General features: G+C 44.3%; 25 protein-coding genes and 1 long non-coding RNA gene across 55 annotated transcripts in view; 13 read left to right on the plus strand and 13 right to left on the minus strand.

Annotated features, from left to right (window-relative positions):
- Positions 1-26,454: 26,454 nt before the first annotated feature.
- C3H1orf174 (chromosome 3 C1orf174 homolog) lies at positions 26,455-29,871 on the plus strand. The gene is made up of 3 exons (XM_055799542.1): positions 26,455-26,741; positions 27,458-27,955; positions 28,701-29,871. Exons 1-3 carry the CDS (start codon positions 26,502-26,504, stop codon positions 28,809-28,811), a joined length of 849 nt encoding a protein of 282 aa, XP_055655517.1. The 5' UTR covers positions 26,455-26,501; the 3' UTR covers positions 28,812-29,871.
- A 901-nt stretch (positions 29,872-30,772) lies between these two features.
- Positions 30,773-34,539, minus strand: DFFB (DNA fragmentation factor subunit beta). 2 transcript variants are annotated; one of them, XM_055799540.1, is made up of 7 exons: positions 34,394-34,539; positions 34,194-34,320; positions 33,876-34,064; positions 33,085-33,164; positions 32,716-32,886; positions 32,387-32,487; positions 30,773-31,910 (listed from the first exon to the last, which is right to left on the minus strand). In XM_055799540.1, the coding sequence occupies exons 1-7, from the start codon at positions 34,505-34,507 to the stop codon at positions 31,694-31,696; spliced, it is 999 nt and encodes a 332-aa protein (XP_055655515.1). In that variant the 5' UTR covers positions 34,508-34,539; the 3' UTR covers positions 30,773-31,693. The 2 variants fall into 2 exon arrangements, with proteins under 2 accessions (XP_055655515.1, XP_055655516.1); XM_055799541.1 differs by lacking the exon at positions 33,085-33,164 and having other exon boundaries at positions 32,716-32,852.
- A 25-nt stretch (positions 34,540-34,564) lies between these two features.
- CEP104 (centrosomal protein 104) lies at positions 34,565-54,118 on the plus strand. 4 transcript variants are annotated; one of them, XM_055799544.1, is made up of 22 exons: positions 34,565-34,624; positions 35,348-35,512; positions 36,049-36,222; positions 36,540-36,678; positions 37,357-37,422; positions 37,813-37,889; positions 38,052-38,220; positions 38,440-38,598; positions 39,289-39,537; positions 40,425-40,628; positions 41,160-41,327; positions 41,976-42,149; positions 43,709-43,885; positions 44,203-44,409; positions 44,852-44,971; positions 45,576-45,612; positions 46,109-46,190; positions 46,791-46,899; positions 47,209-47,347; positions 47,797-47,864; positions 49,334-49,424; positions 52,465-54,118. In XM_055799544.1, the coding sequence occupies exons 2-22, from the start codon at positions 35,400-35,402 to the stop codon at positions 52,569-52,571; spliced, it is 2,829 nt and encodes a 942-aa protein (XP_055655519.1). In that variant the 5' UTR covers positions 34,565-34,624; positions 35,348-35,399; the 3' UTR covers positions 52,572-54,118. The 4 variants fall into 4 exon arrangements, with proteins under 4 accessions (XP_055655519.1, XP_013155037.1, XP_027643435.1 ...); XM_013299583.3 differs by lacking the exon at positions 34,565-34,624 and adding an exon at positions 34,696-35,009; XM_027787634.2 differs by lacking the exon at positions 34,565-34,624 and adding an exon at positions 34,697-35,009 and having other exon boundaries at positions 44,852-44,965.
- Positions 54,119-56,898: 2,780 nt separating this feature from the next.
- Positions 56,899-64,098, plus strand: LRRC47 (leucine rich repeat containing 47). Its single transcript, XM_055799547.1, has 7 exons — positions 56,899-57,547; positions 57,627-58,073; positions 58,833-58,949; positions 60,202-60,317; positions 61,202-61,304; positions 61,733-61,822; positions 62,720-64,098. Exons 1-7 carry the CDS (start codon positions 56,915-56,917, stop codon positions 62,957-62,959), a joined length of 1,746 nt encoding a protein of 581 aa, XP_055655522.1. The 5' UTR covers positions 56,899-56,914; the 3' UTR covers positions 62,960-64,098.
- Positions 64,099-64,248: 150 nt separating this feature from the next.
- On the minus strand, positions 64,249-67,032 carry CCDC27 (coiled-coil domain containing 27). 2 transcript variants are annotated; one of them, XM_013299588.3, is made up of 6 exons: positions 66,807-67,032; positions 66,134-66,264; positions 65,918-65,992; positions 65,423-65,635; positions 64,721-64,825; positions 64,249-64,606 (listed from the first exon to the last, which is right to left on the minus strand). In XM_013299588.3, the coding sequence occupies exons 1-6, from the start codon at positions 66,973-66,975 to the stop codon at positions 64,535-64,537; spliced, it is 765 nt and encodes a 254-aa protein (XP_013155042.2). In that variant the 5' UTR covers positions 66,976-67,032; the 3' UTR covers positions 64,249-64,534. The 2 variants fall into 2 exon arrangements, with proteins under 2 accessions (XP_013155042.2, XP_055655527.1); XM_055799552.1 differs by having other exon boundaries at positions 64,249-64,825.
- Positions 67,033-67,232: 200 nt separating this feature from the next.
- Positions 67,233-77,057, plus strand: LOC106112543 (myo-inositol 2-dehydrogenase-like). Its single transcript, XM_055799548.1, has 9 exons — positions 67,233-67,698; positions 68,277-68,819; positions 69,817-69,887; positions 70,375-70,483; positions 72,284-72,414; positions 72,705-72,812; positions 73,840-73,958; positions 74,697-74,853; positions 75,671-77,057. Exons 1-9 carry the CDS (start codon positions 67,451-67,453, stop codon positions 75,817-75,819), a joined length of 1,635 nt encoding a protein of 544 aa, XP_055655523.1. The 5' UTR covers positions 67,233-67,450; the 3' UTR covers positions 75,820-77,057.
- Positions 77,058-77,825: 768 nt separating this feature from the next.
- Positions 77,826-109,439, minus strand: TP73 (tumor protein p73). 2 transcript variants are annotated; one of them, XM_055799545.1, is made up of 14 exons: positions 109,329-109,439; positions 107,054-107,149; positions 105,633-105,756; positions 99,247-99,492; positions 86,105-86,291; positions 85,846-85,961; positions 85,294-85,403; positions 84,714-84,856; positions 84,168-84,256; positions 83,712-83,836; positions 83,227-83,381; positions 82,970-83,102; positions 81,870-81,963; positions 77,826-80,165 (listed from the first exon to the last, which is right to left on the minus strand). In XM_055799545.1, exons 1-14 carry the CDS (start codon positions 109,337-109,339, stop codon positions 79,845-79,847), a joined length of 1,950 nt encoding a protein of 649 aa, XP_055655520.1. In that variant the 5' UTR covers positions 109,340-109,439; the 3' UTR covers positions 77,826-79,844. The 2 variants fall into 2 exon arrangements, with proteins under 2 accessions (XP_055655520.1, XP_055655521.1); XM_055799546.1 differs by lacking the exon at positions 81,870-81,963 and having other exon boundaries at positions 80,017-80,165.
- Positions 109,440-114,247: 4,808 nt separating this feature from the next.
- On the plus strand, positions 114,248-130,996 carry WRAP73 (WD repeat containing, antisense to TP73). Its single transcript, XM_055799549.1, has 12 exons — positions 114,248-114,386; positions 115,004-115,156; positions 115,749-115,865; positions 122,978-123,050; positions 123,943-124,046; positions 124,934-125,020; positions 125,875-126,009; positions 126,101-126,178; positions 127,540-127,645; positions 128,656-128,781; positions 129,556-129,747; positions 130,560-130,996. The coding sequence occupies exons 1-12, from the start codon at positions 114,318-114,320 to the stop codon at positions 130,667-130,669; spliced, it is 1,350 nt and encodes a 449-aa protein (XP_055655524.1). The 5' UTR covers positions 114,248-114,317; the 3' UTR covers positions 130,670-130,996.
- Positions 130,997-131,585: 589 nt separating this feature from the next.
- TPRG1L (tumor protein p63 regulated 1 like) lies at positions 131,586-137,306 on the minus strand. Its single transcript, XM_055799551.1, is given in 7 exon segments — positions 131,586-132,705; positions 132,707-132,866; positions 132,869-133,058; positions 133,795-133,948; positions 134,562-134,738; positions 136,060-136,151; positions 137,077-137,306. Coding segments are annotated over 7 exon segments (1,089 nt in total). The 5' UTR covers positions 137,269-137,306; the 3' UTR covers positions 131,586-132,581.
- A 3,851-nt stretch (positions 137,307-141,157) lies between these two features.
- On the plus strand, positions 141,158-248,485 carry MEGF6 (multiple EGF like domains 6). Of its 2 annotated transcripts, XM_055799543.1 has the most exons (39): positions 141,158-142,003; positions 144,508-144,642; positions 149,306-149,415; positions 152,063-152,185; positions 160,890-160,994; positions 190,800-190,922; positions 208,308-208,430; positions 218,425-218,550; positions 219,442-219,564; positions 219,976-220,098; positions 222,191-222,328; positions 224,236-224,358; positions 225,204-225,326; positions 226,432-226,599; positions 226,845-226,976; positions 227,103-227,231; positions 228,959-229,087; positions 229,253-229,387; positions 229,746-229,880; positions 232,379-232,504; positions 233,374-233,505; positions 233,902-234,030; positions 234,436-234,567; positions 234,983-235,111; positions 235,749-235,877; positions 236,405-236,533; positions 237,331-237,459; positions 237,702-237,830; positions 239,950-240,078; positions 240,442-240,570; positions 241,222-241,353; positions 242,350-242,478; positions 243,085-243,213; positions 243,392-243,520; positions 243,709-243,837; positions 244,353-244,481; positions 244,574-244,702; positions 245,214-245,345; positions 246,180-248,485. In XM_055799543.1, exons 1-39 carry the CDS (start codon positions 141,918-141,920, stop codon positions 246,245-246,247), a joined length of 4,917 nt encoding a protein of 1,638 aa, XP_055655518.1. In that variant the 5' UTR covers positions 141,158-141,917; the 3' UTR covers positions 246,248-248,485. The 2 variants fall into 2 exon arrangements, with proteins under 2 accessions (XP_055655518.1, XP_013155025.3); XM_013299571.3 differs by lacking the exon at positions 152,063-152,185 and having other exon boundaries at positions 141,160-142,003.
- Positions 248,486-248,789: 304 nt separating this feature from the next.
- On the minus strand, positions 248,790-260,760 carry ARHGEF16 (Rho guanine nucleotide exchange factor 16). Its single transcript, XM_005237935.4, has 14 exons — positions 259,673-260,760; positions 258,944-258,995; positions 258,301-258,470; positions 257,688-257,744; positions 257,044-257,204; positions 255,843-255,995; positions 255,056-255,185; positions 254,282-254,356; positions 253,084-253,176; positions 252,214-252,368; positions 251,577-251,786; positions 251,130-251,203; positions 250,567-250,668; positions 248,790-250,115 (listed from the first exon to the last, which is right to left on the minus strand). Exons 1-14 carry the CDS (start codon positions 260,384-260,386, stop codon positions 249,976-249,978), a joined length of 2,286 nt encoding a protein of 761 aa, XP_005237992.3. The 5' UTR covers positions 260,387-260,760; the 3' UTR covers positions 248,790-249,975.
- A 5,731-nt stretch (positions 260,761-266,491) lies between these two features.
- PRDM16 (PR/SET domain 16) lies at positions 266,492-612,838 on the minus strand. The gene is given in 18 exon segments (XM_055800204.1): positions 266,492-270,841; positions 273,375-273,549; positions 274,489-274,719; positions 275,984-276,158; positions 276,981-277,150; positions 283,219-283,296; positions 285,207-285,283; positions 285,285-285,377; positions 289,418-289,505; positions 293,466-294,867; positions 299,160-299,313; positions 299,822-299,969; positions 304,699-304,897; positions 312,233-312,335; positions 321,096-321,230; positions 436,881-436,931; positions 485,705-486,054; positions 612,761-612,838. Coding segments are annotated over 18 exon segments (3,801 nt in total). The 5' UTR covers positions 612,798-612,838; the 3' UTR covers positions 266,492-270,706.
- Positions 612,839-639,953: 27,115 nt separating this feature from the next.
- Positions 639,954-640,549, minus strand: LOC106112540 (uncharacterized). The gene is given in 2 exon segments (XM_013299573.3): positions 639,954-640,198; positions 640,201-640,549. Coding segments are annotated over 2 exon segments (594 nt in total).
- Positions 640,550-641,415: 866 nt separating this feature from the next.
- Positions 641,416-646,753, minus strand: LOC106112541 (actin, muscle). Its single transcript, XM_027787620.2, is given in 7 exon segments — positions 641,416-641,594; positions 641,597-641,688; positions 641,690-641,756; positions 641,759-641,870; positions 641,872-641,949; positions 643,839-643,950; positions 646,518-646,753. Coding segments are annotated over 7 exon segments (876 nt in total).
- Positions 646,754-788,520: 141,767 nt separating this feature from the next.
- On the plus strand, positions 788,521-806,156 carry TTC34 (tetratricopeptide repeat domain 34). Its single transcript, XM_027787621.2, has 7 exons — positions 788,521-790,099; positions 791,611-791,834; positions 794,033-794,225; positions 798,778-798,944; positions 799,837-800,108; positions 800,375-800,582; positions 805,638-806,156. The coding sequence occupies exons 1-7, from the start codon at positions 788,521-788,523 to the stop codon at positions 806,154-806,156; spliced, it is 3,162 nt and encodes a 1,053-aa protein (XP_027643422.2).
- Positions 806,157-816,506: 10,350 nt separating this feature from the next.
- On the plus strand, positions 816,507-856,684 carry MMEL1 (membrane metalloendopeptidase like 1). 3 transcript variants are annotated; one of them, XM_013299641.3, is made up of 23 exons: positions 816,507-816,649; positions 824,602-824,765; positions 832,718-832,777; positions 833,622-833,783; positions 834,204-834,284; positions 834,759-834,854; positions 835,461-835,579; positions 836,275-836,340; positions 838,655-838,789; positions 839,385-839,474; positions 839,736-839,872; positions 840,373-840,466; positions 840,705-840,833; positions 841,115-841,213; positions 841,872-841,955; positions 842,228-842,331; positions 845,329-845,387; positions 847,488-847,607; positions 848,749-848,882; positions 849,442-849,507; positions 851,797-851,892; positions 852,721-852,797; positions 853,212-856,684. In XM_013299641.3, exons 2-23 carry the CDS (start codon positions 824,612-824,614, stop codon positions 853,309-853,311), a joined length of 2,262 nt encoding a protein of 753 aa, XP_013155095.1. In that variant the 5' UTR covers positions 816,507-816,649; positions 824,602-824,611; the 3' UTR covers positions 853,312-856,684. The 3 variants fall into 3 exon arrangements, with proteins under 3 accessions (XP_013155095.1, XP_027643331.1, XP_027643330.1); XM_027787530.2 differs by lacking the exon at positions 816,507-816,649 and adding an exon at positions 823,847-824,406; XM_027787529.2 differs by lacking the exon at positions 816,507-816,649 and adding an exon at positions 823,848-824,469.
- A 3,688-nt stretch (positions 856,685-860,372) lies between these two features.
- On the minus strand, positions 860,373-865,118 carry TNFRSF14 (TNF receptor superfamily member 14). The gene is made up of 8 exons (XM_055798603.1): positions 864,938-865,118; positions 864,621-864,726; positions 864,018-864,143; positions 863,286-863,441; positions 862,799-862,889; positions 862,104-862,261; positions 861,744-861,760; positions 860,373-861,127 (listed from the first exon to the last, which is right to left on the minus strand). Exons 1-8 carry the CDS (start codon positions 865,034-865,036, stop codon positions 861,020-861,022), a joined length of 861 nt encoding a protein of 286 aa, XP_055654578.1. The 5' UTR covers positions 865,037-865,118; the 3' UTR covers positions 860,373-861,019.
- Positions 865,119-872,074: 6,956 nt separating this feature from the next.
- LOC101922778 (transcription factor HES-5-like) lies at positions 872,075-876,324 on the minus strand. The gene is made up of 4 exons (XM_027787541.2): positions 874,319-876,324; positions 873,693-873,755; positions 873,332-873,512; positions 872,075-873,203 (listed from the first exon to the last, which is right to left on the minus strand). The coding sequence occupies exons 2-4, from the start codon at positions 873,753-873,755 to the stop codon at positions 872,962-872,964; spliced, it is 486 nt and encodes a 161-aa protein (XP_027643342.1). The 5' UTR covers positions 874,319-876,324; the 3' UTR covers positions 872,075-872,961.
- Positions 876,325-878,123: 1,799 nt separating this feature from the next.
- LOC101923125 (transcription factor HES-5-like) lies at positions 878,124-888,499 on the plus strand. Its single transcript, XM_005237939.3, has 3 exons — positions 878,124-886,681; positions 887,001-887,181; positions 887,413-888,499. The coding sequence occupies exons 1-3, from the start codon at positions 886,616-886,618 to the stop codon at positions 887,676-887,678; spliced, it is 513 nt and encodes a 170-aa protein (XP_005237996.1). The 5' UTR covers positions 878,124-886,615; the 3' UTR covers positions 887,679-888,499.
- Positions 888,500-888,852: 353 nt separating this feature from the next.
- LOC101922954 (transcription factor HES-5-like) lies at positions 888,853-898,289 on the plus strand. The gene is given in 3 exon segments (XM_005237938.4): positions 888,853-895,889; positions 896,023-896,188; positions 896,287-898,289. Coding segments are annotated over 3 exon segments (474 nt in total). The 5' UTR covers positions 888,853-895,835; the 3' UTR covers positions 896,541-898,289.
- A 212-nt stretch (positions 898,290-898,501) lies between these two features.
- Positions 898,502-924,386, plus strand: PANK4 (pantothenate kinase 4 (inactive)). Of its 4 annotated transcripts, XM_055798599.1 has the most exons (19): positions 898,502-898,655; positions 901,867-901,949; positions 902,798-903,006; positions 905,079-905,262; positions 905,779-905,871; positions 906,743-906,896; positions 907,871-908,052; positions 909,553-909,634; positions 910,773-910,873; positions 912,772-912,927; positions 913,874-913,986; positions 914,484-914,571; positions 916,461-916,612; positions 918,065-918,120; positions 918,712-918,761; positions 920,144-920,251; positions 920,661-920,761; positions 921,276-921,344; positions 921,923-924,386. In XM_055798599.1, the coding sequence occupies exons 1-19, from the start codon at positions 898,502-898,504 to the stop codon at positions 922,134-922,136; spliced, it is 2,349 nt and encodes a 782-aa protein (XP_055654574.1). In that variant the 3' UTR covers positions 922,137-924,386. The 4 variants fall into 4 exon arrangements, 3 of the variants coding, with proteins under 3 accessions (XP_055654574.1, XP_055654576.1, XP_055654575.1); XR_008746274.1 differs by lacking the exons at positions 921,276-921,344; positions 921,923-924,386 and having other exon boundaries at positions 919,569-920,251; positions 920,661-920,701; XM_055798601.1 differs by lacking the exons at positions 920,661-920,761; positions 921,276-921,344; positions 921,923-924,386 and adding an exon at positions 919,569-919,661.
- On the minus strand, positions 924,054-942,842 carry LOC101923297 (probable glutamate receptor). Of its 2 annotated transcripts, XM_027787522.2 has the most exons (11): positions 939,031-942,842; positions 936,748-936,855; positions 933,666-933,697; positions 931,034-931,093; positions 930,054-930,233; positions 928,945-929,171; positions 927,978-928,075; positions 927,234-927,451; positions 925,614-925,839; positions 924,730-924,977; positions 924,054-924,179 (listed from the first exon to the last, which is right to left on the minus strand). In XM_027787522.2, the coding sequence occupies exons 2-11, from the start codon at positions 936,818-936,820 to the stop codon at positions 924,078-924,080; spliced, it is 1,464 nt and encodes a 487-aa protein (XP_027643323.1). In that variant the 5' UTR covers positions 936,821-936,855; positions 939,031-942,842; the 3' UTR covers positions 924,054-924,077. The 2 variants fall into 2 exon arrangements, with proteins under 2 accessions (XP_027643323.1, XP_005237997.1); XM_005237940.4 differs by having other exon boundaries at positions 936,748-942,842.
- Positions 942,843-942,950: 108 nt separating this feature from the next.
- PLCH2 (phospholipase C eta 2) lies at positions 942,951-1,064,734 on the minus strand. The gene is made up of 28 exons (XM_055798597.1): positions 1,064,600-1,064,734; positions 1,062,531-1,062,660; positions 1,058,662-1,061,557; positions 1,056,911-1,056,972; positions 1,049,669-1,049,775; positions 1,046,332-1,046,510; positions 1,044,305-1,044,780; positions 988,844-988,990; positions 988,243-988,486; positions 986,610-986,739; positions 980,855-981,025; positions 977,922-978,015; positions 974,053-974,256; positions 972,873-972,993; positions 970,746-970,917; positions 970,389-970,496; positions 967,727-967,885; positions 965,645-965,737; positions 965,078-965,178; positions 964,034-964,131; positions 963,035-963,217; positions 962,459-962,566; positions 962,150-962,274; positions 959,155-959,239; positions 958,485-958,631; positions 957,688-957,767; positions 949,730-950,789; positions 942,951-946,097 (listed from the first exon to the last, which is right to left on the minus strand). The coding sequence occupies exons 7-28, from the start codon at positions 1,044,408-1,044,410 to the stop codon at positions 944,350-944,352; spliced, it is 5,484 nt and encodes a 1,827-aa protein (XP_055654572.1). The 5' UTR covers positions 1,044,411-1,044,780; positions 1,046,332-1,046,510; positions 1,049,669-1,049,775; positions 1,056,911-1,056,972; positions 1,058,662-1,061,557; positions 1,062,531-1,062,660; positions 1,064,600-1,064,734; the 3' UTR covers positions 942,951-944,349.
- Positions 1,064,735-1,064,774: 40 nt separating this feature from the next.
- On the plus strand, positions 1,064,775-1,070,776 carry PEX10 (peroxisomal biogenesis factor 10). Its single transcript, XM_055798602.1, has 6 exons — positions 1,064,775-1,064,929; positions 1,065,108-1,065,188; positions 1,065,619-1,066,025; positions 1,066,828-1,067,003; positions 1,067,298-1,067,433; positions 1,070,308-1,070,776. The coding sequence occupies exons 1-6, from the start codon at positions 1,064,818-1,064,820 to the stop codon at positions 1,070,377-1,070,379; spliced, it is 984 nt and encodes a 327-aa protein (XP_055654577.1). The 5' UTR covers positions 1,064,775-1,064,817; the 3' UTR covers positions 1,070,380-1,070,776.
- A 2,177-nt stretch (positions 1,070,777-1,072,953) lies between these two features.
- RER1 (retention in endoplasmic reticulum sorting receptor 1) lies at positions 1,072,954-1,080,779 on the minus strand. 2 transcript variants are annotated; one of them, XM_055798604.1, is made up of 8 exons: positions 1,080,647-1,080,724; positions 1,078,008-1,078,087; positions 1,077,608-1,077,693; positions 1,076,951-1,077,055; positions 1,075,797-1,075,896; positions 1,075,226-1,075,304; positions 1,074,949-1,075,084; positions 1,072,954-1,074,056 (listed from the first exon to the last, which is right to left on the minus strand). In XM_055798604.1, exons 3-8 carry the CDS (start codon positions 1,077,686-1,077,688, stop codon positions 1,073,967-1,073,969), a joined length of 591 nt encoding a protein of 196 aa, XP_055654579.1. In that variant the 5' UTR covers positions 1,077,689-1,077,693; positions 1,078,008-1,078,087; positions 1,080,647-1,080,724; the 3' UTR covers positions 1,072,954-1,073,966. The 2 variants fall into 2 exon arrangements, with proteins under 2 accessions (XP_055654579.1, XP_055654581.1); XM_055798606.1 differs by lacking the exon at positions 1,078,008-1,078,087 and having other exon boundaries at positions 1,080,647-1,080,779.
- A 69-nt stretch (positions 1,080,780-1,080,848) lies between these two features.
- The window catches only part of LOC106112545 (uncharacterized), a 189,664-nt gene continuing 117,079 nt past the window's right edge, over positions 1,080,849-1,153,433 (plus strand). For 2 of the 16 annotated variants that reach the window (XR_008746211.1, XR_008746213.1), the window contains exons 1-7: positions 1,080,849-1,082,767; positions 1,083,379-1,083,485; positions 1,084,998-1,085,085; positions 1,093,494-1,093,590; positions 1,095,978-1,098,179; positions 1,117,183-1,117,268; positions 1,131,670-1,131,743. This is a non-coding gene — a long non-coding RNA (uncharacterized LOC106112545). Of the gene's footprint in view, positions 1,082,920-1,083,378; positions 1,083,486-1,084,997; positions 1,085,086-1,091,986; positions 1,092,137-1,093,493; positions 1,093,591-1,095,977; positions 1,098,180-1,117,182; positions 1,117,269-1,131,669; positions 1,131,744-1,153,433 lie in introns of all 16 variants that reach the window. The other 14 variants (XR_008746225.1, XR_008746217.1, XR_008746221.1 and 11 more) reach the window with 14 other exon arrangements.

Consider the following 1,153,433-nt stretch of genomic DNA (forward strand, 5'->3'; position numbering starts at 1 on the left):
GGACAGCAGCCCGGGGATATCGGGGTGGCTGGCTCTTTTGGCCATCCCTCTTCTTGCCCTTTCCCCACTGTAACAACTTGGGGCTGGGTTCAGCAGCAGCTATTTCTGCTCTCGCCACAACGCTGGGTAAAGCCCCCATGGGAGGCTGTCTGTGGGTGTCCCCCTGCTAACAGGACAGGAAATCTGGAGAACAAAACACCAACAGAAGAGCTGCCCTCCATTCTCTTGTGACAGGCACGAGGAGCCTGGCACAGCCTTCCTGCCCCATCCTGGGTTCACAGCACACCGGGAGCACCGGAGCTTGGCAGCTGCTGAATCAGAGACCAGCAGCACTGGTGTCACACGACACTTTCACATCTGAATCCCAGCCCCATCCCTCCACGCTCACCGCCCCTTTTGCACCACAGGTGCTGACATCTTCACTGCTTTCATTACATTTTGTACAATTAAGCTTAAAAAATATATAATATTATCAAATTAGTATAATAGCCAAGAAAAGACCAAGGCGCTTAACTGGGAAATGGAAGCACGTGCATTACAGCAGCACAGAGCAAAGACAAGCCCTCCAGGAAATTAAGTTTAGTTTCAGTCACTGTAATGACACCTTGTCCAACCGTGCAATGAGAGTGTGGGCTGGAGGAGTGGAGTATTTGGCAAACAGATACCAGCTTTGAAAAATGGCATTCCATTATCGGTAGGATGACATGCAGGATGTAATGTGCAATATGGATGTTGGGGCTGCGGCTCTTTGACTACAAGCAGCTTTTCCCATCCTTCCTCCGACACACGCACACCTCGCCAGTGCCCAACACCCCCGAAAGAAAGGTCCATCATTTATAGAGCATGCCGGTGAGCATGAACCACCTCCAGAAGCAGGTGATCTCATGCAGGACATGTCTCAGGCACCCCTGAGCTTGGGTGCAGGTAGAGCTGGTGGTTTCTTGCTCGTCCCCAGAGCTGGAGTAACCAGTGGGATTCAGGTTCATGCATCCCCTTTGGATCTGAGAAAGGGTGATGCCCTCACCTCTGAGCTTTGTATTTTTCTCTGGGGTAGCTAAAACTGTGAAGGTTCAGTACGACTTGAGCTGGTTTCACCGTTGCACAGGTGGCACGTGCTGCTGTGTAGCCCATAGCTCCTAAAGCCATGCCTGCTGGCCACCCACCCACCCAGCTGCTCACCTGCCGTGAGCTGACGGGCTGAAACCAGCCACATCCCTGCTTCCATCCACCCCAGGACAGCGATGCCCTGGCACAGAAATCGCACCATCAAGGGGGAGGTGACCTGCTCTGCCATGCCACATAGCGAGGACCTGTGTGCCATCTCACACCTGTAATTCATGGCTTAGGAAAGGAGGGTGCTGCTTAATTAGTGTGTGCAAGGAAAGGGATGCGATTTCTGCTTATCGGAGATCTCTAGCTAGAGCTAAAATGATATACATGGCTTTAGGGACAGTGGGAATATTTTTTCTTTTAAATAACAGCACCTACATTTTTAATTTAGGTAGCACAATAACCATAAACCCTACAATGCAATTCTTCATTTTAATAATTCATCTCCTCAAGTTTTACTGTGATTGATCAAAGATATTAAATTTAATAAGAGAATTTATCAACGCTATCTGATGTCAAAATGAAAGAGAGCCTGGCTTTTTTCACTGCCTGGGGGATGCCATGTGTTTGTGTGTGTGTCCACATCGTATATCCGGGCACCAAATACATGTGGTAGAGGCAAAGCTGAGGCCACGCTGTCGCAGCCTCCTGGACAGGGCCAGGAGAGTCCATCGAGAACATGCTCCAGCTCCAGCCTCATGCCCAGCTCCCAGTGCAGGGTGCCGAGCCATTTCCCCTCTGGCTGCAGGCTCCAGCCCTGTTTTTGTGGTGCAGCTGAACCCCTGAGCAGTGCCAGCACACCTCCTTGTAGAGGGGCAGCCCTGGTGTCCCCCCAGGGTCAGTTCCCGTGGCCACGGACCCATGGCATGAGAGGCACCTGGAAATCCTGACAGGCACTCACCTGAGAAAGGACAGGAGAGGAAGGGCTGGCGGTGGCGGGGGATGCTCCCAGGGCAAGGCCAGCGAGGAGCAGTTGAAGGCAATGAGGAGCAGCTGCAGGAGCTCACTGAGGGCAGAGCAAGCAGGTCGGAAGCCACCGGTGAGCCAGGCTCTCCCCCAGCATGTAACATTTGATGGCAGCAAGAGGAGGGAGCGGAAAGTGGCATCTCTAATTGATGTTTCTAAGCACTCACATTGACACCGGGAATTTAGCATACATCACCTAACACTGACGGTGATTAAAATCATTTTGACTTCAATGCTGTAGGTGTAACTCAATTATGGAAGGGAAAACCCGCTACTTTAATGCAGTTATCAATCTGAATTAAATTGAGCATTTTTAATAATGTAGCTCATTCAAGGAGGCTTTCTATGCCAGCTTCAGCATCTTTATCCTTTTTATACTTTCAGAAATGACCAAAAAGGAAGAAATAAGCAACGAAAGCTCCACCAGGTTCAGCACGCACTGCGGAGCATGTTTCATGCATGCAACTCTGCTCGCACCACCGGCCCGAGGCAGGAGGGATGGGCTGGGTGATGTTGTCTTTGCCTGCCTGAGCACTGGTGGCTGGGCCAGCCTGGGGGGCTGTGCACCGGGCAGAGTAGCTCCCCACCGTGCTCCTGCAGGGATGTCCGTCCATCCAGCCTGACCGGGAATTACTCTGCCTGTGAAGAGGACAAATTGCATTTTATATTTCTTGTTAATGTTTCATTGCCTCCTCGAGCTGAAGGGTAAGCTCCGTTTATGAAAGAGGTTGAATATCCATCAAGAAGTTGTTCAGACAGGTCAAGTAGAAACTGATGTATTCAAATAATAACCGTAAAAAGGTGTCCATTATCTATAGATTAAAGCCTGTTAGTTAGGAGCAGGTAACGGCAAAGCATTAAGGACTTGCACCAGCAGGATGGCCAGTAGCAGAAATCTCCCACACCTTTCCCCTTCCCATTTCCAACCTGGCTGCAACCCCAGTGCTGCCCCTAGCAAACACCCTGGCACCCAGGATGTTTTCCAGGGAAGCAGCTCCTCTTTCCAGAGAGGAGGAATCATTCATTTCAAAGACTAAAGTACATTTTGCTAATCAGGATTACAAAGAGCCGGGGGGGGGGGGGGGGGGGGGGGAGCGGGGAGGGGGGAGAAGCCAGCAACAACTCTGTCCTCTAAATGCTAAATTTGCCCTTGGATACAAAGAACTAATTGATAATTATTGTTCTAATTCTTTTCCCTGAAGATCTGGCTAGAGAATTAAATATGTAAGCTTTGTAGGGATTGAATACCTCAATTTATAATTTGTTGCCTCCCAAAGCACGTTGTCCTATTGCTTACCGCCTGCTCCAACCATGACTCCATCAGTGCTGCTCACGCACCATGTGTACTGGTCACCCTTGCTCCTGCCTTAGAGGTCCCAAGGAGCCCCTTCGTAATTTGTTCTGTGTTATAACAAGTAAATAAACTTGTCAACTGGTGATCCGCAGCGTGCAGAGACAAGGGGGTGAGTACAAAACCCAGCAGCACGTGCAGCTGCAGCATCAGGCAAGGAGCTGTGGACAGGGGTGGGACAGGCACTGCAAGCCCTTGTGGCAGAGGCAGAGGGAAAGGTTGCCTTCTCAACGTGTTAACAACAGACAACACTCCTCTGTTCTTTAAAAATCTCGGCTCGCTGCACAACAGATGGTCAGTCATTCCGAGACCCACCTCACCTGCTGAGCCCACTGCTGGATACTGGGCGCTGCAAACTCAAACTGGCCCCGAGAACCAGCTCCCTGCCACGTGGTATCTCAGCATCTCTCAGGTGCTAACAACACCTCGGGATGCTCAGGGATAATGTTGCTGCAGCACACAACTCCCTCTCCAGGGCTCTCCTTACACCAGCAAAAAGGAAGCGCTGCTTAAAATGTGTTTGCTTTTCATGTTAAAATAGAAGCCCCAAAGCGTGAAGCAAAACTTGCTTCAAAAACCAGGAACATAAATGCTGAAATCGCAAGCCACACATGACTCTGAATTACAGAGAGGACAGCCCCATAAATCTCCAGTCTTAGACCTTAAAACCTGATCAGGGATATTAAAAGAAAGTAGATTTGAAAGATATGCAGAGACCAATATTATTTAAAGCCTCATAAGTCAGTAATAACGCTTTAAAATCCACCCTAAATCTTGCCAGGAGCCAGGGAGGGTTGGTTTGGCGTTGGGAGCTGATGAGCTACATTTTACGTGTTGTGCACAAGTACGGTAAGGAAGCAGAAACAATTGTTGGCAACTGGTCGTGCTGTGGCGGGGAAGGGAGAGACCTCTGAGGAAGCACAGGCAGCTCCTGTTTCTGCGTGGGAAGGGCTGCGTTCGTGCTGGAAGGGTACCCATGAAGTTCATGCTGGAAGGGTACCCATGAAGTTCATGCTGGAAGGCTCCCCGGCACACGAAGCCCTCCATGATTGAAATACACTCTGCGGTAGCAGCACTTTAGGATCAGCATGAATGATACGTCAGCGTTTTCCTGCTCCCCGCGCTGGCTTCCCTTTCCTTGCAGCCCTTCCACGGCCGATGCTCGCGGGAGCCAATATAAAGTGAATTAGCAGCGGTTTCAATTTCTCCTGCCTGTTCCTATTTGCCTCACAGGAAAAGAAGAATGGGCAAAGCCAGGGGAAAGCGCCTGCAGGGTTGAGACACTGAGCCCTTTCGATGCGGGAGCACGGTGTGTGCAAGGAGGCAGCTGGCTTGGTCTAACGGGAGAGGGATTTAGTGCTGTAATTGCACGGGTGGCTCACAAGCAGCATGGGCAGGAAAGCCCCGGTGATTACGGGTTTGTTGCTCGGATTTCTAAAGTGGGGAAGCAACACAGTTATTTAGTCCTCATCCTCTGAGCTTACCAGTTGAAATAACAGTGGTGTTTTCACTGCGAACCTCACAGCAAACAAACCGGTGAAGCAAAACGTTACCGTGCCGCCTGCCCACGGCTGACGGCTGCGGGGCTTGTGCTGCACCCGCCGCCCAGGCAAGAGATGGCTCCTGGCCGCTGGTGAAACAGGCTTCCTCAGCAGCGCAGAGTAACACAGTGTGTGTTTATACGCATCATCCAGGCACGCAGACCCCTTCGGCACTGCCAGAAACCTATGGATTTCCTCGCAGCCGGAGCAGCAGAGGTTATTCGGCTTCACGCCCTTGTAAATACCCGCTGAGCCTCAGCCCCCAGCTCCAAGCTTTTTCTTCCTGAGACATCTAGCCAGCGACTGCAGGGTAGAGGAAGCCTGCAGGCAGGTACTGCCAGTGAGATGAGGAATACATACACATATCCAAATTCCCTGGCTGGCAAGGGCAAAGTTTCCAGTGGTACTTTGGGTTCAGCCTCACTAATCCCCCTCGCTCAGTAATGCCGCACACCTTGGCCTCAGGCAGTGTGATGCTGCTTCAAAAAACCCAAAATAGCCTCGCAGCAGGACCATCGTGCCCTCCCGGCACAAATGAGCCTGGCTCAGTTTTCACATTGGCTGTTGCCATGCCCTTCTGCTGAGTAGCAGCTTCACAGGGACGATCTGATCTTCCTCCAGGCTTCTAAGTGCTGCTGCTGCTGGGCCCATCACCACTGTGCCCGAGCAGCGGACAGGGCGACCCAGCTATTTATAGCCTGGAAAGGATGTTGAAAGCTTTGGAGACAAAGTACATCGGCTGGGGATGAAAACAATACAAGTGCACTATCTGGCCTCCCTGACAGCCAAAGTCATCTTTCCTCGTAGAGACTAAGAGCAGTAATTCCTTGCACCGCTGTGGGAGCATCACGTTGCTCCTGCCCACAGCGCCTGCAGGTGCTGCTCTGCCAGGCGAGGACCGACACGCATGGTGCAGGATGCAGCCCAAAGACAGCCTGGTGGCTGTCAGGATCCTCACCATCGCGACTCACTTGTCAAAACGTGGCTGGAGATGGGAGATCTGTTTTTCCTGGTTAATAAGGTTTATTTTTGTTCCAAATGAATAATACATGATTAGTGTCAAAATAAATTACAGTCCTTCCATTATAAACCACTTTGCTGTTCTGTATCTTCTCCTCTCCCTGTCTTTCTGCTTCTTTCAACTATCTTTCTTTCTGTTTGGCGGCTTCTCTCTCTTTAAAGCTCCTTCTTCCTCTTGTCACCATCACACCATTCATTTTCACAGCAGCAGAACAGAATATAAATTCGACGCCTTAGGGCTCAGCATGTTAAAAAAAAAGTTAAGAGCATGTTGCGTTAGGAAGCGTGCTGATTGGTCTAAATTATGTAAGAGCAAACCAAAGTGGCTGGGAATTCACTCATTTGATATAAACAATAATAATATTAAAATCCAAATAGTTGCATTTTTCAGCTGTGCTGAGTTCCCAGGTTAAGAGAGGGAGCAGGGCAGGGTGCCTGCTCCCAGCCGGATCCCATCCAAGTGCTGTGGCCCCCGTCAGTGGGAAGTTCAAGCCCAGACGCTGCTGTGACAGCATCTTTGAAGCATGTCCCAGCTTCGCCCTCTGTCCACCTCTGCTGCTGGAGCAAGGACCTCCTGCCTTCCCAGCAGCTGCACATCCACGGAACGGGCTGCGAGGGGCACAGCTCGGCCAGCCCAGCCATGCCCCTGCGTGAGGGGATGCACCTTCCCTGTGTGCGGTGTGCCTATCACTGCCCACCACTGAGAAGGTCCCACCGCTTTTTCAGCTGCCCATACCAACAGCATCGCCATACCAGGGTACCGGGGTCACCGGGACAGGAGGGAGCTGCTGCCTCTCCCGCGGCAGAGCCAGGGCACAGCTGCCTTCAACCGCAGCCCGACCGCTCCGCTCTGACAGCAGAACGGCCAGCTCCGACATGCATAATTTAACAGAGAATGTTGTATTTCAGAGTCCTTCCTAAGATGCCTGGAGAAGGTGACTCAGGTGAAGTGCTGCAAGCTCTGAGATTGGATTGCTGCATTGACTTCTATCGCAAAAGACCAAAATGATTGTACTTTTCTTTATTCCATCATTAGAAAAAGAAGCAGCTTCATAAAATATTTATATTCTAAAAATAATTGATTTCCTTTTCTGACCCTTGAAGTGAAACCTTACAGCGGTGTAGGCATTGTCTGGGTCATACTCCAAAGAGTAAAAAACATAATGAAACAGCCAGTAGCAGCCACTTCAGAGGGAAGACTGATGGCTTTCTTTAATTACTTTATACAATACAGGCTTTGCCTTCTCAGCCTCGAACAATAACAAATCCTCTGAATGTCCACAACAAGCTAGAGCTCGAGGCAGCTACGTTTCCTGCTAGAGCTGCTAAGGCACATGGGGCTTCAGCAGCGCTTGGAGGGTGGCAGTAGGGGAACAGCAGCTCAGCAATCTGGGGGTCCGAGGGGACCCGGGACCCTCAGCCCAGCTGGGGGGACTACTGGGGTGGGAGCACCCATCTTACCTGTTGCACCTTTCTTTGCAAAGCTGCAAAGAGCCCGAAGTCCCCGTGGCAGCAGAGGAAGGCAGCACCTCCCAGCTCCTCCCAGCCCCTGCCAGTGTCACCCCAGCCCACGCCAGCAACAGAATGGGGCTGGGTGGCAAAAGGTATGCAACCGCCTGCAGTGCAATAAAGGAGAGAAATAACGTAGTGCCTGGTCACAGTAGCTGTTGTTTAGAGCAGATTGAGCCTCCATGGGTACTTTGCCTGAAGCAGTCTCTAAATGTCCAGGGGAAAGAGCGGGCATGGGGGATGTGTGGCTGTGTGCAGGAGGAGCAGGACTCTGTGTCCTCCATAACACATCTGATGTACAGCATCAGAGAAAGCTCCAGCTAAAAGAAAAGACAATTCACTTTAGGTAATCTGAAGTTTATTCAAGTTTCTCCAATTTTAAGTGGCGGTTGGCATGCAGCCAGCTGCAAGGTGATGATTGCAACCTCTGCCAGAGCAGCAACAACACACAAACACTCAAATTCAAATATTTCCTATGAAAAGCAAGGACTTTCAGAGATGGGAAGACTGGGTTTGCCTCACGTTGTATTTAAGAAACGCCAGTCTGCACAGGTCAGCAGGGTGGAAGAGCAGCCTTGGTGCTCTGCACTTCTGCTCTGGCAAGCGACAATCCCCGCCTGGTCCATATGGAAAACCGTGGGATGCATAAGGCCTGCTGAGTTAAAAACTGGATGGGAGCAGGCTCGCTGGGGGCTGAGAGCCCCTAGCTTTGCTCTCCATCATCTTACCCTTAACATCCCATGAACATCCTTTCACCTGAAAGTTTTCTTAATAGACACTCAGTCACACACTAGGGTAGTTGCCCTTGTTCTTTTGTACACCATAAAATACAGGGTATTGTGACCTTTCCTGCAAGAGAAAGACAATCTTAGTTTGATAAATTCCAGGGAACAACGCGCATCTCATCCAGTTTTATTACCTTGTCGTAAGGTTACAGAAATGCTGTTTCAGATATGGCACTTAACCCACTGCCAGCCCCCGCAGTAAATTAGCAGCCACTGCCCGCACCTTTCTGCCTGGCAGGGGTTCGGGCAGGCAGCTCTGCCAGAGCTCCCGGGCAGCCCCAGTCCATGGGTGAAACACACTTTGGAGGAATCCGCTATTGTTTTAAGTTCACGTGCAATTTATTCCGGTAAATCTCCTCCAGGGTATGAGTATATCACAGCCAGCCGTTTTACGGGCATGATGTTTCTGCCTTCAGGAGGTACAAACCCAGCCAGGGAAATATCTCCGGGTTGATTTGTGCCAACAGCTGAGTCATTTAAATGGTGGGATTTATACAGGCAAGAACAAATTGGACACCTGTGCTGAGAAAGCTGAGTTAAAGCCAAAATAAAAATCAGTCCCCAATTGTTCGGAGGTGGCTCCACTATTATGCATCAAGGCATTGTCTTCAGCGAGGCAATTCATTTCCTGAGCTCATCCTCAAGATGCCACGGGAGAAAAGCAGCATCATCTTTCTCAAAATTCTTGTCAATTGTTCAAGATGACGGCATGTACATAAAAATCCTATAAATTCCAGCGTGTTTCAGCTTTGCTGTTTAAGCATCAGGTCTTAACAATACAGTAAGTGATAAAGGTTTAAAACACGGGTGTTATCTAACATAAAGCACTTGCTGCCATGGAGTATGGAGGCAGATGGCTTTGCAAGCTGCAGACGGCTGTGGACACAGCTGTGCTGGCCAGCTGGTTTTTTAGGGTGGCTGCGAAGGGGTGCATTGGTCACAAGCTGGAAAACGCACCCGAGGGTGCAGTCCTTTCCCTCCTGCCAGTGGGCACACACTGTGGGCAAGGGGCTGGGAGGGCAGTGGTGGCCCTCGGCTGTCCTGAATGCACATTCCCCTCGAAGGCTTCTTGCTGGTTGTCCCATCCCGACCAGGCATAAGCCTCGAGTGCTGCCTGGGGTTAAGCCTTTTAGTGCCAGGATTTAGAAGAACAACATCTAAAAGCTGGCATGAGGTATGAAGTGAAGTTGCTGCCTACAATAATAACAGCATGTTTCGATAGCTGAATTGAGTATGACCCCTCCTATGCAGCAGGTCAGCAAATAAACCAAGGGATTAATTGCTGCTGTCAATATATGTCTCAGCAGTATCTGAACATTTACAAATGTGAGCTTAGCACCGCAATCGCATGCTGGAGCTGGCATGTCCAGGCCTGGCACCGGCAACTGGTCCTGCCACACCTCGCACTGGGCAGCACTGGGGACATTGTCTGGGTCATTCTGCGTCGCTTCCAGCTCGATGCTCTGCACAGGGACTCTGGCTTCTTCCAGAGCCAGTCATTTTTAAACCATGGTTTCTCCAAGCTGGTTTTGGCCCTGGGTGGTGCTCACTGCTTGCTGGGTATGTCCCAGCTCTGTGCCCGCAGCACCACAGTGGCTGTCCCCATGTCACCCTGCTAATAACCAACGCTTTCAGAAGGGGTTTGCTAATAATCCCAGCATGCTATTTCTCACGTTCTCCTCCGCTGGCACACCCTGCCAGCAGCCTCAGCCGCTGTCTAAGAAGCAGTAAAAGAGCAAAAATGTCTCAGCTGTGTGCTCTGAGCCGAGCTACAGGCTGAAGAAGAGGGAAATTGTGCAAAATGAGCAGAGGGGAGCTGGGGGCTGGAGGTGGCAGGGCTGCCGCACTGGGTGTGGGCTTGCTCAGCACAGAAGGAAGGGCTCTGCTCCACTGGCAGACCGGCAAAGGCACTGTCCCCGCCACCACATGCCAGCCTCAGCAGGGAGAACGTCAGCAGCGAGCCCAAAGATGGGGCTGCAGCCTGGAGAGGGGCTGCTGGTTTCAGAGGATCGTGCACACTGACTCTTTCACTTTGTTATTTTTAATTCTGCATCTTAGATTCTACCGCTAATAGAGCAAAACAGCATTGAGCTGGAAAGTTGTTTAATTATTTTTTAAAAAATAGACTCTGGAAGGTCAGCAAATGGAAATACCAGTGAACACAGATGACGTTGCTAGTCTTACAGCAACAAATGTGTCCTCCGTTCTGAGGGCAAGTCAGCTGTGCCTTGATGTAGCCACTCAGCTGCAAATTATTCATGTCCTCTGATGACCGTTGTCAAGAAATCAGGAGCCCTTCTGCTCCTGGAAGAGCTCATAGATAGATATAATGACCTATTTATATTCATGCATTCATCATAGAGATTATTAATTAATATATTTTATTGGTTTTGTTAAAATCATCTGTGCTAATTTTAGGGAGCTTTTAGCAATATCATTGCATTAAGTGCAAATAACCTGGAACTAAGGGATTGTTTTTGTGAATGTGGATATTAATGCCTCTCCTGGAAACGCTCTGTGGCAGGGGGAGGGAAAGCATTAATGGTCCCATTATGCTGTATTACACAAACGGCATGTTTCGCTCATGGAGGGGATTTAATGGCTTGGTGCAATAACAGTCTAAAAGCTGGCAAGGGTAAGATAATGGACTGTAAAAAATATATGTTTATTGACACTTTCCCTCATTGTTTGGATTTCTTCAGGGCTGAATCTCCTTGGCATGCTGTGTGATGCTGCACGGAAAGGTGCCTGTGTGGGACGAGACCCTCCTCGGGCAGCCAGGGTGGGAAGGAGGGGGCCCAGCACACGGCCCCTCCAAGCTGCACTTGCCAGCCACGATCCATCCAGGAAGCAACAGCAAGCTCCCCGGTATAGCCATGAGTTGGGGGGGGCATGGCTCAGCGCCCCCATGCCAGCATGCGGTGCTGGAGGCGTGAGGGATGCTCGCCCATCTTCCACAGGAGGGGCAGGTGCCCACCCTGCTTTCTGCTCCTCTGCGTGCCTGGGGAGGCAAGAGGCAGCCCCAGCCCTGCAGGCTGCCGAAAGCTGGCCCCTTCCCTGCTTCCCTGCGAGCGTTGGCTGACACAGAGGCAACCCTCAGAAATATGTCAAATTAGCGTTCCAGCACAATGCACGGGCTTTAAATATAAACTTTGTGAAGAGAGGCTGATATCGCTGTCTGTCTCCAGGTCCTCGGAGTCATTTGATCATCTCCCTAACAAAACACTGAGCACTCCCGAAGACACACCGCTGCAAGCTAAGAAATAAAATACCCACTAAAGATGCCACGATCTGGAATTATATCATCTCTTGTTACACAATGAGATGGCATGATTTGGCCCCTGAAGCCTAGGATGCATTTTTCAGACGTATTCAGAATGTATCTTTGTTTTAAGTACTCAGGCCTGGGTTGCATTCCATGGGGCTCTGTTCCCAGGACAGCTGTGCTAGCAGCTCATCCAAGCACCGTGAGCTGAGGCAGGTGATAACGGAGCCAGACATCACCTGCACGTCCTGCCCTGGTGCTCCCCACACCTTTAGAAGTCTTGTAAAAGCACTAGAGCAGGCAGTGTTGCACAGCTTATTTTCTAAGCCGTTCAGGGAGTCTAACACCACTGAGATCCAATAGCAGACTCAGGCTTGTTTGTCTTCAGCTTCTAAGCACGGGTTTTAAGGGAAAGAAATTACTTGGCTACTTCCCTGAGCAGTAGCAGCAGGGCAAGAAAATGCTCTTTCAGCCCTTCTCTGGCTGTTACCAGCTCCAGTCCCCGGGAGGTACAGGAATGGCAGTGGCAGGAGGGTGCTGGCAGCCGTAGCGGAGCACCAGAGCCGCCCAGAGCTGTGCAGTGTGAAAACAAACTGAGGGGTGGGAGACGTCTGCAGAGACCCAAGGCAGTTAGAGATACAGCACTTGTGATAATTGTTCTGCTTGGAATCTCATGGGCTGGTAATTATTACTCTCCTAATTTCATTATTCACAGTTGTGATAGGTAGCTTCACCTCTCTTTTCTTTCTCTCTCTCATACAAACCTCTTATTAGCATTCCCTGCAATGAAATTATTCCCCATCCTACAGCTGAAACAAGCCAAGAGCAGGCTGATGCACAAGATCACCATGTTATAGGTGCCTTTCTGCAGCTCCCATCTTCCACACTTGCTAAGATACCACAAGCAGTGTCATGGGAGAGCAGTGCAGTGCCACTGTGCAGCTTCCCAATGAGCTGCAAGACACATGTCCTTTCCTGGGGGGAGCCCAGCAGGGAGCCCAGCAGAGCTCCCCCCCCCCCCCCCCCCCCCCCCCCCCCCGTCACCTCCTGTCCAGGTGGCTGTCACACAGATCTCTGCTCCAGACCACACGAAACTGCTCCACTAGGGCTGTTTGATCTGCTTCCAGGAAAAAAAAGAAAAAAAAGAAAAAAAAAAAGGAAAACTTCCACTTAGCCTTTCTTATGATCCATAAAACACTGCTGGAGGCAGAGACAGCTGCTGGTATAAGAAAGTTACAGTTGGTAAAGAGAACTTATTGCTGTTGTACGGGATGCTTGTGACTGTGCAAGCGCTGCGCTGCTAATGCGGCAATAAAGCACCATTGCTGCTGCCATTCCCGTACCCATTCCCTGGAATGCCATGTGCCAGCAGGGCTGGGTGTCTCAGGACTGCACTGGCACCCGTGGCTTTCTGACTCCCTCACTGTCTCGCTGTGCACTGGCAAAGGGATGTCATGCCCTGCAGACGGTGCTGTTGACGGTGCTGTTCACATAGTGGGTGCAGCACAAAAGGGAAGAGCTGGCACACAGAGGTCTTCATGAGATACCAGCTGCTCCACCCAGCTTTACATCCCACCGCAGGTGCAAAGGTCGGGCCATCAAAGCAGGCAGGAGAGGGTTAATGGAGGTACCAGAGAAGCCTAATCAGCCTCAAGTGCAAGGCTATAAAAAGCTGCAGGTGGAAACAAGGGCTCTAGAGCTCCCTTGCCCCAGTGCTGGAGGAGGAGGCAGGGGGAGCAGGGGCAGGGGGAGCTGTGTGGGTGCAGGCTGGGGGAGCATCCTGCTGCCCACCTGAGTGGGCTGGAGGTGAAGCTGGACAGGCTACATGCAGATCAAAAAAGGGAGCCCCTGCATTCAAATTGGGAAAGCCAGCAGCCCCCAGACTCATGTCCATGATCCATCACCTTTTTTACCTCCTGGAAATGGGAGCAGGAGGTGTAAGGTGGGAGGAGGGAGGGGGCATGTGGAAGACTAATTGTAGCTACACCTTGGGACTGTGAGTGCTGCAGGTATTTGAGATTGGAAAAAAGTAGTTTTCAGCTGCAAATTGGTAACTACATGCTTAATGTTAGCTTTGCAGTTCCAGAAAACACAGCAACCTGTTGTAACACCTCACCATGCAGCTCTGGGACACAGCCAGCTAGGCTGGGAGCAGCAAAAGCCCACGCAGCAGCCAGGACAGTGCCGCGGCTTCTGTGATGATGCTCCTGCAATGATGCTTACAGAGGGTTCGATGCAACTGTTTAACAGCAGTGTTTAAAAAGAGGAGTTGCCGTGGCAACTGCTACCCGGGGTTTTTTGCTCATTGGTACATGGAAATGCGTGCTCCTCTGCCCGCTTTGCTCCAAGGCGGCCTGCATCCCACGGTGCCCACTCTTCTCCTGGGCACGTGTGGTGGCTGCTGCAGGGAGATCGTGCCCCAGAGGGTCCTGTAGCCGAGCTCACAGCTAGGTAGCCGCTCATGGCCCACAGCTCTAAGCATGCCATGCACTTGCCTGAGCTGTGGCTTCCTCTAGCAAATGCCTGCTCATCCTGCAGGCTCCCTAGGATGAGCACAGCAGGGTTATGCTCTTGGTTAAGCAGGGACCTGGTTCTACGTCATTCAAGACCAGCCTGGTGTAGGGATGACCAGCAGCTGCCCTGAGCATAGGGTACCTGTCATCAGGGAGGTGACCGCTTCCCACTTGTAATTACCTTGCATGCTGTCTTAATCGCATAGTTGCTAACTAAGACTAGATCTTTAGTAGTGATAAAAGCAGTCCCTTGGTGGGTGGGGTTTTTTGGCATTTCATCTCTGTTCCAAAATGAATAATTTATACAAGCCTTTATTGGAGCCCAGAGTTATACAATAAATGTTCCATGCAAACACGCTCACATATTTCAATGTTAATATCTCTCCAGCGAATTTCCCTGGCAGGCCAAGCCAGTCTGGGATTGCCACATTGCTTATTTACGTAAAATATCATAATCTCACTTTTATTTGCATTTCTGAAGTGCCATTAGGGTGATTTGGAGCATATGAGCCCAGCCAGCTGACTGCAGCTGCAGCTCCTGGTCCAGGGTGAGAAATGACTTTCTGGACTCCAAAGCGAGACATGGCTAGGAACAGAAATGGGGTTTGGCAGTCAGGCACTGTGGGAACACGCAGCGCATGGGGGTAAACACCAGGGCATGGGCAATGAGCGCTTGGGTGGTTTCAAGGGGCGGTGTGTTTGTATGGGGCTGAGCAGATGGTGATGGGAACATCATGTGTCACTGGGAACTGCTGAGCTACAGCCTGAGTCCGTCCTCCTGTCTTCCTTTGGGCAGCAAAGCCTTTAAGGCAGTTCAAATCCACGACAGTTCAAATCCGAGGCAGTTCCTGCAAGAGAAAGGTGGCAGCTTTCAGTTAGCAATAGCTGGGCTGCAACCCCACCCCTCCCCAAACCAGTGAGCTCTTTAGGGGCTTCTTCCTTTCTCAGTTAGGTGAAATTGTACCCATCTAAAATGATTTCATTGCTTAAATCCCAGCTGTAACCTCCAGAGACTAATTACCTTCTTCCTGCATTGGCATAGTTTACATTCAAGTCAGTTTAAGGGATATGTGATGTTTTGGAAAGAGATGTGAAACAGGCAAAAATCTTCTCAGCAGCAAATGGCTTAGAAGAAAGATGCGAGAACATGCATGTGGTGCGTGCAGCCATTTTGAGATGGGTTTGATCCTCTTTCCCAGCAGGACTGGGACCGGGGGGGGGGGTGGGGGGGGGGGGGGGTGGGGGGGTGTCTAAGTATCCCACAGATGAGCACTTGCCAGTGTTTCGCCCACAGAAGAGGAGCCTCCAGAGGGAACGGAGGCGTGCAGCTTGTGCTCCTCCACATCCCCTTCAGAAAGAAATGAAAAGCACCAGCTTGGTGATACTGTGCCTCTCTGAATCCAGATGTCTGGCTCCCGTGCAGGTTTGTGCTGCTTTTGCTGCTCACAGCAGTGAGGCAGCTTTAAGACAGGCAAAAATTATCTCCAAGTTGTTGCTTTGTGTGCTGCTGTCTTCAGCCAAGCTAACTGCTGCTGGGTCTTTCTGATGTTCTTTGTGTGATTTGGGGCTCTCTTTAAAGCTCAGGATTGTGCAGCCACAGCTCTCGGTGATGGAAGGAATGGTCTCCTTGCAGCCAGAATGCCTACTGACACGTCTTCTGCTTCAAAACCAGCCACAGAAATGATTTTCCAGGCATCCGTGCCTGTCACTCAAACCCAAAACTTCATCATTTTAAGTTCATTCTCTTCTGCTTTTCTTCTGTCCCTGCAAACTCCACCTGGAGCTGATGATGCAGTTCAGAGTCTTCTTTGCTCACCCGGCCAGGAGGAACGGCTCTGACGGCCAAAGGCGGCTCAGCTCTGTCCCCTGTGCCATGGCTGGGTGGCCAGCCGCCTTCCTGGGACACAGCATCTCTTGCTGCCTGCTGGTTATACTGGCTCTCTGGGGAACAGGAAAGTGTCACAGGTGAGCTCAGCAGCAAAGTTTCCAATGAAAAGCAGTAACGGTTGTTTGAGAAAATTAATTGAATTTATTTGACAAATACTTGCAGATCTAGAGAGCAAGCACATACAGACCTGGAAGAATTGCTTCAAAGACAGCCTATTGTGGCTGCTGTCACTTGTTCTGCTCCTTTTTCATATTTTTTTTTCTCTTGAAACTGATATGAGCCAGAGAGCTAGTGAAAGAGGACTTGATTTCATCCAAAAGCAAACTCAGCAGCACCTGGTGTATTCTGGAGGATCTCAACAGGCCTTCATTGTCTGACTGTGCCACTGTCGGGTGAATTTAGCACATAGCCAGTGGGCTGCTTTAACAGGAGTGCTGCGATTTCAGGAGAGCTATGAATTTATATTCCCCCGTAATTTCAACAGCACACCTTAGCGCTGGTGTGGTAGCAAGAAAATGATTCTCCCTAGTGCACTGGTGACTTGACAAAGATGCTGGCACAAACAGGATAATGAATGTTAGATAAGTTGCGTGTTTCGCAGGCTGAGCTTAAATATTGAAAGAGCAGCATCCCTGCATTAGAGAGGCACTTAAAATTATCTTAAGTCTAGGGAATGTTTTCCCCTCTGCACACTGGGATTTGCATGGGGAGCTCACTCCCGCATTAATGGGATTTGTGAGTTTGGAAAACACCTTAATGCACTGCATCCCTCATATATCTTGTCTAAGTAAAATGAGTTTGAATTTTTCATTTTAATCATAGGCTTGTGAGATGGAATAGACATTCATGTACTGAAAAGCATCCACTTTTAGTTCCCTTCCTTGGGGTATGCAATGACAAAGGCATGTCCCTGGTCTCTGCTGCCTGTAACGCTGCATTCAAAGAGCACAGCTGTGTGTTCGCACTTCAGCAGTCGCTTCAGCCAGCCAGAAAATCTCAGAAATGCCTCGTGGCTCCAGAAAGACTCCTCTTCTATGGACAGGTAAATTCAAGCAAGATATTTTGTGCTATTATTCACTACTTAGCTTGGAACAGTGTCTTTAGTCTGTGGCATGGGTATGTAGAAGAGGTCCCTGCTCTGAACAGCCCCAGTTCAGATGAAAGTGGGAGGCCAGTGGGGAGCAGTGAAGGTGCTACAGGCTGGGTGACAGCAAGCCTGGGGGCCCCCCTTCCTAAACCAGCCCCTGGCTGGCTGGAGCACATCGGGCAACTCCTTGTGCCCCTTGAGACTGGGCTTCCCTAGCCTCAACATCAAGCTACAGGTTTTGGCTGTTGCTGTTATCCTGCAAGAGTAGGAGTACTCCTTAAAGTTGCTGCTGTAGTGGAATGAAAAGTTATCTCTAACCCCGTGGGGACCTGGCAAAGATGCTGGCACAAAAATAGTCTGTAATGAGCTTTAAGGCATATTAATGAAGAGAAGTATAATTATTATTACTGAGTTCAATTACAGCCCTTGGATTACAAATATTCTCCCACAATCCCTCAAGAAAGAAATGCATCTTGTCTCTGCAATTAAATAAACTGCATATCGGGGGAGGGAAGAGGATTAAGCTACAGAAGAAAGAATTGCTTCAACTTGTCTGTGGCGGCCCCTCTCTTCCTCCCAACCAGCTATCTAGGCTTTGAGGAGAAGAATCCCTGCTCAGCACAGCGCAATGGCGATAAAAATATTCTTTGGGAAACTGGTGGTTGGCTTCCTTCCAAACTCTTAGGCATCTGTAATGCAGCAGTTGCCATGTTAGTAGAATCTAATAAACTCCTTTCTGAAATATTTATGGAAGTGCACACCTGTACATTTCTGTTTCCCAAAGATGCAACCTAGGCACTTCTTAAGGTGTTTTTCCTTCCATGGTTACTGAACGCAAAGACAAAATTGAGGAATTCGCATGTTTCCTGCAAAAAAGCATGACTGACAGCATAAAGTGGTAAGAAATATGAAGCTGCAAATACAGAGTGTTGCCACAGGTCAAATGTTGGGGAAGGTGCACATTGAGTGCAGAGAGCTTGACCTTGACAACACAGTGGAAATGTCATGCAACGGTAAAAACAATGCACTCCCTGGAGAATAGCAAGATCCAGGGGCTGGAGTTAGCTACCGATGTGCCTTTGGGCTTCTTGGCCAGAGAAGCTTGCCTCTGGAGAGCTGTGAGGGAAGAAATTGGTGCTTTGCTGCATGCTGAGCAATGAGCGGCATTGTATTTCGTTTCATCTGCAGTAAGAAATCCATTACTGAGAGGATCACCCTAATGTGGATGCTGGGTGGCAGAGAACTGGGCTCCCACCCAGGCTCAGAGCAGTTTTGCTGCCTTTGACGCTAGTGGAGAAGAGTCTGCTAGCGCCTGGGAGACGGTACAGGCAGCCCACCGAACAGTGCTGCTACCTGGGAAGGTAGCATTGCTCCCTCCGGGATGCTCCCCAAGCAGAGTGGGATGCTCCCAGCTGGCCAGAGCTGGGGGGGTTAGCATAGCTCTACCATTTTCTGCTTTTAACCCTGAAATCTGTCCTGAAACACTTCTGCCATCAAAATGCACCGAGTTAACCATGAAAGCAGAAGTCCTTGGTGATGCGGCTGTTTTTCTGCAGGACATAGAGAAGCAATGACAAGCCTTGGCAAGTGTATAAAGACAGTGGAGACCGATGGCCATGGTAAGTTTGCAGCTGCCTTTCTGAGCACTGCCTAGGAACTTGGTTTCTTTCCACGTTAAGCAGGATGACAAAATCGCAGCCACCCATATTGTAGTAGCTTTTCCTTAAACATTGCTGCTGTCCGCAGATGGAGCAGTTTGTCTGCCTGCACTAGTTGTCTCTGGGAATGACAGAGCCAATGCTTGTTTAAATTCTCTCAGAACCCACTATCTGAATACGCTTCTCACAGCCTGATCATTGTTAAATCTTTCCTACCTAACCTGGTTTACGCACTGTTTCAGGGCTTGCTTTTGATCACACTGGCCGTAGGACACTTGTTCGTACTGTGAACCCTACTTCTTTGTTGCTGCAAGTGTGCTACTCATGGGGAAACCTTTGTCCAAATAATCTCAGATTCCCCAAAGAGCGAGAGCTGCTGGGTCTGCTTTCTAGTTGAAGTGACAGCAAGGAATATATAGATTTATTCTTCTATTCTTTCTATTCATGTATCCTCACATCAAATCAAAGTGTCAAAATAACACCCCCATTATGCCAGCCACAGCTTCTGGCCACTCGATGGACATCTGAGGAGCAGATATTTTTAGTTGAAAAGGATAACCAGCAAGGGTTATTTAGTGAAGAAGACCCAAGACGCGTGCTAAGAAGAAACTAATGCACAAACTTTTACTAGAATCTGAGAAGACTGGAATTACAACAGCCGCCCCTCTGACCGCTTCATCTCTGCTGTGCACCAGGCAGCCCTGGACCTTGTTGGCATCCCCAAAGCAGAGCCATCACCAGCACCGTGAAGGCCTGGCAATAGACATTCCTTCTAGTGACAGCTCAGCTCCTGGCTGGATGCTCAGCACTGTGTGCTCGATCAACCAATGCCCAAGCTCAGTAAGCAGTCTGCCTTACTGCCTCACACACCCACCCCAGGGGTGGAAAGAGGCAGGAGAGGAACAGAACAATGTGCCAGTCAAGTTTTGAACTGTACAACAGCATTTGTTTTACTAGAACTCTTTTAAGCTCTAAGCCTTCTTGCTAGGTTTTATTTAATTCTGATTCTGTTCAAGTATTAAGCACTATGAGTGCATGCAGAAAAGAGCCCTAGAAACTCACTGCTTGTGAAGGAGTTCTCAGCTGAGGTCTTTGTCCACTTACATGATTAATCTGTCTCTGAAGTACAGCTATCACACCCCGGGATAGTGTCTGGACAGTCACACTACACTTGCTTTACAGCATGCAAGCGGTACGGATGGCAAGGCACACAGCCGACCCTGCAAAGAGGTGGAAGATTACTACAGCGCTGTGGCATTGTGTAAGGGAGCTGCTCCTGGAAAACCTGCTTCAAAAGAGTCAATACACAGGAGATCCAGCAGCAATTTCTTGATGGAGGCATGCTTGCATGTAGGAAATACTTAAACAGATTGTAATGAAGGTCTGGCTTCATTACTGGAGCCTCATAGGGCTGATAACTGAATCGCTCCTGTTGCACTGAAGTCCCCAGTTGGAACGAACGCATAAGCACACAGCACTCTAGGACACTGGAGCAGTTGTCTTAGCATGAATCCTGCCAGTGGTACAATATTGCTTGCTGTTGCATGAACAGAACATGTCTCCTCTGATTGTTTTTTCCTGCTCTTTTGAGATAGATGCTGTCTGCAGATCCCCACTGGTAGAAGGTCTTCTCTGAGGTACAGTTACAGCTCTTTACATATAACCTCTGGCACTGGTAATGGAGGGGGGGGAGGGAAATCTAAGTGCTTTTTGGATGAAGCTTGCTCCCTTTCTGGAATGAGTTTGTGAGATGGGACAAAAGACTGACCTCTGTGGCCTGTTGCATGGTGCTGCTCTAGGGTGTTCCAACTGTAATTAACCTTTTCTAAATTGAACTGTGATAACATTCCTGGAGTGGCTTAAACTCCAACTCCTGTAAGATACCAGGGGGAAAGATGCCTCTTCAGGACAATGCTGACAGCTTTTTGCTCTGCTAAGAAGGTGCTACCTGGCCCAGCCGCCTTCTCCATCTCAGATTGTGATCACCAGTGAGGACTGCACCTCCACTCAGGCCAGCTCTGTCCTTGGAGGTATATCACTTGTCTGCCCAGCAATTGGTGACTCTTAGGAGCCAAGAATTAAATTGTTGAGGGTTTATAAATGTTATGTATTGAATTATCACAAGATAAGTGACAGAAAATGAGCAAGAGTTAATTATATGACAGAGAGGGAAAGTGCTGCTGCGTAGTAATCACTTCCAAGGCAAATAGGAATATTTATAGACTTGGGACTGCAAAACTTGCCACTGCATTCTGACATGACATGTGCTACTGATTCAGAGCAACACTTGAGGATGGAGCTCTGACAGTCATGTGGGCCACAGTGCTGCTAAAAGGTAAGTCTCATATCAAGCTGGGTTCAAAGGCATGTGCTAATGTGACAAAATCAGGTAAAATTTGGTAAAATCAAAATTTTAAAATATCCTGGTGATCTATTTTCAGTCCCTCTTTAGATTCCCTATCTCTGTTGTTTGCTGAGGACCACTGCAGCTGTGAGGGCCCACAGAGATGACCTTCACTCCAAGCTGCCCCATTGCACCCAGCCACTGGTTTGGAGGGAGCGGGTGCCCCATGTCCCTTCCAATGGCAACCTGTGCACGGCTCTGCTGGGCTTGGTCACCTTCAGGCAGCACTTACTGCCGCCTTGTAAGGTCAGACATTGGGTGCATGCGTTCATATCTTGCGTCTCCTGTGGCTCCTTGTTGTGCAGTGTCCCACGATGCTTCTGCTCCTTTCTGTGGTCCAAGCAGAGTGCTGCGACGTGAAGAAGCTGGGGAGGGGAGATGAACAGAGTCCTGGGGGTTTGCCTGTGTTGAGGGGTAGAAAGACTTGGAAACCAATAAATGGCTGAGAGCAGCCACCCTGAAGTCACACTCCCTACTTTTTCCTGCCTTGCTCCCAAGGATTATCCCATGCTTGGGAGCAGTTGTGAAACAGAATAAATCCTTGGTAGGTATAATGAGGATACCTCAACAGAGCATCATTCTTTCCCAACAGCTTCAGGCTTGGCCTGTGCTATTTTTGTGCTGCTAGCAGGGACTGACTAATTCTGATGGGAGCAGAAAGAATTTGCTATTACCTGCAGACAATAGAGGGAAGAAGATAATTCATTCCCATCCCAAAAGCAATCTCTGCAGGCGGGCTTTGAGACAGGTTTCCAACCATCTCCCTTTGGAGACCACCAAGCAGGCTTTAAAGAATCCTTTCTATTTTTAGCAGCAACATAATAGTGGTGGAAATTTAATAAACTTTACCATCAAATATTTATCCCATTACACTGGCTTAAGTAATTTAAGCTGCTGAAATCAACATTGCGGTTTTATTTTTAATGACCCTTGTGTAAAACAGCCTCTTCTGTCATTGTCAGGTGTGTATGGAAGAGAGCTGCATTTACTCAAAGAGTTTTTAATCTCCTCTAAGCAACGTTTAAAAAATGTATAACACTACCTGTCACTGGTAGAGAATCCAGCTATGGCTAGGCAAGCCTGATGTTCCCTGGCACTTAGGACAGAGGAAGAGCATCTCTTTTTTTATGTAATCTAAGTAGGCAAATAATGCTGAGTGCACCCTGGGTTCAAATGCTGGACAGAGTTCAGCCTTGCTGAATGCAATGTTCCCAGCTTGTCCCACGGACAGCTGGGCCCGGTGGCAGTGCCAGGACAGGCCGGGGAAGAGAAAGGGCAGGGTGGGCTGGAGGAAACGGGCAGAAGCTCTTGGCTGCCTGAGATCCTTCCCCGATGGGAATCGCAGACTCTCAGGGCTGCCAAACGCAACGGCTCCAGCTCCCTGCGGTTCCCCAGCAAAGAAGCCGCTCCCCCGGCCACTCGCGGGAGGAAACAAGGGCTCGACGGGGCGGCGAGCCCGTGCCACGGTAACGGGGCAGCCACGGGGGGTGTCCGCGGCCGCGTGAGCTGCCCCTCGCGGCGGTGCCCACGCGTGGCCGCGGGCGGCGCATCGCCGGTGGAACACTGACCCCCAGCGTCTGGCGGCGGCTCAGGCCGGGTGCTGCCCCGAGCGGCCTGCCCGCCCCGGCGCTGGGCCCAGTTCAGCCGGGCACCTGGGAGCTTGCGCACTACTGGGAGATGCTGAACGGGGAGCAAAGGTAAAGCAGGCTGAGTTTGGAAACGATACCATAATCTCTGTAGCAAAACGATAAGGAAAAGAGGAAACCGGTGGGAAGAGAATGCTTGTTTGCATGACTGCGGCTAAAGCAACTATTTAATTGAGTCAGGAAAAGTTTTCTGTAAGCTGTTGCTTTTTAACGGTGAGGCTAAGTCACCACAGTCCATGTAATCAGATTCCCGGAGCAAAGGTAATGATTTGGTCTCAGAAGGATGCTTTGTGCTGGGAGAGACGTACTTAGGTTTTGTGAAATGCTTTAAAAATCAATGCTGCTCAAAGCAATTAAAGTCTTTGGAAGGGCAGGAAATCTTGGCAAACCAGGTACTCCAAATTCATTGGTGGGTGTTTGCAGAGTGCTTTGAAAAGGATTTGCCATGTAAACGCTGGAGATGGTTGCAAAAGCTGGGTAGGGGCACCAACAGCAGGGAGGATCCGCTTGCCAGCAGCAGGACCTGGGCAGAAGTCCCACAGCTCCAGCTGTACCCACCCCAGGGAGGTCAGTGCCATGCAGCTCCTCAGTCAGACAAGTATTACAGCTCACCAACTTGAGACGGATCCTCTGTAGTCTCCGTTTCTCAGATGTCCCTTAAGGTTTTTCTTTAATGAATTTCATAGTTTTTCTCTTTGCTCTTTCTTGCAAAGCCTACGTACTCTGCTCAGTTGTGTTAATTAATTTCTTCAGATACTGCCTTTCCACATTTGGTTCTTGATAAGATACCAGGCAAGAAATCCAAAATAAGACTCAAAGAGATTTCTCACATGGCAATCATAAAGTTTCATTATGTATCATAAATTCCCAGTTATTTCTATGTCAGGGCTCCCTAGTTCCCAGTGTGAATACTCCTCAGTAATGAAAATGAAGGTCTCATCCAGTCTGAGTGGTGCAAAGGTACTCAAGACAGCAGTGTTGAGGACAGCTGCATCGGAGGGTTGCATTGTTGAATGTTTTAGTTCCATCTGGGATACCAACTTATCAGGAATTCATCCAGGAGACAGTGCCTCTGGGAGCCCAAAATTGGCACTTCACTGTCATTACGCAAGTTGGCATGACAACATCGTTTGACAGGAGAGGAGAACAACAGCTAAAAAGCTGTGTCTTCAAATCTTGAGTGAAAGACTACTTCATACCGCTGGTGCTTGCTCTGCTGGGGAGGCAGAAAAGGCGGTGGGGAGGAAGGATGCCGCAGCATGGTCTAGCAGGGAGCAAGGCTCCCTGTGCCGCCAGTTATTAGGAAGCGGATCCTCCTCCTGCTTTCTCTCCAGGTGCTGCTAATGAAGAATTCAGCCACCTTCACTAAAAATAACTTTCCTGTAGCAGGAAAAGACCAGCCAGTGCTCCTGCTGGATGACGGTTTAGTTTGATAGACCTCGCATTCAACATTTAACAGCCAGTATGTTTACAGGCAACATTTTTTTTGGCTGCTGTCCCTGGCATGTCACTAATGTTTAGCCAAATGAACTGGGAGGATTATAACAGACAGGGACACTGGTGCAAGTGACAGGCGCAGAGACAAGTGCTGCAAGAAGCTAATTTACACATCGAGTTTCACAGCCTGAACCTCCCTTCCTGCTCAATAAGCTCATCAGCTGCTGCTTTATACTCGCCAGCCAGCTTTCATAAAAATGAGGGAGCTCACAAAATCTTTTTTTCTTTTTTTTGCCTGCCTGCTTAGACAACAGATTCTAATAAAAACCACTTCTTAATATTGTTGAAAATAAGTCCTCTTTTATGTGGAAATGTGGATTTAATGTAAATAGTTTGTGCTGCTCTGATTCTCTTTAAGAGCTGCTTGGCTGTTAGCAGTCCCTGTGTAGCCTTTCAAGTCACTCCGGAGACACTGCCTGCTGCTGAGATGTGGACTGCTCTCAGAGGGGATCTGTGTTCCTGCTTGCTTCTCCCGGAATGCTCTCCGCGCTATGTGAGAGCTGTTTTCTCAGACAGGGATCAGCCACATTTCAGAAAATGCAACAACACCTGCATCTGCAAAATTGTCACCACTTTCTCACAAAATAACGTGGTCATAGGGAAGAATGCACTGACAAGAGCTCTTCAAGGGCACCCTGGCTTCATCTGCCTAAGTTGCTTTGTCCTTGAAAGTGTCCAAGACCACCCCAAACAGTCCCGGGTGCTTGTGGTTGTGTATCTCCTGCTCCATGTGCTGCCACAGACTCTGAGCTCACGTCTGTGCTGGGTCACCAGAGCACAGAAAGCTGCTTCAGGCTCAGCGACCCCTGCCCTCATTGCTCAAACACCCGTCAATTTTACAAAGCAGCATAAAGAATGAGAAACATATCGTGTGAAAAGTATTTCTTAAAATTTTCAAAATTCTTCCTCTATTTTCAGTTCATTGGGGAAATTAAAACCACCACCAAGTTTTCCAGCTGCAGAAATGCTGTTCTTCAGCCAGTTCTAGCCCTGTTCTGTTTACGAGAGAGAGTATAAGTTTTCACTGCCTAATAAAAACAATCATCTGTATTCTGTGGCTGCAAGCAACAACACTGTGAGAGTGGAGCAACTTGAGAAGCTTTTTGAGGAGAATATGAATTACCTCAGCCAAAGAACAAAGCACAGAAGGACCCCTGAGCACCAAGAGAAATTGCAGAACAACGTATCCGGCATGTCTCCAAACCTCGGCAGTTTAACTGCGAGACTTTATGCTTTTGAGAAAAAATGTCTTACTTGAATATTCCCATAGGTACGTTCTTGCCACTTATTTCTGCGGTAGAAATTGTTGCTCATGTTTTTTAAGGCCGGAATGAATGGACAAGCGTTTTATCAGCTAAGCTGGATTGAGAAGCACAGGTAATATCCTCAAACCACTGAGACTTGTGGTATGGCTCTGCAATGAGCAAGAACATTAAAGGCTGCTATAAAGAAACAAGCTCCTGTGCCCTCAGCCGGACAGAATTATAAAAATCCCCACAGCGTCCTCAAAGCACTGAATTAACAGAAGAAAGAGCTGTAGTTTAATGTGATGGATAGAGCCCCTGGGCTCCATTGCAGCGGATGCTGCCGTCCGTCCTCCGGCGCAGACCGTCAGGGCACGCAGTACCTTCAATTTCTCAAAACGGGCAAGTGTGCTACCTCGCCTCCCCCAATAAAATAAGTGAAGATAATTACATACTTAAATCTAGGTGTCGGGGTGCTTTGCTACACAGAAATTCATCTTGTTATCTTCAGAGTCCTTGAAGTTAAAGAGGGATTTGAGTTACTGACATAATTTGTTCCCTGAGGGCTGTGGAAACGAACTGAGAGGCATATCTGAATAATAACTCCCAGACCGCACATCATACAACAGGAGCAAGCATCGCTCCAGAAGGAAGACACAATGGGAAGCAAAAGATCTGAAGCGTTTATAACCTATAGAACGATCAGGCAGAATTTGTTTGGGTTTTTCCCCCAGGCAGCTGCCCATCAGGGAGATCTGGAGGCAAGCTCCTCTGTTCTCACTTTGCTAAAGCTTATTTTAACGTAAAGCTGCCGGTGGGTGAAAGCTGGGCGATGGGCCCGGGCGGGCCGCCCTGCTTGCGGCAGGCTGGGGCGGGCTCCCGGCCCCGGCCCGTCCCACCACCGAGCGGGGACGAGGGCTCCCTTCGCCCGCCGTTTTGGCCCGGGGGCCGGCCGGCTGCCGGGGAGCCGGGCGATGGCGAGGGCGGGCAGCTCCTCAGGCGAGGAGGCTCCACAAGATGGCGATCGAGAGCTCCCGCGCTCTCCTCAAGATGGTGGCGGGCGGCTCGGCGCGGCGGGCGGTCACGGTGGGCCGGAGCCACACGGAGACCCATGGCCCGGCTCTCCCACGGCGGCAGCGGCCTCGTGGGCGCTGTGTGAAGGGGTCCCTGGAGGACAGGCCCTTGGCAATCGCCTCTGCTGAGCCCACGGGGGAAGCCCCTGCGGCGGCCCGTCGAGGGCCGCGGACAACGAGCCTGGTAAGAGAGCCGGGGCCTGCGGGGAGAGGGTTCGGGGGAGAGGGCCGGGGGGAGCGGGAGCGCCGGGCCTGGGGGGAGAGCGTTCGGGGGAGAGGGCCGGGGGCCCGGGGGGAGCGGGAGCGCCGGGGGACCGGGCCGCGGCACTGCAGGGGGGTTGCGGCTGATTATTAACCGCGACAAACTGCGCGTCACCGTGAGGGAATTCCCTGGTAAATTTATACGGTTTTTTGCTTTTCCTGCTTTCCCGCCGCTTTGTTAGACACCTGCGTGCAGAATACGGTGCGGGGGCAGGTTTGTGTGCTACTAGGCCGGATTTTGGATTTGTTACTGCTGAAAGGGGCGGTAGGCCCTTAGTATGCCGCTAGCAAGTGGTGGGATGCTTGGCTGTACCAGTCTGCTGCTTGAATTGCCATCTACCACATCCCTAAGAAAATACAAAAATGCCAGTTAGACATGTACAGTGCTTGTTTATGCTTTGAAAAGCAGCTTTCCACTGGTGATGGACTGTTTAGTGTAAGCTATCTGCTCCTCTTTTCTTCTTTTCATGTGCACTTGCTACTAATTATATTTTTAACAATATAGCTTTGGATCGAGGTGCCGCTCACTTGATAGAGCCCTTCAGTTCCACATGCAGCCTTGCAACTAAAGAGATGCAGTGATTTTATTTTTCTTTATTTCAAGTAATCTTATTTAGGATCTTACCTTTTTTCTAACAGCGTTCTTCACATGAAGCAGCTGACAGACCACCCTCAAAGAGGCAAAAATGTGAGAAGAGTCTAGTAAAATCAGAACTGGAAGGACTTGAGTGTGGAAGTGGAAGCCTCACTGCATTGGGGGAAACGCTGAAAACACGTGATGGGGATGGACATTCAAAAGATTCAGGAGATCGTGATATAACTCAGCAGAAAACAGGTGAAGACATTCCAGAGACTAACAAAGAGAAACAGGAAAAGGAGCATAATGTTTCTCTCAAGCCACATTCAGTGAAATCAAGCGGTGCTCCATCAAAAATGGATGATGATGAAAATCTGTGTCATCATGCCTGCACTGAAGAGGAAAGCAGCTGTAAAAGTGTACTTTCAGATGGGCCCAGCTTGGAGGATGCAGATCTCCCAAAGAAGCCAATACAACTGGACAATAGTGCTTTCTTGGATGAAGACAGCAACCAGCCAATGCCAGTGGACCGTATCTTTGGAGATGTTGGGGTTTTGCAGGTAAGATGGTGACAGTCTCTTCACACTTTACAGGCTCGGGTCTGTTACCCTGAAGTCTTGCATCTTCAAAGTTAGGCTAGCGTCAAAATTGTAGGCAAACTTGACCAGTATCAGTAGACATCTGGACTCATATCCCTGGCCCCTAGACAGAATTGTCTCAATCAGAGATGAAATTAATTGCCCAGACAAATTAATTTAAGATGTAAAACCTCTCTTACTTAGATTACCTAGTCCAATTCCGTATGACGTACACGGCTATATTCTGGAGACACAGCATTACTGTCAAAATAGTTTTTTACTGTTTCTTAGTAGCGATTATTGTAGCTCTTTGGCAAGGAAGCTGGATTCTGGCCACCTCTGCTTTCACATTGATCAAAGACCAGAGCTTTAAATTCAAGCCCCAGGTCTGCCTTTAGTACACTGTAACTTTGGGCAAGTGATGCTGCCTTCTTTTAGGTGTTTCATGAGGAATGGTATTTAGTGGAAGTAGTGTGGACTTGTTTGTGGAGCATTTCACCCTCTCTGTATCCTTGAGCCTGCAGATGGAATGCCAGCCCTCTCCATGACCACATACCCTCAAAGTCCCTCTGCTATAGCTATGGGTTTATGCCACCACTTCCAAGTGAAGAGGTGTGTGTTGGTGCCTTGTGTCTTGGATGTTGAAGTATGTGAGGTGTTGGAGAGGCAGGAGGTCTGCCGTTTGCCACAACAGACTTTCCTTTATGATTTTATGTTTTTCTTAAAGGATCTCCCAGCAGTTGCACTCCCAAGCACAATGATGAGCAGGCGAGAATCCAGAAAACTGCATTTTATTGCAAAGGAAGATGAGGAGGAGGAGGAAGAGGATGTTGCCTAACAACAAAGTGTTATCAAATTAAACCTTTTTCTTTGCAACCACGTAATGATGGTTGGTTATGTTCCTGACGTAAGGTGTCTGAGTTTGCTTTTCTGAGAGAGAGGACTGGTAGAGTTTGTTTTTCTGGAATTGGCAGAGACAGTATTCTCCCACGGTTATCTGGGGCAAGGCAAAGACTTAACTGAATTTTCAGCGAGTTGGAAGTAAATTGTAATTTATTGTTTTACCTCAAATACTTAGGAAAAGAACAGGGAAAATATAAGTTCTTATTGCTTTTTTATATATAAATTTGAGACCCTACCTGGGGTGAACACTTGGTCTTGGTCCTTTTTTAAAAACAGCCAAGAAAAACATGTTAGAACAAGGGCCTTTTTCTTTTAATTCTGCGATGTCTGCCATTGCAGCATCCAGATAGTGACACGGCCAGTTGACTGCCCAGTACAAAGGGGGACACTGGCCTCTGTTGTGCAAGTTGTGTTGCATTGTTTACTTCTAAACCAGAACCAATTAAATATGTAAAATGCAGTTCTTCCAGCAAAACACAATGCATGGATGTTTGTGTGAGTTCAGTGTTGTTAATTCGTGGAAGTTGAGTGCATTTTTATTGCATGTCAGTTCTCTGAAGGACCACCACGTAAAGCTGACTGCTCCCTTCTTCCACCAGACCAGGTGTCAGCATTGCTTTTTATAATGGTTGTGTAATGCAGCCCACCACAGTATTTTCAATTGACTTCAAGGGTTAGGAATAAGAATTTTGCAAACAAATGCATTGGTGGTGATAAAGGAGGAACGAAATCCCATGTCGGACTTGATGGGTATATGAATGAGTGCTAAGGATATGGGTCAGTTCCCCAAACTTGTGATTTTGACCTGCATTTTCAGAAAATAATGAGCAACTTCAGATTTCAGGAAGTGTTAACTCACCCAGTGTTTATAATACTTCTTTGAAAGTGTGATTATGCCATAAGCTTCCAGATCTTTATTGTTACAGTTTCTTCTACATTTCTAAAAATATAAAGATGTTATCAGCAGATGGTTTAAATAAATATTAATTTCTACAGCTATAGCCTGTTAAACATTCAAAAGTTGTAAGCCAAACAAATTGTATATGCATGACATGTTAATTTATTCACATTTCCACTCTGGCTGATGCACTGTTTCTGTCAACGGTATTTTTTGGCTCCTTTTCACTCTAATTCTGTAACACAGAAAAATCTAATCTTTTAATAGCATATTCATGGTTTTCAGCACAACTCCATCTTGAAGTAGCTCTCCCAGCTTTCCTTAAATGCCATATTTGCTACTGCCTCTTTGTAGCAAATATGCCTTCACACACATTCATTTTCATTTCAGCACTGTGCAAAATGGTGATTTTGTTTGTAGGAAGCATGCCGTACAGATGACATTGTGTTTGTCATCAGAATGTTAGCTGTGATGCCTTCCCCAATGTCAAAAGAGTGTCAGGTGCATTCTAGCTTAGTTACCGATGACGTATATTCAGTAAAGCAATCTGGAAGGATCGATTGATTAAATGCATTGGTATTAGAAATCCCATCTTTAAAACACACAGACTTACTTTTCGTATTGAAATGTTTGGGAGGGGGATTGAGTGTGTTGTTTAAAAGTAAATCAGTACTCTCTGCAGCAAAGTTCCCGCATTTCCAAGACATAGTAAGGTATAGGTCACACAGCAATGCTATTTTAATACAATTCTGTGTGGACTAGCTGAATTTACCCAGGTGAGAAAGAACACCAACAACACGGTAGAAAAAAAAGTCTACCCTAGAGATCAGGGAAGTTATTTATGTAGCAGAAAGTAGCTAGTGTTCCATTCATCAACGTGTTTGTTTCCCTGTGCCCAGTCTTCCTAGCCTGAATTGGCCATGCTATATTACACCCAATTAACCACGCATGCACTAACCACGCATGCACCTCTGCTTCCACATAAACACAGAGAAAGATAGTGGCGATTATATTTATTTTTTAAAAATTCACATCATTTACACTGCCAGTCCTTAAGAGTTCAGTTGCTATCAGCTGCTATTTAAAAACAAACTAAAAAATCAAGTAAAAATTGATCTATTTGTATTTTGTTACCGGAGGTAGGAAGTGTCTTACAAAAGCAGTATTCTCTAAAGCAGCAGGTAAACATGATTATTATTATTACAGTAACATTGCTTGTATTGCTTCAGGCAAACTCCAAGCTAAAGATGCAGAAAACGTTTGAAAGGAGAGGGAAATGAATTGGAAAGATGACAAAGAACAAAAGTGGTAAAAGCAAAGACAGAAAGGGCCTTGCTCTTCCCTCTAGGAGATGCACAGCTAAAGCACCAGTAAATAGAGTGGTTGTGGATGAGCACAGGTGTTTAGGTACAGAGGAGCCAGCCGCTCAGTCACTGAATTGCCCCTTGGCATACCTGAAATACAGTGGTTGTCTGCTTGGAAAAGGCACAGAGCAACAGAATTATCCTAACATATTCTTTGTTTGGCTTAATGGTCAGAGAAATACTACAAGACCCCTTCTTCAGTTCTTAAGAAATGTTTTGTCCAAGTTTCGTTTCCATGTACTGTGAGTTTTGGGCCTATGTTTGTCACAGCAAGAAGGAGATCGTAGGGCATAATCAGTGCCAGCCTCTGACCTCATTTTTATACCCTGACACACATCTGTTTTACTGCACTTAACACAGTGTGATCTAAGGAAGGCTTGCAGTAAGTGAGAGTAGAATTATGAACGTATGCTTTTAAGACTGCAGTTGAATTACTTGGCAAGTCTCTTTTGCCAGAGACTTACGTAAGTTCTTGTTTAAGAAACTAGAGCTATTTAAAAGTGATACCACATGACATGATTTTGAAAAAAGCAGAAGTCAGTTCCAGAGATAGCACTACGAAATCTTGTGGTTTTGCTTCCTTTTTCTGTAAATTTTAGTTTTGTCACAACTGAGATTATGATTGGTTTTCTTATGGCAAGCAATATGTACAAGTTTTAAATTATCCACTGTAAACAGCAGCTGATAGAAATATTCCCAGTTCACTTCTCTTCCATCTCGTGTTTTGACAGCTTCTGCCAGTTCTGGGACAACAGCACGTTTCTTCTCTATTCTATAGTACACAAAAGAAAACAATATTGCTGTCAAAAGCTTTTTCATAATAATCAAGCCGCCATCTTCTTTTAGAGCCAGGCAGAATTTGAATTCTTTCACCGTAACTAGGTTTATAATTTTTTTTTCCTGAGGACATTAGTTTAGCAAATCCTGTTTACTTCACAAGTACACAATGCCTGAAAATGGGCCTGGGTTTTTTTGCCACAAAGGATAACATGGTGAGGAGGGGTACGTTCTCATCCAAAGAAAATGTGAAGGGAAGCAAAGCAGCTAATGAGAGACATTATAAATCTGTCTTCAGGACTTTATGTTACTGCAAACAGCTGCAGCATCCAAGCATCTTTTTATCACAATGCACTATTCTTAGGGGAACTAACTGCACAGGGCAGGGGGTAAAGGTTCAATGGCTCTACCTTTCCTGCCTAAGATGAAGGGCATGAAATGGGTAAGTGTAGATTAATACTTTGTACATACATGTGATCCAGATTCCAGGTACTGAAGAGGATTCTGCTTTCCCTGTTACTGTAGGGGTTGATTGAATGCTTACATGGGCAGTCATCTCTGTCAAAAGGCCCCTGTAAATCAAGAGGGCTGTGATGACAGGTGTACTGCCTGTCACCCCAGCACAGCGCTCCCGTTTGCTAGAACTAACCATAGATCGTGGAAGCTGTGACATCACCCAACCGAACTTCACACTGTGCTACACAAGCATCCATGTAGCTGTTCCCTTTGTCTAACAGCACTGCAAGTCACACCACCGCTTGTTGGAAGCATGACTCTGCTTTAGCAAGGGCTGAATGTACCTGACAAGAGAACCATCCCTCCATAGTGCACAGGCGGACTGCTTCCTCCTCTCTTCTGTCAAAGTAGCATCCGTTGTATTTCACAGATTTCAGTTTGTCTGACATCAGGTCAATTATGCTTTTATATGCATCTCTTGCTGTAGGATGAACATTTGAAATAAAACTACTAACCTAGAGGAGGGGTAAAAAAAAAAAAAACAACCAACCAAACCAATCATTCCATGGTGTCTACAGCAGCCTAAGGCTCTTCTCTACAATCTGTATGTTGCACTGTAAAAGTGTTTTTACAGATATATACACACACATGTGGTCACAGATTTACTTTTACTAGCAGCTTGAGACAAAGTTACTTCAACAGAAACTTTTTACCTCTTTCATGTAGCTTCGTATTCTGCTTTCGCAACTGTATCGCATATAGCTTGATTTGTTCTTAAAACGAGACTCTAGACCTAAAAGCAATTAGATTGTGTTGTAACCTAGCACTTGCAGTGCTGTGCTTCTACCTGGCTGGAAACTTACCCCTTTTCATTCTCCCTTTTCACAGACTCAGTATGCACAGGTTTTTTTTCTCTTTCCCATTTTTATTCCCCTAGTTCAAGACTACCCTGCTTTTGGCACTTAAAAGGACCATGCAGAGCGTATGCAGCGAGAGCAGTAGCTGATATTATAGATATTAAATGTTACACGTTGATGTGCATACACAGAATACTAACAGATGATGAAAAATCAAATTGTTCAGAACTGCAACAATGACTTGGGAATAGGAGGGGGACCTTGCAAAGGAGGTATAAGGAAAACAAGGGAAGATTTGCTGGCTCGTATGGGCAAATTTCAATATGCTGTTAGCAAACTTAAAGTACTGCAAATGCAGACCTGTGTTAATGGGGAAAAATTTGTTCCAGAGTGATCTGGGATACAGCGATAGGGAACACCGTTTTTTTACCTTTTTCTGATAGCAGATACAGGTATATTTTCAAGAAACCTAGAAACGCATGCTAATGTAAGCAGTAACTAATCCCCCGACCAGATGCCAAATCTCACTAGGCAGAAGGACTCCCACATTTTTAAACTCCTTTAAGAACAGTAGCCTGGCAGAAGCGACTCTGGAGCAGAGTGCGACCTGGTGCCCCGCCGCAGCTCCGGGCGGGCGGCAGCCGTACCTTCGAACCACTTCTTGTCGTCCTCCTTGTCCTCGGCCAGGATGTTTTCGCTCAGGTTGTGGATGAGATCCGCCAGCAGCTTCTGCCTCCTGGGCGCCCGCTCGTCGGACAGCAGCTTCTGCGCCGCCTCCACTACCGCACGGCTCTGGGTGCAGGAAGCAGCCAGGAACCGCTCGATGTCGCTGGCACCTGCGGCTTGCGCGGGCGAGGGGCTGAGGGGCCGCGGTCGGGCCCCGCCGCCGCCGACCCCCCCCCCGCCCGCCGCCGACCCGCCCCGCCGCCGGCCACCCCCCGCCCGGCCGGCCCCGGTGCACTCACAGCCCTGCCACGTCTCCCCGGGCCCCAGCAGCACCAGCTCCGTCTGCGGCGGCAGCGTGTGGAAGTAGCTCTCGCTCAGCTCCGTCCCGTCCTCGCAGAGGCAGAGCCGGCTGCCTGCCAAGGGAACCTGCGCCCCGGGCGGGTGAGAGCCGAGCCGGCCCCCCGCCCCCGCGGCCCCGCGCCGCGCCCCCGGCCCGCACCTGCAGCAGCCGGCAGCCCTTCCGCAGCAGCCCGCGCAGGCTCCCGGCCGCCACACCGAACTTCTGCGGGCTGCCGCAGCCGCGCAGGCGGAAGGCCCGCAGCCCCTCCGCCATGGCCCCGGCCCCGCCGCCGCCCGGCGCGCATGCGCGGGGGAGGGGGGGGCGGGCTGTGTGCGCATGCGCGGCGGCGGGCGGCGTTGCCATGGGACCCGGCGGCGGGGCCGCAGTGAGGCAAGTGGGGCTCGGCCCGGCCCGGCCCGGTCGCTCCCTCTCTCCTCTCCCCTCCCCTCCCCTCCGGCCGGGCGAGTCGCCTCCGGGGCCCGGTCAGGCCGCCGCTGGGCTCTGGGCCGCCGTGCAGGCCGGCTTTATCCGTGGCCCGGCCCGGCCGTGACCCCGAGCCAGCGCCGGGAGCCTCTGGGGCCTGCGGGCTGCCGCCGAGGCCTGCTGCCGCCTCCCGCGGCCAGGCGGCCGGGGCAGGACCGGGGGGCTGTCGGCGAAGGCTGAAATTAATCCTATAATATCCCTGCGGCAGCGTGGGGAGCGGGGGTCTTTGGTGCTTGTCCCGCCGGTCGTTGACCCCATCCTGTGCTGTCCCCGTGTGCGCGGCTGTTAAAAGGTGCTAAACCGACCCTGTTCTTCACTGTGCTTTTCCATTGGCTTAAGCACAGAGGGTGGTACGGGTTTCTCCTGTGCTTGTTTTGGAACTTGTGGTTTCAAGCTCCATCTTGGATTAGCAAATTTAATTGAGTTTATTGGCAAACTGCTATACAAGTTAGCTAAACTCTTCTTTCAGTAAGTAGTAATAAAACACTCCGCATACGAATGTGGTGCGGTTTACAATGCCAATATTCATTAAAGGAAATTTAGGTTTGTAGTCATTATCTACTGACCGATGGACCGCAGGATTTAGTCCTTTAACTCTAGTGTTTCAATGTTCTTTTCTTGTCCTTCCAGGGATTATCTTAAGCTTGAAACATCAACGCTTTGACTAGCTTACTTCTGCAGCATGCCACACAAGATCGGTTTTGTAGTTGTTAGTTCATCAGGAGAGGAAGATGGCTTCAGCGCAAAAGAGCTGATGGTTCATGCACCAACAGTGAATGGATGGCGATCACCCAGGTACTGCAAGTGGGAGGAATGTGCCTAGTTCTGAAGCACTGACTTGCAAATGAGTGGGAGACATACCATGCATGGTCACAGTAGTTTACAGCATCCCTGACCAAACCAGTTATAAAACCAAAAAAGTTACTTTAATCCCATGGAACCCTTGTCCGGGGGGGGGGGGGGGGGGGGGAGGGGAAGCATTTTGTTCCGCACCTAAAAGCATCGCATTGCATTTAAATCAAGTCCTTTAAAAGATAAAAAGGGAACCGGTTTTGCTTTTCTCCGTCTTGGAGTTTGCAGCTGCTTTGGCTTAGTGTTAAAAATCTGGTCCTCTCAGCACATCCTCTAGGTACGTATGGGGCACTTTAACATACACATACATGCGATAATGTGAAAAGAGTTTCTACTTTACTCTTTGGTTTCTTGTTACGAATATTTGTAACACTGACTTAAATTGTAATAACTTTGGAAAATTTCATAATTAGATGTTACTCAAATTAGAAGTGAAGTCATCTTTAAAAAGATGATTCAGAAATTGTGTGTGTTTTCAGACTCTGTCAGTATCCACAGGAAATTATTCTGCAGTTGGTGGAGAGATGTCGAATACGAAAGCTGCAGTTGCTTGCTCACCAGTACATGATTTCAAGCAAGATTGAGTTCTACATCAGTGAAAGCTTGCCTGAATACTTTGCTCCTTATCAGTCAGAGAGGTTTCACAGACTAGGGTAAGTCAAAAAGCTCTAAATGATTTTATTACCTTAATCAGAAAGGCTTCAGGAGGACATAATACTCATTATGCTTTGCCTGTGATGTTGATACGCTGTGCTGGAAGCAGTAAAGAGATTCCATACGTGCTTAGATCTGTAATGAAGACGTAGGTGTAAGAAGCGTGATACAGATGAACAATCTTGCCAGATGACAGCACGCATTGTTTCAGTTATGAGGCAGTTTAAAATCGTACTGAAGCACAAACCTGAGGAGCAGAAATACAGCTGTGTATTTGTGTGTTTCCTCTGCTTACTTGTTATGTTTTCTTTCTCAGTTATGTCCCTCTCTCAGACAACGAAAAGACCAATTTCAAAGCACGAGAGTTAAAATCTGTCTATATGGATGCAGTTGGCCAGTACCTGAAGCTGATTTTCCATAAAAATTATGTCAATAAATACAATGTATATGGTCAGGTAAGCTCAGTTAAGAGTCCTTACTTGCTAAGCTAGATGATGTTTCAGTAGTACAGAACAGGCATAGAAATCTGCTCCTTTGGTTTGTAGAAGCTAAAAATGTGGGTTGAAAGCTCCTGCAGTTATTTTTGGTTTCTCTTAAAACAAAAAATACCAATGAGAGGTTATAAGTGACCTGGAATCATGACCAAGTGTATGCAACTTATTCAGAACGAATGAGTCAAGTGCACTTTCCATTACTGCCTTTCATTCTGAGTTTTTGACGGCAAAGGAGACTGTGCTGAAGACAAAGTACTTCCTCTGAGAATAGCTCTGTAGTCGCTACAAAGTCACACTTAGTCTTTAGAATCTGATGTGGCATTAGGTGAAAGTGTTGTACAGCCAGCCAGATAGATACTTGATTTTTCTTTGCCTCAGTTCTGCAGTGATGCTTTTCACTTCCATCCCAGACTGGAAAAGGGAACAACTGAGGACTGTACAATGTGGTCTGTAGATCTGGTAATAAATTTTTAATGAAGCATGAAGCACGTTTAGCACTTAGTGCTTTTCTTTGCTTCCATACCACCCTGGAGGCCACAGGTCCTATTTTTGTTGTTCCATTTGTTTTGTTTCAGTTTCAATAGGATATGGAAAAAGTAATGACCTTATGCATTTACGTTTTCTTTAAATCTATCCCAGGTTGCCCTAGTAGCTATAAACATTATTGGAGATCCAGCAGACTACAGTAATGACAGCAATAATACTGTAAGTGCAAAGCATCCCTTCTCTTTACTGTTGCTACACATATTTAGTTACAGGGTTCTTGGGGTAATGGAATACATCTTTCTTCTGCTAGTTTTGTGCTGTAGCAGAGCTGCCATGTGTTGATTTTTATGGGTTTGTTTAAATGTTATCTTGAAGGAAGAAAGAAGGCTCAAAAATTGAACCTAATATGCAGGTACAAAAATTAAAACAATCCATTTGAACATTTGCCTTTTCAGCCTCTCCAAATTCTCTTGTTTCAGTATACCCCAAAACATAAGTATTGTAAGTTGCGTAGCTTATGTTGGTTGTGGCAAGTCAGAATTTCTGTCCTGAACATGCACTCGATATTGATTAATTAAGATGGTTTTGTGTTTTTTTCCCCTTACAAAGTCTTCCAGAGAGAAGCTGATAGACCATTACTTAGGAATTAAATCAGATGATCCTGCGTTAGATGGAACTTACCTCAGGTAAGGATGTTCTTTTGCATACACCCTGGCAAAACGTTTACTTGGTCAAAAGTAGTTTTCAACTTCTATACATTGTTAGCTCCCTGCTAGTGAAAAGAGAAGACGTACGCACAGCCTGGTTTATTTTGGATTTGCTGAAAGTTACTCATTTTATATCTTCAGGAAACCTGACTCCATTTCGCCTCTGGACGATTTGGCTTTTGACATGTACCAGGATCCAGAAGTTGCTCAGATCATACGTAGACTGGATGAGAAGAAGCGCGAAGCTGTCCATCATGAATACTATGATTATGCCAAGAAACTCAAGCAAGCTATTGCAGACTTGCAAAAGGTGTTGTTGAAAGACTGTTTATCTCTGAATCCGAACGGTATTCCAGTGGTCCACCAGGGACCCTAGTGTTCATGTGGAATCATAATGATTTCCAGTGTAGTTTCAAAATAGTAATTTTAAAGTCAGATAGCTTGATTTAAAAACTCGGCTGGAAATACTGAAATATATACGTATGTACAGTAATATGATTTCAAGCTAGTTTGTTATACCATCTTCTAGGTAGGGGAACTACTTGGACGGTATGAAGTAGAGAAGCGTTACGCTGTAGAGAAAGAGGATTATGATCTTGCTAAAAAGAGGAAACAGCAAATGGAAGCATACCGCCTGAAGGTGTATCAGCAGCTGGAGCTCCACGATCTTCTGGACGCCAAGCTGATGGTGGGTGCTGTTATTCCTAATTCATGAGGCATTATCGTGTGGGTATTGTAAGTAGAAATGGCAGAACAACCAAAACAAATTCAAAGAAGAATAATTGTTATGCAAGTATTTTATGACAATCATACATACATGAATTTTAAGTTCTCTGTTTGGATTGTGGATTTCCCTAACCAAAGGCTTGCATGTGGCACTTTGTGAACATGCCTAGTTCTCCATAAATGACATTACATTAAACTTTTAAGGTCTCAAGCAAATGACATTAGAATCCTGAATGTTTTGGGTAATTTCAGGGCTACCCAATGCAGATTAATAAGATACTTTCTCATATTTTGACAGGGTATAGCAGGCGTATACTGGCCTCAAGGTTAACCATACAGAATTAATGCGATAAGATGCATGTGTGCATACATGCATGCGTGCATATATATATATATAAATATATATATATAGTTTTATCCTGTTCCCAGAATAGGAAGCTTTATAGTCTCTCCACACACGCATCCACACAGAATTACTTTCTGATTGTTTCGTAAAGCTGCATCCAGTGGAAATGGTTGAACATCTGTGAGTGAGGCCTGATACTTACTTGAACGCACCAGAACCTTGTTGATCATCAGAGTTATAACTGTAGTAACTCTGATTTTCATATATTGTTAGCCTTGGTTTACAAAATCTCCTTCCCTCTCTCAGATTCAGAAACCATCTGAATTGTCTTTGGAACCTACGGTTTTTACTGACAGTCCTCAGCGCACAAAAAGTACAAATTCACCTCCTTGTGAGCACACAGAACCACAAAAAGGAGAGCTGCGGAAAGCAGAGCCTTTGCTGGAAAAGAGGTCACCAGATCCCACCTCTGCTGAGCCCATTATTCCCCATCAATCCCCTCCTCCTCCTGTGACTCATCCCACAACCTCTGGGGGAGCGTTTCCCAAAGAAAGTGTGAGTAGTGTACTTCTCTTGCTGTGGAAATCTATTGGAGCAAATGATCTTGTATTTGATCTTCCAAAACAAGGCCTTTTGTGGATAGTCTCACAGCTTCTGTAGTATCTGAAATTGACTGTATTGCTGAGCAGTGCCCATCTAATAATTGGCATTGGTCTTTCATGAATGTCTTTGGAAGCTTTTAGAGACATTCATTGAGATGGAGGCAAAAAGGGATTATACCCGATTTATATATAGGTGAATGGGAGCAAATAGACTGATTAAATGACTCAGCGGGGGTCACACAGCCAATATAGTGGAAGCTGAATTCTGCTTGCTCTGTTAATGGCTTCATAAATCTCCTTCTTGAAGATCACGTTGGATGAATCTACAGCAGCAAGAGAATTTGTTGGAATGTGGTTGTAGAACAAAAGTCTTGGTGTCATGTCTAAAGAGAGGAAGTAATTGATGTATCTAGCTTGACCTCTAGGTTTTGCTGCTCCGGCTTTTGGCAAAGTTAAAGAAGGCTTGTGTTGACTCTGCTAGTAGTAGTATTCTCTCCTAACTGTACGTTGACTTAAAATTATTTAACAAATAAAGGTTCATTACTTGCTTGCTTCTGATCAATGGGTGATTTCTTCTGTAGATGCATGCACTTCCACAAAAGGCATCTTGTGTGGGTTTTATGGTATTCTATAGACAAGGAATAAATTTTATTCACAGGTGCTGATTCTGTTTCTTCATAATGCTATTATAGGAACTTCAATATCTGTCCTTAATTGTAAAAGTGACACTGTTTTAGTGGGGGAAGCAATGTATTGAGGTGAATCCAGGTAGTGAAGAATGATGAAAGAACTTAAAATCTGCTGTTCTAGAAATTACTTAGATGTGATCTTCTGTGTTAGGTTGAATTTTTGCCTTATGATGAGAGACCTCTTCCAGCTGCCTGCAAACAGTCTGATGAAGCAATTGCATACCTTGAGCCAGAGGTGACTGAAGAGTATATCAGCGATACTCCAAGGAGCGGCATTACTGGGGAACCAGAAACCTTAACTGAGAAGGCACTGAGGGAGGCCAGCCCCGCTATTGAAGTTTTTGGAGAAGCTTTGGTAAAGAACAGCAAAATAACACATAGATTATTTGTGATCTGTGTGGAGTTATTTGATATGCGCTTATCTACAAGGACCTACTGATATGTTTTCTACATGTTCAGACCTGCTGCTTAAAAATCTGACTTTAAAATTTGACCTTGGATATATGGGTGCCTGTTTTCAATGTTGACATGATGCTGCAGCTTTTATGATTGATTACTTGATGAGCTATTAAGCAGGTAGTATCCAGTAGACTGTTTTTGAGTATGAACCCTGCCACAATACCCATAACTTGCCACTGTCTTTTGTAGGGAGAGAAGCCATTACTTTGCCTGAAATGGTTCCTATACCCTGAGCTGTTAATCCATTTTTCTCATAATTTTTCAAAAATAAGTACTGTTAATAAAAGCCACGTTCCTGTAGGAAACACCTGGGGATTTCATGCTTAAGTTCATATGTTTGTTTGAGGCTGTTTCTAGACATAAATGTTGAATAAATATTGAAATATCAGTATTGACCTTTTAAGAGATAATCTCGCTCTGTGTTCAGGTTTCAGGAGCATATTCCAAAACTTGGTCGTATCGAGAAGATGCGTTACTAGCAGTATATAAGAAGCTGATGGAAATGTCGGTAAACACTCCAAAGGATGATTTAAAAAACATGCTGAGGGCTGCCATTTTTCTTGTAAGGAGAGCCATCGAAGACATAGTGTCTTCCGTAAGTTGTGATATGTTTGATAAGGAACGCAGCCAAAATTGTAGAACCACATGATTAAGATACTTCGAACAAATAGTTTGCAAAACAACTGTGGAGTAAATTTTAAAACAAAAACAAACAAACAAAAAAAAACCAAAACAAAAAAACCCACAACTGGAATGTCAGCTTTTAGTTAGGCTCAAGGACTGAGCAATGTCTGGCATTCAGCAGTGTGGAAAATACTGTCCTGGGCTGAGTAATGAGCTTGAGAAACAGCTGCTGATGCAGTAAATGTGTAGTGTGGTTGAGATTATTTTTTTTCAAGTTGAAATACAGCAAGGAAGTAACTTCTAGTTTCCAGCTTGAGAGTACAGTTAGCCTAAGGGGACTTGGGCTTCAAATAAGCGTTAAACAAGAAGAAAAGAAAAAAAAAAAATCAAGAACTGTGTTACTCTTTATAAAATACCAGTTCTGAAGCCTTTCACCTAAGCCCTCGCAACATGTTTTCTGGAAAAGAGATATCTGAAGTAGCTTCTACTAAGAATGCTACCGTAATTCTAGATTCCTGTTGCTGCTGTTCTTTAGAACTACAGAAGAGATTTCACAATATTGTCTGAAAACAGAGATCTGTGTGATATTTGTGTTGTTTCTTTTTTCTTTTTAACTTAGGTTTTTCAAGCTGCCCTGAAACTTCTAAAAATGATCATTACCCAATATATACCAAAACATAAACTGGGAAAACTAGAAACTTCTCATTGTGTGGAAAAAACGCTTCCTAATTTGCTTTCTAGGACGGGAGACTCTTCTTTACGCCTTCGCCTCATGGCTTCTAACTTTATTCAAGTAGGTGTTTTTCTTCAAATTACCATTTTATTTCCATGAAGAATGTCACAGAGCTTACAGGTGGGTAATAGCTAATCAGATTCCACTTGGAGACCAGGGTTTGCTGCTGTAAAGGATTACACCTTATACGGAAGGCGAAGTGGTAGAACCAAATTAGTATCTTTGCAGTGTTTTTTCTAGTCCTGTATTGTCACCTCTGTTGTGGGGGGACAGTGTGGGGAAAAAACCTGCTGCTGCAGATGCAAGGAGCGTGTGACTCTTGTGTTCTTTGCTGCAAGTAGTCTACAGAGATGAGAGCAAGAAAGTACCACACAGTCTGAGCAGTACGTTGTAATTTGATTCCATTTTTGACAGTCAACTTCTGAAAGTCAACTTGACAAAAGCATAGAAAAGATGCCCGTTTTAAAAGACACAGTCCGTTCCTTGCTTAATGCTGACAAAGAGCAGCTGTGAATAGCTGCTAGAGAATTACAATCTCTTTTTCTAGCGGAATTTAGAAGAAAGAACAGGAGTTCTGTGTGAAAATGTGCTAGTTCAGTCCCAGGAGTGGAGTGAGTTACTGGCTCTGGGTTATTTATCCGTGCTTGCATCTGCACATGGAGGGAAAAGACTTTCTTTCACTGTAGATGTAACTAAAATTTTAGCAGCGTTATTGTGTGGTGTGGTGTGCCGCTGGAACCCAAACGTCATGGGTTTACTTTATTACTACTACTTGATTTGTTTGCAATAGATTCTGTAATTGAATGAGAAAGCAAATGAGAAAATGGTTACTAAGGTATTTCTGTAGACAGGGCATGGCCTGGAGAGAAGGAAAATGTGTTTATGTTGTATGGCTGCTGATAGATGACATGCTGCCTGAATAAGCAGTTCTCAAGAGAAGGTGCCCCATCTTTCTAGAAATAAGTATGTCCAACAGAGAGCAGCCATTGTGGTGACAGCTGCATTTGGCCCTCGGGAAGAGGGACTGCAGGACACCATCATCTGCTGGAGCATCTGTCAGCTGACAGGAACTGGGAGGAAGGAGGGCTTTGGGTTATTAAACATACTGCTACCCGCAAAGAAATAAACACTGAGCTTTGAATAACAGCAGATTTTAGCCCTTAAGGTTCTTTGCAAAATAGAAGGAGAAATTATAAGATGGCATGTGTCTTCTGAAGCACTCTTGGAATCCATCTTGATGTGATGTCAAGACTTTGCATCCTTTGTGGCACTTCTCCCTCCTCTGCATGTAGTGCAGTGTCAGATGGAGTTACAACATTTTTCTTACAGTCCAGTTCTAGAATTCATCTGAGAACGTCTAAGATTTTTATTGATTTCTCAATAGCTTTCTCTCTGATGCCAAAAGCAAGACCAAACATCTGTATAATCTTCTCTTTAAAGTGTTTGCACTTCTGGCTGTGAAAGTAACGAATAAGCAGCTATTATAAGCTTCTTATGGAAGGCTTATTTCGTTTTACTGAACTTGTTATAGGTAACTTAGAATAACTCTACTTTGCAAAGACAGTTAATTTTCCTCATTTAATGTTCCTACACGCAACTGACTCCCTGTATGTTTATAGGAAATGGCACTGTGCAGTGAAGTTAAACCTCTTCAGATTGTTCCAGTTCATCTGGTTCAACCATTAAAACCAAACTCCCCCAGACGTCTGGCAATGAGTCAAGCGGAGTTAGTGGAATACCTCTTGAAAGAAATGGGAACTGAAAACTCGGGGTTTACCATCACCAACGTCATGAAGGTAGGAGTCTGAGTTCACAACACGTCAAGTTTTTTCTGTTACTGTTTTATTGGGGTTCGTCTGTTTTGGAGTGCTTGGTGAGTTGCTGAAGAGAATTTGAGCCCCGCTTGGAGGGTGGCAGCACACAAGCTTGTGAGGAAGCAACTTGCCAATATGGGGAAAAAACAATCACTGGGTCAAGAAGTGTTTGCAAAAACCTGTCTGTATGAAGGTTTTTCCCACTGCAGTGAAATAATTGTCTTAGATGAATAAACAAGTCCTTAAAAACATGTGGGAAAAGAGACATATTATTTTTTTATGATTATTATTATTTTCAGTTTGCAACAGGAGCTTTGGAGCACAGAGTTTATGAAGTTCGCGATGCAGCATTGCGGATTATCTTTGATATGTACAGGAAGCACAAGGCTGCTGTACTGGAATATCTTCCTCCAGATGATGCAAGCATTCGCAAGACTGTTCTCTATAAAACACTCTTTGATGGATTCACTAAAATAGATGGTAAAATTTCTGAAGCTGAAATCAGGGTACGTAGTAAGACTGAAGAACATACACAGTTGCATTGCATTCAGCTGGTCAATATACTTATTTCATAGCTATATTAGACATTGAGTGACGCACATAGCAGAATATCATAAAGTGTGTTATTAACATTACTTAGTGTAAAAAAGCTGGTGTTCAGTTTATTATATATGCTGCTTCTTAGGAATAAAGCCTACAGAGATGGTATTTCTGAAATAAGACACAATCATTTTGGAAAATACACATATACTATTTTATGCTGGCTAGCCTTGGAAGCAGTAAGCACAGAAGAAATGCTATGTGTTTCTTTCAAGTAGTACAGAAGAATTTGGGGAGAGGGAGGTGTTACTGTAACAGACTGACCATTTAACTGAGCAGGATGTTTCTTGTACTCCATTGACCATTTGTTCTATGCTGATGTGTTTTATTGAAAGTATTTCTTGACAGGCACAGAGAAAGGCAGCAACAGAAAAAGCAGAGAAACAGAAGAAGGAAGAAATAAAAGTTCTGCAAGATCAGCTGGCAGCTTTAAAGGAGACAAAAGCAGAAGTTCAAGCTGGAGTTTGGGTTTGATATTTTTTTTTTAATTCTTTTTTCCATGGGTTTCATAGGCTTAGACAACTAACGTTACTATTGTCTCATTATAAACAAAAAAAACAAAAAAAAGATAAGTTCTCTGAAATACACTAACTGCCTTTCCTCCTCAGCAGTCTGGTTTAAAATCTGAGGCGTTGTTTTTCCTTACATAGTATAAAATTTGGATTCTTTTTTATAACAGCTTTGTCTGTCGGATGGTAGATTTGAGAGTGTTTCTACAACTCTTAAGTGTTTCTGTACCAGCTAGAGAATAGGAATTCTACTGAGCATGTCAGGGCCTTCTAGTAGCATGCTGTGCTGCACTTCCATTAAGTTTTATATCTGAACCTCAGAAAAGTAGTCAGCTACCTCAGTGCCAGGGTGTAGGACTGATTTTTCCATCCTCAGAGATTGCTGCCTCGCTACCCAAGAGGTTTGCTGTAGGACCAGAAGCACAAACATTGTAATGCATGGATTCTGCTTCTAAGCTTTTAATTCCAGAGAAAAATCAGAATATTATCTGCTCTTTCTTTCTCCCTGGCAAGCAATCACAGTCATTAAGCAAATTTCTGACTTAAATGTCTTTTTTTGATAGGAGAAAGAATGTGATTTTCAGAAGCCAAAGAATCAAGGTAGGTAATTTCAAATAGTATCAAGAAAAACAGAGACATTTCAAGATGTCTGTGAAATAGTGTAAGATGCTTAAATAGATTATTGAATTATCTTGGTTAAAAACATGCCAGAACACTTTGGAGTGGTTGAGCCTCAACCTGCTGTAGAGGTAACAATGTTCATGAAAGAAAATTTACCATCAACTAACTAGTTAATTTCTAATAAGAAATTAGCATGGCTTGGCCTGAAACCATTTTAGATTTCTCCCCAACCTGAGGTAGATCATCTACTACATATAAAAATAATCAGTTAAATATTTTATTGTAATAGATCACTGAAGTACTTGTGTCCCAGTTGCTTACGGGTATGTTGGCTTTCAGCGCTTGTTTACCAATATGGCAGTGGTGTGCTTCTGTTAGCGTTCTTTGCTGTTGAGATCCAAAGAAGCAGTATTGTTAGGCGTGCAAAAGAACTAATTAAAATGTGATCTTAGTTTTAATAGCTCTCTTTTTACAGGTTACCAGGTAAATGAAAGCCCACAGCCTGCAGCAGCAGAGATTGCAGATGATCATTCCTCTGGTGCAAATTACGTGGCTAAGTAAGTTAGAAGAGCAGCTTCTAATCACCTTAAGCACTTTATATAACCTGCAAGCTAATAACAGTAATAACGTTCTTCCAGTTGATCAAAGCTCATACCTACAGCATTGAAACAATGAAAAAAAAAATCTCTTCTAACAGATCTGGAGTTATCACCAACTAGATGTTGATTTCTTTAAGTTCTTGGATAGTGTGACCTTGAACTTGTTTTCTGAGTAGTTGCTTGTGGGATAAGAAATTGCCACAAATGTTCAACTGCCAGTGTAAAATAAGGCAAAGATACAGTGTAGTTTCATGGTTATTGTAGGATAAGGGCATAGAGAAGGCATTTCAAAATTCTGGAGCCATGAAAGCCAGTTTCAGTGAGCTGTTCTCAGTGTTTTTGTGGAATTATGTTTTTCTATGCGAACATATGCTTTATAGCTGTCTTTACGGTAAATTACATAATGGTATCTGTACATGCCCCAACTGAAGGTCAGTGCTATGTAAGGGAAATAAGGCATGCCAAGATTTTAGCTATTTTTCAGAGTACTTCCTGACAGAAGACATGAGGTTCATTTCTCTCTCTGATGTTATTGATGTTTGTATTTTTTTTTCCTAGCATGTGTGTGTTTTGTGGTGAAAGGGACAAATCCTTTACAGAGGAAAGATTGGATCTCCATTACTGGAAACACTGCCCTATGTTAACCAGATGTGAGCACTGCAAGCAGGTTAGGCATAAACTTTCTAGAGCTACTACAAGACATTAACTGTTGTTATTCTGGTTTTAAGGTGCTAGAAAACATTCAGTGCTAAGGTAGATTAATTCTGAACACAACTGTGTGATCTTGGATAGTGCTTTTCGAAAACAGCAGCATTATAAATTGTATTAATAATTAGACTAAAATTTCATTTTCCCTCTCTCATTTTGGAAAGTGAGATGTAATTTCCAAAAAATGACTTAAGCATTTTTTAAAATGCTATCCTTATTTGCTCAGTACAGGTGCAAATCTTCTTGGGTGCCTCTTGCTTTATTGCAGGTGGTGGAAATAGCAGGCCTGACAGAGCACTTGTTGACTGACTGCGATAAAAAGGACAGCTTTAGGAAATGTCCGCGGTGCACTGAGGCCCTTCCAAAAGACGAGTTGCCCAAACATATTAAGAGCAAGACTTGCAATTGTGAGTAGTTTCCAACAGAGAAGTTGAACTTAAAGGTCCAGTCAGTCAGACTTTCAAATACTGCGTATCTTTGGCAAGTCAGACTGCTTTTGTGTAGGTACTGCACTGTGGATTTTGAAATTTAAGTAAATCCTCAGGAGGGAAGGCTTTTGGGATAAGCACCTGAGTTTTCCAGTACTTGAAATGTTTTGCTTCTATAAATGTATGTGGGGAGGCTGAGTGAGGAGAACAAAAAGCTTGTACCACAACCTTGCAGATTAAGCCCTTTTGATTTTGTGTTTTGATGTAGATGATTAAACACAGGACTTCTCTGATGGCATTTAATGACAGAGTAGGAGCTGTTTTAGCCATGGGATAGTTTTATGCTCTTTGTTCTGCAAGTTGTCCTCTTGTATTTGAAATTAGCCTGTTTTACAGTAATTCTTATGCTATTTTTCTAATCACTTCAGCTGCCAAACCAGAGGACGTGGCAAACCATTGCCCGTTGTGCCATGACAACTTTCCCCCAGGAGAGGAGGTAAGGCTGCCTTCCAGGTGGGTCTGATGCTGCTGTGTCACTGGGGCTGAATTAGTGGCCTGTCCTGACACTGGCTTATACCCAACACCTGAAGAACTTGCCTGGATTATTGCCAGGGTCCCTAATGGCCACCTCATGCTCTGGGGTCTTCTGCCCTTAAAGGTGTATATGGGAACCACGAGGCTACAGGCTGTTCAGTGCAGGTCTTTCTCCTCCTGCATAGGCAGCTATACACCTTACAGCTTTCCAAATTCCCAACTACTGCTAGAATCTGTGAGTTCATTTGTCAGCCCTAGTGTTTGGAGTGACATCACGCAGCTTAAAACCCTGCAGCGGGACTGAGCACATCCAAGAGGGCAGCCAGGATTGAGGTGCTGTGGGTTTGGGTGTAAGAAAAAATGGACATGAAGAAAGTAAGCAAGAACTGCTCTAGTTGTCTACAGAGTTGAGATGGCCTCTCTCTAATTTCTACCTGCTCTTCCCTGTAACTGCCTAATGCTATGAAATCGCTGACATGCCAGCTCCAAAATATGCTTTCAGCAGTTGAAAATATGTATTAGTATTATATAAAAAGTGATCTGTTCAGAAAATATGTAACATACCTGTTTCAGTATTTTCTATTAATCCAACGCTATATTATAAGAAGTTAGGTGTATGATTTAATTTTTGGCAAAAGACTATCCAGGAGGCAGCCAGCAACTCTATACTGCATATTAGATCCAGTTAAATGTCAATGGCTGATACACAATCTTTGTCATTTTCTTCCTTGCAATGGGCCTGTTGAGTAGTGCTTCTGATCCCAAAACCAAGCTTCTTCCAAATCCTTTGCTTTGCCCATCATGAGGAGCTCAGAAAATACTGTGACCAAGTCTGAAATGTTTGTTGAGAAATGTGTGTTGTTTGGATTTGGGGTTTTTTCTTGCTTCTGCCCAAACTATTCTTGTAGGTAAGGGACTTCACTTAGCCTCTAGTTTGAAGAGGCCATCCTGTTTTCTTGTAACAGTAGCTCCTATACCTTCAGGTTGCTGAATGCTTTAATTATTGTCATAACCTTGTAGTTATATCCAGGCTTTTTCAGTTTAAAATATGTATAGATGAAAGATTTTTCCATGTTATTTGTACACTGGTTTTTCCTGATTTGAACTCAGGTGTCAATTAAGAAGATTTAAAAAACAAGACAAATGACACTTGCTTTTAATTTCTAGGATCTGTCAGGGGGGCGGGGGGGGGGTGGGGTTATTGTGATGTACCTTTTAAGTTATATTAAAAACATGGATATATTGATTTGCTTCAGTTGTAAGTCATAAGGTGCTCGTGCTTTTATGAGTGAGCAGATTGAAATGCTATTGCCATAAAGTCTGTATACAACTCTCATTTTCCCGATGTTTTAAAAAGATGTATAATGACCAGATAAAAGAGTGACTAACTTTGCTGGTATTGTAGTATCACTTCTTTTTAATTGACTTTAGGCCTGGAAATCTCACTTAATCGGCAACAATGGCTGTAAAATGAATCAGCGAAGGTTTTCCACAATGAATAGAACTCTTCTGCTGCAGCCAGGTAAGATAATATTTTATGATCATAATGACTATACTTTTTACTGTGTGGCCTTTGCTTGAGAAAAGTATTTCGTCCTTTAGAGTAAGCTGGCTCTTAACTACTTGTTCAACACCTTTTTTGCATTTGTGTAACCTAACTGATATTTCTTATGCTGATATTTTGGGGAGCAAATTCCCAAAATCATTCAGTAACAATAATTTCAAAACAAGAGCGTCAGTTCAGTTGATTGGGGAGACTGGTGTATTTGATAATTTGATCAGTTCAGGCTTTTTTTTTCCCCTGCATAATAGCGTGATCATGAATAGCACAATCAGCAGCAATACTAAATAGTTAACGTTCTGGAAAGCTCCTGAACGCTGACACACAGAACTGAGTGCCTGATTTAGCTTCTAATGTCCAATCAGTGGATGCTAATCTAATCCTAATTACAAGATGAATTGAATAGTTAGTGCTGTGTACTGCTTTTCCTTTTCAATTCAGACCCAGGAGCTAGGCAGAATTTATGATGGTGCAGCTTCTTCACCAACAAAAGAGAAATTGATGCTGATGTCAGGTGGTTTATTTTTTTAACAGTTGTCTTTGTTTATGAAGCACATGCCAAATCCTTTTATTTCCTGAGCACACAAGTTAAACAGGCTATTTTTGCTGCCTGCAGCACCAAAACTCTTTTGGCCAGTAACCCCAAAACCTTTCCTCCTTCAGACATTTTTCCAGAGTTCTTTAGTTCACTGCATGTTCAGGTTGTTGCTAGAGTTAACTTCCTCTGCCCCATACTTGCTTTGCTCATACCTGCTGTCGTGGTTTAACCCTAACTGGTAATTAAGTACCACAGAGCCACTCACTCACTCCCTGCTCACTCACTCCCCACTCACTCAGAGAAGTGGGAAGGAGAATTGGAAAGGAATGTAAAACTCAGGGGTTGAGGTAAGAACAATTTCATAAGTAAAGCAAAAGCCGCGCACGCAAGCACAGCAGAACAAGGGATTCATTCCCCACTCCCCACGGGCAGGCGGGTGTTCAGCCATCCCCAGGAGAGCAGGGCTCCATCACGTGTACCTGTTACTCGGGAAGACAAATGCCATAATGCCTGATGTCCCCCCCTTCCTTCTTCTTCTCCCAGTTTATATATTCAGCATGACGCCATATGGTATGGAATAGCCCTTTGGCTAGTTCAGGTCACCTGTCCTGGCTGTGTCCCCTCTCCATGTCCTGTCTCCTGTCCTGTGCCCCCCCAGCCCTCTCGCTGCCAGGGCCCAAGGAACTGAAAAGTCCTTGACTTAGTATAAGCATCACCCAGCAACAACTACAAACATCAGTGTCCTATCAACATTGTTCTTACACCAAATCCAAAATGTAGCACTGCACCAGCTACTAAGAAAAAAAAAAACTCTGTCCCAGCTGAAACCAGGACAGTATCCACCCCTTACTCCATACCACTTACGTCATGCCACGCTTTCCAATGCAACCTCATTAACCCCCATCACCCTTCCTGTCCTTTGATATAATACACAGATAGCATTCCACTGGTCTGTGGACCACCCCTGTAAAAAAGTCTATAAAATGTCTACAAAAATGTCCATTGAGTTCATTTAGTCCATGAACATGACCTCTTATGGTGCTCACTCAGGAGAAGAGAGGTTGTGTGTTGTATGGGGTTATCAGGCATCAAAGCCAGCTCAGGTGGGGTCACTGCTGCACTTGCACTGCTTCTTGTAAGGCCTGTCCTCCAACGGTTCAGGTGGTTCCTGCTGTAGTAATTCCTATCACATGAAACTCAAATCATGGATTACAACAATTTAAAGGTATATCCATTACAGTCTCCACCCCTGGTCCCTTCAGACCAGCCCGTAGGGTTTAACGTTGCAATGAACTCCCCCTTGCCCCTGCTCTGGCTTGGACTTATCCACAGACTGCGGTCCCTTACAGGGGACTCCAAGTGGAGCCTCAGCTACGAGCCACAGTCTCTCCAGGGGTATCCCTGCTGCGGCATAGGCGCATCCACAGCCACAGTCGCTTCGAGGTGCACCTGTTCCAGCATGGCCTTATCCATGGGCCATCACCGTAGACCTGCTCCAGTGTGGCCTTACCCACAGCCACAGTCCCTTCAGAAGTAAATCAGCTCCAGCATGGCCTTATCCCCTGCCGCAGTCCCTCCAGGGATGTACCTGCTCTGCCGTGGGCTTATCCATGACCACGCATTTTGAGGTGCACCAGCATGACCTCACGCACAGCCACTGATGCTTCAAGGTGTACCTACTGCAGCACGGACTTATCCACAGCCACAGATGCTTTGAGGCATACCTTCTCCAGCGTGGACTTGTCCTTGGGCCACAGTCCCTTCAGAGGTACCTGCTGCGGCACAGACATAACCACAGCCACAGCCACTCAAGATTTACCTGCTTGGGCATGGGCTTATTCCCAGCCACAGGCGCTTTGGGGTGTCCTGCTCCCACACAGACTCGGCCACAGGTCCTTTGGCTCAAGTTCACAGTGGAGTTCCAGCCTGCCCAGTACAGCAGCGCAGAAACAGCAGCGATGCCCTGGCCGTCTGCCAGCCCACACACGTGGCCATGGCTGTTGCCAAAATGTTCCCACACGCCTGCGTTTCACAACTACTCCAAGTTCCTGGAAAGTACTGTTGAATTGTCCCTTTCAGCTGTCAGAAGTGAATGATGTTCAATGGTTTCCAGTCTTGAACTGGACCTACAATCATGTCTGTCTGCAGCTTTGCTGTTTCTATTTGCTAACGAGAATGCTAGTTAGTTTGCTGCTGCTTAGAATTTGGACACATAGAAGGAGCTTAAATCCTTTCTGGGTACAGCTAAAGCTCCAGAGCAATTTCCTAGAGATAGGAAAGAAACCCTGAGCCTTTAGTTCTACCGCTCCTGGTATGAGACACACCTCAGGCTGGATACCAGCCAACTTTTAATTCCTCGGGTCAACCGTTCGGACTTCATATAACTTGGGAATCAAAATGGTAGATAAAATTCAAGACGGACTAGATGTGCTTGCAATAACGATCTGTATTTTCTTTTCACAGGGAAAACAGGTGGCCAGTATTTAAGGAAGTCGAGTCCTTCAGGAGCAAAAGCTCAACGCCCCTCTATAGAAAGCAAGATCCCAACTCCAAGAGGGGGGCCCAAATAAAAGCACTGGCAAAACATATTCAAAGCCATGACAGGACAAGTATTTATTCCATCATCTTAGTAACTGGGCCTACAGTTGTCAATAGTAATTTTAAAAGTATGGGCAACTCGTATCATCTTTTTCGTTTGATGACATGGGGCTGTTTGTCAGCCTTGAGCAGTGCTCGCCTAGTCTGGCAACTGCAGAATGTAACTTCTGTGTTAGCTGCCTGTGCAGCACTGTGGTTTTCTAGATCGCTCACGTTAGAAACACGTTAGCAAATGAGGCTTGTTGCAGTCACGCAGGCTCCTTTGATGCAACGATGATGTGGGTATCTTCACAGTACCGTTGTTCACCTGCCATGACGTGCAGCTAGCCTAAGGCGAAATGAAAAATACATGCGTGTGTAGAAGGAAAGACATGTCAGTCTCTACAAAGTGCATATCTCAGTTATCTGAAAGACCTTTATGATCCTGTATAGATGAACTCTTGAGCCAATTAATGGGTAAAATAGAATTCTGCTTTATAGAATTGTTTACTCATGTGTTTTCTAGAAAAAAAAAAAAAAAGAAAAATTGCAATGTAGATGAGGAAGGCTATGGTGTTTGTTTTTTCCACTGCAAATCCTACGGTGTAGATTTATTTGCTTCAGTTAGGACATATTTAGAAGTAGGGCCAGGAATTGGAAAGCTTTCTCAGGTGTCCGCTCCACAAGTACAATGCAGTCAGTCAAAGAATGATGCTGTTCTTTGGTGGTTAGCGTAGCCACTGTGCCGAGATCTCGTGTATTTTGATAGTAAGAAAGATACTATTTTTATGTTTACAACAGCTGTCTTTTTCTTCCATGTATTTGTCATGATAAACTTTGTCAGCTAAAATGGGACAAATTTATAGCTATTGTGAAAGCTTGCAAGTCCACTTGCATGCTAGGCTCTAAAACTCTTGGTTCCTTCATCAGAAATGGGAAGCGTACACTCTTCTAAAACTGACTGCTATCCTTAAACACCTCAAATCAGCTGAAAGCTCTAGCTGACCCTGCAAAGAAAGGAATGGGATCAGGGTTGTTAGAAAATGTTTCTGCTCATTTTTAAAATGCTTAGAAACATTATTTTGACAGATAAATCTGCTCTCCTTTCTCGTATCAGAGAAATTAATTTTATGAGTTCAAGCATGTTAATAAGGTTGAAATTGATGTCTCATCCTTGGGTCTGTGAGGTGCTGGGAGCACAGCAAGACCTGCCTGGTGAGACGTGGCTTTGCTGCGGAAGCCTGGCCTGTACATCTATTTCAGTTTTAAGGGCAGCAGAGCAGTACCCAAAGCGCTACCGAACACCCAAGGATCGGCACCGAAAGCTCAAGGGCTGGTTGGATATTGCTGTAGGACGTGCTGTTACGTAGGAAGTACCATGAAACTGCTGTTCCGTGCTGCTCTCTCGCTGTACACCAAGTGCCTTATTAGTCCACTTGAGAAATGGATTAAGCGCAACTGCAAGAGTCCTGTTCGGTACGTGACAAGAGTATGTATTGATGAAGCTACTGTAAAAATTAAAAGTTATGCTTTAAAAATCTCACGGCTAATTCTGAAATATATCCCCAAGTAATGGCCTCTTAAAAAAAATCTTAGCGGGCCTCTGAAAAGCTTAATTAAATTTAGATCTTTTTTCCTGTTTTAGTGTACTGTGTCTCAGCTTGCTTCTAAATCCAGCTCTAATACAGAGTTTCTCTGTTAGATCTTGATTAAAATAAGCATCTGTAGACTACAGCATGTGACCATTTAATAGTTTCAATATTAATACAGAGCGTGCAAAGCTTTTGTACCCAAAGCAACAATCTTAATGTTTCTACTTGCAGCACTTGGGATAGAATTAATTGGTCCTAAATCTGTGTCCACCACAGGTATGAGACTGAGTGATTGTGCTAATACAAGTAGAAGTTTTGAGGGTTGGGTTTTTTGGCTACCACGGAGTGCATTTGTGGTGCTGTTTTGTATATACACCACTGGTTTTGTAATACGCGGTTTTTATAGTTTGTGTGCAGCCTGCCTACAAGCTTGTGAATTTTGCAGGCAGATCAGTGTGCTTGTATTTTGAAAGTCTTTATAGAAACTGTTTCTTTAACCCTTCCTAATATATATATATCAACAAATATGCATATGTTAGGAATATACATACTATTAATAAATATGTATGTATGTTTATTGCTACTATAGTAATTCCTGTAACATGAAACTCAAATCACGTTATTTAGTGACACAGATTCCTATTTGAGAACCTGATATGCAAGCAAAATAATCATTGATTTTGCTCAGAGATTAGCATGCGCAATGGACTGTGGGCTCATCAGCTGCTGCCCAGAGTATTTTTTTCCTTTTGGACATAGAACTGTGAGCTTTCCATTGTGCAACTTTAATGAAAACCAAACAAACCACCCATGTGCAAAGGTCCTCCGTGTATTTTGTGTGGGCCAGTGTAGTATGTATATTGAACTGGTAAATGCAGCTCTCCATTGCTCCTCAACCAATGGCTTTCAAACCCAGTCAAGCCAGGTGTAATTAAAATAACCAATTACATCCTGCACGTAGCAGGATACGTGCTTTCTATTTTACATTATGGGACAAGCTTTTTAGACATGTTTTTTAAAAGAAAAATAAAAATTAACACATGATTTAAAAAACAAAACCACCAAGCCAAAACAAACAAAAATCCCCCAAACATTGTTAATTACAGCGAGGGGTCGTATTTCCTGGTGCTGACTGATCTGAGTAGCAGAAGAGCTGGGGGCTATGCGAGACACTTACAGTCCTTCTCTTTGCAGGCGTTTTCCCATGGGTAGCACTGGTTTCCCACGCTGGTGCCCGAGGATGCTCTCCTGCTGCCCCATGCCTGGGCTGCCCGTCTCCCCCATAGTCACTGGGGCCAGAGTGGGCTCCGGAGCTGCTTTTCTCATTGCTCCATCGCAGCGCGGGGCAGTTCCGCCTTAGGGACCCACGCACTGGCTCTCCGCAGCTTTTTCACTGCAAGACGTTGTCCTGTAGGAGATTCCTGCCTCTTCCCTCTCCTCACCACACACCTCGCTTCCCGAAGGAGCAGGAATTGTGTGCAAGAGAAGTGCATGGCCAGAGCCTTTTGTCAAAAAGGACCTTTCCTTTAAAAGGAAAATGCATAGGCTTCAGCACAGCACGTTGCCTCTTAAGGGCTTTGCAAGTTTTTTTCACATCCAGAACAGCTCTTAAGCCAATGTTTTAAATAAATAGTTTAAATATTTCAGTATGAAACATTCACTGAGATTGTTGGGTATCTTTGGAGTTTTTAAAAAAAGCACTTCTAAAGTGAGATATAAAGGTAATAATAGCAATTCCAATGGTACAGATGGGAAAGGACTTGAGAAAGTGGAGGGGGTTTTAGGATGTGGGAGGACCTTCTTTGAGCGTAACTACCCCCGCTAATTTGTCAAGGACGATTTCCCAGGGCTGCTCCCTTTCGCTTAACGAACAACCTGTGTTTTCTGCGGCGGCAAAACAAACAGCAGCGTGAAAAGCAGGGGGAGGTTTGCTCCTGTGCCACCAAGTCTCCAGCGAAATATTCCGGAGCCAAAACGCCGCACGGCCGCGGGGCTGGCTCACGGCAGGAGATCCCCGAAGCGTTGGGCTGGGAACTTCCATCGGCAGCGACGGGAGATGGTTAACGAAGCCCAGCCCGCGGGCCCCGCCCCGGGGGCTCTTCTCCAGCCGGATCCCTCGCTCCCCGCCGTGCCGGGCTGTCAGCCCCGCTGTCTCCATCCCCGCCGCCTGCCGGGAGGGCCGGTGGGGCTGCTCGGGTTGCGGCTGACGCGGTTCCGACGCCCCGGGTGAGCTGGGGAGGTGCGTGACCCCGCAGCGGTCAGCGCTGCCAGGGGACCGGCGGCCGCTGTGGAACGCGGCGTTATTCTCCTTGCGCTGCTCCGCGAGCGAGGCCGGGCGGTACCGCGGGGGCTCCGGGCTCTTTGCGCAGCGGCCGGGGGGGGGAGGGCGGGGGGCCTGGGCGGGCCGGGCGCAGTCCCGGGGGCGGGGCGGGGGCGGTGGGGCCGGGGCGGGGCGGGCCGGGCGCAGTCCCGGGGGCGGGGCGGGGGCGGTGGGGCCGGGGCGGGGCGGGCCGGGCGCAGTCCCGGGGGCGGGGCGGGTGCGGCGGGGCGGGGGCGGCGGGGCCGGGGCGGGGCGGGCCGGGCGCAGTCCCGGGGGCGGGGCGGGGGCGGCGGGGCCGGGGCGGGGCGGGCCGGGCGCAGTCCCGGGGGCGGGGCGGGGGCGGCGGGGCCGGGGCGGGCCGGGCGCAGTCCCGGGGGCGGGGCGGTCCTTCCCGCCGTGTAGGGGGCGGGCGCAGCGCGGCGCCATGGCGGCGGCTTGGCCGGAGCTGGAGGCGGCGGCGCGGGAGCGGCGGCGGGAGCTGGCGCTGGCGGGCGCGGCGGTGGCCGAGCGGGTGGCGGCGGGCGGCGGGCGGCTGCCGGCGGAGCTGCTGGCGCTGCCGCTGCTGCAGGCGCTGGAGCTGAGCGGGTGCGCGGCGCTGCGGGAGCTGGGCCCGGGGCTGGCCGCCGCCCTGCCCGCCCTGCACACGCTGGTGCTGCGCGGCAACGCGCTGGGCCCCGCCGGGCTGGGCGCGGGGCTGGGCGGGCCGCTGCCGGCCCTCCGCCTGCTCGACCTCTCGGGCAACGGGCTGGAGGCGCTGCCCGCCGCGTTGGGCGGCGCGGGGGGAGCCCCGGCGGGCGCCCCGGCCTTCCCGCAGCTGCGCAGCCTCAACCTGAGCGGCAACCGGCTGCGGGAGCTGGGCCCGGGGCTGGCCTGTGCCGCGCCGCAGCTGCAGGCGCTGCTGCTGGCCGGGAACCGCCTGCGGGTGCTGCCCGGCGCGCTGCTGCCCGCGGCCGGCGCCGTCCCGGGCGGGCCCTTCCCGCTTCTCAGCCGCCTGGAGGCGGCCGACAACGAGCTGGCGGAGCTGGGCGCCGACATCGCGGCCCTGCCGGCCCTCAAGGTGGGAGCGGGCCCGCCGCCCCCCGCCCGCCCCCCGCCGCCGCCGCCCCGCTGACCGCCCCGTCCGTGTTCCCTTCCAGAGCCTGGATGTGGCCAACAACCAGCTGAGGGAGCTGCCCGCCGCGCTGGCCGACTGCCCCCGCCTGAAGGAGGCCAACTTCAGGGGCAACCCGCTGAGGGACAAGCGGCTGGAGAAGATGGTCAACGGCTGCCAGACCAAGGCCATCCTGGAGTACCTGCGGGCCGGGGGCCGCGGGAAGGGCAAGGCCGAGAGCGCCAGGGAGGAGGCCAGGAAGAAGAAGAGGGAGAAGCACCAGAAGAAGGACGGCGGGGACGGGGAGCAGGACGAGCCGGAGGAGGTAGCCAAGTTGCTGGTGAAGGTCCTGCACGTCTCTGACAACCCGGCGCCCTTGGTGGTCAAGGCGAGCTCGGGCATCAAAGACGTTCGGCCCTTCATCGTGTGCTGCGTGCTGAAGGGAGTGAACTTAAAGCCAGGAAACGCTCTGAAGAGGTTCCTGTCTGTGCAGGTAACTGCTGCGGTCTTGTGTTACGTGTTCGCGACGAGAACGGTGCTGGCAGAGTTGGAAATAGACCGTTCTAGGCTCCTTCCAGCGGATGAGTTTCTGAAATTTGGGCGGGCTCTTCCCCTGGCTGGTGGGGAGGGTCCCCACGGCTGGTGGTGCGGAGCTGGGCCCCAGCGTGCCGTCTGGCCGGTCCTGAAAAAGCAACGCTGGTTTTCCTGAAGAACCTGATAGGAGCTGGGATGTTACTGTGAGAGGGCGGCAAACACATGCACGTTTGCGTTGCCTCTGTAACGACAGCTTGTCAGTGCTGCAGAACCTGTTGACAGCTAATACTAAACCCACGCTGCGTTAGAAGTGCCCTGGTTTGGCTCCGGTTCCTTGCCCTCTGCTAAAACACCCGCCCGGCCTTCCAGTGGAGGTCCCCGAGCCACGGGCTCGCCGCTGGCGTGCGGGTCCATTAGATGGCAGGCGTTACCTGCTTTCTGATCCCAAGGCTCTTGTGTTTGTGATTTTCTGATTCAAAACTGTTTTATCTCCCAGTCAAGAAATACGTCATGTGTTATGCTTCGCTGTCTTTGCGTTTGGGTTGTAATTCAGACAGATTTGTTTCGCAGGTGAAGAGGAGGTCTCCATTTGGTGCAAAAGGGTTACTCAACTGGCTGGTAAAGCTACAAACGGGAAATACAGCATAATCTGAACCCGAGGAGGAAGATACCATGTTGATGTTTCTGATGTATTTTGATGGCATTCTTCATGTTTTAGACTAAACTGCACGAAGACATCTGTGAAAAGAGGACAGCAGCCACGATTGCCACCCATGACTTGCAGTTGATCAAAGGTCCTCTGATATATGACGTTCAGCCTCCTGATAAACTGAAGGTAGGGCCATGGCATTGGTGGGCCTTTCTGCTTTTTTCCTTTTGTTTTCTGGAGCTGTACAGAACAGAAAGAATTTTTTTCTTACCCATAGATCCTAGAAAACTAATTCCAAGAACGTTAATTTAGAAGCTGTACTCGTTTTCTTGTTATCCTGCTGTAACAAAGCCTGCTTGAACAAGCCTCACAGAGCTACCTAGTATTACTCCAGCACCAGTTCAGAGTGCGTCTGCCCGAGAACTGAAGAGTAATCAGGGAAAGCAGATGCAGACTTTTTTTTTTTTTCCCCCCTCTAAAAGCATTCTGATCTCATTTAACATGTGCCTCTGCTTAGGGTGACTGAGGTATTGGTGTTTCAGTGTTGATCTTTTCTCCTGTGTTGCGGTGTCACCACCTCGGTGTTCCCCGGAGGTCCGTATGTGTTAGGATGTGCCTGGAGTGTCACAGAGCAAAGCGGGTGCCCCTTTGTATGAGCACGTCTCGGGTGGCAGCAGCCTTCGAGGTAACCTAATCAAAATGCATTCAGGTTCTGTTGGTTTACCCGGTCTTGAGTTGTCTCTGTTGCTGCTTTCAAAGAGGGAGGGACGCCCACCCATCCCATCCCCCCCCCCAATCTCGCTGTGCATTTTTGTGATGAGCTCTTAGATGGTACCTGTCACTTCAATCCAGAATATAAAAACAATACTTAAAATTCATTATCCTTATTTATGTAGGCCTGTTTCGCTGTGTCGGTTAGTACACTGCCTCCAGAACTGATCTCGCTGAAGGACCGAACAGTTGGAATACTCTGACCCTTTGGGGCTGACCCGATGTTTTTGTTGCATTCTGCTCTCTAGACATGTTGTGTTTGTAACTGCTCTGTGCACGTGGCCTGATCCTCAGGAACAAATTCTTCCTTTTCCTGATGGCTTACAGACCCTTTCCTTCATGGCTTCTGTTAGGAGACAGCAGGTTTTCACATTATTCAGTAAGTAATGATAGTAAAGGAACTGGCTAAGGAAACAGTCCACGCCTAGTTTAGTACCCATGAATGAGCCTGTTCTTCACATGGATGTTGTAGCTCACACAAAGGTTTAAACTCTATGTGGTCATACTGGTCTCTGTGAATAGAAAGTGTTTTTCTGTGCTGAAAGAAGCATTAGGAATGACAGCATACAGCAGTATGGTTTTAATTATTGACTCGCTTACAGGAGAGTTTTAATAATCTTGGTGTTCGAGTCGCTCTGAAATTGAAATGTTTTCTTGTATGGTGTAGATAATGCCCCTGGGTCGAAAGGAGATCAAGGCAAAGGATCTTCTCCGTCAGCTGCAGTTAGAAGCTGAGGAGCAGAGGAAACAGAAGAAGCGTCAGAATGTTTCTGGACTGCACAAGTCAGTATACTCATCTTTTATGTTTTTATTCATGTGAATTTTGATAACTCATATGCCTTTGGAAAAACAGCACTGAAGAAAATGTGCTCAAATGTATCATGAAGCATGTTCTATAATGGTGGTGGGCTGACAAACCCAGCACGAGCTTCCAGGAGTTAGGATGAGAAACACTGAGCTGAACTTAACGGATAAAGAGTGACCTGGAGTGAAACAAGGGTGATGAGTGTCTTATATCTAGCTGCATCAAGAGTAAATTCTTGTCATACGAATTATTCTTAGATGTGACAGATAATATTTAGAACAAGTAGAAGGGGAACGAAGAGGAATGAAGTGTATGTTGTGTACATGCAGTAAACAAAGCAAATCAGAGATGCAGTAGATCTGCATGTAGTAACAGATGAACTAGGAAGCGGGGTGCAGCGCCGCCCTGTTCCATTTACTGCTCGTGCAGAGATCCTTGCCCATATCCATCTCTCGTACAGCTTGGAGAAATCTGCCAAGTACGTGATGGGAGAACTGTGTATTGGTGGGTAAGAGGGAAAATAAGGCTGTCTGGAAGAACCAGGCAGCGGACTCTGGTACTCCTGTTTGAGCACTGGATCTCTGAGAGCACTAGGAGCATGTCTATCTGTTTTGACAGAGTGGAGATTGAAATGCGAGTTACTTCGTGGTTCTAGCCCATCACTTCCTGCAGCCGGTGGCTTTCTTCAGCCTTACTGCCGTGATACAGTTTTACTGAATTTTGTTGCTCTTGACTTCTGGTTTTGCTGCATGGTAGATGAGGAGCACACTCTTTCGGTTTTGTCGCTATTTTCTGCTGTTGTGTCCAGCTGCTGTTTAAGTTGCCCACTTTTTGCTTTTTTTTTTTTTTTTTTTCTTGGCAGGTATCTCCAGTTACTGGATGGCAAAGATAACTACCCGTGTCTTGTGGACGCCGAAGGCGTTGTGATTTCTTTCCCTCCAATAACCAACAGTGAGAAAACAAAGGTACTCCTTGTTAGTGGAAGTACGTTAATCAGAATTAAACAGTGTTTCTTTCTGTTGAGAGATACTTACCTCCAGATTCAAAGATAGGCACAGTTCTGTGAAACTTGTGATTGCATGCGAAATACAAATCTTCAAAGCCTGCATCTTGTCTGCTAGACTGTCAGATTGGGATGGATCTTGGAGTGGCATTTTTACCTTTGTAAATCTGTTGAGGTCCAGCGAGCTGTTCCAAAGGCATCAGCCTGCCTCTGCAGATATGGCTTTATTGAAGGGCTGGAATATGTTTTTGATTCATAAAGAAAGGCAGCGCTTTGCCTCTGGTCGAATTGAGTTGGCCTGTCATTCAGTTTGTGTATTGAAATGTTGCCAAGTGACTGTGGGTGAGTAGCTCTGGCTCCTTACTTGCTTTTCCTGTGAAATTCTCACAGATTAGAAAGGACACCCGTGATCTATTCCTGGAGGTGACAAGCGATACCAGTTTGCAGATATGTAAAGATGTTATGGACATGCTAATTCTGGTAAGTAGTTCAGGAAAATAATCCCTCTGTCTTGGTGTGCTTCTTAGCAAAATGTTTAATTGCTCATGTGTATTGAGAAGTTCCCTCCCCCTCAGTTACTCTTTGTTCTTGCTGTATTGCAAAAGGCTTTTATATTATTGTATCCCGACCCTCAAAGCTCACCAGGGTAAATAATGTTGTGTTATCACAACTGGAAACTTATGGTTATACTCTGAACACCTTTGCCCTGTTAGCAATCTTATGGCTTCAGTTGTTGCCAATAAATTCCTTTAGGGAAAATTCTCACCTCAGCCTGCCTGACAGTGAGCTTGCTTGGTCCTGTCATTGTTGCAGAATTACCTTTCAGATACTGTATTAGCAGCAGGACAGTCTCATTAAATCCCATTCCACATATTTTTATTTTCAGTAAAGCTTCCTCACTGAAAAAGATAAAACCTGCCATATGGCAAGTGCAGGATAGCATGCCGTCAGATACTTTGCAAGATACATGTGTCTTTTCCTGTCCGGTTAACATACCCCTTAGAACACCTTGGTGAAGGCTTAACTGGTTTGTGTAGTTGACACAAGGTAGTAACAGAGAGAATTTCAGATGTGCTAAGAGTGGTGATCCCACAGCAGGCTGTCAGTGCTCAGAATTTTGTGCTTTGACAAAGCCTGAGTTATGTGTTAAACATAAAAAATTAAACTGCTGAGAGGAGCAGAACCTCCTGGAGAGCACACCAGTGATCACATCAAAAGCCCTTTTGGTTTCCTAAAGGATTCTAACCCACTGAAGAATGTTTTCATGGAGAAGTTCCCCCAGAGGCTGGCAAGATCCACACCTTGGAAGCAACTTGGAGTTGCTGTGAGGCCTCAGCCGCAGAATTAATCTTCTTTTCTGTATTTTGCTTTTAACAGAAAATTGCAGAACTGAACAGATTTACCTTGGAAAATAAGGAAGACTCTGGCTCGGATAACGAATCTGATCCTCTTTGTGGACCAGTGAATTTGAACCCCAGCCAAAATGTACAGCCGATGAATTTTCCGTTGGTAGTGGAGCAGGTTCGAGTGGTGGACACAGATGGGAACTTGAAAGTACTTTATCCTTCAAAAACTGACCTAACCACAGTTTCTTCTCTTCTGACTGTAACACGTTAGCAGCTATCAAAGCTCAGAAAATTATTCCATTTTCTTCTTCTATTTTTTTTTCCCCATATTCAACAATGCAAGTTGTGCGCAGTGAGTTGGTTTGGTTATTTTAAAGAAAAGATGCAGTACATCCTGCCTGGATATGTAAAAACTTGAAAGTTTGATCAAGCTACAGCAAGACGTATTGCATTCTTTTAGCCTTAATAGAAAGTCATCGGTATTCTGAGTAAGTAGGGAGAACAGCATCTTCAAATGTGAACTTAAAAGGCAGAGAAGGTATTGGAAGTCAGAAGGAATTAACTTGTAGAGAAAATCATGACAATGTCCTAGTGGTTATGAGTATAGTCATATTTTCCTGCAAGGTCACTATTGCTTCCTGGTACGTTTCAGCTGAGTTACGATTTTGGCAGCTAAACAGAGAAATCCAGTAGGTGACAGCAGTGAAACGAAGACAGCTTGCAAAACTACTTTGCTGACATCTTACTCTGCATAATTTTATCTTTATATCTGGAGTAATTGTGAGAATTCAGTTGCTGTGAGAACTTGAGGATTAAAGTGATGGGGTTTGTGTTCGGAGATAAACACGACTTCCATTTTTAAGTGGAGCCAGTTGAGTTGGCTGTAGGGGTTTTTATGTCCAGTGCATTTTCATGCCATCATCCATCCTAGTGGAAATACCAGTTGTAGTGACTTTGTTGTGTACATTTTGTGTTACCGTTGATCGAGAACTGAATTTATTCTTGCTCATGAAGTGCAGCTCCATTCAGAGGGCTAATGCAGCCTTACGTTGACGCTACTAAAGCTCCAGGTCTCCCCAGAATACAAGCACACTTGCCCAGAAAGACCCTCCTGGAGGGTCTTTCACACTCCCTTTCTGTCACACTCCCTCATGAATAGCGTTGGGGACACCTTCCAAAAGACAACTAGTTTGAGCACTTCTAATTTTGGTGATCTGTGGGTGACTTTTACATCCAGGCTACTACCTGTATGAATACAGGTAAGCTGTAAGCCAGGGTGACCTACAGATGGACTTTTTTTCTGTTAAAAGTGATACAGAGCTCTGACTGAACTTCTAGCTACTGTGTCAAATACATCCATGTGTTGGGACTTGCATATTGAATGGAAAAATAAAACGGTTCTTGCAGTCATCTGTCACTGTCACTTGTTTTGGCTCGGTGAAATTTCCAGCCATGTAACTATACAAACTTGCCAAAGCAGCTACTATATACTGCAAAAATGGTGACGTAATGCTTTCTAGCTGCTTGGAGCCAAGCAGTCCTTAGTACTGCTTCAAGCTTCCCTGTGAACTTGAATGTTTCTACGTACCAATGATTTACAGTGAATTGTGCTCTAAGTCAGTTTAAACAATTAAAGAATTAGATATTCCAGTGGAACTTTATTTCAGTAAAAGGGTTTTAATTTGTTAGTAAGTCACCATCTCAAAGCCAAGGAGCAGGGGCCTGAAGTTGGTGATGTATTCTCACCAGGCTGTTGGGGCTGCCTCTCAGGTGTTACAAGGCGCTACGTTGCAGGACTTCTCCTTCCCTTAGCGCTGGTAGGCAATGAAGTAGACGTGTTGACGCTTTAGAGTGGTGGGACCTTGATGCCTTCCTGTTTCAGCATCTGATAGAACTCCATCCGTTCATTAATGATTTTCTGAAAATTAGGGGTGTGTAAAGAGGTGGAAATGCATTAGGTGGAAAGCAGTACTGCAGAGTGTTCTCTTACCTCATCAGTCCCTTGCCAGCTGCCAGAAGCAGAGCCACATACCTGCATTGCCTCCAGCACCTCCTCATCCGTGAGCTCTGCCTGGGGAGGCTGGATGCCTGCTGTACTGAATGTAGCCTGAATTATTTTGCTTCGGTATCTTTCAGACTTTTGAAAAAAAAAAAAGGAAAGTAGGTATGTTTAGTCTTTATATGCAACTCTTTGGATTTAGGGATTCCACTGTGGGAGAGAGTACTAGTGAGTGACGAAATGGAAAGGCTGTTTATGTGGAATTACAGGTAGTTTGGGTAGGCTTCACTGCAACTGCTGAGATAACGATGGGTGGACGGAGTCCCTTACCCAGGTACTGGGCTCAGTACTTGCTACCAGGCACGTATGCCTGCAGGAACTGGCTTTAGGGTGACACCTGTTAACTCTGAATCTGAAAAGATATGAGAAGTCTGGTGAGGTACCTGTTCTGAACTCTAGTTTCTCAAGGGCTTCTGGTATTTGAGGCCTGTTTGCTTTGTAAGTGACAGAAGAGCTGCATGCCAAAAAGCTGGGAAGCAAATGGACTGAGTTTCCTGCTACTCTGGCCACAAAGGGAAGCTGGGCCCTGAGAGCAAAGGGCTGCAGTGCCCTGGTGCATCTCCCACTGTGCTCCTGCCCAAGAACGTCTCTAAGCTTTCAGATTCTATGCTCGAAACGGTTGAAGTGTCTCCCATGATGGAAGGAGGTGTCTGAAGCGAAGGCAGCTACGCTTACCCTGCTGGTGATGCGCTGCAGTGCCACTTGAGTTTGCAGCAACCTGTGCTGCAGTGTCTCAGCTTCCCTCTGGATCGCCTCTTGGGCCTGTTGCTGCTTGCGAATGTGGTGTTGGTTGGTCAGAAGCTCTGCCTGCAGGTCGCGGACTGTCCCCTGTAACTCACTGATCAGCTTGTTCTGCTTGGCCACTTCGGATTCTTGTTCTGTAACAGCCTGAAGGAATATGTAAATCAAGCCATTACCGTGAGGAAGAAAGTGAGCAGGCTTGGCCGCCTCTTCCCAGTATCAGGTCCAAACGCTTCTTGGATTTCCTGGGCAGAGTCTACAGACTAACAACCTTGCCAGTACTGGTAACTGTTATTACTTGGCATTTTCTCTAAAACTGCTGGATTGAGTAGGAATTTTTTTAATGTGGTGAACTCCCCCAGGCCTAAACCAAGCACAACTAAGCAGCTAATATAAGAATTTGCTATAGCGGCTTTGTACCAAATTTACCTGTAGAAGGCTGCAGTTCTCCTTCTCTATCATCAACATCAGTTCTTCATGTTTCTGTTCGGTCAGGCTGCAAAACTTAAAAAGTATTTTACACCTCAGTTTTGCAGTTCGCAGGTGCACCTCCTGTCTTATGAGACAGGGAACTGCTGCAGACAGCCCGAATTCCCTGCCGCCACTCTCCCCAGGATGATGGGCACCATGTTCCCAGGGCAGTACCTTGGCAGACATGGCTTGGAGCTGATTTTCTTGCTTTCTGAGCTTCTTTTGGAGCGTTTCCTTTTCAGATTGGATTTTCCGAAGCTGGGATTCTTGGATCTCCAGTTGTCTTTGCAGGGAAGAGATGGTACCTGTCAAGTTGGAATACTGCTGTTAAGCAAACAAAATGCCTGTCAAAAGCTTCACGGCTCCTTTTTTCAGGTAAGCATAAGCAGAGCTGCTGTTGTAACCGGCTGAGTATAGGCTGTGTGTGGGGTTAATGCTGCAGCTGCGGTGATGCTGGTTGATAATGCATTTTGTACTATGGTAGGTACAAAGCTAACTTCAGCGTGTGAGGTAGAAGCTACTTTGAGGACCGGTAGAGCTGGTAGCAAGCAAAGGTTTGTTGAAATGCTACCAGGTGCCCCAGAATCAAGCACTCGGGGGTATGTGTGTGTGTGTCTGTCTGTCTGTCTCCCTCCCTGCTGGGTTTTCTCATGCGCTTTGCTTCCAGGGGAAGAGAGAAAGTGGTTTCACGGCAAGTGGCATTTCAGCCTCACTCTTAAGGTACACTCGAAAAGCAAGAGGGTTTGCACCCACGAGAGCTTGACATAGAATTTTTTCGAGGCAACAGGAGCAGAACCACAAGAATAGGAGCTCGGTGGCTGGGTAAGGTGTTCTCTGGACGCGGTACCTGCGGCCACGCTGCACTCATGCTTCGCTTTGCACAGTTCCTGCCACAGCTCTGGGTCGGCTGCCGCCCTCTCGGGGGGCTCGGCAGCCCCCACCTGCCCCTGCGATGGGGCCTGGGCCTGGCGGAGACCCTCACCGGGGGCTGCTGCGGCTGCGCCCCCGCCCTCCATCCCCGCGCCGGGAGGGGAGAGCGACACCCGAGAGGTGGGCTGGGCGCGGGGGGCGCCTTGCGGGGGGCCGGGGGTGCACTGGGGGGGGGGGGGGGGGGGCGGGGGCTGGCCCGGGACGGGGCAGTGGCAGCCGGTAGCGGCGGAGGGCTCGGGGCCGGGGAGCGGAGGCTGGCCCGGGACGGGGCAGTGGCAGCCGGTAGCGGCGGAGGGCTCGGGGCCGGGGAGCGGAGGCCGGGAGCAGCGGAGGGCCCGGAGCAGCAGCTGGCCGGGGGCCGGTACAGCGGAGTGCCCGGGGCAGGGGAGCAGGGTCCGGGAGCGGCGAGGGAGGCCCGGAGCAGGCCTGGCCGGGAGCGGCGCGGGGCCCGGGGCCGTTACCGCAGCCTCCGCCCCCCACCCGCGGCGCCGCAGCCGGTTGCCAGGCAACGGGCCCGCGCCTTCCGCTTCCGGGGCAGCCGGGCCGCGCCGCGCCGCCGCCATGGGGCGGAAGAAGAAGACGCTGCATGACTACGCGGCCGAGTTCTCGGAGCTGGCGGTGAAGCGGCACCTGCTGGAGCGCGGCGCGGCGGGGGAGGCGGCGGCGGTGGTGGAGACGCTGTACTGCACCCCCTGCCAGCTGCCCATGCGGGTGCGCCGCGACCGCATCCTGGAGCACCTCTCCTCCGGCCGCCACTACCGCAACCGCCGCCTGCTCCGCCAGCACGGCCTGCGCGCCCCGCTGCTGCTGTGAGTGCCAGCGCCAGGCCGGGCCCCCCAGCCCCACCGGCCCTCGGTGTGGAGCAGGCAGAAGGCAGCCCCTGACCCCGCTGGTCTGCCCCCCGGTGTCGGAGCGGATTGAGGCCAGCCCCACCAGTCGGCTGGCCCCTACCCCCACTGGCCAGCCCCCAGTGCCACAGCAGGTTGAGGGCGACCCCCGGCCCTACGGGTCAGCCCCCGGTGGGGAGCAGGCTGAGGCTGACTACCCCAGCCCCACCGGCCGGTCCCTGGTGTCAGAGCAGGCTGAGGCCGGCCCCTCACCCCGCTGGTCAGCCCCTGATGTTGGAGCAGGTCGAGGCTGGCTGCCCCGGCCGCACCGGTCAGCCCCCGCTGTGGAGCAGGCTGACGCCGGCTGCCCCGGCCCCACAGGTCAGCCCCTGGCCCCATCGGCTGGCCCCTGGTGTCAGAGCGGGTTGAGGCTGTCCCCCAGCCCCTGGCCCCACTGGTCGGCCCCCGGTGTCAGAGCAGGTTGAAACCACGTGGCCCCAGCCTTTTGCGCGGCGAGGAGGTGCAGAGCCTCACCCCAAACTCCCCTCTCTTTCCCCCAGCTCTGCAGGTCCAGACATTGGCACCAGCCTGCCCCTGCAGCTCGACGCGCCCTCACTGCTCATCCAGCCGTCCTTCATCCTCGCCGCCAGTGCTGGCACCAGCACCAGCTACGGCATGGACCCCTCTCCACCCTCCTACCACAAGCCGCTGGTTCCCCAGCACCCCATCACCGCCAGCTCCCCAGCAAGTGTGGCTACCCCCAGGGAAGACCCAACGCCTTCCACCTCTGCCAGGCACCCCTCGGCACTTGCCACCTCCCACACGAGGATCGTGCCCACCCCGTCGACAGCCGAGGCTTCCAACGGCGCGATGCCCGCCTTAGGGCATGGCAGTGACAGCAACAGTGTCGGCCTTGCCCTTTTTGGCATTGGGCTCATTAATAAAGGCTTGTTTCAAAGCCTGATGGAGGAAAACGGCTGCTGCTTGCTTTACGTTGTGGCGGATCAGCTGGAGGAGGTGGAGCGTGCCTTCGGTGCTGAGTTCCTGGCCGTCACCATGGTGCTGCGGCAGCAGGATGCTGATGTCGCACTCAACGATCAGCGGTACTGTCTGCCGCTAACTCCTGTGCGTGCTTCTTCCCAGCTGCGAGGCTGGGGGCGAGTGTCTCTGCGCAAGGCTTGCTTCCCTCTCTGTAAAATGCTGCCGCACTGTAGCGGACCCAGGCTGTGCTTGTCTGGCCCCTTGTGTAGGAACGGAGTGAGACCAAGGGGCTGTTGCAGGTTAAGCCTCACGTAGGATGTCATCTACCCACAGGTACTTCAGGAGTCCCTGAGAAGCTTGGCTTGATTCGTGTGCCCAGAGCCGGTGGAAACTCAGGAGTTTAGCTGCAGGCACTTTTGTTAAGAAATATAACAACCCCTTGTTCTTCTCCGTTCTCGTAGAGCAACAAACTACATGCTTTGCTGCTGCCTACTGGTTTTTCTGCCTCAGAGCAGCTGGCTGCCTTTGGGTGGCTCTTTTGAAACTTTGAGATAAATGAGGGTTGCTGTAAATAGGAAAGATTGTGGCATTCTGCTTTACAGTTGAACGGAATGAGTAACATCTGGTGATGTGGTTACAGTTGGTTCTCAAATTGGTGTTTGAAATACCATTGCACAAGTGAAAGGCAGAGCTTTTTAGGAAGATGGGTTTGGTGTTAGAAACCAGAGAATTGTGATGAGCCGAGATGTACTGATCACTTGTTCAGCAGGTCTACCACATAAATACTTTTGATTTCACTGTGCGTGTTAACTAGCAGGATTTAACTTGTTTTCAAAGGACACATTTAAAAGACCTTTCAGGTGCAGGAAAAGCAATAGAATTCCACGTGTGTCATTTTAACCTGTGTGTGTCATCCCGTAGTTCATCCTTGGAGGCAGGTTATCGAGTTCTTTTTATAGTGTAACTGGCTCTTGCAGAGGTTTTACATCTTTTTTTAACTCTTCCTCAAGTTTAAGTTGTCTGTCACAAAAATAACTGTAACCAAAAGGAGCTTTTGACCATTGTTCGTTCTAGTAAAAACCTTGTCTTCACTGAAGGTCTTTCTTTTGACTTCTGCAGAGTCTCTGGAGCCATTATTTGTTCACCACCTGAAGAAGCCTCCAAGATTGTAATCGATGCTTTACGAGCGGGTAAGAGGAACAGCTGCAAGCTCAGCTTTTCTCTGTAGTCAGTAGCACGCGTTGAGGCAGACTTTGTGTGCTTGCTAAAGGCTTTCAACATGAACGCCCTCTTGCTTCAGCAGCGGCCCTTGAGTTGTGCAGGCTAATTGCGTTATTAAAGATAAATTAGCCTGCTGCTGACACTGATGTTAATGGCCGGACACCGATGTTTTTTGCACTGTACTGGTCCCAGCATGGCCATGCAGAGTGTCTAGTCCTAGAAATAGCACTAGGACTCAAAGCTGTCAAAACGTTCGTGCTTCCTGGTGTCCGTAACCAGCTAGTGAAACCACAGCCAGAGGCCAGAAGGGAGGTAGCAGCATCGACAAACAAAAAGCTGTGCTCCAGTTTCATTAAACGTGCTTTCTAGAATGTCATGACGTGTCTTGCAAGCTACAAACGTTTTGTGAAGACTGTGCCTTGCCTTCAGTCCTGTGTTCTCTGCTGTTTTGCACAGGAAAAGGTGTGTTTTGCGAGAGCCTGCCCAGTTTTGACAGGCAGACGGCAGAAGCTTGTTTTGATGAAGCTGACAGATGTGGAAGACCGTTGGTGTGCGGATTCTACAAGTAAGACCTGCATTTTTCTTCTGATTTATACTTGATAAGAAGTACATGCCTGAAAGTAGTGTTGATTCCTCAGGCTCTCCTGAATCTGTCCTCAAATAAACCTAGTTTCACGGCTGCTTGTTAACGTTGTTCATCTGGGAGTTAATTGGAGTGGATTAATTCTTCATGCTTACTGGAGATAAAAATCTAGCTGTCATGAGATTAAAATAAATGTTCGCTTGAATGGATGCTAGTGGAACTCAAATGGTGAAGCTTTCCTGATGTGAAAGCTCCGTTGCTTTATTTTAGAGTAGCCAAAGGCAGTTGGGGTCCACGTCTCTGCCGTCCTTCCAAGGTTTTGCAAATGCTGCAGCCCATTGGAGCTTCAGAGAAGGAAATATTCTGATGGTGCTGTGCTGTTCTCTGAGGCGGTTTCTTGGTCTGTGGTTTTAGGACGGTTTTTGCTCCTGGTTTTTCATGCACATACAACCGCCAGGTCAGGCAGATCTGTGACTTACGTTAAGCGTGCAGCTGCCGAGGGCTGCTTTTCACTGCTGTGTTGTAAAGCGTTTAGTTTGCAACCCTGTTCAGTCTAGTAATGCCTGATGACATTAAACTTTGCTCACGTTTTAGACTTCCATATGAAAGTTCTGCCCGCATGTATTATACTTTGTCTGGACCTGAGGGTATCTGGCCTTTCATCGTTTGACAGCTTTGTTGCAGTAAACTAGAAATAATGTTGGAAGGTGACAGTGAATTAGCCACATTCTTTAAAAAGATAGAGAAGACGACTGCTCTCTGAGTGTATTTTCCTAATACTGAAAACTCTTTTGTAACTTTTCTGTATTTTCAGCAATTTGCTAATTACATTCTGTAATTAGATGATGCCTTGTGAAACGTAAGTATGAGTGTTAGCAAGTACTAGTGGAAGCTTACAGTAACTCTTCAATGAAAGAACAAGCAACCTTCTGAAGTTTCTTTTAGAGCACCGTCTCTAGGGACGCGCTGACCCTCGTCCACTATTTAACTTGCCGCTCAAATTGAATTTCCAAGCGCTGGGGTCTGCACAGAGCTGTGTTTTACCTCTGACTTTTTTCTAACGCCTTTGGAAGGGATGGTGCTTGAGGATTACCTTGAGGATTGCAAACTGTGTGGCTGTGAAAATTCCACTTGCTTGTTAGAATTACTGGCCTGTCTGATGGGAACAGATTTATTGATCTTTGTAAAATGATATTTCCACTTGTAACCTTACGTCTGGACACTTTAGATTAAATGATTGAAACAGAAGGAAAGTAGATGAATTTTAATTCGTTTCTACTCGGTTAAACTTGCAGGAACTTGGGGAGCTTTGCTAAAAGCCAAGAAAAAGCCACCTTAAATTTGTGCTCAGCATTTACCACCATGCGCTGAGTGGATGTGGGTGGTTAGTAAACACGTGTGATCATTTTGTGCTTCTCTGCTGAGGATAGTTAATTTCATTGCAAATAAAACTTGCTTGGACAAATATATATGTATTTTGTATACGAGAACTGTAGGTAATTCACTAGACCTTTTAGTCCCCGTTGTTTAATTTAATTCCTTTGTTACAGTTACTACTTTGTCTTCACGAGTGCAGATATCAGGCTTGTTTGCACGAAGCAAAATTCATAATAACAATAAGTGACCAAACTTAGAAAGCCATGTCTGACCCCGTCAGTCTGGTGGGGTTTGTGTCGCATGTCATCTGCCGCGGAGTCGGCCTCGTGTGCCGCGGTGGTTACGGCCCCAGGTGGCTGCTGCCTCTTCCGAGCGCTCTGCCGCATTCCTCGCTTCTCTTTGAAGGCGCTTTGACCCGGCGCTGCAGTTCTTGTACCAGAAAGTTCGCGACAGCCAGGCGCTGGGGAGGATTCACCGGATATCGACCATCAGCAGCATATATCCAGCAGCGTCCCCGAGCTTCCTGAAAGCATCAGGTACCGAGCAGCTCTCTTCTGAAAAGTTGGTTCTCAAAGGACTGGAAATGTATCTTGCCCCGTATTCTGGTGGGAAGTCCCCTGTTTGTGTAGCCTTAAGCCATGTGGGTTTTCTTCTGGGGACCGTTTCCTTACCGGTCTTTATTTTGGTTGCGTTTTTCTGTTGGCTTTGAGTATTAGTTTCTTCGACATCAGGGGCTTTTTATATCGATCTCAGTGCAGTTCAGTAATCGACGTTGGCTGCGGGTTTTAAATGCGGAGACCCTACTGTCCTATTTTGCTTCTTCCAGGTGGAATTTTTTACAATGCTGCTGTACACGATATAGATATTATCAGTTTGTTGTTGGGAGAGAGCGCGCTGGATACAATATTTTCACTGGGGCATGCGTTCTGCGCAGGTAAGAATAAATCTGTTGATGGGTTATTGTCTATCTCTGGACATCAGTACTGAAATTGGAAGGAGAGCGTGTATAAGAGCACAGTAGCTCTGACAGAATTGTTCCATCACAGAACAGTTGAAAAAATAGTCTAGCGAAACATAAGGCAAGTGTTTCGAGAAGTCGCTGTAGACAGGGTGTTCAGGGATGATTTCTGACTTGTCTTGACTCCCTGCTGACGCGAAGCGGTCGCTGTAGAGGTGTTGAACTCTACCCCGTATTACAGCAATTGAAGGGTATCAAGTTTGCCAGTGGAAAACCAGAGTGCAGGAGACACTGAGCAAAGCTTTGTGCTTACAAGAATGGCAGTGCAGTCTCTTTCCGTTCTGTGCTTTCTCTGATTTCTTTGGCACTTTCCTGTTGGTCTCGGCACAGTTAAAGATGTGAATTTACTCTGCGTTACGTCAAGCTGCTGGGCACGCTCTGGGTTACCAGCCTGATTTAAACTAACCATAAAATTGGAACCTGCCATTTTTAAAATGGAAATGCAAAGTTTTAATTAAGGTAATTGTAGCTGCCGCCAACCTTGACTGGCTGTTTTAGAAGGTGTAGCCTGCTATGTTATAATCTATGGTGAAGCATTGAAATGCAACAAACAAAATGCCCTGGGGAGGATTTTGTACCATCTGGCTCTTTCTAGCTACGTGCTGAAAGTTGCCTGATCCCGGTTGTAATAAGCTGTGGAGGCAAATGTGTTTGGAAGAAGGAGCAAAAGCCTTCTGTAGGGAGAGCCACGGGCTGGGAAGGTGGAGTGCAGGCCCAGGGGCTGTGTCTTTCTGCAGAGCTTGTTGCTCTCCATCAGAAGTGCCAATAAAGGTAAACCAGCTGTTGTACGTTGCGGAAAGCGCTTTGCTGTCACCGTTGCTTCCTGCCTGAAGGTATTGTAGAGCCAGTGTCGCCTCTTAACGGGAGAAGAACACTTTGTAGTCGTAGGACTCGCTGGTTTGCTGTTCCTGGTGTGAACAAGTGCCTGTTTTTTGTCATTCAGATATGGCCTGCTTGAAGGATGCAGACACTGTAGCCGTCAGCATGAAGTTTCCTAGCGGAGCAATTGTTACTTTGGACATCAGTCAGCACTGCACCAGAAGCTGTGATCACAGACTAGAGGTGCGTTCTTACTTTTAAGTCTGTCGCGACATTGCAGGCCAGCACAAGTTTTCCCCTGTATGCATTCATGTGGGGCGCTGCATGTTGTGCCTGCACCTGCAAGCACGTTTCACAAAACACCTCTGTACCACAACAGCAGGGGATTGCTTGTGTTTGTGTAACCTACAGTCTGCTCTCTCTTCTATTACCCCGATTTTTCACGCGTATTCTGTTGGGGTTATGAGCTGCATGCAATCATACCGGAGCAGGAACTGGTGTCAGCTCTCCCGAGGCTGAAATGTTGTCGCACAGTTCATTTGTTGCCTTTCCAAGGTGTTCTCAGGTGTATAGCAAGCCAGGGGTTAAGTATATTAAAGGGGAAGAAAAGCATAAATTCAGGAATTTACAGGCAATTTGCCTCTGAAGTCATGAATTATAACAGATGCATGGGCTGGATTTGGGGAGTAATATCTGTTAAATACTTAAGAAAGGAGCTCTGCTCAGGTGGAAAAAAAAAAATAAAAAAAGAAAAGTGGAGGTATCGTATAAGCAGAAGCCACTGTACCACAACGCATACCTGGTGTTTTCTGTCGCGTTTGAGCCATACAAGGGAGTATGTCGGTGTAACTCCTAATTTTAGAAGCTACTTTTTTCTTGGTTGTATGAACCAGGGCTTTTCTAGACTAGCCAGGTGTTAAGATGGAAAGCACAATAAATTAAAAACATTGCTTTCTCTCCTGTTTGCTGCCTTCCCTGCAGGTTCACGGTTCTCGAGGGACGCTACGAGTAGATAATCAGAATCCCCTGGGGATTACGGAGCATGGCACTTCCGTGTCCATTTATTCACAGACCCAAGCTGATCGCTACAGGGATGCGCACAGGGAGCTCTTCCGACACTTTCTGAGAACCCTGAAAGGTAGGAGGAAGCTTGCGTTAACGACCAGTGTTGCTCTGGGTTTGCTTTCAGGGAAAACTTCCCTTGGAAGCTGTTCCAATAGCAATTGCAGTTTGGTGCTTGCGTGGCTGGAATCCCCCAAAGAAACGAGTCGGTGTGAAAACTGGGAATGAGAGATTCATCCTGGTTAAGTGAAAGCCAGCGTTGTGCAGGTGGTTGAGGGAGCTCCCTGTGAGCAAACATGGGGTTTCACGGGCTGGTCTGCTGCCCTGAACAAACCCTGATGTTCTCAGCAGATGCGTATTGAGCACAACAGCGCACGTGGCTGGGAAAAAACACACGTGGAGCGGTCACCCTCCGAAGGAGTGGCTAGTTCGGTGAAAATGCAAACAGCTGATCTCGTTTCAGTAAATGAAAATTAATGACTATTTCCTTGGGGGGGCTGCTGCTCTTCTTACTTCCAAGTCAGTGAGAAGGGTGAGGGATGGAGTGTTGATCTGAAACTGTGTTCTGAGAAGAAATAAAAATTGGGAGGGAAAATTACATTGGACCTTGCTGCCATTTGTGAAGACAGCAGCCCTTTGTAACAGCAAGAGACCCTCACCTAGCATGCTGGCTACCCAGGAGGAATCAAAGTATTTCTGTTCTGCTGGCTGCATGGAGGGAAACGCGGTGTTTTGGTCACAGGGCAGTAAGGGGAGGGGGCAGAAACTTTATTTTTAAAATCAGAGGCCCCAGCTCTGGGAGCTGAAGAGCGATGCCATGGTGGGTGATGTGCTGCGAGGCAGAGCAGGCGATAATGCGGGTTTCAGCCAGCGCTTCGTCCCTGTCCCTGCAGGCAAGGAGCCCCCAGCGATCACCAAAGAGCAGTTTCTGTGGACGATTCAGGTCGCTGCAGCTGCTGAACAGTCCTGGAGAAACGGATCTGCTGTTGACTTGCGCAACAAAGCAATAGATTCATGCGTGATCAAGACTGAGATAGTGTGACACACAGCGCTGTTTTCTGAGGTGAAGGATAACCGTTAAGCTGTGCTACAGGGAGGTCTTTCCACCTAGCAATGGATGTCTCTACTGTAACCTTAAAATAAGACCTGCGGTTTTAACCTTTCCGCTGGGAATCCCAGAAGACGGAAGAATTTTTGAACCAGAAGTGCTCGGTGCTGAGGCTTGTGTGTCTTTTGTTGTGCATCAGCCAGAGCCCTCGAGAAATTCTGGGTAGTTTCATCCAGGCAGCTTTTCCTCCTGGAGAGTTCTGCTGGTCGTGAAATTCTCTTTTCCTGGGAGAAGACGGCTGCTCCTCAGGCTGTGGTAAGGTGGTGTAGGCCACCACCAGCCGTGATGGGAACGGTGCAAGTGGGTGGCTTCCCTGGCAGCTTTGCAAGCAAGATGACATAATGCTCCAAAAAAATATGGGAGGATCAGTCTGGTCCGTGCTCTTCTCCTTCCAGTATATACAGGAATGTGACTTCTGTGCTGAACTTGCCTCTGGGCCTTGTATATATTGCTTTTTCGGTTGTTTTTACCGGGTTTTCTAAAACATTTTGAAAATAAGTTGTGATCTAATTTTCTGGGGAGGGGGAAGGAAGTAATAAAGCAGGGAGGGAGACCTGTGGCTGCCCTGATGTTAGATGAGAGTCTTCGTAGTGAGGCCTTAAACAAGGCTGCTCTGGGGGAGCAACACACTTGGGCATTTCGGTAGCAAACACTGCGCTGTGAAAGGCTTGTGTCAGAGCGTAATCTGTGAGTATGTACGGGGGCCCTGTACAACGTCTGCGACCAAGACGTGCGGCCGCCGGGCGGGTTATTCAAGGCTTAGCGTTGTCTGGATCACTCGCTGCAGCAGCATGGGAGCGATCTGCAGGCAGCTCTTTGCCTTGCTTAAATGCAGGAGTTGTACGGTTACATTTTTGTAGCAACTGAACTAATAATCATGTCCTTTGAGTGTAGGAAGGGCATCTGATGGCATATTTTAAAGGTACGGTTTTTTACAGTCCAGCAGATTTGGAATACATGTCACAGGACAAGATAGTGCCTTCAGCAACAGGCAGGTCTTGCTTTTCAGCCAGGTTCTTTGTTCATTTTTATTCTTGCATTGAGTTTACTGCTGATGTGTGGGTTTGACTGTTTGTAGTCTCTTTCTCACGCGTCAGTTTCCAAGATCTTTTGAAAGCTTTTTGTGTTGTATTAAAATAAAGTTCTTGCCTTAAGTATTAGTTTGGAAATGACACTTCTTGCAAGATTCTTTCATTCAATCAATTTCCACTTCCTACATATGGAATATGTATTACTAAAACTAGAAATAGTGGTGATGTTTATAACTAAAGACAATTCTCTGGTGGAAATTGGTTTTAATGGTGTAATTTTTCAAACTCAGAAAAGCTATGTCTTAATGATAAAGGCTGCTATTGATTTCATTCTCTATTTTCTAGTCATTTATTGAAAAAAGAGAAGTTTTACATATAAAGAAGTCGGCATTTGCCTTTCTGTAGTCACTGTGGCAACTTGTTTTATCGCAGGCAGGTTTCTTTCCGCTGTGCTGGGGTGTCGAGGCTGGCTCTGCGTGGGTGTCACTTCTGCGTGACGTACGCTTCCTTCAGCGGAGCCTTGGGAACAGGGAGCAGCACCGAGAGCCTGCGGTGGGGTAAGGCTGCTTGTGCCCAGGGAACAAGCTGCGCTTCCCTGCTCCCCCAGAACAGGGGTCCCCCAAAACAGGGACCGTGGTGTTGGAGGAAGCTCTCTGCTGCCGCAGGCCAGTTGCCCCCGTGTCCGCAAGGAGCAGAAGGCCTCTTAAAGACACTTTTGGCAGCTGCTCCTGCACAGGGCTGCGTCTCTGTGTATCTTTGCAGTTGCTTGGTGAAGCAAAGCAACTTGTGGCCCTTCGAGGCCTTACGCTTTAGGGCTTAAGCTGGTACAGGAGGGCACTTGCCGTACGGTGTAAGCAAGACTTTAGTTGCCAGATGTTGTCATTCCCACATGTTTTTATTGTGTTACAAAAAAAAAAAAAACAACAAAAAAACCCCACAGCTATAAAAATAACACATTTTCCAAAGATAACATTACAAAAAATACCATTCATACCATGGTGGGAGTGTATTAGTTAATACTGGCAGAAGAAGCCTTAGTTAACATTGAAAAACACGAATGATTGTTTCAAAACCTTTAAAGCATTAAAGTGCTTTAATTAGTCATTATCTTAGGACTTAGGTTCACATTTCGGCAACACCAAAGGAGTCAGGTTCCTAATTGCTGCAGTGGAGAGGGGCGTAACGGCCTCCAGGATGCTGCCCTGGCACCTGCGGCTCAATCCGGCTGGGGGAGCGGAGCTGAGCCCCTTGCCGAGGGTGGGAGGGAGAGGAGGCCACCTCCTGCATGCCCAAGTCTCAGAGCCGCTGTGGGACACTGGGACAGAGGTGGCAGAGGGAGGACCTGGGCCCTGGGGGTGCTGGTACAGCGTCGGAGCTCATGCTTGTTTTCCCCGGGATCCTCCTTGCAAGCCTGCAAGGAGACGGCCCTGGAGGTGGTAGGTGGGACTCGGCTCCTCTTCTTTTGCTTTGCTGGTCGGAGGCTTTGTGAAGGGCCCCCCGGCTCCTTCCCCGGCCTGGGGGAGCTGGGACACGGTGGGCGGTCTGCCTCCGGCAGAGAGGCAAAGCGGGGAGGAGACGCAGCAGTGGGAATGTGCCAGGCAGCGTCGTTTCTGCATTGATTCCCTCCAGCTGCCCAAAATCTTGAGCGACCTGAGGTTGAGGGCTCAGAGAAGCAGCTCCCTGCCCTCCCGCCCCCCCTCCTTCCGCGCAGTGGCAGCCCCGGTGACTTTCTGCGCCTTGCTGAGATGGCTGTGGGACGTCACCTTTCAACACGTGCAGGCGCTGGCGAGGGAGGGAACGCACCCACCGGTGGCCTTGCTTTCTGCTCAGGGTTTTTTCCAGCCTGAACCAACAGACAAATTACGCCTGGAAACAATGACCAGCGACAGAAAACGAAACTGGCAGGACCTCATGTGGTCACCTAGTCTGTCTCCTTGCTCCAAAGTCGGATCAAATGTCCCCTCCTGCATTCCTGCTCGCTGGGGCTCAGCCGTGTGCCACGCTCCCCACTGGAGCAGGGAGGGGTCAGCCAACCTCAGACTTCCCAGCAGAATTCCCTGGCTTGCCCCCTCCTTTGCAGTTGTGTGAAAGATACTCAGAGGAGGAAAAAATACGAATTTTGAGTAGATAAGGCTGGAGACACGATTTTCTTCTTCTTTACATGCTAGAACATGAAATTAATTTACTTGGCACTATAGTGTCTCAGGAGTAAGTATCAATTTTTATAGTGTACATGAAAATAAATCTTTTTTTTCTCCTTACAGCACAATGAGCATACCGTATGTACATTTGCTTCTGTTTATATACACAAATATTTAAGTACGTGACCACATCGGGAACTTTGCGGTTCTTTGCGGCTGCACAGAGACCTGAAGGGCAGGGGTGGGTGGTGGCAGTCGGGCAGGGAGCAGGTCGTGTGGCTTCGCAGCAGCCACTGGCAGGTTTCTGTACAGAAAATGGAGCAGGGAAGGGCCGAGTCCTCGTCACGATGGTGAAGACCATCACGATGGTGTCGGTTCTGGACACGACGGGGGATACGGGACGGGGGTAGGTAAGCCGTACCGAAGGCTGGTCTTGCAAAGAGAAAAATGTACCATCTTTACACCACGTCTGTCGGATGCGGGGATCCTCCAGTAAAACACAGAACAGCGTAAAGCACCAGCGGGTGCCTGCAGCGGGCAGACAACCCGCACGCCCGTGGCTGAGCTGGCTCCGCCACCCTCCTCTTCCCCTCCGCCGAAGCCACCACGGTTTCCTCTCCGGGGCAGACACTCCCCGTGCGGCTCAGGGCCGTGCTTTCACACAGGGCTTGCAGTTCCCCTCCAGACAACAAAATTACACTTTTCCAGATGCCCAAGGCTGAAAACATTTTTCATAGGGGGTTTCATTTCCCCCCTCCGGTCTTTTGCTGCTGCCTTCTGGAGACCCTCAGTTGATCTCTCCCTCCGTGAATTCTTCCTTTATGGACTGTTTGCGAGATTTGCAGTCTGGGAGGTCAAACCCAAAGTCCGCCCACTCGTCGGCCCCGCCGCGGTTGGGGATGGTGATGGTGTGGCGCACGCGGAAGTGCACGGCCTCCATCACACGCTGCCGCTGCAGCTCGCCCGAGCTGCCGATGGAGATGGTGGAGGCGTTGCTGCTGGAGCGGATGAGCTGCTGGGCCCCGTAGTCGTGGCTCTGCTTGAGCTCCTGCAGACCTCGCCAGATGATCATCCTGTACTGCTCCGGGATCTTCAGTGCTCCGAGATCCTGGAAGAACAGCACCGCTGAGGCACAGCCAGCAGCTGGCAGAGATGCGGCTGCCGGTGGCAGCGAGCCCTGGACCCCCGAACCTGGGGGGGAGCACATGGGCACAATCCCTGAGCACCCACCGGTGGCGGGGCTGGACCTCCTCTGGGTCACAGCACCAAGGCCACGGGCGCATCCCCCACAGGCCATTTCTCATTTGTAACCGGTGGCCAGTTGCCCAGTTACTCAAACGCAGCTTTGCTCATTAGAAATTTGCTTTCTTTTTTGGGGGGCATGGGTTCACATCAAACTGATGTGGAAATGCGAAGGGAGGGGACCCATCCCTTTCGGACGCAGGTTGCAGAGCAGCATGTGAAGCGTCCTCATGTCCGTTCACCTGGGCAAGGAGCCATCGGCCGGGCTGGCCTCTCCTCCGGTCCTGGACCGGGAAGCTGGAGCAGCCTCTGCCCGCGGGGGCCAGCGCCATGCCCGAACGCACCCAGGCGGGCGACAGCGGGCTGTTACGACGCTATGGGCCACACTCATCAAGCCAAATGAGGTCGATAACCTCAGGACTGGGGGCCCTGCACCAGGACAAACACCGTCATAGCGGAGAGCTGCCAGAGATCCATGTTAATGCCAAACACAGAGACTCACGTGAGTGTTAACTAGAGAAGACAGTGAGTATGCAATTAGTAATTACAAACGCCGACTTGGACACACAGCTCAGCGGTCTGGTACAAGTTTTGGCCGTACCAAACCTCCCCTTTGACAGCTTACAGACGGTCACGGAGTTAGTTCAGAAAATGGTCCAAAACCAGGCTAAGGTTACGCAACTGGCCCCAGCTACCAATGAAAAATCATCGTGTCTCCAACAGCTGCATCACCAACGCACGGCCGCGCATTTTATTGTCACTGCCAGGCAGGTGACATCTCTACCAACTGCCTGGGGGCCAAATGGGATCGGGGCAGGAGCTTTGTCTCAGCCAAAACACTGGGATTTACAGGGCGTGCTATGGTTCAGAGAGTTTAAGAATATTTTTTTTTTTTCCCCCATTTTTTTTCATTACCCTGATGGGCTGGGGAAGTTCCTGCTTTGGTGCCACCCGCAACCGCATTTTGCAGAGACTGTGCTTTAACCGAGGACGGCAGCAGCAGAGGGCTGGCGCGGTGTGCAAGCACAGGTACTTCTAGCACCCCCTCTACTGCTGTTCATGCCAGCTTTTGCCAGACCTGTGCTATTTCATTCCAGGGGTCCCTTAATACAAACATCCCAGGCTTGACTCCCTTACTTTAGCTCCTTTTGTCTTAAAGACTAATAAGGCAGACATAAGATCAGATTTAAAACTCACCGAACTGCAGTGGAGGTGCTCGTGCCAGCTCAGTGGGCTTTGGGTTACTTTGCTGAGCACCTCAGCCGGCTTTTCTGGGGTAGGTGGAAAATCTGCCTGAGGGCTGGGCTGGGGATCTTTTAGCTCTTTTGTTTCTGACAGTCTGGAAGAACCCATGGAGACCATCATGGCTGCTACTGATGGCTAAACTACCGCTAAATCCGAAGGACTGGAAAGGATGCATAAAGGGAAGGGACGAATCCTGGGGAGCGTATATTCTGTGTGAGGGGTTGGTGCACAGTTTTCCCTTTCCTTTAAAACAGTTTTGTCCTTGCTTTTCAGATCAACAGCTGACAGAAACAAGTGGTAAAACAGATCTTCCCAAAGCATTTACCTCTATGGATAGGTTCTGCAGGTGGTAAATATTCTGTAACCCTTGTGAGGTGAAATAGTCGATGCAGTTTGGACACCCCAATCCTGTTAAAAAACTGCAGAAAAAATTTGGAAAATAAAGTGGCATTAACTTCTCACGAATAACAGCTGTGCTCGCAACCATCACTGTAGTGCAAACCGTGCTCCAGGTCGCTGAAGAGGCAGGGGCTGCGGTGAGCTCCTGCTGCCAACGGCCTCGGCAGCTCCCGCAGCCCTGCGGCGCAGAAGGACTGCAGCAGGCGCAAGGGACGGAGCTCTGGGATGCTCCAACCGCTCGGGCAGGCTTTCTGTCTGTGTCACACATCCCTACTGTGCCCTCGGTTGCCACTCGTGTCAAAGTGAAGCAAGATGACGTTCATTCCTAGAACTACTTTTTTTATTATTATTATTTTTCTCCTGATTGTCAGAAGTTTCAGCTCGGTGACTTACACGGAATAACCTGAGGGAGCTGGAGCTCCCGGGGAGGAGCCGGGGCCATGCCCGGTCTGGGCAGCGAGGCCAAGCTCCGCAGCGCAGGCTGGGGCTGCCGGGGGTATTTTGTACATCGTGCCGGGCTGTGGCTACACGCCTCTAGTTCAACTGCACGTACAGCCTCCCTGACTTCGGTAGGGTGTCTGCTGAAATGTCTGTGGTCTTTTTAAAGACTGACATGTTAAAAAGTGGCTGCATACCTGTTAATGCCTTCCTGATGGAAATAAGCCACGCGGACTGATTTCCAGGCATTGCGGGTGAGGAAGGGGAAGGGGGAAGCTCACAAAGCTACGTGCTGGTTGGACATGCAGGAAAAGACTCTTGTTCAGATGCATTTAATTTTTAATTAAGCAGGGATGGATTACCCAGATAGAGGTATGTGAGGGCGATAGAGGTTTCTAACTGGTAGGTAGCTGGGCTTTGGTTTCTGAGATGAGAAGAATGGTCTACGTGATTGCGTGAGCAGTGATTTCTCAGTTGGGACCAGTGGCCAGTTGACCAGTTGCTAGACAGATCTGAAGGTTAGAGTGAGGGACAACAGCAAGAAACATCAGAGGACAAGACAGACAGGGTGTCGGATGCCTTCCCTACCTGACGAGGCTGGGATCGGGGTTGTAGGGCGGAGGGGGGGTGCAGTGTGATCCGGAGACCATGGACTGGGACGAGTGGCCCCCATTCATTTCTCCGTTGGGTTGCATGGGGTGACTGTTCAGCATGCCGGGTCCTGGGCAGCAGCCATGTCAATGCAACAAATAGATCCATTAGACATCATCCCAGTTGTGACAACCACCCGCTCCCTCGGCAGGGAGCCTGCGGTCTGCCGAGCCCGGTGAGGTGCGGACCCTTACCCATGGGCGCCAGGCTGGGCGCAGAGCCCGAGCTGTGCTGTGCCGGCTGCCCTACCAGCTGGTTGACAGAGGGCAGCTTGTTGATTCCTCCGCTGTGAACCTTGTTCATGGGTGACAGGACAGGACCGTAGGAGGAAGGCGTCTGCAGCTGACTCCTGCTCAGGGGAAACCAAGCGGCCGGTCAGCCTGCAGCAGAGGGGGGGATGGAGGCACCCTGCCCCAGCCCACCTCCCCTCTGGCTGATCAGACTTCCCCGCTGAGGCTTCAGGCAGCTGTGCCGACGTGGACTGTGGCACAGAAAAGCCACTCCGCACCGATACCGGCCCTATAGCGGTCACCAGCCCTCGCTAAGCACCTGGCACTGGGCAGCCGTGCTGTGAGCCGGTGAACCAGCCCCAGACTGGGGCTGCCTGAGGGCTCCTGTAGCCGGGGTGGCTGCCCAGCCTCTCCGGGCTGTAGGCTCGGGGGGCTGTGGTGATACGTACTGCCTCTGCAGGAGCTGCTGCTGCTGCTGTCGGTAGGAGTCAACCAGCTGCTGCGGGACCAGCTCCACCAGCTCCAGGCTCTCCTTTATCTTCATCAGGATCTCAAAGTTCTCCCGGCCTCGCACCTGGAGGAGGGAACAAGTCCAGGGCTTTGCTTTGTTCCCATCCCACCTAGCCACCTTCCTCGTGGCCCCTTTTTTCCACCCAGCCGAAGGTGCGGCTTCACTGGGGCCAGGGACTACCTGGGGGTCCAGAACTCCCTCAGATGTGTGCACCCACAGATGCTTTTGCCTCTGTTCTCAATGTCTCTGCTCTTACACACACCTGCCGCCCTGCAGGAGACCATGCAACCCCATCCTGCTCAACATCACATCCCCAAGGGGTGTATCGCGGAGGGGACAATGCCACCGCCTTTCCCAGCCCAGCTCCCCACCAGCGCAGCTCACCAACACTTACAGGCACATAATACATCTCCTCCTCCCCGTGCCTCCGTTTCTTAACGCTGGCACCCAGCGCTGGGATGCCCTGGGGGCTCTGCTTAAAGGCTGGGAAGGAGAGAGGAAGAACGTTAGCATGCTGTCCTCGCAGCCGGGCCGGGAGCACCTTGGCTCCCTGCAGGATTTAAGCTCAAGCCATGCAGCGTGCTGGCTGTTCACCTGGGTTCTGGCATCGATGATGTCCCTTTATTAGTAATAATGAAGAGCAAATTTACGTGGACATGAAAGCCCTGCACAAACAGCTTTGCACTCTGGAGGGAAAAGGGAGTGGGTCCTCTTTATGAGACTTTAGATTTGGTTGAGAAAGGTCAAAGCATGGTGCCTGGATGGGGATTGGACCCGAAACTTCTGGAGCACGGTGATTTTGGGTGCAATGGGAACGGAGCTGAGGCAGAAGCCTCTGCGTGGCTTTGAGTGTCAAGGGGGTGCAGGTGCAGGCCAGGAGCCTGGGGCTGCAGCAGAGCAGTGCCCTGAGCCCCCTCCCTCTCCTGGCAAGGAGACTTACTGCGTTTGTTGGCATTGCCGTTTTTAGCTGCACTCTCGTTCAGGGCTTGTTGCTCTCGGTAATGGTCTTCATCAGCTTTCCGGTCTCTCCCGGGACAGGCACAGATCCGTCCCTCAAATGATCTCCTTCCTAGGACTTGGCCGCTGGGAGGAGAGAGAATTCAGTGACCCTATTTCTGCTTGGGAAGTGTGTCGCAGCTCAGTCCATGTTTTGGTCCAGCTCAGAAACCAAACCAGTCAAGCATCTTCTCATCGCTCCATATGAACGGATTGCTCGGGAAGCAATCAAGCCCCCAAGGTGCTGAGTGCAGGGAGCCCCTTGGCAGCAATCTCCTGGGGGAAGAGGAGCTCCTGAGGCAGAGGAAGGCTCCAGCTTGCAGCTGGTGCTGGGCTGGGTCCCCAGTCCCTCCAGGCCAGCCCTTTCCTAGCCAGCAGGGAAGAGCCTTTCCCCTGTGCCAGGCTGAGGCTGCGGGGGGCTGCCACATCCCCTTCCCCTGGGGGTGCTCTCTGCAGGGGGGGCTTCCTTCCCGAGGGCCCTCAGCCCTCCCACAGCAGGGAGAGATGCCCCGACAGCCACTCACTCTCTCGTCTCCAGGGTGATGATGATGAGGATGGGCCTCCTGTTCATTCCTCCCACGCAGCTGCTGTTGCACATGAAGTTGTACAGGATGGTGGTGAACTCGGTTCCCACCTGCCCAGGAGGGGAGAGCCGGCGCTGAGCAGGGAGTGATGGGGGGAGGCAGGCTGGGCCCTCCCAGCCCCCAGCGCAGGGCTGGCGCCTTGGCAGGACGAGCAGGGGAGCACCAGAGAAGGGTGGTGTGGGGATGGTCCCAGCTGGGAAAAGGGGACCATACAAGGACGGTGAGGGGTCTCCCTTTGCAACCTGCTCCCCTTGAATAGGATGCTCTGGGATGCATCACAAGGCTGGGAGCTGCAGATGCTCAAATGCAGCTGCCACCAGTGCAGGAAGCAAGCAGCAGGTGGCCTTAGATGTGCCAGGGCAAGCAGGACGCTCCTGCCCTTTGTGTCCTACCAAGCTGCCCTGTCACCCATGGGTTCACCCTCAGCACCGGCAGAAGCCCAGCTAGAGGCAGGGGCTGATCCTGCCCCCCCACCCCAGGGCAGCAGGGTACCTGCGGGGGCTCGTAGGGCACCATCACGCTCTGCCTTCCTGTCACGGGGTCATCCACGTACTGGGAGAGGTTGTTGCCTTCCACCCGGATGAGGTGGCTGGCTGGGGCTGACTGGCCTGCAAGGCAAACCTCTGCGTTAGAGGACGTGGCTGCCCAGGATGCTGGTCCTGTGCACGCGAGGGCTGCAGCGCAGGGCGGGACACATGGCCCCCCGCGACGACAGGGTGGTCCCCGGCAGAGCACGGAGAGCAGCACTCACCGTCATTGAAGTCACGGCCAAGCTCGTGGTTGGGGCAGCGTTTCACCACCTCGGTGACGTGCTCTGCTTTCTTGTAGACGGGCATGGCCCGGATGATGGTGCCCGGCGGTGGGGGGGTGGACACCTTGATCTGGATGGGACATGTTTTTGCAATCTGACAGTAGAGTTTCTTCAGCAGAGGGGAGTACTGGAAAAGAAGAGACGGGTGAATGTCACTGGGCCTGATGGGGCAGTGACTGCTCCCCTGCCTGCCCTCGGCTTCCTCTGCTGCTGCGGTGCAAGTGCAGGGCTCCCTCCCCTTCCTGGCACGGGGGCTCGTGCTGGGCTCAGGCTGATGCCCCCGCTCCCACTGCACCCAGACAGGCATTTCTGTTCCCTCGGCTCCTCACATCCACCCGCCTGCTGCTTTCTCACCACTCCAAGCAAAATGCGAGTACGGCAGTAAAGCAGCAAATTAAAATAATGACTTGTTATAAAACCAATTACCGCCTATTGCGTTGCAGCCACGCTGGAGGGACTGTGCCAGTGCAAAGCTGCTCCAGGTACCAGCAATCGCCCCTGTGGCGCCTGGCCTCCGTGGCTGCTCCACGTGCTTACTCCCAGTGCTTTGTAGGGGACGGTGACCAAAGGACATTCAGCCTGTCTTTGTGGTAACTGTTTATTCTCTAGGCTCGATATTTGTTTTTCCCGTGGAAATATTTAAATGTGACCAAATTCACCCGCACCACATCGTATCCGCTTCCCACGTAAGCCAGATACCACCCACCTACAGGGCGAAGGGCTGGGTGCTGTAGGAAGGGGTTCCCAGCTAGCCTAATTGCTCCGGCAAAGCAGGAGCATCCACTATGCTGTGCCTTAGAGGAAATCTTGCTGAAAATCAGTGGAAACCCTCATGCATACATCACTCAGCCCATTTTGGAAACGTAACCCTGAGTCTCCTATTGTGCACAGCTCCTGGCTGAGCTGAGAGCACTGAGGGTGCTGACGCACCACAGCCTAAGGAAATTGTGTTTAACGTCGTTAATGGAATCACAGCTAATTATGCAAAACCTCAGAGTTTAATTCTGAGTAGCACGAATGACACAGACAGGGTTTGTTCTGACCATGAGTTGATGCTTTGCAGCTGCTTGCTGCAGCAGCAGTGGCTCCCAGAGGAGACACGGCGGGACCCGCTCCCCAGGCTGGCTGCCGGAGGAGGATGCTCTGCAGGCATCAATAGAAAACAGTTCATGACCACTTAAACACTCCTCGTAAAGGCACAAGGGATTTGCTTGGTTTGGAGTGAGGGGTAAGGTTCCCTTGCAAGGGCTGTGGACCTGCTCAGTACAGGGGAAGCTCCTGGTGGCCACTGAAAATGGGAATGGCAGCCTGAAGACAGCAGCGTGCCTGGGAGCCGGCCCTGGAGCACGGCAGAGCCCCTCGGCAACAGCACCCTCGGGACAGGGACCCAGCGCTGGTCCAGGACCACCGCACCCACAGGTGATGGGCTGCAGCAAGGCAGGGGCTGGCAGCGTGCAGTGGGCAGGGGCTGGCAGCATGCAGCGGGCAGGAGCAGGCTGCACGCTTCGAGCAGAGGGGTGGGGGAGGCAGGGCCCGTCCTTCACCTTCCAGTAAACGCGTGTCTCGGCTCCCAGGTGTGGGGATGTGCAATTCCCTTCCACCTCACCAGTGCCACGCTGTTTTCCATCTCACAAAGAATGTGTTTGCTATACAAGAGCCCACCCCTGCCGCACAGAGAGAAGCCAGTCCCTGCATGGCAGGGCATGTTCCTGCTCAAAGTATTTTATCTCATCCCCACAACATAATGCCCGATGCCAAGAAAATACCACCGTGCAGAGTATTTGTGAGGATGTTAAAGCTTGTCCTCAGCCATCCGAATACAGGTGTGCAGAGGCCAGTGAGGCTCCCTCTGCCCCGCCGTGAGCCATCTGCTCCGCTCTCTGGGTGGCGGGGCTGCCTGAAGCCGGGGGATGGCAGGGCTTGGCAGCTGGCATGGGACTGGGAGGGCATTAGGGACCTGACACGGGTGGCTCAGCCCTTGTCTTCCCACTGCTGCCAGCCTAGTCTGGTGCACACATGCATCAGGTGGGTTTGCAGAAGGGATCTGTGCTTCCTGATCCTGCTGCCCTTTCCGTAGGAGTGGATCCACCCGTGGGCTGAGCGAGCCTTCCCTGCCCACAGAGGCTCCCACCGAGCCTGCTGGGACTGGATGGGCTCACATCAGCCTGGCAAGTGCTGCAGAGGCAAATCAGAAACTGCTGAAGAGGCAAACGAGATGATAAGCCCTTTCCAGGTGGTATTTCTAGGGAAGGTCAGGGAAGATATAAAGGGGAGAGGCTTCTACCAAGGCAAACTGCAGCAGCTTGGGCATGGTGGGGATGTGTTGGACTGATGGCCAGCTGGCAGCAGGTACCAGCTCCCAGAGAGGCACGCCAGCGGCTCATGGGGGGTGTATGCTGGGGTCAGAGCCTGCTCCGGGCTAGAGAGAGTGGGAGAATGCTGTGGTCATTAGAGGGTGAGATTGGGAGGTGTAATATGAAGCTGAATCTGGCAGCAAGAATTAATCCTCAGTATTGGAGGCATGTGGACTTTCTCAGAGAGAGAGGACATGCGGAAACACCACCTTTCATGGAAATCCCCAAATTTTGCAGCGATACCTGATGACACTGCCCACGCCTCGGCTTTACAGCCAGGTTAGCTTCCTGGGCGCGATCCCGGCAGCGATTGTGCCTAGGCTGGAAGCGCAGGCTCTGCTCAGCGCCCAGTCGCTCCCTCCTGCCCGGCTGGGAGGGGAGACTCGTGCGGCCGTGGCCCACGTAACCTACTCGCCCACAGTGCGATGGGGGTTTCACGCCCTCATTTTAGGAGACAACATGGCAAAACAAGGGTTAGTTGGAGGGGGGCTCTTCCTTGCCAGGTGTTAAAATACTGACAACTCCTGTCAAAGGATCCTTTCATGTAGACATTCCCGGGCAGTCCTCAACATGCCTGGGAAATATAACTGCTCTGGAAGAGTAGAGGTGCATTATGGCAAGTTCTTTGGTAACAAATTCTCTCATTATACCATGTTATGACATGGATAAATCTCTGTTAAATAGCAGAGCGATTGCCCCGCAGGGAGAAAGGCTGCCGCTCAACACAGGCATGCCTCCACTGATAACCTTATCATGTCTTAACAGCTCCAGGATTGCCTTCAAAGATCCTTCCACAATAACAAACTATTCTTTTAAGGAACTCCATGCTGATAACTCTGGGCAAGAACAGTCAGGGCTGTGCCCTGTGCGGCCGCACTCCCGGCTCCTCACAGCTGTACCTCCAGCTGCTGCTAAGGCAAAGTGCGCCTGGTCTCGCAGACCTGGCCTGTTGATGGCCACGGGGTGAATGAGCATTAAGGTTTGGGGATCCCCAGAGGCTCCATGTCCCCAGCCATGTTTGAAGCCAGGAAGGGCCCTTGGCTGTACCCTCTCTATAGGGGACAGCAAAATGCACGTCTTGCTCAGGGGAAGAGCACGCCTCTGCTCCTATGTGGTTATCTGTATTTGCTAATAATCAATCAGACCTGCATCTCTGCGCAGGGCTGCACTATGTAATCTGAGTTACTGGTGCTTTACAAGCTGCAGCTGAAATGTGCACACCCGGCTCGCAGGGAGCACAAAGGCACCGCGCTTTCCTCAAGCACAAGACGAGACAGTTGCAAAGTGGAACCCGGGAGATCGAAATGCCAGTATTTAATCCCATCGGCTAGTGCAGCCGCTTCGCTGCTTGGTACTACTTCTTTTGCCACGGCCATGGTTCTGCCAGCTATCCTAGCGCTGAACCTCAGGCTGGTCACTCATACCCTTCCCGTTCTGCAGCATTTGGACAAGCTGACCTCGTGAAACCAGCCACACGTGGCAGCGGGGTCACAGCCAGCACTCACATCACTCACACTGCTGCCAGCTCGCTGCCACTCCCGGGCACGGGAACAACATTTTGGGACACCTGAATGCCTTCCCAGCACTGGTGCATCAGCACGGCCTGAGCTCAGCCCCAAGATTTCTTTCACACCTCCAGAAGAGCTTGGGTAAGTTCTACCCCTGGGCACCTCCTGCCTTTATTCTCAGTCCCTGCTCTACCCTTTGGACTGTTCATGTCCAAAGTTACGTTATTACTAAGGTCATCTCTGTTCACAGAAAAAGCCAGAGTGTCTGTTATTGCATGTTTGCGGTGCACAACAGGTTCGCATGTTAGTGTGGCTCGTGGGTGCTGGTTTGGTTTAAACAGCAGTAACAGCACTGAGCGATCTGCCTGAAGCGTATGTAAACTTGCAGAAGGTATATTCCTCTGGGTTTTTTCTGTAGTCCTGCTGATTTCAATGTCTGCCCTCATCTGCTGGGCTGAAAGTATAATGTTACCTCCATTGCCATCCCTTCCCTGCTACTGTGATCTGTCCTGCAAAGCAAGTCCAGGGCACTAGGAACAACTGGAAAAGCTGGATTGTTTAAATACCAGTGGTATATCAGCATGAACCTCTGTTTCTCTAGGGACTTGGTACCCCAATATGTCTTGAGATGGGGTTCCTTTCACTTCCATGTTCAAAACACAGCTACTTCTTGGGCAAGATGGAGACTCTGCTGCACCAGTGCCGAACATAATGGGAAATAAGCACAGCAGGGTGACAGAGCCCCGCGGTGCAATTGGCTGCTGCAGGGCTTTACCAAGGTTACCTTGGTACTGCTGCCACTGCATCCAAGGAAATGTTTTGCACATCACCAGATCCAAATGAGCTAACGCCCCGCAATGATTCACAGTGACCGATACAGCTGCAGCTGTGAAGTAGCATTAAATTAGGTCTCAGCATCCACTGCTGCCCACCCTGAGCAAGTACCCAGGACCCACTCTGGAAGAGGCCACCACGCTGCTCAGACCCTTAGCTACTGCTCCAGCACAGGAAACCAGAGTAGGGAGAGGTGTTTTTCCCTATGGATGCTGACAGCCTCATACAAAAAAAGAACCAGAATCTTCAGCATGGAAAGATCTATGGGCAAAGTCCATGTGTCCTAGCCCTCCCTGGGCAGCAGAACCGCTAGGAGGATGTGTCCCAACAGATTCGAAGCTGATAAAATCTTATTTATCTTCAACTGTTGACACTGAAGCGTCTAGACTTGCCTGCTTTGGGAGGGCTGCAGCCAAGTCCTCCTTTCCCTCTTGAAGGAAATGATTTGCTCAACAATTACTTTTTCCACAAATCCTCCCCCCCCCCTCCTCCCTACCAGCCGCCTCCTCCTCCTTTTCTACATTCCAGTCTCCTCATTAGCTCTACTCAAGACGTGTCCAGGACTGCAGTCAATGGATCCCAATAAAGCCACTAGCCTGGCAAGAGAGAGAGAAGAAAAGTGCTGCCTCCGGCTGCTAATTTCCTTGCACTCCCCAGCAAGCAGCTGCGGAGCTGCATCCTGGGACAGGTTCAGACAGATCGCAGAGGAGAGGTGATAATAACGTGTCTGTCATCTTACTCAGACATGTAGCATCTTGCAAACCGCAAATACCGTTAACCGGCTTGGACGAATCTGTTACGACAGATCCTGGAAGACATACCGACCACAGAGCTAGGGTTTTTTTCTTTCTAATTTTTTAATAACCATATTTTTAATCACTGGCCTATACAACTTCTCATCGAGCTGCAAATTCCTCCCCAAAAGCTACTTTGTTGCTCATTTACTCTGAGCTGGTTTCAAATATGTCTGGTGCATCACTGATGCCTGAGGGGAGAGCATCTGCTGGTGCCCAAGCCCCACGGGCAGGCTGGGCAGCAGAGACACTGCCTGGGGATGGCTCTCAGGGATGCCCCAACACCTGCCTCCCCATGCCTGCAGCCCCTGCACCACACTGGTGACACATCAGGCTGACAGAGCCCAGGACTCGGGGGTTCTCACGGTGCCTGGCAGAGCGCCCCATGCAGAGCCCTGCATGCCATGCCCCCAGCCCCACTGCCACCAGCGCTGGACCACCGGTGACATCCAGGGCTGGGGCTGTCCCCACAGCAGAACCAGCACAGACAGGCTGTGCACGCTACAGCCTACATTCTTCTACCTTTATTATCATGCCATTACTGCTAATTAAAATCCCTTGGTTAACCCCCAAAGGAGTCCTCTCCCTTCCTTCCCTAGTGTGCACATCCTTAAAATAACTGCCAACCAGGATGACAGCCTCTCGTAGTCACTGCTCAACCAGCCAGCGCTGGCACACTCTGGGTTGCTTTAACCTCTTCTAGTAAGTCTGACTCCTGTATGTCTGGATACTTGGGTCCCCTGACCAAGCTGGTGCTGGAGTTCCCTCTCATCCAAAAAGGAAGTTGAAAATCCAGCAAAACAGTTATTTCATTCTGCATTATCAAAACTGGATAAGGGGAGCAAGCTGGGAGGGGAGGAAGGAAGAGACTGGGTTTGGCTTGGGAATTGCTGCTGGAAACGAAATGCAAAAAGCCACAGCAGCAAGTCCTGGACTCTGGGGGGAGACCACTGCCCCTCGCAGCATCCCTGGCAGGCTGTGCCAAGCAGCAGGGAGCTGCTTCTCCTGCTTTGTGACAGCCACTGCCTGGAGTGGGCACAGGGAGAGAACGTGGTTCACCCAGGGCACACCCAGCATCCATCCCCCTCCTCTTTAAAGTGCTGGAGGTCAGGGCTCCCCAGAACGCTTCCAAGCTGTGGTTCTCGTGGTGTGGGATGCAATCCCAGGTGGTAAATCCCCACTTCCAGCGGTGCGGCAGCAGGCCCTGCATCCAGTCCCGAGGGACTTGGCTGGGGCACCTGTGGTGGGGAGCACCGCTGGCTGACCCACCAGGATGCTGCCGTCGGGCTGCCTTGGGGCTCTGCTGGAGCCACCACTCGAGCTCACTGCTGAGCCAGAGCATGGACGTGTGTTTCCTCCTGCAGCCTTTATTGTCTCTGTTCCTTCAGCAGGTCCCTCCATCCCCACGTCCTCTGCATGCTTCAGACCCAAATGCAGAGCAGCTGATCGGAGCAGCCTCATTCCCCGGCGCATCCTCTCCCACCTCTCTCCAGCCTCTCCTGCAGGAGAGTGTTGCCTTCCTGCTGGAGCAGCAGTTGCCAGTAAGTCGTTCCCTTGACCTGTGCATACCATACACGTTCGAGATAGTGGAGCTGATAGCGGGATCATGTTGGAACATCGCACACCGAATTCCTTTGCCTTTTTTCTTAATTCCATTGTGTCTGGAGCTCCTGGAGCCTCATCCACGCCCTGCGAAAGCTGGTGGAAAGCCTCCAGTGGGCTGGTTTCAATGGGCTTTGGAGCAGGCTGATGCTGAGGTTGCTTTTCTACTTCTGGCGTGCCAAAATATCCACACTCTTCTGCCCAGCTACTCGGGTAAAAACAAAGATGTTTGTGGCTCAGAGGTAGAGCGTACTGAGCTGTGCGTGCTCCCTACTCATCTGCAGGCCATTGCTGTTGGACAGGTACCTCCCTAAAATATGGTAAAGTGCCAGAGAAAGTTTGAAGAGGGGGCTCATTTTCTATACATGCTCCTGAAGGTTTTTCCCTCCTCTTTACAACTGCCTCTACCCCACACAGCTTCAGACAGTGACCAGCAAGGGAGAACCTACCTCCTGCCACACCAAGGATTTCCATCCTCCTCATTCAGTTAGCATCAGACAAACCATTTCAGCTTCTCCAGTGCCCACTCTCCAGCTCTGAAAGCTACAGAGCAACTGGAACAACGCAGCAGTCTCCCACTGGCCAAGCACTGGGATGCAGACCAGTTTGCTGTAGGTGACTGCTGGACAGCTGTCCATCATAGCAGGAGCACCTCACCTTGGCTTTGAGCCTCTCCAGCCTTTCCATTGCAGGCTGTTTGCTCCCCAAAGCAGCAAGCAAGGCCCTGGACATGGGCAGGGGGCCCCCTGTGCCCACAACTGAGTTAGGGGTCCCCCTGTCCACTTAGCTCTGAGGTTTGTCCATCTTCCCCCACTGCCAGGGGCTCCGTGTGAGCCCAGGCAGCTGCACTGTGCTGGGGGCTCGAGCCCCCATGTCCTTTTGCAGCCAGGCTGCGGGAGGCCAAAGACCCTATTAACGCTTCTTCTGGCTCTGGTGCACGTGACAGCATTTTAGAGGGGAGGGAGCACCGATCTGCCACAAACCCGACTTGAGAAAAATACTAATTATCTATCAGTTACCAGCTGGCTAGCGTGGCGAGGGGCTGCCTGTGAGAAAACAGTCGAGATCGGCTCACGGCTCTAGCATGTATGGGCAGCTCCAGGGAACCCAGAGTCCTGATAGCTTCCAACAAACAGGCAGGCTGCTGGCATGCCCTGTCTTGCAGCGCCGCAGCTCCTGGTCCTCCTCCCAGCCCCATCGAAGCAACCTACCAGAGGGGGGCTTAGAACCTACAGGGAAAACCTTATTTTCAGCATCTGGCCATTGCTCTCTGCTGATAAGAAGGCCATTACAAATGAGAAGGGAGGTGGTGGCAGCCTGGAGGGCTTCCCGCAGCACAAACCAGTGCAGCTGCTTTGGTTCAGGGTTTGGGGCAACATGCGGTGCTCAGAGCCCAGCCCAGGAGTCGGGACATGCAGCGGCACCCACCCGCTGCTCAGCACCCCTCTGCAAGGACAGACCTGGCTCTGGGAACGCCAGCCCCAAACCCCTGTCCCAGGTCTTCGCTTCTTCTCCATTCACCCATTTAATAAATTTAGGTTTGGCATTTTAAGGCTAGAGAGAACAGGTGATGATCCTCTGGTTTGATTCCCTACGCTGCTGGCTTAAGACCCCTGCCTGCTTGTTCTGTTTTGAGCCCATGGTGTGTGCTTGAAGTGCAGCTTATCTTTTGAGAGATATGCAGACTCTTCATTTGAATACTTCAGGAGTTGGAGTATTCACCACATTCCTTGGTAAATTGTTCCTATGGTTAATTATCCTCACTGTTAAAAAATTTCCACCTTGTTTCTAGTCTGAGTTTGCCTGGCTTCAGCTTCCAAGCACTGGATCTCATTATGTCTTTTTCTGTTAGATTAAAGAGCTGTCTGCTATCAGAAACCATCTCTTGTGCAGACTGCGATCAAGCCATCCTTACTCTTCTCGTGGAGACCTTTTAGGCAGAACATTTCTCTGGTATCACCCTAGAAGGCATCTGTTCCAGATCTTTCATCTTCTTTGGATCTCCCTCCCAAACCTTTTCTGTTTTGTCAACAGAGGGTTTGAAGTGTGGACATGAGAACTGTGTGTGCACATGAGGGCAGCGGGCTCGGTGCTGCCTTGCTCCCCCTGCTCGGGAGATGCTTGCCTGCCCAGCCCCTGTGGAGTAAGCCACCCTGCCGTGCAGACAGCTCATCTCCAAACTGTCTTTGGCCAGGAGCCCTGGGCTCTGTAGGAGCCTCCTTTGCTAAGCACAGAAGGATGGATAACACTGCATTTCCCAGAGGAATAGCCAGAGGGATTCAGTCAAAACCCTTCAAAAACAGGAGTCTATTGGGCTACACACATCCATCAACCAAAGCGTATGATTGTATCAGAAAACCTATACCAAATCATTTGACAAGGTGACTTGCATTGAACTATTTGGTTTGGCATTGCCTATGCACCAGCTGTCCCTTCCTCCTTGGCTGCATTCCCCATGATCCAACCTCAGATTGCAGGAGGCCTCTGGAGCTGCTGGTCTGGCAGAGCCTTCCTCCAGGGTGGAGGAATCTCCGCTACTCCAAAACACTGCCTGGCAAGGCAGCTCTGCTGAATTCATGGTCCTGGCATAATATATTTAGTGCAGTTAATCTTAAAGTATTGGAAAGCCATGAGGCTACTCTAGCTGTGGATGAAATAGGCCGTGTTGTTTCTTTCAAAGTGCTGAATCAAACCATTGTATCCTTCAGCACACTGAGATGGTCAAGTCAGCCACCCTTGGCTGGACCATCACCACACTGTCCCCAGCCCTACCGACTGTACATTTAACTTTCCTTCCCAAGTGCCTGCCCTTCCCAATGGCTTTCCTAGTCTTACTTGTACGCTGTTATATATGCATTCACGGCTTCTGTAGGAATCTCACTGTGTACATACATCATTCTTTGTATGTTAACTGACTCGCAACACATAACATATCGTAACATATCGGGTTTTGCTGAATTCCTTTCCCCGTTTAACCAGGACAGACTTTCAAGTGCAGCAGTGGCCATACAGAGCACAAGGCAAGCAGGAGGAAGGCAGCAGCCCCGTCTTTCAGCACAAAACGTGCAGCTGCGTGGCTGTGACAGCCATCAGTCAGGAGGACATGGAGCAAAACTGACTGTCGCCACAGCAGGACCATTCTTCATGTGGCAACCTTGGCAAGCTGGACAGTCTGCACCCACATCTGCACTCCTGCAGAAATTACTATTTCAAATGAAACATCCTCTGCGCTCTCCAGGGTGCAAGATGCTGCTGACCCACTTCTGCTCTCCGTGAGGCTCAGCTTCAGCGCAGTGAAATGTGGGCTGGCTGGTGCTAGTCCTGCAGCCAGCCTGCTTTTGGGGGATGCACAATCAGCTCAGCATCACCGTTTGGAGGTCCGCACATCTCACTGACTGCCTTGCCAAGTACTAAAGCCAGTTCAGGCATTTAACTCCTCCACTCTGGACCACTTCCCAGCAGGCCCCCCCCTTGCAACCGCGCACTCAGCAGCCTCAGCTCCCAGCCATGGCTGGCAGGCGCATCCTCCGCAGGTGCTTACAGCTGCCCGTGGCACATTCGCTGGGCATCTCTGGTGTCCAGCTGCTCCCCTAAGGCTGGGTGGGCTCGCACAGCATCGATGTGGCACTGGCTGCTCTGATGTACAAAGGAGACCTTAACACAAAGGCTTGAGAAAAAAAAGCAATCCTGTCCTGATTAGCACTGCTCCCAGCAGGACACAACAGCTACGGTCAGCACGGGGTGATGCCAAGACAGTCTGGGCTCAGTTTAGTTAGGAAAGATGTAGAAAGATCCCAGATGGCTGGGATGGTGCTAGCAAGGGAAGGGGGCTGTCACAGGCTCCCTTGCCACGGGAACTGCCTCAGGGAGCCTCTTGCTGCTCCCTCTGCTCTTCTGAGAACAATCAGTCAAAAAGACCCTAACAGCTTTTTCCATTTACTCCCTGCAGCTGCAAGATGCATCATCTGGGATGAGGGAAGGGTATTTCCTTACTGCTAATTAAAGTGAGCACAGAGCGGATCTTTAGTAGGTGCTCTCGACATCTTTTGACATGCCTGTGCACACCCTGTCCACAGTGCTGTCCGAGGGTGTCCTGCAGCACCCAGTCCAGCCCTGCCCACAGCTGTGTCTGCTCCATCCCAAAGCCATCTCCCCAGCACTGCTAGCTGGGAACAGTGGTGAGTGAGCATCAGACACCTTCCAGTCCTCCTTCCTCCATGCCGTGACAGTTGGGACAAGACACCCTGCATCACTGTGGGTTAGATTTCCATTTGGATGCTTCTGTGCCTCAGGAATACCTCCTTTCCCTGTGCCGGTCCTATGCAGCTTTACTTTTACCTAGTGTGACTTTTTCCCTAGTAGGGATAGGATGGGGCTGCAGTCACATCCTACCCTGAGGACCTGCAGTTTATTCAATATCTAATGAAACGCATCGTTTAACAACATCTTGCAAGGAAAGACAGTGGAAAAGAGTGAAGGCTGAACTGCTCCTATGAGGGCAAGTCAATTTAATCACGGTGCTGGTCCCAAGCCCCTGCTCAGTGCAACTTAGCAGTGAAGCCGTGAAGCTCCAGCAACCGGACACAGGGAAGCTGCTCTGCTGCCCCAGCCATGAATTTGGCTGCATTCAAACATCAGCTCACTGCCAGCTTGCTGCTGGTTTGCCCACTCTGCCCACCTGCTGGTTTTTGCAGGAGACAGACGCAGCGATGTGGCAGCTGCCATAGCCCACCCCCTCCCACAACGCACCGGCAGCAGCCTGGCATAGCCCACCAGCAGCAGCGAGCGGAGCAGCACCCACTGGCTGCAGCCCGGGGTCTGCCTGCACAGAAGCATCTGAGGATGCTTTCTGTCTACCATGGGAAGGACTGTCTTGGCAATTAAACACATCAGCTTCCAAAAATAAAAGTCATTATCACACCTTGGGCTGATATATCGCTCCTGGTCTGCTCTGCCCATTTCATGATAATGTCAAACAGCAGCACCGGAGGAAACCCTGCTGCTCCCTCGTTGTGTCAGTTGTCTCATCCCAGCCTTTCTGCTCTGCTAACACTTCCCAGAAGAGAAAACCTGCCTGCCCAAGACATGCTGGTGAGCGGCTCTCCCAGGCACCCAGGGAGGCATCCGCTGCAGAAATATCTCCCACACCAGCCACAAGTGCCATTTTTTCTTAAAAACAGGGACAGTGTTACACTAAGCCGGGAGCCAGGATGTGAATTTAGGTCCTTTTGCCACAAGAAGCAAAGAAGCCCTTGTATGCTTTGCCCTCTTCCTGGGTCCCTGATCTGTGGAGGACGACTCTGCCGGGCTGCAGCCGTGTGGTCAGACCACCAGTGGCCCAGCCCTGCATCTCCACTCCCGAGGACCAGGCTGCTGCACCCACATCACAACCGGCATGATGCCATGCAGTGATCCCTCTGTGATTAAGAACCTACTCTGTTATTTTGCTGTGGCTTCTAGAGATTAAGTTACTCTTCCGATACAAGAGGAAAAAGGATTGTAAATGACAAGAATTTAGGGCAAAGCCGAGAACGGTCCCAGTAGATGTGAGCAAAGGTCTGTCTCGCCTGCTGCCTCTCCTCTGACAGCAGTCACTGGCAAATGCATAGGGAAGCACCACGAGAACAAGGCAGGTACTTCCCCAGGACATTTCTCCAGCTTTGCAGTTCTCGGGGACATTTACCCTCAGTTTAAGGAATTGCTGTGAGAGATGTTCCATTCAAACCACTGTGCTTAACGGCCCTTTTGGAGAAAATCCCTGCCAAGCAAGCACTGATGTTTCCCGCATGTTTTGTTTTCCAGGGCCACCTGTGCAGGCGCAGTCCCTGTGGGACGGTGGCTGCACCCTGCAGCCACCCCGTGCAAGCGTACCCTCTGCATCCCGCTGCAAGCACCACCAAGATATTCGGGTGTTTGCAGCCAGCCAGCTGAAAACGCTGTCGGCAGTAGCAAGCATCTCTCTAGCGAAGCCAAGAAGACATGCAACTTACTGTCCAGGTGGCTGACTTGGCGGTGCTGGATTGCTGGAAGGTCACCTCAAAGTGGTGGGGACCAGGGTAGTCAGTGTTGGAGGGAATGACGGGAGCTGGGGACATGGCGTCGAAGGTAGAGCTGGGCTGCGAGTAGGGCGAATGCGTTGGGACATTGGAGGTATGCTCGGAGCTGTAGGGACTGGTGGAGGCTGCTCTGCTGCCGATGCTCTGATCCATGCTGTTGTTCAGCAAATTGAACTGGGACTGGAGGAAGGGAAAAGGGGAGGAGGGAAAAAAGAAAACACCAGCCAGTTTAGAGACATGGAAACCTCAGCCACACTTCTCCAGGGCTCCAGGTGTCCTGTTACAGCCTCCTTAAAGGGCCAGCATGCGGGAAAGCCAGCCAAAGAGCTGGTCTGGGTCGCTTGGGTTTTTGAACAGGTCACCACTTGTGCGAGGGATAAACTCAAAACACTTAAATCATCCCCTTCTATCCACTCCGTCCTTGCTGGAGGCAGCGAGGTGCCAAGATACCCAGATTTCTAATGCACCTGCCTATGCAAAGCCACTCTTTTGCCAGCGGGACACTGGGCAGGGATTTTCCAGGACTCGCTCAGGTGTGGGAGATGCCTCGCTGCAGGGTGGGGAGCAGCAGCCCCAATCCTGCGTGCAGGGCTCTGCTCGATGGTGGCCCTTCCAGCAGCTGGAGCATCAAGGCTTGGTGAAGCTGCCCTAGCACTCAGCACCAGTGCGAGAGCGACCACCAGCCCACTGACGATGGTGTCACTCCCATTGCCACAGCGTTACTGAATGTCCGACCCGTTTGCCAGATGGTCCCCCACATGCGTTCACTTGTCACAAAGGTACGCAGGCACACCACTTCTCTCAGAAGAGCCAGCTCTGAATGGTGGTTTGTGTAATTCGTTTCCTAGCCGGGGTGTTTGCTTTCAGTGGCTTTCCCTGATGCAGCTCTAATTTGGGGAAAACCTCAAACCTACAAAGTGTGTAGCTGCAGCACTTTCTGCAGCACTGCAGAAAGGTCACAGAGCAAATGTACCTATTCAAGCATGTACTGGCTCTTATTCCAGACATGCTGGACCAAATCCTGACTTTTTGTATTTTCTTTTTCTTATTCCTCTTCTGAACAATTACTGTCAGATACTTCCAGTAAGAGCTGGCAGCTATTTTACCTGCAGGCATAGCCTAAGCAAAGCTACGTTCTCAAAAGCTGCATGGCTAAAGCAGCCTTCATCTTTCATCTGAAAATCAGACAAAAAAAAATATCATTTTTTCTATAGTAGAGAAATAAACAAATATTTTTTTTAAAAAAAACCATTCAAACATAACTGTTTCTCAAAGCAAACAGAATGTCTTTTCCCCCAGAAATCCGCAGCTCCCAAATTGCTCAAGGGTTGCTCCCTGACGTTTGCAAGCCAGCAGCATCATGGCAGTGCCAAAGGCGGGTGCTGCTGGTGGCTGCCTGGGCTCTGCTCGTGACCACACACAGTGGCCATTGCATTGCCAGTTGCTGTCCCAATTCCCCACAGCACCCAACACTGGAGGAGGACTGGGGCCACCCGCCTGCACCCCACCTTCACCCAGCTGCAGCCACTGTGTCCCCCTGCACCCTGGCGGGGACTGTCCCTCCAGCCACCAGCACAGTTGGGGCAGCTCTGGGCAACTGAGAGCTGCAGGAAGCCTTCTGCTCCGAAGGGCTGTGAGGCTCACAGCTTAGGAATCAGGGGACGTGTTTTAACTTGGGATCCCAACCTCACCCAAACATCTACGATGTATAATGGTTTAAAGGCAATCATCCTTCTCCAGGAAAGTTCTCCTGTTGTCTGCATCTCTCGCAAGGTCGTTGGAGCCTGTGACTAACTGGAGGAATGCTGAACAAGATCTGGCTTGCTATTACACATACAGCCATTTTCTCCCCTAAAATATGTGCACAAACCCCTCTATTCCTTCTTGCTGCTCTATAAATAGCCCAGCTGAAGACAAACCACCCTCATTCAAGCTTTCCACAATCCCAGGCTTCACCTGGAGAAAAAGTTATGAGAAACTTTAGCAAAACAAGCGTTAAAAAGGCACGTGGAAAGCCCTTGCAGTCCAGCCAGCAAGCCAGTGGGGACTGCAGGGCTGGGCAGCCTTGGAGGTGGGTGACACTGGCTGGAAGCCATGCGGCAGAAGTCACCCTCAAAAAGAAAAGCTCAAGCTTCAACCAGGACAGCAGCAAGGGGAAAAGGGATTGCTGCTCCAAATAATCCACAAGTATCATGACTGAACTGGTTTGTTCTCTTGGGACAACGGAAGGGCCCCAGGGAACAGGCTGCACACACGCACGGAGCACAGCCACGTGCCTTTTTTAGGAATGAATGGAGAGTAAATGCTCTGCACCTGATGAGTAAACAGGCCATCTTCAGCACTACCCCTGCACACATGTACGTGTGTACTCAGGCTGGACCACCCAGCAGAACACGGTGCGTGTGCTGCCATGGTTGCTCATCTCCTGCCGAAATGGGAAATAACCGGGAAGCCTTTCCCCTCCCGGCAATATCTGTTGCTCTGGAGCTGCAGGGCAGGCTAGGGGTGAGGTGGCTCTTGGAAGTAGCTGAAAAAAAATCCGCAAAAGTTGTCCCCACACGATTTTGTGCATTTTTGGAGCTTAGAGCCAGGGGTGTGAGCAGCTGAAACCTGCAGCTGTACATCTTAATGGGCAGGTAAATTGGGATCAACCCAGTGAGAAAAGCATCCTGACCTCCACACAGAAGAAAGCCTTCCCTTGGGAAAAACGGTCACCGCTTTGCACATGAAGGAGATCCGAGACCCAGAGCACCACCTCCGCAAGCCGGGCTGGCCACCCCGAGCTGGGATCCCCTGCCAGCACAAAGCTACAGGCAGTGCCCGAGTACTGGGGCTTTGGAAATCTGCTGGCAGAGATTCGCAAAGTCAGGTGCAGGGGGAAAAAAGACCAACTTGTTTTTTAAAATTGAGTAAATTTTGGAAACATTCCTTTAAAAGACAAATTGAAGGCATGAGTGTTTATGTGTGTATGTGTGTCAACAAACCCAACGCAGGGCTTGTGTGTCTGTGTCTGTAAAAATATATATACGCACATATGTTTATCCACACACATAGATAAATATTCACATGACTGCAGAAACACATAGATAAATATTCACATGACTGCAGAAACGACCTCCCAAGTAACAGCACTACAACACAAAATGAAGCCGGTACATATATGCTTTGTACCAACACACCTAAGACAAAAAAGAGGAATGAAGTAATTTCTAGTCAGGAAGTGCAACACCACACCTTTCTATCTCTAACTGTATCTACCTTTTCTTAATGCCAGAGAGCAGACACAAACCCCTTTTGACTAAGAAAGCAACCTCAGCGCTTGAGGACAAGGCTGAAAATGTATCACCTGCAGCACAGGTACCGTTTCAGCCACTCTACCCTCCCTGAGACTTTGAGACCTTAAACCAGGGAAGGAAAGCCTGCCTGGGGCTCAGGTGCATGTCATGAACTCGGCTGAGGAGGTTCCCAGTGGAAGGCAAACTGGTGCTGGTGGTGCCCCGCACCACAGGGCGTTCCTCGGATGGATGCTCCAGCTAACACCGCTCCTGTCTGCACATACATGGGTGAGGGAGCCTGCACCCCTTCGCACCAAAGCTTTAAATCACACCTTGGGCTCTGCAAGCATCAGATCAGGCAAAGCAAGAGAGGAATGCCGACCGAGCCGCCAAGGCTGCAGCATCCCACACTGGCACAGCTTATCCTGCATGACTGGGGCTGGAGCTGCCACAGCTCCCCTGTGCAGCCACAGGACAGGGAAAGGCTTACACCACAAGCCCCTGGTGCATCCCAGGCAGCAGCAGGCACGAAAGCTCAGCAGACAGAGCCGGAGCACGTGCCCAGCTGCTGCCTCCGCAGCGGAGGCCGATTTCAAATAAAAGCAGGAAGGCAAACCCCATTAATAACAAGTAGCACCTACCGTGGTATAATGCTGCATCGGGTCACTAATGTACAGCATTTTAGTTGTCTCGGGATTCACAGAGCGCTGGGAAGCGTCCCACCACGGCAGTCATGGGGTCGGGGCGGCGGTGGGGATGGCCAGGCTAGGAAGGCAGGTGGAACAAGGGAGCGCGGGAGCAGGGCTGGGGCGGGCAGCGCCAGGGATGCTGCGCTGGCCACCCGTGTGCTGTTGTGTGTTGGCTTTTTTGCTTTTTTCATCTCCCTTAGTTCTGTCAACTAGCTGCATCCAACAACAAAACGGGGCCCACCCCTTCTGTCCCTCATGACTATTCATTAAAGCACAGGGCAGGCCCCAGCTTGCCCAGTGATGGACTAGGCGATACCAACCATTCCCACTGCAGGGAGAGAGGGGGTCCAGCTCCATCATCAAACCCAGCCAGACTCCACTCCACAAAGCTACTTGCAGCTGCACTGGGCTGGAAACCCATTTGGCTGGCACCCTTTACCAGCAGACCGAGGTGGCTGTGCTTGCATCGACTGGGTGATGCAGTGACTCTGAGATAGCTCCGTATCTCAGAGATATGGCGTTATCCCTATCTAGATGGGTAGATATGGGTAGGTGTGGATGGACGGATGGATATCTAGGTGCTAGATAGGGATAGATCGGGATAGATGGCCAGGCAGATGTCTAGATGGACAGATATGGATAGATATCTAGATGGACAGATACAGGTACATGGATAGATAGATATCTGGAGTGACCAGGCTGATTTCCTTCTGACTCAAGGCAGATGGGGGAATGGTGCTTCCTTCAGCCAGACCCCACTGTGCGGGGCTCCATACTGAAGCAGATAAGCAGTTCAAAGAGTGATGTGGCACATTTTGAATGGCAAAACCAGCATGCATCACCCACTGCCCAGCAGTGGCCTGCACATGCACACCCATGCACAAGAAGGTCTGTGATGGTGTCGTATGGAAAGCCTGAAGCACTGCACAAACTACCAGTCCTAAAGTTGTCATCTCTAAGCAAAAAGGGTGGCTGAGGAATTGTTCGCATCTAATTACAGCAACTCCTCCCACGAGACCCTGAAGCAAGCTGTAGGAGCAACACAGTGCCCATGCAATGCTGAGGGGGAGCATCATGCCTGGCTGGAGGGCAGGTCACAGAGCATTTTGATGGTCTGCTCACAGCCACCGAGCATCTGCACCGGTGCATCTGCTGGGTGCCACAACACCTGCTGCTTCCCACACATCCGCTCCAGTACTGCTGAGCACCATGAGCAGCAGGCATCACAGCAGGGCTGAGCAGCCCCTCTGCTGTGGCTCCTGTGTCTTGCCTTTCCTTCAGGATGGTGGCATCATGTTATCTGTGTATTTATTTACACATCACCCTGCCATGCATTTCGGTGATGCCAGCCAGTGAGAGCTGGCCGCGGCTCACTGGGAGCTCAGCAGCGCAGAGCTTGGTTGCACGACCAGGCCAACGTAAATATTTACTACCGGCTCATTATCCCAAGCAAGGGCCAGGAGCTGGCTCTGCCCTGCCTGTGTGCAGCCGCTGTGTGCAGAGTGCTGCAAAGCCAGGGCTTGCGTGGCCCTGGCAGCACCCTGGGCTGCACCGGCTCCTCAGGCTCAGCTTCGGTTACAGCGGGAACAAGAAGGAAGGCGACAGCAAGCTCAGCGAGGGGCAGCTCCCCAATTAGCACCACCGCCCTGCCTGATCCCTCTGCCAGGCTCCTGCCCGCTGTAGACAAAGGCCAGGGAAGGGAGGGAAAGCAAGTGAAAAGCGAGGGAAAAGGGGGCTGGGGGAGGGGATGCAAGCTGGCGAGGAGGGAAACTGCAGCTTTCTGGAGGGAGACGCTGCCAACAGCCAGAGCTGCTTCAGGTATGCTCCTGGGAGGCTGCCCTGCTCAGGGCTCTAAACACACAGAAGTGACTCAGATGTCTCACACACCCGCTATGCTTTTCAAACGCTTTGCCTTAGACACAGGCACACCAGCTTCTTGGAGGAAAGGGCAATGGCACAGATGCTTGGGGATGTGGCGGGAGCAGAGCTGGGAGTTGGGAGTGTGATCTGCCCCTCCAGCAGCTCTGCACTGTCAGCAGCTTACAAACGGCTTTACTACACGTCGTGTTTATACCAGAGCAAATTATTCTCTCCTCCTGTTGAGGTACTCAGGCTCTGCTGCTGTTTCAGCACGGAGTCCCCGCTGCTGCCTGCAGCAATATTATCTATTAATAAGTAGCCACTGTTATACTGACCACTGCACCATCCAGCTGCAATCCTGGGGTGCAGTCAATTACAGGTTATCACACCCTGCACAAATGACAGCTGCACCTGTTGTGTTTGTGTTTGGTTTATGAACCAGCAAGTATCCCACTTCCTACCCCAGCTCCCATTTGTGCAGTCTGAGCACACTCACCATGACTGAGTCATTCATGCTTCTCATCTGGAAGACATCCATCGTGACCTCTGTGCGATTGGAGACCTCACTGCTGCCTGTATGGTTGGATGGAGGGAGGTCGAAATAGGTGCTGTCTGGCTCCCTGCAAAAAAGGTGATGTGCACAGTCAGCCTTCCAGCTCTCCAGCACAGCCTGCACCACAACCACACAACAACCTGCAATTCCCTTGATCCCTGTCCCCTTCTTGACTTCTTCCTCCATCCTCTGCTTTTATTTTCACATGGCAGAGCAGGTTTTGCTCAAACTGTTGCCTGGTGGGTAAAGCAACCAGCGATTTGGGAAGTTTTTCATCCATCTGGTTGCTTTAGTGTACCTGTCACCTTGGGATATCTTTAAGTGAGAGGATACCAAGGAAGAAAGAGGATAAAATTAAGCACAGTTCTTCCTCCTTTTTTGATTAGAGTGTGAGGCTCAAAGGCCAGAAGACTTGCAAAAGTCTTGGTGTGACTTGGCGCTTAATTTTAGAAAATATCCATTTTAATTGGGCAGTCACCAAGCCTCATGACCTGATGAGTGAAGACTAACAAGTAAGAATGCATCCTCCCAGGCTTGGCGCCAGTGTCTCCCACCACACCCCAAGCAAGGGTCCCAGCCAAAAGGGGTCCTTTACTCTGACCCTGACACCATCTCCGTGTGGTCCTGGAGCACCGCATCAAAAAATCACCTATCAATGCCAGCTCCTAGTGCCACGGTTCAGGAAAAGCAGGCAGGTGTGTTGGTACTCAGCCGCGGCTCACCAGAGCTGGCTCCATGTGCCCATGGGGACATGGGCAGGGTCCCCAGGGTGCTGCTGTGGCCAGTGGGGCTCCTCAGCAGGCAGGGCATGAAGGATGTGGCCCAGCTGCTCTCCTCTGCACAAGCACGAGTCAGTGGCTCCCTTTCCCAGCTTGCTGCTGAGGCATTTTTGCTCGCCGAACACCTTTGCTTCCTTGAGTGAGAGAAAGCGTGCCCCAGTAAGGACCTCCAATGTGCATGAGGGCATCCATGCTGTAGGAATGCTACGCTGCAATTTGCAGCTCTCCTGCCTTTATATTTAATGTGTGCATCAAAAATGCTGTGGCTTTTCAGAAACAGTGTCCAATACCTGGAGACAAGGTTTGTGGGGCTCTGCTTTCAGGGTACGCACACTCCACCATCTTTGAACTGCCTACTGCCACCAGGGCAAAAGGGTTTGGCAAATGAAATGGTCTGAGCAGAGAGATCAGAGTCTGGCAGCAAAACTCTCAATGTAGAAAAGGAATATGTGGCAACTGGAACATGCGAAAGAAACTTGTTTCCTTTCAGGCCACAGCAATAATAGGTGCTAACACAGACTACAGAGGAAAGGGTCACTTCTGACTCAGAATAAACCTCAAGGCAAATGATCAACCACCACTTACAGTGTGCTCCAGAGGTGCTCAAATGTTGTGCCTTCATCAGCTGGAGATGATTGGGACATCTTTGCAGAGGGGGAGTCTGACAAAGGATAAATCACTCTAGGGGTAAAAAGAAACAGCAAGGTTAGCATTGCTGGAGAGCCACCTCATGTCAGCAAAATGGCTGGCAAAGGGCAGGAGTGTCCCACCTTGCTCCCTGCAGCACGACAGGGACCAGAGCCCCAGAAGGCCCAGGGAGACCGTGCCCCTCACCCCCATGGCAAGCTGCAGGCAAGGAGTGGGGTGCAGGAGGGGTGACCCAAGCTTAGCCTACCCTGGAGTCTGCTGCACGGAAAGACAGCATACACAGGATGGGAGGTGACTGGAAACACCTTCACTGCAGACCAGGACTACAGATAACAAAAGAAAACTGCCAGGCTTTCCCGTAGGGGTGGTATCTCTGGTGATGACGTCGCAGGCCAGTGCTCTTACAAATATGTGGGTGTTTTGGAAAGGGCATTGGGACATCAGCCCATTTCTGCTAAGCACTCATCCTGTGACTCAAGGCTCCCATTTCAGATGTTTACGGTGTGCTTCAGTGTGGCTACAAACAGCTCTCCCAGCCCTGGGGAGGCTTTGCCCAACTGCTCTTAGTAATCACTTTGGACTGGCTTCATTCAGCAAACATCTTGGGCTCTCTGGTTAGACAAAGTGATACCAAACTCTCGAGTACCAGCTCTCTGAATCAAACTGAAACCCTAAGCTAGGTGGCAGAAAAATAATCTTGCAGCAAGAATCAGTGCACCCTTGTTGCAGCCCCAGGTCCAGGCTGCTGGGCTGCATGGTGTCATCTTTGCTCTGCTCTGCATGTGGAAGTCCACCTCTGTGAATCTGGGGAATGCGGGAGACATTCCTGTCTCTGAATCACAGCAGTGCCACAAACTCAGGCCACAGGCTGTATACCCCATGGACTGGTACATGAAACATCTGCGGGTGCCACTGGCTCTGAGCAAGGTGTGCCAAAAAAGCAGGATTGCAGGAGCTCTGAGCACTGGCAGGAGCTCAGGCATCCTGAACCAGTGCCCACTTCACTTCAAAAGTCTGCCTGTGCTCTATCTTGATAGATAGCCCTTCAGCTCTGATCCTGGTTTGTGCATTTTGGGCATGGGGCACCTTTTATCCCAGGAACATCGTTTGCCAACAGGCTAATGTATTTTTCTCAGGAAGTTCTAGTTGCAAATGCCCACAAATCCATAAGACACCCAGATGCATACTGCAAGTTTAGTGAAGCCATGACGCAGATATCCTAAATCTTACTTGTTCAGACATTAAAACGACCTTCCCACTTCTAAGCAGCTTGCAAACTTTATTGAATGGAATATGATGCCCCCCAAATAAAGTGAGGCAGGAACATTGCCTTTGCTTTGCAGACAAGAAAGTATTAATGGGAGAAAGCACAGTTTATCCGAGACTGCATACGGGAAGTCTGTGGGAAAGCCCACTCTTCAGCCAAAGCCTTCTGAATGCTACTGCATAGGCACAAGCAGAGTCATCTTCAATCCAGTCGGCTCCCCTTGCCCCTGGCCAACATTTCTTGGCCTCCTGCAAGTGCGGAAGGAAGTACGCAGCTCTCCCTTTGTGCCCAGCACCTCTCTGACCCCAGCAGCCAGAGCGGCAGATTTTGCGAAGCCATCTTGATCCCCATGCTGCCTTCCTCTGCTGGCAGCCCCGCCATGCCATCGTCTTCTTCCTCCCTTACCTGCAGTGGGGCTGCTTCCCTGCCCTGGCTGACATGGATGTGCCCCAGGCACCACCTGACTACGCCTCTGACCCATCCCAGTGTTAGCATCTCATTTCAACTTGGTACTGACATCTAATAGTGAAAGCCTGAGAACTTCCTGCTTTTGGGGCTTGAGCCGCCGAGCATGAGGGCAGCAGCTTTCTGAGTGATGCTCGGGGTCGTCCGGGCTCCTCTGAATCAGCCAGGGACTGGGTGGCTGCAGGGGCCAGGAGTTAAAACGAAAGCAGTGTGGTGCCCTCCGACAGCTGATGCTGCGAGCTGCTTTCTGCTGCATCTGCAAGACAAGACATCTGCAGATGCTTTTCCAGGAGGGGTTGCCACAGCAGAGGAGGGCTCATTCCCCATGGGTGTCATTGCGGAATAGCTAGCAGTGAGAGTCTGTGTCCTCCCATCCCTCCTCGTCCCACATGTGACACACAGAGAAAGGAAAGGACCTACATGGCAGCTTTGAGAAAAGGAGAGCTCAGAGCTGAGGCAGGTGACTGCTAGTGGCCTTACCCTTCTTCCATGCTGCTTTCCCTGGCCCAGGGCAGCGGCAGCTTCAGGAAGGAGCCAGGCCTTTCCCTTCAGTGGTGAAAGCACCTCCGCACCGCCCCGGCTGCGTGGTCATGATGGGTGACACCAGCTCTAACCACGTGGCTGCACTCGTTTTCAAAAGGAAAAAAAATCTGAATATTTTAAGGGCGTTTTGGAAGTTCCCTTTCTCTTTCAAAGCACAATCAGCACTTGCAAAGCCAGGCCAGTATCTTCTCACATTTGTGCTCTAAACTCCATGGTACAAAAGAGAAGCTCAGGCTGTGGGTGTTGTTAATGCACATCCCTGCTGCTGCGATCATCCAACATCTTGGGAAAGTACCTCTGCTGCAAGAATGACAGCCTGATGGCTGAGCATCTAAAATGAGCAAGAATCACAAAAGCCTTTGCAAATAGGGTTCCCCAAGGTTGGCAGTGGCGCTGATGACAACGTCATTTACTAGAAAAAGTAAGAAAAATGAGGTGCCATTTGGAGTCCCATTATGCAATGAACAGTGAAGGCAGTCACATTCAGGGAAGCTGGGAAAGCATTCTGATGGTGAGGTCCAGCAGAAGGAAAGGACACACCATCACCATCAGAAGCAGTGGAGGCCCTGTGGCACAGCTAAATTAAAGGTGAACTAGGGAGAGCTTTAGAGACTAATTCTGTGTTGCTAAATAAGAATTACAAATGGCTGGGATGTAACTACCTTCCCAGTGCCTATGGGGTATGTAAATGGCACTGGGAAGTGAATGACCTGGGGCTAAACACATCAGCAGTGGCAGAGCTCATGATCAGCCAGAGCTCAGGTTCAGCTTCTCTGCCACCTCCAGCCCCCCTGGTCCATTTGGAGACTATCTCGCCTCTGTTGTAACTGTGTCAGCTCCCTGACGTCCCCAGCTTCACAGCACCAAAAGAAAAACTTGAGGTATCACCCTGACTTCTGCCAGAAAGAGTTCTCTAGCCAAACCCCCACCAGGAGAGTTTAACACTAGAGACCCAAACCTGCTTATTAAACTGCAGATCTCTTTGCCCAGGGAAGGGCAAAGAGGTCCTCTGTCCCCTCTGCCTTGACACAGCAGGGAGGCGATGTGGGATGCTTGGCAGGGCTGGCACGAGGGCTGCCACAGGATGTACACCACATTTATTGCAGGCTACTGGGGGAAGAAAGACCAAATCATGCAAAGCAGGGTGGTTGGTGCTTGGTGCCAAGGCTGCTGGCGTGATTTGCCAGATTTCACCTGGGAAAGCTGCTCTCCATGTGCTTCCCCAAGCCGGCTCCACTGTTCGCTGGATTGCTGCTTCCCTCTGTTGCTAGTCAGGGCATTGCAGGGAAACTGCACATGGAAAAAAGAGGCCAAGACTACAGAGATAAACCCTACCAAGCGGCGATCCACCACCTTCGCTTGCGCTGGGGCTCAGCTCAGCCCACTGCCGGCTTAGCACCAAGGTGGGGGCTGCCACCCCTCTGGAGCTGCGGGAGCGGGTTGGCTCGCTCCGGGGCCAGCTCCTTCTGGCCACGTACCCTCCCTGTAAATTGCCACTGAAGTGATTTCCACTGATTAGTATGGAAACGCTCAGTGTCCTCAGTCTTTTTCCCACTGCTGTGACTTTGGCTATGTCTGAGATGCCAAGTCAACCCCAGCCCAGCTGAAGCAGCCGTTTCTCCCCCAGCCCCAGGGACAGAAGCAGAATGAAAAGCATGCACCAAAGCCCACTACAGCCATCCCGAGAAGGGAGAATGACTCTCTGGAGAAGCAGAGCAGATGAACTTGCATATATTCAACCATGCTTCATTCAGCTGACGGTTTGTGTTTTGACCACAGGGTCTGAATATATTCTTATAATTATTATAAACTCAACTTCCTTCTTTCATCAATATAAGGAGGGTACTGCAGGGGGCTGATGCCTTGCCGAGAGTGATGCCTGGCAGCTGAGTTTCTGCACTCTCTGGAATGTGCATCTTTGATCTCAGCATTAAATCTAAGCCTTGGTTTTAGACACCTAGAAATGTGCATTGCTATTTCACCTAGCAATAATGTATTAACCACTATCCTGTCACTCCAACAGCCCAGAATGAAATGTGACAGCATTTTACAGCCACCTTAAAGGGAAATACATGCAGAGAACCTGTATAATGGGGCTATTCCTAATTCCAAAAGCCTCTTGGCCCATCCTGAGAGAGGAAGGCTTTTGAGAGCCATTTCTAAGTCTCACACCAAGCTGCTGTGTATTACTTGATGTCTTGTGAACTGGCCCCTGGACCTTCTCTCCTCTGCAAAATGAGAACCATCAGGCTCATCCATCCCCCAGCACATAAAAGTTTGCAAAACACTGATGGCTCCCAAGATGCCAACACTAGCCTGTGCTATTGCTCATTTGTCCCAGATTATTAAATTCACACCTGCAAAACAAGGCTTGTAAAAGTGTCCAAAAACGAGTGAGCAAGCTTTCCTGCAGCACACTTGAACCTCAGGAGACCTCCCTGGGGTCCAGCAGCTTATTAACAATTTTCTTTCCAAGAAGCAGGCAGGTCCAACAGAAATCCTCTCTGACGGCCAGAGTCATTGACAGGCAACTCATGATGGGGCAGGAGGCTAAACCAGCCAACTCTCCCTCCCTCCCTGTCAGCCAAGCATCAGCCCTGCGTAGGGACCTGGCAGCAGGCAACCAGCCTCAGCATCCTGCCAGTACCTGGCCCCACCTCTGCTTTTCCCATTCAAGGTTTGGCCACTTTTTTCTCCGCAAGTGCTCTAACTCCAGATCTAAGCCACTTGGGAGCAAACTTTGCAAGACACTTTAATATCGTGTCACTAGCCTACAAGCAAAGGAGCTGCAAATCATCTTACAGCTGCATTTTCGAGCACTCGAGAGAGGGTCGTGCTGAGTAACTCACGCACAAAAATAGCAAGGGGTTTCCTTCAGTCATTTTCTTTTCCTCCTACCTGCTTTGGCTTCCCGAGCGTTTCAAGTTCCTCCGGAGGTCTCCCGCGGACAGGAGCGGCCTGGGATTGAGGATCTATGTTATTTACTGCACTACAATCAAGTAGCGTCCCGGTCGCCTAGGCAATGACATTGGAGCTGTTGAAAGCTATGTGAAAAGTGAGGCAAAACCCTGTGCACTCCTTCCTGGAATAGGAGGCAGTTGCAAGGGGGTGGGGAATGCTCAGCCAAGCGTGCCGGGGAATTAAGCTGGTCACCAGTGCCAAAGTGACTCCGGGGCAAGCTGGCTCTTGGGGGCTCCAGCAGCGGCAGCCACCCAGCAGCGCTGTGCCTGAGGCGGCTGCTGGGGTTTAATTGCGATGGAGCGGGGAAGGAGACTCAACGTAGACTGCTGCACCAAAGGAGGCTCTTCCCCTCACCAGTTTGATAGACTGAGTTGGTTTTGTGCTTGCGTTGGTCAAAATCACCAGCTCATCTCTCCTGGGGCATCAGAGGACTGGGGCAGCCTGCCTGGGGGACCAATAAGGGCCCTGCATTTCGCTATGCTGCTTCCCCCAGGGGAAAAATGGCTTGCTGAGGCGCACATAGAGTGGCTGTGGATGAAGACTGAGTATTTCTGATTAAAACCATCAGCCATGAGATTATTATCTGTGTTGTGTGGACTCACTGATACACCTTCTTACTGACAGCCATTTTCAAAACCTACCAGTTTGCCGGTCAGTCTTTGGTCTTTTGGTCACTTGGGGAAAACGGCGAGCGGGGTTCATTACTGGTAAATTGTTGCTGTGCCATGAAGTCACCCGCCTCTATTCAGGGACTAACAGCCACCCCCTGCCCGCAGGCACCCACACTTTGCTTTCCAGGGCAGATGGTGGCTGTGGAGCAGCTGTCACATTCTGTCCCTTTGGTATGGGCAGGGACAGAAAACAGATGCATTTACTAGCCCCTAAACACATCAGAGTCACTGTAACCAGTTTCAGGGGCCTAAATACCTAATCCATAATGAGACCAAGACTCAAATGTCTGCTCTAATCCCAAGGTTTGATTTTTAAATGGTGGTGATTATACACCCTGAAGAAGGAGGTGGGTTCCGCGCAGACAGCTGCTCTTGCAGGGCCTGGCAGCCAGTCTGCTGTCCAGGAGGGGCTTATTGCCCATGCACAAATGCAGAATATGAGCTGGCAGGACCAAAGGAGGAAGACTTGTGTACCCCCCCACTGCTGGGTGGCAGTTCAGCAAGGAAGGGACACCAAGGCCTCCTCAGTTTCTGTGCTTGGTGCCCAAAGCACTGGGCCATTTTTTGGACACAGATGTCCCTGTCAAAATCCTTGGTCCCTTCCTTGGCTCCTCTGCAGCTGGCTGCACTGGGGTGGCCGTTTCCTGAAGGAATATGTACCCTGGGAGGGGTTACTCAGGCTGCTCCCCCCTCTCCAGTGATCCTTGGCTAATCCTCCTCCCAAAACGTTCCTTTTTTATTCATTTTAATCCAATTAGCATCCTGTTTACTGGGGTATTTCTATTGCAGTTTGCAGTTCCCTTGTCCTAGTTGTGGAACCTTTCAGGTCATCGCGCCCGGTCTCCCGTTGCAGTCAGTAATTAGCCAGGAAGGGTAATTAGTCCGGGCACCGGGCGCGCGCCAGGGCCCGCGGAAACGCGCCAGGGGAGGCCTGGCCTACGCCGGCAGGCCGCGGGAGGGGGCAGACTGTGGAACCAGGAAGGGGGGAACCGGCGTCTGACCGCACTGCGGCTCATTACACGGCTCATCTGCATAACAATTACTTCAATGAGGCAGCTTCCCGCCCGCTTCCCGCCGCCGGGCGCCCGCGGGCGGGCCGGCCCAGCCGCGCCTCAGGCCTACAACTCCCGGCGTGCCGCGGGGCGGCGGCGCCCCGCTCCGATTGGCTGTCCCGCCCACGCGCTCCCGCCTCTTCCGGCCGCTTCCGCCGCGGGGCAAGGGCCGGGCCGGGCCGGGCCGGGCGTGTTTGAATCGCGGCGCGACCGCTTCTCCCTTCCTCCATCCCTTCCCCGCTATGAACTTCTCGGAGCTGTTCAAGCTCTCCGGTCTGCTTGGCAGGTTCTCCCCCGACGGCAAGTGCCTGGTGAGTACGGCGGGGGCGCCGCGTGTCACCGGGGCCGCTCCCGCCCGCCTGCCGTGGCTCCGCGGCCTGAGGGGAGCGCTGGGCGAAACGCCCGGGCGGAGCGGGGGCCCCTCGGCCCGGCCCGGCCCGCGGCCACGCAGCGGCTTCTCCCCGCCAGTCCGGGGCGTGTGGTACCGGGCGGGCCCCCCAGCCGGGTGCTGGAGAAGCAGCGGCAGCGCTGTTGGAGTAAAACCCGTGTCTGTGGGACGGCTTGCCTGCTAAAAGGCTTTTAGTTAACGAGGGTCGTTGTAATGGAGACCTGATTAAGGTTAATTAAATAAAATAACAGTTATGAGCCAATGAATAATTTTGAAAAAACGTAGAATTAGTTAACCAGCAGTGATAGAGTGAATGAGGATTCTTTTTATTACTATAACCCCCCTTCCCTCCTGCTTTGGCTATCAGTTTGCAGTAGAGCATGGCACACGTCAAGCCTTTCTGAAATAAAAAATCCCAGTGGCGTCTGAAGCGTGTCTAAGGTGGCAGCAGCACAGTGTTTTGTCACGGCGCGGTAAAAGTTGCGGTTCTCGAGCCTGGTGTTGGTGTGCCAACTTGGTTTTGGTTTTGTTCTTGCTCAGGCTTCGTGTGTGCAGTACCGTTTGGTGGTTCGGGACGTGAATTCCCTCCAGATCCTCCAGCTGTACACTTGCCTGGATCAGATCCAGTATATAGAATGGTCGTCTGATTCTCTGTTCATATTGTGTGCCATGTACAAGCGAGGGATTGTTCAGGTAAGGACAAAAACGGGGCAGAATGTTTCCTGTTGGGGATTCGTGTGTGCTGTGAGTGGGATCTCCTTAACAGCAAGCACTAGCTCAAGGCTGTTGCCAAAGTAATTGACATTGTTATTGATAACATGTGGTTTGAGGATAATACAGCATGCCCTTATTTTTAAAACCATGACAAACATCTCTGAAGAAAACAAAAACAAAAAACCCCAAGGAATAAAAATATTTGTCAAAACACATCAAAGCTGGAGAATATCTTGCCAGTTTCTTAGTACAGTAGGAAATAAATATATACAAACTTGTTAAATGGACTAAAACTTCTAGTGTTGCACGTTCAGAATATTTGTCACAGACACCACACACACCCCCCCCCCCCCCCCTTACTTTATGGTTGTATTAACACATAGAGGTGTGGGGCTTACTTTTGCAGAGGGATCCAGCGCCAGTCCTTCATGGCCACGGGCTTTCAAGTTTCCTGACCTCTCTGGTATGCAATGCAGGAAGCTTTTCACAGCTGTAGCGTGTGCTTGTGAGAAGAGATTTTGATAAGCTGTTTGTTTGCTGCAGTGTCTGTTTGGTTTCCTCTCTGACCTAGGTCTGGTCCTTGGAGCAGCCAGACTGGCACTGTAAGATTGACGAGGGGTCGGCAGGATTGGTGGCTTCATGCTGGAGTCCGGATGGTCGTCACATTCTCAATACGACTGAGTTCCATGTGAGTGTGAAGTCATGATTACTACTCTTGACAGTATCAGATGTTACTGTCTGCCCTTTGCCTCTTAAAATAACCTAAAGCTCTTAAAGCTGTAGTGGTGGTAAAGAATACATTTATAGTTCTCCCATATTCCTGTATGTAATCTAGGTTAATTTCAGTTTAGATGTTGGTTATTCTGTTAACGTTTTATTTTCTTGCTTCTGGTGATGAGATAGAAAATGGATGCTTAGCTTTGAAAGTAAAACTATGTGTTTGAGAAAAGTGTAGGGATAACTAGCATTTATCGAAGCAATTTTAGAAATCAAATGTGTTGTTTGTAGCTTGGCAAAGGCTCAGGATTTCCAGCAAATAAAACCCCAAACCATAAACATTTAAGAGTGGGTATGGAATGAAAAAATACTGTCTTAGGTTTATTGACCTATGAGGTGAGATTTAGATCCACATCCTGGAAATACTTTCATAATTGTTTGATTTTTACACATAGGAGCCAGACTGCTGTTGATATAACCACTTGTGAAATTAAAATTATAACACCTGTAAGTGCTTAGCGGTCAAGAGTCTTATTCTGGATTCCAAACTAAGGTAGAATCCAAATCAGTTTGTGGATGCTGGGCACTGGGCTTGTTGGAAGTCATGTGGAAGTCTGACTCTCCACCTTTATAGTCTTTGCATTAGAGCTGGTGATCCATGTTATTCAGTACAATGATGAACAGTCAGAAAATAGCCGAGAACTAGATGCAAGACATTTTTCTTTTGCTGTATTTGCTGTTTTCAAACCTGTAGACGGATTTTTAGAGTACAGGTTATTGCACTGTAACCCTTGCTAGCACTGAATGCAAATTTACGCTGCAAGATTTTTTTCTTGTTTTGTGTGAATCCCAATGTTAGTGGTGCATAGATGAGGGGCTTTGTCTTCTGTGTCTGTGGACTGGTGTTAGTGCAAATGCTGGTGCTCTCGGGGGAGCCTGTGGAGAAACTGGCATACAGCTGTGGTGTGGTTCCTGCTGCACATGTGGCAGAATTCTCTGGCAAGGGTGTTTAGTGCTGGCCAGGATTTTTAGTGCTGACTGGGGTAAAGATTTTGTGGTTGTAAAGCATTCCCCCCCCCCCCCCCCCCCCCCGCCCCATTCCCCTGCTTCTTTAGATAGTGGGTTAGGAGGAGTGATGAATTTAGGCCTTAGCTTTCCCAGGAATTAATCACCCTGATGGCGATTAAAATAAGAAATGAGTCCGGAATTTCAACCCGAAGTCAGTAAAGACATGCCTGCTCATCAGGCAGAAGTGTTGTAGTTGGTAACCCAAACTGAAGGCTGGTGTTATGTGCTACAAGTGAGTATCTCATGGCACGTGTGTGTGTGGGTGGACTAGCAAGTATTTATTGCCTCCCAACAGAACTTGGTTTGACCTTAGAGGATTTCATTAAGCCTTTGCCAAGTTGGCATATGTGTTGGGATAAGTTTTCTTTCCAGCTGTAAACAGGTTGCTAAATTAGTTTTTGTCAGACAGCTGCCTGGGTTATGCCGATGTCTGAGTTGTGTTTACTCTCTCTCTGCTAAATCCATAGTCTGGTGGGACAGACATGAGTAGTGCTTGTGACAGAAACTGTCAGGACACTTAATAATGGTGTATTATGTGTGTTATCAAATTCAGCAATTGGTTGGAGGGCTTGGGGGTTCCCTGTAAATCAATGCAGCTCGGCTTTGGTAGCCTGACATTTTCAAACAGCACCAACTAATTACTCATACTTTTAATTCTTCAGATCAACACGTGAGCTCCACTGTAAGCTCACAAATAACTCTCTTATTCCTAGAACTTTTTTAAAGGTTATGATGGTGCTAATTTATTTCTAGCGATACATACTTGTGCCACAGAGAAATTATTCATTGGCTAACTTGCAGTCAAGTTCTTTTTTTGGTCAGCACTCTAGTGAATAATGTTGTGGGTTTTTTGATGTGACTGGTGTGCAGTTCCTAACTCAAGATGAGTACAGCAGAACTGATGCAGGTTTCAAAATTCCGTTTTGACTCTTTTCAGTCTTTGAGATGGGCAGCCACGCTCTATGTGCACTTAATATTAACATAACTCTGCAAATGTGATGGTCTTATCGGAGATGAGTCTGTAATGATGTGCAAGTCTTTGGATCCCAGAATTGTTGCACAGTGTACAGTAATACTGAATGGCACAGGTACCTGTCTGAAACTTTGTTACTGTGATAAACAGCATGATATACAAGGCAACTAAATGGTACAGTCTTATTGGAGGAAGTATATAGAGAACTCTGTCTTTTCACTTGATAGTGGGTTGTTTTTCACAGTAACAGATTACTGGCAGAGGCAGAGGAATTTACCATGCTTAATTGCAAAAGTGTACATAGTACCTAGTTACTTGACCCAAAATTTTGAAAGTGTCTTTGTGCCGTGTGTCAGCTTAAGAATGTGCGTGTGTGTCATTCTGTCAGCATCTAGGATGGAAGTCCTGCTGAGATGTAGAAATGATGTAGGTTTGTTACTTAAACTCTTGCTAAGCTGGATTGAAGGATTTCCTTCCATTGGGGGGGTGTCAGTGCTGCTGTCCAGACTGGCAAACCACACGGATACAAACTTGCTAGGTTTTGCCAGACAAAAACTAGTTTTACTGGGCAGCCAGATATATTCCAAGGTACATCCAAATCTAGAAAGCTTTTCTTTGTCTGCTTATATCTCACAGGTACACATGAGAAGTGGCCAGAATAGTTGCAAATTGATTTTTCATCACCTTGTTCTTTATACCAAGCTAGAGTACAGTTCTGTTAGGAAAAGCAGGTTTGGGAGTGGGGGAATGAAGGCACTTTTTTCTCATCTAACTAATGAAGAGCAAATCTAAAGTAGTTGGAAAACCATGTTCTGAAAGCCTGCTATGCAAAGTCTCATCTGGTGTCTGAAAAAGTTGGAACCCCATGTTGATTGTATTGATTGATGCAGTGCACTGGAAAGCAGCTTGTTGTCCCCTATCTGTTGGTTGTTACTTATTTTGTAGTAGGTGGTACTTCTGCTGAAAGGCACTCTGCGAGGCAGTTCTGCATGCCTGCAGTGTGTTACATGGCAAGCTCATGGCTAGAAGATTCCATGTTACCAGTTTGTCCAGTGGAAGGTGTGGTACCAGTTATCTCTCCTCATTGCGCCCTTGTTCCACCTGAATGCATTGGCACGTACAGAGCTTAAAAAAGAGCTGAAGATAAAAGATACAAAGAAAGCAAATGGATCCTGTGCTTCCTCGTGACTCGTATTTTATGATAAACAGTTTGAAGACCAGCAGCATTGCCCTTCAGTGTTTCTTTTAAGAGCCTTACTTATAAACTGCATATATTCTTTCTTTAGTTCCATGTTAGGTACTGAATCATTAAGGAGCTTCTTTCGAACTACAGCAGCGGGGGAAAAAATTGTGTTTCTGTGTATATTGGAGCTAATCCTTAGTAACTGTAAATGGCTATGTTGGTTGAAAAATGCTCTCTGTCGAGGAATGTGCTCTGAATAATCTTTTGAAATCCGGTGCTGACAGACACTGCTATGTAAGGAGGCCTTGTGACCCAGTCAAGTCTGGGACAAAAGTTGACAGTCATTTGAGATGCAAGGTTGTTTAAAAGTGTGTTTTTATCTATTGAAAATCACCAGTCTTACACCTGCCTATAGCTGTCAACATTGGGACGTGGTCCTGAACCCAGCACTGGAGACTGTTTATCACGTTACCATCTAAATACTTTTTATTTCTCAGCTGTTTTTAGGCTATTTTAAAAATGTGTCTGCTTTTGGTTTGGTTTTCCACTGCAAAACAACAGCTGAAAACTTCTCAGACACCATTATCATTAGGATTTGAGTTTGACAACTCCACTTAATCAAGTCATCTATGCTAAAGAGAAAGTACCCCTCAAAATGATCAGTGAAGAAGGGCTTGCTGACCACAATCTGTTCTCCTGCTGTAAAAGCAATTGTCCCTTTCCCCCAAAGTCTCTGAGAAAAGCAAACAAGATTGATGCAATGTATTGTAATTTTTTAAGTGATTGGCTTTTTTCACCCTCGGCATTTTAGGTTTCTGTCTCTCATAATCATATCTGCTAGCTGTGAAATACTCTTTTCTTGGGCTAGTTTACACGGGCAGCTTGGGCAAGATCGTGGAATAATGTTTCTGTTCCAGTTGGGAATAGGAAGGTTCTCCCATTTTGTCACAATTGAACTGTAAACATATTGCTAATCCGTGTAAGATGGGTGTGAAGTCCATACATCAAGCACACAGTGTAACTTTCTCAGTTTATAAAAGTGTTTGAGTGTGTACAAATAGAACAACTGGAAAGAACCCTAATTTGGAGAATCAAAGTGGTTTGCCTTTACACATTTCTACCCTAGGCCAAAGCATTCAGGTTGTGTCATGTGACTTGGGCAAGAGGTTGCGATGAAGTTATGGCAGAGCATATACACGGTCTCCCATGAGTGTGCTGGTTGTGCTCTGTAGCCTTTCCCCAGCACTGCAATGACATTATTGCAGTTTATGCTGTACATGCTAGAAATGATGGGCTGGGGAGGTGCAGAGTGCAACACGGTACTGCTCCAACAATATCAGAGTTCAGCATTACTGAAACTTTTGGTGTTGGTGAAGTGTGTGCTCGGCAGTTAAGTACAACCTGACAAGAATGAACAGGGAAGCTGTTATCTGTGCCTTCTCTGAGGAGTTAGAAAACTTGACCCTTTAAGGGAATATTCTGTCTGAATATCAGAGGACTGCACCTGAAGGTGACGTGGAGGTGGATGCTTGAAAGACTTTTCAAAACAAAGGTGTACTGGCCTTTCCTCTTCTGCCGTGGAGTCTCAGTCAAGGCGGAGGTGACAGTAAGAGCTCAGCACGTGATGTGCTGTTTCTCACCTCTGTAAAGATTTTCTTCTTCCTGTGTACCTGAGCTTGGTGTGAGTGGTAAGGTTTTGCCTTGTTCTGAGGCTCTGAGCCAGCCGATGTGGTCCAGGATAGAAGTGTGTTTGGCACACAGTAGGCCAGGTGAGTTGGTTGTGAGCCCAAGAAGCCACACAAGTGTAAACGTGGATGCCTTTGTCAGAAAAAATTATGATCCAGACCTCAGCATTCAAAGCTTCAGCTGCTAAGCTTGTATTAAGTGGGTGTAGAATGCATGTTGTGTATGCTGCGTGTTTTGGTCAAGCGAGCAACAGCAGCAAGTACATTTAATGCTGCAATTAATAGGAGCAAGCAGCATATCACTGTTGCAGTTGCTATAGAAGAATGTGAGTAGGCATTGTGTTGGTATTTTTAAAGTAAATCTTGCATGAAGAGCAGACTAACAATGCTGTATTTTTGTATGTCCGGAAGTGAGCAGTTGCAGCTCATATAAAACTTGATTAATGTTGTTCATGTAGTGGATTCCTTTAGGACCTGCTAAACTTGAAGGTGGTACTATAGATGTCTAGTTGTAATTTCATACCTGTAAAATAAAGAGAATCATAAACACCGCATTAAATAGTGGTCCAATACCTTTGCTAACATTGGGTAGAAGCAGACTGGAATCTGATCTGGTTGTGCTCTTTCCTGTAATAATTTTTTTTTTTTAATTATTTCTGGGTTGTCCCTTCACATCTCAAAAGCTGCTTCTGTATATACAAAGCAGTAGGGCTCTTTTGTTTGGGACTCCACATGTCTGTGGAAGGAGGCAGCACTTACTAGGGTTCCAAAATTCAGTTTGGACACCACATCAATTACTTGAATCATGCTTTCTAGCAAAAATGATAGTGTCAGCAATGAAAAAAAACCTGTTGCAACACACAGTCTGTAGCATTACCACATAGAACAGTGAATCTGTTCTAGGATGCTGCCTTGGAGTCCTTAGTCACCATTGAGTAGTTCCAATTACTTTAGGGAAGGAGAGTGTGCATTGAGGACAAACATGCAAAAGAGTGTAGCAGAAGCTTCCTCCCCCGACTGCTGCTAATGCTGATGATCTGCATCTGAAGCAGGATGGTGAAATGGTAGACAGAGCTAAAGTTTTAATTCTGTAATGAATCAGAACTAATTTTGTTGTTCAGTAGTTCTGTGAAAGATAGCTTTATGACTGTGGTGCTTTACTGCAAGAATAGTTTTACCTGTGTCTCTTCTAGAATTTCTTACCTTGGTGCAATAAAATGTAGGAAAACACAAGAAAAAAATTACATTGGAAACATTCCTCACTCCAGATATAAATGCAAAGGTTCACATGACATACTGATTAATGCACATATGTCTGGTGTGGCTGCTGTTGCTAAGGGAGAGTAAGTATTTGTTTTTAATTGAATAATCTGCAGATGGCAACACAGAGCTTCCAGAATGCAGGCTGTGACCTTGAAGAGTGGTGGAGAGGCTTGTTTTACACCTGACTGCCTTCCCTGCAGTTCTAGTGTTTTATGGATGCACAAGCATCCAGAAATACCCCAAACATGATGGCTAATGCCTTGCTTTGCATAGCATCTTTTCGTTCTTTTCTAATTCTCTCAGTAATTACATAATGTTGCAGTCTTGTGTGTGGCTGAGGAGGGAAGAGCAAAATGCAAATTCTCTGTCAAAGCCGAATGTGTCTGAAAGCTGAAAAATACACCAAAATTTTCATACTTAGTGGCAAGAGGTACAATGTTCTTAAGTTGCTGTAACTTCTTATTCATTCTTAAATGCAAGAAACTTCTTATCTATCATCCAGATTCTGTGTTTAAACTTTTTAGCAACTAAAAAGTGTCTATGTATGATACATTGGCAACCACGTAGCTGGATTCATGATAACAACATTAAAGTCACTAATAATGAGGAGCTCTTTTCCCTGTTGGTGTTCTGCATCTTATATACCCTTCTGGAGTATCCAGTGTGCCTGTAATATTAATTTGGAATAAGTAACCTTGCTAACTGAAGGGAGTTGGGAGGGAATTCCTTGCAGTTACTTCTCAGGGCTTTGTGTTTGAGCTACATAGAATAGCTGCAAAGCTTAATTAGCCACAGTACGTGTATTGATCTACTTTGTGTTGCTAAATTGGATTTATGGGTTTCTATTTACTTAGGGGTTTTTTTAACCTACAAAATAAACAAATACTTCCTTGTCTCTTTCTCTTTGACAGCTGCGGATAACCGTGTGGTCCTTGTGTATAAAATCTATATCGTACATCAAGTATCCCAAAGCTTGTCAGCAGGGTAAGTGCCACAAACCAAACACAGGAATGGTATTTTTTTAATATGGCGGAAAAGAAGAATTAAGTTGACATGTAACGATGAAAGATGTGTTTCAAAACTGGCTCTGGCACCCTCCCTGCTGAGGGGTTAGCTCGCCCACAGGGGTGCACAGCTCTGAGATCAGTACCTGTGTGCCGCCTCCTGCAAGTGCACCAAGGTGTGCTCAGGGCTTGTCATGTTCTCGCTGTGGATGAGGGGTTACATCTGCTCTGTCTGCCTGTTCTTCAGATATGCATCTTTGGTGTGTTCTTCTCCAAAGGGACCTTAAATTAAATTAAGCTGGATGCGTTGATGATGAAAAACACTAATCCAAAGTGGCTTTTGTCATCTCTTACACATGGAAAGATCTGAAAGGAAAGCTCATGTTAGGACTGTAGCCACATGGCTGTGGTTACAGTTTCCTGCCTGAGGCTTGTATTCTATATATGACAAAGGCAATTATGTGTTACATGTAAAATAAGAGTGGATGGGGACTGATGCCTGGAAGTTGGTGCAATACCAACGGTTGCCTAACTAATCCACTTAGCTAGACTTAATGAACTGTTTATTTGAAATCTGTGTGTTTTATAGAACAACTGTGTCAGGGATTAAATGTGTTTTTCTGAAGCATGCTGAAGTTCTGAAATGGCTATGAAGCCATGTTCTTAGAAATAGTACAAAGTTTAAGAATGGCTGACACAAGCGAATTAGTAACTATGCATTGCCTTGATTGATGTGATCTTCTGTGAAGATACTTTTCCTTTTGACTTCTCCTTTGAATTGGGAGTAAATGCTCTTCATTGAAGAGCTGTCAACTTAGTCTGTCTTATTTTTTTTTTTCTCTCTTTTTTAATTAACCTTGTCTTGTTGGCAGGGCTAGCGTTCACTAAGGACGGCCGCTATATGGCAGTAGCAGAAAGACGTGACTGCAAGGACTTTGTTAGCATCTTTGTATGCAGCGACTGGCAGCTACTGAGAGTAAGATATGTCCTTGCCTTCCGCTGCTTCTGCATAGACTACAAACATATGGTGCATGCTGCTTCGGACTCGGTCACTTTGGTAGTCTGATTTTAGGCTTGGTAATGCATTTTTCTATCCAGCATCTGGCTCCTTTGTTGGCCTTCAGGCATACTTCTGCAGCAGTATTCTGTGCAGGAGGCCAATATATTCTATATATTGGTAAAGAATTTCTGATGGAATGTGAAAGTTCCACCTTTACGTTCTTGCATGAGCTGATTTACAAGCTATGCTACATTAATAATAATGAAAGTATCAGATGCTTGATAAAGTGGTCATTTGGAATGTATTATATAAACTGTCACATTCTCTGTTTAACAATGAGAATGGTCTGTGAAGGATGCACACTGGCATGTCTTAGAGGACCGGATGGATCTGAGAAATTAAAACCCATGAAGAGCCAGTCCACACATCGTGTCACCTCTGGTGCAGGAATTCTGAGTCTTGTGAGAAGCTGACAGCAAAATCTGAGAAACACCACTAAATGCTTGTCTTGTTCCCAGTCTCTTCCCTAATGATCCTGTACTGGTCTTTCTGAGGCAAGGAACTAGGCTAGCTAGATTTCTTGACTGATTCAGTGTAACTACTTTTATTCTCTTCTGAAATGCTGTTTGTTTTGAGGTATAGCAACTATTTCTCTTTCCTGTAGAGGGAAACCAAAGAAATGGTGAGTGCAGCATACTATTACAAAAGGAAGTATTTCTTTTTCTACACTAGTGTACAAAAGGCTCTTTTTGCATTTGCAGTAGCATTTAAAGGTGAAAACTGACAATTATGTTAGGTCGGGTGCAACAGTCTTTGTTAGCGTAATATTTCAAATGGTTTTGTTTTTTCTCTTTTGCGGGCAGCATTTTGACACTGAAACACAAGATCTGGTTGGGATTGAATGGGCTCCTAATGGCTGTGTTCTGGCAGTGTGGGATACATGTCTGGAGGTATGAGGAAAAAGCACATTATTTTCTTGGAGAATTCAAGCTGGTTTTTAGCCACCATGTATAAAGTGGTAATTAAAATAACTAGTGTTAAAATTGTTTTTTCTTTTAAACATAACAAAAGCTGAACTCAATTTTAAAGAATATCCTTGTATTGGTAATGGATGCCCTTAGAAGTGAATGTCAAGCTGTTATGTAAATCTTTAATGACAGCAAATTCTTAGTAGCTTTCTTTCTAATTTGCCTTGGAAAAAAACCCTTGATTGTAAACACTGCAGAAGGCACTATTGACCTAACAATGAAATAATTCTTCTGTAAGATTCTTCTACTATTTTACTTTACATGGCATTGCACAGTAATTTTACAGTTCAGTAAAAGTACTCATCCAAAAAGTTAGCAAGGAACATATAAATTGCTATCCTTCTTGCTCGAGTAGGTGAACTTCTAGGTATAGAAAAGTGTCCTCCTCTGGCCATGAAGTTATGAACAGCATGATGGAAACAAATAACCCTGGGAAGGGGCAGGGTTGTAACATCCCTAGTTAGGTGGCTTGCAGATGCTGAAGGAGCATGAGAGTCTTCTGTAATGGCACCTGTTGCTGTTGTTGAAGCGTTGGGCTGGATGGGCTGTTGTTCGGGCCCAGTGGGGCATTTGTGCTCTTGGGGTCAGGGTGGGCATGTTCTGGAAGTGCCAAAAGAGCTGAACTGGAAGCCTAGTGCCTCTTCTCTTAAGTCACAGATATGAGACCATGCCCATTGCTGTGTTTCAAGCAGGGAGAGTTTGGAGGGAATGGTTTTGCATGTCTGTGGCTTTGAACAATATTGTTAGTCTTTAGAATTCATCTATTTATGTTTCAGTACAAAATACTGCTGTACTCCCTTGATGGCAGACTGCTGTCCACGTATCGGGCTTATGAATGGTCTCTAGGCGTAAAATCAGTTGCCTGGAGTCCCAGCAGCCAGTTTTTGGCAATTGGCAGCTATGGTGAAAAGGTAGGAAACAGGTTTATTTCCTTTCTTTTATCTAAACCATTTGTAGAACATTGTCCTAACAGTTCTGTCTTGCAATGCTTTGTTGAATTAGGTGCGTATCTTGAACCATATAACGTGGAAGAAGATCACAGAGTTTGAGCATCCAGCAACAATTGCTAATACAAAGACTGTAAGTATGGATCCACAATCCATTGAATCATTAACAGTGCTTTGCTGCTGCCGTTTGTATCCATTTCATTCTGTGGATCTTGGGTTTTTCTCCCCCTCCTAATGTGTAAATAGGGCTTGGGAATTTGCATGAAAATTGGAGATGTAAGAAAACCGGATGAATCCTTTCAAGTTCAAGGAACACATGCATATGATCCTCTCAGCTTTAGGACTAACAGATTTCTCAGATGACTTCTGTCATATGCCACTGTATTTTGATGTAGATGGTGATTGCATTACACATTTAGGTATGTAGATGATGGCAAACTGGGAAACTTAACAGGAGAGACTTGTCTCAGCTTTATACAATTCATGACTTGAAACAGCGTTGGAAATGGATTGTGCTCAGACTTACATCTTGTATGTACAAACTCATCAGCTCACCTAAAGAGCATTTCCTGTAAACATCTGTCATAATTTATTTTTATCCTTGCATACATGCATATGCAAGGCCCAGCAGATTCTGGGTAGTCAGCAGCAGGTGGAGAGCTATAGCTTTTGTTCCAAAAATCACAAGCTGTTCTCATCTGTCAAGGTAAAAAGAACACACAGTGTAGTAGTGCTGCATGCCACTGCAGAGGAAAGACTATTATCGCGTCTGGACTGATATCCTGTAAGACTTTACGTGTGTAGACTGCAAGTCTGCAATATTCATGTGTCTGTGTTGATGCATCTTAACCAGAAGTGAGACATGATCCGTTAAATGCACCTCAGCAAAACTTCTCATGACTGAAAAGTACCCTTACTTCCAGTTATGTGTGAAATATGTAATGGAAGACAAATGGAAATAGCTCTGTTAATCTCTACTACACAGACAGGAATTGCAGTTGGTGCATTTTATCCTAAGCTTGCATTTGGGACTAATACGTTGTAAGGACACCATTAAAATTTTTTTGCTATTTCTTTCTGCAATGTTGCACTTTGTTTGCACTTATTTATGATAGTACCCAATTAAAGATTCCTTGTTGCAAAAATAAAATCTATGTTCCCATTGTAATGAAGGTGATTTATTGTACTGCCAGATTTAGCGCTTGGGAATAATGAATGAGGTGTACTCTGGCAGACTCATTCTTTGTAGACTTCAGGGTTCATTTATTTGTCACAGGAGTGTTTTCGTGATCATGGTACCAAATAGCAAATGAGTTGCTGAGAATGCTGGATTTGGTATTTGCCTACCAAAGGCCTTTTCCCCATTGATAAACTAGGGGATGCTGAGATATAATACACTTGCACATGAGTTAGCAGGATGTGGATGATTTGTTAACAGCCCATGTTCACATTCTCCGGGGCCCTTCTGTAGAACTCTTGCTTGTTTCTTTGTAGATTGTGTATAAAGAAGTGGAGAAATCCCCATCTGTTGAAACAGAGAGACTTTCTTTCCCTCCAACAAGAGCATTGGCTAGTTCTCTCTTCAGCACACAAAGTAAATGTAAGCCAAAATTTACTAAAATGAGACACTTGAGTTTGCCATGTGAAGTCTTTCTATAAATAAACTTTATAGGAGAACTCTGCCTCTTCGATATTGGAATTGATCCTCTGGATACTCTGCTTGAGGCTCTCAAGTTCACTGAAGAGCTCCACAGGTAGTAAGCACCCTGCTAGTGGGGACGCTGTCTGTGTGGTGCTTTGAAGGCAGATTAAAGATGGGCAGGATAGCGCAGGAAGGAACTGAATTGCTTGGGTGCAGAAATAGCATCCAGATCTCAGTCCAGTCTTGGAGCTGCTTGCAAAAGTTGTCTTAATATTGTGTGCATTTGTTTCTCATTTGTTCTATTCATGCAGTGTGATGTAATGGCGTAGTTTAACTGTTGCCAATAATTGCTAGAATCAGATAACTATTACAATTGAGAATCTTATAGTATGTGGCAATTTCAATAATAATAATAAAAAAATAATCAGAAGGTGTTACAGTCTTGCTGTCTGTTTTAGGATAGTGATTAATCCCTTAGGTATGAGGTTATATAAAGAAGCGGACTGTGAAAAGGCCATTTGGCTTTTGTCTGAGAAGCTGTAGTAGCAGAAATGCTTTAAACTTGCCTGCAGGTAACAGGCTTTGAAATATTAAGGAGGTGGTAGACAATGTATGATTATTATAATATTTTTTCTATCCTTTTTCTACTATCTCATTGTTCATAGTACTGTAAATCACCTTTGTTTGGCATTGGTGTTTGTTTGAAATCAAGATTTCCACTGCTACTTAACTAGTGCATCTCCTTTTTTTCATAGTTTAATCTCAGGCTTGTTCCAGCCTTTCTTCTTTTGTCGAAATAGTAAATTGTTTATATGAAGATGCAATATCTTACATTGATGGGAACATCTTGGAGAAGACTAAAATATGGTCCTATTGCTTCAGACATAAGAGGGTTTGTTAACAGTTGGCATTTAAATACTGTGTCCATTCAAGCTTGCTTAGTAAAGTACTTTTATTTCAAATTGCAGATGACATTTCCCAGGTGCCAGTTTCCTTACAGTATGTCAAACCAGTTGCTGACAGGGCAAATCCCAAAATGGGAATTGGGATGATGGCATTCAGTCCAGATAACTGTTTCCTGGCCACCAAAAATGGTAAGTTCCTACTGCCCTATATTAAAGGGGAAACCTGCTCCTTGCATGTGGTGTGTTTTCATAAAAGAAGTTAGGACAATAATTGGTCAGTTATTTTGTGCTATGAGAAGGCTCATGGCCCCATTTAAAATCAGGTCTCCGTTGTGGAAATGTGTAACTACAGAGAAAATTCAGCCTACGTCTTCTAGCATATTCATATTCACATATGAAGTATTGTGAGCTGCCAGAACTGCTTATCAGTGCATTAACTCGGTCGTGGCTTTGTATTCAATGAAAATAGTGTGCTTTTTCATATTCCCTCAAATGTAAGATCACTGTATTAGAAAATGAAATACATAGATCTTTCCTCCTCCACTTACAGTAGGTATCTTTTGAAAGGCAGAGTTCTTCACAACCTGTAGTAGGGGGGCTTCCGATTACCTCAAATGGTGGAAGTTACAGAATTAATCTTTTATCTTTCCCTTCGATGGTCCTGAAGGGCTGTTTCTGTCTGGATGCAAACCCCATCAACAGCAGCATAACTGAATAATTTGATAAAAGCTGGTGAAGGACCAGAAGACAAACCAAGTCACTTCTTTTATCCTTTTTGCAATATTTCCAAGGCAAAATTGAAGGAACTGCTCAGCAAAATTCTAGTGGTGTTAAACCTGCAGCATACCTAAATGGTTTGTATTGTGTTAAGACCTCAATTAATGCCCATTTCTTTAAAAAAAGATAAGATGTCTTCATCCTTCAGGTGTTTATTTACGTGATTACCTCTTCCTCTCCTGACAGATAACATTCCTAACGCTGTCTGGATCTGGGATGTTCAAAAGCTGAAACTATTTGTAGTCTTAGAGCAGCTGTGTGCGATCCAGTCTTTCCAGTGGGATCCACGACAGCCTCGACTTGCTGTATGTACAGGAAATAACAAAGTCTACTTATGGTCCCCAGCTGGCTGTGTGTCAGTGCAGGTCCCGGTGGAAGGTAAGGCTGCCTGCCATAACCTCCATAGGTCAGCAGCAGGTTCCTACTTAAAAAATTTTTCCACTTAAAATCGGTCTGAGCATTACCATGTAAATGGCTCAGATGTGTCCTTGGAGCTTTTTAAAAGCTAGTATTTCTTCCTCAAAAAAAGAGTTCATGATGAGACATAGTAAATGTGATAAAATATATCAAGGACAGGGCACGGGGGCTAGCAATGATTTAATTGTTGCTTTATTTGTATGGTATGTGGAATTCTCTCTCAAGATTTATATTCATACTGGTTTATTTACATAGACACTGCAGTTGTGCAGAATGCCAGAAATAATTAATGAAATAAAAACTCCAAAAATTACTTTTTGGGTATTCTGAAAACAACTAAACAACAAAACAAGACTGGGGAAAAATGTTCATGGTAACATAGTATGCTTCCATATCAGGATAGATATGGATAGGATATGGAAGGATAGAAGAACATAAGTGAACCTGAACTCTTAAGTCAGCCTGTGTGCTGAAGTCTTATGGTTGGCAGTAAGTGATGCAAGGCCATTAGCTAGAGCACATAAATGCCTTTCTGCCTATTAAACAGAAAAGAAATAGCAAAGATTCAGCTTCTCCCTCTCTACACAAGAGCAGCAATTATCATCAGGGTATGCAGCTCTGCAGTGGTGAGCAATCTTGTGGCATCAGTTTGAATTAGAATGACAAGTCCAGAAAAATCTATGCTTGTGTGTGACTTGCTCCAGCTACCTTTTCCTGGAGTAAGAGCATGGCCTGTCAGCTTCTTGCTGACAAATTCTGATCTGTTTCTGCAGGTGACTTCCAGATCGTGTCTCTCTCCTGGCATTCCAGTGGAGACTCCATTGTGCTTCTGAGTAAGGACAACTTTTGTGTGTGTTACTTAGAAAGAGAAGAGGTAAAATAACAATCATTTGCATTAAAAATGCTTTGTTTGAGGAAGAATGAGGAAAGGGGTCAAAGCCTGTTGCCTAGTCTGAAGTTTCTGTATTTATAAATTATTTATTTGAAGGAGTGTACCCAAACTCGAAGTAACGTAGCAACTGAAGTGTAGAGAATGAAGTCTGCATTTCAAGAAAACTTTAGCATTGATGTGGTTGAACTTTCTCTTGAACTTTCTCTTGAACTTTGTGAACTATGAACCCTTCTTTTCTAAAATTGTATCTCTGAGTATATAATGTATAGCTATTATTTAAAGTTTATAATTGCCAATAAATATTTTGATAGTTACAAACTTGGTATGACTCTAACTACAAACCTGCACTTCTCCACTCTAAAGTCTGTTTCTATATGACCAGTGTTGTGGTTATGTAGCTATTTATCCCAGCACAAGGAAACAGTTATTTGCACACAACAGTGTACAGCTTACATCTAGTCTTGCAAGACAACAGATTTTTCTAATTCGAATTAAATACTGTAGCAAAGTAGATACTTTCTAGCAAATCAGTTACTGTTAAAGCAAAACAAGTTCTTTGTTCAGAAAGCAAATTAAGTAATCTGTAATAATTTTGCTTTTCTAGACTAAGATGTTAACAGGTGACAGTAATTGGGCCTGGTCTAGCATAGATTTAGTATACTGAATCTTTTGAGAGGGATTGTAGCTGATACAGGCAACTGAAATGGGAGCTTTTGACCCAACTATGCAGTGCCAAAGTGGAGTGGATGGCTCAGCAGGGAAAGAGCCACTGGACTATCCTTTAACCCAAGTAGCAAGCCACAGTATCCTTCGAAAGAAGGGAGCCCATTGTTTAAGGTTTTATTGGATATTTTTGCTACTTAGTTTCACAGCCTCAGTCTCCACGAAATGAAGAACGAAGAACAAATAGAGTTGAAATGTAACTTTACTGCAAGATTAATGAAAATTAAACCGGTATCTTAGAAAATGCATTGAGAGGGGCATGCGCCTTGTTGCATTCCACCATGATTTCAGCTTTATGTAAGTTTCATAAAGACACATCTACTTGAAGTTCAAAAAACACCACTGCAGTGCAGCGTTTAGTCAGTATTGTAGTTCTGCAGATAAATACCCTGATAAAACACCACGTATAGAAGGTCACACACAATGAAAAAGCTTGCTAGAGTAACCTCATGAGCAATTTACTTGTCTCTTATGTGGCTTCTGAATTTCATTACTGGATGTTTGTAGGAGGTGAAGTGCAGGAATATATAAATCAAGATTGGCATACAGTGCTTAAAGTTTTATCTGTCTCCATTAAAAAGTCCTGCACTGCTGCTGTCCCAAACTAGAGTAGATGTAAGAAAAATTGCTAAGAATATAAATCTAATCAAAATAGAATTCCTTTTTAGTTTTATAAATAATAGCTTTGAAGGCAAATGTGTTTGAGGCTTTTGGCAATATTTTCTCGAAAGAGTCTTTATTCTATGGCTGCAGCAGGAAAACATGTAATAAGCTAGGAAGTTAAGACACTCTTAGACGGAAGGATATTTATAAAAAGCTAATAAACACATTTTCAGCCATATACTTCGGTTTACAGAGTAATAGTTCATGTGCACTGCTTCTGAGCAGACAAAACAGTACAGCTGTTACAAAATTAGCTGACTCTTTTGCTAAAGAATGACTGACACAGCTTTTGAAATTCTTCACAGGCATTAATCAAAATGCTAGGATTACAGTGAACCGTGAACACCAATACCTCTTTAAACAATACAGATCGATCCTGAGCACACTACATGATTTGACACCATATATAGGGATACAGCTGTAATATGGCATGTACAATCTCCTGTATCTTGGATATTTGTGTGGAGTGTTTGTAGCAGGTACCAATTGCACTTAATTAATGGGGACGAACACGCAGTTAGAAATGGAAAACATCACTGCTGACTAGCCCTGTATGAGAACCAGTAAGAACTGTAAATTCGACACAAAATAGAAGAATGACACTACCTTGTGTTTGCTTCAGATTAATCTGACCTGTGCATCCTCCATAACAACCAGGGCCTCCTGTGAACCGTTAATTCTACAGCTGCCTCCTTTCATTCTCCCAGCATCTTCACTTTATCACGTATTCTGCCACACAGCGTGCTCCCCCCAGGAGACCAAAATCACCTCCCCTTGAAAAGATTAAATGCAGTGGATTTTAAAATCCGATTTTGCCCCTTGTCATGGAGTAGCCAAGTTTGGCCTCATTGTTGATGAAGGACATCAATCCCAGGTAGGTCTCGATCAGAAGAGGACGCTCCAGCACTAGCACGCCATTAGCCCTTCCTGGCAACGGACACTCCTTATGGGCTTTCTTCACAGCTTGAATTAGCTGAGTTTTGAAGTTTTCCAACTGAAAGAAAGAAAAAACCCACCTCTCTGTTTTTCCATTGTTCTAAAAATTGCAGAGCACACAGCTACTGATACTGAATTGTGAAGGATTAACGCTAAAGCTGTAGAAGTCGTAAGAGCTCTCATGCCATGGTAAACTTTACATTCTGGCATTCAACCTTAATGATACAGTTAATTTCATACTGGGACACTACTTACATGTAACTTAAACATCAGCTAGATGCATAAAGATTTATCAATGACTTGCATAGTTTATTTCTGACTGTAGTTCTGCTCTTCTCATTGGTGCGTTAAATTACTATAGTGTTCTATTTTTAAGGAAACCTCCAGAGGAAAGCAGCAGCTATTGCAAGAAAAACTGAAGCACCTGAGTGAAGGTTAACGGTTAGGAATTATTTGTTTAATTAGCTAGCAGTCCTAGATGAAAAGTCAGGCATCAGCCTGTCAGGTGAGTAAGAGCAGGAATAGCACCAAGATCCATTTTCTTTTGGGTTTTACATAACTCTACACCTTTGGAAGTTTCAGCTTCCTTCTTGTCTAAACCACTTATAGGCAGCTGGCCAAAACTGACAGTTAGGCTGCCCTGCAAGTCAAAATCTGGAGAACGGGGAAACGTAGCTTACAGCTCTGCGTTCTGTCCCTTTGAATTAACTGCTCTACCTTTTCAAAATAATACAAGTCGTATCAAGCTTATGAGACCAACAAGCCATCTGGAATAGGAGAGGCAACTTCCTTACTAGGCAAAGGGATGCAATCTTCTCATCAGCATCTGCCATCGGATGTTCGGTGAAGGTGACGTACGGGATGTTTGTGGACCACGGGTTCCATCTGTTTATGAAGGAGGCGCGGCTTTGCTTGTCCCACTGAATTCGGATACCAGTACCTTCTCGCCTGATACCGAAGACAGCGGAATTAATATGGTAAGACTTTGGAGTCTTTGAGGCAAGTTTAATTAGAAGTGTGCTGTCTGGAAAAGACCTACTTAAAACTGGAAGCTGAAATATAAGTTTGATAGTAAGTTTTTCCTCTACAGCGGTTAAGAATTCAGCCCCTGAAATACGCAAAGGAACATTTTTATAAGCTGAGTGCAAAAAGGTTAAGCTCATTAGACACTTAGGACACAATGCCCGAACTGTATCGCCTGTGACAGCCTGTGTTTATGCATGAACCAACATGTACACGTGGCTTTCTAGTAATGCTAGGGTGCTACTACTGCTGCTGCTACTTACTGCATTACATAATGGCAATGAACTTCTGAATCTATTTGTCTTACCCTGAAAGTCCTTAAGCAATTGGCATTTAACGTAACTAGTAACTATCCCAGCAAAACAGCAGCTACTCTGAGGCCTTCTAATGAAGCTTCAGTAATTATCTGCAAAGCCACATGCGCAAAAGTAAACCTCAAACTTGTCCAGCAGTCAGTGACAAAGGTTGACAGTTCAAACTGCTTATAATGATAACGCAGGAATTGCAGTGACACTACCGTATTACGATGCCAGCTTACTTGTTCAGCGATTTAGGTGGGAACTGAAACTCCCCGACCGAGATGGTATCGACTGCGCTGAGGGCTATCCTTGTCACGTGCTGGCACTGCAGGCTGATGAAGTTGTATTTGCAGATCAGGAGGGACCAATCTGTGATAAGAATAAGACGCTCCTTCTCGTTGTTCCAGTGATCAATTCTAGTAAGATAACACAACTGAGCTTTAGCAGTTTTACTGGCTGGAAACACTTTACAGCTTGAGGGATAGAAGAGTTGCTAAGGAGAACAAATCTGATGTCTTAGTCATACTTATTTTCCATTATGGCCTCTGCTTTGAATCAGCAAGTCTGGTGAGAGGTGGAACGTCACAACGTCATCTTGTTACAACATAAGAAAATATTAAGAAAATCAGATAAGTCTGAAGATCTTGAATGCTATGTAATGCATCCTCCATTAAGAGTGGAGTCTCCAATGACTCTTCCAGTAGTTTGGTACCATGCTGTTAGTGTGTTGCCATGTTTGCTAAATTATTAACTGCACTGGTGCATGTTCAGGGGAGAGAAATAGTTTTCTTTAACTCTGTGGTCTGACTTCTTATTTCCCTCCATAAGAACAATCTGTACGTTCAAAACTGATTTGTTTCTTCAAATTTCCTAACTAAAAGATCTTACCTTTCTTGGAGTGTGTTGCCATGCTGCATAGTTGAACCATCACAGCTATAATACTATCAGGGCAACCTAAGAGTACATCATATTTTTACTCTTAAGGGTAATGAGCTCAGCTTTTAAACTAGCAGCTTTGAAATCTGCAACAGCTTATTGATAGTGTTACTGATTTAATTCTCTTTCCTTACAAAAATTAAAAATTATCTGTTTCAACAGGAACACTGATGTCAAGCTGATGAGACCACAGCTACCCTTACTGTGTCAAGGTAAGTGCAAAATAGTGGGGCCGGGCGGTGGGCTGGAGCGTTTCCACCTGCCGTGAACCTTTCTCTCTGCTGGTTTGACTTGTCCCACAGTGAAAGGACCGAAATCGCCCCCTGCCTTCTGCCCACCCCAGGGGGTGCTTGGAGCTGGCAGAGCTGGCTGAGCGTTGTTCTGAAGAATCAGGCATCTCGGCTTGTGCTTTGCTCCTATCCCCTAGTCCAGACACCTTGCAAATTGTCAGCTTCCATTTCATTGATCGGTGAATTGCAGGGCTAACGGCCTGTAACTCACTGCCTTTTGGTGAAGTAGTTTATTAAAGCTGCGTTAGTGGGTTTAGGGTATGAGCAAATTCCCTATTGTACTGGATTTTGTAACGAGTGAACTTGGGAGCTTTCATCGAAATCCCCCAGTGGGCTGGATTACACAGGAACAGCGATATGGTACAGCCATGCGAGGCCACTTTGAGGCTTCCACATCACTTCACAAGCGTTAATACAACACACAGCTCTGAAAGGTGTAGGTGGGCTGCAGGGCTGGGGTCTGCCGAAGGGTGCAAGGGGAGGGGGCCTGGCCCTCGGCAGCGCTACTTACTCGGTCAGCAGCCAGACGCTCTGCACTGCCCCGTCCTCGGTGGGCATCACGACCACGCGGATTTCATTGACTGCTTGCTCTATGGTGCCGGGCTAAACGGGGGAGGCAGACGTTAGGGGGTACCAGGCTAAACAGGGGAGGCAGAGGTTAGGGGGTGCCAGACTAGATGGGGGAGGCAGAGGTTGGGGGGGTGCGGGGTTCAGTGGCCTGAGGCAGTGGTTGTGGGGTTCCAGATTAACCAAGGCAGAGGTTGGGGGGTGTGTGCTGGGATAACGGGCTGAGGCAGAGGTCAGGGGGATGTGGGGCTCACCGGTGCTGAGGTTAGGGGGGGATGCAGGGTTCAGCAGCCCAAGGCAGAAGTTGGGGCATGATGGATTAACCAAGGCAGAGGTCGGGGGGCTGCGGGGTTCACAGAGTCGGGGGGTGCCGGGTTAACCGAGGCAGAGGTTGGGGGATGCGGAGTTCACCGGGGCCAAGGTTAAGGGGGATGGGGGCTAAGCGGGCCCGGGGGCAGCGGTGGGGTGGGGGGTGCAGGGCTCGGCGGTCCGGGGTGCAGCGGCGAGGGGCTGGGGGTGGGGTGGGGGGGGGGGTGCGGGGGGTGGGCGGCCCGGGGCAGCGGCGGGGGAGGGGGTGAGGGGCTCGGCGGGCCCGTTGTGGGGCTGGGCGGCCCGGGGTGCAGCGGCGGGGCCCGGCCCGGGGCTGGGCGGCCCCGGGCAGCGGCGGCGGGGGGTGCCGGGGCTCGGCGGGCCCGGTGCGGGGCTGGGCGGCCCGGGGTGCAGCGGCGGGGGTGTGTGTGAGGGGCTCGGCGGGCCCGGGGGCAGCGGCGGGGGGGGTGCGGGGCTGGGCGGCCCGGGGCAGCGGCGGGGGCTGCAGCGGCGGGGGGGGTGCGGGGCTGGGCGGCCCGGGGCAGCGGCGGGGGGTGCAGCGGCGGGGTGCGGGGCTGGGCGGCCCGGGGCAGCGGCGGGGGGGTGCAGCGGCGGGGTGCGGGGCTGGGCGGCCCGGGGCAGCGCTCCGTACCCGGAACACGAAGTACTGGCGGAGGCGGCCGCCGCGGGTGGCGGTGCGCACACTCAGCGGCCGCAGCGTCTGGCGGGGCGCGGCGGGCGGCTCGAAGGGCGGCCCGGTCTCCTCCGGCACCAGCATCGCCGCCGCGGGGCTGCCGGGGCTGCCGGCCGGGCCGCCCTCCGCCGTGTCCCGGAGCTGCAGCATCGCGGCCGGGCCGGGCTCTCGCCGCCTTCCGGGGCGGGCGGTTGGCCGGGCCCGCCTTCCCCCCGCCGGGGGCGGCCCTCGGGGCTGCGGGGCGCGGTCGGGCCACGCGTGGGCTCCCCGCCGAGCCGGGCTGGGGCGGGCGGGCAGAGCCTTTCCGCGCCGCCCGGTCGGGTGTCGCGGGACCCTTTAGGTGGGAAGACCTTGAAGGTCATCGTGTCCAGCCGTTACCGCCACACTGCCGGGGCGGTGTGGTGGATGAAGGGGGGATGTGGGGTGACGGGGCGATGCCGAACTGGCCAAGTTGAGAGCCCCGAAGCCCGTTCCACACTCAGCACGCTTGGTGGCAGAGGTTAAATAATGCTAGGGAATGAATGACAAGCTAATGTTTCTAAATCTGTGGTCTCTGGTGTTATTGCAGATGTTATCATCAGTCTTTGTCGGACCGTGTTGTATCTTTGGGCCCTTTCCAGGGCTGTTTTACCCCGAGCCAAAGGATGACATCTTCAGCAGGTCCTTGTGTTGGGAAACGATACAAAATTAAGACTGTATTAAACAGTGCTGCATTTTCGATATCCATCTTTCATGTGTTTCACCTATTCCCTGCAGTGCTCTCTCTGCAGCGCTCGCTCACATGAATCCGTTGAAGTGGGAAGCCTTGTTGTTGCCTTTGAAGTGGCTTGCAAAGGGTGGCAGGGATGGCTTTACATGCTGTGGGGTCTCCTGCTGTGCTCCAGGCCCAGCTGTTCCCCCACCAAAGCCTGTCCTTTGCTCTGTGGGTGGCCAGCCGGGCATGGTGGCCAGAGCATGGTGGCTAGCAGGGTATGGTGGCCTCCTGGGCATGGAGGCTAGCCAGGCGTGGTGGCCTTCTAGGCATGGTGGTCAGCAGGGTATGGTGGCCAGCCAGGCACTGTGGCCTCCTGGGCATGGGGGCCAGCAGGGCATGGTGGCCTCCTGGGCATGGTGGCCAGCAGGGCATGGTGGCCAGCCAGGCACTGTGGTCTCCTGGGCATGGGGGCCTGCTGGGTGTAGCGGCCAGCTGGGCATGGTGGCCTGCTAGGCATGGTGGCCAGCTGGGCATGGTGGCTGCCTGGGCATGGTGGCTAGCAGGGTATTGTGGTCTCCTGGGCATGGGGGCCTGCTGGGCGTATTGGCCAGCTGGGCATGGGGGGTCTGCTAGGCATGGTGGCTGCCAGGGCATGGTGGCCAGCAGGATATCGTGGCCTGCTGGGCACGGTGGCCGGGCCAGCAGGGCATGGTGGTCTCCTGGGCATGGTGGGCAGCAGGGCATGGTGGCTTCCTGGGCATGGTGGTCGGCCAGCAGGGCATGGTGGTCTCCTGGGCATGGTGGCCAGCAGGGCATGGTGGCCAGCCAGGCACTATGGTCTCCTGGGCATGGGGGCCTGCTGGGTGTAGTGGCCAGCTGGGCATGGTGGCCTGCTAGGCATGGTGGCCAGCTGGGCATGGTGGCTAGCAGGGTATGGTGGTCTCCTGGGCATGGGGGCCTGCTGGGCGTATTGGCCAGCCGGGCATGGGGGGTCTGCTAGGCATGGTGGCTGCCAGGGCATGGTGGCCAGCAGGATATCGTGGCCTGCTGGGCACGGTGGCCCGGCCAGCGGGGCATGGTGGTCTCCTGGGCATGGTGGGCAGCAGGGCATGGTGGCTTCCTGGGCATGGTGGTCGGCCAGCAGGGCATGGTGGCCTCCTGGGCATGGTGGGCAGCAGGGTATGGTGGCTTCCTGGGCATGGTGGTCGGCCAGCAGGGTACGGTGGCCTCCTGGCATGGTGGCCCGGCCAGCCCCGTCAGCCCAGCCCCAGCGCAGGGGCCCGGCCGGCGCGGACGAGCCGCGGCCTGGAGAGGGAGCCACACTCCAGGCTCTGCCCGCCCGGGCTGCAGCGCCCGCGGCCTGGCGGGCCCGGCCCGGCGCACGGCTCCACCGGGACCGCCTGCCGCCGCTGCGGAGCCCCCGACACCGGGGGTACACGGAGCGGTTGGAGCGAGCCCAGAGGAGGCGGCGAAGATGCTGGGGGGGCTGGAGCCCCTCTGCGGCGCTGGGGCTGCTCAGCCTGCAGAGGAGGCTCTAGGGACACCTTGCAGCACCCTGCGGTGCTATGGGGGACAACAGGAGAGCTGGAGCGGGGCTTTTTCCAAGGGCATGTTCTGACAGGACGAGGGGGAATGGCTTTAAGCTGAAAGAGGGGAGATTTAGATCAGATATTAGGAAGAAAATCTTCATTCTGAGAGTGGCAAGGCGCTGACACAGGCTGCTCAGAGCAGCAGTGGGTGCCCCATCCCTGGCAGTGCCCAAGGCCATGGACAGGGCTGGGAGCAGCCAGGGCTGGTGGCCAGTGTCCCTGCCCCTGGCACGGGTCAGACTAGGTGATCTTTAAGGTCCCTTCCAACCCAAACCATTCCTACAGGTGCAGACACTGCCTTCCCGGCACCATTTTTGCCAAAGCTGGGCCCAAACAGAGGATCAGCTGTGTGTAGAGAAAGCGTTTGGCTAGTGGTGGTAAGTCAGCACAGAGAGACTAACCAGGAGCTACCTCACTGCTTCCTACTGTAAGAAAAGTCCAAACTGTTAAAGTCCTGACAGGAAAACGTGGGCCTGAATTTATTGTATCCTGGAACGCTCTCCATCGCTACAAAACATCTTGATGTAGTTGCCTTTCTTTAGGAAGAATGAAAGATGTTGTTTTCCCATCTGTTAGGCTTGGCAGATACTTTACTTCTAAGTGGAAACATTAGCCCCCCCCCATACCTGCTCTTTCTGTGACCTAAATGATTTATACAACTGCTGTGACGTTGGAAGGGTTAAGGTGTAAAAAGCAGCTGCCTTGGTTTCTTCCTAGAGCTACCAGCTTTTGGGCATGGATTGTGGGTGACTTCAGTCTTGATGTAATCGTTGTCTTTCAGTAGCAGAATACACGCCTGGCACGGGCACTGAAACTGCGCAAACTTTCTTATCCTACTTCACTCGCAGAAATCGGTGTTTGCCAAAGGTCAGGTCTGCCTGGGGCTGCCCCAGGGCAGTGGAGCAGTGCCCAGCTGCTGCTTTGACGAGTCCTCGCCCTCAGTAGGAGGCTTTGATGGTGGGTTCTTGAGGCAGGAAAGTTTTAGTGCAGCATCCCTGCTCTGCTCTCGTCTTCTCCATCCTGCTGCATTGGCTGCTATGCATGCACCCATCCTTCCAGGAAGGCAGGCAGGAGGCAGCTCCGCTCTCTGTAAGCTCCTTGGCCTTCCCCAGTGCTGCCAAGCCTGGCAATAACAACTGGAGATACTTGTGGTGGTTTTTTGGAAGAGGAAACTCAGCAGTGAACCAACTCAGAGCCAGGCTTGGGCACTTCCCTCTCTGTTTTTTCATTCTGCACGGGCCAGCGGACTGTCACCCAGGTTCAGCAAAATCCTCATCAATGACTTCTTGTGCTCTCTCCCTGGTCAGTAGGGAGATTGGTGGGAAAAGGCAGATAGCAATTTCATCTTGTTCCCCAGCTCCCTCTTTGCCCAGTGTATTTCCCCACCACCCTGGGACCTGGTTGTTAACAGCACTCGAGCAGCTGAGTGCAGGTCAGATGTGTCCCTGTCCGTATTATGTGCACAGCAGAATTTCCTTGGGAAGTGATCAATTTTGTTATCTGTTAAAGTGCATAGGAAAGATTCAGTCTCTGTGGGATATTTTTAGAGCTGCTGGGAAAGGGATTTTGGGTGGTGTGTACAGAGTTGGCCTTGGGTAGTGCAAAAGAGCTGTCTTTGGAGAAACAAACCCGAATCATTTCTGCTACTGTTCTGCAGGGTTTCCCCCCTCCTCTCCTCGGGGTTGGACACAGCTGGTGGGAGGGATTTCTGACTGTCAGCAAGAAAAGAAACAAGAGAGCACGTGAGGGAAAGGAGCTAGACCTGGGAAAGGCAGGAGGAAAGTTTTGTTACTCCCTTGAAATGCAGGGAAGCTGCTCTTAGTGTGTGTGTGTGTGCGTGCAGGAGTTACTCAAGCCCGTCTCCGGAGGAAGGTGGGGGGCTGTAGCAGCTGGATGGCTTCACCTATGCAGGTGGGGTAAAAGAGATTCTGCTTGCTTTTGGAAAAGCCCCCTGGAAGTGGACTTCTCGGTGCGCAGCAGAGCACGCCTCCTGTTTCCTTTCACTTGATGGGTGCTGATTTTTATATTGCCTTGTGCAGTGGGTCGCAATTCCAAATCAGCTAAACCCACATGGGGCTTCATCGCTGGACAGAACCCAGGTCTTGTGAGCCACCAGGTCTTCGGGCTTTGGCAAGAAGCAAATGCCAGAAGGAAAAGTCACTTCAGTACATTTCAATGCGAGCAAATGAGCATAAGAAGCCTGGTTTGGATTTGGGAAAAACCCAGCTACAATCTGCACTATAATCATTTCCCATGGACTGAAGAAACTTGCTGAACTGAACCCATATGTGAGGAAGCATCTAGAAATGATAAAGCTGCTCTCCCTGTGCAAGAATTCCCGTGTGCTCCAATAGCATTGTCTTTTGCAAGAAAGAGAGACACCGGCAAGTTAGAAGCAGGAGATGGCCAGGAGTGTCCTTTGAGGAACAGGAACTGGCGAGTCGTGCTTGAGAAGGCTGTGAGATTTTCTAGGCGCCCACTGGAAGCACCTTGGAGGGGAGAGAGAAGGTGTTGCGATGGAATTTCGTGCAGTGGCACTGTCATTCATCCTTGCATTGCAAATATCTTCTCTGGCTTCTGGGAACAAACTGCAGCCCCATATGTAAGTAGCGAGAAAAGAGTGCTGGAGTGTTCTTACAGGGCAGGGAACTGCAAAGCAGAAGTTGAATACAGTATTTTCAAATCAAGGGTGAAGGCAGGAGCAGAGAGAGTGAAAGGGAGGGAGGGCTGCTCTGTGTTTCTTTATCTAGCACCAGATGTACATAAAGGGGAATAGACTTTTGAAAATCTGGATAGGCTTTGCTTGCAGGAGGTAACTCACTGTTTTTAACCACAATGTTGCTACTGTGTGAGCGCAAGAGGTGATTGTTGTGTAAATAGCTTGACCTTTCTTCACAGACCTGCTATTTTTATTGCACTTTGTCTATCTCTTGGTGCATGCTTCTTTCCCCCTTTTGCTGTTAGGCTAGCAGCACGTAGGTCCGTTCTTTTTAATTAAATTTTACAGTTACAGTTTGGTGTTAATCATTTGGCTTCTTTGGAAAACTTCCTTGCAAGTTTGGTCTCCTGCCAGAAGATGATCTCTCGATGCAGGGGGATTGCTCTAATTCTTTCTGTAAATGAACTCGGTGTTGCATGGTGTGCTAACTCCAAGCTGCTCTCCCTGATGTTTTTAACTTTTTGATGGGAAAGGGGTCCTTTCCAGCAGATAAAGGTTTTGCGAGACAATGCCTTTTCTCCCCATGGCAGAGATTTTGTGCTCCTGCCTTGACAATTACTTTTAGGTCTTCTTGGATGAGATGCTAGAGATGAGATGTGTGCCAAAGCGTGAGAGAAAAGAATCTGCCAGCGCCGGGGCAGGGCTGTCACTTCCCATGGGGCGTTGCGGACGATGCCTGTTGCACACACAACCACTGTTTGGGGCACACAAAAACCTTTCTTCACTGTAATCAATTACACCAAAACGGCACTGCTGCCAGCCTTGTTCTTGTGGTTCCTTTCAGTTCTGGTTTTGGACGTGCAGAGAGCTGGGAGGTGAGGCGCCGACAGGCTCGCAGCAGAGGAGGTCCAGAGGGTAGGGAGATGCCGCTCTTGGCATCAGCTTGCAGCTCGCCGTGTATGGAGACGCTCACAAAATAAAACAGCTTCTCTGGCAGTCACCATTAGTGCTGGGAACTGTTGTATCGGTGAAGTGATGTGTGCGGAGCTTTGCAAGCCAAGCAGCTCAGCAGTGGCCACATGTGGGGATGACGAGAGGAGATTTTAGAGCAAAACCGGAGGGGGAAGAAAACATGCCATTAATCCCAAAGGCATTGCCAGGCTTGCTGTAAGAGCAGTGTAATTGAACATCTTGGAGCAGTCAGATGCCAGCTGCAATCTCTATGCTTCACCATGTCCAAACTATTTAGTTGAACTTCTTTTATAGAAAGTATTTTTGTGAAAACTCTCGGCTCCTTTTGAAGCAACAGAAGCAGTCCCAAATAATGAATGGCTCATAACTTATTAAGTCAGGGATAAATGATTCCCTCTTTGTTCTTAGTTAAAACTACTGATTTGTACTTGGAGAAGGAGAGTTAGATTAGAAAAGAAATTAAACACAAATGGTATTTTCTTTATTTTCTTACCAAATTATATATATATTCACTTTTATTTACTGGAATTAGTCTTGCAGTTCTGAATGTGTGAGAGAGCAGCTAAGACAGCAAAATGTCTAAAACAGATTTAAAGCAGTATTAACAAAATGATGTATCATTTCTACTGGCTGAATATTTTTTTTTTCCAATTGCTGTCAGATGATGCAGATCCCATTTGTGTTTACAATGACAATAGTCAGGAAAATAATGCCCTAGGTCCAAAGAAGGAATGTGTTCTTCTTTAACTGAGATCAGACAGGATGGACAAACATAGAAATTATGGTGCTATCGGATCTTTTCTGATCCATCCTTTTTTGTTTCAAGGCTAAAAATCAGCCTTAATTTATCAGTGGAAAAGTAACTGCTGCATTTTTCAAGTGGGCTGTAGAGCATCCCAGGACCTAGAGGTACCAAATGTCAGCTTCCCGATCTCACTGAAGTTTGCTATGTTGCAATGTTATAAAAACATCTTGCTTTAGATTTCTGTTCCTGTATCTGAGCCTCATCACAGGCTGCAGGTCTGGAGACTCAAGGAGGGGGTTCAGGGTGGAGCAGGCTTCTCATGTCTGCCACTGGCTTATAGCGTGGGATTACTCCCCGTGTCCTCTCTGCTTTAGATGGCCGTTTTCCATCTAAATGTGGGTTTGTGATGTTCACCTTGTAGTTCTCCAATGTTTAACTGATTCACAAAAGCCTACTGACATGCTTTTGAGAAATACAGATTATACTATTCTACTGTGTGTTTTGTTGGTGCCAGTGTCACGCTCTTACAATTCTATCTGTTCACAAGAGCATTTAATCCAAGAATTCTGGGGGCAGCTGGAGAGGCTGCATTTGACAACTGCCTGTGGCTGGTCAACCTGGCAGATTTCTTTTCCCTACACTGATTTAATTAAAGGAGGAGGCAAACACCATATATTGTATAAGCTCGTAAGTAAGGAAATTCAGAGACACCTCTTTTTCTCTGTGGCAGGCCAAACGTCTGTGCGGAGCAGGAGCTGGCGGTCGTGGGGCACCGGCAGCCTTGTGTCCAGGCCTTCACCCGCACCGTCAAAGTGTGGAAGCAGGACTGCGGGGGACGGCAGTGGTGTACGGGCTACGAGCGGAGGTATGTGTTCTTCCTTGGAGCTTGATTTGCTCCTTGCGTGATGGAAATTGGTTCCTTCTCATCATCAGCAGCGGGGGAAGCGAGCTCGTTGCTCACTTGGCATCTGCAAAGGGGAGAGCCCGTTGCACCGGCCACGCAGCTGGTGGGTCTGGGCACAGGGGGAGAGGGCTGGGAGCAGCTGCATGTGTGCCTGTCTTGCTGCCCACACTGGGGTCTGGCACAAGAAATAGCATTGATAACTGCGTGGTACCCTCCGAGGAGCCTCAGTGACCAGCCAGCATGGCTGTGGCTCTCCTCAATCCCCTGCAGCTCTCTAGGGAGAGGGGAGAATTACCCTGCACTTGGTACCTGGCCATCAGCGGGTCTGGCATTAGGGTAGCAAAGCAGTTCATTTAGGGGCCAATGTAAACAGAAAGCTACGTGCAGGGGGAGATGTGGCTCTGAACCCACAAATGAGCTGTAAAGAGTAAATCTATTTTATTAGATATTTTTTTCTTGGCTAAAACCTGGAGACTGTGAGAGATTTGTAAACCCTATGTGTGTCTAGCTGGAGGGGTTTCTGACCCTACCTGGCACCTTTTTGATACTGAGTTTTTAAATTGTTAAGGAATTCCCAAAGGGAAGATATATTGCTTTTGTTCTAAAGAAGCTTTCTTCTGGTTAGCTGTTTGCAGTCATCTGACGATGTATTACATCTGTTTCCTATGATCTTGCCATGTTAACCAAATGACTTAATCGCATCACGTGCATTCTTCCTGTATCTTTAGATGTCTCAGCTTCATGGCGGAGGCATCTCAGTGCCTCTGTAGTTTTACAAAGCTGAAGGCAGTAGCTGGGTCCAAGTGAGGTTTATTGTGTATGGTCTGAAAAAAAATAACAAATACCACAAAAAATGTGGCCATCGTGCAAGTGATGCTCCATGAGGACAGGTGGTGGTCGTTGGCAGGTTTTGCTGTGGGTCACCGGCTTCCTTTCGCACCAAGAGTGGGGCTGTGCCCACCTCAGAAGAGTGTACAGCTCAGTGGAGGTAGGCTTGCACGGGCAAGAAAGGAATTTGTCTGTACACTGAGCAGAAAATGGATGCAGTTGTTCAGCTAATGGTACAGCCCTTGAGTTGCTGACTGGCCTTTACTGGGAGCTGGGAGGCCAGGCAAGGAAGGGTTGCAGGAGGAGGGTTATGAACGTGTGCAACAGTGCAAATAATGAACTTTTTTTACCTGCATAGCAGCCAAACTACAGTGTGCCCCATCTTCTTCTGTACTCCACCTGCTTTTCCTGCCTTGTTAGGCAGTTACAAGCCTTTACAAAATAATAATGATAGCAGTAGTTTCAAAGAAGTATCTTGGACTAGAGACAGCTTTTAAGTCTTGACTTTAGGAATTCCTCCTAACCTGTAATTGCCAGTAATTATCTTGGTGATGATATCTGTGTAGTGGTAATAAAGGAGCAAACAGAGTCCATCTTTTGACCGTGTTTTAAGAGAGGGCTTTGAAATGATAGGTGCCCTGTCTCCTCCTGCTTCAAAGGCTGGGAACTTTTCAGACCCAGCTGTCCCTCGGGTTCTTTAATGTGCTGTTTTGACATTGTAAATCAAGGAACTGAAATGAAAAAAATTTCTGTTGTGCTTCATTGTGAATATTAGAACAGCCTAGTGCTATAACTCTGTTCCTTGATGAAAATGCAGAGATGAAGCCTAGAGATTCTGTGAGGGATTTCACCCAAGGAATTTTAAAAGCAAGATGGTAAAAGGACTATCACAGAACTTTCGTCATTCTAGGCAAGATTTTGTCCTATATCCCCTTGCTCTAAACTTCTTTCAGGAGTTCCCATCGCAGCAAGCTTATTGCGATAGATGGGTGATCTCCTGCCAAGCTCCCTTGTGCTGAGCAATTGAGGGCAGTGGAGCGCACAGTTTGTGCATTCGGAGAGATGCTACGCAGCTTCTGTCTCACCCGCTGGAGCTGCTCCAGTTGGACCCAGCTCCAGCAGCACAGGCCTCAGGAAGCATATTAACAGCTTCAGGATCTGACACACACAGGGTTAGCCTGAAATTGGCCTCAGTGCCTTTGAGTTCATGGACATGACTAGGGAAATCCAGCATCTGCTGTTCCTTTCCCCAGTGCACCGTTTAGTGCCGCTGCCTAGCTCACCTGCCTGGCAAGGACCAGCTGTCTGCAGGGGCTGAAGCACAAGTCACTGACATGCAAGGTTCATAAGTGTTAGAGCTAATTTTCTAAAATTCCCATGCATGCCTGGGGTGCTGCAGACGCCACTACAGTTCCATCGCTTTGCCTAAACTGTAAGCGAGATTCAGGGGAGGAGGGTGGGCTGGGGCAGGCAGGGGACCCAGGGTGGCCAAGGGGATGTTTATCTGCTGAGTTTGTGTGTTTCAGAACCAGTTGCATTTGGTTTTATAGGACTTGCAGTCCTGTACTCTAGGCAGAGATAAAAGATTTCCTAAAAGTCAGAACAAACCTTGCTCCGTACACTCACAACACGGGCCCTGCCTGCTCAGGGAGCCAGCATCTGCTCTTCAGCCGATGATCTGAGCATCCTCTGGGCTGCGCTTCTCGTTGTTCCTGGTAAAGCAATGCTTTTGCTACTGGTTGTGTAACTTTCCTGAATTAGGTAACAACAGAAGGTAGCTTTGCTCAGCCCTCAGTAACGAAACTTGGAGGAACAGCAGAGCTGTCCCAGAGAGGCTGGAAGTGGATTTTCCAGCAGCAGGACATAGCAAGATTTTTAAGCCTGGGTTCCATTAGTTCTGGCTCGTTCAACATTTTCTGTGCCAGGGACTCCTTAAAACATGAAAGAAAACAGAAACATTGAAGATAAAATATCGCCTATGTGGTTCTTTCCAGTCTGCAGCATCCAGATATCCTCAGGCAATGGAGGCTGTCAAAATATTTGCATCTCCTTAGAATCCACTTGGGCTGACTTAAGGATCTGAAGTGTCCAGACGAGCCCATCAAATTCGTGGATATGAGGTTGTTCAGGGTAATGTTTGGGGCAGAAAGGAGCCCGGGATTAGTCCTGAGCTGTCCTACATTGCTATTTCTTGGTATACCTTTTCCTCCCTGTTTCTGAGCCCGTGCAGGGCAGAGGGAAGGGGCTGCTTGTGGCCATGCAGTCTTCCTCATTTTGGATGAGAAGGATGGTGTTTTCCAGAATAGCCCATGCAGGGAATGGTTGTTGCATTAGCACCAGCCCACTGCTGTCATGTCCTCCTGTGCTTCCTAACGCACCCTGCCCACCGCGCTGCAGCCCTGGGCTGGGACATAGCTCTTGGTACCGAGAGGATCCGGGTGGATCTGAGCCTGATTGCTGCTCTCCTGGTGTTTGAGGGACTGTAAATTGTTTTCTCAGCTGCTTCGGGAACACGAGCATTTCCTTCATAATTTGTTAATAGCTCATACAAAAAAAATGGTATCTGCTTTTATTTTTCTCAGTTGTGCTTCCATATGCTGGTTGGCACAGAGGAGTAGCCAAAGGTTTTCTTCATGGGAATTCATGGTTCACTGTTATTTAGGTTTTTTTTAGAAACATTCGACAAAATCAAACTGAGTTAGGATAAATATTTTCAGGGGACATGTACAACACATCTGCTGTGCCAAATATTTGTTGTTGTTTGTCTGATTTGCTTTGGTGGAGTAGTTTCATGTCCGGCCAAAGGATCTTTTTAAAAATTGCCTTCAAGAGTTTTATCTGTGTTTCAATTTTCACATACACAAAACATCAAATTTCCAGAGAAAAAAAAAGCGTCACTTATATTTATTTTTTTTTATATATTTATATATTTATTTATATATATATATATATATATATATATATATATAAATATTATATATTTATTTTTGCTTCAGATCAATTCCTGCTTTCAGACCCCAACTCCCACCCTGGAAGTTACTCGTAGGAGTTGTTGCAGGGACCTTCAGCTTCCACCTGAGTGCATCGTCCCCTGCGGAGGCTGTGCTGGCTCTGCTGAGCAGGCAACAGCGCTGCTGCGTCCCGGGACTGTGCCGTGCTGGAGAGGGCTTTTTGCTTTTTCTGGAAGATGGGGGAGATGTGATCGCACGTGGCGTGGCTGGGCTTGTCAATGTTTAGCTGAGGGTTTTGCAGGGCAGAGCGGGAGGAGAGCAAGGAGGAGAAAGCCCTTTCCATCAGGGAGATTGGTTCTGCTGGCTTTAACCTGTGGGAACCTTGCTATATAAATCGTACCTGCATGGAGAGCTTTTTGCATAGCTGGATATTCCCATCAGGATTCTGACAATTTTTTTAGCTCACCAGCCCCTTGGAGACACTTGCCCATGCACGCTAAAGCTGGACTGAAATACCCGTTTCTCTTAAAGTTTAAATTTCCTTCATTAACAAGTTTAAGAGAGGAGCTCAGAGCTGTGAAATAGTTTAGAAGAGGAGAAAACAGTCAGGGGTGTTATGAGGACCTGGACACACATCTCTTGTGTTTCTGATTAGAGTAAATTAAGAAGTATTTTCTTAGCATCAGTGATCATTGCTAGACCAGGTGGAAAAAAATGTCAGTGCATTTGAAAACCTCATTTTGTTTATATCCACAGTTAAGTGTTACAACCTCTGTTCTTTCCAGTTTCCTCATTCTGCCGGAATTAACGTTGTCCGGGTGGTATCTTGGTTTGTTGTGTTTCAGAACTGCATACTACACGGGCTACAGGCAAGTGTACAAGGTGAAATACCAGACTGCGTACAGATGTTGCCCAGGATGGTCGCAGCTGGGAGGGGATGCTGGCTGTCTCTACCGTAAGTATCACACTGTTTGGATGAAATTCTTCATTTGCTACTGTCCGTATTGTTTTTTTGGCTGAGGGTGCTCATTTCAAGTCCTGTGCCTGCATTAAATGCTAGAAAAATGTCTTTAAACGGGGCTGGGTTTTTTGTTGTTTGTTTGGAGGTTTTATTTTTGTTTATTTTAACTGTGTGTCAGAAGGAATTTTCTCTGGCTTCCCAGGAAGCGCTGTGTGGTGCTTTCTGTTTGTGGAGAATTTCCTCATCGCAGCGTGAAAGGGTTTTCAGAGTTGCATTCATTTATCCAGTTGCCAACTGCTACTAAACGTTTAAAATCAAGCCCGAACTGGTGTTTCAGATGGTGCCAGTGGCAGCTGGAAAGCTGTTATCCAAGCTCTGAGTGGACTTTTCATTATCAAAAGCAGTAATTGCTGTCTCTGTGATTGAACATGCTGGTGATGGCTTATTTGCCGGCTAGTTGGTCTTACTCAGCATTTGCGAGAGCTGCTTCCTTGGAAGAGGCAGCCTTTGACTAATTGCACAAAGGCTGAGAAACCGGGCGGCGGTGCCGTGCTGCAGAAGGCGGTGGGGTTTGGCCAGCAGCGTGTGGTCACTTTCTGAGTGTGCTCCCTGGCCATTCCCTGCTCCTTGCCCTGTCCGGTGGGTGGGAGCGGGATCAGCTTACTTGTGAAGGGATGTGACTCCTCAACTCCTTTGGAAAGGGGCATCTATCAGGTACTCAATGTGTTATTTTTAAGACTTACTGAGCTTGAGATCCCCCTGCCAGAGGTTAGAGATCTCTGCAGTCCTCCCCTTCGCCTGCTCCCTCCTCTAGCCAGAGAGTGAGAGTTTGTCTTCGGGACTGGTAGGATCCAGCAAGGGATGCTGCAGCATTGGCCTCAGAGGAGAAGGCAAACTGCCAGCATGGGTGAAGTGGTTGCACCTCTAAGGTTTGAAGTGGAGACCCAAACCCTGAGATTTTTTTGGATTCTGTGTCTAGCTTTCCTGCTCTTTTCTGTTTGGTCTAGTGTCATTCTCTGCAAAACAGGTGTGGAAGTATCTGCTTCCCAGCTGTGCAGGGAAGCTGGAATATGTATTCAGATTTGCACAAGTCAGGCTAGGGATGTGCAAATATTAGTATATAAAATGATTTTACGCTACTGTTGCAGAAGACAGAGGCAGCTTTATCCTCATGGGCCCCATATTCCCGCCTCCCTCTCCAGGCTGCCCTGCTTGCTATGGGAGGCTGATGCTGCGTAGCTCCCTGCTCCTTCCTCTATCCTACGGCCGCATCCAGCTGGGGAAATATTTAACTTTAAACTTTGCTTTTGAGATGTTGAGAGCAAAGTAAAATCTTCTCTTGAATCAAACAAAGGTTTATCTGAGCACGTGTCGAAATAAATGTCACCATCAAGGCAGAATCACACACACTCCCTGTGATATATTATTAATTCTCTGCCTAGTTGCATAATGGAGCTCTGATCTTTTCGGGATCAGGCTTTGGAGTTGCACTCCTACCCTCGCCATAGAAAAGCAGCTTTCTTTTTAAGTAATAGGCAGGCGAACCAACAAAGCATTTGGGATCCAACCTACCTTGTCATCAAGGGAATGAAAGCTGGCTGTGTCCAACTCCATTGTAAAGGCAATTTTGATTGTAATTGACCTACAATATAGGAAAATGTCTCCCACAGCTAGTCATCTTTTGTTCTGTAAAGAGGCTGCGTATACCTTCCGTGTGCTTTGATGCTTGAAGCAAAGGTTAAAAAGAAAAAAAGAAAAAAAAAAGGTGTGTCTAGCAAGCAATCTTTATTCTTCCTATTCAAAAGCCTGCAACACAGGAGAGCAGCCCCACTGTGCAAGAGGAAACTCCATCAGTGCCTAATAACCTGCTGTCAGCAAGCAGATAATAACCTCAGATGAACTCAGAAAAAGTGTGTTCTGTAATGATTTTTCCGGCCAAGGAAGTGAGTAATTCCATCCAGGAAGGAAGCAGAGAGTAGGAAATAAAGCTGCTCAGGGCATGCTCTTAACTCATCATCCTCATCATTAGGACCAGCACTCAGAGGCTGGGCAATGATCTTCACCCAGCTGCTCACTGCAGTCGGTCTGGAATGAAAACAGAGAGGGAGGTCCAGCTCTTTCGGGCACTCTCGCTATTGATGTCAAACTTACTGCTGATGTGACAGGCAAGCCATTGCTGTTTATTTTCTTGTCTCTCGGATGTCAGTGGTTCCTGTTGCTCTCTTTTAAGTGGGTCTTGTTTATGTGTTTTCTGTGCATTATTCCCAAGAGTAGGAAAGCTAGTAGATGTTTTGCAGGCAAAGTGTAAGCTGAAGAACAGGTTGCAAAGTCCTTTTCCCCCTCCTTGTTTCCATCCACTGAACTTTATATTCCAAAGTGACAATGTGGATGACACTATCATTTAAATGGTATTTTAGCAGGAAGGACACGAACGTGCAAATTGAGGCCAGCAATGTGCCCTGTGCCGTGGTGTAGCGCTGGTTAACTGCAAATCTACTCCCACGTCTGCTCTGGCAACTGCTGAACTGTCCCAGCAGTTGTCAGCCAACTCTCTGCATTTGGCTAACCCCAAGTACTCAAAGTATCTTAAATAATATTCCTGTGATAGGCAGCTTGTGTGTTTTTCTCTCCTTTTTAACAGCTCCTAGGGACAGCCAGCCCTGGCGCTCTCTGCAAAAGCAGAATGACACCAACTCAAAACATTCAGCAGAAATTGCTGCCAAGCTGTCGGTGGGATTTTGGGATGGATCACGACCTTTGGCTGGTGAGCAACTCAGACAGGCTATATGTGCTGCTTCAGGGAGGATCATGGCTGGCTTAAAACCACCTCACTAGAAATTTTGGCATGGCAGGAGGGAGAAAGCAGAATGTAAGAGCATCATGGGTGTGCTGGTGTTTATGGCAGAGAGGGTTCTGTTTCCAGAGTTAGAGGTTGCCCTGATCATACCTGGCATAAGCTCACAAGGAAGCGTGTGTTGGGATTTCCAAGTGCCTTGCTGGAGCTTACGTTTTAACATCTTTATTTCAATGCTTGATTTCTTGTAAGTCTTTTAAATACTCTTGTGATGCTGAAAATATAAATGTTCCGTCTTCAGTGTTGCACATTCACCAGGAGACGTGTGTTTCTGATGCGTGGGGATTTGTCTCCATTCAGGGATTCAGACCTGGCTGAATACTGTTAACTTTAAAACTGGGATGGGGCTGTAACCTTAAGCTGCTGGGACTGAAAAAACAGGTATTAATATATCTCATCTGAATACCCTGAGAGCAGCAGAAGACCAGTCATCTGGTTAGGTGGCTAAAGTGTGGCAACGGGACTCTTGCTCCCTGTTTCCAGACCTCCCCTGCCGCTGGTGCTGGTCTAGCAGCAGCTGGCTGAGCATCCCGCTGGCTGGACCCAGGCAAACGGGAGAGCTCTGCCTGGCTCCTGCGGGATGGCCGGTGCCCTGAGCCGGGACCGTCTGTCCCAGTCTGCAGACTGTCCTGGGGAACGCTTCTGGTTTCTGTGTAACTAAATCCTCATCCTGAGGAGCTCCCAGCTTTTTGGTTTGCAGGGGTGTGATGACTTTTCCTGCTGGCGGCCTTGACCTTAGTACAAGAGTGGACCAGAAGCGGGTGTAGGAAGGCCTGGCAGGGGAAATGAGTCAGGAAATATTAGCGAAGTGCTGAGGCAGGGAACCACAGCCAGGGCATTATGTATGTTCGAGGGTTTTCTATTTTGTATATAGCAATCGTGAGCCAGCCTGTGTTCGCTGGCATAGCTCTGCTGAACGCAATGAAGCTATGCCAAAATATGTCAACAGGATTTGTGGCCCTTCCTATCTGTCTTCAGAGATCATTGATCATGTTCCAGGAGTACAAAGGTGGGGAAGGCCATGGCTGTTGACAGTTTAATTAGAGCTGTTGGACACTGTGTGGTGGAATCAGTCCAATAAGGACATCTTATCTTGCTTTCTCTTGGAGGCTGGCATCTCCTCACTGCAGGGTGCTCTTTGCTCCAAATGCGGGACTGTTCATTGCTTTTCCTTCAAAAATGAAAAAAGCCCAACCCACGTGATGTTATATTAGGGGAAATTTTCACCACTGTAGACTTGTGTGTAGCTGGCTGAAGCCTGCTGCTTTCTTACTTGAACAGCAATGTTAAATAGCACCGTGAAATGGGTGGTCCCAGCACCGTGGTGAAATTGTTCGGGTTTTCAGAGCCCACACTGGTGCCTGGAAGAAGAGGGCTTGTCCCACTGCAGCCACCGTGACGAGCATACTCATTGTTTGCCTAGATTGATGGCTGTCTGTAGCAAAAAAAGGGTGTACTCCTTTTCCTCGCGTGCAGGTTGGTGTCTCTAAGCACATAGAGGTGAGAGGATTGTTAGTAAGGGGCTATGAGGACAGCACTTGGTGACTCAGAGTGCGTGGGCTCTGCTGGGAGCTAGTAGCTTGGAAAGAGATGGAAAATTTCATAGAAACACCCTGTAAAACAGTGCTAAAGCAAGTGGTCTGAAGAGTAATGGCTCCACAGAGATCTCACGGGTCTCAAAGAGTATTTGGTTTCTTTGTTCCACTCCTACTGTGCCATTTGAAATCGTGACAGCTGTGCTTGCTCGTAGCACCTCATGGAGCTGTCAGACCTCACCTTGTAAAGGCAGAGTGCCCGGTTCCCTCGGAGTGTGCCTGCGTTTTGTCCCATCTCTTCTGCTGGCAGCAGAAGTGTGAGATCTTACTGCGTTTCCATTGCCCTCAGTCTTGGAGCATTCATCCACCCAGTCCCATTTGGGAAGGGAAAAGGTCAGAAGTCAAGACACCCTTTGCATTTTTAGCATGGCTTCAGGTTCTTTCCCTGCCCGATTACTGATAGATGGACTTTCAGACTAAGCTTCTCAGTTTCAAGTGGCCTCTGAGATGCTACTTAAATTCCACACGGGTTCAATAACACAGTTAAAGCCCTTGCTGATTAGGATGAGGGGCCTGCATGTCTGGTAATCCCCATGATCTCTACTTTCAGCTCAAGATGTTGAAAAGCTGGGTCCCTCCAAGTCTTTAGCTCTTGATGTGCATGAGGAGTTGGAGCTCAGCCGCAGACACCACGTCTGTGCTCTTGGGCCAGCCCCTGCCACGTTCAGAAGTGACACGATGAGGCAGAAAGGCACCGAGGAGAGCAATAAATATGGAGGAGGCTAAAGAGAAGGCCATTGCTAGAAGATTTAGTACCGGTGACCTTGTCACGGTTGCAGCGTTTGCCTGTGAGCTGTGCAGGAGATGCCCATGCCAGCTCTGCCGGGGCTGCACACTCCTGCAGAAAACACGGCTCTTTGCTCAGGCTGGACGGGCAGCGAGGCCAAGTTGTAACTGGGACTGCAGCTGGGGAGAGAGCCCGGCTCCGCTGCCAAGTGGGATGGAAACACCCGAGTCGGTTTTCAGTGAGCTAGCTGAAGGAAATGGAACAGCCTAGGTGAGCACAGCTTGGCCGAGAAGCTTGAGCCAGCTCTGGCCATTGTGCAGCTGCGTGTCCGGAGAGCTGCTGCTGCCTGGCAGCCTGCACCAGGCGCAGTGTGCTGTTCACCTGCCTCAGCGGAGATAGGGGAGGAGCTCAGCGTGAGGTGCTGGTCTGAAGCTTCCGTCGCCATCCCGAGTTATCTTTAACTGGAGTTTTTATCCAGCCCTCATTAGGATTGTGCTTTGTTCTGGTTTTTAGCTCAGGTAGAGGTAGAGCCTGGCTCTAGTTAGAGAATTAATGCTGGCTTAGTGTGAAGGAGGGGCAAGGAAGTATCGGAGTGTGAGACACGATGAAAGCCCCTTCGAACATCCTAAGGGCTAAGTAGAAAACCACTGAATTTTAATTGCCTCATTAAAAGAGAAACTTCTATAAAAGGCTCCAGAGCGAGTTACCCCGCACTGAACCACATTTCTTCCTGCCAGCTCTGCTTAGCTTTAGCATATCATTGGCCAGGAAGGGGAAGAGCGCTCAGCAGGGCCCGCTGCAGTAACCGTGCTCGGCTGCCGCGCTTGCTCCGCCGGCACCGCCGAGCCCAGCTCGCACATAACCCCGGGAGCTCGGCCACGCAGGCGAGCATGCACAGGCACGCAGGAGCCGGCTGAGCCGGCCTCGGCGGGAGCAGCTCCATTATTTGTGATACAGGTTGGAAGGCTCTGCAGGAAATGTGTTCGGCTAACAATTTAATTTCCCTGTTAGGCTGGCTTTCCTTTGTACATCACCTCTTGGCTCCTGGAGGCTCATTGTTTTGTCAGCTGAAAGGCTTTGACTGAACTTCTGAACCTTTCGCCTGGGATCAAGCCTAGTATTGGTTAAACTTCTAACGTACGCTCCCCTGGGAGACCGTCTTTGGCCGCGCAGGGAATGGCCGTGTTGTACTGCAGTGAGCCCATACGTCTCACAGGAGGATTGCTCTCCTCCATCACTCCTCCTTTTAAACCAGTCTCTTGTCTCTGACTTCCCAAGAATTCTGCCTTGCTAAATCCTCACAAAGGACGTTGTCTGACCTTTCAAGCAGAAGGCAGCAATGCTTTCTGTAATTTATCCTTTCTTTCCTGTTTCCTAGCAAAGCATTGCTGCCCATTTCCCAAATTTCATTGCATTAAATTATGTCGCTCTGAATTAGGAGCTAGTTTGCAGAAGGCTTGGAAAAGACCCACAGGCCCCTCAGCCCCACTGGGCTGGGAAGTAGCTTATTATCATTTCCACTCTGTATGTGCCGGCTTGAATCACAGAGCAGGGAATTGTCCAGCTCATTCAGAAAATCTGGGGCACAGCCAAGAATAACACCCGTATCTTCTAATCCCTGATTTGTGTTGCTGCAATTGCTTCTAATATTTTCCATTGTTGTGCTTTGGGTCTCACTGAACTGCCTTCGAAGGCTGGCAAACAGGGCATTGTGGAGCCAGGCTGAGCTTTGCTGGGACCCTGCCCAAAGTCTGGGTTTTGGGTGATTAAGGCGAAGGATTCAGGAAAAAACCAAACTGCCTTACCGTGCAGCCACGCAGTCAAATCGATCTAGTGGTGCTGAGGCCTGAAGGAAAGGGACAAAACAGAAGACGGCACTTCTTGCAAGACTAGGACTGGCGAAAACTTAAGGCTGCAGCCCTAGGAGAATCTTGGTGCACACCTGGAGATGGGAAGTTGCTCACTGCCCAGAGCTGCTTCTGCCTCACCCTGGGGGAGGACGCACACGGGGAAGTGTTTGCAGTCACAGGCATCGCACGGCATGGCTCAGCTGGGCAGGGTGCTTGTGGAAGAGTTTCCCTACTTCCAGTGTTCTGCACCAGCAGGCCAGCACAGGACTGGTAAAGGATCACCATGGTCCCCGAGGATACATGGCTATGCAAAGTGATTAAAACATTAGATGAGAAGATAACTGGCTTTCCGAAACAACATTTCGTCACCATTTCATTAGTTTGGGTAGATGAGTATTTGGACTTCAATGCTACCTTTGTATTACTGAGTAATTTTTTTTTTTTTTTTTTGGAAGGGAGACTTGAAAAATCATCAGGTCTTTAAAAGAGCCGACACTGAGGCTCAGATATTTCAGACCTGGTACATCCAAGGTGCAAAGTTTGGGGAGTTGGGATGTCAGTGAGAGTGAGACTCGAAGGAGCTGAAGCTATCGCTCAGCTGGTGAGCTGCGAGGCAGCTCCTGCATCCCCCAGCCATGCCTAACCCTGGGGTGCTCTGACAGCTCTGTTGTGGAAGAGGTGATAGAGCAAACATCCTGAAGGTAGGTATGTAGTTTGTCTAGCCAGAGTGTGTGTTGTGACAGCAAATGTGCAAACTTGTGGAATGTCATGTTCACCTAAACCTTCACAAAAACTTCTTAATCACCGCAGATTAGGCAGAAAGTGTCGCGCAAAACAGTATCGAATTTTAGCATAGAGGAGAAATTAGGAAGTCAGTTGTGTTTCTGTAGGAAAAACCAGGGCGTATATTTGATATACAGAGGATTCAAGGGTAGGAGGGGAATAGTGGGAAACTTGGTAACATGGTTATTAGAATTCCATGTCCAGCGGATTGTAACTGACTGCATTGTGGTAAGAGTTATGTAGATACCTGACAATGTAGGGCACAGGGGTGGGCCACCTCCAGGGTCTGAGCCAGTGATTTGACTTGCACTGAGTCCCGAAACAAAGTGCTGCCTTGTCTTTCTCCAAAATATCGTCAGGAGGCAGAGATTGTCAGGGCAGTTTTGTGCGTGCTGGTGAAACCATTCAGCATTTAGGAGGTTTGAGGACATGAATCTGCGCTGCACTGACTACATTGCCTTCATTACTCAGCAGAGAGGAGGCTGGAGGTGAGGGTGGGGAGAGGAAAAGGACCTGCTTTACTGCCCAGGTTATCCTCTTTGGTTATAGGGGACGCTAGTACCACCAAAACATGATTCCCATTTGTGCAGCTGCAAGCAGACCTATAGGGGGGAGGGAAGGATTTTTTCAGGTGTGCAAGCTGGCACCTGCAAGATTTGGGTTTCTTTCATGCAGGCCGTACATGCTTTTTCCTATCTCTGATTTGGTGTGTATGTCTTAAAGTTTTGAGTTACCTTTCAGAATGGATTGGTAATGTTGCAGATTTATCTTCTGGTGCACACAAAATGTCCTGCCAGCGTGACCCAGAAAGGCAAACGCTTCCCTGCACTGTTTCCATCTGTGTTTCCTTTTAATTCCGAGTGCACAATTGGTGTTTTGGGGTAGGAGTATTTTGTGCCAAGTATTTTGCAGCCATTTTTGAAGCCTGCACGAGGTGCCTTTCTTCCCCAGTTATAATAACACAAAATGAAATGTGTAATCACAGACCTGCTTTTTCTGTTACTAATTAGTTACAGCTTTAGCTGGAATAGAAAGAGAAGCTGGGGGGCTCCCAACTTGCGAATCGGAGCGGGAAGTTACAGACAGCATGCGTGTGGAAGCCTCAGTCCCGTAAGCACGGTTATAATTGTTTCCACGTGGTCCCATATCATACGTCGGTTTGCAATTTAATCACAGGTTTTGTATGTTCAATTGGTAACTGCAAAGGTGCCATTTCAGTGCTGGCCTCGAGCATGGTCCAGAGCCTTCTGGTTGGGGACTTCTCCACCAGCACATGCCCAGAACCACATGCTGCTCTCTGCACTGGCCGGTGCCACCAGTGTCTCTTGGGGTCCTCACTCAACGTGCTTGAGCAGCTGACAGTGGTTCCCCAGGCTGTACCTGCCGGAGATGTACTTAATTCTCCACCTTTGTCCTTAAGGTAGTCAGGACATGCGGAACTGGCAGCCTTGCAGCTCAAGAGAAGAAAAAAAAGGCATTTCCAGGAGTGTGTGTTTATTTATTTATTCATTCATTCCAGCCTGTCTGCACTCATGAGCCCAGGTAATGTTAACGCAGGAGATGTTGCTGTGTTGTTTTCCCACATGATGTGAATTTACCGTCAGGAGCTGCAGACATGTCATGAGAGTGGCCAGCAGCATGCAGGACTCTGCAGTCGGTCTGAAACGTCTCAGGCTTTTTCTTTACAAAGTGAAATCCTTGAAAATGGTCTTTAGCCTGACCCACACAATCTGGTTTTTTAAAAGCAAGTGTGACTGCTGAAGTTTCTAGGAGAGGCCAGTTCTGATACCGTTCTGGAAGGTGCTTTTCTTGAGCATGAAGAATCGCTGTGTGTACATGTGCTGCATCAGCAAAGCCAACTGCTCTTAGCTGGGGTAAATTGTGACTGTGGGTCTGGAGTGGGGTCACTAATGGCTTGTGATCACCTTACACAAACCATCAGCTCCGCTACACCCATGAGTGCCTTGAGATTGGAACAACCCCTGGCTCTCCTAGCAGGAGAAAACATTGCTCTCGTTTTCGCTCCTATTGTTTCCACTAAAGCCAAAGACAAAGATCCGCTTCACTTCAGCAGAGGAGCTTTCCTAAGGATGCAATATACATTTGCAGGTTGATGGTTCACTTATTCTGTTGGCAAGCTGCTTCAGCCGGCGACCGCGCAGGGCAGCAGCGTGTTTCAGCCGGCACACGATCCACAGTAAATCGCAGTGTAAGCTGCACTTGGCTCTGTCAGCGCTTGCTCGCCTCTGCTCTGTGCTCTTTCTAGTAAATCTGCATTTCTGAGCCAACAGGTTTTGGATTGCCAGGTCTGTCTTTTGTAATTTCAGCTACTTGAAATAAAGACGTTCTCTGGATCCATCGGCTGGATCAATAGGACGTGAGGGCCCCTCACACAGGCGACCGTGACACACTTGGCAGTTGCAGTGCATTCCTTCCCGGGATGCATATCGGTCCCCGTTGCTGCTGTTGGCCCAGGGCTGTCCACAATCCAGCCTGGGCTGAGCAGGGATCTCAGGGTAGGCCAGTGGGAACTGCTGGACCAGCTACTACTGTGATAGCTCTTGTACCGTGTTGACAGGTTAAGCTCTTTTTGCTCTCTGTTATCATCTGGTTTGCCACTGCTTTTGTGAAATGTGTTCCTACCCAGTCCCATTGTTCTTGGATTTTGTTACAGTTTGTTCAATGAAAGTGAAAAGGGAAAGAAAAAGAGGAGGTACAGGAAAAAGAAAGAAAAGAGAAATTGGCTGGCAACATAGCTATGTCCAGATCAGTGAATAGAGAGAACATTTCATTGTCTGAATCTTTAAATGGACTTAAAAAGGAAGATAAGCACTTGTTCTGCATCCTTACACTTTGACAAAGCATGGCACACGTGACAGCATCACTTGTTAACAACATTTCTCCTTCTGAGATGTGCATTTTCTAGTGGGAAGTATAAAATACTGGCAGCATTTCACGGGTTTATGAGAAATACACATTTCACTGGAAAAACATATCCTTGTTTGTGGTTTTATTTAGATGATTTGAAAAGGTGGATTTCAGAAGCCTAATTGAGCATTCTTTGTCTCTGTGTACATTTTACACTTCACTTGGTGAGAACAGAGAAATGTGGCTGCTCAGGCTTACTTACAGTTTAGCTCTATTTCATCCTCTCGCCCATTCAGAAGGTGACGCCACATTTGGGTAGCCAGCTCTCCAGGGAAGCTCAGAGGAGAGGTGGAAAGCAGCTTCTAATGCTTTCTTCCTGAAAGATGCCTCCGATTTCAAAATAACTAACTCATCTTTGTTGCCACAAGGTCTGATACGATTCTGCACAAGTTATTTTCTGACTATTTTACCCACTTGTGGGCTGGAAAAGCAACAACCCTGCAGCTCTACTGATGTTTTCTTGTGTATTTTCATTTAGCTGCACCTTAAGAAAAGCCCTTAGATATTGCCCTAAGGTATTTTACTTCCTATCCTACTTTTTGAGAGACACTGTAGTTTAATATATTGTCAACCAAAAAAAAGTCACCTTTCAAAAACGTTTCCACAGTATTTTTATAACTATTCAAGTTTGCTATGGGGCTATGGGTACTTAATCAGTGAACAGTTACTTATTAGTGCATGTACCCTTCTGACTGTGACCTCGGGAATTATTCTCTCCCTCCTCCTTCCAGCTGTCTGCAGTTATGGGGTTTGTTTCAATGGTGGAAATTGCGTGGAGGGATCTTCCCAGCTCTGTCATTGCTCCTCTGGTTTCCAAGGACCTCGCTGTCAGTACGGTAAGGAGCCTTTTCAAATTCTTCCTTTAATTTTGAGTCAGAAGTGGAGAGGATAAAGAGCAAGGGATGCCCCAATATTTTTTTTTTATCCTCACCATTGTTTTATCTGCAAAAGTTCAATAATCTGCTCTCTACTTTTTTTGGCCACTGTTTGTAATGTTTGGGGAACTTGGATGTTTGGAAAGGAAATGCTTATCACAACTTGCTGTGAAACATAGCTCTGTACTGTACAATAGCCTTTATTCCTGGCTGCCATCAGCAGAGGGATTTGCTGGAATCTGAGAAGGAAGGCGATTAAAGTTGGGTCAAACAAAGAAACCCTGGGGTCATGGCCTGTGGAGTGCAGCTCAGCCTGGGGGAGCATGGCAATGGGCTGCCACATCAGAAAGCAAAATAGTTCTCTGACTAGCTGGATCAGTTATATCTTTGGCTGGGCTTTATTTTGGGGCTGCTAAGCTTTATTTAATTAACCTTTGTGCAATATACAAATTCTCTCTTGAAGGTTATTGAGTTTCCTATGTTTGGTAATTCACAGATGTTCTGATTTGGTAACATGATAGTCTATAGCAAACAAATGCTAAAAGCTGGAATGGTTCTGCATGCTGCATATACGGTAAGGGAAAGTGTGCCTCGTGCTGCTGTGGGGAGAAACGGCCGTCCCTTTCTTCCCTCTAACTGCAAAGTCTGCGAGGTACAGGGTGGTAACAATTACTCAAACGATTTTTAGCTTATATGGATTTATAATAGCAAATTAAATAATAATAAGACTACTTTTTTTTTTAATCATCCATCAATGTATGTCTCTTCCTTCAGAGATATGTGGTTCCGTGCTCTCTCACAAACAGGAGGTGGATGGAGGTGAGGGGAGCTGCTGTTGGAATAGTCCTCAGCAGGAGCCGGTCTTTTCCCACCGAGAAGGGCTGGGAGAGGAGCATGTTCTGCAAAGCCTGAAGCCCCTCAACCCCAGAGTAACTGGAGCAGAAGGTGGAAAGGTGACCGTGCAAGTTAATCAGTCCAGGGACAGTGTGAGGTCTCGCTGCCACTGAACCAGCCTGCTCTTGTGCACTTTTCATGGTGCATCTGTTTTAAGGAACCTTAATTGTTGTTACAAGTGCCAATTTAGAAGTGCTTAAAAGGTCCTTACACATTTAGATAGTACCTTTAAAGAAAGAAGATTTTCTGTCAGATACAAACTGATTGTAGCTGATTTGCAGATTGGCAAATCTGATTAGATTGGCCAAACCTCCTTGATGCAGTTGACTTCAGGCGCTATTCCTTCCTTCCTCTTTCTTTAATATGTATTGTTACCTGGAACTAGAGGTGTGTGTATTACAGTCGGAGGCTTTCTGGAACTTGACTGGGACAGTGGGGGGGTGTGTGATGGTTAGGAGTCCCCTGCCCCCTTTTCCAGTGGTAGCACAAGTTCTCAATTAGGCAATGAAGCAATTTCCTTGGTAAGAAGAATCAAAAAGAAGTGCCCGGAACCACAGAGTAGAGATCATGAGCCTGGCTGCTGCTCTCTTGCTGCTAAACGGGAGCTACTTGTAGAAGCGCAGGCTCCGTGTGGCTACAGCCAGCCCCTGAGCCCAGCCGGTGGGATTTCAGCAGAGCCTGGGCATTGTCAAGCAGCGAGGTGGCACAGACACCTCTGACACGAGGCATAAACCACTCCTGGAGTCTGAGACAGTTCTGGCCATAGGTCTGCATCTCTGCTAGAGCCTCCTGTTACCAGCCAGCCTTCATCTCTGTTACAGCGAGGCGTGCCATTTCTCCCGGGCTGGTTGTCCTTCTCCCCACAGCATTTGCAAAGGCATCACCCAGAGTTAACACTGTGTGCTATAAATACAGGGTGCTCTGTCCCTGTGTGAGCGTGTTAAAAATGGGCTGGTGTCTGGGGACAGCGTGAATTTCTGCTTGTCTGGGGACAACATGAATTTCTACTTGTCATAAGCACGGTGATGCAAGCGGCTGGGGGACCGCTGTGCCTGCGGAGATGCAGCAGGGCGCGAGCTTCCCTGGGCTGAGCTTTTCGCTGCTGCACTGGGGTTTAGCACCACGGAGCCTCCCCACTGCTGTGCAGGAAACAGAGCAATGCCCAGGGACCCAAGCAGTCCAACTTTAATTGCTGCTCACGTGAAGCTCTATGGCTGTTTTAGTGCTAATGGTTTAAACTCTACATTTTAAGTAAGGTGAAGAGGATGCTGCTTAGTATAGAACCAGTTTTCAGGTTGTTTTGATTTTTTGCTTTACATTTCTAAAATAGTCACGCTGCAGACACAATACTACCGTGAGTCCAAAATATTTATCCGTCCAGTTACACTTTTCTAACTGCAGTCTAAACATGTTACTTAAAATACTGCTTCCCTCTCATCCTTTGACCCCCCAAAGGATTAAAGCATGGCTAATTCTCAGAGATGCGCATGATCCTGCGCCGCTGCTGAGGTTCATGTTTGCACATGTTACAGGGTTTTCTAGGAAATAAACAGTCCTGAAATTGTCCCTGAAATTTTTTTGTCATAGCTTCTTTTGTATAAATTAATAAAATAAACACCGGGCATTTTCCTGTCCAGAACCTGAGAGGTAAAAAGCATGTTCACATTTGGAAATGTTTAACAATTCCTGCAATTATAATTGGTTGCAGCTTTGAAAATAAAGCGCATGTTTCTGAGACCCCCAAATATTTTTTTAAAAGGGAAATGACTAGCTTGTTTTGGAGGGGAAGAAAATACATCTGGAGTTGCACTGGTGTTACCTCCTTGGGCAAGGGACTCCAGGTTGGTGCTTTGCGTCTTAAAAGGTCAGCCTGGGGATGGCTGAGGATCGGATTTTATTTTACTGCCCTGCAAAACCTTTTTGCAGACAAAAAAAGGCAGCAAAGGAGGACAAAGTGGCTCGTGTCACCAGCGTGCTCGGTGTGGTGTGCTGCCTTCGCGTGCCACCCCAGGGCTGCTCAGGAGGGGAGAGAAAGACAGGGGGCAAATGCAGGATGCTGTGACCACAGCTGTGGGTTGCAGCTTGCTTCCCCCCTCCGGATTAACAGGTCCTTGGTACAAGAAGCCTTTCCCCTTTTCTGGGGAAAAGGATGGTCTCATCAGTTAAGAGGTGGCTGTTAGTCAGAAAAATTGGACAATTATAGTCCGTGGTTAAAAATCAGATGTTAGTGACCCTCCAGTAGTTGCACTTTGGGAAATCATGTAAAGTATGACAACATTTGCACCTTTTGGAAGTGATAAATTGAGTTACAAAAAAAAAATTTAAAAAATTCCAGGATTTTTCTGCCAGTGAACAAAGCACAAGTTATCTGTGTCATGGTTTTCACTTGTATTTCTAAGCAATTTGATTTTATTTTAATTCTTCTAAATTCTAAATGAATTGGCTGTTGAGCTGTTCCGCAGGATATTTTACCTTTATGGTGATGTTTTGGGATGTGCCTCTATTTGGAACCTAGAAGCAAGGAACCAAACTGTAAAACCAGATTAAAAATTATTATTATAATCATCAATAATAATAATAATAATAATAATAGGAAGGAAGAGCTTTTGAAACTTACTGGATTTCTGATCTTTATTTTGAACTTTTAGAATGTCTTTACTAAAAACATGGGTTTAGTGTCAGCTCAGAGAAGCTCCTTACCTGTTTTGCTCAGCTCCAGTATGCCTGTCAAATTTAAATAAGTATCTGAAGTCGTGAATACCCATGGCCACATCCTTACCTTCTGTATCTTGGCAGAGCAGGGGGGATGGGCTGCATTACATCAAATGAGGGATGGCCAAGGATACGCAAATTATGGCTCTGCTACCTGAAGTTAAAGGAAGAAACCAACCCAAACTCGTTATTTTGGAGTGAGCTAATTACAAGCAACAGGGAAGAATGTGAAATAGAGTGGATAAATCATTCTTCATGCTGCTTACTGTCAGTTTATAAAGTGCTAATTGTTCTATTGCTTTCTGAAACAGCAAAGCCCGGCTGAACTGGGAGCATTCCTCTGCATTTGTAACCACAAATTATTTTCATTCCCAAGTGATCTACGTTTTGCGCTCAGGGCAATAGCAACCCCTGACATCCCGTTCTGCTGGGACAATGCTCTGCTGTTTCCGAGGCCTGTTGTTTGTAAAGCTTGCAAAGGCACCCTTGTCCTGCTTCATCAGCAAATCCACCCAGATGGGACTCTCTGGTTGCTTAAAGGGCTGGACGGAAGGAGAAGGGGCTTTGAAAGCCCACACCCAAGCAGGACGTGCTGGCTGGCTCAGGATTTCCACTTTTTCTCTCGCCTCCTGGTAAAGCAGTAGAAAATACAATGTGATCAATACCAGTTCGTATCTGCAGCAGGTTTTTTGGAGAGGGCACGTGGTGGCCATGAAAGATGCCAGCACGCTGAGAAGAGGAGTGGTTTATTTTCTTGGGGCACTGCTCCATAAGCCTCGCCCACTCCTGAAAACAAACCCCAAACCCATTGATGTAGATTCTGCAAATGATGGCACGTTTTCATCGCCTGCAGAGGAATGAAGTGTATAGATACAGTAAACCAGGGACAGCGTTCATTTTGCAACACAAGTTGCTTTGCAAGCATCTTCAGGAAGCTTTCCTAGCTTTCAGGCTTCATTTTAATCTTTGTTACCATCCCACTTTTAAACAGATATTGCTCCTGAATACTCAAAAAGACCAATGAAATTGCTGTATTAGCCCTAGCTTGAAGAAAATTAATCTTTTTTTTTTTCCCTGTTTCTTGGTGCTTTTCATTATTTATAGTATTTTCCAAAAGCCACAGTCCTTGCCACAGAGAACGTGCTGATTGAGCATATGGGAAGATTCTGGCAAGAAACTCATGCTTCCCTTCATCTTCTTTTATTATTGATTACTGTAAATAGTTTTTCTTAGTAAATACTTTTTTTGACAAATTTCTGGTGGAAACCTAATTGCCTGGATTCTCATTTTGTCTTTCGCTGTTAAAAGTACTCTGGGTGGTTGACTTCTGTGCCCATCAGTCAACATTTGTGCTGGATTTTAGTGATGGGATGGGAGGCTGGAGGCTGCTTCTGAGAAGGCAGCTTTGGGAAAAGACGCATAATGGTTAGTCAGTGAATCAATTTTTCCTCATCTGTCACCTATAAAAGAGGCTCTCCTGGTATTTGAGATGATGATGCCTTCTTGAGAAATTGTTCCCCCAAATGTAGCTGTGTAGCATTTGACTGGGGTAGATCTGGATGTGGTCCGGAGGGCTTCTGCTGAGGCTGTTTGATTAAAAACAACGTGAAAATAACCTAGAGTGAATGAAGTTGCTCCACAGCGGTATTCTGTGGTGTCATTTGTCTTCCAGAAATCTCTGTGTCTGATCTTAATGGTATCACTTTTTCTTTTCTGGAAAGAAATACAGACGTGTTTGTTTTAAAGGCAGGACATTCTCTGTCCTGGCCAGACTCTTATCATACCTTTCACCATGGGATATTTTTACTGGCCAGCCTGGAGCAACAGCAGTCCTGTGTTTACTCTGGCTGGAAAACCAGCGGTACCCAATCAGCCTGGCTTCCAGGGGTGAGATGCTGTCCTTCCTGGTCTCCTGAACTGCTGAAAGCGATAACATGTGAGCACCCTCCGTCTGTGTTAAATCATTGTGCTCCGAAGGCAGACCTCTCAGCAGGGATGAGTGAGCTCTTCCAGGAAGGTCTTGCAGTGCATCTTGTTTACCTGCCTGGGTTTCAATGCCTTTTCTGTTGCCTTTTGCATTTTTGATCCTGTAAAGTGCTGTCAGTGTAAAGATTTATCGTCTTTTTGATCCCTTGCAGCGTGGCATTGCGAACCTGCCGTAAGTGGGCCTTTGCTGGTGCAGCAAACGAGAGGAAGAGTTTGAGCTGAACGGTATTATAGTGGCTGCAGAGAGTGTTTCTGAACTGAGAAAGCAGCTGGGTTGTCCTGAACTCCTTCGTTATCTTCCGTGTCTGGTAGATGAAAGGGTTGTAAATGGAGTGTTGGAGGTTTGGTTTGGGCTGAGACTCTCTTTAGGAGTTCCCTTCTTTGAGCTGGGATGTAAATGACCTTTCTGTACAGGGCTCTTTGGTGGGAGGGAGGGGGTGCTGGTGAACCTGGGCTCTGCTCCAAGCCTGCCCTGCCTTCCCAGGGACCCTCAGACCACCCGATGCTTCAGGGCCCGGTTTTGGTGAGCTGGGTGTACCCGAGTGGGTGCCACGGAGCAGCTGCCCGCATGGCTCTGGCAGCGCCCAAGACCTCTGCATGCCGGGGGGTTGCGTGTTGGTGGCAGGGACCGTCCGGCTGCGGGACACGGAGCATAAAGGTTGTTGTTGTTTGCATCTTGTCCTGTAAATCAGCTGCCTGGCTTCAACGTTTGCTTACTGAAAACTTCACGGTGGAGTGGATCGTTTCAGCAACACTCAGGCTTTGGGGGCTCTTGTGTGGGAACTTCGCCGTGCCGTAGGGACGGGACCCTTCCTAATTAGCCCGGCTGCGTTTTGAAGGATCGGCCAGCCCAAATCTTCTTTAGCTTTGCACAAAGGAGAGGTCAACTGTAAGCAAGCAGGGCCCGTGATTAGTGTCTGCTTTTGCAAGGCCAGCTGAAATGGCTTTGTTGCTGCTTCAGGAGACCATTATTGTCTCTTTCTTTTATAGCGCTGCCCTCATTTACACAAGCGTTTGACATGCCCTCAGTGTTGTTTGATTGACTAATGACCCTATTTCTCCTGCTAATCTCTTCGAGCTGTTCAGTTGGAAGCCTTTGCGATGTGTTAGGGCAGGGGCTGTTTGGGCGGAGGGGTGGGAGAGAGGGGTTTGCTGCAGCCTTCGGGCTGGAGGGGATTTTCAAAGAGAAACAGGAGTGCCAAGCACTTGAAGGTGTTGAAATCAAAATGGGAAAGGTCTTTCTCATCCTTGGAAGCAAAGGAAAGCACCTTGTAGACTCTTCTTGGATGCAGGAGCCAGATGCTTCTTTCCGAGGTGGAAAGACACCAGCAGCGAGTGTGCACGTGCGATAATGCTTGCTTGGACTTGGGTGACTTCCCTGGGCCAAAGGCACCCTGGTGCCGATTTCAGAATGACTGTAGCAAGATATTGTGTTCGATGTTTCGTGGGTTTACAGTTCACGAGGCCAATTTAAAATCCGTTTACGGGATTAAATAGCAGCAATTGTTCTTCAGCTGTCAGTTTATTGGAGAGAATCCACTGTTAATAATACCAGGGCTAAATTAAGCAGAGCACTTCTCCAACAGCCAAGAAGTCCGAGTACTTTTATTTATAAACAGCCTCCTGATTCAAAAGTTTAGCCTTCTGCTGGGGAGGGGAGAAGAGCCTGAGCCCAGAGATTTCACGGCATTGCCGTGCAGCTCTGCCTGCTGAGATTTTCTCTCTTTCTGGCTCAGGGAGGCAGTGGAACAAGGGCAGCTTGTGCAGAGCTCTGCTTCGTCCGGTGCTATCTGCTTGTCCATCAGCCAAATGTTAGGTATTTAATAGCTGGCAAACAGGTAGCGCTGAGCTCTTTGAAAAAGTTAGTGAGAGGAAACAAGCCAAGGCTATGTAGGGGCTCATTCAGTTAAAAAAAAAATAATCTTTTGTGAAGTGAGTTTTGAAGAAAAGAGAAAATGTTCTGAAGCTGGGGGAGCGGCTGGGGTTGTACCTGCAAAACAAGTTTCCTCAGACATCCATCTGCGAGGCAGTCTGGGCTCCAGCATCCCTCACCAAGACGCCCCATGTTCATTGCGAGCTTCCTGGCACGAGCTCGATTTTACAAATCTGGATGTAAATGCAGGGCAATTACTCTGTGAATAACTTCATAGTTCATATGATTTGAGTTTCTAAAGGTTAACTGGAGTACAGCAAACAGCCTTTTGGATGTACGCTCTCATGCTTAAAGTTGTCCAGCTTTGTCCAGCTTCACCGATGAGTGATGCAGCATATGCACAGGCAAAAATGTTACTGACACATTTGTTTAAAGGAACATGATAGTGGGTGAAAAAGAGACCAAAATCTTAAGGGCTTTAGTGAATTCGAAATATGGCTTTCTATGTTCTCTTCAAGCTTTCGTTGGGTTGAAGTCAAGAATTAAGGATTCCATTATCATTTAAAAGAGATTATTCTATTGGGTGAAAGAAAATAAACGGCTCAAGTCTTTTAGATGAATTGTAGCCCTCTGCCTGGATTTTGGCAAATAAACGGGAGAGGAATCCTACTGCTGACATTGCACTGGTTTGAAACGTTCATGTAGATCTTTGCTGCTTCTTGCATTAAGATCTGTCAGAGGTAAGAAAAGCTTGGAAGGAAACTGCTTGTTGTGCCACCTGGAGAAGGCCAAATCTACACTTTGTTTTGAGGGACTGGTACCTTGGGCCAAGTCGTGTGAAGCACTGGATGCCATCTTCAAAGCAGTGCATGCTTTCCCCTTAGTGAGGATTGAAACTCCTTAATTATTGCAGTGCCAGCACCATGGCAAAATGTCAGGCCCCGCTCTAATCTCCCTGCAAGGATTTCCATGAATGTTCGCAGCCAGCTGTGACCAATTAAAAAGGGGGAATTGCATTTGCGAAACCTCAGCGACTTGCAAAGTTGAGCTAAGCGTCTGAAGAGCATTACATTTTTGAGAGCCATGTAGTCTACCCTAAGTATGTACTTCTCATAAACCATATGTTGAAAGTCAGACTGTAAGCACAGAGGTGAGTCAAGGGATATTTATGTAGGAGAACAGATTGTTTTCCAAGCAATGAAAAATATTGCAGTCTAACAATGGACTGCTGGGATCCCATTGTGTAATTGCTAATAAGAATGATACGTGGTTGCCAAGTAGACTGAATTAATGCTGAATCCTTGGACCGTTAACTGGAGAGGACACGACCATCGCCCAGGTCAGGTAGCCAAGGGCCATCCCAAGCTTTCGCTGGCTCACCCAGTTGGCTGCTTTCTGGAAATGAGAGAAGATGATGATAAACCATAGCCCGGTTCAGTCTGTGCAGAAGAACAGTTTCTGGAGGCACATCTGAGCCGTGCCTCGTGTCCCCAGCTGCGGACCCTAGCAGCTCTGCCTTTTGCCAGTTTACGTTACAGAAGAGAAATGATACAGGGTGGCTTAACTCTCGGGACCTGTGATCTTCCATTGCTTTCCGGGGGTCTTGTGCAAACTGGCAGTGTGGGGATCCGTGCTGGCTGTGGGCACAAGGGAAACACGTGCCAGCCAAAGCAGGGGGTTTAGTGAGTGAAATGAGGAGTGAAGGCCAAAGTAAAAAAGATAAGTATTGCTGTAAACCTTCCTGGAATTTTTAGGATTAGTTTATGCTTAAATACATAGTATGGTCTGTAATAAATCGTCAGTATGTTATGCTTTCAATTTCTGGGTTTGGAAAGGTTGGAGAAAACGTTGTTATTCATTATGCGCTGCCTTCTCCAAAGCATCTTTTTAAAGCAGTGTTCTCTAGCAGGTGATAACATCTTTCAATCAGCTTCTGAAACTTCTTATCTCCACCTCAGCCACAGCTTTCCCTTTAATTTTTGCTTCCCTTGTTCTGTTTCAGTCTATTTCGTCTCCTTTGCTGTATGGTCTCATTTGTGTATGTCCTTTGTATTACACAAATGACACAGTGTCATTTGTGTAATACCTCAAGAAACAAAGATATGTTGAGATTCCAGTCATTACAAATACTTTTTTTTTTTTTTCTTTTTTTTTTTTTTCCGGGAAGATGCTTGGAGGATTCCTGCTCCAGAGGTTTAATTAATGAGAGGTATGTGAGAAAGGGAGGACACTTTCTGTATCTACTTGATCCAAATTCAAATGCTTGTGCATTCCTGTTGTGCAATGCAGTTTCTTCACTTGGGCTGAAGCTTGCCATTCCGTGCAGCCTTAACCCAAACCAAGCTGCTTGATAGCAGAGGAGGAGGAAAATCTCCCTCCGACAACCCCCTCAAACAAATCAAGGGTGGCACCAGCCAGCAAAGGAGCTTGTTATAGTCACTTTTTACTGCTAGGTATGTTGTAAAATTCAGATGAAAAATGGTATCTCTGCAAATAGGATTCCTCTTTCTCCAGAGACTGCGGCACCAGGTTCAAAGCAGCAGCTCAGGGAGTTTGTGCCTCTGCAGCTCTTTTATCCTCAGGTTTCCCATGTGCTTAGCTTGAGTTGGCTGGTTACAGCTATGTCAGGGTTCTAAATTCATCCTGTAGCACATATGTATGTGTGTGTATATGAACGGTAGGATAGCATGGTACAGAAATGGTTTGTAGTATTTTAATACCACCTATAGCTAGTATTCAAGAATATGCATTGCATTTTAATGGTTCCCTCGTGGGAAACATGGAAATGGTTTGCAGTGGAGTGAGTATTTACCTGACTGGGGAGTCTTAATCTTTCTAGCCATATATAAGCACGCAGACCCTTCGGTGCTTGTGTATGGCTAGTGCCCCACATGCCCTAGGCAGCCAAGCCCAGACCCTGCTCCCCCCGGAGTCAGCACTGTCCCGGCCCGCCAGGTGTGAGCTGCGTGCGGTGCTCGTGCTGGTGGTGATGGTGTTGGTGCTGACGTGGCAGGGAAGTGTTGGGATCACGCTGTGCCAGGGCTGTGTCACTGGTTCCCAGCTCTGAGGCTGGTCCCCCTGCCCGGGAGCAGGGCAGGAGTGCTAGCTGCTGGAAGCAGGCGCACAGCAAGCGTTCGGTGGCGGCAGCAGCGGCTCTAGACGGAAAGGAGGATCCAGGCAGCCTGTGCTATTCTGGGGTGAGATTTCCCAGTCCCAGAGTAGTTGGTTTCCTCCCAGACACGCTTAATTTTATGGGACTTCAGTTTCTTGTGGTTCAGCTTGCACACACAGACACATGTGCTCTATATAGCTGTGCAGACGGTTTTCCTTTGCATGATGCAGTGTTTGTGGGGCCTCTGTAAGCTCTTTACATTCCCGTTGGCTAGAGGGACACCTGTTAGACCCTCAGTCTCTCTAAGCCAGCCAGAAAACTGTTTTGAAGGCCAACAGGTGTTTCTAGTTTGCCGTATGTGAATGCATATTAACTGGTTTTCTTCCCGCCTCCCCAAGCAAATAAAACCACAGTTGAATCTGGAAATCCTCCACTCAACACCAGACCAGCAGGCAGCTCTGCACGGGGGTGCCAAAAAGTCCAAACGAGCTCCCTTCTCCACGGCGGGCTGTCTAGCACACTCACGGACTAGACGCCAGGGCTGCTGGCCTTTAGCTGCTCTCTTAAGTAACGCATTTGTGTTTTACTTTCCATTTATTCTGGAACATTAGCTGAAAAGCCTGGCACGCTGCAGCTTTTAGGACCTTGTCATCGCAGTTGGGTTTTGTCTCGCGTATAGCTCATTGGGCAGGCCGGTCCCGCTCCGTTCGCACACAGGCAGTGGCCATCAGCAGTTTTGCAGCAGAAGCTGGTTTTGATGTTTTTCACCTTAAGTGCATCTGCCTTTCTGGGATGCTTTCGGTCCAGGCTTCTGAAAGAGGTCTTTTTGAGGTGGACTGTGCTGTGGACAGCTATGCCAATACAAATGAACAGTGAGGACAAAGAAGTAGGATAGCCTGTGTTTGCAGATTAAAATAGAGTTCTTTCTCTTTAGAGATTTAAGTGGCTTGCTTAAAGACCGGATAGATCATTACCAGAGTTCCAAACCAGCTCTTGGCTCTTTCAGCCAGGAGCTGTTTCAAATCACTGATAATGGAAGTCAGTTATGCTGATTCATGGTCCTAATCTGATTGTCAGAGATCAAAGGGCCAAAACAATGCAGTCCTGTGTAATAAATGCAAGCGATCGGTAGGATGCTGAGTTGCTTGCGCTGGTTTAACGGTACGGTGTGCAGCGCATAAAGGGGACGGGTGGGTCTTAAGCTGTTAAAGAGAATCCAGGGGATATTGTGCCTTTCCTCAGCATACCATTGTTTTTTGCAAGGCATATTGGATTTCAGTGCAGCAGATGCGGAGATAATGGATGCCAGATGTATGTCATTAGAGGATGCCTCTTTTTACCAGCTGCAAATTGTCCATCACTTCCTCTGCTGAGCATTTTCATCACGAGAAGCTTGAATTCCCACAATTTACTGATATCTCAGATGCTATCAGGCTTCTCTTTCCCTGATACGTAATGGGCTTGTGCAGTCCCAAGGCAACCACATGTGCAAAAGTCAAATAATGTGTTTTGATTTGTATTTGTTCAGGAGCTCAGTTATGATTTGCCTTGATAAACTTGCCTGGAAAATTATATTCTACATTTAACTTGTAAAATGAATCCCTAGAAAACTCCAAGGGTTTAAGTGAAAGAGTGCCAGAGATGTTTTTGTACTTATGTGGGAATAAGACATGGCTTTTCACTTTACGGTCTCTAGTGTAACAGGATACGCTCTTTAAAAATGCACATTTTTAAACTGAAGAAATGGTTAAAAGGAGAACAGTAAGCCGTGCAGACAGTATGAATACAGAATGCATCATGGCATATTTAGGGAGAAATCTGTTATGAAAATATTTGTACTTTACACAGGTTTTTAATCAGAAGGAATCTGAGGTTTATGTGAAATTTCATATGTGTTGGTTGATACATCTCCGTAGTAGGCTTATTTATTCTGTGAATATACCATTTTCTAAGTCTTTTGAAGTCCATTCCTTCCTGCATGTATAGCCCAGGCAGAAAATCAAGAAAATTATTTTCTTGAAATGGTTTGTTAGGTAATTTTTCTTTTTTTTTCTTTTTTCCCCAAACCTAGAAAAAAGCTTCATTGTTAGGAAAACAATGCCGCTAACTTCCCTTCCCGAACACTGGTGCTACTGTTAACACCTTTCTCCTTGGAACTTCCTTTAGGGCTGTGTCTGGCTCAGGAGGAGGAAGGTGAGAGCTCAGCGCTGTGCAGGCGCTGCTGGAAGCTGTCTGGATAGCTGCATGGTGCTTCCATGGCCAAGTTGCAGGAGATAAGGGAAAAAAGGACTCTGGTCTCTTAAAAGTGCTTGGAGATGTTTGCCCCACCATTTTCCATTCTGCAGTACTGAAACTTTCCGTAGCTGGAAATGCAGCACCTTTCTTGTGCAGCGTATTGGCTTTGACCTTTTTTAATGTAACAGCAGAGAGCAGTCATATTTGAAATGCATAGCAGAAACAGATGTAGCAAATTATTTTTGGGAAATAGCAGATCAGGTAATTTTTCTGGTTTAAAATGATTTAGGCATTATCCCCCTCCATTGTGGTCTGGGAAACTGCCCTGAATTGCACAGCAAAATGCTCGCTCCTAGCAAAGAAATACATTATTTCCGCCTTCATTTTCCCCAGTTGCTCAGGATCTCACCTCATTAATAGTGAAGATTTTGGAATGTCAAATATTTGGAGTATCTGGGTATCAGAGCTATACAATAGATCTCTGTGGCAGGCGGTCACTGAATGCCGTCTTTCTGCATGGAGGTGTTTGCTTTGCCTCTAATTCTGACCGCCTGCCCAGTGCTGTGGCTGTCCCTGTTGAGCAAACATCTTTGAACTTAAACAACTGCTCCTTCAGGAAGGTGGATTTCAAGTTTAGAACATTACATTTGTGCTTTTTTTTAAAAAAAAACTTGTGAATTTAACAAGAAGCAAGTAGCAATGACCCTTTCATTAGAGACAAAAGGAAGTGTGTATAAATGTCTTTTGTGGCTTGGCAGTAAACTTGCTGAGGACAACATAAAACATGCTCATTAAATGTTCTTTAAACAGTATTGCTTTTTGTTTTCAGAAGCAATGTGATGTTTCATCCCGCCATTAATTGCCTAATACCAATTATGGCATAAACAAGCCATTTGCTATTGTAACTTTTTTCCAATTTATTTTTCAAGGTTCTTACTCTTGACACCTATTATGCATCTGGGAACATGAAGGGCTTTTGTAGTGAAATATAAATAATGAGATCAGTGATCAATAGTTTTACATAGACCATCCTGTACTATAAATGTTACTGCAGCTCTTGAGAACCGTACAAAAAGCTTCCTCCCCTTGGGTGCTTTGCTGTGTTGAGCTTAATTATACAGAGACAAAGAGACTAGAAGAAGATTATTTTTTCCCCAGGGACTTTCCAGTTCTTCAGAGTAAGACATGTACTGCCCTTTGTGCGCTGGTAGCTGAGTGAGCAAGCCTCAGAAAAGAGGTGCTCTTTACGTTAGTGTTGCATACAATCAAAATTCTGCAAAGTGCCAGGACAGACTGGACGAAGAAGGACTCTTGTAGCTGAACATTCAGGTTATAACCCTGCTGCCTGTGATCATAATCTTTATGGTATTTCAGCACTTCTGAGGCTGTTCCAGCCAAAAAAAGGAAGTTTGCTGGAAGGAGCAGCTGATAGTCAATGCTTCAGAGCTTTGAAAGATGCTTGGTTTAGAATTCCGTTTGAACAAAGAGAGTGGATCCTGTAGCTAAGGATAATATCTTCTTACTTATCTGAATAAGAATTCAGATGGGTAAGTTTAAGCCTGACTGGTGAAATAGCTGAATGTCAAACTGATTCTTCCTCTCATTTCTTACTTTGGTAGCAGAGCCTTCTCCTCTGACGTGCTTGCTCCTGAAAATACATTGTCAAGTCTTACCTCTCCAGCTGCACAGTCTTTGCCAGGTCATCATCAGTGTCCACTCAATCACTTTCATCAAAGCTTTTGGCTTTAAAAAAGGCCATAAGTCATATTTGGAAATCTCACTGTAATTGACATTGTCTTCTGTCAGCTGCTTAGGTGGTCCTGTCTGGCAAGGTCAGCAGCTGGAGGAGCTGCATGTCAGGACCCTGGGAGACTGTATCGGTTATTACGGTCAGCTGTTCAGAGGAGCTGTCAAATCACCAATTTTGGACCATTTGGGGCTAGCCCAGAAGCATTAGTTAATTGGTTGAAGAAGGGATATGCAGCAGGTAAGCTCTTCTTGGATGTCTCTGCATTCTGTTTATGATTTAATTTATATTATTTATATTTGTGTACAATAACATCTTAAAGGTAGCTAGCAAACACATTTTTAGGATGACGCTGTGTGAGAGCTGCTGGTTCTGGTTTGTTTGAAAGCAAAAATCAGGAGGTTTATGTTGTTTGCATTGTTTAGGGATAGGAACAGATTTATGGCTATTATACCAGACTATATCCTCCTCCTCCTGGGGAAAGACCAAATCCAATAACCAAGAAGTTAGAACAAAACCTCGGGATTTTACAGGCATCTGTTCAGATTCTTCTCTTTTGAATGCTCTGGTGACTTTGGGCATGGTATGTTTGTAATGACACTGAGAGCTTTGCTAAATTGCAAGTGCACCTAGTTCACAGGAAATATTTTTCTTGAAAACCACTTGACTACACTCCTGCAACACTGCTGTAAACAAAGGCAGCTGTATTTCACTGCTGTCTACATTACAATGGAATTGCCATTTTATAGATCAGGAATAATTATGTTAAAGTCAATGCTTTGTTCCTTTTTTAAATGAGAGAAGAAGAGAACTTTGATTTCTTTATCCTGGTTAGTCCCCTGCTTAACTGCAAATGTCTGGGAGAAGCAAGTGTTGATGCCGATTTCAGGTTCCAGGAGAGTGAGGTCCACTGATGAGCAGCCTCCTGCACCATGCACGGAGCAGCTAATAAAACCACTAACAAACTCAGATGTGTTAAGCATCACAGCTAGGAGGGCTCGTGAAGTAGGTATGTCTTTTGATGTTTTAGGTGGAGAAATCAGAATGGCAGGTTACGTGACTTGGCGGTGGGAAGGCAAGGCAGTGAGTCTGGGATGTATCTGGAGCCCAGATCTCCTGCCTCCCAGTGCACGTGCGCCTGGCGCTCAGACCAATTCACTCATCTTCAGTCCCTATCTGAACTCTTTGCAGCTTAGCCTGTTGCAACAGCATTTCTTTTGAACCCTCCAACTCCATTTTGATAATGTTTCCTTGATTCTCTGTGGATTGCATTGGCTTTGGATCAGGACGATGTAACCCGGGAGAACAAAGCTCCGTGCTTTTGCTGCCTCATCTCATCAGGTGCGGAGCTGGAAGCCTGGTCCAGCCTGGCCGCTTTGCTGCAAGAGCAGGAGGCGTAACTGGGCTCTGTTCAGGGGTGATGTGCCGTGGGGACATGTGGCTAAAGATCACCAGCTACCTGGTGAATGCAGAGCATCACCCTGGCACGGACTTCTCTGCAAGAAGCAATTAATAACAGGACAAAAGTGCCGCTGACATTCACACCTTCATACACTCAGCCTTGGCAAACACATCCGTGATCTCATGGAGCTGAGGTCACTTCAAAGATGTGGAAACTGTGAAGGAAGTCTCTTCAAGCTCCTCCGTAAGAGGAATACAGGTTCTTTCCCAGGAGAGCCATCTTGCTGTCTTTCCATGAAATGCAGTTTTGGCCATAGAGTGGGAAAAAAAAATCATCAAACACCAGCCCATTTGTTGAGCTCCCGAAGGGAAGCCTTGGAAAGCCTGCCAAGTGCAGTATATTTTTATATTGCATCCATTATATAATGTGTCAAGAAAGAATTCTCTCCACTATGGAGAGATGTTTATAGTCCGTAAGGTTTTATGGCAGAAGTTGAGAGTCTAAGGTTACTCTCGCTGAGGCTCGCCAGACTGTTGCCTCTGACTTCAGTGGGAGCAGGTCTGTAGAGTGCGGGGGTAACCTTTGTAAAGAAATAGCCTGGCTGAATGCTGTTGCCCGTCCCACCTCTCCATCTCCTGAGGACCCTCGGGAAGATAAAGTGGAAACGTGCCAAAACTGGAAATGGATTGGGCATGGCAGTAGAGAGCGAGGAGCTTAGTGGAAACCAGTGACACAGTACAGGAGCAGACAGAAAGAGGAGAGTATCTCTGGTGGTGTGGGCTGAAGTCTGGCCGAGGCTTGCGATGGGCAAGGAGCTAAGGAAATCAGGAATCATACAACATTGACAGGAATAAATGTGTGTGTTCTGAGTGGAGTGAGAACAATCGATGAAAATCATTGTCTCGCCCCTTAATGGAAGCCTCATGGAAGATACCCAGCACACCTAGTTATGTGTATGGAAATACTTTCAGATCCGTGAAGCTGTTATCTCTTGCAGATGTTCCTCCCTCCAGAACATTTGCACAGCCTAAAGAAGTAACTGGCACTGATCTGGCAGGTATTCGCACACATTCCAGCAGGGACAGACCGATCCCAGCAAGCCGTTTGCTTCTGCATTTCGATGCAGGTGAAGAGATTGCAGGCATGATTTTGAGTCTCCATTAGGTCAGAGAGACTCTGGGAAGTCCCTGGTCACAGTTTCATGGGAAAGATGGTTGTGTTGTCTTGGAGGAAGCCATGCAGCTGGGAAAGGTGATGAGCAGAAATGCACCTCTTGTCACGCGTTTACCCAAACTGAACCACTGACATGGTTGAACTTCATTTTCCTTACCTTTAAAAAAAGAAATACCTTAAAGAGTAGACAAAATCCTTTGGAACTCTTCATGGCATAGCCCATCATGTCCAGGGGTCGAATTAAAAAAGACCTGCAAAGTTTACAGTCAATGTACATCAACTCACTGTCTTCTGCAACTTGATAAAAATTCATAATGGAAGTTCATAAAAATTTAAAGCCCTCATTGTGATATTGATTAAATGTAATTTGGCCATCTAACATATTTATATTTGTGAGAAGTTTAACGGGAGCCAAAAATGATAATGCAATCCCTCTGGAAAGGTTGGCTTTTACTAAACAGGAGATGTAAGATTGCACATCCACCGTTGGTACATGTGGGAATGATCCTGCTGCGGTGAAATGAACCTGTGGCCTCTAGGCCGTCTCCCCTGGAGCTCTCCAAACCTCTGCTTACAGCAGACAGTGCATGTATATACATATGTATGCATCTTTATATGCATGCTGTTGCATTTCCTACATCAACATGCCCTAACAAGCATCGCAGAGATGACTCGCACGCTGCCCTTGGCATCATAGCAGGTACAGCCTTGTGCTCTGTGCTTTATGACACAAAGATTATGATTAAAAAAAAAATTAGAAAAGCCCAGATACATCAAAAGTGTTTGAAAAATGATGCATAAGCGACTAACAAAATTAAGATGATGTCAGTTTGGACAGAGAATTACGGAAGAAATTATGGGTGAACAAAAAAGCCTGTGAAAAGCAATGAACATTGCACGGCGTAAGTTTTATCTGAGCACTGCAGGAAGCTACAGAGTTGTGAAAGATAATCTGCTCCCTGCAGACCGCGGCAGATCGCATCAGGCATGTTCTCTTGAAAAGCTGTGCTCTGTTGTTTCTTTTTTTTTTTAAAAAAAAAAAAAAAAAAAAAGAGAGATTTCCTGGAGGTGCTGCCTGTCATGGCTGTTTTATTATGTCTTTGTTATTGTAGATCAGGAGGAGACAGGCTGAGGTTGTCTGAGCATTTAATATAATCCGTGGAAAGACATTGAGTTTATAGATGGTTAGATGGGTAAAGATGTGAATCTGAAAGACAGGAAAATATATAATCCATCCTTACAGTTTCTCCTTTTTACAAATCTGGTTATAACCTTGTATTTTGCAGCCTGTCTTTTCCACCTTCAATACCCTTCTGCACCTGAAGCACTTCTGCCCAAAGCAGGGGCTCCGTCGCTTTCTGCAGCAAGAACTGAGCAGTGAGGGGAGAGTCCCATGCCTTGGGTTCCTTGTCCTGGGGCCAAACTCTTCCCTCGGTTACACCCTTGTGTTCTCCAGGGCTGAAACCCCAATGCACGCTTTCCCTGGGCGGCAGTAGCCCGGTGGACCTCCTGCCTACACCATGGGAAAAAGCCGTTTTTACGTAATTGGTTGCCAAAGCCCAGGGTGTGCTGAGCTGTAGGAAAGGGAAACAAAACCAAAATGAGAAAAACAACAAAGAAACAAAGAAACAAAAAATCCCCACCAAGCATGGCTGTTATGTTTAATTTCTGCTTTGCTGACAAACTTTTTGAACAAGTTTACTGAAGAAGCAGCAAAGCTGTAACACCAATGTGCTCGTGCCGCAGGCTCATCGGTTTGGCAGATTTTCAGAGAAACAATTGCAAATACCGTCTTTCAACCCACGTTCAGGCAGGCAGAAGTGTCTGTAGGACCCATGCAGTTCTGTTATTTCTGTGCATAACTGCTTAGATAAGGCATATTCTCTTATTTCCTTTCGATTATCAGGAGTGCTCGTCACTGGGACAATGTTCCGTGAGGTTGGATGGACGGGTTGTTATAAGGGCTGTAAACCAGGGTAGCTCAGATTCTCAGGACATCACCCAGCTCCTTTCCCAGTGCCGCTGTTTTAATGAAGATACGCTACAGCAACTTGATTTTTAGAAAAGAACTACCCGAAGTTTCATCTTTGGGTGAGTGCATCCCGTTCAGCGGCCCTTTCCAAACTGCTGCGTCTGTTAAATTTCCTTCGGCCAGAGGGAGGGGATAGAGCCTCTGCGCTGCTCACCCATCCCGGGAGCTGGGGCTCCTTCCAGCGCCTGCCTCACCCTCGGACTGTGGTGAGAACTTGTCCCATTGAAGAGCTGCAGGGTTACCCCTTTGGAGTTAAATAAAAAATATTTTATCCCCATTTTAACCACTTTTAATCTATATAAACTCTAGAAGTTTTTGGGTTTTTTTGGTCAAACATAACACAGCAACTTTTTAAAATTTTTTTTGTCTTCTTAAAGGTCACTTCCCTACAAAAGAAAGGAAAAAAAATCATGCTTTTTCAAAGCTTATGGAGGTGTTTTTTTGGGAAAAATCATTACAGATAGAACTTATATTATGTGTATGTAATAGTGTATGTGTAAGTGCAGATTCTGTTGGAAAAACAGATTTCACAGGTTTTGTTTTCTTCAGGAGACTCCCTTCTAAGAAATTAATCTGGCTTTTTTTTCATTTGGTCTTTGCTGGCTTGCCAGTTCCATGCTGTGAGTTCTGGGGACCTGAACCATCCACCTTCGGTAGGTATTTAAGAAACTGAAGTGTCCTGTCCGGGCATGGATGCTGCCCTACCAGCAGTATATGCCCCAAACCTTCCAGTCTTGTAAGTACTAGATGTGAAGGGTCAGTCTTACACTCGTCTGACCTGGAGTTTGCTGGAGTTCTGTGTGCGGCCAGCTTGGGCTGGCTCGCAATTGTCCGTGCTAAAGAGGAAAAAGGCAGGTCTCGGGATCTGAAATGCTCAGGAAATGGAAATTCTCCCTTAGCAATAATAAATAATGAAGCAGTTAAAAATTATTTTAGGAAAAAAAGGAAAAAGTTGATGATGGGAAAAAGCAACCACACTGTTTCTCACTAGACAGCAGCAGACAGCAGTCCAAGCATCACCGCGCTTTTCGCCCTGATGGTCGTTGTCCCAGGTGTCGTCGCAGAGGTGTTGAGTCAGGCAGATGGTTTCTGAAACCAGGAATCAAAATCATTCTTCTACTGACCTAGCCAGCGCAGTAACATCAGTAGGAACACTTGGTCTCGGACACCCATTCCATGTTTCTGAAGCCAAGACTGGCATTGGATCTCTCCTGTAGCCAGAGAGACCACGCTGGCACAAGGCCCCAGGCAGCAAGACCGATCTCCGGACCATCACAGAGCAGAAACATCCAGCAACCACTTACACAGCATCCAGACAGATGATTTTCTCTATAGGCATCAGGTCAGTATCGCTGACAGGTATTTGGGACTGAGCCAGCTGAGGATATGAGCTTTGCATTTTCCAGATAAGTAATTCTATTTTCCTGGGGATGCTGGTTCACCAGTGGGGAACGGGGAGGCCATACAGCTGTCTCGCTTGGAGTGCACAGCTGATCTCCGAAATATCTGCCCCTATATTTATAATAAAGGCTGTGTTTAAATGAAGAGAGAGAGGAGAGAGCTGCCAATAATGAGCTGTTGGTGTGCAAGTGGCTGTGAGGTTAGGGAGCTGCTGAGATATCTGCCAGGGATGTCTTGGCTGAGTGATGGGAGGAGAGTCACTGCAGCCACCTTTATAGGATGTGCAAAAGGAAGAGTCCCAGCAGCAAGAGGGTTTTCCCTGAATACTGGGAATGAATCCAGTCTGCTTGCTCTATCCAAGGTGAGGAAATGGGCTGCTGAAAGCAGAAGGAACAAGAATGAAGACAGCAGTATTTGAGGTTCTGCTTCTCGCTTGCTCCCTCTTGGGCAGAGCCGCAGCATCCTGGCTGTCGGCAGAGCACCAGCAGCATCTGGGTCCCTCTCACGGCTTGTGGGAAAAACCCCAGCAGCACGAGAGCCTCCTCGGACACTGGCATGAGGTAAGATGAACGTAAAGGATTGGAGAGAGCAAAGAGAGTCAAAACCACCTGCACAGTGGAAGCTTTTGGCTCCACAGAACAGTCACAGTAAGAACTGCAGAGGAATCAGTCTGCTCGTGGCCGGGAAATCTGCAACTTCCCTGCGCTCGGAGGGGAAAGGGCCCTTGTGAGGGGGAGCCTAGCCTGGTGCTGCAGCTTGTGACCTGCAGCCCCGTGTGATGTTCCCACCCACGCTCTCCTGGCTGGCAGCCTGACACACACAGCCTCACCTTTGAGACACGTCCCAGTGAGATCGTCCCTCCCGGAGTCCTGCTTCACACCCTCTTTCCACAGCCTACATGGTGATCATTGTTTTCTGATTTGGAGAGGGAATTTGGTGCCAGCAAGGTCCCTGTTCACAGTCTGAATCCTGCAGTTGTGCTTTCAGCAGACGCTGGCACTCCTTTTGCCAGGCTGGCGTGGGCTGCGGTGAGAGATGCTCTCCCTGCCCCCGGCTCCTGGAAGCGGTGGTGATGCTCTCCAGGCTTGGACCATGCCCTGGGCTGCCCCGCTGCAGCCAGCCCCTCAGCACGTGTGGGGGTGGTGGTGGTGGGGTTCTGGAGACCTGTCTGCTGACACCCGTGGGTAACTGCTCATTCATAATCCACCGGCACATTGCTACTGCAGCACTTTCCAGGGCTGCCATCCTCAGCCAGGAAGAGATGGCAGTGGAACACGAGAAAACCTCCTGCCAGCTCCTCTCACCTTCCTGCTGGCTGATTTTACTCAATTAAGGGAAATTAAGCCATGTAAAATCTTAACCTGCTGGGATGGGGAAGAGGTTGGCACATTGGCACCGAAATTTGGACCCTGGTCCTCCTTTCTAGGGAATTGCAAGTTATGCAGATAGCTGAGATGATTTTGTGGTCTGCAGTGCGCTTACCTTTTATGAGTCGTCAGGATAACGTACAAAGACATTCCTTTTTCTAGCGAGGGTCACGTTCTCTGCCCTGAATCCCCAAAACTCGGCTGATGTGTGTGCTTGCGAGCTGGGAGATGACTCTGTGGCTTCATGGTGTGTTTTCTGGGTGTGCTGGAAAAGGGGCAGCCATTGTTCAAGGGAAAGCCAGATGCTGGAAACTGGGGCCTCTTGGCATTTAAACTTCCTTCAGGCCTTTTTACAAGATGTTGTAAAGTTGCTTGACAATAGGCTGTGAATATTAATGGTCTCTTAGCCCAAAGGCAGATTGGAAAGGGGGGGGGGGGGGGGTTGTTATCAGTTTAAGTGGATGGTTTCTTTCATGTGGGAGTGTGTAACCTCCATAAATAAAATACCAGATGTGCTTGAATTCTGCTTTCCTTAAAATGACTTGAGGATTCTCATACAGGGTAGGAATACCTACTGTTACCAGTATTTCGTTTCAATCCTTTCCTAGCAAAAGGTATCAAAGTGGGTTTGTGAATGCTGGAGCATAGCAGCCAGGTCAATGCAGAATGAGTACCACCACTGCGGCGCTCAGCCATGGTCCTGAGGCTCTGAACTCTTCAGATCAAGCCAGGTTTACCTGCAATTCCAAATCCCATCGCAATAATGCAGATCCTCCAAGACGTTTAGTTTCTCAAGAGATGTGGTTCACGTTTTGATTTGGAGGGCTCTCGGTCTGGCTGGAGCCCTGGCCCGTGCTGGGAGAGGGCTGGGCAGGGACGGGGACAGGGATGCAGCTCCTGGCAGGCACCAAATTGGGATGGAGCAAAGGAGATGGCAGGACCTCAGCTGGACCCGTGAGCAAGCATCTGAGCCCAGTGCTAATGCCACAGCCCTCCTGATGGCCAGCCCAAAACCCACCCCAGCTTTTGGTCTGTCTGTCTGTCCGGGCTTTGCATAAGAACATACATTGATGCGTTTAAAAGGACTTTTCTGGGCCAGCAGAGAGAAATGCCAGGAGGATAATACAGGTAAGCAGACTGTACAGTGCCATGCAGAAGGAAAGGCACAATGCAAAGACAGTCAGTCACTGCCCTTCCTGATACTGGGAGGGACTTGGACTCAGCTGGAAACTGGGAATATATTTGGAACAAACCTTGCACAGGTGCAAGGCTAAAGTAGCAGTATGAAATTCTTCCAAAGCGGATGAATTCAGTTTTATGAGAAACGTGGTCATTGGTTGGGTGCGACTGAACTTCTGTAAAAAGCCTTAAGTATTCCTCTGCAAAGCTGCTTAAAATTATGGATATTTAAAAAAAAAAAATTAACTAAAATGATGTATTTCTTTTCATATTGCAGCCCTGCCACTTCAGATGTCGAGGTTGCTTTCAATCTTTGAAGGCTAGGCTGTGTCTGGGAAGGATTAAATAATTCAGGGGTGATTCTATCATAGGAACCTTGTGGTTGTTTCTGGCTAGCTTGGGCACTGCATAGGTAGGTAGACAATTGCTAAAGATAACGAGCATAAATATAAACTACTGCAATGCTGTAAAACCTGTAGTGATCACTGCCTAGAGGGAGCACAGAGCTAGAAAAGTGAGGTGATATCTAAAGTCTAAATTTTATTTTGTTGGAGCATCTTTCCTCTAATTAACCTTTGATTCCTGCCTACCTTTAATTTAGTGGGGATGTGAACTATCTGAAGATTGGTGTTTTTAAATGAGCACAGATTATTTGGAGAAACTTGTTATGTGCTTGAATGTTCAGTACAGTATTTTCTTATCTGTTCCTAACTCTCTTAAAAAATAAAAAGGAAATGTATGTATTTTACAAACAGATTAGTTGAAACCAATTTTTAACAGAAATCTTGTATGGAGTTTCACAATTGATTTACATTTACACGTCACTTCAATAATGTATGAATAAAACTAAGGATAGAAAGAAGCCTTTCTTGGGGAACAGGTTTCCAGGAGCTCCTTGACATCCACTGCCCATGACCTTAGAAATCAAGTATAGGTGGAGCCTGTGGGTGTGATTCGAGGCGACCCATACTTGGTTTCAAGGGTCTGCAGGGAATCTACAGAGAGGAGCAAGCACGTTGCAGTGCATGCTCTGGCTGCTGTGTTACCGCCACGAAAATGCGAGTGCAGGAAATGCCAGCCCATCGTTGCTGAGGTTCACATGGGCTCAGTAGTATTGGATACTGGCTTTATTTTTTTTCATTTTGAAAAACCATCCAATGCAGGTGAAAAGTTGAGTTTCCCAGGTGATAGGAACAACAGGAGTAATCTGGACACAGAAACCGCATCAAAATAACCTGAAGGGTCTCGTGCAGTCCTGCCTCCATTCACCCCTCCCCTCCAGCTGAGCTTTTGAGAAAGCTGCAGCAGACTTACATCCATGACCCCAAACATTTACAGGTGATTGTGTACCTGCAAGCACCTTTCTGAGCACCAACGAGGCTGTTTGCAGTCGTTTCGTTCCTTGCTATTGAGCCACATGCAATGTTGCACTCTTTTCTACCCCAGGCTTGTCTTGTAAAAAAACATGCAATGTTCAAGTCTGAGTGAGGATCATGGTCTCTCAGGTTGGATTTGAATGATGGAGTTTGGACAGGGCTAAGACTTTTGCCAGAATTGCATGCTTTGGCTGGATTCCCTACGAGAAGCATGGAGGTTCCACGAGTTTTGCCTGGCTTCAGTGGGAAATGGTAACTTGTCCCTTCTTGTGCTCAAAGCCAGCCCTGGTTTCCGTGAAAGTATTTCAGACATTTCAGTGAACTTGAACTGAGTTTTATGTTTGTCAGGAAATATTAGTCCAAGAAAGCTCTAGGCAGGATTAATATTGTAGCAAAAGAAGCTGGACGCAAGGCAGTGATTTCAGGAACACACGGTCCGTGGGCCAGGTTTAGGTCTTGGCTGGTGGCCTGTGGCACCAAAGGCACCGTCCCTTGGGGGCAAGGAGAAGAGTGTCTGTAATTGTGGGTGGCATATGGCATGCATGCCGAAATGCTTCAGTGTAAGCCAAGCACGCTGAGCGAGGGAGTGCCTGCAGCCATCACACCTTTCTAGAATACTGATGGGTTGTTTCAAAGGTGCACAATAACCTCCAGGGAATAATACGGGCTCTTGCCTTCCGAGGGCCCGCGAGGACTGATTCCAGCCCAGCTGCTCTGAGTTAGCTCGCAGCTTCGGGAGGGTCAGGTTTGATTTAGGGACCAAGCTTTACCGCTCTCTGCTCGTGACACCTGGCTGGTGGTGACAGCTGATTCATGGCTGCCTGGCAGAGGCAAAATAAATCTCGTACTTTTGTGCTGGGGGGTTGCTGGCAATTTCGAGGTATCCTTTGTTCAAAGATCTTCTAATTCAGGATGGCCAAACAGCCCTAAATTGATGATAGCGAAATAGTTAACCTCGGCCTCCCTGCTTTTTGAAACAAGGATGGGCCGTAGTATCTCCGAGCTGCTTTTCTGCGGTCGCTGGCAATTAGTGCCCTGGGAGTGCGATGGCACTTTCACTGGCTGAGGTGCCGGCGGTGGCAGGGGACAGGAGCCTGCTCTGGCATTCAGGCGATTCAGGTTTAGGAGGAGCCGTGGAGACAAGCACTGAGCCTCCCCGTCCCTGTCCTGGTCAGCGCAGGGACTTCCCTCTGTTGACAGCTTTCATGCTTTGCTTGACTGCCCCGAGAGCACTGCTGGGACTCCCTCCTTTCGAAAGTTGGGATGCCTCGCTGGGTGCAGTGGCACAAAGTCAAACTGGGGTCAGCTCTGAGCTGGAGCAGCTCCTGGGCAGGACATGGGGGGTCGGGATCAAGGCGTATGGGTTAGACAGGCCATGGTGGTGCCGGAGCATGGGGTGAGTCAGGGCATGAGGAACACTCATCCTTTTATTTATGAATCATATGTTTCAGTCACGGAGGAAGGAAGTTTCACAAAGCTTTGATAAATACAAGCTCTATGAAACCGAAAAAAGTGTTTGCAGAGTCTGACCACAATGCTTATTTTTACAAAACGTGGAGGCAAGAATAACTCTTGCTCTCACTGCATCTTCTGGGGAAACTTCTGGCTCACGGGGAAGCTGCAGAGATTGCATCCATTTAAAAGATTAAAGGGAACTTTATATAAAAGCTGCTGTTAAAAAATTATACTAACAAAACCTCCTTCAAATATGCTAGACTTCAGTTGTACCCAGCACAGACACAGCATATGAAACCCTTCAAGCTCATTGACTAACTCCTCTCCGTCAGAGTTTACGCAACCTGACAGCAAAGCCTTTTGAAAAGCCAGTGGCTGATTTGTGACCATCTCACAAGAGGCTTATTAAACCAGGAAACATGATGAGGATGAGCAGGGCCAAGACAGACAAATTCTGGATTATAAGCTTCTCCCTGAACGCTCCTAGCAGGCTACTTGCATTGTGGAAGGACCTTCAAACCGATAAGCCTTTCTTCCTCCTCCCCCCTTGCCTGACTCCGCATGACAGATGTTTCGGTGCCCTTTTAACTTCTAAAACATCAGGTTTTCAAATTCTTAAGCCTTCTCCAAGTTTTATAAAATCCCACAGGGTCACATTTCCTAATTCCCCCTCTGCTCTCCATAACAAGTCACTGAGTATTTCTTTGAAATACTGCACTGCCCGGTCAATGCGTTGAACCACTGGTACTGTTTGTGTAAGTAAAACCCATGTGATAATGGCTATAGGAACAATGCACAAAGCAGGAACAAGAATTTGCTCTTGTAGTGGTGAGCATCACTCACAGCACTTGGATTCACTTTTCTTATAGCACGTAAACCAGGGTCTGTCTTGTCACCAGTTAGCGTCGCTGCCAGAGCTGGCGTCTGTCTGGAAACCGTTCACGGTGGGACAACATGTATAAGGTTTGCCAGGTCTTTGGGGAGAACAGGAAAGGAGGAAAAGCTTTAACTGATGAACCGTTCGTTCCCAGAACTGGTTTATAAAACTCTTCCCCTTACAGTTGTGACAGTAACACACCTTTCTTCAACAGACACTGCAATAGGCAGTTACAGCACATGAAAATCTAATTACAATTTATGGTGTTGCTGAATTCATCTTTGTAACACCTGTAGCATGGAAATCCATTGTCAGAGAGAAGGCAGGGGAACTGCTGGGTAGCCCTGCTCACCACTCAGTAACCTGTCTTACACAAAGCCTTTGGAACAAGCCATGGGTCTCTGAACACTGGCAGGTTGCTGCAATGAGAGGATTAAGCAAGTATAAACCCTTGGGGATTTTGTTAAGCTCTAGCAGGTTTTAGGATTTCTGAAAGGTAAAACAAAACTTGCACGGTCTGGTGTTTCAGAAGTAGTTAGGGAACTCCGAGCCCAGACAGGACTGAATTAGAAGAGGCTGAGGGAATTAAACGCTGCGTCTCTTTGATCACATCAGCCTTGTTTTGATCCCTGTCTTTCCCTGCCTCTGTTCTTGGCTGGTAATACGTTTCATTCTTTACGACTTGACAGGTTTGTGCACTACCCGCAGACACCTTTTATTATTGGTATCGCAGGAGCGACCGAGGGCCTGTTTTATCCTGAATAAAGAGCATCACTGCAAGGGATGCCTCTGCAAAGAGCTTTCCTGCAGGTGGGGGAGGTGCTGCCGGCAGAGTGCGGTGGGTGCCTGGGGCACGGTGGCAGCTCTGCTTGTCCCCATCCCTGTTCCCATCCTCATCCCCATCACCACTGGCAGTCACACCTGCAGCGAGCGCTGCGCTGCGCTACTTCACGGTCCCTATTTGCAGACCACTAAAGCATAACACAATAGCTCACCTCAATATCATTTTTTTTTCCTTTCCATGGGACATGCTAATAACACGTGCAGGGGTCCACAGCGGTCCAGCTGCCTGCAGGCCACCTCTTTGTGGCATCCTGAAGCAGAGCCAGGCTGGCTGCCCTTCGAGGAGTGCTCCCTCTCGGTGTGGGCCTGTCCTAGCCTTGTTCCCTGGGGCTTGTCGAAGGATCCCGTCTGCCTCTGGCCACGAAGGCAGCAGAGCTGGAGTCGGGCTCAGAGCGAAGAGCAGATGGGAGTGGGGCTGGCTGCTGACAGACAGCAAGCTCCGCCGGCTCTGGGTGAGCAAAAGAAAACCAAGATTTATCTGCAGTAGCAGAGGGAAATGTACAGAGTATAGTATGGCTGCAGCACAGGGTTTTGGCAAAGCTACAGCTCATTATTCTTCCATCCAGACCAAATGCCTTAAAACAGTATTTGTCTCCATACTTCTACTTTCTTTTAAGAAGGAAATGCTTCTTTAAAGAGAAAAAAAAAAAAAGTGGCTTCTTAAGTGCAAATACATTTTTAGAGTGCCTCGCTTAGTGCCAAATGTCAAAAATTTGCCAACAGCTGATAAATCTTTTTGAAACCTCCCCATATATTTCACATGTTGAACTGAAACTTAGCGTTTCTCAATCTGGGCTCGATTTTGATCTGTAACTGAAAATATTACACCAGCCTAACATCGATGTGGCGCAAGGTTGCCTCCTTCCCACCTCGCTGCCGGTCTCCGTTCCCCGCCGTTCCATAGGCAGATGTTCCCGAGGCTGTGGCAGGAGCGATGCTCATAGCTGAGCCTTTGGTATTTCTCCCAGGGACCAAGGATGCAGGCTGTGTGCTGGAGCAGGGATGGGCAGTCAGGCAGAGCTCCCTGGCTGGGTCCCGCTCCCACACCTTCCTGAAGAGCCTGGGCAGCTGGTGCGAGTAGGCTGTCGCCAGCGGGCTTCGGGTATTCCAGCCTCTTCGCCCAGGGTGATGTAACCGGTTGATGCACTGTATGTTGGGAACCTTGGCAACTTACACTATTTTTATTTTTTTTACTAATTAAAGTAGCTGTCATGTTTTGACGAGGTGTGAAAATGCTTGAATGGGAAGCATCTCCAGTGCTTATTAATAGCTCCCCAATGGACTCTGGGGGGGATGCTGCCTTGGAGTTAGAGGGGCAGTACAGGGTTCAGTTCCTTTGGGTCCCCAGTTGTTAAATCCCTGGGAACTGAACGGAGGAGCAGAGGGAGCCTGTGTTTAGGTAACAAGGAAAATAAGGGTGGGGGGAGGGTGATGCCTCTGTTTTTACCTGGTAATGAGTCATTCACTCTATTTAAAAGGTAATTTGAGAAAGGTGCTCCCCATTACTTAAGGGTCTGGCCCACCCCAGGCTGAAGGGAAGAGAAATATCTGGTTTTGGTAAGGTAATGTGATTTATTCTGGGCTTGAGTTACAAAAAATAGTAGAAAATGTGTACTACATGGATATTTTGGTTTTGTTGACCTTTTAGTTTAGTCTTCTCTGGATTAATACTATTCAGGCAACTTGGCATGGGTTTCTTTGAAGGCATTTTCGTGGGAAGCTATGATAGTTCCACCACTCTGATTTAAGACAAGAAGATAAAACTTCTATACCAACAGATTTTTAATGTGAAAAAAATTTGTTTGCTTATTTTCATGAGCAAGATGGCTATTATAGAGTGTAGCATCACTTTGTGATAACAGATATATTCTCATGCATATGAGTGCCAGTGTTCATCCAGGATGGGATTATTTTGGATAGTGCCATCTTGAGCATTTGAGCATCTAACGAGGGGGATCATTTTGTACTGGTTAATGTTCTTGTTGGCGGTGAAAAGTTAGGAGACTAAGCCGCAATAAGAGCGGTTGGGTTTGCTGTCGTGCGGTACCCCGAGGTCAGTCCGGCGGCAGCAGCTCACCTGTGCTCCCCCTTCTCTCTTGCAGACGTGAACGAGTGTGAGACGGGCAACGGGGGCTGCGAGTTCCAGTGCTGCAACACCATCGGGAGCTTCTACTGCAAGTGCGCGGCGGGGCTGCGGCTGGAGCAGGACGGGAAGGCATGCGCAGGTAGGGGTGCGCGGCCGCCTGGTACGACCCCAGCCCCAGCAGCGAGGGGCTGCGGGGGGATCGGCACTGGAGCCATGGGCGGCAGGGTGGTTGTCAGAGGAGAGGCTTTTGGGGAAACCTTCTCATACAGTGCACGCTTCTGATGTTGTTTAGCCACCCAAGGTGCTCTCTGTCTGCTGAAGGTTTAGAGGTGCAAGTAATGGGCATAGAAGGAAAGCCTGACCTGATAGAAGTGATGTTTTCAGGGTGACATCTTGGTCCTGTTCAAGTCGATGGCATGTATTGTATTGCCTCTAAAGAGGTGAGATTTCTCCTTCGGCATCTATACTGTCACACTGTTCCCTGCCTTCCCCTTCACATCTCCTGCTTTCAAACCAAAGCGAAAGAGAAGACACAGCTTTGTGTTTGCAAAATGGAAATACTGGATGGGATTTATGTAGCATCCAGAGCAAGCCTCACCTCACGTGGCCATTTCTCCTATAGCTTAAATCTGTTTTGCACCGAGTAGATTCCCCGTCCTTTTCTCCCTGACTGTTATCTGTGCAAGTGCTGCATGTTTAAGTCGGCTGGAGCTGAGAGTCAGAAAAATGCAAAAAGCTATTTGCTTATCAGAGCCAAGAGCAAGATACATTTTTCTAGAGTATCTTGCAGTTCCAGGATTCACTGACAATATCATAAACCCACCTTTACCGGGCTCCTGCCATCCAGAAATCTGAAGCTCAGGTATTCTCTAGGGTGACACTAAAATGCCTGCTGCAGGGTACTTTATTGATTGCTTAGGATGGTCACGTTTTTGTGGTGGAGTTCTCGCATATTTTCAGCACTGGTTTGCTTAGCAGAAGTCCAAAAGTATTCCAAATAATTAACAAAGATTGCTGACAAACTGGGAAAGAGTCATTTCTGTGGATATCGGTTTGGACACTAAAGAATTCTGCAGAAAAATGTCACTTTCTTGCCAATTTGGTACATTTGTCTTGTTTTGTTGAAAATAACTGGAAAGTATTTCCTGGCTCTATACCACTGTAGAGATGTGTGAAATAAACAGCTCTGCCCTTATCTTAGCCAAGCTAAAATATTTTCGGTTTCCCCAGAATTCCCCTGATGAGGATTAGCTTCTCAGATGATTAAGAGGTTCAGGATTTTGGTGAAAACAAACAATCTGGGGTGGTTTTCTCCTTTTTTTTTTTTTTGTTTGTTTGTTCGTTTTTAGGGGAGACAATGTGAATCCATGTCAATATATTCTTAGTATTATTTGTAACCAGTCATGCCCACAGAGCCGGCAGTTGCCCCCTCTATCCCCTTGTCGCAGTGGAGGTGGCAGCCTGCCTCCGTCCCTCCCCGATGCGGTGTTGGGGGCAGTGGAGCGGTCATTGCCATCATCCTCCTGGAGCTCCTTGTTCAGTGTGCAGGTTTCATCACGCACAAAAAAAGACCATGGGAAAGATTAAGCTCTAAATTAAACAGAGACTACAATTTGCATTGGGTCACATCACTCTCATACTCCCATTTTGCTCAAGTGTAAATCTCTACGCACCAGCAAAGCAGGTGTTAGTTACCCTCTCTGTGGTTTGTGCTTCTCCATCAGTCTTACTAGCGTGACAGTGGGTGGACCTTGCTGCACTCACCACTTTTGACATTAACTTTTATTTCTGCGTCAGGTAAGGAACTCTTTCCAAACACCCTGAATGCTAATGCGAGTATGAAGAAGTGGATGGGATTAGATCCGTGTTTGTAGAGACGGGGCAGCTTGAAAAGACAGGAGGCACTCATTAATGTTTAAAGTTTGCAAAATATTCAGCTCTTCTTGATCAAAGTCCTGATGGAGCCTGAACAATGCAGCCTGGGTCTCCAAAGATGAGGTTATATATTTGGAGCCCTTTGCTGGCTCTGTGCTGGGCAGGAGGGTTTGGACCTTGCGTCTTTTCTGAGGGTGGCCCGAGGAGATGAGTCGTGGGTTCAGAAGCCAGCAGTTCACTTGCTTTACCCTTGTGACTTGATTCCTGGCTCTTGCCCGGCTGGGAGTGACGTCAAGCTGGCCTCTTCAGAGTCCTCCTCTTTGAAGTATCTGCTAAACAAATAACTACGCAATAACATCAGCAGGATGTTTTGTGTGGGGAGGCGGAAAACTACCAGGACTCGGTGTTTGCTTCTAAGGTAGGAGATTTTTTTTATTAGAAAAAATTAATCTTGCCTATGTGAGGCCCTCCCAACCTAACCTCTGCTCAGAAACAGAGGGATGGTATGGCTCAGGGCGAGCTTGCTGCTTTTCCTGCCCAGAATTGGTTGAAGTTATGCTGATTCACTCACTGTAGAAATATGGAGGTGGAGGAATACCCTTGCAGGAGCAAGGGGCAAGAAAAGGAGTTTTGCTCATGCCAGGGTGCCGGTTGGTTGGCTGATGACTGGGATCTTAAAATGAGTGCAAATGTTCTCCTGAAACACTGCAAAGAAATTTAAGAAATTCTTGAAACCTTTGGCTGTCCAGAGCTTGGCACACTTGGCAGGCACAACGATGAGCTGAGATGGTCACATGTGGCATCTTCCGAGCAACAGGCCCCCCCAGTTCCTTCCCGCTGGCTGCCATGTCCCAGTGCCAGTAATGCCCACCCCAGGACGGGGCTGGGGTATGTGTCTGTGTGTGTGTGTGCATGTGTGTGCATGCACGCTGCTGGCTCAGACCTGGCCTGGTACCTTACAGGATGGCTCCTGGCTTGACCTTATCCACAAAACAGGCAGAGACGGGCAGTAGCAGCAGCAGTGTTTGGCTGTCCAGTGTGTTTTCACTTCTGAGCTAAAGGGATTATAGTTACAAAGAAAATCTGCCCTTGGATTTATATGGTCCTGGGCTGTTTGCTAATGCTACCAGGAAGGGGCCAGTCAGCTCTGGTACCCATCTGGGGTCTGACGAGCTGACATTACAGCGCTGAGCCCCTGGGTGGTACCAGCTCTCATCCTTATTTACATGGTGTGAACATGAGCTAGTGATCTAGAGTCACAAAGAAATATATTTGATACGCTACTAATTCTCATATGATTTACCAGTATCAATAATATACAGCTACGCAGGGGCTTGTAGAGTGTTTCTGTTTGGTTGACTATGGGATGGTTACACCTGTAACCATGAGCCTCTCAAGCATTGCTGTATTTCTAATTTTGGCTATAGCAGACAAGCTGTCTTTAGAGTGGTTTGGGGACATTATGTGTTGGTTTTTTTACCAGAAACAAACAGGTTTTCTTTTTTACAAGCCTTTTTGAGGTATAGCAAATTCTAGGGGAGCTCAAGTTCTGTTTGAACAACATCTTGAGGTTCTGCTATACAACGTTATGTGTTAGAGACTTGAAAGATGTGCAAGCCCCTTTTCTAGATCCATTGGCCACCACTGCTTCAGGTCTAAGTTACATCCCAGGGAAAGGAGCTCATTTTTGCAGTGGTACTAAGTCATCCTTCAACTTCCTTGTTTCGCTGAAGGAGGTTTTGCAGGAAACCAGGGTGCTTGCACACACTTTTGGAAGAGTCGGCATGCACAGGGTCCTGCACTAGTGACAGGCATGATGGAGAGAGCTCAGCCAAGTATGCAGTGGAGAGAGGTCTTAGAAAGCATCATAAACCAAACCTCTAAAATGCGATTCTCACAGGCTTGTTTATTTTATTCTTCTAAGCACCACTTCACATAGAGAAGAGTATTTTAACTTTTCATAGCCTTCTTAGGACAAGGGCATTAGCTCCAAAATTAAATGAAAATTCACATTTTAGCTGGATTGTTCATGCACACAGGGGGGGTCTTAGTTCATTTAATTGCCAGCTAACGTTTTCCTTATGCACATGCAGAGGGATTCAAAAATCTGTCTGGAATACATTTCAGCATGCAGTTATTAGCATGCATAACTGGTACATGCTAAATTTCTTGAGCTATTTGTTTATCTGACTCTTCATCAGCCAACATTACGGCGCAGCATGACGACAGAGCGCCTGAGCTGTGAATCCATGGAGTCAAGATGTCATAGCCGAAGAGATTGGCACCTGAGGTTCCTCTTGGTGTAGGCAGATAGATCCAGGTGGTGCCAAAGTTCTCTCTGACCTCGGCTGAAAGACTAGCAGGAGAGAGAAGTGGCGAGTGACCTCCCTAAGCTGTAACTGCCTGTTAGAGGGGTAGCCTCTGCTGTGGACTAGCCTTTAACCGCAGTGGTGAACCTTCCTCTTCCAGCTGCTGAAACCGTTTGAGTGGATGATCCTGGGATTTGCACCAGCCAAGCCTTAGTGTCATGAGGGGTTCGGGGAACTATTACGTACCAGTGCCATGGGCTGGTTAATCCAGGTGCCATTACAGAACACCGTATTACGGGGATTTTCCCCCCTTTAAATTCCCTTTGAAATGGGTCAGGGAGGGCTCGATGGCTTGTTTGAAATAAGCCAACTCCTGACTGGAAGGAAGAGGGAGAGTTCAGACTCCACACCTGGAAAAACTACAAGCTCTTAACTTTTCCACTTTGTATTCCTCCGGTATCTTCTTCAGCTATAATTGATGAATAAGATGAAAACCTCGCCTGCAGTAGCCCCAGGTAGCTGAGGCTGGGAAGCTAACCCTGAACAGGGAAAATGTCCCCCGGGGAAGAGCAAAGCGCATAAAAGATGCTGAAGCAGGGGTTGTAAAGCGCACATCCACTGCTGGCCACCTCCGCTGTGCAAAGCTGCATGAGCCAGCAGCTGTAAATCTTCTTGCACTGCTTGTATCCCCTGGCAGCCATGCGCCACGTGCTTTTTACACACCAGACGAGGCGACGGCTCATGCTGTGCTGACCCCGAGATCGCAAACCCTGTGCCTCAGCCGCGTTCCTTCCCGCTCCCCTTCTGTGTTTCACCTTTTGCATTTTTCTGGACTGCTTCCATATTTTCTGTTCGGCGTTTTCCTTTTAACTGTAGAATCCTGTTTCAAACGTCAGAAGAAACTTGGTTTGGGGTTTGGGTACTCTTTGGATGAAGGTTCCAGCACTCATGTTTACCTAAGCCGGTTGACCTGTGGCTGTGCAGGGATGACTTAACGTGCTGTTGAACTGCAAAGTGCCGCATCATCAGCTGTGATTTGTTTGGGTTCTTACGAGAATTTATTAATGCCGAGACTGAATCTGAATGAAATTCTGTGAGAGTTATGGGTTCAGCCCAGCTCGGTCGCTGTTTAAAGAACCCCTCTGGATGTTCATGCTCTCCTAGCTGGTTCCACAGGAAGCAGTAACGATTTGCTGCTGATTGTAATGTGTTGCCATACTCAAACCAACTCTTAGTACTTAATCAGCTGAAGTAAATTAGGTGACAAGGAAGCTCGAGCTGGCTCAACCCTGGCCAAGCATAACTTATTACATAAGCAGGATTCTGTTTATGTTCAAGCCTGATGTACTTTTGATACAGAGCCATCTGGAAAATTCTGAGCCTCTCATCATTATTGATTTTTTTTCTTAGCAGTCTAAGAAAGGATGAGATTGAACAAGTTTGTCGCATAAGTTGTTGAACATCAGCGGCTGTGCTAGCATCCGTTTGTGCAGGGTGAGGAGCAAGCACTCTTTGTCAGGGGCAGCCTATACCCAGGTAGTAGAAATTTCCAGGTCATGGAGCCAGTGGAAAGATCCCTTTGGTTGGTGCTTGTGGAGTCCGGGAGTCACTGGGAGAGCTGCGCTCGCTGTGACTCATCTGCATTCCATGCAAGGCTAATTTAATATAGACAATGTCTTAATAACACCACTGAACTGAGGAAGTCAGTCTAAACCGTTTTTCATAGCTCTGTGGCAACATTCATTTTTGCATGTCAACACTACTGGAAACATTTACAGGAAAAGTGTCAACACTAGCCATCGGAGCGGCTTAAATGTCGCTGCTTGGAGGGCATACCCCCGAGGACCTGACCTGGGCCAGCAATGAAAATTCTTGACGCCTGGCAATATGTTATTTCTAAACGGGTGAAGTATTGGATAGATGGAAAAGGGGCTTCTAGCAGGACGGCAGCCCACGACCATGCACACAGAGGTGTGTTGCAGAGCACCACACCGGGACAGCCCATCATGGGGCTCAGGGAGGGCAGGTATAATTTCTGGTGCCTCTTGGGAATACCCCTCCAGCATTTCCCCTCCTCCTGTCCCTATTCTGCCCAGTGTCCTCCCTGCCCCGGTGCTGAGCAGCATCTCGGGGGGATGCTGCTGCACCTACCAGGCAGTGAGAGGAAGATGCGTGTTAATCGGCTGCCGGGCTGTGGCACATCAGTGGTTTGCACAGATTTTTACCTCCACAGACCGTTTCTAACAATGTGCAGTTCAGAAAGATTATCTTTTTTTTGCCATAAAGTAACTGAGAAATTTTTGAGTCAGATCTTTTTGTTAAACTTGAAATATTGATGAGAAGCAGGTGAACTGTTGCGATGGGTGACTATTCGGATGAGCTGAAGCGGTCCCTGAAATGCTTCCGCTTGGAATGGGCTACAGAGGGGACTCGTGACTGGAGTCCACCTTCCTTTGGAAACCGTGGCAGAAATAGCCTTAAATCGTTATTTTCTTTCTGGATTCAGCTTCTCTCTGTGTTTCAAAATTTTTCATGGAATGCTATTCATTGCAGCCTAAACCACAAGTTTTAATTTGGAATTTTACTACAGCCAAATAATACTGCTAAAACATCTCAAAGTAGCAGGCTGTGCTCTCCCTCAGCTCAACCCTGCAAGCACATTGTTTCAAAACATTCCAGAAAGTTGAATGAGGCTTTTGAGCTTGCCTCTGGAAAATCCAATCTGTTAGTCTTGTTTAATGAAAAAGGTAAAATAAAAATCTAGGCTCCGTCTTGCAGGAAACAGTAATGTTATGGTTTTCCTTGGGGTAGCCACAGTGGCCATTCCTCATCTGGGCTTGACTCTGTGGATGAAGATTTCTTTTCTGGCATTATTTTAAGAGAAGCCCGGTGAAGGTTTGCTGTTGCTTGCAGTGCCACCAGCTGCGGGATGCTGGCGGGGCGGTGGGATGCTGCGGGGCCCTGGCCTTGCACCCTGCACGTGATGTGATGTGTGAGTGAAGCCCCCCACGCCGCAGCTGGGCCGGGCCCCCGTGGGGCACCCTGCCCCTCCCCCCCCCCCCCCCCCCCCCCCCCCCCCCGCTGTGCCCCGATCTGGGACAAATACGCTGGTTTATTACTTTTTTCCTGGAGCTGGTTCTGCCCGCCCCACCCCCTACGGGGGGCAGCGATGTGGCAGCGGGTCCTGCGGCTCAGCCCCTTCCAGGCGTGAGCCCCGGGGGCAGCGCCGCCCCCCCACCCCCCCGGGGTCCCCCCCCCCGCCCCGTTCCCGCGGGCGGTCGCCCCGGGGCTGCGGGCCAGCAGCTCCCCCAGGCTCGCTCCTCCCGCGGGGGGGTCCGGGGGTGCGGGCCCGGCCTCACCTGGGGGCGGGGGCGGCGCGGAGCCCGCCCGCAGGCAGAGCCGCCCCTCCGCAACGCCCCGCGCTGCCCTGCGCGCCCCGCGCTGCCCTGCGCACCCTGCGCTCCCGGCGCGGTGCGGCGCTGCGCGGGGTCGGGGCTGTGGCCGGCATGGGGCGGGGGGCGGCTCTGGCTACTGCTGGGGTGCTTGGCCTTGCTGGGTGCCCCCCCGGGCGCCGCCGGCACCCACTACCCCTACCTCTGGAGGAGCTGCTACCCCTGCTACGGGGGGCGTGCGGGTTACGCGGCGGGGCACCCCGAGCTGCGGGCAGGTAGGTAGCGGGGCGGGGGTCTGCGGGCAGGTAGGTGGGGGGGTGGGGGGGGGCTGCGGGCAGGTCGGTAGCCGAGGAGGGCTGCGGGGGGCTTTCTCCCTCCGTGCTGGCACCCGGCGACCCCCCGTACCCTCCCCTCCCCGCGCCTCGCTTGCTGCGGGGGGCGGATAACGCGGCTGCCGGCGGGGGCTCCGGGGCTGGCAGCGGGAGTCACCGGCTGGAGTCACCGGCGGGCGGCCAGGCTGCACCGCCGGCCGCGTTCCCACCGGCCCCGAGTGCTGCTCCAGCACAGCCTGCGGGGGCTGCCGGTCCGGGGGCTGCTTCTGCCAGGAGGAGAAAGAACCAGGAGTTTCTTTCCATCCGCTGCGCCGGTTCTTTCACACGGTCCTTTAAAAAACAAACATACGCGTTCCGTTACGGTACGTTGGTTAAGTTTTTCCTCGGTTCTGAAGGATCTTACTCTGGTCCAGGGCAATAAATGAAAGATGATGCTGTTTTATCAGGAAACTCCCCTGCCTTTCTCTCTGTGAGGCTCTCGGAATTGGGGTTGCACGAGGATCGTGCGGTGGAGCCTTGCAAAGGACGGAGCTCAGCATTGGTGGCACTTGATGCGTAAGGGGAATCCTCTGGCAGCATCGTGGGGGGATGAGGAGTGTGGGGGCTGCGGCTGGTGGATGCGGTCGGAGGAGCCACATCTCGCAGTTTACTGCTCTGCGCCGAAATGTTCAGACTTGGCAGCGTCTGTTTGAAGCAAATCCCCAGCAAAGGCACCCCGAGCCCTTGCTGTGCGCGTGGCGCTCGGCCAGCCTGGGTGTCCCAGTGGGCAGGTGGAGGGGCTGGAGTCACACTGTGCTCCCGCTGTGTGCGGCAGCGCCTGCGGCCAGTGGTACCCAGCAGTTTGTCATCCTGTCAGAAAGTTTGAGGCATCAGCAGCCTGCGGCTGCTAGCAATAGATGGAGGTTCCAGCATACCAGAAGGTACACGATCAGCTTCAGTCGTTCCATTTCCCCGTCAGTAAGGAGCAAAACTTGGTTCTTCCCTCTCATCGATGGGTTAACTTGTGCTTGTTTCTTTCTTTTGCAAGACTTGTGCTTTCTGCTGCGCTGTGTCCGGCACTGTGAGGAGGTGATAAATGTCTTTTTGCCACTTTCTGATCCCTTTTGTTGAACATTTCTGTGCACTGGCCACTGGCTTATGTGTGATAGTAGATGGGTACGTTGAGCGAGGTGTATGCTCTCCAAGTACACACACCCCCCGCTTCCTCTTTGTGTGTTCAACTGACTTAGTGGCAGATAAATTTTGTGCTTGCCTGAAGATTTAGGTAATAATGGAGAATATGTGAAGTTCACTAAAGACTAAAGGATGCTTATGAGTAATGTAGACATCAAGGAATGCATTATCTCATCATGAGATAATCCTAATAAATAAATGCCCCAAGCATTTATAAAAGTGATATCAGTACACTTGTGAGATGTGCCAGACCTTCAGAAATGGGGTGAGTTGCTGTTTTGTTATTTATAGATCAGATGTTTGTCTCAAATTCAGATCGCGTTTGCTGTCTCCATCCAACTACACTAGCTCATACGACTTCTCCAAGACAAGCTCCTGAGATCCAGCTTTGTGTCTGGAATATAAACCTCCAGCTTTCCCTTCCCTACTGTGTAATTTGCCCGATCCTGATTCTGCTTATCCACAGACAGGTAGCTCTGTGCACGCTCGTGGCTTTATCCTGATTTTTGTGTGAAGTATCTTTCAGTCTGCAAGGCTGAGGTCTTTTCTTGTGTTTGGGAGGAATGGAATTTAAAGCTTCAAGCAGCAAAGCAAAGCACCTTCACCCTGGCCTTTTGGCCATTCTTGCAAGTGCTCTGAACCTGGGGGAAAAAGTAATCTACTGAAAAGTTTTACCTCTCAGCCTCTTTTTCCAGGAAGCTGGGTTTTTTCATCTTCAGAAAAGGAGTGAATATCCAAGCCAAAATCAGGCAGGTAAGCTAAGCATGTCTTTCCTCCAAGAAGCTGTGTCTAATGTTCTTAGATAGTTTACAAAGAAGTAGGTGCAGATAACAAAATAAAACAAGCCCAAGCGCACCCACCACAGCCTTCAGGCCCACCCAACTGAGAACAACAGAAAAAGACACCAAAAAAAAGATGTATTCTCTCTTTCCACCTCTGAAACAAGTGAATTTTGGACATGTTGCAGCATGAAATACCTTTCCCCTGAATGGTGCTTTGACACAGCCAGCAGATGGAGGGTGAAGGCTGACTCGGGCAAACACCTTGGTCCTTTCCTCCCCCAGGACGAGCTTGTTCTGCTCACACCACTGCCGTGCCCCTAGCAGAGCGAGGGGGTCTCAGCCTCCCATCTGCCAGGAGCGCTCGGAGGTGCTCTCTGTTCCCTGCACTGCCCCAGTTGCTGTCCAGAGCTTGCTCTGCAGGTGCTGGTATCAGAAACAAGATGATTTTTCAGGGAGCTTAATTTTTGGCTTTAAATGCAAGTTGATCCTCAGGAGAGGTGACCTGAGATGAGGTGCTGGGGGGGGGGGGAGTTCCCTGAAGATGTGGCCCCTGGGTTTTGCAGCCCCTCACCCACCAGCGTGCAGGTAGATAGCCCAAGGTACGCGGGAGCGCTCGGGTGGCAGGAGCTGGGTGGTAGGAAGCTGGTGTCACGCCTGCAGGCAGTAGGGCAGAGGAGAGAATCGTAGGGGCGCTGTTCATCCCAAACTCGGTATTACTGTGGGTTTGGTCGGTAATTTTTCCTCCGCTGCTTGAGCGTCTCTTAAACAGGTAGTAGCAGACGTTCTCTTGATCCTATGATTTTTACAACACCACGCGCTGGTTTACTTGCAGTGCGTTCCCACTTGCCAGTCCAAGCCCTGCAAACTCTGCAGACGTGTTTCTCTCATCAGCCAGCTGCAAAAGCAAAGCGACCACAAGGAACTGCTGTAAATGCCTTTCATCGGCAATTTTATTGTATGAATGGAGAATGAAAAGGTGTTTTGTGTAATGGCAGTGGATGTTCCATTGAGGTTTTGAGTGCCTTAGAATGCCTTCTGTGTGCAAACAGTGCTCTGTTGGATCCTTGTGTTAGAGTGGCTAATTGCAGTGCTGTGCATCGTGCCCTTACGCAGCTAACCTTTACAGGAGAGGTCGTGCTCTGCTGGGGACTGGCATTAAATCATCACAGTGTGAGTAGACCTGGTACCTTGATATTCTCTCTGTGATTCTCTAAGTATGTCAGAAAACAGCACAGAGCATAGCTGGTCGCTTTTATTTGATTATATGGTTTCCCTTAGCTTCTTCAATAGCGACCTGCATTTCCATCCGTCGGTACTGTTGCGTGTCAGTGTTTATCTCCATGCGGTTAGCTTCCATGGCATGGCGCAGGGACCAAGCCGACACGCCTCTGCACAGGTATGCCTTCTCAAAACGGCACCCTCAAAACTCAAAACACCACAGAGAAGTGGGGTAAAACAAAGCTATGAAAGAAGGTTTGAGTGGGAGAGTATAGCAGCAAGTCAAGAGCGGGCTGCCTGCTTGTTGTTACGTGCACCTCTGCTCCGCTCTGAGTAATAGCTAATTATCAGCACCATCCGGAGACAGAAATGTGAGCACAAATGAGAGCTGGGCGACTCTCCCAGCTGCTGCGCTTGAAGGCAAAAGAAGGTGAGCTGAGGACAAAGCAAGTGACTGAGGCGAAACAGCTCCCTGATACATTTTCACTTCATCAGATTATTCTAAAACCAATGCACCCGTTTCTGAAGCACCTTTGGAGACTGCTGCTCTTGAGGGTGGCCCAAGTAGTGTGGGAAAGCTGTGGGCATCTCCTGTCTGCCTAGGAGTGGCTGCAGCAGAAGGAACGCCAGCCCCAGTTACTCTGTGGAGCTCTGTAAGTGCCTTCAAGGCTTTCCTAAATGCCTGGTTTACAAGAAGATGAAAACTGAGGGTGTGGAGGCATTTTGACTGCCCAAAATGACCTTTCTTCTTTCCTCACGAGTCCCTTGGATTCTGAGCTGAGACCAGCCTGAGGCAGGTACTATTCTTCATTTAACTGGAGAAGGGAAAGGCTTCCAGGTTAGCCGAGACAGGGCAGGGCATCGCCTGCTCCCATGTCTTCCTTGCGCTGCTGGATCCAGCTGTTGCTGAGTCTTGTCTACAAGGGGAGGGTGGAAGAACGGGGCCTCTCACATCTCCAGGTTATCCGTGCTAGGGACTGTGCAAGAGACGAAGTAATGCATAGGAGTTTTCCTTTTACCACATCCCAGCACTGTTCTGTGCCCTGAGTTTCTGATGGGTGTCTGTAGGTCGGGGCAGCAGCGGTGATGCTCTGCTCCACGACTCGGGAGCAGCCAGCTTCGGCCGCCCAGCGTGCTGCTCTCTTGGTTTGTCTCCTTCCAGTCTCTTCTATAAATTGCTGAAGTAGTTTCAACAAACTGGTACCAGAAAGATAAAGTCACTAAATCCCACACATGCTCAGCCTGATGGATTTTAATTAACCTTTTCCCTGCAGCTCTGCTCTGTAATCCAGGCTAATTGCCACAGGGATTAAAGCCTGGCACTGCTTTTTGGCCTGACAGAGTGAGCCTCAGCAGCCTATCTACTGCCTGTGCTTCCAGCTGGGATCCGTCTCCTCCTCCTCAGCCTTTCAGAGGAGATAAACTGCCTCTGTACCAAATATTTTGTAATTTGCAGAGCTGCTGTTGCCACTTTCTTTCCTCTGACATGGAGCTCTTGGTGGAGATGAATCATAGTATTTCTTCTCAAAGGACCTGTGCATGGTCATGGAGTGCACTTAACCAAAGTGCTCCTTGCTCCCTCCTCTTTTTTTTTGTCTTGTGTTCATCTTGTCTACATTTGATTGCAGCATTACCCCTGTTGGTCCACATAGCCAGAACCTGGGGTCTGACAGAGCATCAGCTGTTTCTTGGGCAAACCCTGTGTCCTTATGGATGAGGACATGAACTCTGGTTTCCTTACACAGCAGGGAGGTTTCCCCACCCAATAAATGAAGTCCCACTCCCAGGCTCTTGCCACGTTTGGTTTTTGTGTCTGCCTTGGTGGGCTGTGGCCGGTATCTGCTTCCCTGTCCGTGCCAGCGCAGCGGAGCATGCAGGCACTTGGGCTTGGCGAGCCCCATCCATCCTGGCACGGCTCTGGGTTGCTCAGTGTCAGCTACCCTCCCCTGAAGAAAAGCCTGTATGCTTCTAATTTTCTTTCTTTGGTATACTAATTTCAACCAGATTTTGTCAGTTCTCCAATAGGAAAATAACCTCAGCGTGCTACAAACCGCATCTCGCAAAGCATCACGTAAATTTTCGGGTCTTCATGCTGCCAAGATGTGCACTGAGGGCAACGTGACCCTTCACAGCGATGCTCTGTCCTGACCCCAGGAGGCAGCTCCTGCTGCTTCACAGTTTATATTCCTGGGTGAATCACTTGCTGGTGAGCCTTGTGCATGCCTGGGCAGGTTGGAGATGCTTCTGCTGGGGTGGCCAGTGGACCTGCCCCCTCCCCATCCCCGGGACCGATGCACTGCCCTTCCTCCATCCCAGGTCCTGCTGGGAAACACAGCTCTTGCCTCTTTGCTCTCTCTGTACTCTGTTGTCTGTTGCAGGGTGTGGGACAGACAGAAGTCCTGGGCTGCGGGATGGACCCTGATGCTTGGGCATGGCCGGGAAAGGGCTGCCCGGGGTGTCTGGTGGAGCGGGAGCAACTCCCATTCCCCAGCATGAGCTGCTGCTGTTGCTTAGGCAGGACAGAGTGATCCTCTCGGATCTAGCATGGGCTCCAGCACACCATCATTGCGGCTCCTTCTTTTTAGCAATGCCTTTCAGGTCACACCAGAAGAAACCCTGCTGCTTGACAGAGCCACGAGCAAGCTTTGGCTCCTCTCCCCTCTGTGAGTGCTCACGCAGCTGCTGTGGCATTCGCAGCCCATGGCTCCGTAGGCTGATGACCAAAAGCAATGGGTCTTGACCAGAAAATGCAAACTCCCTGTAGAGCATCCGCCTGGGAGGTGCCTCGTCTCTCTGCACGCTCATACCAGAGTTGGAATTGGTTTGGACAAATTGCAGAGTTGCGTTATTTCCAAAGATGCAAACCTAAGATTTCTTGGGTGCTGACACTGCTGCCCTCCACTGCTGCGAAGGATGGGAGGTTCTGTTTTGGTCGCACCATCGTGGTAGTGTATGTCCGAAAATCTCTCAGTTACTGCAGAAGGAGATAAGCGAGGCTCCGGAGGGGGATGTGGCAGGTTGCGGGGACGGCGTGCGGTGGCGCAGGGATGGGTGTTTGTGCGGCAGGGGCAGGGCTGTCCGCTTTCCCCAGCCAAGGTGGGATGGGGCAGGGGGGGGCTGTGGGGTGGGGACAGCCCTGGATAATACTGAGATTTAGAGGGTGAAAAAGAGAAAGTGGGAAGAGTAGATGTTTAGAGAGGAGATGTGTAATTACTGAGTATGAGTAATGGGGTGAAAGTAAGAAGTTTATTCAGCACATCACTAACTTTTTTGGACGGTAAATTCTCTGTGGTTTCAGATTAGAGTTGAAGGGAAGCAGTGGAACAGTCATTGAAATGCAGACCAAAAAACTTTATTACTCTATAAAATCTTCCCAAAGCCCGGTTTTCCTGTTCTTGACCTGAATAGAGCCAATTGTGTATATTAATACCTAATTCTGCCCATAGAGATGTTAAAAACCAAAAAAACCCGACAACGAAAAAAAGCAGTAGCACAAATGCAGTATATGGAACATGGCCGGGAAGCGGTGCCTGTGTTCCCGTGAGCTCTTTCGGGGACACAGCACCCATTGCTCACCGCAGTGGCTGGCCAGGCGCAGGGCTGGCTCTGCTTCGACCGTGCAGCCTGGGGACGTCGCTTTTCTGCTGGCCCTGGGCAGCTGCAGGAAGGGCAGTGCCTTTCCCTTGTGTGCTGTGCCATGAGCAGCACCATCCTCCTTCCCGTGAGCGATAGACCCTGGGCGATTTCCTCTCAGAGGCGTCGGACCTGAACACCCGAGCTCCAGCTTGGTGGGGCTGCTGGGGAGCTGCAGGGCTCGTGGGGACGCGTGCTCCAGTGGGTTCCCGATGAGCTTGCTGCTCTGCTGCGCGACTAGTGAGTGCATTGGCGGCTCTAGGGCTCAGTAGCATCCAAACTGTGTAAAGCCTTTGCAAAGGAAAATGATTTAATTAGAACTCAGTTGCTTTGACAGGCATCTTGGATTCATGCCACAGCATTTTTTCCCTTGTGAAAAGCTGGTTTGGATTTGGGTTACACTTTGGAGAGCATCACTTAAAGCTTATGTTCCACCTCAAAAATCTATTCATTTTCCTGTCTTTAAAAATTAAGTGTCTTGAAAAAAAACAGGAAGAAAACACCAAAACCTTCTGTAATGCTGAGCAAAGGCCTGGCATTACAGAGATGATTGTTTTCTGCCAGGTTAATGACTGCCATGGGGAGCTCTGAAGTGGGAGCCCCGTGAGGCAGCAGGACATCAGAGGTCAAGTGGACACTGCTAGGACAGAAAGGGCAGAGGGGCATTCTCATTCCCTGACCTTAACTTTCAAAGCAGTGAGAAGCCTTCTAATGAAAAGTAACCTGATAAACAATCGTTATTTTTTTTATTACTGTGTGGCTCCAAAACACAGAGTCAAACAAGCTTCACCTTTCCAGCTTTGCTTCCCATTTTTCTTTGCTCCAGTCCATTTACTTGCTGCTAGCAGATTTTGTTGGTGATGAATCTGATTAACCTAAAATTAATCTCATTAACATAAAATTAATCTAATTAACATAAAACTTTAGCATTGGCTTTGGTCAAGGTTGCATTTCTCCCCCTCCTGTGGTTTTTACGTGCCACCCTGGCGGGAGCGGTGGCTGCAAGGGGCGGGGGGAGGTCAGGGGAGCAGAGCAAGCGGAGCGATGCTTCGGGCAGGGGAACAGATTGCTGGCGCGGGGCAAGGGTGAGGGTTGAGCAGGTTTTTGCACCGTGGAAATGTTTCTTTATCTTATTAGTAACAGCCATTGATGAAGCGGTGCTGGTTCCTTGCTCAGCTTGGCTCCGTAGTGTCCTGCTGCCTGCGTGACCCGCTCTGCCGTGCCAGCGGGAAATAGTTGTGCGTGCTGAAGACATCTTTGCAAAATGCAGACAGTGTGTAGAAACGCTAATAGACCCAAGGCTACTGAAATTTTCTCTCCATGGAAAAAGGAATTACTGGTTGGCTTTTGTGCTGGCAGCATCAATGTGATCTGGTCCCCCCTCAGACTGGAGATCTTTGATCCTTTCCAGTCTGAAAGATAGTGCACATGTATACGTGTACACACACAAATGGCAGGAATTAAGGAGCTGTGCAGCCATATCCGCAAACATCTCTATTATTTCTAATTATAGCCATATGAAAGAGTCTTATGTCTCAGAAACTTGAAATTGCCTTTGACAAGCTTCTGATACACATCTTAGTTAGCACCATGTAACTGGGCGCTCCAAACATTTTTACATTTCTTCTCAGTTCTGGAAGTTATTCCCAGTGCTTAAAGGCAGTGTAAGGTCTGTGAAACAGGAAGGGATCTCCCCTTTGGTAACACGCTGCCGTCTACCTCCCTGGTTTTGAAGCTCTGATAATAAGATGTAACAGGACTTTTTGTCTCATGGGCTAGTTCCTATTTCAGCTCTTGAAAGATGTCTCAGTGCTTGGCAGAAGATTTTGCTGGCTCAAAGGATGGTTTTGTTCAAGGACCTGTAGCTTTACCAAGAAACATGGACATGCAGAGTTACTGGCCCTACGGATTCCTTGTTGCCTCCGTTCTCCCGGGCTTGCTCCTGTCACAGGGCTGGGAGGAGAGGGCTGGGGACCTGTGGTCAGAGTCTCACCATTTGCATTCTGCAACATTTAGGGGTCCAGTTGGACTTCATCATGTTCTGAAGCATCGTATAATTATGAACAAATCCATTTTAATAACTTTCTCCAGGTATTAACACATTTTCTTTCTCGTCTCTGGTGATGCGTAGCAATTCTCAGCATAGCTTATCATTAGATACCCCAGATTTTGCTGCATTTCAGCAGCAGGTCAAGTGAGTTCCAGGTGCAAATGGTGTGAAATGCATTAAACGGTTTGCAAAACACTGAGATGAGAAGCACGGCAGTAAAACCTCTCACCTGTGACCCCTGGCAGAGCTCGGTGGAAGCCAGCTTCTGTGCTTCAAAAGGATGAGAACATCTGCTGCTGTGGCACCGCAGAATTGAACTTGGCTGTTTCGTATTGTTCCTCCTCACTTCGGTCTGTAACGTTAGCTGTTTGCTCCCACCGTTGATGGAAGTAATGGATGGACCAGCCCAGCCTGTTTTCCACATATAAAGAGTATGGAAGCGTAAAGTATTAATTAATCCACAATCTTAGAGCGAATGGGAAAAGTGACCATTGTGAGGTGAACGAGATGAAGGATGCTTTATGCTAATTGACAGATAAGATGCTTGATTTTTTTTTCTTTTTTTTCTCTACCCCCCACTGGTTGCATGCTTGTCCTTGAAATTTAAATAGCTTGACTGATTAAACAATGAAATGGCAATTCTGTTCCCTCTGCATTCCTTTCTCAAATGTGGAGTCAGTCAACAGAGGATAAATAATCCTGACTTCAGATACCGTCATGCCCACTTAATTGTTTTCCCCTCTTCCCTTTTCCTTTGCAGATGTTGACGAGTGCCAGGTCCACAATGGTGGCTGCCAGCACAGATGTGTGAACACCCTTGGATCTTATTACTGTGAATGCAAGCCAGGCTTTCGCCTGCACACAGATGGCAGGACCTGCATTGGTAAGTCACAGTCCTACGTTTCTCAAGAATCTCTATTTCTTCACAGCCCTTTTCCTACCTGTGAATGTGTGGCATTGTACAAAAAGTGCCTACACCGGCTTCCCCGCTCACATCCATCCTCTCTGCAGGGAACTGTAGATGACAGTGATGGATTGCGAGTTCCTTTGTTTCTCAGGATCCTGGTAGTCTTCCCTAACGTGTTTCTGTTACTGGGTTCATAATGTTTGCTGTTCCTCAGCGTGGACATGTACAATTTTGACTTCTTTGCAGTTCCTGAGTTTATTCTGGTTCAGAAGTAACTTCCAGCTTCTGCTTTTGATACAGGATATATCAGATACAGCATTTTCAGAACAAATACATAAACTAGATGATGAAAAGGTTGAAGTTAGTCTCCATTTCTGCCTCGGCTGTTTCCCCAGTCTGCCCAGTATGCACTAGGTATGACAGACAAGTGAAAATAAGCATGGCTGTGTGTGGGGATGTGGCCATAATAATCCCCAAACCTGCTTCCCTGGGATGCTGGTCATGCGTCCGCTTGGACGGTGCGTGTCCAGACATTACAATTCAGATGCCAGGTTTGGCTTGCAGCTGCTTTCTGGGCCAATTTCTTCAGATTTTGTTGTTTGCCTGCCCCAGACTAGAGGCTCAGAGACACCAGGGTGGAGCTTGGAGTCTGCCTCCCAGCATCTGCTGCTGCTGTTGTTTTTATTAAACCACTTCTCCCTCACAGCTTTTTTTTGACACATTTTTCCATTTTTTGAGGGATATTTTCATGCAAGTGGAAAGAATTCCTGGGCGATGGTATTACAAAGGCCATTTGCTGTTTTATTTCTCAGAATATAGTCGTGTCCCAGAGTTTATTAAGAACGACTGTGTGAGCCTGTGTGTTGCAGCTGGGAATGGTGATGCAAGTAGAAAAAATGCCACCTAAGGAAGTGGTACCCACCATGCCCAGAGCAGCACAAATGGCACATCTTTCCGCAGCTGCCCCTGCTATATGACGATGCTCTAAGAGGCACAGTGAGACATGCCCTTATGGTGCAAGTTCACCCAGTGCCCTCTATTTTGCTGGAAAAATCCAGAAGCAAAAGGACCACAAGGTAAAGAAAAAAGCCAATTATTCCCAGCCCACTGCTCTAGCACTGAGCATCTAAACTTGTGTTCATGGCTATGCATTGCTGCTCTTTGCCTGTAAGCATGTATGCGGTTTGTCATCTAATAATTTTCTTTGTAATATGTAGTTCTTGTTTTTGTGGTATACAGTGGTTCTGCCGCCTCTGCCTCATAGAATAAAACATGAGGCAAACTGAAATGAGGATGTTCTCAGCAGGGTCAGCCCCAGAAGGTGAAGCAATTTCCAGAGGAAGTACAAAAGGGATCACTAGAGGGAGGAATCTCTTGTTCAAAAGCAATTTCCATCCTTTGCTTTCCTTCTTCAGGCTTACCTGCTGGTGTGGCTGCAACGTGTGGAGCATTTCTGCCGGGATCTGGGCAGGCAGGGCTTCCCTGCTCCGTGCAGCTTGCGCTGAGCACTGCAAACCTGCTTTGCATTAAACTTCTGAGCAAGTATTTGCCATAACGTGCACAGCATTGGAATTCATCTGCCAAAATTAAGGGGTCTCTATTCATGAAACCTGATCTACTACAGGAGTAACTTGGGCAGTTTCTGGAAGCTCTGGGGAGTGGAGCTGGCAGGATCTGCTGTTAGTTCAGTGGTGCCTGTACCCCTGTGATCCACAAAGTACACAGGAAAGTAGATGCAGACCAGGCAGGGTGAGTCAAAACTCTCGCTACGTAATTGTCCAACGCGGTTTCTAAAGTAACAACAGAGCAGACCTAAAAATCTGGCTTTCTCGCTTCAGGGCTGGTGGCTTTTTTTCTTTACGCTTTTGTGACAGAAGTGTGCGTATGTATCACACCTTTGTAATAGCTCTGTCCTAAGCTACTAAGCTGGTTGTGCGGAGGGGGAGGAGTAAGCATCTTTTTCTAGTAAAAGCTTGGGACAGAGCACAGACCTAGAGGTTACTCCTCTGCTGGGGTTTGTGGCTGCCCTCTGTGTACCCGAGATGTAAGGCTGCCTTGTGCCCCAGGTGCCCATGTGCCACGACTCCCCATCCTGACGCTTGTTCCCTGGTGAACAGCTCCCTGCCACTATGGATTCCATATGGTGGCTCTTGGTGCCGGAGCCCAGCAGCTGTCCTCCTGCATCTGCCAGCTGCACGGCAGCAGTCACGCGCAGCCCAGCGTGACGTGGTTTGAGTTGACACAGCCCTGATTTGTGTAAATACTGGTTATTGGTGCCCTTGGAACAAGCCCACCCCACAGCAGAGCCCTGGCGAGGGCAGCACCTTGGCTGGTGACAGCGGGGAGGCCACCAAGGGAATGCTTTCGCCCCCGGTTTGGTTGCTGCAGTGGGATGCGCTCTCCGGTTTCTTGCCTTCGCTGACGCTGGGGCAGCATGCCTGTGAGCCTGGCAGCAGCTGTGGTCCGGTCAGGTGGCTTTCCATGGGTCACATTAGGGTAATCCCGAGCCCTTGAGCAAGCCCTCGCTTTCTGTGGTGTTTTCACAAGTACCCACAAGTGGTTCTTTCCTTTAGTGCTCCATCTACATAAATATTTATGCTGCAAAGGCAGAGGCTTTGCTCCAGTCTTGGAAATCCCACAGTTTTTATTAAGCTAGTATTGCTGAGGAGCTACCAGGCAGCGATGGCAGGGCACAGGCAGCAGCGAAGGCAGGAGGCTTTGCTCCACTTGCCTTCCCTCCACACTGCCACGCTGCTGTTTCAGGAGTGCTTTCCCAGCGCTGCTGGGGAAGAGGAAGGCATTTTCAATGCTGACCTTGAGGCCAGCTCCAACAGGAAGGCAGAACAACATGACTGAGCAGTGGAAAGCAGCATGAGCAGCCACCAAAGCCATAGGCACCAAGGTGTCCCCTGGAGCAGAGGAGCTTTTCAATGCCTTGGAGGCTGAGTGAGGGCAGTGCAGAGAGCAGGCATGATAGCCCCCTGTGTGGGGAGAAAAAAAGTTGAAATTCTACCTGGTAATGAGCTGCTGTATGGTTGTTGAATTGGTTGGTACCTGCGAGGAGATGGGTTGTGGTGCAGGGCAGAGCTGGAGCCGGAGCATGATGCAGCGTGGGTCAGAGCAGGTGTGTCAGGGCAGGTAACCACCGTCGCAAGTTGCAGAGCAGAGATGCTGCAGCGCCTGGCAGCTGCTTCCTCGGCTGCAGGTCATGAGAGGCAGTGGGGTTTGCTCAGGAGGGTCAGAACCATGTTTCTTCAGCCCTGTGAAGTTTCAGGCACTAACTTGACTTCAGCCAGGATAGTTTTTTTCCCTGCGTGGTTCCGAGGGATTAGGTTAACTGATAAAAGCTACATTTCTCTTCAGCTTGGGATATGCTTTGATTTTGCTGGACAGGTAAGATTCAGTGCTGCTAAAACAGAAAAAAAAAAAAAAATGCCACTAACTAAAAAGAAGAGGCTAGGAACTGGAGATGGCGAGACTCTCCTGCCCATTCCTCTCTGCCCTCGGAGGCTGGCGAAGTGCTGCTGGTGGCCTGAGCCAGGGCTGCCAGCATGCTGGCACCTTGGGCTGGGTCAGGCGTGGAGATGGGCTTTGGGAAGCTGCTGGCAGCCCCAGCGAGCAGCAGCGCGAGCCAGGGAGCGTTCTGGAGACAGAAAAAGACTATTGCCGTGAAGTTTCTTGTTAAGGTCTGTAAAACCACGGATCTAATTCTTTAAATGTTTTCCAATCCCCACAAAAGCCGCAAAAGCTTCAATTAATTGGCAGCGCTGCCTGAAACGGGATGATCCTGAATTCCCCTGGGAGGCTGGTGGCCGTTAACCCCAGGAGTGCAGGACTGGGCGCAGAGCTCGCCTCTCCAGGGTGGACTCAGGGAGATTGGTCCTTTTCCACCTTCAGACCGAACTATTATTCCAAGCTTGTGATGGAAGGTTGAAGCTGATTTTATTCTGGAAGGTGTCAAAGAATTGGAAAACAGATGAAACCTTTTGCTACTTTCTTTTGATGGCTTTGCACCCTAGGTAACTGTTCACATCTTTGTGTTTAGTATCGCAGATGGTAAAAAAGGCACAATGCAGGGAAGATCAGTAACAGTTTTCAGAAGTTACTTAGGCACCTTTAAAAGAAATTTCCTATGAAGTGTGTTGCAGCTCTGTGTAAATAGCTGCTTGGATTAGCCCTTGTGTTTTGTAGGATTGGAAGAAAGGTTTTGCCTTTAAAAGCATTTTTCTTCGAGGCCGTTAGTACCTTTTACAGCATGAACAGAGCTTGGCTCTCCACACAGGCCCACAGGGGATTCCTAAATCCCGCCTTTGACATGGCCTGGAGAACCAAGGGCAGTTGATGACAGACTCCCAGTGTCCCCGCACGCTCACACCTCAGGATCCCTTCCTTCCCTAGAGCTGTGTCTGCCCCTATCAGTCAGCATGGGAGCGAGGGGCTCCAAAAGCCTGACCGCGATTCCTGTGGTGCAGGAGTGGAATAAAAGCTTACAGCCAAGGCCAAGCTTTCGGCGTCAGGCTGTGATGTGTGAAAGCTGGGGTGTTAGGAGCCTGCAGGGGCTGCATCCCGCATCCTGCATCCTGCATCTCAGGGTGTGCCCATGCGACCCAAAAGGCAGCAGCAGCTCTCCGGGGTTAATGCGTACCTGGAACCGCTCTGGTGCCTGGGGCTCAGGAGAGCACAAAGAATGGCTTGAAGCCACTTCCCTGTGTCCTGCTCCTCTTGCAGAAGCTCTCAACCGTCATCGATGCTTTGGGTGAGCTGCAGCTCCATTGTGCGAGATTCTGTCGCTGCATCTTTGTTGTTCAAAGGTAGCAAGTCACTGATGATCTTAACGCAGAAAGGAGGGAGAAAAGGAGAAAAAAATCCTACTGAAAGTGAAACAGAACAAAACGAGTCATTGGACGTCCTGAAATTACCTCTCTTTATCAGAACCACATGGGCGGGAGGCAGGAAGCTGACATCTTCAGGTCCTTCTCTGCTGTTTCAGCAGAGGGATGAAATCCAGTCCAAGGCAAAGAATTTAATCTGAGCCAATTGCTTTTGTTGGCCTGCAGAGTAGCGAGATGGTCTGTATTAACACACAACATGTTTCTGGAAATTGTCTGAGGTTAGAATAAATCAGTTTGGGATTACATGATGTATCCCCATTAAGAGTACTTCAAATGAAGGAATCTCAAATATAGCAGCAATTTATACGGCATGCAGAAGGACTATGCTGTAAGGTCTGTGGGTTCGAACTGTGTGCGGAGGGTGACCGCCCGTATGGGCTTTGCAGAGTTTTTCCATTTGCACGCGCTGTACAGACAGCTTGCACGTCTCAGAAAGTCTGACCTTTTCTTTGTCCAGTGGCACGTTTCTCAGCTGTTTCTCAGAATCGATGGTTTTGTGTGACGCTGCAAAAGGAAACGATGTGCTCAGTTCTACTTACAGCCGCTTACAGTTACTTTTAAAGTATTAGCTCACCGCCGGCCGGTTACACGGATCTGAAGGGAAGTTAAGTGGAGGAGCCCAAGTCAGCCCAAGCGAAGCGTTACCCCCACCTCGCTGTGGCACGAGGGTTACGCTCTGGGTTTGTGAGGATGCTGCAGACCCACACACTGGTCTCTGCCACTGAGCCCCGGGGACAAGCGGGGAGAGACACAGAAGGAGCGCATGCTGACGGCGGGGGGTTGGTAACGGCCCTTGGGCTGAGTGAGGGGGTCCCAGGGTGTCTCAGCGTACCTACAGGGGCTGGGGTCAGCTCTTCCCAGTCCGAGGAGGTCAGCTGGATGTACAGAGCTTGGGTAGCTTGGTTATTAGATTGACTCCTGTGTTAGGCTGCTGCTTTGTAGCCTCACTTCCCATATGCAGCTGGTAAAAACGACGTCCTTTTCCTCCCTTTTTATCTGTTTCCTGGGCCTGAGAGGGTCAGAATGTAGGAGTTAGCATCTTTCAGCAGCACTGCACTCCCTTCAGACAGAGGGGATGGAAGTAATGTCCCTTTTGCAGACGATGAAATATCATCTGCGGAAAATCTGTCTGAGCTTTAATTACAAAAGTCTGTGTGATGTACAAGATGACACTGGATTTGGCAACGCTGTCACAGAAATGTTAATCTCGGGAAAGCATCTGGGAATGGAAATATTTTTACAGTGGTTCTGTAAACAGAAAAAAAGAGCAGTAATTAAAGCAAGGCCAGCAGTGAGGTCTGCTGGCTGTTAGCTCTGCGAGAAGCCAGCTAAGGAGACCAGAATTAGAAGGCCCTTGCTTTGATGGAAAGACACCCAGAACAATTTTAACACATTTTCATTTGTTTCATCTGATTATTCCTGATTGTTAAATTTAATTAGTCTGTATCTTAGCAAAATGGTGGTACTGCACAAGCAGCCTTGCCAGTCTGTGCAGCATGAGCAGCTCTGCGACGCTGCAGGATGCAATTGCTTTGCTTGCTGCGTCGTGTGCGTGCCACCAGCGCTGTGTAGCTTACGAGCACCGTATAGCCGGTGATGCCAGCCACTTCTTCCCTGTGCATGAATCTCTTGGCAGAGAAGGGCTTCTGGTTCCCATTACCCGTAGTGGTCTGGAACGTGCCCACGATGGCTGAGACAGCAGTGTGCGCTGGCCCCTTCGTCATCGTGTGCAATCGCAGAATGGAGAGGCTCAGATGGGGTTATTAGTCTTGAAGAGGATATTTGCTAGCAAATAAGCTGTACTAAAGAAACACAGGAGGAAACAATGCTCTACAAGACCCCTGTGCTCTCAGTGCTTCACCTTTTATGTTCTCTTAGTGGCCGGCAGACGGCCTTGGTTAAGATCGGCAGAGCGGTTCAGGCACTCGGTTGTGTGTGCCTGGCCAGCACCTTGGCCAAGGAGGACCCACTGGACCAGGACCGCGTGTCCCTTCCGTTGCATCCATATCCTCCTCCAGCTGCTCGCAGTGCCCAAGCGTTGCCACGTCCCACGTGTCGAGTGCCTGAAGATTCCTCTGCCGTCCAGGAGCAGCTTTTGCCCTTGCAAAGCTCCATCAGTTGGTGGGTGCCGGCAGCGTGCCTTGGTGCGTGGGTCGGTGCAACCCGGAGAGACACGCTGAGCTTAGTGTGTAGAAGTAATGCTTTTGGAAAGGCTGCTGTGTCCAGACTTGACAGGATTTCTGCCTGCTTACATTTTGTAGGTTAAAGAAGAACCCGGACATGAGTTTTTTCCACTCTGAAATGTTGTCTTTTAGGGGTATGCAAGGAGGGCGGTTATTTAGACTGCAAATCCATACAAATAACTGCATACTAGGAGGTTATTTTAGATGTAAGATGCATTGGCTAGTTACACATTGGCCCAGTAGTTTTCCCATATGAAGGAATATTTTGGCAGGCGTTAGCATAGTCTTACTTTATTTTTTTTTAAAAAAAAGAACACTCCAACAAGCACATTATTTATGGGTATTTCTGAATATATGTTATTAAACACTTTAATATATCAGAATTTTCTAAAATGACCACCCATCTCTGCTAAAGCTTAAGTACTGTAACTCTGACCCATAACTTTTCCGGAACGTTGAGCATTTCTGTTGTTTCCTTCCAAATGGATTTGGAAACAATGTCAGCACAACTAACATAAACTGATAGGTTTTGCTCCAGCTGTACGTTGTGTATGGCAGTACTTCGACTCTATTAAGTTGCTTTAATTCCCCTAAATGTTGTTTAAGTAATTAGAGGCATACAATGGGAAGTTGGTTTTTAAAAGTTTGAAATGCGAATGCTCCTCAGCTCTGAGTCAAGGCATAGTGTTTGGAAGGGAACTGCTTGCAGAAAAAAATATATGAATATACTGTTCTGCCTTTTATCTTCCTCCTGTGCCAAATATTTGTTTGTCACTAATATACAAGACAGGCTTAATCAAATTACTTGCTGTGCTTTGTCTATAGGAAATATTCCTTTGAGTACCTGGCAGAGCAGTGCCGCATGCCTGCCTGTTGCAGGGCGTTGGTACCTGATGGTGGGCTGCATGCATGATGCACCTGATGATGGTGCCTGCAGCCCACCCGCTCATCTGTGCCCCACACACGGGTGTTTGACAGACCCAGCTTGCCCTGGGATTCAGAGACCTTGTTAAAAGTCAGAGGCATTTACTAGCGTATGCTTTCCAGGCTCGCCTGCTTAGCAAAACTCTCGAGGTTGTTGAGGGCACTGTGATTACCTGAAGTGCTAGTTTGTGGAGAGATGTTTTTCATTAGAGATATTTTTAGCTTGCTTATAAGATTCCTCAGAGTCAGCACATTAGTTTACTCTGGAGTTTGAAAAACAGGTCAGAAATGTGTGATACCACAACGCATCGTACCATTCTGCTTATGGAAACCAGGTCTGGGTTTCCATCCCACACCATGGCTGGGTTTTAGCCGTGTTGCACCCACACAGCTTTGATGTGCAGCACACGGTGCGTTTCGTGCACGTTCGTGTCTCCTGAGTGGAGGAACAGGCTTTAAAGGCCGATTTCCCAGCTCCCCCGTAAGGGACACCTGTCTTTGCAGCAGTCGCAGTCTCTGAGATGCTCACAGATTTAGGAGTAGGCTAACTCAAGAGTCATGCAATGGTCCAAGAGGAGGCTTCATCACTTTGGAGATATGTAGTTACCCTGAGATGACTTATCTACCAGAGTCCATGAATTCCATTCTGGAAAGTCCTTCCCTGCTCTGTTTTCTGGCTCAAATTTCTCCTGGATACAACAAGGTCAGTGGTCCTGGATAGCTGCAGCCTAGTAAAAATAAGCAGGCAAACTGCCCGCTTGCCGGTGGCAAGGTGCACACATCTCCCATTAAACATCGTGCTTTTGGTGCTTATCCTGCAGAGAAGTCCCAGATTATAAGAACAGAAAGTGGGGAGGAGAAGGCTATTTTAGGGCTGATTAACGATAGCAAACTTATAAAGATAGTCCACGTGTTTGGTCATAAGATCTGTTTTCTGCCGTAGCCTAGGCAAAGCCTTCTGTTTTCTGACTGTTTGAAATCCTTTGGGCAGGAAAGCGCCTTGCGCAAGGCCACACAGAAACGCTGTGGCACGGCCAGGAACACCAGTTGGGAATCTCAATTCCCAGTCCTGGCTGCACTTCAGATGAAATCACGGTTCCCACCAGCGTATCTCTGTGCTCAGCTGCACTGCTGGTGACAGCATCAGTTACTTGCAGTGTGGATGAGCACATGTCCTGGCTTGCGTGTAGAAATCTCCTAGTCAAAGCACTGAGCTGGGGGTTATAACACCTGATCGAGGTACAGACATGCAGGATGCATCTTAAAATATTTTTCCTTAAACGTTCCCAGAAGAACTGATGGTACCAGCTGGGCTTTGCATGGTGAAGTCAGCGTCTTTTGCACGTCATGGAGGCAGAAACTTAGTGTTCCGTATCGTTTTGTTACAGGGAAACCTGAGTACACCAGAGTGCAACTCTGAGCAGTAATTAAGCTAAACTAGTGGTGGCATTGCACCTGCAGTGACTGCCTTTGAATAAAAGTACGAGGATTTTGGCAATAACGCAGTGCGGAAGCGTGCTTGCCGACACGGGCACCCTTCGGAGAGGGCAGGTCCCTGTTAGGAAGCATGCCGCTTGTCACCTTCCCTCCTGTGTGACGCCACGGAGGACCTAGCCCAGACTCCCACATCCCGGTCTCACCTCCCAGGATTGCTGCTGGGATCTTCTTTTGCAGCAAAGAGTGATTTTAAGCTGCTATACGACACTGTTGAGCCAATTTTACCTTTAAAGAAAAGGGGCCCCATCTGGAGGGGGTCCGGTGACCTCTCTCGTGTGCTGCACACAGATTTTTGCAGCAACAGCTCACCTTTAGCACAGCTCTGGCTTTAGCCCAGGTTGAATATGCCCCAATTTTAAATTCTCATTAGCAGGACTCTGTGTCAGCGTGTGCAATTTGCCCTGGTCCTGTGCAGGAGACTTGTCCAGGTGCCATTATTTTTGTGACAAATACTCATGTCCCTTTGTCTCGTAGCTGTGAACACGTGTGCCCTGAACAACGGTGGCTGCGAACATGACTGCGTGCAGGTGACGCTGGCACAGCACCAGTGCCGGTGCCGGCACAATTACCAGCTGCAGGAAGACGGCAAACGCTGCGTCCGTGAGTCCCCTCGGGCACGCACGGGGGGCTGGGGAGGCAGAGCTGAGCTTTGGCCTTTTTTTTCATGGGTGGCTGAGGGGTGGGGGGAATAGGGAGCACGCACTCGCACACTCAGATGTCAAAACAGAGCACTCTGCAGTGCTTCTCCCCAGTAAGAACTCTGCGTGTTATGTTGTGGTTCTATTCTGCAGTTTATTCGCAAAGGCTAGGAAGAGCTGAAGGAGCGTAGCCAACAAAAATGAGGTTGTACGAAGGCGCGTGCTTCTGAAAAAGTGAAGGACAGCAACATGTCGCAGCAGGACGGGATCTTCTCCCCCTGCTTGCAACTTTCTGGCTGACCTGTGCTCAGCTGCAGGAGGGAGAGAAACTGAAGGGGACAGAGAGCAGAAATTTAATCTTCTCATTCATAGCAGCTGGTATTCAAGAAGTAGTAGGAGGGAAGTATTTAGCTGTGAAGTTGCTAAGGGAAAAGGAACAACTGGGATGTTAAAACCACAGCCAGTGGTAGGGGATTGTAGCATCTGTCCAGGTCCTGGAGCAGGTCAGGGATTGGCAGAACCTCCCGACAGGAGCACTGGAAGCAAATTTGCCTGGCGCTTGCTCTGTAATCTCTACAGAGGGACGTGCCCCTGCCAAGCTTCTGCTGGAAAGGTTTTACACAGATCAGTGCCTGCCTTTTGCAGGATCTTGCACCACGTAAATCCTCCTGCCAGGATGCAGCAGCACACAGAGAGCAGCAGCAGGGACTTTCTGTCTGGTGGAGAATGGTCTTTCACAGATGCAGACTTTTTTGCTAGAAACTGCTCGATGCTCTGTTCTTCCATAAGCGTAATGCCAGCAAGAGCTCGGACTGGTATGCAATAAGCCTGCCTCTTCTGCTTTGACCTGCAGTGAGGAACCCCTGCAGCAACAGGAACGGGGGCTGCATGCACCGGTGCCACAACCACCACGGAACTGCCCGCTGTGAGTGCCACCCTGGCTACCGGCTGGCACCCGACAGCAGGGCCTGCGAGGGTAAGCGCCTGCAGCAAAGCTTCCACGGAGAAAAACAACTGATGGGGGAGAATAGTGCTCAGCAGTAGCAGCTGTCAGCGTCTGTGAATTTACGAGTGAGGCACAAGCCTTCTTGGGGGTGGCATGAGAGCGCTCAGCTGATGTCTGTCCAAGAGCCCTGCTCAAGTTCTCTGGAACAACACTTGAGTTTCATGTGATCCAGCTTCCCAGGAAGCTTCACAGCAATTCTGAACTCTTAACTCTGTTTCTCTGTTGGCCTGGACACCAGTGAAGAATTTAGGGTGTGAAAAACTGGTGAAGAATTTAGGGTGCAAAATACCGGTGAAAAACTTGATGATGGTAACAATCATCCCTTTGAAAGAATGTTGATGGTTCAGCCTGCTTTGCTTATTGATTGCTCATCTCTTGCAGACGTGAATGAGTGTACGACTGGGCTGGCCATGTGTGCACACCAGTGTCTCAACACTCGCGGCTCCTTTAAGTGCACCTGTAACCCAGGCTACGAGCTGGGGGCGGACAGCAGGCAATGCTATCGTGAGTACTGCATGCAGGACCCCCTCTCAGGCAGGGATGGGAGGTGGGTTTGCTTCTGCAGGCAAGTGTTTGTGGACTATCCTCTGTGAATTGGTGGGGCCAAGTTATAGCAATTTCTTTTCTTTTTTTTTTTTGAAGGATTTCACAAGCAGGTTTGGGACTGTTTACTCTCCACCAAGATAAAAAAGTTTGTCTGATCTTTAAAATTACCATGAAGCTACTTTTCCTTGTTTAGGCAATGTATTTGGAGCCATTTGGCTCCAAATAGGCCAAGTTCTGCTCTTGGGGACTTTGCTGGACCAGTTCAGGCAGCTGCAGATGTGTCACTGAAGAAGGAATTGAGCTAGTGAAGTGATTGCATCTGCTCCCATCAAGAAAAAAATAAACACTATTATGCAAGAATAAGCCAGATTGCCTGAACGTCTGTTCAGCTAATACACATCAGCGGGGACAGCCCAAAGCAGAGCTATTGGCATTTAGCACTAGCACCCCCTTACAGATGAAAGCCACCATGGTAGTCCCAGTGCTGGCAGCTGGTGTTACTGGAACCCGTGATGCTCCACTTCTGCAGCAGCTCTCACTGTGAGCCTGCCAAGGGCATGAGGGGAAGGCTGTGCAGACCATAAATGGGTCTTGAAAGGCATCAAACAGAGCAATGCACGGAGCTAGACTGATGACATGCTATGTAACAACCTAAGCACACACACACCTTTCTTTCTAGGAACATGGTTTCTTTCACACTGCATATTCTGTGAAAGAAAATACCGTAGCTCAGTTTCATGTGCAACAGCACATTTATTTTCAGCTGCTGGGGCGAAGGTGTGTGATTGCCAGCAAGGCTTACAGAGGATAGGGTTCGGAAGCCAGGTCTATGCCTAATGCATCCTACCTCCTCACCTAGCCCTGTGACTGTGCAGGAGGGAAGATCACCCTCTGTGGCTTCAGCTAGCTGGCCGACCGGTGACAAAAAGCTTAGCTTCATTGCTACTCAAGTCTTGGTTTTCCAAGTAAGCCCCTGGTAAGAGATGCCAACCCTGGAGGGTCACTTGACATCAGGGACAGTGGAAGCACAAGCCCCACTCATGTTTGGACGTGGCTTCTCCAGTTGTCACGACTCATTGCCATAACATCGACAATACCTCTACTTAGGTGCCAGCTATAGAATTAAGTAGCGTTCTTGTATGGGAAGTGTTTCTCCTTGCCCCTTCTAGCATGTTTCTAATGCAAAACTCTGGTTGTCTTGCATTAATGAGAAAAGGAAAGATAGACTATATTCATGGTGTGAAATCTGGAAGATAGTCTTCCACCAGGGCACAGCTTTTGGTTTTGACGCACACAGATCCATTGGGAAGGATCAAGCTCCCCTTCTTTCATCCTCCTTGGGTCTGAACACACCAAAAACTCAAAAATGTTCTTGAAGGCAGAAATTATTTTCCTGAGGTTCAGGACTGAGTCAAAGCTCCATGGTACAAGTTCTTTTTAGTTTAAGAAAGCTTAATTGACTAGACAAGTTTACATAAACTTTGCCAAGCTAAGAAGATATATGGCTGCTATTGATGTTTGCGCCTACCATTTTTGACGTGTCAGTAACTAACATTTCTAGCTGTAGGCATCTGGATGTTTCCATAGTTAGCTGCATTCTGCTGCTCCCATTTCTAGCTGGCATCAGAACAGCTCTGTACTCACAAATACCGAGCCAACTTTCAGTTGGCAGCACATACTGCAGCTTGTCAGGAATGGGAGCAGTTTTGTCTGCAGTCTGGTTCATCTCAGAGATTGTCCAGAGCCTGCTCCGCCAGTCTGTCCCTAAGAGGCTACGTGGGGCGTTGCCTGGGATCCATCCATTTATTTTTATACATCACTTCCCAGCCCAACGGTGGCCTCTGTGCAAAACTATTTTCATCCTTCCCCCACTGTGGAGCACTTCTCAGCAGGGCTGTTCGCACACAAATGTGCGTGCGAGGAGCTGGGCTGGAAGCTGCCGTGTGGGTACCTGCTTGAGGGCAGCACCGAGGGAAGGCTGGGGCAGCCAGTATGTACAGACGGATGTGCAGCGCATGCTGCAGGATCCTAACCGGTGTGCCTTTTCCAGGGATAGAAATGGAGATTGTGAACAGTTGTGAAGCCAGCAACGGTGGCTGTTCCCATACGTGCCACCACACCAGCTCTGGCCCAGTCTGTACCTGTAACTTTGGCTATCGGCTCGAAGAGGACCAGAAGACATGCACTGGTAAGGCAAGGGAAAAGGTACATAATCTTGTCTTTACAAGTACATCTCGTAACGATGAGGACCTCCGTGTGTTAGCTACTTTGTGTATGTGCACTACAAAAAGGTTAACCAGGCTAGAAACAGATGCAAAGGGAAAGGAGGTGAGATACTGCTGTGCTTGGAATCCTCAAAGCTGTGCTCAAGGACCTCCCTGGACACTAACTCTTGACTTCAGGACTAGTTAATTCGTGCCTGCTGAAACTGATCTAAGGCAGCATTGGCAGATACGGAGACTAGCATCTCAGATGCCTATAAGCCTACATCTGGAAGGGATGATACTCAAAATGTACCATCCTGCCTGTTATCTCCGTGTAATTTGAGTAAATGACTGATGTGGATGAGTCACTATGTGCAAGCCAAGCTACATAGTTCAGCCCCATCCGGTTCTATAAATATGTGTTGATGGAGAGGTAAGGGTGAAATGCACCTCGAGCTCTGTAAATGCTACACAGCTGAGGCATGCACTTTATATTGCATTACTGAGCCCCTTGCAGCAAATAACCTAGTCAGAATCCCACTGTAATGCTCAGTAGCCAGACATTTACTGCACTGGTGTGTCAGGCTGTTGTTTACGTCTGTGCTCACGATAGGGCTGTGGTTTACACCTTGCTTACGATAGGGCTGTGGTTTATGTCTGTGCTCACGATAGGGCTGTGGCTCAGGCTTGCCCAGCAAGGCTGGGGGAATGTTTCCATCCTTCAGGCAGTCCAAAGCTGTAAGAAACCCTGGCGCCCTTCCTGCAGGTTAGTTTGAGGCACTTATACCTAGAGACAGATATACCTATACTTTCTAGAAAACCAGCAAATAAGAGGCTGCTAGCAAAGAGTGACAGTGTTTAGTGATGCAAAACCATACTCACATATTTCCATGCAGTGTAGAGTTGCAGTTCATCTTACCCAGGAAGTAATTCTTGAATTTGTTCCGTCTTTGTTCAGTACCACCTTCTTCCTGCAGTTTTCAAGGGGCACGGTGGTCCAGGGCATCTGTTAGGGATGGATTCGCTCCTCAGCAGGCTGCCGCGGGCACCCACAGTTCTTGTGCAAAGAGGGGCAATTCCTGTGCCGGAGGAGAGGGACCCAAAATCCTCAGGATACTGGCTTTCCTCCGTGGCTCTGAGGAAGCAGTAGGAGCTGTCTCCATATAGCATCACGAGATGGGAGCAAAAAAGGCAGGACCGGAACTGAAGTCTACCCTGAAAGATCATTATTCCTTTGCATGCTACGACGCCTGGTAAACTTTCTGTAGCCCAGCAGTGCTCTTTGTTTTCCTGCTAGATACCTCCTTGGTCCAGCCTCCTCCACTGGTAGGGGGATGCTTCACAAACCCCTCTACTGCACGGGCACTGCGGTAATTCCACTTCACAGCAGACAAATGGAGTCCCATAAATACAAGGGGCTTGAAATTTCAAGCTGCAGGAGCTCTGCTTTCTCCAGGTTATCTAGACCCATCCTTCAGAGACTTCACTCAGTTTGTAGGAACCATGCAGACCTCAACCATCTCCAAACTCAGCATCAGTATTTTTAACAGGGTAAATCAGAAACAAGAGCCAGTATTACAGTTGAAATCTTCCCCCTGTTTGTAAGTACACAAAGCCTTTAACAACAATCTTGAGCTGAAAATCACAATTATCTTCCCACAGGCCTCTAGGATTCAGGACTCCTCCTTGGCTGGGGAGCACATTGCAGAGGATGATCCATTAACATAAGCCTCACTCATTTCAAGAGGAAAACAAGACTACTAGCTCAGGGTTTGGCAGTCAGATCAGTGAAATCTTCCCAGAACTAGTCACGGAGCAGTTTTAACAAGTATTATCACCACTGCAAAGCTAGACATGCATTAACATCCAGTGCCCTTCGCTTTTTGTTTAGATATCAATGAATGTGATGATGGTTCTCACTGCTGTCAGCAAGACTGTTACAATTATCCTGGAGGCTACGAGTGTGCCTGCTATGCTGGATACAGGCTCAGCACGGACGGCTGCGGGTGTGATGGTAAGCAGAAATATCTAGCTGGATTCCCGCAAGTAAACCAGCAACGCCACGGTCCTCAGCCTCGCCGCAAGGCAGGAGAGATACACGGAACAGGTTCCACTAATCTTGGTTTTCTGTATTTTGTCAGCCTTCTCAGTTTGCTTAGAGCTAAGGCAACTCAGCTATTCTAACCCATATGCTAGTCCAGCACAACTGAAGAGTAGTGATGGGGCTTTTAAACACATGGCGTTATCCCAGTTCGAATTCCAAGGGAGTTGGTCCAGGTCTGACTCCATTAATTCACAGAAATAAATTTATGTTCAACCCCAGAGGCTAACATTGCCCATCATTTTCACCCAAGAGATACAGGAAAATAAATGTGTCTGTAGAAAATATGCTAAGACAGCGACTAACACAAGCTTTTAAGAAAACAAGGAATTGTCCTACCTGGTTTCAAACAGCCAGGTGTTTCTTCCCGTTTCTCCCAGCTTGTGCCAGTTTTCCTGTCAGCTCGCTGATGAGTTGCCTTCTTAGCAGTAACAATGTGGGGCTGTTCCTCCTAATGAGTTGTTCTCACTACCAAAGTTCTCCGTAATATTTCCCAGGTGAAAATCCAAGCTGACCTACCTGTTTCTACAAAATTAGTGGGAGACATGAACTGAAACTCAGCATATGGTACTGAAACCCAGGGCTCCCTCAGACACTTTGGGTGGTTTCACTCAATTTTTAGAGTCAGGTGGCTTGACATAACTAGTGGTGAGGATGCCACCAACCTGCTTGCTGACCTGTGGACAGGAATATATCTGCCCCCCGGTCCTGTACAGAGGCTCCGCTCTCATTACACTGCCATATCCCATGTTTTTCAGATGTGGATGAGTGCTCTTCAGATAACGGTGGATGTGAACACATATGCCAGAACCAGCTAGGGTCTTTCCAGTGTGGCTGCGAGATCGGACACAGGCTGGATGAGGACCGAAGGAGCTGTGTCTGTAAGTGCGACGCCTGTGCTGCCGCGTGGTCGAGCAGCAGGCTGCCCCCCAGCACAGCCCCCCGCACGCAGCCCGGGCCAGTGTGGGCTTGAGCTCTTTAGCCCTGCACACCACCTTTTCCACAGCACTTAACTACTGATAGCAGTGGAAATGACTCGCACCACCAGCAGAAAGCTTTCCCCTGACAGGGCCAGTCCTATTTCAGCCACGTTACACAGCACGGCGAGAGCTCCACGTTAACCTAAGTACTGGAGTCCTTTCCACAGTCGCCAGCCTCTACGGTTTTTCCTTGTAAGAAATAACAGATTATTGTTTCTTTTAAGCAGTAGTGCCTTTATCCCACCACCAAACACACTATTACCCAACTTACTTAGGGCAGCCACCACGTCACTCCATCTGATGACCCCCAGCAGTGTTGTCCAGGTTCCTGGAGAGGCTTCCCGAAAGCTGGATCCGGAAGAGCAGCACTCAGTACCTCACTGCTCTGGCAAAATGCCTGAGCATCCTCCAGCCCCTCTGGCTTTTACCAGCTCTGGCTCTGCAGCACCTGCCCCGGCTCCCAAGGGTGCCTGTGCATCCCTTGGCTGCCCGATTTTTAACCCCACAAGGGAAGGAAACCTTTAGCCATACCTGATAGATACTCCTTCCGAAAGGAGAACCAAGCTGAAATGCTTCGTTTTGTTACATGGGTGGTCTTGTTTAATTTTCCACGAAAGAGTTAAGTTGCCTGAAAACCCAAAGAAGCTGAGCGGTCTGGGCAGAATGACAGCAGGGCAAAGGTGATGGGATGCGTGCGAGCTCAGGATCCTGAGAAGCCAGAGCTGTGTCAAGGTTAAGATCAAAGCTTCACCCATAGATTTTGAAGTCACTTAGCTGGCCCGTGCTTATTCTAGCCAAAACAAGCAAACAAATTGCAAAAATGTTGGAGGTGTCAATGCAGAGAGAGATCAGTGGTGCCAACCATGCCAAACCAGATGCGCCGCCCCTGTATAGATACTTCGGCTTTCCCTTTCCTATTACAGAGGTTCTGTCCTGCCATTCACCTCTTAGAGATCTTGTCTCTTCTCCCACTCTGACACTGTCATCTCTGTGACTGCCTCCCTAGCTATAGAGGACCCTGTGGAAGCTCTGGATAGTCGGCGCCCCGTTATCCGCCCAATCCCTCATGTCGCAATCCTGCGAGATGAATTTACCCAGCTCTTTAATGACGACTATGAAGATGAGGAGGAAGAGATGGAAGCAAGAGGAGAGCACACACTTTCAGAAAAATTTGGTGGGCATTTTGCAGCAGTGGTAGCTGGCATAACTTGCCTGGAAGTCTTCAGAATTAACCATGCATGCTGGGTTGTTTATTTGCCTGTGTCGAGTGCCTTGTTTGTGTACACAGAACCTGTGTTACAGCACAGGTGCGTTAGCTTTGCCACAGCCTGAACATGGTGGGGGTTCTCTGCCCAAAGTCCCCGAGATGCTGAGGCAGGCTTGGGGAGGGCCCCTCACCCGCAGTGCCTCTCGTTGCAGTCTGCCTGGAGCACACGTTCGGCCCCGACTGCAGCCTGACGTGTGAGGACTGCCAAAACGGAGCCACGTGCAACGCAGAGGAGACCAGCTGCGACTGTCCGGCAGGCTGGACCGGCATCCTCTGCAACCAGAGTGAGTGATGCTGGAGGGCAGCGGGCGAGACGGCTCTTCTGGCCCCTGCTGTGGGATGCAGGGAGGCAGTGGCTGCATGCGGGGCTGCGGCAGCCACCTGAGCCTCGCCTCTCTCTCTCGCCCCAGCTTGCCCAGCCGGCACCTTCGGGAGGAACTGCAGCCTGGCGTGCCGCTGCCAGAACGGCGGCACCTGCGACCCCGCCACGGGCGCCTGCCGCTGCCCACCTGGGGTGGCTGGCGAGCTCTGCCAAGACGGTAAGCCCGTGGCTCTCCATCGCTGTCCCCTTCCTGCGCACCACAGCCGTGGCGAGGCGCAGGGACCTGGTGGGGCACGGGGTGTCTCACCTCGCCAGGACGGCACCTCTGTGGGGTCCCAAAATCCGGCACCAAACACAGGGGCCTCCCTTGCAGTTTTCTTCCTAAAACGTTTTCCTGCAAGAAAATGGCAATATTCCTGAGCTGCCAGTTGCAAGTGATGTTCCCCAGCCTGCGGCAGTAGCTCATTTCTGTTTCAACGCGTAGAGCGTTTGCTGTAATTTGATAAATGGCTCTTACAGCCATCTCTGACGCCACTCTTTGATGTTCCCGTTGTGCTTCTCTGAACCCTTCAAGTGTTTTCCATGGAATGCCTTACACCGGTCCCTTTGTAGCTGTTCACTGAAAGCATCTTCTAACTCTTTTGTGGAACCATCCCAGCACAAGTGGCTCTGGCACATCCCTGCTCCATCTGACTCGCTGGGTCACCTAGTCTTGCGTGGAAAAATGTTTTAATAAGGAAAAGATGATAAAGGGCATTCTTCACCCTCAAAGTGGTGCTCCAGGTAGCATGCCTTGTCTTTGCACTGGAAGACCTTTGCAGTCCCCAGCAATGACCGCGAGCAGCCATCTGTCCGTATTACACCATGACACAGAAAAGGAAGTTGAAAGCGGACATTCAGTGGTGAATGTACAGAACCGCGGAGGTTTCTTCTGCTGAAGAAAAACCAAAGAATCGAAAAGTTGTGACAACAGTAGTTACCCAAAGTACCCAACAGAGCTGTCACTGGCTGTTGGTATTTGTTTCTTGCTCCCAAAGAGTTAAAATCTGGGGGACATAATCTGAAAACACAGAAAAAATGAGCCAGTAAGAGCCTGAGACAAAACGACTTTAGACAAGTGGTTAGGAGCATATGGGAACTATTACTGGAGGAGACCAAAGCAGAATGTAAATGAATGTGAGAGATACCCCAACCTTTTCTTTCAGTAGGAAGGAGGTGATTGAGGGGTACAGAGAGAAAACAGGAAGGTAGGTTTAAAATAAACAACAAAGAACTGATCTGGTGTCCCAGGGTGGCATTTCCTCCGCTTAAACTGTCTGTGCTGTTCTTTTTGTACGGGAGGAGGCACATGCTGCCTGGACAGATGGTGGCCGGAGCTTTCTGCTGACACAGTCTGGCTGCCATGTGCTTCTAATAGTGAGATCTTTAGCATAACAGAGAAAGGACAGTAAATTTATTCCTTTAATAGTGCAAATATCACTGTTACTTACCAATAGGAACAGCCTCGTGGATTACTTTCTCATGTATGACAAACTTCCCTCCCCAGCGCCCTGCAGGGCAGGCTTCTAGCACGACCAGCATTCCCGTTTCAAGCGGGGTGCCGAGCTGATGGGTGCCCTCGAGGCACCTCGTATGGCTGGAGAGAGGCAGCAAGCAAAATGCGCTGTGCCACTGGGTGCAAGGACAGGAGTGCCAGATACTGAAGCAATCCTATTTCGAGCTGGTGCAGGGACCTGCTCGCTCTTACTGTTACCTGATGGCACAAGCGCGCTCCTGGTCAGAAAAGAAGCCGGCCACCTTTGCGACACTCGCTGCATCCTTTGCCGAGGTTCATTTCTGGTGTTGTACAGCTTTGATTTTGCTGCGTTTTCTGTGGCGTGCCGGAAAGAGAATGACAGGCTGAAATCCACTCATCTTCCCAGAAAATCCTCTCTCTATTACTAGGGTGCCCAAAAGGATTTTTTGGGAAACAATGCAGGAAAAAGTGCAACTGTGCCAACCGGGGTCGTTGCCATCGGATTTACGGAGCCTGTCTGTGCGATCCTGGCCTGTACGGACGGTACTGCCATTTAGGTATGCTTGTCCTTGCCTTTTTTATGAGAGAAATTATTCTTAGATTACAGCCTTTTCTAGGTACCACCCCTGGCAAGGGCCGGTGTTGGTGACAAAGCTCATGTCCCTTGCCGGGTGTGATTTAGCCTCGCGGGTCACTGACCAGCTCTTCCCCTCTGCCCCCAGCTTGCCCGAAGTGGGCGTTCGGCCCCGGCTGCTCGGAGGAGTGCCGCTGCATGCAGCAGAACACGCAGGACTGCGACAAGAGGGATGGCTCTTGCCGATGCAAGCCTGGCTACCGTGGCAAGCGCTGTGAGATGAGTGAGTTGCCGAGAAGCATTCACAGAGCATCGCCCTTCCTCCTCCCGCAGCCTCTTTTTTCCTAGCTGGTTTTCTGGGGGGAGTAGCTCAGCTCACTTTCCACCCTTGGAAGGTGTCTCGCCTCTTGTTTAACTTAAGAACAAAACTTAGTCACGTGAAATTAGCGGGCAGAACCTGCACAGCTGGGTGGGAGTGCCTGTGTGTGTGGACGGTGGACCTCATCCATCCTGCTGTGCCCAGCTGTCAGCTCGGGAGGGTGCTGGTGGGTGCCCATCACTGCGAGCTGGGGCTGCCTGCTCTTCCAGGGTCGAGTGAGTAATGCCAGATGTTCTTTCTTTTTCATTATGATTGTTAACAGACTGTGACCCTGGCTATTACGGGGATGGCTGCAAGAACAAATGTAGCTGCCCTCCCGAAGTGTCCTGTGACCACGTCACCGGAGAGTGCTGGAAGGAGTGTCCCCGGGGCTACCACGGCGAGAACTGCGACCAAGGTAAGGCAGGGGCCGTGCCAGGCCACCCGGAGCGTGCTGTAAACTCATGATTCCTCACACATACCACCTTTTTCTTCACAAAACAACACCAAAGGGCTTCCAGAATTCCTCCCGTGCTCTGCCCCCTGGCCCAGTGCAGTTGAGCGAATGCACGAGGAGCTGAAATGCCTTTAGAGGACACACGAGCTGCCGTTGCAGGTCGGTGTAAAGTACCGCAGTCTCTTTGAGGCAGGGAAGCATAATGAGCCTTATTCAGAAAAGGAGAACAAGGTCTTACTTTATCCTGCTACTTGGGCATCTCAGCTTTTGTAGATAAAGGTGATAGATCGATACGTTAATTAGATAATTATCTCTCACCCCCCTTGATATCTTGTTCCTTCCAGGCAATCAGTGCCCAGCAGAACAGTATCATATTTTCCGTTCCATTCGCTATTCCATATTGAAACTCTATTTGATCTGCAAGCAGAAAACTTTACCCTCCATTTACATTAGGGTTTGAACTGCCTCTGCATGAACCTCCGAGCAGTTTTCTGCTCTTTGTGTATGCCAGTACTGAACTGCGCAGCTGACGCTCGGGCTCTGAGACCGCAGCTTTTCAAGATCCCGGAAGATGGCTGGGGTGTCAGAGAGTTTGCCTTTGAACAAAGGTGTTTTGGGCGAACCTAAAGGCAGTGAGTCACTGGCACGAGGGGATGATTACAAAACATGAGCACGGTTCCTGGAAAATAACTTCTGCCAGCCTCAGAGCTGCCCAACGATTGAAAAACCAACCTCCTCCTCCTCTTGTGAGGTTGCTTCCTTCCGAATCACACTTCAACTGCTTGGATCCAGCAGAAAATGCAAAAGGTTGGACTAATGAAGTCCGCCCTTGAAGACAGACTGCATTAAGAGGCTTGTGAGGGTCAGCACCTGAATTTTGCTTCAAGCGTCCCAGCAGTTTCTGCACTAACTTAGGTCTAACCAAGCACTCCATCCACACCCAACCCAAAAGTTACAACCATTAACCAACCTCATTAAGCTGCTAGCACATGATTGCCTTGCATAACACCACAACTGATAGAACATAGCTGCTCTGTGGTCAGAACAAAAGCTGCAAATGGGCACAAAAAGTTCCAGTGCAAGAAAGTGCTAACAGAGCTGAAATAGCATTAGGAGGAGAGGTGTGAGCAGCTTTTGCAGGGCTTGTGCCCCCTTGCAGGGGTCCTGACAGCCCCAGAGCCCCCCCAACGTGGCGGGATGCTGCTGCCTCCAGAGCCGTGCGGCGCCTCGGCGGGCTGGGTGCTCTTGCTTGGGATATTTTTAAAAAGAATAAGAAAGGAGCTTAAGCCTGTAGGGGGGAGTCACAGGAAATAACACAAATATTTGTATAGAAATAGTAGGCTCTTGGCTGTTGTTTGGATCTGGAAATTATTAAAGGGTGAAGACAAACATCTGCCATCAATTAGCAAGGAGGAGGAATAACAAAAACTCCACTGTGTCACTTGAAATCTACGCGCTGGTGTGCTTTTCCTCCGTGCGTTGTGAATGCTGGTGTATTTGCATCTGCTAGAGCCTTACAAAACATTGGCTTCAGTGAACAAAAAGGACTGCGAGCAATGGAGCTCTTCTGGGAGACTCAAAATAGGATTTAAGGATCTTTGGGACTGAGGCCCTCAGTCTGCACGTAATTAGCTGGCTGCTAAATTGTATCATTGGGTACAAAGAGCAAACCCAGTGTTCTGCTATCAGCAGTACCACCCTGGTACTCAGAGCAGGGGGAAGGAAAAGCCCTTACTCCTCCTGCCCTGTGAGGATGCTCTGTCTCTGTTGCTTCATGTCAACGTACCCGCTGCAAGCCTTGCTGCTTCTTAAAAGGCTGGCTTCCAGATCCTGGAGACATTCGGCCAGGGCAGTAAAAAGCCCTCACAGCATCTTATAAAAGTCAAGGGATGCTTGGGGTTTGGGGGCTGTGAGCCTGGTGTGCTGCAGCCCAGCACAGAGAGAGCAGGGTGGCTGGGGTCATGGCCCGGGGGACGAGCGTCTGTCTCAAGGCAAAGCAAAAGCGCGTCTTCCCTGTCCTGTTCCCTGGCGGTGGGTGCCTGTAGCAGGGCTGCAGCACGGCCGGGGCACAGCCTGCGGGGTGCAGGGCAAGGGAGCGGCTCGTTCTGCAAAATCGCCTTCACAGGTCGGAGACCACTTTAGCCTCAGCTGTTGGGCATGTGACCGGTTGCTCTCGTATGAAGAACTGCTTTTTGAAAGGACAAGCAACAGCAGAGAAGCGATGCTAAGACAGGCAAATCAAGGCAGTGGGGTGAAATGCTAGAGGTGACCCATGTGCGTGACAGGGTCCTGACCAGGACCGTGAGCACCGTTTTCCTCTGCAGCACAGGAACCTTTCACCGCTCAGCTTTTCCTTACGCAGCCAGAGGCTCCTTTGCTGTGTGGCTCTGGTCAGCGATACGCGCTTGGGAAAGGTGGCTGGGGAGGGAGCGGTTCTCACCTGGCTCTTTTCAACGCAGAGTGTCCGGCGGGGAAGTTCGGGGCGGGCTGCCGGCAGCCCTGCTCCTGCCGGGGAGCACCCTGCGACCGGAGCACGGGGCAGTGCCTCTGCCTGCCGGGCTGGACGGGACACGACTGCGGCCAAGGTGAGGAGGCAACAGGAGCAAATGGGCCGAGGTAGGGATTTAGGCATCTAGCCATTATTTTTCTTTTGCTAGAATTAGTTTTAAAAACGTCCGGTGCAATTAGAATCATCTTCATGGAAAATTAGAAAAAATGCAGCTTTTGGTGGTAAGTCTTAAACAATAGCCTCAGCTAGCTTGGCTCTGCTGTTGAAGCTGAGGGAAGTACAAGTAAACATGTGCAATAAAAAAAGATGAAGATCTTTCAGTTGTTGCAGTCCTTAAAATAGGAAAGCAGTCTTCCTCAACTAATGTGTATTTTTAATTGACTGCACCATATTACTCTTTAACTTCTGGAAAACCAGATAATTCTAAATTAAAAACTTGTACATGATTATATAGTATTACAGCAGCTGGAAGATATTGGCCATAGATAGATGTCCTGCTCCTAGTGGTTTGACTGAGCAATAAAACGACACATGCACAGTGCTTACCATGCCTTGGAGCAGCTGGGGAGCAGTTAGACAAGGATTCTTGCCCCAGTTCTATCAGTTCTTAGCCTTCTGCTTCATCTTTGCAACTAAAAGTGGATCTGGGAATGCTGACTAACATGTGACAGCAGCTGTGAAGACCCTTTGCCAACAACACCATTTCCGAGCAGGGAGCCCTTGAGCTCCCCACAAGTAGATGCGAGTCCAAAATTGACATGAAAGTACTGGAATGAGATCAGAATAGCACTTACGAGGGCTCACACACTGTTTATAAAACAAACAAAGCATTGTTGTCCTTGCTAGTATGAACAAGAAAAGGGAACCCGTTTCTGTGCACCAGAAAACAAGCGTTTCCCTCTTACGCCTCGGCTTGCGTGTCCTCTCTCCCTGCCCATGCTGCAGCCTGCCCTGACGGGCGCTGGGGCCTGGGCTGCCAGGAGATCTGTCCTGAGTGTGCAAACAACGCCAGCTGTGACCCTGCCACGGGAGCCTGCCTGTGTCCACCCGGCTACACCGGCCGCCGCTGCCAGGATGGTGAGTGCCATCTTCCATCGGGTCCCTCACGCCGCGGCGGCTGCCTCCAGCTGGGGTGAGGCTTGTTTAGGTGGACCTGGAGGAGCTGCTTTAGCAAGCAGAGCATCCAGCTGCTGACCAGGCACCGCCACATTCAGCAGAGCAGGGCTTGGCACTGCGTGTGCCTTCAGGGCATGGGCTGGGTTCTTCCCTTGAGGTCCCTCTGGTCCTCACAGCGGTAGCTTTGGCATCAGCAGAAATGGGAGGTAAAACCGTAACCCCTCATCCCGCTCAGCGCCACGCTGTGCCGAGGAGCATCAGTGCTCATGGCCAGGTCCCCTGGGGTCAGTCAGGAGGGAAGCCTTTGCCGTGGTGTTACGGCACCCGCCTGCAGTCGGTCCATGTCTGTCTTGGCAGTGTGTCCGCCTGGCTGGTTTGGCCCAGAGTGCCAGCTAAGCTGCAGCTGTGGGAACGATGGGCATTGCCATCCTGTGACCGGGACGTGCAGCTGCGCACCTGGCTGGACGGGGCACAACTGTCAGAGAGGTATCGTACCCGCTGTTCATTGTCCATCGCTTCTAGAAGGTGCTGACCTGTGCAAAGCTATGCCGTCCTTTGCTTCCTTGTCACCATCATGCTGTGCCAGCCAGAAAAATCTGAGATCCTTTAGGTGTCTCCAGTCTGTCCTGCTGGTGCCACCGGGTGCCACTTGCCTTGCTGCAGCGGGCTTGCTTGCAGAATGAATTCACATCAACTACGTTCTAACGTAGCACCTGCTCTCGCTGTCCCACTGGGTTTTCTGAGCTCCAACAGCCGCATTTCTCCTTCTGCCCAAGCGAGCAGTTGTGATCAATGGGAACAACACCCCGAGGAGGAGGCAGCGCTGTGCCAACGACAAGCTGAGCCAGTGGCGCGCTCGCTGCTAAGGGTTGGTTCCCTCCTGTGTTTCAGCCTGCAATACAGGTCGCTGGGGCCCCGACTGCGCTCACACCTGCAACTGCAGCAACGGCGACGGGAGCTGCAGCGCGGAGACGGGGCAGTGCATCTGTGAAGCTGGCTACACGGGCAACCGCTGCGAGAAGAGTGAGTGCTGCCAGCCAGCCGCCCTGCTGCCTTGAAACCCAGCCAGGCCGTACAGATGTGTTTGCCAGGGGAAAGGCATTGGAGAGGCGGGCCGGGAGGCTTCTGCCTTCTCCCTGGAAAGGCAGCAGAGGAAGCCGTGGTGCAGATTTCTCCCACGGTGCTTCTTGGTTTGGCCACAGAAGCTCGGTCCCCGTGCCCTGTCAGTGATGCTGCCAGTCCAGTCCCACCCTGAGGGTGGCTGGGTGACGTGGGTGTACATCTGTAAGGGGTAGGGTAGAGCTCTCTGGCTGCTATAAAAAAAGCAGCTGCCAGATACTGTTATTCCATGCAAAGCCCGAGCTCCTGCCTTAGCACAGCTTCCCAGCGACACCAGGGAAGGACAGGCTTCTCAGTCTCATTTGCTTCTGCTTGCTAGAGTGCCCGGAGGGATGGTTTGGGCTGAGCTGTCGGCACCGGTGTCAGTGTGACAATGGGGCTGCCTGTGACCACGTCAGCGGCGCCTGTACTTGCAGCCCAGGCTGGCGAGGAACCTTCTGTGAGCACGGTAAGTCCCTGTGCCCGGGGAGGAGGCAGTGGCAGCAGCTCCCACAGACCGCGGGCTCCTTGCTGGCAGGGTCTGTACTGCTTGTCTGACTTTGCTATGCTGTTACAGCAAAAAGAATCCCTCGGGATGGTGATGGGGAAAACCGCGTGTCTGCAAGCTGCTAAGTCTCTGGTTTTAATTCTGAAGGAAGAAGGTTTAGGGGGAAAAAAAACACCAAAAACAAACCAACCCAACCCCCCCACCCCCCCCCAACTAACAAAATGTAGAAGTAAATGCCCAGCTGCCTTGGCCACCCATGTGCATACACGCGTTGCACACAGGGTCTTGGAGCAGCCTCTCAAAGGGGTCCCTGGGTGAGGGCTCTGGCTCCCCCCACCAGCCTGCTTGGGCTCTTGGTGGTCAGAAACGTGATGCCGTTGCTCCTCTGATCCACCACAGCTTCGTCCTCTACCTTGACCATCCATAACGGACATGCATCCCATCTTCTCCTGCCCTGCTTGCTGCAGGGAGAGCTGTTAACAGGTGGCTGTCATGCAGGCACAGCCAAAAGGCTACCAAGGGGCATCCCTTCTCTGCTGGGGGATTTCCAGTTCCCCGTACAGGCATTTTGTGGGGATTTCTCCTTTGTTTTCCACAGCCTGTCCTGATGGATTTTATGGGCTGGAGTGCCGGCAAGCCTGCGACTGCCTGAATGGTGCCCAATGTGACCCTGCAACGGGCCAGTGCCGCTGTCCCCCAGGCTGGACCGGCCCCCGCTGCGGCCAGGGTAGGTGCCCCACAGCCTGGCCCCCCCCGCTGTGGCGGGGGACGGGACGGGGGGAGGCAGGAGCAGCCCTCCAGCCAGAGCTTTCACTGTCTTTTGTGCTGCTGGAGCAGAGAGACCAGAGTTTTGGGGGTCTGCTCCCCATGTGCGTGCTTCTCTGGGTGGAAGTTAATTCTCTGTGGCAGGGCAGCTTTTGGGTTTGGAGAGGGACTTGCAGGGGGCTCTGGCTGAGCGCGTTGTTGCTGAATGTGATGAGGGCTTGGGCATCCAGCAAAACGCTTTCCAAATAGATAAAATGAAGTAACGCTGACGATAACAAGTGTCCACGTTTGGCTGGCAGCCATCTGTAGCATACAGCTGTAGTTTCCCCGTAGCACCGTAAAAACCAGCTTAGGCAGCCATCCACAGCAGCCACGCACCGGTGTGGGTTCCTCTCCCGGATGAGTGCATTTGGGATGGTTAGTAGGAGTCTGGCTGGTGTAATTCATACCTGCTACCTAACAGTTTTGCCTGCTTCTGCTCCCCCGAAGTGTGCCAGGAGAACAGGTATGGCGAGAACTGCAGCCAGACGTGCAACTGCTTCAATAACGCTACCTGCAACCACGTCAGCGGCCGGTGCCTGTGCGCAGCCGGGTGGACGGGACCCACGTGCCAGCAAGGTAACGCACCTTATGGCTGCTTCCTAACTCAGACTGCCGGCTTACTCGGCCAGTGTGTGTGCTAAAAACGGCATTTCTCTAGGTGGGTCAGAGTTTTCGATGAGTAGTGACTACCAAAAGCCGAGACAGTATGATAGCAAGGCCAGATTGTAACCAAGATGGTAATTAGCTGTGTGGTGCTTCCTGATTCATTCACAAAGAGAGAAGCCGAATTTGCCTTCTCTGAGAGCACCAGAAATTGCGTGGACTTGCAGTTTTGTAGCAGCACATAAGAGGAACATCTTGTTCATCCGCTGCACTGAGCGTTCTGACACCAAGTCAGTGATGCCTTTAGGCACAGCTCAGTGAAACTCTGCACAGAACAATTATTCATGTGCTTAAATGGCTTTTTTTCTCTGCCAAGCACTGGCACTGTCTGGGTCTCAGAGAGGAGGGTGCTCTGCAGCTCAGGACCAAAGGCTTTGGCTACCAATGGAGCATCTCTCCTGGCTGCTGAACTCTCCCAACCTTTATTTTGCATATTTGCCACCACCAGAGCTAAGAGGCTCTAAAAGCACCCGGTCCCGTGTGTCATCCCTGACTCTTACCTGAGCAGGTTAAAATACCAAATGTCTTTATGCAGGCAGCTCGGCAGCCTCAGGGTGTTGCTGGCTCCTCTCCCTGCCTCTCATCGCAAGAAATAAGGGCTTCGTTTTATATCGGGCTGTCCACCTATTGCCCTGGCAGGTGGCCAGAGGCATGATGCTTGCCTTCGGAGCTGGTTTCTGACTGGGGTGTTTGGCCTGGTTTTCCCTCAGTGTGCCCGGTGGGTTTCTACGGGAGGAGCTGCCGCCAGCGGTGCCTCTGCCAAAACGGTGGCACGTGTGACCCTGCCACAGGGCTCTGTGCCTGCCCCGAGGGGTGGACAGGGCTGGCCTGCGAGCTGGGTGAGTAACGGTGCGTCAGCAGTGCCACAGAATGGGCTTTGCCACAAACGGGTCCCATTTTGGATTTGTCTTCCACCGGGGAGTGACGTGCGTGGTGCGGGTGGTGTGAGCTCATGAGTGAGGGGGGTGGGGGTCCTTCCCCGTGCGTGTCAGGGGAGGTGGGTGTCAGAGTGGGGTCCTTCCCCGTGCATGCGCGGGGAGCTGGGTGTCAGGGCATCCTTTCACCGTGTGCCTCCTCCCAGAGTGCGCGCAGGGGCAGCACGGGGCGGACTGCCGGCAGCGCTGCGAGTGCCATCACGGAGGGCTCTGCGACCGCCAGGAGGGCCACTGCACCTGCCAGCCTGGCTGGACGGGCAAGAAGTGTGAGAGCCGTAAGTGGGGGCACAAGGCGGGGTCCTGGCCATGGGTACCGCATGCTGATGGTACATCAGTGCTGCACGAAGGGGTTCTGGGGACCGGGGGGGCGGTTTAAGCAAGGACATAAAATTTGGGTTTCAGCATGCAGAGGGAGCTTGTGGGTGCTCTGGTTTTGCCCACCACTGAGCTTTCGGCTTTCCTTTGAGGGCTGTCCTAAAAGCGATGAGGCACACAGAGGCCACACAGCAGCCTGTGGTCATGCCAGTGGGAGAGGGATGGCGTCCCCAAAGGCACAGGCCCCATGGCATCCTTGCAGAGCTGCAGGCTCCAAGCAGGGATGTAAGGCAGGACCGCAATCCCCCCCCCACTACCTGCACAGTGAAACCAAAATACTGAGTGAAGGTCTTCCTGTGGCCTGTTTATTTTAATAGCAACAAAAGATCATCGCCTTTCCATTCTTTCTTCTGCACTTCCCTGTATTATGGTGGCCATAAATGCCTGGCTTCGGTCCTAAGCCCCAGCAAATAATTACATCTGTCATTCAGCCGGCTCCTGTGTTCGCCTTATCTTTAACTGTAACACATACCCTGGCAATCCCTGTGCTATGAGGAAGTGTTGAAAAGCCTGTTGGCCTTACTAAAGAGCAGCAACAGGGACTTTGAGTATCAGCACGCCAAGAAGAGATCCACAAGGTTCTTCCCTTTCAGGGGTCATGACACCTCAGCCTGGCATATTCCTTATATTGTGGTGCAAAAGGCGCGACCGAGTCCAATGCCGTTACTTGTTGGCTTCAGTTAGCTGCTGCTGTGGCTGCCCTTGGCCGCATCGAAGTGCTCTCAGGTTTCCTGCTGGGGATGTCCCCCTTCACAGGCTGCCAGCAGCGTGGCTGGCAGCCACAGAGTCGAGCTACCAGCTCACCTCACCGGCCAAGGGCGAGTAGCTGCATTGTGCTGCATCCTCGGGCACGTCATCCCCTCCCAGCATCACAGCACGCGCTTCCAAAACCCTGCACCTGGAACCCCCAGCAGCCAGGTCCCTCTGCCAGGGTGGAGGTTATAGAAGACGGGTGTTTGGAAGTTTTGGCTTCCAGGTGCCCCTGTGGTCCTGGCCATCACACCCCGGGGACTTTTCCTGCCTCACCCTACCCACAGTTGCTTGCACTGAGCTCACCTGCAGGGCCACTTTTATAATTGCAATATAAATGAACTAAAAATCTCACCCGCAAATGCAGAAATTATATGATTTAAAAAAAAAAAATAAAATCTAGGCTCCCCTCCTTGGCTTCCCACAGAGCTGTATTTCAAACTGCGTGTATGTGCAAATATCCGCCTCGCTGTGTGCGCGGTGCAGCCGCGCTCTCACCACAGCTGCATGTACAAACTTGGCCCTTGTGTGGACAAGTAACCTGTTTGGACAGTTGTACAGGGACTGACTGCCTTTTTTTTTTTTTTTTTTTTTCCATTCATTCATGAGGCAGAAGTGAAAATTAGATTCATAGATTTTGCACCTGCAGTTGCCGACTTCTGCATAATTCTGGTGCTGCACACATTCTGTTTTGCAGCTGCTTTAGAAACCAGGTGCCTCTGACAACGGGAGAAGCAGCAAAACTAAACGATTGCTGCCGTGATTAAAATATACTGTTCTGGCACCCAGCTGTCATTAAACAGTGCCAGGAATAACACTTGCAAAGCCATGTGGTGCAGCTAAACAGAGACTTTCACATCGAATGAGGTGACCTCCAGTGGTGCCTCCTGCTCGCGTACCCTCTGCAGATGTGACCGGTGCTGCTGCCGAGACAGTCGTGCTCCTGCATGCCAGCAGCCGCGGGCACGCGTTCAGGGCTGGGCACTGATTTCCTGCACCATACGTGCCATGGGGTGAGGGTGGGACCACCGTCCTCCCCGCACTGCCCATCGCTGCCAAACCAAAGGCGAGACCGTCCGTTGGCTCTGGCCATGCCACTTCCCGGAGCAATAATGCCGTTGCAGGCTGGCCGATGTCACCAGCCTTGTCACAGCACTGGCATGAAAGGGACAGAAAGTGTGAAGTGTGTGCCTACAGAAACTGCAGTGAAAGAAGACCCATGTCACCTTTTTTGTGTAACTTGTCTCTCCCATGTTTGCATCTCTGAAGCTTGTCCAGAGGGGCTGTTCGGGGCACGCTGCGAAGAGCACTGCGACTGCGGGGACAACGTGTCATGCCATCACGTTACTGGTGCCTGTGATTGCCCCCGGGGGTGGAGGGGCCGGCGCTGTGAGAAAGGTGAGCCAGCACCCCCTCAGCATCCCTTCGGAGCCAGCACCCCCTCGGCATCCCTTCGGAGCCAGCATCCCCACAGCAGCACGGCATCCCTTCAGCTGTGGCTCAGGACAAACTGAGGCTCCTTCTGGAGTCTGGGAAGGAGAGAAAATACGTTTTTAATAAGAGTTACAAGTTGTGGCAACGCGTTTTGAGGATCTGAGAGCCTGGCCTGAAAGAGGCTTTTGGGTTGCTGCAAAAAATGCTGTCTAGCCAGGTGCTGAGGGCAGGAGCTGGTTCTTGGGCTCTGATACCTTTCGAGCATTGACACTAACTTGAAAGCCCGTCAGGAGACTCACATCTCTGGTGTTTTTTTTTTTCCCACAGCCTGCCTGCCGGGTTCGTTCGGGAAGAACTGTGCCAGTCGCTGTGCCTGTCCCCTGGGAGTGCCATGCGATCACATCACTGGCCGCTGCGGCTGCCCGCCGGGCTTCACGGGCTCTGGATGTGAAAAATGTATGGAGGAGGCTGCGATCCTCTTACAGTTCTGCTGACAGGCTCTGGGACATGACGGGTCAAGTAGTTGCTACATAAAATAGGGGGCGGGGGGTGGGGTGGGGGGGGGAAGACAACAAGAAAAAAAAAACCCAACAGCAAGCTGTGCCAAGGAGCAACTCACATTTTGGCAGCTGGGTGCATGCCCACAAAATGTTAGCAAAGCACAGGGAGCCAAGTGGGAAATCAGAGCTATGTATTTATCCAGAGGATTAGCAATAAATCAGTATTAAAATGAGCTCCTGTGGGTATGAGCAAGTCTGGAAGAGACATAGGCATGTGAGCACATTCCTGACCCAGAGGATGGGCTGTGTTTGAGATGCCTGTGTGTGGATGGAAGCTTGCAGGAGTACGAGGGTCGGTAGGGCCAGCACTGTAAAAGGCATCTAATGCCTTTAAGTACTCGGTTTTCCTTTCAAGCCAGGTCTTCGGAGTCAAGGAACCATTTGCGTGTGGGTCCCTTTGCGTTTTGAGTAGCAGAGAGAACTTTCGCTGTCATAAAAGCAACTTCCTAAATCCTGGCTTAAAATAAAAAAGGGAAAAGAAATCTGGCACAGAGGGGTGGGATAACTCCCGCTAAGCAGATCACCTTGGTGCCCTCTCTCCTGACAGCCTGCCGGCCAGGGACCTTCGGTGAGGGCTGTGGTCAGATCTGCCAGTGTGCCGGAGCCACCCAGGAGTGCCACCCAGTCACTGGGGCGTGCGTCTGCCCCGCTGGCTTCCATGGTCCTGCCTGCCAGCTGGGTGAGTCCATGCTCCATTCCTCCACCGCTTCGCAGACCTTTGCAGTTTGCTGCGCTTCGTCCTGGAAGCACAGTGCCGGTGCTGGGAGCACTGGTGGCGCCAGTGCCAAGCCATCACCCCCGATGCAGGGGACAGTGCTGGGCTGACCGCCGGAGAAGCCTCAGCTTGGGGAGCAGCCAGCTTGCTGGAGTGGCTTTGAAGCACAGGTTTGGACGGGTTGTCTTCCCTGGTGTCTTGCCATGTTGCCTTTGTCCTCAGCAGCACGGCTGAGGTCTGCTCTCATTCTGTTCTTACCACTGCCCAGCTCTCACAGCTCGGGACCTGAATCTGTCCAGGCAAGCGTTTTCTTGCTCCCTTGTCCAAGCCCAGCCCTGCGCACAGATGAGAGGCTCTGACCTCTGCAGTGTCTCTTGCTGAGTGATTTGCAAGTAGGAGTTCATCTAAACAAAACATCATTCTCATCTCTGCTCAGGCTGGATTTTTTTGCTGTTTTCCTTTTAAATTGTGGGATATTTACCACCTATTCAGCAGAGGGGTTCTGAACAGTCCAAAACTGTCTGGTGGTGTTGCTTCTTTGCCATGAGGCTACTTAGAAATGCTTTGTGGGGTTGTCTTTGGCTCCTGCTAAAGACCAGCTGTCGCATTCCTGGGTGCCGGCGTGTGCTGCCGGGAGGGCAGAGGCACCTGAGCATGGAGCTAGTGTTGGCTGTGATGTTTGGGGCACATCTGGCACAATCAGGTCATGGAAGGGATGCATGCGAGTCGTGTGCCCTTGACGCATTTCTGGTTGACCCGTTCAGTGCTTTGGAGCAGCTCTGTGCTACAAAGTGGATCAGAAACCCATCGACTGTACCAGCCAGGCATGAACCCGCTTCCAGCAAGAGCTGTCTGATGAAATGGCTGTGCGAATCCATGTGGTGGGGTTTTCCAGGGTGTTTGGACTGCTTTCTCATCTTTTTAGGGACTGAGGCCATTGTTTCTTTTCTTTTTCTGCAGAGTGCTCTCCTGGCTGGTACGGCCATAACTGCGAAAGGCCATGCAAGTGCAAGAACGGGGGCCTGTGTGACATTACCACGGGGATGTGCCACTGCCCGGCTGGCTACGTCGGTGCTGACTGCGGTACTGGTGAGTGCCTGGGTCAGCCAGAGGGGACATGAGCTGGCAGGAGTTTCCTCAGCAGAAGGTCGATGGTGGCAGATGCAAACCCTGCACACAGCCAGGTTGCTGACCCTGTGGGAGATGAGAAGCGTCCCAGTGGCTGCCTCTTGCATCGGCCCATCAGCAGGAAAAAGCTCCTGCTCTCACTTTGCAACCTGCACTGTCAGCAATGCCCTCCCTGCTTCAGCACGGAGGCTGGCGTATGTAGTGCCACCCTCGCTGCGGGAATGCAGTTGCAGCTGATGTCCTTTGCTGTCAGTCTTAACCACGGAAATATTTTCTTGCTCCTTTTGTTTTATGCCAAAATGATTTCTCCCCTACGAAAGGCCTGAGACATGAGCCTTTGCATCATGCCATCACTGTATTGCTGTCTCCCTGCTAAAAATGCTTTGCTGCTCCGTCAGAAGGAAACCTAACAGCTCTTCCCCTGGCCTGCCAGCCACCCTGTGCACTAGTGACAGGGCTGCAGACTCCTCTGCCTCCCCGCTGAGAAGCCTTTCCTTTCTGGGGCTTCAAACGTAGCCAGCTGTGCTTTGGCATGACCAGGGCTGCTCAAGGTTTTCCTCCCGCCAGGGTGCCCTGCTGGTCGCTATGGCCAGGACTGTGCTGGGGTGTGCTCCTGCGGGGAAGGTGCTACCTGTCACCCGGTCACCGGAGACTGTGTTTGCCCACCAGGGAGAGCTGGTCCCGCCTGTGAGCAAGGTAAATACCAGCTGCAGGGTCATGCACTGGGGCAAGCAGGCATTTCAGGCAGTGGGTTGGAAAAGGTCCTGAGCAGGAACCTGTTTTCTTGCCCAAAGACCTCTGCCTGTGCTTGGGCATTCCTGCCCGAATTGCGCCATGCTCTGTGTGCCCACTGCCACTGCCTCTTGTCCTGCAGGCTGTGAGAAGCACCGGTACGGGGTGGGCTGCCAGCAGACCTGCTCCTGCCGCAACGGGGGACTGTGTGATGCAGCCAACGGCTCCTGTTTGTGTGCGCTTGGGTGGACGGGGAAATCCTGTGAATTAGGTAAACCTGACTTGAGTGCATTGTCCTTCACCAGCCCAGTAACTGCAGGGCTCGCTCAGTCTGTTTCATACCGGGTCCAGTTTCTGTTATCCCTGCCTGTGCCTGTTGGCCTGACCTGAGGCGCAGGAGCGGGGCCGGGGCCGGCTCGCTGCCCGCTGAGCAGCTCTGCTGCTGCATCTCCCCCGCAGGATGCCCGCCGGGAAGGTACGGTGCCAACTGCCAGCTGCGCTGCGCCTGCCTGCACAACGCCACCTGCGACTCCCTGACGGGAGCCTGCCGCTGCCCCGCCGGCCGCTACGGGCCCCTGTGCGAGCACAGTGAGTTGTGCCCATGGAAGAACCTTTGGCTTTGCGAGGGGCGGTTGTTTTCTAAAGCTGGTCTGGAGGGCAGGACCATGGGACAAAGGTGTGACCTGCTGCAGTTGCACATGTGGTGGCATGCGCCGGTGGGCTCACTCTTACTGGTGTTCACAGCGAACCCGTCCCGGGCGGCAGAAGTAGTTGCAAGAAGGTAGTTTCTGTTCTCTCCGTGAGATTGTTGGATACAGAGGTGCTGTTTCAAGGCAGCTGGGTGTGCAGGTCACCACTGCGCAGCTTGGTGTGGGGGTGCTGAGCAAACCCTTCGGGGCTGAAATGCTGTGCTCTGCATCTGAGCATCGCTGCGGCTTGGTCCCCGGCCACTGAACAACCGCAGGCGTCTGGGCACTTGGAGAAAAAGCTCGCTGCTTCTCTCTGGTGGGCTGATGGAGGCTTTGCTGCAGAGGCTGCCTGCAGCAGAGCCTGAGTTCCACCCAGCCGTGCTTTAATGAGCTCTCCACCTGGCTCCGTCCCAGGTTGTCCTCCGGGTTTCCACGGAGCTGGCTGCCGGGAGCGCTGCGACTGCGAGCACGGAGCAGTCTGTGACCCAGCCACCGGTCGCTGTCAGTGTCCTGCTGGGTTCGGCGGCGAGCGCTGTCAGTCAGGTACCCCATCCTCCTCTGGCTTCCCAAGAAACAAGTTGGCTCCCGAGGTGAGATCTCATAGCGCGTGTGCCGTATCTCACCTCTCAAAACAGCCTGCAAGGAGGGAACGTACGGCCAGGGATGCCAGCAACTCTGCGACTGTGTCGGTGATGCGCCCTGCGACCCGGCCACGGGGCGCTGCCTGTGTCCCCCAGGGAAAACTGGCCCCAAGTGCAGCTCGGGTGAGTCAAGCCACAGCCTGGGGCAGTGAGAAAGGGGAGCGGACAAGAGGGGCACTGACAGTAAGCTAGGAGCCCAGTCATAACGTGGATGCAAAACCCCTCTTGTTGGAGCTGAATTCGTGTGGAAGGGGACTTTCTTTTTTGTGTGCGTCCCCTCAAAGAGTAAGAGGGCATCTGAACAGTGGTAGTCACCTCTCCAACCTCACTTTGTAGTCAGATCTGAATGCAAATCCTCCCCCAGCCTCCAGTGCCTTTGTATTTAGATCGCCAGACTCAAAAGGATGAGGGGCAAATGCAAAAGGGCCACCTTGTTGGCCTTGGGATGCTCTGATGTCCTGTATCACCAGGGCTGAAGAGCAGGCTGGGGCAGGGGCAGGCAGAGCTCCCCGCCTTGTGCCCTCGGCCGCCACTGCAGGCTCTGGCTGTTGCACAGCGGGAACTGTCTGAGCATTTTTGCTCAGCCGCAGAAGCTGCCAGCAGCGGTCTGAGTGCCTCTCTGCCCCCTCACTAGACTGCCGGCCAACCAGGTATGGCCCCGACTGCAGCCTGATGTGCCAGTGTGCCCCCAGCAGCTCCTACTGCAACGCTCAGAACGGCCAGTGCCTCTGTCTGAACGGGTACATGGGGCCGACGTGTCGGGAAGGTAATGTATAGGCGCAGTGAGTACCGCTGAAGGCGCACGGTGGGGGGATCCAAATGCAAAAGCAGCTGCTGTGGAGGATGCTGCGGTACGCGTGCGTGGGCTGTGGTGCATGCCCTGGTGGGCTGGTTTTGGCAGTGGCACTATCAACTAAAACAAGTTATGTGGTGTAGCACCTACCTCTTCCCAAGGCCCTCATTTGGTATGATTTGTTCACTGTCACCCCAGCCATGAGGGAGGTTTTATGAAGATGCAGGCTGTGTGCTGACAGTGCCGTGGAAATAAAGCTGTTGAGTAGCCTAAACCCCAACTGTGCCGGTGGTAATGCCAGGACCCTTCTGTGCGGGTAAAGCCCACTCTTTTCTGGGCACACCAAAACAAAATGAGCCCATGGGCTGACCACAGTGGAACACCCTCCCTCCCCCCACCTTATTTCTGCCCAAACCCTGATTGAATTTGTTGGCTCAGAGCATTGCTGCGGGGATGGGTGGCGGGATGGTCTGGCTTGCTTTGCAAGTGGTACCCTTCACCTGCCACTGGCCGAGCACCCCTCCTCAGTCCCAGGTCAGTAACAGACCCTGACAAGTGGCCTGTTGCACACCCCAGCTGCAGGCAGCAACCTAAAAATGCTGCTCCAATGTGCAGCAGCAGAGCGGGGCCAGCGCTCCCAGGTCCTGCCTTCCCGGCGGGGAGGGAGCAGGGCAGGGGGTGCAGCCCCCAGGCAGGGCAGCAGGCAGGAGGGTCAGCCCTGGAGCATCTCCCCTCCAGAGCCATAGGCTGGCTGTGACCACCACGGCACAGACCACGAGGACTGACTTGTCCCGGCTTCCCTTCCAGCTGTGCAGCCCCCAGCACCCACTGGCTCACCCCCGCCCCAGGGGGGGCTCGCGATGGACGGGCACTAGGTCCTGCAGCTGCCGCCAGCGCTCCCTCAGTGTGACCAAGCAGCCACCTGAAGAAGCCAACATCCTATTTAATGAACTTGTTTACAAGCCATGGGAGAGGTTATCATTTCTTGACAGCCTAAGCTGCTGCTCTTGGAGTTGCTGAGTGAGGCTGAAGTGCCCAGTATAACCAGTTCACTGTGACAGCAGGGGCTGGCCTCCGGGCACACTGCGGGGGCACACACGCCAGCACGGGCGCACACCCTTGGCCAGGCACCAGAAGGAACAGTTGAGAAGCTTTTGCTTCTGGTCAGCGGACTTTGGTGGCTCACGGCAAATTGCTGGCCTTCATCTTTTGGGGGCTGGGCTGGCGGGGGCTGAAGTTACGGTCTGAAATAGGTATTTATGCAAAAGTACGGGACTAGTGTTGTCAGGACTGATGGCTGAATGTGTCCGGCACTCCTGTAAGAAGCATCAGCCCGCATGAATTGTTATTTTTTAAAAAATTTGAATTTGCAATGTAATTTTATTGTAAATTATCACGTGCCGTGGGGGAAGGCGCTGGGCTCTGGCACTGACCCCACCACCTCTGCAGAGCCAGTGCCCACAGCCCGACCCCCTCTGCCAGCTCCAGTTACGAGCCCCCCAGCTGGCATTTCCAGCACCAGGCAATGCCTGCCTTGCTGGCAGCGCGGGGGGCTCTTGACAAGCTTTGCAGGGGGGCAGGAGCCTGTTTTTCACACCGGGAAAAGCCCACTTGAGCTGCCCGTGTCGTTTGTAAAGTAAGCCTTAATTAAGTGTAGTAATCAAAGACAGCGTGTGGATAGACACAAAGCTCTTGCATGGTCCGGTAAATGCAAATCCCAGTTGAAGTGTTCTCGCCCCAAGCCTGCACCCTGCGCTGTTTTTCCGTTCCAGTTGCAGCGAGGAGCTGGGAAGGGGATGGAGGCGGGAGGAGCAGCCAGGAGGCTGCCACCTGCGGCAGCGGGGACCGTGTCACCCCAGCAAGGGCACCGGGCTCCCGGACCTGCCGCCTGCCCCAGCCAGGCCCCGTCATCTGTTTGCACAAAGCTCTTGGGTAGGTCGGCCCGAGAGCTGCCAATGTCGAGAGAAGCCAGGCTCTGCGAGGGGCTGGGACGGCCCCGTCCCCGCACATCTGCCTCTGCTGCTGCCGCAGCACAGCCCTGCCCAGGCGCTTGGCCTTTAAATTATTCCCACGGGGGCCAACTGAAAATAATAAAAGAATTGTTTCTTTTCCTGATGGAATTTATTTTAAACTGTATATAACTTGTAATTTTTTGCTAATTCTTTTCTTATTTTATTTCTTCCTTAACAGTATTTTTTGCATTAGGTATCATTATTGTGAAGAAATAATGTTAATATAAGTACGTAGTGAAGGACCAAAATTGTGTAATTAAGGTTGTATGTTGTATGATTGATAACCAGGGAGTAGGAAGATGTTGTCCATGTGCCAAATGACCCTGACCAGCCCTGCTCTAGTCGCGCTGCCGATTCTCCAGACAATCATAGGGTTTGTTAGTTCGCCTTGACGTGACCGGTGCGTTAGACGAAGGTTTCTCTGTAGTTCCTCGGCCGCTTGGAAAGCAAACGCAGCCCCCACCCGAAAGCCAGCAGCCCCTCCCCGCGCGCCCGGCCACTGAGCACCGGCAGCCCGGCTCCGCAGGGCAAGCAGTGTGCCGGGACAGACCCGGGAGCCGGCGGGTGCAGCCGGGGGGCCGGCAAGTGATGCCACCGTGCCAGCAAGCCACACCACCATGCCAGCAAGCCATGCCACCGTGCCAGCAAGTGATGCCACCGTGCCAGCAAGCCCTGCCACTGTGCTGGCAACTGATGCCACCGTGCCAGAGAGCCATGCCGCCGTGCTGGCATGCCATGCTACTGTGCCAGCAAGTGATGCCACTCCAGGAGAGCACAGAAATGTAGCCCGGCCTTACACACGGGGATAGATGGGTCCTGTCCCGTTACAGCACGAAAGCCTGAGCTGCAGCTCCGTGGCTCCTGGTACCTGCCTGGAGGAAACTGTACGTCTAAGCATGGGACTGCAGCAACTTTGTACCTGTATTTTTTTATATCATCATTTTTTTTCCTGTTCATATTTCTTAATACAGTTTGTTTGTTTCCTCTTTTCATGTAGCTACTGTCTCTTTTTGGATCCCGCCTCCTCTAACTTAGCACTCATGAAAATTTTTAAATTCTTCCACAGTTAAGAGAAATAAACAGAAAGCCTCACCAAATCTCGTACTTAACCTTGTCTGTCTCAGTCGATTACACTTCAAATGTGTTGCAACTGACAGTGGATTTTTAGTCAGCTATTCTGCAGGATGCTTTCCTAGAAGCGCAGGTGTGGAGGCCAGAACGATGCTGCCAGCAGAAGGACACTTGCTTTTCCGAGCTCGTGGTGGGGAAAACTGGCTCCCCAGTGTCCCCGCAACACGGAGCTGCATGCTCAGGGCCACCCGTTGCCACTAACAGGTTAAACACCGGGACCCACCGGTGCTGCTGACACTGCGTGCAGTTCCCATTTAGGCGAGGAGAACGCGGATTTCACTGGGCTCCAAGAATTTATTGTTAATCTAATTAATCTGTTGACAGTTTAATCAAAACAGCCACATCCCAACAATGCTGCCCCTGTGACTCCAAAGCCAGGCAGCACACGGAGCTGCCTCATCCTGAAATAGTAGGTGCTGGTTCCGCTCCACGAGGTGTGACTGGCTGAGCATCGAAGACCCCCAGCGGAGCTGCCCACCCATCTCCTGCCAGCGGCACTAAAGATTTGACCCATAAAAACCCCAGATGCAAACTGCTCCACTGTGACTAACGACCCTGCCTCAGCCCTCTTCAGCCCTCTTCGTTAATGACTTGTTGGTGCTAATCCTGAGGGAGAAGGGGAGGAGAGGGGACCATTCTGCTGTGGGAAGGCTGAGCTTTGACCCCCCCCCCAACTACATCCCTCTCCAGGAGGACCAAAACCCCTGCTTCTGCCTGGCCATCTCAGGAGATGGGAAGCGCAGCAGGGGCTACAGCACTGCTCCCTCTTGGTGTGCCTGGCTTCCTCGGCTGGCAGGACTCACAGATTGCTTCCCACTGGCCGGAGCATCCCATTCCTGGCCCCAGAGCTGACTCCAGAACAGCTTGGACTGCACCAGCCCCCAGCACCTGCCAGTTCAGCGTGGGACTGATGGGCGGTGGGCACCCTCGCCCTGTAGAGCGTGCACGAAAACCAAGAATAATTGTGGAGGGGGAGAGAAAAAAAAAGAAACAGGAGGGGAAAATGGGGTGAAGGAATAAGCCTAGCATATAGACTTAAGTTCCTAAAAAATTCTTGATTCAGGTATACACTCCCCATGTGCCGGGTCTTACCCCACAAGGCATACAGCCAGTGAGAGGGAGAGAGACGGCGGCACGAGCCGCTTCACAGAGCCCAGAACCCAGCCGCAGCCTTTTCAACTTCAGCCAGCACCTTGGCTGCCTCTTGAAGCCTGTTCCAGGTCATTAATATGAGCTTTGGCCAGGAGCGCTCAAATGCCAGGTCTCACATTAATTAGCTGCTGTCACGGCCACTACAAAGGCCAGTGCGGAACGGTAAGATCTGCCGCCTGTGACAGCTCAAGGGAAATGAAATTCAAGAATAAAGGCTCTCCCACTCCCTTCTCGCTATGGGCTCAGTCCGCAGAGGTTTGAAGACCCCTGACACGCCACGGCAGAGGCACCTTCCCTGGGCCATGAGCCTACACATTGGTCTCGACGCGCAGCCGCTCCATCCGGCGGACGTTGCACTCCACCGCCGTGCGGCTGGTGATCTGCCGAGCGCAGGACTGGGGAAACCAGCCCCTTTCGCCGTCCCTGAGCCTCTCACCCCAGCACCAGCCTAGGAGGAGAACAGAGCTGGTCACACAACGAGGAAGGGCCAGGACTCCTGGCGATGCAGGTGGAAGCAGAGGGCTGCACCGCTCCCCTTCCCACAGCGGGGCCAGCTGGAGGCACCCGGGGAAAGCTTTGCAGGGGAGGAGGTTGTGGATTTACTGCCTGTTCTGGGGCTTATTTCACTTCTGAGGTCTCTGCTGCTGGTTGCCAGCCACAGCCTGCACACAGGAGGCACTGGTAAGCAGCGCAGCAGCCGCCCATGGCAGTGCCACCGTCATCAGCCTCTGGGGACCTGCTGGGACACAGAGCCAGCCAGCGACATGGACCCCACCAGCAGCTAGGGCTTCCTGGAGGCTTCCAAAAATTGCCAAAATCCCAGTTCAGTGGGATCACTGAAGCTTCCCCACACACAGCTCTGCCCAAGGTAAGCCTTCCACGCCGTGGCTGGCACTTACCATCCTCGCCCCCCAGCACGAGGACAACGTCTGCCTGCTGCAGGGAAATCTCGTCTGCCTGCTTAGCCAGGTAGGCGCGGGTGATCTCCACTTGGCTCAGCTCTGCAGACGACAGCAAGAGGACAACAGGGACCCAGTGAAAGGCAGGACCAGCACCCCTGTTTGGCGGTGCCCCCCTCCCCAGCCCAGCCTGGCTGCCCACCCCTCCAGGCTCCACCGCAAGTCCTGCTCCGTTCCCCTTGGCCTCTCCTGCTGCCCCCTCCAAGCACGAACGCGGGGAGGGAAAGCCAAATCCCAGCCTACCACCAGCCTGAGGCATTCCTGGAATTTCATTGTGCTTCCTAGGAAATGTATTTAAGGTTTACTGTGACTGATAACTTAATGGGAGGCAATGCCCAACGAGCAAGGCGCGGTACCCTGAGCTCCCCTCTCCATCCACACACATCCTCAGTTCCTTCTCCGGCAGGAGCAGGTAAGAACAGGGTAGAAACCTGCAAATGCTCCAGCTCAAACACAAGCTCTAATCCCCGCACAGCCAGCCCTGCCCTCCAGGATGCTGGTACCTCCTTTAGGAGTGGTGTCAGGCTTTTCCTTTCCTCTGTGCATCAGCGCAGCAATCCACCGGGCCCGGTCACTCCTGGCAAAGGGAAAGACCAGATTACAGAGAAAGCCTTAGAGACGGCATCCGTGTTGCCAGCAGTAGCTTGGAAATTTCCTGCAGGACAAGCATTTGATCAAGAGCATTCAACGTAAAGATACTTCACAAGCAGTACACACCACCCAGCTGCTTTGCTTAATTTGGACAGTGGAAGCGTTATATGGGAATTATAAGGGAAATCAGAGAGAGAAACAAACAGAGCAAGGGGAGAAGCCTGTGCAGGTCCCCCATTCCGGGAGGAGGAGTGGGGAGGGAAAGGGCGCTTTGCAGAAGCCTCAGGGGGATTTCCAGGGCACCAGTTTATCCCACAAACAAGAATGTGCACCCTGTGAAATCCCACCGGCCCACTCACAGTGTCTCTGCTGACAGCACAATCTCCTCCCGCTTGCCCTCGCTGTCCTTCTCCATCACCACCCGGAGCAGGTGCCCACCGGCTGTGCCGCGGGCTGTGCCACCGCTCCCGCTCTTGCCAGGAGGAGGGGAAGGTGGGTCTGCAGTCTCAATCTTCTCCACCATGACCTGGTCCAGCGTGGTGTAGTTCATGACGGTATAGCTCTCCTCGCTGTGGCAAAGACGGGATCGGCAGCTCAGCCGCACGCAGCCAGAGAGAGGATGCAGCCGGCCAGGACCCAGCTGCCACCCAGTGCCAGCTCAAAGCCCCGGCAGGTGACGTTCAGCCGTCACAGTGAGGACATGAGCTGATGCCCAGGGGCAGGACATGGCTCTGTCACCTTGCCAGCAACCCACAAACAGAAGCAAGGCCACGGGCAGTGGAGCTGGGCGCTTCCCTTCTGGCTAACAAGGGACACTTCAATAAAGGTCAAAACGGGGAAATCTCAAGAATTTCTTAAGCTACACACTGCTTGGGCAGCTGAGGCTTTCACCCCCTTAGTTGTCTTCCAGGGAAAGGAAGCCACGTGCTGCTTGGGCAATGAGATTTTCATCCCCCTAGTTGTCTTCCCAGGAAAGGAAGCCCCTCTGAGCCTTACCTCTTCTTCTTGGTTATGATCAGGACGTCATTGAACAAGAAGAGGTAGCAGAGCCTGCCGGCGCCTCGGCGGAAGATGCCCACCTCTTCCGACAGCAGCAGGTGCAGCTCCCCCCGCTTCAGCAGCCAGCGGGAAGCAGAGATCAGCGGGAAAGGCTGAAACGGAACCAGGGGAAGTCTGACTTCATACCCCTCTCACAAGCGGCACGCAAAATCAAGCCAAGAAGCTGTATTTGAACTTGCAGCGGCCCCTGGGCTCGGTCAGGATGGACACATCACATGCTTTTAGATATCTTTTCCAGGAGGCAGGCGGGCAAGCGGAGCAGCAGTGCACCCCACTGCAGCCCATCTGGAGACACAGCCCCCCCAACTGCGGCCGTGGGGCACAATGTCGAGGCTTTACTGCTGCCCTTGAGTGAGCTGCCCACATCTGACAGTCCGTACAGACAGACGAAGCCCCAGGTCTGTCTGGAACAAGACAGCAAGGGCAGGCGTTGCTGCCAGCCGACCCACCCACGTAAAACCTCCTCTCGTCAGAGACGAGTCCAGCTCTCACCACTCGTGTGCACGAGGTGAAAGCTCAGGGCAAGGCAGAAGAGACAGTGAAGGGTTGTGAGGGACAGCGGATTATCCAGGACTGAACCCTCCGAGCTGGCAGGGCAGGTGCCCAGACACTTCAATTTGAGTCAGAACAGCAGGAAGAACAGTCACCCCGGGCACGGAGCGGTGGTGCTGCTCCTGGCAGCAGCGATGCTGCGGCTGGCCAAGGCTTCCTGGAAGGATTCCCGGGACAGGTCTGACACGCCTGGGCTGGGCCACTCTAACAGCGCACCCCAGCAGATCTCCCCCTGCCACTTCCACAGGACCTCACCTTCTTTTTTCCAAATTCCAGCTGTTTCTGCAGGGTGTACATCTGCTCTGTCCTCTCCATAGCACGAGCTCCCTCATTGCAGTTCTTCACAAGCTAGAAGGAGAAAACCACCACAAGTGGAGAATGACGGGGTGCTGAGCCCATCCATCCCCCACACTGGCACCAGTACTGCCGGCGAAGGCTGCCCTGCGTCCCCGGGCAGGGGGAACAGCCGGGTCCCGGCACCCGTGACAGGCAGCCGGAGGGTCCCCTGCCAGGGATCTTCAGCGGAGAGATGGCGCGTCTGCTCTGCCTGCAGAAGGACCAAAGTGAAACCACACCAACACCGAGCTTCACCGAGGGGCAAGAGGAAGAGGAAGAATCATCTGAAGAGAGGAGGTTTAGACAGGAGGATGAGCAATCAGACAGACGGAGGGGAGGACAGAAGCCTTCCACAGGCAGGGGAAGCAGCAGCACCCTTTGCACCGCCGAGAGGGCGGCCGCGTGGCACCCCAGCCCCTCGCGCTGCCTGTCCCAAGCAGAGACCCCCCTGCCAGCCGCCCCCCCAGCCCACGGAAGGGTGGTCCCGCTGGCCCAGCCAAGGCAACGTGCATTTTGTCCCCCCACTGGATGAGCGAGCAGGACAGACCATGAGTGGCAGGAGCGCACTGCCAAGAGCCGATCTTCAGGGACACAAAAGGAAGAGCTGCCACCGCCACTTTGGTGGCCATAACCTCCATGGTGCATTGCCTTGTGCGGATGACCACCAGGTGGGAAAGCAGATGGAGATGAGACGTGGGAGCAGGAGCAGCACACGGCTCATGACTGCTACTGCTTCTGCTGCTCCTTCACTCCTCCACGCTTTGCTTTGTTTACTGCTCCTTGCCTACATCTCCAAAAACCATGGCAAGTGTCGCAGCTCGCTGTCACCTCAAGGGAAGTTCTGAGAAAGGAGAGCACTAATGGAGAAGATGACACTGAGGGAAGGACAAAAGACGGGCCAAATAGGGAAGAAGAAAAGAAGTCAAGAAAAGGAAAAAACCCAAGATCAGGTGAAAAAGGTGACCAAGGGAGAAGACATGTACCCCCAGCAGCTATTTGGAGCAGAGAAGTCTCAAGTGAACCGACGCAGGGAGGAAAACCAAGAGGCCAGAAGGGCAGGGTGAGGGAGCGGTGCACTGGGAGGAAGAAAGGTGGACGGCGGGCAGCCGGGCCTCACCTTGCTGATGGCTTTCAGCGCTTGGGTGGCAGCTCCGTACGCTGCAGTGCCTGCTTTTGTTTTTTGACAGAGGGTCTAGAATTTCAAGATAAGACGCTTTAGTGATATTGCAAGACTGCGCACCAACTGCTTCCCTGGGATTTCGGGATGCGACACGTGCTCGAGCTGTCCCCAGCTGCCAGCCTGGCAGTGGGACAGGTCAGAGCCAGGTTTAACAGTGCTGGTAGCTGTGAAGCCAGTTTCTGCTGGGACTTTCCCATCAGATACGTGCCTGACCAACAACGTCACCCTGCACACGGGGCAGCCCCCCCAGCCCTCACCCCTGCAGCCTGTTACAGACTGGGAGCAGTTACTAGAAATCCCATACCCAGCAGCTTTGCTGTTTAGAGCTGCTGGGTCCCAAAGTCCTGGATTTCAGTGAAGACCTGCTTTCCCTTCCTGGGCCACCTGACCATTAATCAAAGAGGACGCTCATGCCACCACACCCTGGGTACCCAGATGCAGCACGGGGCACTGAAGTACCACATGTCACTCAGGTGGACAGTGCCGAGATGGGAAGCGTTATTCACAAAGCCTTAAGCTGCGCATCTGACACCCACGAGAAGCAGATCACTCTGGATCCAAATCCTGAATACAGGCTCGAGCATCCCAGCCTCAGCTCCCCATGGGATGGAAGGCCAAGCAGAAGGCTGTCCTGAGCTCAGCAAACCAAGAAGGGTATAAACAGTCACCTCTTCAGAGGGGCCAAGCAACGCCACAGTGTGACTTACTTACATCTAACAGCAGAGGAAGGCGTGTTACCCTCTGCATAGGGAGAATGAGAAATGAGATCATTGGCAGGCCTCCACATTCTGGTTTCCTTTCAATTTGTTTCAAGGTCTCTTTAAATAAGGGGTTTGTGGTTCTGGAACAGGACAAGAAAGCACCGTTAACTCTCTTCTTCAGTTATCAAGATTCTCCAGCAGCCTTCCCTGCATGGGAAATGCGGTGCAGTGACCGCTCTGCCTCTGGTGCTCCGTGGCAGGTGGCCACGCTCAGAGCACACAGCTGGGGCAGAAAATGGACTGATCCATTAAGCAGGCGATAGAAAAGCACGTGGAGATGTCGAGTCCACTGGCAGAAGGGTAATGCCATAGATGTGCCAACAGCGGACACAAACGTGACCTGTACCACCAGTATGATGGGGAGAACAGCCTCCATACAAGTCCCTAACACACCCCATATGTGTTATTGATGTATTTGATATATATATATATATTGATGTATATTATAAGACCTGCCTGACTTCAGTACATGGTAGCATCACCCCCACTTATCCTCGCCCTTCTTACAGCACAACTCAAATCATGTCCTAATCACCCTGCACAGACACACTGAGGTTTAGAAGTTGACCTCTGCTCAAAAAGCAGACAGCCTTCCCTAGGGAAAAGGAAACAGCCACAGGGAGCCACGTGCAGGTCACGGCCCCATTTGCCCCATGTGCAGCCAGCCAGCCCCCCTGCAGCCCGGAGACCCCTTGCAGGCAACCTCTTTGCAAGTCCAAGCCCTCAGCAGTACTCACAGCAGCTTCTGAAGTGTCCTCTGCTGGTAGACTTCATTGGAGCAGTAGCTGATGTAGGGATTGAAGTGGTTTGAGGCGTGTTCTTCCACTATGTCACTGATGTCAGGCATTAGAACGTTTTCCTGGTGTCGCTTCTCTAAGTCTTCAAAGAAGCTAAGGAGAGAATTTCAAGTAACTTCACTACACGACCCATAAGGGCTGGACAAACTGAACAGATGTTTAACAACGCTCCCACTGCAACTCTTCCCGTTTTCCCAGAGGGTCCCTTCTGCACAGGTCAGCTCCGTGCAGCGGAGACAGCCACATCCCCAGTGTGGCTCCCAGCAGCTCCGCTGCAGAGATGGGGGACGCAGCTCCAGAGCTTCCCCGGCCCCCAGATGCACACGCTTCCTCCGTTCCCGCACAAGATCCCTCCTCCGCTTTAGCTCTCTGGGAAAATTAATTTCTGCCCCATCAGGGCCGCTCCTGCCCAGCTGTGGGAAGCCGCAAGCCCTCGCCGCCCCCGCAGCAGTTCCCAGGCCTGCTGCAGCCCTGCCTGCGCTCTCCTCCGGCTGCTTTCCCACACGGACACGGCTCGCCGGACGCCCCCAGCACTGGCTCCCGGGGTGTTCGCTCCCCTCTCCCCGGCAGCAGAGCCCACGCTTGCGCCGGCTCTTTGAAGGTGCCATTGGAGTTTTGGCACCGCAGCAATCCCCAGCCCGCGCTTCGGAACAGCAACTTCGGAGCAGCCACAGCAACTCGGCTGCCCCATGCCCCAGCCTCAGCGGCCCCCGCTTTCGGCCACGCCAGAGCTACCGGCTCCCCCTGCCTGGCTCCCCAGCCCAGAGGCAAAGGGAGGGACCACCGCTGTGGCAGCACCGGGCACCCGAGGAGGAATTTTCAGGCAAAGCAGAGCAGGGGGATGGGACTCAGCCAGCTTTTGGTGCCCCATTGCAGCCACAGGGCTGAGCACCACTGTAATAATCCAGTAAAAAGCTGGGTGTCAGGATAACAGACATTTCCACTAGACATTTGAGTGCCGAGCGTGTAACAGCAGGAAGGAGCTGCTCGGCAGCGTGCCACGGCACAAGGCACTAGGCGGGATGTCCCAGTACCACCAACTATCCAAGGGACGGTTGTTTTCAATGGGAAACAAACAGAGGTCAGAGCCCCCCCTCCAGACCTGCCTGGTCCCAACCCCCCGCCGACGGCCCCCACTTGCCTCGTGCTGACAGTCAGGATGTCGCTGATGTTGGAGAAGAGGTGGTGATGCTCCGTCTGCGTCATGGTCTCCTTCAGCTCCTCTGACCTCATGAAGTGGCACACCAGGATGCCCAGGCTGTGCATGTAGGAGTACTCAGAAGTGATGATCTCAAACATTGCCTGAAAAAAGCAGGGCACTGGAGATGTGACAGCACAAACTGACAAAACAAGGCAGTGAATTAAAACTTGCTGTATCTTATTTACATTCGGTTGGCACGAAGCCACTGGAAATAGCTTCGATCCAACAGTACGGCATTGCCTCTACCATCTCAGGCACTGCCTGGCCTACACCAATAACTTCAGCGTGGTTTAGGACACTCGGTCATTAACAAGCCCCAGCACTAAGACATTTCCCCTTCCAGTGGCTATTTCCCATCAGCATCCAGAAGAGTTGCCTGCCTCCCTGCCAGGACACGGGGATGAGCCCTCCCAGCACCACCCAGTCCCAGAGCTGGAAGCAGCAGCACAACAAACCCCATAGGCAGGAGCTGAGCCCTGCTCCGCGCCGACCCCTGGGCTCGGGGGCTCAGACATGGCCACGCGCGTCCCTGCTGCTATCGGCGCTTATGCCGCACTCCTGGCCATGTCTAAGGCTCCTCTCACCTCCTGCCGTTTGCGCTCTTCAGGGGATATCTTTCGCAGGATGCCCGCTTCCAGCACCTGTGGGCGAGAGGCCGGGATTAATAAATAAATAAGTAAATAAAGACAGACGAGCTTTAAGATCCCTTCCAACCCAAACCCATCACAAGATTCTACGCTCGCAGCCGCCTCCACCGCCACCGGCGGTCCTTGCACGCCCTCTAGTGCGGTCCGCGGCTGCGCCCACCCCGCGCATCCCACCAGCGCAGCTCCCACCGCAGCTGCCAGCCCACGGCGGTTCGCTGATGCTGCTCCACGGGAGGAGACCACCCTCCCGAGGGCCAGCGGGGAAAGCCTTCCCCTGTCTGTGGGTGAAGCTCCCGCAAGCAGCGGCTCAGCCGGCATCCCAACGAGCCTGGGCAGGAACCTGCGCGTCCCAGCCGGGGCTGGACAGCCCCAGAACATCCCACTGCAAAGACTAATACCGCAGAATTAGCCCCTCACAGCTTGTCTGGTAGCTCGGCAAGCTTTTAAAAGACATGCAGCTGGGGCTGCAACACAACTCGAGCACCGGAGCAGCCTGTGGCGAGGGCAACCGTGGCCTTTGGGACCCTCCGGGCTGGGCTGCTGCCCCTACCTCTGGGAGCTGGCTCCAGGTCACCTGCGCCGGGCGATAGCTCTGCACCACGATAGCGGCATCCGGACGGGACGGCTCTTCTGGGATGGGTTCCTCCAGCAAATCCTCATCTGACTCATGGCCGATGGAGTTCAGACCTCTCTCACGGATTTCCTGATACAGCCGGGGCTCTGCAGAGGAGAAGGCATGAGGTCAGTGAAGCCTGTCCCAGCTGCAGCCCATGGCTCCCCTTCCCAGCACCACCTCACCCCATCGGCCAAAAGCCCTGCCATGAGCGCCAGGGCCAGGAGCCAGCGCCTCCCTGCTGAGGCTGGACTTTGCACCGATCAGCCAGCAGCTCCTGCTCCTGACAGCTTCCCACAGCCACACACCGCACACAGCTCTCCCCCGTCTGCCCAGAGCAAGCCAAGCCGGGAGCGAGCACGGCCGCAGCCTGAGCATCACCGTGCCCCTGGGAAAGCAGGGCTGCAATGCTCCTCTTGCAGGTGGGGAAACAGAGGCAAGAGCGATGGCCCCAGGCCAGGGACAAGCGGCAGCACACGTGGCAAAGGGACTTCTAGGGATTCACATCCCCAAGAAGTGCCCTGCGAGGCTGGGGGACGCCAGAGCCGGTGCTCTTGGTAAGACGGGAGGCAGCACTCACGGTCCTTGAACGAGCCGCCGCGCTTCTGCACCCGCCTCCGCCCAAAGGTTCTCTGCAAGAGGAAGAGGAGAACACACCGCAGTTACTGTATTTCTGTGGCCCTGGGAAGCGTTTAGCACCTTCAGGGAAGGGAAGGTACCTGCGCAGCCAGTCAGCAAATACCACCCCGTTCTTTCAGCCCAATTTTTCTTAGCTTTTGTTTGCCTTACCAAAGTGACTCAGCTTTCACCTTGCGTTATCGGGGTCACCATCTAAGCCATTCTGTAGTTACACCGCTGCCTTTCACATCTATCTGCCTCACACCTGGACTTTGCCTGCACTGGAGTCTCCTTTTCCCCAGACCGGCTTCACCCATGTTTATGTACAACCAGCCGCCATCTCGGAGCCACACACCCGGCCAGCCCCACCCTGCAAACATGCCCGCAGCTGCCTGCCGACAAGCGGGGGCCCCGGCACAGCCAGTCTCCCCCCCCCTAGAGCCATGTCAGCTCTTTCCAGGCTCTCGGGACCTACAGCATCTGCGGGGCCATGCACGCTTCCCAAGGCACAAGTCACATCAGCAGGCTTGGCAAGCCCTGCCAGCTCCACGCCGGGCTCACGCAGCTCTGTAACCCACAAGAGCTGCAGGAAAAGGGCTCTGCGGGTCCCCAGCAGCAGCACATCACCAGGGAAAGCAGGGCTCCATCTCCACCCCAGAGCAAGTGGGCAACAGTGGCTGCAGAAACCCACCTTGTTCCTGCCGGGGCTGCGGGCAGGCAGGGCGCTGCCCTCCTCCGACACGGGTTTCAGCGAGGGGATGGTGGCCACCGGCTCCGGCTCCGTGCCCAGGCCCTTCATGGCCGCGCGATAGGACATGTTCCTCAGGTTGCGCTTCAGCCCCCCTCCACCATCATCCTCCACCTCCGGGGAGAGGCTGGGGACGGACACCCGCTTCGTGTCGGGGCCCAGGGGCTCCCGGCTGGACCCAGCCACCCCGAGGCTCTGGTGCCGGCAGGGGTTGGTCTTGGTCTTGGTGGAGACAGCCAGGCTTTTGGGGATCAGCTGCTGGGTTCCCACCTTCAGCGCAGCCGGGCTGTCCGTGCTGAGGACAATGCGGTGGGGCTCGGCCGAGGTGGGAGAGGTGGCTTCGGGCACCGTGGTGGAGCTGGGCCTCCTGGGGAGGTAGGTCGGGCTGGGGGGCTCCGGCCGCACAGGGTGGCATCGGTACTCCAGGAGAAAGGTCTTGTCGTCCACAAAGCTGCCAGGGGGGCTCTGAGACATGGTGGCGGCACAGTGAACCAGAAAGCTGCATAAGACAGAGACAGACGGCTGAGCACCTTCTTCCAGCATGGCAGAGGGCATTTCTGCAGCCACGGCCAACGCACCGATGCGCATGGGGAACCCCTGGACAGTGCAGGACCCAGGCTCCGCTCTCCCCAGGCGCTGCAGGCGGGCAGAGCCCATACAGACACCCCCTCACTGCCCGCGCATCCCTCAGAGCCGGGCTGGTGGCTCCTGACACCCGTGCCCAGTTTCAGGCAGAGCAGTGCAGGATGCGGCCAGGCACTGGGAAGCAGCCAGGGCAGGCCTGGAGCCCTGCTCCTCCTCCGCCACATCTCCATGTCCCCTCGAAACCCCCTTCAGGGACTAGGGGTGCTACCACCCAAGTCACCAGGGCCACCCTTTACCTTCCTGGCCTCCACCCCCCCGGGCTGACGTGCCGTGCGGACTGGTACCTGTCCCAGACCCCCCGGGGTGGCTGCACAGCACCACAGGCACCGTCCCCGTCCCCACAGCTCCTCGCCCCAGGCGAAGCGTACCGAGCTCCTCCTGTGCCACACCACGTACCCAGCACCCACAGAGCAAACAGCCCACAGCCCCTCACACCCACCGCCCACCCCATTGCACCATTTGAGGAAAAACCCCTGGTTTAATCGCTCTCAGCCACAACCTTGCTGCGTGCCATCGTCACCTCTGGCCGCTCCCTCGCCAAGGCCACAGACCAGGGACAGAAATTGCGGCAGGAAGGTGCTGCCCTGCACCGGGGGGGACCCGCCAGAGCCCCGACAGCAGCTCCCCAGGGCAAGGTGCCCCCATTTCCCTGCCCTGGGCCCAGGGGCATGTGCCCCTGGCCAGGGGGCTGCCCGACAGCCCCTCAGGAGCACTGCCTTCTGCTCGTCACCCCTGAGCTGAGGACCACGTGTGCCCTCGGCACAGCACCCAGCACCAGCACCCAGCACCCAGCACCAGCAGCAGGCATGCCTGCAGCCAAGGTGCTGCGTGCTGCCAGCTCCTCCGGCACTGCACAGCGACATGGGACCCCCCGCCATGGGAATCCCCCACCATGGAACCCCCCTCTTCCCCCATGGGAGACCCCCCCGTCATGGGAATCCCCCTCCAAGGGACACAGCCCCTCCCATAGGGCCCCCCTGCCATGGGAGTCCACCATCATGGGACCCTCTCTTCTCCCATGGGACCCCCCCTCCATAGGGATCCCTCTCCAAGGGACCCCCCCCCCCCCCCGGGACCCCCTGCCATGGGACTCCCTCTCCCCCATGGGACTCCCCTACCCACAGGAATCCCCCACCATGGGACCTCCCATGAGGACCTCCCCTCCCCCGTGAGACCCCTCCCTCCGCCACGGGACTCCCCCACCCACGGGAGCTCCCCCTCGCCCCCCCCACCCCTGCCGCATCACGGGTGCAGGGTGCAGGGGGTCCCCTCGGCCCGGTAACTCCCGCGCCCCCCAGCCCCGCGCAGGCAGCGGGGCACAGCCGGGGGGGCAGCCCCGGCCCGCTGCGGCCACAGAGATCCCCGGGACGGGCGGGCCCAGCGGGCGGCCGAAGCCCCCCCGGCTGCTCCCAGCGCCGGGACCCGCCTCCCCCCGGGGCCCAGCGCGGCAGCCCGGCCCTGCCCGCACCCCCCGGCGGGAGGCGGCCGCCCGCCCCGCACCTACCCGCGCCCCGCGGAGCCCAGCGCGGCGGCGGCCGGGCCGCGGCGGGGGCGGGCTGGGGCCGCCCCGGGGAGGGACCGGCAGCGGCCCGGCCCCCTCGGCCGGGCGGGGGCGGAGGGTCCCGGGGCGGGGCGGTGCCGCTCGGCGGGAGGATGCGCTCGACCTGCGCGCCGTGCCGGGGCCTGCCGGGCCGGCGGGAGCGAGCAGCCCCCTCCCCCCCGGGCCACCTGCCGGGGCTTGTCGCCGGTCCCCCGAGTCGGGGCTTGCGCAGCGCCGCCCTGCGCCCCGGGCTGTCCCCAAGGTCACTGAGGTCACAGCGTTCTTGGGCATCCCCCTCCCCCGTGTCAGGGGGTGACAGACCCCCCGCTCCGGCCCCGGTCGGTCGGGCCACCCGCACCCCGCTGCTCCCGCAGGGGCGGCTGCTCGCTCGCCCGGACGGCGCCGCAGCTGGCCCAGCGCCCTCAGCCCGCCGGGCCGGGCCCGGGCTGGGAAGGGACTGGAGCGGGCCGGGAGCGGGCCGGGCCCGGGCTGGGAGCGGACCGGGAGCGGACTGGGAGCGGGCTGCTGCGGGGGCGCGCCCGGGGATGCACTTCGGGACCGCGCTCGGGGCTGCGCTCGGAGGTCGCCGTGCCCGGAGGTCGCCGTGCCGGGCCGGGCCGCCGGCAGCCCCAGTTCCCGCTGCCCCGAGCGGCTCCCGCGCGCTCCCTGGGAACAGCCCCTTCCCTGACCTTCTGCCGCCCCCCGCCCCGGTTCTCCCCATCCCCACAAACGGAGCCTTTTTCTCGCTGATCTGTGGTGAAGCTCAAGTGCTTTCTGGATGACAAAGTCCACTTGTCAGCAAAAGCCTTTTAAAAGGCTCCGTTCTCCTCTTGCCGCGGCCTGCCTGACAATCCCTCTATTATCAGGGCTTTCTTATCCCACAGATTTTTTTTTCCCCCTTCGCTCCGGGGCTAATAAGGAGCAAGGCTGCCAGCCGTCACGGCGGGGCTGAGGGTTTCTGCTCCAGAGTTCAGCTGCTGAGACTGAAACCTTCCCCGGCAAACTCCAGGGAAGGGCTATTATGCTGGATGTGGGATGCCATCATTTGCTCCCGATGAATGACTTTTTGAGCAGAGACCATTCAGCAGTGCGGTAATGCACGGTGTTAGCGCAAAGACCCTGCTTTCAAGTCATTTCTGCTCCCAGGGCCCCTGCTGAACCATCTGACCGCTATCACTAGATAGTTCACCAACTCTCAGCTCATCGTTGTGAAAGGAAATATCCTTGACATTTTCAGATAATGCTTCATCCCAGCCCGTCCCCCCACCCCAGAACATCCTCACTCTGCCCCACACAAGCTCCCCAGCGAGAAGAATGCATCCCTCCAGCGGGATGCTGGCATGGCTCAGCAGCACCGCCTGGTCCTCCCGGGCCCCGGCAGCAAGGAGGGGTGTCCGTCATTTCATTTCAGGGTCTGTTGTTTCATTTCTTGAAGGTCTTTTGAAGTCTTACAAGCCAAGTACATAAAGTACCCAACAGCAAAGCGAGAGGGCTCCTCAGCGTTATGCCATATTCTTCACCGTGGAACCCTCCTGCCAGCTCTGGATGGCACGAGCGCTGGCAGCCATCCCGTGTAGCCCTTGGACGAGGACAGAAAGGTGCTGCCAGCCCCACCAGGGCTCCCTGCTCACCCCCCCACCTCCCTGGAAACCAGCCCCCCCATCAGAGCAAGACCAAAGAACAGGCAAGCGAAACCCACGGGCGAGGGTGGGAAGTGCCATGGAGCCTCACGGGCTCGCTGGGAGGATGCGCGGCACGGCAAGCAGCCGAGGCGGTGGTGGACCAGCTTCCTTCTCCACCTGAACAAGCCACCTGGGAAGAAGAGGGGTAAAAGCTGTTATTTTTGCAGCCTATAAAGATTTGGAAATCCAATTCTTCATCAGACTGTTTCTTCCCGTCAAACACCCAGCTCGCTGCTCCTGTACAGGGTTCTCAGTGATGTTCCCCTTCAATTCCCCGAACACCCTCATGCTGCTCCTGTATACTGTTCTCCTTCTGTGACGTTCCCCTTCAGCTCCCGGGCTCGCTTGGCCCTGCTGCACCTTCACAGCCTCCCGTTAGCACAGCCAGCAAGTCACTCCCACCCCCCCACTGCGCATGCCGCTGCGTCTCCACCACTCCTCCAAGAAAAAAAGCTCACAGGACCATGGCTTATAAAAGCACACAGGTTTATTGCATATCAATCTCATGTATAAATTCATTGTAGCATTGGAAAGATTACATTTGGTATACATTCCTATTCTACAGCATTAACCTCAAAATCAGCTTTTTCTATTCATTATTTTAAAGGAATTTCTCTACACAAGTACATTTGTCTTTTATCACAAGCATCAAAATGAAATTTGTAAAATCGCTTTTTTTAATTATTTTCTACACTTCATATCTTTTATTTCATTATGCTCCCAACAAAGCGATTTCATATTAATTAATAACTGCCAACACTTTTTTTTTTTTCCTTCCTTGGCAGTTCAAGGCTTCTAGCCTCGGACGCAAAATCTAATCACATATACAATAAGTGCATCTACGGAATTTTTTTCTTTTTAATAAAAATTTCACAAACAGACACAATAATGACTGCTAAACACAAGTCATGCACAGTTTACTTATAAACATAACAGAAGCAATATACAATCAAGAATGATATGGAACAAGCACCATCCTCTTTCTCAATGTTTTTTAAACATATGAAAACCAGACATTTACAATTGATTTTAAAAAACACTATACAGTTCTAAAGCAAGAAAAAAACAAAACAAAACCAAACCCAAACCCTAAATCATATCTGTATTGTAACAATGGGAAAAGGAATGACATAGGATGCGCAGATTCATGATTCTTGCAAGCACAATATATATATGTTTTAAATTACATCTTCTGCAGGCTGGAAATGACATCAGGGCAAAACATCTCTTGCTCTGAAGAGAGCAACGAGAACGTAAAATACATTGAGAATTACTTTCAGAATTACTTTGTTCACATGTGAATTGCACATTTGGAAATCAAAGCTGCCTTTTTTTTCCGTTTTCATTCTTTTTCCAAAGTGGTAACAAGAAGTAATGACAGAAGAAAAGAGAAAAATAATCTTGGAATCATTCAATAGCATTTTAGTCACAGTATCACTCAACACTACAGAGAAAAAGTGTCATGGCTTTGTGAAAGCACTACTGACCATCGTCTGGGAGCAGAGGGTTTTGCCCTTACGTTACCAGCACTGATCGAGCGGACCGCATCGCTCCCCGCCCATCTTCCAACAGGCAGAAACGGGCAGGTTCCTACACCGTGATGCTTTCCCCCTTCCCCCGCCACACACACACACACAAAATACAGCATGTAAAAGTCGAATGTAAGTCAGCAGATTGAAATCGGCCGAGGGGAGTGGGCTCACAATCCAGTGCTTTGATGCTTAGAGTCAAACGTGTTCATGTCATTGTGCAAGTGCTTTTCAAAACGCTTCAGATGAAGTGAAAAAGAAGCCGTTTTCAAGAACGTCTGTTGAAAGTCTAAGTGCTGGTTAGGGAGAAATCGAAAGCTTCCACTAGTTTGTTTTAAGCAAGACACAAACCAAGCTTTGTGTTTCATCCTGGAACGCAGTCAAGCCAACTTGGCTCGTGTTTTGCTGTTTCACCCCATTTGGTTTGGCTTTGCTGCCGGCGCTCGGCTGCCGCCCTGGAGCCCTGTGCGCACCTACTCGTTTCTGCTGCAACCTGCGGCGCGCACACCCAGCCGGCACGGGGTGCGTTACAAAGGCACGCGCCCAGGCAGCCAGATGCCCCGCAGGAACACCCCTGTGCATCCACGAGCAAACCAGGTGCTTCTGACCCGCGGCTGCTTGGCACATCCCGTGGGAGACCCCGGTGCGCCCGCGCGCTCGGCACCGCGTGCTGCACCTTCGGCTGCCTGCATCAGGCAGTGACTCACACCAGTACCGACCGCCGGCATCCCAGCAGGCAAGAGAAAGGGAAAGCACATACTGCAGACCGATTTTCTCCTCCCTAACCAGCTGAGAGGTTTATCTGGGGTCGAAGTCGCATTCAGAAGCAAGGATGCTGCTCGAAGCACTGTCCCTGCGGCAGCACTGACCAGCCAGTGACAGTGGCATCCACCTCACCCGGTGACACAAAAAATTCACAGGGCTTCTCCCCTTCTCTCCTCCTCGCTGTTGTGGCAATATGGCTATGAGATGTGAAAACACTTTTAATAAATAGATCCTACGCAAATATTCTTGGGTTAAATCACACCTCGAGCGGTGCCCTGGCTTTCCAACTAACAGCAGATCTTATCGCCATCCCTGCGGCTCGCACCTTGCTGTGTCACACCTCCCTGGCACAACGCTTTAGCAGCGTGGGATGGCCTCCAGCACGGCAGCTCCACATCCCACCGAAGCCCAGGGGCCTGCCCCCTGCACCCCACCCCCGCTGGGAAGCACAGAACCTTCCGCAACACGCGCACCTCTCGGGAAACATCCTGCAAAACAAGGGATTGCTATTGCTCCAAGAGCAAATCAAAACCTAAACATCTGCTATGAGCTGCAACACGTTTCAAGTGCAATTGAATGAAAGCTACGAGATAAACAGAGATTCAGTGAGGCTTTCTGTTTATTTATCTTAACTGCGGAAAAATTAAAACTTGTAATCAGTGCTAAATTAGAGGAGTCGGGAGATCCTACAACAAACAGACACTAGCTAAAGAAAACAGGAAGAAAACTTAATCAGGAAATATGAAAAAAAAATCATTTCATGATTTTAGGAACTAATTTTTAATGTCCTCAGTCCCTGTCTGGATTGGACCTCCCTGTCCCCGGGCAGCAGCACGCAGCAGGAGATGCCCTTGCTCCTGGGGAGCCCCGGGGCAGTAACGGCGCAAGCTGAGGCCGCGTGAGGAGCTGCTGGCAAACTCAGCCTCTGAAGGAACAACGAGACAGACAGGAGGGCTGGGATACCGAAGGGAAGACCATAGACACCCCAAATAAATCCCCGCAGTAACATTTGCATTTCTTAGTACTTGGCCGACATTTTGGAACCCAGCTCATCGCTGCTCCTTCAGCTGCTCTGTTCCCTCCTCACGCTGAGCAGCGTGATGCCAGCCTCTTCAAAGATTGCTTCAGTGATGAAGAAAACATCGGGTCAGAGCACGCAAACACTTACTGTTACCCACAGATCTTGCTCCATCAAGACAGACACTGCTGCGGTCCCTTCAGAAAGATGCTCAGATGTACGGTTTCCTCCAGGCAGGTACCAGGAGCCACGGAGCTGCAGCTCAGGCTTTCGTGCTGTAACGGGACAGGACCCATCTATCCCCGTGTGTAAGGCCGGGCTACATTTCTGTGCTCTCCTGGAGTGGGGTCCAGGATCCTGCAGGGCCAGACAGTCCCATCGGGGCCGAGTGCTTCTGTGGGCCGTGGCAATGGGCCCCAGTGCCACCAGCGCTCACTGGATGAGTCCCTTGGCATGCACGGGGAGAGCAGCTGGCGCAGCTCAGGGCTTGCAAGCCGGTGGCCTTCCCAGGGCAGGGCATGGGGGTGCTGCAGCGGAGTGCACGTCTGCCATGGACCCAGCGCTGCCGCCAACTCCGACACGCTGCATCCCATCAGCGGGGTCACCCTGGCTCTGTCGGCTGCTCCCTCCTGGGGTGGCAGCACCCGCGAGCACCACCACGTCACCCAGCTCCCGGCTCTGCACCTCAGTGCCGGTGGGCAGCAAGGGCTGCTGGGTGAGACATGGCATGGTGGCATGGCTTACTGGCACAGTGGCATCACTTGCTGGCACGGTGGCATGGCTTGCTGGCATGGTGGTGTGGCTTGCTGGCACGGTGGCATCACTTGCCGGCCCCCCGGCTGCACCCGCCGGCTCCCGGGTCTGTCCCGGCACACTGCTTGCCCTGCGGAGCCGGGCTGCCAGTGCTTGGTGGCCGGGCGCGCGGGGAGGGGCTGCTGGCTTTCGGGTGGGGGCTGCGTTTGCTTTCCAAGCGGCCGAGGAACTACAGAGAAACCTTCGTCTAACGCACCGGTCACGTCAAGGCGAACTAACAAACCCTATGATTGTCTGGAGAATCGGCAGCGCGACTAGAGCAGGGCTGGTCAGGGTCATTTGGCACATGGACAACATCTTCCTACTCCCTGGTTATCAATCATACAACATACAACCTTAATTACACAATTTTGGTCCTTCACTACGTACTTATATTAACATTATTTCTTCACAATAATGATACCTAATGCAAAAAATACTGTTAAGGAAGAAATAAAATAAGAAAAGAATTAGCAAAAAATTACAAGTTATATACAGATTAAAATAAATTCCATCAGGAAAAGAAACAATTCTTTTATTATTTTCAGTTGGCCCCCGTGGGAATAATTTAAAGGCCAAGCGCCTGGGCAGGGCTGTGCTGCGGCAGCAGCAGAGGCAGATGTGCGGGGACGGGGCCGTCCCAGCCCCTCGCAGAGCCTGGCTTCTCTCGACATTGGCAGCTCTCGGGCCGACCTACCCAAGAGCTTTGTGCAAATATATGAAGCAGTTCGGGTTACACTGACTGTTGGTCTCAGAGCCTTGGGCACTTTCACAGGATGTTGTCAAAAACCAAAAAGGAAGGGTAAATTTTCTTGGAAAATACACTGATGCTGCTAATATACCTTTTGTTCCTTCTGTACCAAAGCCACCCTAGATGCTTTCCTCTGCGGACAGCCGGAGGCTCCCGGCTCTCTGAAAACAGCCTCACGTGCGCTCTGGGGCGCAGAGCGAATTGCCACGGCATCGTTCCTAACACACCCTCCGCTTTATTCCGGTAGCTGTTTCCTTTCTTTTAGCTTGCTGGAGTGAGGCTTCCCCATTGCGTCTCTCCCCACTGGATGACACAGGAGCCACCATCCGTCCTTTCCCACCCCGTGCAGGCAGAGCGGCTGCGCGTCTCGAGTACTTACAGGCGATCACTGACGGCTGCGTGCTGCTTCTCTGAAATCAGCCATTAACCCAGTTCTGCAGGCGTTATTACCTGATCAAAGCACTTCGCAGAAGCAGACCCAGCACTAAAATATGCTGAAGTAAATGGGAAAAGCTCCTCTCGGCTTCACTGGCTTTGGATGCAATCCTTACAGAGCCAGCCTGCCAGAGCACCCAGACTCCCCGCAGCTGCCAACGCAGAACTGCAATGGGCGAGATGCAGAGGCACGTGCTTGCCCTCAGTGGTAGCAGTAGTCCAGTCCTCAGCATTTCCAATTTTTAGATGCTGTAATGCAACAATTCTTAGGACACGCATTCTAAACTTGATCTGCGTAGCTGACGGTACCCTTTGCAAGGTCTAATTGCTTTCCTGATTATTCCATAATTCAGCTTTACCTGCAAATCACTGCTCCCACAGCAGATTGTAATCGCAACGTAGACTAGCATCAACATCACAGTATTTCTGGAGGCTGCTTTGTATCAGTAACGAAGATGAGACTTTGAAGTGATTTAAAATCACTCATAAAACACCTGTGAGCAATTTAGAGTCAGAGAGACAATTCTATTCTTAGTGATGTGCTTGAATAGAGGGCTGTAACCCTGAGGTTGCTCAAGCAAGGAAATTTTAACCTTTCTACTTAAATTATAGGCCAAGTAGCAGTGTGTGATGCATAAGCAACCATCCAGCATACTAAAACAACTGCACGAGTCAAAAATTTCTGCCACAATTCCCGGATACTATCAACACTGAAAGGATGTCACTCTAAACAAAACCCTGGGAGATAAACTAGAAGATGTGTCCCAATTGCCCTTCATAAAGCGAGACTCGCCACCTCCCACGCTTTCTTGCACAGCTCCCCGCTCCAGGTGGGGGTTCAGCCCGGGACCTCTCTGCCTGGGAAATTCTGAGTGTTTTCAGCAGCTCAGTTGGGGGCAGCCAGGCCAGCACAGGGCAGTGCCACAGCCCCCCGTCCTCCCACCCCACAGACTCGCTGAGCATGGCGTTTTCTGAAACACTCCCGATGCTTCAAGTCCAAGCAGCAGCTTGGACTCACGGGCAGCAGCAGAGATCGAAAGCTCTCGCAACCTTGCAGTGTTGGTGGAGACAGAAGGGTGTTCAGGGCACAGCCGATGTGCGTGAGCCACGTATTTGCATGACACCTTGATAACCCCAACCTCAGCAATGCTCTGGGCTGAAGATTCCTCAACCAGGACACTGCACGTGGTGGATCGTGGGCTCGCATTCCAGCAGCTTTGCACTGTGCTGGTATGTTTTGTGGGGAACAAAGGATAGGACGGAATTTCTGTGAGAGCACAGAATTTCAAAGGCTTTTGGGCGTCAATTAAATGGGTTGAATTTACCCTTCCCTGGTATAACTCTTCAGTGGCTGTGTCAGAATTGCACCAGGGATAGGTCACCTGGCTCCCTTTCCTTCTTGCTTCGCTGTTCAGCTGAATTGAAAGGAAATGCTACCGAATGGTTTCAAGCTTTCATTGATACGCAGGCTTTACTGGCTCAGTGAAACTGGTTTGTAACATTAGAGGGGCCAATATTTGATTGCACTGTTGCAATTCGTGTCTTGCTCATGCTATTCCTATAGACTGTGAAATCCTAGGGCTGCATCAGGGTTATCCAGTTTTGGAGACGTCCGTTCTGATAAATTAGAAATGAAAACTCCGGATAGATAAAAATGCAGGACTTGTAGGTCAGATGCGACAGGTTTCCTTCTCAGCCAAAAGTCCAGACGACTCCCTGAGGCCCTCTCATCCATCTTCTGCTTGCTAGGATTTTTTGCTAGGATAATTGCAGCACCACCGCCTCCTCGCTTGGACTCTGGCCAGTGCCTTGTTGACCTCTCAGAGGTGGTTGATGGGGTTAAAGGTCCCCGACTCTGAAGCTGCTCCTGCCATGTCCAACCAAGCACCCAGAGAGTTCTGGGAGGACGCGTGGAGGGGAGCGTTCTCAGACAGGGACAGCATCATTGCATAAGCCTGGAGGAGAGAAGAGCAATGCAGAGGACACGTGTGAATACACACACAGGACAGGCTATAACAAACCCTCCAAAGCACAGCACCATCTAACCACACAGGACATGTAGGCCAGCCAGCACCCCTGGGCCCCGGCAAAGAACCTTGCCAGTAGGTCTCAATTTATATCCATACACCAGGATGATACCCATCACTCCAGCTATGCAGATCTGCCAGTGTATAGGCAGCTGTAGGGTTAGTCAGGAGAGGCCATCATTCCCACCAGCTTTTAAAGGACCAAATCCATTCTGTGCCGGCTCTGCACTCGGCCACAAACCCCACACCTGAGTCTAGGCTCTGCTCTCAGGGGAAAGCAGCTACCAGCAGAATGCCAATTATTTTGTTTTGTTCACAAAAAAGTACACCTACAGACAAGCAAGTGGCTAAGCGAGGCAGGGGCCCCAGCAGTGGCGCAGCCATACCCTCATCAGCTGGAACCCGATGGGCAGCGGGCTACTTGTTGTGACTCACTGCTTGGAGGTGCCCACCGCTGCCTGCAGAAACCTGCACGTATGTTCAGGAATACAGGCATGAAATGCTCACTGGCATTACCGCTGTGTCCGTATGTCCTTGTCAGGGTAGATTTACTGCTGCGGTGAAACGGTTAAAAGTGTCTGCTTAGAAAAATGCATTGAGGCTTCTGCTTTCTCTATAACAATCTGCTTGTTTCTTTGTAATCTGGATGCTCTCCCTCTCCCAGGACTACTTGTCTCATACAGCTGCGCATCCTTTCAGAGCCCACACAAGTGATGTGAAGGCTCAGGGAGACGACAATCTCACATACTGGAGGTGTAAGGCAATGTCACCGCCACCCACAACCTGGAACACAGGAGGACCTTGTCCCCAGCCTCCCTTGCCTACATCAGCTGGTGCAACGCACACTCCTACTTGGCACTGAACTGGTGGCTGTGTAGCCCTCTCCTTCACACTGAGGTTACTGAGGTTGCCCCCAGCCGCACACAACCCTTTGCAGGACAGAAGACAAAGACCATACGTTATCTGGGACATCAGTACGACGCTCAGTACAGCAGGACCCTGAGTAATGCAACTGTAACAGTGACCATACGAACCAGTTACCCGACTTCAGCCTCCCCTCGTAAAAGCTGAGAGTCAGTTCTACTTGTCAAGGCAACACATTCAGGTGCTGTAGGTGAGTGCTGGGAGAGTACAGCTTGGTAGTGTTACGGACATGCACACTTCTAAAATTGCTTAAAAGAAAGAGCAACAAAGGACCGTGCTGCTCACGCACATCTTGGGTTTTACCGTTACATTTTCTGCATGAGAGATGGTTCGAGTGATTCACTTCTTGCGATTCCAGTGTAACCAGTCCTGCGTATCATACACTACAAAATCCATTCAAAAAAACAAAATATCCCCCCATCCAAGCACAGGCTGGATGTAGTGCAGTGTAAATTTTAAAAGAGTGAGCTGTTCCTGAGTCGTTAGCACGTTTGGCATATTAGTAACAGGACACATGGAAGAGTCAGGCAAGCAGCTTGTGTTTAAATTCATTTCACCCAGAGGCAAGCTGTGTCCTAGCCTCAAGCAGCCCTTCCCCAGCTTCAGCACTAGCGCCTACTGTGAAGAAGGACAAGAATTTCATAATTTTGGGTGACCATAAATCAAAAATCATGTTCTGCTTGGCAACTGCACTAAGCTACTGCTTTGCTGGACATTGAGAATAGATTTCATGACAAATTCTGTTGCTGGAAGGTTAGAAAGGGATTCCAAGGCAACAGCTACACTCACCCCCCCAAAGGGGTGGGTATGCTCTCTCCAGTCCAGTCCGGTGGTGGAACTTCACTGACTGGTTCTTTTGTGAGAATCCTTTTGTAGGGATCAAGACGTGAACTTCATAAAACTTGACTGAGTATTTTGGTTTAATGACAAAGCAGAAAGCACAAACGGATCTGCCCCATATCCCCAGATTTTTCTCAGAACTCCAACACGTGCCAAGACGTCATTCTGAGGTTTCTTGGTGGGTCTGAACTGGCCTAGCTCACAGGGCAGATTTCTATTTTAAGGTTTGCTTTTAGAAATCAGGGAGGTAAGTGAGGAAGTCCTCTAGACTTGCTGGATTGCACGTCCTGGAAATCTTGTTTCCTATTGCACCTTTGATAATCAAACCCAAGGATGCTTTCTTAGTATATACCAACTAAAGACCCATCCCAAAGTGTAAATAAATGATGTTATAAAAACATTTATACAGACAGAGAAAAACAGACAGATGCCTCTATCTTTCTAGATAAGCATGTTCCCACAGCACAGGCTAAATGATAAATTCATCTGGTGACCTAAAACCGATGCCCACTCCGTTTCTCCTCTATTTCAGTGTAATTGCAACAAGACACAGCTCACACACAATTCACACATTACAGTTAGAATTCCTGCTCACTGGAAGAGGAAAATAAACCTTAGCTAAAGGAGGCCAGCTGCCTGCTAACCCTACCGTACGTGCCGGCGGCAAGCTAGATAAAATGGTCTGTCATATACCTACCTGGTTTTTAGCCTGCCTGTACAGAGTCTGTTTTATTGTCTCAGAGTCTAAGGTGGAATTAAACACATCTTTAACTTCAAATGCTTCCTCGGCTGCTTTGCGAAGATCCAGCCCCTTCCCAAAATTCGGCATCTGCTCCAAATCTAACAAGCCGGCTTCGTCCTCCTCAATACACCTGTACCAATGACCAGGGGAAGGGGTTGACCTGTTGTTAGCTCATCTCACCGTTCACATCTAGCCAATGTGAGTGCTGCTAACCCAGTGCCTGCATGCACATACATGGGGGTCTCACAAGCCACATGCGTGAACTGACACGGACAAACACCAAAATGACACGAAATGCAAGGAGCAAAGAAAAAGTGGAGAGCATGACTATGCACAGACAAGCACTAGTGCTATAGAGATCTGTCGTTCAGCGTGGCTACGATTCACTTTGGTCTTCTGTGTGGAGATGTCCAATTGCTGCCCACTCCTTGAAATGTTTGACACTGGACCAGTGCCTGAAGAACACTGCTGAATTTTCTTAAAATAGTGATGCGCTGAAATCAAGATAGATACTACTTTGCATCACGGGACGTTTGTTACGAATACCAGCGGGGAAACTGGAGGCAGACCGAGGCAGAAAGCAAGATAAGCCTACACTATGTGCAACAAATTTCAATTTTAAAGGCATCTAGGCATGGCTTGACCTTGGGAAAAAAAGGCTTCACTTTTTCCCCGAGCTCTGAGAACTCCACTTGAAGTCAACCACATTTTGCTACAACTAAAATGGCCAGAGCAGCACAACACGTATGCCTCTTCCTTTGCCCTGACCAGTGTTTTAGCGAGAAAGACATTATTTGCTGAACTGTGGTACCATGAAAATGCTGTTTTCTGTGTGGAACTAACTTCTTAAGTCTTGGATAGACACCTCAGCACAGATCCTCCTTGCAGTCCACTTGTTTCATGTCCCCCACCATGGTGAAAATGGAATCTCTCAAGTGAATGCTTAAATCAAACTGGAGGTATGATACATGGCTTGAAAAATAAAACAAAAGCACTCACAATCTACCACTGACACAGGGCCAGAAGTCTGAGCCCCGTGTGACTTCTCGAAGGGAATAGCCCACCTCACCTTCGGGTGTGGTCAAAGCTCATGGTGAGAGATGTGGGCTCTTCATCTTCTTCATCCTCAAATGCTCCTCGGGGCTCTGCGGTGGGTGATACCGTTTCATCCTGTGACTTCCCTGTCAGGCTGTCATCATCTTCCTCTTCCAGTTCTTCATCTTCATCATCCACATCTTCTGTTTTCTCATTTGCTAATCCATGACACTGGGAATTGCCATCAATATCCTGGATTTCTGGCCTGAAATATTTCATCGAGGGTGGGGGCAGAAGAAAGAAAAGAAGAAAAAAAAAAAGATGCCAAGTGCATAAGTCAGGCATTTTCACTGTGATGTTAAGACTTTGAGAATTTTATGCACGTGTATGAATATAGAGACATATTTATGTACATATGCATATTATTTAAACAGCAAGGAAAAGGAAAACAGACATGTTTCAGGCATTTAAAAGTCAGCCTTCCACCATGTCTTGAGGGCTAATACGCTTGTCAAGTACATACCAACTCCAAGGCTTTTCAAACTAGAATTTTGTCTGATCTGGATTTAAATGATAGCTTTCCATCTCTTGAAATATGACATCTGTGGGACAAGTGACTTTCCTCCTTCTCTGTCCTATTGTATTCTAACAATCTGCCTTCGAGCAACCATGAGGAGGAAGCTTTCTCATGGTGCAATCCAACAGCCAGCCTAAATCCTCTCTCCTATTATTTTTGTTATTCATGCCCACATGGACCCAGCGGAGCACACAACACCGGCAGTTTGACCAAGAGAACAAGAGTGGGATCGCCAGCGCTACGGACTTGGAACCAAGAGGATGCCACCAAGTGACCTAAAGTTATGATTAACATCTGCACCAGAAACTTTAGGTCAGCATGTTTCACACGACTTGCTGTTCTTTAGGTGGGTCACACCGCCATGTGGATTTCTCATACTTGCATTTTGGACTTAAATCTTAGCGTTGGGATTAAATAGCTATTTGGGAAATCAGGATAGCAGCAGGTGAAATATCACTCTGTCAGAATAAGGATAATTTGAAATGAACTAACAGACTAGTAAGGCAGGTGCCTCTGGTTCCCTTAGTCGGCACTCTGAGCAGTGAGGGAACAGGCCATGTGGCTTCATGGCAGAAGGAAACGGTTCAATAATGACATTTTTATCTAGAGAACAAATTGTATTTTCGCACAACTATTGCGCTGGAGCCAACAGGAGCCAACAGCAGCCGTGGGCCGCCCTGCCTTCTAGTGCAGCTGCTCCTGAAATGTGCCCCACCAGCTGCAGCCATGGTCCGACCGTCAGCGGCTCCCTGGTGTCAGCCCTCCTACCTTCAGTCGCTGGCTGAAAAGACAACACTGGGCTTAGAGCTTGAAGCTGAACGCGTTTTCCTTCCAAACTGTTACACTTCTCTCTTTTGTGCATTTTAAACCAAGTGCTGCAGGGCAGAGGCTGACTGGTCTCTCAACCACGTTAACAACACATGTCACCAGGTAATTTTATTTGCTTGTCTACCTTTTATCTGCTAAAGTTGATGCTTGGTTCATCTCACTATTTGCAATAAAATTTCTGATTTCAGAGAAATACGAATCCTCTTTTTCATCTAAAAGTGCATGGTTGTCTGATTCCGAGTTGGGGGAAGAGGCACTGGTCCCAAGGTGGTTCGTAATGACTCCGGAGTGCTGGCTCACTGAGTGAGAGAAACAAGAAAAGAGAACAGGAGAAACTATCAGATACTGTCAAAGCTATTGTTTAGAGGAAAAATCAAAGAGGAATGTTACGCAACAATCCCCTCACTATATATTAATGATCTAACATTTAAGAGAAATCTCATGGGCCAAAGCAGCCAAATAAAGCTTGTGTTTTCCAGACTTGAACTACAGAGAGAAATACGGTGATGCAGCACTTACAGATGCTATATACAATTTAAGAACCACTGTCCATTGCAAAAGTGTTTGCCTGTAACTCTTCCGTATATATATTTTTTTTTCCTAGGCTGGGAAATCACTTAGGAGGATTCAGCACAGGAATGTCTTCCTTCAGTTTTTATTTTAAGGCAAAGCTAATTTATCTTCCTGAGCTTCACACGTACCTACAAAGGCATTTCGGGATGAAAACTCTTGGTAGATTGGTAGAGCTTGACATGTCCACATCAGCATTGTACCAGGAGGTCTCACAAGGTGAGGTTATGCTCCCTGGACAGAGTCCCCAGGAAGCAAGCATCACGACTGCTATTTTATGGATTGCAAAAGGGCACGTGTAAGTAATACCTGACAAGAGCTTGGCAGCGCGGAGCACCGTGCATGACTGTGTGCACATTACAATCAGGCATCGCAGATAAACGTGTCTCAGGACGCACAAGGAGCTGGTGTTTGGCTTTTTTTCTACCTAATGACATTCAGCCTTAAGAAACTGCTTTCCAGAAAGGTTTCCCAAGGACCAGAGAGACCAGACCACGGTGTCTTCTCTCTCCAGTGCTGCAAGAGAACCACCCAGCCATGTCCTTTCCTACCTGGAACATTCTCGTGTTCGTGTTTCTTAAGATGTCGGTCCAAGTTGGTCTGCTGCCCAAAGCATCGGTTACACAGGTGACATTTGAATGGCTTCTCCTTGTTATGGATGTTTCGAACGTGCCGCTGGAGGTTGGAGGAAATGCTGAATGACCTGTCACAGTATTTACACCTGAAAAATAGAAGCAAATGCCAAAGAGTGCAACGTGAGGGGAAGAAAAAATGCAAAAGAAAAATCTGACTATCAAAAAACCAGAAAACGTTGGTCTATAAATCTTTACTCAGCTGAGGACCTGGGAAGCACGAGGCATTAATCATTCCAGACAAATCTGATATTATTGTTACTCAAGGAGCACAAAAAAAAGGATTAGGATTAATTAAGAAGTGAGTCATCCAAACAAATAAGAATTTCAAACAAAATAATTACTTTTCCACACGTGAATGTGAAAATAAGAAAGGTGAATTTATTTCTTCCACCCTTCTCATTTTGTAGGGGAAGCAGGTGAAATATGGCTGTGGAGGGAGGAAAAAGGAGACAGAAAGAGAAGAAAGACGGGAGGGTAAATGTACAAAATAGCTCTTAGCTAGTGTATCTCTACACGACCCAGTAATCTGGACATACAGAAGATTCCAGACTTTGTGAAATTCCTTGTTGTACTCAGGATGCAGGCAGTACAGCATGACTTTAAAGGTAATTATGGTTATTATGATAGTACAATAGCTCCCAAGAAATACACTGGAGTTTCCAAACAGGGTAAGATTTACTCCTATGGAGTAAATATCTGGTTTACGATGAAAAAAATGTGGAATCTAAGAAGCCAAGCCAGAATGTTTAGGGAAACTGGCTGAGTAAAGAAATGTTCCCTCTTTGAAACGAACCTCTGCAGGACCCGTGGTAGACGCGTTGGAAGCTTGTTCCGAGTTGCCACCCCCCTCTCTGGATCCAGACTCCCTCCAAATAACAACAAGGCTTTGCTAAACCGTGGTGCTTGGTGAAGTGCCCCCCCCAGCAGAGCAGGAAGGCAGGCCATGTACTGAAGAGGGCAGCTTTGAGCCGCGGTGGAGAGTTCCAGCGCTAACGCTACAGAAAACCTAATTCCTCTTGGAATCCGCCTGAACCCCTCATTAGCTCTCCCTTGAAATACGTCATTTGTAGCTCAACAAAGCTGCTCTCCTCATGGCTCTACTTCCAAACCCCATGAGAAGTAGAATCCCTTCCCCGCTACAGACCTCTGCAAATCCTGGACACTTACGGCACCAAATAAAACCTGTCCTTAAAGCCCTCGTAATTCCAGAACAAACCCGCTTGCTTTAGCAGAACTGCTCTGTGCTCCTCGAACCGAGAGCAAAATTTTCCCCGCTGGGCTGAGCCACTATTTGATCAGGCAAGAAGCTGGCGATGCACATGGGCACATTTTGGGAACGGCGTTAGTTCCCTACGCGAGGAGGGCACCCAGCCCTTCCCCACCTTCTGCTCCATCCCTCCAGTATGAGACGGGATTTGCCTTGACCCTACGGACACCCTACAAACACAACAGGTTCAAATGCGGGAAGGAGGTGCGAGTGTAAAAAAATCTATGCTGTGAAACACACACATAATTTCCAGATGTGCCACAGCTGTGATTTTTATTTGGTCTCTAAAAAGAAATTGATATTATTTTTGGAAATAGCAGAGATACATTTATGAAACACTCTCTCTCGCTGAATGTTTATGGATTCCATGTCCACCTCCAAATTTCCTACCGTTAAATCACCAAAAAGGATAAAGAGCTTTCAAATAATGAACCTTTATTATCATTAACCTAGGAAGAAAGTAAAATCTCTTTTTAAGCCACAGTTTTCTCAGACTTCAAAAGTTTTTCATTTTCTCAAAAACCTTGAAACCAAAACCCAAGGTTTCTCAAAAAAAACTTGTTTAACTAAGGAAAGCAAGGCATTATTTGAACACCAGCAAGAACAAGCACGGTTTATACACAGAGGGTTGATCACGCACAGATTTCCAGCTCTTGCTCTCCTCCTCTCCGTTAGCCACTGCAGGATTTGCTCTCAGGAGCTGCCAGGCTTCGGCAGCTCCTACTGTTCAGCGCTTCAGAAAACTGCGGTGTCCAAACCAGCCAGAACCCCTGTTACCCCACGGGATTTCCACACGCAGTTTTGCCCAGCCCAGTTCTGCCGGTGCTGGATCAGCCGCCCCCTCCTCGCCCCTGCTGACGCCCAAGGGCTTTGCTCCCTGCCTGTCCCCATGCTCCGTGCCCTTCCCAGCTGGGCACTGCTGCGTTGCTGGTGTTTGCCTAATGCCTGGCAGCACCAGGCTCTGCTGTGCCATGCTGTGCCATGCCATGCGGCCGTGCCTGTGGTGCCCCGCGCCGGGGCTCCTGCATTACTCACACCAGCAGCCCCAGGGACTTCAAAGGCAGCGCTCGCCTGCGCAAGGCAAGAACGATTGGGCCTCCGGTATGTCCATTTATTTAGATGTTCAGGAAGTCTTTGAAAAGTTTCCCCTGACAGGTCCTTGCTCTAACGATGAGCTATGTGGATGCAGGGTAGGGTACGGAGAAAGGATAAAGAGCTTGTTAAAAAAATAGAAAACAGAGGGGCATTGGAAAGGAGCAATAGCTAATGTCTGAAAGCAAAGGGATGAGGGAGACGTACTGTATTATTTGTGGTCCCAGAGGGGTCGGTATTTGGATCTCTGCTGGTTTTAATCTAAATAAATGACCCAGACAGAGGAACCAGCTTCAATTCAGGGAAGGGGTGAACGCAGAGGCAGGAGAAGAATAAAATTCAAAAGCAGCGGTATTTGCTTTGTAAACAGGCTGACAAAATGCTAGTAAAGTTTTTTTCCTTATCAGTTTAAAGTAACACACCAATGGGCTAAAAAAACAGAAAGTAGGAGTGAACAAAAGGGAAGAAGGAGCCAAAGCTGAGGAAGGGCCGGCATCCCTCGGGCCCCGAGGAGCGCGGGTACCTGGGATAACACCACCAGCGGGGAAAAACAGGCGGCAAGACCCAGTAACGTAAGAACGAGTCACGTAGCTAATCACTCTGTGACTACACGGTTTGGGAACACTCCACGTGCGACAGTCAGGCATTTGATAACAGGCTTTGTAGAGTTCCAACAGCATAACAGCACTTGCAAAATTTTACCCTTATTTGATGATCAATGTGAGCTGTAAAGACCAAATTGCAGGAACAAAGCACAAACCACATGGACAGCTAATCTCCTTCTGAGTAACTCCTTAACCTCAAGCACATTTATGCCAGGGATGAATTCAGGCTACATTTTTAAAAAGAGAAAACGAGAGAGAAGAGGTACTTAGTGAGCTATATGCAATCTTAAATGACCTGGTAGACATCAGCTTTAGTTGTTAGTTTCAACTTAATGCAGATAACAGGACATGGGGGCCTACAAGGAAATTAAAGAAAAACAAATTCAAAACAGACGTCAGGAAGCACATCTTTATAGGAGGAATCACAGCCTTACAGGCAGTGCTTCAGGACTGGGTGTAATTCAAGAATCAATTAGAAGGCATCCTGGAGGGAACAGACATTTAAGAGAAGAAAATAAAGTCTTGCTGAATCAAGCAGCTTTTAGTTGTCCTCAGTCCAGGTTTGATGCAGCTTATGTGATTCTGTGATTCCAGGGAGTGAAATCAAAACTAAGAAGCAAACCCACCACAACGATGCACCCTTTGGGTCACAAGGAGCTTCCCCAAAATCTGCCCCTTCTGGCCTTTGCCCGGTAAGCTCAGACCGACAGCAAAGCCCTGGGGTTTATGACCTGAGTTTCCAGGTAAGCCTGATGTGGTTTTACAAGCCCAATGTTTCTTTTGCATTTCTCTGAAAGAAACAGTTAAGTTCGATAGTCCTTTGTACCACTGGGTTTTGAAATACATACTACGGAATTTTGGATGTAGTGTGGGAAAAAGGAATGAAAAGAAGCATGCCGAATTTCACCCTAGGGCATATTGTCTGAGTCTTTTCAGGAATCGGTTGATTTTTAGGAAGTGAAGGGCATCACAGGTATTTCTTACTCTTCACGTAGCACTTTCCCTTTACAAAAAGAATTATTTTGCCTCCTTATTGCTCATGTGCTATTAATTCCTCCTTTATACAGCAGTAAATAGGCACCTAGGAAGTTTAAGTGACTTGGTAAAAAACACACCACATATCAATGACGAGCAGGAATCACAACCAAAACACCTGATTTTCTGGCCTGCCCATTCCCTGGTCTACACTTGGACATTTGGTCAGTTTATTTTAGCTTTAAGAACACGTTAAGTCATATTTGGATTACTATATAACACTGACAGAGTCAAAAGAAAAAACAGTTAACCAATGAAAAGTTATGAGAAAGGCATCAGTTAAACACTGAGAAGTCAGCCACCTCCTTTTACCTGCAAAAAGTCGGCACTTAAAAAAGACCCAAGCTTTCCAAACAATTACTGCTGCAAAAGTTGGAAATCTCAGTTCTCTGAGAGCAAAAGAAAAGCAATGATAATTAAGCTCTTCTGTAAACGATAATTAAGCTCTTCTGTAAACGCAGCACTAACTCTCAGGAGTGCTATTATAATGCAACATTGTCCAGAAGTCAAAACCCTGTTACAAAAAAACCCACACAGGCCATTTTATGGGAGAAGACCAGATCAAATAAATCTTTATTTTCCTAACCTTTGTTAAGTTGCAAGTCTCCTTTTTTGGAAGAAAATTGAACTAACAATCTCTGAATAATCGGGAGCAAGCATTTTAGTCAGACAGGGGTGTATAGTGAGTACACACTATTCATTCAAGGCGTATCAAGTAATGCAACTGAAAAAATCAGAACGGGGAATGGTTCCAAAATATATGTCTGCTTTGGAGAGTTGGGGTTTTTTTATTTTTAATATACCTAATGTCTACACTCAAAATTCTGCATGCCTCTGTATGGAAAAAAAATTTGACTCTGTATGCACCAGCGATTACAATGTGCGAGAGAGTAGCTTCTTAAGTTAAACTAAGCATAAAAATTTGATGTATTTGACCACATGGCCTTTTGCTGCTCATAAATTTGTTTGTGTTTCTCTTTATATAATAACTATTACATTAGCTTTGTTGTGAACTTATGACTGTGTATGGAAATACCATAGTATCAGCTACCAAAAATGAAACTAACTGAATTGTTACTATTGTTTGACAATGCGCAAAACACTTACTCACGTTATGGAAAACACAGTGCTTGATTTTCAGCGAGCTCTCAAGTCATCACTCATTCCGTTTTGCTCATATAGGTACCTATTCTAACAAGAAAACAATCGAAGCATGCTTTTTTTGCCAAAGTTTTTTGAAACGGACTGCAAAACACCAGGAGAAAACACTGGGGGAAAAAAATCCAACTCTGTCTTCCATGAGAAATATTCCTTTATATACCTACACACACATACACGCTTGCATGTACCTTCTTGTGAGCTTGAGTCAAATTTAAAACACTCACTTAAACAGGAGCCCCTTTATGAGAAGCAGAACCTGCGTGTGCCCAGGCTGGAGCATCATGCCCGCCCGCAGGGTGCTGGCCCAGGATGGAGGGGTTTTTTTGCAGTTTTGCAAAGCACCCTTTTGCATAGACACCACGCAAACTCAAGCATAAAAATCACATCACCTTGCCCCACAAACTGGCAGAAAACAGTCGTTCAGCCTTCTCCCTTAAACACCCATTGAACGTGTGAAACAGCACGCGACTCTCCCCGCTCTCAGCACTCTTTTTAAACTTTACCAATTATAGGTGGAAACTCCAAACTGGGATTTTAAAAGCAGACAACACTACAGGGCTTCTCTTTCACATTTTGATCCACCACTCCAGGCACCTCTGATATGCATTAGGAAAAAAAAAACAGAATTAAAATCTACCTAGAGCCGGCAGTTAACTTACTGGCAAGCCCTTCAAAACAGCCCGATTTTCAGAGACATTCAGCACCTCCAGCTGTCCTTGAGATGAATGGTTAATGTGAGTGTTAAACAACACTGCAAATCAGACCACTCATTTGCCAGCATACATCTAAATATAAGTTAAGTGTCTATCTTCAAGCTGCCAAGCCTGATTATTTTTGGCTGGTACACATAATATACAATCCTATGAATCACTATATGTAATGCTATGGGGCCACGGTATTATGTTGGCACAGGTTTATAGAAAGCAGAAAAAATAACAGAGTGGTGAATGAGGAGTGTGTTGGGAAAGGGGTTTTGTCTGGGGGGCAACATCACCTGTAGGGCTGTTCTCCAGTGTGTGTCCGCAGATGCCTTGTCAGGTTTGCTGAGCGCGGGAAGATCTTACCACAGTACCTAGAGAGTGAAAGGCAAAGTCACCATCAGTGCATGAAAGGCCTGCCACACCAGGTCACTTACAAACACTCTATCAGCAGCTACCATCGACCTCGCGCATGTCATACCGCTCCCAACACTGGGAAATCCCTGAAAATCCCTTTATTCCCTAGAGACTCTCAGCACCGATGTACTGGGGGAGGAAGATGGGGAGGTGACAACTAACAGAGCAACACCCACCCCAGAACAACAGGATTCTCAGTGGTGAGAGAACTGGTGCAACCCATCCCCATCCCAGACACAGCACAACAGTTGACCATGCTGCATCACTGGGAAGGGCAGGAAAAAAGAAAAAATCCCATTGGAACAGCCAGAGCCAAATGCTGGCTGACAGAGCAGCTCGTCTTGGAGGCCTGGGCCAGTGCATCGGAGCACAGCAAGGATGTAGCAACCCATCCCCAGGATACTCTCCCAGCTTCCATCTGAAGTTGAAGATCCTCCTGAACCTATGGTTGAAGAGACCCGTTCTCAATGATACCCTTTTGCTGAGTTTCTTCCATCTATTTTCCTAAAAGCTTTTTGAACGCACATACGCGTTGGACATCCACAGCCTCCTATGGCCATGAGTTCCTCCACTGAACTGTGTGTCGTGCGACAGAACCTCCTGCTTGTCTGCACCTGCCACCCAGGCACTGCACTCCGTACCACCATGACCAAGATTCTTTAGTCACTGCCATTTCATACTGTTTGTCGCTTGAGATTTTTATGGATCTCCTTCACAGCCCTGTTTAGTTGCTTAGCATACATAATCCTGATCGTCCTTCCCGGAATTCACAGAATTTTCTTCTAGTTAAACGCTGCAGCACTGTGTTTCTGTTACTGGGGTATGCTGCTGCGAGTCTGACCGCCTGCTTAGAATAAGGAAATGCAGCAATATGAAATGAAATAAAGAGAATGAACTGCATTCCACAATAAATCTGATTCACAGTAAACTCAAAAGGAAGGGAGCTATAAATAATAATAATAATCGGGAAATAAAATATTAAGGATGAAGGGTTACAGTCTGTGACTCTAAAAGCTGATGCTTACTGTTACAGAAGGAATGCATGAGCAGACTTTCTTAATTTCAGAGACATTCAGCACCTTCAGATGTCCTGAAGATGAACGGTTAAGGTGGGCGTTCATCAATAATAAAAATCCAAATGTTACCTTGTGAGTGCATATCTAAACGTGCTTAGTTCCTATTGCAGGTAGAAACCTCAAATTTCTAACTATCCAATGAATTTGAACCCACAGCTTTTGTGGCAAATTGAACATAAGAGATCCATCAAACAAAATACGTACCCCCTTACTGCACCCAAGAAAAATGCAGTGGGAGCCACCTCTAGCAGCTGCAGGTAACTGTGCAAGCAGATAAAGGTTTTTATTCCCCAGTGATCTGCTCCAACACGAGCTCTTAGAGCTGCAGTGGATATGTAAGTATCGATGTGGATACAGTTGTGTTTGAAAAAGCTGTTTACTGTATGCTGGTTTTTAAATTCCATTATTTTGCATAGCTGGGACTGGACACAGCTGAGGTTGCACTCACGCTGAGAACTGGGGCGTTTGCTACCACGCACAGGAGACTTGGCTTGGCAAATTCTGTTTGCTTGAGAATCTCCAGATCTGCTCTCAAGGTTATTCAAAATTACAAAGAAAATAGAAGATGCTGATTTTTCTACCAGACAAAACAAGCTATTTCAGAGCGAATTAGTCATCAGAAAGCTCTGTTCTAATTCTGCCGCTTCTTGTTTTAACTCCCACCCTTGCCGAGACATAGAGATGTTGCATGCCGGTGCCTGGTGCAGCATCCCGGCTGTGGTGGCATCCTCCCAGGGCTGCTGCAACAAGGGGAGAGCCGGGGGTACAGCCGGGGGTGCACAGGCCCTTACCTGCAGGTGTAACGCTCCTTGCCCTTGCGCAGGATGGGGTCGGACAGCGTGGGCGGCGGAGATCGGAAGTTGAAGGGGGTGATGTGGAAGGGGCTGCAGGGAAGCGCCGCTGTCTGCCTTCATGGCTGCAAAACTCTCCAGTTTCTCTGTCATTGTTTCTATGGCTGACATCTACAAGTACAAGGCAAGATCTCACGTCATAAAAATCCACAGGAAGAACAGTATCTGATGCATAAAAACATGTCTTTTACCCCTGGTGTGTTGGTCAAAGCCCGTTGCTGATGTTTGCACTTACTGTCAGAAGCTAGCTGCTCCGTGTGAAATGGAGCCACCAAATCCAGCCGGGAAAGACAGAAATAGCGTGTCAGGCTCAGAGAAACCATAAAAGATACAACTGGCAAAGCCGTGCAGGAAGCATCATAGCTCAGAAACGGGGCACTTGTTCACCTCCTGCAATGTGCACGGGCTTACTTTCAGCATTCCAGATTAAAAATTATCTCAGAATACTGGCTTCCCTTTTCCCAGGGATGACACTGAAATCAGGCACCGTGGTCAACTGCTGGATGTAAAACTCACTGCCCAAACCCCCCCTCTCAAACAAAGAACAAAAGTCCTGGATCACGAGGAGGTTTGGGCTCTCCTCCGGCACCCACTACCTTGGCACAGGCACGGAGGGACGGGACATGAAGCTGCGGGCAGGGCAGGCAGCCCAGTCCTGCTTGGAGAAGGCAGGGAAGTTTGGGGCAGAAGAATCCTGGCTGGAGTGGGAGGGAGCCCAGGGGGATGCGTGACCGTGGATCAGGGAGCTGGGACAGAGGAGAGGCTGGAGGGGTAAGGAGGGAGCAGCTGGGGAAGAGGAGGAGTTAAGCTCAGATGCAGGATGGAAGGGGTGCACAGAGAGTTTGCTGGGTGAAGAGGCCAACATTTTAATTATATGGAAGAAAGGTTCAGAAGCCAGTAAAGGTGATGGAAGGATGGGTGGGAGATGGCTGGGCTTCCTGGAGCGAAAGGGAATTCCAGCCAAAATGCTCTGTGTCAGCTGTGGCTGGATGAGTTACGGTCAGGAGGACCACAAGCTCCACGCTGAGCGGGCGGGGGGCGGCAGGCACTGAACAAAACCTTTCTGGGTGCCTTTATCGGCTTTGGTTTGCACGAGACTGCAATGGCCATGTTCTCACATAAACACTGGATTAAATGCCACACCAGAAAGAGGGACAAAGGGAAAAACCTGGAGATACAGGGGAAGGGGAAAGAAAAAAAAAAAAAAAAAGCATAAAAATCCTACCTAAAGAAAACCACTTTTACTTTCATTAGAGCAAAGCAGGAAATCCAAATCCAAGAGAGAAATGCAACTTCGAGGACTACGCTGACATCTCCAACATTCAATTTTATGCACTCTTGAGAGCACTTTTAAGATACCAAGCAGAAAACACGGATAAAACAAACAAGGCAGCAATAAAGCTGCCTCCTCGCTGCAGATGACATCATCGGGAACGAAGGGAGCATTGGGGGGAGTGGGAGCCTGAATGGAGAGGCAGCCCGAGTGCTGGGGCGACAGCGAGCGAGCGGAAGGCGGTAGGAAGCCATATATCAAAACTAGATGCTCTATTGTACAGGAAGGGCTGACCTTTTGCACGTTTACACTTTATTAAACTGGGCTCGGGGGCGGGGGGGAAGAGAGCCAAGATATTGTTTAAAATGTATGACTATAAAAAAAAGTTGTCTTAATCACCAAAGAATACATTGTGGAAGGCTGACAACCATTCATAAGCTGTAAAAAAGAGGAGTAGTAAAACCCATTTCCCAATAATAGATCCACAGCCCCTTAGTTGGAGGCTCCCAGCCCATGATAAATAGTAAGTAATACTTAGCGCCAGCCACTTGAAAAGGTTACTTGATCATTTACAGCAAAAGCTCTGCCCCAGCTGCCAGTCATGTAACAAAACCATCATGTTAAAATGCTATCCGGATCTTTCAGAGCTATGCCACTCAGCCCTTTGCTGGAGTACCTGGAGATATCTTTTGTTGTGCCCTGTTCTTTAGGCACTTAGTCAGAGATGTTTGCTGGCTTGATAGCCGTAGGCTTATTTTAAAATTCTAAACACCGGCCATAGTGGTAAAGGCACTTTGCTATTTAGGGAACAACTGCCTGGTTATAATAAAAAAGAAGGGGAGAAGAAAAGAAACTTAACAGGTGAGAAAAGGTTTTCCATTGAGTTATCAAAAAGTTACACCATTTGTTAATGTTGTCCAGAGTTTCATTTAAAATAGATGATATAGGAATAACTCCCATCAGAGCAGAGAAACTACTGTTGACGACTGGCTCAGAAATAAAAGTTGCCTGCAATTAAGTTTGAGAGAGAAAGCATCTTCCGAATGCTCAGTCATATCACATCTTTTGGCTTCATCACATCCCACCCAGGGCCCTCAGGAGAGCCGCAGAACTGTTCACAGAAGAAAAGGCTGAGACCAGACTTGTGTTTAGAGTGAAAGAAACACACGTGGAGCATGCCTCTGGCTGAGCCGGCATGTGAATGCTGGTCCAAATGAGGACGGCAGAAGCAGGAGGCCCTGAAAATACGATTTCTTAGGAAAAGATCCACAATAACAGCTGGGCATCTGGTAGTACAAATCTCACATGCTCCTGAACAAATGACCCGTCTTCGTTCACCGTATTTGAAATACCTGACCGATTTCATAGCACGGGAACAGCAACTCGCTAGACCAAGTGATCTTTACACAGCGACCCGCTTTATTAAAAAACAGTTACCAGGAAGTTTCGGGCTTGAGTGATTGTAAATTTTAGGCTATTCTGTGTGATAAGCTATTAGAGATAACCAGACCTTCCACATCTTTTCATTGCCATGGGAAGAGGACGTGGTCAGGATTTCAGGAACAATGTTAATAAGCTTCCACCCAATGCTTGCTCCTACTCGGGGTCTGTACGTTTCTCATCATCTTGTTGGGTTGCTTTGCCACACTAGCTCCTCCCTGCTATCAGATTCTTTACAGGCAGATATCCCTACTATTCTAACTCACACAAACACAGGATGTTCCTGGCCAGCCTGTCACATTATCCAGCCTGTATGAAGGAAAAATCAGGGGAAGTTATTAACCAAACTCTGAGGCTGATGCGAAACAATGAGGGAACTAAGTTTAGCTGTGAAAGCAACCAGGACCCAGCTTTCACAAACCTGCAAGTTATTTATCTAAGGTGGGAAACATTATCAGAGGAGAACAATGCATGTGAATATAAAGGAGAGTACAATAAGGACCACATTGCTCAGCTCCCAGCATGTGCTCGCAGCAGGAGATGGAGGATAGCTGGCGACCATCGCACGGGAGAGGATGTCGGGCAGCGTGTGGCAGGACTCGCTGCGTGATCCTTCTGGAGCAGGGAATCCTAAGGGCAAAGAGTAATATCGCTGCTCGGAGAGTTCGTCTGTTGCTCATAAGGGGTTTTGGAAACTGGGGTTGGTTCCCATGAACAGTCTTGGTTGCACTGGACTTAGTTGCGCCTTTCAAATGCCCTGGGGTAAAAGCCTGGTCCGGCTGCTCTGTGGGCTGATGGGCTGGCATTCCCAGCCCAGCAAAATGGGAAAGCTGTCCTGCAGCATTTCCCATCGCTCTGCAGTGACTCAGACCTGAAGGAGATGCAGAGGGAGCAAATATCCGTGAGTTGTCAGAGGAACAGAGCCTAAAGCAGCTGGGCAGGAAGGAGAATACAAGTTCTCCGTCAGGTGTCCCGTCACCTTTTGGAGCAGGCAGAACTGAACCCCCATTCTCCCCTGCCCTGCAATTTCACACCTTCTAGATGACATAAGGGACCCTCAGACAGGTATAATATGCTACTGCTCGGATGCCAGACGGTCCCCCACTTTGCACTGCTGCGGGTAACTGCACCAGGTGTTCCCAATGGAAAAATTCCGTAGGCACTCTGGCACGGGCAAGGGGAATTTGGCGACCATATGCACTGTCCAGACCTCGCCCCTGTTTTGCTAATGCAAAAGAAACAGCAAGGCACAACTACCAGCATCCTCAAACCAGGTATGACATTAAAAGTATCTGAAAGTAACTGGCAGAAAGTAGTGGAGCTTCCAGTTGGGCTCTTGGGTGAGAAAGAGTCTGATCCAAGCGACCTGTCCGTACCAGCCCCACCTCAAACTTCTTGTCATTCAACCAACACCGCATACGAACGTCACTGCTTTTACCTGGGGGTGAAAAAGCAGCGGGGAGGGTCGCAGGTACTTCTCCTTTAGGGCACCCACAGGGTCTGTCACCTTCCGCTTCTCCACCCTGCTGGACAACAACACAGAGGGTTACATACCTTACAGGGCTACAGGCAGCAAAGACAGAGCCAAAACATTTGCCGAGGTGTTTCAGTTCTTGCTGTTCTCCTCCTGACACAAACATCCTTCTTCCCCTTCTACTGGATACTACAAATTATGACCCGCAAGTTACCCCACTAAAGGCACTGGATCCCCTCCTTTGGGTGCTATTTTTTTAGCCGTCAGCAGACTGACGACTAAGAAATTGTTTTGATCTTTCTATGTGAGAGCTAATGCCTCTGCTGTAGTGGTTTATAAGCCTCTGCTGTTGTGAAACATCATGAAAAAACCTACATTTACAGAAAAAGCAGCATTTAAGTGGGAGAAGCTCTAGAGTCCACAGCAGGCAGCCACTGCATGGAAAAAAATTGTCTTCAAGAGTTTACCTTAAGAGTTAACACGGGGCCAGACTTTGCAGCCCCAAGTGTGCTGAAATCACTAGGTGTTTCATATTTATTTCCTCCCTTGCAGCTGAGATATAATTTGCATTGAGTTTCTTTGGCAAGCATATACGGACTGCAATTTAAAAAGTTAGGAACTGGTGGGAGATTTCTGAAGTGACTTAGGAACCCGAGTTCCTCCGATGTCGCTCTGGTCCATTCGAACATCCCATGCTTAAGCACCTTGCTATGGAGGAACGATCTATAGTTAGGCTCCTGGGTTTGAAAACAATTGGCTTCATTTTCACCAAATATTCTACTTGCAGGGAAAATGTGGTATGGAACCACCAAAAGGAGAAACCTAAATGTCCTCTGTGGGAAAAAAAAAGTGTTACGAAAAAACTCAAATAAATGCAGCTGCATCTTTAAATTACTGGAATAGAGTCCATCTCAGCTAAACTAGCAGAAATCCAATAGTAAGTAATTTTAACTACATTAGTCCAGCATAAATGAGAGCAAATTATTTTGCTGCATTTCAGCTGATTGGTGTGTGGATCAAATTACCGAAGAGTTTAAAAGAAGAGTCATGCAGCGTGCTATTTAGCGAACTGTACTTAATCTGCATTTCATTTTTCTTGGGTAGAAGAAAAGAGTAGAGCTGGGTTTGAAATGCAGTCAGAATCGCTGCGCCTTGGAAGGTGCGTGTTTTTACGGGCACGAGTTTTTAGAAAAGCGACAATCTATAAAACAACACGTCAAAAGTCGCTGGCAGACGGTGAAAGAGCCCAGCACCGCCAGCGCCAGCCCGACCCGCGAAGCATCGCTCTCGGTGACGCGGCGTGGCCGGCCCCGGTGCCCCAGGGAATGTCCCCTGGCCCTGGTGGCCCCACAGGCAGCCCCACCGGCATCAGAAACGTAAGACCTCAGCAAAGTGACGGAGTTTCAAGCAGCTTTCCCATCTCCCGGTGCCGGGTAACGAGAACACAACCAACGTACAAACTTCCTCGTCAGAGCTGAATTCTGCGGCGAGCAGAGGATTAAGCTGATCTTTTCAGCCCAGTGCCTGAGAATGTTACCTTAACAAGGCTGAGCTAAAAACTGCATTGATTTCAGGCTGTCTGGCTGCATTAAATTATATCACCAGGAGAAAATGTCAAGGATTTAAGTGGCCTTTGGGAGAAAAATGAAGGAGCCAAATGATGTGAGAGAGTCTGATAAAGAGAAGTTTAGAAACAAAATATTTCCATATTTTTTAAGCTGGGACTTGGAAGCTCTGCTGTTTAGCTCATTACATCAGAAGTCTGATTCGCAAGCGACTCCACCGCTGACTTTCTATTTTAATATATTACTAAAACTATATGCATCCCATGGAATGCAACAAACGATGCCCCCATCCTTCACTTCCATCTGCCTTCGGGACCTTTACGGTTTTCCCGAGGCTGCTATTTTAATTGGCAACGGCTTTTTCAACCCATGTTATTTTAACATTCCTACTGAGAATGCCCAGAGGTGGCAGGATCCTAAGCTAACTCGAAGCTTTTGCCTTTCTCTCCCATTTATTTATTTTTTTTCCAGAAGTACTTTTTACAAAAATAAATGCCGGACTATTTACATCATTACTTATTTTTCCAGGAGGAGATGACCATGGTGGGTTGCAGACAGAATACATTACATATCCCGGGTTGTGATGCAGCCGTTTCCATCACAGATGGTAAGCATGCAAGCAAGCAACACAGCATCAACCCCGAGAGTGCTGGCAAAGCGAGAGACGCTTTCTTAATAGCGAGCAACGAGGGCTCACTAATCCTCATCTCAGCTGACAGTTCTTTGGCCTGGCTAGACATTGACATCATTTTTTCCCACAGTTATCAACTGTACAATAGCGGCAAGGCAGTGACATAGGTGCTGTTCTCCTGGCCCGCTTTGCCAGCCGGCGGCGAAGGCCACGCCACCCCGTTGTTGTTCGCAGCCCTTTGAACGCTCAAGGAACCATCCCGGCGCTGACATAATCGCTCTGTGGTGACTAGGAGTCCTTCCAGCGCTAAGGAAACACCAGCTTCTGCAGCACATCCATTAACTTCCAGCAGGCTGAGTTAGCACTAGGCTCCCCACACAACCCTGCGGCACATCTCACCGCTCGCATCTCACGCCACTCACACAAGCACAGGCCACCCGCTGCCAGGAACCGGCTGTTTAATTAGCAACGGGGCCCAGGAGCCCTTGGGGCCGAACCCATGTACCGAAATGGGTGTTATGAAGCATCCTGTCCTATGGGAGAACAAACTGCCATGTTAACGACTACATCAGACTGGTTCAGGACACCTCTTTCCACTGGATTTTGCTAAAAACAAACACGGACATTGCTGAAAACAAGCACAGACTTTGCTAAAAACAAGCACGGACTTTGCTAAAAAATAAGCATGGACTTTGCTAAAAACAAGCACAGACTTTGCTAAAAACAAGCACAGACTTTGCTAAAAAACAAGCAAACGGTATTTGCTAAAAACAAGCGCACACTTTGCTAAAAACAAGCAAACGGTATTCGCTATGCAACAAACAGCTCTCACCCCCAGCAGGACAATAACAAGGGTAGTGCCAGTGCCTGGATGGGGAATAGACAAACTTACTGATGCCCTCACCATAAAGCTTAAAATAACCTTCCTTTACAAGCAGGTGTTATACAAAGCTCTAAAATGACAAAAGACTTAAGTCTTCCCTTTGCATCTTCTTTGGAACTCATGCCTTCTGGAAGTTTAACTGGTGTTTAGCTAACTCCATCCCGTCTGCTTTACACATGCCTTTCGTGTCCGGCTTATTCTAGGCATGACATAACACACTGGGCCTTCCCCAAAACCCCGCCGTTTCAAGTGAAACTACAAAACCCTTGTTATCTTCTAAGAGATATTAAGCCTGCAAGAAACATGTCTGGGAGAGATCCAGATAACCACACGCCACTGTGTACTGACACACGACTTGTTACTCCAGACCTACAAATGTTTCAAAGGTCTGGGTCCACCGCAGCAGCTCCTATGAACTGAAAATCTCTAAGAAAAGGAATTGGAAAGAAAAAGTGGAAAGGGGGGATGGGTAGAAAGGTGAAGTGGCTCACAAAAGGCCATCAAGTAAGTCAGTGGGAGAGCTGCATTTCCAGGCTCCCAGGGCTCCTGACTCATTCCCAAGCCATGAGAGCCTGGGCTCCGAGGCATCTGAACTCTGCATTCTTATCGAATCAAACCTCTGGAATTTCCCCAGCAGAAGTGCCATCTTAGCGTTGGCTCGTGGGAGAGTCCTTAAATAGGTCAAGTTTCTTCTTTATCAAAATAAGGATGTGTACTTTATACATATTGATTATGAGTGCCCCTTTCAATTATTCAGCCCTTTCAATCCAGAAAATTCAACGTGCTGTGACAAAGGACAGAGAAGTACAACCAACTGCAGCAGAGTGTCGCTGCCCTCTTTAAACAACCTACATCCCAATCTGCCTCCAGTTGCCACGTCAGCTAGAAAATTAGCTCGTTAGAGGAAATGCTTAAGGCAGGGTATGTTAATACCTGTATATGGGGTCCATGAAAAAGGGTGATGGCTTAGCATAGTGCAGGGATGGCTGCTGAGGCAGTTGAGACTGGGAAATCTTGGGTAAGACTTCACTTGCCATTAGCTTCCTCTCCCCATAAATGTGGTTTTTCCGTGGCTCTCTCCCTCCGTTCTGACTGGCTCGGATGCGGTTGCCGATGCTCAGGTCCAGCGGCTGTTCTTCCCCTGAAGACGGGGCTGGCAGGACCTTAGGTGGCGGCAAGATTGGCTTCATCTCTTTTGGCTTTGTGGTGAGATCGAAGGGTGACTCCGAGCTGGTGCTGCCTACTTTGTGGAGGTCCCTGGGTGACTTTGGTTCTGCCTTGACCAGCAAGTTGTGATTGAGGGTCCGCTCCGTGAAAGGGTAGAGTGAATGGGGGAAATTGGGGAGGAACTGAAAAGGGAACATGGAATGATAGGGGAGCGAACCCATCTTTTTCTCCTGCATCCCCATAAAGCCAGGCCCAAAATACTTCTCTGCAATGGAGGCAATAGCTTTAATGGAGTCATTGGCTGCTCCCGTGGTAGGCAGCAGGTGCTCTTCAGGGGGGGGAAAGAAGGAATGCTGAGAATAGAAGAGAGGGATCTCACTTGTGTTGTTGGTGGAGCTTGCAGACACAGAGCTGCTGACAAAATCTGGCTTGCTCTCCATTTGTTTGCTCTTTTCTTTCGTTTTGTCCCTGTCACTCTCTGCGTCACTGTCCAGGTCAGAGCCGGTGCCGGTAGTGGTGTCCAGATCTGTGCCTGTGGTTGTATTGACGTCCTCAAAGTCACTGCCGTCGGACATGTCACTGTTCCTGGCTTTTAGCTTCTCCAGGTAGGAGTTTTCCAGGCTGCTCTCACATTTCTCCTCCCCTGAGGTGGGCTGGTTGCTGTTGCTCACTGCAGAGATCAGAGGAAGCGCTGGGTTCCCAAGGGGGCTTGGGAGCTTTGCGTCGGGAGTGTGGTTGAGGGGGCTTTTGAGCAGTTGCGTGGGTGGTAACAAGGGGGGCCTGGGGTATAGAGATGGTGGGAAAATCCCTGGGAATCCTGGAGTGAGGGCAGGAAACGCTGGGGGGGCAGGTGAGAACGGAAGCCCCCCCGGGTGCGGGCGGGATGGAAAATAATCATTAAATCCCAGGCTGGTGTGATTGAGGTTGGGAGAGGGCTTGGATTTGTCCATCATGGAAGTGGGCGTTAGGGGGAGGCCAGGGGCAAAAATCCCCCCCGGGTTGTAATGGTTCTTGCCCTCGCAGAAGCGCCGGTGCTTGTTGAGGGAGGAGGTAGTGCTGAACATCTGGCCGCAGTCCTTGCACTTGATCTGGGTGCGACAGTCCGCATGCATCCGCTTGTGACGGCAGAGGTTGGAGAACTGCGTGTAGGATTTGTGACAGACCTCACCTAAAGCATCAACAGAAACCAACAACAAAAGCGATATGAAATTAACAGCAAATGGCAGGGAGCTCAGCGGGCGCTTCAGCAGCGTCCCCCACCCGTACCCCTGAAATGTCCCTTCCCCCAAGGGCGAGGAGGTAAATGGCAGCCAGAGCCTGGACCCCTGGAAACTCGCCTCCGCATCCCTCCTGCTGGCGCTTCCCTCCGTAGCCTTCGGCACACCGCTTAGTCTCTTTGGGGTTCAGCTCCCCCCATATAAAACCAGGCTCCTGAGCCCAGCAGGTCCCCTCGGTCCACGGGAAAAGCTGTCTCCCTCTCCCAGCATTCGTACGGGGTCAGCCCCCCCGAGCCGCGATCCCGGCTACGCTCAGGAAAGGAAGGGGCAGCCTGGGAGCCGCGGCGCTGGGAGAGCCAGGATGGGGAGCAGGCTGAAGGAGAGCGGACAGAGCAAAGCACCGCTGGGAGCCCAGGCATCGCCCGTCCAGCTGCCACCACGGCAAGGTGACACCACCCTTCCCCTCCACAACCCTCTCAACAAGCCACCTTCTATGTGTGAGGGGATGCACTACTCCTGTTCCAAGTATTTTTTGGAATTTCCCATAAAGATAATTATGTGTTTTAATGATAATATCGATTCATATTAGCTAGCCTGCTTTCCCTGTAGTCCTGGCATGGCAGGAAGCGCTGAAGGCTGAAGGGAGAAGAATTTTGCCTCATTTAATCAAACGTACCCTTTCTTTAATGCCATTAATAGTAAGTAACCACTCCATAGGGATGTTCTATAAATACTTTGCCAGCCAGGCCTCGGTTCAGCTAGAAGCGGGGTGAGATCTTGTAGTCGTTAAATTAGTAAGACACCCTAGCAATGCTAAGTTAACGCTACACCGGTGTTTTCTTTAACGACCTGTAAATACTAAGCTTTCAAAATGTGAATTTTTATGACCCCTTTCACCTGCAGCCTTTGCTGGTGTGGAAGGAACAGGGCAAAGGAAGAAAAAAATCCCACCCAAACTCTTCTGTGTATGAAAACACCATAACTTTTTATTATCTGATGCCTCTTTCAACATGGGAATAAATTCTACTTAGTGAATTAACACGCTGCTTTCACTGGAGAACTGCTGTTACCACCTTTTTGTAAACATGGAAACTGGGACAAACAGAGGGAAAGGGGATCGCTCGGAGATGGGCAGGCAAGGGCCCACCCCCCCGATACCCAGTCCTCCAGCTCCATGACGGAGTGGTCCTTCCCTCCTTCCTCCCAGCTTTTACTGACAGGTACCTGCAAGCCCGACTTTCCCTGTATTTCACCCTAAATCTTTAGGATTTACAGCAGCGTTTGAATATCAAATGTTTGTCAGCTGAGTTATTTCAGCTCTGAAAATATAAGGGGAAGCCCCTTCTGTCAAAATCCAGAGCAAAGATTATTAAAATTTAATAAATTTGACATTTGTGTTCGAATTAACATCCCAAAATTCAGTGGGTTGTCACTGAAGGGCCTGCTGGGTCTGGTTTCTGACTGCACTAGGAATTTAGCATGAGCCATCTTTCCTCACAGTATTTCAGCCTTTCTGCTCTGGACCCAGATACAGGAGCTGCAAAGGAAGCACAGAAGGAGGAGAACTAGAAAGTCACCACAAGAGTTTCAGGGTTTGACTAACAGCGTGTTCAAATGAGCATGCTAAAGCCGCCCCTAGTTTTTGGCCATCACACCTTAAAACCTTGTTCCAGGTCTTCTGAACTACTGTTATTGCAGCCATACAGCATTATGGCTGTTAGGTGTACTAATTCAGCTATTCAGACCTTCAAAGAAAGGGTTTCTTTAGGTTATTTACTTCATTTTAAAATGTTTTCTTAGAAAAGCATCTAAACAGAACTCTTCATGGGAACACTACTCGATTTATTTTCTATAAAGCTAACAGTCCATTAGATGCAACAATCCCCGTTCCTATAGAAATTTAAGCAGAAGGATACGCCAGCAGCCATGTAACGCACAAGTCCCGCAAACTCCTTCTGTCCCTGCGGGCTGCTCCTGTGCTTTGCCATCACCAGGGATGCGCTGGCCACGGGACCCTCAGCGGGATGTCAAGTGCCGCATCCCCGCAGGCATGGCCAGCTGAACCCAGCACAGCCGGGTCACGGCTGCCTCTCAGGTTTGATACCCTCGGTCCCAGGATGGGTGAGTATTTTTCTTGTCCTGCTCGTCTATTTTTTTAAGAAAATATTTTTAATATATATTTTTATAAATTTTAAATATTTTAATATATTTTTTAAAATACATTTTAAATATTTTTTTATATTTAAAACCTTTAGGGTTGCGGGAGCGACCGTGTGTGTCCAAACAAACAGGCAGGTGCAAATACTTCCACGTGTAAAGATACCGCGAGTAAGCTCCCTCTACAATTACTAGTAATATCTGAATACATGTCACATTTGGGTGGATTTCTTTAAAAGATGCTTGTCTATTTTTCTTCCCAGAACAAAACTACCTCTTTCTAATTTTAATCATCTCCCCTGCCATGTGCCAAGGGATGCTATATTGTGGTTTAGAAGATACGCACAAGTTTATAACAAATGGCTCGTCTGCTTAAGCAGATTCTACCACAACTGAGTGCTCTTTTCTGAGTTTTCACTGGCTCAACACTCTGCTTGTGGTGGATGCACTATTTTTATTGTATGCATTCGCAATATTACAAAAAAGAAGTTATACTGTTCCCATGTAGCAAAACTTTATGAGAAGACTAAGGATAACGAAAGCCAAGTCTGCCAAGGGAATCAGGTTCTGGTTTTCCCTTTTCCACGCCAGAATGAGTTGCTAGATATAGATGATGCTGCATAAAATTCCCTAAAGGAAAGTGCTACGGATACGACAGCAGACATCATCATTCTAAAACAGGGAAAACTGGAAAAGATTTGGTGAAATCTCCAGTTAGAGAATGATTCAGTAACCCTGCATGTGATGTCCCCTCTTGCCATCCTGTATTCTGCAGCAATAGTTATGGGTTCAGGGTTTTTTTTAATGACAAGTATAATATTGTGAAAAACAAACACACACACACCCTCCCCCCACCCCAAATCCTTCTCTTCCACGGAATAGGAAAGAAAAACTCCAGCGAATCCTGCCTCACGGCTTCCCTGAAGTGGCTAATGGATTCCATACTCAGGCATGTGACTCCACCTGGCACATCTGAGCTAGGCAGGATCAGCCTCCAGTTGTTTCACACACTGATTTAGACTGACAACTCCCTAATTCTTATGAGGTGAGAGTGAGGAGATTATGAGAAGAAATCATTCATCTCACTGCAGCGATACTATGAGATTCCAATTATCTCTTTCATGTGCCCGTCATCAAATGAAAGATTGCATCAAAATGAGCAATAAGAGTATTTTTTCTTCCTCCACTGACACCCATCTGATTATCTCAGAACACGTTAATGAAACGAGTCTCCCAGGATACTCTTGCATACTGTTCCCATTATACCAACAGGGAAAAAAAGGCAGGAGTGGGTTCAGTGGCTTCCCTACCGTAACATCAAAGCCTGGAATCAAACACAGATCCTGTCCTGTGCTTGAGCTACGCTGTCTGAAGAGTGCCAGGAAGCAGTCCCGAAAGTTTCTATAGCTTTGTTGTGACACAATCCACTTTTCTGCAGTTATCAAAATCCAATAGGTGCTGTGTCAATTAAAAAAATATACTACCCCAAGAACGACAAGAAATGAGATGAATGGCTCTCAAGGGAAATGAGAAATATTCCACTAAAGAGAGCACTAAGGACACAGTTAATCTGCTATTTATTTGGCTTCCAAGCATTATCTAGATGAAACATGCAGTAAATAAAGAAGGCAAAAACTCTTTAAAAAACACCTTCTTCTTGTCTCTGTGACTATTCCAAATTCTTTACAACGGCTACAGGATTTGAGGCACCCCTGAAAAACATTTAGATCAGGCCATGTCAGCTATTTATTTATGTCACCAACATGAACATTCCAAAATTATTAAGGAAAAAAAGACGAGAGAAAGAAAAGATATGAGAAAATGGCATCGCTAGGACTGCTGAGAGACTCAGCTTTTAACTTGTCAAGAAAGTCAAAAACTGCCATGGATGTTTACTGAAAAAACAGGGAGCATAAAAAAAAAAAAAGGGGGGGGGGGCGCGGAATTGCTGCGGAATTTCATCTTGTGCTCTGACCTATAAAATTACAGCGGCTGCTCACAGAGGGACAGCTAGTACTGGGGGGCCCTGCAGGATACGTGCAATTATAGCAAAAGCCGGAGCTCGGTGATGGCCGTGACAACTTACATATGAAAGGTTTGACAGTGCTGTGAATGTGCTTGTGTTGTTTGAGGCCAGAAGAGGTGGCAAAGGTTTTGCCGCAGTCGGGGCAGGCATGTGCCCGTGCGCCCACGTGCTGGGATCGGATGTGCCGCTGGAGGTTGCTGGGGTCCGTAAACACCTGAAAGAGAAAACACCTTGAGGAAGGGGAAGCACAGCAGTAGGGAGAAGAGCCCGTATGTCAAAAGCGTGACTTTTTGCATTTACTTTTTTTGGTATGTCTCCACCACTCCTGGCTTTGGGAGAGCGGGGTATTCACCTCCCGCTGCAAACACCTAATGAACCGAGCAGGGCTGAGCTGTGTCCTGCCAGGCTGCCGGCACCATGCGGTGCTCCCAGTTTAAGAGCTGTTTGCTTGCCCACATCTGCCCCACGCAAGGTCACCGCCGCCCCGGCAGCCTCTCCAGCACCCAGGAAAAGCCCAACGGCCAGTGGCTCGGGGCAAGGCTGAGCTCCACATCCAAACCATGATGCCGGGGCCAGCTGAGACACCTCTCTCCCTGTGTCACCAAGCCAGAGCACCAAACCACACCAGCACGGGTAACCCATCCTCTGAACCCCTTCCCCCAGGTCCCAGCACACAGCCCCCCAGGCCAAGCTGCTCATGGTAACCGTGTCCTGCACCGTACCTTCACACAGTTTTCACATTCAAACCGTTTCCCACTGTCGTGAGACATTTGGTGACGAATCAGGTTGGATTTCCAGTTGAAAGCCTTGGGACACTGGTCACACTTGTACTCCCTCTCCTCGGTGTGGATTACCATGTGCTGCTCCAGGCTGGGGAAGAGAGACAGGCTGACCTCGCACAGCAGCCCCCAGCCCCCCAGCCAGCGGCGAGCGGAGCCCAGCTCCCCGCGCCCACCTCAACCTGGCGGGCACTCGCTGCCAAGGCACATACCGTTACAGGACTCCTGCCCCATATCGGGGAGGTTTGAAACCCAGAGAAGCAACTAGAGATGGTGATAGAGAAACAGGCTGCGAGCCTGGGGGGTCCGTGGGGGTGGGGGGGTTGGCCAGGACTGGCTGCTGCTACAGGGGGTGAATGCAAAGGGCTTCGTGAACAGGGGGTGAGCAGCATGTCGACAGGTGAATACGATTTCTTTTTTTTGCCATTTATTTCACAGATGGAAGCTGCCCTATTCCGCCTCAAAACGTCACTGTGTTTTATGGTATTTCTTATTAAATACCCGAGTCCATTTACAAGGGGGAAAAGGAAGGTAAAGCCAGACCTGACCCCGCAGGTTCCTGAAGGGAAAAATGAGTACTTTGTGACCAAGACTTCCATGGCATCCCCACAGGGAAAGACAAGATATTAGCTGTTGCTGCTGAGACTATCACATTGCCGTTTTCATGGGCACAAAGCCCACAGCTTCCCAGAACACAGCAACTTAACATTGGAAAGAAACATGATAAGGTGCAAACACATTTCACTTCTAAATGTCAGACATCTTTGATTACTTAACTCGGCAATTGCGACTTCTGCCAACTGGCAGCCTCTCCCAAACCGGGAGGATGATGGCAAACCGAAGCGGCTGCTGAAACAAGGCCACGGCGGGGATGGCTTGAGAGCCAGGCGTGGGGAGCTGCGTTATCCCCCACGCAGCAGCAGGCAGCTGAGCCACCGGCCCCGGCACGATGCTCCGCGGAGGTCACCGTCAGTGGCAGGGGGGCAGGGACGGAGCCGGGGAAACTGTTCTGCTGGGGATGGAGTGCTGTAAAATGTACCGAGTGGGCTGGAAATCCCGCTCGTCTCAGGCCAGCCCCGAGAAACAAAGGAAAAAAACTGTGTCCTTTGCTGCCGTCAGCGTAGCTGAAGGAGAGTTACAAATACTCCTACTTACTGTGAATTCTGATGGACAAACACGTGAAATCTACTACTGCCTGAAATCCCCTACAGATCGATATTAAACGTTCCTATGGAACTTTAAAGCATGGCTGTATTTTTTATAGGAGCATTAAAACTAAACACTACTGGAAAATCCTGCCAGTCTTCATTAAATGGTACAGGACAGCTTCCCAGCAGATAACCCCTGGGCATTTCCACAGAGCCTGAGGGATTTAGAAACCTCGAAACTGATCCAGCCTTGACACATCCACAGGACTGCACTGCTCTGGTTGTCCGCAGCTGCCTACGGGGAGCCGGTCCCCAGCGGGACCATACGCCGACAGGCACCCCAGCACCAGCCCGCGCCGAGGCGGAGCAGGATGGACCTGACACTGGCATCCTCTGCAATTCCCAGTGTAAAGGCTAACGGCACGGGCAGCTGACTAGCACTGAAATCTTTGTGCCCTGAAGGCATTTGCTGGCCCAGGAACAAGGGCAACCTCGTGGAAGGTGGCTCCATCACAGGTGGGCTTGGTGCGAAATGCTACATACGAATCCAAGCAGCCACCAGCCTGCCCCTTCCTTCCTTCAAGTCAGATAGTTCATATTCCTGAACATGCCCCTTACAAACTGCCAATTCACTAATTTTAAAGAAGCAATATTCATTTTGCTAAAGAAATGGTGTTCTTAACACTACAAAATTTTTTACACGTACAAAGAAATATATATCTTTCATATACATATACAAAAGTATGTTCCTGTTAACTGTGATTTATGAGCTTATTTAGAGCAAATATGGACAAACTAATAGGCTGTTTAGAGGCAAGTGCCTACTGGGATTAGCAAAACATTTATTTATTTAGTCAGCTGCTAAATGCTCAATTTTAGTTCCCCAGTGGCCCTCTTGATTTGATCTGTATTAACTTCCGAAAAATTATAAGACCATCAAGGTACTGACTGGATATAGTCTGTGTTTCAGTGTCTTTCTGAGAACACAAAATGCAGCAGATCGATGGGGGAGGGATAGGGGTGAACATTCTCTCCCAGCTCCATCAAGTCCATCAGCATGTTGCTGACTTACATCTTTCCCCTGTCAAAAACCTGAACTTTATATTATTTGCTCAAGAAAACCCCAACGCAAAAGTTTGGAATCCATGGTCTACAAGGCAAGGCACCCAATGAGCCCAGGAGCCTCTAACCACTCCAGACATTTTCCAAGCATACAGGTCTGTGGCTCATGACTCCAGAGTATTTCCATCTTCCTTCAGTTGGAGATACCTTAAAGAGGCCCCTCCATCACCTAGGGGTGCTCAAAAGTTGGGAATCCATGCTAGCACACACATGGGCTTCTGCCTCAGGCTCGAGATGCTTGTGCTGAGCCCACCGATGACCGGTGGATGCTCTGCCACATCTCCTTCTTAATCACTAGGTCTGTGAAGTAACTGTTCAGAGTGATGATTCAGAAGAATCAAAATGGGAAGAAGGTCCTGAAAACAAATCGGGACAGGGCTTCTAAAATGGGTGTTCTGTCCTTGGCCCTCCCCAGGGTTTTTGACCTGACTTTGAACAAGTCATTTGTTTGTCCCTCCTGCCTACCGACACTGAGAAGCAGTGCCTGCTCCGGAGCCCTCCGCTCCACCGCCAGCGATGCTCGCAAGGGGAATGTGCCCCGTGCTGAGCCAAGGCTTGGATGGAGTCCCGGTCTGACCTACCCTCTCCCCCCCAAAACCCGAGGGAAACTGGGACCTTAACTCAGCCGCATCATTTGAACAGCCAGAATTAGCTCCGCCAGACGACTCTGAACATCTTATTCACAGGGATGTGTAATCACTAAAGGGACTTTTTCCCCTTAAAATTTTCCTGCTTCTCTTAACCCCTGCAAAACAGAGACCATGGAAGTCCAGCCCCCGGGGGCAGCCAAGGAACACACAGATGTTACAAAGAGGAGAGGACCCATACATTTCATAGGGGTATTTCCTGAATTAACATACGAACTACAGAGTGCTGGAAGCTAAAGAGGAAAAAGTTTCTAACACAGCCAGAGAGATAAAAGAATTGGAACTTCCACTGAAATCATAGACATTTAAAACATTTAAAGGATGTTCTCCTTTTCTTGTCAGGTAAAGAAATTAAGAGAATTGCAGCCTCCTAGTAGCTAATCAACAACGTAGAAACACAGGGTGAGGAATAAAGATAGCAAACTGTGCTACCAGAATGGCTACACAGCTATCACGGGCAGACAGTATCTATTACCAACCCCTACAACACCCACAACACAGCCAGAGCCAAGCTTTTCAATACAGATAAACTAGTGGAATGTTCCTTCTGTTTCACCTTTCTCTGTTTTTTTAAAATCAGGTTTTTTTTCTTCACTTACGTAGATAAAAGAACTGAAAGCAACAACATAATTAGGTTCAAAATGACTAATGCTGGTGAACATCATCTTTTTAATTTTTTACCTGAAATGAAACAGACCTTATACTGGCTTTAAACTCACTGGTTTTGCTCTACTTATATAGCACATGGCAGAGGACTGCCAGTTCTCACAAGGTTGTAACTTGCTGCCTGTGGTGTTTGCTCATCTAAGAAGTCAACTGAAATGAGTATGTGAGAGCTTCAGCCTCCGGTAAGCAGATAAAAGTCGAGTCCTTATGCTGCGGAGAAAACCTTGAACTTATGGCCCAGGAGTTGAAGGCTTAGGATGCATATAAACACAATCCCAAAATGATGAAAAAAAAACCCTTCAACTTTTTAAAGCTGACCCCTACGATTTAACTCTTTGAGTCTCACATTGCAAATGAACCAGAAATCTCAAAGATCTCTGCTTTAAAGCTGCAGTGGAGTACTATCATGTTATGCTTGAAAGATGCAATTTTTAAGTTAAAACTTACTGGGCCAAATAATTTTTCCTTTGTAAAAACAGTTTAACTCTTGTTTAGAGTTGCCTTATAATAACAATTGAATAATTACTGCAAATAAAAATATCAGCAGGAGAATATGCTAACTTCTTTTTTCCTGTTCACATTTCCATTACAAAAATGCTTGGTGAACACAAAATTTTTTCATGAACATTTTCTTTCTTTAAAAAAAATGAAAACTGAAAATTTGATTGGCATAGAATTTTTTTAATTGCTTCTGCAGAAGCAAATAGGAGCTCATGACCACATTAAGAGTTCTTAGTGTAACAACACCTCTTTATACCCGCTGATCTCAAATGACCAAGAATTACAAATAAAAAAAGCCCTCACACAAATACTGGCAGAACGTAATGCCACTTTTTTCCCTCAGAACCATATCACATGGGAGCAGTTCCTGTGAAGATACTAACCAGGTCTATCAACCTCTCTGTCTCAGCCCTGGAAAAGTCAGAGGGAATTCAGAAAGCAACCACTTAAAACTTTATATTGCCAATAATCTGTGGATGCTTCTACCAAGGAGTAATGCAAAGCATCACAGTCTATGCAACAGAGGTGAAACCCAATGCTGTCCAACAGCTAATGACATTGAAGGATGCTAAAAACAACATTCCTTAACCCCAAGGAGAAAGGAAAGGCATATCCCTCAAGCTGTCCTGAGCCGCCCAGCTCCCACCTCGGTCCCACATTTTCCATCATCAGACATGACTGCGCAGGAGGAATGGAGAGGGGCAGGTCAGAGGAGGCTCTGGCCATTTTCTGGTACCTGTATTTATTGGGGAACATCCTCTCACAGTCTTTGCACTCATAGACCTGTCCATCCCCAAGACCTTCTTGCTTGATCTCGTCATTCAGGGTCTCGTACAGGGAGCTGACAGCGTTACAGGCGTACTTCTTGTGTCGCCGCAGGTCGAGCTTTGACTGAAAAAGTTCATCACAGTCCTCGCAGCGAAACGTGTGCTCTTCTACAACAGACAGAGAAAAGGATTTTGACTTGTGGATCAGGCAGTTCAAGCAAGTCTAATTATTGTACCCAATGCTGGGCTTGTAAAGAAAACATAGTATTCTGTGAGGATCTATCAAACAATCAAAGAGGAAATTTGCAAGTGACAGGAGAGAGAAACCAAGGTAGGCTGTGCCAGCAGATTGCTTTCACTTTAAGCATTAAGAAAAAAAAAATAAATCACACAACCAGTTTTCTGTGTGTCGTGGCTTCTGCCAAGATACAGAGACCTACAACAATTAGCAGACACATGAAATACTGGGGCTATTCTGGAGCATTGCGCTTGTTTGCAATGGGTTTTTTTGAAAATACGAATGAGCGTTTCCTCAAAAGGGGCTGCCAGGGAGAAAAGGAACAAACCACGCTCATATAAGGGCAGACACTGGGAAAAGCAAATTGCCACAGCACAAACCTGGGGAAGCTCCTTTCTGAGAAAATGTCTTTCTAATGCTACCCTCTTAACTCGTCCCACACAACTGCAGAAGCACAGTGCGCCATCAGACCTGAGGAGTTCAAAACCAGAGTACCATGGAAGAAAGGAAAGGGAGCCAAATTCTTTGTTGTTGTGCTGTTTGTATTAAAAAAAAAAAAAAAAAAAAAAAAAAAAAAAAAGATCTAATGCACATAATAAATTACTGTAGTCAAGGTCAAACAAATTAAAAAGAGGGCAGCTATTATTAAGTTTACAAGGCAGCATCCTGACCACAGTGCCAAGCCAAACAATCAGCTCAGAGCTGTAAATTTTCCAGGAGAACAACCTCTGCGAGGGAGTTGGGAAAGCTCTGGGTTTCTCCACCCAGCAGCCAGCTTCAAACAGCAGCTCTCCAGCCACCACTCCGTCACCGGTGCCGTGCTTCCCTGTCCTCCCCTACCCCCACCCTCCGCACTCTGGGGCTCTGTTCCGTGTTAAGCTCTATTCTCTTCTTCTGATCACTTTACTGTCAACAGGAAAGCCTGTGGCAAAACGCACTAGCTCAGAGGGAAGAGTGGAAATATTCTAAGAGATGCAGCCAAAAGCCGATGCTGCCACGGAGCTGATCCATCCGCGAGCGTGGCCATGCTGTGGGAAGGGGATGACGGGCGTGATGCGGGTGGCACTCGCGTCTCCGCGGTTGCTGCTGCGTCTCTGTGGCTGCTTCTCCGCCTGCAGCTGCTTTCAAAACTGGCAGCCTTTTGGCAAACCCTTGGTTTAAAATCCCCCGTGCACTTGTTTGCCCGAAGTTCTGCACAGTAACAACAACTTAGGCTGTGCTTTAAGGCCTGAAATCGTGTTTTATATAAATCAGGGTTAATTTTGTTAGAAGTGTGGCACGAGTACAAGCACAGGCAGTGTCACACCCCGAGACCGCCGCTCCCCCGCCTGCGCTCGGGCAATAATCTCCTTTCTCCGTTTCTCTCAATACAGCCTATTTAAACTCAGGCTGTGGTTTTCAACCCGTGCCCCTGCACACCGGGGAGTCCGCGACTTGCTTCTGCGGTGACTAAGACAGACAAGATCCCATAAGCTGCTACAGCAAGCTATGTAGGCAGATGAAACCCAAAGTGGCCCACACCTACACGGAAAGTATCGACATGCCCACAAACTGGAAAAAGTCAAACACAGCTAAAAAAGAAAATATCACCAAGACAAAATCAGCGCAGCCTTGCTATTTATCCAAGCGGCACGTCTCCTGGTACTATACCCCATTTACACAAGGAATTAATAAAATACAGAGATGCTACAGGATTTCCTGAACTGCAGAAGAGAGGGATGTAAAAAGAAATACAATCCAGTAGGTCATCATTTTCCTTTGCTGGGGGTGGGGGGGGTGGGAAGGGATTCTGACTACTAAAGGAGACCTACAGGAAGAGAACACACATATCTTTCCCATTTCACCCAGTTTTGACAGATTGCATACTCTGAAATTGCTATCAGCAGCCTCACAAGGAGGTGGATCAGGCCCTGCTCTACTCCTTAGAGAAATTCTGTTTACTTGCATTTTGTAGAACAGTACTGATACATATCTCATGTGTTTTATGTCCCCAGGAGGGGAAAACTGGAAATCAGGACATAAAAACTACCTAGCAGTATTGAGAGACTGTGTATAAACTACCATTAAAATAAACCAAATTACTTTTTAGGAAGAGAAAAAAAATAAAGAACTGTAGCATTATGGTACGTCTTGTTATTGCATTTTACTTGTAACAACAGCACGAAGCATACAACATTACCCAGCAAAATTTAAAGTTTCATAGGCAGATGTTTATGGACCAAAAACATTCTCAGTGTGACAGCAGCAAGCGAGGGGGGCAAGGGCTGTGATTAGGTGGGTTTAGGTACCTTCTCTCCCTCCACACGTCCCTAACTCGGGTGAGAAGAGACAAGCCTGACAGCATCAAGTGTCCCCAGCGCACGCACTGCATGGGCTGAGGCAATAATCTCATCGTGCCATCACTCCTCATTATTAATGAATTCACGTTAGCCCTGGAACAAGTGTTTTATCTGCTGCAACATTCAGTTTTCATAGTCTCAGACGTCAAGGCATACTCAGAAGTGTCACTGGCACTAATAAACATGACCTTACTTTTGTTCTCTTTCTGACTCCTAGAGACGTACGTGGGATGGAAGTTCCTTTGACTCATGCAGCCCACTGAACTGTAGAGTAACAGGATAAATCCCTCACCAGCTCCAGATAATGTGGAACTGCTCTGGTGAAGTGTTCATCTGCCTCAGAATTCACCCCATGAATCAAATGTTTCTCTTCTTCACTCTTTCATAAATAATGGCTCAAGGCAAGAAGGCTTTTTTGCGGAGGTGACTGAAAGCCCTCCAGACTGGGAACTCCCAGGTACCTTCATCTCTTAAGAAGCTCCTGCAAAACTCCCAGCATGTCTCAAGCTCAAACTGGCAATTCCCCAGACCAGAAAACTTGGAATGGAGGAAACAGATTTAATTTTTTTCTTTTTTTTTGGACTTCAGAGTCAATGCATCTAGGTACCTTCTGCAAACTCATACTAAATTCTTTCTACTTCAGTTTGAGATTTACACAATTAATTGCATCTTATTTCACCCAAACTATCCTCTAGGAACCAGAAACTCACCTTGAGTTTGGAAAACTACCCACGGAGAATAATTTGCTGCATACCTGGCTAGAGATGGACAATTGCAAGCACCCCCTCCCACAGCACACATCCTGATCCTGCACTGCCTCTTGCTATCAATGGCAGTAACATCATTTTTTCCTTTCTATGAGATTACAGAGGAGGCAGGCAGACAGACAGACAGACAGATGAAATACATTAATAGCCTCAATAATAACTTTTAAAGAGATTCTGCTTCTAATTCTCCTTGGCCTTTGTCAGCAGAATTACAGATCTCACACAGATCACACACAATATAACATGATCCTCAGCCAGTAAAAGCTGGTGTAGCTACATTTATACAAGCTGAGGAGCTGCCCCTATCAGCCTTCTATTAAGAGATGTAAGAAAGAAGACAGCTCAGCTGAGGCATGTGCATTTTTTGCTTCCGCATTTGCATACTTTCAGAGTGGCTCAGATTTTACAGCTCGAGCCCCCGCATGTCACTAAATTGAAAAAAAACAACCCCGTCTATTTTGTACAGGCTCATGCTTCAGTAACAACACCCCTCCTCTTCCATCACCAAACACAACCAGTTTTTCTATAGGTGGAAAAGATGGACAGCAAGAAAAGAAATGCATGTGCTTCTGAATATTTGGGTGTAGAAAAAGAAATTTTTATCGAAAAGAAAAACTACAGAACTGACAAAAGTATGATTAAAAGCCTTGTAGTCCCATGTTATTCATGTTGCCACTGGTTGCAAACACTGTTTTGATGTTCAGACAGATTAAACAGAGGCAGCACTGACTGGCTGGTTGAGTAGCTGATTATATCATATCAATATCCAACGGCCATCCCTTGGGCATCCCCGTTTCTGCACTTGGGAAGGTCAGACATCACACTTCTCAGTAAGTACCGCTGCTGTGCTGGGAAAGGAACTGACCTGTAGCCTGAGAGCCAGACCATCACCCTGCAGAAACGAAACCTCAGCAACAAAGGAGGCTCAGGACTAAACTAAGAAGACCCGGTATCTATTTTGTGTCTTTATATCAGACATCCAGTTTGCAGACTTCAGATTCATTGAAGTTTGTTTTTTTTCCTTTCTTTAAGCACCAAAAAAAAAAAAAAAAAAAAAAAAAGGCCCTTCAAAACAAGTTCTCATTAAAGTTTTCTTCTTCCTTTCAGCACCACAAATGAAAATACTGCCGTTCAAAAAAGGTTGCTAGTTCAGTATCTGACAGGGAGAAGGGGATAAAAAGAAAAGGAAAACCCAGTTACAAAAAAATTGCTGCCTGTTCTCTATGTCTTGTTTGTCAAATCTATGGTTATATGTGCCTATCTTAAGTTCCATCAGTAACACTCAGGACAAAGCAGGAATGTAACAGAAAAATAAATCAGCGCCTAATAGCTTTCAGAGAAACCAAGGGGAACACAATTATGTGGCATCTACATGCTAATCTACCAGACTTGAATCTCAAAGGAGTTCAAGTGCCCTACTCAAAATTCCTGCAGTGATAAGGGGTCTGCTGTGTTTGGCTGGGGTTTGGATAAAAGATTTTTATGATAATTATCTTTGTGTGGAACAATTTTGCATTTTCTTTCTTGTTAATTCAGAATCAAAATGGGGGTGCGAGGCAGCAGGAAGATAGCACTGCTGAAAGTAAAAAGTATTAAGAAGTCAAATGTTTAATGTTGGCCTACGATCATTTGAAAGCAATTATGTGGCAAAAGCACTAGACGTTACCCGGAAGATACAGATAAATGTTACATAATGACAAAGATGGAAAACAAGGAGCACTTTCTGCTTGTTCGAACAGAAGCCTATTAGAAACAAAAATGCAAAACAGTGGTGAGTTTCCTTTCTGATTTCTTCCTGACATCAAAAAACCCCCCCTGTGCGTTACTCCTTCACTGTGAAAACCAGAAACTATTAATCTCTCTGTGCTGGTCTCAAGAAAATTATTAACTTTTTGGAGGAGAACACTGAAAAAATCATCCCAAAGCTGATATCTCAGTGAGACAGTAGCTACGGCACTGCCTGCCCATCTACTTCACCCACTGACCTTCACCAAAAGAGCTTTCAGCAGCACTAATCCTCAAACCACCCATTTTTTTTCAGAAATATTTCACACTATTTATGCATATCGTAAGTATGTGCACTCTGAAAGAGTTTCACTGCAAATCTGAAACTGAAATTTACAGGCACATACAGAAAATAAATGTATTGTAGGATGCCCAGGTGAGACAACTCAAGTTTCAGCAATTAATTATGTCAAACAGTATTTCCAACTAATAGCTTAAAACCAACTGGTAGATTAATAATATATTTCAAGAACTCAGTCACCAAATAATAATGAGAAGCCTGCAACAGCCTCTACATTCAATGAATGAACAGAAAAAGGCGCTGAGTAATATGCCCTAATAATCTTGAAAAAAATCATGTACCTTTTACATTGTTCTCTAACTTTCACTGTCACCAAATGCCAAGGAAACTAAGAGCCCTAGAAAACAGAGCAGAACTTTTCGAGTCCAGACTGATTTTCATTTAATTTAATTTAATTTCATTTCATTTCATTTCATTTCAGGATCGGGAAACCTACCAGGAGGTCAGGGTTCTGCAATGCTCTGCCACAGCAGGGTCCTGTGCTCATCTCAGGGCTTGCAAACAACCATTTTAAAATAAGAATCTGCATTTTTTGATTACTTTAGACATGCATGTGGTGTTGCTTTGTTTTTATAATAATTTTGGGAATGGTGTAGCCCATCTTTCCTAGTTTTCCCAAGAGATCACTTCTGTTGCGCAGTGCGCATTGACAGGCTCTGTCACTGGCAGGGAAAGAGGTGGGATACAAACATCAGTCAGCGTCTCAGATGAATGCTGAGAAAAGCATTCTAACAAAGGGGGGGGGGGGGGAAAATCCTGGCAGCACTCTGGGATTGCCAGACTATTTGAGGCCACGTGTCCTGCTAACCTGCTCTCCCACTGCTGACAAGAGCCAGCAACAGCTACTACAGGGAAGTGTGCAAGGACCCTGCGAAGAGCAGGTGAGCAGCGACCCGTCCGCAGGGAACGCTGCCTCCCAACTGCCTCTTCAGGGAATCAGCTCTGTCTGCGCTTCCTTCCCAAACCCCTGAATTTGATTTGTCATTTTACTGTAGGAATTCTGGCTATTCCTGCTTCTCAGTACCAAATGCTTCTCCTCCTTGTGAAACTAAAATTGAACCCAAAGCTTTCAACCATCTAACCAAATGACCAGCACAGTTCCACGCTGCTGTGTATCAAACCGGTGTTTTATAGCCATCTTTGTGCACCATGAAGAAGAAACAAGGACTCAAAGTCTTCTCTCTCTTCTCCCATCCTTCTCTACGTGTCCTATTGAATTTCACAGCGCGCCATTCTGGCATAGGAAGAGAATCCCAAAATCTCAGCTCGTCACTCCTCTAGCTTACTAGAAAACACTCACTTAACCTGGAGAGCATACCAGTCCTTTAGACAGTCTGTGCAATTATTGAACTTCTGTAGTTAACAGCAGGATATTTAGAGGAAAATGGTTATGCTGATATGGAAGTGACTACGGGTTAGTGTTCCAGGCTGCTCCACACCACACACAGTACAGGGTTAAGGGAACTCCCCCAGCTGCGAGCCTGTTTGAGCCATGCAGCCAGTCCGGCAAAACACCGCGGAGGAAGGCAGGAGAGACATTGCAGTAACAAAAATGTGACCTTTCTTTTAAAAACAATCATTCCTTTGGCCTTCACTGCATCATTTCAGGGTTTCAGAGGTGTCTATATTCTAGCAATAACAATTCTAGCGATGGCTCCTCCATCCTCTGCCTGGACACCCCTTTTCCGTGTCATCTAAAGCTCTAAAGACCAGTGCTTTGCAAGCCTTGGAATGTTTGGCCCATTTTTGTTGCACCCAAAGAAACACAGTGACCCTGAGGATTAAAAAGGCACCTCCAAGTACATTAAAACCCACAACATTCCTCAAACAGAAGCAGCAAGTTAATCTGTTGCGTTGCCTTGAGGTTCACAAACGCTGCTTGCTATCGTTGACTAGGACAGCTACTCTCACCAGAGAAAGAGTGAAAATAAGCATAAAATATGAACAGATACAGAAGGGGCAGGTACCGGACCAGGTTTTTGTCCCAGTCCAGCACTCACTGAGGTTCTCAGCGTTCCTAGGTTTGCTGGTGAGAGGTGCAAAAAGGTCCTGTCTAGCAAAGCGAGGCCTTACCTTCCATGCTGGGCGCCATGTTCCCAAGTGAATAACCACCTTCCTTCAAATACACCAAGAGCTCTTCTCCTGGCTCAATTTCTTTAATAACTTTATAATAGATCTGGGAATCAGAAACAAAAATTGAGAGACATGTTAAATGTGCAAAGACTTGCATTTTACATTTTACCAATAACTCAAATTATTCCAGCTAATAGGGGAGGCTGTCACTTGATTTGTGTGATAATTGCTACTGAGAGCTCTTTTTTTCTGCCTTTATTTTACTCTATGTGTGTAAGTGTTTCATGTGGCTTGGACAATAAAATAGTATTTACAGTAACAGCCTCTCTCATTCAAATTACGCAAAATCTTCCCATTGTTTTCCCTACCTCCTATAAGCTTAGTATATTTGTTATAGCGAAGGGAAGATTAAAGGGATGGAATTGACACATTTGAGCCTCTGCTGCTCTAAGGTGAAACTGGCCTGATGATTAGAGAGCTGAATTAGCATATCTTCACAGAATTATTTTGTAGATTACTCTCACCTGAAGCCTGAGGAGCTGACCCCTAAAGACAAGATGTGAATCGCTCCCGGTGAGCAGTTTATCCCACGCAGAGTGCCTGCCTAGCCACAGAACTTGGACCTTCCGTGGTTCTGTTCACCTACCATGGTTCTGTTCACCTACCATGGTTCTGTTCGCCTATCGCGCCCTTGCTGTCATGCTGGAGGACAAACCCCAGCACAGACAGAGCCCTCAGCCAAGGGCAGAGGCCGCCTACCCGCTGTACGCCCTGCTCACATTGCTGTCTGCGGTGTGCAGAACGTGGTCTAAAGGACACCTAGTACAGCTTTCCTGAACCAAAATGAATTCTCACACACCAAGGATGCATTCCTTAGAAAACAGGGCAATGAGAAAGAAATCCCCTGCATCTGAGGTGCAACAAAGCCGAATGTCACAAGGCAGCAACGTATCAGTGTGTTTCCATAGGTACCACGCACCCATCCTTACCGTTTTACCCCTGAACTGAATCGAACCCACGGCAGCATCTCCAGTAACAACTGGGGGGGCAAGCGGACCCCATCACCCCTGACACAACGGCAGATTGGGGGGGGGGGGAGAGCGTGCTGGTGGGGGCTCACTCGCATCGGCAGGCAGAGCAGGGCTGGTCCCCTGTAACCATTGAGGCGCTGGTGGTGGCACGCTGCTGGTGGGCACCCAGCGCGGTTACTGGGGCATTCGGGGCATGGGGAGCCAGTCGGTCCCTGCGGCTGGGAGGACGCTGGTGCAGACCACTGCAGGGAAGGCCAGAAACAGCAGCAGGAGACCAGCAGCAGGATGGGAGTTTGCATGACTGACAAAGAGGATCAGAACTATGTGAAATCCAAGAAACTTGTTGTCTTCTGTATGTTTTCCAAATTTTTAGAGTATGCTGGACCCTGTCTTCTTTAACAATAACACCGTAAGACTTCAACAGGTAACAGTTATTAACCGCCAGGTTTTGCTAGCTCTGCCTTTAACAGTGAGGCATGAAATTATTCTTTGGGACATCAACTACAATTCACCCAGCACGGGTCCCTGCACGAGCTGCCACCCTTCCGTCTGCAGGGCACAAAGACACAAACCTCTCCGACCCTGGGCTGCGTGAAGGGTCTCACCGGGACGTGTCCCCCCCCGAGCCCCCCTCCCTTCCACCGTGGAAGCGGGTGGCTGGAGCCCGGGGGGCAGCAGGTGCCTCCCCCTGCCCACGGTGCCGCGGGCACCTCGGGAAAACCCCGGTACTGCTGCCGGCGTTCCCTCCTGATGGAGCTGAGGAAAACCCTCACGGAGCGATCACCGCGGTACAACGGCACACGCAGGCCGGCAGGGCCCCGTCCGGGCGCTGCGGCGGGATCGCGCCGGCCCCGGGGGTGCGGGATTTCCCGGCGGCGGCTGCCCCCGCACCGGGGCTGCCACACACCTTCCCCGGCACCGACGCAGCGAGCTTGCCCCCGGCGCGACCCCCCCCCTCCCACCGCCGCCTGTGGGGCAGCCGCGGGCCGGGCAGCGGGGGTTGCGCAGCCGGCGGCGGGCCGGGCGGCGGGCGCGGGGCCGTGGGCGCGGGGCCCGGCCCGCCCCAGCAGGGGGCAGACTCCACCCGCGGCCCGGCCTGCAGCGCGGGGCCGCCCGGCAGCGCCGTGACCGGCCGCGGGGCCGGGCAGCGCGGGGCGCCTGACCTGCGGGCTCCGGGCGAGGCGCGGCCCGGCGGCGGGGCGGGGGGGCCACCACGGGCTCTCCCCGTCGGGGCAGGCCGCCGGCAGCCGCCGCGCCGCACGGAGGAAGGGGAAGTCGGGGCCGTGGCGCCCGGGGCCCGGCCCGGGGGTTACCGGGGGGGGGGGGGGTGGGTACCGCGGTGCCCCCGGCGGGGCGGGCCAGGCCCGGCACCCCCGCGTCAGCCCAGCCCGGCTGTCCCGCGGTTCCCCGGGCAAGGCGCTGGGCAGCCCGGTGCGCCCCGGCCCCGCAGGCCCCGCCGCGAGGGGCGCCCTGACCCCCGCCAGGCGGCCCGGCCCCCACCCGCCGCCAGTCTCCCACCGGGTTGTAACCGGTTTCCACGACCCCGCTGCAAAGTGCGAGTGGTATAAAATCCGCCTTCTTTCCCCTCACCATCTCTCTGATTTACGCTTCAGCAATCCCCTGCCCGCTCGCTCAGCGAGGAGAGCTTTCCCCAGGACTAAACCCCCCGTGGCAAACCTGCCTGAAAAACAAAAAGAAAAGACTTGGAATAAGCACAGCACTTGGGGCTCGACTCGGAGGAACAGGATCATCCTTGCGCCGCCGCTTGCAGCCAGCTGAGGCGAAAAAGAAGTCAAGACAGCTATTAACACACACTTCTCCTTCGGCTAGTAACCCAACCCAAACCAGCACTCATGTACAAACCACATCCTAAAAGGTGTGCCTAGCGCACAGACACATCCACAGATCTGACACTGCGAAAAGTCCGTCAGGATTCTACTAGGACAAAGGCAAATAGTGCCACGGCATCAGCATCCCGAGCTCCTCCACCTCTCCTGCTTGTGCTCAGAACAAAGTAGCTGTAGGTGAAAACACGCCTGTCACGGTCTTTCAAGACACATAGTACAAGCTTCATTAATGATCAGGGAAAAGCTGGATTCTGCTGGAGTCACATTAATTTCATCAAACATTTCATTATAATAATTAACTTCATCTTGCAATCATGCTACTGATGGTCTGAATTAATTAAAACCACTGCTGTGTTTCCTTTCCTTTCTTATTTGTTGTGCGCCGACCAAGATCGGATTTACTAATCCATCAGAACATTTACATTCATAAATCATTTATGTTCAGCATTTATATAAAAAACGCACACATTATCCTTTCTTATTTCTCACAACAAAAGAGGCACCTCTCCTAATTACCAGTCAGTTTTATTTAACACAAAATTGTTACCAATATAACTAGGGTTTAGGTAGTGCTCTCACAGACAGTTGAAAATACCATGCTGTTTAGTTTGTATCAAAATTATTTCAGGCACAGGGCACTAGAAAAAGATGAAAAATAAGAAAGAAAAAAACAAAACAAAACAAAAAAAACAACCCAGAGGAATCCTTTTCCAGTCTAGGCTTGATACACAGATCTGCTCTATAACTGCTTCTGTGGATGTAAACGCGATGTAATAGAAAGCTGGCTCTGGCTATAACATTTTGCAGCCTATAACCAAGCAATTTGGTACAATTACTGAAAGTATCGATAATGCAGAACCACAGCACACAATCGCATTCTGAGGCTGATCTCACCCCGAGCGGAGCACAAAGTAATCAAAGCTGTACATCTTTTCTCTGAGAAAAAGTGTTCTTGAGACAGACACAGCTCAGAAACAATGCAGTAATTGTTTAACTGTTTCCAGTATCAAGGCAATAGATGGAGATGAAACACGTCAAGTGAGAAAACCACGTATATTACCTCATTAGTTAGGCATCTTTCATAAAAAACAGCACTGTTTACCTGCTGTATGAGTTATGCCTACTATTTCTCTTAGCTTCACTGCGGCAACACGTTTGTGCTTTAGGAAAAAAACGGCATTAGAGAATGGAGAAAACAGCTGCAGTGTTTACCTAAAGATCGAAACACACACCCACTAATTGCATCAGTGTGCGGCAGTGGCCGAGGGACAATTCAAAACGAGCTAAAAAGCTGCTGCTTTACGTTCTTGTCTTGCAAATAGTTAACTATACTAGCAATCCGCTGGAGTAACAAGGCAAATATTCCTACCTACTGCTCGTCTAAGACAACTATCAAACCTGTGTGTGTCTGGCTGGCTCAAGGAGGAGCGAACACGTAAAAGTTTGGCCTCGTGCATTTCTGGCCAGAACGGGGCTGCACATTTTGCTTTTGTTCAGATGTCTTCCTCCTTTGGAATCGCCTTCCCTTTGTTTCAACTAAGCCACACTGCTTTTTATTTCCTCTTTTTAAGGCACTGTGTTACACAACTAGGAATCCTGAAGACAGTCACTGAATATGTATGTAAAATACATATAAAATACCTCTATTATACACACACCCAGAAGACTGGCTTATTAAACAGAGGCCCGATTTTTTCCATCACTGCAGCTCCTTCTTTTTTCCAATATATGTAACACAAAGAAAAGCAGTAGCTCTCATCCTGAAAGCAAGCTCATGGCTATTACCTTTATTACATGTATTCTGTTTAATATTACAGTCTCCTGAACGAGAACAGCTAAACTGCTGAAGTATTTGCCCCATGAAGGCAGTAGTAGCAACATGAAAAAATAAAACAGAAGTCATGTCTCATTTTCCAGATACATTTAGCAAATCATATAATTTTTCTACCATTCTTTTCTAGCCCTCTTTTAGGCACACAATTATTTCAGTCAATCAAGGATCTTCTATTCTTTTCAAATACCTGTCAAGTAAGAATAAACATAAAGAAAACTGGATAACATTATTTTACATTTGAAAATTGGTTTCACAATTGAAAAACAGTTAATGAAATGCCTCAACTAATCTCTTTCTAAATAGCAACATTTTAATCTTTAAATTGGGAAAAAAACCAACCACCCCAAAATACTCAGAGGTCCAGATTCTGCTGTCAATTTCTTCACTAAAAATAAAGGAAAATTCTCCGTACATCCCTGGGAATGTTCCCAAGTTACAGGAGTGCAGAGCAGAACAGAATGTGGTGGTAGCACGGTGTGTGTCAAAAAACCATCTCCCCATGTAAAAATGTTTATTTTTTCCTGAAAAGGAAGTGGTTTTGATTAAAAGCTTATCCTGGCTCTTATCATCACAGTGCTGCTTAGTTATTTTGTGGATAATCTTTTATTGCAAAAGCTTTTCTTTATGTACGTAACAAACAACCCCCAAATCTTTGCACGCCTACTGCACAAAGCCTTTCTCCCTGTTTTTTTGAGTGCCTGTTATGGAAAAAAATGTACCTGGCTAGCAAGTGAAATCAAATGAAGTTAAAACCAGCAGCATTAGGATATAGCACTAGGTAGAAATTAGCAATGCTTAGTCACTCTGAAAATTTATAACATGTTTCCGGCTTTAGGAGTCACTCTCGTAAGGGCCTGAGATGTCTCCTTTCTCGCTCGCAGGATGCGCGCAGCACCGGCACCCAGCAGAGTCTCCCTTGCACGGACTGCGCGGGGTGTTGTGCGCAAGAAAGAAAGTTTGAACTCAACACAAATTCGGTTTTCTAAATATATCCTGCAGGGAAAAGGAGTGGATTCGTTTTAAAAGCATGCAACGGCCCTGGCCAGAAGCACACACTCCCGTGAGGAATCCAGCTCAGTGCCCTTGACTTCAGTGAAGCAATCACATGAGCAGAACTGCTCACCCTCGGAGGTATCTGCAGGAAGACGACCTGTAACACCCCCCCACACCCCCTTTTTTATGAGTATGGACCTCACACTGACATCAGCTAAAGAAAAAACAAGGAAGTGTAAAAACATTTTGTACCCTTCAACTGTCTAACTACAGTATCTTTGAAAATGCATGCCACTTTTGCTTTGGTATTCAGCAGGCCAGGGTTTCTTAGGACCAGGACGAAGAACCTGATTTTGCATGCTAGTAATTTTATTTTGAGTGTCTAAAGAGTTCAAATACAAGGGGTTTATGTCCAAGAGGCACCTTGGCTACCTGTGAATTATGAATTCACTGAGTTTGATGAAAGCACGTGTCAGCTTGCAGACATATACATTTATGGACTGTTGGACATTTTTCTATTTATATTTGCATCTTACGCTCTTAGTTTTCATGCCAACCAAAGACACTCACAGCCACCTTTACCCTTTGAAGCTTCATAATCTGGAACAACGATCCGTTTCAGTAAAACAAGTAACCACCAACTAACACCAGAATCTTTCCAGGAGACAAAGTAGTGAGGCTTGGTTTTGTGTAGCAGTGGTGTGAGAGAAAACTTGGAATGAACAGGAAATTCCAGAACAAACATGGTTAAATTGTCTCCTCTATAAATAATAATACAAGTCCACAAAGATTTTAATGTGCTGCTGACTGCTCTAAGTACTGTGCCATTGAAATGAGTCCATAGGCTGTCTTAATCAATATCTGAGGAAACAGTATATCCTTACTCTGACTTTACTCCTCCCCCCCCAAAGCACCCAGTGCCTCTAGTTATCAATCACCATCATCTGCTGCTTTTTACACTGGATTTTTTCATTCCAGCCAGCTGGCCTGACCTAAGACTTCTCAATCTTTCCGGAAAGAAGGCTGAGGGGAAGAAAGCATTTTCCTTTGCTACTGTTTCATTGTGTTCTGCAGCTTCTTATTTTCTTCCTCCTGAAGAAGCACTTGCTTGCTACCTACCCCCTTTTATGTGACTTGTAGTAAATTTATTTACTACAGAGTTGTAAGAGAGTGGTCATAACAGAGAAAAAATAAAGAAAAGAAGATGAGTGGGTATGATAAACAGCTGTTCTTTCCAATCAGATTGCTGCATGCACTAAAAATATGCACAACCAAAAATCTCCAGATGAGGGACAAGAACAGAAGGACATGCAGTGACCGGGCTTAGAATAAAACGTGATACAGCCTTCAGGTTTTTGGCAGATTTTGTATATATGTCTAGTCCTTAGTCTAAGCATTTGTGAGAACCTGGGAAAAGCCAGCAGTGTACAAGTTAACATTTTAAAAAGAAGAGATGTGTATTCATATAAAAAACCCCTGTATTAATTCAGTTTTGTTCCCCAGTCTAAGATCTTTTTTATGAAACCCAACCTCTAAATATTTGGTTTTCTCTTCTTTTAATATTTGTGCTTTTCTACTGCTGCTGGTAAACATTCTCGGTAGCAGCTGCGAGGATGAGCACTCAAAGTCACCTGCAGAGACCACTGAGCAAAACTGCTGTTAAGAAGTGAACACACGCGGCTGGCTAAAGCTGTATTTCATGCACAGTGCTGCAGTGCTGGGAAGTATTAGCACAGGCAGTTGCACTGGTCCTGCTGAATCTTCTGGAAAGTCTAAAAAGGTATCCCTCAGGCTAGCAGTTTGTGCTCAGGCAAGCTGCAGGATGCACAGCAAGGAAGCCGGGTCAGTCGCAGGCTCCTGCAAACCCGTATTTTCTGTGCAGAATGAAGGATGGTGAAAGACCTAAGTAACAGGTGAGGGAAAATGCAACGGCCCCGAAGGTATTTATCCTGTCGGTCTGTGAAACTGAGACACAGGAGCAGCCCTGTGTGTGCCACAGAAGGCACTGAGCAGCTCACGGTGTAAGACAAGGAGCTGATGATAAATGTTGGCTCTTGCTCAGACGGCTCCTTGTTGTAAGAGCACTTGTGAGTAGTGGTGAGTGGGCACTGCAGCAATCAGCAGCTCATTTTAACTAAGCAGGCTGAAATTTAGAGCTTTGTGCCTCGATCTCTTCTGGATTGCTTGAATCATGAACATTTGCGGTATTTCTGTAATTTTTTTTTGGCATCCAAAATTAAGTTATTTAAAAGCATTTTAAAACAGGAACTAAGTTCACAAAGTGAGCTGATATTTTGGTGCGCCCTGAGCTATTCTCATTTTATGTGAGCTGGCTTCAGATTCACTCTAGCTTCCCTGTCAGATACAGGTTTTAAAATGTTTCTGTTAGAAGTGTATTTTCCCATCCTCAGCTCATTTTTTGTGTGCATCCAAACATGCCTTCTGTTTGCGGACTGGTAATAACATTAAGAGTGCATTTCTCATTTAAGTTAGGTCTGAAACAGTAACTTGTACTTGGATTGCACTCCGAGGTTTGTGAAACTCCCAGCTTGGCTTGCTCATCTTGAATCCATTTTTGGGTTTAATCTTCAAAGAACTTTATAAACGTTAGCTAACATTATCAAAATCCTATTAATTCTGTGTAATATCCCTCGCCCGCACCCCCACCTAGAGGCTGCTCTACCAGCATTTCTGTAAATATGCCTGTTAGGCTTTTACTTTTCCTCCTCCACAGACTCCCAAACCCTCACTCCCCTCTTAGATCAGAGAACAGCTGACTTTAGAGCTTGGAATCACACTCCCTACCCACCACTGTCAACCGGTAACATGAACTTCCTATGGTTTTGATGGCAACGAAATACCAACACTGGTTTCCATTTGTCTCATTGTGTTTTGTTAACACAACTTACACTTCACACCAGGCGTTAACATTTCAAATTATCTTCCCCACCACAAAAGGAGTCAGGGACTGGAAGATCACATGAGTCCAGGGGTTTTAGATCATTTCAGGGATGCTGCAGCAGAGCTGCTGAACAGATGACCCCGCTGGTTGCTTCCATTCAGTGCTGCCACTCTACACTACCCTCTGCCAACCCACCCCAGCAGCTGTGGAAGCAGCGAGGTGGGCACAGCAACCTTGGAGCTGCCGAAGTCGTTACCTGGTCGTTAACGTGACACACGGCTAGATTCTGCCCGTCACAGGAACAGGCCACGCGGATGTACTTCAGCCAGTTCCCAGCTCCACTCTGGCCAGCATCAATACAGAACTTGTCATTTCCCAGGTCATCAGCAATCTGTAGAACAGGAGAAGAAGAAATACATGGGTCATCTGCTGTAAAATGATAGCTACAGGAAGAAGAAAGAAAGGAGAATTACTTGCAATGCAGGATTCCAAAGAAGAAACAGAGAGGAGAAAGCTGGCTGGCATATATAATTAAAAAAAGAGACATACGGAAGACTAAAAGCAGCTCTTAGTCATAATCTGATGTTCCTGGTTAGCAGAACCTCCAAGGACATGTATCAGAGTCATCCATGATTACAATGATAACATGATATCAGTTGTCCATGATAATAGGCTCAGGAATACAATTATTAGGAGACAAACACTTCTAGTATCCACACCACTTCAGTAATCAAAGCAGATAACTCCTCCAAACCGTATTCATTTTAATGACAAGGCCCTTAAACTGCTCCATCTTCACACTGTTTCATCCTTCCACACAGGATCAGGTTTTATTATAAATAATGACATTCTGTTTTTTAGTAAACTTTCAGAACAGGTCACTTACCCCAGTGCTGTGAAATTATATTTTAGAAAATGCTGTAACAAGTGACGCTTTCATTTATCTAAGTACACCACTAGAAGTTCACTGACAGCAGAGGATCTGTGTGGTTGAAGGTGAGATAAAATTTGGCCAGTGAGCAAAAGAGGGATCTTTCCAAATAAAAACCCTCAAATGCTTAAAAGTCCAAGTGTGAAAAACAAGGGTTAAATAAAGGGTCCTGGTCTAAGGAAAATCGCTGTTTTACCAGGAAGAGACTTAGCACTTTTTCTTTCTTAAGACAGTAAAGTAAGTTCGATGACATTGAAACAGAAAACATGTTCGGCATTCCATTCGACATTTGTGATGACCCATTCTGCAACTCACTGAAAAAAGCACATTTTAAAAACAACACAGGACACCACCAAAATGAGGAAAAGCCCTTTGAGTCCTAAGTACGGCGAGGGTGTATTCTGCTCATAAGTGGGCCTCCTTATTACAGAAACTCTTTTTTCCCCTAGACTTAGATTTCCCTCTACCCTTACCAGACCCTGTGTCATTGCAAATTACTTCAGTCATCAAAAGCTCTTAACATGCTTTTACTAGCAATTAATTCTCTCAAAATCTCATGGGATACGATAATACTTTCCCATCCACTTCACGACCGAGAAAAAAAGAAAAGATAGGAACAAAGGAAAGGAGAAACGAAAATGCAGCGATGACAGCAACAGATCAAGTGTAAGGTCAGGCTGCGAAATCTTGGAGCGCTGCTGTCGGCTGGGACCCTGGCTGCGCAGCTCGGGACCCCCGCGGAGAATCAGGACCGTGCCAGTCTTGGCTGTGTGCCCCCAGCACCAGCCCAGCGCCGCCCAGCCAGGCAGCCCCAGCGGCACCAGGCAAGCTCACACTCCCTGCACCGCTCCCAGCAGACGTACCTTGGTCTCCCACCTCCGGCACTAACCCTTTTTTTTCTCAAGCTACGTGTATTACAACGGAGGAAGGGAAAATCACGGTGTCAGGATTTGCCTTCTTCCTTCCTAACCAAACGATGGCACTGAAGCTGCATGGAAATACCGCATTTTCTCCCAGAATATGTGTGTTTGGGACAGGACTGGTGAGAAACAACACTCCCTGTGTTCAGTGTCATTAATCCCCTGCTTGGGAATACTCTCCCGGTTGCTTACCTATGAGACCTGGGCGGGTTCAGCTACACGGACAGGCTCTGACTCTAACCAGGCTGAAGCACAGAAGGTGCACAAACAACGCACAAAAATTATTTTAAACAAACACTACACGCGTGGCAACATCACGCACCCAAACTGCCATTCAGTTTTATAACACATCTGTGAGGGATTCCTAATAAACTCACTTTATAGCCCAAGAAACAAGACGAAGAGAGGGACACGAAACACCTGGAGCATTCTTGCTGTTCCCGTGTTTTCAGGTTACTGCTCACGTCCAGCGCCCGGAGCAGAGCCCTGCCTGATGCTGCCGGCACCTCGGTGGTTTAGCATCCCAGGTGTCAAGTTGGGCATTCAGACAAAGATAATGAGGAACATGCAATTAGTGGCCACTTCAGACAAGTCTGGCTTCAGCGACTTCCTCAGAACACAGCAGCAGAAGCAGTGATGGAGTTTATAGTTTTCAATTCAACTGACTTGGCCACAAAACATCCTCCTTCCTCTTGGAGAAAAACCCTGCCTTGTTCACGCCTCACATTCCAGCTTCCTGAGTAAATAAAACAGGAGTTGCACTGGCAACGTCCTTTGCCACACTGCCCCCGTTAATTTCTGGAGCAGATCTATCCGTTCAGGTTCAGTAAATGAAGGAGAACTCCCCCGTCCAAACAAACACACATTTCACAAGTCAAAAACTTCATGGCAAGACCTTTCCTGCTGGCGAATTTGTTAAAATTATAGTAGCAAATTCTGGTTTATGTGAGCTAATTCTCAGTCATTTGTTTCATTTTCTTCTAGTTTGTTTTGGTTTTAAACCAGACTCTAACTGCAGCACTTGCTCCTGTGTGGTGTTCTAGGTCAGGTGCGTGGCTTGCCGCTGCACCACACAGCAACCCCGGCGGCACCGCGGCACATCCCTGGCCCCCCGGCAGCTCCCGAGCTCCCTGCCCTCGAGTCTCGAGACTTTGTGGGAGAGGAGAAGGTAAATGACATGTCTTCAGGCACTCAAGAGGACTGTAGGGCAGTAAACACAAATCTTTTGCCCATTTCCACAAATTTCAGCCCATGCCACCTAGTTCACCCCAGGTTATCCAGGCTTGTCTCCGAACCCCATTCCCAAGCATTCTGCCAGACTGCTCTGACTTTCAGGACTCAAAGCCCAGGTTCCTTGCCCATCAACCCCAGCATCTTCTCCGTGCCTTGTCCCAGTGCCTGTTGCCGAGCTTGCAAACCTCTCCTCTTACATCCTCCATGCCTGTCCCCTGGCCAGGATAAGCCTCGGTCCCCACTCCTCGCGTGCCAGCTCCTTCCTCCCAGCATCCCACACCCACGGTACCTGGCACCGGGTGTCCTCACTAGCAAAGCCCTGGCTCGCTCCCCACCACCTGCATCGCTGTAACAAGCCACAGGACAAGAGGAAACAGCCTCAAGCTGCACCAGAGGAGGTTCAGATGGGATATTAGGGAAAATTTCTTCACTGAAAGGGTGGTCAAAGCATCGGAACAGGCTGCCCAGGGAGGTGGTGGGGTCGCCATCCCTGGAAGCACCTAAAAAATGTGCAGATGCGGCGCTCAGGGACATGGGTCAGCGATGGGCTTGGCAGTGCTGGGTTAATGGCTGGATTTGATGATCTTCGAGCTCTTTTCCAACCTAAATGACTCTGGAAGAATTCAGTCCCCACAGTCAGTCATGCCTGATCCCATCACTTCTCATCACTCATCGGTCACTCCCCCACCCCAGCCCTGCCTGCCTTTTCTCTTCAGCTCCCAGTTGCATTCTCTACCACAAACACAGCATCTCCCGGTTTCTTGTCCCACAATAAATACGGTTCCCTTTTCTAGGTGGGGAGAAAGAAAGGGAATAGAAGAATTTCCTTAGGCAAATGAGTCTCAGACCATTAAAACATGTTACTGAACACAGCCAAGAGCTGAACCCCACTGAGTGGGTGAGCCGCCCCACGGCAAGGAGCACCAGGGCTTCCAGCTTGCTGCGTTCGAAGGACGAGCTGCTGGTCTTCACCAGGGGCTGAGGGCTACACCAGGGAGCAACACCTACAGCCCTTTGTCCAACCGTAAGCACCACTCCCACAGCCAACAGGTACAACTGTGCACTGGGAATTAACCCATCACCTGCCAGAGCGCACCAGGGCAGGCGCTCGTGCCAAGGGAAAGGGCGATGTGAAAACCCCGTCAGGAGCCATCAATTTACATCAAATGTTAAACACATATGTGAATCAAATTGAGGACATATCGCATGCAAAGGGATATTGGGAGTGTGCTTGGTCGCTTTTTTTTTACTGTAGATACTCCCCTTAAAATCTGTTGCATTTATGCAGCAACCTGATTAAAAGATCTACCTTGGAGGTGCTGAATTTTCCCTTCAGCGATTTGTAGGGGAAGTGAGACCCCACAAAAGTCCCTGCTCTTCCCTAACTAGACTCTTTCTCAACAACTGGTACTTTTTAATGCCCTTATTTACCTCCCCTTGAGCTCTGCTCCTCACAGCAAAGGCCTGACACACAGCAGTCATGTCACAGGAAGCTGAATTAAGGTAGTTTGGACTTTGCAAGAAAAAAACAAAAGTATTCTTGATGTGGGTTGAACAACTCTACTGAGTTTACTCAAGCTAAAAGAGCAGTAACTTCTGCTTTATCTCAGGGAACCTCTAGGAATGTCGGGGTTGACTGAAGCTGGTGGCTGTTGAGACTGAAGCAGTTATCTCAATTAGGTAACGACGTGGAATAGCCAGTGCAGCACCTTGAGGGGCAGGAGGGGACACACTGACACTGACAGCGGCAACAGGTCCCACAGGAATCATTTGGAAAACAAAACCAAGATGAATCGTCAATGTTCCGCTGTTGATTTGAAGCCACTGAACAGTTTGGGTACACAGCATCTAGTTTTTAATGGTTTGAATAAGCAGCAGCCCACTAACCTCCCAGTACCATTCATTTATACAGCAGCAACCACTGAAATTAAGTCACCCTGGGAATACAATACGGCACACTCCAGGACTACACTAATAGTCTATTTTATTCCACAGCTGTATCTTACAGATGCCTTCTTTCATATTCTAGAATTGTTGGGTTGAAGACGCTCAGCTCAAATTCACCAGCTGTTTTGCAGGGCCCCTGCACAAGGCTCGACAGCTTCAGAATGTCTTTCTGCCTTAGCTAGAAATCACCTGAAACTCTGTGGTTTTATCTGAGAGGAGCTTTAAAACCCAAACAGGGGGTGTGAAATCTCACAGATCAAAACGAGAAAAAAAGAGGTTGTATGAAACCCTGAGAACTTTAGCCCCTGTTTTTCACACACACTCACTCCACACCATAAATAGAACAAGGCATCACAAACCAAGGTCCAGAAGCATCACTGAACGGCATTTTGCATATTACTATCCCTTATCAAATGGTACGCTTCTGTTGTTATCAAGAAGGAGTCTTTGAAACTGCTGGAAACAAATAAAGTGTTATGGAGGTAGGAGAAAGTGGACAAAGTATTACCAGCCATACAGCTGTAAGTCAGCGCTTTCCAGCTGAACCACAGTGAAGCAATTATGCGAGTTCTCCTGTCCCATTACATATATTAGTAAAGGCATTACTTTTGACTAGGGCATTTCCTAGGATTTTTGCTAACACATTTTTCCTTTGCAATCACAATGGCAGCATGCGGGCAGTCCACAGAGGGGCTACAGTTCAAGACAAAACAATACAATCGTGTTTGAGCGATGGATGCCCCTAAGATAGCACTAGCGGCAGCGCAATGTGCAGTGGAATGTCTGCACGTGGAGCTGGCCAGTTCTGGGAAGAACTGCAAAATGTATGAGCACCTGAACCACACCAGAAAAGGAGGAATACCACCCCGTCGTCGCATCCCCGAACCACGGAAGCATCACCCGCCGGCAGCACAGGAGATGCTGAGCCTGTGATCATGCCCCTGAAGAGGGAATCAAGACAGGCAGGATTAAGTTCTGAACCTCTGTAAGCGTCTTCCTGGAACGATGTCCCCTCCTTTGCATCCAGACAGCACCTGTCACCACGGGGCAAAGAGCTGGGCTTCCACTGCCACCCATAGTGTAGACAGTGAAGCAGAAAATTGTTCAGAACTCTACACATTAGGTGTGCGACCTTTTATGTGGACCAGAGAGACCTGACGCCACTTGCGCTTCCTCCACGTGCTGCAGTTCCACTTGCTCACTAGTTCCAAAGATGAAACATTCATCAGGAATGAGTAAAAATCAATCACAATGGGATGTAATGATGTGGAACAGATTATTAGCAAAGTTGTTTAGAATGGCTGGTCTACAGTCTGTCTTGGTGTAAACCTCTGTAAGTCTAGATTTATCTAGCTTTCTAATTTTCAAGGAACATTATCTGCCTGATTAATAATAGTGATTTGTTCTGTGTGCCCATGATCCAGGAGTAAGCGAAGGTAAGTATAGGTTAAACTACTAGTTATTCGGTCCCTGCTAGTTAGGTATTCATTAGATACTTGCAGTTTATCGCAGGTACAAAAATAGAAGCAAGAGACTACCTACAAGAACGCAGGCCAGTCTTATAAATCCTGCCTTTAAGTAACTATTGTTTCATTAAAATATCAGTATTTGCAAACCTGTAGTATATGCCTTTCCCCTACAGCTGAAGTAAGAAATACAGGTGGTAACTCCAAGGTTGGCAAATACCTTAAATTTAGTTTACTAGGATGCTTCAGTATTTGTCTAACAAAGTGTCAAACTGCCTGGAAAGGATGATTTTTCTCAGACCCAGATACAGTAAGTGTAATCAGCCGATAGCACAAAGTGCTGCAGGACCTGCTACAGAGCAGGGGCATTCTTGACTGAGCCCAGCTCTTTGTGGTTGACACCTCTAATTAAAGACCAAGTTCACACACTCATGCTTTTTTCTGCTGTTCTATATGAAAGTTATATCACAACTTCAAAAATACTGAAAAAAATCCAATAGTAGTCGCAAATTACCATCTACAGTACATATTTTTTCCTCTGTCAAACGTAGACAGAGAGAAAAATATTCTAAGTCCCTCTTCTTGCCACCTGAAAAAACTCCGGAAAAACAAACTGAAACCTTTTACCACATCTTCTTCCAGTTCAGACCAGAAGGAAATCAGAAATTTCCTCTGCCGAAATTGCCCAAACCAACTGTTGAGAAGTCGTTTTCAGTAACAAAAAAAGATTTTCTGTTTGAAGGCACACTTTTGGAATGCACATCAATCATTCATTTGTATATGCTTTTTAGAAGAAGCATGACCAGCACTAAGAGATGACTGATGCTCTGAAGAAGATCAAATGGGGAAAGCAAAAGGAGGCGAATAGTGTTATCTATGGGTAAAATACCAACAGCAAATGCAAGCACAGAGGGATCCAGCCCGCAGCAGCCTGCTGGAAGGCTCAATTCACCACAGCCACCTGATCCGGGACCTACTCATTAAAACGGTCATATTTATTAACGGTCATATATTAAAGCAACTGGTCATTCAGAGTTAGCACCAGAACCAAGTTCATCTCTGTCAAGGACTAATCATTAGCTTTAATCATAAGACCATTCATCCATAGATATCCCTGTTTTCCTGGGCAGGTGAAGGCTGACATCAGGTATTTAGCACCAACAGCAAGAAAAAGACACCACAGGAAGAAAAAAACCCAACAGAAGATCACGTGTAATTAGCAGGAATCTGACTTGGTGGAGCTGAAATTTAATAGTTGTCCTTCTGCTTGCTCTTTGCACTCAGGCTAGCTCTGAGATCAGGGGGGTTGTAGAGAGGTCCTCTGGTGGATAATTTGGTTTAGACATTAAAAGAAGTTATCAGAGGAAAAGGAGAGGGGAAAAAAGGGGGGAAGATAAGGGAGGGGAGGAAAAGAGAAATTTATAATTGGTAACTGGTAACATTTTTGCAAGTCTAAAACCATTGCGTGCTGATGTTCCAGGCAGTTTTGGGGCAATGCGCTTTACCTTCTTGATTACCGAAGATCCGAACCCGAGGCTCACCTCCTCACCGAGCTGCGTTCAGTGCAAGAACACACTTGGTCTGTCTTACCTTTTCCCCAAGTTAAACTACAGGCGGTCTGGGACAGCCACATGCACTTGTGGATCTGCTGGAAAAGCAAGCTTTCACCTGGATTGCAGCCTGTGAGCATTCTCATAAAGTTAATTATTGTGGGAGCACTTCCTCTGCCTCATCTCCCTCTGATCCATCTTCCATTTTATCCCACCCACCCAATCATGGATTTCTCATTGCGTTTTTTTTCACTGAACACACTGAAAACTAAGTTCCTCTTTTTTCCCTCTGCTGCAGATGGCGAGTTCAGTATATACTTTTATTTATTAACCCAAGGCACCTCCCATCACTTTTGCCTTCAAATCCAACAGTTCATCCAAGTCTTCCCAACTCCACTCCCTTCCCTGCCAGGAACAGCATCACGGTTTTGTCTTGCTGAGCCGTTTGCTGTCTTTGCACAGCGTGCTCCCTTCTCCCCACGCTGCAGTCCCCATCCTTCTCCTCTTCACTCTGCCTGGTTAACACAGCGGCACCTTCGTGTTCACCGGGATTACGGGGGTTTAAACCGGCCCATCACAGAGCCGCGGATTTTGGGTGCTGAGCCAGGATGCTGGCGGTGACTGTGGTTCAGGCTCATCTTGACCCAGCCAAAAGGAAATTGTTGTCATGTTCCAGGACTTGCTCTGCAGCTTCATCTGCTGTCTGCTGAACAGCATTCAGGATCTGAATCCAAAAGGCTCATTGATCCTGCAAAGGCTCTGTTTCATAATTTATTAACATCAGAAATGCTGAGTTATGAAGCAAAAGTTATGGAAAAATTCTCTTGAACGTTTACAATTTTTTTTGCACATCATTTGAGGTTTCCTGCTTCTCTAATTTGTGGGCTCTCTGTTGGGTTGTTTCTTTCACGTTTTAATGGGCAGCGTCCAACATTTGGCCTCCGCGGAGGTGTGCTGTAGGACTGGAATGCCTAGGGATCTGTCGTCAGTTAGCTTAATGGATTCCTAGTGTGCCTGAAGAAACGAAGCAACCATGAGTTTGCCATCAGTGACCCAGCGTCCTGTTGCTATAACATCCCTCCCCAGAAGCTGAAAGTGTAATAAACCTTCTCATCCCATAGTTGCAGGATCTGCCTTTGACAGTTTGGCTGATGTACACATTTTATTTGGCAGCAGTTAGAGGGAGATTTTTTCCTTTTTTTTCCCCCCCTTTTTGCTTTAATGACCCACAAGCTGATTTAGAGCAATAAACTGTTGCCATGAAGTTTTGTTGTGTTTCTTTTAAATAAAGGGGAGGGAGGGACTGCTACAATTTATGACTTTCAGAAGTAACTGAAACAGAAAGTCCATTCTTGCCACAAAATGAAGAGAAAAAGACTTCATCCAGAGAAACACCTCTGTCAATGTGTAGACACGAAGCCTAGATGAACTCGTAAATTCAGCGCTCTGCCTGCAATTAAGCAGGCTTCCTGGTGATTTGACAAAGAATTAATGAGAAACGTGTCAGACAAAAACAGGTCATAGCACTGAAAACCGATGGGAAGAGCAGCTGAGCCAAACCCAACTGGTTTGCTGCCCCGAGCTTAGGGCCACAGGAAAAGCTCTTAAGCGTATTCAGCGAGAACTGATTTTCCTTGCATATAGTTAATTTCTTGTCCAAACGAAAGGTCCTTCAGCACAGCCCGGAGCCAGCTCCCCATCCCCAAAAACGCCAGATAAAGAGAGAAAATGCTATTCCCTGAAAGCCCCCACCTGTGCTTTAAGGTATGAGCGGGCAGCAGACCCCTTGCCATCGCTCAGGTCCTCATCTCCAAACCACGCGTGTGCACCCATGGGAAGCAAGTACATGTGTAGTGCAGGGGACTCCAGGGTCAAGTTCAAAGGGCTATGAAATGCCTGCAGGATCAGAGAACTTAATTCATCTGCGACAGACTGTCCAGCTCCATGAGCTGGCCGTGTGACCATCCTCAGGAGAGTCCTCCCCATCCACACGCAGCCCAGTTTGCCAGCAGACACCAACTTTCAGCGGAACGGCGGGTGCACAGAAACCACCGGCTCCGTGACAAAAGCCCAGCGGAGAGGCAGAGCGATCTTTATGGATCTCCTGCTCTCAAATAAGGGGTTCCTGCCTGGAACTGAGCTGGGAGAATCACGGGTGTGAGGCAACCCAGCTGGACTGCTCCGGGGCCAACGGGCTTGGCAGTGCCAGGCAGGGGCAGGAGCGGTCGCTGACGAGCCCGCTGCCACTGCTGAGTTCAGTGCCACCGCTGAGCCCGGTGCCACCTCCGAGCCCAGTGCTGCCTCCGAGCCCAGTGGTGCTGCTAAGCCCTGTGCCACCTCTGAGCCCAGTGCCACCTCCAAGCGCAGTGCTGCCGCCAAGCCTGGTGCCACTGCCAGGCCCAGTGCCACCGCCAAGCCTGGTGCCACTGCTGAGCCCAGTGCCCACACCGAGCCCGGTGCCACCTCTGAGCCCAGTGCCACCTCTGAGCCCAGTGCCGTGCCGAGCCCAGTGCTGCCGCCAAGCCCAGTGCTGCCACTGAGCCTGGTGCCACTGCTGAGGCCAGTGCCACCCCTGAGCCCAGTGCCACCACCGAGTCCAGTGCCACTGCCAACCCCAATGCCACCTCCGAGCCCAGTACCACTGGTAGCTCATGGGAGGCACCGTACTGCAGCAGCCAACGCAAGAGAGGCTGATTCAGGTTTTTAAAAGAACAAATGTTTTTGAACTTTCACTCCCACTCAAGCCACACGTCAGGAGTGGAAATTTTCCACTGGTGGATGTTTTTCTGAGTCTGCTGTGGTGCTACCGTACTATCTGGTTTCATGAAGGATCTGGAGGAAAAACATCAGCAAGCTACAGGGAAGGCTGCTTCTGAGACATACTTCTGCCACGAAAAAAGAACCTTCTCATTCTTTTTTCCACCACATCTAAAGAACACGAGAAATCACATGAAACAAGGCTGGTTCCTACCAAAACGCCCTGTTCAATTTCCAAAGCAGAGGAGTCTGGATAGCTCACAAGCTCTGCAAGCAAGGCTGAATTTCTTGAGCATACTTGAATCCAGCTGAGCCTTTTGAAGGTCTGCCCATTATTAACTGCTATTTTCTTACGTACCTGCACAAAACAGCCAGCGAGTAATTCCTATGTGTCAGTTAGCATTGCATCAGGGCAAAAAGCCTGCAAAATCGCAGTGTCATCGATGTGTCTTTCAAGCACAGCAGATTCGTTCCAGCTGAACGTACATCAGACCTGACCGTAAATACAAAGCCTCGCAGGAGGAACCAACAGCAGCAATAATTATATAGTACACCATTTACAGAGCTCGTTAAATATGATCTCCATGAAAGCATCTCCTGCTCTCCAAAGCAGCTTGATGCAACAGGCACCACAGTATTTCAGACGCAGTATTGATTACAGGGCAGAGCAAGTTCTGTACAAGGAGGAGAAGCCGAGAACTCCTGAGAAAAATCAACACCAGCTCCGCTTCCCCCCCCCTGCACATATCACCCCTTATATTCTTGCTTTGGAGGTGTAGTTTTGCTACCCAGAAGACAACCCCGAATACAACAGGATGTCAGAGAAGGTGCTACCAGTGCCAACTCCTGTTGATGCATGAAACCAATTCCACCTCTTTGTATTTCTCTCCCACCCTCATTCTCTTTGAGGGCAATCAGCTACGCTTGCACAGCAACATCTAATCACCATGCAGAAAAACATAAAGTAAAAATGTCAAAACAGAAGACAACTTTCAAGATGATGGCAAGCATTTATCTCCACAAAAGCTCATTTTTCACTAGTAACATAATTCATACCACACTGATTTAAATTAAACAGTAAACCGTAAAAAATTATGCTTGAATCAAATCATAGGCTTGCCTCGGATATTGTACACACAAGTCAAGAAAGGGATTTCCAGTTCTTTGTAAAATACACACACAAAAACTTTGAAGTCTTCCTCCCCCCTGGAAGAGTTCAATACGTCGCACTTTTGCATTCTACTTCATCGAGCTTCATTTTAGAAAAACAGTAATTAGTAAAGTTCTAAAAGCTTAAGAGATGAAAAACAAATGGGAGCTTGCAAGAAGTCCTCATCTGATAAACAAAAGGCAGAGTCTACTTGCAGGCAGATGAGGATTTCAAGTTCAGGACATTTCATTTCACTTAATTAGGAAGAGGGAGCAGGAGCACTTCAGCCCAGCAGCACTGAACTCCCAGTGCCGTTTCAAGGGATTAAACCAGGCACGATTCGCTGGAGCTTCTTAGAGCTTCTGTGGAGATAGAAAATGCTTTAGGGTGATTAGCCTGGTGCTATTTCAACAGTAAGATGTGGTGTTAAAACAGCTCTCCTTAAGGAAAGTGACAATTAGCCAAGTGGAAGGAAGATGCAGGCAGCACTCCTGGCAAAAGGGAGCAAACACAGGCGCAGAAGCCGAACAGAACACTGCTGTGTTAAGATGAGAACATTTTCTGATGGTAATTTCTCCAAGAGTCCTCTTACCACTTGAGACGCAGCTCCCCTAACAGCTCTCCCCAGCCTTTTTTCCCCAGTGCTCCAGCTAATGAGTTTTGCTGTTTTTCAAACATGAACCATTTCCACAGTCCAGCTGAAGGCACTGCAAAGCCGGACATGTAAGACTTCTTCCTAAATTTCCCTAACTAGTGCAGTCCTGTTGTACAGGACAAAAACCCCAGCAGCTCACGGCGCTGGTGCCGTGTGGAGGTAGAGAACTCCAGAGTGCTCACTAAGCCAAGCATCTGGCTCACCCTTAGTCCCAGCAGATCTGTAAGACTTCAAGCCTGAGCCTCGCTGTTCCACAAGCTTGCTACATGCATCCCAATGATGCCCAGCCTTGGTTTCACCGCTTTTAGCAGCCATGCATGACTTCTGGAAATGGCAGACGTCCTATAAACACCTGATTCCTGAAGCAGAAGTGCCAAGGAAATAGGAAGGTGCCAAAGGAAGTCCGTCTGCTCTCTTGCTGGTGGCTTTTCTTCATTGCCTGCTCAGTACCTGTGGAGATGCCAGTTCCATGCAGGTCCTTTTGTTAAAATAGTCACATACGTGCTGCCAAGGTCTGAAATTGAATGATTCTCTGCAGAACTTAAGAGTCATTTTTGACTCAGCTAAAGCAAACATTACAACATCCTCAGGTATAGGGGCAACATACCCAGTACAAAACAGTTATTTCTTGCAATTTCTGCAAATTAGGGTCCAAAATCACGTGGTTGTCTTAAAATTAATGAGATGACAAAAAAGGCTGACGGATTCTTTTTGCTTTCTTTTTGGTTTCTGGGTCTGTTGTCTGTACTTGATTGACCTTGGGGTTCCCCTGCGCCTGGCAATTAAGAACCCTGAGGTCCTTACTAGGTCCTTACTAATCGCTTGTTTCCAGGAACTGGGGCTTTACACTGAACATTAAGAGTGGCAAGACAGGCATCATCTGTTATGATAAAACCAAAGAAATTGGCTCCTTCCCCTCACTCATACTCAAAACGTGCTACTGCTCTAACGAAAACACAGCCAACCTTAAAAATAAATTCTGATCAGCTTCGGTAGGTGTGTGCTGGGTGTTCTGCTAGATCTGTATGTGTGGAGGTAGCTGCTGCTTGTTTTAAATCATTTCTTATTACTGCAACTTTATTTTAATAACGTCTTGGGAATGGAGTTGTGGAACACCACTAACATGTAGGCCTCTTCAGAGTGATTTATTGAAAGCACTGAGTGCCAAAACCATTTGCCGCATTTTACACTCTGGCCAAAAAAGTAGCAGAGACCTCAACTGCCCACTCATACTAATATCAATTACAAAATGCCGGCCTCTTCACAGCACTAGCAAAGTCCACTGACGAATCTAGAACAAGATGACCTGCAGGAGATCTTACAGCCTCCTACGAGCCTCTTCCTTGGGAAGAATTCGGACTGTCATCCGACAGTCCTGGCAGCTCCACTCCCTTCCCCTACCTCTCAGATTATACTCGATCATTAATAATAAATGAAACAAATTATAACATCCATTATCCAGGTACCCCAGGGAAAGGTGAATGAGTTTGGAGTGCTGAGGTTCTTGAAATGGCACAAATTTTCCATTTAACTGACAGATTTGGGGATATATGGCCCAGCTTCCAGTAACAGGAAGGTACAGTTAAGTGATGTCCAGATAATTAAGCCCACGTCCTGCTGCGTATTTGAGGGGTACAACTGCTGGGTCTCAGTCCCTAAAACTGCAAAGAGAACTATTCCTAAAGCTCAATACCTGGAGTTATCTGCACACCTGGCTTTGGTGGTTGGGCCACGTTTTGAACACCTCAGCACACCGCAAATCAAGCTTTCTGTCAAAAATTACTGGGAATCAAAAGTACAGGGCATCAAAACTGCTGGCAGTATAGGCTACGACAATGCAACAAGACTGAGCTGTGACACGTCTCGAGAGGTAGGAAAGGCCATGAGGTTTTGTTCTGTACGTCACTGGTGCCAGTTACATCCATGCAATGAGTGTTGGTCTCAGGTCTCCCTTCACCCAGGGCTGCTGGCTCACGAGCACCTGAGTAGCAGCACCCTGTAGCACTGCTTACACCAGGGTCAGGCTGCTCAGTACTGCTGTGCACGGCCACGCCACAGCTATACACAACGGCGGAAAGAAAGGCACCACCAGCACCCAAGATGCCAAAGGGGTGGTTTAGAGCAGCAAAGCAGGCAGGAGGAGGAGAGCCCTGAGCAAGGCAGGTATCACGCTCTTCCAGAACAACATGTACCAGCAACAGTATGTCTAATACAGAGGATTGCTGCCCCTCCTTCCTTTCTACGTCAGCACATGTAATGCCCATCAAGCAGCCTAGGAATATCCACCTGAAAGTGTATACATTTCCACATATTAGCTTCAAATGCCTCGAATTTACAGGCCCAAAGGGTGCACGTTACCATAGCTTTAGCCATGACCCTACACTGTCAGAACAGAGATTTTAAAAAAGAAAGAAAAAAAAGAAACCCTACAGCAAATCAAGGCACTCCCCTCCCCCAGAGCTGATACCAGTGTGAGCACAGCTGCACCAGGGTTTCATTTACACAGGAAACCCCCCAAAGGTGCCACAATCGTACAAGGAAGCACAGTCCTTGTAACCTTTCTTATCAGAAATGAGTAAGGCAGCTGCTTTGCAGACTATTCTCATGCTCTTTAGAAGGTGTGAAATAGATGAGTTTGTGAACCGGGTTGGCACTGAGAAAAAGAATGAAAGGATATTATAGGTTTCCCTCCTGAACAAGGCAGCTGATCAAAAACAGGAACAGCAGACCCCTGTTTAAAGAGACTTGAAAACAAAGCAGCCATCTCACACGGAGCCGGGAGAAATTTTCTCTTGATGCAGTAACAATGCGCTGCTCACCTCGCACAAAGCTGAAATGTGTGAACAAAGCTGAAATGTGTGATTTCTTTATAGTTGATATTTACTGAAAACATTACCAAGAGAAGGTGCAAAAACAAGGTGCCGAAGCCTGTGCACCCGTTCCACAGCAGCACCCGAGGCTCCGGACCCGCTGAGTGACCTCCTGCGTAACAGCTGCCTATTGAGGCCTTACAATACTATAGACAAACAAGATCACAAGAGACCTTCCCAGAGGACCTGCCACAAAGGCAGAACCGATCCCTTCTGTGCGGGGGGTACTTGGTGGGCTCCCCGGGGTGCTCAGGCAGTGTGGCCAGGACAGCAGGGGCAGGTCCCAGGGCAGCACCAGCCGGCCACAGCACGATGCCACCCATTGGCACAGACCCGCGGGGGCTCGGAGAGGCTCAGAGATGGGCTGGGAAGGAAGGAAAATCCATAACCAGTTGCTCACCTTGCCTTGGGCTGCTAGAGGGCCAAGGAGGACAGCTGTCCGGTTTGGGAGAGCAGGGCTTGGGGAGGCAGTTCCTCAGTTAAAGCCTCCTCTCTGTCCTGGGCTTAGAGAAGCCAGCAGGGAAGCATCCAGGCTTATTCCATCCCTTTGCCTCACAGCACTGGGATATTTGCTGAATAACGAGAGCAAGGCCAGGAAAGCAGATCCTCAGAGCACTTCCAGCTGCTAGAGAATCTGCTCCTGGGCTCATCTGCCCCCCAAGGGAAATGAAGATTTTTCATATGTGCTGCATCCTGAAGGAGAACTTCAATTTGCAATTCTTATGCACGGTTTGTCTTCACTCCAAGCATCACTACAATGAGAACTGGGGACACCAGGGTGGACATCTTTACATCTTTGCCTCACGTGGTTTGGTTCTGCACCAGAAAAAAAGGGGTTTGGAGCCGCTTCTCAGCTGAAGATAGAAAAGTGTTTTTACAGAAGGAGAGTAAACACCTGACAGCCACCCGCAAGTTAGCATCATTCTCACCCACCAGATACACATAAACAGAATGAGCAAAGTAATTTCCCTTCAAATTTATGCAGTGAGTATAGTAATTTTGCCCTCTAACAGATTTACTCAAACTGCAAAGGAATTCTGGCACGCTCATTTTTCACCACAATCTCAGAAGCAATAATATTCCTGCCAGCTGAACAATCCGCTGTCTAGAAGACGTTCCTATGCCTGTTTGAATATACTTCATGTACATCACACCTGACGGTGAGCGGGGTCCGGGCCACCACCCAGTGACCCACAAGCGATCTGCCAGCCCAGTGGCAGCAGCACGCTGCCTGCGACGTGTCCCGCAGGACAAGTGCCGTAACGCGATGGTGTGCAAGCCGGGAGGCTGGGCTAGTGCTAGCCACGGACCCTGGCAGCTCTAGAACATTTGAGACACCGTGATGTCCCTGAGCCGATGGTGTCTCTGTATCTGAAGCGCTGCTCCAAGTGTCGCTGCAGGTCCGTAACGCGGAGCTGCGCTGGGTCACCTGGCCCACCCCTGCCCACAGGAGTCCTCCCTGCGATGCCTTCGCCAGCCCGTTTTCCAATCGCCTTTTAAATGGCTCCAGCCCGGGCAGCTCCACCGCTCCAAGGAGGCAAAGGAACCACAGCCCAGTTCCACTGCCCAGTTCTGTCCCGTTACTACTGCTTGTTCCTTCTTGTCACCAGCAACCCTGGTATGGGACAGTGGCTTGTTCCACTCTTTGCCAGGAGAAGTGACAGCCATGGGTCTTGGCTCAGGGAGCCTCTTACCTACAGGCACTTCCATACGCCATCCCAGAACAATTACCTCCCTTTTCAGGCATTTGCATCCCCCAAAGAAATATGACTATTACCCTTTCTCACTCAAACATGTGGAATTTTTTTTTTTTTTAAAGCAAGTGTTACGATTCTTCAAGCCATAACTTGCTTCTCTTTTCAAAACTATGACCAATGAAGGACTGGTTCAATTATTTCCTTCTAAAGCTCAGTGATCTGACCTCTCTGCAGCTGAAATTAAACAAGTATCTTGTCTGACATCACAAACTGAAATCTTAGTTATAAGGAAGTACAAGGGTAAATACACAGTCCCAAGTGCCGCCTGGATGAACTTTACCCCAAGCCAATTCACCTACTTATGAAATGCTATATTCCAGGGAATTGATTCTAATGATAAATCTGCCCTTTGAATATGCTGAGAAACAACATTTCAAAATCTCCAGCTCAGATCTTAGACCATCTCTGGGTCAGAAGACAGTTCAGCAGAACGATGTTGTTAAGGTAACTGCTCCAATGGAAAGCCACAGCAAAGTGTCAAATGAAAGGTACCCAGATGCCTCTGCTCGGGTTACTTTACCGAGGCAATTCCAACACATCTGGTTCTCTGACAGCAGGTCTCAAAACAATACATAATCTGACATACCATATACCTTGCTGTGCCTGAGCAAGTCAGGTTTGAGTTAAGGAGATTCTGATAACCTCCATGCAGCATTTCTTATCTTCTGTGGGCACCTGTCTGAAGCCTTAGAGACGCCACCGGACAACTAAAGCCAAAGTTTTGCATTTTGATCCACTTTCTAATCCAGCAGGAGAAGACTTCTGTTCTTTTTAAGATGACCTGTTTTGAAGCCAAATGGAAAGGAAAAACAAAAAAGAATAGCATGTGCCTTTTACAGCAGTTTTCTCAGCTATCAGAAAGCCAGAAGATGGAGCTGAGGATGACAGATATTTGCTTTCTAAAAGGTCCCCACTACAGAATGAGAACATGGTTCCTCTGTTAAAATGAAGACAGCACATCAGGATTCTCAGGTCAGGAAAAGAGAACTTCCATCCTGTCTGGGCCACTCATTCCCTGCGTGTTAAACAGGGCAGACATCTGCTCCTTGTACAGAGTTTGCTTGTGACTGGGATTTCAGCATCACCACTGTCACTGCAGCAAGCGAGCATCTACTGCAACATGTGCACCTTCCCCCCAGGACAACTGCCTCAAACCCCTGCTGATGTCAGCCAAACACAAGATGGGACATGAAGCCAAACGCCTGGAAAAAGGCTGGGGGGTTGTTTAAATCTATCAGCAGCACAGAAAATGGTATTATTTTCCCAAGTCAGCTCCCCATCACACTAAACATGAGGATGGTTGTGTCCTCAAACCGAACACTTTCCCACCACTGAAATATGCTTGGAAAAAAATACAAAGACTTCAGGTATTTTGAAGGTCCACCTGATAGTAATCTGAAAGTCTTCTTCATTATCAGATGGAGATACTTCTTCTGTAACATATTTTGAAGTTAAAAATCATACATTATAGAACACAGGACTTCACAAATTCCTTTCAACCATGATAGCAAGCATTAATTTAATGCTAAGTAGGAAGCACCATATCCCATTTTTAGCAGTGCTTTAGCATGCAAAGTAAGTGAAACATGCGGCGAACACAACAATATTGTCTTCATTCCCTTTGCAAATACCCACGGTAAGTTGAAGCAACCGTACAAGCCTTGAAATGGTGTTGAAACAGTTTATTGAGACCTAATCCTACAGCCTTTAAAAAAATCTAACAGCATAGTATTTCCATGGTATAAATGGTTTCTGTCTGTATCTGGCAGCCCCATGAGTTCTCTAAGGATGAACATAAATTCAATTATACCAAATTAAATCTGAACATACATAAGCCACATAACAATTTAATTGGGGCAACTCTTAACTTTTTTTGGAAGAACTATACAATAGTAGAGTCTACGAAGATGATACGACACATATGCTTTCTCCCTTGAGCTGTCTGCTTTTATTAATTACTCTGGCAGAGATATATTTATATTGATGTTGTCAGTGTGTGAACAAAACCTCATGGACAAAAATGGTTTAATTAAAGCAGAAAAACGTGGTTTATGGGTGGTTAGCAAATCTGTTCTTTAAAGTCAGTAAAACTTTCATAAGTGATTAGATAAAAATAAATCTTAGGAAAACATTTGCACCAAATATGTCTTCTACGTTTTACACTGAAGCATATCATGAAAAAAAGACGTAAGCAGGCGCATGGACTCAATAATCTGTTGGCTGCACCTCTGCGGGTGATTTCATATGACTTCAGCTAGCGCGCTCTCTTTTTTCCTCTGCTTTGATTAACAAACCTACCTCTTCCATCCAAAACTGCTACCTCCCGCCTCCTGCTCCCTTTTGTAGCATCCTGAAGTTCAGAAAATAAGCCATGAGAGGACGAAGCTACGGCCCGTCCCACTCTGCCTCGTGATGGCCAGCAAGCACCAGTACACACTTGCTGGTGGACTGGGGAAAGAGTTAACCGGCAGCGGGGGCTCTGCCAGCTCTGTTCTCTCTGTTTCCAAGAGCAAAAAGGAAGAGTCTGTCTGCAAAGAACCACGTACATGTTTGTAAACCGCTTTGGGGATGGAAAGAATGTTTGGAAAACAAGTCTGCACTGATGGTGGGGTGTGTACAAAATACTCTGCCGCATCCCTGCCATGCACCTGAGGCCGGCAGGCGCTACCCCCGGCCTTTCCACTGCTGACACGGGAACTGGGCTAAGCTGAAGCATCTCACACCAGGGCACTGCCCCTGCCACTCAAAATCAGGAAGCCAGAAATCAGCAAGCTGGAGAACGCAGAGGTGCATGGCAGGGCCGGCGCAGAGGATGGCACCAGGAGCAGCCCCAGCCTGCAGCCCCCTCCCTCGGCACAACGCTCTCTTTGTGGACGGCCAGTATTCCTAAGAGAGACATCGCTTCAGACCAAAGCTAGGCCGTAGATGTAGATCTCACATTCTAATAAATGAAAATAAATATCTGACCTCAAGTAAAAGATCCTTCGTTTGACACTCCTAATCATTTTTTATACTTGCAGTTCAGTTTTTACTGGACTGGATCCAGTCATCCTATGGTAATGTAACAGTCTTTTTCTTTACAGGAACAAAAGTCCTTTTCTAGTCCTGGGGGCTGGCAAGTTTATCCAAATATTCTCAGTTTACTACTAGCCCCTTTCGGAACCGATAGATGCAGTACAAGTGCACTTTGTACCCCAGCACCATGCCATGGGGCGGCTCGCTGAGGCTGGGGATGAAGCCGCCCGGTGCAAGGAATCGAGCACGTGCCCATTGGAGACACCGGCCCTCCCCATCCCGCTCCCCGACAAAGAGCTGCTCAGGTCTGATAGCTCCACAGAAAGAAAATACATACATCAAGCAGTTTCTCCTCCCCCTCCGGCCATCTCCTCGGGAAGAATGTTTGGAAATGCTAAATAGCCTTTTCCATGTTTCTACATCAGTTCTTATTTTGGCTAAGCTTGTCCAGTCTGTTAGCAGCTGCCAAATGCATGAAGTAATGAGAAAGCATAGGGAGAGAAAGCTGACTTCATTCCAGCAGCACTGGAGCTAACACACCCAGTATGTTCTGTGGCTGTCAGCACGTCGCTGAAGTGGACCTCGTTAGCAAATTTGACTTTAACAACCCGAGGAGATGCATTCCTTGGTGCCACCTTCCCTCTGCTGCGAGCTGACCTGCTCATCCTCCCCTTGGCTGACACCAGAGTCCCGGGCTAAACACCACTCCCCTGCCGCCCCAAACGGGACCTGTGGCCGGTGATGCCGATCACAGCAGCCCCGAGCCTGCAGGGACGCAGCCGGAGAGCGGCCAGGCAGGACACAAAGGGCTCAGCTGGGGGACATGAGGTCTGCTGGGCAGCCGGGGGATGCAGCTCCGGACACGGGTGACCTGCTGCACACAATGCTGTGCCGGGCTGGCTCTGTCACCGTCCAGCCCCTCTGATATAAGCAAAACGCTCTCTGTTGGTTAGCCTTAAAATTCCTCTGTGCAATAACAACGTGTTGGGGTATACAAAGGGACCAGAGCCCTCAGGAGAGGTGACAGGGACTTTCACCCCACGCAGCGCTGGTACGGCCACGGCAGGGCAGCACTCCCCAGGGAAGAGGCAAAGCAAGCAGAGACAGTCGAGGGCAGAGCAGGGCAATGAGCTGCAGTCTCAAAGCACCGCTGTGAGGAAAGCGGGCCGAACCGGCGGTGTTCAGCCTTGGTGAGACTGAGTGATGGGATGTAACAACAGCCTTCAGTTCAGACGTTAGGGCGCTGTCTAACAGTCAGGAGAGCAATGAACACAAGGGCAATCACCTACAGGGATTGCAGAGCCTCTGCCTGAAACCAACAGGGCAGACAAATACCTGCCCCAGATGCCCTGGAGATGCCGCGCTGGTCAGAGGGGGATGAGGAGCTTCTGCAGCCTCTGTGTGATTAAACATGCTGTGGTACAATAAAACACTTGGGCCACCTGCACAAATAAACATGAACCGATTAAAGTAGGGCTCTCGCAGGATCTAGAATCGTTATCCATGGGGGAAAAATCTTAAGCAATTAAATTTGTTGCACATCTATTAGTCCCTTTGGGACCAGAACCAAACAGAAGGGGATACCAGGAGAGAGGTGTCAGCTCGGACCTCCAGCCCCAGCCAGAGAGGAGACGGGTGTGAGCTCGTCCGCCCCACACTGAATCTCCACTCTGGAGGCTTGGCCACCAGCCCCAGCATCCCAAGGCCACTGCACAACCCCCTGCACCCCAGGGCCACCCCAGCACCCCTCTGCACTCCAAGGCCACCCCAGCACCGCCCCAGCACCCCAAGGACACCCCAGCACCCCTCTGCACCCCAGGGCCACCCCAGCAGCGAGGACAAGTTTGCAGAGAAGTGGCAGAAAAGCACAGCGCTGCCCATCAGAGTGACATGAACTGGAAACGGAGATTTCTGCAGGGTTGAGCAGGCGAATAACACAAAGGTGTTACCTGGTCCCCTCTGCAAATAGTTGCAAACTGCTCCCGAGCACTTACTCAGCAAGCACTACGCTCTGAGGAAGAAAGCATTCCGTGGAAATTCTTTCTCACATTGAATCAGCACAGGAAGACAACACATCCAACCCCTTCCAATCATGCCCTGTGACAAATTTTGCAAATACTTGCATGATGAAGGGTCATTTTATTTATGTAAGTCTTACCCACACCACGAAACAAAAATGTCGGCTGATAAAGGTTCATAAATCTCTTTACCTTATTACAATGACTGCCAGCTAATGAAAACGAACCCAGCTTATCCCTGGAACATGTGCTGCGTATTTTTGACAAGGGGTTTGTAATAACACGCACAAGAACATAGCTGAGACCAGCGCTGTAATTTCCATGGGGCCGAGTGCCACAGGTGCACTAATATAGGCATTAGTGAATGATTAGGCCTCGTAAAATATATGAATGCTGTTTCTTTAAGAACCCATAAAATTTTATTGAGGAAAAAATCCATGTGTAAGGCTTTTGGTTCGTTTCATGCGGTCATTCAGAATTTCACTCATTTCTGACAGGACTATGATAATTAAAACTGTGGCCTGGGTCTGGTTTCTATAAAGTCCATCTGGCCTTCCGCGATGGAGAGTTTTGGAAGTATGTAATTGCCTGGGCAGCAAATAACTATTTTGCCATCCGCAGTAGTTTAATTTTGTCCCTGCAGCAGGGGAGCTAAGTCAGAGGGGCAAAAGATCATTAACGTCTGCAGCTCGAAAGAGGGGCTCCCAGAGCAGTCGGCTGGCCCATATTTGTTGAAATGCTTGACACCAATGGGCCCCATTAATGCATGGGTTAGATACAATCTGTGGAAAAGGTCTATTATAAAGGGATTATTTGGAAGTGTTCTGTAGTTGGGGGTGGGTGTGATTGAAGGACTTAAAACTGTTACATTAACCCTTAGGGCACTCCAAGCAGTAACAAACCTGGCATTAAAGAGCTGGTGTTTGTCACAATTTCTTCACTTCCCTCTTTCTCTGCCACGAGGTCAAAGAGATTAAAAACATCCATAATGCACTCTTCTGAGTTACAAAGATGAAGCTTGTTTTCTGTCCGCTTTATGGCTGCAGCCAGCTCCCCCGCCTCTCTACCCTCACCCCCAACAGAATCATTAAACAGGAAAACAGATCGCAAAAGACAGACAAGAGCAATTATTATTTTTTATATACATCTATGTATGCATTTACTTACACATCAAAAGAAAGCCAACCTAGACGGCGTGGTGACAGAAGAAGCCCTAGAACCCTGCTTAGACACCCAAAATACAGCCGTTCATACTTCGCTCGATGGAAGACAAAGCTGGAAATGTCAGGCTTGTGAGCGGATCCCTCTCCTGGCCAGCTGCATGATTCCGTGGTGCTTTAGAGAACTGCACCCCGCTTTCCCCTGCCGTTCTGCTTGGTATCGGGAAAGGAAGGCACAGACCAACAAAAGTACCAAGAAACTTGACAGACTTCAAAAATACTTCACAAAAGTCCATTTAAATACAGATTTTTTCCTTTACATTTTAAACAGCGTTTTGTGTCATTTCTTTGGTCAGTTGGATGCAAGAGTCTCCCACCGGAGACAAAAGACCCTAGGCTGAAGCTAATGAAATGATCAAAATCTGCATCACCAAAGGCAGGCAAGTTAACCATCCTCCAGAACCGCTCACGTTTGTAGTTTTCAAAATATGCACGCAGGCATTAACTACTCTCACTTTCCGTGCAGTGTTTAGTCTTCTGTTTGTGCCCAGTACATAATAGCGCAGTTTGTGATGAAGGATACCTGATGGTGCCTCTGCTATAAAACCACAGAACATCGTGTGAGCAACCTGTCTGCTCTGTGTTTTGAACCCCACTGCCCTCACGTCAAATTTCTGGAAGGCTCTTACCTCTACAAATAACTCTGCACACACTTGAGCTCAGCTATGTGCTATTTACCCACCGATTTCTTTCATAACGTGGTCTTCTGCTTCATTCTGCTTGTAGTAAATAGCAAGTCCAACAAAACCACGTTTCTGTTTGGCCTGAGGATGAGGTACTGCTATGCCAATCATTTAAAAAGATGAGGAGATGCTGGATCAGCTGAATTCTGACATTCTGAGGGCCTAGAAACGTGATTTGTGGGATAAGAGGCAGAAAGCCTCACAAAAAAAATCAAACGCAGCAATGCATGAGAAAATAAAATATGTCTCAAGGTGGAAAACACACTGACAGTTTGGATCAAATCCTGTAACACCTGTATCACCTGGAGACTCACGTGTTCTTTGCACTGCAGCAGTAAGAGGTGAAGAGGAAAGGACCAGAAAGAGGACACTGGCTCCAGAGCCCCAGGCAGGCGCCGTTTATGAGGAGCCGGAGCACATGGTCCTCTTCCTTTGGCTGCAAGTTGTCAACATGACAAATTATTTACACAAGCGCCTATCACAATAACCTCAATGGCTGTGATCATCAGCTATTTCAAGAGCCATTTTCTGTAGAATAAGTGACTTTTGTTTTGCCTCCTTTCCAAGGGTTCATTCATTTAATAAGATCTTATATGATCCTCAAATCAATCACTTGATTCACGGTGTGTTTACAACACTATTGAGAACACGGTAAAACCCCCAGCAGCTGTAAGAGTGTCCTATTTCCTTCAAGATTGCACCATGCTTTGATACAGGAATGTGAGTTACTGGCTTTACTTCACTGGGCAGCTCTGGAAACTCTGAGAGAAAACATGTGCGTATTAACTGTTCCCCAGACCCCACTTGAAACAACAACAGCAGATATCACAGTGGAAAACACACTTTATAGAAAATTATTGAAACTACAACTCTTCCAATACAGTAGAACGTCTGTTTTCTTTGGCATGCCCGTCTTTGCTCACCACAACAATCTGACGGCATAAACTACAGTCGGAAATGATTGACATTTAAAAACAGTTCTGCTCGGAAGACCAAGGAGGTTGATTAAAACCCATAAATTTGGGGAAAAAAAGCTTTTAAAACTTATACTGTACGAGCCCAGTCCACACAGGTTTATGCATACCAAGCGGTTACCAAATCAGACCTTCTAATTAACAAAATTTTAAAGTTGCTAATGCCACTTGGTTTCTGTGTTTGCTCTTTCAGGGCTCTGAGCCGTTTGATGTGGCACACCTGACAAAGCACGCGTCAGCTGCGAGGTGCAGGCGAGTGCGTAGCCGTACAGAAGAGACATCAAAGGTAGCGATGAGCAGCCTCCCCTTTCTCAAGCAAGACACTAAAATCAAAGTACCTGAGCCACTGCTTACTTTTAAAATGACGTGTCTTCAGTATTTTCCAGGAAGTCAGCACCCATGAGCTCACTGCACCTTATAGGAACCACAGCTAGATACAACCTTCTGACAGATGGTCTCATTGCAAATCGACCCAGGCAACAGCATCGATAAAAAGGCAGGAGTTCCCCATCAATATGGATGCCGACACAGCAACAAATAAAAGTTTAAATGTGTTAAGAACAGCCCCATTTCAAAGGACAGCCCATAAACCGTAGGTGTGGGGTAGCACTGTGCCTGCAGCCCCATCTCTCTGTGGAGAGGCTGCTGGGGCTCGGCGCAGTGCTGTCTAGCAGACACGACGCTGATTGTCTAATAAGCATCTTTACTAAATACAACATAAATGGTTTTGCTGGAAAAAAAGAAAGCTTAATGGAATTTCAGACAGGATACACAACCGTACCGGAGCAGCCAGCTCTCATTCACGTCCTGGCTAGTGCTCCATCACCTTGCCGTGCCCCACGGTGGTACCAGCTTGGACGGCATGTGCCGACGGGCGCTGCAGAGCTGCCTCTGCCCCCAGCACTGCACTCACTGCAGCTGCCTGCTCCCCGCGCAGCCTGCCCAAGCTGGTGGCTGGCCAGTGCCACCCCCCCAGGACACCCGTAGGGATGGGCGGCCCGCAGGGATGGATGTGGTTCCTGGGAGGCACGCATCCCTGCCTGTTCCAGGTGGCTGTGTCCTCCCTGGACACCGGTCAGTACCCACTACGGAGGTCAAAGAAGAATTTGAAATCCAGGTTTCTCATCCCGATTGTTAAAAGACAGCCATCACAACATAATCACGTGAACAAAATTTTCCTCAAATCTGCATTTTCTGTGAACTGGGGTTCCAAGCTCAGCCTTCCTCTAATTGCAGTGGGATGTGAGACTGCCCACTTGATACAAGAAGCAATCAGAGATGGTAAGAGCTGTTTTAAGGAAACACACGAGAATATTTTTAGTTTTCAAAATCAAATGACATGGAAGACTAAGGACTTTTTTTTTTTTTTAAGAACATGAGTCTTTTTGCATGAACAAAGTTAGGCATCTATGGTACAGATTTGCTGGCTGCCTCCAGCATCAGCAGTATGTATGTTGTCTGCCCTGACATAAGACACAAACCAAAGTGGTCTTGGCAAACACGGTGCTTTCTCAGAGGTTCAAAATGCAAACACCATCTTTAATAAGGCTATTCTGATAACAACATATCCTAGATGATGCCAAGTAAAGGGCTTTTTTTAATAGCACTCTGAAATGCACACTGCACATTTGATAATGCTCTTAATTAGATAATTATCAACTTGATAATGCTGTTACCTTTCGTTGGACAATATTAAAAACAACTGGCTATAATCTTCATCAGCAAACTGAATAGATCTGAATGAACCCACCTTTAAAATTCGTTAGTATCCTCTTTACACAGCTATTCAGTCTGAGCAGATTTACTCACATCAAAACAAAAGCATGCCTCTGCTGCAACAGTTTGCAGACGACTCCCCTGAAGATTTTATTTTCCTCTGCCACAGAAATCGCAGCTAGCAACAGTGCTAGTTTTTCTTGGAAATCACATTAAAAAAATATTCTATTCTTCTAAAAATACTGTAGAGTCATTAAAACCTGTGTCTTTTCTAAATGAAAGAGTGTGACATTTTGCTAGGCAAAGTAAGTGCAAGACTGCCAAAAATTCTGAAAAGGTCTCTCAGAAGAAAAAAAATAAAAGAAACAGAATAAAAGAAGCTGTGAAAGTTTATGAGGATAAACACTGATGACAGGTGGAGTAGAAGCTGAAATTTGAACTCCAAAGTAACTGCAAATAAAGATTTGTTACAGATGGTTTTAATATGACCTAACACTGGGATGCCAGCTACAGTATCACTTTTTCCTGTAGGCTGGACAAAACTAATAATACAGTTATGGAAACATGCTACACTAGTACAGACACCTAAGGAATAAATGGCCTTTAATACACCTAAGTTATCCTCTTAAGAGAGCAAGATAAGATCAATAAAATTTTGATAAAGAGACGCATAGCTGGAACCAGTAACCACGTGTATTTTAAATAGGTAAAGTGAAGTAAGTCCTTCATACACAGAAATATATAATACATTATAAATGTATCTCACTTAACACACGTGCATGGACACGTGTGTGCACGTGGGTCTGTGGCACATGTTTAATTTGAGACACTGATCTTTTGATCTTGGAGAATAATAATTCTCTATTTTCTAAAGACTGCATTTGGCAAATGGGTTTTTTTTCCCCTTCACCTTTGCTAAAAGAAAGCGTAAGCTGACAGTATTAGCGCTGGTGGCTATAATTGTCTCACAATGACTTTTCAGAAGAGAACGCTTTGCCATTTTCATCTATTAACAATTTTCTATTTTATTCAGGGCACTGAGGGTCCCTTTTCTTCAAAACAATTTGAATTGTGTGATATCCTTGCCTCTCTCTTGGCATGAGTCACTGGGCATACCATTTGTAGAGGAAAGATATAAGATAGAAATCATATATAAATCCCCTTTGTCATGTCAAATTATCACCAGTAACTACTTGTAAGAGTTAAGTATGGCAAGGCATGCGTCCCATGAGCCCAGCCTGGCTCCCCTCGTTAAGAGCACCATTTGCTCTTCTTATGATGCTGGAGATGGTTTGAAATGGCACCGTTGGGCAGGGAGGGAGCAGCCCCCTGCCCAGTTCAGAGGGCTGGGGGCACCAGGGAGCTGCCCCTGCCCTGGCTGGGCAGCGTGCTGGGTGCCGGTGGCGAGCCGGTACGAGGGCTGGGGCAGACACAGCCTGTCCTTGATGGGTAAGGGCTAGTGGGAGCCACGGAGGTGAAAGCATGGTCCTGATCACACGCAGACCTTCCCAATCGCCTGCAGCACAGCTACTGAAGAAGAGCAAGAGCAAGCAGCTGGGCAGCTCTGCTGAGCCCGGACCCGTGCGAAGCCTTTGCCAAGTGCTGCTGAGAGCAGCCCAACAGCCGTGCTTCCGCCGGGGAGCAACGCGGCCCCGCAGACAGGTTTGGAAAGGGATAAAAGCAGAGCACAGATGTTGCGTTGGAGGGCAAGAAATGTATCTGGAGCGTCGGAGAGATGCGTGGCAGAGCGAGCGGCACGGCTGGGGGAGCAGGAAGGCTCTGCTCGGGGGGGTCGGACTCGCAGCCCAGGTGCCCGCGTGCCAGGACCGTGGACCAGGACCACCAGCCGAGGACACTGCAGAGGGGACAGCACCAACATCAGCCCCATGAGCCCCAGGACCGAAGGGTGGCAACAACGTACAGATTGGGAAAAGGTAATGGGGAGAGCAGCCCCAAAGACAACAGCCACGGTGGCAGCGCACGCAGAGGACAGTACTGCCTATAAAAACAGTGATGCCGGGGACATAAAACACGCACACTGACTGCGGGCGTGGGGTGCAAGGACTTTACCCTAGTGACTTTCTTCCTACGTGAATTTTTAATTCCCCCTCACTTAACGAAACCGCAGCCACTGGAACTTACTTGAAACAGTGGTCCCTTCTTCATACTGTTTTTTCTCCAGTAATTTTAGCAAAAAAGCATCCAAGAACAAGCCAGGGAAAGATACACTGATATGCTGACATCCAGCATTTCTGGCTCCCAGTGCTTTACAGCCAGTGAATTTGGGAATTCCCAGGAATTTTGGGAATCCTTCCTGAGCTGCTCCAAAACGTCTGTGTGCACCCGCACATCGACCTGCACCCCTGGTGCTACTAAGCACGGTCCCATGCAGAAAGCTGGCTCGCACTGCTCTTTACCCCAGTTCCCACTTTGTTGTACCCTGTTGCATCCCAGCACCCAGCACCTGGGGGGAACAGAAAGGCGGCTGTCACTGCCAGCCGTTCGGTTTGAGTCGTGACAACGGTCACGTCCATCCCACAGTAACGAAGCTGAAACCTGGAGAAACTTTTCTGCAAAGCGCAGCTCACCCAAGATCTCGTTGTCAGAGAGCAGGGACTGCACAACCTGCCCCGGCACCTCCCGAGCCCCGAGATCTCCACCGATGCTGCTATGAGAGTAGGAATAGCTCCTTCCTTCCTCCAGCATTCAGTGGTATCGCTTGGAGAGGACAGAGTAAGGGAGAGAAGACTCTTCTCTCATTTCCACCATAAATTCATTATTTTGGCAGCTGAACCCTCTCAGATAAGCAAACAAACCGGATCTTCTTAGGGAGAGTTGTGACGTTCTTGTTTCTGAGCACTGACCTCCACCCCGATTTCTGGAATCTCTACATAATTTCAAAAGCAAAACCCGGCTGAAACCCGCCTGGTTGCTACATCTTCGTCTAGACCTCAAGCATCTAACACAGTTGGCAGGTTTAAGCATTCTTGCCGAGATCAGTGACAACTAACCGACTGCACCACAATTCTGGGAGGATTTGGGGTTTTTTGCACAGCATGGTAAATATGAAATGCAAGTCAGGGTAGGAAACACTGGAAAGAACAGTAACAATGCAGCATCAGTTGGCTTATTTATTTGTCGCTGTTGCTTCAATCAGCTTTTAGAGGGACAAATGCAAAAGCTGCTAAAGAAAGAAAAACCTAGCAAGATTTTCAGAAGTGCCAAACACCCTGACTTTCCAAGCCATATTTATCAAAGAGATAACCGAATGGAAAAAAAGAACATTAAATCAGTAGTACACTGAACTAGATGTATAAACCACTAATGATCACATTACCCCATTAGCCACTCAGAGCAATTAATACAGCTAATGATGGGTCCAAAAAGAAGCTAACTTTCTCAGTTTGTACACAGAAACATATACAGATGTTTTATTTTATTTTTGCTGGTTTTATATAGCCTTCTGATAGGCATAGAGTAAAACAAGGGAAAGATTAGTGAAGATAATCTAAATTTATTGTGTGAAAAGCAAGTAAAAAAAAAACAACACAACTATATTGAGCAGTGGGAACCTTCTGCCTGTTGCTGTAGTAGTGACGCAGGACTGGTACCCTTACCAGCTCACCCCTCCCTCCTAGCTTGCGTAAAAGGATCCCTGATCAGTATGCTAAGGGCTAGTTATTTATCTAAGTGGGCTTGGAAAAAGTCTGTGGTGAGGGATGACAGTGGTAGCTGACTACTGACACTAGCCTGTACGGGTAAGAGCTGGCAGGCTCATCCTTAGCAGCCTTCTCTCACCAATGCTGTCAGCACGGAGCAGTGGCCTTACTGGAATAAACAGTAGTTCCTCTCAATTGCCAGTACAATTTCCTGCGTTTACCTAAGGATATAGTAACTGGTAGCTGGAGAGCTTTCCCTGTAAATTCCTATGGCCATGCCAGGCACATCTGAGGGTTTGTGTGGTACCGCACATCGCATCCTCCACGCACAGCATCGCTGAAGGGCGTCTGCGAACACAGCCTTTGTAATGGACTGGCAGGAAAGCACATTGGGGTTGGTGGTATGCCATAGCTCATAACACCGAATGGAGTCATCAATAAATCCAACATCAGTAATAATAAAATTTTACCACTCACCTTATGTAACTTTTATTTTACACTCGATTAACTTTTATAACCAACTCCAAAGAATAAAGGCATTCTTACTGTAGAGAATTAGAAACAGCCTTGGGGGGGGGGGGGCGGGGGAGGGAGAAGAAAGACGCATTCTAATATTAGGGGCTGCATTCCCTGACAGCTTAGAAACATCAAGAACAAATACAGTTCAAAACATGCATGTCTAAATCACAGCTAACAGAGAAACAGCCTTACCTTTCTTGAGACTTGTCAAGTAACCCCATGCCTTACTAACACGCTGTGCTCGGCACTTCCCAGGATCAAATTCAAGTGATACTGTGAAGCAAGCAATCCCCGAGCTCTGTATATACAATAACTCAGTATGACAGCAACTGATTTAGCAATTACTGTTTTCTAATTGCAGCCAAAGACGACCCAACCGCACAAAATATTTATTAAGATCGCTAAGGTAGATGTGACCGAACTACACACACAAGCAAACTATTTCCCAGGAATTTGTGTTAGTAAAGGCAAGAGGAAGCCACGCCTTTCTATATTTCCTTTAACTCATTATGCTAATTTTCCGAAACTTGTATGAACGTCAATCACAAACAGCCTGTGCTGAATAAGCTATTGTGGGTTAAACCGGACAGTGCCCTCGGCCATCATGCCCGAGAGCTCTGGGCACTGCCTGATGTCTGTTTTTAATATGGGCCAAGTCCTTTTTCCCCTCCTGTTTAGTATAATTTTATACTGGGTGGACACATTTAGGGCCTGAATGGTTTGACAGTAATGATTAATACCCTGCATTAGGAGATTCCAGTGAAAGTATTCAGGAGCACGCTGTGCAGTTTGGTTCTCATCAGATGGTCAGGTCTACAGGCCTATTAAAAACAGCAGGAGAGCTGCAGACTTAATCACAGAGGCTGGGCCCATGGAGGGAGGAAGAGTGAGATACAAAAAAAGGAGAGAATGAATAGAATGACCGACCAGAGGTGCACGACAGCGGGGCTTAACTCGTGCTCAAGCCAGCTATGAAACCAGGTGAGGGTTTTTTTTTAAAAAAAAAATCTGTGTCCAAAAAATGATTCAAACGTAACATCTTTTTTCAAAGCTGAAGCAGGTAGGGTTAGGAGACTGCAGGAGACAGTAACAAAGAGCTGAAGGTGAGAATTACTTATGGTCTAATAGCAAAAATTTTAGAAAGACAAAATAAGACCAAAAGCAGAAGAGGTAACACTAATGCTTCATATGGCAGTAGGCCCTAGAAAAATGCATCAAAACAGTTTTAGGTGAAAAATCTGAGAAAATAAGCCACCCAGAGAAAGGCACTGTAAGTCATTACTGTTGTTTGGTGCCTTGCTATTAGTTCATAGAGTCAGAGTCATCTCTGGATGGCTGGAAACCTCATTACAAAACACAGACCCAACTGAGGTCTCCAGGAACTCAGCAGGAACGTTGAGAGCTCCAAGTGTAGCCAGGCTGAATCCCCAGCAGCCTCCTGACCCCTGGCACAGTGGGACAGCATCTTTCTTCTGTGTACAGTCAATGACTCACAGTAAAGAACCATAGATGATCTCTCAGGCGAGGCTCGTATCGTAATCTGTGTAATTAAATATTCAGCATCCTCCCTTTGAAATAACCTGGGCAGGGTACAGAAGGACGCTGAGCGTGGAAGTCCCTAGTGCAGGGACACGTTGGTGTCTGAAGAACTCGGGACAATGTACTCAGCAAAAATGGTGGGGATGTTCTGCCATTTCTGTCTTAGAACAAGAGCACAGAGGAAACCAGAGACACAGGGGTGAGCACAGTGGCTCGGAAGGTGAAGGTGAGTGCTCCATGCAGCAGGCAAAGAGCAGGAGAAAACTGCCACAGCAGCTGCACTGCCTGGCTGCAGGGGACAGAGCTAGGACCTGGTGATGTTCAAACGGCTTCTCCAGAAGGTGCGGAAGCACTGAAGGCCAGTCAGTAGATACTTCACATAGTGCCGGAGCCTATCTGGATCCCGGTGTTCCACTTGCTAATTGTTTCCCTCTTATCCCTTTCTTTGGTGTTCAGAGGTTTCAAATATTAACGATCCTTAAAACACTACCCTAGGCACCATTTTCCCAGTTCTCCCTATGGTTCTGTGCAGGGCTGCAAACTACCAAAGAACTTACTCTCCAGCACAGGAGAAAAAACAAACCAACAACGTGGAGATGCTCAGTTCATCTTACCGGAGAGTCTGGACCTTCAGCCAGGACTGGGTATTTAGTCCATTATCCAGAAAATAGTCTTATCGAGCATTAACTGGCAGGTTATGTGCCTGCCTCGTGAGAAACACAACGTTTCCAACACGACAAAGCCATCAGCACCAACAAAACTCCCAGGATGTTCCATATAGCCGAATCCCGACAGCGACCCCAGCCCTCAGAACATCTTGCCCTGCAGCAAAGGCTGCCCTTGTGGGGCAGCCCTGGTGTGCCAGCCCCCGGCGTGCCAGCCCTTGGCGTGCCAGTCCCCAGTGTGCCAGCCCTTGGCGTGACAGTCCCCGGTGTGCCAGCCCCGGTGTGCCAGCCCCAGTGTGCCAGCCCTTGGTGTGACAGCCCCCGGCGTGCCAGCCCTTGGCGTGACAGCCCCCGGCGTGACAGCCCTTGGTGTGACAGCCCCCGGTGTGCCAGCCCCGGTGTGTCAGCCCCGGCATGACAGCCCCCGGCCTGACAGTCCCCGGTGTGCCAGCCCCCAGCGTAGACAGTCCCTGGTGTGCCAGCCCCGGTGTGCCAGCCCCGGTGTGCCGGCCTTTGGCGTGCCAGCCCCCGGTGTGCCAGCCCCCAGCACCTGCCTCTCGCCCTCCTGACGACGACCAGTCGGACGGACGGGCTGGGCAGTAGCCGGGGATGGGCAGGAGGCAGCCCCCAGCCCGGGTGTGCTTTCCCAGCTTTGCAATCACAAGAGGGCTGTGGGGAACCTAGCTTGGGCACCGTGAAGAAAAGCTGTAAAATATCTACATGCTAAATAGAAAGGTTTGATGCTGTCACTCCTGGGGACTGACTATACCAGGGAAATAGATTAATGGATTGTGACACCTTTTATAGGACCGGTTGGGCCACTAAAACGTTACATGTTACTCACCTGGTCTGCTATAAAGTACAAAGCGTGCTGGCAAGGAGGAGGCAATACCGGCAAAACGCTGCTCGATACCAAGTGGAGTAGGGATTCCTTCTTTGAAGAAAATGGCTAAAAGCCACAAACACAGGCAGATGAAGTCCTGTTCCTAAAACTATTCAGACTCTGCATTGGCTTGTTTTCAGCAGTGCTGAGCGCTTAGCAGCTCCCACCGAAGGCAAAGGCAGACAGTCTGTACTTAGCACTTTCAAAAACGAAGCCTTTTAAAAACATGGCTTTTCACGGGTTGTGTAGACTCAGGGCCACACGCTAAACGTCCAGGATGCAAGTTTTTGAGCTGCTCTCACAGGCAGGAAACTTTTATGCTCTCCTAAACCTGCAGAGCCAAAATATCCCTACTGGGAGCAGCAGCAGCTGCAGGAGCCCATGGCAGACAGGAGCACACTGGGCATGAACAGCCAGCGGAGCATCCTCTACCCCCCCTCACCTCCAGCACATCGCCTCTATTTTGAAACAAAGTACCAGCAAGATACTGCGACTGCTCTTCTATCTCCCATTTTATAATTTGACAGAGAAGTTTCAAATTACACCTATTTATTTTCTTCCACACATGCAAAATTTAAATAAAAGTAATAAGATCAAGACTTCATCCCTTCCAAGTATTCCTGCTGCTAGTGAGAGACATGGATTGCAAGAAAGTAACCAATAACAAAAAAATCCACAAACAAACAACAACAAAAAACCCCCTAAAAAAACCCAAGGCTTAACAACATGCTCACTACAGAACCGATCTTCTAAAGAATTGGAAAGAAAGAACTGGAGCAAGGAGAGTTCTGTATCTTCCAGAATAAATATTACATTGATTGAGGTGAGCATGGAATTAGGACCTTATTATTACTTTTACAGTTTCTATGTTGACCTCAAAGGTAACTGTCACCTCCTCTGCTGAAAAGCAGTGACAACTACTAAATTGGCACTTTCCATGGCACATCTAGCAAAAAGCCCAGACACTGCACCGATTCTTGTGAACTTCTTGTCAACTTCCAGAGCCTGGCTAAGAATAAGCATTTAAAAGTTCAACTTCTTTCCTGAAACCTCTCCAGATTCACCTAACATCTGGATTCTTCCTTCTGGATTTGAAGGTGGATAAAGACGCAGTCACCGTTCAGCATTCGGTACACAAATGGAACAAAATAAAAATCACAACTTACTGAATACTGTAGATATCTTTTCTTTGAATTTTCGGTCATTTTTAATGAATACTCCCAATGCATATTTGTACCCCATCCATCTCCAATTTCCACAAATTTTTACAAAGTCAGTATTTGTTTGCAAGAACTTTGTACAAAGCTGCATTCAAATGCTGGAAAAAGCACGCTGCATTCACATGCGTGATGGCCAACCGGAGCATTTTTTCTACAATCAACTCATTGTGGAACAAAAAAATTCAATTTGTTCTATCGAAGGAACACAGCTGAGATCACATACACAGCTTATCAATTGCCTTCCTGGATCCGTATGGTTTAGAACCACAAGTATTATCAGAAGATGTGCTAAATCAATGGTAAATATTCTACTTAGGAATGCTGGAGGCATGTAAAAACAGCTTGATGGACTCACTATCTTTGTTTATTAAAAAAGGGGGGAACTTCAGTGACTTTCTCAGCATTTGGTTCTTAAAGGGAGCTTCTTCCCTCCCACGTTCTGAGCCGGTCCCCATGCCCCAGCCCTCGGGCAGGTCACCAGGGCCCCCAGGGAAGGCTGCGCTGCTCCTGAGGTTAAAATTGTCCTGTGGGTGACCGAGGACTTGACTTGGTAGGGCTGTCACCTTTCACCAGCGCTGAATTTATATTAAAAACCAAATCATCATTAAAACCCCAACAACACACAAACGGCATATAACAAAGCCCCTGAGGTGTTCAAAGTCTGTAAATCCCCTTTTTTTGAATGTCTGAATAACAACAAACCCAAAACAATAATTAATTCTTCTCCAATGCACAGACCCAGTTCAGTAACAAGCGCTAAAAATACATCTGAACCTTAGAAACAAAAGAGGAGGCACGGAGCACTTTGAAAGTTTGCTCCAATGATTAAATAAATTAGACCTGAGCTGCTAAGAAGGGAAGGACAGAAAGTTCACCACCAGCACAAGACGTTGCCAGGCCTTGACTTGTTTACGACGAGAAAAAGGGGGAAAACCAGCACATTTTAACAGGTTTCCAAATTCCAGGCATTTTTTGCTTATTAAGTGACAACGTGATTTTCAAACCTACCCGATCGCATGTGATTTGTGAATAAAGCAAATACAATGCCCCTCGCACGGCGCTGACAGCTGCCAAGCAACAACTGCTGCAGCCGAGGGAGAAGGACCCAGCCAAGGATGCTCCGCGCGCAGCCCAACCACTGCCACTGCGTCCCAGCGCTCCTCCCGTGGCTCCAAGGAAGCTGCTTTGCTCCATCCCCGATCCAGCACTGCAGGCATCGCCCCAGCCCGCTGAAGGCTCCCCCACCACTGGGATGCTGCCGGGACACCTCGGATGAGGATGCTCCCACGTCACCCCATGGTCAGCGTGGTGGCCCTGGGGCTTGTCCCTGCCAGCCTCCACGTGCCACTGCGGGGAGGCTCCCTCCGCTCCTCTCTAAAAATACCGTTCCTGAAATCCCAACGCTTTTTTTTGTGAGACACGAGGAATGTTCCCTTCACATATTTAGAACCATCAATGAAAAAGATCATTGTCTGAGGACAGGAACTCTTTTGAGATGCGTTTAGGGGCAAAGAGGCTTTTGCTAAGCCTTAGTACATTTAAACTAAACGTACCGCTCTCCGCAGCCGGCTCACAAGCTAACTGAGGCCCCGCTTTGCCAGTCATATTCAGAATTATTAATCCAACATAACAATTCTCTTCTTAGACACGGAAAGAATGCAGGGCTCTCTACAACAGCACTCTACTGAGCCTGTGCAGAAATTTCTTGTATCCCACTGCTTTCCCAGAGTTGGACCAGCTCTGGGAGCTGCCAAAATAATGAGCGTTACCCTTCTGGAAGTATAGTCTTTTTATTTTTTTTTTTTTTTTTTTTTTATTGGGTGTTTGAACGTGATGGACAGCAAGAGAATACGGGGACAGGACTTCTGAACACCCTACTGATATCTTCACATTATTTGGATTTGCAGGTTATCAGTGGGGCAGCAACTTCAGCTATGACCTCATTAACTAATGTGGCCACATCAGCACCTCTCCACAGCCTTTATCACTCATCATGTGTCATAAAGCCGCCCGTTGACACCTCATAGTGAATACCAGTTGTATCTTATCTCCTGCAGGGATAGGACCCTCGCTGGGAGACAGAGAGCATGTCTAGGAATGCAGCTAGGAGACAAGTTCACCAGCAGCAGCTGACAGGGGATGATTTCTCAAACAAACACTGAGTGGGAAATTAATGGGCTTTGGTTCGCCACTGACAATACTGAGCAGAAATACATTAACTTCTGACTGCTATAATTTAAGAATTATTACTGTAATTTCAGACCAAAGCTACTGGGACACTTCCATCACTCTGCATCCAGAATGCAGCTGCTTTCCTCTCCTCTCATCACCACTACATGAGCAAGGTCCAGTATCTTTCACTTACAAAAACACAGGCTTATTCCTAGTGGTTGGAAGGTGGAAATCTCTTCCCGTATCTGAAAATCACAAGAGTATTTTCTCCTAATTTCACATAAAAATCCTTCTTTGCATCTCACAAATTGGATAATGGGAGAAAAAGCAGCCCACCCAAAACACAGCGCTCCCAGCGAGCTGCAGTAGACATCAAAATCATGCCAGAATGTCTTACGCTGGTTTACCCAGTATTATTCTTCTAAAGACAGTTTTTAAAAGGTGTGCTTTGCTAGGAAAATGGCACATTTACATGGCAGAAGCTGTGTATCCCTCTCGGTGCACAGGGAGTGCTCGGCACAGCAGGGAGTGGAGCGCAGGGATGGGGTGGTTTCGAGTCACCAGCATACATACTTTCAGAGAGTTATAAGGAGCCCTCTACACACGTTGCTGCCGTTGTTAAAATGAAATCCAGTAGGCGTGGATATTTTAAAGTAACTCAAATGGGCCCGTTAGACCGTATGTCAAAGAAAAAAGCAACAAACCCAGACGGCATGGAAAAATTCCTTGGGCTTAGATCGAAGTAAACATACAGTGTGAGCGTGCTGGTCACTACTGCCTGCATCAGGAAGCGTTAAGAGACCAAAACAGGCAATGGCCAAAGGAAAGACCGCACATCCCGTCAAACCTAGCTGGGAACAATCCCCTGCCTTCTTTGCTCTCTGGCCTTGCAGCTGGCGAGCCCGCTCTGTCGAGAGCAATGAATAGGTAAGATGATCTGCCGCTCACGGCATCCGGCTACGATGACAAAACGCTAGGGCACGTGCCCCGATGTGTCACTGACGCTCCGTGCAACTTCAAGAAAGTTCTGTGATTTTTTATTTTTTTTTAATGCCTCATCTATAAAATCGATGTAATAATCTTTTCTCTAACTTGATTTTTTAGGTAAAACCCGAAATTCCCATTCTACAGATCCAAAATTGCAAATGCATTCACTGTGCCTAACAGCGGCACAACTGCTCATCACACACCCAGGGCGACTACAGCCAGCGCAAGCCCCAGACCATGTAATCGCTTTGCACCAGACAAACGCCAAATCTCACTAAAGTGAATTTACCACCTTTGAATTAAAAACAAACAAACAAACAAGCAAAACCACCCTCTTGAGATCTGGTGAGCTAAAGGTAGGTTTGTCAAAAGTGTTGCTGTTTTTGTTTGAGCCTATTCTGTCTGTGGCTCTCCTGGTGAAATACCATTTATCTCCCATGCTTAGGGCTGCTTTTCTTGCCACTTCAAGATCTGTGGAGTACTAAAATGTAGTTTTGCATACCAGCTCAAGTGTTCTCTTTTTTCTAATTGTCCTTTATTCTCTGCTTTTTAAGAGAGCATCTTGTTCTCACTTTTTTTTTCTTTTCTTTTGTAAATGATCTAACAGCATGACTAGGAAAGAACAACTTGTGGATCTAACTGCTGTAAAATTCACAGGTCTGACAATTTGGTTCCCAGCAGCTAAACTATGAAAAATCACTAGATCTTCCATAGTATTTTCTCATATCCAAAAACTGTTACTGAGCCTGGAGACTAAAAGATCCCTTACAATCAACACTGGGATAAAGGCTCTTCTCTATGCCTTTTCCAGACTTAAAACCAGATCTTTTATTAAACCACATTAACCTAAACATCCTCCCTTTATTTCTCCCCTGCTGGGTAACACCATGTCAGAACATAAGCTGCCAGAAAAACTCAGTGTCCTGCTGAAAGCTGTAAAAGAGGCTGACTAAATGCACAGAACAGAAAACATAAACACATCGGGCTGACATATTTTTGCACGGATTAAACTGACCAGGAACATCATCGTGACTTTTCTCAACTGATATAAACAAAAGCAAAACCCGATAAACACTTTCCATACCCAACATGCCAGGAAAAGTCATTTTTTGAAAAATAAAAGAGAATCCTGGTGCTGGAAGAAGGTTCCACTTCAGCAGAAGTAGCTGAGCGTATCACAAAGCCCGTATTGTTTAACCTCTGCACGCAGTCAATGCACCTTTGTGCACTCTAGAGGCAGCATTGTCTAATGGATGGCGCGCGGCGGCCAGCACCAGCACCATCCTGCCCAGCACCGCCGGGCTCACACAGCACCACTGGGCTTCGCTTTCTCCTGGGGTTTGGAAGTGGCCGCTCAGCACCGGCCAGCCCCTTCCCATGGCATCGTCGCTAATGGCTCGTGTTTAGGAAGTGCTCTGCAAAGGGATGACACCGGTGCACCTGAAGGTCTCAGAGAGCTCTCCAGCGCGCCCCTGACACGCCATGCTCCAGGGCGCTGTGGCGTTAGACGTCTGTCCCACGGAGCCGTGGCAGCTTTGTGAACTTATCTGTCGTCAGCCCGAGTCACAGCAGACCCGGCCCACCCTGGCAGAGACTCTTCTGAGCAGAGATCGGCACGAAACGCCACGCTTTTTTTTTGGCCACTTCTCCATCATGAAAACCCGATCCCCAAACGACATTTCACTTCATAACAAATACACATTTTTATTCCAATTCCTTCTTCTTTCAACTTTTCTTTTCTTCCCAGAAAGAAAAACAAAAAGACCAAGACAGAGTATCCAATTGTTCTGTTTTGCAAATATATTTGTTATGTTAAAGTATTATGGCAGTATTACCTCAATGTGGAAGTATTTGTTCTTTTTCTTGTCACCTACATGACTACTGAAGGTATGTGGGCTTTCTGGCATTAGAACAGTTGGGGAATTTTTTTATGTCATATTTTTCAAATGATGTCACATGTCTCCGGGGCCTAATATGGCCTTTATTAGAAGTCAAAATACAGAATTACCTGAGAGCCAAGCACACTGTTAGGAGTCAGAGCAACAGGACAGTTCAGCAGTTCCCCAGCTGGCTGCACCCCGAGTCTTTGCCCTCATCCAGAATTTCCAACGCAGGGATGCCGCCAGCCACTTTGCTCCCGGCCCATCGGAACACGCCTGACCACGCACACACGTGCCCTTTCCACCCCCGTGCATGTGTGCACGTGCGTATGTGACCGTACATCACCGGGCACCAGCCCTGAGCCTGTGGGAAGCTCTGTGTCCCAGGAAGGCAAACAGGACTGGCGCAACAAGCACTCACTATATGCTATATGCTTTTGTCTGTACAATCTTTTCCTTTTCCATACAATTATCATGAACTCAAACATGCATTCCAACTTGTTTGCATGGCAGGAGTTCTTTTCATGAGCCGATGATATTCCTTTGCCTATTAAATGTAAAGGACCATTTTGTTTCCCTAAAGACCATCCAAAAAAAATGTCCCCTGTGAATGATGACGTTCAGTTAATAATTTAGCACCGTGCTGCCTGCTGAATTTTCTGAATCAAAATATGATCAATGGGAAAACAGTTGGTTTATTGAGTTTTCTGTCACTTTTATTTCCTGAAGACATAGAAGAGAGTGCAAAGGATACCTGCTGTGCAGAGCACACTGCTGAAAAGTTAAGACTGGATCGATGCAAGTTTGCCAAAAATAATTATTCTCTCAGGGGATGTTCAAGACACTCTCTCATACACCAACCCCTTAAAGCTGAAGCTTGGGAAGTTCAAAGGCTTTTGCCTGTGTTGGTGTTTTGTTACCAACTTAAAGAGATTTTTTAAATATGTATCTATGCTTCAGTAGCCTACTTTTAATTTTTGTATTATCTGTATGAAAAGGACTGTCTGGAAGGTAGAATGTGAAAAAAATAAGTTCGCAAACATCCTGCTGGTGGAGGCAGATAGCTCCAGAACTTCTCCTCCCCTCTTTCAAACAAATTCAAAGTATTTACTCTGTCTGCTGTAGCTGCTTGCAAGCACTGAACTTTGCAACAAGAAGATGCTCCTTTTGCACTGATTATCGTTCAGTACCACGCAAGGAACGTGGATCTATTCAATGCCCACAGCAGGAGAAGGCATTCAGACAAAAATGAAGGTGAAAACGACCCTTCAGCACACAGGTAAATTCAGCACTGCAGTAACCTGACTGCAAAGCACGGCAGGGGCATGGCTAATCCGCCCCACAAAGAGATGATAATAAATTCTGGCAAGCCAAATGTCTTGCCTGAAGATCAGACAACTTTCCCCCTTACTTTCCTAAGCACTAAAACGCAAAAAAATTTAGATCTCACTATCATGTTGTTTGTGAATCCTGTAATTGCCTTAATACTGACCTGAACAACCTTGCCCCGTATAGCGTTATTTGAGTAAGAATAACCAAAAAGCGCCCTCCAGTAATGACAGCAAAAAGCAGCAGAGGAAATTGATCTGAAAACGGGAATTGGATTGTTTTCTCTCTATATTCAAAGCTGCGGTCCGATGCTCAGAAAGCATCTAGTGTTTGCCTAAGATGGGACCTTACTTTCTCTGTTCCTTTTAAGTTCCCTGTAACCTTGCAGGTGTGCGTTGATTCATTTTTTTCCTTTTTCTTTTTTTTTTTCCCCCGTAAAGATTGATTACATGCTAAGCAGGGTTTCTTTAGTGAGCACTCACATCTCTAATTATTAGCACTGCCAACTTTTCCAACACAATGCTCAGTGTCAGATAAACGAAATCTGTTCCTGTCTGTTCTGTAACTGATATCAGCTCCATAGTGACAGTCCCTGACCTAAGGACCCCTAAGGCTTTGTTTAGTGCTACATCTTTACTCTGTTGAGAATGGAGTCCATACACATCAAAAAATCACCAATATTAATTAAATCACAGATACTGTTATCACTTGACTGAATAATGGGCTTTTTCAAGCCACGCTGAGTAGCCTCAGCAACGCTTTTCTACTGGCAACATTCAAAATATTAGATTTCCTATACTTTCTTTCATCTTTGAACTAGTGGTTATTACATCATTACAGTCAGAAACCTGTTCAAAACCTATCTATACACAGCGCAGTACTCTACAGACATGTACTTAGAGTCTACACAATTCTCTTCCTGATGGAAAAATAGTTAACCTCATTATTAAACACGTAACTATCAGCAGTCTGCCTGCAAAATGGATGTTCTGGCAACGTGGCTATTCTGGCGATGCCTGGCACAACAGGCTCAAAGTAACAGAATGTGGAGTCTGTACGTGCGTATGATGGGAATAAACAGTATTACCTGGGATCAGTATAATATTTTTTTTTTTTTTAGGGATACCTCAGCATACCATAAATATTCAATCCTGACATCATTACAACTCTGGCCCAGATGACAAAAGAGGGTATCGTTCCTTGAGGTGACCAACCCGTACAGGTGCTGCAAGGCACTACAGAATCCAGAAGAGAATCTGGGAATCCCCTCCTATTCCTGAGTGACTTTTTAAAGCATTAGATCAGAATCGGGCGGGCACCTGCAAGAGCCATTTGTGGCACACGTAAGCTATTAGACTAAGGGAGAATACCTTTACGAGGGGATTTTTTAAAGCACGATGTATGAATACCTCCTTTTTTTATTTTCAGTGCTGTCCAAATGTAGAGAGTACATTCAGAATGTCGACATTTTCTTCTAAAACTTCACAGCCAAGCCTAGCTGTCACAACAGCGAGAGTGATCTGGCTTTCTTTCCACTGATGACTGCAATGGGAAATTATGTCATTATGCATAGGAGGGCTGGCCAGCGCCAGCCAACTCCATCTACTTCTTCCCGACAAGGATAGAGACTTGGAGATAGAAAACAACTGCAAACGGGTAAATAATAACAGCAACAGTAACAACAATAATAAAGACATTCCTTTCCTACCTCAAATCTAAAAGAAAAAAACAGGGAAAAAGAACTTTTCAGTTCTTAGAATTACAGAATTTCTAAGGTCTAACCAACTTGCGAGGGACTCCAGTTTGCCATTTCTTGAACACATCCCAAACATGGAAAACAACCTGACTTTGAAGAAACAAACCATTTCCCCTCCGCAGCCATGAGAGCGTTGCTGGTTGAATAAGCCGGAACATCCCCCTCTAGAAACAGCTTCTCCCACTGTTTTCTTCTGAGGCAGGAATGCTGTAAGAGGAATGCTCTGCACAGAGACCCACGCTCCAAGAGCTCTTAGCGAACATTTGGAAGTAGAAGTTGCTACTGATTTTAAATATTTGTACTAAAATCACATCTGTAATCAATATGAAAAGATCTACTATAATCATTCCAATACTTCTCCTGTTAATTATTTCACTAGCTTTATTGGCTTGATAAACCTCTGATGTTTCAGTCCTTCGGATTTCTGTACGGATCAGAGGTGGGGGCAGAGCTGAGATGTTTGCCAGCTGGGGGCAAGGGACTGTCTAGGCAGGATGCCTTGTGCTTAGGTACAACGAAGAACTCGAGTCCATTAAATTGAGTTATATCACAAAAGACGTGGAGTAAGTCTACAGCCTAATTCTGAAGGTTGCTCAGGCAGACATTTAAGAACATTAACATTTCTTTAAATCTTTAAAAGTGACCTGCATTCCCCTTTTCTACGAAGCACCTACTGTAAATAAGCAGTGAAATAACCCAAGGTGACACACAGAGCAACGTGCACAGTTTTCCACTGGAATGTCCTTTTAGATTAATGCGTCCACAGATTCTTAATGCCCAAGCGTAAAGGTTAAATGCCACAGGTCTGCAGAGCTGCTGGGCTCCTGGAAAACTATTTATTTGGGTTTGTTGTTGAATCATTTTAAAGTAACTTGCTCACGAATGGTGGTGTGACTGTCACCACCTTTCTGTAAGACCGGTTCCCAGTCTAAAGGATCTTTTTTACATACTCAAAGGCAAACTGGCAAAAACACGAGAATAATTTAAGGTAAGAAAGTTATGTTCTCCCATGCTGAGGGGACCATGCAGGGCCAAAGCCGATCCTCAAGAGGACACTGAGCATTTTGAGGCCCAGCTTCCTACTGCCTGCCCAGGTGTCCCGGGGGCTGGCACCCCACTGCAGCGCAGGCAATGGCCTCCAGTGCCCGAGGGATGCTGGAGTCCAGACCACCCCTCCAAAGTCCCGGTCTGTGGGCTATCATGCCTACAGTGCCACCAAGGCAAAGATTCCCAACAGAAAGATTACAGAATTGTATGGCAAGCTGGTGCCGCTTGAAGGAGAAACCCATTTTAGAATGGCACAATGCTATTCGGAGAGGTGTTCTCCCTGTTTCCAAAGGGTCCCAGCACAGATGGAAAAAGCACTGGTAACAAGTGTTACTGCCTTGTCATTAGGAGAGTTTAGCAAAAATATTTCCTACCCTCTCCGGTTACATCGACAGGCGACACGAGCACTCGGACTCGGCGTGCTCAGCAGCAGGGAACGCGTCCTCCCACCGCGAGTCCTGCGGTGGCCACTGACTGTTTCGTGAGAGAAGCTGCACAATAAATCCCCTTTTGCTCATTGCCAGCATCGCTAGGCAGGCTAGCATTAAAATGCCTGTAAAATGAAACCTTGCAGCTTATGGAGTCTCACACGCACATCAGGCAGCATCATCCTTCAGAGACACAGAGCCTGGGACGGCAGCACAAAATACTAAAACTTTTGTCCAGCTGCAGACGGCGGTGGCTGCTCCGTCCGCAGGCTGCCCTGGCACTGGACGTGAAGCAGGTGTGCAATGAGCTGGGCTGTGGTGCGTAGGTGAATTCCTGCGTGAAGGCAACAAACCCCTCTACAACAGAAAACTGGAATGGATGGACCACGCGTAAAGCTGTTGGATGCAAATGTTTTCCATTCAATAGGATTGTGTTTTAACTTTCTGACTTACTGGGAGGTCGGCAAACCTGGCGTTCCCTTATTTTCACATCTCCAATAGATCACTGTGACTTGTACGAGCAGTCACAGTACAGGAGGAAACACAACACTTCCAGACTTCAAAACCCTGGCCCCTACGCTCCTCTTGCAAACTTGCATTCCTGTTTTATAAAAGAAATATAATTGCCCTTCACGGATGATGAGTTAATGTATTTTATGTTAATTACTCCTAAGCTGGTTTGGTTTTCATCCTTAACCGCTTCCATTATTTGTGGAGTAACAGGGGTGTAGCTCAGGTTCCGAGTCCTTTGCCTACTCGTAACATCTGCCTTGTACAGTTTGGTTACTTTCTCTGTCTCCAGAAATCATGGCAGCTGAACCATCAATCAGCCTAACAGGCATTTTTTTGACATCCAGAATGTTGTCCTTCCTCCCTAAACTCTTTTTCACAACTTCTTTTCATGACAGTTATTAAAGGCATGTTGATTACTTGTATAATTGACTCGTACTGCTGGTAACAACACAGCAGACTAATTAAAATGTATGAGAAACAATTACGAGTAATTGGAATCAATTAATTGATGATTTTCTGGGGAACTGCTACTTGATGCAGGCAAATTCTAATTACATTTACAGAGTCTAGGAAAAAACTGAAATCACAGTATAGATTTTGAAGTAACATTGCTCCGCTTCATTAGACCAATTTCTGTTCACGTGCAAGCCCGCCACCAGGGGAGGGGACGGGTGGCTGTCCCAGCCCTGTTTCTCCATACCTGCCAAGCGCTGCCGCGTGGATGGACCCCCAGCCCGGTGGGCTCTCCCTGGGGATCCGTCCCAGCGGGGCAGGCACCCAGGGATGGGTTTGGGCAGCTGGGTGGCTCCAGGGCACCCACCCAGCACTGCACTGTGCTGCCCTGGGTTCCTCCAGGGCCTGGAGCTTCTGCTCTGCCTGCTGCTGCCCTCCCCCCCGCCCCCCCCCCCCCCGGTCCGGATACTCAGAGCGACGTATATGGCTGCTCCTGCGGCACAGTGACATTCCTAGCTTGGGACTGCACGGGGATAACTTACGGAACCATTTCTGAAACCTCCCTCTCAAAATTCTGCCCGTTGAAGCTTTGCTTTCCTTCAGACTCAAAAATGTTTGTAGAAAGGGGGAAAAGGCAGAGAGAGGGAGACTCGGAGCTTCCAGCACCCAGAGCATCACGCCGGCCACCCGCAGCAAGGCCAGCGGCCAGCAGACAGGGAGAGCCAGGGGCGGGGGGCGGGAGGAGCAGGGGTCAGCGTTATTCCCGTTGATAAATGCTAAATGATATTACTGCTTTGATTGTAAATACACAAAACAAACTCCGGCGGGCCAGCGGCTGCCTTTCTCCTTGGCCTCGGAGTGGAGTCGCCCCGTCAGCGTTAAGTTTAGTGTCTCTTTCTTATCAGATGAGTGCGGGCTGGGGTTTCACCATCCTGACTCCTGCCATTCTCCCGCATTCATTCCCACTTCCTGCTCTCTGAAAGTCAAGCTCCCATTCACAAAAGACGGGCCTTATCTCCTTACCTCTTGACCCTGAATCAGGGCTGAAAATACAGGATTTTATTTCTGCCGGGCAGCTAACAGGTGACAAAGTCCTTTGGCTCTGTGTGTCGTTAAAGAACAGAAGAAACACCACCTTCCGATATATTTTTGTTGTGTTGAATACGGTAAATGTCCATCGGCAAACGCCCTTTAAAACAATCTACCGTTTGTAAACGCACCTTAGAAATTAGCAGGACACTTGCATTAAAATCAGAATCACCTTGAAGTATGAGAATTTTCAGCAAGGAAAATGGTCAGTGAATTTTCTCTGTCACTAAAGCCCAAGATTCAAAGTGACTGCCAGACAACTGGCTGCTTTAGCGAAGACGCACAACATAACAGCCCTTATCATAGCTTACTTTCATAGCCAGCCTGGCTTCGAAAGAGGTTTATCGAGCCTCACAGCCCCAGTGCTTGAGCTGAGAAGCTTCAGTGGGGAAAGGACACGAGACAATTAAGGCAACTACAACGTGAGCGCCCATGAAAATTTAAAGTGGCAGAAATAGATGTGTAGTATTCATGATCTGGGAGAAAAAACATCATCTACTTGTGAGACAACTTTCACGCTTCCACCCTTCAAAATTAACTACTGGCCTTCAGAAGCGTAACTATTTTTGTTTTAAGAACCTGTATTTCAAGAAGGCATTAGCCCCGTGGGCTTACGCTCTGCCCTCAACCCCTGCTTAGTGACAGCGCGTTGTCCTCACATGTGAATGGACTTCCATAATTCAGCCTGAAGCTCTACTTGGTATTTTGCAAATCAAAACCACACAAAAACTCCGAACCTCATAGTAAAATTGGGTTTCCTATTTGCGGCTCCTAAAACTCCTGTTACAATTTCTTCTAAAATACATCTTACTAAATACATCTTACTGCTAAAGCCAAACGCTGACCAAAGTTGGCACTGGTGGAAGAGGCCAGGTAAGAGGCAGCTGGCTGAGGGCAAGCAGCAAACACAGCGCAGGTGACAGAGGGCACGGCACGCAGGAGACGCCTGAACACTCATCAGAACCGAGCACTCCCATGTCTGGGCCATGGGCAGGCAGCCAGCCTGGCAATGAGGACCTACTGGGATGGCCCTCCCCATGCCAGCCGTCAGTCCCTGGCTCTGCACCTCTGTCACCCTGCCTGTGGCTGCTGATGCTTCCCAGGGCAGCGGTTGCCCACCGGAGGGCACGGAGCTGTGGCCTGGCCACCTGCGACGGATGCAGCAGCAGAGCGGTGCCACCGCCTGCCATCGCTCTTTGGCTTTTGCGATGGCTGCAGCCTCTCTGGTCCTGCAGCTGGTGCACGCAGCAGGAACAGAAGGAACACCCTGGAGAGAGGACTGTGCCTCCAGCAATTCCAGGAGTGGAGCGCTGAGCCCTGATACCTGTGCAGCCACAGCAAAGCAGAGAGGGTCAGCTGCAGCCTGCTCCCACCCTGCCTTACCCGCCCTTGCCTGGGTAACGGGAGGGAACAGATCCCCGGGGGAATCATCCCACAGGCTGGATGATCTTACAGGACGCTGTGGTCCTTACTCAGATGAGTGACCGGGTGAAACAGGACAGTACACGCGCACCCAGGGAAAGCCGTGCAGGATCCCACAACTATTTACTAAAAAGAATTCAATGCTACCTCGGTAAACTTGTCTCAGGCGTCCAGTGTCAGATAAAAGTGACATGAAAGCATTTCTCTTTGCTGCATTCAGAGCCCTGCCGTGTCCCGTGGCGGGACAGCGATAGCTGACAGTGTACAGTAGTCACCAAATTGTTCAGCAAACTATGTCATGTACAAGATAGCACAAAGAGCCTGCATTTAACAAAGTGTCTGTGGTCCTTTGAACTCGTGATGAGCTTTGTGTGTTTTCTCCTCTTTATTTTTGTAACTGCTCCAGACCCCGAGGCAGGTGGTGCAAAAAGATCGAGACAGGGTTGCAAGGAGCACAGACGCCTGGTCTGAGGGGCATGAGAGACGAGCAGACGTTTGCTACCATAACTGATACAAGCATGATCCCACTACACAAGGATTTCAGGCAGCTCCTTTGGGATGCATGGCAGAAGAAAGTAACTTCTTTGCCTGCACAGCTATTTCCTTTGCTTTGATATGAAGACAGAGAGACATAAATACTACCTCAAAAATACCACCCTTCCCCCCAGAATCTTGTAGCAATTTGCACACATCCACAGAGAACAGAGAGAAGTGACTCGCTTAAAATCACAGAACAAAAGACAGCGAGGAACACAACGCTGAAGTCCTGACTGAGGCCATCTCCTCAGTGGGAAACGGAGTTCCCATTCCAGAAACATCCCACTTTGTACTGACAAAGCCTCCCTGCCAGCACCAGGTCCCCTTTCGAAGGCGCACTGAATTACGTGCACACAAGTTGTGCCCGGACATCCCTTTTACATTAAGCATTTGGGAAGAATCAGAGCCTTTGAAAAAGAGTTTGGAAGGATGTTTCCGGAGAGCTTAATACAGCATCCATTTTTCAAAATGTTGCTGTAATTAAAGCATCCCAGTTCAACTTAGGAATGTTCAACTGCATCTACAGGCGATTAGCAGAAGCCTTCAGCTTCACCTCCATCCCCTCTTAATTGGTTTATCACCTTTCCAGGCAGCCTGAACAAACAGCTACTACGGTTAATCTGGAATGAATTATTCAGAAGACCCTTCTCCCCAGTCACAAAAAAGAAAAATATGGTAATTTCAAGGCATTTTTGCTAGAGGATCTAAAAGCTTTTTTAAGGTGACATATTCTTCCCCAATGCTCCTCCTCTGCCTGTGAACACAGGTCCAACTGCAGCATCCCAGACGCCAATGCAATGGATTTCACATTATCAGCAGGTAAGTCAGTGAGCTGATATATTCCGTATCAGAAACATGATCAGCCTGAAGGTCAAATAACTTATTGTCAGCATAAACAGAATTACTATAATAGGCCCATCTAACTGTGTTGGCCTTAATTGTATATGGCCTCAATGAAAAATGATTCCCAGTGCACAAAAGGGTGCGTGGGGAAGGGCTCAGTGAAATGGGTGCAGCAGCTGATTCCTTTCACACCACATGCAAAGACACACAGATTAAAGAAAATGCTTGGACTGAGCCTAGTGCAGATTTACGGAAAGCTGCCCAAGAGCTGGCAATCACAAGGTACTGCTGCGCTCGCCATCGGTCTTGCTGAAGCCACCAGAAGTTTTGCTTTCCATGTTTTGTTTTGGGTTTGGTTTTTGTCAGAGTATTTTGTCAGGCTATTTTGGATGGCTGAGATGAAACATGAAAGGCTACAGTTATCAGCAGGGCTGCGTGCCCCACATCTGAGAAACAGGGAGGACATGCCCCTGCGCAGTGCCCCAGGAACACGGTGCCCAGTGGGGTAACTGGAACACACAGAAGTAAGATGTGTCTGAAAGCCTGTCCTCCCCGTCTCCCTGTCTCTGCCTACCCAGGTAGCTCTATACTCATTCCAGAAGGGTGCTGCAAGGGCCAGCTTACCGATTTGTAGAGAACACCGAGTCACTGAGACTTCTCACATTATAATCAGAAAAAAATCAAAGCCCAACTATCAGCCTCACATTTTGCACAAGCTCATTCCAGCGCAGCGCTGCCTGTTACAATGAACCGAGTATGTACATACGTGTGCTCAGCGTTCCTGTCTTGAACACATCGTGTGGCATATTAAAAGAAGTCGAGGCACACGCGGGCTCTGCTGGCCCGTCCACCCACCGAGGGGCACTGCCTTCCTTCAACTTCCATTTTTTTCCACTTCTGACAAATTTTCCCAAGGATAATATTTTACGGGTTTTTTTTTCCCCGGAACTTGCAGAAACAGCAGCGCGAGGCAATTTAACTCCGCATTCAATCTTCTACGATAACAGGTTATCTACATAGCAGCCTGCAGGTCGGGCCTCCCATAATGAGAGATGCCTGGCAGTTGACTGAAAGCTGATTCCTGTCAGAAGCTATTTTCTCTCCGAGACAGAGGAGACATTGTGCCCCTTGGTGCTTGAGTGTGGCCTTGGCTACTGCCAAAAGACCACCTTTTTTTTTTTTTTTTTTCCTGCGCTGAGACAAAACAGAATCCCCCTGCTGTCAGCTCTATCTGGAGCTGCTGAAAGGAGATGTATAAGCCCAGTAATGCTGCTGAGGAGATAACTGTCAAACAGCATGAAAAACGCTGCCTATCTACAGAGCGGAGGAACTGAAGCACCATGGAGGCTACAACTCAATGCTCAACAGTTCTTGGCATCTGTGAGGTCTCTTTCTTAGTTGCTTTTTAATACCCCGGTGAAAGAAAATACTGTATGCACCAGTGGGATTCAGAACCTGCTTCGGCTCGCCAAACGTGCCGGGAGCTGGTCAGCCGGGTGGTTCCTGGAGATGTGGAAACGGGCATTGTTCTTCCTGAAAGGGGAGGAAAACAGGCAGATTCTGCAGCGTATGGCGTGAATGTGAACTAGGTTTCCAATCTGGTTTAAGGCGCTGGGCTCATGGGGACAGGGAAACAGACCCAAAGAGAAGTACCAAGTGTACCAGAGGCATGAGGACACCACCCTGCACTGCTGAGAAGTTGCATTTGCTACCGAAGGCTTTTGCCACTGCCGTTTCACACAAAACCATATGCAGTTTGCAGTGACATGAGAATAGAAAGTGTAAGTGAAGCACTTAAAAAAATTGCAGAAACGCTTTTGAAAAGGTCAAATACGGCATGGATGGACACAAGAAGACAGTATACTACTATTTGTAATTATACATCAGAAACAGGTAAACCAATGTCTTCCTCCCTGGCATTACCTGAAGGCCACGACACTCAGGACCAATCCCCATGTTATTCCACCGAACAGCACCTTCTGGGGCAGTGGTCTGTTAGGGTGGGCTCCAAAAGTACCTTCAGGTGCTGCCAGGAGCTTAGCACTCTTAAATGACCCATATTGCTCTGCTTCAGAGATTGCAGCTGGTTAATCCAGGTGGTTATTCAATACCACATCTAACCAACCCTACAGATTTCAATTAATTTGGAAGACATAAACCAATACAATGTGTAAACAAGCATGTTAGGAACAGTAGGCAATAGAAAACAAACAAACAAAAAAGCCTATGACAATTTAAAAAACAGTTAAACTCCCTTTCACAATACTGAAAGTATGAAGTTGATTAAGCTACATAAAATGTTCTTCATTTTTAGGTAGTATTTGAGAATGAAGAGAAAGAAAATTCCATGAGCGTAAGAAAAGGTCTGTAACATCCAGTCCCTTCAGCTACTGAACTGAAGAGTCAGGTGGATTAGTCCAGATCTGATTATGTTACCCTCCTACAAATTTCTACGCAAAATCAATGCCATTAGGGTAATGCAAAGACAAGTTCAAAATTATTAGCTGGCAGAGAGTTTCTGCTCCCAAAAGGCTTTTTTGCTCCCAAAAGCTTTTGGCAGGCTTTCTTATGCAGCTTCTGACAGGGAGCTCACCAGCGGTACAACTACTTCTCTTACTTACGCAAGACAGTCTTTTTTTTTTTTTCAGAACGGGGGAATTTGCACAGACTTTCTCAATTTACCCTTGGAATTTTACTCCGTAACTTTTTATTCTCCAATGGGAATACTTTGCCCTCAGCTTCTCGTGAAGCTCACCGTGTGATCACCACTGCCCCAGCATGTCCCCCAGGCTGGGCAGCGCTGCCTGCCATGTCACCTCTGGGTACCACACCGCTGACCGAACGAGAAAGGTACGTGCTATGAATATGGCAATACTCTGCCAAATCCCAGGGCACCAAATTGTAGCAGGCAAGTATTTCCTTAAAGAAGGTTTACAGAAAAATCAGGTTTATATTATGAACTGGGGTAAATTGTGGCTCTATTGCATCTGCATATTAATTGATTATAATTTATGTAAAATGGATGATGTGCAGGTATAATATGGAAGAAAGACACACAAATCAAGAGTAATATTGGCAGTAGATCCTAGGACTCTCTTAGGGCTTAAGCTCCATGTATTACAAAACGACTTGGCTATCTACAGTCAGCCCAATGCATCCTCCTGGATATTTTCTGAGTGAAATCTTTGACAAAACACGAGTTCAATATTTAGGCGCCAGGCATTTCAAGCGCAGTTACAGTCATAAGCACAATGTAGTCTTCACTACATAAAATGAAAGATTTCTGTGATGTGATAGTAAAATAGATTTTGACGATTTGGGAAGCAATTAACACCACATGAAGTCTTAAGATTGCATTATGATGGACAGTTTTCTACCTCCTGCACGGACCAGTGAGAAGCTGACAGACCAGCACCAGGCTGGAGCCAAGCGGCAGTGGCGGCGGGTGGCAGTTCCACGGTGGCCACGGACACGGCTCCCGGCACAGCGCTGGCACAGCACAGACGGCAGCTGGGTACAGCACCCCGCACACATGCTCCTTTGGCACACACCTGACTTCCAAATTCAGCTGCAGATCTGACCTAGGAAAATCTTTTCAAAGGCCAACAGGCTAGTGTCCTGTCCCTCTGACAAGCGATGCCAAGTCTTGCGATCTCTGGTATCTGACACAGAACAACAACCCTTACACAACACTGTCAGTCTGAGCTCTGTAGTAATTATCATCTTATTTGGATGTAAGATACACTGACCCTTCACCTGGTGCTGCTCCATCCTGCGCCTACGCCTCACTACACACCCACACCCTGAAGTAACTTGTCTCTCACTTACATATTTTTTGATAATACATGAAAATAGAAGGGTTTACCCTTTTTATTTTATCACAAGGTAGAGGCAGCACACTACATAAATTGAAAACTCTGCAGTCTCAGATCCCTTTCACTGCAATCAGGCTCCCTAATTCAGGGAAGCTGAGGAGCAATAAGCAGTGGCCTCACCACCTGTTGCCTAGAGAAATGACTAGGTTTCCAGTGTTAAAGAATCTTTGGGTAATATTATGTCCACAGTATTTTTAGGAATACAAATGAGATATTTACTTTGAGATAAAGCGTGCTACGTACCTTCACAGAAATACTTAATAATTGTTCTAGCTCCACAACACACTCCTGATGGAGGCCAGAGTGAAATTACAGAAAGCGAGCCTGCTACCAAGCCACATTTCTTTGTTCGTATTCCTCCTCACACTTTCCACCTGGTTTGGCACATTTCCTACTACTAGGGGCCCTGTATCATGTTTTCCAGTGGCAGTGACTTCCACAACCCATACATACATATCCCTGTAAAGACATACAAAAATATAGACCATAAATTTTACTTAAACATGTGTCTATAGAAGCATGTATGCCTTAATGTGTACAGGCACCCTTTTTGGTTACCTGAGTTTCATCAGGCTAAAAGGTTTGGGGAGGGAAGCATCCACCAGATGTTTTAACCCAGCCATTGAGTCATTTGGAAACTTCTAAAAAGAAAGCACAAATTGAGATCAGAATATAGTGGGGACACAGCACACTAAAAACTGCCGCTTAAACCATCGCGATGTAGACCTCAATCCACAAAGTGATTAATCAGATACCTTCTTTTTGTTTTCATAAATGATAAGTAAATCTACTTAGTTTATATGAATTGTGCCTGCAGGGATTCCTTCTTCTTCACCCCTGTGCTAACTCTGGGATGGCAGCAAGCCAGAAACGAGCAAATACTAGCATTTTTGAATTATGTCAAGTTGTATGTTTATTTCTTTTCTTGGGGAAAAAAAAAATCAGTCTAGAAGGAATTACTGGTTTCATTATTTAGATCTGCTTTTCCTGCACTTAACCACAATATCTTTACCAAAGCATCCCTTGATAAGTAAAATACAAACTCTCCCATCTGTAAGTTTAGCCAGTAACAGCCCGGCCAAGTGTAGTAACTATTATTCTCCCCTTTACTGAATGAAAAGAACAATCTTTGCTCATGGTGTATGTCTAAGAAAGCAGTTTAAATTACAGATTTTTGTATGTTTACATACCTAATAGTATGGAAGCCACTTTAGAGCTTATCAGCTACAATAAAGAGCACAGAACTTCAGGGCTTTGGTGTTAAAACTTGGATGTTAGCCATTAGAAAGCTTGGATCAGGCTGAGCAATGCTTCTTAGACATCATTAGGCAAGATCCCACACTGTTACACAGGGTGGCAAAAGGCTGCAAATAGACTGAGAAAAGCCCCTTCTGTTTCTTCAAGGTTCCTAGAGACTTCTGAACCAGAGTTTTTACTGCCACGGATTAAGGAATGAGGACCCACTCAGCTTTAGCAACTCCAGTCCTTTCTCCAGAACCCCCACATCCCCATACAACAATTACAAAAAAAACAAAAAAAAAATCATCGAGACGTGGCTTCTAACATCAAGACAAGCGACACACCAGCTCTCCTGGGTTAGCACCTCGCTCACGGGTGAGAAGTGGCACATTGCCACTCGCCAGGGGCAGTGACAGTGAAGATGCCCTGCTCCACACAAGCCCCCTTTTCACCCTCCACAACACCGATAACCACCCAAAAGATTAACCCAGCTATGGAAAGAGCTGCAGTCCACCGTTATCACATCAGCAACGAAAAAATAATAAAACACAAATCCCTGTTGAATTTAAAACCCTCTTCAGACGTGAGGCTGAATGCAAAACTAATGAGCAGTGTAGCAAGCTCAACAATTGAGCATTTTTCTGAAAATGCAAACCCTCAGAGCAAAGAGGCTATAAATTGTAAAATAATCAGAAGAATCCACTTTTTAACTGAGGCACCTCTGCCAGCCTGGGTGTCTTTGATCAGAAATATGACCGAAGAGAGGAGAAACCCAAACGTGTGAATTAATGACTCTCCGAGCTTCACGGCCAAGTCAGGAAGCCTGCTATTTAGCTAAAGCCCGGTGATATGTATGGGGAGAGTGTTATCTAAACCGCTTGGACGACTATAAAATATCTTAACAGCTTCTGCTGCTTAGCTGGAAGCAGGGCTCCCCTAGTATCTAATATGAAACAAGTGGTCCAGCCTGTGAAAGGCAGCTCTATATTCAGAGGCCACAGCGGCTGGAAGCTATGGGGTCGTCTCAGAAGCTCTCAATTGTTTTTAAATTCTGTTTTTACAAGGAGCGTGAGATTTATAGGCTCTTGAGGGGAAGAAAATGATGTAACTTGAGTAAATCAACAGGCCATTTATTCCTGGCCCTGTTTCCTCTCTGTCACTGAGCTCTGGAACTAGCCCCCAAGCATTCCCTCTTCCAAACAAGAGGCAGCCCCAACTGCAGGCATCTTGCAGGGACAGTTAAAGGCACAGCTCCTTTTTCCTTTGTTGCAGGGGCTGAAGGTGGGGGCCAGCCCTGGCCCCACAGCTCTGCAGGGGCACCCGCTGTGCGAGAGCAGCCCAGGCCGGCTCTGCTCCCCGCTGAAGCACGGACCTGCTGCTCCGCATTGCACCCACACGCTCGACATCTGCCCGCGGAGCCAGCACGTGCAGCTCTGCTCCATCCTGGGGACAAAGGCACGCATGGTTGCAACTGCTAGGGGGGTAAAGCCCAACATTTTGAGCTGTCTCATGAGAATGTTTCCCAAAGCAGGGTGCTGCAAACAGGAGTGAGCTCAGGAACAGAGGGGCTGGGGGGAGGTGGGTCTGGAGAGAGGAGGGATTTTTTCCCCCCCATTTTTCCCTCTCACATTCTGGTTCTCTAATGATAATGGATTAGTTCATTACAAACAATTTCCAAACTGCTCCTAAACCTTTGGCTTAGTTTAATTGCTGTTCAGTGACCACCGACTCATGAAGTGATGTCTGCAGAACAGCCACACAACTTTGGAAGCAGGGCAAAGAGGGATGGTTTTCCTTCCAAGGCACCTTAATTTGCATAAAATTTCCTTGCGTCTAGGGAGTCGGTGAGTGACCTTCAACCACAGGGACCAGCTCAGCACAGGCAACAAGTGCCATCGCCTCCACCCGTCACCGGCAGTTAGCTGATGCCTGTCTCCCCTGTACCTGGCTGCAGACGTGCACCCTTCCCTCCAGGACACGGTCCCTTCCAAGAAGCGATGGTGTGACTCAAAGAGGTGATTCCCATCCCAGGGCCTGCTGTGACTCCCTTAGGATGCTCCTCAGATGAAAAGATGACTTCCACGGTCTTGGAAAGCGAGAAGCATGGGCGTGAGGCGGGTACCCACAATTCCCACGGGCACTGCTCAGCTAAAGCTTGCTTAGCTCGGTTCCTAGGTGTCGAAGCATCCTCACTACAACAAAAACCCTGGGGGAGGGTGTAATACAGAAGCACATGTTTGATAATGACTTATTTCACAGAACAAAATCCAAATGGCTGAAAAGCCTGCTCCAAACCCAGATAATGCCTACAGGCTCCAAATTAGAAGAACATTTTAACCTTTGCACTCTTCAAATTTCAAGCCTTGTTACCATCCCCTAATCTGCTCCCTTAACCTTGACCAGAGAAGGAATTTTTTTTTTTTATAAACACCATTTGATGGATATACACTGTAAATAGGAGACCTTTACTCCCCCATCTCTTCTTTTCCAGTGCTCTGCCTATTCAACAGAGAAAAAAACTTTTGTTTCCTGCTGACACACAGCTGCCTTCAAGTTGCTGCTACAGCAAGCAGGGCAATTTTACTTCTTGGGTCAGCCAGCCAGGTTGACCCCTCACCTTTGACAGTGATCTTTATCTAGACTCCATCTTAATTATTTATCTCAGGAAGGTCAGAAAGAAAATGCCTCTCTCAGGACCCCTGCTGCTTCAGCCTGGATAACTTGTTAAAATGCAAGTTCTTTGAGGATGGTAATTCAACCAAGCCGTCGAAGAAACTGAGGCATCACTTTTATAACAATTAGGAAACTCTGATGTTTAGAAAATTGCTTGCAGCTCACGATTGCCATTCTTAAACCTGGCAGATGAGAAATTTTTCTTATAAAAATGTAAGACTCAGAAGGGCCAGGGGATCTTTGCTAATAGGAATGTAAAAGATTTTACATCATTTTGAAAGCCATTAATGTATTTTTGTTTACAAGTTTAGCAAAGACAAAAACCTCAGATACAATAAAATTTTAAAACTTGGAAAATACAGGTAACATTTATAGAAATAATTCTTCAGAAACTTCAGTAGTATTACAGCTGAAAGAGTTGTAGGTGAAGTTTTAATAAAGTTATTAAAAATGTAATACTTTGTCTTTCTTGCAGTAGTATTTCACAGAATAATTTAAGAAAAGCCACACACACAATGAAAGGAAGAAAAAGGGGAAAAAAAAGCTCGTAGTAAAAAACTGGGGTATAATTTTCTTCAATCAACTCCAGCTCATGACTGCAATTACCCCAAATCTTTCCGAACCTTGCTGTGATACACCAGGGACAGGTCTTGGAGCCTCTGTGGGTGGCAACCTTTCATCTGCCTCTCAAACTGTTCTTTATTGTAAGGTTTCAAATTAGTGCTAGCAGCAATGAGCAAATTTGATAATTCGATCTCAAATTAGTTAATGTAATGTGCCAGGAACCACTAACTAAGGGATTGCAAAGATGAAAATGTATCTTTCCAGACTCAGGATGCAAGGTTAACCAGCCTGACATTTCATATTTGAAAAGTTGCTTTTTATTTTAATTAAAATGAAATTTTGCTTTAAATGCTCCCCCCCCTTTTTCCCCCGCAGTGTATTTTTCTCATTCTGCATGGAAAAACATACTATAAATACATGAGGCACACATTCTTTTGTGATACTACGTAAGTTGTGTCTGACCCAGATAGCTGTGAATTGGGTGGAAATCATTAGGATCATATGTACTGATCGAGCCTTTGTAGATAGTAAAGTTAACCAGGGATATGTTTCCATGGCAGCTTTCAATGAAATGAGCCAGTGATTCACATTTCAGATCCTTATCTCCAGTTTACCCAAACTCATTTGTTCTGGAAATCAAGATGAAATATTTAACAAAAAAAAACAGACGTAGAATTTTCCAGCAATTCTTGGTTTTGACAGGTTGGGACTATGAGGGCATCTCATTACACCTTGGTGGTTTTGCTTCCCTTTAAAGATGAAGCCAGAGAGACCAGGTTTGATCTTTAGGTACTTTTGTTTGTCTTGGAAGAAGTTCTTCTCTTCCACCTCTATGCTCACTTTTTCTTTTCTGGGCAATTAAGTTACAAAGCTCACACCACTCCTTGTGCCTTTTCCCCCTTCTGCGCCCCCAGCTCCATGCATCGGCAGGACAGGCTTTCCCAGCCCATCATCCCACGCAGCGGATGCAGCAGCGGGTCAGTTCGTTGACCAGGAGCACTCACCCTGCAGGACCATGAAGCCGAGGTGTCCACCTAACCCAGCCTTGAGAGATGCCATCTATTAGGGTGCAGGCTCAAAGGATTTTTCTTGAGGAAAAGGGCGAGCTGAACACCAGTCTCCACCGTCCCTACCCCTCAAGGGGCAAGTTATAAGATGGGGGGTGGGGGGGTGGGTGTAACACGCCACCGGCTTCTCCTCCTTCTGTTGTATGCTGCCCATACCCCCCTCTCCTCCATACACAGGCAGGCATCTCCATTCTACTATGTAAAAGCTGTTATCCCCTTTCAGCCAAATAAAAACGTCATTATTTAGACAGACCGAGATATTAAACCAGGGAGTTTGGGCAAGCCTCAAGTGGGAGTGTCTTAAAGCCACTGGGAAGGAAAAGTATACTGGGATAATCGTGTGAAGGCCCTTCTCTGAAACCATCTATGGATTTCTGGCATTTTAAAATTCATCTTTCTTTCAGTTAAAAACATCCATTAAACTTGACCAAGTCTGTGATTAGTTTCAGCCTCCTGAAACAGAACTTTCTGGTGAACCAACAGCTTTTAACATTCAAAAGAGCTATCATAGTCTGGAGTACCAGCAGGGCTGTCTGGACTAGATGAGCACAAGTGGTACAATAAAATGTGTAAAACTTTCCAAAAAAAGATCACAGACACTCAGTTCAGCTAACAGATGAAGCCTCAGTTCTTCCCTAGGCATCATTCCACATTAAGAGAACAAGTCACTGTCTACTGTGGATTTGTACTAACAGATTAATAGTACAAATTACATTTGAATCTCGATAAAACTCGAGACAAGACGAGTCCAGGATCCACCCAGGAAAAGTGATTCCCCATGCAAAAATCTACTTCCTTTGTTGTTTTGTTTATTTCCTTTTTGGTTTTGGCTAGGAAAGAGTGAACAGACACACAGAGAATTCATAAAGCAGCAGCTCTGCAAGACGTTGGGGAGCAAATGCCTGCTTGGCACGATCCAGCCTCCCCCTGCCCGCATGAAATTACCTGCAGCGACCGTGCTGGGCAGTTTGTTTTAAACTATGAAAAGCTGTGAAGCAAATTCTGGAAGTTAAAATGGAATGAAGGACTGGGAAGAGTTTGAAAAGCGTCGCTGTTGCACCGGACTCGGCACCTCAGTCGGAGCTGAAAGGCCTCCAGCCCGGAGCCGGGTGACAGATGATTCTCCCCTGAAATGTTTTAAAACGGAACAGAAGACGTTCTTTATCTGTGTGGTCGGAGCTCATTTACTCCAGGAGAAATCTCCAGCTCCTGCCCGACTGAAAGCCAGGTCTTGTTCTCCCATCTGATTGATGAATGGAATTTAGAAGTTTGATACTGTCCCCTGAGATGTCATTTAAATCCACAGATACATTCAGCAAGCAGGTAAAGTTATAATGTCATTCCACAGGCTCATCTCTCCAGCTCCCTACCCCCTTCCTCTTGCATATGAGCTTGTCTTCACTTTTTCTTGCTGTTACAAATCACAGCACTTCTAAAGGAATTATCACATTTTCTTTCTTTGGAGATGTCTGTCTGGTTTTGTATGTTTTGCTGTGAAACGATAAAACAGAAAGGCAAGCTCACACACACAGAGCTTCTTAATCACCTGTCTACTAAAACTAGCTATGAAAAATTGATTTCTCTGTATTTTTAAGCTATCTAAACAAAGAAGGGAAAGTAAGAATTACCGCCACTTCTTATTGTGGAGTTGTACCAATGTCAGGGACAGTGTCAGCTTTCCTGATTACTTCTGCAAGGTGGGAAAACATAATTCAGTCAAGACTTAAGGCAGGCAGAAACAGCATTCCTTTATAAGAAACTTACCCATCTCCTTGAAATTTAAACATAAATCCCAAGCTCTATCCTAATCTTTTGCAAAGTATTTATGGCAGTTTGATTTATTTTGCCTGTTCCACTGCTGCTGTAGATTCAAAACTTTGAAAGCAAAAGAATGCAGCAAAGCAGCAGCAGAACAGAAGCAAGTCCTTTTATATTTTTTTTTTTTTTTTTTTGAGCAAGTGACTCATTTGCTGCATTGACATCCACATAGATTCTTCTCCAGAACAGACTGTGCTCTCGGGTAACTGCTGCTGAACTTGACAGAAAAGAAATTCTTCCCACTATAGCAACATATAGAACATGAGGGGCTATTGCATGGGATCACCCACCCAAGATGTGCGCTTATTCCGTCCATCCCAAATCAGACAGCACTAGCCTGCACATTTCTGTGTCTGGGAGGTTACCTTCGCTTTATCACGAAAAGGGCTCTGAGACAGTTGGAGCTGCTACTGTTGTAATCCATCCAAGATGAATAGTAGAAAAGCCTGAAATAAAACCCAAGCTTCCTGTCCCATGTGTCTGCCAGACTGCTGGAAAAAGGTCAGGGGCATCCTCACTCCCAACTGGTAATTGCAAAAAATGAAGGAGGTGAACCCTACCCAGCAGATCAAAGGAGGAGAGGAAAGGAGAGGATTTTACAGGGAGCAGACTGACTACAGGGGCAAAACATTAGAGGAAAAAAAATATCTTGTAATAGAAAAAAGCCAGTATAATTAGCGTTGCCTCCATGAATCAGTCAGATACCAAGTAAAACTTAGCAGATAACTAAATATAATGACCACTGGCCAGCCCTTTATTCCTATTGAAGTAGAACATGACGTTTTAAGTAAATTTTCTCTGTAAGTGGTAATAGCCAGTCACATACAAGTGCTGGAAAACTCACTTTTCATTTACTGGGAAAAAAACAGAACCACAGCAAGATCAGAATCTTCACAACCCTCAGAATATTTAGTGCACAAAAGACTTGAGAGGCCAGCAAGTTGCTCGGACATCCTGGGCAACTGTCACAGCATCGACCCCAAAGCAGCGCTGCCTGAAGCCAGCCTTATCAGTCACTTACGCCCAAGCAGCCTTGTTCTCTGCTGTGTGTTATTCAGAGCCAGGGAAAGAATGAGATACCCAGTTTCATCCCCCCATGTGCACAGATACGTAACCCAGAATCTGAACAGAAAAGACCACGCTGAGCATGGCACGCTGCTTTCAGTCCTCCCCTGCCTCCCGTCCAGACCCGCAGCTCCCAGTCCCTCCAAGGATGCATGCATACAGCATCCCCACCTGGCACGGCCAGAGGACTCTGCGCCTCCTGTCCACACTCTCTTCTACTGTCATTCCTTTTCAAAAGCTCAGATATTTCTTCTAAGCAGAAAAAGTAACGCTCCCCCTCTCCCAAATCAGGTCCAGCATGGCTGTAAATGCTAACACGGCAAAGACAGTGCAAAGCGCCTGCCTGCTCAGGCTCTGTGTTAACAGGAACTCCCTCGCCTTCACGTCCGTGTATTTAATAAACTAATCCATTAATGACATTTCCTATTTCAACGAACAAGGTTATGCAACTAAACAATATTTTGCAACCAAAATGGATAATAAATCATCCTTTGGAAGTGCTAATGGTGCTCAAATTTATTCCTATTAATACTTCCTGGTTTTGAAAGCTGGGCCGATTCCAGAGATAATGTATTACAAACTTTCCCGCTGAAGGATTTGGGTTCCTCTAGGCTTGATTCCAGTTATAACTGGCAGCTAATACTTTCACACATTCACAAATCCCTAACTCCTCCCAAAGAGCAGAAGAGAGTGGAGAGGTTTTGGCTTGGGTCAGCAGATTTCGGAGTGTTGCAGAAATGAATGGGAAGTGATGCAGTCCTCTTTAAACATCAGGCTCTAACAGTGAGAGTTCTTCAGAAATGTATGTTCATTACGTTATACGCTCAGATATATAGGTATACACATCTGCATGTCTGTGTAATGCCCTGCAAAAAAACCCCCTAAAATTAATGTACAGAAATGCAACATTACAGATTTTCTTTCAGTCCTATAGAAGCCCCACTATATGACTCTAGGTATAAGTCATATAATTCAAAACTAACCAGACCATTCACAAAAATCACAACTGCACAGCATTCAAGAAATGTTTGCAGCAGACACAAGTATGAATTTGAACTGGGCATAGACTGGAATTCTATTTTTCCTGTGGCCAAACTATCTGGTTCCAGGCAAGCCCAGTCAGAGAAGCCCCCAGCCGCTGGGTGACTGGGCAGGAAGGCAAGGGGAAGGGAACCCCCGGTAACCAAAGTCGAAATAAGAAGCACGACTTCTGTTCTTGAGGAACAGAGCTAGAGTCTGGCCCTGGGTGAAGTCTGTGGTAGTTTTACTGATGTCTAGCAGAACCCAGATCACCCAAGAAGGATCCAGGAGAACACAAGATACCGTAAAGAGATGTCTGAACGCTTCTGTAACTTGCTGTGTGTTCCCATGCAACCGCTGATGTTCCTCCCTCAGTTACCTTTGTACGTGAGCTTTACTCAGAAGACAGGAGGATCACCCAACAGACAGCACAGGAGACTGCAACGCGGCAGCACCTCAGAACGACACAACTCGGGGTTTTACCACTGAATTCCTGCTCTGGCCTTTAGCCAGTCACTGAATCTCCCGGAGTTTCAGTTTACTACCTGGAAGAAGTGATGCTAATACTTGGGGTTTCGATAGGGGTCATGTGGGAACTGACTGACGGTTACACAGTCCCTTCAAAATGGAAAGAGACGAATTTGCCATTAGGTTGAGGACAGAAAGGAATTTGTTGATTACTAGATTGCTAGTCAATTAAATATCACACAATACCTTAAATCTAACCGCAAAAGAAAGCTTTACAGATGGCATCCTAATCGTCACACACACCACCAAAAATATACTCAGAAGAAACTCAAAACTCTAAGCATCAGTCAGTGATCACCAGATGCACCAAGTCAACTCCAACACAGTGAATTTATGGAATAACAAGTCTGTGGGGTGTGGGAAAGGGTATTGTTTAATAATGACTCACAAGAAATTTCTTGAAAAAAATATTTCAGTTTCCCAAATGCACTCCTTGCTTTTCAAAATACATGTTAGTATACATTGTGCATTGTAAAATACTTCTCCACTGTATCTGACAACACCTATATCCAAGACCCCCAAGCACCTTTCAGAAGTTATTTCTGGAAATGTTGAATCTCATAACAGCAATAAAAGGAAAATATTGTTGTAGCCAAAATAAATATCTATTTGGAACATGTTTAAAAAGCATTGGAATATTTGTGTAAGTTTGAAATACTAGCCTTCACAGAAGAACAGCTTGACTGTTGAGAGATACCAAGGAGCAGGATAAATTTATAAAGACCTCATAGTTGATTTGTCTATTTAAAAGAAATGCTCAGTAAGACAAGTCTGAATTCTGATTTCTTTGCAGCCAAATCAGAATCTCGTTCTACCCTCTACCAAATCAGCTACAAAGCATGAAATTTAAACCAACAGCTAAAAAAAAAGCCTCAGCACTGCATATTTTGATCAGGTTGCTAAAGACCAAGTTTATGTTGCTCACAAGGTCAGCTAGCTGAAAGCACACAAAAGCCTTCATGTGTCATCCAAGAAACCGGCAAAAGAGACGCGAGATCTCAAGAAGGATGTGCAAAAATATTCGCAATTCAAGCAAAAGTGTGTGAGAAAACCGTGTTTTCAAGGTTTCATGAAAACTAGACTGGGTTTAAACTTGGTTGTTTTGGTTGTGTTTTTTTTTTCTTTCCTAAGGAAAAAAAATAACCTGTCACAGTTGTAGTCACTTTACATCTGCCTAATGAGATCAGAAGCAAGTGTTTTGGTCCATGCGAGGGCCAATGAGATCCAGTCCAGAGAAACTCTAATCCTTCATCCTAAATCTGACAGGCAAACTGTGCACTATAAAGTAAATATTTCTTAGGTCAAGTCTCTCTTTTGGTGCATAGTCTGGTATGTAAGTGAAGCTCAGAGGCAGGAAGGAACGGGGCAGATAGCAGGAGAATAACGTTTGCTTAACGAAGTGAAATACACTCCTTCTGTAAACAGCCCTTATGCATGGATCTGCCTGCACCACCCCCCTCCAAAAAAAAAAGGGGGGAGGTGGGGATGCAAGACACATATTTAAACCTCCAACTAGCATACATTCAGTTATTTTGTTTGATAATTCACATTAGGATCTGGACCAACGGCACTGCAAACTCCCTCCCTTTTTGATTTTGCTCCAAGACTCAACACTCAGACCTTGCAAACCTTTTTACTTCAGTTTTTCTTTTCCCAGAAAGAAAATCGGATGATAAAATAGATCAACTCTACAAATTTAGTGTATGGGCTCAGTTGTGGGATGTTTTTTTTTTCTTAATAGGAACAACAATAATGCTTCTCTCAAGCTAAGAAGGGTATCTAGGAACAGTGGAATGATTGTTGCAGGAGTGAATCTGGTTTTCATTAGAGGGAAGTGATGGGTCCAATTTCTGCTGGGGACTGTTTGCTTGCATCTCTTGTTTGTGTTCTGCGTTGGCAGTTAACCCTTTAATTGATGAGTGGCGGAGCCTGCCCCCCAGGTCCTCCCCACTCCTGGCACGGCACACGCGGGGATAACGGGCTGAACTCGGCCCCTCAGGTCTACACAGAGCAGTGTAAAATTACTCCAGGTGGTGTTTGTAGCCAAGCTTAGTGGATAGGCAAGCTTTTGTCTTTGATCTCAAGTTGGAAGGAATTTAGAAATAGATCATGGGCTGGATGACTGTTTTACACAAAAAGAGGGGAAAAGTATCTATACTTACATATATATATGCACTGACAGCTATAAATTGGCTGAAGTTCCATGTATGCAAATTAAGACCAGGTTGACTGTTGCATGACCAGGTGGCCCTCCAGGCAAATTTAGCGCTTGTGGAAGATGCCATGGGGCGATTCACCAGGCGGGTTCAGAACCATCCCAGCCACCACCTCTGCAGCCCACCACTCCCACCAGGAGCGCAGGAAAGGGATGTCCTCGGGATGTCCTTGGGATGTCCTTCTCTGCGCTGCCTTCACGCCCCAAGAAACATTACATGGTAATGAACAAATTACTGGGGAGATACCAAGGCAAAGCCAGCAGTAAACACTTTGGAATTGCTAACTTCTTTTTTAAGACACTAATTGAAATTATATATAAATTATGCATATATATTTCATTCTAGCATATTAGGATATTAGCATACACTAATGTCACCAGTAAACTGTTCTGTGTTCAGTCCAAGTTTCACATTCTCCAGATACGACAAAATCCCACAGTTACACAATGGTAATGAATTACTGAATTAATTTAGCTTCTTTTTTTATTCCCAAGTTTCTGTGAATTAGCTGTCAAACTCTGCAATGTATTCACTACTCAGACTCACTGGCTTTGTGCACGTCTGTGAATACTTCTTGATTTACAGATGCTTTGCAAGCAGGTCACCTCAAATTCAGTCCTTATTCCTTATGTTGATAAAAACTCCCATATCTGACTAGCTAAAAATTAGCGTCTCTGTTAAATTTCCACAGGACAACAATTCAAGTCTTGAAATGTTTTCTATTTATGAGTTAATTCATCAGTATCAATGCCACCATTTACATTATGTATTAATTAAGGTGGGATAAATTAACGGGTATAAAAGCAGTCAGCGAAAGACTTTTAGAAGTATAATTCCACTTTTAAAGTTATTTCATGTCTGTGTGTGTGTAGATATATATATATCAGTGAAGAGAATTAGGCCCAATATTTGCAAACCTTCATATTCCTAAATTTCCACATATTTCTTCTCTGGTGGGAAATGGGAGAGCTGGCACTATGGAAGCCTAAAAGCCTCCTGGGTGGCAGTGGTGGTGGCAGTGGCAGCAGCGGTGGCAGTGGCAGCAGTGGCAGCAGCAGCATGGGCAGCCGGCTCCCGGTGAGGGCAGCGCTCAGGGCTCCTGCTGGACCACGCATGGCCGTCCGTCGCCCCCCAGCCCAGCCAGGCTCACCTGCCCCCTCGGCGGCCAGCACTGCCCCAACGACACACAAGGGTCTTGGATTTCAAAGGTCGGAAGATTTTTTCAGGGTGCTCAGGGCCGCTGGGCAAGACGACTGAAGTGTTCCTTCTGCTGCCGCTTGTAACACGTTACAGCAAGTCAGCCCAGCGACCGTGCACCGCAAGGCCGCAACATTCATACTGTGTAGGCCAAAGAGGTGCAGTACACATCAGGCCCCGAAGGGAGGTCCACAATCTCATTAAAAAATGGTAATTGGGTACTAGCACACTTTCAACCTAAGGATTTTTCAAACTGCATCCATTTTGCAGTAACCAGCCCAAACGAAGGCGGCTGTATGTGGAAACGTTTGCGTATGCTTTTCAGATTTCAGGGTAAGGTAAGCAAATCAGATCACCTGCAGCTGGTTACAAAGCCCTAAAACTTTCCTCATGTTAGTTTTATAAATAATATCCTACCTTTATATAGCACTGTTCACACCATATCCTCCCGCACAGGCCACTGCAAAATTTGTGTTTTGAAACATGAAACTCAGGGTTTCATTTCCTTTATGGACCTTGAATCCAGTGCAAATCGGCTGAAGGGTTTGCAAGCTCCAGCACTAACAAAAGCTGCGGCAATGATCACAGAGTTAATTCCTGTGGCTTGTCACCTGTCCCATCACACTGCCTGAGCCCCGAGCCACAGCCAGATCGTTCTTCTGGGTGCTCCTCACGGACACAAGCAAGCACAGCCTCTGCCAAGAGGAACTCAGAGTCAAGCCCCTTATTCTACAGTAAATTCACTGCACACCCACACAGCATCCCACTGCAACACTGAGGTATTTCCAAGACGAGAAGAAGTGTGGGTGAGATACGCAGAGCAAACAAGGAAAGAGGGTAAGATTAACAATGACAGACAGATCTGATACTACAGACCTTATCTACAGAGTACGAGACCCAAAAGAAAACTGCAGTCAGTGCCTGGCCCTAACTACCAGAATTAGACACAACATGTATATAACATCCAAGCTTTATTTACTGGGTTTGATTTACCTCCAGGTTACACAGGATGGAAACACTAAGCAGAACATGTTAGGATAAAACGTTTGCTTGACATGAGATTTCCTGGCCTCTCCTCTTTTCTCAACAAGCCACCTCCCCTACCAATCCCAACACCCTGGACCAGGAAAACATCATTCACAAAACTGCTCCCAGAGTAGATGTTAGATAGAAAATGACAATCTCACCCGGTTCAACAACCACCACCGCTGCTCTTCAACCTGCTCCAAACAGATCTGCCCTGTTGCATCACCCTTAGCTCTATACCTGTCCATGAAAAACAGAGGAAGCCACCAGAAGCCTCTGACCCCTCCAATGTCACCACCATCACATCCTCAGAGTGCAAATCTTGAGAAATAAATAAGTGGAAAAAATTACTCTGTCAAAAGGCTCCTTGGTTAGATAAATCCAAAGATACTGTTAGTCAGCCACTAAACTAATACATGCAGAACATAAAGAAGGTTAAAAGAAACTGTCACCACCTACTGCTAAAATTATTTTCCACCCTCCTGTTTCAGCCAGCCTGCATTTCACCGGTTCTTTGGAAAAAGTTATCTTGGAAGGAAAACCCTGCTCTTCCTTTTATTGGAGGGAAACCTCTTAGACACCCACCCACTATATTGAACACACTCTCGTAGCTATATGCCACAGAAGAGCACAAAACTGTAACAGCAGAAGAGGCTTTTATTTGTGTCCTTGCCCGTAGCCCAATCCCTGGGTGATGTTTAGTATAAGCACGGTACATCAGGTTGTAAAGTATTTATGGTAGCATGGATAAGGTAGTGTTTGCCCCTGGTTGCCCTATGCCAATGCATTTCAGACTCTCCAAAGCAATGTACTGTATGCCTTTTTTCTGTTCTGATAATTCCTTGAATTACTTCAAAGACCTTTTGCGCACTCCGTACGTTTATTATAAACTAGGTGTCTTAAGCCAAAACATTAATTGCATCTCCTGGAAAGGAAAAAAACAACTACATTTAGTAATGTATTCATTAAGTGACTGATTGACACAGCCAGAAGCAGGGTTTTAAATTCAAACTGTTGAGGAGGACAGAGCGCTGGGAGTTTCCAGTATTCAGCTTCAGTAATCTCACCTCTCTGTGGTTTATCTCTGCAAGTCGGATAATTTATCCTCCTCATGGCAAGACAAAAAGGGAACTTGGCAGAGGGGGCAAGACAAAAGTAGACATTTTGTAACTGCTAAGTGCTAACGTTTCTGAAGATAATTTTTGCAAAAGGTTTCTAAACAGCCCCTGTCAGCCAAGTTGTATTTTGTTATTTCAAAGTGACTGTGGGAGTCTAATCCAGTTCAAACCCTTTGTAAATTTTAATGGAAATGTTCATACACAAAGGGCAAAAAAATGCTTAGCTGCTGTTAGATATTCAGGAAATCTAAATCTAATTTGCACTCCTAATCAGTGCTGCAATCTCAGCAATGCCTGTTGTTTCTCTGTTTTCTTACTTCAATTTCAACTGCAGTATCTCTTTTATAGCAAAATACGGTTCCATATACAGCCATATATACAAAACTATATACAGATCAAAATACAGCTTTAACTAATCACAGGAAAAAATAAAGAGGGATTTTCTTAAAAAACAAAACAATGGTATATTGCTCTAACTTAGAAGTGTGTGGTAGTGTGGAGTTAAAAAAAAAAAAAAAAAAACAACAAAAAACCACATTACATTCACCAAAGATGAAGTAGGCTTTTTTTTTCCACACTTAGGGAGGATGATAAGCATCCTCATGCATATTAAGGCCACAGTTCCCCCGAAGCAGGCGTGCCAAGTACCTTTTCCAGTTGAAAAGGAGGAACAAGGGCCGACCAATTCTGCCCAGGAAAGAACAGGATACAGGACCTGTGACAGAGCTCCCCTGACACCAAGGCACCTACACAGAGAGGACATCACGCTGCTCCGGCCCACACTGTCCCATCAATGGGAAGTCATGTTCCCAACAGCGGCTAATAAAGACCAGAAGAAATCCTAGGAAAGAAATGTGAATGCTTGATGCTGAATGGAATCAAATGCTTAGAGGTATGAATTAAATACGATTATGTTGCTGAAAGACAGACAGAAAGCTACCATACCCATTCTGCAGATAGTGAACCGGGGTGCAGAGGAGGACCGCAGCCGACCAGTGTCAGGAAACCGAAGAGTCTTGACCTGCAATACTTTGCTCTAACTGCCTAATTTGAGTCTTCAGAAATTTTGGGCCTCTCTAATTATGGATAATCCTACAAAAAATGAAGTTCATCAGGAACAAACAGAAGACCTCCTTCATCGCCCAGCTTGGAAGGTTAAGCAGACTGCAATATGTATTAGACCACATAATAAGGCATTCCTTTCCTATTCAATGTTTTAATACATTGCTCGCTTTACATTACCACAGTTATTTCTAAAGTTTGCTACATTTTGGCCAGCAACAGAGCAAACTTAAGCAGCAGCTGTAATATAATTAAAATTGCAATTTATTAAAATAATCCCACAGTAGGGAAGAAATCTAATGGGGAAGGCCTGAATGTGGGCAGTCAAGTTCAAGCAGCTGCTCCGAGACCCCAAAGTTAGAACTAAACTTGGACAACATCTCTGCTCCACCTATGAAGCTCTCTAATATTTCCTCCCTTCTTCATTCTGTTGTAGGGCTCAAAGCCCTCAAAAGCAGTGCTCTGTTATGCACAGTAAGAAATTCCTACTTATATTGAAGAGTTGAAGCATGCTTTATACATTTCCACTGACATGAGCTGAGATGGTATAAAGTTAGAGTAATCTTTGTATTAAAATGTTGGCTTACATTTTGGAACAAAAATATGTTTTAAAGCAGAATTTACTTTTTCATTATGAACAGGGTAAGTGTAAATACATCGATCCTGCAACCTTAAAAACACTTGTTAAGTGAGAAAGTCATTCATATCATCTCCCCCAGGAATTTATTTTACCAAATACCTAACAAAACAGCCTAAGTTGTTTAAGCATCCTAGGTTGGTTCCTATCCTAAACACCCTGCAATGGAGAGTTACGAAGCACAGTTAGGAAAAAGCTTGCTGAGTACTCTGGAGCAGAGTTCTGCATTGCTCCCCATTCTGCAAAGACTTAAGGACACAGACTTGCTTAAAATGGAACTATCATTTGCAATGCAGACACTGAAGTGGTATGGTATGAAAATGAATATATATTTTAAATATTTATATAAAAGCCTATACACAAAATGAGACTTGGTTTGCACAGTCCTTGCAACAGACAGAAACGTTGTCTGTTTCTTGCTTGTTTTGGGAAAGACCTTGTCTTGCTGTGTTTTGGGAAAAGAGCCACACTTCTTCGGGCTAGCTGAAAAATGTAACGTGTAGGGGGAGTTTAAGGTTAGATTACCATACGAGAAATGCTTTACAAGATATAGTAACACCTGCTTGCAAGTTGATTCCTAGTGGACACAGAGATTCTGCTCCAAGGATGGGACAGCCCTTCACATGATGCAGCAGGCTGCCTGGTGCAGCCAGGGCCGACCTGCCCTAGGCAGAAACAGGAACTTTGCCACGTCAGAATTTATTGAGTCACTGTTGGCTCCTCGCACACTGTCTTCTGCCTACAAAGCTCTAGAGGAAAAAGAAAGCCTAAAAACCAAACACAGTCCAGACTAAACAAAAGGATGAGGGGGAAAGACCTGCTGCATTCCTCTAGGAAGCAGGACAATTGTATTCTCTGCAAGGAAAGGCTATACAGTTCCTCCCATTCCAGGGAAACCCTTTCCCTGTGAAATCAAAGATCCAAACACTCCAGAAAAGAAGTACTGAGTATACGCTGTGTTTTGCTCTAATGCATGTTTGTATATAATTTTCCCAGATATATTAAAGAAACTATTAGCTGCACACCTTGTACCAGAATCCCACAGGAATACAGTACACAGAAAACCTGCTCAACAGCAACCCTGGGCTCGCTGCGCGTCCCTTCCAGCAGCGGGAATACTTGCAGGAATGCCTGTTTGCCAGGCAGCGCAGGGGGAGGCTCTTTGACCCCAGCAGCAGAGTTTTGCTAAAGCAAAAGGCACAAGACACGAAAGGATGGCCAAGCTCCCCCGTCAACACGCTGCACTACTGAACAGTCATGTGCCAAAAGCCACAAGACACCATTTCAGCCAGCTGATGGGAAGGCAACTCCAGGAGTCATTCCCAGATGAGAGGCAGGGATTCATCCCGAGGTTCCCCCCGCTGCCCTGAGGGATGGGGCTGTGAAGGGCACCCAGCCAGACCCCATGCAACTCTGCCTCATCAGTCTCAGGACACCCAGTGCCTCGCTGCCTCTCACCGGCATTCTGGGCAGCCCAGCAGCCCCTCTATAAATGGTGTATATCAGGATGATTTATTTCACTTTCGGTTCAATTATTTCCCATTTTTTTCCCGTTACAAAAGATCCCGTTTCAAAATGAGTAGTTTTCCTATAAAGATGCCTAACATCTTTTTATTCTATTTTCTCCCTTTCCTCTTTCTCAATACAAAATTGCTAGCTCCACAGCCACACTTCTTATTTTCTCACACTTTTTTGCACGTCCAGCAATGTTAGTTTACAAATATCCAAAAGATGTTAAGAGCAAGTGGGTAACTAAATGTAGTGTCAGGTGAAACTCTCAGACAATAGAGCCCTAGACGGAAATGGGAGAGGACCATATTTTTTTGTCTTACAAAACCAGAGAGGACAAAATACTAAAAACCAATCACCCAGGAACATAACAAATGGAGCAGAGGAGATCAAGTCACTCCTTTCCACCTCGTGGCACAGTGATACTGACCTAATATTCCTTGAAGAAAATATATCTGAGCAAAGTTGATACGGCACTGGTACGTTTGCATGTCTGGAAAAGTTCTCTGCTTACTGAGTGGCTAGCCAGGAAGCTACCTTGATAGAAAATACATCCGTGTATGTTTTCACACGTACTTCTGCGTATTATGGATGAGCAGCATACATGTTTGAGTACAGCAAACAGCTAAGAAGTAAATGTTTGAGGAGTTCTCTTCGTTGTGGGAATAGATTTTATTATTCAAGAAACCACAAGTTAGAAACCACAGCTGAAGATGGGATTGCCTTTGGCTGGGGTTTGGTTTGGGTTAATAGTTGAAATTTCACAGCAAAAAAAGGCCCATGAGAATTAATCCCAATTCTTAAAGGAAAGGAAATAGATGAGAAAGATGGATGGAGAATCTAAAGCAATTGTTACTTTGTGTTACCAAGCTCCATACGCACAGAATTGCTCAAAAACCTATTCAACAAACTCTTTGAAAACAAGCCCATAATGTCACTTGATAAAAACAGCTCCCCAAACCAAACAGCATCCATGAATTTACCTAAACCACGTTCCCATATAATCACCAGCTCATGGCTTACATACCTTAATCTCTTTATTTATGAAGTAATAATGGAATTATATTTAAAGCGCAGAAGCAAAGTTCAGCGCCTTTGATAAGTTTGCACTCTAACTTTGCCCCTGGCAATACTACACCTCTTATTAATGCCTTGTCCTGGTTCATAGATGGATGAATCACTATACAGACATCAGTACAGTTTTAGCCAGATACTATTATCAAAACCAGTGTCCATGGCGAGTCTAGAAGGTTTCATTATAATACCGTATGTAGGTGTGGGGCTGAGATGCAAATCTTTATGCTGATTGTCATCTCTAAGGTCCCTGAGTGTTTTCAGCCGTAACTGCTGTAGTACGGATGATGAATTATTTGCAGAGAATCTCTGGGTCCTGCCAGGTGCCGGGCTGTCCCCACCCCCCAGCTGAGCCCCGGCAGCGGGCACCCACTGCACAAACCAGGGTTGAGGAAGAAGGAGAAATAAATCCACAAATCGTACACAGGAGCGCCCCGATCACATCAGTGCTTCTTGATTAAAGATTCTGTCAAACATGTCATGTTATTGGCGGTTTTTTAAGGCAGACTTTTGCAATTCGCTAAATACCATCCTTCAAGAAGACATTTTTAAAAATTTTAAAAATGTGTTTATAGAAGTCTGAAAAATTCCCTAAAAGGCTCTGCAATAGGAATACATAGAAAGAAAATACCCGAAGCTTATTCACAGCATAAATACAACCATATGCTGCGGATTGCTGTAATTTAAACAAAAATGTTTAGAACAGTGAAAAATCTTGAGAAATGCTTTTGAATCTATCTAAAAGGATTACAAAATTCTTTCTAAGAATATATCGCTGATAAATTTAATTACTATCTTTCAACTGTTCACGTTCATTTAAAACTATGCCAATATACTAATGTGTAGTATCTCTTAAGCGGGATGGTGAAATTCTAGATTATGTGTTTACCCTCAACAGAAAAGGCTTAATTTTAAAAATTATGAACACTTTCTTTGAAAAAATGATTCTTTTCAGCTGTCTCATGACAAGATGACTCTCCCCCTGCCCCCAGCGGAGGGCACAAGATTACTAGATCAGATAATTTAAATACTGAGGCTGAGATTTCCAAATGGCTCCCAAGGAATCAGGCGGCTCGCCCCTTGGCTGGGCACACAATTCCTTCATGGGCAATCCGAAATCTCCCCCCGAGTTACATACAGAGGACTGCACAAACTATCTTCGTGGGACTACTACAACGAAACCTGCGTTCTTAGCCAGAAATACTTCATTTGTGCAAACACTTAGGAGGTTTCACGACTCAACACCACTGTGCCACCAGATCGCCAATTCCTCGGATGCTTTGCTTCTGCTTTGTGAAGGGCCGGGGCTGCCCACCGCCACAGTGCAGCCCTCTCAGGAGGAAAACCAGCTACGGGTACGTAAGCACGTAACAGAACAAGCGTGAGGAACAGGCTGCCTGACCGGGACCACCCAGCACCCAGCCTGCACAGGTGCCACGCCGCACCACAGAAACCAGAACCGACACGGGCAACTCATTGCGACACGGCAAAAGTGCCGGGCTATAAATCCGGTGGTTTGACAAAACAATCTCAGGACAAGTGCGATGGGACTACTCATTCATTTCTCCATCCCCTGTTATTATGAGAAAATGTCATATAAAGTAACTCTTGTTCACGTCCTTTATCCTCAAATTTATAACAGTCTCAGACAGTGCAGTCAAGGGTGAAGGTTATTTGTGTCATACTTGCCAAGAAAGTGCCCCTTTCAACACTTAAGGAACACAGTCAAACTACAGATAAAGAAGCAGACAAAAAAGATTCTGTCTTTTTCAAGTATTATTTATCTCCTCTATGTTCTTTGTTTCCCTTATGGTGGAGATACTAGCTAGAGTAAGATTCACAGACTTAAATCCTTGAACCCAAGTGTGTAATTTAATTTTCTTTCATTTTAAACTCACATCAGATGGGAATACCAAGGGTCACACTTGAAACTCACCCTTCTGAAACACTAAGGCTTTCTTTTTCCTAAGAAATAGGTCTCAAGTTGATACTCCAAAATCACTTGATACAACTAAGGGCAAAGCATATTGCAAAATTCCCTACGGGAAGCTCAGCCAGGATGAATATTACTGTTTTTTTCCTAGGTAGGTAAAAGTTTGTCAGTAAGTAAAGAGACATTATGGTAACTCCCAGCGTATTAAGTACAAAATTTGGAGAGACAGCCTGCGAGTTCAGGGCGCTCAGCATGTACAGCCGTGACTACTCAAAGCAGGCACCAGCCTCTGGCACCAATACGCTCGAGCCGCCCCTGCTGCGAACCAGAGCCCTCTCCACGCTCTTGCCCAGCCCCAGGTGCTCACGGAGGAGCAGGAGGAGCTCGTCCTCAGGGCTGAGCCTCACCTCCTTCGCTCCGCGTCAGATTCTCTGGCACAAGGCGTCGCTTAAGTTTACGCAAAGACTGGGTCATTTTTTTCCCTTGTGCCGCGACAGTTTACAAACTGATTCCCACGGTGAGCAAGAGGCTGAGATGCAGGAGGGAAGCCGGCGGTGCCGGTTCGGGAGCAGCTGCCTTCTGCCCCGCTGCACCGCTCGGGGGCCGGGCCCTCTCCTAATAACACTGGTAAGACAGTTAATAAGACTCCCGATGAATGATTAGTATGGATTTCTGCACTGCTAATTTCCGTAACTATCATTCTTTGAAAGACAGCTCCAGGGATTTTGGGTCCGGGGTGCCTCTGTCTCTCCAAACACAGAGCTGCATTATATGACACAGTTCAAATTGGCATATCCCGTTTCACTGATCTAATGCGTGCTGCACTTTAAAATGATACAATATTTTGAAACATGCAACTACTTTACTGATACTGTCTGTGCCTAAAAGCCTTAGTGCAGCTCCAACAATGGCTCGTATCTTATTCTTTTGAAAGTAATACAAAGCCTTGGCATGTGCTTGATACTTTTTTATCCGTCGCTTTGAGACTTCATAGGGCGATCTGCTTCCAGAAGGAGAGCGGTCCCTTCCTCCCAGCCCCAGGAGCTGTGCCACGGTAGGGCTGCGCTGCTGCCACACTGCTGGAAACACCAAGCGGTTTCTACCTGCTCTTTGCAAAAGGAAATTGCGACCCGGTGATTCTGAAACAGGCAGGCACAGGTTTTGAGCCATCCTCAGTATTGCACACCTGCGATCCACATGTGACAAATGAGGAGGAAAGCATCCGGAACGTTTTGTTCACGGAATTTTTCTCTACCATGCAGAGGGTTCTGGGATGACAAACTCCATGCAAATCAGCAAAGCAGGGAACAGAAAGCCTATTAATGCAAAGCAAGGGAGAGAAGTCCCGTGTTCTTTCACACACACTTGTGCCAGAGCCCCCGATCCTTCCTCAGTAAATAGGCTATATTTAGGCCAAAGCAGACATTTTGACACCGTTCAATTTTGCAAATCACTTATTGGACACGTTTCTCATTCATTCTGTTATAAAACAAAAAACTCCCACACTTGAATGAATATTTCTCCATCTATCTATCACATACATACACACAGACGCCCCCACTCAACTTTGATTTTAGAAGCAGCAAAGCCAAACCTGTCCCTTAACTTTTCCTTTTTGCCAAAAATCTTTCCTACACTAGTGACCTCTTTGAAGCAGAATTTTCTGTAGTGGTCAACAACCCCAGAAGTATTATTAGGAATTTAACCTGGGATTCTGGAGGCAAACCAAAAAAAACCCAAAACAAACCACCAAAAAAACCCCACCAAAAAACAAACACAAAACCCCAAAGCCAACAAATGTATTAATTATTCAAATCTGCTGCTGCTGGGTTTAACAAGACCTCCTGAATCCTAGTAAGAATTCATGATTAAAGCAAAGTCAAACTTGAAGGGGTATTTATACATATAGATTCCACTACATGCAAGCTATTTACATATTATATTAAACCACGTTTAAACCAAGTGTATTTTCATAAATTACTTCTTGCCATTTTTGTACTCAGCCTCAAAAGCACTCTGTATTGGAATACAGCAGTGAAAATACCTGAAAGCTTGAGACAATGTCCAAGTTCCTGTCAGAATGGAATGTAATTAGTGCAAATTAAGCAGCATCCTGAAAAGGAGGAGGTCAGAGAGAACTGGCAGGGTCGAACTGGGTCATTACGAAGCATTTTTATAGCGAGGCAAGCAGGAGGGATACTGAGTTACCTACTGCCGCTGTAGTCTGAAGTCTGCCGCTGCATCCCAGCCCTGCCTTCCCACACAGAATGGGACTGGGATCCATCGTTTGCAGCAGCAGCAGCCAAAGAGCTGCCGATTAAAACTGTAAAAAAAATAATCAATGCAGTTGTTCTACCCTTCTTCTTTTAGATTTTGCTTTTTAAAATTGGAGAAAACAAAGGCGACTCAGCAAAGCCCCAGGGACTGTTAGATTTTTGTGTGTGGTTTTGTGACATTAGATGGCTCAAGAGGAAAAGACTTAAAGCCTGTTTACACACAAATGGGGACGTTCGATTAAGTTACCACAGATCTACTCTCAAACGTCCGCTATTTGCATTGCCTGTAGGCTTGAAAAAGATGCCCTTCTTAGGCCATTTCAGTGCCACGGGTAGTCCTTGATCTGTCTTCAGAGATTTCCAAAACTTTACTTCATAGATGACATCGGAATATTAGACTAGAATTAACCGATTTGATAGATACAGATGCGTACACTCTTGCACTCAGGTATAGATACATATACATCTAGAAAGATATGTAGATCGGTGCTGACTGCTGGGGACTAATCTTGCAGGCAGGCATCAGCTGTGGGCCATCCCAGTCTTCTGGGTCAGAATTTCCATGAGAACAGGCTGTGTCCTGTTAAGTTTGTCTAAGAGGGATTTTTCACAACATGCTTTGCAGCCATGCGCTCCAATTGTTAGACATCCCAAACAACATTTCTTTACAATAATTCAGTCTTTAATGAGTTATAACTGCAAAGTGCCGGGTGTTGCAAGATGACCCTTTTGAGCACTTACTACCATGGTTAAGTCATCTGCTCTAACGAAACCATTCCAAATTTCCATTAGTGCAGTAAAAGCCAGTTTTGTCTGCGTGGAACGTGGAGCTCCTCACCTGTGGGAAAGCACTGCCTGTGCCTGAGAGCCTGCAGATGAGATTGTGACAGACCTTCTGCAGAACAAATGCCCCAGCAGAAAACCTGCACTGTGCTGAGATGTTGAACAGGTACGGAGTGCATTAGGCATCCAACTCTTCCCAAAAGGCGATGGCGTACAGAGCATATCATTCTCCCAAGCCAATCTGAAATTTCTGGCAAAGTGCCTCGACGTAGTAGCCGTACTGGCTGAACTGGTGGCTATCTATGTTTCGAATGCAATGGAAATAATTCTGATGTGTAATGCTGAAAAAGGTGGATAATCTCCCTGGCCATTTTCTGCGTAAGAAGCACGAACACCACTCTCTTCTCACAGACCAAAGACTGCTTCTGTAAATTATTTCTTTCTGTCATACAGGAATTTTACACATCAGAAAAAGCTGCGAGGTGTGGGGGATGAAGGTGAGAAAGACAACTCTGAGTAGGTCACACCCTGCTTTAGGTAAGCTTTTCATGCATTTCTACTCAGTAGCTGCATAGACCAAGATCTCAATGGTATAGACTTTTTCTTGTGTCTGACAAACACTAAAAAACCCTCCAGCATGACAACAAAAAATAAATATCAAAAGAACATTTGAAGAGCTCAATAAATTGATCATATTCTGCTGAACCTTCACCCTTGTAACGATAGTACCATTTAAATGCTAATGTCATTTTTAAAAAAGTCAATTACAGGAGTTTTAAAGTAATGGAGTCAGCAGTCTTGATGTAAATCTGTTATATTAATCTGCTCTGTACACTGTATCCATGGGCACTGATGCATTCACCCCCTTTTCCCTGGAGGTAATGTTCCCTTGCAGTGGTACCAGTAATTGAATCAAGTTGATACAGACACCAAAAATATTGTAAGTCTTGTAGGTAATGAAAAGCGTATGTTGATAAAGCCAGTTGCTGTATTTTTGGATAGAAGAGCACTGACATTTGGGAAGTTCAAAATTAGAATTAACCCTTTGATGATTAAGTGACCTGAAATTGTCTTTACAAACTCTGCTAATTTCACTGAGAAAAACTGCTTGATATCTGCCATGAGACAGATGAGATCCTTTACCTCCCATTTTACCTGCTTATTTCCAGTTAAATTCACTTCCATAAAGCGTGATTTTTTTTCAAGATCTTTTTAAAAACGGTTCAGAAGAAATGTAAGAGGATCAGAAAATAAGACATTGCTTAGATTCAAATTAATTTCTGCGCCTGTTTTTCAGGCCTAACTGAGGCTGGAAAGTCACACCAAAAGAGATTTTTGGATTCCGCTATTCACGCGTGGGTAAATGGAGGCAGCAGAAATCTCCAGGGGCCTGTCCCGACTCAGCAGATTTCGGGCACAGTTCTAGGCTGAATAGACACAGATATATATTTTCAGGTATCTGGAACCAGAGGCTTTTCACCTCTCAAACCAACTGTTACAGGTATAGTCAAATAAAAATAGACTAAGAATGTCCCATAAATTAATGGAAAGCAAGCTGAAAATGCAAGAAAATGCGAATACCTTCCTTGTGTTGTGCTATATTGCAGTACGCTGTATTGTACTGGCATTGACCGCAAGGCAGTCGTTCATACTGGTAGCTTGTTATCTGTAAGTGTCTGTAAAGCGTGGTATATACAACTGGTGTTTAGAACAATCAAATAAACCCAGTCCAGAGCAAACATATATGTAACATTTGAAGAGGGTCTTTTAGTTGGGAACAAACTTGGATAACGCCCAACATTTTGCAGTTCCTCAGTCCGTGTTGGCCCATAATGAACCATTCAAGCTATTTAGATTAAAACACAAGTGGCTCTTTTGCACACAATGTACAGTAGCTAAGGGGGTTTATAACCAAGGTCTCCTGGGCATGCTCAGAATCCCTTCACTCACACAAGTGGTCAGTAGTGATGCACACCCCCCCGGCTGAACTGCCCCAGGGTTTATGATGTTACCGAGTCACCAGTCACTGGTTCAGGAATACATACTGGTCATATACACTAGCCATTAAGAACTTTTACATCAGCCGCACCAAGGTGAAGACTAAAGGCTTAGCAGTAATCCACAGTAGAAGATTGCCACGTTGTGCTCTGCCATCTTCCACTTCAGCAGAAACAGGGGGTCTGATTCTCCCATGGCCGCTGCCCCGCTGAGCCAGCCTGTCGTGCCAATGTGCCATTTACTCTTCCAGCTTGGTGAAGCAGGGCCAGAAGAGCAAAGTGCAGGAGGTTGATGGTGCCCAGACTTCTGCCCCAGGAGGTGGACAGTGCCCAGATTTCTGCCCAGAAGCCTGCAGTGGGGTTCGAACAGATCCACAGACGTGCGGCTTTCCCTTGCTCCCACAACTTGTAAAAGCTGAAACGTCCCTCACGTTAAACGAGAACAGTTTTGGTTCACAAACACAGGAGATGATGAGCGTTAGGAGAGAGACTGAACTCCCTAACCCGTGACTCACAAGTATAAATACCCATATGTACCCATGTTTGCCTATATACGTGCACGCGTGTACAAAAAAGTATTATCGTTTATGACAAAAGAAAAAGCCTTCCGAGTATTTCCAGACAGTAAGAGCTATATAAAAATAAAAGACTAAACAAACGTATTTTTGTAAGTAGCAATAATAAGCAAATTGCATTCACTGTTACTCTGAAACAGAGAGAGTACTTCCCGATAAAGAAAATTATCATTGAATGCATTCAACTTGTTATATAAACATGTGGCTGCTTTTGCTGTTAAAAAGGGGCTGATTAACGGTTCATCAAGATTTCTCTGCTTCTGCCCTCTGTGAATTAATTTCCAACTGTAGGTCTAATAAAATTTTAGCAAATGTCACACACACATGCCATAGAAATATTTCCAGTGCCATTATAAATGTGAACAATTTGGAACAGGGCACTCACAGTTATTTTGTTAGCTTAGGGCCTTATTCTGCCATGGTTCAGGGGTTAAAGGGAAGCATATAGTATTAAAACAAGGTTCAGGCAGCTCCAAGTTAACCACAAATTCAGAACATGTCTAACAGCATTTCAACATTCTCAAAACCTGGAACTTTTCCCAAAGTACTGCAGGCTCTAATATCTCGAGAAATCAATCTAGAATTTCAGAAAAGTTTTGTTACCACCAAAGCCACTTGATATCTGTATTATAGCCTTTTCCCTCCACGTTCCCACTCTATGCAGGGCAGACGGAGCAGGGAGCTGGCATCCCCCGGGCTTGCTCCCACAGCAGGGCAGGCTAACGGCACGGTACCATCTCTCATCTTGGGAGACACCCCCAAATACAATAAGGAACATATAATCATACAACAAAGCAAAAAAATTCCACGTTAGCGAGGCTGCCAAATTCTTTGCGTTGGTATGCAAAAAGTGGTATTTTTTCAACAGTGTTTGGAATAATTTAATAAACTGACTTACAAGGCAACATTTAGCTACTTCCAGAGAAATCTTCCAGTTAAATCTTTTGCTGTTTTGGCAAAATTGAAAATCACCATTCTGGCGCAAAACTAAAGTATTTTAGGACTAAAAGTATTGTAGGGCTTTTTCGGGGTTTGTTTGCGTGTTTGTTTCAGCGTTTGTTTTTAAACGTGGATAAATGAACTTCTAAGCTGTATCTTATTTCTAACAAATCTTCCCACAGAGCTCTACTCTCCATGCCCTGGAAGTCATGTATCCAGGAACAGTTTATTTTATTGGAATAATAATATCCAGAAAAGCGCTGTCATTTTTGATATACTGTTCACAGATCTACTATTAGGAACAGAACCACAATCCTTAAGGACTTGATAGAGACATAAACTACTACATGGTTCCTTTGAAACCAAACCCTCCTCCAAGCTGACACTTCGAAACAAAAGAGCGCATTTGTCGAAGCAAATTCTTCTCCCACTTGGAGCGATGTGGAAGGGAACGGCTCTTCCACGAAAAGAAATACCTGCATAATCAGGACCAGAATTTAGCCTCATCGTTGTTTAATAACATTATCTCTGATCAGACCTGCAAAAACAAGTGGAAAATAGGGGGTTTTCCCTCTTCCAAAGGACAACTTTGAAATACAGTTACACTGCCCGTAACCTTGGGAACTTTGGCATTTGCTGCCAGGAGGCAGCGGCCACCTCTCACTGCGGTTCTGCTTCCAGCCAAAGGCCGTTTGAAAAAACCACGTTACCTCAAAGTTCACATCTGGAACAAAGTGCACTTTGCTCGATAGGAGACCGGCTGTGGCAGGAGGCTCGCTGCCCTCCCACCGCCTCCCCGCGTCCCACCAGCAAGGCCCCGCGTTGCCCCCGGGCCTGCCCGGTCTCAGCGGAGCCCCGGCGGGCGACCCCGCGCCAAGGCCGGGCGCGGCGGGGCTCGAACACGCAGCCCGGTGGGCGCCCGCGGGCAGGAGCGCGGGCGGCGGGACCCAGCGGCGCCCGGAGCGGCTCCGCGGCTGCCGCCCCGGGGACAGCGGCCCGTGAGGAGGCCCGAGGTGCCCCGCCACCTGCCCGAGCACGGCCCTGCTCGCGGCCCGGCGCCCCGCCGGCCCCGCAACGCGGGGGAGGAAGGCCGGGTCCAGCCGCACGGCGGAGCGCCCCGCGCCTGAAGGCTCGCCCCGGCCGCGGCAGGGCCCGCCTCCCGCCCACAGGGGGCGCCGTCGCACAGGCCGTGCGGCGGGGCGCGGCGGGGGGCGGCGGCGGGCAGGGCGGGCGGCAGGCGGCGGGCTCTCCCCCCGTCGCCGGCCGCCCCCGGGCGAGCGAGCGCGGCTCCCGGCGCCCCCCGGGAGGCGGCGGCAGGGGAAGGGGACGGGGCAGCCGCGGCGCCCCCGCAGCCCCCCTCGCCGGGCACCCCGGCACAGCACCGCGGCGCTGCCGGCGGCCGCCCCCACCCTCCATCTCGCACACCGCGCTGAAATCCCATTTATATTTTAATAGCATATAACTTTAATGAGGTTCGCATTGATTTCTTTTAAGAATAGTTTCGCTTAATCCTGGGCTGAAGCTACTGTGTCTTGACGCGGCTGCCTGTGACAGCCAGAGCCCGGGCTGGCCGCAGCCCCTCAGTGGGGCAGTGTCCCGGCCAAGGGCCCGGCGAAGGACAGCGGGTCCGGGGCTCTCCCTCCCTCACACAGGTGGGGAACTGTGGCCACCACCCTGTCAGGCATGCTGGCCTCATCCAGGCCGGCCTCAGCTGTGCCAGCCTCACCCACGCCAGCCTCACCCACGCCAACCTTACCTACACTGGCCTTATCCAGGCCAGCCTCACCTACAGTGGCCTCATCCAGGCCGGCCTCAGCTGCACCAGCCTCATCCACATTGGCCTCATCCAGGCCGGCCTCATCCGTGCCACTCTTCCACCCATTTCCTAGAACCATTTTTAAACGGTTTAAAGAAAAAAAAAAAAGACATCTTTTTTAAGGGATCGTTCACAAGGGCAACGCAGACCCAACACAAACGTTTTAAAACAGTGCTGAGAGACAATGAGATCGGAACCGTTTCGGAGGCAGAGATGAGGTGAAATGGCCTGCAGGGATCACATCCACTGAGCCCTCCAGCTCCTTCCCTGTGGGTTTACAGCAACACTTCCCACCACACACACAAACAACAGCCAAAACTGATGCACCAGCTGCAGGAAAAGTGAAAATCACTGCCTGAACCCAGAAAAATACAAACTCCCTGGAAGCAAAGGCTTTTTGTTTGTTCATACATTTTGTTTTCCTCTTAAATTTGTTTCTAAAGTAACAAGTAAAACCAAATGCAGAGCATACCCTCCTGCAACCTGTCATTTCTTCTGCCTCAGGTCTGCAGGAGCAGAGAATGGTTGCCTCGCTGTCTCAAGTGTTTTGCCTGGCAAAGCAATGTTCACCTTTCATCAGCAGAAACCACTTTTAAACTGGGTTTTAAGAAATTATGCAACTGGACCTGGGAAAAGGGGTGACTACTTAAATCTTTCCAACGCAAACAAAAGAGAAACAAAAACCAGAAAAGGAGTCATCCTGAATTTCTACCACAGCCCTAGCCCAGATCAACTTGTTAACATTTAAAAAGAAGTGACCGTCTTGTGTTTTCATTTTTTGCACTTTTTATTTTCCTGTTCTGATGTGAAACCAAGGCCACAAAAATATTCCTAACATTCTTGCGCAGATCAGGGCAGAGAAAAGGTACGAAGCGGGACTGGCAGAGGTGCGCCAGCAGAGATCCCTTCCTCACAGACACAGCCTTTTAGCAACAGGCGCTTACCTGCACGGCGTGTTGGAGCTACCAACGGTCAGCCTTCTTACACTAGGACAATGCTTTGCTGATAAAGTTGCAACCAAACTGTAATTACTTTGCTGTAAATTACTATTTCTAGTATTTTTCAGTGGCTCCATGGGCAAACACAGCCAGAGAAACATGGTAAGAAAACCCAGTCCCATGGCATTTTTGTCAGCATCACACCACATACAATGGCTCTTGGGAGAATGCTTCCCCTTGAGACAACACACGGGCCTCCCAGTCATGCTGGGTCAGCCCCTGTCCCACCGAAATCCATGTGAAAACTCCTCCTTGTGTTCTTTGGACCACAATTTTGCACCTGAATTTTTGGCTCCAAGTACAACTAGCCCTTTAGCCCCTCGTGTCACTTGTGCAGGTGCAGCAACAAGGTACCGATGGTTATTTTAAAATGAAATTCTTTGCTAGCCTACTTCTAGAGGACCAATTGCTCTGAGTTTCCTTGCAAACATGAGGATGTTTTAACTCCTCTCATCAAAAAAGAGTTCTCTTCCAATTGAAACTTGGACATACTTGCTCGTAGGAGCACATTTTAGTTAGAAAATTTAAAAAACAAATGGTTCAGACATTTTTATAGACATAAAAATAAAAGCCAAGTTGGTTAGTGGTTTCAGATGCTTTTTATTTGCAAATCAAAAAGGGCTTCATTTATAAATTGAAATTGTACTGGCTGCTAATCCTGAAGGCAGACTTAAGGCCTTTGGCTCTGCCTGAAGAAGTAGAAAAGATGCATTTTAAAGACAAATTATTTCATTTGGAAAAGCGAGTGCTGTGGTTGGACAGTACATTTATTTTTTAACAAAACTCATACAAACTCCTTTAGATTGCAGTTCCATGGCTTTAACGGCATTGCATTGTAGGGACACTACACCTTCACTGCAAATCCATGGCACCTTGTGCTGTGTAATCTCTGTACTAAAGCTGGCATTCTGCAGCGGGCTCCAGCTTCTTTACCGCAACCTTGTTCACAAATGCCTAACTGGGGAACTTCGGGGGATAATTACTGCTTTTGGTGTTGCAACAGAAGTCTCAGAGCACCAGGCTCTTTATACAAGGTGCTGTAACCACCACGTTGCTGAGGAAGCTTCCAGTCCTCCACCTCCTAAAGGCAAAGCCTAGTTCCCCGGGTTTTGGGAATGGGAATCCATGAACTGAGACACCGCCGTACGTTGCTCAAGCAGTCATAGCAGGTCTGCGCTAGGGTAAGAAAGACCCAAAGCCCTCAGAACACAGGCCACCTTCCTCTCATGCGCTAACTACCCAAACTTAAGAAGTACTCCTCTTTCTGAAGCATCGGTACTAACTTTTTTATAAGGTAAAAGGATTATTCTTGTCATCAAGTAGCACATTAAGGTACCTTGCTTAAGATTCAATACTAGCTTTAGTCTACTACTGTTAGTCCACACTTTAATTTAATACTGGAACTTCATAAATGGGGCGTGTTTTGATATAGTAAGGATTATGTTTCTGGACAAGCTGTACAAACTGGTAAATTGTTTTAAAAGGTAAGTTCAAAAGGCAGGAATGAACGAAATAGGACTGAATTATCTTTCTACACCTAAGGGAAGGCTGGGCACCAGTTTCTCCATTTCTTCCTTACTTCATTTCCCTTGTCCTGATGCACTCACTGCAAGATAGGTCTGCTACCTGCTGAGCTCAGTTCACTCATTCATCACCCTGCAGAGTATGAAAACTAGCAGACACAATGCCAGCTTTGCACCCAGCTATTCACACAACTGTAAATGCTTATACAATAAGCAGTGTAACCACTTAACAGACCCAGAACATCTTGTTTCTGTCTTCTGCACTTCATGCCTGCCTCACAAAAAATAACTGTATTTCCAGTGAGAAGCTCCTTCAGCATTCCTCAGTACACTGTCATAGCACCGAGGAAACTCAGTCAGGGATTGGCACCTTGCAGGAAATGCCAAGTAGTCAAGTGACACATAAAATAGGTCCTATTTCAAGGAATTAGTAAGTCAAGAGTGAAGCAAGACATCGAAGTTAGATGCAACAAAGAAACAGGAAGGAAGGAGGAACCAGCCATTCCGGGTCACTGTGGGTTTGCTGTTTTGTTCCTGAGCTCGTCGTGTACAGTTTCACGACAGGTGATCACACTCAGTAGATTTCTGGGATCAAGGCAAACTCACAGACTTACTTAACAGTGAATCAGAAAAAATGCCAATGGGTGCTAGGAAAATATGGCTCAAAACCAACAGCAGTTTGCAACAATGGGCAAAACTTAAACCTGTCTCCAGTGCACAGTTTGATAGATAGATACACGAAACACGCTCAAAATACTTGCTCCTATTATTGGTGGGTTTCCCAACAAAACACAGAACATATTTGTCCGAGCACCAATTACATTACTTTAATTCCCTGAGACAATGACTGTCTCTCTCTCTGGTTTATGGCTTCTAGTATCCAGTCTCACCCTCCTTGCCTTCTGTTCAAATTTTTCTCTCTGATGGAAAAAAAATCTCTAGTACTGGTGCACTGTCTCCCCCTCAGCTTCCCTCGCTGAGATCATGGTTTGTTATCACACTAAGGCAGCACTGTTAGCTGTCTCCTGGAATTGTTTTTGCTCAAGTCAGATATTATTTTTTTTTTTTTTTTGGGGGGGGGGGGGGGGGGAGGTGACGATGGTGTTCTGCAATTTATAGCAAAATAAGAATGATTTCTTATAACAGAAACCATTCTGTTACTACACAGAGTCCTTATTTAGCTGCATTTAAAGAGTGGAGGAAAAGCTGTTCACTTGCTCATGTACAGGAGACAGACAGCAGACCTGACTGTACAGCTTTTTTTTCTTAACACCCTCCATATGCCACATATCAATCTTTAACTTCCTATAAACGATAAGTAACACTCCTTTTGATTAATCCCAGTTGTTTTGGGAGTTCGTAAGTGATAGGTTTCTCTCTCAGTCTCTCACCTCTTCCCCCAAACTGTCTGCAGCTGGTCTGTAGCATCCCTGGGAGCAGGACCAGGCTGTTTTCTGTTCGGTGCAGATGATGCCTCTACACACCGCAGAGCACAAATGTAAAGCTGGCGTGTTCCGAGCGCTCACCACAACGGTGACCACGATGGGGTATTACATACAGTTGTCTGCCAGACTCCTTATAGACCAGGTTCAGTGTTTGGACACGACAGCTACAACAGGCAGGCCATCAGTGCATCCTGTGTGCCAGCTGAAAGCACCACAGGGGCCAACTAGATTTTTTAATACCAAAGAGATTTGTCCTAAAATCTCATTTTTGCAAACAGCAAAAGAGTCTCTTTCCGACTCCAGTTCCTCCCAGAAACGACTGAGATCTCATCCCTGCTCCTTAAGCATCAGGTGCCCGGGCACTGCTTACTCCCAGTAAAAGGCTGCTGGGTTTCTTTTCTTTTCTCCTCCTCTGTGCTGGAATAAAACCCCGTTTGGGCCTCCCTTCTCTGGGACAATTCACCCCCCTGGATGCCATCCTGGGAGCAGGCATCCTCCCGCGGAGGCTGGACGGGGCAGCGTGTGTGCCGGCTCTGTGCGGCTGGCGCTGAAAGCACAGAGTGCAGCAATGTTTCCCTGGCTGCAAGGGCCGCTCGGCTCCCCTCGCTCGCAGGCACGACTCGCTCCCCGCCGGGGCGAACTACCTTCAGAGCTGCCGGCAGCTAACCGCAGCTGCGGCCGAACACTGTCGCCCCTTATTCTCCAACGCGTCCATGACCTCCTGTCATCTGAATGTCTTGTTCTTTTCAAACGCTTTGATCTGACCACATTTACCCAAAAAAACAACTGCTTCTTGGGGGCCCCGACCTCAGACTGCGTCAGTATCACAAAACAACGATTTATTCGCTTCCATATCCTATAAACGTATGGGAGATCAGCAGCTGTCTTCACCGTTCAGGAAGAGCTTTACGCAGCTAAGATCACCATCGATCCGCTTTAGCCAGCCACTGCCCACATTATCTGTGCAGAAAGCTTCCCTTACCCTTGATCCTTCAAGAAAGGAGCCATGCACAAAACTCCTGTCGTGGCTTATTTGTTTTTGAAACACTTCAGAGCCTAGTCCACAAGTAGCTTCACTCAGTCAAAACTGTATTTTTAAGGCGGGGAAAAAAAGTTGCATTTTGGTAAGTTTTTAAAAAGGGGCCCAGATGAAATTTAGAATATTGATCTGCTGAGAAGGCAAGGACATAAACAAGGATGTACACTCCATCACCTCCTGCCTCAGGAGCCCAGGTAATGAAACCGAGACCTAGCACCCTGCTGTAGATTTCACTATACAGGGCCAAACCTGAAAAGCAAGCAGGAGACCAGGACTTAAAAGCAGCTCGTCTGAGGATTTTCCAGCTTATATCCATCTCCAAGGATGTTTTACAAAACAAGGGAGCAAAGAAAGACTCTTGATTAAACAGAAGAAAACCTGACCTATTTTTAAATTCTGAGTATCTTTAAAATCCTCAAAAGTGCATTCAACATGGGCTTAATGGTTTATTAGCGGTTTTGCTTGTATGCTGTTTTCTTAGAACCATATGTATGTTTACTACAGATAGAAAAGTGCCAAGAAGGCCTAAAAAACTGGTCATGAGGTAATTCCTGTTCACTTCTAACTGTGAGGGATTAGTAAGTAACCTAACAAGTCTGGAGTGCTTGCAACCACTTTGGTGCTTCAAAACAACCTCAGAGTCTTCAGTGCTTCACAGGTGCAGGTTCCTGGGTTAAAAGCTGATGGTTTACAATCTCATTTTCTAAAGACATTTCAGATGTAGCTGCATTGTGAACATGGCCTTGTTGGAAGCCTCCGCTGTCTGTTCCATTTAACAAGATAGCTTTACACATTTTGTGCTAAAATACAAAATCTATCAATTCATTAATATCTGGGCAATGCTTCAATTCTAGGGGCTCTTTACAATAACCACAGTGTTTTTTCACTCACAGTTGAGTGTCCAAAGCCACAGAACAAACCATGAATCTCGCAGGATTCTTGTAATGGCTTTTAAACCTTACATTGTGGGCTGTTTATGGTGCAGTTGCATTTGCTTTAGAGATTTGTTTTAATGCTGTTGGTGTTATTTAGAGAGATATTAAATTCAAACAGCTTTATGGTTGCTAATAAACATCTATTACCATTACAGACATTCTGATATAAAAGCCTCATACAGGTGCTTTCTCTGAACTATGCAGATTTGATTGATTAGGCCACAGTAGTTTATTTTACACTTCAGTGGTCACTAAATCTATCGTTAAGATTAAAAATCGCAGTTTGTGCAGTCTGGGAATAACTTCACACTCAAGCTGTAAAATAAAAGTCACTTTACCAAAATTCTGCGGGGAAAAAAAACACAGCACACCGAGCAGGTTAAAAGAAGAAAAGTTTTCTAACACCTCATTCAGTTGTGTTCAGAAGATTAATTCCTTCCCCTAATGTGCATCACATACTGCTAAAGCTAAAGATGTTCAGTCAGGCAAGATACAGGGGAAGACTTCCTTAAAGCACTTGGAAACTCTGCGTACAGGGGGTTCCAGGAACCAAGCATCACTAAAGCAAGCACAGTGTACAACACGACAATAACTCAGGTCCTGAACCAGCAGAGAGCTTAGGTATCTGTTACCTCTAAGCATGTAAGCAGTTCCACTACAGTCAAATTAAGCATGTGATTAAACACCTTTCTACATCAAGCGAGATCTTATAAAATACGTATTTTAGTGCAAAGTCAGCTTCCCACTGTTTTTATTTCTGCAACACAGATATTCTCTTGCAAAATACAAGAATTTCTATCTAATTAGGAACATCATTTGGTCCTTGTATTGCACAGTAAGGCAATACATGAGGAATCTGAAATATTTTAATAGATTTAAATTTTTTGCAATAAAAAAATATATATTATTCAAGATTGCAGCAAGGCCTGCTGCCAGGAGATTAAGCCAAGTGTGCTTAACAGACTGTACCGAGCAGGTATTAGAAAAACTTTTCTCCAAAGATTTATACTGAGGGTGCTACGTTGATACATTTCCTTGCTAGCTTATTCTAGCTTCATTTCCATGTAACAAGGAACAAATCAGACCTGGGCAGGATTTGTGGGACCCATCCACTGGACTTCCACAGCTGCACCATGGGGAAGAGCTTCTGCTTATCCTTTGTCCTTTGTGCACAAAAGTAATAAAGGACGCACTAGTACGTCACGGTCCCGTGGCTCATCTGGGTAACATGGCGTCCGCAGGACATACACAATGTAATAATCTCTCCAGATAAGGGATGGAGCTGAGGCACAGGATGGGTTTTGTAGACTTACCAGGACAGGTGTAGGAGCATCCACTAAAGGGAACTGTGGGTTTCTCCAGTCATGTTTCACTCTGAAGCTCTAACTAAAGGGATTCTTCAACTCCAGCATCAAATTTAATAAAGGTCTAATTAAAATATAGGAAATACAGGCTTGCAGCTCAGGACCCATGTCTTAAGAGTCATGGAGTTGAATTCTTGTTCTTTTCCCCACTCCCTTTCTAAGCTTGTTGCTGAGAGTAGGATGGATGATATCCCTAATAATTCTTCACTTATGAAGGAGCTGCCCAGATTGTGGATTGGTAAAAAGATACCTTTAATCTTGCTAAAGACAGAAAGGCAGAAGTCATCATTTTGACTGCCTGAAGCTAACACAAGATTGGTTGCTGAGTCTTTGAGGTACCTGCAGTAACAGTTCCAAGAGTTACTACAACCCTCCAGACCCTTGGAACCCACAGCTGGCACAGCAGCAGTGTAAAGGTGTAAGATACAGGACTGCAAAAATCCCAGCCCTCCCAAAACCCAGCTCTGACCAGGAGGCCTGCTGCTCCTCCCAGGGCTGGGATCTGCTGCCACTGCTTAAGCAACAGTGCAAGGAAGAGTTACGTGACCGTACTACAGCGTGTTGGAGGCCCTGCACCACCTTATTGCCTCCCTGGATTTTAATAAAAATGTAAGTGAAGAATATCTGCATAACAGTTTTCAGGTGGTGTGTGTGGTTGGTTGGTGGTTTTTTTCCTGCACACATATCTACAGAAACACGGTCTATAAAACCCCAAGGCATGCAAAGCTTTGACTAAGGTGCGTTTGCTAAGTCAGTATTCTGGACAGCACAGAGAGCATCGTCACCCTGTGGTACAGGAAAGGCATCCCATCATTTCTTGTGAAGCAGTTCTTTCCCTGTGCTGATAGTTTTGACCTGCTCCCATTCGGAGCAGGACCATCCAGCTGAGGAAACAGCACGACCTGACACGCATCTGAAGGAGACGCTTTTAGAAAAGGAAGTTGGTAGACTTTAGGCGTGACATTTGCACTAACAATTTTGATTCAAATACAGTGTCATTTATTACTGCCTCTTGTATTAGCTGCACCACAGTGCCCACTGGCTCCGATTCTATCCCCCCCCACCCCCCCAAGTGCTGCAGGAGTCGAGCTTGCCTGCCTGCCTAACAGTGTTCAGACAGTGACCACGAGGGAGAAGGTTGATAAATGGCCAGTTTATAATGCTGTCATGCCAATTTTGTCCTATGGGAAATGTGTGTCTCTCTCAAAACAGCTTATTACCAACCTGTGGCTGGGGCAATGATCAATCAAACTGATCAGATATGGCAAACATGGTAACTGATATAAAGAAGATTTCTTACTACACAGTTTGAGGTTAACATGACAAATGGTAGAGTGAGAAAGAATAACTTACAGGGGAAGAAAATAGCCCATTAAATGCTGAACTTAAAAGTAGCTTTGGGAAGCAGAGTTAACAACAATTCCTTTTAACATGCACTCATATTCCCTGTTCATTAAGGCAACCCTGAATGCATTCCCTTGCATACTCCTTGTATAACCCAGAAGGAATGGTTTTTAAATGTACAGTCAGATTGTAAAGAGAAATTCTAACCACATATGCAGGTCTTCAGTACTCAGATATGATGCAGGTAATACATTGTTTCATGGCTCATTTTCTGTCGCGTATGACAGCTGAGCAGCAATTCAGTTGTCTAAAATGTGAAGAGTAGCCAATGTACAACTCTGAGTCAAAGTTCTGTATAAAGCAATAAATAAAATGGCAAAATCTGTATTAAGAGGGGTGCTCGGGTGCCAGGAAAGACAGAAAACTGTTCTGTCCTAGGGGACTGAGTTGTATCATGCATTGAGGTTTGGAGTCTTAACATGCCTATAGCCAGCAGAGTACTCTACACAACTTCAAATTTGTCTTTTCTTAAATTTTTGTTTCTGTTTTCGAGTTGGTTTGGGTATTTTTTTTTTTGGGGGGGGGGGGGGGGGGCGGGGCAGGGTGGGAGCAGCATGACACAGCCTTGGATTGGAACTCGGATCAAAGAAACCCTACATGTGACTCCCTGCTCAGCCTGATCGGTTCAGTCTCAAACAGCCTTTTCACACCTTGCACTTTGGTGTCTCCACTGGCCAAGCGGAGCTGCAGGACCTCACTTCATACAGCAGATCCAGTCCCTTCCACTGCCCCTGCCTGGTACCAGGGCTGCAGGGCATGCTACCAAACACACTCAGCCCACAGCTCAGATGCAACCTGTATGCCACCTTAGGCAGACCAGACCACCTCCCTCAAACTCATGTACTTACACTGTAAGAGGTTCAGACTGTCACTTATTAAGAATACACAGACTGCCTAACCCGATGAGGCCTTGGTCCTGGGTAAGTGTTCCGCTGCAGCTTCAATAATAAAGGCCAATATGCAAGTGCCTTGTCTAAATGAGCTGCTTCGCCACTGCTGACAGCAATGAAAAGATGTCAGATGAAAAGCCTAGGGCAGAGCTACATCACATTGTGTCAAAATCCCAAAATATTTTGAAGAGAAGTCTATTGGCAGTCAGAACAGAGCTGTCTGAGATCAATACTCTTCCCAGAACTTCATCTATTTGCCTCCAAAACCATGGAGAGAAAGTGGTGAAATTCTCTGCGTTGTGCATCACCTAACTGTAATGTAAAGGCTCTTCTAAAACATGCTCCTAGAAATTCACTTTGTAAACCAAGATCTAATGATGGCTCAGTTTTGTCCCTTTTTCATTAGCAAGCTTTCTCTAAATGCTCAGATTACTAAATGCCCTTTTAGCTTTACTGGTCACACAGTACTGAGATCAAGTCTGGCAGAACCAGGTGCATAATTTGACCCGTTATCTTTTTGGGTCTGGAAAAGGGAGCGTCTCTTGCAATGTCAGCACACCCCTCTGTAGTTCTGACTCTTGGAGAGTTGTTACAGTGGCTGTTGAGCCTCCGGCGAACATCTGATATTATTCACTTGACTGAGTTTGTGAAAACGAAGCCTTATTTGCTAGCAAAATTAATGAGAAGAGTCTTCAATGAGACAATAATTTATGGCTTCCGCAGCAGCTAGCATGTACAGTGAAATTCATCTGACTGTAGTCTTCACAGCAAAGGCAAATATTAGGGAAAAAAGGAGTGGACTGATTTTCAGAAACGTTGTCTGTTATTTCAAAATCAGGTTCTTAGCTGGGTATTTTATTTTATGAAGCCCTTCCAAATTTGATGAAGGTTGAAATAAATGGGCCTTTGTCCCCCTCACTGTACCATTGCATTTAATGGCAGTGAAATAAAATTCTGCTCTGTGGCTATACGCCAGAGATTAGATGATGGGAACAGCTCGCAACATATTTTAAATTTTGTGGTACGTTGAAAATTGAGACACATTCAAATATGTTTAGAAATTCATACATTCGGCATTATCTATCGTTACTTCACAGAGAGCTGCAAAAACATATCCTTTTCCTTGAAGCTCCCCTCTCTGATCTGGTCATAAACACCAACTCTTTGCCTTTCAAACACAGAAAGCTGCAAACAGAAAAGCCAGAAAAGCATCAGACAATAAAAATACGTATAATGGCTACCAAACTCAGTTCTTCTCTCCCCCTTCTTTTTTTAACAGATAGGTTTTAGACTCTATAATAATCATGCAGCTAAGATACAAGGTCTCTTGTTGGCAATAACCTACATGACATGACTTAGAAGGCAGGTGTTACTGTAATTAGCTATTGTTTGACTATCAAAAGTCAGAGCTGATTAAAGCCACTAAGTACAAGTGCACTATTTTATTTCAAAGAATATTATGAACTGCATGCTGGGACTCTTTCACTGCGGACCTACCTTCCGGAGTCTGCTAAGAGCCCATGCCAGCAGTAATCAAAACTAAAATCTGCATAAACCTTCAGGGTTTTAATTCAAGCAGAGCCCTTTCATTAGAAATATGTTACTTTATGAAATCTGGTCGCCAGCAAGGGGAGAAAAATGTGACTTCTTAAGAAAAGTGAATGGCATCTCTTTAGTGATTAACCCAAGATTAATGGAGGCTCCTACTGCTAGGCCTAAGTCCATTTTATTGCTAATTCATTTAGGTACTATTTCAGATGTACTTGATGAAAGTCACCTGCTAAGAAGTCATGTTTTGGCAAGCAAGGATAGCCATTATGGTCAAATCCCAAATAGAATTTTTATTAAAGAAGCTTTGAAAAGTGTCTTGTATTAGTCTTTCAGAGACATACTATTTAATGTACTCAATTAGTTAAAAATTTGGGGCCCAAGTCACTAATCAAACATTCATAAAGCATTATTTTTTTTTATTATTTTTTTTTGTCTACATGCATCTTTAATGTTCCAGGTAGGATGAACACTGTACTGAACAGGGACATTTATATACAGACAAAAGAAGCAATGCTAAGACTTACCAAGAAGTGGGTGGGATTTGGGATAAGTGCACAGTTGGATATGTGAAATGTTGGCTTGGCAGAGCATCTCTTTGTTCCCCATGATACTGTGAGGGAGTGGGAACTTATGCAAATCACATGTTCTTAAACTGTACGTAATGGCTCGGCTTTGGCTTGTGTGTACCTTTATAACATGAGGCTTGATCGCCTAACAAAAATCATTTTAGTTTTAGACTTTTCTCCAGTTTGTTCTTTTTACAAATCATAGTTTAGGAAATGTAATGAATAGAGAGCACAGAAAACTGCTTTGTTACATGTACCATGTGTACGAGAGCGCTTCTACACAGACAAAGCACCCCCGTATCCCACCCAAAGTTCAGACCTTGCCTGCAGGCTGGTTGCGCTTTGGGCGAGCTTGAGCTTAATTCATGGACAATTCTACGTGCTGTCATCACATATTTGTTAGGTATTTATACTCCTCTCGAGACACTGGCTGCTGGTCACTGCGAAGCCCATGATGCTCCATCAGAGAGACCTTAGCTCTAACGGCGTGACCTTTTTTCCCTATATTGTTTAGACGCAAACATCCTGACAGTGAGCCCAGAAACACTCTGCACAGGAAAAAAGCATGTGCCAGAGGTAGTTCTGATGCTCACAGACAGCCTGACCTTCACACGTCATTGTGCCCTTCTTTTTCAAAAAACTGGATGTACATCCAAAGGGGGCAGAAAATAAGCACAGACGAGCAAGATGCCTGCTTCCCCCACTCAGCTCCCCGCTTGCCAGGCACATTCAGTGGCATAGTGTCTCCTAAAAGCTACGGTTCCTGAATTATCGATAGCCATGAGTGGTAACCACCGCACGTCTATTTTGGTGCAAGTTACTTGCTCATGTATAAAGACAGGGGCCTGAGAGATCCCACTCGATGACCGGCACAGCGCCGCTTCACAATTGCGAAGGAGCAGAGCGGTTTAGTGCAGAGGCATATCAATCCGACCGTGTCTGGTTTGGGCATTCCAGCTCGTTTGGGCTGAGCTGGTTCCACACTGGGGAGATGACTGGTTTTGCAATCAGCTGCTGGGCCCCACCAGCACGCACATGAGCCGAACCCTACAATTCACCCTTTGCTTTCTCACAAGAAGCGTGCAAACGCCTGAGCTCCAGCTGCGATCGCGTGCCGCACTGCTTCCGCAGCTGCAGGGGGGCACAGACGGTCCATCGCCCACCTGCCTTCCCGAGCTTTAACTGCCGAGGACTGAGGTGCCCCAGAGATCACATGGGATGACACCGCAGAGCAGCTCGTGCCCTGTGTACGCTGGTGGCTTCTCTGGGGGAATGCAAATTCCCCCCCCCCCCCAGGCTTGGACAGACCCCGCGGAGGGCCCTGCTTTGGGTGGCCATGCCAGAGGTGGTGCAGCCAGGTCCCCTGACTGTACTGGTAACGTGGGGCTACGAGCAGGTGGGGGCATTTGAAGAAGATGGCTTCAGGTTACTTTTAGCAGTGATGTCTGAGCAAAACCCAGTAACGAACTGATTTTACTCAGGGCCAGGAAATGATCTCAAACTTCCCTTCAGTACACGGCTGTAATCCTAAGGAAGATCCCCCCAGATCCCTTTTCCTAGCAGACTGCTTCTTCACAACACTCTCATCGGGTTCGTTAGCAATATGCTAATTTTTATCCTCACCATCTTCCACACTTTCCTAAGCATTTACTACAGCCAAGACTATCATAATCGGCTTCCTTTCTGTGACCAGCTATATGTTATTTGTGTGTACCAAAAACCTGTGAAATTCCCACAGGCTCGCAGTGAGTGAGACCCTCCTCCCCTCTCCGCCAGGGGTGGCATCGAGGAGCTCTGTGGGAGCCTTCTCCGGCCATGCACAAATGGTGCACACCTCTACAGAGGCACGGGGAAAAGCACAGAAGGATTTTTTTAAGTCCACTCTATATTCTTTGGAAATGTATTGGAAGTTTCAATTTAAATAAATGTCTCAGCATGGAGATGAAGGGAGAGAAAAATTACATGTGTCTGCGATGTAACAAAGTTGAAGATCTCTTAAAGCGTAGAAAATTTGACATGACATAAGATCTCCTCTTTGTCTCCTGGAAATACAGAACACTTCTAAATGTAACAATCTGGTTCTTAAACTGGTTTTGGTTTTTTAAATGAGTGATACAATTTCCAAATTATTTACTGGAATGGTTAGAGTTAGTAAGAGCAACAAACCCAGGAAGACATGTGCAAGGTGCCACAGAAGAGCCTCGTTCAGGTCCTTATCGCCACACCCTCCCGCCTCCCGCAGGGGTTCCATCCTGCATCCCCGATGCTGATGGGCGCCTGGCAACATGCACTTCAAGAGAGCAAGGATATTTCCAACCCTCTACTAGAAATATTCACAATTATTAGAAATGGCAACACATTCTGTGGCAGAATTCTTCTCCGTGGAGGCTACAAAAATCAGCATGGACTTTTAAAATACTTTGCTGAGGGGAATGTGCTACTAAAAGAGCCGCCTACATGTGATAACAAAGTTAACTTAATCTGTTCCCCCTTGTGTGCTGGGGCACTCATACATGCAAATCTTGTCTTGTTCAACTGTGTTTGTTCACCTCCATAGTCCTTCGGTGATTCAAATCTGTGTCTTACTATCCTATAATACCCTTGTCTAACAGTTCTTTTTAAATGCATGTGTTAATTATCTTGCCACTGCTGTAATTTCTCCCTGTAGTCCATTAATTAAGAGGTCACAATCTAAGAGCATGTTTACCCAATAAGCTTTCTTTTTTAATTATCTTAATTGCTTGGATACTGACAAAGACTCCATCCCTCCCCTTTCTCTGAGTGGATTAGAAAACGACATTTCAAAGCCCCACACAATGATGGGTTTGTAAAACACACACGCGCATATATATATATACACACACACACACACACACATAAATATATGGTTTTATAACTCCACAATGTTCAAACACCAGAGGTCAACAAGACACACGATATTACATTTCTACAGCTATATAAAATGTAGATACATATGGCCCTTCATTAATTTATCTATCAGTCTAGAATGCTATATATTGGTCAGGAAAAACGTAAGTGACACTTTTAAACCTTCAGAACTAAGAACAAGAACAGCTAGATGTATACAGCTTGCTCTGTTCTGCAGACCATCGCAGTCTCTTACAGAAGTGCACCTGCATGGACATCTTTGAATAAAAGCAAGAAGAAAAAGAAAGAAGAAAGAGAAGAAGAAAGAGAAGAAGAAGAAGAAGAAGAAGAAGAAGAAGAAGAAGAAGAAGAAGAAGAAGAAGAAGAAGAAGAAGAAGAAGAAGAAGAAGAAGAAGAAGAAGAAGAAGAAGAAGAAGAAGAAGAAGAAGAAGGAGAAGGAGAAGGAGAAGAAGAGGAGAGGAGAGAGAAGAGAGGAGAGAGGAGAGAGGAAAGAGGAGGAAAGAGGAGGAAAGAAAGGAAAAGAGGAGGAAAGAAAAGAAAAGAGGAGGAAAGAAAAGAAAAGAAAAGAGGAGAAAAGAAGGAAGGAAAGATAGAAGCAATAAGCTTTTACTGCAGCAAAGATCAATTCTTACTCCCCCACCTCTAAAATATTACCCTCCCGTAGGTCACATCTTGGCAAGGTGGTCCTAATACTTTTTTTACTGACTTAGCAAAATTCAAAAGACAAAATCTCTACCACTTAAAAATTTTAAACCTCTCCTTTTTTTCAAGCTTTTAAAAGGGAAAAGTAGCTATTTGAATTCCAGATAGGATTTTAACACAACAATTAGTAGAGGTTATGTCCAGAAAAATTACTACTTTGTCAGAATGTGAAACAACATTTGATATGTCAACTAAAGTAAAGTTTTTTGTTTTAATAAAGCAAATGTCTCATTCAGACTAGTCATCTTGGGAACTATATAACAGAAGTATAATTACTTAGAAATTGCTTAGGTAAGCGTGATTGATGCATGGTAAATAGATGTTTCCAGCACTTATTGTTTCTTCCTGATGGATTAGGAAGAGTTGTTTAACAGTTCATTTGACCAGTCTCTCCTGGTGTTTCTTGAGTCTGGCTGTGCCAGTCAGCACCAGCAGTTCCTGGTAGTTTAAGTCTCTTTAATAAAGATTAAGATGTCAGAGGTCCTGCATTGCACAAAATCCCAATTTTATTAACTTCTCATTATCAGCTGAAATATGAAGTGCATTTCTTTTCATCTAAAGTAAGGTGCTTTCTCAAGGGAAAGAACAGATATATAATATACATTTATGATGATTAAGGGTGGGTTTGTTCCAACCCTGACTGATGTTGGTGAACATTTTCTCACACGATGGGTACCACATATGCTGATATTTCTCCCGCAGAAGGAGTTCAAGTATTCCATGACTGTGGACCATCACAACGTATTAGTAAGTTGGCAGTGGTGAACCCCGTGGTCGAATACTTGCACTACAGCACTTAAGTCAACAGTGTTTTCATTAAAGAGCAGCAACACAACATGCACCGGGCAGAAATACTGAACCTCAAAAGTCACTCAACCAGGACAAGTAAACCATTGGCACTCGCTACGTTCAGTGTTCCCCTCCCCATACTCTGCAGATCTAGGAAGACAACAAACAGCACTCACAGACTGCACGACACTCACTAAAACAGATCACAGCAGCATCCAAAGTCCACTCTCCAACCAGAAACGCAGGTAAGTTCAAATACCACCTACGTGAACTTAGGCAGCCACTGATAAACTGCTGAAGGCAGCAGCACCGTGCAGCACCCCAGTACTGTCACTTCTGAAAGATTTCTTTTTAATCCCGTACGCATCTAACCAGGCTCCCGCACCCCAGCAGCTGCACGGTGGCACGTGAGCAGCCACTGAAGCAGGGCCTTTCCCCGCCCGATCCTCAGCGCATACAAAGCTGCAGAATTTATGCATTCTGCATATTTTAAAGAAAGCCTTTGACGTACTTCTTGTTTTCAGCCCTCTCTATTGCAGGAAGGAAAGAGCTGGCACTGTGTGTACTTTTCCAGAACAGGATGATTTGCTGGAAATTACTCCGCAGAAAGAGTTAAGAGGTAAAATCGGTTCTTCTAGTATAACACACGTCCTTCACGACAGGATCAAAACTGCACACTGCTTTACAGGGCCGCTCTTGTGAGGGTTAAGCTCTATTACTTCTGGTCTCTGACACTGCTAATGGCACTCTCAAACTAATTGCATTTCTATACCTATACATACATCTACGCAACAAATAAGCCCTTTAATCAAAGACCTTCATCTACTTCTAATTAATTCCATTTCTATGCCTTTTTAAGAGTACAGGAACATACAAAGACACAGATGATAGAGTACATTCTGTTGCCAGTTGACAAGTTCTGCTCTGCTCAAGTCTCCCTCATGATTGAGTCTAGTTCTGTGCGTCACCGTCTTACATCTTTAGTATCGCTCCTGCTCAAGACTGAGCAGATGCACGCCAAAGACCGAAAGTAACAAGCCAAGGCTGTGGGGAATTAGCTACGATTACCACACTGAATTGCTTTTGCATTCGTTTATAGATTCAAATGACTTTTTGTTTTCATCAGAAACGGTATTCATCTTGTCTTTTGGGTGCACACAGCAACGCAGTAAGAGAAGACTATGGCATCAGCTGAGCAAACAGAGGCTTGCTGTTTGCATATCCAGACCTAACGTAAAGTCTACAATTTGAGGGCCACCAACTTTGAAGGCAACACTGATTCCTCTTCTACACTTATTTCTTTGATAAAACAGGTCAAATGTATCAGAAAAAAACCCCACCACCCCATCAGTACTTAGGGCAAGAGAAATACATATGCCATAAGCTGTCTATTTCAAAGGTATGTATGTACAAAAGGCATGATAAGTGGGTGCTGAATAGTTAGGAGTGGCAATTATCAGTTACACATATCATTATAGTCTCTCAACTTTTCAATAGCACAGAGTTCCTAATACCATGTTTACGAGATCAGGTAAAAGGGGACTCTTAATACTGTGCAAATATGACTTACCAAAGGACTTTGCTTTCTCACCTATTCTTGGGCTTTTCAAATCAACATTATTAATTGGCTGGCTTATCGGTAAGTGCTGTCTGGCAGTTAAAGGATGTTTCCACCCATTGCAACGATACATAGAAACTAAGCAATGTCAGCCACAAGGACAAATAACTTCCATGTTGAAACAGGAAAATATTTTGACACCTTAACTCTTCTTTATAAAAGCAGAACACGTTTCAGCATTAACTTGCTATCCTTTATTGCATTTGTTACTCCATATTCCACCATCCTTGTTTTTCCTTATTATATTAATTCAGAACTCTGGCTTACAGTTGCTTTTATTTTTCTTTTTCTTCTTTCCTCTTTCTTTTCTTTTTTTCTTGTTTTCTATTATTCAGGTGTGTATAAATACATAGTTTAGAACCTGGATCAACTAGTTTCCATACTAGGAAACTCAACTACATCAGAGTTTAGGAGGTAACTTTCAGCCCTCCACATCGACTTTCTCTTAACCTGCCAGCTCTCCTGAGCACAAAATCCACTTGAAAATGGACAAAAATGTTTGGCTGATAAGGAACACTGAAAACAAAGAGCATAAAACTTACCAGGTGCCATTAAAAGAAAAGCAAAAAAAGTCTAAAATAGGAAGAAAAGCATTCCATGCCCCATCTCCCATTTTTCAGTATGCCTCAGCCTGCACGTGCAGCCGACCTGGAGAATGAAAGGACAGGCTGAGCCTCCCGGCCTCGTTCCCTCCACGGCTTGCTTTCCCACTGATTAACAAGATAAACTTATAAGCACCATAAAAACCCGTAAGGCTAGAAAGGAACTCAGGAAGTCACCTAGGCTTTCCCTTATTCTAATGCAGGATTGTGTATATCTAGTCCAGCCTGGCAGGTATTTGTCTAAACCTCTTAAGAGCCTTCAGTGGCAGATATTTTATCTCCTCCCTAGAGAGTCTACTCAGGTACTAAACTAGTCTAGTATTTCATTTTTCTTCACATCTAACCCAGATCTTTCTTGCTACAAGGCTGGCTTCTTCTCATCTTATTCTGATGGATGTGTGATACAGATGATCGCCCTCCAGGTTAATGCAGAATATGAATTTTAGCTTCAGCTGTTTGTTTTACAGAATGACATCTGCTTATCTTAAAGAATTTTTCCAGTAGAAGCACAATTAAACTGAATTTATTTATTTAAAGTATTTCTGCTTCTTTTAAAGAGGATTTCCCTCTGACACCACACTGGCTTTGCGGTTGTGACCCATGAATTAAGATGCTCAGGAGGGTTTTTTTCCTTTTCTTTTTGAAAAGGAAATAGTTATTCATTTAAGTAGATATTTAAAGAAAAATTGAACAAATATTTGATGTGCTGTGTTAGCATGAAAAGGGGGAGCACTGTGTAAGCACAGTAAATGCAGGTGAACTGTTTTATGTGAGTGAAAACAAACTGAGGGAAGAAGGGCTACTAACAAAGGTAAATCATGGCCACGTAAACACAAAGAGAGAGGTATGGTTATTCACAAATGGGAAGGATGCTTACCAAACACATGGCTATTATAACCCAGCGTTTGACGTATTTCAGCATCACAGAAAAAGAGCAGAAAAAGCACGAGACTAACAGAACAAGCAGGGATACAGGATGATACAGTGAATGAGATCAACAGATATTTTTTTTCCTACCCAAAGAGAATCCAGTATATTTTCTGACTGACACTAAATATTAATTTAACCACATATCTGAAAAATATATTCTCCCTCTTCAAAGCCTAAAAATGTGAAGGGTTTTCCTCTGGCATAATACTATAGCAACTAAATACTAAAAACAACATAATACTAAAAGCAACTGTTTTCAGTCATTCAAATAGATGTGCACAGGATTGCACCCGTCTGAAGGCAGTTGAAGGCAGGGGCCAAATCTACCAGTGTTGCAGTCAGGCATTTTTTCCAGTTATCCATCCCTTTTTTTAATAAATCAGTGGCATATAAGTTTGTTATTCATAATATTTACCATTCACTTAATAGCTAGTGAGCTTCTAAAATTTGCTCATTATGCCAACCATATCCTCATTTGTGGTTCTGCTTTGTTATAGAACTATCCATTCAGACATACTAAAAGAAAAAGTCCTTGCTCTTTAATTCTACTAAACCAGCGCAAGAAGGAAAACACAATCTCAAAACCTTGTCCAGCTCCAAAGCATTTCTGAACTTTCAGAGAAAAAGAAAAAATCCATTAGCTTCTTTTCTCACTATTTATGTACATAAGCTTCTAACACTTCAAGACTTTGGCTGGCATTACAAACAGAACAGAGAAAATACAACAAGGAAACCTATTTCTTGGGTATTTCCAGCCCAGTTAGTGTGAGGAATTAGAAGAAATTAATGTAAAAAAAATGTCATCTGCAAAGTTTTCATCAAGGTTTTTCAGACCAAAGGGGTTCTGATGAATTTCAGAGATGCATCCAAACTTCTGAGCAAGTTTCCAAACCAAACAAGACTGCAAACTCTGACATTCATCAGCGACTTGTTTGCCAACCTTCCTATCACACAGCAAAAAGGGCCATTTCAAATCATCTCAGAATAATCTGCTTTCATGGTCATGGTCATTTTACTCACCTCCGTCTGTGTAACACTTTTAAGTCACAAGAACACAAACATCCATATAGCAAATGGCTAAAGCCTTGGTCCACGTTCAGAAATAACATAGGCATATACCAGGATTAAATAATAATCCTTGCTTTTCTGACTTCCTTACTCTGAGAAAATCTTGTCATCTGGATAATAATAATTAAAATGTCTATTTCTTAATATTATGCCTTCTTTTCTTGGACTTAAATTTAACTTTAAAAAGCAAAACTGATCCTACAGCTGTGTGAACAGCAATCTGGGCACAAAGCAGTGACTTGCTCTGCCTGAAGTCATTCCAGCTTCGGGATGAGGACGGGATTTGCTGAATGCCACTGCTGCAGACACTATCTACCAATACAGCAATGCCTTGGGAAAACGAGTGTGACCTTAAAGCCTGACATCTCTGTACACCAGGATTGCCCCATTTTTACCAAGGGCAGCACAGATACACTGAAGTTTGCTCAAGCAGGAGATAGATGCTCTCTGCCGTAAGCCTATCAAAGCAAAGAACAAATGAGCATATGGTGAACATCAGAACTGGAATGGAAGATGGGATACCATTCAAATTAAAAGTTTTTATTGGCAAAAGGACCAGCAAATATAAACTGCCAGGAATAAATTTACATTGGAACTTAGCAGACATGTTCTAGTCATCAGAAGACAGAAAGCCTGAAAGAAATTATCTTACTTAGGCGGGGGCACAATCCTTCTGTGAGAGATCGTACATCCTTACCGCATGCGACTGTAGGAAATTGGACAAAATAACCCAACAGGATTGCTGTAGATCTCTGTTCCTAACAGGAATTAAGGTGAAAAAGAAACAACTACCTGTATTAAGCATATGAATTAACAGAAAAGGAATTATGTCAGAATAATGACCACTGCAACTCGAGACAGACCAAAGTAGAGCTGAGCAGTCTCAGAAGATTGACAGTGTTTTTCTTAGTGTGTAGATTTTACAGGGCAACCCGGGCCTCATCATATATGAGCTCTTTCCACATAGTTTTCAGGATTCACCTTTTTTAAGATTCTCATGACGAAGAAAATTAGTAATCTCTATTTCAAGGTAGTGGTAGTGAGTAAAAGACTGCTTGAATTTGCCAATACAACTCAGCAAGTAGCCCCAAACTATTTCTGGGCATAACTATGGAAAGAGAAAATGGAAAGAGAAAAAAAGTTAACCAGATATTAAGGGAAGTGAATGAACAAGAAAGTCAATACTTTTCTGGGTTTATATATAAATTATATGCAATTGCAGGGGGAAAGAGGAAAAATGAAAATTCCTCTTGATTAATTTCAAAACTTAATTCCTAAGGAAAGAAGAATTATAACATTTTAGCACTACCATAAAAACTACCTGGATGTGACAGCATTTATGCAGACTTCCAGAGTTTCCACCAGACTGCACAGAAGGAAGAACTAGTCGCCTTCTGGGTGACGCAAGCTAAAGCTGAAGACTGAAATTCCAGTGGAAATTAAGAGAAACAATTTCTTTAGGACTTGGGATTTATTCTTCTGGAACAGAAGGAATTATTGCACCAACCAGGGTCTAAAATGTTCTGACAGCAGATATGCGTAACTATCTCTACAGTAATTATTAATGATCTGGAAAAATGCTCAGTAGCAAGCTGAACTCACTCTTCTCTGAGGCCAGCGTTCACTTCAACGAACCCCTAAAATAATCAGCTAACTCATGAAGATTAGGAGATAGGATGCCTGGATACAAAAGAAGATTTCTTAATTTCAGTTACTTATAGGACAGTTACTTACAGGACACATTAAGTAAATAGAAGGAGTTTATAAACTGGTTTGTAATCTATTCCACAGCTTTCTATACTTCTTTTCTACACCTCTGTATTTTATTATAAAATAAGGAGGGAGGAAAAAAAGAAGGAAAAAAAAAAACCCAAATCATGTGGGTAGCCAAGTAAGGATTTAAGCACTTAATTTAGGTTCCTCTACTTCTGCTATTACTACTACTATTATTAATATTTTTTTTTATTTGCAACCTTTCTCTGTGCAGTAACAGAAAGTTACCGTAGTACATGTAGAACTGTACATTTCAAAGAAAAGTAACCAGACTTCAAAGCCTTACAGCTGCCCAACCGGACAGAAACTGGTATAAAAAAAACCCTCTGCAGTGTCAAGAGAGAGAGAATATTCATTTTGCTCAGCTCAGGAAATTAATCAGGAGATCTTCAAAACTTAACATCAAGCTAAGGCTACAAATTCAGTGAAAATTACTCAGTAACTGAAGATGGAAGGATAACGTTCACATTTCATGCTCCCCCCCGCCCCCATTATCTTCTCTGTAGGGTCTATCAGAAAGAAGTTGCTGCCAACTCAATGAAGGTACCAAAGGCAAATAGGGAGAGAACCCCGAGCTGTGGAGCACCGCTGACAGTCAAAGGGCAGCCCGTGGGCTTTGCAAGCCGTGTGTCCCCCATCAGGCACGCTCCTTGCTCACCAGTTGCAAACTCTGTGATCAGCTGATAAATTTAGAAACTGCTGACCAGCTAGCGGGGAGAAGAAAAGTGAACTACGTATCTTGACTTCCAGGTTGCAATCTTAGTAACTCATAGGTCGCCTTGAACAACTTCAAGATAATTGCAAATAGCGCTTCCCCCCCCCCCCCCCCCCGACTTTGCACCTCTTCTCCCTACTACTCTGAGAAACACCCACCCGTGTGAAAGAATACTCAGATCTGCCAATTTTAACAGGACCAGCGCCACAGGGCCCTTGAGGTGTACCCTGAACCTACTGTAGATCAAACCCAAAGTCCACCCGCGCAAGCAGAGGCTACATTCTGTTCTTCTGGATGCTGAGCAACCCCAGCTGCCAGCCACGGCGCACAGCCCAGGGCAGAAGAGACCACCAGGGCAGAAGAGACCACCAGCCCAGCAAGCACGGGCTAACACCGACCCAACAGGCAGGGCTGAAAATGAATGATGCCAGTATAGAATCTTGGACATGTTGCCATTTCCTCACCTGCTGCTTTATCTCCTCCTTAGGAAGGACGAAATCAACCCTGCAAGCTCTTGTGCCTCCGAATTAGCATGCAGGGGATTTGGGACTGTGAACTTGGCAAGTCCCCGTCAGTTTAAGTACTACATAAATACTCACTGCTATTGTTGATATAAATTAACACTAAGGCTAGAATTGGTTGTACATTTCTCAACCCCAAACTGTTGAAAAGTTACAATTTGATTAAATCAAAGTATTTACAGAAATTTAGATTTATCAGAAGTTAAAGGAAATAATCTGAAAGTATAACTCAATTAAGTTTAAGTGAAATATTTTTGGCCCAACTCAAAACGAAACAGTTTTGAAAACTCACAATGTTGTGAAAAGAAACATCCATATTGAGTAAAAATAATTTGAGGACAATGATTAAAATGTGGAGCCAAAATTTTCTTATTACCATCAAATAAGTCCAGTTTCATATGGCGGGTCTGAGCATACAGCACTCATTCATGCAACTACTGTATCTACTACAAGGAGCAAAGGAAATTAACTTAATTAGCTTACGAAGTGCTGCTATTGCATGCTGAAACTTCCACGGATAAAGACAGACCAGACTAGTGAATATCACTGAACAGTTGACTTCTAGTAATTATTTTTCTCCCCAAAGTGCCCTATGAAAAATAAATCGGGGCTTTTTTTCAGAACACATATTTTATAATCTCATAAAAACCTCATCTAATCTAAAACCCCATCTAACTGGCATCATCAAAATATACTGCACTCCTGGAACGTGTGTGGGACAACAGTCATATCTTTACTGCTTTGTAAACCCTTGATATATTTCTAGAGCAAAAGGGGGGGGGGGAGAACAAAATCATTTTTTGTTTTGCTATGATATATATATTTAATTATAGGTCACTGGCATCCAGCTCCCTGCTTTTTGGCTTTTCTTTTCTCTTTTGAAAGCAGCACCGTAGGTGCTAGGAGCTGACTCCGGGTCACTCTCTGCTATCCACCCCCTCCACCCAAACCCCACATTTCCTTCCCCCCCACCAGTTACCAGCCAAGTTGTTCGTTTTAGCTAGCAAGCTCTAAGCTCCCCCCGCCCTCCCGATAGATGCTCCCTTTAATAGCTGCACAGTGTGATTAACCAAATCCTGCACACACCTCAAGACCACAGATTATATTAATAGAACCATCTGGCTTCTATAATGTATGTAACATATACGACAGATCCTGATCCTAACTTTCACTCCGGAACAGAAACTGTCCTACACGGCACAGTCTGTCCTTACAACACTGATGTATTCCCAGTACTGTGTAACTGGTGGCAACACACCAGGGCAGGGCTGCACGCAGCCCCACGTTGGCGGGGTACCAGTCGCAGGCTCCTGGCACTGCCAGCCCATCCTGCAGCGGTTCCCAGCTCCAGGAACAGGTTCCCAGCTCCAGGAACAGGTTCCCAGCTCCAGGAACACCTCCGGGCAGGCTCACCCTCTGCAGCCAAGGAGGGACTGCGGGGCCGACCGAGGTGGGGGTTACCTTCCAAGTTAACATACAGTTTTGAAATCCCAGAGGCTATCATTCCAAAATTTGTGATGTTTTGTCTACTCTGGTGATTTAAGGTTTGTCAGAAAATGTCAGAAAGGCCACGAGGCCAAGGGCTTCCTGATGACGGAGGATTTTCTTTCACATGACCTTCCTGAAGTTGATTTTGGGCTCCAGACAGTGCTGCCTTCAGCTCTGACAGGGGCCGGCTGGCAGCAGATTCATGGGGATCTCTGGGGCATTCTGGCATTTTTAAACTGAGTAGAGGCTGTAATACCTCCTAATCATCCAGAATATTATTTCCCTAGTAATCGTCTTACAGGCGGTACATAAATGCCAGCTTTTCAGTTTGCAATTCATTTTGTTAGCAGGAGAAAAAAAAAAAGCGTATGTGCTCAAAGGGATGCAAACCATTAAAAACATCTCTTGAATGAAATTAATAGACAAGTGCGTAGAGTATTTTTAATTTCACATGTGAAATTACACGTGTTTTTTCAACAGGGAATCACTGAAACCAATTATACAGACAGAGAAGCAGGATTGTGAGAAAAGCGTTAAAACTGTCAGTGTGTGCTCGTGCACGTTTTCACAAACGCCAAGCAGAGAGCCCACCCGCTGGGGCACGGGGGTTTCGCACCCTTTAGGAAGCTCTAAGCTGTAAAAGAAGTTTATAAATTTTAAATTTGCATACATCTTTAGCATAACCGATTACTCAGCCAAAATGCCTTAACAAGTCTCCTTTACCATCACTGTCCTGTGGGACCGCCTGCCGCTCTAGGGGAGGTACCCAGCCCCCCGCATGGCCCGCAGAGGGACAGGGGACACGGCGTCAGGCTGCGGGACAGCTGACCGCGGGATTCTAGAAATGCTCACCAGCAGAACGCAAGATATTTTGAACCACTTACAAAAAAAAAAAAGGGATAGAATGAATGACTTGGCCAGCTAGCTAATGAATTACCGTTTCTGCCCTAACGAGATGAGGCTGCACTGATGCTGAAATATGACTCTGACACTTATTATAAATCACTAGTGGAGTGGTTTTGGCTTTTTTCCCCCTCAAGCAGACCACTAGTCGGGCACAGGGGTTAAACAAGACAGCAATTTGGACTTGACTCTTACTACTCATACTTCGTACTCGGAGACGCAGCAGCTCTGTGATTCAAATCGACATGAGCGGGTTGGTTTGTTTTGTCAAGGGAACAGCCTCCTGCCTTCTCGCTTCCAAAAAAGCGTAGCTGGTTTTGTTAATAACTTGAGGCCACCATAAAGGCTGTGTGTTTATGTTTGAGATGCATTGTAAGAAGACAAGGTGACCTCTCGTAACTGTCTATGCCTGAAGTTAAATGGACACTTTTATCTTAAGAGACACTGTTCAACAGAGATGCACGTCATTTGGGACAAGGTGTATAAATAGCTCAGCAATACATTTGTCCAAAATTTGTCCACCGCCCTCTCAGCCACAGCAATTCACTTATCCAAGAAAATAAGACAGCAGGTTAAAACTTAGTGCTAAAAGAACAAATCAGCATCACTGCTCTTCGGTTTACACTGGTGGCTGCAGTGATTTAAACACAAACTTGCCTAGAGTGGAAGGGAGGAAAAGAACCAACTTCATCTATGAAAAGGTCGGATTTCAAACTGTATGTATGAGGTGTTCACACTGTATCCATCCTTTGCATCATCTTGCCAACAGGGAACATGGTGAACTGCCGTTCACCACCCAAATCATCTATAGTACTGAAACTCCTGGACACAGACCCGTGCTGAGGCACGCTGCCCACATCTCGCTGTGATGCATGTGGCCATAGTTGACTGGAACGTGCTGGAGATATGGAGGGAGCAAAGTTAACCACTGCTAGTCGTCTTAACATGGCCTGATTTATGGGTTCAAAACCCCTCGAGACCTCTTCGTGGAATCATTTGTCATACACACACACACATTCTATACAATCAAGCCCAAACATCTGTATCACAGAAATTAAACGTGCGCTGTTATTCTTGCAAAATAATTTAAACCATCGCTTTTCTCCCCCGACTTTTCTGTGCCAGCCTTACACCTTTTTTTTACTTTACATGCTTCATTTCAGCAAAATCAAGGATGCAAACTTCTTAGAAGTACTTAGTTTCCATGGAAACCTAAGCTGACCGCAACATTATTGTTCTCAAGAGGGAACTGACTTTACTATATGTTCATTCACTGAATTAATGGACTCCTGGTTCTTTTATTAGCAGCTCTCCAACAATAGAAAGAGAGAAATGTTATAAAAAAGACTCTCAGACAACTGTCCACTCTTTTGTCCAGGGCTTATTGGAATGACGCAAGTCTATTCAAGAAAAGATTATAAAAATCAACTCAAAGCTGCCTCTGTTTGTGGCAGCTAAACATACCTTTATTTCATAAAGATACAACCTATAAAACAAGCAAATTAAAGCTCTTTCTGAAATAGTAACTGTAAGGCAGTGAGGATGTTGAAACTGGACTTTAACTATGATAACTGGTATTGTTACACAATCTCAGAGGGGTTTGTGAAGCATCATTAACCTCCAGTTTTGGTCACTGTGCAGCGCTGCCTTCCAGCTCTCGATAGCCTGGTCCCTTTTATAAGAACACGCTCTCCTTTCTTCACCTAAACTTAAGCACACAGAAGCAGGCGCTCTATGAAAAATAATTCAGTCTGGTTCATAGTGTAAATTCTCAGTGAGTACGAAGACTGTATTAAAACCACTAAAACTGGGGGGTTGATTCTCCAATATACAGAACTGAAAGATTAAGAAATATCACCAAAATTGGGATTTTTAAATCCTTACTAACAGTTTCAAAACACCTTTTATTAGATATAGATAATAAATATATTCATAGTATATATTAAATGCAGGCATGCAAATGTACTTTGTGCAAAGTGCTGCAAATCCTGGAACTTTAAACGGCTCAGGTTAAAATCTCAATCTCTCCCTGCATGTATAATATTACGACAGTCTGTGCTCCGGCCTGAGGGTGTATGGCCCAGCTAGTAATTGCTCCACAAAAGACAGTTAACAGTTCCCTTGCTCTTCTCTAACTACCTTCCTGACTGCTTATTGAAGTCTGATTTCTTACTCCTCTGGGTCATCATTCATCAGTCCTACAGATCCCACCGGGAGAGACCGACCAGACCTTTCCATATCCCTTGTTGCCAGAGGCCATTTCTGACGGCCCATGATATAGAAAATGTCTTCACAGCAATCCAGTGGGACAAACTATGGTTATAATACCTAAATAATCATTTTGCAAATTATCATAATTATCAATCAATCATCTTGTGTGAACAATGTGTTTCTGAAGTATCAGATGGTTCCTGTGACCTGTAGCGTTTTGTATATAATAATAAATCTGGAGAGATTTATGGCCCTATCCCACTTGGCATCTGCAGTAACACAACAGTAGCTGGCTTTTACTTTTGTTTTAGGAATAAAGCCTTTCCATCTACCTAGCTTTCTTCTTTACTACTTGATGCTTTTTAAGAGGTCAAGATTTCTAATCTCACCCCGTTTTCTAACAGCAACTTTATTTAAAAAAAAATATCTACATGATTTGGGAGTAGAGAATTAGTTACTATGCTGGATAAATTTCTTTCAGTTTATAGCATCATCAGCATTACATTATCAGCTTCTAGTATTTTGCAATGTACGTACAAAGTCAGCCAAAGCAGGCAAAAAAATTGGTTCTGTCTTCAGTTTTTGTTGTTGTGTTTTGTACAATACCAGATTGAATCCAACTCTTTTGAAGCCGATAGCATCTCCCGCTCCCTGTGTAGTACATTCTTGTTAATGGATAAATTCAAGCTCTCGAGAAAGTCAAAGAATAAATTTAAAGCCTTTTGCCAAATGCCTATCCTATTGGATTTTGATAAGACGGCTATTGAGCTTTAATAATGTCTTCTATCCTTTTTCAGCTGGCCCTTAACATGTCTCTTTATTTGTCCCTAAAGCCTCTTCAGCGATGCCTTTTTATTACAAGTCTCTCAGCTTGCTCTCAAGGGAGACAGGGTCGACAAGAGTGATAGATAGATAACTCTATAGATTATCTCCCACAGATGTTTTCTCTCCAGTAGCCCCTCAGGCTATTCCCTCTAAGTAAACAGAAACTAAATAGAGAGTCTACTGAAGAGAGAAGTCCCTGAGGTCTCTTGTCACCACAGTCAGAAAAACAGCCCATCCAGGGGAGGCTGGCTAGGAGCTCTACACACAGAGCCTCCTTCAATATGATTCTCAAACCATCATCCAAAGTGACTTTTTGAGGAGAGATAAATACACCTAGCACTGCTCCTTGGGAAAAAAAGGTGTCTCGTAATGGATGCTGGCCTTGTTTCCTGCTGGAGGAAGTCTACATCTTTCATCTCCCTCTCAAAGTTAAATCAAAATGACAATGGAGATAATGATAACAAGCCATTTTTTTCCATGTATTAAATGCAGTGGAGAAGCTTAGAAAATTCAGGGCAAGAGCATGTGAGCTGCTCTTTAAGCAAAATAAACAGACTGCGGGAAGATGGCTGGGAAAAAAAGAAGTTTGGGATTGTGAGACAGTATAGGACAAAACACCCACAGGTATGACACGCATTTGTGCACATCTCTGAATATATGCCTTCAGTGCACTGAAAGAAGTTAATCTCCCTTTTTAGCATTACTTTCACAATCGATTATCTAAAATTAACCAAACAGGCATGTACATTTGCGTGCAAGTTAAACTAAGTATCAGCAAGCTAAGCAGATACAAGGAAATCTTGCCATGAGTACACCACGTTTTAGTCTATGGCACAGCACGTTTCCAGATAAGGAAAAATGATCCTGGGTACAGGTCCTTTAATAGTATTGCTAGAAATCTGAATTCTTGTGAGACAACCAGCACCAAACAAATCAGCTTTCTGGTGTTAGTGGTCCCAGCAGAACTAACAGTAATACGAACTGAAAAATACTGGGCATAGTGGAAAAACACTTCTTATTTTGCTCCAAGCCAAAAAAGGCCTTGCTTTATTATACGATATAATAGTGTCTGCTGTGCTACATCTTCAGACTTTTCACTGCCTTTCAGTGTATGAAAAGTTAGGCAAGAGAGCATTTAATTTTTATAATTTTTTTTTGGCAGCTTAACAGCAGAAATAATACTGGGGTCAATTTTTAAGCAGAGATTGCTTCCTGTGCATCTTCCTCTACCTCTCACTGCTATCATGCTTCCCCTTCGCTGCTCTGTTGTTTTTTTCCTGTTTTTACAGATTTTCTCTGCATTCTAGAGATTTTTTTTTTCCTCTTTCTAGCCCTTGTTACTACCCAATTTTAAACCTGTGATACAGCAGTCAGTCAAATGAGCCACTGAAAATTACAGTCCCTCAGTTTGGCTCCGACTAGTTTAAATCAGCCCACCCACTACAGTTACATTTGTCTTCAGTCACCTTCTCACCACCAACCCATCTCTGAAGGAACAGGAATAAATTGAAGTCAAATCTCAACTATTGTATCTTCAGGGATATGACAACTGAATGATTTAGAGAGGCTGGAAAAGGAAATCTTCTCCCAAGAGGGTTTTGTACCACCGGAGCAAAATGCTAGAGTACTACTTACAAACAATTTTAAGATACTACAAAAATTGTACAGAATGATTTTTCATTCTTTATTTTTCATTTTCTTCTGACTGAAAAGCTGTCTAGCAGTAGTCTTTTCACAAGCCATAAAGTTTAGACTTGAACTCTTTACCTTACTGCTTTGACCTTTTTTACCCTAGCTGTAAAACCCTACTGCCCATCCTTCAATAAATTTATCACCTCATAAACTCCCACTAGTGCTTCTCTACAATGCATTTAAAAGACAGAAGTGGAAGGCCAGTTCTTCCCCCCTTGTCAAATATCATAATTGTCCAGTTTTATACCTGCTGTACAAAAAAATATTTAAGGGCACGGGATTTTTCAAAGACCTGTAGTTTTGCAGCATTTCCCTTTGAAATAACAGTAAGGAACTTTAAATCCAAAACCATGTATTGAACATATAAAGCTGCCAGTCTAACGTTTCCTTCTGCCCTGGTTTCATACAAAGCTTGCTCTCTTTAGGGCAACGTGGATTCTGCGAGGCAGGGATGCAGAATTTATTTGTGATATTGTAATTAAAGGCTGAGAAAGAAATAGCTGAGCAGTCCTAGGCCATGGAGAATTCACTCCATCCTTGTGATAAGTGCATTGCGATAATAAGAACCTGCCACCTTGTCACCATGTCTGTTCAGACAAAAGGATCCCACAGAGGCAGAGACGAACACCAAATGAGTTATGGAGATGAACAAGGTAAAAAGTTCAGCGGTATTGCGATAGGTCCTTCGCAAGGTCATCGGATGGTCAAAGGATGTTTCGTATCGGTAGCCTGGCTTTCTAAAATAAAAGCCCATTTTTTTCGACATGGTAAGAATAGAACGGGCCATACTGGACATGTGTCTAAATATCTTTCCCCAAACTTCGGAGCCCGACAAGTATTATATTTCACTTTGTTTGGCAGAGTGAAACAAGTGTTTCCTTTTAGCTTTCAGAGTTAAGAAACAGTACTGAAGCTCGCCTAAATGGATGAATAAAAATGGCAGTAGTTGCGAGTTCCGATTTAAAATATTTTCCACTTGCGAAAAATCATATTTGATGAATAGGACTGTGTATAGCCATTCTAAGACAATTGCATATGAAAAGAATTACAGCTCGCTCATTATTTCAACAAGGACGCACTACCTCTAGACGTCTAGAGAGGGTATAATCCAACATGACTTGTAACACTTCACTTTGGTAAAGCTGTTAACCAACAGATAGTCACGGAAAGAATGTCATTTTAGTGTTACTGAGAGTAACCCCAACAAAAAGAGTGGACTGGCTACTGAAATATGTAGTACTGAGGCTGCCTCACAGCTACTACGAAGAAATTTATACAGCTGTGCTGTATTTGGAACACATTTTTCTCTGGTCAGTATTATAGTTTAAGCATCACAACGCAATGAAAAGCACCAGTAATACATCATATGAGTTACATTTTATCCTTTCATATATCTGTTCCTCTTCCCTTGGACTTCACATAAGCCACATTTACATGGTGAAGTGACCTCTAAAAATTTAGCACTTTTAACAAAGGACCAACATTTTCTTTTACTGGAAAAGAGGTAAATGAGGTTTTTCGATTTGGACTAGTAGCTGTTTATACTGTAGCTGAATCAAGAAACACTTCAAACTATTATTTTCCTTTTCATAAATACTGGAATCACAAAAAGACAGAAAAATACGCCAAAAGAACCACAATACTTAATCCAAAAGAGCAACAGCAAATATTGGAAAACTTTTACGATGCTATTGTGATACACACCTTTGTTCAAAAGAGGAAAAAAGTGTCTACGTGTATTTCAAAGCCAGACAGTAAAACAACTTGCGTAAGTTTGATCCACGTCCTACCTTTTTTATATTGCCCTCTTGGGAGGTCACCTCAGGATCAGTCAGTATTTGCTAAGAAAAAAAACAAAACAGGAAAAAAACTGAGTTGCAACTAAGAACGTTACAAAATAATAAAAGAACATGATGATGATGATGATTACGTTTTGGTTTTTGCTGTTTTTATTTTTTTAAAATGCAAACTCTCAACTGCAACAGAGCACCACGGACATTTTGGAAGTTAGATGGAAGGCTTATATCAGAACTACTATTGTATTCTCCCACATATTTTAAGGTTTTCTGCAGCTTCTAGAAATAATTTCTTTAGGTTTAGCTGACAAGAACATGTTTCCCAAATGGCAGGTGATATAGAAGGTGGTCACTAAGAGGATGGGGACCTGCGGGCTCTCCTAAAGTGAGTCCCCTGGTGCAGGTGACCAAAGCCAGCTGCCAGTGCCACAGCTCGCTGTGCCAGCTGGCCGAAACGACGGGTGACAGGGGCAGTCCTGGTGACAGGGGCAGCCCTGGTGACAGCCGCGTTCCCCACACGATGCTGGAGGCGCCTCTCCCCTGACAAACATGCGTGCTCTCCCCTCCTGCAGCCAGGTGCTGAGCTTCAGAGCACACCAGGACCCACACCAACAGCGGGGACCGCCTGTGGGGCTGGGGCTCGGGCTGGGGGACCACTTTGGCACCTCGGCGCTCCCAGCAGCTGCGCAGGAAGCTCTTTAATTCCTCCTCCAGCAGAGGTGTGGTGATACAAGTCATTAAAACGCTGCTGTGCTCTACCTCCGATTAAATCTAGGTCAGCAGGCATTCGGGGAGGTCAAGTACCTGCACTTCCCATCACACTGGCTAGCCCCACCAGGATAAACACTCTCTACCAGGACCCGATGGAGCAGCTGGACTCCCGAGTATTTGAGCAGTTTCACTGACCTCAGTGGGGATCTCAGGTGTCTAAGGTTAAACACATACTCAAGTGCTAGGGTGGGCTTGAGGTCCTCGGGGCTTCCAGGCCCACCCAATGTATTTTGGCTATCAAAGAAGAGCGGAAAAAAGCTCCAAGGAACCGAGACCAAAACGCGAGGAAACCCAAAATGAAATGAGAGTGGCTGTACATTGTGAAGGACCCTTGCTTAAATAAAAATAAAAAGAAACAAAAAGAAAGGGCCAAGGAGACTCTGTTGCATTTCAGCAGCCGAGGATTTGGCACAGCGTTCGTGCACCCCTTTGACCATGCCCAGGTGAGACTGACCAATGTACCAATTTCAAAAATGTTGGCAACTATCCCCAAGCTCAGCTGTAATAACAACTTGTCAGGTTTTAAATCATAAGAATCCTAAACCATTCTGTGTTTTACAACAGCTCTAATAGATACTGAAATTGTGGTTTAGAAAGTAGCTGAAAGCAAACAGGACCAAGAGGTGAATACCAGAGCAATAAAAATCTGTGTGTTCCTGCACTTGTGTGTTGCACATACGCAAGCTGAAATCTCACGCTGAATTATGGAAAGTTAAATATCTGTCACGCACAGCGAGAAGCACACGTCACGGGGTTGCTGGCGGGTGCTGACCACTCCCCAGCGCAGAGCACTCGCAGCTCCCATTACTTTCACTGGGAACTAGTGACCCTTAAAAGCCTTTTGAGAATTAGGCCACGAAACCTTCAGAGCTGTAATATAAATATGATGGTGCTAAATGCCTTAAAAACCTTCATGAAACACTGCTGCTTCCAAATGAAGACACTTAACTATAATTATTATATGCAAAAAAACCCTTAAATACAATTGGTTAAGTATGTGCATTCAGAGTACATAATCCACCCGTTCAACATGACCATAAACGTAGAAGGGGAAAAAAAACTAAAATGAAGTGCAAATTGGGCTGTGGTATAGTCCTATATAAACAGGCTTAAGAGTCAGGAATTCCTGAGTCTGAATCTAAATGCCAACACAAGCTTCCTTTTGTTGGTTTGGACAGATCCACACTCAAGGGGCAAGTTCTGTTTTTCAAACTGTATTTGTTGGGTTTTTTTTTCCTTTCAATTCATAGCCAATCCCAAATTTCAAAATTCTTAAGAGAAGAGAATTTCTGTAAAAAGTATTTCATACATATTAAAAAATGGCACTTCCACAGGAAAGCATTGCTGGCTGTTTATCTAACTGTTCATTCAGAATATTGCAAAATGGCTGATTTTTGACAAGGTGAAATATTTTTTCAGTTTCCTTCTATTACAGAACTTCTGGGGAAACAAGCCCCGATTTCATGATGAGGTTTTGTTTCAATGAAACCATCTCCACCCTCAAATTATCAGAACATTTACGTGTGGAAAAAGGTATTTTAGCAGTAATAGGGGATTAGGAACTCTTTTTAGATGGTATCATCCATCCTTCCTTCACACCGGACTGTAAAAAGGAAAGATGGTTACGTCCAAAATGCAACAGCACGGGAGTAAGTTCTGCCACAGCCACTCTGCCTTAGGCTGGACATGACCCATAGCCTGAACGTCCCACATTTCCTATTTGCCCCTGTCAGTAGGACAGGTTGGCAGTCTGACACAGATAGTTTGGGTATTTGGCGGGGTGTGGTGAGTATTGTGTGCTTGTGGGGGCAGAGGCCAGAACCCAAAACCTCCTGCTGCCAAAGCCATTGCCACGGCTCCGACAGAGCCTTCAGAAACCTTCCCGGGCTGCGGAGGAAATGTCAAAATCCTTCTTCTGCATTCCCAGTTGGGAATGAAAACTGCTGCCACCACCTTTCTAGATGGACACAAGTTCAGCAGCTGGCTTGGGCACGCTGGCACACTGCAAGCTCTGAGGGGCAAAGTCCTGTGAGCTCACCCCGCAGCACGAGGAGAACCCGATGACTGCAACATTGCGATGTAAATAGTACCTCTTAATTAAATGAGAAAGGAAGAAAGAGGGAAAGTTAAGTACCAGATGCGATGTTTATTAATAAGAATAACAAAAGATACTTTGAAAATCTACTCATGGGGTAATTTTAGCTCAGGCTGGACTTCATCTTATGCGAATGCCATAAGACTAAATATAGTGCTTGACGTGTACAGTGGGCTGCACTTTTGCAGTTAACACAGATGTTCTTAAATGTACTCAAAATTTACACCATATGCTTTTTCTATCAACTGATATGTTGATTTTAGCCAAAAAAAGACAACATGTCAGCAGCAGCCACGTCAGGAAAACTTGTGTTTCAGGAATCTGGTTGGAGGTGTATCTCCTCTGACTGTTGATGAATTTCACTGCATTTCATTTCCTGGATTCAGCAAACTGGTGGCAACAGAATCCTGACTTAGTTACATTAGTTAGGGATGTGCTATAATTTTTGCAAAGCCTCCTGAATGTATACTAAACATGTCAAGTAACACCATGTGATTCTTTTTGAAAAACAGTTTACAAGCTGGCATTCTCCAGCTGCAGTTAGCCCTAATTTGATTACATTACCGAGACAGATCACAATGAGCTTATGTAAATAGTAACGTTATCCATTCATTCTGTGAGCTCAGATAAACTGTCATTCAAAAAAAAAAAAAGAAAAAAAAAAAGAAAGAAAACTTGAATAAGCATGGCTTGATGCATTCAGCAAACTAACGGTGAAGATGGCAGACTAGAACCTGCCCCTGCTGTATCACTTATTTTTAAGAAGTATTTCCACATCTGCTCTGAGTTGGAAACAGAAAAGAATGCCCAATAATTCCACAAAAGTCAGTGTGCAGATACTAGCACTTTTTTCAATAACTTGTTCTTCATTATCATCTGACTCTTTAGTAAGACCTCAATACATCACGGCTGAAGTCAGTGAGATGTAAAGTTAAGCCAGCATGTCAATGTTTACATCAGTGCCCAGGTACCTGCCCTTGAAGCCCACGCTCTCCAAGCTATCCTGCCCTACACCCACACTGTAGAGCCCCTTGCACCCCCATCCCTGCTCAGCCTAGGTCAGCATTACGGGGGCATCGCTTCCAACTCCATAACCCAGGCTGTGCCACCCACGCTGTCTTAAACCTGCCCCTTCTTCAGGGGGCAGCATGCAGCCGGATCATAAAAAAACTTATCTTGAAGACACTTCTTTAGCCTTAAATTAGCTGAGGCGCTGTGATTCTTACTTGTGCCCAAGTTCACGTTAATACTTCAGACGAAAGCACAGATTATGTGTCTACTGTGTCTAATTTGCTGTTGTTAATAGGTAACTTACTCCGCTTGACTGAGATGCGATGACTATACTGTCTGCACCGTCACCCGGTGCACATGGGAACAGCAGGACCTGCAGAGCAAACATCTTCTTCCAGCCACCTTGTTACAGGCTTTAAAATCCGCCTCAGCCGTGCTGCTGAGAAGCAGTCACACCAGCACAGCGATCATACCAACCCGACACTGGGCGTCCTAATCCTGGTTGGTACCCTCCACCTCCAGGACATGGTCCCTAAGTATAAAAACCCACCTGCCCAGCTGCGGTACGCATCCCTGCATCCCTACAGCACATAGCATCCCCAGGGAACGGCCACTCCTGCCCAGCATGCAGGCAGCAGCTCACCTGCTTGCTGTACCTCTGCTCCAGTTCAGCTCCGACACTGTTACTAAGCTACAAATCTTGTTCTTCATCATTTCCATTAATTATTCCTTTAAAAGTTGCCTCCTGCAAACTCCAGAGAGTGCTAGCCCTGACCCAGTCAGGTGTTTCAGCAAGTAGTATCGGTGATATTGATAGAAACATTCACATACATAAGGGCTTTTCCAGAGGCCTGCAGCACAAAGCACCTTACGGGATGCACCTTATGGGATACAGCCCTCCAAGCACAGAGGGTATCAAAAATGAGGATCAAAATGAGTATCAAAGAATCAAAAATTAGTACCAAAACTCATCTCGGGTACTGGGCAGACATTCCCACCTCCAGGTGCCCTGCGCTGTGCTGCAGCACCTCAGCCTCCATGGAGAACCGGCAATGTTCAGGATGCACAGGCTGGAGTTGGGATATAGGGGTTTTGGTACAAAAAAATGAATCTTCTTTTCAACTGGCTGCTAGTACACGTTGGCTCACTTGGCTCTAACACATACAGAGACTCTTCATTACGTCTGTCTCTATCTAGCTTTCGCAAAAATCACAACAGCATTCTCACTCCCTGGCGCCCAAGGACAATTTTACCAAAAAACCCAAACAAAAAACCAAACAAATCACATGAAGTATTTTTCATTGTTACTATTTGCCTGAGACATGAAAAGCCATCATTCGTTATATTGACAAATGCTCTTGCTGTAGCAATAAAGAGCTAATCAACTCTGCCATTAACAGCTCTGTAGATTGCAAATAGTGAATGCACGCGCAGGAAAGCGTTTGTTTATTTATTAACACTTTGCCAATTTTGAAGTGAAACCAAAAAACTGATTTGTGCAAAGCATAACACTGACGGAACAGCTGTTGCTTTTCTAGTTCTTCCGTGAAGTCTGGCGTTCTACGTGAAGGTCTCCTGCAGCATCTAGCTGGGTTATCAAAGCCTCACTGCTGCTTTGCAGCACACCCTTCCATCGCACAGGCTAGGAGCATCACTGACCAAATACAGACACTACCCTGGGCACCACAGACCTTCCAAACAGCACACAGAACCAACCCAAGATCTGTCAATCAATCATTATATAAATATGAAAAAATTAAACAGAAAATTGGGTGAGTTCTGAGCTCTCTGTGAAAGGAAAATATCTACTTGAAAAGCCTATAATTGAGGTCCAAAGACTGAGTTGCCTGAAGTTATATGGTAAATCAGTGGCAAAATTCTTTCGCCTTCACTAACAGACTATGGAGCCTGCCAAATGAATAAACTGGAATAATTAATAATCCGATCTATTGTCACCAAAGCTATCAAGTCCTGAAATACAAACGGGACTATTGGTTATCTTCTCTGCATTAATGTTATATGGGTGGCCAAACAGTGCTTCATGAGCGACAACAGCCTGCGCAAAAACCGTTAAGGGTGTTAATCCAGTTCATGATGCTGTTTGAGTATTGGCAGGGAATGAGCTGGCTTAATATTAATTTTGATCCAGATGCTTTCTGTGTAAACATTTTCACCTTCAGTGTTGTATCTGTTTTTACCTCCCAGCACAAAGAGACACTCCTCATCTGAGCTTCCTTAATGTCCTTAAACACTCTCATGATTAATGCCCATTTTTGATACTTGATGCTTTTGTCTTTATAAATATAACGTCACCCAGTTAGGAAAGCCTTGCCCAGGAATGCCTTCAGATGATCATCCCAAGACCCCCCAAGGTGGAGCTATGGAAAAGGTCAGAAATTATATACGCTGACGTAGGCCAAATGAGTTGATGAAAAAGCACTGTAATGCTATTTATGCAGACAAGATTAATTCTGATGGTAACCGACTTCAAAGGAACGCTGGTGCACGAGGACATAAGAACCATATAAGAGTGGTATTAAAGAAAACAGATATAAAATACACATGAACCTAATCTGGGATTGCCAGGTTTACATTGTGTTTCTTTACTGTCATTTGGTTTTTCCACTGGGAAGCTGTCCCATCACTGCACAAACTGCTGAAGAATAAGCCTATTGAAACCTGTCAACCTCCTTTGCAGTTTGGAGCAAGAAGGATGAGCAAGACAAGCTTTTGAAAACAGCAAATAGCATGGCATGGGCTCACCCTGGTGATAACTGTAAGCGTGTTGTTAAACTCTGCATTCAGGAGCTGGAACGGTCCTTTAAACCGCACCGGCTAACAACGCCACAATAGCTAAGTCACAAAGATGATGTTCTTTCATAGTAAAGCCAGAGGGAGAAGGGACCCGTGGAAAACCATTTCAGTACTTAAGTATTTTTTCTATTAGCCATATTTTTAAAATACAGGGATTTCAGAGCACTTTCTGGCCACAAATTTACCAAAATTTTACTTTTTCTATAGTACGTAAATTTGTGAAGCCCTATTAACTTGAGGAAATTTTCAATATCCTGCCTTGGGAATTTGAAACAAATGTGCCTGGAATTAAGAGGAAAGGGAGGAAAGCTCTTGTCTGAGAGGAAGAATTTCCTTTCCTGGCTGGTGAGTGAAGGAGGATGAACAGCACTACTCTGACTGGCAAGAAACAAGCCAAGGGCTGAAAAGAATATAAAGAATAAACCAACCATTCACTGCTAAGGGCAACCCCAGCACAATTGGGAACACTGTAGAGCAGCCAAACTGTGGTTTGCGGACCAGTAACAGTCTGCAAAGCTGTGGTATGCACTCCACAGCCCGTTTTATAACCATTTATTTTTCAGCTGAAAGTCTGAACAAAAAGGTGGTACAGCACTGCACGAAAAACATGCAAAATTAGGAGGGGTTCATGGCCCAAATTTCTGGTAACCTGCCGCAGGGAACACCTCTGCACTTGCTCACACCTTATGTCCTGCACGGCTTTGCAGAGGAATTCTTCCTGCTTGCCAGCTCTCAGGAGAACAAACTGCAGTTTACAGAGGTAAATCATTACAGGTTATTCCAAGGGGCTTTCAAGAGAAAAGAACATCCTAAGTCATCTTCTAGTAAGAAACAGAACCTTCTTATAACATGAAACATCCTTCTACGCATCCACAGAGGTGCAGGAAAATGCCAGGGGTAGTTAATATTAAGAAGAATGAACATCAAACATTAAGAACGTGCTTAAAGACAAAGACAACAAGACAGAAAATAAACACGCAATTTACATACATGGTATCACAACGTCTGTATCACTTTTTAAAGACAGAACTCCTCCGTGGCATTGCGATCAAGTTCAGCTGCAAATACCAGGAAGTTAAACAGAATCTAATGGAGAGCATTTGTAATAACTTCAATAAGCTGAGGACTTGAGACTTTCAGCCAAGACAAATAAGAGAGGGTACCGATTAGTAAATGTCACCGTTTCTCTTGCCAAGCACTCAGGGACTGGTGATAGGAGAGTATTAAATATAATCTCACAGTCTTTAGGGGCTCTTTGATTTTATATTGCATTCTTATCGAGTCCTTAAAGTCCAGTGTTAATGAGCATGAGAAATCTGCTTGATAGTTTGGCAGTTTTGCTAAAAGAAAATATATTTCATTCATTACATGTGTTCCTTGGATCCAAGTTAGAGATGCATTTTCCTTCCATAGGACACCACGGCTAACCTGTCCCTACTCTTCCTCTCCACTTCAGCAATCCAACATCACCTTTAGCAACCATCTATTTACTATTACAATTCAAAGGAAATACCTTAGTCTTACCAACTACAGAGAATGAGATCTTTAAGGACCCTGAAGTGGAGATGAAACATTTACGTAGGAAGTGCACACCCACTGCATCCCCCTTTTCCAGTGTATAGTGATTCCTGAAGGCAGAGTAAGTCCCAATTAATAACAGAAGCCTGCAAGTCTATTGTCTAGTATTTTGCTCATTTCTTGAAACACCTCCCAGCAAAGAAATATGTAACTGTACACACAATGAAGAAAAAAAACATTAAATTAATCATGATTTTCTATTTTAAATACGCTTACCAATATTAAATTGAACTCCCTTTTTCCTGAAGGGACATTCCATTATAAAACTGAATTCTGAAAAGATGAAAGGGACACTTCTCTTCGTGTCTAGCACTGAGCAGTGTGTACAGTCTGTGGATTAAACCAGAAGTTGTAAGTATTGAATTGTATCTATTGAATTGTATCTATATTTGCTCAGTTTGCTCACCTTCAAACCTGGGAACATGCTGAGCAGACTTCTATACTAAATAAAATATGAGATTCACTGACACAACGTGCTTCTGAACTGCAAACCCGTTACATCTCCACTCTAACCACAGAGAAAATAGTAGTAGAACGGAAGCTTAGGGTCATCAACTCTAAATTCTGTCTGCCACAGAACTACATAACACAATCACTTAATGTAGCTAGAGCTATTTATTATCTGAGCAAAAAATCATCTTGAAGAGTGAAGTGTAATGTTTTGGTTAACAGATAAAGCTCTGCTGTTTGCAGCAATGTAAATGGATTGGACGGTTAGCTTTAGTCATATATGATCCATCTAGCCTTTATTCTCGACCCTTTTTAGTTATAAAAATGACCTTGATATTGACAGAATAATATAAATGAACTTACTCTGTACTTCATATATTGATAACCTGTTTGTTAAGATGATCAGTAATAATCATAAGTAAATAAAGAGAGATCATACATCTTCTTGTAATGGCAATGCTGACGTGCACTTGATCTGACGTATGGGGACCTCTGGGCTTCAGCTGAAGAGCTCATAGTTCATATTAAATTGCAGCCTTTCTATCCAGGACACACATTGACATATGAATCTATAAAGGCAATGCACTCAAACCTTAGTATCTAACCCTACCTGTTATGACTAGGGTATCTTGGAAAATACCCTCAAAGGGAAGAAGTGTATTGAAATGGATTCAACAAATATACCACCTAGTCCCTAGAACAACTCATTACTCGAACTCCAGTCATGTATGCCTCCCTTTGGGTGAGGTTCACAGACAGCTCATCAACTGGTTTGCCTCATTCTTGGTATCACTGAGGTGGCATTCATTTCCAGTTCCATTGGCAAGACTTCAAAGACTCCTGCCCTTCTCCCTGCAGCAGCAGAGGTTAAGTCCCTTCCAACCTATATGGTGACATCAACACTATTTCTTTTTTCTTACAAAATCCCCTTCATTGTAGCCTATTGATGCTGAAACTGACGAGCACCAATACTGTAGGAAACAGGGAAGCCTCAGCACTTCCATCTCCCTGTACACACAGTTGCCAAAGAGAAGGACTAGGATTAAATGCACCCAGGTAAAAGGTTTTCTTCCTCGGGTCTCAAGATACAGAGCAGGGCCAGCTGGCTTTGCCTTCTTCTGTCACCCATGCTGAACGACACAGCCTCCATCCTTATTAAAATGTAATAATTACAGTTAGGACTTTGAGAAAGAACAGAGAAAAATGACATAATTTCATTCTCTTCCTCACAGCTTAAAAAGACACTGATAAGAATTACAAACTGGTTTACCGCTTTTCAAGAGTATATAATGGATAATTTTTTTTCACAGGCATGCTTGCCTGTCTTGGTTCAAAAGGCAAGTCTTCCCTCTGCTCAAGTAACACACACCTTTGTGAGCTCACTGAAAGTGTTCTAAGTTCTCTACATGCCAGTATGTCAAATCACAAGCACAAACATAAAACATAAAAGCCAACCGGCGAACCACCGCGTACAGAATTTGCCCAAAATCCAGCTCCATAAACCGCAGCTGTATCTAGAGCTTATCCTCGGTTCCATCAAAATAATGGCCTTCGATGTAACCACTATAGTGCACCAAAGCTAAATAGCTAAGCTGTGACATGTAGGTTTTTGATCGTTAATCACACTTGAAGGAAAATAAAGCCAATATGCAACGTTCCCACCAATTTCAAAAGTCTAAAGTGGGAAATGCACTGTCTCATTTAGCAGCTTAGTTTTGCTGCTCACACTGTGAAAGGACCGAATGAAAACAGCAGCCTTCCTAATGGCTGGTACCGTCCAGGGGGAGCATAGGCTGTCTGGGAATGTATCCCCGCCTGGCACTCAGACAGAAAGGATGGGATATGTCAATTTGATACCCATCAGCAGGATAACCTAACTGTCACTTTAACATGACAAGGTCACAGACAGCCAGTGTGCTGCAGCAAGAAAAATGGCCCATTAAAGCTCGAGAAGAACTGGAAGAGAAACATAAGGCTGATTTTGAGATGTTCGAATCCTGTTTATTTTAGCGGAAGATGCAGATACTTCGTGCTTCTTTGCAGGGATGACCTTTTCTGAAAGAATAAGACGACAACGTTCACTAGCATAGCCACCGCGGGTGCCTGCCACAGACAGCTTGAAGGAAGTTTACATCACTTAACTCTCAGTTAATTTAGCAAAACAGGGCTTTGATAAACTGCAGCTATGAAGAGCCTTGCACGGGCTCTAAACAGGAGGGGAATATTCTGTACTGGTGTGTTTCTTCCATGGTATGAGTTGTGTTAACCACACAGGTTAAGAAGGAACAGCTTCTGCTGTTGTATATGCCACTCATCCTCAAGATGCACTGCCGCTCAAATACAGAAAAAGTACTTACTCTGAGTTAGTAAGTTAACTTGGAGAGGAGTTCCCCGTAAGTAATGTTCTGTGCAAGGAAAGAGAATGATAGAGGGACAGAAAAGGGCACTTTGTCTTCCTTTATTCAGAAGTCATATTAAGCAAATGATACTCTCTATAAAGTAAATATGGAATTATTGTGTGGACTAACTTCAGACATCAGCACAATCAGTTTCTTATTCAAAAAGCGTAGGGTGTTTTATCTGTATTGATAGGGGGTGCCAGGTGAGCTCCCTTTTAAGAGCTGTAGAAACAATCTCAGACAGAACTGGATAATATTATGCTTGGAGTGATAATATTGTGTTTGGAAAAGGTCAATATTTTATTTAATCAGCCAGACAGAGAGTGGGTGGCAATGTCAATGCATTTTCTTGAGAGAGGAATTCAGGGAGTCCAAATGGAAATAAGTTTCTGGTTTTTTCTCAGGCTGCTGATGTCTTCCACAGGTAGGAATCTGTGTTTAGAGTGTCCAAGGGTTGGACACTCATACATCAGGGCTGGGTGTAGCTCCAGTGCTGCTTCGGGGGGAATGCCATCCTGAGGATCTGTAGCTTCACTTTGCATCTAGTTTGTAAACCAGCTATGTGTCAGGCATTGACAAATAAGAGAATTACAACTGCAAGCTAAAAAACATTAAACCTAAGGTAATCTTTAATCTTTAGAGCATCTGTATAAACTACAAATATGAATCACTCCTCAAAATAAATCTATGACTGCACATCGTGTCATGAGCTTAGAAGGAAGTTTTCACTTTCTCAAGTATACAACACAGTCATTGAGACACAGACTGTTAGTTGGTTTGGTCCCATTTCCAAAACTTTCTAAAACAGGTAGTAAAAAGACATCCAGAGTGAGGAGAGAGAACTTTTATCTATGTAGATATCTGGCATTTGTCCCAAGTAAGCTTCTAGAAAGGATGGAACCCTAACAGTAAATCCCTCAAAAGCCCCTCAAAGGCTTTTAAAGTAATTCCTGGGAGAGACTAAAACCTGCTGGTGAGAAGTGGAAGGATGCACTGAGCCTCTCAGGAACTTCAAAGATGAAGGAATGTGGAGGTTTTAGCTCATTATGATCCCTTACACTATGGATCCCATGAGCACCTCTTCCACCAAGTTCCAGGCAGCATATTCTGGCCAGATGAGCTTCTGCACTCTCTACACAAGCGGGAGGCATCCCTCTCAGAAGCTCAAACCTGCTGCTTTCCTCTTCCCATGCAGCACCAGAGAAAGACTAACCACAGCTGAAACTCTCCCGCAACTGGTGCCAGATGTAGCTCAATACCCTCTGTACCACACACTGCACTGCAGAGAAATGGACAAACCATCCTGAGCCGTGGATTATGAGTAAGATTTAGAAGCTTTTGCTTAAGCTTCTGTCCCCACACTAAATCCCATAGCAAAAGCACTGAAGATCTGTTTCTTTCCCTTCCCTTTGTTTCAGATAGCATCCCAGGTATCGTTTGGCACCTACCCTCGCCTTTCCCAGTGAACACAGTGAAGAAAGGAGGCCTGAAGACTAGAACGGGCAACAGACTGTCGGCACCAGTGCCACGGTGCATGAGAAGAGGTGCAGCATCAACCTGTCCTGCATCCTCTGCACTCCAGCCTTACAGGAACTGGCAGTCACGTATCCTTATTGTCTATGCTCCTCAACATATATTTTTCTTTTCTCCAAACTGAACAGTTCTACACATAGTCCTTTCCAGCAGGTCTTTCCACAGCATAATTCATTCTTCTGCTCTGCCCTTCAGCCTCCTTCTGCCAAAGTGTAATTTGGGGCAGCACTCAGACGGTTTTCCAGGGCAATGGCATCCTCCCATCTGTTTATATAACAATTCCCTTTTCAATGGGACTTGAAAGAATGTGTTCTTTACACATTCTCACATTATATCTGCCTTTCCAGACAGCTGTTGAACTCACAGCAGAGACTTTTCGGGCATTGGGGAGGGGGCTGTTTTACTTTAAAAGTACATACAATAAATCAGCGATAGGATATGTGAAAACTGAGGTAGACAGTAACACCACCCTCTCCACCAGGACTGATTCTGGCCTCCCAGGACAGAAATGGGCTTTTATTCCCCAACAGAGAGGCCAGTCCTAATCTAGGCAGAACACTGATTAAAAGAGCCAGTGAATAACTAGGGAAATGAGCTTACAAATACAGTGAGCACTTCATTTCTTGAGGTCGGAGAACATGACCATTATCTGTCTGCTCACGTTTTCTTGATTACACATCTTCTCTGTAAAAAGACCTCACAGCCAGCACTTCAAACAGACACCTGACAAAACGCTTCCCTCAGCTTTGACCATGATTCTCAAGCAACGGTCCTAGCTGTCAGAGCGGTGGCTCAGAAAATTCTGAAATCTTTGCAAAAGACTTTCCTGAAGTAAGCCAAAATGCTACCAGATTTTTTTTTTTTATTTCATATGTTATCCTTAGTAACTCCAGTTGTTTGCTATCAGAATTAAAATGGATTCTACAGTTGGAGCTTCATTCAGAACAGTAGCAGGAAAAAAAAAAAAAAGGACTTTTTTTTCATTAGAAGTTCTGAAAAGCACACACAGCTCTTCTTGTTATTAAACACTCCGAGTTCTGATGAAAAACTTGGGAGATCCAGCTCTGAGTATTGATTAAAAGGAGTTTTTTCATCTTATGCCAAAAAGAACATTGAGGTTAAAAGATGGCTCCATACATGATCTTGCCAAATAGCATTTCTGTTTATGTCTTAAAAACTACCACCTATAGATCACAGACAAATGTCCATAATGTATCCAGATGCGGGAAACAAAATGTATTTAAGCCATTGAAGAGGGTTTAATGAAGTAAAGCATTTTTTTAACTGCCAGCCCAAAGTAAATAATCACTGATTTGAGTACAGTTAAGAGATCCTGTCTTACCAAATAATCTGAATGTGCCATCAAGGAAACTCTTGCTTTGTAGGAAGAACAACACAGCAGTTTCACATTCTCCTAAACTTGGTTCTTGTCTTCCTCAACACCCTAAACCTCTTGGGACTGAGAAAGCGTAAAGCAAGCACTGCAAAAGCAACAAACTCCCTAGCGCTTGTCAGTCCCTACTGCTGGGTCACCAGGGTCAATTGGTCCTGCTTTGACTTAAGGAAGGGAAGGATGAACTCATTAGCGAAAGGCTGTGATAATTTCCCCCTGTTTGCCCATGGCACCTGTTGGGACCAAGTGGGAAATGGACCAAAACCTGCCAAGCTGGATGGTCCTGGCTGTTCCAGGACCACAAACAGATGAACAGCTGTAAAATGAATATTGTAGCTTTTACAGAGAAAAATATGGTCATCTTCAATGGAACGTTCCTATGTTTCTTGTTGAAGGCTTATCTACTGCTATGAACATTTGGCATCATACTGTAGATCGTGCTAACATTCAGACAGTTCCATAAGGGACTCTGAAGCTCAGGATGAGTTTGTGGTGTCTTCAGTTTCTCAAAAGACACCACGTCATCACACTCTTCCATACCAGGCTTCCTAAATACCACCACTGTATTTAAGATGTGCCTTTTTATAACGCAGAAGCAATGTGCATTTTAATTGTATTTGTTTAAAACAATAAAATAATGATTTCTTGTATTAGGATAAGCAATGGAATAAAGCAGAGAAGCAACAAAAAAACCCCACACTATATTGAATAATTAGCTATTTTGCTATAGCCAAGACTGTCAACTTGACTGTAAATTTATAATACACAACTGTATATACTCCTTCCCTAATGCAGGCAATTCAGCCTTTTGGTTAGAAGAACATTAAAATTATATCCAAAGCAATAATCTGTCTGACATTTTTCTGGGACAAGAGCTTGACTTGATTAAATCACTCACCTTTAAAAGACTTACTTTTACGCTCTCACTTTTGCCAGCAGTGTAATGACAGTGGCATTATCTGCCAGTCTATATGGCGTCTAAATTGTGTTTTAGTTCAAATAAGAAAAAGTGAAAAGAGAACTTTACAACAACGTATCCAGGCTGTACTAGGCGGCAAAAGTACTAAGTGTTTAATTCACTGTTCTGAAAGCAAAAGCTATTTAAGAGAGCCCTAAAAAAAAAAAAAAAAAAAGGTAAAATACCTGCTTTAACTGATGCATAATAAATGCATGACTCAAACTAATACAGACAATTATGACTCAAACTAATACAGACAATCTAGGTTTTTGGAATCACTTATTCCACAACTCCAAGTTATAAAGATTGGGGGTTTTACATTCTTGAAAGCCTTCCAGGGTGCATCAGAAGCAGCTGTACGCAAGGCAACCCTGGCAGTCCTGGGGGCTTTCCTGACAAGCTCAGCAGATACATCTACTCCATTATTTTATTCGGACAGCACGCTGGATGGTGTGACGCAGGCATTCTACATGGAAATAATTCTTCAGGTGAAAAGGAACATTCCTCCTTTACTGGAAAGTAAGCATGAAAGAACATTTCCACCCCTCTTTTGCTCTCAGGGCCTTCTGTCTACACAACCGGTGTAACTTGTACACTGTTTTTCACCTTTGAGGATGCACAACAAAGGGACCAGGTGAGCACAAACAATGGAAGATAGCCAAGGAAGGAACAATCCAGGCTTACTTTTGGTTTTCTCTTGTGCACGTATAAAAAACAATGGTATTTTGTAGAGGGAGATTTGGCCCTGTACAATTGCTGTCCTAAGTCACTCTAAAAGAATACACAAAGCAGCATTTGTGACATTATCTCACGGGCCATAACACCAGAATTCAAGTTATGTGCATTTGAGTTATAAGCTTTTATTTCTCACAGATTTCGCGCAATCTGGTTCAATTATGAATTTGACTGCTTTTTTTGCAGAATATAAAATCCTATCCCTTGCACCACGTAATTGTGTTCCGTGGTAGAACTGGTATTCATCATTGCCCTGCTGTCCCCTAGCCTAAAAGATAAAACATCCACAGGGTAATAAATGTCAAACTATGATTATTGATGCTTTCAATTAAATTGATTATCTATTTGAGGTGTATAGCATGGTGATTTATTGCTGTCTCTTTACGTTGCACTTGGCACAATGGCTTCTCTGAAAGGTGAGCATTTTGACTGTTTCAATAGATTTTCTATTAAATCTGATTTTTCAGAAGTGGCTCACAACCCTCCCAGTGCTTGGTTAACTGAAATGGCACCTGATCAAGTCTGAAATACGCTACCTCTTCCCTGTTATCTTCTGGAGCATGGAGGTTAGGAAGCAGTGTGTGAAAATGGAAAAGGAAAACTTTTAAGTGTTAATGGAAGGACAGAATACATCCTTGATTTACATCCCTCGTTTACAAACTTTTGTTTACAGACTATATTTAGACAAAAAGGGGTGTGTAATCTTGAGCTTTGTTGAGTACTACCCACCTCAACAGAGAGATGAGATGACCTTCGACTCGTCACTGACATTGTGTTTTTATTAGTTTCAGATAACCGGAGCTATAAAATTCAAAGACATTTGCTCACCAATGATAATCAGCAGTTGCTTCACAAACAACACTTTTGTTAGCTGCATCACGGTTAAGGTGATACAAGTTGACCTTTATCTGATAATTTACTTGAAGAAATGCCTTATGTGGCTGGACAACCTAGAACCAGCTTCCACTGTTGTTGTTTCTCCAAAGCACAGTAGTTTGTTTCAAAAGGCAAATTTGGCTCAAAACCACGTATAGGCTTCACCAAGCTATGCATGCTTTGTGAAATGCAGGAAATTAGCATAAGAAAATCTTAATTCCCTTAATGTGTTCTGCCTAGCTGTGAAGAAAAATATGCAAAATTTATCTTTAAGCAGGTAGACTTAAAAGAATCTCAGCAACAAACTCCACCATTTTCAGGGACACATTTTTCTCCATTATTCCCCACATCTGATATTTCTAAGTAATGAGGAAGCACCATGTCAGATAACCTTGTGACTGAACTTCCTGGTGCAACACTACCCGCCGAAGTTTCCCACCATTATTATCAGGAGCATCCAGGACAAAAGACCAAAGCCCATCTGCGCTAGCTGATACATAAAATACAAAGATGAGTCTGCCTAAAAGACCTTGCGAAACAAGTAAACATAACAGATAAACATTGAGAACAGAAGAAGAGAAGGATTACTATCCCAATTTTACAGACAAGACTTGAGACAAGAAATTAGGTGACGTGCCCAAATCACACAGTCTCTGGCTTTTAGAAATTGAGTTTCAAGCTCCTTAGACCTAATCTTAACAATAAGGCTGTCATTCCTCCTCAGATGCAAACACCTTTGACCCCAGTAAGCTCAGAATTATACACACATCATTTCAGACTTTGAAGCCTGGCTTATCTCTCTGTAGTGTAACTGTCCCCTCCACTGTAACTAACAGAGATAGCTGAGTAAAAAACAAACAGTCAAGGAAGAAAAAAGAAAAACAAAATCTACAGCTCAGGTCAGAAGCAAGTGTTTTGCATTTGTTACGTTCTACCTCTGACCTGCCAAAGCCAAAGTGCTTTGTAGTTTCTGTATGTGTTAGGAATCTATTAAAACCTAACTGAAGCATGACCAGCTTCAGAGAGGAACCACAGCAAGTATCTAACAACCCCATGCAAACCTGCAGAAGAGGTAAGGACAAATATTGATGTAGCATTTCCATTGGCTACTGCTGGCTGCACCTGAGAATGCGGAATGTCATAATCCAGGTTCAAATCCGGTCATCAAACCCTGGTGGATACCAGTTAGGAGTTTCTGATGTACCCCTATTTGAAAAGTCAATTCTTTAATAGCTCAGGTTCATCAGAACATCATTCTGGGGCATCAGCTCAGAAGAACAAGTGACACAATCCCTGCAACCCAAAGGTTTTTATTAAATGTCCCCCTTCAGAGGACTAGACCCACCCCTGATGGACCCGTAAGAGCAGGTAAGAAAAGTATTGCACACTGGTATGGCAGCAGCACCCGCACTGGTTGCCAAAGATGAGGCTTCAGAAAAGCCACTTGGAGATTCCTGCTGCTGGAAGATGTTTTCCAGCACGGGACACGCAGGTCCCCACCACCACCAGCCACACACCAGGGGTAGTCAGTGCTGGTTCACTGAACTGTGAAACACTGAGGGAAAAAAAAAAGAAAAAAAAAAAAGAAAAAAAGAGTATGAGTAAGACAACAAGCAACAGGTAATTAGGACAAATCCTTTTTAAAACTACAGATCAAGGCCAGTTTCCTTAACCGTTTCTGAACATCAAGGTCATTTCCACAAAAAGATAAATATCTGTACTGTAAAGTTTATGTGGCCAGCCACTACCCCTGCAGCAGAGGTTAGAAAATGTGACATCTGGTTTCCAAAGGATCTCTGTGTGGCCACACACAGTTGTAATTATAGCAACAATTTGTAGAGAACATGAATGTATTTTTGGGGCTTTAAGGATGACACTAAAGGCCTGGAAGGAAAAAAAAGACAACAAAAAAAAAAGAAGGAAACCCCATATGATGGAAGGCACCGACTTCCCTCCTTCGCACACATCACGAGCTCCCAGATGCACGGAAACAAATTCAAAGTAACCCTCTGTGGTGAGGGTTACTACATTGCTCTGTGTCCATGGACTGATTGACAGAATGTGCCCGTTGTGATGGGAGCAGCAGCTCGGAGGTGAAGGTGTTTGCATATGTAAAGTGCCTGGACTGCTTCCAGTCCTACAGAACTGAGAAAAATGCAGAGGCACTAAGACGCAGGAGGAACACGGTGTTCAGGCTAATTCTGCCGCCGTGTCTGGCTTCTGGCATGGGGTGTATGTCCATGGCTGCGCGCACAGTGAGAAAGCACACCCCGTATCACTCTTGGCTCGTGCTTGGAGCACTCTCTTTTCACTGGCTGACAAAGAAACAAAAAATGACCAAGTGGCTCAAGGCAACTCAGGGCTTTTTATTTCGTTTGACTTGAGAAATAACTGAATTCCTTCACCCTGAAAAATTTATGAACCATGAGTACCGCTCCCTTCAGCACTGACTGTCCACAAATGCCTTCCTCACTGAAGCAATGCACACAGGAGGTCATGGCAAGCTAGCATGGGGAACTCAGTCCACCACTGTTCACTCTCTGCATTCTTTGGATACCAGGATAATGATTTAAAAAAAAAAAAAAAAAAAAAAAAGGAGTAACTTTCTGAGCCGCTTCCCATAAAAGTTTCTTCTTAAAATTATTTTTCAAATTGCATAGGGCAAAGTTCTGCCCCAAAAAGGCAAAGAAAATGAAAACTGAAATGGAAGCAACTGTGGTTACTTACTCATTCTAGTACAGTCCATGGCTCACAGATCTCTCCACCCAGCCCCAACAAAAACTTCCTAAATCCTCCCAGAAGTTTGAATCACTCTCTCCTTTCCTTTCCTTCCTGTACCAGATGCTAGAATGTGCCTCTTCAAAGGAAGTTAATTCTTGGATTCACCGATGGGCTTGGTTTCATGCACAAAGTGCTGGAGCTCCCTGTTCTGGCAGTAAGCGTTGTGAAAGGCCCGTCTCAAAAAGGAAACACATATTTCGCGTTCCATTCTGTAACATTCAAACCTGGAACCCAAAATAAACTGCTTTTTCTCTCTCCCTTTCTTCATATCAACTAAGTAGTACTGTTTTCATATCAGATCATAAATAACTGCCTGCTGAGATCCACAGGAATGAAAACTGTAAACCGACTCTTAGAAATAGCATCTTCATTCTCGACAGAAAGAAACCATCACATTTGTGCTTCAGTTATCTACTAAAGGCGAGGTCTTTTTCGTCCTTTTTTTTTTTCTTCTTTTTTTTTTTTTTAATAGGGACGCATTGAAAATGTTACCGTCTTATCAGGGCAGCTGTACGCAGCTATCAGTAATAACCGTGCTGGCTGGACTGGACTATGCCACAGAGGCACCGAGCAGCATCTGCTCTGTTTAACACACAGGAAGCGCAGGGCAGGTTTCAAGAAGTGCGCAGAGGATGTAATGGAGCCTCTAATGTGTTTAGGTTTCTCCAGCGGAATCCAGTTTTATCAGAAAACAAAGGTCTTGATGGGATTATCAGTAGAAAGAAACCCAGAACCTGTCTAGTTGGGAAAAGGGCTGCGGAGATTGTTATGTCAAGGTGCAATAGCTTCCTTCAGGCAAAACTAAAAGCTACTAATTAGTCTCCTCCACCAAATTAACTGGAATTCTGTGTCCACATGGAAGATTTTTAGCAGAAATAAATCAGTGCTTGCCTCGTGCTGATTCCTTGTAGAAAGGAAAGAGAAATTAAGATGTCTGCCTAGCATACTGAAGTTGCTCTACAAGAGGTACCAGTATCTTAGCGAAATAAAATGTTACTTTCAAGCAGCTCATTAAGAAGTGTACAAAGTTCATCCCTGTTATACATCCAAGTGCTGCACCGCACTGCCCATTATGATGAATCAAACGTCGTCTAAAGCTTACAAGCACTTCACACCTTCAATATCACTGCTCCATCTTCAGCTAATTAGTCCTCGCAATACACAGAATGAGACAAATGGAGGGGTGGGAGCAGCAAGGGGGAAACAGGAACCAAAACAATAAAATAACTTTTTTACAGGCAGATAATAAGATTGCCATTTAGAAAGTAGTAATTATTTTTTAACTTGATCCTTGCCTTGTTCTTTTTTTTCTATAAATGATTAATAAAACAATTATAACAATTCTTTAAATTCAAATACCAGCCTGTATAATATAAAATTGAACCATGTCAATCTGTTAGTCTCAGCTCTGCTCAACGCAGCTGCGTAACAGGAAAACACCAAGGCGAAGCCATAAAAATGAAACCTTCTGAAGCTCTCAGAAAGGTTCAGCAATCACTCATTAGTCAGTGGGGATGATCCAGATCGCTAAAGTTTCATAAAATCCAGCTTTACATGCTGATGAAGGTATTACAGTACACTCAAAAACAGCGTTTTGATTCAAGGGCTCTTGATGACCCCATGAAATAAATACAACATGGGTATTTTAAGGAGAGAACCACAACAGTGCTGAAATACACAGACCGTTTTTTTTTTTATTATTATTTGCCTTCCATATCCTTGCAGACTCGCACTGTTCTCTCCCTACTCCTTTCTCTTTCTACCCCTTTGTCACATTGCTGGAATCCTCCAGCAGTTCTCAAGGATTACGCTCTTCACGTGGTAAGACATATCATACAAATCCGTTCCTCTTACACAAGCAATACCCAGGAATACCACTACTATCGTTAAAAAACAACCACTGCTGCTGTTGGGTGACACGTTGTTTTGTTAAGGATGTAGAGAGGCTGTTCATCAACAGCCTGAGCCTTTATCCCCAGCACAGCATTCACCTTGGTCCACCTACTATCTGTGCCATAACAAAGGGTGCCTGGTTTTATCGACCGGTTCCCAAAGGGGTTGTAGCTGGCTCGGAGTGGCGTCCCACCTCTCGCTGCAGCTGTCTGGGGTCTCTGCCTTCAGACAGAAGCAGAGGATGAGACCATACACTTTGCTGCTGCTGAGCAGAGCCCTCCTCCCTTTTCTCTTCCATGCCCCCCTTCTGCTGTACCCTACCATCCCCTCACCTCCCCCACAAGCACCAACTAAAAAAGGGAAAGAATGAGAAAGTGAGTACTCTGTAGCTGGCACTGCAGACAATGTATGTCTTGTGTGAGTAATTTAGCACTATGGCCAGTCAATCTGGTTTCTGGGCCCAATGCCCTGACCCTCTTTAGAGCTGCTCTCTCTCTCCAGCACAGTGTGAAACATTTCCTTTCACAGCACTGACACTTTGCAGATTGAGACGTCAGGCCTGTCCAACTGCAGCAAATTAGCAATTTTTCTTTTACTAATTGGAAATAAAAATGTTTGCTAAGGGAATAATTTGTAGGAATGCAGTGTTAGGTTTCCGGCTTTTTATAAGGATGCTTTAAACTTTATACATGTGCACTTTTCTTCTGTTTTGATGCCTTGCACTGTAAATTTTAATAGGTTACTTGACTGTTAACTTTACAGTCTCAGCCTTCCAAAGGATTAAATGAAGTTTTTAATTTATCTTCCTCTCCAAGGCAGCAGGGTCTTCTTAAAGTAGTGCCTAGCACAGCTTGCCCACTTCTCAGCAAGCAAAGAAAGGGAACACAACTTCAAAGGGTTAAAAACATACACGGCTACGTGGCATCTGGATGAACCTTGGGCAGGCGATTTGTTTGCGAAGCCTTCAGTTCACAGCTCTCCAAAGTTCCCCACGAGCATGGTGGAGAGAGATGGGTAGCAGATTCAGGAATGCTTTTCAGCATTAACCTGCCACAAACGGGCAATTTCATAACCCTGAATCCGCATCTTAGCGCAGCAGTTGCACCCCAAACAGACCCGAAGTGTAATGACTGGCCCCTCCATCCCTGCTGCTAGGGAAGAGGGGCAAGGAGGCTCTTCTCTTCCATTTTTGCAGCTCATTTGCATTAATGCAGCTTTGCCCATTTAATGAGGAAATATTAATACTTTGGGCAGGGTTTGGTGGTGACGGTGTCTGGAATTTGAAACTCCTTTCACATGCAAAAGTGGACTGGGGACAGTTTGATCTATTTGATCCTAAAAATCACTGCAGTGAAGAAACGGCATGCAAATGGCAGTCGATAATGACTTCCTCAAATAAAAAAAGTTCTTCAAGAAAGTGGGATCAGGAAAGAGCCTCCTATAATCTAGGAAAACCTGCTAAGAAACTAGAAATTAAAACAAAATGCCCTTTTGCTGAAACACAGTATTTTAGTTTAGCGTGTCTCTCTCCAGTTCTTACAGCGTGTAATGTCTTCCTGCAAACTGCGCTCCAGCAGTAGTACATTAGCTCTTATAACAATGCCAGCACATAAAGAGTTACTGTTCTTTCCCCCTACACCCCCCCCCCACACCCCCCCCCCCATAAAGCATTTGACAGCCATGCCTAATAATTCTTTCTGGTGTGGTTTTTCTTTTTCTTGATGTCTTTATGTGAATATGAAGCCAGAGTGAAAGGCTTTGGGTGACCCCCGTGAGAGAGAAAAAGTATGAACTACAGAGAAAAAGAGTGAGATATAGACTCCCTGCCGAGACATAGGCATCTTCTCTGGCAGCTCACAACTTGGCTTCAGAGGGCCTTTGTAAAGGAAAAAGGACTCTTCTTCACTCAGGCTGTGACAATAGGTGTTTTGTCAGAGAGGGACAGGATAAAAAGCAGGGGGTGGGAGGCGAGATCATCATCGGCAAGGGGCTAGCCTTTGGGGCCTGCAGATGTTGGAAGGAGGATGATTTATTGCTCCAGTGTCCTCAGTGGCATTTGGCTACCTTCCCAGACCCCAGTATTGGTGGCTGGGTGGGAGGAGGGAGTGCTGCACAACAAGGCATCTCCATCCCTTCTACGGGCAAAGCGTGCGGGGGGCTGCGGGGGGGGCGGCCGCCAGCGCAGCCGGGGCACAGCGGCACGGCAGGACTCAGCCTTGCCCTGGAACAGCCACGCAGGGAACGGACGGCACAGTTATTATTTCTACACCACCTGAATATGAAGCCCGCAAAAAAGGCATTTTTAATTCCTCAGCCTAGAAAGACCTAGCAGAAAAAAAAAAAAAAAAGGGTGCAATGGTTACTATAAACGCAGGCACTGACAACCAGCTAACAGGATGACTTTGCGCTGGGAAGAACCAGACCCAGTTAAGCCATCTTCATCCAAACTGAGAAGTTTGGGGGTGTCTTTGCGGGTGTGAACACGCAGGAGATCCATCCTTCCCGCAGCTCCTACTACCAGCCAGCAGCACTCAGGCTATTTCTGCATGGCTGTATCATTGCCCATTCATTAATGAAGGTGTGAGAGGAGCTGAGGTGCAAAGCTAGAAAAGAGCTGTAGGACTGGTGGGACCTGCATCTGGCTGTCTGACCCCAAAGACGATTTGGTTCAGTGTGTGAACGGCAGGGAGGGATGTGATGCCTGCTTCTTGCTCAGAAACTACAGAAAGGCTTGGAAGCAGTGAAGGAAGATTTATGCAAATCAGCTGAGAAAAGGAACCGATATTTTGGATGTCTCTCCATACCCCAAAAAATCTCAGAGCTGTTTGAAGTCTGCCCACTGCTCCATATATCCAGTATATTGAAAAGTATCCCAGATCACTGAGCCAGGAAGTTCTGGATCATTTCCAAGAAAAAGGAATCGCAGCCTAGCAAGAAATACACACCAAGACAGTATATTGCCAGGAGTTTGATTTAGGAGTTTTGCTCCAGCTCCTTTCCTCTTTTAATATACAGTTTTCCACCACACTTTCTATATAAATACTGTATCCTATGGCTGACAGCCTCTTTTAGTAGATTTATCCATTAGTGGATTTACTAAAAATGTTTTCTGTTGAAACAAGGGCACATGCTTCACCTCGGCAAAAGACAAATCAAGAGACAGTATTAAAATACAATACCAGTAAATCCTAGACAAGATAGATGTAAAGAAAAACTTCTGGAGTCATTCTGTACAGAAATTGCTGGTAGAAAAACCAGAAGACAAAATGCAAAAGTGGAACGTGACTGAAAAGGGCATGAAAGAAAATCTGCAAAATTCCTGAGACGAGTGCCACAATAATAATGCTTAACAAAACCCAGCTAGTGAAGAGTGCTATTAGTTTTAATTGCCAAGACCCAATAGCACCTATTATAAGGGAAATCTCAAAATGCTTTACCAAGTTCCAGACACACTTTTCTGCATGTGCTCAAAACTGTTATATCCATTTACAGAAGGAAGTGAAGCATTCAGAGTATAAGTGACATGTCCAAGGTCACACACAGAGTCAACTGCAGAGTCAACAGAAGAGTAACTAGATCTTTGCTTAAAATCCCTTGGCTTTGACTGCTAGACAATGGCTCCCCCTCCCACGTAATCAACCAGTTATGGAAAGGCATAAATGCATATCTGCAGGACTAAGTATGTTCACTTGAGAATAAATGTTTGGATGATTATCTATAAATTATATGACACTATCCAGACCTCTCTGGTTTGGAAGTTGGATAGAAATTTGATGAATTACAAGCAAGGCACAAACGTAAGAGAAGCTTCGCTTTGACTATTCCTCTTGGTCTCAGCAAAAAAATAAGAATTGCATAGATAGACCAAAAGAACACAATCCCCACAGATCCGAGTTTTCCAAAACCTCACAAATTATTATTGCTATTCCCAATATTCGACTGTTTATCAGTATTGGCATTTAATATTCTACTACTCATCTCACTGCAAATTAAGGTTTTCTGAAGTCAGGCAATGACCACAAAGACTGAGAAAAAAGTCTATTTAAAAGGCAAAAGAAATGTTGTCTGGACTTCCATAGACTGTCAGGTCTCAAACGTCTCACATTTTCTGATTAAATTATTGCCATTCTACAAGTAAGTCTTACGTAGTCTGCACATCTCAGGAGTTGTAATTAAAATAACGGAGTTGATTTTTTAATTTCCATTGAGACTCTGTCTGTGGTTCATACACATACAGATTCCCATTATTTGAGTGCAGCAACCCCCGTACACTGCGTGGTGTCAAGCTCTCTGGCTCCTGAAGGACATCATGGTACTGGAAGTAGAATATATGTCAAACTACAATGTAAGGGAACATACTGTTAAAAGCTGGCTTTGTCTATTTTTTTATTATTATTATTTTTTCTTTAATAGGCAGTGTTTGGACTACAGGCACAGATAATACTGCATCTTTAATGCTTTGCAACAAATTGCCACATCAGCACTAAATACCTCCACTTAATTTTTCATTTGGATACGATGAAACATTTTTTCCCATGGAAAGAAAAGTCTGGTCTTTGTGATTGTGGCACTGCCAGCCCAAGTTACAGTAAAGGTTAATCACAAACAAGAGACAAGTAAAGTAGACAAAGAGCATCATACACTTCACTTTTCAATGGATGTTTTCATAAATGTATGAATAATTTAAATTATCATTGCCGAGTATTTATTCGAGTGTTTCAGGGGAAAAAAATGCCTCCTCTTTTTTTTTTTTTTCCCCTCCTTGATTCTTTTCATTTCTGTCTCATCTCTTTTATGTGCTGCATCGGCTGTTTTCTTGCCATCTGAATCAGTTTTTTGGAACAATGGGATGTATGAGGGCTGAGGGGGCAGTTGAAGAATACAGCCCTTGTTGTACACTCTGTGACTTGACATTGATTAATGAGGGTGCGGACATGGGCAGAATTTGATAGAGAGAGAAGGGGAAATTGGAGGACCTGAGGGCACCAGAAGGAGGAGGGCAAGGAGATGACAGAGAGAAAACCAGAACGATGCCAGTGACTCCGCGCAGTTATGTGGAAACAGCGAGCAGCAGAAGTGACACCACTGGGGGCCATCTACTGTGAAAGACCCGAAATAGCTGGAGAGACTTCTTCTATCCTGGGAAAGACCTAACAGTGACAGCAGGGCACTTCAGAGACTGTCGCACCTCTCTCTAGGTTTATCCTGCATGTCAAGACCTGCTGTGTCAACATAACCCTTTCCTTCATGTCAACATTTGCCCCCAAAATTATTGGTAGAAAAAGCCTTGTTGCTTCCCCTATTCTTCCAGACATACCTCAGTCTCCAGCCTGTTGGTTTGCTTTCAGAGCCTAAACACACCGCGGCCTGTAACCTTTCCTGCAGGAGTCTAAAACACACATACGACTGTGCTTAAAAAGAACACTCAGATCAAGGCTTTCAGGATGTTTGGGGAGCGTTAGGTTGGTATCGCTTTGTAAAGAGAAGAGTTTTCCAAATCCTATTATTTCAGTAGGATGTCTTTTATTTTCTCACGCGAATAAATCAAAAGTACTTATGCTGGTCATTCATACACTGAAAAGCCAGAGATGTTTTTGGCTGGCTGAAAGTTTGGGGGATGTGATATGGCTTTTTTTTATTATTTTTTTTTTATTTAAGAAACCCACCTGTCCTTTCAGAAGTCTAGGCCTACAATGTGTTTAATCAGTTGGTCAAGTTGTAGGAGAAGAACAATACGTTTCTTGAGTCTTGTCGAGTGGTTCGGGCTTAATGAAGCCTGAAGCGTACAGTCACCACATTTTCTTTAGTTGCATTAAATTGGAAAAAAAATTAAGTGTATAATAGAAAAGTTTAAAACAAGCAATGAAAAATTACTGCAATCTTTTAAGATCCAGTAAAATCTTTTTTGCATCCAGAAATCTTCAGACTTTTTGATAATGTAGCAGACAAAAGCACTTAAATATGATTGAACAGAATTTGGTATTTGTGGCTTCAAACTTTGTATCACTCTCACCTGCTGCTTCACTGAGGTGCCACTATACTTGTTCTTACTGTCTGTGTTCAACACCACTAACAAAAAGCTTAAGTCTAAGTAGCAAAAATCTTACATCTAACATGTATCGGATTTAATAGTTCAGCAAGTTATGTGTAACATTTCTAGAAAGAAGGATATAGTAAAAGAGCAGCTGGACCACACGGAAACATTCTCATTTGGTCTCAAAATACAAGTATGCAAAGTAACTGTTTTTCTCTGGTGTGAGAAATGAGTGTACTAGTTGGAGAACAAATTTTACACCTCTACTTAGCACTTCAGACTGGGGGGGCGGCTCCCCACGAGGCACAGTGTTGCCTGGAGGAAACTTTTGTTTGCAATTGCATTTGCAATTGCAAATTAATTTAAAATATCGTAAGTAAAATCAAGGAATTCTTTACAGGGTTAAATGACCCAATACAGATTATAAAGCGGCAAATAATAGATGCCTGGCGTGGCAGCTGGCCTAGGATTACAGCTAGGTGGTGAAGCCACATAAACGCAGAGGTGGCATTCCAGTTGGCCCACAGTCATTGTTCTGCCAAAGAACTTTGCTGGGGCTCACAGTCACTGTCCCCAGAGGCTGGCCAAGGGGCCTGAGGCAGAAGGGTTGACAGACACGTCTCTTTCCCACTCCACTCCAGGACTGACCGCAGGTCTTTCCTGCTCCCAGTCTGCCAGCGCCCCAAGCTGTGCACCGCTGACCCGGGAACTGCACGTGGGGAGGCGCTGGGTGATTCGGATAAACAAGATAAGCGCATCTACACAGCATAAGAGACAAGCAGACAGCTGTCACACATCTCTTTCTAACAGGTGGAAGACAGATTAAGTGTTTGCTCATTCTGCTGTTTCAAGGTGCAACTGAATAGCACTTCTTTGAACTGGTAACTCTTAGGCTTGTCTTGCTGGATCCTGACCTCTGCAAAGAGAGATCAAGGCTGCTGGCTCAGACAATCTGAAATGGTCACCAAAGTGCTCAAAAGCCATCTGAAAGCTTTACACTGATCTGTGTCATGTTCAGTTGGCTTCCTCAAAAGGGCCTCATCAAACAAGGCACCGCACCAAGAACACGGCAGCCACCCAGTGAAAGCCTGCTGCTTCAGGAGTGAAATGCAGCACGCTTTGTGCAGCAGTAAAGACAGGACCTACAGAACATCTCACTAGTCAGAAATCTTTACACAACCCACTCTCGATGCAACCTTGAAACAAAGCAGCAGTTTCAGTAATTTTAGTCAAAGAGAGCGAATCCACCCCAAAACAGCAACAGCCCAGTTCTCAGACTCAAATTCAAATTGTTTTGCCTTCCTCCATTGCCCCAGATAAATTCGCTATCTGCCAGACTACTGACTGTTCATGTGCTAATCTGACTCAGCCTCTCATTCATGGCTGTTCTCTTTTGCATAAAACATTAAATGTTCATTTAAGGGAACAGTTGTCCCTACACCCTAGGCGAAAGCTGTCCCTGTCTGCCTGCAGGCCACTCTAAGTGTGTCCCATTTTCCCTTCACGTGGGGGAAGAGCAAAAGATCCTGGGTTTGCTGCTGTGCATATAAAAGGAACGCAGAAAAGTTTCACAGATGAGTTCAGAGTCTCCCCCATCTCTCATCTGCCGTGACCACCACCAGCCAGCCACCAGCTTTAACGCCTCCCCCGAAGAGCAGCAGGAAAATACTACAGGTGGCTATCAGTTGCCTCCTGGCTGTTAGATGCACACAATCTGTTTGAGCACCGGCGATTTCTGCCTGCAAAGACAAAACCAGCCTCCTGTCCCTGAACATCTGGCTGAGCACGATGTCTTAAGACTTTTTCACTGCAGCAGAATCTTCCAGCGTTTCCCTTTCTCTCTCTCCTCTCTGCATCCAAGACAAGCAGTCCAGTGATCACCTGCAATGGCAGCCACAGAGGGTGACCTGAGCCCTAGAGCTACTGCTGGAACAAATGAGAGAGCTTAACTAGAGCAAGACTGGCATAAAAAGGAAAGAGAAAAAAAGAGAGGAACAAAGATTCCGTCCAATTTGCTCTTTTCGGCATTGTAAAAACTGGCCTGTTTCCCAGTATATCACTCTGCCATTGAATAAGGTCAATTGCAGAGCAGTTCTTCAGTCATCCTGATGGGTTTTCATGAGAAAGTGAATGGAGTGCAAATTAGCCAAAGTCGTCACAAGCTTTTTTACTGTCACTCTAAGCCTGACAGTCCAAAGGAAAATGAGGATTAATAAATCTAACGAACTTTCTCTATTATCCAAGCCAGGTTAGGAAACTATTTATTGTCTCTCTTTTTCTATGTTTCATCCATTTTGCCTACTGTGGTGAAGCATTTCAAGAAGAAAGAAACAACAGACGCATGCACACACACGCTTGCACGCACACACACAGCTTAACCTCTCTGAATCTGCTAGACAGAGCCACAGACATACCAGAAAATAAAGGCACCGGCATCATGCAAGCAAATCAAGATTTAAAAGCAATTTTAACTCGTACATATCATACAGTTTTACATGAATCCTTAAATCTGCTTATTTCCATTAACTAATATGTGTGCAATGTGCCAAACGTGCATATGTTATGGGAGAAAGAATAACGACTGCTAGCCAGTCTGAAAAATTACATTTTTTTAAGAGCAAAGAATTGGTTTCAATTAATGGGGAAATATTTTTAACAATTATATCCACATTCATGAAGTAGTTTTAGCATTGTTTCTATTTTTTTTTAATAGAATAAGGCGTTTCATTAGCTACTGATCTAGAATGCAGATCTTAACTAAGTTACTAAAATCACTTGTATTCAGGTAGCTTTTGGAAAACTAGCTTAACTAAGAGTGACTTGCCTGAAACATTCTCAGAGGACAGGAGGTCACAGCAAGCCTATCACAGAAGTGACGCAAAAGACCTCTAGGAAGCATTTAGCATTTTTTATGTGTGCATGCATATACATACATACATATGTATCTAAATATACACAGACACGTACATATGTATTTACAACCAGCATAATGCAAATCTGTCCAACTTCACAGTTGGGCAAAACATTAAATTTGTAGTATACTGTGATTAGTACAGTAGTTTTCATTCAACAATCTCAAAGTCCCTCAAAATTTTCATGAATCAGGCCTCATGCTGCCTGAAAATAGATGTATATGTTTTCAGAATGCATGTTTTAAGCACCAATTAAGACATTTCACACCTGCGGTAAAACAGGTGTGGAAAAGAAGACAAAGAGATCAGCCACTTGCTAATGTCCTTGGAAATAAATGCCTGGGAGGAAACCAGCACAAATTTCAGGTCAACTGGCTCCTACTGTAATCTTAACAAAAAGTGATCCAACTCCTGACTTCTGAGGATTCTTCCATATTAATGGTGGAACTGAGCAAAATACACTGTAAACAAAAGATTGGCATGAGGATCCTAATAAAAACACTCCTACTACAACAAGGACAAAGATGCTAAGAGAACATTGAACTAGTCACACACAGAATCAACAACTCTTTTTTTAGACTAAAATGCTGAACATCAACACTAGCTACAGCCTCAAATGATGTGATTTTTCATCTTCCTTCTGGTAACCATGAAAACTGTTATTTCAGATCTTGCTTCTTGCCTTTGTGTTGGTACTGACAACAAGTGTATTCCTCTCCCATCATTATCTGCTAAACTTCTTTCATTAATAAGAAGGGAAAAGGTTAAAAGGGAAAATGCAAGGTTTCATTCTGAAACCTAAAGAAAATTTGCTTTAATTTCTGCCATATTTCTTCAAGATAATCAAGATTGTAGCAAAATATAAAATCATTAAACACAGTTGGGCATGCTCATAGCTGCAGTGGATAACAAACCAGTTTAAAGTCAAGTCAAAGAGTTTGTTTCAACACTTTGTTTTCACCTTCTATGTGCAGACACTTATCAGAACAAATTCCCCCTGAGGAAGCTCATGCTCCAATCTGACTAAGCAAAGAAAAATTGTTTAGCATTCAAAGCAATCTGGCATTTGTTGAGATTTCCCTTCTACTTTTACAGTCACTTGTCATTCCCTTTAATAAGAGAGAAAACTTTCCTGACCATCTAAATTATGCCATATTACAGAAAACACACATACCCCAAAGTAAAGGTAAAATTATGCTGCAATCATCAAATCAGCCTTCCCTTCTTTATCCCATCTGTATGTTCTCCTTGTAAATGCTTAAGTATTGGCTAGAAAGCTACATGAGCAGCAGTCCTACCTGTTTGCCACTTAAATTGCTGGTATTTTAATCTCATCAAAGAATCTGAGTTTTTCTTCCTGCTGTTTTGACTTTGCTGTCTCTTAGTCTTGTCACATTCACTAGTTTTGAATAAGTGCAGAACTTGCATTTACAGAATTTGCAATCTGCAAGATTGTTTAAGTGATTTATCAAATACTTTGATTGAACACTTATTGCTGTTCCAGTTCTGAATCTCATTTAAATTGACTGGGCTTGACATAAGCCTTTAGAGTGAACACAGAAATGAGTCCGGGCTGTGTCAGGGGAAAAAAGTTCCACCTCCAGCCCCAGCACTTCTTGGAATTGCACGCTGATAAAATCAGCCATGTAATATATTCCTTATTAAGCATTTTATGTCTGATAAAACCAGAATACCAACAGTCAGACAGGCTTTTAGTTTATTAATGATCCAGCACAATGTCTCAGCAGGTAGGTTCGTAAGACACAGAGCATCTAGCATCACCCACGTTTCTAAACCAGAAACTCAGTATTATCTCTCTGTGGACCTGACGGCTCCGTGACTTCGGCACGCTCTGCGCAGCCACAAAGACCACATTACTTAAACAGAAGGTACAACCACTTTGCACTCGCAGACAACATACACAACAGAGTAACGCTGATCTCTAAGGAGTTCTGTAATATCTGCAAAGTTGAAAAATGGCAATTTTTTGTCATCAAATAGATCCTGTACTTCTGGGGGATACAAAGCAAACTGAGGGAAAACAAGCTTGAAGGTCTACATAGAAACCTAATGCCACACCAGAAGGGATGCAGCAAAACTCCTCCATGAAATTAGAAAGCAATGCACCACAGACAAGTATCGCTGCAAGATATCTGTTTTAACACGAAAAAGAAAAACCATCTGTAACACAAACTTTCTTTGCATTTACCTCTATGATACTGTCCTAAGTGTTCACCCTGCATAAACTTTTTAGCGGGCTGTTTGTATCTACCCTACTCTAAAGATACTATTCAACAGATGGATTAACTGAAGCCATCGGAGGTGACTCAAGTGACTGTGCACCTGATTATTAGACAGAGGCATGGGTCAGCTCTGACAAGAAGGTGGTTCTTCTAGCAGGCTGCTCTGAGAAACCCTCAGCTTTGAAATGTTTTTATCCACTTTCTATGAAACAGTCAACATTTGTTGATCTCCAAAGATGCTGCAAATCCCTTCCTTCCTTCCTTCCAGATTTCAGTGAAGAAAATGGATGCTGCCACGTGTGTGTGGATTGTGAATGGCTGTGCATGTAGCAATGCCAGCCACCTCTTCGGGTCTGGCTGCTCCCAGTCATCACAGACTGCTCTGGTCGTGGTGAGGCCACGTTAACCTCTGCAGGTTCATATCAGTAAGTATCACGGAGGCTTTTAGACTTGCCATTTCCTAATAACAAACAAATAAAGTTTTATTGCTTTTGTTCCTAATTTTGCTTAAGTACATGGGATTTGACAGAACCTTACCAAACCACCCAAGAGCTCCCCTTGCATGTTCAATGCCTTATGCTTCACTGAGGTACTGTTTGAAATTAACTCTCAGTATATTAAATTCATGCAAGAGAGGGGCTCCCCTGTTGTTTCACAATTTAAGGTAGAAAAAATACAGTCTCCAAGAACATTTGCTGTTTGCCACATTGCTTTCAATGGGTATAACGATTTAGAAACAAAACTTAGAAATTAATGAAAGTATACACAGGTGCTGTAATAAATTCTTATTCATATAGATGAAAACATACAAAAATAAAGTCTTCAAAAATTACAAGTAGCGATGAGCCAAAACTAAATCAGATTTCAAGCACTCAGGATTTCGAGGTGATCACATACAGAGTTTTCATCATTAATAACAAGCAAGCAAAGACAGAATAAATGAAGAGAACTTGTTTCAGTTCATAAGAAATTAAAATTACATGCTTTTGCAGCATAACAGTTGTGAGTCTTTCTTACTAAATCTGTTGTCTTTCAGGCTCATGGCATTTTCAATGCTTCCTCCAAACTCATGTGGGATAATGCACTTCCAAAAAGTAGGCTCTAGGTATGCACATTCTTAAAATCAACCACTCAACACGCATCCAAATAAAAGTGAGCTTTCCTACCCATTTTCCCCAAGAAAGGAAGCTCAGAGCCCTTTTATGCATTGTGAATGGCCCACCTAATTTAGACTGAATTATACCCTAACCTTCATTTCCCCTTTACTTCTTTGCTCCATTCAGCAGTTTCTGACTTCAGCTAATTCACTAACAATCCCAGCTGGTCCTTCCCAGCTCCCAGTTCTTTAGCACATTGTCCAAGGAAACTATGTGCTCCTATCTACACTGGTATTCCACTCTCCAATTAACCTACTGCTGAGAGGCTTTACCCCTTTTCCACCATCCATTCCTCTGCACATACATCTTTTTAACCTCTTACTTCTTGAATTAAAGTTTATAAGATCTCTTCCAGGTGAGAAGGTGTTAAATTTATTTGCTAAACGTGGTACTGGTTACACAGGAAGATACAACACACACAATCGGGCCATAGCTATGGAAAAATAATCTGGTTGATCTGGAATGCATTTCAAAGCCAAGTGTTAAGGCGCAGATTTTTAAGATGCAAGTAAACAAATAACAAAAGAATTTCAACACTTGCTGTATGACAGGCATATGCCTGTTCTTATTACTGAAACTGTGCAGAGTAACTAAGGTCAGCCAGAGGTATGGCTGGTATTTCATCTACGCAGCCCTGCAGTAGCACTGCTTAAGACATGAGGATGGATTTTCTATTCTCATTATTTAAAAACCATCAATCACTTTTCTATCATACAATTATAACTCTGATGACAATAAAATGAATGCCTGTACCTATGCAATCATGTCTTCTTTACTGTGAAAGTTCTACCATGTCTGCAAGGGTAACAGTCTTAAACATGTCCGTATTTCAGATCTAATTTCTAATACTATTTTAGTATTAGATTACTTTAGTATACACTGTTTTGTCTGATCAGCAACATAGATGATCCTAGTTATGGGGCGCCTGATCATCACTCATCTCCTTGCACAAACAGAATAAACCAGGCTAGAAACAGCTCTGCTATCTTGGGATAAAAGCCAAGACTTCAACATCTTGAAGTCCCCTACCCAACGACTATGTGATTACATGCAGCAAATTCCCACAGCAAATGTTAGTAAATCTCACTTGATTCAGACTACAGACTTCTCTCTCCTCTGTTCCGGCCAGTGCCTGCACATAGCCCCTGCTGATAAAAATGTGCCTTCCTTTTTACTTAAAACTGTTGTGGTTATTTCAAAAACTTTTTTCTAGTGTAGATTAAGACCACATTTTAAAAGATCTAAACTTCAGCGTATGCTTCCTGAGAGCCATCTAACATTTCATTTTCTGACACAATGCCAAGTGTCTTCTTTCTAGGTAAATGGGACAGATCTCATTGTTGACAAGATCCTAAATAAAACAAAGATAGTGAAAATGTAATTGATGGCTATTAAACACCTACCTCCCCCAGTTCCTTCTTTCTTGTACATTTGCTTAGAACCAAGCGAGCATAATAGCAGCACAGTGCTCAGAAAGTGGTTCTCAGAACCAGGCAGCGAGAAAGTCAATATGGAGCAGTGTGTCCATTTGTTTTGATTTATCTCACTAACTTCAATTGACAGTTAATTCATCAGAGTAGGAAAATGCCAGTCTAGTGAAAACACAACTCATGAAGGAGAGGGAACAGAGTGGAAAACGTAGAGTGTGGATAATACAGGTAATAAATTAAAGGATACAGTATCTGTATTTTATCATTCACATTCTGAATTTGCTATATTACTACTCTTGCCAATTACAGTTTATAGTAAGCAGTAAATTTACACATGCATTTATCAATACATATATCACACACACACGTCCTTTACAAAATGAAGGAACTTTGAAAACCAAGAAAAGACAGGAAAAAAAGTCACTTTGGCTCAAATTTCTAAATCTGAAATTTCCAGCCAATCACTACAAAATCTCCTAATAAATTGCAGGCAAGACGTGAATTTACAGTGTGATTGTTGGCTTGGATCTAAATAAAGAGTTGAAAATGAGATTTGCAATAGAAACACTGGTGCACCACTAACACGAGTGCAGCACTGCCAGAGAGCAGGGAACAGAATGGAACACTTACACCTTCATCAGGTCCTAAGAAATGCCCTGAGTAGACCAATGGTCTGCCCAGCCCAGAAGCCTTAGGAGGGCTGCATGTCCCCCTCTAACTTGGGGCACTGTTTGGTGTGTTCCCTGTTTTAGTCCCTTGACCCCACAACTTCTCCCTTTACGTCATTTGTTACCACCCAGAAACATTTAACTTCTTCCTTGGTTGTTTTTTGGCCCTTGATGCCCCTTTCTGCCAAAGGACAGCCTCAAGGACGTTTTCAGGGTTGGTCTTTGCCTGACCTTAGGACAAGAGCAGTGACGACAATGAAAGCTGGAGACAGTATTTAGGGAGCCCATTACCACTACATTTGCCTCGTAGTCCTCCAGTATCCAGAGACACTACATAAGAGATATTAGAGACAATATCCCTGCCTACTCCTGCTGATACATCCATCCATGGGCTGGATTCACACCACCCCAGTCCTCTCAGAACCTTCTGATCTACCTGTCTCAGCAGATACCATGTTCTGGAATTCACTTTTCACTACATGAAGTAGTACTTGCTTGTATTTAATTTAAACATTTTTTCTACTAGTTTCATCAAATGCTCCTACTACAGGTATTACATTATTTCTTAGATAGAAATTACAATTTCCCTTTATCCACTGCTTTCAGGACTTTGTAAACTTCAACAGTTATCTACTCTACACCTTCTCCTCTCCAAAGTCAGCAAAACCAGATTTTCTAGTTCTTCCTTCTAGAAAAGTTGTTCAGTCCTTGGGAAATTTCAGTGTCCCTCCCCTGTTTTTTCCCCAGCTCTGCTCTACCTCTCCTCACACCACAGCTGCAAGATGGAGGCCCACCACGATCTATATAGCAGCACAATGATGTCCTCTGCCTTCTACTCAACATCCTTCCTGGTAAGCCCCGTGTACTGTTGACTATTTTTTGGCTGCCACTGCACACTGAGGCAATGATTTCACAGCTCTGTCAGCAGAGACTGCAAGCTCTCCTCCCTCCATTCTGCCAGTTTGAAGTTCAGCATTGCACAGACACAGCTTAGATTATTCTCCACTAAATTACATGACCTTACACGTATGTAAATGGAAGTTAACCTGTGACTGTTTTCGCTCACTTACTAAGTTTTGCAGGGTTACTGACATTTCGGTCAGCACCATCCCTGACGCTTAACTTATGTCTGTGATGTACTGCTAGTCCACTTAGCAGTAAAACCCAATTTCTCCTCCAAAGAACATAGACAACTTGACAAGAATCTGAACTTCCTGGATTCTTTTTTTTTTTTTTTTTAAATCAAGCTTGTGTGCTTATTAAAACCTAAGCACAGCTGCAGTGGACTACAAGAAATTAAGCTTCTTTCTGTCCATTTCCCAGGAAACTGGACAAAAGCCAAAAATAATCTCTCCCATTATAAGTAACTATCTGCATTTTGCCTCAACAACTCTCCAGAAAGACAGCCTTTTTATCTCCCTTCCACACTGCTGAAATTCATTTTGGAGATGATATTAAGCACTTATGAATAGCAAAAGACAGTTAACTTCTGAGAGTGGAAGTGTCCGTAAATCAGTACTTTGAACAACAGTTTGGTTAGTATTTACGAGAGCAGATACACACACCTCTTGTTTGAATGCAAGTAAACATATAACATGGTGCAAGCTTCATAACAGTATAGTACTTTTGCATTATTAAGCTCTCTCAATAAGAGATTAAACATACCCGCTACTGAGAGCAAAAAAGATTGCATCAACTCTAGAAATCCTATGACTTCCACATTACTAGCTAAAAGACTGGCAAGGCACAAATAGGGGTTAGCCACACAGAAGATACAAAGCAATCACAGCCTGAACTTTCACCCAAATATCTAAATTAAATCAGAAGTCTTCCAAAGCTTTAGAAAAACCTAGACGTTTCTGTTATAATCACAAGTCACTGCATTTTGAGGGCTTTTACTGCTCAGAAAGGAAAATACCAATTAATTGCAGTAGGGTTTTTTGGTATGTACAGTCACAGGAAGATCTGAAATTCTCATAGCCAAAATGCCAGGCTTGTCCAGTGAATACGCTAAACTCCTCATAACCTTAAAATAATTTCAAAACATTGGTCTTTTATCTGCATCCAGCTTCTAAACATCTTGCGGTTGATGTTCACCATTGCTTGACACTGCCACATGAATTTCACAAGTTGGTTCTTCAGTATGTTTTTGCCCTGCTGCTCACTTGACTGCTTCCACACTCCCCCCACACCCGCCATTCATTCCATCCTTCGCCTCTTACTTCTTTTTCACTGTAAGCTGAAACATTCCAAAACATTCAAATATACCAGAAGCTCAAATAATCTACCGAGGGTGAAAAATCTGCTTGCATTACATTTTTCTATGTAGACATTTCCACCACTTGGCCAGCCCCCCCCGACCCACCCCACAGCAGCAGGACTGCACACCCGGCTCCAAAGGGAGCATCGCCGGCAGGTTCCCAGCCTGCCTTTGTGCCTCGGCTGTGTTCCTCGACTGACGGGAGAAGACACACATGCAGTAATACAGCACCGGTAATAACCACCGCTACCAATATCAAAGGCTAAATCACTGGAGCTGTGTTTAATTCTTCCCTTGCAAAAGCTTTCAAGTCAACTCAATTAAAGTAATCCACCACAATGATTCAAGTTTTACAGACAAGGATTCCGCCCCCCTCAACTGAGCAGCTTGTGATTTAACAGTAATGTTTCAAAGTTGTTAAACAACCCTTTCGTGCATTATATAAAAGATGAAGAAAGCTAAAAGGTGTAAGCACTAAAAAGATACCTGATGTCTTATGGTATCAGGGGTGGAATTACCCAATTCCGCTAAAGCTAACAACAACCACCCATGTTGTAGAGGCAGGTTGTTCACCCAGACTATAGCTGAAAACCCTCCCCTCCTGCAAGAGACAAATATTTATTTCCCTGCTTACAGCACGTCCTTCGGACTATGGCTATTGCCAGCTAAAAGTGTAAAAGTGGATCTTTTCTTTCACATTAGGCTCTTTGACACTTGTCAAGTTCACTTTAAAAAAACTACAGCTCTTGCAGCATTAAAATCATGCTCCCAATAACATTTTTGCTGGTCTGCTGCACAAAAATACTGGTAGCACACACATATGTAATCCAGTTTTTAAAATTTGCTTTAAATCAAGCAACTGGATTTAAATTTGCAAGACCCCCTTGTTAGCAGTTCTGAAAAAGCTGGAGCCCCTCTCCCTGCGGGGCAGTTTTCTGCCCAGGCTGTCCCCCCCTCCCTGCCCCTCGTGGGGACAGACTGGCCTACCAAGCAGGAGCCCTCCCTGCAACGGTCAGCGGAGCCGGGGGACTCCGTTACTGCTCAGACCTACCACTTTCTGACTTCAAGACAGGAGGTTTATCCAGTTCCCAACATCACTCTCCTTTTCCAAACATTTGGCTTTGGTGATTCACCCCCCACCCTACCCCCCGGCTCCTTCCCTTTCCCTTACTCCAAGTTTAAGGCAGTTCACCACTTACGGTCATTTACAGCTTACATCTCAGTAAATCCAGAAGGTGTCTGAGGAAAAAGAGGGACTAGCCAAGCATCTTAATCCCCCTGTTCATTCATGCTCTCTGTAATGTTCTTTCAGGCCTCTGCTGAGAGACTAGGCTGAAATGAAGGCTGATAAATTAGTCTGGAGGGAAACAAGGCAGATTCTGCTTGTAAAAGGTCATTCCAACTTTGTTCTGGGTGAGGGTTTATCTTGACTGCAGCTGCGACAGACAATGGCCGGGGCCTAAACGGCAGAAATCCTAGCTCTGCTCATGAAATTACTGTGCTGATAAGGTAGAATGGACTTCAGTGAGATCTAAATGGGAAAAGGGAGGTGGGGGACAAGGGTGAAATGTAGGTATTTTTGAACATGATTGAAGAGGGATGACACAATAAGATGTACAATTAAAGCAATGACTTGCCCAGGCATTATCTGAAAGTGAAGAAACATACTGCTTGCTAATCAGATCAAAAGGAAGAAAATACCCACTTCTGCGTGTGGAACAAACTGCCTCAGTACAAATGCAGGCATGAGTGGGCCGAACGTTGCCGTTTCTATACCAGAAAGGTTATGAAATGCATTAAACACAAAGCTGATTCTTAAAGATCAGGGCTTCTGAACTACTGCATCATTTACTGTACATTACATTGCTTCCAGGACACGCTGGAGATTTACTTCGCTCGCAACATGTTGCCAAGAGCAGCCTAAATAAGCCCCACTAAAGAGCGCGCACAGGCAGGGTGTCTGGGTGAGAATACTCTTCAGTGCAAAGCACTTTACCTTTTTTAAGCACATTTTGTGTATTTCTAGGGCAAAGAGAGTGAGTGATGGCAAGTTCTGACGAACCGCTCTCTCGTCTGTGCTTCCTGATGTGTACACAGATTGACTTCCCTTGCAAGAGAGATGCCTCTCCTTTATTTACTCATCCCACTTGAATGTGCATGTCTCTGATCAATGCAAACACATTAAATGGTCACAGCATACTGTTACCAGTCTGGAACCCAATTAGCTAACCAGCTTCCACTTAGGCCTGTGCCTCTGATGATCTTCTTATCTGTTTGCTTTCAGAGAGAACAGAGAGAACTAGGAAATGAGAGATGCACAAACCAGTCGAGGTGGGTGTTTTACAAAGACAATTTGCAAAGCAGCTGGCCTTAGCCACAACTCGAGAAACAAAGCCCACGATTAGTAATAAAATTTTCAAAGACATCCCTATGCATGGACACACTCCTTCCACTCTGACTGACCAATGGCCACCTTGTCTGACCACTAGCCCTCCTCCTGCAGACATGCTTCTTCCATTAATGTTTCTAAATGTGACTCAAACTTAGCCTCGCACCTTCCTTGGATAAACAGGTCCTGCGTTCCAAAGTTGTAAACTTTCAGTACAAAGACTGTCTCATTTTGTACAGGTCCCAGTATTTTGCTGTGATGAAATACACCAAAAAAAAAAAGGAAAGGATGAATAACTAATACGTCAACAGTGAAAACCAAAGACCCACCTACGTCCCACTACTTCAGAAAGAACCACAGACCAAAGGGGTCGTTTTCATCACTGTATACAAAAAGGTAACCCACTTGCATTTCCAGAGCCAAGTAAGGAGCAATCAAAGTGCCAAAATGTGTCAAGTGCTAAATACCACAAAGTAAGAGTTGCTACATTTAGCAGTTCTCCAAACCTGCGGTGCTGCTCCATATTTGCTATGGGGAGAGGAGGGCAGTGCCAAATTATGCAGAGAATGTGATTTCTCCTTTCTCTGAAAGTAATTAACAGAACATTTTATTCTGGAAAATTCACTGTTGCTACTTCTTGTATCATACAGATTGAAGCAAAGAAATTTAATTTAAAACCTTCAGACTTCATGTTTAACCAGCAACTCAAATGAGGTTCACTGAAAGGTTTGCTCATGTCACAAACCTTAGGAGTCTAAACACAGCTCCAAGTAATTAAGCCTTAACTCAAAGCTGAGTAACGACTGTCTCTAATGTCTTAGCACAAGGTCACTGGGACTCAGGGGCTAGGGATAAGCTACGCAGAAAAAGGACCCCAGAAAATAACTGGGTGAACACATAAAACATTGAACCTGGCTGGCAGGGTCCCTCACGCAGCAAGGACCGTACTAGAGAGGTGTGGATAGCCTACCTTTAAGTAGGAAAGCGGCAGCAGCTCCGACCTTCGAAGACACCTCCCAAGGTCACTGGAGAACTCAGGTACATTCTGGTATGGCTAGCTCATGCTGGAGTCCTCGGTGCCATACTATCACACCTACTACTAAGTAGCACAAGTACTGTCTTCTCAAACAGCAAACACATCTGTGATTACCATGCAGAAGCAGCCTATGAACAGCAAAGCAAGTTATTTTGCATTGCTTCCACCTTCTGAAATTGCAACTGGAAGACTCCACAGTGATGTGTCCTTTAAAGCCCCATGTATATTTATGTTTTAACTCTTAACTTATTGATCACTTCCTTTACAAAAGCCTACTGTGTTCCAATGCTCCATCAGCCAGGCTTTTCCGGGAACAGACAAAATAAAGGCTGGATTTCTACATAGGTTAACATTCCAGAGAAAGTAGTGCCCTGTGTTCTGCAAGGCTTTCAACAAGAAGAAGAGCTATTTTTCAAACCCTGTGGTCACCGCTGAGCTTTTTGTGGGATTTTCTTTTCCTCGTTTTCTTCTTTCTCTCTCTCCTTTTTTTTTGTTTTTTTTTTTTTAAAGTGTGGATGATAAAATACTGTTTCAGAAGTTGATATTCATGGATGTCTCTCAAAGACGAAAAGAAAATATTTATTTCCTTTTTCTGCTTGTGAATCAGAATGTTCTATTTAAAGAAAGTGCCCTCTGCCGGATTGCTCATGAGTTATTACCCCTTATGGAAATAAAGGAGAAATATCAGGAGGTATTCTTAGTCATTCCCTTCCCCTGTCTCTTCTTTTTTTTTTTTCTTAATTCCTTATATACCCATGTTTTAGAGAAGGGCCTAAGATAGAGCAAGATATCTTGGCATTCTTGGGCCTAAAAAAGGCTTACTCTTTTAACCCTGACATTGAAGCATTTGGTGAAACATCAAAAAATGGTACAAATTTCAGTCATTTCACTTGGATGTCACGGAGAGCATTTTTCATTTGTATCCAGGGTTGAAATTAATAAATTACACTCCACCCCCCAACAGATTTAGTTGTAGAGAATGGGGTTTTGCCTTTGATACAAGAAGCAGCTCCCCTGCACACTTCCCTGCTTTTTCTTTGTTGCTTCTTTTTCTGAATCAAAAGCCCGTAGCATGTGCCTACTGGCATGTTTTTAATACCAGGCATAGGAAACAGCCCAACAGTTGACAGGACCTGGAAGCTAACTCCTTCCCCTTCCTCACCACAACAAAGGCCATGTATTGTGGAGCAAATTAAAGTGTTGCTGTTCTCACCACAGTTGTCCTCTGGAAAGGGGACAGTATCTAGCACATATAACATTGAGCAACTTTGCTGGCCCAAAATCACAGAGTATTTACAATATTTAGAGTTCAGTGAGCTTTTTGTCCTCCTTGAGGTTAGTTTTTTCACTTACGTGCCCATTTTCAGTCTAAAGCAAAAGTTTACCTGCAGTTTTATAATGCACATATATATAAATTCTAACTACAGATGCCCACTAGCAACTACTAGTGGCTAAGAGCGTATCTGGGAGGTCCCAGAGTGCTCTCACGTTCTGTTTACCTTATGAAGCCATAGATTCTTTCTTTTTCAGAATTATTCTAGCCAAACAAAACTTTGAGAAATTGTGAAGTAATCTTGCATGGGAAATGTTTTCTGCGTAGGTAACACGCTCCATCTAGGGAATGGCCATGCACACCACTCTTCAGCAATTTCCAAGACTGCTCATTCCCTGCAAGAGCATTAGATGTGGTTTTGAAAACAGCAATTCATAAGCTCTTACCCTGAGCGATAGAAGCTGTTACAGTAACATTATTCTCAAGCCAAAGGGAAAGGCAGAGGCCAGAGAAAATGAATGAATCAGAAGACACATGAAGAAAAACTACAAGGAAATGTCATCACATCCTTTCAGTCTAAGAGCTAAAAGAACATTAGCAAGAGATGAGTGCAAACAGGTTTTGGGATTTCTTTGCTCATTTAAAGGATTCATACTTCTTTTAGCATCTTTTGTTAAGAAACAGGACAGACAAGAACATGCTTCTTTAACAAAACGTATCAGCCTTTAAAGTGAACTGAAGGAATTTAGCCTCATGTTCTTTTAACTGGAAAGCACGGCAAAACCATCACTGCTAGAAGAATGCTTAGAGTCTCCTTCCTTTTTTAATATTTTTAAGACTCCAGGAAATACAATATAATTCTCCTCTCAGCACTCAAAGCCAGTCGTGTGAAATAAATTTCCCTTGGCACTCACAAGTATTTAAAAAAAAAATAAATAAAATAAACACAAAAGACACCCCCCCCACCAAAATTTCAATATTCTATTTTGTGGGAACAGGGAGGTTGAACTACTATGAATCACTGACACTATAAGGCATGTTCAAAAAACAGCAGAGTTTTCCACTGGCACAGATGTGAAGCCAAGAATGTCTGCTGCATCCTTAGCTGCCGGCTCTTATTTTTTCCACAGTTATTTGTCTTCCATGGGACAGCTTATATCTTCACCCTAAAGTATCAAATGAAAGCACTTATTTTCCATATGTAAAGAAGAAGCCTGCCTCTTACACTTTAGCGTAAGAGAAGTCTCTTGTGTTTCAGGAAATAACCTCTCTTAAAATACAAATCAAAACAAGGAAACTAATAACTAAATTTTATTAATGGTATTTACCCTGTGAAGCAAACTGAGCTAAAAGCGTATCTGATTGTTTCCAAATTCCCTGGAATTCAGTTGCTATATTTCTCTCCAGGATGTGATTCCCATTCTTCTCTCAATTAGCAAAATAAACAGTGCTATGATAAATATCACTATTTGCTCAACAAAGTGATCAAAATCATTACGCTTTTTTTTTTTTTTTTTTTTTTTTTTTAGGTCCCAGAGGCAATAAAGTGAAAACATGCTGTGATTTATTTGGGGTACTCTGAATGGTATGTTCTGTGTCAGCAGGCAAGGAAGTAATAGGATCAGGAGAGCAGAGCAGAAATGCAATCACGTCACACTAAATAATCACAAGGCTTTTAGTTTGGGTGGTGTCTTTTAAGGAAAAAAAGGTAGATAAACATGACCAGCACAGTAGTGTCAGGGAATGAGGCACAGAGGGAAAACACACGGCACACCATCCTATACAAGCACTTACTGAATCATCCCTGTGAGGGGGTGGGGGCCGGAAGACCGACACATCTCATTTATTTTTATGAAATGAGCATGAATCACTCACTGTCATCCCATGTTAAAAAAGCCCTTGAATAATAGGTGTGGTTTAATTTAAAGAATATTTTTTACAACATATTCCACAAAGCAAATGTTGGAGGAAAAACATTCAAAGAAACAAGATAGTAAAGACCTGCTGCAGATAAAGTAGGACATGTATTCACCCAGTCTTAACCCAGTCCCTCCTGTCTGACTAAAAGGAAAAACATCTATAATAAAAAAAATACGTATCTTTTTTTCAAGATACGGCAAGTAAGACACAGCATTCTGTATTCTCTATGACGTTTTAGGCTATTAGGAGAAATAATGAGTAAAGCTGAAAGTTTCAGCAAAGAACATTCTTCTTTTACCTCCTGGAGCTAGATGTTTTACACCAGAGCCAGGTCTGGATCAAACAGTTCAGGTGAAAAAGAAAAAAAAAGAGCTGGCCGCTGCCTCCAAACAGGAGCCCATGTTTCTTGCAGACTGCAAAGAAACACAGTTAACTGTTTTGTTTCATTTTAATTTTCACAGATCTAGTCTTATTGAAGTTTGAAAGGAGAAAGCTATTTCTGCAGCATTAATGCCTTGGACAGAAGAGAGAGACCCATTTTCAAATCAAAGCCCTCAGCAGCCCATTTTCCAGCCCCCCTCCCAATGGATGTTTTTAATTACAGAAATTAGAAGAAACCAATCTTAATTGTGAAGTACAAACTGAAGCATTTTTAAATTTGTGTTGTATTTTAATACGCTGAATTAGCATGCCTAAGCTTTAACTACAAAAATCCACAGAACAGCAATAAAGCCATGCCTTCCTACACACCTACACATAAAGAGCCTACTTCAGCGTCCCCCCACACTGTTTCACGCCTGAGGCTACCCACAGCAGATGGGGGCCCATTACAGATGGGCACAAGTCCAAACCCATTAAGAAATTTGCACACTGACCATGTTCAGAAGCCAGATAGGCATTTTTCAGCACAAAGATGCATCCTATACAACACCATAAACAACAGTTTTCTAGCAAAACTGAGATGTTGCTAATGAAAGGCCACTTTAAAATGTGATGTAAAGCATTCTTAGATATTTCCACTTCTAGTGGCACTCTTTGTTTAGTCAAAGCCTGACAACAAATTTCCTGTGATGAAGGGCATGAACTTTCTGTGCGAAAGGCAGAAACACTATTAAAATTAAGGAACTGACGACTATTAAAAACAAACAAACAAAAAACATGAGGTTTTTAGGATTTGAGGGCGTGAGCTGGGGTGTCCAGAGAAGTGGCATTATCAAGAGTATAAACTATAGAAAATGAACTGAGAAGCATGAATAGATAAGAAGGTTGGGTGTGAAGCACAGACATCTTTCCTGAAGCACAAATACTAATACAACTACTAGGACAGGCACTTCAGGTATAATGGTAATATCTCGTTAACCAGCAATAAGGAGTCACGTGTAAGAAGTCTTACAACCACATTCACCTCTCAAGTCACTGCAAGTCAAAACGACAGGTTACAGAGAAGTATTGTCAAAGAATAACATCAAACAGCATGAGGAACACTTCTCAAGGAATGCTACAGAAACTAGATCTGTTAGATTTATCACTACTGTAAGAAACAACACGTAGAGGCAAAAGTCTAGTCAACAAGTTACAGGCTGACAAAAAAACCCTCCCTTTTCTTTTTTTCTCTTGCTGCCGGTTGTCTGCCAACTAAAGTTTTCTTAACAGAGGACGGAAACATAGCCCAAGTTACAATTTCCTAGCATCATTCCTAGTGACATCATGTCAAGTTGCCTTGAACATCTCTTTAAGGCCTTTTCAACCTTACACACAAAGGAAACTGCTCAGAAACCAACCCACAAGCAGACAGTATTGATTACATTAATTCCCATTTAGCACACGAAGGTATCCATGTACGTTGTTCCCCGGTGAAATGACAAGGTACCGAGTGACTAAAAATGGGTTTCTGAACTGCCTTTAAAGTGGAAAACTTCAAGAGGTGTCTGCAAGTGCAGGCAAGGTCAAAAGAGAGAGTGTCAGGGCGGGTCGAAGGCAGTGTTTGAGGACATCTGATGGAGGACACATAGTCCTTCCTTTCAGGCATGAAACATACGGGCCGAATCAGAGAACAAAAGAATGCCGCTGGAATGCGAGAAGGACCGCAGAGAAAGAAAGTTTGTTCAATTACGCTACAAAAATAAACAGTATCACAAAGTCAACGTAGACCGAAGTGAATAGATACGGCTTGTATCAGGCCTGGCACTCAGTGCAGAATGGATATAGGGAACATTTCTTAAAAACATGAATGTAAATACAAACTTTTATCAGAAATACAAGGACAAAGTTTTGCCAAGGTCATAGAAAAAAAGATTTGCCTTTCAAATTTGATCTTACTTCTAGTAGCCAAGGAGGATAGAACTTTTGTTCCCAAAAAATCAACCTTAAAACAAAACACCAAACAACAAATGCCACCTATAAAATCTAGGTTCAGAAAAAGAGACTTCACCTTTCTGTAGGAGCCACTTCCACATTGCAGCCTATAAATAATAAATATTTCATATTCCTAGAGGAAAATTGTGCTTTGTCTCAGAGAGACCTTAAAGTGATCAGTGCATCAGCTAACCTCAAGCTGCCCTACAACTACAGCCTCCCTGAAACAGGCAAGTGTTTCCAGTGTATTTACAGGGATGGGTTTTTTTCAAAAAAATCCCCGTGTTTTGAAGCCAATACAGTAATACTAATCAAATGTTCTGTCATGATATTCACAAGAAGAGAAGCTAACACAAAGATGAACTTCTAAGCAATGTCGTCGGCAGGGGGGACAGGGAATCAAAACTCTGTTGAATTTCCCTTCTTCCCCTGCATTAGGAGAGAGAGAAAAGCAAACTTCTGAACTCAGCCATTTAACCAAACTCTGGTTTTAGCTCTTCATTCAGACACTTCCTACTGCTGAACAACAAAACATGACTGAGTTTTGGTTTTCTAGCAAGTGGGGTTTGCTTTTTTTCTGCACTTTGGACAATTAAAAAAGTAAACTAAAACATCTGGACATACTTCTTTGGGCTTCACAGGATCAAACTGCTCACTGATTTTTCAGGCTTCACAATCAAGAGTGTAAATATAATCAGACACAATTTAAAATGTTAATGCTTAAGTTTGGCCTTTTTGACCTTGTTTTCTAAGAAAACAGAGCTGCTGTGATTGCACTGTTGGCTTGCCCACATGATAAGTCCTACAGTTTTATCCCTTAGTTGCTTCTCACCTCTGTACTCAAATAGCTTTTAAACCGTGGCTTCATGTCAGTTAGTGGCTGGTGGAGGAAACAGGCCAAGTTACTGCTTCACCCGGGCAAAAGGGAGGTAAAATTCACCTTCGGCGTGTTTGGATGGACAGGGCTAGCCCTCAAATAGCACGTGAGCCTGAACCAGCTTCCCCAGATGCAGCCCTTTCTCAAGACAAGACAGCAGATCTGATGCCCATCACGGGTGTTGCAGTGTTGGTGTGGACATGGGGCTACAACAGAGAAGCAATTATGTATTCTATAACGGACACTGGAGGCACTGGGATAGGGCTGTGGACACAGAGCACAAATCCTAGGCTATGTTTCACTGTTCACAGAATCTACTATAATTGATGGTAATTAGTAGGGGTAGAGATATTTTCAAATGAAGAATATAGGAGCAGAAGAGAGTAAGATGATTTCTGGAACAATCCCAGAAAAGCAGGGAGAAAGACAGGAGTTCTGGGATAGTGCTGGTTTTCCCATTGAAGATTGTTTTTTGTTTAGCTCTTAGGGGAAAATGACTTTCACATTTCTTTATCTTTGCTGCAGAACAAGAACTCAAGAACATCTAGAGTGTTAATGGGTACATGCTATTTTTCTATGACCAGTTAATAACGCCTGCACAGCTAACATGGACTGGAAGTCAAAGGTAACACACCCAACTACAAAACATGATGCGACTAATCATATTTCTTCCATTGTGACAAGTTCTGAACACAATTTGAAAATGACAAGCACTTTAAGAAGTGACCCAACATCACTTAAAACCAACCTTCCAAAATGGTGCTAGGGCAGTATTTGTAGCCCAAGAAGCTATCTTAAAAAGGATTTCTGCTGCTTTTTAAATACTGCAGGTATTCGGGGATGCAAAATAACGCAGGGAAATACGGCATTAGCAAAGCCACTACTGGTGTCCCCAGGCCAGTCGGGACTCAGTCTAGCTTTATGAACAGTTTGCACAGAAGACAAATGAATGTGATTAGCACATTCAGCACGCTTACCTCCCATCCAAAGTTTGTTTCCTTTAATGTGCTCCTTTGTACTGTCATATAGGGTCCAAATCTTTCCCCAACTTCAATCTTCTTTTTGGCCCAAATCCCTAGCCCTGCCCCTGGAATCGAAGATTCTCTGAGTTCAAAATCTGGTGGGATTGGAATGTCATCAGGAATGTAGACGGGAGCTTCATAAGGTGAGCCCTCCTTGGGAGTGAAGTCCTCACTGGTGGGAAAGGGTGATGGAGGTCCGACAGGAATGGGGGACATAATACTGTCCTCTGTTTCCTCCTCTGCACTTTCGCCAGCAAGGAGATCAGGGTCGGTCTCGTACATATTATTTACAATCTCGCTGTCACCTAAAAGGGGAAACAGCAGAACAAAACACACTGAAATACTCACGTGAACATCAGTTAATCTCTTCTTGGGACAAAGTTTCATAAAGCCTAGTTCACATGCTTTAAGGATAAAAGTAGCGGCAGAAAAAAAGATAATCCTCACCTACAGAACTCAGGTGGAACTGAGGTAAGAATAATCCTACTGGTTGCACAATATTCAGTGCTCCTGAAGGATGAGATGGAAGCTAACTGCCGGCCTGCCCCAGCATACTGGATCAGGGCTACTGGGGGGGGGGCTGTCTTTCAATAACAAAAAGAGGGAAGAAAACACAGAAGAAGTGTTCGAGGTTCCCTGTAACCATTTATTGTTTTAACTGGCTCAGTATATTTTGTAGAGGAAATAAAAGAGAAATTAAGGTAAAATCTGAGTTACGTTTGGCAAGAACTGCTTGCCTAGTATTTGGGTTTCTTGGGTTCAATGTGTCACACAACAGAAGTGGTGCCTGATCTGACCTTCCAGCTACGTCTCAGCAATGTACCTTTTCAAGTGTAACAAAAGCATCGCTAGTTTTTAACACTACTTTGAGCTAATGTGTCCTAAGTGCTTGAACAGTGAGCATTTTAAGCTACACTCCCAGCCACAGTACAGATATTGTTTCACTGAACTCCACAGGACAAGGATCTGGTTTGCAGCAGTGCAACAACGGTCAAAGGGCTAGGGAAAGGCTGTACCCTCTTCTATGCCACACAACATCTCAGAAACTAGACAGAAACAGATGAACCCAAGCAGTACGATAAGATTATTCTTTAAAAAGAAACCCAAGCACTTAAAAACACAGGCCTAAAATGCTTATTTAATTTCATACTATTAGGATGTAAGAATTTCGGAGGCGAGTCACTATTTCTTTTTTCCTTTTTTAAAATAATGATTTGTGTGGTCTTTCCACAAAACATCTGCAAAACTGCAGCTGTTTTTCCTATGCCTCAACTTCTTCAGTGGTATAAGGTAGTAGGAAAAACCCACACAAACACTTAAGAAAATTTGAATGGGATGTATATAGAATAAAGGCAAAATTTTAAGTATAAGGACTTAATATTAGTAGCCAGAATAGGTAACTGCCATCCAGTTAGAAATACTATATCAAATCTTTCATGCTTAGCATCTTCAGTATGATCACAGCACTGTTCAGCTCAGTGACTACAAAAGAGTGGGAATCAAATTGGTTCAGAGGATAGGATGGGAGCGTGTGTGTGTGCGCGTGTGTGTTTGGGGAAAACAAACACACCACACACACACACACACACACACAAAGTAAATGCCCTTAATCCTGCAAGGATTTTTAAGCTTCATTTTCCAGCAACAAATTATTACACTTCACAGATTACAAGTCAATTACATTATTAAACTGTAAGAACATGTATCCATTTTCTGGTTTGATACTGGCTTGTACAAGCTAAAAGTATTCTTCAAACATCCCTTGCTCTTCCATTACTTGCCAAAAACAAATAATCTGAGATATGTTTACCAGAATGCACCGAAAGAAAACTAAATAAAGAAAAAAGTCTGTGAGCACAGCAGTTGACTAAGAAGTTTTCAGAAAAATAGTTGACTAAGAAGTTTTCAGAAAAATACTTTTAACCGGAAAATGATAGTCTGTCAAATCCAAAATGCTTCATTCAGACATGCATTTCAGTGATTTCACGGCAGAATTCTGCTTGCTGGGTGCAGTTCTGCTAAGAAACTGCCACATTTCCTCCAAGTTCAGGTATGTGTCAACCAAAGAGGCCAATCTTCCAAGGTAGCCTCGCCATATGGACTCTTAGGGCTTCCTCCAGCTATTCCATGCTGTGCAGATGGGCTCCTACAAGTCCCTGGACCTGCTGTTCTAACAGAGACTCAGCCGCATTTCCACATCAGGAGCCTGGAGAACACAGCTGGAGCTCTGCTTGGACTCTTCCCTCCCTGTCACAGGGCTGCAGGGAATTGTAGCTGAGTGGACATCAGATCTCAGAACGCAAAAATACATTTCATTTTTCTGTTTTCGGAACCAAACACTCCAATCATTTCAAAGTTAATTATCCCCTTTCCTCCTTTGCTTTCCTGACCACACCAAATTCTGAAATTTAAGTGTTGTGATTACAGAAGTAAGATGATTTTTTAAAAAAAAATTTATTACTTTTTTTACAAAATTCCCCAAAGACAGAAAACTCTGGGTTTTGACCAACTTTTCCTTGGACTTGTACACAGTGAAATTCCCACACTCAAACCACATTCTGACGTGCTTGTGTTTGGCATACACTTATTCCTATGAAATGCAGCTATTATCGTGACACCACTGCTGAAAGCTCCTATTCAGTCTGATGAACCAGCCCTGCTTAGAAGAGAGCTCGTTCTTCAAAGAATTTACAAAGAGACAGAAGGGGAAATAGTTTACAGAGTCTTACAGGTGAGACACATAGCCGTATGAGAATAAACAGGTTGCTACACAGCTGGAAAATGAACCTCAGAGGTCTTAGCCAAGCACCTTCATGAGGAAAGCAACCTCCTTACTCCAAAGATACAACAGAAAGGAGAGATACTTCAGTTGGCAAGACTGCCATTACAGTTCCTGTCTGAAAAAATGCCTTCTAACCTCACAAACACCTATACTGCATAGGAATACATGAGACTGGGTTTGTCCACTCACTGGGGAAAAAAATAGAGCAGAGTAATTTGTAAAAGTATTGCCACAGTTTGCAATCCAAACACAGGCCCACGGTCACAGCTAACCAGGCCTCAGCTGTAACGCAAGTGTTTCCCATCAGTCTCTCCTAGCTTGCTGGAAAATCAAGAACTTGAGTTCTTTTTAGGACTCCAAAAATATGCTGCACAATAGTACATTATTTCCACTTTAAAAATCTTGACATTTTCAGGGGGTTTAAGGTTTGATGTTACAGGTTTATAATTGTAGCGATCATTCTGAAACATTCTTTGGGCAAACAAAAGAAGCAATTTGGGGGTGAGCATAAAAAAAAATAAAAACACAAGCTGCTGTATCAAACAAAAACCAAACCCCACGTCACTAGTTTCTCTCTTATCCACTGTAGCATCTGTGTTCTGACTATAAAACCCTGGTGGTGTGATTTCCTGAGCCAAGCTGGCCTGCCACACTAGAGAGCCCCTATGCAGCGAGGCAGAGATGTACCATAAACAACCAACAGATCTGCAAATAGGTACAGCACTGATAGATTTTAAGGACAGAAAAGAGGATTTGTGCTAAGTCCACACAACCTCCTACATTACTTAGACCACGGGACTCCTCTGAATTATTTCCATCTTCAAGATCAAAAGGTGGTACGTTGCTTATGTTTGAGGCTGAAAAAATGCCCTGCTTTAAGATCTCCCAGCAATGGCCAGCAAGCCTTGGTACGCCGCCCCACCGTCACACCGCACTGTGAGGCTCCTGCCCAGTAGCAATAACTGTTAAGGGGAAAGGGCTTGTACAACACCCACCCCCCCCCACGAAGCACACAGTTCAACAGCAAGTGCTAATGGAGAATTAGAAGCCCCTTTGTCTCCTCTCTCCCTGCCAAGCCGTCTGCCTCCTTTTTACCTTCCGCATTCAGCATCTCTCCCTTTTCAATTTCTGAGGATGTCACCTCTTAACCTCTTGAATGAGCTACATAGGATAGAATATCTTTCACTGAAATGTGTGTTTCCAACCCCTTAAAGACTCCTGACTGGACCATCTGTGGGTTTTTAACAACTTTTTTGAACTCTCTATATTAGAACTGGCTAGAGGATGCCAGGATCATCCAAGCAAGTGCTAAACCCAGTGAGTTTATATATAATATAATACATATTTTATATACATAATAGATAATATATATTGTAATATATAATACATAAAATAATATAAATTAGTTTATATATATAAAATCAAATAAATTTATCAAAGGAGCTCTACTAAAGAGAACAGGCTTAATCTCTGGGATACATTTACCTCTCTGGATTCCTAGTGCTAAACGTGGCCTTTTACAGATTTTACAATCTTTATCATACAAAGAAAGTATAATATTTTAACATCATAGGCTGTATTTAAGTGAACAGTTTTTCAGGCATCATCAATCATTTCAACATAGAGTTATCAGAATTGGGCTCTTGTATCTTCTATTTCCTATATCTGAAACATGATATACATACATATTTAGGTCCAACTTTCCAGTGCACAAAGACCACTAATGAGATTTCCCTCTAACTAACAAAGAGCATTTTTACTCTAATGGTTTGAGATTAAGAAGTAAATTTCAGACATCTTCCCTGAAAGCTACTAGGAAACAAAAAAAGTAAATACTACGCATCTTCAAATTTTTTGCCACATCAGCACATTAGAATACCCTGTTTGAACTGAGTGATGCACATTCACATGCCTTGTATCAATCTGAAGCACAATCGATAATACATGCACATACGGAGCGGGGGGGGGATCAGCTGGCAAGAAAACTGTAGTTTTAACAGAAAGTTGGGTAAAATGTTTAAGTAATATTCCAAAATACCAGTCAGTAAGAAAATTATGGTTCGTTGTGTAAAGCTAAAATGGTTCGCATGACATTACATTTAAGTTAGTTGTAGCTACCCCATAATAAATCCATAGTTATAAATCACAAATTAATCCTGATTTAACAAAAAGACAAATATTCCCATCAGCTAGTGCATTAACTTTGTAGTGTACAATTCCAGCCATTAATTGAAACTCAGCGTGGATTATTATTTCCTTCTAATCCCATAGCTCACAGAGCAAAATGGGATGTTTGTTAGTACCCAACTTTTTCAACACTAAACAAAAGATATCCTATCTGCTGAAAGGGAGAGCATCTCAAGGAATTGCAAACACTGCTTACTTACACACGAAAATATTATTCTAGTGGGGAAGTCTCAGAGCAGAACTTGTAAAAGAGGTGTACTGAAATGTAAAAGCAGATTTAGGAGAGGGAACAGTGCAAAAGAAGTGGCAAGCAACCGAGATGGATGAACAAACTGACTTGGAAAAAGGTGAGCTTTGAGCAGGGTACTGACCAAAAAATCAGCTGAGCTCTGCAGTTCTGATTCTGGAAATTCTACCTGACAGGAATAAAGCTGGTATAGGGATGGTCTAATTCATTAATTTAATGTTAAATAATTTTCAGCAATTGGAGAATTACGAATAGACTGAACAACTGCTCTGGATCAAAAAATGAGTGATACCCAAAGTAATTCTCTTGCACACCCATCAGACAAGTGGTGATGCATGATCTGGAAGCACCTTTCAGTAGGCCCCGGCATTTCGTAACATCAACTCTTAGTACAAAGAGTCATCGGAGCTATGGCAGGTGAAGAAGATTCAGGGTAAACAAGCTGAGAACCAGGCCTTTTTTGACTGTCCCACACCATCAGACAAGAGGTGGTACCCCAGGGCCGCCTTCCGCATGTGGCCAGTCTCACCCGCTAGAGGCATAAGGGCATCATCCCTGCTAACCAGGTCCCACCAGAACACACCTGTGGTGATGCCAAACAGCAGCATGAACATGAAATAAGCTGGAGAAGCAAGTTACACAACCAGTTCTCAACATGCTAAAGGGAAAAAAAGAAAAAAGGGGGTGGGGGGTGGTGTAACCACAAGTCCCAGGGAGCCTGAAATACGTAACAGATAGGAAGCTTAAAGGGTGAAAACGGTAGACTTGGAGAGCAATAATGTTTGGGGATTTTTCCAAGAGGAGTCAATTGCTAAGCTACAACATTCAGATGTAACGAAAACGGAGCTTTTTTTTCATCCAAAAAGGAAAAAAGTGGGGGAGGGAAACAGATGAAGGGGAAAAGAAAAACACATTTGTCATACAATACAAGTAGTTGAAGTATTTTGGGAACAGATTTGCCATCTCTCAATTAAACATGAGGCAGCATGACTGTGCTTTCATTGCACAGTAGTTTCCACTATGATAACAAGTCCAACAACCGCCTCATTGTGGACCATGCAGAAATGAGAGGGACTCCCACAGTGCATATTAATGACCAACCTCTGATGTAATCGGGGGGGAAACAGCACCCAACAAAAATTACAGTTTTCACTGCAGCATGGAAGACAGTTCTTGCTGCCAAATAGAAACCATCAGGGAAGAATAGCTGAAAAAGCAAGGCTCAACTTAAGGTATACATACTACACGTCTTCTATACCCTCAGAATATACCTTCTGTGTGAAAGACACATCTCCTTCTCTATTTTTTTTTTTATGCCTAATAAAGATTTTCCTGAGTTCATGCCTAAGAAACCTGGTGGCAGACTTCACTAAAGACGAGGATTTTCATTCCTTTGCCAACATTTTTTTGCTCCAGCTTTTAAGAAATACAGAGAACTGCCTGCTACAGCTTACAAATGTTTCCTCTGCTAAAAAGTGCAACCCTCCTTACTCAAATATGTAGCCAGAAACAAGCTTTCATAAGTATGATATACTCCATAATCCTGAAAATACTTGTGGTTGCTGTAAATGTTTTCTCTCCTAGTATTAGCAAGTCAAATTATATTCGACTCTATGATTAGCCTCTTTTGCACTTAAGAAATAGGAATTCCAACTGAGTTGAAAAGCAAAACTAGGTTTATTGGAGCACAACCTGTGAAAATTTTCAAATGATACAAGTAGAGCATAAAGACACCTCGCTACTGAACACTGGTAATTTTATTTCTTCTATGGGACAATCAGGCTGGTTCTGATTAAACTTAATTTACTCCGAAGTTGAACCCGTATGTGACTGACCTCATATTTTAAGAGAAATCATGAAACACAGGTCATCTTTTCCTCCTGCCTTTTTAGTTGCTAAAATCAGTTATCAAGGACTGGCAACGGGCATGTGGTGACAATGAAACAGAATGTTTTCAGGTCATGATAGTTCTGATACAAGAGATACCATACGGCATCCGTGTGAGCAGAATCACCAAACAGGTATGTGGATGCACGCTGGGTTCGTCACCACAATCAAATATTTAGATCAATAGCTCTGACATAGTATTTATTAACAGCCAGGGCTCTCAAAGAAAATCAGAGCTGCTCCTGTACCTGTCGCTCCTTCCGTGCGCTGCCCAGCAGAAGGGGCAGCCAGCCTGCATCTGGCCAGGACCCGCTGGAGGTTGTGGGTGCACGGACAGCACAGCTCCTCATCCACCCTTCCTATCATTGCTACCTGCCTTCTCCAGAACATCACTGGGCAAAACTCTGGGCAGCGTGCCTTCTGAGTCCGCCTCGGAAGCGGTAAGCCCTGCTAGGAAAGAGCTTCCAGAGATCCCCCTAAACCACACAGATGCACTAGCTGATATTCTCCACAGCTCATGCTTATTCCAGGGATTTTAGGCAAACTCAGCAGCTGGGGTTTAGTTTTGATTGGAGCTGAAGCATCTGTGACAAGTCCATCTACTCACACTACTTCTTCAATATTGATTAAACCTCGCTAATTTCTGGTTATCACATTGCTAATAGGCCTAGAATCATGGCACGGCGGAATCTTCTAGATTGCCATTGCTGCTTATTGCACCAGTTGCTGACCTTACTGCTCTTCTCAGGATTACTCTAGATGCAACACAACTGGTTGGTTTGGTTTTTTTTAAAAAAAAGAAAAAAAAAAGAGCAGAGAAACATCTTGTTTAGGAATAATCTTCCTTTCTGCTGAGTTTCAACACAAATCAGCTGGCTGCTATTCGAGAGCTGCATGTGGGATGTGGCCATTCACTGATGACAACCATGCTGTCCTACATCTGTCCCTCTTCTAATGGCAAGTATTTCAATACTCTGGAATGTCTGGTTGTGTGAAAAGCAGTACAGAAATACAACTTGACCTTATTGTTATTGTCATGAAACTAAAATTAGTCCTTCAAAGCTCACTAGCAAAATTACTCAATAAAAAGACCCACTGAAAGGATATTTCCACAGATAATCAGATATGGGTACAGGCTTAAAATCTGTGTGACACCAATGAGTTTCTTGCAACAATGAAAGTGATGCTTTAGTATTGATGAGAGATCTCATGAATAATCTATTTAGCAGCTGTAATGAAAGAAAAAGAAAGTCTGATGTTAAAGGAAATGGTGCTAGAAGAAACAATGCCTTAGATTTCAGGGGGGGGTGGTGGTGTAGGTTTTGTATTTGTTTTTTAATACATTTCTTAAGAGTATTATTATATTCTGCTAAGGAAATGTCTGCTTATCTGAAATGACTAAGCACCTTCTACACTCACAGGCATTGCAAAGAGCATCTCCAACCCCTTCGCTAGGGACACTTACAAACACACCGAGAATGAATTAATATTGGACTGCTCATGTCTGATCAGTAAGCACAATCTGCCTTGAACAGCACTGACCTTGAAATAAATATAAAACTGGGCCCGATCCCACATTCCTTCTGTACTTGGAACTCCCATCGAGAGCAATGGGAATATTCAGAGCAAAGAGACGACGGGACTGAGCCCCTAACACTGTTGTTATATTCCATGGCACTGTGCTGTTTGCTGACACGTGGTGACTTTCCAGGCTCAAATCTGGCAGACAGCTCCAGAATGGGATGTTCACAGAAACACCTCACTTCTACTTGTGCGTAAGGTAACAACAGGCTGAAGTCCACAATGCTGCCAGGTCAGAGGATGCTCTTGTTGAATTGGTCCATATTAATGCAAAATATGTGTAAAAAAACAAGTATTTTCATTTTCTACACAACAAGGAGAAGAATTACAGGCACCCACTGAACTCACACTTTGCCTTTGAAGCTAACCTGGAATCTCTGGCCCCAGAAAAGAATGTGAGCAAGACAGTAGAAAATATAAATATGCACCCAGCATTGTGACTTCATACCTAAGACTGAAACAACGCAGTGATAGATTGACAGACTCTTTTTCCTTAGGTTGTTGAAAGGTTTTTTTAGTCAGTTAGTCAAACGTTGCAACTCATTCTGAGCTGTAAGTTTAGAAGCGCATACAGGTATTAAAACTGTAGCGTTGTCTAGAACTGTCTGTTCTTGGGCTATTATAATAGAAAAGGTATCATCAGAAAATACCCACTAGGCCAGGACTTCCCTGGGATTCATTTCCATTTTTCTGACTCTAGAGGAAGAGCAGTGGGTGACCCCAAACACCTTTTCCAACCCAAAGAGGAATGTCACCACCACCCTTACAACTCCATGGAACGTATCGAGGTTCCTACGCTGTATGACTTTTCCTTTAGAAACACTCCCTAGGGAAGAAAACAAAGCGATCAAACAAAAAATCACCAGATACAGTGCTACATTAGAAAGAAGACACAGAATATTTCACACTGCCAGAAAACAAGACCGCCTACATTTTTAACTCTGGGGTGACAGGATTCTGTCTCTATTTGCTGTACACTCAGTATGTTTCATCAGCAAAATGAAAGTCATGTTTATGACCGATTTGTAGACCAGCAGAGCTGGAACAAATCATCAATGTTACAGCCTAATCCAGCCAAGAGTGCAAATACTTACATTAAGCAAGTATGTGCTTAGCCACTGCCAACAACTGGCAGGGCTCATTACCTCTGAATATTGTGCTGCCCATCTATAACTTACTTCAGATAAATTATAACAAGTACCTGTACTATACACTGCCTTACTCCATTCGGAATTCTGCATGAGCTTTGCTGCCTGCTCTCTCTGTCCTGGACAGGGTGGAAAGCTGACAGCCAGGTGCAGACCAAAACTTAGAAGACACATCTATAAATCACACAGGACACTCGAAAGCACCAAACGGCACCCACCCAAACAGTGACTTCAGAACAGTGAATGATCTTAGTGATCAGATTGCCACCTGATGGCCACAGCTGAAATACAATAGAAAATCAGAAACCTCGTCCCTACTTGGACTGAATCTGTCTGGACTTGGTTATGAAGCCCAGTTTCCACAAACTTCAAGCACTTTGCAGCGCCAGGAACTGGCATCTCATTTCACATGGGCTCACGTTCTTTAGGACGCAGGTCTTCTGCAGAGTGCTTTGCAAACGCCAGCATCAAAATAAAAAAGTCAAGGTGTCCAACACATGCCTCAACGAGACTCCACTATTCAGTTCATCTAGGCATGGTTTCCCAGTTACTCCACTGGTGAAAGCAACCGACTGTTGGGAAGAGAGTTCACCTCCAAAGGCACATTTCCCTCAACACACAGGGAGTCTTCAGAGTAAAGGAAAGAGTAGCTGGTGTTAGTAACACCTCACAGAGTTTGCATATGTAAGCCAAAGACCTAAAATTCAGTGCAAGACCATCTCTGGAAGCTAGTCTAAATTATTTGGGTCTCCTTCCCCCAGAAAGGATGCAAATTAGTGCCAAAACTGGTGACAAGAATTATTGCTGTTTCATTAAGGATGGGACTGAAGCACGAGATGTTTCACAGCCATACAAAAATGGCTTCTACTCCATCCACAGACAATATTCACTTAATTGTAATGGCTGTAAAGAAACAACAGTAAAGACTAAGTTACTTAAGATTCTCAAGTCCATCACACAATTTCTTCTATCCATTCATTGCAAGAACCTTTCTCCTCTAACTAAGCTGTACCGGTATCTACAGCATCTGCTGGTGGATGCAGGTCAGAGAGCAACACATTCAGCAACCCAGCCGAAGTGCCGAAGAGCACCCTCCTGCACACAGCTGCAGAGCCATGCTCCGGAGGGTTCCATACAGCTCTAACTCCCACAAGAGGAAAAGTAGATTCTGCTTCAAATGAACGTTTAGTATGTCTTTTTTTTTTTTTTTCTTTCATTCATTCATGAAAACCCTTCATCTTCACAAGTTTCATACTTGAAAAAAGACGCGCAATAAACGTACAGGGAGGGAAGTGGTCACAAATGGGAAGTGGTTTTGCCAACATGCCCCTGTGCCAAAGGAGTGCCACACGATCCAATGTGACCTTTGAGAAATTACACTGCTAACACAATCCTCTACTTAATTTTTTTAGTTTAATGGGCACTGCTGCTATATAAATTGCTGTGATTATGCCTATTTTTTCCTCCATGGATGCTGAACGTACCTGGAAATATCCAGCTTGAAATAATATTTTTCTTCCCTTTGGTTAGCTCTAATTTCTGCGCACCCCCCCCCCCCCCCCCAAGTCTTGCGCCTTGAATAACTGATGACACTAATACATAAAACATTGTAGACATATTTCTCAGTGGAGTAAGCCTCTTTCTCCTTTAGAACACATCCATAGGCTTTCACAGGCTCTCTAACTTTACTATCTGAAAGCACCCAAAATGTTACAATACAAAGGAACTAGGGACAATCAAAATGGTTCCAGGTAAAGGTCTGGTATTTCATATCCCCTGCTCAGGACAGAACGGTTGCACAGTTGCAATAGGCCAAGTCACAAGTTACTGGCTTTGTTCCAATGGCCAAGCCAACCAGCTAAATTCCACTAAATAGGTGTGCATATAAAATTCAGATTCAGATTCTGCTAACCTTAAATCAGAGGTGACACCAGCACACACCCTCCTTACCCAGCTCTAGCAGACATTCAAATGCACCTCTTTTAGCCTGTTGGTCTGTATTTTCCGTTAAAACACTGCAATTATATTTTACTTACACACTACAAAGCACAGTATTTCAGGAATGCTCAAGAAGCCAGAAGATGCTGATTTTGTAAAAAGGATCCTGGCAATGAGTGCTCAGGTAACACAGTCCTGACAGATCCAGCTGTCCAAAAATCCATTTGCCAATCCCACTGTACCTCAGTCACGTCACTTTGCAGCAATTAACACCTGTTCTGACAAACCCATAAAAATCATGCCATCGCAAAACACATTTCCAGGACTATTCATAGAAATTTTTATTTATGCAAGTCATTGAAATTAAGTCCAAAGGAGACACAAGTTTTAACACATCTCCTGTGTAACATTTCAGAAAAGAGCAAACTATTTGCACTTCTCTCACAACAGGAAACTTTCACTGTTACTGCTGTATTTCGGTGTCCTAGTCTAGCATACAAATCACTCCATCTTTGCAATCGATGTTTAAGGGTGTAATACTTGAAACTTCCCTGAACCTCTGTCAAATGTAGAACTGCTGTGGAATACATTAAAAAACAATTTAGTCCTGGAGAATACTAAGAACTGCAGAGTTATTCAGAGATGGAGACAGTGAGGGATGAGGCAGAAGGAGACAGGACGAATGAAAAGGAAAAGGACTATGATAAAAATTAACTATTTGCAAATATAACACCTTTCCCATGTTTACTTTGTATATTCATTTTTCAAGTTTCCCATTTATGGTCTGTTCTGCTTGATTGTAACTGTACCTCTCAAAGCAGATTCAAGTCCTTTTATCAAAAGGAAACAGAAACACCTTACATCAGAAGTGAGCTGTAAGAACAGATGATGACTCACTACAGAGCAGGAGAGTTAATCAGACGTCTTTTTAGATAAACATCCTAAAAAATCAGTTGCTTCAGAACTTGGCTGTAAGAAGAACAGGTATTAAGAATTTAAAGTGCCTTCGGTTTTAAGTAAAAAAATATAAGTGTTTTTTTTTATTAAGGGATTTCTGCTGGCAGAAATGAAGAATAAAGCTCGAAACAGTATTTCAATGTGTTCCTTAATATGCATTTTCCTCTAGTAAAACCAGCAGGGAAAGTGTCCAAATTACTCTCCACTAAATGCCAGTATTATATTTCCAGTAAAAGTCTAGTTCAACCAGGCATCAAAAATATTTCCATACAAGATCCTTTCAGAATCAAACTTAAGAGAATGTTGTTGTCAGTAACTACACTTCACCTGATCTCTCTGTATTCAGCATTTTGTTTTCTATTGGAATTTAAGACAATATTTCTACAAATTGTGCTATGTTAAAAAATTAATTCAATGCATATTTGGCTGCAGTAGATAAAGTAGGTTCTTTTAAGCAAAAAAAGCTCTACTATCTTATTATTAAAGCCACTGGAAAAAATATTAGCCTTTGGGATTTCTGTCTCTAAACTATTTACAAAATAATAGCTCCAATGAAGCGTCACAAGAAATGTACAATGCATTACACATACAGTCATAACAAACATTTGTGAAGAATCTATAGAAATAATGTAACAGAAAAATGCAGAAAGGAAGAGATGAAAGCCTAAAGAAAATGCTCCACTTCGTAAAGAAAAATCATAATTGCTTTTCAGTGGCTTGCTTATTTTTGCTACAAAATACCTCCCCTTTAAAAATCTATAAAACTATAGAAATGGTCCAATTCTACAGAAATTTCTTTCCTGGAAATGTAGTAAAGTGGAACTTTAAAAATGACTGCAAGATAAATTTTCTGCTAAGAGAAATGTTACCTATTTAGAATAAATAAATAAACGCAGTTAGACTAGCTCTCCAAAAACTATCAAATGATGCTGGATATTTCTCTCAGTCCTGGATGTCAAACCATAGAACAAGAATAAAGCATTTGTAAGTCTCCAAAAGGAGACCTTGCAATTGGAATTCACATCTTTGCCAAGTGCTTTTCGGCTGTTGTCACCGTCTCATTGTCATTCAACTCACTGTGGGTTCCCCAGGGTCCAGAACAGGAGTCCTGGCATTATTAACATAGCAGATTAATAGCAGTGGGAAAAGACATTTTCACAAACATGCTAAATATTAATATTAATCGATAACAATTTATATTTCCTAACATGAGCCAGACAAACATACCCCAGGCATGGAGGAGAGGAGGGAGGGCAGAGCAAGGAAAGGGACAGTGTCAACAGACTATACAGAATAAAAGGGAATCAGTGAATCAATGCAGGACAGAGGACTGAGCCGTGAGGTGGGTGTCAAAAGCAGAGCTCTATTTTCAGAGGCACAGAGGCACACATTTAATGCCACAATATAAGTTGGATTTTCCATCCCTGGCCGAAAAAAAAATCCAGTGAAGCTCACCAATTTTATATCATACAATAAACAGCAGAGCTCTGCAAAAACAGTGACAAATTGCTTCATACTATTTTTACCATCCTGAGTAACACTGCACTCCACAAACCTGATTTTCCTCAACACTCACAACACTATATAGGTATTTTTTAAACTCAGATATGCACAAATTTACCACATTTCTAGATTTCTATTTCAAGCTATTTTCTACCACCTACCCTTTCTATTTTAAAGCAAAAAACTTTGTAAAACTTGTTGCATTTTTTTGAATGGATTAGCCTAGTCAAGTTTTTTAAAATTCAGTCTTTGAAAGTCATCATCTCACATACTTTTTAGTTAAGAACAGCAGAAGTCAAATGCACAGTTCTATTGCTAAAGAGGTTCCCAAAGGACCCACCCCCCAATGTCTGTGCTGCTTAAGCCAAATCAAACTCAAGACCTCTTAGCAGAACATAAATCCCACCCAGTCACTGAGCTGAGTCCCCCTAGAACTGTGTACGACCAGTGGAGGTTTGATTCACAACATTCACAGACACGTATCTGCAGCCACCTCAAACTTCACTTTGACCCAAGAATGTTTTTTCCAGACCTGAAAGTCAAGTGAAGATCTGTGCGAAAACTCCTCTTTGTACAGAAGAGGCTGCCCGAGCTCTGCCCCAAACAGGACACACAAAGGGTTGTCAAACGTTAAGCTGACGCTTTTATCTTTGGAGATTTTTTATACAACCACATTAACGGGCACGCTGAAAGAACACACACTGTCTCTGTGCGCAGATCACAGCAAACCTTATGATCGCCAGAACGGAGGATGGATGAGGACACGGCACTGCACCTCCACCGCTGCCGAGCCCCTCTGGGAGGGCTGCACCTTGCCGAGAGGCTCCGAGCTGGGTGCCCCACGCCGTGTGGTGGTCGGGAGCTGGGCTGGCACATCAACCCCAAAGCGCTGCCCTGCCTGGGCTTAGCAGCAGGTCTGCCTGCTTCTGCATCCAGAGCTGAGCATTCTGCCCACATTGGGGGGGCACAGGCTCACTTTACCTGTTACAGAAAGCACCCTGGCTTTGGCTGCTGCTCCCCAGTTCCTACTCACGACCCCCAACTTTTCCTCAACAGAAAGCATGGTTTGGCCACGGTCCCACGTCACTGTCCCAAGCACAGACAGGGCGCTGCAGAGAGGGACCTCTGGTTAGACCATGAAGGTTCCCTCCTAGAACCACGGAGTCAACTTTCTGAGATTTGACAGTGCCTGGGAGCAGAGGATGGTGTTCAAAAACTCAACTGGAAATGGCTTTCCCACTCCCTGCGGATTCGCTTTCGAAGCACATGGAATGCTGGAGGGGTTCACAGCCGGCCCCTGCCCGGCTTTGAGCTTTATTTCAGTGCTCCCACACATCATTCACCTGCCTCTAGAGCCCACCAAGCCTAATGGTGGCCTGCAACAAAAGTCACAAATAATTGTGTTTTCTCTGTGTCCTGGGCATCTAGACAGCCTTGTCACCATATTGTCAGGCCTTTTTTCACAACTGTTAAAATTGGAAATCACCCACTGATTTTTCTTAACAGTAACTGCCCATAAACTGATGATGCAGCTTCATGGAGAGAAAAACATCGTAACAATCAAGCACAACCAACAGCAACTGAACCTCAAATTTGCATCTGACCTTCGTGGCCGAGGTGCAGCTCTAACTAAATCCATTCTGTCAACTTCCAGCTGAGACTCAACCTGTCAGATTTCAAACATGCAAACAAGGAAAACTCAGCAAAGACTGACTTAGAGGTCTACCGAAGATTTCCCACCGTTAGGCTGAGGAGTCAGGTTACTGATACTATGGGAACAAACCCGAACTCCTTTCCTGGACCAAGCACCTTTCCTCCAGCTACCATGTTCGATGGATTACAGAAATATTTAACTACTATGAAAAAAGGGAATTTTAATGGGGCAAGCAATGACAGTAAGAAACACAACTTTTTCTAATCCCATTCTCTGCAGAGAGCTCTATTTCACCTCTAAATATTTCACATCCTCATTTCAACAAATGTTTGCACTGTGAGCACCAGTGCAGAGACTACTGTTTGGGGCATTTTTTCCTGCTCACTCAAGTGGTCTTTAAAGTCAAGCTTTCCTCTCGATAAGAAAAAAAAAAGTCCTGACAAAGGACTAAGCATATGTTTAATCCTCGTGCTTTTTGCCACTGAAGCCTATTTACAAGTCATTTGGACTGTGAAAGTGCTCCTAGACTTTTTCTGCAAAATATAGGACAGGAATGACAGCAAGTTCAACAAATGACAGTGGGATGTAACAGTACATATAACCCTTCTCGAACACTTTGTGAAGAGGTACTGCTCAGCAGGTAGGTTTCCTGAGCATTTGGCAGATGGGTTACAGGACTTTCCCAAGGAGCTGAGAGTGAGTGTCAGGCAACAGTGGATAATGTTTGTAGGAATCTCACGATCTCCAATGGAAAATCTCCCGATACCAGGTAACTCTGCAGTAGTTTTATACCCACTCCGTTCACAATCACGCTGCAGTATTCTTATGGCTTAGCTTGACAGATCCATTAACATTATTTTTAAGCTGGGAAGATGTGGAAGCATGAGGCAGATGGGGTGTTTTGCAGGGCACGTAGCCACATCTGGGCAGAGGTACGCTAACCTGCTTCCCACTGCTCTTTTCCAAAGCAATCTTGGGTGTTGCACCCACCACCTGGCCCTATTTAAAGCTACTACATTATTCTAAAAAGGATTATTTATAGTAAAAACACTCCCGGGACTACTGTATTTGTATTTCAGGGCTGCTGCATCCCCTATTTCCTCACTGCTTTAATATAGCCCGAGGCAGAGCGGGTGAAATGACTTGCGATGCCACTGTAATTTTTATCAAGGCTTGTTCCTGGTAAAAAGCCTCTTTGTTTCAAAGAAATGTGATTTGGCCTTTTTCCTCCTCTGCTCTATTCCTTGGTTAATATACCACTTCCACTTGCCCTGGGGCTAAGAAAGGTATTCCATGGAATTGGTCAAATCTCACTGTTTTTCTTCTAAATCACAACTGGCTTTTTTTCCTCGACCCTTGCTAAGCACTATCTAAGCTGACAGTCTGAACTTGAGATTTTATTTGTGCCTTAACTCTTCAACTCCTGGATTTTAGCAGTCACATGGCCACGTTAAAGAGATGCATGTCAGGACTGGTCAATCTGCTCTGGCAAAGGAGAGACTGCAGTGATTAAGAGCAAGGCAGGAAGGAGAAGCTCTGGCTAATGTTATTTACTATTTGAGGCAAATTCAGCCATCTCTGAAAGTGGTATATTCAGCCATGTAGTCATTTACCATAAAATTGAAAATAAATATCTTCTGCTCAGCTGACAACTTTCAATCTCATTCAAGGAGTTTAAAAAACACTTTGGAAGAATAACTGCAGAAGAATATATTAGAATATAATATAAATGGAAAAAACATATAATGAAACACACGAGAATTTAGACGTGGCATTGTGGAAGCTCCAATTCCCCACTGAAAACAATTCTCTCAGAGATATGTATTGCAACAGCTTGATTTAAGTTAAAAAATAGTATGGATGCTTTTTTAAAAAAATAAATAGAAAATCCTGTTCTCTTCAAATAAAAAGTCCAGGCTAACAAAAATATTCGAAAGAAAAAAAAAAGAAAAAAGTAGAAGAAAAAAAAAGTGTGGTACAGATAGCTAATGGGCTCAAACACATTGGATAAGCAGACTTTGGCTATCAGAGGCCCATGATCCTAAGTAAAAAGAACAGGGCTTCCTCAAGTAAAAGGCACGATTAAAGTTACAATTAAAACCATAAAAACCACAAGACAACAGAGAAAAGAAACCCAAGTCTCGACAGCTTTACCGTTCTTTCGCTAGACTGGTTCTTTTAAGGAGACCCACCATAACAGCATTTGCTGTAGGAAAGCTTAAACCTTTTCCCAAGTGACATTATACTTCCAGGTCCCTCTTCTGGAAATAAGACATAAACCAAATCCTGCCATGAGCCCCCATCAGGGACCTGCCTGGACCTCCAAGGAGTCCAACAGAAGCAACAAACTGTAGCAATATGGAATACTGAGCTATAGCAGTACAAGATGATGAAAGCAATGAGCCTTGATACCAGGTGAGGCAGTCAACCTCCGTGAAACAGTTTGGGAATGGGATCCAAAGCCTAACTTACACGGGTTACACGTTCGTACGTAGATGAACCAGTGACACTTTGCTGGGCAGCTAGGGCTTCTCCCTCTGCATCAGCATCCGTGGCACAAGGAACTGATACAGAAGTGCTTGGAGAAACATCATTCTTTCAAAACTCCTCATGGCAATCCCATAAAAAATGATACACAACTTTGAAATTTTATTTCATTAGAAGAAAAGCATAAATTAAGATTATTTTTTTTTAACAACACACTCCAAAATATTTCAGTTCAACGCTGCCAAATCACTTCAAGATATTTCAGCATAACTTTAAGGAACAACCAATATTTTAGCCTTGTTAAAAAAATTCCCTTTCTTGTTGGAAATTAAATGATACTGATAAACTCCCACACAGCAATTAAGATTTATTCAACAAATATTGACCAGCCCCATCAGAAACTTTTTACAACTGAACGCACACAGTTCTTGGTCTAATTTCCTAGAACCAGACATCTGCGTGTAAGCTCACAAATATGTTATTAAAAATATTAATGGATCTACAGTGTCCCAGACAAGACCAAAATAATGTGTATTTTATTTAATACAGAATTGGTTTATTTAAGTACCAGTGGACTTCTACCTAAGTTACTAAGTTTAAATTTGTAATTTTCAAAGTCTTTTCAAAAGGCAGGCTCTTCAGTCCTTATGTACCACAAAGAATTTTTCAACACAGTAATGCTTAACCCAGATTTGGGATTGGTTAATCAAGTTTTAATTTATTCTGCCTCTCACATTGACAAATAGGGTAGATTTTCCTATGAAATATATGCCAAACCCAGCATTCAAGCACACTAATAAAATATACTTTGAAAGCAGAAGCTGCTGCAAAATCTTGTTTGCTGCTCTCCTGCATTTATACAATCCCCACGGTCTCTAATACAATGTATAAATTATAAACTAGGCGTTGCAGGATTTTTTTAGAAATCTCTAAACTCATCGTGTTTGGAATCAAATTCCTCATTTAACAGCACTTGGAAGCACTGCACATAGTTGACAGCGTAAGGGAAAAACACTTCACCTCAAAGAAAAACCTTAAAGCTGGACCATGCTTCATTATGCAATATATTACTGCATCTTCACATAGGAAATGGGAGTAAACATCCCAACCAGACCTTTAACAGTGACAATCGATCAAGACTTCGCTTTGTGTTTGGTCTGAACGAGAGCATCTCCATCCTGAATTACAGGACAAGTCACAGTCCCTGATGCAGCAAGTTTTCAGTACTGTTCAGCAATTTAAACACATTTCTAAACTTTGCTACCCATAAAATTGTATTCACATAAAGTGGATTAAAATTGCAGAAATAGCATTCTGCTTTCTTGTGGTTCTTCTTTTGAGATCATTTTCCTAGATGCGGCAAACATGTTTACATCAAAATTAAATTCAGACAGGAAAGAGAGTTCATTAAGGGAAGCACAACCCAAAAGTATACAAAGCCTTTACTTCTCTCAAGACAGTACCCACACATTGTTGTGAAAAGCAATGTATCTTTAAGTAGTATAAATATTTCTTCTTGTGTTCACTGACACAGCCTCTGTCAGAGCATCTGTGCAGAAAACAGAAGAAATGCAGCAGCATGCAAGACAGCCTTTCCTACGGCGTGCACATGTGCACACACACACAAATACTACAGGATGGTTGCTGTGCCCCTGTCTGCAAAGTGAACCTGGCCACTTGATGTTCATTCCTGCACAGCGCTGAGATCTTCTGGTTTTTATTTTCAAGCTTCCCAGTGTTTTCCTTTTCTAATGCCTCCATTTTTCTGCTCCCTTGATAGTCAAATATATGATAACTTGCGAGATCTCTGACAGGTCAAATGGTATTTTTCTTCATATACGTGACTTTAGAATGGTGAAATTGCTTAAAGATTTCCCGTACGTACTGGATAAAACAAATAAGGCCTTATAGTAGGGTTATTTGACATTTGTTTTCTACTTAATACCAGGATTTTCAAAATCGTCCTTCATTGGTCAGCTTGGCAAGAGTATAAAAACTGCAGGTAATGCAAGCAAAAACGAGTTGGTCAAAGCTCCCTGATCACTTCCATCAGAGCGCATCTGCAGAGTGTGGTTCCAAAAGCCAACACCACGAGGATGCCAAGCAGCGTTCCCACCATCTCTCTGGACTCTGAGGTACCACTGGGCTGCACCCTGCATTAGTCATATGCTCTATAGAAGCAATTACCTCACCAGGAAGACCCAGCATTTCTCACCAGCACAGACAGAATCAAAAGTCCTCATGAAATCAAGCCAAACTCTTCTGTAATTATCTACGAGGCGCAGCTCACTAGTTAACAGGTAATCAAGTACCAGTTCCTGCTGCAGCATCAAAAAATTCTGCTGACTTCTTCATGGATACTGCCTTTGCCATATCATTTCTTCCTCTCTCACCCCATTCTCCAGCCTAACCTCAAAAACCACCAGGAACAAGAACCACCTCTCCCAGAGGACCCCTCCATGCCCAGGTTTGGTAGCAAGCGTCAACAGTTATTTGATTACTAGTGTTAATTGGAGGCTTGATTGGGCAAGGAACTGAAAGGAAGGCACTAGCCAGCAGCGCTCGGCAAGCACAGAGAGGTGGCTTTGCCAAAGTTCCGTGCCCCAGAGCGGCCAGGGCACTCTGGATACAACCTTGAAAGAATAAAGGGAAGGAGGGAGCCACGACATACTAATATTAACCATTCATCCCCACTATACCAGATCAAACCTCTTTTGTTTTCTCTCTCTTCCCCCTCCCAATGCAAACACAGACACAAACTTTCAAAAAGCCTCTATGCATCTGAACAAACCTCTCTGCAACACAAACAAAATCCCCAACGCTTGCCACATCCTATCACAACTGTAATAAAGATGTTTATAGTTTTAACCATCAAATAAAGTGCTTAATTCCACCGAGCTTGTCCCCTCCACTCAGTCACTCCACAGCTTCATTTAGCAGGCCAGTGGTAAAAAAAATTCATTAATTTTTATTAACAGGGAGAGCCATTTGTTCCCTGTGACAATATTTGACTTGTCGAAATGATTTTCACCTCTGCCATGAGGTGCGCGCTCCCCACATACATCACCCGATTACTCCAGGAGCGGCCAGAGTTGCAGTCATTAGCCAGTGAATTAACGACAATCCACAGCGCTATTAATCACGCTGACAAAAGCGTTAGGTTGCTGCTGACCCGAGCACGGCTCTGGGACACGAGCAGAGGAAAGGAGAGCACAGCCACAGGGCTAGGAAAGAAAGGATTTTTTTCCCTTTTTTTTTTTTAAGCTGCTGAGGCAGGGAAAAAAGGGATAGAGAAAGAAATCAGAGAGTAACAGTGAAGCAGGAGCAAGCTACACATGGAAACTGAGGAAGGCACAAAAGGTGCTAAGAAGAGGCGGAAAGAAGGAGAAACATCAAGTCACCTACTGTATGTAACTCAAAAGTACTTTAAGCATCACATACTAATTTCTTTTTAATTGCCTAGGTGGTTCAGACAGCTTATTCCATTGACTTTCACTAGGTACACAGCAAGCCTCCAAACCAGCTGCGGTGACTTGCTGCGGTCTAATGTCAAGTTTCTGTCCCAAGCTGCCCTCCCCTCCCCACCTTCCACACCAGCATTTCCTTCTCTCGCAGTCTGCAGCTTTGTACATTAACAGAAACTAAAAGCAGTGGCGGTATATAAGGTAATGCTTTAGACGAGAAAATTTCCTATCTCAGATTCTGCCATCCCTTCTGTAACTTCCGAGAGAGAGAGAGAGAGAGAAGGCAGGAACTGTAACCTCTTAAAACAGCAACAGGGGCCAATTTTGGAAATTCTTGGAAATACAGCTGGTTTGATCAAAGCTTATTCCCAAAGGCCTCTCCTCTCTCTCTCCGGAGATTTCAAGTAACCATGTTTCATAAGCAATTGAATGAATCCTCCTATCCTACTTCCAAAATAACAGTCTCTGAAAACTGTTGGCTTCCAGATCACACACCACTTGTGCCTAGAAACACTTTGAAACTGTCAGCATAAACCACGGTGCTTTCTGGCATATAGCCCCATTTTTATTTTTTTTTTGCTTTAACATGGCTTCTAATTTCAAGTTTCTTAACATTGTGCAAAATATTCAGAAGAGAGACACACCAAACCCAACCACTGCAATTTTTTGAAAATGTAATGTTTTTTAAATGGCACAGTCTTTGTGCTCTTTATGACAGTGCTGCACTAATCCGAAACAATACATGTATTTGACTGCAATTTTTAAATTGAAAAACAGCGTCAGCAGAAACAGCCAAGAAGGGAAATCTGAAGAAATGCAGTTCCCGTACGAATGCATGAGGAAGGAGACTTACGCATGCTCTGCGGTAGTGGAAGAACAGGGAAAAGAATGATTCTTTGCAATAGTTTTGAATGTTCCTGCTGTATTGTACAAGCAGTGGCAAAGAAACTGCATTCTTTCGGTCTTGCCCTGTACCATCAGTTCATAACTCCCACTAAAGCAGTTTCAACAGTGAGACCATTGAAAGTTATGAAGATAATAAAACCATGGTGAGAATTCCAAAAAAATCTCTTTCGAAAGTTTTTACTGCTTTTTTTCCATTCATGACCTAATAAGGGATTTAACGGAGAATTTTCAGAAGTGCCCAGTGGATTCTTCCCCCTCAATTACAAAAGCACATACAGCAAAACACTGTAACTAGGGCTGCCGTAACACAGACGGTGAGGACCGGTGCCATAAAGCAGTTCTTGGGGTGTTTGCAGTGTATCACCACCTCTAACAGACATTATGCCTCCACTGCAACGCACCATCTACTAATCAATTCTCTGCACTCTTGATTCCCTCAGTCACCGTTTATCTTTCTCTTAAACCCTTTTTTAAAGGCAGTGGAACTGCTACTAAACAGGTTGATGTTTCACTCTTACCATATAAAATAATTTTAGAACCTGTTTCTTGTTACTCCCTTTCACCAGTTTAATTCTCCTTTTGCAGCGAGGAATGTCGTAAGGAAAGCTGGGTTCGGAAATCCATGATTTCCTGTCAGTTAATTCATTTCAGCAAAACAGAAGGCAAGGTGATATTCCTGTGTAATGCTGCAACACTGATACAGTAATAACCAGGGGCTATAAGGGATCCCATCTGCTGCCATTTTCACTGCACTACTGACAGCACCAAGTACCCACCTTGTGCAGATTTATACTCTTCCACCCTGAAGCCATTTTGCCCCATGTACAACTTCTACGAATTTAAAATCAAAGCAGGAACATGAACTGGTCTAGGTGTAAACCACTAACCCTGGTTCTACAGCTGACTTCACCCATTTGGATTAGCAAAGGTTCCTATGGCCTTATACACAACACAATCAACTACCTTTCATTTTTTAAGGACTCAGTTTGGAGGCAAAAATAGCATTAATGCTAATAAACAGAATTCTACCTAAAATTTGTGCTGCATTGAACACCTGTCTGGAGTGATCTGTTCCAGGACTAGCTCACCAGCGCCAGCCAATCCAGCCAGGTTTTAAAGATGACGGCAAAACCAGGGCTCTCTAGGGCAGCCTCCAGCACCCACCTCCCTCAGGCAGGAGCCCTTCCTCCCTCCCTGTCCCGATTCCTTGAGTTACGTAGAGAGCACAACTGCTAGAGGACATGACAGAAACAGATGGGGAATGAAACAGTCAGCCATACTACACCCTCTCCTACAGGTCCACACCATGAGTCTCTTCAACTTCCTCAGTAATATTACATTCAGCATCCCTATCTCCTCACTCACAGGCAAGAGATGACTGGTTTGAGTGATGAAACTGTTAATTGTCCCACTTCACAACTGGTGCTTGCCTCTCCATTCCACCACATTTTCATCCCATCGGCACCCAGGCTAGTTACTCCCTCCACTATTGGTTATGAAGATTTTCATTGAGACTTGATAGCTAAATCCGGAAGGATTTACTATAAAACTTGATACCACTCTTTTAGTATCTTTTAGTAGATCTACACAACACAACATTTCTTCCTCCTGTATTTCTCGTGCTAGAAATACTTTTGTTGGGCCACATACCACAGCAAAATGATTCATGTTCCAGGCTGCCCAGTAACACCACCGAAATGCAAGGTCTTCTCTTCTCTACAGCTTGGACTTTGCCAGGCCACAGCGTACAACAGTCAACTGCAATTGAACAGGCAATTTTTCTGCCTTTGAAGCTATTATTAAGAAAAATATTTAAGATAAAAATATTTTTACATTTTGCTTTTGACTGGCTAGCAATAGTCCCACATTGTTTGAAATATTAACTGCTACCAAAGGGAACTTAAAGCTTTCTCCTTAAGAGGAAAAATCCTTATGCTCTCAACCAGGTGTCTAAATGACTGTTATTTTTCACTGTTTATCCTTCAGGAAAACATGCAGATGCACTGAAAATACACCAATCAAAATTAGCATCTTATTTTTATTCAGAACTAAATACAGCTACTGTCTTCTAATATTGCATGTTAACATCATCCACCCAGAACAACAAAACAAAACAAAACAAACTCTTCCCAGATGCTCAAGAAAGCTCTATACCCTGTAAAGATCGCGTTTTAAAATTAATTAAATAAATAAATTGATTTCACTTTTTGTATCTTCTGTATTTTCTGGTGTTTAAACTTAGTGTGCGCAGCACCAAACTTCATCAGACTCCATCTCTGCACCTAGTTTGCTGCTAAGCCTCTCCTTTTGCTTTCCTTTTTCATGGCAATTCCCATTCTATCCCTCTTTCAATAGGTCATTTTATATCTCACCTGAAAATCTGTCTTATCACCTGCCTTTGCATTCATGTCTTTCTTCCTACGTTACATATTGTTTATTTCTGCAGTCGATTTAGAATACTGCATGCATGGAAGTTACTACAGAAAGTTTTCTTTTTGAAACAATTTTTTAAAAAATTAATTTCTTAAATCAGTGGTAGGTTCTTTGTCTCTTTTTGATTTTTTAAGAGATTTTTTCTTTGAGAAACCAGATGTCTGGCTTTGAAAGAGAGAAAGACCATCTTTCACTTGCCTGGGGCAAGGTGTAGATTCAGAGTTACTAGCTTTACTGCTCTTGTTATATCCAGCACAAAGACAGAAAGCAAAGGCACTTTAAAAAAACAAACAAAACCAAACAAAAACCAAACCAAATCAGAACACACGCACACAAAAAAAGAAAACACCAAAAACCCCTTACCTCTTCTGGCTGACCAAATGCTAGGTGTGATGCATGACTACCAGCCAGTACAGCTCTAAGACAGTGAACAATGAAATGAGCATCTCCGTCTTTATTTTTGTCAGGTCTTAGCCATTCCTGAGAGCTCTTCCAACTGAACTCAGCTCACTATTTTAAACACAGCACCTCCATGTTTCTTAGATCTGTGCCCTGGACCCTACTGATCTACAAAACTGAGGAGCAAGAATTAGGATGTTCACGTACAGTAAATGATAACAGCTGCAAAAGCCTGCTGCTGCCACCCGACAAGATAAGAAACCTTTTCCAATCAATTTGTGGATATGATTCTTGCTATCCTGGATCATGATTCTTTTAGTTCATTCTCAAAGCAAAACAAATTAAAGCTCAATGCATATGAAATGACCGCAGTTTTTTTTCAAGGTTCTCAACTAACTGAAAAAATAATAATAATAAAAATTTAGATCAACTTAATTCACAATGGAATCTGTTTTTCTAAATCTGGGACATCTTAGCCCCTGCATGCTCTCTCTTTTCCTTTTTTAAATTTAGGTCATTTCAGGTCAGAGCTCAAATTTTTTAGCTTTTCTGAAATAAAACACTATTAAAAAAATATTCAAGTCTCTTGTTTGGACATTTTTGTGATTTTCCACTTTTCTGACCAAAGCTGCTTTCCAAATTCTGCCTCCAACACCTTTTTCTTCTTTTATAAATCAATTACCTGTTTAAAAAAACCCAACACTACTTAAATCTAGACAGACACCCTCTACAGAGAGGGCAATTTACCACTCATGTCATCTTTTCTGGATTCTAAGATTCATCAAGGCATTTACGTAAATATGTGTAAACTGAGCACATTAATCTGAATTCGATCATCTCCACAGTTGTCCATGCCAGCATCCATGTCAAGTTTGCCCTCCTTTTGTAAACACAGATTCAGAGATCTAGAGATCACAAAAACGAAAATCTGGTGCTTAATGTTTTTTCCGTACCACTTTCTGGCTGCTTTATATCTTCTTCTGAAATGCATGGTGAATGAAAACATTAAATGTTTCACAGACTTTTTAACTTAGGGTCTTCATCCCCACATATTTTTCATATTACTCATATTCCCCTGCTTGAGTTAAACTCAAACAGGCCTGGAACAACTTCATTAACATAAAACCACATGATAATAGCAAACAGAACCTTTTAATGGTTTATTTTCTTATTATCTTGTGATATATTTCATCTTCTCCCCCTTTTCAGAGTGCTACTACATTCTGTTTTCACTCTGCTTGCTGGTTCAAACGGAGCCCCAGCTTGGCAGCAGGGAGCAGTCACACATACAACAGCAGATTCCATTAAGTCCAGAACTTTTAAGCTCACAGGCTACAAAACACACTCTTACTCCCTTAGTATATATATTAGGTCCAAACTTTTCACACCCCAGAACATCTTCTACCACTCTACACCAGTTGCAGCATTGCTGCCATGTAAGCATCCATAAAGTCAATAAAAACACAGACTTGGCTTTGCTGAGAGATCAGAGCGGCAACAATACTGCCCGTTATCTACTGATAAGGGAACCCCCTCCGACCAGCTGAGCCTGTTCTTTCAGTTCCTTCGCCCTCAGTCACTTCCCTTTGCAGTCTGGATGCTAGGAACACTGTTGAACCCAATTTGCGTTTGATCAAGCTATCCCATTTGGTACCAGGGCAATCATAAAGGCTCCAGTAAAAGGTATAAAATATCCCATGTTTACTTTTAACTTAATGTATAAGCACACTATGCTATATCCCAACATTACCCAAATAACCCCTGTCTAACATCAAACAACAAAGAAAAAAAAGTCTTCACCCTCTAAATTTTGTAATAATTCACAGGCTTAGATGGTCAGGGAATATGACAAGGGAAGCTCTTGTGCAATAACATTTATTTTTTTTTGTCCCAAGAACACAATTTCAAAATTCTGGAGTTGCAACATTTTTTATGAAGGTTAAAGGATTCTGAACTTCATGAGAAACTGCATCTGCTTCAGGACAGCTCTTCCAACTTATTTCAGTCATTCTTACTTTTAATAATGAATAAAAAATTCTTTACAAGATTTCTGCTTTAAAATACTTGCTTTCATTTTCTTGACTTTTTAAACATGTCATAAAAAGCTTCCACAACAGCTTAAATGCTAAAGAATCGCTACAACTTCCTTACTGTTTTGTACATGATAACTTAAACCCTAATTAATCAAAAAATGCAAGGTAAGTGTATTATGTCTGACTATAAAGCACATTTACTTAGTATGCATTGACGATATTTAATCTGTAGCTTGAGAGGCTCAGTAGCAGCCTTAGTCTCGTCTTTAAAAAGGAATGGCAATTTCTAGGATTCACATTCTATCATAGCTCAAAGTAGGTTCTCTGAATAAATGGGAGATGGAAATCAGTGAGATATATTAGCACCAGTATATATTTTTCATTTCCCTCTGTCTCTGCTTCCAAAAGAATATTGGTGATGAATTTGCAAATGGTTCTGGATTATGACAGTGTTTTTTACCCTTCATTATTTATCCCCCCCACTGAACACCTCTATTAGAGATTACAGTGACAAATGCATGAATAAAAGGCAAAGACAATATTTTAGCACTGCGGTGTAAATCTCCTTTTACGCATTATTAATTTAAAGAAATCCATTATACCATACAGCTCTGAGGGGAAGACAAGGTTACATAAGAACTGTTATAGGCAGCTGGGGGTCAGCTGGAGACAGAGCCCCGCTGCCATCACCCTGCCATGCTCAGTTCTCCCAGGCGTCTTTCTGGAAAATCTCCTTTTCTTTAATATTCTCCTCTTCTTCATTTCTTTCTGCACTTTTATTTAACACAGGCACGAGGTGGCTGACAGCCTAGACCAGTTCTGCCTGTCTCAGACTGGACACAGCACGGGCAGAAAGACCACCGGTGTGCCTCAGACGGGTTATTCCCCAAGTCCCACAGAGGGGCATGGAAGGAACCACGTATCAAGGGCGAGAGAAGAATAAACGCTCCTTTGCCAACTCAGCACGTTCGGCTGTTCGCTGCAGTTGTGAAGAGAAGCGTGTGTGGTAAAGGGAGAGGAAGGAGGGAGAAATTAGCGCTTACTGAAGAAGGTTTTTTCTGCTGTGGACCCTTAATTCACCGTGACCTGGACTGGGGCCCAAACTTGTATCGCCTGGGTCAAGCTGTTAGGTAGCAAAACTGGCGATCCTACCCTATCTGGGCTCCCTTTGTGTAAAGCCTTCCATACTGGCTTTCTCCAAAAGCCTTTGAAACAAGTGAATAAAAATTATTCCTTCTCCTCTCTTTTCTTTTCTTGAAGACAGAGCTTAAACCTTGGGCAATATCCTGTAGCACAGAGCTAAGTGAGGCTTTGCACAGTGTCTCCCTCTCTGCCGCTCCAGCAGAGTAAGAAGGGGAGGAAATGCTGCTCCTATCAAGAGGAAGGAAATAGGAAAACAGATGGAAAGTACTCAGAATTGGAACAAGTGCGTTTTAAACAATACAACAGGTCCCTTTCACTCCAAAATAACAGAACATTTCTGTGGAAATCTATATACAATCATGCCATCGACAACAAAGATAACAGGGAAATAATTCTGTGAACCTGAACTGAGAGTACTTTTTGTGAGAGCTGCTAATCACCAGACACAATCTTCATATAGCTCCCATCATGCAAACCCAAGCCTTTGATTTCACTTGATTTTATTTTTTTTTTTTTTTAAATCTTGCAACAAAAGACTTAGGACTAAAATACCCAGAGTTTATACCTACCAGTGATTTAAAAAATACCCACCCATTTGCAAGAATTTATCACCCATTCTGCAGCGCAGCAACTGACTGAATTATTTGCAGTTCATCTACTCAACAAATGTGGTCTCGGGCTTTTTCACTGACAATCTTCTAAGAGATTATATGTTGCTCTGATTAAACTCAATCCTACAAACACTCACGGATGAAATACAGAATCACAAAGATTTTGCTGGGATTCTCTCTCTATGTGCTTAAGGGAAAGCAAAAGCCCTTCAACAGAGAGTAAGGATGCACAACTGGAATGTCCAAAAATGAGAGCTTTCTGTTCTATTTTCTGTACCACTATGGGTTTAGGCACTTGAGACTCTGTTTGAAAATGGAAGGTTTAAACATACAACCATTTAAGCATAACAACAATATAGATTAAGCACCTACTCTTGCTCCCATTGACAAAAAAGTTAATCTCCCAGTTTTAAAGGGATTAGCAACAAACTCATAAACTGAAAGGTTCTTGCACTTTAGGCCTCTGTCCTTCAAAAGAGGAACATGTTATCGCAGTATTTGTACAACATGTTGTCACCTGACTCTCATTTCTACTTCTCTACCTGGTATTTCTTACAGTGCGCCAGGGTGCTCCGCGAGGTTCTGTATCATAAATTCAGGCTTTCTAATGCCAATAATAAATGGAGCTAAAGAAGGACCAACACAGGTGGCAAAAAGCAGACCCCAGAACAGCAGAAATTTCGTTCTGAAAGGCCAGATAAGGTTTGCATGGTAATTTGTGAAATTCCTTGATTTTATGCACAGGACATACTGAATATACCTTATCGGAGTACACAACAGCTCTGCTTCTGCTCCTGATGACACAGCTCAGAGTCAAAAGAATCCAAATAAACACAGAGGGGGAGGAAAAAGATCAAATACTAAGCTTCTCAAAAGCCTGGTGAGGGCTAAATTCTAACTTGATCTACTTGTTCCCTCAGTGGTGTTGGTAACTTCTCCCAATCATTAACTCCTAAAATAAAATTTGGGGAAATAGTTACTTTGGCATTTTTTAGTTCCTACATTATGCAGTACAATAGATTCCATTCCTTCATAGCTGAAAGGACATTGGGAAATAAAACACTTACCAGACGTACCGTTTTAAGCTTTCAAGACTGATTTCAAAACTGTCCCAGCATTCGCTACCCCCACTGGAAACGTCAAAAAGGAAATGTCCTGCATTCAGAAAAAACGCAGGTACTTACAGCTTTCTGAAAAATTGTGTTTCTTTAGGATGTTTAATATCGGAAACCTAAGCTCACTAGTTCTCTTTCAAAATGTAGACTATGGTTCATTGATTTCTTTCCTTCTGAACTGAGGATCTCAGTCAAGGGGGTTGAAAATAAGAGACTTAATAGTAATTTTAAACCCCTAATTTGTTTGCCCTGCCCCATGCTCCCTACACCTTCACAATAAATCCTTTGAAAAACTGGAAATGCTTTCCTGAAAGACTGATGGGAAAAGTTAAAAAATATCATGCAAGGAACATCAAGTTATCTCTGTTATTTTAGGCAAAACTTATTTCCTGCTTTTCTCCCTTCAGACTTACTAACAGTCTGCTGTAGAGCTCAGGCTTCAGACTGTTCTGTCAATCAACGGTTAGAGAGGTCACTCATACTGGGGTTTTACTAGTGTACAAACCTCCTTCTGTAGAAGTACCTTCACCTGTACAAAGCCCTGCTGTGGGCACAGGAACCACAGCGAGCAGCTCCAGCACAAGCTCCAGCCTACAGTGGTGCAGCAGGTCTGCGTGGGAAGAGTTTTACCCAGTTCAGCAACACACACAAACCCAGCTGCAAATTCCACCGCTGCTGACAAGGCCACAGCGCTGCAAAGAGGGTCGGACCACGTTTGCACTCCAGGAAATGCAGGAGGAAGAAGGGCCATGGGAGTAACTTGTGTGACTTTCTTATTTCTGGGTCTGGGGATACCTTGTACAAAGACTCTTCCTCTACAGAGACTTCGGCTTTTAAAACATTAACATTTTATAAAATACAACACCTGAAAGCCCCCAGTGTCACTCTCCGCATCACAAATGTCTGAAAACTGCCAAGGGAACTGTCGCAATGTACTAACATTTATGTAAAAATTACAGAAATACTTCCATAACCCCTCACTGAAGTTGATGAAAAGGGTCATTATTGCACCTCAGTGATCCTGTCCTAATAAAAAAGAAATTAGTCTGTTTAATAACAGTGCATAATGAAGACTGTAGAATAAAGCAGTGGATAATTTGTCAGTGATTAGAAGGTCAATGGGTCAACTTATGAACAACTGAGTTGCTTTACCTGAGGGTAGCCACTTATGTAACTGGAGAAAGCCCCTCCTTTGTCTCCGTTATCTCACCACGGGTACATTATCAAAATAAAGCTGTAACTTATCAGTCACGAGGGAGACACAGCCAGGTAACTGCAGGGTCTATCAACAGAACCTGGAATTCTCACGGTTTGTTTGAAAAGCTTTTAAAAAACCAGACGTATTTTTCCAAAGGCACATACCTTCCCCCCTTTTTTTGAAAAGGCAAGTTGTACTTTCATCACAAACTTATTATGGGATTACATCACTTCTGCAGAAATATTTTTTTATTGTAGTCATCTCAAATGGGAAAGTCTGCAGAAATAACAAAGTTTTTGCTCGATTTGGTTTGTAATCCCTGCACCATTTACTTCTGATCCCATCCTGGATAATTCAAGTTCTATTAAACACAATGCCATGCTGGTCTCATTGCTGAACAATTCACTGCAAAAAAATTCTTCTTGAGAAACCTATAAAGCTGAATTATTACCTGCCAACCTTCAAATTCTAAATTCTGTATTTTTATACAAACAGGTCCTGATACTGCTTACAGCTGAAGGAGAAAAGGAACCCATGGTCCTCACACTGTGCTAGTTTTTGTTGACATCGTCAATTGTAACCAAGGAGGAAAATTCAGAGCCACAAACTGCAGGCTTATGAGATTTTCCAGGTCTCCTGCACATATTTACATATACATTTTAGGGGCCAAGTTTTGTCCTTAAATGCCTGCACCTAGCCCCAGTTGAAACTATAGCTTCTGTGTGCAGTACTGTCGTTTATACAGGCTACAACTAAGATTAAGGTGATCTTGTGCTAGATGCCATAGAAGCAAAATCCACACAAGATATGTGCCTGAAACACTTTATACCTCAACAAACAGAAAACTACAGAATTTTTATGCCAAAGGCACAGTTGAGAAACTAAACCTTAGAGATATGATTTCGTCAAAGTGATAAGAGTGAGGGCTAGGAAACTATCTCTGCTTTTACTAAATCCTATGTTAAAGCCTTTGCTGCAAAACCATCATCCCTTTTCACTGCTGGCACTCACACAGGGCTACATAAATAGTTGAACCCTACTGCCAGGGCTGTCTGTGGTAGGCACTTTGGGTCATCTCTAACATGAGCAGAAACCAGTCCTGGTCCCGATTCACGCAGCACTTTGCAACAGGAGAGGAACAATCCTGCAAAGTGCTGAGTGCATTCCTAGAAACATCCCATCCAGTCGGTGAGTTCCAGAGACATTCCCCTTCTCCAAGCACTGAGCAATAAAATTCCTTAAAGATTACAGGTATCATCTTGACAAAGGTTTTCACTGACAATGTGTTTCAGTATGTGGCATAGTGTGACTTGATATTCCTGTGTTCCTTTGGAAAATTTAATTCACAAGTAGACAACAAAGAACACCTCTGATCTTTGAAAAAGCTGAACGTTAACTCCAAACCTATATGTATGCAAATAATTTTTATTATTGTAATGTACCATAATATTGTGTAATAATAAAAAAATTAATGTAAACTATTCCATTTATTTCTAACAAAGGTTAAACACGGCTAAAAATATTAGCAGCAATTTTCAGTGCACATATGCGCACACACACAGAATCAGGCAAAGCATCTTTGTTTCTTAAGATCAGGTTCCATTCAGAGTGAAGGGATAGAAAAGCAAGCTGAATTTGAATTGATAATAACATTGTGACTTGAGCTCCAAGGAATTCCCCTCACCCTCACAACCACTTTTTTTTTTTTTTTTGCTTAATATAATTAAATTGGATGAGGCAAGATACCTGATCAGTTAACTTTTCCATTCCTCCATTTCCAATTAAATAAAATCTAGCAACAAGTTTTTGCAAAAGATTGCGTTCTACGCCAGTGGGTCAGTGGCCAATTTAACCATAATAAATAATAGTCTAGTCTTTCAAAGTTTCAATGATTTTTTTTTTCTGTAGGTGAAAAAAGAACCCGAGTGCTAGAAGACAGTTTGGATTTCCTCTGCCTTTTTACACTGCCAAGTCACTAGCACACTTTCCTCTAGCTGGCTAACGCATCTCCCTGGTGAAAATGTGCAAACTGCAGCCTCAGACAATCCCACTGTAGCAAAGTCACTGGCACTCACTACAGGCGTATTTGCTGTGAAATTATGTGACTTCTCAATAGCACAACATTCAGGTAACATGCAGATTCAGCGCAACTTCCTTGGCTTTGCTGTTTGCATTCTGCCACTTAAATGGCTGTGGTTGTGGCGGAGTTAAAATATTTCAGGTCTGAGTTAAGGAACAGTAAAAGTTCTAGTACAGAGACACTTTTTTCCTCCTTTCTGACAGTGATTGGCTTCCCCTGCACCTCTTTTGTTTTGAGAATTTTGGAGTATGCAGACTTGTGTAATGCAGAGATTGCTTCCAATTTAATTTAGTTGTTTTGTCTTTTATCATAATGGAAACGAGCACAGGATCCTTCTCAGGCTTTCTGCCATATGAAAGGATGCAGAATTTACTCTTGTGGTTCCTCAGAAGGATGGGGGAGGGTGAGCAGTGGGAGAAGGATTAAATAAGATGCTAACTGAGGGTAATACAGCAACTCCTGCATAGCTAGCAAGACCCAAAACTCTACTCTTGGACTCTATGAATTAACATTTGCCTAAGTATTACACATAATCTGCCAGATGTCAGCCCCTGATAAGCTACAAGAGCCCTTGCTACACTTCGCGGAGAAGAGTGTGCCAACCAGTGACCCAATGAGTAGGTCCTCTGCTTTTGGATCTGAAATCCACTGTGGATTCAAGTGGGTAGAGATTATAAACTTAGTCCCTAACTCTGCTAACAGATCGTTTTTTCTCTGAATGTGTTTGACGTTTTTAAGTATCTGCTAAATGGTTGGAGTAATCACACTCAGTTCACTGTTTTCTCAAATCGTTCACTTTTGCTGCTAGGGTTTCCTCCTGCAAGGCAGTGGCACAAGGGCTATCAAACACGGGGCTCCGGGAGCTGACCTTCTGAAATTACCTGCACAAACCGGGGGGCTGGTCACTGCAGACGCCAGTGCCAAACAGTGCCCCAGCTGGGCAACCTACCTTTTTAAACAAGTGGATAACAAATACTGACTGTTGTCTTTGTGCAGTATAAATATTTAAACTAATAATCATGCAGGAGAAATATGCAAAGCTTTCAGGATTTACAAACATTTTTCCAAATTCCTGGCATTCAGCCAAGCACTTAACAGAATATTATGCTACGAAGCACAAATGTAACTACAGGTGCAAAAAAGTCGATCATTTCATTTTTTTCATTGCAAGTATGCTCCAATACTAACACTCCTAACAAGTTTTCGGACAGCACAGTTCCCAGGACAGATGGAGGTCACAAATCTGTGTAAAATGGTACATTAGACCGTAGGGCACCTGATTTAGCTGGCCAAGGTACTTCTACCTGTGAGAAGAGACTTGGACTTCATCAAATTCATGGAAGAAAACTAGCCATCCTCCTGTTTAGCCAGATGAAAAGTTCCATGAAATATCACACTGAAGGGATGAAAGGATGAAGGGAACACTGAGAAGCAGAAGATGTACGACTACTTCTGACTAGCCAGCCTGCTTCTACTCTCACACACATTAAGCAAAGGCATGATTTCTGGCACCAGCTGCACGGAATTATGAACCCAACAGGCAGGTTTTATCCTACTGGACAAAATCTGTGTCAGGATCAAATCACCCAACTCCATTCTTCATATGTGAATATGACGTACGGAATTAGACTCTATAACTCGAAAGTTATAAAGTAGGTATGTTTACTGCGCGCAGATGCACGGGGGATCGCTCCTCCACAAGCGTGCATACCCGAAGTGACGAACCATCTCACATTTATACAATAAAACAAATGAATATTCAATTAACGCCTATACATATTCGTTACCTAAACCCCGCTTCGTATGTTAATTAGCTTATCAGTCCGTTTCCTGGAATGTGGTGGTCTTGCAGGTTTGTAGGTGATTCATGTTCTTGTGACCATCCGATCTTCTCCAGCAAGGAGACTTAGCACTCCCTCCCTCTAGATAGCATTTGAATGTCTCTCATCCTTTTCTCATTCTCTTTTAAATAGCCCCTTTGTTAGAGGAAGAAGGGCAGGCGTCTCCCCGTCTCCCCTTTGTTAGAGGAAGAGGGGCAGGCGTCTCCTCAAAACTGTAATTGTCTCCTCAGAGCTGTGTGCCTATGTGACCAGACACCGCACCCATGACTAGTCACCATACCCACATTCCTGAGTAGACATATACAATCACAGTCGGTGTCCATTGTCCCCATTTCACACTATTTCTCCATATCAAATAAAAAACCCTTAGTCAGTACTACTGGAGTGATTTCCACTGCAGTGCTTTGTCCTGCCTTTATTTCTCTACATTTTACAGTAAACTAACTGGTACTTCTCTTGGAAAAGATGAATAGGTACAGGTACTTTAAGACACACAACATCCTTCCCAGCTCATTGAAGGGATGCAACTGAATTGTTAATAGCACCCATTAGTAGCAACAATGTTCAGAGAAGACCAGACAGACACTTCATCACCTTGGCACTCTGGAATGTTCCTACAATGACGAGAGGATACTGGGGATGCTACATTCAATCGGCAATCACAGGAACATTCACTCCTTCACTGTGCATATTGGGCGTAAAAGAAATTAGCATTCTCTGTATTACAAAACTTTCCAGGTGGAAACCTGTTTCAGGTATGAGGTCAGAAGCAGAAGAGGAAGTTCTGCCCTCTTAGTCAATCCTTGGAGACACATCCTAATCAGAAAAGCACATACACACACCCCAAGGTCTAAGAAAAAGCCAAAGATGTCCTAAGAACTGAGATATATTTGCAAAACTACAGACACACATACCACTTGTTCCACAGAAAGCAACATACTCTTGATTGGCAATTTTAAAAAAGGCCATGTTTCAAGAGAGAATATGCAAATTTTTTTAAAGATAATAACAAAGTACATCTTAATTTTAAAACCACTTTACATTGTCACCGAAACCTCATTTACTGACCACCTTGACAACAGACTTTTGAGAAATATCAAGTAAACGTGATGCAAATATATTTTTAGCCATGAATGACTATTTAAAGAAAGCTCAAAATATTAATTCAATATAAAACAGTACTTTCATTCTTACAACCTAGCCTTTACACAGAAGAATAAGAAAATAAAGCCATAAGCATATAGTGTGCAATAGTTTTTTGCACACTTAGCAACTGGCTTTAGCTTTATTAATAGCTTCCAGGAAATCTGAAGCACAGGTTCTGCTGAGCCCCAAATATTAGCAGCACACAGAAGCTGAAATTTGCTACTGTGATCCTTTATGCACAAGAATATGAAAGATGAACTATTACTATACAGCATATTTTGTCAGGGCCAATGGATGGGATTGGGTTTTTTGGAGCCTGAAACTTCTGACTACACCTTTGAGAAGAACTGTTAGGTATCACATCAGCATTGCCCTTGTGAAGGTGAAACAATGCAACATCGCCATTTTAATCAAGAAATACATGAATGAACCTTGAAAAGCAGCAAAGGAGATCATATGGTGTATATACAGAGTTTCTGTTAACACCGGCAAAGGGACAATCAGCTATGGACCTACACTTCAGTCTCTAAGCTGTCTAGAAGCCTAGGAGATGCAGAAATTGGAGGGACAGATTTTGATATGTATTCAGGAACGGAATCAACTTCAGGGATCACAGCTTCAAAAAAGCTCCATTATTGTCACACTGTCAGGAACTGGAGAGGCAACACATCATGAGATGGCAACAGTACAGGGCTTTAAATAGAATCATCTTAACATTTGCATAAACCCAGTACAGACATTACTCTCCACGCACCAGTCTGCATGCCTGCATAAAGGAAGCACCTAGGTGATTCGACCTTTATGGCTTAAATCGCGTATCAGTGCATTACAAATTTTATTTTAATAATATGCCAAACACCTAAGTATTTGAGAATATATAACGCCAGATTAGCACATTCAGAAACTTCTCAAAAGCCATTTCCCAATACCTTGTATAAGCCATGTGATCTGATAATCCCTGTTAAACAGAGAGAGCAGATTACATGAAATCATACCATACAATTATGTTGAATTGTAACAGGCTACAAACATGGCGTGGGATATTCATTTGTCAATGTATCAGATAAATTCAAATACCTCCTCCACGATCCTTTGGCTAACTTGTTAGTCAAAGAGTTCAGTGATGTGCTGGAAACACATGCAGGCACCAAGTTTCTGATTACACTGTTAAAATCTTCTCTAAACGTGATTCAGCAAGACGCAACACGCACCTCTGGAAGGGCAAGAGTGCTTCTGCTACAGGGTTAAAGGGGTGGAGAGGCGAGAGGAAGAAACCCACATACAACACAACACAAACAAACCAAACCCTTCTTAGGTATTTGTCCACCTGCTTGGGCTGCACAGGACTGTAGCAAAGCAAACAAAATCTCCATGCTATCAGCAGATAGCACAGTTCATGGTTAACTTCAAGTAGCACAGAACACACCTCTTCAGAAACAGCAGCAGCTCAAACAACTTCAGAAAAAAAACCCCACACACCCACAACCTTAGGAAGGGTGGATGGCCCTGGCTTTCAAAAATCAAACTCCAATGTAAACGAGATCATCGCTGCTGTCCTTACAAGTCAACAGCAGGGAAACCCTGGAAAATCCTCTGATCCCCACAAAACAGAATTTTTCAGGTGGCTCATTTCCACCACATTAAGCCTCAAAAGATGTCTTTTGGGCCTGTAGATCTTCACTCCAACCAGACTACAAATCTCTGAGGTGGTTATTATCTCTGATAAATGTTTGCAGTGTGTGTAGCATAACATTTATGGGTGGGCCTTTCAAAGAGGACAGAACCACAAGTAACAGCAGGCACAATAGCAACTGCACTATATCAGAGAAGTAGATTTTGTTACTCCTACTGTTGTTACGTCTTTCACACTTGAACTGTCACAAAAATGCTATCTGAACTAAGGTGAAATCCCTATTTTTTAAGGTAACTTTCCCCCACAGGTGCTCTCCCTCCATCTCCTCCAAAACACCTGTTCCCATTAGACAGAGGACACAGATTAGCTGAACCATTGGTCTGATCTGTAACATCAATTCCTTCCCAAGCATCAACACCAACATGCCAGGCGGATAAACTGAGGACATCGTTACCACTCTTACAGGGAGCCAGAACACAAGCACCTCTAAAACACTATATCACTTGAATAAGTGTCTAGAAGGGGAAGCTGATGTCCAACGCCAGACAACCAGTAAAATCACAACCCAGTAAAAACAAAACAAAACAAAACAAAACAAAACAAATCCATGAGTGAAGACCTCAGCATCCTTTGCCAACCATATTAATTTTACTAAACACATTTCTAGGAACAAGATCCCTAAATCTGTGAATTGAACATTGCAAATGAGAAAGCCCTGAGTAAAATGATAGAGCAATAAGGAAGACAAAAGAAGTAAACTTCAAGAAACAGTCTTCCTGCAGTTTAGCTGCCAGTTTGTACAGGCTGAAGGTAATGGGCTGTTCATTTGAAATTATTCCTCTGCTTCAGATAGGTATCTCCAGAAGTGCATTTGGCAGCAGTGAAAATCCTGGTAAAGACAGTATTTACAAACACAACGTTCATTAGAGCACATTAGTAACAGTGATATACAGGTATCAATAATTTCTCTATTGGATATCAATATTGTGGGTTTGACCCTTTGCTGTGGAACATCCACACTGACAAATCTTTCTGCCCACACACAAACCTTTTTTTCAAGCCATATTTAGTTCTAAATGGAAGACTATAAAATATCTTTATTAAAGTTTGGTCTTAGATTAGCACTGTGGCTCTCAATCTAGTGCACACATTTCCCGCCTAATGATAAAGTAAGGGAAAGCAATGTGATGGCTCTTTCTACCTTCCTGATTTATAACTGTCTATGACTATAGGTCAAATGAATGAAAAGCACCTGGGGAGCATGCTGCAGAACAAGTCCTTAGTGTGATAGCAACCCTAGAGTGCAGAGAAGATAGCTAGTCCGGCTCAGTCAGACAAATTAGATAATTAAATGGAAACAGGCTAGATAAATTGCACTTTCTTAATTGGGTTATCAAGAAACAATAGTGACTATGAATGACCTCACTGTCTGTGTAGTCTAACACTTCTCTCTGTAGGAACTAGGAGGGAGTTATTCGTCTAGGCTACGGTTATTGTTGGCCTAGAAAATGAATGCTTAAGAACAACTTTTTTTTTTTTTTTTTCTCTCACCAGAAGCCATTACAGATAAAAATCTAGGTCTGCTGATTTGGAGGTGGGAGTGTGCATGGGATGTAAAGAAAAGAAGGACTGCATGAACCTGGCATTAAAAATTAATAGCGCTCTCACCAAAGTTAACTGACGTGCAGCAGATCATTGGTGCTAAACTCTGGGTTTGTTCACACCCACAAGTTTGTCATCACTTGAATTGTTCACACAAGGGGGTTCTGTGCTCTGTGCGAGTGTGTGCTAGAGAGAAACAAAATACCGCAGCGCTTCCAAGATGCTACAGAGAACACAGTGGTCAGAAGGCAAGAGACTGGGAATTAGTCACCCCCCAGTCAGGCCAGAAAAGAACCCATAACTGGGATTTTATGGCTCAAACCTTCACTGTTCCACAAAGTCGTAAGTGTGCATCTTCATGGAAGTTGGCACTGGGAGAGAGGAGAACAGGAAAGAGGGAAGAAAAATTCTTAGTTCCCCAATCTATAAAGCATCTGTACCCCTCTACGAAGAGTGGTGGATATGAAATAAATTAGCAGATTCAAGACCATGGGATCTAAAACAATCTGTGCTGAGCACAGCTCATGTCTCTCCTGCTGGCAGTTCCGTATATTCTGATACAGAGGATGTCTAAAGACTCCTGATGTATGGCCAGTATCAGACAGTTTAATATGCTTGCCCTAGCCCTTCTCACTCACTGTCTGCCCTTTAGTATGCAGAACTACTTGGGTCTCTGGTTGACCTGTGCTGCTAAAACGCTATCAAAAGCTGTAATACCAAATAAAAGCTCTTCTCTTCCCTCCTTATAGGACCATGCACCACACTGGCTTGGCACTTAGTAACTTACTTCTTGTTCAGATTTGCATCACTAAGCATAAGTGCTGTGCAGTTTAAGGATTCCTAAACCTCCAAGACCCTGCATGTTCTCAGGCCGACAGTCAGTCATCTAACACGGGCACACACAGGGGCCTGGAAGCACCAACATTTGACATCACTGATGGGCCTCTCCCAGACACCTGCACAGTGAGGAACACGTGCCTCTTTTCCAAGGTAGCTACGCGTGGTCTACGCTGCAATCCCCCCCTAGCTCCCCAATAGCACAAAGACTGTTCACTTTCACCAACTAATAGATTTTAACAGGAAAGAATTATTAATAAAAAACGCTTCACATTTGTCTGCATTGCCAGGCAAGGGAGCCACTTATTTTCCTTCTATGGTGCTGGTCTGAAAAAAGACCTAGGAAAACATTCCTCTAAAAATTAGTCTATGTTGCAACTAAGTCAACCAGCTATTCAGATACATCACCTGTTAAGCAAAAAGTGAATTACATCCACTTCTTAGTACGTTGCTACAGAACAGAGTCCACAGATACCGGAATTCAGTGTTTTAAAACATTTTTTAACAATGTCAAGATCTTGGTATTATCTACTGAGCTACCGCTCCATCATGCTCAGATCCTGTTTAAAAATAAAAAAACCATACCCAGAGCTCCTTTGGAGAAAACTCTATTAAATAACTCGCATGCTTACTGTGCATAGCACAGAATGACCAAGTGCAGGGGTGGAAAACTGAACATATACATTTAAAGAACATTTGAAAGAAAGAACAAGCATATGGCTTATGTTTAGAAACCTCTCTTGACTCAACAACCCCGAGGCTACAGGCTGCATTGAAGTCCAAGCTTAACTTGGTCTTAGTTGCCTGCTGTATTTTGTTAAAGTAGCCCCTTTACCCTTCATTGAGTTAATGAATATTATGATCTTACTTGTGCTCAGTTATTAACATCCTGAAATTGATTCTAATTCCACACACACTTCCATTTACTTCTGTTCCCTATTTACAATGCAGAAAGTAGCCGTACCTGACAAACTAACAGTAAAAATGCATTACAGGATGTTTGCCGTTTGTTAGCTTAAATTTTAAGCACTTTCTCATAGACAGCGCTACCTAAAGCTACTTTTACTCAAGGTTCCTATTAAGATACCACATGCTCCATCCTTATTTTTATTCAAAATGACAGGAAACCAAAAACATCAAGTGAAGACTTTTTATTTAAGTCTCCAAGAGATCTAATGAAAAACATAACTAGGGGCTGCATCCAAGAACACATTTAAGATTCTCTAATTATGAAAAGGCTACTGACATTCTTCAGCTAGTTACCCAGAGTGAGACACTGGCAAGTTTGGGTATTTTGAGACCCAAACAATAATTTCAAGAAAAAGAAAGGAAGAATTCCATTCCTTCTTCACCTTTTCTTCAAAGAACTGAAGCACTTAGGCAATGCCTACAACCCCACTAAAGCAGTAAAGTACCAACATGCTCACTTTTAGCAATAAGCAACCTGAGGCACAGAAAAAACAGATTCAAGATAGCATCCTATCACCCCTAGACAATGGGTACTTGGGGGGAAAAAATGAGTATGAACAAAAAAGCTGGATACTGGTTGTCCAGTTTAAGGTGGCCACATGCTTTTTTGTGAATGGTTCTGTGCACAGCCCTGGTATCTTCCTACGTCCCTACCCATTAAATATTAAATGGCTGGCTGAAAGCTGAATGCTTTGAAAGAAAAGATGACACCTTGAGAAATATCAGAAGTTTACTCCCATCAGCCACTAGTTTAAAGCCCCTCAGGACACCAGCTGCCCAGTTAGATCTACTGCAATGAACAGGCAACTGGAGAACATCCCAATACTGTTTCTCTCACTCCAACAGGCAGATTAACCCTCCCCACTCTTCACTTTTCAGGAAATTCTTAAATGAAATTGTTCTCATCACTTCTATGCAAATGGATTTTTCTCTATCAGTGAATGGGATTACATCCACTCCCCACACCTCCACACACACAAGATTTGAAAAGAGCTACATTTAATTAAACATCTCTATAGGATGAGGTTTAACAAGGCAACTATACAAGCATGAATTTTAGCATGGCAAAGTCTTTTAATCAGGCATCCAAATAAGTCTTTAATTATTTACAAATTTAGATTTCCTGTAACTGACCATTTTCCATGAATTCAAGCAGAGTAATAATTAAATTCAATTTTAGCCAAAGTTAGGTCATTTTTCTCCTAAACTTTGTAAAATATATTATTTAAATAATCCCCCCAGTTGCTGTCAGAGTGCTAAAATTTGCTTTTGCATTCAATCCCTCAGTCTCTTCTGAAAGGAATGAAGCCATGAATGTTACCTCAAAAGCAGAATCAGTGATGGATAATTTGCCTTTATGTATTAGATCGATGTGTATAGGTTCAACATAAATATATCAGTAACCATTTGGGAGATTTACATGAACCTTCTGCAGTCCTGCTTTATAGTCAAGCAGGGGAGAGTTAATTATTTCTCCAGAATTTATCTTCTGAATGGATATTCACTTGATATGTTATTCACACTACTTTGCAACGAACTCTGCACTTTCCTACTTTTCTCCCAGGAAGTCGCAATCGAAGACAAAAGCCTGCAAATGATAGACAAGGGCAGAGGCCATGTCCAACTTTGATATCTTGTTGATAACGTATTGTACAATTAGATCAATTTGACAATTTCCATTATGGCTGATAAAATATTTATTGAGCCTTAGAGATGATGTCTGATCCCTGTGCCATTTGTTTTACTAATGGGGGAGATATTTACCAAATCAGTAAAAAGCATTCAAATTTCAGATCCTCATAGCCTCCCCAACATTAGATTTGCAAATTACTGGCTGAAGCTATAAATTACAGCACAGCACAGCCAGACTGATGCCAAGCTGACAAGGTAGGTAGATGGCTTGCGATGACATTGTTTCATAGAAGCATTAATCATAGCAGGAAAGAAAATACTCTCAAATTGGTCCATAAGTCTAAATATTAAGGAATGAGAAGCAGGTTGCCAGGAGATAGCTTTAGCTGCAGCTGGAAAATTAGGAAATGAAAAACCCTTTCTATTATTTAACAAATCATCTTAATAATGTTTTACGCTGTAGTGCCAGCAAGCAAACGAAATTCCTATTCTTTCCCATTTGCTCTTTATCCTCATTGCTCTTTAATAGGAATATTAATAATCTGAGGACTGGTGCAGCTGCATTTTTCTTCTGCCATTAACTAAAAAAGGATACATACTAAAAGAAAATAAAATTTTCATTTCCACGTTTAAACTGTTTGCTTTGTCAGCAACACCAACAGGGGCTATAGCTCCTCTTCTGCTCTTATGCTCAAGGTCAAACATATGTTTATTTATGTGCAGGCCAAACTTATTAAAATCTCACAAATCAGATAAACTGCAGAATCCAGCTTACCATGAAATACTGAGACAGAAGTCTGTAATCTTAAGAAAAAATATACATGTATCATTGTTGATTAAATACAAGCCCTGCTGATTAATTTGGAGAAAAACACCACCTTACAGGGATGATTATACAACGAACAGCTTAAAATACTTCCCTGCTAATAGCATTATCAAGACCCAGAACCTTACAGTACACTGGCCAAGGGAGATTCATAGCACACCAGGACTAAAGCAAGTTGAAAGTGACATATTTGTCTGGCAGACATAATTAAAGGTATAATATTGGTGCTAGAGGTCAGAGTTGTAGAGTCCTAAGGCAAAAACACTTTGAAAGGAAAAGCTCTGAAATAAGGGAATGAAGAATGATGTTGGTCAAAAGCCTGACACCTCTCTAACTAAACTTGCTAAGGTTTGTCTCAGCAGGCCTGATGCCCACATTTTTCCCTTCCCCAGCAAAAAGGCAAGGCACCAGGGTTCAGAAGTCCCAACAGGGGCCCAACCACTAAAGCCCTGCGCCTCACTAGCTCCCATTATAACACACCGATGGCTACATTTCCAACAGAACTCCACGCTCGCTGCATACCCAAACCTTCAGAAAAATTATGCTATTATGCAGTGCCTAAATAGAATTTGGGCATCACATCACAATGCCCAGCTCTTGGACACACTACTGCCATTAGGCATCTACTCTCCTTTTAGAAATTGATGGGAAAGCAAGACAAAGATTCATAAAGGACCATGATACTGAATAGGGAAGCGCTTATACAGTTAGCCACTTATGGTTTGTCAAATAAAATGCTAAACAACAGGTCTGCCTTAAGGTCTGGCTTGGTCAAAAGCTTAAGTGTGATCTCTACAAGCTGGACTTGTGGGTTCATCAAAATGAGTGGCAGAAGATGATAATAATGGTCTTCTATTGGGAACGGGAGCAGTTACACAAGGGAAGATGTAATTTCCTTTTGTTGCTGGAGAAAAATGTCTTAACCACAGGGGCCTGCATGCTGTCAACCTTTCCTGCCGAAGCAGGTCCTCCTGCAGAAAGCGAGACAACAAAGAAAATGTCCCAGTCAGCTAATGCCTAAGGGTTTAAATTACACTGTTCTCATTCATAGACTGTGCAAGGAAAGTAACAACTGCATCTTCTTCAAAAATTTTCTAAATTCCACAGAACCTTTATCCAGTATCATCAAAACAAACAAGTGAGATGCTCCATGTCTTAGGTGAGTACCTAACAGGGTTACTGTATAGAAGAGTTAGGCAAGCAGCACATCTCAAAATAGGGTAACACTTATCACAGTGGAGGTTCTGAGGATCCACATCACTAACTGCACACCTGAAACACTGAAGTGGGTGATACTTCATAACCTCCACAACTCCCACTGTTGCTTGTTTCATCTGCTCAGCATACTTCACTTAGGATTGTAAGCAGCATTTCTCAGCACAGTACACATTTCACATAACCTCTCCTATAAAAGCATTCAAACAGCACGCATTTTAGCATTTTGACAAGTGATGACATAGGGGCAGAAGAAAATTCACCTCCAAGCTCTCAGGAAAGCCCTTGCTACCCTTGTAGATTTGTTGCAGGAAGAAATGATTTGGTGAGCGTAAAACAAGAACTGATGGAACCTTCTCTCAAGATGCTCTGGGGTTCAGAAAAAAGTTGAACTCCTTACTGCTTCCAACTTCTTAAAATCCGATGCAGCTTGCCAAAGTCACCTTCATGCTCATGCAGTCCCTTATACCTTTTGCCAGACCACCACAGATTCAAAACAGCTATAAATCCCTCTTCATTCCACTCCCCAACACTTCACTTAGTAATTCACAATGCTCAAGAGAGAAGGTTACTACACCTTTAAGAGTGACATTTCAAAGCAGTGCTGTCTTGTTTTGTTTGAGATAGCAAAGTTATTGTCCTTTGCGCTGTCTGGCAACCTCTCATGTCCCTTGGATTTATCTCACACACATGATGCAGCTTTGTGGAAGGGATCGGGAGAGACTTTGCATTCCTCTGGTAGGATGATACGAGTTTGTATCTAAATCTGTTCCATATGACCCACCTCACATGGTTAGTGTCTCGCCGATTCACTTGTAAAGGTCAAGAAGTATTTCAGCTGAGGCTTCGAAGTCAAAGGGTTTGTTAATAAAAAAAAAAATCCCACTGATAGAATCAGGACTTCATAAAGATACTGTGAGCATTCCTTATTCTTTTGTGTAGATGTATTTAAGGACTGCAAGAGGCACAGGTGCAAGGGTGAGACTGTGGGTGCAGTGTTAGGGGTCTCACAACCTTTCCACCTTAGATGACTGAGCCTTAACACACCCTAGGATAACTAAAATCCTTCCAGGTCCAACAAAATCTAGGTCAAGAGGATAGGGTTTCTCACCACATTTTTAACAAATAGCAGTATTTTTTTAACTAATTGAGACACTTCTGTTTTGCTTCTGGCCTGTCAGAACCTGAAAGTGCAAAGCTCTGCAGAAAAGCTATTCAAACCTCTCCAAAAACTACAAAATGTAAAGATTAAACAAGTTCAAAACCATATCCAAAAGCCTCCCAGATCATCGGTCTCAATAATGAGCTACTGCAAACCAGTGGAAGTGAATGGGGCCAACACTGATCCCAATTTTGTTAACCAAATAGCTCTCGCCATGTCATAAGATGGAGGCACTCTGTTCAAATCAACACTCCAAAACAAGCAAACGTTTGCAGTGAGTTTCTCTCAGGCAAAGCAGTTCTCCTTTCTCTAGGGAGCACATCCTTACAGCATCCCAAGTAGTTCGACGCCACTCCCGTATGTGTTTTCAGGAGAAGTGACAGGCACCACGTCCCAGACTGTGAGAACCAGTACAGCAAAAAGCAGACAGTGTTTTTCTAAGGAGAGAATTTGGAGGATGGGTACAAAGTACACCTGACGTTTTTTATCATATACAATGATTTTTAGAATTTTAATCTAAATATTTGAAATTTCAAATAATGAAAGTCAAAGCGGAGACTTGAAAGGAATGAACAGAGACAACTATATTTGTAACTAGGTCTGCTATACTTTCCAATTCCTAAGAGGCTGCATTTATGCTCAGGGTATGGCTCTGTGCATACAACTCTCCCAGGTCATCAAGTGAGTATAAAAATTTACAGTGCATCAATAACTCCACGGAGGCTGCCAGTGTCCACAGTTACTTTGAAATATACGCCACGTAACATACCCCTCTCTCATTAACTATCCAACACAGACTGTCACAAGATCTTATTCATATAGTCATGCAGCTTGCAAGTATCAGCATTCTCCTGGCAAAGCTGAAGTACAAGTCAGTTTGAAAAACCGTATCAAACTTGTGCTTAGTTTCTTTACAAAAAGCCTCACAGAACTCCATGGCAACTCCCAAGCACTTTACAAATTCTCATTACAAATCAAGCTCAACCAGACCGCAGCCAGCCACATCTGGAATAGGTTGGAGGTAGATAATCAGATCACTAATAAACTACCAAAAAGGCAGATAAAACTGTTTTGTTTTGCTGTACTCTTCCATATGCTTTAGAAAAATTGAGATTAAAGTATCTACACACAACTAACACTAACTGCTTTGTCTGAAAGCAGCAATACCAGTGTCTTACTATTTCACCTGTCTCTCATGGAAAGCAAAGTTGGTCCCTCTGTGTTTGGGTTCTACAATTCTAAGGCTTACAGCTATCTGGAACACTGATATTTTGACTTACAGATTTTACAGAAAGAAATTTCCATAGCATTTACAGCTGGAGCCCATCTTTACTGCCAATGCTATTTCATGTAGAATTGTCTGGGACAATTCTGCTCCAGAGGCGTACAAAACTTCCACCAGCAATCTGTCCATTTTAAATCACCAAAAATAATGAGGAAGAGATGAGTGCAAATTGAGACTAGAATGTCCCATACCTAAGCCAAGAAAGAGGAGCTCCTCCAGCAGTACAGACAGTGCTGTTGTACACCCCCGAGACTAGCAGAGACCATGACAGAGCTCCTGGGTAGGAGACTGTGGAGCTGCACACTGCAATACCAGGTTTCTGCAGGTCAGGAACCCTTCACAACACTTGTCAGAAACTGGTGAGAAGTGCTGTACTTCCCTAGTGTGTTACAGAACTGGTTGAGAAATAACCCCATCCATACTTTCATTATCTGTTTGCTCCAGAGATTGTTTTCTAGATTCAAGATGTAGCAAATTTGGGTGCCCACAACAATCTATTATCCAGAAAGTAAGCATGCTTCAAACAAATAACCAAGCTCATGAGAAAACAGCGGAGGTACAACAGCTTTTAGAGAATCTTTATACATCCCAAAATCTTATGTTACAATACAGCTAGGCATGAAATTAATTTAAATCTGACTATCATTACATAGGTTTGAACTTCATCAACAGAGGCAGAACAATGAATGGCACCACATAAAGGTAAAATGCTTAGAAATATCTCTCTAAGGTTCTGATCTTAGGGAAAAGAAAATCAAGCTTATTTTTAACCAACAGGTAAAAGGAAGATTTAGGAAGCTGTTTTCCATCTTAACATTTCTGCTGAAGTTTGACGGCAAAATAGCTGTGCTGCAGTTGTGTGGCTCACCTCTGGGGGTTTGTAGATAGTATGGAAATACCTGTTTCTCATCAGGCAATATGACCCCTATAATTACCAGTGATCCTCAGACAGTGATGCTGTTTAATGCCAACCATTTAAACAACAACAACAATAAAACAAACCAAGATAAATCTATGAAAAACGCCATACTTAAAAAAAAATAATCCATATTGGCACTGACTGAGATGATTTGAGGCTCTGATATCTTACCACAGACACACAATATAAGATTTTTTTCAGGAATGGTATTAGAAAGTCTGATTGTTGCTACCAGTTTAAATGGTAAAATCCATTCAAGTGCTTTAAATCAGGCTTGACATATCCTGCTTCATTCTTGGTCCACAGGACTCAGCTTGCCCTTGGTCAATTTATGACCAAAATACTACCACGCCCAATCTTGCATCATCATTTTTAAGAAGTCCTTTTTAACTATAGGCATTGTAGTTTCCCAGAAATCCTGAATTTACCACTGGACATACGATGTACATGTGCATATATAAACAGGCTAGACCAACCCTGATTAAGTACTGCATTTATCTGGAAGTCCATTAGACTATGAACACAAGGTCTTGCAATATCCTTACCAAAAGAAAGGCAGAAAATGAAAGGCAAGATAAAATGACAATACAATTTATCCTTCATGGCCAGTGCAATCACTAAAATGTGGAAGCCGATTACTGCACATCAAGTTGATGGGTCTGTAATATACAGTTATGTTTATCAAGAACTAGTTTAAAGTCACAAACTCATTTCACATAGACCACCAGCCAAGGACAGGAGGAAAAGTTTTTGGACAATGCCCTGTATATGACCTACGTGGACTAAAGAACTATGACCACCATTTGAAATCTCCACAGTATTGCATATTCATGAGTAGCTTTTATCCCCTTACATGAAACATTAAAAATTAACAACAGATCATCTGACTAAGACCTGATTACACACAAGGCAGCAGATAGCTCATACCTCATGCAAAATCAGCGTTGTAACTTCCTTCCTGATATAGCTACTTAAAGCATTTACCATCTGCATGTGCATATCATGAAGGTCTCAAAACTACCTAAGGGTGAGATTTAGGAACCTGTATTCATTTTCAGAGGTCACATGAACATGCAGAAGCCTAAGTGCTATTTAAAGTCAGCAGCATCTGTTATCCATACCTTAACACCAGGTCAGTATTAATATAATGAATCCAAGGCTCATTTACATTAGCACTGGGAAGATCATTGCCCCAGTTTTTCCTCTCATTTAGAGAAAGCTTTTACAACTTTGTCTCTCCAACAGACCTTGTGGGTGGCCAGTGTTTTCACTGCTGCACTAGCAACTTCGACTTTTAATCCCCCTGCTAATACCCCAGCCTGATTCGCTTTACTGGCGATAGATAAGTCATGTTTCTGGGTCCCGCACACAGTGACTGGACACCACCTCTCAGTGGCTTGCAAGCAAGCTCCATCGCTAAACAAAAGGCAGTCTGTTTGGTCACCCTTCCCTCAGAGAGGCTTAAGAACATTTTTGTCATTTTTGAACAGCTAATATCTTGCAGAGGGAAAAAAAAAAGTTGTCTAATCTCTTTAAATTTAATCTTTACTTTTTGAAAAATCTGAGCACAGATGCTTAGTGCTGGACTATGTTCCATTAGACTAATTAGGTCAAGATTACCTAAAACGGTATGACTCCACCAACTCAATTTACAATCCCTCCCTCCTGTCCCTAAACTTGCACTGTTTGGAATTTTATCCCCTTTTTCTCTGTACTCCCCCAGAGAGCACAAAGTACATGAGCAAATATTATTTAAAAAAAACAACAAACAAACAAAACAAAATTTGAATGACTGCTAAAGTGAAATCCAAGGGATTCTTCTCTCAGTCTTCAGTATCAGTCCAAACTGGACAAAACTTTACTAATATTTCCTGACTTCAGGACAGCTGTGCTCAATAGCACTCAAAAAAAAAAAAAAAAAAAAAGTCTGCTTATATTCTTATATTTTGCTTTCTTTACAACATGGATACAACTTAGCACTTCTACAAGTCAACAGTTTCCTGTTAATGAAAAAAGACAGATGGCATTTTTATTGCTTTTCTCAGTTTTTGAGGTTTTCACAAAGTTTTAAATATTTTATACCCATTAAAGCAAATAATAACTAATTAAAGCATCGCAAAATATAAAATAGTTTGTGGATTTAAAACCAAACTTTTAAGAGATTTGCTTGCACTGCTTATCAATCAGAACACCCACTGCTATTTGGTACATTCGATCATCCACCTGCCCCTTGGACGGGTTTCAGTTTCTGTATTTTTCCAGTAAAGATTTCTCATATTCTTCACAGCCAGCACAACAGTGGGCTGTTTGGTTCATGGGTTCAACATTAACACAAATACCTAAGAAAAAGGATACATTACACCCCCACCCCCCCAACAAAGGGAGCCCCAACTCACCTCAGAATCTAAATCCCACTGAAATCAAGGCATCATTAAATAACTATGGGAACAGTCCCGCATATTTCATGTTATCCAAGCCTTGTGACTAATTACTCAAAACAATCAAACCAAAGTTACTTATTTTTATTTGGGACCTTTCAGAATATGAATGAATGTACAACTTGCAAGCTTTTAAAATGCGTACAGTTCCTGGAAGAAGGTAGATAATTTGCTTAGCACATACAACCTCACAAGAGAGCAGAACAAGCCAGTGCTCTAGTTGCAGGAAGAGTTGTGTGAAAAGTCCGTCCCCTATGCAAAAAAATACACTGAGAGCTCTTGCCTAAGCTGTAGAATTTTCCAGTGAGTGTTAACGAGTGCTACTTGAACCTCAAGGTGTTTGAATTGGTCTGCACTTCATGAAAGCATGAGACCAGTCTAGTGCCTGTCTCTAGTAATCCCAGCATCACAAAGCTGCATAAAGCAGGCTGGAAATCCCAGGACAATGCACTCCTGTGATACTGCTTGAGCGTTCAAGATTTAGGTCCAGGCAGAAAAATCAATACTGCTGATATGAAAGAAGGACAAAACGAAAAAGAAGGTAATGACCCACCTTTAATCTCTGCAAAAGTGCTTCAAACCTTGCATATCTCCCCTTAGTCCACCCTTCAATAAAGCATGCAGGGTTTTTTCATTTTAGATCAGGAAGAAAGCAATGCGGGTACAGTACAAGTCTCAAGGGTCCTTTTTTCCAAAGGATTTAGTTTTCATCCCTGTTCTTTATGGCAGCTTCCCATTCCTTCCACTGTCATTCATGAGAGGACCTTCTTCCTCTTCCTCTTCTAAGCTTTCTCACTTTTCATCTAGACAGTTCTTCTGAATTAGGAGTTTGGAACTGAGATTGGCTTATCATAGTATATTAAAAGTATATATATACAGTCATAATTTTCAAAGTACCTAAATACATTTTGTCTTCCATTTCTACCCTTGAACATCACTGAGATAACTCTAAACCCATTCAGTTACAGTATTATCTAGGGAGTTTAGATACTATAACATCTCAATTTCATCCTTACAAAGAACACAAAGAATTTAGTCAGCATTGTCTTTCATCTGCAGAAGTCTTTCAGCTCACCATCTCTACAGTCTGTGGGACAGGAATATTGCCTGCTGCTGCCATAGAGAAGACAACAGAAAAACTGGATCCTGAGCACAGCTTCACATCAGCATGCTGCTTTCATCTCAGCTCCTCAATTGCTCTGCCGTCATTCCATACTCATATAAACACCTTGTCAATTCAGATCTAGAAGAGGTGCTGCACTTCAGGAATGGGTTTAAATGCATGAGAGGCTTATTGTATAAAACTCTGGAAGGATACACAGACTCTGGGGTAACCTGACAGAATGGAAAAGAATCAGGGTGCAGATCCTCAGAGGAAACCAGACCGCTAGGCTAGAGCTTTCTAAGTTACAGAAGTTAGGAGTCTGTTGTGCACTTCAATATATGCAACATTAAAGAAGCTATTTAAAAGTAGCTCAGTGGAAATACAAGAGTTTTGCTAAAGGTTCTGAGTAAAAGTATTTGTAGTTTACTAGCATTTGAAGCTGCAAATACATTTAACTGGCATTACGTCAAATGTACTGTAATAGATTAAACCAGCAACAGTACAGAAACATGATTTCATAGTGGTATCTAAGCAGGGTTTCCCCTTGAGGAAGAGAGTTTGTGTGTATGCACGCATACATATTTTCTCTCTCTCATCATTTTTTCTTCTGATCATCAAACAGGTTTTCGTGAGATACCACCTTCCTGTCTTCATCTTTTATGTCCTCAAAATGAGGATGTGGATAGTTTCATCACTGAGCTAGACTATATCAGAGTAATCTAGGCATCATAAGCAGTAACGCTGATGTACACTGATGTGCTGTTTCTTCTCATCCCATCCCTTCCTCCAAGAAAGCAAAAAGCTGTCATCTAGGTAGGAAAAGTGTTAGGGAAAAGGGGGAGGTTCACCCAGCAAACTCTCAGCAGGTATATTACCTCAGTTCACCTGATGCTTTTAACATTTCACATTAGCTTCAAAAGCAATTAAATTTAGAGCAGTTAAAAACCATTACTTTAGCACTCAGCTATTTTAAGACTGTCTGAACAGTCTGCAAAGTGCTGCTGAGCCACATCACATCAACAGCCAGCCCCAAAACCATTCTTAGTGCTGCTCTTCATGACTCCACCAGTGAAGAGGCAAGTTGCACTCGCCTAGGAAGGCCTGTCTGTGTGCCTCTGAAACTCAGCTTTGCCACTGTTGATGTTCAGCTGCACTAGCAGCCTGACCACTGGTCGCACAGAACAGTGTGTCCTGAACACCAAACAGAACTACCATTCACAAAGGAACGTGGCAGATGTCTCAGATTCTGCAGGTTATAGGTGTATCAGCTGTAGAAGCACCAGGATGTTTTCCAACTCAAATCTTTAAAAAAAATAAAATACTGTTGTTGTTACTATTACATGTTTAAAACAGAAAAGGCCCTAGGAACTATACTGCAGATGACCATCCTGCACTGTCATAACTGAACTATATAAACCTTATCTACTATGCTAGTGAAATTTAAAAGCTCTGCAGACAGGGCACGCTTTCAGAGAAGCCCGTCTTCTAGCCACGCCTTTTGCTAGCAAATCATCCTTCAACAAGGAGGTGAAATTTTAGTGAATCATGCCTATCAAAACAAAGGATCAGAAGCACAGCAGATAATTCTAGCTTCAGTAATATCTCAGCTTCTGAACTTCTCCATACAGTAATCTCAGTCTCTGAAATAGCCAAACTACAAACATAATCATACTTAATAAATTCTAGTATTTTGGAAAGAAGTGGCATCACATTATATTAATAAAAATGGAATTATGAAGTGGTCCAAGAAACCAAAGAGAATAAAAATGGCATTTGCTGTTGCATGGACTAAGTGAAATGTCACTGACATTAGTTGCTAAGCTTAAATGAGTGAACTGGTATTACTTAAAAACATGGTAAAATTTATTTACATGAATAATTACATCATCATCACTCACCACAGAACGAAGCATAACAAGAAATGTACTTAATGCACACAAGTGACTGAAAGACTTTGTTGCAAATTAAATTGTTTACAAAGATATGCCACTGTCATCAAGATGCGACAGGCAGTTCTCACTACTAAAAGACACTAAAATCAGTTCCTAGAAAACAATACTCTCCTATTATTTTAAGCACCTTGGATTACAAAATACAAATGAACGTTAAGATCAGAGAAACTTCACACACACCCCGATTCTTATTTCATACTTGGCTGCTTTTGCCTACTTGCATTTTGCCTGGCTTGGATAAAGAAAAAAAATCTGGTGAACTTCACATACAGCTTAGGGTCAGCAGACATCCTGGTTTCCTATAAATTAAGTGCTACCATGTTTTTGTTTACATGTCTGAAGAAGCTTGGCTGTATTTTTTTAAGTATTTATTTTACCTACTTTTCACGCTAAGAGTTTAATCTACATCTAAGTTACATCTATTTTTACTGATTCAGGGTTCAAATAGTTGAAAAACTGTCCCATTTTCAAACTGCTGGTTTGGGGGAAGTTTGGGGGGGGGTGTTTTGGGTTTTTTAAATGTACTATAGCACAGATTAATTTAATAGATATTAAAATATGGGGAAGGAATATTCAAGACTGTAAGAACAGGGACATAGTGACAGATCACGAAACAGTTAAGATACTACCTTATCACACATGAGTTCCCAGCTCTGCCACAGACTTCTCTTGTGACCTTTGTTAATTCACCAGTAAGATCAACTGACCCAAGTGCTGCTGAACCTGATCAAGTGTTAACACCAACTGCTCTCCATTACCTCTCTACCTAGCTGCTGCTTGTACTGGTTTCTATGAAATTACCTGCATAAAAATAACCAACTGAGTTAAAAGGACTCACTTGTCGTGTTACAGACTCAGAAGGCAAAGAGATAAGATGAACAGTTAAACTGTCAGATTCAAAGGGTCAGCCACATCTGGCAGCGAGCAAGGACAGCAGGTGAGGCCAGGCTGGGAGCCGCAGCCAGACCAGCAGCAGCTGGGACAGTTCTGCTGACTGGGTGCCCTTAAAGTTTTGACAGATGAGCACAGAGGGCTGACAAGGTTACTGCCCCACAGTCGTCAGCCCTGCCCCTGCAGCACAGATGTCTAAGATGTTGTGCATCAGCTCCTGAACTGCTGCAGTTCACAGTGTAGTTTTAAAGACAATCAGAAGCTACAATGGCTTGCTTTAAAAGTTTCATAACAGAATTTGCTTTCCCCTCTGTAAAAGGGGGATGGTAGAACAGTGCTACCTCAGAGAGGCAATGCAACACCAATTACATTACGTATGTCTAAGTTTATACTAAGACAAAAGTATCCGCTCACTAAATAAGCAGTGCAAAATTAAGCAGAATTAGGACAAAATTGATTTACCCATCTTGCTGATATTTCCAAGTTTTTGTTTCTCCAGATACAAATTTTAATATTTTGGATCTTTTTACATTCTATTAAAATGGCTGAGACAACCCAGAATAACTCCATGATAAACCGTCATGGCAGAAAAAGGTGCGAGTCTCTGGTTTGAGTCAGGCTGGGTGTTTACTTCTCCCTCTCACAAACAATTTGATCCTGATGACTAGGAACCTCCTTTAGGAAAGGCTTTATCAAAATTTCTGGTTAGCTTCAGGGTAAAGGTTTTGAGAAAGTCAGAAGTTCCACAGAAATTTAGCAGAGTAGGCCTAAAGCAATTAATTTTTCATCCTACAAACATTGAAACACAAGTATAACTTCACACACTTATTTACCCAGTGATGCGTATCACATGTGGGTCTGTTGTCATTTCCTTTTCTTAGAAATATGTTTTATCCAACTTAATATGCAATTTATTTAAGACAGGATCAGTTATTAATATGCTCTTTCAATTTCTGGAAGATACGAGTATCTTCTTTGGCTGAACAGTATAATAGTCCATTTATCAGCGAGGAAAGTCTCTAGAGGAATCAGTTTTTTATTTCAAATATACTTTTGCAGTTATTGGAAAAGATTCAGCATTTTTCTTGGAGAAATATGTCATTAAAGTAGAAAGATGAGGGAAATGCTTGTATGCAACATAGGCTTTTCTCTGATAGCAGACTGGTGCCCGTCTGGACAGATCCCTGAAGACACAAGCAATCCCAATTAAATCATGAGCATTGAGCTCTGCCTACATAGAGCTGATGTCTAGATCAAGACCTTGGAATGTCAGCTTCGAAATTTCCTTGGCAATTGCATCACACAGCCTACTGATATGAAAAAGCAATAGTACAAGCAGGCATTTCCCTCCTCTTTCTATTTTAGTGACTTGTGCCTCCAAGGGGAAAAAACCAAACAAAATAAAAACCCCAACTTTAAAAAACCTTAAATGCTGCATTCGGTATAGGAAAGTGTGAAAGGAATGAATTTGAGATGTACTGTCAATGAGCTAAGGGTTAGCTGATTAAGTTCAGTCTGATAATATTCTACAATATTTCAGTGAATTCTACAGCATGAAATAAAATACAAATTTGATCTCCCTCACACAAACTCATAGTGAAGTAATAAATATTTCCCTACAGAATAACTTTCCCATAAGCAGAGATTTAATGTAGCCCAAATCACAATCTACTCATTTCAGAGCATGAAAAACTAATCAGACTCTCACTAGAACTTAGATCACTGGAGGAAGATTCACAGTACAATTACACTCGCAAACAGCATCCACACTAAGAAAGTTTTTATAGATGTTTTTCACTCCCTAAGTTGGGGGGGTAGGGGTGACTTTTGTTCTCTTTCTAGCCATCTAGAAGACAGGAAAAAATAAGATTATTAAAAGGAAAACAATAAACAATGGTGGCCTTTTAGAGACTGGGTGGTTATGTTTGGAACTAACATTTCCAAAATAAAATTGTCAGGAACTAAACACAATCATGCTTGGTCAAACAAAACTTTTGCAAGTAAAACAATGAAAACTATACTGGGTACAGCAGAATTCCCCTGCCCTGTAAAGGTTAATTCTCTTCCCTCACTCTCACAAATCCAGAAAAAAAAAAAAAGGGTACTTGCTGCCTCAAGAAATGTTAAATAACATCTTCCCAATAAGCCAAAATTATGTGTAGCAAAAAGAAGAACAATATTCAAGAAAACCTGTGTAAAAAAAAAAATATATTTGGGGAAGGTGGGCTTCTGGCAAGCACAAACACAACCGTTAATGGATTTTTTAATAACTCTGTGCCACACAGTAATAGGGAACCACCTGCCAAAAGCACAGCAAGGTCAAGTAAGTGTCACATACATGTTACAGCCAAAGAAATTCTGTGATCATCTACTCTGACCTTCCACAGCAACCACCACTGAAACAGTCTCATATAGTAGCATGGTAGGTTTCTAGCTTGCTTTTTTGTCTGGTCTATTTTCTTTTCCTCAACTTCAACATGTTTATTTTGTTGCACATACCACCCAAAATAAACACAAGCATTTTGTGATGCCCACAGTTCTCCCCTTCCCCAGCAGCACTCTGCTCCCACCCCAACTGCGATTCCACAATTATTTGATGAGGGAGAGTGTCATAACACACTTGGAGTGAATCAAACCCAAAGGCAGGCAGAACAAACAATACAGTGTGTGTGTGCGTGTTTGTGTAAAAATCAATCACTCTGGGTTTCTCTGGCTTTCGGCTGCCAACAGCTGAGTGGAGACGCTGAGAGCGTGCGTGTGTCTGCATGGGGGGGTCGGCCAGCACTGTTTGGGCCTGCCATCCCCACCCACAGCTTCTCTGAGCTCAGCCCTGCGCAGGCTGCTGCAAAGAAACTCATTTTTGCCAACCCATTCCCTGTGTGGCCTGCACGCCTTCCCCAGCTGCGGCCAGAGAGCGGGCACAGCTTTCCCTCTCGGCCTTGCCCCGTGACAGCCCCCTTTCCCTGCCAAAGGGGCCCTGTGTGCCCCCGGGCAGCTGACTCGGCCGCTGGCAGTGTGGGCAGCCATGACAGGGCAAAGGTAGGCCCTGGACCCCACACCCAGTGTAAGTGCCCAGCAGGTGCTGCCTGCGTGGCTATGTATGTGGCCTGGCTACCACATGGGCACGTAGCCCACGCTAGGTCTTGGCCCTGGGCTGGGCCACTGCCCTCAGGCCAGGCCTCAGCCCCATGGGACATGGCCCCAGGCTGGGCTGTGGCCTACAGGCCAGGCCTCGGCCCCATGGTGCCTGGCCCTCACTGGCCTCACAGCACCCCCCAGGCCTCAGCCCCAGCCTGGTCTGTGGCCCTCAGGCCAGGTCTCAGCCCCATAGCACATGGCACCCCCCAGGCCTCAGCCCCAGGCTGGTCTGTGGCCCTCAGGCCAGGCCTCGGCCCCACGGTGCCTGGTCCTCGCTGGCCCCACAGCCCCCCCACCCCCCGGCTGGGCTGTGGCCCTTAGGCCAGGCCTTGGCCCATGGCCCTCCCAGGCCTCAGCCCTGCAGCGCCTGGCCCTGGGCTGAGGCATGGGGCCTGCTGCCGCCCAGCCCCGCGGGCCCAGCTCCCCTCTGGTTTCTCGGGGCAGGTCAGAATATTTAAACAGTTGTATATTCAAAGACCACAATGGAGGGAAGAGAATTACCTAAGGACAGGGTTAGCCTGTTTGATCAATGCATAATCAGATAACTGCTCCAGCTTTTTTACAAGTCTTTAAGCAAAGATCAGCCACTCAAATTCTAATTCCTTTTGCTAATTAAGCAGCCTGTTAATTGCTCTCGGGGTCTCTAATGCCATGTCATTATGCTTTTTAACAGCCTGCTTGACATCAATAGGGCTGCAAGCTCCACACAAACAAAGCGGGCATCTAGCACTTACTGAATTAGGCTAATGCCGGCATTGGAGCCGGGCACTGGCACGTCGCCTCCAGCGGGCGGCATTTCATTATCATTTCATCATCCCTCACAGCAAAAAAAAAAAAAAAAAAAAAAAAAGCAAGTTACAAATGTTCAACACTTACCAGAGCGGGCAGCAAAAAGTGCTGAACCTGAGGAGAAAGGCCCGCAGCCCTCGCTGGCCGCGCTCAGCCCCTCGCCGACTGCTCACCTGCGGGGCCGCCCGGCCCCGGCCGCTCCCCGGCGCTGTGCGCGGGGTCAGCGGGGCCGGCCCGCGGGGGGGCCCGCCGGGGCTCGGCTGCGGGCAGGGCCCCATCCCCCGGCCGGGGGCTAAGCATAACATGTGGCTCCAGCTGAGGGACTCCGGTTTCCGCACTCCATTAGTCCGGGAGAAATTCCACCGGTGAGCCGCTGAGTGAGGGGCCTTGTCTGCCTGTCACAGATTAGGCTCCGGGAGGGCAGTGGCAGGGGGCGAGTGCTGCTTGCCCCCCAGAGGGTTTCACCGTGACTTTTATTTCGACAGGCGTGCATGCACACACAGAGATGAAGCCGCATGATTTTTCAAGGCTCCCGGGGAGGAAAAGCTGCATGCAGCAGCGTGAAACGCACAGGGCCCCTTCCCAGCGGGGGCCGGGGGAGGCGGCGGCGTGAGGAGCTGTGCCTGGGGTGCCACCGGTGGCGGTGAGCCCGGCTGAGGGTCTGCAGCGCCTGGGGGTCCCCGGGGCACCCCAGCAGCCCAGGCCCTGGCTCAGGCACGAGGCACACGGCTGTGGGTGGCTCCTGCCCACGCGGGATGAAGGGCCAAAGGCAGAGGGAGGCCTGGGCCGCGGCGAGCGAGCACTCCCGGCAGCAGGCACAGCACCCTCGGCACAGCACGCACACCAGGGCTTTGACCTGTGCTGAGCTTTACACCACGGAAAGGCACATCTGAAAAAAACTTTGAAGTTTTCTTACTCCCAGCCTCAGCCATCAGTACTGCAAGGCCTGACTGTAAGGGACTTGAGCTATGCACCTCTGCCTCAGCTCACATCTTCTCACAAGCTGCTCCTATCATTATTCTCAGAGTAAACAGACTTCTCCAAATGAATGCATCCCCTCCCAGTGCTACCCCCCTCTCTCTGCCACAGAAGGACAGAGCTGTGCAGCTCTAGCTGCAGGTACCAGCTAGAGGCATCACTCTGCAAAGCGGCTGGTCTCTTTAGCCCCGAGAGCAACACATGATCACTAGTAATGAGAGGGCAAGTTAAAATTCTGCTTTACAAGATCTTCCAGAGCCTGAGAACTGCAGTTAGGTATATCTCTCTTAACGTGAGATACCTAAAAATGCATAGATCTTCCCTGTTACTGAACAGCCATCCATCATGTCAACAAACAAGAAAGGAAGCTAGAAAATAGCCTTGATTTCTCTGCCCCTCAGCACAGATATCTTGGCATCCTGAACATGTATCTGAGTGACCTGTACTGTAGTTGAAGAGTCACTGTTATAACGCGTGGAAAATATTTTCAGTTATACTAAGAATACATAAATTGTATTACGTTGCTGGACAGGACAACTTTGGATAAAGTAAAAAACCATGAATGAGTTGCAAGACCAGACTGAGATCTCCACTGAAGCAGAGTCCAAACAAACTAACTAAACCAAAGTGCAAGTTCTACTGGACATGCCCAAACTCAACCGTTCTTATTGCTGTTTTTATTTTGACATCACTTAAAGAAATTGCTGGTAAACTGAATGAAGAATTCTTCATACAAAGATGTGTGAAAAAATCCAGTAGCACAATAAAAATAACTCATACCCTAAAAAGAACGGGTATAGGTACAAACCATTTCTTACCAGCATCTGTTTCTTACGAAAACTGAGGTCCCAATCTGGAAGATGCTTATGCACATTCCTAATTTTTCACCAGTTTTTAGCCCCATACATATGATTTAAGGAGAAGTCCTCATACAGACAAAGCTAAGCACTTTCTTAAACCACAAGTACAGCAACTCATTCTTAAAGTGCAAAGATTGAAGAATACAATAAGAAATAAAGGTCTTTTAAATGAATTACTAAAGCATACTTTTGTGTTTTGCAGCAGAAATAAAAAATGCCAAGGTGCTTTAGCAGTTTTCAAAATATTCATTTGTCAGGCATCTTAAATCATGAGATGGAGTAGGTAGCAGATATTACAAAATGCTGAACATCAATTAATAGAACAAGAAATAATAATTATTAAAAGCTATATTAGGGATGACTCCTCTTTTCTCTTGAGGACCAGATGTTTGTTTTCCACTATCAGGCCGTTTACTGGCTCTTGACGCAGAAATTTGGTGTTTGGACAAAACAAATTCTAGGTCTGGGCTGATAACGAAACCCAGTGCTTCAGTTCCCATCAAAAAACATCAGCAGCCCTACTTCTCCCTTAGTGCTTTTAGCACAGATTCACACTCCTTTCAGTTGTGTTTTGAAGCAATTGGTCTCCCAAGCTTTCTTGTATCGTAAATAATGCTTGATAGCATCCAAGAGATGCATCTTTGGTAGAAACACTGAGCTTCACCCCGACTCAAAGTCCAGAAATTAGGGAGGCATGCCCAGCACTGTCAAAACAACAGCACAGATGGGTCAGGAGGGCACACGGGACGTTGCAGCATCCGTGCTGTTATTAGGATCCCAGAGCTGAGAGCGAAGTGATGCCATCTTTCAGCACAAAAAAAAAAAACCTGGCACTTGGGGAACTCTCACAGGTAATGAGTAGGCAAGTGAATCGGACTTTGAGATCTGAATTCAGTATTGACTAGGAAGTGACCCGACTCCCATCAGCTGCTACCCTGCTCCTGCCTCAGTGAGGACCACTTAACAGAGAAAGCATTGCTGGTTTTGACAAACCGACTTGACTTAGTAGGTGCCTGCCTGGGGCCACTCTTCATTTCTGAGCACCAAGAATGAAGAGAAAGTCTTGGGTACACCTGGCAGGAACTTTTGTCTAAGTTTTCTCTGTTTCTCATCCAAACCACAGCTCCACCTCAAAATAGCTAAAAATGTGCTAGTTAGGGAACTTTGCCTGGTAGAGAATGGGAGTTTTAACCTACATCCCTCTCATTGCAGGTAAATGCTCTACTGTCCAGCTGGAAAATAAGTTGCTCTCCCCAGTGCCCTCCCTCCACCAGGGAACTAGTGTTTATTGCACCAGAGGCATTACATCTGCCTGCATGGGGTTGTTTTCAGGCAGGTGACAGGCTGAGAGAAACCCGGGTTTTAATTCCAGCTCCAGATTAAACAGACAGGAACCTGAACCTGCACCTTCATCCCAAGCAGCTGCCCTATTTACTAAGTATTTTGGAGACCGAATCTGTCTGGATTGAAATGCAAATGCTGAAAGATCTCCATTTTTTCCCTGGGTAAATTTAAGAGAAATTTGGTAAGCTCGGTTATTTTTCTGTAACAAAGTTCTTGTTCATTAGCACTCTGTGGAGCCAGGCTTCTCTTACCCAGATCTACTCACGCACCCTTTCCCCATTTCTTTGTCATTACCTCCTCTTCTGCTCTTCAGTGCAATCCATCTTTCACTCGGCCTCTTCCCCCTCTCTTTTCCTTACTCTGTCCATTTTCAAACAGCAGTAGCAATAGCCTCACTATTACTGACAGTTTCCATCTGGTTGCTATCTCCCTATGCTAGCTGTAGTCTGGGAAACTCTCCATGTTGTCCTCTTCCCCTCACCATTTCCTCTGCGGCTCTGGCAGGAATGGCTAGTGCTCTTCAAACAACCGGCGAAATAATGAGACAGGACGAGCATGGTCTGCCCAGATAGCTACACTGATCTGTACCCACAGCCTTCAGTATTTCTGCTCCGGTGTCACCAGCAGAACTCATTTTTAGACTGCTTCCCTTTAAACTTTGCCTTGTTTTATTTGCTGACATCAATCTCTGCAGTTCAGACTGTAGCTTATATCAAATGTGCCTGGTTATTAGCTAAGTTAAAAGACCTATTTCAGCTTCATTTCGATTTCTTTTTCAAGGAAATTTTGGCACATCAGAATGAGAGACAGAAATATTTAGTATGTGACCTTCTGCGTTGCGGGGTTGTCTAAGGAACGGCTATTACTGCTATCACACACAATTAACCCTTTGGCTGCTGACCTTAATTTACAAATGAGAAAAGCAATCAAAAGACATGCATCTGTGATCCCCCAAATATGCTGCTGTTCTTAAGTGGAATTAACCTGACGCCCCTGCGTATAGCCATTTAGGTACAGATATCTATGTCCATGCATGTGTAACAGGTAAAAATGCATACACACACAGAGAATAATTTTATGCATCTCCTATGTCTGCTGCAGGATAGCAACACAATTAAGTCACCATGACCGAGACAATTATCCATACAGTAAGTAAAATGAGATGTCCACAGTATGCTGCGGAGTTTTTAAACCTGTGGGAATAAAGTACAGAAAGTCTGTAGAGTCATGCAGCTAATGAGCAATAAATACACACTGGCACACCCTCATCAATTTTTAAGTCTTGGTATGAAAAGAATGTAATTAATTAAGATATGTTGATTTATAAGAGGTGACATAACAAGATGGATAGAGAAATCTTTTTCCTCCAATCCGTCATGGTTTCTTTCCAGAAGACGGCCCAACATGTGACGATGTCCTCCTTGGACAGCCATAAAGAAATAAGCCTGAGTTGTGTTCTGGTTTTCCCCACTATCGCAAGGCATATAAACTTCCTTTTCAACCCTTATTTGCTTTTGGCACAACATATATTTAAAGTGAAACTGTTGTAAGGACGCAAAAGGAAAAAGAAAAAAAAGAGCTGACAAAAATTATATTTAGAAAAATCCTTTCCACTTTTTTTACTGTATTACGTTTCTGCACATCGAAACATAAACCCTGTTTCCCTTTCTCCCCCCACCCCCTTAAGTCAGATGACTTTTTTGTAACTTGGCATACAGACAGTCTGGTATAAGACAGGACTGTAGCATTTGTTGAGTCAAGATGTTTAATTTTTTTCACTCACATAATGATCCTTTTTTCCCTCCAGCCACTTGAGTTTTGTTTATGTTGCTTGAGCCCTAAACTAATACATGAATTCTCTTCACTGCCAAGATGACGACTTCGGCACCAGGCTAGATGAGCCAAAGAGGACTACATTCACTTTTAAGGATAGAGGTATTTTAAAAGACTTTTTTCCAGTTGTGACAAATTAAATGCATTAAAGGAAGCAACTGCTGTTGCGAGAGCTACTGGACTTCAAGGAGGAACTGGGAGAGTTTTATTTTCTTTGCAAGCACTTGACTTTTGCTAGGGGGCACTTTGCCTCTGTGCCAACTCTGGCTTATATTTTATTATTCTTAGAACAAAAGGTTGCAGTAATTAGAATTGGGGAAGTTGTGCTCAAAGAAACTAAGTCATCAGATAAATTTGATACCATTAAGTGGTTAGAAAAGGTGGGATCTTTAAAAAGAAGAATAACTGCTTCAATATATTCGTTTTATCCTGTCAAGGAAAGATGAATGAGAAGTACAGCTACTTTCACTCAGGCTAGACATGTAAACCTTGTACTTAATGACTGATGAGCAAAATTTTTTCTCTTCCAACTGCAGATGGGCAAATCCCTCCTAATTACAAAACACAAGAAAATCTAATTTTACCAACAGAAAGCAGCGCACTGTCCAAATGTTTCCCAAGCAAGAGCTTTAGGTGCTTGTTGAAGACAAAAAGCCAAACAACATTTCTTATAATGTGATCCATATTCTACCACATGCACATTTAATATAAAAGTTATGTTTGATATATACCGCCTTAGCATTTTTCTATTTTAACTGAAAGCCTTTTGTTCTGTCAAGATTATAGTAGGATTTGCTTTCATTTTGCATGATGTTTCACTCAATACATCACTAACATTAGCAGGACTTAATAAGGGCCCACCTTCTCCTTCCCCCCGCCCTGCCTGAGGTCTTTTGATGCATATTCCTCCAGAATCTTCAGATGTCCAACACTGTTTGAAAAGTGGCCACTCTATACCCTACTCTCAGAGATAATGAAGAGGATGAGTCTGTAAAATACTGTGTGGTGCTGGCAACACAGTAAGCAAAATGTTTTGCAGCTTTAAATTCTGCCCTTGATATGGTCTCTGTAATGGGCTTCCCTTCCTCCTTTTCTCTGGTGCAGATTCACATCTGTTTCTCTGCATTTTGAAACTGTGTTCATTTTTCACTGCTGCCCTTTGTCCCACACTTACTAGCTCTCGCCAAGGGCTTCATTTCACTTATTCAATAAGCGAGAGGCACTGCAGACTAGAGAGAGCTTTAGGACAAAGCTCAAACTTCTGTTAGGCCTCAACAAAAATGTTTTTGTTCCCTATCAAGGAACTTTTTCCTATTGCCTGTTGTTGGTTTGTTTTGGTTTTAATGAACATTTGTAGTTTGTAATTGCCCAAACAGCTTACAAGTCGAAAGCTTTAAAAGAAATAAAAAATAGGTGCAACAAAAATCTGTATTACCTGTTCCCAGAAAAACTTTGCACTAGAAAACCCGTGTGTCCTTCACTCTTCTACATCCACAATACTTGGCTGTATCTGCAAACACAGTGCATTTGTACTTCTGAGGTCCTGGTTTCCTTGTACGTCTACAGTCGTGTAAGCACTCTGTTAACATATATTTTCATGTCTCACTGGCTTAATATACGTTATATTGGAAACCGGGCGAGGCTTCCTGGTAGAGCCTTGCCAAGCCATCCCTGGCTGCGCCTGGGTTGCTCCTCCAGTCACAGCACTAATTGCTCTGTTTTACTGCACAACAAACCTAAAGAGAAGCGACTGGCCACGCAGGTTTTCCCAACACAAGATTTTTGACATGTTAACAAGTTTATTATACCCTGTTGCTAATCTAAATACCAAAGAGCTCTTCTTTGGAGGAGAAATGGTGAGGGTGAAACTTCTAATGCTTAATTATTGTACTAACAGCTTAACATCTGCATGTGAAATTATTTAACTCTTGTGGCTATGTTCATTATGCTGTAAGCGTGTGACTCAAATATAGGGTTTTTTTCTTGCTAAATCATCATCCCGCTACGGTGCCAGTATTATACACTCTGTAGTAAAACTATGAGGTTCAGGAAATATTTCTAAGTGTGTGTTGCTTGGCCCAAAATTATTGACAGTCTGTATGTGCAACCCATTTTCTCCCCTGGCTGTATTTCTCTAAAAGCACTCAGCCCCCTCCCGTAGGAAGCTCATCTGAGGCTACAGTCTGGAGTACCCCTGTTACTTGCATATGTTTCATTAGTAATTACATTCTGGTTTACACCTCAAAGCTTTAAAAGGCATAGAAAGAGAAGTCAACAACGTGTACTTTTATAACTACTGCATCTAAGGAGACAGTAAAGAATGACAGCGAGCTGTATGTGTGTGTTGGTTTCATGCTTCTCCCCAGCTTTGGGCTAATAGAAAAAAACCCTGTGAGAAAGCAGCGATGCTGCACTCTCAGCCTTGGGTGGGCTCCAGCTCTGCTTTTCTCTTCTAGGGGAAACAACTTCAGAAATATGGGATGAGGGGTGTCTCACATCCCTCACCATTCCCATTTAATCCATGATTTTTTCCTGTCATGAATATGAACTTTACATCCCAGATACCCTGCTAACTTTTGCCTCAAATGTTTTGTGTAATTAAGAGCAGACACCTGTGTTCCTTGTGCTGCAAGCACAAAAGAAGAATAAGCAGTCATCAATTACCCATCTACCTTACTTTTGCATAGGTATTTAACACGCTATTCCTTCTGGGTCCAGTACCTGCACATCTTCTGGTCTTACTATGTTACTGCAACTGGGTTACGCTGTTTGGTTTAGGTTCTGTCTACTGTCAAGGAGGTTTTCGGTGAGTTATCGTAATATCCCAACCACGTTTGTAGCTTCCTGACTTTCTCAGCTCTTGTTTACTGCAGAAGTTTTATGTGTGGATGGGCTTTTCAAGGGCAGCACAACTATATTTACACTTGTTCCAGTCTCTGGTAATTTAAGCCCATAAGTCAAAGTGAACAACTGGTGACATTAATGAGGCTTCAGAAGAATGAAATTGGTGGTAACTTGCATCCCATGGGAGGGGTGTTGATGATGGAAAAGGGAAACTTAATATTTGTGAAATTAAATAATGCTGAATAAACAAGAGGTCTAAACCAGACTGTATCCATCTTTTTAATTATTTAGGGTTTGGTGTGTTGGGTTTTTTTAAACTAGAACCTGACTGGTGAAAGTATTTCTATTTTCCCCAGCCTCCTATGGGACCCAGAAAGCACGATATTAAAAGCCTTAACATCGTTCTTAGAGAGTTGGGAGGGGTTTGATTGCACAAAGCCTCTTTCTCTAGAGAGCTGAATTAATGCCTTGGTCTTCAGATAGTACCTAGCACAAACTTGCCAAGTTACCATCACAAGGGAATTTAGCATCTAGTCAGCAGCATCTGTTGGAGGGAAGCCCACAAGTCAGAGTGCCCACAGGGCCACTGTTGGTCTGTACTTGGAGAGGACCACCCAGTTTCATGCAGGAGATGGGGAAACTGAGAGAGAAGAAAAAGGGTTAAGCAGAATCTGAGAGGCAAAACCTGCAGCCTTGTTCAAGTATCTCCATTTGGTCACAAAAACTGGAATAATTCCCAAACCAGTTTCAAAGATCTTAAGGAGTCATATATCAGGTTCTTCAATACAGCATAAAATATTAGGATCTATATTAGAAGATAGGAAGAAGGGGCAGGGGGAAAGTAAAAAAGGGAAAAATGGAGTAGCTGATTTTTGTTCACAAGAAAGTTTTTATCGTTTGTCTGCTTTCCCCAAACAGCACGACAGATCTTCACAGCCTTTGCACTTGTTGAATTTGGTCAAAGAACGGTTGTACGTCACTTCATGTTGCATTAAAAATAAATAAAAGGAAGGGAAAAAAACCCAAACCCTAAAACACATCTTTGAAAGTAGGTGGCTTTCCGTTCTAGGGTCTTAATGTTTACGCTTAAAATTGTCAGATTCTTTCCACTTCTTCCTGTCCCCGCATCCTACCCCCACTCCCCATCCGAACAAATCAGCACATGAATATTTACAAAGACGCGGAAGAAGGTAATTGTCCCCTGAGTTCTTTTCAATTGAAATATCATTTCAAGCTGGAATCATGTTGAAGATAATTAAAAAGGATTCCAAAGGGACAAGCCCATCCCCGGCTCACCCGTATGGCAGCACAATGGGCTACCACTGTGCAAGCGAGCAGGCCTGATGGCACTTTATTTAACATGTCTATCTTGCCTTGATGAGCAGCTCGTATTGTGAATCACAAGGAAGACGTACTGCAGGACAAGCAGTGCTGACAGACACAGTCTGTGACTGTTCATAAAAGGGAAACAGCAAGAGCTCTCTGCAGAGCAGGGCACTGTCCCACTGTCGCAGCATGGAATCGATATGTTTCTAGATGAATTCACTGGGGAAGTTTGGAGGGGGGCAGGGGAATAGGAAGCATTATGCATTGATAAAAACTGCATCAGTAACCAGCATCACCACACCAGCAAACTTTGCCAGGAGCAAAGATAAACCAGGCTATTAAATCATACTACAAGTTTCTCCCTCTGCAAGGTATTTATGCCAATGCGCAGAGTTTTCTCAAACCGTGTCCTCTATTAGCACTTGCTTTCATTCAAATTAGGGCTACAATAAAGACAAATGACTGTGGCAGATTCAATGCATTTTTACTTGTCAAATACAACGCACATACTTTCCTTCATGTGCAGCTGGCTGTTAAGGTAACTGGCTGCAGTAGCCTGCTATGCCACGGGTAGCTCATAGTGTGCATCCAGGCTCTTTGCAGAGCTCCTTTTTTTGGCAAAATGCTTCTGAAAATGCAAAGTGTCCTTATTTCATGCAATACACATGCAGGCACACAAATCCCTTGTGCTGCACAGGTGAGGAATCTGCTGGCCAGTAGCTTTGGTCACAGACACATCCAAGCTTTCTGATTTTCTTAAAGAAAACAAAATTAGTAGATTCCTTTGAGACACTTGAGTGGGGAATTAGCTTTAATTTATTATATACAGCAACTGATTCCAATTAATGCCTCGGTGAAGCAATGCATTTATTATTAAAGCTGAGCAAAAAAGAGATGTAAACATTTCTTGGGATTCTCAGAGCTTGCCCTCACCCCACCACCCATATGACGTGCAATTTCTCTGGCCCAAGCAACCGTGTTACAAGGGAAGACAAGCCAAAATAAATGCAAACCACTCCTTTTTCCTCTAGCTTCTTTGAGCACACGTTATGTGTAAATTACAGAAAAAAGGAAAGATAATAAGAGAGAGGGTTTCTGCTTGTTAGTTGGTTTAAATTGTTGGTGTCCAAGAAAATTTGGAAAAAGAGAGGCAACACTGGAAATATATGTAAAATGGCTTCACTTTCCCATTCTCAGTATATCATTTCTATTATTTTAGTACTGTCTGACAACCAGAAGCAGTGAGATCATGTCAGTAACCAAGCCAGCCAGACAATACTGAGACTAAACTTCTCCCTGCCTGCCCCCCCGCCCCCAGTACACACCCCTAAATCTGATTTTAAGGCAGGTCAGCTCCCGCGGAGCAGAGATCCTTAACTGGCAACTCTCTCTTCTTGCAATAAAAGCAAGGTATACGAGCATTCCCTCTCCTCCAGCAGTCTTCGAAAGAGAAGGTGTCAGTCAAAAAAGTATTTAAGAAGCAAATTCCAGCTTTGTAATGGCTCTTGTGCCTTAGCAGTTCCCTTTTGGCTGCTTTATTGCCCTCGGAATGTGTTATTGGTATGAGAACAAACGCCCCCCAGCCTGGCAAGGTGAGCAGGCAGGGTTAGGAAGTGCGGCTGCAGCTGGGGCGTGGAGGCTGGTTTCTGCAGGCTCCTCGTTTACCGAGGGAGACAGGTAGGAATAAAATCCCGGCCTTCCGAATTCCCTGGCTGCCCTCACGCATGGCGCAAGATGCAAGTTGGGAATTGCACGCGCAGCGAGACCCACCGTGAGGCTGCGGCGGCGTGACCGGGGGGCAGCAATCATAGCACATGGCAGTGGAAGTTGGTATTTAGCCCGTCCTGAAGATTTTCATCAAATCTTCCCCATTTATGAAGGGGGGTTGCACATGGCACATACCTGCAGAGGGGTTTTTTTCTGCACAAGTCCAGCAGTACCGTGTTTCCATTTAAACTTCATCAATTCCATTGACTGTTAATTTCCATTGCATCAGTGTTTATGAGACAAGGAAGGTAGGGGGAATACGTATAGCCTTGCAGAGGCCAAAATGCATTTATTTTTAAATTGTTTTCTTTTGCTAAGTGTCCATATAGGTTATTGCAACTCACGTGCATTCTAGGACCTCTGCGCAATCTGAGAATTCTTGATTTTAATTAAATACTACACCATTGAAAATATTTACGCTGTTCATAGCTAAATTTCTCCAATTTATTTCTATATATTTTGCTTGGAATTTAATTTGCTTTTTTTTTATTAAATGGCCTTCATATAAACCCCGCCCTTCCATAGCATAGTTATATATATAATTTCTAAAATAGCAGCTTGTTAGACTCTAATAAAAAAATACTTGCTGCCTTCCAAAGAGTTCCTTCAGATGAGATAATGCCTATTTATCTAAAATATCAAATGGGTAGAGAGAAATATCAACAGAGAAACTGATAGGCACACAAGAGGCTTTCTTTCCTTCTCTTTCTGAAGAGACTTTAAAGCTGAATAAACACCTTGGAAAAGCACAAGCAATATACGGATCTCCTGGGTTCTGAACCTGACCTTTCAAAGTTAAAAATACACATTTTCAAGGCTGATCCTCCGAACCCTTGCTCACACGAGCGGTCCTACTGATTTCATTCCTGTGAGCACTCCAATGTGGTCTATAGGATGGGAGGTATAAGGTCATCCTGAAGTTTGTTCGTTCTTTCTGTTTTCTTGATCAAGCAAAAGCATTCCTGCAATGTCTCCTTAGCATTAATTTCATGCTCGTGATGATTAGCATATAAATCTAAAAGCATGTGTTGGTCTGTCCAAGGGATTTTTTTTTCCCCCCATATTCAAAACGACATTAATCTTATTAGCTCAGGTAAACAACTAATAGCTATTAAAGAGAGTGCAATTTATCAGGAAATAGTTATCCCTTTTGAGCATGCCAGATGAAAGGGGAAAACTCTCAGAGCAGCAGGAATGTCTGTTTTTAAGACCAGGAACACAGCAGATTTGGTGCCTTTTGCAGGAAGATGCCTGGGGCCTCTTCTCGGTCCATGGCTGGGGTCAACCCTCACCCCCCCAGGCAGGGTGCAGCTCAGAGCCAGGGTGACTTACGGGGCTACCCAGCCCAGCCCGGGGGTTGCCCACTAGCCCAGAGCCCCGGGCAGTTGCCCCCATTGCTCTTCCTGAAACTGTTGGAGGCTTTTGAGTCGTGAAAAGAGGAGGGACAGGACTGAGTCCGAACACTCAAATGTAAAAGAGGCCCATCGGGAAACTTGCAGCTTCGGGAAGCCCTTTGGATTAAATCTCCTCGCTGCTGGTGTAATATATAAAATTGCCGCCGTAAGGCTTCAGTGCCCCTCTGCCGGGGGCGGCCCCCCAGCGCTGGCTGGCAGCCCAGGGGCCCCGTGCCATGGCTGTATGGGGTGCAGGGGAAGGGGCTGTGTCGCAGTCCCTGGAAAAGGAAGGAAAGGAAGGGTGCAGCCTGGGGTGGCAATCGCGGCAGGGATCTGGACTTGCTAAATTGGCGAGGAACCTCCAGAGCTTCACTTCAGAACAAAACAAGAAAAACCAAACTGGCCCCTAAAAAAACTGTGCGCGCTGGGGGCAGCGGTGGGCAGAAAACTGAAAAGCTCGGCAAAGTTACACCAAAGGGTTCTGAGCACCAGTGACTGACACCACATGCTCCTGTGAGAGACACGCGGGGCTTCCCTGCCTGCTCAGTGGCTTGCATGTTCCTCACTTCGAAGCACCTTTCACACTCTTCCCTTCCTTTTATTAGAGTGACATCTCAGTGTTGCACATAAACATGCACACATCCTTACTTCTCTTCCCCCGCTGCCAAAACAGAAAGCCCTAAAGTGCTTTCCATCTCATCCCCTGGGAATTCCTCCCTTCATTTGGGAGGATCGTTCCCTTTCAAAGAGCCTGTAGACCACGTCCCCTGCCTCCAACGAGAAAATCAGCACGGTGGTTAGCACAAATTTTAAGCCCTCAGTGCAACTGAAAAGAATGTGGCTATTGAAAACAAATCTTTAGCCTCACACCTCCAGTGGCCCCCACTAGTGGAAAGGTTTCATTAGGTGAAAATTAGAGCGGGCCCAGGTAACAGAGGGGTTCTGCCAGACAAGGAGGTGATCCTTGGGGAACAGCAGCAGGGCTCCTGACAGCTGGCACAGGGACACCCCTTGCCTGCAGCTTGGCATTACACCCACTGTCGGGATCACGCACACACGAGATCTGCCTAGCCTAAATGACTGCCAGCTATTTTTTTCCCCACATATTGTATTTGTATGGAAGAAGGGCCATGCTTCTGCCTCATGCAGCTAAATACAACAGAAAAATCACATCCCATCAGTTTGTCTGAGCTCCACCTAGAGCGAACCCAGTTTATACCAACTGGAGGTTTTTGTAACAGAAGTGGACAAAGACAGGAAAAAATGTATTCCTTTTATGTGCACAGCCTCCCTTAAAGTCCAAGAAGTAAACCTTTTTTTTTTTTTCCTCTCTTCATAACTACTCAATTACACATCCCTGACATCAAGGGGGAAAAAAATCAACAACAAACCAAAAAACACGAGAAGGCTTGAAAGCAAGCAGCAAGCGAGCCCAAGCCTGGCAGCCCCCAGCGCAGTGCCAGAACTTTGCAGAGACGCAGACTTTCCCCCACATCTCCATTTCCAGCACTGAAGGAAGGGCTCCCAGAAGAAAAGGTTCCCCTCAGCCTGCAGGAACCGTACCACAGAGCCCTTTCAGGCTCACGTTCGAGTTTTACCGGGTGCTTGAGACAGTGCTGTGCGAGCAGCGAACGCACATGCTATCAGCAAATATCTTTCTTCTGTCCATACAAATGCTGTTCACAAGGTCTCGAGCTCTCTTGCCTGATAGAGTATTGATCCCCTGGAGTGCAAAGTCCAGCATGCCATTAGTCCAATCTGTTTTCAAGCTGACACAATCCCATCATTTGTCATCTTCTCCTGTCCTGCTGTGTTTGTTTAGGAGCAGGATATTTGCTTTATCTGTCACTTTCCAATCCTCACTGTATTCTTTACCTGACATGGAGTTTATTGGGTCCACAGTTTTCTCAGAGTCATTAACAACAGAGATTTTGACATGCTGATGAGATCACTGGAAAACGATGATGTCAATAGCTTGGGAAGCATTCATGGATTAGACACAAAATGTATTTTGAACAAGGATGTTTTTAGTGTTCAAAGCTAGATTTCAGTGGAGAAATTTCTAAAGAACATTTAGTTTTCCTATAGCGAACATACAGAAAAGACAGGCCAGCAGAAGACTGCAGGTGATCAAATCAATAAGGATACTTGGGAAGAAAAGTTGGCTCAGTAACTACCTTCAGAATTTGTAGAATTCAGAATGGAAGCACCAGCACTATCATCAGTTATCAAAAGCAGAGCAGACAGCTCGCAGAAAGCATTCACGTAGATAAAACAGAAGCATGCTGCATGCTTGCTCTATTACAAACATGCAGTTTTCTTTTTTACAGTTTATATTTAAGAGATGTTTGCATCTCATAACAGAGTTCACAACCATCCCTCCAAAGTCTGATGAAAGTTCCATTTAATCATTTTCCTCTACCTCCTCATCCACTACTAGCCATATAAACGGTAGTTAGCTTGCACAGACGTTTTGTTACCACGACCATTGGTATTTCCACACTTGCGGGCATGAAAAGCACCACTAGAACAGCATCTGTTTATCGTCTGTTAGCCAGCATTTATAGCCATTTTATTTATTTTTTTTTAAATGCAGATAACCTATATTGGAGCAGCAGAGTCTCTTGTGACTCAAGCACCCAGTGACACACGTATGGCAAGTAGTGCCTAACCAGTTCCCCAAGACAGACATTTCTTTTAATAAAGCTCTAAACTTTGGCTCATGCCTGTAAATAGTGAGTATATGCATAGAAACCTGCATCAGCACACGGGGAATTTACAAATGGAAAGAAAAGACTTAAGTTTTCAGCTCTTGCTCCTACAAATCAATGTTTTTGTTGATTGGGATATGCACTTTTTAAATTTGCTGTTTGCATTGGAACTGCATAAGTTTTGTTATTGCAGGATCTTAAAATAAATACAAGCAAGACAACAGTCTCCAGGCTAAGAAAGCAACAATGCAGTCACACACTTAAGTAAGTGTTTAATTACAAAGAAAGCTGCAGGCATCTAGGAGTTGAAGCTGCAGCGAATGCACCTTCTATCCAGCCTACCTAGTAAAGCCAGTGCAGCCCTCGTAAAAGCCTCACATGACTGATTATCCTTTTCCTTTCCCAAGGTTCAGCAGAATGCTTTCCACCACCTTTTGTGGAACAGGATCGGGCCCTCCCCATCCCACACCTGCAACTGGGGAGGTTTAACATTATATTTAGTCAACTGAAGCACAGTGAGTATGACACTGACCTCTGCATACACAAATTTATCCACGTTGAAGACCAGCTTCCACCCAGCTCCAAAAATGTCTTTTTTTCTGTAGAAACGTCCCCATCACACCAGAGCCTCCCTCACTGCTCGTCTGAGAGCACAATAACAGCACTTTGCAACTGCAGGTTCTGCTTTTGTCCTTCACTACCATATAATAATTTACTCAATATCAGAGTCTTTCTGAAAGACATACAGCTTGTAACCGCTCGCTCTTCTTGCCTTTTCCCATTTGTTTTTGCAACAGCATGAAGCGCACTTTGAGACACAAAGAGATTAGAGACACACCAAGATCTTTTCCTATCTCCCAAATTCTCCAAACTTGATTTGCTTGAGTCTAGGTAACAATGCAGCGCCCCTGGCTCCTCACATCTCTTTCTATGTGCCCTTAACTGTTCTTTTGAGCAAATTTTATTTTTTTTTAAAGTACGTTACCCGGTTTCCCTATCAAAATATGTTCTATATGCTGGGGAAAGTAGTAAAAAGACACGGAGGAAGTAAATAAGAAGCCTGGGTAATTTAGGAGGTGGCATTTTGAGGGTTCTGGAAACCTCTAGCAGTTCAATATCCCTTAGAGATTTGGATTAGGTAGGTTATAGATCACAGGATACACTCTTCAATAAAACTTTAAACATTCTCATTAGCTAACAGAAGTCTATACACAGAAAACAGCTGTACAGCTGTTAAGGATTGTCTGTGCTCACTCCGCGTTGTAAAGGCAGTGCAGGCAGTACTACCAGCCAAGTGCTGGGAGGGAGGAGGGGAGGGCTCCCGCCTCTCCAGTGACAGGGAATTCGCACTGGGCTCTGGATCCCTGTCACTCAGCCTCACAGATGTTAACCGAGTTTACTACCGCTTTCTGCTCATTGCTTGCAGGTTGCTGGAGTAATTGGTTGAACCAAAAAAAAAAAAAAAAAAAAAAAGGCAAACTACTTCTAATAATATAATAAAAGCAAATTCTAGGCAGTACAATAAAAAAAGGAGGCAGTTTATGCTTTCTGAGCAAACAGCATGTGAATTTATGGACAAACAGGCCTCTGCGTTCTCTCCCTTACACATATTGGGGATAAGGTTACATTTTATTTGTAGGGAATTTTATGGCAGTAAAGCCCATTCATTAAAGAAAGAAAAAGAGAAGAGAAAAAACAGATGATTGTTACCCAGAAATCCTCATCGGCTCTCCCCCAGTTGTTTATCCTTTAACTTTTTAGAGGAATTTCTAGACAAAGATGCTTTCTTTCTCCTCTGGAAAAGAAAAAGGAGTGGGGGGAAGACGTACAGTTTTGCCCATGCGCTTTTCAAATCTCTTCAGGCAGCACCCTGAAAACAACTTTCCCTTTAATGAAGACCTTTCTGGTGCTCTCTTCAATATTCACTTTAAAAAAATTAAAACCGCACAAGTTCATAAGGACGGATCCCTGGGTAGGACTTTTATTAAGTCTTTTCTATTTACTTCCTACCTAGATAAGATCTTAATCACAGCCCCCAAATTATCCGCAATGACATTTATCAACTCTAGTCATCTTTTCTTTAGCATGCTCCGCCTGACCAGTCGGCTTTTCTTCCACCCCTTCCTTTCAATGGAAGTTAATTTCGAGTACATGATTTATCTTGCTGGGCTAACAGCACTGAGGCAGCCCACCTTTTCAAAGGGCTGGCCAGGGAGTGAATTATAGCAGAGTTGTCCAGTGATTGCGTTCCATAGGGAAGGAGAATAGGCAGCCAGTATGTTGCCCCGATGTGGCGCTGGGACCTTTTCAGCAACTGAAGAAAAAAAGATTGGGCCTCTGACCGTGGGGCTGACAGGCAAGCGTTATATCAGCAGACAAAGGCTCGAATACCTGAAAGGATCAGAACTCCATGTACTCCGAGATGTGATGTTGTTTACAACATCAGACGCTGACCCTATCCTGAATTTACATGATATCAGTGCAGTGGTCTTTTAACCTTTCCCCATTCTTCTTCGTGCATCTTTGCACAGCTATTAGCATACAGAGAATTAGCAACAACCCCATTAAATCCACCAACACTTTGAAATCCTTTGCACGCATTCTGCAGCAAGCGTTGCTGAAATGTATAATTTCCCTGCATGCCCTGTATATATCCAGGGGCTCTGTTTGGTTTGGCAATGGGTTTCATTCAGTATCTATTAACATTCAACTTCTATTTGTAAAGGGCATGTACAACCCACTCAAGTACATATTTGGCACAACCCACAGTCATTTAGTGTTGGTCCAGGAGTACAGCTGGTGCCATCTGGGGCAGGATAATAAGAATCTTTCACAGAGATCTCAGAAGCTGTGTTTTCATATTCCTTTTTCCTTCATTGCATTAGACAAACGGGGGTGGGTTATGAATATGCTCCAGTTTCGAGTTAGCGGCTCATCCAGAACCGCAAGCCGCAGCTGTACTAGGAGGGGAGACCTCCGTTAGCTTTGGAGGTGCCGTTCAAACAAGCCCCCTAAATCTGCTGGCTTAGGGTCCTGGCTGCCAACAGCTAAACAACCCGAAGCCCCAGCCGTTTTCAAACAGCAAGGAAGATTTCCAGTGCTTTCTGCTTTACTTCTAGAAAGCTAGGCATCTCCTTGCTGATGCTTCTACTTTCCCTGCCAACAGGGTTGAGAAATTTGGAAGTTACGGCTCGTCTGAGGAAGAGGGAGAGAATTTCTCCGACATGCTAGAGGATTCTGCGGGGTTTAGTGCAAAAGTTTCAGCTGGTTCTTAACACATATCATGGCTTGAGTCAGCGGTGAAAGGAAATTTCTTAGATACAAAAATCACTTGACACCGTTGAAAAACCTGGGGCCAGACAACTTGAAGTCTTCTGCACCCACGTAGCTGTTTATTTTCCTGTTCATCGAGTTACTCTAGATGGTACCGCTACACCGTTCTAACACTTGGGAGAAATAAAAGAAAGAAAATGTTCCAGTTGGTACCTCCACTCCCATCCATCCTCTCCACAGGGAGCCAGCCCCAGCGGTCCTGCAGTGCCAAGGACAGCCGGTACCAGACCTGCCCATGCTGGGGACTGTCCCCACAGGGTGACAACCTGTGGTGCCACGCTGTCAGTGGTTCTGGTAGTGTGACCCCGACCAGCCTGCGTGCCATGCGTGTGAACAGCAGTGTCAGGTCTAAGGGATGGATGAGCAACCATAGCCACCAGAAAGCCACTGATCACCTAGGGAAGCAGTTCCTCTAATTATATGTCTCCAGGGGGCGGGAAACAGAAATAACTGTGTTTCTGATCACCACTGGCAGATGGATCCCATCCCTAGAAGAGACTTTTATGACTGGACCACACAAAGATGAGGTGAGGACATGGTATGAGGGCATCCCGATTATCTGGTTAAGCCAGGCACTTTGTTTGCTCCTCTCCTTTAACCAGGTAGAATTTGTTTTCACACTATATGCTACCTTTTGGTGCTTTCCTGGCTCTGAGGAAAGATGCACATTTCTTTTGGTAAGCTTTTTTGGTTTGCGGGGAAGGGTGATGCTTCTTTGAAGAGACCAATGATGCTTGGAAAGGTTCATTGCAAATTTAGCATGAATGCAATACTCGGCATTGCTTCCACGCAAACCTGCTCAGCCTTCAAAAATAGCAAACACTGTCATCTGCCCTACTCATTACCAATGCAAAATACAAGCAGCCCCCTCCCAAACATATAAGAAAGCTTCTATTTCTCCACATGATTTTAAAATACTTTTCTCCACTGGCCACTTTACTTGAGCTTTTATTACGTTCCAGCGGAAAGACGGGAATTCAGCAAACTGCATTCCTCTGACAAGCCCCCACAACTGTCACATGTGACTGACGGACAGGGACTCTTTGCAAAGTGGAAGCCTTTGGTGATTTCTCATTCCATTTGCGATGGTTAAACTCACATTCAGCATTCAATGCAGAACTTGGGTTAAAATATTATGCCTTATAGGAAAAATACAAAATAAAAAAACCAGGCTTTTCTCCCCTTTGTGCCACAGTGCATAGCTGCAGCTGCTAGAGCTGACCCAATCACTCATAGCAGAGTCACATGCAATAATAATTCTGCATGTGAGTTGGCCTGAAAGCAATGTATAATTTTCTTGAATCGTTTCACTAGCCCAGCTCTCAACTTGAAGCAATAGGCAGCTTCCGAACAAGAGCTGAAATACGAGCTCCGTTATTCTTTTTTGGTTGGGTACGTCGTTCACATGGTATCATTTCTATTCTGCAATTGGTGAACATAAAGGAACTCATACGCAAATTCTTTGGGATTTTTTTTTACATTCAAGTAGAAATTTAAGTTCTGTTACAACAGACACACGCTGTTCCCAAACACTGCTCCACCTGCAGGGAAGACCAGCTAGTAGGAGAGTCATTAACAAGGAAACCCAAAGGGTAAACACAGTCAGAACCCAAGAAGATACTTGTGAAAATTACCACCAGTATATATTTCTCATCCAGCCAAGATAAAGTTGTATGCAGCACGATACATATAATTATTACACTGGAGAAAAATAAGTTGATAACCAAAATATGTGTCCATCCCTTAATCATTCTTAGTCTGCCTGGCACCATCCCAGTACAGGTGTCTTCTGGTCCATGAATAGCCATTGCTGATGGGAACCGTAAAATTGCTGAGCACATACAGGGTTATTAAAAGGTGTCTGACTTCTTGAAACTGCAAATCCTAAACCTTTTAACATCTGCCTACAGAGCTGTACGTACCTCTTCACCAACCCCATCTCTACAAAGAAGGGCGTGAATTAACAATCAAAAAAATCAACATGTATACGCATGGGGACAAAAACCATTTCCAGGTTTTACTGACATAAAGTTTGCCAACATTTTATGAAGAGGAGGAGAGATAGCAACATATTTTGCTCTCAGACATATGCATTTCTATTCCACTGATAAACAGGATTAGATAAAGATGAAGAAAGTCACTGCTGTTAATAAGAGAAATAAGTATTTTATTAAAACTGTGTGTGCCTATACTTGAGTACAGAACTGCCTCTCGTTCAGCATAGACCACCTTGCGTAATGCATTTGACTGGCACAAATTGTAAAGGCGGCTACTTTTTTTTACTGGGATTTTGTGCTCTGTGGCCTGCGGTTCTCTGTAAGCATATACAAGGAAGAAACTGCATTCTGTTGGGGACGGTGTGCCTAGCTTTGTTTCATTATTCATACGGTTAGATTTCAACAACATAAGAATAAACTGCAGAGGTGAAGAGGGGAAAAAATAATTAGGAGCACAACAAAATGCAAGAGCACGTTAAGGTGTTAAAAGGGTTGGAAGTGTGAAACCCCAAAACAAACATTCTGCTTAATGTAGTAAGGTAATGTTTTGATGTATGCTAACCAAATCAATATTTGAAATCGTGGTAAGAGAGCTTGCATTTCCAGCTGGTGTAAGGACATAAAAACTGAACAGATTGTATTTAGACCAAACCTTACCATTGCAGTGTTCTGCGACATCACAAGCTTGCATTTAGTGGCATATAAATTGTGTTATTCTTTGTTTACGTTAGGATTAACTTTGTGGATTGACACTGAAGAACTGTAAAAAGAGTTTTAAACCCCTTCACTTTTGTGATCTTTTCTTAACCACATCAGCTACTGTATGCTAACCTGCCCAGCAGCAAAGACAACTGGATCTTGAGTGCTTTTTTAAGCAGAAGCCTCCCAAACATACTCCTATTTGCAAGCTGCCCTTGCAAGGGCTACTGAAATGGAATCGATTGGGACTTTCCCCCATCTCAGGTGTTAACCTTAAAAAAAAATAAAATGAAAAAAACCCAAGAAACCCCAAACACCAAAAAACCTACCACACACCTTTCCAAAAGAAGCGATGAAAGTACTGTTCTCCTTATTCTCCATATGCCGAATGTTAAAGAAAATGTATTTCGAATTAAGAAATTTAAAGTGCTAAAGTGGGAAATTAAACATTTTGTGAGAAAACAATGAAAGCAAACAAAGAAAACAGCTGATGAAACACAAGGTGGGGTGCAGATTAGCTTCTTTCTGATTAGAGGTAATATCTTAAAGCCAATAGGAAAGGTGCACGATGGCGTGGATATTTCAGTAGCTGAGCCCATTCTACCCTGCTTTAATCTGGAGCCAGTGGATGAACTCCCAAACCATAGGAAATTCCTTCATCCTCAAAGAAGCAGCACCACAACTACAGAACAGAGGTGCAGGATGGAGTATGGCTGTCAGGACCAAAAGGCGGCATCCAGGGAAAGACCCCAAGCAGATTATCCCTCAAAACAAACCCCAACTGGCTTTCTCAAACCACAGGACAGGCACAGCCCAGTGCCCAACGAGACAAGCGTCCTCATGCTTTCACCATGTTTCAGGAACGTAGGTAGCCCCGTTTCCTTCAGTTCATGCCCTTTGTGCTAAAGCATGATTTATTCACTAGCCTAACTGTGATTGAGCTGACCTATGCTAGAGTGAACTCAATCAAGCCAGGTCTGGTTTAATGTGAAATAGCGATGTCCATGAAATACGTTAACTCAGTTTAAAGAGATCCTCAGAAAAAACCACTTTGATTAGACCAGATTAGCGCAAATCCCAGTATGAGGCAAACCCTGAGAAAATGCTTTCTTTACATGTTAGTACTCAAAATGCACTTGATCAGATTATAATGTCTTTCAGGCAGCAAGGTGACCTCCAGAGATCCCTTCCAACCAAGGCTTCCATGATTCAGCAAGTACAGCCTTGGTCTGCACGATGGATCCGGGTGGCACTTGCTTCAGTCCTGCCTGAGAGATCTTTGCTGAACCATGCAGGGAGCCGGGTCCAAGCCCTGGAGAAAGCTAGGAGGAGTAAATATCGAGGAACCAGCCAGCTGCGTTCAGTAGCTCTCCTAGGTGTGGAGGTGGAGCGTGTCACTGAGGCAGCAAGGGCAGCCACGGCCGGGGGGGCGAGCCCCGCGCCCGTCCTGCAGCGAGGCAGCTGCCCGCTCCCCAGAGCACCCAGCGAAGCGGGGACGGGCCCTGACGATGCTCTTGTTGCTAATTATTAAGACCCACCAACGCCAACCCAAAGCACGCGCAGCCAGGGAGGGCAGCTCCGTGGAAGCTGCAATGCAGCGTTGCCAAAAGGCCAATCCGCGCACAAAGGCAGCCCCGGCGTTATGGAGGAGGTCCATCTTCACGGCAAATCTGACAAATGTCTTATTATTACTATTATTTTTTTTAAGTGGGCTTGTTCTCTCTGGGTCACTTTACTCGAGCCTGCCCAACCTTGGTAATAATGAGCTGAGGCTGGTTAAGCAGCTAATTAGCATGCCGTTTGTTAGACGAGTTAAGAACGTAATTATTGTGAGTAGGCAGAGCCTGCCGATGGAATGCATTTTGAAGGTTACCATAGGAATCTTTCCTTGGTCTATTCATTCTGAGTGTAATACTAATCACTATCATAAGGAAAGGATTGCTTGGATATAGACTGTAGGTTAACATCTGATTAGATTTCCAGTGAACAAAGCAATTCAGGCAGTTTGTTTGTTAACCCTTTTGGGTCCTGCCAAAGTGTCCTGACCTGCACGAAGAACTCCCTGCCGTTTGGTCCCCCTCCCCTGCCCTGGGTTTGAAGTCACAGCATCCTGCTGCAGAGCTTGGGGCTCTAATTGCAGAGGGCAGGCTGAATGCTGTCCTCCAAACGTGCTGAAATTAGTGAGGTATTCACCAAAACTGGCATGGCGAGCCATCCATTACTGCTTTTTTTCACTTGTAGATCGGTCGGGTTCAAATTGCGCTGGATAATTCAAAGATCTGATTAAAACAGTAACTGGGAAAAACTAAAGAGCAGAACTACGGCATTATTCTTTTATTTATTTGATATACGTGGTCCCTCAAGCATTCAGTGTGGAATCCTGCAAAACAAACGCCCTGGGCACAAGTCCAGCCTAGCGCTGTGACAGCTCCACCCTACAGCACTTCCATGGGAGGTCAGTTTGGTCTTCAAACAAGAAGCTAACCACCAGCCCCCGTTACAGCATCTTGGGGAACACTGGCGTGCTCTGCGTGCCACGCCACAGGGCTGCGGTCCCCCCAGCAAGCCTGTGCAGACAGGACCACCACCAAAGGATGCTCTCTGGTGCCTGGAGGAACGGGAGCTCTGCAGTCCAGGTCTCATGCACCTCCATGTTTCTTCGATCACATCGGCAGAAGAGACCCAAGATGCCCAAACCCCAAACTTGGCTCTTGCCTTCAGAATTGCTCCCCCCAGAGCTGATGCTTTGGTGGAGGAGCACCGCGGAGTGAAGCATCCGTAAAGCAGTACCTGCTTAATATAATTCTTCTGTGGGTGAAGAGCAGCTCTCTGGGTAGAGTGCAAACGTGCTACCTTTTGTCAGAAAGGAAATTCATGTAAATTTATCCTTTGTTCCCCTGCCCCCCAAAGTCACAGTCAGCAGAGATCACATTTACACCAGTACAGCTTTAAAGAACCGTGGATGTTCATTAAATCGCCTCTGCATATTTTGCTCTTTTTTCCCCCCTCAAAGCTGCCTACCAAAGTCTCCCAGTGGTGTTCCTTAGCTCTTACCCAAAAATATTATAAAAAGTGAAGCAGTGAATACCACAATCTGAATGCATTCTGTGTCCAGCATCATGCTGTTCGCAGCTCACTTGCGAGGCCCAAGGCTCGGTGGGAATTTACAATTCATCGGCGACCAAACTATTTTAATGTTATCAACACATCTTTACCCTGGCATATGAGTGTGTGACTTATGAGGAGAGAAGCAATTTGTTTCATGAATTTCATCCTTTGTTATTGAAAGCTGCTGGATTTGGATGTATAAAGACCTGTGCCATTAAGCCACAGGGCAGAAGCATCCTATGGGCTAACAAGTTTGTTTGCTTGTTATTATTATTTTTTAAATACAAATTACTTTAAAAGTAGCATTATGTAGGACTCTGAAGGTGCTTTACTTAAATCTTGTGCCTCTTCCAAAAGACTGTTGAATATGAAGAAAAATGCGTGGAACAGTCCGTGATCTCAATTCAGTAAGAAAATACCAGCTGATTTCTAACCAAATTAATGTATATAATTCAGTGGGTTTACAATTGTCCAATCCAGTGTACCTCTAAATAACTGTATTTATTAGAAAAACGTGGATTTACTGAAATGGGGATTTGTCTGGTGTCTTTTTAAGAAAATTTTAAAAGATAAAGGAGGATCAGTGTGAAAAGACAATTTGGCATTTACTATACAGCTCCTTTTTTGCTGCAAAGTGCCGTCTGCTTAAAATGAGAGGTCTGGCTTGTAAAGAAAGAGTCTTAAAAGTAAGGGTGAAATTGAAATAAATATTTAAGGTCACGGAAATAACACATTTCTATTGACAAAATCCTTTTTTTTTTTTTTCCCCTTCAAATAATTAACAATTGGTGGTTTTAAAAGAATGCTCAAACCCAACTCAGCCTGCCTGGAACGGGGGCAGTTGTCAGAAAGCAAAGGGCTCTTGGCTGTGGCAAGGCAGGGCACCAGGTGCTGGCCGCGGGGCTAGGGGCGGATGGGGCAGTTGTGCCCCAGTGCTCCATTTCCCTCCGTCAACACTAGTCAATGTCGCATAAGTCTGCAGTGGGTGCAAAACACCACGACGCAGATCGCAGCTCTAGCAAATGAATTGCAATACTTTCTGCACTCATGCAGGCTTCTTGAAATAATGTGGCGTTTGTGAGAGATTGGCTCTGGATTTTCCTTGAGCAAAACTTGAGACCTGAGACAATTTCAGACAGCAAATAGCTTGGATTTCCTGAAATAGCGAGCAACTAGATCGGGTCTTTCATAGGAAGGTTGGAAAAAGTAGAAAAAGGCTTCTTTGCATTATTTCAAATATAAAAGCATCAAAACATTATTTTGTTCATTTATTTTCTCAAGTTAGTTTATAAAAACAAGAAGCCAAGAAACTAAGAGGAATAATATTTCAATCCAGCTTCCACTAGATTACCAGACTCAACAAGAAATAGAAAAAAGTGTTCTATGCGAACTATTGTTCTCAAGCCAGTTCTTTCGCTCTATTTTTGGCTAATTAAATTAATCTGGTAAGCAGGTGTAAACCCACTTGTTTAAGCAATGGTTTGGGTTGCTAAAAGGAAAGATTGGAGGTATTTGCACAGTAAGAGATTTGTACATGGGAGCATTAAACCCTATCAACAAGAGGAAACTGCACTTAGGATGCAGAAAATCCTGTTTAGCGCTTACCAAATCACACCAAACGCGAAACACAGCCTGCTTCTAATCCAATACTCTAACACCAAGGTGAAGCATAATCACCTGCTTTCTTAAACTGAAAAGTCTGACTGCTATGTTGAGCATGTTAATATTTTACGTGGTGAATAGAAACATATAAACGTTGCTGTCCTTTGACATTTGCAATCGGTGGTATGCTCAGTTGTGGTTCAAGAACAGTTACTGTCCAACCCTGAATTGTGATGGAAAACTTTTTCCTTATGTGCTTTAGTTTGCAGAAACATAAACTGACCAGGCTATCAATAAAGATTGCAGACAAGCACAACATCAAGCACCCTAATCATCACCAAAGGCAAAGTAATATTTAATATTCCAATCAAAGGGCAAAAAAATAATAATATCAACAAATAGGCAGAATTCAGTCTCACCTACATAGAGTTATAACGCATTGCCCTTGATTTGCAAATATTAAAAATTGCTTTGGCGTGATTACTATAATTTGGCACTAAGGAATACCAGCTGACATGAAAAGCGCTTGATCTCTGTTTCAAAGTTTGTTTGACCTTCCTCTGGGCTATAAACCTACTGGAGAAGAATGACAGTTCAGCACCTGGAGCGTAGAGGAAGCCACAGCGCACCCTCAGCCTTTAGCATCCCATAACAACAGAGCCCCAGGCCAGCCCTTGGTTTTGAACACGTCACACTCATTATCTAACACTCCATCCCCCGACCAGGAGTGCCTGTCTTTTCTGCCTTTCAAAAGTGCTTCTCTGAACCACCAAAAATAACGGAACAACATTCATTCCCGTTGAGGCAGCTACAAGTGGGATGGCAGAGCACGGTGGTGCTTGGTGAGGAACGCTGCAGGAGTGAGCGTAAGGGGAGGAGGAGAGGATCGCAGTGAGCCAAACCATGGCTGCACGTGTCCCGTGTCCTTGCAGTGCTGGGCCCTTGCCAAAGGCCAGAGGAAGCATTCAGAGAAGAAGCAGTGGTGGTGTTGCCTGTGAGCTCGTTGAGACATTACATCTGCTCAAAATATTCCTCTTCTCCGCAGCCACCACCAGAGCCCAGCCCCTCGGCTGCTAAGGGCAAGCCAGCGCCAGCAGCAGAGCAAATGCGTTACAAAATCGATGCGGAAATATTTGCCTGGAGCCCGCTGCAGCCATCCCTCCTGAGACAACCTGGGTGGCAGAGACTCTCTGGCAGCACACCTAGCCCAAGCCCTGGCATCACCAAAAGGCCGGTTCCTCCCTTCGGGACCCTGCAAGAGGATCGCGCTGTCATTCTGGGACTGCCTGGACCACGCAAGGACATCCCTTTGCCCAAGCCACCCTTGCGCAGGAGGATGCTCACCCCCGACACTCCCCATCGCGTTTATTTCAGCAGTGAGGAAGCTGGATAGTCAAACAAAATGGCCATTTCATTTACCTCACTCAGTAATAACGACCTGCAACAACAATTAACATCCCTCCTCTTTCCCCCAGTCCAAAGCACTTTTGCTCTTCCCCCTCCCACCCGCCCCTTCCAGATTTGCTCCTGTTTTTCGTCTATTTGTGAAGGTGCCCAAGACAGGAGCTCACTTAATACGTTCCCTTACGCTTGTGGCGCAACAGCCTATTCAGTACAGATAAGCCCCTTTAGAAATGAAGGGGAATTTAATTCAGTGCTTGAGTGACAGCAGGAAGATTTATCCCCTCAGTAGACAATACGGCTTTTGGGGCTTTAATCTTGCCCAGACAATGGGCTGTTTCTCGGCCCTCATCTTGTGCTTTTCCCACGATGTTCGGTGATTAACCGGGGCTCCATTGGATGGAAGCCACTATCTCTCATTTAAGAGTGTTTGCGCCTCTGTCAAGGACCAGGGAGGGAGGGAGGGAGGTGGGAAGAAGAGAAAGGAAGGGGAGGGGGGAAAAGTTTAACTCATCTAGGAGAAATGCTGCGAGGCTGTAGACTGGGCCCGGACAGATGCCAGCGCTATCTGCAGTAGGCAGGGCTGGGTGACAAAGCAGATGGATACTGGCATTGTCACCTCTGGGAGAGCACTGGGCAGGGCCCTGTCGATTTACTTCAACAAACAGAAGCTCCTCGTTTATTTCGTTATGGTCATTATTTAGGAAAGCACTTGTCACAGGCTGGAATCCACTGGTCCTTAGATACGTGCCGCCTAAATTTAAGCATAAGTACTTTTCCAAAAAGGAAGGAATCCCAGCACGCCCTGAAACCTGCTCTTAAACCAGCCGCTGTGCTCGTGCTTTAGAGTAAGGCGCTGAAGTTCTGTACTTGCCTAGTGAAGATACTCAGCTACCATAGCGAGAACAGCCATGGGGAGCTGGTACTTCAGAAACACCTGCAAATACAGCAGGCGCTCTAAACACCTTGCAACAGAGGCATTTTCCACCATCCCTGCACTGCCCAAAGTGCTACAGATTCTTCCGCTTTCCTGGTGAAGACGGTTCCATCATTGGAAAGTTCACCACCAGTAAAAGTCTTCTCATCCCTAGTGAGGGGCAACCATTGCTGTGATGCTAATTTGTAAATCAGTCTTTGTAGCAAAAAAAATAATGGTTTATGTTCTTCTTACAGAAAGAAAATATTGTGGACATCAATGCTTCAGTTTTGGTAATAAGCAGAAATACAGATTTAGCCTCAAAAATAGCATCACGCTATTCTGAGTGGATGTTTATTACAGTAACTCTGGCAATTCAGTCATAATGGTCGGTATTGAGGCATTGCAATGTCAAGACCCTTTTTTCATGGGAAAAGTTCCTGCCAAACTAATGTAATTTTTCATTTTGTTGGAAATTCATTGTCAGTTTAAGAGTTCTGTTTATTATAAAAATTAGATCGCTACATGCGCCTTCCATCATAGAGTTTCTTAACTCCCACGGAAGACGACAGTAGCCTGTTTGACATCGAGTGGGGAGATGGGACTGAAAAGATCCGCTCCAGGGGCTGCAAGGGAGGCAAACCTGCCGTCTGTCACCTTTCCCAAAGGGCACTGGATCGGAGCCATGGGGCTTCTGCAGGCTCAGGCAGCTGCAGTCGATAAAAGACTTCAGCAACCCTAATCTGGCATCTAATATCTGGATCGCTAAAAGCAGCAAGTAGAACAGAACCATTGCATGCAAATGGTCGTAAGATTAAAAAAAAAAAAAGTTTACTTTTGAAAGAGAAATAATTTTCATCATTCTTGAGACCTGCCCACTGGGGATTTCTTGCAACAATTGAGGAAAATAAGTTATACAAGTGTAGAGGGCTCTTCTATGGGTTTCCTACCCCCAGCTAGTGAAGGGCATGGACCCATCAGGTCAGACTGCATCACTTACGTCTTAGTACCTGTGGGCATCAGCTGCAGCACAACACCATCAGGGGCTGCGCTGGCTTACACGGCCAGACCAGTCTGAGCTCTAAAGCATTAGCAGGATCAGCAAGCACTGATCGCTCCTTTCCTATGGCCCATGGGCTGGCTCAGAGATGCTCTGCGTTAGCTATCACATCCTCCGTTCTCAGATCCTACAACTGCATATGTGGATGACTCAATCAGTTGGGGGGGTGGGGGGGAAATGTTGCAGTGTTCTCTTTGTTGATGTGAATGTTTGGGAGCAGCTGAGCCAAAAAACAAAAGCATATGTTTCTCCCTGCACTGAGACTGGAGTGTGTAATCCAATAGACACAGCTGAGTCAAGGCCACCAACAGACTGACGTGCCCACGGAGACTCAGGCACACGTTTAGGATGCAGGGTGCCCGCAGGGTGGCACGAATCCTTCCCCTGAGAGAATATGCTCTCGGTCCACTAAGAACAGTGGCTACTCCTTCGATTAACCTGGGAGTAACACGTGACTGGGTGTTTATTGCTTTAGGAAGAGGAGAGCAGAAGCAGGGGGGTGATGCTATTCCCTGTGGGCACTCCCCTCCCCATTGCTGGGTTTGCAGTGGCAGTCGCTTTGGGGGGCTGTTGCAAACAGCAAGGAAGAATATTCCGTACCACATTCTCTCCAGTTGGAATAATTTTTGCCACAAAACTGTGGAAACCAAATGACACGTGGGCTGCTGTTCACAAAAGGGCAGGGGTGCCTGCCTGCTCCCAGCCCAAGGAAGCAGAGATGCTCAGCCTCATCCGCAGGGTTCTCATGAACTACTACCTAGAGTTGCCTCAACTATCACAATTAATGGGCCTCCTTTTTTCCATCTTTTGAATCCCCAAATTTCTGAATTTCCAGGTTTCCGTTATCAACAAAAAAAACCAAAACCCAAAGAAGCCTATGAGATTATTCAGGCAGCATATGAACAGTCTGAGAGGTCCAAGAGCAACACCAGTGACTGAAGCTTGCATGTTAATTACACGTGATGACACCTTACGTTGCTATTAAATGTACCTTCATAGTAGATTTTTTTTCTCACTACTATGTTTTTATTTCTGCACTAAGAAAATTAACATGGAAGATGATCAGAGCCCTTAAGCCTCAACTCACATTAATATGGGGCCATCAGAGGGTCTAGTTTAAGGTTTCTTTAACATTTGGGACTTCTCAGTTCCTTTAACCACAAGCTCAAGTCCCTGAGGAGTCACTTAAGTTCTTCAGTCTCTTTAATGAGATCAGCTGAGTGAATGGGGGTTTTTTTTGAGTGGCCTTTAAATGTAAATGTGTTGAAAAGAAAAGGGTTTATAGAATATTTTAAGGTTTTGTTTTTATTTTTGGTTTGTTTGGGTTTGGGGTTTTTTTGTTGTTTTTTTTTTTTAATTTGACCGCAATCAGATTGTTTTGTGGGACACGCTGGGGACTGCCAGCCCACCACTGCTCACCTGCCAGCGTTTCTGTGAACACATCTCCGGGAACCTTCAGGACAGAAATCACTAATTTGTGGAATAAAAGGTCTATAAAGCAAATGCCACCAAGGGATGTTTAAACCACTAATATATTCTGCTATCTCGTAGCAGGGACTCCCTGTCTGCACCCTTTGCCTTCTTGCTTTTGTCTTTGACTCTTGTGAACTCACTCAAGGCTCCTTTGAGGGCTCACTAGAGTTCCTGGGAACCTTTTCGACACCTTCATACTGAGCTACAATGCACCTTTAACACGCCGAGCCGAGCAGCCCGTCTGTACATCCCCTGGCACAATCTACTTGCGGACGGGCTTGTGGTTTGCTTTTACTACACCTCTGTCTTAAAAGATAAAAGCCCCATCTTCCACATCACTTTACATAAATCAGGCATGTACGAGACTGGCGGCTTCTAGCAAGTGAGTAACGCTGCCTTCAGCTGGGCCAGCCGCGGCCCTTTCTCTTCCCTAAAAAGCACCAGAGCCCACCAACAACTCTGGACCCGCTGCACATTGGCAATTGGGGCTACATGGGCATCCTGGAAATATTTTTTTCTATTTTGCCTTCCAAGCGACTTCAAGCAGTGTTTTTCTGTTCTATTTTAAATGGTGAATGCAGGGAGGAGGGAGGGAGGGGAGGGAGGAGAGAACACAAGAGGAACAAAAATAAGATTAAAATAAAAGACCATATAGGGAGCCCACAGAAAAACAAATGTTGAGGCCCAATTCCCATGTCGTCTCAACCACTGTGAACCCAGAGTCACTCCATTTCACCCAGAGAGATCAAACTGTGGCTTATAATTTTTACAGCACCTTTGTCTGGCCCAGCATTTAGAGGAAGTGGGGAAAGTAGAAGGAAAATTATTCTGTACAGGCTTCCTGAAAACTACGAGGGACTTTTGTGGTAGCAGCAGGAGGGTAGAAGAGATCTGCATTTAGAAGAAATACAGCATAAAAATCAAATTCATTTAGCAAGTACCCTGACCACACTGGTCCCCCCACCAGGCCAGTGCCAGCCGTACCCATCGCTGCACTCTTCCGCTGCGGGGAGGGGACACATCGGTGGCTGACACAGCCCATAGGAGCTCCTTCCCCCTTTGCCTTTCAGAGATCTCTTTGCAGCAGGTCCTGGAGCCAAAAGCAAGGGCTTTTGCACCCTCAACTTGAAGCTACGCTTCCCCTCCTCTCCTTCGTGTTTACAGTACATGCACCAAAGCAAGCGGTGAGGTCCCTGGGCAACGTGGCCATGACCGAAGACATCCTCCGTGGCCCCACGGGCTGTGCCAGGACCTCCTTTCAGAGAAGCAAGCAGGAAGAACAGCCACCGGCAGCAGCGATAGGAGCGGGTGGGCAGCATGCAGGGAGACAGGCTGACACCCTTCCAAACATGAATCCCTGGAGCAGCTGTACCAGGCTTTTACACAGGGCGCTGGCATCCCTGCTTCAAGATGGGCAATTTCAGACCCAAAGGGCCAAATCCATGATGCAAACCTCAGGGGTCAGACATCGCAGGGCCTTCAGCCCCCAGATAGGAGTCAGACACTGAACAACGCCGCAGGTTGCAGAGAGCCTGCTGACTATGTCTTCTGATCGCCTGTGCAGTATCACATCAGCCATACCCTGGTGCTCCCTTAGCTGCATCTATTCCCCAGGGACCCTGAGCGGTGAATGCCATTTTCCAGGGTCGAACTCCAGCTGAACCCTGGGAGGCCGAGGATGCTGAACAGTAACAAGTGCCATTATACAAGTACTGAGCTGAGCTGGCAATGTCTGGCAAGGTTTGCAAGCAACTCAGGTCTTCTGCTTGTGTGTGTCAAAATATCCCAGGATAGTGGTACATGCAAATAGCAGCTCACGGCTGCTTCAGAGGAGCCCTCTGGAGCTAAGGTGCTCCTCTAAGAAAGAAACACTCAGCTGCAATAACCAGTGTTCCTTCACCCTCTTCACTCAAGGAAAGGAAAAAAAAAAAAAAAAAGTATTTCTAATGACTGCTTTCAGGTCATTCAGACTGGCTGCTTTGTGAGAAGCTGCCGAGAGAGGAGATCAGGAACACATCAGACCCACTTCTCCAGCACTTGCTCACACTTCACAGAGGTCCCCTCTCTCCAGGCTCTGCACACCCTCTGCAGTGCCCAAGATGAATCTGTGGGACTCACTCGACACTGTGTGACACCACATTTCTATTTGGTCTGCAGTTTATTATTAGCACACTTACACAGAGCCCTTCCAGAGCTACAAAGCCAAAAGCAAGCCAGGTGACCCCGATGGGATACAAGACTCAAAGGGGAAAAAAAACAAAAACAAAACCAAAACCCACCTTGCACTGTTTGCAGGTATTTTGGGGTTGGATTTCTGAGCAAGTGGAGCACTGCCCACAAGCAAGTTAACACCTATTCTTCAACCCAGCTAACATTGCCTTAACCCATCTAAGGTTATTACTGTGCTGCAGTAATCCCCAGGGGCCTCGAACTGATGCTGGACATGGTACAACTTGTTAGTAAAAGCGAGTCCTTTCCCTGAAGAACCAATGGATCTTTGCGTTGCTTGTTAAGGGTGCAGAGCGAGGAGAAGGAATGAGCTGGCAGAGGTGGTCCTGCAGGCTAGCGGCAGAGCCAGGCAGCTCGCCTGCCTGCCCCTGAGCCCTGGACCCACAAAGCCAGCCTAGCAAAGAACAGATTTGTCCAAACCACGCACGTCAGCCCTGAGCACCAACAAAATAAGTGTTAAATAAAATTAAATACAAACTCAGCATCCGCTGCTTGCGTTACAGGTTACATTTAACATTAAACTGGTTTAGCGGTTCATTTGCTGCCTTGGAGTTTAGCAGCACAAAGCTCTTCAACACCAAGTATAAACCCCTTTGCCCTTCACCAGTCTTTGCCCAAAGCCACTAAGTGACGCGATAGCTATTATACATAGAAACTCACCTTGTTTTTCTAATAGGTTTTTGTTTCAAACATCCTTAACTTCCCAAGCCCCAGGTCAGGCGAACATAAAAGTACAAGTATTCGGGAAGCTTCTTTGCTTTAAAATCACCGCATTTTGGCAGCAGCACTAACTCTTCACAAAATTACACCTTTTCCTCAAATAATCCACTTACATATTCTAGAAGAATCCTGTCTGTATGAGTTGCAGTCACTGCAATAACACAACTCCTAATCGAGGTAGCGTCAGGTGTTCTATTTATAGGGCCTTTCAGTTAAATGTGCAGGCATGTGTGTTTGCTTCTAAATATCTACAGTCTCTATAAATAGGGAGATTGTCTCCCATCGCCAGCTGTTTGATGATTCGCATTCACCTAGTTAGCGGTAGATGCTACAAATCAGTTCTTACACAAATATTTTCCCCAGTCAAAATCTCTCAAAACATAATCGTGCCAACCGACTACCGATTGTTACAGAGATGCCGTACTTCGGAGGCAGCATAATCCATTTGTTAAGGAAAACAGACTTTTGTCCTGACCTGGCACATACAAGGGACAACTGACAGGCCAAGGGATCAAAGTCTCCCCTTTATCAACACGCACTTGGCAGAGGTGTAAACTTCCCCATATACAGCTTCATACATTTGTTTGAACTTGCTGAAAAAACAGCTAAAGGCATCTCAAGGAGTAAAAACTCAACCAGCCCTTTCAGCCTCAGATTCCGAATGAGAAAGGCAACCCAGGTATATTATACTGTGGAAGGAAAATTTTTTTTCTTCATCTACTGTTTTTAAGTTTTCAAGGGGGAACAACTGCATTAAGATTAACATAGCGGATATATTTTGGTAACAACAGAGAGGAAAAAGTAAAAGAAAGCATAAAAAGTTTTTTTATATATATAAAAGTAATCGGTTTGATAGTGAACTGCTTATTTATTTACAGAAATAATCCACTAGTGCAAATCCAAATCAAAAGGTTATGCAGCATCTAATCGACCTCCCATCACTGGCTCTCCCAGTTGCAGAAGGTAGATGAGGGAAAAGCAGGTAAGACAGGCAAGAAATGAACGCAAACGAATTGCAATCAGAAGGAATGATTAACAGCAAGACAGACACCCAGCGGCGGCAGGCATTTCTAAGGGGAGATCACTAAGAACTAAGCAGACTCTGGAGGGGAAAACTCCTGCAGTTTCTGCAGCTCTTTACGAGCTGTTTTCTAAAGGAGAATTGTTCCAAAAGTATGATTTTGAAGTTTCCTTACAACATACATAAAATCCTGGGGTCTGGTGAAAGAAAACGTGTCAATTCTTTCATGATGCGCTTTGCGTATTCCTTTCTTCCCTACTTCTGCAGCCATCCTCGCCCTAGAGCAGAACCTGACCACTGTAGTGGAGCAGAACAACTGCTGAAGGATCTGGAAACTATTCAGTGGAAGGATGAAGGTCATCCTTGGAAAAGGATGACCGAAGTGAAACTTCCAAGGCTGGTGTTCCATCTGGAAAGCACAACAGCCAAAATAGCCAAAATCAGATCCAAAAGCCAAAATGGGTTGTCACAGGCTGAAATCCTAACTGAGACCAAAGGCAAAATGAAGGTTTGCCAACAGCTGTAAACACCAAAGCCAAGAACAACAAATTAGGTGTGCATTTTGATTTCATACCTAGTGAGTAGTTTTTATTTGGCAAGAGAAACATCTGGAGCATTAGGATATTAAAGGCTATCAAGCAGATACGCTTGAAGACAAAAAGACCAGTACTGCTCAGAACGCTAGAGATGAAAGCAAACCATAAGAAATCTCAAAGATGTGGCTGGTAAGCTGGTAACACCACAGCGGCATGACACATTCAGGGAAAAGTTTAAGCAGACTCATGCAAAAACACCTACAGACTTCTAATAAGGGGACTTTTAAAACAAAGTCTTCAATAAAGCAAATAGAAACACATACCAGGAGTCTGGTAGCAGCCAAAACGATCCAATGCTCTTCAGATTTTATTTCCCTGGAAATCTTCTGTGGATGGGTCTGATGCAGTAGAGAAACTCAGACTGCTCCTCAGAAGTCAGATCCACATCCCTTGGGTAAAGAAAATACCCAAGGGTCTTTCCTAAGGGACTAATGAAATTGCTTTACCTGACCAACCATAGGTTTCAAAGAAGAGGAATTTGAGATGTGGGTTTTGTCTGCAAAAAAGTCAAGACAACAGCTAGAGACAGAAAGAGGAAGGAAAGAGGGGGAAGAACAAAGAAGGAAGCACCAGCTCTTTGACACCTTTTGGATGGGGTTAGATTTGCAAAGCAGAACATACCCCCTTCCCTTTCACCAGCCTACCCTGTCTAATCTGACTTTAAAATAATTCCTTGAAGGGAATCACAAGGAATCATCACTCTCTGCCACACGTGCTGCAGTAGTTTTGCCTTCAAAAGGTTCTGCGTGTTCACCTTTGCACCCTACTCTAGACATACCTGCCCAGCACGGCGCAGGGTTTAGCGGGAGCAGTCGTGGCCGTAAACCCCAGCCAAGTTCTGGGATGGAGGTGCTTAAAGTGCCATCAAAAGGGTGGACACCAATGGCAGCTGTCCTTCAGTGCAGCGTTGGCAGGATACGGTGAGGTGGCCCCAGGAGACCAATGACTGCAAGGCAGGCCAGAGTCCAGGTTCGAAATCCCCCTCTAATGGGTATGTAAATGCCTCGGGTTTTGCTTTCACTGCTACTAACAATTCGCCAGCAAACTTATCTCACTCGTTGAGCCCAGTTTCTCTCTCATTTATCCCCCCCAAAACCCACAGGGGCTTGAATTTTATGAGGTGCTGAGCAACCACAGCTCCTGTTCACTTACGCTGCGGTTGGAGGTGGGAGGGCAGGGATGCTCAGCTCAGCACCTCCGCCAAGCAGACCCCAAGGAGGGTTGCCGTGCACGTCCTTAAGGAATACACAGGCTGGGTGAGCAGCTGGGGACCTGTAGCTGGGACCCGCAGCCTGAGGAGCAGGTCGTCCTCTGGACCTGGGCATCCGAGTTGCCACCTGGCTCTTTACCAGCGAAAGAGGGAAGGAACAAGCTTTGGAGAAAGGTTTCTCTTGGCGCGCAGCTCTCCCCTAGTTTATATGAACAGACGAGTTGCCTGCTCTAAACTCTGTGCGGTAATACAGCTTGATCCAAGGGCTAAAGACATTCTCCAGCGGCAATGCCAGCGGTTGTGCTCAGTGGACTCAGACTCTTTCTTCCTCTGCCAGCACGACGCTGTCAAGACAGCGCAGAAGATGCCCAATGCCTCTGTTTCCCTGTGTTTGCAATCACAGTAAGAAATATCCGCCTTTTTGGTGGATGAGCAGCTGTCCACATGTCCGTCACCAGCTGATCCAGCTGGAGCAGCAGTGAAAGTGAGCGCATGAGCTGCCACCTTGGCTCCCCCCGTGCCCCAGCACTGCGAGTCACTCGGCATTCACAGAGCCGGCGCTTGCTGTGTGTCTCCTGCACCTTTCAAGGTCCCAGTGTATCTCCCAGGTGGAATCCAAGGGGAATGCTTTTATAGGAGCCTTGGGGGGGGAAGTCATCTCAAAGCAAGAACGATCTATTTTTGATGCTTGTTTTATAATTGCTGTGTGTGAGACCCAGCTGTAGTTAAGACAGTGCTGTGCATGCGCGGCAGGCGCTGCATCACGTAGTCTGTGTCAAGGAAGGAAGATGAAGAGAGTTGCCCAAGGTCACGCATGAGTTCATAACGAGACCCAGAACCGAACCCAGATGTCCTGCACCCCAGTCCACCTCGTCCGATGTGATAGCCTTAATTTTCTGCCTTAGCAACTCTCATCTAGGATGAAGTTTCACAGGTGCATAACAGTGTCACAGACCGGCACAGACACACTCCTTGCCAGTTGGGAGTCTGATATTCCTAAGGCAAACGATGGAAACAGTAGGCATTTCCATATCCCGAGTGATTTGACAGCTATATCTAACAGGTTTCTGTTTGCTGCGCTGCTTGTACAGACAGAGTAACCACCACTCCCCAAGCGCATGGGGCACATCTGACCGTTTTTCCATGTTAAAAATTTCCTTTTCCATAAAGTTAAATAAGCCACTTCGGTTTTGACCTACCAGTGTAGCTGGAGCTGCTTGGAGCAAGTGCCCTGACCCTGGCGGTGTGGAGAGCAGGAGGTGCAGGGCAGCGAGCAGGGCACCAGCTGGGCACGCGCCACAGCCCAAGCCGTGACGGCAGCCAAGTCACTTCTCCCTTCACCACTGCTGCTTTTTTCACCTTTTTCTGCTTAGGTTAGGGGGGGCGATGGGATCTTTGACGGCCTGATTTGACAGCTCTTACACATCCAAGCTCTTTACAAAGCGCACCGAAACCTGCTTTACGGCAGCATTTATTTTGCTGCGTCTGTATAGCACCTCACATCTCGAGACAGTGGTTTCAGCTGAGACTGGCATGAGACCCAAAATGCAAATTGGTAATCCACACAATTAGGAAACTCCATTCAAATAGTTATTTCCCTTCATTTCTGTGGCATCATTAAAAAAGTAAGATGATAAACCGATGTATGATGTTGTTTACAAAACCAAACCAGAAGTGTTCAGTAACACCAGTAAGAAAAAAACCGAACAACCAACCCTCCTCTGTGCCAAAGTGTACATTAAAAAAAATTAGGTGCTTACCCTGGCAACACTACAACTTTTCTTTCTGAACTTTGTAAAACTTCATCCCCAAATGGATTGACTTCTACATTATCTGACATTTCCTCATTAGCTTCTTTCCTTTCTCTCTTTTCTTTGCAAAAAGGCCCTTGAGTCTAACAATGTCAGAAGTCTCTGAAATTTGACAGATCTTACATTTCCAGCTCATTTTCTAATGAGTTTGTACATCAGGACTGATTAGTGTAATAAAGAATTCATGAAGCAAATAAATGTAACATGAAGACACCTTGAAGAGAGGAAAGAAAGAGCAAGTCAAATATGTTGAGAAAAGGTCTGGCCTTTTTAACCTTCATTTAATCGTTCTGACAAAGACACTTCATCAAAGAGACTTGGCAGGTATTTGGACTTTGTGCACATAAATACCAGGCTTTGAACTTTTTCTCCCCTGCATTACCCAGGAGGACCCATCATTAGCCTAATTCAGGCAACTTCTTATCAAACCGAGCTTTTGCTAACCATCTACTGACCTGCTAAACATGGCTTAAGTGCTGCAAAGGGTGAAATGCATCCTTGGTGACCAGCTGGCACGGGCACCTGCCACATTGTGAGGATTGGATTTCTCAGCCCTTTTAGCGTACGCGCTCACTGCGTGTGTAAACCAGCAGGCAAACCTCCTGAAGGACAGCAACCACCTCACCACCCAAAACCATCAGGGGGTGAGCTGTGTCTCCGCTAACCTACATCTCAAGTAACCCTGCCAAGCAGAAGTACTGCAGGTTTTTTTCCACAGAAGGTACTGCTTCCCCAAGTAAAAAAAAAAAACAAAACCAAAACCAAAAACCACACACAAAAAAACCCCTACACACAAACAAAACAACAACAACAACAAACCCCAAAACTGAACAGCACGTTCACTTACAAGACTCACATCCCTGGAATCACTCACATTTTATTTTCACTATGTTCAGTATCACTTTCCTGTCACCTTTTATTTAGCTTTCAACAGAACTTCATGCTCCAAAGTCATCTGAGCAAAATAAGTTTGCGCAAAGGCCATTTCCTTCTGGATACAAACGTTTTTGGGGGAAAATTGGCAAAGAACAACCCCCCAGATGTTCAGATCCTATGGGAAGGAAATACCAGTATGTTTTATTTTTCTTTATTTTTATCTACAGAATTAAAAATAGGCTTTTTTAAAAATAGAAGTGGATTGAATCTTTGCTAAAGAAAGTATAAATTTGAGATGTTTGTGTGGAAAATGTGCCAGAAGTTTTTTGCTCAGCTTTAGGTTGGAATCTCTTCCACCCTGGACATGACTCTTGGCATCAGAGCCCTCGGACCCTGCAGGCAGCTGCACGTGCTGATGTAACAGGGAGCAGAGCGATACAGAGTGGCGAGGAAGAATTCTATTGTGTGTGTTCATCAGATGAATAAACTAAAATTCGTGAGAATTTGGATGTTCAGGTCTGTTTCACCACTGCACAACAGTGAATAAGATTCCATGAACCAGGGCAAAGCAAGCTTGCTGCTTTCCTTCGGGCATCCCTTCAGTGTCCTTCGGCCCATTGTAATCGCTGCTGTCATGAAAGAGAAGCTCGCCCTGCCTTTACCCAAACGTAATATTGTCAGGGCTCCTTCGGAAGCTGCAAGAAAATTCTTTTGAATTGGGACTGTATGTAAAATAGTTCAAAAGAGCCCTTGTCCTGCACAGACCAGATCTGCATGGGAAGTTACTTTTTTGTTCTTCAGAAGAAAGCAAAAACCCACAAGGAAGAAAAAAAAAGGAGAAAAAGAAAGAAACCAAAGAAACCTCAGACAGTTCAAAGGGTGTTTCATCAGCATCTCAGTCCTCAAGAGTAAGGACCTCTTTGTCATCCTTGGGTGACTGGCTTCTCCCGTGAACTGGATACGCACAGAGCATCGGATGGGTAGTTACAGCAAAATTATTCTTGCTGAGCTACACTGAAGATCTGCTATCCCTTGCAAAAACCTCTGCACCCACACTGCTCACTGCTGTCGACCAAGAGCCCTGTGCACAGAAGTCGTGCAGCCCAGGAGAGACCCCCGACCTAAACACGGCGCTCTGGGCACTTCAGCTGTCTGGGGACTCCTGTGACCGTGCATCATCTGCCTCTGCAGTGAGAGTCACCTTTGTTTCTATTAAAGCTTTCAAGGTGAAGAGTTTCACTAAAACAAAAAGGAAATCCAATCTAAATCTGATTGTCCTTGAAATTATAAAATTTAATCACTTTTGAGGTTCTTGCAGCTAGTGTCTATTTAAAAAAGAAAATCTCACAAAAAACTACCACAGAAATGCTCCCCCTCCACTCCACTTATTTTCTGTGGCCTTTTGACACCATTTGTCCCAGCCACCTTTTTTTACCTTTATTCCCCTTCAGCATCTGATCCCATTTCCTCATTGTGCATCCTCTTTATTCTTATCTTCCATCACTTCAGCTCTTCTCTCTCCAAGTTCTGCAATGCTCTGGCCCACACCACCACCGCCCCTTTGCCTTCCACTTTCAAAGACACTTATCTACCTCCCCACTGAATATCACAGAAGAAAAGCCATTTCATTCGCTGTATGGCTGCTCTAGCTTTAATGCTACTCTGCAAAATTTTCACGGATAGTAAAGCTTGTGTTATTGCCAAAAGGGAAAATACATAGTAGGGGGTCATACAGACAGCACGTATGGCACAGGCTGATACACTGCAGGGCGTGTTTCTCTCCTGATGCACTTCAACTTTGTTTTCTGCCTTTCTTACACACTTTTAGAGAACTTGGCTAAGCAGCATTGCTATGGCAGCAGGTAACAACTGTTTTCCAGAAAACTACGGGGAAAAAATCAACACAAGCGAGAAGATGCTCGGTAACCTAAACTAGCAATAGGATACCAGGGGAAAAAAGCGTCCAGACATTTTGGCATAACAAATCATTTATAACATATACGATAAAAACGAGATACCATATAATTAGTGCGAACTTGGCACACTTCCAGCATGCTGAACTAAAGAAATGATTCTGTAGTTGTTTTGTGGCACAGGGAACTATTTGTATTGTCACCACAGCGCCTGAGGGATAACTCTTGCCTGCAGTAACTACATCCCACGGTAGTGCAATATCGGCCCTTCATTTTCTGACTCAGGCCTTCCAAGCAGTGGCTTGAATCCCACTCATTCCACTCCTTTTTGCATCTCTCTTTCTTTTCAAACAATCACAGAAACACCACAGAAACCTCTGGTGAGACGGGGATGCCCTCCTCCCTGCAGAGCTGGGTCTCAGGCATGGCAGAGCTGGACAGAGGCTTTAAGCAAGAACTTTTATGGAAAAAGATGCTTCCCAGTTTTTCTCTTTTTGACCACATTGGCCCACAAACAAAATGAATCTTTTTCCATCTTTCCCCCCACGCACATTTCCAAGCAGCCAATGGAAAAGAGAATCTCCATAACTTTTATTAAAACAAAAGTTTCCGTATGTTTTCCTGAATAGTGTCCAACTACTCATCCTCCCCAAAGACACAAAAACTTCTTTTCAAGACCTTAGTTTTGAAACCTTCGAAGTTGTTCAGTTTTCAGGGAAAAAATCTTTCATGCCAAGCCCCCCATCTCCCCTGGGCTCCACCACCCAGCCCACCAAGGGGCTGCTAGTGCCCTGCTTGGGGCTCCAGCAGCTCCTGCAGGTCTCCTCAACGCTGTGTGACACTACCCAAGATAAACTTCCAGGTAATTCCGCCTCCTCACCACTTCTGTTCATAAACTTCTTGATTTGGACTAACCACATTAAACAGTTTTACCGCAGGAGCAGAAACTTTCATTATCACACAGGAGGGCAGCTCTGCAGGGGCAGCTTTTTTCCCATGGAGGGGCGAGTTTGTCTGCGTGAAACTCTGGTCATCTCTGGTTCAGAATCACCCGAGAGGGGTCAGCAATGGTTTGGGGATCTTCTGAAAGCTGCTGGGGACAAAGGACCCAGCAGGCACAGGTAAGACCCTTGCCATCCACACTGCTCTCGCTTTGACCTCAGTGTGGTAATCAACCCCCATTTACAAGCACCCTGCAAACTCCCCCAAGATGCAGGCTGACAGGCACCCAAGAAGTTTCATGATTAAAATACAGCTTTTGGAACAGCTGTTTGCGAAACAAAGTCGAGAATTTTGGTGAAGCATGTTGCAACGAGGTGGAGGACAGACATATGTGCAACTGTCCCCTTTCAAGCCTGGCTTGCTTTTAGTTATCTCTGATTTTAGTCAGAGCAAAAAGACACTTTTACCCTTTAAAATACAAAATATTTATGAAAACTGATGATGTTTATAAAAACTGACAATCCAAAATTATAGCTTGAAGATAGAAGCTGGCAGTCCGAAGTGATAGTGACAGTAACCTCATAAAGGCAAGGTCAAAAGGGACTGTGTTGTGGTTTTCCGGGCTGACCTCCTGCACAATGAGGCTTCCGCAGATTAATTCCTCTTTGGTACACGCAGACCTTTTAGGAGGCAGCAAACCTCAGCACTTAAATTGTCACCAATATACTACAAGTCACTGGCAAATTGTCCAAGCATGGAAACCCCATCCCGGGGAGTTTTTAAGAACCTGCTCAACAAACATCTGGCAGAAGCAGATAGGTGACGTTTATCTCGCTGGGGTCTAGCGGGAGGCACGAGCTGGTCTTTGGGATCACTCTTCCCATCCCATTTTCTTTGATTCCTACTTTTTTTTTTTTTTTTTAAATAAAGACTTGTATTAAATCGGGTGTTTTCACACCTTTAGCCTATTGAATCAAATTTTGTTGGAAGGTAAGTGCTTTAAGATGGCATTCCTGTCACCTTTTCACTTTCTCTTCATTAAACTAAACCGATTAAGCTTCTGGAATAACAGGCAAACTGTTCATTGCTGGGTTTACAGCTGCACATTTTTGTTAGGAATTGCGCATGAAGGTTTATGTTACAAAGCAACAAAATGTGTTTTGCGTTGTTGTTCTTTTAAAAACCCATTTCACAACGAAATCCTACAGAGAATAGCAAAACAAGATGTATTATAATCCTCTTCATTTAAAAGTTTTAATGAAATTAAATGTGACGATACTACAGTAGGGCCTTACCCGCTGCTCTCAGCTGAAAGAGGGAAGAAATGAGCTGACTTTAAAATGAAACAGGTTTCTCTTCTGACTGACTGAAAGTTACAGGATGTTGGTAGTGAACCAATTAAAACACATCTTAAAACGATAAATACAAACCAAATGTACATTATCAGCATGTTCAGCCTTTTGTTTCTTGGTTCTATTTTGTATCTGCTTATTGCAATCATATGTGTTTTGAAGGAGGGGGAAAATCAAATCATTTTAGGAAATAATAAATAAAGAATTCAGTGGAGGAAACAAAGGAAGACTGCATTTATTCAAACATAAAATAAACCATGCCTTCGGAGAGTATGTTAAAAAAGAAGCCGCAACATTCATGGATCAGTGGAGCTCAGAAATATCTAGAAAATATTAAAAAAAAATATCTGTCTCAGTTGAAGACAGTAACATGGCACCTATGCAACATTCTGCAGAGAGGAAGGCATCTGCTGCGTACGTACTGTCTGTCTAGACCTCGAGGGAAAGATGTCCTGACGCAGCCGACGAGAAATTGTCGTCAAAGCCTCCCAGTTTGCTGGGAAAGAGCAATTAAACCTAAAGCAACGTGGCTGGGTGCATATAAGCAACACGCTTCCCCTTTCCCTTCCACAACCAAATGACCCTTTGGCTGCCTGCTCTGTGCTCCCTCCCTCCCCTGCGGTATTACAGGTCCTTGATAACGCCGCGCTGGGCTTACCAGACCCACACCTGCCGTGCAGCATCAGCACCGTTACCCACTGTTCCTCTTCCCAAGACACCAGCTTCTTTACATACATCTCGTCAGCCTCTACAGTTTGTCACCTGGAGTACCAGCAGCCTACCTTCTGACACGTATGAGATGTCTATCTAACCCAGAATTAATCCTCTCGCGCATCAAGAAGAGTTGTGTGAAATTACTAGTCTGAATTTCACTGCTGTTTCCATGAGAATATTGACATTTTCAAACACGGGCAGATTAGTGCTGGAGGAAAATTGCCGTTTGTCATGCAGATTTTTCAACAGTTGCAATGACAGGAATTAAGTATCTGTGTGTATAAATATAAAAAAAAGTACACCAGCTACAGGCACTCACTGCTTTCACAGTAAAACATACATATATTTTAGAAGTGAAAATGTTCCACTTTTTACAAGTCCCAGAAAAACAGAGGGGGGGGTGGTGGTGGTTACATTTTTCCTCCCCAGTTTTTGCTTTCCCAAGGCACAATTTTTATTTTTTTTCCCCCTATTGATCTGTCCCCTGTTCCATACCCCAAGTGGATTCTTCTTAATGAAAACCTGTAGAAAGTTTGCACAATTTTTTCATTATTGAGGCTGCAGGTAAGTAGCTGCGCAGTCCTGTGCTTAGTGGAAGGAAGTATTGAAAATCTCCTTTGCTATTCCTCGTTTCACGGTTTATAATGTGATACTTATAAATACTTTGGTAGCAGATTAAGCTCCAGAGAAATGAAAACATTTAAAAAAGAGCACAAAGCCTGCAAGTGTCCAAATGAGGGACCAGAAACTCTGCTTTAAGCTCCAGGAGGGGGTTTATGAGATGTAGTGCCATGTGCCATACAATACAAGATAAACATCTGTTGTTATTTCAGTAAACTTAAATCAGATGTTAAGCTTTTTCTTCAGAGGGATAGTGGCACAAAGAAAGGGTTTTTCCTTTTTCATTTTTTTCCTCCTCTCTTCTTACCAAGGTGGCCATATTCTATGCCAGGAAGACCAGGAGAATGTTCTGGAGGGGACTTAGATAAATACCATCATAGCAACAGAGTGGTGATAAAGTGACCTTTTGTAACCTTTATTGCACCCTAGGCCTTCGACCTTGGATTTCTGCCCAGAAAGACATCTATTAGTAAGGAGATCGATACCCCTAGTACCGAGGAGGAGTTATTACATTCACACACTGAAGAACAAATCCCAAACTGGATGACTCTAATGGAAAGAATATTACAGTTTCTGGTGGGTTTTGGATTAAGCCTTGCGAAGCTGCCCAGATGACCATCCTGTGCTGGACAACTGCTCTGCGGTACCCTTAATGCACCAAGAGAAATACATAGAACCCCACTGTCACCTTAAGACATCGCGAGCTTGCCAGTTGCTGCCCAAGGAAGGGTGCTTTGCTTTGCTCCAGGCTCCAGTGGTCCCCCCAGCCCCACCAGCAGCCTTCCTTCTGAGCATCCAAATGAAAGGTGCCCCGTTCCAGAAGTGCATAGTGTCCCCTAGACACCAGTCTGTCCCCAGTGCAGGGTACTTGTTCTCACCAAGGGACCAGAGTTCAGGGAACCGCACCAGGCACACGGGATGAGCCATCCCGGAGAGGGTACCACCGCCATCTGCTAGAGGTACCTTCCCCACTGAGGGACTGCTCCCCTTCCACCCCAGCCACCTGCTTTGGCCATTAGACAACGAAAGGCTGAAGTGATGACATAAATGCATGCACTGCACCAGTTCCAAAAAGCATCAGGAGGTCACATACTGGCTTACACAGAAGATAATATCAAACTAAGCTAGCTGCTCGATTTGCTGTTGTAAGCCCACGGTGGTTTGCCATCAGTAACGTGCTTTGATTAAACAACATCAAATAGTTCAGTTTTATATGCGATACTCCACATTTTAAATTGTAAAAGATCAGTCTTAATTGCTAAGTTTGACAGCTCGTCTACTTTTCTCGTTACACACTGTAAGCTGTAAGGTATAGCTAAGTTAATATTCCAAGCTGTTTCTGTTTTGAAGACATTAAAAGGGACCTTATATCCCAAGCACCAGACAGCATATGGAGTTCAGCTCCCCAAGCCTTGGGGTAAAACTGCTAGGGGTTACGCTGGACCACTGGAGATGTTGTAAAAAGGAAATTTTGCAAGGTACAGTTCCAGAAGCTGTACTTGCTTGTGTTTCTCTGCACAGTGGTTACCGGCAGCGCAAATGAACCATAGACCAAACGCAGAACTCCGGATAAAGTAACAGTAATCTGCTTTTGTGTCCAATTCCAGATGTATTTCTGTTCAGCTTTTAATTCGGAAATTTTGTGGCATAAAGCGATTTAACAATGCACTTTTAATGACCCTATATATATATATCTTTTGTTTCATTTTTATTTACCTTAGCAGCATACTAAAATGTAACCAGCATACTTCAGTTTTTTACATTATATTTTAATTAGTGTTTTTATATATGAAAGACAAAGACGCTACTCAGTACAAACACACATCTATTGTGCTGCATTTCCCAAGGCGTATAATTTAATACCCAGAACACTAAGTTTGTCTCCATCAAAATTAATATTCCCTTGCTGGGTACCAGCCCTGGTCCATCTGGTAGCTGGGGTTTAGGAGCTGCAGGAGGAAAGAGCAGCGTTTGTTGTTCTTTAGAAGTAGTGAATGTTTTATAAACTCATGAAACTTCACAGAAGAATTAGTATCACTGTGAAAGTAACTCAGGGAAAGCAGATGTGCCCCACAACTAATTAATTCTAGGTGGGGTTTTCGTTGGGTTTTTTTTTCTTTTTGTTGGTCATATATTCAACAGGGATGGTGCAAGAGGGAAGACCAGGACTTTTCCCAAAACCAAAAGGTGAATTCAGCCCTTCTCAGTGTTGCATATTGCTTATTCAACTCTATATATAATTTTCCTGACAAAAACCCTTCCCAACATGGGAAGCAGACAATCCCAGTGAAGGTGACTGTTTACCGCAGCACATCCCCAGCATGAGGGATGCTCAGAACCGCATTGGGGGTGGGGGGTGGGCAGCAGAGGTCTGCCCCGAGGGGTACAGGGAGAAGCCCAACATGAAAGCAACCGAGCTGAAAACCCCCATGTCCACCCAAACCCACCCATTGCCTCTTCATCTGCTTCTCACCTTGGCACCCCTGCACGATCTTTGTCTTTACCCTCCTCCCTCCACTCCGCCAGCATCATTCTGCACTAAACTGGTGCTGGGAAAGCCGAGAGGCGGCGAGCACAGGTCGCCCCGTGAAGAGAAACTGTGCTGCGTGCTTCCTCCAGGCTGCAGGGCTTAGTCTCCATCCATAACGGTTTGGCCATCTACAGTTTTAATCCTGTGCAACATTTATGGAACATTCCTTCCCTCCTCCTCCGAAGCAAGTGCAAATACCATTTGGCAAAGAGGGACTGCCCACGAGGAAAGGGTTCCTTGGAGCGGCAGCGCTAGAACTTCAACTAACCATAACATAACACGTCTGAATAATACTGCGAAAAATATATAAAATATGTTATGGCATTAAAAGTTTAAACATCATAAATCTTCAGCGTGCTATTTACTAGGCTGAGAAGGTGACAGAAACAACATTCTGAAGTGGAATGAGAAAAGAAAACGTAGCATGGAGGCTGGAGCACGGGAAAATCCCCCAGGACGTGGCTGAAAACGCGGCTCGACACGAAACGTTCACCCAAGGTTTGCACAGCCGCAGCTGGGAGAATTTGCCTCAGCACCGTAAACGCACACCTTCCCAGCAAACAACTTAGTTAATGCTCTGCAAAAAGGTTTGAAAGAAACTTACCAAAAGAGATAAGAATATAGAAAGGGGGGAAAAAAATAAATCAGGTCAGAATTAGTGGCAAAGGGGTCTCACACAAATAAAAGTTCTCAAAATGTGCCACTGCAGAGGCCCTGCTCCCTTCGTGCTACTGAAGCACTCCATCCCAAACCAGGGGATGTGAGGGGGAGGCTACACAGAAAACAGAGATTAAAATTGCCAGCTACAAGATCAGCTCCCACGTTTGCCAAATTTCAATATAAATTCAGAGTTTGGGTTTAAATCCAAAAAAAACATTTTGTCAGTGTTCAAGTTGGAACCTTGCTAAAGTATCAGATTGGTTTGAGCTTCTTTCTACACACACAATAACTGATTTATAGCGCAGGCTCTGCGTTACCATGCAGCAAATAGAATATTTAAGCAGTGACTGTGAAAAATATTTAAACAAACAACTGCAAATTTTGCAAACTGTCAGTCCCAACCATGGAGGAGTTATGTGGGGGCTCCGCCTGCAGAGAAATAGGGTTTCTTTCCTTTGTTTTCTGGAGGGAACACTTTTTTTATCTCCGTTTCTTTTTTTGAGGGGGGTGGGATGGTTGCGCATGCAAACTTTCAACAAGAGATTGGTAAGAACCTGACTCGCTCATTGGAACTGGTGATTTATAGGAAGCCTTGTAAAACTGTGAAATTATTTTCTTCACAGCACTCCTGTTCCCTTCACTCTCTCGGCAAACCCTGTTTACCAGTTGAGCAAATTATAATTTGTATAATAATACTGTTATGGACCACAGCCACACACACAAAGCCTAGAGACCATCCTGAGCAGGTTTGTTACGACGATGTTTAGCTGACATTTAGCTTGATCCACCGTACATGTGGACCAAGCTTGGACCGCAGGCTGTTCCTCATGCAAACTAACTTTATTTCAGTTATAATTCAGAACAAATTCAATTTTCATCTGTAACTGTGAACTTTTCTAGTTTTTGTAGCTTCAAGTCAGCTCATTAACATTACTTAGACATCGGTTTTATAGTTGAATTATACTATGTTTATACTGTGGAATTCCATTACTTAATTGCTTCACTACTGGAAATTTCAGTGGGGTTCTTTTTTTCGCATAAATCTTGAGAATAAACATGTTTCTGTATTTCTCTTGCTTAATTAAGTGCATATTTCATAAAAATAGCCAACTTAGACAAATTAAGCAAAGCATCATTTGTTTAATCAAACGGGAAACTCATGCCGCATGTAAATAGGGAGACTTCAAAAGCTTCGGCATTTGCTTCCAGGCACTGCCAGAGACTAGGGATTCCTCCAGCTATCCAAACCTCTTGGCCAGCAAAAAACCTGCACTGGGAATCACTCACACAGTGTTCTCCCAGTAGAAGCATGCAAAGCTGTGAACCAAGTCCCTGCAAAATAATCTGGCCGGTCTAGAACGAGGGAGAGCATGCATGCATGGGTGTGACGCCCAGAGCACACATGGGGGCAGGCAGCACAGGGAGCTGTGCATGCCCCATCCCTCTGCCCCGTGCCACAGGCAATTCCATTGGCATATTCCATCACATCGAGCTATCTTAACATGGAAAATGCCTGCAGCTCCTCACTGACCCACCTCCTGTCTCCAGGAAATCTGCTCTGTATCAGATCGCGTTTGCTTTCTTAAGGCTTGTCTCTAGATAAAGGGTAGAAGATCCACTTGGTTCACTGCAGCAGTGGGGGTTTGGGGTGCGGGTTGGTGGTTGTTTGGGTTGTTTTCCCTGTACATGGCAAATCAGTATATAGCCAAGTGGCTCTGGGTGACGGGGTTTTAATCAATAGCACATGGGGACAATATCACAGCACTTTCCCTCTGCTAGTGTGGAAACCGCAACCAGAAGACAGACATTCTTGAGATGAAGGAGAGAAGCAAGAAATGAAACCGAGAAATAACAGGAATAAATGTCTGACTTATGTTAACGGTGGGATTATTTTTCCTTTTAACAAATTTGCTTCCTGTTCTGTATAGAAGCTTTCACAACGAAATATGTTTGGTTTGAAGTTTAATGAGGAATAAAATAATACCTTAAAATTAATAATTACGGAAGTACTCAATTTTCACAGCTATTTTGGATGACACGAGCTAAGGAAGAGCAATATGCACCCAATAAAAAAAAAAAAAAAAAAAAGAGAGAGATTTGTTGCCACCCAAGTGAGAAAGATCTCATCTCATTATAGCTATAAATTCATTTTAATTCTAACTTCTTGTCTTACACATCTTTACAAGGTGTAGGTCAAGGTATAGGAATAGAATTTGGGCTTTTTCTGCAACTGCAAAATAACTCTCAGAATTCATTTCCCTTACAAAGAGTTTTGCCTTGGGAAGCTGGTATCCCTTCTCATTCCAGCTGTCCCCCTCCCACAACGCTGCTTAGACGTCGCCTATTTCTCGCGCAGGGCAGACCAGCTCCGCAGCAGCCCAAGAGACCATTTCTAAAATTCCAGCCCCTCATTCACCAGGACTCCTCCCTTTGCCAGAAACCACTCCCACAATAATTGTGTAGACAGAACTCATTCAGAAATGAACTTTAAAACTAAGATGCTGTCCCTTGGGTGATGGCATCACCCCCACGACTGCCCTGTCCGCAGCGGAATTACACCTCGGCAGTCAGTGCCCGGTGTGTGAGACTTACAAATACGTTTACTGAAAGCTCCGATTTTGAGCAAGCTTTTACTCAAACATCAAAACGGTTTAGAAGTTATCACCTGTCTTGGCAGAGAAGCAGCAGCTGAACAATACGAGCATCTGGATTCTGCATTTGTGGCAGCCTCGGTAGTTGGCATCGAGCGTCAGCCTCACTCATCACTTTCTGAAACACCGCCAGGCTTTTACTTCCTAAATGAAACCTGCCCGCCCAGCGACATTCCGCTTTGCTGGAGTCCTGGAGGAATCAGGAGATTTATGGAAACCAGTTACTCACACTTGAAGCCTGGACTAAATAATAATCAATAATTTATCAATATTTTTAATATGACATTATGGACTCTGATTTTTCTTCCACTGAGACATCTGTAAGACTATAAATAACCTCCCTGCTACACCGCAGAAAGATCTGTCCACAGGACTGACCTCTGGAAAAATGTCTGTTCAGGTCTGGTCTGGCCACCACAGCTCACTGCATCTCTGCAGCACATCAGAGAGACACGGAGGGCAAGGGCTGGACCAGGGAAGATACTTTCACTGGGCATTTTCAGGAATGAGGCAACACAGCACAGAAAAAACAACAACCCAAGAGCGTATTTTTGACCTTCCTTTGACAACAAGAACTTCTTGAAGCATGCACGTATCAAGATACTTCGCAACAGCTCTGCAATTCCCCTCGTGCGGGCCACCCACCCAGCGATGGCTTCAGCTGCTGCCTGCCCCCTCCAGGCACCTTGGCTCGGCAGCAAAAACACACCCTGGTCTAACTACGACAGCATCAGGAAGGACTGGGTCCTACAGGTGGGTGCCTCAAACAGCGGTCGTTCCAATCTTTTAGTATTTCAGGTGCTGCAAAGCTTGTAGCAAAGGTTCTAAGCATTTCTGTTCCACCTCAGGAGAGAAGGGTGAAGAGGAACCGTGAGATTCTTGAAGCGTTTGTCTTCCCAAGTACCAGCTCTTTGTTCCAAGAGACAAAACTAAAAGGAAATTTGACCCACTGAAGTAACAGCTGTAGTCTGGAGGGGATCCCAAGCCTAACATCTCTCTTCTAATATCTTTCTTCTACAGATATGCAAAATTCTGCTGATTTTTCCCTTTTCTGAATGCAAGCGGAGCAGCTCCTCCCCCGGCCCAGCACGGCACGAACTCCGAGCTCAGTGCTTGCTTTTACCATGTGTTTCCATGTGCAAACTTGAGCATGACAACCAAAAATTATTGCAATTTTTAAAGGATTAGAAATGAAAATATTAATTCTAGAGGACAGAAAAAGTGGTTTGACTTTGATCCCAATGACCTAGCTCATGCCTTTCAAAAATCAAGTTTGGTTTTTAGATGTATATTTATTTAGTTTTAAGACTGCAGCTAGCAGGGAGAGCAAACAATCCTGAATCTCCTGGGCCCTGTTTCGAAGGGTCTAAGGCCACAACAAATTTCAGTTGCATTTAAAAGTGGCCAGTGCCACCCAACACTACTTTACACTGTTTAAAACATAAACTAGCAATAGATTTTGTAAGTCACATAAGAAAGGGGAGTGAGAAAGATTTGGTAAAAAATAGCCTATGTAACACAGAGAAAAATGTCTACATAAAATAGCTATTTGAAAGCGGTGCCTTTTCCCCCATTCCCCCCCTTATCTTTATTCTACCTACCCTCTTGAGAGCCAGAAGTAGGCAGGTTGGAACACAGAGGACCATAAACTCAAGCTCCGTTACAGAAATGTTTCACTACAAGCAGAACTTCACCCCTGTAAATAACGGCACTTGCTTTGAAACATACATTTGCTGAAGAGCTCAGGACCAGAGTCAAGACTGCAGTCACCAAAACATCCCTTCTACTTCCTCCAATGTGGATTACAGACATTGTCCCAGCAACTCCCATCCCATGGGAAAATGGGGATTCCTCTTTTTCACCTCAAGTCCGCTTACCTACAACACTCCATATTTACCACCACAAAACTACTCGCAAGACACTGAAGGCAGAAAACCTTATCTGCAGCGCCACACTATCTATTCCTGATGCTAAAATCTTTCCCTTTGGCTCTGACACCTTGTATTAAAAATTTTGCTCATCAGCTGTAATCGTATAGCCTAGTGCACTAATTAACCTAACAGCATAGTCAATTCTTGGCCGACAGCATTGCAGATAGCCAAAGATGATACAACGAACCAGCAGATGCACTGGGAATTTTTACCTTTTTCTCTTGACAAAACAGAAACAAGACAAAAGTTAAACCCGAGGCAGTTCCCAGACACATAAAGCCCTAGGAGGAGCGGACCGTGCTGCCTCTCCCCTCTTCTGCCCCCACCATGGTCCGTGGGAGCCCTGACGGGAGGATGTGGCTCAGCGAGGCAGCGTCTGCTGCTGACAGTGGCTCTCAGCCTGGCCCACTGTCCTCTTTCCTCAGCTCTCGGTAGAGAACGGCCGTTGCACTAGCACCTTTCCAAATGGGAACCGAAACACCAGGGAGTGCAGGATTTCAAGTCAGATGTCAATATGCCAACTCCAATATCATTCTTGTATGAACAGAGAGTCTTGCACCTTGCCATAACGGTGTGTTTCTACTTTTCACGTAAATTTTGGTCTCACTTTGAAATTTGAAAATAGACTTCAAGACGTCAGAAACAGAGACATGAAAAACCTTGATACTTTCAAACGTGGCTCACGTGTTCTTATGGATATCTACAATACGAAGCCTTTTCTTACATGCAAAAGCAAGGGGGGTGACATCACCCAAGTGGGTTTCTGCAGCTGGCAGCAGTTTTATGGCAGGGGTTTATGGCAGGCTACCTTAACGATACCAGGATGCCACTTAGCTACACAAAAGTGACTCTCTTCTAAGTGCTGCAATATCTGGAGCAGTCCCCCACCTTCCTTTACCACAAGAGCATCCCTTACGTGGTGCATTTTGAAGGGAATATGACATACAATACCACTTTTATTTCCAGCAGGCAAGGTTGCTTCCCACACATCTGTGCGGCGAGTGGTGCTGCACAGCAGCGCGGCAGGGGTTTTATTCCCAGCTGGCACGTGACTGCAATGAAACATTGATACTCCTTGTAAACCCCAAAATGTTTACCGTGTTGGCACAGAGATGCCTTTAATCTCTTTTCACGTGTAAAGTCCTCTCCCCTCGGAAAAAAAAAAAAAAAGCTCTTCCTCGTACAGAAACCATCCACAGGGCGTAAAGTAGCCAGTGGCTGTAGCTTTCAAAGCAAACCCAGAAGTATTATTCCATTTTCCACTGAATAAAAGTATTGAGGTTTCTTTGTCAGAGAAAAGCGAGGCCGGATTCCTTTGTCCGCCTGCCCTTCCCGCTCACAATGCCATACTCTGTTTGGTGGGCCAAGGAGGGGTGTCTCCCAAGAGATCCCAACAGGATTCAGTCCTCTGGTAATGGACTCCTAATACTTACTAGAACCACCAGCCTCCTCCACATTTCTCTTTGAACGAGGGTAGTCTGTCAGGAGTGGAAAGCAATTCAAAACCACTGGTAAAGAGAGAGCTTAGGTAGAGAAGAAAGAATGATTTCTTATCAGGGCTGCCAATAGAGAAGACCCAGGTGGCACGGCAGAGGGGGATCCCAAACACCTACCACCAGCCCGGAATTAGCAGATGAGATTCAGTAACAAACAGCGGCTTTTAGCAGCTCGGCACAGCCTTCGGAGGGTGGCGATTAACACCTCTGCTGGGGGGAGAGGCATGAGGGGAGGAAAGTAAGAACCTCACCTCCTGGAAGGTTTGCAGCGCTGAAATGTCTTTCCACAACACAAGAGATGGGCAGGTTCACCCTGCGACCCGCACCCGGCGCTTCCGAAGGGCTGCCAGCTTCAAGGGGTGGCTTAGGGAACTGACATATAACATTTTACTTTCCTACATATGTGTGCAAGAAGACCCAGGTGGTGGGAAGCCGCAGGAACACTCAGCGCGCTTAGTCTTTGGAGCTCTACAAACCAGGCGGTGGGCACAGCACACTTGCTTTGTGAATGATATTTCACTTGGGCTCTTTGTTGTTGGGCCGTATCAGAGAGGTGGGTCACCTTACACCCTCCGAGAACTGTCCCGCTCTATTTCACATCTCCAATGAACCTGAATTCTCATTTCCCTACTTTTTTCTGTGAAGGATAAAAGCAGTTTGTGTCAGAAAGAAACAACATTTTAGAAATAAAGCATGCTGTCAGGCAAAGAAATAAAAAGGTCTGCCTTCGCCAAAAAATTGCCATTTAAAAACATGTACATATGCTTTTTAAAGCATAATCTTTGGACAGGCAACATCCCAGACCTTAGTACATACAATTTAGAGTTCTTCTAATACCTTTAAGTGTGTGCGTGGGGCGGGGGGCGTATGTAATCTGTTTTGATAACTCTTGACATTAAAGAGCGATAAATAATTAAATACGTTTAATTGTTTCCTTAACTAAAGATAGATAGATTGAGAGCGCTCCATAGATAGAATATAGATCAAAAAGATTGAGACTGGCTGTAAATTCCCCTGATGTTTTATGACACCATTTGTATTCTGTCACTCACTAGCTTTATGTATAGTCCAAGCTGTGAACTGAATACCCCATTCAGAAAGCCACTCACTCTGCATGTTATTGCAATTTAATATTTTCACACACAGACACATCATTATCTCGGAACCTGACACTGCAAGGAGAATTCAGTAATTTTTCAAGAGTGCTTTTTTTTTTGTGTGTGTGTGTTCTAACGTGAGCAGAGGCACAAGAGCGATCTAAATGAGCACCCTTCCAATATTTAGTCCCTAGATAGATAGATCAGCAGGTAGAGATTTGTCTGTGTTTGCAGAGATTCTTCTCTTTTCAAACAGGTATGATGTAATTTCACCAAAAGAACTAAAAAGGAAGATTAAGATTCTGCTATTACCCGCAAGAAGAATACCCCTTACATAGCTGCAGCTTGCAACTGGGAATTAGGTGATATGTATATATATAAATATATATATACACACAGGGAAGTCCTCAAAGCTGTCTCTTCAGTTTTCAGTAGCTGAAATGTGACTACAGGATGGGATCATTCCATTTATGCTGGAATTCTGGAGGGGCAGCAAATACACATTCCTCTAGGCGGTTTGAGAAGAATCAGGCACACAGCCCTTCAAATTACAGGTTTAAAAACCCACCTTTGTTTATCAATATTTTAAAAGTCAGGTCACATGAGAAAAAGGACTTTAGAAGCAGAGACAAAGGCACAGCTGATTTCACCCATGGGAATAGGTCTATCTTATACCAGACTCTTGGTAGCTAATCATTAACGAGCTTTACATACAAACTCAGATATAAGAAAAATATATCTTTGCATGCCAATGGCATGGATGTCCCTACGAGTTCAGTGCCTTGAGGGCCTGCTCCAAAGTCCAGCCAAGGCAAGGGAAGGGCTACCATGGACTTCAGCGGGATGCAGGTCCTGAGCAGCATGGTCGCAACGCTGCTTTTTGCAAGCAGATGGATCCCCTTGAGGGATCCCCTGCAAGAGGGATCAGCTGCACAAAGCTAAGGGCAGCCTTCCATCGGGAATTCACGTTTCCTCGTCCTGGGAGCTCAACAGGAGCCTCAGTTTGCCCTGTCATGCCCTCAAGTGTTCTCATTCGGAGAGAAAGGAAAGTTCCAGACCAAAGCAACACTCCAGAAGCCTTCCAGAGGTCCCTTCTCCCTTCTCTCCCCCCTGCCCCGTTTATTGAAGTGCTGGCATCTCGGGGCAGGACAGGGGAGGTCCCTGGGCACAGAGGGTGGGCAGAGCACGGCGCCCAGCTGTGTCTGCAGGCGTGGGGTGGGGGCTGTCACTGACCCATGCAAGCCTCAGCTTCCCCAGACAGGCCAAGCAGCTACTTCTTCCATGACTGTCATGCTAAGCAGCAAAATTCACCAATATAATGCAAGTCACCCCAACAACACGGCCATGGACACACTGGAGAGATGCTTCATAGAGTTAATTCTGCAGCAGGGCATTTCTCCGGTTAATGCCTAAGACTTATTTCACAAACTGCTAAACAACCATACTTTGGGGAAAAAAAAATTTTAAAAAAACAGTTACTGTCCATTGGGTAAAGATAGATTTATAGGTAGGCTGTAAAGGCAGGCTCCTTTTCCTGATCTACTGGAACAGACAGTGCTATTACGAAAAATCAATGTTTAGCTCAGGTATTGACTGCCGGATCATACAAGAAACTTTCTGGTTATAGCTAGAGGCTACGCGGGTGGCGAGCTGCACTGAACCTCTGCTCTCCTTCAATGCTTGGAGATCTGCACATCACCTGAAGAACTACACAACGATGCTGGTTTACCCAAAACAAGAGTTAAAAAGTAAGGCGCAAGTTTTAAAAGGAAACGAAAATGAAACTCAGGCTTTGAAACGTGCAGATCTTCAACACCTGCCTCATCCACCTGCTTCTCTGAACAGCTCCAGACAATCTAGAAGCCAGCTTTGAGGCGCATTTAACAGGTTGATATCCAATGTGCTTCACAGGTGCATGCTTTAAAAAAAAAAAAAAAAAAAAAATCATAAAGGAAGCGCTAGAATTTACGTAAAGGGCCTGAACCGCAGAGATATTGTACTTGTCTGGAAGAGTACGCATCGCTGAGAGCCTGGGGAGCACCAGCGGCTCTGCAGGCATTTCCATAAGGAAAGGACACATCCATGGAGATCACTGGGGTTTCCCGAAGGATCCCCTGCAGTCGCTGGTACCAGGCAGCTCTTAAAACCACTCCTTAATAGATACCTCCATGAACAGAAGACAAAGAACAAAATTCTGTTCTAAACTTTATCTGGATAAATACTCGAAGAGTTTTCTAGCAGGAAGAATTTAAGAACTCCCCAAGTAGCAAAGATCTGGTTTTTATTCATTATGTATGGGATATACGAGCAGAACTGTTTCTGAGCAGAGGGCTTTTCAAAGTTCTCCATGAGGTATCAACTGCTTTTTAAATATGACTGTTGTGCCATGTAGGGATTTAAATTTATTTTATTCCTATGTGATAATTCTAAAATAAAATATATGATCACTTGCAAGTTGTGCATGTTCTTTATTTCACATTTATGTAATAAAATATAAACCGAAACCAGTCCTTTTCTATAAACAGAACAAAAAATGGTAAAGCAATTTTATACTACATCAACTTCAAGCGCAGCCATTTAAAAATTAATTTACATGATTGAGCCCAAAAGGTCCATTCATTGTGAAATAAAAATCACTAAATACTATCCTGAAAGAAAATGCCAGACTGCTGTAAACAAAAGCTTTTTTTTTATAAGCATCTGAGACTGAATAAAAGATTTTTAGCCAAATCTGAAACTCGCAAAAAAAAAGAAAAAAAATCCAATCCAGTAAATTCAGCAAAAAACATCCCAATGACCTTGGTGGGAGCTGGAACAAACACAGAGATCAGTAACGAGACATTTATCCCGAAACGACAAAGACAGGTATGTGTACCCCTCCTGTTTGGCAGATAAAGTAGCTGAGGGTAAATTATTGGCTTAAGCTGGTCAAGTTAGTTCATCAGCTTAGCAAAAACCATAATTCCACCCTTTTTTTTCCCCTGCCTCTCAGACCAGTCTCTGACCAGGTAATATTGTCTCAGCACGCTCAAAGGCGGTGGTTTTTCATTTTAATAATAGCACAGGACCCCACCCCCGGCTCCACTGCTGCGCAGTTCTACTTTTCCATGTCCTGAGCAAAACTCCACATCCAACTTTCCACGTTTCCTTACAGCCAACGAATCCTACGCTCAAAGCACAATAATGCTGGGCTGAGAGAATAAATACACACGCTAAATATAGCCCATACGGCGGCAGCCACGCCATGGTGCAGAGCTGGCCCAAGCCTTGCCCCGTGCCGAGGGCTCAGGTGGAGCCGCTCAGCCAGGAAGGCTTATGTGGCACCCAAGGAAAAGTCTTTTCCCTCATCCTGCAGCTTCCCTTTACATCTCACGGAGCCTGGGAGCAAGGCAGGGGAACCAAAACACAAATGTGGTCCCATCCCCACCCTACGTGGTTTGCGGCGCTTACCTCCACCTTCCTCCAGACCCACTCACTCCCTCAGCCTGACCAGGGAAACCGCACTGAGCTCCTTTAGTCCCCCCGAAATTATTCTGTACCAAGTAGGAAATAAAGCTGATTTTCCCCCACACACACACCCTAATACCAATAAAACAATAACTCAATAGCATGTCTACCAAAACACTGCTGCTATAAAGTAAAGATATGGAAAATAAAATAAACTACTGTTTATGACAGCAGTGGAAGGGGGGGGGGAAGCACAGTGAGTGCAAGGGAACAGATGGCTTATGTCCAGTATGGCCCATCCTCTGTATATTACTGCTTTGGAAAGGAAGTCTGTGCCACTTCAGAAATTAGCAATCTGTCTAAAATATGCTGAGGTTATAGAATTGATCATTCCGTAAGTTAAGGGTAAAAAAAAACAAAAGCAAAAAAACCAAGCTACGGTTCTCCATCAGATATTGATCTGCAGATGCTAAAAGTGAATCCCCTTAAACCAGCCATATCCCAATATTTGTATATTTTATGCACATATGCACAAAATCTCTTGGGTCACATCCTCAGCTGGTGAAAATTAGTTTCATTGATGTTGATGCTTATTTACATGAGTTGAGGATCTGGCCTTTCATTTAAAAACAAAAATATCCTGAGTTTTACTAGTTTAACCTGTTTTCACTGAAAAGAGTCAGGCACACGCGTGCTGCTCAGCGTTACTCGCGATGGATTACACGTGTGTCTTAAACCGGCTGCACGCGCTTACATACAAAAGATAAAACGTATTAGCAAAAATGGTAAAGAACAGTCTTGTGGCTAAATTGTGGTAGCTGGAAAAGACCTCATCTATTGAAGTGCAGGCAAGATACCTGTGAACCGAAGTGCCAGGCTGTGCCCCCCCACCCCCCCAGTTACAGCCCCGCTGAGCCCTGGGCAGCTCTGCACTGGTGGGCTGCGTTTGGCCCTTGCCACAACCGCAGGGAATGGCAGCAGAAATCTGTTTTGAGGAACATACCAGAAGAGGGATGGATGTGTGCACACTCCCCTCTTTCCCTCCCACCTCAGAAGACCAAATAAATATTCAGAACTACTTTAAAAGGTGTTGCACACCGGGTAGCACGTAAAGAAAAAAGCCAGTGGAAGGGGACGGCGGTGTTTGAGGTGATGCTGCATTGCATGATGTCCTGAGACTACACTGCTGGGAAAAATCGATCCTTGCACTTGCCTTAGCAAAAGCTAAGCAAATTCGGTTAAAAAAATAGAGAGGGAAGCATGTTTCACTCCATGCTAACAGCCCATCTTCAAACTGGGGAGCTCTGGGCAGACAAGGGTGGATTTTCTAGGGGGGAAGCAACCTATGAGTCATTCAATAAAACATACATGCGATAATGAATAGCCAGCCTTCTTTGGTGGTGATAAGATATTTTAACTGAAAGCATCAGGGCATGTTTAAAAAATGATTACAAATTATTTTAACAGTGTATTTGCAGAGGGTTATAAAAACAGCTATAATATTTTTGTCTTGGATTCTAGAATTACCAGTGTGACAGCTAATGCAGTAATGATTTGTTTCAAATGCCAGTGTTTAAGCTGTATAAAGCTGATTTTATACATTTTTCCAGTAGGCCGCATTGTAGTTAATGAAATTAAACACACCAATCGCATTTGTCCCCAGGGGATGAGGAACTGAACACGCCACTGGTTTATTTTTTTATTAAAATAAATTGCAGCCAGCAAGATGGACTAATTGCATACAGAATTGAAAAAGAAACATTCCATTGATATAATTAAGCCAATTTTCATGGACAAAAATAGTTATAGTGGTTATAAAATAAGCAGAGCATTCACTACAGTTTGACTTCTCCCCACCCTCTATATTTTGTACAGAACATTAACTATTAAACAAATATGTATCTCAAACGGGCTGACAGCATTATCTAGTAATGATGGCTAAATTGATCCCAACAACTGACGCCGGGGCATTGTGTCTCGTACCTTGGTGGGAGAGTTCGCAAGCCAAAAAAAACAGACCAGCAAAACCCTGCCACATCAAAATATTACCTTAAAGCAAAACACCTGAAAGATGTAAAACTATCGAGACAAAAATAAATCACCAGCCAGTTTATTTTGGTCTGACATTTCACCCCAAACGCTTGTGAAGTCACTTCTTTTTGGAGAGCTGTGGGCCAGCCTCCCCCAGTTTAGTCCACCGTATTGCAAAAAGCAAACGGGTAAGAGAAGATGAAGTCTTTCCCCACCAGCTCAACAGAGACCAAGATTTACTGTGATAGAAGCATTATTCTGTGGCCTACTGGAAATAATTTGGCTGTCTCGGTCCATTTTCACCTGGAAAACGTCTCCCCAAGAGGGCCAGTGGCCTCGTTTGCAGTACAAAAGTGTGTTCAGTGGCACAAAAAATGCCTTGCTAACTGTCGGTCATAAATTTGGGCAAAGCACATCTTTGGGGGGACATGATGAGAGCTTCCACCCTCTGAAGAGAAACTTTCATTTCTCCCACTGTCCTGCACGGCAAGCGCTGCTGAACGGAGTGCCCATGAGTTGGTACCTCTGCACAGAGAAACACTTTACTCCACAAAAAAAAGTTCAGATTCTAGCCCTACCTACTGATGCTAAGCACACATTGTGACCCTTACCACGGGGCAATTTCTTCCCATTCGGGAGGGAAAAAAAAAAAGCCACTTATTCCAGGTATGAGCATTCATGAGCACAAAGAAGTACACTTATTACAGGGATGAAAGTCATATTTCATGTTTATTAGCAAAGAGGATCACATCATTCACTGAAAGAAGAGAGGGAAACAAACTCTTCAGGACAGGGGTACTCTGCTACAGATTTGGATGCTACATAACGCACCACCTACTGTAATAAAAATAAAAATAAACAGCCCATGAGTAGGTAGCAGCGATGCATGAAAATCCATAAAGAAAATAAAAGAAATAATAAGGTCATAGATCTCTTCCACTACCACATCCCTGACCTGAAATTCCACCAGAAAAAAAAAAAAAAAATGGGGGGCTGTGCACATTTAAGATCAGAAAACACAGCAGTGATTTTGGTGTGGAACGCTGTGAAGTACTGACGTATCAACAGGCTGTTACCCAGAGAGTGGGAACAAATGTGTTGGCACATATCCTTCAGGTGTCTTCATTCTTAACTACAGATGGACATTGTACATCGGTGTTTATTGATATGCTGGTCACTTACCCCTACAGGATTAAAAATATCTTTTGGAGAAAAAGGCACGAGAAAATCATTATTCAGCTAAGATTTTTGATCCTTTCTGTTAGCATTCAGAATTGTGCGAGTTTATCATTTAAATAATCTCTAACTGGGGAAAAAATAAACATATCCCATAATAGTGGGAGAGCCATCAAGTTGGAGAAAGGAAGCATGAGCATGCCCCAGCCCACAGAGAGCACAAGCAGTCTGCTGTGCCATCAGCCTGGCACCAGAAAGGAAAAGGCCTAGTTCTGAATACACAGATATTCTGTTTCTACTGAATTTTACAGCAGACACGACACGATAACAGAGAGAATGCTTTTCTAAACTGTAACGTTTGCAAGTCTGAAAAATGTGAGTGCTTTTGAGGGCCTCCTGAGTCACTGCAGCGGGCCAGGATCCTCCATCCCACCGTGCCTGCCCTTCCCGCAGAGCCAGCGGGACGTGCCCCACCGTCAAGGTGGCTACTGAGCTTTACCTCGGGCATGTTTGCAAACTTCTGCAGGCCTTTGTCTTTGAAGCACTGCATTAAATAGCACAGAGCTTTTATAAAATATATAAGCCATAATAATCGCAGCCATAATAACAATAATAATACTTTTCACTCAGTAGGGCCTTTCCCTCTGAGAATCTCAGGGTGCTTTACAAACACGGATGAGCGCAGCCACGCCGCAGACGGATTTTTCCCTCCTCGACAGAAGATTCCCTTGTCATTCCCTTCAGGTATTCCTTGCCAACGGAGCCTGTTTGCGCAGCAGCAGCGCAGCCCGTGCGGGCAGGTGTAACCCCTGCGCAGCAGCGGGCTGGAGCATTCCTGTAGCAGCGGTCACGGAGCGGTTACATCCCATGCGGAGCTGGGGTATTATTACAGTGAGCAGCAGCGGTGAGTTACACCGCTCCCGCGGTGTGAAACCCTAGCTCCTGCGCTGCCTTTTGCCTACAAGGCGGTGGAGGTTTGGCGTGTTACAGGTACGCTGGGCTTTCTCCCCTTGGATAACTCAGAATCCGGCCCATTTCAAAGCCGTATGACACCGCTAAAGCCCGGCTGAGTGTTGGACGGGGTGCGTTTGTGTGGGGAGCAGGAGAGCAATTCGGGTTTTTTTGGTATTTTTAACAGCAACCTTTAGAAAAATGCTTGTTTTCATTCCCCCCCGCCCTTAGCTCATTAAAGCCCTAATTTGCTGTCGCTGAACTTGAACTTACACCGCAGTTCCGATACAAAGTCTAAACATCAGGCATTTAGTTGTTATTAAACGAAGTTTTTAAAACACAAGCCGCAATTGCTGCATACAGCGCGCTGCCCCTGACCACACGGTACCTGCGATTTCACCCTGTGTTCCGAGGCCACCGCCAGTTCCACAGGGAAACGCATCTGCACGGGCACGGTTTGCATCGGCACGGTGTTTTTATAGGAGACAGGAATTTAGTGGGATTGGAATGATGCACCACCCTTGGGTGCGCTTTACCTCCCGCTCCTCCGTGCACCGGCGAGCGCCCCGCGATGCCAGCGCACCTAGAGGAGCCTCGGGCACACACAGACCGCACGGGCACCCCCAGCAACCGCTTTATTGCGGGTCAAAACTCAGCCCCCGGTTTTGGGGGTCTTCCGCAGGCTTGGGCACCTTGAACCTGGTAGCCTGCGGGCAAGTTCGGACAGCCTGGCACTGCGACCCGGCCCGCGGCTCCCGCTCGCCACGTCCCCTCCTGGGGCAAGCGCTCTGCAGTTGTTCCCTCCGCACTTTCTTAAATAAATCAAGCGGGGAGGGCGGGTGAATTGATAAATTATATTTGTAGAATTTGATTGGGTTTTTTTTCCAAGCCTAAACCCATCTTAAATCCTCGGTAATTTTTGTTGAAGCGCTAATTACACATCACCTTAATTAGCGGATCAACCTCCCCCCTTTCCCTACCCAGCACCCCTAATTGCCTAATTGAAAGGATCCGGGGGAGGGCGAAGCAGCTGCGGGGGGGGACCCAGCGCCCACCACACCTGCGCCGGTCCCCGCAGCGCATCGCGCACCCAGCCGCGGAGCGCACCGGCGGGCAGGGGGAGCGCCCGGCCGTGGCGGGGTGAGCAAGGAGGGGGGGGCCCGGGACCCCCCCCCCCAGCCCCCGGGCCGAGGCGCGGCTTCGCGCTGCCGTTCGGCGGCTGCCCGTGCCTCGCTCGCCCGTTGGCAGGCGAGCTGCTGCCCGGGCAGGGGCCCGCTGCCAGCGGGGACCGGGGCTCCGGGCAGAAGAGCTGGCGGGCTCGGAGAGGTAAAAAACCTACACGGCCGAAAACCGCCGTAAAGTCTCATCCTCCGTGTGTTCCAATATTGGAACCGTCTGTTCAAGCGCAAACATAGTCGCACGCCGAGAAGTGGTACTTGGACTCCAGCCTCTGCGCTCCCTTCTCTCCCGCTCCCTCTTCCCTCCACCATCTCGTCAGCCTTAGTTAAAAAATAAAATAAAACACAAATGAACAGCCTGTCCTCCAGGGGAGCGAAGTCGGGACCCGGGGAGCAGGTACCAGCACAGCGACCATTTTCCCGTCGCTCCAGCTGCCCGCGGGATGCGGCAGCTCTGCCTGGAAACTCCGGCTCGGAACTTTGACTTTGTCATACTCCCAAGAGCGAAAAACAAACGGGACCGTAGAAATCCCGACCGCCGTTTATCCAGCACGAACTTTTTTATTTCGAGCCCAAGACCCAACAAATGCCCGCCCGGGGATCGGGGTTACAGCCGTGCCCCGCACACGCCGCTCGGGGGGTTCGGAAGGAAACGAACCAGCTTTGCCCGAGCAGCGCTGCCCCGTCCCTCTGCCGTCCCCCACCTCCCCCTCGGCGGGGAAGAGCCGGGCAGCTCCCGCAGGAGCGGCTCCCCGGCCGCCAGCACTTTATTTTCCGGCTGAAGGACGGGGCCTGCCGACTGCGGGGGCCCGGCCTTCCCTGCCTGCTCCAGCAGACAGCCCCCCCCGGGCTGCCGGCTCGCCCCGCTCCTCCGAAGCGCCGGGCACCGGCCCCGTCCGTCGGGGGGGCTGTGGGGCCGGTCGGTGCCCGCTCACCTGCGGCCCCCCCGCCCCCGCCGATGTGCACCCATCGCCGGGGGCTCCCACCCTCCGAGGCGAGCGGGGCAGCGAGCGAAGGCACCCCCGTCCGGTTCAGCTCCTCCGATACCTGCCCTGCTCCTCCAGACCCGCATTAAAATTGTAGAGAATTTCGTTCTCGCCCCCTCCCCAGCGCGCACACACACGTTCATCCCCTTTCCAAGTCAGGTAATAGAGTCGAATTCCCAGAGGAGCTTCACATCTGCTTAAAATATTGTCCAATGAAATGAAATTCTACAACATATTGTGTTTTTAATATACTGTATACTGCTGCCTCGCATACCTCGTCGGCCGAGCGCGTGCGGATGGCTTTACCCCGGGATACGTGCAGGCGTTAATAAATACAACCGGGGGCTAACGGGGGCTGCGGCACCTCGGGGTGCGGGCGGGGAGGTGTGCGGGCAGGGCCGGCCGGCATCCCGGCCAGCAGCCGAACTTCTCACCGCGGTAAATGCAGCGAGATCCACACACTCGTGTCCGTGTTTAATCTGTTTTGCAAATAAATACTCCTGGGATATTGAAACCTTAGCTTTGGACTACTGTTTTGAACTGTGATCCCTAAAAAATCCTCAGCTGAAACCCCATAAACCGTTGGGCCTTGTATTGTATTAAACACCTGATTTTAATCAGAGTTCAGCCTTCCGAACAGACACTTCCAGCCCCAGCGGCGCTCGCCCGAGAACCGGGGCTCTCCGGCCCGAGGCTGCTGCCAGAGGGCCCCGCTCGCTCCCCGGCACGGCAGCCCCCGCGCATCTCCCCAGCCACCGGCAACCTCGTAGCCCTCCAGCTGCAGAAGCCTCATGGCTACCGCTCCCGAGCCGGGCGAGCTCACGGGGAGAGGCCGGGGCAGCTTGCGCGGCTGGCTCCTGCGCTGCGCGCCCGGGCGCACGGCTGGAAAACCCCCGTGTGCCTTTCGCAGAAGCAAAAAGGAGAAAAAAGGGAGGGGGGGGAAAAGGGGGGAAACAGTTTTTTTTTTTTAAAAGGGAGAAATAATTCCATTCTATTCAACCTCGCTTTCACAGCTGAGACACCTCTGAAAATTACTCTCCCCCTTAACAACCTATAACACTAACTGATGACTTTTTTGGAAAAAAGTTATTCTTTGAACGGGGGCGTTTAAAGCGTGTGTTTATTGGGGGGAAAAAGAAATAAAAATCGCAGGATTAATTAAAAGACAAGCTCCCAGCTATCGTGGCAGCGGTGTGCTGGCCATGCTGACGGTACCGCATCCCCGCCTCTGAGCAGCATTTCTGCGTACAGAGCTGCGCTTGTTGGACCGGGGAAGGTGTTCGGATGTCACACAAACACAGGCACGGGGCTGTTTCGGGAGCAGGGGAATCTTAATGGAGCGCATTGTAAAATGTAGCCACATAAAGGTAAATTGTTGGGCCTTGGGGTTGCCTGCGTCTTGCGTCGTTTGGAAAATAAAAGCAGGGAGCGGCGGGCGGTGCCGGGCCACCGCGGGACTCGCTGCGACCGCGACCGCCAGCAAACTCAGCAACAAAGCGATTTTTTGTTGGTTTTTTTTTCTTTTCTTTTCCTTTTTTTTTTTTTTTAAGCAAGCCGGAGCGAGAAGCCGCGCTGCTCTGTCGGGCAGCATTTACGAGAGCCATGTCCTCTCCGGGAAGGGAGGCGGGGGGCGGGGGGGGGGGGGGGGGGGGGGGGAACTGCAGCCTGTACCAGGGAGCCGGGACCAGACCTGCGGCAAGAAATGCCCGTTGACCTTGAAGAGTCGAAGAGGCTCCCGAATAACGAACTTGAATTACAAAATAAAAGCTTTGCACCCACGTGTGAGAGCGCGGCGGGGGTCCGCCGCCCGCGACCCTTCGCCGCCGGGCTCTGCACCCCCCGGCGTTGAACCCAAACCCCGTCGTCGCACCTGGGGAGCGCTCCCCCCCCGGCCATTTCCATGCGAGGGGGCTGCCAGGGAGCCCCACTCTCAGCCCCATCATCCAGCTCTTAACGCACCCGAGCCCGCCCGCAGGACTCCCCCGGGGAGCGCACGGGGTTTGCCCCAGCCGGGCAGCGCCGCGCCGGGTCCTGCTCCGAGCGCTGCCGGGCTCCTGCGGGGCGCACGCTGCGCTGGGACTCCTGCAGCCTCCGGATATTTCGCCCAGAGCGAAACAGAAACTAACTATTGCTGGAGAAGTACAGACGGGCTGCCCGGGCACCGGGATCCTGCACTGCACCGAGCCTCAGAGCTAACGCCGGCGAGGCGACGGGCGGAGCAGCCACAGCCCGGCCCTGCGGGGGCGAGCGACCCCCGCTCCGCCCGACACAGCCGCGCTCGCCGCCTCCGAAAATCCAGCCCCAAAGCGGCTCGAAAGGAAAGAACGGGAAAGGGTCCGCTGGAAGAGGGAGGAAAAAAAAGAGCTGCGCGAGACTTACGAGCTGCAATTCCACCCCCGAGTAAATTTTAAAAAATTAAAAATTAAAGACACTCCCCCACGCTCCCCTCCCCCAGACCTTCTTAACCCCCAGCTGGGACACCCGAGCTGCGTTCAGGATCTTCCCTCTGGACCTGCGAATCCAAAGCCCCTCACTGAGAGCGGATCCATTTTTGCTACAAATTCTCTTCCTTCCCTCTCCTCGATAATTGTTCCCGAGACTAGAAGGGTTCCTTTCACCCCCCCGTCTCTGCCTGTCTCTCTCCCTCTTCCCCCCCCCCCCCCCCCCCCCCCAGCGTTAAGTCTCTCCGGCTCTCGCAGGCAGATGCCAAACGCAGACCTCTAGCGCCCACTATTTCAAAAGCCAGGAATATTATTTCACAAGACTTGGAACGACTCAATAAAAAAAAAAAAAAAAGTTGCTATCCCCTTTCGTCAACTTCCAGCTAACTTTCGCTTTTCTCCCCCGGCCCCGCGCAGCTCGCCGTCCGCCCGCGGCGCCCCGCTATAGCGCGCCCGGGCGCGGAGCAACGCGGAGCGGCGCGGAGCAGCGCGGGACGCCCGGTCTCCGCACACACGGGGCGGGCGGCGCGGCTGGCCGCCGCCGCGGGGAGGGAGAGGGGCTGCAGCCCCGCAGCCCCCGGCCCGGCTCCGCGCCCTCCTGCCCCGGCCGCCGGGGAGGCGGTACGCGGAAGAAAGGAGAGAAAGGACCTACTTTTGGGCAGTTTTCTCGCCCTCGCCTTGGATCTCATCGTGTCGGCTTGTGGATTCCTCTCCTCCTCCTTGAGCCCAGAAGCAGCTACACACTATCTTCATCTCCCAAGCATTGTCAGTTTGGACACCTTCGCACATGCGCACAGAGCATTCAATCTGACACCCTCACCAGGGCCAAAAAAACTTTCCAATGTATTCATCATCATCAGGGTGGTTTGGTTTTTTTTTTTTTTTTGTCCTATCCTCTTCTTCAGACCACTTATCTCTCCCCCCTCCTCTCTCCCAGCACCATCACCGCCTTCCCCCGATCTGCCCCTTTAAGAAAAATCAGCCCTCTCCGCTCCTAACCCTCCGCACACTGACCTTACACACTGGACAATACTTAAGGATCAAGGTGCCATCCTATAAAGAGGTGATTATCATTATATTACTATTTTTACGATTATTACCGCTACTGAATAGCAATGCTGTAGAAGGAGTTTATTAACGGGTGTCATCTGGTAATTGTGCCTATTTTAGACATGCTTTTATTTTTCATTTGAAAAATATTTATTTACAGTAACTTTTCCGTCAGTGTCTGTCTTTATTCGCTCCCTTCCCTCCCCCTCCCCCTTTCCCCCTTTTTTGCCCCCTTCGGCTCAGGGGCTTGCGTAACTTTTAAAAATAACGTAATTTGCGCTGTGTGTTCCGCCGTCACGTCTCGCGTTTCCAGCAGACCGGCGCTCGGGAGCCCGGCCGCCCCCGCCTGCCGCCACCGGCCACGGTTGGACCCGCACCGGGCCCCCGCACCGGGGCAGCCCCGCGCCCGCAGAGTCGCCCCCGCCACCGGGCCCCCGGTTCCCCGTCGGGCGGCGCGGAACTACCGCGGGCGCGGACGGGTGCGGCGCCGCTTTCTGCTGCGTTTCAGGTGGAAGGCAGAGCGCTGGGGGAGCGCTCCCGAGGGACGGGGGAAGCCGGGAGAGGCGCGGACACCCGAGAAAAGGGGGGAGAGGAAGGAAAAAAAAAAAACCCAACCCCGAACGACCCACCACCAACCCAGCCCAGGCAGCCCCAACCCCACCCCACGGAGCGGTGCCGGCGAGCCCCCAGGACCTGCCCGTCACCCCCCGGGAGCGAAGGTAGAGAGAGCCCAGGCAGAGCCGCTTTGAAGAAAGGAGCGAAGTGTAAATAGCCCGATGATTGATGTGCTGTCTTTGACTGCGGAGAAAGCACTATTTTAATTCAAGTGGCCAGGTCAGATGGTCACGGAAGAAGGTTGAAAGGTAGGATTTAATGAGATTAATATGGGGGGGGTGGCGGTGGGGGGAGGGAGAGCGAAAGCGCGCGCCTTCATAAACATTCAATAAAATAATCGGGTTAGGGAGAGCGCGCTGCTTTGCGCCCGAGGTGCTAACCCAGAGCGGGGCTCCGCCAGCAGCACAAGCAGGAGCCCCGCTCACCGAAGGGCACTGCAAAAACAAAGCAAAACTTCTGTGGGTGCGTCAGGTCTCTGCTGGAAGCCATTCTGCCAGCTGCACTTTTGCCCTGCAGGTGGAACTGGGGAGGAGGGGGGGAATATTCTTGCTAATTACCGGTTTTCCCCTCCTCAATAAACTCTTTAATTGCAAATGGGAGCAGGGCCCTTTCAGACGCTACCTAGGAGCCAGCGTTAAAGGGAAAGGTGGTGGAGCAGGAGTCCAAATAAAATAAATACGTTTGAAGGGAACTTGAAGCCACGTGTCGCCTAAAATGTTGAAATGGTGCCTGTGAATTCCTTCCTCGAGGACGCGGCAGCGCACAGGTACCGCTTCACGGCACGGCCGGCACCCCGAGGGTGGAAAAACAAGCTCGCCTGAGCTTCACCGGTGAAACAGGAGCTCCAATGTTTCCAATCCATTGAAATATTCCTTCCAACGGCCTCGGACGCTAGCTGTCTCCCGCATCCCCCCCCACCGGGTTGCTCCCGGGACAGACAGATTTCGGTTTCAAAACGCCGTCCAGGGTTGTTTCTCCCTGTTATTCCAGCCGTCCTGGGGCACAAGGCGCTGGCAGCGCCCGGGACGCGCTCAGCCCCCGACCCGGAGCGGAGCCCTGGAACCGGCGGGGGGTGCCCCGGCGGCCGCGGCCGCCCTGCCCGGGAGCACAAAGGGCACGGGGGGCCGGGGCGGTGGGCACGGCTACCCGGCGCTTCCCCCGCCGCCCCGCTCCGGCACAAGCCCGCCTGTTGTTTTCTTGCCAAAATCTCCTGCTTCCCCAGCATTCAGAATAGCTCCTACGGTAAACAAGCACGTACTAGCGGACCCGCTCGCAGACGTGTGGGAGACGCAAAACGCTTTCGGGGGGCATACGGGGAAAAGGGGGGAAGTTTCCTCCACGCTTCAGCTGATGCTTCTGCAAACGAAGCCACGGAGAAGCGATCGAAAAGTCGCCGTGCGAGCCGAGGGCTGTGGGTGCCCTCCGTTCGCCTCGGCGATCAGTTTTGTTTTCCTGCTTTTTCTCGCTCGCGCCGGCCGCTCCGCTCCCGGGCCGAGGCGAAGGGCGAGCGGGCTGGAGCCGGGCTCTCTTCGCGGCCGCGGGACGGCGGCACCCGGGCTGCGCTGCGCCTTCGTCGGGCCGGGAGCAGCGCGGGGAAGCGGGGGAGAAAGAAGAAGAAGAAAAAGAGAATCAAAAAGGAAACAAATTTAAGAACGAGTTTTTAACCGAGAGTGCCGGGCTGTACTGGCGGCGACCCGCTGCCATCCCCGCCACGAGCGGGGCCGCTTCCAGCAGCGGGCACGGGCAGGCGGCTACGGTTCGGCAGCCCCCCGCCCCCGGGAACGGGCCCCGCTTTAAGCCCCCCAAATGTTGTAGAGGCGACAGGCGTCTGGCATCGCGGGCAGGAGGGGCTGCGGGGGCACAGCGTGTCCCCCCCGGGGCACGCTCGTCCCTCCGGCTGAGATCTACATCGCAGCCGGACCCCCGGGGGAAAGAGCGGGGCGCCTGGGGGCTGAGGGCAGGCAAAGCTTCAGAGCAAAGTGCGCGGTTCGGGGCCGGGAACAGACCCGCAGCCGCCCCCGGGCTCCGCCGGCCGGGCGAGCATCCTGCGGCCGCCGGCTGCTCCTCCGGCTTGCACCTGTCTGAGTGCGTGTCGCTTCCACGGAGAGCGGCAAATTAATTAGCGTGGCTGAAAGGAGAGGGGCCAAGAAGCTTCTCGGCTCCCCCCCGGGTCAGCCCAGGTGGCGGCCAAGGACCTGGCAGGGGGAGCGGGCGGCCGCGGTACCCACGCACCCCGAGACACGAGCCTGCAGGGACCTCGGCCCCAGGGCCGGCTCGGGGGCCCTCGGAGGGGGCTGAAGGGGGACACGACCCCCTCGAAGGCGGCCGCTTTTCCACCAGAGGCTTAATGACCGTCACCTCCAGGGCAAGGAGGCGCCTGTCCCCTTCCCAGCACAGCCGTGCCAGCCGAGGGGGACCGGCCGAGCCAGGGAGCACGGGCAAGCCGGGGAGAGCGAAATGCGCCTGTTTCGGAGTTTATATCATCCGCCCTTGCTCCTGTTTGCACCTTCATCTCTGCTTCCTCGCCCAGCTAATATACATTTCAACACACCGGCTCCGCGGCGTGCCACATGCGCTGCAGTGGAGATGCACGGCAGCTCCTGGAGGGGGGCGCGGGAGCGGCTGTAATTTACGGGTGGGTTGCCCGGCATTTTCACTACAAAGCCCTTGCTTCCCCAGGTATTTGATGAAGCCAGCTTTGAAACTACGCTCCAGGTGAAACTCTGTGTGCGAGCCTCCCCGAGCGATTTTGTTCCAAACCAGATGGCACCCCGTCTCCCCCCGACATCGTCCCGGGCTGAACGCTCGGTGCTGGCACCCGTTCGAGGGTCGGAGGAGGGCAAAGACGCTCGGCGAGTTGTTATGCACAAGTATTTTTAAGCGGTAAAGAAGATTAAAATGGTTGAGATAGTCTGGCTTGTCCGGGAGCTGCCGCACATAGGAGTAACCCCTTTCCCTTCCCAAGGATTTTCGCATAAATTACTTATTGTTTCTGCGCAACGTCGCGGGGAGATTAGACCAAGAATTAATATTCTAAACTACGCAAGATCCCCGTGGCATACGGCGGGGCTGCTCTCCGTCGGGGTCAGCGAGCCCCGGACAGATTAGGCAGTAAAAATGTCACACGCTTCCCTAGAGATTTTTCCTTTCTAATCTGCCATTAATAAGCGGAGGAAGCACACACACAACCGCCACATTGTAATTAGGCTCTGCCTTAAATCCACGCAATCAAAGAGCAGCTTGCCTTTCATCCCCGCCGGTGCCAAGGAATTTCAACACCTTTCGGACGCGGTTTCAAGCCCCGCTTCCCTGCGTGCTGCGGGCGCAAGGGGGCAGTTAAGGACAGCCGGGAGCCCGGGACGCGGCCCCGGTGGCGGCAGGGTCAGCGGCGCCGGGACCCCCCGCCGGGGCGGGTGGGCTGCACCCCTGCCGCCGAGCCCTCGGCCCCGCGCCGGGCCGGCCTTGCTCTGCTCTCCCGGCGGTAGCTCCGTCGCCTTCCCCGGCGAGGGGGGATCCAAAATAATAATAATAAAAATACAGCTCCAAGGCTGGCTGCAGCCTCCCCGCGGTTCCGAGGCCAGGCAGCCCCCGAGAGCGACCCGAGCCGGGCTCACCCCCCGCTGGGCCGGGGCTCGCGGTGTCCCCTAGCAGGTGAGCGCGAGTCGGGCGAGGGCATCGGCCGCCCGCAGACCCCAGCCGCTCCGGTCCCGAAGGAAATCATTTGCATGCTCATTGATTTAAAACCATTTTTTACCCGAAAACCTTCGAGAAGCTCTAGAACAAGCATCAGTGAGAACGACAGAAATACCTGCATTCTGTACAGAAAAAAAAATTAAGAAATTAGTCACTCTTGCTGGTCCTCTTAGCAGTGAAATACACGGGGGGGATGTTAATGTCACCGCAAAACCTGTGTATGCACGGTACTGTCCTGCAGTTCACTTTCCCGATACTTAAGCTGCACTGAAATCAGTCTTTGCATCAAAATGCATTTATCAGACTTCCCCCCCCCCCCCCTCCTTATTTCTAGAAGAAAACACTGGCTTCTCTGGCCATGAAAAAATACCGTGTAAATTGCCATTTAAGATTTTTCAAAAAACATGTTCAGCTATAAGAATTCCTTCGAATTCGTTACACTCTACTACGCAAGGCTACGCCTTGCTGGTCCAGGGTAAGGTAAAAATGCATGTCCTAAAATAAGAAGTCGTAAAAAGAAAAGCAACATTTACATTTGAATATCTAACTTGAACAGTATTATAATTACAATCGTAAAAGATCGTGCACTGCTGCCTTTAAAACGCCAGCCTATGAACAAACAGTTTTCGGAGGATGTAAACACAGCAGTTTTAATCATGACGGTCTCTTGGAATGAAGGGAAATTAAAGAGTTATAGCAATTTTTTTAGACGTTGGATCAAAATATTTTTGCCCGGAGAATGCTTGCCAAATGAAAGCAAAATGGAAATGATGGGCGCTGTAATTCGGCAAGCAGTTCTGTAATGGAAGGAGCCCAAGTCCCCAGTCGCTCAGGGCAGAGGGCTCTCCTGCCCCCGGGATTTTTGGAAGGGTCCTCTCCTGCGGAGATGGCATCGGCAAATAGCTATCGGGCAAGTCATTTTCGATCCAACGTTTTTTTCCACGGAAACACGGTGTTTTGAAGACACTAAAACGATCTCTATCGCCTTTCTGCTGGGATTCCGCAGACCTGCCCCTGCTTAAGGACGCGGAGGTGCGGCGGGTGCTGCGGGCTGGCGGCGGCCCCGCAGCATCGCCCCGCACCCGGGAGGAAGGAGCGTGGCCCGAGGAGAGAGTTAACGTACTTGTTTTACAGGGGGAAAAAAAAAGGCGAACGAACAGAAAACCGCCCGCATTTCATTTGCCGGCCCTTCCCTGCCTCGCAGCAGTCACCAGCGCCGGGGGCGACCCTGCGAGCCCCGACGTGCCCCCCTGCTCCCCGTCCCGCCGCTGCTGGGGCTGCTGGGGGGGAGGGGGCAGGCCCCCAAGCGCAGCGCGATGCCGCCGGGACGACGACACAGGGCGGCCCCACTGCTCCCCCCGCACGGCCGCGCTGCGGGGCCCCGCACGCTCCGCGCCCACTTCGCTTGCGCTTCCCCCGCTAACGACGGCTGCAGCGGAGCTGGCTGTATAATTATTAGCTATTAATTGAGTTCAAGACCTTTTATGGCTATGGGAAATGAGGAGTCCGACCACTAATCCCAAGGAGGGTCTGCGCACAGCCAAGAGCTATGAAAGCCATCCAGGGCTGGCTGGGCCCGGCCTGACACAATGCCCCCGGGGGCGGGGAAAGCAGTAACGAAAAAAATTCATTAGGTGAAAATTATAGAAACTTTAAACCGATGGATTTATTTACGAGAGCCCTTCGGGGGCTGCCACTCGGCAGCGGGGGGAAGAAGGGGGCAGAGGTGCGAGGGGCCCGCGGCGATGCCCGGCTCGGGGGCTGCCCCCGGGGCTTCTCTCCGCTGGCTCCGCCCGTACCAGCAAAGGTGAGGAGCGGGGTGGGGGCTGCTCCGGGGTCCCCCCTGGCCGACTCTGCAGCCCGCCCCCCCCCCCCCCCCCCCGAGCCCGGCGAGCAGCGGGGCTCCTCTCACCGATTCGCTTCCCATATAGCCTTATCTTTACACGCTTCCACCTTCCAATTAAACTTCCCCAAATTGCCAAAAGCCTTATTTGCATGCAAGGAACTCTGTTCAAAGATGCTAACTTATTGTCTCCTCGCAGAACTTAACATTTCTCTCTTCAGTTCCCACTTGAAAGAAGTTTTAGAACAGTATTCAAAGACTGTCCAAACGAACAAAACCTTCCCCTTCGCTAGGGAGAGAAATCCGGTGTATTCAATAAGAGGGCATATTCTCAGAAGTTTGCAGATTTGGTTTTAAAAGCTGTATTGTTCGTGCCTTTTTCCTGAAAGTTTTTTTTTCCAGAGAACGGCTCACATGCCTGCAAAGGATTATTAAAATAAAACATCATAGAAGGGGGGGGGGAAGCTCTTTTTTTCCGCTGTTTAGAATTACTTTTCTGGAAGAGCTTTCTAAGCATCCTCCTCACTCCCCAAGTCATAATTAAGAACACTTTTTTCCTCCTAGCAAGCAGGAAAAGTGAAGAATCGAACCTTTTCCCAAATGCCCCTTTTTCTTTAAAGACGGGCAGAGTTCCACACTTTGAACATATTTATCCGTTACAATACACCTGAAAATATTCTGGGTGCTAAATAGACGGCGTTCATCTGCAGCACACCAAATTAAAGCCGTGAGACTTTCACACCGGGCAGAGCCAGCAGCATCCCTACAAGGGATAAACACAAGCTATAATTCTTACTGGGGTTTCAAAAGCTGGTTAGGAGATGCCAGGATCCCTGCTTCCAAACCCCAGCCCCCCCGCCCCGCATTTTTCTTTTGAAGATTAAAAGAAGATGATCCAATGAGCTGAGGATATAGAACCACTTTTGGGAATGTGATAAACTGCAAAAACCCAGTGGCAACTCATTTATGATTAACTCCTTTTTATAAAGGTGCATAATGGAAGCAAACAGGGATCCGACGGGACAGGAACATATTTTATTCATTTAATACAAAGCAGCTTTAAAAAAAGCCTTTAAAAAAAACGCAGTTCAGAGCATAACTCAAGGGCCGGGGGGAGAGAAAAAAAAAATCCACAACAACTTATGGGGTGTGATGTGATTTCGCCGTGATGCCTCGCTCTCCAGCAAGGGTGCGCAATGCACCGCGGAGAGCGGGAGGGGGGCGCACCCTCCGCAGGGGGGGCGCCCCCGGCCCACCTGCCCGCTGCGGTCAGCGCCCCCCCCAGCCCCTCGGGGGGACACCAGCACGGCGAGCCTTTTCCCCGCTAACCGGGACAGCGGTAGGAACGCTCCCATGGAATAATGGAAGCGTGCACGGAGCACAAAGAGCTCCTGTCCTCGGGGCTGGAGATCATACCCAGGGATGGGAAAGTATTTAACAGCACCCTTTAAGTGACCGGTGCTGCCTCCGTACATCCCAGCCCAAGGGAGAGCCATCAGTACTACAAATTTTTGAGCCATAGGGAAACCAAGAGTTCATTTAGATTTACAAATTAATGAAGACTTACTGTAGAAAGTAACTGTAATAAATGTGTTCAAAAGCAACAGAAAGAATGTCATCGATTTCCATGAGAGGTGGATTGTATCCAGGAAGAATGAGTCAACTTCATTCCTTGAGTAAAACTCACTGAATTCCAGGCGTGAATCTGGATCATCTCATTGTGTGTGGCTCCCCCCCAGGTATTGCTCTCCAGCACATTATCTCTTCAGTGTTGTTACAGCTAGGTGGGAATTTGTAGAAAATGCTTTTCATCACCAGAAAACAATGATTTGACAAATTCGCCCCGCCCCATATCACATCAGTTGCAAGTAATTACTCAGCCAAACAGTCACACACACAAGACAGCACGATCCAGTGCAGGAAAGAACAGCTTTGCTGTTAGGGCACAGAGAGGGAGAAATTAGGTCTTCTATGTATCACCAAAACACCTGCATTCCTGGCTGGGTGTCCTGCTGCTAATTCTTGTTTCTCCTTCACCCACATTTAGCCTTAAACTTTGCAAGGTTTTGGTTTTATTTCCATGGAGGAGATGAAAACTCTTGAAGCCGCCAAAATGTTTCCTAACCAGCTCTATTCTCATGCTACAGAGGGATGCTTTTCACTTCAGAAGAAAAAGCACCATGTCTAAGTAATTGATAGAGAAATCTTTCTCCAATCACATGCACATCCACTGCTGCAACAGTCTTATTCACAGGTGGAAGAATAAATGACTTAGATTTGGGTTGAAATCTCAGAATACAGTGAGGGGAGCAACAGTGACATTCATGGTAACGTACTGTCAGAGTCTGGGTCTTTGAAACTCTGGGTTTCTGAATGCACACAGACCCTTCCACACCTCTATTAACACACGAAGAGCATATCAAACATCTAGAAGCAAGGTCATTAGGCTTTTCAACCTTACTGTCAGGTTTTTAGCTCAAACACCGGCTACAGGACAACCTGTGGCAATCTCTCAGGAGGTTCAGCAGTTTTGCTGTTAGAAAAACAAGGCACAGCTAGTGATAAGCTAATTGATAAATAGCAAAAAGCCAAGCTCTTTTTTAAAAGTTAGAAAATGAAATGCAAATATATACAAAATATCCAATGGTTTCTATGAATATGTGTCTGTCTACCTTGTGACTGGTGTTTTCCAGCCAGCTTTCCAACCAGTGCAGCCTTTGCACTTCAGTATCTACAATTGTACCATTTATAAGCCAGGAGCCCACCTTTCCCATATGCTTGTTCCCAGAGTGACTCATATTCCATTGGGTTTATTCCTGTGAAGAATTGCGTTAAAACAGAGGAAAGAGCAGAAGCTTTGGGAAGGAACATTGCATTTTGGAAAGCACAAGATGTACTCACTATTCCCTGTCAAAAAATGAAAGTGCTGATTTATATCTTGCATAGGAGAAAGGCTTACAATTGGTGTAGCATTAAAAGTAAAACATTAATTTGATACCCGTTTCAAGCAAAAGTCTTGCTGAATAATAGCATTTACTCAACACCTTAAAAATAGTCTTCCTGGAAGAATACACCCAGGGAGGAAAAACTCAAATTATCCAGCCAAGGCACAGCAAATGAAGAAACCTTACTTTCATATTATCAATCTATTGAAGCCCCTCCAATCAAACTTCCCCCAAAAATGCTTACCACCACTGCTTTCTGGTAGCATTTGCTGAATTCAAGAAGGAAATAAGTACCCAAGACTATCTCCCAGTCTTAGCTCCCAAGTAACAAACTGCAAGCCAATCTGTATACCTAGGCTGGCTGCTACCAGTCCCCAAGTTCTGCAGGGGAATTTCTTTCTGACCTTCACAATTCAAAAGCAACAGCTGCCCAAGAGCTCAATCTGCCACAGCTCCCCACACCAGCTGTGCAATTTGGGATGTGCACGGGAGGCACAGTCAAGCCTCTTGCTTTGCTGATTCCATCTGTCTGATGGCACATATCATTTAACAGCCACAAAATGCCTGTATTGGCAGAGTCCTGCAAGTACAACTCCACCCAAATTGTAAAGACAGTCAGAAATTAAGGTTAGAATTTAGTTGCTCTTAATATTAAGCAGAAAAAACAAGGAGAAGGAGGTTTCTTGGGTATTAGCTGGTCTGACAAGTTGCAACTCCAGGATCCAAAAGTTCGCAGGGCTAGCTCCAACTCATGATTTCTACACAACAAATTGTGACACCTCCCATTAAAGGTGAGCAAGATACCTTCCAGCCAGAGCATGTATTTCTAAACAATTGACCAGAGCAACTGCCTCGTAAGGCATCATCCATCCTGACTGCTGTCCTTCTCTGCTTTGTCATGTCACCTGCCCTATCAGGCATTTCACAGGGGACAAACCCAAAACTCCGCTGCTGCCAGAAAGGTAAGTTGCTCCTGAGACCACCTGTTGGTGGGATGCTCCACGGGACAAGTGCTGCAAAACCAAACCAAAGACCTGAACATGGCATTTAAAGGTTCCCAAGACAGAAAAGATGCTGTCCATTCTCATTTTCTTGTGGAATTAAGGCCCATTGCCTTGATCTGCCTGATAAGGGAGTCTCATTTCCTACTTTTCCCTAGCAGGTTGGCAGATGAAGCTTTTGAGTGAAGGCAGAGGTCTCATGAAATTGCTACCAGTAAAGAAAAAAGTGTCACAAAAAGTTCCCCAAAAGGGATGAAGTAACCTGTTTGATAGAAAGCCCCATCTCATTTTTGCAGACCTTTTTTGTTAGAATCTTGTTTTATTCATTTACTCTACTGAAGTTGTCCACTCTACTGCTGTAAGAGTTGCTTCCAGACTCACCAGTGAAAGAATATAGGAGCAAAACTGTGTTATGGTAAGATACTTAAGTCCTCTAGGCAATAACAAAGCCATGCAGGACACTCAAAGAGCTCCCAAAACAAACAGTTTTTGAAGTTGCCGTGTAAACAACAGCAAAGAGCCAAAGCAGCAGGCAAGCACACTGCACCAAAAAAATTCAGCAGCAAATATTCTGGCTCAGAGTCCTGCGGTCAGGCTGCACTGTCTGATGTTACACAGGGTATTCTCAAAGACTGGAGTTCCTGCAGAGAAGCTTTGCACAACACCACTGTACACTGCTTTTTGGCTTGAAAAAACCAAGCTTATTTCTTAGCTACAACCTCACAACAGCACCAGCAGTGCCCTTTCCTGACATACACCTGAAGACTTCTCATTTTCACTCCAGATTCTTTCAGTACCCTGGAAACAGATCCATCACAAGTTGTCTGACTACCATTCAGCTGCAGTTTTGTTCCTTCAGTATAAATGAGTTGGGGAAATAGTTTTATTTCTCTGAAGTATAAAGTTAAATAGAGTGAACTGAGAAGGTTCTTCAAAAATAATGGAGTGAGATCACCCATACAGTGATTTTAAATGGCTCAAATAAGAGCAGTCCTTGCATTTAGCAAGTACATCCTGAGGAGCAGGAGGCTTTCTCAGTTTCAGCCACTTGGGTGCATTACAAGGGGGACAGTTCTCTTTCATAATGGGAACATTTTCTATAAAATTATTACTAACAGCTTTCTAACCCCACTCTTAAGCACCCCTGCACGTGATCACAAAAAGACTTGACGTTTCCAAGGGAATTTGAGTCTTAATACATTTTGTCACACAGCTCAGCTGGATGAGCCAGCTAGGCAGTGAAATGCTTTATTCCCAAGTATACTGGCTGCTAAGCCTGGGCTGGAAGAGCACAGCAAGGGGGTAAAGAATGACTGTGACAGTAAAACCCAGTGAAGCTGCAGCAGGAGAAGTAGTGACCAGTGTCTCCCAACTTCTTTTCAAAAGAATTAAAAGCTGCTGCTTTTTTTTGAGACTAACACTCAGCTTTGCAAAAGCTCTGCCAGCAGAGCAGGTCAGCATTTCTGCATTGCAGTCACATCAGCCTTTAATTTTTACAGCTGGACCTGTTTATTACAGCCTAACTTTCACTAGAAGAGAAAAAACAGTCACTTTGAACAAAGCCATTCAAAACGCAGCATCTTACTATAAATAAATCACAGAAAAAAGATTTATGTCCCCAATGTTGTCATTCACCTAGACACTGCTGGTTTTCTGAGCAAACCACATTTAGTATTACCCCCCCCCCCCCCTTAAACACCATGAACTAACACTAAGATTGTTTACTTAGTCATGCACGTTGCTGGAAAGTAATTTCTGAGTGTTTCACCATTTAGCCATTTTCTCACAATATATGCTCATAAAAGCATATATTTCACAATGAAATTTTGGATGCTTCTATATTAACAACACCTCAAAATTTATCATACACATGGTACAGACCTGGAAGATACTCCGACACCTTTAGGCATATAAGCTGTCACAAACTCACAGGAGTAAGACACTGTTAACGAATAATCAACCCCCAGAATACATCATCCAAGAACAGAACCACAATTTTCAGGACTGCCTAGTTGGTGGGTAAATGCAACATTTTTGTCACTCAAGTGGCTGCATCTTCGCAAAAAACTCATCACAACAAACAGATTTTATTCTGGAAGGATGAGGAAAAAATGTTAAACATTTTTTTATGGGAGAAACAGAGATACAGAGCTAGCTTGAAAACTGAAAATCTCTCATGCCCTGATCTATAAATAAAACTAGCTGGGCTTTTCTTTTGTACTAAATTTAAAGGAAAGCCTTTTCCATGGAGAGTTTTCTTTAAAACACATATGCCCCAGAAGGACTTTAAATGATGGGGTTTCCAACAAGCAGCGTGAATGAACTAAACAATAAATGCAGTAAGAAAGCAGCTGCATTTTTCTTTACTAGAAGCAGATGAACACACAGTTCAGACGTGGTTGTGCTCTCAGAGGGAAGACGACAACTCCCGACAGTTCTCATCCAGATTGCAACAGCAGTTTTCCTTCACCACATACTCCAGACCTTGGCTCAGGTGCCATTTGCCCTCTAGCATCATGAAAACCTCCAAGGTTAGCTCTGGTGACCATCAAGCAGAAATCCCAAGCTCCATTGCATACACAGTACCAAATCATTCAGCTCTCCTGTATGTTATCCACAGGCTAGGCAGGGGAAGGGGGAGAAAAGATACTTGGGTCTCCTTGATAGAGTCAGGTCAGGTCTATTACCACCCTGTAGCAATCAGAGCCTAACTGCTCATCTTTACTATTTCTTCCCTTTGGAGATAAACTCCAAGGTCTCCTGTAATTCCTCGGCCCAGAAGTCACCAATGTCTTCCTCTTCTATTCACAAAAAAACCCTCACAGTATCCTACTAGGAGCCAGAAGTTTCAAAATAACCGATTCAGAGAGACACCAGAGCAGTCTCCAGCAATTTACCTGAACATAGATGAAACACCACAACCAATGCGAGCATAGGAGCCATGCTGGCACCGTAGGAGACCCTGCTATACTTTTCAAGAGCAGCAGTGTTTGCTTGCTAGCCTAGCAACAGCCACTAATTATTTTCATTTGATGTCTCAAATAGACACCATCACCTTCACTTCCTGACCAAAGCTGTTACTCAGAATTGCTGGATGTGCACCACATTCCACCCCAGAAACACTTCAGTCAGAGCAGAGGCCCCTGCAGTAATGCAGGATCCCCGCATCACTTTCTCTTAGCTCTTAATTTCCACTTTTCCTTTTATTTGCTTCAGCCTTGACGCTTCCTATCCTTCAGGTTTTCTAGAAAGGAAGTTTTTTCTCCTACTTACAAGGTCTGCATCTGCTGTTTTCTTCTTCCTCTGCAGTGAAGAGATTTCTCTTGATACATAGGAACTGGACATCCATACCAGTAACATCAGAACCCACCAAATCTGTAGTTAACATCGCACTGTTATGTTGAAGCAAACAGCTTATTTCCTTCAGCAGAGCTGCTTCCCCCAGGTCCCACTGCAGCCCAACCTGGGCCATAGCAGGGTAGGGACCCTAAAACCCACAAGGCAGCAGAGTTTGCTCTTTACACCACAAGGAGGCTACAAACATTGCAAAGGCTCCTGCTAGAACCACAGGTTGCCCAACCCCTTGCTGATGCACATCACCCATAGGCAACTTTTCCAGCCTAGAGTTTACAGATACATACACCATACAGATGCACCAAAGAATATAAAGCAGCTTGCATTTTGCTGTTACAGGTCTTTCCTGAATCTTTTCTGATCCTCTTTCCTACAGCTGCAAACCAGCCTTCGATTCACTACCCCAAACCAGCTGAAGAACATACCTGGAAAAGGTTGCAGAGCCTCTTGTCTCACAAGTTAGGACAGAGAGGGCTCCAACACAGCAAGCCTCCCTCCAACAGAATACTGACCCTTCTGGCCTCAGAGATGCTTATATAGAGTTAATCACCTTGCTGAAGGAGCCTGGTTAAGGTGGTGGAGCCAGGTGAATTCAGTTCAGCTCATCAGGCCATGGGCTGGGTCTTGTTAGGGTCCGGAGCACAGCTGGTGATGGAGAGCGGGGTGCAGAGCTGCAAGTGCTGGCGCAACCCTATTGCTCCTAGCTGCTCCCAGGGCAGCAACGACCACGGTGTCTGTTACACCCGAGATGGCACCTTTGCACATGCAGTGCATTTCTGCATGGATGTGTCAGTGGTTCAGCATGAGCTAAAATTGTTGCTGTGGATGCGTTCTCCAAGCATCCTGACCACCCGGCTAGGTTCCCATAGTGCATTCTAAGAGATGGAGATTTATTATGTTACAAAGAGAGAGAAAACACACATGCTGAAGCAGCTCATCAAGTCTGAAGATGGGCACTTAACGAGTTTTAGGTGGGCTGTCAATAAGTCCCAGTGGTATGTAAAGCTTATCTTGTGTTGCTCAAGTAACAGCCCCCCCCCTCCCGCCCTGCCCTGCCCCTCACATGCTTATGGCTGCAGCACTGGCAAATGTGGGGCAGATTTTATCTCACAGATGAGTCAGCTGTTGGGCATCCCAAAGGGTCTGCATTTAATAGCCATCACATTTCCAATGCTTAGACTCTTTTATTTATACTGACTGTATGTTTCATAAGTATAAAGACCGAACTTCCTCATACATGCCGTGGAAACATGTAAAACACAACTCAGTGTCATTTGACCCACTGATATTTCTATTTCCAGAGGAGAGCAGGAACACTGAAAGAAAAAACCCAAGTCTTCCCCAACAAATTCTGATGTATAGGAGGTGACATAATGGTGCAAAAACTTCTGGCAAACCCAGGGATTTTAAATTGCTTTGCTCTGTTGTGCTGTGGTGGGAGGTTTTTTTGTTTTTTGCTTTTTTTTTTTTTTTGCCTAGCGCTGACACAAGAGAGCAGACAGTCACCTCGAGTGCGTAATGGGGAAGAACCCGAAACCATTTTGCAGACAAAAATATATTGAGTTCAGCACACTAGTTATAGGTTACAGCAAACAGAAGCGTTTGATATTAAATCAATGCTTTCTGGCTACACGGGAACCTTTCGAGGGCCCGCATGCAGGAGGGGGGTGGTGGTGATGGGGTGGCAGGTACATGCTATGGGGGGGTGAAAGGGGACAGAACCGTGTTTCGCTTTTTACAAAATAATTTGCTGAGCCCCCTGTGTTTCATGGGGTGCTGGCAGAATGGGGCAGATAATGGCACGCTGCAACACGAGCACGTCAGTCCGCCTGTCTGCGGCTCTGTGAGGTGCTGAGCTCAGGTCCCAGCACCCTGCCCTCAAAGATGGTGTTTTGGAAGGGTTTGCTCCTCTGACAGCAGCTGAATGGCCACGTGCAGGCTGTGGGCTGGGAAGGGGCCAGTGTGAAGACGATGCCCTCTTGCCATCCCTGTAAATAAAGCGGTGTCTTCTGGGGGGCGGCTCCACCTGCTCCCAGGCTGGGGCAGAAGGTGTTTCTCCATCAGAACAAATGACTTTCTCGGACGGCCCCTGTACAGCAATGTAACTTTCTTTGCTTTATTCCCCATGTGTCGACACAAAGAGGAGCTGCTCGTGTGATGGTTTGTATTTAAAGCGTCTCACCTGCGCACCTTCATCCCTGCATAGCCCCCGGCAGCCTGGCCTCCGCAGAGCCGTTCCAAAAGCCACGTGCCGTATGTCGCGGCTCTTGGGCTTTATTAGCTTACTCAGAGGTGTAGTTTGGAATGCAGTGGCTGTTGCCCATAATGGCAGAAGTGCACTGCAAAAGCCCTGTCCGTAAGTGTGAGCAGTGAGGGCATCCCGTGCATGCTGATGCTAACACTGCCCCTTGTACATTCTTTCTTTTCTCTTCCCTCTCTTTCTATGAAATCTTTCCATATTATTAAATGGCTAGGGTGGATCTATAGCATGTGTTCCTTCCAGCATTTTCTTGTTTGCTGTAGTCTTCAAATTTTCCAGTTAATTTCCTATTTTCCCACTCTAAAACCCTTGCCACACACCCCCCCCCCCCGCCCCCGCAGCACACTTGGGTACTTGAACAGAAACCCCCCAGCATTTGAGAACAGACGTTTGATCCAGACTCTTGTAAATCAGTAGCAATTTTCCCCTCAAATGAGAGTCATTTTCATCAGTAGCTAACAGTTCCTCAAGGTGAGTTTTTATCTAATTAACTATGCAGACGCATTTCAATCACTAAAATGGGGAATGCTGTGTCATATAATTTATGTGAAATTAGTAGTCCAAGAGCATTCAGCCAAAATATAAAGGCTGGCCTTATGATAGGCTATTTAATCAGGTTCCTTTAGGAATTAAATGATTAGGAATGAAATAAATGAAATGGATTTATGCTTAGATTTTCTAAATGACACTAGCTCTCATAGCCAAAGAAGAAACAGGTACCCAAGAAAAAGTTCCTCGCTCGTGGACTGGAATATTAGAAACAAAAGTGGCTATGTAATCCCCCATGGAAGGAATTATTTTGGTTTCATATGTAATCCCTCACCAGAAAAACTGGAACATTACAAACTCCACTGATATTAAAGCTCAATGCATGATGGTGCCAGTTGGAACAGGTTAGGAGTTAGGGAATTCCTTAGGACACTCAAGGAGAAAAAAATTCTGGAGTAATTTCATGGGTTATTGTTGTTTTTAATCTCTTCTGTGGCTTCTGAAAGAAAAGCCTCACCCATCTAGCTGCTCCTGACACAGACGCTTCCCGCTAAACATAAACTGGAAATAAAAGCAGTTGGACATCAGTCAGACTGGTGGAACTACTATTAAATGACTCAGGCAGCCTGACATGTGAGACCAGTTATGTCAGCATATAACACTGGTAATTTGGGGCTGAGCTAATTCTGTTCATGGGTGTGATCCACTGTTCCGTGCTTTAGGATAAAATGGCAGGTGGTTCTAATGGACCTTTTGCTCTGAACACCCCCCACCCTCCATTTGCTCTGCAGGGACAGGCTCCCTCAGCCGCAGGAACCCCCTGGGTTCCCAGGGGGTGCCACGCAGGCTGGAAAGCCACATCCCATGCTGCGGCAGCTCACAGCATCCCTTCCCTAGGGACTGTGTGGGATTCAAGCCAAAACAGAGGAGAACAATATAAGCCGGCACTCTGGCCAGGATTTTTTCCTTTGAATGCACCTGGGCACATCCGTGATTTTTCAGTCTTTCCCACCGTCTCTGATGGTGACACCGCCCCTGAGTGTTTGACCAGATGAAGCGGAGTGCCTGGGCGTTAGCAGATATTGCACAGCAGGAGAAGCTGCCTGAGGCAGGGCACAGCCCAGTCCTGACAGCAGCACCTCAAACAGAACTACTCTGGCTTCATCTATTTTTGCTTTTAAATAGCCCAGGTAATAATTTTGTTCATTCGTTTACTTCCAGCCTTCAGGTACAACTTTCTAATAACAAAAATAATCTCTCTCTGACCACATGTGCTCTAAATGTCTTTAATCTTCCCCACAGTATTTAAGTACCACACAACTCCAACTGATGCTCAGGAAGACAGCGGCCCAGATCCAGTTTCATTGATATGCATAAAGAAGACAATTACATGAGGAACCCAGTCCCAAAAGATTTTCTCTTCAGTAAATGGAGAGTGATAAAAGCCCAGCAGCTTGTAGGTAGTTGAAGTCTCTCCCTCTCTCTCTCTCTCTCATCTGTTTATCTTAACTGGAGTTTATATTTGCTTTAGTTGTAAAAAGTTAGATGGGACAAAGATCTTGGTGACTTGCCCTAGAAAATCTGTGACGGATCTGGAAAGAAAACCTCCAAGAGGGCAAGCTGCAAGTTATCCAGGCACACTGGGTATGCCGGGATCCATTCCTTCCCTCGTTACAGAATAATGATCTCACATCAGTTAAAAACCCCACAGTTTCAAAGTAAGTCCACTAAATACTGTGGGTTTAAAGCTGTGTAGCTGAAATCAGCATCTGGACTTTCGTCTTGGATACCTTAAAAATCCATGATTTCTTCCTCTAGGGGCATGTGCTTCTGGGAAATACATATTATTTTGGCTGAAAGGCAGTATGAATGTCTTCAGAGAATGTCATCAGACCACCAGCACCGTCTAATAGTTCTGTTGGGCTGTTCTGAGAAACGCTGCTTTCCGTAGGAATTTGGGAATGACCCATAGTAACAACTTTGGCAGCGCGTGTGTTTCCCTTTGGCTGTGTCAGGGCAGCAAAAAGGATCTGAAGAGCTGAGTCTGTCCAAATCTTCTCAGCTCATCTGCATTACAGGGACCAAGTGGCTCACCCGTGGTCCCTCGGCTGGTCCCAGCTCTGATGTGAGCAGGGTTACATTTGATCCAAGATATCCTGAGACCTGCACGGAGAGTAGTCTTCTACCATCCCCAAATTCCCCTCTCTCTTCTCAGGGAGAGAGATTCATTGCAAAACCAAGCAGTCAATTCTCCAAGGCTGCAAGAGCACGCGGCGCTGAGGGCCAGACAAATTAAGACAGATGCTGTGAATGAGATGGCCAGGCTGTGGTTTTGTGCGGCTGGCTGTGTGAAAGCTCTCAGAGCATCCTCCCTTCTCAGAGAGAAGAATGAAGCAGATAGCACCATGAGACATAATAAATCGAATCCCAGATGACTGTGGTGGGTGGGGTTGCAAACCTGCAGCCGTTCCTGGGGCTTGCAAAGAGAGTCCACTGCTCGGCTGACTTTCCCAGCTAGATTCATGCTGCTCAGCACATTCCCATTGCGCCACCTGGAAAAATAGAAAGGCGGAAAGTACAGGCAAGTGTTTGAGAGACAGAAAGACGATTTGTCAGGAAGTCTTGCAAAAGAGGGAGATGTCTTATCATGTTACTCTTTGTCCCTGCACAGCCACAAAGAATACAGAAGGAACAAAGGGAGGAGCTCTCTGGAGGGAAGCCGAGCTCCCCAGAATGCCCAGTGAGCTGTGCCAGGCCAGCCCAGCAGTCAGCATCCTCAGGCAACCCTGTTGCTCCTCGCGCTGAAGCCTGCTTGCCTGGCTGCTGGGGATGGCTTGCAGAAGCTCTCAGCCACCCTTGCAAAGGTTCAGTCTCCATGCAGCCGTTCAGCAGTGGCCTCTCCTTCCCAGCTCCGTGCGCTCCCATAGCCCTTCGTGCCAGAGACACCTCCCGGCCATCCCCTGCCCTCCGGAGCTGCCTGGGAAGCCTCTCCCTGTAGCCCACCCATCCTCACCCCATGCTGACCACTGAGGCACCTTGCAAAGCTGAGGACTAGGGGGTCTGAGGTGTAGAACGGAGGAGGAAGAGGAGGAGGAGGAGAAGATCACCTTCCTGCGTAGCACAGCCCACAGCACTTCTGCCTTCCTGCCAGCATGTCCCAGCGGCAGGAGTCAGGACTGGGGTCTGGGCTTTTTTTCAAATTGCATGATATATCTCTTACATCCACGGTGAGTTAGTTTTATTTTCTTTATGTGAACAACATAGAAGCACAATTCTAGAGGAAGAATGACTTTTATCCAAAGCCTTTGGAAAACTAACAGGCAAAGGCAAATGAGAGTGATGCTCAAAGTCAGCAAAGATACTTAATTCTGCCCGTTCCCTTTTAGGGAACCCCGGTGCTGTGGCTCAGATTTGACACCCATTAAAAGTATATCTGGAGTGTGCAGTGAGAAAGAACTGTTTATATCACTTTTTTTCCACCAAGCAGAAAAATCTCAAACATGACTGACAGCTGTCACATCACAGCACATTTCATTACTTCCATACTGTCAGTCATGGTCACAATTTTTCCAACATCAGATTTTTTGAGGCGGGTTTTTTTTTTTTGGTTTGGTTTGGTTTGGTTTTTTCCCCCCTGTTCTTCCATTTCCTCATATATAAATATCAGACTGTGGACACAGAACAAATCACCTTGGTGGGAACGGTCATTAAAGAGACGGGTAATATACATGCTTGTTGTCCCACATGCTTTTCCATTTAAAATATTTGGCCTGAGAACGTGGGAGGTAAAGAACTTACATTTTGAGGTCTTTATAACACATAGCTTACATCCCCTGATTTACACTCCCTGGGACTTGTTCTATGTAAAACATTTAACTAGCTGTACTTTAGATAAAGGAAACATCTGAAGCATTAGCTGTTTCAGAGTTTCTCATTCTTTTCTTCCATATATCTTCATAAAACATAAGTGCCAGGCACAATATTGTAAATCCAGAACCTTTCCTCTTGCTCCTGAGTTTTCTTTTCTTTAGCAACATGTATAACATCACTTTCACATTCTCCCCACTGCTGGGCTCTCAGGACCCACATAGCCCCTAGTTACTGTACCTACCAAAGCAGGGGATTGGTGTTTCAGTCCCAGTTTTGCCACTAAAGACACGAGACAACATGTGCCAGATGCCATTCGTGCAAAAGGAATGCCTGAAATAGCAGCTTCTGCTGGCCCCAGTGTCCGGGGCGGCGCAGTGGCAGAGCCCGGTGTGAGACCCTCGGCACACTGGTGCTTCAGCATCACCCTTCGCCAGGTGGCACAGCACGGCGTGGGGAAGATCTAACCCCAGGGTGATGTCAGGATGACACCCGTGCAGTCGTGCATCCTGTCGGCGCAGCATCGCAGGCTCCTTTGTGCGGTCCTTGCACCTTCCCCGCCATCTGCTGCACATGCACACGCTGGGGCAGTTGGGCCTGGCAGCTATAACACTAGATGGGGATGCTGAAAAATCTACATTTAATTCCTGGCTCCGCTACATGCCTCAGTCAGGGGCTGAGCCAGGTTATTTCCACCTGTCTCTGCTTCCCTTTGGTGAACCAGTGACCAGATGATTTCTTTTCTTCTGCCGTGCATGCAGATCTTCGCAGGCGGCTCTGCAGGGTGGAGAGCAGTGTGGTATGGGGACAGGGATGCCTCGGCTTGTTCAGAACTTGCTCCCTCTTCCACGGAGAGCTGCTCGGCCACCTTAACCATTGGCTGATTTGCTCATTTAAGAAATAGGAGTACCGAGGTGGTCCAAGCACCGTGCTAAAAGAGCTGTCCTGCTTGTTCAGAGCTGGCTTGTGTGTTCGTGCCCAGCGCGGCATTTCGGTGTACGGGTGCGCCGTCGGGAGTGGGACAGCCTTGCCATGCAGGCTGTGGGGTCTACGTGTTGGATGCTTTGAACAGCCACAGCTTCTACCAGCTATTACTGTAGCCCTAGATACGCTGCCCTTAGAGAAATCAGAATCAATTTAGGCACCTAATACTGGGATGTCTGTGAGTGAATTGGTTTTGAATTAATTGAGTAAAACATGGCAGTGGAAACCCATGTAACATGTTGGTCTGGAAACTGCTGCAGCCCTGGGGATGGAACAACAATGCATATTTTACCTCGTGAATTTTTTATTAAGGGCTGGTTTTTTTATTTTTTATTATTGAATATGAATATTTTACACGTCCGAGTTCAGAACAATGCTTTTTTTGGCTGCCTCTGCACTTTTCATGGTTGTGTACCCTTGCATTGCATAACTGAGAGAGATCCATTTACACACAGGGGGAAAGGGGACTAATGAATCTCAGCAAAGCTAACTTTACTGTGTGTGAAAAAAAGCACTCTGAAGTTTTCCAAATAAATATATATATATATATACATACATAAAATACTTGCATGGAATGGCTTAATAAAATCAGTGTGTGTGTGTGTGTGCGCGCGTGCGTGTAGTTGTGGCTGCACGTGTTTGTGCATGTGCTCCTGGGGGTCCGTGTGTAATGACTACAGAGCCTCCCTCCCCCAGGCCTTCACCTGACTCCATGTAGCGACATCTCCACTGGGAAAAGCTCTGGAATGTTCTTACCTCCTTCACATCAAATCCCTCATATTCGGGTACTCACCTGGATGTTTCCAAATTGGAGAAATGGAGGTGGGCCTACCAGTTGCTCGGTAAGTGAACTGACGGAGCTGCCCACGCTGGATGGGTATTTACCTGCTGTTGGCAATGCCGTTACCCTCTCTGGCCTCTTGTGAATGCCCGCAGAGCTCGTTTGAACGCCCGCCTCTGCAGGATAGCCCTGCAGAGCCTGCCCGCTGCACCTCGCAGCTTTCTGCCCTCAGAGATGGCTACTGCTCAGCACAGCCACGTTGCCCAGCATCTTTGATGACTGCCATGCTCCTGCAAGCAGCTGTCATGCCTGTCAGCGGCAGGCTGCATGCGCTGGCCTGCTGGCGTTGCTTCATTCTGACCACGGATGGGCAAGAAACACCTGATTGACCCGGATGATTTGGATGTGACCTTGCTTGCTAAGCCTGGCTGCCAATCCTGGTGTGGCAAGGCTGTGAGCACAGCGTTCCTGGGCTCTGGTAAGGTCAGGTCCCTCTGCACTGTGCCCTCAGCATCGCCCTGTCTGGGGTAACGAAGGGACTCGCTTCCCTGCTGTCCTCCATGCCCCGCTGCAGAGGCGTGCTCGGCACCTGCTACCCAGCCGCTCTCAGAACAACCCCCACACCCATCCCCATCCCCATGCCCATGCCCATGCCCATGCCCATGCCCATGCCCATCCTCCTCGAGACCTGCAAGCTGCAAGGCAGGGGCGAGGGCACCTTCTCCAGCAGCGTGCTTACCCAGCACAGCATGGAGCAGGGCAGGGGACAGGAGCCTGGAAGAATAAAGATAATAATTATTTGGCTAGCGTATATTCAAAGCTAGCCTTTTTTATTGTGCATGTGATAAGAGGGAGGTGAGGGAGAAAGCAAGAGCTCTTGTACAGCTCTCTGAGAGCTCACAGCCAAAAGTGGGCAGGGTGACAAGAACCGCATTGTTTGGGGTAATCAGTGTGCATTGTCCCAGGCTGACATTACTGCCTACCAATAAAACCTTTACATTCACAGGGAATGGGGAAAGTGCAAAATGATGACTTGTTTGACATTTAAAAGAAAATAAAGATCTGCTGAATTGAAACTTAAATGAGACTCAGGGAGGGAGCGCAGAAAATACCAAGCTGTGCTGGTTTTGGCTGGGATAGAGTTAATTTTCTTCACGGTAGCTGGTATGGGGCTATGGTTTGGATTTGTGCTGATAGTGCAGGGATGGTTTTGTCACTGCTGAGAGGTGTTTGCACAGAGCCAAAGCCTCTTCTGCCTCATGGACCACCCCACGGTGAGCAGGCTGGGGGCACAGGGAACTGGGAGTGGACAGCTGACCCCCACCGACCCAAGCGATATCCCAGACCATGGGATGGCACGCTCAGCATGTAAAGCTGGGGGAAGAAGAAGGAAGGGGGAGATGTTGGGAGCGATGGTGTTTGTCTCCCCAAGTCCCCGTCACATGTGCTGGAGCCCGGCTGGCCTGGGGATGGCTGAGCACCCACTGCCCGTGGGAAGCGGTGAAGGAATTCCTCGTTTGGCTTTGCTGGCACACGTAGCTTTTGCTTTACCTGTTAAACTGTCTTTATCTCAACCTACCAGTTTTCTCTCTTTTACTCTTCCCATTCTTTCCCCCATCCCACTGGGGGGGAGCGAGCAAGCGGCTGTGCGAGGCTGAGCTGCCAGCCGGGGTTAAACCCCGACACAGGAGCAGGTAGGGATTTTTATGTAATGCCAGTGCAGCCTGCACAAATAATTTTGGTGTTTGTGATCTTGTGACCCCGAAGTACCAGCTCTTTGCATTTTGCTCGTAAAGCAAGAGACAGCACTTACCCCAAACAGCTTGCAGGACAACTACAGGATGGAGCAAAAGAAGTGTGTTTGTAAGTAAGTGGGAACTGATGCCTGATGTGCCCAAGATGAAACAGTTCATTCCACAACTAATTGCTGGTAAATCTAGGAATTTAATCCTCCTCTTTAATCCCTGCAGCCAGTCCTGTATTCACCACACTAGCATTGCTTTCCTGAGGCCAGAAAGGTCCCAGGATTTTACAATTCCAATCCTCTATGTATCCGCAGGACAGGTAGAGCATAGGTGGAAATACAGCAGAGGCAGGATTCCCGTGATCCATTTGCTATGGCACGAGGGCCAGGGGAATAAGGTCCCAAATGATTAAGACCTCAGACTTCTTCAAAGAAAAAACGAAATATAAATGAAGGAAGGAATTCCCAGTGCCCTGAGCAGTGATGAAAAAACAAAGTGACCAAGAGCCTGAAGAGGCTGAAATGAGGTCTAGTGTCACGGAACATGTGTCAGCTTCTGCTGTCCTGTTGTTTGCCCTTGAGTAAAGTCATGCCTACGAGGTAAATGGAAACAGCCAGGCCAAACCAGTACCGTGGGTGTCACATATCTGTAATAATGGTTTGTTGAATGATCTTCAGCTGGGCGGAGCTGAACCAGGTCCCTTGATGTAAAACAAGTTTGGCGTCAATGAATCCATCCGGGATTACATCAGGCAGTATCTTGTTCTGCAAGGGTGAAACCTCATTAAAAGCACACACAGAGCTCTGCTAGGTGTCACCCTCCAAATACGCTTTGTGTCTGCACCTGGCTTTGCAGAGTGACCAGGCTCTCTGCTTTTCTTTTCTCCGTCCTGACAATAACCTTGGGTTGCACTGTTCGCTCAGGTTCCCTCTGCTTTCCACCACACTCTTTTTTTGCATTTTTATTTGCATTAGATTATCGGAGCAGGAGCCTAAACACTTAAGTTACTGCAAATCCCTCCTCATATGGAAGTCAGTGAGCTGTAAAACATTTAAACTGTCTGCAGTTGTACCTCGTTTGTGTACACACTTCCAGTGGGCTGCTAAAAGGTAACATACCGTAATAGAAGAAAGATCCAAGATTGCTGATTCTGATTTCTTAACAGCTCTAAAAGTGCTCTGAGTACTTGCATTAACTTGATGGAGTAATAGATAGCTCCACTTTCTGAAGCCTTTGGGACCAAGTGGAGCAGGAGAGCTACCCGCTTTCCTCCAGACCCTTTGCTTCATGCTTTCACTCTGATCGTTGAGGAAAACGAGGTTAGGGGGCTTTTGCTGTAGTCACCCCCAAATCGTCCTCCCCTCCCCTGCTCATGCCCTTCGATGCTGGGTCTTTCTACAAACGTCTTGTAGAAAAGGAAAAGAGCCTTGTGCTTCTTCAAAGGGCAGCGAGAGGAGGTGATAGATGGCTGATCAGTCCCAAGGCAGCAGAGGGCATCAATGAGTTTGAAGATTCATCTCCGGAGCTGAATGAAAATAGCCAGACACTGTACTGAGTAATTCACAAGACAGATTTCAGCTCTTTTCCTATTTTCGTGTTAGTCTTGAATGAATTCAAGAAGTTCTCAGGTATATCTTGAGGGTTTTTTTTCCAAATAATTTTTGAACAATGTATAAATCATAGTGCGAATCAGTTACACAAATTACAATGAGATTTCTATTACCTGGCTGGATGCCACGCATATATATGCAGGTGTGGATAAAGATGATCTCTATAAACACCTAATTTTCAAGTTGCTTATTTGAACACGAATTTCACTGCTGAAAATTCACACCTTTGTTATGAATTTTGTAGTTCACTCTGGAAATCCAATCAGTTGGCTGTTATATTTATGCTAGTTAAGCTTATGTGGTGGAATTATTTATAAAAGTTGAGCTTGGCAAAGCAGATTTGCTTAGTAATTCAAGCAAATATTTGCAGGATTATTTTGCCATTTTCCCTGGCTCTTGGTGTGAGATGGATGAATAAGACTTTTCCTAACATATTCAGCTTTTCCCAAAAGAGAATCAGTGTCAGCTAGGGAGCAACGCGTGCACCTTCTCTTAGATGCCTGACATCAAAACATTTGTTCAGGAGCCAGCTAAGAATGAACCAAAACTAGATACCTTCCACCCTCTGCTTTCTGCTTAATTTACTAATTTTAATTAACGGACATGTAGCCCCACACAGTCCTAATGCTAGAATGTTAGTGAACTCCCGCAGCTGGGCAAATGGAGGCAATGTTTCACGTGATGTGACATAGCAAACCCCATGGCAAAGCCGCGAGTAGCGCAGCAATGTTCTAGGTCCAAGAGCTCTGCGCTAACGGCCAGCCCAATGCGTTTTCATTTTGGAAGCAAAACCAAATGTAGAAGCTCCGTCCCCGAGATCTCAGCTCCTCCACAGCTGCTACAGGAGATTTCCAGCGCTATGGCGAAGGGTCAGCAATACCCCTGAGCCCTCTATTTCTCCATCAGAGGTCTCTTTCCACTCTTTGGAAGTTTACGGGGAATGGCAAGGAGCCAGCCCCCACGGGCATGGGATGGAGGTGGCTTGTTCTCAAGTGTTTAAAAGTCTGACAAACTGTTTGCAGTTCTAGCAGGGATCAACACATTTCAAGAATTAAAACCAACATCTTGGAGAGGAAAAATGCTCTGAACAAGGACTCTTTCTTCAACCCAATGCACAAGGGACCTTTCTTTAGTAAGCTATAAAATCACTTACTATAAATCAATTATTTTTGTACTGATTTATTAACTGCTCTCCAGCTGTTCAGACTGGCACTTAAAACGAATTCCTGGATGGTCCTACTGAAACTTTCAAAAGTACTTTCTCTGGGCTACTGTTGGCCCAACCTCGGTACAGTCTGCCCTGGTAACCCACAGATTTCTAAACGTCCTTAAGCTGGCAGGGCTGGAAGAACCAACCCCTGCAGAGTACATCCGATCTTGTGGCGAAAAGGTCTTGCCATAAGTTGTGTCAGGAATTCCTGCCTGGAGCTCCTTCAGAAGCCTCTCCTTGAAACCTCAGAAAAGAGTCGATCTGCCTGATAACAGCATGTTCCTTAGGATGTTGGACTGGATATGCTCATGACGCTTGGCGATGCTCTGGAGGACCACCCTTCCAACCCCTGGCCCTGGGATTTCTGACTCTGTGGGCACAAAAAGGGTTTCAGGAGCTCAGAATAGCTGGGCTCCTGCCTCAGCAGCCCTTCCATCAGGGAGAATGGGCTCACATGTAAGTTCTTCAGGCTTTTCCTGCATATTTTGGCTAGGATCTAAGGCAACACAGCACAGCTTCTCCTTCATATCCCTGATAAGTTCCCTTTCTGCTGTGCTTACAAAGGAGCGCCTGGTTTTCCAGAGGAGCCTAGCAAGGTGTTTGGTTCCACCTCTGCCTGCAAAATTCAGCCTGGCAATGCCACATAGTGGCCTTTGTAGACAGGGATCATGGTGGTGACACCATGGCCACTGTCCAGCACTGGTCCAGTTGTGTGGGCACAGGCACACAGGGCCGGCACCTGGAAGTTTTTGAGCATCATCTCAGCCAGTTTTTCTCGATAGGACAAAGGATTGAGAAGGGTTTTGGTCAGCAGTGCTGGCCTCTCCCTCGGTTTCATTTTGAGTTCTTGTTCATAAAGGTATCTCCAGATCTTCTCCACGTTGCCCCAGGATGTAACTACCCCATTTTCCATTGGGTAAGTAAAAGATAAAATGCCCTTTTTGGACTGGGCTTCCTTCCTGATGTGGCAGTCCTTATGACTCGTCCCAAACATGACAAGTTTTAATTTGGGGTACCCCAGAGCAGTAGGAACAACCGAACAGGGTGCCTGTAGCCCTGACAGACCAGCCTTACGCTGTCCAGAGCCGATGTCAAAAATCCATGCGCAGGTCCCTGCCGTCACCGTGCCATCAGACACCCTGTGCAGGATGGTGCTGCCCCGGCAGTGGCTGCTGGCACAGATCATCGGTGAAATGTCCTGGATCCCCCGGTCACAAAGAGGCACCGCTCCGCCAAGCTCTCCATCCTCTGCAGCTGTGCTGGCAGCACCGCTCCCTCTGGGGAGCCGCTGGTCTGGAGCATTTTGATTCAGGGTTAGTACTTGGAAGTGAAACTGGGTGTTCTTACTTCCCAGATAAATTACAGCAGAGAATCAATGGATTTTTTCAGACCCTCAGGCACAGAGGAGGGTCAGTTACAGTAATTGCATTTGCATTGATTTATATTTGGATTCTGTTTGGGGTTTTGCTGGGTTTCTAAAGGAAATGTTTTTAATGAGGTCAAAAATAATGTGAGAGCTCATTTTAGAATACAAACCCCAGATATCTCAGAGACCTTAGAGGGAAGAATCTCCCAGCAGAGGAGGTATGCTACTCCCTGTATGACTCCAAGGCAGACTGCGAGTCAGTTAAGGAGTTACTGCATCCCTGTGATATGCGCACACCTGTAAACTCTGCAGGGGCAGGGAGATGATCAACAGTAAGATCCTCATTACCAACATTTTTAATGTTTTAGTTTCATCCAGGTTCTGCCAGCCAATAAATGCACAAACAGCTGTAGCACCTTTTAGGTCAGCCAGCTCCCAGCAGGGTTTCTCGCTCATGCGTTACAGCAAGCCACTCACTTGGTCTGATGTTCTCCTTAAAAGCATTTCTGATGAATGACAGCTGCCCCCAAACCCTTGTCACTGCTGGCGGTGACCCACATTTGTTTGAAAGATGTCAGGCAGCTGAGGATGGAGGCTCCAGTCCACACACAGTATTTTCTCTCTGGAGGTGCAATGTTCCTCACAAACATGTCAGCAGCACTTGCAGCTTCATCTCCTTCAGCATCTGCTCCTCCAAGCCAGGGAAGAGTGTGGACCCACCTGGGAGCAGGATGTTGCCATAAAGATTCCTGTGCACATTGATGTCACTTCATGATGTTGTTGAAGATCATTTTGTGCACACCAGGAGCTCCAGTGTTTGCAGGCACACAAAGGTCTCTGGTGCACAAAAGAGCTGGTTGCCTGTCCGGGTGATATTGTTGTCAGGCAGTCTGTATTCTTTCATGATTTCTTCTGGCTTTGCTTTAGGTTCTTGGATGGGATCTAAAGTCTACGTAGCACAACTTCTCTTTGATAGCTCTCACGATTTCCCTTTCAGCAGTGCTAAAATATGTGTGCCCACTCTCCTAAAGAAGGAGATACAATCATAAAAAGATAAATATTCATAAAAGGAGACATATTCATAAAATATTTGATGAGATCCTGGCCAGCAATACCCAGCCTGCAGATGGCCTGGGGTAAGCAGATCCTTCAGATGTGGGGACAGTGTGGGTAGCACCATCCCCACTGCCCATCACTCTCCCAGTGGCACGGGCCGATGCACAGGGTGCCAGGGCTGTCTGACCTGCAACGTACGTAGCCGGCACCGTGAAGCCTTCGAACGTGGTCACTGACATTGTGTCCCAGTTCTGCAGAGGATTGGGGGGGCTTCAGTCAGCAGCACTGGCCTTTCACTGGCTTTGATTCTTGGCTCATACTCATAGACATGCCTCCAGCTCCTTCCCGTATCATCCCAGCATGTAACTATGCCTAAGTGGCAAAACTGAAATTATGCCTAAGTTCTAACTGAATTACCAGTTTGCTTTTCTGAATACCATCTGCGTTGGGAGCAGAATTTTTTTCAACTGAATCCTTTCTGATTCTTTAGAACAAACTCCTAAAAACATTTTAAAACAGGTAGAACTATGTTTGATTATGCCATTCTGGAGTCTTTTTTTTCCTGTCATTACTTAAAGTTTATTTTTTTTGGTAAAATCACAAAAGTGAAATAATAATTTCTGCCTCTTGCTGCTTTAAAAAACCCTGACAACTTTAAACAATGTTTGTAATACCTTCAAGTGCAAAGAAACTCCATCCCCTAATGAATCTATATCCTCGGCTGCTGACAAGCTGACCTGCCTGCAAATAAACAGACATGCAGATGTCTTCCTTCCACACTTCCCTTTTCCATTCAGCACTTTGCTGAGAACAACAAAGTAGTCTTTGGAAGTTTGTTCAGAAGCATTAAAAATACCCTAGATCTTCACAACTGACCCCCATTTCACTTCTAATTTTTTTTTTTTTTAAAACTTTAGCTTCAATAGAAGATTTCCCAGAGAAGGAAATTTCTGTAGCTTTGGATCTGATCAGCTCTGACAATCCAAATCTGTTTACAGAGAAAATTCCCTTAAAAAATAATAATAATAAAAAAATCACTATACAACTTCAGTTTGAATCCTTGGCTGCCAAAGTTTAATTGCTTCTCCTTGTGGCTCTAAATCTAGGCCAGCTTCAAAGCAAGGGTGGCTTCTATTAAATTTAATTACTTTTTCCTGCAGCTCGCATGGCAAAGGTGGTAGCTGCTAAATAAAGGTGGTTATGAATTAAGAGGCAGGTTCCAAACAAAGATATATATTAAACAGAAATTCTAAGTGTAAGCAAATGACCTCCTTGTACAGACACATTTATACCCCAGATGAACTACTAAAATAAATAAATAAATAAATAAAGCCACCTAACAAGGGATCAGCTCCGTGTATGTTATTTCCATTCTGCTCAGATTCCAGACATGTTTGTGTTAAATGCCACTCTATCCATTTTAGCAATTTCTCTAATCCTCTTAATATTTGTGTACATATATTTCAGTGTGTGGCACACTTGTTTTCATGCATGCTTCTATATTAATGTCAACAGGTGTCTGGATCGTTTAAGGGGTTGTTATATGCATCACACTAGAAGCCCCATTTAATCCCGCGTGGTCTGCATGCAGCTGACAGCGAGGCGCTCTGTTTTGAACGTGATGTTGAGTATTAAAACAAGGGAATATTGACTGTGATTATTAAATGGCAGTTGAACCTAGACGCAGGAATGCTCATCTGTTCCCTCACATCAGTTCTGTCATAAATCACCTTAAAAAGGGCATGTGTGAATTAGCTTTGTTACTTGTAATAGGCGAAACTGCTGTTTGTGTTGGGCTGAAGTACGGTAAATTGAACTCACGGAAGGATCATATGAGACATTGGAAATTTCTTGTGCTCACCTGGAGGTAAGCTTGCACCGATATCACCAGACCTCGTTCAGGAACGAAGAGACAGCTCATGACCTGAGAGCCGGTCCCTCTTTGGCCTTTGATGTTTTCCAGGGGCTGCCAGCTGCGGAGAGACACATCAGGACCTGGACTGAGACCAGCAAATCCATTCCAGCCGAGCTGCTAACTTCTTGACTAGACGGTACCCGCTGTTTGTCACCTCTGAGTGGGATGGAACGTGAACTGGAAGCTGAGAGGCACATTGGAAACAGAGTAATAACGTAATTGCCACAACGTACCAAACATAAATGAGCTCTGCCCCACAGACACTGCATTGTAAAAATTCACAGATAATTAAGCACATTGTTTATAGGCCAGTCTCACTTGCTTTATATAACGTCAGTGCTGCACACACATTTTCACTTACTGGCTTATACATGGTTTTTTGCTTTACCGACCGTGTCGCCTGCACAGCGATCCCTCCAGGCAAGCCAGGGCTGGTCCTTTCTCCATCGCCATCCTCTGTCCAGGTACTACTGGGGACAAAGACGCCACTCAGGGCAGATTCTGAGCGGGTCGGGCCAGGCTGGAAAGCACCTAGACAAGGGTGATGAGCTGTGGAAGGTCTGAGTTCACCTGGGGTAAAGCCAGAGGGAAAATGGTTGGCTAACTCAGTCTGTATGCCCACGTAAACCACAAGGTCCTGACTAACACGCAAGATCTGCAGCAGCAGGGATAAATGTCTCTCCACATCTAGAAAGTGTTACTGAAGAGAGAGGCAAGTGGGACCAGAGACTGAGGGAGAGATGCTTCTCTCTGTGCCTTTCTACAACAGAACATTTTGATACCTTCCCTGCTTTTCCTTTGCATTTCTGTGGGTCTTGCTGTCCTCAGCAGACTCTTTTCCAGATGTACCCTCATTCCCAGCAGGCACAGTGCAGGGCAGCAGCTGAGGCGATGTGATACACCACATACAGGTGATACCCCAGAGATAATAATGCTTCATCTGAGAATCCCTTAAGGCAATCCATGGAATCATGATTTTTTCCTGTTTCACAGAGAAAGGGGAGGATCACAAAGAATTTGTTCATTTCCCAAACTCATTCCACTGCGAGTCTGTCTCAGTTTCCTACAGGCAACCGATGCTGCTGGCTAACACAGTCATTCAGAGGTCTCAGGCATATGGCTCCAAGGAAGACCTGCCTTATCCTTCATAAACCTGTCAGGCCCTTGATGAATTGGCATTAATTTCTCCATAAAAGAACTTAGCATTGGGGCACATCTCCTCTGGTCTACCCTAGTTCACCACACACCCCACCCCAAAATGCTGGTCACCTTCTTGGCTTAGTTTCCTCACCACTGCCTTTGGATGGGTTGGGCAGATGTCCCAGGAGAAAGCTCCATGACAGTGGCTCTGCCAGCAGGATGGCCAATGCAGCTTTCCATGTGGATTTTAATTAGGAACCTTTGATTGCTGTTAAATACATCAAGAAGAGGAAAATAAGGAAAATACAAGAGGCTGGCACATGGTGAACACAAGTCTGAAGGCAGTGAGTTGTGTGTACTGCCTTTTTACGTACAGTAGTAATTTAGCACTTTCTGGGATATCCCCAAAACAAACCAAAGGATTTATTAAAGTGTTAAAGCTTAAGTGTTAGAAGTCTGTGCTTTTACAGCTGAAAGATCACAGTTATGGAACCATCTCCCTGGAGCATGCATATGATTTGTGTAACAAATAGGAGCGCATTCATGGAGTGAATCCAAGTGCATCAGGAATAAATACTACAAAAGAAAAAGCGAGGAAAAGAGGGTATATCAACCCTGTGGAAGTGTGAATGAGGAGGGACAAAAATCTTCTGCTCAGAACACCACCACTGCAACCCTATGTGGTGAAGACAGAACGGAGGCTGCTCAGCCTTCTCCATGACCCAAAAACCTGGAGCGGCAGCTCACAGTGCATGGAAGAATCAAGGGCATCACATGCCGCGGCCAACGATAGTTGCCTTTACCAAGTCAGCCCAATAGCACTTGAGGACAACACTTGTTCTGTGCCATGGGTCATTTTGGTACAGATACAAACCAAATTTGCTGTTTATATAGAGACAGTGCCTGGAAATCAGTTGGGCTTTCCTCAGGACCGCAGAAACAAACAGCAAAGGGCAGGACTAGCGCAAAAAAATTTAGCCCAGGAAGTGGGACCTAACAGGTGGGTGAGATCAACAAGCCGGGCAGGGTGGAAGGCAAGGGAGATGGTGTGAAAGGAACTGGGGGCTGAGAGCAGCTCTTAGCCAGTAAGAAGCAATAATCACCATCACAGATGCTTAGCTCAAACAACTCGACAAGGTCCCTTTCTTCACATAGGAGCTCTCCTTGATTGCTCCCATACTTGTTTCCATCTAAACTCCCCGTTTTGCAACATCTTTGTGACACTCCAAACATCCACAAAGCTCTTTGAAGTTGAATTTTAATGTGTTTATTGACACCAGTTATGATATTTCAAAACACATGGGCTACAAATTGTTACCATGCACTCCTGGTGTTTACAGTAATCCCCATATTAAAACAAACTCAGCCTTTCCTGATGATTTTATATCTTCTTGCTGACTCACTTGCCTGTGTTTATTTAAACTCCTGTTGAGGGTTTTTTTAAAATATTCAACACTTTTGAAACATTTTGCAGATTTCATATACTTTTGAAACGTTTTGCATTCATTTTTTATGGGCACCACATGGCCCGAATCCTCCTTTCCAGCGTTCCTTGCTGTCTGCCTGGCCACACGGGCTTCCCACGCTCGAGCCCCACAGTTAACCCGACACACGTGGCTGGCCTTGGTGTTAGTACTGGTGCCACCACCCAGCCCGGCGATGGGTGGCTCAAGGAGCTCAGCCTGATGCAGCTGCTTGGCCCCAGGAGGTTTCCCTCGCATCTCCACGTGCTAGAGCTGGGCTAGGGAAGATGTCCAGAGGCAGCACCGTTGTCCGTTAGCAACGATTGGGATAGCCCTTCCTTCCCTTGGCCAGGGCCAGACTGCTGAGCTTGGGAGGCCTGTCCCACGCTATGAGGACACCTTGGCCGTGTGGTCCTGAGGAACGTGGAGCTGCCTGGTGGTTCAAGTTGAGGGCTGCAACAGGGCTTTGCCACCCTCAGGGGTCACGCTTAGTCAAGCAGGGCCAAATGGGCCACCTGTCTGGCTACCGAATGCAGCAGGCTAGCAGGCACGTGGAGGTGGATGCTGTCAAGGACCGTGTGTCCTGTCAACATCTGCGGCTCTGGGCCAGTTTCAGTGAGCAACTGGGAGCCAGGAAGGTTGGGCCCTCCACCACGCGGCGTGAAACAAAAACATTGTAAACCTCTATGTTTTAGCGTCTACCGTTGCAAGTGAACAGACTTATAAAAGCCCCTATAAAGCACGAGACGTGTCTGGAGTTCTCACCTAGGCTCCAAGACCCTTTCGGCACCAAACCTCCTCGGTGGTGTCATGGGCAGTGGCGGCCACCACTGCCAGGGAGGGAGGAGCAGGACCCGCTCCTGTTAACGTCCCCAGACGGACCCTCAGGGAAGCAAAGCCAAAAAGACATGTTCACTTTGGCAGCTAACAAAAGCACTGGGGAAGGGAGTAAAATCAATGTTTGCTAAATAGAAAAAAAGGATCAAGACTGGATGGAAATACATTTATGTTGTAATTCCTAAAAGGTATTGGAGTGAGGGGAACTGAAATTGTAAACAAATTAGAAAATATAAAAAAACCCTTACAATGCATTGTCCTTTTAAAGGAAACTTAAATTACTGCATTGCTAAATTGGAACAGCTCTGGGGACTCGTTCATGGTCTTCTACTCTTTAGACTCACAAAGTCTAACCAGTTTCTCCAGGGGTGGCTGGATTTAATAGTATCATCTGAAATGTAATAAACCCTGCAAGTGATGAAAACCGGGAAGGTGCAGAACCCACTGGGATTCAGATTTAATTCAGATGATTTGAAATTCAGCATCTGAGAACTACTCAGAGTTCATGTTATTTTCTGCGTTGGAGGAAAGAAAATAACGTCTATACCTAGGAGATAATATAAATTGTGCATAAAGAAACAACTTGGTTGAAAATTCATATATTTAACATAACAGTCTTGATATTTGAAAACGAAGACAAGTCCAGGAAGACTTATTTATTGTCTGAACACTCTGAATTGGGGAAAACAATTTTACCAAGCTGAGCTCCGATCACTCATCCACAAACTAAACTTTCCTGGGGAAACGGCAGAACCGAGGCCTCACGGCTCCACACTCTCCAATAACTCCATCTCCCACCAGTTGCCCCAGAATACTAATAGGAAGAAGGCCAGTTGGGGGCTGAAGACACCAGAGCCTCCCAGCTCCTGCCTGGCGGCAGGCATGGCTCCCCAGCTCCGTGCTGCAGCCACCGGCTGAGCATCCTCCCGCATCCCAAGAGACAGGCAATTCCACCCTGCGCCTGGCGCCTTCCAGCATAAGAGCAGCACAAAGACTAACACCTGACATGAAAACAAAAGTAAAGTGACACTTTTTATAATCCCGCAAGAGCATTCCCTGCTCAGGGCACTTCAGGGGGAGGGTACGATATGAAGCCCCACCACCGCTGGCCCCTGGCATCTGCAGCTCTCGGCTCCACGCCTGCTCAGGTAAGAGCCTTCGTAACAGAAATCAGAGTTGTGGGGGGTTCTGAGGCTGTACAATGGAAAAAAAAAAAGGAAAGCAGGGCTCTCTTACCCACGGAAAACTGTTAATTCAGCATTAAATACATAGTGAGCTGCTCTGGATTCTCATTGTTACTTTATATAGCCAAGTACCATTACCTCCAACTGTATTCCAATGGCTGTTGGACTTGGGTTTATGAGCAAATTGTTAAAAGCTGTGTCTGAGGTATGAAAGCGACAAGTGGAAAGCATTCCCATGAAGTATGCAGGATCACTGGAAGCGGGCCAGCGGTTTAGGTCAAAATGCAGTCACATGTCCTGCTAGCTGGTCCGGAACATCCTTCAAATCCAGCTAAGCAAACAGCTCGGGGAGCCCTGTGCCAAGTGCCAGCTCCAGCTGGCATCCCAGTACATTTTATTCTACAGTTGGTGCAGTTTTGGAGGTTATGAAAAGTTTACTAATGAGAAACATTCCAGGACACTGTGCCAACAATTTAGGCTGAAGGAAGAGCTGTAATGACATGAGCATATATAACTTTGGTGGAAAGTCTGAAACATCGGTTCCACACCCTGAGAACTGCCTCTTTGTTTATAAATCCCAACAATTCTGTACTTCAAGAGAAATCTGTCTGCTTGCTCTTAAGATGTTTACATTGTGCTTTCTAAATATTTAAAACCATTGATGAAATTAAAGACAACTTTCATGTTGTTGTGGTCCTCAGTTGTTTTGTTCATTTTGGTTTGCAGGGCCAGTTCTTATTTTGTAAACAGGAATTTGATATAGCAAAAGGGGCGTGAGAGCACTGGGCAGCCAGGGATTCTCAGCAAACAATTTTGATGACCAAGAAAACCCTCTTCAAGTGATCTTACCAGATTTCTGCTGGGAAATAATACATTGTTTGGATTTCTAAGGAGGAAGCAGTTGCAAGCAACATGTTTTTGTCACTGGCACAGATGGGCAATCAGGCTTTCTAGTGATTAGTTCAACTCCAAGCATCCACTTTGATGCAGAAGCCCACCACCAAATCTTATTTGACAGAAGATAAAGCGGCAAATCCCAAGACAAGCTTCCTCTCCTTGTGGTTCGGATGACAGCAATTCCAGCCAGCGCTGCCAGAAGTGCACACGCTTGAGCAGCGTGCTGTATGCCCACAGACGTTGCTTGCTTAGTCCGTTTTTTATGGCTGCAGATGCTCAGGTGCTCTGACATGCGGGAGATGGATTTTCAGCAGCTGATCTGGTAGTACCTATATAGTACCTATAAAGGCAAAATACTGCAAATGTGTTTCTCCTGGAATCCAGGCTTGGGGAAAACAAAGAGTCCCATATTAGAAGTGGATATCAGCAACTCAAAGGGAAGAAAAAACAGACATACGAGATGCAGAAGACAGATGGGATGGGATGGGATGGGATGGGATGGGATGGGATGGAGAAGGTGCCTCTCAGGATTCTGGTATCAACTATAGGTGCAGAGCCCATGTAAGTGTTGTTCAGTGTCAGAGAAAAGGGACAGCAAGGAATCATTGCACTGGATTCTCACAACAAAACAATTTAAAGAACTTTCTCAGCTGCTGTGTTTCTCTCTTTCATTTTCACAGTCCTCCTTTGGCTGGCGCTCCAGCTGGCATTCAACAGACAGAAAAAAAAAATAAACCCATGGTTCCCAGAGGATTCCTAGCAGAGTATTCAACACACTAGAAGTGAAAGAAGAAATGCTGGAAGTGCAAGCAAAACCTATGTTCCCATCTTCTCTCAAAGACAGCGTTTGGGTGCAGTAGGAGTGCAGAGTGGTGTTTGTCCATCTACCAGTGCTATTCATCACTAGGTTTACCATATTTTCCTTTTCTTTCCATAACTCCTGGCCTCGCTCATGTCTGGGTGTTTTCTAACCAGCCTTACGGCGATTAATCAAAGTTGTCAGCATTGGAAGAAAATTAATGTGAGAAGCTGTTCCAAAGGCCACCAGCGCTTTCCCTACTCCGTGTGCTGTGTTAATCCAGGATTCCTCAACATCTTTCAATGTTTTGTGATATTCACAAGGTTTTGAGGCTACAGATGCATTTTTTTGAAGGGTGGCTTTGCATTGTATCCCATGAGATACCAAATTCCTGGAGTTTCTTTAGATTTCCAAGAGAAGAGAGGGTGCTCAGCATGGGCCCCAGCCTGACCCCAGGCCATCTCCAGCCAAGTCACAAGCAAAACCCAGCTCCAGAGTTGGAACGCATCAGGCTTTGAATCTGGGTTGAACTTTTTGTGAAGAAAAAGGCCAAATGATTAAAACCCAATCCTGTTCCTATGCCCTGTAGTGATGATGCTGGTTGAATTATTCATTGCAAGTTATTTATCCAAAGAATGTGGCTGGCATTTATGCTGAATACATTACTTGCAAGTTTTGATTTCTTGTTTCATTACTCACTCGGCGCTGTACCACTCAGAAACTCCAACCTCTTAGTTTCTGAAAGTCTCTTTCCCGAGTCTGAGAAAAAGAACACTTGGGAAACAACCTTCGGCTGGTGCTGATCCGATACAGCAACAACCTCCCTGGGAAAGGACAGCCTGGCATTAAGGCATTTTCCTGGAACTCAGGCAAGCCATGTTCTTACCCTATTCAGCTGCAGATGAATCCTGTAACCCCGGGCAAATCGCTTGGTTCCCTACACCTCTGGCTGCACATTTATAAAACAGACACGGTATTTCTCTCTGTAAGATACTGTAAGGCTAGATGCGTTAAAAATGATGAATTGCCTAGTTACTATGGAAACTGGGAAAGCACCTAATGCAGATGGATGAGTTTAGAAACAGGTCCACCTGACTGAAAAATCATGAGCAATTGGGAACTTCGTTAGGTAAAACTCATCATGTTGTAATCAGAAGGATCATGGGAGCCACTCAAAGCTTCCTTTAATGGAAAGTACTGCTTATTAGGTTTGCCCCTGGATAGGCACCGAAGGTTTTCCCTTGCATATTTTCAAACTCTTGTATTTAACGTGTTTGTTTAGATTTGTTTTTCTCCAATGGCTTGGGATGTTGAGGTAGCAACTAAAATTCTTGTCCTACCAAACAGAGATCATTAAAACCAGAACAGTGATTGCAAAAATCAGCCCAGAAGCCTGAAGACATACGGAGTAAGAAGTTTAATTTTAAAACTAAAATCCACTTAAAGAGAAAGCACCAAGCAACTGCTGAATGCAACTGTGGCGGTTTTTCCTCCACCAGGAGACTGCTGTTTTAATTTTAGTCTCACCAAACGCTGCCACGCTCTGCTCTTGGAGCAGACTTCACCTGCCAGGTGCTCAACCAGACATGGAGAGGTAGCTCAGCTGGAGTTTTGTCCAAGTACAAACTAAGCAAGGACTTCAAAACCCAGGCCAGTGTTTGTGCGTTAATCCCTGTTGCAGAGCCAACGGAGAGAACCCACTCGTTGTTCCTTCTGCCCGGGTCCTAAATAAGCACGGTATTTGCTTTCTTCGTTCCCAGAATCTGGCTGATGAATTGGTTTCTTAGAATGGTATTTAAAAATATGCAGGTTCCCCCCTCCTGCCACACATCCAATTACAATAATTTTGAGTTATTTCAAAACTTTAGACCTCAAACTCCTCCTCATTGTCCTACCAAATTATCCAGGTCTTTGACGTGAAAAGTCATTATTTGCAAAGCCTCCTGGCAGCAGCACTTACTGAAGTGAGGCTGTTCAGGTTTGGGAGTTTAAAAATGGGTTTGCCATTGCAAATGGCTCTTCGAGTTACAGTTGTGTCTCGGTAGGGTAAAGCACTCAAGGCTTTCAATTGCAGCAGGCCCTGCTGACTCAGGGAATGAAAGCTATGGAACCGCTGGCAAAGGAAATGCTAATAATTAAAGCAGTAATCGTGACTCTGGGGCAAGAAATAAATGCCTACAGGGTGACGAGAGATTGAATAAACAAAGCAAATAAGAGCCTCAGGCTGCACAATGGCACAGAGCAGTGATTACAGCTGGCAGCGTAGTCCCCCAGCCCCCTGCGCCAGCGCAGCGGGTATCGCTTGGTGAGGCTGGGGGACTGGAGTGCCCCCCCGCAGTGGGGCTGTGGGCAGGCTGCTGGGTGTGCCAGGCTGCTCAGCACGCAGCCCCACACCCAATGCTCGCCCATTGTTCCAGGCAGAGGAAAGGTTCCCACCTTGGAAAACCACCACCACACTCTGAGGGCTCGTGCTGGGCACCCCAAAGGGTCGTGTTCTTCCCGTGATGGGGAGCTCTCCTGTGTTCAGCTCAGTGGAGGATGCTCCCCCACCATAGCGGGCACAGCAGGTCCATGCTGATGTTAAAATTAAGCCCACTACTGACTTTTGTAGTTTCACGGCTAGAGATGGCCTCACTTGTGCCCTAAATTATTCTGGAGGTTTATTATTGAAACAGATACATGGATCATGAAATGTCGATGGCAGCCGCAGAAAGCAATAATGATAACCCCGACCTTGCACGCAGCATGTTACAACCTAGATCCTCAAAACACTTTCCAAACAACTACCTCCGCCTCTCAGTCCTCTTCTGAGAGGATTGTCAGCTGCTTAATTACAGTGGAAGGCAATGAATAATACAAATACTTTACCGATAATAATTTTCTACACAAGTCACTGGTGTCCCCATGGCACTAGCACATCATACACTTAAATAAAATGCTGTGCGCAACGGTGAACTAGAACACATCCAATTTGGCACGGTTTACCTGTTTAATTTCAAACTAGGCTAAGATCCCTGGAAACACCCGATTTCTAGAAGCAGTTTGCAGAGAGAAATCCTGCACCACCCATGGCAGGTGGAGCGCTCAGCGCCTTCAGGGAAGTGCAAGCATGAGGGCGAGCAGTGGCTGCTGTGGCTCTGCCCTGAAGGACGACATTAGGACGTGCCTCGGAGTAAAGTCCGGCGCATGTGTAACCTGGCGGCTGGGGAGTAACTCAATTGACTGTCATTCAGGTGTCAGGTTCCACTTCCTTGTTTATGAATGTAATAATATCTGCAGTATCTGGCTTGCACAAGGGACTAAGTGGAGTAATTTGACAGCAAAAACAAACAAATGAAAGGAGCCTTTAAATACATCAAAGGGAAAGTGTGCTACTATCTGCGGGACCATCATCACAAGTTGTACCGCTGGATCCTAGCTCTGAAGCAGAGATGAACTTCATGTTCCTGCCTCTCCAAGGCTGCAGGGGAAGAAACACTTTGCTCCTGCCTGTCCTGCTTGCTATATACTTGCTGTTTGTTATACTATATTTGCAATATTTAAAATTCATATGAGTTGCCTTTTCCCAGTCCAGAGATTGTCCTTCCCAAGGAATACATTCTAACCTTTATCCTAAGGCTTCAGATAGGTGGCTACTAAATTTGACCCAGGAAATCCTTGTCTGGAGGCACTTAATTTCCCGAATAAAGACAACTGGGGAGGAAACCTGCTCTGGGGGTGGAAAATAAAAATCTGCTGTTACACTATCAGTAAAATACAGTGTTGCAAAGGAGACTTCTTACAGAAAGGACTAGGAATCCTTCATTAAATGCAGCTAAGAAAAAACTCAGTTGGTTATTTGGTTTTTTTCCCCACTTGTGGGTGTTTTTTTCTCTCTAACAAAACTGGCTTAATGATGGGAGTAATTAAATTATAATGCCTACACTATTGTTTGAATAAGGCAAACTCCCTCATATGCCATTACTGTACCACTGCCAACAGCAGCCAGGGAACAGCCTCAACAATAGAGAGGATTTTCCAGCTCACTGTGCGATTTGATCTCTATAAACCTCCCATAACATATACTGTACAGCAGTAAATAATTTATAACATTATTATCCGCCCATCTGGGATCAGAGTGCAACCACTAAGACAACGCAAGAAATCTGGGCTGCTTTCAGCGCTCTACGAAATGAACCTCGTTGGTAAGATTTCATTAATTCAGCAATTCAACAACTAGATCACGCTCCCTACAGGAGGGACTGTACTTTCCATTGGCTACCTTCCTAGCTTTTCCCATGGCTCTGGTATTTTTCTTCTCCAGGATTGTTGATACTTTCACTTGGATTTTGAAATGATTATTGCTCAAGTGTGGTTGGCTGGTGGCAGGCTGGTTCCTAGGGAAAGGGGGAAGTGGTTATGGAGAAAAAAAGGCCATGTATTCCAAGTTAGTATCAGACTTTGTTCCCAGCTTAACTTTGGTGAAAAGCCTTCTGAAGCCCTTCTGACTTTGCTAGCTCAGAATTGGAGTAGGAAAAAAAACCCAATAAGAGTCAAAGGTCCCTCCAGCCTCTTCACTGTGAGGGTGTTGAGGTGCTGGCACCATTTGCCCAGAGAAGTTGTGGATGCCCCATCCCTGGAAGTGCTCAAGGCCAGGTTGGACGGGACTTGGAGCAACCTGGTCTAGTGGATGGTGTCCCTGCCCATGGCAGGGGAGTTGGAACTGGATGATCTTGAAGGTCCCTTCCAACCCAAACCATTCCATCGTTCTATACGTGTGTGGAGGAAGCTGCAAGCATCTTGGTGCTCTTCTGAGGCACCTGCTCTGTCCTCTCCCTGCCCTCGTGTTGGCAGAGCTTTGCAAGGGCTGGTGTGGAGCCAGCAGATACACCTCCTCTATCCCAGCCTCTCACATACTACAGACACCAGCAAAAAAGGTTAAAATTCTTTCCCTTGGAGCTTTGCTGGACCTGCCATGGGCTGTATCTCACACAAATATCCCTGCTGCATGAATGTAAGCCCAACTGAAAACTCAGGGGTGGCACAAGACTGTGCGTCTCCCTTGCAGAATATCCACACATTTGCATCGAAGCCTGTAAAACATGCCAGCTGCCAGTTTTGCCCCACGGACAGAATTCCGAGCCGAAACCTCAAAGTGAATCTCAAGCCATAGGATGCTGCCTACAGGAAATCTTTGCATGACTTTCTGGGAACAACCTCAGCCAAATTCCACACCGATCAAATGCATGCATGTCCGAACATTAAGAAGTAATTAAACCAAAAGAGCACCACTTTGCTTGTTACCTACAGCCTGGAGCAAAGCCTGCTGCCCCCTGGTCTCACCAGCCCCTCCAGCAGCACGTTTGCAGGTAGGGAGAGATGGTTGGTCTGTCCTGGGCTCACCCCGAGGGCAGCATGCCTTCGGGAAAGGGGAACGGATTGCAGGCGGTAGGGAAACCCTCCTGTCGCTGGCCATGGTATGAAGAACTCGTGAACGGGGTAGGACACAACTTTCCGTATGACTTCTCAGCATAAAGATCAGTAAATGGAAAGCTAAGGCGGTGACAGTGCCACCGTCAGCAAGCTGCTTATAATCAGATTCATACGAGCACTGAACCTGCAGCCTTTCCTGTGCACACCTCCAACAATATTAGCATTAAATAAAAATAACAGAGCTCACCAAATCTATTCAAAGCATCATTTACTTCAGAGCCTCTGAATAATTTTAGGTAGGCTTAATCGATTTTCATACGTATACCTTAATTTATCTAAACCAGTGACCTAAACCCAAGCCAGTTCTTTGGCTACAAGCTTGTAGTTTTTCACACGTGCTTCGGAATAAAAGGAGAAATTCACTGCTTTTGTACTGAGCTGCTTGTAATCCAAAAGAAGTGTGGCAAAAAAGAGACCGACTATCAAACAGCTACCCACTGCCCCTTAGTTATTTGCTGCAATTAATGTTTTTGTACCAGCTCCTTTAGTGAAGTTTCTTTTTTAATGTATCAAGCCCCAGGGCCGAATTTTCTTTGGGTAAACATTAAAAGATAATATTAGAAAAAGCCCTCCCACAAAACCTACAGTCCTCTGGCTGTTGAGTAACAACAGCTAATACAAACTGTGCCATCCATGGGTTTGGGGGAATAAAACGCACCAGTCTGAGTAGAGAGGGAGAGAACTGTCCAGCCCACAGTGACGGCTGTTTAGATTGGAAACGCTGCTGCAGTACGAGGCGCGGTGTCCCTGCACCTTTGGCTGGCCCAGCACAATGTCCTTCATTCCTTTACAAAGCTGGGGATGACTGACAGGTCCTCCTTTTCCCAGTCCAGCTCCCTTTTGGGACGTCCCTCTTGAAACCCGGCCAAATCTTGTCCCTCCAGCCCTGCTCTGACCTGTCCTGCTGCGGTAGGTAGTGAGCAAAGCCTTTTTTTCATCAAGTCAATCCCCAGCCCTCCTCAAATGTCGTATCTTTTCAGCATGCCCGACGGGGCAAAACATGCCTTGGCTCCATCTGTGCCGAGGCTGAGCGATGAAATGGCTTTGCTGGAAGCTCCACAATAGCCGAGCAAGGCTGCAGGTGTGTTCTCTGGGAGACCTCAAGCCATGCCTGGATGGGTGGCTTTCCCTCTGCTCGTCACATCGGCAGCTCGGGCTCACTGGGGGTCTGTGCATCATCGATGTGATTCTGGCAGATGAATGGAGCAGCCTCCTCGCAGGTCAGCCAGCGCGGCCCTCGGTCCCAGCGCCTGAAACCCTAGTGTCCCAACCCACCGGCGGCTCCCCCAGCCCAGCCTTGCCAGTGGTCCCCCCCTGCCTGCACCAAGCTGGCTGCGCGCCGGTGCCACTGCTTGCGACACGCACGGGAGCATGGCTGTGCCGAGCACATGCGCTGGCCTAAGGGGTGTTGGTGGCGGTGGTGAGGGGAGAACGGTAAGATTGGAAGCGTTTAGTTACATCAGCTGCTTTGCTAGTTGTGCTCCGAATTGGCTGCGACTGTGGATGTCCCAGAGCATCCTAGTCCCCTTTCCAAGCTTGTTTTCTCCTATCATACCCGTGCCCTCAGCTGTACCTCACTAAGGCATCAGAGAACGGGCACCTGTGTCTAAAAAGTGACACATTCACTTGCAAAGCTACATGATGCAAAGTTCTCAAAATAAAAAAAAGCAATACAAAAATACTAATTTGAAATGACGGGCCAGAACCATCTTCTATTCTTTTCTTGCTTGCAGCCTTTTTCCGTTTTGACTGAAACAGCATCTTACCCTTGCAGCCAGTTTCAAATATCTATGTGTATACACACACCTATAAATATAAATATATACCAATTCTAAGCAGCACCTACTGAGGTAACCAAAAATGTTTGCAATAACAAACAGACAATAAACCACTCATAAGTGCCAGGTGTACCATAATTAATTTCTCCCTACTCTGAGTGGCTTTTGATATCCTTGCTACTATCAAATAGCTGACACATCCTACAGACAAAGCCAATTTGTTTTAGAAGGTCACAGAACATTTTTAAATTTAAATATTTAATATTTAAATATTTAAATATTTAAATAATCATATTCAGTTCAGAGCTTCCCCAGACCAAACGCTGCCATGAGAAAAAGTCCAGGCACCAGGAAGGCATGCTGGTCCCGCTAAAGCCCATACCAAAAGCAAGTGGATCACGATCTAACAGACACGTACTTATCAGGCTTGTGGATTTATTTAGCCCAATCTAACCTGAATGCCAGCTTGTAATGTAAGTGAATACCTAAAGAGCCAGCTTGTAATGTAAGTGAATATCTCAAGAGATTATTAAATGTAACAGCAACAGCAATACAATATGAAAATCACTGGGATAATTTGAATTCTGGAAGAGAAGAAAGTGGAGAAGAGTGTTTCGGTAACGTGATCTGCCAAAATAGGACGGAAACTCTTTAACAGCACCTTGCCAGAAACAATGCATGGCAGAGTCTGTTTTAAACAAGATGATTTTTCAGAATATTGTTACTGACTTTTTGCATAGTGTTAGTGAGGTTTGTGTACACTAATAAAAAATGAAAGCTGCTATTAAAAACAAATCAATGGACTGTACCTGGTTTTGATCACACAAGGGCTGCCCATTTGCATCGGTATTTGCAGCATCTGTTCCAATTAAGACTTGTTTTCTAGTTTAAAGATATTAGTCCAATCACTAGTGTTCTGTTGAAAACATGAATAGAGCATTGTTCTGGCAGAATGTAGTTAAACAGACTCCACAGACTCTATTAAACAGCTTTGCTGCCCAATTAGAATGGGAAAGAGTCAGGCAGACATGACTGTACTGTGTACCCTCTGTTCCACATGTATTTTTATGGATTCATAGTCAATGAAAACAGTTAACGTGGAACATGTGTTAGGAAAACACAGACTGCGTGCTTCTCAGAGCACGGCAACCGGCGCATCAAGCAATTTATCAGGGCTTAATGGACACCAAATTTAATTATTATAACGACTACGTGTAAAACAATGCACGGGGATGGTGAACCATGCTACTTCCACGTGACGAAAATAATTGTTTGAAGCTTGGCAGCAATCCTCAAAGTCTTAAAGCAGACAAGGACCACGTTGACCTTTGTTTGGGTGTTGCGTTGGGTAGCTTTAGACCTCGGGCTGAGGACCATGGTATGTGGTGGGGCTTTTCCAGGGTGTTCTGTGCTTATATATAAGGATATATATTGCAGGCAGCTTGAAGGCTGATGTGGGTGTGCAACAACCCTCAGCAGAGATGACGCGGTGTCAAACGGACCATATTGTGAGAGTGGAGATTAATAAGCAGTACATATTTAACCTCATTTAAGTGACTAGGGATAGAAAAAGGCTGCAAGAGTGAGATTTGTAAGACATTCTGCTAAGAAATAACTGTTGAGAGCGTGATATTTACTGATGGGCAGCATGAGAACAAGGTTTGTGTGTCTTAAGAGCTGCCCTGTTTTTGGAACATGTTTCCAACACCTGAGACACTGCTAATGTGGTAGTTTCTCATTTTTATCAGGGGAAAAAATTGACATATCTGGCCCATCCTGGCACCAGGAGAAGACACATACAGGTTTCTTTGTTCCCTGCTTTTGGATTGTCACAAAAGTGCCTCATTCACTTCATCCACGTCACCTCTACAAATCCATCAGTTTTGCATATCTGGCAGTTTCTGCTGAGTCAGCTATCCTATGTTTTTGCCTTGCTGTCCGCTGCTGGATAATAAACCCAGAAAGCTCGCATACAGTCACTACTGTGGAACACCCAAGGGGAACAGTTCTACTCGCGCACAGACTGTTCTTCCGTGCTACTCAGCCTTGTGCCTCTGTGCCTCCAGAGGTATGTTTTTTTTGTAGTTGCCTATCATCTAGAGCTGGTTAAAGACGGGTTACTACAGTAGCAGCATGGTGGGCACCAAGGGCAGAAATCACACCACAGGCTTTGCATAAAAGAAGCCCCAATCCCACAAAACGAGCCATACTTCAAACAACGCAGCACTCCTGATATTCCTTCTTACCCCAGTGCCAGGCAGCAGTCCAAGCCAGGTAGGGGTAATGCTCCAGGGACTGCCCACAACATTTTGGGGGCTCAATCCCCAAGCCCTCAAGCTATCCTTCCATCAAAAGTCTTCATCCACCCTGGCCTCCACCCAATGTGTTTGCGCTCTGCCAGCGGGGAGTGGGACCTGTGTGGGGTCCCTGTGGGCTCCGTGGAGTGGCTGCCTGGGATCGCAGCTCTCTGCTGGCTGAACTTCAGGCGGGACCAGTGCCCGGGGAGGAGGCTACTGGGAGAAGGTCCTTGAGTGACTGTGTGAGTCAGGCCTCTAGCCCAAGGCAGTGCTGGCGAGCGCGGCGGGGACTGGACGCCTGGGCCTCCTGGGTAGCTTTAAGGCATATGCAGGGAAATGTACCTTGTATCCCCTGCTGCAATTTTATAAGGTATTACATACCCTACTGTGTATCAGAGCTGTTGCCGCTTTGACTCCAGCTAATTAGCTTTTGTAGCTTTGATGGATGGATTGATTCAGCAGTTAAACAGAGATAAATTAACTGTCTATCTAAACAGAGTTTCAGTGAGGAGGGAATTCCGATTAGAATGTTATTTCATGCAGTACTGCTCTTCTCTCCCAGCAAATGCTGAAAACCGCTCACCTCCCTTTCAGAGGAAGCCCCCGGAGCCAACTCCAGCCCAGACCTGCAGATCCCTCTGGGAACCCAGCCAGCCCACCAGCCCGGGAGGACGTATTTGGGTCGGGCTCTGCACTTGGTACAAACCAGTGATGCCGCAACGATTTCTACAGGTTGAAGAATTGGTCTATGGAATTTCATTTCCTAAGACTTTCAGGAACATCTGAGACGTCTTTTATTCCGAAATGCATTAGAATGCCCAAAATCCAGGAAACCCCCCTGACTTTTCTATTCACTCTAAAGGACTGCTATATTAAAATGCTTTTTTTGTCCTGAAGTGAGAAATACCTATAAATGTTTTTAAAAGGTGTAATTAGAGATTTAATATAAACATCTTTAGCATCCGTGATAAGCATTTAGAGAAAGATAGGTCTTGTTACAATCGTACACATCATTGCAGTACCTTAACATGAGAGTAGTTTACAAAAATAAATACAGCCATCACCTAAGTATGTTAAATAAACATGCATCAAGCTAGATGAATTTTAGATCATTTCAGGTAAATATTAACTTCTAAAGCTTTCCAACTGACAAAATTAAGGCAACAGAGAATGCCACTTTACTTGCATCCTCATACACTCAGCAGTCCTGGAATGGAACCAAGGGGGGGGGAAAGAAACAAAAACAAGCAAATGCAATGTGAAAAATAGTGCTTAATGTTTCTGTAGACATGGCCAACGAAAGCTGGCACGAGGATGAACTTCCCTGGATGCCTCACCTCTTCAGCAAGAGTAATGTGCTAGCACTGGAAAGGCTGGCCAACTCCTAACCCTGCCCTCAGCCAGCTTTGGTATCTCTTCACTCGGGCGCTAGAACATGCGTGCCCAATATTCAGGTCACCGAGCATGAAAAAGTGCCTTGTTTTACATCAAAAATGTAAAAAAGACTGATGAAGAAAGTAATCAAGCAGCCTCTAGGAAGAATAAAATAGAAGTTTTTCTGGTCCTTTCTGAAAATACTCTATTTTGAGCCAACCCATCTGAAAAATCTTCCTCGACCTTTCTTGGCTTGAGTTGTCCCATTTCGCTCGTTCGCTGTTCTGTGGTGGTGGAGGAGTAAGATCTTCCCGCGGTCAGAAATGTGATTCACACCCTATAGGGCAGATGAAGGCGTCTCACACAGGCGGCGTTGAAGCATCCCTTGCTGTGCTCCTGTCTTCAACCTGGCACCAAAGCCGCTTGCTCCAAGGGCCAGAGCGTGCCAAGCTGCCTGGCTTAGCCCGGCAAGTACGGGGTGCTCCTCTCCCCATAAATGCTGAAATGCACCGGGTGTAACGCATCACCCCATAAATCAGCCCGGCTTTGATGCACTTCACCGGTGTTCTGAGGGGAGGGCACGTGGGGGGACAAACGCCCCCCCTAAAGGGACAAGCAGGTAAAACGGAAAGGGACAGCTCTCTTTCGTACAAAGCACATTTCTTTTTATATGTGTTTTTGAAATTCAAGAACCTTAATGAGGCTTAGTCGCACCAAGGAGAGCCAAGGGTATGAGATTTTTCTTTTCTGTTGAAGAGGCTGTAGATACATTAAAACTAATTACTCCTCGTTTTATGCTCCAATAGGATGAGAAATTCTGTTTAAGTCCGGGTAGGAATTAACGCCAGCGCACCACTTCTTTTACTGTGTGAAAAGAACAAAGCAGGCAGCACTGGGGGCAGAGCTCCCGGGAGCGAGCCCCTCACTCCAACTTCAGCGTTGCTTCAACACGTCATCGCGTGCGGCCAGGGGTCCTGTCCCACCACAGGGAACATGTCCTCACTGCCAACGTGAGGGACGTGTCCTCGCTGCCACCGCAGCACCTGCCAGGCTCCTGAGAGCGAGCCAGGGGCGCGGGCAGCTTGCTGGCTGCCCCCCAGCCCACGCTTGGGAGGCCACGGTGGATGACAGTGTCTCCAGACCATTTTGCGCATCACCCGGCTGGACCAGCACCACACCTAAAAATGCAAATCCAAGCGGTTTGTAATAATCCACCCAATTCTTTCTCCACAGGAGCGGAGCTACCGGTGTCAGCCTTTGTTACAGAATCGGAGTATTCCATAAATATGCTGAAGCAGGTGAAATTCCGGCAAGTACATCTTCACCCCGGACACAATTTGTGTCCCCAGTGTAGCCCTGTGGGTTTATATCCTGGAAAACCCAAGAGCTGTGGGTGCGTCCTGCGCCCCCCTCCCCGCACAGGGTGGCCAGCCCGGCTGCGGGGAAACAGAGGCAGCACAGGGTCAGCCTGAGCTCCACGTGGGACCCGAGAGAGTCATCGTGAACCCACAGGCGCGTGGGGTGGGAGCCGGGCTGAGCTGAGCCAAGCTGGGCTGAGCTGAGCCAAACAGCTGCGCTGAGCTGAGTTGAGCTGAGCTGGACTGAACTGGGCTGAGCTGAGCCGAGCCGGGCTGAATCAGGCTGAGCTGAGCTGAGCCAGGCTGAACTGGGCTGAGCTGAGCCATTCCAAGCCAGGCTGAACCCTGCTGATACGGGCTGAGCAGAGCAAGCCAAGCCAAGCCAAGCCAATCTGAGCCAGGCTGAGCTGAGCTCAGCTGGGCTGAATCAGGATGAGCTGAGTGGAGCCAGGCTGAGCCATGCTGGACTGAACCAGGCTGAACTGGGCTGAGCTGAGCAAGCCAAGCCAAGCCAGGCTGAGTCAGGGTGAGCTGAGCCGAGCCAAGCCAAACTGGGCTGAGCCGGGCCAAGCTGAAACGGGTTGAGCTAGGCCAAGTCAAGCTGAGCTAAGCTGAACGGGGCTGAGCTAAGCTGGGTTGAACCAGGCTAAGCTGAGCTGAGCCAAACCAAACTGGGCTGAGCTGAGCCGAGCCGAACCAGGCTGAGCTGAGCTGGGCTGCAGGAGCAGTGCCCCCTGCTGGCCGCCGGGCAGCACAGCCCCTGGGCGGGCAGAGCCAGCTCCAACCCGTCGAGGGTCCCTGGTGACAGTCCCTGGCACTTGGGGGCTGTCGGGGCACGCGGAGCTGTCAGTGTCCCAGTTCCCAGCAGCGCGCCCTTGGGTTGGCCATGGCTTGGGCAGAGCCTCGAAGAGGCGCGGTGCTGGCTTTGGTGTTATCTGCTCCCACAAGAGAAACCAGCACGGCGTTAATCATTCTGGCAGCGTCCTCGGCTGCGGCCCTTGGACAAAGACTGTCTGTTCCTCGCTGACTGGGGTTCAGGTGGAATTCCAGAGAGAGCTGGGTTAGCTCCGCCACACGGCCGGGCAGGTGGCCATGCAGCGCCCGCTGACCACAGCCACCACAGCGCCGGCGGGGCTCTATGGCGCGGCTAGCCCTGCCAAATGGAATCGCTTTCATTTGCAGGGAGGTTTGAAAGAGGCGTTTTGAGTTTGCAAAGTGCTTCCAAGTTCTGAGTGCAAATTATTATTATTAATAGGATATTTTAGCCCATCTGGGTAAACTGTGCAAACAGCAGCAATATTACCCAGGGCTTCTCATGTTTATGCACTTCAAGCGGATCACCTTACTCTCTGTAAGCAAGTAAGTATGTCTTCAGATCACATTTGACTTTTTTTGTCTTTCCAAAGCTGTTTAGCCTTTTGTTATTACTTTAACTGTTTATTTCTTTAACAGCTCATTATTTTCAGTGGGCTCCTGTGTCTCATTACACACATTTCAGTTTTAAGAGGAAATTTGTCCTTTATACAGGTTTATTTTGCCTAAAAACATAATCATAAGAATTTCCTACTTTGCTGATAGCCGTCTATATAAAGACTATTCTGTGCTTCGTGTTATAATCCTTTTATAGGAAACGTTTTACTTCCTTGAAGCGAACCAGAGAAAGTAACAAATATCTACAGAAAATATTCTTGATCTGCTCTAATTTAACCTACATGCAAGAATTTTCATTCAATCAGACTAGCTTGGGGACAAAAATTCTTTCATCGCTTATGTGGCTAGTGTTATTCCTACAGAACAGAAGAACTCTATCTGCATCACAAAATTTAATCACCTTCCCAGGTCTCAGGAGGCTCTGAGAGAAATGGCCATGGAATAAAAAGCAGAGCAGGTTAGTACAGATGGACAGCACGCAGCCAGAAGAGATCTGAAATTTCAGCTGCACATGGGCACCGCAGAAATCTTCTGGCATTTGCAAAATGATGCAAAAATGCTTGTGAAATCAGGCTTTTCTTGTGGCAGCTTCATTACTGCAGCATCCAGTCTGTCCCGAAATTCAGCAGGAACATACGTTATTTGGGTTCTTTCTCCTTTTTCTTTGGCCTAGACTAGAGACAGGCATTGCAAAGGTGCTCTCAGTGACTCCAGGGCCTTTTGATTCAGGAAGGCAAGTTTGGGGGGATCAGTTTTTCAGAACGTCTTCATCTCCTGCTGGTTCCTGCACTTCCCAAGGACTTACATCAGAGGTGCCCTTTGGTTACGTGTGGCATGAGATATCTGAATCATCTCTGTGCCCAGCCACAGGCAGTGTGCGACGGTACAAAGCCCCTCAGATCTAAGTCTCAGTGCAGTCCATGGGTATGTCCTGTGATCCATCTCTGCCTCAGTTTCTCTGTAAAACGGTGACGGAAGCTGCAAAGACAGCTGTACTCAAGGCACAGCCTCATGGAATGCACTCAGATGAAGGGATGCGATCTCACCGGTTCGGTAAATGCAGGCGATGTAGCACACAGTGAACCTATGCTGACACAGCGCCTCAGCCACCCCACAGTCAATAAAACTGTGAGAGAGGATCCTCACTTGTGCCGTGTGCCTGACGCTCTGCTTTCCTTCTAGGTGCCAGAAGATTGATGTCCCACCTGCACAGCCCCGGGAGGCACCTTTCCCGTGTGCCATCCCAAGGGCAGCACAGCTAGCATGGCAGCTCCACTCCTCGCACGCTCCACCAGCCCAGACCAAAGTCCTGGTGCAGAATTCAAATAACCTCCTGGCCTGAAGGTGACCGTGATGCCCACAGAGCCAAGGCAACGCCACACCAAACTGTACATCTCTTCAGACATCAATCATCCACGCGGTACGTCAGAGGAGAGATGCCAGGGCGCAGCGGGTGAGGCTAATATCGACCTACACAGCCACATGCAGAAGAATCCATCACTCTGCCTGTCTCTTGCACGTAAAGGTGTCACACTCATCCTCACCTTCTGTAGCTTGATGACTTCACTACATGCAGAGCTGCTCACAAGCACGAGCATTACACGTACTCATCTGTTTTAAGTTAGGAATATGCATAAAGACACTCACCTAAAGTGGAAGCGTCTGACAAATTTATGTATTGCATCACGGGGGTTTCTTTTTAGAACAAGTTATTAAAAAGCTAAAATTCACGGGCCGTTATTTCGTTGGCTCACTGTAACAAACCCCAAAGCTCTGAGGGTTCGTTTGCTACTGGAGTCGCTGGAACCAGACTGCTGGTACAGGGCCTCGGTGCCTGGGATCGGCAGGTCAGTGTGCAACAGCGTGTACCTTTCTCAGGGACCGCTAAGCGTGCAATAACCAGGGCACTGCTGGGAAGCTGGGGATCTGAGGGACTGAGAGGAGAAGCTAACCCTGTGCAGTGCTCCTGCTTGCAGAAACCACCAATTGGTGGGAACTGGGTCTCTTCTGTTGAGCCCCTTTGACCCAGGGAAAGCAGGAGGATGGTTCCAGTTTTAGGGTATGTCTGAGTTTAAAAGCCCCATCAAATCCAGCAGTTTTTTGGAGGGAAGGGTGGCATTTGCTTCACAGAATAATGCGTTCTATTATTTTAGCTACCGGAGAGCCTGAGTAGACCATAGCAACCCTCAGACACCATCAGTGCTGGCTCATGGGCACCGGAGGACAGGATTTTCCCAACCTGTGCCTGTCCCCCAGCAGAGGAGGCAGTGTCTCTGAAAATCACCAGCTAGAGGTACCTCTTTTTTCTACAGCTGTGCCACCAAAGCCACGCTCAGCATCACATGGCGCTATCAGCAATGCGCCCTTTGCTTTCACCCATCTCTCCTCTTTCAGAGCAGTTCCCGCAGGTGCAGGCTGCTCTGTGCGCTGCCGATGAAAAGAACAGCTCAACCAACACGCTCTTGCAAAAGAAAACCGGTTAAAAAAGAAAAATAGTACTCAAGGAATTTGGGAAGCTTATTTTCAGCCCAAACGAATTAGAAAGAGAAAGAGGGGCTGGGGAGGGCAAGAGGGAGGGAAGAAAAGCCGAGCTGTGGAACCACTGAATTACCCTTAATTCTAGGAGCCTGGCCAACACAGCATACGAATGATTGCACAGACAGTTCCAAAAATGACACATAGGCTCTCTCCCTGGCTCACCAGTGGCAAACCCACAGCAATGAGTTCTTTTTTTTTTTTTTTTCTTCTTAAATGCCCTGGAATTCCCATGAAAGCAGCAAAAGGAGCCAAAGCCAGAGGAGCTAAGATGGTCAAACATTGCAGTAGCGCCCTATATTTAAACACTTCTACAAGCCCTTCAGTTACCAAATGTGATTCCAGCCAGAGGCAGCCCTTTGCCCAATACCTTCTTTCAAAATAGAAGCCCAGAAAAGGCAATGACCTGTCAGTCCCACTAACCCTTTTTTTTTTTTTTTTTTTTTTAAATTTAACATACCTTTTCAGATATTCAGCCTCTTACAAAGGAGGTAAGTCTCTCTCTGGTGTTTTTTTGGAAGGAAAATGTGGCATGCACCTATTTTGTTTCATTCTGTGCCAGGACCTATAAAGTTACTGTGGGTTGCAACTCCTGCCAAGTTCTAAAGGTGACAGGGCAATGGGCACCCAAAGGACGCTTCTATCAATGCCCTTTTATTTCCCTCTCTTTCCCCTTCCACCAAACTTTTTTTTTCTAATAGAATTACTCTTATCTGCAAGTGATTTAAACTCTAAGGTTTACAGAAGATTTAAAGAGTGCGAACACAGTTGGAATGTTTTAAACTAACAGTACAAGTTGCATTTTAAGAAAATAATTAACTCCCAGGGGAGGTGCGGTTCTTGGAGTAATGACAGATTCAGGGCTGGCTTTCCCTATATGGAGTTTCCAAATAATAAAATATCTTCGGTTCCCTACTGGTGTCAGATGAGAACCTGTTAGTGTGCTAGTTGCTAGTGGACTGTCATGGGTTTGGGTTTTTTAGGGCTTTTTTTGGTTTGCTTTTTTTTTTTTTTTCCAGTGGGCCCATTGGCGTCTTAAAGACACAGTACACAGTAGGTAATCTGGCATGCAAAGCCTTAGAACAAAACATTGTAAATGCACCAAGTTTATGTGTTCACAGCCTTTCCTCATCCCTTCTTGCTGGAAAAAAGAAAACGCTTTCCTCTTGCTTTGCAGTCCTGGCTTCTCGGGGTCTCTGTTCTGGCTGAGGGCTGATGACTGCAGCCCAGCCATCAGGAGATGGACGTGGGGCACCCAGCTCAGCCTGACCCCCCACCGCTCTCACGCTCAGCACTAGTGGTAACACAGCGCAGCCACCTGACAAGGTGCAAGGACCAATGCAAACCCGCCAGTTAAGCGTTTAGCTGCCAGCATTAGGAGTTTGGGCAAAGGAAGAGAGTTGCTTGACCAGTCACTAGATGTCTTTTTGTCCAAACCCCAAGGCTTTTGCCTTGGCATCATGGAAAACCCCCAAACCTTTGACTATTAAGGCAAAATAGAAGCATTGCTCCATGAATACCTAATAATGTCCTTTACCAAAACCTAATAATGTGCTTTACTCCTTTGACCATGCAAACCCCGGCATTTTGAATGGATAACGGTTGACTCAAGCTCTGGGGGCTTGATGAAGGGGAAGAACCTGCCAGTTCATGGGACCAGAACATATTGGAGGGCTGTGACCCACCCAGCAGGTATGGGGAAAAGAGGAATGGTTTCAGCACGTGTTGTATCTTTACTTGGTAGCTGTGGTACAGGTATCTTTCAAGCAGCTTGTTTAAAGGTGGGTCAGAAGAGGAATCTGAATGATGAACCCTGTGATGCAAAACACATTCAGCAAGATACACTCAGAAAAAGGGGCAAAATGGAAAGGCAGGCAGCGCTGCTGCTCTTGTTCTGTATGAGGTCCAGTACTGTGCATTAAAACTCTTTTATTTTTAAAGGTGACAGCTCATTATTGGAGGAAAACAGTAGTCAAGCTGATCATACTGTCTTTTGCTGATGTGGACAACAGAAATCACATGGATCTCAAATTCTCTTCCATCCAGGAGATAGAGCTGTCACCTCTTTCACCACTTGGGAATTATTCACATAACACAGAGCAGCTTCCCAGGCCTGATCCCATGCCAAAGCTGTCTGAATCCCCATACACATTTCCAGTGAGGCTGCGTGCTTGATGTACTACAGACCTTCACAGCCGGCGTAGGGGACACGTAGCACCCCTGCAACCAGGAAAGTGGAGACCTTCTTGTAGACTCAAATGATAACACAGTGTGCACCATCCCTGCCCTCCGAGCTGCCTTGGGGCCACTCTCTGGCTCTACTTTCTCTCCCAATATATCACCATGGACTTTCCAAGAGATGCCACATTCCCCCTCTGCCCTGAGATACCTGGTTCACAGCTCTCTGGGGATGAGCCACACTTGGCCAACACAGGCCACCAGCACCAGGTGAAGTCCCGATAAGACGCAAGATTGAGCAAAGAGTAACTCTTGGTTGAAGAAACACTCAGCTACTTCAGTAGTGCCTCAACCAGCAGAGATCCTCTGTAGGACACTTCGCTGCCGCGGAGGGAAGAAGTTGAATTGAAATGTTCAGGGCAACGGTAAAAAATTAAGAACATAACTGAGATTCCGTTAGCACAAACAGCTTTACCCAGGAGTTAGGGTCAGGCACTTTTGCCAGGTTAAACTGGATCACTGGAGTTTCCTCTGTCTTCAGTCACATGCTCAAACATCCCATCACAGGCAACTCTTCACACCCCTCCCCAGTCACCTCCAGCCCCTTTGCTACAGTCACCTCCCAGGACCCTTCCTATGGAACACCCTGTGCAACATAAGGGCTCAGCAGCACTAATCAGACCCCACCTAAGTGCCTCTCTGATTCATTAGAAATGTTACCAACCAAACAATTAACCAATAAGACCTGGGCTGCTGCTTGGCTTGTCAGTACCCCCCCCTTTGTGGCACCTCTGTCGATTTTTTGGCCCCCTCTTTCTAATTCGTGCCTAATTAACCTCATGTAAGGCAGCATTTCAGAGTGGGCACCACAGATTTCATCACACATAGAAGAGGTGGTTCTGCATCAGTCAGAAACAGATGAATAATGCATAACCTTAGTAAAAGCAGCCCCCGACATAAAATAAAGTAAATAAATCTGATCTTCCAGGGTGTGAAAAACTGGGTTTGAGCCATTGGAAGAACTAGCCCTCTGGTGAGATTTCCACGGTCTTACCCTTTTACCAGGCACAAATGTCACAAATATCTTTACTGCAACCGGGATGCTCGCTCAAGGGTGGAAATGAAATTTTATGTATATTTAGTCTACTGACTTCTTTGTTTCATACTCCTAACAAAGCTGTGATCTGAGATGTTGGGTAAAACTGGAGGTTGCTTCTTATTTTATCTATGACACATCACCTATTCATTTGTGAAATGTGGTCATACAGGCACAATATTTTAATTGAAATACAACAGCCTATCAGATTACTGGCACAAAGGCTTAGATGAAGATGACAGTGACTTTATAAAAACTGGAATGGTTGAAAGTTAACAAGAATATTCACTATGACTTGTGCATGAATCCTAAAATTTTCTAAAAAATTACAAAGCTACATTTTAGGAATGCACTATAGCATATGCAACGGTCCCTACCTTCTCTTTGCTGAGTGTGTGATATATGTACGCATACTTAATATCTAATATACACATAAGATTCTCAACGGGAATATATTAAACCTTTTTCTATGATGTATACAAATGATATCTCACATCACATATACTCACGCCATTCATTTTGCCCAACAAAAAAAAATCAGATGGCCATATTCTACGATTTAAACATGCATGCCATAGTTTCACAATATTTTGTTACTAAGTTCATAAAACACAACAGGAGTAGTATGAGTAACTCAAGAGTTAGGTTAAAAGAGCCGCCCAGACTGATGAGTATCAGCTCCGTTCACCTTGCGCGCAGCTAGCCTACTACAGTTTAAGACTCCTGCAACACACAGACACATGCCTGTTCTGAAATACGCTCTTCAGCCTCTCAGGGATAGCGCTTTCCGCAAATTTAATTACTTGCAAAACCTTTAGTCATTAACACCCAACCTAAATTCTATTACAGGTCACAGGCTATTAAAAAAATAAAGCATCCATGCTCCCTAAATAATGATTTGCTTAACCATAGCTTTGACTAAACCGGCAGCCGCAACACCATGGGAATCCTGCTGGTAACGTACCCACCCCGTTACTCTATCTGCTAGAAGCAGTTAATTGCCAGGTTTTTGTGTGACACTTCATGATGCTGTTAGCCATCCCTCAGGCCACTGAACCGCTCTGTGTGTGTATGTATGGGCCAAAACATCTCGTCACCAGGATGAAACACATCATCCCCCTGATGTGCTAAGGCCATGTGAAGCCCTAAGTGCACTGAGGATTGCCTTATTACTTTAAGAGAAGGTCCCCTACAGGTCTGCTGTGTGAGGTGGGACTTCAGCCAGCCAGCACTAACCCCACTGAACACCAAGGCATTGAACAACATGAGCCACCTGACCGTTATTAATGATCAGCATCGCAGACCTTAGAAGGCACTGGTGCGCTCTGCCAGCCTGGCTGGAAGTTTGTGCACCAGCTGGTTACGAGAGTCCCTGTTGGAAAGGCTGGGGGTGCACAGCACAAGCCCCGGGGATGGAAGTAGATGTTCATTACCTCCTTTTACCCTGGTCTGGAACGGGCTCCATTAGGGACTCAGCACAGCTGCTGCTCCTATATATTTTCTACAGCTTCTTTGCATCATCTAGCTCAGGGCAACATAAGAGCAAGGTCTGGCTCTCCCGGCACGAAGCTGGCTGGAGAATGACACACAGCTAAATCTGAATGCACGTGCTCACAAAGGGAGAGCCCTCTCGGGCTGCCTGCAGTAGGGATATTTTATTGCTTTCATAATATTTTCTGGGTTTGGGAAATACAAACCACATGCTTAATATTTTTTCAAAATTTACACATTGCACTTGCTGGCTAGTGTTCATTCCAGCACCCATAGCCCCAGACCTTTCTCAAAAACAAAGAGAGAGAAGAGAAAGAAACACACCCGAACCTGCTGTCATTGCTCTTGGGCAGCCCTGCTACTGAGGTCCAGAGTCACGGGGTGCACTCCTCACCTACTTGGATGTTACAGAGCAATAAAAAGTTAATTTGACTTATCTTGTCATCAAGGAAATCATTAACATCCAAACAAAGGATAGAAGCCTGACAGCTTGCTGAAGGTGGAAGGGGAGAAAGTATGAAGGTAGAAATGCTCTAAGCCAAGTGCACCTGGGGTGTAAACCCCTTAAAATTCATTCAGTTCCACCACAGAGGAGTTTGGCCCATGCAGGATAAACTGTGAACCTCCCGGAGCTCAGTTGTACCCGCTTGCCACAAAGCAAGAGTCCTTCTCTTGTATTCAGAAGAAGGGATTCAGAGTCAATAAGTAATTATTCGTTTCTGCTGGGGTAGCAAGAACTCATCTTCTCCCCTGTTGACATCCTATAGAATTCATATTACATCCTTACTATGTAAGGGCATTGGGGCTGACCTGCAGGTGGATCGCTATAGTGTTCGACTCCAGCCCACCTTTAACTTCTTAAAGCTAATAACAAGTTAGCTCACTTGCTTTTTTGTGCTCAGCTTTCCTCGATCTCTGGGCCAGTCACTCCATTTCTTTTAAGCTGTAATTACTACGTCCCCTTCAGGACTTTCAGTTCGCCGGCGCATCCTATTTCATCACAGCACTCCCCTGCGAATCATCCCATCATTTGTATTTGGGAGACAGAAGAAAAGGTTATTTGGGGTTGATATTTTTTTTTTTTTACCCATATCCAGGGTGAATAGTTAAGGTCTTACCTGCTTTGTTCCAGTTACTAAGCTGTTAATTATTCTGTGATGTAATGGTTTTAAGTTTCTGATCAGATTAGCCTAGGTGAGAGAGCTGGATACTCTTCAGATTCATTGCTAGCTCTTGCACGTGCAGCATTTATTACTTTGGGGAAAGAGACCACGTTCTAGCTAGCAGTGAGGGGCAAGGGCAGCTGTGCCCCCCGAGCAGACACCTCTCTTGCTTTCCCCTGTGAAGATATCCAAGCTGCTGGAATGCAAACCGGGGAATTTACAAAGCAGTTGGTGAATTCCTAGCTGCCATGACCACACAAAGCTGCTCTTGGCAGGCAGCTTACCCCATAAAAATCTTTAAAAGGGACATTTTCACAAAAGGTGAAATAATCATGAAGGTGGGTTATTTTCAGTTAATACAGCATTTCAGAGACACACCATAAGTGCTAAGCTCCTGGCCACCTAAGTGGCATGGGGAGCACCGAACAGGCCAGGGCTCGGTGGACACGAAGATGCTGAGCAGAGCATTCAACACTGTCTGCCGCGTCTGGTGCTCCATGTCTTTGTCAGAGACCCTCTAGCAGATACCTGAGAAGTTATGGTCACACTCGTGCACTTATCCCACAAACTCGAGCTATCGATCACTTCAAAATAAAGCAGAGGCTAGAGGTAAGTGGGCAAACCATGCATCAGCACGGGAAGGTTTCTGTCCTGCTTTTCAGGGCTGTGGATGAGCTGGGATCTGCAATTGCTGTGCATGCAAAGCGTCAGTTTAATCACAGTGAGGACGCTCGCTGAAATACCACTACTCGTCTTTTGCAAAGAATTAACTTTTAACTAGAAATTTGAAAGTCGATGACAAAATACCTATTTTACTTATTTACAAGTTTAAGTGGCATTGGTATTTTTAGCAGCAGATAGAATCTGGGAGATAATAGACAAATCCTCTGTTTTCTACTCCTCAAAGGAAAGATTTCTCCGAAACCGAATCTTCTTCTACATTGCTACCAGCTCCTCTTAATGACTGAGGAGTTGAGGCAAGCCTTTAAACCTTTGAGCACTGCTTCAGAAAATAATGGGAAGATTCTCCAATTTTTAAAGCTATATCTAAAAACAATTGCAAGGGTTTTCAAAACCAGCCAGAAGCCTAGCTCTCCTTGGAGCCCCTTGTAGCATCCCTTCAGGAAAACTGCATTTACTGGATGTTACGGGTGTTGTAAAAACAGAGGAATTATTCCGTGCCTTGGGGACAATCACAGCCAATTGTGCTCATATTCACATCCAATTTGCTGCCAAGCAATTTACACATCAGTGGGATCTACACATGGAAGAACCTCTGTTTGTAAATCATGTCCCCATAAGCGAAGGCCAATTCCCTCATGTGAAATCAATGGGAATTAGACACCCAAGTGCTTTTGAAAATCCCGTTAAGTAGCTATCGCGTCTGTAGGTTCCCTTTAAAATCTATCACTCTCCACTTGAGTCTAATGGGTGTTGAATCAAGCCCTTGGTGCTTTCTGACTTCTCCCTCCCTTCTTCCATCTTGTGGGTACCTACACGTATCAGGATCCATGCTTCACACTCCAAAGAAAATAAAGACCCTTGCCATAGCAGTTGCGGTGCTTCCATGCGGAGCCACGGTGGGAATGCACCCGGAGCCTTGCACGCAGTGCGAGGAGCGCAGCGGGTACCCGAGCCCCTCCCTGCTGCCTTTTTGCTCGTGCTGAACACATCCATAAAGGATGCCGTATGTCCATTATAGAAAATGCTGATATTAGACTTTTAATCATCATACAAAGTATTGGGGAATTATGTCCATCATTACACGTTTTAATGAGCATGTTCTCGGCGAAGGAGCTCTGTGTCTGCCAGGCAAGATACGGCCCACACTGCGCTGTGTGCTGCTTTAACTAGGACTCATTTTAATGGAATAGCAGGTTAAAAATGCACGTAAAACTCACATAAAGGGCCTGCATTTGCGTCTCAGGGCTACTCTAACATGGCGCTTTCGCAGCTGCCTCTCTTCACTCTCATTCCCTTATGAGACAGAGGAGCTGGCACAGTTGTTCCAGCTCCTGCCACGTTGCAGTGTGGCCAGAACACTCCAATTGCTGTCAGAGGCAAACTTAGGTCTCTGCAGGGTGAGAACTTTCCTTGACAGATGAACAGCATCATCTAGGGGCTGGAGATCAGCGCTAGGCATCACGTGCATGGCCAAGGGAACTCGTGGGGATCTGTAAAAAGATTTGCTCTTTGAGCATGACAGTCGGTCACACGAGAGGCCCGCTGCTTTATTCACACTTGAAGCAACACGCTGTGCAATGTCTTACAGCAAGAAAACAAAACGCAGTTGAGCCAGTTCGCTGTCACAAGTCGTCTTTCCTTCGGTGATTTTCCAGCGGGGTGCAATTAGCCCAGACCAAGGAGAGCAGCCCAGGGTGCCTTTGCCCCCTGAGCGGGAGGGATGCACAACAGCCTTGCTCAGAGGTTGCACAGTCACGATAACATCGTGACAGAACTGGCTTAAAAAGCCTCCAGAGATCTGGCTAACATGACTACAAGACACCCAAACAGGAGCTGGCTTAGGCCCTGCCCGCACAGCCCATCTAAACTGCCAAGCGAGGCACAGCCTAGGAGGAAAGGTACTTATGGTAGTAAATATAAACACACACCCTCCACACACACAGATGGAAATCAGTAGAAAAATTGCCCCCCCCCCCCCCCCCCCCCCCCCCCCCGATGTCAGTAGTGTCAAATCTGGCTCAGCACACGAGGCAGAGCACATCATGGCCACCAGCCCTCGCAGCAGTGCAGCTACTACAAGCTTTCCCACTTAAACGGCTGTCTCCTGCAAGCTGTAGTTTGACTCTTAGATCAACAGATTCCTGTAAGGATGTAAAACATCTTTATAACAATGATGATTCTAAAACCACATTATGTCCAGAGGGAAGCGATATTCACTGGGTGAATGAAATTGTAAAAACAAATAAATAAATGATCCCATCCCCAGGGGACAATTACAGTCAATTGCTCTTGTACTCGCATCCAATCTGCTGCCAAGAAATTCAGACTATCAGGATTTACACATGGAAGAATCCCCATCAGGCAAGAATGTCCTAAATGAAAGCCAATTTTCTTGTACGAAATTATGATTTGTAACTGAAATTCTCCGACTTGGGCTGTGCAGCAGGTATTGGTCACAAACCAAGACCTTTACGCAGACTCCTGATTCCAAACATCCCACTGTCACGGCTGTGGGACAACGTGAGCTGTTTGTTTGCTGTCATCAATTTAAGATGCGATATTAGTAAGTGCTTTTATCACAGTAATATAATGAAAAATGGGATTTCCTTGTCTGGCACCAGTAGGGACAAAGGAGCTATTCGCATTTCGCTGGGTAGATGAATGTTCACACTTTTGGAGAACAAAAGCCTAAAAAGGAACTTGGCACTCATTACGTCGGATACAGCTTTAAGTGCCAGGGGTAAAGACTAGAGCATGTTTAACATTTAACAGATGAAGTAGATGCGTATCCCACGTGGGTGCAGGACTCAAACAAGCCTGGTTAATTGATGTGTCATGTAATGTGGCTTCCAAAAAATACATAAACAGAGCTCCAAGCCAAACAAGGCTATTTCAATAGTTACTTCTAGGGACTTAAAAATAAGCACATTCCGCAAACTGTTGTCAGCTAGAAGCAAAAAGGCAAGAAACCACACAAAGAAGGGACCTGCACTGAAAGCCCAGCCTAAGTGTAAAGGCTGAACGGGAGTGAAGAGAAGCTGCTAGAACACGATGGCCACTGACAAGGGTCACTCTTGGCTACAGGTTTCCAACTTGCTTTGACTTGGCCGCTGCCTGGCTGAGGCGGGCACTTCAGCTGCTCCAGGAGGGCAACCTCAGACTAAAAAGACATACTGGCCCAAAGGCAAATGAGAGAGAAGGGCGTTTAACATCCATAAAGCCACCCCAGTAGAAACCAAATGACTGATGAAATAACGGAGGTCCCGACAGCCCACGTTCTGAAACGCGGAGTTTGGGGCAATCCCTGGCTATTATTTTCACAATACCTTGCATTCATTACTTTATTTAAAAATGGTGTACTGTGTCTGGAAAACAGGAAGTAAGCCATAAATCTCTAGTTTAAAAGCCATCTGAAGCCTGTGGACCAGATATGTTCTCAATCAGTAGTCAGGCAGTAAATAAACATTTATATACAGCAACTGCTCTCAACCAGCCTGACCTCCGGCTATTACAGGGCACATAAAGAGGAAATTTGTTTAGTCCCGTAAAAGCCCAGGCAATATATCAATAGATTATTAAAAATGGAAACAATGTAGGCTAATGGATTATATTGATTTTAATAAACATAAGTATATGGGATTCAAAGATAAGAGTCAGATATGACATCCTTCCAAGCTCACCTTCAGGGATATCTCCTAAAATTAGCAAAACTACATCTGTCAAGAATATCAGTGGCTGCTATTTTTTTTCCTTTGCAAATTGACGTATTTTTGGCTGAAGGACTTAAATTGGAGGGTTTGCATTTTTATTTCTGCTTGTGAACCATGAACACAGTCAAAAAATAAAACTTGGACATCTTTTAATGTCATTGCTGTACAGAAAAATAAATTCAAGCAATTGCAGGCTCTCCTCAGGCGTGCTGGCTGAAAGCACACAGATGCTGCTGGGTTTGGGTTTTTTTAGCAGGATTGCTTGCTCTTGCTGCAGCCACTATCAGTGGCAGGCACCGAAGCCTGAATCTCTTACATTTTGGAAGCCCCAGTGCAGTCCAACGACTTTCAAGCCTGAAACCAGCTCAGTACCTTTGTCCTTGCAGCAGTTCTGACAGTGCCAACAATCCTGCAAATCAGTCTGACTCTTCTAACACGTCATTATCTTTGAAATGGTTGGCGTGTGCCCTGAATATGTGGCTGGTTGTCAGAATCCTTGGTACGTGTCCACTGCTAGAGTGTCCCTTTGCTCTGCTATTCTGCTGAGCCTCAGGCTTCCTTTGAAGAGATCTCTTCAATTTGCCCACCACAACTGCTCCCCTTTGATTTCACCTGGGAGTCCTGCAGACAGTCAGCATCATCTGGAAAAAACACTTTTGGTTTTAACTTTAGGAGAAGGTTTGTGGAAGAATGAAGTGTGTCAGTCAGGCATTCCCAGAGATGAGGGAAGAGAGAGGCTTCCCCAAAAAACAGGGAAAGGCAGCCCTGTACATCAAATTGCATGAGTAAGTGACTGCTGGTCCTGGGATGAAGGCAGCTAGGAAGTCTGTTAACGTACTCTAAAGGTCAGGGTAGGGAAACAGGGTGCTCTGTGTAATAATTGGGTCGATGTGATTACAAGTTTAATCTACCTCAGCGATTATAACCAGACTAAATTGAAGCAACCATTGCTTGCTTTAATGGACAAAACCCTAAGCTGTTTTTCCACTTGGGGGAAAGGTTTTCCATCATCAGCAGCAAGGTGTAAGTGCACACGCCCTGAGTATTTAACAGTTCAGAAGACCTAAATTCACACTTCCCTTAAAGATCATACAAAGCAAACACAAGCCCCTAATTACAAACATCCTTAAAACTTGGAGTAACTCAGCTCTAACCCTTGTGGAAGGTTAGGACACCTTCCTAATTTATAGTGAGGATGTGTCATGTGTTTTATTGTATCAATCAAATGCTACTTGAAAGCAAATGAATGCAGGGCTAACCTCGACACTTTGGAGTTTGGATGTATACCCAGAAGTTGGATCCTTATGAGATAGCCATTTGAACCACCCAAGTTTGTAGACACCACAAAGTATAGTTATAAGAAATTATTTCTCTTGCTGCCTACTATAAAAATATGGAAAATAAAGGAACAAGCCAAAACAGGTTCCTTTTGTTAAATTCATAGAGACGATCAGAAAGTTGTCCAAAGGACAGACACCAACCGCTGTCCTCCTCTGTGCATCACTTGCTTTCCATTTCTTTCCATGCAAAAGGAGGGATTAAAAGCAGGAAAGCATCCATTTACTTGAAAGGTATGGGTTCCCCTCACAAACAAAATTTAGTGTGATACTTGTTGAGTTGTGGGGTTTTTTGTTGTTTTTTGGAGTTTGGTTTTTTATTTTTCTGATCACAAATCAAAGGCTGAAGTCCTCATTTAGTGACAACAGTTTTCTAAAGAAGGATACAAGACTAAACTTACAGTAAATTTCAATCACTGTTCATTAGCTCCCAACGGTAGAAATAACACCCTTGCAAAATCCTGAATACCTCACAAATTACAGTAATCTGCAATTATAAACTACAGTGTTAATGAGGTTTGATTGCCTGTTATTTGTGATGCCACCTATAAATGCCACTTAGATTTTACAGCATATTGAAGTTAACAATCTGTTTTGAGAAGATCACTAATAGTCAAATGGACTTTTATGAACACCTTTTGTGATTTCAATTTGTTACCTAGAAACCCAACGTGGCCACAAAGCATTTATCTTCACCGCAGAGCTGCACCCGTTCGACTCCCCGCGCCACTACCATTCCCTTCCGTACTGATACTGGTCTTTATGCAAGAGGGCTGCTTTTCTTAATTAAGGAGAGTAGCATCTGAATTTTTATGCTTGACCTTTAATCAACAGTATTTTGGGAAGTCTCTAAGAGAACTAATTGTGTCATTCATATACTTAAAGGATAATGCGCCTTGCAGAGTGGTACAGAAGGCAATAAACAGCTTTTACAAGAGATTAAATGCCCAAGCACAGCTAAAGCATTTAGATAACTGCAAAAGCCATTTATTAACACTGCTCTGATGCCAAACCCCACTTGTCTTATACAGTTCTACTCATAAAAAAAAGCAGCAAAAAGCCCTCACAGCCATTGATTTTCTACCTAAGAGTTCTCTGTGGCTTTGTCCCAGGCGTATTTCTTAAAAAAGTCTAAGTGACTTTTGGGGTGGTTTGCTTAAGAAAGAAAACAAAAGAAGAGCTCTAAGGATTACCGAGGTGTGTTATTTTCAGACGGTGGACTCCATTTCCATAACCGTGGAAATCTTGGCCTGATTGACTTGAATCAAAGCTGGATTTGTGCTTCTTTCCTCAGTTGTAGCAGTGACACGACCCATCGGAAGGGACCTGGAATGTACATGCTAACAGGGGAAAGCAATATTTGGGGTGCTTGGGGAGCCAATAAACCAAGCTGTACAGGGATTTTTGGAGATGTAGTATTAAAGAAAATAGTTGGCAAAATATGAGGACAAGCTGTTGTAGAAAGGAGGAAATGAAAGACTAGAAAAATTGAAAGTCTAACTCAACTTCTATATTTCATCGTGCTTGACTCTCAGCAGTTAAATGGCAATTAAAATCCGATGGCTAAATGCAGCTCACTGCATCTAACAGCACGGGGGTCACAAATAACAGCCTAAATGTTGTAAGAAGCAGCTTCACAGCTGTGAATCCCTCAAACACTGTGCTTCCCCAGGCACCACCCAGCACTGCTGAGGCTGCAGAGAAGGTCAGTGCAGTCATTCAAACAGCTTGAGCATCTGTAGTATCACACAGGTGTGGAGGTGGGTACCTAAGACAACTAGTTCCTTTAGGGTGTCATGAACTAAGTCTAAAACAGACAGAGAAACCAAATTTTCTCCCTCTCCCAAGAGCTCTGAGCAAAAAATTCATTGTCTTCCCCCCCCCCCCCCATTTTTTTTTTTTCAATGCTTCTGAATTTCCAGTCAACAGACTTTAAAACTGACAATTAAACAATCTTTGGACAGCCCCAACAGCTCAGTATAAAATGTTACCGATGTCATTAAACTTCTGAAGTTATTTTCTAAATCAAAGGGAACTTTTCCTAGTTGGAAGTAGGAGAGCTAAGGCAGGAAAGGATGTTTGAAGCTAAGAGTGGAGAAATAAAAATAAACCCTTCATGCCAGTGTGTTACTGTCTCTCTCATTACAGACAACTCCCAGCAAACACTCAAAAAACACGAGCCCAAACCAAGCACTGCTTCTAGGTACCTTCAGCACTGGGGTGATTGCCAGAGATGTTCCAAACAGACTGTTTTGAGAAACCGGAGAAAAAATCAGGAACCAGTTTGTCCAGGTTTTAACCCCTTAATTCAGCCTGGTCTCTGCTTTCCCTGAGCCTGTTGCAAGTGTGATAGCAGCACACGTGCGTGCCATGCTCTCACACCACCGCACGCCCCTCTGGCTCGATGAACACAGAGGGAGAAACACCATCATATTGCTGGTTCCTATAGAAGCACTATCTCCTACAGCTCAGGGACAAGTTGCTGTTTTGTGATAACAAAGACAGTTTAGTGTTTGCTGGTGGCCCATGCAGGAGGTCACTTACAGAGTGCAAAAGACTAAGCAAGGGATACAATTTAGGGCCTCAGGTTAGTAGTAAAACACCTTGCCACAGCAGAGCTACAAAAGAAAAAGCATCTCTGGGCACTGCCAGCTGGCCAATGATGAGGAAGGAGGGTGTGCAAGCCTGTGGAGGTGGTACCTGCAGATGTGGTACCCATGGATGTGGTATCCCGTGGTCATGGTACCCCATGGATGTAGTACCCCATGGATGTGGTACCCTGTGTACGTGGTACCCCATGAACATGGTAACCTGTGGATGTGTTACCCCGTGGATGTGGTACCCCACAGACAAACCTAAGCTCATTCTGCTTCGCCTTCCAGACGGGTACGTGCAAATGGGTCCTAGAGCTATACACTCAGGCCAGCTTGTGGCTGAGCTAAGACACTCCACCTTTTGGCATGGTGGAGGGCCCAGGACAGTGGCACACAGAGCAAAGATGCCCAAGACATGCCAGATCATGAATGTGCCCCGATACTAGGCACTTAACTCCCTACAACTCTACAGCATGCTCTGCATCGTCCAGAACGCAGGCTGCACCTTGTCAGACAGACGAAGAAGCATGTTTGCTTCGTGAAGCAATTTCTCTTTTCTTAATTCAGTGCTTCCCAGGGGAACAAGTCAGTCCTGCACCGATGCTGCTGGTGTAAGGCTGCAGAAGGTGCAGGACTGTGCGTCTCCACCTGCTCTGCAGAGCCGCAGGCTCGTGCTTCCTGTGCCCTCGTCCCCTGCAGCATTCTCAGGCCCACACTGCTCGCCTCCGCTCCTACACATGGCCAAGGGAATATCTGAGAGGTGCTCACCTAAATGGCTTTCTTCATTTTTCTTCCACAAAGCATACCCACGTTCACCTTTCAGACCTCTGGGAAATCTGTACGGGTTCCTGCTAGCATGCCACATGCAGGAGAAGAGAATTAATGCATCCCCGGCACAAGTTAAGTACATAAACTGCCAGAAAATATTAACACAGATATGAAGCTATTAGAACAAACCCCACTCCATAAACAGACTTTAAATACGCGTAGCCAAGATAACAGTAAAATAAAAGGACACATTAAAGTTATATCCCTTTAAAAAATTAAACAAATCAGGTTTAGAGCGATAGGCACTTCAGAAAGTCTAAGGCCAGTCAATAAAGCATAGGTAATTGGAGAACAAATTGACATTCATAAGCTGGCATTTAAGACGACTATGGTAAACAAGGTAATAGACAGTTAATGCAGTGGACAAGGGCGGTGAACAGAAGCAATCCAGGTTGAATAATGGAAAAGGACCAATTGAGCAAATTCGAAGCGCAAACATTCTGACTCCAGCCTGCTTAGCAGGGACCGCTGACAAGCTTGCAGCTGTAATAGGCTTGTTTGGGTTGTTGTCTTTAAAGAATGAATGTGTCAACCAAAAAAAGAAAAGAAATCTACATAATGGCAGATGAATCCAGGTTACTAAGTGCACATAGTGATAAGGTTCAGGTGGGTAAACACTAATGGGTGCTTAGCACTGATAGATGTCTGAAATAACAGTAAGCAATCAGCGTGCAACTGGCCGCTTAATGGTGCATGACCTTAATATAAAAATTACAAGGAGTCAAAACCCAAAGGAGCCACTGGAGTTAAGCTCTTCCTTACACAGAGGCCTCTTGCTCTTAAAAGGTGTGCTGCTTTCTGTGGTATGAAGGCAAAGTAAATCTGGGAGGATCTGAGACCTCTTTCTCACATAGCCACAGGTATTAACACTGAAAGGCTCGTTAGGATCGTACCGTTTAATATTTTGCCAAATGCACATTCTGAACTCCTCTAATGCTTCCTGCATGCATCATTCCATTGGGATGAAGCAATGCGTAAGCCTCAGCATTGCATCCACACGGATGGGAAGATCTGTCATAGACCATGGGCTCACCGCAGCCCTTAGGTTATCCTCAACACCGCTATCGCACGGGCTAAACGGGCACAGCCTGGCCATGCCAAGTTCTTTAGGGCCTTCTCTTTAAAACTGATGGGAAGATTTGAGAACGTTGGATGGAACAAGCAGAGAAGTGGTATTTTCTTGCCTTTCACCTGATTGGTAGCACAGCTTTGGGTCTAGGAGGGGAGGAGCAAGGAGAACAAGAGATAGAAGTGAGGGAGAACCAAGGCTGGAGCTGTGGAGATGTGTTTAATTCTCTCACCCCAGGCCTTCAGATATAGAGGCTATGTTCATTCTAAGCAGTTATGAGTAAAACCAAAATTTTGGGAACCAGGAAGGTTTTGACTTCTCAGCCAGAGTCATCTCTACCACGTCTCACCAGAAACCACTCAGAAAGTCAAGGTCTGATTTCAGACGCAGAAGTGAAATTGTTTTTGTTACAATTTCAATCAAGTTTGATGTTTAAGAATATTTGACCAGCTTTTTGAGTTTGTGCTTTCTTTCCCAGCACAGTCCTACAAGGGGCTCTCTACCTACTTGTAAAGGTAATACTACCTGTACAGCCTGTCTCGTGCACCTTCCGTTCCAACCGCATCCAACAGCTTGCTTTCCAGCAGTATTCGGATAACAGCCAGGAGCTTCCCCCACCCCCAGAGGTGCTAGGATGTGTCGAAGGTCTTCACACAGCCCAGCCCAGCTGGAAGACCCAACAGCAGACCCCCGCCATGCAGGATGTGCATGATTTTTATCGTCTAGCATCTAATATCAGGTTACGACTTAGCCAGACTTCCTTATCCTATGCCCTTAAGTTAAGCAACCACCACTGCAACAGTTAATACTAACAATTTACATGGCGTCTCAGGCTTTTTGTCTAAAATTAATGAAGTCCAGCCATTACCAATTAAGATCATGCTCTTTGCTCCGCTCCTCTGAAATCGATTAATGTTACCCCAGCGCTTAAAGGCTTCCAGTCGCCTGTGCTGAGCCCCTTTGCCAGCCTACGGTTGGGATCAAAAAGACAGCGAATGCTTGCTGTAGAGCTTCAGACTTCTTTCTGGGCTGAGTGTGTGCCAGCAGAGAGAAGACCACTCTATGGAGGGTTGTTAATGGTCCCCATATGCCACCTGACAAAACCACGATCTCTGCTTCCATCCCCTCGATCTACCAGGTCCTCTCAATGCCCTTGGCCAAGAGGCTCTTGGAGCACTCAAGGAGCGATTTCTTTTGTTAGAGTCCCTGGCTTCGTTTCATTTATTGATTAATCTAGAGCTCAGTTTAGGGCTGCCCCCGATTTTCTGCAGACAGTTATCTGCTGTTGCCTTGTCCCACAGAGACATCTTTTGGAGCCCTTCTTGATTAACACGTTTCCTCTCAACTCTGAATTGTAGACCTATATATAACACAGATGACAAGCAACTTCGCTGTTAGATGTAAACCTTAGTATCTTTCTATATTTCAGATGTTAAGCCTGTTTTTGAATCCCATTACTCTGATTTCAATTACTTTACCATCTTCAGCAGTTTTCTCAGTTTCTCCCAGAATTGTTTTGTTTTGTTGCTTTTTAAAACCTGTCAAATAGCCTCGTTGCCCTCCCTGCTACAGCTTGTATAAAACTGTCTTCCCCCCAATGCCTTTGATTTTCAGAAACTTGGATCCCATCCAGTCCCAATTTAGCTCTTGAAGTTACTTAAATATACCAACCAACAAGATGCTTTTTTTTGTGTCAAAGAAATATTTTTGTGTTCAGACAGTCCTCAAAATAGATCTGGGAAGATTTTTAGATTTGTCTATATTAGGGGTAACCAAACCGGAATGGATATAATAAGCAGCAGCTTTCTGCAACTGAATAAGCAGCATTTTCCCCGCTCCAAGCTATTGATAGCTGGATTTGGGACACGATGAGCGGTGTGGAAGCTGCATCGCTGACAAGAAGAAAGGCTTTTGCAGAGCTGGGGACTGTTAGATGCGTTTTATCCGTGTCTACACATGAAAGAGCACGTGCAAGGAGGGATCTCCAGTACGGCGTGCTTTCTAACAGACTCCACTGTAGGTTAATGATAACCTCATTTATTTTTGCCAGTATACAATATGCTTGTAAGGCTAATATTGATAGCTGTCTGAGTCTCTTAAAGCCTGCAAATAAATTGACTACACATAACTAAATTATGGAAACACAGTTGTGAAGGATGCTTTCTCTAAAGCATTGATTCGTGTAATTGATGACAATAGTTTCCTTTTTAACTGGTTGCTGCTACGTATAGTGGGAGGCAGCACGAATTACATATCCTCTATTGCTAAGTGATGGCTAAGATTAAGCAGATGCTCACTAGGGTATTATCCCTTATGCAAACAAATAATAATTTCCTTCATAAGCGACCTGACTCATAAGGAATTGTGTGGGCTGTGCCATCTATTCTGAATTTCTTCCCCACCAGACAGGACACCCAGGGACTCTCGTTCACCTTGATACAACTCAAGAAGGACCTGGCTGAAGTTAAGGAGATGGTACCCGGCTAGAGGCCATAAGGGGAACAAGGGATGCAGTGCTGTCATGGGAAAAGCTGGAGACTTGCAATTAGAATATCTTGCTGGAAAGTCACAATCTTGTGAAAGGATGGCAGCGCCCACATGGCTTTTGCACGCTGAATACGCCATTCTTTGTCCACTAAGGGGAGGCAAGATGGCCTGGAATAAGGACATAACAAGGACATGACAGGACGCCACCGCAAGCATAAACTTGCCTTGGTGAAGGTCACAGTCCTGCCCTGTTCCCACACCACAGCCTTCTTCAGCAGTGTGCGGCAAATTCCTCAGCCTGACTGTCGCATGCGCTGGAGCTGACGGCACACGTGCACGCCGCAGCTCGCGGCAGATTTCTCTTCTGTTTGCTTCCACTGCTATGGCTCTTACTGAGCTAAACCCTTCTGAGGGTTCAGACCTCAGCTGTAGCTGGCAAAGCGGAGCCCAAGAGCGCTCCTCTGTTCAACAGCTTGTGCCAGGTGTCAGGGCCTGCAGGATTTTCACATGCTGATGCACCTCTGAAATCAGGTTGTGGTGTATTTTAGCTGGGAAGAGGACTGGCCCCAGTATGGCAGCAGCATCTTTGAGAATTTTGGCATGTCAGCGTCCCAGAAGGCACCCGAAAACTACACAAATAACTTCGGAAAAGTTTCAGGAGGACCAGCACAGGCCACGTGGGAGCCCTCAGAACAATTAGGCTCATTAAAAATTGATATCAGAAACATTTGGTGAGACAGAGAACAGCACATCCATTAAGCCACTGTTTACGTGGGTTTTATACGAGTCACTCCACCACCACAGCATTTTCCTAATGAGCAGCAAATATTTAAAGCTGAATAAAATACCCAGATCACAGAGTGCAGTTACAGGCTAAGTGGTATTTAGATGAGTTCATCTTTGAGGTGTAACACGTGGGTGTGAATAAACTTAAATCCAGGAAAATTTAGGTTTAATGATTTGAAGTTATAGAGAGTCTTCCTTGTAGGCAGTGCATTTCCAGAAGATGAGATTATTTCTGTCTCTGCCCATTTGAATCCTGGTTTTGAGGACGATCTGCCAGGGTTGGGCCAGCCCCCCCTGCAAAGTGAGTTCAGGGTGCCCCAAAAGCTGGCACGACTGGCTTCTGGTGGCTCCCCTACCTGTTGGCTCAGCACCCCGCGGGAAGGAGATGCACCCTTGCAACAAAAGCTGTTTCCATTAGAATCAGTGGCTACAACCAGCCTACACTCTGTGGCAGAGCACCAGTGGAAGAGCAGCTTGATCCTGGAGGTTAATGGTGCTTTCCCAGTGGTGCCTGTCACCCACCACCTCAGCATCCCTCAGCCACACAGAGGAAAACATCGCGCTGAGGCCACGATGGCACCAACGCAGCTATGACACCTTCCTTGCCTATGCATGGTTCCTTCATCGGCACCTTGGGCTGGGGGAAAAAATACTAAGACCCCAGCCTTATCAGCATGGGCAGGGAGCTTCTCGCTTCGGAGCCCGGCTGGCGCAGTGGCTCTGCTCCAGAACATGCATGTTGCTCCCAGCGCACGGTCTGCCCTGCTGCTCCCCCTGCTCCCCCAGCACGCTGCAGCCACGTGGCACTGGCCAGGCAGGGGCAGCCACCATGCCTCCCCGGGGGGCTCTCGTTGCCGCTGCCCCACGGTGAACCGCGGTGATGGACCCGAGGGTGCCGTCCTTCGCCCGCTGTGCTGAACTGGGACGGGGTTCCCTGGCTGTGCTGCTGCCCCCGTGCCAAGGGATGGGCACCCCCCCCAGCAGCACCGGCTGGGACAAAAGGCCTTTCCCCCAGTAATTTCCAATTTAGAAACACTCCAGACGGGCTCCTGCCTCCGCGCAGACACGCTGCCCCTGCTTTAGGCATTAACAAGTTTATAAAGACAGTCGCAGCACAACAGACATCGCACTTAATGAGAGACTGTTTGCTTAGGGGGCAAGCAGCAGAAAAGCAACTGTTAGTAAAGAAGTAAGTGTACGGGGATATAAAAGATCTTGAAGTTTATTTTACCCCGAGTTAAAGTAAGGACTGCATAGGGGTAGTTCATTGTTCTGTTTTCATAAAGTCATTTAAGTAGCAAATGGCCCCTGAAACTGATACTATGATTTGAGTCATGTTGGAAGACATATTGAATTAATGATGCAGGTGTGGGTTGTTGTTCCAAAAAACTTTTTTATAGCAACAGTGGGAGAGGAGAAGGGGAGGGGGGGGTGGGGGGGGAAGTTAAATGAAAAGATTTGGTCTATGTTATGTTTTTCTAATATTTGAATTTTAGCTAAGATTACTCTTTCTCCTCTCTTTAATATATTGTTTTAAATAAAAATTGCTAATAAATCTTGAGAGAAATATGTCATAGTGGAGTTTAAAAACTGTAGTGCAATATATAACAGTTCATAAAATATTCTATTCAAATAGCCAAAATTGTAGTGCATTTGGACCAGAAGTAGTTAACTGCAGGAACAGCATTTTATTAGCTACTAAAATTAAGAAAGAGAACTGCTGTTTCACAGCCAGATAATTAAGTACCGTTTTCTCTTTTTTAATACTATAAAATTAAACTTCCTGTTTAAATGGCCTGGTGGGGACTGTAGGCAAAGGGTCGTCTGATGAGCCCTCCGGGCAAATCCAGAAACACAACATAGCACTTATTCACACAAGACTTTAACAGGGTGGAAAACACTGATTGAGGAAAAAAAAAATGCTGCAGTAAGCGAAAAATTGCAGGTAATAAATCAGAGATCCATTTTTTCACATCATTTTGGCTAATCCATTAAATCTCAGTGCAAAGGAATCTATCAGAAACAGAAGCCACTACCCTCACTTCTCCGTCTCCAAATGTTATTAAAACTGTATAAGCAGTGAAAGAACTCAATTAAACCCAGCGCCCTGATGAGATGTTCCAGTCACGCCTGGCCCACCAGCTTCTCCTGGCTTCTCTTCTGGCAGGGACAGTTGCGCTAGTTCTGTTCTTTAGAAGGGATCCCACCCCAGAGCTTTGCCAGGGTGATCAGTTTGTTCGTCAGGGTGATCATACACTACGGAGCACGCTACTTCATGATGTGTTTTTTCCCCGCTCAGTCTCTCTCTCTCAACGTCTACCCACAATTAATTGTTAGTAGTGAAACGACGCCTATGTTAACAAACCTATGGTCACTGCGCCGCTTTTGCTCATAGCTCTTACCCCGCTGAGAAGCTCCGTGCTGTGAAAGCGGTTTCTCTTTTGACCGAGAAGCACAAACACTACAAAGCCAATTATCCCAACCTGGCAAATATGATCACAAATTCTGACGGTCTGTAATTAAACAGTGGACTTACACTACGTAGCACACCACTAAATGAAAGATTCCCATACAGAGCAGGCAGGAGGCTCACCACGAACTACCCAGCCTCTCTTTCTGTGCGTTATAGGGTTGGGTTTATTCACCTCTAACGTGCAGCCCGCAGATGCAGCGATGCCTCTTGCTGCCCGTGTACGGCTGAGCAGCATCTCCCCAGGCACAGACCCCTCCCCCACCAAGGTGGTCTCCACCAGCAGGTATTCCATCCCTCCAACCGGGAAGCTGATGCATCCATGCACAATGCAAGAGCCAACCTACTGTCAAGTTTACCCTTCAAGCTGCTGTTAAATACATATTATTTATATATTTATTTATATATATATAAAGCAAGAGGTTAAAATCACCCATGAAGGCTTACTAAGTAATAAAATACTGTCTTCAGCTTTACCAAACACTACAAGTGCAACTACTGTTGGGTCTGCTCAAGTATTTTATGTTTTTTCCAAACCCACATACTAATAAAATGCTTCCATATACCACAAAATTACCAAAAGAAATAACAATGTTATGGTTAAGGCACTTTAATAGGATCTGAGAGATCCAAGACTGTTCCTTCCTTTGCAGATGATGTCCTTTGGATCCTACACAAACCACTTCGTGGGAATTCATCCCCACCACACGTTAACTCCAGATAACCGAGTGGCTGGTCTAAACTACTTAAATCACTCCCCAGCCTATGGGAAAGTAGACAGGACAATTCACCGAAGCTTAAAAAAAACACAAACCAAAGCAAACTCAAAATTCACGGTTGATCGCCCCTCAGTACGTGTCTACTTACGTGCATATTAATGCCATTATTTTTGCTCTAGAGCACACAGACCCTTGGAGCCATGACTCCGGGCACAGGCTGCTCAGGACCCCGTTCCACAAGAAGCCCACAAGTATGAGCTTGTGGTGGATTTGTATGAACCACAGATTCCCCCCAGGAGGAGAGCTGCTGCACCACAGCACCGGAGGGGAGATCGGGTCTGCGCAGGAGAGGGAGATCCGATTCATAAAGAATTCTGGGATTTTAAAATTCATGGGGTTTTAGCTGAAAGCAAAACTCCAAAACACCAAAATCAATTAAGTAGTTTAAAGCCTGAATTGACTGAAATATTTTATTACATCAAAACATTACTTCAGTTTCAAATTTCTAGCAGTACATGTTCGTTCTACAGAAAAAAAATTAGAAAAACTCACTGAAAATCCACAGTGACACTTGATAACAGTATGAACACGGTCTGCTTTCTTCTGCTACAGCTTTTTACTTACATTTTCCTTCTGAAACAAAAATTCAGGAAAATTTGACTCAGCTTTATGAAGCATTTGGCTGTAATGTGGTTTTGGCAACATTTCTGTCTAGCACCAAAGCATCACATCTTGTTTGCAAAAATCCCAGCAGAACTTGGGGTTTGCTTTGCTCAGCTTTCACCAGTGATTGGAAGTTCCCACTGGTTCCCTGGAAGTTCAACGCTGAAGAAGCCTTCAGAGCCTAAAGGAGTGGCTCGGGTGGGTTTGGGTTTTTCTCCCAGGAATATGGACAAAAAAGAACAGGAGATGGTTTGTGCCAATCTTTTTTGTTATGTTTCCTCATGGCTTCCTGAAAAATTGGTAACGCTCACCTGGCCTAGCATCACTTAATTCCCTCGTGAGATCCAACAGACAATTTTTACATCACCTCACTTGAGAGAAAGGGAAAATGACAAAAGCCACCCAGCATTCCGTCAGTTCTGCCGCAAGCACACCGGTTTGCTCCGCCAAACAGCCACATTTCAAACGCACGGAACCTCTCCTGCTGGCAAAGAGCTGTTCCTACCAGAAGGAATCCATCTGCAGCTTCACAAACAAACAAAGAAGGGATAACCGTTTTTCTGCTGCACCACCCACACCCTGAAAACAGCAGCGTTACACCCATGGTGAGGATGCTTCTCCGGGCTGGCCTGGAAAGAGCTAGCTAGCTCTCTCAAGTGTCATTGTCAGGGAACCTCTAGCAGAATTCCAATTTATTTTCCTGGTTTAACTGTAGATGTATGTTTTTAGCTGTTTGTGAGCATCCCACTTTGCCAGCCCCTACTGTCCATAGGATACAGTAGCTGTGAAACTTGATGGAAGGCTTTGCCTGCAAAATCCTTCTGTGCATTATGGTAACGTAACACCGCATTTTCATAGTGAAATACATGTCAAACCTTAAAAGAGAAAATAAAGTCTTTTATGTTGCTATTAAGTCTGAGTAAAGCCTGGTTATCAGATTTCATCCCTCTGTTCTTCTGGGGCCGCTGCATCAGATTGCTCTGCAGATAAGTCACTGGGGCTGCGGGATCCCCGGCATGCACCCCGTGCACGGCACGAAGGGAGCTCCCTGGGAGAGACTAAACACTTGAGCCACGCCGCAGCGAAGAAGTGCTTTGCATTATAGCAATAATAAACTACTTCGAGAACTGAAATCACACTGTGTAATGTTTAGTCTCATTTAATCTAATATTGGTTGCTAATGGGCTCTGATCTTGCTTGTATACGTAAGGAATTCATTCCATTGGGCCAAGTGGTGAGATTAGCCTTTGCATTTCATTTGGAGCACTCAGCATTTGATACCTGAGTAGGTCTGTACAAGCTACTTTTAAAATCAAATCTCCAGAGCTGAAAATACAAGTTATAAACGCATCCTCTAATATTTTTCCTGTTTATTTCCTGGTGAGTTTAATAGTGATAGCAAGCATACAAACAGATGGACAAGGACTCAGTATAAGGGGTAAATGCATGCAAAAAGGCATGCTTGAGTTCTTCTGGAATTTGTATTTATTGATTTGTTTTTAGGAAGTGTCAGAACACAGTGTAAGTATTAGCCCTACGTTAAGAAGGTCTGTGAGAGAAAGCCAGTAGCAGAATACCTTTCAGATTTTGTTTTGCTGAATTGCCAAGTTTTAGACAAGATTAAAAACGACTGCATTAGGGAAAAACAGATTATTTAGGTTTCTTGCTTGGGCTGCATGGAACACAATTGCTTTTATCCAGAGGAGCATCCTACCACCTCAGGTGCTAATGATATTGGTGAAGAAACCCGTCCCAGGCTTTACTCTTCCACAATTTTTTCATGCATTTGTTGCTCTCTACATTCAGATATTTTTTTTTCCCAATTTGCTTCTCGTGGTTCTCACCTGTATTTAACTTTGTCAAACTGCAATTGCAATGCTGCACACAGCATTGAAAATACAAGTCTGCAATATTCATCATGTGCATATATATATATAAAACAGCTTTTTGATACAGCGGGTCATGCAGCAATACGTTATGGCACCGGGAATGTAGTATTACGGAATTATAATTGAAATCGCCACAATAGATCACAGGCCAAAAATGTAATAGAAGTAGAATAAAGGGATTAAAAGGGATCATGGTTTATATCAGACTAATTTTGAATTAGATGATCTAGAACTGTGACCAGTCTGATTTAAACAACGGATTAACAGCAGAAGAAAATATCTATCTTGAGACTTAAGGTACACGACAAGTATTTTCGGTATCACATCTCTTCCTTTTCTCCTGTTTCTCATAGTGGTAAGTGATGCTATTTGCATGGGAGGGCTCCCCGAGACCCGTGTTCTCTCACCATTACCATGCAGAGCAGGTAGCACAGCAGAACGGCTTTCGAAGCGAAGACCCTAGCCCTCGGGGCCGCTCCCCCGCCGCCAGGTGGAGGTGAGGTTTGCTTAGCTGTTGAAAGCTCAGGCCAGCTGGACTGGAAGTTTCTTTTAAATACAGTGAGGGTTCAGACAGACTTTCAGTGAACCCAAGATGAATTTCAAGCCCCCAAACCACACAGGCACACACGGGCTGGGTGCGTTTCAGCGTGGAATTTTAGGGTTCATTAGCACGGTGGAGGACCTGACAAATGGCAACTCACATGAAATCTGGCCCATCAAACCCTTTACCATCAAACGCTGCTCTGGCCGCTACCTGCCCAGGTGAAACCTATTTTTCATCTTTCTAAAATTCACGTTTATTGCACAGACACCCCACCCCTGGCCCCCCTTCAGCCACGTTCTTCCCCGAATGCCAGGCAAACGGAACCGTAATCACTGCATGAGACTCCCTAATTGGCAGCAGAGCACCGGCCCAGCCAACATCTGCAGCTGGTTTCGGTGATAATAAATCAGGGGTGGGGGGTTTCGGCATGGCAAGCTGCCAAGGAGCTTTCCTTCTCCCCCATTTCACCAAGCAACGGGAAGACAACAGGGAGGAGTGGGGCAGCTCGGGTGTGCAGAGGTGGTTAGAGCTGGGGGGGTGTGTGTGTGAAACCCAGCTGGGTGTATCTGCAGCCACCCACCCCGGCTTTGCTGCTTTCCAAGCAAGGAGCTGCACCGTGCCAGGCAGCCGACACCTCTCTTCCACCTCTTAGTAACTTGTCCCCTCAAAAATATCAAACGCTCCAACAAGAGCACAAATGCAGGAGCAATTGCTTCCCTGGAAGGAAGGGCTCCCAGCCCAGCCCTGCGAGGGCTGCCCGAGTCTGCGGTTGCTCTGTGATCACCGAACACTCACTGCAAACACTCCTGCAGGTACGTTTGCAATCATCAGATGGGATGTCCGGACCCAAACGCTGGATTTCTCCCCATGCCTCTAGGACCGACAGCTCGATGCGGTCCTTTGCTCAAAAGCCAGCGAAAAAAGCGTGAACGTGAGGTCATCCTAACTCTATGTGGGGAAATGCGGGGAGGGAATAAAAAAAAAACAAAACAAACAAAACCAAAATAAAAGTCGAAGTCTGAAAGAGTTGTCTGAAACAACTAAGAAACTGAAATTTATACCCAACAACAAACTGTTAATTGAAATCTGCGGAACCTTCCCTGCTGACCCTGCAGCGTGGTTTTGTACCAGGTTTGGGGCAGCGTTTTGAAATTGCATTACTTGGTGCCGAGCAGCGTGGAAGGAGCGGGCTGCAAAGGGCACCCAGCCCCGTTCCCTGCGCGTCCACGGCCACCCCCCGAGATATTCTTGTGGGGAGAAAAAAAACACTTTGGAGAGCACATTTTTAATTAAAACAATTTGGTCTCAGAGAGGCTGGATAACAAGCTACGGGTTCCATTTATTACAAGTGTGTAAGTACCCAGGCTGGTTCTTTCCTTTGTGCAGCACCCCCTGCCCTCCCCATACCGGGGGCTTCAGGAAGGAGCCCGGCACGGGCACGGCAGCACGTGTGACACCCCGTGACACAGCCCTGCTGTCCCCACCACAGTTTGTCACTCGTCCCCTCAGCCTGCCGGCAGGGGAAGAGAAACTGGAAAAGCAGCAGCGAGTGCTCTGCGCCCCCCCAGAGCGGCGTGAGCCTGGCAGCACAGGTCTGCATCTGGGTGACACCAGCTGATCTCCACCAAGTCCACCTGAAGCCCAGTGAGAGAGGGTTGTGCCACACTAGAGAAGAGTGGTTTGAGCTGCAGGTGACAGATCTCTAGATCACCATGTGGGGAAAACCACCCTCCCGTTTCTGAAGCCCTCTCCATTCAGAGCGCATACATTGCTGACGGCCTTTCAAGGTGCCTGGTGCTGTATCAGCTCGTTTTGCCAGGTGATTTCTACTGACACTCTTCCTGCTAACGTTTCCATCCCCAGCGCAAGCCAGACCCCCGACTCACAGGCTGCCCTCCCACCAGCCCCGACCTGCACTGGAACACCTGCTGCAGCCTTGGGTGCTCCAGGCACTTTGTCATCTTCATCCACAGTCCCACCCAGCACGTCTAGTTCACCCCAGCCCTTCCCTCAGCCTTAGTCCCTTGCCACCTCACACAGCTGTCCCCTGCTGCCCAAGGTCCCCTCCCAGCCGCCCCCCACCCAGCCCTGCACTGCTGCTGTATGTGTTGCTTTCCCTAGTAGACATCATCCACCTCATTGACGTCACCGTTGTTGTTAGTCCGAATGGAATTACACAAGCAACCCCCTGCCCCTCTGCAGTGCAAAACCACTGAAGAACACTGAAGACCACCTCGGTTATGCTGTAAGACCAGCAATAATCGTTAGCATGATTAAGAATGCATCTGCCGCTTACTGCAGTGCTACCTCTGACGACTGTAAACAGTCAGGTATCCCACTGCTTGGAAGCAGTGATTCACATTTGCAGAAATAATATCTGGCAGGAAGTATTTCTTGAGCTTATCTAAGCTTTATAAACCTATGGAAGGAGCTGTGCATGATATCCTGTTTGAAGGCATTTCTAATTGAAATTAATGGCCTGCAGGATATCTCAAGGCAATAATGATCTTATTGTACTAAATCCTGCAATAGCTGAAATGAATTATAAATTCCTCTAACTGATTTAGCGGTTAACATTCTGAATCACAGCGAACCCATGCAATGCTTTCTGAGTTCCAGCATCAGATTAGATGAAACTACAGAGGCTGTCTTCAACCCCGCTGGCTGGTTTGGAACAGTCAGTGAAAAATGTTCTCCTTCTGAGGCAGCGGAAAGCGGAGCAGCCCCGGAGGTGATAAACCTGGACTTCTGGGAAGGCAACCACATTTCAGCCAGGCACCTCATTTCCAACACCCAGCCCCACAGAAATGCTGGAGCATCCAATAAGCTGAGGCATGGACCAGCGGACGCCAAGTAGGCACCAAGCTCCCCCATGAGAGGAGACCAGCTCCCCGTGGAGACAACTGGAGACTCGTCACTGACTGTACAAGACCCATGATGTGCCTAAACAAGAAACTCTTGAAAAATGACGCTGCACACACCATTTGCTAATAGTAAGGGTCGTTCTTGCTCTGGTGATGACTTGCACATTTGTAAGTCCATACGTCACATGTATACAGAGCACAGTAAAAAATAAGATGGATAAAGTTTCCCTTTGAAAGGGCAAAGAACCAAATTGCCCCTGAAAAAGTGTGCTTTCAGCACCTGGGAAAAGCAGCCTGCTATTTCACTTGTGAGCCAAACAGCACACGAAGCAATTGTATCCTTTTTTTTTTTTTCTTGACTTGCATTTTGCACTTCTTTGATAGACATCATTATGAGTATGCAGGTCTTCCTCACTCTATAATCCAAGGGATTTATGTATAGCTCAGAACAGCCTATTTTATACATCATCTGCATTTTCTCAAACTTTGCAATTTCTTATTCCATTCAAGCTGCCGTAAACAAAACGTTTACTCCAAACAAGGCTCTGCTTTAAGCCTTAAAAATATTCTTAGCATTAGGCTTTGTGCTCTGTTATGAACTCAAACGACATACCAAGCTGTACAATGTGACTTACTAAAAGTATTAGGAAATCCGTAATCCATTTCCAAGTGAAATCCCAGCAGGTTTGTTGTTGCGGTACCTGACTGGGCAGAAGTCAGTGTTTTCACCTCTGTTTCCCTCTGAGCCGAGCAGGTTGGTTTGAACCCCTAATTCAAAACGCAGCTTTAACCTCCCTAGCCCACATGGCAAAAACCCCCCAAACCCACCGGTCTAAGTAAATCACCAGTATTTAATAATTAATTATGCACAACAACTTTGGAGAAGTGGAACTCCTGAGCTGCATATATATCTGTATCTATATCTATATATATGGCTACGGTCATCCTTGTGAGACATTTCAGTAGTGAGTAAGGAGCTCTCGGCACACCCCCGCATCCCAGCGCTGGCAGCGAGCGCGGGCACAGCGGCTACAACTGTTGCTGTTCTTCCACTGCTTTCCCTACTCGTGCCTAACAGCATACCTCAACATGGAATGACGGCAAGACTTAGGGACACCAGGATGCCACGTAGCAGCCGCACAACATAAAAATCCTCCTGCCTTGTAAACGGCTAATTTATTTCGCTTGTTCCTCTCCTTCCCAGTGTATACTTTATTATTTTAAGGCTCTTTTCTCAGGGACAAACGTTGCCTCCCATTATTTCTAACTTGTACCCAGTGTTGAAAGCCTGAAAAAAAATGATAAATTAAATGAGAAGGAAATGTTTAAGGGTTCCTATTCATAACAAAAATACTTAAGGCAGCTTGGGCCATGAATCTTCCACCAGCAAGTCGAGATACACATAAAGAACCTGATTCAGAAAAAGGAGTGTGGAGGACTTTCATGGATGCCTGCTGTTCCCTGGATTTATGGGGGTAGAAGTAGGTATGTGGGTAGAGTCCAGGCAAGTAATTAGTTCCTTGCAGAACTCCAATACAGACTTAGATTTTTCCAATTGTTCAAAGGCTTTCCCCCCAAATAGTGGGTTAGCAATAAGCAGGTCTGCTCTCGCATCGCCCGGTGCCTGCCTGTTCCGTGGCTCAGCACCGCACTGAACTAGTTGCCTCCTGTGTGTGAAGATTAATGAATGATCAAGTCCTGGTTTTTTGTCAGCAGGGACACGTGCATCTAATTAAAGGATTCAGAAATCTGGCAGAAAAGTCCCGTGGTGTTTTTCAAAGCCGCCCAAAGTTTTTGTTTGGTTTAATTTTCCAGTTATGCCCAGTTAATAGGGATTAACTTACAAACTTCATTTACCTTTTTCTATGTATGTCAGCTCTTGAGTTAACATAGTGGGGAAACTGCTAGATCCATAAATCCTGTGGATTTAAATCACGTGGTTACCCATGGATCAGGAATGGGCCTGGACTGTGGCAGAGAGGTGCCCCTGTCATCATGTCTCGCCCTGACACCGAGGACCACGTTTTGGGTCAGCGCCCCATCATCTCCTCCCAACTCTGAAGGTTTTCAATAAATGTCAATTCCTGCCAACAAACCAAGGCGCTGGGGTGCTTTTCCTTGAGTCCTGGCACCCACAAAGTGGACCAGGACCACCCACTCTGCATAAACAAAACCAAGCAGGAACTCTACAAGAGCCTGGCGGACACAAGCAGAGATGTTTAAGCTTCTCTTTGCAGGCCGGTGAGGATCTTGGCAGCTTCTTCCTCCAATGGAAGAGGAAGGTCCTTGCTCACAGCCCATCCCAAGACAAGCCCTGCCACGAAGGGAAGCCCCCTTCCCTTGGCACAAGGTGTCCTTCCACAATAAGGGAATAATAAGTGATTGTGTTAATAGTTTGCTCTGAGGCATTGCTAAGCCAAGCCTGAGAAGTCATCCTGCTGTCGGTGAGACAGCGGAGGGCAGGTGCCTGGCTCTGACAGCCTGGCTTTGCCGGATAACCAGACCTGGAAATAAAGCGAGCACGTGTTAATCAGCCCACTCCTGGGTGGGGGAGGGGGGGGTACAACAGTCGTTAAGCCTGCATAAAATGGTGAAACATATTCATCCTTAATCTGAACCACCTCAACGTTCAGCCATGCTGAGCACCAAGACCTTCATGTGTAATATCTCCTAACGTCCAAATTTGCCTGGACTTTCAATTATCCAGACAATAATGAAAACATGTTGGTGAGGCAAGCGTCAGGTTACAATCACAAATTCTTACTTCAATAACAGCCATAAAACAGAGACCTAAAGCATGGTTTTTTGCTTTTTTTCCAAACATTAGCAACTCATCTGATACTTAGTCCAAGGATCCAGTTTCCTGCAAGCTGATGACATGTGAGACCACAACCCTGAGGCTGATATTAAATTATACATATATACATATATATATATACAGAAAGAAAACCTGTGAAATTACAGACACAGATGTGTTATTGGTGTCATAATTTTTTTCCATTAAACACCGTATTAGGTTTATCCCCTTTCTATACTTGAAAATCTTCACATATAAAAGATGAATAGCAACTTCTCCAGGGGATCCTTGTGGTTTAACCTTGTTACAGGAGGTCAAATGCAACATACAAACTATATTGGTACAAAGATGACTGTAAAATGGAATTAGCCTTTTGCTCTCTGTTCAAATGGAAAGGAAGCAAACTTTCACATTTCTGAAGCACTCCTGCTTCAGAACCCCAAAAGGGGCTTGTGCACACTGGTCTCCGGGAAGCTCAAAGAGCACATTTTGCAGAGAACAAGCTAAATGTGACACCCAGACCCTGAGTGGCATGAAGTTGCACTTTTGAAATACCAAGCCATGACAATTTAGGTTTGAAGGAGTCCAGATTCCCCCACCCTCTCACTGCTGATCCCCAACTTTAGTAACCCGCTTCTCCTCCCACAGGTACATGACTAACCTGCTCGGCTAATGCGGGTGCAAGCTCCTCTGACAGTACTTTGGTCTTCTGTGTGGCAGGCAGATGGGACCCCTTTAAATTAGAAAAAAAATTTAAAAAATTAAAAAAAATTACCATAGTAAACAGAGGTGGCGAGAAGGGGTGTTGGAAAGGGAATTCAACTTTCTGTCCTTCCTTGGGCACTCTCTAGCCCCGCGTTCTCCCCACCCACGCTCCAGGAAGACAAATCTTTACTCATACCCATTGCAGTTGCTAAAACAAGCTCGCGACCAGAGCCTGCATTCCAGCACCACCAGCTCATACAGACCTGTGATGGTCCTGTGATTTCATAAAAGGGGGCTTGAAGAACACAACAGAACAGAATTATCATTATTGTTACCCAGCAGCCAGGGTACTCTTTGCTTAACCCATACCCTCTTGACACTGTGGGGATTTGCTCCCATGTACCTGGCCAGAAGGGTTAATTGCCACCCGCTTCTGGAGAGGAGCCTGTGCCCCAGAAGCGCCCATTTCCCAGCATAAGAACCATCTCATTTTCAAGCTTTCTTCTTGAAATAGCTGGGCTAAGGGCTTGGGAAGAGCAACAGCAGCTATACTACTGAAATAACGGTGAGACGGCGCAGCAACACCAGCGTCGGTCTGCGAGACAGGCAGGGTGCTAGCTCCTCACACGCTGTGTTTCACAGGGCTCTTGCACCCAGTCTAGAAGGGCACAGCCCAAGGTTCCCTCTCCTTTCCTACAGCTGCTTCACACTTCACACAGGCACCGCTTCTCCCACCTTCCCGTGACTCCCTGTGCAAAGGGCCGAGAGCCCATTGCATCGCAAAGCCGAGGTGTCCGCTTCCCAGCCCAACCCGCGGCTCCAGCTCACAAAGGTTCCTCCCCACACAAACCACCAGACACAGAAGCAAATCTCTGGCAATACCTCTTGCTACGGGGGACGACGACAGGGAGCCAAGTCCCAGAAGGTCGCTGGGTTCTCAGGGGCAGAGCCCAGCCATCCCAGTGCAGCAGCAGCAGCAGTGGAAGCATGGGCAGCTTTCGTAGGTCTTACAGCACACTGCTCCCCCACAGCTGCCTCCCCAGCCAGCAAACAACCTGCAGCTCACCTGGGCCTCCTCCTGCTTAATTAGTAGAGAAGCTTAATTCTTCATCTGCTAGCTTAAATAACAATGCATAGTGCAGAACAGCGAGGCTCATGTTAAACCAACAGATCCCTTTCTCAGCTCTATTAAAACAACATTGGTAATACCCTAACTGGGAAGGAAGCGTCGTTATTTAATTTGGGATATTACTGATACTCCAAAAACCTGGGGCCTCTTAGCCAAGCACACTTCAGGGCTTCTGTGCAATTAGGGCTGAGAGCCTGTGCCCTGGGTTTTAATTAGCTCTTCCCGGTAGTTTGTTGGCTGCTGTGAGATGCTGCACATAAGGGTGTTCCCTATAGAGCCAGAACATCTCACAGGTAGCCCAGCACAGAAATTAATCCCCATCACCCTAATTAATACCTCCAGAGAATTATGATGGAGACCCTACCAAGTGGCATCCAAAGAGAAATGTTGAATCATTGTTTCCTCATAGTGCCCTTGGCAGGTATCCATTGGGATTTCATAAGGAAAAGCTTCCTTCTCCTCCAGATGCTGAGCAGGCAAGACATCTGCAAGCCTTATGAATTTTACAGTCATAGGAACAGAAACACAAAGCATAAGAACTTCCAAAGGAAGACACCAGCAGCAACACAATAAAGATCTTCATTATTTTTCCTTGACATTTTCATGACAGAATTCATGTAGAACATAAAAAAAAAGCATAAGGCATGTTTACTGGATGTTTTATAGTTCAATAAAACATAAATAAACAGCTTTTTAGATCAAAGCTACATAAATAAGGAAGCACTGTGGATTCTGAGACCAAACTAATATATCACATAATCTGAAGTTGAAAGAAGTATTCCTGGCACTCCAGCTTTACTCAGGAGGAATCCCATCATAAAGGGATGGTGCCTTTACATCCCACTTCTTTTGTAACTGTTTTAACAAACAAGTGCAGCTGAGGCGTGTTGGGTTTTAGAGCACCACCATCTGTCTTGCAAAGCCTTTTGAGACTTTAGGTTCTATAAATACACGAACAAGAAAGGGAGCAAACAGTAGCATTTTCCACCATTCAAGCATTTCTAGAGCTCCGGGCTGATTTTCGGTGGGGATGAGGCACCTGAACACCCAGCGCATCACGGGGGGGGCAGTACCAGTGGGGGAGACCCAGCTTCTCTCCAAGGTGAGTGGAAGGGCTGCTAGTGGCACCGGCCGGCCTTGGATCAAGTCCTGGTCTTCCTGAGCAGCATCAGCCACTCTGAACACACACGTGAAGAAGAGTTCTCTCTACACTCTCCCCCTCCCCATGGATATTATGCCTTCCTCCTCACCCTTTTCTTTCTGCTGGATGCAAACCTGAGCCTAGACCCAGGAGGATGACTGGACTCACAAGGTAGCCAGCCCACTGGTTTTACTCACACTGGTCTTGTTATATACACCTGAGTGTTTGCAGGGCTGCGATTGCAACGTGATCAACGTGATCAACTGCTGCAAATCTGACGTATGCAGACCAATGCCTGGCTCAGCTACGGATCCAAAGCCTAACGGGGTTTGGTCACCGTCCTGGTAGAACCTTTTCTATGTCAGTTCAAAAGAACAGCACGTGATGTCAGACGTGGACTTTTTATTAGGGCCACGGTCTGGTTTGCGCCAGACCAAACTCAGTGCATACCTGCACACATATTCCAGAATCTTGTGTGGTTTGCTTTTCCATTCCTGCCAGAAACTGTGTGAATTATGACTTTTAAGCATTATTGATGATCATGCCTCGGTCTGTTTCCTGGTCTGCGTTTTATATTGTGTTCTTTGCATGGCCATAGGCTTTTGCAGTTACTTTGGTTCCATGTCTCCTAATATGGGGTAGTAAGAACTGGAAATACTACACGGAGTTCATCTTGCTATGCATTTGTTAATCTAATGCCAGGGTGCTGCTGGCCACTCCTAAAACTGGCCATATGCCCATTGCAACTAGGGCACCCCTTAAACAGAAAAAACCCGAAGCAAAACATTCCACGTAGGCACCTTCCCACAGGCATGTGCACACATACACGCACCTGCTGGCACCCACAAATAAAATATGTGGGTCCCTGCCTGCAGCGATGCCAGCGTCCCACTGGCAGCAGAAGCAAAGCCTCCTGCATGCCCAGGAGCTGTTGCAGGGCTGCATATACCCGGGGGTGTGGGGGGCATGGGAGAGGCTTAGGGGACGGCTGCTGACCCTTTTGAGAACCCTTTTGCTTGTCCTTGCTGTGGAAAGGCATGGCCAGAGGAAAGCCATCCTCCAGCGGGGGTCTGCTGCGGGAAACCTGTCCTGGCCCTGGTGCCCTCCCCACCAAGGGAAGCAGCATGTGCTGGGGCAGTGGACCACAGAGCAGAAGCCTGGTCAATGCCGATATCTCAGCTTAATGGCATCAAGGAAGCCCCTCTGCTGAGCTGGGGGTTGGGGGGTGACCCTGGGTATGCTGGCAAACCTCCCAAGTGCTGTCAGAGACCCAGCGCCGTTTTACCAGGCTGGAAAACGTCACCTCTCTTTGCTCAGGATTCTCACCTGGGCTTGAAGTGCCACCGTGGGGTCAGCACAGCCTGTGGGGACACGAACCCCCTCCCCTGGCAGCTTCTCCGTGGTGCAAAGGCACCTACAGCCGTGCAGCGAAGCCCGCCAGGGGCCGGGGTCTGCTCCAGCCACCAGGATTCCCAGGTCACACTCGCTCAAGTCTACAGATGGAAACAGCGTTTTCCTGACCGCCTTTGTGGGGACTGTGCCCAGCACCTGAAGGCCAGGCTGGGCTTTTTCTGCCTCACACATCATCACCCGCCGCCTGAATGAACTGGCAAGACTGGTGATGATGCGTGAGGCCAAACAGAATCCAGCAAGAGCTGCCAGGGATGCCTTGGCTCTGCAGTGCTGACAGGGCTGGAAAAAACCTACCAGCAGATCTTAGAAAGTTGGAGCCTGAATCGGCCGAACGAGTGTGAGCTGCAGGGCCGGGCCCCTGCTATGCCCAGCGCCGTGGGCCGGGAGGCACAGGGTGGGCGATGCCGGCACCCCGGGGTGAGCTGAGGGGGCCTGAGGCGGCAGCACCCCTGGGTGCGAGGGGACAGCAGGTTCCCCACCTCTGCCAGCCCGCCCGCTGTGCTCTAGCAGAAAAAGCATGGCAGCCCTGAGCCCAGCCAGGGGACCCCCTCTGCATTGCTGTCCCACCACGCTGCCGACAGGCCAGGTTGTCCCTGCGCACGCTGGAGTGGGTAATTTTATACCAAATGTGCTTGTCTAAAAATATCTCACTCCTGTGTTTTTTGACCATATGCCCAGGATCATGAAAATTTTTCCGTAGGAAAAAAAGCTGAAAAAAACCCTTAAACCCATAACATCTTGGAATGATTTGACCACTTTCGTCTTAGGACATTCTCTCCGTTTTATAACATGATGGGGTTTCTCCTGAATTTAAAACATCAATTTGGCCCAACATGAGGAGAGCGTTCATTCTTCCAAACCATAAAGATCAGAGACTATAAACTGTTGTTTCTTAAATGTTTCATGGCAAAAGGCATTCAAAGCATAACATTAACACAAAGTTTTTCTGTAAAACAATCTGGGAAGTGTAATCTCTGTAAGAGGTTTTTTATGCACCGTGGCTAATTGTTCCTGACAGTATGATTTTACATCAGGAATTTTTTGTAAATTCAACACCATTCAAACTTTATGGCAGGTAATATTCCTTACAACTACTAAAATCTTGACCATGTCAGAATTACTGTTGCACAATGATTATTTTTTTTGGGGGGGTGGGGGGATCTTTTTGTTTTTTTAACTACAAAATATTGGGAGTACGTTCTCTCCTGTCTTGCAGCTCGTACGGCTGGAGATGACTTTGAGGTCCTTCTATAGCAGAGCTCCACACAGAGCTGGAAGGAGCTTTTCCCACCTTTCATACACATCGAAGAACAAAGTGCATTGCGGTGGGTCAACAGCTCATGCTCTGCCGGGTGCTGCTGGAGTCACACGGTCACAAGAGGCTTGTGGTCACCTTTGCAGCAGAAAGGATGGAGGAGGACGGAGACATTTCCAGCCTCTGTGGCTGACTGTATGACTCCTTAAAATTCAAATTCCAAAACTTTTAAATGGCTATGTTTGAAATGTCACGGTTTTACAGAGCCTGATTCAGGATTACTTCATGCTTGCATTCACCTACACTAAGCTGAGGGCATCAATGGGAATCAGATGGTGGTTCTTCCCAGTGGTTCCCAGCACGCATTTGTCCTACAAAAAAAATGTGTATTTTATACAAGAACCTGAACCATGGAGTGGGGAGCTGAGAATGTGTGCACAGACTGATGAGTTTCTGCAGAGCTTTGCTCAAGCTCAGATTGTGCTACCAGCATCACGTGGTTCAGTCTCTTGTCCCCAGATATAACTTCTAACTGCACAGCCTGCTGCGCTCTGGAGGAATTTCCCTCCCTTACTGCCCACAGAGGAGGATTCACCTCCCGAGCTAGGTGCCATGAACCAGGCAGGGTGACGTGCACCCTCAGCCTCCCACTCGGGAGTTCCTGAGCTTTGCCCTCATGTGTGCCTTGCGGCTGGAACTAATGCCCAGGTCTCAGAGGCCAAAAGCAATTAAAACAAGAGAATTGCATCCCTGCCCATGCTTTAAATCAGCACCACAAGTACCAGGTGGGCTGCTCTGAACAGTAAATTCAAGGTTCGTTTCTCTACTTGCAGTTTGCAGGCATTTCTAATCTGCATATTTGATTAAAAAAAAAAAAGTTAACCATCCAAATTACACATTGTGGAGCACATGAGATAAAATGATGCTTAAATGTTCTGTGTGCTCAGCATTCAATACAGGGACTTCAACATTCAGAGGCACGCCAAGTTGCAAAAGCTCTGAGTTTGTACTGCAGAAAATGTTCATTTGGAGGAAAAAAAGAGAAGCAAACCCTCCGCTGTTCTCTTTCATACCTCCCCAGCAGGGGCACATCGATATACCTACACCATACTTCATCATTACAGTAAGGTTTAAAAGCCTGGTACATAAGGAACAGTCTTTCTGAGTTATTTCTTACAAGAAATTCTTCAAACCCACAGAATGTGACCTGGAGAAGGCTGGTCCTTCGCCAGCAAAACCCTACTGCATCACTCGGGGACACGGTGGGTGTGACAGGGAGAGTTCCCTGAAAACGACAGGGGGTTTATGATGTCTCTCTACCCATTGCTGTAGTATTCCCCATAGACTTTCATCCACATCCAAGGGGTCAACTTGGGCAGAATTTGGGACCGTGGTGCAGCCTCCTCCGCCAGGCTGAATGACTTGTGTATTAGCTCTGATTCATCTGCGCGCACATACACATGAAAAAACTCCTTTCGTCCAACTCACTATACCTTATAAAATATGGGTTATAAAAACTTTATGGAGCCTGTTCCTCCGAGGGGCTCATTCCAAAGCACAGTACGCAAAACCCAGCTCTTTTATAGCATGGCAGAAAAAGGGCTCAGTCTATGCGGAGCGCCTCGTATGAATCAGAAACGGGATCGGCCTTCCAAATGGACCACACAGCCTTGACCGGGTTGCTTCAAGGGCAGCAAATGAATTTGTGTCTGCAGTAAATTGACAAGTCAGAAAACACTGGTCCTTTCTACTAGAAATTCCTCCTTGCCCCACCTACGCGCAGTTACACCACAGAGGTCAAAGAGAAGGTGCTGGGTAAAGCCTGGAGCTGGTGCAGTGAGCACCACCGGGGCATGGCGATTCCAGAAAATCATGGGCAGCCTCAAGCAGCCTTTGCCAGAGACAAAGACAAAGGTCTTCACCTGCAGCGACTGTGCTCTGATCTGATTCACCTGCAGCTGAGAAGAAAGGTCCCGAGCATCACCAGGAGTGAAGGGCCTGATCCTCTCCTCGAAGGCAGAATGAGGCTCCTGGCAAGTTGCACACCTGAGCATAGAAAGAGCAATAATAAATGTCCAGAGTGTGATATTTATGAAAATTAGTATGTAAATCAGGCTCAATACTGTGAACATATAAACATTTTATGTGGAGGCTCAGACCAAATCAAAACAGTTTCCACATTCTCTCTCCATCCATCCCCTACACACTTCATCTGGGGTTTCACCTTCTGCTGTACTGTCTGTACCTCCTCCTTGTGCTACCTGAAACCCACCTGCCGTGGCCCCTTCTAGCACCTTCCGAGGATGACCTTCATCAGTTGGGGAGATCAGGCTGCCCTCCCTGCTGTCCTGTTTGGGTACCAGCTTTGCTCTGGGCACTGAACCACCCCGCTCTTCTGAAGACAGAACGAACAGGACACAGCAGGTGTTTCTGCAGATGCAGCTGCTTCTCAAATGCCACCAATTGACTCTGAGATTCTTTTAAAATCCATAGTATTATTTGTACACTCTATTAGAGACCCATTACTGCTTACGTCTCAGGGTTATTCTGGGATAACCGAGGCATTTATTTCTTAAGAGGACAAACTTTGGTGTTATTTTGGAGGCAAACGAGCTCTAACTAGCAAAGCTCGCCTAGCATGTGATTTAATCTCACCATTTTCATGGGACTTCAGCTTATGCTTGACTTTGCTGAGGAAGGTTGCATGTAGGCACCCAGTATTTAAAACCGTGAACTGTGACAAAAATAAGAGGATGCCATCGACCTTCTTGAAGACCACCTTTCTATGGTGTCTATACGCACTAAGCGATCCCACGGTAAACTCTTCAGGCTAATAGTATGGACAAGTTACACAGAGTCACAAATGTTGCTGAATTCATGTGCTGTTCTAGTGACTTTTGCTCAATGTTTCTTTTTCTTGCACTGGAAGCCAATTTAAACCTAGTGTTTAAACCTCACCAACCCCACGGCTAGTGCTTTCCTCCGCTGGGTTTCTACAGGACCACTCACAATAGCAACATACTCAGGGTTCTTTGGCACTACTCTGTGGAGTAAGATTAATGATAACACAGAACACTACCAATCACAGCATTAGAGACTCTCCTGCTATACCTAGCTTTACTCTCATCAGTCCCAAACCAATTCTTAATTTAGGTGATCTGGGGTAGTTCACCCTCAGATTTATTTTACACTTGTTCAGCAAATCAGTTTCCTTGGTGCATAGTTGAATTATTCATTATACTTTTTTTTTTTTCCTAGGTTCGAGAAGTTCCTAAAAGGTTTCTTTCTTGTATAAAGCATTTTCATGTTTGAGTATTAATTTTTAAAATCTCCTATAACTCCAGAGTACTTCAAAGTTGTTTGCCTAGCCTCTTTCAAATTTATCATTAAAGCTTGCGAGTGTGCGTGCACACGCATATATATACACACACACACACACACAAAAACTTACTCAAATAGATGCTTACATATTTAGTCCTTATCTTTGTATTCTGATTCTTGGTCCCCAGGCATAGTGTGTCAGCCTTCCAACAGATGTTTAGATCTGCCCTTGTTGAGAAAGACAACTGCAGGTCTGCTAAGCTGAGGGTGGACAAGAAGTCTCCATAATTTAAGCACTGAGCTCACGGTCAATGGAAGAAGTGGTGCTTTACAAGTCCAGAGGTCCCTCCTTCATCATTATCATCATCATCATCACTGGATGAACGCTCTTACACATCTCTGGGTCATCCCACACAGACACGAGTGTGTGGCGTGCCGAAAGAGGAAAGTTGGCAATGCCCACGCTGATGGGCACAAGCGCAGTGCACCCATTTATCTCGCCGGGCCGGTTTCCCTGGCACCTCATCAGTAAAGTGGCTAGCATCATTTCTGGCGGTGTAATAATAAGTACCATAAAATATAACATGACCATTGTGTGCGATACGAAGCCAATACTGGCTTCTTGGTCAGGGATCAGACAGGCTGTACAGCAGCCTGCAGATGTCCTATTTCTTCTATCTGCTCATTCTGCTTTGTGTGCCCACCTCTGCTGGGAAATGGAGTATTTTAAAAGTTTCAGCAGCTCCATGAGGTCACTGTAGCTACAGAAAGCTGTAAAAACTGCCTGGGTTGATGGTTCAAGCAGCCACAGTTCTTTTTCATTACAGAACAGATATAACCCTATGAAATTATTATAATAATAACATCATTTATTTCAACAGGGCTGAAGCAAAAAAGCTTTATGATGGTGTTTTATATGCAACATGTGCACTATAAATATTTCCATAAAAACATGCATTAAAATATAAAGTTGGCAAAAAGAAATCAAAAGTCAGGAGGAAAAAAAAGAATCCAGTTAAACAAGCATTAAACCATAAGCTATGGAATAGTGAATAATGAGCCCCTGCCAGTCATGGCAACAGGCCTTTCTTTCTCTGGTTTCAGCTACTTCCAAACACAAAGGTAGGAGCCAAGCTAGCCGCGGAGAAAGTCCCGATAAACTCACACGCCACACTTCCCTGGGCTGTCACCCTCCTTATGCCTGTGAAAATACTCTTTTCTTCCCGCAGCTGTCAGCACAGGCATCCCCCCCGTGCCCATCGGAAGGTCGCCAGCCCACATCAAGGCTTCTCCGCAGCCGGCACGGCAAACACCCACCCAAGGAACGGCTCTTGGCAAACGGGACCATGTTCCGAGGCTCCAGCCGCTCCCGGGAGCGGGGACAGGGCACCACGGCTGCCACCCGCCCGAAGGCGAAGGCAGAGCTCTGAGATCCACCACGGAGCCTGGGTGAGTCCGTTGGGGCTGCCCATCGCCTCTGGTCCTGCCACCAGGTTTGGGAGCCCAGTGAAGCGGGCGCTGCAGCACGGCAGCTGGGGGGATGCTGGAGGAAGGGCTTTGCCTCTACGGGCTGCTGCGGGCATGAATGCCTGCTGCCCAAGGCGCTCTCCTCTCAAAGCCAGTTTAAGGACTCACAGTTCCTGGTCCCTTCTGGCTCCAACTAGAATAAAGGTATGAAAAGCAGCCGCGTCTTTCTCTGGCTGCACACAACGAGGCGCCCTCAGGTACCCAGCCCCCGGTCTGAGCAGTGCCACAGTAGCTGGCAGACTGGGCAGTCCGGCTGCCAAAGAGCAGCAGGCATTGTTTACACCAGCGAACACCCTCACAACACAATTCTGCTTCCCAGGCCAATTCTGTTGTAATACATCATCCCCCAGCTAACTTGTCAGATTGGTTTGTCTACAAATATGTTCACACTTGGAAATACCTCCCTTCTGTGAACGGCGACCCATTAAACATGCATCTCTCTCTTTTCCCCATCTTGCTTTCTGTACATAAAATCAGTTCTCTTCTTTTGTCCTCAATAAATGCCTATTCCACATTTTTGCATGTTTTAAATATTCACGCATACGAAAGAAGCTGTAAAAACATTGCACGGCTTATTTATTATTTAGCGTAAACACTCTTTCCTGCAGAATACCAAAATAAAAAACATTTTAGTCATTTTTTTTTCCCATTTCCTTTGTATTTTACTTCCATTACTCTGCTCGTTAAAGTTTAAAAACTGCTTTGTTTCTTGACAGTTGGGATTTATATGTCTTTCTGTCAGGGAATATGTTTGTACCTGCCGATGTGATGGCAGAGGTGGGGGTGAGGTGGGAGCTTGTGGCTTGTCGTGCAAGGGGCCGGCATGCCCCTAGGAAGCTCAAGACATGCTAGCCTGGCTGCTCCAGGTGCTCGAGAATCCAGCTAAGAGCACGAACACATACTAACCCGAGACTTCAACAGAGCTCCAAGTTCAGACACGAAGCCTACAGCTACGGAAGGATAAAGAGAAGGACATTTTCCTGCTGACAATAAAATCTCTGGAGCGAGTATTGCCACATGTCAATCCTTCCACAAGAGTCACCTGATCCATAGGTTTCGAGGGCAGCTCACAAAGATGACTCAGGACGACCTCTCAAACCAAGGGACGTCACGCAGTAATTTCTCCATCAAACCCTTCACAGCTGCTCGGGTTGTGGCAGGAGCCATCCATCTTGATGCAAAGTCTGCAAGAGATGGAGAGCTCAGCACGTCCCTCAGGACAGCAGCCCACTGCTAAATTCCCTCCACCCTCAGACAGGCACACCCGAGACTGTTGGTTTTGCACTGCCGCAACCCTCCACAAATCCCTCCCTCACTCCAGGAATTCCTTGGGCAGAAGAGCCCCGCGGGGTTGGAGCAGAACCCAGCACCCGACGGTGGACTTCACCTTTTCCAGTGTCCGCTCTCCAGCAGCAACCCCGCCACCCCCCGGCACTCCAAGCCGGAGCAGCGGCACTGCAGCGCTGCCGAAGGCATTTGGCACATATGTGGCCGGCAGACAAAGCCACGCAGGCCACCTGGCACTACCATCACTAGCCTGGACCTGAGAAGCCCACCCGTGGGAGTGCGACATGGGCTCATGGCATGCTGACAGCTTGCCCGGTGGCTAACGGCCAGGCGGTCCGGGGCACCTTTCCAGCAGGAACTGGACTGAAACCAAGGGCTCTGTTCGTACAGGTCACTCCACAGACAGAACTACCAACCTGGTCTGGATTCAAACGACTGGCCCAGTATGAAACGAGCTGGGTCTTGTAACTGGAGCCATAAAAAAGGGACTAGATTTTTTTTTAAAAAAAGTTCATTGCTCCTGGCATCAGATGGTTGCATGCATGTTCCATGTGACAAGCTTTAGTACTCCAATGATACATAGTGAGAGGCATTTCGGAAAGAGATAGGCAACCCAGCTAGTTTTTCAAGTATTTATATGCTATTTTATAGCACAGAAGTTAAACAGCACATTGTAAAGCACCTAGTACCTCATACGTGCTATGCAGCCACATTATTAGGTATTTGTAGAATACAAACTTGTCTTGCCAGGAAGCTGGACTGGGTAACTTAAATTAGACTTTATGTCATTTTATTCCAGGGTTTTTGCACCATCCACAGGATTTGAATACCCTTTCTGTGCCCGACTTCGAGGTGTGTGCACATGTAGCTGGCAACTGAAAATACTAAAACCCTGCCTACTCTCCCAGAAAGAAGCAAATTATTTTCACTCACCTTCCTGAAATAAGGGAATATTGTCATGTCAGTTGTAATGATATGGGACCGATCTGACTCAACCTCCCTAAGCTTACAGTGGGCCAAATCAGGACTTGACTGACTTGAGGAATGCCATTATTAAATCCATCGAGCTGAGCCTGAAATGAGGGAGAATTTTTCTTACGACCATGTCCTGTGTTCAAAGAACAGCAGGCATTTTCAGGGAGATATTCCTCACTTCTGACTTTCTAATTTACCTTGAGCTATTGGCTAGAGAAATTTTCAGGAGCCTTCACACTAACACATTATTCCCAAAGAGCGGCAGAATGCTTTACACTGTTAAATGTTAATGGTAACCATGTCACTGACGACCTATAATTATACATTGAATTGATGCATAGGGTTATTGGGAAGGTGGGATGTCAGGAGCTCTGGGCACTGTTGCCGCTGCCACCAGCGACCTCCGGTGTGTCCTTCAGGGAGCCGGACACCATTCCTGCTCCTCCACGCTCCCAGCCCCGGGTGGAAAGATGACGCTTCTTCCAGCAACCTTGGAACTGAAGTATTACACTGAAGCTGCACAGATCAAAGCACGTGTAAGTGACTGTGGCCCTCATCTAGAAGCTTCCCTTCAGCCCAAGGGTTATCAGTGAAGCAGCACAGATAAGCCTGCCACCCTGCTGCCTGCTATTTGGACCATAAAGTCAGGGACTGGGAGGCAGGGGTTGTTTTCTAATCATGAATTTGCAGTGGTCAAGTCAGTAAGTGTAAGGATAACTAAGTGCTTCCTAGTTCTCACTGCAAAAAGTGCTGAAATGCTGTTCTGTGCGTGCCTGGGTGTGCACGAGTGTGTGCACGTGAGTGTGCTTTGAGCATTAAATACTACCAAGGGAAAGAAGGCTAGGGTAATAGTGGAAGACAGAAAGAATAGAAAAACACAAAGAACAGGATTCTGGAACATTTCAGTATCCTGTTGACTTGTAAGATTGGAGCAGACAGGTACAGCCCAAAGACAGCATGATCTAAATGTGGGCCAAGCTCTAACACACAGCAGGAATGTCTAATTTTAGTCTGTCCAGTTTTGGCAATGTCACCTTTAATTGCATGGCTCATTTGAATTGTAAAACACCTTTAAAAGCTAACTAGTAAAAGGAAATAGGCCATATTTTCTAGACTAACAGTCATATTCAATTTTAACTGCAACAAAATTGGTTTTAAACAGTTAATGCACATCAGGACTTGAGTTACCGAAGAGAAAACATGGCCTGCAAACATACATGCCGATGTTTCAGCCCTCTAATTGAGACTGCATTCAGATCCCTTTGTGGCAATGCTTCTGCAAACTTTTTTTGTGACCCACGATTTACCAGGATGGATTTTTCCCAGCTAACAAGTTGCAGACTCCTACACTGTATGCATTGCAGTGAGCTGCATTTCAGACTTGCTTTCACACACATGACTTCGTGATGCTCTAATCAATTTGAGAAGCACGAGTGCCAGACCAGTTCCACCCGCTCCAGTGCCCAGCGAGTGAGGCTGGGTTTCCGAGGCATAAGATACATGAAATGGCTGCGTTGCAGCAAGTAGTGTCCTTTACTTTTGAAAATTGTCCCATTTTCAAAAAAGCACAGGCCTCAATAGGTACGCAAATACATTGTGCTGTCAAAAATCTGGATGCTAAGTAAAATCTATTTAGCGACCAGGTGGTTGTGCCAGTCTAGGATTTGAAAAGCAAAAGCCCCAAAACTTCCAGCAGAAGAGATTTTCTGAACGCCTGGGCTGAAGCTAACAAGCCGTTCTTCATCAGCTTCAGCGAAGCAGGATTTTCTCTCACATTGAGTACACGGTGCAATTTTCAAAATTTGTGATTTTGTGAATGAAGCCCAAGGAAGCACCCGGTGGAATCACTGAATACACATGAGGAGACATTCGTAGCCAACTGCTCGTGGTCAGCAGAGGAAGGGAAAATATTGGGAAGTGCATTTAAATAATACTCACATTTGTGAAATAATTAGCCACCATCCTGGAAGCACAGATGGGAGTACTGGACTACTTTGTTATGACTTGATGAGACAGAACCCAATTCAGAGCTGGTTTCCTCAAAGCACCCTCTGGTTCTGCACTAGAAGGGCTACAATCGGAGATCTGCAATTGCAGGAAAAGTGCTATGCGGCTTTTGCCAGAGCAAAATCCCGCTGAGCCAGTGATGGAGGTGAATATTTAAGGACTTTGCCACTAGCATAACCTGTGCTGCCACCTGAAACATACTTGACAAAGAGTGCTTTTTTGTTGCTGCTGATTGTGCTCTACACATAAACTATCGAATCTTCCTACAGGAATAGCTCTCTGCCTCCCTCTAGAGAGATTTGCCCGGTATTCACGAGTGCAAAACTTCGCTTTCTGCTTTTGTTAGCACGTAGTCAATGCTTTTAACTTCCTTTTTAGGTCTTCCTAAAATATTTCTGAGCCACCACCACTAACGGGGCTGCTAATGCGGCAGCGGAGTTCTGCCATCTCGTTCAGTGCCACCTACCCACACAGGTCATGAGAAGAGCCTCTTCTCACGGCACCATGGACAGACTTTGTGTGCTCACAGAGGGCCCAGCACCGCCAAGTCCCTGTTGCAAACCTGAAACGAATAATGATTGTCTGGTTAATATTAAGGATTTTAACTCCAGGGCTGCCTGTTATGAGACATCCCACTCTCTTAAATATATTTTGCTCTTCAGCACTATATTCTTGTTTTTCTCAGGTTTTGCTATTCATTGCTTTGCCACCTGAAACATGCTGTTCCTCCATCACCCCACACCCACGTCACCTTGTGCTCAGTGGGATGACCAGGACCAACGGATGAGCTGTCCCTCCCCACTGCTGGGGAACCACGTGAATAGCTTGAACATTAATATAAGTGCAAAAATCCTTTCCAAGTTGGACAGTGGAATGAAGAATCAAATTCCCTGCAAGGCCCTCCTGCAACGCTGAAAAAGTTTTCAATGGGAAAGCCTGTGGCAGCACTGTTACACGGGGAAAACGTGAAAGTCAGACGTCTCCCCTCGGAATCATCCAAGACAAACAATAACAAGAAGTATTCCGCAGGCTGGGCTGAGGCTTGGCAAAGCCCTGGCCATAAACAAGCCGAGGAGGACGATGAGGCAATTGGAAAGGGGCTCGTCCCAACTTCCTAAACCCTCTTCTTGCTTTGACAGCACAGCCGTGCCAACTCAGTAAACACGGTGGAGAGGCTTGCTGAGCCCGCAGGACGAGGGCTTCGCTCTGCCTGCCACAGGCTTGTCAACAACTTTGTGCCAAAACTGAAATGCCCTAAAAAAAAATAATAAATAAAAACAAAAATATGTCAATGATGGCCCATAGAAATCTGTGACCAATTTAAGAACTCTGTCAAACTAAAGCCAGAGAAAAAAATTCCCAGGTCAACACCCTGCCAAGATTTAAGCAGAAGCTTGTGCAATGATTTGGTATATGGGTGTTGTGGGGGTGCATGCAGGAAGGTGAATTGGCCACACGCTGCAAGCCAGGAAAAGCACCATGGCAGACACAATACATGTAGAAGAAAAGATTTCTAGGAGCACCTAGAAGAAACTGCTTTATACAGCTTGAATGTGTGGCTAGTACTTTACTTGGGGCTCACATCTCTCCAGCAGCTAAAATAAAGGCAAGGATGTACCCCTGTGTGCCAGACGTAGGCATTTACACATTCAGAATGGAAAACCAATCCTGCAGTTACATCTGAAAAGGCATTTTTATGGGCCTCGTTTGCTTACGCCGGTATCTTGGAGCCCGTTTCTGATAGCATGTGGCAGTGCTGGGATGGGCAGTGGATTTAGCACACTCAAAATGGCAAGTGTTGCCTTTCATCCCAGACCACAGACCCAGCAGGTGCCCTGCGAGGTGGCTGCCTGCCTACCCTCACATGCACTCAGTCAACACCTCGCTTTTGCAGGCACCAGACAGCAATGCCTGAAGCTCACAAAAAAATCTGCAACCAAAAATGTCACCTCTTGTTCTCTTTGGTCTTCGTTTCACAAGGTTTTTAGGGACATGTCTAAATTAAATCTTCAGAATTCTGAAATTATCCCAGTAGACCTATTTACACAGTAAAGGTTATGCGCATATCTGTATCTTACAAAAATTGTGTACATCTCGAATGTGTTTCTTATTAGAAATAATTGTTCAAATAATTTTAATACACAATGCCTGCTCTGGGGCTTTCTTACAAATTTTTATTTTGTTTTGCTTTGAATATCCTTAATACTTGAAATCTGAAGTCTTCTCTTGAGACATGCAAGTCACATTTTTCCTTCCCGTAATGTATCACTTCCCTTCTGAGGTGTCCAAAACTTGATGCAAGATCTTAGGTGGACTAAATTCTATTCTTTCCCCTTAAGCCTAACAAGTCATTAAAAAAGGCAAGTGGGAAATAGCATGGCAATTAAAAACAGAATATGGAGGAAAAAATTAAAGTAATGCATCCTTGGACTGTAATTTAGAGAATTTATTAGTCATAAAACCTTGATGAGTTATTCTTATGACAAAACCTGTAATAAGAAGGAAAAAAATGATAAAAATAATGAACACAATTATATGACAGCAATTGTAACAAGTATAGGGAATGACAGAACCCTCCTTCGGAAGGATTTAGCTTCGTAAGTACAATCATACAGATATCTTTTAATGCCATTGTTTCACTAATGTATCGTCAATTTTGTCTTGGAAACTTTTCCACTGAAACTACTTGCATTTTATCTTTCAAAAATAAACATGTTTTTTGTCTTCTGTGAAGCAAACTTCTGGGAGTTGCACAAAAAAAGTTCCATAAGAAAACCAGAGAGTGATGAAATGAGTCTGCCAGTGGGTTTTGGAGCAATCCTTGCCTGTGGGTGGGGTCTGCAGCGGTCTACAAATGTGATTTATATATTTGGGTGGGACTGCAAAATGAAGCAGTTTCATATATGCGGGAAGGACACTATAAGGGTGTCTAAACAAAAGCAGGCAGATGGCTGATATAAGTCACTATGAAAATAAATAATGGGGGTTCATCCAGCAAATGAAAACTCTCCTGTTCAATTACAGTCCCATGGGGAGCAGCAGGGGCTGCAGGATCAGACCTTTAAGTGCTGAAGACAGATTTACACATCAGCAACAAAGTCAGGCCTTCGGTCCGCCAATGCTATCTTGGTCCCCCAGTGCAAGCGTTAGCTGTCGGCACTGCGGGCGGGCTGCTGGAGCTGGGGCTCAAACACCCACCCCCCCTGTTTGCAGCAACGCAGCTGGCCACACTCCCAGCTTTGTTTCAGTTTCTTGGTGGTGGTACCCACCTAGGCTTAGGGCATTGTGGTTCAAGCCTGCACGAGAGAGGAGCGGGGACTGCCCCTCGGAAGGACTCGCCTTTCCCTTTGTACATTATCTGGGGTTACTTCATTTGAAATACTGCAGGAAGCAGGAAAAGAAAGATTTGAATTAGACCATGCAGATTGAATTTCAGAATTAGAAACTAGAGCCTCCTGAAATCCCACCTGCAAACAAACCCTAAGCACAGCCAGTTCTGGGACTAAGATTTAATGTATGGCTTCTACCTAACCCACTGTCCCTCCTGCGCTTCCTCCCCATTACATTTCTTTATGCATCTCCCCAGGAGATGGACTCGGTGTCTGATCCATGTTTCAACAGCGAACAGTCTGCGAGCAAACAAAAAATAACACGCAATCAAGAGAGGGACCTGCAGCAGCATGTAGTCAATAATACATGCTGCTGCTTCCCCCAGCTAAGTGACAGTCTTTCTCCATTGCATGTGTCAAGGCTCATTTAATTTCCCAAGCAGCTAGTGTCCTGACAGGCGGGTGAGTAACACCTATGTGGTACTTGATGTATTTAATGGGTGTCTATGAGCTGGTGGGAAGCTGGGGTCCTCCTAGAACTGTATGATCTCTTCCAGAAATAAACATCAGTGGGAATGGAAGGGCTCTGATAGGCACAATCTGTTAGCAGCAAATTGAACTGTCACCCTTGTATGTCATGTTCATTTGGCTGATTAAGGAGATATTAATCTACTGTCATTGTTACAGTATCTGTCATCCTGGGGAAAAAAAAAACCCACAAGGATATGCTGACAGTTTTTCCGGATATATATATACAGAGAGAGAGGAAAGCAGAGGTGTGCAGAATACAAATGAAACTCTAATCTGCTACAAATATTGAACCAACTACAATTGATTACAGATGCACGTGTAGAGCAAACAATGGGTCCTGCTTCAGGCAATGCTGAGGCTGGGTTTGGGCTAGTTTTGACCACCCCTCAAAGGCAGGAAGATGAATTCTGTGCAGTCATGCTTTGCCTCCTCAGAATACAAACACGTTTAACAATCTGTATAATGGGTAGAGTAAGGCATTACGATAAGGGATTTGTGACACCATGTTTCATTATTTCAGGAGGCAACGCCAAGTATCTTCATTGCTACCTTTGGTAAAGGAGTGTAGAGACACCAATGATTTTTGCTGAGTGGCTTCAAGGCAGGAAGCTCTTGAAATAGTGAACCAGCCTTGCATTAAAGTCTTTTTTGTTCCTCAGATACCAGGCCCTGTTTCTGAAATATGTGGCGCTGAACGCACATAAAACATAACCAGAGCAAACTTACCAGTTGTTCAGCAAAATTGCAAAATACAATCTCGGATCATCTGCCAGATGGTCTCTTCCTTTCTTCTACTTCTTTGTGCCTTTCTGGCTGGATTGTCTGTATTTCCCCTGCTGAAGTAACTCCTACATCCTCTTCTCAGCACCATCCTTTCCACCATTTTGTCTGAAAAGTGATCAACACCGAGCTAGGTTATTATTTTGAAAGTAAAGGCTAGACTGTACAAAATTTGAAGATGCCACATCTGCTACGGAATAAGTGTACTGAATGTGGTCTGAGGATTAAGCACAAAATGCCTCCCATTTAGGGTAATTAAGAAGACTGTTGACTTACAGCAGCACATAGTTAATAAGAGTGAACACTGACTACAGATCTCAGAGAAAATGATAAAGGAACAAATTCAGTTCTAGGGCACATAGATATGACTCTTGGTGTCTGTCACTTGAAAACTCTGCTAAATAAATTTAAACTTCTGGGCAGTTTCAGACGGAGATAGTTCAGGATATCAAAGTCAGTGCTGGTTAGCAGAATTCATTAATGAGAGTCAGGCTGCCAGAATTTTATTTAAGAGCACAGCTGCCATTTAAACAGGATTTTAATGAATATGCACGCACAAAATCTTGTCTGCATAGGTTCTTACTCATTTTTTTGTAGTAGGAACATTAATACAACCTGAAAAGCTCAAGAATACATCATTAAAAATAAGCTGCTAGTTTCACAGTTTCTTGGATGAGAAAACCTATGCCAAACCCCTCCAACCCCCCTTAGTTCCGCAACAGTCTTCATAGTTTATGTTTGAATCAATAACTATTTTAATATGGGGAGTTTAGAAAAGTTTGATTCAAATTCCTTTGACACAGTTCCATCAACATCCAGTTATAGAGCCATTCTGCATATGACTCATTAAATATTTAAAAGATTCCTATTATTGAATTAACTATTTATTGATTTATAATTTAAAAGATTTATGCTTGGCCATTAAAAAAATTCCAAGCTGACTTTCACTTAAAGAGATGTCAGGTGCCATTTGCTGCTAGTGAATGTCTAATGTACCCTTTTCACCCCTAGAGTGAAGAAAGGACAATTACTCAAGGACCTCTGGTTCAATATTCATACTGTTCAGATGCTGAGCTCTGTAGTTGCTTTTTTTTTCCTGCGGCATTAGGTCATGCTCAGCAGCGTCTATCCATCCCACAAAATCTCAGCCTCCATGGAAATGCACAGCTTGTAGTTTCTCTCCTGTTACATTTATTGATTTGCATCCCGGATGATTTTTGCACACCTTACGAGACTTCCTGATCATATTCTTGTGACAACGATATTTCTTGCTAAAGTCATAAATGCAAAAGGATAAACACACATAGATACATACAGGCAAGTTGATCCTTATCAATGCTCTTAAGGGGCCCAATTCAAAAAGCTTTTGGGACCCTTACCTGTGGAAAACAATGGGTCTTTCTAAGCATGGCTTTAAGAGCTCTGCTGAATTGGGACAACAGAAATTAAAATATACTCTGAGTACTGTAATGTCAACACCCAACTTTAAATCCAGCACTCATCAGGCTATTGCTTTGCTCATTCTGTAAGGAGCTGGATTAAAAAATATTAATATATTGCCTTTATTTAGCACCTTTAATCTGAGGCTCACAAACTGCTTTACCAACATTAATTATTTAAATCTGGAAGGGCCCCTGAGGGGTGTCTATTATTATAATACTCCTTTTACAAATGAGTAAACTGATGCACAGGAAGGTTAAGTGACTTGCTGAAGGCCACACAGAGTCCACGCCAGAGCCAGCTACAGCCATTCCAGAAGAAGAAAAAGGGGATAGAGCAGAATAAATGCACTGTCTGCCCTAACTGTACAAACTCAAGATATTCCCAAATACAGACAGAAATATTACTTGGATCTAAAGGAAAGAAAGAAACACAAAACATGGGAATGACTTTTCTCTGTACACAGCTAGTAAGGGTCTGCTTCAGATAATGATCTCTCACTGTTTGTTTTACTTTTGACTTTGGGGACCTAAGTTTTAGCGATACACATTTTTCTACAACCCATTCCTGGCTGTATATCAAAACCACACAGAGTAATTAGCACAGGTCGGTCAGACAAAACTATAGCAGAGCAATGCATTATACTGTAGAAATTGTCGCTCTAGTTTCTCCAATCCGTGAATTACAAATAAAAGATCTCTGTGACTTGAAAAGGCTGCTTGCTCTAAGTAGTAACTATTTCAACTCTGCCACACAGCTTTCCCAATGGTATTGCTGGGGGTTAGGGATTAACCCTAGAAAAATAATTTTTGGAATATCAGACACAAAACTGTAATAAACTGAGGTACAATTGATATAATAAGGAAAAAAGAGGGTATTACGGAGCCAGAGAAAATGAAGCTTACTTCAGTGTGAGATGGGACAATACTCAAATATATATATACACACACACGTGTATATATATGCTTGTCTTGTCTTTATTCCTCATGAACAAACATTGGAAAATAACACTTGAACTCTGCCAAAGATATAGAAAGTCAGCACAAATTAGAAAGAGAAAAGGAGAGGCTCAGAGCAGTGAACAGCATACTTATTCATGATCCATGAAATCTAGATACGTTATTTCAGCTATAGTTGTTCCGATCAGCACTCCGGGATGCAAGCCCCCATACTCTATCTCCGCTCTGCTGCGGTATCCCTGCTGGCCACAGACAAGTCACTGGTGGAACAGACTGAGCCACCCAGATCCCCTTGGATTAGCCTTCAAGGTCCTCGCTGAATGCAGAAAAAGTCTGTGCAGATCTATCCTTGTCTTTCTCTGCTGCAATACGGGAATAGCAATTCCCACAGAGAAGTGCTGGATGACCTTGATCGGCTTAGAGACGTGCACGTTCTGTAAACGGAAAGAGCTATCTATGTCCAATATGCATCTGCATAAAATAGTTCACGACTGGCCACAACCGTCAGATTTTTGCTTCCATTTTTCTTTCATGGGCGATGGATGCAGAGCAATGCTGTCTGCTGTGGCATTTCTTTCCCAAGCAGTGGGTTAGAGCTGTTCACAACCAAGGTTTACAAGTCTTCTTCTGACCCACTGAGAAAATGATAGGCAGTGATTTATTTTAAGCACCGACACCCCCGCTTGCGAAGAGGTTTGTTCTAGAGCTGCTGTTGCCAGTGAAGTGCTAGGAAGGGTATGTGGGACAGGGCTGGGAAGCTGTGATCCAGTGCCCAGCATAGTTCCTCCTCACCTGCTGCCAAGCATGATCTGAAAAAGCATGAGCAGAGTGTTCTGGTACAAGTACTAGGAGGGATGAAGATTCGCCCCTCCAGGGACAAGGCTGACAGACAGGCTCTGTATTGGCTGTGTCACTTGTAATGGGCTGGAAACTGAAAAGCCCACGACAAGGAGTCAAAACGAGCATCTGCCTCTCCCTGCAACGCGGGGGCTCTCAGGCAGTCAAAGATAACCCTCCTGCCCTGCCAGCATGGATTAGCAGCTGCATGCTCGCTACTTGTTGGTTGTTTGAGGCAGAAGAACACGCAGCAAACTGATTCCCACTGGAATTTCCATAAACCCTTGGCCATTCAGTCCATACCACGGGCTGTTGCGGTACCTTGTCCTCCAGAGCTATACATCAAGCTGCCTGGCCAACAAATCCACCAACATGAGAGGTTTTTAGATGTGAATGATCCATATTCCAGAGCCAGTCCAGACCTATGTGCAGTTTAAATGTCCATACAAATTTCAGATCCTGCTCAGAACTTCCCTGACAAATCTGATCCGATCGGGAAATAGGCTCCTTCCCATCCTTTTCAGATGAACCTGTTCAAGCGTTCCTGAGCTGCAGGCATCTTATCAATGATGCTCAGGCAACTTCATTGCTGTCCATAACCCTCATGGAATGCCATCTCTGAAGGCAAGTGCCTCCTCCTGCTTGCAGGCTTTGCTTGACCTAGGATCCAGAAGTCACTGCCAAGGTAAAGGTAAGGTAAAATTGTAAGTAATCTGATCTCTGGCAAGATAGGTCATCGCAGAAAACTCACATCTGAACAACAAATAACCCAAAACACTTGTTCTGTAATTTATAGCCAGGCCAAAATGATTTGCCCTTATTTGCAAGTTTTTTTAATATTAATCCTAAATAGCCACCACAGCAGCAAATACAATGAGTCATGTTTCATCTTAAAATCAAATCCTGAATTTTATGGTACAGTATACAATGCTTACTTATACATATGCAGTCACACAGAACAGTCAGGAACATACGCAGGGAGTAGTAGCTATATTGCTTTGATATTTAAGTACCTGCGAATTACAACATTGCTATGTAAATACATGCATGCACAGAGACAGGCAGACTGGAAAGGATACATACATGAATAGGCTAATTCAAAATGAGTGGAGGCAAAATGAATTATTCACTCAAGGTTTTTTTTTTATCTGCATTATTCACAGGATGCATTGGAACACAATTATCTACTTGGTCAGTAGACCTCTGCCCAAAGTTTACTATGTTGGACTCGCTGAAGAGACAAAAAAGGTTATTTCACAAATTGAGGTTCAACCCAGCTCTGCATTTAACAGTAATCACTGCACACCAAGATTAATAGAACATCATTCACTGACTGAGAAAGCAAGTTATGATGAAGAAGCTGTTGAAACAGGAAACAGTTGATTTCCCAGGAGTCCCGTAAATCCACCTCTGATGTCCTTTCAAATTCTCCGTTATTGCTGCAAAAATTTTAAACACCAGTAAGAGGGTGAAACAGCTGACATACTCATTTACCACTAGAAGAATTGTGTTCTGGGCCTGCCTTTGCAAACTGGTTCAATGTGCTTAGCAGATACACCAAAAAAAGAGAGACCTCCTCAGCGGGGTTTTGGAATGTGTGATGGTACCCTGGGATCAGCTGCAGTTCAGCGTCTACCTGCCTTTGTTTGCCTCACCCTTACCACCTAGCACCCTCTTGCTCTCCCACCCCATTCTTCCCCTTCAGCACCTTGGTTTGCAGTCTCCAAACTTTCACGTGCCCATAACGTCGTGAGCCGGGAGGACCCAGGTAAAGGGCTCGCAGGGTACTTCGGTGCTGTACATTCCTTCCAACGTTCCAGCAACAGCATGCCATAAATCTTTGCTAGGCATGCAGCAATCCAGCCAAGAGAACTCTAATACCATAGGATTTATTTTATTTTATTCTGTTTATTTTAAGTCGACTAATTTTATACTAAATTAGGTCTGATGCTGTTCTGGGTATTTTGCCAACTTTTAAATTGAGCCACCCAAGAAGAGAAGGCCAGGTACCATCTCACAGTGAGATGCCAGCTTCATTTAGCTGCAAATCAGTTAAAGGCAGATCCAGAAACAGGAGATAATACTATGTAGAGGTATTTTTTTGTTTAAAAAAAAAAATAATCTACTGATTCTCCACACGTTTTGCGATCCATAATTAAAAGCTGCTGCTGTCATCAGCACAGTAGCCCATCAAAACACTCCAGAAAATATGATTCTCACCACTCAGACCCTACGTTCCCTCAGTGTAGGGTATATGGGTTCAATTTTCAGCTCTGTTACAGATGCACCACCTTTCTGTAGACAGTCACTCTGTGCCTTAGCTCACCACTCGCCAGCAAGGCGGGCACAGCTTGCTTTGCCGGCCACGTAACCTAGTTAGACTGCCAGGTAACAACATGGCAGCTATTTTCCACAATAAGAATCCCTTGACATAAATGCCTCACCATGACATAAAAAATGACAGTGTTGAGAAACTGATAACCAGCATGTGATTCTTGAAGAGTCACAGAAAGCGGAGGTTACAGTGTCCACACATGGACTTTGTTTGCTATTGTGCTGAGAAATTAATTTTTCCATATCAAAACCTGCCTTTTCTTCATGTGTGTTGAAGCATTATTAATTTTTAACTGCATGCTCTATTTTTCACTAAACAAGGAAGAACAAAATACAGAATTAAATCCACAGTTGTCTCAACATTTTTGTTCACAGGCTTTCCTCCCTATACATCACTCCTATTGAAATATTTCTGTGCATGAAAAAAAGCGCAGTGTTCTGCTTTCCCTAACAGTATCAGCAAGTCAAAAGCCCTACTCATGGAGGAATGAACTCCCTTTCCACACATCAGACTAATATTCTTCCTCAGAGGACGACAAGCATCTACTGTATTACTGTGCTTGGGAAAGAGACACTTTTAAAACCGGTTTTCACAGCCAATGCTTTAGATTCAGTATATCTGAGTGAGCAAAAAAAATATTTTTTGCCCTTTCCATTTTATTGCCATTTGACAGAGATGCCATCAGTTCTCTGTATTCAGTGGTCCTTGAGTGCAGCATGAATTCTGTTCCTGGAGCCAGCTGCTTCTGCTGTTAAACACAGACAGTCTCCATCCTCATTGCTGGAGTTTAAGAACACAAAACACATTTTAACCAACAGGTCACATTTACCAAATCCTAGCCATGCATGACTTTACTATGTGAACAGCAGATTCTTATGTTTCTTCATCAAGGAGTTTTTCTTCCTGCTTTCTCAGCTGTACAGTGTCTCTGATTTTTTATTTTTTTTTTGGCTTGAGGTCTCTGCCTAATTATCTGTAACCTTCTGTTCGAAGATCGCTGTCCTGGCCTGATAAAAACCAGTAACTTTGAAAACAAACTGGGTCTTAATTTTCCTTGACAGCCCTTCTTTAAACATGTGGGCAAAGCCCTGGCTTAATTAAATGCACATTCGTATTCCAAACAAATTAAGTACAATTAAGGACTCTGAGTTATGGGTATCTATCACTCGGCGATGTTTTTGTAAAAATTACCACATTTAGATCAAACACAGAGGACCCTTTGCTTAATTGCTTCATTAGGGCCCGATGCAATAGGCTTCATAAATACAGGGTCTGATGTCTCTTTGGGAATTGCCCAAAAGACGGCTCTTAAAGTAATTGCTTCCACATTTCTCCCCGTGCAATGTTCATGTGCTCGCTGATGAAAATGGGATGGCTCTCAGACATGTAAGTGAACATGGGTCCCGTCTTGTCTTCCAGCATCGTGACTCCCACACAGCTCAGAGGCCGATGGATTTGGACCCCTGGCTGTTACCTGTCCAGTTTCTGAGAGGAGCCTGACAGTTCAGACAGACAAGGGCTGTCTGCAGGATGCTGGTAGCACAGTGTTTTTCTCCTAGATCACCTATAGATCCCACAGCCTGCAGTAAACAGGATGCCTTGGGATTTATTTTTCCAGAAGTTGCTTTGAAACAATAACGAACTCGCAGAAAATGTTAGATAGATGTGTCTTCAGGTCTTTTACTAGTTTTTATCCCTTCAGTTCTTTCAAATGCAGTTATTATGACTCTCTAAAAAGAAAATCTGTTTACAATGATTTAGCTTTAGCCAAACACAGCCTACTTTTGATTAAATTAAACCTTCCTTCAAACACACCTAGAGTGAGGAATTCAGTTAGAGGGAGCCCAGATTCATGCCGTTCAGTGCATATGTATAATGTGGATGCAGAAACGGACCAGGGCACGGTTTTTTCTCATGAGATTTAGAAAGAGCAGCAAAAGAAGATACACCATTCTTCCCCTTTTTGCATTTGTTTCCTGGCTTACCTGACAAACTCAGGAATTCTGCATTTCACTGTGGAAGCCAAAATGACCAGTGTGAACCCAGAAGCAACGATAATGATTGCAGCAGAACCAAGAGGTAGCAGGAACTACCTTGACAGAACAATGAGAAACAGAGTGTCATTCTCAAATGAAATGTTTGCAGAATTTATGTATTTTTGTTCAAATATTCCTGTTCTTTACCAAGAAAAAAGTGTAAAAGGTTTTCGTCTCCAATTCTTTCTCTTCCAGCTCCCTTTGTAGTCATCCTCCTTTTTTCCCTCTTTTTTTATTTGCTCTTGAAAAGAGACAGGGAACAGAAAAATGGAAAGATATAAAAGGGAAAAGGAAATCCATCTTTCCCAAAGCAAATGCTTCCAAGTTTTTATCTCATGCTAAAAATACACAGAAAGACATTGTTTCTTTGATGAAATATTGTAGTTTCCAGAAAAGTGCGTTCTTTTCATTGAGATCACCACTAGTTTCACAGAACTGCTAGCAATTTAAATCCATGCTAGTGAAAATGGTTGTACAGTGGTTGAGCAGTTTCATTTATGAATAAAATTTTAGCATGTTAATATAATTTCACCGTGGCCACACTGACAAGATCAGTGTTGACAAAACTGGAGACAGATGCAGCAGAGGTAGTAGAACAGAGGCAACAAAAATATTAGCCCTGCTGCTTGACGATAGGAGTTCCCCAAACATCAAGCCAAGATAAGGTACATCTCCTGCCCTGCTGAAAGTAATTTTAAATCATACAGAACAGTTTTCCGTGGCCCATTCCCTCCAGCTGTCTCAATCAGCTGATGAACTTTTGGGCTGGAGCTTCCCCTCTCCCACAAAGAGGGCAGAGAGACCCTTCCCCCCAATGTTTCACTAAGCATCCTGAGGCTGGTAGCTCAGCTCTCTAACACCGCTGCCCCACTACCACTGACCAAACCGTCACGCAGTGTCTGACCATCAATCTGGTCTGAGCCACCTACGCCTCTATCAGCAGATTTGCAGATTTATCCTGCAGATAACGGCAGGATAAAGAACTTAGCAGTTGCAAAGAATGCGCTAACAGCTCTTCTGTAAAACAGAAGTCAGCCCTATTTCCACAAGTTATAAAAGTCCATCAACCTCCAGCGGCCAAGAAAACATAGCTGCTTATTTCCTGACTGCTTTATTCTCCAGACCAATTTCCCTCAATGCTAAGGCAAAAAAATGAACGGCAGATTGTCCAGTTCATGACTGGATGGCTGGCAACAGAAATCCTATTTCCAAACTGACCCCTGCTTTCCTGCATGGCATTCATTAATTCCACAGTCTCACATTTCTAGGAAGATGTCAGTCATGTATGTGATTTTTCTATCAGCTATTAATGCCAGATCACAAGGTGAGAAAGCAGGGTTTTAATCTCAAGACCCTCAGGAGATGGAGCTGCATACATTTGGTGTGAGCCATGTGTCTGGAAATGTCAAGGACAAATACTTTTAAAGTAAGGACTGTTCATATCCATGTGTAATCTGAAGTACTACAGAAGTGATCCAAAACATAGGCCTTTTCTCCTTGTTACAATTGTTTGGCTGTATCAAGCACACAGCTACTTCCCAGGAATGAAGTTTAGACCATCTAAGTAGGCATCTACACATTTAAAAATTTGCATATTTATACTGAGTGACATTTTAAGGCTCTCCTAAAGGCTTTCCCATGGCAGCGTTTAGTTTTCTATTTGCAGAAAGGAAAAGTTTTACTGTAGGAACACTAAAAGTTCCCTACCTGTCTCCAAAAATTGTTTATCCTTTCATTCTAAAGATGAGATTAGTTCCTGTATTTTTTGTCATTCCCCAATAACTTATTTTACTGTGGTCTGCAAAATCAGGTACTGAATTTATTACAATGCCCCTGATTTTATACTTAATTGCAGATTCCACCTTCTTAAGAAATGCACAAAATCCTCTTTTCTTTCTATCCTTAGCTCAATTAAAGATAACTTTGAGTCCCATTCTAGTCCAGGTGTGAGACAGCATACAAATATGCTACTACTGTGGAACAGAAGTAACTAATGAGAAATATACAGAAACCCTGTTAAGATGTCATTTGTGGACATATATTTCTAACATAACATACAAAGAACTAGCACTGTGCTTTACCTTTTCTCCTACAAGTTCCACTGAAAAATCTAACACTGTGAAATGTTCCCTCAAAACTGTGATGCCAGAAAAGTAGAAAAAAAGACCAAATTTCTCCAATTTTTTTGTAAATTACAAACTTGCTGGTTACCATTTCAAGAAATGCCACTGTCAAGGGTGGGAACAGAACAGAACCTTACCCTAGCAGATGAACTCTTGCCGGTTGGGTGTACTGATGCCCTCCCACTGATACCCTACTGATCCTGCCACAGGATGGCTATGAAGGTAGGCTGCAGTGTCACCACCCCTGTAAATCTTAGTGGGAACAGAAGTGAACTGGGAGAAACAACACTTATGTCCAACAACAGAAACCCCTCTGCCTCAACAGCCCATGGCATCATCAACAGTTGAAGAAAACATGCGCATGACACCTATTTCACATGCCATTGCCCATTGCTGCAACCAAGGAACGTTATTTAACTAACAAAGAGCATTGCAAATAGTTACTGATTTGCCCTTCACATGCTGTCACCAATTTTCTTTCCACAGGCCTACTTAGAATCATTCAAGTTCAAGACTAAAGGGTGTAAAAATTGTCAGCCTTCCTATTGATGTTAACCAGGTGCATGCATTTGTGTGTTACCATGTAAGAAGTGAGAAAGGAAATCTCTGAAGAAACACTGATGGTGTGCACCCTTCTGAAATCTTTTCCTAGATAGCTGCTCTATTGCTTGAAATACAGACCTGAGTCTGCTTTTAGCTGCTAACTGCCATATAACATATTATCGTACTTACTGCATACAGTTACAAACATCTTGTATCTGGAAGCAACAAGGGAGAAGGCTCCTTTATCAAGTCAATCTCAAATCCCATTATGTTCCTCTACAACAGTTTCCGTAAACATTCAGCAATTTTCAGTGTCTGAGTTGCGTAGCTGAAGAGGTGCATAAACAGGCTCCACTGAAATGTGAAGATGACTGATAATGTACTAACATTGAGACCCCTTGCTGTGATTATTACCCCCTGAGTGCTCCTTACAGAATGTGCCTCTTATCTCACACTGACAACGCTAATAGAATATGCATAGCCCTATTAGCATACAAGATAATAGCACCCTGGAGGGGACAGAGCCATAAAACTTTAAGTAGAAATCAAAACAGAAGGAGGAAGAAAAAGGGAACATTGTCACAAGCCAAAAAGAAAAAAAAAAAAAGAAGGGAGCCTGAGGGCAAATTTTGCTGCAGAAAACACACATAGTCATAATTCTTGTGCTAGTCACCATGCAAATGGTAATAGTCTTTAGTCCCATGAATACTATCAGTGCCATGTTTGCTGTGAAACATTAATTGAGATAATGTGCCCCTTTCGGATGCAGCAGGGAGTCGTACGTCAAATTGTACCACAACAAAATTATGGCAACATCTGCAAGAAATATACAACAGCAGTTGGGGTACCTTGAACTGGGTAAGTCCAACTGGGTCTTCGCTTTTGCAGATGGAGCCCGTAGAAGAGCTAGAGCCTGCAAGGGGAGGCAAACAGCTGTTACTTCAGACGACATGTGCGTATACCTGTAGCTTACTACTTTTCAGCTGCTGCCCAGTTAAAAGCTTTGCAGGTTAGACATGTTATCTCTTGACCCTACTTCAGTCACTGGATTAAACCTCAAGCAGCTCTTTGAATGCCAGAGCCTTTCTTCAGTCACGTCTGCCCACTGCATTCACATTTGTTCCATGTAACCGTCCATTGTACCAGACCTTTCACTGCTCACCCATAGCTGGCAGCCAGCCATGCATTCATATGCTTTCCATCTTACAGCAATAGCCAAAGTAAATCTTTCAGTGCTTGGCACAAGAGTGTGAATTCAATAAAAAAAGGCTTCAAACAAGTTTGAGATGGCTTGTCTCTAAACAAACGAAGAACAGTGAGCTTTTTTAATGCTCATTGTGGTTCAGTTCCTGCCTACAGCTAAATCCAGATAACCCCCAGCAGCACTGACAACCCCGTCTGGTAAAATAGTCACCTGTCAAGTGGGCAAGAAAATATCCACACATCTAGGCTCAGAGGGGTTGGAGGGAAGTGACCTGCTTCTTACCAGGAGCTTCAACAGGGGCAATCAAAGGTCCTTGTTGTCTTCTTTGTGAGATCTGAAACTTTCCAATATTAGTGCTGAATGCAGAGGACCCCAGGGTAATCGCTCCACAGAGCGCTGTATGCTTTTTCCTTTACAGAAAGATGGTGTCAGGAGGTAACAAGCACGGGATCCCTGTGGTGTTTTGAAGCATCATGCAAAGTTTTCTGGGATTCCTCCTAGCATTCACTGTGGTTTCTATAGAGCTAAACTTTTTGTAAAGTGGCTTTGTGTTGCAAAGTTTTGCAGCTTGTGCGAGTCTGCCTCACTTCATTTTGGTTGATGGTACTTTATGCTGATGGTTTCACCAATTAGAACACAGTTGGAAAAGACTCTGGTAAAGAAAAAACAGCCATTTTGGAAAAGGAAAGTAGAGCGAAGATTAGAGGAATGATTCCTGAATGTACCTTTGTATGTGTCCATGTGTGCATGTATGTTTATGCATGCATACATCCTCTGCATCTATGTTACCACAGGCAAAACAGCTCATCTCAAAAACATAGATTTAGAGACTGCTGAAGTATTTTGTTTAATGTTCTGTGGTCGATACAAACTCTGGAATAACTTCTCTTTTGTTCCTGGGAAGATAACAAAACACCGGTGTATGTAATGTAGGAACTTAATGTCACCTCATGTGAGTCATTGATGTACAATTTCCACGGGTTATATCTCCACCTTAATTTTTCAGACTCTGACTACTCTTATCATCAGGAATAAACAAGGAAATGTTACTTCCACAAATAGGCATCCCAGCATTGGCTAAAGCTAATGAAATGAAACAGCGCTTTGTAAAACAGCTTCTAAATCTGGGTCCAAATGGAATCTCTGAGGCACGTCTCCAGGACGCTGGTGCCTATCACTCAAGCACAGCTAGGAAATCTCACTGAAAGTTGGTCAATGCTTGGTGCATGTGGCAGGGATATTTTGTACATTGTGTGATTAGCAATTACCTGGTTTAAATAGCCTTCTGTACACACACACAAAAAATAATTAAAGATGTTAAAAAATTGGCAAAAAAACCCTTCAGAAGAGTTGAACTATGACAATGAGAACAGAGAAAATGTAGTGCACTTTAGACGAAAGCGAGTTACCTTTGCTGCAGGTTCTGCCTGTAACTTTTCACTACATAGCCCTTCATCTTTCTTTAGCGAGGCCCAGCCCCTGTACTTGCATCTTGCTGTGCTCACTTACTGAATCACGCCTCAGATCAGCAGGGCACCTAAACACAGACTTCCTTCTAAAAGTTTAGCTTACAAATATCAAGGTTTTGCTTGTGGACATTTCCCGGCTAGAACAGTAGACAACCTCCTAGTAGAAAAATTATCAGATGTGTATTACTTACACATTCATCCAGAGAAGTATAGGTGCTTCAACACAGCAAGGGTCTGGGCATGACAGAGAAAGGCAGAACATGTATGCACTGCAGGAAGACAAACTGCAGGAAGACAAACAGGGAGAGACAGGATTATCACCCAGCTCATTTCAGCAGCAGCAACAGCAGTCATTTAATGCACAAGTAATTATTCCAGAATAAATAACTATCTATTTTCCCTATACTAAGGCATAACTTTTATTTAGCAGGCATTATCTCCGAGGCTCCTTAGCAGCCCAGGACACAGCAAAGTAATACAGTGCAGTCTGGATGTTGTTATGTATTTATTAAGTTGTATCAGGGCCCATTTAGCAGCAGCACTGCAGTTTATCACGTAAATATCGAATGCCAAATACAAAAGAGAAGAAAATAGCAACATAAAAAATTTATCTTTGGGGGGAGGAGAGGGAGAAAGGGAGAGAGAATGGTGCTGATAATGTGATTGTGCCTTCAGCAATAGTGGCTAATATCCTTTTGCAAGGGGCGCGGTGTAAAAATATTCCAGAGCTGGGGGAGGAGGAGTGAGGAGAGGGGAGCCTAGCTGTTGTTTGTTTGTTTTAAAGTATATTCTGGTTGCAGGCTAGGTCAGCGGGTGGCCAGACTGAGAAAATGAGTCCCCCGGGCTGTAATAATTGTAACTGTCAGGGAAAAAAAGTCAAGGTCTTAGATAGCAGTGGTCTGCTCTGACTTCTGACCATGGAGAAATATATATGAAAACTATTGCCTGGGGCACTATGGGAAGAAACCAAGAGGTTTTAACTCGTGGTGCCTTGTGCTTATGAATTGGAAAACTCATTTTGCACCTTGGTGGCTTGTATCTTTATGATTATTTTCATTTGCAGTACAAATGAAGCTAAAGGTATTCCTTTTCCTTATGCCCAAATTTGTGATGCAAGGAACACCTATTACTAGACTAGCTTTGCACTTCTGAGTCCCAAACAGCATGGAGGCTTATAACTGATCTTTTAACAGTGGATATTCACAAGGAAAGCCTGAATTTGATTATCTCTTGCAGTGCACTCATTTATCTAAGTGGTCCATAGCTGCCTTCAATGGATTAATCCAGAATTACACACAGGTGACTCCTCTGACTTTCTGACTTCAGAAATATTCCTAGTACAAAAGCAGTGCAAAAGAGAGGTAAAAGGTTGAAGGATGTAAACCACACAAGATTAAACCTTGCACATGAGGGTGTACGGGGGTGTGTGTGGGGGGGGGTAACAACACCAAAAAAAAGAAACCGTAATCCTGGTTGCTTTTTTTTCCTTTTTTTTTCATTATACAGCCATGGACTAGCTAGCTAGCTAACTGGTCAGGCTTTTTATGAATCATCAGTTTGCCCTTTTATTTAAGGAAGTATGTGAGCTCTAATGAAAAGTTTGCTAACAAACCTGAGCCCAAAGTGTAACATTTTGGTTGTCTGCTATGCAATATCAGGCTGGGAGTCTGGGTGCATCCTTCCTCTCTCATCTTGCATCTTTGCAACCCAAACCAAAAGGAGGAGACACAAAGCTTTGGGTGCAGATCTGCTGGTGAAAAAAACCCCGACATGCATTTCTTTGAATATTCCCTCTCTGCTTTGCTCTCAGCTTCCCATGCACCTTTGCTCCATTGGCCCTGACTTCCTATCATCCATGGGGACTAAGCAGGAAAGACATAGTCAAAAGCAAATGCTGGACAGGCAACCAGCTCATTTGGCAGGTATATGTACACAGCAGAGAGACATTTCTGAAAAGCATCTTTGTCTGCACATCTCATCATTCCTGAATGTGTTTGTTACATAACAAAGGAAAGACAGCTGTCCACAGTGGAAATAAGTTATGCAGAATCAATTGTATTTGCTAATTAAACTGTAAGGTAGGTAAGAATGCAGCCCAGACACGTTCCTTCTTTTGGCAGGGGTCATCTGAGCACAAGAACATCTGGAAACCAATACTGTGACACAGCATTGCAGGTTTCGAGATCTTGGACTTTGTTTCTATTTGGATGGGGTGAAAACAAAACTATCTGAATAGCTGCAAAATTCGGTTGTGTCAGGTCATCTGTTCTGGAGCTTTCAGTGTCTCCCTTGGTCTTTGCCTGTTGAATACACTGATGCAGAGAAGCTTGCTCCTCAAAATCCATGTCCCTCTGCAAAAATGTTCTGGCTTCAATTTATTGTAATTTTTTTTTTACTGTAAAATGTTCAAACACTCGAGCTTCTCTGACAGCCTTCTAATATGAATTAATTAGTAAATATATTTCCTTTAATATGAATTAATAAGGGGAATTGAAAACATTTATATATAGTTTATCTGGGTCTAACTAGGTATAAACAGCAAATAGCAATTAATCCCAGTTTGAGGGTGACAACAGCATGTAAGGTTTTGCTGGTAAAAGAGAGTAATTATTGCAGGAATGTGATTTACTTGTTGAAAGTCACTGTAATGGTGAGCTGGATAATATTTATGGGCCCCATCTGTACTTTACTCACCTTCCTTACAGCCTGTCTGTGTCTTGTGAAGAAAGTACAGCATGTGTAATGGAGAAAGAGAGAGCAGTAATATTACTAGTAAGGAATGAAGTCCAGTGGAGCAGATAGGCACACGTATGAAGAAAGAATATAATGAGAGTACTCGTGTTTCAGCGTTATATAAATAGCTCCCCTGCTTTGTCTCCCAGTAGCCCCAAATCTCAGTAATTCGCATTTCATTGTTCATCGCATTTTACAGAGAGGCAGCAGAAATACGAAACATGGCTTGTGGAAAAGAGGGACACTAATTCCGAACCCTCTTGTAAGTTCCCTTTCCTCTGTAACAAGGCAGTGCTGAGAAGTGTGGCAGAAGAGAGACTCAAATACCAAAAAGAAATGCCAGCTCCTCTGGCTTGACCAGAATAACAGAGGCCAGACACTTTCCTCCTCTTACCCTGCACTAAACCTAGTAAGTTACACTTGGAAAAAAAAAAAGTATTTTCTACAGTGGCATCCAGTCTCCATTTGAAGGTTTCAGGCACAGAAAACCTACCACTCTCCATTCGATTGCTGTTCCAGCAGCTAAGGACTTCCAGTGATAAAAACAATTTACATTACCTGAATCGATCTTAGCAGTGATCTTGTTTTCTGCTAATGTGAAGGCCTCTTCAGGCCTTTGTCTTCTCTACCAGTGAAGATAGAGATACATGGTAACTGTACCGCTGCTGGATCTCCATTTTAGTGATAAAGATGGGTTTATATGAGCCCATCCCAAATCCTGGAATGAGGAATGAGGTCACTAAGCAAGCAAAATGCACTAGTGCAACTGAGCCTGCAGCACCTAAAGCTTCCGAGCAGGAAGCCAGAGTGGAAATCTCAGCTCCTGAGGGACTTCCATGGTTTTGAATCTTGTTTGCTTACTGAAGAGCTCACCCTGAGGACAGGTACAGGTGGGGCTCCCTTCTTCTGAGCTTTTCAGAAATGCTGGCTGGCTGCACTGCTACGTCTGCACGAAGGAGACAAAGGTCCGGCTGTCCTGCCCGTGCAGTGGGCTTTCCATGCCTGGGCCAGGGGCAGCGGCAGAGCTCACAGGGGCCCTACCTGTAGCTCACTAATGCAGCTTGTGCCCAGACAAGCAAATGATTGTTCAAGCTATTTTCTATTTTAAGGTGAAGGTGGTACATGCGGAAGATCTCAATGTCACTACAAAGCAGGGAGGGAGGCTGCAAGGAGGAGGAAGGCAGAAACCTTCACAACTAATGTCAATTTTCTGCATCAAATATTTTGATAATTAAACAAAGCTGATCAAGAGAGGAAAACAGCATGTCTCCAGAGCTCCGGAAGCAGAGGCCCATTAAATAGAAGAGTCAGAAAGTGCCAGAGGCGGCAGCCTCAGATTAATGGCACTCCAGTAATAGATTTTCCCAGGCACAGTCACACAGGAGACAACTACTGTGTAGCCAGAGCAGCGATGAGGCTGTTAAAGCAACAGTAACATTAAATCACCTGGTACCACGGGGTGAGGGGATGGATGGGAGCGCATCGGCTTCGGCACTGCAGAAGGTGTAAAGCTCAATATGCTTTCAGGCAAAGGGACTGGATCCCAGAGGTCATTTACAGCAGGGAAAACAGGCAGCTCAGATGTAAGACGCATATAAAACCAGATAAACAGTAGTTCCAGAAGGATGGCAAGCTGAGCACAAATATCTTTTCCTGAAATGGAGAAGCAGGCATTAAACATCATAGCATTTGGTTTTGCTCAGGCTGACCATGTCTGTTCATGTCTGACCGTGGTTCCGTTGCTGCTTTTAACCAAATTATCAAGTACTGGGTTTATGTCTAGTGTTTCTCCACTGACTTCCAGGATGTTAAAACATTATTTTGAATTTGTTTAAATGCAGCTAAGCTGCAGGAAAGGAATGGGAGGGATGGCAGCAGGGTGAGGAAGCAGCCCTGCTTTATTATTATCAAGTCAGTTTTATCTCAGCAGTGTTTGAGCTGATCCTCCTTGAAACATCCATCTTGTCTAAAGCATTTCTATCCATTTTTATAATACAATAACAACAGAAATGAGGGCTTCTTCCAAGCCAGGCTGGCATGGATTAGAGTCCACCACAAGAGTACTTCACTCCCAGCTGGGATGTATGGAAACCAGATGAAGCGGCTGAAAATCGGAAACAACTTTTAGACGTACTTGAATCCTGATACGATCACATCACAGGGATGGGTTAAATTTATGATCTTATCTAGGACTTTTGTCTATAATCAATCCCAGACCTACTGGCTATCACTCACTATAAGCTTATGATTTCCCGGTGCTAACAAGGAAAAGTTGGGACATCAAACTATGACAGAGCGAAGCCAAGCTATGATATTAGCAGATAGGATCAGAACTGGAATGCAACAACAACAAAACCAAACCAAACCCCAAAACTACAAAACAAAAGGAAAATGATAGCCTCCTGCAGCCTGTACATTTCAGCCTTTGTCTCTTTTGACCCATGCTCCATATATAAACTACTGTGTGTATGTAAACCCCCAGTTTCCAGGCAGAAAGATTTGGGGATAAAAGCTAACAAAACAAAAATTAAAACAGAATACCCTGAGATCAAAGTACAGCTTCAGCATGGAGTACAGTTGCTATCTTTAATTGTGCACATGCAGTGGGAAATACAGCAAAACGCACCAGTTTCCGAGGCTTCTCTCTCTGAGGTTACACTAATCTCATCATACAGTGCTACTTATTTTGCTGGATTGCCTACCACAGTTATCACAGCAAAGCTTGTACCTTCTGCAGGTGATGCAGACAGCTAGGGGTATCTATTGAGCAGATTTGACCCTGGTAGCTCTCTTTGCTTACTTGAATGCAATTAAAGAGAACTGCAAAGCAGAGGTGGAGCCCATGGCACAAGGATACAGCCAATTCTAGACAGCATGAGGCAGTTTTCACAATTCCAGCACCAGCATATGAATAGGGAAATTGAATATATTTGTGCATGATATTTCTTTGCATCTTCTCCTACTCCGATTCAAACAGAGGCTTGTTTTGATACAATATTGGAGCCAGTCTAAGTCAGGGCAGAAGAACTACTCTTTCATGATTACCACTCTATTTTTCAGGTTGAACACTGTGGACCAACATACTACAAAGCACTGGGTCTCTTGCATATTTGCCCACAGCAGATCAAACTTGCATTGTTTTGGGGGTTCCCTCATATTCAGTTGTGACAAAGACACACTGGAATTTGGACAATGTTTCAGTCTAATTATGTCATCAAAACTTGTTTGAATATGACCATTCAGATGGTAGGAAGGGCAGGGCACCAGGAGTAAATACCCAAGTGCATGTGTATTATTTAAACTTTCTCAGGTTTCCAGATCCATTAAGAGTTCTTTGCACATCTTTTCCTGGGGATCCTGGCACCAGTGGCACGTTCTGGTACTCCATTTATCTGTGATGGGTTGAAAAGAAACAAACTTAAAGGCCAGATACCTCTCAGAGGTTACATGCTCTACAACAGTTGTCTTGTGTAGATGCAGCAAATTTCCCTAACAGGTGACTTTTGAGCTGCAAGTAAACATCTCAAACAGTTAGAAGGCATCAGGAACATCCCTGCTCAGCATTCTGAACAGCCCTTCACACCCAAATCCACACCAAATTGCTTTCTTCTCAACTTTGCATGGATTAGCTAACAGTGCGACAAATCTGTTAATGTTTCAACAGGCAGGTCTTAATTTTATACATACCCTTCAGTCATTTTCCATATGGAGATGGAAACTTCCTTTTTTTTTCCCCACAGTCTGTCAATATTTTCAATATAGGCATAAAAATATTGCTCAGAATGAGAAAGTTACAACTGGAGGCAGACACTTTCAAAAAATCAGAATTCTTGAGCAGTACCTATGGGTTTTGTAAAAACACATATCTACTGTATAAATGGAATAGACAGGCATAGAGCAGAAGAGGTTTAGCAGCTTGCCTATGATCACTCCAAGATCAAATGTAACCTATGAATCCCAAGCTCCAAACCCAATCCAAAGGGGCTTCCTCATAACTACTAGAGCATATTCAACTCTGCATTTGATGATGCTCATCATCAAATGCAATGATGCTCATTTCATGAGCTCACAGTCAACCCTATGCAAGCAGCAGCCTACAGTATAATTAGTCCTCCAAAGCAAACAAAACTGTAACAGGGAAATAGGGCCAGGCTCTTTCATTGTGTATAAATCAAATCTATAAATCAGGAGCGACTCAGCTGAAGTTACGGGCGTTGCTCTCCTTTGGAATGAATGGAGCAGAATCTGGTCCACACATTTCACACGTTTCTGAGAATCAACATTTGTAACTGTATCAGTAGCCTGGAATGTCTCCTAATTGGCACCAAATGTGAAACAGCTCATTACCTGGGTAAAGCAAATAGCAGGAGAGAGATGTCAGAAACCAAATGTAAAGTACAAGGAGAAACATAAAGGGCAAAGAAATTCCATGCACAGATAGGAATTGAGGTGTAATAAGCATTAAATAATAGCTATAAAATTTTATGAATGTACATGAATTACAATATTATTTCTCCCAAACTGATGCTCATGGTAAAGGTGTGTGATGTTTTCCTTTCTCTGTGATGTAAAAATGACTCCTAAAATTAGTATGTAACAGTATTTGTGTTGTGTAACTATCTTGCAAATTTGTACTAGTGTATATTGGTGACACTGAGATTTATGTGCATATAGAATCTTTTGAACCTACTTGACCGCAAATGGCTTACAAACCAGCTGTAGAAATATTGCAACTCCTGAGCTTAGTAACTCACTAATACAGGTGTACACTTCAGGGTCGATGTCCCTTGTGCTACCTAAGAAAAGATACAGGTTGGGATCTGTAAAGGAACTTGAGGAGTAGGACACCCACCACATGCTGAAATTGCAGAGTCAAGCAATCAGGTAGCTTGTTAATCTTCAAAAAAGAAAGTGCTTGAGGATCCTGATGTTTATTCAGGCAAACAAACTTAATAAATCCTGTTAAAGTGTTACTAGGAGTTTTGCTGCTCTATTTGGGATTTGTACCCTCAAGTCTGAATGCTGACTGAGGAAAGGAAGTACTATTAACTAATGCAGAAAATAAATCCTGCTTTATTTGCAACAAATGTTAACTCCTTGACATTCCTGACAACAGCAAACTCTAAGTTTGAATGATGCCATAACAACAAGGCCAGCACATAGATGGTCACTTTCTACAGGCAGAAGGCTCATTATTAAAAGCAGCAATTAAATGGTAAAAACTACCTGTCTACATCTTCCTTTCTGAATTAACCTAATCCCTAAAGGCATTTTGAAAAGCACATCCTGAGATTAATTACACGCCCAATAGCTGGTCTTTGCCTGATGCTCAAATTGTGGCGCTTCCTCTGCTGGATGTCCCGGATTCCACCGTTTTCTTCAACATCTCCTGTTTTCTCGCTCCTACCTTTTCTAAACTCAGGAATGGAAGCTGCCACTCTTCCTGGAAAGCGAAGGCACCCTCGTCTCAGAAATGGATCACGTGGAGGCAGCAAGAGCTGCAGTGCAGTCACAGACCTGAACAGCTCCCCCCCCACCCCAACCTTTAAGCCTAATTCCATGGGACGGGGGCAGGGGTGAAGTCGGTCACGGCAAAGAAAGATGTGATCAGGGGGTTTGTTTGCTGCCAGGAGGTAACCCCAGCAGCGTGCAATACAACAAGATCTACTTAAAACACAGGCAAGGTCAAAAGCTGACCTTTCCAAGCTGGTCAGCCATGCTGCCTCGCAATGAGCATTAGTACCACATCATTATGTCCTGATAAAACTCAGTTACTCTTCAGCAAAAACCCATAAATCACCAGGCTTCACCCAATCAGGGGTCTGTCACTGTAACTAAACAGTGACTCGGAAAACACTCTATTTCTATTGGCTGTGACAGGGGGATATAAATCTGCCCCTGGCCAATCCACTGCAGGCATCAGGGCATGTCAGGAAGGGTGACAGCCAATCGAGGGCTCGGCACGGGGGAGGTCGGGATCAGCCCTTCTACTTGATAAGGGGGAAACTCACAACACTTGTAGTAGTTGCTGAAGTGTCTCTAATTTTACAATATGGTGAACGGTTATTCTGGTTATCACTACTGAGAAAGGTCAATTTGCGCTTTGAAAGGTCGTGCATCACAGCGAACACATGCTGCGGGATGGATTTCCTCCCTGCCAGCCTCACAGGTACTGAAATCCTATGGATTTATTGGGAAATCTTAAAATGGGCATCGTTCTTTGTGCAGCGGCCCCTGCGTGTGGTCCTGCTGGATGGTTTAGGAGCAGCTGCACACTGGACCCCCTCGTCACCCCCTGCCCTGGGGTGTGTGAGCTGGCAGCCTCCCGAGCCTGGCTGCAGCGGCTCCCATCAGCTTGGCATGGGCACACCTGGACCCTGCCCAGGGGCACACACCGACGAGCTGTGGCTATGGCACGAGGCTGGCAACAAGGCCAGCTGAGGTCAAGTTCCCATGAGAGAAAGAGGCACTCAGGGCTGGATAAAGCTTTTCAAGCATAAGGTGTAACCTGGATTATGCTTTTCCCCCCGGTTTCAGCAGTGTGCGAGAAACTCATTCCTTGAGATAACCCCTAGTACACCGTCAAAATCGTGACATAACCTGAGCTTGGAAGTGACCACTGCTGAAAGATAATGGTTTGCCATGTGCTGCACAGAGCAATCCTCCGTAACGCACAAACACGTGCTTTCACTCTCGTCTAACACCACTGCAATTGCCAGGGATTTATACCATGCCAGTGGCTTGCTGTGCACTGTGAAAATCGCCACTGTGCCTCAAAGGGTCATGCTCTTGTTTGCTCACCTGTCTGTCAGATTTGAACCTGACAGAACATCAAGTCTTCTCAGCACACTGGTTCTCACCCCACTGCCTCCAGTGAGCTCTACCCAGAGAGAAGGGCGCTGCCTGGCCCCAGCTGCCCCCAGCCTCTCCCATTCCCCATGCCCTTGAAGGAATTTGAACTGCCACACAAAATCAAAGGTTTTCTCTTCCCCTTTCACACTTTTTTTGAGCCTCCGTTTCCACCTCAGTGAAAAGGACCTGCCTTTCCCTCCCAGTGCATGGCAGCAGCTATGTGCAGCTCCCACCTGGGCAATTCAAGTCACCTCCCCTTCTTCTTAGGAAGGCAACTACTGGAACTCCAGATACTTAGGTTACCTCTCCTCCTCCCCAGCTTGCCATCCTTAACCCAGCTTTGTACCTCCACCACAGCTTACAGGAATTAGTTAGGAACGCCAGACTTCCCATTGCTAAGACAGCACTCGATCTCCTGAGCTTTTGTAGACAGGCAAACTGAAGCACAAAGAGAGGAGAACGATCCTTTCCCCTAAGGTAGTTCAAAAAGAGTGCAGAGAGTGGGCTCCCGAGATCGCATTCCCAACATCCCGTTTCTTCCTCTCAGGAAAACAGCTGGCTCAGGGTTTCTCTTCTGAAAGCTCTCGTGGAGAGATGATGCCTGAGAGGGAGTCTCCAAGATGAATAAGCTGCGCCCATCGAGAATCACTACTTACAAAGAGAGGGAAATGCTCTAACTAGGCATTTTGCCTCTGGAGATGGGCAGCTCTGCTACAAGGCGAAAACTACTCTGTGAATTGGCCCTAAAATTTAATTTGCTCTTTAAAAAAATCCCTGTGTTGGCATTTGAAGCAGGACCTTAGTGATTTACAACACAGAGTGACATTTCTAAAAAAGATAATGTGGGTGATGAATTATTTGCTGATCCATACAAACAATTGGACATACCTACTTTTCGTGGATTTAATCTTTGCCGAGGCGTTAGCTAGCAAGCATGAAATATCCCTTTTCGGAGGCATTCTGTTGCATTTATGCAGCATACAATTACATTAGGCAGCTTTATGACACATTGACTCGGTCGAGTGTGATGCAATGTAATACAACCAAAGTAATACGAGCTTTTAAATGCAACATGATGGCAAAAATCCATCTCAGATCTGATCTTTGTTTCATTTCAGATGCCAACTGTCATAATTCACAGAGAGTCAAATCCTTCTGGTTTTGCTCACGTGAGCAGGTCTATCAAAGCCAGTGGGATGTACCCGTATCAGCGAGGAAGCAGCATTCGACCAAACAGGGGTTGAGAGCATGTGAATAAATCAGTTGCATTAGCTCGTACACATCCTTTAAACTGGAACCCAAAGAGCTATAGATTAGCTGCAATTCACACAGGGTTAGAAACTGGCACATTCAAAACTAGCGCAAATGGGTACAGTATTTCTGAATTCTACTCCATGAGCCGACAGTTTGCTCCTGTCACTGTCTTTTGCCTACATTGAGGCGGCAGTTGTAAATACAATGGCTTTTGCAAGGAACCCCATTGTCATTCCCTCAACTATTGATGTTCAAGAAGCTCCTAAGAGATGATTCTATCCAAATCTTGATAACAAGCAACATGTGATAATACATTTCAGTGATTTCCTCCAAGCAATGCCCTGTACTTGAATAAAAATACTCAAAGCAAACACAGACATTGGGCTAGGATATCAGCTTCTTTCTTTATCCTGTCTCTCTGCATTTGCTTTTCCCCTCGTGAGGCATTTCAGCTCTGCACTTCTGCATGACTGGACCACGCTGTCAGGATCGGACAGTAGACAGAAATGTGTCCATTTCAATTTTGATTCTGATCCTGGGATATTTCTAACTCTCTCCATATCCTTGATAGATAATGGTTTAATAAGCGATCTGTTTTTTATTTAAAGGGTCGGTAGTAAAACCCAGATCACATTTCTCACTTGGTGGGTTAAAAAACCGCTTACGCTCATTTCTGCAATGTAAAACGACACTATATCAAATCAAACATTTCCAGATGTGGCCAGCTTGTGTATGTAAGTGTAAGAGGAGTGCGCATTTATAGACAAGGTTTCCCAGGTTTTTTTTTTAACAGGATTGGAACCCCACCTACTGGCAAAGACTGTTATAGTAATGTCAACACAAGAACACACACAGTTCATTCCTTGACTAGAAACTACATGCCTACACTGAAGTTCCTAAACATGTACTCTGATTTCCATACAGGCTGAATATCACCGAAGCCAATATGGGCACCTCAGTGCTTGGCACTTATAAAAACATATCCTTAAGTATCCTAAATGTCAGATGCACTGACAGGCACAAGGAAAAGCACAAATATCACTTAAGAGCAAACCTGGGTTTCCAACACATATGGTACTTCAGGAAATTTCGGCTTTTATAAAGTGTATATTGGGTCCTAATTTTGACAATGCAGGTCAAATCAGCCTTATGCAGCTCTTTTTTAGTTAATGATCCCAAAAGTTTGAAGTATCTTATTCTAGTAAGGCACAATGATGAAATAAGTGATATCCTTCATGTCATGCCACTTATGGCAGATGAAAAATTAAGACAGTTAAAATTAGACAGGATGGAAGACTATCATTCTAAATGCCCACACCCAAATTTGACAACTTTGAAAGGAAGAGTTCTTGTATTTCACTCAGAATTCACTAAAAAGCACCCTATGACTTCCTGGGTTACAGCTTTCCCATTAAAAAAAAAAAATAAATTAAGAAACCCATCTCAGAGACCATTTATGCAATCTTAGGTCTTGTTAAAATAATCCAATTAGCAATATAAAAATCTGAATTTGAACATGTTTCAAAGTCAGGTAAGTTCAAAAAAAAGACGACATTCACAGAAAGCAATTATCTAGCACTGGAAAACAACGCTTTAATATTCCCAAATGAGATACTTTCCACTTGCAGCCAGAACAACAGAGACCATTCCGAAGACAGAAAGCCTACACTTCGCACCGCTCCATCACTGCTATTTTATTAGCCTCAATGTCCCAGGTTTGAACTGACCGCAGAACAAAGAGCTGCAACATGTTCTCTCCGGGAATCACAGGCAAAGACTGAGGAGACAGCAAGAAGAGGGTGCTACAGAAAAACTTTCAGCCCATTTCCAAAGGGCCCCACAGCTTCAGGAAAAGCACACTGACTCTCCAGCAGCCACTGGACTAATCGGACTATTCCATTTTTTTTTTTTGAGCACAGCACAGCAGAAAGCTTTTAAGAGCTACAGGCATCCTTGGAGATGTGCACAGATCTGTGCAGAGACCAATACAATTTGCAACAATGGAGTGACAATGCCCTGAAGAAACGTCCTGGCGACAGAAGCAACTGGAGGTGGAGGCATGTCTGACGTGAATCTATTCAGAAATGTAAGCCCTTGGGGAGGAACTGTGCTGGTCCAATATGGGAATCTGCTGTTAGGGTGAAAAATCTGCTCTCCTGAAAAATACCGCCTCCTCTACCACTGACATCCTTGCTATGGGCTTAAGCCTTGAAAAAGTTTCTGTAATGTTTGCCCTTAAATCCCCACTGCAAAACACAGAAGGTATTCCGTTCTGTAACAAGCTATGAAGCAGGACCAGCTCCCTGACAGTTTGTTCCTTTGCTCTTAACCCTTACACAGCAGAGAATCCCGGTCAAAGTCTACCACTGTAATAACACAGAAGCAAAAAGGCCAGATGCTGCATAATGGAGAAGAGAGACTGGGCTATTTGTGGTATCTGGCATATGCACCAGGCATGTCCAAATATGAAGGCGAAAAAAAACTCCCTATCCCGGGCAAAAGTATTAAAAAAAAAGTTTCCAGGATGCGAGTTAAAGCCCTGGAAGGATTTTTCTTGATGAACGCATGATAACAGAAGGGTAAGTTAAAGCATCAAGCTAGCTGTTTAGATAAGGCTGAGGTAGACATACGCTTCCCATCTATGAGAAAAGAAACAAGGCATGGAAACTCAGAGCGAAGCATGTTAACTTCCAAGAGCTTCTTCTGCACATGGAGAAAATAACCTTTTTTAAAGTTGCATTTCTAGCACACTTGGGCACTGGCACAAAATGCCAGAGGAACTGGCCAGAAAGAACTCAGAGGGTACCAGCTGCCACAGGGATACTGTATGTGTGGCTTTCCAGCCCTCCCCTGGCCCTTGCCCCCTATCCCTGCCACCTTCTGGGAGTCCAAGCAGCTGTACCGAGCTTATACAGAGGGTTTTTTTTGAGCAAAAAAGAAGTTTGCATCAGCATTGGGTTTGCTTGTTCTGCTATCTTCTGTGATCAAAGAATTGAAACAGCTGCATGTCTCAGCTCACTGGCAATAAAACCTACAGTTGATCAGCTTTGTCCTAACCCCACAGCTACAGGGAAAGTGTAACCACAGATTTAAAGAGGAAAAAAAACCCGCCCTCGAACACCCAAGCTGTATTTAGCTACACTCTGCATCCTCCTAACCTGCAATCTCTTAAGTGCCACTTACTCAATTAATCCAAGCTCTTCCACTTTAAAAGCAAAGCTGTAACATATTTAAACAGCTTAGAAACTCTACCTAACAAGCCATGCTCCCTATCTTATTCATCAGCTGCAGTAGTGACTGTGCATTAACTAAGAAAGCACACGATTTGATTAACACTTCAGCTGCCACTTTTCTGCCGCTGTTAATTTCGTCTGAATTTCTACTAAGGCTGAAATTTCTCAGCTTTTTTTAGTAGGGTGGATCTCATCTCAGTAGGGACTGTCTTTTGGACCAGCTCCTAGAACATCCTTGCAGCAGCTATAGTAACTATTTTTATAGGCAAGTTTTATTAGGAAAGTATTTTAAATGGCCTTTGAATGCAATTTAGCAGCTGGAAATAAGGCAGTATGCCAGCATCATGTGATCAGACAATCTGTGGAGCACCAACAAGTGCTACCAGCGATCATCAGTACTCTATAGACTACGCATGAAAACTCACGATAGAATAAGCCAGGGACATTCAACAAGCCAGAAGGTGCCCTTAAACAGCAAATGCCTGGAAGGCTGAGCTATGCTATTCCTGGATCCCTTGCTAGAAAAGGGCCCTACTTTCACAGACCTCAAGGACATGTTTAGAGCTAAAATAGGTATGGAAATGGTGTTTTTTATTACACGGTGGATGTCAGCTTATCATAAATACGTGTAAGGACATAAGTAGTACAGCTTGCATTCCTGTGGCGACTAGTGAGTGTGTAAAAGGAGTGCGAGTTAGATGCTTAAGGGGCTGGTCCTGTACAAACGGTCTAAGGTATAAAATTAAGTAGCCCAAACACACAGGAGCCAACACATTAATCTTCTGCCACATATCCAAATGAAGCAGGAACAGATCCGCTTGCTTCTCCATTTTGACTGGGGCTGAGTCTGATTCTGGACAAAGGCCTTTTTATCCTCCACCTCCATTCAACTATTCCTCTGAGCATGCACAGGACTATGTTGTCAGACCTAGTGAGATCTCCCTTTCCAAATGCTTTTCATGCTTTCTGTACAGCCAACATCTCCCCCAAGAACTAACACAGCACTCTGCAGCGATGCTTAGTGTAAGTAATGAAAGCTTGATGGACAGATTGGGAACCTGTCCCAGGAAGAAAGGGGATGACAGCCGAGAGTGCTCCCTGGTACAGCAGGCAGGCTTCAGCCCTGTGACATGGGAGAAGCGATTCCCCACTGCCTCTGTATGGAAGATACAGCTTCATTATCTGAGGAACTGAGGCAGATACCTCTACTAGATGGTTAGAAGACCCCTGACACATCAAGTTACCCATAGCCAAGAGTTGTCACAAGCTTCTTGCACTGCGGCACTTACTGTTTTTTTTAAGGATGTATATATCTCCCATTCCCACCACAGCACAGTATGCAACATTCAGTAACACAGATCTGGATTTTGAGAAGTGCTGAGCATGCACCAGATCCCGTTGCGCTGCAGCCAGATTCTTCCGCGTGGCTACAGCAAGTAACCTGATTGGCATCACTATAATCAATCAGATGACTAAGAAAGTAAAAACAAAGCTTGAAATAGCTGAAGACCCAATTCTAATCTCAAGCCATACTGGCAGAGTCACATCTGGAGTTGCTGTGGTTTAAACTCATGCAAATGAGAGTGGAAACTGGCCTCCAGTACAAGTGCATGCTGAGGGAAAAGACAGCTTTCCTTTTAGACATGACTCCAATTGTACAGTCTGAGATTCAATTAAATTTTGCTTTCCTGACATCTCCTTCCAAATAAAGGCTCAGTCTTTGTGCTAGGCATTTTTAAAAATAAAATAAAACAAAATCATACGTTTGGCAAAACCTGGGCATTCCTGCTACTAAATTGTTCTGTACTTTATGCAAAATTTCAATGTATTAAATAGAAGGGGAGTAGCCTCTTTGACCAGTGTCCAACTGTTTAGAACTGTTAAATATGAGTTTTTGCCCATGTTTACATGTGGAATGGAACACAGCCATTCAACCACAAAATGTTCCCAAAGCAAACATCCAAAACCTGGTTGCTGGCAAGGTCCGTTGACAGAATCGCCTGAAACCAGTCATTCACAGAATGCCAAAACAACAGATTACCATTGGTAAAAAGTACGCAAGGTTATTTTCTTACCTCCTGGGAAGAGGCCACTGCAAGTGACAGGAAACAGCGACTGGCAAAACAGAACGTGGGCTCAGGGTTTTTTTTCACTTGGAGGAAGAAAGAAGGTTGATGTTATTTCAGATGTGCAGAAACACGTGCCATTAATACAATAAAGCTAGCACTGGTTGCCAACAGCATGTATGAACCACCTGAATGAGGGTATACATATCCTGCTAAGTCAAGACTACCTAAGCAATACAGAAAATAAAGCAGCAGAGGTAAAGGAAAACAGAGACAAAGTAACAGAAGCAGGACACAGCAGCTCCAGACATTTGTCAGAGGGTAAGGTGAGATCAGGAGGTGACCTGTGTTCCTTCAAACAGAGGCCTACTTTTTTTGTGACAGTCCATATTTTTCTAATCCTGGATTGTGTCACTGTAGTTCTATGCTTATTCATCAGATAAATGAAAATACATACTTGAAGCTGGTGTGCAACAGAAAGAACATAACAACATGCTGATATCACCCCTTGGGATGTTGCGAGAAGGGAGAAATATATGAAACAGGGCAAGAATTTACATCCCTGCAAAAAAATATAAGTAATAGCTCAGGCCACAGCTGGGAAGGATCCCTCCTAAGAAGCGTAAGTTTAGAGTGACTTCTAGAGAGTCCACTCCATTTTGCACAGTGCTAAGAGTATCTACTTCTCTCACATTTTCAAAGCTTTTTCCAGAGGCGACTATTCCTTGTCCTTCTGTCCTTTGGCAAGCAGACATGCCCATTATGCCCATTCACATCTCCTCCTCTGTCATGTCCTGTGAAAGCCAAGCTAGTGTCCATAGAATGGATCTGTTCTCCAGCATTTGCTTGCAACATTATTTGTACTCAGCAAAACACCATGTCCCAGAGGAGCCAGGGTCCCTGGCACACCTCCCATGGCAGCCACGTGTTGGCTCTGGCAGGGGAATTTGGGCATAGGGGTGAAAAGCTGGGCATTAGGCATTGCCCACCCCTGGTCGGTATGGGAGAGGCAGGCTTAGTTCCCAGGGAAAGCCTCCGCAAGGGAATGCACTTGGAAGGGAAGCTTCTGCTTCCTAGCTCTGCTCTGGCACAGCAAAGCACCCTCATGTTCAAAGCAGAGTCCATGGAACGCTATTAGCCAGCCGTGGGATGTTCCTGCAGGCTGGGCAGCAGTCCCCCCAAGCTTTTCAAGGAGAAGGAGCCTGGGACTCCAGTCCTCTCACCCACCTTGGGTCGGGTCTTGCAATTGTAACACCCTTTTAAAGAGCGCTTGCATTTAAACCTGGGTAACCTATGTGCAATGGCAGCCCTCTCCTGTTTCACTAAAGGAGGTCACGGCCACTTTCTGCCACCACCAACTTTACACCGCACCCATGCTATGCACCTCTCAGCTCTCCAAGTAGCAGCAGGAGCCATAGGTGTACCATAACTTACCCACCTTGCCACGTTTAATTTCTGGCTCTGCTTCTCTCACATCTCTAAGAATTATGCAATTGCTAACTAACCAACAAATAACAATGTTTCACCATAATGTTTTCTTTTCTCCCACATGTTAACACCTCCCCACCAGCTGAGTGATCCCTGTACACACCAAATTCTTGTTATTATTCTGCCTGTGCATTGACACCTTGTTGTACGAGCAGTGTTGATCGATTGCAGGTGCCCCTCACTATGAAACTGGCCAACAACCCACTCACAAATTTGCTCCACTTGTTAATATTAAAATCATATGGCCAATGCCTTCCTAAATTGGTTCAGGCTTGAGGTACTGCTGCTTCACAGTAGGAAGGGTGTTGCAACAGACTTTCTGCAGGCCCTGCTATTTATGGTAAACACTCCACTTTGTTGAAATAACATAAAATTTTGAGATAAACCTATTCTAGCAAAGGAAATGTTAAAGTGCTACCACCTCTGCTTTATAGCATTAAAAAGTTGCATTGCAGCTGCCTTGCACGGTACATAGTTAAATGCACAGGGCTGTTGAAGACCGAGGACCACATTTGCTGCTTTGATGAAAATGGTAAGGAAAAGATTTGAAGTGCTACTGCCAGTTTGATTATCTTTGCTTTATGAGTACATAGTTCAGTTAAAATACAAGAACTTTTTTTTTCCCCCCTCTTCCCTTTATCTGGTTACAAAGCTGTCTAGACAGTGTCAGGCCAGGGTTCTGCCTCTGACATCTGTGGCAATGTGAACTCTGCCAATCCAAGACTGCAAAGAGTGAAAATTTTACAAGGTAAAGACCTCGTAGGTTCTCAAAATTCACTGCTTACCAAACCTTAAAGGGTGCGTGAGAATATTTGCTGGTGCTCCTTCAATAACTAAGCAGAAGAGAGAGGGAAACCCTCAGTCACAAAACTTTGGGCTGATTTTTTTTTAGTATGGATTGGTTGAACAAAAAGTGAAGCTGGTTTTCACCTTCACGCACAACTTATTTCATTCTGCAGCATTTGTTTGCAGGTCCTAATATGATCTCTTGGGAGTTCAGCCACCACCAAAATAAAATTAAAGCACTTGAAAAGCCTTCAAACATAACACATTATCCCAAATATTTATGATGTGCATGTACTCCTTTCATACTTTGTTGTCTGCAAAATATTTTAACAGGTGGATTGGCAATTGATGTCAAACAGCGATTTGAACCCATAACTTTATTGATATTTTGAGAGATAAGCACCAAGCTGCGTTTCATTTGCCTGCAGTGACGCAGAGCACTGGAGCTGTTACAGAAACTAACACACTTGCCAGAGAACCAGGCAGGAAACATGGTTACCGCATGGTGCCAGAGCATCCAGCCAGACCTGAGGAATTTGCCTATTTTCTGCCAAATCCTCTCATCGAACAGAAAAACAAAGTAGCAGGAAACATGTCCCTCCGTGCTGGCACAGTCCTAGCATGAATCCCTTGCCAGCCAAGGCTCTTTCCTTTAAAAAAGGTGACCACCTTATTTGTTATCATTAAAACACATAGCTCTATTATATAGACTGATTAGCAGATTAGTTATTCCAGTTCTGCTCAGATGATGCAGGGACAAAGGTATTAAAGGACCATACAGAATGAGACCATTTTCTCCTGACATTTGTAATACATCGCCAAGCACAGTAGATTGGCTATCATAAATGATCCCATCTTGCTCTGACATTAAGCTTTTGAGTTAAACTGCTTAATGTAAGAAAGTTTGAGGTTGGACTGCAAGTAGAAATGGTGGAAATACCATTCCACCTAGCAATTCAAATGACCAAAGATCTACACAAATAACCTATGGAAGAGTGTTCAGCTGGCCAGCGAACACCATTTATGATCTGCCATGGCTACTGCAAATCCAGTTTGAGTAATTTAATGGCTGTGAATGCTAGTGAAAGACATCAGAAATCTATGAGATTTTCCTGGAAATCCTATTTACATGTCAAAAATAAGAGAAATTAGGAAAAGTGTGTGATTCTGCAACAGCTACTTTAAAAAGAGAAGTTTACACGCTACCACTATACTAGAAAAATTCCAGGGAATGGGTTTCAAAGAATGAGTGATACTGCAAGCTCCAAGATACCCTGTTAATCCTTCACAGAAAAAACTGTATCTTCCCTCCACAGATACATACTTCAAAGCTTTGATTGAGACTCCTTCCATCCACTTTGAAGGTATTCAGGTTACGAGCATATACTTTTAAGGGTTCTGAATTTACTCCTTGCAGGAACCAGAGTTAGGTACCTCAGGACAAATTCAGACCTGGATTCAGACAGCTATTTGAACTCTAGATGCCAGACAGAAAAGTAAAGGGAGAATTTGAGGAGGCATGCAGACACAGAATCATTATCAGAACAAATCAGTTGAATGCTGAGAACTGCTAACAACATCGTAAAACAAATCTATGCATCTTCCAGGGGGATTTTCCCAGAATAATTGCATGCTCTTGCCTAGTATTGCTCAAGAAGGCCACCCCAGAAGTTGATGGTTTACGGTAGTTGAAGTGGGATTAGCCTTCATGAAAGACTCAGGAATACTTTTTCTCAGTGAAAGTTTACAATAATATTTTAAAGACTCTCAACCAACACCCATACTTAAGCTTTGAAAACAGATAATGCATTTTTAATGGGATTGCACATCTGACAAGGAATTTGACTAAGTCCTCTGATAGCAGACAGCTTCCTCCCCATAATTCATCTCAAAAGGATCAAAAATCAAAACACTCCCTACCATCTTTGGAATGGCCCCCTCCGCCCCCAACCGCCTGGAAAGAATCAGATCAATTCCAGCAATTGAATGGCAAGAGAACAGAGTGACAGATACCTGACCTCCCCACAGTCTGTCCTACCAAAATAAGGGCTTGAGTCAAGAAGGGAAACAGGCAAAAGCCTTCGGGACAAGGGTCCATTGGGCTGCTGACACTGAGTCCATTGTTTCACAGATACATTTGGCAACCAGTGTTTTAGCTATCTGAGCGTTAAGCACAGCAACCAAAATCTTCAAAGTTGTTGAGTCAGATAATGTCTTTGCTCTGGTGAACTAACAGTTGTGAAGCATTGGGAGGTGTCTTAAAAGGAAAAGCACAAGAGTTTTCATTAGCTTTTTAAATATTTGCCCTATGAGGATTTCCTACTCAATCGTATGTTTTGCCATACACTAAAGCCCTTCTCCAAAGGAGGAGGCAAGTCGGTACCCTCCAGAATCACATGGCTATGCCTTTAACACCACTAGCAGCATAATCCTTTGTAGATGATCCACAGCACAAAACCTAGCAAGGTCTGTCAAGGCATTTTTAGCATTTGTTCTGTTAAAAAACAAGAAAAAAACCCTGAGGTATTAGGGTGCACTAATCTTTAGAAAGGTTAATTTATTCATAGAGATTTTGACAGAGATGTATGGCTAGGCTAGAGTCCCAGGCACTTCTTCCCAAGGGGAACTGCTAGTGCAGAGACTGCTTTCCTGACATGAGAGGCTTCAGAAACAGACCCAAACTGCATTAACTTGGGGGCTGCCATCCATCTAGAGCACTTCTACTTTCTGTGACCAACAGCTGAAGCTTCCCCCGCTCCAACCAAACTTTAGCTGCCTGTTGATAAAGCAGGGAGGAGCCCTGTCATCCTAGTGACCACATCCCAGACAAACTGCAAACAGCAAAAGCATTGCTCTCTTACAAAAATAATAGGTAATGAACCTCTTGCCTCTTTCACACCAGGCACCCACCCTGTAAGCAACTTCAGAGCATGCTGCAAAACCATTTCAGAGTGGTTTAAGCTGATGTTGGCATAGGACAGACAGCACACGATGCTGTTTTGATGAAAAAGAGATCTGTTCTTTCAGATACATCTATTCAGGCAGACCATGCTTCTGTGATTCTTCAGAATAATGTTTTGGGTTTCAAGAAAACATCTTGGATACTTATTCTCAGCCAAAAGTTTAGTGAAACTAGATGAAATTTATTTTTCAGGATGTTTTGGAATCTCTTTTTCAAAATGCCAGAAGATAAACCAGTGGATGCTCCAACAGAAGACATCTGCTAAAATAAACCATATCTTTGAAATAAAGCACATTGGAAAGGAAGGGGGACACAATTTGAAGACATCTGATCATGTTCTATTTTTTCCACTGGGAACAGTGTCTACTGCATAACCACACAAAGATTGCTTACAGATTAGAATGTAGTTTACCTTTTTAAACTTAGGCAGAGAGGACGTGGCAGAAACCAGCTAAATCTTGTCTCTGCAGAGGCCCCTGGGACCTGTCAGGACACCATAGAAAGCCAGCCTGATAACTGATTTGGTTGCTTCTTTTTAATTTGCTTGGGGTCTGTGCAATTAAAACTAAAGTTTCCACCTGCTATAGAAGGATAGAGCTAATTTGTGACTGCCCTCCAATTTCTGCAGCAATTCTTCAATGTCAGGAATACCTGCACTGTTTCTTTCAAGCTCTTGACCCACAAAGCAACTTAATCCTGCTGGTAGTTAGGTGCACTATATCCCAAGGCTGTACTAGTAAAAATGCAGTCAGCAGGTCCAGGAAAACAATCCTTTCCCTCTACTCCTACTGCTCTGGAGCACTGTGACCAGTTTTAAGGCTCACCAGTTTAAGAAACACACTTGACAGCCTGGAGCAAGGCCAGCCACAAGCCACCAAAATCATAGGGGTGGGAGCCCATGACTTACAGGGAGAACCTGAGAGAGGAGAGTCTGTTCAGCATAAAGAAAAAGCAAAGGGGAGACCTCACTGCTGATTACAACTGCCTGGTCAGAGTGTCACAGCACTGGCAAACTAGTAGGCTGCAACAAGGCTTTTACCATCATATCCCAGGTTAACTTCAATAAGTAGTTAGCACACCCTGCTCTGGCACAGCCACTGATCCCCCACAAGGTTTCAACAGTCCATCTACCATTTGTGCTGTTTCTTCATCCTCTTCAGGCCAGTCCACCCTGTTTCTTGCCTCTGTTGCATCCTTCTCCTTGTCTCTCCTACATCCAGGACTCTCTCTCTCTCTCCCCTCCCTCTGCTTCCTCTAGGCCTCTCTCCATCCAGAACTCCTCTTCTATGCCCCTCAGAGCTATTTAACTATTTAGCAGGAACCAGCCACAGCTGCACCTTATCCACATCAGCCAACCCACCGCCCCTGAAGCCAGCCCACAGCTGTATATTATCAATGTTATTTAACCTGCCTTCATTCCTCTACAATTTCTCTACAGTCAGAGGACATAAAAATAGGCCCAAGCTCTCCTTGGAGCTACATGGAAATAAGATGGGGGTAATAAACACAAGTTGAAAAATGGAAATTTCCAAATATATATATAAGAAAACCTTTCTTTACCATGAGGTTAGTCAAATACTAGAACAGGTTGCCCAGAGAGGTTCTGGAATCTCTGTCCTTGGAGGTGTTCAAGACTTAACTCCCTACGGCCCTGAGCAACCTCACCTAACTAGACCTGCCTTGAACAGCAAGTTGGAATGTCTACCTCTGGAGATCCATTCCAACCAGTGTTCTATGATTCTATAATTTCTTTCAGTGGCTGTCCAGACAAGAGAACGTCTGATGTGCTGGACACATGCTGCAAGAAATGACTCCTCACATAGCATTACGAGTTACAGCTGGGAGCTCTCCATATTTTCCTCGTGCTGCAGAGAAGCAACAATTTGTTCCCGCAAAGAAAGAGGGTTTTGACTGAGCTGTCTGTCCACTGCTCTTGGCTGGACAAGGATCTCACACTACCGGAGCACAAACTACACCTGAATGAAGAGCTCACCTACTCTTAAAGAGTCCACCCGCCTCCTCTCGCAGCTGTACATGTGCAGACTAGTTTTTCCATCAGTATCTTACTTCCACTCGTAGCATTTCCTAACATCTCCCCCAGGGCTCAAATGAGAAATGGCTCATCTGCAGCCAGCCTTGTTTGGTCTCCTTGTTTTCACCCGCATCTCCAGCCCTGCAAAGGGACAAGGGACCAGCTTAGCTAGCACGAGCCAAAAGCAATAAGGCTCTGCTGACCATAGCTAGTTAACTGCTAGTTTAGATTATTAACCTCTTGCACTTAATGAGAGTCCTGAGGCTGCTCAAGCCACAAGACTAAATTTCTCCTAACCACAGACATGGAATCCTCATTAATATGAATCTGAGACACTTTCCCAGGAAGAAATAATTTGTAGAACGTAGAATCTACCCAGAAGCAAATGATGCTGGATTTAGAAGTATATTTGAAACTTCTGCAGTTCAGTTTAATTTGTCCCCAAGGAGAGGGAGGAAGGTCTGGATCAAGAAATGGATTTTTATTTTTAATTGCCAGGTGTCACCAGACCTTAACAAGAAAGTTTTCTGATGTTTTCCCCAACACCCCAAATACTTGTAATTATTTTCTGGGGAATTTTACTTGAAAAATGATCTATTTCTAACTGAATTTAAGCCTGTGTTATGCAAACAGTAAACCAGCTTGTTTGAAAGTAATCTGTACCCAAGGGCTAGCAGAGGAATAAAAATAAATAAAGTAGGAGAGGTTTTACAAAACCACAGACACCACCAGGTTTTCCAAGTCTGAAGGAAGAAAACCTCATTCTGCAGACTCTCTTTTATAGTTTTGTAAGTTAAATATTTTAAGATGCGTTACAATTGATATATGGATCAGGTTTCCCAACAATCAGCACCTGCTACCTCTGAAGGGGAATGTGGCAGTGTCTAGCAGCATATAGCAAACTAGTTGAGGACAGGAAGCAAAATTTATTGCATTTCTTTGAAACTGAAGAAGGTAAGGGTTTAGCAACACAACTACTCATTTTCAGCTCAGTTGTTGATCTTACCACTACCCCGCCCAAAGCCAATGTTCCAGAATTTCCTTAATGGCCACGAATGATCAAGACCCTTATGTTTACACTGGATCCCCAAAATGACACAGGTTATAATGCAGCTCCGGGTATGCTCTCTCATCTCGGGATCATCAGCCCCATTTATCTGGCACCTGAGCAGTGTTTTCCTTGCCAAACCCTGGCCAGACCCCTGTGAAGCAGTGTAGGACCCCAGCAGAGATTGACAGGTGGCACATCTCCTCTGTGAGGTGCTTTATTCTCAGCAGGGTGTTCTAACATGCAAGGGCTTTGAAGTAACAAGGGAGTCTTTCTCCCAGGTGGGATTATGCTGTAACAGAAAGAGGGGGTTGCTTTCCCAATTGTTCTGTCCGTTGTCTGAAATACAAATCCCCTGCCTCTAACCTCAAAGTGCAGCAGTGCTAGGTGAAACCTGAAGACTACAGGAAGGTGGAGGCATTTCTCTGAAGTAAGACTGGATCTTAACCTTGTACTGCCAAGATAACACGCTCTGGGAAGCTGTGGTTCAGAAACCTCACATCCTCTGATAGAAACAACCCACCACAACTGTATTAGAAGCAACATCCTGGAAAGCATCAGTGTGTAATGCATTATCCCCTGGTGTCTGAGCTACTGTGCTGGCAAAAGCTTTTCATAATGACAATCACATACCACCACCCACCCCCACACACACACTGGTTTGCATTACCGAAAACATGGTACAACAGAAGGCAAATTTCTCTGTGCTGCAATCGGGTTTGGACTAATTCCAAGCAGTCACTATCTAACAATCTCCTTCCAGGAGCTCCCACTCACTTCTTCTGTATCAATCTACTTTTATGTTGGTATCTTGTTTTAATCTTTTCTTTCACATGGATGCAAGTGCAATACCAAGAGCAGATGTGGCTTATTTATGTGTATAGCAAGTCTCAGTCATAATACATTTAAAAGAGCTTTCTCAGGTATGTTTGTTTGGCTTCTGTAACATGCACACAGTGTTTTTCATTAGACATTTTTCTGGCAGGTTTGGCTGAAATTTGAAGGATCAGTGGGGCAATTTTTCCTCTCTAATTTAACATCCTTTTTTGCAGTTTTAGTAGCAAAGGGATATCTGTCAGGTATTCAACAGCCACGTGAAAACATTTTTTCTGCAAGAAATGACTTTTTGACCAAAACAGGTTTTTTAATTTTGATTTTCAAAACAATTATTTCATTTTTGCTTGGCTTGGGGATGTGCTGAATTCCCCAAAATATAGGAAGACAACATTTCTGCCAGCTCTACCCACAGGGTCTGTCCTCTTCTCAGGTACAGCAGAGATGATCCCGCCAGGTCAGATCTGAGCCAAGGAAGGCACCAGGGCAGCATGTGCAACTGCCATCCACACTGCACTACCTGTTCTGCGCACATGCAGAAAATGTTATTCTGCAGCGTGACAATAATAATAATGAGTATTCCACCAGCACAAAGTTCAATTCAAACCACACACCGTGCATCAGTGAATTTACACAAGAACCCATGACACAATGGCAAGTAATAATGGACTATGCAGGTTTCATTCCTGATGGTCATCACTAGCTCAAGTGACAAATAAATTCCACAGGCTTCCACCTCTTCCTGAAATACAAGAGCTTTCAGGGATCAGCAAGGATCAAGACGAGCCATCGAGCGCTGCCAAGGCATCTCAGCAATGGGAGCTGCTCAGCTTTCCTCCACTTCTGTGGACCACAAAGTGTTGTCACCCTTACAGCCAGTTCTCATTTAAACTGCTGCTGTATTTTCAAATGTCCTGTGGCAATTGTCATTTTAGCATAAGTTAACTTCTTATTGTGGAACTATATCAGACTTTCCCTCATTTATCAGATGGCAAAAGCTGCTTCATATTGTTCATTAAAATAAGTAGTTTTCACTAGCAAGGCATAAAACCCCCTTAGTGCAGCTCAGAATCTATGAATAGCTTAATATGCAAATAATCACAAGTACGGCACAAACTCCTTTCTGACCATTCATATATTAGAGGGCCCAAAGACTGATTTTTGCAACATTTTAACTTCCTTTTAACCTTCTCTTGCTGATGTATCTGATCGGTTACATCAGGAAAAGACTGTCTCCTATGGCCTCACAAACAGTTCCCTTTTATGAGCAGGAAACAACCGTTTCTTCCACAGGTTCCTTCTACCTGTGCATAGTATTGATTTTGGAGTTACCTGTTAAAGAGGCCCACATTGTGTAGAAGACAGATCAATGATACTTTTATTACTTTTAAAAATGTACACTAAACCTACAAAGAAACATCAGAGAAAGACCAAAGAGACAGCCTGCTGCACTATGCTCAGCAACTCCACATCTCACCGTCAGTCACCACTTCCTGCCGCAGATTACGGGGTATAAACAACCGCTACTCACAGCATTTAACAAATTCCACCCAACACCCTGTGGCCTGCCTCCCAGCGACATGGGCTCTCACACCACGGCTCTGATACCTTCTTCTGACCTTTTTTCTTCTCTGAATAGCACAATGATGGTGGAGGCTCATTTTGGCATACATGTCTGAATAACAATTCTGATACCTCTATGATTTTTGCTAGGTTCTCTTCTTTTTTTTTTCTTTTTTTTTTTTTTTGACATTTTACACAGGACAGATGTTGTCACCAATGCCGCTTTTGTAAACAAGATATGGAGATGGTCTGGATTGGGTTACCTTGGTGAAATAGGTTAAAATAAATAAAAGGATGGTTGGTCTCTCTCGGACGAATTAGCTTGATTGGAACTGTCAGATTAAAAAGGCCTAAATAAACAGAGTTGTGCATCTACCCTTAATGGAGTTAAGGGCCCAGGACAAGTAGTAAAGATACACAAAATGAAAGCCTAGATGACAGAATTCATCCCTGCACAGACACAGCTGATATGTATGTAAGCATCTCCTAAACTCCAGTGTAAAGAGGATCTTGGATTACAGGGACCGTGGATTTAGTTCACAATACTCACTAAAAGCTGTGCTGATTCTTTTTCCCTGCTAATAAATAATTTCACAGAAACATAAAAACATGAGTCAAGGCCATCTAGAGATCAGGAAGACCATCACCTCTTCCTGTAATTTTAGAGCTCCTGGCCCAAGGTAAGATGGGATGTTGCTCCGCAAACGGTGCTTTTTGGATCAGTTAATTTAAGTCCTTAAAAATCAAAGCTATTACACTACTCTATCTCCTTCCACAGGATTACCTACATTCTAGTGTATTTACAGTGCTCTTGCGCAGGCTCTCCCTTCCACTTCTGTGCCATAACGAATTCTTCACTGGCTGCTGTGAACTTCTCATCCAGTTTTGGTATCGTATAGCAGAGCAGCGCTGCCATGGAGGCGTATGAATGTCAGTGATGGATAAGTCCTCCTGTATAATAAAACTTTCTCATGATGTTGCATAGTCATTTCAGGATGACAGATATGTAAGTATAGATGTTTACAGCTTTTTGGAAGGAAATGTAGAATTCAAGAGCATTATCCTCCAACTCCTACTGGTACATTTAAAAGACCCATAGTAACTGTGTTATTGTGCCATAATAGCAAAACATTGATAACTAAAGGCTCCGATTCTTTTTACAGTAGTGCCCTTTTTTACATTTACCACCTTGAGCTGTTCAGACTGAAATTTTCAAAGTCTGTCTCAGACCCAGTTTTCCCTCCCCCAAAATAATCTAAAATAGCTCATCTGTGGGTTGGTTTGTTTGTACGCAAATAAAACGTAAAGAAAAGCATATTGTTTTTCCATGCTAAATATCATCTATAAATAGCATGGTCAAAAACATCTAGGAGGTTTAGATTTCAAGTTATTAGAAATTACTGGATACTGTGACTCTCTACCAGTTAACAGCTATGAATACAGCACAGAAACAGAAGTACCTACACAAAGAATTTGGCCCATAGCAAACATATATTATTGTAAAGTTGTCTAGAAAATAGATGCTGTTCAGACCAGAAATTACCTTAAATGACTGTTGAGTTGACTGGGTTACAATATTTTAAGGATCATAAAAATAAATATAGTTGTCCAAACAGTGAGATGCAGTGTATTGCCAAGTAAAACACCACTGCATGAAGGGGTGCTTACCCTGTGTAGCACTGGGCTGCCTGTAAACTACAAGAACCAGGATGAAGTGACTCTTTGTTCGGTCTGTGTGTTTAAAAATTGACGAGTGCTCCGTGGTATCAATCATGCCTGTCAGACAGCACAAGTGCAGATCTGTTACACTTAAAGGGTTGTCAAACGAGACATGATTTAATTTGTCATTTTTTTCTCTCTCTCTTAGTGCGGCATGCACGTGCTCTTCATTACTCTTCATCATCACGAAAATGAATACATTTTTTGTATAATTTTTTTTCTCTGAGAGGGTGGAGGGATGGTTGTTTACCAATGACCCAGCACTTGCGAAGAGATCATAAGCAGCTGTTCCGTACATGCCCTCACGATCCGAGAATTTAACTGAAGCCGTGGGAGGAGTGGGATAGGAGAAGGGGCTATTTGGTCCATTTTTTCAATAGACAAAGGCCCCAGTCCCACACAGCTCTGCAAAGAGCCTGCAGAAACAGACTGTGGAGCTTGTCCTGCATTCTAGTTTTTCATTGAATTTTCCTCTTCAAACTTCTCTAAAAATTTTAACGTGATATCTTCAACATCATATTTTGGGAGCACAATTGTCAGGGACTTTTGCCCACTTCAGGACTGCAGGATTTAATTTAAAAACTTTCTGATTTCTGTAACTTTGTAAGCATGGTTTATTTTATTCTTGGGAGAAGCTGTCGTCATAAGCCAGGAAGTAAAGCAGATATACAAAATATCAATGTTGTGGAAAAAGATTAAATAATTTCTTTCAGAGTTCATGTGGGATTTTTTTTCCATTTACGATAAAGAATGAATGATAAAGGAGAAAAGAAAGAACATAAGGAGAAATATAATACAATAGGAGAAAGAGAAATATTACCTATTGATAAGTATACCTTTCAAATTGGTGGGGAAACTGAAGCTACATCCCCAAAAGAGCTTTTAGATACCTGTGAGTGCAGTTACACTTTCCCCCTTCAAAAACAAGTCTAAACTAATAAAAATGTTCTTAACTCTGGGCAGAATTCCAAATACTTCTCGAACCAGGTAAATCCCTGCTGCTCCCAGTGGAGCTGATGTCCCAGAATTGTCGAAGGATGCCACAGTTTGGCCTAATACATAATAATCCTTTCACAGCATAAAGCTTTATTTTATCCAAGTTGAGAACCTTCTAAAAAGCACTCAGCAGAACCAAGGCTGTGCAGCACTTGTCATCAGGCACTTCACAGAGATAGGTGTTTCCTCTGAGAGAAAACTAGAACATCTCTGGAATAAGTGAATATCACAGGTCATTTCTCCAACCTGTAAAATGGACTAAAACTGGAACAACAGCACCAAACAGAGTAAATAAATTTACTACAAGCGAGACTGGCTCATGCTGATCCCAGGTCATAAGCCATTGCCCAAGCTTGGGACTGCAGGAATCCAGGTGAGATCCAGCTGCACCTTTCAATTAACATTTCATTCATTGTGAGAAGCTGGATAGGAAAGTCTAAGAAACAGGTCTTTTTGCTTTTAATGACACCTCTCCTTGCCATAAACAATCTGTCTGCCTTCTGCAAACACGTTTCTCATACAGCCAGAACTAGGCCAGCTCAAAAGTAGATGTCATGAGAAACTAATTCCAAACACAACAATGACAGTCCTGTCTTACACGAAGGAAAGTCCAAACTGAAGTTTTACTTATTCTAGCATTTCCTATGGAAAGATTTTACAGGTCCCCAGTGAAAGTGAGCTTGAATTAAGTACAGTGCTAAACTGGTAAATCTCTGCCATGTTCCATCATGGTATATCAGCAAGGTCATTTTCTGAAATGCTTCTAACATATGAACCTAGCGACACAACATTGGAAATTATAAAGCAGCAACTGTCAACATATTTTACCTGGTGCTCCTTAGGTAGCACTTAGGTCCACAAAGCAGTAGATGCCACCTGTAATTTAATTCAGGACTAGGGGACAGAAATTGCATAGGATCAGAGTGAGTCACCTAAACTTTACAGAATGCCCACGCACTGGTGTCTACTTTGAGTACCTGGAAGTTTTGAAGGACAGTCTTGGTTCAATGCCAGCCTTAGCGGCCATGAATGCTGTTAGGACAGAAACACTTGCAAGGATCAGGGTCAAAATCAGAGCTTTCAAGGTGGAAAGGTACCTTTTTGAATCCTGAGAAACAGTATCCAAATGCAGGGGCCTGGGCAGAATATGGTAAGTAGTTTGGCTAAAGCAAAAGAGGTAGAAGGAGGTAAAACATCAGCAGAACTAAAAGCACATGTACCATGTCAGAAGGGAACACTGCAAATACTGAGCTTCACTCTAATTTTCAAACCCAGAACTAAAAAACAGAATTCAAAATCCAGCGTCTTGAAACATGTTTTCAATTTCTTAAGAGCACAATTAAAAAATGAAGAAAATAGAAAATTTCAGGAACACTTTTTTTTTTTACATGAGAACATTTTCCCCATAGAAAATAAATGTAAGATTTTACCAAAAAAAAAACCCCAACACAAAACCACACCCAACCAAAAAAAAAAGGAATTTGAAAGTTTCAAGAAGGATGCTTTCAAGACTTCTTTGAAGGCCTCTGATCATTTTTGTCCTAATAACTGAAATGCAAAAGAAAAACCATTCTTAAAAAATAGTAGGAAGCACCTAAAAATATTAAAGGCTTTCTCTCCCAGTTCATTTGAAGAAAACAGCAAGGTCTGACAGATTTCCCATTCTGGCACAAGATGGGCTATTGGTCCTTTAAATATATTTAAGTTACTCCTTACTTCTCCTGAATGTATCACAAGGTGAACGCAAAGCTTTTAAAGACAGATGCCTAAATAACTACAATGAAACATAAGTTACTCATCCTCCTATGATTCTGAGTGATCTGAAGTGATGATTGTGCACAGTGAAAAAGGAATCCTTTCTGCAGAGCAAACAATTAACTTGTACATTTCTTTCCCTCTCCAAATAACTTTCATGTCAGAGACATCAGTAGATTTATTCAAGGATTAGGCATGTTCTGTAAGTCTTACATAGTTAGATTGTATTTCTGTTAGCAGTGCATTAAGGGTCTCAGATTCCTAATATCCAAGAAAGCCAGAGAGAGAGAAGATATTTTAATACCTGCATGATTTTGATATGTTCCAAGGACTATTTAATACTGTAAGATAGCCAAAGTGTTTTCATACAAATATCCCACTTGGAAACCCGGTCAGAATCCTGGACCTTGAAGGATGGCAATAGGAGCAAGAGGTGAAGAGCTGCCTTACTGGATAGTAACATTGCTTTTCTTTCATTCTGTCTTAGTTGAGGCATAGATATTTCTCCACTACAGACCTTTGAGCATCTACCACAATGCTGTCTCAGACAGTTTTTCTGGACTGTATTTCAATATTGAAAACAAAATCTAACCAGGATGTGAGAGAACCAACTAAGACAATAATATCCCTCACTGAAATAAAACCTACATAACATACATTAAGCTCATGCAAGTCAAATAATAGCAATCCCAAGTCTTTTTCTATGCCACAAGCCACAGAGCAGTCCCCAGTGTCCAAAAACTTCCTTTAGAAGGACTAGTACTAGAAGAGAGAGCAGGAAAACCCAAGTAGACTGCTAACATCTGCAAACCCTACAAATAGCAGGGAATTCGTGGGATGACTGTTAGAAATGAGGTATCACTAGTCCATAGAGGAAGACAAAAACTAAATACAAGGGCAAGTCACTCAGCTGCAGCCTTAAATTTGGCCTGAGGACCCTTTCCAAGCATCCCATCTGCAGGAGACCAGATAGGCGACTCCACTAACTAACAACCTAATAAAGCATTTCAAGAATTGATATTCCTAAAGTAGCCAAGAGCAGCAGTGGGGAACCAAAAGGACAGTAGACCTTAGTGCATACTTGATGGTTTTTCTGAACAGAGTCCCAAATGCTGCTTTACCTATTAAAGTGAATAGCCCTATTGAATTCAATTGGACTGCTTATGGGAATATGGACAGAAAACTTTGGCTCTACTTTGGTAAACTAAACTTCACGAACAGTCTGAGTATACCATAACAAAGACCCTAAAGCCAGCAGGCATCATGAAAGGAGCTTATTTCATTACTAAATCAATTTGTAAGTATAAACATAAAGTTATCCGACTAAAATATGGATATTGCCTATTTGAAATACTGCACCTCAAACTTACTAAAAGTCACCAATAGGCATCCCTTAAGGAAGCAGGCAGCATGCTGCCTTTGGATGCCCCAACTATAAATCAAGACATTTCCTGAAGTCTGCCTGGAATAGTGGAGAGCAGCCAAAATTACATGAAGTGCTATTTGTGTGCTATTAGTTGTGGGGTGGGAGCAGGAGGAGTGTGGGAAGGAAAAAGGGGAAGAAGGAAAACCACTTTCTTAATAGTTCCTACAATGTTTGGAAAACATTCATTCATAGCATCCATTTATCAGGCTTCCATGTAGTAACTCCAGGCCAAAAAAAAAAAAAAAAAAAAAAAAAAGAAAAAAAAGCCGAAGGGAGGTAAGTGGGGAGAGGAAATCAGGGATACTAGGTTTTAACAGGGCAAAACTGGAATGTTGTCAATGTTTCCATTTAAAAGAAACATCGTAATTACAAAGTAATGTTTGTGTCTAGGTGCCATTCAGAGGTAGCAGATGATGTCAATTTGTTCTGCTCAGCGGTTTTATATCTGAACAATAGTCCAGTCTTAGACAGAACTTTTAAGATTTTACATTCAGTCAACTGCAGCCTCCCACACCCCAGATACATTCGTATTCACTTAAAAAGTGTCCACAGCATCCTTTCAATAGCTGGAAAAACCTGGCAGACACCAAGGGCTGGTCCTGTGGCAGCTGGGGCACAGCACAGCCCAGGACCCCCAGAGACACCTCCAAGCCACAGCTGCAGCATTGCAGGTTCTGTGCTAAGCAGTGCCCTTCTGAGAAAGGTATGCCATGCCATGTTGAGACACATAGTAAACAAGGGATGTTTATGAAAGAAAACAGTCACCACTGCAAACACCGTGTTCTACACAGTCTGAGTTCAAGCTTTTTAGGTTGTTCTGGCTAGTGCCTGAAACATTGCATAGTCATCTAGGGGCTGGAGGAGATCCTACAGTGGAGAGTTTCCATTTTCTAGCATGAAAAATGGAAAGGTACTGAGCAATTAGCCCCCGGTATCTAATTTCATTGTGAATTTGAAAAATGTAGCAGGAACCAAGAAATCGAAATGAAACAACGTGCATATGTGAAGCCAAAGACAGAGGATGGTAGCAAGCCATTATTAGAGCATTAGAGCTGTCATGAGTGACCTCCCCTGCTGAGTATTGATATTAGCTTAAATGCAAAAACTTTGCGTCAACTGCCATCTGCAAGAAAGACAGATCTCAATGCAGCTACAGCAGAAATTCTTTTTATCATATTTTAGCGGATCATGTTCATGGTTGTCTTTTGATGTTTCTAGCTGAGAGAACATTTTCATAAAACAAAACAAAACAAAAAAACCCTCTTTGGGAATCCCTGTTGGTGCGATGTTTTTGATTAGTGCTAATGTTTTTCTGGCCGGCTGTGAAAATGCATTTAACCATAATTGACTAGGCATTGTAATTCCAAAGTTTTATGAAACAAAAATCCACAGAGTGACAATCTGATACAGAAATCTGGCAAAAGATGATGTATCTTGCCCCTTGGAGACAGGTTTAATGGAATAAAAATATTGATCTAATATAGAAAGATTGGATATACATTTTCCTATAGCTTTCAGTATTATCAAGGGGGCAGGGGAGAAAATTCTTAACATGGAAGCCTGTTCATATTTGGAATAGTTTCCTCTTAAAGGAAATGGTGTAATTGTAATTTCAGCACTAACTACACTGAAAACCAGACAAAGCACTGAAGACTATACCACAGAGAGGAACTCTGCACTGGCTTACGACATGAGCCCACCTTCCCAAATTCTAATTTCTATGATTCCATTATTTCCTTTTTTACTGGGACTGGAAGCAGGGGAGAGAGAGGCGGGAGGAGAAAAGCAACAGAATTTCCTCACTAGGATCACAATTATACTAATGCTGTATTCAGCCAGAGATGGACTAAAATACCATTTGCCGTTTCCTGAAGAACACCTTTTTATGGTAGCCATAAGGAAACCATGTGTTTTCTCTACTTAACCTCAGAACTGGAAAATGCAAGCCTGGTTGATTCTCATACTGTACATTTCAGAAAGTACTTTTAAATAATGCTCTAAATTGGATCTTCTTGTGGGAAAAACAAATCTGTCAAGAGAACAGACCTTTTAATTTGTGAAACAAGGAGCTCAGCTGTACAGCAGTAACAATGACACCATCAATTTGTTTCTAATAGTTGATACTAAACTGGAAGGCGATCACAGAGATGGAACATAGCACTGACTACATGGCACCAGGTGACCATCTTCTGCTCTCCCTTCTGCTTCATTTTAACCACAGCAAAAATTGTGGATGATTTCTCCCTCTTCAGTTTCGAAAGTGGGGGGGAGTGAGGGGAAGACTGAAAAAAAGAACAACCCAAAAGAACACTGCGGATAAAGAAAAAAATCGCAGCATCGAATCAATTAATGCGAGTTCTTCCTAACTTCCATGCAAGCTTTGCCTTCAATTAGCATGATCTCACTGAACCCTCTTGTGTAGGCCTGGAGCAAAAGCAATGGAAACTTTCTCCCTTCTTGTTTTAATCTTTCACCAAGTCCTGACTTTCGCCTCCAGCCCGTCTAATTGAAACTAATCTTCGCGGGCGAGGCCTGTCTCTTTCCCTTAATCCCTCTCTAAGGAAGCTCACATGGTCCCAATTACAGCCACACCGGCCCCTTTTATTCCCCTCCTCGTCTCCTTCTGCCAGTTTCATTTTTTGAAAGTTTGCATTATTAACTCCATGCTTGCGAGTTCCTGTCTGTCACGGGGGCCTAGAGATGTTATCACTGGTTGCCGATGTATAAGGTTACCATGAAAGCATTTTATGGATTACATTTTGCAAAAAGGCGATAGAGGGCATGATAGCTAGCACAGTGGCGAGCTTTATAGGAGTTTATATCTGCAATAAATGAGAGGCCAAGGAAGTGTTTATCTTGGACTTAAGTGTATACCTGCTTAGTTATCTGGAGGCAGAGACAATAACAGCTAAGAAAGGATCGCTAACATTTACTACAAGGGTTTCACAGAGATGCTTATGAGATGGGCTGCTACCCTGGGAGGAAAGCAGGCCACAGAGACACAACCAAGGAGCCCAGCTGAAGAATGTGTTTAACATTACAGAGTTAATGAGGTTATATGAAGGCAAAGATAGCACTCGCTGGTTCCCAAGCTGGCTCCTAATCCCAAGTCAAAGCCTAGCCCACTAATACTGAAGCTCAAACAATTTATTAAAAATAGACAATTTTCTTTTTCTTCCTCTTTTATTTTTTTTATACTTCCTTCTCATAACTTGCTGAGTCCCAGGCAATAGCTTCTGTGTTCTTCCAGTGCCATGATTTATTGCTTGCTTATACAGTTTCTGGTTCAAAGCTTGGTGCATAAATCAATCACGGTGGTTGCTCCCCTGAATACATTCATTTGAACTCCTCTGCTGTAGCTCTGAGAATGGCTGCTCAGCACCACCACAGTGACCTCCCTCCTTTCCATCCCCAAAGCTCGCTCTGGATTTCTTTGAGCACTAGCACACGCATCCCAGAGTGACACTCCCAACTTCATTTTCCTTTTTAAGCAGCACAGCAGCACAAAAGTCTTCCTCCACTGCACTGGCGGTGCAGATGGCATCAGTACTGAGCTAGCTCATGACTGGCAAATGAAGGGAAGACAGGTGTGATCACATTAAACAGTAGCTATGGTCTTAATAATCATCAGTGGTTCTACAATTTAGGCTATAAGCAACCAAAACAACCAACTGCTGCCAGTAATCAGAAGCTGGAGAAGATACATCACCAAAACATAGCTCAACTCTGGAACCACAAACCTGCCCATTTCTCATTCAATGTGGATGGCAGTTGAAGTCTCACCTTTCTGTAGCGGAAGAACGCAGCACTGCATCTCAGGTAATTCAGTTGCCTAAATAAATTAGTATTTTCTCAAAATGTTTCCTTTCCCTTTAGAGAGGAAGAAAAAGCAAGGGGAAGAATCACATGTGGCAGATGCAAATGACATCTCTTCACGGGAAGGCTATACCACAGCTTTAGGTACGCAGCTCACCTGTTTTAGCCCATACATCCCCCTGGGATTCTTCTACAGCTCACAGAAAAGAAAAAGTCCTTTTCCTTGATCTCAGCCATCTGAGTTAGGGCACATAAATTACAAAGTACTTTATATGGTCCTGGAAAGGGTGAATGCTGCAAGCTTTCTAAATTTTAGCTCCCCAATCCCCTGGCAAGAAAATCTAAAAACACGGAAAACACTGATCCAACTAACTGTGCTAAAACCCAGAAATCTAGAAATTCCTGAAGTAAACACTTGAAAAATCCCTACTCTTCTGTCAAACAAAACGCCTTTTCTATATTTCAAGGCATTTCATTTTCGAACATTTTGAACATTTTTAAAAGTATCTTTACTTCAGTTCACTGAAGTTTGAAAGCAAAAAGACATTTAAATCAGAAAGATGACAATTGCATTTTTTAAAATGTCAAAATAACATATTTTGACAAACTCAAAGCATTTTTTGCATAACAATCCAAGTCAAGAATTTGTTGGAAACTTTTCCCACAAGGAAAACTGGCATTTTTAGGAAGAAATAATAACTAGCACATCTGGATAACGAATTCCTGGCCAACACTAACTCATGCACTGTGGTCTAGTTAGCAGCAATTCCACCTGTAGAACTGTAGCAGACTCATAGTTCGATCCTCAAGGAATCAGCCACAGAGTAGACACTATAGCTATTTCAGTTACTCTTGCGTGAATCCTGCTCACACTTTGGCTTTAAGTGCTCCTAATCTTTCTTTGTAATGAAAGTACAATATGTGCTTTTCTCCAGTGTTTTTTTCATGGAAATCTTCATGACTCATTTGTCATTACTTCAGTGTCTTTCACAAGACATTTCAATAAATGCCTAAAAATCTCACCCTTCATTAACAAAAATGTTTCTTCCTTCTACAGTTCAGAGTCAGGCTTGAAAATCCCTCCCCCTGTCCAAGTTTAGAATGATAAATTGATAAAATAATGAAATAATTGAGCTTGTTTTCAGTCTAGCTGCTAGAAGTGCTGAGGTAGAAAAGTCTGGTGTGGTATTTTTAAAGTTTTTACTACTAATAGAGATTTTATAAAGAGAAAATATATCAATACACACTTACATATGTCTGCATGCATGTGATCCTTGCTGTCTCTCTACTTTCTCCTAGGAGATTATATGGTCTTTGAATATCATTTATGTCCACCTCCTTTTTGGCCTAGAAAGCATAGTCAGCAAGAAACTTCACATTGCAACCTCTGGTTTGCTGCTGAATTTTTCACATGTGAGCTGAGAAGTAAAAACTCATAGCACAACATCATACATTTTATGGCACAGCAAGAATAGGTCATTCTTTTCCTTTGCCTGTGATATTTATGAGGACTTAGAGAATGATTAACTGAAGGGGATGGTGGAAATGAATCCTTCTAAACAGTGAAGCTTTGGATTCTCCAACCAAATGAATGGCTTTTATTCCAGATTTATGATCTTCTCACAGGCTGGCTGTGATGAGTAATGACCTATCTTCACACTATTAAAGAATTTATTATGACTATTTATCACCAAAGTAACGTAACAAGATTTGAAGAGGTACAGAATAATGCTAGGAGAGCAGCCAACATTGTCTTGGCTGTTAACTTGCCCATACACCATATAGCTAAAGTGGGACTAGCAAAGGAGGGTATCTGCTTCTGAGCAGACGCTCAGAGGGGAAGTATTATGGGGTAGTGTGCGGCTGGGTAGGAGAAAGTCCAGAGTTCAAAGAGGTATGCATGCAAGGGGAATATCTCCAAGGGAAGGAGGGACAGAGAATATAATTGTGTGCACATACACATCTGTTTTTCCCTCTGTTTTCCCTCTGGTTTTTTTTTCCAGGCTTAATGATGGGGAGGTAAATAGATCTACAAGATGATATCTAAGTATGTAGGCTAACGAAGCTGTTTCCAATGGAGAATGAACCCCTCCAATGGCTGAGTAAACAAGACCCTAGAGAGGTTGTCCAGAGCTGTAAGAACTTTCAGAAAACAAAAACAGTGATGCTGAGTGAATAGGGAGTACTCTGGGTCTGAGGATGTCCTAGGAGCCATGCAACCGTCTTCATACCACTAACTTTGAATTCTCCAGTTTTCAGTTGTAAAACTATCAGAATTACAGCTGCCTTCAAGAATTTGCAGGTTGGTAGTGTAGCTTGAGCTCAGCACAGAAGATAAAAATCCACAGCATTTCTGCCCCTTTGCTAGCTTTGAGCTAAGTGCTAACACCCTCACTGACCTCAGTGCCAGCTACCAGAGTCTCACAGAGAAGTTTCAAAATTCACTCCATCATATGAGCTAACTGCTGAAAACATCACTCCTGAAAGAAACACAGTCCAGCAGAACAAGTCATCTACCTACAAGAGACTACAGCCCCTCCTGTTAGATGAGTTTTCCTCTTTGCAGTGGGTTACATTCTGATGGCAACACTACCCACGGAATCAGGAGCAATAATGGATTGCCTCCAGAGTCTCAGCATGTAAGCGAGATCAGGCCGTTCCACTTTCGAAGCAGGCTGTCAGTACATGTCATATTTTATTTTGCTTCCAAAAGACAAATATGGCAACACACACTTTGTTAGCAGGCCAAAAGAATTATAACTGTATTTTGCTGAAAGCAATGTTGATTTGAATTTACCCTAACAGTGCTTGTAAAACCGAATTACATTGAATTTGTTCTAAACAGCTGTGACGTTAGGATTTTACACACACAGACACACACACACACTTACTCTGCTGGCTATAGTAAAACTGCAATTGATGCTCAGGGGAAAGGCAGCTCCCCTCAAAAGCACAGGAAATCTCTATCCACTCTATCCAGGCCCCAGGAGCCAGTGAAGTAAGCGAGAAGAGAGAATTCATAGGAGAGTCTGGCTTCCAGATCGCCATAGATGATCCAATACCAGGTCAATCACAGAGACAGGGAGTAGAACCTACATGGGTCCCTGGAATCTCATTCAGACTCTGGCCAACAGACCCCCAGGCCCCAGAACCAAAACATAACATTGAGTTTCCTAACACCTCCATTCCCCTGACACAAAAACTTAGTACTAACGGCCAACGGCCCACAGGCTTAGAGCACCTGACAAATTCTAGGCAATAAGTCTGTCTGAGGGTGCAAAGCCCAAAGACAGTGGGCACCACTGAAGCACATACAGTAGTTGGAATTTAAAGAGGAAATCAGCAGGGTTGGGCTAGACTCAAACATTGGTACCACTGGAGAGGCATCCACTTGCTAGAGGCTTACACATTTTCCTAATGAAGTGTTACTGAGCAGAATGGCAAAAGGCAGGTGCAAAATGTTTGCAAGATGCAAGACAATGCAGAAATGTTTGCATTGCACCCTTCTGCAATGGTATCACCGCAGTGCACCAGGGACAAAATTATACAGACAATTCTGGATTTACTGACTGGTAGTGAACTTCCTCCTGAGGCATCTCTTGTATGGATGCTCAGGTGTTTCTAACAACACAAAAGACTTTTTACATAGTTACTTTATATATATATATATATAAAAAATAGTAATTTATATAATCAGGACAAACGAAATAGCCACAGAAGAGGAAAAGATGTGTGCATGGCTATGCCTGTCCTCCAAAAAGTAAAGACCTCATAATGCTCACCACTTTTTGCTATACATACCAATATCACTGTTTTATCCTGTTTTCTTCAATTAAAATATAGAGCAATATGTGTATATACCTAACAAAACAGTTCCAAAATCATAACACTATTTCATACATTTTCTTTCCTAGAAAAAAAAATAAATTACAAACACCTGAAAGATGTTATTGCTGCTTCCTAAATGGACTACAAGAAAGCCCCCAGATTCCAGGGAGACAAGCAGATAAGCCCACAGAGCAGAGCAGAGCAGAGCAGTGCCCTACCTACTTGAAATTCTACAGAGTGATGCCTGATTGCTGTACTATGGCACCCGTGGCAGAAGCCACCTGACACATTCTGCTGTACCTGGGTTTTCTGATGATCTGCAGAGACTGGACAGCTGGTGGAAAAGGAATGGGAGGCTTCCTCAACCAAAGGGGAAGGCTGCTCCCTTCCTCACTGGCAGGAAAGCTATGAGAAAGAGACCCTTGTCTTTCCCAGTGCTCCAAGTTATGATGTTTACTTCCTCTCTCCATAGAGAGCTGATGCAAAGGCAAGGAGTTTATACTTTAAGGGCTCAGTTCAAAGACTGTTGATAGCTCATGACATTCTGATGGAGTTTAGATCAGGTCTAACATCTCCGAAGCAGTGGTCCTCTCTTTCCACAATGTATTTTTGTTCCATAATACAGAGATCCAGGAAGCTTCGCAGGGTCAAGCCCTGGTCTGAGCCAGAGTCTACTTTCAGGCTAGGATCCTAACTCTGCCAGCTCTGGGCTTCCTTAGTCACAGTGTCTCAGCTGTTCTCACTAAGCTGCTGCATGGACCTCCAATACCTATTTTGTTAGGAAAATAAGCCTACTTACTAGGCAGAGCCTAGTTGTGGCAGCTAGTTCTAGTTTAAGCATGTAGGTGGATGACAGGGGTCACCAATAAAACAATGATGGTTTCTGTGTTCCCAGAACACAATCGCAAACCAAATATACCAATGCCAGGCTCCAAGTTCCCAAACCCCATCTGCAGCAATCATTAAATAAACTCTTAATGGTGTCTTCTGTAGCTTTTAATAGACTAGAGTACTTATACTGTCAGCTTTTACTGGGCAAGATGTAATTTTCCAATAAACACGACCTCTTCCAAAAAGCAGTACTTTCTGAACTTTTTCCAGAATCCAAACGTTTTGGCTGCAGCTGCAGCAATGGGAATCAAATTATAAAAACAAAATCCCTCCTTTCACTCCATGCTTTCAAATGTTTTTCCAGGGCTGAAATGAGAGGCGCACTCACTATTTGTTTCTGCTTCTGTTGGCTTTTAAAAGCACAAGAGGGTAAAGGAGCTGGATGGCTGTAACTTTCACAGCTTGCTTATGTACACAGTGCCATAACCTTTGTGTCTTGCTGTGAGCAGCTGCACTGCAATTGTATTAGTCTGACTGACTGTAAACTGTGTAGTAATATGTAAAACATATTGTGAGTGATGATGACTAATTGGAGAACATCTTGCGAGACACTCTAAACGTGTGTAAAATGTCATCCAGCTGTAAGCTGCATTTTGTCCTGATCGGCTATGTATTACTTATCAGGGCTTCAGGGCTCACCAGCAACTTTACAGATGAACAGCGTAAGAAGTACCCCTTGTTTCAACCTCCTCCACCTTTAGTGAATGATAATTAATCAGTGAAACTACAGTATCAAGTTCTGGTTTCCTAGTAGTCATTTAGAGCACATTGGCTAGAGGAGCCTGTTTGTCAGTGGGGAACTTGGCTAAATCAGCCACCCTCTAAACAAAAATAAAGCAAACCCACAAAACCCCCCCTGCATCACGTTCTAAAATATTCTCCCTGTTTCTAGTGCTCTCATAGAGGGACTGATCTCTACAAGCAAACTGTCATACTCCTGGCATTGGCACTACTGCAAATGTGAGGGATAGAGGGTAATAACATCTGGTTCAAAAAGCTAGCAGATCCTACATTTAAAAGAGAGAAGTTACCTATTGGAAGGAGTATGTAAGATACCTATTACAGGAACCAAATTTGCAGTGGATGAAATATTACATTTTCTCTGTTGTCAGACGATTAGCTAGTCATGCTGGTCTACCTAAAACATTCTCTCCCAGCTCACGTGGTGGGGAAGGTATTTCCCATCTCAGAAAGCAATTCAGTATGTATCTGTAGGAGCCTTTCCCTGCAGGTGAAGCCAATGAGATTTTGCAGGGGATTTCAAATGAAATCTTTAAAATTTCTTTAAAATTACAGTTCTCATGCATACAGGACTAAATTGTATACAGCAATGAAATGTATATTTTAATGGACATAGAAAGTGGATCAGCTCTTTTCTAAAAGACCATTATGCAATGTACTTAGGAAACAAGGAAGATCTTATAAAAGATTAACTAGACCAGCCCAGCACAACTTTGCCAGTTTTAGTAAGAAGTCTGTTTTCTAAAAGCATAGCTGTCCTACTGTGCTGTTACTGCTTGCCTATGGGATAGGTGAACAGCAATTGCCATGCTACATATCCATGGTTGGAGTACACAGTAGGTAAAGTATAACAGATTATGATCATTAAAGTGTTACAGCTTTTATCTAGTGAAGCCCCTAAAGCTAAAATCATGTAGGACTTACAGGAAATGGCAAGTCCTCATTAAAACAGAGCAATTTGTGTGTAAAGGAGACTCCGCAGGACTGTACAGTAATGTCTCCAGACAGTTACACTGCAGATGCCCTATGCCTTCACAGCATAACATGCATTTAAAAGCCTTCAGCAACAGATCCCCAACAATGTCTCCCATTGTTCACTGCAGCTCACACTGGACCAAAACAATAGGTTGGTTGTAGTCCCAATAAGCTGGAACATATCTGCTATCTGGTGTGCTAGCTACAGGGAGGTTAGCTAAGGGTAAAAATAATTCTGTCCTCCTTGGTGCTGAAAACCCTTTCATTTGTACTGATATTCAAGGCCCTAATTTAAACAGGGACCATCTCTTTCTGAACACATCTGACTGGCAGTGCAGGATAGAATTTCAGCTGCATGGTCTAGCTTGTCCATTATGCATTTAAACACTGTCAAGACGATGCTAACAAACCTTACCATGACCACTGCTCCCGAGGGACCAGAACTAGCTCCTCTGAAAGCCACAGAGTTTTTGGAGATGACCAATAATTAGCAGTGGAATTTGGTTTCCTGTACCAGACCATGGGCACAGGCAGGACCCAAGGGAGCCTTTGCAAGAGTTCCATGGGTTGCTGGCTCGCCCCTCGGCACGCACAGTGTGCCTCAGGTGGAGCACACAGACACTGAACACAGCAGCCTGCCAGTGACCTGGTATTCACCTCCACCACTGGTGCTTTAACAGAGCGGTTTTGTTCCTCCCTGTAGTGGAGGGCGTCCAAACAGCAAATGTTCAGTGAGGGCAGGAAGAGCGTTTGAAGCAAATTCTTGCAGAAATAAATGTGAATTTACTTAACTTACCATGTCTCCTGCTTTTCCCCTCAGCCCCCCTTTTCCTTCCTACTGCTGTTCCTCAATAGCATCCCTCTACTTTCCAAGTCATCCTTCACACTCACCACTGTGGACCTCTCTCCCTTTTGCCACCCACTGCCTGTTTCTTTATTTTCTTTTTCTAATTTCTTTCCCCTCCCTCCATCTCAGCACAGACTTCTTTCCAGGTGAGAATATTTTACTCAGTGATTCGATTAAAAAACATTATAAAAGAACTAACTTTCAGTGCTTTTAGCTCCTGAGAACACACTCACGTAAACCAGTCAAGCAAAAAGGCTGGGGCACCCGCAGAATCAAACCTGCACGGAAATATTTGTTTCCTGTGTTCTTTCCTCTAAGTGGATCTGAGGTTTTATGGCTTTGTCAGCCACACAGATTTTTTCATGAGTTTCAGCATTCTGCAGTAAGCTGGAGCTTTTGCACGCCTGTGTTTACATGTTAATTGAGTTTTCCTTTACAGCAGGTTTCTACCTCTCATGTTATGGACCACAGCTCGAACACCAGAATTATAAAGCTTCAAAATCCAAAATTTAAAACAATTACTTTCTACAATATTCTTGTGGTTTTAGGCCAACCTCATCATTTGTAAGGCTCCTTCTGGGTAATTATACTAATGTTTGACACTCCAATAGAACAGAATACTAAACTTTAAAAGCCAGATACCCATATTTCCTAGACACAGTGAGTGAAACTCGATGGGTCAGTTCCTGCTTTAAAGGCTTAGGACAGAAAGGGGAAAAGTCAGTCAGGAACCAGCCCAGTGAAGGAAACGCTCTGGCCCTTGTGTTGAACACAGCTGAGGGCAGGCACTTTCTGTGCTAGGGGCTGTACAGTCTCCAGGAAGAACAAAGCACAAGACCATGAATATATACTCTCTGGAGAAGGGCAGGGAGATGCAGCACACAAGAAAGCTGGCAAAGTGCTTTTCTGTACTTCACAGAGTCCTGCATAGAGCATCCACGCTCCCACATATGCAGAGACACAACCCAGGTGGCAGTCAGGCTAAAAAGACCATTAACAACCATGCTCCTGCATGGGCCAAGAAAACAAACTTTCTTTCCTGTTTCTCCACTTATTTCTTTTTTGGAATGGTCTAACCTTCTTCACTCGTTCATCCTCCACCCTGCCCTGATTTAAACACATACACCTAAGTAACAGGCTTCCCTTCATAATGGTTTCACCCGCTCCACCTTGCTGGTCTAAATTTCCCCACTAGAATGGGTTCAGAAGAAACATTTTCTAAAACAGAAGTGATCCCAGCAGACAAAGGAAGACAGCCTATTCCTTGCTTGCAACCTGCCAACACAACAAAAATGAAGTTTGCTCTATGTGGTAGCAATTAACACCAAATGCCTTTACTACCCACTGAGTGTCTGGTAAGAGTTAAATACTCTCCTGTTCAAGCTCACAGAGCTCTTCTGCAGGGCAGCTACGTTCAGAATAATATGCAGGCTGCCATTAAGTATGTTATATTAATACTTGGTATTAAATTTTAATATAGTGATTATAGAGGAGAAAAATTGTACTTCAGATTAGGAAGGTATTAAAGAGTTTGGGAAAAAAAATCTTTATTTTGAAAGAAGCATTTATCAAATAGTTCCTAGGACACAGTTTATTCTTCATAGCCTTTCAGCAGGATGTTTAGGATGGAGGTTGCCTCCCCATTAGCAGGAATAGGATATTCGGCAACATCCCCTCTTCACTTTTGTTCACCTCAACAATATGGACTGGAAGTATTTTTCCAAACCTAAAAAGGCACCTAATTTAAAGGGCCCGGTCATCCAGTCCTCCCAGTGTATTAACTATCAGTAAAGTACAGCAAATCTGTTGACTAGGGATTCTCTTTAACTAAACCCATCGATTCAGATACTGAAGAAAAATGAACAAACAAGCCAAAAAAAAAAAAAATATCCCAGCAACATTCTTTTGGGAAACCCTTTTCAAACCCAACACAAGCCAGGGTTCAACTGGATCCCAGAGTTACAGCTCACTTGCCTCAATGGGGATTTTTATGGTGTCCAGTTCTCCTCCAGACTACCTGGAAAGCTTCATATTTTCCAAAGGGAGGAAAATGGTTGCGCTGGGACAGCATTGGAACTATTGATCCCAGAGGCCCAGATTCTCCAGCAGCAGAAGGAAACAAAGACGCTAGTGTTTTGTGGGAATGAGATGGAAGAAAAATAATTTTGGCTGAACCAGCACTTTCCAGTGAAAACCCTTTTTGTCAGAAAACTCCCAACTAAGTCTACTGATGGGAAAAATATAAATATCTTGTCCCATTGCTCTGAATCATCTTGACTGACTGCCCTGTCCTGACCCAAGACACAGCTGATCAAGGAGTCTTACAGGGAAGTTCTTTCCCTTGAATGCCTCATGGCATCAGCAGCAGAACAATTTGTAAGAAGCAGCTCTTTTCAAGTAAAGTTAGTTACAGAAACATTTCTGAGAAACATTTCAATAGAAGCAGAAGAGAAGATTCCAATTTTCTTTTGAAATTACTTCTTTAGTTTTTTTATTACACAGTGTGAAAAAATAAAGATGAAACTGGAATGAAACAGATTTTTAGTTAACAGGATCACCGAAGACAGACATCTACAGATGGACTCAGAATAGGTTTTGTTTCATGGAAAGTTTTCACTGCCTTTTTCTTTACTCTGTTTTCAAATGAAAAGACTAAGCATTTCGTGAAGTGACAAGTCCAAGCCCTCCTCTGGCTTTCTTATATACACAGGCACTTATAAAAGGCAGAAAATAATGTTTAGTGTTAATTGCCAATAGCTGCCTTGCTGCCTTAACTTCTTGTTTCCTTCAGGTGCACATTGAAGACATATCAAACATAGAGCCAGCAGAGAGCCTGAATAAGCTAGTGTCTCTGGACTTTCATTAGCAGAAAAGCCACAGTTAATTTCCTAAAGAAAAAAAGGAAATTGAAGGGTTGGTTTTAATCTTGTCCCGGACTGAGTGAATCCAAGAGTTGGAGCAAATGGTATCCCCGTAAATCTAACGGCAGCCACAGTGAAACATTATCCCGTGCCTTTTTTAGGAAGTACTTAGTGTAAGAAGTAGCAGAAATGGTTAGTGGAAACAGACCCTTGCCTCAGTGCTGCAGCCATTCCTTGATGCTGTGACCCTACCAGATGTGTCCAGCACCAGGGCCAGATAAGCACCCTCGCCATGGAATTAATCAGTTCCCATTTTCTTAACCCCTCGTGTGCCTGCACAGGGGGACTGTGCAGGGCCTAAAGGTTTCTGGAGCCATTCAGGGATGAGAGACACGGCAAACCTTACTTATGTGCTGCATCCCTAGTAAGGAAGTAGAAATCCAACCAGCCCGTGAGATGTTTGCAACTCTGTAAGGTGCCCTTGGAGCCTGGGCCCAGAAAAGTGCAGCCATGCACTTAAGGCTTGCATGTAGAACTGAAGGGCTTCATAATGACAGCAAAAGGAGAGCTCACTGCCCTGGCTGGCACTTTTCACCAGAGCAACAGATTTGCAAAGCACCAGCTGGAGCCCAGAGTCCCTGGCCCCTGCTCTGGCTGTGACTTCACACCCTCTGTCTGGGTACATGTCCTTAGACATACTTTAACTCCCACACTGCATCAAGAATAATTCCTGGAGTAGCTCTACATGTACGCCTCCAAGTTGAGTTTTATATCTGGCTTCTCTCAAACTCACATACAGTGACTTCTGGACTTTGGCAACAGACTCTAGCATTGTCCTAGGCAGGGTTAGTGCTCCAGTCAGTTCTCCATGCAACCTGCTCGCCTCCCACCTGTTCCTGCTGATCCTGGTAATCCAAATGCCTGAACTAGCCAGGAATCGTTTGGGATACAGGTGAGCACTGATATCTGACTGCTGTCATCCATGGAGGGAGAGGGGAAGTCTAACCCTGCAGGAAGTCACGCTTACATGGTTAATGTGGTGGATGACAAAACCGGGAAAACAAAGGTATGCCCTTGAAGTGGAAGGGAGGAAGCTGAAATGAAAGCTTGGGAAGGGCCCCAAGAGAGAAGAAATGCACCTTTTGGGGAGTAAAAGGAAGCACTAGTATCTGAACTCACTAATAACTAGCAGGAAAACTACTGTGCTCTTTCTGCCCACCTGTGCCTGAGCAACATTATTTCAAGCTTCCTCATGTTGTGTTTTTTATTTAATTTTCCAGCGAACACACTCTTTTATCATCCAGAACCGTGAAAGTAAATTAAGAAGAAATGGTTTTCTTTCAATTAGACTCACAGTTGCTTTGAGTAACTGCCTATAATTCTATTTAATGAAAAAATAAAATCATTATTCCAGTTCTCCCTGTGCCCTGTGACAAGCACACAGACGGGCCCCATTAGCAAGCACTGTAGATTTACTTAATTAGAAAAATATTTTGTTTTCTCCAATTTTTAAAAAAGGAGAGAGAGAAAAAAAGAAGCAAAGAGAAACCTCCAGGCACAATATTAATCTAACCTGTTACCTGGTGCTTAATAACTTATAAACTAAAGGCATCTATCAATCCATAATTTAGTTTTCCCTTTGATCTGTTACAGCATTTGGTTCACAGTCTACTCAGCAGGCTGGTGCTGTCTTACCCTTTCTGATTCGCTTCTAAGTACAAGGTCCTATATCCCTGCCTAAAGCATTAATGGTCTTTTTGGAGACGAGGCCCTGAGGCCGGTGGGTGTAGTAGAGCAGAGCTTACGCTTTGAGCTATGGGAAGCAGCAGATCAACAGAAGGAGCCAACTAGCAACCCCGGACCCCAGGTCAAGGCTGTCAGTGCCGAGCTCGAGGCCCGGCCTGCCTGCAGAAGCAAAGGCTGCTCAGCGTATGTGGCTCCAGCCACTTGTCTCAGACACCACCGCCAGTGCAAGCAGGTTAATGTCTGTGTTCAGACAGGTCCCAGTGAAGGGCCAGTTCACCTCAGGGAAATCATTGACAGACTCTACCAATTCCTATCCATTTCACCTCTGGCCCTAAGCATCCCACCCTCTGTCTCCTTCCTTTAGCTCCACGTGATGCTCTCCTATCCTATTCTTGGCTAGTATACAGGAGGCTAAGGACGTGATCGGCAGTTGTGACTGCCTTGACAGTGAGTGTTTTCAGGATCCAGACTTAACAGTTTGACAATAGTTATCCTGCTCTTCAGTTTTTATGTTGACATCAGCAGTATCTCCATAGCAGAAGAGCAGAATGAAAAAGGGGCCATTAAATAGCATTGACCAGAAACGATCGCCTCATTGTGCCAAGCACTGTGTACTCTTCGCACAGTGACAGTTCAAATGAGGACACTCTCTGGCAAAGGAGACGAAACACCACATTTCTGACAATGACAGATCTTCTTATGGAGCTGCTACTGGACTGCTAGCAAAAGCAAGGAGAAAGTCCAGTGGAGATCCTTCAGCACAGCTACATGCTTGGCACTAGGTGTCAGAGTTTTCCTGGCATTTTTGGGTTACTTGAAACAATGTACTTTCATTTTATCTGCATCTTGCTTTTTTATGATGATTATTATTCTGCTGTAGCATGAATGCCTCCGAGAAGAGGAAGTTTCAATTAGGATGCCGAAACCCTAAGCTGTAGTTTTATGGCTTTCAATTAACATATAGAGATTCGCTCCAGGTACCGTAACAAAATCAACATCCAGCCATGCTATCTGATTACAGGAGCTGATAAAGAATTTATGGAACGTAGCACAGGAAGCTTTCTCTTTACTGGCTGCCATTCCGCAGGGCAGTGCCCCTTGCAAGGAAATGATGGGGGCCAGTGGCAGAGGAGATAAAACACACTAGGCTGGATCCTCAGCTGGTGTAAATCAGCCATGTTTCACTGACTGGGCCATTGCTTGAGCCATGCTGGGCTGTGGAGCTGGCTGGAGCACCCTAGACTTGTCTGCCACTCTTGATTCATGCAACAATTCAATCCTCTTTCGGATTTACTGCCTTTTCTTTGGTAAAATTACACAATAACCTACAAGGACTGTAGTTTCTCAGCTGTACCTTTCTACTACCATCATCATCTCAGCTGGTAAACTACCTGAACAGATGTCCTGTGTGTGCATTCATAAAGTATGTGACAAGTCTTCTCAAGGTATCTGAAGAAAAGGGACAAATTGCCAGCATCTGATCTCATCTGTCTATTAGATAAATCAACACACACTTAATGGAAGCTTCCCCCCTTTTCAGGTGAACACTGAACTGTATGGACTACTTCTAGTGGTAAGCCGCTAGCTCAGTCTCCAAATGCACTCAGCTCTGGGCTTTTGCAGACTGAAAGATGCAACAGGACTGACAAAGTGAGACTTGGATTATCTTTTTAGTTTATCAGGCAACTACTTCACAAGGTGAACAGTGTCTTTGGACTGCCATTCATCCAGGAACTGAACACCGTGACTTATTAAGGCATGGCCACAGTAGACTGTGGTTAGTGCTGGGACTACCACTTGCTAGGCAGAGCTCACTTTGGCTGGGTGCAAAGCTAGACAAACAAACTTTCGGAACCAAAAAGATGGTTATACCATAGTTAGTGGTCAAACTGACTTGAACAGGGTTGGAATACAGTGTTCAGCTCAGTTTCAGGGCTCAGCTTCATTTTTAGGAGGTAGGACAGTTGAAGACACAAAGCCTGAAGCATTCTGGAGGGCATTTCTCAGAGACATTATCCATTATTATAAATTACACAGGCTCTGAAGAAGAAAAAAATGTTTGGCTGACTTCCTAGTCCTAGTTTGAAAGGAAGCTGCTCCCGCAGTGTAAGATCTCCCTCAACTATCATCCAGAGCCAGAAACACAACTTTCCTTAGCTCCACATAGTTCACCGAACTTCCTAACTTTCCAACATGGTAACTCAAAGCCTGCCTGTGCTGGGAACTTTCAGATTTTCACCCATCTTTATAAACTATCTTGAATTAATAAGGGCCAGTGATGTGTCAGCAGATAAATTCAAAAGTCCAAAATCACAATCTTTCTGTCTGGTGGTGGGAGAAAAAGAAAAAAAGACGTTTGAGCCCCTCACCATCAACTCCTTTGTTCTGTAACAGTCAGAACTGTTATAGAACAGTTGTAACCATCAGGACTTTGCAGGCAGCCACTTGGGGCAAATTCTGTATGCTGAACTCGCATACACAAGGTAGCAGCTTCCTGCTTTTGTTAGCCCCAGTTAATCATACAAAATAAAAATATATTTTAAAAAAAATTTTAAAAATTCCAATTACAATTTCTATCCTTACAAACAGTGCACTGGTACCCTCTACTGGTAATTGTTTGTCATGGCAGAAGGATGGGAATTGTATTACCGATGATGAGAGTTGCACTAAGGTTGTGACACCTTTTAAGTTTAATTTTGTGCAAGCATATATTTCTTTACACATGATAACAAAAAGCATCTTTACTATGATGGAGATAATCCCTAGATTCCTGTGGAATAAGGAAGCCAGCCTGAATTTGGATCAAACCCGCAGTGAAATGAGTTTTGTCAGATTCCAAATCTCCCAATCAAGCACCACGGATGTTCTGCAGCCACATCACAGAAAACTGTCTGGTTTCAGACTTTAGGTCTACCCTGCTATCCTGGAGCAGGATCAACAATACCCAAACCATCCCTTACAGATGTTTATCTAACCCATTCCTAAAATCTCTGGTGACAGACATTCCACAACCTCCTCGGACAATGCGTTCTCATGTTATGACAAAATTCCTATTGCCTTTCATCAAATGATTGATTCTTGATCAAATGAGAAGTGCTCTTGGCAAACTAATGTGGAATAATTCCCAGACTGATATTTTATCCATTGTATAAGCAACAGGGTGACCCTCATCTGGATAGCTTACCCATCAAGGATCTCAGTACATGCACAGAAATCCAAACCCCACACAGATCAGTGCCTGTTCACACTGCATGCCTGCCATCAGACATACTGGGCAATACCAGCTATAAACCACAGTTTGCATTTCTCCTTATTAAGATTTTCCTTCCTTTAATTGTTATGTTCTTTGTAGTAATAAGATGAGATTCCAGCTCTCCATTTAACTTCTGAAAGCAATAAAAAAGTCTTAAAAAAACAAAACACCGCCAAACACCTTCAAAATGCATGTGCACTACCTATTATTTACTGTAATGTATGTCACGCCATGGAATACCCTGCCAAAAAAAACCCACGAAAAAACCCCCGCCTCAAATTGTACCTAAAATTTTCCATTCAATCATCTGAAAGTTTCTGTCAAAAAGGAAACAAAAAGAAAAAGGGGGGGGGGGGAAGCAAATTATTCTTTCTTATAAATTTCAGAAGTGTTCAAGACATTTACAATTAATGCTATTCTGAAAGACAAGCTCAGCCCTCGACTGTGAGCCTAGTCTAAAATGCACTAATCAAATGCACTAATCAAAGAAAGCCCTAAGTGGAGTAACAGCACCATCAGTGAGCCTGAATGCTTGTTCTTGAACACACACACGTGTAGTTGAAGCAGCACTGTCCACTAAGGCCACAGCGGTGACATCCACAGAGCCCAGGCGAGGGGGGCACTGTAATCAGGGTAACCCTGGTGTTTGAAATAGTGCCAACACAGCTTCGCTTTAAGCAGGGACTGGCTGACATGGCAGGGACAAGTGGAATCGAATCACAGCAAAAAGGGCCTAGAAACACCAGGATTAAATGAGGTTTGTTATCAAAACTAGCCTCATGGAGTTTTGGTTGATGATGCTGGAATTTTGGCTTTCCTAGTGTCAATTTAACATAACTATCCGGTACCAGACACAGAAAAGAAGGGCAGTTCCTCTCAGAACACTGACAGAGCCTTCTGCAGAAACAATGCCTGCTTGTAAAATGAAGCACAGCCACCTGAAGCATGGGTGTATGCGTGTGTGTGTGCACACCTCTGGTATCCGCACTGCCCGAGTACAAGCACAGTGCTGCAGCAGGGAATAGCGCTGAAAAAACACGCTCATCTGACTTCATTAATCTAACTCTTGCTCATGTATCAAAGTGCAGCACGTTTTCTTGTAAAAATGATTAAGCTGCTAATTAAGCTGTTTATAACTTGTTTCCCTGGTTGCTAATGATAATTAACATGCAAATTAGCTGAGGGAAGAGAGGCACAGGGGTCCTCAGTTCATTACCAAGTTAATTACTGTTTGCATACTTAAACATAACAGTTATAAATGGTGGCATTTAATGTAATGGCCAAGATGATAATTACACCAACAACATTTTGAAAAGTCATTTCACTGTGTGCTATTTTTCTGGGTGATTAATGTTTCCATGGCTGGTTGCTAAACTTAGTTCAAACCAATATGAGTTGGAATCAGTGTAACCAAATAAGTTATCAACAACATTACCTTATCCTTGTTTGTTTGTAAAGTAAGGAAGGAATGAGAGGAAATAAAAGCAGTAAGTTTTAATATTAACAAGAGGAATAAAGTGGGCTGGTTAACACTGTCTGTTTAATTTGAGTTGGCAGTGAATCTGCTGAGATGATGTAACACTTTCCTTTTTTATACCTCATGGTTTGTTGTTCTTCATGTTACAGCAGTGCTAGGAGATCCCTTCTGAGATTCAGCCCATTGTGTTCACCATACCCGGCACTATCCTCGGCCTCAAAACCTTACATCCTAAACAGACATGGCAAATAACATATCAGAAAGAAGAAAATTGATAATGGCCATCTTGCACAGGGAAGAATGGAAGCAGCACATTTATTTCATTGGACTGCCACTTGCTTGTCATATTGAGGATTTTGTTCAAGCAAGCCTGTTCCATTGACTTCCTCACTGGACACAAAGGTGCTGAACTAGTTGAAAAATCATCCTGGCTCGCTAACTATCAGGGTGCAAGATATGTGAAATCTAGAATGTTGAAATGTTTTGCTATTCAGAGGCTAGTCTTGCTCCCCGATTATATGTGGCACAACTGCTATTGATTTCAGCAGTCTCCACATAGAAAATCTTATACTTGCAAAACTAGGCTACGAAATACTAGTGAAGTAACTCAAAGCAGAAATTTCTACCTGAAATTTCTACCTTTGAGCCTCTGTATCAGAGGATGTGGCATCAGAGGGGAAGACAGGTATTGACTCATGAATGTCAGAGAAACACGGATGGTATTTTGTTAAGGTGTACACTTGGTAAACACAGTTTGGAAGCAGACCACTGGGCACAGTTGAACTGCTTTAAGGGAATTTTTCTTTCTTAGGTCTCAAACAATGCAATGTTTGGTTTGTACTCTTCAGTTAAGACAACTGTTTTTCAACAGAACACAAGCTTATTAAAAGGTAGTTACTGCTGAGGGTCATACACATCATACCTATGGGAGTAAACAAGGAAAACAGAAACCTCGCAGAAGGCTGAACCCCTCATAGATATTCAAGAGCTACATGCAGTTTCAGCAGCTAGGAAAGGCCATTACTTTAAAGTTACTTGGAAACACTTCATTCACACCACAGACCTTTTGTTCAAAATCAAACACACCCATCTGTCTGCAGCGTAAGCAGATCCACTTTACTACCTCATTCAGAGAGCTGCTTCAGGACTCCCAGCACAAGGACAACTGATTAAATTATGCAACTGCGCTGCTGAATCCCAAAGTTAAATCATAGACAGTAACTGAGACAGCAAAGTATGAGTGTGGTGACCTCTGGGTGTTTTCTGCTGTTGCTGCTTTAATCTCTGTAATATAAACAAAGGAATTATTTCTTTCTCTAATGGAGCAACAATGTTTTTCTTGTAATCTTGCTCAAGTGCATATTAATCCCACTCTTTATCAAGGATCCCTGCAATTCTTTGCATTATCATTCTCACTGGGGTGAACATAGATGAAAATAGTCCAGTGCATAAAGAGAACACTTTGGCTTTCTGTGCCTTTATACCTTTATGTACTCAGAGAGTACTAGGATGTTTAATGTATTAACACATTTATTTTCAAGACCGGCAAAGCCAAGTAAAAAGTTAAGATTGGCACTCAAGGCTTTACTGAGAAGCTTGAGCAAAGGGATACATTTTGTAATACTCAACCAGATCCAGAGTAATTGGGTTGGACTATAAAATGACAAGGCTACAACTTCTTCTCTGGCCTATGCCACTTTTCACCCACACATTTCAGAGCTCTTTACAAACACTGACTTAATCATCTTATACTTTTCCTAGGATGTGTTTGACCCAACAGCAGTCTATCATATTGTATAAAGAACAGCACATAAAAGGCTGAGAATTTGAACATTATGAAAACAAATGTTTCCTGTGTGCTTTCCAACCAGACAAGTAACCAGACAACGTTAGGAAGTAGATCTGTCAATAACAAAGCTTAGAGGTCTCCATTTGAAATCTGCTGTTCTAACCCAAAGAAATAGCAGCAGCTGTGGTCACGGGGATACAGCGCCAGGGGTGTAAATTTCCTTCACAGGAGAAGAATATCCTAACTCAGTTTGACAACAGAGTTACCAGCAGCCTAACTCTCCTGGCAGACTGTGGGCGGGGAACTAAATATGCCTAGGGATGAAATTTCATCATGTGGCTTAGCACATCACCAGAGCTTCTCGACTTCAGTGTTGTGGGCATTCAGTCACCCAGCCTGTATAATTTAGTACAAGCCATCTTCGTTCCCTAGCCCCCATGCTGACACCAGCCTAAGTGAGAGCAGAATTTGGTGTCTGCTCTCCAACTCAGGTACAGCTCAGAGCAAAGAATTTTAGTCAAATAAATCAAAAATATATTTAAGTTATTAACACCCCACCGCATTACACTCTTTTCTATCACATAAAAGTCTTTTTTTTTAAAAAAAAAAGTTTTCCTGTATTAAATGAACACGACTGGTTTTCCACCCTCAGTCGTAGCTACACCTAGCATTTAAAAGCCCCGCGGGCGGGGGGTGGGGGCCAGACACTTGTTACATGAACTGCAGGCACTGAGAGCTTTCAAAAGAATTAGGTCCAAGATTTCCCAGCCATGCCTCTTTGAAAAGGGTTATTACAGACGTCAGTGCATCTCCTGCTTTGCAAAGCCCTCTACTTGTTGCAATGTGTTTACTTCCCTCCCCACCCACCTCCCTTTAAAAATTTATCAGTAATCAGAGACATCATGAGGAGCTATTGTAGTATACTTAATATTTAATGAGTGTGTAGCATACTTAATATTAAATGTTACACACCTCCACACTTCCCACACACACCCCTTGAGTTTTTATGATCCTAGAAACAGGACTTGCCGTATCTACCCCACAGGACACACAGCAAATAGGCTGGTGGCTTGAGAAAAGTATTAGGAGCCTCCAAGTTACACTGCTGACTCCGCCACTTGTAACAATAGGGTTTCGCACTGGGCTGTAGTCATATACCTCAAGTATCATACCAGGCCACAGTCTTTTCCATCAGAAAAATATTTTAATTTTCCATCAGCATTGATTAGACACTGTTCCTCTTATTCCTTTAAGACCAAAGTTATTACTTTGTATATGTATATGTATAATATATATAATATATATTATATATATACATGTGTGTATATATAAAATGTACATAAATATACATTAATATAAGCTTAAGTTTGATTTACAACTTAAAATTGGCTATATTCATACCACCTGCTATAAAACCCTAAACCAACAAAATAATTTCTTCACATTGCTCCTGCCTTTCTGGCCAACCATACAGGTTGTGACAACATCTTCTAAACCATCCATTTACAGCAGCGAGCACACCGGATTCTTAACTAAACCAGGACTCTTTATGCTAGAAATGATGAATAGAGGATACTGGCATCCTCCATGTTCTTTGTATCTACAAGGCAAAATGTAGCTGGAAGCAACTTTCACACCACTCAGTCATGCAGCAAAGTCAAATGATGGGTAATGATTTTTGCAGCCTGGACCACAATCCGTTGAAGGCACCAGTCTTGGTTTTATTCCCACAAGCCGCATGAACCTCAGCGGAGGGGCAAAGAGGTACACACGTTTGATCAACCCGGCTCCTTTTAATGTGATTTCTATTTCAGAACTGTTTCTTTTTATCCCCTCCAGTCTTTCTTGGTAATATCACCTGTGGCCTAATGTGACAGCAATGCTAAATTATATCTTGATGGCTAATTAGGGTAATTAAAGTGAAAGTAATCAAATCAAAGTAATGGGCAAACTCTTAATGTCAAAAAATCACTATTCATCACAGGGTTTTTTTTTCTCTTGTGAATGTCAAAGAATATGGATAAGGAAAAAGCCCGACTTCAGAAGTGACCGTGGCTTAAAGGAACATCATCCCTCTGAACACTCCGACAAACATCACTGTTTACAGCTAAAACCAGGTTTTATTATTAAAAAAACAAGGTTAAACAAGTAGGCTGCACCAAAGACAGTTTGTTGTTGCTTTGGCTGACTAACTCGCTTTACCTTAGTCCCACCAAGGGGTCAAGGGACCTGGCTGACTTTTCCTGAGGTAACAGTCTCTTCCCCGGCCCTCGCCCTCGCCGCCAGCGCCGTTCCCTCACGACCACCGCGAGCTGGGAAGCGCCAAGCCAGCCCAGCGCAGCGCGGCCCGCCAGCGCGACGCGAGGGGCTGCAGCGGGGCCGGGGCCTGCGGCCGGCAGCGGCCACCCCAGGGCCCAGAGGCGCGCTACGGGCGGCCGCAGGCCCGGCCGCCTCACTGTGCCGCCCCCGGCACGGCTCCCCGCCGCCTCACAGGGCCGCCCCCGGCACGGCTCCTCACAGGGCTGCCCCCCGGCCCGGCCGCCTCACCGGGCCGCCCCCGGCACGGCTCCCCGCCGCCGCCAGGGCCGCCCGCCCGGCCCCGCAGCCGGGGCAGTGTTTGCGGTCTCCAAGCAACAGGGCTCCTGGCTCCGGCCCCGCGCTGACGTCCCGCCGGCTGCCCGGCCGCGCCTCACCTCGCCTCAGCGCGCCCCGCCGCAGGAGCCCGGCGGGAACGGGCCGCGCGGGCCCCATCGCGGACGCCCGCGCTCAGGTATTTGCGCTCCCCAGGTTCCCTCACGGCCAGGGCCAGGCCCCGAGGCCGGCGGCGCAGCTCGGGGCCTTCCACTGGACCGCGCCGTTCCCGCCGCCCCCGGCAGGCAGGTGCCACTTTTCCGCCTCTCCAGGGCAAATGGGGGAAGGCGAGTGGTGGGCAAAGCGTCGAGGTGCTGCTGTGTCTCCTCATTGCCAGCCACCAGCACTGACATACTGTCCTGCGGATTAAAAATCCTTCAAATTATCAAATGGACATCTCGGCCAGGGAGGATGAAGCCCAGTAGGCCCCCCAGCCTGGCCAGGCAGTAGGGCAGGGAGCACTGCAAGGTTGTGTGGCAGTGGCCTGGCTCCGTGCCTTATGGGCTGAGAACCTCTGCAGTGTTTCTTCTCTTGGCTTTGCTTCCCAGTAAACCCAGTCAGTCAGTGACAAAACCCTGGCTTTTAACAGCATCTGGGCTTGCTTATGTCTGTCAGTTGGAAAGCTACCCCTCCACCAAGCAAAAAATTGTGTGTTCCACAGCCCCTCATGTTGCTGATTTTCTGTTTTACAGGTACTAGCCACGTTACGTGTGTGACACCGCTTGGTGAAGATACCAGCAGTAAAAATGTCACCTCAGGAGCTTGCTGCACTGGTCTGCAAAGAAGGGGACCACCATCTCGCCCAGCAGGAATTACCAACAGCCACTGCTTTCTACATGGCTGCCTTCAGCTGCAGTGCCCACACAGCAGTACAGAAAGTGAAGTCCTTAGACAAAGGGCTCTGGGAGAATGTGATAGCCACTCTGGAGATGTGGTGCAAAGGCAAGAATCAGATTCCCAAGATCCAGAGCAAGAACCTGGCCGTTGTTTCCCTCAGTGTGGGAGTAGCTGCCATCTTTCTCTCTACTCTGAGTCCCAACAATGTGGTATCCTCGGTATATAAACTGGAGACCCTGCTTAGGCAAGGATGCCCAGAGGAGGTGCTGTGTAAATGCAATAGCCTGCTGAAGGCTAACCCAAAGTATTCAATGGAACTGCTGCTGCTGAGGGCATTGGCATGGGTGCTGTCAGGGACACAAGTTAGGAAGGCAGTTGCAGACTATATCCAAGCCTTTGTGAGACATCAGGCTGAGGCAGTGGCCTATGTGTGTACCAGGCAAAGGGAACACCTGCCACAGGTCATCCAGGCCTTCTCTAATTATCTCTCGACATATCAGAAAGAAAGCCCAGACTGCAGTTCCTTAGACCAGTGGCTGGGCAACTGCTACTACTTCCTGTCTGCTGTGGCACCAGATGATCTCTGGGTTTGCAGGGTGCATGCAGCTTATCTCTTTAAGAAAAGCCGATTTGAGGAGTGTGTGGCAGTTTGTAGCAAGGCCCTCAAGGGCTTCTCAGCTGATAATAATCTCAGAAATGAGAAAGCTTCAGGTCTGCTCTTAGAACGGGCTGCTGCATATTACTTCTTGGGTGGACGGATGGAGGAAATGACGCAGGATTTAGCAGAAGCCTTTGCAGCCACCCCTGCCCAGGCAATGAAACACTTTGAAGAGCTTTTCTTACCACATGACACTAAGAGGATAGAAGAGCAGGCTAGAACTGTCCTGGAGGTGAAGTTTGCAGCATACAGGGAAGCTGTGCGTACTCGGACCGAACTGAGAGGCAGTCATGGTACTGAACTGCTGCCTTCTGTCATCCAGACAGTCCAGTTCCTTCTTCAGATCTCCCCACGGTCGAAACGTGAGCTCAGTGTTCGACTAGCAGACTGCCATCTCCTGCATGGACACATCAGAACTGCCCTGGATATCTGTGAACACCTCTTGGCAGCAGAGCAGAAAACTTACTATAATACTCTCTTAGCATTGCAAGGGTTCTGCTCCCTCCATGCTCATGACCATCTGCAAGCCCTGCAGGACTTCCAAAAGGTCATTGAGCATGATTCTCCACATCCTAACAGCTGTATTAAAGCCTTATGTGGGCGAGGACTTATCCGGATTTCTGGTGGCAGCCATTACTTGACAGCCCTGGATTATATCACAGCTTGCCAGTTAAAGCTGGAAGAAACCATCTTCACAATCAAGGCCTATGTGCCGTGGAACCAAAGAGGGCTGCTTCTAAAAGTTCTCCAAGAAGAAGGACAGAAGATGCTCCAGAAGAAGAGGTACCCAGGAGGCAGTTCTGCCTGTGGGCAGACAAATAAACAGGGCTGTGTGGATTCCTAACAAAAAGAGAGCAGCTTGAGTAGTAGAGTGATTACTTGCTTCAGATATATAATAGAATATAGATCCGTTTAAAGTTCCTAATTAACATAATGGGTTGAAATAAAACTGCAGTGTGATTATTCCAGCAAAATGCTGTTCACTGGTATGTCACAATACAATAGGCTCCACATAGGCAAATCAGCTCAATCCTTCTATGGAAGTTAATCCATTATAAACCAATTGGCCTAAGCTAGGAGCGTGCACAACGCTAAAGGGAACATGACAGAGATTTCTCCTCTAAAGGAGTAGATACATCCATAATGGAACAGATTTGTTGGTGCTAGCTGGCACCTTGCAGCTCTGAACTGAAGGGTTTGTTGGGCCGTGAAGTACTAAGCCCCTAGAAAGTGTTCTTCCAAGACAGAGCTGAAGTGCTGCTGTCCATGTATTTGGTGCTGGCAATCCAAATTCTTTTTTCTGTGCTAACTGTATTAATGTCATATTTAAGGTGGCGAGATCTGAGACAGGAATGCCAAGCTATTCCAGCTAAATCCATTAAAAACTGAGTTTGAAGGTAGAACTAGGTTTAACAGAGGGACTCTGAGGTTTAATACTTAAACTCATCTTTCTAAAGATCAGAAATAATTGCTTATCAGAATAGTATCTTTATTAGGTTTTTGATTTCTTCCAACACAAAACAAGCTAGTATTTAAATCTAAAAGTTTCAGTGGTTCATTTTCAAAGTTTTTTCCAATACCACCCCAAGAAAAGTCTTCCATTTTCTCCAAAACTGAAGTTTTATATTACTTTCTCAGATTTCCCTTATGTGAAATACTAATATTTCAGGAGAAAAATTGAAAATTGAAGTGGGAAATAGCATGTGAAAGTTCATCTCAGGTGGCTGCTCTTTACGACTGATACCCACATTTATTTAGTCTCTTAATAATTGTTGTGCTATTATGGCCTTTTTCTGCAGTTGCATGATGCGCATTCCATATCCAGTACTTGGGGTCTGCACTCCGGTATCACTGAAGGACGGGACTAACTCATTCAGTGTTGCGCTGGCAGATCAGGACACAAACACAAGCCCCCTTAGACACAGGTCACTGTTTCTGGAACAAGAAGCTACCTATTAACACAGTTCTTCTGAGTCTGTACAAATTTTAACACACAGCTCTTCATTAGAAATGGTGATTCATTTATTTTTTCACTGTTACTTTTTCCTTTTCTGATTGTGGTATGAACTGCAGGCACAGGTATGAATCATTACTTGTTAACCTTTCTTTAGAGCCTTAACTCCTTAAGAACATGTTGTTATAAAGAGGGATCATGACTATGGAATCAAGCAGCAGACATATCTATGCTGCTGGGTATAGTAAAATGTATTATCCATTTTGATACTGGACTGATAACCTGCTTTTAGCTTTCAGGTGAGACAAAGGTTGTGTTACTCTCATTAGCATTTTTTCCTTGAAGGTGGTCTTCCCCTTTTTTCTTCATTTTTTTTCTCCTCCAGAGATGCCCCTGGGGTTTACCAGCTAGCTTCTCTCTTGGTGGAGCTGGATGCTTCTGATGAAGCATCACGGATCCTTTGCGCTGATTCCCTGTACCAGATGGGCTGTGTAGAAGAAGCTCACAAGCTGCTCTTACTAGCACTCTCCAGAAATCCACAAAGGTCTCCCATCCTGGCTAGACTTGCGCTTCTGCAATTGAAGAAGGGTTTCATGTATGATGGCAACCAGGTAAGGAGCACCTGGCTGGCCAAAATGGGACAGTGATCAGTGATGGTATGGTGCAGAGGGTTGACAACCCTTTTGGCTGATACAGAAGATGCACAGTAGAACTTAAGAGGGACCACTTTAGAGACACAGGCTAGCCAGAGGGTGTACCAAGGGCTTTCAGTTTCCCAACACAGTGCTCTGCTTGTCTTCTGCTCCTCAGTGTTAGTGTGACAACTGTAAGGCTCCGGGTACAAGCTGCACTGTGAGGCCACCTCATTACATGGTGCAAAGGTGGAACCCTCCCCCGTCACACAACCTGTGATGGGTTTTCCAGTGGGGCTGCACCAACCCCAACCTATGCTTCAAGGCATTTCTCAAGAATGTTGGTAAACTGGACAAAGGTCTTTAAAAAAGACAGGAAATGCTAAGAAAATTTGGTGGCTTTCATAAAAAAATTAACCTCCCTGCTTGCAAGGTAATTTTAAAATTCAAACAAAAAATTGAATTTCAAATTCAGAGCACTGCAAACTTTGATCGTCAAAGGAAACAGCCCTTTGACCTGACTTGATACTGCTTTTCCCCAGACTGCAATGAAATTACATTGTCATGCTCAGTGGTTTGTATGCTTTTCCATTTCACAAATAAACAGTTTGCTGTTAGAAGCTCCATGAATAGCAACAGTGAGTACTGTTGACACAGCAAAACTTGGAGCCTACATGAGGTTTAGGTAGTTCAACCGCTAACAGAACTTTTAAGATCCATAAGTAGGACTTTCTGTCTGTAGCACAGGCCACAGGACTCCTAGCTAAATACATCCCATTAATCACATGCTATTTAATGGCACTTTTAATCAGAGGCTTTAACTAGGCAGAGCATGACTGAGCATCCCGCCCCTGGTGACAATATTGATGGGACTGGTAATTTTCCCCTAGAGAAAAGAAGGCAGAACTACTACCTAACTGATTATCCTAATGAAGCATTGTAGAGGGGGGCGGGGAAAAAAACAAACCCAGAAGCTCAAATATCAGTCTGCAGTCTGCTTTCTTTAGTGGCTAATGACTTGTGCTTGAAACCATGAAAAGGGATTCCAACATGTTGATTCTCCTACCGAGGATTACGAAGCTGAATTACCAGGTTTTGCCGTCAGAGGGAACTATTGCATTTTTTAAATTCCCGTATAAATTGTTAGCCGTAAAGAGAAAGGTTTTATTGTCGCCACTTCACTACTCCCTATGAAGAATAAAAGTGTTGTATAATTTGCGGCTTTTGGGAAGGCTATTAATGAATGACATGACTTTATTACAATCCATATGTTGCCCTGGAAGTCGAATTCCTATCTGTAACTTCTGCTACAAGTTCTAGTTGGAACATACATGTCACCAAAAATTTCTCTTTGAAATGTTTTTGTCCCACCTGCCTGTCAGCACCCAGATATTTGTATCTATTAGTAAAAACAGAGAAATAAGTACAATGGATATGTCTGGTACAAGATAACTTTGTTCTTGTCCTGGCTTCTCTGGCTCAGATTTAAATATTGAGTACTTGCTAAGCACATCTGCTTTGCTGGAGGAAACACCTTTTGATTCTTTTCCTTAGGAAATGTAGTAAAAAAGTGCTTGGTGATTTTCATTCTAGTGAATAGAGGCAAAGATACCGTATGTCAGGCAAGATTCTTATCCAGGAGGACAGTAGTTCGTGACTTCTATTTTTCCCAGATTCCCAATAGCAATACTAAAGGAAGGACACAGCACTTCACTGATTTTCCATTAATTCACTGGTTTCAGTTTTACAGTCAAAAGAGGTCACTGGAATGCTTCTGTTCCACAGAAACTTTCTTTATTTGGGGCAATCATCCTGTGGTTCAGCTGTGTTTATAAAAACAGTTAACTGCCAGTCTGAAATAGATGTACCCAAAGTAAGCAAGGCAGCATTATATATTTCTCCAGAATTGTTACCACAGCTGCAGTGGTGGTGAGAAAAGATAAGAATTAATGTTTTCTCCAACATGTATTTACACTGGGGCCAACTGAGGAGTTAAGTAAAATAGATTTGTGGTCCTTGGCTGGACCATGGCTGACTTAAGCCCTAGTGAAAAGTGGGGAAGCACTGGGTAAAAGCATACTTGTCTCACCAGACAGTAGTATTTCCAGCTTTAGCATGGCTTCATTTATCTTTTCATGGTGATCTTTTCTCCTGCCTGTTTCTCTCACATTGTTAAGCTGCTAAAGAAAGTGATCAGAATTGGAGATACCTCCTGCCTCCTGCCCATCATGGACATTTTCAAAGATGAAGACCGGAAGCTGATGCAAACTCACTGCCATTTCAGAGCGCTGACCATCTTGAAGAACAAACAGGAGGATGCTGACATCAAAGAAGCCATTGCCTACCTTTCCTTTGCCATCATCGCTTCAGGTATGGTTATCAAGATGCTGATAAGAGATTTACTTCTGTGAGAAATCAGATCAGTGGGTAGGCAAGTCTCATCTGTCATTTCCCCAACAAGAAGACTGAAACAGTAGACTTCCAAAAGCAGATGAAGAGCAGGAAAAAAGTTGTTTAAAGTAGCCACACATCTGGACCATGAAAAAGTGCACTTAAACAGTGACTGCGGTTCTTACTGTCCCATAAGTAGCTTGTGAAGTCCTTGAAATGGGTTGCAAGTGTTCAGTTTAGTTCAGTTCTACAGGGACATCAGCTTTTAAATTGCACTGTTCATGTGCTAAAAGTTAAGTTCAGGCATAAACCACCCTAACTGGGTCATATCAACACAAAGAACCCCAAATTCCTTCATTATTTGGAAAAGATCTTTACCATTCTGAACCCATCTATTTCCAGCTGGTGGTTTGAAATTTCTGATCTAATCATTTCCCCATTTTTTCTGCTCCAGAAATACAATGTGCAGAGTGTACAGGAAACACAACGTATGTCTTCCTTACACTTTAGCCTTTTGTTGTGGTAGACCTGCTACCGAACATCAGGATGCAATTACTGTTTAGTTGCTGTAGGTTGCTTCTGAGTAATTGGTCTGGAGAAACTGATTTGTAACCATGCTTATTTTCGTACATATGATCACAGATTTTCTCACAATTATAGCCGTGCTGTTGAACAAACCACATGTTTTAATGTTAGCAGTGCTACCTTCTCAGAGCCATTAGATTATTTTCTTTTTTGTGCCATGCTTTCCATCTTTACTGTGGTTTAAAAAAAGACCCTTTTAATATAAGCAGTGTAATTCTGTTCTTGCATTGGTAAAGGAAAAGCAGAATGGCAGGGGTTCTTCTTCTGTACTTAATGTAGGGAGGCTGTTATATTGCAGCAACAGATACATGCTCAAAATGTATCTGACAAGGAAAAGTCTCAAGGAAATCTTACAGAATTATCTGTCCTTCTATAAAACTTGATTTTTCAGTAACTGGTGAGTGAGGTAAGCCTGGAGTCTGGTAATGTCGAGGGAAGCCAGGGCTTTTTGATCCTGTTGTCCAGCTGCTAGTTTACACAACTATATTTTTGGTAATGTTTCCCCAGAAAATTAAACTTGATCAGATGAATGAGAGAGATGAGAGCTGCTATGAAAATACAATATAATTGTTTCTTAAAGAGATCAAAGCCAAACTTGTGATAAATGAGAGGGAATCTGGTCCCTGTGAGCAGTTAGTGCTTGAATGAGAGGACACTTCACAGAATCATCGAGATGAAGGAAATCCCCCTTTCAGGAGAAAAAAACAGCATTCACCCTATTTGTTTTGCATAACTTTTAGAGGAGATGCTAGCTGATACATAATTTGGAAAAGCTACTGAAACTGAGACAGCTTCAGCCTGTTTTAGACAAGCAGTGCAGAAGTAGAAGGCTCCCCTATTTCAGCCTTGGTTTGTTACATTAGTTAATCCCCTGAAAACCTTCGCACCAATGATATTTACTTGGTACCTGTGTCATCAGAATGAACACATTGTAAATACAGTCATTGCAGCAAACAACCTGCCTTCTTGTTCCAACACACCAAAGAATGTGTAGTTCCAGTGCAAAAGAGTGAAAGCATCCACTTACATGCATCATTATCCTAGCTTTTCCTGAGGAGAGAGATCAGGCTAACGTGGAAGTGCTTCTGGCATGTTCCAAGTAAAACCATGTTTGTATGGAAATCTGCCTTTCACTCTGAGCAAATGTTATGACAGCATCATTGAGAAGAAGAGAGATCGGTTTATGAAAATGGAAAAAAACCCTGTTAATTGCTTTGAGATGGTTCCATTTCACAGCCCGTGCATTCCAGCTTATCAACTCCCCACCTGCTAGAACAGATGCTTGTTAAGAAATAGATATTGTCTTCATAGGAGCCAATTGGTAGAGCTTCAGAGCGATAACAACCTTTGGTACAGAAGTTCTGGAGCATATCAGGAGGCAGAAAAAGCCTCATTACTGTAAAAGAATTGCTTGGAGCCTGTCTGCTGGCTCATCTCTGCAGGCAGCTGTGCAAGACCCTGTGTTTGCTGACCTCCTTATGAAAAAATATTTACAGTGGCACCGATGATTTATCATCCCATATTGGGATGCCACAGTTACTGATTGCAAGCCTGAGCGTGTTAAGATCCTTATTGAAACTGACTTGAAAGGAAGAGGCATGTGGATGGCAGAAAGATACATGCTCTGCAACTAGTGAATGGATGGACCGTGATTTTCATTGTCACTATATATGTGTTTATTTGGGCGGCACTTATGTGAAAGCAGAGAAAAAAGAACCTTAGTATCACAAATCTCAGTGCATATTAAGAGTGGCAGTAAATTAGTCAGTCCCTTCTGGATTACTGTTACCACTATATTAAAACAGCCAAATGGCCTTGTACCTCCATCCTCACGTATCTTCCTCTTAGACGTTTCTTCTCTCATTTCTGCTGCTCCTATTCCATTGTACTAAAATCTCCAAAGGTTCCTCCTAATGGACTGGATCCTAACGCAGCTCAGATCACATCATTGGTAGGTTGCCTCCATTTGTTGCATGTTAATGACGTCTTTGGAGAAAGGTGTGGTAAAGGGACAGGTATGGTGATATGAAGACATTCCTGTTTACAATAGCCTCGACCTCCTTTTTCTGCTTTTCAGAGCAGCATCACAGTGCTGTCTTTTGGATTTCCCCATGAAAATGCGTGGAAGACCTTAGGACAGAATAACTGCAAATAAGGGCAAAGCTTTCTAGACCTCAAAAATTTATAGAATTAGCTTCATGACAACTGGCAAACATGGAATTTCTCTATACTGTCAGCTGGCTGAATCTAGGTATCCCAGAGAAGGTAGGGGGAAAAAATTGCCTGCATGGGAAGGTTGAGTGCTTAGTAATTGCAGACCACTCCTTTTGCTTCCTTTGGCTGTTCCTGAGGAGACACACTTTTGCTGAGACCTTGAGGCAATCAGAAAAGCAGTCATGGATATTTGAGGAAAGACTGTTGATCGACATGTATATTTGTTTTTGGAAACCAGGAAGCTTTTGAACTAGTTGAGCAATGTGATTTTATGATTTTAATTCTGTTACCTTTTCCACTCATTCAATTTTTTATTACAATGTTCTTTTGGCATGTTTAACCAGACTGAAGAGTCTTTGAAGTGGGACCTGTGTTTTTGGCATGCCTGGCACAGTATGGTTCCTGTTCCTGTCTGGAAAGTTAGAGTTGAGTCACAGTAGGACTGTTACAGTTATAAATCAAATTGCAGCCATGCAACTATGCTCAGCAAAGTGCCCTTTCTTTCTGTATATCTAAAGCTATTAGAATTATTTTTTTTCTTCCCGTAAATATAAATATACATACACCTTTTTAGCTATTTCCAGAACTGGTTCTTCTGCTTATAACATGCAGAATCTTTCTTTTTTGAAAAAGTCATCTTAGTAGCAAAATACATGCCCTGAAAAGGGATTTTTGCACATACTGCAGCCCAGACTTCTTTATTGGTCCAGGCTTGCCTGTCCTTTGATGGCCTACAGAGCAAGTAGAAAGATACAATGATTTCTGCTGTCAGCTATCCATAAGTGAGAAACATGGCTACTTTTATGTCACAGAGTGGAAGACCAGGTTCACATTCACATTTGTGGATAGGCTTGCTGGTTGTGTAGGAAAGCTTTTGGTATTAGACTAGCATAACACCCAAACTGCTCTGTCTCTATGTCCCATTAATGTTTCGCTGGCTTGCATCAAATATATAGACATTATCCCAACCAGCCATGAAAGATGCGTTTCCCAAGTTCAATGATGACATACGAAGAAACTGAGTGCTTTTTCTGATGTTAGATAGGAATTTTGAAGCAAAGCTAAACAATGAACTCCGGTCCTGAGCAGCAACACTGAATCACAACTCATCATTTCCCTGCAGAATGACATTGACATGTGCATCACAAGACCTAGAACATCACAATAGCCTTGTCTTTGTAATACATACCAGAAAACACTTTCAAGACTTCACCAGTGAATATTCATTCTTTGAACAGAATTCTGCTAGCCTCAGCAGGACACTTAACTGATTCAGTGCTGTGTTTTGAAAACAAAGTGACAGATTCTTTTTTTTTTCCTTTCAAATCAGACCTGATAGCACACAATAGGAATTCCACTAGCAACAAAAATAAAGGAAGCTATGACTTAAGTACTGTCACTGTACTTCATCAGGTATGCTCAGGCAGCACTCTCCTATTCTTCTTCCAGTCACAACTGTGGATTGCAGTTCCTTATCATAACGCATTTACCTCTGTCCAGCACACCCCTCTTATTCCACCCTTGCCACAGCTCTGAATAAAGTGGTACGTACTTTTCATTCCTGCAGTCACTGTAACGCAACATGTAGGTCTACTGCATCATTTTCCCTTAGCTGCTTTGAAGCCCCTTGGTGGGGCTTAGTGGTTTGCACATACTGGGATTTACTGTACCTGCTTTAGAGCAGTAGACTTGAGACCTTTCAGCTAACAATGGCTGCATTTCTCTCCACCAGGTGGTTATGCTGAAGATTGCCTTCTCATCAGAGCTCAATGTTATGGGCGCCTTGGTCAGAAGAAAACCGCTATTTTTGATTTTAATGCCATCCTAAAGGAGGACCCTAGGAATGTGCAAGCATTGAGTGGACGAGGACTCATTTACCTTGCTCTGAAGCAGCAGAAGGTATCACTGTATTGATTTGCTGATGATTTTTCTGACGGTATTAATCAATATTAGTGTAAGATACCACAGGTTTTGTCATGGATTCACTTAAAAGTTTTTCACAGAATTTGGGCAGTGAAAGGCTCTTGTTTTGGCTTGGTGTATAAGTAGTCGGCTTGATGTTACATGTTTGCTTTCCCAAGGCTAGAGAGAGAAAGTCTAAACCTTAATCACAGATCTTCTTCACTGTTGCTACCATGCATTGATTTGCAGTGCTGCAAACTCCCCTACATTTGATCTCACATTTCCATGACAAGATTTTGTGTTAGATGAAATGTGGCAACAACAAGAGGAAAAAGAAAGAACAGTTTCAAGGTTTAGCGAGTCCCTCTCCATCATCTGTGAAAAGCTCATGTATGCAATTAGTGTTAGGGGGGACTTTTGAGATTGCAGTATATCATTGCCTGGAAGTCATGTCAGATGTTCACATGGTTTATCTGCTTCTAGTATGGGCAATAGCCTTACACTTTCCCTGCACATCATAGCAATCCTGCAGTGCATTTGAAATGGTGCATCCCTAATTGGGTGTGTGGTTTTGTGCTGGTTTGTCCTGACTGAGCCAAATCCTGCTTGCACTTACTTATTCACAGCATCTCTTTCTTGTTGCTGTAAGAATCTTGTTCAGTGATAATCTGGAGAGTTCAAAACAGTTTGCAAATAGTCATTCAAGCCTGTCTTTATGCTCTTATATCAGCTTTGCAACAGAAAAAGATGCAGCATGAGGACAGGAAAGAGCTTCCAAAGGTGTGCATGTGATCTGTGGGAAAGCAGAGAACTGAAGGCACCTGGAAGAACAAATTATCAATACATAATTACTACTACCATTTCATCATTTGGTCTTGTTTTTACATAGGAAGCAGTGCAAGATTTGATCTCAGCACTGAAGGTGGAGGCAGGAGTAGTGGTCCCAGCGATCCTGTCTTTAAAGCATGAAGCCCAAGGACTGATCACTCAATGGCTCCTTCAGCATGGCAGGACTGCATTAACTGAGGTCGTTGCTACTAAAGACCTTTCAAAAGAAGAAACCCTCAAGGATCTTCTCATGATTGCAAAAGCACTAGTCCAGATTTGCAAGGATGCACAATATCACATCTTCTACACAGATGTTTTGGTTGCAAGTGGTAAGTTCCCATTCGTTTACATAGCTGATCAGACTAAGTGAATGAGCAGTAAATTAAAAGAAAGTGAATGTTAAATGGCAAGCATATTGTTGTGTTTTACTTCTCAAGACAAGCTTGCAAATGTTTTGGGAAAGGGTATGAACTAATTAATACCCTTAGATTTGGGCTATGGACAGGCTACCTAAATCCTGCTTTGGTAAGTTTTCTTAATGTCTCTTTCTCTACATGGAATGGGTTATATAGCTTATATTGGTGTTAACCAACAGGAAGGTATGAAGAGGCCCTTGATCACCTTCATGAAGCATTTGGCCACTCTCCTGATGACTTTGCTAATGCAAGACTAGCTGTGCTGCAGCTGAAGAAGAGGAGTGTGGCAGCAGCAGCTCACTTATTCAGCATCCTAGCTGAGAAAGATGAAAGGGAGTTGGAGTTTCTGCTGAACTTCGTAGACACTAAGCAACAGCAGAATCTCTCTCAGGTACAATCCTTTTTTTAATGCCGCATCCATTAATTCAGTGGGGAAAGAAATGGGAAACAAAATTAGGTTGCAGAGATTTTTTCTGCCTTGTCTTGAACAGCAATGTGCAGGAAGACCATTTATCAGATGAACAAGGAACAAATTAGCTTCTTCCTCCAGCCTTCCCTTCAGCCAGATTAGGGATCGAATCCAAACTTCTTTCATTGCAATGACCTTGCTTCAGTCTCTAATAATTCATCATTACCGCTTCTTACCACTTGAGGGAATTTTTTTGTTGGTCTCCCTAGCATGAGACCTGTTTAATGCCAATACTAAAATGAGGGGATGTGAGGGTCAGCAGCTAGAGATTTAATAAGATCAATGCTAGTATCACACTCTGTATGAGTTACATGGTGCTCTTGGGGGGGGGGGGGAGGAATTCATGATTTGTTCGTTTTCTTGATGAAACGACACTGAAGGTTCTGATTCAGTCACATTAAATGCTTCAATCCTTTTTGTGTAACATTCAGGAATTTAAATATATTGATATTTTTATAAAATTACTAGCCTTTGAGGTTGGTATTGGTTTTCTTAGCTAAAACTGACACAGAAATAGCACGTTGCTCTAGTCTACCCAAGTACATATTTTTCAGTATTTTTTTAGAGTTTCTCCCCCAGGTACATGCAGCTCTGAGAAAGCATCTCCAATAGTAAGACAGGACAAGGTCAGATTGATGGTGAGGAGTTTTAACATTCACTCAAGCATCTGCAATTCTGATTACCCAGAAGCTCTGTGTTCTGAGAATCAGTTTGCTTCCTTTTATTCAATTTGTAGATTGTGTGCGCCCTGGTGAGAAGCTATATTGTTATGCTTTCTCCCAGGTTATAAAGCAAACAACATGCTGATGTACTTAATGCATCTTGAGAGGAGTACTTTGTATGTATTTTAGCAAAACAGCAGGAGGATATAAGTAAACAAGTATTAATTTACCAGTCCCTAGATATACCCCATTACAGAGAAAAGAGCCCCTTTCTTCTGAATAATGTAGAAAGTTCTGTCTTATGGGGAAGAGTTTGAAGATACTAGAGCCAATTTGCAGTCTTTCACCATATAAAGTTGACAAAAGTACAATCAAGTATGTGTCTATGGGGGGCTTAAGGAAGTGTCTATAAATGAAGATGTTTTACAGCTGAATTTCCCTTGCTGCCACATTACTTGTTCTGTGTGGAAGTCTCACAGCTAAGTCCATCCATGCTGCTTTGTGTCAATAAGAAAAACCAAACTTAATTCTTGTACAGTTTAAACTGCACTGTATTACAAAATTGCTGGTGCCACAGATTAGTGAAACCTTTAAAATGGGAGAGGCACTTCATGTCTGTGTTTTGGCAGCTGTGGAACAGGGTCTGGAATAAAACCCCTTACTGGTGGCTTATTTATCATGAAAGATTTCTCTGCCACTTGGGAGAATAGGGGTGGCTGGACTGATTTCAAGACTGGAACTCAATACCAGTGCTGGAAGTAAAAGAGAGAAAAATTACAATTTTTTAAAATCATTAATCTATGGCTTTTTGTTCAACTGAGTAAACATTTGGACTCAAGCACCTGGGAGTCTTTGTATTTTCTAATCTTCAAAGATTACTGAGTGTGATTACTTTTTTTACTGATTAGCCCAGAATCACGAAACTTTTTATATGTATTTTGTGACAAGGGGATAAGTGAGGAAGGAATTGGTTAATTCACCTGCCTGGTGTCCCAAAGGATTTTCGAGTAGCACTTCCTTTTGCCTGCAAGGTTATTCCAGGTTGTGTGTGAAAGGAAGATCTCAGCTTACAGGCAAAATTAGTGCCAACCCCCCAAGTGATGGCCTTACTTTGTCATGGCTCCTAACTACGCTCGAGGTAGTACTCTTTCTGTTACCTCTATTTCACAAATGAGATGACTGAAGCAGAGAAGAGTTTAGTGGTTTATGCTCAGCCCTTAGTCTCAGCACTCCACGCCACATTGTTTTAGAGCGTTTGGAGATTACAAGCATTATAGAAATGTGTCATCATTATCCTGGAGTCTGGTCTGAAAAGCTAAAAATAATTCTGCATAAGCTGAATAGGAAAGGGTGGAGGAAGGAGAGCTCCTTGATGTACTGCTTTTTTTCATGAAAAACAAAGCAATAAAATTCTTCCATTATTTATAGTCTAAGGGATCCCATGCTAAGAAATTTGTAAACAACTGGGAGAGCCCCAGGGGAATAGGAATCTGAAAGATTTATTAAACTGCAAAAGGTCAGAGGAAGGGAGTTTGCTTGCCGCTAGTGCAGCTTCAACCCTTCAGTTTCCTATGTCAAAGGTTAAATGCATGACTGATTGCTAGCTCCTTGTCCAGCTCTTCACAGCTGCACTTTCTGTTGGCTCTTGAAATGCCATAGGATATCCAGAGCTGACTCCTACAAAAATGGTCTCAAAAGCTATATGGTCTGTGTCAGAATTAGGCCCTCAGCCCAAGGTAGAAGAGCAAATGGGGACTGCAGGTAAAGAAGGAAAGGCTTCCTCCAAACTGCTCTGAAAACATCCAACCTTCTTCCAAAGATCAGCGCTTACCAGTCCATCTCCTAGTATTTTCTGCTCAGAGACTAACCCTTGACCATAATTCCACGTCCATTAAACTCCTCACTCATTTTCTTTCTAAGGAATTGAACCTTGGTCAATGTCAACATAAGATCAGTCACTAGGGACTGGAACCAAAAATGCAACAACAATACGTATATTTTCAGTCCTTTATCACACAGTGAGGTAACTAGACGGTAGAAAGGGACGCAGAGACCTAATTCAGGAAGCAGTCCAATCACCAGTTACTTTTGGCCTGCCAAGCCCTTTCCAAGTGGCATCAGAATTATTTCAGTCTGGAAGCCATAATCAAATCTTTAGTGGTAGGTTTGAAGGTGGACTACATAGCCTGCTCTTGGCCTTCCAAAGGCACCTGTAATCAGGCTGATGGCAAGAGTGCTTCTCAAAAGCTACGTGCAGAGAGCAGCTGAACTCAGTTGTGCAATATCCTTCTGGCTTTCTACGCACTTCCTGTATCTTCTTTCCCTAAGTCTTCTTTTCATATTTATCTTGGATCAGAAGATGGTGTGCAAGTAAGCTGCTAATTAATCCATCTGTGTTACACACCAAGAATGGGTCCCAGCTCAGTTCCTTTAAGTCAGGCAGAGCCAAAAGAGAATCCAGCTGCCTAACACCCATGTTTACTCCATCAGTGAAGATAAGAGAGAATCATTTATTCGCAATGCACCTTTTTCCTCCACGTGTGGCAGGAAATGCAGAATCTTGCGGCTTGCTTACTTCAGGGACTGTCAGTGAAATGTGAAGAAGTCAAAGCAGTGGCTCAGCTAATAAGTGGCAATATTGTCTGTGGTGCAGAAAACCAAAATGATCCTGGTTAGCACACTAGTAGGTTCAGCATTAGATTAGTCATTCAGCAGAACAACAAAAATTACAGTTTTCTTCTGCCATTGAGACAACAAATGCACTTTAAAGGCTGAAAATTACAATTCAACTATACGAACGCAAGGTATTTTGAAGAACCACACTGTGCTCTTTAGAACAATGTGATCTAGAACTTTAGAATTTCGGGGGGGAACAACTTCTTTTGTCAGGATGTGCCTTACATGCAGATGCAATTCTGGCTTGATGCTCTGCTAAAATCATGCCACTGAGAAAACACTTGCATTAACTAGTTGACTTAAGAACACTTGAAAGGACAAACTAAATTTGCTACTTTTAAAATGTATACAAAACAATAATCTGAGATGGTTTTGGACAAGCTGCCTTACAATTTATGGCCAGAATTATTAAAGTCAGCAATTGACACCATTTGGGGAGAGGTCCTATCTCTATTTCTATGTAAGGAAGCTGAGAGCCTCTAATGAATACAACTGCATAAAGGATTTTACATTCCTTTACAACAAAATAACTGGGATAGAATTCTTTATAAACTGCTAGGAATGGCTAAACTATTTCATGCCACTGGTCTCAGATGAGGTGCTCGGACTTGGCCTGCAATATTGGTCCATTTCTGTTAAACAGCAAACAATTCTAATCCAAGTCACCAAAATAAAAGACCAAGACACACAAAGAGACAGGGAGACCTCAGCTGGCTGTCAGATGTGGCTACTGAGACAGCGGCTGGGCTAACTGAATTTTGGGGAGCCACAAGCATCCAAAGGCAACGTGTGATATCCCATGGAATGAGACAGATGAAAACATTTACCTTGTGTTTGGAGTCACAGCTTGTTTGGCTCAGCGTTCTGTAAGAGCTAAGCTGTTGGTGGCAGCCTTGTTTATAACTTAAATATTCACTCTGCTGCAGCATGTTAAAAGCTTTGTTTATTACCAATAAAGGGAAATAATGAGAAATCCATTTGAAGCAAATAGTTCTAATGGAGTTTTCTTTCTTGACCTTGATGAACCTAAATGCTATGTAGCTCTTTCTGCCTTCTCTATTTTCTTATTGTTTTTCCCTTCAGATAAGGGCAGATAGTCCACTGGCACTTGAGACTGATTTTTCCTGTAGCTTAGATAAACTTCAGTACAGACGAACCTTCATTATTAGCACATGCAAATATTTTTGGGACAGGACATGGGGCTAACTATCTATTGACCAGGAAATACAATTTCCATATACTCTCCTGTTGGAGTAGACCATGGCAGAAATTTAGTTTCATGAAGAGAACACTGCCTACTATTAGAGTTTGGTCCATTCAGTTTTCAGTTCACATATCATTTTTAAGGAATGTAAACTTTAGAAGAAATGAGAAACTTTTAGCAAAATATACAGAAACAAAGAAGAGTGGTTCAGAAATTCTTGAGATAAGAGCAAATGCCTAGTGATTCAAGATTTTTGTATCTGCATGCACAAAATATGCCAATTATATGTTTTCCAACCAGATGCAATTTCAACAGCTGAAAAAGTATTCAAAATTTCTTATGTCTCTATCTACCTGTGGCTGGTCCAGACTAGATACTTTACTCTTTTTGTTTTGTGTTTTGTTTTTTTTCCACACACACACTTTCTGTCCACAGGTAGCAGCCCACGAAGGAAATGTGCTGATTAAAGAATATTGCTATGAGAAGGCTCTTGGTTATTATACCCTGGCTGTCATGATAAGCAAGGATAATCCAAGGTACCTCCGGCAGAGGGCTGCCTGCCTTACACACCTGAAAAAATACGACAAAGCTTTAAAAGATATAGAGAAAGTCATCCAGAAGCATGGCTGTAACAGTCTTAAAACACGTGTTGAGGACCACTGCTCAAAAGGACACCTGCTATTGTCAATGGCTGAGGAAGAAGCAGCAGTTAAGCAGTATATTGAGGCACTGCAGTTAGATGAATCTATGGCATTGTGCAGCATCACGAATGGCCCTGGCAGTGAAATTGTAACGAAAACATTTCATAAGATTGCACAATGTAATTTTGAAATGCAGCATTATGAAGAGGCCTGGAAAATCACAGACTACGGTCTTAAAATTGATAAAAATACTGAACTTAAAAAGCTGAAAACAAGACTTAAGCGAGAGGCATCAAGCTGTAGCATACATTAATCTATCTGTTTCGGAATTTTCCAGTGTCTGCTTTCTAGTTTGTGAGGCTGCAAGAATAACAGAAAGATTAGAAGCTCATGATAAATATGCAGCAGACATGGCACTGAACAAGATCAGAAGTAGAAAGTTTCAGGTAGTGAAACAAAACTGACCAAGAGAGCTGTGAGAAAGGTAAATGGCAGTACTCTGTATTCTTTAAAAGTATTATGGATGTATGTAAACTCCCCTTGTGAAGAAAGTGTTTTGTCTGGCTAAACTGAACTAATTCTAATGCATGGGTTCCAATCATAGTGAAGCAAAACATTCAAATAGCTAGCAGTTTATGAATAATAACCCTGTATTCCCTAGCTATTTATTTGATTAGCTTTAACACATACTGTTAAATTAAGTACCATTATTTTTATGGGCCAGTGAGAAGTAACTTTTGTAATGTATTTGTGAAGGACCAGATGTATTACACCACTTGGATGACCCGCTCCTGAACGGAAGGAACTGCCCTTGGCATAATCTGGTTGATTTGCAATGATCAGCACCAACATAAAGGAGTAGAGCCGTACAAATGCCAAGTAAACTGTTTTCCTGTTACAGGGGACATAGATAATATAAAGGGTGAGACTCAACAGAGATGAAACATCCAGTCTAGTGACTAATACGCTGTGATCTGGGACACACAGGCAGCTGTACTCCAGACTTCACCTTGGACTTCCAGATCCCTCTGTCTCAGTTTGCCAGTGCAGATAATGGAGATAATCTCTCAGTAGGGGTGTCTGCAAGAGCCTGCTGAATATCATCTTTCACACCCCTGGATATTCGTGCACAAAAGACAGCCCTGGAGCATGAACTAATCAAGAAGCGATCAATGTGCAAGTAGGAGGTCTGGGTTGGAGGCAACGGCCAAGATGGTAATGTGATTGCTCTGCAGCGATTCAGCACTCATTCTTCATCATCCATGCTGGACAGCATGGGAATCAACAACTCACATGCTCTGAAGGGTTTTGCTTGCTGTCATATATATAGCTCCACCACCTGTTAGGGACAGCTAGGCTTAGGGGGCAGCACAGAGATGGTGCCAACATACCCATGGTGTTTCATTTGTGCAATGGGAGTCTACAGATTCGTTTGGAAGCAGTATGCCTATGCTGTGCAGAAAGGAAACAATGAGGAGGGGCCCAAAACAACAGACTCATACGTTTGTTTTGACTGCTCCAAGTGAATTCTCCCAATATTTTTGGAGTGTGATAATACGACCATGGAGAAAAATAGAAACTACTATTGAAAACAAAGATGAAAGCAATACTAAGAACAGCTCTCCTGCTTTGATTAGGGTGGAAGGGGAAGGGAACATTTTCTTTTTTGTTACATTGTTTTCTGAAAGGCAACATTCCAGAGTGAAACTTCATTGAGCAGCCATGCAATCAACCCAATAGGCAATGATAACCATCTGTGCCCTTGCATCTTTTTAAATTCTCTGCATGCTCCTTTTTTTCTTCCCTAAGAGCACAGGTAAGACTGGGCTTCTTTCCTTTCAAATTCAAGAAAAGTTACTCGGATTTTAATCCTAGTGACACTGATGAATTCTTTTTGCTCCTAGTTGCCATCAAGATGCAACAGAATGGTTTGCAAGTTGAAAGAAATAACTTTGCTCATTTTTCTTCAAATAATAACCAACCGATAGGAATTTTCTGTGTGTCACGCTGAAATTTTTAAGCAGTTGTTCAGGGGGTTGGATTTTTGATTTTTTTTTCTTGATTTTTGTTTTGGGTTTTTGATTGAGTGGAATAATAAATCTCTTTACAGCTCCATGTTGCTATTCTGTTAGCATTGCTTCTTTTAGCTGCAGGTTTGGTTCAGTGTCAGTCAGCCAATAGCTTCTCTCTTTAGTAGTTTGATCCTTCTTTGGGTTTTAAAATAGAATAGTTCTGGCTGGAAGGGACCTCTGATGATTATCTAGTTGAGCTGCCTCACCACTTCAGGGATGACCAAAAGTTAAAGCGTATTATTAAGGGCATCATCCAGCTGCCTCTTAAACACTGACAGGCTTGGGGCATCAACCACCTCTAGGAAGCCTCTTCCAGTGTTTGACCACCCTCTTGGTAAAGAAACTTTCCTAATATATAGTCTGAGATGTCTGTGTCTATACAATGTGTTCATGTTGTACACAATTGAGACAGTGTATAGTCTCCTTTGCCATAATTAATATTGCTGAAGATGTTACGTAAGCATTGAAATCTAGACACGCAAAGAACAGACACACATGCTCATCTGCACTCAAGTGAAATAACTTCATTACAGAGAGACCATGAATCCAGTTCTACTCCCACTTATCAACGCTGACAGGACTAATATCAGTACAAAAACTGTATGAAGAAAGAATCAGGGTTTAAATCAAAAAAAGAAGAAAACAGTCCATGTAGCCTACTAGATTAGTAGCCTCTCTGCTGAGAGCAGCAGTACCAACTTTCTGAATTTTGCTAAGTCATTTTTAGTGAACAGAGATTTTCCTAAAGCCCCACAGTCTTTCCATTATGTAAAAGTTGAGTATCCTGTTTTTCTCAGACTGCCTGATAGTCATTGAAAGTACTGGGAAGACAATCTAGTTGTCCTGTCTCCCAGGCTAATATTAATTCCACCCGTTGGCCTGGGCTGCCTCTTAGGAAGTTTGGGCATGTTTTGTTTTGTTGAGCAATCTATTATTCTTTGTTGCTCTGAATAGAGTGCATTTATTCCTCCTAAATAAATTTCCCTTTATAAATAGGGACTACATGCATCCCTGCAAGACTGCTATAGAGTTATGCTGAGGAAAACTTTGTTTTCAGTGCCTACAGCTGCCGTTCCTTTAAGCACCAGGAAGGCACATATCTTCTTATCTATTCCTCATGGTCTAGATTAATGGCTGCTTCTCTCAGCAGATCCTAACTGTTCTCATCAGCATTTTTGTTTATCTTCTCTGTCTTCTTTCTGTGCCCACTAAACTACTGTGATCAAAGTCCTTATCTTTGCCTGTGCCTAAGCTTCTGATTCGTTCTTTATTTTTCCATTATGTGCTTGCTCTTCCAACTAATTTCTTAGAATATCAAATAGATCTTCCTGATTAGTCACAGTGAGAGGGGTTTGATTAGCAGCGTCCCTGCATTATGCATGCCTAGGACAATTTCACACTCACCACAACCCATTCTGACACTCATTTCCTGGAGTCCTGGGGAGCAGACAGCATTAAATGTGACCCGTCTATTTCAACTACCACCCAGCGCATGCACCTAATGGCCAAAATCATTGCTACACCTGCACACTCCCCTGCCTCCACCACTCTATTACACTATGCTTTGCCAGAAGATTGTGTCTTCCAAAAAAACAACATGCTGCATTTTGCAGGGAAGGAGTCCTTTCTGAGTACCTGGCATTTTTAATAGACAGTTACCATCACTGGCTTTGGTTAGAATTCAGGCTAATTGTGATCTTTCATTCAATGCTAGTTAAGGCCCTGAAGGCCATTTAAGATGCCTTAGTAGGATGGCTGCACCTGAGCGTGGCTCCAGCCAGACTGCTGCTATGTTAAGCAAGCTATCACAGCTATCAGCAGAGAGGGCATTGTTCTCCCTAGGGAGCTACCTTTTGCTGCTTTCCTTTCAGCCTGGTCTCCCCCGCCAACAGAAGTTATGCACCAGAAATCTATCAGTATTTATCAACAAACATCTCCCTCCCTTCCAGGCTGATAAATCTCATTCCTATCTGCGGCCATACCCATATCAAGGTCAGGGACCACTCAGCTGAATCACCTACTTCATTATATACATGCCATTTTCTAACAGGATATTGTTTCCACTTCTTCCAGATTGAAGAATCTGGATAGAAAAAACCCCGCAGTGGTCATTTCTGTACGTTTCTTTAATGTTGAGCTGCAATTCATCAAGATGGTGGAGCTGTTTCCAACTGCTTTGAGACGCAGCCCTCATTCTGCGCGTGCAGCTGATGGTTGAAGTTACTAAGAAAAGCAACTCTGTTGTAACACCTGCTCCTTGAAAGCCTCTTGTGCAGTGTGCTTTAGGACACATTCCTATGGCATGCTGCTGTAAACGTTAGGTAACTGAAGAATTCAAGTATATTTATATGAATCAACACTAATGTAATCAAGAAGAGAATACAGTTTGATAACCTATGTGAACAGTGGAACTGGGTACCTGTTTATTTATAATCCAGCTTGAAGTTACATTCATCCCAAGGAAAGATTAAATATCTCTAGTTTATTCAACTCTGAGCTGTATATAGACATTACCAAATAGTTCCTTGCTTCCTATGAATTTTGTTCCTTTAAAGCACTCTGCAACCTTTAGTAACACACCAGTCACGCTGTAATAACTGCAAAAAAACCTACTTTGTTGCACATTGTCACCAGGTAGTGAATAATGAAAGAAAACTTTGAAATCATGATTGAGAACATTTCTAACACAAACCATTGCCTGCCAGTCTTGCCTCTATGAAGTATTCAACATTCCACACAAGAATATAAAAGGAAAATCAGAAGTGAGAATATTTGCATCACAAATACAGTTACACAAGTGAAGTTTCCTGACCTTACGCTCTGCAGTCCAGCAGATAAAGAACAGAAACAGCAGAAATGATGACAAATTGTTTGGAATTAAATAGTCAACTGAAAGTTTTTCCTGAGAGTTCAGACAGAGCTAAACTTCAAACTTTTGTGATCTTAAAAGGTCTTATTCCTTTCAAAATCATATCACTCCCATTTATTTTTCCTATTTTTTAGGTACGTGCTCCCAGGTACTAAAAATCTAAATACATGAGCTAACTTCAGCAACTGATCAAATGCATTTTTGAAGCTGACATATTGCCTGGGAAGTCATCTTCATGAATTTCAGTCTAATTCGTTGTGCTTCCCAGATGTAGATCATGGTGGAAATTTGGGTCTAGCTTACAAACCCAGTAACTTTAATGAGTTCCCGTGTGCATAGATGAGGACATTCCCCTTGACTTGCAGAGGCAGATGTTTTACTCTAATGACAGCTAATCTAAAAGCCATTTCTTTTACTATCATTTCCCTGCAGATTAACTGTGTTATCATTGTATTGCTTGTGCATCGAGCAATTTCTAATTTGCAAGGGCTCCGAGGAGTTGCTGTCACCATTAATTTAATGTGTTACATGAAATTATCACTGGCATTATAGTCTGCCTTTGGAGTCTTGGCTATTTCAATCGCATTTCACCCTAACTGGTCTGTGTTGAAATCTGTTGGTTCAGTCAGCCATTACTCAATGACAACTTATGAAAAGTGACTCATTACTTACAAGGCGCAGCACTCCAAAGCTGTGGGATTTGGAAGGCTCTTTCTCCTCCTACTCCTGCTCTGGGTTCCAGGAATGACTTTTTCATATTCATTTGTTCTGTAGGATGCCAAAGAATACTGCAGACCTGCACCTGTGTCACAGATGTGTATAACTCTGACATTCCAAGCACAGGACCTGTGATTTATTTGGTCACAAAAGTGCTCGGAGGGTAGAAGGCAAATCCAGGATGATACTGCTGTTTGTAGCATTCAGCAGTTGAGAACATATGAGGACAGGTGGGGAAGAAAATGCCATTCCAGATGGCAAGGTTAGAGAACACAAGCCAGTCCCAAAGATATGTCAGCAGAGAGTAGAAAAGAATCACGATCACAGTGATATCATTTTCAGTTTCTCACCAACAGGCTGGCAACAGGTGTGCAAGCAAAATACCATGGCTTCTGTTCTGGCCTGCTGCCATTGCTCAGTCCTGGCCTTCCCTTTTGTCATAGCCTGGTGCCACTCACCTCAATACAAATGTATAACCTGACATCTAAGACACATGCAACTATTTGATTTTCAATTGACTTATTTCCAAAGTTTATTTTGGGCATATGAAGCATAGCCAAAACCTCCTTGAGACCTTGACAAGTCTTCTCTGTGTCCCTGAGAACCACTGAGTACTTGTTCTGCACGTAATGCAAGACAGTTTAACCCGCCAGATTAGCTGTGGCTTTAGGTGTTTTACCATCCAACCTGATCGTTTTTGTATTTGTGCATGTCCTACACTATTCCAAAAAGTCAAGAGTTACAGAAAATAAACTAGCATAAGGATTTCCCCACAGACTGTAAAGGAAATTAAGAACAGTATCTGATAATAAGTCTGCATGTCTCATTCCTGAACTGCGTCACAGTAAATGAGAAAATTTAGCTGTAAAGCCAGAGGGGGAGTGTAGGAGGGAGCAGGAAACACAGGAGGATGTTAATGATTCCATTCCATTCCTGTTTTGCATTTTGTTACGCCCCTCAGTTGTACTTTCATCTCCAGGTCAGTGCTGCATACACCTAATGCAACCTAGCAAATACACTGCATGGGCATCACACAGCATGATGTGTAGGGATCAGAAGTCACAAGGGAGCCACAGTTTTAGATCCAGATCAGTAGCGGATGAAATGAAAAAATGACAGTGATTAGAATTTTCCCACTTAAAATGACCACTGCATGGAGCATCTTGATTGCTTAGAAACCTCAGGTGTCATATTAGAAGACATTCAAACACTGGTAATATGCTCAATATGTTCCTCAAAAGTCACATTAAAATCTTACAATATTAGGAACATCTCTGAGTGCTGGTAACAGTGTAGGATTTATTCTTTATACTTTGTATAGAGTTTTAACAATAGAAACATTTATACCTTGCCATTTTCTTTCTTTTTTTTTTTTGTAACCTCGCCATGAGTATTTTTTCAGTGCTGATTCCTTTCTTCTCATGCATCATTTGTCCATTCTTGGGCAATAAAATCTACTTACTGGAGAAAACAGGTAATTAGCCATCTACATAAATTGCCCTGTGTCTACATCATTAATGTGTTTGGATGTTTTAATTGATTGCATTCTCAACTGTTTTGGATGGCTTAAATGCCAGCTAATGCAATCCAATTAAGTCTCCTAATAAACCTGACTGATGAACTGCAATATAATCACACATCAAGTAGAGATGTAGAGGGAAATGCCACAGAACTGACAGTTTAGAATAGACTGTGTCATTTTGAAAGACCCAAATCACTTCTCAACAGGGAAACTTCTAATTGATCGTAACTGGTGGTGGATTTGGTATCCCAGACCTGATTCGACACACCTTTTAAGCACACACTTAAGCCAATTCCTAGCCACAAAACATTTTTCACAGAATCATAAAACAGCCCAGGTTGGAAGAGACCTCAAAAGATCATCTGAGCCAGCCTCTCACGGGGAAGGGAGGCAGACCAGATCAGCTAGCACCCTGTCCAGTCACACCTTGAAAACCTCTAGTGCTGGGGACTCTGTTGTGTCCCTGGGGAGGCTGTTCCACTGACTGGTTGTTCCCACTGTAAAAACAAACCAAAAAAATTTCTTTCTTACATGAAGATTAAACCTTTCCCAGTGCAACTTGCTACTGTTGCACCTTGTCTTCTCCACACAGCTCCTAGTAAGGAGAGAGCCTCCGTCCTTTTTGCAGCTGCCCTTTAAGTACTGGAGTACTGTGATGAGGTGCCCCCTGAGCTTTCCCTTCTACAGGGAGAAGGGACCTAACTCCTTCAGTCTTTCCTCATAGGGCAGGTTCTCCAGCCCTTCAATAATCATGGCCCTCCTCCAGACCTTTTCTAGTCTGTCTGCATAAATCTGACCGAGTTTCCTCTCAAGAGCTTCCCCTGTAACTGTCCTCTCCATTCCATAACATTTCCTAATAGTTAGTGCCGTTTCTGAAATTATTTATATTCTAGAATTTCCAAACTCATAGGGACATCAATTTACTCAATTCATAGGCATCTAATATTCAACAAATATGTGAAGTGATAAGAGTCCTAGAGGCAAGATTAGGAGGTTTACTTTAAGCTAAGCTGAACTAAGTTGTAATTTTACCACAAAACTGCCTTTCAGTAGTCTGTGATCAGTCACCTGATACCAACTGTAGAGTTAAGGTTTCTCAAGTTGATTGTATTGCTATTATTTTTGTTATATTACACACAAATAGTAATGCACGTAAGACATAATTAACGAAGGCTCTAGTTCTACAAACACTGGACCACACATATTTCCAAAGATTCTCATACTATAGATATTGCAATAGGGCCAAATTATTTTTTTGCATGCAGCAGAGAAATGAAACAGAGAAAGTGGGAGAGAAGAAATTAACTGTAAATACTATACTTTCTAAAAATGATCTATTGTTCTTTTTAATTTTGAAAAGCCTAAGTCCTGTTATGTAAAAGAAAGAGTTAATAACATCTGTAGACTAAAGGAATAAAGAAATGCAGTGTTGTCAGTTTAGTAGCAACTTGATACTTATCTCTAGGTAGCAGAAATGCAAAGGAGATTTAGGCAATGTGGAGGCCTCTTAAATTACTCAAACAAAACTAGATGAGGCAGCTAGAAGTTAAATAAACTCATACTGGAATATGATGCGAACTTCCAACAGTGCCCTGCAAGCAACTTAAAATGGTGTAGTGTCCTTATGTCAGCTCTGAAGGCCTTTTCCTAAGTCCAAACAGAGGTTATAAATTTACTGGAGTAATCTGTATGAAATTTTCTGCTCTGTTCTGCCAGATGCAAGACAATACATAATAGATCCTCTGGCACTAATATCTGTTAATCTAATCTTGACTTTGATTCTCTGTGTGACTTTTTTTCATCTGTAAAATGGGGATAATGCTCTATTTCAGATGCTTGTCAGTATCTCAGTTCTAGCTGCAAAGTGCTTTGAAGATCACATTATTTTTACATTTTACATTATTGATAAAGAGCTACAGATTGTCATCAAACCCTTTCCCCAGTCAGCGATGCTGGTAAAGGTCACCCCTCTGTTCTGTGTCTGATAGCCACTTGTTTATTTGTACAACTGCCTCTGCACAAGTAAAGGCAGAGCCTCAGCCCTCAGTGGGAACAAGAAAGCATCCTGGGCATCCCACAGCATGCAGCCTGCCGGTACAGATTTTGTATTTACTTTGTTGACAATTGCAAGGGTTAAGAAACAATAAAAGCATTTAAATACCTTCCTATAGGCATGACACTGCCTAAGTTTTAGCCCCAGATTCTTTGTTGTACATTAGAATCCACATGCCACTTAGGCACCCTGTACTGCATGCAGAGTTGGCTGCTACTGGGAGCAAACCATATGCCAGCCAACTGGTACCTAATGGGAAACTCCAGCCAGAGATGCATCTTAGAATCCAAATCCTTTTCTAGTGATCAGTCACATACCTCTGCACCTCCAGAGCCAGGCTTCATTCCTAATGTAAGCCACCTCCAGCCGTTACTACCTGAAAGAACTCACCAGACCTCTCTACCTTCTTTTATCCTGCAGCTCCTTGTACCGCCACAAGCACTTTCCACACAACCACCAACTCTGCTCGTTCAGGATGCAAGTTCAATACATCTTTGGGCTGAATGATGCAAACCTAGCTTCCACAACAGTGTCCTAACTGTCAGGGGCAGGTGACAAAGAGGTAAGGTGGGGATGAAAAGGGGAAGTTTGCCAAAAGTTAAGCAGATTTTATAAACATTTTAGTAATTCGGGACTTCAGACCATGGACAGACTTGCTGAAACCAATAACAATTTATTGAAGAGGATCTTATGGTTTGGGCCTCTTATGTTCAATTAAATCATATATGCATGGTGTTTAAATGCATATGACTACTGGTCTGAATATCGTTTTTTGGAAAGTAGAACTATCTTCTGTCATTTGTAAGATATAAACAGTGCATTTAATGAATATTACAGCTGAATTTTATGTGCTCTGTAGCTGAAAATAATTTCAAGTAAAATATATTAAATTCATTTTATTTGTAATCCATCTTCCCATACAGCAATATAATGCAAGAATATACCTTTTGAGTCATGCACATATAATTTTAAAATGTTGTGTCATTAAAAATGTAATTGCAATATTCATCACTGTACTGAAATTAAGTACATGGAAAATAAGACACTGGCTTCCAGAAGAAGGTTTCCTACCGTAGATACCTGAAAAATCTCTTGGGAAAGTAGTAAAGCTTATCATGTAAAATGAGAACTTTACTAAGAATTAATTACTGTAGCAGGAGAGACTTTTCTAAATGCTAACAAGCTAGGAAATCACCTTGTCCACTTAAGGACAGCATTGTTTGTGCCTACTGCACAATCTGTTTTCCAGTCTAGATATAAAATCAACTGATTTCAAATATGGTGGAAAGGGTTAATTCTCCCTGAGAAGTCTCTGAGCAGAGCATTTAATTCATTGGGCGTTCTAAGCCACCTGTGTGCGAAAGTGAACGTACAAGGGAAAGAGAAAGGGAGATTTAGGCACAGTATTTTGCAAGACCATTATCGGGGAGAGCCTGTTAAAGAGATCAGTGCTGAAAATACAAATAGGCATTTGTTTCTGACTGCCAGGGAACACAAACATTCCAATTACATCTCAGAAACTACACAAGCCACCTGACCTCTGCAGCTGAAAAACATTCTCCACAAGACAGAGGTAAGACAACTTCACATTTTTACTACTTCTCTGTGTAAAGTGCATGATGCATTTAGAAATTCGTTGCAGAAATCATTGCACACCTTTTATACATAATACCACTAATATCTGACATCTTTTTCTGATGATGATGTTCAAAAGATCACTATCTCTAAAGGGAGGGTTAGAGAAGAGTTTTGAAATATCATCTAAACTTCAGCGTTTTCCCAATTCTAATCTGTTTTGGGTGTGCATCTACTAGGACTTATTTATGCTACACACATCTGGTAACCAACCAGCTATAAGAAGATATTTGAGTACTGGGAGGGAGTTGATTAGTTTTTTCTTTTAATGCTTGTTGGCAGATGACAGGGTACACTGGCTCTCAAAGACAAACCCATTATTTTTGAGCACAATGAGTTACCCTCTGTAGTAGGCTACAATGAATCAAAGGGTAGCATCCAGCCATTGTCCTGGAGTCATTCATTGTGCTGATTTACTGTGGGCTAGGCTATTAGGCTATTTGATTGGTCGTTTTTTTTTAAAGTCACCCTATAGCTTCAGATTTTCTTCTGTATCTAAGGTAAACGTGTAAACTAGACTCATTTCTATCACATTTTCTTCAATACTGCTTTAACTCTTCAGAAAGCAACTGCTTAGACTGAAGAGACTGAGATTAATGAAGATATTTACTAACATTCGACAGTACTGGAATAGTGCATACTGTTGTGGTTACTACAACTAGTGATGTTGATAGTAAACAGGACAGTTTTAGACACGCATTATAACTCTTGGTTTAGGTGAGTTTTCCTATTTGGATTAATTCATATACACAGAAGAAAGTACATCTTTGTACCTCTGTAACCTGAACATTGAAACCGGGGTCACAACAGAGGTTAGCTATCTTTCCGGTCTCGTGGTTCTTTATTGTACTAGAGACAAAGAGGTAAGCCACAAAAGAGTTTTTAAGCAGTTTCTTCAAAGAGTTTGCAAGCAGCTCTCCATACCCATGCCTCACACACACACACACACACAAATTTGTAATCCGCGTTAAAGAAGAAATGAGAAATATTTCACATGCAAGTGATTTCAGATCTGGTGTTGCACTTATACCAGGATATAGTGATAGATACAGTTGCCAAATTGTACATGGTGAATAAATCTGACTGAAAGGAAAAAAAATATGAAGATTTCACGTTTGAAAAAATCCACTCTTAAATGACCCATCTGTTCCGAGTGTGAAATCTTTGTTATCCATCAGTAGCAGAATCCAAAGCAATAGAATCAAAACGAAATGCAGAGCTACAATGCAAGATAGCATAAGCATGGGCTTTGCCTATTAACACATTCATTTACATTACTTACTGTGCCCCAGCTAGAATTAAGGTGTCCCCCAGTCCTAAAACTCTTACAAGTTAAAGAGAACACAATTATCTCGTGTTGCTGTATTTTACCCTATTGAAAGAGGAGAGGGCTCAGAAAGAAATCAGAAAGGAAAAAAGAAGACATGTGGGACAAAAACATATGCAATTAATTGGTAAACTACTCATCTTTGGTTTGTCACCTATGGATGACTTTTCAAAACAAGCTGCTTTTGCTGTTTGTATCAGAGGCAAGGAAAATTCCACAGAGCAATTCTTGTTGAATTACTATTGGAAGAAGACTGTCCATCCAATACACATTAGAGAGTTTTTGCTTGCTAGATTTTGCAGTGCCCTTCTTTTTGCATGAGAGAGTCAAAAATCCCTGTCTATGTATGGTGTTTGTATGTGTGCAAACATTATAGGATTGGGACATGAAACAGGGAAATTTTCCAGCTAATCAGTTCTAATGTCTAAAGCCAGAGTCAAAGCGTATGATCAACATATACTAAAGCAACACCCTTTCTGCAAGATTTGTGCTGATTTTTCAGAGACATTACTGCACAGTGAAGTGCAGGCAAGGTCCTTTCCAGTCCTTGCTTGGAAGCTGAATCTGCACTGTGTTGGTTTGACAATAGTGCTGCTGCATCAGAACAGAGATAGCTCTTCATACTTTGATGTGCCAGCAATAGCCAGAACAGAAGGTATTGGCCATTCCAGAGGAATAAATTCATAGAAAAGTTAGGCAACATACCACATCACACTCCACTAGGAGTTGCACTGATTCTCGTGGACCGTCGCCTTGCAAGTAGTTGCCAAGGCCAGCCCATCAGAGCCCTTCAAAAGCCTCGGTGTTAATCACCTTGTATGGAAGTGATGTCATGACAGATGTTGCATGCCCACATCACTCAAAAGGCTTTGGATGACTGCCTAAAATCAAGATTTATATGTGACTTTTTGCACAGGCAGAGTATTCATGGCAAAGTGCAAAACCCTGGCATCCATAGATATGTGATTTTCTCTCACATCTTAGTATGGATCAGTTTATAAGGACATAAAAAGTGTACAGGTAGAGATGGATACCTTGTTTCCATGGTAACAATACTTAAGACACACCATACCAAAGATTATGTCAGCATCATGTCCTGTTTGCTTTTGATTGCTTTAGAACACAGAGTTGTTTATACATTTGATGCAGATGTTTAATACCTGCAGGAGAACCCAGGGCACTGGCTGGGAAATAACTACCCTATTGTTCATGCAGCCCCTGATTTTCCTGGTGTATACAGAGAGCAGCAACCTTTAGAACATCTATTCAGATGACCCAGCACATTCAATTACATCAATACTAAACACAATAAACTTAGTGCAACCTGAATAAATTGTTGGAGAAGGTCATAGCACCGAGGAAAGACTGCAAAACCTCAGGATGGCAGGGAACTAAATTGGGTAATATATTCTCATATAATCCTAGCAGGCACAGGGGTTTTGAGGTACAACGATGGTAAAGCAAACATATGCAGAGAAAGGAAAAGTACAACCCTTCACAGTTTTTATCTTTAGAATCAATTCCATCTAAATGGAGAGTTGAAGGTTAATCTGACATTGTAGGCAACTAAGACATAGCAACTAAACTTCTGAGAAAGATAGTAGTATCCTTGAATACTATCTTCTCCCAGCGCAGTGCCCCAGGTATACCCATGGTTATTCCAGATTCTCCAAGGGAAATATGAAAGCCAAAATATTCACAGCCCTGATTCAAGTACGGTCTCCCAGGCAATCGAGGCACCAGCTCAACTATTCGCTGTTCAGGGCAGGAGCTCTCTGACCATAAATTCCTCCCAGACTTGAGAAATTTTCCCAAGGAGAAAAGCGTATGCAAACTCCAGACCAGCTCCCCCTCTGTGCTGGAACTGCAGTACTTCTGTGCGGTTTGGGGTGCCTCATGCCTGAGGAGGCACCTCTTCAGTCATGCATGGGGTCTTAACGCTCACAGTAAGAACAGCCTAAAAGGAGGCAGTCAGCCAGATTGGCTACTCAAGCCCCACCTCTCCATGATCCAGGTGTAAAAATGTATGATTTGAGGCTTTTTTTCAACTTTAACCCTGCCTTCGCAAGCTCTTTACAAGTCCAGATTCCAGTAACAGAACTTCCTTTAGTTACAAAGCAAGCAAAAAGGAAAAAATCCTTCCAAAGTAGCCCAGTACATGCAGCAGATGCCTCGTTGCTTCATATGTTGGGCATCTACATTGCTCTGGGGAAAGAGCATGTTTTCTGGCAGCCCCTAGTGTTTGTTTCTGGGAGAAGAAACCCCCAGATCAGTGTTCACCTTCACGTTATCGAAAAAAGAGATTACACTTTTAAAGCTAATTTATAAAATCAGGGTCTAATGGATTATGAACTAGACCAGCGGATGAAAGGCCCATACGTGAAAATTTCTGCAGGCAGTAACTTCGACAAGCCACAACACTTTCCTGTGCCTCAGCTTCTGCATTAGGGTATAAAGGAACTGAACGTCCTCTAGCAATTTCTGGTTGAAATGCACTGCAGAAAACAAATTTTATAAACAATTCAGTTGAATGTGAGATTTAGGAAAAGAAAAAAAAAAAAAAAAACCAAACCCAAAACAACTTCAACTTTGCATCATCAGATCTCCTTTGCCATAAAGGCTACAGGGTGATACTGGCTGTGTCAGAAACCAAAATAGGTCCTTCCCCTTCAGAGCAACAAACAGCACAGGGACCTCACCACACTAGTGGAGAACTGTCAAAATGACAGATTACTCTATTTCAGTGACCACACAAAGTTGCTCAAGACAATCAAAATTGATGATTCTGCAAATATGTCCTTTACAGTTGCTGGTGCTTCCCCTCATACAGAAGAGGGGCAGTTTGTTTTGTTTTTTTTTTTAAACTCTCTGACAGCACAGCAATTTAAATACATCTTACCAGATTTCCCATCATAAAGAGAAATATCTAGTGAAAACAAGATAGAACATACTTAAATCAAAATCATGCTGTCTAGTGTTGCTATCTCTGTGTCTAACAATGTGTATTTTATAGCTCATGTCACCCCTCACAAGCTTCATCACAAACCAGAAATGTATCATGTCACCAGATCCTCTCACACCCATAAAAGTCCTTTGCAAAATATTTAAGTCTTCCCACCTTCAGCGTGCCTATACTGAGGTACTGAGGGCATAATTCTGCCCTCGCATACATTATTACAGCTCCCTTGGCTGCCTTTAATATAAGCTCTGCTTGCCCCTCCTTAAGAGGGGAATTTGCTGATAGATGCATCAAGTAGAAAAAAAAAATATATTTCCTTCAGAGTTAAAAGGTACAAAAGGATTCTTTTCAGGAACGTCTGCATCCGTTTTCCCCAGTGTATTATGTCAGCAAAAATACTCAGTTTATTTCACCAGTATCTTAAGAACAATGACCAATTCCAGCTTCTTTAGGTCCAGCACGTGGGATATGATTATCTGCTGTCTGTATACTCTGTATAATTTAATCACTTGAAAGCACACACTTATAGGATGTTGCAACAGTTGCTGCTAAGCCTACGGACTGTTGGGACTGTGTTCTGGGATTGTATTCGGAGCCTGTACTGGCTATGCCTTGCCGTCAAGCACATCCTGGTGGCTTTCAACTGACTTGGTTGTACTTGCCTGGAAAAGAAAATGTATATCTACCCAAGACACTTAAATTATATGCTGTGTTTGCCAATCAATCCAAATTTGAATCTTAAGAGGATAAAACTAACTTTTCCCAACAGAAAATGGCATTAATAATCAGGGATTTCCTTTGCTTCTCTGCAGCTGCAGGCTTCTAGGTGACTGCTTTGGGTTATGCACTGCTATTGTTCACCCAGATGCTGACTTAGTGTAGAAGAACAGGTAAAAAAATAATTTAAAATAGGACCTGAAGGAACATGATAAACTTACTAATCCGTCTTCTGCCTTTTCTGACATTCTCTAATCCAAAACAGGCTCAGTAGTACCTACACCCTTTGTCACTAAAACCTGCCTGAGACCTGACAATGGAAGTATTTTCATTACAAATACTAAGCAGTTTATTTCAAAGTTGAACTGCAAAGGCAAAAGAAATACAAAATATTTGTCACTACTGATTTTCCAGGCTCACATTCAGATTGGTCTAACATAACTTTTAGAAAAGCAAGCCAATGCCATTGCTACACCCAAAAGTTCCTTGCACTTCCTAGTGGAAACAGTACACCTTTTCCTCAGCTCTACACGGAAGCAAAGCCATTAGAGATACAGGAAGAGATTCTTGATATAGTTCCCACTTCCTCCCAAAATTAAAACAAAACAAAAAAAGGAGGAAAAAAGTATTTTCTTTATGATTAGGTCAATTCTTTTTGAGGGAATCTATGAATTTTCTGGGGACGTAAGAGAGATGTACGTTCTTGGTGCTCATGTATAACCTCAAGTCACTTTGGGCCATTTTCAAAATATTTATTACAGATGTTATTTAGGATTTTGCAAGTCCTCTTATCCCTTGATTACATGGGGGGCTAGGGTCTGCACCCTGAGTAGCCAGCAGCGTGAATCACTCATAGCATTCCTAGCCTCAAAGACCACCTTAGTCACAATGGCTACAACTGGCACACATAGAAAGCAGTAGGAATAAATTCTAGATTCTTGGCATCTTGATTCTCCACCTGTGAAATGGGAAAATAATGCCCTTCAGGATCTTATAGCCACATTACAGGAATAACTACATTAAATCCTGTGTAGTTGCTTGTCTGTTGCAGTATTGTGCACCTGAACTAGGTAGACCTTCCTCAGAGCCACCTACATCGTAAGGTAACAATAAAACTGTTCAGCAATAAGGAAATTAATACATACAAAGGAAACTAGTCTTTTGTTAGCTGTAGAGCTTCATACAAACAGAAATAAGAGATCGCTTAGCTCGTCATTAAATGTACAGCTTTGTCCTTAAAAGCAACCTTCCCTTCTGTAGCTAGTTTTCACATATGGACAGCCAGGATCTGCAAAGTGTATGCATTTCTTTCAGATCTTTGTGTTCTTATACTTCTCTTCAGATGGTGGGATGAGAATAGCAGCCTTCACACTTGACAGAAGCCTAAGATAACATGACTGAAGAAAAAAAAAAAAAAAAAAGGCAAATTCTCACAGGGGTTTTGAGGCAGAATACTGACTAGAAGAGGAGACTTAGACTCCTGGCAGAAGAAACTGGCATTCATTGTTTCCTACCCCATTCACGGAAACAGGTCTGCGTTCACATTCTTGGAACACTCCGCGCGCGCGTTCCCGGTAAACAGGACTGCCACAAAGAAATCCCTGCTCTGCCCTCAGCACTTCATCCTGAACATGCACAAAAACTTGGGAGTGCTGCTGAAGCACTCAGGTCCAGAGAGGTACCGACCTTAAAATTTATAGAGTGTGAACTTTGGCAGTGAGTTACGCTAGTTCAATAAACCAGCCTGCAGGGAAGAAAGAAAACCCAACCTGCTTCTCTTTCATTCCAAAGTCAGTTCTGCAAAAGAATAAAATAAAACCCAAGGGAAATCACATGCCTATCCTGCCCTTTTACTGTGTTTCCCAGTTGTTACTGGACAGATTTCCAAGCAGTAGTGTAAAAGGATTCTGTGCATTGCCTGCAATGATCTATAAATCGGGTGTTTTCAAGCAAGAAGCTGTTCCATTGCACCCAAAAGCTGCCAGCACTCTCAGAGCCAGTGGGATTCAGCAGGTTTGCACCTCCCTGACTTCACACTCCTCCTGTGAGCACAGCGGCCAAATAACCCGGTGGGAGATTTCGGGAAAGCTGGAGGAAACTTGTGAGGAGCTGCAGCTTGTGCTGCTAGCAGGCTGAGAGTGCCCAGCCCTGCCTGCTGCTGCGATGCAACCCCTCCTCCCCCTGCTGCTCAGGAGCATTTGCCTGGAGCTGGGAACTGCAGACGGCTGAGCTCCCAAGTTTGAGCATGGCTCCGAGAAGACTGAGAAGCTGGAGGTCACACACTCCTGCGGACCTGGGAGCTGACACACGGTCTAGGCGCCTTCGACTTGCCAAACCCTTCATCTGCGCGAAGGACAGAGTGGACACAGCCCGAAGGCACTCGCACCTGGAAGGATCTCTTTTTGGATTCTGCTGCTGCTAACAGAGCTCTACAGACCTACTTGTATCCACAGAGGAAAAAAAGTGGAAATTTCTTTGAAACAGCAAGATACTTTTCAAAGTGGGGAGTGGAAGCAGGCGGTTTCTCCCCTCCTTCCCTGTTTGGGAGAAAGGAGTTGCCCAACCTGGTCATGAGACTTTTCCATACTTCCCAAAGCAGGCTCCTCAAGTTATGACGCTGCACCACTGAGAGCCCAGGGTAGTGTAGTCCAGAACAGCCCCCCAGCAGCGCACCCTGGGCACAGGCAGCCTGGTAGGCACAGGAGATGGAGCATGAGGGTGGCAAATCTGTGGACAATCAAATGGACAAATACATGTAATAATTTGGAAGTTTTCTTTATCAGTCTTTGCTTTTATTCTGCCTCCTTTTTCCTCTCTGATTTGTTATGCATTTGTATGGATTTATCTGTGCTGTTAATTCTTTCTTACTCTCCTCTCCTCAATCTAGAGTTACCATAATGGGGAAATCAGAAAGTCAAATGGATATTGTGGAAAAATCAACAAAATCTGGGAAGAAATCCTGGAGCTTTGTGGCAATCAGTCTGGCTGTCTTGCTGCTCCTCATGACTTGTGCAGTGGTCGCCCTGGTGATCCTGTATGCCAGCAGCAGAGGTAAGGAACCTGTGAATAATTCTCCTCTTCCCTCTGCAAACATACAAGTCTTTTTGCAGAGCTGAACAAAAACAAAAATACAGGGATTGAGCTCACCTCTGTGAGGTACTCTGCTATCTCTGCTTTGTTGCAAGCTCATGCACAGAGAGGATTATGTTGGATTTTATTTCTTTTTTAAATTATGTGATGTAAGATTCTATGTTTTTAATTAATTCTACGCGTTTTACTGAACTCTGCATTGTTTTGACAAAGGTAAAAAAAATGTTGCAGTATTTTAGAGGGGAAGGTATGTCTCTCTGCATCTGTATCTAAAGCTTGACAGTTCCTTATTTTATAGAAGCCTGAGTCAGGATTCATTATTGCCAGGAGTTATAAAGCAACAGCTGCTTAGAAGATCTAAAGAGCAGATTGCTTATGACAATATGAAACCTTTAAAAAAAACCACAACAAACAAAACAAACAACAACCCAGTGTGCTGCTGCAGAAAGGGAGACTATTTTCTTGTATTACATCAGGCAATGTTGATCTCTAGGTGAGATTTAGTTCAGTGACTTTCATGCAATGGCTTGCCAGGAACCTGACAATGAAGCGTATTACTTTGAGTTGCTTTACCTAAATATGTTTTCTGCAGAGCATGCTTACTCTCAAAACTAAGTTTTCCCACTAACACACCAAATGCAAAGTCCTATTTAAAAATTCTGTGAAGCAATTAACATGATTGGTAGCAGCACTGCCTCACGTTTGTCATTTCCATGAATGCCTCTTAGATTCAGAGTTTTGCTAAAACACTAGAGAATAAAACTAAGAAGTATAAATAGCAAAACTAAAGCAAGGCATTGCTTTGCTCCTTAACATTGTCTCTGCATCCCCTGCTTGCAGTGAACTGCTTGCTTCAGCACTTGTAAGTAAAACACTGCAGAATTCTGAGTAATAATTAATGAGAAAAGCCTTTTCATTGTTTACTTCTTTTGCTACCAGCAATTGAATGTTACCAGCATTTGTTCCAGTGTTAGATGAAATCTCTTGAGTGTTTTGTATTCATAATACTCATCAGAAAGTTTTTTCCATTAGCTCAGTTGACAGGATGAAAGAAAATCCCCAGAGCTAGGTGCAAGGGTAGGAGTTTCTGTATCAAAATATTGAGCTATGCAGAACTGCATTGCTTGCATGCATAAAGAATTTGAGAAATTTCTACATCTTGCTTCTTGGGTTCAAGCAAATCAGAATTCAGTTATTAATGACATTTGCTCGAATGTTGGTGTCTCATCCAAATCTATGGGAAGCATCTGTGTATGTAAAGCAAGTGGTAACTATTACATGTCTTTGATGGAAGGCTTATCGGTGAGAAAGCAGTTCCAAAATCTAAATATTTTGCAGTTTCATATCAGCAATTAAACTTCCATTGGAAATGTTTCCCGCATTCAGACATTCTTGAGCAAAATGTGAGTACAAGGTGATTGCTCGTCCTGTACAGCGTGCAGCTCCTCCCGGCTGTTTTCTTGTGCCTTAGAGGAGTTTTTTCAGCACTGCCCTGGAGTTAGTTTTCTGCCTTGCTGTTTCATTTGAGCATACATGGTTGAACTAGGGCAATAGGAGGCACTGATATATAGTTATACCCTAGAGCAGCCACGAGCTTTAGGTAATCTGCGGGTAGGAACTGAGCAGCAGGAACTTATGGCAACACCGTCTTTTCTTTAGATGCGTGCCTATATGCACTCTTCGGGTCTAAAACTGAGAAAGCAAGAGCTCTTCAGCGCAATCAGTGAGCGTTCCCACAGAACAGCTACATTTCTTGTCTTGAAAGGTTTTGTTCAAGTACCCCACTTGGTTCTGTTCTGATGTTAAATCCAAAGGCCCATACCCAATGCTCAATCAAAAGTCTGAAGTCTCTCTTAGACTTACCAAGTAAAAAGCACATATTGGTCAAAGCTGTGTAACAAACGCAAATCCTACACAGCAACAGGATAAAAATGTAGCTGAGCAGCATTCTTATGCTAGAACCAAGAATGTTATCCTTAGGATTCTTTTATTTCTAATTTCACTCAAATGTTAATTTTGAAATGTGTGTGTGGGATGCTGGATTGTTTACTCTGAGCAGATACATTATTTGCCACTTCATCTTTGTACATCCTTTATCAGAATGACACTACCCAGACAGGCTTCAAAAAAGTAATTCTGTTCAGCTAATGGAAAATTAAAAGGATTACCTGTCCTGCCTTATGTTCTCTCTTCTTTTAATATATGAATGTATATCTAGACTTCGTGGTTCAGGGAGTATATTTTTGTTCTGCTTTGTATAGCTTGCAGAAGAGCATGCACCACAGGTGTGTGAAACGGGCCTGTGGTTATAGCAGTAATGCCTCTAATACGTGTTAATACTGACTGTGATTTATATACCCAGCCAACAAAAACACTGAAGCTCTCACAGTGATGCAGTTAGATCATTTTAGAAGCAGTTGGGGCATTTTTGACATCCAAAGAAGTTTTCATACCCATAAAACCTCCTCTAAATAAGCTAAAAGAAAACATAGTAAGGACAGCAGAGTAATATTTGGGTAATCATAGAAAGGGAAGCAGACAGTAACTGAAGTAATTCGTTTTTGAATCTGAATACACCATGCTCTCAATCTTTCCATCACACCCACACATATATCTTTGCAGCCTTTTCACAGCTCTTTCTCAGTTATGTTCTACAAATATTTACTAAACTCCAAATCTCATCACTTGTTGGAAACAGTCTGAAGAACATTTCAACACTTATTGTAGCTGACACATCAAGTCATAGCCAGTGACTTCTCCAGACAACTTAGTTACACATAACTTCCATTTTCACCTAATTGCTGGTCCTGAGGTTATTAATTGAATTGATATTTTATTCACTTTCTGGCATCCAAGTTTGTAGGGTTTCTCAGAAATAAGATTTGCAGGTTTTATTTTTTTTGGTGTCTGCATCCTGCCAGGTTGTCATTATTCACAGCTGTTACACAGGCTGTTAGAAAGCGAGAAGGCGTGCTTACGGACCTATCCTCTGTCCTGTTACGCAGGCTACAAACAAAGATAAATACAACACTTGAACTAAGAACCTCCTTGTTCTAGGAGTGGATTTCAAAAAGCCATGTTACGCTCCTGCATTTCCTACGCTGTGAACGTGGTTAATGTGCACTTGAATAAGATAATTGCAAGAACCTGCTGACTAGGGGCAATATCTAAACTGGTCACTGGCACACTAAGAAAAGGTTGTGGCTGAGATCTGGCTTGTCTCCTAGACTGATGCCCAGTCATTCTTTGACTTCGTGAATGTTCATTAATGAGGCATCTATTCAAAGGAGATAGAGAACTTAAACAAGTGGCAGCTAACACAGAAGTCATGATGAAATGACATTTGGCTGGCAAGGCTCTTCTCAGTTGTAGTCAGGTGGAGCTACATGAACGTAAAGTGTGAGTGTGGAGTGACAGGCTGTACAGGGCTGCAAAAGTGGGCAAATACTCAGTTTACCAATTCTCACATGAAAATCTGTCTCCGCCATGCTTATAGATAGACTGTAGGTAAGAAATCTTAAGAAAGATGGAATAAAACCAAAAACACTTGTATTATGGAGTCCATTTGAAGACACTGACATGTGGTATAGACAGCCCTCAGAGGAAGAAAAGCTAAATTTGGCATTTACATTGTTGTAAACAATTCACTCTTATAGTAGCAACAAGTGCAGTCTGCAGCGCTGACAGCATTTCTGCAGCTGAGATCTGTATGTGGAATAAATAAGGTGCTGGAAGGTAAAGCTCACACTTGACTGCTTGATGACAACTGTGGATCTAATTGTTCAATGTGTACCATCCCCAGCCATCTGTGGTCCTCAAAACGCACAGTGGGAAAACACAAAACACAAACTGTGTGCTTCAGAGACTGTACAGAATTACTTGCTTCCTTTTGTTGTCTAGAAAGGAACTTCAGTAAGGCTGCGTAAAGCAACTTGTATGTTAAGAGCCTGTCATTCAAAAGATGAACTGCTGAAGAGGACCACAGGACACCAGACAACTCAGAAGTTATTCTACTATCCTGCTGCTGACCAGTAATCTAATACTGTTTGGTGGCTTCTTGTAAAGTCAAATTAAGACAATAGAATTCTCTACAGTGAATCCAGTGGGGTCTGAGGCATGTCCCAGCTCTGCCATTTTTCAGTTGACCTCTGAAGGAGTGTCTGGAAGTGCTTATTTTCCCTCATTTTTTTCCATCTGGCATAGTGCCACAGCTGAGGTCATTTTATTTAGCCTCATTAAAGCTTACCTTCCCTTATCAATTCTCTGATGGTGCTCTGTCAGACAGAAATGAGGAAGGCCTTCAGTCTGCAGAGGGTTCAATGGCTGTTTTCAACTTACAAGACTATTGAAAGAGCAAGAGTACAACTTTTTTAATGAAGTAAATGCAGGGGTAACACTGCAGAGGTCCTGAAGTTTGAGAGCCATGAAGGAACTTACTACTGTACAGAGTAGTTCCAGTGATGAAGTCTTTCTGGCCCATTTCTGTTCTTTTGGCATCCTGCTCTGATAGTTTTAAAAGGTATACCCGAGGAAGGGTATCAGAAGAAAGAGGTGGGGAAACAGAGTGATTAATTTTAAAAGAGAAAAAACTGTAAGCAGCTAGATCCCAGGTGAACTTGACTGTAGGAGAAGTGGGAGTTAAGGTTTGATAGGAGAAGAGACAAGTATTGATTTCCCACAACCCCCTCCACTGATGAGTTCACATTTTATGCAGCCGGGGAACATGAGCTGAACAATTTGTACCAATTTCCTTCTGCTACAAATCACTATCTTCATGCCTTACTGTTAAACACGAACCCATGTCCCAGTTAGGTTGCATTCAGAAATTTCCCCATCACATCCATCTAAATCCTGCTAGACACTTGTTTTCTTTCAGTTTTTAGGCTTAGTAGAACATTAACCCAAGTTGCCCCTCCCACATCTGTACTCTTTGTCCGTGGACATTGAAGCAGGAGTCTCGTAAGTCGGTGTAGCACAGCATGTCAGCAGTATTTAACCAGGGAGGAAAAATACAAAGAAATACCTATATTTATACTGAAAACCCCGGCAGTTTTTAGCAAAGTAGTTTGAGAAAGTGAACTGCATGGAGTCTAGCAGAGAGTTAGAAAGTGCATCTGATGTTTGTCCCTGGTTATGTGAAGTTCAAGAGGTGCCATAGACAGCAGCTCAGTCAAGTGAGCAAAGACTGCACAAACATATTTTGGTAGAACAGGCAGTGTTGGTCGTATCTCACACAGAGTCAGGTTGGCTCAGTTCTTTGTCAGGATTGGTACCGAGGCATAAAAGAGATAATTGACAGAAAAACAAAGGAGCCACTTTTAGAAGTAAACTGAGAGCCCCTCACCAGCCATTTTTAATCATCTGGTTTTGTGACAGTTTCAGAGCCCTGAGTGTGCGACCAAGGTTTCCAAACAGGTTTGGCATCCTTGCTTATACAGCTCAATTACACTTTCAGGATCACAAGCGCTTTTTGAATGTGGGGAGTTAGAATCTTGTTGAAAGCAGTTGGGTTCCAGGCACTGGAGTTAAACATTGTCAAGTTACATTAAATAGAAGCTTTGTTTGGGCTGGAAAAAAAAAAAAAAAAGTTAAAAAAAAAGCTTCATTTAAGTCCAGTCCAGTCCCTGAGAAACAATGAGAAAAATACAGCATGCCTGTAGTACAGTTACCCCGTTCACACCTGGCCCATAGCTATTGCTCCTTTATGAAAAGTTTCCATATGCCTTTGAGCTACTAGCTTCATTTCCCCAAAAGGATTTTTTTGTCTTAGCAATATGCAGGCTTTTAGATGGGGTTTTGGTTGTTGGTGGGGGTTTTTTGAGTTTTTTGGGTTTTTTTTTTAATTTTTATTGGAGAATTTAGGAAATGCCAGAAATTGGGCTTGCCTCCTCTGGTACAAGAAAAAGCTGAACCCCTCTGTGTGAAGCTTCACATTGTTCCACATTTTGCTCATCCCATGTTCAGATTGCTAGACACTAAGCTATAATAAGGCATGCCGTTATTCTAATGCAGATCTGCTCCCACGCAGCACGACGGCAGTCAGCTGAACCCTGAATGGTACATTCTCAATCACAGTGGGGGCTTTTTATGTTGCTTCCACGGATGAACTTCAAAGAAATAAAACAGTAGGGAAGAAAACAGGGCTATCTGAATTACTATAATCTTGTTTTCTCTCATGTAAAACACTTGCATTGGAAGGAATTTTTTTAGGAACTCTTCTGCAAACATCCTAGTGCAAGGATCAAAGAAAGTTTAAAAACATGGCTAATCTTATTGAAAAGTGAGGGTATCAAGTTTTTGTTCTCCAGTGTGGAACAAAGTAGTGGTGTATTTAACATAAGTAGATACTAAGACTGTCCAGTTTCACAAATGGGAAATTAAAACAACAAAATTAATTTTCTTTTGCCCAAAACCACTCGGTCAGGCTGAGGTGCTTGGATACTTCCCATTCCAGTTGTGTAGCAAACAGCACACATGACTGGCATGACCAGCATCACAAACATGTTCACTTTAGTACTCAGCATTAAAAAAAAAATAATAAAAAAAATGTTTTCACGTACAAAGGCTTCAGTGAAAGTCTGCAGCAGAACTTATGGCTGTGAATTCACATCAAGACCCTTGGTAGTCACTGCCATCAAACTCCTAGTACTTCTAGTGTAGAGCACCAAGCAATAAGGGCTGGGTACTGTTCCAGCTTCTGCTCACCACTGATGCATAAGAAGCATATAGGCTTTTTGTGGATCTTCTTCACAGGAAGAAGTTCACAAACCAAGACTAAGTGGTCAAAAAATAGAAAATTCATAATGAAGTTTAACACTTTGCAGCTTTTGCTGGAGTGAGCATGCAGACCCATTTCCCCGTGCATATTCTTCTGTTCAAGAAGTCATAGCAAAACGCTTCAGCTAAGGTTTCCTTGCCTGTGCTCCCTCTCAAATTCCTTGTCGCATCACTCCTTCACTGCAGGCTGGAGTCATGAAGGTCCCAGAATTTCTACATTTTGTTGCTTTCTGACTACTGAGGAAAGCAATCAACAGGACTGAGATAAGCTCTTAATGAAACAAGTCATATTTTATCAGAGAGGTGTGCTCATGTCACAACTGAAACAGCCGATACTAGTACACCCACTAGCTCTTTCGTTTGTATTGCTCTTGGATCTGCTCCTTGGAGTACCAAGATGCATTGAGATCACTGACAGTGACTTCACTGGACTTTTCCAGGCTCATCTCAAAAGCCAGAACACAGATTTGAACACAGGTCCCCAGTCTCCTTCATTATATGCCATGTCGTCAGCCCACAGCATTACTAATTAGGGAGCAACCGCTCTGCTGAACAGCCAGAAGTAGCTTTGAAGGGCATATCTGAAACTTCAACTGAACACAGGTCTGTTACCTGCTCACCACCACCACACATACACTTAGAGAAGTAAGAGTAACTTCTTTTTCTAAATTTGATCTTTGCATTTCAAAACAGCGTGAAAGCAGTAATCCAGCTATGAGCTTTTTACCCCATTTATACCTCTCAGTCACAGTGACTCTGAAGATCATGAAAGAGCTCAGATGCTCAAAGCATCATAGTAGATCATTTAGAAAGGGATCTCATAGTTTTAGTATGTGTCAGAAGGACTGTGAAGGCAGTTAGAAAGTAAAAAATCCTGGTCTTACTCTGCTCCCAGGAGAGTTAACTTACTGTCAAGACTGTTGTAATACCGCTTCCAGTAAATTTTCCTCATAAATCTGCAGATTAGATTTCTTCACAGTCATCATTTGTTATCTTTTACTGGCACTAATATTCATTTGCTTGCTCTAAAACTAAACAGAGCTGTCGCTGAGGTTGCACTGCCGGTGAGTGACATCAGTAGCAATTTCTTTCCAAAACAACTAATTCCATCTGCTTTCTTATCCCTCTCCCTGCAGGCACTCACTACGGCAGCAATTCAGGCAACGTATGTACCACACCTGGATGTGTTACAGCAGGTAAGGATTGTTACCATGAATGATCATTGCAGAGGTGATGTTTTGCATGTTGTTAGTTCTGCTGAACCTGCATAAACAATAGTTCAGGCTTTAAGACTGAAGACGTTGGGAAGGAATGACATTTCCCCTTGGGCCAAATACACATTGCTAATACTGCCAAAGGCAGCAAGTAGAGTTCCATGTGTAAACACTGAGCAAAAAATCCTATTCTTACTTTGCCATGTTGTACTTTCTTTGTCACCAGGAATATCATTCATCAGGAATTAGTACAGGAAAATTGCCAGTGTGGTCAACAGTTCTCTGGCTCTGGCCTGAGCCACGAGGATGTGTGTTGACCAGCACAGTCTGTGTCTATGAAGTATAATAAGAATCCCCTTAGACCAAATTCTCTCTCAAGAGAGAATGCATTCTACACATGGTGCTATCCACCTTCTTATTGTTGGCATCTCTTTGTACACCTCAAGAGAGGTAAGACTCCAGCACAGATGTTCCCAGTTTTCCCCTGGAAACCTGACTTTATAGGTGGGTACCTAAGCTGGGCGCCAGGTAGAGCACTGGGCAGAAGAGCAGAATGCTCCTGCTCAGGCACTGTGCTGTGGGAGAGCTACTCTGCCACTCAGAGGCTCCCTCTAACATGATACCATTACAGTGCAAAGGAAGCATCTGACAACATTTTAAGCAAAAAATTAGGATCCTTTAGTCATAATACATGACAGTGAGTCTTATCAACTATAAGCAGCATAAGCAGGGTGCCTTCTTGCCAAGCAGCTGCTTGATAGTCTTTGGTAGTCCCAGAGATTACTGGGCAGTCTATGGAATTCACCTCTCCAATTTTGATACCTAGCTGCTAGAATAATTCAGAATATGGACCCAGCAGCTGATCCTTGCAAGGATTTCTACCAGTATGCCTGTGGGGGCTGGCTGAACCGGCATGTTATCCCAGAAACTAGCTCCAGGTACAGCATTTTCGACATTCTGAGAGATGAGCTGGAGATCATCCTAAAAGGTAGGAATGAGGCTACTCCATCCTTGGTTATGCACTTGTGTTTAGTTTCAAATGTTATTTACTACGCATTATACAGAGAAGTAAACTTCCAGAGAAGTGTTGATTGTAATTTTTTTTTTCCCTCTGGTCCTTTAATCTCTGCATCTCTTACTACACCCATTTTTGTGGTAACATCTTGCTCCCACTAAAAATTAGCCATAGGTGTTTTGGTACTAACTTCAAAAGGAGAAGGACAAGCTGCGTGCATGTCCTTCCTGACACTTTTTCCCATTAATAGCTCCTTTAAAGAGCACTCTAGCTTCACAGTAATTGAAGCCTACAATAACAAGTATTTATCATAGCCCTGGATTGTCAGTGATTTCTATGAAAAGATCAAAGCTCTCCAGGGCAGAAATCTCACTGCAATGGTTCCTTCGCCAGGTGTGCTGGAGACTTCAGATCAAGGGGACAGAGAGGCATTTCAGAAAGCTAAAATACTTTACAAATCATGCATGAATGAAAGTGAGTCTTTTCTTGTTCCATTGTTTTTCTTCTTCAATACCAAATGCACAAAAGTACCAATGTACTGTTAAGCAAGAGTCCCAGCAATATCTATCTAATCTGCATGGCCTTGCCTGGAAAGCTAATCTTTAGATGAATGAAGGTGCCTTGGTACATCATTAAGGCACATTCTGGGATGTAGAAGGGATGGATACCTCTGGTATCAAAGCAAAGCCTTCCCTTCTGAACGCAGAAAGATGTCCCATGAATCAGTACTTACCAAACTGATTCAGTAAGAAAAAAAAAAAAATATCAGTACTGAAGTCAACAGAAGTGTTTTCATTCCTTTTCTGGACTACTGTAGGAGATACCATTTCATGGTTATCTCCTTTTCTGCTATGACAAATGTAGTTCCAGATTTAAACCACTAGGCCTGTTACCTATTTTTCTTTTTCCTCTATGAAAACAATATAGTATTTGTTTTTCCTCTTTCAGGTCTCATAGAGCAACGAGATTCATTGCCTCTGCTAGAGGCCTTAACGATGGTTGGAGATTGGCCAGTGGCTTCAGCAGACTGGAATAAGACCAAAGGTAATGCTGTGCCTGAGAGAGTTCAGTGGTGTTAAGTCACAATTATTTACTGCACTAAGGAGACTACTGTCATTGAATTAGACGCTCCATTTTAACTTTTCCTTCGTGAAGAGAAGTCAGTGTATCATGCATACTTAGCACAGAGTGATCTGTGTAAATAAGATGGTATAAGTTTAATACCCATATCGTAAGATCTTATTCGTGAACAGGGTGCGTTAAGACAGTTAGGAAATGTAAAGAACCAACATAAGTAACACAACCAAAAGCAACATAACTAATACAGCTGTGTTCTAATGCTTGCATATTAATTAGGGCTTAGACCATAACTGCCTAACTAGGCAAGGTCATGATGATTTATACTATGCATAAGCAATTGCATATATATAAATAAATCATTTACTGATTACTTTGTATCACCAAGACAGATAAGGCCAGTAAGAACAGCCTAGCAATTTCTAGCTACTGTGAGAATGTGCTATACAAGTATTCTCACATCATGTCCAGCCTGGTTCTCAACAATTTGAGCAACAAGCTTGCAAACTATACAGCTTAATCAGTCCCGATACATACTGATACGTTATGTATATATTCCCTTTTATCTCCCAGAGCCAAACTGGAGCATGGAAGAAAAACTCTCCATAATGAACTCCAGATTTAACAAACGTGTTCTCATTGACATGTTTGTATGGAATGATGACCGGGATTCCAGCAGACACATCATTTATGTAAGAAAAAAATTGCAGGGAATTATTTATATGCCAGAATCATAATGGATAGCTATTTACACTGTCTAGATTAGCTTGCCATAAGTCAGTGGGTATGCACAATACTGGCAAAATGTATGCAACAGTTCTGTACCCCAAGTGACAGAACTGTCTCAAAGTCATGCTGGGAGAAGTTTTATGGTAGCATAATTTATATGTCAGTTAAAGAAATAAAAATCAGTGGACCTTTGCTCATTTACAGCATTTAAGGGTTATAAATCCTTGTGACTTGCAAAATGATGGTGAGGTTTAATATGTAGCAGGAAAGCATGTTTCTAAAACATGCAAATAATTGTTCAGATTTTGTTCATATATGCTTACACGCAAAGCCTCACCCTCAAGTCAAGCAACTTCGTTTCTAAGTTGCTTAAATTTACTCTTAGAAGTCAGTGGTTACCGAAAGATTTTGCTTAATAACACACACCGAGTACCCATCCTGTTCTTATCTAGAAATCCAGAGACAAGAATTGTACCTTTCATCTCACCCCAGTTCCTAGACAGCTAAAGTTCGTTAACTGTTTGGTAGCAGTGTACTAATGTCATTCCAACGCTGAAAGGATGGCATGTGCATCATTTCATGTTGCCTTTCAAGGATGTGCTTGGACAACACCAGTTCCTGTTCATCACTAACTAAAGAAATGTACGATTTCCTTCAGATTGACCAGCCAAGTTTAGGAATGCCATCCAGGGATTACTACTTTAACGGGGGCAACTATCAAAGGGTAAGTGTTCCTTGTAATTGATTTACTGTGTGCTACTAAACAACTTTATTACTTATCTCTGTGTTTTGGAAGACTCAAATACATGAATCTTCATGTCCTGTAGCAACCAGAATTAAACTGTAACATTCATTGCTACCCTATTTTTTCCTAATTATGCCAAAATTTTGTAGAGTCTACAAAAGGACTGAACAACTGCATAAATAACAAGCCTCTCCAAAACTGGGCAGTTCATACAGATTGAGAAGGTTATGGGAAAATAAAAATCATAATGTTTTATAGCTTAAAACAGTCTCTAATTTTGAAGGATAGGTTCACGTTTTCAGTCCAGGTTATCTTGGATTCACTTATACCTTCTTCTACAGCCACTGGTTCTGGCTACTATTTTGCAAGGTACTGGAAAGATAGATTATAGATATGGGAGAAGAGTTGTCATACCGGATCGTATTTGAACATACAATGCCCCAAAATGTTTTGTTGAACACCAGAATACTCCAAATTTTTCATGTGTTCATTCAGGTGGAAAAAAAAAGTTTTAAACCCCATGTTTCAGGTGGAGCAGCAAAAGCTGTATTAATGGAACAGATACTCAGCTAGTAAGAATCTGCTGCCACTTACTCCCCGCCTTGACCCAAAGTTACATGAAAATTGTGAGAGATTTTTATTTTTATCTGCTTTTCTCTGGCAATGCTCAGAGCAAAAGTGTGACGGTTTCTGCAAATACATGGAAAGCTTTTGCAAATATAGCCAGATAATTGAGGAAATTAAGATGTACTAAAGCAGTAGTTTCATCCGGGAAACTGATAAATTATGTCATACTAACAAGGACTATTTGCAGCCTGACATCAAACTAATTTTCCTAACACGAATGGAAGGGAATACAGAGCGACAGCAATCAGCATTTTAGACTCTTTTGTCTAGTGGCTGTAAAGGCAGATGAAAACATCAGCGAGACTAGTTTTTGTCTTCCTCCAATGTATCTGACTATTCTCATTTATTATACAGTCTAAAATATGGTCCTGTGAAGGTTTTAGGAGATTGTTTCCACGCCTTCTGGACACCTTTATAAACTGCCAACTTCTGTTAATCTGTCTCATGATACAAAACAAGCCCCATGTAGTTGTGTTGGGAACTGCAGATAGCTGCTGGAACTAGGGTTCTATTCTGCAAGTTTCACCTATATAGTGGCAGTTACAATAGAAAGGAGGGATATTTATGCATCGTTGCATGAAAGTCAGACTTTGATTGACTTGTAGGAGGTAGAAAATGAGGTACAGTACATAGACAATCCTAAATTAGCAAAAGACAACCAGTACTGCTCAATACAGTTTTAATTTGAGGCTATAAAGAAGAAGGGCTAAGTCTGTGTTTTTAACCTTAATGAATAAGGAGGAGACACAACCCCTTTTTATTTGCTATTTAACAGCTCACTTCCCACAGACAATGAACCAAATTCTGATGACCCAAACTCCCCCTGTGCTTAGTCCAGCATCTTTTGGCAAAACTCCTACTGAGGTCTGTGGGAGTCTGGCCTGATTAAGGCCTCAGCATTCAGCCTAAAAAACACAAATCATCATCGTGTAAATGCCCAGACTCAATTTCACAACAGTTAGTGTATTTATCTGGTTTCCAAGGTCAGTGGAGGAAGAAAAGTATGCAAGAAGAGTCGGTAGTATTAAGCTTTCCTGTATCAGACATCAGTACTCCCTCAGCAGCCAAATACCTTTTCAACGTCTGTTCGGAGGCATAAATCAAAGCCGTAGCCTCCTATTAGAAATAAAGCAAAGGTATCACTGGGAACCATCTGAGACACAGCTTTTCTTTCAGACAGTAAAAACAGAGCTTAGAAGATTTATGGTATTACTTTCAGAGAACTTAAACCTTCTATGTTCACCCTGGTATTTTAGCTAGTAGGGATCACTATTCCCATAGTGTAACTCCAAGCACAGAGCTTTCTCTTTGCTCCAGTAGCAATTCTAACTTGGAATACCAGTAAGTTGGATTGCACAGGGAAGCAGGAATTGTTGCTTTCACTATGTGTTTTGAGACTGGCAACCATATCATAAGGTATTCCAGGATGAATGGAGGTCCTAGGTATTGCAGCAGTATCTATTATAGAAGGGAAGAAAAACCCCACAAAAAAAACCCCCAAACAAAAGGCAACAGGGTGAGGAGGGTTGCATTGGAGACAAGAGCAGACACTGGGAGCCCTGGACTCAACTTTTTCACAGTACACTGTGAAGTTAAAATAACAGAACGAATGATTTGCTGAATGAGAGATGATAGGCAGCAAATGTGCTCCGTCTCTTGTCTGCAGGTGAGAGAAGCTTACCTGCAGTTCATGATCACCATTGCCAAAATGATCCGAGAAGACAAGAACGTGTCTAAAGATGATTCCTTTGTCCAAGAGGAAATGGCAAAAGTTATGGAGCTTGAAACAGAGATTGCAAATGTGAGTACAGAAATGAGAACTTCCCAGGATGGGGCGCAGTGCAAGGGGCGAGAGGGAGAGTCTCTCGCTAGTTTGTGCGGCAGTTTTCAACGCAGCAGAAAACCCATGGCCTAGAAGAAAGCAGGGGGAAGGAGACTTGTTGTGCTGTGAGCAGGTCAGAAATCAGAGCCTCTGCGTGTATAATTACATCTACTGCACACACTGCTACTGTGTGCACTCTAGTCCTAGCCATATATATTTTTTGAAGTCTCAAAGCAAGGTAATTATCTTCTGCGAAACACACACAATGGTAACACCAGGGCTAGCTCACATGCATTCTTAGAAGTCTACAGCACTCTAAAAATCTAAGGACTTAGTCTTCCATTCTAATGAAGACAGAGGAAACTGCTTGCCTCACCATTACTGAGGCGTTACTGAATAGGGAAGACCCGAGTTCCTGAGGTTTAGAAAGCAGCATTGGACACTGTCAAGTGAACTTTTCCAAATTAAACTTCTATTCATGTATTATTTAAGTGTATATATGTGCATTCATGTAATTACAGCCTTTGACACTTGTGTCAGTTGTTTCTAGTAATAACCTTGTGAATGTCTTCAGGCAACTACCCCAGCAGAAGAAAGGCACGATGTAACCTTGTTGTACAACAAAATGACCTTAAAGGAGCTACAGGAAAAGTTCGCATTGAACGTAAGTGTTTAATTAGCAGTCTAATACTTTCAGCCTCCTCTTATTACAGTGCCAGTTGGAAATGGCTTTGTGAATTTCAGGGGTGCAATGAAGAGACAGAAGTCATTCCCATTGTTAACCTTGTCTTCAGAGTCTCTTAAAAAGCATTTTTCTACTGAAAAACACTACAACTCCATACAATCCCATAGACTGTAGAAATTCCAGATGGTTACTCAGGTACTTAAACACCTGGCATTGGTATATGTCTTTCTGTTTGCTTAGGAATTTAACTGGACCTTCTTCATCCAAGGTGTCATGTCTTCAGTAAGTGTTCAGGTCGACCCAGAAGAGGAGGTTGTTGTATATGGCATGCCCTATCTGCAAGAGCTGAAAGCAATTATCTCAAAGTACTCAGCAAGGTAAAGAAACTGGAGAGTATCCAAGACAAAAAGTCACAGAAGTATTGTGGAAATGTAAATTATTGGGCCCACTTGCTAGTTCTGTCAGAGCTTCTGAGAAAAATTACACCAGTTCACTGTAAAATATGGGTAGTATCTTCTAAGGCCCTGGGGTCCCAAAGCACTGTGGTACTAGGTGTCTCACCTGCTCAGAAAAGGTTAAATGGGAAGAGAAAAATACTTCACAGGCTTAGCTCTCGTTACACTCTAGAAGGAAGAAAAAAAAAAATAAAAAGAGAAACTAATCCCTGAACAAACATGGTAGTACAGTCCTCAGTCTGGATGCCTCTACAGTTAGCCAACCTGTTAAATAAGAACCGTCACCTGTAGATGCTATGAAACTGATGACTGGCAGCAATCAGGCTTCTTATCTCCAATCGGTATTAAGATCCCCCTCCTGACTGTCTGCACCAGCGTTCCTTTTTACAAGGGATCAAACCTAGCTCTGCTTCCCCACACAGCACCATCCAGAACTACCTCATTTGGCGACTGGTGATTGATCGAGTCAGCAGCTTGAGTCGGCGTTTCAAGGATGCTCGGGCCAGCTACAGGAAGGTATTTTTTCTCTTCCTAAGGAGACTACAGAGCATAGCACTAGAAGAGAGTCCCGCCGCCACCACATCAAGCCCTTGTCAACACAGCAACATTATTATGTCATGTCATCAGCAAACAAATCTAAGTACAGCAATCACGACAACAGAAACCTTTGTCTTGGAGGGCAACCTCTTCCTTAGGCAATGATTTAGAAAGAGATGCAGAAGCAGAATTAATCCTGGGGTGGTTTGTGTTGCAGGCACTATATGGGACAACACTGGAAGAAGCCCGCTGGAGGGAGTGTGTCAGTTACGTCAACAACAACATGGAGAACGCAGTAGGAGCAATGTATGTCAGGGAGGCATTTGCTGGTGAGAGCAAGCGGATGGTATGTAGCTTACCCTTCATACTACTGTACATCCACAGTGTCTACAGTGCCCACTCTCCTCCCTCTGATCTCCCAGCCTCTTTTGCCTGTTAAAGATATCAATCAGCCAGGAGTCAGAAGGCATAAGAACTCATTTATGACACTTTTAAATGCAGAGTACCACTGTTTAGAGCATAGAATCTGGGGACATCATCTTTCCATAGGAAGCTTTTCACCCCTCCTTAGCTGTGCCTATGAAAGCCAGCATGTTAATGATTAATTTCTTACTGCCTCTCTTTTAGGTCCGAGATTTAATAGAGAAGATTCGCGAAGTGTTCATCGAGACTTTAGATGAGTTACAGTGGATGGATGAGGCATCTAAAGAGAAGGCTCGTGAGAAGGTCAGAGACAGCGAGGAACTTCAGTATTCTGTCATGAATGTGAAATCTTTGGAATTCTGTAACATCACTATTCCCAGTTCCTCTACTAATGAGAAGACAAAACATCTTTGATGTTCACTATCCTATTATCCATTATCCTATTAAATTGCCCTTTTATTTTTAGTTCACGTACATTTTTATTTGCTACGAGTCTTAATAAGTGTTATAAATAGCAAGATGGCAGCAAATGCATCAACTAGAATGACAACTGAATACAATGCAATCCCCCAAGAAAACTTTCCAAACTTTTCATTGACGTTAGGACCATCAGCACTGTTCCAATAGCAAGGGGGGGAAGGGGGGAGGCACTAAACGAGTGTTAAGCCCAATCCCTGCCAGGTAGTGCTGTAGGATCTGCAGTCTACCATGGTGGCTAGACATCCGGAGATGAGATGAAGACTGTATGCTCTGTACTGGTTAAAAAAAAATTAAAAAAAGTCTCACTAGGTAATAGGGTCCATTTGAACAAGGTCTTTAAATATTTGCATCCAGTTTCTCACAAACAGGTGGACAATAGCAATAAAAAATTTGAACTACGCTGTGTATTGAAATTTTTAAAAAACAAAACACACCAACAAAACCCACAACTAAGAGGAAACATTAAACCCTTCTCTTCTAGGCAATGGCAATTAAAGAACAAATTGGCTATCCAGATTATATTTTGGAAGATCAGAATGAAAAACTAGATCAGGAATATGCCAATGTAAGTATGCTGCACGTATCTCTGCATAAAAGCCTACACTTATTTTCTTGCCACTTGAAATACTTATACCTGTACAAGTGTAACTTCCAAGTGACTGGTCAGCATACAAGGTTAATTGTGTTGAACATGTTAATAAATAAATGCATGCAAAGAGCTAACTGCCAAGTGATACCTTGCAGTCAAAACTTTTTTTTTAGAAGATACATTCAGTGGTATGAGGAATTCTTCTTTCCACACAGCTTACTAATATACTTGCTTATCTGTTTCTTTAGTTAAGCTTCAGTGAAAACAATTACTTTGAAAACATTCTGGAAAACCTGAGAGCTGGAGCCCAAAAGAGCTTGAAAAAACTTCGAGAGAGAGTTGACCAAGATATGTAAGTTTCCAGACTGCATGCTACAGACACCATCTAAATTCTGAAATAATAGTTCTTATATTTTAAGTCATATGCTGTGGGTAGCTGAGAAAACTGACAAGATCCCAGACATAAGCAATTTTCTGGAATTTAACAAGTAGTTCATTGCCTTTTGTGGTAGGAATTAATCCAGTTCTGTTAGAATCTCTCTAATCCTTCATCAAGCTGCTTTGCTTCCAGATATTACTTTGAAACTGCTTAACACAAAAGCAGCGACAGATCTTTCCAGCAAGTCAGCAAGGAGGAGATGGGATAAACAGTATCATTGAACTTCTGAAAATATATATTCAGGGTAAAAAAAGCTTAAAATATTCTAGCCAGAATTCAGTTGGAAATATGCCCAATCTTGGGGAAGTTGAGCACCAGATCTAGTTTGTGTCCTTTTTCAGCCGATTACTTCACACTGCACCTACTAAAGTATAAATGTATTTTTCAGGAATTTCCTGTCTACGTGCAGGTTTGGCTGCTTCATGATCCCTTCTTTGACTCCATGAATGCATCCTCGGTCTTGGATCCCAGTCCCAGGTCTTAGCCTGTATTGCCCTAGCTGGTACCTCACAGTTCTCCTCTCTTAGGCACAGCCTCAGCTAGTGCTAGTCTTAAAACAACCAAATAAAAGTGGCACGTTCATAAATTGTTACTAAGTGCTCCAAGGCGAGCGGTTGGCATAGTTACCCAGTAAGCATTACTACACAACATCACCTGGACAACCCCTCCAGTCCTGAGTTCCTGCCAAATCCATGACATGGAGATGTCCCAGGAGTCCTGGGTTGCATGTTCAGCAACAAACGCCTTGGAATAGGACCCGATTTCCAGAGCTATGAGCTAGCCAATCTGAACTTTTAATAGTCCAGTCAGCTTCCTGAGTCGGGTGCTTCCGACGCAGCTATCTGGCAAAGCTGCTGCTCATACTTGGTCACAGACACGTGGGATGGAAGGCAAAAGCGAGGAAGCTGATGCCAGCCTGATGTGTTCTTCACTAGCAGGCTTCCATCCAGAGCGATGCTGGAAGAGAATGTCTTGAGACAAAGTGAAATAGATACCAATAAGAATTTCAAACACCTCTCCACAGAAGATGAAAGAACACAGAGTTATTGAAAAGCGAGCAAACAAAAACTTCTCCGAAGGGAAGCGTTAGTCAAGTTAATTGTTGCAAAGCTGATTCATTTTATCTCTCCCTTTGCCTGTGAAGTGGTTTTAACTCAAGATGTGAGCACACACACAATGCAGGCACTTGGAAACCTCCAGCGAATTAGTGATGAATAATTCACCAAGAGAGTTTTCTGATCAGTCAGCTAAATAACAGCATTTTTTCCTCTTTCTTCATTTCTCAAGGAATCAGTCATGGTGCTCTTCATAGCAAAAAATTCTTGCACAACATTGGTGCTCTTAATCTACAAACTGTTAATGAATCACTGCTGCCTTTTTATAGCCTACAGAGGCAGACAGCAGCCATCAGGCCAAAGTTCCAGTGCCTCTGCTCATTCTAGGTGTGGTTTAAAGCACGTTTGTGGGAACCTTTTGATGGGTTCATGAATTAAGCTGCTTTTTCCTCGTAGTTTGACAGTATATGATTTCCCCCCCCACACTTTTTCCATGTAATGGAATACGTCTTTCTAGTGATGTCTCTCCAGTGGCTTGAAGGGTTTCCCCAAGGAGACGTAAGCCACTTATCACTCCAGATCACCATTTAATTAAACTGAAGGAGAGTATACAGCTAACATTGCTGATATTATTAGCTAATAATTGCAATTAAGAAAATTAACCACTATTCATAATCATAGCTTTCTTTGTGGAGGTGGTGTTTGTTACAAGCTACCTGGCCAGCTACAAATGTTTATGTCAGGCACCCAAGGAGAAATTTACGGACCAAGAACATGTTTTCAAAACAGACAGGCTTTCAGAGCAAATCTGTTTTGACAAATTCTCAAGTACCCCCATGAATTCAGGAAGAGATTCCTACTGCCTCTCTATGCACATGTTACACGCAGGTTAGTGGCAATATTGGCATAACTCACTTCTATCCCATATGCCTGTTCGCAGGCTGTGGTGAGCAGTCCCCTCTATTCTGTTAGTCCAGACTAACCAGCTTGTCAAAAACCCTGAAAGCTGTGGACACATGCTCGATTTCTTAAGCAGGAAATTTGATTCCGTTCCACAGCAGCCCACAAGCAGTTATGTCAAAACAACAGCAGACACAGCACCTAGGGCATCACAAGGTACTATAAAGACAAGAGATGTGGGGGAGAAGAATCTTAGGCTGATGCTGCTGAATGCTTACCATGAGTTCATGGCTTCAGACCGTTACTGCATGGTTCACTAGAGCAGGCCGACTAGATGTGTATGTCCAGAGGTAGAAGAGAAAGGGAGGAGAAAGAAAAATACAAAGAATAAACAGTTATTGAAGTATTGGAGAGAGCTTCCAAAAGCAGCGTACTTAAAAATTACTCCTGAAAGTTAACACTTACCTGTGAAGTACTGCACTCCAAATGCAGACATTTAAAAATGAATAATCAGTCAGATACATAAGTTTTCAATAGACAAGTTTGGTCTTAACTTCTAGTTTCAGTAGCTGCCTTCTGCTGCTCAAAGTGTCCTCTAAATGCTGATTTTGTTTTAGATGTAACCCACTCATTTCTTCTCAAGCCCAGACAGCGTTAAGATGCACTAGTAAACAGTTACCACATTCCACCTCAATGTGGCCATTCAACATTCAAGAACAAAAGCATTTCTCACTTTAACTCAGCGCTGTTTTGGATGAAAGGTGCCCATAAACAAGACACCAGTTATTTCCTGGTATTAGTATTTCTTTACAGCTGGGTTCAGTGGCACCCTTCTTCCCTACCTTGATCCCTTCCTTATATGCAGCCTGCATTTTTTAGCAATAATAATTCAATAAAAAGACTGTCTAAAAAACCCCCCATCGTGACTAACTTTGTGTGCAACATTTATTTTTAGATGGATAATTGGAGCTGCAGTGGTCAACGCATTCTATTCCCCCAATCGGAACCAGATAGGTAGGTTTACAACAGTTTTAAACAGCTGCATGGATCTAATGAAATAATTTTTTGCCCCACAAGGATGCAAGTCCGCTCTCCAGAGGCAAACCTGCCTGTACCCTTATGGAAATTCTGGGCACCATGTTGTTCCCTTCAAGCAGTTGCTTTGTTGATGAATATTTAGCAACCCCCACCCCTCCTCGGCAGGCGCAGTTTCTATACTGTAACTGGAACAGCCTTATGTTTGAAAGCCTGAGACAGTAACTGCTACTACAGGAGTGCCAGCTTCGAGACCAGAGAACGTTCACAGTGTATCCTGGGCTGTTCGTACTCATGTTTCCACATTCCTGATAAACACACGGGCAGCTCTCCAGTTTGCTGTCTGCACAGACAGTACTGGAACGGTAGTGATAAGAGGTGTACCAGACTAAAGAAACCAGCCTCTGCTTGCAGACTGTCAGATCTGCGAGTTTTTGCAGAGTTGCTAGGCTGACCTTTCTTGTTCTTGGCAGGGAAAAAGATTTTAAGATACAGTGAACCTGCCCGGTTCCCCATGCTCCCTGACCTCTGGTGCAGGCAGCCACAAGCTCAGGTTGAGCCTGCAGATGCTGTAGAGTCTTTGCTGAATTCTGAATGCCCCAAACAGGAGACAAACCAAATAATTTCTGCCAAGAAGTGCTTATTCAAATTCCCCAGACTGCCAGGAAGATCTGCTACCCAAGTACTGCCAAATACCGTAAGAGGAAAAAAACCTGTGTCTGTTTTTGGACCAGACAGCAACCATATCCTGCTTACAGGGCAAGAGCCAGAAACAGAAAACAACCCAACCAAGCATCACAAGGGAAAACTTCGGTAATTGCTAAAAGCAGAAACATCCAGAGGGCTCATAATTTAGCCCTCTGGCCTCATCACAAAGAGCTGATTTGCATTTGGGTAGCTCCCACTTTCCTCCACGTGTGGGTGCAGCAAGCACCGTGACCAGCCACAGCAGGGTACCCCCACTCACCAGCCCACCTTGTCCTGGGGCTGTACTGGTGGTCAGGCTCAGGCTCCCTGTTTATCCAGGTGGTTTATGCTGATGGTAATCAGCTGTGAGCTGCCTTTCCAGGCAGGGAACCCAAGTCTTAAAGGAGACTGGTTCCTCTGCAACTTCGCTTTTGTAAGTAATATTGAAGTAACTGGTTTAAGTAACTTTTGAAGATGAATATGCAAGCCCCAAACCCAAGCACAGCTACCCACAACAGTGATGCCAGTTAAATCCTGGTTCTTCCTGTCTCTAGTTTGAGGAAGATATTTTTCCATGCTCCTTTCAGTTTCCTGCTTCTGTCTTACTGCAGTCTGCCTCGTATATTTCTCCCCAGAATTATATGGATAAAACCTTCTACGTAATCAAAAAGGTTTTTGCCTCTAAATGAAAATTTGCTATAAGTTTCAGTATCTTAATTTAATAAGAAAGTATCTTATTAGAATGAACTGCTTGCAGTCTTAATGCCTCCAGAAGCATATATGCTTTTCGTCTCACATAGATGGGATGAAGGCTAAACCCCATTGATTCCGTACGAGGTTTTTGCCAGAGGACTGAAGGACAGACCTGCTGCACCCCCACGCCCCAGACTGGCACCGAGGTGCACTCGGTGGTCTGTAGGAATTACTGCTGCGCATGCTTTACGCACCGAGTTTTGTTGGCAATCAGTATATGATTACTAACCTCTGTTTAACAAAAATAAAGCAATAAAACTTCCATTACTTCCCCTATTAAGTGGCTCTAAACCACAAACTGTACCTGTCTCCAAAAGACAGTTACTAAATATTTTGTTCTTGACTTACTGCAGCATACGTTATGGACCTGCTGAGGCTAAAGGTGAAATGTAAATGATGCTTAGTTCTCAAACAAGGAGATACTGTGGTGCAGATGTGCTAAAGTAAACCTTTATTAATTTGTCATTTTCCATTTATCAAGACAGAAACAATTTCCCATGAGGAGACATGATGTTGTTTCTAATCATTTTATATTTTATGTTCCTTCCTAATCCTTAAACCAAGCAAACAATCTGTCTGCGAAGTATGCAAAAATACAGCTGCCTTAGAGGATCTCCCTCTCTCTTCCCCTCTTTGCAGTTTTTCCTGCTGGGATTCTACAGCCCCCCTTCTTCAGCAAACACCAACCGCAAGCCCTGAACTTTGGAGGGATTGGGATGGTTATTGGGCATGAAATTACTCATGGGTTTGATGACAATGGTGAGAAGATAACAGAAAGTATTAATTCTTTCAGTTGCACTCATTACTCCGTAAGAAATTAAAGCCACACGCTGCTGTGACTGACGTATCCACGCAGGCATGGTCAGGTACCCACTCATGCCGGGAGCAGTACAGGCACGCTGTTAACAGGCTGTTGAGCATTTTGCAGTGAGTGTTTTCATGAACTGAGCAGGTCGCACAAGAAGTAAGCAGCTGCTAAAAATAGGGTCAATGACAATTCTCAGGAAAAGCTGTTACTTTCACGGCATCCTCAGATGGGGAGTACGATGAGAGCAGAGATACTGGCTTCTAAAGTAAAATGAAATCGGAACTGCATTCTTGGGTAGAAGAGCTGCCAGTCGCATCTTAAATCACATGAGACTTTTTTTTCCACACGAACGTTTGAAATAAATTGACTTTCTTTCTAGAATGCTATGTAAAATAGTTCTGGGCAAAAATGCACTTCTGATACTGTAAGCCAGTAATACATGGGCTTTCTTCAATGCATTTTTTTTAATGTTAATTAACTTGTGCAGTTTACACATAAGCACACAATACAGCCTCAAAAACTTAGATCTGGAGCACAGAGAAAGCGTGTTGTAGCCAGAGAGCTGGGAAAGCAGCTCCAGCTTTCTCCTCCTGTGGCAACGCAAGTAATTCTCTGTGAATGGACACGCAGAATAAGCACCTTAGACATCTCAAAGTAGTGAAAAGTTTTGTTACGTGATGCCTGTATGATCCAATTTGAAATAAAACTGGGTCTCAGCGCTGTAACTGGAGTCAGGGATGCTGGCTGAACAGGAAATCCCGGAATAATAGAGAACTGAGATGAAAGAACCATGATTGATCTTGTCCATTCCCTTGTGCCAAAGCAGAATCAACTGTGCCAAAAGTATACAGATAAATATCATATAGATAATATGATAATTATATGATAATATATGAAATATGACCATATGATGGTTATAGATAAACAACATCTAGTTAAATCTCTGTAGCACAGACCATCTAAATCAAGGAGGAAAGAGGGCGGGAAGTGCAGCTGTAACATTAAAAAGAAAGAGGTGCTGGTGCTGCACTGGGAGACCAGTTGCTCTAACATATGTGCGCAACTTGCCTTGTTTCTTGGCTTTTCATGTAGGTAGGAATTTTGATAAAGATGGAAATATGTTTGACTGGTGGAGCAATTTCTCAGCGATGCATTTCAAGGAGCAGTCTCGTTGCATGGTGTACCAGTATGGGAACTACACGTGGGAGCTTGCTGGAGGACAAAATGTAAGTAAACCCGACCATTTCCACACCACTGGTTTTTAATACAGAAAAATTACTGTAAATGGAGAATCTCTGCAGATGATAAGCACAAAACCTCACGTACTACAGCCTAATTGTTTTGGAATTAAGATCCAAGGGTTATTTCTTACGAACTGGGGATACTAGTTAGCCTAGAAAACCAGCAGTATCCGGGTGCAGTTGGGTTAATGGTGTGCGCTTTTGCTGCCAGGCCTTATGAGTGTTTTTGGAAAAGGGCATGTGTGGAAATCTGGTGTTTGCTTCTGTATTTTGCCAGTCCTGCTAGTATGTGTTCTGCCCAGCAGCCCATATTCTATTCATCCTATATTCATACACATTTTCTCTATTCTAATCTACAGCTTTTACCCTATGAGGTTTTTTTAGTATTTTAATTCTCTCCTTTATTTGCCCTAGCACAGTCACTGCTTCCTTCTGTTCCAGACGTGCCAGTCTATCTGTGATGTATGACTGTGCTTTAGCTGGTGGTTCTTAGGGTTCCTCGTGTTACTGACTACAGAGTAAATGAATGATGATTCTTTTACAGGTCAGTGGAATAAGCACATTAGGAGAAAATATTGCAGATAATGGAGGAGTCCGACAGGCTTATAAGGTAACTGAATTTCAAATACCCTGTGAGTTCGTTTTACCCCTGGGATTCAGCAATGGGGTTATCCATTCCGTTGTAAAAAGATTAACATGTTATTAGCATATCAAAAACTTAAAGCCCCACTTATAGATCTAGAAGCTTATGTCCCCGTAGATCCAGTCACAGTGTAGGACCGCTGGCATTCCTGCACCCAGGAGAAGACCACCTAATTCTCCTCGCTGTACTTTGAGGTACTACAGCACTTGATGCTGCAGCTTTGGTAAACAAGGGCAGTGCCCACAGAGGCACAGTATTAGGTAGGAAAAAGGTAAACCACCCTCCATTTTCTAAAGCCCTTAGTCCTGAAAATGGCAGTTACAACTTCAAACAGCTTGTCCCATGGCAACAGAGCACTAATTTCTTGGCAACACGGTTTGGTGATAGGAAGCTGAGCAACTGTTTTTTCCAAGTTTATTTCACTCATGCTTTTCATCTTTGATCTCAAAAGTGACACGTCAGGTAGGACATGAAAAGAATGGATGGAAATGCCATCTCTTTCCCAAGAGGGCTACAGACCGCATCTACCAAAACACCCGACTCTAAAAGCCTAGCTCCTTTTGTTGCTTGCTTGATGTGTTTTATAAGCTTTAGGAAAATAATACAACAAAGTCCCTTCTACCCAGCTGCTGTTTATGTTCCGTGCAGCTAGAAAGCAGGATAAAAATGCAAGGATTGGTAACCTCAGAACTGTGTGCCTCTTTCCAAGGCAAAAGCTCACTTCAGCCAGTCAGTTATTTTCCAAACAGGATAAATGCCACTGGTATTTCAGAGCACTACCTCCATGCTGTGGTTGAAAAGCTGTTCTGTTCAGCATGATTTTACCTGTTGTAAACACTACTGCATCTCACCTTATTTCTCCTGCTCTGCCAGGGGAAGGCAGCTTCCAGACCCAGGGAAGTCCACTATCTTTAATCCTCCAGGTTTACGAAGCATCGCTATGAATAGGAACAGTTATTAAGGAATAGTTATCAGCACAGAGGCTCTTTCCATGCGGACCTCAGGTGTGAGCATCGAATGTTCTTTTCCATGAATAATCCTAACATGTCACGGTACAGCTTCTTCCCTCTGGTGTTTTGAATACGGCAGCAGTTAAGGGTGTTTGTAGAAAAACCTCCTGAATTTCCAGAAAGCTAAACTGATGATTCTGACTCTGAGGGACGCTGTTCAGATTCATTGCTTCGTTAAAGTGAATATGTACTTGGTTCTAAAAGCTATTACGAACGTGGAAGAGGAGTGTGGGCTGACAGGAACTGCCTGCTTAGAGAATTCTCTGCTGTTCTGTGGTGCTGGAGGTATTTTTACCCTCAGGTCTACCTTTTGTGTTTTGTGTTCTTTGGGATTATCTCAGCAACTAAGAGAATAAGGTAATAGAACGTTTGAAATTAACCAGCGTGAGGACACATTAACTTGTCTCCATTATATCAATATACCTAAAAAAAGAAAATTGGCCAATTAGTGTGTAACAATAACAGGTAATGGATTTAACATTGAACAAGATTATTATCTGCTATTTTATGAGCAGTTACCTGAAGAGATCAAAATCATCACCATAGAACTGTGGAGAAGACTTAACACTTTATTTCCTACAGATTCCTGTAGAAAAAATCAGTGGAAGCTGATGATCTTACTTCCAGCTGCAGCCATGGGCATTCAGTCTCCATAGCAGTATTGATTTTATATATATATGTCATCAGCTGTGCTTAAACAGGGTATTAGCAGTTACACTTTGTCATGCTTCCTTGCTGGGACACAACAGCAAATGAACCCTCCGTGGGGACAGTGGCATTCCTTCCGCTAGAACGGTGTGTGCCACCTGGCCGAAGCGATTCACAACAGATCTCCAGGTGACTCCGTAAAGAACACGCATAGCTTCCTGCAGCGAGGGTCAACTGCCCAGCAATAACTACTACTCCAATACTCCACTTCCACATAAGAGTTTGGTACTTTTTCCTGTTTTATAGCAGTTTTCAGTTCAGAGATTACCATACTTAAGAAGCTGAATGCAAATTATCTTTGCATTTTGGGGTTTTTTTGCTAGAAAGGTCAACACAGGACTTATGACGATGGCTTTTTCATAGAATTAGCTGTACTATTTGTATTAGAAAGATAAACTACAAAAATACAGAAGGGAAGACATGTTGGGCTCACGTACGTTGTGATTAAAATCTCTCACCCCAAAATAACACATGAAATGATTGTGTCTGAATAAGCCATCCTGCCGGTTCTCTCAAGTGAATCTGTGCTCACTTCTAGGCCTACTTAAAATGGCTGGAACGGGAAGGGAAGGAGCCAAAGCTGCCTGGCCTGAATCTGTCCCACAAACAGCTTTTCTTCCTCAACTTTGCCCAGGTAAGAACCCTCCAATGCAGCCACTACATCCTGCGTCAAAGTATAAATTCGGTTACCTTAAAGGTTAGAGACACCAGTCCCAAGCTCCCCTGGGCCAGCGAGTCACCACCGCGCCCCTCAAAAGGTCCTCAAGGCAGACCTGAAAAAGATGGTTTAGTGATTAGCGGAAAGAATTTTCAGTAACTTCTCTGAGGGCACTACTGAAACCTCCTGGGGCGAGGGTACAGAGAAACAGGGCATCTACCCACAAAAAGGCGTCAGACAACAACTGGTGGGGACAACACCTTTCCAGAGCTTGCCATTTCAGGTCAGTATTGGTTCCACTAACATCTATGAGAAAACTGCTTTTGCTTTAGACACAGGCAGGGTTTCATCCGTTTTTAACATGTGCTGGAGAAAACAATGCCTCGGAAATACCAGGCCAGCAGCCCTGAAATAGGGATACGTATTCAGATCACAGATGTTGCCCCAGATTCCACTGATTTTCCTCTATACCACTTTATCACAATGCAGAAACAGTAAATTTGATGAACTGAATTTCACCCTTCAGCCTGGATGAAGGAACTGTGCCTCAGACTCTCGGAGTTTAGCTCATCTGTTTTAGGAAATACATGGAATCAAGCATCAGATCTTGATCCAAGAACTTGATAAAACAAAAACTAATGAGTAAATAATTGTATCTATTCAGTCTCCTCTACAAAACATACTCCAACTGTATTGTAACAAACTGGGATGGCTTTTAGGAAAAACTTTGAAAAAAACTGAGAAGCTCCCCAAACTGAATTCCCTTTAATACTCACACACTAATTATTAATCCCCCTTGTCTAGGTTTGGTGTGGTTCCTACAGACCAGAATACGCTAGCCAGTCAATTAAGACAGATGTTCACAGTCCTCTGAAATACAGGTGGGTTTTACTAACGGATTTACGAATTGGTAACTTACTTGGTTCAACCCATTGCACAAAAGGAGAGAGTGGCGCGTTGCTGGCAGATGCGTTCTAGGAGACGGGATGAACCCAGGCCAACCTTCGGCGGGTCTCCCATGGCTTGCAGGACACTGCTGAGGAGCGCGTGCCATTACCTGGTCTGGTGAATTTGCCCATCGGTAGAGGACGGACCAGAACCCAGACCCACTCTGTTTGTTCTGGCATTTCATTAGTCATATGAGCCATGTTTTTCTTGCATAAAGTATCCTGTGTTTTGAGACTGTATTTGAGTTACGCGACTCTAAATCACTTTATGGACATGGCTTTCTGTTTTCCAGAGCAAGACCCTCCAAGCAGTGTATCCATGTAAATAAGTTCCTTCTCTTTGTTTAGGGTGATGGGATCTTTGCAGAACTTTGAAGCATTCTCAGAGGTATTCCACTGTAAAAAAGGCACAGCCATGCATCCTGCAGAGAAGTGCAGAGTGTGGTAACCAAAAAGAACACCAGCGAGAATGACACAGACTGGTGACACAACAAACAGTTCTTGCCAGCGATGTGCCTGCTGTTCTCCCACTCAGTCACAGCCAAGGCTAACGGTGCAGCTACTGTAGTAACGATCAAGGGAGCTCCAGCACTCCAGCTCTTACAGTTCTGCTGGGAAGTACCCAGGTATCTCAGTGACTGACTGTGTCACTGTGCTGAAAGCCACCGTGCGCTCCACAACAGAAACGACTGTTTCAAATGACATCCTGACTGTTATTAAGACACTGCATCAGGGTTAAAAAGACTTAATTCTTAAATAATAATAAAAAAAAACCAAAACAAAACCAACAACAACCATATCTCTATTTTTCAGAAAAGAACAATAATTTTAATATGTCTTACAACTACATCTTCTGAGACTCAGTGAACCTGTTGGAGCTGTTCTCAGTGAACTGTTTTCCAGTGTTCTGATTCAGTTTCTGGTGCATTCTTCCCCAATTCAGGTTAGAGCTAGCTTAAACTCTCATGCTGTCCGTATACTTGCACTTCGATTACTGCTTTTGTTGTAAGGAATTGCTATTTGTCTTGCTACGTTACCGAGTGAGCTGTACGTTAAGATGCCTGCCGGCTGCTAACTTCATGCCAAGCTGCGCTCTCCTATTGCACTCAAGTTCTTCCGCTCCAAAGAACAACTGTAACATGACCTTAAAGTGATGTATGACTAGATAGAAAGATCCCATATTTAGGACTACAAATTCTGTTGTTATGGTTAAAATTACAGCCCACCCGCACCACCCCACCCCACCCCTTCAGAGATACATTTAAAATTATGCTTATTCTTGTAGAAAGTGTATAAAATACTTTTTGTCAAAGAGCAAACATGTATCTATGGAAACAATTATGCTGTTTTTAATCCTGTGCCTTTTCATTTTGCCATAGGCTATTTTTCAGTATTTACACTTGAAAATGTAACAAGTATTAATTTTTAATTAAAAAAAGAAACAAAAACAAAACCCAACCAAACAAACCCAAAAACACGGTAGCCAATTCAGCACACATTTTACTATAGAGAGTTTTGGGTGGCTTCCCTCAGTAAGTATTCTAATACAGTGATAATATTTTAAACTGCCAACACTTAATAGTGAATTTTAAATACTCTTCCATCAAATGCTCCTCTTTCTAGCACAGAAATCACTGGAAAGCAAGACAGTAACGCCTAGTGCTTAGCTTACCAAGTGCCAAATCACACTATTCATTTGATTCACAGATTTCAGCACGCCACTAGCAAAAGGTTTGATTATCTAGAGAACGGGGAAGGAAATGAAAATCACTTGACAGAAGCAGCTTTGCCAGAAGAGATGACCCACGGAATTGCTCTGGCCATTTGACAGTAAGAGCTGGCTAAATCACGGAATGAAACCCTCCTGATTTTTGCATGAATTTTACCTGCTAAAGTGAAATCAGCCTGCAGGTGAATTGCCACTTTTACTGCAGCTGAGAATATATAGTTCAATTACATGTTATTTCCATCCTAAAAGTCATTTTGGAAGCTAACTTGCTCAGAGAATCGGTGCTGCCTCAGGGATCTACCACTCTGCCCTTCAGAGTTTTGAGAGTTGAGTACAGAAGGGAAAGTACTAAGAGGGTTTAGTTGCAAGTTTATTTATTTAACATCTTTTCAAAAGACTAAGAACACTCTTCAGCACCTACCAGGAAGGTTGCTGTGCCTTAAAGTGAATACCATACTTATATACAAAAATAAAGTGAATAAACAAATATTACAGGAAGCACAGAATGTGGCTTTCAACACAGTTCATAGAAAAGGTGTTTCCCATCAGATTGTTTTCTGGGCAGCATCTCAGACGCCTGTGTATCCAGACCTCTGCCAGGGAATGCAGCCCCAGTTACGTTTTGGTTTTGTCTTTATTTCAGCTCTGTCTGTTACCTGCAGAGAATGGCACTCGACAACATTTAATTCTAACAAAGATCCTGATTTGAGGCAGATTAATTGGGAGAAAAGGATAATTTTTTTTCAGATGGGAACTGTTGGATTCACATATGCCTGAAAAACTTAGGATTGACCCACACTAAAAAAAACAACAAAACCCGGTGAATAGGAGAGTGCACTACCGAGCTCCAAAATCCCTTTAAAAAAAAAAAAAAGTTACAATATTCTACACTAGGATCAAGGTCCCGTTTAAGTGACTTAAAAGCTCTTAAAGGAAAACATGGAGGTAGCGAACCGGGCACGTACGTGTCACGCTCATGCCTCCGCACAATTTGAAGTGCTTCAGCTGTTAAAACTTTCGGTTCTACGGAGACGTGTAAAGAGATGCTTATTCCCTGCTGGAGCGCGGGCTGAGGTGCTGTGTGTGCCTGCACATCACCCCAGAGCTGCGGTAGTTTAGAACACCACCCCCACACACACACAGAGCAGTATTGCTGCACTGGACACTTGTCTGTCTCGGGAAGTTCCGTTCTGATGCTGAACACCAACACCTTTTGAGTCAGGCTTAATAACGCTACTAAAACACAACAGAAGCAATTTCATCTGATATTGCAGTAAATTATCGATGCGACTTTAACAAGGAGGATTCAAGTTAAAGCTAGTTAGGAGGTAACATAGACTCTGTATAAAACACAGATGGACAGGAACTAATTTAGATGTTAATGAAGGTTCCACTCAAACTATGACTAACCATGAGCTTTTGGCTCCATCCAGGACTAGAACCATGTAGTTAGATTACAGATGTAGCAGCAGATCGGTGAGATTCGGATGTCCTGAAAGGCTTCATGCCTACTGTACTGCCTTCTGCCTACCATCATTAGAGGTAAAGGCCAACAGATCAGATCAAATGAGAATTACGAAGCCCAGGTTCTGCGTAGGAACAGTGCTTTAAGGTGTCTGCAACTGGATGTTGAAGCCAAGTCTAATTACATTTGCTTCTGGTTTTTATTCACTTGTAAGAGAGTTTTTGCTCTTGAATTAACCAAATGCTCATGTCCCATGCCTTGTTAAAACCGACTGTCATACCGACTAGGTTTGTTTTTGCTCCTGGATCAGATCATACGTGTAATAGACCAGGGACTTTTAATTATCTAAATTGCTCTTTATAAAAAGTGACGTGATCTAGAACCTCCTTAGTACGAAATGCTGTCCAAGCTTTGTTGCAGCCATTAAGTTAGGTTCACCTTTCTCATCACATCTAAAACGGGTGTTCATAGAAAGATCATTTGACTACTGCTCCCTATTGGAAGGATTTTCATTTGTTTTAACATTGAATGACTGGCTACAAGACAGTCAAGTGCTCTGATAAATCAGCTTTTGTGATTTAATTATTCATGTATGGTGGCAGGCAAAATAAACTGTATTTAACTGCATTTTGTCCATCTTCACTTGCTCAGGTTTTCCATGCCAGATTACATGCGTACAGTAAAGCTAAATTCCATAGTCAGGTAATAAAAACTTTTTCCCCTGTGTGACCAATACTTTGATGTAGCACTTCCAGTCAGCAAAGGTGGCCAAAGCGCCTTTCTTTCCTCTGTCTTCACATGCCTTTACAAGCCAGGTGTTTACAGTGCCACAGACCCTCCAAGGAAAGCGTCCTGGCCTGACTTGCCTTTAATATTTGCCCCCTACATATCACAGTACCAGACACCTATTTTCTCAACTTGTTCTGAGAACAAGGAGTTACTCTAGGACTCCTCAGGGGAGTGAACATACAATTCCTTTTGCCAGCTTCTGCTCAGAGCCTCACCCTCACAGTTAGGTCTCGATTAGCCTGACGATCACAGATTTCACACATTCAGGCAGGTTTGTCTGCCATCGTGAAAATGTTTTTATGCTAGGGTCAATTAAGAAGAGAGTGACGTTTTAAATACCTCACTGTTCAATAGTTTAACTTGTCTATTAAGCCAGCAGTAACAGTACCTCAGGGTAAATTCACCTGGAATTCTTCTTTAGGGACAGAAAAATTAGGTAGCCTACATCTTTCAGCATCAGAATATCAGAAAAAAGAAGCAAATTTGAGGAGGAACTTTTAAATGTAAAATCCAAGAGGCGATATATGAAGGGGAAAAAAAAGAAATACCACAAACTATTGATTGCTAATATGAACAGTATCACAAACCCAAGGCTAGAATCTGGCACGGTATCTTTTACACATAACACTCAAAATTGCAGTGGTCCAGCTGTCACACAAGCCTACTAATGCAAAAAGGCGAGTTTACTGCAAATAGGGAGTAACAGAACAAAGACAGTCCTTGCCAGCTTCATTTGTGCTTAGATGTTTCACGCTGCTGTTGTTTGCTCTCCCATGTGGACCTCTTCATTGCACTGTAAGAAACACAGAGGTAATTACGGCTGGGGAGAGGGTACGGAGCCCAGCACGTTTCCAGCATGCTGGAAAGGTCCCTTGCTCGGGAGACAGGTCAGAGTTATGCACAAGAACAAAAGCAGGAGATTACAGAAGAGTCAACCAAAGCTGTGACCAGTAATACAGCACGATTAACTGTTTTAATTGGTCTGTAACTACTACAGGTGTACTACAAATATTATGATAATATTAACTTAGCGTGTACGCTACAGATAACAGATCTGCGTATAATCCTTCTCTAAAAGTGCAAGTTATTGTTCTCGGTTACCATGCTCATAGGACAGTTTTGGCCTTGCGAATTGCATTCTTTTATATTTATTCACAGAAGTCTTAGTAAAGGGACTGTGAAGCTGTCTGATCCTAGATTGCCAGACAGTCACTGCCTACCGTGAGGGTACTCAGCAAGGTGACAACAGCATATATATGCCAAGGGAAACAGCACACAACCATGCAGAGGTCAGGTGGAGGAGGTTCACATGGCTGACAGTTTAATAACTCTGCAAAATCATTAAGCTCTGGAGATGTGCCATTAGAAGTTCTGGCACATGCAACTGCTAAAGGGATAATTAAAATGTGCCTGGGAGGTTTTATTCCAAGTTATTATTACAGCACATGGAAGTTACTTCGTTTTTTCATGTAAGTTTATTACGCCTCCCACCTGCAGAAGACTCTTTCCATCTGTCGCTTTGCGTCTGTGCCAGCACAATGCAAGTGCATAAGCTGCAACCTCCCTTACGGTCCCACACATCCCATTTTACCCCTACTGCATTCACATCTCCCCTCGCCAGTTACAGCCCCCTACATCACACCGGCTACCGATGACCTTGATGGAGCAAGGACAGAGATCGGGGAGAGGCTCAGAACAACCAGGACGTGGCACTCCCTGTTAACCACCACAGTACTTTTCCATAATTGTACGCACAAGGGTCACAGCAGAAGCAATGCACTACCACAAGTAAGAAACAACTCAAGTTGAGGGCAGAGGCAGCAGTGGAGTGTCACTGACCTTAGCCTATCAGTGAGTGAACACCTACAAAGAGATAAATGCAGAGGACTTTAAAATTAAGATCGTGGCTTTACAAGCAGGGTCTGTTACTGTGCGCTTGGCTTCTGTCTGTGCCACCTGTAAGCTCCCCTTCCATCCAGGTCTAACGCAACTGCCAATTCAAAGCTCAGAGCAGAGATGACAATACCTTTCCAGGAAGATCCAGGTCCTGACCAGATTGAGCTTCAAAAACCTTCAGCCTGTCAAGTAACATTTTCCAGCACAGCTTGTTAGCGTCGCGTGGTACAACCAGTCAGCCCACTGCCCGGCTGTTCTGCTGGGCTGCCCGGCAGCTGGCATTACGCTGCCGGTGGCATCAGCCACACACTCAGTTTGTGAACACCGGTGGCAGTGACAGAACACAGCTTTACAAGCGTTCTCTGTTTGAGACCCAGTGTCTGTAGCAGGGGGACCATTTGCTGTGCTCCCAAGACACTGATTTTCATTTATCCCATGACCAGGTGAAGTTTAAACTACAACTGGTTGCCCCATTCCAAATCAGGATGGGAACTGCAGCTACAAGCAACCCCTGCCCCTACCTGAGGTTTTGTACTTTCTTCAGCACTTGTGATGACTTTTCAGCTATTTTCAAAGGAACAGAGTCACCTCGGGAGCCTGTACAAGCCCATCTTTTTCTCTACCTGCACAAGTGAGTGACGTATTTAGTGTTAGGTCAGAATGAAACCCTTTGTCCTCAAAGCAAGGTCAGTAAAAATTTTTTACAGGCATTCCCAATAATCCAGAGCTTTCACTACTGAAACAGGACACGCACTCCAAGAAGGAACAAGATGCATATTCATAATCTGCAGAGCTTTCAGACCTGACGTATTCTCCACACACATACCGTCCTACTCGAAACAACACAGCTGTCAGACGGTGAGTCCTTTGCAGTTGCTTCCAGGCTAAGTTCTGTACCAGATGTTCACCTGTGTCAGTCAGAGACTCTGGCCAACAGCCTCCCTTTTAACCCCCTGCAACACCCCTCACCCCCAACCACAACAGAGCACCTTAATTGGTAACTAAGATAGTGGACAAATCCATGTAACGGGACAGAAGTCAGCAAGTCCTACAGAAAATACTTTAGCCTAGTGGAAAATTCTGTACCCAGAGATGTTTTGCTGCAGATCTGATTCCAGACTCGTAAGTAATTATGCATCAGAGCAGCTTTATTACGTACTTGGCAAAAGAAGGATTCAGATGTTTCCCAGAATGAGGAAAATGAAGTCTTTCCTTCTCCCATGCTGCCACCTGGTGACACATCAGTCTCCAACTTCAAAAACAGAGCAAAAGCCACATCTACACACTCACAGCTCCCTCTGCACCTTGTGTGAAACAGGCCTCTCACCCCGACACTGATGCTTTCACAGTACATCTCGGTATCTGCTCACTCCAGCAGCCCCAGCACCCCCTCCCAGCTGTCCCACTGCAAGCACCACATGCCTTCTCCATGCCTCTCTCCATCTTCTTCCACATCTCATTTTTTATACAGTTCTTCACCTCATTACTACCCTCACCAAATCCCTCCTCAAAAATCTACGTCCACCATGATGCTCTTTAAGAATAACGCTTTTCGTCCAGATAATGCCAACAGCCAAGTAACTCAGTGTTTTCCCTTCCTCAGGCAAAGAAACTCCTTTTACAGAGAGAATGTATTTTCATTATTTTATTTCTAGACATAATGTCCCTGTAGGACCAGAACTTTCTTTGTTGTAACACATGATCAGAGATTAGAGCAGAGCAAAAGACGTGTGTGTGTGTCATTCACTAAATGCTACATGTTTCTTGCTGCACAAGATTCCCTTCCCTTCATTATTTTCTTTACTTATAAAAAGGAAAAATCTGTACAAAATGCATTTAGAAAATGTGTTATATATTAGTTATGCGGAATTTTTAAATTCATTTTTAAAATGAAACAAAGCTGTTTCTTTCCACCAACAAATATATCTTGGAAGAATGACATGCATACCAAGTGATAACTGTCCAAGCTGCTAAGAAAGAAACTCCAGGCATACCATACAGGCCACCACTCCATGAAGTGGGAATGTAAAAGGTAAGAGCTTTGCAGCCTTTGACGATACTGACCAACACCTCGATGACTCAGCTATTTTCAAACTTTGATGCTTCAGAAGATCCTCCTTTGCAGATCCTCCTTTTCACTTTCAAGCTGTCTTCTCCGTGAATACTTGGAAAAAATGTTGGGTTTTGTTTGTTAGGGTGGTTTGGGTTTGGGGTTTTTTTTTGTGGTTGGTTTTAGGAGCGGATATCCATTGTTTACAATAGTTCAAATAAAAACGGCTATTCAATACTGGTTTCTTCAGGCCCAGCACCAGTTTCCTGCACAGGAACAGTTGTTTGATCCGTATGCTCCACGGTTAGTATCAAAGCCTGACTCTGCTGTTCACTCTTTAAAACATGTCAAAGGAAAACAGAGAGTATGAAGAGTCAGTGTTTATTAGCAAATGCCTGCGATTTTCACTGCTAACAGCCAGACTTTGGCTTCTTCCTTAAGAGCAAGAGCTGCTGTAGGTCCCCTCTCCAATCAGAAGCACAAATTATACAGTCCATTCAATGTTTTTCCTATGAAATGCATCGCTGCCTGCACAGATACCAGATCTTGCACATCACTAACAGCAACTTTCAGGGGATACATAATACTGTAGGATGGAGAGATAAACACAGTTCCATAAGATGGACTCGTATTTTTTAGTGTAAGTCCATCTCCTAAAACCCCTTCAATATTCATTCTTAGACAATTTCAGGAGATAACAACAGCCCTGTGACTAGCTTCAAAGTCTCCTAATGAGAACTGCATAAAATGAGTTTACACTGCACAATCTTGGGGATTCTGGAACTCAGAGACACTCCCGCTATCGATGAGCTGCTCCAGTACGCACTCAGCCCATCAAACACACAGCATGTACAAACACCAAACAAAAAAACTTACTTCAGATTTCAACATATTACCAAAAAAAAACCCCAAAAACAAAAAACCCAAAACAAGAGAGAGAAAGAGACTCACCCTTGATTCCTGCACCGCTGCAAAGAAAAGGAAACAGTCCCATCAAAATGCAGTAAGGTGAACTTTATACTCACACATTTTTCTAACCACGTTACCATGTTCTTACACGTATGTAGGAGCGGTTCAGCAGTGAGCCTGCATAGGCACATCCCCTAAGGGAGGCACCATCACAACAGGTTAACTGTGGCATGCAAAAATGTAGAAATTTCTGTGTGCCACAGTTAACCTGTTGTGATGATGATACAGTTCACATATCTAATTGGCTGTTAAGGTTTCAGCTCAACATCTAGTGAATCAAAGACCATTCTTCAGAATACTGTTACAAAACCACCCCTTTATACACATGCTACTTGTACTTACGTGGCACATAATTTTTCCTTTTCCTCCATTTCCAGATAGATGTAAGACCAACTGCAATAACTAGCACGGCAACGACAACAGAACAAACAATTACTGTAACGGAGGAAGCTGAGGAAGAATTCCCGTTCTCTCCTTGTACCCAGCCGTTCTTCTTAAGTCTGATGTGAGAAAAGAAATAATTGTGTTCTTAGAACCTGTCAGCAGACCTTGCAGGGGAACTGCTGTACTGTTTTTAACACCCCACCTCCGCACCCAGGGGCATTCACAAAGGTCTTTCTGACTCAGTGGGTAACCCAAGAAGGACCTGACTTTCACCTCTTTTTTTTTTTTAATGCTTGTAAATGCAAACTGATTCTCCTCAGAAGCAAACTCTCACCCATTCCACTATAGCTAAGGGATGTGTCAGCTGAAACCCTGGTACCCAGAGGAGCGCACTGCTCTTCATGGGTCTAGATCCAGCTCTGTTAGAGCTGTCTGAGAGTCTCCTGTGCAGTGGCAAGCTCGAACAAGAGGCTGAAGGCTAAATCTGTCATGTTAACGAGTTTATAAAGAAAGAAGTTATGCTGTTCCCAAGAAAGAGTGGGATGTAGGAACAGGATTCCATGCTCAGTGCCTTACTGGAAGCAGAAAACTGCTGCAAAATGCAGACCCAACAGTTAAAGAAAGCAGCCCCATGCCCAGTAAGAGCTGCTTACTTGGACCATGGTATACAACTGTGAGACATGTTGGCTGTTGAGGAGGTTCCAGGAGGACAGGCTTCACACACATTGTCAGTGGTCTTTGTGCCTGTAAGGGAGAAGACAACAGGATTTCTATCTGCACCTAAGGCTAAGGTTCAGTTCAATGTGTTCTTTGCAAATGACCAAGCGATTACTGCAGAGACTTCAATACAGACAACAGCTCACACACTTCTCTTTGCACACAGGAAAAAGGCTTCTTGGCTAATCAGCTACCTCAGCATCTAGGTCTTGAAGGATCCTGCAAGCTTTCAGCTGTGTCACAGTCAGTACAGCGGGCAAGTATACACCATACCTAGTATGTGCTGGCCCTATCCATTCACATTGTTCCTTCACTGATTTTTTTCTGGATGAACTGATAGCCAGACTCCTCAAAATCGAGCTCCAAAGGCATTTCCCATAAGAAAACTTTCCTCTTGGTGTTACCGATGCTGTGTTGGCTTACCCCTTTCTTTTACCATACTGCCAGGAAAGCAGACAGTGTAGCGCTGACAAAGTTCACAGTCTTCACTCCCCAAATAACTGCAGAAATACTCAGGCGGACAGCCACACACAGTATTCTTCGTATAGGTACATGCTACTTCTGGCACTAGGTTGGCTCCTAAGAGAAATTCACATGCGCAGCCACAGTATTTACATGGGTACAATCAACAGATACAAAACCAAAAGCAAACATTTAGCTTTGCCTTGATGCACTGGTGAAGAGCACCAGAACTAACAGGGTTAGTGAAGACGACTCCTTTTGTGATATATAAAGAGCCCAAATCCTTACAGACACAGCATCTTTACATCTGTCCTCAGCGTTGCATGGCAAAAGCAAAATACTCTCAACTCAGATGTTTTTAAATTAGCTCCACCAGGAGCTCATTCAGGTCTACCTTACCCCGATAGTCCAAGACAACTCTTTAGACATCATGCTGCGATCTAAAGGACCCTTTAAACATTATAAGCGAGAGGCTGCAGACCAAACCTCCGGTGGTGCCAGCTGAAGATTGATCCAAGTTTCTCCCTTCCATCACCCAGGAGATAGCATTCTGAGGTCTGCACAGTGACATAAGCCTCTCTGTTCATCCTCTTAACCAACTCATCAAGCAAATGAGGCAAGAAAGAAGGGGAGAATGTATCCACAAAAGGCATGAAAAATCCATTTAACCTGGTTCTTCAGCATCCTCCTTACCTTTATCACACAGTTTACATTTCCTGCAGTGTTCTAAACCATTGGGATGATCTGTGTATGTATCCTCAACACAAGGTACGCACATGGTGCTGGAATTTGCAGTGCAGTGCTTGAAAACCCGAAGTCCTAAAAACCAGAAACAACCCCCCAGAGAAGTGGCTCCGTTAGCAAAGCTTACGTGGCCGGGGCCTGACACTGGCATTAAACCAACAGTAACTACTAAACTACAAGGACCTCAGAAATATGCTAATAGCGGCTGCAGAGAGAACCCCGAAACAGAAACCGTGACCCAAAATGAAAGACCTTGGAAACCGTGAAGTTAGTGACTACCAGGGCAGAGAGATTCTGGTGGTTTTGGCTTCTACTCTGGAGGGTCCAAAGAAAGGGATGGGGCCCTGTGCTGCTGCAAGGGGGGTGTGGGGCGTGAGCCAGGGCCGCAAGAGGCCATTCAGGCATGATGCTCACAACTTGGTTAGTTGCAAGGCTGGTGTCAGGGTGCAGCGGGCTGCAGGAGGGAAGGCGGGTCACCCTCATGACCCGCTGCAGGAGGGAAGGAGCTTTCCTCTGCAGCTGACATGGAGAGCAAGCAGTCCAGTTACCTACCAGCAGCACACATGAGGCAGCACTCTGCACCTATGGGATATTCTCCCAGCCCACATTCTAAGGCTTCCACACAGTCCAGCTGCATGACGAGCACAACGGCAAAAACCTTAGGGCAATACAAGAAGGGATTTCTGCTGCACAGCCTGTTTACAGGACGCCGGCCGCTCGACACACCGCCGTCTCGCACAGGGGCTTCCGACGAGCGGCCCTCCCCGCAGGGCCGGGGCGGGGGGCGCTCCCCGGCCAGCCCGGCCCCGCCAGGCCGCCCTGGGCGGAGAAGCAGCGGGGAGCGGCCCGGCCGTGCGGGCCGCACTCACCAGGCGCATGGTCCGCCGGGCAGGCTCCCGCAGCTGCGGGGCTCCGCGGCGCCTCAGCGGCCGCCCCGCGTTCGGCGCAGCCCGGGGCCGCTGCCCCATGCAGGGGGCCGGCCCGGGCCCACAGCGGCTGCCGGACCCGCGGCCGCGCCCGCCGCCGACACGAAAATGAAAGCGAAAGCCGCGCTGAGCGGGATCACCTCTGCCCCGGCAGGGAAGGGCGAGGAGGGGAAGCCGCGGCGGCAGCCCAGCGCTGGGCCTGCGCCCGACACAACGGCAGCGGCGGGGACGGAGGCCGAGCGCGGCCGGGGAGCCCGGCTGTGGGCCCTTGCTCAACAGAATGGCGGCGGGGGGCGAGGGCGAGTAGGGCTGGGGCTGCCCAGCCCCGCGCCGCTGCCCCACAAGTGGCGAGGGGGAAGAGAGGGCAAGCAGGGCCGGGGCAGCCCGGCGCAGGGCCCCTGCCCCACAACATGGCAGCCCGGGAGGCTGAGGGGGCCGGGAGCTCAGTGATCACCCCAGCCCCTGCCTGAGGGCCACCTTCCTTTCGCGAAAACGTGTCCATAAGCACACGCAAAAGCAACCAGAAACAGCCAACTATTAAAAAAAAAAGATGCCGAGGCTGCCCTGCAGAGAAATTACTTGCCCAGGCAGGGAAAGGCGAGGAAGGGAAACCACCGCTGCGGCAGCCCGGCTCTGGGCCCCTGCCCCACAGAATGGCGGCGGGGGCAGAGGCTGGGTAGGGCTGGGGGCTGCCCGCCCTGCCCCACAAGATGGCGGCGGGGGGGGAGAGAGGCCGAGCAGGTTCAGGGCGGCCCGGCGCAGGGCCCCTGCCCCACAAGATGGCAGCCGAGGGGGCCTGGAGCTCAGTGATCACCCCAGCCCCTGCCTGGGGGCACCCTTCCTTCATGAAAACGTGTCCGTAGGCACACACAAGAGCAAACAGAACAACCAACCGTTGGAAAAAGAAAAAAAAAAAGAGGCTGAGGATGCCCAGCAGAGAAATTATTTGACCAAAAAGCAAAATGCCCAAGTCCGCTGTTAGACTTAGCTCAGATTCCCCCTGTGCCAGCGGTATGGCTTTCCGTCACTGCGGCAGTTCTGGGTCTGGCTTTGAGTCGGCACCAGCCCCCAGCAGATGTTGGGATTAGCCAAAGCATTGGCAGTTTTAAAAAACAGCTGTTGTCACAAATACGTAACATGTTGAAATGGGTCATTGTTCCTCGAATACCACAGGGAAGCAGTTTACATAAATACAGGTTTTCCCCTTTCTGTTTTTGAAGAAAAAAAGCTGGCAATGCTTTACTAGTTTCTGAAATGGGCAGGCAGCGTTTCTTGCAGCAGGGTGAGACGGTGCAGAGAGGAGCTGTTTGTTAAGGCCTTCACTGAGCTCAGAACCGCGATGAACCTTTGGCAAGTGGAAAGCAGACCAGCGAGACACGGGAGCCGCACGCCTGCTCCTCTGCCAGGATGCCCACCAGCTAGGGACAGCTCAACTGGAACGCGTCAGGGATCCTGTGTTCAGCCCACATCCGTTAAAAGTCAGTTTACGTGCCTACGTAGCAAAGGCAGCTAAAGAGGGGTCCAGCTCTTGTTATTAGCGTTTCATAATTCTGCTGACAGCTAAACTTTTCAGGGCAAGCACACTGGGAGTCCCCAGCCGGTTTAACAGGCGCTGACGTGCAGCGCTGCTGGAAGAAGAGCTCCGTCTCCTTTCGGTCCCATTCCCCCCAACCCCACTACGAGCACCCATGAAGAAATGGCAGTTGGGAAGCAGCTGAGGCCAGAATTCATTCTGATGAGCAGGTGGAAGTCATGGATGGCGCTAGTTCCAGTTCTCCATGCCCCAGATTCTTGCAGGGAGGTGTTGGGGTTGGCGCTGCCACTGCTGCCCTGTGTCAGCGTGTGTATGCTGGTGTACAGCGACGGAGGGGGGTGGCTTGCCAAAGGCTGCGGCAGTGAGTCAGACAGAGGTAATGCCAGCGCTGACTTTGGAGATGCTGGGGATGGCTGGCTCTGGCACGCACACAGAGCGTGTGTGACAATCTGGGACACTAAGCACAAGCCTAGTGACACTGTGGCCCTGTCAGTCCTGCCTGTAACCTGCGTTGATGGTGCACCACGCCTGTAGTTCGCTCAACATTTCCTCTTATTTTCAGGTGATAATGCTAACTTCTATAGCTATTTGGGATAGACAAGCTGAAAGTGAAAGCTCCCTCAGACACAAAAATAGGGAAGTATACTTGTGAAATATGGATGTCGAGCTTCCTTTTTCCATAGTGACAGAGATTGAGGGTTTCTAGACAGAGTTACTTTTCTCCCCTGGGAAGTGATCGCAGGTAGTCCCTTGACATGAACTGATTGTACCGTATGGCAGCTGCCTCAGTTTCCTACACATCACCGCTTCTTTTCCACTGCTCCAGGTTTCACTTGACACGGCAGATCACGCTTCTCTGGCAAAGGACAGCTGCTGTGCATGTGACAGGAAGGTCTGAGCTTGCCTCGCCTTGCCTCGGAATGCGTTTGACAAGTCGAAATTCATTGGTATTATCACATTTGCAATGGATTTTCCCTGTGAGAAACCTCTCGGGCTGTGGCCGGCATTCAGCACTAATACAGCACTAATTTTTCAGCCAAGAAATCAGTAGTGCTGGCTACCACTGTGACCTAGCAGTTGGGAAAACCAAGCAGCCATCCTACTTAAAAGTGTAGTTCATAGCTGGATGGGAAATATGTATTTAGCTCAGCAGTATTGCTGTAATCAGGTCATTCCTGACTTGCCTCCCTAACTGCAGGCCAAGGTTTGGGTTGGTTTTTTTTCCCCCCACGTCCCTATCACCATTTCAGAATACAAAAACCCTAAGCCAGGTGTAGATTCATACCAGCTTCCATCGGTCTCCCAACAGCCACAGATTGATTGTACCTCGTTCTTCACAAGCAAAGGGACTTTCCTGGTTGTTGAAGTACAGAAACTCCGCTCTGGACAGCTGAAGGACAGTAGCTATTGTCTTCAACTGATTTACTACTGATTTACAGGATGCAAGAAAGAGTAAGTCCTGAGAGAAGCCTTTTAGGACTATGAGGAGGGCAAAGACCTTCTCCCTGTCCTTCACACCCCTATCCCGTCCTTCACACAGGTGCACACACTAGTGCATGAACCAGCATCCTTAGTCCAGAATTTATCTTTGCAGGTGCCTTGTATACAGGTAATGCTCAAAGGTATCCCACAGCTGTACGCCCTTCTGATTCCTTAGTTTTGTTATCTGTGGTAGAAGATCTAGGGAGCCTGGAAGTTAAGATAGAAGCAGTCTTCTCAGGTTTTCAGGTGGTTGTTGTTTTATTTTTTTAACTGCTTATAATTTTATCAGTCTGTTTGCTTTTTTGGACTGAAATATAGCAGCTGTGCTGTTTAAGTGCAAATATCTCTCCTGGGGGGGAAAAAAAATCAATAGACGTAATGCAGCCCGTCTGAGAATGAAAAGAGGTATCTTTCCTATTGTGATCAAATATGCTTGTGAGCAGTGGAACTTCTAAGGACAAGTTTCCTGTAGCTTTATGTCTCGCGGACAAAATATTTTGTGCCTGGTAGGGTACAAGCTCTGATCAAAGCTTATCTGGTGGTGGGAAGACTTGTAACATTTCTGTCATCTCTGAATTCTTCAGTATACAGCCAGTACAGCAGCACAGAAAGAGCAGTGATGCCCTGGCCAGCTGCCAGCCCAGGTGCATTGCCACTGCTGTTATCAGAATGTGCCCAGGCACAGCAGAGTACAATGATAAGCAGTGCAGCGGTACAGCAAGCAGCAAAAGCAAAAAGCAGCCCCTAACGAGCACAAGATTTAATTTGCAGTAAGGAAAGCAAGCCCCATGGCAAGCACAGGAGCCTGCCAATTAATAGCTAAACAGCAACGACAGCTATAAATTTGACCTAGCAAGTCCAGTCAAATCTGTCGTTATCTCGAACCCTTTGAGCTGCTTGCTCGCTCCCCCTTGGCAGGATGGGGGAGACAATCAGAAAGATAAAAGTGAGAAAACTCGTGGGTCGAGATAAAGACAGTTTAATAGGTAAAACAAAAGCTGCGTGTGCAAGCAGAGAAAAACAAGGAATTCATTCACCAGCTGTAGAGACATTAACACAGACAACATCAAATTCTACCCCTTTTAAAAAAAACAAACCCCAAACCAAACAGCATTATAACATTATATAAATCCAATAACATACTGGTTTATGGTCCAGTCATCCTGCACATTTTTCAAGCTCCATTCCCTATTTGTTTTGGTGGGGTTTTTGCCAGGGCTTTTTTTCTGCTGCAGTGTCTTGACAGACCCAAATAAGCCGCCTGGAACTTGTGGGCAGAATTAAAATTAATATTCCTTAGTACATGCAGTGAAATGAAATTACTCTGATTTAAGTGATATTGAAGGCATTGGCCAGAGAAAACTCGTTGTTCCTTCTAACTTTATTTCTAAAGCTTTAGCTTTAGGAAACATCAATAAAAAGAATATATAAGTGTGTGTCAGTAGTAAGTGGTGTCTTTTTAAAAGGACTATAGCTTGAAAATTTTAAGTAACATTTTGTGTGGGCAGAAGCATTCAGTGTAAATGGAAGCAACAGACCTGCAAGTCCCAAGTTTTACAGCTTTAAGGAACTGCTTAAATTATCCTTTATAGACACAGTTCATATAATACTAGTGAGAGAAGTGATAGAAAGCAGCTTTTGCACCAGATTCCACAACTAAATTTTAAAAAGAATTCTACTCCAGTACTGCTGGAAAAAACCCAAACCTCTCTACATCAATTTAACGCTTCATCAAGTTACCCTATTCATCTGTCCACATATAAACAATTACAATGTCATACACAGAAACTGAGAGGTGGAAAAGATTTATTAATCTCCAGCACTGACTGACATCTGATACCTGGCCATTAAAATGAAGCAAACAAAATCACATGAAGCATACACATGAAAAACCCTAAAATTCTGCTCAAACTGACGTTTTAGTCATCCAAGGGGACAGTGTTTTTACAGTAACTGTGACCCCTGGTGGCTAAAAAAAAAAAAAAAAAAAAAAAAAAAAGAAAGTTTACAATGTCATTTGTAAACTTTGCAAGGGCTTTTCCTACTGAAATATTAAAAAAAGTTGTGTATCTAAAGATTTTTTTTCAGTAAGAACTTTTTAGTGTTCTAAATAGTTTGACACTCGTTTTGCATAATTCTAGAAGTTTATATGGCAAGTTCTCTGTATCGCAAGCCAATTCACTTGCTGGATAACAGTAACAACATCATGTCATTACTAGTGTTACTATTTACATTATAGTAACATCTCAAATCTTCAAATGAAATTAAGGTATCGCTTTACAAAGTTACTGCCAAGAACTCCAGAGTAAAAGAGCATATAGGGACTCTGCCACTTAATGGCATCTCCTACCACAGACGCCACATTCCTTATTGCAGTAAAATGCGTATGTATGACAAATCGGTGATAAAATGTGGCAGAACAAATCATTCCTTGTCAAAACAAGAGACAAACAAAAACCTGCATAAGCAAGCAATGTGTGATCTCTGGCTAACAACATGGATTATGTCTCTAGCCAAAACATCCCGTAACTTTGTATGTAAGCCACAGAACTATCGTATTTTTTTCATCAGAGGATAACGTTTTTCACCCAAGGTTTATGCCTGCACAAACTTACGTTTATTATCACGATTGGTTTATTGTCATAGGAAGGGAAGCTCCCCCAGTCAGGGGCACACGTGGATGTTCCTGTTGTGATGGAGTACAGATGTTTGTTGTTTGGGTTTTTAAATCCCATATTGCTCTTTCGTAAGTGCTTATGTTCCACATGAAAGAAAGCAAGCTGTCCATGTGAGACATGCAGCCAAGAGGACCTTGGCTATTCCTGCTGACCAGTCTGAAGTTCCTGAAGAAATCATGCTTGAAATAACAGTTAAGAGACTTTTTAATATTAGGAACATAGAGTTTAGCAATTCAGTAATTACTATGAGGAAAGGCGGCTTTCCAGGAATCCTTTTTCTACTCTACAACTCTTTATTGCTGAGGGGAGAGATCAGCTCCCCCAGCTTGAGTCAAGGGCCTGGCTTTCAGGAGGGCCCAAACCAGCACGAAGCGTTACCGACGGCCACGCTGCTACCCAAGGCAGCAACGTAACAGCAAAACAAGCTGAGGGAAGCCAAGGCAGCCTAAGCGAGAGAGATTTCCTCCTTCTCCTCAAACTGCCTTTCTGATCTCAGGCCAGGTAAATATAGGAAGTGCAGCTCATCGCTCTACCTGCGCATCTGCTCCTTCTACACTGATACCCAAAGCAGTTTTAAACCAGCCACCTTTGGTAGGGAGCAAAAAGCTGAGCACAAACCAGCTGCCTCCGACCTGTTTTCCACCCATCCTTGCACGGACAAATACATGCTATATATATATGTACATATATAACTTACTGGGCTATAACTGGTGCAGACATGCCTCCCACAAACCCTGATGGGGGATGCTCACAGAATCCTCATTCAGGTAGGTGTAACAGCAGCAAAAGGCCTCACCCTGGTTTGTGTGTCCCTACCAGGGCAGCTCTGACCCACCCGACCTCCACAGCTCTCCCGCTGCTGCTCCACACCGCTGCAGTGCAGCTCTTCCCCGAGGCTTTGCAGGGCAGGACAGTTCATTTGCCCCTCTGAGCTCCCAGAGAAGAAACTGTGGCAAGGCATTAGAGGATGCACAGCACTGCAGTGATTCGGTTTGCTTCCTCTCAGTGTGAGGTGAAAAAATCACATGAAAGGAGGACTACAGATTCCAGGTGCTGCCTGTTAGGGAGACCAGATGGCCAGGTTGGAGGCTTTACTACCCAGGTGAGAAGGTTTTGTGTGGATAGGAGGGGCAGTGACCAAGGAAATGCTCACTACAATTCAGCTGAGAGAATCTGTGTGATGGTAGCACTTGCTTGCTTCTTGGGGTTAAGTGTGCAAGGTACTCACGTGATGGGAGCCATGAGACTATACAGAGTAGATGAGAACATGAGCTCCTTTTGCTTTACAAAAAATCCCACTTCTAACTTTCAAAGACTAACATATTGGTCTTTCTCAGGGGCGCGAGTGGCTGCCTATCGCTCAGAGGGAGAGAACCCAGACAGAAGTTGCACACAAATGCATTTTATTGCTCTCTACAAACACAGAGACGCATACACAGTATGCATGTAAGCCACAGGCCTGTCCCAGTAGTGGGAGAAACACTATCCATCATGAATTAAACCACTCAATGCAGACAAAAATCATTATTATAATGAAAATGCTAGAAAAAGCATAGCTTACACCCAAAATGTATAACATTGACAAATCAAGCCTTACACGTACTACCTTTTCTTTAACATAAAGCAGTAACATACTCTTTTTCTAAATTGAAAAAAGCAGCAAAATAGTAGAAATATTCCACATAGTTTCCTAGCTTCTGTTCATCCATCATGCTTTATATACTAGGACTATGAAAGGGCCATTGGGGAAAAATCCAAAACAAAACGAAAACCATCTCTGATGCTGTACAAGTTATAAGAAAACCAAGGGAAATTGATTCTAATCAAGTGTGCATGAACCAAAGGGTAGTAAATTTATCCTCTGGAGTGACTGAGCAACCAAGTGTTGCTAGTCAAGCCAGAGCAAAGCTGATGGCTCTTACAAGCAATATTAGAGAAATCTCTCCTACAGCAATTCTCGTCCATCACAACTGTAACATCTACAAAAACACCCTCCTTCATTTTGAAGACATTCGCCCCCTGACTGGGCAGCGTGCTGTGGACTGTTACCAGCAGTGTCTACACAGCTTCAGTACCACTCAGCAGAACGCCTGAACTTTTGCCAAAGGATCCCATAAAAGTCAAAAGTATGCCATTCTTTTCACTCATAAATAAAATATAGGGGAAACAAAATTCCCTACGGAAGAGAGGATCAGAGCTGGGCTATCAGGTGCACTCAGATCCTTCCTCTGGACCGTAAAAGGCAGAGGTCCATGAAGTAAGGACTCCCCTGACTACCAGGGCCTCCAGAGAGTACTGGTGTCTTTTGGCGATGCTTGCTTCAGGGTGCTGGGGTTCCCAGGGGAATAGGCGACCTCTGCAGCAGCTGACTGGCTCTTCTGGAAGTGGCTTAAAAGTTTGGTCTGTGTTTCAGTTCGGACTTTATGAAGAGAGAGGAAATGAAAAGCTTCTTGCAAACATCTCGAATAGCCCTCTCTGAAGTCAAACTGAGAGTTTTTATGGAAGGATCCTGCAGCTAGAGAAGGGAAGAAAAGAGGTAGGGGAAAGAAAGAATAGTTTAGAGCAATTGCTCATGGCCAGAGATTCATAAAAGTGTCACAGATTTGCAATAAGCTAGAGAGTGACACAACATTCAGTACTCACCCTTCATCTGCAGCTGGCTCTGCTGCTTCAGGTAGCTGACAGTCATCTCCAGGATGTCGGCTTTCTCCAGCTTGGAGTTGGGCTGGTGCCTCTGAAACTCCTTCTCCAGGAGCAGTTTCAGCTGCTCGATGCTGCTGTTAATCCGGTCACGGCGCATTTTCTCCACCACCGGCTTCCTCAGCTGTAAAAAGCAAAGGAAAAGAGACCTACGTTAGAAGGATCTTCTCCCTGCCATCTCACAGGACTGCTTGCTGCCCATCACTGTTCCTAAACAATGTGGACCTGTTTTTCAGCTGGTGTAAGCTGTTATGAGAACAGCTGAGAGCGCGGCTCGAAGCTGCCTTGCTCTGCCTGGACTTACTTTGTTTTTCTCCTTTGGTGTCAGTAGGTTGTCGGGCTCCATGAAAACAGTGCTGGGAGCCATCTGTCCTGGGAAAGCAAGGAAGGTCTCAGAGTGGAAGTCCAGGAGAAACGTGTTGCTGGAAGCTGCCTCTGTGCGGTATTTATACTGTACAACCTCACTGAGAGTCTGTGGGTCTCCGGCTTGGTGGCGTTTCCCACACTCTACAGCCAATCAGGGAGATAGGCAGCACAATAGGAGAAGCATCTATTCTTGCATGCTCCATTGCCAGTGAATAGCCTGGGGATAATGACCTTCTCCCAGATGAGCAGGTGGGGAGTGTATGGTACGTGAAAGGCTGGGATCAGAGTTACGTGTCAGAAGCTGGGAAAGAGCTGGCCTTCAATGGGAAAAGGCTGCTGACTAATGCCGCGGATCAATAGCATTCCAGACGCAGCCTTGGGTTCACATGCGTGGAGGAAGGAGGAGGTCAGCTGCCGATGGCGGGAAGTAACTCCTGCGTGGGGCTGCGCTCCTCTCTGGGGACGCTTGGAGGCACACGCTTAAGCATGCACAAATGCACATGCACACACGAGCGGTTACTGGCTTACTGAGATAAAGAGCAGAACTGCTTTAAAGCCACTCACCTTGTTTTCTCAGGAAGCCAGAGCCAGTTGTTCTCCCTCAGGTGACCGTGACGCCAGTTTTGCCCATGTGAAACAGAAAACAGCTTTTCCAGCTTGTCTTACTGCAAATAGTACTTCTAATTGTAAGCACACAGTTATTGAAAACGTTTTCAGTTTTGATCTTTGTTCTCTTCCCTTGATATCTTATGTGCCTCTTTAGAATACTCTCAAGCCGTGCCACAAGCACTTCATGTTTCTGTTTGCAAATACCTGCAACGTAAATCCATGGGGAGAAGGATCTTGGAGTGTTTTGAGAGCAGTTTGTCTCACATAATGCTTTTTCACTTCCTCCCCAAAATGCATTTTAATAATAATTCTGGTTATTTTTATTTCATCTATGCACAAACGAAAATGGAGTGCAGAAGAAATTTATATAGCCCATACACTTATCAGAAATCAAATTCCCGATTCCTCATTATTCTCCACTGGGGCAATTTCTGCATTGAGAGGCACAGCCTTTGCTCAATAGGTGCCTGCAGCTGGAAGAGTTAACCGTCTTCCTATTTGTATCCTATAAGCACACAGCCAGAGATTCATGACACAACACTTGAACCAGATCTGCCTGCATTTACCCTGCCTTCTGCCCGTGCAAGCACCGCTTCCTTTTACGAGCTCTAATGAACAGCTGAAGAAGGACATGGCAGCTGGGTATCTTCTGCATCCTCTGGACATGCACCCTGGCCTGTGTGGAGCGCGGCTGACAGCAATGTTGTCCTGTTACAAGACATGAAGGGCAAAGCAGGCAGGCAGCAGCATTAACTGCGTATCTAGAACCATGCGTTTTGGTCCCAGATTTACTCCAAATGTGCTGTGTGACCTCATCAGTTCGATATGCTTCTCTGTGAGCATCAGCATCTCCCTCTCCAAGACTCAATACAGGAATAATAATAATAATAATCAGATAAATTACTGCCAAGTAACGTTAGGGCTTATGGTGGGGGATCTCTTACTGTAGTAAGTAAATCCTGTTTGTGTTAACATTAATATATGTGTATGCGTGTTCATGTATATATTAATATATATATGTGTGGTCATGCATGACTTTTAATGTGAATCACATACACATGTACACATTTCTCTCTCACTCTGAAACTCATTATTTGTAAGACCAGGTAAGGTTTAAATGACCTCTTCCAGGATCTGCTTTTCCATCCCTATTGTACTGCTCCTGAATAGGCTCCTTCTTTTCGTACAGAGCAGCAGCTGTTGAGCTCTGAGCCTTTTATGTCAAGTTGTGGGAAAGCTTTTGTGACACCATTTCACATGTTCTCCTCAAAGCTTGTGGATTATCTTTGAGCCCATGTAACGCCACCTCTGAAACCAATCTTACGCTCTGTGCATCCCTCTTGGGGAGATTCTCTGAAACAGAAACTCCTGAGTAGTAACTCGTTTCTTGAGCTCATTAATCAAGCCGCGTGAAGAAGAAATGTGCCGATCCCGTGATCAGCAGAGTCAACTAGCAGTTCTGCTGGAGACGGTTTCTCTTCTCCCAATTAACTCACTAATAAACAGCTCTAGGAACAGCAATAATTCCCCCTTCCAGTACAAGTCACATAAACAGGCACTCCAGTTGGAGCCCAACAAGGCTGTTTAAAGTGTCAGACGCCTTCCCTGCAATTATCCACAGTACAGGACAAGAAACTAAGCCTGCTTCTCAGCAGCCTCTGCATTCCTGCATTCCTGCATCACAGGACTGTTACTCTGGGGGAGCACAAATTAACTTTCCGTGATAAAACTAGTCGAGCAGACGCAGACGTGTGATTGAGTGACTTGGGTCTTCCTTTGACTTGCTTCTCTCACCTGTGCAGGCTCTGGCCATTTCTGGGTTTGCCCAGCGGTTCTGAAGACGCGAAGGAGAGGGGCAGGAGCCTGGAACGGGTGCTGGTGCCTGCGCTGGGGCAGCTGGCTGCAGCCCCTCACCGACCCACATCAGGCTGAAGGTGTTGCCACCCACGTCTGCCACTGCTGACTCCACCTGGGATGAACCTCTATTTCTCCACTCAGTAGCCAGGGGATTATGAAGTTAACTCTGTGGGAACAGTCATGCACGCCTGAACCACCTTACCCTCCTTGGTCTTGGTAGAAATTTTGCGTAATTCATTATTACAAAATTTAGCTCAAGTTAAAAGAGAATGAAAAACTCTTATCTCCTTTCTTTTTCCAAGAAAGTAACTTCCATGTACCTTCTTGAAGGAATGAATTGTATGGGATAAAAAATCCTGGATTTTCTTCCAGGATCCCAAGCATCATGTCCCATTTCGTATCTGTTTACTGTGTGCGCCTGAGATGTGGTGGACCTTTTTTTCTCCTGCTGTTTAGTAATTACATGGTTAGGCATTGTCACTGTAACCCACACCTTCAGAATTCTTGCCTTGAATCTGCCACTGACTCAGTGGAGCGTGAGAGCAGGTGAAGGCTCACCATGCTCCATGATCCAAGCCGCGTGGATGCGGCTAGCCCCTCAATGCCTGGACCCTCAGTTTAGCACCTGCATGCTGGGTTCAGAGCAATGTGAGCTCCAATCCCTCACAAAAAAACCATAGCCCAGCAAAGGCAGGATCAGCTTTCCTAGCAGGGATTCCAGAAGAGCTCCATTGCCTCACGTCTGGCCAGCCCACAGCCAAAGGGAAAGGTGTCGGAGACGGCTGTGCCAACACTGTGCCTGATGGTGCTGCGATAGCCGTGGTGTGGTTGGCACAATCAAGGGGTCAAGGCTCAATACTTCTCCATTAGGATCCAAACTGACCCAAAGACTGCTACAGAGCAGGCTGAACGCTAATAATCTCCTGTGGCCTCGAGAAATTCACTTAACTATAGGGGCTGGAGGCCCTACATACATACTCAGAACATGTGTGGTAAGAAAAATGATGCTATTCAATGTATTAATGTGAGGTGAATGTAGCAAAATCTCCCTGAGATGCTAAATCTACTGAGGTTCTTAATTCCTCATTTTGTGTAACACATTAATTTTAAAGCATCTAAAAAAGCCATATATTAAAAATAGCTTTTTATTTTCATTGGTTTCACAGTCTATGAGGGGAAAAATCGGCCAATTACTGACCATCTTGGAAGTGTTACTCAAATTAAATGCTCGATTATGCAAAATAGATGCTCTGCTTCTGCTTTAGTTGGAAAACCTAAGGAAAAGTGATAAAGAAAATTCCTCCCTATTATAAAGTTAGCAGAGTCAGTGGACTTTGAGGATAATGAATTCTGAATTATATACCTTCTATGATGGTTCCAAACATACACATACGTATTGCATAGAAAACTTACGAGGATCCCAAGATACTGGACCTGGTTAACATGTTTGAAATACGGCATTAGCAAGAGCCTTCCCCCAGAATCTCTGCCAGATGTTAGCTCTTTAGGAAGACTCAAAGATGCTGCTCCTTTCTCAAGTCTTGCGAGATGCTCATTGCTCCCATTGCTTCTCTCCTGATACGTGTTGCCCAGATGGCCTTTTGGGAGCAGGGTTTCCCACTGAACACAATGCAGAGGCAAGCACCGTTGCTAATGTGGTTTGTAGTCAGGCACGCTTCCTTTGTGACAGGAATGAATATAGTTAAGAAATGGTGTGGGAAACTCAGAAGTACACAAACTTCCATAGCCTTATGTTAGCAAGTCATTTAGAAAGGTAAAACGCTTGGGAGCAGGGACAGAGCAGTGTTTCTGAATAGTGAACGGGTAAGACAGCAAAATGTAGGACACAATTAGCACCAAGTCTTACAGACCATCCTGAGGTGAAAAATAAAAAGGGTCCGAACCTAAGAGCCTTACTTGGATCCTCACTGAAGTCAACAGAAACTTCAGACTCCATGAAGAGTGAAGCAGACCGCTAGATTTAGCCTGCAGCTTCTGTACCTCCAGAGCTATTTCCTGATCTCCGGTAAACTGGTGGAAATACAGATTACCTCTACACGTACAGTGGAATTTATCAAAATCCTAATCTGAAAAATTTGAGCCTGAATTTCCATCTGCCAAATACCAGTACCAGCATCCGGTCTATTGTTTCTCATTTCTTTTATCCAAGCAACACAGAATAGTTTAGAAGTATTAATGAAGAGAAAAGCTTCCCTGTAGCATTACTGGTATAAAATCCGATCTAATAATCACGATACCCTCATGGTCCACAGGAATCACCTTTCCCCTTTAGCACCGTGCAGCAAAGAGGCACAAAAATCCCATTGCAAAACTACAGTGATGGCTTCCCGAATGGGACCTGCACTGGCTGGGTTTCAGAGCTCGGCATCTCCCAGATTGCTCAAGGAAAGCACACCCACCAACACACGGAGCTAAGGAATCGATGCCCTGCTGTACCACTGGGGGGGATGTGCTGCAATGCTTGCCATCATATCTGGGCAGCCTTTGGTAAAGAGAATAGCAAGACAAAGGTACTGAGCAATCTGGAGCAGGGGCACCCTGACTGTCAAGTGACACCTGGTAGCTGAGTCTCTCGCTTTCTGTCAGTGACTCCATGGAGAGTCCTAGCAAAAAACCACGTTATTCGGGCAAAGCTGAACTGAGGCAATGCCTCGCCTACTGCAGACGATCTCCAAGCTGTGAGGAGGAAATCAGTCCTGTATTTAAATTACAGCAAACTGTAATTCAGATTAACATGCCAGGGCAATTCAGGATTGGAGTAGCTTCTGTACCTGTTTGCAACAGCTTGCAAAAGCTTACGAGCATCTTGACTAATACCAAGGCTCTGTGCTTCCTGGGACACACTAAAAAAATCTGGGGGCGTAAAGAGGCAAACAGAGTATGTGGCTCAGAAGTCTTAGCGTGGGCAAAACCCACCTCTGCCACCTTCAGCGGGACCATTTTCTTTGGCCTTACCAGTGGCTGAGCAAGATTCTGCTCCTGCAGCTCCTTTCCCTGTCATTTCCTTCCACTTTTCCTTGCTGTGCTGCTTGGCAGTCCCTTGTTTGAGTCTGGTGCAATTTCTGTTTCTCTGCATAGCTTCCTTCACTTTTTTTCCCCCCTTTTACTCAGGGTTTCTTTTCCCTTCATGCAGTTTTCATAATCTGATTTTTCGTTCTGTCACTCTTTTCCCCTCTGTCTGTCACAGGCAGATGTGGTTTGAGGACAGGAGTGTCTTACGGACCCGCGGACTGTGTGAGTTTGGAGTTCCTTCCAGTTTCCCACACTGCTCTCCTATTCACTGCATTCAGGCAGAGGATAAAGGAAGTGTGCCATGCTACAAGCTGAATTAGAAATGGTGTTTGACTTCCCTTTGTACTTCACAGAAACCTTGCTCTGGGCAGACCATCTGCATAGCACTCACTGTGGAGAAAACCATTGATCAAGGCCTGTCAGCCCAGCTGGGGGAACTTGGGAAAGTAATTCCCTGTGCCACTTCAGTTCTTTAGGGCTTAACATCTGGCTGGAGGGGGAGGCGACAGTTGATGGTTTAACAGTCGTGCTTCCTTTCAAGTTTGGGATGCTGTTTTGATCCCCGATAAGCCTTTCTGAAATCCTGATTTTAATAACATGGAAAGCATCCAGAAGACTAGGAATAATGCACTGGCTTTGCATTTTCAAAGTGCTTTACAAATACCAGCTAATGAATTCTCAGCAACCTTCTCTGTGAGATAAGGATGTATTATTAGTGATGTTTTACAAAGGAAGAAAAATGAGGCAGACAGGAGAAACCCAAAATTTCAATATTTCAAATAGCCAACTGGTTGCAGTGCTTCTATTGCCAAGTGGCTATTTGAGACATCTGGTTTACAAAGATGCTCAGCGCCCACTTCTGTTTCAATCAGCTTTGGCATCTCTGAAAAGGAGCAAACTTGAGAATTTGTATTCCCAGCCTGGACCACACTTGCATCGTGCACCACCTAGATAAGTAGATGCAAGAGTTCTCCTTTCTACTCAAGTTCAGCAGTGGTTTCTGAAAATGTTATTCAGTACAATTTGTTGAAGGCCATGAAATGGCTGAAAAGGAAGATGCACTCAAATCCTTGGTCAGGAAATACTTAATGATCTATTCAACAGAAAGTAACTTGATCTCTCTAGAAAGTAAACGAAGTTTTAATTTGTTTATTCATGCTCCTGAAGAGCTACCAAAACCGCAGTCTTAAGATGCAGCTGTCCTTAGTCCTTGTGCAAATCTGTCTGTCAGCACCATTTCATTTTGACCAGCTGCCTCCCAGCGGCTGCGGTTATTCTGGGCTCGGAGCTCCCTGGAGGACAGGATGCAGTGTGCCCCAAATTACATGAACTCCCTGAGTTTATAAGGGAAGTTCAGGCCCTAGACTCGTGGCCTGGATAAAACCGGTGACTTAGAAATGAGAAAGGAGCTGTACTGCTTTAGTAAACAAGATCAGTGCTAGCTACAGCATTATGTGCTGATTGTTGGCCGCACGCAAAAGGTGCCTGCCCAGTCTGACGATGGCAGCTCTTGGGGACTTTGTGCCAGATGCCCAGTACCACACCACCGCAGGTGACTGTAGGGCCCAGTTTATACTGCCAGCTACACTGAAGACGTTCTGGGGTCCTGGTCCTATTCTTAATGCCCTCTAGGCTGTTTCTGTAGAGTTTGGCTCTAGATTGCAATAGATCCCCCTGATTCTGACATGTGACAGCCTGCCTTGCCCTGTGGCATGGTGATGAGAGCCTCCAACTCTGCCTCGTACGTCTTGTGAGGACCACGGTCTGTCAGTTCTTGCGTATGCCCCTCTGCTAGTCCTTTGCCTGGCTCAGAACTAGGTTATCTAGCTTTTGAAAAACCATTCTTGCCTGCAAGGCTGGCACCTGCTTTTATCTGACACGATCTCTTCTCGCTGCTGCCAGCTGAACATGGCAGAGATGTTCCTCAGTCCTCCAAAATCTACCTGCCTGGTGGGGCAGGACCTGACACTGAGCCCCAAGACGCTTTCACCAGACACCTGTCCATTGTGTTCCACAGTGTGGTGACTGACAGCCGCCAAACATGAGAACGTGGGTTCTGGTGGGAGCTTCCATCCCAAACCCAGGCTGAACTCAAGGGAAGGGAGAAATTCACTGGGGCATTCAGCTGCAGGTTACCAACTTGGTCCCAAGGTAGGGAACAATCAGATGAGGCTCAGGGGATGCCAGGGAAGTCTGTGACTATTATCTCCCCTCTCCACTGCTGCTCTAGCTAGAGATGAGGGATTAAATATTTGACAAGAGCAGATAGGATTAATTGCTGCTCTTATAAGGGGAGAGGTGACTGCCCTCCTGTCTCGCACAAACACACCACTCCTGTCTCGTCAATGACAGCAAGTGGTTGTTGGGGCCAGACCTCAGGAACTACACCCCCAATTCTCAACCTGGTCCTCTGAAATATTCTCTGCTTGCCAAAATGCTTGGCAGCACTACTTGGTAAGTCTTGCGATTTTTATAATGGGACTCATAATACTTATGGCCTTCACTAATATTTCACATCCGAGCCTTGTGCTTATATAAAGAGAGAAAATTAATGACATCAATCCAAAGTCCAAATGCTTAATAAAAAAAAAAAGTTTTTTTAAAAATCCATCAGAATTATTTTAATTTTATTAGAAACATCAACATGTTTTTGTTGAATCCCTATGACTTTCAGCCCATTTCTTGGTTTCTTGAAGCCCAAATTTTGACATTCGAAATGTTGGCGGTAATGCCAGATCCTCAGAGATGCTCAGCCCATTGCAAGAACTGAATAGTCCCATCTTCCAAAAAACCCACCCAAAACAATGAAGGAAGTGCATGAACTCAGCAGCTTCTGTATTTGCTCCCTCCACTCTATTGTTAGTGACAGGCTCTTCTCCTTCCTTGGCCAGAGCTGGGACGTGACTGACTGGTGGGGTCTGTGTATTTCAGCGGACTTTTGGGGAGCACGCGCTCCCGCTGAAGTCAGCAGTATCGGGGCGGGCTTTAGAGCAAAACTCAAAACCATCTGGGGTGCTTTAGAGCAAAGCTCAAAACCATCTGGTAGCGTGTGTGAGAGAACTGCCGGGTCTCCGCGCTGTTGCTGAGCTGGGGAACACTTACATTACTGAGATCATAACTAACTTAGCACCGACCGCCGTTAATTGTAGAGCAAGGTGTAGCTGAGTCCCCTGGTAAAAGCAGAAGGACAGGATGTATTCTGTGGTTGGTTTATATGGGTTTTTGAAGGAGGAGGGTGGTAAACACATAACATGGTGGCTCCCGCAAAGCCTGCTCCCAGGGCAATGTGTTCCTTTGAGACATAATTGATTCCTGCCATCAGGCACCAGCCTGCTCTCCCCCAGGGTCAGCGCTTTCCCACATCCAACCCCATTATCCCACAGACCATGCCTTTTGTACAACACACTCCAGCTATTCATGTGCAAAGCAGCTGTAATCCCCAGACCTTTCAGAGTCAATATACCAGGAAATAATAAATCCCTCTTGTGCACTCTTGAATATGCTGAGAGGTGACTTGTGGGAATTTCAGCTGGGCAGAAAAATAATAAATTCTCCTTAATTTTTAATTATTTGTAATACTCACTGTAGAAAGACTATGTTATTGGTGCATGACTATTTCAGGGTCAACCACACAAGCAACTATAGAAATTGCTTTTGCCTCCAACAGCCCTGAAAATGCATATCAAATTGTCTTATATGTTTCTTAATGATCAAAGTCCACTTTCCTTCACTTACACACCTGGGAATGGCTGCATATTAAGCGTTCTGGATCTAAAGGAAAACTAATTAAAAAAGGTTAACCTGTGAAGAATGTACTTTACAGTAATAAAAGACCGCTTTTTGCCAGGGTTCTAATGTCTAATATCTAAAGGAGGCAAGATAATGCCATGCTAATGACATTTAATGGAATATTTTTTTACAATAGGTCTAATACAACATAACCTTTTCCCCTGAAAGAGGCAGATTGCACTACACTTCCACTCCATCAGTTCACATGGCAGAATTACGCTTGGCTTGTGAGAGCGAAAGAAGCCAATCCTGAATGGCAAGTTCTGCAGGACAGTATCTTTACATATTGCCTCCCATGACAAAGATTTTTTTAAGCTATTTACTGTGTAGAATGTACTATCACTGAAATACCCTGAGCAGAATGTGGTAGACAGGGTTAGGTGTACCTAGAGGGCTGGGAGAAGTGATCTTTATCTGTGACACCAAAGCAAGCAGCGGCCCCTAAGTTAAAAACTGTCAGAGGATCATTAGGGTTCACCTCAAATAGGCAGTACCCTGTCTTTTCAATCCTTACCCAGAAAACCTCCACAGAGCAAGTCGTACGGGTATGAGGATGATGAAGGGATGTGGTAATACTGCAGGGATCTGTAGTACTAAACCCCAGGAATCTTACACAGTAGGAGACATCCCTAATACCCAGTGGTAGTAAGGTATGAGTGTGGCACAACATACAGACCCAATAGTTTCATCAAACATTCAAAGGTAGTAATTTCCACACAGGTGTGTCAGCACAGGTCAGCTTGGGACCCTGGTAGGTGTTCTCATTGCTAGTCTTTCTCTGTGATGCTGCCACTAGCACATGGCCTGTGCAAGTGAGGCCAGAGCCAGCCTGGACCTAAAAAGCCTTCCATTTTAGCTGGGTAAGCAAGCCTTTCAGCAACACTAACCATGGGCTGGCCCGAGGAAGAGAAAAGCCGACTAGAGATGGGACTGCACGCAGCACAGACCCCGCAGAGCCCTGCTCTCCAGGCAGCTGTGGTGACAAAGGGGTGTCCCAGGGAAGGAGCATCTCTACCAGGCTCCCAACAGATGGGGAGAGAAGAAACTCCTCTGTAAAACAGCAAGAAGAGGCCACCCTTAGCACTCCTGCAGAGGAGCAGAGCTGTGCCCACCGTCACTCCTTCTCCGCTTGGCTCTCACAGGTGTTTGGCAGTACCCTGAAGTGGTGCCCAAAAACCGCAGGGGCCAAGTCAGCCCTGTCCCTATCTCCCACCACAGACACGGGCTCAGCTCCTGACGCCACGAGGGCTCTGTGAAGAGCTCGGCAGCACCACTCCCATTTCCCAGAAGGGCAAACTGAAGCACGGTGAAGCAAACTGTCGGCCCCCGGGACAGCCAGTGCTGCGGCTGAGCTGGGCATCCCTGCTGGCCACCCCTGTGTGTGCACCACTGCCTCTGCCCCCTTGCCCCATGTTGCCCCCTTCTCCTGGAAAACCCAGATCACTGAGAAGCCCCTGCCTGCATGGCGGAACACGTGCTTTTCAGCCTTACTTGGTGAAAAAGGCGTGTGAGTTCATCGTGCCCTGACAGCAGCGCAGGCTCCACAAAGGAGTTACTGGCACCAGGCTGTGTGGGTTTGAATTTCTCGGCGTTTCCCATACTTTTCCCCTATTGATAACATTTCTTGTTGGGACAATAGAAGTGTGCCTTGCAGCTACTCATGACATTAGTGACGGTGCTTGAGTCTGAATGATTTAAAGGGGAAGAATCCAACTCCCAAAAGACCATCTGGCTATCAGTTATAATACAGCAATAAAGGTCAGAGCTGCTGCTCAGGAGTTGGGAAAAAGATGTTTTTTGACACTGAAGAGCCTCTTCAACCAGCTTGGTACATGCCTACCTGCCAGCTTCTAGCTTCTAGGCCTGCCACCATCGCTCTTTTGCTAGGAAAGGGATAACACAGGACACCAACTTCTGGAGGAAGGCCAGCCAAACAACACAGGAAAAAGGGCAACACCTTACTCTAGCCGGCAAGAGCTAGGGCATGGTCTCTGAGCTGTATCTTACTTTGTATCACAACCCTTTGACTACTTCAAACTGTTCATGAGATGTCTTGTCTCCTGGCTTTCCCACAACGCAGGGAATAAAGGGCTCCAAGGACAACATCTGCCCTTCACAAAGAGCTAAGCCCATTCAGGCCCATACAATGAAACCCACCAAGCTGGCCATTTCAGTGACGCCTCCCTCCTTCCTGACAACTGCCCATTAAACTCAGGCTTCACTTCAGGATTGCCAAGTACGAAATTGCCTTTGGCTTTCTTACTTCACCGCACACTTCCCTCCACCATCTCCAGATTCTCAGCCACGCTCCCTTGCACAAGCAGTGCACTGGGAGAAGATGAGCACACTTCTGCCTCGGGCACTCCAGGCTAGACCCCTCAGATGACAGGATGCAGCACAGCTTTTCTCAGGTAGGTTCTGGGTTATTTTCGGCGTTGCCTCAAGGACTGTATCCAGGCAGGGATTTTTCTCATAAGACAAAAACAGAACTAACCTAAAGTTCCACACATCTTCAATCTTTTTCTTGCCTTTAACACAAAAGAAATGTTTGCTTAATTTTTATTGAAATTTTCATGCAAATCCAAGCAAGCAGCACCACCCTCATTTTCCAGAAAAGAAAATGGAGCAGGGATGTCATGCTAAAGGTTACGCAGGGAAGCAAATACATGGTCTCTGAGATTTCATGTCCAGCAAACTGCGGCAGGTCCAGCCTGCAGCGGAGCAGTGTGATGCTTCTTGGTCAGACGAGAACAAACCACATCAGAAATCCCAGGCCAGAAGCAGAACTGACCTCCTTGCTGGGGTCCAAAGGTGGGCCTCAGCTACTAAATCCCATTCACAACTCACCTCTGACTTCCCAAGGCCTAGGGCTTCTGGGTTGAATCTGATGCTATTCTTTAGCCCAACATCCCATCATACCAACTGTCAGTTCTCCACTTAGAAAAGTCATGCAAACAAACCTGTTGTTTCACACTGGTAATGCTTTGGCTCACCCATTAGAAGCGTAATGACTGCACAGACGAGTGCAAATACACCCTCACTCTGGCAAATGGCACCTGGGATGCTGGCTGTGAAGTGCCCTCTCTAGAAAGAGTAGAGAGATGTCCTTGGTGCTTTTGATTTTAACCCTAACAGTGCTCCCCTTCTTCTCTTCCCCCCTTCCCCCAAAAGTGTGCCTCCTCCACGCTCACAAATGTGACTGGCACATGTAGGGACTCAGGAATGCAACTGATCCCAGACAACCAGCTGGAGGGTCAGTGTTTTCCCAGATCCCTGGGCAGCCCTGAAGAGCCACGCTGCACACTCCACCAGTCAGCGTGGGCAGAAGGTTATTCTCTCCAGGGCATTTGCAATCAACGTACCATGCGCTAATAGATGCTTCCTCTATTGTTCAGCTGTGTGCCTGGATTGGCTGAATGGCTGTGGGAAACACCAGCAATCCTGAGACTCACGTATCTGCTGAAGTTCCCTGATGTATAAATAGAGGCAGCCGGTAACTGCCAAAGCATAAGTCTTACGCTCAACACAGCAGCCCGGTGCGGGGGTCTGTGCCCAGGACTGAGAGCACTAAGAATGGCTCCCAGTAACACCCTCATGATCCACATGGAGGAGAAACTGCTGCCAAAAGAAAAGAATAAAGTAAGTAGAGCCCTTGACAGGACTGGGAAGGCTGGCCTGTGCTCTGTGCAACAGGCCACCTCTAACAAATAAAGACCACCTGGGAAAAGATAAGGGGGGAGAAAGTGGTCTGCGGGAAGGCAAATAGGTTGAAGAGAGAGAAGGGAGACTATTATATAGAGTTTTTAAAATTAAATTGAGTGGGGAACAGGCAGGCAGCATCGCAAAGCTCTCCTGCCAAAAGAGAGGGTCTTTGAACGCATGTGTATCAGGGCATCAGAAGGGGAAATCAGGCCAGGTCTTGGAAAATCCTTAACGATCTGCTCCATCTCTCTTACAGCTGAGGAAGCCGGTGGTGGAGAAAATGCGCCGTGACCGGATTAACAGCAGCATCGAGCAGCTGAAACTGCTCCTGGAGAAGGAGTTTCAGAGGCACCAGCCCAACTCCAAGCTGGAGAAAGCCGACATCCTGGAAGTGGCTGTCAGCTACCTGAAGCAGCAGAGCCAGCTGCAGGACCAAAGTGAGTGCAGAGCACGTATTGCACACGCGCGCAGCCCACTCCCACAGGCCTTTGCCCTCCCCTGCAGCCCCGGCCCCCAGAGCATGCAGGGTGTAACACACCAGCTCTAGCCACGTGAGCAGGGCTTGTGGACTCAGGCTCTTGAAAGAAACTTAATCCATGAATGGCAACTGTCCCATGTTTTGGTCATGATCTTAACCCACTGCATTTGCTTCTTTCTTTCTTTTCTAGCTTTCATTAACAAGAATCTAGAGCAGGACTTTAACAGTGGATACCTGCGGTGCCTCAAGGAAGCGATGCATTTTCTGTCCTACTACGAACCCAAGAAGGAAACTCAGGTGCAGCTAATCAAGCATTTCTGCAAAGCTCAGATGGGTGCAGATGTCATGTACTCGCCTGCTCTGCGGAGTTCCCCTCTGTCACCCTGCCTGTTTGCCAGAAAGCAACCTGCCCAGAAGACTGTGGCTGCTGCTCCTACCATCTGGAGACCCTGGTAGACCTGCAGAACGTTGCTTTATTCCTATGTTTTGCTACAAAAACTAGAGGGGCCTGTGATTTAACAGTTCCTCTTTAAAGTAGGAAACATTGCTTTCCAAAGGTGGGAGGGGGGCGGTTATTGTTTTTCTGTCACAAGAAATGAGGGTCGCTAAGTAGTTTCCCTTCATAGTGAAGGACTGTGTTTGTATCTTGCAGCAAATTTGCTGCTTTTATCAGTGGCTCGTAGCCAAAGAGAGGACGAAGTTCTGTGGTGATTTAGAGAGCCAAATGCCCTTCTGTTTTCATCACACCTTTGCTTCGCAAGGCTGTTGAGTCTGTGGCTGTCAGGGGAAATCTTTCTGCTAACTCCCTGGGTCACTGGTTCAAGTGCTCCATTGTCTCTAGATAATGTATTGACCTTCCTAAAGAAGGAGCACTTTCAAGAATGTATTTTGTATCGTAAAGAGGGCATTGAGGCTTTACTTTTTGAGTGAAAGACGTTAATAAGAAATGCTGATTCTTCTGAAGTTCCTACGCTATTTTTAGTATAACTTCTTACAGAAAGTTATGAGGATAACAGAAAGCTCTAGGAAAAATTCTCTTAATGTCAGTATGCCTACTCTCAGTTGAGGGACAATTGATGCCTTTTGTAAAGGAAATGCCTGGGATATACCTTAAGGAAAAGGGGGAGGAAGGGAGGCAATGACTACTTTATAATCATTCATTCTACATGCTAAAGAGCCTAAAGAGCTTTTATAAAGTTGCGATGTATTCATCCTGTGTGATGTTCAAGTTTGGTGTCTTCACTGTACAATACAATAAAAATGGTTTTAGTCATTAATTCTTTGGTTTGAAATTATTAAAATGGCTAATACTCCTGGACTAAGGGTTGCATGTCGACTCCTCCTGCAGTGGGGAAGCTATCAGGACACATCATATTTCTAAGCCCTTCATTCTAGCATGTAATTTATATTTGTGAAATTCATTTGGCAGAACAGGATTTCACATCGTGCAGAGAAACAACCCCTGGCAAAGTTATCAGAAATTAAAATGGAGATGAAATTGAAGTGAGATACTGAGAGGTGTAGACCCAGATAGTTAATAGCAACCTATTCAGACTTCAACAAATCACTAATTTCACAGCCAGTTTATTTCCTCCCATTCCCCACTAATTTGCCCACCAACCTCAGTTCAGTCTTACGCTTTCTGTCTGTTTAGGAGGTAGCAACATGCAAAACTCCTAATAACTTCCGAAGAGTTTGGCACCTGACTCTGCTTGGGGATCTTATTCTCCTCTTTGAAACTACCTGCAATGAGGTGAACTAGTTTTTGTTGTCTTTCGATTTCAGCACCTTCTGTTACCTAAACACGAAGTCTGATAGGCAAAACCAGAATTGCGTGAAATATGCCTGTATATGGCTAAAAGTATACATAATTTGGTATCAGAGATTGGAAAAGCATTTCCTCTCCTAAATTACTTCCCATACTTTTCTTCAAACATTTTATTCTCTTTCTCTGACATCTACCTAAGGGTCCAAACCATGCCATGAATAGGGCCTGTGCCTCAGAGTTCAGAAACTGCCACGCTCCAGCAGGTTTCTGAGTTTTTTCTATTCAGCCTGCTGTAGGCATGGTGTCTCTGCCAAGTATCTTTCAAATGATCCTCCCTTGATTTTTTTCACCCCAATTCAGAAAACAAACCTAGCATATCCTCTTACACGGAGATTTACAACAACCTGCCTACCTGGCCTGCACCAGCTGAGTGACCCAAACTAAGCAGCCGGGTTTCCCACGAGTTGCAGAGAGCCACTGTAGCATCCACGTGCAGTCTCAGCTCGAGCCCCGTTAGACTGTTCTGCAATTCTCTATGCACAGGCCACGCGATTCCTGTCTCCTGAGGATTAAGTCAGCTGCACTCTGGGGATGTGGAAAAGATTAGCACCTGTTGTAAAGGATGTGCTTGTCCTTCTCCTGCACAGCTACACAGAGGGAATGGATGCAGTGAACAAGCAAAAAGGGGTTCAGAAGCCATTTGGGGAAGCAGAAAGGAAAGCACAAGAAAGGGGATCTTGAAGCCACTTCTGAGCACCTTCAGTATCAACAGTCTCTCCAAAACACAGCACCTTTCCCAATAACATTCACTCACTTTTCCTTAAATTTAAGTTCCCATTCATTGCTCAGTGGGGACTATTCACCTTTTATTTTCCCTTTTCTTCAAAGCAAAATAAATCTGCACAAATAGTCGGTTCACAATACTACTAGCTGACCACAGTAACACACTGATTTGGATGTATGACAGGGAACCCGTGCATTCTTCCAGAGGTATGGAAACAGCATGAAACACCACGGGTCAACAATTTCAACTCTCCTCAGGTTCTCTGGGAGAGATGCTTTTTTCCTTAAACGAAAGGAAACTTAGAATATCAGATCTTGTCAAATAGCTGCTTTGCTAAGCACAAAGCAAACTGAAGATCTGCTAAGCTGACAAGACTGAACTGCATTCAAACACTGCTAGCTGTTACCTGGCCGGGCCTCGCTTGATCCACAATTAAACCCTCTGTTATATGTATGGAAAGGACCAAAAAGCCAGCTAGCCAGGTCAAGAACATTCTACCTCATTACTGCTGGATGGATCATTTTGGTTATTATTTCACCCTGAATGCATGAGCTGGTTGAGTGCTCTTCATCTATCTGCCAGCGTAATACAAGGTGGGGGTTTGGTACAGTTCTGCAATTCATCAGGGGCTGATACTGATGCTGCAGTTAGATTTTTCTTCCCAATGAGCTACTAAATAATTCAGAAGAAATATTTTTAGATTTGGTGGTTGCTTAGCGATCTTGAAAAGTCACTTCACCTTGCTGTGCCCAACTTGTCTTTGTCAATTAGTACAAGCTTCTGAATCCCAGCAAAATTCAAGCTGTTCATCCATGTCTGTGCATTTTTAAATCAGGCCTAATTAAGGCAGTTTGCAGATAGGAAGTTTGGGGGAGTTCAGACTCAGCCAAAATGCAATGTGCCCCAAAGCATGCCACAACCCGACTGACTACGTACCGCAGGGACTGGGACTAGAGCCACGTGCGTGGCACGACGAAGCCTGCTGCTATGAGGTGGACAGGTATCTTCTGTAGCTCGTGTGTTACCACCCAAGTCAACCGCGCCATGAATGTCACAGTTGGCAGCATTGCTGCAGTTTGTTTAAAACTGACAGCATAAACGGAGAGGAGAAAAGGAAACCAAAGAAGAGCTGCACAAACTGAAGACTGTTGGATTTGAACCCAGTCCCTCTAGTTCTAGGCTGACACAGGAACAGGCCGTAGAAATGACAACTGTGCAAAAACTCATGTGAGATCACAGCCAGACTTCTAAGCCCAGAACTCCTGCCACCCATACTGGCATAAATCTGGAGAGACATGGCTACTGTCATTCAAACCACAAGGTCTGACTCTCAAATTTACCCTGAGGTGGTATTACATTCCTCTGGCTCTGGTGGGGGAGTCGGTCACGCTGAGCTGAGATTCAGACCTACTGTTTGCAGAGCAGTGTAAGGGAGAGAAACAGTTCTGGGCAGGGGAAGAAACCGAACCCCACCAGAAAGCCTCCGCTTGCTCCAGGGAGTCAGATCCACAGCTGGTACGAGCGCATCACTTCTGTTTGTCACCAGCCAAAGACCTGCCCCTTGGGACTTTAGTTTACCAGTTCCTTGAGAGCTAAAAGCCAGACCTCCAGTTTCACCAGGCTTAGCGCAGCGAAGGTTATGCTTACAATTTATTAATTATTATCACTTATAATAATTGAACGCAAAACTTCTTATTGCTTCCCTATCCCCTGGGGTGACTCTCCCCTGCTCCAACACATTCCCACCCTCAGGGAAGATGTTGTTTATTATGCTGATCCCACAGCCCAGGAATACTCTCCTGACAAAACCCCTATTAACCTCAGAGTGTGGGCCTGAGTTTCTCGGAGTTTCCCACACTTTCTTCCCCATTTATGACATTCAAAGGGACCACAAAGGAAGCGTGCCTCACAACAGCCCACATTAGTGACGCTTTTTGGCTCTGTATTGTGATGACCAGCAATTCCTGTCCCGATAGACCATCTGGAGAGCTATTTTCCCAAGGAGCACATTGATCGATCAGTATTATGCGAGAGTCCTTTTAAAACTTGGGAACATTATGCTCTTTGACACTAAATAGGTGTCTCGAGAGGGGTTGTCAGAAAGATTTTAAACCATTTAAGGAAGGCACAGAAAAAATAAAAATTGTAATTATTTCTTTATAAACGCCATCAATAGCATTTGTGAGACAGACTGACATGAATGTAGGAAATGGTCTAAAATAAAAATGTTCTAAAAGTGATACAGAAAGGAATGCTTTAAGCCACCAAGTTGCATGCTCTAAGTACAGGCACAGATGTACAGGAGCACTGCTATTTAAATCTGCGTAACGTAGGCAATGAAATTCTGGTTTTCTGTACTCTTTTCTCATAGTCCACCTACCTCCAGACCTGTTGCTACCGTGCAATACACTGGGTTCCCCTCCACGGGGAGCGAAGTATCAGACGGGCTACGAAAGCTGCCAATTGGTATTACTAGTAGCAGCATCTTTTGTAAAAATAGTGTGTGTAGTAGCTCTGTGCCTGGGCTGAAATCACCACCTACAAACCAGAAGCAGAAAGCTCCATGGCCCAGTACCAATCTCCTAGGCTAGCGGTCCTCCAGCTGTTTTGATTTATGGACTGCAATAAACACAAGTCTACTGATGATGGTATTGGGCTGGCTTGGTTGGTTACCTTTCCTGGATCCTCTGCGGTTGTTCCTCAACTCAAAGCATCTATGGCGCACAGGTTGCACACCACCATTGCTCAGGGTCAAGTGGTGACCAACTACAGCTGGAGACAATTCACGTGGTGGGCCTTGCCTTAGGAAAAGCTAGGAGTCTTGCCCGACATGCAAGGTCTGTAAGTACAGCCAATGACAACTGCTTGCAGATTTCTGTTTCCCCTTACGCTCTTCAATATCTGTAACAAGTGAGAGTGGAGACACCTCCCTGTTTTCATGATGCAACTCATGACTGTGATGTGATATCCAGAGAAACAAGGCCACTAAGAAAGCAAGCCTCTTTGTCCACAGCATAGCTGGCAGCTCTCAAGAGCGGGTCCAGATTTCACATCATCCTCCAAAGAAGGGAGTTATTGTGTCACATTGTTTAGTCAGCTCCACATGTTTGGCAATTTTGAGGATTTGTTTTCTTTTAATCCTTCGTTCCAAAAACAGGGAAACCCCTGCTTCTGAGCCTCAGACAACCGATCTTTCATTCTGATGCTGCAGCGACAGTCAGAGAGGCACAAACTCCTCCCACAGATACGAAGCACAGTGACAAGGACTTGGATCACAAGTGTGTTTCAGTGGGACAGACTATTGCACCAACAGCTAAATATTTAAAAAGCCTAAACTGAGCAGGCTAGTTACAAACTTTTTAACAAAGAGCAACTGGACTGCCTACAGCACAAGATTTTTCTTTCCTTACCATAACCCTTGCAGAAAGTGCATACTGCACCCAGTTTCATAACCAATATGCCTAGGGACAGCCTTAGTCTAGACAATTTATTATTCTGAAGCATCATCTAGGAAATACCGTTGCCATCAAGTTTTCAGGCCTTAATAATTGAACCAAACAAGGTGGGGGTGGGGGATATTTGTTTCTCTTTTATCCATCAACAGTACACAGAAAGTTAGGTGAAGCAGGCAAGGGGGACACTGAAGATTTGCTGGTTTTTCAACTGACAGAGAGAAGGGGAGAAGCCAGGAGCTCGCGAGCCCAGAGGGCTGTTGTTCTGCATGCTCACTGCAAGGCAGCATGCCTGGTTCACCATTCACATCAGATGGTGCGAGTCCACAGTTCCAAGGATTTCCCACATTGCCCCATTCAGTGTGTTAAACTGTCAACAAAAGAAGTGTGCCTCTGTGGGTCCTGAGAAGAAAGCTAACGCCTGCTGCACCATCTGCCCAGCACTTAAAGGAAGGGATAATGCTTTAATCAGTGGGAGTTGGTTTAGCCCTTCGGAGTCCAGGGGCATTGTGCTGGGGATAGGATGGCATTATTTAAAACCACTCATTTCATATTTCTGGAACTGAAAATTGGGTCAAAGCTTCCCTCCTTTCTCACTGTACCCGCTGCTGCTGCAAACATATTTCTTCCCATACGGTGCGTGGCAGGACCTGCTGTCCATTCCCTCTCCTGTGGTCCCCGAGAGAGATCCACAAAGCCCTGCGCTTCACTTCAGGCTCCACTAACGGCACAAGTACATGCAGCCAGAGACTGCCCTGGCTGCAAGCACTACTGCTGATTACAAGCTGAAAAAATAATTCAGGGAACTGGTTTTGAATAGGACTTATACTCCCTGTTCAATTACAGTTTTTTTCACAGCCATTTACAATTAAAATTGTTACACTCTAAGTGATCCATCCACATGTACAATATCTTTGGGCTGGGAAGGGAGGACGGGCAGAATGGCTGATGTATGAAACTCACTGCCATGAGAAGCCAGGACGTTAGAAGGGGCTTTGTAAGCTTCAGGTTAACAACGAGTTACAGAATCATCCTTTGCAGGACCATGTCCTTTTATACAACACTATGTATGTTGGAACACGCTGCTATCTATGTACCCACAGACACAGGTTGTGGCCCCAGCTTATCGAGAACGATGCTGAGGGCAGGTGCGACAGGCTGACTGCAGCCAATAGTGAAATGAAAGGTTTCCTTTGTGGTTTTGAAAGGCAGACACAGGAAACAGGTAGGGTTTTCATTAATACTGTTGTAGTAAGAAACAGGTATTCAAAAACTAACATCCCCAACCTGGCTAGCCTATTAGTGACAATCTAGGTTTACTCCCTGTTCTGGCCTCTGACCACAGAAGAGGCATTAAGGAAAATTATGCCCATGCACAACTTCCCTTAAATCCATAGAGCTCCACAAACTACAGCTGAAACACACACAGCATAAAGCATAACTGGGAATTTGTCAGTGAGGCCCCATGTGCCTCACTGACAGATCTGAAATGTGACCAGCTTTGTATAGGATTGTGCTTGGGGAGGCAATCCCCAACAGCCTGAAAAAAATAACTCAAAAAGGCAGCTATAATCCTGGATCCTATCTGGTCCTTTCCACTTCATTACCTGTGTTCAGTGCCATACCCGTGGCACATACACTGAGAAAGCGCAAGACTGAACATTCACAGGATATCCTGGCACCTGTATTTACATTCTACAAGTGGGGTAACACCAACAAAGCAATAGACAAGAAATTACTTTTCACTGCATCTCAGTTGTCTGCAAAGGGAAAATATATTTAGTTGCTTTATGTGGAGATTCAGGCCCAAGGGAACAGTGAGGCATTTACAAAGTGGCATGAAATTAAATAGGACATGTTTGGGAAAGGCACCATAATCATTACATGTCACGGGCAGCCGTAGGAAAGCCCAGATTACCCAAACAAAAGCAAGGAAGAGCTCTGAAAATAACTTATAGAGGGACTTGTAGTATCTAAACAATGGAGTTGAAAATATTTCAAGCTAACTGCTTAACACAAATTGTTTTAAAGGTTCTTCCCTTGATTTTAGTCTCTAGTTGCCTGAAAATTATCTGGTACTGTATTCATCTAAGCACGGTTTAATGTCAATGAAAGGGTTTAGTCCCTCTAATTCTGCATTTTTTCCTTTTCAACCTCTCTTTCGGTCATGGGCACAGAGCATTATCTCTTACTGGGATCAGTCTTCTGTGCTTAATTTCTCCACAGCCTGGGAAAAGGCAGCACATTGAGATGCTGACGTTCCCAACATCAGGCAGAAGTTTGATTATAATGACGGCAAACGCTTTCCCACGTTCCTACCCCAGCGCTGTAATGCCAAGCCCTTTTGTGTCACACACTCCCCAGCCCACCTGCTCCTTTGGGAGCAGGGTATTATACCCAGGCGATTCACAGTCAATTTGCCATGCTGTAATAGATGCTTTCTCTATTGTCCCAGGGTACGCATGGATTGGCTATCGACTGTGGGAAACTCAAAGTCGCTTAGGACCCATGCATTTGTATTCAGCCACTGCGTATAAATAGAGGAACGCCAAGCTCCCTTCTCCACCCGCTAACCAGCACGCCCTGAGCTGAAACCAGCACTTGGGATAATGGCACCCAGTGCTCTCTCCCTGGAAATCCTAACACCCAAAGAGAAGAGCAGAGTAAGTATCCACTGCCTCTGTGACCACAAGGGCAAAGAGCTGAGAAGGGCTGAACCCCTTTAGCAGCAGGTTATATAGAGATGGAAGGGGAACGTCTCGCTGCTAACTGTCCTCTCCCCATCGTGTGTTACAGCTCAGGAAACCCACTGTAGAGAAACTGTGTCGCGATCGGATTAACAGCAGCATCGAGCAGCTGAAACTGCTCCTGGAGAAGGAGTTTTGGAGACACCAGCCCAACTCCAAGGTGGAGAAAGCCAGCATCCAGGAGATGACTGACAGCTACCTGAAATACAGCCAAGGTGAGTACAACCCCCAGCCGTGCTTGCTGCCCTTGCTTTTAGGCAAAACTCAGCCCAAGTCTCGCTGTGTAACACTTCTCTCCCCTTCTGTCCTTCAGCTTTTGCAGCATCTGCCAAAAGCTGACAGCAGTATTATTGTGAAGGGTATGCCTGGTGCCTCAAAGCAGCTCTGCAATTCCTGTCTCTCCATTCAGCAAACACAGAAACCTGGATGAAGCTGATCTGCCATTTCCAGAGCTCACAAGCAGTGCCTAAGGACTCTGGTTCTTCTTCTACACCCACTTCCACCCACCAGCCCCCTGCAAAACAAGCTGCACTGAAACCCTCCTGCAGCCTGTGGAGGCCTTGGTAGGCCAAGAGCATGCTTATGTGTTTCCTGGACATTTTCCTGTATTCCAGAGGAGATCGTGACTTGCTATACAAGTCCCCCCACTCCTCTCATGAGTAGGGAAGAATGTTTTCCTTTTTCAGAGCATTACTATGCTTGGATGTCTGCTTCCCTTCTTCTAGAAGGACTAAAATGATCCCACCACGTGGAAAGTTATTCTTAAAGAATGTGAGATGTAATCCTCCTGCTAGGAGGACCGAGAGGAGTTGTTCAGAGAGGAACACCGACTGTTCTTAACCTCAGTGAGGCTGTATGTGTACATCTGTTGGGAAAGCTGTAATTTCTAAGACATTCAAGCTAGCATTTTCAAAAGTGTCCGTTCAGGAGGAGCCCTCTCTGCCTTGCCCTCCTTGAGACTCCTACGTCTCCTCGGCTATCCACACCTGCACTGCCCGGCTGCAGCTGTAGCCGCGGTGGCCCAAGGCATCCCAAGCAGAGCAGCTAGCCTAAGTGGACACATTTGAAAAAACTAGCTTTCCTACAGGTGCCATAATGGGTTCTACAATATTTGTAGACTGTACTGAGCATGCTCTGAAAATGGTTAAACCATAACTCAAACTACGTAGAGGAAATTCCTCAGGATGTCTTGCTCACAAAATCAGAGCTCTGTTTGTGAGGTTCAGGATATGTATGCCTTGTATAAAGGCAAAAGCTCATTTTTATATCCTTATAGGAAAGTAAGTTACGGCTGTGTTGTCGATTTTACAAGAAGTATTTATCAAAGTCTTTCATGAAAGGCAGATGTATAAATTATATTTATTCTTTGGTACCCCACCACCAGGGGAGAACATGAATTCATTACTGTCCTTGTAGGATGCTATGACGTGTTATGTGTGAGCTGCACCAATTGTATAACCTGTGCCAGAAATTATCTTCAACTCCAGAAGTTGCAGAAACTTTTAACAGTACAAAAATAAATAAAAATCTAGTTAATAAATCCAACAAGTTATTTTTTCTTGAGTAGTTTTCATAGCTGATTTCCCTGCGGTCCCTGGGGTTAAAGGGCATGAGAGAAAGATTTGAGTAAAAGCAAAGATATTCAGAATTGGCATTTAATTGCCTCACCAGCTTTGTGTCCGCTGGGAACCCCTGCAATGCTGTTTTGCACAGCAAAGAACAAAGCTCCAAAATAGCAAACCCTACCGTTCTCAGCATGAGACAAAAATAGAGGCATGCCTAACCAACAAATTCTTGGGGAATTTAGAGCCGAGAGACTTGTCAAGAAAGGTCACGGCAAGGGTGAGCTCAGGAAAATTTATGCCAGACTCCCAAAGGTAGAAAGTACTTTCAATTAATAGATAGTTTGACAAGGTGCTTCGTGTCCTTGTGGCATGTGGCCAAAGCAGCCTGAAATGTAGGGAATTAAAACCTACTTTTGTTTGTCTGCTTGTTTGAAGGGGAGACATGTACAGCTGCGCAGTGTATGTGTGCATGTATGTATGTATGTGGGAGGGGCGGGTCTACACGGCTGATGTCAAAGGCAGCGGCGCCCTTACCAGTTGCACGGGTGAGAGAAAGGGGATCTGCCAGGGGATCTGCCAGAGGATCTGGGACCTTGAACTCTCTGGTGGGCCGCGACGGGCTGACCGAGCACCAAAGCACCGAGCTGGGCCGCGGCTCTCGGCTGGCTCCACGAGCTCCCGCGTACCTCCGCGATGCCCTCACCCCGCGACCCGCCGGAGCTGCCCCGCTGACGCGCGCCGCCCGGGGCCACGGGGCCCGCCCCTCCCGCGCTTTCCGGCCCGCCCCCGGCCGCGCTTTGCGGCCCGCCCCCGGCCGCGCTTTGCGGCGCGCTCTGACACGCGCCCGCGCGTGCGAGCGGGAGGGGCGGTGGCTTTGTGCGCGCGCCAGCGCCCGCCTCATTCGCATAATCTATGCGCCGACCTCGTTAGCATGTAGATGTATGCGCATACATTTGCATACCGATGAGGCCAGGCGAGGAGTGGGTCGCGTTCAAAATGGCGGAGCGGGGCGGGCGAGGGAGCGGCGGTCACGGCAGTTTGGACAAGAGCATCACCCTCCCGCCCGATGAGATCTTCCGCAACCTGGAGAACGCCAAGCGCTTCGCAATAGACATCGGTAACCGGGCGGGCGCGGCGGGGGGCGGCGGGGAGGGGGCGCCGGGCCAGGACCGGGCGGCGGCTCCGGCCCGCTGAGGGGAGGCGCGGGGCCGGGCCGCCGGCGCGGGGCATGCCGGGAAGCGCAGTCCTGCGGGGCGGCCGGGCCGCCTTGGGGCGCGCGGGGCGCACTGCAGCTCCCGGCAGGCAGCGCGGCGGCGGGGGTGGCGCGGGGCACGCCGGGAGCGCGAGTCCCGGTCCGCGGCCCGAGCGAGGCGGCGGCGGCGGGCGGCACTACAAGCCCCGGCATGCCGGGCGCGGGGGGAGCGCCGGAGGAACGGCCCGGGCCGCCCTTGGCTCTGGGCGGCAGCCCCGGCGGGGGCAGCGGCCTGTCCTTCTGCAAGGGGAGCGCGGCCCGCGACCCCGGGCGAGAAGACGGTGGCCCGGGACCGGCCGCCCTGGGCCCGGCTGCTCTCGGCCCGGCTGGGGATCCCCCCCGCGACCGCCCCTCCGTGCCTCTGCAGCGGGCCTTGGAGGAGAAGGCGCGGCGGAAAGCTGCTGCTCCGCCCGCCCTGGCACAGCGGGTGGCTGCGGAGCTGAGGGGGCTCTTGGCAGGGTCTGGGGGCCTGCAGCAGCGGCTGGCCACGCTGGCTTCCACAGTCACCCAGAAACACCGCCGGCCCGCGCACAAGCCTGAGAACGTGACATTGCTGGGTGTTACACAAGGGCCGGACAGAGCAATGCACATCGAAGTGACACCGGAGCAGCCCGGCAGGGAGCTGTGCTGGCGTGGGCGGCTGTGCTGGGACACGGCACAGCTAGCCTGGGAGCAGTGGTTTCACCTGTACAGGTGTTCGCTGCTGTTCTGTGGAGATCTGCAAAGCCAAAAATGCTAGTTCACGCATTTTGCTTCCGTTTTGCAGTTACTAGCTCAGCAGAACTATTTAGTAGGAAAGCCAGAAGAGTGTTCTTCAGCCACAGTACTGTGCAGTACTGCTGTGAGCCTCCATTAGTCCTCTGGTTAACCCTACTCTGGGTGGCATAGACTTCCTGTAGTGGGAAGAATATATGCACCATATTACACAATCTTGTCATATCACAAGTCTGCTTCACTCCTCCAGAAGCTACTTGTTTCATGCATGTTAAAATAACAGCTGGAATTGGTCCTTTCTGTGGGTCAGAGTGGAATTAGAGTTGTGGGATTAGTTATAAAGCCTAGTTACATGGCTCAGCTGGTGTTCTGAATGGATTTAAGCCTTTAAAAACGGGGAGAGGAAGGGGAGAATGTATAAAGCATAGCGTTGCATACCATTTATCTGGTGATAAATTATTTGATGAAGCACCTATGTCATTATCAGTGTTGAACACACAGTATGATATTCCACCACAAGCTTCGTGATTCCTCTACTTAGAGATTTGAAAGGAAGCTTTTCCTCATAGCACAGAGCTACTGAGCTGTTTACAAAAAAAAAAGAGCTAAGAAAACCTCACCTTTAAGGAACGAACTAGCAGAACATTGTTTGGATTTTGTTTACCAGAAATGTTAAAGCATTGGCTGGTACACTGAAGATCTGAGGTCAGGAAAGCTTTGTTGCTTTTGTTGCTCTAAGTGTCTGTCAGTGATCACTAAATTAAACTCACTTATGTTTTGCTGGAGAAAGCTGTCTGTCTTTCTCCTATAGCTTGCAAAAAATTTCCCTGCTTATTTGAGCACTATGGAGGACATTAGAGTACTGTTATGAAGGCAAAGCTATAAGCACTAGCTGATTCTTTTTCACTTGCCCATGCTGCGTTTCTTGATTACACTTGTTTATAAGTTATTAGGGTATGGGGCCACTGAATTTAGCCATTATGTTATGATCTAACACTGCCAGGTTTTTATTTGCTGTTGAGACTAATTTTAACCCAGTAGTAAGTCTAATTCCTGTCTCATATCATATGCAGTATGTTATAAGAGATGAATGGTAAACTTGCTGAAAGGGGGAACACACCAAATCTTCGGCAAGAGGCGAGTAGTGCATGCAGATTAACATCAGCTAAACATTAGGCCTGTAGCACTGATGTGAACCTGTGCCCCGCGTTCCTGATCCGAGGGCATGGATGCAAAGTTAGAACTGACTTTCTGTACAAATGAGGGTGGTTATGGTCTGCAGTCCAGGGTACTTTTTATGCTGAGTTAAAATTAAGGGGTTTTCTCCAACAGCCAAAGCAGCTTAGAGGTTTATGAAGCAAACTGATACCTTAATCAGATCCTGATACTCGGGACTGGTTGAAGAGGCATTTCTTTTTTTGAAGGGGAAAAAAATTAAGGCTTCTTTTAACAAAAATAAACAGGCTTTGACAGCCTCCTACTTACAGGCTCAAATACCTTCTCGATTAAGATACCAGAGGTATCAGAAGCACCAGCAGGTACTGTTTTGTCCTAAGGAAAAATAGTTAGTGAAGTTATTCAGTCTAACTTCATAAATTCACTTTTGCAGGTCAGATGCAAAGACAGCACAGATAGGGCAAGTGATTAAGCTCTGTTTCAAGACAGGAGTTGGAAGTTTTATTGTCTTGATGTAAGCAGACTCAAGGCCTGAAGAGAAGAGGGTGGTCTGCTCAGGCTTGCATTTTGGTAGTATCACTAACTGGTATGCTTGAGGAACATCATTCTCAGTGTTCTTTACCCCAAAGCCAAGAATAATCTTGCAGAATCATTTATTGAGTAATCTTCTAACCAGCTATGAATTTGAAGCTTGCCCTTGGAAGCAGGTTAAGAATATTTACTGAAGTGTTCCTGATAAAACACTTTTTGATTGTGCATATGGCATGCATTGGTGAACTGTGACAAACCTGCTTACAAAAATAGTGTTTTAAGCAGCAGATCTGGGGGTTTCTGTAAAGTTTCCAAACAAGATAAACGATACATGTGCTAGCCCAGTGAATTAAGGACTTCCACTTATTTTTGCTCATGTTCAGTCATTCCCACATCAGCTGGGTATAAGTTCAACTTGTGGAGCTCCCTCACCCCACCCCATAAGTAGTTCATTTGGAGTTAACCATGCCAAATCAGTTTCTAGACAAGGGTTCTTTGGCATGCTGCGTTATGCACTTAGCTTAACTATATCTGGTTTTAGCCGAGGAAGTCTTAAAACCCAAGAACTCAAAGGTACAGCATACATAAACATAAGTTAACGTTGTTTGCTCTAAGGTGAGGCATTAATCATAACTTGCCATCTTTTTATTAACAGGTGGTTCATTAACCAAGTTGGCTTACTACTCAACCGTGCAGCATAAAGTGGCAAGAGTGAGATCCTTTGATCATTCTGGAAAGGTAAGACTTGTATCATTGATCAGTTGCATGCAGTTGACTCAGCGAAGCACTGGGCTGGCTTCTCATAGTAGAATAGAGATTTCATCTGAAAGCCATCTAGTAACTTGCTCTATAGAAACTATAGGAAAGTTCTAAATAAAGTTTTAAGTATGACCTTCTGTCATGTCTGTCTCTCTGAAGTAAGTAGTCACAACTTAAATGTTTTTTTAACACACATTCTAGTGTGTGCTGACACTTAGAGCCATCCCTAAGTGTGTGTACTGCAGCTCAGATGAGTGTGTGGCTTCTGTTAATAACCCTTCACTATATTCCAGGGGAAATTAGACATTAGCATGGGTCTGGCAATTATTTTTGCTTTACAAGCTTAATATAGCTCTAGATCTAAATTCATGTGATGATACATCATACTTGTTCTCTTTACTGAAAGACTGATTGCAGGGCTTCAGAGTTGTGCAGCCCATGCACTGACAAATTCAGTTAGATCCCTTGCCTTCTTGACAGCACTTGTATTGCCAGCTGGCGTTCAAAATAGTTATTTTCTAGACAGGTAAATGTGGTACTTCTGTAAAAAGCCCAGGCTCCCATATAAACATAACTTTTATCATACAGAGGTATTGCATGCATGTCTAACACATGGGAGAATTGACAATGTTCCCAGTTTAAGGAGAAATCAGATCTGTTGAAACTATGTTCTTCTTTTAAAGTAGCTTGGGGCGTTATGTTTAGTAGCATTAACAGTTTCAAGGCAAAGGAAGCACAGGTATTGGTGTTCAATGGTTTAGCATATAACCTTGTTTCTCGAGGAAGGATTTTGAATGATCTGTAAGAAATTCTTTTCTCTTTTAAAGGACATAGAAAATGAACCTTTGTATGAAATATCAGTTCAGGAGGAGATTACAGCTCGACTTCACTTCATTAAATTTGAGAACACTTATATTGAAACCTGCCTAGATTTCATCAAAGACCATCTTGTCAATACAGAGACAAAAGTCATCAAAGCTACAGGTGGTGGTGCCTATAAATTCAAAGATCTTATTGAGAAGAAATTGGGGTTGAAGTAAGTGGAACTGTTTAAATTCAACTATAGGAGTGAACTTCTTTGATGAGATTTTTAATAGGCTAACTTTCCACTTTGCCCATCTGCCCTCAAAAGCCACCCATGCCACAAGAGTGAAGCAGTATAACATGTGTGTGCATCTTGATCAGACCAGGCTGAATTGACTCATTAGTCAACACAAGCTGCAAAAAGATAACTGTATCACTAATTGGCACAGTGGAGGTGCAGCAATCGAGCACAGGGCTCAGGAATAAGAGTAAAAAGAAGAAAGCAAGGCATGATCGCAGCTTTTTTTATATATATATAAAGGATCTCATTTGCACCTACTCCACTTTTAAGTTAAACTAGTCTCATGATTATAAGAATGGTTTTTGCTTTTGACCCCTCAGCTAGCAGGATTTCAGTGATGGTATCCTAGCTATCAGTAGTATGCTTTGGACATACCATTGAACTCTACTGGAGTAGAGATCTGAATACACAAAACCCACAGTGATACATAATATGAAGTAATATTTGAAATAGAGTAGTTAGTACATTTATTAGTAACAGGAATTTTAATTAGGAACATTTGATGAGGTACTGTGATGAGGTGTGTTTAAGTGTCAGTCTTTCTATTTAAGGATGAAACCCACAAGGCAACTTTATTATTACAAGCCCAAATATTGCTGCCAAACACTTTTTTTCTTGGATGTACCTAATCTCTGTAGTTGCTTAGGCACTCAAGTTAGAGTTCCAAAAGCTTCTAACACTTTTCTGAGCATGCTTAGAAATTAATAATTAATATAATGTACTAACTTACTGTATAGCTCCTACCTAACACACATAGGCCTGCAGGAGACTAAAGGGCAGTTTCATGAGTTTACAGCCTCCTAAATTTCAAACAACCTTATCAAACACTGTACAGTAAAATGCTTCCGTAAGTAGAGATAAAAATACCATTAATTTACACCAATATAAAACATTACCTGATGTTACTGGGGAGACCCTCAGGGCACCTCTCCCACTGCAGTTCTACACAATAAATTCTTCCCTTTCTGAGGGACTGTGTTCATCTCCTTTTATACTGCTTTTTCAGATTACTTTCTTCTTCTGATAGGTAGGATGCTGTTAACCTTTTTTTCAAACCAGCCTGCATCAGTACCTTATTGGCTGTAACCAGGCATCAATTAATCAAGACAAGGAGGCGGTTCCCCCCACTTTTCTCATGTGGTGCACCTGGATTTTGTTTCTTTGGTCATGACATATTTAATTGGTCAACAGGCTCAAAAAGCAGCACCTTCTCCATCCTGACAAACAGAAAGCATAACCGAGATGTGTATTTGTGCATGTGTTTCAACAAGGCTTATGATATTTCATCTAAGAAATTCAGTGTATTCCATCTAAGACATCTACCATAAATCAGTAACAATACAAAAGATACAGAAGTTTGCAAAAGTCAGTAAGTGTTAGCTGACTTACAGAATTTAGATAAGATGACTGATGTAATTATCGTGTTCCCAGACTCCGTACTCAGGATGCGTACTGTTTTGAATCCAATGTTCTCATGAGAAGCCTTTTTGTCCTGTCTTCAGTAATCCCGGTGGTAGGCTCCTCGCTGCCACTTTCATCTGTCACAAACAAGTGTTGAAATGTTCAGGGGGACCTTTTCCTTTATTGAGAAGGAAGGAGAAAATTACTCTGTGTTAGGAAATTGTTTTGTTAGGTTAATTTCCTGTTAAGTTTCCTGACCTACTTTATTGCACGGGTGCACATATGCTTGCGTTAGCCCCAGGGTGCTAAAGAGGCAGTGTAAACAGGCAAATAGGGGAGCAGGATTATTTGTAATGACAGCATGGTTAATATAAGATTAAAGTTACTGTAACTACAGCCTAACTTCAGATTGTGTGTTCTGGCATGGCAGATGAACATCAGAATGTACGCAGATGTAGGTCTCATAAGATGTCTGGACTTTTGCCATGTGGTGTGGGTTACTATCTCCTGTTTGTAAAGTCTTAAAAACAACTGTTCTAAAAGCGTACTTGCTTATCTGTGACATTTATGTAAGGATGTTTTTTTCTCCCCTTTCCCCTCAGAGTAGATAAAGAAGATGTAATGACCTGTCTAATTAAAGGATGCAACTTTGTGCTAAGGAACATACCCCATGAAGTGTTTGCATACCAGAAAGATTCAGATACAGAATTCCGATTTCAGATGAACCACCCAAATATTTTCCCTTATTTACTGGTGAATATTGGCTCTGGGGTTTCTATAGTGAAGGTGAGTAAAATGTGTTATTGTAGGATTTGATAAAGGTGATCTGGTTTAGACTTGTAGTTGTTTCTTCTTGGGTAATACAAAGTTTAGAAAGAAAATAAGGACTTTTTTTTATTTATTTCCATTTCTTACAGAGTTATGAATGCTTTTCCATTCACTGGCATAGTTTCTTTTTAATGACATTTGGTGTTTAGAGAAGTTGTTACATTAACTGATGAGGACAAAGACTGTCAGATCAAAGTGAATTTTAATATTTGTTGTTTGTTTTGGTATGCTGTTGAGGGGACCAAATTTTATGTCTGTATTTAGGATTATTGGCCAAGAATTAAGTACAAACATTCCACAAACTGCTTGTGGTATAAGCCTGTGGAACATGCACTTCTCACCTGCTATGTAGACAGTTAAATAGTTCTGCCTACACTAATTCCACTGTTCAGAAAACCCCCACATGCTCTCATATCTGAGTCTTTATAGTTATAATAGGACTTTCTAGACAAATCTGCCGTGTTTTATTGACAGGTAGAAACAGAAGACAAATTTGAATGGATTGGAGGGAGCTCAATTGGAGGTGGAACCTTCTGGGGTCTTGGAGCACTGCTCACAAAAACAAAGGTATTGACGTGTCCTTTAATTCCGTTACACATTACGGTTTCAGGGGTTCCTCACTTAAATGTCAAGTTGGCCATCTGCCAGAATAAGGCTGGATTTAGTTCTGCTCTGCCTAACGCAGCTCTTAAATCGTGCTGGTTTTTGCTGTCTTGAAGATCCATGTGACTTAAATAGGTGTCCCTAAATGTCAGCGGTGTAGAAAAAGCTAGAGTTACATATGCACCAAGTAAGAAAATGTCAAAGGGAAGACCCATACTGGCAATGTTTGTTTGATGCTTTTAAAAGAGAAATCTTAGAACATGAAAATGTCTGCTCTTAATTGTCTCTGATTTTGTAGAAGAAGAAGTCAGGGAAGAAATTAGGGTTAACAGACAAAATTGTATTGGGGTAATGCAGATTGCACACAAGTTTCATTTCAGGAACAGTAATGCATTTCTGCAACAGTAAAGGCAGTTTTTGGGGTTTTAAACATCTTTTTCTTACGCTTCAAGAAGGTCTAAGGGTGTTTGCTCTTAGTTACTGTGTTTCTGACTTTCCCAAGATAAGAGATGCATGAGGCTTCTGTTTTATATGTGCTGATCCATCTCTAGCTTTCAGGGGAAATTGAACAAATTATTTGCAGATAACTGAAGAGGATGGCTGTGCTTTTCATCATTAAAGGAGCTCCACTTAAGATCAGTCTGTTGGATGAGATACAGACTCTGGATAAGTCCTTGTAATTAGGAATAGTGTAGTTTTTGCTGGCAGGGTGGATTCGTAAGACAAGTCACCCCACCCTGTTTTGATTAGTAAAGCTGCTGCAGAGCTCCGGGTTTATGGGGAAGGTTCTCTGGCTGTCCAGGAAAGCTAAAGTAACTCTGCTTCTCATCCTCAGAAATTTGATGAATTGCTTCAACTTGCTTCAAAGGGCCAGCACACAAATGTAGACATGCTGGTGAAAGATGTGTATGGAGGCGCCTACCAGACCCTGGGGCTAAGTGGAAATCTGATAGCTAGCAGCTTCGGGAAATCTACTACCGCAGATAAAGGTATTGGTATATAAAAGATCTACCCAAGATTTGCTTTACCCAAGATAAGCTTTACCAAGTTAATGCTTTACATTGCCTGTCAGCGTGATTGGCTGCTTGTGCAGCTTCCTGTGAACACTTCAAGGGATGGAAAAATAGTTGCCAGCTTCATCAGCATAAACATATCTTGCCTTAGCCATTTCCCTGTGTCATGGGGGAGGGGGGACTTGGAGCACTGCTTGAGTTGCTCCAGTTATTTGGAGTTGTTGGCTGCATTTCTTCTCCTCATTCGTTTCAAACCTCTCTTCTGGCCCTTGGGAATCTAAGGTCTATAATGATCTTACAAGTAGAGCTGGAAAATAACCATCAGTTCTTTTCATGATCTTGCCTACATGTGTTTTGCCTGCATAATATTTTATTGATTAAAAATGTGACATAGTACTGCCTTACAAGCAGACATTCAGATTTTCAGTTTGGGATTGCAGAAGTCTAGGCAAACGACAAAAATAGCTGTCCAGGTAGTTAATATATTCCTGTGGGAAGTGTATGTGGCTTTCGTGGTCCAGAAAAGAATCTATGGCAGTGATTTACTATAATTTGCAATTTGATTTGCAGTATTATAATAAAATGCTTGCAGTGCCTCTCGGGTCAAGATGGACAGATGAACCATCATCCGTGTTTCCTAGAGAGAAGAAATTGAGTTCTTGCCATTTGCTGTTGACCTTTCAAGCAGGTTTCTTTCAAGCAGTATTTCAGAGGCTTAGTGTGTTTTTCGTATCTTTAGTCAAATACACACTCCTTGCTATTTGAAGGACTTTCTTTATAAGAGATTTTTGGCGAAGGGGGGTGGAACACCTTTCTTCTACACACATAAAGAAACTGGTCAAACTCCGTAATTATTTCCCTCCAGCTGTAAGCTATCTGTTAGAAGAGTACAGTCCATTTGAGTATTCTTCAGCTGTGTTTAATTTTGTTTACTGTTTCTTTCCTTTAAGAATTTTCCAAAGAAGATATGGCAAAAAGTTTACTACATATGATCAGCAATGACATTGGTCAACTCGCCTGCCTCTATGCCAAACTCCATAACTTAGATAAAATATATTTTGGAGGATTCTTTATTCGGGGTCACCCTGTTACCATGCGCACAATAACCTACAGTATCAACTTCTTCTCCAAGGTAATGAAAACAGAAATTTTCCTAATAGCAAAGTCACGTGTTTAGTTAACTTTCTAGGTTGTTGGGAGATTTTAATAAATGAATTTGCCCATGAAATAAGCTTAGAGGGCGGCTGTTTAGGTAGGTAAGGCAGGGCTATAAAGATCTGTTGTGGGAGGGGTAAAATCACTGTGAAATGCCTGGGAGTCCTGCCTGGCCTCCCTTTCTCTCCCTCTCTCTCTCTTTATTATTATTTTTTGGTTGACAGTCTGTCTTGTAGCTGCCAAGTTATGAGTTTTCACTGTTTTCTTAGATAGCTTAGATATTGTTATTCAATTCCTCTTGCTGATTTGCGTCTATTTCTTTTCACATCCTAGGCTGTGCAAGGCGGGATTGTTCTGCCAAGATAGTTAGCAGTTAGTATCAGTGGGGGTTTTTTTGGTTTTTATATGTTGTTCAAAAAAAACAAACCAAAAAACCCACCCAAAAAACAACCAAGCTGTAGTTCTTTGCAGGTTTTGAGGCTGTGGAAAATAGTGAAGATTTCTCACTAGGAAACCAAAAGTCAAATCCAAAAGCTCACTTAATGGTTGTCACAGGTATATCAGTTCCTGCATTTTTGCAATTTTATAGAATAGGTGACACAAATATTTTTCTCATTTTGGTGCTTCAAGCAAGGGGCTCCCGTGTGCTGCTGTTTCCCCCCCTTTTATTTCACCGTTGCATTCCCTTTCTGTAAAACTTTGTTTGGTTTCAAGAAAACTATTGCAAAACTGCAGCTTTAGGTTCATGTAAGAATAGCTTTATCAGTGATTCAAATCCAAATTCGCTGTGAATTGCAGCTCATCTTTTACTGTAGCTTGTCAGTGTGAACTGTTCTTACAGTCGCGGCTGCAGACGTAGCTGATTTGCCTTTAGAGAAGGCAGCGTCTCACTGGGATGGAGGGTGTCCTTACCCTCTCTAGCATTCGTCTACTGCACTGACAAACTAATTTGATGGCGGAAATGCTTGCCTATGGATAGTATACAGTGTCTGTATGCTGTTGAGTGTTGAATAGCAGTGTAATGAAATAAAGATAATGAGCAATGTCTGGAATGTGTTGGATGCAGTGGCAAACACTTACGTTAGTGACCTAGAAATCAGATGACCTTACATTTCCAGCCCGTTCAAGCAAGAGGAGTTGAATATTCATGGAGTGATGCAATTGTCTTTTCTAGTGAAGGCACTGGCTTCCCTCTGCTTCTGTGGTTGTGCAGGCTTAGAATACACACCACTGTGCATGCCTTTCCCCCCCTCCCCCCCCAGCTGTTTAATAATTGTGGAATGATGTATGTAAGCAGTTCCTCCTGAAGCTGTGTTTCAGAAGCAGGATGAAAGTTACTGAATGTGTTAGAATGTAGCACAAATGAATATTACCATCTTCTAGTTGTTTCTATTAAATATAAGTGTAAAACTAGTGACAAAGAAGTACATGTTAGCCATCAGGGACCATCCAATTGCAATGTTTCATATTGTGGCAGGGAGAGGTTCAGGCATTGTTCCTGAGACATGAAGGCTACCTGGGAGCCATTGGGGCATTTTTAAAAGGAGCTGAACAAGACAGTAAGTACAGCACTGCTATGTTCTGTATATGCTGTGTTCTGAAATGTCAGTGTAATGTCCAAGTGTCTCTTAAGAGGCTGCATGTAAAGCTGTTGCCTAAATAAATACATTTGGCACTAATAAACACAGATGCTGGGCTTTGGTTTTATATATTCTGGCAAGGACATCTTGATTTCTCATGGTTTTCCTGCTCACCTTTGAGAAGCTGGCAGGATTTGGCTCTTCTCTCCGTTTCTGCAAAGAGCAGTCATAACTCTAAATCAAATTGGGGAAGTGTGGTCTCTGAGAGCTTTCCCCTTCTTTAAGAGGCCAGCTTTTGAATTCAGTTAATGTACTGAAGAAGACCAGCATCTCAGAAATGTGCTCATTTGAGAGTGAAAAGCCTCACAGACATATAAGAAGGATGAGACACTTCCGTCCAGCATTCTTTGGGTACAGGGTGCTTTGGTTGAATTCTGCCACTTTTCTTTCTTGTTGATGTGCTGGTAAGCTAGTCAGTATATTAGTTACAGTGGAGCAGATAGCGAGGTTGTTAACAGTACTTAAAAAATATTAAATGTACCGCAGAATAATGGATGTGGGATTCTTTTCATACCCGTTTTATAGATATGGCCAAGGAACCAGCTACTGAGGAATTAAAAGATGTTGCTTCTGCAGCATGTACTCTACATCTGAACTTGATTAAACTTTTCCTCAAAAAAAAAAGAAATTGAGAAGTAACTTCAGTGTTTATATGAAACTTACATTACACTTTGAAAATTTTGTAATTAGATTTTGTTAATAATGGATCTAGTTTAGAAATAAGTTATCTCTGTATTCTATGATAGTGCTTTGAAGGCATGCTGGTTACAGCCCCTGATGACGAGGAAAGGGGATTAAAAAAAAAGGAATGATTTTAGAACTTTAATTCTTATGTCTCATTCAGGTTGAAGCTCTTTAGAGCGAGGTAATTCACTGAGTGGTTGAAACATTTCTTTTAGGGGTTAGAGGGAAAAATTGTGTTTACTGATAAAAACAAGGGAAGATGGCTTTTGTAGGGAAGCAGCTTCTCTGAGGGGGTGCTACTCTAGTCTCACTCACGGGAGTATTTTCGGTTTTATTTTCAGATTATGTGTGTCTCTGTCTTTCTCTTTTCTAGATCCAAATCAGTATAGCTGGGGAGAAAATTATGCTGGGAGTTCTGGTCTTATGAGCACATCACCTGATGTTTACCCCATGCAGAGAACAAGGAGTGGTACAGTATGTGGTTGTCTTTTCTAGAACTAAGTGCCTTCTCGTAGTAATGGTGATTTGAAAATAGACGGTTATTCTGAAGCCCCTGGGACTCCCGCTTACCAAAAGAAGTGACTAATATGGTGTCTTGTCTGACGGTTTGATGTGATGTCTCCTAAAATCAGATTGTGGCTGCTACTTTGTCTTGTTCTCCTTCACCAAAGCAGGGGAGGGGAGCATTCATCTTTTACCCTTTCTCTGAAGTAGCTGGATTTTGCTACAGCTGAAATACTGTGCTTCAGAATGTTGAATCTGATGTTCCACTGTCTTTAAGCAGCATTTACTTACTTCCTATGAGCAGAGAAATGTATAATTGGACAGAAGAGCATGAGCCCAGTCATCTCTTAAATACCCTGACAATACAGTAATTCCGATTTCACAGTGAAACTGGCATACAGTAAGCAATCAGGAAATACATTCAGGTTTTTAAAGTATCTAATGCTGCATCTACTGAAATGCTTTTGAAAAGAAGCTAGAATAGTGGAGCTCGTTGTGTTTTGCTGTCTCTTACCAGTCTGCAGGTCAGGGTTTTTTCATGTCAGGTTTTTTAAAATTTCTTCCATCGTTGATTTATCTCCTCCTGGTTTTCAGGACTTAGCTCCCGGTACTTGCTGTAGGGGCAGGGAGCAGAGGAGCTGGCTTTGGTTAGTGGCTTGGTCTTTTTAGGCCTGAAGATGAGGGGGAGAACTTTTACTGAATAGTAAGACCTTAATAGAAGTCCACTTTGATGGATTTTGTGGCTTGTGCCTAGATGTAAAAAATATATCTAATTTTAAGCCCTGCCATAACTGAATTTATTCTAGTGAAATTGTGGATTACAAGTATGACCAAAAAAATAACATCGTGATTCTTCTTAATCATAAAATACATGACAGAATATTTAAAAGTATTTATGCAGATATAAATATCTCCTCTTTTTTTTCAACCCTTTAATCTGTGAAAAGATCTTTTTTTCTTTGTTTGTTTTGTTTTTTCATGCTGGCAGTGGTACAGGAGGGTCAAACCAGCTGTAATGCACTGTCCACAGCTGCTCCATTTTGAATTGTTCTATTGCTTGGCACTCACTTTGTTCACGTAAACTGAAATCTCTTTGCAACAATCACAGCTCAGAAATGTCCACTTCTCAGCAGTGAAATTAAAAGACAATTGTTCTATAGCAACCACTCCAGTTTACATACACAAAGTCTTACTACATTGTGGGCTTTAATCTTTACGTATCCTGAACATTTCTAGCCCATGCAGCGTTTGCATATGCAATGCTGTTTTGATAGTTGTATAAAATAAATGTGCACAGTTTTTTTTAGATGCAAGAAGCGAGGCACACTTTTTGTACAAAGCTGTGTAACTTTTTGGTTTGTATTTCAAAACTTCTGTAACATAAATACAACTTTGTGTGACATATTTCACATGAATTTAATCTCTATCCTTAGAAATTTGATCCCAAGCATTGTTTTCACAAGGCATAAGGAAAAGATTTGGAGATTTGATCAGAATTGTAAAATGAAGTTGTGACACAGCATAGCAGCGTTCCTTTGCAAATAAGCCTACGCTGAGCTCTCTGTGCTTCTGTCTTTGGGCCTGATAACCCCACAGATTTGACAGTACTGGGGAGGAAGGGAAGGAGAATAAAATAGAGGGCCTATAGTAAGTTTTCAACATGAAACTTGATGATCTCTGTCGATAGGGTGGGCATGGATAAATAGTTCATGCAGCGAAGTGGATCATTTATGATGATGTATGCTCTAATGTGGTTGTAAAGCTGTCGGTCTTAACCGTGGATGGACTTCTTTAGCCCTTGTGCTAGTTTAATTTGTAATGAATAAATTTCTGGGTAAATTCTAACAAATTTTTCGTTTTTCACCTAGTTTGACATGCTTGAAATGGATAGGTTGGAGAGACCGCTTGTTAACCTACCACTGCTGAAAGACCCATCAACGTATATTCCAGACACCGTTGACCTCACAGACGATGCCATGGCCAGAAAATACTGGCTCACCTGCTTTGAGGAGGCACTGGATGGGGTAAATGTCACAAACAGTCATGTCTATGAATGACACAAATATTTAGCAAATAAATCTGTGGACCAACACATTTACCCTGCAAAATATACCTGCTGTGTGTAAGTACAGTTCCTCTTTCCCCTGATAACAGAGGCTCCTGACTTTGTCCCAGTCTCCTAAAGGAAGTGCTTGGTACCTTCACAGGCAGAAATATTGTTCTTCTGTGGTGCTTTTTCTTTTATTTTTTTAAGGCGTTTTCTTCCTTTAAAAGGCACCACCTCTTTATACAGAGCTGGCAAGCAGGATGGTTATACAGTCAAAGGTCAAAAAGGCAAAGGCTAAAGATATTTACTTGCATTGTGATTACTCATGGGAGCAGCCCTGCTGACTTACCGCCACTTCTGCATTCAAGGGCATGATTTAATCAAACAGGAGTTAATTTTTCTGCACTGCGAAACTGATTCAGTTAGTGCATGCTAGTACTTAAGAGCTATGTATACTTAGTAAGTAAATCCAAATCCAAGACTTCACGAGTGTGTGTCAGGAGGGAAAGGGCTGGGAAGAACACAGGGGTAACACATTGACTTGACCTTACTGCAGTAAAGAAAAAAAGAACACAAGGGGTTGATGTGAACTGTTAAACTTCTGCCTGTTTCTCCTGTTGTGTGTGCACTTTTTTTATCTTTTTTCCCCTCCTGTAAGAAGTTAGAACTTGGGTTTCATTTCTGAAGGTACAGTCTTGGAAACAAACTTTACCTCCTTTCTTCTCCAAAGATTTATTTAAAATAATTCTTCAGTGGTTGGAGTAAGAGAAAGCTGGGAAGTGCTGTGTGGGAGGGACTGGATAGTACACAGGCAGTGAACCGTGTAGCAGGTGGAGGGGTTATTTTTCAGACTGAACTTCAGATCAGTTACATGGAGGAAGAGCTCATTTGGGAACTTCAGTCTTGCCTCATTCCTCTACCAGGTGGCAAAGCGTGCTGCAGCCAGCCAACCGGACTCTATTGATGCACTGGAGAGAGCTGAAAAGTTCCGACAGAAATACTGGAATAAGCTCCAGACACTCAGGCAGCAGCCTTTGTAAGTGTTTTTATCTTCCCTTTTCTGTCACGTGTTAGTTCTGTTGAGCAGAGCAAATTAAAAGCTAACTAAAAGCTAATTAGGTTATGAAGCAGGGCAAACTGAAAGCTAAGTAGGCTGAAGGCTATAGCAAGTTGATGTGCCAGATGTCAGGTCCTCTCACAGAACATTTGGCTCTCATGTATTGGAATTTAATGGGAAAATGATACATAGGCAGAATTTTTTTTTTATAAAAAAATGTTACATGATTATTAAAAATGACAGCATGTTAATTCAAGTATCTGGCTTTGCTCTGAACATTTTCCCTCTCCGTATTTAAATAAACCTTGTAGTAATTTAACCATTGAAAGACAGTGTTTAGCACATGTAGCATGTAAAGACAAGTGCTTGTGTGATGTGCTGTGACTTATGGGGGAAACAGAGGAGGAGAATGACTTTTTTCTGCTTGAAGTAGTTGATCTCTTTTCCCCCTCCCCGCCTCTTTTCCCTTTTTAAAGTGCATATGGTACCTTAACAGTTAGAAGTCTTTTGGATACAAGGGAACACTGTTTAAACGAGTTCAATTTTCCGGATCCCTATTCAAAGGTAAGTCGTTCTTGCTTTACAGGGTGGACAACATGTAAGTTCAAGACGCTTTTTCTATACTCTGAAACTTCATATAAGTAATGACTTACAGGGGAGCCATTAGTAACTGGCTGCCTTGCGGCAGTTTTAAGCAGGTGGTGGTTGTCACTGGGGAGAAACGCAGTGGGGCGTGGGGTATAAAGCCTTGGACCTCCGGCGTGCTCACGATGAGGCCACTGCTAACCAAAAATATGACCAGCTTCAGTTGTCTGATACTTCTGAGAACCAAACTGGTGGTGTCAGTCCTGTTCCTGATGAGCGCCTGGTGTCTGTCATCAGACGCTACGGTAACGTCCTACTTCCATGGGGAGGTGTCTCCCTCTGTTTGGAGCCGAGGAAGCTGCATGGAGAAGCCTGCACTTCTGATGGTGGAGTACCTCACGAGTCACCTGAGAATTTCAATTTTGAGGATAGTCAGTTTATTTGCCTTTATACTGAGGCTACTCCTGCAGTCTGGCAGGCTTCAGGGATTTTTCTATTTTTTCTCCTTATTCTCATAATTCTCTTCATGGTGTGGAAACCATTTTCAAAATTTAAGCTATCTGTAGCCGTATAAGGACTTTCCAATAAATGTGTAAATTGCCAAGTGGTAAAAGACACTTGACATCGTTGTGGTTTAGAGCAGTTAACGATCTCAGCAGCTCCATGCAAATGTCCCCTGTGCTACGAACTCACTGTGTTCCTTTCGCTGCCTTCAAATGCTCTTGCTTGTCTTTCCTCCCTCCACCACCTCCAAGGAAAGGAAAGGAAGGGGGGTGTTCATGAACCGATAGCCACCCTCCCCCACTGCCTCAGGGCCAAGAAAGGCCCAAGAACCCCCAGCTTCACACATTCCGTTACTTGCTGAGGCAACCTGCCCTTAACCACTGTGCTGCTTCCCCACATACTGCTGTACAAGGGTTCTGGATCACTCTTGTCATTTTTGAGATACTCAGTAGAGCTGGGCTGGAGGGTGGCCGAAGGCATAACCTCGAGCTCTTGCAAATCTTCGTTGCCATTGTGCAGCTGTTTACCCTTTGTATTTTACTCTGCAACGTAATGTGGTTGGGGAGAGGACGTGAAGTCAGTATTTCTCAAAAGTCACTTTCTGTAGCTCTGATCCTCACCGCTTGTCTGTGCGGACGTAGAAATGACACAGTGCCAGTGTCTGGTTAGAGAGTTTTTTCTGACTATTGATGTATTTCTACAAAATACATAGAAGGTCCTCCCTGGCTGTATTGTCGGGTGTTAACTTCCACTCTAAGAAGGAAGTAAAAAAAAGTGAGGCGGCTTTTACTTATGTTTGATTTTTGGTAATTCAGACAAGATATTGCCAAGAAAAGATCTCGATGTGAGGATGGCACCCAGTATCACTTTCAAGTTTTTTAAGGTGACAGGCTATGTAACACTGATCTCACTGGAGACAGAAGCAGAGAAAAAAATTCAAGAGCTTCTAAGCATCTGGGATGATGAAACTCCTGATGCAAAACTAAAAAGTTTTTGTAAAACTGCTAGTGGTAACCCTTCTCATGGTAGTTACCTGGGTTTGACGGATCATGTTACTACTGAAAGGTTTTTTGGTGTGTCCGCTCTCTGTCCCTCCACCTGCTCAAGATCTATTGCACCTCTAACTTAGTGAGAAAAGTAATTCTGGGGCTACAGATCGTATCCTACACTAATGAAGCTTTTCTTAGAATCCCAGGAAACTTTTTTCTTGTTGATACTAAGCATGCCGATAACAGTAACTTGTCGGTCCATTAGAGGCCATGAACGTAGAGGAGAATGCTTGAACGTGGTCTTGGGACCGAGACAACCAATGATGGGTAAGAAATTTTTGTCTATAAATCCAATGTTTCATGTCTTTCTTACAGGTAAAGCAGAAAGAAAATGGCATAGCCTTAAAATGTTTTCAAAGCGTAATCGAATCTTTGGATTCATTAGGCTGGGAGGAGAGGCAGTTTGCTCTGGTGAAAGGACTTCTTGCGGGGAATGTCTTTGACTGGGGAGCAAAAGCAGTCTCAGAGTAGGTGTTAAATATTTTAAAAGCACCCTTTTAAGATACAGAATATCCAATTGTTCTTTTTAAAAAAAAAAAAAAAGTGCAGCAATCTAACTTTAATTGCAGTTTGTATTTCACCTTAAGCAAATGTTCGTTGTTTATTACATTGCCAGGCTTTAAATCTGGCAGACATGTCACTGTGAGTGCTTGTGTTTGAATTAAGTGATAAAGCGTTTAATGTTCCAGTCTGGCTGCTTTGCTTGTAGCACTGTTATTAGCACTGCTTTTGGATATGTGTTGTACTACATCCCTAGCACAGAAAATACACTATTTTTCTCCAACTTCCAGTTGTCCCGACAGCACAGTATATATTCAGCAGGCTGCAAGTTTAGGTTGGGTAGTCTCTTTTGACAGCCAAATACTAATTATTTTTGACCAACATGCGCTTCTGTTACCATTTGGAGAGCTTTTTTCCTTCTATCATGTCAGCAGCCATCAATTCATTTGAGGCTATTAATGCCAACAGTCTTGAAATATTTTTGATTTTTCCAATTCTAGAACTTTTTGTGGGGCTGATAATACAGATCTGAGAGCGTGGGAGGGGGATACTCTTTTACAGCTGACATTCAGCACTTCCTTCCCCTTCCTGCATCTTTGAGGAGTTCTCCCTCTGATTAAATCAAGTCCATTAAAAACAAGGTGATTCAAGGCTACGTGGGCATTCCTAGTCTTCTGGTACTTCTGGTGTTTCCCACAACCAGAAACTTGAGCTGACAGCAGTCAGAGCAGTTGGGCTACTTGCCACTCGTGTTAGCGTAGCTCTCATTCCCTTTAAGGAAGGAACTAAAATGTACAGACTGAGTTAAATATCACCTCGTACTAGAATCAAGGAACTCAGGAGACTGGACTGGCAAGCACTGCCCACATGGTGTCATATTTTAACTGACAGCTTAGAGTCTAGCCATCTCATTACATAAATCCTCACACGTACGTGTTTGGGGCTACTTCACCATACATATAGCCAATAGCAGTAGCTTTTAAAACTTGTATCTGGCTATTTTAATTCCCTCTTTTCCCATGCAGGTACAATTTTAAAAAACTTTTGTAGACCAGTCTTCAAATTAGACTTTGTAAAGCACCATTTTACCATGCAGATATTTTAAATCATGACTACATTTTGTGGTAGCCTACAAACTAAAAGATATCTTTTTTTTTTTTGCCTGTAGTCTAGTGCCTGCAAGCATTTGTATATTGCTGAAGCTTTTTTCTTTGAGCATAAGAACTCTTAACATACATCTGAACCTTTTGCTCTTAACATAAGCACAAAGTATCTGTTTCTCGATCATTGGACCTATCCACCCTGCCCACTACAACCCGTGCAGTAAAATTGCTGACCACCTGCTAAAGAAATGCTTGAATTGCATTTATGTGAGGTGAAGTTGCTTAACTGTACTCTTTATTTCTCTTCTGATACAGTGTTCTGGAATCTGAGCCACAATTTGGATTTGAAGAAGCCAAGTCAAAACTACAAGGTATAGGGAGCTCGGTGGTGGTGGTTGGAACTGGATATTGTGTTAATACGAGAGCAGAGGAGAGTGTGAACGTGTTTATGGTGGCCGTTCTGCTGCCCAGATGACAAGAAATCATAAGCGCTTGCTAGGGTTATCTGAAATCCAGGCTACAGAGTTTCGGTGGAATGTTCCTGTTTGTGTTCCAAGGAACTGAAATCTGAAAGCCTCTCTCCTTGAACAGAAGTCTCAGCTGCACAGATATTCAGAATGTCTTGCCCATGCTATTTTTTGTAACTGTTCAACCCTGTCAAGGAGACACATAGTGTCCTGGGAGGCACTACACCATCCCTGCTTGGATGGGTCCTTACGATAGCTGACTTGCATGACTTCATTGCTCTATTATGAAAATTCCATTTCAAAACTGCTGTAATTGAGCTGTTCCCATCATTAAGAGCTTAGGAGCTCTTTGAATCTATACATTTAACGTTCAGAGCCTGAGCTCAAATGCTTTACTGCTTCAGCATCTGTAAAGGGACACCTCCTGCTTTTCATAGCATACAGAATTACCGTTTGCCAAAAAGAAATGCTAACGTGATTTTGTCTGTGACACAGAGCGTCCCTGGTTAGAAGATTCCTACAGTCAGTGGCTAGAGCGACTGAAGGTATGACTGTGATTGTTACTAACCATTGAGTAATCAAATGTGTTAATCATAAACCCCCTTATTAATCTTGGGTTTTAAACAGATTTAATGGAACTCTGTACAAACAACTCAAATTTGGTAACACAGTGCCAGTAATTCAGCAGCCTTACTGTAAAGGAAGGAATAGAAGGAATTAGCCAGACACGTCATTACTCACCAAGCTTCTTAGCTGAATTCCTTTGGAAGCCGCAGCGTTTGGCACCCGGCTGCTTTCAGAGCTGCCCCAGTAGCCATATCGTGTCCCTGCTTTCTAAGGGCACTTACTTCTATATAACCAGACCCATAATTTTGAAAACATGGGTCCAAATGTAACGTTTGGGTTGTTCCTCCATCTGAGTAGCCGACCTAAACATTACATTCATTCAGGAGCTTGCTGAAAGTAAGCAAGCTGAAAGTGATTAACTTATCAGCAAAGCTTTCTTTGCCCTGTGTGATCTCTATTGCTGTTTAATTAAGGTTAATTGAAAAAGTTTTGGTTGTTGCTTTGTGTAAATCTCTATGTGGGAAATGAGAGCCAAAAGGTTTGATACGACTACTGCAAATCATTACTTACTACAACTTAAACCAAAAGTAACAGCTAGTCTCGTGTAACAGTGATAACTGAGGAACTTCAAGCAGTGTCCTGACAACATAGTTATTAGGAATTAAGCATTGTTCACTGTCAGAAGTCTTCTGCTGGTATGAACTGGAGTGAACCAAGTTTCATAACGTCAGATTTAGAAGAAATTAAAAGGTTAATGGAGAATAGGAAATATCTTTTCCTTTTAGGATGTCACTGCCCCCAGCAGTCCATCCTGCCCTTTCCTGGCAGAAGGGAATCCTGTTCACCCTACACCATGCTAGCTTAAAACAGCCACCAAGGTAGGTTTACCCTGATAACCAACGCGTTCAGTAGGCAGCCGCTCCTGGTATTCTCCAGCCGCATGGCACGAGGCGCCGCTGGCCATGGCCCAGCCTCAGCAGCAGGGTTTCAGGCCCGGCTGCCCGCTGTCCGGAAGGCTCTGAAGCACGTTCCTGCGCAGAGCTGTGGCAGTCCGGCGTGCCTCTCGCTGGCAGAGGGTAGGTCTTACTGGTGCAGTTTGAAAGACCTCTCTCAAAGAAAGCAAAGTAACTAAAGGCTGTTTCAAATAACCGTGCCAAGACAACATGAGGGAAACCGATTTCTCCTAAGACCAAGGGTAGGTGTTGGTCTGATGAGTTATGCTGCTACTAGATAACCAAAATTGCCAGTCATTTAAAGGTATAAAATGTGGGCTCTTAAAGCGAGTAGTTGTAAAGAACACAAACTCTTCACTGAAATGAACTGTGAACTCAACCCTGAATACACCGGTTTTCTCTTACAGGAGGGTCCCCCTCATAAATGTGCCTTAATTTTCGCAGATAACAGTGGAATAGACATAATTTTAGGAGTCTTTCCTTTTGTCAGAGAGCTCCTGTCTAGAGGGACAGAGGTAAGTGGTTGTCGTGAATTCACTGTGTAACGGAGCTTTGGTAACTGGGGAGAGGTTTGTCACCCACCTGCCAGCAGTATGCATTACCAGGCTGGCTCCTAACATCTACAGTGGGAATAACCCAAATCCCTGGAACTCCAGCGTCCAACTTGGTAGGCTGTGGAAGGTCGCAAAGCAAAGCGAGCCTCTGTCCGAGCTAAGTCCGCTGAACAAGGGTCTGTAACGTCAAAAGACCTGAAATAATGTCTAATTAACCGAGGGAAAATGAGGACTGGGCCTCCAGCCTTTCTCTTCGCATTCCCTCTTTTGTAAAATAGGTCAGGCAAGGGTGATCTTAAACAAACGAGCAGCTCTGATGCCGTACGTGGACTGCATTAATCGGTGAACTCTTCTGCCACCCTTACCGCAGGTTATATTGGCTTGTAACTCTGGCCCTGCCCTGAATGATGTTACCTACAGCGAGTCCCTGATCGTCACTGAGCGGATAGCGGCGATGGATCCAGTTATTCAGTAAGCATCTAACCGGTCTGCGCTACGTGCTGTACAGTACAGAGGAGGAAAAAGCAGGTTCCTTGTTACATACTTAGTTCATATTTATTTGTGTTTATTAGTGTCTGAAATCTGCAACCTGGAAGTAAGCTAAGGCAGATCATTTTCTTTCATTAAGGTGAAAAACTGAGAAATCAGATCTTTCTTGAACATCTATAATTATATTTCTCGTCTGTGTCTTCCCTGATAAGCACTCAAGCTACTAAACCCATCTTTTTCCTACATTAAAATGAATAGAGGAAAAACAGGTGTTCCACATACGGAGCATCCCTGGTAGAGGATACGTGGCTGAAAATAATCCTTTTGCTCAAGGAAACATTATGTTTCTTGGTAAAATCCTGGCACGAGAAGAAGCCTTTGCACAGCAGACTTAAGATACTCATTGTCTGGCAGTTAGTGGATTCGCATGGCCCTGCTGAGGTAGCTGTTTAATGGTTTTGTCTTTTTTTTTTTTTTTTTTTTTTTTTTGATAAAGATCTGCACTGAGGGAAGAGAAGCTGCTGTTGGTTCAGACAGGCTCGAGCTCGCCGTGTCTAGATCTCAGGTATATTGGCGAAGTCCCGGTTTGTTACTTGTCTCCATCAGCCACCGGCTGTTCAGAGGCTGCGCTCTGGAGACCTCAGCCACCTTCCCGACAGGAATCCCCTTCGCACGGCCTGTAATTGTTGCATAGTTTGGCTTCACAGACTCATACTCCTACTGCTGATCGAGCCTTACTGTAAGTTGTTGGACACCTTAGTGACTGGGTTTGCGTTCAGCAGTGACACGTGGCCAGTGTCACGAGCAGCTCTGTTACGGAGGATGTAAAATCCTGCCCGTGACCAAGAAATCCGCTTGACTGCAAGAAGCGTTTCAAGTTGTTAACCTGTTTACTTTTAATGAGTTTCTCTATTGGAGACAGAACTTAGCTGTGTCTTCTGGGAAACCCCAATTCTGCATGCAGTTAATGAAGCTTTCAAAACTCGGTTTTAATCTCATTTCCTTTGATTTAAAGTGCTCCTGTTTATGGACATCAGTAATTCCATCCAAAACGTTACATAAATGATAAAGCCCTTAGAATAGCCTGTCTCGTTCGTAGCACGTGTAAGGGCGACTGTTTCTAAACCAGACCTCTCGTTTCAGCCGTCTGGATAAAGGTTTGGCTGTGCTGGTCCGAGAGCGGAAGACAGACTTGGTTATCATTGAAGGCATGGGTCGTGCCATCCACACAAACTACTACGCGGCTTTGAAGTGCGAGAGCCTCAAGCTTGCCGTTATCAAAAACTCCTGGCTCGCTGATCGTCTCGGAGGGAAAATTTTCAGTGTCATTTTTAAGTATGAAGTGCCATGTAAATGATACGGCTCTGGTCAGCTGGGTGAACAGGAGCAGCGGAATGGACTTGCACTAGTTTTACTTTAACTGTAAAGAATGTATTTTTATTACAACAGGGAAAAGAGGTCACAGGAAATTCCGTATTTATATTGTGCTTTTGTGACTTAAAAAGCAACAATATGATTCACTCTATAGTATGCACACTCAAATATATATATGTATATCACTCATTGTTTATTTTGGTAAGTGTTTATTTTAATGCTGCAGTATTTGTGATGAAAAGACTTTATTTTTTTGTTCTGTGGGACATTCATATAGAAATATATTTAAATGTCAATGAAACCTTTTTTTATACATCTCTGCCTACTCTGCCAGCAATGACGTGGCACATACCAAACGGTTTTTCAAGTGCTAAGTGAATCCGACATTGCATTTTCCACATTGGCTTTTAAACTTACCTAAAATGTTTCATGCTCTTTGCAGTGAATTTGACTGAAGGACTGATCCACCTTCTAACCTCACAGACATCGCTTAAGCTGTATTTAAAATCCAAGTGTCGTGATCTGAGAGTGCGTAGCAGATAACCGAACAGCACTAGTTTACCAGCAGCGGGAAGAACTCGTAATTCCTCTTGCCCTCACTGTTTGTTCTTGCTAACAGCTGGGTGGGAGGGGGATTCTGCAACTATACTGAACTACTTAGCAGTAGTTGGAAGCTGAGTTTCACTAAGTTACCCTCAAAGCGAATGCATATTGCTTTATTTGGGAACACACAGCTGTTTTCCTGTGGCAGGCATGTTAGTTACTGTTGCCTTTGATTGTTTAATGCTGGGACTGGTAAGAATTAGTCTATTTGTTCATACAGTGCAGTTAAAGCCATTTCCAAGTAACTGAATTTGCTTTCCCCACTCCCCCTTCATCAAGCTGTGCAGTACATAAATGGTGTAGTTTAACCATGAGTTTGCAAACCACCATGTGCATGCCTCAGTCATTCCAGCTCTGACATGAAAAACAGCTTAATTAGAAAACTATTTAATACGCAGCTGAGAACTGTTCCCCATGAATTTCAAAGATTCTTCTCTGAGAGCAAGAGAACGATGCAAAATACCAATTGCTCACTGCCTCACCCTTGGCCTGGTGAACTCGTACTTTGCTCTAATTGACCGATTACCAAACTTCATGCTCTAGTACTGCTGGATTACAACTTCTTCCTAAATACTGCTCGATCCCGTTAACTAGGTCAAAACACCCTCTGTAGCTGAACAGCGGAACTTCTCCTGTGATGGGAAGCTGACAAAGGCCAAGTCCATGTCTTGCATTTCTGAAGTCTGGTAGTTCCTTAGTTGCACCGTCTCCTTTCTCGGATTCTAGGCCACCGCAGAGATGCAGTTCAGTCCTGCGTTTTTGGGGTTCCTGCAACGCCACCGTTGTTTCTGATTCAGAAATGACCTTCACAGTGACCAGCGTCTTCTGCTTCAAAGAGGGGAGAGGACAGTCTATTTATAATTGAAATGTTTAAGAAGCAGTTGTTCTTGATTAGAACAGTCAGATGAGAGCTTTAATTTTTCAAGATTGTACCTCATAATGTAATTAGTAAGCAGAGGCTTCACGTTATCCTATCCCAAGTCACTTACTCCTACAGGTGTTCATGTACTTACATAGTAAACTTCTAAACTAAATATGGATCCACCATCTTAGCCATCTCAACTTCATTTTACCAAGTCGTTAACCTCCCTTATTTTCAACAGTTACACTACATCCCTTATCGATTTCAGTTCATCCAAGCCACTTGATTCTCTTCTGCATCCAGCTCCACCACCAATCCAGAAGTGCTCTCTGTGTGTGTTTGTGTTTAGAAAACTAACACTCTAGGCTTGCAGAAAAACATCTTTCTACATTGATGTAGTTCCTATAAAATATATATGGTATAAACCTAATACATGCCCATTCCTTAAGCAAAAAATTCTTAAGCATTAGCCCTCCCTGAAGTCTCCTGGCTTTGTCTTGTATTTTCTTTTATACGTAGACGAGCGCACATTTCTTCTGTGAAAACGGAGCAACAAGATTTCTGAAAAACAAAAGGGGAGGAAACAAGGGGTGAGTTGTTCTGTGTCATGGAATCCACCTTGTAAGTGTGCACACGCCATCCGTTGGAATGGATGGAGAACAGTGAGGTGCACATTCGGATACTAGTGCAGTTTCATTTACATGTGTTTTCCTGCTTGTCAAATGACTTAAGAACAGCCATACTTGAAAATAAACTTGTTATTGATGATCTCCTGGCCTCTGTCCACACTCAGCATATTGGAATGTGGTTTGGCTGTCTAGGAATTGCAGTTTCTACTTAGTACTGGGGGGTGGGGGTGGTGTGTTTTGTTATTGTTACCCCTCTTCAGGCTACAAAACTATCACGCAGTCCATGCTATGAAATTTCAGCATTTTAAGGAGTAAATGTGTAGCATGCCTTCCTCCCTTGCCACACCACATTGCTGTCCTTGGAAAAAGCAAGATCAGGGTGAAAATCCAGCCGTGTGCGGTGGAGCACTGGTGCCTGGCTTATCCACGCTGAACGGAAGGGATACAAGGAAGTAGGACAGGAGATAATAACCGTCACCTACCTTTGCATGTCCGGCAGCGTGTCGGCTCTTATTGGAGAGCTCCACCACCGCTGCGATCACCCCCAGCGCCAGGCCGATGGCGAGCGTCAGGAAGAGCCCACCCAGAGCCTGGGGCTGCAGCGGGCTCCATCTCTCTCTGCTCTTGTGAAGGCAGCTGCTCTCCCACCACTTGTTACGCAAGTAGTCGAGGTCGCCCAATTCACGCAGTTTGAGGACAGCAACGGAGAGCTTCTTAGTCCACTGGGATGCTGGCGGCAGTAGAATGGGAGAGAGAGAAGAGTATGGGAGATACCACAGCCACTAGTCACATTTTTAAGCAACCCGCTGCTACAGCACCAAGCGGGATTAGTTGGGGGCTGCTCCCCGGCTTTCGGCAGGTCATTCTGCAAACAGAAAGCACCACGCTGCGCCACAGGCTTTCCTTCGGTAGCACCTGCTCCTGCCCTGCCCATTGAGATACAATAGTACCTGCAGAGTAACGACTGAGTGAATAATACTGAGCGAAGGTACTTTGAGAAATAGAAGCAGACATGCTCCACGAGAGAGCAAACTGTCTACCCCAGCAGCTACATTAGGAGCTCTGTGTCACTGGGACCAAGGCAAAACCAAAAAAAACCCCACAGGAACCAGCGACACCCCTGAGATTTGGGATTTTTTGCATATTAGAGTTCAGAGTCAGCGAGCGTTAGTGATAAGTCATGGACAGAATGCAGTCGCTGCAGAGCAGGGTTACTGAGTGGTTCACAGCAGGTAATGGCACTAATGCAGAAAACATGCAAGTGTCAGGACCTGGCCGTGCCAGGCTCCCTGTCAATCTGCTGCTTCAGAGCCATGAAATCAGAGTGGGGAAGCGGGACGGGAGCGGTGGGCGCACAGTGACTAACCCTGGGTAGTGGCAATGCCAAATCCTCTGGCTCCGATAACTTCAGGGGCCCTGATCAAGTTGCAGTGCCTGGCTGCTGCCAGGTCTTGCGAGATGGATTCACCGATGAAGGCGTAGTTCGAGTCCATCACACGTTGAATTGCTTCCTGGTAGGTTTTGACCAAAACGTGTTCTCGTCTTTTGTCCATATATTCATAGATCATCTGATGGATGGGATTCTTGGAGTTCTGCAGCCCAAAAATCCAAGTGTTAAACAAGCATAAAACAATCATAAAAAAAAATTATCTGCATATATGTGCAAGGCTTGCAAAACAGTTTGGAGGATAAGACACTTAAACCATTGCCCTTTGAGTTCTGCAAACTAACATAGAGCTAGCTCAGGATCCCTCTAGTGCGGGGGGGTGTTGCAGGGGTACGTGTCACAGGTGACCCCCAGCTGGGGGAGCGCTGCTATGCCAGGGGCAGGGGGCTCTGCAGGGGGGCTGGGCAGGCCAGGCCGAGGGGCTGAGGCCACTGGTGTGAGGGTCACCCCGGCTCAGTGCTGGGCCCTGCCCGTGGGTCACAGCAGCCCCAGGAGCTGCGGGCTGGGGGCAGGGCCCTGGGGGGGTTGGCTGGCAGCCGGCTGAACATGAGCCCCCCGTGTGCCTGGGGTGGCCAGGGAGGCCATCCTGGCTTGTGTCCAACCTGGTGTGGCCAGCAGCACCAGGGCAGTGATTGTCCCCTGTGCTGGGCCCTGGTGTGGCCGCCCCTGGAGCCCTGGGCTCAGGGCTGGGCCCCTTGGGGCAGGGGGGACGCAGAGGGGCTGGAGCGTGTCCAGAGCCGGGCAGGGGGCTGGGGCAGGGGCTGGGGCACAGGGATGATGAGGGGCAGCTGGGGGGGTCAGCCTGGAGAGGAGGGGGCTCAGGGGGGACCTGATAGCTCCCTACAGCTGCCTGACAGGGGCTGTAGTGAGGTGGGGTGGGTCTCCCAGATAAAAAAAACGACAGGACAAGAGGGAACAGGCTCAAGTTGCACCAGGGGGGCTCAGATGGGATATGAGGGAAAATGTCTTCACCAAAAGGGTGGTGAAGCCCTGGCACAGGCTGCCCAGGGAGGTGGTGGAGTCACCATCCCTGGAAGCATTTAAGAAATGCAGAGATGTGGCACTTGGGGACATGGTTTGGTGGTGGATTTGGCAGTCCTGGGTTAATGGTTGGATTTGATCTTAAAGGTCTTTTCCAACCTAAACAATTCTATGGTTCTGTGCTTACATATTTCCCACCCACCCCGCAAAAAAACCCACAACCTTTGCAGACATTCAGTTAACGCATCCAGAAATGACCTCCACCAGCCCTCACTTCCAAAGTACACAAGGAAAACCCCTGAAGACTAGCCCGGCTTTCTTAAAAGAGAACAGACTATAAAAACGGAGTCCTCTGCATGCTTTTCCCTCTGAGAAAAGGCGGAAGAAGAGATGAACAAACCAACAGATGCCAATCCACATTATTTGAAGTAATACAGGAGAAGTGATGGAGGCTACAGTGGTAGGTGCTACAGGACACAAGCTGGGTAGTTGGACAACTTGGGCCCGGCTTAGCAGTTGCACAGCAGGTGTGTATGTGCACAGTGAGACTCTCTGCACCTTGAAGAAGTAGAAAGTAGAGGAGCCGTCCAGTGTCCCAAACTCAAGCTTTCTTTGCTTCACAAGATCTTCAAAAGTCTGGATTGGGAGCTGCTCGCTGCCAGAGCTCAGCAGAGCGGTGAAGTTGGCGATGTAGGCGGCCAGCAAGGCGATGGTGAACAGCCACCAGACAGCAGCGATGACCCGCACAGAGAGCGCTTTGGGCCGAGGGGTGACACCTGCGTGACCAGAGGAGCCGGTAAAGTGTATGGGAGGTGATGTATGGTGAGAGAGAGAGCCAAAGGACCTCAGACCCCCAAGACTGAGTTAAAGACTTCCCTCCAAATAAAGGCCAAACTGCAAAACTTGCCCTGCAGCTGTGTAATGCATGAGCCTGAAAAGACCTACTGTGGTTGGTCTCAACCGCATCAATGCTGCCTGCAACGCAGTCGGAGCAATGCCAGCGGCCAAAAGCAACAGCAAAACCTCCACTCTACAAAGCACCAGTGCGACAGTTGGCGTGGCATTCCCTAGTGCAGAAACACATTCCTCAGTCGGAGCCAGCCATCTGTACAGTTCCAAGGAGTCTGTAATCAAAACGCCCCAAACTAGGAGTTCTAGTGCTGCCAGGCGTCCCTACTGGAACGCCTTTCCCCAGCCGGACACCACACCAGCGTCACAGACAGGTGAGGGCTGGATATACAACCAGCTCAGAACACCCTGTCCTGCGCCCAGAGCTTCTGTGCTGCAGCCCTCCCAGCTCACCTTGCAGGGCGAGCGCTCCTGCTCCAAACCAGAGGCTATTTAAGAAGGTAAAGTGGTTCTCTTCATTCTTTGGCTCGTTCCATTCACAGGGGCTCAGTCTGTGGGGAAAATGACAGGATAAAACCAGATGTTCAGGGAGAAAAAAAATGTAAATAACTCTGCAGTGTGACTGTAGCAGTGCAGATAGCCAGGAATGCCCTTTCCTTCCAGGGTAGCTCCTCCTTCACTGAAGTTTAACCAGTGAGAGGAATGGCTCAAGTGGTTTGCAGCAGTGATGGCTCAGGGGGTCCTGCCACAGGTTTGCCAGTCACTTTCTTCCCCAGCTATGGCACTGCCCGGTCTCCCTGGCACACCTGAGTGGCAATACTGGCTCTGTCCTGTAACAGCAGACTGGAGGCTGCTCGATGGAGCAAATCCTTACCTACAAAGATTGTGCATAAAACTAGAAAAGCAGCAATAGAGCTTCTGTTCTAGACTGCAGCTGCAGAGGGCATTAGTACAGCCTAATCAGGAAAGGGGGAGAAAGCTGAATCTGCTGGGAAGGGGGCGGAGCGGTGGCAGAGAGAATCTCTTCCACAAGTCAGTGCAGGATACAGTGCATAAAAATACACATACAAAACCGCCAAACCAACACCAAAACACGATAGACCTGCATGTAGGAACATGGTCATAGTTCAAAACAACGTCTGACAAAAGTGAGAAAGTAGAGCTGAAGCACAAAGACACACACAGCCTTTTTAGCAGCCCTAGGTAATCCACATCAAGACCTACAGTGCTCTTCGCAGGGAGATCCTACCACTTAATACGCAGCCTGACGTGATGTAAGCTTTATTAGCCCTGGTTCTGGACCTCTACAGAAGGTTCCTCAAAGCAAAATGTACCCTGGTACTTTCTTTAAACTGAGATCTTTCCATAGCTGAGAAAGCATTTGACTTGAACAAAATCTGTGAAAGAAATTAATTTATACCTGGCAACAAGAAAGAGGCAGAAGCACGTCAGGACATAAGCGAATAAAAGGCCAGTCCAGGTCTCCTTACTGAAAGGAGCCAGGAAGTGGAAGAAGGACATCTCCTGAGAGGCCGTGTCTTTTCGAAGCAAGATTCCGATCCCAGTCTGCAGGAATGGTGTGGTGAAGGAGACCACCTCTTCCCTTGCTGACGTGACTGTCAACGGAGCCACTGCAATGTCTGCTTCCTGGAAGATGGAGATAAAAAATGATCAACCAGCCAACCCACCTGAAGATTTCTGCCACTCAAGCAGAATGCTTGCTGGGCTGAGTGGGCAGATATCTACACGGCAAATCACTTCTGTGTCAACAGACAGCTATCGTCCTAGGCTGCGAGCTCCAGGAAATAGGACAGTATTCCAGTTTGCATTGGTCATAGTGGGGTGCTGGTTGGTATCTGGTGGTTCTGCTTTCCTACTACAGCATCAGGCACGCAAGCTGAGGCTGTGCACCATGAACCACATCGGGTTTGTTTACCAAAACCAGAAGGCACGTTCCTTTCTGTTTCTGGCTGCGGATTCTACGTGACTGACAGCTGGACACAGTACTGACTTCAGAGGAGCAAAGAAGGTTTAATTCAAATGTTACCAACAGATGACAGAACGCTAGCCACAGGGCATGGCACATGATGGGGTAAGATGTGCATTCAAGCATCTCCTTGAAGAGTCTAAGGGATTACCATTCTGAAAGAGACAAGTTTCACCTAGTGGTTAAGTTCAAAGTAAGTTTTCCTCAAAGCCATTATCTTTGTGCTGTTAGTGAGCTAAGATGTCTGTACAGTCTCTCAGATTAAAGAAGCACTGGGTAACCTCTGAGACAAGACAAGCACTGTGCCAGGAGCGCCTTTGAACAACGATTTCCTGCTACGGCCATTGTCTCCTTGCTCCTTAGTTTCCATATTTGTAGCCCAAACCCAACTACAAGTTTTACTATTCATTAGATCTGCACCACAGGCAGGATGACTCCAAGTTGCTCAGTCCCTGAGCAAATTCTAATGAGGTCCAGGAGCTGCTAGCACTGTTCTTTCCTTCTAGAGCTGCAGTTTGTCGAAAATACAAATTGAAAATTACCTGTCTTAGAATTTCGCCAATCATTCCTGTCCAGTTCCCACTGGAAGAGATGGCACCATACTGCCCGTCGCCCACCACCTTCACCTTGTAGCTGAAGTGAAGCATTGCAGCAAGTGCTTTCAGCAAATCAATGCAGTATCCCTCCAGTTCTGCACTTCTCACCATGACATAAGGATCTTCCTGCATATTGAGGGAAAAATACCCAGTTACATGCTCTCACAGTCTGCAATGCAACTGACTGTGAATTAAACCACTTTTTCGGCAATCCCCCCCCGCCAAACCATGCCACCCCCCGCACCCCCCCCCCCCCCCCCCCCCCCCAAGACCTCTATCCACATTATCAAGGACAACATTTCCAAACTCGAAAGATATTCACTGGAGTCATGTGCCACCACTGGTCACAGACTACAGCTCCAGCAGGGCAGACACATTCAGCAAGCCACACGGACCACAGAAGTGACAATCTCTAAAAGCCCAAATACATTTCACTTGGCCCATCAAAGCATCAGACGAGGGGCACATGCTGGTGCAGGACCTGACACCAGAATCAGAAAATTTACTGCTGCAGCTTCTTATGAATAGTGCTGCTTGTCTGCTGCATGTGGTAATGCATCTTCTCTTTTTTTTTAATGCCCTGTTTCTAATCCTCACACGTGTGATCTTCACATATTTCCACTGCAGGACAGAAACAACATATAGGTAACATTGCAACTCTTAGATGTAGCTAAGTGTATGCCCTGTGCATTTTGTGGGTTGATTTTGATGGCCCTCCAATCCACCCACTGCAAACTACAGAGAGCTTCCACCTCTGCACCACCAAGCCAGCACTCCAAAACCCAGTCTGTGATGAACAGGGGTATCAGTGTCAAAGACAGCCCGAAAAACCACCTGCAAATATATGGGTGGGGAAAAACCAGAAAAAGGCAAAGTGTAATTCTAGCCATCTCCCAGCCACCACCAGCTCTGTGTCACTGCCTTACCAGGATTGTTGTGACAGTCAAAACTGGAAGACCCTCTCCAGGCCCCCTTGAGTCAGTGCCCTGCAAATCAAAAAATGAAGAAGGAAATAATTGGATTTTAAAGTCCCAGACATGGCCCCACTTCGCTAAGGTTTATACTATACCTCAGGAGGTGTGTGTGCATGTGTTAAAACAGCTATAGATCTGCCCCTGTAAGCTGCAGCAATTTCACCACCGTTGTTCCCTAACAGTAATTAATAAACCACAAGCATTTAACTTCATTGCATGTTGTCAGCACACTTTGTCAGAATAAAAATCCTTTTGAATATTGTCACAGTTCTTCAGCTACACAGGGCATACGGTCTTCCAAAGAGATCCGTTCCTGTTGCAGACAAAACAGTTATAGGCCAGTTATGGTCTCATCAGAGAGCAATTCCAGGAGACTCAGCACAGTAAGAAAGCTGAGAGGAGGAGGAAAGAAAACCTGGATTCACTTCTGCATGGAATGCTGAATTCAAGAGTACCTCTTCCCAGCTCACAGAGTCACACAGCCCCAGACGGTTTCTGATCAGTACCGCTGCGGAACAATTCAAGCTTTCGCCATTTGTAAAGCAGTCTTAATTCTATAAGATTTGTCGGTCTTCAATTTATCCCTTTATTCTAAGCTCACACAGTGATGTTTCTAGACAGAAGGAGAGAGCATATCTGTGCGTGTACACACACGGTCTTCAATTTATCCCTTTATTCTAAGCTCACACAGTGATGTTTCTAGACAGAAGGAGAGAGCATATCTGTGCGTGTACACACACATGTGCAGTACGAGATCTGCAAAAGAAGCTCCAGCTCTTCCAGTTGTTGTTTCAATTGTCTCTTTGCAATGGAGGGATTCGAGGGATGAGCTTTGTCTTTGAAGCTGTGATCAGAAGTGACCTAATGCAGGGTGTTCTGGAAGCAATGCTATTGCCAGATAAGCTACAATTTGCTTTTAGGCAAAAGCAAAAAAGTCACATAGAAATGTGACTCTCAGGTCTGTTTAAAACATTTATGCCTACTGAACAAGAGAGCAAATAAAACAAATGACCAAAAAATCCTGGCCTATCCCTCTTCACTCAGCTTCACCCACTAGTTACGGAAGGTTTCAATGTGGTTCTTAAAAAAAAAAAATATCTCAAGAGCATACTACCACTTGTGTAAATACACCAGAAGAGTATTTTACTGGGCAAGAGTTGCGGGGTGTCGGTAGCAGCACGGGGGGAGGGGTGGCACAGGGGTGACTTCTGCAGGTGGTCAGGAATGGCCCAGTGCTGGACACAGCCATTTCAAGGTGTCTTAGATGTGAACAAAACAGAGCCACAGTGCACCAAAACTGAACGAATCAGACAAGTTTATGGTGCCTGTGCAAAAAGGCCTTTAAAAAAGGGTGGTAAGTGCTGTTGTCCAGCAATGCTGGAGCAGGAGGGGACGCTAAAGACAATGCCAGGTCAGGAGAGTTGCCCAAGCAGGGGCAAAGGAGAAATAAGAAAGCTTATTTTGGGGGGGGGAGCAGGAGGGACAGCAGGGTGGGAGAAAGGGCAGTGAAGAAGAGCTGCCCCAAGAGCAGAAGTGCAAGAGCTGCCCGAGGAGGGACAGAGGGGAGCTGCAGGAGGAGGCACAGCTCTAGCGGGGCTGCAGCCAGGGGAGGAACCTGCCCAGGAGCAAGCAGGAACCACAAAACACTGACCCCAATCTCCTGTGCCACCTTGTTGCCTCCCCAGAGGGACTGAGCGTAAAATGTGTGCAACAAGGGGACTGGAAGCCAGGGAGACAGGGCAAGAGAGGGGCTGAGATGTGTTCCTCTGGGTGTTTTTGTTTGCTTGTGCTTATTTCTCAATATGGAATCAACAACTAGAGGTCTATGCTAACTGAACCTGATTGAAATTCCATGACTTTCCCCAAAACTCTCTTTTTGACAGGCATCCAGCATCCTTCAAGCTTGAGAAACGAGCTGAGAGTCAAGTGACGCAAGTTCTGTCTCTGCCTATGCCATTTGGACAAATAATTGAATTTCCCAATGCTACCATAACCAACTCCCCCATCATTTTTGATTGGAAAGTCCTCAGGACAAATGCTGTCCTGCATTACATGAATATATACATGTTCTAGCTGGTTGGATTTCCAGTGGCCTTTGCCATCTTCCTTCTAAAGCCCGAGGAACTGCATCCCACACAGACCCTTTTTACGTAAAGGGCAAATGTTTGGAAGTAAACCACACACCTTAAAAACTAATAAAGGCATCTCTGCACGTTTATATGTGCCTGAATTTCCTTTGATGTTTAGAAATCTATAAAGATCATAGATGATGCAATAAAATTGAGGTTTAAATTCTACGGAGCAGGAAGACAGGGCTATAGGCAGATTCTTCCCTGGGGTATGACTGAGTTTTGAATCCTGGACAAAAGATTGAGTTAAAAAAAGAAGAGAAAAAAAAAGCATAGGCACACAGACAGACTTAGATATGGCCATCACTAGCCACGCAAAGTATATTTACAATAAAAACTCTTCCCAGATTAAAAGCATCGTACACTATAACCACATCTATCTCTGAATTTAAAATGCAAACTCTTTAGCACATATGCCTTCACTGGTAGCTGTGCACCGATGAACGCAAACATACCTTACTCACAGCATCATCACGCCTTGCAGTTCCTGAAAAAAATACAACAACAAAATCAAACTTCTTGCAGGGCTTATATTTACAGCTCCTTAAAAGGGACGTTTCCTACCCTCATTTCATATTGCACTTAAAGAAACAGAGTGACTACCCTTGACTCAGGCTCACAGTGCAGTTGGCCTGCAGCGATTTTGCCAAGTGTGTTTCCTCGTGCACAGCACAGCGTTAGTGTGAAACAAACAGAAGCAAAAATAGACACAGCCAGATTCAGGCTGGAGAAGCTTCTAATTGTAACTTAATGATTATGGCTGTCACTCACACCCTGAGGAACGGATTCTGCAGAATTAATTGCCTTATTTCCTTATTGCTCTCCCTGACAAGGTGAAAAGGCTGCTCTCCTGCTACTTCACGCAGCTAATATTTCCCGCTAACTCCTGCAAAACCTTGTTGATACCCCTAAGGAGAAGCCCTGTAAACAACCAAAAGTTCATCACCATGAGGTTCCAGGACAGAAGGCTTTCTTATTCTTCCCTTCCCCTCCTACTAATGTTAGGTCCCTATGGTCAAAGCAGCCCAGGGGGCTGCAGCCACTGGGTTTAGACATCTTGCTCCACCATGTCCTCCTCCACTTCCCCTTCACGTTATAAGCACCCTGACTTTTCATCCCTGTGAAAATTAAAACCTCCAAAGGGGCCATGACTAAAACCAGGAACCAACAGTGACAACGCTGAGGAAAGAGGGACTTGGAAGCCTGTCTTGTGCTGCCTGTTCCAGCAAGGAAAGGGAGGAAGGGAAGTACATACACCTGACAAAGAGTGCCAGTGCAATGAGAGCCGGTGCAACCCTGCAGACAGCATCGAGCGGATGTCAAATGTCAAATTGCCACATCTGCTACTGAGCTTTCCTGTATTACTTCTCCTTCCATTCCTCAGTTTCCCATTTGTAAAACCAAGGCAGTGATACTCCTCCCTCTTTGGTAAAATCACCAAGATCCACCCATAAAATTACCACCGCTGAGTTTTGCCATGCTTCTGGGTTCTACTCCCTGCTCTGCTGGGTGACTTTTAACAAGTCCTAATCATTTGATTAAATCATTTGATCCACAGCTTCCCTCTTTGTAATACTCGGGAGAATACGTCAAGCCCACCCCAGCTGCAAGAAAGCTAAACTACAATGATCGAGATGCCGAATTAAAACCACAATTTTGTCAATATATGACTTGTTAACTGCCCAGGATGTTTTTTCTAGAATATGCACAGCAGTGCTCCTTGGAAAAGCCAAAAATCCCTCAAGAGAAAATAAAAAAATTAGGGTGTTTTCACTCTTTCAGGCAAAAGCTGTGAGTTTTTCATTAAATATAACAACATATTCATTCATTATGTATTATTCATTCTTTGGTTTTGCATTTTCTGGCCTCGTGCTGAACTCCACATTATCGTAAAACAAAACCTGTTTTTTCCCTCTCCACTACAGTTCTCCATGGGAGCTGGAAATCCTCACAAAGGAGGTCTCTTGTCTCCCTTTAGAAACTCATTAAAGCCAGTAAAAGCTTTTGGAGGCTCCTTTTTGAAGACCTGCTAGGGTTTCTTGGAAGAAAACAGTCTGTACTGAGGGCTTCAGCTCCCCCACAGCGGCACTGGATGCAGCTGTTCAAAGCCCCATTCTAAGGGGTCCTGAAAGGACCATAAGTAATCAAGTTGCAGCACTAACTCGAAGTTCATTGCCGTGACACTTCGCAGAAGCCAAGTCCTCATTGTAAGGATCTTTTGTGAGAGTCTACAAAAACAGAAGACAAAGAAAAGCAGCTCATCCCTCTGCTCTTGTTCCCGCCAGGCTGGTGGCTGCAGGGAATGATGGGGATTGCAAAAATCACCCTTCTCCTTGCCCCCTCTACTGAGCACACCCACCCTTCTGATGGGAGATGGCTCCTGCTTAACTTCTTGTGAAAAACCTTGTAGCACTGTTAAGAACTGGCCACCTCACCCCAGTTTTCTACCCCATCCTCCCTCTCTAAGCTAGCACCCTTGCTGTTGCATCCTTTACCAGCATTTCTCCTTTTGCAGCAGTGACCAGGAGACAGAGCTGACCTAAAGGAAGCGTGCTGGATGAGCTGGATAAGAGTTTTGGAGTATGCTGGGACACCCAGGATGAGAAAATTCTCAGTGGGAGAGAATTTGACTATCGTCACAGAAGCAAAGGGCTGAATTATCTGTAATAGCTATGCAACTACCGACTCGGGGTGGCTAGGAGGTGGGTGTGCGAGGTGGACAGAGGAGACAGCAGAGCGAGTGAAGTTGCTCTCCCAACCCTCAAAATGGAGAACCAGTTTTGATGTCCCAGCAATTTTGTGAGGCCAAGCTGCTCCTTAGCCTGTGTCTGGACTGCGGCAGAGAACACCAAAAAGCCACAATAAGAGCATAACAAGAGCACTTGCTGTTCAGTTGCAAAAGCAAGGTCCCTGGCTCCTCACACAGAGCAAGGTGTGATCTTATGGCTGGTGGCAGCACACAAGTCCCCGGCAGGGTCCCCTCACTATCCCTTAGGAACTTCAGGAGGAATGCAGTGTTACCCTTTTCCTACAGAAAGTCTGGGCACTCACAGAGCTGACAAGTTCTGTGCACTAAATCCCCTCTTCTTCCCCAAACAAGCCACGAGCAGAGGGGTAAACAAGTAACGTGGAACACACTACTCACAGCACAAGTTAATCAGCGCATCTTGCCACAATTCAGGGGACCAGAGATTAAAAAGAGTGCACAAGCACACTTTTAACCACAATCATGGTGTTCAAGGACACCTAACCACCCTTTCTCCAGCTTTTTCACCCTCCCTGATCTCTGTCATATGATTTACAGCTACAGCAGCAAAGACACTCAGTAACAGCAGACATAACGCGATCAGGTCGCAATCACGAGCTGTGACAAGGCAGACCCTGGCGATACCATGATAACCAACTGGAAAGCAAATTCTCAGATTATGACAAAAACCCCTAAACAAGAGCTGTTCAAGACTGAAAGAGCTAACACTGTGCAAAGAAGAACAAAACCAGATTTGGATGCAGCCAACATTTTTGGATCATCTCTCTCACCTGCCTGGCTTGATTCTCCCAGGAGCAGCAGTGCTGGAGTCACACAGAGCACGAAGTGAAGAGCTTTGTCCATTGGAGCAGAAATATCTACTGTCTAAAGGAAACTTCCTGCTAGAGATGAAAGGGAAGTGGTTAAAGCTGGTTTGACAGTTCCTCATTGCTGGCTTAAAATCAGCGTGTCCTGGATTTACTGCACCTCATCCTGGAGAGCCCCCGATTCAAACAAACCTCTCCAGGTGTGAAAAGACAGTCGCTTCTGAGAGCAGCCAGAACAAACACTAAAAAAAAAAGTTTCTGGTGAACACTCCCCTGCAGCAAAAAGGCTGTGACCAACCTGTGAAGTGGGTTTACCCACCGGCTGTTGCACTGCACCTCTCCCAGCTGGCTCTGCACAAGGGGGAGGCGTGCGGACCGGGGGCACACGCCCAGGGGTCGCAGGGCAAGGCCAGGGAGCCGCTGGAGCCCGCTGCTCCTGAGCACTGGGCCCTTACGCTCTGAGAAATGGGAAAGTGCTATTAAAAGACATTTTAGATTAGTTTTATAAAGTAATAATTAAAATCAGTTGCACTAATAGAGCAGCCTCCTCTAGGAGGTTCTCATTTGCAGGGGGCTTAAAAGCAAAACCTTAATTTCACTTTCCATTTGGGTTGCAGAAAACAAAGGTGTTTCTTTCACTGGGCACCAAAATGACCTGAAACAAAGCTGTTTCACCTGCATCAGGAGACACCAGACATTGTTTCTGAAGCCTCTTTTGGCTCAGCCTCCTGCTCTTAACTGACCAAGGAAGAAAAATGGGCTAGGGGTGAAAACCAGCATATTTTATTAACGATTTTCATTTCAAACTCTGCAACCTAATTTCTGCATGGCTTGAAATAATCGTACATTTGTCAGTAAAACAGCACCAGACCTATGAAAAACAATCAATGCCAGGTTATGTTCAGTCTCCAGCTGCTGCAATATTTTTGGTAGTATTTGTTGTCATAGCATCAAACAAGGCTCAGGGCACTGCTACCCCAGAAAGTATAAAAATTATTAAAAATGCCCAAGAAAACTTACAATTTAGGAGGCTATGTAGGCAAAAAAATCCTATGTATGGTAGTACTCGCTTCTGACTGATGCTCAGAAAACACTGGCTTCAGTTAATCTTACCTCATCAACTTTTATGAATTCTTTCCCAAAACTGCACTCCTGTGAAAACTCTTGACATTACAGCTCAGCAGCTTCCCTCACTCACTTTTTCTACATTTTTCACATAATAAGAGAGGTGAATAAAATTTACAGAGAAGATTCTTTCTGTGTGAAATTTAAATGGTGTCTTTTTTTTTTTTTTTGGTTTGTTTTGTAAGAAAGACTTCAAAACAGGACTATTTTGAACCTTGTGAAAGGATCAAAGGAGAGGACTGACATTTGAGTTATGGATCAGCCTACATTTTCTAAAAAGTAATTGCAGAATACAAAGTGGTAGTAGCTACTGGGAGCTGTTGCCAGAGCAGCACATGAACAGCTGAACCAGCCGCCAGGGCACACGAAGGGAAAGCAGCAGTAGTCTTCAGGTTGAGCCAGTGAGGCACTGCATTTATCCTGGTAGATTTAACCTGTCAATCAATGCTGCTTTTTCCTTACAATTTGGTACATGCTACAAAATGATCTTTATTTCAAGTGTCCTCCTTCAAAATAAACTAACCAGAGCTGGTAATATATTGTGTACATCTTGGAAAGAAAGAGCTGTTAACACACTGGCTGCTGACTGTCTAAAAGAACAAATAGAGTGTAAATATCTGAAAAAAAAAGAAATTTTGCAAAGGCTAATACACTTCCCTAGCTCTAATTCAGCACTCAAGTCATTTAAAGACAAAGAGAATCAGTCAGAGAGAGAATAAAGGGAGGGCAGAGGGGTTTAGTGCCTTCCAGTGTGCAGAGAGCTCCTTAGGTACTGCTCAAACTAACCATTGCAATACCCATCCATCATCTACCTGAGGAACTACTACAGTTTTCTCCTGCTGGCTTTACAGCAAAGCAAACCAAGGATTTAAAAAAGTTACTTTGCTAGAATTAGCTCTCGCTCCTTAGCAGGTTTTCAGTCTTTTCAAAACGCAAACTAAAAAGACATCATCACTCCTCAACCAGTCTTCTGCATGCAGAGCTGAAGGCAGGCATCGGCATTAAACCAGCAGCGGAAAAGATGAACAACCAGCAGCTAGGAAGGAGACAGCCTGTTGCACACAGGCTTTGATCCTTGTCATCTAGAACAAGAAGAGCAGTGACTGAAAGGCAGTATCTCACCTACAGCAATTCCTTTCGCCTCTCCTAGTCCGTTTGGCTGGCTGGGTACTAGCAGGAGCAACGCAATGAACAGGCACAATGACACTGCTGGAGCACTGAAGGCTCGCAGGCTTCAACGCTGTTATAAAGGGGAGGGAGGGGCCAGGCTGAGGGGCTTCTGCAGAACGTGCCAGCTCCTACCGCAGGCTCTGGGGGCACTTGGGTTTGGGGAAAGGGAGGAGCAGACGACACCCAGCAAAAAGACAGTGTTTGGAAGCAGTTAGTCCAGCAGCTGAACACTACATTGAGGCTCAGAAAATTACCAGCCTGCTGTGCGGTCTATACGAGTCCTTGCCATTCAGAACAGCGTCCGATCAAGATGTGCCCATCGCTCCTGTCTGGTGACAGGCGAAGCTGCTCAAGACTTTCTCCGCTCTGTGACTGTCTTGGGAGATCAGTCTTGGGGGACTCATGTACAACAGCAAAAAACCCCAACCCCCAAACTGTTACATCCATCTAGTATTGCCTTGCAATGCCTAGACAGCTGAAGGAAGGTCTGAGCTTCAAGGTAAACTATTAAATTCCCCTCTGGATTATACAGTTCTGTTTAATACATAGGCACAACAGTGAAATTCCTGTCCTCTTCACCCTTCCATTTACTAGTTTCACTTCAAAAGTGAGCTCAAGTACAACGCTGCCAAGTGGCTGATTCTGTTGGGCCAGGTCATTTATAAATACACACATCAAGGCACTGTAATAACAAAGAAGCGCCTTCACAGGCATTCAGCAGAGTAAACCAGTACAACTCATCTTGCAGGGGAGTTGGAACACATCCATGCTTAAGTAAGAAATGAAAATTTATGCCCTGCTTGACTTTAAAGCACTGTTCAAGATGGAAAACTCTCCAGCAGCTTGCAGGACTTGGCCTTCTTCCCTAAGCTGCTTCTATACATGCCACTGTGTAAATTAATTATTAAATGTCAACACAACTTGCCTTCTGCAGAGTCAACAACTGCTTACGTTTCAATAAAAAATGCTTAGAATACTGCATTTGGTGATGCTTGCCCTAACAGAGTTCAAGGGCTTGACTCAGCTCACTGCAATTAAGGGGAGCCCTTACATCCCTTCCAGTGCACTTCAGATCCCAGATGGTGTAAATCATTCCTGCAATATAAATCACGGCAAGGTGCTAAGATACGTTATAAATGATAATTACATCCCCACTATAGGACAAAACAGAAAAAGAATCCAGAAAGATCTACGCACCTTGGATTTCTCTCAGAGGCTTTGGCCCCTTTACAGGTTCATTTCCAGGTGCTGTCTTTGGCAGTTTGAATGTGATTTGTTGCTCACATTCTCACCTGATAGCCCTAGAGATTCTGGCAACAGGCTGCAGGTTGGGGGAAGTTAGCAAAAATCAGATAAGCTGAGGTTTCCAGCTGCTTTTCATGAATATTTTCTAGGCTTTAAAAAGATGCACATCATGGTGTGTGATTTTTCACAGCTGACAGCTAATAAGGGCTGATAAGGTCAACTACAACCAGCTGAAAGCATCTCAGCACAGAGGAGTTTTCAAAGATACAATCAAATGTTCATCAGCAGTGCTGTTAAACACTGAATTGGAGGAATACAGACCATAAATCCCCAAGTCCAGCCATGTATAATACACTGCCTGTAATTTGGAAACTGGACTGCTGATCTTGCAATTTAATGAACTGAAAACCACATATGACCAGTTCGACGCCTCACAGGAAAAGCTCTGGACAAGAGAAGATACTTGTTGTCTCTACAAGCCAGCAGGAGTAGCTACAAAATGGGCTTTGTCCCGTTGTCCATGTGATTGATGGGTGAGGTATAGCAAGGATGTGCTCTCACAGAGCAGCAGAACCCCCTCCCCACGCTGCCTTTCCCTCTCCATCCCTGTTCAGCAGCTCCACTGTCAGGTATCAGACAGCAGCTTTCCTGTCAGTCACTGACGTTCTAGAATGATTCCAGCTGCCTTTCTGCATTCCTTCAACCTGCAGCCAGGCGCTCGTCCCGTTGCACGCCACCCTGAACAGGGCGCACAAACGATCGTTGTGCTGCATTCGCAAGTGTCTCTGGCCTGGGTTTGGATGGCTCCTATGGATTCCCAAGTCTGTGGTACTACAGGCATGCAATTCCAGTAAAAACTTGCAGCTGCTATATGGCAAGCAGTGAAGTCATTACAACTGCAGAGTCATTAACGACGTTAGCAGAAGGCGTGCACTGACCACTGTGGTTTCATGCTCAACCTGCCTCTACGCTGCATCTGCCCACAATTTCACACGGCGGAGGGAGAATCTGCTCTTTCATCTTGATTATCATACGAATGGTAGAGCAGATCCTCTAGATACTAAGAGCAGCGAGGCATTCGTAAAATAATAATCAGCGCTGCTTGGAACTTCAGCTCCTGGCTCCCTCCACTATTACCAGATCTTCATTGCTCTCCTTACCATTTCTGACAGCACCCTGCCAGCTGAGAAGATCTGAATAAGCAATTTTCCTCTTCCCCGATGAAGGCTGGATGAATGAAGAGTAAAACTGCTCAGTAAGCTTCTGCCACTCAGCAGTGTAGGTACCATGAAATAAATACCTTTCAGAGGAATAAACGAACACATCATTAATGGTCTTACGCAGTGTAATAAAACAAGCTGCAAAGGTAGTTATTTGGAAGCAGAAGGGCAAAATTCATACGTACTCTCGTAAGTTAAATCCAGGCACTGTGTTTTTAAAAATATGAACAAAGATGAATGTTTTGAAGCCCTACATGACACAGCCTTCTGTGAGGTGCATTAATTTAAGAAGTATTGCTTAATCAATTAAAGAGAAAAGTAATTTGATTGTGAAACTTGGTCTTTGAAAAGACACAAACAGGCCTTTTAAACATTAACTTTCTAAAACTGAAGTTGCATGTACTTTCTTGCTTTAAAGATAAAAAAGCAGCAACTCCCTGCAGCTTTCCAGCCCCAAACTAAAGTATTACAGAGTGACTTTTCGTCTAGAGAATGTTAATGAAATTTGCTTTGTGTTAAAACACAATATGAGACTAATCTTGGTAGATCACATATTCTGCTGCTGATTTACCTTTTTTTCCTTCAGAGACTGCAATGACATTGTAGGGTCACTTCAGTCCATGTTCCAAACCTTTGTTGCACAAACCTCAAGGGCCTCTCATCCAAATTATGAAGACAAGCAATGAAGATCTGAGCCAGGATGGAAAACCAAGAGTATTTTTAGACAAGACATATTGAAGACCACTAGAAAAAGATTGATTCAGAGAATTTAACCCCCCCCAGCCCCTATCTCCATGTCACGATGATATAATTAGCTACAGTTAGCCTTACATTTTGGTATCTCAGAGTTTAAATGATACAAACGTTAGAAACCAAGAACACCTTTCTTGCCCTGCAATCCACGAGTTGATGACCGTTACCCAAGACAGTATAAACTGAGTTCACGCACTTTCACTGTGTACTTTACTGGGACAGGAAGAGAAGAGATTTTTGAATGGACAGGTAAAAAGCAAATTTTTGCTGTAGTATTTTGAGCCAGACCTTCAAGCACCTCAGTGACAAAACAGGACTATCTTACTTAGAGAGCTGTAACAGAATAGGTTAGGTCCTTGCATTACATCTGGCTACTAATTACATGAGTTCCCCTAGAGTCTTCATCTACACAGCCATCACTGGCTGCCAAACAAAGACATCGCTTTGAAACAAGTGCCAGTCTCTACCAATACTTGCATGTGTTTTCGTGGACCTGAGATAAATTGAGCTGGATCTGAAACAGCTACCACTCTGAAAAAGAGTAAAATTAAATGTTATCCACTAAGGAATTTTTAAAACAAGGCAGACAGCATTATCCATTTTGTATCACACAAACTTCTAGACAGCATGTGTTACAGCTGAAGAGTCAACAGCTGGAAGGTTAAATATGTTTATTTTAGTAGTGTAAGGTGGTTTTACAAACAAATATTTAGATTTTGCAATATACACAAAAGAGTCGTTACAAACAAAAGCAAAATATCTTCTCAATAATAGGGACTCTATGCAGCCTGAAATAAAATTAAACCTCTGCTTCTCTTTAAAATGCATCTCAGTAAACATTCTTCTCCATCACTGATAAAATGTACATCTATAATAAATGACATAACTGGGGGGGGGGGGGCACAACGTCATTAAAAATAAAAAGTTTAAAAAAAGGGGAGGAAAAATTATTATTCTGCTTAGGTTGGTATTTAATTCTAAATATGTCTATCTAAAAAATTAAATATCTCTTTTGTTTTAAAACATATAATTGAAAATTTTGCATGGCAGTGCAATACAGAAATAGTAAAATTCATCCAAAAAGTGCTATGTACAGCAGCATTGTTAAAATACCAAGAAGAAGGGATGATGCTGTTTTCAAGAAAAGACTAGCATGCTTTTTAGCCATTTCTGAATTAAAATCAGAAGATATTTCCTGTCTATTTTTAGTAATTCCCTTCTCTCTCCTGTCTCATTCCCACAGATGATGTTTTGAGACAAGGAACAGTCACAGTTCAGTGTAAGTGTGTGCATGTGTACATATATGTGCAGACATATATTTGCGTACACACAGACATGTATATATATATATTTATATTTATAAACAAGCTTGGTTTAAAAAAGCATTGCTTTGGAACATAGTGAGAGCTCTTCTTCAAAGAGTGAGACAACATGGATCTTCACTGGAATAATCAGGTCCACGATGGAAGATGGACTTTATCTACTACATTATTAATTCATGAAACAATTACACTACAATTTTGAATATTTCCCACCCTCAGAGGCTTCAGACTCTTCCAACAAATAAAACGAAACAGAGATCATGACTTTAACTCCACCCTCTTTTCATGGATCCACAACCTGTAAGAGCAAAATGTACCTTAGCTGTCATTAACATCACACAGATGTTTACCTATTATAAGAAGGAATTACTGAAAGTAGTGAAGAACATGAGATTTGCAGAAAGCAAACTGCAAATGCAAGAAGTGGTCACACACAAAGAGGCCAAATTTGAGGCTGGGAAAAGTGTCATTTAAAAAAAAAAAAAAAAAAAAAAAAAGAGGTCAGATCCAGGACTGTAAAAATACAAGTCTGCAATTTCACTTGATTGTTCTATTTCCATAACTGCTGACAAATTTAGCACAGCTTTTCTGCTGGAGTCATGACATTAAGTACCCTTACAATCAAGGGAAGGCCAGGAAGCACTGAGCCACATGAGGACATGTGCCTCTCAGGTCACTACATTTTGTTTTGACAGGAATGTAAACATTGCCTTATTCAGCGCTCCCCAGAATTACAGTTTCAGCATAAAGAAGACTTCTGTGTCAGTGTTATAATCAGTTTGGTTCTTGGGCTGGGATGTAAACACGGCAGGAGAAGCCATATCCATACAAACTGCTTTTGCAACGCTGCAGGCTCCCTCTGGATTTCCCCTCTCCTCAATGGGACTCCCACTGAGCTGGCCCAGGCTCTGCAGCCGCTGCCTCTCCTGAGCTTGCTTCGCCCTGTTGGCAATGTACCGCACCCTGCTCTGGCTGCGGGATGAAGACCTGCGAAGGAGTCCCAGGCTCTCCCCTTCCTCTTCAGATTCAGTTGGATCAAGACTGATGGGAGAAGTGATATCATTTTCCTGCTGAAAGGCTGTCAGCTTCTTCAGCTGCTCGGTCAGTTCATCCTGGGATTTGACTGAGGATCTCAGGCCTGGAGAGCGGCGCTGCTCCCGCATCGATCGAGTGACAAAACTCCTGCTGATGCTACGGTATTTGCTTTCAAAAGTGCACACAATATCATCAGAGGTAAGGTCTCCAAGACTCTTGGATTTTGCCTGGTTATTCCCAACCATATCATGTGCTTTGGATTTGTTAGAAGACTGTCTGAGACTTTCTATATACAGCCTGCTCCAGGTATGCCTTCTAGGAATGGATGAGAATGCATCTTGAGGGCTCCTGGCAAGAGGACGGGGGCACAACTCATCTGCTGGCAGCTGGCCAGACCTCAGGTTAGGATTGGATTTGCTCTTGCTCACCATTGGCATCTCATTACTGGACGTTGTAGCAGACCGTGGACGCATACCCTTTCTTATGGCAAGGGGCTCAAAATTTTCATGACGGATGCCAAGATCTGGGAGGCTTTTGCGAGCTAGGTTGGGTAGAGAGAGGTCTATCACAGTGTCGTTGGAGGACATGCTGGAAGAGGAAGACATGCTGTCACGATGATTGCTGCAATCTAGCTTGCTCCAGATCCGGTCATTAACAGTGGCATCAAAGTATATTTCTGCTGCTGGAGACAGGCTACTTGGAATTTTTATTAAGGCTGAGGAGTCTGACACCTTCAGTCCTTCACTCTTGGACCTTCTTACCAACATGTAAGAGCTGGTCTGAGAAACAGAAACAGGTACAGCCTGTGCAGCCTGGGCTTTCTGGAAAGTATCTGGAGGCGAAGTTGTCTGTGTGCTGTTAATCCCACTGTTTTGCTGCAGCAGAACACCTGCTGTGCCAGGTTCTGGCCCTTTGGATTCAATGGTGCTTTTCGTGTCTGGTAATACCTGACCTGGTCGGTCACTTCGCTTCTGGCAGTTTTCAACAGGTTGGCCAGCAGTCTTATCTGCTGCCACTTCCAGCCAGGCTCTTTGCGGATGCCCTGCCAATCCATACTCATCTCCAGCTTTCCCGCGTGCCTGTGTCCAACCATTTTCTTCTTCAAGACATCCTGCCATGCTCGTCCTCTCATCTTCTTGGACTACTAAGCTGGTGTCATCTGCTCTCGCGACTGCCTGCACTTGGTCTTCTGCAGCCAGATTTGTTCTTTGTTCTCTACTGAGTAGAGATTCTTGAGGTTGGTTGGATGTGCTGCTTGCTTCTGATCGAGATTCGGTGGAATGATCAGACACAGACCCTTCTTCAGAATCACTGTAAGGAGTAACGGGTAGAGGGAAGAAAAGGCTGGCATGATGGTTTTCATTGGCAATAACAGGCTCTTCAGTGATAGTTTCTAGGCTGCATAAAGAAGTGACTGACCTCTGTATTGAGAAATGGCAGACATCTACTTGGGAGACATGAAAAGACAGGAAAAACAAACAAGAAAAACAGAGATACAGGGTTAATTAGGTATTACAAATGGCAGTTTAGCTGAAGATTTATTCTTTATGTGTTATATTGTTTTTAAGGTAGTAGTTGCATGTATTAATCACAATTTTTAAAATAACTTCAGATTTCAAATGTCTGGCTAAAGGCAGTAAAACTTTCTGCTTGTTCTGTTTTAGCTGCCCAAAAGCCCCGTCACTTTCAAAAAATCTCAGTTAATGCATAATAGCACTTTTTTGATTATCTTATTCAAACAACTATACCCATGAATTTCTTTGTGTCCCCTCTCATAAACTAACTTTTGTTCCTCCACCATCCAGCACCACTTGAACTACTCTTTTCCTTCCTTCCAGCACTCAAACACGTCAGTAATGATCATAATCGGATCATGTACAACAATCAGAACCACCACTGCCCAACCAACAGGTATGATCCCAATGATCAATTACTCAGAACAGAAGCAGCATAGGACTTTTGGAGCAGATTACAAATCAAATTATCTGTATGCATACAACGGAATGTAGTCAATGTGCCTTTTAAAATCAGAACAAAAACTTTAAACAGACTCTGTTTTCCTAAAAAACTTTGTTATTTCTTTTCCAAAACACTATACAGACACATGGTTCACAAACATCAGGCTGACAGTACAATCCTGAAGAATCACTGCGGCCAACTACCTGCAGAAAATGCTCCGTCCATCTGCAATGTTTATAACCTGTACCCTAAGAGCAATGCATTCATGCCACAAACACATCTCCAAAACACAAGGCAAACATGCATTTGAGAACGAGCAAAGCACCTCTGAGCCAGACAACAACCTTAAGAATACAGGAGCAGGGAATTATAAGGCAGGAAACAACAAAAACCAGGGCTACAGGCAACAAGGTGCTTGAATCGGTGACACTCAGTAGACAGTTACCTTTGACTTGCTTGTCCTTTCAGTTCTTAACTAGAGAGAGAGAGTGTGCATGTAGAATAGGACAGAACAGAGGAAAAATCTAGTTAATGTAGGGAAGGCAGGTGCAGATAACAGGACAAATTAGTGCTGAGGGAGGGAAGGGAAACAGACAGAAATATTCACACATTTTTGTAGGATCCTAAGAATTTCTGACCAACCAGAGCACTCAATGGAATCCATAAAAGGACAGATAATATGTCCATTATTTTTTCATAGAAGAATGGAAAGCAATTTTTGCTACTGTTCAAGAAATGCACTCCATCGGTCCAGGGAATGGAAGCTAGCCTCCTCTCCTCCAAAGGCCTCTCCTAATGCTATGGGAAAAATCATCTGCATGACCAAAAAACGCCAAGGCAATACTGGGCCTCTCCTGCCAGCACCGGTACTGCCAACCCCACGTAGTGACACAGAGCTTAGCAATGGGGACAGCTGTTCAATGGCCTGTAGTACATTAGCTGGGAGTGATAAAAGGGAAGAAGGCACCTGTGCCCGTAAGCAAAATGCACCGTTTGCCACACAGCAGGCTCTTCGGTATCCGGAGGAGTATCGGAAGGAGTCCAGAGCTGATCAGACTAACGAGCTCTCCTTCCCCCCATCAGGCCAGGCCACCAGCATAGATTAAGGCACGCTTTCAAGGCAAAATACTGGAAACTGTAATGCTGTTGCCATAAAGGGGACAACTACAGACTATAGTTTCCTGTCTCATCCTTGTGGCACTTCCCATTAACAGAATGTTAATTATGAAATGCAGCCATATTAGGCTAACGTTATTGGTTTCCTTGGTTTCTTGGCCCAAGGCTCTAAAATAGCAGGCGGATGGGGGGAAAGCATGCTGTTTGTGCAAACATAGCGTTTGTCACTGGATCATCAGCATCCAGTCCAAGTGACTGTTTCACCATTTTAAAGGTTTGCTGATTCCATGCTTGAGAAGTCAGATGGATTTAATCAAATTTCAAGCATACCACAATATTTATTTAGCGACTTGGGGGGCTGGTGGGGAAGCTGGCACTGATAATGGGAAATGGTTTCATATGTCACTCTACTCAGAGCTTATGAAAAGCCTAATGCCAATAATTTAGGCATAGAAAGAATTCTGCTGCTCTGGATTAATTTCAAGTCATGGGAACCGGCAAACTTCTCCCCTCCCCCTGCCATTGTCCTGGTATTTTCCTAAAAGCTCAAAGCAGATATTGGAAAAAATATGTTAAAAAAAAAAAAAAAAAGAAAAAAAAAAAAGAAGAGAAATAAAGAAAAAATACATGTAGGCACCCAACCAGATTAAACTGATCAAATAAACAGAATATTTTAAATTTATGTATGAGGCTTTCAAAGAAGTCCACTATAGGGAGGCAGTTCAGAATCTATTACTAAAAACATTATATCTGAATATATTTATTATATATCATATATATTATATATCCCAGATATAGGGATTATATCTGAAGAAGGACCAAAGTCACTTAACTGTTCCTGAAAATGAATGTAACCAGCAATGTCCAAATTCCTTGGACAATTAAAAGGGGAAGTGGGGGGATGTGAGGAGAAGCTCTTGTAGTCATAGACAAAAGCTGTATTTCCTTAATTCCTCTTCACAATTGAATGAAACAGAGAAAATCTCGTCAAAATCTCTTTCCTCCCATCCCTGCCAAATCAGGAGGGGAAAAAAAAGGCACTTTCTTTATTAATATGTATACCTTGATTGCCTCTATATTTCTATTTTCCATCTTTACAAACAAAAGTTCATGAGTAAAGATATGGTCACATGATCCCCGTGACCACACGCATATTTCTGGCCTGAAACGACTATAAAATGCTGCAGCTTAAGCAGCCTTCCTTTAAAAGGACCATTTTACTTTGCAGTTGGGAAATGCTAACAGTCCACCTAGCTTTGATGTCAGCTAACATCAGATCACATACCTTGCTTCTCTACATTATGCAACTGCACCCTCGGGTCACAGTCAAATCACTTACATAACATTAAGTACACCTATAAATGTTTGCATGCCGAGGATTTATACATTTAGGACCAGAATGGTCTGCTCTGTTCATAAAATGTGATCTCCTGAATAACCCAGACCAGAGAATTCCAGTAATCCCTGAACTAACGGCAGTAATTTTGCAAGTTCTTTGAGGAAGGAACTGGCTTTATTGTTAGCGGAGTGCACATTAGATATCATTTCTGTTGTAGTTATCCCTCAGTGAAACACAAATACCAATAATGGAAATATTGTTTGTTAATATGGGTTTCCCATATTCAATCTCTACTTGATGCTCTGGTTTGGATCTTAAAATTTACTTAGTATACCACACCACACTCACTAAAAAAAACAAAACCAAAACCAAGGAAACGAAAAGCCCTGAACAAACAATCCAAACATTCATGGACTACTGACAGTTTTACTACTGCAGATGGTTAGCTAGGCATGGAAAGGACTAATCTAAACCAGACACATCTAGTTAAAAAATAAAATAAAAATATTTATGCAGACTTTTTTTCTGTCATTGCCAAAAGTAAAGAAAACGAGCTCTTGGTAGCAAACAACATACAGGAGCTTCTAAGTAAAGATGCTATGCAGAAGCTGAGACAATGATGTGATCTAAGGTGCAGAAGGGTGAAGAAAATCTGGTCTTACCAGTAAAGAATATAGGGGATTTACTTCGAATTTCCTCCATTTTTTGAACGAACAAGGCATTCATTTCCCTCTGTAGGGTGCCCACTTGCCTTCGAGAAGTTTCAGACCAGCGACTGGGGAATTCTGGGCTTCCAAGGCTTTCTAGACTGCTGGAGTTGGAGGATATAGAGCCATTGCTGGCTGCAACCAAGTTGACAGTGCTTCCATACTTGCCACCTGATTGGCACTGCCACCGCTGCCGGGAATGAGCCTTTAGTCCGTGACATTTAGATTCAAGACTTTTCTTCCCTGGGGTCACAAAAGACTGAGTGCTCCTTGTTAGATCATCGGCAGTTCCAGGGCTGCTGCAAGACTGCAAATCTGCTTGCTGCCTGGGCTGACCTTTAACAGCCCAGGTTTTTAGCTCTAATCTCTCTTCTCCAGTTATACTGCTATACTGATCGTGGTGAAATATATCTTTAGCAATAGGCCTGGTAGGCTGGTCACTCCACTTGCATTCTAGATCTGGGCTTTCTTTGGAACCAATCATGCATTTCATGCAATTGGTGGCCACTCCAATCCTACCAGAACTGTTGATGGCACAGCGTGCAAAGACACTTTGCTTCTCACTCTGGTGCTCCTGAAGCCGGACCCTGTTAGACCTCTGTATGGGTTCACTGAAAGCAGCACCCCCTTGAGCACAACTCTGGCTTTTGGCTTTACGAGAACCATGGGCCTTACCTTTCAACCCCTTGCCGTGCACCTCCCCAGTGGCACCATCTCGGGGAGCTGGTGACAGACCAGCACTTTCTGGCTCTTGCTCAAAGCGAGGCTGTGAGGCAGCTTCCACTTCACAGGCTTCACCGACACCTTCGCAGCTGTTGTCTTTTGTGTCAAAAGCGATTTCAGGAAAGCCCTTCTTGTTCTTCTTCTGGCTTTTGGTGGGTGCACTGGCTGTCCGTCTCAAGATGTGGCTGCTAAAGGAATGTTTGCGATGGAGCTGACCAGCAGCATGACTGTCCAGAGAGGCCTGCTTTGGATTTCTGAGAAACAGGCCTTTGAGACCTAGAGCTTGTTTGGCCTGGAAGATTAAAAAACAAAAACAGAAGTCCTTAACAGAAAATGCCAATCTCTTCCCCTGGGCACAGGAACTCCTGTACAAATGATCAGTTTGCATATGCACACACATACAGAGTCTCCCACCATGTTCCTACCGTCTCATGAGAACTAAACCAGAAATAGATTAAGAATAATAAAAAAAATCAGTAATGGCAACTTTGAAAAATTTCACATCTTTTTTTGCTCTACTACGGTTTTAGATGAAATTTTCCAAATAGGTTTATCCCCGTATTTGTCATAATTTCCTTACTAGCTTATAGCTACTTACAACATGAGCGTGAGGATTAGAGATATTGAAAAGAAAAAGTAAAAAAAAGGAAATGCTTCAGTCTACAAGGATCTAATTCTGAAAGCTGAAGAGTTCTCAATGTGTGTTAAAGCCACAAAGCTTGAGGTATTCATAATGCCACACATTTCAGACTCTAAGTTAGATGCTTCCTTTTGAGCAATACAGCTTTCTGGGGGTTTGTTGTTTGTTTTTGTTCTCTTAGACACAAAGCTCTGAGAGGCACGGGCTGTTTTCCAACATAATGCACACGTTTAAAACAATTCTGTCCTGACGGTTTAATGACACAGCTATACTGCAGAACCTGGATGACGCATAGGAAATCAATTCACTGCAGGAATCCAAGCGTAAGTGGAGACTTACAAAACTTAAACCAGCCCCCAGCCTCCCCCTTAAGTAAAGATGCAAGTCTCCTAGATTCCCAAAGTCATCAGCCAGAACAGCAGTACTCCTCTCAGGGCAACACGGAGCAGGTAAAACAGATTCTGGCTCTGAACCACCTCTGAAAGGACCACCACTGGTACAGAGCGAGAGTACAGAGACCAGCTTTCTAACCCCGGCACCCAAAGCATACATATTTAATGTCTGTGGTGTAAATGCTTCCTCTGAATGGCCACAGAGGAATTAGTACAACAGCTTCTGCACTGTGAATTCACGTTTTAGCAGACCGTGCTCTAATAGGAAACCCTGAGCCAGGCTTCAGCATCACACCATAATAAAAAATTAAGCAACAAATGCCACAAGCTTATGTTATCTTAAAGGGTCATAACTAGCTTTGTGGCCTTGCTCAAATGAAGTCCAGCTAGACTGCACTAGTTTAAAAAAAAAACAAACAATCACCTGCAATTTTGTAGACTGGAACATGTTAGGACCGGCCCAATCAGAACTGCTGGTGATTTCCATTAAATTGGAAACATAGAGCTGAATTATCTGCCTTGTGCAGAACATTACACTTGGGCAGAACTGGACATCAAACGCTGTCAAACCTGATTTTTCTTGTCTCAAACAGGAGATAGTGACAAGTACTCATACATTAGACAAGAAATCTGTGGCATGGAACAGAGGTCCCAGCTCCAGAACAAAACTGAATGCTCTGAGTAAATGAGAAGAAGAAACTGGAAAAAAGCACCCAACAAAACAAGCTATAGAAATAGCAGTAATTTTTAAAAGTTACATCAAAATAATTCTAATTTTACTTGTCACGCACCATGAAGTGGTTACAGAATTTAGCTGATAGTGACCTCTTAAGCTAAAGAGCATTCTTGACTTAAAACAGGTAATAATAAATAGAATGTTTGAATGAAGATTTACATTCTTTAGGAACTGCTGGGAAAAAAACAGCGGATGTAAGAATATCGTATTTTTTCAGTATAAAGGGCATCTACACTTCAAGTTAATTGAGCACTGTCATGAATAGCAGTTGAACCATGTGCATAACAGATGATCATCAAAATTTTCAAAATTTCACTTTCTACCTGTGTGATTACATTTTGATAATTTCCTACCATACAACAGTTCTCCAAAGACACTCATGTATGTTTTCATCACTGAAGAAACACACTATAAACAAGTGAAGTTAGTCAGGGTGATAATACAGTACTTGATATACTTCAGTACTTATTTAAGCATTAAACATATATATTCACCATCATAAATCTCCCACCATCATACAACTGATTCACATTTCAACGAAACAGAGTTTCAGCATTCCTGTAAACATTCCAGGTGTACTTGCCAACTTTTAAAGCAATAGGCTGATGCCTGATAAATTGGGTTTGCTCTGTAGGTACAGTCTCATGCACATAAATGACTTAAAGCAGAGAAAGAGGCGTTTCCCTTCTAATCTACCCCTCCTTTGTTCCCTTTATTTCCCAGTTAGATCAGACTCTCTTTAGTAGCTGTAGCATAAAGAAAGAATGAATAGAAAGAGAGTACAGAAGCCTGTGATTGAAATGCATTGTAAGAAACCCACGATAAAATTTGATTTGCCTCCATGCTTGCTGGCACTTGCTGTCAGTTCAATTTTTACCCTGTGATGTCATGTGAGGTCACATCTCTGCAGTGCCAAACAATAGCACAGAAATGTCTCATTTACATTACAATGGTCTATCTTTCACCCCAAAATATTTGAGTGCATGCTCATGCATTTCAAATTTTGCTTTGTAGGACTTTTGGATAGATATTACTGTACAGTAAGCCAGGGTTAAAAGCTGCTTTCATTCCTGAGCGTCCTGCACAATCTGGCATATGGGATCAAGGTTTATTTGTATGACACAAAGCCCCATGAAAGCATTCAGAATATTATTTTTATAATTGGCTCAAGTTCAGTTACCAATGCCAAGACCTAGTGTGAGGAGGAGATGCTTGAAAAGAGACCAAAAATGGCCTTTAAAAGTATATACAGGATGAGATGAAGAAGGTAGGGATTGATTTTTCCCATACAAGGCAAAGAAATATCATTTAAATAATAATAAACCTTCTGTGCTGGACTATTGAAAAATCTGCTTGGATCATTGTGGATTCACTTTCACTAGAAAGTTTCAAACCGACATTATGCATTTGGAAAAAGCATTCTTCTCCAATGGAGACAAGTTGGCAAGTACACTAATTTATTGCGATAAAAAATTCAGACAACACAAATATTTGCAACCCCCAGAAAAAAATCATCACACACACACACATACACACAAATAATACCCAACAAAAACAAACGAAAAAGACTGATGGAATGGGTGACACGCAGTGCAGGGCCCCAGGTATCATTCTAGCTTCGGTGCATCTTTGTTAAGCTAGCTACTATTGCTTGAATCCATGGAGTGATTCAAGAACCCAAAGACAAATTTGGTTAACTTAGGTGGTAAAAAAAACTTTAAAAAAGGAAAAATAGAAGAGAGCCATTTTGACGGAGATCCAGAACATGTGCTTTCAGCTTCTAATCCAGTGTTTACAGGGCTGTTTCATTCCTTAAAGCAGACTTGGAAAACAGCATAAAAAGCTTTCCCACAATTTAGCAAACAATTCACTGTTAATGTTCTTTTCCATGTGAAAGAAGTGGTTTGAATTATAGCACACCAGAGAAAAGACGGCAGAGGTAGAGACTCACAAAAAGAGAGAAAAGGAGGGCACAGAAGGACTTTTATCCTGGATCTGCTTCATATATGGAAGGCTCTCTGGCTGATCAATGACACAACAGAACTGACCAAGTCAAATGTTGCAATTCATGTTACATGAGTTGAAGAGCTTCAAAATGCTAATAAGGAAACATTGATGCTAACGAAGCAACTAGTTAGAGGCATGCAGGTGTGTGGTGGTGGTCACTACACCTCCCAGAGACAGGAGGGGGTACCTTCAAGGCGTCTAAAAATGCTCTGCTTCTAAAAGTAGACTTTTTTGACATAGAGAAGCCCACTGAAATCACAAACAGACAGAGTAAAGGCAAAATAACAGTGAGGGAGGATCTCAGAGATATGCACATCTAGAAAACCACAACAAATTCTGCAATACATGAATAGACTAGAAGAGACAGAGACAAAGAAAAGTGTCTCCAGGAAACAGCACAACCTAAAAGAGATTTCAGTTAAACACAAATTCAAGTGGGAAAAAAATTAAATCTAAGACTATGCTTTAGTAATATCAAGCTACTGAGCAGGTGGAATATCTACATTTAGAAAAAAGCCCCAAAAGGTTAATGCTTGCATTTATCTGGATTAATAAAGGATGGGGAAAACCAGGCTGATAACTGTGCTAATTTTTCTGCCCATAATTAAGAGATGGGAAACAGAGAAATAATTCTAGTTTTAACATAACTCTATTAACTGAAGAATCAAAGCAGAACATGATTCAGAGAGACCAAACCAGAAAGGGCTGTGTAGTATTTGTTCCATATTTTCAGTGGTTTTTATTTAGAATCATATATAAATAAAAACCAACACATTCAAGCTTTCCTTCCAAACCCTTGTACTTTAATCACATCAGTGCACAGCACCAGCATCTTAACACCAGCAAATCCAAAGAAACTGTAATGATAATGAGAACCAACAAGGGACGTCCAATAGACTTACAACATGAAAAGGCAATGAAGCACTCAAAAAACAAATCAGGGCAGTAGATTGAAAGCTAGTGGATTAAGGACAGGGAGGAGAATCTGTGATACACAAGGGTCTTTCAGTTGTTGAAAAAACTTACCAAGAAAATCTAATGTCCTCAAAATAGCTGTCAAAGTTTAAATGGGCATGCCTAAATGACTCTGTATTGCCCTACGGCAAATTATAACTATCACCAGCTGGTTACTCATGAAGAAGCCAATAAGAACAAATAAATATGAAGGGCTAGGGGAAAAAATGGTTAAAAGACAGATAATGGCTTGCAATATTGACCAAGGTTTGAGGTGAAAACTGTGAAAACACTCACAAAGACTACGAACACTGGCTCTTTCATGAAACACTGCAATCTAGAGCAATGACTTCAAAGCTGATGAAGTTAACTAATCAGTGATTAAGGCAGGCAGACCCAGTTTGTCTTTTATTTAAAAATCCCATTTGCCAGCTGATACACTAAGCTACAGAAATTGACTTCCAGTGAAGGATGCTGAAATACGTGCTATCCTTGTAAAAGCAGGGAGACAGCAGCATAGAGGACATCACCTGAAAGTCACAAACAACTGCAGCATTGTGAAGCACACAACACTGGGAAAAGGAGCAGAATCTGCCTATTCTCCACCATTTTGATGGAGAACAGAACAGAAAAAAAATTACAAATAGGATGAGCAGGGCTGGCCAGGACAGTCACCTTCTCAGCTGGATGCGTACAGCAGACAGACACCTGTTTTTGTTAAATGACCTAGGTGAGGGACACAGTCACTAACCAGATCAATTCAGCCCCCACTGGCCTCACACCCAAGGCTGAGCTATCTAACTTTCTTGTCACAACCATGGAGAGTTTGATAGAACTAATCAATAAAAAGCAATAGATCTGAACACAGTAACTCCAAAGAAGTTCATGACAAAGTTTAAAGCTGTTCGAATCAGAGCCAACGCATGCATCCAGCAAGTGTCTCTAAGGTTACTGAGACAGCTGCATCCCTGCCCACAGTCAAAACAGGCATGACTTAGTCCTACACGGTTCCTTTGAACCCCAAAAACATAGTCAGGTAAGATCTTAGCATTGAAATGTTCAGTATGCCATCAGTTTTCCCTGAATCCTGGGACTAAATGACCTTTTTACCACACCCTGGGTGCTAGCCTTTTATCTGTGACAGGCTTTACAGTCCAAAATTAAACACTGCTCACCTGTTCTGTCCTGCTCAGACCAACACCAGCCACCTCTCTTTCACATAAATATTCTAAAGTCTCTTGTTCAATGGAGCTAAACTCAAACAGGTTCATAATGCCATCACAGGGGATTTCAGGCAAGACTCCTAGCCCTGTCAGGATGAAGCCTTACCTGCCTAAAGGTTGTGTATTAGACATTAAGTAAAAAAAGCAGGAACAATGTGTATTAGACGTTAAGTAAAAAAAGCAGTAAAATGCCTAAAGAGACATTCTTTCCAGAAACAGCCCTTTTTCCTATAAATACAAAACCAAGATTTTCTGGGATTTATCTCTGTTTCATCTCACCAAAAAAAGGGATTAAAATTTAGCAGCTTAAAAAGCTGTTTTGGTTTTCAAGGATTGTTCCCATTCCTTCCAGGAACAGCCCCACAAAAGGCACTCCGGATTCCCAGCCTGTTCAATGCCTCCTCCTTCTGACACGATGCTGATATCACAGCTGCAGAAATCAGAGCCTATCGCTGCCAGTGGATATAAACTGGTTTTGAGATTCTCAGGGCACTGTAAGATACTCGGCTGCCTGAATTTCATTGAAATTAATACCATGGAAGGAACTAAATCCAGTGTACTCCGAGGACAGAAGCTATCTCATTTTCAGCTGACCTAGGAAAATTTTGAAATTAGGGCTTTCCTTTCAGCTTGGAGTTATCATGTGAATTTAGATACAGCACCCAGCTAGTTGTATTTTTCCTGCTATGGGAAGCAAACACAGTCTTAGTAACAGATAAGCAGTGAAAATAAGCCCAACAACTATTACAAGGATAATCTTTCCTCTGCATTTTAAGTGTTATTATGGAAAAAAATCCCAAAGGAAATAACGCTTAAGAATTTAATTAAATTTAAAATGCAAAAGCATCAGGTAGACAGAGCCTTTACAGAATAAGACAAGCACTCATGGTTCAGGAGTACAACCGTTTGTTCACCAAGGTGCACTCACTGTATTGGACACAACCATGCTTGCTGATATAAGTGTGTGCATGCTGCAATGAAATAACCTTCCCCTTGTAGCTCCCTCGAAAAGGCACTGCAACAATCTCTTTTTATAACTTTCCCAATGATTTGCCTTTATCTCCATGTATATTCAGAAAGATCTCAGGCTACTGTGACAATCACAGAGATAAAGTTTACTCCAGTTGAACAGATATCTTAGCTTGGACCTTCACCCAGGGGGGTCCCTAGCACGATACTAAATCCTGTCAGCTCATTTACATATGCAAGCTGTATGATACTACACCGAAGGCACTCACCTTACCACAGATATCATTAATGGCCACATGAACGAAGATGGATGCCTCTTCTATACCCTCCAGGTACACGTGTCGGTAACCTGAAACAGAGTGAACAAAGCTGACAAGGAGTGGAAACAGATGATGTGAAGAGTATCTAGAGACTTTCCTTTTGTAAACAGCAAAAGAAGTAGATCAATTTTTTCCCAGCTCCTCCCTGCAATAAGACCCCAGGCTTGTGCATCACCTAGCCATGCTCAGTTATCTAAGAGTCACACCACTTACAAATTTAACTGCCCCTTCTTCTTGTCTGTTTTATTTTATAGAAATGTCATGTCCTCTTGTTAGGGTTTTTTTCCCCAGTGTCTGTTATTGCTGCTGTCAGCAATATCCATGACTTAAATCCATGACTTAAACTTGACTACATTCTCTCTTGGGGACTTACAGTCCATTATTAACACTGCAAATATTTCAACCAAGTTCATTTTATTGGGAATGGATGTTTGTTTTCAATCTTAAACACACATTTCATTATTTATGGTAGTTTTCCAAGTCCACAATATTTAGCCATCCTGCTTAACAATCTTATCCATTTTTTGAAAATCTAGTCTCCTTAGAGTTAATTGATTTAGTCTTCATCATCAAGTTAGTAGTGGACCAAGGTAGAGAACTCAGGGTCCAGACTCCCAGTCTCTTGTTCTAACTAGAAACTTCTGTAGCAGTCACATGCACACACATTAATCCAGCACTTGCAGCTTCAGTTATCACAAAAAAACGTCCTAGCCAACTGAACCGGGATTTCACCATCTCTGTCTTACCTGGCATCATACTGCTGAAAGCTATTGTTCTCTGTCCAATAAAATCACGCCCAATTGGATCATGATCCCAAACAAGAAACCGAATCAGTGCGATCTCCGGCATGTGTACAGTGAACACCAACGTTTCCTCCCACATTGGGTTAAAACCTTGGAATGAAGGAATCGTCTTTTAGATATTTCATTCACAAAATGCAAGAATAAAGACGACTGCCCACATAAGGAAAGCATAAACAGCAATGTCATTCTAGTTTTCCTAATAGTTTAATCACTGTTCTTCAAAAATCCAGTACTTCATTCACTCCAGCAGGAGACACAACAGCACAAGAATTTGCAATAAACAGTTGGATCTTAACTTCTGCCCTGATTTCAGCAGGTGTTTGGACAATCTGACTTTCCTTTGACCACAGCAAGCTCAAAATACCCTTCTCTCATACACAATGAGAAGTCAGACAAACAATTTGTTTTACACAAAGATCTTCACAACATTATACCAACTCAGTTGAACAATTTAAGACCCAAGTCTAATTAACATCAGGAATGCTTAAATCACTTTTTCAGTGCTTTGCCATAATAGGTATCAAATTTCATCTACTCATACCTTTATGAACACAAGTTGCTTGAAAGAGGAGGTTTCAGCCATAAAAAAACCCTAAACCCCATATAATCTTACCATTATCATCAACTACTCTAGTTTGTTCTTTGAAGCAATCAACAGGTAAGCCTATAACTTCTACTTCAACAAATGGATCTATAATCTGGAAAACAAAAAGTAACATATTGAAAAGAAAGAGTGAAAAAGATGAAATTCAAGCGCATGGCTTTTACAGTGCAGGCATTGTACATTATTGTCTTTATTGGTTTTGGTTCTGAGATTTTCTGTAGTGGATTATTATGCTGATAAGAGATCTCTGGCTAAATCATCTAAAAGCGTAATTTAGAATAATCATGTTGTATGCATTTGTGATTCTTTGTCTTCATCTTTCTATTCTATTTCTCCATTGTAAAATGAACTTTAAACACCGGTCTGCATATGAATGTTTTCTAATTTAGTGTATATTTGAGTAAAAGCTTTAAAATACATTCAAAACAGACATTATGATAAATATGTTCTAAAGCAGCAACATTAAAAAAATCCCAACCAGAATCACCTGTCAAAAGCCTCAGCGTCATCACGGCACAATGGACAAGGCAATGGTCAAAAAAAAAGTGAGATATGAGTTCTACCTCTGGCCAGTTGGCAAACATCTGTTACTACCTTCCATTTCTGGAGGAAAGTCTGCTTAGAACGTAAGCTTCAAAACACCAGAGCAGCTAATGCAGAAGGTTGCTGTAATTACCTAAGACTAGGCAGCCTTTGACTCTCTTGAGACCTCTTTTAATTAAATGTGAGCCTTAACTGAATTACCTGAATTACAAGTTCCCTGAAGGCAACAGTGGGAAGGACATTCCGGGGATCACAGAGGACCACCATCCTGGCACAGGGTCTTTATATTCTACAGCCACAGAGATGTTCCTGTAACCAGCCTGAACCTCTACAGTTTTTAATTAGTGTATAAGTTTATTTTGTGTTGTCTGAAAGGATGACAGGTTTGATTGAGTTGAGTCTCAGGGTGACACCTCTGTCCCTATTGACAAGGAGTGGGAAAAAGCAGGTAGCTTTAAAAGGTTACTCTGTGTTCCATGCTGTGATGTGGCTCTCATAGAATTCTGTGCTGTCACTGAATTCAAATGACATTCAATTATATGTCATTTGAAACAGCAATCTGATACTCAAGTCCACCATCCATCGCCCAGGAAGTAATACTGAAGACAAGAGCACCTATAATCAACTCCTACATTTTTGGAAAGCTTGTTTCTGCTTTCAGGTAACAGTAATGTAACTAGCCAGTGTAATCTCAGAAAGAATGAAGAATCTTTTTGATGCTTAGAACACAAATGTTCCTGGTGCCAATGTCCCTATAGAATACTTTACCACTAAAGGAAAATCGGATGTGTTACATCTGTTTTTTGTTACTCTTTGAAAGACATCTCATTGACAGCAGGAAGACTACAGAATGTATTTCTCAAACATCTTTCTTTGTTTGCCTAGCTCTATCCTACAAAATCGTTTTCATAACACAGAGCGGTCACCACATTAAAGGTCTGATTTTCTCTGGTGCAATTATACGCAAAGGAAACATGGGATTTAAACACCGCCTAAGTTACTGTAGCTTTCAACAGGTCTTTTATTTCTGAGGGTAGGCTTACTTAGTGTAGATAACTGACTTAGCTCAGGCACTGACAGCAATCACATCAGGGAGCACAGAAAATTGGGCAGGATGAGCCAGCTCACAAGTGCTTGGCAGGAGGTTAAACTCTTACTCAAGGTTAAACTAACTGCCAGTTTGCTATCTGGACAGACTGAGTGCAGATTGATTATTTGGGCATTTTATCTCAACAGTGTTAACTTTCCTATGTATTGCTGGCTCCTGACACAGGGAGTAAGTTCATACGTTTTGCAGGCACTTCTAGAGTAATCACTCAAAACTTGACTGCTAACAGTTGTAGGGAACTGGATTCATGGGCTCAGGTAGTTCTCTTCCAAGATTATGTTCTGCATGAGCTAATTCCCCTACTGTTCAGGGCAAAATGCAATTCCAACAGGTTATTCTTCATGTTCTGAAATATGAGTGCAATCTGAATTAGGACAAAATCCATGCTGTTGCATATGCAATATTAATAAAAATAGAAATAAAGAGAGAAATGTAAATTAATTAAAACACAGGTAGGTTCTCTAAACCTTCAGTCTGACCCTACTGTGTTTGTTTTATAGGGAGTTTTACCTGGTTTGATGTAATCACCTAAAAACTTCTGTGGAGAAAGAGCACTTAGAAGCCAACCCCAACATTCATATAAAATTCAAGCATGTAAGAACTTGTTTGAGAGGTTTGATACTAATTGCAGGTGGCTAAAAGGAAATTTTAATTCTAACCAAACATCCTAGCATTCATTAAAGACCAATATTTAATAAAGTCAAGTGGATGATTGTGACACCAACAAACAGCATCAAGAAGAAAACCTCTTTTTAAAGTTGCTAAGAGGTTACAAATATGGTTCCTTTTAGTCTGATATTTCGTTAAGTGAAGCTGCCAGGAGTTTTGGGGAGCACCCCAAAAAACAAAAATTACACAACAGAAGCCAAAATGAAGGACAGAAAGAAAACATGTAATAATGCTGCTGCTAAATGGAGGATGGGAGCAGATTCAGGCGAGCAGAGGGAAGGGCTCCCAAGTAACTCTGCTTGCCTCGCCTGACTAGCTCAGCAGTTTTCTACATTTATTTTTTAAGAGACAGACAGACTTAGTTATACCTGCATGGGTGTTTTGGGGGAATGAGGACGTTTAGAGGACTATGGTGAGTAGAAACTCATCATGATGAGTTTATTGGCCCCTTTTTGCTTCTCCTGAAGGCACTGTATTGACAATTGGAGGAAAAACATCAAACCACCTCTGCGATGCTTAGAAGTGAAGGAAACTACCTTAAGATCTAGGATGCTAATGACCATTTATTCATGTTCTATGTCTCCTGACAGATAACTGCAGGAAGTTAAATCCTCATCCTTAGCCCAGGCAAGATGGCAATAAACCGTGTGGAACACACAAGAACAATCACCGATTGTCCCATACCTCTCCTCTGTCTCCCAACATGGAATCACGTGGTTTTGGGAGTTGTTGGCCACTAATAATTCTTAGAACCAGCTGTTTCTTCAATTGACCAGGCAGTGGGTCTTCAGAATTTGGATTAAAGACACCTGTAAGAATGAGAAGTCACATAATGTGAAATAAGTCCAATTTTGGGGATTACTTTAGTTACAGATACCTCCTTGCTCATTTGCTTTTAGTATCAGAAAAGCATTTCAAATAAACTATAATAAGGATCCACACCCACTCTCCTCATGCAGTAAGCGATCCACTTATTTTGGTCCTTTTTCTTACCTTGACACATACAGTTTGGTTTGAGGACATAGCCACAACTCCCATTGGCACTAAATTTGGCCCGGTTCAGTTGCAGCATTCTCCCCTCTGACTGGTAGTTTAGTGCAACTATTTAAAAAAAAAAAGTGCTATTACTTACTGAATACTTTAACAACATTCTTGTTTGTAGAACCAAGTTACAGGAAGGACAACTAAATACATTTTCACATTTGACTTCTTGGATGCAAAAACTCAAAATGTTTTATGAAAAAGAATTTTCTTGTATAATGCACATCACAGCTTCAGAAAGAGAAGCTCTCCAAAAAAGTCTGAACTCTGAAGTCCTCTTGCATTTGAGAAGTTCATTTATTTCCATTTATCAGACAATTACTTGCATGTAAGAAGCATGTTTGAGGCAAGGCACACATTTCAATTAATCTGTCTAGGTAACACATAGACAGCAACAATGAGGACTCAACTGTCAGTAAAGTTGGACGAGCAGAGAACTTAAGAGTATTTTAAGGGATGATTCCAGAGCTTCAGTTAAAACATCCCTCCCAAAATAAAACAAAAATAAACAAGTTTCTTTCTGCTCACCAAGTTGGCAGCCAGCATTCCAGAATGGCTGAGGATTGTAGTTGCTAGAGTCCACACGGTAAGATGATGGGTAGATGCGGGATAACTGGTGCTGGTTGAAACGTAGATACTGTGCTGGCTTTTGCTGCAGTATCTGGTGGGCTTTTGTTTCACTGAATGATGAAACCTGCCAGCTGGAAGAGACTACAACAAAGAAGACAGGAGATTAGAGGTAATCTCCTTATTTATTTATTAATAATCTAGATAAAGCATTCGAAACTGCATTGCACTAGTTCCTTATAACTATCAAGCATCATTTGCGTACAACCCACTCAGAGGGAACTATGCTTTTCTTACATTACAGCAAAATCATGCCGCTTATTGGAGAAGTTATGGTTGGGAAGATGAAGCACAATATAATGAATGACCTGAATCTTCATTAAGCTTAAAAAAAATTCTCTAAGATTTTTTTAATTTGGTCGAGGAAAGTATGTATCCTGGCAAGTAATTCACTCTTTCTGACACTCAACTAAAACTTGATTGTCAAAGTAAGATGTAGAAAACTTAGAAAGGGGACTGAAATATTCCAGAAATTTAATGCTGATATTTCATCAGATTTGACTTAAAAATCTAAACTTTAAGTTTTAAATGCTCTTCAGACCACTCTGCCCAAAAGCATTACCTAAGTCCTCTGTTACTTCCCAGGACGCAAGTGTTGTGTAGCAGCTTTTATACAAACTAGTGGAGACTACATGTGTACCACTTACTACCTGTAATGACTTTTTCTCCTTTACGGAAGCTGTCACACAACTCTAGACTCACTTTGTGGATTCAGAATGGCAAGTGATTAACTACTACAAAATAGTACAGCTTTATTGTGTGCAGCTCTTCTGTTAAAATCTTTGCACGGTGTGGGAGAACCAAATAGAAAACCAGCTTTTAATAAGAAGATGTGCCAGAACATAAACTTTTTGATTTCTTTGTATAGCAATTATTTTCAGCAGACTTAGTTCAACCTACTTTCAGTTTCAACATCATGAATGCCAACAGACTTCGTGTATTTCACCAGGTCAGAGAGTGCTCTGGACAGCTTCATTGTTTTCTTCTGTCTGTTTATCCTGGAAAGATTAAACAAAATCATTTCCTATTAAGGGGTAAAGTTTATCTTTCATATTTTAAATAAATAAGAATGAATAAATGTAAGGTTTTCTTCTACCAAGGAGGTACTTAATAGTTTTATACCACAAAGAGTTTCATTGCCAAAGCACAGAGGTTGTGGAACCAACGGCATGAAAGTGTACAGGACAAGAAAGTCCTGTTCTTACATATTAACGGCAGTCGTAAGTATTCGCCTACTAAGATCTGGTGGGGAAGACTCTAAATTGCTTTGACTAAAGAGTGGAATATCTGTTCACATATATATTTACTTCTCAAGTCAAGTGCTAACAAAAAAACTTTAAATCCCAAAGAAATACTAAAAAATTAATTCTCTGATCCTCCTAATTTGTTTCAGGTTATGACTAACAGCACATCTACTAACTTCCCAAAGCAAGCTCCGAATTGTCCTAGAGAACAGCTTGATCTGATTTCTTACTTTTGAAGCTTGAAGCTTAAGCAACCATTCTGCAAAGGATCTTTGATGTCAGGATTTTTGAAGAGAAAATTTCAAAAGAAAAATCAAACTCATCACCTGAATGTTGACACAACTTCATTTGAAAAATTATGAAACAATACACAGAATCAGCTGGAGACTGGATACACTGCAAATCCACCTGAATGGATTCACTGGGCCACCACTCAAATGGCCTGTATGTCAGCTGGATGAGATGGTAAGAACTAAAAACACATACAAGGTCCACTGTACTTTGCTAATGAGTCTGAATGGCACCAAGAGCTCATTCTGATGATCCCATAGCAAACATCAGATCTACCCTTATCTGATTCCTGTCACGTGCCTGCAGCCTTCACAAATCGGCTTCCAGACCTGAAGAATATCTGTTTATTGGGTACATTTATGTATGAATCTTTTTAGAAACAAAATTGCCAAATCACTTGTTAACAAACCTGCTGCAATGTACAGAGCTCCTGGCTAAATTTCCTTGAGAATCCAAATCATCTTCACCCTCTTCCAGACTTGTTGCCTTTTTCAATTTGCTTCCTTTTTTCTGTGCCACAAGGAAATAAAACAATAATATCATGACTATCTGATCAACATTTGAGCAGCTGGATACAATTCTGCTTTTTTATGCCAATGGGTATGTTACTTACAGAAAATGGGAAATGACAGCTCTTGTAATAGTGCTGCAGAAGGATACTGCATGCACATGGGGAAGACTCAGCCCAATGTCAGAGCCTTTTTATAAAGGAATCACAAAGCCTCAGATAAAAGGTACAAATGACATTTTATGTTTTTCAGATTAGATCTTGGACACTTTCAGACACTGATGTAAATTGAAACTCTTATGCACAGTTCTAACCAGTTATCTAGCTTATCTGTTCAGCGAACAGTCTGATAGCAAGCCTCTGCCAGATAATGTAATTATGATATCCCTCTCCACCACTGTGTGCAAAGAAAAAAAACTATCCAAGAATACAATATCTAGTGCAGACCTCATCTATCGAGTGGCTCACCTTGCGTTTAGAAAAGCTGCCCATCAATGACCGGCCGTGCCTTTTACTGGTACTGAAGTCTTCCCCAGATTCCATGTCATCCTCAAGTTTATTCTAAAGCAACCAAACAAAATATAATGTATAAACAAAAAATATAATGTATAAACAAAAAATAATGTAGCAGACCAAACAGAGTGCTACAGACAGCATATTTAAACATCATCAGAAATAGTTTGGGAAGCAATTCTCCCTAAAGTGTCAACAGAACTGGACCAGACCAGTGCAGACTTTGGGGTTTTTTTATACACAAGCTGAATACAAAACATCTTGCATCCTGGCAGTAACTGCCATAATTTTTGTCCATGGGACCTTTCAGAGTAGACAAAAATCACACAAATACCTAACCTCAATTTTGTTTTCATCCAGGCAAAGTTTGAATGCCCTCATACCACATACATTCCTTGACACCAGACCAGTTTGCAGCTTAATATTTGAAATGCATAGTTTAACAGGACTTATTTCTGCCAATTACACAGTTTTACTAGGCTACTCTATGGTAAGAAAGAAAACTCTCATAATCCCTAAAAATCTATATACTTCATTGGTACCCCTGGTTTTTAATATGACCTTACAGTTTCATTGCTTCCTAGACTAATAAAACAAAGGTTAACACCTATGCAAAAGGATTCTTGAAGTGTTGGCCTTGTAGTTGATCTTACAAGAATAACTGATATATCATGTAAATCATTAGATTTAAAAGTACATACAAAACTCATAGCACAGAAAGTTTTGGGAAGCTGATTTTTAGCTCTCCTCTAGCTTTAATCCTTAGTTAGTGTACCTGTTTATTACTGGCAGATCTCCAATGCTTTTAATTTGCAGGCAACAATCTTTCTAAGCTTATTGTGTCTTATTACAAATTCTAAAATGTAAATGGCTCAACTTCACGAAGTGTAGTCTGTGGGCTGAGTACATTTTTACAAATAAGAATTATTACAAAATTAAAATACAAATGTAAATGCATAGAACATAGAGAACTGAGGGAAAAAATCCCAACTTTGATATGCACTTTTTATAATGGAAAAGAAAAATCTTTCTGTTGAAGTCGTTTCATGTGTACATTTCATGCTCCAATTGCTGTGTGGGCAAGAAAAAGAACCTTTGCATATCTGACTGTGATGTTCACCTGGCATCATCATTAAGTGAATGAATTCAGCTGTGAATCTGAAGTCAATAGTGTAGGATTTATTCAGTAAGCTAATAAAACACAATAAATGGAAAAGCTAAACACCTCTTTCTCTGAAGTCACTAGAGAAAGTCATTAGACCTTGGAGAAAGAGGTGGCTAGCATTTCAGTTTATATTTTGAAGGGCTGCCATACTTCATTATTCATCTGCAATAGCAGGCTATGCCTCTGCATCAAGCATAAAACTAGCTAAAATTAAAATCTAATTATCAGCAAAATAAAAAGAAGCTTCTACTAAATAGACACAAATGCAAAAAGTACTCTTCCTTATAATACAGCTTTTATATAAGCAACATGAGATATTAATAAGATGTCATGACAAAATGTTACAGAAAACATTACAGAAGAAGGGAATGTGCTTATATGTTGAATTAGCCAAATAAGTGGTCGGGGCAGTCATCCAAGAATGGAAAACATAGCTTCAAAATCTCAGTTCCACCTAAGTCTGACTGGGGACATGAACCTGGATCTGCGACCTCCCGGGTGAGTATTCTGGTATCTGGCTTTTCTTGAGTTGTGTTATCCTGGTTAACCTGGACAGGAGACAGGGCAAATAAACTCCACAAAATTCATTGTGTGTCTCGCTACTTGTTTTAAGGGAAGTGCTGAGTATTCTTTAGCTTCATTAGTACTATGATAGCTGCAGACACCTCAGGCAAATTGAGCTATATTTATACGGGAGTCTCAAAACAGATTTAAAAGCCCAACTTTAGACATTCACCTTTGAAAGAACAAGCATTATTGCTATGAAATGCTAGTATTATTTAGCTACAGAGACAAACAAAACAACAACCAGGTTGGGACTGGGGTGGGGGAATGTGTGTGTGTGTAAGTGAAGTACAATCAAACACGCTCACCTTCTTACTATCTGATTTTAGACCAGCCTTTCCTGATGATGGTAGAGCAGTAACTGCAAAATTGTTTGGATCTTCACAGTCACGGATTTTGGATTCTTTTATCAGCGAGTCGAGTTTCTTCTTTGCTATATTCTCCACTCTTTTCCTATTAGCAGATGCCTAGCAAAACAGAATCATTAAACTAGGTAGTGATGAAAAAGTCTTCGTAATTCCAGCCAGGATTATTGGAAATTAAAATGTTATATGCAAGAAGAAGTAGTAAAAAATAATAATAATAAAAAAGGTTGTTCATTTGCATAATGTGAAGTAGCTACCTGCAGCTCGGTTTCAGACTTTAAGATATGGAAGCATATGAGGCCCTGAAGTAGCTGAGCTGTTAGATCTACAGTGTAAACAGATTGTCTGAAGTGATGGGAGAGTCAAACTAATTACAGCAGTTCTAATTAAACCAAGACTGACCGTTAGCAGAGCTATTCAGATGCAGTATCTTTCACAAGCCAAGGATGTGCTAACATAGTTATTGCTGATGACTCCTCATACTGAACTGGATTAGCATATGCTATGTTTTGCAGTACATATTTAGTAAAAAATCAGATCTACTCCATTGTGCTGTCCAATAAGCCATTCTACACAAAAATTTAATAGTAATAGGTACATATCTGGAAACTGAGTATACAGCATCTCTCTCACACATTGGGGCTGACGGGCAGCATTCCCATGCTATGTCAAGGTTGACTCTGCAGCTACCATAGATGCAAGATTCTACTGGGTGGAATGGGAGAAGCTTGGGAATCTTGATTTCAGCAGTTCAAGGGCAAAATGTAAAACAGCTCCTGTTCCTTCCTTCCATGTACATCATAGCCCATGTGGGGGAAACAAAAAGAGAAATCCAGAGTTTTGTTTTTCATCCATGAGGCATAAACACATAATCCCAGGTCTTTTAAGAGGTGACAGATTGTATTTTCTCAGTAGGCCTTAAGAATTCCCAGTTAAATTTGTCGTGAAACAAGCTATGATCTTCTGAGCTCTTCAAAATTTGGCTTAGAGAGCAAGCAAAATGTAGCAAATCTGGATTTAAAGCATCCGTAAACCTCAAAGCAAAGTGAACTGTTCGTAACAAAGACAACAAGGTCAGCAAAGTAATGTCTACTGAGCCTTTAGTGAGAATGTTACACCCAGCCATAACATGTTATTACCTAATTTTGTTATGAAAGATGACACTTTTCTTATTAGCATTAATTTCTTGATCTATTTAATGGAAGAAAAACATTATTTGACATCTCTTTATAAATAGCATATGTGTGGGCTAAGTTGAAAAGAATCATGGCAAAGTAATTTCTAGCAATGAGACCTGCTAACATTTCTGCTTGTTCAAGTATCTGGACTAGGATCCTCTCAAAACAAACCATCTTTAAGTCTAGAAATTTTCTGGAAAACTTGGAAAATCAGGATCTTAAGTAACACAGTGCCTCTGATTTCAGCAGAGTGGTCAAATCACCTGTCTTTTTCCCTTTGGATATTGGAAACAGTCTGCCATACCTGGGACACAGGCAAAAGAACTTGAAAACACGGGAAAACAAGCCGAGTGAACTTCATTGATCACAGTGTCGTTTCAACAAATGTCCAATTCTCATTTTATTCAGTTTGCGTAGTTGTACTTTCCCTGTATGGTCACCTTCATAGGTAGCCCCTAAGTGGGTTGTAAAAGCTTTCGGTTTGGCTTTCAACTCATTTTCTCCCTGTTGAAAAGGGTTATGCCTTGATACCAGGTCTGACCTTACACAGGTGGAGAGCCTGCTGGACTCAACTGTATGAACACTGGCTTTGAACAGCTGCATAATTTAACAAGAAAGTGTCTAAAAACCATGAAGTATTAAAACATCACAGATCTCAGCTTTAAAATACTGAAAAGTGATAAGCTATAACACAATAATTTAAAAAACCCAAAGGAATTCTTTTTCCCTTTGGTAGACTTATTCATAAAGAAGTGTCTCTTTTGGTCTTAGATGAAAAGGATCAAATCCATAACACAAAATGAGGAAATAGCCTGAGGGAGACAGGATTGAAAATGCAATCTCTCTCCAAGGCAAGCTAGTTTATGTTATTAAATAGTTTTGCTGTGTATTTTACAGTGTTTCTATAAGATGCAATGTCAGTTGCCAGAAGATTAAAGTGACAAAAAAAATTAGCTTTTAGAAAGGATAAAGAAATAAGGGATTTTCAGACTGAAGCAAGTGGAGATTAAAATATTCTCCCTTTTTTTAATATCACCTTACAGTAAAAATCAACTAAACCCAGCATTCAGCAATCCAAAGGGAAGCTCCATAACAATGACCACAATTTGACATAAGCAGATTTTTTCTTTTCTTTTTTTGCATTTGAGGGGAAGAACACAACAATGCAATAAAGAATCATGAGATACCACTATTTAAAATATTAAAAGACACAAACCTCCAAACTTGAAACACAACCACTAGAACTGGTGCTGCTTAGCATGCACTTTTGTCAAATCTATCCCCATGAAGGTTTAGAACCTAGAAGACTTGTGACAAACCGCAAAGATTTGACCACATTCACAATCCGGAGAATTCATATAAGGTTTTTTCTCACTGGGATGGGAAAACTTAACATATATTTACATTCAAACGGACACATAACTTACATCTCCGTTCATCAGTTTACAGTCATCATCAATCTCATCAGCACTGTCCTCATCAGAAACTTCACCTTCCTCTGCATCGTCACTGATGTTGGCTGGAAGTTTCTTCCCCTAGAAGATAAAATGATTACACAGGCAGCTTACCATGCAGCTATTGCTATTACACATCTGAAAAAAAATAAAAGAAAAATTAATCAAACTGTGCAACAGGTTCTTGTTGATTGAGAAGGCAATCATCCTTGTTTAGGTTCTTAAAGACTTTCTGTAAAATTATTTAAGTTAGGGTAGAAGCAATAACCACGCAGAAATCATCATCATTACAAACAAAAAGACGGATAGAACAGATGAAGCAGATTTTACCTTAACCAGTATCTTTCCTTTAAGACTTGCTGGTGAAGGGAGCTTGGTAGAATCATCATTGTGCACAGAAGACAGATCCAGTTTGTCTCCCAGGATTTCTGTAAGGTACTGAGCCATCTTCTTCTGCTGAATGACACTGCAATGGTTCTCAATTGACAAGATGACAGGGTACCTGGCAGAGACATAAGCAAGTATCATCAACTGCAAATTTAGCTTTTATAGCATTAAAAGAATAAGGGTTATTACTGTCTCAGCCATTCCTGTAACAGACATCGCCACCAATGAAATCCACAGGGGTTAGATAAATCAGTGTGGGCACAGGATTGATGTCCCACTACTTACTCCAGACTGAATGGTCGATTTTTTGACTGCAACAGAATAATTAAAATTCTGCAATCTGATTTATGCATTTTCTTCCAGAGCACACTTTCCGCCTTCCTACACTACCCAGTCCTGGCCTCCACTTCCTAACACAGAGATCCTAGCAAGCCATCCATAAGGAAAACCTAAAACTTCCTTTCCCTTCTGTGCTTCAGCCCTTTTATACTCTGAGAGGGAAAGTAATGAAGGTACCAAGAGCCAAAAAGATCCCCAAAGGGGCTTTGTCTTTACCTTCCCAATTCCAACAGCCAAGTGATAAACTTGTGTTAGCTATTCCAGGAAAACTTTTCTAGCTAGTAACAGAGCAGTATCAAACTAACAAGCCTGCAGATAAAGTCTCTTCTACAAAGACAGTAAGTATTATTTTTAGATTTAGTTTTATTGTTGTCATTTATTGTTGATTCTCCAGGCCGAGGCCAAGAAATCACAATGCCTGGTGGCTTGAAAGGCATCAAGGTAAGATTTGTGAAACATCGATTCCAGTATGGTCTGTGCCATATAAAAGCACACTGAGGATGGATTTCTGTTTCGAGATGATGCACTTTTAGGATAAGCACAAAAGCCAGTATACAGTGCAGTTTTGTACAGCTGAAATATAAGGGATTCATTAATTAACACCCAGTTATGAATAAAAAGATGTTGATCCTGACATCTGGCCCTCATTGGCTCCTCATTAGGAAAAATGAGGCTTTCAGCCAGACAATGCCTGCAGGACAAAGCTTTCCAAGCTGATGACTACAGTTAAATTCCTGGCTTTGCCTGAAGCTAGCTCCTTAGCTGAATTTGCAGCCTACCGACAGCTATGCCTCAGCCTATCCTGGGAAAGAAAGCCCCTGCAAATCTAAAATATGCTTTGTTCAGTACTGAACTCTGACTGAGCATCGACACCTAGCAGGAAAAAAACCCACCCCAAATAAGTTGTAACATGTTCCCAGTTAACCTTTCTGTGAAGCTTTTAAGAACTGCAACAGTTTCATAAGCATTGCCATATATTCTGCTGGCCAGATTTCCTTTAATTTTTTTACCACGTCTTCAGGTAAATTCAAAAAATTTCAGGCTCACAGTAAGCTTACCTGGGCTGAAATTTCAGTGCAAGTTTAGCTCTATTAATGAAGGCAGATGACTGCTTTGGAGAAGCTACTGGAAAATTTTTACAGAGATATATTAATTTATCTTAAAAAAATAATAGGCTCACACATACATTTTGACTCTCAGGAGGAGGAATGTACTGCCAAGGTATATGAAACTTCCCATTGTATAATTCTCTGGTTTCCTGAGCAATGTACAGGTAGGGAAAATAAACTCTTTCTCCTGAACAGTCTGCTTTCTCCACAATTGAGCTACTGTCTCTGTGTATTCTTTTGCTGCCTGACTTGCTTCCTGCCCCTGGAGCAACCAAGTGTAACTTTGGCATCACTGGAGTACACAGACATCCAGAGGGAGCGGGACACGTGGTGAAACTGCTAGCCATTCACTAAAAACAGTCACTGTCAAAACATGTTGATCCTCTGATCTTCTACAAATGGGATAGAGACAGCCCCACAACTGTGTGCAGAGTGCCCCTGCTCAGTCAGTTCGGCCTTGTTTTTTCTTTCTGAAGGCTTTGTCCCCACAGAAAACAACTCCAAATTCGTCTGGCATATGCAGGAACAGGTTAGATTTTCACTTAAGTGCCTTCATGAGGATGGCAGGGAACACCCCAGTTTATAGCCCGGAGACTCAAAAGTTGGCAGACTGTATACGTACTCATTCTTGATAAAGGCATATTTGTTGATAGTTTCAATCACATCTTTGAAGAGAATTTTGGAAGTCAAAGTGTATCCATGGTGGACAATTGGTTCACCGTCTGGCCCATCCCAGCAGTCAACTGTAGAACAGAAACAATGACACCCATCAGACAAGTACCACCTGGGGCCACCATCTGTGGAAGACTATGAAGCCCTGCAACTCCCTCAGCAACCCAGCCAGCCATGACCCAGCAAAGCAGGTACAAGTTCATTCCCACCCTTCATCTCTACCTCCCTCCTCACAGTGCTGAACATCCTTCCTCTGCAGAAACATCCTGGCCTTGACATCCCACTGTGTACAGATGACTGTTCCCACTGTTTGAGATAGCCCCAACCAAAAAAGATGTCCTTTTAACGAGTGCTGAGGAGTATCGTGACAGGAGCATGGTACTGCTTTCATTATGCTACTGCTGAACTTGAAAGCAGAGAACCTCAGCTTTCTCACACTACAAGCAAAGCCAAGACCTAGATAGCTCTAGACCTTGGAATTTGCCTAACCTTATAATTGAACGTACATGAACGTTCACATACATGAAATGCATTATTCTTCTGAAGGATCCATTGGCATGTCCACAATCTAACCTGAGCAAACTAATATTGACCTTCTGGAAAATCGTGAAAACATGTTGATGGTCAGGATATTAAGGATGATTACAAAACAGGTAGTGTCTCAGAAAGACACTACAAACATCAGAAGGGACTTCACATAAGGACTTCCTGGTCACTGCAGAGACAGTCAACATTTCACATAACAGAACCCTACTTCCCCTATCAGAAATATCAGCTTTCCTCTTACGTGTAGCACATTTGCCAGTTTGGTTGCCATACACTTGGCTAGAAAGTAGATACACCATTCATTCTACTGAATGTTAGTATCCTCTCTACAAAAATAGTTTTACAATTTTTTTCCTCAGTACCAACAACACTGCTCTTCAAATGCCTGCCTTACTTCCATGCTCAAGAAAATTTGTCCATTATACAGCAACATTATTTTGTTGTTCTTTATGAAGGGAAGACACTGTTTTACTAGGCTTTTTCCTCTACCCAATTACCATGTCTTTTGCATTAGTCATGAGTCTTCCTTTACAGAGGAGAAACAAAACTACGGAGCCTACTGACGGTTCCTGTTTGATCTTTACCTTCTACGCACCGACAGCCAGATTGTAGCACCCATGCATACATGTCCACCCTAGACTGGGACATCAGCTGATCTCCCATGAGGTAGGTATTATGTGAAGAGGTAATGAAATAGTGACTCAAAGGATAACTCATGTCCTGATTCACTTGGTAGTGTTCTGGGTTGAATATGTCCCCTGATGGACTCCGCATGTAATTGGTGAAACCTGTAAACAAACAATACTATAAATAATTCAGTTCTGTCCTTTTTGTTGCTGTAGCCTTCCTAAAATCAGCCTAAAAATGCATCCCTACATTCACTAACACATTCATGAACATGTAAGAAAGATAAATAAATAAACAGCACCACTGCATCCCAACTGTCTCAATGACCAATTGTGATTATGGCTTTCAAGAAATTTCTTGCTGCTTTGTATGTCTTCCTGCTCTGTCTTTCCTAAAAAAAAAAAATCTGTTTAAATCAAACCTGACATTTTAAGCTTATAATCTCTCTCAAAAGACTTTGTTGGTCGCATGGCACATAAAAGCCTCCAGAAATCTGCGGTAATATCCTGGCATTGCTCCTCAGTGAAATGAGTTGAAAGATATACAGTATTGTACTGCCTAGAGACAGTTCCTAGTGACCCAACAGTTTGAAGCAAGGGAGATACTCTCCTCTATTTCTCCTGAAAATACCAGAAGAACATCAACACGCATTAGCTTGTACAAGCAACAGTCTCTAATTTTGATATGACCTCGCATGTGCAAGCATACTTGTGGATGGGAGAGACCTGCAGTACTGCATTACTGTCACTTTATGTGACTGAAGTTCACTCCAGGTTTGACACCAAAAAAATCAATTATCTGTAGTACTTTCAGTGATGCTACCAGAAGAATACATTTTCCAAAGTAATGGGATGCTTTCAAATCATGCAGGCAGTTTCTGTATTGCAATCATCACTCTTGCTCAGAAGCAAAGTTTTAGCAAGTTGTATCTTTTATCTGTGTATGAACTTTCTGCTCTCAGATCACCAGTATACGTTTGTGCACATATACAGACACATTCACAAGGCAGACTAACATTAAAAACTGTAACTTCCATCTCGTCCCCTCAAAATTCTTTTCATTCAGCATGGATGAAAGACTAAGATTTCCATCCACATCCTGGCTTTAACAGCTGCTGACAGCAATGATGCCTTTATTCAAAAGGTCTCTACTTCAAGACTTTTAATTCTGCCATTTCACTCATTATTCCATAAATAAAACAGTGCCTGTATAAAAATACTGCCAAACTTCTAAAGGTCTTAATCCACTTTCTGTGACTGTTGCTGGTCTTTGTTTCTGGTGCTTTGTTTCACTAAAGCTACACAAAGCAAAATAACTCCAGTTCTCAAAATCAGTCTCAGAATATTGGTCTACAGAACACAGAAAAATTGAGCTTGAATAGAATTTAAGATAAATTGTCACCATTATGATGGTTCTTATAGGCTTTACATTTTGTGTTGATGGAAGTTTTATTAAAGGAAAAGAGATGATAAATACAAATAGCAGCCAAGACTTTCCAAACAATACACTAGGAAACAGTGCTAGGGAACATCAGTCTAGCCTAATATTTGAGTCTCTTGAAGCATATATCATGATCAACTAGCAAACAAGTAATACAGCTGAAGTTAAAAAAAAATAAAAAAAATTACTAACCAAGTCAGAGCAGATACCATGAAAAACTGATAGGGCACAGTATTTGACAGCAAACATGGAGCTAATCATTCCTGACAAGTTAATAATTTCTTCTTACTACAAACCAATCAGCTGCTACAACATTAATCCCACGCACCACTGTTAGGGCAGCCTCTGAAACAACGCTACTGTTTGCTTAAGCAACTTTAAGCAATTGTTAAAATATATTATCAAAATTGTTATAAGGAGTTCACACTAACTGGATCAATCAGCCCTAGGATGAAGAAATACAACATAATCAAGATACTGTTGGCAGTGTGTACGGTAGATCTCCAGTATTTACACACTGGGGAAAAATGTACTGACACTGCGTTTTATTTTGATCAACAGAGGAAGGTAAGAGGGCAAGACTATGTTGGATGAGCTAAACATCAAGGGCCAGTCCAAGGTGCTTCACGAGAAAAGCCATCACAGCTGAGGACGTGAGGCAAGACAGACACATGAACAAATATGAGTGGGCAGAAAACATTGTACTACTATTTTACTACCACTGAAGTGCTTCTTAAGTGTGGGCAGGATGCTCTTGTCTGGGCTGTATCAATTTGACGAATAAACATACAGCTTCAGTTTCCATAGCTGTTGAACTTCAGTCTCTCTAGGCAACACTCCATTTATTTTCTGGAAGACAAGAGGGATCTAAAGTCTGAACTACACATAAAGACATTAAACGAGTAACTTCTCTGTGTGTGCATGTGCACAGAGATGTGCATACATGTATACGTATGCAGATAGACATCTATGTTTTCTAAGGAGGTCTTTTTTCTTTGTCAGTAGCCAAATCCAGCAGTGTGCCCCTTGTCAGCGCCTCAGTCACCTCTGCTCAGATGTTGTCATCAACATGCTCCAGGAATCTCCTGCATTAGTGAAGCTCTAGATTAGATATGTTCTGTTCGGCTGCACTTCTAGCAAGATACCAGAGAGGCTAAAGTCTCCCATAAGGAGCAGAGCCTGCTGACATGAAGATTTTTCCAGTTGTCTCAAAACAACCTCATCTCCTACTTCCTCCTGATCAGGAGATGTTGGACTGCACTCTAATCCTAACCCATAAACTCTCAACAGTTTTGTCATCCATTCTTAGGCAAAGCAATTCTATAGGTCAGGCTAGTTTTTTAAAAGTTTTTCTTTCCAGTATGGAAAACTACAGTTTGAAAAGCCTACTTACTTTTCTAGCTATGAGGAAAGCATGATAATGAACCTGATTATTCATTATTTATGTGACTGCCACTGACTATAAAGCACCAGAAAATAAAACCATGAATATGTCAACTGCTACATTCACTTGGCATCAGTATAAGCTTTAAAATTAATGGAAAATTTAGTCTGAAATTAGAACAGACCTGAATCCATCCTAAGAAACCATCATTTCTTGAAAAAAATAAAAAAAGAAACATATCCACCTTACACAATATATGAGAAACTACCTACTTCTCATGCAGTAAACCAAACTGAACTTATATTTTGCCACTTTTCACTATGACAACAAACCCACAGAAATGGACAAGACTGATTTTCAAAGGGTCCTGGATCTTTTGCACAGAATCTAATTCCTGAGGAATGTACTCTGTCCTTGGAGTCAATAAGATCTGGCAGAAGATTTACTGTTTAGGGGAAAGGATTTAGAATCAGTCCTCCCTCAAAGTAACAGCTGCCCTCATGATGGTACAAGCATCATTATATTCAGAGCGAAAGCTTTAGCAGCAGAGGTCAGGAAAGCATGCTTCTAGACAAATTTCATCTGTCATCCCACTTCACACATTTACTTCGGATGAGATCGCTCCTTTTATTAAAACTTAAAGGATTTCCAAAAATACCTGCAGGAATGATGCCACTAAATTCTACTGTATTTTCCAAAAGCACAAATAAAGATACATCCAGCTCCAGCTGACCTTCAATGACCACTGCTTCATCATGACATACACCTTTTAAAAAAAAAAATTTCCAAAGAGTAGCAATTTCCCTTTAGGTCCCTCAGCAAATAACAGATAATAAAATAATAATAATAAAAAAAAACAACAACAAAAGCAAACCCTACTGAACAGCATAATCCATACAACAAGACAATTCTATGACTATATACTGTGCAAACAAATGCAATATTCTCATAAACATTTAAACATTTGCCTCTTTCCTACATAAGCTACACCAGCCAGCTCACCATCAATCCCCAGAGCTCCCTCCTTCTTGTTCTCCAGGCATGGTTCAAATTTGCTGATGATTTCCAGGCAGTGTTCTTTAGTCACATTCGTCATCTGTAAAAGTAGCAAAAATGAAGTGTTACCTAGTAATCGCAGCCTCTCTTAGCTCTTTTCCCTGTGTACAGTTTAACAACTGGCCAGATTACCCATAATGGTACTAACGATTTCCAGTTACCCAACGAGATGATCACTCCTGTCAATCAGTGTCAGGTCTGATAAGAACTCAGTGCTTTGTGAAAAGTTTGCCCTATTGGCAGCTGCCGGATCACAGCTGATAGACCGAGCTCCGCTTTGTAGGTCAAATCTGGTTAGGGCGTTATTAGGCACACAGAGCATCCAAACAGAACAAGCTTTGTCACAAACCAATGAGATTTCTTCTCTTGTAGGATTAAAGGATTAGTTTGCATTATCAAAGGGTTTTTACTTTAAAATAAAACAAGAAAATGGCTCATCTTTATGCAGCAGACAGCAAAACCAATTAGTGGCAGGGTAACAGAGAATTAGGACATAATGCTCTCAGAACGTTCTTTAGGGAGTACAATGGGAAATACATGTTTGTAAAAGTTGTTGTTTATAAAAAAAGGGTCATTTATGACAAGCTGTAGCTTTTTTGACCTTGCAGTGTTTTCATAATTCAGTTTTACCACTATTATTTAATATTCCTGATGTTTACTGTTGATTTACCCTCTAATTATTATCCCTGCTATTATTTAATATTCCTGTCCTGTGTGGTCCTGGAAATCCTTTCCATTAGATGCTGCACACGACAGACGAAAATACAGCCCTTGTCACCACCACTGGGGACTGCCAGTAAAGCAAACCATGCTGACGACTGTTTTGGCAACATGGAATCTTTGCTCTGGAGGGAAATGAAACCACCAGCATATCTGCTACCAGATCAATGCCTTTTCTGGGTGTAATTTAAAACCTAATACATAAAAGTAAAATAGAAGGAAAGAAAAAAACCCTATCCCTTTATTTTCCCATACATTATAGGTTTGCTAGGTTCAAAAGATAAAGCTCTGGAGCAACAGAAGGTTTTTCTGGTACAGCTTCAAATGCACAGAACGAACATTTGTTTTCCCTGCATACTGTATGAGAAAGGGCAGCACTAGGCAAGGGAGAGAAGCCCCACAGGCATGAGTTGTCCATGTCAGTGATTAGCTGAGCTCATTTGTGTCCTGTGGCAAGTGTTCATTTTCCTCTCACCATCTGGAGGATCAATTGACCAATGAAATGGAAACATACCCCACTAAAAAGACAACTGCCAGAGAGGTGGCTTTTTGTGTTCATTCATTTCTTAGACAACATTTGAAACTGATGGAGAGGTATGACTTACAGGCATGGAGCTTCAAAAGAGATCATGAGAGGAAAAAGGCAAAGATGAGTCAACACATTTGTTCCTGCATTGACTGCATCTTGCTATCCAACTATTTTCCCTCACTTCAGAATCTTCCACAAGTCTCTAAATGAAAGATCATAGGATCACTCAGGGACCTCGGGAAGTCATCCAGCCCAAAATCCTACTCATACAAGGTCACGTCAGTTAGCTTAGGGTGTTATCTACTCTGGTCCTTGAAATCTCCAAGGATGGAGGCTGCACCACCTCTCCAGGCAAGTGTCCTCATAGTACAGATACTCGATGCCTTGCTGTTTTCTGGCCTGCCAAATTACCGTGTACCAGAAACACCCAAACTTGTTCTGAGCAAGAGCTATTTGGGATACGAGTAAAAGTGTTAGGCTTCCAGGCAGCTCGGTTACAAAGAGTCCTAATGCCATAAAGGTTCAAGTCAGTGACAGAGGAGGCAGAGCAGTGGGCATGTACATGGTGCATCATACACGCAGAGATAAAAAAGCTTTTCTCCTTCACCATTAGACAATAAGAATATATCAACACTAGTTTCCTTTTTTCATGAAAACGCATACGAACTGTCAGAAAGTGGACTTCTGTAACTTCAGTGTGCACAAGTGACTGATGGACAAAATTTCTAATGTGAGTGATGTAGGCTAGCCCCGTTGTTAAATCCAGTAACACAAGTGGATAGCATGTACCGCAACTCAGCACATAGTTCGCTGGTATTTTGCTGAATGGGTCTCAACAACTATAAGCACAAGGTATAGGTGCACTTCAATACCTGTATGACAAAGCTTATAAAGCTATAAATTAACCTCTCTGAAGAGCTGTTTGTCTCAGATTCATAAGCAACATTAAGTATCATGCTCATCATTATCTTCTGACTCCTGCCACCACCACCCCTGCCCCATATTATTATACAGTGCATATAAACATTACCTGGCTTGACAGACAAAAATACTTCACCTGTTTCAGGTCAGCAAAATGGGAAAATAATCTTTTAACACCCACTTCAGCAACAGAGTTAAAGCACTAAGAAGCAACTTAATAAATACTTCTATACATCCTCACAATACTTTCTCAGACATTAATAATCCTCTCAACAGCTTTTCAGACATAATCTTCCACTTTACAAACTGAGATAGTGTGACCAAGTAATTCAGTGTCTCATCAGGGACTATGGACTATGTGCTAAGTCAAAAGCAGAGACAGAAACACCACCTTTTTCACCAGCGTACTGAATACTGGGAAAATACAGATACTGATGGAATTGCCCTAAGACAGCACATAAAAAAGAAAGAAACTAGAGAGACTATATTTAGGGGCATAACAAAAGAGCCTACAGAAAAAAAGATGTAGTGAAAGCAAGAAGATTCCACAAATAGTCATGCCAGCCTACAATATGAAATTCACGTGGCATCTAATCATCTATTTTTCATACATATGACAACAAATTTCCCACCCCTTTCAAAAGGCAATGCATCCCCAGTGGCAAACAAAGGCATGCAGACTGGAAGTCTTTTCCTGGCTTGGACCTACCTTCTGTTCAATCTCCAGAAAGCGTCTCAGGTCATCTGTATCTAGGTAGTCTTTGTGGTTGCTGTACGTGAGCATTAGCAGGTACAAATCACGCCGTGTTGACATCATCTTATAGAATGCGCAGAACTCATCAAAGCCCAATGTGCCCTGGTTATCATCCGTGTCAGCCTCCTGCATTACACAGCAATAAAGCAATGAGATACCCAATTGCTCAGCAATAGCCTAAACAAACTTTATAAAAACAAACACCTGCATGAGAATAAAGCAACACTGAAATTAAATGCAGGTTGATAGTGCCTGATGTGGCTACTCACTGTACAGCCTGCTAGAAAAGACTGATTTATCAGGCTGATGCTTGTCATGAATGCTCTGCACAGCTTTCCCCTTTGAACCTCTTAAATGTATGCACTGGTGTGTGAGCCAAGAAACAACTTTTAAGGTCTTTATTATTCCACAGGGAACTCTGCTTGAAGCATTTCTTCTACCTATGGCAATGAAGTAAGACAGTCTACCCTGCAACATAGAACAGAACACGCATATGTCTGGCAGAATTACCCATTCATATTTTCTTGAGATCATTAGAAGCCAAGTAATCTTGAAATTAATTTTATATCCGGGATTTGGGAGGATAACTGTTAAATCCATGGCCATAAACTAGTAAGATCTGCAAGAATACTGTTTTGCAAGTAAAGAAAGAATCATCAGTAAATGCTACCATATTCTCTCGTATATCTGTCCCGTACGACCTGTATGTTTCTTGGTTCTTAACTTTTGAGGGTCAGGTGCTCCAGCCTGTGATCCAGACCACCCTCAGTTCTATCAGCAATACTACTTACTGTTTGCACACAGCGGAGGCAGAATTTCTTCGAACAGATCTTGTGAGAGTCTGAACACAAAGGGATCCACCCAATGATAAAACTATTTGGAAATGAGATTATGGAATTACTTTGTTTCCTAAAAGCCTAGAAGCACGAAAAAATGAATGAGAAATTCTTGCCAGGGAAAAGTATGAAAAAGGAAAGCTACAATGTTTCCCAAACAGGGCCAACACTTGCACATTTTTACCAAAAAAAAAAAAAGCTTATCCAGCAGTTCCTACTTTGTTCTCAATAAAGCAGTTATCCACATATTGCTTTGCTCACCTTCACTGTAGACACGTTCAAGCACACTTTAGGCCACAAAAAAATCAAAACAATAAGTAAGCTGGCCATGTTTTTACCAGATCTTCATATTTTTCGCTGAATTTCCTCCACATACTGCCATATATGTGCAACTTCTATCTGATGAACAAAATGCTGATAGCAAGCTCTCCCCCCACGGACAGCAGCACTGAGCAGCCTTCACAAAACACTTCTGTCCTGGCAAGCCAACACCACGTCAGTCATCTGCCCAAGAACGTTACTGCCATAACTCACCATAATCCTGCAATTTATTCTAAAGAACCCACAGAGATTTTTAAGAACTTGCACAGCCTTCTCTTTCCTGATTCCCAAAGTACACCCTGCACTCGGTCCCTACACTCTTTCATCTTGATGGAGCTCACTATTTTGTCTCTTTTCCAGCCTCATGCTTCAGCCCTTTCAGAGCCTGTATCAGCTACAACACTGAAGCTGACAGTCCGATGGAGGAAGTGACTGGAAGAATGAGGAGTCATGAAGTCATAGATGCAGCTTCTTTAGAAATGAGCCCCAGGTGAAAATGTGAATGCGTTTGTGAGCAAAATATAGCTAATAAGAATGGCTTTCCCCACTGTAACTATGCCAAGATTTTTTTTCAACAACTCCCTACTTTTTTAACTAGAAACTAATATTCAAGGTAACTTTCTTCAAGACCTACACATAAACTACCCTATTATATCTTAAAATACTTGGTGTATTATAGCTATTTCATTAACCAAGAGATTTGATTTTTCATTTCAAGCCTGCTTAATAGTCTAATTTTAAGCTATCAAAGAGCAATTATATTTTCAGTTGAGACCAGCTCAGTTTCAATTATGCATTGCATGTGGAAGAAGCAAGCCTATTCTTTGTTAGTAGCATTTCTAAAGCACAATACACATAGTAGTTGTCACTGATTACAAGCAGTAAATCTGGAATGCAGCATACAATAAGAGTGAATTTTTTTTCCCACTGAAGTTTTACCCAGTCCCTTCCATTTGACTTGCATCAAACCTAATGGTTCACCCTGGAAAGAGAATCACTTTAATCTACTAATTTTAATGAGTTTTTCAATTAAGTTCTTCACTGAGCTACACTTGTAAGCCTAATTGTTTGCTGCTATGAAACAAAAAAACAAAAAAAAAAAGGGGGGGGGGGGAGAAAAAAAAAAGTAATGGGCAACCCCCCTTGGTTTTCTCTGGCCCTACATGCATGATTTTCAAAGGCTTTTGAGCCTGGAATATGTCCCCAAAACAAATTATTGGAAATCTAGCAATCACTAAACTAGCATGACTTTGTAGTAAACATGAAGCGGAGCTCAAATAGCTGCTACTCCCAATGTGAGATTTTCAGGCACCTAGATATACATTATATTTCTAAAGGCACACATATACTCTGTCCAGACATTGCACCAGAAAAATTAAAATAGCTGAAAAGTCCTCACTTCCAGTGCTCCCCTAAGGGACAGCCTGCAGCTCAGAGGTAACCATTCTGTGCATGGAAGCAAACAGGACCTAGCAGATACTCTTGCAGAGATAGAACCACTCATCCCAATAGCCACTACTTTTGGAATTTAAAGAACTTTCAGTTGGCAGAAAATATCTGTTTTGCACAAACTGCTGTTTAATGCAATAGCCTCATGTGACATTGTTTCGGCTCAGAACCATACAGGTGTTAATCCACCAACTGGATAACTTATCACTGGCAGAAGTGAAAGACACAAACTGACTTTTTCTTCTTCCACAAACGAACAACAAAGGAGAGGGTATCTGCAAAATCCTGGTGACTAGAGTTTCACTCCACTTAAAACTACTTTTTTCTATTTGGAAATATCTATGGTGTTACAGCATGGACAAATCTACTTCCAAAATTCATTCTGGTCCACATAAATTTTATGCAACAGAAACAGAAAATAGTAATCAAAACGAGGGCTGGCATTGTAAGAGCAGCCCGACAGAAATGAGCACCCAGCTTCCTGGGGCATCTGTGTGCTATAAACATTTTATTTCTCTTTTACTAAGCAGCATACAGAAAAAACACTCATGTATTTCAATTCTATTTCTAAACTTCTGTTTACATTTCCCCCCTAGCTGCAAACTCTTTTTTTTTTGCAGGATTTTCTGCTTCTAAAGATCAACCCACCCAAATGATGGGTACAATATTAGCCTAGGATAACCTGTATCAGCTGATTACTGGAAACTCTCCAATAGCCTTTCCTTCCCTCCCCATAACCTTGAGTTGCTGTGCTTTGCAGAGTTACCCTGCTTTCCATGCTCCATTTGAGCGTATTTTACCATTTTGGGCCCACAAAAGAATTTACATTGCACATAAGATGCAACCAGTCAGGCTCCAGCATCAGCTGTCAGCAGGATGAAAGAAAGGGCAGAAAGAGATTTAAGTTAAAAATATTTTAAATCCAGAGGAATTAGAATAAGTACATACAGCCATGGAAGAGAAGGAAGGTTTCAAGGCACATTTTTTCCTCAAACTAGTTGTAAGATTTCCAAGTTACACTCTTCTTCCAAATTATTCTCTAACACTTTTTGGCTATAGTTAAGAGGCCGTAAAGCGGGTCTATAAAGACTGACCATAGCAAAATGCAGCGGCTACATTTGTTTCTAACCGAGGAAAGAGATTATTTTGCCTTCCTTCCTTTTCTCAGGAATAAGTTATAAGAATGACAGCTTTGTGCCCAAACTGACTAGAAAATCACTCAGTTGTACACAGCCAACGGTTGTTCAGCTTCATGTTAAAATACTTGACATCAAAAGTCATGCTGCCTGCCACTGTCCTTAGCTTCTCCTTGGTCCCACACAAAGCTACCTGTACTGTGCAGGAAACCATGTCTCCATGAGGTCGGCACGTAAGACTCACTATATGAGCTATGTAACTTTATGGCAGTTTAATAAAGAAGAGCTGACATTCTAAAAATTATTTGCACAAGATTTATAAACTTTATCATAAAGCCTCAGTTGACTGCTTCTTTTTATTTTTTACTATTCTCTAGCAATGGAACAATTCTATAATTAGTGGCTGTCATCAGCGAAAGTACTTTTCATTCAAAAGGCTCTTAATACCTTCTAAACCTTGGAGCTTAGGGTTTACACTTCTCACCGTCCCTCTCTATGTGAATCAACTTCTCATACCAGTAGGTAATTGTCTAGGGAATGCTAATTTCAGAAGAATAGCATAGAGCCCTTCTAAATGATAAACAGAGCCTAATTTTTCCATCTTAGCAGAGACCATGTCAAAATGAGAGCAACAGTTCACTAGCATGATTCAGTAAAATGATTCCAAAGACTCAGATATGATTTCAGGTTTCTATTTCATAGGATTGAAGGTTTCTAATGTTCTTGTCCTAATGCACTGAAAGAAAGATTAAAAATGAGAGGAATGTTTATGCTTTGGCAATACCAAAAGAACTATTTGTTTCAAAGTGGTCTTCTAACCACACAGCTACAGGCAAAAAATATGTGTCCAGGCAGTTTCATTCTATAAGTACTTCATCAAACCAGGAAAAATGGCTCAAAACAAGAACAGCTTTGGAAAATGAAGACATGAACTTTAAGAAATCTTTAATCAGTCTTCAACTGAAGGTTGCTAACTGCCCAGGAGTTGTACAACCTCACTAAATACATAGAATAAAAGATGGCTCAGTCTTCAAGCACCAGAGAACAGAATTACTTTTCCTTGCCGCAGAACTTTGTGTGACCTTAGGCAATTCATTTATCCCACTTCAGGTTTCTGAAATTGGGCACAGAACATTTCTGTACCTTAAGTCAGGCAAAACTTAGGTATTCAGCTACACACAACGCCTTGGACAGATTTAGACTGTCTAGAAAGCCAGTAGTGGACAGGTATTTGATCCCTGTCAGTGCTACTGAAATCCCAGTATTTAGTTTTCTCTAAAACAGTCTCTCACAGCCTCTGCAAGAGAGCATTCCTTGAAATACCAGAGCTTGCTGGAAATTCATGCTGCCATGTCCCTGAGACAGTGTATTGCAAAAGTCACAGTAGTTCACTATGCTGAAAACTACTGATTCAACTCCTGCTTAGGTCCTTCATAGAAAAGACTTTTTTGATTACCAGTACGTAACACATCCCCACAGTTCAGTTGCTCAATAAACTGGGACAAGGTCAGTAGCGTGCAATGTCAAAACAAATAGCTCGTAGCAGTGCAAAACCCATGACAGACACATAAGTTTGTCTATTGGATATTATATTAGTACCAGTTATTGGAGGACACTGAATACTTTACCAGGGAATATTTATTAGGGAGAACATAATCAGAGGAGGAAGCACGGCTGAGCTTCAGATCAACAAGTACAGCAAATAAGCAAATTTTGTTCTGTGTGTCTTCATGTTACGTAACACCAGAAGGTACCTGGTATAATGACTTTTTCTATGAATAACAATTTCTCTATGATGTGTTTCTGGAGCTCTTTTCAATTTACCAAATGGACCGTGTAGTATCTCTCAGCAGAGTGGAAACAAACCAGCTGCTGAAGTATTTACAATCTCTCCGATTAGGTTTCATGTTCAATGTCCAGCAGCTCAATCCTTGTTCTTTTAGAAAAAAATACATTTTCATTTCTTACCTTAAACATCTGCTTGACTTTTTGTCGGGGTAGGTTCACATTCAGTTTGTGCATTAGCTGGAGCACTTCACTGATACTCAGACTGCCATCACCGTTTTTATCTGCTTCATCAAACGTCTGCTTCAACCACATTGAACAGGAGTTAAGGAACAGCACAGAATATCAAGGGATATTACTGAATGTTATGTATGATTTTTTTCATGTTAGGAAAGACTTACATGAGACTGGGGAAGAAAGTTCAAGGTAACAGATAACTCTACTCATGTTACTTCAGTAACAGTTTCTAGACTTGTTTTGCTCAAAAGGTAACACACACTATTTACCCGTCCTGCAGCACAGAAGAATGAACTTCTGAGCGAAATGCAATGTTGCATCACACTTTGTCCTGTATAAACAAATGAAATAGCTTTACACAGGGAGTAGAGATGAAAAAAATAAACCTGTATGTTGGTATTGGGGCTGGTGCCATTTAACGTCTTTGTTGGTAACACAGACAGTGGCATCACGTGCACCCTCAGCAAGTTTGATGACAACACCAAGCTGGGTGGTGCGGTTGATGTGCTGGAGGAAAGGGATGCTGCTCAACAGACAGACCTTGACAGGCTTGAGAGTGGGCCCCTGTGAACCTCATGAAGTTCAACAAGACCAAGTGCAAGGTCCTGCATGTGGGTCGGGGCAATCCCAAGCACAGATACAGGCTGGGTGGAGAACTGATTGAGAGCAGCCCTGAGGAGAAGGCCTGGGGGGCGCTGGTTGATGAGAAGCTCAACGAGATCAGGCAATGTGCACTTGCAGCCCAGAAAGCCAACCGTACCCTGGGCTGCATCAAAAATAGTGTGACCAGCAGGTTGAGAGAGGCGATTCCCTCCATCTGTTCCACTCTCATGAGACCCCACCTGGAGCGCTGTGTTCAGCTCTGAGCCTCCCAATGTAAGAAAGACATGGACCTGTTGGAGCAAGTCCAGAGGAGGGCCATGAAGATGACCACAGGGCTGGAGCACCTCTCCTGTGAAGACAGGCTGGAAGAACTGGGGTTGTTCAGCCTACAGAAGAGAAGGCTCCAGGAGGACCTTAGAGCAGCCTTCCAGTGCCTAAAGGGGCTGACAAGGAGAGGGACTTTTTACAAGGGCATATAGTGATAGGACAAGGGGGAATGGCTTTAAACCAAAAGAGGATAGATTTAGACCAGATGTTAAGAAATTCTTCCCTGTGAGGGTGGTGAGGCACTGGCACAGGTTGCCCAGAGCAGCTGTGGGTGCCCCACCCCTGGATGGGGAGTCCCTGGAGTTCAAGGCCAGGTTGGATGGGGCTTTGAGTGACCTGGTCTAGTGGAAGGTATCCCTGCCCATGGCAAGAGGGCTGGAACTAGATGACCTTTAAGGTCCCTTCCAAATCAAACCATTCTGTGATTCTACGTTTTTCAGTCCACTCTGGTCATTCATCTCCAAATCCTGCCCAGAACAATCCTCTCCAAGGACTCCCCTGTCTCTGGAAACAGGCAATACAATGGGAAACACTTTGAAGCTTTGAGGCTAGTGCTTACTTTTAGAAAAACAAATACTTAAAGGAATCCCTATGCTACTGATAGCTCTCCACCACCAGGAAATATTCTCAGATATTATAAAAAGGATATTGGTCTCTGGTCCTTTGGCGTTTTGAGAGGCTGTCTTCATCACTGATCCCTGCCATCAGATATTTTAGCCCTGTGATCCAGGTGCGTGCTTCCTCTCCACTGGAAGATACCAAGTCAAGAGATTCCATATGGTCCCCATAGTAGATGCTGAAGCAGCAGTTGGGATCAAAACTGCCATCGGCATAGCGCTGAAAGATCTCTGATTGCTTCCCCTCACAAACCTCCTGAATAGAGTCGATAGAAACTAGAATGACAAAAGCATGTAGTTCATTAATGACTTTGTGCAATGCCCTAAGCCAGACAGGATGCATTTATCCTGGTAGACAAAACCTGAAGAGAAAGGGCTGAAAACTCACATTGCAAGGTCCCCAGTTCACACAGGTTTATTTACAACGTACTACACCACTGCAACCGGCATAGCTAACAACAGCAACTTCATCTTCATAAAGTATTAACCACAAAATCATTTACTGTCCTTTAAATTCAAGTACAACATTCTTCTTGACCACCTGTGAATTAGTCAAATTCTTCACGCTTGTTTGTTTTAAGAGGGCAATACCCTAGGAGGAATTAGAAGAAAGGTTCTGTGGTTTACACTCACTTTTGGCTTTCTCATTCTTTCGAGAGGGTCTCCAGCGAATACATGACTTGTGCTCATCCAAGTAATAGAAGCGGACCAACCCTTTGGAGCTGCCACGGAGTTTGATCATTTGGGTACCAGTTTGCATGGAACTCATACATCTTTCCACTGAAGAGAGAAATAAAGTGATATCAGTAAGTCAGACTTTGCTCCCTTTAAAATTGCCTTCACAGGAAGAAAACATACCAAGGAGCTGCCAAATTAACAGTTCAAGTCAAAGGACAGGATTTCCTATACTGTCTAATATAAGAGATTGGGTTATATGATCAAAAAGTCAGAAAGATTCTTGGCAACTGTGGACTTACCTGTAAACGTGAAAGTTTTCATTCCCACATGAATAGGTATGAAAGATACATACGTTAGAATTGGCGCCAGGTATATACCCTTCTTAAGACCATCTCGAATGCTTAACTTGAGCTTCTACAACATGCAAAATTTGTGCTGGACACAGCATGAAATTTCACCTGGAAATTCAGATACTTGGCCAGCAAAACCTAGCACAGTTCCATCCATGTCAGGAAAGTTATTATGCGTGACTTTGCCTCTTAAACATACAGTAACATTGTGGCCTAACTTCACCAAGTTTTTTTCACACTCCCCTGTAAATCCTGGAGTTCCTGTCAGTACTATCACCGCTTCCCATATAGCACTTTAGCTCAAATACTGTCTATACAGAGTCCAACTTAAAAAAAAAATAAAATTAATTACCCAACTTGGTCATCAAAAGTATTCTAGAACTCCAAAAATAATTCAAAGGCTTTTATGTACAAACGACCTAAGAGTTAAAACCATAAAATTAAAAGCAAGAAGGTGATTAGAATCCAATGTGTGACTGCAAAGATGAAGCCAGCTTCAAAGGCTACATTCTTACAAAGAGATCTACAGTTAGGGCCAACAGCAGAGTCATTTTCTGCTACACCAGTCAGGAAAACATATAACCAAATACAAATCCTAACAAGTAGGAAGGGTTTTGATTTGCCTTCTCTAATATAAATTGTATTCTGCAGCACTTAAAAAGATTCCAAAATTTTCTTCTTGGGAAGAAGCTGAAAGAACAATACTGAGCAGGTATTATTTGCACTAATTAATGTTTTGTGTAAGGTACCCAGACACTACAAGGATAAGTATGAATAAAAAACGATCCGTTTTGGTTTTTTTTTTCTGTCCTATAACATATGAGTAAATCCACACATTTGCATTAAAGTGGATCCAAAATATCAGTTAAATATAGTTCTTTATGACTGAGTGAGAAAAAAATATTGAAAGCTTTGTTAAGCATTTGTTAACTTTGTTAAGTTGGATTTGTAGCCCATAACCTGGTGCTATGGAAGACCTGTAATTTTCTCATAGCCACTGTAAGTTCAGCTCAGTTCTACAAATACTTACCCAGATAAGCTGCTCCCAGCATGTGAACAACCCTAGTAAGCAAACTCACACCTCTCCCTATTAAAGCAGTTACAAGATTAGGACCTAAAATGTCTAGTGGATCTATATAATTATATATTAGCGTTCAGTCCTAATTCATAAACATTTAGCCACTGTTTGCTGATACCCACAGACTGATGTAACACAAAGCACATTAAAAGCACACTAATAAGCAGACTACAATAGAACTACTAGCAGCACACTTATTTGGGGGGATTTAGCGGAACTAATAATATTCACTTCCTGATCACACTCTAAATCAAGCTACTTTCAAGTATCAGTTTCTAGAATAAGCACAAGGGAAATCAGACAATATCGTTAACTTGCTTGTTAATACCAAATACCAAGGTATCACAATATGCCTACAAAAGGAAATCAGATTTGCAAAGGAAATGTTTGATCTTTCACAAGAGAAAGTCTGAGGCAAAGCTAAGCTGAATTTATTAGCAATGTTATTTTGAAGCTCCTTTAGTAAAAATATGACATTTTTAGAGTGACAGAACAACACTAGGACTTCTGCAAACCACAAAAAAAGCTTTGGAGCCCAAGCATTTACTTCTGTCCAGAAACAAGGGTACCCATTTTCATCACAGAGGCATTGCACAGTCTGCTGTTTGCATCACACTTTTACTTGCCATCCAGGCCAAAGAAAACAGTAAACTCTGGAAATAGCAATTCTAGAAAGCTGAGATGGAGTATCACCTTTTCCTCCCATTGGTTCTATGGATTCAGCTACTGATGCTACAAAATTGCTTATGTAGCACAAACCTAACAGATTTTTCTTCTTCCAGATCAATTAAACCCACGTTCTCCTAGGAGGAGGCCTTTCACCTATGTTGTATGTTGTCTCTGGGCCCTTAAAACACGTTCCCCTCCTGGGATTTGGCAGCATTACAGACAGTGCAGCCAGTGGCCTTCAAAGAACAAGTCTTGGAAGAAGCTCCCTCAAAGAGCTCTGCTCCGTCTCCGCAGGGCTCTCCCCCTTGCCTTGGGAACTGCTGCTCAGCTGAGGCTCTGCCAGGCGAAGCCCCTGGGAGCAAGGCTGGGGCCATGCCTGTGCCTGCCTGGATCAGCGGCGTGCTTTTGAAATCCGGCTGCTGCAAGGAACGAAGCTTGACAACATTAATGCAAACTGTTAGCAACTGGCTGTGTCCCAGGACTGAACGCAGACGCTCGTATTTTCTGCCAGGTCTCCCATTTATTTCCCATAATGACAGAGCATAGCCTGTGACTTAATTTTCCTGTGCCTTTTCTGCCTGGTCTGTTTAAGTAAAATTAAAACTATAACCATGTCCAATGGATTTATGTATTTTTCTTCAGACCTAGAGATAAGAAGTGTAAATTACTACTCAGATTCTGGATGGAACAATATAAACTAACACATATAACACATATTTTTATGAGTTCAGATTTATAAGTAAATACAAGAAAATTCTGAGGTCAGGCTCCTCTTTTATCAATCTGTGCATACAGATCGCAGATGAAACACTGTCCAAACTAAAACACTCATTTCATGTACTCCAAAATGCATCAAACCCAACACAATCCTTTGGGGTGATTCAAGTCTACCTCTCAGGCACAAGTAAAAACATCCAAGAGAAGCAAGGCAGAGTAAAAAGAAATGGAAAAAAAACATGGACATTCCTGTGTTTTAGAGCTCATATTCAGACAAATTCAATTAATTTACTCAGGAAAACAAAAAAGGTTCAAGAAAATAGATTAATCTGAAAGCAGTTCACTAATAATAAAAGAAAGTTTAAATCTGAAGCCAAAATTCTGTATGTTTATATTAATAAAATATTTACAGAGAGAAGGTGTTAAATTAAGAACAGGATAATCCTTCAGGTAACATTTTATTTCTGAAAGCTGATCCCTTGGCTTCAATCACAGATGCCCTTAGATGAAATCAATGTGGTCAGAAGGTATTAGTCATAAAAGCAAATGCCATGCTACAACTCAAAAGCATTACTGGAGTTCACTACATCATCAGATCCAAAGCAGATTCAAACTCGGTTCGACTATTTCCCGGACACTGCAATCTTTTCAATATCTGCTTCCATTCCAATTCAGAAGAAAGATAAATTCTTCTCAAATTTACTGTGAGATAATAATTATGGAAAGCTTGAACTTATTTTAATTTCACAGGGTTCAGAGTTTTTTTGGAAAAAAAATCTGTTGGTCAAAATAGCTGAAAAAAAATTTTCTATTACCACTAATCACAGAGTTAAAATCACATGAAATTTCCAACTTCCTCTTTAGAAGCTACTGCAGTAAATAATTTTATTTGAAAAAATGAGAAGAGCAGAAATGGGAAGAAGTAGCAAAGACTGCACCTCCTACAAAGCAGAAAACAATAAAGAAGCACCAAAATGAAAGTGCACTTTATGCAACGCCCATGTACTTTGCTTTTATGTGAAATAAGAATGTACTTCTTGGCTGTTGAAACTTTAATAAGCATCCTTGGATTGCTTTTTTTAACGCCACTGTTCATTTCTGCAGGATTGCTCACGCAAACCTACCCAGAGTACACAGTACCTCAGCAGCCGCCCTGCTGCCAGTTCCAGCTGATCTGGACACCGGACTATTCTTCGGTGATTCAACACGACTGCAACTAAGGTTTACAGACACAAACCTGAGTTCAATTCTATCCAGTGTACCTGTTAATTTGAATGGTCAGACCATACCAAAAACTTCTTCTAAGTATCTGTCATTATCTCTTGGGGTTTGGTGACACGAGCAAAGGAAAGCACAAGAAACGCCTTCATTCTTGTGCCAGGAGAACAGCAGCAGCCTTTCTGGATCCTACCAACATGATGGGAAGGAAGATCCTTAAGGTCGTGCAGAGGTGTTAGCTAGGGCTAGCTAGACAAAGACCAGGAGACCAAGATCGAGAGGGGAAACTTCCACATCTCTCCATACGCATGTGCACTGAAGCACGCGCCCGTACCTGTCTGCGTGACTGAAAGTTCAGAGCACTAGACAGACTGGCAGAAAGGTTTGCAGGGGGAAAAAATGAACCGTAGTGGTACTTAGAGCAAACAAAAAAATCATTTTTCTGAAGTCTTTCACAGCATGTAAATGAGAATGGCACACTGATGAGAAGACAAGTATAACTGCTTCTCCTTACCATTGTTCAGATGCTTTCTTTAAGGATTCATTTCTATACTTCAAATAAAACCCCTCAGTCTTGCAATAAATCATTTCTCCGAAGAAATGGCTCCTAACTATCTTAATTAAGGCTCAAGTTTTCTTCTTGGTGAAATAATATTTTGCACTTCAATAGTACCTTTTTGCAGAATTCAGTTGAAGTTCAGTACTCTTTTGATCTAATGAGTTGCCTCAATTTGCATCGGAACAAAATACAGTCATGGAAAGAAGAAGGATCTCTGTACTGCGGCAAAAAGCAATGTCACAGCAGAGCAGGAAAGAAACACAGAACACTTAGTTCCATTCTTGTGTTCTTACAAAGTGACACTAGACTGATGCAGTGAGAAGCCTCAAAGTGATTTTTCATAGTTCATAGTAACGTTTATAGTTACTATCGAGAGTTTTAAAGTAACAATAAATAACAAAACTACACAAATCAATTCCCTACAACTTGTTCTGATTAATTTTTTTTTTTTTTTTGCTTATTGTTAGAAAGATGTTCTAAAGACTGTTACTTAATTATTTATGGTTCAGTAGCATTGTTGTCTTTTAGGAGTTTCTGAGTTTGATGTAAATGTGTGAAGGAGTGGGAGTGTTTTAGCATGTGAGGATGAAAAGAAGTTAGAAGGATTGAGTCACTGAGTATTTTTGTACATGGATCAGCTTTGTCAAAAGATTCACATCCAAAGTTCAGTATGGCTCCAGGTTATGTCATACAGCTTTGGCCCTAGCCAGTCTCTTTAGAAAAGTCAGGAGGCAAGCATCACACCACTCAGCAGTTCTGCCCCGTTAACAGACTCTGACAAAATGCATCCTGATTGTATGCTTCAAAACAACTGCTCTTCTAAATACTATAAGGAGAGGAAAATAGATTTCAGAGGCTTATTTCTCTTCAGGGCCTCCAGAAGATGCAACGTGTTTGTAAGCCTAGAGAAACCCCTCCAGTACATGTGCACTATTATAAGGGCAAGCTGTTACCTTGAAATATTATCAAACCAAAACAGCTTTCCCACATGCAAACAAGACTCCCACACTTGTCATACATTCAGCACTGCAAATCCATTGAAGAGGTAATAATTTCCAGGTTTTGTTAAAAGTCTCACTGGAAATGGTTGCAGCTATAACTGGCTCATCAATAGGTAAAGCAAAGAACTGACTGGCTCCAACTATTCCTGCTAAGAATATCAGTTTCAGTTTAGACAGGAGGCATGAAATCTTTTTTAAAATCAATATAATAATATAAAAGCATATAAAATACATAATATATATAAAATATATCCGGTACAGTGCGCTGGGAATTCTGTTCAGCTGAAAAGTCTTGAAATCAGAAGGTATTTTGAAAAATTCTGCATATGAACTGTACAATTGATTTCTGCGAGCTTGAGGAATCTCCACGACAGTTCATCACACCACTCTCATAATAGAGGTCACCAGATTGTCACTTCTGACCCTGAAGATACTCGCTCAAGTAATGGTCTTATCACTGAAGCTTTAACATTAACTGTTGGCTACAGCAGCCTGGGTTTGCTCCTTATACAGGCACTTATGCTAATGGAATACATTAGTAGTAATTCCTACCTGACACACTGCCTTATGAATCAAATGAATCGCTATTAAAAATAACTTCTGTTACATAGAGATTTTAGTATCCTGTGGTTCATAACAGAGGCAAACCGCCTTTATTTATTTATTTATAGTCTTCAAACTTTACTTATTGTATATTTATTTTTTCTTCGTTATTACATATTTAAAGTATATGAACTCATCAAGGGAGATTCTGATTCAGTTTCCTCTTACACAGAAACTGGACTGTTCTTACTGGGTGGATTTTACTTCACACAGCGAGAAAACCTCAAACCAAATAAAAAACCACAACCAACCAAAACCCAAACAAACAGAACCAAACCCCACAAAAAACAGAAAAGGAGACATTGCCATGCAGTTAGTGGCATGATCAAGAGTTAACCCAAGGTGTTTTCTGTCTACAATATTCATAGATCAGGTACAGCCGGCTGATTTGTATCATTATGCCAGGATCCAACTAAAAAACAGACCACATCCAACTCATTAATCTTCATTTGTTTCACTTTGCATTCCTACAGCCTTGTGAGCAGGTCCTTCTCACCTTTTAAACCAACCGTTTTATTATTAGTGCAAGAATTTGCTCCCCCTATTTTGCTCTCATTGACTCCAGCCTCACTAAATTTCTGGACTCTCTACTACTCTATTAATTGGCAAAAAAAAATCCTATAGCATCTTTGAAAAAGAAAATTTCTGTATAATTCTGCCAGCAATGTTTGGGACCGTGTTTGCTGCGTACAAGAGATAATGCAAGACTAAATCCATCCTTAAAGAGCACAGCCCCTAATAAATGAGATGTTAATGGGAAAAGAGATGCTCTTAATCCTGTGGAAATTAGGGTGCTTAATTCGAGGCCAGTCTGTCAGCTCTCCATCTCTAGTTGAGACTCAATCAGCCATCTGGATCCAGGGAAATGCAGAAGCAGAGTAGGATGGTATTTCTGGGCCTCTGCGAAAGCTCCCATTAGTTTCTAAGCTATCTATACCTCAGCCTGCCTGTTAAAAAAAATGTACCTTTGATTGGTAAAGCTCACAGATGAGTACGACAAAAAAGTGGTTCCAAAGCAACAGGTTGTTCTGGTCAAGGCCACTGCAGATTTCCTTACTGGACATGAATGGCTCAAGACAGCTGCTATTAAAATGCATTTACTAGACCAGGAAACGCCTAATTTCTCTAGCCATTTCCCACAAGGACTGCTGGTTTTATCACCTATTTAAAAGAAAGGCTGCTATGAGGCAAAAAGGGACCCTCCTCAGACAGCTAGTGAAGCTTATGAATTTTGTCATGGTATATATCAGTATTCAGAAAACCACCTCCCAAGAGTCCAGTGACCTACTATGGAAGAAGATAACAGAGATGCTTCTAAATGCTCATTTCAAAGGCTTTTCTGAAAACTACAGATATTGCATGAAAAGCCAGTGTTAAGAGAGGTGTACAAACCGGCAGATAGCAAACCTATCTTACTGTGGGTATGCAGAGGGAGACAGATTCTATCCATGTCATAGAAAATTTCAAAGGGTCTGTACATTACAGAATGTAAAACTTTGCCATTCTAGAAGAATGTAGAGAAATCAGTAATGGAATTATAACTGAGCGATTGTTGAAGACTAAAAGAATTATTCTACCAACCAAGCAAAAAAACATAGGACTTGAGTTGTGTCTCAAGTTCTTCCTTCTTTTCTGCTCCCCCACACTACTGCTAGATAAAGTTGCCACTAAAGATTTAAACATGAAAGCTTTCAACGATGATACCATGTTGTTCAATTAAGTGGCAGGTATTCACCCTGCATCTTACCAATATGGCCGATTTTCCATCTCGGAGAAGCTACGATGCTGCCACCAACCCAGAAAAAATCTTCAGCCAGACGGGCCACTGAGAACTTATTTTGAAGCAACAGAGGTTTTGAGGCATCCATATCTGAGACAAAGGGCAGCTTCAGCATGGAATATGAGCACTGACAGCCTGAGTAGGTATCAAAATCCTGTGGTACACATTTTCAATGTAATAGCATCAAAGTATTATCAGGAGAACAAAAAGGTAATCTGTGATTTCCAAAATCCAGTGGTATTTCTCAGGTTGTTACAGAGCAGTTTCACAGTAAATTCAGGCCTCCTTCCCGTCCAGAATTAGAAAATTACAATCCCAACAAAATCCTTTTTATTCTATGTGACGTACCTATGTGACAATTTTTGAGGCTTGACTGGGTTTCAGTTCAACATTTTAAAGAAGCCACATGATGGACATGGACAGGGCCATGAGGCAAAATGGCACGTAGATGAACCCATTTCTGGCCAGAAAGGCCTCCCGATGATACTCTCTTTCCTTTGCTACTTTACCAGCAGCTAAGCACCCACCGAGACATTACAGCAATTCAGTTGTTGGCTTTTCCATGCCGCTTCCTCCTTCCGACAGCAATTCCTACATAGAGCTACCCCCTTTATATATTTAGTAACTAACAGATTTGTGAGTTCCTCTCTTGCTGAGGGCTCTACTTGCTCTTCAAAACCAACCAACCACATCCATTGCAGTAAATAAGTGTAAAGTTAATAGTACAATCCATTCCCCTCTGCGCCCTCCTGAGCCACCCTTGCCTTTCACTGTGAATCTGTCCAGGTGCTTAAGCTCTTCAGTCTCTTTCCAGGTCTGAAAAAAAAAAGAATAATCACATTTTCTTCTCATACAGCTCTTCAAAATGTCATTGTACCAGTCTTCATCTTTCTCAGAAGGTTCTCCTCAGTGTTTTAACGGACATGCCTGACAAAAGAAAGAACATTTCTCTCTAGACAGTAAAAACGAGATACGATGGAAAGACAGCCACACATGTTTGCTTTCAAATCCTAAATCCATCATACGCACTAATCCTAAAGCTGTGGTTCTGCCCTATCCAGTCAAGGGATTTAGATGACACGTTACAGCTGTAGGAAAAAAAAAAAAGTTTTTTTAAAAAAGTGCTTTCTTCTTCTTCTTTTCAGCCTATGTTAGCTGCAACTTTCCATCTCACAACCCATTTAGGAATGTCTTTGCAAATGACACAACCCCACAGAACATACTTGCCGAGGACACAAGCCAGGCAGCTACACTGTACAGAACAAATGCTGTACACAGAAACCAGGAACAGTGGGGTTGCTCAAAAACTGACAGAGATAAAAGCAGGTAAAGATTATTTTTTAAAAAGCACTAAGTCACTTCCTCATTCCTTTTGAAATGCATTCATTAAACTTCAAATACAAAAATCTGTCATTTATATTACCACAACCTCTTAATCTTCATTAAGTTTTAAGTACAATATACAATTGCTCTTGCCATCTGTGATCTGTACAACAAGCCTAATATGCTTCTAGCTTGATGAGCTGAACATAAATTGCCCGTTTAAAAACACATTCATTAAGTGCTTCCTACTCCTTTCACAGTTTGAAAAAGCTTTAGAGTAGTTAATTCTAGAGATGATTCACTCTCAATTAGAAGTTGTTTATTTCACCACCTATGCCCAGAGCTCTTATATTGGGCTGGACTCAGTTTTTAACCACTGATTAATTCCAAAGAAAAAACAAACTGGATCTGTGCTAAGGATCAACAGCAGCAGTAATGCTACATACACTCTTGTCACATTCTGCTATTTATTCAAATGCTTCTGCAATAGCCTTCCATTCTCCTAAGGCATCTTCCAGGAGTAATTTAGTGAAATGACTGCAAACTAATTGTCATCGGAGCAGGAGCAACTTCTCTGGCAAAATGCTAAGAAGTATATATCCATACATTAGGCACCTGCTACACAGAAGGCAAGAACCCATAAGTATTGTTCTAAAGATCCTAATCCTTTTTTCAGATAGAGCAAGATCTAGCATGGGCCAGTATGAGACCTGAGAAATGTGAGCTTAAAAGTACCTGCTCTACCACATGCTTCTCTGAATTTCTTAAATAAATCAGTAAACAATTCCTCAGTTAATTTCCATGCTCTAGAAATAACATCTTAAATGGGGAGAATGACATCGCTGCACCTCACAAGGGAGGAGACATTTAGGCTCCTTTAAGGCTCCCAGTTATAAGGAGACAGAGTTAAGGTAAACTTTTGCAATAAATCAGAAGTATTCCAGTTGGTTAGCTCCTCCTTTTTTTTCCTCTTGCAGCACTAATGAGGATTCCTTGCAGTCTTCCAGGTTGTACATGCAACAAAATCCCATTAGCTGGTACTCTGTGTGCTAGGCAGCAAAAAGCACTCCTTTAAAATTCAAACATTAATTCTGCAAGGACATCCTAGATTCTGCATTAACCATTTATGTGTTATCAACCTGGGGACAAAGGGAAGGGAGAAAAAGAGTGAAATGTAACTCCTGTTGCAGCGCTGCCCAAGATAGTAGTTTCACAGTTCAGAGTTAGAATTCTGCACAAGCAGGACTTTGAATGTGCATTTGTTTTTATTAGAGTGCAGAGAAATGCCAGTGATTTATACCACCAGGATAGAAGAACTATTTCAATGCTCAAGTTAAAATTAGATTTGCAGTCCAAAGCACCCAGAGAAGGTTAATTTAAATCATTTTAGCTGGCACTATCAATCCATCCTTCAGGCCTCTTAAGAAAATGATCATGTAAACAGAGAAAAATAAAATTTTTGAAAAAGCCCCCCTATTTACTGATAAAGCTGGATCCTAGGTATCAGTGTGAGAAAGCAACAGGGAATAACAAAGGGTTAAATGTGACATAATCCCTCTCCCAACTCTTAAGCTACTGAGCTGAGTACTTAGGATATAAGCCTATTGAAATGGGTTTCTATTCTTGCCTCACTTGACATCCTCAGAAAAAATCTTGCTCACCTGACACAACATGCAGATTAAAGACTTCCTTCCATGGCACTTTAGAAACTTTTTATTCTCTGAGTGTAACAAAGGCTTTTCACTCCACAAAAAGATTTAAAAACCAACAATATTTGAATCTGTGGCTTTGCTAAAAGTCGAACTGAGGACAATTGATGAACAATGCCAGAATGTCAGAAGACTTGCAAAAGAAGTAATCCACTTAAAGCAAGGCAGAAAAGCCAGACTGCATCATACAGAGGAAGAGCGTCTTACAGAAGGTCCAGGACTGCAACATCCATATGGTTTAGAAGATGGATAAAAGTGAGCAAAACAGAGATAATCCTGAGACAAATAAGTTTATCAATAATGCAGTCCATCAGGATGGATGGATTCCTTTCCTACTTGCATGCTTTACTGTTGAGGGAAGGATAGTGTTAAAATTTATTTAATGCGTAGGGAAACAGTGGAGTAGAAAAGACAAAACCAATCCTTTCAGTGTGCGAAATTTCAGCGTGTAGGCCAGACTCAGATGGCTTTTCTCTTCCGTACATCAGGAATCAAGCAGAAGACAAAACAAAGAAGCAACACAAGAGGTAAATTAGGCTCACAGCATAGCAAGAAGCTTGACTGTATCAGGGAACAACATGCAGGCACAATTTCTATGCTTCAGCTTGCTACCAGTTGAAGATGTCACAGAAAATACTTGAGGGGTACTTAATAAACGGATTTTCAAAGTTCAATATATTGACCACCACAGACATTAAATATTACACACCTGATACTGCAACTGACCTGTAAATCCACAAGGATTAGACTTGTAACTTCACAGCTATGCACTCCATTTATCCTTGCATGAACACACTACAGACCCAGTTTACCAGATTAACAAACTAACCTCATCACAAGAGGCGAATTCCAAAATATGTAGAAACACATGGGCAGCAATTAGCGATACCTGTATTAACTTTAATACAGGTATCACTATTTCCCACTTCCCATCCAGGGAAATCTTGCTCCTAATGGCTGTAGAATAAAATGATAGCAAACCCACAACACAACTAATAAAATAAAGGGAGGAATATATTTTTTTAATCAATGTCATCTGACACACTGCCATTTCTCTGTATGCTTTCTCTCTCACATACTTTTACCTGCCCTTTACACTTTCAGCTGTAAACATCAGCCCCAAAGTCCTGGAAAACCTGCAGATTTTACAGTTACAGCTACATCTTAGATATCTCAGCCTAAGATCTTCATGTGAGTTAGATCCTAAGATCTTCATGTGAGTTAGTAGTTCTGTTACTGTCTTATGAAGTACTAAATGCCAAGATGTTTCTAAGGGAAATAACAAAAGCAAAGAAATGTCATTGACATATACATCATTAAATACAGTTTAGAAATACATCTGAATTACAGTAAAGGTTTAAAACCCAACACACATCAGCACGAACACAAAGAGCAGGAGCACAGAAAGGCTGACTTGATGAACCAAAGTCATGATGCTCAGGCACTGCTTCTAAACGTGTCATTTATGTTTCTTCCCTGCCCCCAGAAATGCTGCTTCCTAAAGGTTTAAAGCAGCATGACCTAGACAGCAAGACCAGTCAACTCAGTTTCAGTTTCTCCTCTGCTGGAGCCATTTGCCTTTGGGTTTCTGTGGTGCTCTATGGTCCTGCACTGCTATGTGTCTGCATGCAACAGCTGCCGATGTTTCTGCTACAGCCTCCTGCCAAGAGGAATATGGGGAGCATACACTGACGGGGCATAGACAACATCTGTTACATTTCCTGGTTTTGTCTGACAACTCTTCTGCATTACTTATATTAAGAATTCACTAAAACAAACACTTTCAGATGGTTTTGATAATCCAAGGAAGGCAACAATTCAGAAACATGGAGAGTTATAACCAAATTTCCTGCACTCGTTCAATTGCCCCTTCACAGGCTCAGAAAGGCCAGAGCACCGGTTGGGCCACAACATGATCCCAACTGTATATAAGCTGCCTTTTCCTTAATTCTAACATAACTCCACTCTACTGACCTTTGACACAGACAGAGCTATAGCCTACCACAGACTGCTAGACCATCTGGACAGCAACCCTAAGCGCAGTAATCCACACTCAAGATTAAAGCCACTCATCTTGCCCGTGGCAAGTGGAAGCCAGGTTCTTTCCTAGCTTCTGTTTCTCACCCACCATGCTCCAAAGCTTCATATTTTTGCACTGGCTCAGAATATACTCGTTATTTAGTTTGACTGAAATACATCTGTCATCAGTATGCATCAATTTACAAGGCTACTAATTCCACCGGGAGAAACAGCAATGGCTGTAACGTTGCACGTCCTGGTGCATCCTTTTAGCACTGGAATTCACAATGAGTAAGACAGCCCTGAGGCACCTGCCTTAGCTAAGCAACCACAAATATGAACAATTCCAGAGCTTTCCAAAACTGTTTAGAAAGTCGCATTATTAAAATGAACTGATCCTTAAATCCTTTAAACTACTTTATTCACAGGAAGGAATATTCATGGAACTGGGACCCATTAGCAACAGCAGCACTAACGTAACGACAACAATTAGTCTGTCTCCTTCCATGACATTTAGTCCTCTTGAGCTCATCTGGAAAAAATGATGCAATTATTTTAATTAAATGAGAATAGGCTTTGTGTTTTGAGCCTTTGAGTAGGTTTTGCGTTAAGGAAGACTTTCTTTAATAAACACATTAAGATTTTTGTGTCATGTTTTATCAATGAAACTGTAGAAATATTTTTAACCCTTTTCCACTAAAAGCATGCACCATCTTTGAGATATTTCTATATTTTTTGCCTTCGATGATTAACATATAATAACAACAATAGACTACTGCCAAACTCTACTGATAATTCTGATCCTGGTTTTGACAAAGGAAATTCAGTTTCCAAGATACCTTTAGTAAAAAGAATTTAAAGACTATTTGAAAATTTTTTCTTGCAAAGATATAATAATACAGTTTTGTTGATTGGTGAAAATAGTCAGCATAAAATATAAGATTTTAAGACTACAAATGTTGCACTAAGGTCACCTTGTTTGCAGCCTATGACTTGTATAGGAAAATGTCCCTACACACTTAATTGAAGTAAGATTGTAAACTCTTTACGTTTAAAGATCTTTTAGCACTTTACCATCTGTTCAGTGACATGGGTCATAAACACTGAGAAGGAGATTAGGGCGGGTTGGGAGGGAAGAAATCCATCAATATGATTGAACGCCTTCTATGAAGACACCTCTAAGAAATCACGGCTCCAAGGCAAAATTGGAACAGGAAAACAAGACAGATTGAAAGATTCAGAAAATACATCTACTAGTAAAGTGCATCACTATAAATTGATTTTAATTCACAAGCTTTGCTTCCATATTTAGGGTGAATTTGAATATATTCTACCTGTAAACTATTCAGAAAATAAACTATTTTTTCTTGTTTCTACCTTGTAAGGAAACACAAAGCTCAAGTTCACATCCCTTATTACCATTTTAATGGGCGACTGTTCATGAAACTGAAATGAATAGGTAAAGCAATAATTTTGTATTCTGAATCCATACCACAGATTACAACATGTAATCAGTGTGTTCCGAACAAAAGAGAGCATGAAGCACTGAACAATGAAGACAGAAATGTGATTTTAAAATGATGGAGGGCGCTGAAATTTCCAATAGCGCCTGTAACTGTAGTGTTTGACTACACAGACTGTGCAAGGGGTAGGTTAAAATGGAGCTGAATCTTCCATAGACTAAAATAGGGCAAATGTGCTTTCATGGGAGATCAATGCCTCAAGTTCCACTCCAAAGAAGTTGGAGGTTTTAATATTTGTGACAGAATTATTGAGAAAGCACTGCTACTCATCAACTTCTCATTTTCCTTTCAAAAATATATCACTCCACAGAAGCCAGCATCTGTAAATCTTTGACACCAACTGTAGGTCTTTTTGTAAGTTTGAAAGATGACCATAATTGTGGTTTTCTTCAAGCAGGAACCACCTGCTGTAACCTCTGAACGGGAAAGATTACAAAAAGTAAGCAGCACAGTGGCACAGCGAGTACAGGCTGCTGAGTAAGTCCACAACAAGGTCAGTGCTTGCAAGTCAGTACACCTTATTGCCCAACATTTTTTTAGTCTTGGATTCAGTACAGTTCAGGTAAACATACAGGAAGTAAAGTAATTGCTTCTGGGCTCTCAGAGAAAGTATTTCTATCTTTTGCTATGGTCTCCAATATCCGCCTGCGTTTGAAACAAAGCAGTCTGACAGATTCATGTCCCCCCAGGGTTTAGAACCAGAAGATAGTCAGGCATTTGAAGGCTGATGAAAGAGTCAGCTTGCTGGCTGAACTGTGAAAATGGGCTCTCCAGAAAATATATTAGAGATCCACACTGCACAGTGTTTCTGGACTTTGTTCAGTACTGGGCTGGTCCACATTCCTTCTGTGTCAGGCCAATTCACGCCATGAAATTTATGTTGTTCTCTGCCACATAACACCTTTAGACCTGCAGAGGTCAACACTAATTATCCCTCCTTCTGTAATTCCCTAAAAAGGGAAAGCTTTCCCTTTTAGCTGAACTGAATTCACATTCACCATACAAATGATTCTGTCCAGGGACAGAAGGAATATTAATCACAAGCATCTGCATGTAAGGTATCAGTTTAAGCTGCCCACTTCACATTAACATGAAATCTTCTTTGCAATGTTTCTCTTCCTTTTTTTAAATCACACTGAAGATGAGGCATCAGTAAACCATCTATAATTGAGGTCAGAACAGCAAAGAAAGCATGTGTGCATCTTAGTAACAAGGCAAAATCAGTAAATGTGATGCTGGAGAAATAGAGAACACCAAAGTATTGATTTTTCTTTGGTGACCTAAATTCCAAGAATAATCATCTTGATTGTATCAACTCCTTACCAGAAGAGTTTTAAAGAACCCTTGCAAATGGTGAAACAGAAATAATACCTAAGAAGGTGCATCATACCTGTGTAAATCAGTTCACAAGCCATGTTAGCATTGGGACCTTAAAAACAAATTCTGGTTCCTTTTTTCTGCTGTTTTCAATTCATCATAAAATTATCATTAACAGTGACAACAGGGAAAATAAAACCATTTTGCTAGAAAATCTCTAAAAACGTAACTGAAAAGCAAAACCATACTCATTCAAAAAATCAACAGACTTTATAATATGAACCTGTAACAAGCTGATACTCAGCCCGAAGAGTAGCAATTATTTTAAAATTAAGACCCTTTTTGAACTCAGACTGAAAGAGAAAGAACCATGGGTGCATATTTGAAGGAAATACCAGCTGCCACTTGCTGTATAGAAAAACCAGCATCCAATGCATTATCTCTTCTCCCTCACTTCTTGTATCACACCTGTGTCAAACTAGCGTAACACAATGGCAGATCAACAACTCTGATAAAAATGAGACAAGAACGGTGTCATTACTGATGCTTATGATCTTCACTTCAGAAATTCTGCACTTCTGCTACCTTATTGCTTCCCACCACCAACTTGCTGTGAGGTTTGGAGCAGCAATTGCTAGGGGACAATAGAGCAATATTATTTTTCTTTTTAAAAAGGCATGCCAACATGGGAGTGAACATGAAAATAGCTGTTTGAGTGAATTAATTTGGCTAAGTTTTCTATGACTGCCAAAACAAAGGATCCATCTTGATTTATGTTTTATGTTGTCCACCATGAAGTTTGACCTGAGGAGAACTTGCAAGATGTAACAACTGCCAGATATAGACACTTAACTGAAATACATCAAGAAACAAAAAGCATATTATGCTTTAGGTTCCAAATCTATTCTCAGTAAGCCCCTCGTGGTAAGCACCTGGTCTTTCATCATCACACCATAACATGGGCTGCTCTTACTCTCTTACATCTTACTGAAGATAAAAACTGCTTTTTTGTTTATAATAAGGACAATAAAATTTCTCAACTGGGAAACCAATTCACAATCCTAAAATCAGACAAGGATTCACAACACTTAAGTGTACCTTTAAAGAAGCATTACATTCTTCCTCTTAGAAACTAGATAGTCATAATTTCCTTTAATTTGGTTAAGATCTCTGATTAGTTTAATTAAAAAAACCACCTAACCACAGCAAGAAAAACAGTTATACAGAGAATATTTTATGCTATTTTTCTCCTATTCAGTTCTGGTATTAACAGAATCCTGCAATGTAAATATACACATTCAACAGCAGTCCCACAAGAGATAATTTTGGTCATCAACAAGAGAATAAAGAAAATATTCCTTTAAACTTAATTTGTTGTGCAGTGTTCATTTCCATTGTGCACTTGTTTCTCTCACATACAGGTAAATGTTAATTAACAAATAGGAAAATTTAACCCTACATTCATGAAACCTTGTGCAGAATTTTCCAATTCAATTATCTATACTGAAAGTTCTTGGGTTTTCAGCGGACCAGAAATAAAAATGTAAATTTTTTTATCTGCTTAAAATTTCTAGAATTGCTATGGAATAAAATCTGAAAAGATATTTGCTTGATAAATTCAACTGAGAAACACAGCTGAGAACATTAGTTTGTGCTAAGAAATAGAGAAGCTATTTTAGAAGCATTATTTTTTGCAGGCTCCTTCCTCGGTTCAACTAAATGACAGACTGTAGCGTTTCAATCACCTTAAAAAAACTAACATTTGTCTATAAAAGGGTGATGGTTCTGAATAAGAAGCATTTCATTGCATCTGTTTTCTACTGGACTTCTTATCTGTCACTTTGTATAATAAATAATGCCTGATTTAATATCAAACAAGATGATGCCATAGGAAGAAATGCATTAAAACTACAAATTGGATAGCCTGTTGGAATCACTGTTCTTCCCACAGTGTCCGAATACATCAGGGAAATAGACAAAGCTCTTTCTTTGGATCAGAACAAAATTTCTGCCAGGAAAAAAGGACGTATGCGTGGTAGCCCAATTTTGTCCAGCGTACTGAATTTGAACTTTCACATTTTCGCTTAGTCTCACATATGCATTTTTTGTATTTATTAGAGCAATAAATACATTAAGAAAGTGTTTTTAAAAGGTTGAAAAATGTAAATAATTTCTATTCCAGAGGCACATGAAGGGTCAAAAAAAAAAAAGATAATGATTCCTTGTATGCTACCCAGGGACGTCACTACATGAGAAATACATCAGATCACTAAACTTTCAGTAATAAACCATGCTTTCTTCTTCCCAGCATTTAATAGCCTTAGACTCATGTTACTTTATACCATACTTTTTTTGGTAACAAACAGGTAGAATTGCATAAAGATACCAGAAGGTGCATTCCAGCAAACTTCAGATCTCTATTCCAAAGCATGGGGACATTTTATGTCATCATTTTCTGCTTGTGAAAAGTGGGTATGAGAATTACCTCCACTGATGCAAAGTGAGAACTGAGCTCTGGAAACATTTTTCCACTGCTTTTTATAAGTACAATTGACTGCACAAAGTGGAAGTCAGCAAGAAATCAGGCCTGAAGTGTTTTCTGAAGACAAAAATAAGCTTCTTTTTTTTTACCTTAATTAGTTCACTGATCCTTCTTTTGGATAACAGATGCATGACGCTCGTTGTTCATCTCACTCCACTGCACTCATGCAAGAAAAGCAAAGGTGGCTCAATATATTAGTTTCTTCAACAGAGTTGTGGTCACATTTCTGTTCTCCAGACCTAACTATAACCTAAAGCTCCCGATAAACCAATGAAAGAATAGCTGTTCCTCCTTCTCACAAACAGGGACACTACCAGAAAATAATTTCACTGGGAACTTTCCAGTATGATATAGTCACTCTTTAACACATGAGCTAATTTTAAAGTGAGTCCACACTATATTAACATGAAGCCCACAGCAATTAAGCACAGCCTTCATAAATGAACTTATTTTCAATATAATTTGAAAGCAGCATCTCAGTTTTAGGATAAGGATCTGAACTTGGATGGTATTAAATTATTTTTCCAAAGTCACACAGGTATACTAAGTAATAGATAGGAACTGAGTTCAGTTCTAAGAATGACAGCAGTACTTTGCCTAAAAGATCATTCTTTTTCATATATTTACTGGTGGAAGACAATTGTCACATCTATCTTTACACCAGGATAAATGGGCTTCCAGACATAGGAAGGAGCTGAGGGCATGCAATTACACATCCATCAGAAAAGAAAATTTTACCCATTGAAGGAGTATTCATACATTTAAAATAATTTTCTTCTATTAAAGACCTGTCTGAAATCTCCGGGGCTATTTGAGATTCTATTTCTTGACTCAGGTTTCTGTAGTTTTTATTGATGATGCAAGAAAAGTAGTTCCATGAGCTTCAGCTCATGAAACCTCTGCTCTTTTAAGTTACCCCATTTGTTTTCAAGATGCTTCCACTAGCTAGCTTAGAACGACACCATCTGGCAGAAACACCGAGTTGGTGAACATCCTTAAATCTCAGTCAGCATTTGCTAACTGCAAACCAGGAATAAACCTGAATAACTGCCACATGAATGATTCTCCAGGGAGATCCTCAAGTGAGAGGCCCTCTCTCTCATACCGGTTTTCAGAAGTTGGAAGCTGAACCTAGTAGTAGAGAAGTCAAAAGGGCTTTGGGTGACAAAATTCCTGCTCCATCACACCTTCCTCAAGGACCTTGTCTGTTTACAAAAGAATCCACAATGGTAGATCAGGTTTCAGAGAACAGTAATTAGATGTGGAATACTCAGGAACACTCATGACATTTTCAAAACCAAAGTATTTTGGTTTTCAGTCCTGAAACACTTCTGTTAAAAAATGCAATCAATAAAAGTCTGTTAAATTAAAAAGTTTCAATCAAACTGTACCATTTAAATCAACTCAATCCAAAACTCTGGGATTTCTAGCTTAGGAAGATTTAAGAAAATCACTTCTTTCCTTGGAGCAAGAAAAATTCTTGCACATAGGAAACAGTTTCTCACCATTCTCGCTATTCAGCATCTTGTTAAATTAAAGCTTGCATGCTTCCAAACCTCTAGAGTCTATGCCAGCAATATGGCACAGGTACATAAACCCCTGTGCCAAGTTTTAAAATATGCTTCAAGTTTTTGCTATTTAAATAAATAGTATTTAAATAATAATTTATTTAAATAGCACATTTGCTATTTAAATAAATATTGACAATGTCTAAATGCATAACATCATCTCTGCTTCATTCTTAACAAATCTCGAAGGAAAATATTGGTTAATGTCTTCCTACTCTTCTGATGCAGACTGAGACTCATTATTTACCTGAATTATTTGCACAGTTCTCACAATCATTAAATCTGTCACAGACTAAAGTATATTTGGATTTCGTATTATTTTTATTAAAATAGAATATCATTACCAAAATGGTAATTTTAAAAAAACACCAAGAACAAAAAGAAAAAAAAATGGCTATTTCTATTTATAATAGAAGATTTTTCTATGATATGTTCTATGGACATCCTCTATTTTTAATTCCAGTTTTGCTCTATATGACTCTTCCAAGTCAATTTGGTTTAATTTTCACTCTCACATCCTTCTTCAGTTACTGGGATAGTATTTCCTGCAGTGTACCTGTGTAGTCACTAATCAGCCACACCTGTCTCCATTAACGTTTCTCATTTTCTGAATGAATAGCGTTGCTTTAGCTTATTTTTGATATGCTAATAATATGGACATGGAGGAGTCAAAACCAGAGTTACTGGATACCAGGTTCCAAAACCTAAACGTCAAGTTAGATCCAAGCATTTTTCCACTTTGGTAAAGTTTTAATTTAGATGTGCTTTTTTTCAGCCAATGTTATAAAAGAAAAACAAACTTTAATGAGTGTCTCCTTCAAAAGATATGGCAAGATATTAATAAATGTGCGACTAAGTATTCTTTTAGTTGAAAATACAAGGGAAGTCGGGCTACTGATCTGCCTTCCCAAAGATGTGAAGGTTTTAGAACAGTATCCAGTGCACACAGAGCAGCTCTTTTGAACACACAGAAGTCATGCTTCTTTACTTGTTGCATAACTATTGTAAAACCACATGCCTAACAGGCATAAAATACAAATTGTGTAGAGACAAGCAGCTAAGCATTTGATTCAATTTAAATATATCACAGGTAAGGGTTTCTTTATCTGGCTTTTACCAAATAAAACAACAGGAATATACAGCTTTTAAAAAATAAAACCTGGGCTTTTGAGAATTGGTCTTGAATTCATAGGATTTCTTAAGAAGCCATCAGTACAGCAGGTATGACCTCTAAGTTCAAACCTGCAGCACAGTTTTAACAGCTTGAGGCAAGTTCACAGAGAGGAGTGAATTCATCCCCAGTATAACTCCAGCAGGGACACGTTCAATCCAAACTGATTCTGTGCACTCTTCTTGTTTGATGGGTATAAAGAAACTATATCTAATTAGAATCAAATCACATATTTTTAAAAAATTAAAAACAATACAGCTGATTCACAATAGTACTGGCGTCTCTCTTGTCTCTTCTAATGTGGGTAGCAGAAGGTCTATGGTTAAAAATAGAAAGTCTGTCTTTACGGTGACAGCCAGCTACTTCAGCGAGCAGAAAAGGGACATGAATATACCTGGTGCACTCCTCCTTTGCACTCTTCATGCAGAAAGAAGCAGCCATTAGAGATGCAGGTATTATTTAAAGTTTGGTGGTAACAGGAGGCAAAGGTATGGTACAGCAAAGACTGCCTTGAGAAATTGCTATAGATTTATTTTAAGCATTTACATTTGAATAACAGAAAAGAAGTGTCCAAGAAAGCTCTGTAAACTATACTTTCTCTACAGTGAAACTAATTTCCCTCAAAAAGGTTGTTAAAATAACATTTCCCCTTACCTTCATCTGGGCTGAGGCATTTAATGGTGCTTGCATCATCCATATTCCAGTGAGAGAATCAAGTGAACAAAACACCAGAGGAAGCAGCAAAGACCATATGTACATCACTTATATTTCAAAACACTCTTTAAATAATGAGAAAAAACACACTGCACGTTGGTCTTTAATGTAATATCGGAAGGTTCCCAAGGATGCTTGCTGCTTCTGGTCTAAGCAAGCTCATCTTTTATTCCCTGTACAGGGGTATATCAGAGCTGCTGACAGGTAGAAACCAGCACAGGAGCTCAATGAATGTTACCCAGCCGTTCACTGCAACTCAAGTGTTCAGCCACCTGGGATAATCGTTTATTAACTCTTTGCTTCCCCCCCCTCAGATAGGATATATGGATGTATTTTGCTTCACTCCTTTGGTAAAGAACTGAAGGAAAAACTTGTGGATATTAGGAAATAAGTCAAAAAGATAACTCACTTTTAATTCCTCTGGGATGTATTTAATTCCTCTGGGATGTATTTAATTCAGTTGGCAACAAACATCAATGAGGTGCCACTTCATTTAAGAAGGAAAAAACCCCTCTTTTTTATTTTAATGTCTCTCCTGTGTCTGCACAGCATCCTATGTATTGTTAAGGTATGCTCCCATAGTTGCTTAAGTTGAAAAAGCAAGTCTATGGTTACTGATAAAAGCAGGCAAGCTGTTAGTTCTCTTTGGACTTCTGATTTCTTTTCTTGGCAAAGACCATGTATTTCCCTCCTTTTTAACTAGCAAGGCAATATTAATGCAGAACTAATGAAAAATTGCTAGCAAACAATGCACACTATTGTATGATGTGTCTCAAAACACAACACACAAGAAGGCAGATGCAGACCTTTGAGGTCTGTCTAAATGCCAGAGAATTTCAGCATCTTTATATGATGATGCTGCCTAAAAGTTCCAACTAGGAATAGTTCCTGCTTGTCCTACATGCCACTGAAATACATAGGATAAGACAATTTGTGCCTCGGAGAACTTCAGATCTAAATAAACAGGACTGCTAAATGAAGGGAAAAATTATTCTCTCCTTTAGAAAAGGAAAACTGACGCAGGGAGCAGGATAACAAGGATAACAGCATCCTGCTCAAAAAACATGGCTTATCTGCAGTAGAACCCAGCAGGCATTCACCCCCCAGATTTAGCGGGCATTGTTCTTGATCCTCTGCCCACTTCAACTGCTGTGACTCAAGGCAACCCATTTGTGCTGTTTGACATTCCTCCAGTGCCTTGTAGCACCTCGTTTCAATCTCAACATACTTAAGTATGTGAGGTGTGTGCAGAGCTTACAGTTACCCTTCTCCCACCCCATTCAGTCTTTCCAAACTGGAAATGTTGAGTCTCATTCATAGTTGCCTGTTGTTACAGTCGGATTGTCCTGCTGTTTTCATTCTGTATCATTTTTGCATTTTAGGTATCAGTCAGGATTCCAGACAGATCTGCAAGATCTGACAGAAACCGCTACAATTTTCATTTTGGCATTAATTCCATTGTCCTTCCCAACTAAGGAATGGTTCCAGAATTTGGCAAAAGTCTATTTTCAGCAAAACAACATCCTATTTGCTTTCTCATTTTCAACACTAGCTGTGTCCACTGAGATATCACCTCCTGAGCAACCCAGTTCAGGAGCAGTTGAGGAAAACTGACTCCAGGGGGTTTATCTTTTCCTTCCTCTGTATTGACTCCTACCTGTGTAAAACTATGCATATGTTGCCCTGGAACTTCAGAAAGAGAAGAAATTAGTAACAGACACAACAATGAAAGAGACCTCTTATTTTTACATCCAGACTACTGTTACCAAGAAAGCCTGTTTATAAAATGACTTTCCAGATTGCATTTTTGTCTATCCTGAAATAAATCTTGGACTCTCAGGGCCAACAAGCCCCTTCCCTTAACAGTGACAACTACATCAGGCAATGCATTTAAGAGAATGTTTCAGGTTTATCCTAAAAGTAACCAGCATTTCTGTGCCACTGTTAATTCCTGTAGGCAAGTACAGGTTACCAGCAAGTATCGCTGTCTTGCATTGTAAAGGGAGAAGCAGGGCAAGTGCAGAGGCCCAGGTGTCTCTTAAAGACAACAGGTCTGGGGAATACAGGGGCAGGAAACCTTCACACTACAGGCTAGGCTCAAAACACCGCCTAGGGCCAAATCTCCCATTCAACACTATCTATTCCTTACAACATTATCAAGAGACAGAGCAAATTAAAAGATAACAGCTACTATTGATCAGCTATCACTGATCAGCCAATCAAATTGATCAAAGCTTGTTGCTTTTTCAGGGTTTGCTTATTTAAAAAAAGGTTAGCTACTCACATCTGAGACTGATAGATTCAGAATCAGTATTTTGGTACAGTATCATACCAATTTCATGAAATATTTTATTTCTCTGGGAGTTTTTTGCTATGCAGTTAAAACAGGGTCACAGTACAAGCATCAGATAAACACTTGAATGCATTCACAATACATGCACGTTTTCTGAAGTAAAGAAAACAGATCGTGCTATCATAGACACCAAAGCATTTTACAACTAGAAGATGCTCTCGCTTGCAGTAAAACTTAGTCTAAATCAGAGAGGATTTCTACATGAAAAGCCAATCCACTGACTCTTGAAATCAATGACAGTTTTTTATCTGGCTTTCATGGACTCAGAATCACACCCAGAAGTGCATACGTGACAGGGAAAGGTCACTGGCACTCCAATTTGGAAAGCACAATGCTAGCATGGAACAAATCTACACCACTGTCAGTTCCACAATAGACAAAGCACAGCAGGCCCTAATTTCCTCATCCTCCATTCCCAGCTATCTAGTCCTACTAACCAGAGCAGAAGAGTGATTTGTGGTGTGGTGCTATCGCATCACAAAGATTTAAGTCCTAAGAGGGGACAAGAATTCTCTCAATTCCTACTTTTCCAACTATGCACAATGTAATGCTACTGACCAGCTAACACTTCTACTTGAAACAGCTAAGCCATTATGTGACAAAGATCTGAACTTGCTTCTGTTCAGCCAAGGCTGAAGAGCACAGCATTCTGTCTGATGCACTACTGCTCTCACCTGTAAAACACAGCAACCTTTAATAGCATCCATAACCTTTGTTTGGATGCAACTTCATCACATGGTTGTGACTCACTGGCAACTACAGATCCCCAATCCACATAGGACACAAGTCTATCACAGATCTCTACTACACAGCCACAGCACTTCCACTCTGGCTACCATCCTGGCTAGCATTTGGGAAAGGAATCGAGCACTTCACGCTGTTGCTCTAGAACTACCTCAGCTTTAATTAACAACCAAGGCTTTCTCTTGTGACAGTGTTACACACTATATAAGGCTACATTATGGTTTGGTGATATATTCACCTGCACATGCATCCTTCATCCTGAGATTCCAGAGGTACTGCTGACACATACTATCACATCCTAAGCCCTATTTCTTGATAGAAATAACAGACATTACTGTCCAGCCCATGGAGGAGCTTTGTTTCGACTTCTGGAAATAAAGGCAACTGAGAAATGCAGCACAAGACTGTTACACTGCAGTTAAGACTAAATGAAGAATGTAATATCCACAATGCCAAGGACATTCTAAATAATTTATGAAAATGGAATACTTAGCTCTCACTGAAAGTCATCAAACTCCATGCCAGATAGTTCCGTATCTCACAATTCATGGCATCACTTCAAGACCTTCTATAAATCAACTTCAACACATGTGGGTGTCTGTTCTTAAGTTTTTGTTCCCATAGTTACCAATGTACTTTATCACAGGAGAAAACAGCAGGTGGCTAGACATAGAACAAAATCACCATTCTTTTAGCATAAGAGTTGGGAAATTTCAAATTAAGGTTTTATTGCCAAATGTTTTCAGACAGTTACCAAGACTAGCACAATCAGATCAGCAACTATAGGATCCTTCCATACATTTACTACTCAGTTGACAGCAAATTCAACAACATCCAGTAAAATGATAAATTTCCAGCCTGCATCTGATGATTCCATGGGGTTGCACAATCTAGTGCAGATACAGTTTCCTCTTTCTTTGTAATTGTAAACACTCCTCAGGTCCACTTGACGCCTTTACATGTGCTTTCTGCAGCGAGAAGGTAAAGAAGCCCAGGATGCTGTGTACAAGATAGATTTCTCACAATAAAACTACCTTTGTGGGATAAAACCAAACACCAACAGTCTGTTCAACCAAAACGACAATTTACTCGAAGGTTCCTATCAAAACTATCACAGCTTGCAAGGTAATACCTTTTCTGTTTTCAACTAGACGGTAAAACGCACTGACATTTTTCTGGCATTGAATGTGCTACAAATAACAACATGATGCTTTGCATTAGTATGTTTTGTGATCTTTTGTATAATAAAATAAGATGTTGTAGTACTGTGTGCTGTCCATTATCTTTTCCTTTTTTTAAGGTAGATGAACAACGCTAATGTCATTCATTCACACGCCCAGTGCCTACAGGCTTACTTACTGTCATGTGTGTATGACAGCAGGACAGGAATTAGAACTTAACAGTTAATTTTTTGTGTCTGCTATAGAAATCCTCTGCAATTCTTTTCATTTCTCTGGGGCTCACCAGTCCATTTATAAAAATGGAGGTAAACAACTGCTTCTTTGGCTTCTGAGAGCCTTCTCTCCTACTCCAAATACACAAAAAGACTTTAAGCCTCTGCTCACCACAGCAACTCAGTCACTGACAGGCCACTGTCAGGATTCTTCCATTTTGTACCTTGATATATTATGTTAATTGCATGTTTAACATGCATTGAAACTTCAGAAAATAGATTTCTCTTTTGAACCTCAAATGCTGAAATAATAGTGATATTATAACTAACTTCTGGAAGCAGTAGGAAAGATGAAGGGAAAATTCCACAAACATGATATTTAACCGGAAAACAAAATTCACTTTGATTACGTTCAGTCCCTGCTATCTCTTTTCTGCAGATGCTTTCTACAGATGAGAAATAAAAAAATTAATCAAATTCCAGGCTACTCTCATTATACAGTGAATTAGATAACATTCTGAGAAGCACTCCAGCCTTAACTGCAGCATTTACAGAATCACAGAGTGGTCAGGGTTGGAAGGGACCTCTGGAGATCATCTGGTTCAAGCCCCTGTTAAAGTTGGTTCCCCTACAGCTTCTTGTAGAGTCACATCCAGGTGGATTTTTAATGTCTCCAGAGAAGGAGACTGCATAACCTCAGAGAATCACAGATTTAGTAGCTTAGGAAGCAGGAACTATGCTGTTCTACATATTTTTACCAGCTGTTCTGCCTTAGCACTCTCTCTGTAGTGTTCTGCTACACCCAGATCTAATGTGACATGTAAAAGTTTCATCAAACATCACTGAAAACTCCAAAGCCTTAGGAATGTTTCACAATTCTCTTTTTATAAACGGAGTAAGAAAGACCCACAAAGACTACATCTCTTGCCCAAAGATCCCTGAAGCCAACAGGATTTTCTGAGAATGGGCTCTGCTACAAGTTCTAAATGATTCATTTAGAATTGAGGGAGCAGAAAGTTGAATACGTATCTCCTCATTCCCATTTCATCACAGCAAACAAACCCTTCTTTCTCTTTTGCAGTTATAGCTTCCAGTTTATAGTGGCCTAAGTGAACTGTGCCTACTCAGCCTCCACTAGGCACAACAGCAGATTCTGTTATGGAATTCCACTAGCCTAGACACAAAGTATATTTACTGACTTTGACTTGTACCACCAACTTTTAAGGTGAAGCAACAATACTTTATGTCACCATAACAGCTGCAGTGGCTTTATGTCAACATTTTGGTATTTTGCAATCTACTTACAATTCTTTTTCTTCTAAGGTACAAGCATTCACTTGAAGCTGTTTGGGGTTTCCTGAGCTCCGGTATCTTTATTACTGAAGCGATTCTAATGTTTTAGACTCATTATGAGATGGGCTTGTAAGAAAATATGTATCAGCTCCTTGTTCTGCTGATCTGGGAACACAGCTTGCCCCTCTGTCAATTAAGACTGAATAAAAAGCAATTTTTAACAATTCCTGCTGCAAGTGTATTTTCTTCATTATACTAGCTGATGTCAAAACTAATCTTTCTAAAACCCATGTTGTTTACTGCAGGCCACAAAGCAGCTTTTAAATTTAACTTTAGGTCACTAGTAAAATCCTGGATTATCAACCGGTTTCACTAGCAAAATGATACTGTTACAGCAAGCATTCAGTGTCCAGCAGCCTCCCGGAACCCCCACTGCTGGGCTGGCAACGGCAACCTGCGAAGGAATAGGAAACACAGAAAGCAAAAGACAGCATCGGCCAGGAGAGATCAGGTGCTGAGATGGGAAAGGAGAAGTATTATAAATGTGAGAAGCTAGCAGCATAGAAACCCTATGAGTAAAGGAGGTTTTCACAATAGAGAAAAAATAACCTCTAGCTTAGCGTTATTCTAATAATCGACATTAGATTGTAACCATCCACAACAGTGGAGTTTAGGTAGAAATACAGTTTACTGATGCAATATTCTGTGGGCTAGCAAATAGCTGTTGTTTCCAGACAAGAAAATGAACTACTAACTGAATGCACAATCTTCCCATAATTGATACTGACAGCAAAGCTCACTCCTTTCAACAGTAGCTATGGTGGGCTTACTGCTCTTTAAAATGTATTGTATTTCTACATTTCAAAGTCCAACAAGCAAAATTTCTGTTGAAGACTAGAAGGCAAGAGAACACTGAGAAAGCTGTTTTAACTGAGCTGGTTTAACCTGATCTTTTTCACCACAGCAACTCTGAATAAACAACATATACAACCTTTATTATTTCAGTCTTAACTCCTTTTCTAATTCAGAGACTGGAAGAACTTAAATGCTTTGTTGGCATATTTCCTTCAAAGACCCATAAATCATCTTGGCCATTCAAAGTTTTCAAGGAACCCATGTTTTCCCATGAAAATCTGTATTTAGCAAGGTTAGAAGATGCTTATGTCTAGCCAAGAAGGGGGAAAGGGGAAAGGCAATAAAGAAATAAGAGAAAGGCAGTTTCAAATAGACCTTGGGGTCTTAGAAAGCCTTAAGAACTAAAGCTGAACCAAGTACCACATTGAACTAGTACTAGTAAATTCTCAACCACTTCAATGAGTGCTCCATAGAGTTACAACTCCAGCAACACATGTATCATAAGACTTTATGCGGCGTTTCTATTTCCTGTGGCGTTTTACAAACAAGCTCCCAACACATTTTCAAACATCTGACTAAGAATCTGGAAATGAGAGAAAGACTATCATCTGGGCCACCTTGCTTAAGCAAAAACACTTTGGTAAGTAGCTTACATAGTCTGCAGGAGATAAAATCTACAGCTGCTCCAGTGACAGCTGCAGATCAACAGATACAAGGCTTAGGCTGTTTGCTGCTGGAATGCATGCTGCTTATTTTAAGATCATTAAAAGCAAAATATACAAATCCCTTGGCTTGCTGCTCCTATTTGTCACTTCAGGTTTTATAACTGAAAAGTCAAATGTTGTGTTTTATCTTGCTGTACAATTGCTCTCACTGTAATATCATTAAATATCTAACAAACTACAACCAACCCATATTCAACAGTAAAAAACAATCTTGAGAGTGACTATGTGGCTATGCAGATGCCTCGCCTCCAGCCATAGCTGTTTCCAAAATGTATTAAGTCTGTACAAAGAGAGTTCTCAGGCAAACATCTATCTGCCTTCAGGAATCAGACAGCTAAGGGAAGGCAGATCTTAAAGGTGTACTGAGAGGTTTGTGTTTGAAGTACAACCCTGCACTGTGGTATTCATACAGTCTGTACTTATGGGGAAAAAAGGGAAGCTAAATATTTTTATTCACCCACAAAGAGGCAGTCCCTACCGAAGTTACATAGTCAAGCTGCAGTACACAAGCAGGAACACTCCCACTGTTAACACCTGTAAAGAATCACTAGTGCCCTCCTGACATCAAGTAGTATTTTATTAGAATGAATCAACCAGAGAGATTTTGACGCCTCTACTAGTTAAGATCAGAAGCCACCAAGCCTTTCTAAAAGTCATTCTTAGGATCTGGAGTTATATCGTCCCTCTTTGAAGAACCTTTTTGCCAGTGGGAGGAACGAGGGGAAGGGAAGAACATTTCTCAGTAACAAGATGTATATGCCATTCATTCAGCTTCAACCTCAGACTCAGGAGAGATGGGTGGTCAAATTCTCGTTCTGTCACAGTCTTCCTGAGGAACATCATAAGCCGCTTAATTACTCTCTACCAGTTTTAAGAGATGTTTATGCCCATAGACACGTATGTAAGTACCTAATTTTCAGAACCAAAGAGGCATCTACTTCCCATTTACTTGAAGGATAGGACTGTATTCAATATCAAGTAGAAACCGCAGTCTCAGAAACAGTTCATGGAAAAATACATGTATCTGCAAGGACTGATCTTCCACACATTCTACTCTGCTGTGAAAGGGAGTGTGAGTATATATAGCACTGAACAGGACATCAGCCTTAATTCCTCATTCAGCTACCAACCTAAGGATCATTTCCCTTCTTGGTGACTGTTGTTCTACCTTCCAATACTCTCCCTGTCTTTTTCACTTAGTTTTTAAACTCCCCAAGCGAGGGGCTACATCTCAGCTACTAGAACACAGGCCTGGTTATTACAGATGCATCCAAGCAACAGAGACACAGCTCAGAGATTAACCCTAAATTACCTCAGATCCCTTTGTTTCTCCACAGAATCTTTTTTCTCCCCTTAAAAATAGAAATGCATTGAAATTCTTGCTCAAATGCAGCTCAACACAACTCCTTTCTTTCATTTTTCTTCTGTTGGTAGTTGAAGGGACGATGCTTACAGCTCCCTTCTGTGTTCATTCGTGTTACTGCTTTTGCCATACTTTCTACCCTACAGCCTGTTGTCTGCAAAGCTTAGTTTCCTCTAAGAAGCTGGTGTCAGCACTATCAGAGCTGTGGATACAGGTGGAAAACAACCACAATCACAAGAGAATCGTGGCTGCCAGAGCTGCATGGATTGTCCTTATAAACAAGTAGTAACACACTTCATGATAAACTGCATCTTTGTTTTGTGCTGGGGACAAGATACCCAGACAGGAATGGAACAAAGAAACAAGTTAATCTTCTCATTTTTCAGAAAAGAGCAGACAGAGCATATATGACAAAACATGTGTAGTAAGTAGCATTTGGAGGTGAAACCTGTCCTGAACCTGTCTCTCCACAACATCAAAACTTGTAATTCAGTCACAACTCTAACTTGAACTTCTGAAGAAAGACAGTTTTCAGACAGTTGAGCCATGATGGGCTGAAAAATGCATAGTGAGGTGGTCTCAATTACTAATTAGTAATAGAAGACAACATATGTTTGCATATATAAAAAGCAGCTGTGTTGCACTCTGCTCCATTGCTCCAAATAAATTGAAAAAGTTAAATGTGCTGCTCTGTATAAGCATTAAGATGAGGCATTCATGCTTTGTTAAACTTTTCAGGCACTCCAGGGTGTTTGAAATTATGATGCATGTTAAATTTAAGCAGATTTATTATACACGTGTTCTGAATGTAATGAACACTTCACTGCCTCGCATTTCCTACTTTAAAAATAGCAAATTTTCTAAACAGAAAACACGTGCGTTTTGTGCAGGTCTAACAGAATACCTTTGGTCATGCAGATACTCTGAAGTAACAATGAATGCTTAATTTTAAACAATTTCCTACAGCCTTTTCATTTATGTACACAAAACTTCAAGTGCCCAAGGAGCAATTATGATGAAACAGAGTTCCAAAAGTGTTGGGCATTTGTAAGCCTAAAGGGAACTTGGGGTACTTTGCACTGAAAATTCTTAAATAAAAAGCTTCATCATGAAAATTCTAGCCAACACACCCAGGTCAGTCTACCTGCTACCAAAATGAGAACAAAACAGTTTGCACTATAAGGCCTTATATTTGGATAGTTGCACCGCTAACAGATTTGATTTTGGATAAACATTTTCCAAACTCTGTTTTTGCACACAAGATTGAAGCAGAGGATAAAGGTGCAGCTACACAAGGAAATCTGTACAGAGTGTGGAAATTATAGTTCACTAAACTGCACTAATTTGGACCCTGGATATTTACTAAGATGAAGTAACACATCTTTTTGCACAGTAAAAAGGCATTTCAAAACAGAAGTTATTCCAGTGTACTTCACGTTTCATAATATATATTAAATCCCTAAGGAGATACTATGGGGAGAAGAGTGCAATTCTCACTGTATAGATGAGCGCCCAAAATAAGATCTCCAAGTCCTACTTGAAAATTTAGGGCTTTTTTTTGTTACTTCCAAGCACTCCTCTTATGCAACGGTTTAATTTAGACTATCCTGAGTACTGGTGCAGAATTAATCAGGTCAGTGAAAGGAGACTGCTAGCCCTGATTACTACACCTTTAAATACTTTCTCCTGTCAGTTCAACTGTTACTCTTCTATTTTTAAATTAGTTTCAAACTCTGGACCCACAAGGCAGGGGGGCAAGCCCTTCCCCCAAAAATGCCATTGACAAAGGCCAACACTGTCAGCTCTTGAGGTTATTCCCCTTTTTTCTACAGCTTGTTTACTGCATTGTTAAGCATTCTGGCAGCAAATGGAAGGGGGTGGGGAAGAAGACGAGCTGCCACATTTCTAAAATTAGCATCTTCTGTCTCTGAGAAGCCTGTGGAGATTTAAAAAATTAGGTTTCTCTGCAAGATGCAGAGAGATGTGGAATTTAAACTGTGTTACACAGCTGAAGTCTTAAGCTCTGTTTCATACCAGAAAGCTAGTTCACCTTCTCTTCCACCACCACCCCCCGGCTCCCAGCTGTCAGTCAGAGACTATTACCACAGAATACCAAGTCCATTTTATTATATAAAGTAATTGCATTCATTTGCCCTGTCATCCATAAGCAGCTCCATAACATCTTCCACATGAGCTTGTCTATGAAGTCACAGACTCATTCCTTTTTACAGGTCACTCCCGCCGTGCTGTCGGTATGGCATTATGAGGACTGCAATTCCCTATTCAGTGTGGTTTTCTACCCGCAGCTGTGGTTTTTTGGTCCTCAGGTACCAGGTAATGCCCTGCTCAGAGAATGTGTTGTCTCCTTCAGCCTTTAAAAGGCAAACATTCATGATAGAAGCTGCTGTACCACATAGGCAATGTGTACATTACTGTAGTAATTCTAATTCCAAAGTAGAATTACACAATGACATGTTTTTAACATACACGCACACTGTCATGAAAACACAATTAAGAGTGACAATATTTTGATCTTTCTTATTAATTAATAAAACCCAGCACTAGAGGAACCAGCTGTGCCTCAGCTCCTGTCAATCATACTCGTGCTACCAGTACTATTTGCTCTATACAAAAATATCAGAAGCAGAAATAGACCTGTGTTCCAAAAATCTTAACTCAGAATGTTGCTTTTTCACAGATGGGCTTTAAGTTAGAAATGGAAGAAACTCAGGAATGAAACTGAAGTTCCTTTCCAAGAACCAAGAAGTGTGCCAAAGTCATACCTCCTGAAAGGAACCAAAGACTCAGCCATGAAACAAATGCAGGCTAGCACAGACAGATTTAAAAAATATGGGACTGGAAGTTTTTGTTTCAAAACCCCCACCCCCCCCCCCCATTCTTTTTTAGCAATTATATTTATTCTACTCCTGTTAAAAGTCTCAGTTCATGTCTTGTAACAACTATCTTCGCTGAGATCATCTTGCACCACTTCTTTCAGATATCAGAAACATCAGTGGACAGTGTTTCAGCAGAGAACTCTAAAAAGAACTGGGAAGGTTTTCTTTCATGATTTCTATAAAGGGAAGTGCCCAAAATAATACATGTATTTTCGATCAAAATGTTTTGTTTCATCAAAATAGGTAGTGACTTAAAAAGCATGTGACATAGTAACTTACACTACACACGAAGTATATGCAATACATAGTGTATATATAATATATACACTATATAAACCTTAAATGAGATGAGAGGTTTCAAAACAACCAAGAAATCTGCACACTGTTCCAAAACTGAAGAAACAGGTTTATTTGAACAGTTTGTGAAATACTTTTGTATTTTTAATCTGACTAAAAAAAACGAACAAAAAAATCAATTTTACAAAATATTTCACATTTGGTGATACTCGATAGATCCCAAGTAAGTAATTTCATACAAGTTACAAATACAGAGCCATGTCTACTTTAGATGTTTACTATAAAATTCGTCTGGACCTGTTTTGAGTCTTGAAGTTAACAAAAGATGGCCTTCTCAAGTATTTCCTGACTGGAGACAGAACAGTCTACATAAGCCTGAACCAAAATCCAACAGAGCCAATAAGAGGGTTCAACAGATGGCAGTTTAGGTTTTGTCACATCCTAAGCATTAGGGCTGTCCTACAAATATCACAGAGATGCTGTAATTCATAGCTTAACACTGGAACTTGCAGCAAAATCTCTACATATCACTGCTAAATAAAAACCACTGTCACCCCTTTTAGCTATTTTCAACTAATTAAACGAAAGCCCAGAATTCTGTTTGTCTTACTAGGCAGCCTGAGCACCAAACAAAACACCCTGCATGCAGGAGCTTCCCTGTTCTCAGTGATACCCTGTATCCACTTCATGTATGTTTGCTCTGACCTGTCAGGTACAGCCCTTAAATTCCTGGGAGCAGCCTTTGCTAGCTAAAGCTGAGCTTAAAAGTGACCAATGGCTCCAATGCATGAAAAAACCCTACTCTTTTGTTAAAGGAAATGCCTGCCCCCAAAACCCAGTGAATTTAGTCTGTCCTCACTGTCCACAGGCCACGGCTTGTTCATTCCTGGTAATAAATTATGAATGCCCCCCCATACACATCTGTTATTCAAATCATCAGCTAAGTAACGTATGAATAAATGAAGAGAGTCCTCTGAAGGGGGAGGACCATGGGGGACTAAACTTTTAGTCATGTGCTACAGCAGCAAGCATCAAAGCTTTACTATCAGGTTTGACCCCAGCTGGGTTTTATTTTTTAAAAGGGTTAGAACCAACCTCTTATGAACATGAATCACTAAGCAGCAGGGGCACAGCATGAAAGGTTGCCCAGAAATGCAAGGCAAGAATAAAGACTCAAATGAAAAACTTGCTGGAAGCACTCAGCTATCATAGGTCTTCACTCTCTTGTATCAGTCCGAACCGGGACAGAAGGTCGCAAACGAATTGACAGTTTTCACCAGAAATACATTAGCAGTTAATTCCCACTAAAAAAAGACAGTGTTCAGGTTCAAGAGAACTGATGTAATTTGAAAATACAAAGCCTGCAAATAAAACAAAAGGTGTAGGGCTGCTCAAGGAAGTTTCTAAGCTTATAATAAGCTTAGAATGACAGAAAATTAGAAAAAAAGACAAGTGACATGCCTTGATAGTATTCACCTAATCAAACCACAGCCACACAGCTACACCTAGTAAGATCTTTGTTACTCTTAGTTCATTATGAGGCAAATTTATGAACACATGTGCAAATAATTCATAGTTTGTCATGCAGAGACCATACTGCTGCTTCAGGCAAAAAGAATCTGCATCAAAATACATCTGCAAAACTGTATGTCAAAACAATACCTTTGAAAAGGGGAAAAAGGGAATTACCATGTTGCATTAGGCTGTACCTCCACATAAGACAACCAAGGTATGTTCCTGGAGCATCCAATTAAAGCTTGTTAGACCAAAGTTTTAATTAATTTTCAATAAACCAAAATATGCCTAAGATCAAAGGATGAAGGAAGCATCCCAGTGTCGTGAAAAGAAGGAAAGGGGAATTAGTTTCATCCTCAGATGCCTTATCTGATTACACTTTGTACCCAAGGAGTCAAAGTATCCAGTACTATCTGGAGGTACTTGTTTTAGACAATCTTAGATGCATTACTAAAGATAACTGATCATTAGCTGGCATGCTGAATTCCCTCCCAATATTGCATAGATAAGCAATTTTTCCTTCTTCACCCATGTAAGTTGGTTGAGCTTGACAGCACTACTTTTAGTTTCATGCCATGGATGCATAAAAGCTTCATTATATGTATGGATGCAGCAAGTCAGTCTTTAAGTCCATTGACTGCAGTCATTATCTTAATATTCTGCCCTTTTCTTCAGATGCAGACAATCTCCTGATTTATACCAAGCAAGCTGAACATACCTTTTAAAAGTTTGTGACGACAAAACCAATGCACCACAATTCCAAACTCCTAACAGGTACAGATGGCCCTGGAGCAGGAAGAACGCATCCTCTCCAAAAACTTCATTGACAAAAGTTCCATAAGGGCCATTGATATAAAAATCCACATTTGACTATTTCATCTCAGAGTAGTTATTTCAACTTTTTCACCAGTCTTTCTCCATAAAATATGATGCAACAGAATAATGATTTGATTTAAGGACACTTCCACTGTAACATTTCCCATGTGCGTGTTGAGTCTGCTATACATTTTCAGCAGTCCCATGCCTTTAGCTTATTAGAGATCATTATATAATAAATTCACATCTCCCACGATGCTAGCATTCAAGATTTTTCCTTGTAAAATGCCTTCCTCTAGGAATCCTTAGAAAAGTTAACTTATCAAGCCTTACAGTCCACAGCAGAGGAAAGACTTCTACTGAAGGAATTGGTTTCCCTCCAAGAGAGACGTGGGAATGCACTGAAGGGAGACTGCCTCCCACCTGTAAGCATCTTGTCAGACAAAAGCAAAACCAAAAAGGATCATGTTAAATCCTCTTCCTGAAGGTGCAATATATTAGCAGACAGGAGGGCTTACAAACCATGCATGTCTAGCATCAGTTCCAGAAGAAAACAAGGTAACCATGAAAGTTTCCATATTACTGCTGGGCCTGCCTGGTTTTGAAAATACGACCTTGACATGCTGAAAAAACCCCCAAACAAAACCCAATAAATCATGTTAAACCTGCTGGTGTACCTTATTTAGCCACTGTATACAAATATTTGTAGAATAATAAAGCAAGCCTTACTACATCTCAAAGGGAAGGAAAAAACTGCTTTATACTATTATGTAACTGACAGAAACCAAAGCTGCAGATGGCTTCTCGATGGCACTGACAAGATGACCAGTTATTCTGAAATGCTTGCAGCATGATCCTATATATTAAAAAAAAAAGTCTAGCTTGTGGTTTTTTGTTACAATTACATCAATGACATGTATACCTGGTGCCCTAGCTCCTCAGCAACATATCTGTAAATTTCATAACGCAATTTCCTGAGACACGTTCTGGGAGCTGCATTTTCCCAGACTAGAGGGAAGAGCAAGGAAACTTGAGACACTATAGGTTGCATCTGTTGATAAAAATCACATCGCTTAGTAGAGATGTAGCAGAAAATCTGCTGAATAGCCACTACTCCTAATATAATTTAAAAACAAGAAGTCATAAAATAGAGGCATACTGGCAGGCTAAACATGAAAGCAGCTTCAGATTTGCATAAGGTTGCTCTGTACTTGCTCTGTTGACTTTTGAAAGTCTTCCAAAATGGAGATTCCACAGCCTCTTCAGGTAACTTGGTACAGTACTTTGTCTTAATCACAATCACTTAATCACACAACCACCCATCATACCCACCCCTGCCATGTTCAAGTTTCCCTTGTGGCAACCTGTGACCTTTGCTTCTTGCCTTTTCACCGTATGCCTCTGAGGAGAGTCAGGATTCGCCCTCTAAGTCTCTATTAGCAACGGAAAACCATGATTACACACACACACACCTTTGCTTCTCTTCTCCAAGCTAGTCATGCCCAGTTCCCTCATCCTCTTGTACATCATATGCTCCAGACCCATAATATCTAATCAAGCACTCTCTGAGTCTCAAGTTGGAAACATCACCCATGTGTTGAGGAACCAAAACTGGAAACAGTGTTTGATGGGGCCTCAGAAGTGATGCTCAGGAGGAAATAATCACCTCCCTCAACCACCTGGATACCCTGCGAAGGCTGGCAGAAGCGCCGTTACAGCGACACGCTGCTGACTCACACCTAACTTTACACCACAGGAAGAAAAGCTCTCACATCCAATTTGGCAGGCTTTGAATTAGCCCTGAAGAGTGCAGCCACTGTCAGGGGAGGAAAAGAAACAGAATGGCACATCTACAGGCTGTTCAAATCTTCGCTGAAACTGGAAATATACCTTTAACTATTTCACTGTGCAGAAGAGGACAAGAATTCAGTGCACAATCCACAAGTCTCAGACATAAAAAACTGCCAATGCAGGCTGTATTCCAGGTAATTGCCAAATCCTCCTTACTTTCTTGGTGCATCTCATCCGACAGCATAAACATCACCTGTTTGGGTGCTGAGGACAGATATAATATTTATTTCTCCATTATAAAAATTAATGCAACAGTCTGTCACTGCATTGTCTCTTACCCCTAAAGTATCTAATTATGCTGCATGTTTCACAACAAAAATGTAGCATGGGACCTTCACAACTCCATCACACTTCTAACTTTTATTATTGCCTCAAACTTTGTTCTTATCAAAGTGAGAAACCTGCACAGCTTGGATGTTACTTGAAGTCAGCAACTTTTACTGAGAAGTAAACAGCAAACTGCACACAGCACAATTTCAGCCAAGTCACCTGAATTCATAGAAGGAAAGAAAATCATGTTCTAAACCAGACATAAAGAACCCAGCACACACTCTCTGGTGATGCTGGCAAATGATGATGGGCAAGTCACTCCAATATCAAAATTATATTTACAGGACATCATGGCCATGATATGCAGAGAATACAGACTTTATCCCTACCCTACCTGTCTGTAAGAAGCTTGAACCTAACATCTGGTACTTGCACTATTAAAAAAAAGCTCTTCCAGTGGAGGATTAAATCATAAGCATCTCAATAGTTCTGTGGCAACTGCATGCTAGAAGAGTGGGGAAGTTATATAAAGCCAAAGGAGAAAAGAAAAATTAAAGAATGTAACTGTTCCGCTGGAGGAATATCCTTAAGGTCACTGTTTCTGTGGGCACAGGAAAAACAAGCAGGTAGCACTACACCCTGAAAGATAGTTAAGTGGCTGTTCAATAAAGCTTTGAATAAACTGTTATCTCCCCTTGTAAGATTTTCTGAGGACCTGGCTTGCGCAGCACCCAAATGCCTGCAGGTGCTTTTAATAGTTAGATTGCATTCCATGTGTTAGCTGTAATTTGCTTGTCAGTCATTTACTTGACTAATTATCTGCTCAAAATGGCTCATCACACAGGATACCTCAAGTGTTACAACCATTATTGAAGATGCGATAGCTTTATCCTCAAACAGAACAAAGATACATGTAACATCATCCTCTATACAAATATGCTTTGTCATAAAACATGCAACTGACATATGCAGATAAAGAACCACAGAACACACACAACACTGGAGAATAAATTTTGAGATCTGAACATGTTAATGGCTTTAATGAATTATGCACAACAACCAAAGAGTGACTGCACAATCGAAACCGATCAGCTTAATCTGCAAGAGAGAAGGCAGCTTATAATCACTGAGAGAATGCAGGAACATCAGAACTGTGTAGCAGTTAGCAGAGAGATGATTCTATTCCAGATATAAATGATTAATGACACTAAGAAATGATGTGTGAGTTTGGCACTGTGGTGTAGTCCCTCAAATAACCAGCCTTCATTTCCTCCATCAGTAAAGTTTGCAAGGTACACTGAAATGTAACGTCTACAGCTGAAACTGCTCTGAAGTAAACAAATTTGTCAGGGAACTATGAATTCCTCTATCTTCAGCATTACCATTTCCCTGAAGCAGTGCCTATTTCATTTACAGTAAGCGGAATGGATTTTCATTTACTTAACAGTCTTGTATTTATCTAGATACTATGGCCACAATTAATAAAACATGCTTGCTTACCGATAGAAAAGCTTTTGGAATGACAGTGCACTGATAAGGTCTAAAAAAATACTATCTTCTGAACAAACATGGTCAAACAGCTACATAAATATCTCTGAACAAGTGAGAAAAAAGGAAGAGTAATGTGATGTAATCAGCGTACTACTGAAAAAGAACTGTGCCCATAAGCATAAGTACAATTTATCCTCTAGCTAAATTCTAGCATATAGAGTAAAAAGAATAAAACCACCTACTGTGCTTCTGCGATGGGCTTCCTAAATCCATTGTCTTGTAGAAATAACAATTTTTTTTCAACTGTCTATGTTAGAATGAAAAAATACTCAGCATTTTCCCCTCCGTCTTGCTCCCTCTTCTGCAAGTCCCTCTTTCTGTTTGTGTGAGAAGGCAGTTTAAATTTCATCCCATTTATTAGCTCAGTCACTGAGGAATCACTGTCAGTTTTCTGATGGTACAAGCTCCTTTACTGTACACAACACCCAAGGAAGCGGGGGAGAAAAAAAGAGGTAGGATTTTATCTAAACTACTTTTTGCTGGAACAATTAACTCTTCATTGACTGACACCTCCTTCCGGGTTCCAGTGTCAGTTGACACTGAAACGTCTGTTCCTCTAAGGCAACAGGGAATTCTTTATGACAGCTGTTTAATGCTCATGTTCCTTCTTTTAAGGTTTCCTCTGCTTTTCTCTTCCACTGCTTAACAAGGAACTGCAGTCAGACACTGCCACAGCCATGATTTCTTGCTACCATATGAGGTGTCCCTTTTCAATCATGCCAAGTGATTAAGGATCACAAATCCTATGAACTTTAAGTTTGCTGTGATCCCCAGTCACTAACAGCTTCTAAAACTTCTAGAGATCTCTATTAGAGATTTATTCTCCACCCACTAATGCTTGCTTCTTCTTCAGGTAGAAGTATTTAAAACCTCTAACCCTGAACATCCAAAACAACAAGCAAAATTATTTGCAAAGAACAAATTCACTATCTCTAGAAAAATAAGATGTGGATCCTTCACCCCTTCATCCCCAAACAAGTTTTCAAGGCAGCAGAACAGAATAATGTTTGTTTCTTTGCAGTGAATTTACAATCACGTAAGAATAGATGATCTTGCTCCACTTCTCTCAATCACCTGTTCTAATAAAGAAACACAATCTAGTAACACCACCCCACAGCCAGTGCAGTACAATCAACCAAGACTGCAAAGGTTTTCACAAGTTTAATGTTCTCCTGGGAGAACTATATGCTCTGTAGATATCTGCATCTCTAAAGCATAAGTTTTAACTTTTTTAGTCCCTGCCCACAGTCAAGCTTCTCCAATTCAAATGTTTACTTAGAGCTGCACGAGGAAAATGAGTCAAAAGACCTAGATTTTCCTAACCATTTTCCTCTGGAGGACAGCATCCTTGATTAAGCACAAACAAGTCTTCCCTCCCCTCCTTCAAACAGTACTTTGTTGTCCATCTATTCCTTATTTCTGCCAATAAATGGTAAGAACAAAACCTGTTCTACAATCATGGGTCTAAATGCCAGTGCTTCTAACAAATGATCATTTGGGGATTTCATTAAGCTCCATTTCTAGACTTTGAAGCTTGATCTTGAAAGCAACCCTGCTCCTGCATCTGCACTATTACAAAGATTTGTGTTGTGCTGGAGGACACTTTCTTGGAACTATCTTCCTCTGACCTTCACTAATGGTCTTGCACATTCTAAACATCTGCATATGTAAGCACAAAGTTATTCACTGTGACACAAAGCTGAAGTTTTTTCTTCCTTAGATCCAATCACAAACCCTGCTAGCCTACTAGGAACCTACACACCCCTTCCGGATCGGTAAGGGATTCACCAGCATTAAGGGGATTAAGATGGTCTCTAAACTGCTGCAAAATCATTTGTTGTATTCTTTACTGAGCCAATTGTCTGGAGCCAGCATTTCAGGGAGGGAAAAAGATTATTACTTCAGGGAAATATCAGTGGTTCTGGCAAATGGTAGAGTATTGCATTAAATTATTTCATCCACCGACTATAGTTCCATGTCCTATGACTGGGGGGGGGGGGGAATCAAACTATACCTTCTGAGTGGTTTACACAGTTTCAGTTCTCCATTAAATTTTGGAATATTAGCGCTTCACATGGTTAAATGAGTATTATTCAGAGAACTGTTCTAATCAAATTGTTATGGAAATGGCCAAAATGAAATATAAACCCTCTAATTTATATCTATCTTATTGTTTCACAATTACATAGTGCAGTGCAATGTAGTACTTAACAACACTCAAATATTTAAAAGCACAAAGTGAAAAAAGTTTTAAATACAAGGAAAAGGTACACAGGCAGATCAACATGATCACATCATACAAAACTCAGTAAAATGCCAAAACATGTTCTAATATATTCAGATCCTTGGTGAGCTTATTGTTTGAATCTTGATGCTATTTTCTCCCAGAGAAGCATCTCCCAAACTTCACTCAGTATCAAAGGAAGTGAGGAACTTGTTATAGCAAATAGTATAGTAAAATGAAGTACAGGACTGCGGCTGTTAATGCTTCTGTACTTAAAATACATGCCAAGGAACACACATAGTAGGATAAAGGAAGCTTTATTTGTTACTTGAGACATGTAAAAAACCAAACAAACCAAACAAAAAACCCCAAACCACCACAAACATTCAAGACCTCACTAGAAAGGCCAAGCCAAGAGCTCTTACCACGCTGTTGCATGGCACTGTTCTTTCTCATCTGAGAGAATGCTATCCAGGCACTCTTCCAGGGATTAGATGAGAAAAAGGAATAAAAAAAGGAACATACATTTGCTAACAGAATTCTTTCATCATTAGAAGTAACAGTCGGTTCTGTCAGCAACAGCATCCGCACCAGCTCAGAAGGGTATCTTTCTCAGAAAGATCTCTTTAACCAATTAAGATCTTTTTTGCCTAATTCTACTGAATCTCATTCAGTGAAGCAATATTGTTCGTCATCGCTGAAAGTATGATCCTTGAGACTCATTCTGATGACCACCTAAGGAGTCTGTCTCACACTGAGAAAAACAATCAACAAAACCTTAAAATACTGCCAAAAAAATATCTCATTCACTCTCTTCTATAAACCATTCACAGCTCTTACGCTGACAATGCTCTACAAAAAGAGAAGGTCCATAATAGAACAGCTTCCCTTCACATTGGTACACAGGTTGAACTCATGGTTTGTATCTCTGAGTTCATGAGTCCAAAAGCAGAGTATTCTCATTTTTGTACTATATAGCCAGTGACGCAGCTGAAGAATCCTGGATTTGCCTAGAAGATAGCAGCAGCCACACATAAAGAAGTTCTTCATAGTTAATGAACTGCAGGAAACCACTATGACTTGCTTCGTAAGACAAATGAAGTTATTTTTCTTTCAAGAAACAAAGCATTCCTCTCTGATGAATTATTTAACCTCAGATCGAACTGTCAGATAAGATTCTGATGTGAACAAAGATAAAAAGAAAACTGCTTGTAGATGAAGGACATTTAAATGTTTTGGGAGGTAAGCAGTATCTAAAGCCAGGCAGGTTTCAGAGTATCACACAGTCGGAGATGGCTTGGATTTTAAAAGCCGTATGCCAAACTCCAAATGCAAATGAAAGCCAGGCAATAGTTCCTGCTGTAAGACACGATGGCCAAGAGCCACTTAGCTATAACTGCCTTCAGTGACTTTCAGGGAGATCAAGTTCACCAGAGCTATCAGCAGATACAAGTGATTTACTTGTGAGAAAATGTATGAGGGAGAGACTCAGCTTTTGGTTACAGTGCTTACAAGAACAGCATCCTTCTGAGTCGATTTGATTGACAGACTTATTCACAGCTAATGGCTATATCTTAAGAACTTCCCACAAATAGTGCCAATATAGTTGAACTTTTGTTAAAGAATACTGGATTTCCCATCCCCCTGCCATGTCTTTGACAAACATGCAGGCTAAGTGCCCACCTAAATGAATGAAAGGAACATATTTTTCCTCTCACAGTATTATAAAAACTTTTTTTAATTATTGTTCCGGCACTGGTTCAGTCAATCCAGAACTCACTTGACTACCTCTAAACATACGACAATATTATGACATTATTCTGAGTGAGCATTGGTTTTTATTTATTTCACTTGTTTCTAAGAATCAAACTATAAAGAAATTTAACTTCCCTGCTAGCAGATACTCACAGCTATCAAGAACGTGCAACTAGCAGCAGTTTTGAGGGAACACAGTGGTAACACCCCTAGGTAATCCACCATTCAAGTGATGCCAGTTACAAAAGCTCTAGAAACAACAGTACTCCGACAGAACTGGTTCCGAGGCAGAATGAAACCTTCCAAACCTGCATTCTAGAAATATGAAGTGAATGTTTGGAGGCTTTGTAAATATGAGCACATGTGCAGTGCAGTCTTCCATGATTTCTCTCTTTCACAGGAAGCCTTCATAGTACTGGTCCTATACAGTAGAAGAGCCATGTTTATGCATCATGGTTTTGGCACTGTACTATTCACAAAAACTGTTTAATAACCAAGGAAGATAGATAGATATAAATGTAAATTCTTGTTCCAAAGTCTCCTCTCTCCTTTCTGGTTTGTGCTCATGCCAGTTTAGCATTTGTGCATTCATCCAGTAGATGGCAATAGTGACACAGACAGACCATTGCATTAGCAATATTCTTGCCCTAGACTCTGGGATACGTGTGCAAACAGTATTATTTATTCTGCTTGAAGTGTCCTATTTCCCACTGCATACTTCTGAAATCTTTACAGGCAGCAACAGATACAGAACAGAAAGAGCATGAAAACTTGTGGGGGGAGATTTTGATGGAGGTGGTAGAAGAAACAAGTGACACAAAAAGAGATCCATTAAGATCATCACAGTGGTAGCGCAGATCAGACAACATTATGACATTGATAGCATATTACTTGGTTGTTGCAGTCCAAGCCTAAAGAGGGTCTTGCTCAGCCTCCTCTCCAAGACTGGTTACTTCTGTAAGGGCAATATAATTTGCTCACAGATTCTCTAGAGCACTTTAAATTGTCTTGGAGTAACATAATAATCCTTAGCTCCTCAAAAAAAGGCAGTCTGCTCATTAGAAAGCTTTAACCCATCAAACCTGCCATTTGTTACTTTCCTTTTCAAACTTTAAAGCGAAGGCCTGCTGATTTTAAGTTACACAAACAAAAATCTGAGATGCAGATTACTGCTATAAAACTAACATGGCTATACCCTACACGTGTAGTACGCTGCCTTTTTTTTTTTACCCCCGGTACACAAAAACCAAAGATTCTACAACATAGTTCACTCAGTATCTTTTATCTTGTTTTCACTAGTTAACTTCCACAGAAGACAGAGCTAGCATATAAATTGACAAGCCAAATAACTCTCCCCTTCTTTTTGTAGTTGTGTGACTTCAATGGCACACCACAACGAAAGGTGAGGCCAAACTGCAGTATTCCTATTGACAGTGGAGAAGGACCAACAAGTTAAACCTCTGTCTTCAGTACCTTAATGGTTCCCATTGCTAATTCTGACAGTTTCACAACCTTCCACACATTTATCCTAACAAAACTCCACTAAGATAAAGACAAGTAGTTACTATTATTTCATGATTCTAAACAAAAATCACTATCCAAAGTCAAACGATGTGTGAATTGGAGACAACAAACTGGATACCTCTCTGCTCCCTTGCAGGTGTCAATTCCAATAGTATTTAGGCTGCTAACTTCCACCAGACTTCAGTGGAACATCTGTGCCTAAACACCTTTAGGCATCTTGGCACAGCCTCCAAGAACTACATTACAATACACTGAACTAAAAAAAACACCAAACAAAAACTGCCGACCAAACAAAACCAAGGAAGCTTGATAGTTTTTCCTTGCCTGTTGAGTCTATTTGGGCTAAATGGCAAGGCTTAAAAAGCTTATTTGATCCAAACGAATATCCTTAAGAAAACAAATATACATTCCTCAGACAAGAAAAAGCAATAGATGAACCACATCAGCTGAAAGACTAGATACCAATGGTCAGCAAAGTCAGAATGAAATGCAAGATCCTCACACACTGCTTGGTCCAGACTTGCTATTGAGCTGTGCCTTGTATCATCATTTATCCTACAGAACGATGGTATTGTACAGCCACTCTGTAAGTTGGTAAAGGAAGGTAACAGCTGAGAAAGAGTCCAGGTTGTGGAGTGCTTGCATTAGTCTTTAACACAAGCTAGAAGGTTTAGACATTTATGTTGCTTTTGTATCACGAGAGCACAGATCAAGATCATTAAACTAGACTGAAACATTTCCAATTTATTCTACTGCAATCTTGAAGTGCTTAGTCAGAAGAGCTTTCACGAGTTCATCATGAATGTTCGCAGCCTCAGGAAAGATTTTAATTCACTGCAGTACACTGGAGTACTTTTGAACCCTATTGGACCCTAATGTTTCAGATATTTTTAAACAAATTATCTGAAATATAAATTAGCTGCTTTACATATATTTGATTATCTCAAAACAAAGAAACCTAAACCCAAGTGAATTACAATCAATCCAGACTTTCCATTTAGTTCAATTTTCCTAATGCTTTCACTAATTTCAACTATTACTTCGCCCCTCAGTGTGTTTTCTCATGCTGGTTTCCCAGCGATTTGATTGCTCAGTCATGTTTTATTCAGGCATCTTAATCTTCTCCTGTGCATCCTTCTCATGTGCACTTCAGCATCAGTTCAAGCCCTTTAATAATGACAACTGTTAATACAATGAGTATAAAAGTCAGCTACTATGATGTACAAAACCACACCAAGCACTTACAAAAATTTTGTTGTAAATCCTCAGATTAACATTTCTTAATCAGCCGCAAAGTAAGAATTGTGTGTATAGCTGCAAGATTTTTTTTTTTAATCCAATGATTACATGGAAATACTAGGAATGCTTACATGGAATCACTAGTTGCAAAAAGTGACAGTGTAACTAAGCACTGTCTTTATATGTTATCATCTGTATCTTACTCAAACTTCAAATGATTTTATAAATTTAATTTTTGGGGAGGTACACTTCAGCAAATAGTAAGTTCTAGGGTCTTCTCTCACTTTTTTTTATTTGAAGTGATTACTGAAATAATCTGCAAGAGAAATTGTAATGAGCCATCACAAAAATGACTGTTCAAGTTTCTGTTGAGCTGCCTTTTACAGCTGGAAACAAACCCTTTGAGGCCCTGTAACCTGGGCTGGAGGGGTTCAGGCTGGACTCAAGCCTGAGCCTCCTGCAGAGCCCTTTTCTAGTGGAGAGGCAGGTGCAAAGCAGGGACTGCATAAGGAACCGAATGTCTTCCTGGTATCTTCCATCATATGGTTCGTAAATCTCTGCCCTACATCACAAGTGTGTAAGGAACATGCATGTATGTAGTGTAACTCACGTATGGATAAAATTAAGAACACCGCTGCCCTCTGCTGTTAAATTACAGTCAAATATGGCCACCTGGATTGCAAACTAACCTGAGGAACAGAAGTTGCTCTTGTCATCAAGTAATTTATGATACTTTCTCCCTTACAATGCATACTACATTACCGAAATGGCACAATTTCTTACAATTTTGTTATCTCCTAATGGAGATAAAACTGCTAAGACTGAATTCTTTCAAAAAGTTTTTCAGTATTAAAGAATGCTACATGAGCATGGACAACAGTAAACTGCCTTTTTCAGAAACTGAATCAGTTTCACTGTTTCATCAGCCCTCACATCTACTCCAGATCACCTGAGATGAAATACATTAGTTCCTAATCTTTCAGGCAATTCACCACCTAAATATTTGGGTGCTTATTTGCATGTAATATGTCTGCAAATAAATCAAATCTTGTTTTAAACACTTGAAAGTCTGGCTAGAGATTGCCAGTCACCTTCTGAGTCTGCATTAGGAAGCAGTAAACTAAGCCTAAATTCAGAGAAATTCTAGGCTGAAATGGGCTCAAGCAATAACGTAGAAATACATCTCAATCTATTTAGCTCTACTGTTCCAGCTCTCAGGTACCAAGGTTCAGACAGAATGCTAAACTTCAGAGTTGCAGCTATGCATATCAGTTGCACCATACAACTAGTTGCAGTCTAACACGAATGTCTAAATGTTCACACCTCTTCTGCAAATTAAGTTAATACTATTAATTTGTTAGTCACCCAGAAGCCTCCATAGAAATCCATCCAATAAAGTACAGGCAGGAACACTTTCGAGCCCTCTATTTACAACCTCTTTTTTTTTTAAAAAAAAAAAAAAAAATTATTCTAGGAGAAATTCTGCCCCTAAAATACACACAAATTTACTTCTAAAGAAATCACCATCTTACAACCAAGGCACAGAAACAGAGATGTCAGATAGCAATTACAGAAGTCACACACACACAGAGCAGTCTGCGAGGGACCGCAGGGGAATTCTCTACCCAGACTAGGAAATGTCTAATCAGCTGGAGCAGGCACATACAGCTGACTACTACACAGATACTCTCTTACTGCCCTCCATTTGAATCTTGGGAGGCACAGACCAAGGATTCAGCTCATCCTGGATAACTGAAAAAATCAAACAGCAGAATCTGGAAACTGCTGACGAACATCCTTGTATACAGTTCAGACAACAATTCAGTTGTTATATATTGAATATATATATATTGAATAATACAATTCAGACACAGTTCAATCAACAATTCTCATAGTCCTACTCTATGTTTTTCTCAAATATTTTAAAATGTTAACCTAACAAAAGTAATTGCACCTTTTCCCTCCCAATTTTAGCATGCCAGTCTCCAGCAGATTTAGATTAAGCATCCCTAAATGGAACCAGCTGGTACCTAGAATACATAACAAGTGTGCTAAAAGAACATTTACCTTATACAACAGATGCTTCACTTATTAAACAGCCCTTCATCATAAAAGACATGCCTTTTTTTTTTAATACAACAAAATTTAAATCTAATTTTTAAAAAATTCTGTATGTCGACCTGAGGTGGTTTGGGTTTTGTATGGGGTTTTTTTTGGCAGGAAAGAGAATAAATAACATACCAAACTTACTCTCACCTAACTGAGTATTCTAGCTACACAAACCTTCTGGGGTTCAGACTCTTTTGGGATCTACAAATTGCATTTTGCAGGAAGTTCCCAAGCAGCTAATACTAGCACCCACAAGTGTCCCTCTCCAGAAGATCTTACCATAGTTATTTCATTTCTGATTTGTTTAGGTTGAACATCATTGTTATTTGTATTTCAGCAGGGGTAACAAAAAAAAAAACAACCAAAAAACCCCAAAACAACCCCCAAAAAAAGGACTCAAGCATGACTGGGAAGTGTCTGTTGTGCAGGGATAGCAGTTCCCATTTATAATCAAAATAAGAAACAACAGGACAAAGCAAAGTTACAAAAACAATCAAACAAGTGAGTAACAGAATCAAAACTAGATTCTACTGAGTTGTCCAATATCATAGCCTTAGATTCATGCTTTATTACAACAGTCGGTGGACTCATGAACACTTTACCATAAGCTGACATTGCCAACAAAGGGAACAATGGTGCATTCTGCAAGCCTCACTCCTTCATTTCTGCCTCTGCAGCCAGGAGGAGGACAAACAGCAGTTTGCAACATTCCTTACACTATAGCCTTACTCTCCATTCAGGAAGGAGAAAAGGCGTTGAAAACATAATTCTGTAAGTTGAGACTAAACAAAAAAAGTTCAGGATTTGGTGCCAGAATTTTGTAGTATCCAAATCAAGGAGAATTACATGTTTAAGTTTAAACCTTGGGATAAACAGTGTGTCTTTTCAGACTGCATCAACAAAAACAAACCAGTATCCATTCTTCATTCACTCACTAATACATGCAGAACTAGTAGAACCACAACATCGTTTCACATTTTATTTTTAACTGACAGACAGTTTCACAGAAATCTAGCTTTAATCCAAGTGACTTTCCAACTCATAATATCACTTGTGTGTCTGCTTTTCAGCTACATTTGTATCATAGAATGGTTTGGGTTGGAAGGGACCTTTAAAGATCACCTAGTCCAACCCCTCTGCCATGACAGAAGCACTGCTCATGTAGACAGGCAGCAAGTTAGAGCCACATGCTGAAAGCCATCTAAGTACTTCTCCAGGCTAATCTGATGTACTATATATCTAAGCAAACAGGATTTTGCATGTCTGTGCACAACACACTTTCATCAGATTATGAGGGAAAAGTGAGTCTAGACATGCCAGAACGTATTTGGAAAATAGAGAATTACTGAATTTGCCATATACTTCCTTGATTTTGGACCTTCCCAATGCTGCCATAATAATGTTTAATCACATTATAAAGCAAAATTATGTAGCAGTTAATTGCATTCCACTCAGATTTCCTTTTTACATAGCAATCTTACTCCTCATCCAGATACAGCCTACTCAGAAAAGTGGAGATTTTATTCCAAAAAAAGCAACAAGTTTTGAAAACTGTCTCAACTGATGAAACAAATCAGAAAACTGCAGAAGAGTGCTAAGAATTTCAAGCCATCTAAGATTAGTAAGTATGGTAGAGAAGTAGATTGTAGGTAGCTATGATACTATGAGGCCAAACAATCAATTGAGGAACACTTATTTAGCTGTATGGATTTATTCCAACTAGTGATTTAAGACTCTCGCTCCATCCTTTCCTAAGTTTTATTGCAGATATATTCACCCAAATAAAAAAGCTGAAGGGTTACATTTGACAGCATAGGCTTGATAAAGCTGAAATGTCAAATTGTAAAGCATAGGCTACCCAAGACAACAGCTCGACAGTATTATGATCAATTCTGTAGTTCGCTTAGCATTTATTACAATACAAATAAGGTAAGAGCTGTCACTGCACTGCAGAGCATTTATACTGAGTCATATAAAGAGTTAATTAGGGAGTTAAGAACAAACTCAAGTGGGTGTTCAGAAAAAGTCTGCAAAGGGATTCCTGAGCTGCAGACCAGCTTTTGTTTAGGTTCAGACCCACTTACATTGGAATGCTGGAAGTGCTGCACAGGCACAATGAAGACTTTCTCTCCCTCCAGCTATTCCTGCTGTCTCTTTGCACTCTGTCCTACGTTCGCACACTGATAAAGCTTTATGTATAGACATATATAATGGACAATTCTTATTCAGGAGGCATCAAATTACAATTCATCCTACAAATAAAAAGTAGATCCTTAAGAGTCAGTTTATATGATATAGCAATAACTGGAACATATCATCTTACTTCTGTAGTGCCGGAAAACACACAAATGATGGAATACACCTATTTCACCTCTAAATTTCTGCACTTCTCTTTTTCAAGCCCCTTGCAAACCAATTTATGAGACAGTACTAGGAAAAATAATTATCATTATTGCTGTGACACAGATGAGAGGCAGGAAACAATTTTTGTAAATATTTCTCTTTTATTATTAACACACTATAATAGTAGTATTGGGGCAACCTTCCCCAGAGCATATGAGCAAGCACATCTTCACATGATGAGGACCCACAAGATATGAATCAACCAGCTTGCAGACTTCAGGACAGAAGGGCTCCAGGGATGTGCAAAGGCAAGAGAAGACTGTGGAATGCTAAAGATCCTAGTATGGGCCTTCAGTATTCAAAAGATTTGTCAGCTAAGAATAGTATCTCTTAGGAAAGGTCTCAGTTTAGCAAAGTACTTCAGCAGATGCTTCATTCCATTGCTAGTGATCATGACACTGAACGGAAGCTTCATTTAGCCAACTGCTTTGGGCATTTGCCTATGCTGCAACAACACAAACAAGACACTAACAGAGGCTCAACAGACTTTTAAAAGAATCAAAAGCAAAAAAAAACCTACAATGCTGCTGAAAAAAATGTATATGCATTTAACACATGCATCATAGTAAAACTTAGTTACTGTTTGCAGGACGTTAAAAAACTGTCCATCTCCTTTAGACTACCTTTCAATCAAGAATATACTTTATGGTTATTGAAAAAAATATAGTCATTGGAATAATTTGTTAACAGAAGCTCCACTTACTTGCATAAATTTAAGAATAAATATAGAATATTTAAGTACTTACTGCATACAGCGAACCAAAGAAGCACATTTAGACTATGATCAAACATGATGGCTACTTCTACTAGGAAAAAATTGGTATCACTAAATATGTAAGATAAAGGTCAGAACTAGTGTAATGACAGTTAATTATGGATTATATTTTCACTGACAAACTTATTTTTAATACAACGACAACACAAATATATTCAGCCCTATTAATGCTAGTAAAAAAAAATATATACATTTCAGCCCAAATTGTAAGCCAGCAGAAGATAAGTTGATCTCACGGTTGCTGGAAATTTGGTCAAAATGATGAAATTAGTTCCTGTGAGAGCCAAGCCAAAACTTTTAGCCTTGTCTACTTGGGTTAAATCAACTTTTTTTTATTTTAAATGCAATAAATCAACTCCTCCTCCTTCAGATCTCTCATCTGCCACAGACATCAGTTACACAATTCCCTTCCTCCTACCCAATCTCCAGTCAACACCTGATGTGAAAAATCACTTCTGTAATCTCCAGAGCTTCCTAAGAAAAGAGCTCATTTTCCTCTGCAGAAGTTGTCAACACTCAAAAAAGCGCAACAGCTAACAATAGTTATTCTTTGAGCTTGGTATCTTTCTGCTCAATTCAGACAACTTCATGGCACAGAGCCATAACCTGAGGCAGTATAAATCCCAATCTTATCAACTTCAAGAAAGATTTTCCAGCAGCAGTTGAAAAAATGAAGGAAAAAAGCTGCAATCAGTTTTGACAGTCTCATCCTATGATACTCACTTAAAATTTTTACACTTGTGGCCCAAAATATTTTGCTTTGAGAAAGATGTTGGGTTTTCCTTGCTGCCCTTATGGCCTTTGTAGCTGCATTCTACTGCAATGATTTCTCCCAGTTTTCCCAGCATTTAGCATTCCCGCTGGAATATATTTGGTCAAGATTAAAGAAAAAAATATTTAGGAGCACTTGGTGCTGCTGAATAAAGGACCCTGGTTGAAAGCCAAAAAACCCCCCAGTTGATAGGCAATTGCACTAGAATCACCCACAAAACTCGTAATGCTCAGGGTACAGGGCTACCATTTGTTTCTTTAGTATGAAGTGCTTTGACAAGAAAAATAATCTTGTGTCTCACAAAAATGTTCAGCATACCTCACTGCCTTCTTCAGAGAAATTGAGCAGACACAAACATTTGCTATAGCAAAGCTACCTATGCCAAATTCTGTAATTCTTATCAATTGTCCTTTCTCTTACAATCCTCCTTCCTCTCAAATCCACAGTTCTTAAGAACACTATTTCAGTCTAAAAACTTTCCTATTTTAGGATCAATGACCAGCACAAATGCTTCAGAGATCTATGGAAATAAAACTTGCAATGCCTTATCTGAAAATACCTATCTCTTTCCTCCTGCAAGATATAATCCTGACCTCTACTAGTTCCTAGATTAAATCCTAAAAATGAGGCTTAATTGAGATATGATTGATTTTATTTAATAAATGCCAGATATTATTTCTACCTACATTCAGAAGCAAGTTCTTATTGGCCATCTTCTGTCTTAACTATCCGGCAAAGAAGTGATACACATTCCTTTTAAATTCCAGTGTTTCCCTCTTAAACCACCAAGACTTTGAGACTACTATTCCTTTTCTCTCTCTCTCATCTGTGTTTGCATGTCTTGTCAGCTTCACTGTTTCATGCATTGTTTCCAGTTTACATTGCCAAAGGGAGCTACAAGCCACCGAAATACTATCCACTGAAGATATTCCAGCTAATTAATTCATCACTCAGAAAAAACATCTCTGCTAACCAGCATCGGGAGGCAGCTAAAAATGCAACAGTCAAATTTAAAAACAGGCAGGTTTGCATTCTTTCAGAAAAGTGTTAATTTTCATCAGCTTAATTTTCAGACTAAACCAGATACCCATTATCTGTTGGGGCCAAGAAGGGCTAAGAATAAGCAGTCTGGGTTCCCACTGCATTTCAACATGAGAATCTAGAAGCAGGAGTGCAGTTTCTGCGTACAGCTGCTTGGTTTTAGATGTGAAAAACCTCCTTATGTTGGAAATACTTTACTTGTTGAACACACAGACCTTACATTCTCTCAGATACAACGCAAGACACGCAGCCAGGAACACAGCTGCATCTCTTGGTTTCTGTAAAGGCACCAATGTTACGATTCTTTGTTAACAAATCATGGATGATAGGCACATCATCTGTGGTTTCAAAAGCAGATAGGCGTGTATCTCCAAATAGGCTTTGAAAGATCTTTGAAAGACATTTTAAAATTCATATATTTAGCAAACCAACAACTGAAACATTCCCAGCCATGAGAGATTCTGTTGAAGACCAGAAGGGATCACAGGTCTTTTATGGGAAATGTGCATAAACCATTCAAGGCACAAGCCAGACAATGATTCAGAGCCAGTTTGTTACTGATGCAAACTTGCACTGTCTGAAGGTCTGGTAAATAAAGAGTACTCTTATATCATTCTTCCGATCTACCTATAAATTTTGCCATGTCCCAATTATTTGACTATACCATTTTTATTTATAACCACACAAGGCAACACATCAAGATTCTAATCAGCACATTAGGTGAGGGTACACTTTATATTTTTCCTTAACTGGGGAGTAGAAGTCAGTTTCCCCATCTATTTAAGCACATCTCCAGAACACGCCAGTCATTTATTCAAGTATGAATGTCACCAGTTACATGAAGATACTATGCTGTCCAGCATGTCTTGGAAAACAGTGGCAAGAGTCATAATCCTATGTTATCATGCAGCAAAACAGTTGCAATTTTACTGTACTTAATGAACACTGAAAAGAACAAGTAGTTCCTTCATGCAAAATAATTTATAAAACACATACATAAATTTCACCCTCCATTAAAATCACTAAGGAACTAATGGAGTAAAGAGATTGGGGTCAGGGGGTTAGTCTAGGTGTCAGTTTAAAACAGCCAAAACCAGGCTATGTTTTAATCATCTCTTCCTGCACATTAGAGGGTTTGCTACCAGTAGGTGAACACACCACAGCTAACTAACAAAAGCAGTTTAAACCTTCCTAAGGCTGCAAAGGTAAAGCTCGGCGTGCAAAGCCTCCAATCTAAAAATATGTGATGAGAAAATTTCAGCGATTCTACTCAGAAAGGTCCCTTCCCATGACTCAAATGTCACAGACTGCATACAAGCAAGGCCATAAGAAAGATTGATTCAGAGATATCCTTAGCGTATAAGGCAATTTTCCATATCTTATTTAGACTTGCTACAATTTTTGCCTTCCAATACCACCTAATTTAACTCCTAGTCTGCATCAGACTTGTACATGCCACCAACTACTGGAACAGATCAAACACAGGCCAGAGTAGTGACACTTTCTTTGGGGGTGGGGTGGTGTTTTGGTTTTTTTGTGGGTTTGGGGGCTGCTGGTGGTGTGTTGGGCTTTTTTTATTTTTAAATACACTTCACCCAAACTCTAGTCATCATACCAACTACACAGGAAAAAAGGGACTGGGGAACATACAAGCACAATTCCCTCCAACAAATGTAAGGAAAACTAGAAGTCCCATATGAAATCTTAATACAATAAAAATAAATTGAGAGAAAAAGACAGTATTTTCAGTACCAACCTACTAGATGAATGGATGGTAACCTTCCACTTACCTATTGTGATGATGTTTGCAGAGAGGAAATGGAAACCGTTTCCATCATGGAGCATGAGTTTTTGTGTCAAATCTCCTGCTACAGGTTTTGGAGAAGTCAAAGCCATCTCAAGCTTTCAGAGCAGCCTAGAAACAAGTGTTTGCTCCAAGTCAAACTATCTCAGAGCAGATGTCTGCAGAAATATTCAGCTGAGGAATAGAAGTATCTTAGTAAAACCCAGAATTTCAGGATGTTGCTGGCTTGCTTCAGAAGTCACGATGAGTGCCTTCTCTGGAATTCCACATTCAAGAGACTGTCCTGGCTTAATCCTGCTGACACATATTCCACACATTGACGAACAGGATTTATAGCATCAGTGTGGAGAAGGAACTACCACTGAGCTCAGTCTTGATGGCATGGATGCAATGGCCCTTCCAGGAGCAAAATAGTTACAAGTATTCAGTGTATCTTCCCAGGGTTTCTTGCATGTTGCAAACCTGGAGAAGACAATGTTTTTAAATAGTGGAAGTTGCTTTATCTGTTTATTATACAATACAGGAACATAGCTAGATTACAAACAAATGGGCTGACCTCAGCAGTTTCTTTTACCCAGATAGCTCCTGGCATAACAGAAGGTCCCGACCCTTCCCTCACCCCAGTATTTTCTATAATCACAGAAAACTGTGCTCTTGCCAGCAGCAACTTCTCCAGGAACCAAACAACTCATGCTTAGATTTAATTCTTTTTAATTTTATATATGTGTGTATATACACACACACACACAGAGATAGATACACATAAGTGAATGTATCGGCTATGGTTCTCAAAGCTGTCCTTTGGGAACTATCTGTGGTGACATTGGCTTGTTCATTCAGTTCTGTCTCTTACCCTTTAAAGTTCTTTTCTTCTCTTACATGCTGTCAACTGTCTTCATGCTGTATCTCTTCACTGATGGCTGGCATTGACCCTGCCTTTTCTTACTTACCTCCTGCCCACTGGACACAGAAGGCTCACCTTTTCAAAGCTTTCATATGGAGACCTTCCTCTGAGAATGAAAGTTGAAGGCTCACTCCAAAACAGCAATCATACAAGACAGAAACCTGGGATCCTACCTTGTGCTGGTAACTGTTTGAATCTATGGGAGTCTCCTTCAGTTTGTAATTACAAGTTGAGCTCTGAAACATTGCCCTAACATGTTTTGTTGTGAAAGCACAGATCCAGTTTGACATTATTTTAAAAGAGAGAGGGCAATGAGGCATCACTATTAATTGACAGTGAGTAGAACTGGTGGGTTTGCAAGACATCAGTAGCAAAAAGTTACTGAGATGTTCCCTTTACAGCATCTCTCAGTCTGAATTCTCTCTGTCTTGGTTTTGGTCCCTCATTCAGCTTCTTTGGGAAGTCATTTCCTCTCTATGACTATCTTTTTACCAAGCCCCACCTTCTCCATTTCTATCTAGTCAAAATCTCCTCTGTTGAGACGGAGCATTTCAGTCAATGAAGCAATACCCACATGTGGAGCCAAATGCATAGCAATTTCATATATGGGAGAGCAGTGCTTAGCAATATTAATCCTGTAGAAATTCAGTATCACTAAAATCACTTGTCTCCAGATTTAAACAGGAAATATCTCAAATTGTAACCTGTGGCTCTGAAATAATTTTGAGTGTATCATGAGCAAAATTAATTTGGTGAAGAATATGTTCATTACAAAGCACAGCTAGGGTCACCAAAACTGTAAACTTAGGGCAGATTTCACAAACTGACTGGATTGAAAGGCAAGGGAGGTAAAAGGCTATTAAAGATACTTCGTGGCCTGCCCTCCCCCCACCAAATATACACCCTTGTATGTGCTGTCATGTCTCTAACTGTATCCTTTCATCATTGTCTGACATATACATAATTAGCTAAAAGAAAACAGAGCAAACATTCTGCTTTAGACTGAACAAAAACAATTAATACATTCCCACATATTCATTTTGTACATCCCAAAATAAATGATTTTTCCTTTAAGTTAATCCTTGAATTAATACGAAAAATATACTTACACAGAGAGAGAGAGAGCTGACTTGCCAAGGCTCAATTAAGCTTGTCTATCCTGGATATACTTTTCACAAGACCCTCTACTGAGGCACATGTGTGATTCTGACACTTTTTGAAGTCCAGCCACAACTCTTCAGCTTATAGGATTACTTGCTCTTACACGTACGGTGTGTCTTCCGTGACACTAGAAAAAAGGTAAGCATTCATAACTCTTTCTTGGCAAGACACACTGCTTTAATACTGGAGCTGCACCTCTTGCTGCAGTTCATTTGGGGACATTCCGGTAAAACTAAAGTTGTTTCTTTCAGCTTTTATTGATCTGGTAAAAAGACATTATGACTGCTACTACATCTTCAATATTCTACCACGAGTATAACGTAAATGGCATAGCAGCCTGCTGAACTAATACCATGCATGTCAAGGAGGAGTAGGAACAAGGCACTTGAAGCAAGCAGGTGTCAAACACAGTAGACACTAGACTCAGTGGCAGCACACCTGAGTTACCTACCAACAGAATTTGGGGGCAGATACAGTGAGTTGTAGCAAAAAGTTGGTATGTGTAAGAAACACCTAACAAAAGGAAGTATTAATCCACAACTGTAGCCTGCTATCATGACCACGCTGTAAAAGCATGTTGATAGATCTCTTACCTCACTCCTACTTTCAGACGTAGCTGTCTACATGACAAGCCTTGGTTTGCTCCCTGGTTACCACTAACTGCTGTCTTACCAGCATTTATGGAGTTTGCAAACTGAACCTCACACCCTGGGTTAATTTCTCTATTCCATATAAGGCATCAATATGAGAAACTCATCCTACGGCTACTGGACAACTTGTGTCTCATAAGCTGTCTGCTAAATGCCGCTCTAACAGAAGGTTAACAGTGCCAAAATTCTCTTTTGAGTATATCGAGTCTATCTTTCTAGATACCATGGTTCTACTAGCCGTTTTAAAAAAATCAAGGACAAAAGAAACCCTGAAACCTTTTACCTGTATCCAATCCAATCCCCACACACATCTTACACCACATTCAACAGAAAATATCACCATCTAGCCATGGTGCTTTGCCCTCTCCTCTCTTCTCCCACCCAACTCTCAAACACAGAATTTTTGGAGGAATCTTGAATCCAAAGCAAATACTGAAGAGTTAGCCAAAGGAAAAAAAAAACCCCACTTTTTTTGTGTGTCTGCCTTTCAGTGTGAAAGCTGTGGGGTAAAGTCGCTTCTGAAATTTAAGTATGCCTGTTTTAACTGTGAATGAACAGACACATCTGAAAATGGAAGAAAAACTTAAGTAATTTTTGTTTCTAGTTAGTACAGGTTCTTCTAATAATAACGTATCATGCATATCCCATTACCTTTATTTTTTTTAAATGAATTAAGGGTTCTCCCTTTCTGTTTGTATCCTCCACCTACCTATAAAATCCTACAGCTTAAACATAAGTCAGTTAGGAATAAGATAGTCTTGTTATCCCTATACACAGCACCTAGTACAAGTTTCCCTAAAAGGGTTCATGCAACTGAAATAATAGTAACATGTTAAAAAAAAATAATATAAACTTCAAAGGAATTATTCTAGTTTTTACACACAGAGCAACAGCATGGCAGCAAGGTGAAACCAAAGAAAACACCTACACAGCCAGGAAACAGTCATTGCACACACTAAAGTGTTTCTACATGTCAGTGACTAGAAGATATCTGCAAATATAGCTGCTGAAAATCAGTATTCAACCGTGCAAACAATTTACCAATAATCAGACTCCTCACCCAGAGGGAAAACCTGGTTTGCATTCAGTGTTGATCCTGCTTTGGGCAGCAGGTTGTACCAAACAACCTACTTTCTCAGGTCCCCTCAGACTTGAATTATTCTTGGAACTGAGACAAATTTATTACTTGAAGTACAAATTGTGTGATATTCATCAGGAGAATTAATGACCCTATAACCCACCAGGTCTTTAGTAAGTCCTTACATGGATGAAAACACAAGAGGAATCTTTTTTGTTAATGGCTTTAGTAGAGTTACCAGAGATGCCAAAGTTCACAAAAAGCTGAGAGACTCCTTTAATAGCATCTCCTTATCCAGTGGTGATGTCATGAAAACACACAAATGTTGTAACAGTAAAGCTATTGTTATCAGACCAAATAAGCAATATTTGCTTAAGACTAAACCTTTCTGTTATTACATTTGTTATGGCTGCTTTTCCCATATATTGTTTATACTTTTCATTTATGTAAACTTTTTCTGAAGACAAAATATTCTGAGACAGCATAGCTGAAGAAAAGTCTTAAAATACCATACTGCCTTGATTGCTTACCCCTGTACCTTCCAAAACCAAAGCCAGGTAACCAATCTTCCTTGTCTAACTTTTCCATCCTACTCAATAAGCATCTTTAAAATTTCCTGAGTGTGAACAAAAGTCAAGAAATTTAGATTGAATACAAACAAGAAATGAAGTAGCTAAACTTAGATAAATGCACATTTGTTCAGTATATTTGCTTTCACTGCACCTGCCCCTGATTTACAGTGAATGAGAAGAGACTCCAGAAGGTTTGGGGTTTTTTAGAACTTTAGGACAGAACCAGAACTAGATGTTAGAAGGCATCTTGGGCGTTAAATCAATTGTCCACTGAAAAAGCCAAAAGCAAGAGCATTTCTGGAGCTAACCCATTGCATACTCTGAACAAGATACTTCTAGAGATGACTGGCACAGCCTCACAGCAGGTGAGTTATCTGTCTGCTTTGGTCATCTGGGCAACTTCTCTCCTCCTAACCACAATTTTATAGCCACTAGCCACAAAGCACCACTTCTGGTACATGCACATTAAACGATTAACCCTGAGATTAATCCAGGAAGACACAGCTCATAGAACAGATGAAACTGTTCTAACACTGAGACAAGATCTATCCACTTCCTTTTCAGAAAGTTGAACTCTTTGGTAGTTATTTTGCCAGGCACTCTTACTCTTTGCTTTAGGGGTTTTCTAAGAGGTCATTTCCTTTGTTGTAGGAAGTTCAATCACTGTGACTCACTATACACAAAAGAACACATCCATGAGTGAGGAAGACTGAATAGGCACAGATGTTCATGCTGGTATATACTGGCATCATTTCAGTGAAAGCAGATGAGCTGTAATACCTTACATTATATGAGGATATGGCTCCTTGAGGATTTTATTGTCTTGAGTCATGTAAAATTCACATTCTTTACTCTTTTTTTTCTGATCTGAAAGTGAAGCTGTTGTGACTCAGCTGATCTCTAAATATCTTGTTTTCATGCAAAAGATGTTCTTTCTACACTCAGTCCCACCTTTTAGACCTTCTCTACAGGTCCTCAGACTTACCTTTCTCCCCTCCTTCAGCATAGCCATATTGTTTTGGGGTAGCAGGGGTGTGGGGGAGTAGGCCAGCCCCTCTCCCTGAATCAGCAAGCTGAATGTCCCCCAAAATCCTAGGCAGCCAACAGAAAAGGCACACAATTAATCCTTAAAAAAACCAGCAGTATTCAAGCTGGTATCTCAGAGCAAGATTCAGGGGCCAGACTTCCTATTAAAGGAAAGAAACTCAGCTGGCTTTCCTGGAAAATTTCTTGTGAAGGTTGTATGATGAAAAACATCAGTTACATTCTCTGAAAATATTTCACCTGTGTTATCCTAGGAAACACTCTAGCCTCTGAGAACAGCACTACTCACTGACAAAAGTCACAAAACAGCCAGAACAGAGCAACTGTATCTGTTCAGACCACATGAACAAGATCTAAACTGACTGCTCAGGTTAAGAGCCCTACCTAAGAATTATTGTGTGAGGTGCTGTATTTCCTTAGAAAGCAAGACTTAAAGCCCTAAAGGAAGGATAGTTATCACTTATGGACAAACAAAGCTGTGTACAGCATTAACAATCTTTTAGCCATTTTTACATCACTAGTATTAAAAAACCTAACTCCAGAAGACCTGCTTTCCCACCCCCTGCCCTGCCCCGTTCAGAGAGGTATTGTGTGGCACCCACCAGAACTTAGACAAGCTCGGATATCCTTCCAGAACAAATCACTGACTGTGGATGAAACATACAAAAACTAAGTCATCACTTAAAACTGAATAGTTTGATCAGAAAAAAAGATCAATAGGATAGAAGACCAAATAGAATAAAAGATCAAACCATTATCAAACGAGAGAAAAAATAGTTTAAAGTATTCGAATCTGAGACTTGGGATTTGCTTTTAAACTCTGCTGTGGTTCACTATGACATGCTGTTCATTTTAAAGAATGCAATCCATTCACTGGGCAATTCCATTTGAGATAACTTGCACGCCCAGGCATGTTACTTCATATCCAAAGCAACTGCAAAATGAAAGAAGTCTGTTTCAGTACTATGGAACAAGGGGGTAAGCCCACACCTTAGGGTGTGATATAAAATTCTTTTTCCCAAGGGACAGAGCATGCACAGAACCGGCATATGATAGAGAGTCCTCTGGCAACCAGTTCAGTTAAAAATATAAGAAGGAAGCAGAGAAAAAGGCAGTCAAGAAAAGAGGACATCAGAATATCTTTCTGGCAGCCTGATGCCTTCACCTTACACCCAGAATACAGTCATCCCACTTAAAAGGAACACTTAACATTTGTCAGCTTTTCCTCACCCGCCCCTTAACAGCTTGAACTAGAGCCGCAGATGCAGGAGAGCCCTGCATTTTTGCTGAATGATGTAACTGAGTATTCCTTATGCAAGTAGGAGACTTATTATTAAATCCAAATAATTTATTTCAGGCTTATATTGACTGTGTCATATGACTTTAGCATTTACTTTACTAAACAAATCCTGAAGTTTCCAACAATTTCTATACATAGGGAACAGACTTGTTTGCAATCCCCTTCCCTATTTATCCTGAGTTACCAAAAACCCTCTCAGTTTCATAATCATTATGTGTTACTAGCCAGTTCCCAGACCTATCTGAAATGACAATGGAAACACAGCACACAGCAGCCTCTTGCTTCTTAAGAACATTTGCATTTCTTATTAGCAATGGAGAACAAGACATTTTTATTAGAAGAGCAAAGGGAACTAATTAAGCAAGGCTCTAAATCTCATCCAATAGCTTGGTTCAAAAGTACTTTGAAAACACAAGTTTCATACTATAGACCACGAAAAACAAAAAGTCTCGGAGAAGGAATGGGGAGAGGAAGGTCTCCTTGTTAGGAGACAGACAGGAAGTGACTACTGCTGGAAAAGCTACGCTTTTACTGCATATGGGAATTTGTGAGTCATGTTGAAGAGGAGACTGATTAGAGCCTCCAATGCCATTTGTAATCAAGAGATCTATAATATTAATAAAGTTAATACTCTCAATTATGTTAGCAGTCTTGGTCACTCTCTAGAAGCCCATCTTTTTTTAAATTTTTTCTTCAACCTCATCTAAAGAGGCAGGAATTTCTTTTAAGAATAAAGCCTATGACCTCTAATCAAGCTGCTTTACTTCTGTACAGAAGTTTATTGCTGCACTGATCAATCTCTTAGATATTAAGGAATAACATGCTGGGGGAGTTAGAAAGGAGGTGGCAACATGAGTCCTTTACCCGGTCAGTGGTACATGATCAGCTTTCTCCTGAGGATGCCTAGTAGGGCCAGATACAAAAGCCTAAGAAGAAAAAGGACAGTAAGAGATAATATGAAATAAAATTAATATATCTTGTTAGCTAAATGGTGAGGTCAAATAGTAACAATTGTTGCTAGTGAAATGAGGGTCTTGCCCTATTTAAAAGCAAAGGGTTTTTTTCCCCCATCAGCCTTTTTCCAGCACATATTTATTGTAGTTTTCTACCACTTCTATCATTACTAAGACAAAATGTTTATAGTAGAAATTTATATATATATATAACCTCAAATTGGAACAATACGAGAAGCTAATCAAGGTAGCTAAAACCTTTCAGATGCACAGAATAGATCCAGAGCACAGGTTTAACCACACTGATGACTACATTTTTCCAATATAACACGGCCAAAATTCCCAGCGAGGGAAGGCATGTATGTAATACAGCATCTTTGATCTGTATTCTGATTTCACTTCTCTAACCTACTCTGGATAACTGGAGAGGGATAAAGCTTTGCCTGTGTTTGACAACTGAAAGCCAATAAGCAGGCATCTTACCACTGGAGAATATCAAGCACATGCACACACACTAAGAAAACAGAGCTAATTACATGCAGCTTTGGGAGAAAATTACACAAGCCCATTCAATGAAAACTGCAAAAATAGCACAATCTAATACTTGCTTTCTGTAAATGGAAGTCAAGACTATTGTCTTTAACTACAGCATAGCTCCCTCTTTATAACATTGTGCAAATACTCCACAAATCTACACCACTTCCAAACATTTGACTATCTTGAAAGCTTTACACAAAGTAGAAGCCAGTCATGACAGACTTCAAAACAGATAATAGAAGGACACAGAAATAACGTAATGACCTTCAATGACAAGGAGAAAGGTGATGAGCAGAGGGTGCAATACCAATTCCAAGCACAAAAGAGAATGACAGACTTCAGAAGAATTGTAGGGTTTCAAAATCCATTACAAGAGGATCCTCTCCAGTTCTCTTACAACTTGGATTGCTACAAAAATTTCACACCATAGATTTAAATAAGTGTAGATGCCCAAGTTCCTCTGCAATTTAAAGCAGCGTACATGCTCCTTTGAACATCTCAAATCTAATCTATTTGCACTGTCTTTCGGGTTACATGCTGCTTTTTATTAAGATTAATAACTGATCTACATTTAAGTGCCTTCTCTAAGAAACAGTTGAGCTGGGGGAGCATTGAATTCTCTTGGTTTGCAATTCACATTTAATTTACAACAAATACTCCTAGAAATGAGTTGGTGATAAAAATACTTTGTGTGCACTCTTCTAATGCCATTGTCTAAAAAGATCATCCTTCAGATGTTTTTCAAACCTCAGTAACTCATCATCTTGCACCTAAGGCTGGGCAAAGGTTTTCATCAGGATCTGCAAAGCTGGCAACATTTTAGTTTACCACAGAGTAAGGAACCTAAACAGAATCAAAAGCACAGGCGCTTTTCAAGTGCATCTTTCTTCACCCTACTGTAAGACAGAAAGAGAGTTGGTGGAAGTGGAGGCTACATGTATATACTGCAAACAAGAAAAACACACTTGGCAACTTAGAGAAGGCCATGTGTTGGTTTTTTTTTTCCCAAACATCCAAACTGATTTCTTTAATGAATCTCCTTCTCCATTAGCAGGAAAGGGTCTGGGAACCACTCAACCCATTCTGATTTTGTCAAACAGAGGGCAGTGACATACACAAACACTAACTAGTGGACTTGCTACAAGGTAGCAAGTCTTTAGGGCCTAATACAGTAAATATCAAAGTGCAGCTCCGCTTCCTTCACCACTTTACTGTGGACTTAGGACTTTGTTAGTCAATAAATAACATTACTTCAATAACCTCATCTCATTCCAAATCTGTCTAAACTCACAGGAGGGAAAGGAAAAGTGGAATAGGTCACTTTATACTCAGGAGACAAAAAAACCCTATTATGTTATTTAACGAAGGATGATCCAAAACCAAAATAATTGACTGCAATCTCATGATCTGAGGCATACAGCACCAAATGCACCAAGTGGTTTCTAAGTGTAAACAGCACACACACCTCCCAAATCCACACACCACAGGCCAGCTCTAAGTGTGCATTACAGCAACTGGTAAACCCAATCTTTATCAAAGACTTTTTAACACAAGTCTTTGGGGCAGTTTCAGCCACCTGACAACCTATCTCCAGCCCTACTCACAGCCAGCTACCTCTGTACAATCCCATGTGGTCACACGCTTGACACCAAATCAAACAGAATATATTCCCTTAGCTCTTGCAGCAATCCCACTAGACAATACCAGCACATAACACATCCCAAAGTTCTGTTTTTCACTTTCTCCTCTGCAGGCTATATAGCTTCTTCTAGGCACCTCTACTGCATGCTTCCATGGTTTCCTCAGGCTCCATTCCTTACTTCTTTTTTTATTTTTAAAGTAGAACACATATTACATGTTTTCAGTTAAAGGCAGAGAAAACTTCCAGAAAATACGTTCCAGCATCTAAGGGCACTAGGAAATCTGGAATAACAGGAATAATAAATGGTGGGCAGAGTCATCTTGAAGGGGAGAAGAGGCAGGGAAGAGCTTCTTTTAAGTTCTTTTATAGTAACTAGTCCTGCAAGAAGAGCTATGAAGAGACATCCTCTTAATATCAGATTCAACACAAAAAGCGGTATTGCAAGTTTTTGCATAACGGCCTTTGGCAAACAACACCTGGAGGGGATGGGAACTACATAGTTTTTGCAGCACTTTCAAATTCTCCCAGGAATGTTACCATGTAAAGCTCCTTCACCTTCCCACCTGATTTCCCTCCTAATTTCTGAGGCAATCCAGAGCTCCCTGACAACTATTAAGATGTCAGAAGATTCTCCAGGAGCCATTCCTTAATTAAATGGAAACAAGCAAGGCTGAAATAAAAAATGAAAAAGAGCAGGGCCAGATCAGAACCAGGTATACAAAATTCAATCTCTCAAGTTGCATGCTGTATTTCTGACTCAAATGGATCTGAAAACCTCACCCAGCTAATGCTTTCAGGTCCATGGATATGGAGAAACTGCACGTCTAGAATTATTAAAGTGTTTATTTTAATGTTTACCTCATGCTTGCTTGAAATCCAACCTCAGATAGATCAGTGAGGTCTAACAAATGAGATCCAAAGGCCTGCAGGCTAGCTTCAAGCAGCTAGAGGCTTAGGAACAAAATTCTTATATGGCTCTTCTCAACAATACAGCCTGACGCACTTGACTCAAAGAGTTTATTTTATTGTGGCCATTTTGCACCTGAGGAAGTTGTTCACAACATGTAACCTGAAACATCACCTCCCCATCCAGAGCCCTATCCCCTTCATTTTCTCATCTCTTAATTGAACACACTGAGATTTTTGTTCAATTACTATTTGAAAACCAAAGATTTTTTCAATTGTGAACTCCAGCTACCACTGTTCCTTTGTTAGCCAATAGGCCTCCTGCAGAACAACAGAAACCAAGCCTCTCAAGATACTGAAGCACTAGACCTGCCTGTTTTGATGTCTACACTCAACATTTCTATGGATAATGCACAAACTCACATGCAGCCTGCCAGATAGTAATGTACAGAAACACAACAGGAATGAAAGTCAGAACTTTGCCTAAGCATGTGCAAAGATTTGTCACAGCCTGCAGTTTTGCAGGTACCTATCCAATGACCTTACTGTGTACTTAACGTGTGCTGAAGGCAAGTGCTCCACTCCCACAAAATGGAGGCAGATTAAACAATGAATAAAAGGTTTGGAAATTCCCTATGGATTTAGAGTCTGTATTCTAAGCAGCAATGTGGAAGTCCAGAACTTCATAAAGACTTGAAGCAAATACTGAGGTGAAACGTCCTACAAAGTGGTTATGTATGTTATACTTAGTTCAGAGGCCAGGAAGGGAGACTAGCTGGCCCTGTGGAATAGGATATGGCTCATGTTAACATGCCTTTTCTTCACTATCATCTGATCCTGAATGCATGGTCTACACCTACCACTCATTTCACATATGCCATTAAGAATTATCCACAGTAAGTGATATACAGGAAGGTTTGCTGTCATTTAGCGAGGCTGGCAGTATCAATGCTCCGAATTGCTCTGAGGTTAACTCAGAAATAAGTCCAAGCCAGTGGAATTAAGTGAAAGAAAATTCAGGCGTAACACTGGAGAATATATTTCAATAGTAACATCTGATTAATTTAAGTCTACCATGGGAAGCAGTGGATCATTTTATAGGTAACTAATGCAGAACTGAGATATCTTCGTGCATGACAAACGTATTGCAGTAAATTCAGATGATCCTTAGTAATTGAGAGAATCTCTACCAAAAAAATTCTTCAGCCTCATCCTATTACCCACTCAAATTCATTTATATAGTAATTTTTTCAGCTCTAAACAAATTAACAGGCCTAACAAGAACAAATTCCAGTGATATTCACAAATAAACTGGCTCCTGTGAATTATATTTACAAACTGAGTGTTCTGTATGTTCTATTTTAAAACCAAGTAAGGTTGTGGTATTCTGAAACTGTGAATAAAGAACTTTAGAAGAACCATACACTCTATAACTTTTATCCTTAACCAAGAGTAATGATTCTTTTACAAAAGAATTTCAGTCTTTTACATCTACAACTTTTTACAATACATGAATATTATCAACAAGCTCTCACAATGAGAAGGATTTCCTCCAGCACATTCACTTAGATGCTCTCGGACAGTTTAAGGTAAGTATGGAGTAGCTTTTAACTCAACATAAATTACAGAAATGTCAAATGCCACATAAGAAGAAAACAAAAGCCTTTTCAGGTAAATTAAGAGGAGCTTGGCCATAACTAGAAACTTGTTTTTGCAAAGCCAGAACACAAACAAACTAAAAGCAAGCAATGACTGAAGATTTTGCAGTGGTCTGTAGGGCATGATTTTAATAAGTTTCACAGATATTCACAGGGAGGACATTCCATTGCAAAGTCATTTACTTACCAATGACAAGGCAGGAGTTAACAAACAATCCATGTATCTGCAGCCCTAGAAGACTTGTGGATCTATAAGATGAGAATCTCCGTGAGTTGCAAGGACAATCAGAGGAAAAATTAACTTTCCAAGACTAACATAAGGATAAGACAAAGTAACAAAAAAACCCACTCAGATTAAAGTTCTCCTGGCTTTAGACAGGAAGCCACACCTTAAGCAGATGATCAGAATGATAGGTTCTCCAGGCTGAGAAGGATCAAAATATGACGCATTATAGGAGCTGACCTTCCCAACATAGTCTTTAAATAAAAGAATCAGCAACCCCTTAGTGCTTCAAGATTCAGTTATGCAGGTTTATATATTATACAAGTATATATGACAAAAGTAGATCTGACAAAATATTTTGCTTATTAAATAAAAAAGCCCACTGTTAACCAGTCTGCCATGTCAAACGTATCTGGTCACAGCCAGTGCCCAGAAGCAGACAATTAAAAACAAGTTGTCCACCTACCGAAGAGCTCAGAGGCAAGTTAGCATTTATTTATCCGTTCTTCACGCACTGGTACTGAGGTCATTAGAATGCAGTAACTATGACACCATGCAATCTTGCCCGCATTTAGATAACTAGTACATTTCATCAGTAGTTGCTGACCTTCCCTCACAACCTCTGTCCTTCATTTGGACTAACAGTTCCTCCATACCTAATCTTACTAGGCAAAAAAGAATTCTCCCCAGTTACAGTTCCCCCCCCCCCCCCAGTAAAAACAGAAAAAGCTCCTTTAAAAGGCAAAACTTTGATCATTTTCTTTTGAACCATATACAACCAACTTAACTGAGAGCTAGATGCTGAAGACAGCATCAATTTCCTATCTCAAGCTTAACTCAGTCAGCAGTGAATCCTAGTCCTATTTTATTAACAGTTGAACCTACCTCTACCATGAAAGAAAAGCATGGTTCTAGAAATTATTACCCTTAGGATGTGGGGTAAGTTTAAGACCTTGAGCCTGAGGCACTGGAAGCATACACAGCACTAGGAATTCGTCCATCCTTATGTCTCTATCTCTGCAATCATAACCTACATTTTTATGCCAGGAAAGAACCGAAAATTCTTTCTCCACAGCCCAAAACAAAGACCTAAAGAAAAAGCCAAATAATGCACACCCTTTCAAAGGGTCATGTGTGTCTTTCCTTCCAAGTTAAGACTTACCAACTGTTCAGTCACAGAATCAGCCAGGTTGTATTATTTAGCTGGTATTTTATTTAAATATCTGAAGTTTATTTTACATTCAACTTCTCTTATCTAAGAGAGTTTTAGTTTTGGCTTAGTATACCTGTGAAACATCAAGGCTCAAGTTATCATTTCAGAATGAATGTGCTAGTCTCTTGCATTGAAGAAAGCAGTTGTCCAGTTAGAAATGCCTCAACTTAAATCACAAATGCAGTTTGCTTCATTCCCACAAGCTCTGAGAATCTGAAAACTTAGGACTAACAGAATTTCAAGGTTCCTGAACATTTTCATGAAACAGAAAGAGCATGACCAAAACCAAGCATCAGACAGCACGTTCTTTCCATTCTGTCTTCCTTAAAAAAGGCAAAAGCAGAAGTAGTAGCAAACTGTTACAGTCACAAAGCTATATATACGCCTGCATTAGCGTATTTTAGAAGTTAGCAACGAATTCTGTGAGTGAGAAAAAGTGTTAAAAGTACACCAAAATTATTTCTGAAATAGAAAGTAGCAAACTAAACAAAAATCCACATACCTTTGCCTCTTCCCTCTGGACAGTGCAGACAAGCTGTCCTGGCTTCTTTGCACGGTGCATCGGAACCTTCATAAGCGTGACAAAAAAAGAGGGGGGAGGGAACTCCGAAGTCTGAGAGCGAAGGCTCCACCCCTGCACTTTACATGTTAAGGGCTCTCAGCTCACTGATCACAAAGCAGCTCTTACAGTCCTTATTCAAACAGTCCAGCTCCAGGGTAACAAGTTCAAAGTGGGAGGAGGCAAAAGGAATCAGAGGGTGGTAACAATCCTGAGCAGACGTTTCGTTCCTTTTACATCTGCAGAACCTGTTCTTCAGGTTGGAAACTGAAACATCTGCTTATTGCCGTGTTTGAAAGCTGCACGCCAAACCTCTTTATACTAACAGGTCTGCAGAGGTAAAACCATATTTAATAATGCACAGACAAGCAACATGTGGGAGGAGAAGTTAATCATTACTGTGCACTGAGTTTGTTTTACATTTTGGACTTCCTTATGTTAACGTCAGTGAAGCAAGTCACTCCCTTAGCAGGTCTGTTATAAGGAAAAGTAGAGAAGCATACAATGGAAACAAATTCTGCACAGGAATTTGTCTTGCAAAAGCTTAAGTAAAAGACAGCAGCTAGATTTTAAGAGATATGGCACTTTTCTGCAGTTGCCAATATCAATCACAATACAAAGCAGAAGAAACAGATTTTCCTTGCAGATCGCTGTGTAACGTTAGCCTGGTCTTGCTGCATGTGACGAAGAGAACAACTAGCCAGGTTAATCCCAGGCTGGTTTACCATGTCACTTCCAGCATCAGCTGAACCATCACACTGGTAAAGGATCATGGTAGGACAAGAATCTATATAATAATTCTCATGATAGAGAGTATTCAAGAGACATTCATCAGGTTAGTAGGCAGTATTTGAAAGGTTCTAGAGCCTCAGGTCCTTGAGGTGTGTATGGCACTATGCTTTTTAAGCTTAATATGCTTAACTGCTTAGTGTTAGATTAGGAAAAAGTGCTGGTTTATTATTTTGGCAAATATAGCACATATTTCTTCTCCTTACAAAAAATGCACTACTTATACAGTCTGCATTCATATCAGCCACTTCTCTCATTCTAAATCTTTTAATTCATTGTTTTGGTTTTGCCAGAGGATGGAATCTATGGGAGAAGCGGGTTTGGCCTGGATCTACAAAGAATAATCCCAGCCTATATGAAATAATCCTAACTGTAGAACTTCCCTCTACTGCTTCCCAGTCCAAGAAGTAATTTTGTTGGGAAGTTTTTCAAGGGGGTTGTCTGTCCCCACACAGGAATGAATACATACTCTTATTTGGTGGATTATATATTCCCCATTGTATGAAACAGTGTTGCATATAAATGTTGCACTATTCATTAGCCCAAATTCTATGCATAGCAAATTCTGTGAACGAAACAGAAAAATCTCCATGTAAATCAACACAGGGGGCTATATGCAGAAGATCTAAACTTTCTACACAGCAGAAAGATTTAAGAAATATAACAAAAGGAAAAAACCCAACATTTGCAAATACAGACTGATAAAACTTTCTTCAAGTGAGAGGTAAATGCCAGCTACGCTAACACACACAAACACTGCGCAGCATTGGAACAGAAGCCATTTCATGTCACATTCATGTGACTGTCAAGAAAAGATTACTTACATATCCATTTTCACAGAACATTTCAAAACCATTATTCTCCAAAAAGGAGTATGCAGACTCATAGGGAAGTGAGAAAATAGAAGGAAGGAGAAGCAAGGCATAATTCACTGAATCCTCCACACATCACAAAACATTTGCCAATTCAGGTTTCCTCCCTCAGACTTTTAAGAATTGTCCAGTGCTCCTCACTTCCACATCATCACTGAACAATATCATCTTTAGCATGCATATATACAGAACCTGAACTCACTACCAATGAGTTTCAGCCCCACTTCTAATCAGCAATCACAAATCACTGCTCAAAGTACCACTTACAGTCCTTTTGTTTAGTAATTCCAGGTCTACAAAATAAAAACGACAACTGGTTTCCTGCAACTTTCTCAGAGAAAGGGAAATTACCTGAAATATGCAGAATGAGCACAAGTTTGAGTCTAGACTGACACCTGCAGCACAACACTGGCCCTCAACAGGCAGTGTTTTTTATTCCCTTAAAAAAACTAGTTTCAGGAGAAGAAATTTTATCATACAACATATGGCAGCACAACTACCAAGACACTAACAGGAAGAACAAGAAAAAAAGTGACAGAAAGAATAAGTAAGGCAAAAGTGGAAGGCAGATCAACAAAGACACAAATTCCCCCAAGAGTTGGCAGGATTGAATGTTTAATATTAAATTATTTCACTTTGTTATTTCACAACTAACAGTCCTACCTAATGCTTTGAATTTTCTGTTGTTTTCATTTGCCTGTTTTGTATTTTCCCCTGAATATTCACACTTCTTAACTGTTACTTGTTTACAGAGAGCAAAATCATAGACTAGAAAACATTCCCTTAAGAAAGAACTACTAAAAGGAAAAAAGTCTGTCCACTCTTCAACTATGCAGAAGAGCAACTTCTTATCAGTAGCAAGGCTTTGTCCTGCAATAACAGTTAACTGTCCAAAAGCATATCAGAGTAGCTGTAACATGTATAGAAATAGTTTCCTTTTTCCTGAGAGCATTCAGGAACTTGTTAGGTTTAAAAATAAATATATTCAGGTACTTCATTTTTCTTATAAACATATTGACATATACACATAAAACTCCAGAGCACTTAAAAATGTAACCCAACGTTGCACGGGCAAAAAAGACCTGTTCCAGGAGGCAGAATGCTGAATTAAGCTTATTTCCAATGCATTACTTTCTAGGTGTCCCATCACTTCTTTGTTTCTCAATTTGTCCCATCTCCTAAGAAGAGATAATGATATTGATTTATTATGTATTTTAGTGAGTCAAGAAAAACGAAGTATGGAAATATCATGACTGTTATACACACGTGCCAATGGAACTTCTCATATAAAACACAGCAGCTGCCTAAAAATTCACAGTGCTAGAAATCAAGAAACAAAGGATGTTTTTCTTTACTACAGTGATCAGTTACCACACACAAGAGGTGGCAAGGGAGGTCTATCCCTCTCTTACTTGTAACTTCCAGTGCAAGCAAGCAGCTAACTAAAAGAGAGGACAATTCTCCTCAATGGTATATACATTAAAGCTGTCTACCCAAAATGGAAAGACTATTTGGCATGACGTCATCTCCTCAGCTCAAAAAAAAAAGTATTTTATTTTCTAGATTTTGACAACTCTCCTTCTTTTGAGAGAACATATGTTCATTGCCATACTCAACAAAATCCCCACCCTTCAAAACAGCATAAACCAATTTAACTTTTAGAGTATAACAAAATCCATTTAATTTGTCAAGAATGGTGACATACAGAGAAGTTAAACACATGCTTTAACATTTGTGGGAACAGTCTTGGCAGCCTGGAACCCTAGGTAATTACGAACAGTTAAAGGGTAAATTCAAAAACATCAGTAAATAATTAATCACTTGACCCTATAAAATATTAATGCCAAGAACAGACAATGCACACAAAACCAAAGCAATTACCATGCAGCACTGAAAACTGCTTACAATTTGGATTTTCAGCTGTTACTAAGGTCAGTTTCAGTTTTCTACTACAAAAAGAAGGAATAGACCCTACAGTCAGTTATGCAGACTTCTACTGGACCCTAAGAATTCATTACATCATTCTTCTTACAGCTTTTGGATACACTTTGACTGTGCTGTTAAAAACAACTAACTCTACTAAATAGAAAGAGTATTATTTACCATACAATCTCCCCAAAATCCCAAATTTTAAAGGAATGAAAATCTGACCTTCCGAAGCCTGAACTTATCTTCAGCTTTATAAATGGTTTCCAGTCTAATAATTAAGTGCTCATCAGCCAGCATTTCAGCTTTGCAAAAAAAGTCTCTCGAGCTCTTCTTTAGTTTCTTGACCTGTAAACTGAGAAAACCGTATTTATGCCCTTCAATAAAATGGCAGCAAACATGTACCCTGCACACTTAATAAAATAGGTATCTCATACAGAGCACAGATGAGAAATTATACCTAGCACTCCAATCAATTTCTCTAACATTTGATCACAACCAAGCAAATATCATTCTAAGCGAAGTCAGCATCTCCAACAAAGTACCACCATTTGCTCCTAACTCCCCCATATTTCTTATATTCCAATTTTCTCAGGTGCAACTGATTTAAAAGATATGAACCTCTGGATTGCTGAAGGAAATCCTAGGGCACAAGACAATGGAAATCCTACCTATCAGAGTCAGTAGAAAAAATAAACTATGATTCGGATACGCTTGCTATGCTGCCTATGTAATGTTGAAATAGCAACCAATAGTTTTGTGGTGAGAAAGTTACCAAGTCCTCCAATTTTAACCAATCTTCCCTTGCTTTGTATTTTTCTCAGCAACTGAGCTGTTGGACACACGAAAGAATGTGGAAATCATAGCTCTCACTTTTAAAAAAATAAAAACATATGGGAGTACAAGGGGAGTTAGAATTCTGAACAAAATCACCCAAAGACTGGCCAATTTGGTTTAGTTTAATATTTTTTAAAAATGCTGTAATTTAGGCTAGCAGCTTCAAGTTTCTTAACTTGGGCCATATCAGATCACTATGATATGTCCGGGTTTAAGTAGGAAGGGAACACTAGACGTGAAAATGTCACATGCTGTAATCCCCATTTCTCACGGGTTATTTCCTTATGCAGGTGCTCCCCCTACTGTTTTACTAAATAAAATGTTAAGCTTTTCCTTAATTGCATGGATTTTATAGCAACACATTCAACAATCTGCAATTTCATTTATGTTATACACCCTTGATACAGTAGCAAATAAAAATTTGAGTTGCACCTGGAGCAAGGAGGGAGGGAATATGAATGCATCACTTACATAAAGCTGTGATGAATCTCAGTTATAATTTACAACTTTTGGTACAGTTCAATTAGAACTTTGATGTCACAAGCAGTGTTGCTAATAACGGACTACTGAAAACGAAAGGACTACAAAGTTCCAGTTTAGTTGTGTTTATGTTTGTCAGTAGGTAGCCTTTCTGCGCTGAGAAGAAAAAAAACAAGTACAAGCTCCAGCTCCTGTCACGTTAATATTGCAGTAACTCACTTGAAAGTAGCCTGTAAACTCTTCTGGAAAACATCTATTTCAACCTACACGAAAGTAGTTTTGTCAAATAAATCAGTTACATGGCAGAACTTCCCCTTTGCTTCAGCATGTTAAAAAACTGGATTTATAACTCCATGGCATTAAAATCTGCTAAGGAAATGAAAAAAAACCCTGTTTTGACAAAAAGAAAGAATGCATCAGACTTCAAGATGCATACAGGTAGAAAACGTTTTCAGAATGATGCTACCTTTGTTTAAAAGGCCATTTTGTAGGGAGCAGAGGAAAAAAATTGGCTTTTTAGATACTGGTCACACCTGCAACAGCCACCTAGCGAGTAATGGGATTCTGGCTGTCTCCATCGAGAGGCCAGTAAGCCTTATGACAAGAATCACAAGTCTTTAATTCCCTAAATAAATTAGCAACTAGACACAACATCAAGAGCAATGTGTAAGAAGCGCTGTTGAGTAAGATCTTAAAGCTCACGTTCAGTCATCTTTCTCCTTCTCCAAACCCCGCCTTTTACCAGTGATTCAGCCACAGAAGGACACCACGCAGCCGGCCCGCCGCGGCAGACGGGCGCTGGGGACAGGCACTACCGTGGCCCGGGACCCCCCAGCCCACACAGCGGGGCACCTGGCGGCGAGGGGCGGCGAAGGGCAGGCATACCGCCCCGCCAAGCCTTCCCGGCGGTTCGCGCCTCCAGCAGAGCGGCTGCGGGGAGCCCGGCCTCCCGCCTTCGCCTGGCCTACGCGATTTACCTCAGCCAGGGCACTACAGCCACCCCTCAGGCCACGCTCTGCGGCCGCGTTAGGAAGCGCGCTGGGCGCCCGCCCCCCCAAGGCGGGAAGGCCGGCAGGCGGCGGCCGCCGCAGCGCTGTGGGGCGGAGGGAAGCGGCTCCCGCCTCCTCCTCAGCCGGGCTGTGCGTCACGACGCACCACGCCGCCGCCGCGCGGAACCCGCCCCCCCGCGCGCGCCATGGCGCTGGCGGCCGCGGGCGCGGCGCAGCTGGTGCGCTGCGGGCAGAAGGACGAGCTGTACCGCAGCGGGCTGCGCAGCGGGGCCGGCGCCGCGCTGCACGGGCTGGCGGGTAACCGCGGGCGGGGGGTGGGGTGTGTGTCTGTCTGTCTGTCTATCTGTCTCTCAGCCGGGGCCGGCGCTGTGGCGGGAGGGGCTGCGGGGACACAGCCCGTGCTCCCGCACCCGCCCGTCGCGCCCCGCTGGGTCAGCGGGAGTTTCACCTGACTGCGGCAATCCGCATCCCCCAGGTGCCAAGAAGTGGCTGGAGTGGAGGAGGGAGGTGGAACTGCTCTCTGATGTCGCCTACTTCGTCCTTACCACCCTGTCGGGTAAGGGGCGCCCACTTGTCTTCGATGGGGGGTGGGTGGTGGGTGTTGGTTGCATTGGATTCTCTATAAATGCCTTTTATTATATACACAACCACTAAAATGTCAGAAGTTTGAGTTCAAATGCGGCAGTTTGTCAGCCCAGATTCTTTTACAAGAATGTGTAAGCTCTTTTTGAAAGGAATGGGTGCATGACACTGAAAAGCTATCCCTGCTTTAAGCCTAAAACCATTGCAGATGCTGATGCTGCAGATACCGATGTAAATGCAACTCTCCCCTCATTCAACATAAAAAAAAATGCAGCTCTTTCAGAAACTCCAAAACCTGATGTGTTCTGACCTGAGCAGCCTGCCACTGCTGCTCCACCACACAGAGAACAACACTGCAATTGCTGTCTTGACCCTGCACGTTTTCTGTTGCACGCATTATTTAGGTTATCAGACTCTGGGTGAAGAGTATGTGAACATTGTTCAAGTTGATTCAACCAAGAAAAGGGTACCTTCTTTCCTTCGACGGGCCATCTTCGTTTCCCTTCATGCTGTAGTGCCCTATTGCTTAGAAAAGGGGTTACTGCACCTGGAACACGAGTTGCAGGCAGAAGCTGATGAGTCCAGAATCTCGCAGAGCAACCCAGCACTTGGCTTATCCAGTAGGACCTTGATACGAAACTGGGTACAGAAACAAGTTGGGGAGCTTACAGAACAGCAGAAGAAAACGGTCTTACAAATAGTATATCTTCTTAAACAATGCATACCTTTGCTTCATCGGCTACATCTGGCAGTATTCTACATACGTGGCACTTTTTACCACCTGTCTAAAAGAATCGCAGGAATCACATACGTAAGTGGGTATTATTTCTTGTTTGACATCCACTGCAGTATTTTGGCCTCTTCTGGGTAGCCACATGTGTAAAAGGGATATAGAATTTGGCTGTAACTGATCATAATATGGATTGTAATAGAGCAGACGGGGTGTGAGGGAACATTTCAGTATTATATAGAGGGCTTATGAGTCCCTGCAGTCAAAAGGTTATGGCTAATAAACGTGAATGCACTGGCAGGAGCGAATAACCAGTGTAACTTCAGAACACTATCTAGTCCAGTCTGTCTTCTACAAATACACAAAAAATTACAAGCAGCTTAATAAATCTATGGGAAATACTTAAATACTGATTTGAACAAAAATCAGTACACGTTTAGGTAGCATTTTTCCATATGAAGAGCTTAATTTCACATGGTCTTTTCAGTATCCGTCTCTCAAAATAAATAGCAGCCACTGGCCCAGAAATATGTATAGACACAACACTCCTCAACAATTCCCAGCATCAACGTGGAAAAAGAGGTGTCTGACTGTTTGCTCAGAGCTACACAACAAAACCAAACCGATGAAAGCACTAGTTTTGATGGACAGACAGACAGCTAGCTCAAGGCAACTGATCCTCACACAAACAGCAGTTAATTGTAGCCTGACTGAATGAGATGCATCCAGGACACATTACACCTCCCGAGAGACAGCTAAGGCCTAGAAACATGTCAGTTTTGGGGATTCTCATTTCTGTCCAAAGTCAAGTTTATTGATGGGTGGGGGAGCAGAGTTTCATAGAAACACAGTAACAAAACATCTGTTTCTGTGAATTTTGCAGCTGCGTTTTGGAGGACTGCAAGGAGACGATCAGAGTATTCGATCAAGTTACAAGTTTCTTGGAGTAATTTCACTCTTCCATCTCCTTCTAACAATTGGTGTTCAGACATACAGCTTCAAACAGAAACAGAGAGCCAGGCAGGAATGGAAACTACACCGCAACCTAGCTCATCAGAAGTATGATCATTTTTACTTCCTAGGAAAGAGGTGGAAGCAATGGTGGGAAATGTAATAGCTTTCATGAACAGGGAGAACACTGGAGCGCTACTTGAAATTAGAACCTGATGTAACAAACATTTGATGCATTCCTCACTGTTTTGAGCATCTCAGATTTCATGTTTTCATGTTTTTTGAGATCTTCATAAAAAGGGTTAATACTTGAAGATGGGGTTTACTTTAGGATTATGTTATCAAATATTTCTTACAAGCAGGCTAAAATAAAATGAAGTAATATATAATTATGTTAATTAGAAATGTGACCAAGGATAAAACTACTGGGCGCCACTCCCACTGCACTTTGTGTCTGGAAGAACGGAGACACACAACAGCCACACCTTGTGGCCACCTGTTCTGCTGGGAATGCATCACAGAGTGGTGTAACACCAGAGTAAGTATAGAAGGACAAACAGAGCTGGAAGGGGTAAACGAGGTTCCTACTTGAAAATATTTGTCAGCCTGGGATGTTGCAATATTACCCTTTCTCTCAGTAAGGCTCCCAAAATCCCTGCACGAGAGTTTACCAGGACCTATGTATTTTATTAGAACAGAATGACTATAGATACATAGATAAGGTAAATAATGTGAGCAGTTTTCTGTCTTAACCATCGAAATGCAACTGGACTACTGTGGAAGTCAGACATGGAGGGAGTTCCTTCATCTACAGACTTGGGCTATAATTCTGACTGCAAAGAAACAACAAAAATAATGTTCTGAAGCCACCCTCACCTGCTTTCCAGTAAAAAGGAATAAATAAGTTACAACCGAACCAAGCTAGCTCTTACGTTACTGGTATTTTAAACTTGGATTTTGCTCTGGATTAACGAAATCCAACAGAATTTTCACCTGTTCAGGATTTTATAGACATTGTGGAATAAGACGCTGTGCATTTTTTTTTTCTCTGGACTGAAAACTGCTTGCCAGAAAAAAAAAAAGAGGTCAAATCTTACTTAGAAATGATTGGCATGATTTACTTAACTTTTCCTACAGAGATACTAGTGTGGCTGTGGTGGAGCAGAATCAAGCAAATAGAAATTGTCAGAGAATTTCCCTAAGATCCAAAATCAATCTTGATGCTAAAACCAGTGTAGCCGAGACCTCTATTTAAATGCACCAAGATTATACCTATGCAAGCTGTTAAGTTCTACGATAGATACACCATTTGAAGACCCAAACTAGAATGCAGCTTGTGATGAGCTACTGCCTTCCTACCACAACCCTGCCACAAATCAGGAAACACCAAGAGACACATCAGATTCACTTGTAAAGAACTAGTTAATTTGCATCAGTCCTGCCTGCGTGCTGTCAGAAGCTGTGGTAGAAACTCATCTAGCAGCAGGGAAGGAGTGGTAATTACTGAATTACTCAGTTGTGTTTTCCAAGGTTGTGAAAAATAGGCGCTCCTCTTATTGGGTAATCAGATTCATTTAATCCTTTTTAAATAAGAGTAAAAAAAATAATACAGTTTGCCTAATACAAATCACACTATGCACTCCTCCAGTTAGCATTTTTCAGCTTATCAGCTGTTTGTTTCTGAAAGAAAAAGGTAGTGGAGGCAGCAAACATTACGAAGTTTCAGCTGGACTTGCAAGTCCACCACACAGTGATGAAGAACTGAAAGTTACTGGGGGCTCCCTTCAGAGAAGGGTCTCGCTACCCTGGGAACGAGTGTAACTGAAGCAGGTACCTAAAGAGGGCCCCTTAAGCTGAAACTGTCCTGCTAGACTGTAACGGGGAGGGGCCAGAGCATTTTCTTAACCAGCAGCTATCAGGAGAAATGAGTGACTAGAGGAATAGTTCTTGTACGCAGTTTTCCTACCACAGTGTTCAGAATATGATACTTGATGGAAAACAAATAATATTGCTGAATATCTGTAAGGCAATGATTAGCTCTTGAGTACTGCCACCTTATTAATCTGAAATTAAAAAGCAAAAAAATTTACTCCACTTTAAAATCAAGTACAGAGAAAAAAAAATAAGAAAAAACCCACTGAAAGCCGGTAATTAGCAAGCAGATGCAAAATGGATTTATATCTACTGCTGAAAACTTCAGTTGGTTTTTTTATAGTTGCCAGCAGGAAGCTGAAGCATCATGAACTGAAGTTTTCACACATATTTTCAAAGTTTGGTTAAAATAGTTTAGGTAAATGATCCTTTTGCAATGCAGCCTTATTCAAGCTTACTTGGTCCCTGATGTAGTTGGGCATCAATTTAAAAAAAATTGTTCTTGTAACTGAGAATGAAGATTAGTCCTCACTTCCTGTAACACCTCTGACTAGAAAATAAAGCAACATCAAATGAGTTGGCATAAGAAACTGCCTTGCTGACTCCTTGCTTAACATAACTTCAAATACCGTGGAGGCAATAGAAGTTTGAATGTGACAGCAGTAGAAGGCTACTGACAATTGCAGTTGCCAGTTTTCAATGCGAGTACTAGCTGACAACAGAGCTCTCTGTTAGAGGACATTTATTTTAGACCATTTTTTGCATTGCTGTCAACTCTAAAGCTGTACCAGACACACATACCTGTATGTAGACTGTATTAAAAATGCTTACACAGTGGTATTTCAGATCTGAAAACATCCATTCACTATAACTGCATCTTTACCTTATTCTTTGCCTTAAAGGCTTGGTGGCTAATCTACTACTCAAAGGGTAGTTCAACGTCCATGGTGCAGGATTTTTTGTTTCAGATTCAGATACTTAAGCTTGTTTTTTCTTAACACTGACAACTGTTACTATTTTAGTCTTTTGGAGCATGCTGACCTAGTAGATCCTTTGACTCTCCTACTGGATTCACCAAGCAAAGATAGAGAAACTTAATGAGAGTTCTGATTTAGAGAATTAAGAGTATCTTGTGACACGCATCAGTATCTTTAAATATTGCTTCTAGTGTACATGAATAAATGTCTCCTCACACTGGCTCTAATTGTAGCTTCTTCTGATTCTACCAGTTAGCAAAATTAACTGAAGTAGCAGTATTGCCACCGACATTAAAAAACAAACACACACCCCTCCCCACAAAAGAACTGTTAAGAATCCATCCAGTTTTTAGGCATCCCTATAACCTCAAATTGCTCTCTAAATTGGGCTAGCTTAGAGTATTTTGCGTGGTTAAGCTTGCATCACAAACTGGACTGAAAAAATAGGGTTTTAATTATGGATGCTAATTATTTTCTAGAAGTAGCTAAGCAGTTATATTTGGATTTTTTGAAACTTTTAAATAGAGCAATTCAGTATGTCTAATTTTTATTTTTTTTTGTAGACAGAATGTCCACTGTGCAGAGAGAAGTTTCATCCTCAGAAACTGATCTACCTGCGTCACTATCAACTGTAAAGGAAAAGATCTATTCTCTTTCATGACAAGGACCTCAGCTCTCATACCCTTTATAAAGTTGTCACACAGCTTGAGTTAGTCCAAGAAAAAGACTTTATTATAAAACTGGTAACTGCCTGTGCAAGGTGAGGTGGTGCTTCATTCCTGTTTTACAGAATCTATTTCTGCCTCTACCCTTCTGTTTCTTCTAACATGGTTCTCAACCACAATAAAAATGTCTTTCTAAAAAAAAATCCTTAACACAAATGTAGTAGTTTTCTTCACTTTGGGCAATTAAAAATTTAAATCAGATTCTTATTCTCTAAATATGTGTAGGTAATGAGTCTTCCAACCTTTCACAGCATGCATAAGGTATCGGTAAAATTCTGCAATTTGTAAGACTCCCTTTCTCCTGTAACATGGTAACAAGTCCATGCTGTAGACTTCAGGGGAAAAGGACAAAAACTACAAATCTGTGTACAGCTTAACTGCACTTGAAGTTGGGATGATAAACCTATGTTATGTACCACTGTTTTCATAACAAGGTTAACAATAAAGCAGGTTTCCTTGATTTGACAAACTGAATTTCCCTTAGATCAACAGAAGCAACAAATGCAAACCCATAGTAATGCGGACTACTTCGCACACTGATCAACTAACATTCAGCTTCCAAACTCAAAACTCTTCTATCACTATTAGATATCAAGACTTTTCATCAAGTATTCTAGACATTTAGACTACAGCAACGTAACAAGCATTATTTCAAAAAAGCTCTAGTATGTATACTGATAAAACCTAAGCTCAACTTTAAAAAGTGTTAGTTTTATAACACAGCGTAAGTTTTACCTGTTTGACATTTTCTACAGTCTTAAGACAGATAGGGAAGAACCTGACTTCAGCCACAAGACCCCCTACACTCTTTATGGGAATAAGAGTTGTTTATAGTTAAGCCAATATTTTAAAAGTATAAAGGAGGAGGGATTCAGCAGCATCACCTCATCAAGGTTTATTCCCAGAAGTTATTATTACTTCAGTTATACGAGCATTTGGAGCAGCAGGGAAAAAGAAGGTTGTTAATTGTTAACATACCTTGTCATTCTTGCATGATAAAAAATGTACAAGATTAATTAATTCATATTATTTAAATACAGATGGGAAGAAAATGCCAGATGATCCACTCTGGGGATCATGAATTACAGTTTCAATAAATCTTTCACAAATGGCACTGAATATGGACTTGGGGTGGCAGTGGGGGGAGGTGTGCTACAGTAAGAGCACTTAAATTAAGATAGTTATTTGTACTGCAAAGATCCCGGTTAGTAGTTAACAATTACATCTTCAAGCATTATCATAAAAAGCCCAACAAAATTAGTTTAACTTTTCATCGTATCTATGAATGGAGTAAAAAATAGTTGCTGGTAACTATGCTAACACTTCATCATTACAGTACAAAAGTGGTTTTCAGAACTGCAATACCATCCCTTTCTTATACCAGAAAACTTTCAGGCATCCCTCAGCTATTTAACAGTCAAGGCAACACTGGAAGAAGAACGGTCCATGAATCAAACCATGACTACCTAAGGAAATCACTGTCTGATTCCTTACTAAGAAAACAGTAAGGAAAAACATTTAGTTGCATGTAAAAACAAACAGGAAGCAATCAATCACTGGGAAGTATCTGTGAAGTTGCCAAGTCAAGTTTTTCATGCATTCTACAGGGGTAATTTATTTTTAGCACTTGAAAGTGATAAAAATAGAGCAAAGTTTAACAAAATGCCATCAAACTTTTCTGGCCGTTGCACACCAAGAGTCAGCTAGGGAACTGTACTGGTGTCCCAACACCATCTACATTCCCTCTTGGAAAACTGGTAATCCCACTCAACGTGGAGCATCTATGCCTACCTAAGAATGAAAAAGCATTAATTTCAAGTTGCCACTAAAGTCTGAAATTAAAAGGAGGTAAAAATGCCTGATTTGCAGTGGACATTGTTAACACTCTCTTGTTTAGGAGTCATCCCAGCTGCTAGTTTTAATAAAAATAACTATTATAAACATGGTATTTGCCTCCCTGATTTGCATTCAGAAACTCCAGCAAACCTGAAGACAGCTTCTCCAAGTCAGAGCTTTCAGAATTTTACACAACAAAACTGCAAGCATCCATGACTGGTACTTTTACAAGGCCTTTTCTGGACACTCTGTTTCCATAATTTAGAATTTGACATTACTAGTTTCCACACTTGCTAATAAAACAAACATGCAAACAAGCAAAAAAACAACAATTCAATGTGAACTAAAACTACCTGTCATCTTCCTAGGATTACTGGAGGCTGAATTCCAGAGCTCCATAATGACTTCATTTGACAAAATCAGATGAAAGGGTTCCTACATACATTTTCCAGTTAGGTGTTTGCTGAAGCTGCCACTATCCTCCATTCAGAATCTTCAAAGAGCTAATCTTTTCCTACTTTCTGCAACTGAATGCTCCCTGAAGAGTTGAAAAAGGCATTGCATGGAGATAAATCGAGGGTAACCATTACTGAAAAGGAGTCATAAATACTGTTAGATCAATGTATGTATATAAAGATAGAGAACAAGTAAAGGGGGACACTGTCTTTTAATAAACTTTGGAATTAAAAAGTCACTTAATAAAACTGCAGTTGTATCACATGAAAAACTTTACATGCAGGTCATTTATCTCTGATTTTTTTTTTTTTTATTTTTCCCCATAGAAAATGAAAAGTTGTGTTAAAACCCACACAGTTTCTCTGCTGTGGCCAGTTCGGGCATATTCTGAAAGGACTGCACATCTTAAATTAATCAAAAAAAACCCTTAAGAATGAAGAAAGCTCCAACTAACAACAATTAAAATATATATTTTTATAATTTCAGGTCCTTAAAGGGAGTTGCGATAGAGTCTGAACAAAATTTTGAGTCATCATGAAAAAGCCCAGTTTTAGCATCTGCTAGGAGATGTAATGGTGAAACTGGCATTAAAACCCAACACAAATGAGTAACTTTAGAAGCTATATGAGTATTTTTTCCCTAGTGCAAAACCCACAATTTAGTAGATTTCTTATTTCTATCTATATTTGTTTGGTTATAATTCAGTAATACCATGCATTTACGAAACTGGCTTAAGTTCTGCATCTATTTAGATCTACTGAATTTTTCTATGAAAATAGCACATGGCCATGAAGCAGAAAACAGCATCATGTGTGCCATCTGACATTTTTCCTCCACATACGTGCACAGCACTTCAGGGTGATACTGAGCAGGATAACCATGTAAAAATATCCAACTAAGCCATTAATCTCCCCAGTGCAATGGACCTTGAAAGAAATGCATAATCCCAAATCCATGGGATTATCCAAAGTTTCTCCAACTTCTTACAAAAGATAATAAACTCAATGCAATTTGGTTAGAATGCCAGTTTCTTCAAGAAACTGATATTTCAGATAAAAATAGCAAGATCCTCTTAAAATGAAAATTCAACTGCTTTGTCACCACTCTTGTTAATCGTTTTTATGAAGAAAAAAGGCATTGTTACAATGGCTCAAAATCGTTCCTTTAGTTAGAAGTAGAATTGGTCAACAGGTTGATTGCATCTTCTAGCTAGCAAAGGTCTTTCCCACATCATCCTTCCCTTTGTATTTCCTCTTGCCATGTGTGAAGGGTATATATCTGTATTTTATCATGTGCTGTAAAGAGAAAAGATCCATTTTTGAGGCAAGAAACATAATATTTACAAGTGTTTTATAATACAGATTGTAAATTACAGAATCCTCTAGAAAGACAGTTCTTCAGTATTGTAAACGTAATGAAATACCTAATTATACATCAGTTTACATGTAAACAGGAGTATGCGCCCAATCTTACAAATCTCCAGTTTGGGTATACCCAACAACTTGCACAATACGGTGAAGATTACTGGTTGGGGAATCACAGGAAACCGGAGAGAGCATAGAGGTATTAATTCTTTACTACCCTCATATCTTTCATTTACAACTTTGAATAACAGTACTTATCCAAAATTCTGAAAGTCTGGGGAAAAAAAAATTGGTTCTCTTTGTAAAATGCCAACAAGCCCTAAGTAATTTGTTAAAAATGGTCTGAATGACTTGGCTATGCTCTTCTTCCCCTTCTCTCCATCTACTTTCTCGCACCAACTTGTCAGAACTTCCCTTTTCACCCATCAGAGATCCTACAAGACCTCTTCATTAAAAACAGCCATAGTTAAGAAAGGAAGTGGATGAGAAATTACAAGACTCATCCCTGCATAAAAACCAGCTATTGAATTCTAAGATCAAAACCTTTTGAAAGCAAGCATAAAATTTTGTGATGCAGTGTATGATGGCTTCTTCCGCCACCTATTTTTGTTTCCCACTGTCAATATTTGCTCAAATTTGTTCAAGAGTTGCAAATAAGCAACTCTTGAACTAATGTTCAAGTATTAGTTGTTCAAGATCCTCTAGTAAAAGAGCTGTGTGCAATATATTTAATACCTCTGAAGTGCTCAACCGGATGGCCAGTTTGGAACAATACTGTAAGTTCTGACATCAAAAATGCTACTGTCTGTTCTTGGCAACTTACCTTGATTTGCCTCTTCATAGTGATACAAAATAGCATAATGAAGTACATCACAAGGATTGGCCAAAAAACAGGAACGTTGAAAGCCTCAAAGAATGTACATGCCATAGCAACCAGGATTCCTTTAGTGGCAGAGTGCCTTAAAAATAATACTAAAAATTAATCCTTCAACCCCAGCTACCAATAATTTGATGCAGATATTTATATTTTTAAATATATAACAAATATATAAATATAAAATATATTTAAAAACAGAGCACAGGCTGACTGATCCACTCACCAGAATTTAAACTCTGGAAGCCTCCTAATGAAAGGCCGAAATTCTTCATTTTGCCTTGTAGGTAAGGAAGGACCATCATCTGAAAAAAAGAGGGGAAAAAAAAAACCAAACCACAAACCCCCTCACACTAATTTTCCACACTGTTTGGACTCCAAGGTTTTTTTTACTTTTTATCTTTAAAAAAAAAAAAAAAAAAGGAAAACTTTTCACTGTTATACATAGATTCCAGTCACAGTGGCTGTTATATTATAACTTGACATTGATTTCCCAAGAGAAAATAGGTAACAGAAATGAATGCCAAGTTGCTTGAGTTACTATGAGGAGAACTTAAGTCACACGAACCTTTCAAAAACATATAAAACTAATACAATATGGAATGTGTTCCAAGTCCTGAAATAAAACCCAACAAATTTTATAGTAATTCCTGATGTCACATTGTAAAGATTTTTTGCAAGTCTAAAAATACAATGTCATGCTAAAATTGCACATCTTCACACTACTGTATCAGACAAAAAAACCCTGGAAGTTTAACCAAGTTCAAAATTATCACAAAATAAACTAGTCACCATACCTGAATCTTCCATTAAAGAGGGGTCTACCTTTGGCGACAAGAAAGCTATAAAGAGATTTAGATGGTAGATTCCCAAGGCATATGTCACAATGTACCAACCCTGAAGCAGAGAAGAAAAAAGAGCCAAGATTAAAGTCTTCTTGAAAACCATTTCAAGGTACTAATTTTTCAACAAGATTAAACCACCTTTTTGCTTCCTTGAGAAGTGCTCTTCTACATCCTCACATTAACATGAAAAGTTTTCTGGACTTGTTAAAAAAACACCACTAAAGATTCTTGCTGTATAAAATAAGCATTCTGACTCTATGAAAAGATGAAGTCACCTTTACTAATCTATTTATTTATGTACTGACATAACATATGTAACAGTTCTCATTTAAAGCTACCTAATTACGGACTAAACTTACTGAAATACAAATAAGCAAGATGGAAAACATGTAGCTTAAAAAGGCTAATAGAGTTTAATTTTATTTTTTTTATGGTATCCTACTGTAAGCCTAATACATCAATCAAAACAAGCCTTAGAACACTACAGGAGCACAAATCTCTCATGTATTGATGGATTTAATATGAAAGCTTTTCTCAGGCATCCAGTCGGTACGTTCAAGGTCTCTACATATAAAAGCAGCATAAAGGTAGTAAACAATATAAAACCATCACTTTTTTCAGTCATCTTTGCAGGCTTCAGTCTGTTAAATGTTCCTACCACTACCACCTGTACAGCTTTCACATTCAATCTGTAACCTTAACCGTTCTTAACTGAAGACTGGCATGAACTAGAGACATCCGATTAGTGGAGAAACAGTCTGCTGCTGGCCTGCAGTGATAAAAATGCTGAAAAAGCAATTCATTATGTTTGCGTGACAGCAGGTAACCACTGGCTCCCAAAAATGCTGTTACACAGCTTTAGTATTAAAGTAAAAACCTAACTGCAACAGAACTTTGAATTCATTCATTCTCCATTCTGAAGCAGTAAGTTTAACACCAACAAGATGTGCTCTTTCTTCAGACTATCTTAATTTACCATCTACTGTGTGCTAAATGATACTGTATGAAATTCCAAAGTAATACCATACTTCAAAAACACTCTTACACAGAAAATGGAACAGTAATGATATCTAAAGCTACTTTAGCAGTAAATCCAGTTTTCTTACCTGCAGTAAATAAACTCTAATCATGTAGATAAAACTCAGACCCAAAGTTACGATCCATCGCACTGCAGTATATGGAGTAGATTTGTCTAACCAGGACTGGTAGATCTAGGAAGAAATATAAAGTGTACATCTGTAAAATACATGATGCACAATGAATAGTTTATTACAGGGTAGCATTAGAAATAGTAAGCATTTGTGAAGAGTATTTTGGGAAGGTGAGCAACGTGAAACATTTGTATTCTTTATTACAAATAAACTGATTTAAACAAACATACTTAAAAGCATTTGAAAAGTTCCGTATTTTTACAAAGGCAAAAAGAAATAATCTCCTAATGCCTGGGGCATCATAAAGCAATTTTATTTTTCAATATTCTATGTAAGTTTCCTTTCCTTCAGATGAATGACATGAAATCTGAAGTCACTCCTCATTTTTGACAATACCAACGTATTTTCACTTCCCAATGCCACATATATGTCTAATAAATATTCCATTAAGCTATGTATTATAACATCTGTTATCTATTTTTTAAAGGCTTCAAAAGAAATCTTTTGTACAGATTGTAGTATTTCAACAACTTATCAAAAAAGTAATGAGTTTAGGAAGTTGCACTGAGACCTATTTCTAATGGAGTCAGAAAAACCCTGCAGAAAACCAACCTGTCCGAGTCTTGAGAAAAATCTATAGACCACAGAAGGCTTTCCATGCACAGACTCACCAATACTGTCCCCTTCTGACATGGTTGCTGTGGAAACAAAATATGATACATAGGTAACATTTAAAACAAAAACCTAAGCTCAGAGAACCTTTACTGTACGTTATCTGAACCAGCATTTGGAGATGATACTCTTTTGGATAGCCCTGTTTGATCCAAATTATATTTAATCAAGTATTCTTAAAAAGAGGACATTTAATCCAAAATAAATTAATTTGTAACAGATACTGTCAAGAAAGCAAAGAACAGGATATTTTACAAAGGCAAGAGAAGATCAATTTTAGGGAGGGGAAAAAAAAAGTCTATACAAAAGTGCAGGAATAAGCCTTGTTAGATATCTTCACCTTGATAAGGCAGGAGCTGACTTATAACATCTAAGCATTGAGATATGAACTGCAGCACCACCCTCCTGTCACCTCAGTTTCTAAAGGCAAAGAACAAAGCCAAAATAAATCTTTTTTAAAAAGCTGGTTAAGATTTTTAAATACTAAGCAACTAGACAGTGAAGAAGTTTAAATTCAAAACTCGGTCCACCAGTGGTTACAGTCAAAAAACTCTACCATAAGTACCTAAACTAAATCCCTGCCCACTACTAGAATTACTCATTGAGTTTATCTATCTCTTGAACACGAAGAGCAGTCACAGAAAAGTTTTGTGCACGAGCAAAACTGTACAGTAAGAGGGCCAATATCCTGAACTCAGTTAAAAAAATTAACCAAGGACATTATTTTCTAGTACATGATTCTGCTACCAATTTAAGATCTTTATTTTTCTTTTCAGTTAAGCTCAACTAAGTTTTACAGTTCACTTCAAGATATAAAACAAACAAAATAAAATGGATTCTAAACAGAAACATTTTTGCCACATCACCAGCAGCAATCCCTGACACTACTTCCTGGAGTCCTCATCTGTGGGTGGGACTACATAACCCTGGGATAGTGGGAGTACTTTCAGCCCCATATAAATATCTCAAGAGCCTCAGAGGATAATAAAGATATATGAAACATTTACTAAATCAGAAAAATGTAAATTCTCTTAGAAGGTGCAATACAGCGACTGCTGCAAAAAATAATTTGAGACCAAGGACAATCTAGGGAGGCACAGAACCTTAAAGTTGTGTATTTTTGCAGTAAATATCTGAAATTTAAATCTTCTGGAGTAATTAGCAAGTAGAAAAAAGGAGTCCTGTTAGACTTGAAAAGAGAAATGGAATCATTATGAGGCTTCAGGAGCTGCAGTCCACTTGAATTCAAGCTATAGCTAAAAAGAAAAAAAATGTAATAGAAATTCATACAATATAGCCTACTTCTTTACAGGCAAAAGGAAGAATTACTATTCTTCCCATTCACTGCACTGCAGAAGAAAGAAGTTACTCAGCATTATTAGCTGAGCATAACTTCATGCTTTGTTCCGAGTTGTTTTAAAATGTCCTGAAGTATAAAGTCATAACAAAAAGATAGCCATTCAGGTCAGAGAGACATTCTATAAAGATCACAATCATAAAAACTCATATTCTCAAAATTAATTTTACAGATACATCTGTAGCAAATAGAAGCAATAAGCAGACCTAACCTTATAATCTTGTAAACGTGAGCCTATGCAGATCAAGTGAAGAATCATGTATGTAAAGCTACTGATGGCTTTATGATGGAGTAGGCATTTGTGATTATGTATGACCGTTAATCATACACACAGTTCTTCCACAGCAGACCAAGAAATACAGCCAACACTGCTTTACTGAAAAAAAACCTCTCACTGGCTCTGTTTAAGTAGTGTAGACTGATGTATAACACATGACATAGTTTAGAATTTAAGTTAATATTTCTTGTCACATTAAAACTTTTCTGAAAGAGCACCTGTAACTAGACAATTATCAAGAAAAGCAATCTTAGGCATTGCTTTGCAAATAGTTTACAGTGAAGACAAGTCAGATCTCACTAGCAATCCTTTCACAACATAATGTAAGGTTTTACTCTTCAGCACGAGTTAGAACCCTTTAGCCACTTCAGTAAAGCCCATAATCAGAAAGATATACAAGGATTAACATAACAAACAACTGGTTTGCTACTAGCAGTATACAGACTGCTACTAAAACTCAACCATACCAAGCAGGCAAATGCATGACCTTCAACAATTATGCTTTGTACCACGACTGTTATGGTAATATCAGTGCAAATACCAGTGCACAGCTGGTTCTTAAAAATGACAGGACCTGGGGCAGCAAAGGCCTTTAACTCCTCCCTCCATCACCAGGTACGGAGAGGCACAGAGTTCTCAGACAACTCCCTGATCGTTCCATCACTAAATTAGAATCCAAATGAAGCAGATAACCAGCAAAAACACATTCCTGCTCATCCAAGTTGCCTTATCGTGTAGAGGAAACATCTTTGAAGAGAGAGCAACACACTCAAGTGATTTATTTGTAACGGTGCATGGACAACCACAGGAGAACAGCTCACTGGTTGTGCAAACTAGGGGGGTTTTAACGCTAAAAAAAAGGCTAAAAAATAAAGCAGCAGTTTTAATGTCCTGCGTTGCAGCAGCACCCTGGGCGTCAGAGGCTTACGGCAGCCCCACGGGCTGCGGGCCCGGCGCTGCCCGCCCTCACCCGGACAGGGGGTGCGCTGCGGCCGGGCCGGGCCCCCCGCGGCCCCGGAGCGCGCAAGGCCGGCGCGGAGCCTAGGAGCGCAGCCCGGGAGCGGCCCCCGCGGCGGCAGCGGGGCGCCCTGAGGTGAGGAGCGCCCGGGAGCGGCGCCGTGACGAGAGGGACGCGAGCCCCCGGCCGGCCGGCCCGGCGGCGGCACGGCCCGCAGCAGCGCCTAGGCCGCGACGGTGGGCACCCAGCGCGCCGGAGCCCCCGCGCTGCCGGAGGAACCCCTCGCTCGGGGGAGCCTCCCGCCCCGGGGCTGACACCTGCTCCCACCCCTCCAGCCCCGGGCTCCGACCGGGCCGCAGGCGCCGGCGCGGGGCAGCAGCTACTCACAGGCGGCCAAGCCGGGCCCTTCCTTCCGCTCCCCCTCCCCCCGCTTCCACAAACCCAATATGGCGCCACCGGCGGGGAGGGGGCGGGAGCCGCTTCTGCTTCCGGGCCGGGAGGGGCGGGGGGAGGCAGGCGGCGGTGCGTGTGAGGGCGGGCCGGGCCGCGCCATGCCATGCCATGCCATGCCATGCCATGCCATGCCATGCCATGCCATGCCATGCCGTACCGTGCTCGGGGCGGGAGCAGGGGCAGGTGCGGCGGAGGGAGCGTTCCCTCAGGCCTGCCGGCGGCCTGCAGCCAGCGGGGACCTGCTCTGCGCGGCCGGTGGCGGGGCGGGGCGCGGCGGGTGGCGCAGGTGCAGCTTTGCTGCCGTGCAGCCGGTGGCGGCGGCCCAGGCCGTGAGGGGAATGGCGGGGGGGCGGCCAGGGCGGGCGGGCCCGGGCTCGGCGAGCTGGGCCCCTGCTGTGTTCCTTTCCCGCCTGGGCCCGCGGTGCGTGTGGCAGCGAGCCTCCCCCGTGGCCGCGCCGCCTCAGGCCGCCCCCCACCAGCGCCGAGCCCGCTCTCGTTAAGCTGAGGAGAGGCCGAGCCCGCGCTCCTGTGTTTAAGCCGATGTAAATACAAGCGCTTTTCCTCTTACGGGATTGCTTTATTTTCCATGCTAGCGTTTTCGTTTTACGCAAAGGTGGCCTGTCACAAACGCTTTGTTTTCTGGCTGTTTCTGTGTGGCCTGTAACACTTAAATGACCCGTAGATACTTAAAAGCCTGGGTTCCCGTTACAATGTAATGTGAATATAAACAGTAAGCGCAGTAATACATTTATCTTCACATAAACGTTGTCTATACTGAAACTTTAAAATCGGTATCCTCATGTAAAATCAGCATTTTTGTATTTATTCGATATTTGATCTAGTCTTTTTGTATTGTTCAAATAATTTCCGTTGTCTTAATGCAATGGGCAGTGTGAGTGCAGCGGCCTCAGGCGGGTCTTGTCAGGGGAATTGGGACCTATTGGGGATATTCTGGGCCCTGAGCTGAGGAGCAGAAATGGATTTAGCTTGCAACAATCCTTTTAGTTTTTTTTTTTTTTGCTTGTGTGTTGTTTGGTTTTGGTTGGTGGTTGTTGGCTTTTTTTTAAATAGGCTCACTTGTAGTTTTTAAACCTTTTGCATGCTACAAGACAGAACAACAAGGCAAATAGATCCCCTCTTTTCACATCGTACAGTGAATAATCATTACGTGTAGAACTTCCATAGCTATAGAACTTACAGACTGCTTGGATGTCAAATCCTTGACTTCAAAGGCTTTAATAGCTGTGATTCCAGTCTGTTCTATTAGAGCCAATAGGGAAAACCTTGATTTAATGGATTTAGGATTTCTGCCTGGTAAATACCTTCAGTTAGGGTAAATGTTTAGACAGAAAGATAGTAAGGCTTGAGAAGGGTCTGAAGCATGTGAAGGTGCTAACAATATAGATATAAATTTAATCATATAAAGGAGAAAACTTGAAAAAAGGGGGATGTTTGTTGAAACAGTTTGGAAGTATTGTTTTATTTTCTAGGACAGGACAAGCTGTTACTAAAGATGGAAGTTACTATGGGGGCAAGTTTGTCAAAGGAGAAATCATAGGGAATGGATTTCAATACTGGACATGAACAGGTGATCCTGTAACTATTACATTCCTTTAAAAAATAATATCCATATCCCCTTTTGATATATAAATACATATCATAAGCAGCCAAACTGGTTTAGTCCAAGTTGTCAGACTTCCATGATATTTATTGAAGAGTTATAGTTTTCATATTTTCTTGTTGCCCTCTCTGGGTTAACCTTCAGTCATCTCAGAAAGTTAATCAAATGCATTAATGGTAGAAACCAGAAACATGTATCACCAATTTTTTATAACAGTCTCAGTCCTTCAAAGATGCTCATATATGCAGAGTTGTGCTCATGTGAAGTGCTTCACAAGATCAAGCCAAAGATGTTAAAGGATTTAAAGAATTTGAATAAACAATCCCTTATGGAGAGGTGTCTCATGCATGATTTGCCAGGGGAACGTTTCAGTGAATTCACTCTCTTCTAACATCCTGAGCAGAAAGAAGTTCTTCGATTAAAGATCTGTCCCAGTAAGTTGCTCCAGAAAATAATTTTTCCTCTTTCTCTTTATTCCTGTACAGCTAAGTCAGTGACTTCACCTAAGCCCTTTAGTCAACAATCTGTAAGGCTGACAGAAAATAAAGAGTGACCACCTGAAATACAGTGTATCACAGAAAAAAGGGTAAATACTTGACAGAAAAATAGTTATGTGTCATTTTAAGTTCACATACACCAGGACATTCACATTACAGTACTTCTAGTGCTAAGTTTTTCAGGCTTTGACACAGAAGATTTGAATGAGTACATGCCATCAAAAAGCTGTTAGGGTGACTACGAAATTCAAGTACTACCTCTGTATGTTCCTTAACCATAAAAGAACACAGAATAAATCTTTTCTTTTTAACAAATCACTGTCTTTTTAAAGACCAGGAGGATTATGATTCATTAGTTTTAAAATAAAGACTGAATGAGCACGTTTGTAGTCTTCAATAGACAGCAATAATAAAAAAGTAGTTGTTAATTACAAACTTACAGGCTTTAGAATGTCTTCTATTTGTGCTTTACAAGTGAAATACCACTTATTGGTGAACTTCAAATATGTTTATTTCTGTGTTTAACTTTCTCATCTATTTGGTTCAAGGGAACACTTATTTCTGGTCAGTTTGTGTTTGGAAAGCTCCACGCATGAAGTCTTGAAACATAAAGATGGTGGGAAATACAAAGGAGAGTTCTGTGGAATGAGAGAAGGTAAATTAGACTCTTTGAGTAAGCTCTGTTTAAAATTTGCTCTGTCAAGACTGAACAGGCCTGTTTAAGCTGCATAAATACAATTATTTAATGATTTCATTTTTCAAAGATGGCTTTGGTTTACTGAAAGCTGGGAAACTAAGCTCTTGTTCTCACTTTATGTTGACTTAATCTGTGAGAATTAGTTTCTGCTTCAAAAATAAGCTATAAAATGCTGAGTTATGTTTGAGTAAGTATTTAGAAATAGTAATGTTTAGTGAAATTTAGAGATGGGGAAAAAAACTGTTACTGGCTAGGCTATAATCTACAAACAAAAAGGCCATACTGATGTTAAGATGCAGAAAACAGCTGGCACTGCTGCGATTGTACGAATAGTTTAGTAACATAGCATGGGAAATGGAACGGTTGCCTTATTAGTTTTCAAACAGAATGAATTGTTAATCAGGAAACATTTTATGTCCAGCTTTCTTTACTTCTAGTCACTTTTTCATATTGAGGAAATAAGTACATTTTAAATTATGCTTAAATGAAAAAGGGTACAGGTGAATTCTAGGACTCCCATACTTTGGCCAGATACAAATATGGTACGGCTTGGTTGACTGAATTTGTAACATTTGCATCATATGAGAATTTGATACTCTTAACAGCCTATGTGCATTGATTGGCTACAGCCTTGGAAACAACTGAAATGAGTTTTTGAGGGCTCCTGAATGTTGAAGTAATACTGTTCTGGTTTTCGTTCGGAGTCAGTCTAGCAGGACTGAAACAATTGGGATCTTGCATGTATTTATGACAGAGTTTAGGTACAGTTACTCAGGTTTGTAAAGAATTTCTTAATTGACTCAAATGTAACCAATGTAGTAGTATCCCTGTCAAGCTCCATGTTGTGGTATTTGCACTGGAGTCAGGTTACTCAGTGGTGCTAGTGCTTGCAGTAGCACTGAATAGTAAGATCTTTGGAGCACCAGTTTCATTGTGCATGCAGTCAGTTTCCTGTTCTGGTTTTACTGTAGACATTCATCCTGTATAAAAACTATGCGCATGGGGTTTGGTGGTATTATTTATTTGTTGATGTTTCCTCATGTTTGGAGTTTACTGTGCATAGTACCCATGACTGTGATTTTATTGAAGGTAGATAACATTCTGCTAACTTAAGCCAACTGTAATTTGGAAATAAATTCAGAAGGCTCTGACTGAAAAGTTGCTGAGTACTTACCAGAAATGGTCAGGCTCACAATGAATGAATGAATAAACAAGATTTTAATTTGCAGCTTGTTGCGGGGTCTATAATTCCCTTTCTCCCTGAGGAAGGGTTGGAATGCTGTTTTTAGAGAACTGAACTGTACCATTTCACTGGTCACTTAAAGTTCAGGGAAAGGACTGTAAGAGTGTGGAGAAGATTTGACTGCCACTGGTTATTGTTATTGGCTCACTTTCTCTGATAGTCTGGTGTACCAGGTCACCAAATCTGTTTTCCTTTAAGAATTTCCTATTTGTTTTTCACTGTTTTAGGAATGAGGACAATTATGAAGGAGCCTGGATTCTAGACGAGTGTCAAGGTCATGGAATATTGCCTTGTGCTGCTGGAACAGTATATGAGGTATATTAAAAAAGACTCATGAGAAACTGTGCTGATTTGTTTGAATAAGCTCAAAGGATCGTGGTAGAGGATGCTTCAGGCAGATAAACGTGAAAGGCCTGTGTTTAGAACTTCATTTAACAAATTTAGTCCCCATTTTTAATTGAGTGACAGGAGATTTCAAATTTGATTTATTTAGGGTTTTTTTTACTACATTATAATAGTCTTTTATATAGTTGAACTTCAATTTCAGTTTGACTTTTCTTGGATATGTAGTCTTCCTGATAGTTTTATTGTGATTATTATTTGGAGTATTCCTTATTTGTAAAACAGGAGTAAACATAGTGATTTGGGGGTGGAGGGAAATGTATGTGTATGTATTTATAAGCACATACAAATACTCGTACTCACTGACACCTACTTCAAGGTAGCAAGATCAGGGAATGTATTTTCAGTATGAACTAAACAGCAGGATAAGATGTGGTGTAGATTATTTTCCAGTAATTCAGTGAGATGACCTTGAGGCCTGGGACATAAGGACCAAATGTTGTAGCGTGTAAATGAATTACTGCATTGCAAATCAAGAACAGGGTTCTGTCATTGCAGTCACAGTATTTGAGGGTTAAAAAAGAATATCTGAAACTTGTTACTGAAATTTTGAGTAACAAAGTCAGGTCTAATCTGTGCTTGTCTTGGGATTTTTTTTTATTTTTTAATTTTATTTGACATCGTTTCGCTGGTAAGTGTTTGGAGAGAGATATCCTTTGAAGAAGTGGCATTTTATGCTTTGGTAGTAACTTCAGAACTTGAAAACAGTAACTTTTAATTGTTGCATACATATTAAGAATTGGAACAGGCACTACATAAACTATTTCATTACCCAGGTATAATGAAGTTCAGAAATTTAATACTGGTTTAATTGTTTAAGTCTCTTTTGCTTTCTGACTTTGATCCTCATTCAGTTTACTTTGTTGTTGAAAAGAAGGGGTCTCCCTAGGTTTAGTGGAAATTCATGGTATGTTTTCAGGGAAGCTAAAAATTACAGGGAAGACTATTCAATATAACTTTACTACCTTTCTCTAGCCAACTGACATTTTTTCCTGTGGACATGAAATCACAACCAAAAGTCTACCGCATACTGTTTATGTAGTTAAAATAGATCATAAGGCACTTAGGTATCTTGTGGTTTGGTCTGCTATTGATATATACATAAGCAGATATGTTGGCTTTTCAGTTAAGGGTTTGGTTCTTATTTTGCACCTGTCAACACCCCCAGATTTCTTTTAAATATACGTTAAAAGATATTAGTTAAATCTGTTAATCTAAACTTAATTATTGAATACAGTTTAAAAATCTTTATGTATTGTTCCATGAATATGGGAAAGTTGGGAATTAAAATCAGTAGGACAAGATAATAAATACTTGTTAGATAAAGAAGCAGATGACAAAAATACGTACAAGTGCTGTTGTGCATTTGTTTCATTATAACCTATACACTGTTAAATACAAACGGTGTTGTTATAATAGCTTCTCACTTTGTGAGACATTGAAGACAGGGTATTTTATGCATATAGATGTGTGCGCATGGGTGCACACACAGTTTTGTGCCACTGGGTGTCTCTCTAGCATCTGTTTTGAGACTGAACTAGTAAATTCTTCAGGCTTACACTTCCTCGGTACCTCGTTTGCCTCTGTCTGGTTGTAAGCATTTAGTACTATATTTAAGTTTGCACTGGATATGTGCTCAAAAGTGAGGAGATACTTTGGCCAAAAAAATAATCTTGACAGTACTGACAACAGTATCTTGTCAATTGACTTAGTGTTTATATTATGCAGAAAATAGGACAACCACATAATGCAAGTGTTCACCCAGCATACTGCTTTCAAATTATATAACTTAACATGAAACAACAAAAGCATATAAATACATTTTTTTCAGGCGAAATGATAGGTAACAGTTCTTTAACTTGTTACCATAGAATTATGAAAGGGGTAACCAGCCTTCTGGAAAGGGTCTAAGTACCTGTGACCTCCACCTTACAGGTGAATGATTTAGTTGTGTGTTTCTGCAGTTTTAATCTCTCTGAGCATGCTGCTTGTGGAGCCATTCCCCTGAGCGGTGGTAGAATAAGTATTATTCTCCTTTCCATCTTTCTGCCCCAAACGCTGCCTCAGATCTTAAGTTTTCTGTGGCTCTCTCATTCTCTGTCAAAATTGATAGTGTGCCTGGTCACTTCTTCCATTTCAGATTTGAAAGCTGACAATAATATACTTTGAGAATAATAATCATGAACTGAATGGTTATAGAATTTTCAATACTGCTTGTTTTTTTCAGTAGCCAGTCCTGACGCAGTACAAGTAACTGGTGGAATCTACCACCTGCTTTAATGATCTGTTGTTGTCAATGAAGACTTGAAAAAACAATGTGATCCAGTTAACCACTGGGTTTCTGTGCACAGTATTCATTGTTTGTGCCAGTACGTTCCCAACAGATATGGTAGTAGATCAGTATACACTGAAGTCCAACAAAACTCAAGGCACAGTTCCAGCAAAACATGAGCCTACATAATATGGAAGTAAACAGGAAATATGTGAAAACTAATTAGAGGATTTATGTATGGGCAGCACAGGGGACAGGAACCCAGTCATAACACAAATGGTAAGAATTGGTTCAGTGCCCAAAAAAGGGCAAGCTACTAAGAAACTCAAATTAAGGATCTGGAAATTCTGTCACTTTGTCTACATTAACTTCTGCAGTTTTGGAGTTTGTTTTGGATAGGCAGATATCTCTGTGAATATCAAACTTTATTGCTGATCAGTTAGTGTGCCCATACCTTGTACAAATAGTTTTATGCTTGTAAACTGTGTGTAACTGTAGGGATTTTGAAAAAATCTGATACTTTTTTTTCCCCTTTACTGAAGAAGTACCTTGGACATACTGAAGTAATCTGCTAGAATAAAAAGAACATGGGCAAATATTTTGAGCTCTAGGGTATTCTAGCATTGCTTCTATGTGGTATAGAATGGATTGAATAATGCTGAATTTGTCTGTTTTTCCTCTTTAGTTTTGATTGTAATGATGTCAGGGCTAGATTTTTAGATCAATCTTTTGTGAGTGATAAATTTTTAGTAAGTGGATGCTGTCAGTTAATAGCATATTGTAGTTCGTAACCCTTCAGAGATTCAGGTCGATTAAATGTCCAGTAAACAAGCAATAATTATAACTATATCAACAGAGGACTCCAATAATAACAAACAACTCTGATTTATCTACTGCTTAACTATAAAATTGGTTTCACATTGGGTAAAAATGTTGTCAAGAGATGCAAGATAGAAACTATAACTGAACACTAGGGAACGCATAACAAAACCAAGCCCCTGAAAGCTGCTGATTTAAAAAAAATTAAGTAAATAAGCCACCCAGTGAGCTATGGTGGCCTGTCTGGTTTTCCTGCATTTGTATGTGCACACATTTGAGAATGAAAGAAAACAACTACATGTACGTGAAAGGTTAATGAGGTAAAACATTCATTTTCTTCATGAAAGTGTTTCCTTTCTGTGATTTCTCATTTCTGGCAGCTGCGTAAGTCCCAGTAAGCAGATGCTGTGTTCCATTCTGTCCCTGTTGCTACTTCTTTGTGTGTTTTGGCTGTGTGTAGTTTGTCTTCTTTCCCAGAGGAAGGCCTGCTGTTTGATACACCTGTTAACCACACTAAACAGGTGGCAAGCCTTATGGGCTTTTTCACCTGCAGGCTTTTGTTCCCCTGCCCCCCCTCCCCCCGAATCCATTTGAGTTACCTCTTTGGAAAAGTCATAGTTTCAGTTCCGATGTAAATTATTTAAGGCACTGGAATTTCAGTTGCTCAGAATTATACTGCATACTAGTGGATAATATGAAATTCGAAGATACAATAAATCTTGATTATGATTATAATTACAATTACAGTAACCATATAAAAATATAAAACTATTGCTGATATAAAGGCCATGAAAAGCCTCCACACTAGAATGTTGAGTGCTCTTATTTTAATTGCTTGTGGATAGGACCACTAACTAATGCATCACTCATAGCTCTAGTAATTTTTAGAAGTTAGCTGAGTCCCAGTAGTGGCCTGGAAGTGGGCTGAACATGTTTCTGAGTGCATAATCTGTATAATTAATTGCTTTTTGAGTGTTTTTTAGTGATCTTTAGCTGGTACATAGTTCTAATGCTTGGTAATAAGATGTGACAGGAAGAAAGTGGGAAGATGTAATTAGCAGTCTTCATGTAAGAATAAAGACCAGTAATGGGGGGCGGGGGGAGCAAAACAAAACCAAAACCCCACCAAACTACTATTTCTAGTTTATCTAGGTTTTTTCATAGTATACAGCACTTTACACTGAGGATTTGTTGAAAATCTTGTGTTCTGGTAGCCTACCTGTCTTGCTAAAGAGAAACATTGTTGAATGCTTTCTTGACTCCGCATAACAGAGAAATCATCAGGGCTTCCCTTGTTAACCTTCACTTTAGTAGACACGATAATGAAAGGCCTTCAGAGAAGGATAAAGTAAGGTTTTGATAAAAACTGTCAGACCAGAAATAAACCCATAAAAAACCTGATTGAGGAATCTTGAGTTTAAAATTGGTGCTAATGTACCTGCGGAATTTAAGGTTTTGGTCTTATTCTGAAGTTCATGCTGATTTGAGAATAAGGTGGTCTGTCAGATCACACACACTCCTATATAAAAACTGTCAGCAAGACATTATTCTCTAATATGTCTTGATTTAAAATTATAATAATATTTTTATATTTATTTCTGTATTAAAGGATCAAAAGTATTGAAGAGTTGTCTTCTGTGTATATTAAGCCAGTGTATTTTCTTTTATTGAAACTATTTGAGTATCAATAACTTCTTGAAATGTTATGTATTTTGCATATATGTATGCTAAAACTTTTTGCAGTTTGAGGGGGAAATAAAACCTTGTGTATCTTTTGACATAAACTGATTTACATTTGAGGTTATAGTTCTTGGAACAGACATAGATTCTCCCAAGTTCCAAAACCAGGCCATGTAGCATGAACTATCTGAACATATTCAGCCAGGTAAGGAGTCCAGGATATACTGGAGTAACTCCGTGTATTTAAATATAGATATGCTTTCTAAATTAATGTCAGGTGAGGCTGTATGCTATAATGCCAAAGATTTTTATAACGGAAAGCATTCAGTCATTATTCGAATCTGTTAAGTAGTTTTAACATGATGTTTAGGATCAGGTCCATGCAAATAAGTTTGATGAATAGTTGAAACCAAATAATGAAAATGATTGATAAAAGCCTGAATTAGAGCATGTGGTAATCATACACTGTTAAGAGGTAGGCAAGTTGAGTATAGAGGCAGGCAAGTTTGAATTTGAAATAAACAGAATTAATTGCAATGAAAAGTGCAATAGCCACTAATTGAAAAATGGAAACCTCATCAGTTAACTGAAAATTGCTTCCTGAAATTAAAAAAGAAGTGGTAAGTACTTATGACGCATTTACAACATCTTTTTCTATATTCATAAACAGATGTCTTTGAACACCTTGCCCTGCTACACAGTGTTGGGGGTAACTAACATTTAAAATGTTCATTCCTGAATAAAAATTGTCAAAATCTATATCCATCAAAATTAGTCTTTGAAGGTCTTGCTTAGAAAGAGACTACCCTAAGTAAAGCTACATGTGAATTTCTGTAGTTAATTTACTACTGTTTAGTTGTTTTCTTAGAACTACTTGTTTCAAAGTTGTCACCCATGATGAATAAATTCCTAACATCTCAGGTTTTTTAAACACAGAATGAGTCATGCTAACCTATTTAAGTAGGCTATTGCAGAAATGAATTAATATGATAATATGACCTTGTGAAATTATTACTGTTCGTGTACTAAATGTTCTTATTTATTACCCGTAACATTTAATTGTGGTTTTAATAAATTCCATATAAACACATTTACTTTAGAATCAATCCACAACTACATTATGCAGTTACCAGAATAAATTCCTTATTGCTGATTCTTAGCATAGGAAGATTTGTGTGGCTGATACCTAGCTGATGATAAACAACTTTGCCTTCATCAGTTAGTGTTCTTAATGAACTTCTTTATTGCTGTTCTGGTCCCTGTTAGTAGACTGCAGCGTCTACTGCACTGTATGTCTCTGAATCACAGAAAATACAGGACCTTACTAAAACTCAAGGATTTTGTTTTGTTTAAAGCAGGATTTCTTGGTCTAGTTTAAAACCAAAATCAAACACAAACAAAAAAACGCCACAGCATAATACAAGCCATCACTGGAAGCTTGTAGCTTTTTCTTTTTCTCCATTTCCTGCTCCCCTTTGTTTGTGTACTAACTGGTAGCTCTTTTTCTGGAGGCCCCTATGTCACTCTGGTTGTTCACGCCTTTGTTTCTCTGCATAAATGTGTGATGTATAGATAGTGCTTATGTGGACGTCAGCATTTCCAAACCTTGCATGTGTTGCATTGCTAAGCAACTTTTAGCAACACTTATCTCTCGTCCTTATGCCATCTGGAAAAGAGGATTAGACAAGGAAATGTGCCAGGGAGAGACAAAGACACATCTAAGAAAGAGGTGGCTTAATTACTTAAGAGAATGAGTGACATTAATAGTAGGCAATCATCAAAATTGATTGAAGGCAAGTACAATGCCTTTACAGGTAGTGATAATGAACCACTGAGAAAGGTTGCATATTTTATATCCTCTGTCCTTTTTCCTTCCTTGGAGGAAGTAACACACAGCTGAATCCTATTGCATGTTTACGTACAACAGTGCAAGATGAAGGCCTTAATGATTTCAGTACATAATTTAGATACAATTCCAATTACGGTGAATTTTTTCCAGTTATGTACATTCAGGAGCATTACTAGCTGACTACTATTTTAAAGGTCTTTTCCACTAGGCAGACAAGATTGTGAAAATGCCAGTGGAGCCTGAAGCTTGTGTACATTAGTTACCGAGAACAATGCTACAATTGGGATAACTGCCAAAGATAGCATCCTGTGCCTTAAAGTGATGGAAGGAATAGACCAACACAGGTAGTATCAGAAGCCTGTTTCCAAAGAACGGCCTGTCTTCGCTTTTATCTTCTAGCTTGCATCTGTAATTGCTAAAGGTGTAAACAAAGTGCGAGAACTTCAGCTGCTAAATCCACCTGGAGTTTCAACTGGGTTTACACATATTTTAGAATTATAGTAGCACTTCATTTGGTACCTCTGCTGTTATCACACAAAAAGCCAGATACCCAACTTAACGGAAGAATTATCACTTTAGATTTGAAATATTCTTATTCTCTAGTTCCTTAAGTACTCTTAATATTGACAGAATGTTGTCTAGTACCTAAACAGGATTTAATATGGTGTAAAACAAGTGGTGTTTGTTGCTGAGTTATTTTACTTCCCATACCTGGACTTGTGACTATACTTTGACCATTGTCTGGTCATTTTCTTACCAGTTTCAACTCTAAACTTTTTCAATACAATGGGAAGAATTCAGACTTAACTTTCAGTGCCAGCTCTGTGCGTCAAGATGCTCTTTTACATGTATCTTGGAATAAATGTGCATACTGCTATATACAATACTGTACTTTCTTGCGTCTGAAACTAAAACCAGTGTTCCCGATTGTGACCTTCCCAGTCCTGCCAGGAAATACTATGAAATGTCTGACAAATTTTCCTGTCCTCTAATACAGGACCACAAAGAGGTCTATCAACTTAGCTATTGGTTAACGTTAGTAAAATTCTGGCTGTGAACTAGTGATCTCAAGATTATGCTATATTGAGTAGGAAAGGGTACACTAGAAAAACTGCATGTTCATCATGACGTAATACTAAATTGCGTGATTACGTGTGCAAGTTTAACATAGCCAGGAACTTTAATTGGTTCATACCAAAGCTTCTGTGGTATTTGGCTTTGCAGCCTTAGGAATCTTTGAACTTTTATGTAAAGGGTATCTCTTGGGTGAAATGCAGTCCAGATTTAAATAACAAGCTTTTTGGAATTGAGTTTGGTACACTATTTCACTTTTCACAATCTTTAAAAAGCAAAATAATGTGTGATTCTGTATGTGACAAAGCAGTTATTCATTCTTGCCATGTAATTTAATGCGGTGTAATATATGAACTGAAAGACCTCACATAATAGTATCCCACAGTAACAAACCTTGGGCAAGAAATGTTTGATTCTCCCCCCTTTCCTCTTTAGAGGAATGCCACATAATCCTCGGTTGTTGTGTGGTCTCCTATTCAACTTTTCACACAAATGTTGGAAGGGTATTTATAAAAAGCCTTGAGGACCACCCACTTTGCTATTGAAAATTGGCTGAAATAATCCCTTCTTTATAATTTAGCTGTGGTGTTGTCGAAATTTAAAATCCGTGTGTATTTCTGTTTAAAGGGGCAGTGGAGAAATGACGTATTCAATGAACGGGGTGCTATAGTTAATTGTTCTGGTGACATCTGTGATGGACTGTGGATCAATGGCTACCCTGCTGGTACGTACATTCATTATGCTCTCCAGTTATTAACAAGTCTTTGACATAATGCTTTGCTTGTCCCTCTTTTGATTAATATGATCTGACTGTAATGTTTAGCATCCTCTGAGTACTCAGTTTTCCTAGAATGCATAGTTCTATGGAGTGAGGGGGATAGCTATTTGACTGAGACCTCTCCTGAAGGGAGAGAGCTGTTCATTCAAATTAAATGCAGAACTACAGTGAGGTATTGAATGTTCTTGTAATGGATTTTTATTCTTGCGATGAGGGAGAGTTTGGGGGGTTTAATAATGTGGATTTTTAATTTTAAAGTGAAAGTATTTTTGAATTAAAATGTTGGAAAGAGAGCAAAAGAAACAAACTGTGTGTGCATGCACGGTATGCGTGCATATAAGAGAGTAATCCCAGTTAGTTTAAATCATGTCATTAGAAATAGTAAAGAATTGCTCAGCAGGTTATAATTTGTTAAGCACAGAGCAGAAATGCATCCCATCATAATGCAAAGATATAGACCTAGTGGCTTAATAGAAAGCTTTTCTAATCCAATTGACTTCTGCATGAGGGGACTGTTTACACAGAGCATAGTAATTCCAGCTTGAGTGCAGCTGGTCAAGAGATGCTCTTGAGTAAATTTTTGCAGTGCCTCACTCAGATATGAATGTATCGCCTCAAAGGAAATTATCCAAAAAACTTGAAATATAGCATATATGGATGTACTTTTGGTGTCAAGCAGCAAAGCATATGGAATGGAACTCAGAAGAACAGATCTGTGCAGCAGCCCATCTTAAGAATAGTTGCTTGTCAGAATCTCTGCTGTAGGCTGTTAACATTCAAAAAATGAAATATTTCATAAAAAAATCGGAATAATATAATTCACCTGACTGATTTATTTCTATCTTTAGTATTAGGCATACTTGTAACACTAGGTCAGATTTTCTGAATCCAGAATGAAAATGTTTATTTTTACAAGAGTTTCCTGTAAAGGAGTAAGTTTTTGTAGGTTTCATAAGTCTCACAGTAAAGTGCTTCTTTAATCCAGTCAAAGTTGATAGTAATCAAAATTCATAGCTGTGTTCAAACCCTATAAAATGTTGTGATGGTCTGTTTCATGATTAGTTAGCAGATGTTAACTTTAACAGGCCTTTTTTTCTGGCACTGTAAGCTGAACAATAACGAATTGAATAGGTCTTGAAGAAATCGCTACACAATCATGGAAGTATTCTCTTCAGATTACTATAAGGATATATTTGAAGAGAGGAAATTTGTTCCACTCCTGTTCATTGGGTGCTTAGAAGACTTAATTTTCCCTTTTCTCAGCAGTGCAATCATTTACATTTTGTATTAAAGAAAGCATGATATTCCTGTTTATTGCTAAAACTTAATTGTGTTTTATATCTTTCTAAAATGCATTTTTGTTGAAGTCAAGGTTACTCACAGAACTTCAGTTTAAAGTAAATGTCTAGATAAGTATTTCAGGCAGAACGATAGCTTGGCTTTTATGAAGAAACAGCCTTCATTAAAAGGAATGAATATAGATCTTCTTTCTGTCCTTCTGGGAAGACAGGTTCAAGTTAATGTCATGATTGTCCAAGCCAAGTACAAATGATGTTGTCTGCTCTGTCTTTGTGAGACATTTACCTTCACAAAGATCAGAGACTCTGGATGTCTTGGGCAGTGTTTTAACTGTACGTTTTTTGCTGGTTTTCTGTTGGAATTTTGCAATAAATTTATCTGCTGAAGCGTCAATGATTTTTATCTATATAACCAAACTGTGTAGTTGAGCTGCATTTGTATTACTATACCTTGAACAGATGATTGCTGCTGATTTTAGAGTAGCTATGTAAGGAGAGAGTCAAGATCATAATTATTTCCTTCCCTTTCTCCTGTTCCCTGGGGAAAAAAAAAAAAAAAAGAGAGAATAATTTTTACAGGTGTTTAATGCCAGAACCTGTGTTCTGAGTCCGTTCTTAAATAAGCAGCATAAAGATAAAATTATGAGAAAAAAAGATTTATTCTTCATGGGTTTTTCACTCTGAATAATATTTTGACTGAAGTAACTTTTAATGCTGTATTAGGTTTACGTGGCAAGGTTTTGGTAATTGGGGAGCTGCTTGGGTGGCCCCTGTCAGAAGAGGCCAGGAGCTGCCCTGTGCTGGACACAGCTGGTTCCAGCTGGCTCTGCAGCAGACCCACTGCTGGCCAAAGCTATGCCCATCAGCAAAGCTTTTAAAAAAACATTTAAGAAAGGATAAAACACCGCACAACAGTGAGAAGCTGGTGTGTGTGTGTGTATGTAGAAACAATCCTGTGGAGACTGAGGTGAGTGAAAGAGGAGCGGGGAGGAGGAGGAGGTTCACCAGGTGTTGAAACAGATATTTCTCTTGCAGCTTATGGAAGCTTTGGAAGAAGCCATGGTGGAGCAGGTGTTTGTGTGCAGCTCGTGAAGAGGACCACATCAGAACAGACATTTATGCTGCAGCCCATGGAAAGCCCAGGCAGAAGCAGGTGCTCCCGACAGGAGCTGTGCCTTGTGGAGGACCAGTACTGGAGCAGGGGAAAAATGTGAGGAGGAAGGAGCAGGAGAGAGGGACTGTTATGGACTGACTGCAACCCCTCCATTCTTCCTCCCTCTGCATCACTCAGGGGGAAGGTAGAGGAATTGAGAATGAAGGAGTGAGGCTGAGGCTGGGGAAAAAGAGCATAAGATGAGGGAGAAAGATACTGTTTTCATTTATCTTATATTCTCACTTTCCAGGCCTATCTTAATTTGCAATAAATAATTTTCCCTGAGGCCCATGGTAGTAATCAGTAAACAGTCTCCCTGTCTTAATCTTGATCCATGAACCATTTCATCTTACTTTCTTCCCACTGTCCTGTTGAGGAGAGGGAGCTAGAGTGTAGTTGGGTAGGCATCTGGCAGCCAGCCATGGTCAACCCACCACAAATGCTATGAAAGGTTAAGAAATAAAGCAGCAATGGATCATTCCATTCAATCAATTCTGATTTGATTGAGATTTTCTTTCAGCTGAGTCATAACTTTAATATTTCTTCTTAATTTAACCCTTAATTGTGGTCATCAGCCATTTACTTTCCTGCATTTAATGCTGCTGCCCAAAGCGGAGAGTTCTGTTCCCTTTTTGAGTAAAAGTACAGTAAGAGTGTTTTATACTGTGACTTAAATCTTTAGCTGAACTTGTAGCATTGCGACACAGTAACAGTAAAAGGTGGTGAATATATAGTTGTGACATGCTAACTATTTATTTATTGTTCTTTTGATGATCAGCTGTGAGTAGTCATGGTGTGGAGATCTGGGCTAGCATCAGAAACCACCAAATCCCATGAAATTCTGCTACTGACTTAGTTGAGGTAATTGAAGAAACAGAGGAAAACAGTTAACTCCCACGTACGTAGTGTGGGGAAGAGCCAATTTCATTATGTATTTCCCTTGATTAATATGTATATGGAGTAATCTAAAACTGTGTAGTTAGTTTGCCAGCTACGTAAATTACAGCAAATGTGCAAGTACTATACCCTAAAAAGAGTAACAAATACCTTTTTTAGATGCTGAGGTGTTTTTGTGGTAGTCAAATACACTTTTATAATGTAATAGTCAGCCTTTAAGAGTGCCAGTTGTTCACTGCCATTCCCTGCCTCCAGCTGGTGGCTTCTGACTATTCAAGGAAAGATTCTCTAATCAAGGAAATACACCAAACTCTGTCTTCAAAAATAGGACCATAAAAATCATCCTTCTAAATACAGATTTGCAGTCCTAAATTAATAATTGATTTCTGAAATTTTGATCAATCCACTGAAGTCTTTGGAAACTGCTGAATGTGTTAGTACGTCTAAGAAACCAAGAACCTTTAAATCTCACTGAAATTTGTTTCAAAAAATCTCACCCAATATTTGGGTTCTCAATCTATTTTTATAGCAATGATTTTTTTCTTTTTTTCCCTGTCAAGAATAATACCTGATGTTGGATTTGTAAATACTCAACAAAAATTATTTGAGGTACAGTACCAGATGAAATAGAATCTACAGGGAAATATTTATTTGAAGCTGTACAACTCGATTCTTTTTTTATTAGGGAAGTCACTGCTTTAAGTTTGTGCAGCCTTTGACAGAACTTGGAAAACACAAGGAGCAACTAAATGAATTACACATCCCTATTTGTCAGCTGTATCTCCAGTTTGATGAAATCTAATAGACTTAAGTTGTTGGAGAGGTAGTTCTCAATATTATGTATAATGTGTGTTTTCTGCTTTATACCCAGCTGTAAATTGAATATATTGAGTACCTAATGGCTGTCATGGTAAATTTATTCTTATATTTGGACTTAATTAAGATTTAAAAACCTATCAGCACAAACAAACAAAAATGTCCACACTATTTTCTTTCACTGGATTTGAGTGTATAAGCTATCTTTTGACATACATTGCATCTGGAAACTGGGAACTGAAATGTGCTGTTTCTGTCGTTAGCAATTCTGGATTTGCACTGGCTGATTTACCAATCCCTAAGGGAGATAGAGCCAGAATCTGGATTTGACACCCTATATGGAGCAGGAGATGCTTTGAGCAGCCAGCATGGTAAGTAAAGATAATGGATTAGTTGACTGCTCAGCTTTTTAGTTAACTCAAAAATGAAAAAGTATCCTTGCGTAGCAGTAAAATAACTTGAGTGTATAAGAAACTGCCTTAGCAATGCAAACAAGCAGTTCTTAACGGATTCTTTCTTAGCACAGTGCCAAATTTCTCACAATAAATAGAAACAAAATAATTTTGTGACATCGATTCCATTTTAGAAGAGAAGTTATCTCTTGCTGGATTTCTTTTCAATTATTTTAATCAGGCAAAACATACTGGTGTGCAATAAGATCAACAGAGTTCAAGTAATAACTTCTAGTCTTAATTAATTTACCAAGAATGAAATAGGGCCCAAAATTTTAATCTGTAGTCCATATATATGGATATATAATATCCATATTATATCCTTCAGTAATGTTCAGAAATACTGTGGTACTTCACATACTTGTAGTAACTGCTTTGACTGCATGTGAAACTGGTCCCATAAATACCACAGTTGCAGTATCTTCAGTTGTGGGAGTGCTAGTTTCAGGAAAAATCAGAAATATCCAGCCACGTAGGCTTTTACGTCCATGCAAGAGCCATTGTACGTTGATGTAAAATACTCAAGTATATGATGTGGACAGAAATTTGTGACGCTTTCCTGACTTAATAGTCTCCTGTTTCCTGTTGTGTCTGATTTGTAGTTCTTGGTGAATGAACAGCCAGCAAGTTTTAACGTGCGTGAATTACTTGGATGCTGGAGTAACAAGTTCTGGTACTGCCAGTCCAAGCAGCAAGAGGTTAAGGGTCAAAAAAAGTACTTCAGAAACACTCAAGACCTGATTTGACTTTTGTTTCTATTTGGCTTATTATATTCTATCTAAAGGTGGTAAATTTGAGTTTTGTTTGTTTATGTTGCAATATTTGAAACATTGGAATTGACAAAGCCTTACTCTGTATCCATAACACTAGCAGATCTAACGCTTTCTCTTGATCCCCTCATTGCAACGAAGAAGTTTTAAGAAAAAAACACAAAATACTCCTGGCCATGTAATAAAATCACACGTGTCTGTGACTGATTTGACTGTTCAAATTTGATGCTTCTGAGGAGGCTCTTCGTTGACCACTTGGTAGTTTGGACTACTTTGTAAAATTCGTGAAAAACAAGCAGTTGCTTTTGCAATCCATGTGCAAATCCTGTGTGTGACTCATGCAGTTTAATCAATTAGAAACAAAATATCTTGTGACTCTCTGGATGGGGTACCATATGTTGCAACAGAAAAAGAACACTTTGGAGGAGGCAGTTGAGATGGCGTTGCAGAGAAAACGTAGATGTGTTTTGCTTTAAATATTAGGGCTTCAAAACAAAACCCAGTAATTCTTTAACAGTTCACTGAGCTAAAGATAGTTTTGGGGATTCAAGGCATCCTGTAATTACAGGCAGTCAACCTAGTTTTCTAGTCTTACAGTGTCCCTACTTGGGTATGCATGTTTGTGTGCGTGTGGACGTGTACTTGTGCTAGTTGATTCATTTTGCTGTGCCCTTTAGGAGGACAGTATAATATATGTACAAATGATTGCTTTATTTTCCACCATTTCAAAACGTTCCTGTGTCCTGTAAAAAGATGGAACAACAAAGTGACCGTGCAACAGTAAGAGGTACGTTCATCCTAGCCATCCCTGTCTCCCGCTCCCACCCTTATTTTGGTTTACACTGGCATGCATAATTTGCAAAAGATTACTAGTTCACGCAGTTCTATTTTGTCCTTTTTTCAGTTGTTTTGTAGGCTCACCAAAAAAATGAAAAATTTAACACCTAAAAATATGAAAGGTATCCCAAATTTGCCAATATTAAACAAATACATCCTCTCCTTTCAGATGGCTTATTCCAAGGACATTTCATTACCAGATCTTGGGGTCACACATAAAAAATAATACTCTTCCTTTTGTGGGACAGTGGAACAGAGGACTGGCTGTAGAGTTCTTGCACGGTATTTCCAGATGTCATCCTTCCACAAAAATCCTAATCCAGATCAGGCAGATGCTTCATTCCTGTTGCGCTTTGTAAGTGAGAAGAGTAGTAGTAGTATTACTCTATATTCTCTACTAAGGCAATGGAGATAAATTTCTGTGTGTTTTTAAACTTGAAATCTTTCATACAATTATATATTTAAGTAATCAGCCTTCTATTAAAGGGAGAAGGATTATAAACTGAGATGCTTTTGATCACATATGAGGTCAGAGGAAGCAAATGTGCACCTTTGGGACTTGGTATTTTTCATATTTTTTGACTTATTCACAGGTCAAGTTTGCCCAAAACAACGTGCCTGTTTGTGGAGGTGGGTTAATGTGACCATTCCTTCAGCAGGACTTCATGGCCTACAGAATTCCAGTCTTATTCTTGCATATCCCTTAACTACAAATGCTTTCTGTACTTCGGGTTCAGTGATTAGACAACATCAGCTGCAGCAGAGTATGAGGACCCCACTACTCTATTGTCTGAATTGTATTTAAGAGTACAGTGGTTTCATGCTGCTGGGATTTTGAAGAATTAGGCTTTTATTTTTGAATTTTTACATTGAGTTTCTAAGGGCTGTGTTGAGGTCGTGTCCAGAGTGATTTCTTTATAAGATAGCATTGTTTTTCTGAGTGTTCATGGCAGACAAATAGCGGGACTTTTCAGAGTTAACTAATGATCATTGATTTCAGTGAATGAGTTGTGTGTTTGGTCAGGGACATTGGAATAATTGGGACTGAAAGGCGAACTAGATGAAGTGAGGCAGGGGGGGTAGAAAGAGTGGGGAAAGATGCCTAGCAGACTAGAAGAAAGGCGGGAAGAAAGAAAAGGGGGGGGGGAAGACGGAAACTAAGAACACTTGATGAGCTATTGAAAGATTCTCTTCTTTGGCCATTGCTCTACTAACTTCTCTTCTGATTCTTCTTATCTCTGCTTTTGGAGAGAAATGTTGTCTAACTCGGTATCTTAGGAATAACTTCTGCTGATGGGTAAATGAGGAGATCTTTGAGGCTTTTGTGCATCTCTGCCTATAGTATGGATATAATCATGCACTGGTGGAGAGTTATCCAGTCTTTATTCAGTATGGATGAACTGTCAGTGAAAGAGTTCCAAGACATTTTGTTGTTAAGTAATAATGTATGTGTAGCCATTGTTTAAATGTGGATGTTATTCCATATTTGAATACATGATAAGGTCCACGCCCATAAAAGGTGAATTACATGTAATTTGACTGGAAAGCCTCTTTAGTTGCTGTTTAGTAGCATACTTCTCATGCTTACAAATTAATTCCTAGTAGTCCCATGGTATTGGCCCAGCAAGTAAGCTTAGTATCAATGCAGCTCTTTGGGGTTTTTGTTTTGTTTTTTACTACTAGTGATGTATTTTTACAACATTTTTTGTTGTGGTATTTATTATTTTCCAAGACTCTTTTTAGAAAAGAGAATAATGACTACTTATAAGTAGGGTTAGATATATATACTAAATGGACTCAGAGTAGCAATGTTATCTTGGTTATTTCAGTTTGCTACACTAAAGCAATGCGTGCATGTTGAAGAATGTTCTCCATATCCTTGAAGTTATTACAAGACATCACAGTGTAATAAAGAAATTTCTAGGCACTGATATCAGTGACATAATGTTGCTAGTTGTCCAGATTGTTGTAATCCCTCTGTTTTACATTTGCTTTGTATCGTCACATTTCTGCTGCATCAGCTAAAGTATTTTTCATATTTCTGGATTGAAGAAATTTATTATGCTACATGTCTTAAATTTAGGGGAATTTACAAGACTGAGTAACAAGCTTTCAATTGAAACCAGGGCTAGGAGTGTAGGAAGCTTTTGTATTAAGCCATCCCAAATGTATTGCTGGTTTGTTGTTTAGAAGATTGGAGCTGTAAAATGTTCAAGTTTTGGCTCCTATTGTTTTTAGGTCACAAGTACTTAGCCTTAAGTATTCTGACATCTAATTCAAGCTTGTCACTATTTGATACTTTTTCTTCCTTCACCCACTAGCTCCACTGTGTTCCACTAAAAGTGTATCCAATAATAAACTTTCAAAAAAATATCACAGTGGATGAATGGATTGCTGCCTTATTTTACCATTGTAAGTATTCAACTGATAACTTTGGATTTTAATAAGGAGCAAAACACTCTTAGGTGAAGTAGTAACTGATAATTGTAGTTGGTCATGTAAGCAGAAAGATCCAGTTCAGGTAGACTTACATTAAAATTACTGGCTAAGCAGTATACAAGACAAAGAAGACTAGATATCCGAGACCGGAGCTCACGGAATTGTAGGCAGTTTGTTTAATAAAAAAAAGTAATCAAGAACAGCTACTCTTCACATCATCATGACATAGCTCTGAGCTAACAAAAAGTTGACTGTATGTCTAAATTTAATCACATAATAAATGCTATAATGGATTAAAATGGTGTATGTAACTAAATAGTCTGAGGGGAAAAAATATTTTTTGACGCTCCATGTCTAAAATGTTTTGTTTATAATAGTACTGAAGTTTTCTTTATGGCCTTGATGATTCAGGAGAATACCTATTAATCTGTAACAGAAATAACTTGAGCATAAATATTTTGGGATTGTCCTTTTATTGGCAGTGCTCAATTTGATTAATTGGAGTTTTAGATTCATCAGTAGCGAGAAGGTTTATGTGATGAGAAAGTTTATCATTTACAGGAATTTATACATTGCAACTTCAAAAAAGGGGAGGGTAAACATGATGATTTATCTTTGGAGCATGCAGGAGGGCCAAGCCAAACCTGCATCTTTTCATATTTAGTTGGACATGTTATAATGTAAGGATTCAGAGTTTTATACCTGCTAAAGCAGGGTGCCTGGGAAGAATGTCCTGTTTTCTCCTCGCTATTTCTTAATGCAAGAAGCTCTTTTTAGACTATTTGACAAAAGTGAATGTGTAACTTAATTCAGGAACAACATCAGATGACACACAGGCTGTCATATGTTAGTTAAAAAAATAATTGTTACCATAACAACTGACTCACTACTTGTATTTCCAAGAGAGAGTATCTTAAAAGAAAATGTAATAGGTCAGTCACATGCATGTGACTAGTGTTTTTGGTGATAAAAGCATGAACTATTTTTTCATGGGTGGCAAGAATGATTTGGCTTGGGTTTGTTTTTTTTCTTCTTCCTCAAGTAAGGAAGATCATGTTTCTTAGATGTTCATGTCTCGGACTGGAAACAGCAGTGAGTAAGTATGTTTAAAAACAAAAGAAAAATTGCCAGCCATGAATACTCAAATTTCTAATCATATTGGGGAATACTCTGTTTGGACAGCTGACCAGACAGAATCTATATTAAACAATACAATAACAACGCTATTGTGTGCCATTATGGTGTTGGGTTTTTTTTGTAGACTTAGTGATGTGAGTTTTTTTAAACTTGAAGACTCAGAACAGTCTATATTTTGATTCATTGTTGAGGACCTGATTCCACTCGTGTTTGAAGTCAGTAGGAATTTTACCTTTGACATTTGTGTTTGCATGATCAAGCCTTAACATGATTCATTTTGTATTTTGTGTCAGCTTCTCTGAGCTAACTTCAAAGCCCGGTTCCCCATCCATGTTTCCTACTTCTCTGCTGAAGCCCTCAGTGCTAAAACTCTTGACATCATCAATAGAGGTAGCCTGAGGATCATCAAATACTTCTTTGAAGACTTGTTAGTAATTTCCACTACAGACAAATATTCTGCTGAAAAAAAGGTTTTGACTCTACCTCCTCTTTCCTGCAGGCAGTGATAAAGAATTTCTGCAAAATCAGATTATTTTTAATCTGGCATTTTGTATGTTCTCCTGAGTGGGGGCAAAGGGAAACTGCAGCTATAATTAGGTTTCTCCTATATTTTATTATTTAGTTTTACTCTTATTTGGCCTGTGTTTCAGCTAGCAGTTTCTGCTGCTTTTAAGTAATAGATATTTATTGTAATTTTGATAATTTTATCTGGAATTTTATGTGAACACATCACTCTAGTGATTACCATATTTCAAAAGTAAAGAAGCCTGACTTCACATATGACATGGGAAAAGTAATATTAGATTTTTGTACTCATACAAGTTAGTCATCTAAGGAGAAATAATTTTTCATTAGTAACAATATATAAATTTAGCATCTTGAACTGTCTACAGTAACTGTATTTTCTTAACAGTTTCTATTTAGCTGTCTTAAAGCCTGAAAAGACATTTATTTGTGTTTAGTAATGAGAACCTGTTAGAGCCCACAGTTGGGCATTTCTTTGATGTACGTGCAGCCTTTCCAGAGAATGACTGCTTCCCATTTATTTCTCAGCGCCATAAGGCAGTTGCTTGAAAGAACAAATTAGTCTTAGTGTATGTGAGTTCTGTGAATTTAAACGTACACGTTAATTCCCCTGAGACAAGCGTCAGGACAAGAGACCCAATATAATTACATAGCCAGAGCACACTGTCTCATGGTTGTTTGTGGTATCTCAAGAGATCTCTGTTGTACTTGATGGAACAAATGTGGTTATATAGTACTTCACTGTTAGTCTCATGAGATTTTGAAGTATTGCTAGTAACAGAATTGCAGCATCCGCTTTTTCCACCACAGTTCCTTAAAGTGACACTGTTTAGGTTTGTAAGTCCACAGATTGAGCAATCTTAATATTTTAAAAGTAATAGGGGAAGTCTGCATTCTAAATATCTACGTGCATTTTAAATCTACTGCTCAAATAATAATGAAAAGATTATTTTAAAGGATCTAAAAGAAAGATGTTGACTGTTTCTTCAGCTGCCTCTTTAGCAGCTGGAATAAAATGTTAATAATGCTCATCCCAGGTCTTTGTTGCATTGCCATGGTTTTATATGAACATTTTAAAAAAATATAAATTGGTATCAGAAGCACCGTTATAGGTACCTACAGAAATTGCTGTGTTTATTTTGAGTCTATTTGCTGTATATGCACAGTAATCTTTACAAATTTGAAGGATCCTTTACGTAAGAACAGCATGTACACATTTTTTAAAAAGTAATATTAGAAGGGAAAAGTTAGAGCATGTTTGACAAGAACAGGTATGAGGGTCCACTGACTTTGCTGCTGTATGTACATACAACTGTATGTAATCAGAGACTAGAACCAAGTTTCACGAGCCCCATACAGGTGTCTCTAATATCATCCCTTTCTTTTATGTATTGAGGATGTTTTGTAGCTTTTATTTGCTCTCTTTTCTCACTTCTCATGGACCTCTCCCTCTGCTGGAAGAACGTGTCATTTCCAGATGTTAAAACAATTATTGTGTATGTCCCTTAAAGTAGGAATAGATATAAAAACTATCACCACGACCCATTGTTATTTTTTGTCTATGAGGAGGAAAAAGACCAGTGAGTGAACCTGCTTTATTGACAGGTGACCTAACAGGTGATGAAAGGGAACAAAAAATACTGGGAACTTGAGTTGACCAACCTTGGGGAAAAAATCAGTTAAAAACAAACCCATGGTCACCTAAACTTTTTTTTTTTATAAACCCATGTGAAACTTTAGAGTAATAATTTTGTCAAGGTTCCATAATTCCAAGATTTCAGTAAGTCATGTGAATGTGGGTTCATAAAATCTGATCTCAAAGACTGTCATCTGGCATGCAGGTACGTTTCTGTTGCTGTTTCAGTGCAACAGGGTGAGCTCTTTCACTGAATGTTAGATACACAGTCACAAAAGAGTGTCATTTGTGTTGTAGATTTTAGTTTTTTCTTGCTGGACCATCTTTACAATTTTTGCTGGACTGTGCCTCCTGCAGCATTTTCCAGTATTGAACAGAGTTCGCTGTGCAAGGATTGTATGTTTTTGAGGAATGAGTTACATTGCAGTCAAGCTCAGATGTATTGACTTCTCAATCTTGGTTTAGCAAAGCCTTTCATAAACCATCTAAGATGTTTTAAAGGCAATAAGATCTAAGCATATTTTTACACATTCTGCATCTGGTAGCTTGTGCATGAAGAACCAGTGCACGCAGTAGTTGAGGCATTCTGCATGAATACAGGAAGCTCAGGGTTCAGTGTAAGTTAACCTTTGCTGTAACACCTGAAGCTACTCTGATCACTATGGAGTACCTTAATTATTTCTGTCTCTAACCATTTTTTCCATTGGTGGTAATGTCTGGATAATGACAGCTCGGGCACTGAGAGAGTTAGCACTTCTTTGCATTGCATGGTTCACCCTTACCCTCACACCTCCTCCCCAATCCCGCCCACTTTTCCATAACAATTTTGCGGTTCTCATCTGTGGTTTTTGTAATCTTAATATTAATGAAAATATTCATTAAAATAAATATGCTATAATATTAGGAAATCTTTGGGGGAAGGAAGAGAAGTCCCGTTTGTACTAGAATGTGTATAAATGTTGGTAACTTGGCTCACCTTTTAGACAAATGTTAGTATACTGGCAGCCTTACAGAAATATATATAAAAAGAAGTAATTATGAAAAATAGCTTACAGTACTGTTTTGAAATAGTAGCTAAATCAGTTTGTTAGATTCCTCTCTATAATCTCTAGTACATCTATAATCTCATTTCACAACAACAGGGCAACAAAGTGATGATTAACATGTTTGCTGATTTTGCAATTAGAAACCTTGGGCTAGTCCTAAACATGCTGATTCTATTAGGCTTGTAAGGAGTGCTGGAGATGTTGCACTAATTGTGCTAAAAGGGGTCCCAGCATGTGTCAAGCACATCCACGTTAACTCAATTTAATAAGGCATCGCTTTGGAGTTAAAATCTAACTGTACAAGTCTCTTACCGGCTTTGCTTTACTGCAACTTCTATAGCGTATGATATGTCTCCCAGGTAATTATGTTATATTGAGAGTTGTTAGTTATTTTTTTAAAAAAGATAAATTATTGAGTGGGAAAAGGAATTAAACTTCCATGTCAAAGTTCTTACTTTGTCAACAAAACCCACAAAGGACAACCTAAATAAAATTTTAGACTTACCAGGTTTTTATTTTTACTTGAAGATGCTTCTTGCTGATGTCTGTATTTCTATGTTCTCATAAAATACAACATTTTGTTTTAGTACTTTTAATGATCAGGATTTCTTTGCTTTCATCTGTTCTGCTTGTATATCCAGTCTAAATGAAACAAAGCTTTGGTCCCAAGCATTATGAAAAATATATATTTAAAAAAAAAAATAAAAAATTGTCCCCTGGTAGCTACACAGAAGTAGAAGCCACTTCTGAAAATATAGATGTGATGTAGTGATGACCTTTTAAGAAAACTGTCATTAGAGTTCAGTCGAGTCCAGAAACTTCTAGCATACTTTATTTTGACCACTCTAAATATTTACCTCTCTAAATCATGCAATAAAATAATTCCAGATTTTGAATTTGACCATATAGAAGGACCATTCTGAGCCCTAGTAAAAGTGATGTTCATTTCAGTTATAAGCTTAAGAAAATGTAAAAACAAACAAAAAAATTAATATAAAATGCTTTCCTTTCTTTGGGGCTTTGTTTTGTTTTGTTTTGAACTTTCAGATTGGCTGCTCGGCATTTTGCTTAAAAGACAAGCCAAGCTCACACATATGGAAGATTGCCAGATACTCTAAACCCTATTTTGGTTAAATTACAGTACCCAGATTTTGGTAACAAAGCACATTGATTTTATATTCAAAAAGATTTTTATATTTAGTCTGTTAACCTTTTGTAATTCCCACCCACAGCTTTAAACTGTAGAACATTTTTATGCTAATTGTTGTCAGTAGGGTATCTGCCATGGCCCCTTGGTAATTTAAATCCATTGAATTGTAATGCAGGTGCCGATAATTGCAGAACTGTTATTGTCTGACTGGCTGCTGCATATATGTCTCAAACAATTCTTTTCAAAGTGGATATGAGAACACTTTTAAAAAAAATCCCATATTTGAAGATCACCTTACATCATATTTACAATGAAAAAAAAAAAAGGGAAGAATTTTTCCTCTCATTTCTAAGACAGTTTTGCCTACTTGCAGTTTTAAAACCAGTCTTCACTGTGGCAGATTTTAAGGTTCAACAGCTATTCTGTAGTTTTTAGAATGTCGGGTTTTAAAATGTCTGTTAGTCTCTTTTGCTTTGGATGTTTGTAGGAATTTTTGTCTTGTAGTTTCTGAAAGTATGGTTCTTTGGTGGAACGTCTTAATCCAGTGAATATGACTTGGGAGTGGGAGGAAAAAAGGGTTAGTGTTCTGAGCCCAGATCATCTGAGTGATACTGGACAGATTACTTCCTTCTAGTCTTGCTTTTCTCAGTATGAAATAATGACACTGCTTTACCTTTAAACATCTCAAAAAATTGCATCTAATCTGAACTGTTATAGCCAACAAAAATCTGTCCTGTAATCTTAATGAGCATGTGTGAATGTGTTTTCTATCCGTAAGAAAACTTAATATTCTTTATTTTAGTAAGATCTTCATTATATTCCTCATAAGATCTACGTAGTGCAGAGTTAATGATTATGCAATAGCACTTTGTTTGGAATACACAATATGCTAAAGTGCTGCCTGGGAAAATATTTTAAATACAGAGTAGTCATTACTCTTATTAAATGATTATAATTTTAGTGGGTTTGATGAACCCTCCCTCTGAGTGAAGTCTTTGTTTCCACAGAATGCTTTAATATGGATGAGAGTCATTCTCACGAGAAAAAAATCTTTGGTTGACTGAAGTTACTATACAGAGAAAGAAGGTAAATTTAGGGTAAAAAATAGAAGCTTTTTGTAGTCTTCACTCTAAGATGTTTTGGATTATTTTTTTTTAATTAAAAACATTTGAATTCAATATTAATGTCCAAAGATCAAATTAAAAAGGTGTTCTAACAGTTTAAAGGCGGTGACCAGTAGTAGTGAACAGTCATTGCTGGAAGCTGGAGTTGCAGTTCCTGACGGGAGCAAGGCTTTCACAGCAGAACGGGTTTCAGGATTCAGGATGGGCTGGCTGGTTTTGTCTCCCCTGTTGCTTGCTGTACAAGTTTGGTGGAGTTGTTGTTCTGTAGCTGTTGCAGCACCTAGTTGTGGTAATTGAGTAACTCCAGTGGGTCTGCATTAAGGTTGTCCTGGTTTCAGCTGGGATAGAGTTAATTTTCTTAGCAGTTAGTGCAGTGCTGTGTTTTGACTCTGACATGAGAACAATGTTGATAGGACACTGATGTTTTTGGTTGTTGCTGTGTGGTGTTTATACTAAGTCAAGGACTTTTTGGTTTCTTGGGCCCTGCCAGTGAGAGGGCTGGGGGGGCACAGGACACTGGGAGGGGACACAGCCAGGACAGGTGACCCGAACTAGCCAAAGGGCTATTCCATACCGTATGGCGTCATGCTGACTATATAAACTGGGGGAAGAAGAAGGAAGGGGGGGACTTTTGGCATTATGGCGTTTGTCTTCCTGAGTAACCGTTACGTGACGCAGCCCTGCTCTCCTGGGGATGGCTGAACACCTGCCTGGCCATGGGAAGCGGTGAATGAATCCCTTGCTTTGCTTTGCTTGCGTGCGCAGCTTTTGCTTTACCTATTAAATTGTTCTTATCTCAACCCTTGAGTTTTATATTCCTTCCCGACTCTCCTCCCGTCTCTCTGGGTGAGGCGGAGTGAGCGAGCGGCTGTGTGGTGCTTGGCTGCCGGCCAGGGTTAAACCATGACAAGGTAGAGAACGCAAGATTCACTCCTGCATCCTCATGCCTCTTTATTTGTCTGGACCTAGTTATTGAAGTTCTAGGCATCTGGACACTTTCTTTTTGCTTCACCCTGAAATAGTTAGTTTGCCTTATTTTGAAGCAAAATGAATTAATGTTGCAAATACAAGAAAAAAATTTCTGTGGAGGTTAGATTGCCTACAGTGTAATACTTCACATATCTTAGTGAATATTCAGATTTAATTGGCTAAAAACTTCAGCAGTGAATAGCTAAATTGGAGTAGGGCTTCTGCTCTGCCTGGGAGTTAGTGCTCCTGCTGGGGAACAGTCCATTTAATTTTTTTCAGGTCCTGTTGAACATATATATAATAAATCTCTTCTTAAATGATTAAACTAAATTTGTCTGATGGTCTTTTGATCTGGAGAGGTTTTTGTACTTCTGGTGGATAGATTTATCTTTATCTCAGTTACATGAGAAAGATAGTAGTATGAGCCTGTTGGGATAAATGAGTGCAGCTTTTATTCATATAAACATACATTCTAACTCATGGTACTTTAAATCCCTTATGCATGTTGTCTGTGCATGAAAACTTAAAGGCATCCATTAGAAACATAATTTTGTGGAATAAACCCTAACTGGAGCTATATACTTAGAATTATTGTTGACTCAGCCACCCCGGTTCAGAATTTTTTTTATCTATAATTCAATTATACTGGTGCTAGTAACAGTTCTTTTTTAATTGCTTCTCTTAAGTGTTAACAATGCATGAGGATGCGGAATAAGTCCTTTACCCTGTGGCAGGGCAACTTGGGCGCAACAGTGTAAACTAAGAAAAATACAGAACCCTTAGCTCTTAAATGCTTTGGGGTTTGTCAAATTAACCTAAAACCTTGCTCTGACATACTGTTGGGGTTTTTGATAATTGAAGTTAGCTTTGCAAGATACTAACGGAACAGAATTTTCTCAGTTAAGAGTTGATTTCAGTCTCAGTGTCTTTGTGGTTTCATGTTTTTCAACCAGCAGTGAAAGCAAACTATTTGTTAGATATGTTGTCTGTGTTTTACATTAGGGAAGTTTGGGGCTTGCTATTGGAAATGTGAAATGTGTTTTCCTTATGGAAACTAGTGGTCTAGCTGTGTGTGGTTTATTTTATTATAGGTAATTTGAACACCATTTTCTAACATTGGCTGTATTTTTAAAGCAGCACTAAGAGATAAATTCACCTCATAATTGTTTTACAGTGTGTGTGTGTTTAAAAAATGGGGGTTTGATATAATAGAATACCTGTTTTGGAATGTCAGTAGCTTCCCAGACAGGATTTATGATGGAAAAGAATGAAACTATTTAAGTGGTATCAACAGGCAACTGTACTGTGTTATAGCGCTACCTTTGCAGTTTACACCTGATGGAGTCCTTTCAAATGACGCAAATGGACACTGATTTAGCCACTAGATGTGCCAGCTGTAACTTTATTCTGCTGGCATCGTATTAGGTTGGTAGAAAGTGTTGTTTAGAAATAGGCTTGTCAATCTGAAGGTTGCACTAACACTTAGTCACCGAGTTTCAAACAGTTACCAGTCCCAAAGGTAATCTCCAGCTGAACTGAGACTGGGATTTTGTCATTTCAAAACGCTGGCAAAGCATAGTATTCTTTTTAAAAAAGTTTTAACCCAATTGACAACAAGCTCTCCTGTGTTAGCAGCCAGGTGTAACCACAGATGTTGTTTAACTTTAGTTTAGGAAGGAATATTTTTGTAAAATACAAAAATGAACATATATTTATGTAATTGGCGATAATGACATAATTATATTACTGCATATGTTGCTATGTAGTTTTTAGCATAAGACCTATTGAAATGTAGCCCTAAGGAAAGATAAATTTTGAAACTGAATTAGGAGACCTAAAATATGACAAGTTGATACTTGCTGCTGTTGTAAGGAGAAAGAAATAAATTATTTGCTTAATTCTAACAGTCGTGATGTTTGCTGTGTAAATCCTTTCAGCATTCCTCAGTTTTACTGTGTTTTGCCTGTTTGCTGAGTATTGATAAATGGAATTTGGCAGCAGAGCTAAACTACTTCTTTGAAAGTGTCTGGCAATACATGTATTCCCAGTGACCAACAGAGGACATATCTTAGAGAAAAGTATACATATCAAAGCGATGTGACTATATCTACTTTTGTGTAATGCTCATGTGGTGTCTGACAGTCTAAGCTGAAGTTTGGATAGAAGTTAGGATACAGTCTAAGCTGTATCCTACTTCATGCTGCTTCACCTCGAAAGGTCCAAAGTAGGTCATACAGGGTGCTGAGAACTCTGTTGTCCTGTAGTAGAAAGTGAAGGTGGCTGTCAACTTTTCTTGTCATATCACACAGAGAAGACAGTGTTGTTTGGTTGTTCTTAGGTGTTGATAATCCTGTAATGCGGTTTAATAATCTTTCATGGGTTTAACCTTTTATTTTATAGCAATGATTAGTTCCATAGCAACAGTTGATTCCATTTGCAGTCATAGTACTTAGCTTCATAAAATCCAGCCTGGATTTGTAATGTTAATAATAATGGCTAGGCACCAATATTTGTGTCATGGAGATACAGATTCCCAAATACTACTTCTTGTATTACTCTTATGTTGATTCCTACTGTGTACCAGATTCAAGAGGTTTGCCAGCAAAACCCATTTTGCAAGGAAATTCAGTTGGCACCAGAACTCTGTATGGGAAACGGACAGAAACATCAGAACACTAAGGCAGCAGAAAAAAACATTAAGTGTTGAATAGTCTTTTGGAATAGAAAGTACTGGTAACTGGCTGAGGTTACAGTACAGAACGTACAGACCTGTCTCAAAACAAGTATTAAATAGGAGAATGTCTGTTAATAGGGACACTCACAAAACAGACACTTGACCGATGTTGGTTACATTGCTTAGAATGCTGGGGAAGAATTTTTTTGTTACTGCAGCAGTGATTGTGGTGTAAGGTCCCATAGAGAATGAACTAGAAGGGAAATTTCAGTAGGATGTTCTTTCATACTTTAATGAGTCTGCAGGTGGAACAAACAGTGCTTTTCTTTCAGAATGCTTTTTGAAGAGCACTGAGCAAAGGCAAACCTGCCCTTTAGAAACAGCCCACTGTTAATGATACAGAATAGGGAGGGAAAAAATTCCACATTGGCTGCTCTCTTTTGCCATAGTATAATTTTTCTTAATTTGAATTTGCAGAGTTAACAGGTATTTTGTATGAACCTCCTCTTTGCAGAGCCCTGGGGAAGACTCAGAAGAGTTACATACTTAGCCCCTTTGAAACTTTCCTTGCACTCAAATGATACAGAACACCCTGAATATGAATGCCCTAAAATCCTGAGAGATCCTAACCCCCTAAAACTTACACACTGTGTTCTGTTCCTTGGATGCATAGTATATTTTTGGTTACAGAAATTAATCTGCAGTCCATAATGGGATTTTTTAGAGCCCTCCTTTTTTAGGAATGTAAGTGCTAATCACCTCTAGTATGCTTTCTGCAAAGAAATTTGAGGTGTCACCATAGCATAGGTATGTGTTCTAGCCTTAATCAGGGTGTATTAAAAAATACAGTAATGAAGATGATTCAGAGTAGGCTAATAAACTGCCAGTGCTCCTTGTAAATTCTTTCAACTTGCGCACAAGTCTTTCACTGCTATTGTTACCATACTGGCAAGGGAGACTAAAGTGTCGCGACAAAGACATTGTGAGTTACACTATGGCCATAGCGTGAGTTTCAGCATCCCAGCTCTGCTGTTAAGTGCTTAAGTTCTGCAACTGTGTTGTCAGAGTATTTTTTTTATACTTTGAGTTCTGTCCCTCAAGACTGCTGAAATGAGCAGTCTTGCCTTGCTGTTTCAGATATGGATCAGTTAACTTTTTTTTCAGATTCTGTAATCTATGCTAAACTAAATGGTGCAAGACTCATTTAACAGAAATTCTTGTGAGAAGACATCCTTTAACATACTCCTTTCTGCCATTTTACCTCATGAATGCTATAAATGAAATAGAATCAAAATTAGGTTTTGTTTGCATACACATTTTGCATATACTAATGTGTTCATACATGCACTCATACTTTTTCGAAGTTTGGCCTCTGTAGTGGTACTAACTTGACCATAAATTAATACAGTTTTCTTACATACTAATATGAGTGCATTCTTATAGGTATATTGCACTTGATAATTTTCTTTGGGATCATTATAGTAGTGAAATAGTCCTCAGTAACTTGAGTTAATATCAATTTATTTAGCAAAAGTTAAATATATTTTGCTTTCTACTGAATAGATCATCTCTCCTTTTTTTTTCTTTGCTTTTTTTTTTTTCTTCCTTAATGAACAAAGCTCTTCAGTGAATTGACTCTAACATTGAAGACTAATGCGGTGTGTCTGGTCACCTTTAAATGAAATGTCTATTACCCCTAGGACCAATAATTCTTTATTTTTAAAATAGTTCAGTTAAATGAGGATGATATTACAGCACTTAGTCTGCTCCACACAGATAATAACTATCTGCATGATGTTAACAAACATTACATCTGCAACTGTAGAGTTACTGTCTTGTCATCATTACCAAGGGGTTGTTCACCGCCAATATTTTTTCCTCCCTTTTCCCAACCACCCTACAGCTTCTAGCTTAATATCCTACGCAAGTGATTAGTGTGCTGTAATTGAATTGGCTGTAAAAAGATAATTAATTGATACTTCACTCCAGAGAGGTCAAGCTGCCCTATCTTGAATGGATGTTATGAAAGTAGTCATCCTGCTGGCACTTACCCCTTGAAGGTGGTACATAATCTTTGTCTAGCTGATAGTAATAGTTGTTATAATTAAAATTAACATGAAGGGAGTATTTAAGGAATGATTCTCTGATTTGGATGCTTTGGCCTCACTTTGAAAACATGTGAAACTGGAATTATAAAACTTATTGGGTCGTTCTCTGGGCAGTATGTTTTTAATGCCCAGAATAATCCTGTCTCACTTGCTGTCTAAACCTTTTTGCCATCTTACCAGTAATGTGGGACAACAGAAATATGATTATGGATGTGTAAGGTTTCTGAGATGACTGATGTGAAATCCTGTCAGGCACCTTGAAACCATTGATCTTAAACCTTTGAACAGTTGCTTATTTTGAGATTATTTCAGCTAAAGGTTGGCATGAAGAATTCTTTTAATAAATGGATTTTCTGAATGTAGGACTTTCACTGATGTTTAAGAGGCTCTTAAATAAACAATGTAGCAAAATTCTACAAGTGACTCTTGGAAAAGATGGGAAGACTATAAATGAATGTGGGAGTTAGGTTCACTCTCTGCTATTATTTATTTGCTTTGTGTACTTACAGCTGTATTAGAGAAGGATTGGGTGATGCAGTAAATCTTCTGTAGGCATAACAGCTAGGGCACTTACTCTTTTTAAAGACTATTCACCTAGTGACAATCAAATAGTTCTGCCATTCTTAGGAAGCGAGGTATGTACTGTTACTTCCCAGTGCATCCGTGCAGGGCGACTTGCTGAAGGATGTACAATGAATCAGGGTGCGAATTGAAGAGTTCTTTCCTTCTAGTGCTTCCTCAGATCACATGACTGTAGCAAATGGATCTTTACTTGTTACTGTAAGTATCTTAACAGTCACTGCGCTAATAAATACATATGGGCAAACCTCTTGAAGGCTTGTGTCAAACACGGAAACGTTTGCACTGGAAATACTCATCTCTTGTTTCCCACGGGGTCACTGATGTTCCTTCTGTGCACTGTTAAAGAAGAAAAGTTGAATGGGCTCCCTTATTTTTTGAACTTGATTTCCCATCCTTGATGACAGTTACATTAGCCTTGTGACTATGGTGCACTAACATCTTCCCAGTGCTAAACATTTCTTTTGAACCTGGGTGCCATAAAAGCTATCAATTAATAATAATAACTTTTAAAAAAGAAGAGGTTAAATTTAGTGACACAGGAACCTTTCTGAAACTCTTAGTGCGTAAAAACCTGGAGTTATTCTGTAAGCAGTGTGGTTCTCATTCATTGCCCAGAGAATAAATACTGCTACTACAGCAAAAGCTAATGGAGAGAAAGATGTTATTTACTGTCCTTGCAGAGGCAAAGACTTAACTCTTATCTTGCCATATAATGATAAAGTTACAGCACTGTGGAGATAACTGCAGCATTCACAACTAGAAATGTCTTATTTCAAGGTATTCTAGCTAGCATAAAGTATTACATGTAGAATATTATCTTTCTTTCACACCTCACCCCACAGAATTTGAGAGAAACACTACCATATTTAGATTTCTCCCTGAATTATTCAACAACAGCTTTCCAACACAAAATATTTCTGCCAGGGTGGGAAATTACCTACGAAAGCATTCTTCTGTCTTCTGGATTGTAATATAAAATGTTTCTTCAAGTTTCCATTCATTCAGAACATGACCAAAGCAGACTTCTTGCAGGTCTTTCAGGGAACAGAAGTCATTTAATTGTGAAATTTGAGTTCCTGCAGGGTGGGTTTGTATAAAATTATCATGAGTAATTGCAGTATTATGTAACTGTTTATGTTGGTTGTTACAAAAATCATACAAGATGGCATCAGTTGTTACACCTGAATGAAAAGGTGTAATTTTGTGTAATGCTGTCAGCATAACTTCTTGGGCTTTGCAGTACTTCTTACAGTGGGACCCTGAAGAATACTTCAGAAAAGGAAGAAAAGTAAAAGCTATTAAACTTCTGTCTATGCAACCTTAATGTAAAATACTGTATTTGCGTGGATCCAATACATGTAAATGAAGAAAACAAGAGTGTAGGCATTTAAAAATTCCAGGAAATAGTCCAGAAAATATTTTTTTCTACTAACTGAAGGCTTGAAACTGTTCCTGGAAAATTATAGAGGAAAGCCTAGATCTAATCAAACTGAGAATGTGCCCATTCCGAAAGTTCAGGCGTACATAACTATTTATTTCACTCCCTGTAAGATTTTAGTTCTAAAAAAGAAAGAGCAGATAAGAGTTTCAGATCAGACAATTTGATATAACTTCTGGTTTCAAATTCTATTGACTGAGTTGTACATTCTGGATTTTACCTTTTTTTATCATTTGGCTTGAGTTACTATATAGGGGTTGCTAATATTTAGTGACCAGGATCCAGTTTTGTTTACATAAATAAATAATAGGAAATCATGAAGAATCTTAATATATGTAAATCAAAATCTACCACATTCAAGTGCTGATGATTTTGCATTTGTTCTTAAGTTATGAATGCAAAGGAAAACACTAGCACATCATAAATTACACCACTTTTGGCACTTTCCTTAAGCACTACAGAATTTTTTTTTTTTTTTCTCCTGTAGAAAGGAGGCAAAAAGCCAAGTGGCAGAATATCTGCTGAGAAAGCTGAGAAGATGACAGTCTCACAGGAGAAAATGGAAGACAGCAGGTACGTGTGAATCAGTATTCCTTACTGCTCAGCTGGAGCATGTTGTCTGCTGAAAGAAGTTTTTGTCTCTTTGCAATACACCACTTCTAATAATTGATTTTATTCTCTTGGACAAATGATCCTGTCTGTATCTTAGCTGACCACTGAAAAATAATACTGCCTTTCACATTTTATGCCGAAAACATATTTTACTGCTTTATAACCTGGGCTTGTGCTCACAAGAAACATGTTTCTCAGTCCTTCAGTTTGAGAGTGTTTGGTGTCGGGTCATTGAGCTGTTTGGGGTTGGTTTTTTTTAATATCTGGTCTTGGTTTTTTAGAGCTTTTCCCCCTTCTTTCAATCGAAGTAGGTGTGGGAGATTTCACTACACCTTTAAAATCGCCACCAAATCTGCAACCTGGTTTTTCAGCTGTTTTGCAGTCTGCTCTGATTTCTGTGTTCCTGTGATTTACACTGATTAATTACATCTAACCTTGCTAGTTTAAAATGGGTGTGTTTAAATGAACCTCCATAACTCCATTACACATGGTGTAGATAGTTAAAAAGGAAAAAAAAATTAAATAGGAAAGAAAAACTTCTCTGCTCACTAGGTTAGTCAAGTTTTTCGAGGGTGATTTGAACAAAGGTAGCAACATAAAAAATCTAGTTTATTTAAGCATGAAAATCCCTGCTCTCTGGGAAAAAAGCAAAACAAACAACTAAAACCCACTAGTTTGAGTTTACTGGAAGTCTAGAATGGAATTAGGTGAAGCAAATAGTATATTATGACCCTTTGTGGTGTTAATCTATCAGAAGTAAACTCCAGCTGTAGATTTTCAGTGCATGATCAGCATGCTTTCTGTCCTTTTACTGTTTGAAAACAACACCACCAGCATTGCATTCTTCTGCCTGATAGGAAAGAATTATCTTCCACTGTTTCATGATTACAGGCTCAGGAAGGTATAGGTGTTTTATTTTATGTATACTCTGTGGTTTCATATTACGTTCCGTGTTGAGATTTATAGACTCAGTATTTAATGAAAGTGGAAATACCAAAATTCTCTTTGAACATGTATCTTCAATTGTGGATGGAGAAATGGCAAATTCCATCATGTGGGAACCAGCTAGAATTATCAATATCATAAAAAGGAATTAGGATGTAATCCAAAATCCCTCCTGAAGTTGCATCCTTATAGGTTAAAAAGAGAGAAGTTAGAAATAACTTCCATGAGTGCAATTAAATACAAATTGCAGACTGCCTAGAAATGGTTCTACTTTACCTGTTGGAATTCAAATTAGCTGTTGAAAAGTTTCTGTGATTTGTTTCATAAAAACTTATGTGACATCTTTCAGGTAGCTTCCTGTTTCAACCCCTCAATAGTACTGACTTTGTACACTGACTTTAGGAAAGTGGTTGGTTGTTGTTTTTTTTTAATCAGGACAATCTGTGTAAAATAATGGGGTTTAATGCTGCAAATAGAAGCTACACATCCATTTCTGACTCTGCAACTCAGAAACTTAACTGCAGTCTGTAAAATCTTGACTGTAAGCTTTCCTTGCCCAGTGTCAAGGAACTTTTAAATCCTCTTACCTTGTTGTAGGGAAGAATAAGACATCTGCAGAAGCCCAACTTGTGAAAAGTGTTAGGTCTTCTTTATCATACTGGAACACATAAAAAGTACAATTCTGGCTCTGGCTGATGGTCCATTTAGCTGTTAGTGGCAAACTTTCAGATCCTATTCCTTTAATTCCAATTGGAAAAAGAGAAGATGCTCCTGCAATTTTGCTAATGCAAAGGTATGGCAGGCAGTAAGTAATAGTACGAGGATTTTTTAAAAGTCAAGGTAGCTTTGAATAGCATGGAAGAGCAAGAGAAATCGTAAATGCTGGGATACTGATCTACTGAAACTCTAGCTTTCATCAAAGAGAACATGACTTCTACTGCTTTCATAGATTGAGGTGATCAATCCTGATACAGCAGATTTCTGGAGTTGCACCAAAGCCAAATTTGGCTCAGGGTGTGTAAATTGCTTCATATGTATGTTAAAAAGATTAGAATAGTAGAAATATTTTTTTTGAACAGCATTATTTCCTCAAAACAAAAAGTAGTTTCTTTCTTTCACGATACTGCTTAGATGTGAGTTAAAAATGTATGTTTAGCTTTTGGATAACTTTATGGCTTTTCATTTTGGAGAGAATGCATGTGCAACTAGACCTCCTAGTCCTGCTTTTTATGTTCAGCATTCTCATATCAGATATTTTTGCTAGGTGACTAACTGGAAGAATTAACTGTCATTTCAAGTAGAGTGAATAAACCTTCCTTTTTGTAAGTACCATATGCGAACACAGTAAATAAAAACTCTGGTTTCTCATAACAATTTAATCGATATGCAGCTCTGAAAGCAACATTGAATCTTTTCCATGATCCAGCCACAGATGTGCTTGCATTAAGGCTGTAGTATGAGATGACAGTAAATGAAATTGCAGCTATAGCGGCAAGTATTAGGGGGAAATGAAAATTCCTGACTCAGAGGAGCAGGGCAATGACAGAAAGACTCCTCATTATAGATCTTTTCATATGGAGAAGAATGACTGGTAAATGAGGTTTCTGTGACACAAAGAGGATGGAAATACAGTTGGACGTTCATGCAGAAATTGTGCTCACTGTACAAAACAAATAGAAGAATAGGGGATATCTAATTTGCATTTCTTAACTGACAAAATGGGTGTAGAGATATCCTCTGAGACAGATGACTGTTGCAACGGTTAAGAAAACAGTATTGTTTAACTTTCCCATTATTTGGGTTGTGATTAAAGTGACTTTTACTATAGCCTGCTTATTGGTAACTTTTCCAGTGTTTGCTTTAATTTATTTACTGTGCAATAGGTTACAGGCTTTTTAAAATCCTGACTTGAGCAAATCTGCCATAATGACTAATTCTCCACCTTTTTCACTAGTTCAGCTAACAGCAAAGCATAAAGTAATTACAATGGGACTTGCTGACATGTGCAGGCATTGCGATTCCAGTGTCTAATCAGGTTGGTCCCACTGATTTGCAAGAGCTTCTCTGTAGCGGATGAGGCATTTTTTCATCTTTAACTACTACGAGAAGTCATGTTTATGTCAAAGTAGACAGGACAATGTGCAATGGCTAATAATAGAAATCAGAGGCACCTAACTATTTAAAGCACTACAAAAATGCTTCATTTACCACATGCAGCAACTGTCTCCCTCATTTTTGCAGTGTGACCAGGGAATTTAGTATAGACTGTTGGGTTTTTTGTTTTGTTGTGTTTTTCCTTAAATGGCTTTGCTTGGCTGCATTTCAACCCCTTAATCTGAACCTATTTTGCTTTATCCTAAGTGGCCTAGAGAGTTTTGAATTCCCAAATTCCCAGATCTACAATATCTGGAGATGCCTTCACATAGGATAGCATCTCTCTTCTGTGATCGGTCTTTGGGCATAAGATACCTTCAATTTCATTTTTTTCCCTTTTTTTTGGTGGGTTTTTTTGGTTGTTTTTTTTTTTACACTTGGAGAAATAAAAAAGAGGGAGAAGGCTGTCTTTCAGTCAAACTTGGCTGGACTTTTATACTGTGATGTGAAGGGTATGTACTTGTGTGCTGAGAAGGGAATCTACCTTTTCAGGTATTTGAGAGGTATGTGAAATGATTGACTTTATCTTAATATTTTATACAATCAAAGATCAGGAATAACCTAGATAATCAACATATGTAGAAAAAGACAATGCTGAAGTTTCAGGCAGGTCATTTAATGTACTTGCAGCTGTCTTGCACATCGATCTTCACCACTGTCTAGTAATTCCTTCAAACTACAGTAAGTCATACATTGAGTCATTAATTAGCTTCACCTAGAATTCAGTCTCTGCCTACAGTGGCAGCCACTCCATTATCATCTGGTGTATTTCAAACAATAGAAATGATTGAAACAGGAACTCCTACATTTCTATGAAGATTAAGAATGACACACCACCCTGTAATTTAGGTAGTTGTGCAAGTTTTCATTTGCATTAGCAGAACAGTGCAGATTGTGTTGAATTATTCCATTAAAATATCTTCAGGTTTTGAAAGATTTACTGTGCCATATGTATGTTGTTTATTTTGGAGTACTTTGGTTTGGTGATGATGGATTTTGCAATGGTTTTGAATATATGTGTCTTCAAATGAAGATGAAACTAATTGTCTAGAAGCCCAGAGTGGCACATTTGAGTCTCAATGCTGGTTTTAAGTCTTGAGAGTCACCTTAAAACTCTGAATTGCATTTATAGAATAGCTGAACTCAATTTTAAATCTTATCAGGTAATTCCATTTCCTTTATTAGTGAAATGAACTTCTTTCATGTGTGACAAAGACAGTTACTGCAGAGTTTTGTTGTTGTGTATTTTTGTTTTCTTCAGTTATGTGGTAAGTAGGGTCAAGTTTGTGTTATAATTATTTTCTCCATCCATATTCTGAACATGATTTTTAGTCAATTTGGTACGTTTTAAAGCAACACATGGTATGTTCATGGGAGGATGTCAGTTTTCAGTGTCACTACAGAAATCTTTATCAGGATTGTTTCTCAGAATACTTATGTTTCGGAAAAAGAGGCAGAGAAACTTACTTAGTACTAAATCTGATTCCGTTATTTTAGAAGAACTGGAACTTACTTGGCACCTAATTCTGAAACTGTAACTCACATCAGTGCTGCCCATTTGAATTCAGAATTTTGAAGGAAAGAAATGTTTACAGAACTGGACATTTGTTGATAATAGTGACAGGACAATACCAACTTTTTGTCTCTGCATTAAGACATACTTAATTTCATTTAAAAAAATTGTTTTATACATAAGACAGTGTATTGTCATCTGGGATATGCAAAATTGTTGAAGCTAATGATATGGCAGACTTACTGTGGCTGCAATAAGATTTTTCTAGAAATTTCAGGACAGCAGTCAGTAAACAAAATATTGTCTGTGTTACAATTTATTCTTTGGACTTCAGCATTTTATATGCAATATTTCATCAAAAAGTGTAGGTCCTATGTATGAGTTACATGCAAGTGGGAAGTTGGTTTATCTAATCTCAAGATGCACTTTTTTATTCCATTATTCAATTTAATACATTGTTTTAAGTGGATTAGTCTCAGCTGTTGAGGTAGAAGCAGCTTGTTATTTTTCCATAGCAAAGGTCACTATGCATAAGGGTAGTCAGGTGGCTGGCAAATAAACCTTAGAATAAGTTTTATACTGCCATCTTACTTTACTTGAAAAGGGTTCTTTTAATTGCCTGGTTGTTTTATTCATGCAGGAAAAATTCCTTGCATATTATAGAATTTCACTGTGTGACAGAGTTCTCTGTCAATTCATGAAGAATATTAAATAGCTGAGGAGGATGGGCTTGATTTAATGCATGAGATATGGGACTTCACCCAGCAATGTATGAAAGTTGTTTATGAATCTTTGACTGGGTTGGCTGATGCGAGGATGGAAGAGGAAATGTCAGCTTCCTTTATTATTTATTCTGAGCAATATTAATTACCTGTTTTGTGGTTGGAAAAAAAGCAGCCACATGCAGAACCTAGCCAGGCACCAAGCCCTAATCCAATCAGTCTGATGTATGCAGAAAGTTTACAGAATGACCTTGTGCATAATTACTCATTTGATGGCTGTTAGTAAATGGCACAAATGGAATCTGACATACATTATAACACATTAATGATTGCCTTCCTCCCTCCATCCTCTTCTGTACAGAAAAATGATTTTAATTAAGACTTCCGTGATTAGTCATTTAATCAGTCATTAGGCCAATACAGATGGAGTCAATTAATTTTTTTTTACACTTGAATAGAGACTTGATGCTACTGCAAACTGTACAGTCTATTTTTTTTAACATTGTAACATAGGCAATTGCCTTGATGTCTGTCTAGTAAGTGTACATTACTCTTCCAAAAACTGGATAGCATTTACAGCACATCAGTATTATGGCAACTATAGGTATGTTTTATTACACGCTACCCAAATTTTAATGAATCGGTTCAGTTTTGAATTCAGACTGATGGTTGTTCTTGTTATGAAGTATCCTTCATTTTTTGAAGACTAGTGGGGCAAAGTTGCCTTTTAAAGCATCTCCTAATGTATTTTGTTATTACAAATAATAATACTTCATGTTTCAGTGCTAAATTTCTTGCAGGAATTGCAGATGTTTTATGAACTTCAGGTCCTGTTTCATTTTGTGTGGGAAGGCTTTCTATTGACTTGGCAGATTCAAAAAATTAGTTGTATATAGTTATGGAATTACTCACTAAAAATCATAAGAGTACTTGAGTGATCACCATGTTAGATCAATTATATTTGAAATTACTCACTGGCTGTATATCCAAGTCATTGGTCATTTAGAGGACAAGAAGAGAATAGAAGTCTTTTAGTTTTTTCAGTTTTCTAGAACTGTTTTAGAATAGGTCTTCACCTGCTGTTGTGGTTGACTGATAGATCTTCCCTTTGAACATTAGCACACCAAAACAGTATCAAAACTTGTTTTAAAATGACAAAGCAACTTTTACTTCTATTCTATGAGCAATTAAATACAGAGAAAATTAACGAACTGATGGAAGTTCCATGATGGTTTTATTGACTGCTGTGAGTTGGCTCATAAAGCATCATTGGTTGTTTCTAGTGCTGTGTTTCTTAGGCGAGTCAGATAGTCTGGCTACTGTGGATATCTTCATCATCAGGTTGCAAGGAAGGGAAGCAGCAAACGTCTCCCCCATAACAACTGAATGAATTACAAGCAAGATACGAGTTTGCTCCATCAAATAATAACCTTGTTGTGCTAGGTCAGGTATATGAGATGAGCAACTGCAAATGGGAAAGTGTTTGTGCAGTAGGTACAAGGTGGTCTGGTACATTTGGTTTGCACTTTAAATGTGATTGAATAATTACTGTTGAGCAGTTAATTAGAAAGACCCTAATGTAAGACTAGCCTGTGACATGAGAGAAGATTGCAAAAAGAATGACTTATGAGCCCCTGTCTGGAAAAATTACCGGATAAAAAAAAGGACGATAAAATTCTGAGGCAGTGTGATCTCCTAATAGAGAATAGGAAAGCAATTCAGCTGGACTGCCAACAAACAGGCTCTGTGGAACGTAGCTTGAAATAAGTAAAAGTGGAGATCCCGCTGCATAAAGTAGTATACGAATTAGTTAATTCACTGCCACCCAAACCTCTTGAGTCCATTTCCAAGATAAATTAAAAACAAGGCAATTGAAGTCTGTGGGAGTAAATGGGGTTAAGAGTCTATGCCAACAGCAAATTTTTGTAGTCACTGGTGTTTCTGTTTGGTTTCCCGATGTTGTCCCTGTGCTGGGAGGTGAGAGGGAGCTGTCCAGCCTCGGTACGGAGTGGCTTCCCGCTAGGTCACATCCTCACCCTGACAGCAGTTGGTTTTAATGTGGTCTTGGTGGGCTATGGCAGAGGCAAAAGGGAAGGGAATACATCGAGTTGTGTCTTCCTTAAGAAAGCTTTCAACGATTGCAAAATGATCCCTGTCTTGTCTAGCCCAGGAATAATAAATAAAAGCAGGTGTGAGGTGTTAGAATTGAAAACAGCTGGATATGACAGATGTGATCTGACTTCTCTAGAGCCTCAGTCTTTAATCCCTGTGGCTCAGCGTGAATATTTCCCTCCTGATGAAATGCAGAAATAATAAATAGAACACAGCATATGGAAGGGTTCCTAGACTGAGAAAGGAGGAGGGGACAAGTCACAGTTAACTCTGTGCTCACTTCTCCTTGTATGTGTATATGTCAGCAACCTTTCTTAACGCATTCTACAAATCCTTATTGTCTGTTTCTTGGGAATTTGCTGCAAAGCATGTCTTGCTAAAAGAAAAAAAATCAGAAGCCTCTGGAAATTTGTGTTGCAACTGGAATTTACCTTAATTCAGAGCTATAATTTTGAATATGTATAATGATCCCCTCCCCATTTTTGATGTAGTTTTTGCACATAAACGCTTCTTCCCAACTAAAGTAAAAGCTGAACCATCACTATATATTGCAATGAAATGCCTCTCTGTACCATTAAAATGATCTGATATTCAGTTAAAGTATAGAGTCATCCATCCTTGTTCTGTAGCTTGAATCCTGTCAAATCCTGAGCCTTATAGTCTGCCGGAGGGTGGGTTTGTCCACTGGAAAAAGCCTGCCATCTAATTTAGAAAGTTCCATGCAAAGATTGAATAGGAAGAGCAATCCAGTTGGTTAGAGGTAACATGGTAATTGAGATGACATCAAATGATGCTTTACACTTGTCTGAGACAGAAGGATTCAAAAATAGTTGTAGTGCAATTCTATCCTACCCAGTAATGTGGTGTGTTTTTTTTATTGAACCTGGGTTTAAAATGCTTTGTTGGAATGAATATTTGGGCGTGGATGTGAAGTAGTATGTAAAAGAAACAGAGAAACACCTGCTTAAGTAAATGAAATGTGGGTTCTTTCTTTCGTTCGTGTTTTCTATTCCAAGAGTAATGATAAGATTCATCAGGGTCACACTTGGAAGCTGTCTTGCAAAGTAGATCATTTAGAGAAACGCTTTGGCACCCTGCTGTTTTGTCATGTATTCCAAGCAGGTTGTGCCAAAAGAAAATTGTAGAAACTGCTGTCATGGAGTACAAAATCGTTGGATTTATAATAGGGAGCCAGTGGCAAGAATTCATTATACATTCACACCTGCAGATAAAGAGCATCTAAAATTGGAAGTTTTATTCCACTCAACTTTGATCCTGATATTATTAGATGATATTAGCATCATCCTACACTAGATTCTGGAATTGGAGCAGATATGAATTCCATCTATTAATTTTTTAATAGAAGTCATTACTTCTGTACAGTGACCGTACCCTGTATTTAGAGCAGTAGTTCTGGATACTGAGACTTTTGATTTCTGTTGTTATATTGCATGGTCCTAGTCTCCTATAAGTAATTTCACAGAATCATAGAATGGTTTGGGTTGGAAGGGACCTTGAAGAGCATCTAGTTCCAGTCTCCCTGCCATGGGCAGGGACATCTTTCATAGATCAGGTCACTCAAAGCCCCATCCAACCTGGCCTTGAGCACTGCCAGGGATGGGGCACCCACAGCTGCTCTGGGCAACCTGTGCTAGTGCCTCACCACCCTCACAGGGAAGAATTTCTTCTTAATATCTTGTCTAAATCTATCCTCTTTCAGTTTAAAGCCATTCCCCCCTTGTCCTGTTACTACATGCCCTTGTAAAAAGTCCCTCTCCAGCTTTCTTGTTGGCCCCTTTAGGCACTGGAAGGCTGCTCTAAGGTCCTCCTGGAGCCTTCTCTTCTGCAGGCTGAACGACCCCAGCACTCTCAGCCTGGCTTCACAGAATCTGCCATCTAGTTTGATTTATAAGTCTTCCTAGTTAATCTTCCCAGGTTGTACAAATCAGCACTTGAGATGGGAAAGAAAACAGGTATATTGCACCTGTATCAAGGCACTCCAACTTATGGTTGATTAGGAAGGGTCTCAAAAGGGAGATTTTCAGTGAATTAACTCAGCCCAACTCTCAGCCTGTCATCTTTACCCTTCATAAACTAATAATATTAAAATCACTCAACTAAAATCGTTCCACTATCGTGAATAGAAACTTTCTTATACTTCTGAAGTATGTGGAATAATTTCATAAAGTTCTAGACGTCAAGTGCTATCCTTACATAGAACTTGCTAATTTAGGCTCTTTATTATATATTTGTAAATACATAGCTCTGTGCCAAAATATCACTTAAACAGTAACACATACTAAGACTGGGAATTGTTCATCTCAACCTAACCTTGGGAGCCCAGATTCTCTGTTTCAGCTCAATAATTGTGGTTCTAGTATCCCAGTTCAGCTCTTCCAGCTCAGTTTTAGAGATTAAACACCATATTCTACATGTGCTGGTTCCTTTCCTTACCCTGCAACGGATAAATTTTTAGTTTACACTTGTATGTGTTCATACAGAGCTATATCAAACAGAACTATAAAATTTGGGCCCAACTTGTGTCTTGTGTAAAATAGCCATAGTCATATTGAAATTACTTTTACTGATAGTTAACAGCTGAATATTTCACCAGTGGCATCTAGTTATAGATGAAATTTATTTGCTATGAAGAATGATCACAGCCAATTAAATCTGCATTTCTAGATGTTTGAGAGTAAAATCTTCAGAGCTTGTACAGGAATTTTTGCACAGCTCCTGTTCCCTGCATAATGGCTGGAGATGCACACTTAAGTGTTTCAGCAGCCATCATCTTTGGCAACTTGCATGGCCATAAAGAGCGTTTATAGCAAAGTAAAGATCTGCCACCTGAAGGTTTTGATTTGTACCTTGGGGAAACTTAAAACAGGAATGCAGATTTTTGTCTATTGTTTTAAGGGAATTGATAGTTTAGTCAGATGAAGGCAATATTATCTAAAGCTTTACAGACAAATACTGTACAAACATTGTGAAAGCACTTAAATATGTAATACTAGTCCAATTAAGTTATTTTTATGACTAGATGATGAGTTACTGGTAGTTTATTTGTAGGCAGCAATTTAAGTAAATCCCAAAGGTTACATGCTGCACAGAAGAATCTAAAATAATTCGAGGTCCTGAAGACCTTTGTTGTAAATAATCATTTAGTTTGGATATTTGTTACCAGATAGGCTCTGTGTTCAGCTAAGAAATCAGCAGTGTGATGAATTTTTCTGATGTTAATTGATGGGGCAAGTTGAGTATGCTAATTATCCAGAATTAATTCCATGTGATACAAAAAGTCTACTTCCAAAAGAGTGTGTAGGAGTCGTCATCTTGTTATAAACAACTTTGATTAGATTTCTGTCTACAGGGGTATTAAAACACCTCTGTAGAAGAATGAGTCTGACTTGCAGTCTTTCCATAAAAGCCTTTGCTGTTGTATAAATTACTCCGTGGAGTGTTTGCTACTTTCTTGCTCTTCTATAGATGACAGTACTACTGTATGGGATCCATTTGAGTAAAAATCCAGCCTAAATTAGCGTTTAGTGACAGGCTTGGCAGTGTTAGCTTTGCAGTTAGACTTGATGATCTAAAGGTCTCTTCCAATCTAAATGATGCTGTGATTCTGTCACTGACTTGTGTAGCCTGCCTTTGTATTAGTTTGTAATTTTCACCCTGAAAACTTAGAGAAATTAAACCCTTTGTTGAATTACATGCCTTTCAAGTAGAGTATAAAATAAAACCAGTGGTGTGCCAGTAAGATTAGCAGCCAGAGCTGAAACTGGGTTAGCAGTTTGTTCACGCAAACTTACCATGGTCTTTGTTTCCCAAAGGTCATGATACTGGCAGAGCAGTAGAAGGAGTGGTAGAATGCCATCTGTAGATGTGTGGAGTGTGGAGATGGCCCTGTATTTCTGAGAGAGATTGTTAGGGAATCATGAATACAGTTTATAAAAATAAGGTAATTGACTTGATAGAGGGATTCACCTCTAATGGAGAATCAGACTGGCTATCCCTAGAACTAAGAGACACACTGTATGAAATGTAAAGTTTTCCAAATTTGTACAAAGAGAAAACAGAATTAAAATTAGGATTTTATAGGTCAACAGATTAAATCACTTGGCTTCAAAATTCTGTTCACCAACAAGGAATCCTCCTGGAATTTATAGAACAGCATGTTGTTCACAGTGTATCGGACACATTTATCATTTTGCTTATTACAAGTTTACTCTTTGCACTTTAATCTGCTTGTGGAATATGTTTTGGTAGACTGAGATTTATTTTTTCCACATACGTTAGGTGACTGGCAAGATTCAGTCATTTCTACAGAATAAGTATGTGGAACAATTTTTGTTTGCCACTCTACTCCATTTGTAGAGATGGGCTTGAAGCAACAGTGACCCTGTGCCCTGAATGTCGGTCTTATGGCTGAGTCCACCAAGAAGCGCTCCCTTTTGAGACCTTTCCTAAGCACCAGTGAGTTGGAGTGCCTTCATACAGGTGCAATATACCTGTTTTCTTTCCTATCTCCGGTGCTCGTTTGTACAACTTTGAATGATTAACTAGGAAGACTTTTAAATCAAACTAGATGGCAGATTCTTCAACCCCTCCCATGATGTATTTGATCTGTGGCTGCTGAAGTTCTGACAAAGAAAAGAGAAAATGATACTCCATTTCTAATTAAAGAAGTAATTTTCCTTTGCAAATAGACTTTTTATCTCAGCTACAGTGTTAAGGATCAGTGGGTTGTCACATGTATGTCTTTTTAATAAATGCCAGCTGAGATGACATTAAAGTGATAGACTGATCACTGTAATCAATGCAATTCAAAATTGCTTTATGTCTTAAATGAACTTGGTTCCTTTCTGTGATTCTCCTACAGTTAACATTGTCTGAGCAATGAAGTACAAGGTTACATCTTCATTTGAAGTAGAAAGTGATGATGATATGGAATTAAAATTTTTTACACAGGTGCAGGTTTTTCAGTTTAACTCCTGTTTTTATGCAATTCAAAGGACCTCACTATATATTCTTATTGCAAAAAAACAGTAAAAACAGAAAATTAAATTTAAAGGAGAAGCAAATGATGTGAAGCTTCCCATTTCTTCCCCCCCACACCATAAAAAGAGTGAGTGGCCAAGGCTTACTTTTTATTTGCTTAATTGACTTGCCTTAAGCCATGAGTGTTGATGCCTTAAAACACAGATATTTCTCAACTCAGAGGCAATCAGAATTGGTATTTAAGCACGAACATGTGGTTCATCTTAACAGAATAACTGTGTGTCTGTTGTGCGGTGCCTGTGCATTTAATGCCATACGCAGGCTTATTTGTATTATTTAAAATGATACTGATATGTTTTGGTCTCCCCTAAGCACATCTTCCCTGGCTTCTGGCAAGGCAATGCATCTGAAAAAAGACAGCCCCGCTGATGATGCAGTTGGTGATGATACAGGAGGGCAAACACAACACCAGCTAACAGTCTAATTCTGAACTAAAGGAATCTTTCCATACCATTATTCTCACATTCTATTCAGTGTCTTTAAAATCTATTTATGCAGAATACTTCAGAACTCCTTTCTTGTTCTGGATTTATTTTCTCAAAACCCTAGAGGGTTCTGTAAAAACTCTCAGGATCCTTGTAAACCTTTTAATTTCTCTTAAAGTTGGCAGACTGACAGGCCTTAGTTACGCTTAGTGCTAAATTATTTATCTTCCTTTTCCCTCCTAGCCCTGACTTCTGAATCTTTAACCTGACTCCTGGGACATGTGGGGCTTTTCCCCGCCCCCCCCCCCCCCCCCCCCCCCCATTTGAAGCGAAGCCATTTTTATCTTTTGTTTTTAGTGTTTTACCATGAAAGAATGTACATGTAAAATTTGGATCTATAAGTATGTTTAAGATGTGGTATCTGCTTTTCTTTTTTTAATTGTAATTCTAAGTGTAACAAGGTAACTAGATCATATGTTTTTATGTTTATATTTTATGTTTACTTGTATGTGATTCTTACTCATCTCCTGCATTCAAGAGTGGATCTCAAATTGATATTTTTTTTAATGCCATTCCTATACTATCTCCATATCATGTGTTACAGAACAGTTTTGAGGCTTTCTCCTCCAGAACCAAAAATTGCCAAGAGTTTTTCAATAATGATGTTGAAATGCTGGTAAAATAAAAAGTTAAGCACACAACCTCCTTTAATTCCATGGAGTGCAATGTAGTGTCACTAGATCAGTCCATTTTTGATGGGACATAAGCGCATAATTGAACACCTTCCTAAAAATCTCGTTGTTGTGCTTTATGTTATCTATGTCCTAATAGCTTTCAAGTAGGAAAGAAGTGAATAAATGATAAACAGAGAATGTTCTTCATTTTCATTGCTTATCAGGAGTGAAAAGTGTTTATCTTTACAAAATACAAGGATAACTATTTAAATACTAGCTTTTTTTCACTATGTTTTTAGCTTTCTTATATGCAAGAAGTTTCATACATAAAATGTCAACGTGTATAATATAAAACGTGAATAATATGTATGCTATTTTAATATAAGCATCTTTGTAAGCTACAGTGGTTCTGACTATGAATCATGTACTTGTTGGGCACTTAGATTTTTTGGAGTATAATTTTTTTTTAATCTCACAAGTAGGTTTACACCTTTTAAAATTGTTACATCAATAGGTAATACTTGGCTTATTTTGACAAATAAGACAATGTGGCTTCAGGATGCAGAATGCTTTTGAAATCCAGGCTAAAGGATCTGAAGCTTGTTATTATATTGTTTTGAAAGCGGCCAAGTATTTCACATTAAAGTGAAAAGTACCAAACATTTCACTGGAGGAAGTGTCTTGAACTGTTGTATGAGCAAGCATGTAAGTACCCATTGTTATTGGTAGTAACAACGTATTTATTCTAATCTTTAGATCTCATGTGGCATCCTAGGAATACAAGCTACAGAAGGATCAGCACCTCATAAAGACTTCTAAGCCGTTGCAAGGTAAAGATCTTTTTTTCCCTGTCTGTACTATCATAGTCATCAACTGAAAAACTGTAGAAGCTGCTTTATAGTATAATTTCAGGACTGAATGTATTGATCATGAAGATTATGTCAATCCTTACATTGCTTCTAGGATTAGTAAAGCAAGCCAGTCAAATTTTCCTGCAACTTTTTATTTCAAAACATTTATCTTTAGAGTCTTGAGTAAATCTCTAATCTGTCACGTGTCTGATGATTTTGGGTGCTACTTTTAATCAGGATTCTGTTGTTTCTGATATTCTCTAAAACCACTGTATTTATCCTGTGTGTGGTTATAAACAAGATTGTGGGAGCCTTCAGTCTCCTCCTCTTATGACACTAAGCCCAAAGTCACATATGGAATTAAGCTTTCATTTAATTTTACATTGAAAATAAATGTGTGGCAATAGCATGAGAAACTGTGAATAAATGCTTGTTCTTAAGGCTACAGAGGAGTAGGAGAAGCCATGCAATGTGCTATCCAGGGGTCCAGATCATCAGTTCACATCAAATAGCAAATCACAAAACTGGCAGTTACTGTCCAAGGGGACAATCCTCCTGATTGAAGGGGAAAGATTAAAGAAAACCGCTTTTATCCTTAAGATGGATGATGTATACTTGGTTCTTGTGATGTAGCAAGTTTTATTAGTAATTTTTAAAACCTGGATATTTGCCGTTTCTTTAAAAACATGACTAATGAAACCAAAGACCATTGTTACTGTAGGAGTTATGCTTCATTGATATGTTGTTACTGTGAGCTTGAAGCATCCCATGCATGCAGCATAAGAGTAATGGAATGGAAGATCAGCTTTATTTGCTGTTGTCAAAATTCACATTCTTTCAATAACCTTTTTTGGAACATATTTCCAAGGGACATGATAAATTTCTCCATCACTTGGTGTCTGTAAGCCCTGATCCTAACTTTCCCTTCTAGCTTAAAGCTATGAATCTATGTACATGTGAAATTAAAATATGCAGTGAGTGTTCAAAATGCATCTTCTTCATCTTGAATATTCTGGTTTTGTCTGTCTTCATTCCACGTTCTTGACAAGGTAGATTTCCTTATCTTGTTTTATTAGACTGTTCAAATTGCCATGCAGGATACTTGCTATAATACTTCAGTTTCATTTTTACTCACATTAGTATTAAACAGTAACTTTCTATTCTATTTTTGAAGTTGGTGACCTCTGAAGGATTTGGAACTCTGAAAGTTTCATTGGTGGAAAAATATCTGATATCATATTCTGGAAAGCCTCTGGCTCATTAACTTATGTCTATTAATGGCTGCAAAATTCATAAACCTTTACATAATGATTTTCTTTAACTGTAGTTCTATTAATTTTATGGTAATTTTACTGTTATTTATGATCGTCAAAAGAGTCTGTTGGAAAAAGAGATAATAGCACAGGGCTTCCAATTTGTGGATCCTCTATGCCTTATAGTAATTGTTGCAGGCTCTATTAAAGATTAAGGAGGTTACAAGCTTTGACTTTATAAGGTGAAACTAATTCTTTGAAGGGAAAGTTGTATTGTTAATAGTGACTGGAATTAATTACTCAAAGAGCTGTAGTAATTCATTCATGAGTTCCATTCAGTTTTACTCCTTTAAGGGTTTAAAAAGTTTCTGTTTAATCTGAGGGATCCTAACTCCTTTTTGTCTGTCTGCTTATGCATTACCAGGAGCTTTTCACACTCTTAAAAACCCACGAACAAACGAACAAACACTCAAGCAAACAAAAAAAACCCAACCAGCCTATAATTAGAAACAATTCACACTAAAAAATTAAATTACTATGTTATCTTTAAAAAATACTGGAAAAAAACCAATCTACATTCCTGTTTATCTCTCTGGAATATACTGAATATGTGGTAGTTCAAGATCTGTACTGTACATGGCAGACAGATATTTAAAAGTACTATCATCTGGTTAATTTAATATACCAGAAATAGAGAAGCTAGCAGATATTTTCCATAAGGTGCATAGTAAGTGCCCTATATTTTGATTAAATGCACAGAATAAACCAAAGAAACATGTAATACAGGCAGGAGATCTTGAGTTTTAGGATTTTAGGAGATGTTAGATTCGTTCACTTGCCATCCTAAAAATTCCTAAAGAAATGTCTCTTCTGTTCATAACTCAGAGCTAGAACTAAAAGCTGCAGCCTGAAGTCTCATTAAAGATTTGCATGTGAAGAGATTTCAAAGTCAGAGATTGATCAATGTGTAAGTTAGTTTTTTTTATTTTTTTTCTGGTGTCAATGCAACATATGTAGTATCTTAAAAATACTTCCTTCAGGTATGTTGCGCTATTTCTCGTTTTTCAATTGCATTCAGGGGTGGGGTCGGGGAAGCAGTATTCCTTTAAAATTATTTCCATTGTGTAATCTACTTGGATTTTCAGACTTTCCATGGTTCTTTACTCAACCACTATGCATTTCTATTATTTGATTTTTGCCTTCCATCTGCTAAGGCAGAACAATGATTGTTGTCTTGTTGGTTTGTCAGTGTTTTGAAGGCTGTCATTATGTTCTAGAAGATTTGAACTCGTACATCTGGTATGCATGGACACTACAGATTCTAGGGCCATTTTCATAAGTCCTCAGTTGAACTTTCTCTGTTCACTACTTTTCTCATTATTACAAATCTTTTAGTGGATTGGTGGCCTGTTTATGTTAGCTTGTACAGTCATGGCAGCTTTTCATGTGAGTTTTATATGTATTGGTACTCATCCAATTTTACATATACAAATAGTCCCATAGGAGCTGTTAAATGCTGTTCATATGCATAAAGGAGAGTACATTTATACAGGCTTATAGGACTTGGCCTAATGTTTGTTACCTGAGCCTTTTTGATAGAAAGTATCCTACAGCCACACCAGCTAATGCTAAAATCCTATATTGTCGTAAATCACTGTTTAAATTACCATTGAGGCATCTTTTTAACTGTATATTGTCTTGGGAGATTATTTTATAGGCTAAGAAGTGATAGTCCTAACTGGTAGCACAAATTTTCATGCTGTCTACTCAGTGATTACAGTAGTCAGAGTCTGTGATTTAGCAGATATAACAGCATTTGGTGTTAGAATGGTATAATTTTTTTCATACTTTGTTTGAATATTTGTTATGGTTGTAAATTTCTGTCCTGTTGCCTCCCTGTTTGTGTACTGAAATCATTTTGTTTGGGGTAGGTTTTATTTTTTCCCCATTTGAAATATTTAATTCCCAACTTTCTGTTATCTTTTTCAGGCCAGTATGTGCTTATGGTCCATGAAGTGACCATGCCCCCATTCTTGGGCCATACTCTCCTACTTGCCTTCAAACTCTTGATTTTTTCCAGACAAAACCAAAACAAAGAGCAAAGATTCTTTCAAAGTCATCAGCAAGTAAAAAGGCTCAAACCCCACAGGCAGAGCTCTTATCCAAGGTACACTGAAGTGAGTGGAATTTTTCCCACTGAATGCAGTGGAAGTTGGATTCAGTCTTTGCATGCCAGTCCCCCTTGTAAGGCTTTTTCATGCAGGAATGAAATTTTGGGGCTTCAGTTTTGAAAATTATAGTCTTCTAATAGCCAAGAAAATAATTGACTTATTGATCCATGTCGTGGTCATCTTCTTACTAATAACATTTTAGAAGGAAAAAAAAAAAAAGATATTTTCTGTGTAGGTTTGAGATACAGATGAAAAATTTGTATCAGTTCTGGTTTTTTATGTTGAAGGCTCTATTTGTTTTAAAGTATTTTGATCAAAAAATATAGTAAATTAATCTTTGTGATAATTGTAATCACATCTCTAATAATATGTTGTGACTGTTTCATGCAATTCATGTTCACAAAGTACCTCTGTTGCATGAGGACAGCCAAGTAACTCTCCTCAAACTGACAGAGAGTCTATCAGTTTCAAACACCCAGTTCTCAAAATAATTATGTATCAAATTTAAGTCTTACTGATTTTTGTGCAAATTTATTTAATAATTGTAAGCAACAGAGGACATTTTCATTAGGAAAATTATGCTGATGAACTTCCCTGCTCATATACATCAATGTCCATGTATTCACTGTATGAAGAAATTTTCACTTGAAAAATTAGGTAGGAATCCTCTAAAAGTCTACTAATTGAAGTCCAGTGCCTTTGTGTGTGGACCAGAGGTTGACGATATCTGTAAAGGGGAGGGCTAGGGTTAATTCACATCACTGAATCCAAATCCATAACTAGGCCTTATCTTAAATGTCCATTGTTGAAGCAAATAGAAGAATTCAAAGTAAAAAGAGAGAAAGCACCTTAATCTAACTCAAAGTTCTCTCACAAGAGCCTCTTAGGGTAGAAATAAAATTTGGAAATGTGGAGGTGGCATTGCAAGGCATGCCTTTGATGTTCCATAACTTGTAATATCTTGACTTTTTAACCTTCAGAATACATCTGATTTCACTGTCATCATGTTTGTTCCTTCTTTGGTGATGAACTTTATTTCCTTCACGTTTTCTTACAATGCAATCATTTCGTTTAAGTAGCATTAGCATTTACCAATAACAGCAGTGTTTGGCACTTTCCCTCAGTCTTCATTCAAGAATCTCAGACCTTCTATTCCTTGAAGTTATGGCCAAAACTTCACACCAAGAGCCAGTAGTTCGTTGTGAAGTCCCAGGTTTGATGCAGCTGCATTATACACGACTTGGTTATCGTAGTGCCTCTGTCGGGTAATGAACTGAATGGAGGATAAATGAGGTCAGTTGAATTATGTAGCATTTTACCACCTGCTTAGTGCATACGTGGGAGCTTATGGTGAATTGGCTGAGATGATAACCAGTAAGTTCTTGATAACCCCATGATAACTCTCTGAAGTTGCTAACCCTTTAATCTCCTTGTAAGGTTAGGTTTTGTAGTTGGAGAAACAGAAATTTGGTTAAATACAAGGGATCGTAGCCCTTGGCAGTAGAACCCAGAAATCCTGACTTTGGTAGTCCTCTGCAATGCAACTGAATGACAGTTCTGTTATTTTGCACCTCATTTTCGCGAAGTCTTCATTGATTCCGAGCATTATTGCATGCCTTTTTTCAAATGTAAGAAAAAGCCCTCACAATGAAAAAAGTGATTTATCTGCAAGTATTGTAAATGAATGAGCTCCTTAGTATCATAGGTATCTTGCTGCTTTGTCCCCAGGTAAATACATAGCTGCCAACTTCTCTTTTTTATTAGCCAGAACTAAGCTGTATTGTGTCCTTTACCAAATACATTATCAATTGCTATGTATTGACCAAAAGATACATCAAATCCTGTAATCAAAAAGGTTTCATCCTTCTTTGGACTTTCCAGATTCTCTCTCTCAATTTTCCCTCTGAAATATGCTTTTTAATGAGCAGAAAGCCTGGAGGATGAAGTCTTCGTACCAGTGGACCTTGTTAACCAGCCATTTGTGAATTCTTTTTAGACTCCAGAACAATGAGCTACGTTTCCTATTGAAGCTTTTGCTATGTAGAAGCACTCTTGTGCTTTCAGTTCACCTAAGTTTTAACAGCAGACTTTTTCCAGGGTAGCTGACTTTGAACAACTACATGCTGTAGCATTGTTTCTCTTGGGACGACAAGAACTACAAAAACTCTCTTGCAAAAGCAGGATTCTCCTTTTCTCAGGCTTTCAATGTAGAAGTCTGATTTTCCAATATGTTATTTAAGCCAGCTAGATCAGTCTCCCTTTCCCTGCTACTGTGCAGACACCAGCTCAGTAAAAAGAAAACAGAAATTCCTCATAATTCTTTCCCCAGTGACATTTGTTGGATTGTGTGTTAGGACTGGGGGACTGTGCGTAAAGGCCAAGATCTCAAAATGTAACAATAAATGAGATGGTTTGATATTTCATAGTATTTCTGTGTGGGTTTCCTCTTCATGGAATCTGCATACTGCTATGTGTGAAGTTTGAACTCTTAGTCTGAGGGTGTAGGGTGAGTAATGTTAAGTTCTGCAAGATGAGACTATTTAGTGGCTTGGTCTTTCCTGTACTAATTTACTATTGGTGCTCTGTAAAAACCCTTTTTTGAAAATTACTAACACAGACAATTTTAGCGACAAGATTTGGATTTAGTTTTCATGTAAAGCTTAGGCACTTTGCTTACGGTAACGCCCCAAGAGAGTCCCTGGTGAGAAGCAATTGCTAGCTGTTAGTCTGTATCAAAACAATTTTATAAATTTAAGTTTCTGAATCTCCTGCTGACTACCATCTTTCTTGAGACTGACAATACTTACAAGTTGCAAGACTCTCCATAGTGTGGTAGATGTGCAGAATGGGTCATTATCGCTCAGTATGAAACAGGAGAAAGAACTCAAACAATATTGCTAGTGAAGATGCATAGGAGACACAGCTACATCACATTTTAAAATGTCCTTTAGAGCTTCGTAATGCAAGCAGACCATGTGTCTCAGCATCAGTATACATTTTTTTCTGTACAACTAAGTATTGTTTTTATTCCTCCTCCTTTGTTTAGTTTATTATAATCAAACACAAAGTTGGGGCTGGGGACATTATGCAACACATAATCTGTGATCTTTAAAAAATGAATGGTCTTCATATTTTGTAGTGATTTTATAGGATTACAGAACGTGCAGTTGAAGCCAAAAGCCTCCTTTCATGTACACACAGCAGTGGTGGCAAAATAACTGACCACAACTGGTGAGAGAATCAATTATTCTACTCTTGTTAAATACTCATGGGCTGTGGTGATCCAGAAATCGTAGGTCGTATTACCTGCATTTTTATACCTTTAAAAGAAAGTTTATTACATTGTCTAGTATATTTGATATAAATTCTCCAGACAGTGGGGGCTGTGTGTACTGTACTGCAGGTTTTTAGTTTATTAAAATGTACTGGGCCAAATCCTAATGTCAATGAAATCTGTTAAATTCCTCCCAGATATATTTTTTTAAATAGGGAATGTAAAACATCTGCTTTCTAAGTAATCTCTTTCTCATGTCAGTAATTATAGTTGTATAGACATAGGCAAAATCTTAAATATGCAGTCCTCAAGGAGCTAGCATATTTTTTAGAGACAACTTAAACGACCTTTCATGTCATTGTTTTTGCTTTTTGTTCATGTTGTCTTACTTAGTTCCCCACTTGGAACTCTGTATTTCTATATATAACTATGCTACTAAAAAAGGGATTTTCATTCTTAATTTGAGTCTCTAAATGCTACAATATTACAGTGTTTGACTGTGTTACTGTTTCTAACTTTTACTGGTTTTACCAACATGAATTGTACTCTTAATGTGAAGAGTGCTCTTCACCATACTTGAATATATCTCTGTTCCCATTCTATCCCACAAACACTCCTCACAGATGACTTTTGAAAGATTTTGAAGAGAATTGGTGATTTCAGTGTGCACTTGGAACAGATACTTATTGTGATAATTTTTTTTTAATTGTATGTTCCATATTGATCAAATATTGAAGTAGGCATAAGGAATTATGGTTTCAGAATGCACATGCTTCCTTGATTGATTAAACTGATAGAATTTTACTTAAGTTAATGACATTGTATGAAATCTTTTCTATTTGGAGCAAGGATTTGCCCCTTACTTACATGTAATAAGTTAGTAATATACAATATTCAGTGTAACTACAGCAATTTACATCTGCTGAGGATCTGACCTACCTATCTTAAATCTATGCAGCATCCATGTGCTTCAACTCAGATATGCTTTTTCAACCTCAGATGAAAAAATGAGCCAGGGAAGGTTAATAATTTTTTGATGGATAAAAATATAAAAATGGTAAAACTGAAACACATACCTATAAGGGTGCTTTGGGGGTTTATTTCTGCCATTTTCCACTTCTATTCCTAGAACTTTAAAATTTTTTTTTCTTTATCTTTTTTGTTCTTTTCAGTAGAGTTGAAATTGGCACTATTTTGTGCTGTTAGCCAAAGATTGTTCTGTTAAGCAAACAGAAAGGCAAGGAATTATGGCACAGTACTGGAAGTTACCCGAGCTAATCCATGCCAGATACTGGATATTTTTTCAATTCCAGCAAAGCTAGTACCAGTTCATTAATAGAAATACTCTGTGGGAGATGCAATAATCTATGTTTAGTCTTAAAGTAAATCGGTAACTAGCTGTATGTGTGTACTTTATGGCATTGCAATTTGGTTGTTCTGTCTGCTATTTTAAAGTATTAGGGAAATCAGTCACATCTAGGATAGTGTTTCTTTGTACTCTGTAATTTTTACTGGTAATTGTATAGAATTGCAACAGAAGAAGAAAGGGATTCTATCAGGAAATTGTAATGATGACAACCTTGAATTTGAATTCTTTCTGTATTTTTATTCTTTTATTATTATTATTAACTTTTTAATTATTTTATTATTTATCTTGCCCATGACTATGGGCCTCAGGAGTGGAGAAGAAAAGTGAAGGTAATAAGAAAGAAGCAGTTCTCTTTGTTTTCTTATGTACACATCTTGTAATGAAGGTGAACCCAGAAAGCTGTTTTTAATGTTTTCCTGGCTTCTTCCAGATGTTGATTTTTACTCTCTCAAACCAAACTTCCATGGAGGAATGTCCTTATTTCATTACAGATGTATACTTTTTACCCCCTACCTATCAGGTTGACCAATTCTAATATGTTTAGAATTCCAGTTGCTTGGATTCCACTTGATTCTTCAGCCTTTGAAAAGGCCAGCATGTAACATTGTTCAGGTTTTTTACAAGATTGTGATTTAAGGCTTTCTTAGTAGTTTAATGAAATACAGTTATTTTTCTTCCATAATAGAAATATATTCTGTAGCTAGTCTCTCCCTGATTGTAGGTCCCAGCAGGGACATTAGGAACAGATGACACTGTTTGGCTTGCCTGATAAATTGTGGCCAGGAGTCTGAAAATCACTAAATATAAAAGACCTCATTTGATCAGCAATCACCTAGTTTCAAAAGTAGTCTGTTGGCCTATAAATGGATTTACAATGGCCCAGTGTGGGTGCCGACTGGGGGATGATTCCATCTGTAGCTCTTCAGTCAATGACTGGAAATCTCAAATGAGTGAGTTGGGAAAGTAGGAGTTTAGGAGTGTGCAGGTACCTCTCTTTCCAAGCCATACGGGTGAGACACAGTGGCAATTCTAGATGGCACTTCAAGCCATCAGGTCAGAGGGGATACGGTTGACTAATATTTTTCATGAAAGAAGGGCAAATTAATAACTTTGAAAATCTTGATCAAGATAGGAGTCAGATGACAGTTAACACAGGAAATTAAGCCAATGAAAATCCAAATCTGTACAGAAATGGCTTACAAGACAATAGGTCATTTTTTTCCTCTGGCAAAATCTTTCATTCAGTGATTTCCACAGTATTTCAATAAAACTTTTGCCTCTTTCCTCCACTTGGCAACCATAGACTACTGAGAATGTGATGCCATTGAGCAATTTATCTGCTACTTGGACACTTCTTTAAGGATAATTTAATAATCTTAATTTAAATGTCTCTTGAGAGGCATTCCCTTGATACTGCATCAGAGGTTTTCTGCACGTTGGTAACATATGGTCTCAGAAGCAATCCTCATTTTTTGACCAAAAAAACCCCTTAGGACCAGAAGAACCCCAGCTCTTTTCATTAGAATCCCAGAGCCAGAAGGAAGCGCATACAAGCCAAGAAATGACAGCATCTTTTCTATGAAGCTATTTTTTATCTCTGAATATCCATGCATCTTCCCTGTAGTCTCTGGGCCTGACACTGCCATCTCAGAATAAAATATTGTTTTATCAATGAGCTTCATGATGGTATTAAATCTGTAAAGGAGGGCTTAACTCTTTCTCAGATTTCTTTAGTTCTACAGAATTTATTGAACACTGAGAGTCCTGCCATAGTATCTAGAAGACAGATTTCCATATATGACAAAGTGGTTGTTGATTTGAGACTTTTAGATTCCAGCAGGATGATGTATTAGACAATGATATAGCCCACAGTTTTTGAAGTAACTGACAGCATCTATGTACCCAGCCACAATATGCCAGTAATCCGGAAGCTAACAGAAGCATAGACGTAATAATTACTTCTTTATCCCTTTAAGGTACACAGGATTGGAAGAGATTTCTGAAGAGTTGGAGTGAAACCTTTAGCTAAGAAGTAGTACTGGTGCATTGCAGATGCAACTTGCAGAATAAGGTTTTGTGCAATGCTGTTGAATCATAGAATCATAGATAATATAATTATTGCTTAAGGCTCAGGAACCAGTATATTAAATCTGTTTGGTAATTTTGCTTTTTACAGACATAAATAAGTTAGGATGTTCTGTTTTGGTGGTACCTAAATGCTGGAGTCCTCCCTTGCTTAGAGATGAGCATGAATAGTTCTCCAGACATTAATACCTGTGGGAGATGCAGTATCTTAATCTGTTTTGGTGCTTGTAGAAGTGGTCAGACTCAAAGTGATTTTTTTAAATTAAATCCCAGTGATCTCAGTGGAGTAATAGAAAATAAAAATCAGGAGTGCATAGGTGGTAGTGATTGAATGGTACTAGCTAAAAGCAGTGTAGCTGGGGTTTGTTGTTTTATTAGGCACCCATTCATGAAACAGAATCTTTCAATTGAAACCGAGACTGTTCATCCTTAAATTTCTTATTGGCTGTAAAAGACAGCATTAGCGTGCTACTGTTCTACAGTAGTCTAAACTATGTTAATCAGATTAAATGTACAGAGAAGTTTTAGCATCCCATTTGAATATACAGCCAGGCACCACAAAGCTAAGAAGCAATAGGGAAACAAAGGTACAAGTGGAGCAGGACAAACAAAAGGGAGTTACCAGTGGACAACAGACATGTTCTCTGTCTCAGTTTTATCATTGAAGAGGACTTTGCAAAGTATTTAGATGCTGGATCTGCCAAGACACATAGTGGCAGGCTTGTCCCATTTTATTCCTCCCCTTTTGGTTGCAGTCAACAGTAGGACCATAGAAACTGGAGCAAAGTCTGGACATTTCTGATTGTGTTGATTTTGCTGCAAGGCTGTACTCTGCCCTAGAACAGCTTCTGTCTCACCAGCTCACAAGGCAAATCCCTGATGAGGAAACTGACAGATAACCTTGTTAATTGGTATTTGAAAATTATATAAAAGATTGGAATACTTGGCTTACCAAATGGAAACCACCATCCCATCCTTTTGTGCTTCTATGAAGAAAATAAAAATAAAAGACAAATATGTCACAGAGAAAAGCAATAAGTAATGTTACATAATGATCAATGATGAGGAATATGTGCTTGGAAACTGGGAAACAAATCATTCTGGAAGCATGATTTGACACTGGTTAGTGCTTTTCTATAAGGCAATGCTTTTTGTCTCAGTGGTAGCACACGGCTGCTCTGGTTGCCATGGTAAGGTACATGTTTTGTTATGAATGCTATAAATAGTCACATCGTTGGCCAAAAGCGTAAGTGAAGGTCCTGCTCTGGTCATGTTTATTTTGAGTTTTGATCGTGGTCACAAAGGCTCATGTGATGATTTATGTGGTAAATTAAATGGGCAAAAAGTCAGTTGTCTCTGCGTGTTTCTGTGATGGAAGTTATCTGCCACATATGTAGTCATTCTCTCATAAATCATAAGTACTTCTGAACTTCTAGTTTGAGGTGATGGTGAATGAGGTTTTGGTATTGTCTTTCCAACATTCTGTCTCACAGACTGTATCCGTGACCTAAGGAGAATAGACTGCTGGGTAGACGTACACAGACCAGAACTAAAATGGAGAGTATATGACCTTTGTACTTGGATCTGCTGCAGACGTGCTGCTGTTCAGTAATTCTCTAGAGAAGCAAGAGCAGTAGAAAATGGTAAAATATCTCCTGTATTGAGATGGAGAAGCTTAAATCTTCAACGTTTCTGAGCATTTTGAGATCTTTGGGTGAAGGCAGCAAAACACCACTATGGCACTTCTTGACATTGTCCAGTTGGACTGTCCTTGTCATTGTGTACGAGTCAGGTTTTATAGTAGTATGGGTATAAGGGTTAAAACAGGATTTTTTCAAAGTTGTATGCAAGTTGAACTGCACTTTAAAAAGAACTGTTGTCAGAGTAATTCCAAATCCACTTGTGTTAACAAGTAGCACATAACACTGCAGTCTGACTGCACTAAGCAATGGCAGAACTGCAGAGTGAGCCTTTCACAGCACTGCTACATTGCCTTATGCTTATAGCCACACTCCTCTGATGATTATAAAGGGTTGTAGCAGTTTTCCTGTGTAATTCAGTCAATTTTTTTAAAATTTGGCATCATCTCAGCCTAGTGGGAGGAATTTTTCAGCAATGAAAAGGTATAATGATACAAAAAAAAAAAATTAAAACCCACTCCCATCCCAACCCCCCATTCCCCAGTTAGGGCTTTTACCATCAAAACTTTCCTATGTCATTTGGAAACGTAGCAGACCTGGATTTTCTGTCTGTTATGTCAGTGCTACAACATCTGTAGGAAATTCTATTAATGTTTGTTATGGAAACATTTGTCTAATCATCCCTGTAAATTTTTTTAAAAGCTAAGAAAACAGCCTGCCACTTGATGCATGACATGGCAATACAGACAGCCACACCAGAAGAGATATCCTGTTCTCAGTAATTGCATTTCTGTTACAAAACACATGCTTACTAGAAAACACACATAGAAAGATTATGTCCTCTTTGAGTCCTAGAGAACTTGGTGTAAAATTAACCCTTTGTGATGATTTGTGGGGTACTTCAGAAAACCCAGGGAAAAGAATTTCCTAAATACACAATCTTTTCTCAATTACACCACCTTCAATTCCAGAGTAACTCCATTGTCTGTCAGGCTGTCGTCTAGTATCAGAGAGCACAGTCCAGAGTAGTAAGAAATCTTTTACTGTAAAGTTGCATGTAAAATAATTCCCTGTGATTCAGCATAATAATTACTAAAAAATAAAAGCCCTCCTTGCAAACTGTCGGTTGCTGGATGCCCAAGTAGAGCTTGAGTGATAAGCTAAGGCTGAAGAGATCTCTGCATTCCTATAGGAACAGTAACTGCATAGTGTCTTGGCTGCCTTACTATTACAAAATAGAATATATGTACAAAGTTAAGGAAAAGGGAGCTATGTGTGATTCCTGGGAACCTTGCTGAAGGAAGAGAGTGAGATAATTAACAGCTAAATGAGAAAACCCTTGCTGAGGCCAAAGCAGCACAGGTTTTAAAAGGCTCTGAAGCGTTCATCAGCGCTCACTTTCTAGCCTAGTGAGTTTTTCTAGTGATATTTCTCATTCTGATATGCCATGCTGAAGATCTGCCTGTAACGAGAGGAGTTTTTACACTTCATTAGAATGGTGGAGAGTTTACTAACTGAGAAAATAAGATGGATGGACAGATGAATTCCTGATAGAAATAGGCCCGTAGATCTGGCGTTGTTAGCAGCTTCACAATCGTATGCCGTGGCAATAGTGTACCTAAGATAATGATCCCGGAGCAGTAGTCTTTCTCATTTATCTCTTTGGTGCTGTGTGTATCAATGAGGTAAGACTTTTTCTTACTTGTCAAAGTATTTGGTATTGTTTCCCACAGTATGTTCAGATTATTGTTTTACTAATTTTCTTGACTTCCTTTCAATTTATTTCAAATTAAACCAACATCAAGTGTAACTTTTGATGTTTATAGCAGTGCAGAAAATGAATCAACACTTTTCAACTATATGGACTTGGCCTGAAAAAGCTGAAAGCACAGGAAACAATGTCAATACAAATGCACACATCTGGTCACAGTAACTGTCTTAATTGTTTATAGATTTGTAATTGCAGAGCAGAGCATATGATGCATGCTCTCAGGTAATGCTGGAGTGACAGCTCTGGACACTGTTTTGTGAGATATTTCAAGAGCAGAAGCAGAATAAACTTGCCATTTCCACCTTGGAAAGTTCACTTTGCTTTTACTGTTGAGATTGCTAGCCAGACTGTTTACCAGTGCCAGTATGGTATAAACAGCTCTTAATTAGCAGCTGTGTTGAGTTTTCCAAATCATTGTAAACCATCCGCTGAATATCCAGCAGAAGCCAATCAGTTGCATTTGTTATGGGACCTCTTTGGTTAAGTAGCAGCAATACCCATTGTACAGTTCCTTTAGTCCTTTGGCTAGTGGCGTCTAAGTCAACCTTCTGTCTCCTCTAATTCTGTGGCTATCAGTAGCAGTCCCCTTTCTGACACAGGTGGAAGGAATGCATAGGAATTAGTTTTAGGAGCTTCATAATCTCGAAGCATCGTCCTTCTTTTATTAGTTATCCATCCACAGTTATTACTCTGGCCCACGTCCCCCTTTTTCTGTCATACAGAAAGAGAGAGTGTATCGTGTAGACCAGGCTACAGCTGAAGGCTTTCTGGTTCAGAATGAGATTTATGTACCTCTTTTAATATTAAGCCAGGGAATGAAGAGGAGGATTGGGAAACGTTAGAACTGTGGTACTACTATTTTGAGAAGTGCAATGAAAGCTTTATCCATAACACTTCAACTATTGCCATTGTTAGTATATTCTGAGGGAGAGCTGAAGGCAAATAGAAAAAGTTTCTTGGGTGTACAGCAGTAGAAATGCTGTGTCTGTTTTTCATTCTTTGCAGACAGGACGAGCAGTTGCTAAAGCAGTTGCTTTAAAAAATCAGTGAACAGTCAGCCTATCTGGAATATATTTTTCAAAAGTTTGGAGTGTTTCCATTAGTATGTAAGTACCAAGAAATATACCATAAAAGCCAGTTGGCCTCACAAACTTTGAGTCTAATACCAGTTAATTGTATCAAGTTGCAGTTGGTTTAATGTTTTCTATGTAAGGGGTCAGAGTTCCAGCAAACATGTTTCTGGAGTTGTTGGCAGCTAAAAGAGAAAGGCAGCTTTATTGCTCTTTCATAACTGTTCTGATTTCTGTAGCCAAGAAAGCACCATTAGAGGTTTTACTATTTTCAATTTTAAAAATGCTTCAGAAAATATATTATACAGGGACACCTGCAGGAGCAGAAAAGTTCTGAAATTTTGGAAACTAATTCTGCTTTGGAAAGAGACATTTTCTTTTATATGCTAAAGAAAACAAAAAATTTCAAAACCTTTATTTGTTGCTTTGTAGCAGTATTAAAACTTCACTTAATAAGTCATATTTCTGCTTAATATCATCTGATCACATCTTCACTGTGCTTTTAAACCAAGACCAATCTTTGCTTTCATTGCATCTTCATTCCCATTTACAGCTTTTAAGAAGTAGTATTAACCCAAATTTGATACACACCCTCAATTCCTAATACATATGTGATGTTTTTCCCTTAAATTTTTGATCTATTCCATGAGTAGAGTCAATAGCTTTTGAGAGAGACTGCAGATGTAACTGTCAACTCCTCTGCTGCCATATCAAGATGGAATTACATGATCACAGAAATCAGAGAAGGAAAAAAAACCTATGAGGTCATCTTGTCCATCTCTTCTGCCAGTTCATAATGATTCCCTGCAGAATGTTCTGCAATGAGTTGTTTAGCTTAGTTCTGGACAGTTCTTTTGAAAGGACTGCATAGACTTTGCTATGATTCTCAGTAAGTATCTTTCACTTGTTTGGTTTTAGTCTTATATGACAGGACCAGATTGGGTAGATATTACTCCTGTAATGCAGCTATCAATAACAATAAAGGCAATTGGCATTTTTGTTGAATAAATTGTTTGGGTTTTAGGACCAAGGCTACATCTGGTTTTGGAAACTAGCTGAGGAAGTAAATGGCAGCTGAGAATTTCTGCAGGAAATTTCACCTGTTCCTGTACCTTCCACAAATAGTTCATGATTTCTGTGTATTTACTGGCAATTTGCTGAATTGTTTCTAGGAATAGTTCTTGGTCTGTGGTTCTTTCACAAGCAGCTTCGAGTGACCCACATCTGAAGTGACAATTGGTTTGGTTAAGTACCGAGCACGTGACATTTTATATGTCCTGATAGGTTAAAATTAACCCATTTTAAGTGACAAACATGGTAGCAGGGAAATAATGTGTCTGGCAACTAGTGCAGGAGGCAAGTCTCACTTTTAGCCCTGACCACAGTATTGAACCATAAGTAATTTCATCTCTTTGTGCCTCAGCTTGCAGTATGCAACTACTGTCAGAGGATGACAGCAAAGTTACCTTTCTCAGTAAGCCTTTGTGAAGGTGTAAGAGATTTTGAAATTCCTGGATAGATGGTGCTAAAGAACAGTGACCATCAGCGTTGTCTGTAAGAATTATTTAATAACTTAAACTCAATGGGATTTCAAAATTTGCTCTCCACATTCCACTCCACTGCTTAAGTGCCAGAGGAAATATTTTTATAATAGGTTGCCTGAGTGCTGCTGCTCCCCAGACTGACAAGTGATAGTTGCCCATTATGCAAACGTTCCCTTGTACTGAACTGCCTCTCTGCCTTTCGTCGAGCAACACAACACGTTTGCGGTACTGTATTGTGTTGACCACGCAGAGGTCAGAGGGCAGAGTACAGAATTGCATAGTCCTTCCCATCCACTGGAAGGGAAAGCAAGAGTGTGAGAGGAGGCAAGCAAAGCACCGCTGTGCAAACGGCAGTGCAAACATCATTGTTAAGTCAGACTTTGCAATACTTGACAGCTCTCCATTCAAATATGTAGTACTGCACTCAAGAACTGATAAAATTTTGTGGAGCTTGGTTCCGGTGTAGCAATTGCCTATTAGTAACAAACAGACTGTGTGAGAAGACTTATGTAGCAGATTTCTGTAAGACATGGAGGAGTTGGGTTTTGTGACTTGGAGAAAACAGGCCTATGAATTCCCTTGTTTCAGTCTGCAGCCATATGTTAATTTTCACATATTCTGTGAGTAGGGCAGAAATGCCTTCTTCATAGGGTATGCTAATTTCCTTCCTGGGGATCTTTGTGCAGCACTTCTGTGAATGTGTAGGGCTCATCCTGTCAGAATTTTTCAGACAGGAAAAAAAATACAGCTTATGCTTTTCAGAGACAATGGACACAAACTGAAGTACTTTTTTCTTATGTTTAAGTAGAATTTCCTTTATTTTTACTGTGCGTCATTGAACAGTAGAACAGTTTGCCCAGAGAGCTTGCTTATGAAACCTCTGTCCTTGGAAATACTGAAAATACGATTGGACAAGGCCCTGCGCAACCTCCCCTCTTTGATCCTGCTTGGAGCAGGGAGGTCAGACTCCAGAGATTCTTTCCAACCACAATGTTCCTGTGATTTTGTGATTATCAGAAAGGCCACAAACTTGGAAAAATAAGGATTTTTCTCTTGGAAAGAGGCAGAATTATCTAGGTTTAAGACAGCTGACTTCATCTTTTGGATCTTCTGTAGCTGTCTTTCTGAAAAAAATATTCTGGCTAAGTCCCAGATTAAAATTTTGGGTTTCAAATAGAATGATACCCTCATTATGCTGTTTTTACTCTTCAGTCTCATTGTGAAACCTAGTCATTGTCACTCCTGATCTTGATTTCCTAAGTGTCCTTTAAATTTCTGGACAAAAGAGACAGGCACTGCCTGCACAGGGCTGCAGTGAACCTCAGTTGTGGCTGGATCAGCCACTCATTTTCAGGAAGACCCTCAGGATCACTGAGTAATTGTTGATTTACAGGAGCCTGCCCTCCTCTCTGCTGTCCAGCCAGTCATGAGAGACCAGAACTGGTGTTGCCTTTCTTTCCACGAAACCACATCTGCGTAGTAAGAAAGTGTGGGAGGAAGAAGGGCTCTGGTAAATCCAAACCCATGCTGCTGCTCAGAAGCAACGGCATTTTCATAAAGCTTATGCATCCGCTATGAGATACTTTAGCATCTTGCAGAATGCAAGGCAATATATAAGGTAAATACTTATTTCATTAAAAATCCTTTATGTTCTCATTAAGCAGTCATTTTGAAGTAATAAATTAACAGATTTAGAAGGTTTTGAGAGGCATTTCTATAATAATAATGTCATTACAGTCTTCATGGTCTGTTGGAAAGAGGAAAATTTCACATTTGTGGTGTTTGTTTTTTTTTAAAAAAAGAGCACCTCTCTGTTGTGAAATGATAGATAAGTAGGTGAGAGCTTGCCCCAGGAACCAGCTTCTGGTTAGGCTTAATATCAGAGCAATAGTCTTTGCCACAGGAAACAGGTTTTTCCCATAATAAACATTTTTCCAGTAGGAAGAAAATAAGACAGGTCTTACTTTAAAGTTTTGTTTTTCTCAGTCTTATGAACACAAGTAGAATTTTATGGCTGGAATGCTTTAATTTTTGTCCTTTTCCTTTCTTTTCCCTAAATATCTAATTTAAGTAGCATTATTCTGATAGGTAGGAAAGTACAAATGTGGTGAATAGAACAACTCTGCATGAGCACTGGTAGTTCACTCCCAGGGAAAGGAATAGCTGGTTTACTTTGGCCATTTTCCAAAACCTGCAAAGAGTTAAATCACATTAACTAACTTTACAAAGAGCTAAGACGTTTGTCTTCTGCAGTGTCTTCTCCAGAAGAACTTACTGGTGTAACCCTATCTATGCCTTTTGAGGTACCTCTGGATCTCAGTCAGGGGCACTACCCTGATAAAGAGGTAAGACATTGCCTGGGACTTGTGAAAGAAAACAGGTAGTTCTGCCTTTTCTTGCTGTAACTTTAATTCTGATTTATTTATATGTTTGCCTAATAGTGCAAATCAGAAAGGATACAAAGAATTGATGGGGTTAAACTGGAAACCTCTAATTGCTGCCTGGAGGGGGAAAGAGAGTAGACTAGGATGAGTGTGTGTGAGCTTGCTTGGGGCTTGGCTGCATCCCAACTCGAGAGGGTACAAGGCTCTCCATGCCTTTCCTGCCCAGGGTGGGGTCACCTCACATGCCTTCTCTCTTTTCCACTTTCCTTTCTTTTTGAAATTGCTTTTGATTAACATCTGGAACTTTTATTTTTTCTAATCAACATCATTTCCTTAGCTAGACCAGAGCATTTTCATGATTGGGGAATTCCTAAGGTTGAGATCAGCCAGAAAAAAGTCGGAGAGGTTTTGGCTTCACTTCCCTCTCTCTGTTTTTTCTAACATGTGAAGAAGTGTGTCTGAAATTTGTGTAATACCTAGTCTTACTCCACTGAAAAAATTAAAATTCCTTAAAAGAACTACAGCAAGTCCAAGGTTTTACTAGGAACCTGTGTTTACCTTTGGGACTCTAAAAGCTATTACACTCTTGGGGACACAGTAGCATAGTTTAGTGTCTGTAGCAGTTCAGATCTGAAAACAGAAAGCATGTTGTGAACTCCGCTTAGGAGTCACAATTCCTCTAGTAAAGTGTATGAGAGGTATGCAGGGATCATCCACCACTGCAGGGGAAGGCAAACGCTTTTTTTTTACCTCAAACACAAATGTTTAAAACAGAGAGTCTGTAGGCTTTGGAATTTCCATGGGAATGTAGGAAATGGAATATGTTTGTTACATTTGGAATTGAATACTGAGCTGGAAACTCAAATTTTTTCACCCTGTCACTTCTTTAAAAACATCAAGTGGTAATGAATTTTTTGTTCTTTGTAGCACCCAGAAGGAAGCCTTTCCTAACCTAAGTGCCTGTGAGTATGACATACCACAGAAAGAAAGAGCAGCCTCTATTTAATAATACCCCATCTTGTTCAGTCTAAACACACTTTTGGTGCCTTCTCTGCTAGATAGAAGCCAGTGTTCCATGAGTTGTGGCTACTCTTGTTATTTTCAGAGTGTAACATGCTGTACTCATTATTCATAACAATCTTTTTCATGCTACCTTTCAGTGCAGTCCTCAAATTTATCTTCTTTCCACACAGAGAATTTCTGCCCCTCCAGACTCAACTTTGTTGCAATTTTGCCCTCTTTGTGGTCGGCATATAAATTTCTTGGAATGTAGATGGAACAGAACTCTGAATATTTCTAAAAATTATGTTTGGGGATTCTCAGCCATCATATATTCCTGGAAAGTGAGAATGATCTGAGGTATGTAATTGGGTTTCACTGATAAGGAAGGGATAGCCTTTTGGCTTATTGGAAATCTCTCAACTTGGAAATCTCTCAAGTAGAGACGAGACCTCAGCAACTGCTTATCTCCCACAAAACTCTATTTTAAAAGATGTCTTCACTCACCCAGTTTTCACTGTTATTTAGATAGTAATTTTTTTTGTGTGTTGTGCTGTTTGAAGTTCTGTAGTTATGAGATGCTGGGAAATATACACTGTTACTTGACTTATTCTGGGAGCAGAAGATGATAATCTCTTCAATTGCTTAATCAAAATCAGTTAAAATAGATACACAGCGATACTCCATCCCACAGTAACTTTTCTTCATCTTTGAGATAGCAGTTGTGCAGAAGTATTGAGATATAGACCTATTTTGTACAGGATCTGCTTTCTTATGTGAGCTTTTTTTGAAGTCATTGTATGTTTTTTAACTAATCCTGTCGCTAGTACCTTGAAAAATCTATTGCTCTCATGTTCTTCTTCATCTACTTGCACGTACACTTTTAAAACGTGGTGTTCACTTTTAACAGCCTACAAAAAGCAAGATGTATGTACGGTCAACATGGAAACAGAGTTAAATACCAGTAGGGAAATGCCCCCCATAGCATTCCACTCCAGACAAAATAATACTCAACCTTGAAGTTATGCTTCTTATCATTAGTGTGATATTGATACAGTAAGATATTTGAGTCTATATTAAGGAGTATTATGTAGCTTTGATAAGCACGAAAGCAGCATGGGAGATGCAACATGGTACGTCCAAGGCCGCAGAGGGAGACAGTAGCAGAGCTGGTGCTGACGTTCAGAGATTATTTCAAATGTTAGGAACTTCAGCACAGATGTGCCAAATCATGCAAGGAGGGTGGGAGCGTCAGTCAGGCATTCCATTTTGGTGAGTTTTGTATAAAGAGTCTTGTGTCTTTGTGCTGTCTTTGAATAACACTAGCCGTAGTACCAAAGGGAGTGCTAGTACACATGTTACTGTTTCTGAGTGACCCTATTCTGTTTGACAGAGTCTTGATACTGCTAGTACTTTGATGCTCTCTCTAAACCTTACAAGTAACTTGATAAATACCTGCATACTTCCAAAAGGAATTCAAATTCCTCTTCCTTCGGTGATCTGTTTCCTAAGAGTGAAATGATCTTAACATTTCTTTCCAAATGCTTTCTAGACTCTGTTCCTCCTTGGCTTTCCTTCGTTGTGAAAAGCTGTTTTCGGTTTCTTGGCCTGATTTTTCACTCACATAGTTAATCTTCCTCTGGCTTCTGATAAGCTGCCAAATGTTTAAAATCTGCTTTGGTATTCCCTTGTAAAAGAGGCTGGATTTACCAGAGTTCATCACTGTAAGCTATTTCTCAATTTTCAGTGTTTATTTTGTTATAAGATCTTTCTAGCAAACGAACGAAAAAACAAAACCCCCATTTTACTGGTTACTCATTGTCAGGAATATGAACTGTCATTGCGTTTCTAATGAATTCCATCCTTTCCTCTAGCACAAACATTGCTCTCCTCATTTATAATGATTTCGTCCAGACTCAGTGGGACTCCTGTCTCTGAGCTGTTGCAGCTATTGGCTGTTTTTGTAGCTCTTCAGATGTTCTTAGACAGGCTACATGCTTTATGTAGATCATTCTGGAAATACTTCAAATGGGCTTGCTTTGTATCTCAGTCAGCAAACTCTGCTCCTAACTTCAGACTAATATTCTGAATTTCTTCACTGGAAGGGGT

The sequence above is a fragment of the Falco peregrinus genome, chromosome 3, assembly GCF_023634155.1.
Source record: "Falco peregrinus isolate bFalPer1 chromosome 3, bFalPer1.pri, whole genome shotgun sequence".
In the NCBI taxonomy this organism is placed as follows: Eukaryota; Metazoa; Chordata; class Aves; order Falconiformes; family Falconidae; genus Falco; species Falco peregrinus.

What these genes read in the sequence shown, in the direction of transcription:
- C3H1orf174 (XM_055799542.1), top strand. Translation starts at nt 26,502, where the DNA reads ATGGCGATCGAGAGCTCCCGCGCTCTCCTCAAGATGGTGGCGGGCGGC. An exon ending in GGCCGCGGACAACGAGCCTG is followed by an intron (nt 26,742 to 27,457) that starts GTAAGAGAGCCG and finishes TTTTTCTAACAG; the next exon opens with CGTTCTTCACATGAAGCAGC. An exon ending in GAGATGTTGGGGTTTTGCAG is followed by an intron (nt 27,956 to 28,700) that starts GTAAGATGGTGA and finishes TTTTTCTTAAAG; the next exon opens with GATCTCCCAGCAGTTGCACT.
- DFFB (XM_055799540.1), bottom strand. Translation starts at nt 34,507, where the DNA reads ATGGCGGAGGGGCTGCGGGCCTTCCGCCTGCGCGGCTGCGGCAGCCCG. An exon ending in CGACAAGAAGTGGTTCGAAG is followed by an intron (nt 33,165 to 33,875) that starts GTACGGCTGCCG and finishes AATTGCTTTTAG; the next exon opens with GTCTAGAGTCTCGTTTTAAG. An exon ending in ACCTGGAATCTGGATCACAT is followed by an intron (nt 31,911 to 32,386) that starts GTATGTACAAAG and finishes TGTGTACTATAG; the next exon opens with AATAGAGAAGAAACGTGCTG.
- CEP104 (XM_055799544.1), top strand. Translation starts at nt 35,400, where the DNA reads ATGCCACACAAGATCGGTTTTGTAGTTGTTAGTTCATCAGGAGAGGAA. An exon ending in TCGAAGACATAGTGTCTTCC is followed by an intron (nt 41,328 to 41,975) that starts GTAAGTTGTGAT and finishes TTTTTAACTTAG; the next exon opens with GTTTTTCAAGCTGCCCTGAA. An exon ending in AACTCTTCTGCTGCAGCCAG is followed by an intron (nt 49,425 to 52,464) that starts GTAAGATAATAT and finishes TTCTTTTCACAG; the next exon opens with GGAAAACAGGTGGCCAGTAT.
- LRRC47 (XM_055799547.1), top strand. Translation starts at nt 56,915, where the DNA reads ATGGCGGCGGCTTGGCCGGAGCTGGAGGCGGCGGCGCGGGAGCGGCGG. An exon ending in AATGTTTCTGGACTGCACAA is followed by an intron (nt 60,318 to 61,201) that starts GTCAGTATACTC and finishes TTTTCTTGGCAG; the next exon opens with GTATCTCCAGTTACTGGATG. An exon ending in TTATGGACATGCTAATTCTG is followed by an intron (nt 61,823 to 62,719) that starts GTAAGTAGTTCA and finishes TGCTTTTAACAG; the next exon opens with AAAATTGCAGAACTGAACAG.
- CCDC27 (XM_055799552.1), bottom strand. Translation starts at nt 66,975, where the DNA reads ATGGAGGGCGGGGGCGCAGCCGCAGCAGCCCCCGGTGAGGGTCTCCGC. An exon ending in TGAGTGCAGCGTGGCCGCAG is followed by an intron (nt 66,265 to 66,806) that starts GTACCGCGTCCA and finishes CCAACTTGACAG; the next exon opens with GTACCATCTCTTCCCTGCAA. An exon ending in TCCAAGCCATGTCTGCCAAG is followed by an intron (nt 65,993 to 66,133) that starts GTACTGCCCTGG and finishes ATACTTTTTAAG; the next exon opens with TTTTGCAGCCTGACCGAACA.
- LOC106112543 (XM_055799548.1), top strand. Translation starts at nt 67,451, where the DNA reads ATGGGGCGGAAGAAGAAGACGCTGCATGACTACGCGGCCGAGTTCTCG. An exon ending in AATCGATGCTTTACGAGCGG is followed by an intron (nt 69,888 to 70,374) that starts GTAAGAGGAACA and finishes TGTTTTGCACAG; the next exon opens with GAAAAGGTGTGTTTTGCGAG. An exon ending in GGGGCATGCGTTCTGCGCAG is followed by an intron (nt 72,813 to 73,839) that starts GTAAGAATAAAT and finishes TTTGTCATTCAG; the next exon opens with ATATGGCCTGCTTGAAGGAT.
- TP73 (XM_055799545.1), bottom strand. An exon ending in GCATGAATGACTCAGTCATG is followed by an intron (nt 99,493 to 105,632) that starts GTGAGTGTGCTC and finishes CCCTTCCTCCAG; the next exon opens with TCCCAGTTCAATTTGCTGAA. An exon ending in TGGCCGTGACTTCAATGACG is followed by an intron (nt 85,962 to 86,104) that starts GTGAGTGCTGCT and finishes TTTGCCTTGCAG; the next exon opens with GCCAGTCAGCCCCAGCCAGC.
- WRAP73 (XM_055799549.1), top strand. Translation starts at nt 114,318, where the DNA reads ATGAACTTCTCGGAGCTGTTCAAGCTCTCCGGTCTGCTTGGCAGGTTC. An exon ending in TCCCAAAGCTTGTCAGCAGG is followed by an intron (nt 123,051 to 123,942) that starts GTAAGTGCCACA and finishes TCTTGTTGGCAG; the next exon opens with GGCTAGCGTTCACTAAGGAC. An exon ending in GCGACTGGCAGCTACTGAGA is followed by an intron (nt 124,047 to 124,933) that starts GTAAGATATGTC and finishes TTTTGCGGGCAG; the next exon opens with CATTTTGACACTGAAACACA.
- MEGF6 (XM_055799543.1), top strand. Translation starts at nt 141,918, where the DNA reads ATGGAATTTCGTGCAGTGGCACTGTCATTCATCCTTGCATTGCAAATA. An exon ending in CGGCCCCCGCTGCGGCCAGG is followed by an intron (nt 235,878 to 236,404) that starts GTAGGTGCCCCA and finishes GCTCCCCCGAAG; the next exon opens with TGTGCCAGGAGAACAGGTAT. An exon ending in GGGGCCGACGTGTCGGGAAG is followed by an intron (nt 245,346 to 246,179) that starts GTAATGTATAGG and finishes CTTCCCTTCCAG; the next exon opens with CTGTGCAGCCCCCAGCACCC.
- ARHGEF16 (XM_005237935.4), bottom strand. Translation starts at nt 260,386, where the DNA reads ATGGGCTCTGCCCGCCTGCAGCGCCTGGGGAGAGCGGAGCCTGGGTCC. An exon ending in CGCTGAAAGCCATCAGCAAG is followed by an intron (nt 253,177 to 254,281) that starts GTGAGGCCCGGC and finishes TTCTCCTTCTAG; the next exon opens with CTTGTGAAGAACTGCAATGA. An exon ending in TGGAATTTGGAAAAAAGAAG is followed by an intron (nt 252,369 to 253,083) that starts GTGAGGTCCTGT and finishes GTTCCGTTTCAG; the next exon opens with CCTTTCCCGCTGATCTCTGC.
- TTC34 (XM_027787621.2), top strand. Translation starts at nt 788,521, where the DNA reads ATGTCACCTCAGGAGCTTGCTGCACTGGTCTGCAAAGAAGGGGACCAC. An exon ending in TCATGTATGATGGCAACCAG is followed by an intron (nt 791,835 to 794,032) that starts GTAAGGAGCACC and finishes CACATTGTTAAG; the next exon opens with CTGCTAAAGAAAGTGATCAG. An exon ending in CTTTGCCATCATCGCTTCAG is followed by an intron (nt 794,226 to 798,777) that starts GTATGGTTATCA and finishes TCTCTCCACCAG; the next exon opens with GTGGTTATGCTGAAGATTGC.
- MMEL1 (XM_027787529.2), top strand. Translation starts at nt 824,420, where the DNA reads ATGGAGCATGAGGGTGGCAAATCTGTGGACAATCAAATGGACAAATAC. An exon ending in AATCAAATGGACAAATACAT is followed by an intron (nt 824,470 to 824,601) that starts GTAATAATTTGG and finishes TCCTCAATCTAG; the next exon opens with AGTTACCATAATGGGGAAAT. An exon ending in ATCTCAAAGTACTCAGCAAG is followed by an intron (nt 839,873 to 840,372) that starts GTAAAGAAACTG and finishes TTCCCCACACAG; the next exon opens with CACCATCCAGAACTACCTCA.
- TNFRSF14 (XM_055798603.1), bottom strand. Translation starts at nt 865,036, where the DNA reads ATGGGGCAGCGGCCCCGGGCTGCGCCGAACGCGGGGCGGCCGCTGAGG. An exon ending in CCCGGCGGACCATGCGCCTG is followed by an intron (nt 864,727 to 864,937) that starts GTGAGTGCGGCC and finishes TATTGCCCTAAG; the next exon opens with GTTTTTGCCGTTGTGCTCGT. An exon ending in ATGTAAACTGTGTGATAAAG is followed by an intron (nt 863,442 to 864,017) that starts GTAAGGAGGATG and finishes AATTTCTCTTAG; the next exon opens with GAGCCAACCTAGTGCCAGAA.
- LOC101922778 (XM_027787541.2), bottom strand. Translation starts at nt 873,755, where the DNA reads ATGGCTCCCAGCACTGTTTTCATGGAGCCCGACAACCTACTGACACCA. An exon ending in CACCAAAGGAGAAAAACAAA is followed by an intron (nt 873,513 to 873,692) that starts GTAAGTCCAGGC and finishes TGCTTTTTACAG; the next exon opens with CTGAGGAAGCCGGTGGTGGA. An exon ending in GAGCCAGCTGCAGATGAAGG is followed by an intron (nt 873,204 to 873,331) that starts GTGAGTACTGAA and finishes TCCCTTCTCTAG; the next exon opens with CTGCAGGATCCTTCCATAAA.
- LOC101923125 (XM_005237939.3), top strand. Translation starts at nt 886,616, where the DNA reads ATGGCTCCCAGTAACACCCTCATGATCCACATGGAGGAGAAACTGCTG. An exon ending in TGCCAAAAGAAAAGAATAAA is followed by an intron (nt 886,682 to 887,000) that starts GTAAGTAGAGCC and finishes TCTCTCTTACAG; the next exon opens with CTGAGGAAGCCGGTGGTGGA. An exon ending in GAGCCAGCTGCAGGACCAAA is followed by an intron (nt 887,182 to 887,412) that starts GTGAGTGCAGAG and finishes TTTCTTTTCTAG; the next exon opens with CTTTCATTAACAAGAATCTA.
- PANK4 (XM_055798599.1), top strand. Translation starts at nt 898,502, where the DNA reads ATGAGGCCAGGCGAGGAGTGGGTCGCGTTCAAAATGGCGGAGCGGGGC. An exon ending in AGAGAACAAGGAGTGGTACA is followed by an intron (nt 910,874 to 912,771) that starts GTATGTGGTTGT and finishes TTTTTCACCTAG; the next exon opens with TTTGACATGCTTGAAATGGA. An exon ending in AGTGGCTAGAGCGACTGAAG is followed by an intron (nt 918,762 to 920,143) that starts GTATGACTGTGA and finishes TTTCTCTTACAG; the next exon opens with GAGGGTCCCCCTCATAAATG.
- LOC101923297 (XM_027787522.2), bottom strand. Translation starts at nt 936,820, where the DNA reads ATGGACAAAGCTCTTCACTTCGTGCTCTGTGTGACTCCAGCACTGCTG. An exon ending in GGGAGAATCAAGCCAGGCAG is followed by an intron (nt 933,698 to 936,747) that starts GTGAGAGAGATG and finishes TATTTTTTTCAG; the next exon opens with GAACTGCAAGGCGTGATGAT. An exon ending in TGGCATTGCCACTACCCAGG is followed by an intron (nt 924,978 to 925,613) that starts GTTAGTCACTGT and finishes TACTGCCGCCAG; the next exon opens with CATCCCAGTGGACTAAGAAG.
- PLCH2 (XM_055798597.1), bottom strand. Translation starts at nt 1,044,410, where the DNA reads ATGGCTTTGACTTCTCCAAAACCTGTAGCAGGAGATTTGACACAAAAA. An exon ending in TGGCTGTCGGTGCGTAGAAG is followed by an intron (nt 972,994 to 974,052) that starts GTAAAGATCAAA and finishes TCTGTTCTACAG; the next exon opens with TTGACTGCTGGGATGGGCCA. An exon ending in TCATGATGTTGAAACTGAAA is followed by an intron (nt 963,218 to 964,033) that starts GTAGGTTGAACT and finishes TCTTTGTTGTAG; the next exon opens with TCTCTTCCAGCTGGCAGGTT.
- PEX10 (XM_055798602.1), top strand. Translation starts at nt 1,064,818, where the DNA reads ATGGCGCTGGCGGCCGCGGGCGCGGCGCAGCTGGTGCGCTGCGGGCAG. An exon ending in CGCGCTGCACGGGCTGGCGG is followed by an intron (nt 1,064,930 to 1,065,107) that starts GTAACCGCGGGC and finishes CGCATCCCCCAG; the next exon opens with GTGCCAAGAAGTGGCTGGAG. An exon ending in CGCAACCTAGCTCATCAGAA is followed by an intron (nt 1,067,004 to 1,067,297) that starts GTATGATCATTT and finishes TATGTTAATTAG; the next exon opens with AAATGTGACCAAGGATAAAA.
- RER1 (XM_055798606.1), bottom strand. Translation starts at nt 1,077,688, where the DNA reads ATGTCAGAAGGGGACAGTATTGGTGAGTCTGTGCATGGAAAGCCTTCT. An exon ending in CTCTTTAATGGAAGATTCAG is followed by an intron (nt 1,075,305 to 1,075,796) that starts GTATGGTGACTA and finishes TCTTTTTTTCAG; the next exon opens with ATGATGGTCCTTCCTTACCT. An exon ending in CTTCCAGAGTTTAAATTCTG is followed by an intron (nt 1,075,085 to 1,075,225) that starts GTGAGTGGATCA and finishes ATTATTTTTAAG; the next exon opens with GCACTCTGCCACTAAAGGAA.